The following is a 922,261-nucleotide window of genomic DNA, read 5'->3' as shown; positions in this document are numbered from 1 at the left end:
GTTAATCTCCCACTAATCTTTCATCATGCTGACTTGCCATTTAGGGATCTGCTTTTCCACAGTAACCAAGGTCACCCAGACTCGTGGCAGGTGCCTTTCCAAGGACTGCCTGCCACTGCAACAGGCAGAAGAAAAAACACCTTGCCTTTAGAAATGGTTCAGAATACCAACTTTTCATTTTTACTACAGTTCTCACTTCCATGAGCTGGACAGAAGCTTCTTATGACAAAAGGAGGGTGACGAGCAATGGCTCTTAGTTATGAAATGTGCACATTGAAGAGCTGAAGGCTTTGCTTCATTGCTCTGAAGCTGGAACCAGAACACCATCTTCAACGGGGGGTTTTGTGCTTTTAAAGAAACGTGCAACTCCTATTCCTGGCTTCAAAACTTCACAAGGTAGCAGCTGAAGTCTCACGGCAGGAAAAGCCTTCTATTTTCAGCAGTGTTTGAAATACAGATCCTGATTTCCTCTGTTCAGTAGTTTATCCAAAACATCCAAGAGTACATCAGCCTTTCAAGGACAGAGGCACTTGTTCAGTGTGGCAAGACTTCCTTCAGTCTCCAGGCAGTATTCCTGGGACAGGGCACACCCAGGCTGCACCTGTGGGATGTCCAGCTCCAAGCTTGGAGCATTATCCTCTTTCCCCCTCCAGACCAAATCCCACAATGTGGCTGAACACAAACCCACACTTCACCAGGAAAATGACATTTCAGGTTCCCCTCTGTGCTCAATCCCAATGAGATCTCACAGAGACACACAAATAAATGAATCAGAGCACTGTGGGGTTTTAAAAGCAGAACACAGGTTTATTTACAATCAAGTTCTTATGGGCAGCTGAATAAATAAAAACTTTGCCCCATATACTCTAAGTCCCCTCTGCAGAAAGTGTCTGAACAAAAGGCTGGGTTAGAGGGAGCCTGTCAGAGCAGCTGCCCCCAGCCCAGCCCCTGAGAAGAACACACTTCCTCAGTAAAACACTATCGGGAAAGAAGAAAATAAAGTGCAAATAAAAAGGCAATAAAACGCTGGTGGCTTGTCTTGAGGCCCAGACGATGTGGAAAGGTTTGGCTGGATAAAGATATGCCAGGTAGGTCCCTCCCAGCCACATCATGGGTTGGGGTGCCAGAACAGGGACAGAGCCAAGACACCGCTCCGTAACACAGAGGGCTCCAGCGCGAGGGGGAATATTGCACGTGTGCTCGAGAAGGGGCAAATGGCCTGGAACTGCCAGCACCAAAACAAACAATGCATTTGGGATTTGACCCCACTGCTCCCCTGTGTTCTACTGACAGCCGCCAGGACAGGACGGATGAACAGGAAAAGGGACCGAACACGTACATTCTGGGACTGAAGTCACAGTGTGACTACATTCCTCATCACAGCAGCACAACTTCCACAAGTTCAAAGAGCTGAACTTCTCTCTCCTCACACCCAGAAACCAAACTGCCTGTGGTATAAAAAGATTAAAAATCTTCTATTTCGTGATGCCCAAGCTGTTGAAGGGTATTTCAACACACGGGTGCAGAAGTCCTGAAGAACAGACCATAACCTCAGGAGCAAGTGAAACTGATACAAGGAGTTCACAGGACAGTGCTGGAGAGCCTGTGCCAGGATCAGAGCAGATCCAAACAGAGCTGGTAAAACTCCAAGGCAGAGTTGCCAGAGCCACAGGAGACTCTCTTTAAAAGCTGTTCCAACACTTCACACTGCCCAGGACCTGTCCACATTTCAGGATCTTCTCACCCCACACCTGAACTTGGCCACGAGAACAGAACACAGGAGACAGGACATGTTTTAAGTCAGCATACACAGTAACTCCTTCCCAACGTTTCCACCTCAGAAGTGCTGTAGATACATTTGTGTGACAGGATATTTGGCACAGCTGTCTGGTGAGGAATCCTGCTAGTATCTTCTGCTCCACTTGGTGCAGAGATACTGCATGTAAAGGCATGACTAAGTAGCATTCTCCATCCAGAACAGCTAATCCCTCGCCGAGTCCAAGTGCCACAGCGCAGTGACGGCCGTAAGAAGTCTGACTCAGGCTCCTTTCTCCATTGCTCTGGAACTTCCCTCTGGAAAGCGAAGCCCATGTGCTTGTCAATATCCCAACTCAGGATGAATCTGGGCTCGGGTGTCCCTCCTGTTCAGCCATGGAGCAGCAGCACCACACAGAGCCGTGCACCCTCCAGCAGTCAGAACTCAGCCCACAGCACAGCCTTGTTGCCCTTGTCCACACTGACCACGTGGGCACCCGCTGGCGACCACGCCACTGCATTGATAGGAGAACTGAAACGGAAGCCAGGGGTGAGTTTACAAGAAAGCTGAATTCCACAACACTGAACACAGGAATGAAATACTATAATACTGTGATCATCAATTAAAAAGCACTTTCTCAGCTCTCGAGAGACTTGGCCTTCTAATAAGCCTGAGAGAGGTACAGTTTCTTCGAAATATATTGAATGTACTTTATTAGAACCATATCTCAGTCTAAGAAGGTAACAATAACAAATCTAACCTAATTCAACCTAGAGAATACTGTCACGAACCCATAAGGAACCTGCATATTAGGAATTCTCACACACCAATGTAAGTTGCAAGGCTGTACAACAATAACTCTGCCATCGCTCAGCGAGATTCACAACCCAGATCCCCACTTTGGATTGCATGTCCCGCCTTCCTCACCTGTGATGCTTTGCAAGCGTCCTCTCCAATTTCCCAGTAAGCACATTCCAAATGTAGAGGGCCCCATCAGCTGAACCAGCAGCCACATAGTTACTGTCAGGGCTACGAGATCAAACAAGGTGCAGAAGGCAAAGAACAAGTCAGCAATTTTCAGCACACATCATCATTCCACCCACAACTTCCTAAGCAAGAAACCTGGCGTTAACTACTCTTTTCAGAGTTATGTGTTACCACCTGCCAGCACTAAGAGGTGAAAGCACTCTGAAATCAGAGTGTTTCATGACATTGGATCAACATCTAGAGATAACAGTATCTTGACCAAGAGGAAACTCTGGGTGAATCACCAACTCCACCCCAGTTTTCCTGGCTATAAGTGGGGACCAATGCAGCCAAGCATCAGGAATCGCTCACTTTGGCTGCAGAAAGATTTATCAGGCACCTTGCTTATATCTGACCTTACCTGAACACAACTCTCGTCCAGTCAGAGCCACATTTGAATCCCTGGGCACTGAAAAGTTAGAATCAGATAACTGTTAACTAATTTATAAGAAGAGAGACTTTCAGGTTGTTTCTGAAGATCACGTTAAGGATTTCTGCATGGTTCAAAATAAACTCCAGCATCTTTGCTGTTAGATTCTAGAGAACTTTGCCACCATGTAGAAAAAGAGTTAGGAGACTGCTCTCTCCATGGTGGTACTGAAAAACACTCCAGTACTGAGGACAATCCACAACCCAGTTCTGAAATTCCCACTGTTCTTGTGAAGAACACACTCACCTGAACGTCTGCTTGACAGCACTAACCCTCAGGTCGATGATCTTGAGCAGATCATCCCGGGAACAGGTCAGAAGCTCTGTTCGCTCCGAGTTCAGGTCCAGAGCTGTGATTCTTCCAAGCAGCTCCAGCTCTTTTACTATGCTTTCAGTCCTAAAGACAGAAAGGGAAAAAAAGAGAAGGGAAAAAGACAGCAGTGAACCAGGATCCAGAAGCCAAACCACTGTATCAAAACTTTGACTTGTCCCAGTGTGGAAGAAGAGGAGAAAAAGGATTACTTGGTTTACTCTTACGTTTTGTTTCTCTCCCAAGCTAGATCCCACCTTGTGGATAACATTTCCAGATGGCAGAGAGATACAACTTTCCTCACAACCCCATCCTAGAACAGCAAATACTGACCAATGCAGAGTATTTACCAGCAAGCAGGCTGCCTTTTCAGAAAAGAAATGGCACCCCCCCCAAAAAAAATCCAAAATACAAAACACTGAATAGTATAAAAGTAGTAAAAAAAGTCTCTTTCAATGGCCTTCTGCAACTCCTACAACAGTCTCATTGGCTTCCCAGCTCAGGTAGAAAAATTCCCTAGCTCAGACTAACCTGACAGCAGTCCCATAACCATTCCTACACCATAAGCTCTCCTATGATAGTTTTACCTGATGTCCCAGAAACGAATTTTCTTATCAAAATGTCCACTCATTACACACTGCTCAGTACACACGATGTCATTGCAGCTAGATCCTGCAAACACTGTTTTTATACCTAAAAAAGGAGAAACCAATGGTGACACACTTAAATTCACACTGTACAAACTGAGGAAAACAGAGACAGAAAACAATTACTAACCCCCCTGACACACACAGTGGCCACACACAGCAGTGCCCAAGGAGTGCCACGGGGCAAACTCTGTCTTAGAATAATCCTGATTTAAGTCTTCAGCAACCTCTCTGCCCTTCTTAATCTGCTTTGCTGGGGCTAATATCCCTTTAAATGTGCCTGTGACAGCTGCTTTACTCCTACTTCATATTTAGCCAGCTCTAATTTGCTGCTGTTAAACAACATGAAACTGTCTCCTTGACCTCTGTTCATGATCCAGGTATCAAGGTAACCTTAAATCTCAACTGGTCTCTCAAGTGCAAGCAAGTTTAAGAGCCATCAATAGGAAAAAAAGCCAAGGAAACAAGGTGTTTCTCCCAAAGAAAAACCTGGATCTTAGCAATTTCTCCATTTTAGATATTGAAATTTTTGGTACATTTCTATCCACCTCAGGGTTAAAAAACCTGACCTGGCTCCAAGTTTTTAGTGGAAGACTGAAGCACACCCCATCAGACTGGTAAAGAAAGAACCCTCCCAAAACACAGCTGCTATCAAGTGTAATAGCATTAACAGTGCTTCCTGCACACACAGGATTCCTTATTCCAGGCAACAGGCAGAAAAAGTCCAGTTACTCGAATAACAACAGACGATGGCACGGCTGCTAGTTTTTCCTTTCTTTAGACTAGCAAGGAGATGAAATAATCTATCTGATGCCAGACTCCCATGTCCATTCAGCAGAAGCACATGGATGAAAGACAGAAGTGATGTGTCCTTACAGACTTTGCTGCGGAGGTCCCAGAGCTTGAGGGTCCGGTCGTGACTCCCCGAAACAATGCGCGCATTGTCCAGCAAGAACTTGGCTGACAGGACTTTGCCGCTGTGACCCGTCAGGGTGTGCTGAGGACAAGAGATTTACAGGCTGAAACTGTGTATTTCCACTGGCTTCCATCACAACTTGCATATCTACTGCATTGTTTGGAGGAATAAACATCTCTTCCAATTAAACACAGACTAACGCTGAGTAGGAGCAGTAAAGTACCACAGAGTCCATCCTGAAGCCGGGAGACACAGGTCACCTTTGGCTGCAGCTTCTCCTGCTACTCAGGAACCTGCAAAAGCTCCCTTCCTAACTCTCCATTCATGGACACATGGCAACTGCAACACAGCCCTGCAGGAGCCAAGAGAAGGGGTTAAACCATGCTGCAAATGGAAATTGTGCCTTCCTGGGTTTATAATGAGCTTCCCTCAAGGACACAACAGGGTATCAAGTCCAGGCTGTTGTTACATCTTCAAGCCTAAAAGCTGAGACAACCAGAAATTTCAGAAAAACTCCTTGCAGCAGCTTCTGTAAGTGCAGGGAGAGGCTCTGTGGGGCTGAGAACATGAACCGCGTTCACTTAGAATTGCTCAATATTTACATCCTAAATCATAAAACAGATCATGAACGACTGAAGAGTTATGAAAAACAAGAGAGAAATATTTCTATATCCTTAGATTTATTTAAATACTCAAAGGACTATCAAACTACACAAAGCAATCTGGGCTTGGGAAACACAAAAGAAAAACCCTTTAGAATGAAACAGGAACAAAGTTTGGGAAAAAAAAAGCCCTGATACACAACACAAAGATAATCTCAAAAAGACCCCTTTGTCTTCAGAAAGGACACAAACTCCAGCAAGGACTAACTTTCACTCTGCATCTCTCTTCTGCTCTTGCTGCACAGACATTACAGGCAGGTATTTGCATTTAAGCAGGGAGTTTGTGGCACAGTTCACTGTGATTTCAGCTTCACTGCCCCTGGCTCATGTGCAAGCCAAGACAAATCCATACCACACACTCTCAAAACAGAGTGCACTATTTTATCTCAGCAAACACTGAATGCACTCCAAAAAATTACAGGAAGATTACATGAAGCCAGGTGGATGTTTGCAGGCATAACTTAACTTTTTGTAGCAAGTAACCTACACTCTGCTAAACTGGTATTCCCTGTAATTCACATTCAACAAAGAGAAGCTGCAAAAGAATTGATCTTCTTCACTTTCCTAACTGAGACCTACTCGGTGAATTATCATGCATCTCTTGGTTATAACAAACATGTGAAATATCAGAAGATTTGGAACATCAAAGTAGCATCTTCCTAAAACAAAAAGTGGAGGAAAAGAGTACACAGGAAATTACAATTAAAAACCCCCAAACTCTTGGAAAGCTGAGCCGAAACTTTTCTTTCGGTCAATCAAAGGTGAACCTTCCTTTAAATTAGAGCCAAGTGGTAGAGAAGAATGTGAGTAAAAAGGAGTTAGGAGGAGAGGAGGAACCTTTCAAAAGACATTGAGAATACAGTCTGGCAGGTTCAGGCTTGCTGCCTTGGACAGCCAGGCAAAGGGCTCCTTTTCAAGAAAGCTGCTCCTGACTTAAACCAAAAGTCCCTCTCTGTCTTCTGCAAACCCTTTTTCAGCAGCCCTCTCCTTGGAGTGAGGCTAAAACACTGAGGTGGCTCTCCATAAACCACAGGAAGCATTTAACCTTCCCCAGAGGGGGGCACAGAAGTGTACTTTATGTGGCAAGGTTTGCAGTGGGGGGACTGCATTGGGAAAATATGGGACTGCATTGGGAAAAACTGGGACCTCCTGCAAGGCTGTGCACAGACCAACCCTGCACCTACACAGACCTTTGAGAGATAAAGCACCTGTTAAGGAAAAGAACTACTAAAAGTGCCTGTAAATGCCCAACTTCCAAAACTACCACATCCCCATTAGGCAGAATGGGAACACAAGACAGAAACACCTCTTTGCTTCACGAGACTCACCCGCAATCGATTGTCATCAACAGTCCAGATTCTGCTGGCAAAGTCATTTGAAGCTGCTAAGAGGTAAGAACCCTGTGAACACAAGTTTCATTTAAAACTCCTTCCACTAGTCAAGATGCAAATTAAACTCAAATATTTCCAATAAATCATTAAAACCATGTTAGTGCTCTTTTGCCACAGGAAAAAAAAGAATAAAACCAAAAACACAGTGGCATATGCCAGTCTGGAAAGTTAGTGTGTTCCTTCCAAAAGGGCTATAGCTTCTGCTTATCACCAAAATGGGAGTGATTTGTAGAATCATGACTACAGATAAAACAATATACTTATTATAACAATAAGAATTTATAAGAATATACAATTATAACCAGACCAAAAAGGACATTCTCCTTTCCCTTCTGCTGCACTGAGGAAACAGGTTCTAGTTTACCCTCATCTGTTGTGGAGGCATATTTTTTCTTTACTCTTTTTTTATTTATTTATTTTCTCACCACAGGGAAAAAGCCATGCTTAGACAGGCCTCAGAGTGGAATTAGCCTGATTCTTGCAGTTTTCATTAAAATTCTAACGTTTTAAGCTAAGATTCCAAAAACTAAATCTGTCTGAGGAGAGATAAACTGACTTGTTCACGGCTTTAGGCTCTCACAAGTCATCCATGATGGAGAATGGGCACCACAGAATTCATGCTTGCACCTCTGTCCACCTCAAAAGACTTTCCTGAATCCTTGCAAGTCCACTAACATCTCACCTCAGGTAGTTCTCACCTCAAATGTGTTCAAGCAAAAATCAGAACTAGCTTCTCCTGCAGATGAACAGCACCAGCACATCTCTGATAAGCTGGTCAGTGCCCACAGGAAGGATCCTTTTGGGTGTCAATAAAGTTTGGCACACAGAATCATCCCCAAACGGCAGAAGTTATGTCAGCTTTGTGTTATGGAAGAGGTCTCAGCACAAAAGTCAGATCATGTGTCCAGTTAGAACAATCCAAGACCCCAAACTCCTTGGAGCAGGACTGTAGGATGCTGATCCCAGTCATGTCTCCAATACTCCAGGTGAACATGAACTGAGCACATCTCAAGCTGTCAGCAAACACTCTGCCAGCCACGACATTACTGTGCCGTGACTGGTGAGAAACTGCTGGGAGAAAAGGTCATGGAAGTGCAAGTCTTGGGATAATCAGACCTTTTACTATTCATCACAGACCTCAGTAAAACACTTAAGAAAATAAACTTCACAGAAATAAAGCCTCAGTGTATTTGCTTTTTTGTGCTGTTACACCAGCTTCAGCAGAAAGCTGAAGACTAATTTCTTACTTTAGACAAAGCCAAGTGTATTTTATTGTAATTTTATCATAATAGCCCATAACAGCCAATGTCTGAGCTGCATATCATCTTCTGAATTGTAAAGCAAAGATGAGAATTACAGACTGCAGCTTACCAAATAACAATCTTTTGTACACTTTTAACTATTTGCAGTTACTCCTGGGTTTTCACTCATTTCTTAGGTAACTTTTCAACTAGAATGGAAACTGATAGCAGAGAACAACATAATTCCATTAATTTATTCCCAATCACAAACAGTGGATATTGCACAGATACTCACAGCACTATCAAATTCTATGCTTGTAATCCCAGCATTACTACCAGAGAGGGAACCTTTGGGCTCACACCTATCTGCACAGAGAAAGACGAACAAAAACTTCAGCAACGGATTAGAACAGAAGCTGACACAAAGTGAACCATAATAGGACTTTATTTAGCATCCCACCATACCCCAAAGCAAAAAGGTTTACCTCCCAAGACTTCCCAAAGCTTAACCCTCCGGTCCATGCCTCCTGTTGCCAGTAACCGGGAGCCAGGGCTGAACTGCACTGCATTCACCTCCCCGTCGTGTGCATCCTGAGGGGAGCAAAGAACAGCCACCCAAAATGGGATCAGCACAGGCCCAAACCCCACACAGCACAAAGCCACACAACGAAAAGGTTACACAGAATCACAGCTGTGGATCTTTCAGCAGTTTATAGGAAACAAAGCCACAGACAAACTCTGCTACGGCTGGTGGGGTATATGGACAGCAAAAAGGCTGATCCTTATCTGGAGAAAAAAAACAAAGGCACATAAGGAACCACACCACAGCAAGGACTCAGCAGGGATAATAAACTGGCAAAAGCCTTACAGTGCTTCCTACGGTGTGGCTTTTAAGTTACACCAGAAAAAAAAATAAGGAAAGAGAGGAGAGGACAGAAAACAGTAGCAGGTGATATTCTGTAGAAGGAAAGTAGCTTTTCATTCCTCCATCTAGAGACAGCCATAGAACATGATCCAAACAGTTCATGCAGCCATGGAACACTCAAGTCAGGCTTGAGTTAGGTAAGTCTGCTAGAAAACAGCCTAACAGATGAACTGCATTCCCTTAGTGCACTGGTGATAATGCTGCCTTACACTGGTGATGAAGTAGTGCCAGCACAGTGTGACAGCACCTTCTCCAGAGAACTTGGGCTTAAGCTGTGCTTCCTATCTGCATGTGCAGTGACACCCCTGCTTTCTCACAGCTTAATGTTCTGAATTCTTCACTTTTTAAAACTTATGAAAATGTTGATATTCATTCCTTTTTATTGCCCTGTTAATTTCACAGCTTTAAACTACTTACCCACACAGTATTACTACCACATTACCAATTAATTTGCTGCATTCCTTTTTAAGTCTTTTCAGTAACTGCTCCTTCAAAACCAGCCTTTCTTATATTTTCCTGAAACTTGTTGCTTGAACTTGGTCTGCCAGTTCATATTTAGGGGTCATCACACTTCAAATCTGATCTCCCTGCAGGTGCAGAGGAGCCACTCACAACAAAGCTGGTCAAAGGCCTTGCCTAGAAGCTCTGACTGAGAACGATGGCTGAAGTGATTTCCTTTTCTGCCTTCTACTTATCTCTCCAAAGGTGAGCCCAGTCTGCTCCCTGTGTCTGCCACACCTCTGCCACAGAGTCCGTGCATTAATTCCTGGAATGCTGTGCCAGACCAAATGTGCCTTGACATTCTATCTGAGTTCAAAACACAGGAGCTAAAGCCTAACATCTCCTCTGCTGCTGGTCCCTTTTCAAGCTCCAGCTGTCACTTAACTCATGACCCTATTCTCCCTTAAGATAACACTGCTTCTTCCTCCACCCCACGACTTCTGCTAGGGAGGCTGGTACAAGACAGGCAGGAATACACAAGCCTGCACGCTGCAGGGAGCCACGCTGGGTCTATGGATGAAAAACAGAAGTCATTTCACACCCATGAAAAACTCACATCCAGCTCTGGAAAGCCCCAGAAAGCTCCAGACACCTGTTCAAACAAGCAGCTGCATTACAAGACAATTTCCTGCAGTACCTTTCATTCAGAAGTCAATGCCCTGCACAGAAATTTGAGTTTCCCCTTGTGAGGCCAAAGAACACATAAAGGAGGTCTCAGCTTGAAAACCTTTGATCATGCACAGCAAATGAAGACACCCCACCACCATGAGCTCCTCTTAACCAGGTCTGTTGGATTACATTTGGTGCCACAACTCCCTTCACTGTGGAGAACTGGCCTGAATTAATCCCAAACTGTCAGCAATCTCTTCCTCAATCACAGCTCTACTATGGCATGATAGAACAGAGACTGTTGGGAGCCAAGAGGGTAATGGAGTGTAATTCCTCTGTGCCCTCAGAAAACTTCTTTGTCATCATCGACCTCAGTAAGACAGACATCAAGCACATTGGCTCTGGGAAACCCCTGGGCTAAGACTTACAGGGAATGAACTATGCTACCAAACCAAGAACTCCTTCCTGTTTGGCAGTGCTAACAGAAACAGCTCCAGAACATCAGTTCCCACACCAAGAGGATTCACTGCCTCCAAAGACAGTAAAAGGAATGGCAGAGCAGAGAATTTGTTCTATACTCACAAAGACACAGATGGCAGTAGTGGGCACTCTCACTTCCTTACTGGCACCTGGATGTGGCTCTACATTATCCTGGGGGGCAGGGAGCGAGGATAAAGAACGCCTCCTGAGATGAAACAAAGTAGAAACACTTTAAAATGAACAAGGAACTCTGTTTCTCTTGAGTTCATCCATCTGTACCTGTCACTTAACTACCCTGTACAGCAAGTAAAAAATGGGGGAAGATACTTTTAACTTCTTTTTATCCCATCTTTCAAAAATTACGTTTGTTGTATAACACTACATTCACTTGTGGCTTTAGGTATTTCACAGTTCACCAGATAAGTTACCTGAACTGATTACTGACCTCATTTTGGAGTAGTCCTTACTTTTTTAATAAGAAGAGAAACATGGCAATGACTGCAGCTCCATCATTATGTCTAGGGAGACTCAGCACCATTGCAGCACTACATCCCTGGCAGCAAAATGCTCCATTCCACACCTTGGGCTGCTCCATTTAAGCAAAGACCATCTACCTGAAGCAGAGCTTGGCTTAGAAGGACTGGCTCCACTCTGGACACTAAGCACAGAACCCAATGACTTGTTTTAAATAACCCTATTAAAGGAGCAAAGTGCAGTGGAAAGTAAGAGCAAACCCCACATACTCTCTCCACAAAGAGGGGCTCATTACTCTCTTACTGTAGACAGTTTCTAGCCAGAGTTATCAACATCTGAAATCTAATCAGGACAATGCAGCTGGGTTCCATGTTACTTCAGTGGAATACATTCACATGCTGGACTAAGCGCGGAGAATGTTTTCACCTGGCAGCATCAGAAGATTGATGTCCCAAAAGGGGAGACTCAGACAGACTGGAGGGAAAGGTCAGAGGTCAGCACACGGCAAGATGGAAGAAACAGGAAGTTGAGGAGAACAAAAAAGAAAAAAAAAAGAAAGGCAGAAGCTAGAAGAAAGGCTGAAAATACTTGCTCGTATTCCCTGTATCACCAAGATTTTGGCGTACATTGAAACCAATATACAAAACAAGGAGGTGAAAGTGTTCTAACCTACCCAAAGATATTAGTGATAGAGTCCAGAAGGCCTCCAGCTGGCTGGGAGAGTCGCTTACTGAAGGAGGGGAGCACAGGTTTAAACCTTGCGAACAGCTTCTCCACATAAAGATCAATACAAACACATTTCATAGCAACACGTCCCTGGAAGGACTCCCTCCCCTGCAGACCCAGCCCAGAGACAGAGAACACCAAAGGCATCAGTGCAAAAGTGACCAGTAACTGCAACTCAGAACATGGCTTGAGAGTCAAGTTTCTGCAACTTCCCTCAACCTCACCCTGTGAATTGCTGGGTTTAGATATGAGTGTGCAAAGTCTGAAGTTTCAAGCAAATTAATCTGTGAACTCATGTAACTACCTCTTACTTTCCACTCACTGCTATTTCAGAGAAAGAAACAGATGCATTTAATCTAGGTGAAAATTATTTTAGTATTTCAGCTAAACCCAGCTATTTGCAAAGTCACATTGATGTCATGTGTAGTAACGAAGGCAAAACACAACAGGCACTGTTATACCCATGTTATTAACTATTTTGTTTTTAAACCTTTAAGATTAAACAGATTTTTTTAGGCACTAGTGTAATTTAGTTAAAGCAGCACAGGAAAACCAGCACATCTTAAGCACAGCAACAGAACATAGGACACGAGTTTCCTACTGCTCTGGTGGAAGTACTAAACTGTGTTCCAGCAAAAGGCAACTCAAAACCCTAGGTGACATTCCCAACAGTGTTCCAACTCTCCTGTGCCCCCTGTTCTTGCTCAGTGACATGCTCCACAGCCCTGCTGCCCACATACCTGGCCACGCGGTTGACGGCTCGCACCGGAGAGGTTTCCTCCGCTGTGTCTGAGGCTTCATCCGCCAGCACTTCGATGTCATCATCCCTGCTGGAGTGAGAGAGAACATCTCATTCCCAACCAGCCACAGCTTCCCATGGAAACCACCCAGCAACAGGCACAACTGACAGGGTGACCCTGCTCCAAGGTCTGCCAGTGTCCACGCCCAGCCCACCCCAGGTTTATGCAGCTGCAGTGACACGTAGGTAGGTCCAGACAACACACAGACCTGGCTGTCACTGCCAGAGAGGTAACACTCAACATACTAAGTCTGAAAACAAACACAGGCAGCAAATATATTTCAGGTTTTTTCTCTCCAGCTGCCAATTCCTCATCACTGGTCACAGGGTTGGATTTCCACAGCCGCTATTTCTACTGCCAGACCTCCTTTCCAGGTTCTCATTACTACAGACATTCCATTTCAGCTTTCAGTGCTACAAACAGCATTGTAACAACCTACCACATTCAGGAGAGGCTTCACTACAGAGTTAATTGTATTGCTGGAACAGTTACAGAACAACAAAACCACGAGTTACTGCACCACCAAATACAGGTGATATTGCATCAGCACCTTTTGCTGTTTCAGAACAAGGAAGTGTTAAAAAAAGCACAAGAGTCTGAACTGTCCTGCTTCACCCACACCAAAGACATCCTCATACTTTCTGTACTGTTGTACTTCAGGTGATGCACCATTAAGTACAAGGGATGTTTTGGTTCATTCCACTGAAGTGCTGCTGTATGACTGAACACAAGTGTGAGGTTCCAACACATGTACCATAAATTAATCCATGTAAATTACTCAGCTAATGCTGAACATTTTCCCCCATTAGTCACCATGGGCTCTGACAACTAGTATTTCTTTCCTTCAAGGATGATTTTTCCTTCACTGCTGATTTTGCAGGACAAACTATTTTTAAACACACTTGACCAACCTAATGCCATTTGACTGAGAAGGAAGTTTAAATTCAGGCTTTAAATGGGAGTAAACCAATTTCCTGCCATCAGGTAAACACTCAGCTGCAAAAGAAGTTAAAAGGATGGGACTGTTGCATAGCTGCACTTTCTGTTCTAAGATTTTGGAGGACAGTATACATGAAAAGGCTATGGAAAATATATACTCTGATTTAATGTATCAAGCTGATATTTCAAGAAAACACTATCAAGTTCTGCCAATATTTCTTTTTAAAAATCTAAAGTTTGCTATTAAAACTATGTAGCAAAAGAACTTTCTATGTTAACAACACAGTTTTAAGTGAATATAAACACCAGGGCACCTACACCATCCACTGCCCACTTCAGTCACCTGTTTGAACACCACCCAGGGGGAAACACAGCAGAGAAAGAACAAGAGACTAGAGAGATTTTTCTTTGGCTTACCAGGTAAAGTAACTCCACATTGATCTACTTTTTCTTCAGACAATAAATCCCTCACAGCATGGAAGTAAGGGATATATTTTCACCCACGTTGACTCACTCGGTACCTGTTCCTACAGGAAACCCTTGAGCACATTTGTAGTCTAACCCTTTAAAATCCAGGCAACTCCAGAGTAATTGTTTCATGACTTCATTATTTCATGAAGAATTATTTTAAAGACCAAAGGCATCACACAACAAATATTTTTATGCTGAGATGACAACATACACTGACCATATGAACCATTCCTGGGACTTTCAGCCCAAGCATCTATTTTGAGTCCTGACGGAGCTCCTTCTTCTGTAAGTTCAAGCAGGGAGAATTACTGTGCATTTCTGACTTCACATGAAAGTTTAAACACTCCTTTCCCTCACCCAATTTAGAAATAACAAAGATCCCATTTAACATGCATCTGCATAGACCTGAGGCACGAACTATGAAGGAGACTCTAGAAATCATGACTGCTTACGGTTCAACAGGCAGGGGCTCTTTGGCAGCTTCTGCCAGCTCTTTCTGCAGCCTGGCCTGGCGTCTCCTAAGGGAAAGAACCCAGGGTTATTTAAAAAAAGCACACTCCAAAGGCTACCCTGCACAGTTTTGATGGGCTTCATAAGATTTAAAAAAAAAAGTAAAATAAAAATAAAATAATAATAAAAAAAAAAAAGAAAAATCAATCCACTGCCCTAATTCTATCCTGATTTTCAAGATACTCAAAGCAGGAGACACAGTTTTCTTCCAGTGAATAGCAAAGGACAAGATCACTCCAGTGTGGCAATAAGGCAAAGTGAATCCATGGACCTTTATGACTCATATGGATACAGATTAGTTTGGAGGGCAAAAACTTGCCAAAATAATGATTATGTTAGTAAAGCTAATACAAAACTGCCCATTACTATGAGGCTCACAGTATAGCCCTTACTCTCCAAGTATTGTTAGTTGGGAAGTAAGCTGAAGCAATTCAGAAGAAAAAATATTTTGCAAGGAAAAAAACCATACAAACCTATTTTTGCAAGTTATACATAGCTCAGTCTAATGGCAGATGCTCATTTTAGAGGAATGCAAAAAACACTGAAGTTAGTTAAGCCAAAAAAGGATAGAACTAGGAGCAGTACAAGATTCATTATGAACAGAAGTCCAAATATAATACCAGCAAAAAAACTCCAGTTTCTATCTGATTCATAATCTTCAGGCCACAGTTAAATGTTGCTCAAGAAACAAAAGAACATGTTTTATTCATTTAAAAGACAGGAATGTTTTCACAAAGCATCAGTCTGCATTGGCCAGAAGAAGGAACACAAAGTTCTGGACTCTCACTGTGTTGTGCAAGAACAGAGATCTCAGAGATCAAAACTAAATCTGCTTTTATCCAATGCACTCATAACTGAAAAATACACTGAGTTTATCAAATAGAGGTCATGGATCTCACCTTGAATCCTTTTCATTTTCTGCATTTAAACGATTGGCTTCTTGTGCTTTCTCTGCCATCCAACGCGAGACCAGCTCCTGGTTGTCTTCAGTAGTTTTCCTTAGTTTCTCCTCCAAGGCATTGAAGGTGATCTGGAGAGCATCATATTCATCTTTCAGTGTCTGATTAGCTCGCTCAAGATCTTGCAGTTTGCTACGCAATTCCTGGCACTCTGTTTCCAGGTCAGAAATCTTTTGCAAATACTCTGCAATCCTGGAATGGCAACAAAATACACAAAACAATGAGGATGTCCTTTGGGACCCGGGCCATCTTCTCTGTGCTGTTTGCACAATGCCTCACAAAGGCATTTTTAGCCCCTGGCTAGGACTCCTAGAGAACATTATAACTCTAATGAAGAACTCAAACAGAGGTCTGGCCCCAGACAAAACAGTTCCTACTCACTTGGCTTCGTTCATCTGCATCTCTTTGTCCTTCTGCTGCATTTGGTTGTTCAGATCAATTACAGACTGGGCCAGCTACGGAGAGGAGAAAATCACATTACAAGTTGCAGGGGTGCCAGCTGGATAACACACCCTGAGCAGCCACCAGTGCACACACACTGGTGGTCTGTGTATCAATCTAGCTGTGATCCAATTCAAAGTATGAATCACACCTTTAAGGTCTTTTTTCCCCAGCTTCCTATGCAGATCTGTTTACTGTCCTTATCACATGGGTCATTAAAACAGAGAATCCACTTTCAAAAATGGGTTGTTAAAAAGTTACTGTCCTATCTCTCTTCCTTCAAAAAGTTTCTTTAATAAAGTCACATCAAACAAAATGCAAATTAGGAAGAAATTTTAGTAGTAGAAAAATTAATATAGAAACTAAAAATTGCCAAGTAAGTAAACCAACAAATGAGTGCTGACAACCAAGAAACAAATCCTCCTGCTTTGGCCAGGACAGCCATTGTAGGAGACATGCAGGTCCTACTGTAAACTCAGGTGTCACCAAGAGCTTTCCCCCAAAGAAAGTTGCTGGTGGAGTGTCTGCAGTGCACAGGCCAACACTACAGAGCTGCAGCTGCCAGATCACAACTCTCCAGTCAGAGCTGGGAGAAAAGTACCTGCCTGGGCAGGTGGCTTTTAGAACACCACCTTGGGGGGAAAGAAGGACTTGCCAGAGCCCTGAGTAGTCGGTGCACACCTCCTGTAGAAAGCTGTCTCCCCTTTGGAAAGCTCAGAATTGCTGACACTGGAGCTTTTCTACACCTCCAGTGAAATGTGTTCAGAGTAGCATGACAGCATTTTCCAGGTCATTCACACCTTTTCCCTAGAGAAGTCTGCAGTACAATTCAGGTACCAGCTTCTGGACTCATTCAGTCCACCACTGTGCTTCTAAAAACCCCAATTCTGCCAATGAAGCCTCCACATCTCCCTGCAAAAAAACCCTCCAAAAACACAAACTCAAACCCCCTGGCTTTTCCTCTCTTCCAGGCCCAAGTGCCATAGCCACAGAGCTCCTGGGCTGTGACCCAGCACTCCCTTTCCAGTCCAACACCGTGGCTCTTCCAACCTTTGCTTGTGCTCGTTTATTCCGTCCCCTCTCACAGCAGTGGTGCTGCAAAGCAAGACCAGTGAAACCACACATGCCACCTATGCTCTCACTTTTCAGTGCAGAACTAGTGGTCATACACAGCTCTGTGACCCAATCAGTTCCTTCCTCCTCTAGTAGAGTTAAAAACCTATTAGTGAAACACAAAATTAAGCACTTAAAAATCATGCTGTGCTGACAATGTAAGCTCTCATCTCCTGGTGTCAGTGTTACAGACCAGCCACCTCTGGTTGATTTTAATCATCAAAAATTGGGGAAGCTTAAAAAGGCCCTACACAAAAGGAGGAAAAAATGATGATTAATAAGCTTGGTAAAATTAAGGTCACACCCCCTGAGGGCCATGTAGGGACCACTCAGAGCACGAGAGGACCCTCTGACCTCGCCACGTTTCTTGTGCAGCTCAGTGAGCTCCTCTTGGTGCTTTATCTTCAGCTGTGCCAGTTCCTGCAGCTGAGCATCATTCCACGTGCCATCGTGTCCTGGGCTGCAGCTGGAGAGAGGAGAAATGTCACAAACCAGAATCAATTGTTGCTGTGCCTTTGACAGTCTCAGGACATTGCCTCCCTTGGATTCTCTACACTGCACCAGAGACACAGGTCATTCACAACAAACCAAACCTGGCTCCCACACCACACACCCCTGCACCAACCAAAAGGCCATTACACAGCACTGGAAAGTTACATTTCCTGAGGACTAGATTCACCTTTTTGTACATCTGTAAAACAGAATTCAAAATCAAATGGAAGATAACTAGCCTTCGTTTAAATTTGCACGAGGAAAAGCGAGTCTTAAAAGCACACTCTCCAAATGCTGGAAGAATTACAAATGTTTTACCCCCTCGATTTGTTCTGGAGGGAGCTGGTGGACCTTGAAGATGCTGGGTACCTGGAGAGGGCACAGAACCAAAATCCAGGGAATCAGGGGTGTAATTCCCAGGCTCTTGGGTTTACAGCCCCAGGTGTGACAAGTCACTTGTCCATTGTGCTGTCTATGCCCCAATTGCAGGTAAGTTTTGGAGTGGTTACTAATTGTGTTTTACAACACAGTATTACTGTAAGATAATCTTGAATTCCTACACACCAGAACACACATATCACTTCCCCAAAACAACTGTGACCGTAACATTTATCACTCATGTCTCTGAAAGCACAGAGGCAGAAACAGAGAAAAACAGGCTTTTAAAAGGCATATACACACATCACACACAGACTCTGAGCACATCTGCAGCTATATTTTGAATTACAACTTTTAAAAAATCGTAATTTTAACTTCATTATAGCAGACAAACAGAACAAGGCAATTGCATCCCTTTCTGCAGTCATTTCACGTTGTAACAGTCTAGTGGGAAACAGATAATGCATCCAGAAGCTGAAAGGCCTCACAGTGATATCAGTGACTTAATGCCCTTCTCAAAAAACAACCAACCAACCAATCAACACCTCGCTGAACTAATGCTGCACTAATTGCATTCCTGAAACACTGTGTGCAAACAGACAGGCAGCCAAGTCCTGTGGTAATATCCAACACATCCTATAACTCTGGCCATGCATACCCCTATAGCCAGAATTAGGTACTCTTCCCTTGGCCTTGAGGGAAGTAAAAACATTTTTCCTCAGCTACCTAGGATTAGAAGAGTAATTCTGTTTCAAAAAACTGTCATATATTGAGCACAGTATCAGAGTTCAGCTTAGCATTTACTTCAAGGTGCTGTTTCTGTGCTTGTCTTCTCATCCTCATCAACTCCAGCCCCATCTCTTGGAGCAGGTGCTCAACCAGGATCTGATTCCCATAAACTGGAGATGGTTCAAGACAACTGCAGCCATCAGGAAGCTTTTGGGAACTTTCACACAGTTCACTCCAGCCTGCTGGCCAAACACTGACATTTTGCCTGCAAATCCTCCTTCTCTGCTATATTGATTTGATTTGTACTCCAGTCAGACACACCTGCACAGTTCTGCATTACAGAGCTGTGCTGGTTCCAGGACAAGGGCAAAAAGAACTTCAACAGAGGAAGCAATTCCCATTGAAGGAGGAATTCTGGGCTCCTTAGCCCTGCCTTTTCTTCAGGTACACCAAGGGCAGAACGCAAGAGACTTTCCCTATGGGATGTAGAGGCTGTCCAAAGGACACTGCTTTTCTGGGGAGTCAAACACCAGCAGAATGAGCAGCATGACCTCTGTCTGCAGCACCAGAGTGCTATTCCCAGGTTAGAGAGGACTCCTGCTAAACAGCAGGCAGAAGAAACCTTCCTTTTAGCATCTGGTGCTTATTTGGGACTGACACTTCACAATCATGGTTTTTTTCTATTCTCCCCTTCTATGTAATAACACGGATTGAAAGAAATCAAGACATCAGTTTCTCCCTGCACTGCAATCCAACAATTTCATAATCCTTAGGAACTAAGAGTAGGCAAATATTATAAGCATTACAAGGCAAACAGATCAGAAGCAGCACCTCCTTCTGGTCCATCTGCACACTGTGAGTTTGTGACAAATCAATTTCTGTCCCAAACTTGGTCAGACTTTTCTGTAAATGTACTGTAACTTCATCACATGCTTAGACGCAGTTGTAACTTATTTTTAGTTCAACAGATTTCCCAGTTTGTTGTGTGCCAGATCACTGTAGTGTCCCAGAAGCTGTTTGTGTAAGGTTTAGGTTACAGGGTGCACCACAGAGGAGGAGTTTTACACACCTGATCTCATGTCTGCTCTGCATGTCATATTTTTCTGCTTGAAGCTTATCAGCCAGCACTGCATGAAGGTCTGACTTCTCCAGCAGCTTGTTATCTGCAAGAGCAAAAAGTGCAATTAAGAAGATAACCAGAAAGCAAATCCAGATTCTCACCTTCTCCCACCAGCTATGATCTAGTCTCTTTAATTACTGTGACACAACCAAATGCTATGGGAGCCTCCACCACATTAGTGTGCTCTCTCTCCTCTTTGATCTCAGCAGGTTAAGGCACTACCCACCTATAACCCCAAGAATTCCTCCTTAGTCCAGATGCTGTGTGGGACTGGTGTAAGAAAGCTTAACAGAGAGAGAGAGAGAGACTGCTCAAGTGCATTGCTATCTGATAGAACAGGAAGAGTTCGAAGTTCAGGCTCTTTACAGCCCCTCGGAGGACAGCAAAAAGAAGAGCCCTGCAGAGCCCCGCTCAGCCCCAGCCCCGTGTGCCCACTGCCGGGTGACCGCTCCGGACAGGGCCGGGCGGGGGAGCCCCGCACAGACAGTGCCGGCCCCCGAGCAGCTCCCGGTTGTACAAAGGACCGTGAGCACGGTCAATAGCACTATTGTTCCCAACTCCACAAGCATCTGGGCAGGAATCGGGCAGACAATTCACACATTCAATCACTGTCCGCACCACAAAGCGCCTCATCCTCTGAGGGAATTGAGAGAAACAACTACTCATTTTCCCCGATAAAGCAGAACCCCGACTTTTCCCGGCTGCCACAAACACGTCCCAGCGGCACAGAGAGGCCCCGGGCCCTGAGCCCCCCCGGTTCTCCCGCTTTCGAGGAAGGGCAACCCCAGAATCCCAGAACGGCTGGGCTGGAAGGGCCCACGGCGGTCACCTGGTCCCCCCTCCCTGCTCCGGCAGGGCCATCCCAGAGCACGTGGCACAGGATTGTATCCAGAGCGTTCTGGAATATCCCCACTGAAGAGACTCCACACCCTCCCTGTGCAGCCTGTTCAGAGCTCGGCCACTGCACCGCAAGGATGTTCTTCCTCATGTCCAGGTGGAGCTTCCTGAGCATCAGTTCCCGCCCGTTCATCTTGTGCCATTGCTGGGCCCCCCGAGCAGAGCCTGGTCCATGCTCTGCCCCGTCCCCGCAGGCACTGACGGAACGGACGGGTGCAGGAGCAGCGCTTACACTGGACGATGATCTCCTCGAAGGCCTGGCGCTGCAGCCGGTCCCGCCGCCGCAGCTCCGCCGCGATGTGCCGCTTCCAGGGGGGGAACCCGGCGGCGCGCAGCCCCGATGCCATGTCGGCGGGCCGGGGGGGCGGCGTGGGAGGAGCCCCCTGAGAGCCCTCAGAGAGGCCCTGAGAGCCCTCAGAGCTCCCACAGCCCGCACAGCGCTCGGAGAGCCCTCAGAGCGTCCTCGGGTCCCTCACGGCCGGGCCGGACCCGCCACCGCCCCGCGCCGCGTCAGGGGCCCTCACGTCTCAGCGGCGCGCCGCGACCGCGGCTGCCCGGGCGCTGCCTGAGCCGCCCGCTCTCCTCCCGGCCGGCCCCGGCGCCGTTCACCCTCCACCTTGTCCCGCACCGGGGCAAAAGTGGTGGGATGGCGCTGCCCAGCGGGGGCGGGGACAAGGGCGTCTCAGGCAGACGGGGGGCACCTTTCTGAGGAGAGGGGGCCTCAGGCCGGCCATTTTGTGTCCTTCCCGCCAGCGCATCCGTGCGCTGCCGCCATCTTGAGTGTGTCTAACTCCGCCTCTCCCCCGAGCCGCCATCTTGAGTGTGTCTAACTCCGCCACTCCCCCGAGCCGCCATCTTGAGTGTGTCTAACTCCGCCTCTCCCCGAGCCGCCATCTTGAGTGTGTCTAACTCCGCCTCTCCCCCGAGCCGCCATCTTGAGAGGACCGTGGCCGCCCCCGCGGCGCATGCGCAGCCCCGCACACAAACGCAGGCCCTAAAGCCGGCCCTAAGGCTGTCCCAAACGCTCGCTGTTCGGCCCTCAGGTCATCCCAAACACTCCCTGTTCGTCCCTAAGGCTGTCCCAGACGCTCCCTGTTCGGCCCTAAGGCTGTCCCAAACACTCCCTGTTTGGCCCTAAAGCCATCCCTGTTCGGTAGAGCAGCACATGAGTGACACTAACGCTTGGCTGAGGTGAGTGGCCGCCCCTGTGGCACCAAGGCCATCCTGCCTCACCAGCCACCGTCACACCTCAGCCTCCAAGAAGGGTTGTGGTGAAATGAACTCTCGTTTGGGGCTTTTTAGGTAAAATTATTATCTATTTAATTATTATAAACTGCCCTGCAGCCCTCGCTCCACTACGGCATCCTGTCCAGCCTCACAAAGACACCACACGTATGCTGGCAAATGTAATAAAAAAATCTGTAACAGCTTGTTTCATTGCTTTATTTTTAACTGCTCAACTTCTGAAGTAACGCATTAGGTAACTATATTATTGTAATTGAATTTGAAACTGGGCAAGATTCATAACACTTTTGTCTTGGACTACCTAAATTGCTCTGGTTTTCTTTTGAGTAAATGAATGAGGATGTAATTATAACACCGTAACAGCATAAAATAGATTATTCACTAGATTATTAGACTGGAGGAGAGTGTGCTGCTGAGTTAATGCTCAGCTCTGTCTTTCCAAGTACACAATGCGTGAGGTTCTGTGTGTTCTCTCTGAAAATAATAGTAAGCACACGGCCTATTTTATTCTGCTTGTACATCATAAAATCAGATGTTTAAAAACCTAAAACCACTTGTAACTGTAATCTTAAATCCTAATTCTATACATATAGTTACTGAACTGAAGTGCTGAGAGAAATTCATCCTGTCAGATCTTCTCTACCTCTTAATCCTCTGCAGAGAAAGAGGAGAGCAGACATGAGGCAGGACAAAAAAGGGAGAAGGCAGAGACACAGAAAGACAGGGCTCAGACTCAGTAACTCCTCTCCTGAGGCTTTTACCTTAGCCTTAATATATAATCAGCCCCAGTGTCCCTCACTGCCCTTGAACTGCCAACCCCCTGCTTTCTTTCAGCCTCTCCAGCAGAAAGCCTTCAGCCTGTCTTTGAGAGCAGACTTTTCTCACCAAAACTGGGAGGGAAAATAATTGTCCACTATTTCTTTCGGCAGGGCAGGAAAAAGAATTAGTGTGAGCAGAAATGACATGGGAAAAAGAAAAGGTGTGTTCTCAAGCATTAGCTAAATTACTTCAAATGCTGTACATGTTTTACTGTTTACAGCAACTGCTAGAGTGATCCAAGGGAAGGATTTTGATGAATTGTCATCTGTATGTCTGAAGTTAAAAAAACTACTCTATGTTTAAAAAGATGTCCACCTTTCCGTAACTTGTGATTTCCTTAGTGGGCAGGACATCCTGAATTTCTTTACAGTACTTGCTAATAATGCTTCTTTCACCCCAAATACAATATTCTTAAATTCAGCTGAAGTGTCTGGCAGTCTTTGCAATAGCACATCCCTGCTCCATGTCATCATCTGTCATTCTGCTCTCCTTTTATATCAACAAGAACTGTAAGAATGCTGCAATAAATCAGCTCATTTAGATTGAAAATGCCTTCTTGAAGCACCTTTCTGTTACCCCCATTAAAATCTGCCAATTGTTCAACAGCCTGATTCAGGAATAACAGTTGAAGACTGCTAACAAATCTCATGATTTCAAGAAAACTCACTCTGCAGCGAAAAAGTAAAAACTGTGCCTCCAATGAATATTGTACTCACATCCACAGAGGCAAAAGCAAGACTTCTGGTGGAGACATGTCCAGCTTTAGCCAGTATGTTTCAAGAAAAATTAAGAGTGTCAAAGTAACCTCCCAGGAGTGACCAGTATACAGAGAAGATTTGATTCTGAAGAGAGATTTGGGCAGTTAGAATTGCTTACTGTATGAGGAGAAGACTGACTGGGAAGCATGACAGCAGTATGTAAACATGGTGTGTCAGAAAATTAAGACAATAACCTGATCTGCTTGTCCACATGGGACAGGATTACACCAAAAAGGCCTAAAGTTCACCAAAATATGCCCACTAGAGATGAGGAAGGGCTGGTGAAGGCTCAGAAACAGACTGCTTGAGGCAGGTGAGAAACTCTCCCACTGGAGGTATGTAAGGCCACTTAAAAGTCCTGTGAAGGATTTTGTAGTTTCCCCTGTGCTGGCATGGGGAATGGATTGTATGGGGCCCTCCAGGGTCCCCTCCAGCCTCATTCCTGGGAGATTCTGTTCTGAGATGGCTGTGCTGTGGTTGGCACTCAGGGGACAGAACAGATCCTTGCTCCAAGGGCAGTGGAGGAGTTCCTGATGGGATGTTCCCTTCAGACCTGCGGTGAGGTCAGGCTGAAGCTTGGTGCTCAGATTCACCTCCTTCCCTCACTGCTTCCTGACTCAGAACCAGAAATGTTCATTTTCTAGGAGATCTGATCACAACATCCTTCCCAAAGTTAAACTCAGAGCTCCCTTTTGAAATTCAGCTTTGTTCTAGATTTTCCAGTGCACCTTTGAAAAGAGGGAACATGTCCCACACCTGGTCATTTTCTTTGTGCTTACAAGCTGTGATGTCAAGATGTAAACTACTGTAAAGTGTGGAGCAGACATAATTTCTGTGCTAACTCTCCTTTCTGTTGCAAAGTCTTTGCCTTTTTTTCCAATCTCTTTGCTGCCTCTATGTTCTTCCCTTTTCTGAGTCAACCTGTTTCTATCAGAGACAGCTTTTACCCACCTCCTTTCTGCTGGATTCTCTCTCATTCCACAAAGTCCCTCCTTTGCTGGTTGCTTTTCTGCAACCTTTCTGCTTGTTGCTGGACACTGACTCCTTCACCCATTCCTATTCATTCACTCATTCCTGAGCCCAACATTTACTACCCTGTTCTGTGCCATCTTTATCTCTGTTAGTTATGGTATAATCTGATACTTCCTGGTATGAGAGATTGATTTATATAATCCAGACCAGACCTTGAGAAAAAATGCAATAAAGTGTTAATAATAACTGTAAGGTGTAGCAGATTACCAGCCCTGGCACAGAATGGTCTGGGTTAAATAGAATCACAGAAGTATGGAACAGTTGAGGCTGGATGGGCTGCTGGAGGTTGTCTAGTACAAGCCCCAAATCTCAGCAGGCTTATGTTTAGTCTTTGTGATGTCTCCTGCAATACTGGGCTTTGAGAATAGAGTTTTGATTATAGTTTTCTACAGTCAGTTTTGATATAAAAGGGTACATTGAAGTACCCTTTAGTTTAGCTGACTTGGGAGCTAGAGCAAGGATCACCTGCAAATAAAATTAATGAAAAAGAATAATGGTAATGAGCTGAGAACAGAAGTTCAGGTAAATTTGGTGATGCATAATGAGATAATGCATAATAAGATAAAGCAGAAAAAACATAGCAAATTATGATAGGCATAAAGAAATCTCTCTCTTCTGTCAGCTTGGCATTCAACTGTGAAAGAATTTCTGAGAGACTTCAGAAGTTTAACACAAATGCAACCCTAAAATAATTCCTATTAGGAGCTTCATTTGAAACAACACCATGCACACACTGTGGATCTTTTTCATATTCATATTCATGTGAATAATAACTTGATGTTTGCTTATATATAGAGAGAGAGAAAGAACACCTTGTATCTCTCCAGCTAACACCTTTTCAGCACAAGGGAGATTTGGCAGATGAAATGAGTATTTGGATTGTTCTGTAGCTCTTGCATAACAAGTCCTTCCATGGACCTTGCAGGACTGCCCTGGTGACTGCAGCACCTCTTTGGTGGCAGATATGAGGGCAGGGATGGAGTCTTGTTGGAAAATGTCCCACAGGGGGAAAAGTGTGGCTTTCCCTCAGGCAGAGATTAGGGAAATAAAAACTAAGTATCTGGATATTGTCCACTTCCAACCAATCTGCTGCCACCTGGGACCATGGGTTGGGACGTCCCTGGGAACTGTCTTGCCTCACCTTGGTCAGTTAGTCCTGACTAACACACAAATATCTGAGTCTTCACAATGTTATAAAAATCAGGAGCTTTGTCTGGGGGTAAATCAATTCATTTTTGGACAATCCTTCAGTCGTATGGACTATTATTGTACTATCACAAGGACAACAGAAAAACATGCTAAAATTTTAGCAAACCTTTCATTTTAGAAACAAATGGAAGGATAGTGACTCCATGGTTGGTTTTAAGCTGTACAGAAAAAGGGTGCTCGGCCCCAGTAGGTTACGGACCTAAGCAACGTAATTCCTAACGTCAAAATTATCCCCTCGCTGTTTTGGAGCGAGTAACTCACCTTCATTTGGTTTGCCTTCTATTTTTCCTCCTTCAGCCATTTTCTGTAAGAAGGAAGGAAATGTGTAGCCCACAATGGCATTTTAGGAAAAGCTTTAACAGTGTCCTGTGATGGTTTTACTGCTGAGAGGACCAGTAAGCTGCTGTTAGATGCATCAGGTGCAGGCAGGAAACAGGGTTTCTTGAAGTTACTGTGTTCTACAACATCCTATCCTGTAGCTGGGAACTTAAAGCATTTTTGACAGCTGGGTCTCCATGGAAATAAGTACAAAAAGGCTCCAGCTATTTTAGGAACATAAAATAAAGGGTGCCGGAAGGTTACAGATAGACACTGCATCTGGGGGAAATCAGTACATTTTTGGACAATTCATACCCTTCGGTTCATGTCTTCTACTCATCCTGCCTGTACTAACTGAACTGGACAACAGCAGAGAAGGCAGAGAAATGTGCCTGCTTTGGCAAGAGTCACAGGTCCAGGATGGAAGAGAAAGCAAAAGCTTGTGCTCAGTCCTGGTTTCATGTGGTTTGAGGCCCAGGCCAGTAAAAACAATAGATATCATCTTAAAAGCTTTGTGACAGAAATCAAAACCAAACCAAAACAAACATAAGCACAGACTAATTTGTTAAATCCAGTTTCCTAATATTCACATCTGGCAAGCTCCCACAGTTGGTGTTACCAACTCTACCATCTCAAGGACAGCCAGTCTTGCCATAAAGACAAGTACTGTGCAGTGTCCCACTACTTGTCCCACCTCTGCTCCACTCCATGTCTAAGCTGTTCACCTGAGAAGTCTCTCATCTGCAGAGGCTTCAGAAAGCTCTTTACAGAGCCTTCCTTTGAACATGATCCACTTGCAAAAATCTTGGTGGCATTTGTCATCATTCCATCATAACTCAGACTGTCTTTGGAACCCCAGATGGGTAAGTAATGCATTTTTATCAGGGGAATAATGATGTATTTTTTTCTGCTGGAAACTTGGCAGAGAGCTTCTCTTCTCCCCCAGCAGCACACTTTTCTAAAGGAGAGGTCAAATAAAGTACCTGGATGGTTTTTTTCGGTTTTTATAAGTCCAGTGCTCTCAAACTCTGCTCATCTGCAAATCTGTGCCCAATTTAACCAGCATTCCCAGTCAGAAGAATGTTTACACAAAAAGCTATACTTGCTTTATATCAAGTTTTAGTTTGTAAACTTTGGGGAATATACTTTCTTTTCTACAGCTTAGCAAGTCAGTGGATAAACACAGAAAATCTGAGCCTTTCTTATTGAGAAGTTAAAAATTTTTTGTAGAGAGCCTGTCACATCTCCATCTCCACACACACGAGAACACCTCCCAGAATTACCAGGCACTGATCTAACTCTCCACATCAGACAGAAAGCTCACCTGCTCCAGGGAGCTTTTATTCTGTGGCCATACAAGTTCTTCTGCAACCTGGAAAAGTGAAATGCTCCCCAGGGCCAGGAAAATACCACAGCCACTGAACTCTGGGGATTACACAGAGAGGGCTCTGCTGAATAAAGCCAGGGGAATGTAAGCTCATGGTCTGCCTTGCTGATTTGTAGGTTAGAGAGCCAGGTGCTTCAGTAATGATGCCTTGAAACTCCAACCTGCATGGCAGAAAAACATCTCCTTTTAAAAGACTTTTGCCTTACAGTTTGTCCTCTTCCACACATTCTCACATGGCCTCTTCTGCTCCAGTAGAATTACTGTACATGTTCTACACTCATACAATTAGTAACTGCACCTGCTAACAGGGGCTATAATTTTCAAGCCAGCTGTATCCACAGAGGGTGTGTGCACACAGACAATTGTGTCCTCAGTTGTCTTTGGTGTATCTTTCCTGCTCTCCTCCTTGTTTCTTCTGGGCAGGGACTACTGTCACTAAATGAGCTGGTGTAACACTCAACTAAAGCTGCACCATGTGGCAGGCAGTTTTAAATTTTCAGTAAAGAATGGTCAGAAAACTATTTTATTATTTTTTAAGTAATCAACATGGAAACAATAGCCATGATTAAGTCACAACAGGCATAACCCAGTTGTAACCACAGAATTAACACTTTACATGAACACAACAGAACTGACAAGTGTGTTAACATCACTCAGTCACTGAGCACACGTGTACAGTAAGGTCAGCATTAATCTGTTAGGAATGCTACACAACCAGCTGGCCAGTGTCCTTCCAAAGCAGAGTGCTTGCTGTCAGACAGGCCGGGGGGACTCCGGAGCTGCACTCCGAGGTTGCCCATGGGCCCTGCTTCTCCTCCCCTCCCGCAGTCCTGGTTTCCCTCTGTTGTTGGGGTATCAAAGCACGACCCGCTGGAAGGAGGAGGAGCCGCGGTGCCTCCCCCGCTGCGTTACCTGAGCGCGGCAGACGAGAGCAAAGCTCTGCTGACAGTGTGTGACCCTCATCAGTAGCTGCTAGTCAGACTCTTTCCCCTCCCCTAATTCCTTGCTCCACGGACAGGACATGCTTTAGGAGCTGTACCGCTTTCAAGATGCTTTCTTTTACATATCACTCTTTAATAGGAATCCTGTAACAAAATAGAAATCTTGCTTTTGTAGAAAGGGGTTCTCTAAATCCACCCCTCCCATCTCCTAGTCCTTACACACCGTACCTTCCTCTTTTTCAAAACACTTACTAATGCATGTACTTGGCCACTGCTTCTGAATGGAAGTACCAAAGTGACACTCAAAAGGGTAACTTGCACTTGGTATTGTGCTCCTGGCTCCTCTTGATCTGAGCAACATAGGATAAACTTCTCAGCTAGAACATTTTCATAATCACAGGGAGGGGTCCACCCTCAAAAATAAAAATCCTCAGTCTTTTTAGAACCAGACCAGAGGAGATGAGTGAACAAAGCAGCAATCTCCCATCGTTCTTCCCATCAGGATTCTTCCTGGGATGCCGGCTGCTGCGTCATGTTCACTGTAGAGACAAGAGAAGACATCAGCTTGTCTACTGTCAATTCTACAAGTTTTGATGGAGAAGTCAAAAAACATCCTACAGCTTGCTCAAGTGGGCTTTTGCTCCTGCTCCTTCTCATCTAGCTCATGGTGTTCTGGTGAAAAAAACAACAAAACAACATGACACCAGACCAAACCAAACCAAACCACAACAAAAAACCCCACCAGCCCAGAAAAGTATATGTGTGATTATTTCTGTAGAGGTTCCAGGAATGTTTTTGGACACTGCTGTTTTAAGTTGCTAAGTATTTACCACTAACTACTTTTAATTATCTTTTTATTAGTTACAGCAAATCTATTGCCAGTACTGTGGGTTTGCACTGTCAGGCCAGGTCTGGGCGTTCTCAGGAACGACACAGGGTGCCCCAAACAAGCCATAACACCGTACGGACTACTCGTGTTCCTCTTGTGGCCACCAAGCTTAAACAGTTCAAAAACAGTTAAAAATTCATGCAAAGCTAAGGCCATAGTTTCACAACATGCCCTCTTCTGCAGCAATAGCTTTACGATGCTCCCTGGCAACCCCTTGGGTTTGTGGGACAGTGCTCTGAGCTGGGACAGGAAACATGGAGCGAGGACTCAGGGACTAAGCCAGTACTACTCTAGTCATGTTCTGCAGTGACCCCACAGCCTAATGCACCTTCCACCCTGCCTTATTCCCATGAGGAACACACCGGTGTAGTTGTCCTGCCCATGGGTGCCTCCTCTGCCCGGTGCTTCCCGGAGTGCGGCAGCTCTGAGCTGTCCCGGTAATCTCGGCCCTTGGAGTTCTGCATGTCCAGCACCGCCCGACTCTTCGAGGGAAGGGGCGGCTTGTTCTGCTGTCCCTGGGTGCTCAGGCTGACTTCAGCCCTCAGTGGCTTCACTAGTTTCTTGAGCTGTGCCGAGTTTTCCAGTGGTGTTGTCACCTTCAGTTTGCCTTGGCTCTTCTCACCTATATTCTTTTCTTCCGCCTGGCCGGAGCAGGTGTAGGACCGGAATCGCTGTGTGGGGACCAGGAAAGGTGGGGATGGCTGTTTGCCAGGGGTCTTGCCGCCCTCAGGCTCCTGTGGCTTTGTGAGATGACAGCTCTGCTCAGGCAGTGGCAGCTGCTCTTTCCACAAGGCCTTGGGGTATTCCTGCTCCTTCTTGGGAGGCACCTTGCCCTTGGAGCCCATCGAGCCATACAGAGGGTTCTCAAACATCTCCGGCCTTTGCTGTCCCTCCTCCAGAAGCACAGGCTCTGCTGTGGATTTCCCCAGTTCAGGTGGCCTGCAGTCATCAAAACAGCATGTAAGGGAGACTTGAAAAGAGCAGGCAAGAGATACTGACTGAGTTAGAGACAAAATGAATAGCAAATGAGCCTGATAAAATTAAACTGACTGTGTAAAGGGGTAACAGGAAAACAATTAAACTCAGGGAGAGAGAACAGAATTGTGCATTGTTTTTAATCATTAGGAACATGACAGCAGAGAGCAGATATGCATGGCCCTGTATAAACTCCCTGCTAGACTACAGTCCTGTCAAAGTGATATTTGGCTTCTCTTTAAACAGAGATAAGCCACTGAGCCAGACTGTGCCAAGTGCTTTGATGGCTTTGCGACACACACAAATCTGAATTTGAATATTAATAAGAATCTTCAGATCTGTCGGACAGGATGGCTGTCTGGAGGCTTAACGTGAGAGCTCATATCATCCTGTAACATTTTACAACTAGGTCAATCTCCTCTTGCTACCAACGCAGCATGGTATTCTTAAGGAAGGGATAAATCTCCTTACTGCACCCAAATGCACACTACAGGAGTAAGAGCTCTATCCTCTAGGGTGAGACAACTCCTGTGTGTTCACAGTGGAGCCCCTTGAGCAGCAGCTCAACCTGGAATGAGAGCACAGCTGCCAGTGGGACGCAGCAGATCTGGAGGTTTCTGTGATGCCCTGGTGTGGCAAGGCTTTAATCTGGAGAGCCACCACAGGGCTTAAAAAATCAGCCACAGTATCAGTGAGCAGAGGGGAATAGGGGTGAGTGGCACGTGTTCTTTGGGTGCCTTCAGGTGAGTTGTGTTCCTGGCTTCCAGCTGTGTTCACTAGTCAGTACAGGCAGGAGCAGAGCTGAGAGCATGGATGGAGCACTGCAGGGTTTGAACTGCAGGGTGCCACATCCATTTACAGTGAGCTCCAGCCCAGGCTCTGAGAGCAGCTGTCGCTGTCAAAAGCAGGTCTGGAATGAGGACACAGATTGCACACAGGCACCGGGGTGAAGCTGCCTCATCACTTTACTAAGTTGGGTAGGGATGGGATATTTTCAGTTGCCAGGTGGAAATTCTGCATCAAGGCTTGTGATAGATGCAGCACATGGATTCTGGCTTCTTAGCAAGCTGGATGTTTGTATAGTAGTGCAAGTGGAAATTCAGTGAAAGTACTTCACATATGACACTTGAAGGAGCTCTCCTTCCTATCCAGGGGAAAGATCTATGCCACACTCTCCCCTTTTCTCTTTTGTTATTACAGTCAACTCTGTAATCTTCTCCTTTTCTCTTGACAGAGAATTAAACCTCTGTCGGGCTGAGAGAGCTGAGGTTGTTCAATCTGAAGAAAACAAGACTCTGGGGAGACCTTATTGTGGCCTTCCAATGCCCAAAGGGGACTTACAGTAAGGAGGGAGAGCAACTGTTTACACAGGCAGATAGTAACAGGACAAGGGGGAGCAGTTTTAAACTAAAAGAGGAGAGATTTAGATTAGATTTGGGGAAGAAGCTCTTTACTCAGAGGGTGATGAGGCCTTGGCACAGGTTGCCCAGAGCAGCTGTGGCTGCCCCATCCCTGGAAGTGTTCAAGGCCAGGCTGGACAGGGCTTGGAGCAACCTGGGCTAGTGGCAGGTGTCCCTGGCCATGGCAAGGGGTGGGACAAGACAGCCTCTCAGGTCCCTTTCAACCCAAACCATTCTATGATTCTAAGATTCTATTGTTTAGTTGTAAGTTTAACTTATATATTTTTGGCTTTCCTTTCATAAAGGCCTGAGGAACTACTACACTTGTTTCCTTTGAGTATGAGATGTCTGCACTTGTGACCTTTACTTATCTTTTTCTAATTCTAGAGATAAAATATGGAAAGAATATGCTGAAGGTTGAACTCTTCATACAGATAATGAAACAGTGACAGTGTAGAACAGGAGAGAGGGGCCCAGCCCCAGGGCAAAACTCAAAGACTCACAGGTACTCTTGACTCCGACTACAAATGCTTCTGTTTGCTGTGGGCTGGAGGGATGGCTTTGGGGATAGAGGTGACAAGGAGGGCGATGTGGAGGATGAGGGACTCTGTCCCATCAGGGAGGTGGTCTCTTTGGGCTGCTGCTCATAGTTCCAGAGAGAAGGTGGCTGGTCTGCTGAAGGTGTCTGCTTAAGCTGGCAGATTGCAGAGGGCTGCTGAGAGAAGGGAGCCATCCCCAGGTAGTTGGGGTTGCTGATGTCTGTGGGGGTGGAGTTGCTAAAGACAAGAAATATTGTTAGGGAGGTACATGCACAGATACACTTGGGTTTTTGTCTCCCTGCCAGCTACAAAGGAGTTAGTGCCCACTGACTGCTTAGATTCAATACCACCTACTTTTCTTTTTTTTGTCACTTGCTTCAGAATCAGAGAATAAGTGGGAGTCCTGTTAGTGCCTCCCTCCCCTGGGTCACCAGAGAGGAAGCAGCTGGGTCAAGGCCACCTCCCCCAACCCCAAAATAGTTCCTCTGGCTGTGGCAGACACTTCCTTTTCCAGGCTGCAGAGAGCATTCAGCTTCTGCAGCCACATCCAGGGGCTTTCACAGGTTTCTGAGCCCAGCAGGAACTGCCTGCAAAGAAGAGCCCCTGTGAAAACAGAGTGAAAGGACAGCCTTGCCCCGACTCATCCTACGACTCTTGGAAAGGAAAAGACAGGCAGTTTGAGCACAGGTTGCCACCCCAGGCTGGCAGAGGTAAAGCAGCAAGGTTACCGTAGGATATCCTCCTTTCCCGCGGTGTCTGCAGCAGGAGAAGCACTCCCCCAGTAGCGAGCCACGGCTGCTGCCTCTCTGGCCATCAGATGAGTAGATTTTGATTTTCTGTTGGAAATAAAAGGGCCCTTTCTAAGTGGGGTTCAGGGACCTGGTCTGGCTAATGCATTCTCAGCTTTTGAAGCTTTGGGCACAGAAGCATTGACCAGCCCTGAGCAGAGAGCCACAGAGCAGCTTCCCAGTGCTCACCACACCCATTAATGCTGCTCCCACGGCAAGCCCAGCTTGGCCTTTATTGAGCCAATCATTTTTCTGGTACACTGACTTACCCTCTTGCCCTTTACCTGTTAGTCTGATCCCACTCTTTGTTAGGCTCTAAATTGCTGATGTTCCTTGTTTTCTGCCCAGCAATTTCATCACGTTCAATCTTGACAAAATCTGAAGGAAAGGAAAGGCATAAGAGTGTTTTGGCAGCTTCAGAGTCTGCCCAAGTTTTGTGTGTTACTACTTGCATTAAGGCATCTCTCTTTGTCCATCAGAATGATGCACAGTTTTAAACTGTTGTTGCTGTTATGTTTTCAGCTGCCCACAAATACATGTAATTCTTGTTGATATAGGAAGAAATGTGTATCTTTAAATACAAAGGTTTGTGATCCTTTAGCTAAGAAACTGCTCCTTCAGAGCCTCACTCATCACCTTCTCATATAGCCACTACAAGTGGAAGTTAGATATCCCAATTCAATGAAACCAGTATTAGTGACAGACAGGGGGCTCTCTCAGTCTGCCAAATTTACTTGAATGATGAAAAAAGATACCCAAATCGAATTGCTCTGTCTCTCTGAAAGAGTACAGGTATCCTCCTGAGAACTAACAATACTCACAGCTCTTTTCAGTCAGCATCAAAGGGACTTGCCTCTTTGGGACTATAAGCACTGCAGGGGTAATTTTCACCTCCTTGACAGTTATCAGAAATCTTTCCAGGTGAATACTCTCTAGGGTGAGCATTGCAGAGATGATGACATTCCTTACCATACAGCTTCTCTCTCTGTTTCCCTTGTGATGTTTGCAACTTGATTTCACCTTGGAAGACTCCTGTTTTCTCTCCGTGGTGTGTCAGCACAGTGTGGATAGGAGCTAAGGATTCTGTTGCTTCTATTCTCAGGGCAATGCAGCCTTCCCCTAAAAGACAACGAGGAGACAATGAGCCTGAGATTGAGGAAAAAAAGCACTGAAATCTCTTGTGTCATCTACTATCACTGTGCTGCAATTACTGGAGAGAACCTGCTTTGGATCACAGCAAGGTGTGTATTATCTCCTGAGAAATCAGGGACATTCATTTAACTTCAAATATGTGTGAAAGATCTGGGCACTGGAGATATCTGTGAGTGACTGCAGTGTTCTGAGCTTCCATTCCTGGTAAGGAAAACACGAGCCTGTGGCTGCTATTTCAGTTAATGGGATTTCAGCAAAGAGCCTTCTGTGGACAAGGACTGCAGTCTCTGGCTGCTGAGAATTTGGAAGCCAGCAGCACTGCCAAATCCTTTTCTGTAGCCAGGAGAAATGCCTCAAGTAAGTGCAAGTGAAACAGGATTTGAATATTCTGAATAAACCCATTTAACCAGATTGACTCCTGATTTAATTCCTGTACTTTCTTTTTAAGCCATTGCTCTTTTAGAGCTGGTAAAGCTCACACAGGTTGTTGCTTCATATTTCTCTAATCATACTTACCTCACAAACTATTGTCCACAGTGTATTTTTGTGTATGTTGAATTCTAAGTCAGAAGTCAGAGTATCATAGATGTTCTGTAAGAGTTACTTCTGTTCTCTCCCACTCTTTCAGTGGTTTGGAAGAATCTAAGTAGATTTTGACTGATCCAGAACTTCAGAGCTAAGCACTTACCATAAGATTCATCACTGTCTGATGACTTAATGCTGATCAGGATGTGTTGATCCAGGAGGTATTCCGGGTCTGAAATAATTGGGGTCAGCTGCAAAGACAAGTTAAGGTGGGTCAATAAAATAGATGGGCTACAGGAGCACAGTTCTCCCCGTGCCTCAGTCCCAAATGAGGACAAAGCTGCTGGATAAACCCTTGAGGATATCATGTCACCTCCAGGATCAGCCTCTTTGCTGGTGTTTGGACATCTGTGGGAGAAGGCTGCACACTCTTGCTCCCAGCACAGCAGATGGGACGCTGCAAATCTAACACTCATGGGATGAACTGCAGTTTTCTCATGCAGTGCAGGCCTGAAAATTGCTCAGGGAAGAAGGGATCTGGACTCTGATTACAGTCTGTTCCCAAAAATCTGTTTGGCTGTTGTTACAATCACTTATTGAAGAGCCTTTCCCTAAGCTCTCAGTGTAATGCACTCTTTCCAAAATCAGCATATTTTCTTTTGAGACTATTTAGAAGGGTACTGACAGGAACATTTGCTCCAAATCCAGGAGCTCCTGTAGTTCTTCCAGCTCCCACCATGCCAAGAAATGGAGACTAGCTCTGATCTCAAGGACAGGACTTGTGTCTGACACTGACACACAGAACACTGCTTCTGGCCATCGATGCTCTTTTTAACATAGGTAAAAAATATGTAATCAACTCTTCTAAAAAATACCAAGAGAAAACTTTTTCTGACCAGGCAAAAAACTCCAGAGCTATCCTTTAAGATGTTTTATTTTCCATCTAAAACTAAAAAAAAAAAGGGGCCTACTTAAAACACTTGTCAGCATAGTTACACTCAATAAACAGGTGAGAAAAAAGTCATGTTCCTGAATGGCATAATCATGCCAGCAAAATTCCTGATAGAGATGTAAGTCCTTTCCTGCTTATAACATGCTCTGTTTAGCTTAAGCCCATTCTGCATTCTTACAGTCTCTTTGAGTCTAAACAAGACCACAACCACGTTCCTGCACAAAATGTTTATATATATGTTGCTTATGGGATGAAGGTGGAAGGCTTCTCTTCCATATGGATATGGAAGCACAGTCCCAGCCTACCTTTGGAAGTGCATCGACGAACTTTACCACGAGCTCCCCTTCATTCCCATCCTCATTTTCTCCTTCCTGGCTCTTTACAAAACCTGCAAAGGGACAAGAAAGGAGTTTACCAGAAGAGAGGCAGCAAGAATGGGGCTACAAATCCTTTTCACATGCCACGCTCCAAAAGGCCTACAGTTATTTTCCCACTTGGACACAGATTTTAAAATTATTAAGAAGCTTAAAGCCTTAGCTTTGGGTGAATGTTTACACAGTAAATTTACAAGTGATTTTACTGGAGCATTGTTAAATGGTTTAATTTTACAGTTAAACTTGGCACTGAACAGCTCAGTGCATACATGGACTGGAGGATAAGAACATGACAGGTCTTCCTACGCCACTCAAGATAGCACACTTTTGAAATTCTAATTTAAGATTCGTAATACACTGTTTCCATAGAAATTTATGCAAATTTTGATACAGCCAAAAAATAATCTTTTATGGAACTGTCTCTTCCACCGCGCTCTGACACGCGATAATGTGCTGAAGCAAACACCACAGCACACTGTCCCACTTACAGAAGCAGCCCTGGGATGGGGGTTTAAAAAACCCCAGCAAGGGCAGGGAGGCTCGTGTTACATAAACAGCTGAGACTCAGCCCCGCAGCACAGGGCCAGGGAGGGAAACCTGCAGCACTGGGAGGACACAGTCCCACTTACACAGTCAAATCACTTGCTTTCCTTTCACTTTTAGCTGATGCTCTGACTTATTCTTTGTTAAACCAGGGTAATTCAATTATTTAAAATTACCTTTATTAGCATAATGCAGGTGCATTATTTTGGAAGCACCTGATTTTGCAGCAGGCACAATCAGACATTTAATCAATCACGTTTTCTAAGTAGAGATTTTCTATGTGATGAGCAAGAACAGCACGTGTCTCTCTTCAAGAAGGAAACAATCAGATTGCCAAAGAAGATGGAAGAATTGGTGAAAGGCAGTTGGATTACAGCTCCCTTGGCTGTGGGGTTTGGATTGTATGGCTGACAGTATGGGCTGACTTGTAAACTACAACAAATCTTTAGGACATCCCTTTTTTGCATTGGAACAAGTGATCCACACATCTGTTTTTTTAGATCAAAGCAAGAAGAAGGGGAACTAATCCAAACAAGCAGAAAACTTTGACAGAAGTAATAAGGATGGGCAAAGCCATACTTTCTAAGCAGCTAGAATGAAACTCAATGTAGAACTTGGTCTGGGACTTGGTCTTCAGAGTGGCGCAGCAGTGCAGGAACTCTATCTCCCCTTGGGAATCTGTGTACTTGGAGTCTAGGAAAGAGGAAGGAGATAAAGAGAGGGCATTTTAAAGTGGACTCTTTAAGACTCATCTTTTTCTTTCTGCATATACAAAGCACTACATTTTGTATCCCAAGGTGAAGATGGCACACTGGCACCCAACCTGACTGACCGTTCTTGGAGACAAACTGTGAGGTAACTCCCACTTCAAAGGTGGCAAAGACAGGACTGTGGTCACTGGTCATGATGTCAGTGGTGCAGCCTGCCAGCGAGAAAGGGAGGATAGTTACTGCCCTGCTCCAGGGAGATCTCTGCCACAGAAATACTGGGTGGGAATCTTCCAGAAAACCTCACAGTCACTGCGGTAACTGTCTCTAGTCAAAGGTATTTCTTTACATAATCCCATGTCAGTATGCAGGAAGGTAACTCTTCTGTCAGAACACAGAAAGATTTGATTAATGGACCCAATTTTACCATATCATTTTGCAAGCGACTGTCAGTGGTGGATTTCCCCAGCACAAAAGTCCTTTGCAGGCTTCCCGGTTGCCTCTGCAACAGGCACAGCTAATTAAAGGTCTAATGTGGCAGGAAATTACACAAGAATAGGCTGGTGCTACTTCAGTGCTACAGAGCAACTCCTGGCCTAAGTTAACAGTGAGTGAGCAGGGCCTGATTTGCCCTAAGCACACACTGAGATCCAGCAAGCCCAGTCTTTCTACAGGTGCATATTTGACCACACACCCCAGCATCATGGCTTGGTGATCAGATCAGTCCACCCTGAGAGAGCCCTGTTCTCAATCCCATGAATAGGAAACCATCAACATCATACTCAGATGCTCAGTCCTACATATAGCCACTGACATTTCAGCAACTGGTACTGAGTCTTTTTTTAAACAGGTCTTGTGGGCTTTCTCTCTTCCCTGCACTGCACTTCTGTGATGCTTCTCAGCAGGAAAGGGAACAGGCTCTTGGTACCACACAGTCCTTCTGGCATATGATTTGATAGAGGAAAGAGGTTTGCAGCTCCAGCCTCTGCAGACTGGACTGTGCACACAGGGTCTGCCCTGCTGGCACCACCAAGTGAGGAGTTCCTGGTGGTAACTGCACAGGAAAAGTGGTGGTTGTTGCCAGGAAATATTTGGTGTAAAGTGATCCTACAGCATGGCCTAGAGCTGGACAGCTGCAGCTGTTCGTGTTCTGCACGTAAAAGAATAACAGAATTAATTCTCAACACTGGAAGGTTACAGGCAGAGAGATTTGGCTCTCCACTGCCTGGTTTAACATCAGGTCTCTCTATGCTGAGTGCCTGGCAGTGCAGGGAGATCCTGCAGACTCTGCTCTGAATCATTTCCGTTTCAGACTGATTGCCTTGCTATCTGCAATCTGTTATCTACCCACCATAGGACTGACACACAACGTGCACCATGGGGTAGGATTTCCAGAGCACTCGATCACACCAGGATGGCAAATTGTACTTCATCTGCAAAAAAACCGAAATGATGTCAAGAAGAAGGGAAAGGACTAGTTCACAAAAGGACAGGAAATTCGCTCCCCCAAGCACCACATATTTGTGTCAAGTCTGTTTGTTTGTATTGACTCCTTTCTAAACGTTACAAGGGCAGGAAATGCAGAGATTGGTTTAGGAAATTTTCTTCTGTAGGAGGTACTTTCCCTGCTCTGCCATGTACCTCAGAAGGGAACTCAGGTTTCACCTACCCCCGTAGCCTTTTGCTTGGTGTAAGCGTACTTCTCCCGGCTGCCTCTCTCAAAGCGGTAGGTTGGAGCAAATGTGATTTCTTCTTCCTCTGGAACAGGGAGAGCTCTGTCACAGCCTGGCCCGTGGGCAACCCTCCTCTGGGCAGGACAGCCACTGCCCCCGTGCAGCTGCCCCACAGCAGGGCTGGCAGAGAGAGTTGGTGGGAGTGGGAGAGAACCTGCCAGCCAAGCCAAAACCTCACCGAACTGCAGGAACACCTTTTGGTCTTTCCTCTCGAGGAGAAGCTGGTCGAAAGCCAGCAGCTCCGGATACTGCTGCTGCCTGATCTTCTGGATAATATTCTCTGCTTCCTGCCAACAGGGAAACAGCAGAGCTGCAGATGATGCAAAACCTTCTTATAAATACTCCCTGCTCTGGTGAACTGGCAAATGCTCTTGAACTGTTTCACAGAGCTGTACCTCTGCCACTTCCCCACCTTTCCCTTCACGGAGAGGCCTCACTCTTTGCTGCATGGATGAACATTTGTCTATCAAAACAGGCATCAAAATGCCCACACATCCCCTGCATAAGCACACACACAACCACATGCACATCAACACCAGGCTTGCTGTTGTCTCCCACCTACTGAAACGGATCCAGTATTTATGATGCCTTGCCTGTTCCTGAAGGCCTGTTCTGAGCCATTCCAAGCTCATCAAACAGAGCAGAAAGGCAGCTGCTTGTTCACAGTGGGAAGGGAAGTTGGGAGGTCTGGGGAAGCGAGGCTGCCTGAAGCAGCAAAGTGTGCCAGATGGCATTCCTGGGTCCATTAATCCTTGGAGAGGGCAAAGGGGATTTCCTTGCTTTCCCTCAACTGGCACCACACTCATGCCCTGGGGATCCCTTCTGTCTCCTCTCTTTTTGCCACGTTGCCCTAGGCTGGACAAAGACAGAGCTGCTCTGGCAGCTCAGGGAGCTGCCCCTGCAGGGGTCAGGGCCCCCCCTCACCGCCGGGGGCTGCTCCACGCGGTAGTTCAGGTCCCCCAGCCAGAACAGGTGAGTGAAGCGATGAGTGATGTTGAACGGACTCAGTTTCTTGTCTCCCAGTGTCAGGAAGCGCAGGATGTTCGTGTAGTTCTGGTTGCGTCTGTCAAGACAAGAAAGATCTGCCTGACACACTAAATTGCCATGCAATTCCCCAGTGCCTGGGTTGGCAGGGGCTGCTGCTTTCCCAGGCAGGAACCGATTCAACTCGACAGCTCGAGAGGAGCACGTCAGAAACAGAACTTGCCACCCCAGCCACGTGCTGCTCCTCAGACCAGGGAACGTGCTCCTAAAGCCACTTTTTCTGCCTCCCAGGGCTCTCCCTTTCCAAGCTACATGTCCTAGAAACCCAGCATTAGATGGTTGCCTTCAGATTTCACCTGCAAATGAATAACTAGATTTTGGCAGTTATTCCAGACCCTGGAGAACTCTTCCATAAGAGTTAACTCCATCAGTGGCAAAGACCCTGTGCAGAAATCCCACACCATCTGTGTTCTGCACTGGGCAAGATGGCAAAGCCAATATCTTCATTTCAAATCCTCTTTGTTTTCAAAACCAGTCCTTCCAACAGCCCTGGCTCCTCCCAGTGTGGGCACAGATCTCCCACTGGTGTCAGGAGCTTTGCCTTCCAGTCCTGTGCAGAACCCACCTAGACCAGAAACACTCCTTTCACAGCTGGGTATAGAGAATCAGCCACCATGGAGATATTCCTGTGCTACACACGCCTCCCTCTCGGCATTCCTGACAGCTCTGCCTGGCAGGACCTTTCTCAGCTGTTCCCCAGGGCACAGCACAGCTCCTGTGCTCACAGCACTGCCTACAGTGAGGAGGCAGACAGTCCCCTTCAGTACATTATTCTGGGATGGGAGAAACCTTCCCACATCTCTCCAAGACATCGTAGATGTGGGAACTGTTTTCCTTGTTCACTGGGCTTGCGTAGCAGGTCATGCAAGTGTTGTGTGAGACATTTACACTCAGCTCTGAAATCATTTTGCTGGCTGTTTTCCCTGCACCCATGGCCACATAGCAGAAGTCCCTTGTTCAAATGCCTTCCCAGGAGACATTAACAATTCTTTTATGGCCAGGAAGACATGTTTGTGTCTGTCTAGTGAGCCCCCCTTCCAAACACGGCCCAGAGAATTTCACCCTGGGTCAACAGCCATTTTTTAAAGGGGAGGATGTATCTTACCTGTGTTTCTTTTCACTTCCAGAAGTCAAATGGCTGTTAACAAACCCAAAGGAGGTTCCATTAAACATGAATGACACCCCCACCGCTCCTTTATTACCTGGAAAAAGATAAGCAAAAAATGTCAAGAAATCAATCCATCTCCAGGCTGAGTCTAGCAAAGATAATAATGCACCAAACATGTCTTAAGTGAAGTGGAGGATGGAGAAGAGAAATAACTTGACTTAATCAGCACAGAAAGAATTAGTACATGCAGAGAAAGAATTAGTACATGCAGCACAGATTGTGGCAACAAATTTATTAAGGATGCTAAAAAAACTTAGTTGAAAGAAAAGAAGTGCATTTTCCCAATGAAACCCAAGAAAGAGCAACCCAATAGCCAGTCAAACATGTTTGCTGGGAATATAAATATATATGTGTGTGCTATGTACACAGACAAATAGATTTCCTCTCTTACAGAGTAAGAGGTAATCAGTGCTATTGGGATACAACTTTAGGACCACTGGTGCCACATAAATTTTGTCCCAGGAGTCTTGTGGAGGAAGAGCTGTTCCATGTCAAGGAACATTTGGCACGGACAGATCCCAGATCCCTGGATGGGACCAGGGTTGCTCCTCACCCAGGGTGTTTGCGATGCCCGTCTTCACGTTGTCTGTGCAGATGTGGCTGATGCGGTTCTCGTGTTCTGGCTTGGCCAGTACCACTATCCTGATGTTCCAGAGGGTATGGATAGCTATCTGCAGGGATGGGAAGGTTAGAGATTACACTTCTGCACATCCCTGCAGAGGTGCAGTATAGCTGCAGCCTTCCAACTCCTTCTGTAGTCCTTCTCCTACACAGATTTTCTTCCTGTGCTCAGGATATGTTTGCAGTCATTTTAATCAAAGGTGGGAGGAAGGACCTTGCTATTTTCTAGTGCTTTTTTCTAGTTGAACTTTGGATTACCTTGCTTGCACAAGATAGTTTCCTAATCACCATGAGAGTTAGAAGTCCTGTGGCTTTCCAGCTATGCTTAGATTTGTTTCTTGACATCACTTAAACTCATGAATGTCCAAACCTGGTCTTATTAAGTTTATTTCATGGCTGTGGCTGTGTACCTTGAAAGTGCAATAGCCTAGGGCAAGATCTTGGCTACAGCTGGCTCAGGAAGTTTTACAGTATCCTCCTTTTTTAAGGTCAAAATAACAGCACCACCTGAGTCAAGTTCTCAGCACCTGCCCTTGCTCCCAGCCTGGCAGGGTCCCTGCTTTGCCAGTGGGGGGTCACTGTCCATAGCAATGTGCCCATCTGGCCAGCTCCAGGGGAGGATCTCCATACAGTCAGTTCACTCTCCCTCATCCAAATGCAATGAGGGAAGGGGAGGAGATGTAGGCAAAATCCCACTTATTCCTATTTCTTTTATTTGAACAACTTGTACTCCTCATATGCCCAAGTTACGTGCAATAACTGGAATAACTCCTCACCACTTTGAAGCTGATACTGGTGATTTCCTGCAGAGATTGTCTCAGTGTCTCCAGCCATTCCTTCTCCCCTTGGGGATCCTCCTGGGTGCCAATCACATAGATGTCATGAGGAATGTAGTCAGCAGTGTCGTCACGGGTCTTCCCCTGCCCCTTGGAGAGGAACCAGGAGGTGATCTTCTTTGGGGGAGGTGCTGCACCTTTTATTAACAAATCCAACACCAAAGGAAATCAGAGTGTGTCCTGTCAAACCCAGGATGCAGATAACACGTGGGGACAGAAATGACAGCCTTCACATTGACTCCACCACACATCAGTTCCGTATCACACTCTTCTAAGATGACAAAGATGTTATCCCCACCTGAGTCACCAATGAAGGAGTGACTGTGCTTTGGCCACTTTGCTCTGTTTCATCAGCTTACCAAAGCCAAGGCTAGCCAAGGGTAAAGGCAGGGAGCTGTACTCCTCCTGGCCTGCCACTGCCTTCACCTCACTTCTTAAGCATGACCAAGCAAAGACAGCTCAGCTCACAACAGCTGAACCAGACTTTTCTCCCAAAATGGGAAAAAGAACTTAAATCCCACTGCCCTCACCTACACCTTGTCCCCTTCTCTAAATATTGCAGACCCTCAGCTCTCTTCCCAGGCTGGACACGAACCATCCTAGTCAGGGGCAGAGCAGCTGACAGGCAGGGGGTGGAGCTGCTCCTGTCCTGTCTGCAAGGTGGAGGATGATGTACACTGCTGAGCCAGCTTTGTGCCAGCCACAGTTCCCTGGCACTGGAGGAATCCTTCAGTACCCATCAGGGACAACCTCGTGGTCCTTTGACTGGAGCCACGAGAAGTGTCAAACCACATGCAGGAATAAGTCTGGATCTCAGCTCTTCCCCTGTGCCAGTGAGACAGCCCTGGTGTGGGGATCTGCCATGGGACACACACAGTGTCTGGAGCTCACCCTGGCAGCTGAGCACACATTTGGACAAGTGTCTGAAGGAACACCCATGTCAGAAGAGAGCCCATACCCATATTCCAGGTCCCAATGAAGATGGTGATCATATCAGGCTCTGGTTGCTCTGAGTGTTTATTCTTCATCTGTTGCAGAAGCTGACAGAACCCTTCTCTCTTCTAGACAGGGAGGAGCAGAGACAATTAATGAGATGCTTAACTCCTCCAACACAACCTCCTGACAAACTAGCTGAACCAGGAAATTCCCAGCACACTTGAAGGGCAGATTGTTCCTCCACCATCCTGAAACCTTCCAAGAGGCTGTCTTTCCTGTGGTGCTTTTTTAGGCACTTAGCCTGTGCATTGCTCTAACAAGTGCTGAGCTGGTCAGAAGTCTCTTCTTCCCTCTTGTTTGTCTATATGAGCCTTTCTGCAGCTGCCATCACAGAGTTCTTGCCTCTCCTCACTGTCCTCCTGCCCCAGTGACAGCCCCGAGTATGGCTCTCCAGTACCTCCCTTTACACACACCTGTTCATTTTCTGAACGTTTCCAGAACAAAGGAGAAATTTATTTTTTGCAAAGCCAAGCACCATCCTTCAGCAGTTCCTCTTTCTGCCAAGGAATGCCCCGTGTGCCACTCCCCCCCAGGTACCTGCTCCAGGCTGGCAGGAAGGGAGCACCGTGTAAGTACCTTGGAATCAGAAAAAACATATTCCTTCCGCTGTGTTTTTTCTTTTTCTGTTTCCAGCACAATCACCAGTTTGTTTGGGAGCTTCTGGGACTTGATAAGCTGTAAGACTGAACAGAGGCTGGGTGTCATGAGCTGCAGCCATTGAGAGGAAGATCCCCCCAGAACAAGCAGGGCTTTGCTTGCAGGCTCAGGATTTACGTGGTCTCTCGTGACTGGGACTCACTTTGCTCCACAGATCTGCATTTTAATGGGGCTTAATCCTGCTCTCTATAGGAACAGATTTGGACTCAAAGGGAAAGGACCTCCAAAGCTCATTCTACCTGGAGTTCCTGTCCATCCCAAGCCCTGCAGCCTGAAGTGAAGCCTTGGCTTCCTGCAGGCAATCCTGTATTCCGAGCCAGCCTACATATATTCCTTCCCCATCTGCGAAAGAGGATGTAAAACCTCATTTGGTGGTAAAGGTGATTTCTCCCCATCTAAAACAGCAGCTAAGTAACTATGAACACCAGGTGGAAAAAGCCATATATGAAAGCTCATCTTTTCAGTCGCTGCCAGCAACAGGTTGGTTTTCTAGCAGGAGAGAGCCCAAGGGCATCATTTACTCTCTGATAAATCTGTTTGGCTCAGTCTCAGTGGGCTGCCTGTCCAGAAACACAACAGAAAAAAAAAAAAAAAGGGAAGTTGTTTGAATTGGGCCTTCACAGACCAAGCTGGCATTGCTCATCAGGGCACATACTGATTTACATACCAAAAAAATCAAGGGAAATTCAGTGAAAAATGTTACTGAAACTGAGTGTTTGGCTTTTTACCATTGAACATCATCAGAGAAGTCAGTATGTTCCTGCAGAATGTCTTTCTTCAAGTGACATTGCTTTTCAGTAGAAAAATGGGTCTATTGCAACCAGCTCTGCAGGGAATCTTCTACCAAAACCTGCTCCCCTGTAGTCCTGGTGTCTTCATTTAGACCAGAAAGCAGAGTCTAAAACAATTTGTGAAAGCTGGTTATCCCAGTCACGACTCCCTGGTCTCTGTCTAGCCTGACTAGAGCCTTGTACAACACCCAGGACCTAGCAGAAATCCCTGCCCTCTGGGCCAAACCTTGTCCCAAGTGGAGCCAAAGGGAACCCCTCCCCATCATCCTGGAGACCCAGAGTCTAGTCCAGCATTTGTGACCTTAAGCATCTTACTTTTCTTGTGGGTATAAAACTTGTCTTCTGGACCATCCTTAGATCTCTTGATAATCAGTTTTCCCATTTCCACATCAACCTTGAGTTGTATTTTTGAGAAAATCCCTAGGGAGTCAGCTTTCACCTATTGGAAGACAGAGAGGTTTCTTGTGAGCGATCAATGCTTCAGTAACACTTATTACAAATGCAACATTCCCCTGAATTCCTGGACACATATCATTATGCCAGTCTCACTAGACATCTCTTAAGCTTTTGCATGGTGCTAAACAGCATCCAAGAATAGCTGTTATCTCTGTGGCAGCACAGCAAAGTTCCCAGGAACTGAGATACCAACATAAATCTGTGTTACTGTCCTTCCACATTATGATCAGCATCATTAAAGAAGTACATTTACCTCAAAAGTGACAGGGGGAATAAGGGAGCGCCGGTGTGTTGAATCAGGACCTTCAATCAACAGTGTTTTCACCTGTAAAAGAATTTATGTGTAATTTATTGCACTTGGTGATTCTGCATTACACTGACAGCGATGAGATCAGAGTAATCTAATCTTAGTGTAGCAGAGGACTGCACTGATGATGAACAAGAAACATAACTAGAGGCAAAAGATGACAGAAAGACAACATAAAACAGCTTTAGAACTCTACCTTTTCTTCAATAGAAGACAGCAAAGAAATCAGCTGGTTGAGTTTCAATACAATATTGACTGGACTTGCTTCGCCAAGCATCTGAAACCACAGCACAATAACAAAAAGAAAAAGAGAGGTGGATGATTTCCAAATCCCTGGAGCATGGCCTGGAGTGCAGCCCCAGGAACACCCCACACACAGAGCAAGGAGCACCACCTGTACCTCTGCCACAATGACCTGTAATGGGCAGCACAAGAGCATGGAGTGTGGCTGAACATGCAGAAGTATGGGAGCATAGAAGGACAAATCCAAAAGCCTTTTCCATAAGTTAGAGGCAGCTGCCCGTGCAAGGGGGTCACCTTGCTGCTGGGGGGCAGGTTTGCATGACCAGCTCTGGGGCTCAACATACAGAAGTCCTGGACTTTTGGCTTTCTAGCAGGGAGAGGAAGGTCATGGGGACTTAAGTGGGTTTGGGAGAAGGAAGGATTTGGCAGTGAAACATCCTGGAGTGAAGTTTATGGAAAAAGAAGTGTGCAGTCCCAGCCCACAAGCTGAGGGAGGGTGGGGAGGTGGAGTCCTCAGGCAGCTGGTGGTACTTTCCTCTGGGGCAGAAAGGGGGGCAGGCATAAGGGGCTATGTGGGATATAAGTCACTGTGTGCCCCCTGCACTGCAGGCAGGCAGTGAGGAGAACAGAAGTGGCACCTGATCCCCCAGCCCCTCCCTGCTCCAGCCACACTGCCCCCTCCTCCCCTCCCACCCGCCAGCCCCCTTACCTGGGAGCGCTGGTGGACACCGGGGTGCAGCTGCTGCTCAAACACCTTCTGGATGGATTCCAGGGATGGCAGAGTCCTAGAGGCCTCACTGGGGACAGAGACACAGCAGAGGTCTAAGGCTCTGGCTCTAAGGGTCCCTGGGACAAAGCTGCACAGCAGACTGTGGGCACACGGTCACACGGGGCCTGCCCTCGCCACGTGCCCTCCGAGCTGCTGGGAGGGTGATGGGAGCATTTCCCAGCTGCTGCAGTGACACTGCCAACAAGGCAGGTGACTCAGGCAGTGACTTTGCCTTGCTTGGCCACACTGGCTGTTCCTTGGGGTTTGTTCTGGAGATTCTAACTTTCTCCCCAGAAAGATACCCCAGACTTGGCCAAACCTGAGGACACAGAGTAAAACCAGCATCAACCCAACTATGCCAGCTCATAGATCAAAGTGCACTCAAATGTCTCACAGCCCAGTGCAGTTTGGTGCCTCTGAACGCTGCAGGGCTGGGAGCAGCTCGGCTCAACGCAGGTCCTGTGTAGCTGCTGAGGCTGACACAGGCTGCTGGGGACAGTGCTGGGGACAGCGTGCAAAGAGGAAATTAATTCTCAGATATTTCATCTCCCATGACAAAGAGGGGCCGAGCCCAGCAGGAGGGTGGAAGGGCCAGCCTTTCATCCTGAGCAGAGCCCTGGGTAACAATGAGGTTCCCTGAGCAGTTCCCCGTTAGATTGCACAGGATGCTCATTTGTCAAACGCTGCGTGTGAGTTTGGCACAGGAGGTGCGGCGATAATGAGGAGACTCATCAGGGAAAGAGCAGCCAGGGAGCACAGGTCAGCAGGAAGGCAATGCTGGGGAGCAGTGCTGGCATGCTTGCATTGTGTCTAGTCAACGCTGGATATTAATGATTTCCCTCACTTTCCTACATCTGAATGGACTGGATTTTATTCCCTGTTTGCTGGGGAAAGTGCTCCAAAGTGAAAGTATCGCTGTCTGAAGATCAGATATTTGTCTAGGTGTTGAACCATGGATGATTAGTGGCCTAAATTAAGCATTCATGTGTGAAATTTCAGTCTGAAAGAACCATGGGGCGCAAAGAAGCACAAGGCACTTGTAGGAGTCTGGTTCTGCTAATCTTAGTCCTCCAACACCACTATTCAGCTCTGGATCCCCTAGGGCCAGCGTCACTTCAAAGGCCTTTGGCCCCAAACCCAAGACTTCCACTGATTTCTGCAGCCATGGAACCAGGCCCCAGGAGACTGCATGCAGTTGCAGGAGCACTGGGCCAAGTTCAGTTTGGGAAGAATGAAAGGATATTTTCTGTGACCAAAAGTGCAGGCCGTGCAGGCCTGTCTCTCGAAAATACACAGCAAGAGCTGTTTGAAGCAACTCAGAAGTGATTTCTCATGGGAAAACTGCCCTCTGCTTACAGTGCAACCTGTAGGGTAAGTATGATGAGGAGGAAGAGCATCTGAAGGCATTCAATCTCACCAAAACCACAGGGTGGTTTTACTGGCACTTGTAACTCCTTTCGTTTTCTTTTCTTGACAGTATAAACACATTTAGTGATCTTTGTTGAAGTGTCAGAAGCCACATGCAGTGGCACAAGTGCTTGAAAAACTGCCTTAAAAGCTCTCTGTGCAAATTATCCAGTGAGGGAGAATAAACAAGAACATGCAGAGCAGCAATTGATGACCAAATGATGGCTTTGGACAGTAGCAGATTGAATAGGTCACTATTGGTGTTTTTTGCTTAAAGCTGAACAAATCCATTCATATGAGCAGCCCCAGTCTCCATGAGTCAGCTGTCCAGCTGCTGGAGGATTCCCCTGGCCAAGGAACTCCTTGTATGCCAATTGCTTTTAGCACCAAATGGCTCTCAAAGGTACCCATCAGCCTTACAAGTCTCTTTTGTTCCATTTTCAGTACAAGAGTGGCTGCTCCGTTGCCCCCGGGCTCTGAGAAGGAGATATGCCATGGCTGTCCTGACCCCTTGGCCACAGCTAGCTCTAGGAGGTAGCAGCAGCTTGCAGCAGAGTTAAACCAGCTTTCCCAGTCTCTGATGCACACTGGGGTCCAGTCCTTGCTTAACTCATCAGGGATCAAAGAGCTCACAAACTTCACACTCTGGTCTGCTGTGGCCCAGCTCTGCTTGAGCTCCTTGGTCAGAAAAGGGTCCTGCACCTGCCCGTGGATAACACCCAAACTGCAAAGGGCATAGTTATAGGATGTCACTTCACAAAGTCCAGTCCCCAAAACTCCTACAGAAAGTCTGGGAATGTAAAAGGTGCCCTGGCAGTTGAAGGAATTACAGACCTGTTGCACCTCCTTCCTTGCCATTCCACATGCATTTATGAGGAGTAGGGTTGTGAAATCCAGGTAAGCTGAAGCAGAATAAGAAGCTGGTAATGGACGAATCCAGCCATCCTCAGAACAGCAGCACTGGAGGTGTTTCAGTAACACAAGACTCTCACTTGTGAGTTCATTTGAGTTTAGTTTCCATTGTTCAGGTTTATTCTTAGCCAGCCACCTGGGTCTCCCCTTCTGTGGGGGAGAGCAGCAAAACCCCCAGGCAGGGTACAGAGGGTCAGCTCTTCACACAGCCTGCCCTCATCCTCCCAGGGGCCTGGCTGTGGGCACCTGGCTTCTAGGGGAGCAAGAGCAGGCCAGCAGCACCAGCAGCCTCACTGCTGATGCACCAGAGAGAAGGGGATTGCAAGCCATGGATAGCAGTGATGTGCCCTCATGTGCTGCAGGATCTCTGCACAAGGGTGGGCTGATCTCATTCGCTTACGGGCAGCAAGGGGGGAATCACCTCCTTCCACCAGAGAAAGACAGAGCTCTGCAAGGTTTTACTTCCCTGTTGGAGTTTTTCTGTTTGGGACATGGAAGGTCTATAAATAGGAAAGGTAAAATTTGTAGAGTCTAGAGTCTAGGCTTGTTCCTTTTTTCATTTGAGCTGGACTTCACCAACATCAGTGGAATCACTCCAAGTTCATAGTGCATTAGTGGGAAGGAAAATCAGTGTTTAAAACCTAGTTATAGACCAATATGTGCTTGTTTCCATAAATTACTTTTGCTTGACAATTCTGTGGGTGTGATTTATGCATTACCAAATTATACAGTTAATCAGTTAGTGCATTTTTGTTTTGTTTTTTTCTAAACAAAGCATAAAATACAATACTCCACTGACTGAAAGCACCTACAAGGAAACTTCACTGTCAGAGCTTTGTCTTTTTTTACAGATTTCATATCTTTGGAGCAGAATCACAGGTCATGAGATCTAAATATCCTGTTTTTGAGGGCAAGCCAATTTCCTATGCCAGAAATGCGGGTTCTGAATGCATGCACATGGAACCTGTGTTAGACTGCAGTGTTACAGCATTATCCTTTGCAAACCAGCTTCTAGTTACCTGAAGAGTCCTTTGCAAAGGACTGTAAGCAGTTTCTTCAGTTGAGGCAGGTTGCTTGAGCCAGTCTGCACCATCTCGAAGTCACTGACGATGTGAACTCGCAGGTAATCCTGGATGAGTTTAAGATGCTCGTCAGAGACACTGTGAAGAAACAGTAAGGTCAAAAGGCAGCTCTTCTCTCTACTCCCAATAATCAAACAGCTTTCTTAATTTTCTGAACTTCCCACTGCCAGCACACACAGGTGGGGAGCAGTTTGCCTTGGATTTCAGTGTGAACATGCAATTCTGAGAACGGGACGATGGATCCCCTGCCACTGCTGACACCTTCTCCTCGCCCTCCTTCCCCACCCCAAACCCTCTGTGACTCCTGAGCTGCCACGCCAGGGCAAGTCTTTTGATGCCTGGCTTTGCCAAAGTGCCAAAGCCACAGTGGCATCACCAGCCTCGGTAGGTGAAGCCAGGCTGCTGTGAGATCACCAGTGTCAGCAGCTCAGGAGCTCTGGGGAGAGGAAGACTGCCTTTCACCTCACCAAGTTCCACTTTGAAGGTTTTATTCCAAGCAATCCAAAGCAATATTAGGGGGACTGAGACCACAGAGTTGTACAGGGTGCTCCCCTCCTCCCCATCTCCGTGGTGCTCGGACTCCAGCACCTCAGGGAAGGGTGAACCAGGCAGACTGTACGTGCTGTGCTGTCTCGTGCCCTGACAAGTGCAGAAAGTCCCAGCTGGCTGCTTGTGATGATGCAGATGAAATGGTGGAGGCAGCTGAACAAAACTGGGTTTCTCTCAGTCAGCTGCTACTGGGCCACCACAACACAACCTGTGCTGCCGCACACGACCACTGTTTGCTCACAGCCTCCCACTGCCCTGCCAGCAGACATGTCTTCTGATGGTATTTTTGTTTTGTTTCTACACTTTGCAGATCTGGTCATTAAATGTCATGTGGCTTCCTGTAAGGCTTCAGTGCACGTCCAGATTTGACACAGCATGTGGGACAGTGTGAGTCAGACCCATAGCTGGGGCAGATCAGTAAATCTGAGCACCTGGAAATCCACATGCAAGTTTATTCCTTCTGAAGACTGGCTGGTGCTTTCCAACACAATGTGTAGTTTGGGCATATGGCTAATATACCATCCTTTATACTAGAAAGCTACACCTCAGTGGAGAAAGTCTTTTTGATTTTTTAATAATTTAAATTTTAATACTTCAGAAAAGTGTTTTTCCTAGATGACAGCTGGACTGTAAAGAGCAGCCAATGCACTGTCACCAGTAGTATAAATGAGGAGTAATTTCATTCAATCAAATACATTCTCATTTGTCCCAAACACAGAGGCCCAGAGAGCACAGGGCTGGGCTGAAGGCTGGTCCTGCAGCCCTGTGACTTGCCATCCTCACCTGCTCGTGTCCTGGTACTGCAGGCGCTGGAGTAGTGTCTCGGAAAGGGACAGTTTATTACTATCTGCCACTCTGGAGTTTTCAGGGAGAGAGGAGACCTCCTTTGTGTCACCACCCGGCAGTGCCATGAGGATGTTGCGTGGGGGCAGGATGGGAGGCGTGGGCACCAGGTCTGGAGAGGAAGAAGGGAAAGGCACAGTCATCCCAGTACGGCCATCGGACCTCATCCCCCTCAGCCCGGGCAGGGCAGAGCCCCACAGTCCCTGCAGCCACCCCTTCTGAGGGCTCTGTCAGAGCTGGACAGCCCAGGGCTCAGCACTGCCCTGGTCCTGTTCCCAGGGATGCCAGGGAACAGGGACTGCCCTCTTGTGCAGACAGCACCTGCCTGTGCCTGGCAGTGCAACCCTGTCCCAGCCAGTCTGGCCATCCCATCTGCACAGCAATGGAGTTGAGTATAGACTCTAAGCATTTTACAAAACACAGATGTTCTTCACCCATATCATTCCCATTATCATGGGGATCTGCTACTGGGGCAGAAGGGATGGAGGGGTGTAACAGAAAGAGCACCAGAAACTGGAAAGAAGTGAGCAGCTAAAGTAAGGAAATACAGATGGAGAAAATAGACCCCATGATCCAGTAGAGGGGCTGAATATCCTGCCTTGTGTCCTGGGCTGGAAGAACAAAGGGTTTTCCTGCTCTGTCATCCTGCTGCTCAACACACCTCCCTCTCCTGGGAGAAGAGTGGGTTCATCTCCATTGATCCCAGACATGGTCACCTCTCTTTTCATACCAGTTGCTCCAACACTTTGGCACACCTGTCATGTGTAGCCATTTGAGTTGTGAGGTTTTGGTTGATTGTTTCCTAATGGTGGAATTTGCATTACAAAAAGATCCCCAGGACTCATCCACTACTAGTGGGCAGTGCTGTGATTCACAGAGCCACCAAAGCACTGAGCCATGGCACAGTTGGGTGGTGCATCTGCAGGGTGCTCATCTAAGATGGCCAGACATCTGTAGGCCCTACATGGCTCCAGCACCGTGGCACCAAAGTGCCTTAACAAAATCCAACTCTGTACACGAGCAGCCCAGCCCCAGTGCTTTCTCTCTCCATTTGAAGGCTCTTAGTCTTGGCTAGAACTTCATTCCCTGCTGCTTGCCTCTCTCTGTATTATTTTTGCTGTAGTTGCCTCCCCCGCCCTGGAGGCTCAGTGCAGCTGGCCAAAAACCAGGAACATCTTTCCTGAGCAGCTTTGCAAAATGTTGTTCAGTTTCTTCAGGAGGATGGCATACCAAACTCTTCCAGCTCCTGTCAGATATGCATTGGGTTACATAAATGCACACAGACACATTGATCTGCTGTAGTGCACAGGCCTGTCCATCTGTCCCAGGGACTGTGTCCTTCAGACAATTTTATTGTAGTGCTCATCGTTTCCAGACAGACGTCAGAAAGAACAGGAAGGATGGCTCTGTGGGCATGACCTTCCCCTGGGGCTCAGGAGAACAATGACAGATCCAAGGGATGATCCAGGCAAAATCCAAGGAACAATCCAAGACCAATGAGTGTCAGGAACACACATGACATTTCATATAAAATAGTTGGGATGATGCCAATCATATCTCTTCATCTTACATCTGCCTCTGTACACAGAGCTAGACTGTCTGCCACTGCTGGTTCTGACTGTCAGAAATGCCCCCTAGATCAGAGCAGTTGAGGGGGTCTGAGTTTCAGAGGACCCCAGACCCTCAGCAGCTGCAGGTGTGTGGCACTGCAGAGAGAAGAGCTCCAAGGCCTGGGGGCCCATCTCTGCTGTGACAGGGCCCCCACGGGTGCAGTGCAGGGAGAGGGCTGCAGAGGCAGGGGACATGGCTGGACATAAACCAGCTTGAGATCAGGGAGGAACAACAGATTAGCCACCCCACACCAGACAGAGTATAACTCTACAGAGGGTCTCAGTGTATTCCCTCAGGTGAGCTGAACTGATGCTCCAGTACCACACGACTCAGCGTCCTGCCAGCTCAGGCCTCTCTGTGCTCTGCTCCATTTTATGCTCTGGTCCCCTGCCTGCACTGCAGATCTCTAGTCTCAGGATGAGAGTCAAGGGTCTACATCACCAAGTCACCCCACAGGTCTCTTACCAGCATCCTCCTCTAGTTCATCTGCAGGCTCCTCCTCTTCCCGTGGCACTGGATATTTGAGGTGCCATATCAGACCCATGTTCTCCTTCTTGTAAAATTCTATCAGTTCCTCCAAGTTCTCAAAATACTTCACAGGAACACCCTCTGATGCCTGAAACAAAACACAGAGGCAGTCATGCTCTGGGATTTCCTAGCCAGAAACACAGAAGATAAAGTCACAGAGAGAGGAGAAAGCCACTAGTGCTGTCCAGAGAGAGCCAGCCCTGCTCTTGCTGCCCATGTGAGCACAGGCTGAGTGGAACAGCTCCTGCAGCACAAACAGAAACAGATACGCTCACAGTTCAAGCCAGAGTCAGCACAAACACCAACCTCAAAGACTCACTGAAGCCAAGTGCAAGAGCTCTCTCGCTGGACTCAGCGCGCTTGGCTTCACAGCAAAGGAAGACTTTAAAACCAAGGAATTCTCCTGGATTAATCTTTGCATTCCCTCCTTTACTGAGAACAAACCCCCTGCACTGTGCTCTATTTCGAGGTATCCAGGAAGAATTTTCGGTGAGATTGCAAGATAAACATGGCTCCATGCAGACATTTGGATCCCTTCAGGTGTCAAAGGCTCAGAACTAGGCTCAAATGAAACATGGTACTGTCCTGTACAGGAGTGCTGGGGTGAGGTTTAGGGGGCTGAGGCTCAGGGTCTGGGGAGGACAGAACGTGCCAGGCCTGACACTGAGCCAGCTGAACTTTAACTGTGACTTTAAAGCTTTGTCTCCAGTTTGAAGTAATTTCTTGCACAGCCACACTTTGGACATTCTGCTTCTGACTAAAAGGCAGGGTATTTAAATTTGGTTTTGGATTGCAATTATTGCCTGTAAAAATTAAGACACACAGAGTTTTGAACAAGCTTATTTACTTGCCATTTGTGTTCGCCTTTTTTGTTTAAAAGACAAATATAGCAAACCCAGGAGATTAAACAGGAGTAATGCAAACAAAGACTACAGCAAAGGGAACCCAGAGAAATGTCTGTGGTGAGTCCTAGCAGCAACAAGATTTCTTTTTAATTTTTCCTAAGGAATAAATAAAATCTCAGGCCAGAAATTAGGACAGTGCTTTCAGTCTTTGAAGCCGCAGTGCCCTCAGGCCTGCCATCAAAAACACCTTTCATTTTTAACTACACCTGCTTTTGTCTTTAAAGGCTCAGGAAGACACATTTCATAACAAATGTGAATGATGTTTCTGAGAGCTCTGCCTGTACAGCCTCCTTTTCTGTCTCACACAGAAATGTTCCTGCCTTTAGCAAGATTCTCATACACTGGGAAAAAAAACCATGAAGGCAATGCCTGGGCAAATAATGGATTATATTTTGGTGAGTCCAGAGGAGTTGAAACAAATTGCTGGTTAAAACTTCACATGACTGTACAAGCACAGGCCAAATCCTGCTCTGCTAGAGTGGCACAGACTCAGCACAATCAGAATGACTTCTCATTTACACCAATTAATGCAAGTAGTGTCTGGTTCCTCCCAGATTTTTCTGCTTCTTGTTGCCAAGTGTGAAGGCTGGGAATCAGGGAAGATCATCGGGGAGAAACAGCACTTTGCTCTAATCTGTTATAGCAAAGGATCCTGAAGTTCCCAGCTGGAACAGACCTGGAATAGTTCAGCCAATTCTCTGTTCCCCTCCCCTGCAGCACCTTCCTGTGCTCCCAAATGCCCACTTTTGTGTTATTTAGGCAGGTGTGCCCAGCAGCCCTGCCAGCAGCCCAGAGCACACTGCTGGCAGCACTGACAGGGGGATGGCAACACCCATGCCCAGCCCATGGCAGGGTCACCCACACTTCATCCTCCAGATTAACCTGCCTGGGCTGCCTTCTGTCCACCTACAGCACTTGTAGATGGGCTGGAGCTCATGAGAGACAAGGCTTGTGATGGTTTGCTTTGCCCTAAGCTACCCCAAAGAGCACCCAGAGAAAGGCATCAGCCCCATCAGAGCACACACATACCCTAAAAAACGCCAAGGGTAAGCAGGGTCAGGGTTTGTCACGTGCATCCTTGTAGGAGGAAAACTTTGCCATCGGGGCTCTCTCTCACCTCTTGAATTACTGCAGCCTACTCTGCTCCCTCTCTTTCCAAAGTCGTCTTCACACTCCTACTTCACTTTCCTTCACTACCTCCCTGTCTGCCTGCTTCCCCAGATCTCCCCTGACTGGTGACTGTCCCCACGACACCCCATCTCGCCGCTGCACAGCATCCCTCCCAACACTGCCTTGTCCCACCCCTCACCTCCTGCTTTCCCGGGGCACCTGCAAGAAGCCACAGTGCCCTGCACGGCTCTTCTAAGGCCAAACAGAGCCCTGATGGAGTGGGAGGAAAGGCTGAGTTAGCACTTTTTGCTACCAAGGATAGTTCAGTCTCTGAAACTGTGCTGGTCTCTGTGGTAACCAGAAGAAGGAGCATTTTGCAACAGGCCTCCTTCCTCTAACTCCTTGCATTTCAGGAGTGGACCCAAGCCTGTGGTGCAGCCCAAATCCCCCACAGGCCCCAGCTCTCGTGCAGGCTGGCTGGGTGCACACATGAGCAGAGAGGCCCTGCTGCTATGCACCTTTTCTACCCTGCTAGCTTGGCCCACCACCTCCAGCCACCCTTCTTGATGAAGCTTACCATCTCCTCTCTCAAGGGTAACTGGAACTTGTGGCCATGTCAAGGTGCTGGGATCTGCATGCATCTGTACCCAGATACTCCTTCCCAAAGAGAGGCAGCCTCCAATCCAGCAGTGCCAGCTCCTCTGAAAGCTCACCTTCCCCAAGTCCACTCAGGATAAAAAGGACCAACTCTCCATGGCACAAGCAAAATAAAGGACTGCATTTCATATTTTGAGACAGAACTCAGCAAAGAACTGAGCCTATGTCCCGAGCAACTGCACAGAGATAGCAAGAGCTGGAATAAGAAAATGGGGAACCAGCAGGGTCAGGAGCTCTGACCAGCCATGACCAAGCAGAGGGGGAAGGATGGGGAACCTCAAACCTGCTCAGCACCCGCTCAGTGGGGTGGGGGAGCTCGAGGTCCTTCCCCGCACCACAAAGGCCACAGCGGCGGCACCGCCTCGCTACACATCAGCTTGGCCATCACAAGTCTGAAAGCAAAATTGCTGCATTATTCTCACTCATTTTCTTCTGCATTATTATTTGCAGGGACCTCACAGAGGAAGTGTGCGGGAAGGGCTGCGCCCCTCCAGCACAAAGCAGTACCCAGCAATCCTCTCTGCCTTTTGCCTGCACTATGAAATGAGCTCCTCCCAGCTCCAAGCACCCCCCAGATTTCCCCACTCCCCCAAAGAGAGCACGGCACTCTGCTTTGCACTGCCTCCCTCTGCAGAGAGGCACAGCAAAAACTGCACATTGTTTGAAATGGGAGAGAGGACAGTAAAAGCAAGACCCTGTTGCACTTGCTTCTCCCCTTGGGGAAGGGATGGGAACAAAGCCTGCGTGACAGACGGCACATTGTTCGACACACAACCACAAGGTGCTCGGATCCCACCTGTGCCACGTGAGCCCCTCCAAATCCAACAGCCTGACACTTTGCTCCCAGCCTACAGAGCAGTAGGACCATCACCCAGGCTGTGGGGTGTTCCCAGCCAGCTCTGCAGGGATGATGCCTGAGTAGCATCAGCTGAACACAGAAAACCTGGTTCAGTAATGTTGCCGCCAGAGCTCGGGTTGCTGGATGACCCACCTGAAGGCTGGTCTCTGCCAGCAATCAAGGAAAGCAGGGACACCTGCTTTCTTCACACTTGAACCTGTGGCAGAGACTTAGAGGTGGGAAGGAAAGGTGGTGGTGGATAGTAAAATAGTGGCATTGAGTCAGTTCACAGGTAGTTGCAGAGCACAATTCCAGAAACTGGATTGAGGGAACACTGAATGAACGTCCTGAAGACAACCACTCTGGATGACAAGAGCGAGGAAGAACGCAGCCTAGACTTTACACAAACTTGTTCTGGACTTTGAGCCAGGAAGCAGAGGCAGAACAGGCCCTGTGAGCAAAGCAGAGCAGGACGGGGCAGCGCAGGGGGAGCTGGAGCCACCCCAGCAGAGCCAACAATGAAATCCACTTCCCGCCCCCCTGCCCGCCTCCAGTAAGTAACTATTTCCTTGGGGTTATCGCAGCACAGATCTTGTTTTAATTACAGAGTGAATTGTTTCAGGTCATTATAAATGTGGATGGCAAGTGTCATCTCCACAGCAACACCCCACATCCCAGAAACGTGCTCCCAGGTCTGCCAGGACACCGGAGTGGTGTGGAGGGCAGGCCCAGTTCCACGGGGATTCCTCCAGCATCCCTGCTGGTACCTCAGCTTTGTGCTGATGGCAGCCACAACACACAGAAAGGGAACACCTAGTGAACAGATGCAATTTAGGGAACAGCCCACAAAGCAGCAGGATTGTACAAAGGAATCTGTGGAATAGTGAATCAGACAGTGAGAAGCAATTTTACAGGGGGAAGCTGCATCTGAAGAATGAGTCCCTCTAAGATCTGTTAACAGGAGTGTCATACAAGATGCAAAAAGAAACTCCTCTACTGTACTTCCTGCCATAAGACTTTAGCTGGACTGTTCTGTGCAGCTTGGGGCACCAATTCTCATGGAACATGTAAAAATACTGTACAGAAACCCAAGGAAAAATTCCAAGGAAGGCTGAAGAGTTGGAAAATGGGATTTGCAAGGAAAGCTCAGAAGAAAGGGACTGGTATGGTCTGGCAAAGGGGCAGCCTGGAGATGGCACAGCAGCAGTCTTACAAGTTTTAAATTCTCTTATAAAGAAGATGGCAACCAGATGTGCTGCAAGTCCCCGAGGGACAGCAGAGGTGGGGGAGGCTTTGCAGCAGAGGAGGTTAAGATAGAGCTCAGGCAGCTTTGCCAGGCAGAGACAGTAAAGTTGGGCTACACAGAGAGTGTGTCCATGTCTCTGGAAGTGCTGCAGTGCAGGGTACCCAGGCAATCCTCATAGCCAGCATCCAATCCTGCTTCTGCTGGGGAAACGGGAATGCTGGGGGGAGACCTGCAAGGCCTTCTGCCACCCCTAATCCTGGAACCACGAGAACCTCTCTGCACATCTGCCAGCTGCCTTTATTCACATCCTGCTGTATCCTTGAAGGAGACAGCTAAAGCTGACCGTGACCAGCCCAGCCATTCCAGCTGCATCCCAAACCACGATTTTCAGATCTCCCACTTTGGACTCCGGCCCTTTTGGCTGTGAGCCCCCTTTCCCCCAGGATGTCTTGGTGTCTCCTGTCCTCCAGACCCTGCCCTCAGTTCTGCAGGTCCTTCCAGTTATCAATCCCTCCAATCCTCTCTATCCTTACTGTACAATGGTTGAACACCACTAGCTGCAACTTGCTCTTGTCTTCCTCCTGAATAGGCTTCCAGGCTGTTCATTCCATGAGAGCAGGCACGACCAAAGCCTTTAATCACTAGCCTTTGGTTAAATCTTGGGATCCCCTTTCCAAATTCAACCACCTGGACTTTTCAGCAGGTTTTTGTATGGCTGAGACAACCTAATCTTCCTTTGCCTCCTGGCCAAGAGAACACCTTGACAAAGACACTCCAAACACGGGTTTGGTGAGGAGCAGCTCTGAACACACCTTTAGGAGATGGAGTATGAAGACACAAAGTAAAAAGAGATTTAAAAGATGTAAAGCCTATGCTAAGCCAGGAGAGGAAGTGGTTAACTTGGGGTTCATTACAACAATTGTATAAATAGATGGCACAGGAAGTCTGGGGCCCTCAGAAGGAAGAGGAAGTGTTTTCCTTTCCTGTGCCAAGGCACAAGGAGGAACTAGGAAACTGGTCATCTGCTTATATTGCTTAAGGTCAATCTTTTCTAACCAGAGGGCCTTAAAACAGGTATTTAAACACATATGTAGGCATTTCAGTAACAGGCAATAGCTTTTCAAAGTTATAAAATTCTTGCAATGCCCACCAGCTTAAATGGAAGCTGAAAATCAGGTCGCTTCTACTGTGGTGAGAAAGGCTGGCAGGAACTTTTCTCCTTTCAGATTTGAAAAAAAAAATAAATTCTAGGTTTTCAGGTTTGGAAAACTGTTATCTTCAAGACTGACTGTTAGCTAGGACGTCTAGGTGGCATTTTTAAATTTACTTCTGGTTCTCATCTAGGCAAGCTTTTTACATTTCACTAAAAAAGGGATCCTAAGAGCTACAAAATTCCTGGTAAATTATTTTTTCCAGCATTTTAAAGCAACCTGGTTGTGTTTCGGTTTTGTTTTGGTAGAAAACATGCCTTATTTTTAGATCGAATCTTGTGCTAAGAAGTTCCAGGAGCATTTCACAAGAATGGGATCATAGACAGGAATCACAGCTGGGAGAAACAGCTACTTCCCAAAATACAAGCCACCCAGAAATGTACCCTCATTTGAATGCAACACCCGGGGCTTGGAAGAAATGGAGCTACTGAGGAGCAAGCACAAAGGGAGAGGAGCAAGTGTGTGGCTGAGGAAAAGAGGGATCCTGTGACACAGAGGGGCAGTAAAGAAATGAACTTTGATGCGAGGTGGGAACTTGGAGCTGGCAAGGGAGTTCTGCTGCTGCGTAAAGCTCAGCAAGAGGGTCTCTGCCAGGGAACTCAGCATGAGAGAAAAGGCAAGGGGAAGAATCCAGGGAACGTGGGCAGAGGATGCTCGTGGGTGGGTGGGGCAGTACTTCCTCACCTGGAAAAAGAATCATACAGATTTTGGGGAGAATGGCACAATGTAAGCACAGTGACAAGTTATATAAATTTAACAATGTTGGGGGAATGGCAGGTGAATAGTCCCTGTCTCCTCCAAAATGAGATGATGGAGGCTTTCTTGTCTCATCCTGCATACGGTTTGGTCCTGATGCTCAAGTTAGCTTGTCCATGTCACTTTTGCTACAGTGGCCTTTTAAGTTTAAGACTTTGGGTGAAACCATGGAATTCAGAGAGTTCTAGGAAAGAGGTTTTCAGAACTTCTGAAAGAGATTATTCATGGAAGGAAACAAGGAATTGCAATTTAACAGCTAAGTACATATTACTTCCAGCTTGTGATCCTGGCTGAACATCAGATATCCAAACAAAACTAAGTTAAAAAATAAAAAAAAAAAAGAAAATTACTATGTTGTCAGTCTTGTAGAATTCCCTCTGTTCCTCCAATGCAACAGAAGGATACCAGTACATGCTGCCTCTCCCACAAGCTCCATTTCTCTAAGCATGACTTAAGAGACTCTGTGTATTAATTACTCACACTGCATCACAATTCCATTCTTATTAAACATTACCAAAAAACGGAAATGCTGAAGGTTTCCAGTTTTGGGAATGGCCATCTCACTTTTTCCTACCTTTGCTCATTCTGGGTTTCAAATGTTTAACGTGTTCTGTGTGTGGAGTGTGAGCCCAGCTGGAGTTCATCTGAAAAAGATCCTGACTGTCATATCTGCCACTGCTAATCTCCTCTGGCCCTGCAAGGGTTTTGCTCTCTGTGATCCCACCAGGCTTTGTTCTGGCAGCCCAAGCACTGGTCGTGTTCACAGGTAGCTCCCATGGCAGAACTGGGGCACTTGCAAATTGGGAGAGTCTTGAAGAGAAGGAATATTGAAAAGACTTCTCAGTAGGGTATGGTTGCCTGCCAAATTTTTATCTCAAGTTCCTTGTTAAAATTCTACATCCTAGAGTAAAACATATTAGAAGTTCTAGAAGGTAATGGAAGTCTTTTGAACCAGCATTTTCCCACACATAATAAAGACATAGGTCATAAAAATAATGTACTCAGGTCCTACATAAAGACCTCATTCCACTCTTCTCCTACACTCCATGATTCACATAAAAAGTATGTTAATTGCCAAATATCCATCTAATATAGTTAGACAGAAGCCAGGAAGAACACCAAGCAATTGTAGAAAGCATCAACACCCCATACTCAAGTTAGTCCTTCACATTAAATAAACCATTCAAACTCCAGCCATCAAAAAAGATATTGCCAACACAGCACATATGCATTCAGCAGGTAGCACCACAAGAAACCTGCTGAGCAACCAACCCTTTCAGTATTTCTCTGTGTTATAATAAAGAAGATTTACATCAACAACAAGCAAACAACAGTACAGTCCATGACAGGACATGAAGGACTGGGATTAAATTTAGCTACAGGGTGCAAGTCAGATGAGCTGGTGATGAATGAGCAAGGACTGCAGATCCCTGAGGATCTGATGCAGTTTTTTTAACACTTCTGTAGTGTGTGGGCAGAATTTAAGTAAAAGTTTTGGAGTACACTACTTCTAACAACTTCTGTAATTATATCATAAGCCTTGTGCTTTTTGGTTTTCCACTGAAAAGCTTCAGCACTTCAGGTCAAATGAAAATTTCCATTTTCATTTCTTCATAAAGCATGCAGCTCCAGTGCTTACCAAGACAAACCTGAAAAAAAACCAGGTCCCCAAGAGCTGGCAAGGCAACCAAGGCAGCAAATGCAACACAGTGATGGTTCCTGAAGGCACTCAGTGCAGGTGTGGGATCTTGTCAGTGCCCCCTGCTCACAGGCACTGGGCTGGGACACTCCTGCAGGTTACTTGCCTCTCGGGAGGTGATTTGCTTCTCAGACACATGTATTAGGTGTATATACTGCAGGTTATTTGCTTCTCAAATTCCCAAGCTCCCTTTTCCTTGAAACAGATGAAAACATGCCCAGAGTGGCTCTGCCTGCACAGCTGGGCAGGATCCCTCAGCTCACATCAGTCTTACACTGTGTTGCTGGGGGTCTCCTCTAACCTGTGCAGCAGACATGGGAGGATCCACAATCAGCCCTCTGCTTTCTTTATTGTCCTCTTGCCTAAATGAATCCCAGTTCCAACTGTCACCAAGCACTAAACATGCATAAATTACAAAAAACAATCAAGTGGAAAAGAGAAAAGGTAAGACTAAAGAGGCCATACTTATTGAAGACATGCTACTGAGGCAGAGCAATGCAGGCAGAAGGTTCATGGGAAACAACTGCATTCACAATTCACCACGTAGAACTGCATAATTTTCTGGGATTGCATAATTAAAACTTCCAAGAAATGTGCAGATAAGGGTGAGCACCTTAGTGTTACAATTTCCTGTCTTCAGCCTGCAAAATTTCTCAGTCTTTTGCTACAGCAATTGTTTTCTATTTTTGTGACACTTGGGGTGACCACTTGTACTTTCTTTGAAGGGGCTGTCCCTTATTTCATTCAGTTACTGCAAACCCTTACTCAGTTAAAGGAAGCCCTGAGCCATCCCTGCTGACTGAACAGATACAGAACCCAGCCTGAAGAAGCACCATCATTTAACAAAACTAACCACAAAACTAAAACCAGACAAAAAACACCCTTCAAACCCTCTCCTTTTATGTTCTCCCCTGAACCTGGAATAAAAATAGCGGATGTTACACATTTTGTTACACTTTGCCCCCTAAAACTGGGCTTAACACAAGGTTTCTGATTCTGCACCTCCTGGGATGTGGTGTACAGGGACAACAGGTACCTGGAGCCTCTGAGCAACCAATGCCTGCTGCACGTGGCTCCTGCCCTGTTCCATCACAGAGAACACTTTATCCTAAGACTTTTAGGCAGCACAGGTCCCTGTCAAGTTTTGGAGAATAAGGTTTAATACAGTTTCCTGGAAGTTTTAATGCAGGCTTCCCAGGTTGGCACAACCAAAAGCTGCACTGTGACTTGGTTCTCTCAGAGGCACTGAAACAACTGAGTCTGAGCTGTCTTTGCTGAAGTCTGTTTCGCTTCCCTAAACCATTTGTCATTTGAAATCAAGCCCTGCATGCTTTGCATTTATGCAGCAACCTGAAAAAACAAAGGATTCTACATTTCTTTCAAAAGCCATGATAACTTTAACCACCAACACGTAAATTTGAAGAGTAATGGTGGAGCAGACCTCGTTTACCTAAAAGTGCAACCAGGACAATACTTTCAATGGAAAATGTTGTTATTTAAAGGTCATTGCATCTTTATATTTTATATTTATGTCAGCAATAAGTTACTGCACGTGTAGGGTGTATAGGTCTCATTTCCTGAGGCTGCAATGCAGATCACATGAACAAAATCTAACTGGACCCCAAGTATTACTTGTGCTGTGCTGGATAAGTTCCACTTCTGCTTGGAGAGGGAATGCAGCCTGCAATGATCCATCTCATCAGCAAACCAAGATAGATCTCTGAACAAGAAAGGGCATCACCCTGTTGGGAACAAGCGTGGAAACAACTTTGTATTGATGGCAATATTTGCCATAAGTCTCATTGTAAATAAATCTCATGTCAGTGTTTTCCAAGACTCACTGCTATCTTAAATGATCAGGACAAGAAGCCTCATACAGCACCAACAATATATTAACTTCTCTTTCTTTGAGAAAACAACTCAAGACTTGCCTGGAAATGAGCACTTTCCTCCGTGACCCATCATGCCTCAAAGCACAGAAGCAATAAAACAGTGCTTCATTACCACACAGAGGAAAGAGAAATAATCTGTTGTGTCCCTGAATACCTTAAATTGAGTTATGAAGACTCATCAGAAGTCTTTGATAAAATATAAAAAGGCTAAGACAATCAAATGGTTTGAACACTATGTGATTGATGATATTAAAACTGATATATCCCTCAAATTACTGCAAAATAAGAATATTTTCTTGTTGAGAATGTTGGTTGCCTATGTTTTCAATTATATTTTCTCATCTGCCATAAGAGGTTTAGAATCTCAGGAAAAATTTCATTTTGGTAGTCCTGGAGACCCTGAGGTGGGTGTGTCCCAGGGGCTCCTCTCAGTCAGGGTTGGACATTTGGCCTCTCCAACAAACCTGGTTGTTGGAGCTCCTGTAACGGGAAAGAGCTGCTGGGGACGTGGTCGTGGGTGGCCAAAGCCTTTCCAAAGGATAATAGGTGAGACAAGAACTCTTCTAAACCAGTAATTGGTCAGCTGGTCACTGTGTAACAGCCCTAATCCTTATCTCCTGAATCTGGAAGGATTTTGCAACCCCAGAGGGTTGGCTATTGGCAATTTGCAATTGTTTGAGTGTGATGAAGGCTTTGTGAGATAACACATTTATTGGAGGGCAAGCAGCAAGAGAATTGATGACGTGCACTGGCATTTCACTGCTTAGAGTGAGATTTTATCTGAAAGGACATCTAGATAAAAGGAAAAGGGATTTCAGTTCATGGCATTAACTTCCAAATACCTGATTTCATTTCTTGGAGCTTGAAAAACAAAATAATAACCACTTTAGCCTGATTTAAGCCATCTTCTCTGAACATTTTTTTTTTATATTTCAGGAAACTGGAAACATTCTGGAAGGGTTCAAACTAGACAAAAGCTGGATATGCTTTGTTTGTATGAAGAATTTTGTATACTGAGAGATTCAGTAGCAGGAATGTGCATGTTTCAGGAAATACCTAGTTCTCTTATTAAATGCTGCTTCTTTCAGCTTTCCAAAACCTGTGAAATGCCTTCTGTTTATTCCTACCTCAGATGCAACAGCAGAAAAAAAACATTTTTCCTGTATAAACAGATTTGGATAGTTTGCAGAAACATGAGATACATGTGTAACTTCAGTCTTACATGTAAAGAGCTTTACAAACTTATTTAAATCAACATTAAATTATATTGAAAAACATTAAAATTTTAATATCTACTGGGTTTTGTAATAAAATGAAGCTTAGTATAATTAAATTATGCATTTGGACATACAAGAAATGTGCTGCCCTACCCATGTTTCAATGCATTGCCCATAAGTATTGTCTGGATGTCCAGTTGTCCCTTGTTTCTCTCCAAGAAAAGTAATCCCCTTGATTATCCCTCAGCCCTTCCGTGCCAGTGGAGTCCCACCAGCACATGGAGTTTTCTGTGGTAGGAACTAACTCCAGTGGAATCAGTGCCATTCTCATCATTACCCTGCCCTGACAGGGATGTCTCACAGCCCCTGGGCAACCTGCACCGGGCATTTGGGGCAGGCCTGTGCCTGCCCCGTCCCCACTGGAGACCAGGAGGGTTTGCCATCAGTCTGAGAGGTACAGACCCCTCACCCAGCAGGGACAGAAGTGGCTGCAGTGGTGAATGGCTGAGCCTCACCTGAAACAGTGAGCTCTGCTTTATCACCCACTGAAACCAGCTCAAGAGCAATTCCCCAGCTGAAAGGTTTTGATCAGATACAGGAAGATCAGCAAAATCCACGGCAAATCACAAAGTCCTTACTACAGGAAACCTTCTCTTGGCCACACGAGTCAGAGCAGCACAGCACATTGGGATTGCAGTGTGGCAATGAGGAGACAACAAAAACTGCACCTCTCTGCAGGGCTGACAGTGCTGCCTGTGCCACAGCCAGGCCTCTGATGTTGGTGACAGCAGCAGTGACACCAGGAATGCAGGAACTGACCTAAACTCCCAGCTCTTATCAGATGCTGCTGGCAGGATAGGCAGCCCTGCTCCAGAGCAGGTTCCCACTCCGGATGGAGCCTCCAGGCCCAGCTCCACCCTGCAGGACTCATAAACAGAGGCCAGGACAAATCCTGCTCGGAGCAGGGACAGTCCTGTGGTGGCTGACGTGAGCAGAGCCCTCTCATCTCACATCTTGCCCGTCCCAGGACAGAGGATCTTGCTCATCCTGGCATATTTAGCCAACCCACATCCAGAGGGAGTACAAATCAAGGTGTTCCCCAAAAATGTGTTTCTAGAAGCATGCTGGGGAGGAAGGGTTTCAGCAGAAGTCCCTACACACAGTGTTTAGGGATTCTCCACCTCCTGGGAGCCTCAGAGTACACTGTGCCCCACCCCTGTGTCAGCTGGCACCGTGAGTCACAGCTGCTGGCTTGCCTTCTAAACATTCTCATAGCACACTTGTTTCCTGTCACAGCCCTGTATCAGACCAGAAAAAAATTACCAGAAAAATTAAAAAAAAAAAAAAAGCTCTATGATCACTCAATGTAAAACAGTGCTGCCAGGGCATCTATAATTTTCACTGAAGTCAGCAAAGCTCACAGGTAACTAGGGCCAGGCCCTCCCTTTGCAACAGGTAGTAAGTATAATGTAAGCAATTTGTTTAACTGGGGGATTTCAGCACAAATGCAAGGAGTGTTCTTTCTCCCAGAAATGATGATCTGGTACTACAACTGCAAAAATCAATGTTTCCTACATTCACCCACAGAGGGGGTGCAGGAAGATGCATGCACTGCTGCTTTCTGTCAAACCTGGGACATTGAAGTGGAAAGAAAAAGACAGGCAATAACCTTTAAAACTCTTATGTTTTCCTTACTGTAGTACAGTCTCTTGTGCAGTATGAGAAGAAGGTAGCTTTTAGCAATTCCTTCTCACAACAAAGTAATGCTCACAAAACTCTGGAATCGATCAAACAGTTTTGCTCAAAGCAAAAAAAAAAAGTTTATTAAAAAAATGAAGGGGATTGGAGCATGTGCTATGCAAGGCATAGTCTTTGTTCAATTTCCTTTTCCCTTATTAATTTTAAAAGAAGGTGACAAGTTCAAAATTGCTTATCTGGACTTTTTCAAAAGAGTGATCCAGTTTTTCCATCTGAAACAACATTTTTCTTCAACATCCTGGCAACACCATGATCACTTCTGAAAAGCCCAAAATCAAAATGAAACATTTCACCTGAAAGGTTTTTTTTAAATTTTCCACTTTGCTTAAAAATACAAAGTGGCTCTTTCTCCTGCTCAAGCCAAGCTCCATCTCTGCCCTCTCCTGTGGGGCAGCCAGAAGATGCAAACAGCTCTCAAGGCACTGTGGGTGGTTGGAGCCTCCATCCTTGGCAGCCCACCCTATCTCAAGGCAGGTACATGGCTTGAGGCAAGAGCTCAGCTGGTGGCATGAATGGGAGAGCAGACTGAGGGTAATATGGGAACAAACAAACCAAACAGGTTGGCAAGAAGGGCAAGGAAGAGCACCTTGCTAGAAGGAAGCAGCAGTGGTCAGGCAACGCCCGTGCCCTGAGCTTGTAGAAAAACACGTGTGATGCAAGTTCTGGGGGGCAGAACGGGAATGTTACCTGAGTGAGCTGAAGCACCAGGTCACATCCACGGGAAAGCAGGGCAAGCTGTGCCTTCCTCAGGCTGAGGGAGACTCTGCCACAGCACAGGAGACACAGCACACAGTTATAGAATCACAGAGTTACAGAAGATGCTGAGTTGGAAGGGACCATCAGGATCACCCAGTCCAATTCCTGGCACTGCACAGACACCCCAACAATCCCACCCTGTCCCTGAGAGCATTGTCCAAACACTCCTTGAGCTCTGGCAGCCTTGGGGCTGTGCTCACTGCCCTGGGGAGCCTGTTCAGTGCCCAACCACCCTCTGGGGGAAGAACCTTTTCCTGAGATCCAACCTGACCCTGCCCTGGCACAGCTCCAGCCATTCCCTCAACTCCTATCACGGGTCACCAGAATGAAGAGATCGGTGCCTGCCCCTCCGGTGCCCCTCGGGAGATGTTGCAGACCCCAATGAGATCTGACCTCAGTCTCCTCCAGGCTGAACAGACCAAGGGCCCTCAGCCACTCCTCATATGGTTTCCCCTCAAGGCCCTTCACCACCCTCCTGGCCTCCTTCAGATGCTCTGTAATGGCTTAATGTCTTTTTTATATTGTGGTGACTAAAACTCCCCCAGTACTCAAGGTGAGGCCACCCCAGTGCAGTTTTGGCACGGACAGCTGCTCTACAGGTGCCCCAGTTTCTTAAGGAGACTCCACCTTTATTAAAAGCCAAAGCTGCTCCCACAAATACAAGGTTGGCTCTCTCTCAGCAGCTTTTCTAAGGGCATCTCTGGAGCCAGCCCTGTTTGTGCCATGGTGCCATCTCTCCATCAGGATATCTCCCCCAGCCTCCACGTGCAGTGGCACAAGGCCAGTGCTTGATCCTGCAAACAACCTATGAACCATTATCTGACAGACCAGAAAATGAGTTCTGGCCAAGAGCAGAAAATAAGATGCAATCTAGCTGCCCCTGAGAACTGACTGACTGACTGCAGCCAGCAGATAACACGAGCTGGGAACTCCTGTTTGAGATGTACCAGAAATAAGAGATCAAACTCCACCAGGTTTTAACAATGGTACCACACCCCCCTGTACCAATCCATAGTCACTGACCAGCCAACACCAGTGTCTTCCTCCTTCTCACCACCTCTTTCAAGCACTCTCACTCCCAAGGCAGGTTATACTCTTGACAGTGACCTTTTAAAATAGCAGTATATCGAGGCAAGCCAGGGTAAAGCATTGGGTAAAGCAGTATCACAGTTTTTCAACAGCAGCTCTTGACCTCAGTGCCTTCTCACACTGAACAAGAGACAGTTGTACTGGGAATCTCCTTATCTGACTGCAGCCTGCCAAGTTTGGCAGTTTAAGGGGGTTCTCTGGGCTCTTTAGACAACAGAGACAGGACCCACTAAGGACAGTTCAGCCCATCCAGATCAGAAACCCATTTCTTTCCTGCTGACTAGAGAGATACAACTCACCTTTGGCTACGTGACAGCTTTGACTGCACATCTAAAGTGGGGGGATGCATACTGATACACATCCTCTGATCCTGGTAAGGTCAACCAGGGATAGCTATTTAAAATTATTTTTGGTAACCCAATCCTCAGACTGGGCCAAGTTCCCCATTTGTTGGGGGGATGCTAAGATCATAAGGAATGCAGATTGGGCAGTGAAGAGGGTCATATTGAAACCTCAGCCAGCTGGATAAACGAGGTGCTTTAAGTGACAGCACAGGAAAGTAATATCTTCTGTGAATCTGGATGGCAAGAACTGACTATAGGTGCTTAGATAACAAAGACAATGTTAGTGTCTTTAGTTTGTCTCTCATGTTTAGCTTGATCTTGCGATGCCCAAGGACTCCTTTGCTGCTTCGCCCCTCTTTGCACAAACATGATTACACTCAGCTAATCCCCAAACATTCCATAACTACACATTAATTATGCCTCCCCTTTGGAGCAAGGGAAAATCATATTTGTTTTCCCAGAGAAGAAAGTGAAGTAGTCCAGCTGTGACTTACCCCCAGGCAGCAGCTCAACCACCTCAGGGGCAGTTCTTTCCAGCCTCGTGCCCTGCTCCTCGATCTCTGTGGAACTGTTATTTGCTCTCTTCCTATTCTCAGCTCTCAGTGCTTCACTACAGTGAGAGTCTGCAGGCAGCAGGGAGATCTGTGACTAATTGTTCTCAGCCTAAAGATCTCTACTGGCTCTTTCAGATCCTGTGTTTCAAGGGGTTTTCATTACTCCTACCCTCCTTCCTTAAATATGTTTTCATCAGCAGGAGGCAAGTTTGATTCATCCAAGCCATGGCTTTCTTTGCCCATATTTTGAAGTCTCAAGTAATGGAAGGAGAAAATTACTCAGTTCCAGAAAAGAAGGGGGACAGATTTCCTTTGTATGTAAAGAAAACAGTCTGTGATGGTGACCTCTACAGCCCAGTGTGCTTTGGGAGGACACCAGCTGCATTCCAGATATGGCAGGCCAGAGGGATTCCTGACCATGCTAGCTGCTGTAGAGCTGCTGCAGGTGCAGAATCCCAATGGCACATCAGACCATGCCACAAAATGCTGGAAGGACATATGCAAATATCATTTTCTTCAGCCTGAATGTGAAAAAGTGCATCTCAGAATGCAAAAATGCACACCTCCCTTTCTGCTACCAGATAATGTAACCATGCAAAAAATGACACTGAGTATCATTCCACTGGGGATGGAACTAGAAAAGAGAAAAATGAAATGGCCTCTCCAAGACTCAATGAAAAAGTGAAGCAGCTTGCAGCTTTAAAGGTGAAAAATCTCCACAAGTGGTAGAGGGAGAGCCTGTCCTGTCACATGTGCCGTGTATGTAGCTGTGACATGGGACCTCTTCTGAAGCTGCTGTCAATCATGACAAGCTCCTGACAGACAACATCCCAGCTCTGGGCAGGAAGGCAGCTTTTTTCAGGAAGGAGCACTGTGCAGGCAAAAAAAAAAAAAGGTCACATTGCACAATCAGGGCTCATAACTAATGCAGGCTGATCTCAGGATTGAGTATTGAATTTTTCCTATATAATTTTTATAAACTCAGAAATGAAAAGCACTTACCGATTGCTGTATTAATTTAACACCTGCTCTAATTCCATTGGATTAGTAGACTCCTTCCTTTTTTAATGGGATTTTTTAAAATGTCAGCACTCCATCCTATTCAACAGCTTTTATATCCTTGCACAGAAGTAATCTTTTCAAAAGTCTGATCTTGTAACACACATGAAGTAGTTTTTGTTTTATCCAAAAATCAACAGACAAGCAACCAAAAAAAGCCTGGCCCAGCTGGAACACTGTACCAAGAACAGCAGCCAACCACATGAGACTGTTTTTCCTCTGAGCCTCAATTACCACTTTCACTGTGTCCCTCTCTTGCCAGAAGAAGCCACCCCCCTTCTTCTGCCTCTCCCACAGAACTGGAATAAGGCAGCACAAAGCAGGAGGTGTTTTGTCTTCAAAACATGAGTTAACAACACACTTTATTTAGCCTACTCCTGATATTCAACCTACAGTTCCTGGCAACCCAGATTACAAAGGTATTCCACCACAGTCCCTCTGCATCCCATGACATAGGAACAAGAGAAATCCCTCACAATCACAACACAGATCCCAAGAGAATCTTAAAAATTACATGTTCATAAACCTTGATCCAGCATGAGAACTGCCCATTGCTACAGCAGAGAGAAATATGGATTTCCTGTGGCTGCAGGGCTCTGACCTGCAGACAAGTGGAACAGCCATACATGAAAACAGGCCCTTTTGTCACGGCAGAAACACTCTCAGACCCAGCACGAGCTGGGGAGTGTAGCTGGCACCCTTGTGGGCTGTACAGAGCTCCCTGGGGGCAGGGCTGGGGCCAGCCTGTGCCTCAGCACTCCCTGCAGGGCTGCACACACGGCCACAGGGCTCTCCATCAGCTTCCAAACCCCCACTGCTCTGGCACCAGTGTCCTGCCAGCAGAGGCTGCAGGCCAGGCTGCAGACAGCACTGCTCACACGACATGCCAGGGGGGCACTGAGGGACCAGGAGGGGACAGGGCTTGCCCAGGACACAAAGGGACAAAGTGTGGGGCTATCTGGCTGCCTTTGCAGGTACTCTCTGACCTACCTTTCTTCCTCTCCCACGGGGATAAACAACATAGGATCATTTCTGTGCTTGTTTTCCAAAAGACAAAGCAGCTGTCAGACTCATACTCCAAAGCCATTCAGAGTTAGGGTTCCACAATGTCCCTTCCTCACCTCAGGGCCAGGGCAAAGAGCAAGAACATCATTAGCAGTGCCAGGTTCCCACCCCAGCCCTGCCACAGAGCTGGTGTGGACATAAGTAGTTGTGCCCATTGCTGACCCTCAGGTCTCCCCCAACACTCTCCCTGCCCAGGGGAGCTTCATTTGTGAGCTCTCTGGCACAATGAGACCCTGACCCCTGCAGCTGCTCTGGGTACTGGAGCAATGATAAACAATGGATCATCTTCTGAACACATGCCACCATCACAGCACCACACCACCACAACACACCAAGACACATTATTTATGATGGTAAGGCTGGGCTAGATCAGATGATGGGGGAAAACTGAGTATTCCTACAAACAGGCTGCTGCACCCTGTGGAGCCAGATCAGAATGGCAGCTTCTTGGTTCCAGCTGCGTGCCAGCCCTGCTCCCAGCCTGCACAGGCTCCTCTGCATGGTGTTGCCCAGTGCTCTGGGAAGGTGGATGAGTTTTGGTGACCTGCCATAGTAACACATACAGACCCAGGTCAAGTCTGGCACAGTGTCCCACTGCCAGTTCCTCCTTAAAAACAGAAGTGCAAGTGAGGCAGAGGAATCTCAATGACTCTGGGGAATCCAGCTGTCGAGGCCAAGTGGGATATGGTGGCTGGCCCTGGGCAGAGTCCTCTGGAGCACAGGGCTGAGAGCCTGGAATTGGCCTGGGTGGCAATACAGCTGTGTTTGTGCAGAGTTGCATCTGAGTGGGGCTCCTAAGAACAGCTCGAGCTCCCAAAAAGTGGCTCTTGCAGAAGCCAAGCTGGATGTGTGCACCCAGGACACACAATCCACAATTCCTATCACCAACCTACAGCTGAAAGAAAGCTGCCAGCACTCTGCTGTTCTCACTAACCTGATGCCTCCAGTTTCAGATATGCTGCCTCTTACTGCAGATCTCAAAGAGAAACTGGTGACCCCAAAGCACATCAGGAAATACACGAGTGACATGGTGCATGTGAGGCATGTGAGCCACACGTGGAGTCAGTAGAAATCTGATTTCTAGTGTGGGAAGCTGGTTGTCATCTGAAATGGGAGGGAATGATTGTAGACTGACTCTGAATAGCAGGGCAGACTGGTAGCCTGGGCATTTCCTTTTAATTTTGCAGGGAATGCCCATGCAGCACTGGCTGTGCCAAGAGGATGGAGTCAGCTGCAGCCCCACTGCTGCCTAATAAACCCATGCCCAATTCTTGGGGCTGGAAGAGACCATGCCTCTCTCCCCACCCCAAGTTTCATGCTCTATATTAAGAAAACCAGAGCTGAGAGGTGGCACAGGAAGGGGAAGTGGCTCATTTAGGATACTAAAGCAGAATAGGAATAAACAGAAGGTCTGAAAGTCCTGCCCTCAATCTAGTACCTTCTGGATCCTGAGACCAGAACTCAATTTACGTTCTCTGGGTGTAGGTAAACTGTGCTGCAATTTTGGATTGAAAAGATCCACAGTGTACTGATAGGAAGTTGGCTTCAGAGGAAAAGGTATTCCATGGGCTGCACTTCTCAGTTGTATAAAACCTGTCATGTGTTAAGTGACACGTGCTGATGGCCATGGCAGGACCAGACAGAAGACTAAAATCTGCCCAGCAGTGGACTGGAGACCAGCACTGTGTTGGCCAGGGCATTAGTTTAACTCCTTGTATCCTTTTTCTCTTGGTGTTAGAATTGCTTTAAAACCCAGCAGCTGTCAGGGCCATCTTTGTGGGCCAACATAGTACACAGCAGGGCTTACCTGGACAACGAGCTTGTTTTCTTTACCAGGCAGAATTCGGTAGGTATAGACACAATTCCGGAACCTGGAACAGATCACAGGTGATGTGGTTACAACGTGTCCAGAAGGGAATCTCAGCATGGTACCCCCCCCCTGTGAGAACAGGCTTTGGGACATTCTGAGACATACAGATGGCTTCATGCACAAGAGGTTTAAACATTTCTATTGCTTTCCCTGGAGTCTGTGAACTAAAACAAGCTTGAAGTGTTCTTGGTCACTGACACATCTGCAGATGTCACTGCAGAAAGTGGTATCAGCATCAGCTCAGAGTGAGTTATTCAACTCTCATTCTGGCCAGAAAGAGAAAATACCAAATGGCTTTAGCTGTCAGTAGAGAGGGCAGCTCAGGAAGGAATGGAAAAGCAGAAAGCCAAAAGACACGGGGCCAAAATCAGCAGTGAATAAGTAAACTGAAGGGCTAGTATGTGCATTGACTTGTATTGGAAAAAACAAATAATAGATTTCAGCTAAATCTCAGTACAAGAGCTGATTGCTAGGCACATTTTCATCCACAAGTCTTAAACAGCCTAAGTGAAAACCCATCTCGCCATCCTGGTGTGGGTGCACACTGTACATGTGCATCTGTAGATCAGCCATAAAAAACACTTTGTCCCAGCTAAATTCTATTAGATTCTTATTTAAGGGGGGATGGAAGAGCCTTTTTCCCAGTGAAGGGTCACATCAGTGCACAAGAGCCCAAGTGAAGCCTGAGCAGTGTTGTAAGGTGGCAAATTTGACCTTCCTCAGCAGCTGTTGAGCTTTGGAGATCTCAGCCAAGAAGTATTGACTAAAAAGATATATTTTTACTTTTCTCCCAAGTGAACAACAATCTTTTAAGTCACCTGCAAAGCACTCTGTTAAAGCATACAATATCTCTCTGAGCCAGCAAACAGTGCTGGTTTCAACACCTTCCTCTCAAAAGAAAGAACAGAATCCGCTTTCAGAGCTTCCCTGGCTGTAACAGAAACTCTGCATTACCTGTGGAATTGTCACAAAATGTGGCCTGAGGTCAGCCCCCCCACTGGGGAGATCAGGCAGATTGATAAAACATCCTAATCTCTTTTACAGTTGTATCGTGAGTCTGTTCATCACATGCCTTTGAGAATCATTCCATGCAGGAGAGAGAAGAGGTTGCCAGGATTTTAGGCAGCTTTGTACAAGGAGTCACAAAGACATTGGAAATGCAAATAAATTACTCATAGATCATAGCTGAGCTTTTCCAGGGTGTCTGGAGAATTTGGTCGTGCACACACATGAACGTGCATCTTTTGATGGCATTAATGCAAAGGACACGGAAGAATTCAAACTGCTCCCAGAGCTCATTTCACAGGCACCTGTTCATTCACACATCTGGGACAGGGCTGGCAGTCCCAGACATGATCCCCAACTGCTGTGGGCAGCCACAGCACTGCTAGTGTCACCAATCCCAGGGCAATCAACGCCAGATGAGGATATGCCCCAAGAAAGGGTATGGGGTTTGTTTTTATCTGTCAGTGCAGCTCTCTTACACCATTTCCTCCTGCTGATATGCAAACAGGGCTAAGCAGAACTGCTCATGCAGCTCATGAGAGACAATTTGTGTGTGTGGAGATTATGAAACTGATAAACGAACCAGCTCAATGGCTCTTGGGTCACAGCAGGACCCTCGTGTTGCCTCCACAGAAAGTGCCTCATCACACAGAGTTCACCTTGTAAAGTGCTTTGTGCTGAGGACAGGTGAGATCAGTGGAAGAACAAGGAAGGAAGGGCAGTTGGATGAGACAGGTGCAGAGAGGAGCACTTCCTGGGATCAAAAGCAGGAATCCTTTTTAGCAGTCTTCTAATTTACTGCATGTGGATGAAGAAGACTGGGACTCTTACTTCATTTTTACCCTTAGGCTTTCTCTCCTTGGCATCCTGATTGTCAAGTTGTGTGATCCCAATTACCACCACATTCCAGGTCCTCCCTAAAAACTGGGTTGAGTTCAGAATTGCTTAACCATTGTTCAGGCTGTCCATGTGGAAGGTAAATAAAACATCAGCCCCAGTTTAAACAGGTCTCCAAGTACTTTTTCGTCTCTCTGTCCTCTCAATCAAGCAGAGGAGGAAAGGGGACAAGGCTGGTATTTGCTCTTTCCTCTCCTGCTGTGTGTTTTTATGTGCAGGTGATGACCTGCATATTGGGAGTGCCTGGAGATCCTACACAGGGCTGCCATGGCAGACATGGTGCTAAGTGCACCGTGGGAGAGGCAGGGGAGCTGGACATGGCATCTCACAGGCGCTGAGAGGGGTCCCAAAGCTGCAGCTAGCCCTTGAGGGTCATCTCTAAAGAGTTGTTAATCCTGCAGTCATCCATGGATGATCCACCAGCAGAAGATCCCCTGGAGGAATGGTACCAGTTCAGCTGCAGGGAACACTAAGCAGGCTCTTTCGGATTTCAGGATCCAGGCATTCCCCTCCAGGTGAGTTAAAGAGCCCATTTCTTGTCAATAAACTGGCAGATCACATGGTGCAGGCACAGAGAAAGGAGGAGGAAAAGGGCTTTGCTTCTTGCCTTTTATGGGGCAGTGTGACCATGGGCCAGCAGTGCAGGGGAGGAGCGTTCCCCAGCCTTTCACTCCCCAAGTTAGAAGCTGCTGCTCTAAGTTTCAGAAGAAGAGGGGAGGCACTCTTAAAGGCCCTGCAAATACATATCCCTTACTTGTCTATATTTATACAAATCCTGTTTTCCTCTGTTTATTGAAGTAGCTCTTCAATAAAATCACTATTTCATTCTGTGACATTCTAATAATAAGTGTTTTGCTGGTTTTCAGTTGATCTGCCCAATAAATATAAGAGCTTTGTAGAATATGACATTTCTTTTTCAGAGGAAATTTCATGGTTTTTGTTTTCCTTATCTATACACAGTTGATACTTTCTCCCTTTCAAAATAATTCTATTTTTGTGGAAACAATTTTGCTGTCAGCTTTCAAGTCCCCTCATTCTTTGTCCCCAGCCTCTCTGTTTTTTAAACAGAAGTAACTGAATAGCCCAAACCTCAAACACCTCCCAGTCATTAACACAGCTGAAATTGATATATTCCTGAGGAAGTTTTCAGCTTCAGCAAAGCTGCCCATTTTATGGAGAAGACATTCAGAGGGAAAGACTTATTCGCCACGTTTAACTCTTTCTCTCCACAAACTAACTACAAACCAGCATAAGCTGAAGGCTTGTTAGGTTGTTTGACAGCAGTTTGTGTGAAATTTCTGCCATCACTTCACACCTCAGCTCCAGCTGCTCTTGCCTGGTGAGGCTGTGTGCTCCCCAGTTCTTTAATCACCACCTCAGAATGGATTTCAGAAAATAACCTTTGGCTCACGGTTCAGAAAATCCTGGTCATTATATTGTTTCTATTTCCTGATCCCATGTCTCTCAAGTCACAAAAGGCTTTCAAAATCGGCTGCATAAACATCTACAATGGAAAAATTTATGCAAATGCATGTTTAGCATTTTTGCAGCACCTTCCCTTACTATAATCCCCACCACTGCTCAGTAAAAACGTTTTGTGTACAACTAGTTACAAGTCATGTCAATGGGGCCATACTAAAATTGCTCAATGGAAGCAACAGTCTGTTCTAGTAAAGTGTTCCCTGACTGGCAGCTTGGGCCCTTGGCCAGTGATGATGATTGTCTCTCCTGCCTCCTGCTTGGCCTGCCTATTCGTCTGCAGCTGGCCTTCTTTCTCTGCTCCCTCCAGAAAGACAAAACTCTTCCCTGTGTTGTTACAAGCACCTGAACAGGCAGGTACAAAGGCTTTCTGGATCTTGAAAACACCCCCATGACCCAGCCACCACTGTGGCAGTCCAACACCTATGCTCACAGGGCAGTTATCCAGCCCCAGGCTCCTCTGCACATGAATCCTCTGCTGCAGACGGTGCTGTCAGCAGAAGTTTGACCTCAGAGGCAAGCAGTTAGAACAGAGTTATAAACAGCAGCACCACGTTCACCACTACAAGAAATATACTTTGAGAAGGAAAAGGAGAAACCTGTGTAATTTAATGTGGGGTAAGGATGCAATGAGTTTTATTGATCTGCTGTGCGGTGGCAGCAAAGAGGATCTGACGGGCAGAACAGGGTCCCAAGGGGGTTCTCTTCATCTCTCCTAAGCAGGGAGCAACTGTCTTATCTCTCTAATGCAAAGTCAAACACCTCAGATTTTACCTACTGACTTTACTCTCCTCTGGCCCCTGCTCTCCTGCCTCCAGGAATAACACCTGCCCCTCATAAACCCAAGGCAGGAGGCCTTGCTCTCTGGTCTCCCAGAATGGGGGAGTCAGGGCTACCAGCATTTCTCTCCCTGTTTCCCACATGAAACATTTACCCCATGAGCCACATTAATGATGCAGGTAGAATCACTGCTGTGCCAGGTGCACCATGCACAGCTTCAGGAACTATTTCAGCTTTTGTTGAATGGGACACAGTACAAGCAGGTGGGTCAAACACACACTGAAGGCAAGAAAAGTGCCTGGGAGGGTACCAAGCTCAGTACTGGAGTTGTTCAAGGTAAATACCTGACCCAAGTTGTTAAGAGGGGCCAAAAGTTCAAGGTGCTATTTTCTCTCAGAGCACAGCTGCAGTGCCTTTGATTATTCTCTCCTTTTGAATCGGGCGCAAGGGCAGCGTGAGCGGTACAGCAGTAAGTGATATGGGTTCGTCCAGCCTGGCTCTGATCCCAACCCTTCCTTGCCCCATGGCCCAGTCAGGTGCTCTGGTGTGGGCTGCATGTTCCCCGTGGGTCCAGCGGCTGTTTGCCCATGTGGGGGGCGCAGGGGTGCCCCTGCCCGAGCAGGGTCAGCGGGTGCGGGGGCGCGGGCGGACGCCGTACTTACAGCACGCAGAGCGCGTACGCCGAGGCAATGGACTCGCTGGCCCGCACGAGGAAGCTGCCATCCTTGCCTACTTTGGAGAGCAGGTCTTCAGCCCTGGAGCGAGTGATGTTGCCGTGGTACCAGCACTGATCCATCGCTGGAGCTGGAGGAAACCTGAATTCCAGTCCAGGAGCTGCCAGAGCTGCCTGTGTGTCTGTGTGTAACGATCAGCCAGCTTCAGCTCACCAGCTTCCTGTTTCAATAGCACAGAGAGGGAAAGGAAACTCAGCCACGGACAACTTCCTCAACTCAAACAGCTCAGAGAGTGAGCGTGACATGTTCCTGCAGCCCCCGCTCTCCTCTTCATGCTGCAGCTGAAGTGACTTGCAAGCCCATGCTCCCTGCCTTTCCCGCCCCCTTCATGTCAGAAAGTCCCAGCTGGGCATCTCTTCTGCTCCCTCACAGATTCAGTCCCCCAGGCTTTGGTGGCCTGCTGTCCCATTTACGATCTCTTGTCAGACCCTGTGAGTTTTCACCTTTTTCCGTCTGTCTGTCCTACCCGCTACAGGGCTCCAAGGGCAATAAATAAATCTCTGATCAGAAACACACTGTGCATTAGGATACCTAGCACTGACTGCCCCATTCCTGCCTTGACTAGTCCTCATAGGTAGTTAGGTGTGAGGAGGGGACTTCAAAGAACTGAACAGAATAAAATTACGATGCACGTTTCCACGCACAGCAGACTGAGAGGCTGATCTGCACTGGGGATTCGTGACCAAAGCTCCCTGTCAGCTACTGTGAGATGAATTCAAAGATCTTTCCTACTCTAAATCCCCAAAGGTGGGATGGAGCAAAGCTGTGTCTGGCAACCTGCGTCAGAGAGGGAAGAACTGGAGTTTTCACTTCCCTTTTCTTGGTGTGTACATCTGTCCCTCAGCTGTGCTGGGTGGCTGCTCAGTGCTGCATCTCCAAGGCACAGCACAGGGGACACGTTTGCAGCCAGCCAGGACATTGCTACAGGGGCACTGCCTGTGAGGGAAAATTGGTTGCTTTTTCTGTTCCTCCAACCACTCTGCCTTGGAAGGCAGCATTTCTGCACATCCACATTTGAGCTATACCTAAAAGCAGCAGCTGAGCTCAGACTCTGACTTGCAAGTTCCCAGGTAAGACATAGATCCTCCTAACCCTATGCAAACCTTGCTTTACAGAGCCAGGAGAAGTACTAGAACCACAGTACCTGGATCATGGACATAGCAAGGACAGCAAGGCAGGAGAGAGCAGACTGTCATTGCATAGGGAGAGGCTAGAATTTGTGGGTATGGAGAGAGAGTGAACCGGCACAACCCAGCATTCATTCCTGCAGGCCTTCCTGGTGCTTTCAGTTCTCCAGACACCTGCCCTGCAGTGTCCAGCTTAACCTCTGCCTCTGAGATGAGGCTGTGGGCACCAGCAGCTCAGAGCTGTGTGGCCAGAACAGCGCCCTGCTAAACGAGCAGAACTGCACCGTGCAGGGCTTCCTGACCACGCTGAGCAAGCACTGTCTGCAGACCAAAATTAGCTCAGCTGGACCCGACCCTCAGCTTAGCCCAGATCCACACAGGGCTCCAGGAGACAAACTGCCATGGATTCAGGAGCCTAAATGCAGTCAGGTGCTGATTGCCATGAAGTGGCTGTGCATGGGCAGTGGCTGTAAGCTACAGAGGGGTTACAAACCCTGCTCTCCCCACTGGGAGGAGTGTCTGCACATGGCAAAGGAACCGTGCAGCTCCTCCTCCCTGCCTGCCCACAGACCACTGCTAACCTCACCTGCACCAACTGCCTGGGATTTCTGGCACCTCCAGTAGCTTCTCTGGAGCACAGCTGCAGCAGGAGGCAGAACAGCTCTGAATGTTAAACCACTGCTTGGCCTCACAGTGCTCTCCATGCAATGGACACATATCTGGATGCAGAGTGGACAGAGCTGCTAATCACCCCAGGAGTTTTGCTGGAATGAAACTGTGTTTGGAAAGCTTCTCCTGATCTTCTGCAAGCTAAACAAGGTAGCAGGTACAACTCCTGGTTAGACATCTAATTAGCTGTTAGACAGACTACTTAGGTCTATACTTAATTCCTATCCACCCCTCCACCAACTTCAGTTTTTAGCTGCTATTTCCTTCAAATCCCTTGTCCAGCCACACACAACTCCTTTACTTTGAGACATTAACAAGGCGAAGGGATCCAAATACATGTGATGATTGTGGGAATTGGATGTGCAGGCTGGTTTCTGTGAGTATTTCTTAGTTGTAAAAGAAAGCACAATACAGCTCCAGCTGCTCAAAAGGTGAATCCCAATCCCCTAACATAAACAGCTCTGTGGTCCCTAATGGCTCGTTAGCCTTGAAATAATACCCCATCTCTCAGACACTGCAATAAACTGGTTTTTCTACAGATGTAGTAGTATTGTACCAGCTGGCTGTCAACTCACCAGCCTGTCCAGAACCAGTAAATAAATACTGTCATCATTCAAGATGTACACTGGTCACACAACCCCCCACGTGTAGCCAGACTGTCCACTCTGCATCATCATGGGAACTGCCAGGCATGACCAGATAAAAACTTCTTAAATATGCATTTCCATGTCATGAAACAAAAGTATTCCATAGTACCTGATGAGGAGGTTAAATCTATAGGACAGCAGGTAGCTTTGCTGAGGTCTAAATATACCAGTACCTGATTAGGCATCAGTGACAGGCTATTGGCCACAAAGGTGCATTTAGGCTCTGGCCTACATCTGAAGAGCACATGAGTAATACCCACAAAGTACTGGCTACCTGAGCCACTCTGCTATGCCAGCCCAGCATGTTACTGACCTGCTGCTTGGGAAGGGCTTGGCAAATTACAGGTTATCTGTGAAGGTCATGAGATCTCATTTCTCTCTTGGTACCTGCAGCCTCCAGGTGCCCTGAAACAAATTCAGATAGTGAGAAAAATCAGGGCCCCTTCTCCCACCACCCCTGAAAGCTGCCAGCAGTAAAAGTACAGGGTAGGGGCACTGAGCAAACAGGGACCTGCAGACCTGAGCAGTGACAGTGCCAAGGATCCTATGGGATCCTAGTGTTTCTCCAAGGGGATGTGTTCTGAGAGCGCTCTGGAAAGCAGGTGTTATTCTGCACCAATAGAGCAAACAAACATATTTTCCTTGCAGCCATTCCACATGTGCACACACACAGGATACAGCACCCAGCAAACAAGCACAGACTGGTTCATAAAGCAGAATTTTGTCCAGAGGCATAGGTAACACTAGCTCCACCTGCTCTGACATGTCTCCTTTGGTACCCATTCATTTCTGGTGGGTCCCTTGTCTGCTCTCTGTATAAAGCCTCCTTTCAAACCATACCAGAGCCTCAGAAATAGTGTCTCTCTAACCAAAACTAGAATGGTTTCCTTCAGAAATCTGCTGAAAATCTGCCTATGTTGGAAAGCCTTCCAGTTTGAGTGTTCTCGTGCTGCTCTGGGCTTGGTCAGGTCCCCTCCCTCTGACACAGGTGCTTTTTTACTGGAAGGGGGGCAATGTTATTTGTTTGACATACTGCCTCATATGACAGTAATACTCTGTAATAAAAAGACATGGGGTTGCCAGCGACAGAAGCAGTAGCTGCATGGATCATACTTGTGTTAGAAAGACCAGCAAGCATTTCCCCTCCTGACTCTAAATTGGGAGCTCCCTCTGCAGACCTGTCCTGATCCTGCAGTTCCAATAGAGGCAAAATGCCATTTCGGCCACTTGTCCTGTCCCCAGATGTGGAAGAGTCCTGGTGTCCTCCATGACCCCTACTGCCACTGCCCAGGGAGAGGGAGCAGCTAGAGCACACAAGGCTCTGGTTTTCCTACAGAGAAACTGCAGCTTGTCAGTGCAGTGTAAGCAAAAGGGCAAGCAAGCAAGGACATGGCATGGGAAGTAAGAAGAAGGTTCAGTTTGACAGAAGTCCCTGGGGTGCCTGGGAACTCAGCAAGGCAACCCCAAACGAACTGCAGAAGTGGGCAAGGAATATCCCCAGAGCAAGACATCACACAGCCTTGCTGAAATAAGGAGCCAGCAAGCCCTGAAAGTTAGAGGTGCCACATTCCTACACTGTCTGCGAGAAGCAGTACTCCTAAGCAGAGCCAAAGCAGTGTCCTGAAGAAGGTGACACCAGATATAGGGCAGTAAGCCCAGTGCCCTCTCTAGAACTTTCTCCACAACTTACTAAATACCACTCAGCATAAAACTGCTGCCATCTGTTCCCAGGCAGTCCCTGGGAACACTGTCAGCAGCGTTACATCGATCCAGTCTATCGGAGACCTCAAGGTGAGAAGCCCCATACAAAGGTCACACTTGGTTTGGGCACGGGATGTGTAAAAAGGCAGCCAAAGGGAAAGGCAAAAAGGGAGAACAGACAACAGAAAACAAACCCAAACACATTAAGTTGTATTACATTTAATAGACTTCATAATCTACAGACGCCGCAAGCCAACGCCAAACTAAGTGTGCAGCAGGAGTACAAAAAACCTCCTGCTCAAAGATGAGAAGTGACAGTGAAAAGTATCAGCAAAGGTGGTGTTTGGAGGGATGCTGGTGGAAAGGCTTGAGGCTCAGAGCTCTGAGGGAAAGGCTTGCTTCAAGGTGAACATGACAAAGATCATCTCTTCGCACTGCCGGCGGGTCCCATATTCAAAGAGGCAGGAGAACAAGGGTGAGCCATCGGGTCCAACACCCATGTACTGCAGATCCGAATAAGCACACAGGCCCCTGAAGAGGATGCTAGGTTTTGTCCAGTGTGCTGGATTTAAAGGGCTTTTGTTGAGGTAAATTCCTAAATCTTTTCGACCCTTTGGGTCTGTAGGGTGAGCATAGAGTAACCAACTGTCTTGGCACCTGGCATCAGGGGGAGGTGGAAAGGCAGTAACACTTCCATGGCATCCAAAGGGAGGTTCCACTAGCATTTCAACCCGCTGGCCTCCCTCGAAGTCCAGCCCATGGTTGTAGCTGACAGCCTGGATTCGGGCTCCCCTGGTGCTCCTCGCGTTGCAGTACAGGACCTTCCTGCCACAGGTGTGCACCTCCGCTACCTGGCACTCCACCGCGCTCTCCTCGCCCACGAAGTTGCCCAGCTCCCACGTTGTGCCGTGGTCAGAGCTGATGAAGCAGAAGGCATGAGGGGTGGGGTGCTGCTTAGGGTCCAAGATACGATAGGCATAGGCGGGAATCACCAGGCTCCGGGCCTCGTTGAGCAGCTGTAACCCGTGACCCGGCCCCACCGCAAACGTGGCCCAGTTCTTGTACTCGGTCCTGATGGTGCCGTCGGTGACATCCTGGGCAGCGCTCCAGGTGCGCCCCTGGTCCATGCTGGTGACGTAGCAGAGGCGTACCAGGTTAATCTTTGTCCTGAGCTGATGCTGCTCGGAGATCTTTCCTGGGACAGCTATGAAGAACAGGATCAGCTTCCCGGAGACCTCATCGTAAACCGGGCAGGGGTTCATAGATCGGTGGTCTTTCAGCTGTGCAGTGAAAAGGGTCTCCATGTTATTCCACTGCCAGGGCCCACGTGAAGGGAGACAAGAATGAAACACACCATTACAAACAGATCCAAGTTAGAGTGCAAGGATGCCTGGACAAAAGTTACAGAAAAGCACGGGAAGAACAGAAGAGAAGCAGGTTAGTGGATAGAGCAAGAAATGGGAAAACAGTAATCTGGCATCACCAAAGGTAAATGAAAATTCTTTGGATGACACAAAGCACATGCACATCACCAAGCAGGTGGGTTATGTCCCTTTTAATTACTACTCCCTGAGGAGCTGACAGCTCCATACCTCAATGCAGCTGGTGACTGATGACACAGTCTGGAAAGCTACAGGAGCTGAATTGTCAGAAATTCTCACAAATACATATTTGGCACAGACGTGCCCAGTGGTCAAAGTGTGCTGGTACAGACACTGTGCTGTGTCAGTGCTTCTTAAGAGGCCACAGAGGTACCCGAGCCCTTTGCAAGTATCCTGGATGCTGACAAATTCCTTTCCATCCAAACTCCTATTCCTCCACTGTGATCCATGTGGGAATGGGCATCCCAGCCTACACTGAGGACCCTCGCTGGGCTGACTGCATGGCTTTCCATGCTCTGGTATGGAGATTTGGGCCCTGAGCTGTCCGAGTCAGAAAAGAGCAGGTATAACTACCCTGCAAGCCCTGTCTTTCTTTAAATGAATAGCACCTAACACCATCACATTTCTAACACTAACATTGCTATTAGAAAATTATGCCTAAATAGTGTTATGGGCTTTGTAAAAGAAGCAGTGGTTTCCAGTAAAATTATACTAATTCGCTTTTCTGCCCTGAGTTGCTGATTACCCTTTTTGATCATGTTTTCTCTTTGTCTATTCAGCCTATATTAACTTTTCTTGAATATTTAATATTTCCATTTTAAGAAAATCTAACATGTGAACACAAATGACTAAGTTTATGACCAACTGAGCCCTACTTAACTGAATTACAAAGAGTTACACAAGATGCAACCTGAATGGTCTGATACTGCAGATGTGCTCAGAGGCTGCTTCTGCAAGGCAGAATCCAGCTCTTAGGAGTGTATAATCAAAGACAACTAATGAAGGTTTGGAACACAAAAATATAATTACTTTTTTTCCCCCCAACACATTTATGCCTTTGCAAATGCAAACAAATTACTATAAATAGAATATCCACCACCCCCAGCCACCCAGCAGGATAACTGTTAATAATAACTGGTAGGTTAATAAAGTAGCCAATTCCCTGGCACCAACACACCAGACAACGCTCTTTTGCGTGGGGAGACTTGCTGTTCTCAATTGTTTTTTAAACCAGAAATTAGTATTAAGATGATGAATTAAAAACAAAAAAAATAGTAACTGATAGCTAATTTACTTCTCCTTGTCCTTGTGCCACTCCCCATTTCTGCCTCTCCTCCACATCTTGGCTGCCACAACAGGACTTTTGTTTCCTCTCTCTGTCTGCATCCCCATCCCCAGTGATGGGTCCAAAGCCTCTCCTGGAGTATCTGCTGTACCTGCCCCCTGTTAGACCCCCAACAGCTGCCCGGTCACAGAATTGAATCCCAGCAGTTTTAGCAACACGTGCATTATTTAGTGGCAGATTTGTCTCCTGTAACTGGGGAGGAGAAGCTGCCCTGTCCCTCCAGCAAGAGGGCAAATCCCCTGCAGTGCTGTGGAGCCATGTGAGCAGCACGGGTGGGCGGTGCCCCCGCTCCCTCCCCGCACCGGTACCTGGACGTGGTGCGTGCTGGGGTCGTACACGCCCCTGCGCATCGCTATGAGCTTGGCGTGTTCGTCCACCACATCCTCCCGCTCCTCAGCAAACGCCAGGATCATGCTGAACCGGGGCAGGTAGAGCAGGGCTGGAATGCGATAGCTCCAGGTACCGTTCCGGAACAACGTCTCTTGCTCCAAGACAGGGAACGAAGCCATTGTGCTGGAGGGAAGACAAAGCACATTGCATTTTGTCCCAGCAAAATGGGATGGGGCGCTGCTTTTTGCTCTCCTTGCTCAGTGGGGCCTGTCCTGCGTTGAAACAATTTCTGCTGCTTTCAGCTCTGTCTTTTTCTTCTGCTTTTCCAAAGAGAACCTGTATGTAGCAGAGTAGCTGGAACTGAGGCCAGACTTACCCCAGGAGCAGCCTGGTTGATATGGCTGGAGTGTTGCAAGGCAAGTGCACTAAATACAGTTAATAAAAAAGCTGTGCTTTGTTTTGGCTTTTTAATTAAATTCACAGGCCAGGACTTCTGTGGGTTTACTCTGTAATTCAGAAGACTGTTGATAATAAGACATTGTAGTACTTGCCCTCAGAAGACCATTAACGTCTCTGGTGATGGTGTATCCAAAACCTGGCACAGAACTTCTGCTTTGCTAAATATGAGTTTAAAATTTCATATAAATGACACACTGAGGCAATCCCTGACCTCAGCTGTGCCCCAGCTTGGGGATGACAAGCACTGAGCACGAATAAAGAAAGGAAGAGAACTTCCCTCCTTCCATAAGAATAAAGAACAGTCTGAATGGTGTCCCATAGCTTTGGGTGGCACTTCTGACCAGGTGAAAACCTTGTTCTCTTTACAGTGACTTAAAAGCAACGTTATGAAGGAAAGCAAACATGAGGGAGAATTTAAGGAAGCTGCCTCTGTGTACCTGGTCTGTGCTATGCCCCACACAGTTTCTGTTCCTCTCCCAAGACCCACTCGGCCCACTGTCCTCTTGCACTGAGCTCCTCCTGTGGCAAAAACCCGGTGGGCTTGAGGGAATTATCTCTGAGCGGATGGGGGCAAAAATAAGGAAAAAAAAAAAGAAAAAGAGAGAAGGAAAATACATGTCTCTGACATGATACACCAGAAACTGAAGGCTTGGATATCCCTTGCTCAGCAGGGAAGGGGAGAAGGAAAAAAAAAGAAAAATAAATATTAAAAAAAATCAAGCCTTAGATCTCTGACGCATCGAGTGGGTAGGATGGCAGGGAGAAGATGACAATACACTATGAGTAAGAAATTCAAATGCCTCCTACCTCAGCTGAGGCAAGACTTGCTGCACTCTTCATTGAGGATTCTCCTATTTATCCAAGTCTTGGAAAGTGCTATAGTAGCTATTGGACATGGATCAGATCCTCGTGTTTTTGAAGGCTCCCTTGATAATTCAGGACCAGCTGTGGAGGCAGCTGCAGAGTGCATGTACCTACCTGGAGAATAGTTTGCACTCTTCCATGTTTAAGAGGAAAGCTTGTATTAGCCAGTGTAACTAACCTTGACTAGGTCCACAGTTTGTTTAAATTGTTTTGTTTTGCAGTGCTGATTCCTGAGTTAGGACAGCACAGATAGGCTGAGTTCATCCTCCTCAGACAGCACCATCACATTACACTCTCTCCAGATCCATAGCCAGACAGGGAATGTTTCCTTGCTTTCGCCTTGCAGCTGCCATAAATACCAGTGAGATCTCTGAACTCACAGCGTTGCTCAGAAGGGTCTGAACTGTACTGTTTGAGCTAAAGCGACCTGTACAGACCCCAGCCCCACAGCCCCACTGCCACTCAGATCCAAAGCCACTGCAGAGGGAAGTCCATCTCCCAGGAGCAGCTGCTCCCTCCTCACTGTCACCAACTGTCACCTCACCACTGCTGTACTAAAGGTTTCCAGAACTAGATCCCAGCTATCCAGGCAGTAACATGAAGGAAGCAGGAAGACCTTCCTAGAACAAATAGCTGTGCTGTTCACTACTTCCCAGCATGGCTGTGGCTATTTATACAGCCCACAGCCGTGGCTGTGTGCTCATGGCTCCTGAAACAGAACTCACCAGCGTGCTTCCAGACTATTTAAAGGGAGATTATTTAAAGGGAATTAGTCAGCCTGTCTAGTGCAGCACAGGTTCCCTGGCGTTCCTGCTCGTGGTACTGCAGTCTGCTGTTCTGATACTGCAGTTCTGCTTCAGGGCAGAGCAAGAGGGAAGGAAAAGAACCAAAAAAAAATATAAAGGAGAGGTAGAAGAGAAAGAGATCTGGGCCATGAAGCCCTTGATGGAAATCCAGACCAGTGCCACAGGAGGCCGTGCTGCACCTGAGTCCCTCCCACGTGAGCCTGTCACCTGCAGACACCTCTGCCCACACTCTCAACCCTCCATGTCAATGTGAGTGTCACAACACTCTTCCCCTTATTGCCAAAAGGGGATTGAGGAACTCACTGAACTGGGAATAGCTGCCATAGAAACAAGCCTGAGGCTCCTGGACACAGCACCCACAACTATAATCAAGGAAAATACTGGAACCAAGTGACTTCTCCATCTATCCAGAGACTAAAGAGAGGTATGTGTGAGTGTGTGTATATACACACATATACACACACTTGTATATGTGCTCCCTACACACAGTGTGGCTCTTATGGCTGGATGCATGTATATACACACTGTGTATCCATCTGCAGAGAAACTCTTCCATCCTTTTTTAAACACAGTTAAAGTCAGTATTCAGCTTCTTCTGCCTTCTGCCTCGTGGATCCTCAAGCAGAGATTGAGTCATAACAGTTTGAGTTTCACACAGAATCCAAAATGCAGGATCTTTAAATAAACTTAAAGTTCTTAATATTTATATATTAAAGAAAAAAATAGTGCTGGCTTTAGTTACTTCTCCAGCCAACTGAAAGGAATTGATTTTTCTCTTGACCTCTACCCATTTTCAAAGGCAAACCCACTAACTAGACCCTCCTGAATAAAAGAGAAGTAAAATTGGCAAATTGTTGACAGGACAGCCACAGGAAGAATGTTCCAAAGTTCATCCTCCAGCACTGCAGGAATTCAAATCAGACACACCAGTCCCTCCAAGGCTAAATTGCCAGAGGATGCACATGTCCATGATGCTACTCTGCTCCTAAACCCTACTGAAATAGCACTGCCTGGCCTGCAAGGAAGAAGAGAGTATTGCAGGCAGCACGACCCAAGGACAATGGCAAAGTTTGTAGATCACAGCAGCATCTTTTGAAATACCAAGAGCTATAACTGGGGAAAAAAAAAAAAAAGCTAAACTTCTGGAACACAAAGGCCTGAAACACAAGTAGGAGACTGGAGAGCTGTACACAAGAAGATAAAAATTGCTCAGATCTGCATCAACTCAATGACCCTGGAGAGAAGAGTTAGCTGTACTTTTTTGAGGTAAAAGAGTGAGAAAGGTAAGTTTTTCCTAGGAGAAAAGAACATAGCTCCTCACCTCCTCCCAGATGAGAGAGGTGCTGGTGAGGAGAAGGGAAATTTATCTTGTAGTCATTAAGCCAATATTCCCTTCGTCATTTTGGTATTTACTGGAGTGTTTAATTCATTTCCCAGGCTTATCCCTGCCAAGTGTCCGGTTCAGGGAGAATGATGTTTACCTGCAATTCCTCTCCAAGGCACAAGGGAAGCTGCTGCACCGAGATCCAGTACCTCACCTCCGGGCAGGACCAGGCAGACAGGGAAAGACGAGCACAGTGCAAACACTAAGAGAAGGGGGAGTTAAACCGGAGGAAGCCATTACTCATAGTTTGCAAGTTGCACAGCTGTAATGATTTCCAAAGCAGAGACTGTTTCCAGCACACCAGAAGAGTCAAAAAAAATAACAGTTGTCAACAAATGAATCTGTGCTGGATCTCATGCCTGGAAGGAGCCCAAGTGGCGGTAAGGGATAGGTGCTGGCAGACTCCAGGAGAGGGTACTTGTTCCTTCCTCATCTGTCCTTCAGGGCAGCTCACATGGACTTTATAGAGCAGGATGAGCCCTTGCATGTTTATTTGCTTTACCCTTCTCCAAGTGACTAAAAACGGTAACATTTCCACTGGCCTCAGCTTCTGTACAGACCTGTTCTTAACATGTTCAGATCCAAGCTGAAATGACAGCGTGTCTTTAAAAACAAACCAGCAGAGATGAGGTAATAGGCTGAACTCTATCCCTTGGTCTCCATCAGAGAGCTCCACACTCTGTGCAGCAGGCAGCTTGTTCTTGAATGATTTTAGATAGGTCCCAAAAAAACAGACAACCCATTCAGGGAGGGGTTGGGGGGAAAAACACAAACAATAAACCCAGGCAGAGCCAAATACAAAACCCAACTAAAACTCTGCTTTGCAAGGTAAGCATAAGAATCCAAGATAAGTTGTTCTGTACTCAACATCAGACCTGGATTTACAGTGTTTTCTAAATGTGTAAAGCATTTCAACTAATGCTGAAACACATTCTCTGTTTCACTTAAAGGAAAATAAGGGATATTGCATAGAGGGCTCCCAGGAGTAGCCATGTTCCAGTTGTATAGGACTAAGAAACAGAAGACCTGGGTTGCTTCTCGAATCCTTGCTCCACAGGGTATTCCTGTGTGGAGGCCCTTCCTCCCTGCTGAACAGCCTGGCTGTGCCTGTTTCTGCCACAGCCCAGCACTAGAGTGCTCCATCCCCAGCCTGCTTGTGCCCTTAGACCAGATCCCACACTAAATCTAGGCTGTAGAAATTCATAACACGTTTATTTAGTCCAATAAATCACCCTCAATGTAAAGTCAGAAAGACCTTATCAGTGAAACTGTCAAACAATAAACCTTAAACAAACTAAACCATTCAGAATTCAAAACTGAAAAAGACACAAAACTGGAATTACATTAACCCAGCAGCCAATTGGATTTAACTTTTTAACCACACTAGAAACAGAAAGTTTCTCTTGTGGTAAAAACTTCATACCACATTTACATGGGGATTTTCAGGCTCCCCACTACATGGTTTCCTAAACAATCGACCAAGTTCTGTTTTCAAACTGCTGTGGCTCAGGCTGGCAGTAGCTCCTGTGCCCTAGAGTGGAGGTTTTCTTAGCAATAGGGAGGAATTACATGAAGCAGTAGTATTTTTCTTAAAATATGTTTTGTGGAGGAATACACAAACTGCACTCCTACTTGAACCTCCAAAATGTTGTATTTACCTTTTTCGTTTCTAGCAACGTCCCTGTTATGAAAAACTTTGTTTGTTTGTTTGTTTGTTTTTAAAAGAAAAGAAAAAAAGAAAAATAAATACCTTTTTCACTCTGTGTCTCCTGGAAGTCACGTCAAAAGGAAATAAAAACAAACCACCAGAACCAAAAAGCACTCCTATTGGAGTAGATAAAAGGGAGGCTCACCACGCTCTTACCAACTATCTCCAACCTGCAAAATTATTTATGTTGGCAGCAATGTCAGCTGTCTTGGATCCCCAAGAAAACCAGGAGCTGGCATGTATACACAAGCTGACATTTAAATAGCAAACCTGCTTTGCATATAAGGGGTGGCTCCACGTGAGCTGGACAAACAATAGGGAAGGACTTTTACATTATCATAGTAATTAAGCAGCATATTTCTACCTGCATGGGTTGACAGCGCTGTGGAGCAGCTGCTGTTCCAGATGGTCATACAGTTCCCGTGCTGTCTTATTTCTTGGACCTCTTCTGCCCTGGGGCTGAGGACAGGAAAGTCCCTCTGGTCCCAGTGCTTCCTCTCAGAGTGATCCTGACCTCTGGGAAAGTTTGCCAAAAGACCTCACAAAAGTGTTACAACCAGGAGGTGACAGTGCTGTGATAATCCAGCATTGCTCTCCTGGCTCCCCACACCTCCAATCCACCAGCACGTTCTTTCTGGATAAGAAATGGGTTAACACAGGGGAGCCCAGGCAGGGATACAGGAATGACATGCTGGTGCAGGCAGGTGCAGCTCCCAGAGCCTCTGTGGAGGTGTTCCAGGATCAAACTATCACAGTAGCTGCAGGCAATGAGCTATGGGGAAGGGTCAGGCTGAGGAACAAAGGGTAGAGTACAGCCTGGGGTCACAGCTGAGGAAGAGGAGGAGGCAGCACCCCTTCTCCCAGTTGTGCCCTGCCTGGCCTAGAGCCTCTCAGCCTGCACCTGCAGCTGCTGGGAGTACCCAAGCAAATGATTTCACCACTACATGTGCTACTGCTGTCAGAAAGGACCTTTCCTAGCTGCATCCCCTGCTTTCTCCTCTTCTCTGCTGTTTCCATTGCTGCCATTAATACTTCTTGTCTTGGAAGTGATCTGAAAAAATGAAAATAACAATCCTGCAAACAGATCTTGCTAGTAATGACAGAAGGGGAAGAAAATCTCTTCAACTGATGGCAGCTGTGGTTGATCTGTGCAAGCCAAAGAGGGAGTTGCAAAGGTGTGGATTTACAACCAATCTGACTACCTTAATTAATGTAATGCTTCTGTATTGCTCTCCTTCCTCTCTCTTGAGCAACCTTGTATCCCTTCTTGTGCCAGCACGGATGCTCATTTTACCCTGGCAAGCCATCAGATGTCAGTCTGGCAGAACACTAATCCATAAAGAAAAAAGTGAACAGTTTCTGCTAGGTCATTGTCCTGGACTGCGTCAGCAAGAGTCAAACAAGCAGCAGAATCTGCAGTAGGAGCAGGAGCTCAAAGCTGTTGACAGGAGGAGCAGACTCACCTCCCAGACTGGCACTTAGCCATCGGGGCTAATTAGCTGCATCGTAAAACCACACCCCGTGTTTATGAACCTTGTCTAACTGGGCAAGTGAAGTACTGCCTAACTGGGGCACACTAGAGAAGCCCGAAGGCATTTGTATCTCAATGCTTTACCTGGGATCAAGCAACAATCAATGTGAGGAAAAGTCCCTCCAGAGACAATGCTATTGATATCCACCAGATATTAACTTTCAACAGTGACTCCTGGAGAAAATCCAAAGCAGAAGCAATTCATGAAGGAGGCTTCTAAGGTGTGGTTTGCCAGAATGCCAGACATGAGCTATTGCTTTATGGATTTCTTCACCTTTTTTCCTCTCCCTGGCTAGCAGCAGTGTTACTCGGGTGATTTTCTGAGTCACACACTCGGCTGCTGCAGCCAGACAACCCATAAATACTCATTTGTTTAATAGAAATCACCTTGTCCAGCTGCAGCTTAAAACTGATGGTCCATCTCTTCTGAGTGGAAGTCCCAGATGTGCTTGCTGTGGTGGCAGTGGTTTCATGGGCTATGGTGGCAGCACACACGTGGCAGAGTGGCTGTGCCTCAGGACACCTCTCATCTCCCTTTATCACCTCCCTTTCCAAGCAGGACCCCACACATTCCTCTACAGCCAGCTGGGGTGCCCTGCCTTCAGCCCACTCCTCAGGACAGGTATCAGATGGGGCTGTGCAGAGGCTCAAACTACTCCCAAAACGAAGAATGTGTTGCTTAGTCCTGCAGGGAGGTTAAACTGGGCGAACCCCAGTGCCTGTGCAGGGCAAACCCACAGTCAACATGGGCAGCCTGTGCTGCCTCCCTGCACAGTCAGCACCAAGCACTGCCAGCATCCAGGCTCCAGCACTGCTCTTCAGCCCATACCACAGTTCTTTAGCTGCAAACCCACCCTTGCTGATAAAAGTGCTTTTTCCAAACATGTTGTGTGCTGCAACTATTCTACAAAACTGTTCCTTATTAAGTATCAAAAGTGGATGTCCCTCTGTAGATGTGCACAGCTTGATTCTCCTTCTTTCCTTTCAGTGTCACCAGTGAAGTTTAAAACAGGTTTCAGTCTGAGGAGGATCAAGCTCTTCACTTCTATTGTTCCACGCTTACTTCATTGCCCTTATCTGATTGTTGTAATGAAAACGTTTTTAAAAAGGTTAAAAAATGCAAATGGGGTGTGTGGGTGCATTAATAAGAGGATATAAAAATAATGCAGAATATAATATAATGACAGAATCCTGAACAATGGAGCATTTGAAGTTGGAGGACCACGTTCACTTTCGGGTGCCACCTCTTAGGAAAGATACAGCAATAGCTGCAAATGGAGGCTGAGGAAAGGAATTCAGAAGCTAATGCTTCTGAGTGTATGTGAAAAGTAATTAGGAGGAAAACAAGAGTTGGTATTTAGTGAGTGACACATAGTCCATTGAAAATTATCACAGTGTATTTCCCTTGCAAAATGTTAAACCTGTGCCCATTGACTCCTGGCACCATTAAAAGGCAAGGCTGGCCCAGGTAATTCAGGATTCTTTCTCTGCAGTGCAGTGTGGCTGCTGTCCTGGGGATGCTGTTTAACAGCCCAGGAGGTCTGTGGGGTCACACCATGTGAGGCACCAATCACACCAGGTTGCACATTGCAGTCTAAACACCATGGGCTGCTTTCCAGGTGCTGGGGAATAGGGTGCAGGAGATAAATCCTATAGACCCGAGCTCTGACTGAAAGTCTACTCTGTTAGGGGAGGGGAAAAAAGCAAACAAGGAAAAGCCAGAGTAATAATAATTATGAATATAACAGGCAGATGCTAATGGCAGAGCTCTTTGGGAAACAGGGTTCACTGAATGAGGAAACATTCACTGCTTTCTTTTAGTGCCAATGCTAGACAAGGAAAAGAGCCTCTGAGCACATTTGAGACCAGCACCTCGCTATCCTTATCAGCTGTAGGAGCAGCAGGCAGGATGAGCAGGTACTCACTGGGCACCATTTCACACCCCACTGACTCCAGTTACATTACTGTTGATTTCCACAAGCAGGAGTAAGCAGAGAATCCTCTGCCAGTGTCTCTCTCCCACTAAGTCATAGCCTTTCACAACTTATTTCCTCACCTTGTGGAAAAAATTGGACTAAATCAAAAAATACTCCCTCAACTCAAAGCATAACAGCCACCTCATAGCCTGTAAGACCTGTGAGCCTTCTGACTCTCCACGGTGAGTCGTGAGTTTGTCACAGGGGAGCTGCCTTGCCCTGGGAGAGACAACACCCAATAAACAGCCTGCCCATTATATTTTTCCATTTACTTTGCCCATTTGGAACAGAAAAATAAATAAATGTACCTTATTTTTGTAACAAACTGAATGGCACAATCTATGGGAAGCAAAGGAAGAGAGGTGGTGAGATTTACACACAAAAAGGGGATTGTAGAAGTAGGATTTATTTACTCTCAAAATAACAACACTGAGAAGGAGTCACTGGAGCAATTTACTGGCTGGAAAAAGCAATAAAACCGGAGTCCCTTGCTTCATGTACTCTGCAGTGCTGGGACACTCAGGTAAGGCAGTCTGAAGCACAAGGCTAGCTAGATTCACCCTGGGCAGCTCTTGCGACAGAGAGGAGCCCAGATTCCATGGCATCCCTCATTCCCAGTCCCGCTGGCTCTCGGACCAGCAGTGCGCAGGTCTGATGGTGACCTTGATTAATCATTACAGGATTAATTGCTGGCAGCCCTCTATGGCCAGGCCCTCAGCTGATATAAGGGACACTGACACTGCTGACCATGAAACTATGATGACTGAGCTCAGATTAACCCAAGCTTAACTCAAGGAACATCTGACCTTCCACACGGTAGGCTGGGCACACAGTGGCATTTTAAAAGGAATAGGGTAATGTTGTGAACAATTAATATGTTTTGAGATGAACAAGGGACTTGGCAAGTCCAGTGAACTTCAAAAAGAAATAAAAAACAAAGGAAAGACTAGCATAAAATTCAGCAGGAGATGTGATGCTTCTTGTAAGAGTCGATCCAACTGCAGGCTTAAAAATACCAAGTGAGTTATCTGAGGATGAGGGAAAACTTCCTTCCTAAGTATAGCACTGCACAGGTATCTACAGCAATTACAGACTTGTTTGTCTTCCTTTGAAGCACTGGGCCTAAGCTGCCCCCAGAAGAGGGACATTCAAATCATCGAAAGCAAGCAAGCAACCTCAATAAGAAATCAAATTATTTATTTCAAGGGAGGAAATTATAACAGGCATTTGGATGAACTGATCCAAAAGGCCTTAAAATAAAACCAGGTTGGCACTGCTATATCCACCCCAGTGCCCAGGTATGTGAATACACATGAAATTAAGAAATGGCAATCTAAAAATAGTCATAAACATTTAGGTCTTTTCATCTCAACTGGCTGTAAATAATGTAAAGCAAGAGCAGTTTCTGAGCCAGTGGGTCTTAAAGTGTAAGCAAATGCCATTTACTGTTTTCACTTATTTGAGTTTTCATATTTGGACTGAAGTTTCACCCAGTTGTTAAAGATTTATATGGGAGGTTTAACAATGCCCTGTCATTAAGCCTTGGCACAAGCAGTGCAAAGGACATTCAGGGCATATTTGTACTAACTTATCTGGGTAAAGAGAAAGCCGTGCCTTTAAACTGTGTTTGCTGTGACTCTGGAAACTGAGCAAACAAAGTTTGAGGGAAACTTTACTCTCAAGCAGAACTGACAGGAAGGTACAAGGACTGAAGGACTGCAAATTTCTGTAGGACATACCTGCCTCTGGATTCACTACTGAATTGCAAATCTCTAACTGCCTGGGGGAGCTTAGTTCAGACTTTTTGGACATACCTCATCCCGATGGCAAATGAGAGACTGGTTCAGCCTCTGGGTGTCAGGTGAGTAAAATCCTAATCTGGGGGGATACTGGAAGAGGAACGAAACGGCAGGCCACAAACAAAGGCACAGATCCAGTGCCCAGGAAAGAACTGACTTTGCTCTACAAGCAAAGCCACTCTGAAGGAGTTGTGGGCAAGCCAGGGAGAGCACAGTTGTGGCACTGTTGAAATACTGGCTGACAGAGAGGAGAGACACCACTGGCACAACTTGACAGGCACCAAAGCCATCCCAGGGAGGGAGCCTGGTCAGAGCCTGCACAGAGCAGCATTAATGTGACCAACTAAACAGCAAACACCCCCAAACCAGCCAACCAAACCGTGTCTTTTTCCAGGGGCAGGACAAGTGGGGATTTTTCCTGGCAACCGTTTATGTGTGATCTGGCTTTAAAAAAAATATACAAATAAAGACAGGAAATGTGAAAAACAGCTTGTTTTCCTCTTAACTCCAGGCTGATCCTTCCCCTTAGCTGATCTTTCCTTTCACTCTCAGAGGCCAATTGCTGGGAATCCAATGTAGCTGTGAACTCTGTCCCAGCAATTAGGTATATTTTTAAATGCACAAAGTAAACAAGGACTCAGATTTCATAAGAACAAGACAGCTCTTGAGATCCTAAACTATCAACAGATTCCACCGTTGTAGTGCAGCTGTCCCTTCCAGATCTAGTTGAAAGCAGGAAATTGCACTGAAATAATGAAAAGTATTTAAAATATTTCGCTGAACCTGCAAAAAGTACTGATTGGTTGACATCCATCTTAAGAGATGGACAGAAATTTTAGTCAGGGCTGATTTTTTCCAGATTCAATCCACTTTAAGACCAACTGTAAATACAGGAGTATGTGTGAAACACCACAGTAACTGCCAGAAAAGAAGAGCCCAGAGAAAAAGAAGCCATTGTCCCACACTGCTATAATTTGGAGAGGACATTTGCAAGACAATATAAAGTTCTCTGACTATATAATTACCGTCATCTCTCCCTGAGTATGTGGCCAGTGCCTGGGGTTTTCACTCAGATTTTCCTTTTGAAAGTAGCTTGTTCCATGATTTCTAGAGGCAATTATCATTTTTCCCACCATAGCACCTGGAGGAAATATTTCATGTTTCCAAGCAGCACCCCGTGGAAGCTGTCCCATTAGATCTAAAATAAGGAAAACTGACAAGACTCAGTAAAGCCTAAAACAATCTGGAAATTGCATCTCCTCCCTGCCTTGTCTTTCCTATCCAAAATCATCTTTCAAACAGATGTCTGTGAAAACCAGGTCAAGCAGGTTACTCAATGTGCAAAACTTGCACTTTGCTGTTCCAAAAAGGAGCAATTCCTAAAACAAGAACCCTTTTTTAGGAGAAGTTGCAGCCAGTTCAAATGAAACTGAGGAAGAACAACAGGGACACTGAGGAACTAGGAACCTAGACAAAATGCCTGCTTTTCACCTGGAGACTGAAAAGTATAAAGCATCAAATGAAAAATAACCAAAAAAAGAATATTCAAACTGGTTCATTTTTTTCCTTTAATTACAGTATTATCCAGGGTTCTTTGGAACACATTAGGCTATCTCATGTCATGCTCTTGTACTTACATTAAGCTCCTGCTCAAATAACTCAGAAGAAAAAAGGCTGTGGAAGAAATATAGTATTCATAAACTTATATACCAATCCCAGTGTAGAGATGGGGAACTAAGACTCAGGAAACTCTCTGACATGCTCAAGATTGCCCAGGGAACTGCAGCAGAGCTGAGAAATTACATCTGCTCTCACAGGACCCAATCCTGGATCCTGTGAGATTCACTGCCCCTATCCCAGCCTTCCTCTTCCATGCTTAAAAACTGGGGATGAAGAGGAGGGTAACAAGGGCTGTTAGAAGGAAAGATCCAACAGGGAAAGGTTTGCCAATCTTTCCTAGCACTTGGGTGGAGCGAGCTACAGAGTTCTGGTTGCAGACACACTCATTTGGCCCAAAGCTGGAGAGTCCCTGTGGATGCACAGGGAGCTGGAGCACCACCAGGGCTGGAGCTGGCAAACTAGAGGCCAGTGGGGGAGGGTTGGGTGGGATTGCCTAAGCCCTGAGCCAGTCCCCCAGCAGTAGGAGAGAAGGAGCTGTGGTCCTGAGACCTTCCAGTCCTGCCAGGTCCTCCCGTGGGGCCTCAAAGGAGCCCTCCTGAAGGGGAGGTTTGCATCAGCCCACGCTGTTTGCTGCACAGTTTCCAGAGTTGTGTATCAACTGCTTTTCTTGAGTTACTAAAGGCACTTGCAGTCAGAGTAACAGGCTGTAAGAATAGTATCAGCTTATGTCAGGTTTGAAATTAGCTGAAATTAGCTTAATGCAGTTGACAAGGACAGCCTGGCATAGCAGCACTCCAAACCTGCCTGGGTTTGCAAGCCAGCAGTAACCAGTCTAACAGTATTCTGATATCCTACCGACTTCTGGCTCCCTTGCAGCTACAAATTTGCCAGCAGATTCACCAAACAAGCACTCCTTGGACCCTCCACCCAATAACCACTGAGGGAGGAAAAACTGAGAGCTCTACTATTTCTCGATCAACAAAGTCAGCCCTCTCTTTCCCTGCTTCTGCATGAAAGCTTTCAAATAAAAACCCCTCTGAGTTCTTACCTCTCTGCAGTTCACACAACCACCCCTGCTCATTTCTTCCATAACAAGTGTCTCATACACAGCCAGCAAATCTAGAAATAGAACTGAGCATCATTATATTTTTCCCCAAGAGCAGTGCAGGTATTGTCTGCCCAAGGGACACTGGGCCTGTCTGCTTACTAACTAGTCTGTCTTGAAAAGCTTCAACCAAGACCTCTGCTGATCCTCCTTTTCTGAGTGTCCTGGCATTACCAAACCTTTCTGCCTTCAGCCAGGAATTATGCCCAGGACATCAGTTCTCGTACCGTGTTTTTGACTAAACCATTTCATTGGAAACTAAAGCTTCTCTACCTGAGTAATTGAGTCTTTTTGAGTGTAAGCTCTATGTTGCATGTCCATTCCATGGCTAGAAGGCTTCACACAGCCGACAGAACAGACAAAAAGGAACAAGGACCCACAACTCCCATGTGCAAGCCTGTAAAACAGGGGAGATCACCAGCCAGACTGCTGAGGCCTCGTGTACAGGCTTGCACAGTACATTGGTGCCTTCTGCTGTGGGACTCCATCCTGTGATTGGCACCTGAGCCCTGAGCTGATGCTTGTGTACTCCCCCCAGCCTGGAGATGCAGGGATTTGGGTTTAATTATTCGCTTTTCTTCCAGAGATAAGCCTGGAAAACCTCATGAGTTTCAAACCACAGCTACTTAGCAACAGTTTCAGTAGAATCTTCTAAGCAGAAATAAGGAATGGGATGGCATCAGGGACAACAACATTTCATAAACAGCAGGAAAAGGAAAGGGGTTTCCTCTAGAGCCAAGACTTCTTGTTAGTAGAGAGATATGTCAGTGATGTCAGAGGAACAGGATGGGCTTTATCCATTTTACTTCTCAGGACTCTCTCAAAATCTTCACGCAAAGATGTACTTTCACCATTGCATGTGTAATAATTTAAGGAAAGGAATAGAAATGAGGTCAGATTTTCATCTAATTAGTTCTAAGAGCTTATAAAAAAACCCAGAAAGGCTTGCAGATTTCCACTTCTGCTCTTCTGTATGCTTTAAAACTGAGGCTGGCTCCTCTTCCACAGTGGGAGAGCACGTGTGTGTTTGTATATGCATAGATATGTACACACACATATGTAGAATAGCTCCAGAGGGGGAGTTCTTTAACATCTTAGCTATAGCCCATAGCTACATCTATTACATGAGACCCAGGGGATGAAGGATGGAATTTAATGGGATAGGGCAGGATCAATCTCTGAGATGCATGATTTGATCAGAGATGTCAATTATTAGTGGCACACAGGAAAGAACATTTTTAAATAATTGGTTTTGAATTCTAAAGAACCAGTAAATAGTCAAAAAGATAAATCATGCTGCAGCAGAAAAATATGCAGTTATCTGGTGTTATTTATTAAGTATATATTGAGATATATTAGTTAATTAACACAAAGTAGCTGCTATAAATAGCCCATGTTTCACACAGAGGGCACTGTGTGAAGGCACGTATCCTTTTCTGTCATATGTAAGTAACCAGTATAGGACACACTCATTTTGTGTCCATGTTTACACATGCATGCTTACCTCTATCCAGAGACCTTCCCACAATGCCTGACTTAATTCTGGAAACAGTTTTAGATCTAGTGAGACCATCTGAGTAATTTTTAGCCATTTTACATGTACTGTTTCTCCCTCCAAGCCCTGCTCCCTGGGTCTCATGGTGCCTAAAGCACATGGTTTGGAGCCTATATTAAATGGGTCCAATGGGTTTATTTTTAGTCCCTGAAGTGTTTCTAAAACAGGTTCTCTGTAACATATGTGCAAGACATAAAGGGGGTTTTTGTCACAAGATTGTAACAAACTGCATAATTCTGTCTTGGTTTTGCCTGCTATGAATAAGGTACCAGCACCAAATCACGGCAATAGAACCATTCTGTTAACCTTCCTCACCTGAAAGACTATCTCAAAATTGGAGTGTTGTACTTTGATTCTGTTAAGGCTGGTTATAGAATTTAATCTTATTTACATAATAAGTACAAAATGTTTGATTACTGGAAACATAGGGAGTCAAATTATTTGATATCCTTTTAGCCAGCATCCCCTGACTTACTGTCTAGTTTTGTCTGGCTTCTGCTGTGAACCTCTTTGATCCATGTCTCATTTTTTAGTCAGTCTATTCTCATGCTCCTCCTTTTCGTCTCCACCCCTGTGCCTTAATCAAATAATACCTTGGCCTTGTACCTAAATAATTGAAATTCCTTTGTGAAATGTCATGTAGCTTGCTTTGGACAGGGACATGTGCTTAACTGTCTCTTGCCACCACCTAATAGAAAGGGTCAAGGATTGTTAACACTTCAAGGATGGTGATCCTGACCAGTAACAGTGAAAGCATAAATGTATGTGTGGTCAGGCAGTTCAGGGCCCCGAGGGCTTTAGGGTAAGGTGTTCCCATGCCCAGCTGCCTGTACATCCTTCTGCTGGAAGTCAGCCCCCCCTGGAGCAGGGGTGGCTCAGCTCCTCACTCACAGTGGCTCAAAGTCTGAGCCTTCCCTAAACCACTGATGAGGCCAAATGAATTCATAGCTACATCTGCTGAGAGCTAAATCTGCCAGAGCCTGGGGCTGAGTCTGTGGGTGTTACTATTCCCCTGACTCAGACAGAAATATCTCCCCATGCAAACGCAGGCCTGAGCCTGTGTGGAGCCCTGAGCCTTGGCAGGGCCCTCCCACGGGGCACTCCTTGAGGGATGGCACTCCTTGAGTGAGCAGGAGTGGCCCATGAGTAAGGGCTGCTGCTGGAGCCTGGACTGTGCTCCAACCTGGCACAGCTGGGTTTGCCTCGTTACCAAGCAGAGTGAAAGAGCTGAGAGATGACATTCTACTCCACTTAAAACCCAGGAAGATGGGAAGGAGTCAATACCTAATGCATGAGCAGGGATGTAACGGGGGACTGATGGTGGTGGGAGGGAGAGGTTTGTTTTTGGTTTGCACAAGACTTTTAAAAAAGCATTTTAGAAAGAAACTGTTAAGATGCAGCTAAATCAGTACTTGCATATACATTCAGACTGTATTTAAAGAAGAAATATTAAAGGAGCCATGTTATCTATGAGGGCTTGAAGTCAAAATACTTTCTTAAAAGAGCTCCATCTGGTTCATCAAATATACATGAAAGGTGCATCCCTACATTCAGCATGCAAAACCTTCCAGATGAGTCATTAAGAGGGCTTTTATACTTGAAACAACTTGGACACATAAAAAGGAAGAAAAGATTATAAGACCTTCTGCCTTTCTATAGAATAAACCCCCTACAGCCAAAGCCAAGACAGTAATTTCTGCACTGAGCCCCAAAACGAACACACCAGTAGGTAACTCAGTGAGGGGGTTCATTGCCCTGGCTGCTGAGAGCACCCACCTGCATAGGCTGGGTGGCCACTCAGACACATCAATACTGTGATCTTGTTCCTGTGGTGGTGGGGACACATTATACAATCAGGCAAGGGCAATTCATCTCCGGTGACTGGATGTCCCTGTATAGGCCAACCATGCAGTCAAGTTGTGTTCACACCTGTTACTTCCTGCTTTGAAACATCCCCAGAGTTGCACAGCTGGAGATTTCAGCCTGTCTTAATATTAATTAAGCAATCTTCATTACCCTTCCAGACTGGGCAACGGCATTGTTTAAGATCAGCAAATTGAGCAGTTTTCATTCCAAAATCCTTAAGTGTTCTTTGACTTCCTTACTACAGTACTTAGCACTTTTCAGTCAGACAATACACCTCCCCACTTTAAAGGGGAATTAGAAATTTAAGAAGGACTGGATTCACCAGCAAGCAGAGCCACTGCTCTCATCCTGCTGCAGCCCTTCCATGGCAGGGAAGGCTGAGTGCAGGGACCCAGAAGTTTTGATTATGATTGTCTTGTGGCAGTGGAGGGGAGCGAGCAGAAAAAACCCTCCCAGAGACAGGGGCTGGGAGCTCAGGGCCAGCACCAGGCATAGCAAAACAGCCCATTACCAAGGGCCACTAATTACCAGGGGCAGCAAAGCATCCAGGATCCAGCTGCCTGCCTGGCTGTGCTGCAGCCCTGGAGAACTGCTGCAGAGAGAGGGGTCGGGCATGTGGAGCAGCACAGAGAGGGGTCGGGCATGTGGAGCAGCACGTTTGGCAGGGAAGGAGGTGGCTCTTTCCAGCAGCTGACACAGCATGCACCCCTCCTGCCTCAGCAACAGCTGGAGCAGCTCCCCTGACTCTCTGGGGTTGCCAGTCCTAGCAGCTCCCTCTGCCACCAGTACCCACCGAGGTTGCCACCAGTGACAGACCACACACTCTGCCCCTGCCACACACTCTGCCCCTGTCACACACTCTGCCCCTGTCACACAGCCTTCCTCTGCCACACACTCTGCCCCTGTCACACAGCCTCCCTCTGCCACACACTCTGCCCCTGTCACACAGCCTCCCTCTGCCACACACTCTGCCCCTGTCACACACTCTGCCCCTGTCACACAGCCTCCCTCTGCCACACACTCTGCCCCTGTCACACACTCAGCCCCTGTCTGTCACACACTCTGCCCCTGTCACACACTCTGCCCCTGTCACACAGCCTCCCGTGCAGCTGCACCCTCCTGGCACGGCGTGGGGTGGGCAAACAGGGAGTGATGCTCAGCCAGTGCTAGAATGTACCTCCTGCTCCAGACTCCCAGATCAAACTGCCCAGAACAAACCCATTTGCAGGTCTACATGGCTGCAATCTCATCTTCCAGTCTGCATCTTCTGCTACTGAAAACATCCTTGAGTAGCTCTAGCTGATTAAAGTCACACCTGATATGCCTTTCCTACACCTGAGACTCTTTGAATCCCTATCACCCACTCTCTTTGTACAGTAGGGACCAGCAGTTAGTGCCATTCACAGCCAGACCATGCCTTGAAAACACACCCAGTGCCACCCTCCCAGAGGCAGCAGTGATCCTTATTTCCTGCATGCATCCATGTGTCCAGGTCCACACTGCTCTAGGAACTTCAGTCTTTTATACCATTTTTATTAGCATTTTACCCAGCATCCCTGAGGTCAACTGTTCTTGTACAAAAGTCATGGCATTTGCTGGTAAGTGTCAGTTTTTTCCATTGGCAAGTAAAATTTCTACCCAGTCAAATTCCTGGAGGCTGAATTATGTGTGAGTCAAAATGCATATCTCTAGTGTTCTGTATGTGCGTCACATACTGGCTTCAAGGTTGCCATCTTTCTGTTTTCTCCACAGACTGCTGCTTTGATCTCCATGAACTACAGGGAAGTGTGTTTGCCTGCAAAGCACATCCAGGTGAGTGGGGATGCTGCAGCCATGTGATCTCAAGGTGGCATGGGAATATACTTGGGATGGGTTACTCCGGATGCAAGACCTGACACTCACCTGTGATTATCAGAGGTGAACACCTTCTTCAAAAATTCCCTGCAAACACTCAGACAGGGATAGTTATGGTCCACACCTGCCTGAGTCATTCATTCTCTGTCACTGAATAGCTTGACTGCTACCAGAATAATGTAATATGAAATTTGAATGTATCCCTTAAACTCATCCCTAGTTTTTTAATAGGCCTAAAAACTGCAAAAGCCAAGGCTATTTGATATCAGTAAATCGTTTCTCAATAATTTCTTAGAGTATCAGTTTTGGAATCAGAAGCATTGCCTTCAGAAATACATTCTGTTCTTGAACTCTTCATTGAAGAAAGTAAAAAACCAGTATGTATTGTTCATAACCACCACAATAAACAAGTGCCCCCTCTGCCTCTCCCAGAAAACATGGAAGTCTTTCTCTCATCCATTGCTATATTCAGTTCTGGTCAAGGATCCTGTTTGTTAGGGACTGTTTGGTAGCCTGGCAGCAAGCTGACTGTGTGGGATGGGCACCTTCACTCTTCTGAGGGACCAAAGGAGGAGTATCTGGCAAAGATAACCACACTGGTTTGACAGGGCTGCTGAACACATAGTTACGTCTGAGTGTTGGAGCTGAGTGTTGGAGGCTCCTTCTCTGCCAAGTTTCTTTGTAAAAGCCCAGCAGTGACATCCAGGTGTTCCCATGTTCACCACGTAAGTGAAAGGGGAAAACAATCTTCTTCATGCACACATGGGCATCTCTTTGCCTAATGATCCCCTGGGAGATTTACGTGGTTTCGAGCACGCAGCTCCTGTGAAAACTTTAACTGCTGAGCAGCTCCTGTGAAAACTTTAACTCATTTTTGAAGAAAACACCAACAGCAATTTGCTAAGCATTGCAAACTATGTCAGCATTGCAAAGGCCACAGGAGAGACAGGTCTCTGCACCAGTCTGAGTCACATGGACAAAGGGTGGCCACTCAAAGCACACAGGAACTTTGATATAGAGGAGATTGTTACAGGTTCATCTCCTCGAAAGACAAGGCATAAAACAATCTATAGAAGAGAAAGAAATCAAAAATTAGCAATTGTTAGAGTTTAGGGTTAGGAAGGAATACAGCTGTAATCCTAATTTTGGTCCAGTTAACAGACATCGTCCATCACAGTTGCAAGGATCGAGCCTTTGGGGCTTTAGTCTTGGGACACTGAGAGAGGCCCAGGCCTCTTCTTTCTTTTCAAAATGTCTCCAACAGCAGCTGGTTTTATTTTGCTGTTCCACAGAAACAAGCTTAGTGAATCTCTATACCTCAGAGTCATTTACAAACCAAACTTAGCACCACAACCAATAAATGGGTCCTTCATAGAGTTCCAGTAACACTGGAAACAGTCCCAGAGCAACCACCAGTTCCAAACAGTCCAAAAATCTCGGCAGAATTGAAGTCAGGATCCAAATTTAGCAGTTGTGAGCTGCATGCTGTGGTTCAGGTTATGAAGGGAGAAAGCAGCTCTGTAGGGCCAGGAAGCTCATGCCCAGTGCATGATTTCAGGTAGTGACCCACCCTTTATAAGGATAAATCATGGGGCCCTTCAAAATTTTGGAAAGCAGAGGATTCATAGATGATGTCCCAGCTGTCCCTGATATCCCAGGGTCAGCTGGAGTGACCCTGGGGGGCAAGCAAGGGAAAAGCTTGTGGCACACATGGGATCATAAAGATTGCAGAAAACCAAGAACAAAAATTGAAATGCTTAACTTTCTGGAGTATCTTGTGTCTTGGATATACTGTAAATGTAGCAAATCAGTGATACATGTAACTTCTCAAAACAGCATCTAATGACTAATCCACAGCACCCTTTTATGCCCTTCTCTCAGCCAGCTGTCAATTTTATATTCACATTTCCTGTACAGCATGTCTTTCTACTATTCATGATAGCCCCCATCAGTCACAAAATCACGTTATGTACTCAGAAGGAATTTGACAGCTCTAAGAATTCAGCAGACAAAGGAGCAGCGAATGCTTAAGTAATCAGTTCCCATTTTACCCAGTCTTGCAAAGGCTGAAGGATCAATTGCTGTTTTGCTGTTGGAGTCCTAAAAATGCTTGGGAGTGGTGGCACAGTCCCCGTACTGACACACGGAGCAGTGGGACCCTTGTGCTGGTCCCCATGTCACTGAGGAGGCACATTGGCACTTGAGGGCAACTCTGGGAAAATTAATCAAGTCTCTGCACTACATCATCTTGTCTCTTCTACCTTCACTTCTGGACAGTTACATGGTTTTTACTTCACTCATGTGCACAGCAGGAGTGAGCTGTTGATAAGTATTAGAAGGCACCCTGTAAAAGGCAATAATTCTTCAGATAATAGACAGATTAACAGAGCTTTCTCTTCAGCTATTACTTTCTGTTCAGTAACAGTTTCACTCTCACAAACAAGGACATGACCATTCCCTGTTATCTACTCTAAATCAACTAGTAATCTGCTGCTCACAACTGACAAAAAGGAGTGGTCATCAACTGAGAAAATACTACATTTTTCCAGTAACATCAGTAGCACTACCACGTGCCGTGGAAGGACAACCATGAGCACATCAAAGCAATGTTCAGGACATTAGAATAAGGCTTGTGAGATGATGATCTCAGAATGATCTCTGAAAAAAAGTTCTGGGAAGTCTTCGTTATCCTAAACAGATGATGGACTACAGCCTCTGAACTAATCAGAACTTTGTCCTTTCTTCTCTTGTTTTGTTGTGTTTTGTTTGTCCATCTCCAGCTCTGACTCGGATGCAGCTGATGGAGTTGTGGAGGCTACCTGTCTTCTGCTGCTCTGCTGCTGATCCATCATCTCAGTTGCCATAGAGACAAGATCTGGGAGCCATGGATGAGCATGGGAGAGAAGCCACCCACAGGCTCTCCGCTGGTGGGCTCTGGCAGGGCCTTTCTCAGCAGGTACTGAGAGAGTCGGGGTCGGTCTCTGAGGGTGAGGAGGAGTCAGCAGGTGCTGACCCAGTGGCGCTCGAGGGGGACTTGCCAACACATTACATTGCCATCCAAAGAAATTCCAAGTACTACCGATCCATGAGGCTGCCGAACAGAGGGAAAAGAAAGACTTCGAGAGAGGCAGTGCACATGGGGCGTGTCACAGGTGAGTACCAACCCAAACAGCATTGTGCCTTTTGCAGTGAGATTGGGAACTCTAGGGGTCCATGGGAATAGAAAAGGGACAGGGAAGGTGGAAGGCAGCTCAGCAGCCAGCACATTACAGAGCACCCCTGCCCTATGGCACAGGTGGCAGAGGGGTGCTATCCCTCTGTGCTCAGTATGGAAGTGTGACATGGTTGGACGTTTAAACACATGCTGTGGCAGAGAATCTAAACATTTGTGGGGCTCTGCACTGCCACCCCTCTGCTCTCTGAAAGGAAAATAACTTACCCAAGGAAAGACACGAAGCTGCCAATGAAGTAGGGACTTCTTTAGCACCCAGAAAGGACATATTCCAAAGTAGTGAGAACCGTACAAGTAACTGTTTGGCAAGGTGAGCGACGTACAGAAAAAACAGTCAGCAGAGCCAGAGGGAACTGCAATGGGCTCTAATGAGGGGGGAGCAAGGCTTCTCTGAAAGTGCCTTTGCTGCCACCTTGCATTGAAGACAGCTGTAAGAAACACCTAAGCCCCCTTTGAACTGGGAGGCTGAAATAAGAGGAACACCATCCAGAACATACATGCATTCAGCCACGGCTTCAGTAGAAGAGTTGGCTTTCTCTGAGTATGAGCAGTACAGAGCATGACTGCAAGGCCAGGCTGTTCACTGAGCTGGAACCTTGTCTGAGCAGCTGCCTGTGAAGAAGCAAGAGAAAGATAAGAGAAGTGAAGAGAGCCAGGAAAGGAGCTACTGCAGCACACTCAGAAGCACTGGAAACAGGGCTGCAAGAAGAAAATTGGATTGGTTTTAATCTAAGCTCTAAATGAGAGTGAACTGAAACTGGGAACACAGAAAACACCCTTTGCTTCATCCTCCAGGTGCTCAGAGAAACTGAACTTTATATCTCCTTCACAGCAAAGATACCTATCCTATCTTCAGGGTATAATCTGACAGAATCAATGCACTGGAGTCTGAACTTTGGATAGCTGCATGTGTCAAAATGATACACCACTACTGATGTTCAAGCCTGAAAGCTATTGCTTTGTTGTGCAGCAGTAAAGCCACTGCTTCAGCCCCTGAAAGTAGACCAAGTTCTCTAAGAAAACAAAGAACAAACATCCTCCACCCGAAAATAAAAGAGGTTTGGGAAATGTCCCCAAGAAAATAGGTGTCTCCTGCCTGCCTTGCCAAGGGAGCCACGCTATTCCAGCAGTATAAAGGCCCATTCAACCCTGTGGCATGGACAGGAGGAAAGTTCCCTCCCTTTTCCAAGTTTCCAAGCAGACAGCGGCAGAGCACAGAGCTCCTGTTTAATATTCTGCTACTGTTGCAATGAGGTTTGTGGATAAACTGAGTGTCGCCTGTGCCAGAGCAGAGTTGCTCTCCACCCTGCGGGTGCAGACAGGACCCGAGCAGAGCCATCCTCTCCCCGCCTTCCCAAGCACGGGGGCAGAGCGAGCACAGCACAGGCTCGCCGGGGCAGCACAGGCTCGCCCTCCCCGGCGGCACAGCGTCCCACCGCTGTCAGGGGCCCTCACCCCTGCGACCTGCTGCTGCCACTGCAGCGGCACCGGCACGGGAGGACGCACCTTCTCCATACACTGCAGCGTCACGGCATCGGGACACCGGCACGGGAGGACATCCCTCATGTCCGGCCAGTGACATCGAGGAAGGACGAGCTAAAAGAAGGGCTTCTCTCTTCGCAGTCATTAGAGCATCCACAGGGGCCGGCCTGCGCTTCTCTCCCGCCCCCTCCCTGTGTTACTGCTGCTGAAACGGGATCGGTTCCAAACAGGGCTTTTCCTTCCATACCTGCAATTTTTCAACAAGACACACTGGGAACTTTTCTTTTCTCCATCTGTACAGCAAGACCTGGGCTAGGAGCAATAGCTCTTCCTCCGGGGTGACTGTAGCAAGTCCATCTCAGAGCTACAGCTTTCAAATTCAGCTAAGACTGTGTGAACAGCTCTTCTGCCCTCTCCCTCCACTGATTCCATCCCCTCTCCCAGAAACTGGACAGCGGGTGCTTCTACACCAGCCTCATTTGTAGCAGGAACTTCTGACAGCATTTGCTGACGTGCATGGAAGCAAGGGATGGGTGAGCTATTTTATCTTGCCTTCCAAGCCATTTGAACAGCAGCTATCCAAGAATATGAGTCAAGCTCAAATGTTAACCTGTTCTCATTTTGCTTAGGGAATGGCTGGAGGGGAGGAGAGGAGAAGGAAAGAAGAGAGGAAGAGAGGGAAAGATACAGGGGAAAAGACAAAGTAGGATGCAAAATGAGAAAAATAAAGACTCAAGAGATCAGATCACGAAAACCAATGTAAAATAATCTAAATTCAGCAGAGGGAAAGGTTTTTATATAGGCACCCTTTGCACCAGCCCAGCTTTGGCTTATAGCCTAGGAGCTGTAAAACATAATAGATGTTTTCCGTTAACTGGAAAAACAGTTGTTGGGGTTTTTTTTAAGCAATCTCCTCGGCCAGAAGGATAAAGTGTTTAAACTATTCAAAGTGAATAACTCAAACTACTGTTTCATAAGCCCTTGGCACTAGTTTAGCAAGTTTTAAAATTCTGGATGTCACACCTTCCCTCTGAAAATTGATTAAAAGGGTGCATCAGAAACCAGCCTCAGTCAGAGCATTGACCTGACTGTGCTGTCACCAGTTTGAAATGCAAACAGAATTATGCCTTAGACCAAAATATTTCTAATAAAAAACAACAAGGCCATATATCAACAAGCCTCAAACAACAGGAGGTTTCATTTGAAAAGTGAGATGCATCCTCTCCTGCCAAGTACTACAGTAGTAAGCCATGGACTTAATACAACTCTGGCTCCCTGTGAAGGGATCAGAGGTTCATCTGAGGGAAATTGGAGAAGCAATTAAAAGTAAAGCTCCTGTTTCACCCAAATCTAACCTTGATTTGTCCAGTAAACTGAACATCTACTGTATGCCTGAAAGCAGAGCAGTCGTGAAGCCTTGACTTGGGAAACCAAATACTGCCATGCACAGGCACACACAGATAAACCTTTTCTGCTCAGTGGATTGCACTGAAAATCACTCACGTTGGGACCAGTTTGCAGTGGTGAGAGTGCTACTCACACATCTAAGAACTGACACCGTATATCCAGCTTCACCTTTTCTCAGTTGCATTTGCAGCTGTGACAAAGGCTGTACCATCTTGCACTGTGCAAGCTGATGACACTTTGATCTTGTTCGAAAATCGAAGCTGAAATGTAACCACCTTTGTGTCTGTGGTCTTTCTGTTGCCTTTGGTGTAAGCAAACCACTGCCTACAGTAAAAGTAAATTTAAAAAATAACTGTTTTAACACCCTCTTGGCTTTCTCTTATGTCACAGGTTCACTCAAAAACAATGAGCCTGTCAAAGAGCCTCTGAATATTTTATCTCATAAGGAATCACCATCTCCAGCAAACTCTGATAAGACAACGTTAGACGAACTATGGATCCAAAGGTAAGAAGGGAATTCACTGTGCTCCCACTGAAAATTACAGTCAGAGTGGTGTCAGAGCTGGAATGCTGTCTGGGGAAGCACAGCTGGACAAACTGTAGCTCTGATCCCTGCCTTCTCACCTTGACTTGTGCTGCTTTCAGTCTTAATTATATATTTTGCTTAGTATTAGTGTGACAGTATAAAGGGTCATGTCAATATGGGTTTAGAGAAGACAGTGAAGGAAAAAGAGGCAACAAGAAGACAGTAGGGAAGGTGGGAAAAGGGGAATGTGAAGCAGGATCATCCAGTGGTATAAGTGGGCAGACTGCCTTAAGCAGCTTGTTAAGAGAATAAAGAGAGCCTGTGGGCATTTTCTTGTGGAACATCCCAACATCAGGGTGATCTCATTCTTGGCCTTCATAGAGAGCTCTCCTGAAGCCTCTTATACAACCCCACATGGAAAACAGGATTTTATAGCTGAAGAAGTAGCTACAAAGATGTTTTCTACAGTATTCTGACTTTCTGTTTGCTGTTTACTTTGAAGAACTGAGAAGCAACAGAGGCTTTCAGTGAGGGAGCCCTTTCTGGTTTAAATCCCTCAACAACCAATGTCCAGGAAAAGGCCCTGATCCCACAACCTGTAAAGGTACATCCATCCCATAAATCTACCCTCAGCCCTGCTCTATTGCCACTGCAGCCAGCTAGAGAGAGGAGCATGTACCTAGCCTTACATTTTCATATATGACTGAGGTATTCTCCCAGACTCCCTCTCCAGCTACTCACCTCTGGTGGGTACAGCTGTGAGATAGTCCCTGCTGGTACTGTAGAAGATCAGGCTGGAAGCACCAAGCCCCTGTCCTCTAAGGGTGTGTGCATTGTGCCACACCAGCTGTGTTGGTGTCTAGTGCCTTGGCACCTTTCCTTACGGAGAGGACTCCAGTTAAACAATTTTAGCCAAATGTCAAGCTGGATTTAAATAAATTAATTGCCTTGGCTACAACTGATTGCCCTTTGGCCGTAAAGTGAGCAGATGAAAATAGACAGCCACAGTCTGCTGCAATGTCAAACCCATCTGTCTTCCTCTCCTCGCGGCACAATCGTCACAGTCAGTGTCTGACATCCTGACACCGGCACTTAGGCAGCTCTGAAATGTGCAAATCCTGATTCTCCCTGGAGCTGGAAACAATGAGCCTGTGCTGGGAGTCAGGTTTATCGAAGATGATGCTGTGCAGAGCTTGGCAGGTCAGTACAGGTTCTAAGTCATGTGTCTGCTAAAAGCAGGCAGCGCTGCTGAGCGGCATCGATGGTCTCTTGAAACTGAGCACAGACATTTGACAGAGAATGAGACCAGAGTTCCAGCTCAAACTCAAGCCATGTCCTCTGCCCTTCTCCAAAGATCAACTGTAATTTATAACAGAACCACTAGAAACCTGCATTGGGGAAGCCTGCAGGAGCCTAAGAATGTTACCATTACTTACAGTAATTCCTATTATCTCCCTCCTATTGGAAAAAAGGCCATTATGCAGATAAGACATCAAAAATATTATCACTAGTCTCAAGACATGCATTTAATCTCTCCCCAGAAGAATAAATCAGAAGAATAGAGCATTCTTCTGAAAGCAGAAGCTGGCAGTTCTGCAGAAGGGACAGTGCAGGCACCTCTGGCCAGCTCTGGAAAGCTCCATGGAGTTCTGAGGAGTGAACCACCCCGAGGGCAAGTGAGGCAGCAGTGCTGCATCTCTTCAGAGTCAGCAGCATCCCACAGCAACCATCTAAATGCTAGGGCTGGGCAGGCACAATCCCTTCTCCTTGCATGAAGATAACCAGCAGGTCTGACACAAATGGGTTCTTCACAGGTAGGGATGTCACTTCACATACAGCCATGCTGCATAATTCAGGGCAGGAGGTAAACACAGCTGGGGAACGTAGTAAACAGCTCAGAAAAAGGAATTGTCACAGACTTTGATTCAAATCTATGTGTCTTTCAAAGCTCTGAGAGTAGTAGAGTAATTCAGTGATCTCAGAACACTGATGTTTGAAAACAAGATTCCTCAAACACTATTGCTGGTGTTCCAAAATCTGCCACGTGCCCTCCATAAAATACTTCCTAAGAGCATTTTTATGCTCAAGTGGCTTTTCCCCCCATGATCTTTTTCCTGTGCCACCTCCAACTCCCTCTAAGCACTCTAGAGTTCTCCACAACACCCCAGGGCTCCCTCTCAGCCTTCCACATTGTACAAAGATCTGAACCCCCACCATGACGAGCTGCTTCCCGACACCAGACCCGCCCTGAGCATCTCAGTGCTGAGCTCCCAGCACAACCCCTGCTTTCCAGAGCAGCCTGAGCCAAGGCCCTAGAAGGAACTGAACTCAGCAAAAGCTGCTCTTGCCCACAGTGAGCAGTCCTGCCAGCTCCAGACTGAGATCACAGAAAGCCACCACAGAGAAACATCCACCCACAGTGTCCATCCACAACTGCCAGCTGAAAGCAGCTCCCACAGAGACCAGAAAATTAGTCATTGCAGACCCTAGAAAGGAGACTCACTAATCAGTGTCTACCTTATCTTGTCAGCTAATAGGATGTTCACTTTTCTTCCTTTCTAGTACAATACAGATATTTTAGCAGCATGACTGCATTATTTACCTACCATTTCCACCGAGCCAGATTCCAAAAATGATATGTTTTTATTATGGGCCATGAGATACATTGGAAGAGAAATTCAGTGTGAAATTTCACTTTGCAAAGCTCACGGTGAGATCACGGGTCTCCCAGTGCAGAGCAAACTGTTTCTTTATGCTGCTTATGAAACGTCCCATTCAGAGAAACAAGGGTCATCTAAAAATCATTTGATTATGTTTGATATGAGCTCAAAAGAATGGAAGTACTACCACAGTGAATACAACTAGTCACCTTCAGCAGCAAGAGGGAATCCAGCTTGTTTGAATTCATGCAAACACGTATTAGAGAGGAACAGTACACATGTGAGATGGCATAGCACTCTGAAAGGTGCTCGTGAGAGTGTGGGTTACCATCCCTTAGCCCAGCACTCTTGGTCCTGGGCAGCAGAGGGCACTGCTTTTATAGCCTGATTTAACCAGAAAAGTAGGGAAAACCTTCGGAGAGGCCGGGAGCCGGATTGCAAAAGGCCTTAGAAACTTGTGCAGTTTCCTTCTGCTTATGAAATACATTTCTTGTAGTCAGTTCTTCTCTGTGCTGCCAATGGTGCTTCAATATGCAAGTGGTGAAGTCAGCAATAGCTGGTGCAAACACCTGTTGAGCAAATCTTTACATGTCATCGTTCTACAACGTTTTGCTCTTTTAGAGGTAAATGAATAGAGACAGATTTTTATTTTCTATCCCTTTCTGTACAATCTGCATCTTAAACAGTCTAAGGGCAACTGTATTTGCAGGGAGAAGTATTTTAAAAACTAGTAAATTTCCAGTAAAAGTAGCCTCTGTGGGTATTAAAATGTCATTACTGTCAACGTCTCATATTTCACAGGATCACACAGAATAGCAAGCAATAACATAGACAGTTCTAATGAAGCATCCTTCCAGCATGCAGCCAAAGGAGATCCCAATCCCAGTCTGCCCCTCTATTCCACACAGTCCCTGCTTGCCAGGTTCTTGAGCTGGTCATGTTTTCAGTACTGTGCAAGGTCCAGGCTTTGCGCTCCATGTCTCCCAGTCTGATCTGCTTCAGCTGGACTCCTCAGCTCCTCAATCAATCTCTTTGTTTCACTCCTTTTCTTTCAGCTTCACCTTGTAATTCCCCACACAATTTCCTCAGCCTGCTATTTCTCAGGCACATTAGTCCTCTCTCTTCCCTCCTGCAGCTCATATCTCAGTGTCCTGTTGTTCTCCAGGCTCTTCACCCTTTGGCTGCTCATACAGTCTTATTATCCCACCCCTCCTCCTAGCTCCAGTGCCAAATTTTACAGCCTTTTCCAACTCACCATTTCCTGAAGCCTCCAGCTGGGTGTGAGTTCCTCTCTTCCCAGCAGTCTCCTGGTCCAGAAGTAGACCTCTTCCTCCCCATGCTTGAGTCTTGCCCCTTCTGGTTTTCAGTCAGGTAGTTTTCTCATCATGCTGACTGGATCCAGCACAAGGATCACTGAGGATACCGCAGAAAGGTCTTTATTTGTATATTTATATATTTATTTGTAAATATTTATTTATACCTAAAGAGGCCTTCATTCACAGAGCCTAGAACTGGACCAGGCAGGTTTTACAGCTCCAGTATCAGAAATGATTGTCTCAGCCCACGGCAGAGGATGTGTTCTCTCCATGGGCAGCAGCCCAGGGATTTTAGGTGCTACAATCTAAGTCTGAAGCTTGTGTGTATTGCAGAGAGTGGAAAAGGGCCTAAATGCTATGGATTTTCTTAAGTCTGGCAAAAACACAATCCTGGAAAGCCTCAAAATCTCAACTTGCATATCAACAGAAACCAAAGCTTTTGGAAGGACAGAACAACAGGTTTTCTGTTTTCCTTTAGTAGGGATCCAATAATATTTTCCTAAGTCTAATAAGTTGTTAACTGCTTTTAATATATAAAAAACTAACTTGTCTATGGCAAATGGTCAGTAAGTAAAAACATAACCTTGATGATTATGAGCACCAAAAGGTTAGAAGCACCTAAAGGTAAGGATCTTATAAATGAAATTTCTGAACATTTTTAGTTATTGGTAAGCCCCAACAGATATAACTGAAGTATTTTGATGAGAGCTTAAGGAGGTTCAGGAGAACAGATATGCTCTTATCCTTTAGGATCTAAAAATACTAGGGATGAGGAGTTCTGCTTATCTACCATTAAAAAGTCATAATCAGGAACAAAAACTGCACAGACACACCCATTGCCAAAATCACTGCTAAAAACCACACATGAACAGAGGGAATCTGAATGAACCTGAGGTATGAAAATATCCTTGACTAGGTATAACATTATTCAAATCTATTATTAACTTCACACTTCTCCATAAATTTGGTTAGTTCAGATTAAAACAGTGCTTCTTACCTCATCTTGTGGCCTTTCTTGGTGTGAAACTCCCACTGACTAGAAGGGTTTGGGGAATTTTTCATGAATACGATTTGCTGGACTGCCTCTTCTCTTTTTAGTTTCTAGAAGAGAAGGTCTAATTTCTAAAAATTGCTATAAGAGAACATTTTAAAAATGCATTGCAATTTAATTTGAAAACAAGCTTTATTCTAAGGATTGCTTTTGAGTTGAAATGCACATAATAAATCTTAATTCAAATGATTACTCATTTTTCAAAATTACTAGTGCCGGAAAATACAAACCAAGATTGGAAATTCATCCCCCAAGCATAACTTAAATGAGATAATGGTAATAAACTAATTATAAACTCACACCAATTATCACATTTTAACACAACCATGGACCAGGTGAGCCAACATTTAGAATCTTTTCCAACAGCAGCACAGTGAAGCTGGGAACAAGTCTGCAAGCACACGAACCCCCTCTCTGAGCCATGGTCCTGCCCCGTGGCAGCAGAGCATGGCCACCAGGGAGCTGTGCCAGTGCCTGTGTGCTTTGGGACCCTAAGGATTCCAGAGACAGAACTGGGATTTGGTCTGTTGGGGCACTGTGGGACTTCTGTCACCACCAAGAGCACAGGGCAAGCAGCACTGCTTGTGCAGTGCTGGGATAGGATTTTCAACCAGTTGCTTTGTTGTTCTAGTAATAAGATTCTTTCTTTCCCCCTACAACTGGACAGGGAATTTTAGGATGAATTGAAGGGATTTTGGTGAGAAAACTGGTTTGTCATCAGGAGATTGTACTGATTTTGATAACTGGGGGAAAGCTTTTTGGGCTCTGCATCAAATTCTTTGTTCTTACAGTGAGAGAAAAAAGAAAACCTCCTCCAAACTCCTACCCGATGGTTAAGATTAGGTGGAGTAGGAACTTCTCCAGGCCTGAGCCTGCTGTTCCACAGCAGTGTAAAAGGATCCAAGGTGGCAGTGCCACAGTCCTGCCATCCATCTGCACGTCTGCCACCTCTGCTCTGCTGGCATTGAGCTCACCCTGTAGTGACACCATACACACAAAGCTGGTTCTACCAAAAAAAATGAATCATTTTCCATGAGTTCAGCTGCCCAAACCTGTTCACTGAGAACGAGACGAACTTGAGTGAGTGCTGGCATAACAGCAGAGGTAGAAATCTGCCTCAAGGGATCAAGTGAGAAGTGGAATTGAGCAGCTGGATCAGCTTAAACTGCATGCAAAGTCCTAGCACCTGTGGAACTAGGGAGGAAGAAAGGGGCAGTTATGTTGGAGCTGCTCCACATAAATAGCTCAGTATTGACTGACTTAAAGTGGTATTTGGTGAATAAGCATTTGCCAGGTTGAAGCACCTTTCCCAGTGACCAGAGAAAGCAGAGCAGCTGCAGGAAGAGAGACTGACCTAGCCTGGAAGAGGCATGTGGGATGTGAGGGAATGACACAGCCGTGACTCTGACCTGGATCCTCCGTGACCAGCATGAATATCCCAGTCACCAGATCACTGTGACAGAATCACTTGTTTGCCTGCCTTTAGTTTGCATGACAAACTTTAAAAGCTTTGTTTTGTCTCCAAACTGAAAAGCACGATTTAGAAAATCCCAGGGCATTTTGTAGAACAAAAATATCTCCATCTTGCTAAATATCACTTTTTATTCCAGTCTCAAGAGTACTGGGAACACTCTGTCACTTCACTTGAGAGAAAAAGTATTTCTCACGCACTCGTTCTGTTTCTGGACACCCTCTGTATGTCAACGTAAAGTACAAGAATAAAGCTGGAAAGGAGGAAAGAACAACATCTTTGAAAGACCAAATTGCAATTAAGAAAGGAAAAAGTTCTAAAGGAAGGAAAAGTAGAGTAAGTGGTCATTGCTACTCAGTGGAAGAGCTCTCTGAGACAGGAACATACAAGCTGCGGCCTCCCATGGCCACAGGGGGCATTTCACTCGCAGCCGGTGTTCTCACCTCTTCAGAGCTTCCGATGTTTTTATTATCGTTAGTACTTCCAGTGACATTTTCAGACTTTCGTCTTGGACCAAAAGTGAAATTATGTTGGAAGAAATGAAGGAAATGGAAGACAGGCAGGATCAAATTACCAGACAGTTATAGGATCATGAAAAGATGCTTTCTATTTCTGCAAGTTTTTCATAGCATGACCCAGACACTTTTTCTAAAAAGAAATTTCAATTTGCAACAGATTTAACCTTCGGAGTGAAGCAATGTGAGGGGTTAGAATCTGTTAAACTCTTAAAGCATACTTCTGAAAGAGTTTTTTTCCTTAGTAAATACACTCAAAAGTTATATTTAGATATATATTCATCCTAGCAGTGTCAGTAAGAGCTTATGCACTGATTTCCCTTTGCATATGAGAGAGAACTCCCCACTGCTCCTGGCCCTTCCCTTTAGAAAAGAGTAAACAGCATATCTGGTTTTCCGGATTTCAGGATAACTAAAGATCACTTCTTTTCTAAGAAGGAAGCTTTTTAGCATCCCACCCACTCACTAAAACCCTTGACAATATTCTTGCCCTAGCGGCAAACCACCAAAACATCAGTCGTTAGGCAGAGTCTCTGCCGCTTTATCCCTTCCACAAGGTTTTAGCCGCCCCCTCACTCACCTCTCTCCCTAAACCCCCTAATCCCCAGCATTTAATGGTGATAACCCACTGTCATCCCATATTGACCACCTACCCAGTGACAATCTCAGCCCCAGCTCTCAGGCTCTCCTCCTCCTCTCTAAGCACAAGGCAGGCTCCAGCTCTCACCCTCACCCTGGTATTTCCTTTCGGTTCTCTGGTCCTTCCAACCTCCTGCTCCGGGACTGCACATGAACTGGACTCACAGCCTTCTCTGAGCCTTCAATGACATTTCCAGCTGTTTTTCTTTCCCGTTCTGCTTCTTAATGACTTAATGACTGAGCTTTCCAGTGTGCCAGATCAAGATCTAGTTCACATAAGCTGAAGGACTTTTTCTGGACATACCATCATGTGCTGATTAGAAGCTATCCTGGCATATGATTTAGCAAAACCAATATAAAAATGTTTAAAAGGAAACCATTTTACACATACAGACCAATACACAGATTTTATGCTGTTACATAAATTACCTTACCATGTACAGAAAAATCACGGTTATTTATGCAACAGGGAGAAAGCGAGCACAAGGAATAGCTGAGCACTTTCCCTCTGTTAACTCCTCAGTTTGCAATGTGGTGCAGATGACGTTTTTTTTGCCGAGAGTTATTAACGTGTAGGGAAGAGCTGCACCCAGCCTGTCCACAAGCACTCCCAACTGATCCGAGGGTGTAACCGTACTCTGGAGCTCAAGAGGATTTATCCCTGAGGCGGAAAAACAATTACCTGAACGAAGAGAGATACAGATCATTGAGATACTTACTGCCTAAACGAGGCAATATATCCTTATGGAAGTAGCGACGCTAAGGAAAGGGAGACGGGAGAAATGAGCGATCGGGTGCGAAGCCCCGCCGGAGGAGGAGAGGCAGATAGCGGCCAATCCTGTGGGGTAATCAGGGGTGCACTTCCCGGCAGGAGGGATTAGGCTGAGTTTCCCAGTTACATTCCTCCATCTCAGGGTTTCGCCCCTGGAGAAGAAATGCACCATATGCACCAGATCTGGAAGCAGTTCAGGAGAGCCCCCTTCTCCCACCCCTTTCTCTCCCTCAAAGCCGGCGCCGGGCGCACATAGGCAGAGAGGTGCAGGGGATGGGGGGCAGCCCTGCGCCCCGGGGCTGAGGGAGGACAGGTCAGTGCCAGGGCAGGACCCCTGCCCGCTGTGGGGTGGCCGTGCATGGAGGAAAAGGGCTGGGGCCGGTGCATGGGGTGGGATGGGGTGTGTGGGTGCTCGCTGGGGGAGGGTGCCTTGCTGGGGGGAAGGGAGGGGATGGAAAAAGGGCTTCCCTGCATCTGAGGAAGCAGCCTCTGTGCAGGAGCGCAGGGGGGATGGAGGTAGGGGCGCCTGTGAAGGTGGGGGGGCCCTGGGGCAGGGATTGCTGCCTTTTGGGGGGGCCCCTGGGGAGGAGGGAGTCATCCCCCCGGCGGAGGAGGGACCTGTGCCGGAGCGCTGGAGGGGATCCGGGGGGCCGAGGAGGTCTCTGCGGGCTGGGGTGCCGGGCAGGGGCTGGGGGCTCTGAGAGGGGAGCAACGACACCTGAGGGGTCTATGGGGGCTCGGAAAAGATTTTGGAGGCGCTGAAAGGGTGTGCAGAGGGGGCTCTGAGAGGCTGTGGGGGAACTCCTGGGTCAGGTGGGCGCTCAGAGGGCTGAGTTTGAGGGGCTCCGAGGGAGCGGGGCTGGGAACTCTGCCGGACTCTGAGGGGTCTCGGGAGGGATTTGGGGAAGGCTGAGGGAGCTCCGCTGGGATTTGGCAGAGCTCCGTGGAGCCTCGGAGGAAATCTGGGAACGAGGAGAGGGGCTGCAAGAGGCTAGGGGGGCTCTGAGGGGTTTGCGGGAGCCCGAGAGGAGACTCTGAGGGGAGTTTGAGGGGGTCTCTGTGAGGATAATCTGTGGGGAGGCTCTGAGGGGGGTCTGAGGGGAGGCTCTGAGGGAGCTGCGTGGGGGTTTTGGCGGGAGAGCCAGAGGGGGTCGCTGAAGAGGTTTCGGAAGGCTCTGAGGGGATTTTGGTGGGGAGCTCCTGTGGATGCCTGACGGGGGGTCTGAGGGGAGGCTCTGACGGGATTTGAGGGGGCTCTCTAGAGATTTTGGGGGAGGGCTATGGGGACGCCTGGGGGGGCGTCTGAGGAGAAGCTCTGAGGGGAGCGGTGAGGCTCTGAGGGGGCTTGGGGGCAGAGCGTCTCGGGTGGGGGGTGTCTGAGCAGAGGCTCTGAGGGGGTTTCGGGGCTCAGAGGGTCTCGGGGGGCTGCGGGGGTGCCCCGGGGGCGGCCGCAATTCCCCTCTCCCTCCCGCGCAGGCTGCTGCCTTCCTACCCCCGTTACCGTGGCAACCGCCCGGGCTCCCCCAGCCCCGCAACGCCGCCGCCGCCGCCGGAGCTGCTGGGCAGCCGCCTGCCGCCGCCGGCCATGGAGCTGCTGGCCGCGGCCCTGAGCGCCGCCTGCGCCCTCGACCAGGACGGCTCGGCGGGACAGCCCGGCAGGTGAGGGGGGGCTGAGGGCGGGGGAGCGAAGGGCGCGGGCGGGCGGAGGGGCCGCTGTCCCGCCGCCTTCCCGCCGCGGCTCTGAGGGCTCCCGTCCGCCTCCCGCAGGAACCCCCCCGCCGCCGCTGAGGAGACCCCCGCCGGCACCGCCGAGCCGCCGCCCGCACACCCCATGACGGCCGACTCGTGGAGGAACCTCATCGAGCACATCGGTAAGGAGCCGTGCCGGGGGAGCCGGGCGGGCTGTCCGGCCGCCGCTGCGCCCTCACACAACTTCGCCGCTCGTCCCGCTCCCGCCCCGCCGGCCGCGCAGCAGCCCCGACGGGTGCCCTCCGCCCAGCCGGCCGCCTCTCCCTGAGCTCCCAAACCCACCCCTGAGCCCCCACACTAGACCTGAACCCACGCGGTGTGCGGCTGTGCTGCGGGACCCCAGCTCCCTGTCCGTGCTGGGAACCTCCGAGCTGTCGCTGTCAAACATCACTGTCGTGGCCTTTTGCCGTCTTTAGGGGCATCAGGTTTGTGCGCTGCCTGGCAGGAGATTAATGCAGTTGCTGAGCAGCCTGACTCCCGTTCATAAACAACGATTACTTCTTGTAATTACGAAGCAATTAATCGTTCAGGCTACCCCAAACTTTCTGGTAAAATATGATTTTGTGTACTCAAAAGACATAAGACTAAAGTATTGTGTCACTCGTCCTGTCGGACATTGGTTGTATGCAGGGGGTTCGCATCTATTCGGTGTAACAGCCACTGGCACAGCACTTGCAGGAGAGGAGTAAGTGGTTTTATCATTTGTGGTCTCTAAAAACACAGAGTTGAGGTTATCTGGGTGGTTGTGGAGGAGAGGACTGTCACGCTTTTGCTCTTGTGGTTTATTTCTCTTTTTTTTTTTTTTTTTTTTTTTATTTATTATTATATTTTGTGGCATGCAGAGAGGACCTTCACAGCTTGTTTCTTTTATTTCCCACATCAGAACTGTGACTTTCCTCAGCGGGATTTGGGCAATGGCAAAGTAAAACCCCGTCCTAGGGCAGGTTTTGTGGTGGGAATATAGAAGCTTTGTTTTTAAACAATTCTGCTCAGTTCCAGGAAATGAAACAAACACACTTTAATCTAGAGGGCAGGAATGCAGCACTTAGCATGGGAAAATCGGGGAGATAACTCTCACGAGCAGCAAAGCAAACCTCCCTGGCATGAATGAGGAGGCTTCTCATGCTGTTTGGTGTCTTTGCTGTTTGCTGTCAGGTTGTGGCTGGTTCTTGCTGTGCCTGCTGCCACTGGGACAGTGCTGGGGAAGGAGGCTGGTGTGAAGCCAGCAGCTTGCCAGCGTCTGTCAGAAAAACCAGCTGAGTCTGGGGCCTTCTGGAGGAAAGTGGTGAACAATTTGCATGCGTGTTACCAGATCTGTTACCTGCTTTTGGCTGTGTAGGTACTAATCTCCCAAGGGAGATGTGTCAAAACGTTGTCAGTTTACTGGGACTGTGCAGCTAAGAGGTGAGATAAAAATACTAAAGCCAGCAGGATTTCAAAGGAACCCAGCTGCTATATTCATATATATTTTTGTGTGCTGTAAGTCAGAGGGAAGGTGTGCAAAAGCTCTGCACACATCAGTGTAACTGCAAGTAGGTCTGTTTTGACCCTGACGGAGGAGACAGGGTTTTGACAACCAGAGATGCAACGCTTGTCCCCAACAGAGATGTCACATCAAATGGCTGGAGAACGCTGGCTCCCTTCCCTCCCTCCTGCCTTTGAGGCATTAGTGGACTTTTTGCCTGAAACTGGAGCAGAGAATTTCAGAGAAAACGTCTCTGGGCCTCCTGAGATTTTACATAGCTTTCAATGTAATAACGTTTACTTTAAGAGCGCTGCTAACTCTCTAAGGCAAGGATTTCCACAATTAGTAACTAGTTTTTCAATTACCCTCCCAGGTTTTGAGAGAGCTGGGAAAGGGAGACTGTGACAGTGAAATTAGATGGAATAAACAGAAAGGGAAAAGTCTGTTATGTACTATAAAAACTATGTAAACACACATTAGGAAGGTCAGCCTTAAACACTAAGGTCAATAATTAACACCAAACTCATGGTCTGACCACAGACCACAGGTCACAGTAAGGACAGTTGGGACAATAAGGAATGAATGGAGCTGGTACAGGTCTCTGACATTTTGTACTTGTTCACTTAATTAAATGTAAGCATTTACTAAATCATTATATCCTCTGAGTCACATTCAACACCTTCTTTCTACACAGTCAGTTCCCAGATGAATTGTTCTCCTGTCAACATGTCAAGACCCTGTTCCCTGACCTTGCATCTGTTACCTATCCTGTGCTGTGGCCATCTCCTGCTGTCTGGATGAGGCTTTGGCATAGCTTCTCTCTCACTCTCTCTCATCTAAGTCACTTCTCTACCCATTGTAACCTCTTTACTGACATATGGATAGACCTTTTAGACCAAGAAAGTGGGAATATCTCTTATTCTTGCTAGCACAGCCTTCCTTGTTTCTTCCTACGCTTCTGCCTAAAACATTTACCTACCTGCCTTTTGTCTTTCTTCTGGTACCACCTTCCTGCTTTCTCTCCATATTGCTGTCTGTGGTAGAGCTTCAGCCAGTCTCTCTTTATTTCCCTTGCTGTCATTTCTGGATGAGTTTCCTCAGTCAGATCTCTCCATGTCTATATTTGCCTTTGCCTGCCACTGACGGCTCCATAGGTCTTATCTCTTGGGCAGTCAGGGAACCTGGAAACAAAATCAAGTTTCATTGTCTGCGTTTTGTTTCCTTAAAAGCAAGGGGGAAATAGTCTTGAGGACGTTTTTTAAAGAGCTGCTCTCCAGATCTGCACAAGGGGCCCTAAGTCCCCCTTACACAAAATATCCTCTGACTTGCAAGGCAGACCCACCAGCACAACATGGCTGTACAGTCAACACTGCAGTGTGAGTATCTCCAATATGAGTAAAATAGATTTCACTTCAGCTTCCCAGCGTATTTTCCCTCGAGTGGAGCACTGCCCACGCTCCTGCAGGGTATCACTGCCCAGCCTGTCCTGCTCTCTGGGGGGCAGAAGGACCCAGTGCTGTGCTGCCCCAGAGCCCTGAGCACAGGCTGAGCCTGCAGATCGATACCGCTGAAAGCAGCTCCCATTTCTCAGGCTCTCCACTCTTTCCTGAAGGAGCCTTTCCACCCTGCTACATCCTCAGCACCCTCCCTGATGCTGAAGAACAGGCAGTGATGCTTAGGAAAGCCATATAAGCCTCGTTGACGCAGAGAGAAATTACATAAGTAGCAGCAGCATGCAAAACTTCAGGGGAAGTCTCCTCTGCTCAGCATTGTGTAGGAAGCTAACAGAACACTATATGGTTTCCTAGGCACAGCTCCCCTTATTGCTATTTTAATCCAGTGTTGAACATCTTTCCAGGAAGAACAGATAACAGGATACACTCGCAGACTGCAGCAACGCTGTCCTTGTGTCTGTGCTTTTCCCCAGCATATTTCCCATGTAGTTTTAGCAGTGACTGGTACAGAGCCTCGTGGATATGGGTCCAGAGTTTTAATAGGCAGCAGCATCTACACTTTTGCCCTCCCTAGACAAACTCCTGACCCTGTTGTCTCTCACCTTATTACACACAAAATCTGCTTCTGAGATCAAATATTGTGAATGCATGTGACCAGATGAATTTTAACCTCTAGCGATTCAGACAAAATAAATTATGTAGGGTGTTCTTTTTAACATCAAAGACTTTTTATTCATTCATGTTACACTTTAAAATTCAAGCATAAACCAAGTGAGATAATGTAATTGTGCTTCTTCAATTTCAGTAAGGGAGGAGAGTGACTCAGAGCATGTTCATGTTTTCTTGTCTTCACGTATCTTCTAAATTACATTTTGTATTCAAGCAGTTAAAATTCCAGGTCCTACAGATGGTTCAGAAAGAGAAATGGGACAGTTCAAAAGCCCTCAGAGAGACAAAGGATGTTCTAAAGATGACCAAGGAATTTCAGCAGTCCTACCTTTTTTGTGCTGTCAGTTGAAATCAGGGGTGGGGGCAAATTTCAGTTGTTTCACCTACTCCTGAAGTTCGTAATTGAAACTCAGAAGCCGCCTCCTGTGATTGATGTGCTGCCAGATGGTGTCAATTCAGACCCTGTTCCTTAGTGATGTAACATTCAGGTACCTTTTGAATGTTAATTTTGTATCTTCAATCATCATAGAAACCAAAAAGGAAAGCAGAGGGATATTAAGCAACATGTCCAAGGCTAACCCCGAGGTCAATACCAAAACAAACTAGTAACTGTAGCTTCTTGTCCTAAAGCTTCACCTGCCTTAACAGCAGCTCCGTGTTTCCTCATTAAGGATATTCATTGCCATCAAATTGCTCCTTTAAAGTGGTTTCAATGTAGGCAGTATTGCTTTTCCAGACACACATTTAAACATGCATATCAACCTATATAACTTGTAACATAGTAATATAAGAGAAAATTAAGCTTTATAAGACAATTAAAAGCCTGGCAAATGATGAACCGCTTCTTTTAGGTCTTCTGATTGATCACAGATTCCTCTGACTGTGTTACTAAATGTTTTGTAGAGCAGGTTGCTGACAGCACTGTAGATTTAGGAATGGCCTTCCATTTATAGTTTCCACTTCTGGCTGAAGTAGGGATGCCATAATTGGCTTTTCGCTCCGCACAGAAGGGATCTCTCTCACCTCCCCTGAGGTGAACAAAGCAATTGCTTTTCCCATAGCACTTTTCTACTCTCTTGTTCAGCTGTCACCTCTCAGACCTGTTATGTTCCCTCCTAGGGCTCTTGTACCAGGAATATCGAGATAAGTCTACACGCGAGGAGATTGAAACCAGGCGACTGCAGGATTCACAGACAGACCCTGAGGAGACTTCACCCAGCGAGGAAACTCCGTCTGAAGCAGAGCCTACAAGTACAACCGAAAACAAAGCTCCACCACAAATCAGTTTGCTGAGGAATTCCAACTCCAGGTTCAACTTATGGCAAGATCTTCCCGAGATCCGGAGCAGCGGCGTCCTCAGCATCCTCCAGCCAGATGAGATCAAGCTGCAGGAGGTAATGAGGGAAGGCAGAGTGCTTCTTAACTGCATTGCTGCTTTAAAAAGTGAGAGTGGATTAAGGCAGATTATCAAGATTTAAAAACTAAAAGCTTCACAGCAGTCACAGACAAGCCTTGCCCTGCTGAGTATTTTCTGTGTTGCTCTGGTTAGCATCACTCACTCTTTCTTGAAACTACAGGTGTTGTTCCGTATTCTGTATGTTCTGTTGCTGCTGGACATCTCTGTGGCAAAAAGAACTTTTCCCTTTTCTGATTCAGCTTTAGGAGCAATTTACAAAGGAAGAGGGATAATGAGGAGGTTTTTACAGTAGAGCTTTTGATTCCAGTGCACATTAATCCTCTTCTGAAGTTACTAGCAGGACACATACTTTCCACTAGAAATCTTAGAAGAATTCAGCTGTAAGGTTTTGAATGTGATGGCATTAATAGAAAGAGAAGAGATGGAGACTGATAAACTTCCTTATATTTAATTTTTGTTACTTGGACTCTACTGCAAAACAGGAAAAAATAATGACAGGTATATTTGTGTTTTAGCCAGCCAGTGCAGTGACGTCACTGCTTTACAGTTGCATGCTGTTGACTTACAGGGCTGCATCACACAGTGAAAGGAGTGGGTGGGGGTAGCTGCCACAAGTCATGAAAACATCAGTTGCACAGCAATTTACAACTGGTTGCTATTCTGGGGAGTGTGGGGAGCCTGAGTGCTCTGTGTCAATGCATAGCACTGCATTCAGAGCAGATGACAAGCCTTGTTTAGTGTGTGGTGTGTGTTGTAATACGAGCAATGGGACTTCAAAGGCTCCATCCTTTCAGTCTGACCATACTCCTGCACCAGCATTGCTTCTGCTGAGATGGTTGTGGCAGTGTGTCTGTTCATCTCTGGCTTGTGAGATTGTATCTGAGGTGTTGAAGAACACCTCAGGGTGTGAGCAGTTCCCCTAAGTTTACTTGGACCTGCACAGTCATCCCTGATGAACTCCTTGTGCACACAGTGCCAGTGCTCACCCTGTGCCCCGGGGGCTGTGATGGGCAGGGCTGTGCCACTCACACCCTTAGTGCAATGGACCCATGTTTATACACAGTACCTTGGGCTGGCAAGCACAGGCTGTTACTGAGTCAGGGTTAGGGCTGAAGGTGACTGAAATAATTTGTTGCTTTTCCATGTTCTTCTTCTGCACTGGTTATTTCCACATCAGATTTGTTCTGTTTACCTGGCAAAACATGATACTTCAAAGTGCCAGCATTACAAACACAATCTGGCATCTGAAAAATTACAAGCTTTTCTTTTTCTTTTTTTGCTTCAAAATGAAGAGTTTTTTACAGAGAAATATTTGCTTAAAAGTGTGCACTATAGATTTCAAAGCCTGCCATTTCTGTTAAGTTACATTCATTACCTGTAGGTGTTTTAAGGAAAAAAATCTCTGTGCTGCTAAATCCCTACATTAAGTGTGCTCAATTTTCTCCTCTCTGCTTAAATAACAAGAGAAATAAAGCAGATGGAGAATGGGACAGTGCTGCCTTAAAGAAGTGCTGTGCTTTCTCCAGCGTTACTTTATCACAGCTGAAATTTCCTTCCTGTTTGTTCTGGGATTAGCACAGTAAGAGATTATAATGTTGCTCAGAGCCAGAAAGCTGTGAAATTGGCTGAACATCGAACGGACAAAGTGGAGAATTTGCTCTGTGAGGAGAGTCAAGGACAGAAAACAAGGAGGGCTGGAGGAATCACTGAGGCGATCGAGGAGATGATGCTGGATCCAGCCTTGCTATAAGCAAGCACTGCTTGCTCCTGCAGTGCTGGAACCCTGACCAAGCTGGATGTGGACTGTGAGTGTGAGCTGTACACGAGGGATTTGGTGAATGGAAAATGTTCAGCTTCACAAAGGAGAATTGGAGGCATTTTCCTGAAGTACAGGACAGCAGAAATCATGGAGTTAACATCTTAAGGACAGAATCGTACCTGTCTGACCTGTTTTATCCTCAAAGCTGCAGTAAACACAGGGCCTAGAAGAGCTTGTAGCTCTTCAGCCAGGAGAGAGACAACAAAAGTATTATTGAGACCACAGGAAACAGTACTGGTACACAAATTGAAAGAAAGTTGAGGTTAACACCCCTCTTCACAGCCGAGGAAGGGAACATCACCGTAGATGTGACAGAGCAGGGCATAAACACTCAGGAAAAGTCACACATCTGCAGTAATCTTCAAAGTGAGAGAGACAAGAACAAGAAGAGGAATCTGGTCTTCATTATGGGCGATGATGGAAGGTTGCTGAGCAGCCTCAGCAACTTTTTGGAGCAAGGCAACAAAAGACACAGGTGTTTTTCAAGCATCAAAACAAGAAACTTGACTGGAAGACCAATGAATGCTTGAAAAGTGTCATGGGAGGCAATTTGTTATTGTCCTCATTGGAACAGATGAGTCAGAAAATGGAGTTTCAGGAAGAAAAAAAAAAACCAAAAAAAAACCAACAAAAAACCCCAAACCCAACCGCCCCCAAATCCACATCCACATTTCAGCAATTTCAGAAAACAAAAATGCTGCAGCACAGCCCATTAACCCTGGGAACTCAGAATTCAGACAGCCATGGCCTCTGCCACGCCAGCCTTTTCCATCTGAAGCACAAGTGAGATTAGAAAGATACAAAACAACAATTGGGAGCACCCCGGAAAAATGCAGCTGCAAATGCAGAAAAACACATGGTACAGACCACAAAGGTCAGGGAAATACAAAAGTTATGTGCTACCAGAATAATTATCAGAAGCGACTAAGGCATTGATAGGGTAGTTTTAATTACCTAGATGTGTGTTGAGCAAACACAGCAGAACATGGATCACCAAGGGCTTTCTTCTAACTCCCTAGAAGATGTGATGATGCAAGAAGAACAAGCCAAAAGAGATGCTCTGGGTTCTGACATGGAGACAGAGTGGAAGGAATGGCAGGCACGTGTGTGTAGCAGGAGGAAGAAATGCCTTGAGAGAACACACTCCCTGTGTTACGTGAGATTTACATTAAAACAAACTCTGTCCCCAAGGCACTGGGCTCTGGAGAGATAGTGATCCAGAGAAATGACATTTAATCAGTGAAAATTCTTTCAGCATAATCCTAAGTAAAATACTGGTATGGCCTTTTTGTGGAGCAGCTCTGTGGTTTATTCCTACTTCCTAGTTCAGTTCTCTCCTTTTCAGTCTGTCCTTGTTTTATTTACTGTATAGTTTCTTCATTTTGACCTTTCTTGCTTGCTAACTGTATTATGTTATGGTTGGACTCTGTCTTATAGAACTGTTTAGGTTGGAAAAGGCCTCTGATTTTCCTACACCCTGTTTATCTTCTGTGTTTAAGGAGGTTTGGAGCTGAGTGGAACTCATCCAAAACAATTTGGGAATGAAAATAGTTTAGCAAACTATTCTCAGTCTTTGAACTGAACCATTTTTGCTGAGATGTATGAGCTTTGATAGAAGTTTTTGCCAGGTATTTTTTGGATTCAGGTCACTTTGGTGTTAGAAGAAGGGCTGAGACAGACTAGTCTGCACCCGTGGTGTGAATTTAGGTGAGAGAGCTGCTGCTCTGGAAATATTCTTTGCTTGAGCAAAAGTTGTGTGCACTGGTGGCATGGCTTGTGTAGAAGAGCACACTTGACAAGCAGGCAGTCTTTCTTTTTTGTTCCATTTTCACAAAAAATGTCCAGGAAATACTTAATTTAGTCTCCTTCACTGGGTAAATCTTAGATTTCAAACCTTCAGGGTGCTCTTGTGCTGAACTTACTGCACTGACCCTGTGAAGGCAACCAGGTCTGAGAGCTGATCAAAACCAATGCCTTGGCAAGGGGTCAGAGCAATGTCCCTCCTAGACTAGACCAGGACTCCCCCTTCTTACCTGGTGGGTTCTGTGAAGAGCAGGGCCATCAGGAACGGGTATTTCCAGCCTATGCAATAAAACACCATGTTGCCTCAGTGGGAATTGAGCCTGTAGGATTAATCTTGTCCTTGATGACTCTTATTTCTTTTCCTTTTTGATCTTCTGCGTTTCCTTCTTCCTTAGGCCTCACATCTCTTTTCCTTTCTCAGTGTCCCTGCCAAAACATAAGCAATGAAAATGATAGCACAGCTTTTACGTGCTTGTGAGATTTCATGAAGTTAATGACCTGGGGGACTGATGGTGTGGTCATGTTTCCAAGACAGAGTTTCAGGCTCAGGGGACAGCAATATGTCAACTGACATTTAGTTCAGATTTTTTCCTAATATTTTTGCACTTCTGAGACCAGAAGTTGATGCTCTTTTTTCTAGTGACTGCAGAGCTCAGTTACTCCACAGGGATCACATCATCACGTCGCAGGTGGATGTTTGGTGCCAGTTTAGGAGGTTTGCACCTTGTTTTTCCCCTCCAAAGTGGAAACAACTGGCTGGGCTGCTTGAAACAGGTACTTTTGGTCTGCAGAGGACTAGCTGGATCTCCAGTGTAATTTAGGAATCTGGCACCTTGGACATGCTGTGAACACTTCCAGAAGCTTGTCCCGACCAGTGAAGATGTTCTTTACTTTCAGCATCTCCTTTAAGTCAGAACCCTGTGCAGGGATATTTTCCCTATGGATTTCATTATTTCTTTCAAATGGCCAGCACTCTGCACCTGCCCATGCACCCTCCACTATGGTGAGCAACAAACACACACAAATTGATTTCTCCAAACATAGCCAGAGGGGCTTCAACAAACCAGGAAGCAACCTCCTAGAGGAAGCAAACTGGCTGAAGGTTTAAAGGCTGTGGTAGAGTGGCAAGTCTTGATCTTGGCTCTCACAACCATCCTGCAATCAAATTTGGCAGAAAAAATGATAGGAGGTGTCAATCTCCAGGATATCTGGAAGGGATAGTTGGCTGTCCCAACATGTCCAGTCTTATTCTTTGTTGTATCTTTGTGTATTTCCACTTCTGCTCTCATCTTTCAAATAAAAAGATACGGTTAAAGCTGTAAAAGTTGCATTTAGGACTGAGCCGGTCATGCAGAAAGAGAGAGGTTCTCTCCCAGGTTCACCAGGTGCCTGGGTAAAGCTGTTGGAGAAGCTGAGCTGATACTCCTCCACTTTTCTCATGAGAAAACTGGCCTTGAAAAAAAATCCAGCACCCTCTTATTCCTTAAACACTCTCTGATGCAGTCACTGACTGATAGAGTCATCTCTATCCATCTTCCTTTGGGGAGCTGAGCTTCCCTCTCTGGTGCAGGAAAGGACCATGTTTGAATTTACTGCCCACTGGGAATACTTCCTGGGCTCCCAACCCTGCAAAGAGCTGAAACATCACTTAAACTGCTATTTTAGCAGCTCTGGATTGAGTAACAGTCCCTCCTCGCTGTGCCTGTCCTCCAGATCTTGGACTGCAGCACAGTGTCAGGGACACAGCCCAGGTCTCTGCCTTGGGTTCTTCTGTGGTGCACAGTGATATTTCCAGGAAAAGGCCAGAAACTGATCAGTGGAGAATATCAAATAATTTCTTCAAAAAGAGCAAACAAACAAACAAACAACAAGCAAACCACAACGCAGACCCCCAGCTAATTCAGAAGATATCTTAATATATGCACAGCACAAAAAGTCCTGCATGTACCTGTAGCTCCACTGGATGTCCTTGGCTGTAGCTGGGCCCTGCAGCTGCTGGGAGAGCTCAGGGCCCTGCCACTGCCCTGCCCTGGGCAGGAGGGGAGCATCCAAGTAGCTTTTGATCCAAGGAAACAAGACTTTCACTGACCTATGAAAGGTTCCTCTCTCAGTAGTGGCTGCATGGGCCAGCCCCAGGACAAGGGGCCCAAGATGCACCTTCATCAAGAGATGTCTGAAGGATCTAACAATTTTTCACCGTGTTGAAGCTCTCATGAGAATCTTCAGTTAATCTTACTTCAACTAATGGTAGCTGTGTAAATACTCTCCTTTTGTATCTCATTCTGAACAAAGGCAACAAAGACTCCCTCAGAGAGTAAGGAAGTTCTGTGTGCCAATAGTGGACTGTCTCTGTGGCACCTACTGTAGGCAGAAGACTATATATCTTCATCTCATTAAATTGATCTTTATCTCTGAACCAAACCACCAATTTGTCTTTCTGCTTCCACAGACCACATCCTTGGCCTGAGGCTTTGCTCCAGAGTTTTCTCTTCTAATAGGATAAGCAAAGGCTGAAGTTTGGAGTTAATTTAGGATTGATGGTATTAGTTAGGGACTGCTGTGTCTTGTCCTGGTCCTCTGTGGATTGGGCCAGAAAAGTGTATGGCCAGGGCTGACCAGGGAGCCTCCCTTGGACAGTAACAGCTCTATTTCCTTTGGGTCAGGGCAGATGGTTGAGGGAGGAAACCTTCCCTGTTCAAGTCACTATCCCCTGTAACATGTGGCAAATGTGTTGCAGGCTTCCCTCTCCCTGTGCTCTGGGCTGGAGGGTGGGTGCAAGGCCCGTGGCTGTGCAGCACAGATGTTCTCAGTAACGCCGGGGTGCCTCTCTGTAGAAGCAGAAGGTACCTGCTGATTGCCTTCTTTGGGATTCTCCCCCAGGCCATGTTTGAGCTGGTGACTTCTGAAGCCTCATATTACAAGAGTCTGAATCTGCTGGTGTCTCACTTCATGGAGAATGAACGCCTGAAGAAGATCTTACACCCGTCCGAGGCACACATCCTTTTCTCCAACGTCCTGGACGTGATGGCTGTCAGCGAGCGGTAAGGCAGCTGCTGAATGGCAGGGCAGGCAATGGCTTTAGCTGACCTCAGCTGTACAGGGATGGAGGAGCTGGCTGCTCCTGGGACAGACAGGCCACAATTAAACATGGGTGCTGGCTTTCTCATCTAGCTTCCTGTTGGACCTGGAGCAGCGGGTGGAGGAGAACATCGTGATCTCGGACGTGTGCGACATCGTCTACCAGCACACGGTCAATCACTTCTCCGTGTACATCACCTACGTGTCCAACCAGACCTACCAGGAGAGAGCTTACAAGCAGCTTCTGTGAGTTCTAGTCCTTGTTGCTAAATTACTTTGCAAAATGGTACAGGCCACGGATTTAGCTGAAATTTTGATATGTATGAGAAAGGGCTGGATAGCACGGAAACAGGATTTCCCACTTCACTGATTTCTCACTACAGCCATAAAGAAACCCCCCACAATTAAAGGCTTTATAGTAAAGATGGGGTTATATAGTATGCAGGTAACATGGCAAGTAAATTCAGAACCAGCAGTTCCCAACTGTGGGAAATAGTTGTGGTGCACACAGGGCCACATGATTGTGAAATGCACGTATTTTTAAACTGCAAGTAGAGGCAAGAGATAAAAGGCCATAAATATAATATAGATCTCTGATGACACAAACAGCCACTGCTTTTCCCAAGCTTTTCAGCAAGACATTTGACCTTCCCAATTAACTCTTTTTCGGAACAACAGAATTTTCTTAAAAGAAAAGAAAAAAAAAGCAAACGCTATTTGCTTCACATTCTGGTGTTACACACACAGACTTAGGCCTGAGGGTATAATCCAAGATATTTTTGTAGTATTTTTCAAGTTTAGCAAGTCTTTTGGTCCAGTAGGAATTCTCTGATACCAGCTCAAAACAATGAGTGCCCTACAAGCTTGTCTTTGAGCAGGAGATTTAATTTTTCTTTAGTTGCAGTGTCCTGGATTCTTTCAGGACAGCCCATTGCCCATGGTGCAGTGTATTTTCTCCTGTAGCAGCAGCTGGTTCAGGCTAGTGTAACAATCCCAAGTCCATTCTTTTCCCACTCTCCAGCTTTTGAGGAAAAAACCTACTTTTAAGGGGCTTCTGCTGAGCTTGGCCAGCTGTTCTCTCCAAAAGGAGGGTACGACAGGGTTCCTTCAGTCAGAGGTGAGCAGTGCAACTGCAGAATAGAAACAGTTTGCTTACAGTCATTAACTAAATGCTCAGAAGCAAAGCAGCAATAGGCTGGATTATCTGAGCTTAAAAAGGACCTGTTGGAGATGGAGGCATTCCTCAGTGTGAATTCTGAGGGCAGCATTTTTTGTCTGTGAGAATACATGGAGCAAATTGAAAAGAGCAGACTCTCTTCGAAGCCCAGGCTCCCAGCTAGCACAAGAATTTTGCAGCACTGGGCTGAACTCAAAGCCTGAGGTGTGTCACAGTTCCCCCCACTGGGCAGGTGAGTCACACCATCCCAGAGTACCTGCTGCAGCAGGGAGCACTGCCAGTGGCTTCTCTTGGATGTTGTGAGGAACAGACAGTACAGACAGGTTTAGCACCGTTAGCAGCCTCCTTGGCTCCACGCTGTTTCTGCTGGCCAGGGCTCCAGCAGTGCCGGCCTTCCCCGGGGCCCTGGGGCTGCCAGGGAGCTTTGGCTTTGACTGTGGCAGCTGGGCCTTCTGAGACTGCTCCATGCAGCTGTGTCCATGGCCCACCCATGTCCTCATCTCCTGGGAACACCATCAGGGAAGGCTTGGGCATGGCCCCTGCCCTTCTCAGGCCAGATAATGATTGCCATCCTCCAGCTAAGCAGCAAGGAATATCCAAGCTTGAGCTGTTCTGTGGCTTGTCTTGTTCTTATGACTGCGTGAATTTCACCTTGTCACAGAGTTCCAACTGTGTAAAAATATATAATTATGGTTCTGACTCATGTACTTGGACACACACCCCATTCACACACACCTACGCACGCAGTGTATGCTGCTGAGCTGGAGATGAACATATGTGAACGCTACCATGGCTTGTACATTAGAAATCTATTTTTTCCCTCCCCCAACACTATAAATAGTTTTAGATTCAAACTAAAATACACCTAGAGGCATTCAGTCCCCTCCTCCTCTCTTATCTTCTGTGGCAGATGCTGTCTCTTGAGACCAAGCTGCTTTTGGGTCACCAGCCATATAGGCGAGTCCCAGGCAGGGTAGCACTCAAAGTCCTCACCTTCTCTGTCTCTCCTCTCAGCCAGGACAAACCAGCTTTCCGGGAAGTGATCTCACAGCTGGAGCAGGATCCCAAGTGCAAAGGCCTGTCCTTTTCTTCCTTCCTGATTCTGCCATTTCAAAGAATCACTCGGCTCAAGCTGCTGGTGCAGGTAGAGTTTTGCTCTTATCTCTGTCACAAAGGTCTTCTGGATCACTCCTGTAATTTTCTTTTCCAGCAGCTGTGAATGGGGCTTAGATACAGCCATGATCAACCCTAGAGCTGGGGGAAGCCTTTCCACAGAGTTAGACATTCTCCATGACTACAGAAAAAAGATTTCAGTCTTGCAGAGACCATCCCCAAGTTAGTGTTGGATTTGCCAGATAGCTTTTACTGAGTGAGAGAGTGGGAAGGGACTTCATTGAGCTGCTAGAAAGGGCAGCAGCAGTCCATTAACCCAGCTGCCTGATGGTTAGGATGGTGACACACAGATGCAGAACAGCTGGTGGACATGGGGATGCTACATCATATGATGGCTTAGACCAGACTGTCAGCCATTTTCCTCCTGTGCTTTGCCAGCTTGTCTAAACACTGCAGGAGAACATGCTTGTAGGGATGAGGAAACAGCTCAGTCCCAAATGGTCTTATCCCAGTGGCACTACCAATAACATTATCTGTCAGTGCCAGCTCTAGCTATATTTATTTATTAATTTCTTTATAAAATAAGAGTCTGCTTGTTATATTTCCCTTAGATATAAGGTCATATGGGAACAGGTTTTAATGAGAAATAGGAACCAAGAGGTGAGAGTCACTGTACTCTGTCACCTCTCCTGTAATTAGACTGATGGCCAGCAGTAGCTCATAGGCTAGTGAAGACCTTTCTGTGCTCTCAGGTTGGGATCACCATTAACACAGCCTTTCCTCCCCTGCAGAACATTTTGAAGAAAGTGGAAGAGAAATCTGACAGGGAATCTACAGCCCTGGATGCACATAAAGAATTGGAAACAGTAAGTCTGAATAGGTTAACTGAAGACCATTGAGATTAAACCATGATGCTCATTTCATGCACACACACCCCTCAAAAAATGACCTACGGACTACATTTCATCCTGGAGCTGTCTCTTTGAATCCTGTCACTGCATTTCAAGACTAATTTTTTTTTTCTTAAGTCTGAAAGATGGACTAAGCTAGCAGCACTTTAATGTCAGTGACAAGGAATCCCTTGCTAACAGCAGATGTGTGTGCTTCTGCTGTAGGAAAGGGCAGAGGGAATGTTTTTCCTCGGGGTCTCCAAGAACACAAGAACACAAGAACACAAGAACACAAGCCGTTTTTGCAGATACCTGAAGGTGATGGATCCCATTGAGAGGTGTAATTAGTGGCAGCAGGCAGCAGAGCACAACTGTGTCAGGTTTCCTCCAACACAACACACTTCTCCCTCTGACCTAGAATAACAGTTTCCTAATGAAGTCCCCAAGACTGCCTTTAGCCCTCTTCCCTGAGTCTGGGAGGTAGATGTGGTGTTCAATTGTGCTAGTTACTTCTGTGTACAAAACACCGGGAAGGCAGTGGGATGTTTTCTATCTGGGCTCTTCCTGACATGGTCAGACAGGCTGATTTCATGTATGAATGGTCTGGACGTAGCTGGCAGCTACATGTGCTGGGACAGAGTGCTTGGAACATCTCCTGACTCCTGCAGTTCAACATAAGCATTTGAAGTTGAAAACTCTGCTAGAACATTACCCTGAGCACGGGCTTGCAGCTTCTGACTGAAACACTGGGACAGAACTGGCTCTTGGATTTGCCCTCAGCTAGTCTAGGAAGTGTATGCTTGGAGATTGCTTGGGATGAAGATGGAGCTTTCTGTGCTACGTCAGTGTTTGCAGAATCCCTCTGGATGTATCTGATAGCCAATTCTTTTCCCACTGGTCAGTAGCCTGAGGAAGGCCTGTTCCTGTGGCATGCAGGTGACTACAGCTGCTGATGGAAAAATGCTGGCTTTATATTCAGTTATCAGTGACTCACATGATCAGTTTGTTAACTCCTTTGCATGGTTAAACACTGATCTGTAAGTGTTTAAGCTTAGATACCTCATATCCAGCTAGGTACAGGCCTCACAACAGAGGTCATCCAGTGCTTATTTTCTCTGTAGGGATCCTGTTTGAGAGACAAGAGGTGGTCACTGTTTCAGTTGCTGATACTCGGGTGGATTTTGAGTTGCAGAAACAGAGCACAAAGTGGAGCTTGTTCTCCAGTGTAATTTTTCTGCCAAGCCAGTTCTCCAGAGAGTTGCTCCTTATGAAACAGACAGTGGCATCTAGGTTAAGGTCCCTGTAACAGGGTAGTGCCTGCAGTTGGCTGTGGGTTTTCAGCTAAAAGTTTGCACTCAGAACACAGCTGGGCTCTGTATGATGAATGAAGTCTCTTTCCCTGGGACATTTCATAGCCTTGGCATCTGATGCTGCTTGGCAGAACCACAGCATTTGCATTTTTGAAATGAAGATGTTTGGCTTCCTTCTCTTCTTGAAGATGACACTGCACATGTTCCTCATTTCAAGTGCTGGGAGCAGGGGAGATGAGATACATGATGTGTCAGGATCCGGAAAATGAACTGTTCCTTTTGCTGTGCAACAGGAACATTGTTTTACACTGTCTGGTTCAGTAACTGATTGGAGCCACCTAATGTGTCCTTTGATAGCCAGTTCCACCTGTAACATCTTCTGGGTGTTTGGGGGCTTTTGGTCATTTGGGTTCTGAAGTTTTTTCCCCTTCTCTTTTTCATGTAGACACAATGTTGATAGAAGAGCTTGGCTTGGACAATTCCTGTTACAGCAGGGCACTTCTGGATGGTCAGGCCTTTCCATGCTGTCCAGCACTTCAGGCCAGTGGAGGCAAACCTTTCTACTCTCTTTTCCCAGGTGGTGAAAGCCTGTAATGAAGGTGTCCGGAAGATGAGCCGAACAGAGCAGATGATCAGCATCCAGAAGAAGCTGGAATTCAAGATCAAGGTATAAGCACAAGCTGGTAATGATGTTAAAGGCAGATGAAAGCTACAAAGCGAAACACTTGAAAGCTGAAAAATACCCAGATGAAGATTGTCATGGCATTTTAATTCATCACTGCATTTATGCATTATGTACAGTTTCTAATTACCTGGTGCTGATCTATTTTGGCTCCACTAAGGGAATGACTAAATCAATATTTAGGAGTGTCTGACCAGATTTCATTTAATATATACCATGAAACTCCAGTGCTGAGTGTAAAGTTGTCAATCCTTTTCATGAGTGCCATGGAGATGCTTCTCAGGTCTGTCTGCTTCCTGAACTTTAAGGATCACATTTAGCTTCCCAGCAACCTTTTTATGTACCTGAACAACCAAAACAAAAAAAAATTGATTTTTCCAGAGCACTTCACCAGTGTGTCAGGGCTAGACCACAGCCCATAGGACAGCAGTACATTGGGGTAGCTACAAAGCTGCCTCCACTTCTGGTAAAGCTTGGGTTGTAATGACAGGCAGGAGCTGGTTCATCCCTGGAGCAGGTCTGCCTTGGGCACTGGCACAGGGAGAAAAGTGTGAGGACTGTGCCACCGTGCATGTGGCAAACACTGGAAGGGAGAGAAGGTAGAAAGGGTAGCAATTATACAGATATTTTTCAATATTTTGGTCAATGGGAAGTGTAGTGTTCTAGTATAAGATGTGTTTTGTTCTGGGCTTCTTGTTTTCAATGCGGTGTGTGTTAAAACTCTAGCAGAAGTGCTGTGGTGGCTCGTGGACAGTATCTCCTCCTGGCTAGGACAGACACAACCAGTTAAAACCCATTTAATCTGGGTTTTTTTATAGCCAAAAGGCCAAATACGTGTTTCTGAAAGTCAGTCTCCCAGGCCAGAAAAGCTCAGCCCAGTTGATGAGACATGGGCTCTCCCAGAGAGAGCTCAGGGCTTGGGCTGTTGTTTCAATCCAGCATTGCCATCCTTGGGTGTCTGTCCATTCTCAGGCCCCTGCTGTGCCCCTGTCTGAGTGCTGTCACACTGCTGGGCTGTGGATGGCAGAGGGCACTGCCCTCTCCTTGCAGCTCTGCTGCAGCCTCTGTAGTGCAGGTTGTGCTGACGGGAGCTCACCACCCCTCCTCTTGCACCTCTTATTACTTTCAACATCCTGACCACTTGAATCCAAGGGGTTTTGCTCCTCTCCTGAACTTTGCCATCTTTTCCTCCCTTCTAGTCTGTGCCCATCATCTCCCACTCCCGCTGGCTGCTGAAGCAGGGGGAACTGCAGCAAATGAATGGTCCAAAGACATCACGAACACTTCGCACCAAGAAACTCTTCAGAGAAATCTACCTGTTCTTGTTCAATGATCTGCTGGTGATTTGCCGGCAAATTCCTGGGTGAGTGCAAAGTTTGGGTAGTACACAGGACACTTCATTAGTCCTGTTTGCCCCCGGGTTTATCCAAGCTGTGATCCCATCCTGTCCCCCAGGCACAGGGAGGCCATCCTGGCCTGACCTGCACACCTCCCTCCATCAGTCACCTTGCCTTTGAGCACAGCTGACTCTTCATGGGTGGCACGGCTCTCTCTGGCTGAAACTTTATGGCAAACAGGAGTTAAACAGATCCCAGGCCAGGTTTTCCAGCAGGGTAAGTGAGCCTGTATCCAGCAGTTTCTGCAGGGTGGCATTGAGTTGCATTGACTGGTGGGCTGACCCAGGAGGCCTGCCTTCCTGTCAAGAAGTGATTTTTGACTCATCACTGCCTGAGGAACAGCTCAGATTTAGTCAATTAAGCCTCTAAAAAAGCAGACTAGAAAGTCTGAGCAGCAGGGAGGGGTATAAATGTAGGCCTGAGGCCAGCAGTTATATTTGACAGGGTGTAACCTGCCTCAGGAGGAGGAGGAGGATGTTCTCATGCTGAGGACTGACTCCTGTGCAAGCGGACACTGGTTAAACACAGCAGCAGAGAACAGCACACTCTTTGTGGGCTGAACCAGACCCACTGGTGGGGAGCATCTCGCCCGTCCAGCGTTCCTAACGAACGTGTCGCCACGGTGTCTGTGTGCAGGGAAATGTTTTGCTTCTGTGGCAACTGGTATCCAGAAAACACAGAGGGCATTTCATGGATAGGAATGAATTAAGCGTCACAGCCCCCTTTGAGGGAGTACCATCTGTGTTTTGTGCATGGGGAGCTCAGAGCAAGCAACTTGTTCCAGGTCATGCAGGATGCCTGGGGCAGAGCAAGGAAAGGGTTTCTTGCTTTGCAGTGGGTTTTCGTAGCCAACCGCTCATCCCTTCCCACAGCAGGACATCTTTTTTTCCTCCTGCCATGCAGAGGTTCCTGTTCTGTGTCCCCAGTACAGTTCTGGGTGGCTGAAGCCAAAGTCTCCTGGAATAACTGCATTTTTTCCTAATCTCCTCTCTAACCTTTCCCAGGGACAAGTACCAGGTGTTTGACTCTGCTCCCCGAGGGCTTCTTCGGGTAGAGGAGTTGGAAGATCAGGGGCAGAGTTTGGCCAACGTCTTCATCTTGAGGCTGCTGGAGAATGCAGATGACCGGGAGGCCAGCTACATGCTGAAGGCATCGTCCCAGTGAGTACCAGGCACCCTGCCAGCACTCAGCAGTGCTCTCCCCTCACACCCTGCCTGCACGGGGACCAGCTCTCTGGGCTTTCCAGGGGCCCGCAGGGAGGGATCTCACTGCTGCAGCTGGGCTGGCCCTACCACCCTCTCTGCCCAGCATCACTCTCCCAAGGCTGCCTTCGCCCCCTCCTACTGAAAGGCACTGGTGAATGAGGCAGGTTTCTCTCCTGTACAGTGTATTTGTGGCATCTGGGGTGGAGGATGTACAGGCACTTTCTGTTCTGGGACAAAGAGGTCAGAATTCAGCCCAGGCACAGGGGCCCAGCTGCTTTACAGCCTGCAGCATATTCAGAAAGTAAAACCAAGAAGGAAGTGCACTGGCACACTCCAACAGCTCTGCTGGCTGCTTCTTCCATGTCTCCACAGCCAGTGCCAGTCTTGTGCAGCCCTTCTGCTGCTGGGGGCCTCCTTGTCTCCCTGGATACAGGTTTTTTGGCTCACTGATTTTTCACTTCAGGCTCCAGCAAGCTCAGACTGGGCAAATGATTCAGCTGCACTAGCACAGAGCCGATTGGTTTGGAGCACAGGGCACAGCTTTCTCACTGGCCTGAGCGTTACCAGGCCCATATTTTCTAGGCACAGCATCTGTGCCACCAGCTAAACAGCTCCTAGAGACGATGCACAGTCCCAGCTGGATATTACCTGCTGTCAGTAGGCTGGTGCTCATCATCCACCTCCCCAGGGGAGCACCAGCCCCAGGGCTGCACCTGACCCCCTGAGCACAGCACGGCACCAGTGTCAGGAGGACGAGCCCCCAGCACAGTGAGCAGCTGCCCCTTCTCCCCAGACACGTGGCTGCAGCTCTGCTGCACTGAAAATAGAGATGTCAGTCACATTATGCAGGGCAAGCGCACGTCTGACGTCTGTGAGGCTTGGCTGTGCAGAGGCTGATAAACCAGGCCAGGGGAGGCAGTCACAGGTCTGTGCTCTGCATCCTGTTCCATCTTTTAGGTGGCCACAGCAAGTATATGATCCAGAACATGGCTTGCCAACAGATCTTGAGCACTGAAGTGTTATAGAGCAACTGCTGAAGGCTGCTGTTCCAGAGCTGCTGGGATGATGGGGGCAGTACCAGGCACAGACTGGAAGACTAAAGAATTAGAAGGGATAAGTGGGTGCCAAACAGAGACCTGCTGCATCTGTTCCACAGCTCTTGCAGCTCTGAGCCTGTATGGCAATGGTGACTTGCTCAGTGGCAGCTCACAGCTAACACCCTGGGTGGGCACTGCCAGGAGCTGGCAGCTTATTTGGACACAGCTGGTTGCAGGGATAGGACTGGAACACAGGTGGGCTCCTTGCAGGACGACAGGAGCAGGGTGCTGCAGACAGGATCCTAAGAGCTGTGTGCAAGGCCAGCCTGTAGACAGACATGGCAAGCTCCTGGGTTGGTCTCTACATGGCAGCTCCTCCATGCACAAGGCCCTCATCCTGCACATCTTCATCACACCAGGAAGGTGTTTCCATTGGTCCTTGGCATTGTGCTTCGGCCCTGAAGCACGAGGTATTCCCAGTCCCACAGATCAGCCTGCCAGCACTTGTCCTTTATGCCTCCCTTTCAGGCCCCTCTCCTCCCAGGAGACACTCCAGTGGCTTTAGATGTGTGTCAAATTCAGGCTTTAAAACCACCTAAGGAGGTAGAAAGTTCTGGTTCCCTTGGAGCCAGGAGCACAGCTGGGCCTCCAGGCAGGAGCTGGAGCCTGTGAAAACAAACTGCCCCATTTCCAAGCGGGGCCAAGGGAAGCCTGGAGGGGTTTCTGTAGCACCTGTGAGATCTTACCCTCCTGCTGCAGAGCAAGGTTTTGCAGTGTGCTGGGTCTGGTGGTGCATTCACATGGGTCTGCCTCATCCCCTGCAGAGTGAGCAGTACCCTTGGTGTGCTGCAGCGTTTGTCTGCAAGGGAATTAATCAGCTCTGCCCTTTAAATGTTCCTGCACAGCAGCTGTGGGAATAAATGGTTCCCGTCCTGCTTATCTCCAGGAAAAACTGCCCCTGTTGACCAGCCCAGCCAGAGCTGCCTTTGCTTGTTAGATCTCAGAGAACCCAAGCCCCCACCCCAGTGTGCTGGCTCCCAGCAGCAGTGCTGCTCCCCAGAGGGACACTGCTGCCTGTGGGGACAGCCAGGGCTGTGCAGGGGGGCCCAGAGCGCTGTGCCATGAGTGACATCCCAACCAGGGTGTGCAAGAGTGGGGCTCAGCATCACTGCTGAGTCCAGGACCCCCGAGGGGCAGGCAGGAAAAGGCTGGGAGGGGGAATTCAGAGCCCAGGGCTGGCTGGGCAGAAGAGCTGGAGGCCCTACAACTGTTGCATGCTCACGGCCTTGGTTTGTCTGCCCTATCCAGGAGTGAAATGAAGCGCTGGATGATTTCACTGGCCCCAAACCGGAGAACCAAGTTTGTTTCATTTACATCCAGACTTGTTGGTAAGAGACACGGCACGGGAGCCAGGAGCCCCCACCCCAGGGTGCCTTATTCTGCCTGATCTCAGTCCAGCAACATACCTGAGGCCTCTGCCAAAGTTGAACCCTCTCCCTGGGCTCCCCTTGTGTTTCCACCATCAATACCTGCTTGTCTCTAGGCCTGGCCTTGACCTTGCCCCCCTCCAACCCAGGCTGGGCTGCACCAGCACTCTCCCTCCCACCCAGGCTGCTCATGACTGGCACTGTGGTGGTGATGTGCACCCAGCTCCCTTCCCACAGAGCTGCTCCACTGGTCCCTGTTGCTGGGGCACCCTCTGGCCTCCCCAGGGTTCCTTACCAGGTCAGAGGGACCATGCACAGAGCTGGCAGTGCTGCACCCCCCGAGCTGTGCTGTCCTGCCGTGGGCTTCCCCCCAGTCATCCCTCACTGTGCCCTGTTCCCTGGCAGACTGCCCACAGATCCAGTGTGTCCACCCGTATGTGGCCCAGCAGCCCGATGAGCTGTCCCTGGAACTGGCTGATGTCCTCAACATCCTGGACAAGACAGACGATGGTACGGGGGACAGGGTGGGGATGAGCTGGGAGTCCCTGTGGAGGGCTGGGCTTTGCTCTGGGCAGGCAGCTCTGAGTCTCTCCCTTCAGCCAGAGAGAGACCTTGGCATTGGCATCACAGCTGAGGGAGGTCACAGCAGGAGAAGGGAGTTGCTGCCTAACACTCAGACAATCTAGGCTTGCCCTAAGCTCTGGCAATACTGGCACAGCCACCCTGGTACCAGCTGTGGGCCATGGTAGGGCTGGCACAGCCACCCCAGATGTATCCCAGAGCTGTTCTTACCTTCATGATGCTTCACAGCCACCCAGTCCTGCTCTCTGGAACACCCTGGTGGTCTGTCACGTTGGGTCTCTGCTGGGAACCACTCCTGTGGCTTCAGGGGCAGCAGAGGGCACTCAGTGGCAGCAGTGCCTGCTTTCTGCTGGCATCCCTCAAGCCAGTTGTCCACACACAGTGCTGCTCAGGCACATCCCTGCTGGATGGACAGACTGAGTCTGCTCCAGCACAGGCCTCTGAGCAACTTCAGAAAGCTCTGTCAGCTCTGTAGGCTCTTTGCAGCACAACTGTCCCAGTGCAGGAACAAAGGCCTTCTGTGCTTATACCTGTCTCTGTCTCTGCTCAGGCTGGATATTTGGGGAGCGTCTTCACGACCAGGAGAGGGGCTGGTTCCCCAGTTCTATTGGGGAAGAGATCCTGAACCCCAAAATCCGAGCCCAGAACCTGAAGGAGTGTTTCCGGGTGCACAAGTCAGATGACAGTCAGAGAAGGAAACTGGGCAGCAGAAATCGCCAGTGACTGGCAGCATTCCCGAGCATCTGGAGTGCCTCCGGGAGAGGGGCAGGAGACAGAGGCTGCCAGCTGGGAAGAGGTGGCAGCTGTGGGACATGGTGGAGGACCTGCTGCACTGGACAAGGCACAAACACCCGTGAACAACCTGACTGTCGTTCCTGGCCCCCTCCAGCACTGATCCTTTCCTAGAGATCAGTGCTCTAAACTGTAAAATAACCCTTTTCCAGGTGTTCTGTAAAGTCCCAAAGAGCATGAGCCCCATGGACACTGCCCAAAGGCCAGCTAAGCCCCATTTGTTGCACATGTGCTGGCTGGGGCTGGCTCAGACCATTTGGGAAAGGCACATGGCCACCAACATCACTGAGCAATTAACACCGCCCAGTGTGAGCACTCAGCTCATTGCTCCCTTCCGAGTCTGGGGTGCTCTGGACACAGCCTCCCTCAGGGGTAGGAACTGCAGCCAAGGAGCTGTCTCGCTGCCTCTCAGAGCCTGTTGGCAACAAGCTGGGACAAGCTCCAGGACCTCCACTTCCCCTCCTACTGAGAAGCTGCTGGGCCTATTCCTACAGGCAGACCCTCAATCTGCTTCCACACCCAGCCCTGCTCCACCAGCAGCCCAGCCTCGCCAGCCCCACCCTACATCTCTCCCTGCCCGATGGCCTGGAAGCACGCCTGGGCCCTGCCCCGAGGCTCATTGCCCAGCCCACCTCCCTCTGCAGGGTCACCGCAGAAGCCCCCCCACCGTGGCCTTTCCCAGTGACCTGGCACTCGTGGGCTTTGCTGCTCCCTGCAAGGCCAGCGCAGGGCGGCCGTGCCAGCGCCTCCCTGCACAGCACCGCAGCCCAGGGGAGCACAGCATGCTGGGCTGCCCTGCAGCAGGGACTGCCCTGACCTGGGAGCTGCTGTCCCACGAGCTGTGGGAGGCCCAGCCATCGCTGCCTGCATGCTTGTAACCCCCAGCCCCACTGTACAGGCCCCCCTCCATGTACACACCCAAACCCTGCCCCAGCACAGCCATCCCTCCTGCCAGCTGTGGCACTGAGCACCGCATGAAGCCCAGGGCACAGCACTGAGAGGAGCTGGGGCACAGGACAGACCCACAGCCCCTGCCTGCTGTTCAGCTCCCACACACGGCTGCAGTCGAGGGCCTTGGAGCTGCAGGCTGGTCCTGAGCTGTGGCCAGCATCCACCAGGAAAATCAAGTATTTGGGACTGTTCTGGAACTCTGCAAAGGACTGTCTTCCAGGCACTGCGGCCTGTGCTGGTGGATGCTCTGGCAGTGCCACAGTTGTGCTTGGGGAGGGGATGGAGAGCAGCTGCCTGCCCATGGAACCACACACCAGCCACCTGCACGGAGGGGAGAGGGACCACCGTGCCAGCAGCAGCATGAGGAAGAAACAGGACGCTGGGAAGCTGCTGAAGGGAGGATCCTGAGCTGGTCTTTGAACCATATGGGGCCCAGATTACACATGGGGTGTGCAGCATGAGGCCAGACACAGCTGAGGGGGGGCCAGGGCTGTCCTTGGGGCTGCCTCTACTGTCACCACAGCCCTGATACAGCCAGCTCAGAGCCAGTCCCAGGACCGAAGTGGTGGGAGCCACAGCAGTGAAGAGGGAGAGAAGGCATTGGCTGCTCAGGTCCAGCTCAGTGCCACCACCTTAGCATGTGACCACAGCCAGCAGGGTTGTGCTGCCCCAGCCACCTGTGGCACCCCTGGCAGAGGGCCCCTGGGCAGCTCACACCAGCCAGAGGCTCCAGGTCACCATCCAGTGCCCAGCCCAGAGCTGGGGGCGGGAAGGACCTGCAGCCTCTAGTCTGGAACAGGGGGCTGATTTGATGGGGACACCCCAAGCCAGGCTCCCCATCAGCACCCCACAGTCAGTCTTCTGAGACAACCAAACCTCCAGCTCAGGGTCTAGACCTTGCAGCAGCCACAAATTTACTAGTGCAAACCCCCAGGGAGTTCCAGCTCGAGGAAGCTGTTAAAAGTACCTGAGAAGTCAGCACAGTGCAGATCCTCCAGCTTTGCAGCCCAGCAGCCAGGCCAGCCTAGGCACGGTAGCCCAACATGCCCACCTGGGGTGTTTCTCACAGGACACAAAAGCTGGATTACCCATTGATGAGAAGCAGCTGTTTCACTAGTTCCCCAGTGCCAGGACAGCAGGCCCTCACTGGATTTCTCCAGGGAGTGGGGCTGCTGTGCCCTGTCCCACCGCCAAGCCCTGGAACTGCTCCAGCCCCTCCTGCTCTGTTGTGACTCCAGGACTCCAGCCCCCGGACACAGGCTGTGCCGTTTTCAGGCACCAAGTGGCATCCAGTGTTACTTCCTCAGCCCCAGCCCTGCACGCCCCCGTTTCAGTGGTCTCCAGTGTTGTCCAGGGCCGGGCCTGCGGCCCACAAGCAGGGGCTGGAGCCCCCTGGCCCCTGCCAGGCTGCCTCAGCGAACTGAGGGGAACTTCTTGTTGTCTCGTTTTACTGTGTGATGAAATGTAGCTGAGCAAGCCAGCGCCAAAACAGCCTGTGTGTGTCTCCTTCCTCCCCTGCACTGATCACTCGCCTCCTCTCAGTCTCCTCCAGTGCAATAGGTGGGGAGCAACTAGCCCAAATGCAGTGGGTGGAAGTGGGGTTGAACACCTGAATGTGCAGTGGTTTATGCCAATAAACAACTCTTCCCCAGGAAAGCTGTGCTGAGGGATGCCCCACACTGTTACCATCACCCAGGCTAGACCCAGCAGGGCCCCTTTGAGCTCTGAGCTCAAAGCCACACACTGCCACAAGTCCTTTGTGACCAGGGGGGTGACAGGGCCTGGGGTGGTGAAGCCTGCCAGGTCTGGGTGCACCCAGGAGATACGCACACTAAGAGCAAAGAGCACTCAGTTGCAACCTGGCTGCTCAGCAGAGGGCCTGGTGTGCAGCATTTTTCCAGGGCCCCAGGCACACGGGGCAGGAGCAGGCAAGAGCTGGAGGCAGGCTGGTCGTGTAACAGAAAAATCTTTTATTGAGTTCAGGAGGCCGAGAACTTTCTCAGCGTGATGATGACCAACGCCACAAGCACAGACGTCCCCAGGAGGGAAGCGATGACGATGGCGCCAATGGCTCCGGGCCCCAGTGAGCCTGCAGGGACAGAAAAGGAGGTGGGAGGTCAGCAGAGCCAGGGGGCCCCAGATGGGAAGGGCTGCAGGGATCACCCCACACCCAGCATGTCCCCAGCCATCGGGTCACACTCCTGCCCTGGAGCTCATGCCATGGTGGATGTCCCACATCCCCAGACAGCCAAGGTGTGGTCCTGTGCCCCAGCAGCATTGCACCTTTGGGCAGGGGCTGTAGCCAGCCACTGCCACCTCAGCCAGGTCCCAGGGACAGCTACCACAAAGCAGGTCTGTGGCACTGAGCTTTCCTGTTAACACCCATAGAGTTAACATACCCATAGAGTTCCTTTGCCTGTGGCAAAACTGCATCCAAAGAGGCTTTTGCTGTCAGTCAGGAGCCGGGAAAGGTGCTCACTCCCTGTTTAGGGAGCTCCAGGCACATTCTGCTCTGGAGAGCCCTGCCCGTGCTCGGACCACTTTCTGCAGGTGCCTGCCATGACAGGTCAGACTGGGGGCAAGAGGAAAGGTCTTGGAGCAGCTCTGGGGCTGGCCAGTGCTCCACAGTGGAGGCTTTTCAGTGGGGAAGTTCCCCTGAGCAGGAGATACTGGCAGCCCTTCCCCTCCCTAGCAGTGTGGCTGGGGACAGGCCACCTCTGGTGGCTTCAGCACCTCCTGGGAGGTGACAGGCCCCCAGAGAGCCAATCCACAGTGACACCCCAGGCCCTGCAGGGGTGAGCCACAGGGGACCCACGGTGCAGCCACGTACCGTCCCCGGTGTCCAGTCGGTGCAGGTGGGTGGTGTCCTCGGGCTCCAGCTCAGAGGTGTACGGGGGGAAGGCGGTGGCGTCCGACAGCCGCGCTGTGGTGGTGGCAGCGTCGAAGGGACCGGCTCCGGAGGGCAGCTCGGGCGGCTCATTCCACAGGGTGGGGACCGGGCCCTGGGGGTACTCTGCTGGGAGACAAGCACCCATGGGCATGAGGGCCAAGGCAGGCTGCTGGTGACAACCACAGCTCAGCAGGTCCCTGGGCTCCAGCTGCCTGCCAGGTGCCCCTGGGGTGGGTGCAGGGGTGACCTGAGCGCTGAGAAACCCGGTGGGGCACAGCCCTCCCCACAGAGGGCACAGCCCTCCCCACAGAGGGCACCACCTCCACTCAACACCCACACCCAGAGCAGCCCCAGGGTGATGCCACTGCCACAGGCTTTTGGGGCACTCTGGTGTACACACAGCACACATGGGACAACAGGGAGCTCCCTGGACTGTGCAACCTCTGCTCACACACAAACAGGCCCTGTGAACACCCACAGCTCTTTTGCTCGTGGACACCCGTAGGACTGGGCTGTCACATGTCTGCAACAGGCAGAGGCCACCTGGCTACCTGTGCTGGCCAAATTCCCAGCATTTCAGGGCCTTTCTGCCCTGCACTCCCAGTCCATGCAGTGCAGGATGCCAGAGGTGCTGGCACAGTGCAGGACACGGCTCCCCCAGACAGGACCCCAGAGCCTCAACTTCCCTCTCCCGCACCTCCCCTGTGCCAGGGAGATGAAAGCTGGGCCAGGCTCTGATGTTACCAATGGTCTCCTGTTATTCCTTCCCCCCGTGGGTCAGGGCCCAAGGCAGAGAGCCCTCCCTGTCTGTGTGTGGCTCAGCCCAGCGCTCCCTGTCAATGCCCAGCTTGTTCGGATGGGCCCTGGCGGGAGCAGGAGACATTCCACAGCTCCCTGCTGAAACCGCTGGGAATGTTGCACTGGGATGGGGAAAAAAAAGCTGTGTGTGGGGGAAACAAACATCCAGAGCCAGGGCCCACCTGAACTGACACAACGGTTATCACAACTAGGACAGGGAGTCAGAGGAGCTGGAGCAAACAACCCAGGCTCCCTGGGGCAAGGTACCCTGGCTCTGGCACGTGAACCCTTGGTGTCCCAGGCTCTCCATATGGCCTGGAAAGAGAGGTGGCAGCACATCCTGGCAGTGCCACTTCAGGTCTCAGTACCTCGAGCTCCCCTCGCCTCCCGCAGAGCAGGAAGAATTGTCATTAATAGGCTCCACCACACACTGTTCTCCTGTAGGAGCTCTGCATCCAAAGGAACAGGAGCACCAAAACACTCCCCTTTTCTGCCTGGACAAACCAACTGAGAAATTACTGCAGGGCTTGCCTCAGAGAGTAGCTCCCACCATCCCCAGAGCTATTCCAGGCTGCCCACAGTCTTGGGGACAAAACAATGTTCTCAACTAGTTGTAAAAGCCCTTTCTACAGCCATAAAAGCTACAGGATGTTCAGTGAGGCAGCTACCAGGTTTAACTCTGCCCACTGAGCACAGAAAGAGACAAGTAAGTCCCCAGCATGTGGGCTGTGCCAGCTGGGCCAGGCAGGGTCCCCAGCACACCCAGGCTGGCTGTCCTGCCAGGGCGTAGCATCGATGCCGTGTCCTCACACACCCGGTACATCCCTGCTCGCTGCACCAAAGGGGGGAGCTCGGCTCCCCCAGACAAGCACACAGAGCTTTGTGTTCCACCAGGGCTCCCCAGAAACACCTGAGCCCTTTGCAGGGCCCTTCCCAACCTGTGCTGCCAAACCAACCAGCAGAGCTGAAGACTCACATCCCATCCAGAGGCTCTTCCAGAAAGTGTCATTTCCAGTGGAGCTCTCTTCTATAAATCCTGTGGTTCGCTACCAGGGGACAGAGCAGGAGGAAATACAGAATTCAGTGAGTAAAGGTAGTTAAAACAACAGGGAGAGGAACTGAGCAGAGCTGGGCTAATTAGTTGGCAGCAGTGGCATGGAGAAGCTGTTGGTTTAGGAACAGGCCAAACGTAAGGAACAGTTTTGAAGCCCTCGTTCCAGGCTGCTTTTGCAAGGGGAGAAACCTCACACAGAAGAGCCACACTCAAGCTATGACCTTGCTGACTGTGTCAACAACCCTGGGGCCAGCACCAGCATTGCCACTGTCCCCAGCTGAAAGAGGAACACTGTGCTGGGAGGATGGCATTGCTGCCTTTCCCAAGAATGTTTTTTCTCTCCAGAGCTGGGCATGTCCCTCACATCTGCCCAGGGACAGGTGTGAGCTCTGATGATCTGTAACAGATGCAGCACCACCCAGGGAGCCTGTAGGACCTGGACAGGGTCTTCCCAACTCTCAAAGGGGTAAGGAGGGAGCAGTACCCCTTCCAGCCAGAGTGCAAAGGTTCTTTATCTAACCAGACCCACAGGTCCCAGAAAGTCTCTCCTGTCCCCTCTTAGAGCGCATCTAATTCCTGAAAAATCTACTGCAGCTCTCTTTGAGCAGGGCACAGAGCTTATTTTTGATAGCCAAGTACAGAGGAAATAGGTTTTTTTTTGTTTATGATCTCTGTGATTTTTTCAAGACATGGATGCTGCTGGGTCTGTATTTGGTTAACTCCCCTCACCTGATGCTTTCAGTTCACCCTCACAGAAGGGGCAGAGTGTGCCAACCACACGTTTTCTGTCCGAGTTCTTGTGGTTTCACCTTAACGGCGCTTCAGCCGAGGGAAACACAACCCCTTTCAGTCGGTGCCTCACAAACAGGGTCGGCAGCTCAGAGGCAGCAGCAGAGTCGTGCACAGGCATGAAGTCAAACACCAACAAGTGAATGTCACAGGAGCCAGGGCTGGTCCCCTCCTCATTCCTTCCCCTCACTGCTGCTGGAGCAAGGTGTAGGGCCCTGCCACTGGCACAGCAGGTAGGGGAACACAAAACCCACCCCTAGAGAACACTGCCAGCAGGCAGGTCCCTCCAGAGCCGACTGCTGCAGCCTGGCAGAGCACCTGCTCGTGGCCAGCACTTTTTCCATGGCTCATCTTTGATCTTCCCTCCTAAACCAACAGCTCATGTCCTCATGTGCCTCCGCTCCTGCGTGGCTGAGAAGTCCAAGCACCCATCCAACCACCCTCACGCATCCAGCAGGTTTCTTTACCAAGCAGAGGTGTCACATCTTCTCCCCAACAGTCCCAGTGAGTGTCAGCCCCGCTGCCACTGGCTGGGAGTGGCAGATCTCTAACAGAGCAGCAGTAAATACCACACTCCCTCTCCAGTCCTCTGGGAAAAGCAAGAAAAGCAAGGGGGAAGGACAGAGCTTGTGTCAGGTGCCAGAACCCAACATGCACATTTAATAAGATCTCACATGTCTCCAGGTGAGATATGAGGGCCTCTTCTGGTCACCTGTTGGATGGAGGCTGGGCAGGCTCTGTGTACAGGTGAGGACCCAAGTGAGGAAGTTCAGTTCTCTGTCTGCTGCCCATGTTCTGGGGGACCACAAGTCCCTCTCCCCCTCCTGGGCTCAGTTTCTCTGTGCACAAGCAGGAGACCAGGACTCTAAACACCATCTACAGGGAAAGCAGCACCAGTGCAGCCAGGCCTGAGCACCCACACAGTTACTGTCACCCTGAGGGTGACCAGGGGAACATGTCTGTGACTGAGCAAACACCTCCGGGACAGCTCCAACCCAGCAGAAGTCCTTCACAGGGAAAGAGGAATTTACAGGGCAGCTGCACAGCCCTGGAGGCAGGGAACAGCATTCCTCACGTGTGAAAACACCCAAACACGTTGCCATCTCCAGTGAGGGGGTGCAGCCAAGAGTTGGAAACCAGATATGGAAGGCAAGGTAGCACATGGCTTTCCTGCACACCCAAGAACTTTATTTCTACAAAGAACTAGCAAGAAACATGCTCAAAATACATCCTCCAACACAAGACCAGATGTTTAACATCTGGGTGAGAGCCATGCATTAGCTGTGCTATCAGCCTTGGGACCAGTCCTGTCTCTAGAAGAACCCACCTGGCACACTCACATGGTTTGTTTGCCCCCCAGGGACTCAGCAGGGGCAGCAGGTGGGCACATGGAGGGGCTGCCAGGCTGCTGCCACAGGCAGGTAACCCCACTGCTGCCACGGCTCCCTGTGGGTGCTCTGAGGAGGGAAACCCCGAGTGCAGGCACAGAGTTATTCCCCAGCATCAGCCCTGTCTCGGCACCAGAGCACGGGCTGAGGGCAACTTCTTCTCCCCAGACTAACAGTGAAATCCTCTTTGTGACACACACAGCTGGAGAACACTTAAGAGAAAGACATACAATAATGTCTCTGGGGGTTTCCTGGGCAGAGGTGGAACTGGACAAAATGGACTAAAAGTAATACTGGAATACTAATACTATACTAAAAACTATACTAAAAGTATTCCAGTATGCCAGGTGGATGATGGCAGTTCTACCTTCACATACACTGACACTACAAATTGTCTTATTTTAGGGAAATCTCTCTGCTGCACTATGTCCTCTCCCTCTCTCCAGCACAGGTTAGTTACAACTGAGACCAGGAAAAGGGAAGAAAATCTCAGAGTTTCTGTAAAGAAATCCACCATAAGTTTTCTGAGGATGCAGGAACTCAGAGGGACTCCAGTCACGTGGGCTGTAGAGAGATCCAGAGAGGATGACACCAAAGGCAACCTGACAAAACTGCTGTTTCCATGCTCAGAGAGAAGAAGGTGAGGTGAGCTGCCAGCACAGTGACATGGTGGCCAGTGCCCCAGGTACTCAGTGACAAAGGTAAAACTGGAAGAGTCTCCACAAGTGACAGGTCTTGAGGAAGCCAACCAAATGTGATTGAGCCAGACCCTCCCAGACAGGCAGACTGCAAGACCTCAGGGCTGGCAGATGTGGCCACTTTACCTCTTCATCCCCAAGATTGCTCACCAGTGACCAATACTCTTCCTCACACAAGCTGGTTTCAGCACCTTGTCATCCTCACTCCCCACTTCCAACCTTAGCCAGGAGTCAGTAGCAGCGTCAGTAATTTATGAGGAGCGTTGGTTCAGAGCCAGGCTGAGTAATGGCCAAAGTCCTGCTGTAAGACTGAACCACATCTTCTCCAGAAACTTCCCTGACAAAACCTATTTGCTGCTTTTCATGTTCTAGTACTTGAGCTTTAAAAACTTCCTAATAATCTTTTAGTCTCCTACAGTTGAGAATGAGGACACACAAGCTGCTACAGAGATGTCCCTGGTCAAGGTGGTGTCCTGTATATTTTCCTTCTGCCCTGCTGCTTTTCCCCTCAGACTCCTTCTGATGAGCCACCACAGTACAGCACAACTCCACACTAGCTCAAACCAAAGAAAATCAGGAGCCCTTAGGTGAATTTAGATAGCAAATATGTACATGATTCAGAAGCCCACACCTTGCAAAGGCTTTTTACTCACTTCCACTTCACTCAGAGCTCTGAATCTATCACAGGAGTTGACCCTGGGTTTGCTGATGGAGTGGCTGGCACAGCTGCAGCCTGTCCAGGGCAGCCCCCGCCCCGGCCCCGGGGAGGGCTCTGCTGTGCACTCAGAGGTGCTGGGATGGGAGGGCAGGGCTGGTGAACTCTGAGGACAGCACCGGGCTGCCCAGCCCCAGGTGGCCACGGTGGCACAGGGCCAGGGCAGGATGAAAAGAGGCCTTCACCGGGAGCACAAAGGGCATCTGTGCCTGGTGAGTGCCACAACACGGAGCGCTGTGGTCCTGAGGAACGGGGAGCAAACTTGTTTACAGAGAGGCAGGGCCACGTGTGGATGTGCTCAGACCAGAGGGCTGTCTGTGCCCTTCCCCTCTTTGTCTGCACCAGGCAGGAAATTTCCTTTTCCAATGGAGTAAAAGGCAGAAAAAATTCCACTGTGTGCTAAAAGCTCCTGTACTGGGGCAGGAACTCTCGATGCCCAATGCAGCAGAGAGTCACTCTGCTCCTGGGATGGCTTCCCAAACACACTGGTTCCCTCATGTCCTCTTTGAGGGAGCAGGGAACAACTTGACAGAGGCCTTAAGCAGAGAAAGCATGAAGTCTGTCCTGCACGCCAGGATCTGAACGTTGCACTCACCAGCACAAAGCCCTGCACGAGCACAGCTCAGCCAGTAAAGGAATCAAGTAAACCTGGGAGTATCTCACAGGAGCAGAGTGACACAGGGAGGCAGTGACAGGGCAATGCCAGAGCAGGCCCACAGGAAAGCTGGCAAGGAGGGAGGCAGAGCAAATATGCACCAAATATTGGAAATTTAAACACCATAGAAGAAATCCCAGCTCAGAGAGGAAACAGATGGAATTCTCACTGGAAATGAATCACTTCCTGCAGAGTAAAATACTGTTAATGATGAAGAAAGATCTTACCTGGTGCAGGGCAAGAGCATGGTCACTGCTCCTGGGAGCAAGAGCAAGGCACAAATTGAAACTGTGCTAAAGTGATTAAGGTTCCACTGTACAAAAAAGGCTGAGGGTTTGAGAAGGAAAGTATGCACCTTTTAGTGCTCATTTCTTATTTACTTTAAAAGTTTCCCAGCAGGAAGGTGTCCTCCACAGGGAGGATACCAGCTGCAGGAATTCTGTTCCTGTACCCACAGCTGTTCCAGCCAGGCACAGCATTGAATTCTCCTACCCCTATGAAAGCCCCTTTAGAAAGAAGTGATTTCATAATTTCATCTGCTAAACAGCTGGCCAGGATCTCCCTGCTAGGCAAGATGCTTGGAACAAACAGGGAGGGAACTGCAAACCAGCCTTGCTCCAGGTTTAGGGAGGTAGGACAGGAATTCAGGAAAACAAATGCTGTGCTCCTGCCTGTTATCCTGGCCCCAGCCATCCCTTCAGCCTCACCTCCACTGAAAGAAAGGCTTTGAGGGAAGCAGTTCCCCACAGGAGTTTCCACCTCTACGCTCAGAGCCCATCAACACAGCGGGTTTGGAGGCCCAGTTTTCACTCCCCTGTGAAACCCACTTGAGCCCTGCAGCCTGGAGGCTGCCTGTGCTCCCTGCAGCCAGCACAGGGTGCCAAGGGCAGGGCAGGTGGGGCTGAAATTACTGATGATTCCCTCGAAAACGGTGCCTTACAGAACAGTCACCTCACCTGTTCTGATTCCCATCCCCTCACTGAACATGGGGCAGAGCCTTCCCAGCGCTGCCTCGGGACCCCCAGCTCTGCACAGACCCCCTGAGGATGCAGAGTTTGGCTTTGGATGGAGGTTTTCGTGGACACTTCCCTATTTCTGCCAGCAGCAGCTGTTGAGTTCCCTGCTGTAGCAGAGTACAGAAGGAACCAGGAATTGCCCCACATGCTTTAAGCCTCAAAACCCATTTCTTTTCACAACTGTAACTTCTTCCTGCCATTAAAAGCTGAGGGACAGCCTGTCCTCTCAGCTGCTGGGAGGTTTTCCATCTCCTGTGACTGATGTGACCACTGATCTCCAGCCACCTACGCTCACATACGTGCTACTGCTGTTCTGCTTAGGAAAAGTTACAAGGAATTTTCTCCATTTTCCCCACCAGAAACATGGGTTTGGGATGGAAAATGTAATCTTACTCACCACCAGCCACCAATTCCAAAGCTGGTTTCCATTAATCAGTTATAATTCAACACATAGATGTTCTCAGGGAAGTGAGAGAAGAGAGAGGCAGCACAGTAAAGGATCTTCCACACTTTTGGGCTTTACATGCAAACAAAGCTCCTTACCTGCCAGCACAGCAGGGACCAGGATGCCACACAGTGTTAGCAGGACCAGTTGAAGGGCTCTGTGGCAGGGCATGGCTTCCCTCAGGAACAGCGTCGGCAGGAATCCTTAAAACTCTTCAAAGTATGAAACAACGTGGAAATGTCACTGCTATAATAGAAATCTTGTCCAGAAAGGTAAAAAAAAAAAAATAATTCCCTTCACAACAGCAAGTGTGTAGAGAGAGTGCAAAGCCCAGCAGAGCCTCCCTCGCTCTGGCTCCAGGAGCACAGCTCCTCCCGAAGGCAGCTCCACCCTCCCAAACTTGTGCCAAAAAGCCCCGAGCAGCCCAGCCTCAGGCAGCTCACCCTGCCAGGCCAGTGCACACAGAGCAGTTGTTGGTGAGCCCTTCCCAGAGGCCACGGGGATGCTCCTGGAATGCCTTCCCTCGGCAGGAGAATAACACAGGAGCCATTGGGGCAGTTCACCCCAAACCCCGCAGCCCTGGGCTCTGAGGGCTCTGCCCTCGCTGTGCAGGGCGTGCAGGTACCTCAGGGTGGGCACAGCAAAGAACAAGGGCCTCAATCAGAGCTCAAACGCTCTGACAGAGCCAGAGCAGCCCCGTGGCACCAGTTTCTGGGTGGAATACTTACAGAGCTGGACTGGGAGCCGTGGGTGGTCTTCGCTGCCCAGTAAACGCTGGGAAGTCTCGCAGGAGAGTCGGCTCTGGAGGGCAGGGCCAGCATCTTCCTGGGATCCCAAGGGCACAGCCATCACTCCTGCCAGCTCTGCCATCGCCCCTGCCCGCCTGGGGGCTCGTGGGAAGGTCACAGCACAGAAAACAGGCTTGTTTCAAATCACATTTGCACCAACAGGGACTGGGGGAAGGATGAAGTGTATAAAAAGGGGAACACTCCAGCTGACTGTCACAGAAGAAATTCATTAGGATTTTTTAAACTGTTGGGGATTAAATACTTCATGTTTTCCCTTCAAGTAATGAAGTACACAAACACTCCCAATGTCAGTACTGTATGCTCTGAAAATATGACACAAGTATTTTTGGGTTAAATTTCAGATACAGATTTTTCTGCTAAGAGATCTCTTTGCTTTTTGGCTTTCCCTGACAGGCAGCCAGACACAGTTTAGGTGTCCCTTTAAATCACTGCTTGCTGCATGCCTTTGCAAGAGGTGCCTGGCTGAGAGGGGAAGCAGCAAAACCAGAGAGAACAGAGTCCTGTTCCTGCAGTGAAACAAGGAGTGAGGCAGCTGCCTGGGGAATCATGCTCAAAAGAGACCTCAGACACCTCCAGCATCGAATTCAACATCATCTGTCAAACGTGGAGCAAAGCCCCAGCAGGTTCTGTCCGCAAAGGCGCTCAAAGCACAGAAATACATCCAGCAGCAGGTAAAATGCTACAGCTCCTATTTTTCCCATTCCTACTGATCCAAACAACTCTTGCTATAGAAACAGGCCCTGTGTTTGTCACAGGAGGTGACAAGGCAGTCACCTGAGCACACAATCCACACATGTCAGCACCTCCCCTTTGTACCAAACACAGAAACCAGCACATTGCAGTACCAAGAACAAGATCTTCCCCACTGGTCCATTATCAACAAACTCTGAGAGCCTGAGTGAGACCCTCAGGGTCTACTGCACATTTCCCCTGCTTGCATTTCTGCATTTTCATGTAGCAATCAAGGAGCTGCTCCTTCCCTGCCCCCCATCTGAGCTGGAAATTAATGGGCTTTTGTGTATTTGTTACATGGTAGAGAGCAGTCCAAAACTGGATTGTAGAAATTAGATCATACCATTAAAAAACAGAAAGCACTTATTAACCAGACACCTCATATGCTAAAAAAAAAGAGAAGATATTAAAACAAAGTCAGGTTATCAGCCTAAACACATCCTGTTCTCTCTGAGACATCAGCTAAACATCATGCAAGGCACTGTGTAATTTGGGCCTTAGCACACTTACTTTCTGTGGTCATGTGAATGGCAGGAGAACATTTATCATTACCTTTTACTGGGATTTTCCACACAAAAATAAGCAGCAAGTAGAGAAAAAAAAAAAAAAAGGAAAATTAAGTCTGAAAAGGGAAACCTCCAAGGTGTCTGTGTGGACTTTAGGCTGAGGGGAGGAATCAAACCTCTCATTGACAGCAGTGGATTGGGGTGGGTGGGGTGGTCACCGAGTGCAGGGGAGTGAGAGAGAACCAGCCATGGCCTGATCTCCCCTGCACAAACACCACGGGCACGAATTCACGTGTTTCTGTACAGGGTGGGGGGGGAATTAAAGCTTTCTTGTTTCCAATCTCAACTTACTGGTGTTTATTTGAACTCTAAAATTATCAAGCAGAAAAACCCACCGGTATTCCTCACCAGGGAGAAAATAAAGCAGCAGTTGTTGTTCCACATCCTGTGTGTTTGCTTGTTGTTTCTTGATGAAAACTGATGCAAGTCGAGTTTGGGGTGAGTTTTAGCACCAGGAATTATCTCAAAACTCGGCTTTGACAAAAGCAAGCAGAAAGTTTTCTCTCAGATATAATACAACCAGGTTTTATTTAAGTTCTCTCTTTTTCCCCCCCACACTGGCAAAAGTTCAGAGGGAGTTTAAAGTTTTGTAAACATTTTAACTACCCCTCTTCCCCCTTTTATGAATTTACAAAGCAAAGGAGACAGGGAGACCAGATTTGCAACAGTTCCAAGTCTCTCCATGCTATTGGATCCAAAAACTATATACAAGTCTGCAGCAGTCTCTGTATAGTTACTGTACATGTTTGGGGGGCAGGGGGAAGAGAGAGGAGGAGGGGAAGGTGACCCCAAAAAATGAATAAACCAAATGAAATAAAATCCAAAGCCAAACTGCTCTTGAGCAACTCGAACTGTTTTCTTTAGGCAGTGATGACAGAACAACAGACACCTTTACACAACTCCACCAAAACTGCAGCGGATCTCCCTCGCAGGTTACAAACCCTCTGGGGACGGGAGATGGGACCAGGGGGTCAAACTAAGTGCATTTGGCAGTTCTTCTCTTTCTCTGCGGTGTGTGCATGTGGGTGGGTGGGCAGGTGGAGCAGGGAAGGTGGTGTTAATCTTTCGGTGAGAGAGGAAGGTTATGATTCCATAAATACTCAGATTATGGATCCCAGTGAAGGTGCATGAAGTAGTTTAAGGTGTAGAAGATAAGCAGGGCCGTCATTGCACAAAGCTTCATCCTCCAGTGTCTCTCCTCACGACGAAAGGGCATCTCTGCTCGTTCCCTAAGCACTGAAACAACAACCAGCTGAGCCTGCTGGGGCACGTGCCTGAGAGCCAGCGTCCACCCTCTGCAAAGACTACACAGCCACAACATCCCACTGTCTCTTAAACGAGACAAATTTGCAGGAAAAGAGCTCAAAATAAACTGGTCCTAACCCTCTGAAAGTAGCATGTAAGGGGTAAATTCAACCTGAAAGAAGAGATGCCACCCCCCTTTTTTCCCAGAGCAGAAGTCCCCACTTGTCCGGGAAGGCTGGAGCACGTCGACGGGGAACTCCAGCAGCTCCAGCATCACCACCTAATGAAGACAGACTCGAGCTTTCCCTCCAAAAATAATGTGCTGAGAAGGGCTGGCAGGGGGTGTGCAACTTCAAACCAACCCAAGCTAAACTGCGCCCGCCACCGCCCCTCTCGTGCTGTCGCCAGTTCTGCGTTAGCTTATGATGCCCCTCCTGGCCCGGCAGAGCACCCGCCCCGGGGAGCCCAGGCAGGAGCTGTGGCATTGGGGTTTGACCAACATCTGTTAACCACAAACTCTCTCTCTCTCTCCATGGGACTGCACATGTTGGATGTGGTAAGAGTAACCAGGAGAGGGAAGCAATAGTTTGCAGAATCCCAATTGATTTTTTTTTTTTTTCCAGGTATGTCAGCAGAAGGAATCACAGCACAGTGAAAGCTCGCTGCCCAAATCAGCCTTGTTGTGAAGGAATCCTAACTCCCACCCTCCCAGGGCTCTGAGCAACGTCCACGGGACTCTGGGCTGACAGGAGGAACGATGCCTGTGCAGTCCTGGGCACAAAGGGTTTGCTGGGGCCAGAGGAAGCAGCCTGAGATGATTGATCCTGTGATTCACTGCGAGGTGAAGAACAACACACGGTGGAGAGCACTGTGTCCAAACGGAGAATCCATGGTTAACAGATGCAGGAAAAGCCAGTTGATTTGCACATGCTCAGTAGTCTTCCAAAGTCTCTATTTCTCCCATATTGAGCCGCTCTGAGGAGGCATTCACTGAAAACCCTGCAACCAAGAAGGACTGGGGTTAAACACCTGGCTGGGGGATGCTGGGTGTGGTGGGGAAAGTCTGGGGTGTGCAGCAGCAGTGCAAGACCAAAGAGCATCAGAAACATCAGTGCCCATGAGGTTCTGCAACATCTTGGATGGGAGCACGTTTAAGTCAATGGTACTGAGGAGTGGCTGCCAACACCCTCCTGCCACAGTCTGGGAGGCAGAAATGGACCTTCTGAGAACTTGGAATCCAAATGTGGAATCATGCCCAACACTTCAGGGGGTCTGAGCAATTCTACCCCTTACTTTAAAGTCTAAAGACGTGCATCTATGAAATCTGTGAAATGCTTTTTTACAATCCCCATCTCTGGAGTAGCACATGAAAGTGTAAAGTTACACAGGGCCATGCAGGTGGCTCAAATGTACTCAAATTTCTACCCAACCTTTTAGCCATGAAGTGCTGAGGACATGATGCACGTGAGAGAAGCGTGAGAAAAAGTAAAAACACTTTCAACAAGGAAAATATCCAATATATTGTATGCAACTTTCCTACTGAAATCCCATTTTTACGGCTGCAACAACCCCATATGGAGTATGAGAAAAGGGAAAGTGTTCCTGTGTTTTTACTAAACACAAAGCTGACATTTCATTGTCTAGAGACTGCCATATAGGCTGCTCTGTGCTAGAGAACCAACTGCTTTCCACAGCCTCATCTTCAAGAGAGGAGAAAAACTGCTCTGTTCAGTAGGTTTAGGAAAATCCCTCTGGTTCCCTCTCGTGGCAGTGTGTTACCTACAAGGATTTGAAATTATTCTGTAAAAGAGTGTACTCATTTGTAAAAAGCTGCATGTGCTACTTCTCTTTCAGTTGAAACTTCTAATTTGTATTTAGTGACTTCACATCACATGAGTTGGTTTTCTAATATATCCAACTGAGTCCTCAGATCAGACTCACTGGGGTGGTTTAAGTCAAGACTCCACAGGAAAGTTCAGTGTTCATCAATGCAGAAATCACTGATTCAGGTGAAGAGTTTTGGTTTTGGTGAGAACAAAAGACAGAAAGGCAGGGCTCTGCCAGAGCCTTAAAAAAGCAGTGACTTCAGGTGGATAATACCAGGCTGCTTTACAGAAATGTGGGCTAAGAAGGCCCAGCACAAGCACTGCTCAGTGCAGTGCCCTGGTTTCCTTCTGTCCCGCAGAGCACAAACATGGACACGTTTATTTTACAGAAACTACACCCCACAGTGCTCAGGGACTTCTTTGATGCCCTTGAATCTTAAAGAAACCTTTCCATCAGTGCTACAGCAGCTGGTTAATACCATCCACACATAAAAATTAAGACAGAGAACAGAATAAATGAAGGACTGCCAACGATATCATCTGCCTCCAACTGAAAATCTGTGACCATTCCACCTGTGCCATCTTTTCTGCCTAGGGTGTTAGCTCCTATAAAAGGGTGGGAAGGCACAAAGGCAGCCTCAGGAAGCTGCTCCTCATGAAGGAACTTCATGTTTTTCTTCAAAGAATGAATTAGCATTAAATCAATAAAACAGGCATAGGTCAACTCACAAGAGGAAAGGCAGTTTAACTGACATCCCTGAGCTACTTAAAGGTTTCCAGATAATAATCAAGGTATCAAAGAGGCCTTTACATGAGGGAAAGTTTGACAAAAGCTTTCCATGAGACTGGTATGGAATTTTTCAAATCATTAAATAATAATAGTATTGAAACAAATTCTGAAGACGCTTCAACTTGGCTCAAATTCAGTATTGCCACTCAAGATCAATAAGAATTCCACACTTCACAAGGCAAACCCCCACTCCCCAACTGACCATTAATTTCTGAAGAGGAGGACTGACCTAACAAGCTGGGATCTGCCCGAACCATCTTCTGTTTCTTCTTCTTCTTCCCGCCCTGCACAGCCTCAAAATTGGATTGCTGGTTGTTGCTCTGGTTGGTCTGAAAGACCGAATGTAGTGAACTGTGGTTCATCCCCCACACTGAATCCTACAAAACAAAGTCAGGACAAAACTGTAAAGCACAATTACGTTTGGTTTACTTATACAGAAAACATTCAAAGAGCCCAAAGCATCTCCTACATCCCGTGTGGCAGCAGCAGGCACTGCTGCATCCACCTCAGGGTTCCACAGCATTTCCTGGGTCAGCAAGCAGACACTCTCGGATCCAGAGCTGGCCTCAACTGTGAGTTATGAAGGACAAGAATCTGAAATCTGCTTAATTCTCTGCATTTCACAGGACCTATAAAAGTGAAGTGCAGCAGGAATGCAGCCTCTCCAGACTCCAGGTCTCCACACACTCCTGAGGACTGCAGGGAGTGGGATTTACCTGCTGTTGCTGCTGTTGCCTCTGCTGACTGGCTTTCTGTTTGGCACGGCGCTCAAGAAACTGCTTGGCAAACTCCTTGGCCTCAGGAGTGTCCCCAAGATAGGCTCTGATGTAATCATGGACCTCATAGGGAGACTCCACTTCCTTCAGGAAAGAAACAAACGTGGGAACTGCAAGAAGAAGGCAGAGTGTGAGGGAATGCACCCTGACATGCAAACACACACGTGCAAGAAACACAACCTTTGGATTTCTGTGGCACAGATTTGCTGATCCAGCAGCCATGGCAAACAGCCTGCCCTTCCAAGTTCCCTACTGAGAGGGCAATAAAGCCTTGCCATGCAATCCATGATGAATTTGGATCCTCATCTCTGCTAATGCTTCCACAACCACTAGAAACCCTCAGCAGGCTCTGGGTGGCACTTTAAAACTGATTCCAGTCCCCACTGATTTGTTGTAGCTGGGACAACGAAAACCATGGAGAAGATGACACAGTCAGTTCTTCAGGCCACTATTTAATGAAGCCATTTTGCACTCAAAATGGTCCTTTGATATCATTACAGTCCCCCAGAACTACCTGGTCAGAAAAACTGGATATTGCTTCTCACATTCCTGCCCACCTCTTACCATCTAAGTTGTTGGCCGTGTTGAGTGCATGAAGCATCTGTTCACACCACTGAGTGAATCCATCCTGGGCTTTATTAACCCCCTGGAACAATTTCAACAGCTTCTCCTCTTCTTCTACCTTCTTGTTTTGTCTACTTGTAATACCTACAGATTTACTGAGGGGAAAAAAATGCATATATTAGGTTATCAACTACCAGACTTATCCACAGTACAGTGTTATAAGAGTCACTATTTTACAAGATGCAAACATTTTTTAAGAACCAAATAATTTTCTAAGCAGATGACAAAATGAACTGTGAATGATCACCTCTTAACTACTTTTGTTGTCAAAATAGATCCTGAGTGACACAGAAAAAAAAGGAGAACACATGAAGATGTTATAACTGCTAAGTGATCACCTCATGAATGGCAGCCTTTCTTTGCAACAGCTCCTACCTGAGGCTGGCATTGCTTTTGTTTTTGTTGGTCGAGTTACGAGGTCCCACTTCCTTCACTGCATCATCCCAGAAACCCATGTTGGAGTTTTTGGTATCAGCATTACTCCAGATGCTACTGACTAGGTCAGATGCCCACTGGTTGCTGGGATTAGTGTTTAGGGAGCCCCACACTGAATTCCCAATGCTGGTGTGCAGGTTAGAGTGCTGTGGAAACAGAACCAAGAGATCCTGGTTATGAGCAGCAGTGCTGGCAGAGCAGGAATGAGCAGACCCAGGCAAGGGGCAGTTCCCCTCCTGCTGTGGACACAGCACACCTACCGTGGTATTTCGGACTCTGTTGGGCTGCTGGTGCTGCTGTTGCTGCTGTTTCTGCATCTGCCTTGCCTCCTCCTGCTGGATCTCCAGCAGGGACTTGGTGGTGCCTGTTGGTTTGGTGACATTCCCCCAGCCTGACAGTTTTTGCTGCTGTTGCTGCTGCTGTTGCTGGAGGGCCTTCATGAGCTCCCGCTGCTGACGCCTTTGCTGTTGCAGGCAAGACAAAAGTGCTTGTCCATACTCACAGAGGCTCCTTACTACTCAGAGGTCTAACTTGGAAACTGGTTTTAAACTGATTTCACTTTCTTCTGGAGAAGTCTGGCTGACCTACTATCTTTTGGGCCATTACAGTTCCTCCAGAAAGGGAGACACTAAGTAACCAGGAAATACAAACTGTTTGTTGGTCTAGGAAAGACTAAATTTATTGAATCATGACTGCAGTCAGCTAAGCATTTGGGGTCTTGGAAGAATACCTTCTCTACTACCATCACTTGTTCTCACCCAGCCCACTCTTCCTTGAACTGCCCTGGTCTTGTGCATGTCTGCAAACATATTTTAGATGTCAAATTATTTTATACTGGTTTGTGAACATATTGTACTCCTGGAGTTAAAAGGGTGCATCTTCCCTCCTTCCAGACACTTGTATTAAGAAGCTATAAAATCTTACTGAACCTATGCCTGGAACAGAGGATTTTACTCGAGCTGTGCTATTGCAAAAATCATTCCTCATCCTCACCATTCCTTCTAATAACTTTAGGGACAGCCAAGCTGGTTGAGTCCACTCCAACAGCTCAGACTCTGCTCCTGTTAGGATTTACCTCTTCTCGAAGCTGCCGTTCTCGTTCTTCTTCTAACTTCTGGATTTCTGCCAATGACAGTGTGGTCTGGGATTGACAAGCTCCTGAATTTGATTGCTGACCCCATGTTGAAGATGAAGGGAGCTGGGCCAAAACAGACATCATCAGGAATTACAAAACTCTTCAGAGAATACTGCTCAAGTACAGTCATGAAAAAAAACCACTATAAGCCACCTTCAAAGTTTAACAAAACCCTGGGAAGTATAAAATGGTATAATTTAGTAAGAAAAAGTGCAAAGTGTAAACTGTACATTTCTTTGAATTGCCCTCTGATGTATCATAGTGTATCAAGAATAATGTAACACATCATTGCCTGAAAAACAGCAAGCAACTTAGATTTCCAAGACTTCAGGAACTCCAAGGTTTAGGAACTTTGCACTGGCCCCTGGTCATTGCGGCAGAATAAACATCCTTCCCCACCTGTGAGACCCTCCCAGTGTGCTTCTACTGACAGAACCTCTCTCTTTTGTAATTTGTAACTCATCTTCCTCTTCCCATCACTTTCACACTCAACTATTTGCCTTTCCCCTCTCCAGACAGTTCCTCCCTCTCTGTCCCAGGTACCCCGGACAGCCCTGAACGCAGCCGTGGTTCTGCCCCGCGGAGCTGAAGGAGGCAGAGTCCAACTGCAGGAACCCCTCACCTTCATTTGTGCAAGTTGCTGCTGTTGCTGCTGCTGCTGCAGCCTCCGCAGAGCCTCCTGCTGCTGCTGCCTCTGCCTCATGATCTCCTTCTGGCGCTGGAGTTCCAGCTCCTTGCGCTTCCGCTCCTCCTCCTCCAGCCGCTGCCGCGCCGCCTCCTCCTCCATGCGGAGCCTGCTCTCCTCCAGCCGCCGCTGGGCCTCCTCCTCCTCACGTGCCCACTTGGCAGCCTCCTCTTCCTTCCCACGACAGAGAGGAATAAAGTCTAAGCAGACTTAGCAAAATTTAAAATACTCCTGCTTTGAGGTACTGACAGTCTGAGAGAACAGAGAGAGGCCTTTATATCTGTAATCTGGCTGTTCATTTACCTCTACGTTTCTCAGGCAAGAAAGCCCACTAGTCTAGCCTATATTCCCTAAAAATACAAGCTTCCCATGGCCCCACCAGGGAATTCAGAAGAGAATGACATCTCCCTAGTTCAGACAAGCTCACTTTATACTATTTTCTTTCTAGAAGTCATGCACCTTTCAGTCTGAGCTTCTACCTGCTTATACTGCTCACGGTACTGCCCCACTTTCAGTGGAACAGAACATGGCAAAAATAACATGAAAGAAGGAACAGGTGACAAAGAAGGAGATGTTTACTGGAGTTACTCAACCCCAGAGGTGCAGGGATGATGCTTCTGCAGACAAAGGGGACGACTGTGCAGTGGGACAGAAACGAGGTGAACATCTTACAAGGGAGGACCCTGAACAGGAATTTTTAAATACTGAGTGGGAATTCTGAAATGGACCTGGAAGTTAATGTGAAGCCAATCATGTTCCAAGGTTGGTTTGACTTAGGGACTGTGACAGTATCAATTAGGGGGCTGGAAGCTCAAATTCCCTAATAGGGACTTCTAAACCTGACCCCAAGAAGAAAAAATGCTGTAAAATAAGACAAGAAAAGGGAAGGAAAAAAGCTGAAACTCTGGTAGTGAACATAGTCTTGGCATTGTACAGAAATGCCAGTTTGGCAGAACTGATCATCTCAGGTGACAGTAGAAGATAACAACTCTCTAGTAAAGGCCCAGAGAGTGGTAGTTCAAACCAAACTGTTACTCTAGTACTGTACTCTGCCTTTCCTTTGAAGAAAGGAGCAGAAATACCATGCTGCAGAGCCATTCTCAAGGCTCAGGCACAAAGGAAAACATGCACTCCACCCAAATCTCTTTTCCAAAGGACAGATCAGATCCCGATTATTTTGTGTGAAATCAGGATACAGGTAAACAACCTCTTCTTCATTCTCTCAATACTGTTTACAACCTCTGCTTTCTTTCACCAAAACCGATGCTCTCTCAGGCAGGGATGCAAGTGTCAGCCCCTGTTTGTTCTGGCAGCCCCAGAAGGAAATACAAGAGTCCCTTTTGCCATCGTCACCTGTTTCCGAATTAACTCCTCTCGCTGCCGTCTCTCCTCCTCTTCTCTCCTCCTCTCCTCCAATCTCCTAAGTGCTTCCTCCTGCTGCTGCCTCTCCTCTTCCTCCCGCTGCCGCCTTAGTGCAATTTCCTGCTCTCTTTGTCGCCTCAGGGCTTCCTCCTGGAGTTGGGAACAAGATGTCAGTCTGTAAATGCCCTTGTATTGACAAAGCACATCAGAACACAGATTACAGCACTGTCTGGCCAAGTGAATGGCCTCAAGAAAAGCTCCCTGGCTCCAAGCTAAGCTCTACCAAAACATTGCATCAAACACTACAGACCAACACGGTAACAAGTTATTTTGATGCAATGTGCATCTCACACATAAATTAATTATTTTAATGAAAAAACAAACACATGAAATCATTGCCTGTCTTTGGTTTTAGGAAGAATGGTGTGGAGAATGACAACAAAGGGCGAGAGTCCTCTTTCCACTGTGCACTCAGTACTTCACATACATATATTTTAGCGTGTGGGTATCATTAATTCCTTTTTTTTTGGGGGTGTCAGCTGTAAGTTGGAAGCTTTTCCTACTTACAGGAGTTTCTGAACCCTGACAATTCAAGAGCACTACAAAACTCAACCCACATGTCCAGACATAAGAAGGAAGCTGAAGCAGCCCAGTGCACACACAGATGCTGTAGCTGGGGAAGTCTCAGAGATGTGACTCTATGGAAGGGCTTGGACTGGGCTGTCCCTATACTATTTAAATATTATGACCAACAAAAGGTCTCTCAAGGGCTTTGATTTTGGGCTGTCCCTAAACTACTGACAGAGCTTCCAATGAATTATGTTTTGTTTTCCAAGTAGCAAAGCTATTTACTCAAAAAGCAGTACCCTTTCCTACTGCCCTAAGATCAAAAGAGACATTTTTCCATCCTGCTACTTGTGTCTGGAGGAATAGGGCACAAGCAGCCTTTGGCTGGCTTCCTGGATATTGTTACATGGGAGCACACCTGAGGGACCTTTCCCCCAGTTCTGACTTTCCCTTGCATTAAAAAGCCTCAGTCTGTGCAGCCTTTTCTGATCTCTGACATTCAGCAGCTGAGTTAAGGCCGCCCTGCTTTTCATCCCTTCTGTTTTCTCTCCACTTTCTGACATCCTACTAACTCAACCTAAAGATCCTACTTTTTGGCCAAGAAGTTTTTTAAGCTTTTATAAATCTATTTTCCTTTTAAAATGACCGCTACTGTGCAGTCGTACTCTTCCAAGCTTTTTATGAGCAACATTATTCCCAGGATGCTGGGTGACTAGTTGTGCAGCATGGATGTAAACTCTGGCAAATCAGGGAAGTGAACTGGGAAAACTAAGACCCTTTTATTCAATTTGATACCAAACCCTCATGTCCACAGAGCAGAGATAAACTGCACTACAGTTCCCTGAACAACTGGCCTGGGTGTTCCTCTGACAATAAAATTCAGATGTCTGCAACAGAGCTGTCAGTAGACAGAACATCTTTTATAACCAATCCTATAGCACTGAAGAGCTGCTGGCTGCAAGCTGACAACTCATTTTTACTCCTGGGTATCACTGAAGCGGTTTAGTGCTAAATGGAAGTTCAGTCAATGTTTCTCTTCTGCTAACTGGACATAAAACAATAGCCTGTGATTCATCTGCTCATTAATCAAGCCCTTGGTTTGTCATAGTCACAAAAACTTGCAGCCCAACACACACCACCTGAGCCACTGCTGTAACTTGGGGCTGTAACTGCATTAACTGGACACGTGCAGTCGAGTCAGAGGAGTCAAGTGTCCCCAGTACAAGTGCTGGAAAATTTCTGCTCGTTGTTTCTTTCCCTGAGAAGTCTCCTGAGGAGGCTGGGGGTGTGCCAGGCTCCTTGGTTTGGCTGGAGACCACAAAGCAGGATCTGAGCTCGGGAGGCCCAGTTCAGCCAGGCTGGGGGGCTGGCACTGACTGAACACGTGGTACCTGAGATGAACCAAGTCACCAGTGAACAGCAGCTCATTGACATCCCTGCCCTACTTTCCCTTTGGGAATGAGGCTGGGATTGCCATTAGGCCAGCAGGTAGCAGGGATCTCTCTCTTGCTCAGGCATGCCAGGAGAGACACTGTTGAATGACAGCAATTAAAAGATTTCTGTCCCCTACAGAGCTAAAGACAAACAGTGTTGTGCCAAGATGAGAAAAAAAAAACATCTTAAGATTCTGAAAAGCTGGGAACCACATGGCTGATGCAATTCCTTTCTCCTACTCTTCACAGCTATAAAAAAGGTTGTCTTAATATTTACTTCTGTATCTTCTTATTATTCAATATTTTTGTTTGAGTATGTGACCAAAAACATTCAAAGCTCTCCAGCTTCCTGCCACTGACTTGTATGGGAAACACTCAATCCTTTGGCTCTTGCTGTTCCCACGTTTGCACCTTCCTGCTCCAAGAGAATCCCAATGTTCTTTAGCATCTTTCTTAATAATTGTTTTCAAGCACACACACCTTGCTGTAGAGACAGCTTATTTCAGACCTTTTAAAATATCTGTAACATCACAGAAAATCCTTAAGCAGCAATCCCCAGTTCAACAGACTGGATTCTTAAATAAAACAGGGAATTTTTTGCAGTTGGTAACACCTGCAGTTCTGCTTGTCTATATCACTGGGGCTTACAAATCTCTGTGCTCTCATCTTTGAAACAGGTATTTTAAAGGGAGCACTAAAAACATAATTCAGGGAAAATAATCATTAGCTAGTTATTAAACCTCCAATTTTGTTCCTGAAAGCAATCAATCATGACAAAACAGAAGATATCAGACCAGAGACAGAAAAGAAATACAGGAGCTACACAAGCTGGGCATTACTGTTTGCAATTCCACAGTGCAAAGTAATTGATGAAAACTATGAACAGAACTGAATTCAACATTTGGTATGACATTTCATCCTACAGAATTGAATTTCTATTAGTTATTTTTTTATTTAGAATTCACCATCAACAGCATATTTACTAACCTTATATACTAGTCTTTTATGCAGTATTACATCAAAAGCCTTCCTGAAGTCCAGGCAGATTAAGTCTACTGCTTCACCCCTCTCAGCTCTCACTGTCATCTCCTCAAAAGAAGTTAATCAAATTTGTTAAGCATCATCTCCTCTGTATAAATCCATGCTAATAAATCAGTTCATCCCTGATGCTACAATGCCTTCCAGTACAGAAGTCAGATTCAAATATTAGACCAGTTTTCTTTTTTTTTTTTTAAATACAAAACACAATGTTACTTTCTCTTTCCAGAGAAATGCTTAAACTCTTTGTTACCTTTTTCAAGACATTACTGCTCAGAATTCAGCATTGTGGCAATTATTGCATTGGTAATGAACTAACATACTTGCTGTTACTGCTTTTCAACCCCGTTCTGCTTCCTCCTTGTCAACAGTTATTTCCCACGGCATCTCAGAAAGGGAGAGTCAGAATGTTTACTGTACAAATCCAAAGTGGACAACAAAACTTTGGAATTTAACAGACATGGAGTTATACACAGTAGCAAAACTGTTAGACTGAAAAGAAACAACCCAAGTCTACTTGAAGCCACCATGGATGACACAGGTTGAGTTACCAGGTGATCAGCTGAAAAGTGAGTTGTTATTACACCAGATCTAAAGCCATCTGACTCAAAAGTTAAATTTTTGAGTATATTATTGCTTCAATGCTACAGTTTGACCTCAAGCAAAGGATGCTTTTCCACTGTACACCATAATGACTTCCTGTACACAAAGCAGAGATATTAAAGCAAGGAGCCATTTGTAGACTTGATCCCAAAAGATTCCATGACAGTTACCTACATGTCATATTAAAACAGATCTTCAGTGACAAAACCCAAACCCTGAGTCAACTGAGGTCTACAACTAACTTACAAATAGAACTAGAGGTTCTTAGAGGCTTCCTCTGAAGTGTCTGATGCTTGAACCAGGAATGTGCTTTACAACTGCCCATCTAAACACACAGCAAATATTACAGAGGACACAATTATTTATTATTTCTGCCTATAATTACTGTGGTGCTTTTCAGGGCATTTAAACTCTTAAGTGTTTAAGCTCAGCCATGTGCTTGCCCTTATCCTTAACACGCAGAGTGAAAACTTCACCTTTCACTGTCTTTCCCTCCTACAAAACTTAAGGAACAACTTAATTTTCTCCCATGCAGAACTCAGAAGAGTAAATGCTAAAAATGTCAAACTAGTAATGTCTCCAATTTTTATCCCTGGAAGATTAAGAACATACAACTCCCATATTCACTCTTCTGCTGCAACGCTGATCACATAATTCTTTTTTAAGAGATCTGCTTTTGACCAAACTACATCTCTTCCTTTCCCAAATATCAACTGGGGAAAAAAAGGTGACAGACTCTATTATGAAGATAATAATTCATTCAAAATTATTTACTAAGTTAAAAAAAAAACAGCAGGAGAAAAATAAGCTGAATGTCACATCACTTTTTTCCACTATAGCCCTCTACCTCTTATTCATTTGAAACAGCTGCTCAAGCTCCATCTACTCCAGAACATATCCTTATAAAACACTACACTGCATAAATGGCAAATAAAGACTTAACATACAACAAGTGGGCAACTAACTGAAGTCTAATATTGACACTAAAAAGTCAGGAGGGAATATTCCACGTGGAATAAAGCCCCTCTGCTCTCAAACAGGAATCTATCTTAAAGTGAAGCATCAAAGCCCATTTCTTAGACTGCAATTTGGGCTCTTAAAATCAAGTACAGGAGAATCATAAATTCATATACTCACATGAAAAATATTCAAACTGTCTTCATACACACCTACCAAAGATTAATTAGACCCCACAGGATTCTTAAAGTGAGTTTTATAAAGTATTATAATTAGAGATTAACTACATTGAGGAAACTCACTTGCTTCCTGCGGGCCAGTTCTTCTTCTTCCCGTCGTTTCCTCTCATCTTCCTGCTGCCTCCTAAGTAGCTCTTCTTGTTGCCTCCGAAGCTCCTCCTGCCTTTTCCTCTCCTCTTCCTCTCGTTTGGCCCTCATTTCCACTTCTCTCCTCTCTTGCTCTAGCTACAATTCACATAAAACTATACTCAGATGCAGGTAACGTATTCCTACACCATTTCTTAGGGCAACTCTGCTGAAATTACAGTAACAGCTTAACAGATGAAGCCTCTGACAGATACTCTCCCTTAACTGGCATTTTACCTATCAGCTGGCTGCCTACTGGGGTCAGATTCCTCAAGCAGTCTAGAAGAATTTTGGACAATTTCTGTTCTGTAACGAACACCAGTTCTCTAGTCAGTCTTTCCACATCAGCTCCTCAAAATACCCTCTGACTTCAGAAGCTTGTAGCAGTGATCATGAAATAATCATTTTCAGGAAATGTACAGAATCAAACAGGTTCAAACTCACAAAAATAATTTAATACTAGAGTATGTGTGAAATAACCCTGGCAAATAAGACTCTTATGATTTCCCAAAACCAATGCTGGTGAAAAACACATGGCTTAAGAGAACAACTACCTGCTCCCAACTCAGGGTTTGGCATGACAGCTCATGATGATCTCAGTTTAAAAGAGAGGTGGCTAATGAAGAGGTTTTAACCACAAATGTAGAACACAAGCACTACTTCAGAGGTCAGCAGTACCTCCACAGCAATGGTTTTCACAAGCAGTCCACGAGGGTTTTGTAACTGGTTTTTATAACCCCTATTCTCTTTATGGTGCTTTCCATGAAAGTCTAGTCAAAATCACAGATTTTGATTAGATTGAAGAACTTGGTCTTCCATTGGCTCAAGAACCACAGTTACACTGCAGAACAGCAATCCCAACTTCTTACAGTACAAAACAGTTTCTGACCTTTGCAGCTTTGGCCTTCTCGAGCTGCTGAAGTTGTTCTAGAGCTGGTCCCTGAGCTGCAGTATCAATGGGCAGATCCCAGACACTGCTTCCTTCCCAGACTAGATAGTGGAGAAAACAAACATTGACAAGCAAAAATAAGCACATCAACAAACATAAGTGAAAGGGTGAAATCTTGCATACGCTGTTACTACGTTTTATGAACTAAAATCATGATAACATGTTAGTCTTAGTCAGTAGAGGGCCACCTTTTCTTTCTGCAGAACAAGGCTTGTCCATGTCTGAAGTAAGGCTGGGTCTCCTACAAAATTCTACAGAAAAACCAGCTATTCAAACTCCTCCCATCAGAGCAGAACATCCTTAGAATATAACAACCCCTTCAGATCAAAGCTTCCCATAACCATCAAAAAATTACCATATTCTTCACAGCTCTCAAAATGGAACTTACACTGTGAGGCAAAGTAGGCTGATCCAGTTAAAAATAATGATGCAGAACTAATTTCCCCTGGTGTCAAAAAGGGAGTGATCATCTCAAAGATGCTGACTCTTACTGCATGGACTTTTCTGAGTGGCCCTGGCACAGGCAAAGCCTCTTACCTGTAGGCTGTGAAGCTGACTGAAGTTCCCATATTGAGCCAGTGTCCGGCACTGACACAGACCTTGTGACAGGTGGCATCATGTTCTGTTCAGATATTCTGCAATACCAACAGGGAGAGTCAACATGCCACTTCCAGGGAGAGGAGTGCTCTGAACACACATGACACTCAGTAACTTGTAACATACTCCTTTCCTTCCACGCCTCTATTTAAAACAAAAATACCACGCGGACAACACCAATTGCTTGTAGAGCTCTTGCTGATCTCATCCCTGCTGCCAAGCCAAGGGCTAAGCCAGCTACTGCTCCAGCATCCAGTACTGCAGAACTTGACTGGCAAAGCCATTCTGTACCAGCCCATCTGTCAAACAGGTACGATTTCAACTCTGAGATTTTTCCTCCTCGCTTCCATAAACACTCTCTAAGGCAAAGACTACATCTGTAAAGCAGTACTCAACATCCTGAACAGCTTCATATTCTTATTGCAATCTTTAAAATATGTAATGCTCCAATACGAGCAAACTCGACTAGGACAGGCTGCTGACAAGATGTAATTATTGTTATATACAAAGTAGAGCACAGAAAGAATGGACTTCAGTTCAAGGCTGGGCTAACTCACCTCATCTTCAGGGCTTGGAACTGTTGCAAGAGGATAGCGAGCTGCTGCTGCTGCTGGGAGGAGAGGGCTGCCTTCTGCTGCTGAGCCAGCATCTGGGCATACTGTTGTCTTCAAAAGACAAGCAGAGAGTCACTGGGGTTTGTTCACTTATGCCCAGGTTACAGAATCATGCTCTGGGATTAATGCCCACTGACCTATATAATGTACATGCTAAGCACTAGTAGAAAGCACACAGTGGGGGCTGGGAAAGAACCAAAATGTAAGGATACAACCAATTGGCCCACGTGACCAGAACCAAATTTCTCTTCACCTTCAACTATGTCACCTGGGTATTACTGCCCAATGTCCCTCTTGTAGGTTTGTGCAACACTACTTCCCTTCTTCTATAAATTCTATAAAGTTAGCTCAAATTAATCTGGGTTTGCTCCATGCCCATGCCATCAGTCTCTTCCACAGTATGCCAAGGCATTGCTTGGCACAGGGGCAGGCTCTCACCTCAAACTATAAGCTGACAATCAGTATTAAAAAAAAATATGATCATGACACATGCTTTCAGGACCCCTTGAAGAAGTAGTCTGATTGTTTCCTTTCCTCCAAACCCCTACAAAACGAGTTGTCAGGAACTGGCCAGAACTGAACAACTGACAGCTTTGGCAAAATAGACTACAAACTTCTTTGACCAGCAGTCACCTCCTGCTGATCTTCAAAGAGCTGAGCAAGCAGACCAAAAGGAAGTTCCACCTTCTCCATCTCCAGTTCAAAAAACATCTGAAGTGCATTACTAGGACAGCTGGGATTCAGTCTGACCAGAACAGGTACCATAGAGCAGCTCTCACCCAAGCAGATATGTGTGACACAGAAAACAACTGACAAACGTGCCTGAGGCAGCCACACTGTCCTACTCCTGCACACTGGGGACATCTCTGGTGTCTGGGGAAGCAGCTATTGCTGTTGGAGGTAGAGCACTCCCAGCCCCAGTGCCCAAGAAAACAATGACAAGAAGCTGAACCCAGATGACCAAAAATGCAGAGCAGAACACGGCCACTGGAACACCTCTGGCACTTTGGGGAGTCTTACTGTATTAAAAGATGCTGATACTGGAGGTGCTGCATTTGGATCAGAGCCAGCTCCTGCTGTCTAGTCAGTCGCTCTTGGTCCAGCTCGCCCTGTGTTTAGGAATAAAACACTTCATTATAATACATATATATATGTAAGAGCAGCATATTGCAAATGCAAGCAATGTAAGAGTTGTGCTTTGAACAAAAAAGTCAATAAAAGTGGAAAAATTGCAAGAGACTGCCAAAGCCTGTAGCACAGTGAATGCAATACACAGCACTCCTACATATTACAGGGTTAAACCTCCCAGCCACAGACACGGCAAAACAAACACTTGTAAACTTAGTCTCTTCTCTTACAAAGGTAATTTAACACCGAGTTCAGCTGAACTCGGTGCTCAGAACACTTGCAATTCCAAGACAAAGCACCCAACAACTAAAGAATTCATTCCTATTTGTTACAGGACTATTTGAATACTCTGTCACACAATTACCAGATGTGGAAGTGGTGCTGGGCCTGGAGTGAAGGGGACCCTGCCCCACATTTTCATGATGTCTCCAAGTGGCTGGAAAGTCTCATCACAGGCTCTCTTAACCAACAATGACATGGTGAAGTATCCAGCCTGGAACCACTCTGCCATCTCCTGATTACTGAATGGACCTGAGGGAACATCAACCAACACATGTTGCAGGGAAGGAGAAGCAGGGCTGAGTTCAGCATGTTGGAAACAAAGAGCACAGTGCTTGTTAAAGTCACAGTACCAGCACCAGCGGGTCCTGTTCCTCTCCCCCCCCTTGATTGCACAGACTGAGCCCCCAAGGCTGGAGTGTCAATGCACAGATCTGCATCTTTACAGGGGTACAGCCCTGCCCCAGAGTCTCCCCCTGCACTGGAGGGGACAGGCCAGCACTGAGATGGAAGCCCAGCAGCCAGGGTGCTGTGGAGCCTGGCCCAGCTAACACCCTTCCTGCCTCCCAGCAGAGCTCATCCCTGCTCCAGGCTCAGCCCTGGGCTGACAACAGCCACAGTTCCCAGGCTGGCCCTGGGCAGCACCCACGAGCTGACAGTGCCAGAACCACAGTGCTGCTCTCCCCAGGTGCACTGCACAGCTCATTCAACAACCTTAGCCTGGTTCTACTCTTGCCTTCAAATGGGAGGAATTCATATGTTTTACAGAAGTTTTGCTTCTGGAACTCAGCAGATGAGCAACCCACCTCTGGATGGACAATTACATTTGTTAAGGTAATAAGGATCCATTGTCTTTCCTTTCTCAAAAAGATAAATTTTTCCTTCTCTTCCTCTTTTTCCTGAGAAAGACTTCAGCAATTGCCTTCAAAGGAGGGCTCCTATACTAATTTTACATATCCAAATAGATACAAAGCCAGTAGAAAAAAATATTATTTAACCAAGTAAGAGCCACATAAGTTTTGCAAAAATGTTTTCTGAAAAGCAAGAACATTTAGCAACTCTTGCCTCCTCTGTAAGGAGTATCTCTAGAAGGCAATGAATATAAAACCAAAAGAGGATATTCCAAGAAAAAAAAAATCAGGTGGGAGTGTTTACTTCTGGAGGTCACATGCAAGGAAGTACAGCCAGCAGTGCCTGACACACTGTGTAAAGCAACTGAGCAAATATAAGCAGTTTATGGCTTACATCCTTTCAACTTAAAGGAGTGAGGAAAAAACCCTAAGGATGTGCAATACCTGCAGACAAGAGATTGGCACAGATCCCATAAAAACACCCCCATCAATCCTATCTGGAGTCCACAGCTAAGGAGTCCTTCACACAAACAGTGTGAAGCACAGCAAGGGAGGAATTCACTGTTTAGCTGCATTTTTGGGAGGCAGATAAGCAGCTGCTAAAACAGAGTCCAGAGAGACCTCCAACAGAAAAGTACCTTCTGAAAGCAAAGATGCAAATATCTGTATGAAAGGCCTGCTCTAACTTTCATTGCAAAAAAAAAAACAACTCTTCAGCAAAAACTGCAAGCATAAAAGAGTTTATTTGTATTCTATGAACTAACACTGCACTGGCTGCAAGTGCAATTTAAATTGAGATTCTGCATGAGCACTGGCTTATGGAAACTTGTTTCCTCTTTGCTCCAGATTCTAAACAAATTACCTTTCCCTGAATACTTAATGTCTTGAGGCTGAGCCTAGAAAACTGATTTCAAGGTTTCTCACGGATTCTTCAACAAGATACTCGAGTGGTCACGTTCTTGGTTTGTTTCCATTGTTATCTGGAAATCTGAGTAACTGCTGGCATGAAAAACAGGTTTGAGTGTAGCCTCAATTTACAGAACCACAAAGTGATGGCAAACCTCACCCACAACAAAGCCTAACTCTGGACATGATGCCTGCTGAGCTGAGGGGGGCACTGATGGGTTGAAGATATTTGCAGAACCCAATTCTAGAGTGGTAAAGTCCCTGTGCTGCTTTTGTAAAAACAAGTGCCAGTATCTGTTAGGGGTAATTCTGTGAAGAACTCTAACAATTCGTGAAGCAAAAGAGGAAGTGTAAAGGGCACAGACCTACCCTGAATTTCTCCTTGTGGATCTTTGTAGTACCACTTCTGCATGGCTTCATGGAACAGTGGCATAGAGGAACCCTTGGCTCTGTGCTCTTGAATTTTTGCTGCTAGTCTTTCATCATCCAGGGCACTGTCCTGCAGGTATGCCACCATCTTCTCTGCTTGCTGCAGGAGACATCAAAATCAGCAAGGAATACAAGAGTTAGATGTGTGCTTACAGATCTGACAGTGAATGTGCCAAACACAACCCCCTTGTGCTACCCAGTGCTCAGGAGGGGGCCAGGACTGCCAGGAGTGACTGCAACACAAACCTTGAGCTCTGTACCACAGTCAGAATCCTCAACAAGCACAGTTCACCTGCTTAAGCAAAGCTTTAAAACAACTTGCCAAGAAGGTATCACACAGTATCATGGTGAAAAATGAATATTTTGAACACACTGGACATACATACAGGCAAATCATAATGCTGCTTTACAGTGATCATAAGCACTAGGGTCTCTAGCTTCTTAATACAGAGTATGGCACCCTGATCCATACTGCATAAAATACTACAAAAGCTTAAACTAGTCTCAAAAAAAAAAAAGTAATGGAGAGAAGCAGCTTTCAGTACACACCGTGGATTGTAAAGTCTCAGCTGCATTTCTGATTTATGGGCTTCAAAACTTTTTTCGCATTCCAAATTCCTCCAGTCCCACGATTGTCAACAAGGAAGGAATCTGAGAAATTTTACCTGCTCTAGGTGTTTGAGGCCCTCTTCATCATCTGGATCAGTGGGAATGTTGCCCATGCCTGGAGCAGCTGTGACAGGTGTTTGAACTGGTCGCAGAGCAGGATTTGAATTGGAAACAGGAGGAGAAAGATGAGCAGAAGAAGCTGTGTCTGCAGAAATCTGTGGCAAAGGTTGAGCAAGAGAAGCCAAATCTAAAGAAAAATGTTAAAGTTAGTCCATTGTCTTTTCATTAACATAAATTAAAATGACTTTTAAGAACTTACTGTAGAGAATGCTAACAGCTCAAATTTAGCACCAAAGCAAAAGCATTTTCAGATGTCCCTGAATGTACTGTGTTTACAGCACAGGCACCCAACCTCACTTGAGGGAACAAACAGTTCAGTTTAACAGTGCAGAACTCAGCACACCCATCCCCTGGCCACACCATTTGTCCAGACTGATCTGCTCTACCACAACAATGCACATCCACAGCTGGCTCACGTTTCTCTGAATTGCACTGCAACATGAAGAACCAGTGCCCTGCAAACACTTGAGATGGCATATCCAACAAATCCTGTCTTTACAGACCAGTTGATGAATTCCAGCTTTTCATCACCGGAATCCAGTCCTTGCCTCTTCTAAGAGACCAAGAGAGTGGGAACTCACTAAATTTATCTGCCAAATTTCTTACCTTCCCCTCTGCTGGACATTTTGGCTGGAGGTGTATTCTCCGGTCGACTCTCTTTATCTTCTGTTTTTTCTGTTCTTTCTGGCACAGACTCTTCCTTCCTTTCAAAAAGGCTTGTCTGCAGCGGGTCTGGAGGCTGGGATTTTGGTGGGGTGTCTGACCTTGCAGCTGGAGATGATGCCTGGGCTGCTTCTTCCCCAGCTTCTGTAAGATGGCACAGTTCTGTGTGACTGAATTAACGGAAACTCTACGCTGGCAGTAGCACCAGAAGTCCCCCTTACCTGCCACTACTCTTTCTGTTTTCTCCCCCTCTTTCTTGGTCTTTTCATGATCTTTGGCTTCTTCGTTGTGGCTCCCTTCAGAGTCGGATCTCTCTTCCCCTTCCTCCACGGGTCGGAAGTCCATCTCCTGTTCCTCGGGTATCGGCTCCTTCTGCACCTTCTGCAAAGCCAACACAACCGCCCGTGACCCACCCGACAGCTCGGGACGTCGGCCACGGCCACCCAAGGCCCAGGCCAGTCCTTCACCTTTAAAGAGAGGAACGCCCCAGAGGAGTCGAAGGTTCCCATCTCCTCCTCGGCGTCCTCCAGGCACCACTCCGGGAGGCTGTCCCTGTCGTCGTCCATGCTGCCGCTGCCGCAGCGCACGCGCCGATAGCCCCGCTCGTCGTCGCGCTCCCGGAAATCGAACTCGAACCGGCGCCGCCGCTCCATGTGCTCCCGCCAGCCTGCGGAACCGGGAGAGGGAACTGCACCCCCAGCCCGGGCAGGGCAGGGGCAGAGACGGGCGATGTCCCCACAGGACACAGCCCACCTACCGAGGGGCAACCTCAGGGCAAGGGAGAGGAAAGGACAATCCTGCCAACCAACATTGTCCACGGCACGTCCCCGAGTTACAAACTGTACTGTGAGCACTAACAACCAAGTAAGGTTGAGAAAGCTGGGCTACATCATCTACAACACGCACCAAAGTAAGGCAAGAAACACTAGTTGCTGACAGAATTTACCAGCCATCGTTGACTTAAATCTTTTCTGGCCCCTTTCTGTGTGTAAGACTTTGTATTTCCTTCCAGGCCACCTGCAGAAGTCACGTCCTGAACGAAACATGCTTTTCACCTCATGCCCTCAGAGATGCTTTTGTGCACATACATGAGAAATGGAGTGACAACTGTTCAAATACCTTTAAAAGGACTGGAAAGTCTCTTGAATGGTCATTTTTTTAGCCATGGAATACCAAAACTTGGAATGTTAAGAAGAAGGAAAACTTTCCAAATTCAAGTATAAATTTTATATCCAGAAGACATCTTCATTCAGCCAAGTTTCAAATCCTGAGTGCAATAATGCTATTTAAACTGTAAAGAACTTGCTGCTAAGGAAAACAAACTGGGAGTGAAAGGATTGTACACAGCTTTCCCTGCAGTAGAAAGCACCTTTGCCAGAAAGGTGCAAAGCAAAAATGAAACCACCTTAACTTTTAATGCTTTTAGTGGCACTTGTTCTTTTCTGGAAGGGGGGAAAAAAAGAAAAAAAAAATCTACTTTTTGCTCTCAATCTGTGCAATCAGTGCAGTCTCACTGTACCAAATGGCTCCCTCCCCCCCCAAAAAAAAAATCACAGTAAAGGAGAGAAATGTTGTCCTGTTTCATGTGAAAATGAATGTTTCCACACTGACCTTAATACCCTGAGTATTAATATTAGCCATGCAAAAACCTACCTTTGTATCACAAATATAGGAGATGTAAAACAAACTCCTTCTGGAAACATTATGAACTTCAATGTTAAATTTTACAAAGGAAACACAAAAGGTTAGACTTTAACAAGGCCTTCACTATACCATATGTGCCTATTTGCAAATAACTCCACAGGATAACTTCATCTATGCTTCTAGAAATAAGCATTAAACCATCAAATCAATATTCTGAGGCAACCTTTCAATGTCATTAAGGAAGGAGATTGAAGTGTGAGAGGTTGCTGACAACCAGCCTGCATCTCTGATTAAAGCCATGGCCAGACATCTCATCACAACCAGGAACATCCAGGTCAGGTTTCCCAACCCCTGGAAAAACAGAGCCATGGCCTGAGCCTGGCAATGCCATCCAGGGGCTCACAGATGGCTGAGCATCTCTTCTCCTCCTCCCTCCTGTGTGGAGCAGGAAAATCCAGGATTAAGAACTTCCTATACAGCCATAAACGGGCCATGTAGAGTCCCTGCATTAGAGAAAAGCCTCTGCTTTTCCACAGTTCACATCCCTACAGCAGGAGCAGAGGCTCCTCACAGTTCAACCCAGAAACAAGGCCTGGAAAGTGAATTCTAAGCATTTTGTTAATTCCAGGCCTCTTCAAAGTTCCAGTTAAGAACCATTTCCTCTGCTTGCAAAGATTTAGTCACAGCACCCTTTATACCCCTCATTTTCAGAGCTGGGTGAAGCCTTTGTTTCTTAATAACAAACTGTGTTTGTAAAAGCCCAGTCAGAATATAGGCAGTAGCTCAGGAGTGAAGTACCAGGCTGCCAACCTTTAAAACAAGCCAAAAGTAAAGATAAACATTCAACCCTTATGCAAAGTTTTTTAACCAACAGTTAGGACACAAACACAGCTTTAAATTCAGTCCTGTACTATCACCAGATACCAGTTATATGATCAAGACTTCAAGTTACAAGGCATAATTTTAAGCTTAATTTATCCCTTGTAATTTATGGTGACACTGTAGGTAGAAGACAGGACTACTGGCCACTGCAGGAAATCCAAGTACACATCAGCCTCAATTATTAACAGCTATTTCTCTCTTAAAAGTTATATTCTCTAACTTAGCAATGAAATGTTCAATGTATACTAAACTAACACTAAATACTTAACCAAAAAATAGTACACACTTTTTGGCATATGTTGCATATGAACCTAATTCTTATTTTGCTCAATTTTAGAGAAAGATTCTCCAATGTACTTCAGTTGCTTCAAGATATTTAATATGCATTTAATTTGGAACAATGCCCAAAAATTCAACTCTACCTGAATCACAAACTGATTCTGAAAATAGAGTGACCAAGATGATTTGAAAAGTCTTTCAAAAAAAAGCAGCAACCCAAAAGTCTTTATGAGATTACAGCCTAAGGACTCTCCCAAATGCTTTTCAGGAAAAAGATCTTAACAGAGGTATTTCAGGAAAGACACAAAACTGTATCAGAGAGAAATTTTAGCAAGGAGAACTGATTCCTATTTCTTAAGGATGACTTGGTAACCAAAACATAAACACCTATACATCATTCACTAGTTTTGAGACCAAAACAGGTTTGTACATGTACCTGACAAAATGGACTAGCCTGGAAAATGGAAAAGGCAATCACTGTATGAATGCAAGGACTGGAACAACAGATAGAGAGGTATTAAATCATTAAAGATGGTTAAAAAGTAAAAGAAAAAAACCTTAGATTTAGACTCACTGGCTGCTTCCATGGTCACACTCTTCTTGCAGACAGTTAACCCTGTCTAAAATCCCAGCAGGGATACACAGAGCCAAGCCAAAGGAAGGGCCAGCTAAACCAATGACAGCCCTCTCAAGATATTTCTCTATTTTTAGCAGGACACATGATTAGTACTATTACCTAACACCAGAATAAGTACAAAGCAACAGTTTAAGCCACGCCAATTTGAGTTAAACTCATTGTTTAAAGTAAAAATGGGATTAAAACCATTTTGATGGTCCTGTGGCTACTCCTCACAGGAGAATTCAAACCCAGCTCTGACTGAAGCCAATACAGGACAATCCAGCTGTCAGCTCAGGCTATCTCAAAATCAGCAACTTCTCTGCACATTCACAGATCTCTCAGAACAGGCTTTCAGGAACACCTGCTAGAACTAACTTGTAAGTGAAGTTCAGTTAGTTGTCTACTACCCCGGACATTCAAATAACCAGAATGTTTTCCATAACAGAAGTAAGATAATTTTCAAAATCTTCCTCAGAAGATCTTCAAAAAAAAAGCCCAAGACATGAATGAAATTCTGAACTTTGAGGTCTATGCTTCCTTTTAAGCTAAAGCATGTGGGCTTGTACTTGCCCAGCACTCCACTCCTCGTCCAAAGCTGCATCTGACCATCATGAGGTCCCGGCCTGCTGCTGTCTGACCCAGACAGCAAAGAAGCAGTGTCTAATGAACAACTGTGACCACACACTGGGGAAAGGAAAATTACATTATTCAAAATTTGCCCTCCAGCCTTGCTCTAAATAGGAAACATCTGATGATAAATCTAGCCCTTGTGCTCCTTGATAAATTTTAGTACAGTCGAGCAGCTGTTTGAGGGCAGAGCAACACAGTTGTGGAGAGGGCTTGGAACAGAGGTGATGGGCACTCACAGCAATAACAGCACTCAAAGTCCTCTGAGGTGTTAAAAAAGGGCAACAGTCTCATTGTAAGAGCAACTGGGACTCTTCTATTGAAGAACTTGTCCACCTCAGCCCCAAAGGTGTCTCATGCTTCCTTTGCTTTCCTATCAAGTGTAGCCAGGCTCAGATGGTACCTTATCACCCTCTACAACTACCTGAGAGGAGGTTTAGAGTGGATATCAGGAGCAATCTTCACTGAAAGGGTTGTCTAGCACTGGCACAGGCTGCCCAGGAAAGCAGGGGAGTCCCCATCCCTGGAGGGAATCTAAAAGATGTGTAGATGTGGCAGTTGGGGATGTGGGTTAGTGGTGGCCTTGGTAGCCCTGGGGAACAGTTGGACTCAGCAACCTTGAAGGTCTTTTCCAAACTAAGCAATTCTATGATTCTCTGAAGATGTAACAGTAGAAGAGCCAGATCCTCCCTTGGTAGCCCAGAAGCCTTCTGCAGCCAAGAGATATCCAAATCCAGGATCCCACAACAGGTATGACTCAATCTTTTCCAAAGAGAAGGGAAATATATATGTATTTATATATAAATATATAAATTTAATGCTGGAAACAAGTGAACAGACCTACCTTGTCAGGCCAGGGAAGGGCAGAGTGACACCAAAATGGTGCCTGACATTTATCAAGAAAAGACATCCTTTAACTATCTATAAAATGCACAGAGCAATATATTTTGAGATTTTCCAAGGATGCCTCTTGGCATTGTGAACACAGCTGGAAAACTCGAAAAAGAGGTCGCTGACCAGAATGGTTTAGTGTCAGCATCCCTGCACAGCCTCAGAAATGCTGCCTAACGTGGGTCATTTCTCCCCCCTCGTTGCCACAGCCACAAAGAAACAGTATTATTAGAAAAATCCTGCTTCTACCAGGTACATACACACCTGGAACACAACCCAGACAAGTGCACACCTGCAAAATACTGTTCCCTTAAGTAGGTGAGGGTATGGAAGATGTTCAGAAGAAAACAAAAGCACGTGATTTGATGCTGATCATTTTGTGACAGCGCCCTGCAGGCCCAGGATTTCATGGCCCAAACCACACCAACCTCACCTCGTTTTGTCCCGAACTTGGCACCTCCCTTTCCCCATGCCCTGATTCCCCCTGCCCTTTCCCTGTAAGCAGGGCTGCCTGTCTGGCCCCTGCCCTCTCACCTGGGCTGTGGGGCCGCCACCTCTCTCCGTCCCTGCGGGACCCAGCCAGTCTCCAGCCTCCGTCCTCGTCCTCCCCGTTCTGCTCCTCCCGGAAGATGCGCCAGTTCTCGCTCTCAGAGCGGATAAACTCATGTTTCCTCCCTGCTGTCGCTGTCCCTCCTTCCTCAAAGTTTGGTCTCACTGCAAAGCAAACACAGGCCAGTGAATATGCGTTCTGTCTTTAGGAACACAGAAGCAAAAGGGTTGAAATCCTGCTCCTTTGGAGGTAAAAACACATCAGAACTGGTTGTAGGAACCTAGGAGAGGAATGGAAGTTTCAGGAAGGAAGCATGACAGATTTAGGAAATCCAGGTCCCTATGTACCTTGGGATGGAAAGACTGAGGAAATAAGAAACACACCAGAAGTAAGCAAAGTATACAAGAAATTAGAACATAAATAGGAAAGATAGAGGAGAAAAAGGCAGTTTAGGAGATGTAAGGAAGTGTAATAGAAAGAGAAGAGAAAGAATAAACTGCTCTATCATGAAAAGCCTCATGCTAAATGAAAGTGGGAGAGCAGTAAACTGTAAACAATATATAAATCAAACATTTGCTACTGCTGTAACAAAAAGAATGTGAGATCTCTGTATTTAATCCAACATGACGTACAGCACCCTTGCAATGTTTTAGGAAACACCAGAAGTTTGAAGTAGGATTGAGGAACAAGAAAAAACTTAACACTGTTAACATTATGCTGTTATAATCCATCCTCTGGGTCAGTTAGAAGCAACTATGCTCAAGGGCAATCTAGGAAAAGTTCAGGATAGTCTTTTAGTTCCCAATTTACATCATGTTGTGTTTAAAACAAAACAGAAAATCCTCAAGTACTAAATGAAGAGCAAGACTGTCGGAAAAGGATGATACAAATATTTTTACAGAAAAGCTCTCCATTACACACCAGTACAGCCACCACATCACACACCAGTATGCCCAGGCTAAACACAGATGCTGCTTTCACTGCTGACTCACCCTGACAAGATACAGCACCACTGAAATAACTGACAGCAACAGCCTGAGGACTTCTGGATCTTTTATTTCTTTCAATAAGTTCAGCTGTGTAGCACCAAACTCTCACTGGAACCACAGTGATGTCACTTCCTAACTCATAAGGTTAATACCCAGTGTTAACCTAAAATTGTCTTGTTATCTATTAAAAAGAAGTATTCCAGTACTAGAAAAAGGTATGCTGAATTTTCCTTCTTAAGAGTCTTAAAATCCAAAAATGTAAGATGGCATTTGGTGCCTGCTTGCTTAGGATAAACAAAATAAAGCATGATTATGCTTTAAGATTCCTAGGGTGAAAAGGGACATTTAAAAGAATTTAGTTAAGGAAGGATAGCAGAATGCATTTCCCTTTCTTCCTTTCAGGCAGCTTTTTCAATGAAAAAAATTAAGAAACAGACTATCTGAAATTCTGTGGCATATCAGAACTTGACATTTCTTCCTACCTAGAGATATTGCCCTCTGGGGACAGGAAATGTACACTGGCTTTGGACTTGGCACAGATCTTGGAGAAAAACCAACATCCCTTCTCCACCAGCTCAAAACACTGGAGGGAAAAAACACCTTTTTTTTTTTTTCTTTCCTTTCTCCAGCTCAACATTTTCTAGAATCCCTTCCTCTCCTGTTGTTCCTCTCTGAAGAGCTAAAGCACAGGGGTAAATTTAAAGCACCCAGCAGTAGCTAATTTAGAGCCCAGCCTCAGCACCACCAGGCAATCCCAGACACAAGGGCCAGCATCAGCCAGTCACACCTTCACTGCACCAGAGGGGACAGGGGCTCAATATCACTTCTGTACCTGCTGGCCTTTGAGAACAAAACCCTTCCAACAGTGTTTTGGGAAGTCTGTGGTGGTGCTGGCTCCAAAAAGCTGCTGGAGGGACTGAGCTCCCTCCCTTTGGTAGGTGCAGTGCTGGCACGTTCTCTCATCTGGAGTGGACAAACCTCTGCAGATGAAGGTCAGCCCCTCTCTGTTCTCCACAGGAAACACAGCAAGGCAACAAGCCACACAGAAAATCTAAGGCTGGTAAACACTGGTTTTCTCACCTTGGGCATCTAAACCATGTGATGTACACAAAGGTAAGAGGCAGTGCACAGAAGCCTCTCAATGTTGCTCCTTGAATGGGCTTCACATGGTAGGAAACAAGAGCCAGAGCTGCAGAGACAAGTCAGCTGAAAGGGCAACACAGGCAGGCCCAGGGGAGAGATCAGTCCCACAGGATGTGCCTCATCCTTTCTGAACTTACTTTTAAAATGCTATAAGGAGGACGAAAAATCCATTTTTTTTTTATTCTGCAGCACAAGACACTTGTTTTAGCTCACTGAAATTAAAGTTACCAAAAGATAAGTTATTCAAGCCACTATTCTGAGACAAGAAAAATAATTTTTCAGATTTATCTACTATTTTCATAAAAATTCACAGCTATTACTTGACACTTGTTGAATAACATTAATTTGAGATATTTTAGAGTCTACCAATTAAGAAAAAGAAGGATGTTATTCCTTTCCATTGTTACCAAGTTCAATTGATTCTGGAGACTGCTCTTTGACAACCCATCAGCTCACAGGCTCTGTTCTGCTCTTCCAAAAACACTGGGGGGGAAAAGCCACTTCAAGAATATTGTGGAGTCTACTTTGCCACTGGATATCCACGTGCTTTAGCCCCTCTGCACATATATTCATGCTATGGGCACCACCAAGGCAACTCAGGTTCTGTTAGTCCTTAAGACAGCTGGTTCTGCTCCCTAGAACTGAATCATCCAAGTCAGGTTTTGTACTCTGAACTGGCAGAAAATAGCATTTGAAACACATCTCTGCAAAGGTGATAAAACATCAAAAGCTGTTGGCCGAGATCAGACACAAGTGGGAACCTGCACCTCCTCTGATTTTAAATTACAGCTAGAAATGTAGAAATGGAAAAAAAAAAAATCAATTATAAGGAGTCAGTTTTATATTCATCTGAGGATGGGATCACCTGTGATTCCAAAACCTTTGCAAATACAGCAGCACTCCAGTGTGTCACCTCAGAGACTGTTCTGATGTCACACTCCAGTGGAATTAAGAGGAAAAATGCAGTGTATCATGACATACCCAGGTTTCTGGTACTAGGACACAGCAAGCAATGGTTAAGGGCAGCAAGGCATGTGTCCAAACAGGTCTGGCATGAGATGATCCTGAAGATCAGTGAGATCAGCCAAGAAACTGGTTCTTTACAAACACAAACCGGTCACAGGTTAAGATCAGAAAAATCAAGTGACCCAAGTGACAGAAAGACTATGACAAACTGAGCACAGGGACACTCCTACAGCTGAACCTCAGCTAAATCCATAACTCCCAAAGCATGGTCTCTGCAAACTGTTCCTAGACTTGAGAACAATCATTCAGCTGAAATGACTTAGGTCAAAGAATCAGGACTTGGCAGCATTTTAAGGATGAAAGAAACCAAAATGCAATCTCTGGTTTTGCCTTGGACTAATTGCCTGGACTTCCTGAAGAGAAGGAGCAGTAAAAGGGCACCTCTGTTCAAGCCTGTCACAAAGCCAGCAGTGGTGTTTACAGCAAACTTCAGACAGAGCCTGGTGGTAGCCAGCCAAAAAGGCCACAGCTGTGCAACACTGAGGGAAGGGATCCTGGCTGCAGGGCCAGCGCTGGGATTCTGGGCTGTGGCCCCATGGCAACGGGTTTAGGAGAGGACTGACCACCAGAATGGCCAATAACTCCTGCTCTCCAGGCTCAGGCCGTGTTCCCTGTGCCACGTTCACTGTCTGGAGAGAACTAACAGGAAAGCCATGACTGACAGCAGGACTGCTCACTCTGCAGAGGGGGGAAACTAGGGGAGCCTATTAAGTGCTTTAACTTCTCTCTGCTGCACACTACACACTCCCTCATGAGGAAGATAAAGAGAAGAATCTTTGCAGCCAGTGTTTTTAAAGGAATTGAAATAACTTGGCCTAGATGTGTAATTTTGTAGCTCCTTTTACAGAAAAATAAAAGAAATGGCCTTAAGATGATGTTTTTAAAGAAAGACTACTTCTCATTAGGACACTACTGGAGTAGGGACACTACAGGAATACAAACATCAGGAAGGGACTATCAGTGACAGGGATCAGAAGTTCTGAATCCCATTTCCAGGAAGGGACTATCAGTGACAGGGATCAGAAGTTCTCAATCCCATTTCTAGCTTCACATTCTCCACAAAATCTCAATCTCACCAGTAGGTCTCAAAAACATACTACTCAAACATCACTCCAGATTTTTTTCACTAAGTTGACTGTTATCCACTGTCATGGGTAGGGGTAAACAGGCAGAGTCAAAGGAATTAACAAGAGCTTAATTCTCTAACACACCTGGAAATCATGTACTGTACCTATTTAACCTGCTGCACAATCGTGTCAGATTTTCAATTCATTCAGTTGAGTCAGATTGGAAAACCTGTGACCAGACACCAGCGCTTTCTACAGGACAAAACATGGTTTGTATGAAAATATGGTTTGCAAAAAAATCCCTCTTGTGAATAAAAGAGGCTGGCTGTAGTGGAAGGCCAGCTTTGCAGGGGTATACAAGAAGGGTGAAGGACAAGTGACATTGTCCTCCTGGGTTGCCACAGTGGTGGGAGCCCCCTTGCACCACATCATTCTGGTTCTGAAGGTCACACTATGCCTACCACAACTTCGAGTGCTGTGCCTGAACATGTATTAAAATATTCCATACTAATGAAGCAAAGAATTAATGGTTTGCAATTTAGGGCTGGGGGAAGGTTAAAGTAAAAAAAAAAAAAAAAAAAAAAAAATAGGGAGGATTTTGTTTCCTAAGCAGGAAAGTCTACATTAATAATTTTCCCAGCAGGCCTTCAGTAGTTTTACTGCAAACAACCACAGCCTTTGTTTCTCAGATCCTCTTACATGTGACGTTCGATCAAAGCCCTCACATCAGCAGCTCACCAAGGGGAAAAAAAAAAAGAAGTGTGAACTACTCTTGGGTTCCAGAGCTGTCCTCAGAGCTGGTTTAGCAGTGCAGCTCTGCAGCCACTCAGCTAAAGCACAACCCAGTAACTCTTCTCCTCTGAGAAGCGAGAGCTTCAGTGAAAGCGGCTCCGTTTGCCACAGCCATCAGCGAGCCACCTGATCTGCTCTGTTCACTGCTGGGCTTTCCACAGTCCTGGGACTGATTCCTTGTTCCCACAGAGGAGCAGCGTGGCCATGGCCAGGGCTGTGTTTCTGGGCAGCAGGAGGTGTTCAGAACCCCCTCCTTGTAACGCCACTGCTCCGCAGCTCGGGACCAACCCCCGGGGAACCAGTGGCACTGCAGAGCAGCAAGGGAGACACAAGAGTTCCTCTCCTCACCTAAACAAACAGCACTTGACACTGGTTAGAGAGAAAGTACCAGAGAACAGTGTGTGGCTTTTCAGCAGCAATACAGGAACTTCTCCGCTCAACTTTTCCAAGAGAAATTTTGGCCTTTTCAACTTTCGTGTAAAGCTTTAGGATCATACAAACCTAAAAAATGATCTTGATGAAGGAGGTGAGGGGGAAGGCAGCCCTTCTCCAAGTAAGTGTTGGAGGATTTCTCCTTGGCTGCTAAGGGTTTGTGTTGGGTAAAGAAAGGCTCCTAACAAACCAGCATTCTTTTCCACATGATCAGAGCTAACCGGCCCCCCTGCAGGCAAAATGACCAATCAAATCAGCTTCAGAGGAAAACCAGCCCCCCAGCACTATAAACACAGGAATGAGACATACAAACCCATTTTTAAAGGGTTTTGGTGGGTTTTTTTAAATCTCTGCCAGCCACTTTGTGGGAAGTTTCTTGCCAGTGCTGGGACCAATACACCAGAGCAGCCCAGTCCCTCTCCTGGAGCCCAGGTTACCCCTTCCTCCTGCACACAACCCTTCAAAGACTGGTAAGTAAACAAAACCATATTTTTCCCCCCTCTTTCTTATTGTACCATTTGAAATTGTTCTGTCATTCTTTAATCAAAGAAATCGAAGTAGTTATCAGGGGAGAGAGTTTTATTTCTAAAGCGTGCTGAATTAACTGTTATCTTAAAGAAAATTATTTGATTTCTCCCCCTCAAAAAGAAGAAAATGCTTTCTCAGGTGACCACGGTCCTAAGAGCACAAAAAGCAAAATCAAAGGCATTATACAGTATTTTTTCAGAACATTTTTGAGAGAAGCAGTGCTGGAAAGACTCTGCAATGCTCTGCAGACAGGGAGCATTTGCAAGTCTCCAGCTCAGGTAGCTGGGTGTTATGAGACTGGTCAAGTGTCAGGAAAACATCCTCCCCACCTTGCTGCATTCATCATAACTCAGCATTTCACTTCAGTTCCCTCACAAATTAAAAGAAATGAGCTTCCTATCTGCTCAAGCCTGATTTACTATCCCTGTATCTCACACCTTCAACAGTTTTCAGTCAGTGCATCCCTGTGCTCATGGACACACTGAGCCAGCACAGGAAACCACACTTGGGCATTGAGGGAACTCATCCTGCCTGGAAAACCAGTCCTTGCAGGCAAACCATGGGGAATTCTGCATCAGACAGGGCAGGACTGCTCCTCAAAAACAGCTCACTCCACACTGTATGGGTGGCTGCAGACCTCTAGTGCTACAGCTTCACATCAAATACAATCCTCCCTCCTAACTGTCAAATGACTCCTCCATTGGCAATATTTCATTTGGCATTTTTGTTTCTTTATAAGGAATTAACACATGCTAGCATATTTTAAAGCCTTTCCCAAAATGTTGAGTTTTTCTGCTTCTCTAAAGGTGGCCAGACTAGTTGGTCCTCTCAGATGCTAACTCACAATCAAGAATTAAGTGTTCATATGGGTCCTCAGAGTACTACCATGAAAATACATTAAACACAAAATGGAGCATTATTTGGATTCCCAAAAATCAAGTCTATAGGCAGTCTTGTTTTCTGTACTATAAAAGGAGACATAGTCTCCCACTGTTCTTTAAAGTGCATTCTGTAGTAAGCTGTCACAGAAAGCCAAAAGTACGAGCTCTCACACCCTGGACTTTGTGGCACTTGCTTTGAAAAATGTGACTTGGGCTCAACAAATTCAAGTTCCCATTTTTACAAGACCTACTTATAAATGTAACAAGTCCTGAAAACTGTTATCTTAATTCTGCAAATGGTTCAGAAGTAACAGCTTTGTCACAAACTATTCCCATTCCTCTCAATGAGGCACTAGCTACAAAATCTAAAGGACAAACCTTTGAAACCTTAACTGTCCTACCCACAACACCAGCATAACCAAAGCAGTTACTGAAACTGAATTGCTTCCTGCATTTCTAAAATTGTCCCCTACTGTAAGTTATATGATTCAATCATGTCATCCATACTGAAAAAACCTTCATTTCCTAATATTAATGTCACAGCATCTCAAAGGTTGCCATCCAGTCTACAGACAACAATATGCAAAAATCTAAAAATACCACTACACAAATAACCATTTTAATAGAATCAAAGTGCCTTCAAAAAAATTCTAGTCTCAGTTTGTTCTCGTTGCAAAGCACAGAGGCAGCAACACATCTGAGAGATCACAGCTCAGAGCAACCCTTCAATCTCAAACTTGTCCGTGATTATGCAGACCCAGGTCAAGTAAAGAGGGAATGTACACATTCCCAGAGGGTGATGCTGCCACCACCACCTGCTTCTAGCAAATCTTCTCATTATGCTGCAGTTGGAAGCAGTTCTGGCAGTCACTCCCAGCAAACAGCAGGTCCTCTTGACTGCTTTGCTGTCAGAAGGCAGCAGTGCAGCACCAACTGTCTCCAAAGGCCTCCGAGGTCAGCTAGAAGACAGTTTGGTAAAGGCAGGAGCTGGGCAGGCAGGGCAGCAACTCCCAAGTGTCCCCTGAACACAGCTCCTCCTAAAGGCACCCAGGCTCCAGAAAGGGCTGCAGGTGCATCAAGGTATTGAGCTGAAAACAGGCTGGAAGGGTCACTTCAAATGCCTTCACCTGAGAAGGCAAATGAAAAGGAAAGGAAGACAGTGCTCCAAATTAATTCCCCTACAACCCTGAGTTAAAATAGCTGAGTTTGTGCTGCCAAGAGAAAGGCCAAGCAAGAGGAGAGGAAAGCAAGGTGGTGGCATGGAACAGGAATGTAATAAAAACTGTTACAACACCAGGAAGATCTCAATCAAAAAGGCAAAGCGTGGGAGATCAGTGTGCTGGATCATGAATTTCAGAAATTCATACCTACAGCCTAGAGCTGTTTTATTACACATAAATCATTAGCTAGCCAGGTCAGTTTAGAACCTGCCCCACTGCTAGGAGTGACTTCTGATTCAAAAAGTCCATCTTTATCCTACCTTGACTGGTTTTAGAAAAGTGTATAGAAGAAAGGAGCCAAGATGAGGAACAAGGTGGTAAAAAGATGGAAAACCAGAAAAAGCTAAGAGCTGATATACACAGTGGCCTTGGTGATAATTTAGTCTTCAACAGACTGGCAACAGAAGGATTAGACAGAATGAATGCTTAGTGAAAGATTGGTCAAGATGCCAGAAGACGTTTAGAAAAGTAATTTCTGACAGTTCCCATCTTTCCAGTCAGGGGCTATCAGCTGGGAGATGGAGGGACAAGGAACACACCCCAAAGCTACAACAGCTTCCCAAGTCAGGAACCAGGAAAGGCAGAACTAAACAAACAGCACAACAGAGGTGGTTAAGAGATAACAGGGGAGCAATGTGGATGAGAAACAGTATGTCTGTACCAGTGGAGACAAGCATTCTCCAACAAACAATGCAGAATTGTTCTTTCCAAGTCAAAGTTGAGTGTCTTTCCTAAAACACACACTGTTTGAGATTGGGATTTACCTGGGGACATCAGGGAATCAGATCAGGTGTTGGTTTGTTTTACTACAGCGGGCAAGGAAGGGAGCAGACAGAAGACAGTAATTCCTTTTAAATTCTAAGTCACATCTGCTCTTAAGTGGTCTCTGCTTTTGAGAACATAGAGGACCGATCCTCCAGCCTGGGTAAATGATTTCTCACAGGGCAGTTGTTCTTTCACCTCTCTCACTCACCTGCATTGCTATTCACAGTTTCCTACCCATTTTCTCACCCCAGCAAGTTGAGGCTCGTGGCCTTTAATGCCATCAATAGTGTTGGCAGAAAAACAGTTTGGGAACTCAGGCTTACACATTTCCAATGCTATCACTGCCACTGAATTAGATACATAATATTTTAAACAGTCCTAGACTATAAAAAAACAGGTCTATATCAAATGAACCAGTGCATAACCTGGTTAAGCTCAGCAGGCAAATTCCCCAGCCAGGATGCTCAAGGAGCAGAGACACAGCACTGTTCTGAGACCTGCTGCTAGGGGGAAGAGAGGTGCTCTCTCACACACTGCCTCAGCACTGTGCAGATCTGCAGCACAGCCAAGAAAAATGGACCATGTTAAGCACATATGTCTGCAGCAGTGCAGAACCAGGCCCCAGAGCACGGATGTGTGCATGGAACGCTGCAGGATCAGGCCCCAGTCAGTCAGGATCACATTCATTCTCACAACATGGGTTTGTTTTGCAAACTTAGATTGCTTGGAGGCTACAAAGCAGATGCTGTCCTCCAAGTACCCTGAGAATTTACAGAAACACAGAGGTTTTGGGGCTTTGGGGTTTTTTCCCAATAACGCGTGATGTTTACACCCCAAGGAATTTTGTTCTCTGTGTTCTCCTCTGTTCACACAAGTGTTTCTTGGCAGTACTGCTTATTCTAAGATGGTAAAACCAAGGCACTGTTCCCAGCTCCCTGTAAGCCTGGTTCCCACCACCATTCCCATTCAGAGATGCCCGTTTTCCAGCTCCTTCAAGGCATCCAGAAGGGCTCCTCTACACCTTAGCACAAGGACTCTGCTCTGCAGACCAGCCACTAATCATCTGATTACTGGAGCATTTCTAATTGCATTCAGGTTACTGTAAAATCTGTAAAAGTGCAGCAATAGTGAGAACTGTCACTTAGGGAGCTGTGCAGCAGATTAAAGAGCAAACTCAATGCAGGGGGGCTGAAAGGGCTCTGATCAGAACGGACTATGACCAGAATGCCCAAGAAAAGTGGCCTGGTACCAGAGATCACTGTATTCTTTGGCACAGGGAGCAGTTTGAAAATATTCCTTCTAGGAGATGTGAACTGGAAAATAAAAATGAAGGGAAACCTACCAAATTCCACCCAGGTCATCAGCTACCCTACCTTCTTTGACTAGAGCATGGATAGAAGTAAGAGCAGGACAGTTCTGAGAATCTACAGCAGGGAAAGAAAGTAAAATGAAAATTTAGCTAAATATTCACTCTAATTCACTCTAACTAAATACTGACATATTTAGCTAAATATGTCAATCCTCCCACTCCTACCTCAGTAGGAATTAAGCACTAGAAAGCAAAAGAGAATGTTCTGTAATTACTAAAATTTGGTATGAAGATTAAATAAACAGTCATGGAAACTGCTGGTTTATGGAACCAAAGATCACAAGACAGATTTTTACCTCCCATAAACTTCTGAAGTTCAGTATCCTCACATACAATGTGTTCCAAGAGAAAACTAAGAGGGCACTCTTGGAGGGAAAAAGATCCACTTCCTCTAGATGTTTGTAAACGTGCATTACATACTGAAATAGTCTAATTCAGAGAAAGGTCAAAAGTGATAGGAAACCAAAACTGACTAAATACCCCCTGTATAATCATGATTTGCAGGATATGGATGTATTTTTAAATCCTCTGCTGTTCTACAAACGAGTTTCCTCACCACCTTCTTTAAGCAGGTGGTACACATTATTAACTCTATTTTATATAAACCCCAGGTGAACTATAAACATCCAGTATTTATAAAATTTATGGATTTGAGTGACAGGTGTCTTTTCAGAAGACATTCAGCACCTCTGGCAAGTTCAGCAAGCTCTGAGGTTTAAAAGGAACCAAAGGAGCCCAGCATGTCAAATACCTACAGGAACCCATTCTGCTTCCCACATTTGCAATTCCACCTTAACTCCCATATGCCTGCTGTCCTATTTTCTTATCTGGTTACTAATAAAAATGGCACTGCTCAGGCAGACTAGACTGCAAATTATGTCACGGTGTATTTTCTGCATTGGTCCCCTGCCCTCCTTTTACCTGATCCTTACATAAACAGCCTCAGCCTCCCTGAAGCAGCTCTGCCCTGAATACTGTAATTCTGTTTAACTGGACATGGTGGGTACAGACAGCAGACATTTCCAGAGCCAGGGAAGTCTGAAAGGGCTACTAGCTTAACTACAGCATTCCTTTAAAATGCATAAATATGTCAGAGAAATAACAGGATAAACATTATCTCCATAGTATTACTGTTAGTAGTATTCACAATAGTATTGGTAAGTTATTATACTCTGCTGAAAAGTTACAAAACCTGATATAATCAGACAAAACCCAGTTTCTTTTCAGATACAGTATGCTAAGCCCATCCCACTCACTCCCAAAGAATTAAACCATGTGACTCCAATGTACATTTAGGAAGGTAAAGTATGAAAGTTATATTTAAACAACTAAGCAGGGAAAATTTGAGAAGTAGTCAGATTTTTAAACTTAATCTTTTTTAACAAAGTATTACCACAAACAGTGGTAAATTCCTCTCCAGGCTCCCGACTTAATCTTCTCTGGATTGCAATGTATAAGCCCTCCTTTGTTGGCTGCAGTATTTCAACCCCTGCTGATGTGTCAAAAACTGTGAGCGTTAGGCAAAATACAAACACGCTGCACTGTCTCCCTTCCGTTCCCTTTCCCTCCTTCCCAGCCCATGACGACGGACAGGATGGAGAGCAACAACACCAAGGCTCCCCTGCTGGCCCAGCGGCACCAGCGCATGGTGACCAAGGACGGGCACAGCACCCTGCAGCTGGACGGTGCCCGGGGCCGGGGCCTGGCCTATCTGCGCGACGCCTGGGGAATCCTCATGGACATGCGCTGGAGGTGGATGATGCTCGTCTTCTCCGCTTCCTTCGTCCTCCACTGGCTGGTCTTTGCGGTGCTCTGGTACCTGCTGGCTGAGATGAACGGGGACCTGGAGCTGGACCACGATGCTCCCCCTGACAACCACACTATCTGTGTCAAGTACATCACCAGCTTTACGGCTGCTTTCTCCTTCTCCCTGGAGACGCAGCTCACGATCGGTTACGGCACCATGTTCCCGAGCGGGGACTGTCCCAGTGCCATTGCACTGCTGGCGATCCAGATGGTCCTGGGGCTCATGCTGGAAGCCTTCATCACAGGTAAGCCTTCCCAGTCCATCCTTAAACAGAACAGGTGGAACAACTGGGCTTGAGGATGGAGCTAGAAATACTGATCATTTGGATAGATGAAAGAACAACTAAGGCAGTCACTACGAGGATGGTGAGATTCCAGCTATGTAGGACTAAAACACCTTTCATTAACAAAAGGCATAAATTAGCTGATGTCAAGATCTGGACTTGATAGTTCCGGTATTCATTGGACAATACTTGTGGCAAATCCCTGCTTATCACTCTCAATCAGTTATTTCTTATACCATTCTCTCTCCAAGTTTTTTCCATATAATTACAATATTTAAAGTCTATTTGTTTTGATTTTAAAGGCAAACTTTTTTCTAGCTGAACTACTTTCGTAGTTGAAACTGAAGTTGATCTTCAACTCAGCATTCAAGTATTCCTCAGTACCCAATGTAATGAAGATGTTACAGTGCCACAGCTATTCTGAAGTATTTTCAGTTATTTTAAATAATTTTCAGGTTTAAAGTCATTCAAAATACTTTAAAAATACATAGGTTAGTTTACTGTGTACTAGAAAGAGTAGAAGCAAGATCAGGTACTATTACAAAGTACAGTAACTCGGAGCAAGCTGACAGCTCTTCTTACAGCTCCAGATCCCTTCCCAATATAACAGCTTAGGAAAAGCAGCATTTTAGGCAACTCTACTCTTTTAAACCCAAGTGGGTTAGTGCAGTGCCAGCCCAGCAGTTCTCAAACACAGTCCTTCCAGCCTGCATGTGCCCCCAGGCCTGCTCCTGCTCCCTTGGCTGTCTGGAGGAGCTGGGAGCTGCAGGAAGCCCCCAGGCCCTGTGCTGGCCCTGAGCTTGTTCTCTCCCGTGATCCAGGTGCGTTCGTGGCCAAGATCGCCCGCCCGAAGAACCGGGCGTTCTCCATCCGCTTCACGCGCTCTGCCGTGGTGACACATCCCGAGGGGAAGCCACACCTCATGTTCCAGGTGGCCAACACTCGCTCCAGCCCCCTGACCAGCGTCCAGATCTCTGCTATCCTGTACCAAGAGCAGGAGAACGGGCAGCTGCACCAAACGAGCGTCGACTTCCACCTCGACAGCGTTACTGCGGCCGAGTGTCCTTTCTTCATCTTCCCGCTGACCTACTACCATTCCATCTCTCCATCCAGCCCTCTGGCTGCCCTCCTCCAGAGAGAAGCTCCTCATCACTTTGAGCTGGTCGTCTTCCTGTCAGCTGTGCAGGAGGGCACGGGAGAAACGTGTCAAAGGAGAACGTCCTACCTGCCCTCCGAGATCCTGCTGTCCCACCGCTTCGCCCCCGTGCTGGCCCGCAGCGCCCAAGGTGAGTACCACATCCAGATGGAGAACTTTGACAAGACTATTCCTGAGCTCCCGGCTGCAGCTGGCTCCAAGAGCCCCAGGAGGACTGACAAGGAGATCCGCATCAATGGGCAGCACGCTGACAGCTTCCAGCTCTCCGAGACTGGCCTCACAGAATAGAGAGAACAGACTGTGGACTTGGGGCTTTTTTTAATTATTATTACATTAAACTTTCAGGTTCCATTTACAACCTTCCCTCCTTGCCTGCCCTGCCATCTTCTAGTGATCCTTCTCTTGTACTTCCATCCTTTTGATTACAATGTGACCCAGTGAAGAGAAGGTGAGTGCCCCGAGAGGCTGGATGAGCCACCCAGGATGAAGTCAGGTACAAGAACCACGGTACTAACACCAGAAGAGCTACTTGCTGAATTTCCCAGACTGTGATTAAATGCCACCTGACCCCAAAAGGAGAGATCTTCAAAACTCCCAAAGATGACCTTCACCAGCTTGTGACAAAATGGACAACAATATAAAAGCAGAAAACAACATGGGGTCACTCAGTAAATGCATTAGTTCTGCTTTAAGTAACTCTGTTCATCCAAGATACCAGTTTTTCTGCTCTCTTAAGTCTTTGGGAATACAGTTACATCACTTTTCAGAGGGCTGAATTCACTCTCAGAAAGTCCTGCCAATCTCTCGTGGCAGTGAAAAGCACTCCTGCTGTGCTTATTAAGCAAAACTGTAAATACTAAGTGTAGTCCTTCATTCTGCCAAGTAAAAGAACATCTCGTTTCCAGACAGATCTATGAAGACACTATCAAAAAATCTTGATATATATGACAAATGCTGCAGTGGAAATTTTTTCATATTTGGAAACACTGAATAAATTATTTAGCAGTGGCAAACAGACTATTTTTAATGAATGAATGTACTTTTTTTTAAAGACCCATACATTGCCCATATTGTCACTGCTTGTCTGCAGTACGTCTGACCCAGAGGGATGCACTATATCTAGGAGAAGTAGAACCACATCCATTTATATTTTATGCTTTTTAACATCAATATTTGCCTGTACACACAGCACAAAAATATTTAGAGACACTTGGATCAATTTTGAAATAAAAAATTAAAACAAACCATACGTGAGACTTCTGTATTTAAGTGCCTCATAAACCTGCTGCAATTAAGACACTGTTCTGAAGCTCCTAAATAATTTAAGATGCTAAAAGAAAAACAGAATCATGAATAATTATTTCCAAGCTCTCAACAAAAGCAGTGCCTGTCAGGTGTCCAAAACCAGGCCTGTTAGGTACCTGGTCAGTTCAGTATTAAAATAAAGCTACCTTTCAAAGCTAGAAGACTCTTCCCAGAAACCCAGATGGCATAAATAGCAACTTTCATTGCCAAGAGCATAACACACTAACAAATATGCCTCCTTTTAACTTCCCCAAGTGGTCAGCAGCAGGAAAAACAGGTACAAGCTGTCTGAGGAGGTTCTGTTTAACTCAACTCTTCTCAAGTCCCAAAAGGGGCAAGGAGGAAGCTCCTGGTGTAGGGTCTGGGGATGGGGAGCAGCCCCCCAGCCCCACTGCACAGGCAGGGCAATGAGGCAGAAGGGCTGTGCTTCTGCTGCAACTGAGCTCTCACTCCAAAACTGTTCAAGCACTGCCTCCCCCACTGCAGACCTCAGGCAGAGCTGGGTTATCACACACTCTCAAAATCTTTTTCAAATTTCATTTGATGGACAAGAATTCATGAAGACTGTGGAGCTCAGAGAGCAGCACAGCACCAAGTTACCCTGCCTTCATCCCTGCTTTCCTGAGCTGGTGGCCCACATACCACTTAAAGGTCCCTTTTCCACTACCAATAACTTTTAAGCATTTCTTGCAAGTGTTTTTTCCACATTCACGACCAATATAAGACATTGATAAGAGTCCTACAAATTAAGACCCAGTGCAAGAGCATAGAACAGACCCCTGTGTGAAGTCTGAACTAACCACTTAGAGCAGCATTCTGGGTGAGGTACTGAGAATATTCTGTTTGACAGCATTCTGGGTGAGGTCCTGTTTTTCCCATATATCACATACTCTGGTCTCAGACAAACCAATTGTTCTCAAATTCACATGTATAATCCCAAGAGGACAGGATTATAATCTCATGATTTAGAGCCAAAGCTATAAAAAGCTATTTCTAACTTCAATTAACATCTAATCAAAGTGCAGGCTGCTTCATTTGGTTTCTGAATTATGTGATACTTAAAAGTTACCCTGTTTTTAAAATAATTTTCTATTTACAGACTTGGTTTAAAAAAAATATGTTTAGTACACGCTACGTGCAATCTTCAAATATTTCATTTTGGAATGTAAAGCTGAATAATACTAAGGAAGCAAATCAGACAAAGAACTTTGTAGTTACTTCAGAACAGCTGCAGAACAAGGGGTAGAAAAAACACTGATATTGCTTTTACAGTTCCAGAGAACTGGTGAACCAGGGATGTCTGAAAGCACTGGAAACGTGCCATGGCCCAAACTGGAAGAGGAGCCCAGGAAAACTGCTGATGGGCTCTGGTGCCACAACACAGCACCCTGTGCTTCAGCACTGCAAGAGCAGACTGGGGCCCAACCTTCACGGATGCACCTCCTGCCACGAGGCAGGCAGGAAAACAAACCAGGCAGAGCAAGGGCAAGTGCAATTCAAAGAAACCCAGCACCCTTTTCTTGTAGCCACTTCCACACACATTTTATATTCAAGTCTTGTTAACCCAACCAAACCCCACATGTTAAACAGAACTCAATCAGGCTCCACAACTGACTTGCCAGAAGTTCTGTTTCATCTACATAATTATTTACTACCAGTGTGTAACTGCTGGTAACTAACCAAATCCCCTCAGCTGCTAAGCTGGTATTAGTGGAGAGGCTGCACGGAAAATTAAGCAGCTTTTGTGCAGAGACAGACGTGCTCAAGAAAACAACTTGCTCATTTTCTTTGCTAATGCCCTGGGCCTTCCAGAAACCATTTGGGTTCTCAGTGAAGACCATCAGAACTGTGACAATCTGCAACAGCAACTCCCAAATACTTTGTGCATCCCCAATTTGTAAACTGAAACCAGGGACAGATACTGTCTATGCTGAGAATCAGTCAAATGTGACCTTGCAAACTACTGTGAGCACTGAAAAAGCAATCATTAATTTTGAAGAACAGCATACTGATAATTTTTGAGCAGTAATTCTTTGTTGAAGGTCTATCACTTTTTTCATCCCATGATTTTTAATGGAGAGGTTCTTGCCTTGGCATCCATTATGAATGTCCAGAAGACTTTAATATTTGATCTCTTATTCTGTAGTGGGATCATCCACAACAAAGGACATGAAAAAGTTGGCAACTCAGTAAATTATGTAATCTGAGGCTAATCCAAGGCCCTGTGAAGGACCAATGAAAAACTGAAGCACAGTAAAAATCAGATAATAAAATCCTAAACTAAGGAGTTTAACCAGAGTACCAGAATCCAAGGCATCTGCTAAAGCACATCAGCCTGAATTCCAGGTTGCATGTCAGTGCCCTCCCTGAGTGTGGACACCAGTGCTTGTATTCACTGGGACTTCTGGTGGCACATCTGTAACCCTCCTCACACTCAAAATATCGTGTCATTGGAAAGCCTTTACAGAACAGAAACTATTTGTAATTAACCAAGGCTTGAGTCAAACAGACCAGCACTTTGTTAATATTTCTGTGCTCTCCACCCTATTTCCCTCTGAAGGTAGAGGGGAGTAAAATGGTCTTCCAACCCATTGGGACATTAACCTCTAGCACAGCAATACACAAACATAAATTACTGTTGTGAAAACAACATTTTTACAAAAAAAAACTCCAGAAAGATTGCAGGGCTCCTTCCTGTATCATACTGAGCTAGAGCCTTTAGTCACAACACAAGATTTCAGAGGAGCAATCAGGTACCACAAAAAGCTTCCTAACTTAAGAATAAGCACATCATCCCTCCAAATTAACTTCCAACAAATCACACAGGGACACCATCTCCTCCAGGAAATGGTTCCTGGCAGATGCATTCCACAGTCCTGCTTCCTAGGAGTTGCTACAAACAAGACCCACTCTGTCCCAGCTGCAGATAACCTCTGGCAGAGGTTAAGCTTCAGTAAGGTTATGGTGCACACTGCAAATTCTTCTCCATTTCAACAGAGATACACCTTATCCTATACTGACATGCAATATTTTTATCCATCTTTCTCAGAAATGTAGTACATTCTATAGTCTGGAACTGGAAGTGCTGTAACTTTAATCACAAGAACAGGAAGGTGGGTACTACTTTTACACCTGTTTGTCTTCTGTAAAAATTGCAGCCCTGAAATCTCAGTAGTATTTAGTTTCTCCTGTTTTCTTTTTTTTCCCCAGAAGTTCTCTAAATATACACATACAGAGTCCAAAGTTTCACTACTGGCATTTCAAAATGAACAACCTCAAACCAATCTCAAGTTATTTTTTGGAAGTATCCTCTTTTTAAAGGAAACAATGAGGAAAACACGCAACATCTTTGTTTTGTGTTAACATTCAACTTAACAAGCAGAAAAATAAAAGCACTCTTTAAAATCTATGAACATCAACTCCTACATGGAGACAGGACTGGGAGGGCTTTGAAAGCACAGATGATAATTTAAGACTCCTATGGCATGTGCCACCATGCACATCTGGAAAATTATTCATATGGCAATTTATGTTACTCTTGCTAAAAATACTGTCAGCTAAGCAAGGACTAAAATACAGTCCTGTCACCTTTTCATTGTCTGTCTTTACATCCAACCTGCAGTTGTCTGTCCTGATCTGTGCTTTATCAGTATGTTCACCAAAGAGGGACTCAGCCTTCAGCCAAGACCAAGAGATTCTCTGGGTCCCAGACAGACAAGCTCTTACTGTACAAAACCTGTCACCAGGCACAGCTGAGCTCCATGCTCATGGAAACATCCCTGGAGAAGGAACAGAGTCCCCCCAGAGAACACTCAGTGCATGAGCCCACAAAGCAAAAGTCACTGCCATGACCAGAGAGCCACAGTCTCCTTCAGTGTCCTCCCCACTCTCCAAACACAGGTTTTACCCAAATGTCTGTGTTCCAGCCCCAAGATGACAGACCCACTCCAACTCAAGCTGAACGTTCAAACAGAAGCACAGGGCCACAGTTAAGGATCCAGCATTCTGCCTGAACATGGCCCATGTGAAGCCTTTCAGAAACAGGAGAGGAGAGGAACAGCAGACAGGGGACCAGGTGATAACCTGAATGAACAGGAGGTTCATGTGATGACTTACACTATCTTGATACCCAGTAAAACCACCAGCACGGGAGCCTTGCTGCCGGGATCTCCCTCAGCTGGCAAGCATTCAGAAAAATTAACTGTTCACAAGGTCAACGAGTCCTGGGTGCCAAGACAGCCCACACCAGGCACGTTTCAAAGCTGCCCTGAAAAGGGCTGTTGTCACAGCACATCTGTTCACCAGCACAGCCCCTTTCCCAGGGGTACAGGAGTTTAGTTCCAGCTGTAGACTTCATCTTCACTGAACAAACAGAACCTACTCACTGCAGATTTTTCTTATCTACAACATTCAAATGTCCAATAGTGAAAACAACACAAAATAGGAGAACCAGCACTTTGAGAGCACACTTAAGATAACCTGGCACAGCATCATGAATCTTGTATCAACAGTATACTTGGAGCAATAAGAAAGGTTTATGTATGTACAGATCCCTTCCCCAAACACACCCTGCTCCTCCCTCCCACTTTCTGCCCACACAGTAACAAAACCATACCTGGATCTTTTCGCCCTGGTTTTTCAAAGCGTCTGTCTCCCCTAGAAAGGCAGAATAGAAGTTTCAAATAAGGTTTTGGAACTGCTCCACTCATTTTAGGTATGGGTCTTGTTTGGCTTTGGTTGTTTTTTGTTTTTTTTTGGAGGGGACTTTCTTAAAATCAGAGCTTGAGGGACAGTATCTTTAGAGGTCCAAGTGACAAGTGAAATTTTCAGGAACACTAATACACACAGCCTTTGGCAACTGGGTATGTTTTGAAATGTGCCCCTAAATGCTGTCAGCAACATCAAGACTAAAACTGAAGCGAATCCTTCAGCAATCCACAGTTTCACCCATCATTTCCACTGCAACTGTCATAATTTACGTTTTCTTAACGTAGTTCCTTCTTCCCAGGAACTCAGCAGAAAAAGTCTTTGCAAAAATGCTCTTTTACTTGCTCCTGAGCCTCTAGAAACATTACTGTGTACCCCATCTCAGAAATTCAGACACTCCACTCACAGATACAACTAATCACCCTTCCTAAAGTGTTTTTATGAAGTCAAAAGGCACAAATGGAAGCTGAACAGAGGTGTGTAAAAAACTTTAAGGGCTAGAGTTCTGTTACCTTTCCTCCCAACTCTGTGATCTGTGCATTTCCCTGCCCCCTCCTCGCCCAAATCCACCCTCCACTTCATCAAAACTTCTTTGGTAGAAACCGCTTTCTCCTCGGCCTCTGCCTGAAAAGACAAAAAACACAAGTGTTTGTATAAATAATAATAGAACTTGAAAGAATCAGGTAGGTTTCCCTTTCCTGGTGTCCCTGTGAACTAATCTTGCAGACTTAAGCCCCAGTGAAATTACCTGGGGCAAAGGGAAAAAGGAACAAAGACCGAAGACAAGAGTCTTGTGTAAAAATTCTTATCAAGAAGTGCAAGACAAGACAGAACAGGCAAACAATTCTAAAATAAATACCACGCAGAAGAACACAGAAAACAGATACTTACCCAACAGAAATCACCAAGAAAGGATGCATTATTCACACAACATCCACACTGCACATGTGTACTTCACACTCAGAAAACAGACTCCTTTTCCCAGCAAACCCCAGTGTAAAGGCACTGCTCTGCAGAGATACTCCTCTTACTGCTCTGAGGGGTCATAAAGGAGAAGGAAGCCTCACACCAGTGGGTTCCAGTGATTGCCAGGAGCAGTGGGGAGAAAAGAAGGATCACAGGATGGGTACAGGCAGGGCAGAATGAGGAACCCCATTAGCCACAGCTTAAAAATCATCCCACTCACTTTTTCAATAAATGATTCTCCACAGACAGCTACCACGTACCAAGCCTCCAGCCAAAAAGTTACACACATGTCCTCAAGCAAAGCATCCCAAAGCACATCTTCAGTGTTTGAGAAGGCATGGGGTGTTTGGGTAAAAAAAACCCCACACAACAGAAAAACAACACCCACACACATCCCCAGACCTTAAAGACAGCTCCCAGCACCGTCAGATTAATGGCTGGGGGGAAGGCTCCAGATCTACAAAAGATAAACGCTGCTTTACACCGGCTAAATTACCTTGTCAAGGATCTCATGGAAGACAAACAAGTGAAACATCAATCAGCTGTTTGTCAGGACAATGCCTTTCCTACACGCACATACCCAGTCTCTATAGTCAAGTTCTAGGACCTAAAAAGCACCTGATAACAGGAATTCTTGGCCCTGAAAGTATCTCAAACATCAATCCTTTCATACTTCTCTTTTCCTGACTTCAAGGATAAAAATCAACTTGAAGCACGAGGTGCAAACCTGCCCAGGGATCCAGAGGAACAAGACAGAATGACCAAACAGGAAACTAACACCTTGAGAATGGACTGCAGTCCTGGGAGTCTTCTGAAGAAAGTGATAATAAAAAGCCTCTACATGTAAAATCTGAAGACAAATGGATGCACCAAGGCATGAAATGAGGCTCTAAAAAATGGAAATAATCAAGGCAGGTGCAACAGTTTCTCTACTGTTCTATACCAAATCTCGTGGGGGAAAATAAAAGTTGCTTTCCTGGCAGAGAAAAAGAAAAAAGTGATCCACAGATAATCCAGCTGGGCTCTTTAAATACACAGCTGACTTTGTATCGGGCAGAACAGGCTGCAGGGTGTACAAGGAAAAATTCAAATATCTTCTTTGGACAAGACTGTCCTGTTGTAGCCCCAAAGCTGCTGAGTGGCAGATCCCATCACAGAGATGGTCCTTCCTCACCAGAGGAGTCTGGCTGTGCTTCAGCTCAGACAGACTGGGCAAACTGGGAAAAAAGAAACACAGAGGCCACATCTGGAAATACACTGGGATGCAAACATCTGGAAGCTGAGCCTCTTCACCTCTGCATTTTTACTCAGCCCTTATTCTCTGGCCAAGGGGCCTTCTTTTGGCTGTTTCCAGACTATGGAGCCCACGGAGCTGAGCAGCCCCTGCCAGATTCAGTGTAGCTGTTCTTGCACACACTCAGGGGGAGGCACAGGAGCTGACTGAGCACCCGAGGCAAAAGAGGAGAGATTAGTGTTAGAGCTACAACTGTACTAGAAACACAAATACCTTCACTGTGGCAAGTCTGATACCACAAGGTTGACCACAGTCATGAGTGCAAAACAAGCTGCGAATGCAAGAAAGAGAAAGATGTGAAACAGCATCAAGAAGCACAAAGTTTATCCAGTGAAGGTATCGTGGATCCCCTAAAATCCTGGAAGAGGACTCCAAGCTGTTATGCTTCACAAATACAGCCCAGGACAGCTCCAGCATCTCATGCAATAGCAACCTCAGCCTAGTTTCTTCACTACTCTTCCTTCCTCTAGCAAGAGATAGTAAAGCAAAAACAATTCACAGAGTCAACACAGAACAAAGGCACTGACTCATCTCCTGCCTCTGAGGTAGCAGAGGTGGAAAGCTGCATACACTTTTTCAACAGGAACAAAACAGGTTGTCCTTCTCTGGTTTTCACAGTGAGTGTGAGCAGGCAGGAGTGCACACTGACTGCTGACACCACACACCAGCAGGGCCAGACCCGGTCATATGGGAGTTTTCAGCAGCAAATAAAGCAAGAGTCCTGTATAAGAGCAAGAACAGAACCAGCTTCTTAAGAGCAGCATGGCTTGTGGCTGCTTTAAAAATACATGAAACAACAGCCTGAGAAACCTCCCCTCACTAACCACCCCCATGTCACGGTTCATCAGTATTTCAGTTGTGCTCAGCCACCAAAATGGTCTCAGTGACACAATAACCTTGCAAAATGCCCACCAAGTGATCCCAGCCATTCAGTTGGTGGCTGCCCATGGGGCACAGGACTGGGCTCCCAGCTGCAGTGACACCCCACAGCACTGGGCAGGCTCTGCTGAGGCCACCTGTGCCCTGGCTGTGCCACCACCCCCTGCACTGCCCCAGGGCCCCTCTGCAGTGCCCACAGACACCCAGCACACCCTGCCTGGGAAGCACCAAACACACCCCACCAGGTACAGAAGAGCAGCAGCCAGTCAAAAAAAACCTGTGCAAAGGCAGTTACTCAGCAAGTGTTCCCCAGATGGGTCTGAGCTGAAAGTGCCCCCTAGGACACAGCTAACAGTGCTAACAGAATGCTTGGAAAACACTTGCAGGGGGGATAAAAATGCACAGAGAAGCACTGACATTCTGGTTCTGCACTTCTTGGCTTACTTTAAACTGAATGCCACTTCTGAAGAAAAAAAAAAATGCCTGGCACGTGAGCAGCAGACTTTCTAAGTGTAGATGTTGCACAAAGTACTGAATGCACAGTTAAGAGATGTCAATAAACCCTTCCATTTAAGAACTGAGTGGAGCAACTGTGTCATTTGTATTTCAATTCTTAAAAACCTCGGAATGAGGCCATCATTCCACTGGATACTGTAGTAACAGCCCAAACTCTCTAACTTGAAAAATAGAGAAGCTTGAATTTAAGTAAAAATATAAGATACAAACAAGAGGGCAGGATGCAGCACAGACTGTCACTCTAACTGTCATTACAAAAAAAAAACCACCTCCCTAAAAATACAACAAGCAAATTGTTCAAATTATAGCATAACTGGAGTTTGGGGTCAACAATCACAGCCATAATACAGTGTGGGAAAGGTTGAATAACTGTAGTTCAACTACTGCTGTTTAGGTATGACAACATTCCACTTTCACACCATTTACACACCTCCCAACAGCAGCAGAGGCAGATTACAAAGAGCAAAGAGGGTGGGAGGGGAAAGACTTGGAATAGGAAGCAAAGGACCCTTCATAAGAGTATTAACCGACAAGGAGAACAGCTACAAAACAAGGTGTCTGTGAGCTTACAAGCCCGTTCCAGGGACCATTTAAATCTCTCCTCATCTGAGGCTCTTATTCATGAATGTTGACATTCCAGTCCCCCAGCACAAAGCACAGGGCTTAACTGCACACCACAGGGAGCTCCCAGGAAAACAAGTCAATTAGGAAAGAGTCACGTGCAAGTACTTGGTTTCTTTAGAGACTACAACTTCATTTTTTTTAAACAAAAAAATCAAAGCAGCTTTCACATAGTGATCGTTTTCACATCATCTAAACGCAATGGTTGTCAGTAAGAGCTGGTGTGAATATTCACTGTTCCGCTGTAATTTCAAATCCTGGGAAGTGAATCCCATTTAGAATTCTAACAATAACCCTCCTTTACCAGCAGTTCTTCCCTTTGCCAATGTGTCACAGATTGCCTCTCCCGCTCCCAAACGCTGGAACACAATTCTGTGATTTGTGTCTCAGCAAGGGAACTTAATTAACAAACCTAATCCGACATGCAAATTCTGCTCCCCAGTTGCTGGGAAGTCCCTTCCAGACAGCAATCTGGTTTTGGGGAGACTGAAGCCCACGCTGATCGGCAGCAGCTTTGTTGCACACAACGATGTAATAATGTCCACGAAAAACACCAGATAACCTTTTAAACCCAGGCAATTCTGCACTGCAACAAAAACGTTTTCCAACCGGCAAGTGAAGCAGTTCATTTAGTGAACAAACTCCAGAGGAATTCCAAGTTCTTTTCACTGTAACTTGAAAAAACAGAACTGCATTTAAAGCCTGCTCCTTGCAAGTAATGTGTCTAAGTCATTTGTCAACAATCCGAGACTGAGCTTTTAATAAATAACTCTGAAGATAAAGTCCTTAATTACAAGAACATGACGTGTATAATTATGAAAATTGTACAGTTTTGTCCTGGCAGAAACTTTTAATTTCTTTGCTGAGATACAGAAACTTTGGGAAGACTCATTATGCCTTGAGCCCAAGACTAATTGCTCATGGGAAGGGAAGGGGAAGAGGGGAAGAAACGAGCAGCACCCAGGATCAAGGAAAGCTGAGGCAGCTGAGGACATTTACTGGGGAAATTATCTTTTACAGCTTAGCAGAAGAACGGCAGAGCAGCCCAACAAGCACAGCATATAACAATTCAAACAAATTAAAAGATTAGATGAGGATGAAACTAAAAAAAAAAGTGAAAAAGATTGAAACTTTGCAAAGTTCTTGCTAGTGTTTCTTAACACATCTTAAAAATGAACTATGAAAAACCAGGAATACAGGCAGCAGCTTTCAAACATCTTAATACTGCATAGATTTTAAGTTCTGTCCACTCATATGTAAGGAATCAAAGTTTACTGCCAAACAAAACTGTCATGCATACAAATAGATTCGATAACAGAATCTCTGGATTAGAAGCCATATTCTGCCACATTTAACCCTGCCACCTCACCGAAACTAGTGGGGGTAATTAAAAAGCAACCCACTGCTCACTGCAGAAGGATGGCATTCACTGTTAACGGTGCAGCAAGGAAACAGAGGGAAATCTGACAAAAGAAAACAAAATAAAGGGTTTGCAAAGTTAGAAACAGTCAAGGGATCTTGCTATTCAAACTAGAGAGCACACTAGCGGTGGGAGGACCTCAAATCACCACATTTTAAGCAGCATTCATTTAATTTGCACAATTAAGCCCTGATGCACCTAAAAAATAGCTAATACACATATTCTTAGCAAAATGAAACAGATGGGAGCAATACACACAGCAAAAAGCAACAACTTCCACACGAGGAACAGAAATATAACAAGGTACATATAAGTAAGAATGTCACCCCACATTTATGTAAATGCACACACTTTTTTAAATTAAACACTGAGCACTTGTGCAAATACAATGATAAATAAAGAAGGGGAAGCAACAGGGAAAATCCAGTCTAATAAAAGTTTAAATTCATATGTCTTTGCTGGGAAGCAACCACAAGAGGACAGACAACCTACAAGTATCTGAAAGATGTAAGCTAAAAAAGAAAGGAGCATTAAGGAAGGAGAACAGAAATGAGAGAACACATTAAGTCAGAGCAAAATTCTGGTCAAGCATTTAATTATGTATGGAAGTTGTTATTTAAAATATCACCAGTTAAGGACATTCAGAATTAAATTAGAAAGGGCTCTAAGAGAAACCTCACCTAAGCACCTGCAAAGACAGAGGTTAAAAGATTAATTACTCCTGATGATATTTCCAAGTTATTAGCTTCTTACTATTATAAATGCAACCCATCATATTTATATATAAAGCCCCAAAAAAAGTGTTCACAAAAGTATGCACATCGAAAGAGATAAGATAAACCCAGGATTTACCAATTTGGTTTAAACTAGGGAATATGGCTTGAGGACATTTTCTCAATTCATTAGCACATGTTTGAAGTGATCCTGGATGAGACATCAACTACAGCAAGGCACTAAAACTGGCAAGACTCAAATTTCTCCCAAATTCAATTATGTCTTCCCATTAACCTTCTCCTGTTTATGCTCAGGATGTTAACAAATGAAGATGATTTTTCAGAATACTGAACACCATCTACTACAACCTTGACATTGTAAACATATTTGTGCATTTTTCTCCCCTTTCCTTATAAATTGGTTTTATAACTTTAATAAAGTTATTTCCAACAATTCTGAACCAAACTATTTCATATTCCACCTCAAAGCCAGGTGGGGGTTGGTCTCTTCTCTCAGGCACTCAGCAATAGGACAAGGGGGCACGGGCTTAAGCTCTGCCAGGGGAAATTTAAGTTGGATATCAGGAGAAAATTCTTTACAGAGAGAGTAATTAGGCATTGGAATGGGCTGCCCAGAGAGGTGGTGGATTCACCATCCCTGGAGATTTTTAACTGCAGATTGGACGTGGCCCTGAGTGCCATGATCTAGTAAATGGACTGGATTTGGACCAAGGGTTGGACTCGATGATCTCGGAGGTCTTTTCCAACCCAATCAATTCTATGAATCTATGAAAACCACCTTTCCCTTTGGCTCTCCCCACCCACCACCCTGACAAAGGCCTGTAGCACATGTACCACAGGTCCCAGATGTGCACTGAGGTGTGCAGAACCACCCCTGAGCACACGAAGGCTCTACCACCACCTTACTGGGAAGGTTTCAAAGCTTTAAGGGAAAAGACACCGGGCATGAGACAAGCCAGCTCTAGCCAAGCTCAGCTTTAGCCTGGATCACCTGTGTACAGCGCAGCACATCCCACTGGCAGCTCACCTCGACCTCGAGAGGAACTTCGACCTCGAGGAGCCCCCACCACCGTTCCTCCTCCGCGTCCCGTCAGCCGCAGGACGGCAGCACTGTTTACAGACATCGAGAAATTCCTCTGTGGAGACAGGGCAGGGCAGGGTCAGTCACACACACTGAAACCACAAACACTTATCGTTAGCCTAAACTCAGCCCAACGCCAGCTTTGCTTTCCCCGTGTTCAGCACAAGCCCATAGGACCAACACCAGTAAGGAAAAGGATCCCACAGGCACAGGAATTTCAGTCTCTGAAAGGATGTGTGGACATCAGTGCTCCTGAGTTACTCACTTGACATTTCTGTGCTCTAAAGGCAGCAGTGGAGCACCTACTCCTTTGGCAGATGATGTTCCCATTACTTAATTGGAACACAGACTGAAACACAGACATTCTGCTCCAAAAAGAGACTTGCCTACACCTGACACCATGAATTAATGGCAATTCTAAACTTCATTCTTTGGCAAAGCAGAAATATGTAAAGAGTAACAGAACTTGGATAAAGTTACATTTACCAATATTCTCTGCAGAAATAAGCCTTTCTTCCCCCCTCTCTAAATATATCACAGGAGTAATAAGCTTTGGGGAAAACTAAGTGTACTTAAGACTTCTGAAATCCAAGTGATACTCCTTTTAATAAGGCAATAAACACCAGTAAAATTCAATTTTATTTCCATATTAATTGCTAAAGAAAAAGCTATTTCAATAAAGAATGGATAATTATAACCAACTCTGGCCCCATTCTCTGAACACAAATAGTTGGAAAACTGGGCCAAAAGATTCAGGAGCAAGTTCAGAAACATTAGCAAGCAAACCTGGATTCACACACACTTTCTGACTGCCAGTTTTAAATAATTAGAATGCAAAGGACTCCAAACAGCTGTTACACTTAAAGCAGGCAAGTGCTTACATCAAACTCATCTGAATTACTATGACTCTGAAGGTCTTCAGAGAACAATGAGACAAGCAATTATATACTATTTAAAATCTAAATGGCTAACATCAGAGCCAACAGGCATTTGAAGGAGTTTTAACCCATTTCAGAAACTGCTTGGTGTGTGCTTCCTAGAAAAGTAGATCTTCCTCCCAGAGAGAACTGGTAACTAAGTAGACTTGAGGGGAAAGAAAAAATGCAGTCATGCATGGCAAAATAGCAAGGTCAGCCTCCAGTAAATCTGACTATTTTCCCAGCCAGCTCTTGAAGTTTAAAGCAACCATTTCATCAGCAAGTCAAAAGGAACCACCTCCATTTGCCTCGAAACAAATCACCACCTTTCCTGCTGTTGATACTTCTGCTTTTTTCTGAAGAAGGGAATATTTCCCTACAATATTTAATTTAATCTTTAAGCTACTTATCAGATTCATTGTCTTGCATAGGAGATTCCTTATTTTTTATGCCTTAATTCTTCCAGTAAGGACAAAATAGTTCTCTCCCTTTTCCAAATGTTTTTTAACTTTGCCATTTGTCTGAACTCTGAGCCAGTTCCCCCTCCCCCTGTAGAGCCCGCTGTGGCCAAGGGTGAGATCCTCCTGTGCACAGTGACAACAACCCACGTGGAGAGATCACAGGAAGCAATAAAACCAAAATCAAAACAGCAAATCCCACCCTCCTACTGATGAGTGTGTTCCCTCAATGCCCATCCCTCACAATGCACACCAAAGAGCAAAGCTGCCCCAAAACAGGGGCTCAGTTAATGCTTTAGGAGCAAATGGAAGAGGCCTTTAAGAAACAGATGTCAGGAGCTCCAGCACATTCAGCAAGAGTTTGAGCCTCCCCTACTCCACGGGCAGATAAGACTAAGACCACTGAATTCTTCCCTGTTACAGACAGGAATAAAGGGGTCAGGGAGAAAGGCAAAGGAACCCGTGCTCCACAGTGCCAGTGGTCCATGGGGGAAAGCTCTGTTAAAGCCATCCACAGAAACCTTCTTTTCTTCAGACACTTCCATGGAAACAGATCTCAGACAAATCTGTGATATTATATAACAAAACCTACTACAAGGTCAATCAGTTGAGCTCTAGGTTAGCTCAGCAACTCTATTATCACTAAAGAAACATTCTACATAAAAAGGACCAGCAACTCCATCCAAAGCAGATCCAAGTCCTGTAACAGGGAACAGTGTAACCCCAAGTATCTGCTGGTTAAATTCTACAGGACTAAACAAATTAAAGCTTAAATTCACAGAGCTGCCATAACCCACTACCCACACCCAGGTAACACATCTTTCCATCAGCCTGAGACAAGTTCTTCCAGCCACAGCACACACACAGCTGCAATGCCAGCGGGTGCTGGGACTGCAAGAACTGCTCTGAACCCAGGCCTAGAGCAAAAGCCTGGCAGAGAAATGCTAACAGCTTCACCTGCACCCTCCCAAAGTACCCCTGCTCTAATCAGAACTCCCAAATCTCTGCCCCCCGAGCTCTGAGACAATAATTCTATCTTAAGTGTTCACAGAGGGGGTAAAAAGGGACTTTTAAACTATCTTTTATCAATCTTAGTGGTAAGAACTTCCCTGTAGCAGGACTAGCAGCAAATCCATTAATATTCACCTCACGATCACTTCTGAACATGATTCTTGATGATAAATGATGTTTATTATGTCATGGGGAACAAACACCAGGAATTTCTAGTAGCTTAAATCATGGCATTCCCCTGGTATCTCAAATCAGCCATGGAGAGGGGAAAATGGACATAGAAAACCGGATTGTTCACGTCCTCTGGGTCCCCAGAAAGCATTAATGGAAATTTATTAAAAAGGGAATATGGACCTCTTCTTTCAGATTAAGATTTTTGTGGAGATTGTGGAGAACTGTTAAGGTGCCTAAAGGTTCCTGTATGATTACAGGTGAAAAGGAGCAGGAGAAAGCAGTGACACAGGGCACACCAACTCCTCAGGACTTTTCAAGCCTGGTGAAACACTGGGCACTGCAGCAGAGGACCACCTATCCCTGAACCTCAGCAGCACTTCCCACCTCATCTGTGCCAAGAGGCCACTCAGCACACTCTCAATACCACAGCCCTAAACTCATATTAGTCCTCCCAGAGTACACCAACAACCCCCAAAAGTGGGTGTCCCCCTGAACAGCAAAAGGCCTGCAGTGCTCTCAGAAGGACTCCACCGTGCAGCAGCAAACAAATCTGTCAGGGTATTTACACTATTCTGCTGTGCTACTTTATGTCTGGCTGAGCATTTCTTGTTCCTACTCAAGAACAGGAGCTGGGCTAGGACTCCCCATAAAAGCACCCTCTCAATCTCAGCTCCCTTTTTAGACTAACTGTGACATGAAGTGCTTACAATGTATCCACGTGAACCCAAATACGACTGCTGATTAAAAACTAAACCATCAGCACCTTGTGTCAAAGGACAGCATCCTACAGAGATACAAGAAATATGAATCAACTCTGAAGAGGGAGGAATTCCAGAAGAGGTGAAGAGGATATACAAGAATACCCAGGCACAAAATGAAATGAAGAATTCAAGAACACAACAGCACGGAGCAAAGGAAGGAGGATGCTCTGATATCTTAAATTAATAGTAACACTACCCACCCCTGCAAAAATCAAAGTACTCAAGCTAGTAAAAATACTCAGCTTTCTATTACAAAAGTAACAAAATAACCAAACAACAGTATTCTGGAGTAAGTGCTAAGAAACATAACAAATTGGAGAGCAGCTTCAAAATCAAAAGTTCTGACAGCCATAAAGAGGGAATCAATCCAGAGTCAAAAGTCAGAGGCACTGTCCAGAGCAGGGCAGGCAGCTTTCTGCACTAGCAATGCCATTTAAATCCAGGGTTTTTCAAACTACCCAGATCAGTCATCTTTGAAATGGAATCTTTATGGACTGCCTGTTCTCACTCTTATCTTGTTCACCAATCAACCACATACCTATGGAGACCAAAGGAGATAATCAAGCAATTGCCTGTGTATGGAGTCATTAAGAGTACTGGATCCTTCTAAGAAATGCTAACAGCCAAACAAGTTCAACAGTTGTCCAAAGGGCACAAAGCTGAAGCTACAGAACTTAGACACTTCTAGGACTCTATGATTACAGAAGAGAAGGTGATCTAAAACCTGGAGAAAATTTTACTGATCTGAAAATGGCACATACTCAAAAAACAGGTAACATTTCCCAGATGGTGATCCTGGATTTAACAAGTTGTCTGACATCCACAGAACACTGCATGACAAAGTATCTGTTCAAATTTAAGACAACAATTGAGCGTGAACAGAATTTAAACTTTATGCTGACACTGTGCTTTCATAATTTCTTTCTCCAAATCTCAAATTTTATGGTTACTCTTCATTTTGTTGTTTTATGGTATACTCTTCATTTTGTCTTTACACTACTGACAATCTAAAGATTAAACATTAAAAAAAAAAAGGATACCAACCTGTTCTTCTTCTGTAAAAGGTACAAGTGCCAGTGGTGGCAGGGGCTCCTCTTGTAAAATAGGCAGAAATTCCTTATCCAGAAGGTCTGAAGGTATCTGTATCAAAGGAAAAGAGCATTCTACTATATCCAAGGATTTCCACTTCAGGGATGATGCCACAGACATTGATTCACAAAAAATGTTATCCTGCCAGCTCTGTGTCCATCCACCCAGTGCACCAGTGCTTCCCAGAACATTTACCAGGGGTGGGTGGAACTGCAAATTTACCACCCCCAGAAAAAAAATTCTTATAGATTTCCAAAGAACACCCCCCCACAAGTTCACAGACATCAGAATACAAAATTACACAGCACTGCAGCTCAAACCTGAACCAAGTGAAATTTCATCTGGTAAATTAAAAACTATTGCTTTAACTCCAATGCACTTTATAGCCAGACTTTTATTCAGCAAAAATACCACTACAAAGGCTGTATTTGATTTAAAGTCAGCAAGTCCAATTTACAACCAACAAGGAGAGTAAAAAACCACAAGCAAAAAACCCAAGTAAAACAAAACTATATGTCTAAATTAGCTAGAGAACACTGATGATTTAAATCAAAATAAACTTTAACACTAATTTTGAATCAGAAGCTCCATCAGCAGATGTGACCTTGAGAATCTGGACAAGAAGCTGCAATTACAGCCAAGTGAGGTCTAATTATGCCAACAGAAATCTGTTTCAAAAATATTTAGTTCATAATACTAAAGACTTTTTATATTTTCATTTGGGCACATGCTAGCAGAAGCTTTCCTGCTTTCAGTCAGTGTATCTTTTAATCAGAAAAGCAATCTTTGCTGGCTGAAGATGAAGCAAAGTTGAAGATGACCCAGTGAAAAAGGACAGGGTACAAGACACAGCTTAAAAACATTGCCCTGAGTAGTTAACTAGAACCACTGTCAAGATAACTAGAATTTCTCAGCCCCCTGGAAACACCTGGGTATCAAAAGCAAGATACAGTCTAATGATAATGCCTTTCTGGCAAACATACAGGGAGAAAATCTTCTTTTGGACCACTCCTAAGGCTGGGGAACTTCCTGTGGTACAGGATATTCCAAGGTTGTTCTGAGTCAGTCACAACTGCAGAGGCCTCAGCAGCACCTGCTCTAGCACACAGTGAGCCTCTGGCTGGCTGGTTATTCCAGCACAACACCAAGGTTTAAATCACAGCTCCCCAAGGCTGAGCGGGACAATCCTGCATGTTAGAGCAGGGCTTTCAGGAGAACACACTTCACAGGCTCACAAACACCCCTGACACTCAGTGCCCCTGTGGAGGCAGCACAGGGCTCCCAGCACTGAGGGTCAGCACAGCCAGGGCAGGGCAGGAACAGGGAGCTGGGTGTGCAGCTCTGTGCCAAGCTCAGGGCACAACCTGACACCATTTCTTGCAGCCCCTCTCTCACTTGAGGGATTGAGATTTCCAAGGCACTACATGCTGCTTCAACAACAAACCAACCTCTGCCACCAGCTGCAGGAAAACCCAATGTTTACAAATGCAGAATGTTGCCTGAAATTTTTGCCTGAATTGTTGCCTGAAAGGACCTCTGAAATTTTACATCATCTTTTACACCACTGAGAGCCTTGCTTGAAATGAAACCAGGAGGAAGTTCTTGAGTTTCTACACTGTCCTAATGCATTCCATGTGCCTGATTGCATTTGTGTCCTGATTCCCAGAGAAGGGAATACCTGAGGACTGCTCTCATTGGGCCAGTTACCTGCTAAAACAAACTGCCTTAATTTGGGATAAATGTGGATCCATTGCCGTTTTCAGATGATCTGCTAACATGATTTATTGCCTGACTTTGTAGCTGAATCAAATAACTATTATGCACTACATAAATAAAATCCTACTGAGGCAAGCAAATATGCACAGCTGCAAGGAGACTTTAACCCTCAGTCATCTGTGGCAGTGGGACTGAATATGGCAATCAGGTTTTTTTGTTCTCCAGGGTACAGGAAGTTGCCCCTAAAGAGGCAAAAAAAGAATCAAACATAATGAATGCAGTAAAACTGGGATCAAATAAATACACACACACAAACCCCCCCCACCAAATCAGACCTCTCCAGTCGGGGATGCCAAGGGACACGTGATTTCTCTGCCCACAATCCCAAAATACAAACCAGTATTCCTGATCTCAAGGCTCATTAGGAGCACACCCATCAGGCCTTTTTCCCTGCTCACCTTGTTATCCTTTAGAAAAAGTGCCAGCATTTCTTCTCTCCCGTAGCGATAGTCTGCTAGTTTGTACTTGGGCAGGGCCGGAGACAGCGGAGGGGATGTCACGCTCCCACCGCTGGACAGGGCTCGCAGCCTGCAACAGAGACAAGCCATGGCACTGACTGAGGGGGTGCCACCACCCCCTGGGCCACTGTGCCACCCCCTGTGCCACTGTGCCACCCCCCTGCACAGGCACAGCCTGGGCACAAACACGACAAACAGAGGAAAGAGCAGCCACGGCTTCGGTTCAAAACTCAGCCTTGGTGAAGAGCTTCCCTCACTTCATCCACAGCCAGGACAGAGAGAAAAAACATTCCCAGGAGCACAGCAAGGAACTGAACTGACCCAGGAAAACTCTTATGTTGAACATATAGCAAGCTGCTGCACCCTAAAGCCTTGCCTAAGCTGCTTGCACTGGCTGCACACAAATCATCTTCCACAGATGTTCATGGCAACGTCTTCTTTTGGACAAGAAAAATTCTTACCATGCTGAGGACAGCGCAGCAAACATTAACCACGAGTTTATTCAGCTGTTTGGCAAAGTTTAACACCACAGCACAGTAAATTTTACAATGGGTTTTCTTCTTGTGTCTCTGGAATGCTTCTTTACTACAAATCCTTTTCCAGAAATTAAAATTAATGGTTTGTTTGGTTTTGTTTTTTTTTAGAGTGCATATATCATTTAGCTTAGGGTATCAATAAAAAAGATGCACAAAATATAGTGCCACTATTTCAGAGACATTTCAAACAGTAGTCTAACTTATGGTAACAGATAAATATGCAATTACATTTGCTCCCATCCCATACAGGCAAGTTAATGGACTTCTTGCACATAACATCTCACCATTGTATGTGATTCCCACTCTGCAAGTACATTAGTCTCCCTTCATACAGTCACTTCCTCAGCTTCACAAATATTCTATATTTTTAGGAATTTTTTTTTTGAGGAATGTTTCACAAAAGGATGTATGCATGAAGAAACTGAACCCTGACCATTTTCCTACATTTTCCTTAATGTGCATCTTAAAAAAGTGAACCACAAAACCTCTTCTCAACAACTGAGAAATCCACGGAAAGGAAGGTGCTCTAAACTGTAACAGTGATTCAGAGGTTACCTTTCACCTAATTATTGAAGCATGCTTTGATTTGCTTTATTGTTCTTTAAACAGAAAGGAAAAAGCAATTTGCAAGTCAAATGTTGATCTTATTTTTTTAGTTTGGTGCCACCCCGTGGCAGGTCCTTTACACACCACTTCCAAACAGAACATGCCCGGGGAAGAATTATTCCAAGGATTAGATGGCTCAGTGCAGTGTTCAGTGTTTGATCAATGCAGAGCAAACGTGGCCCAGAGTTTCACTGTGAAGTGATACAGCAGCTTATGGGACAGACACGACTGCACTGCAACCCAAAGCAATAATTATAAACCTTATATTCCATCATTCCTGTAAAAATCTAGTAACTCACTCAAGTATAATACATATTCCATACACAATCTAATCTGGTTTTTAAACTAAATGGAGACTGAAGTCCCCTCACTATGACACAGCAATCGAGCTACTGTTAAAATGTGCTTTTTTTAGAGTTGTCTTCCCCCTTCTTTTTAATATAACTTTGGCTTCCATCCATCAAGAATCTAATCATGTCTGTCTCTTACACTGAGGAGCACTCCAGCACAACATATCTTCCTGGTGGGTGTATTTATAGACAGAGTCATTCTTTAACCTCCTTTCCATCTAACAAAATAGACCGAGCTCTCATTGTCTCCCAGCCCGCAAATCATGTCTTCCTTCTTGGCTGAATCCTCTCCAATTTCTGGGCATTGTGCAGAGAAGTGTGTCAGCAGAAGTGAGGATGTTATTCCAGTAAGCCTCCCCACATGCTGTGCAGCAGTTATGTTTCCTGGGCCCACTCCACACCCCCAGGATCACGTCCCTCTTCAGAAACCACACCACCCACCAGTCTTGTAACTGAAGCCACCAACACTTCGACAGGAGACTGGAACAAATAATGAATAATCACACCTGTGCAACCATCCCTTAGCAAAAACCAGGACAATGCATGGCAGACAAGCTGAAATCTCACAGCTGACAAAATTCTAGGACATCAGGGATTCCCTTTAAGGCAGCAGCTCATTTTTCCTGACACTTCCAGTGCACACATGCAGGATACTATGACACAAAACTCACTTTCATCATGGTCCATACAGGGTTTGGGTTTTTTGAACAGTGGAAAAAGAAAAAGCTTGCTTAGCTACAGATTTAAGTCCAGTGAGGAGAGTTTAAGAACTTTCTTATTAACATGTAGCACATGGAAAGACCAAACGAGCACATCTTCAGTTGCTCTGTGCACACCTCTGAGATCACACACATTATTCTACTTGGTAGCAATGTAAATATTATGCCTTAATGTAACATAAAACCCAACCCATTTCATACACAAAGTGAAGACTGATCTTACAATATTGCCTTCAACCCCAGGCCAGGGACTGAGGTGAAGCAGGATGGAACAACAAATACATTATGTCCCATTCAGTCTTATAATCAGTTCTGTTCCAAAGGACAGAAATTCCTTTCAGACGAGGTTCTGGAGTCTCACAAACCAGACAAAACTTACCATTCAGGCCCAAAGTTAAGTGTCTGAGTTTCTGCTGCCATTTTTTTCCTGTTCTATTCCTCTTTTCTTAAAAAGCGTGAACCTGAAAAATAAAATTGTTTACTATGAAAATAGCTGGATTGATACAGTCCTTCAGAAATTAATTCCCAACAGAAAAGCACATCTGGTCACGCAAAGAAGTAAAAAAATACTGACATGGAAATTTTTTTTTAAGGAATCCATTTCATTCTCCAACATAATTAATTTACTAATATAGGAGCAACTGCATCAAGATCTCTTCCCTAAATCCCTCTTTTAACAGATCAAACAGAACTCTGGATCAGTGTGTCTGAGGAAATAATTTGTACAAACACTGAGAACTTGATGTATAATCCCCTTCTGTAAGAACAGTAATGCTTAATTAACAGAATTGCTGCTTCCTGACAATTACAAGAGGATAAAAACCTACTAGAATTACAGCAAGACAGATTTGCCAGCTGAGTGGCAGAGTATTCAAGAAATTTCCACTGCTCATTCTTGAAAAATAAGCCTTCTAAAGTCTGAGTACATCCAATGCTACGACATCCTCCAAAAATCTGGAGGCAAATAACAGCATTTCTTAGTTTTATTAGGCCAAAAAAAAAGCCTAACTTAAGATTTGAGTGTCCTGCAGACACAGCAAAGGTATGTTCCTACATACCCAGAGTGTAGGGACAAGAGCAGAGAAAGCCACACAGGAGGGAAGGGACAAGACTAAGGGAAGGCTACAAAGTTTTTTCTGTCAGAGCCAAGTCCAGCCCAGGAAGCTCTAGAGAAGTGTCTTTTGCAGCCATAAATACAGCCCCTCTTTCCTTCCAGCAGCAGCAAAATCCAAACCTGCAGAGGAAGGAGGTTTGGCTCTTCAAAAATCAAACACACTGTAGGCAAAGCCCAAAGAAAAAAGGATTTGAAGCATTACCTACAGACAGTGGTTGATCAGACTTGAAGAACCCATACAGGACAGATGGGAGGGAGGGAACTCTGCTGTATCAGAACTTTATTCCTTAACAGACCCAGGGACTAAATAACCAGCTTTGGAGTTTGTCTATACTTTGTGTGAAAAGGTGATGGAAAAGAACAACAAAATGTGGGGAGGTAGAAAGGGCACTAGTTACTGAAGAAAACAAGACAAGACCAAACAAAGGAAACACTTTTTTCTTATATACATGTTACAGAAGTAATGATACTAAAGTTAAAGAAAATACATCAAGACCCTCAAAGTTACAAAATGACAAAACATGCAAAACCAAACATGCTAAGACCACCAGAACAGATTTTACCCAAATCTTTCAGGCATAAGATTACAAACAGTTATAGAACTCCCTGCAGCCTAAACCTACCAACCAACATCTGGCTTATGGATTTTTACTACATGGAATACCCATTATTTTCCATACACAGTGTAATTTATATATAAACCTTAGTATTTTTATTTTCACAATAACCCTATATAATGAAATGGAATTATCCCCACTACCTGCACCAAAAGCTAATACAAAACCACCCAGCTATTCTCACAGGCCCAGTCTGAGATGATTTTGGTCTGATTTGAGTTGCCTTTTTGAAGCAAGTGACAGCTCATTACAGTGTTCATCACTTATTATTCTTCCAATCATAATACAGGGTGAGGAACCCAAAGAAGACAAAGCAGCCACTTGTGAAAATATTGCAGGTCAATTCAAGCAAACCATGGTGCACACTCTGGCAGAGACAAGCCTCTAAAACAATTCCTAGAAGCCTTAAGTGGATGGCTCTGCCCCTGCACTTCCTGCAGTGCCTGTAATCCTGCTGCTGGAGGGGTGGAGAGTTTCCAGATGCACCCATGAGGATCACCAGGGACCCTGGGATCTTCAGCTCCTAACATCAAAGCTAGCTTAGTCACAGTAACACCAAAAGGGCTGGCACTGAATGTTAGACTGCCACCAAAACACAGCTGAAAAGCATCAGATATAAGGACAAAGCACTAAAAACCAGTAACAACTGAGCCATTTACTGGGGTTGGACCCACTGGGCCCCACCCTCTTCAGCCTCTGCATTCCCTTCCCAAAAAACCGAGGATGCTGTGTCATCTTTCTCTGCCAGACTCCCAAGCACTGAGTACCTCCAAGAATACTCAAAGCCTTCCAGTGTCATCCCAGTGAGTTGCAAAACAGTTTTCCCTGTCCCTCCCTTTGGTCACCACACTTCATTTTGAGAACTCTTTGCTGGCTTCCTCCTTCTGTACTGCATTGAGGGAGGTTACTGCCTCCCTGCAAGTTCTGACTGTGAGGATTTTGAAATGAGACACCTCTAAGTGAGTGAAACTGTAACTGAACAGGCCCCCAAAGACCCCCAAAACAGAATAAACCACAGATGTGCAGATGATTGGAAGAGGTTTAACAGGTGGATTTAATAGGCAACGTTACCCAGAAATAAAGCACACATGAAAAAGAAATTAGAGGCAAAGCTGAGAGAAAACCATTGGAAAAAGAGGCACTCTGGGAACGGGCAGTGACTTGGGAGGAGGAAGGCAGAGAGCAGGGAAAAGACTCAGGAAAGCTGAGACAGCAAGTGTGCCAGAGGAATACACTGAGCTGTGTCAGAGCAGAGGAGACAGGGGAAGCAGGAACCATGTGCTGCTTCTCCTGGTTCCCACAGCAGGGAAAAGGGGAGAGCACCAAGCCAGCGTGGAGAGGAACCTCCCCAGGGACTGCTCAGTGCACCTGGCTGGTGCAGAGGAGAAGCTGCACCGACTGGAAAGGCCAGTCGGGGTGGCCCAGGCAGCACTCCCTTCACGAGAGCAAAGAGTCAGGGTGGAGCAAGAAAAAGGAGCAGAAATTAAGAATGAATGATCAGGTCATGAATTCAGACATTTTGGCCAAAGAAAAGGCATGAATTTATCACATCTTTATCATCTAGATAATTTTCTTACATTTTAAACTTCAGTATTAATAACTGAAACGTTGATTTTGGTCTTTTTTATCAATGCTGCCTCCTTATTAATCAAGGATCACAAAAATAACATGTATTTGCAAACTGCAAAAATAACATAACTAACAAAAAGCCTCTTTCTGAACTACTGGCTTTGTGAATCAGGGTTTTCTACAAATAAATGGCTATCAAGGGTGGAATCCCCAAGCCACAGGTGTGATGTGGGCAGAGCACACAGGGACAGACTCAAGCTGAAGTGAAAAATTGAGGCACTGCTTTGATCCTGGCCAGGTAACAGCTCTGCTTGGCCAAGAAGGCTGCCCAGTGCTTCCCACCAGTCCACTCAAGAGGAACATTTTCTCCAAAGTCTTCTACAAATCAGGTCAATCCTTGATCAAGGTGCCAGTGCAACCCTACAAATGGCTGCAGTTTTCCTGCATATCTGGGGGGAAATGGAATTGCTTCATGAACTGAGCTGGGACCCCCTTTTCCTGGGGTGATACCACCAACCTGCTGTCAGCATGCAGGGCTGAAAAGAGAGGAAATCACACCAACCCCACCATCAACCTGTGCACCAGCCAGAGAAAAACCACCCCTGTATTTTGCCAGCTGTTTAGCACTTTGAAAATCAGAAGTCCATCCTCCCAGCAGACATAAAATGTAATCCAATAACATTAAGCCCTTAAGTGGCTTTCACTCACAATTACCAGGTAATATAGATGCACAAGTTGCTCTCAGCAACACTCCTTTCATTGGTTCACTGCAGGTAAAATGGTTACTTCACCAAGCTTGCAGTTTCTGACATTATTTTTCAAGCTTGCTACTTAGTACCTGACAAATCTATTAAAGCTCTCAGAAACATCTGCTACAGACACAAGTTGGAACTTGATTCTACCGGCCAGATTTGTGCATTAAAATGCACAAGATGTTGCAGTTGGAGGTCTATAATTACTGTGGCACACTTTGCCCACAAGCTCTGGTATTTTAAAACATATAGCTAGCTAATAAATATCCAGGCAAAAAGCTGTTTTCAGAGACTCTGAAAGACCTAAACTACCATGTTGTACCAGACCTTGCTCAACTTCAGAATACACCAAAAAATGCCATTTTAAGATTTATCCCTTACTGACAGGCACCAGAATTAAGATTTCCAGGCAATGTTAAATTCCTGCATTTCCATTACAGAGCTCTGTCAGCTTGCACCACTTGGCAATCTGTCTGTTCTGCTGCTCCAGAGAGAGATGCACTGATTCTCAGCATTCCAAGTTGAGTCTAGGCAGTGGCTGCATTCAGGTCTGCCCATCTAATCTTTCCTACAGACAGAAAAAAAATTAAAGATTTGGACTGTCACTGCAATTTATAGCTTTGGGGCTGCTGTGTGCTTAGGGTTTTTATTAACTTTGGAAACCTAAACCTTGGGAAAAAAAGGTATACCACTGATCCTTCCTATACACAGCTATTTTATTTGGAAATTGTCTACTCTTTGATTGGAGGTGTTTAGGAAGAAAAATATCCTTTCCTTCCAAGGTAGTACTGTCGCTACTGTAGGTTTGAAACAGCCTTTTAAACTTATAAATTGGCTGAAACTTTGAGAACCAAAGAACACAACAGAAATCTAACCTAAGCAGGTTGAAGTGCAAGGAATTGGGTTCTCCCTAAATAAAGATGGGACAGGAATTTAACAGCAGTGTTCCACCATGCAACAGCAACATTACAGCAGGATGATAAAAGCTCACCTTCCCCAAGCAAGAAAACATTCCACAGGCAGCTACTCTAGCTGGCTGATGGCAGTGCCAGCAGCTGTGTTTTTAAAAAAATTAACAGGTTGACTGAATAATTAATGCTGATTTTCTCTAATTCCTGAAATATTAAAGAAGATCCATAACTGTGTGCATCAAGCCACTTTTTAAGCACAGTGGTAAACAGGATGACTCAGGTGGCTCCCCTACCTGCCTGGGTGATATTAATCACTGGCTAAAGCAGACAACTCTGATTAAAGGACTCTGACATAATTATGGCCAGGCAACATGGATTTATGGAAGGCAGTCAATCAAAATATACTTTTGTAAGGGTAGAAATTTCATTGCTCCAGCAAGTAGGTGAAATAAATTTTAATTTCAGCAGGACATTCCAATTCACTAGAACTCTAAAAAGGACAAAATCATTCAGAACCACATGAAAGGTCTCAAATCATCACAAGATACTTTTTCTTTTAATCCCCTCTTCCAAAGAATACACAACCACCCGTTCTCAGAAGGAATAAAAGTCACAGAACCAAGTTAAGAAGCTTTCTCCTACTTCTCCAGTCTGTAGCACTGGCCCACAAAACTCCTAAAAGCTAAGGATGAAAACATGGACATGGTAAATAATGGAAATGACACATCATCAAAGGTGCCATCATGAATTATTCACCTCAGTCCAGTACAGCAGGTTGTATAAGGCCAAGTCAGAAGAGTCACTAGCAGAAAACACAGGTGATACACAACTAATGCAGGACTATTCTGGAAAAACACAGTCCTGAAACCAAGCTGAGATTTATGACATTAATCAGCTGAAAAAAAAGCACATGATACAAGATTGACTAAAAGAGCTCACAGGAAACACTTAACACAGGAATAAGGAAATACAGAGTAAATAGACACCAAATTGTGTCACTGAAGGGATACTGTGTCCTGCTCTGTTGTAAGAGGCAAAAGAGCTGATAAATCAGTTCAAAAATTGATAGAACATGACAGGTACACCTTACAGTGACAAGAAGAAACACCAACACCACACTAAAGCTCTATTTATTAAGCTTTGAGAAAAAAATTAAGTATTTTGCTATGTCTGTAAATGATCATGCAGGTTAAAAAGGCTGAAGACTCAAGTTTATTCAGTGAAGGGACATGTGGGGATAAACAGCAAAGTGAGTTGTTTTCAGGTCAACACTAAATTTTCTAAAAGGTATGTTCTAGTTTAAACAGAAAATGAGTCAGGAAAAAAAATCCATTAGTCACATTACACAAGATGCCAGACAAGTCACAGGAGTCCCCTCTGGCTTGCCCAACCTTATTCCTGATAAAGGCAGTGGATTTTCCAAGGCCCATCTACCCACACGCCAAGTTTTTCCCAAGGGAACAATATCCAAACCATTCACTTCTCCAGAAACTACACCTCTGTTATTACTCTTACATTTTTAGATCTCCTCAAGTCTTATAACCTCCCTGTCTCAAACCATTGCACAAGTGTTTCAATCCCTCGGCAGTTTCTGGTCAAAAATTGCCCGTGACTCCCTCAAATGGCAGCTCCAAGCTGCCACTCCCCTGCTCACTCCACACAGATCCCTGCAAAGCTCCAGGGAGCACTGCAGCTCCCAAAATGCTGCACTCCAGCCAAGGGTGACAAACACAGGGAGGCTCAGAATCCCCTCGAGGAGAGGATGACACAGAGACTAAGGAGACCCACACACCTTAAGTACCACAACTCCAGGTGTTTTCTCCCTTTCCTACCTCCTGCTGTGAGCCTGGTGGCAGGTTGGGAGCTCCCCTCTCCTTGCTCCACCTGCACACAGAGAGCCAGGAACACTTTTCCTGGTCTCCCCAGAAAGCAGCGTGACCTCCACCTTCATTCCCAGCCTCCAGCCAAACACAGACACCAGCGATTAAGCTCCAAGCAGAGTCAGGGAACCACACCCTTGGCCTTGCCACTGGCTGAAACACAAACACTTCTCCTTCCAAATCCTATCCCAAAATCCTGCCAGCGCTCTTGTTTTCCAGCTGAAAAAAATCACTTCCACATCTGTGTACCTTGTACACCCAAAACTTGCCAGTAGTTTTAGTAATATTTATAATAATAATTTTAGTAATATTTAGTCTGTGCCATTCCACAAGATGTTAGGGATCAGGATGCCTGGTCTGCCTACCTGCTCCCCAGCAAGATCAGCAGCCAGCAAAGCTACACACCCAGAGGTGCTGCAGCAGCTCTCTCACCCTCCTCACACACATTATCCAGCCCAGACACACATTCAGGGTGGAAGAACACAGCTCAGACTGTGCTCACTGAAAACATTCACTGAATTAACAAATCTGGCTTCTTGTGGGGGCTTGGGGCTTTGTTTTACATGTCATTGACATAAAGGAGCTTCTTTGGGCTTTGTGGAAATTGTCTCCCCCCACGCCTTCCTAAAGTTTCCCACTCGTGCAGTTCTGAGACTGTACTCCTATATTTGAGGAAACATTCAACACAGAAAGTGTCTGACAAAGGGTCCTAACAAAGAATTACAAGGTGTATCACACTGCATACCTTGGTCAGCCAGGGAAACAGAGGGGAACTGGTTACTATGTACGAATTGCAACACTTTTTAATAGCTTACCACTTCTCTTCATGTTAATATTGCTGAAGATATTCACTTGTTTTAACGTAAGAACCATATCTTTTAAAATCAACTTGGTCCTGCCTTAGTACTCTTAAAGCTTAGTGCAACAGAGAAAATTACATGTACAGATGATTCAGCATTAACTAAGCCTATTGTAAAAGCTTCCACTGGCTTTAATGGTAGTTGAACTGGGCCTCTAATTTATTAAATCAAGTTATGAGATGCCTTTACTTAAAAATCTTGCCATATGCTACTTCCATGATCAGCCCCACTCACTTTCCATCACACACAGTCTAACACTGACGTCAGCCCTGCTCTGAGCAGGAGGCTGGAGCAGACAACCACCAAGGCTCTTCCAGCTAAACCATCCTCAGATTCTAACATACATGGCTCAAAAACCCATTTATACACCCCATCACTTGCCAGCCACACCAACTCCTTGCCACACAGCATTCTAAGGCTAAAGGCTCGTGACTTCAGCTCTCCATCCATCACCCCAGAACTTCACCCCAAGTCATCTCCTTAGTGCCCAAAGCACTTCTTCTCCTCCTGTTCCTTCCAGTCTGAACTGACCCACCACCACACACATCACATCTGTTTTTACCCAAACTGACCTGCCCACGGACATCCACAGCCTCTGAATCCCCTACTCACACAGTCTTTAGTGTTTTATCTTTATCATAAAACACTATCAACAGGATGCCAAGTGTTTACAATTGTTGTCAGTGACGGGAGGAAGATTTCTTTTTTTAAAGTGTTTCATTGTAACAACGACTTGAAACAAGTATTTCTCTACTGAATAAAAAGGACAGAGTTCCCCTAAGCAAACACTGCCTTCCCAAAGGGCAATACATCACTCTTTCTTTCACCAGAAGAACAATATTTAACAACACCAAAATATTTTTCTAGCCAATTTTTGTAAGGTGTTATATGTAAGCTTGTTTATCTCTTCCCAATGCCAAACTACATATACAAGAGCCACTGTTAAAGCCATCAAGTGTGAAATGCTGCAGGGGGATTTTTCTAGATTCCCTAGATTTTCTCAAATGTATGGCCAAAAGGAGAGAAAGTGATAACACAGTTTTAATAACTCGCTGAGGGAATCAAAAAACAGTAAGTGATCCAAAAGGCACATCAACAAAGCAGTATTTTAAAACAATTCTCTAAGTGTTCATCAGAATTTTCCATTGACCTACAGACTCTACAATCTCTACACAGCTCCTGGTATTCCTTCTGCTTTTCTCTGTAATACATACAGAGTCTACATATCCAGCTTCTAAGTATTCCAAGCTTTAGGGATTACAGAACAGGCTGACTCTTGAAAACACACATTTCGATTCCACACTTGCCAAAAACCTCGTATGCATCAAAACAATTCTATGCATCCTTTCCATTACAAATAGAAAAGAGAAAAAGCAAGAAGGACATACAAATTTCAGTTGCAGCTTAGTTTCCCACGCAACCTCAAACCATCACACGGTGTCTGAATTCAAGCAATGTTTAATCACCTTTAGAGGAAATGGACTGACCAACCTCCCTCTGCAAAAACAGAGAAGTGGACACATTTTGTAACCAACACCCTGTGGCAATCTCAGCTACTGACAAAGCCACACAGAGACCTCAGCCTGCTACAATCCCCAGCTGAGCTAAACATGAAAAAGTGATGGTATTAAACATCCCCATGGTGAACTACATGGTTATATATGTCTACACACCAACCACAAGAGGGCCAATGCTGTACAGACCCTGTCACTTAGAGCACTTCATTCTTCTCAGTTCCATCCAGAACTCAGGTGCACCTGGAGCAAACTTGCCAAGTTTTCTCAGTTCTGGCCATTTTCAAGCCAGATCGTTTGTGCAACCAAACAAATGTTCAGGAGTTGATAGCAAAAGAGAAAAGGAGCAGCTAAGCTGGGCAGAAAGCTGAGTTTGTTGCCATGAGAGCAAACCCCATCCCCCTGCAGCATTTCACACACCTAGTGCTTCGAGGGTCACTCCCTGAATTCAAATAAATTGATGAGAAAACCACACAAAGAAAAGTCCCTTGCAACACAAATGCTTCCCCAGTAACAAAGAGATGGGTTTCTCCTTACCAAAGCACCCAATGAATCTCCAGCAAGAGAGGAGAAGGCAGGAGAAGGCAGATCAGGCCTGTGCTTTTATGCCCACAAACAGAAATTTTATTGCTCTGCCCCTTAGCTCTATCTATAATCATGAATAAAATATAGCTTATCTCCACTAATCTTTGAGCAGAAGCACTGAGAGGGGAAAAAATAAAAACAGAAAAATAAGGGAAAAATGCTAGGAAAGGGATTTTTTTTTTCCTGAATCAGACTTGGTACCATACTTTAAAAAGCCCTAAGGAAGAATTTTAAAGACCTCAATGAAAGAACAACACACACGTGACAGTTACTTGAACTTACAAGACCAGACAAAAGCAGGCAGAGTCAAATTTCATATTCTTAGTATTTCAAATAAATTAATAAACAAAGAGCTGAAGGCCTGAATTACTTTAAAGAGGGGGCAGAGGGGAAGGCCCAGACCATGGTCCAGGTGCCCAGGTCATCTTCAGCAGTTCCTGTGAACCAGGGTTTCCCTTCTAGGTTTAAATACAAAGCTCTTTCAGCACAGACAGGTGGAATCAATAACAGCAAAGCCCTTCAGCCAGTCAGCTGCCCCAACAAGGTGTTCCAGGTGACTTTGACATGCACAGTTGTTTTTATTTTAATCAAGTACCTATAGATCTCAAAACACCTGCCAATTTTTTTTTTCTTATATTCAGGTACAAGGAACTCCAGTTTGTGATAGAATTTCATTCAGACAACTGGCCTCAGCAGAGATGCAATGGTGCTTAGCCTCAATTCCTTAGAAACACCCAAAACCTTCTTAGTACTCCTCTTCTACAAACAAAGTTTTTTCCTCAATCCAGGAACAAAACAGTAGGGAAAAAAATTAATTGTAAAGCCCTCAACTGTCTATTTACAAGCATTTTTTTCCCACTCACATCCTCATAGAGATCATATTTTTAATTTCCTGCAAGTTTTACAAGGCAAGAAAAAATGCTAATAGGAGCACCTGATGATATTTTACCTCAAGACCAACACCTGTAATGAAAAGAGGATCTGCAAGAGTCCAAGTTTTTGCTGTGGTACCAGAATTCTTTCTAAGCACCCTACAAAACAAATCATGCCTGCTACAAGACTACTGTGCATTTTAGTTCTGTGCTCTTTTTTAAAAAGACAGGGTCAAGAAACCATTCACAAAAGGCCCCAAAAGAAACACAGTGCCCAGGTACCCCCATGCATGTTCCTGTATCCAGGGCCTGAGCAGCTCTTAAAAACATTAACCCCTGTGATTTACACTCAGTACTGTCACACACTGAAAGGAGCTACCAAAGGCTCAGCACAAGAGGTGACATCCACCTTCCAGGGATAAATCTCTGCCTTCTCTTTAATCCAGGGGACTAGTAAACAGAATCTTTAAATTTTTTTTTTATAAAGCACACCTTCAGTGAGGAATTAACACCAACACACATCTGCTGACACCAGCTGACTTGTAGAACTACACGAACCTGGGGAGCAAAGCAGGTGTAGAAGGGGCAAGGGACACTCCAACATTTCTGTTGGCACACCCAGGATCGACTGGGACCCGTTTTCACCTCAGCACCAGCCAACTGTTCAAAGGATGCTTATTCAAGGGAATGGCAAGAAAACCAGCACCTCAGAGTAGTAATGCTCTTATTATCTATTGCAGCCAACACCAAATAACAAGAGCTTAAAAATATCAAAACAAAGCTTCTGCTGTTGACAACTGCAACCAATTTTGTTTACAAAGGTTCCCAATTATCACACTGTGCATCAACCAAATGTTCCATTCACAAAGCAGCAGATGAATTTGTGTTTATTAAAGAGTTTCTTAAGAACAAAAGCAACCAGCAGTGTTATGGGAAAAGGAAAAAAAAAATTACACGTACTTTCCAGGAACTTGCCCAAGTCAGCTCCTGAAGCAAGAAAACAGAATGAGCAGCGAGAAGTTAGAAGAATATAATGAGAGTTCAGAAGTTCCTTCCCCACCCACCCGAGCAAGCAGACACTCAGAAGTTACAGTAAGAGCAGCACACCACGAACGTTGAACTGAAGCTTACTGGGGAAAATGTAGGGTTTTATTCCAGAAGCACTACTTGGCAACACCTCCTTTTGGCCTACACCTTGCCCCACTTCAAAGTGCAGCCACACGGGACTAAAAGAGCGGAAACAGCTCTGTTGACACTGAAACTACTTGTCTTGGATCAATACCAAAGGCACACAATGCTGATCGATGGTCCCTTCGGCCTGCCAAGGCCTCTCCAGTCAAACGCTGCCGGTCACGGCTGCTCCCGGCGCCCGCTGCCCGCGGGGGAGGCTCGGGGCTGCCACGTTCCCCGGGCTGTGCCCCCTGACAGGGCCGGGGTGCCGGAGCGGGGCTCCCCGCGGCGGGCTGGCAGGGACGGGCGAGTTCACCGGGTCAGTGCGAGGGGACACGGTGCCGCCTGACAGGCCCCGCGGAGCCCCGGGGGAGCGCAGGGCCCGCCGGCCGCGGCCCCGCTCGGCCCGCAGGAGCCCCCGGGGAGCGCAAGGCCCGCCGGCCGCAGCCCCGCTCGGCCCGCAGGAGCCCCCGGGGAGCGCAGGGGGCCCCTCAGGGCGCGCCCCCCCCCCGGGGCGGCCTCGCCTCCCGGTTAGGCCGCGGGGCGCCTCGGGGCTGCGGCAGCCGCGGCGGGCGGGGGCTCCCGCGGGGCGGGCGGTCGGGCGGGTGTGGCGGGGCGCGGGGGGCCGGGCCGGGCCAGCAGGGCGGCCGTACCTGCGCTCCGGGCGGACGGTCCCTCACAGCCGCGGCGGCTCCTCAGCCCAACAACACAAGATGGCGGGTGCGCCGCCACGCAGCGTCACGTGAGCGCCGGGCCCCGCCCCCCGGCCCCGCCGCGGGACCCGGATGAGCGGCCGCGCTCCCCGCCCACCGCCCGCGTGACGTCACCCCGGGGCAGGCCTACAGCGCCCCCTGCCGGAGCATGGAGCCCCGCCCCTCACGGCCCTGAGGGGACACGCGCGGACATGGCCGGGCCGGGGGTCCCCGCGCCCCCCGGCACCACTGCCCGGCTCCCCCCGGGCTGGCACTGCTGGGGCACCTCGAGGGCTGTGTCCAGGTCTGGGCCCCTCAGTTCGGCAATGACACGGAGGGGCTGGAGTGTGTCCAGGGAAGGGAACGGAGCTGGGAAGGGGCTGGAGCAGCAGGAGCGGCTGAGGGAGCTGGGGGGCTCAGCCTGGAGAAAAGGAGGCTCAGTGGGGACCTTCTGGCTTTGCAAGTCACTGACAGGAGGGGGGAGCCGGGGAGGGTCGGGCTCTGCTCCCAAGGAACAAAGGATGGGACAACGGAAATTGGCCTCCAGCTGTGCCCGGGGAGGGTCAGGTTGGACATCAGGAGGAATTTCTTCCTGGAAAGGGGGGTCGGGCACTGGAAGGGGCTGCCCAGGGAGGTGGTGGAGTCCCCATCCCTGGAGGTGTCCAAGGAAGGACGGGACGTGGCGCTCAGTGCTCTGGGCTGGGGGACAAGGTGGGGATGGGACACAGGGTGGACTCCATGGGCTGGGAGGGCTTTTCCAGCCTGAATGACCCTGTGTGTCCGTGGCTCTGTCAGTCTTTGGCCCTGTCAGTCCGTGGCCCTGTCCCCTCCCGCCGCTGTCCCGCACACGCGGCCCCCTCAGCAGCGCGGTGCGGCCCCGGCCCCTCCGTGCGGGCTCCGCGGGGCCGTTCAGCTCTGTCGGGGCCCTGAGAGGCCACAGGAGCCGTGTGAGGAGCCGCCGTGGTCCGAGCACTCCTACCCAGCCCCAGCCCCGGGCCGCTCCCCCCGGCCCCGGGGGAGTCCTGCGGATGCGCTGCCGTGGGACTCACCCCGGGGAGCGGCTGCCGCTGACACAGAAAGGGCAGTGGATGGCACGTATTTTGACTCTTCCTGATGGAAAAATCAGGAGCTCGGGGCAAACTTTTTTTCAGCTAAAAATACCGGTTTATTTTTAGTCCCCAAACCCATATTAGTACATGATGCAGAATAGCCCCATGTGGTTCCTTCAGCCTAAAAAACTATTCTGGGCTGTTACGCACTGCTGAAGGTATAACCGCTCTCAGCTGAAACAGTTGCACTCCAGCCCTCATGGCAGCCACAACCCGTGGAGCTTTCTCCCTCCTCTCCTAGGTGAATAAATACTTGTCATTGTGCACTGAGCGCCGGCCAAAAATGATGCAACAGTGAACACTGGTGATTCTTCTGAGCTAATGGGTTGAAAGCCTGTAATTCTTGGGGCTTATTTTTAGCTGAGAGCAACACAGAACTACCTCACCCAAAAAATCTCAGAATGGAATTTCTCCTTTAGGAGGCTGGTATGGAAAAGCAAAGCTCCCTAGAAAAGGGCTGGCCTCTGACAAGCTGCATTCGATCCCCTTGGTTGTTGCTACACAGCTTGAGCCAATACTAATAGCGGTGGAGGGAGGGAGGCAGGCAGAGCTGCATTTCAAGCTGTCAGGATAAACTCCCGACTTCACTGCAGAAGCAGCTGTGCCTTGTTATTCTACTTATCAAATGTGAGCTTGAGCACTCAAAAATATTTTCACATGCTCTAAGACAACCTTTATCTGAGATGGGAGATGTTTAGCACTTGTGGAAATTTTTTTTATCCCAGTTAGCACAAACATTATATTACTGAGACAAAAAAAAAACTCAAGAAGAGAGCGACTGAAACATGCCTCATCTGCAGAACTTGGCATTTCTGCAGAGTACCTCAAGGAAACTCAGATGACAATCTTTTGGTAATAGCAGATGCATCTTAAATCCTCCACAACACTCATTCAAGCAGAACAGGGAGAATCTCATAAAAATTCACAACTGTGCCCGTGCAGTAAAATTCCTGCACGGCTCAATCACAGAACTTCAGCTGATATTGTGTAGGTGTGAAATCACCCCAGCAGCCAGCCTGGGTACCAAGGGCACGATGTACTTCAGAGCCCTGGATTACTGTGCCAATTCCTCCTCACTATGACAAATCCAAGAGCAGGGAAGCAGCATTCCTAACAAACTGAAACCTTCCTTATCATCCCATTGTTTGTGCCCATCCTGGCTCAGAGGCAAGAGCCTGCCCCTCTCAGTACAGCAGTGGAGCTACAAACACAGCACACTTGGAAATGAGAAATAATGGTCAGAAAGCAGCCCAGAAAGATGTGCCCTAGTCATGTTTGCCCTTGCCTCCCAACCCCCCCTTTGTTATTTGGAAAAGGCACTCCCCCGTTTGTTGAAATACCAGGGATTTTGTCTGGGAAGAGTCAATGTCGCCTCAGCAGCCTCTGTTTTCCACGTCCTCATTTGTCACATCCCTAAAAATAATGAAAACAGCAGCAAAGCAGGCAAACATCCAACTGCAGTTTTTAAAGTCAGTCACTTCAATGCATCTGTCACCTCAGGTGGCTTATGCTGAAAGACAGAATACCACAAACAAGCTGCTACTTCTGCAACACTCAATTACTCTTAGATATCCCTCCCACATGTGGCAAGCTTAGCTTGCAATGCAAAGTGCTCCAGTTACTCCAATCCATCTTGCAAGGGATTTATTTGGATGCTCCCATGAGGCTAAAATGTTATTTGGTCACCTTAAATCCTCACGGATAAACCCTGAACCCTGACCCAGGAAGAGCCTGATCATGCTGTTTCCCTTTCTCCCCACTGTGCTCACACTGAGGTCTTTGGGTGAGACTCCTGGCCACCACAGGCTGTCCCCTGCAGCCAGTGGCCATGGCAGTGACAGGAGCATCCCGGAGAGATCCGCTGTGACTGGAGCATCCACACAGGCTGAACCCACCCTCCGTGGGGGCTGAAGCGCTGGTGGCTCCTCCACTCTACTTCTACTCTGGGAAACATTAAACAAAACCCCTCAGGGACCAAGGACTACCTGGAGTTCCCACTCTAGGAGATGAAGGACTTGAAGCAAGTCTTTGTCCCTTCTCAGAGAGACCCATAAGCGCAACAGACTTTTCCCCAAACTCCTCCACTTGCCATCACAGACTTTAGATCCACTTGGGGCATGTCAGGAGCTCCAGACAGGTATTAATGTACCACTAAAGAGAACTGGGATTGCCAGGACCTTTGAGAGCCACCTATGGTGACATGAGGCATAAAAGGACAGAGCATCAAGGATTGTAATACATTAATTATAGGCAAATACAATTAAGTATTGTCACACGGTATTAGGTGGGAGATACAGCTAGACAATTTCTTTCTAGTACTTCTGCCTAACCTAATGACACTGTTATCCAATTCAATAGTTGCCAGCAAACCAGAGCAATTTAGAAAGCAATTCATTTCCCAATGTCAGTTTTTTGCAAAGCTAATTTCAAAATGCACATTGCTGCAACTCCAAAATAAATGTACATCCAAAAGTGCTTACTGTCCACTGCACCAAATTACTGCCCCAGGTAACAGCACCTATTTGAACAAAAACTAACCACAATGCTCGTTTCCTTATTGAAACTTGTCAGCTGAAGCTGACTCAATTCTATTAAAGCAAAACCACTGGAAGGCCTTCTTCCACCTCCTTCTCCCACAGCCCCAGGCTGCTCACCCAGCTGCACGTGCAAAGCAGCACGAGTCAGCAGTGCCTGCTCCGCTGGGGAGAAAAACGAGGAAAAGGGACAATCAAGAGCTGCAGGACTGCAATTTTCCCGTGGCAACAGGAACTAAGGAACCTTCACCCTGATCACACCTGACCTTGGGACCCGAGGACTCCCCCCAACACAGAGCAGAGCTGCACGGGCTGAAACGATTGTGTCCTTCCACTTCCCCACCGCACCTGAAATCGGGCGTGGTTAAACCTCCTGCTGAGCCCCCGCCCAGCCCGGCCGGGCCAGCAGAGCTCAGCAGATCAGCAGCAGGACCAACAAGATGCTCGGACACGTTTTCAGATGTCCCTGTATTTTCTTTCTTTTCTTCTTCCCTTCACTAAAGGCAGAGAGAGGAAATGCAAAGGGAAATGCAGCTGAAGCAACCTGTGCAGGTCCCAGCTGGGGCAGCACCGGGGCTGAGACACAGCCTGTTTTAAGATAAGGAAAAGCTGACAACCTTCAGATGTCAACACGGAGCAGTGGGCACTATTTCAAATATTTACACAGCCATGGCCCTCTCTAAGGAATTGCAAACATTAGGGCTTTCTACACCAGAACTGCTGAGCACAAGGGGAAGTGCTACCAAGAAGGGGCTGAACACTCCCCCCACACATCCGAGTCAGGATGTCGAGCTTTGAGGATCACTACTGTAATTTGTGAATAAATTAGTACATTCAGGGACCTGAAATAAACCACAGCCAAGACTGGAGATAACAATGCTTTATTTGTACATTTCAGCAAAAGGAGGAATAATTGAAGATGAAATTATCTGCTTTGTTGTAAAGTATAAAAACATTTAATTATAAATATTTACCTAAAAAGCGTGATTTATAAAATATAATCTGTGAAGATATATACACAGTTTAATTCTTTAGCAATTCTTTCACCTGACATTAAAGAGTAGAGGTTTTTCTATTTATTATTCCACGCTCACAGTTTAGTGCTCACAGTTTAAGAAGCAAAACAGACAAGTGAAAAGACGACTGGTGAGTTTCATTCTGGAAAGAAAAAATAAAAATGCATGAACTGGGGCAAGAGCAGAGGCAGAATTTGAGCAAATCCATGTCTCGAGAGCAGTCTCTGAGGGAACACAGCTGCCCTGCCATGACCTACAGTGCATATACCCAGACAAGCAGTGGGCATCTTGATATTTGCGGGCAAGTTCCCCGTGTCTGCAAAAGCAGATGGCCAATAGTGTTGTGCAAGCCCTCAGAACTCAGCTCCATGTGCTCCCCTCGCTGCTCTCTGAGCAGGGATTGCTCAGGATGCTGTGCTGGTGTCCTATGTCATGGCTCTAAGGAAATCAAACAATGTCACCTTCGTGATTAACGCTATGAGCAAAATTCCAAATAGAAAACGCCAGCGTGCCATCCAATTGCATTGTCCAGCTGGCAACACCCCTTAAAAACAGATACAGCTGCCTAAGGCTGGAAAATACAGTGAAGCCATACAGTACACTACATGTGATGGAATGTGAAAGAAGAGAAATGGTCAGGCAACTCAGTTTTCTATTCCTCGTTGCAGAGAGCCAGCTTCCTCCCTTCGAAGTCCTGGGAAACCTCGTCTCTTATTGAAGGGTTTGTTACTATGGCACTTCTGAGAAGAAAAACTGGAAGACTCTCCAACGTGCTGGGTGGCAGAAAATGCTACAGGAGATGCTAGTGAGTTTGATCCACGTCCCTAGTAACTACCTTTCTCTCTTCACAGTGTTTTCACAGTGCCTGTGGCACAGGGCTCTGAGGAAGAAGAAAAGGGTGACAACACCCAACAGCAGTACAAACGTACAGGGAGACGAGCTGTACTTTGTACACCCTGATTTACACAAGACCTCACTACTTGCCTGTAAGCAAGGAATGAATTAATACAGGATTAAGAGCCAAAGGATGTACAGGGAAGAATGAAGCAGGCAAACACGACGCTTGTCAGTGCTCACCCATGATTTGCTATCTGCTGTTTTTGCTCCAGGGTGATGAGCTCCTGGCAGCTCAGAGCAAACAGCACATACAGCTCCTACTATTCACAGCGTTATGAATGCATAGTAACTGCAAGAGTTGTGCCCTTGGAAACTCAGGAGGATCTTCAGGAGAGGAAGGCTAGTGAAGCTGTGGTGAGTTTTAGGCAGGATCCAAGCAGTTCTCTCCAGGTAGAGCCCTGATGTGGGGAACGTACCAAGTCCTGTGCAATCTCAGAGTGCATATGGGCTGGTTGGTTACTGGGTAAATGCAGATTTTAACTCCCTGAAAGCTGCTCGGCGGTGCTTCCTTTCCTCCTCTTCCCGCTTCCGCTCGTCCTGCTCGGCTTTTATCTCTGCTTCAAACTTACTGGCTGAGGAGAGGGCTTGGGCCTTTGGGAGGGAGAGAGAAAATGAACCAGTGTCAAGCCTTGCATCAGAGGGAGAGCCAGAGCCTGAGCTACGCCCAGATGAGCAACACAGAAGTGTGTGCTGCACCTCCCAGGGCTTGCTGGGACGCCCTGTCAGGATGGGTCACGTATGAATTATGCTGTAGTGCTTGGGTATTTACACCCAATACCTGTGAGCTTGCTTGGCTTTAAAAATCAACAAAAGAAAGGTCATTTACTAATAGTCACTAAGCAGTGACCAACACAATACCCTCAGCACTGGGTCATGTACATGATTTCTGTAAGCAGGCAGCAGAGCACAGGTTGTGTGCATACAGAGGGAGAAACTACTGCAGAAAACAGCTCTGAATCACAGCCAAATCTGAGAACATCATACTACACCATGGATAATCTGCAGATCAAAGAGACATTGTTTACTTGCTGGCTATTTTTCCAGCTTTCATCTCAGTACATCTGCTGTGCAATAGCTGTGTTATGCTCCTGGGAAAAAACTTCTTATATAAACAAGCAGGATTATTTTCTCTCCAAGAGAGCTTTCAAAAAGGGTGCTTTGTCAGCTTTGAACGGTGCAAAGCTCTTTCTGCCAACCCCAGGACCCTGCAGAATCATTTTGATTCCAAAGGTTAGAGAGAGCTGCTCGAGAAAGAGGTGTCTGAAATCCTATACTCCAAATCACTCCATTCACCACCGAACTCGGAGTGTTCTGCTTGAGGGAGGTTTTGAAAAATGGGAAACTCTATCCCTATTACATTAGATTTCAGGACACTTTTGTCTTTAAAAGCAGTCAGCCAGCCAGTCCCTCAGAGCTCCCAGGGACACAGGTTGGCCAGTCAGCTCCACCAGGGTAATACCCAGAGCACAGACACTGCATTACACTGTCCTAGTGTTGACTGATCCACAGAAAAAGCTGTAGCCAGAGCCCAACAAAATAGGGAAGGGAAAAGCTATGGCTGAGTTTTTTCCTGTTCCTCTGTGCCACACCATACCTTAGCTTCAAAGAAGTTCTTGGCTCCTTTGACTCCCTCAATGGATACATCTATCTCCGAGAGCTTCGCAAGAGTCAAGAGGCCGCTGTCCTCCTCGAGCTCCCCAGCTGCAGCTTTATGGAAAATCAGCAGGAACTAGCAAGAGAGAGAGGAAACATTCCAGTTTTCCACTGAGGCTCAGACAACTTAAAATACCAACAGCACAGGCACCTGCAGGGGGCTGGAACTCACATTTCTGAGCAAAGGAAACCAGGTCTATATAAACCAAGTGGCACCATGGAACTTGTGCTCCTGTGCACAGCCCTGTTACAGACTAAAAGCAGTAGGAATCTCACAGGAAATGAAGGTTTCCTGGGAATCAGAGCCCTGGTAAAGCACAGTTCCCACCAAGCCTAGGCTGCTATGTGGCCAGAGGAAGGAGGGCACCTCTGCACCCGCCCAATACAACCATAGGGTGGGCTCAGACACAGCTCTTTATGTCCCCACACTCTAATGCTGTATTCACAAGCCCCCCACCAGCTTCCCCAGCATTCTGGGGGCTCAGATCACATCCCATGACAATGAAAGCAGGGCAAAGACATCCCTGGTTCACCCCAGGCTCCCTGAACAGAGGCACCAGTGCACTCCTGTCAGAGACAACAGCAGCCCAAGTGCGTGTGTGCCCTTGTGACAGAGGGGCCTGAACAAGTGTCCACAGAGCAACTTGGTGTGAAACCTCTGTCCCACACTGGACCACAGATTTAACAAATCCAGAGTGACCACAGCAGAGTGAATTGCAAAAGGAACAAACAAAAAAAGAGTTTTATTTCACTGCATAAAAGCACTCTTCTGGTTTGTGTTTTTACAGAAGGAACAAAACGTTCCTGCTTAAAAACAAAGACCTCTGCACCACCTTCCAGCTGCCAACCGAACCCCAGGTTAAGGTGTGGAAGCTCTGTGTGTACCTGGAGAGGTCCTATAACTCCCTGCTATTCTTGGCCACCCCAGGAGGTGTCTCAGTGCTCGGAACAGCACAGAGAGAACAGAGACAAGGACAAGCACCCGGGTACAAAAGGAGGACAAGTAACAAAGCTGCGCCACTTCAGCCCAGGCCAGACGGCTGCAGGCACCAGGCAGGCTTGCCCTCAAATCCATTTGCACAGAAACATCAAACACCTCCAGCGCTGCGCTTCTCGAACTGCCAGGCTGGGGACTGCGCTGCTCCCCGCGGAGAGCCAGAGATGTCCCGGAGAGGGCAGCAGAGTCCCGGCCACCGAGCCAGCCCTAAGGCACTCCCTGCTTCAGCTGCTCGCAGGAGCTGCTGGGGACGCGAGAGTTTGGTAAGGGCTCCCCTGGGGAAGGGTGGGGGGATGACAGCAGCGCTGGCCCTCTCCAAGAGGCAGCGTCACCAGGCATTGCTTCACAGACGGCCTCGTAACCCGTGAGTGCTCAGCGCGGGGCAGCCAGAGCAGCTGGGCTTGGAGGGAACTTTTACTCCTCCAAACACATTGTAGTGGGCTGACCCTGGCTGGGTGGGACCCAGGCACCCACCAAAGCCTCTCTATCGCTCCTCATCCAGACAGGGGAGAGAAAATGTAACAAAGGTTCATGAGTTCAGATAAGGATCAGGAGAGATCACTCACCAAAATTCTGTCATGGCCAAAACAGACTTAACTTAGGGATATTAATTGAATTTATTACTAAGAAAATCAGAGAAGGATAATGAGAAGAAAAATCTTAAAAACACCTTTCCCCTGCCCCTCCCTCCTTCCCAAGTTCTACTCCCTGTCACCACCAGCAGCACAGGGAGATGGGAATGGGGGTTACAGTCAGTTCATCACAGGTTGTTTCTGTCCCTGCTCAGGGAGAGGAGTTGGAGTCCCACACAGGCCCTTCTCCCCTTGGGTCCACAGGTCCCTGCCAGGACCCTGCTCCAGCACAGGCTTCCCATGGGCTCACATCCCCCACAGCACTCCATGGGCTGCAGGGGCACAGCTGCCTCCCCACAGAATCTCAGGGCCTGGAGCACCTCCTGCCCCTGCTTCTGCACTGCTCTGGGGGTCTGCAGAGCTGTTCCTCCCCCATATTCTCACTCTGCTCTTTTCTGGACCCAATTACACCTGTCCAATAACTTCTTTTCCTTCTTAAATATGTTATCACAGAGTGGCTCCCACCATCTCTGCTGGGCTCGGTCTGTCCTGGAGCCACTGGAATTGGCTCTGCCAGACATGGGAGAAGCTTCTGGCAGCTGCTCACAGAAGGCACCCCTGGAGCCCCCCTGCTCCCAAAACCTGGCCACAGAAACCCAACACACACATGTAAGAAACTAAATGGTGCTCTGCTGAATGGGTAAAACATCCTGCTTGGAAAACATCCAAATCCTCCCCAAGACGTCCTCGCCCTCTGCCCAGATCTGCCGGGCTCTGAGTTCCCCTTCACCACCACTGGGCACGGTGACAGAGGGCTGGCACAGTGACACAGAGGGCTGGCAGCTCGGCTGGAATTAGTCATGGTTCCTCCTCACAGTTTCTGCTCCACCCTGCAAGTCCCACTTCCTGGCATTGGAAAAGAGCAGTGGAGGCAGCACAATCCTGAGGTCTGGTACAGCTGTCACCTGGGGAGGGACTGGGTCATGAGTACAAGTAAGCATGAATCACCCTGAAACTAAGGGATGGGGCAGCAACCCCCTAGATACAGGGTGCCATGGCCCTGAAGGGGGGGCTGAGTTAAAGGAAACCTGGGACTGAGTCACCAGCTGGGGTGGACACAGCACAGGGTCAGTCCCAAGGACCCCGCAGGGTGGACCATGGGGCATCCTGCTGGTTTCCACAGGAGCTCAGCAGCAATCCCTCCTCATGCCAGCACACAGCCTGCAGCTCACCTCACCAGCTACCCACCCTCAAGGCATTGCTTCTCACTAACTAGAGAACACCACCAATCTGCATTCAGCTCCCACTCCCAGCCTGTCTCACCCCCTTGCTGGGCCCAGGACACTCCATGTGCAGCGAAGCCTCAGGGAATTGTCAACAGAGAAGCAAAAGTGAGTAACACTGGCACCTTTTAAAGCTGTGCTCTCAAAGAGGACAACACGACCCACACCTTCCAACCCACTAACCTCACGAGTTGTATCTGCTTCCACATCCTTCCTGAGCCAAGACCTCCCCCCCAGTGCCAGGCTGGCCACTGTGCAGGGGAAGGTTTGATGGGCAGCAGCAACCCTGCAATAACAGCTTGCCAGAAAAGCAGCTGTGGTTTGCACCAACTCTGGGAGCAAACACGTGATGTGGGTCAGCATTTCAGCGGGTGTGGGGGACAGAGGGTGGATTTCTGAGGGTTCTAGGTAGCAGCTACAATTAGGCATTACTATTACAGCAATTAACTCTGGTTTCCTGTGGTAGTGACAGAACTAGAGAGACAGGTGTGGGCTTTTTCTCCCCACTATACCTAACCTTTTAAGCCTAAATTTCTTGCTTGAGTCACGGAGGGAGTCTTGTGCACTTAACTGTTGATGTATTGATGGATGCTCAAAGGTCAGGAGTAGGAGGCAGCTTTGCTAAGCAGGGCCAGTGGCTCAGCAGCAGCAAGTCAGAGCCACACGAGCCTCCCTGCCAGACAACAGCTTATCTGGGATTGGAGAACACTGCTCAAAGCAGCAGAAAAAAGTGACCTATTGCAAGTGAAAGAGGCCCTGGCCAATTCTCTGGCAGGCCAAAAGAAGAGTGTCTTGTTAAGACTCGATATTCTCTGGAGGCAGCCAGGAGCCCCCCAGTGCCCGAGTTCCACCCTGCTCCATTCAGACACTCATTTAAACCAGGTTTCTCCTCGTGTTGTCTGAGTGCCCCAACTCAGCTTAGTCACCCTCCACATGCTTTCTCATCACCAGCAACGAAAAGCAGAGCAGGACAGGCCTATGGGATGGTTCAGGCCTCCTCCTCCACCAGGAAATCTGTCTCTCTGCCAGCCCTCTGCCCAAACAGACCAGAGAGACAGGGCACATCTGCAAAAAGGCAAGAAGCATCCTGCTCCTCTCTGCCACAGGAAGCTTTGGGTATGTGCCAAAGCTGCTGTGTAATTTGTCCCCAGAGCTCTGCCAGGGATGCTCCTCATTCCAACCCACGGGCTACTCAAGCATTTGCTTGACTGGCTTTGCATCTGGCAAGAAGCTCCACAGCACCAGCTGCCATGTGCCTGTGCCAGGAGCTGGCAGCACAGGCAGCCCTGCCTGTGCCAGGGGCCAGGCAGGGGCTGTGCTCCAAACAGGTGGCAGCAGAAGAGGAGCTGCTCTGCCACTCGTGCTGCACCACTGGTGCCAGGACATCACGGCATCTTTCAGAGCCCTGAGGATAAAGGCATTTCTCTCCCACAGGAGAGAACCCCTGCAGCAAGCCTGGAGGCTGTCCCCAGCTCTTCACCCAGGGTGAAGGGTGGCCCAGGAGGCACCTAGAGACAGAGGGCTCCTCAGCCCACACAGTGATTTGGCAATCAGTGACCTGGGGCCACGGCATGGTGCTCTTCCTGCTCCACTGGATTCTTTGCTACCCCCAGTTCACCTCTGACCAGGCACGTCTCCCTCACTGCACAGAGCTCAGAGACAGGCTCTCAATCCCCAGATTTGCATGTCCTTTCCCTTTTTCTGTAAGAGCTGGTCTCCATAACACAATCTTTGGCCTCTGTCCTCTCCTCTTGCAGTGAAAGAAGTGCAACAAAACCCTTGAGACATGAAAGCAGGACACAGCACAGGGTCAGTCCCAAGGACCCTGCATGCTGGACCATGGGGCATCACGCTGGTGAAAAGGGGGGAGATGGTGTGATGTGCCAGCACAGAGAGATGGTGCAGCAGCTCTGTGGAGCTGCCAATCATCCCTCATGCCCCAACCAGCCCAGCTGGTCATGGGCCCCGGCCCCCCTCCCAGGCACTGCCAAAGCTCTTGGCACTTCCACAGCAAAAACTCAATGTCCTGAGCTGTGCAGAGCTCTGCACCTCATCTCCACCAGCAAACCCCCACCCCACCCCAGAGGTGGCTCGGTGAGAGCACAGCCCCTGCAGAAACAGGGGAGCCCAGCTGCTCAGGGCCCACACAGCCCTCCCGTGGGGCAGGAGGCAGGACAGCAGCACAGCCCTCACACCCAGGGCAGACTGGCCCTGCTGCTGCCTAAGGGGCTGTGGGTTAATTCAGAAAGCCACAGTGTGACATTCACTTCTGACTGAGCCAGCACTCAGTGTCTGGGAGGAGGAAATGATCACACAGGAGGTTTTGGTATCTGGGTTCCCCCTTCCTGCTGAGATGATTATGGTACCCCTGAGTGCACGCACATAACTGCTCAAATCCCCTCTCTTCCTCTGCCTGGCACAGGATCCTGGCCTGCCCACACTGCTCCCAGCTGTCTCAGCACAGTGGTGACAGACAGGCCTGTCCAGGTGTGTCCCTGCTGAGCCAGAGTGCAGCACCAAACTGCTGCACCCCCACGTTCCCTCCTCGCTGCAGGGAGGGGACCAGCCCTTGCAGAGCCTGTCATGGCTGGTCACTGTGTGATGCAGAGAGGGACCCAACAGAAACTGGAGCAGATCCTCTCATAGCCCTGAGACCAGCTGCCCTGCACCCAAAATGAGGCCTGAGCCACTGTGCCACAGGAGCCCAGCAATGACACCTTGGGACTGAAGGGACACACCCCTTCCAGCTATAGCAGGGAGCTCTGTGAGCTCTCCTGTGCAGCTGCAACAGGGCTCAAATGTGCTCCCAAAGGCAGTAGGGAGGTTGGAGAGCTTTGGCATCAGGTCTTAGTACTGCCACGTGGAGATGGAGGTTGACAACGTACTCTTGGCATGGGAAAGCTCACCAGCTTCTCCACTGCACCCCACAGCTGGAAAAACAGAGGGGAGAGAGCTCCCTACAGCCAGAGCACTGGGCCTGGCTGCTTCCTCCCCCTGCCCCACAGCCACCTCCCCGGCTCCTCACCTCACGGAAACTGAGCTTCCCATCAAAGTCTTCATCCACCTCCTTGATCATGTTCTTCAGCCCCAGGTGGGTCTGTGGTGCTCCCAGCTTTTCCATCATCAGCTTCAGCTCCATCAGGTCGATGTATCCATCCCGTCCTGAGTCATACCTGCGGGGGGCAAAGGCGAGCGGGTCAGTCATCATCATCCCCACATCCATCTTCCCAGAAGAGGAACCGTGCAAATGGATAAAGTCCCTGTGTGGTTCAAAGCTCGGGAGAGAGGGGAAGCTGACACAGTCAGTGCTGGGATATATTAAGCTCAGGGAAGTAGCTGGCAGCTTTCAGAGCTGTCTCACCAGAGGAAGAAGTGCGCAGGGGAGCTCAGACCAAACCGCCCACGCAGAAGGAACCTGGAGGACCTCAGCTTATCTCAGTGGGATTTCCATTTCACCCACTTGCCTGTCCAGCACAAAGGTTATTTGCACGCAGCTTACACCATGCACCAGTGTGATGAGGCAAAGGCATGGCAGAGCCAGGCCTCCTGCTCATTTCAAGGAGAAACAGGGAGCAGAGACCAACCAGAACCTCTCCTCAGAAAGCAATCTTTCCCTGTAAGCCAAACACACTCCCTCTAGCTGTTAAGATCTTTTCTCTCCAGAACACTTCTGTACTACAGAAGCACCTTGCTTCATGGCAGCTGTTTATTCTGTGTACCCAGGCAGAGCAGAAAGGCAGTCCCAGGGCAGCACAGCAAACCCAGCCAGTGCCAGGGCTGCACCACAGGAAACCAGTGCCCACCTCCAGGAACAAGACTGGAGCAGGACCACACTCCCAATGCAGAACAAGGGAGTGGAAGCAAGGGGAGGGGTGCTTTAGGGAGGGGGAGGCAGCGAGTGACCTGCTGTGCACAGCCTGGGACCGTGCACCAATTCCTCCCAACGTTTGCTGTGGGTGTGGGTACAGCATCCGGCCCACCCAGCAGCCACACTTCACACCCCCAGGGCCATGGCTGGCTGTCAGAGTCCAAAGGCTGCAGGGATGGGCCCTCTGCTATCACACAGCCCCTCAACAGCCCTCTCGTCCTGATCCTGCCCTCAGCACACAGCTGGAGGCCCACATGAGAGGGTAGGGCAGGGTCTGCCAAGCTGGCTCAGCCCTGGCACACAGCCTGCCACTGCCCCCAGCCACCACCTCAGCCCTGGCAGCGTTAGATCCTTTCAACCAGGCAGTAAGGAAGCCCCAGGCATGGCACTAAAGCTTTCCAGCAGGCAGCAGCCGGTCAAGTCCTCCCACCCCTGATCTTTCATTGACTGTTAGCTCCCTTCCAAAGAGATGAGGGCTGCAGCCATCCCAGACAGAGATGTGCACAGTTGTGGTTTCCCTGGAAGAAAGCCCTTTCCAGCGGAGAAGCCTCCCAGCCGCAGAGGAAGCTGTGGCAAAGACAGGCCCAACAAACTGCTGGCAGGCGTGGGCAGCGGGCAGGGCTCAGCCAAGAGCTCTGCCCCTGCCTTCAGGGGCACAGGCACAGCATGCTATTCCCCAAACTAGGGCATCCACCACTCTGCAGAGCCCCACCACCTCCACAACCAGTTTTGATACTCTCTGTGCCTCTTTGTTCCCAAGGGTCCCAGGACCAAGAGACCCCAAATGACAGGGACATCACCCCCAGACCAGGGTGGCACACAACTCCTGCTGCCAACCAGCCTGCACTCTCTGCACCCAGCAAACCCAGGTACCCACTAGACTGGACAGCTTTCTGAAAAACTAGGCAAGAAACCTCAGAGCAGAAACCAGGCCACAGACCTGAGACATCACGGGGAGGAAACGCAGCGGGTTTTTCACACAAGGAAGGTGTCACCTAATTAAAGCACCCGATCACAGCATTACCCAGCCCAGCACTGAGATGCACTTCCAGGACATCACAGAAGCATAATAAGTGCAATATCTAATGGTCAATTTGCTTTTCTGTCAAGTTTGAGAGAACGGGTGTGGGGCCCTTCCTCCGGTGTAAGGTGTTTGGGGATGCAGCACCTTGGATCAGACACAGCAGCAAAGTGTCTAATGGCAGAGAGGCACTTGGGGTTGGGTTTCTGGGGGCCCAGCAAGCTCATGCTGCCCTTTGGCTGGGTGCAGAAGCAAAATAACAGCAAGGTCCCCTGCAAGGGCTGTCCATGTGGGGTTGGGACACTGCCTGGCCCCACAGAGAAGCTTTGGATTACGAAGGTGAAGGCAAGAGGGTACAAGCCCAGCCCGTGCCCGCTGTGCTCATCTCACCCTCCTGTTACACACACGACCTGCAGGCAAACAGTGGCCCAGGGGCTGCTGCCCTGAAAGGGTTAAGCATGGGGCACAGCTTCAGGGCTCGTCATCCCTGCAGAGAGGCAGCACAAAGCCAGGATTGTGAGAAATGGGGTCTTGCCAGCAGCAGGCCGTGGCAGAGCAGCACACTGTACCAGCCACACAATGGGTGTTGAGCAGGCTGGGCTGGAGTACAGCTGGCGCCGAGATGCTCCCAAAAATCAGGTTACCAGTCCCCTGCACTCGGGGACAGGCACACAGAGGGACACCGAAACCCAACGGCAGCACCCTGCAAACTGCTGCATTCCCTCCCCACCCCCCTTGCCTCCTAAAACAGCCCAAGTATTTTAGGACCTGGGTACAGCCACTCAGCTGCTGCACAGCCAGACTATTTAGGGAGAGGCATATTTATAGGGCATGAGACGAGCAGTTCATTCCCCACAGCAGCCACAGGCATTTGACACAGTGGGGCAGGACCCAGACTGCACCTTGCTGGTCAGCTGGTGCTCCTGCACACCTGACCCCTCCCAAAGACCCCATCGCCTGCCTTTTGGGGGTCCATAAAACTCCACTGTCTGCTCACACACACGCCTGCAGCACAGCCCTGTCCCGGTGACTGACACCCGTCAGCTCTCACAGGCAGAGCTGGAGGAGGGCACCGGGGCAAGTTCGGTCCTCAAACACACCCAGCATCCCGGGGAGCCGCCCCATCCTGTACTCCAGGAGTGGCACAGCAAGCAGCACTCGGGTGCCTGGCCAGCCCTGCCCTCAGCCGCTGTCCTGCTGGGACACCACAGCTCTGCTTCCTTCGGGCTCGGAGCTCCCTGGGGCACGAGCCAAGCCTCGCCCGGGGGATGTCAGGCATTAGAGAGGGAATCTCGGGCCGACAGGCACAGACCTCTCACATCACGGGCAGGCAGCTCCAGCACAGGTCGGTGCCGTGGCCATGGCAGGTTCCCCCCGGGTCCGGGGCAGCCGGAGCAGCCCCGAGCACACACGATGCGGGAGCCGCGGCAGCCCTGAGCACACCCCGAGCGCCAGGTCCCCAGGCAGCACACGGGACACAGGGACACAGGCAGAGGCTGCCAAGCGCTGCTGCAATGAGGATGTGCCCAGATTCCCACACTGGCTCACTTCCACCCGGACTGCAGAGCGTGCCTGGCTGGGAGAGGAAAGCAGGAGCCAAAGCGAGGGGGAAGGAAGGAGGGAATGTTTGCTGAACAGACTTGCTTGAGAGCAGGAAGTGTGTTACACACAATTACTGCCCAAGTACAAGCACTGCACTGGGGCCACGCAGCACAGATAGGGGGTTACCTCACAGAGGAGAGAGAAAGGAGATGCCAAGGACTGCATCACCTGTAGTGACTCTGCAGTCACCTTCCAGCTGCCTGTAAAAACCCAAGCAACAAAAAAATGACAGCTGAATGAGAAATAACAAATCTTGAAGGATCAAAGAGCAGTTTCTAAACATTCACATTTCTTGAGAAAAGCTGGAAAGAAAACCTGTCCTCCCTGTACCTGTTTGCTGTACCTGAGCTTCCTCCACATGCTACAGGCACCTGTACTTTAATCTACAGTTCTTGCATGCTGCAATGGCCTAAGACAGGTTTTGAAATAAAGCAGTTCAATAATGATGCTGAAGTAATGACAATCTCCTCTTAAACATTTCAAAATCCTTTCTAAGCAGCAATTTATTCCCTCTGACCATTGTGTTTCACCTTACATGGAGAGGGAGGTGCTGATCTCTTCTCCCTGATATCCAGTGACAGGGTGAATGGGAATGGTTCAAAACTGGTTCCTCAGCAGAAGATCAGACTGGACCTGAGAAAGCATTTCTTTCAACTTGAGAGGGCTGTGAGACCCTGGGACAGGCTTCCTAGAAAAGTGGTCAATGCCCCAAGCCTGTCAGTGTTTGAAAGACATTTGGACCATGCCCTTAATAACAAGGATTAACTTTTGGTCAGCCGTGAAGCAGTCAGGCAGCTGAACTAGATGTGATCATTGTTGGTGCCTTCCAAATGGAATACTCTATTCTCTTCCCAAAAACTTTGGAAACAATTCCTCCATATGAGGGTGGGGGCAAGAACAGGCTCTGACCACTGGGGCTCCCCAGAGAGCTGGTCCCAGACCAGAGGCAGCCGATCACCCTGAGCACAGGCAGGTCTGGGGAGAGCAGGCAAGGCCAGGGACACCCAGCAAAGGGGCTCCCAAGGGGCTCCCAAGGGGCTCCCAAGGGGCTCCCAAGGGGCTCCCAAGGGCAAGGGGACATATCACAGCCTCTCCCACCCGCCAGACACAAGGCACTTGTGCAACACGTGGGCAACGTGAAATTCCCTAAACACAAAGCAATAGCAAGACTGGAATTTCTCCACTCCCTCGCACTCCACAAATGAAGCTGGTGTCTGTTCTCCTCCCCCATAGGTCTCTCGTAAAGGTCGTTCCTGCCAGACACAGCCTCGCTGCCTGGCTTTCACACTCCCCTCTGTTATTTCCCTGGACAAGGATGGGACCAAGGGGAGCTCTGAGACTCCAGAGGTCCTGAGAGTTCGCTCAAAATGACTCAGGAAAGAGAGGTTATCAGTCCTCATACATTGTCAGAATAGGTAGCTAATTAGGTTGCATTATAATTAGCCTGAGCTGTAGACTTCCTGGTCCCTCTGCCGCAAAAATACCCACCCTGAGAGATGCCTGCACCCAGCACCCCAGCAGACATCTGCACCCCATCTCTGGCAGAATGGGGCTGAAATGGGGGGATGCTAACAAGAAGAGGCTTGGACAAGAGCAGGGGAAAAGTGAGCCCAACCATGGCAGCAGGAGCAAGGAGCATCGTTTCTGCTTTGGAAAAATGCCCCTGGCACAGCCAGCAGCACACAGCACCCAGATGGAGCACTGGAATTTGGGAAGTCCCATGTTCAGACAAGGCCTTTGCTTCCACCCTGTCACAGGGCAGTCACAGCTACCATCCATACCATGGGATGCCCTGACAGGCACCAGAGCAGCCGCTTTCACCAGGACCTCCTTCCAGCTGGAGCACCATTACCCAGTCCCCACCATGCACAGGACCCACAGGCTCAAGTTTAGTCTGAACTACAGATTTACAAGTTCCACTAAACTGGCAAGAAACATTTTTTTGGATGGGAACTCTCCCAGTGGAAACCTGGCATCCTGTGGCAGTGAGAAGATACTAAAGGAGAGAAATAAGCCTTTGAGACAGGGATGTAAGAAAGACCCTGGGTTGTGGTGGTCAGGGCCAATAAGCCACACAGAGAATAAAAGCCTTAATCACATTAACTCAAGCTCTGATTGACAGGAATTAGGGGGAACATTTCCTCTCCTCATGGAGCATGTGGCGTCAGCCAACACTTGAAAAAGGTCAGTGGCAGCAGATGGAGCAAAGACCAGATCCTCTGCCACTGCAAACCTCAGGTGCCTGTAACAGAGTGAACACCAGGACGGGTTTTTCTGTCTGCCTGTCCGGGAAGCACAAGAGGGGACCACACAGCCCACCTTCTTCCCCTTTTGGTGGGAGCAGCCAGCACTCAGCTGCCATAGCCCTCATAGGGCATGCAATGCTTTCCAGCTACACTGACCAGCTGATTAGCATTCGACTGCAAAGCCGAGGTTTTTCCCGCTTACAAGGCTGGCGTTTAATGAGCTCATTGTTGAAAAATTCAGCTGCATTTCAGCTCTTCCACTTTTTATTTCCCCAAACCACCACTGCTCCTTTCCTTTTCCTTATTGAGGCAGTGCCTGCTCCAGCCTCTTGCCCACAGCTTCTGGGCACTGCGGCTGCCTGCATTGTTTGTCCTCCAGTCCTCGCAGCACCACGGCTCAGCCTCTGCAGAGTGGGATCCCCTTCAAGCACAGTCAAAAGGGACACAGGACAGAGTGGAGCAGCAGCCTCGCCGGGACCACCTCCCTTCCCGCACCAGCTGCCAACACAACGCTGCCTGTGCAACAAAGAACTCCAAACTCCAGTAAGCTCACAAAAGCCCATTGCCTGGTCTCCTGCGGCAACAGCCCCGGCTGGGCACAGCAACACCCCACAGTGCTGGGAGCTGGCAGCATTCAACCAGCCTCTTGGGCTCCTCACAACAATCCCGGCTGCCCAAGGCAGCTTTCAGATAGGAAAACAAGGACCCGACAAGTTACAAAGCCCACTGCAGTCACCTCCGTAAGCTCAAGTAAATCTCCGCACCTTGCTGTGGCAGCCACCATAGTCCTGCCCCCTCATGCCCAGCAGCAGCTCCCCCCCAGTCTGGCAGCCTGTCTGACCCCTCTCTTGGGGCTGGGAGGACACTGGCCCCCAGGAGCTCGGAGTTTTGGGGTGCTGGAGGGAAACCCGAGCACAATCAAAGGTACCCAGGCACAGCCCAACTGCAGGAGCCAGGACAGGTCTGGAGGAGAGATAAGGTGCAAGAGCATGGCCCCAGGGAGGGCCGAGCGTTCCTGCTTAGAGAAGCAGCTCTCCCTGTTGCTACCAGCAGCTTGACTTTAACACAAACCTTCCTGCCAGGAGAAGAATCCCAGCCTAGCCCTCAGGAAGGGGGAAGCAAGAGGAAGCTGAAGCTTTGTTTGGGTGCACGGGAAGGAGCACCAAGACTGGCAGACAGGACTGTGTGAAGAACGAGGACACCGCGAGGCAGAGCCAGCGGACCTGCTAGGGGTGTTCAGGGTCGCAGTTGTTGCAGATAAGTGTCCAGTGCCTCTGCCGGGCCCCGGGACACAGACCCACCCCGTGCCCCCGGGTGTGAGGCAGCAGTCCCTACGCTGTCGCAGCCCCCCGTCCCACCCAGAGCGTCCCCCAAAGCCGCAGCTCATGGGTGCTACCACAAACAGCCTCCGTCCCAAGCCCAGGCAGAGCAGAAGCCGTGCACTAAACACAGGGCTGAGCCCCAGGCGAACCCTACGACCCCCCTGCAAAGCACAGGGACAATCTGGGGATCAGATGGCGCTGGGAACCCGCCGCAGCTTCCTCCAGCCCGACCGCAAAACCGCGGAGAAGGGCGAGCCCGCGGCCGGGAGCGAGCAGCCCCTCTCCAGATGTGCCCCCGGGGCCGGCGCCGGGAGGGGCCGCGGGCGAAGGCAGAGCCCCGGGACCCCCGCCCCACTCACAGCCGGAACATGCGCTCCATGTCCTTGATCTGCCGGCGGCTGAACTCCTTGAACTCGGTGTAGGGGTTGAACACGGCGGCCCGGCGGGGCTGCGCCGCGCCCTCGTTGATGTCGTGCCGGCGGCACAGCTTGGCGCTGAGCTCGGCGCCCGCGCTGGCCGTCAGGCAGCTCCGCTCCGCCGCCTCCTCCTCCTCCGCCGCGCCCTTGGCCACCTCCGCCTCGCCCTCCTCCGCCGCCCCGCTCGCCTCCAGCTGCAGCCGCCGCTGCAGCTTCTGCGCCAGCTCCTCCGAGGCCATGGCCCCGCGCCGCGGCCGCGCTGCAGCCCCGCTCCGCTCCGGCCGGGCCCGCCCGGCCCGGCCCGCAACTTTATTCCCTCACTTGGAGGGAGCGGGGCGGGACGGGGCGGGACGGGGCGGAGGGAGGCCGGGACGGGGCGGGCGTTTAAGGAGGCGCGGTGGGGGCCGTGCGGAGGTTTTAGTGCTGCTCTCGGGGGTGTCCCGCACATGACCGACCTCTCACGTGTGCCCCTCCCACACAGCAGTCACCTCCGCTCCGGTGACCCGCACAGGCTGTGTCCCCACATCCTCATGCGGGGAACCCCCCGCCACATGGCCGCCCTCCCCCGCACCCTCAAAGGACAGGGTTCTCCCCAGGGCCCCCGGCACCCCACAACAGGGCGCTGCGCTGGCCCCGGGGTGCACAGGCGGCGTTTACCCCACAACACTGCCTGCACCGCTCCGTCCCGGGGGGCGAGACCAGCCCCCGGCCCGGCCGGGAGCTCCCGCGGCCGGCGGGAGCAGCGGGACCCCGGGAGCTCCCCGGGCGCCACTGCAGGGACGGCGGAGGCCCCGCTTAAGAGACCCCTTAAGCCCCGCCATGCGCCTCCTCTTATCTCCTTGGTCTAAAATTAACCCAGGGCAAAGCTCAGCTCAGCCCTGCGCTCCCCCTCCTTCTCCAGAGAGCACGGAAGGGGCAGGCGGTCCCTTCCCAGCACGCCGCTGCTCCTCCCGGGCAGTGCCCAGGGCCATCCCTGCTGTCCCCCGACTCTCCCGGGGTGTTCCTCCCGGGGCTGTGTGCCCCTCGCCCGGCCGATGGGAGTCTGATGGCGTACCCTGAGATGGGATTAGGGCTGGCGTGGGGCGATTTAGGGTGGCTGCTGATGGGATTTACCCACCGGGGAGGAGGGGGGAGGGAAAAGAACCCGCTCGGCGATGCCGCCTCCTTATGGCCCCCGCTTGCCCAAGCCTGTGTGCCGCTGGGAACCGGTCCCAGGGGCTGTTCTGTGGCTGTTTCACACCTCCAGGTGGGTAGTAACCAGCTCTCTAATGCTCTCTGATGCGGTGACCTGCAGTTGACCTTCTTGGGCAAGCTCATTCTCACCAAACCTCCTCAGAAAATGACGGTTGAGGCCATTTGCAGCCACCCTGACCCTACCTGCAGCCTGGCCAGCTCTAGGCTGGCCCAGCAAGGGCCGGGAGTGTCAGGATGGTAGGAGGGTCACCAAAGCATGAGGCACAGCAAGGCCACTGCAGGTGTAATCACACCAGGACTACCTGAAAACACGGCTGCTGAGTGGAAGGGGTAATATGTGCTGTGCCCAAACCGCTTTGCCCTAACACGGTGCCACGCTCTTTCCACCAGAGAGGTATGGGGAGGAGAGAGCTGTGAGCCACCCCGAAGAACAACGAGCCCAGAGGCACTTCTGTGCCTGAAGGGTGTCCAGAGAGATGAGCAGATGAGGGTGAAACGAGCAATAGCAAAACCAGGCTGCCATCTGGTGGAAATAAAGTTCTGGGGCATGGCCACCGATGGGAGAGCGCCTCAAGGGAGGGGTAGGCGAGGCAAGGGAAAGGTAGGTAAAGCAAAGAAAGGCGAGGCAAGGGTTTACATTGCCTTGCCTTCCCTTGTCTACCCTTCCCCTTCCCTCGTCTTGGTCTGCTTACCTATCCTAGTCCCACATCACTATCCCAGTCCTACAGTGATTCCAGCTCCTGTCCTACAGTCCCTATCCCATCCCTATCCCAGCCCCTCAGTGATTCCAGCTCCATTCTTCCAGTCCTTATCCCAGCCCCTCAGTGATCCCAGCTCCATCCCCACAGTCCCTATCCGAGTCCCGATCCCAGCTCCATCCCCACAGTCCCTATCCGAGTCCCGATCGCAGCTCCATCCCCACAGTCCCTACCCCATTCCTTCATTCCACCGCCCGTTCCGCCGCCTCGGCTCCGGCCCTGCACCTTCCCCCTCACCCCGCCGCCAGGGGGCGCTGCTCCGGGTTCCCAGGGCTGCACGCGCGGGCCCGCCGGCTCCAGACCCGTCCAATCGGGGCCCGCCTTTCCCCGTCCCGTCCAATCGGGGCCCGCCTTTCCCCGCCCCGTCCAATCGGGGCCCGCCCCCAGCCCGGCCGCGCGCCCGCCCCGCCGTGTCCCCTCAGGCGGCCCCGCCCCCGCTCCCCTCAGGCGCCGCTCGCGCCGCTCCGGGACCCGGCGGAGCCGCGGCCGCAGCCCCGGCAGGTGCTGGTGGGTCCAGGGGAGGACAGGGGGGAGCTTCTGGTCACGGCCGGTCCGGGAGTTCTCCCGGGAGAAAGGGAGGAAGGCGGGGAGTAGGCGGGATCGCGGGGGCAGCGGCCGTTGGCCCGGGGTGGTGGAGGTCGTGACCCCCGAGTGAGAGGGGCAGAGGCGGCCCTGCCAGGCTGTGGAGTTTCAAGTAATATTAAAAATAAAGGCTATAAAACTGGTTTATTATCTTATAATTTTTATTCTTTCGTTTTCTGCTAATACTATTTTATTGTTTATTCTCTTACTACGTTATTATGGTGTTCTTTATTCATTATTTTATTTTGTTAACGTTGTGCTATTGCCTTGTGTTTTTATTTTATTCTATTATTTTTTATTCTATTACTAGACATATGAAGTTTTTTAAATAAAGGTTGGGTGTGAAACACTGGCTGTGGGGCCAGAGGGGACATTAGAGCCCCTGGGGCTGGATCCACACCCAAATCGATGTGGAGCAAGGGAAGTGCTGTGGCTGGAGCTGGATGAATCCTGTGGGGAAGGGGATGGAGCTGCAGCCCAGGGGCTACAGGAGCTGCCAGGAGGGTCTCAGCCCCCCACGCAGTGGTACCAGGCACAGGCTGGGAGTGGAGGTCTCAGAACCAGCCCAAGGGCACCTTTTGGAATGGGGAACCAGGGGCTGCTCCCAGCTGCTGCTGTGGGCAGGTGGGGGGCGTGGGACCCATGGGGAGGGGGAAGGTGTGTGTTGGGGGTCAGGCCTCATGTGCCACCAAATTTGGGACCCCATTTGAACAATTATGATAGCTGCTAGAGATATTTAAGTGATGACAGTGACTGATTTGTGGCCTTATCAACAGCCTTGGGCTGCACTGAGACCCAGGAGCAGCTTTTAGCTGGAGCCAGTGAGAAGCTGAGGAGCTGGAGCTGAGGCAGCAGAGCTGGAGGACACACAAAGGTGGGACTGGCATTAAAACCAGTGTGGGGCTGGGGGTGGGATAAGGACTGTAGAACTTAAGTTGCAATACGGATTCTAGAAAAGACCCAGGAGCAGCTTCCCCTGGCAGCAGAGGGAAGATGCAGAGCTGAAGGTGAGACAGCACAGCTGGCGAGATATGAAGATTATGGGGCTGGAGATGAAATCACTGTGGGATGGACAGGGCTTCAACGGCTGGGATACGGAGTATAGCTGGAATCACTGTGGGGCAGGGATACCAACCATAGAAATGGAGCTGAAATAACTGTACACCTCGAGGCAAAATGAAGATCCTGCTCTGAGAACCAGGAGAAGTTTCACCTGGCAGTGGTTGGAAGATGTAAACCTGGAGGTCAGAGAGCAGAGCTGGGAGAGAAATAAAGCCTGTGGAGCTAGAGCTAACGTCACCGGAAAGATGAGATGATGACGCTATGGCTCAAGCAAAAACAGAAATATGGGTTGTATTACGCACTACTGTATTGTTACGGGTCCAAACCTCTTATAGGTGGGCAAGAGCGGCGCTGTGGGGCTGTGGGGTGCCTACGGCCATACCACCCTGAGAACGCCCGATCTCGTCTGATCTCGGAAGCTAAGCAGGGTCGGGCCCGGTTAGTACTTGGATGGGAGACCGCCTGGGAATACCGGGTGCTGTAGGCTTTTGCCCCGTGCTGGCGGGCAGCGTGCCTTCTTTTGCCCTCGGGGCGTTTGAGGCGGGCGGTGCGGGCTGAGGGTCGGCGGGTGTGTTTTGGCGTGGCTGGTGGGGTGGGCAGGGGGCAAGTGTGAGGGTGGCAGAGGGGGTGTCGGGCAGGTGTCTCGTCCGTCGTTGCCAGTGGTGAGGTTGTGGTGTTTTTGGGAGGGCGAGTGGGTGTTGTGGGTGGGCAAGAGCGGCGCTGTGGGGCTGTGGGGTGCCTACGGCCATACCACCCTGAGAACGCCCGATCTCGTCTGATCTCGGAAGCTAAGCAGGGTCGGGCCCGGTTAGTACTTGGATGGGAGACCGCCTGGGAATACCGGGTGCTGTAGGCTTTTGCCCCGTGCTGGCGGGCAGCGTGCCTTCTTTTGCCCTCGGGGCGTTTGGGGCGGGCTGAGGGTCGGCGGGTGTGTTTTGGCGTGGCTGGTGGGGTGGGCAGGGGGCAAGTGTGAGGGTGGCAGAGGGGGTGTCGGGCAGGTGTCTCGTCCGTCGTTGCCAGTGGTGAGGTTGTGGTGTTTTTGGGAGGGCGAGTGGGTGTTGTGGGTGGGCAAGAGCGGCGCTGTGGGGCTGTGGGGTGCCTACGGCCATACCACCCTGAGAACGCCCGATCTCGTCTGATCTCGGAAGCTAAGCAGGGTCGGGCCCGGTTAGTACTTGGATGGGAGACCGCCTGGGAATACCGGGTGCTGTAGGCTTTTGCCCCGTGCTGGCGGGCAGCGTGCCTTCTTTTGCCCTCGGGGCGTTTGAGGCGGGCGGTGCGGGCTGAGGGTCGGCGGGTGTGTTTTGGCGTGGCTGGTGGGGTGGGCAGGGGGCAAGTGTGTGAGTGGCAGAGGGGGTGTCGGGCAGGTGTCTTGTCCGTCGTTGCCAGTGGCGAGGTTGTGGTGTTTTTGGGAGGGCGAGTGGGTGTTGTGGGTGGGCAAGAGCGGCGCTGTGGGGCTGTGGGGTGCCTACGGCCATACCACCCTGAGAACGCCCGATCTCGTCTGATCTCGGAAGCTAAGCAGGGTCGGGCCCGGTTAGTACTTGGATGGGAGACCGCCTGGGAATACCGGGTGCTGTAGGCTTTTGCCCCGTGCTGGCGGGCAGCGTGCCTTCTTTTGCCCTCGGGGCGTTTGAGGCGGGCGGTGCGGGCTGAGGGTCGGCGGGTGTGTTTTGGCGTGGCTGGTGGGGTGGGCAGGGGGCAAGCGTGTGAGTGGCAGAGGGGGTGTCGGGCAGGTGTCTCGTCCGTCGTTGCCAGTGGTGTAGTGTTGTGTTTTTGGGAGGGCGAGTGGGTGTTGTGGGTGGGCAAGAGCGGCGCTGTGGGGCTGTGGGGTGCCTACGGCCATACCACCCTGAGAACGCCCGATCTCGTCTGATCTCGGAAGCTAAGCAGGGTCGGGCCCGGTTAGTACTTGGATGGGAGACCGCCTGGGAATACCGGGTGCTGTAGGCTTTTGCCCCGTGCTGGCGGGCAGCGTGCCTTCTTTTGCCCTCGGGGCGTTTGGGGCGGGCTGAGGGTCGGCGGGTGTGTTTTGGCGTGGCTGGTGGGGTGGGCAGGGGGCAAGTGTGAGGGTGGCAGAGGGGGTGTCGGGCAGGTGTCTTGTCCGTCGTTGCCAGTGGCGAGGTTGTGGTGTTTTTGGGAGGGCGAGTGGGTGTTGTGGGTGGGCAAGAGCGGCGCTGTGGGGCTGTGGGGTGCCTACGGCCATACCACCCTGAGAACGCCCGATCTCGTCTGATCTCGGAAGCTAAGCAGGGTCGGGCCCGGTTAGTACTTGGATGGGAGACCGCCTGGGAATACCGGGTGCTGTAGGCTTTTGCCCCGTGCTGGCGGGCAGCGTGCCTTCTTTTGCCCTCGGGGCGTTTGGGGCGGGCTGAGGGTCGGCGGGTGTGTTTTGGCGTGGCTGGTGGGGTGGGCAGGGGGCAAGTGTGAGGGTGGCAGAGGGGGTGTCGGGCAGGTGTCTTGTCCGTCGTTGCCAGTGGCGAGGTTGTGGTGTTTTTGGGAGGGCGAGTGGGTGTTGTGGGTGGGCAAGAGCGGCGCTGTGGGGCTGTGGGGTGCCTACGGCCATACCACCCTGAGAACGCCTGATCTCGTCTGATCTCGGAAGCTAAGCAGGGTCGGGCCCGGTTAGTACTTGGATGGGAGACCGCCTGGGAATACCGGGTGCTGTAGGCTTTTGCCCCGTGCTGGCGGGCAGCGTGCCTTCTTTTGCCCTCGGGGCGTTTGAGGCGGGCGGTGCGGGCTGAGGGTCGGCGGGTGTGTTTTGGCGTGGCTGGTGGGGTGGGCAGGGGGCAAGTGTGTGAGTGGCAGAGGGGGTGTCGGGCAGGTGTCTCGTCCGTCGTTGCCAGTGGTGAGGTTGTGGTGTTTTTGGGAGGGCGAGTGGGTGTTGTGGGTGGGCAAGAGCGGCGCTGTGGGGCTGTGGGGTGCCTACGGCCATACCACCCTGAGAACGCCCGATCTCGTCTGATCTCGGAAGCTAAGCAGGGTCGGGCCCGGTTAGTACTTGGATGGGAGACCGCCTGGGAATACCGGGTGCTGTAGGCTTTTGCCCCGTGCTGGCGGGCAGCGTGCCTTCTTTTGCCCTCGGGGCGTTTGAGGCGGGCGGTGCGGGCTGAGGGTCGGCGGGTGTGTTTTGGCGTGGCTGGTGGGGTGGGCAGGGGGCAAGTGTGTGAGTGGCAGAGGGGGTGTCGGGCAGGTGTCTTGTCCGTCGTTGCCAGTGGCGAGGTTGTGGTGTTTTTGGGAGGGCGAGTGGGTGTTGTGGGTGGGCAAGAGCGGCGCTGTGGGGCTGTGGGGTGCCTACGGCCATACCACCCTGAGAACGCCCGATCTCGTCTGATCTCGGAAGCTAAGCAGGGTCGGGCCCGGTTAGTACTTGGATGGGAGACCGCCTGGGAATACCGGGTGCTGTAGGCTTTTGCCCCGTGCTGGCGGGCAGCGTGCCTTCTTTTGCCCTCGGGGCGTTTGGGGCGGGCTGAGGGTCGGCGGGTGTGTTTTGGCGTGGCTGGTGGGGTGGGCAGGGGGCAAGTGTGAGGGTGGCAGAGGGGGTGTCGGGCAGGTGTCTTGTCCGTCGTTGCCAGTGGCGAGGTTGTGGTGTTTTTGGGAGGGCGAGTGGGTGTTGTGGGTGGGCAAGAGCGGCGCTGTGGGGCTGTGGGGTGCCTACGGCCATACCACCCTGAGAACGCCCGATCTCGTCTGATCTCGGAAGCTAAGCAGGGTCGGGCCCGGTTAGTACTTGGATGGGAGACCGCCTGGGAATACCGGGTGCTGTAGGCTTTTGCCCCGTGCTGGCGGGCAGCGTGCCTTCTTTTGCCCTCGGGGCGTTTGGGGCGGGCGCTGTGGGGCTGAGGGTCGGCGGGTGTGTTTTGGCGTGGCTGGTGGGGTGGGCAGGGGGCAAGTGTGAGGGTGGCAGAGGGGGTGTCGGGCAGGTGTCTCGTCCGTCGTTGCCAGTGGTGTAGTGTTGTGTTTTTGGGAGGGCGAGTGGGTGTTGTGGGTGGGCAAGAGCGGCGCTGTGGGGCTGTGGGGTGCCTACGGCCATACCACCCTGAGAACGCCCGATCTCGTCTGATCTCGGAAGCTAAGCAGGGTCGGGCCCGGTTAGTACTTGGATGGGAGACCGCCTGGGAATACCGGGTGCTGTAGGCTTTTGCCCCGTGCTGGCGGGCAGCGTGCCTTCTTTTGCCCTCGGGGCGTTTGGGGCGGGCGCTGTGGGGCTGAGGGTCGGCGGGTGTGTTTTGGCGTGGCTGGTGGGGTGGGCAGGGGGCAAGTGTGAGGGTGGCAGAGGGGGTGTCGGGCAGGTGTCTCGTCCGTCGTTGCCAGTGGTGAGGTTGTTGTGTTTTTGGGAGGGCGAGTGGGTGTTGTGGGTGGGCAAGAGCGGCGCTGTGGGGCTGTGGGGTGCCTACGGCCATACCACCCTGAGAACGCCCGATCTCGTCTGATCTCGGAAGCTAAGCAGGGTCGGGCCCGGTTAGTACTTGGATGGGAGACCGCCTGGGAATACCGGGTGCTGTAGGCTTTTGCCCCGTGCTGGCGGGCAGCGTGCCTTCTTTTGCCCTCGGGGCGTTTGGGGCGGGCTGAGGGTCGGCGGGTGTGTTTTGGCGTGGCTGGTGGGGTGGGCAGGGGGCAAGTGTGAGGGTGGCAGAGGGGGTGTCGGGCAGGTGTCTCGTCCGTCGTTGCCAGTGGTGAGGTTGTGGTGTTTTTGGGAGGGCGAGTGGGTGTTGTGGGTGGGCAAGAGCGGCGCTGTGGGGCTGTGGGGTGCCTACGGCCATACCACCCTGAGAACGCCCGATCTCGTCTGATCTCGGAAGCTAAGCAGGGTCGGGCCCGGTTAGTACTTGGATGGGAGACCGCCTGGGAATACCGGGTGCTGTAGGCTTTTGCCCCGTGCTGGCGGGCAGCGTGCCTTCTTTTGCCCTCGGGGCGTTTGGGGCGGGCGCTGTGGGGCTGAGGGTCGGCGGGTGTGTTTTGGCGTGGCTGGTGGGGTGGGCAGGGGGCAAGTGTGAGGGTGGCAGAGGGGGTGTCGGGCAGGTGTCTCGTCCGTCGTTGCCAGTGGTGTAGTGTTGTGTTTTTGGGAGGGCGAGTGGGTGTTGTGGGTGGGCAAGAGCGGCGCTGTGGGGCTGTGGGGTGCCTACGGCCATACCACCCTGAGAACGCCCGATCTCGTCTGATCTCGGAAGCTAAGCAGGGTCGGGCCCGGTTAGTACTTGGATGGGAGACCGCCTGGGAATACCGGGTGCTGTAGGCTTTTGCCCCGTGCTGGCGGGCAGCGTGCCTTCTTTTGCCCTCGGGGCGTTTGGGGCGGGCTGAGGGTCGGCGGGTGTGTTTTGGCGTGGCTGGTGGGGTGGGCAGGGGGCAAGTGTGAGGGTGGCAGAGGGGGTGTCGGGCAGGTGTCTCGTCCGTCGTTGCCAGTGGTGAGGTTGTGGTGTTTTTGGGAGGGCGAGTGGGTGTTGTGGGTGGGCAAGAGCGGCGCTGTGGGGCTGTGGGGTGCCTACGGCCATACCACCCTGAGAACGCCCGATCTCGTCTGATCTCGGAAGCTAAGCAGGGTCGGGCCCGGTTAGTACTTGGATGGGAGACCGCCTGGGAATACCGGGTGCTGTAGGCTTTTGCCCCGTGCTGGCGGGCAGCGTGCCTTCTTTTGCCCTCGGGGCGTTTGGGGCGGGCGCTGTGGGGCTGAGGGTCGGCGGGTGTGTTTTGGCGTGGCTGGTGGGGTGGGCAGGGGGCAAGTGTGTGGGTGGAAGAGGGGATGTCGGGCAGGTGTCTTGTCCGTCGTTGCCAGTGGTGAGGTTGTCGTATTTCTGGGGAGGGCGAGTGGGTGTTGTGGGTGGGCAAGAGCGGCGCTGTGGGGCTGTGGGGTGCCTACGGCCATACCACCCTGAGAACGCCCGATCTCGTCTGATCTCGGAAGCTAAGCAGGGTCGGGCCCGGTTAGTACTTGGATGGGAGACCGCCTGGGAATACCGGGTGCTGTAGGCTTTTGCCCCGTGCTGGCGGGCAGCGTGCCTTCTTTTGCCCTCGGGGCGTTTGGGGCGGGCGCTGTGGGGCTGAGGGTCGGCGGGTGTGTTTTGGCGTGGCTGGTGGGGTGGGCAGGGGGCAAGTGTGAGGGTGGCAGAGGGGGTGTCGGGCAGGTGTCTCGTCCGTCGTTGCCAGTGGTGTAGTGTTGTGTTTTTGGGAGGGCGAGTGGGTGTTGTGGGTGGGCAAGAGCGGCGCTGTGGGGCTGTGGGGTGCCTACGGCCATACCACCCTGAGAACGCCCGATCTCGTCTGATCTCGGAAGCTAAGCAGGGTCGGGCCCGGTTAGTACTTGGATGGGAGACCGCCTGGGAATACCGGGTGCTGTAGGCTTTTGCCCCGTGCTGGCGGGCAGCGTGCCTTCTTTTGCCCTCGGGGCGTTTGGGGCGGGCGCTGTGGGGCTGAGGGTCGGCGGGTGTGTTTTGGCGTGGCTGGTGGGGTGGGCAGGGGGCAAGTGTGAGGGTGGCAGAGGGGGTGTCGGGCAGGTGTCTCGTCCGTCGTTGCCAGTGGTGTAGTGTTGTGTTTTTGGGAGGGCGAGTGGGTGTTGTGGGTGGGCAAGAGCGGCGCTGTGGGGCTGTGGGGTGCCTACGGCCATACCACCCTGAGAACGCCCGATCTCGTCTGATCTCGGAAGCTAAGCAGGGTCGGGCCCGGTTAGTACTTGGATGGGAGACCGCCTGGGAATACCGGGTGCTGTAGGCTTTTGCCCCGTGCTGGCGGGCAGCGTGCCTTCTTTTGCCCTCGGGGCGTTTGGGGCGGGCTGAGGGTCGGCGGGTGTGTTTTGGCGTGGCTGGTGGGGTGGGCAGGGGGCAAGTGTGAGGGTGGCAGAGGGGGTGTCGGGCAGGTGTCTCGTCCGTCGTTGCCAGTGGCGAGGTTGTGGTGTTTTTTGGGAGGGCGAGTGGGTGTTGTGGGTGGGCAAGAGCGGCGCTGTGGGGCTGTGGGGTGCCTACGGCCATACCACCCTGAGAACGCCCGATCTCGTCTGATCTCGGAAGCTAAGCAGGGTCGGGCCCGGTTAGTACTTGGATGGGAGACCGCCTGGGAATACCGGGTGCTGTAGGCTTTTGCCCCGTGCTGGCGGGCAGCGTGCCTTCTTTTGCCCTCGGGGCGTTTGGGGCGGGCGCTGTGGGGCTGAGGGTCGGCGGGTGTGTTTTGGCGTGGCTGGTGGGGTGGGCAGGGGGCAAGTGTGAGGGTGGCAGAGGGGGTGTCGGGCAGGTGTCTCGTCCGTCGTTGCCAGTGGTGTAGTGTTGTGTTTTTGGGAGGGCGAGTGGGTGTTGTGGGTGGGCAAGAGCGGCGCTGTGGGGCTGTGGGGTGCCTACGGCCATACCACCCTGAGAACGCCCGATCTCGTCTGATCTCGGAAGCTAAGCAGGGTCGGGCCCGGTTAGTACTTGGATGGGAGACCGCCTGGGAATACCGGGTGCTGTAGGCTTTTGCCCCGTGCTGGCGGGCAGCGTGCCTTCTTTTGCCCTCGGGGCGTTTGGGGCGGGCTGAGGGTCGGCGGGTGTGTTTTGGCGTGGCTGGTGGGGTGGGCAGGGGGCAAGCGTGTGAGTGGCAGAGGGGGTGTCGGGCAGGTGTCTCGTCCGTCGTTGCCAGTGGTGTAGTGTTGTGTTTTTGGGAGGGCGAGTGGGTGTTGTGGGTGGGCAAGAGCGGCGCTGTGGGGCTGTGGGGTGCCTACGGCCATACCACCCTGAGAACGCCCGATCTCGTCTGATCTCGGAAGCTAAGCAGGGTCGGGCCCGGTTAGTACTTGGATGGGAGACCGCCTGGGAATACCGGGTGCTGTAGGCTTTTGCCCCGTGCTGGCGGGCAGCGTGCCTTCTTTTGCCCTCGGGGCGTTTGAGGCGGGCGGTGCGGGCTGAGGGTCGGCGGGTGTGTTTTGGCGTGGCTGGTGGGGTGGGCAGGGGGCAAGTGTGTGAGTGGCAGAGGGGGTGTCGGGCAGGTGTCTCGTCCGTCGTTGCCAGTGGTGAGGTTGTGGTGTTTTTGGGAGGGCGAGTGGGTGTTGTGGGTGGGCAAGAGCGGCGCTGTGGGGCTGTGGGGTGCCTACGGCCATACCACCCTGAGAACGCCCGATCTCGTCTGATCTCGGAAGCTAAGCAGGGTCGGGCCCGGTTAGTACTTGGATGGGAGACCGCCTGGGAATACCGGGTGCTGTAGGCTTTTGCCCCGTGCTGGCGGGCAGCGTGCCTTCTTTTGCCCTCGGGGCGTTTGAGGCGGGCGGTGCGGGCTGAGGGTCGGCGGGTGTGTTTTGGCGTGGCTGGTGGGGTGGGCAGGGGGCAAGTGTGTGAGTGGCAGAGGGGGTGTCGGGCAGGTGTCTTGTCCGTCGTTGCCAGTGGCGAGGTTGTGGTGTTTTTGGGAGGGCGAGTGGGTGTTGTGGGTGGGCAAGAGCGGCGCTGTGGGGCTGTGGGGTGCCTACGGCCATACCACCCTGAGAACGCCCGATCTCGTCTGATCTCGGAAGCTAAGCAGGGTCGGGCCCGGTTAGTACTTGGATGGGAGACCGCCTGGGAATACCGGGTGCTGTAGGCTTTTGCCCCGTGCTGGCGGGCAGCGTGCCTTCTTTTGCCCTCGGGGCGTTTGGGGCGGGCTGAGGGTCGGCGGGTGTGTTTTGGCGTGGCTGGTGGGGTGGGCAGGGGGCAAGTGTGAGGGTGGCAGAGGGGGTGTCGGGCAGGTGTCTTGTCCGTCGTTGCCAGTGGCGAGGTTGTGGTGTTTTTGGGAGGGCGAGTGGGTGTTGTGGGTGGGCAAGAGCGGCGCTGTGGGGCTGTGGGGTGCCTACGGCCATACCACCCTGAGAACGCCCGATCTCGTCTGATCTCGGAAGCTAAGCAGGGTCGGGCCCGGTTAGTACTTGGATGGGAGACCGCCTGGGAATACCGGGTGCTGTAGGCTTTTGCCCCGTGCTGGCGGGCAGCGTGCCTTCTTTTGCCCTCGGGGCGTTTGGGGCGGGCGCTGTGGGGCTGAGGGTCGGCGGGTGTGTTTTGGCGTGGCTGGTGGGGTGGGCAGGGGGCAAGTGTGAGGGTGGCAGAGGGGGTGTCGGGCAGGTGTCTCGTCCGTCGTTGCCAGTGGTGTAGTGTTGTGTTTTTGGGAGGGCGAGTGGGTGTTGTGGGTGGGCAAGAGCGGCGCTGTGGGGCTGTGGGGTGCCTACGGCCATACCACCCTGAGAACGCCCGATCTCGTCTGATCTCGGAAGCTAAGCAGGGTCGGGCCCGGTTAGTACTTGGATGGGAGACCGCCTGGGAATACCGGGTGCTGTAGGCTTTTGCCCCGTGCTGGCGGGCAGCGTGCCTTCTTTTGCCCTCGGGGCGTTTGGGGCGGGCTGAGGGTCGGCGGGTGTGTTTTGGCGTGGCTGGTGGGGTGGGCAGGGGGCAAGTGTGAGGGTGGCAGAGGGGGTGTCGGGCAGGTGTCTCGTCCGTCGTTGCCAGTGGTGAGGTTGTGGTGTTTTTGGGAGGGCGAGTGGGTGTTGTGGGTGGGCAAGAGCGGCGCTGTGGGGCTGTGGGGTGCCTACGGCCATACCACCCTGAGAACGCCCGATCTCGTCTGATCTCGGAAGCTAAGCAGGGTCGGGCCCGGTTAGTACTTGGATGGGAGACCGCCTGGGAATACCGGGTGCTGTAGGCTTTTGCCCCGTGCTGGCGGGCAGCGTGCCTTCTTTTGCCCTCGGGGCGTTTGGGGCGGGCGCTGTGGGGCTGAGGGTCGGCGGGTGTGTTTTGGCGTGGCTGGTGGGGTGGGCAGGGGGCAAGTGTGAGGGTGGCAGAGGGGGTGTCGGGCAGGTGTCTCGTCCGTCGTTGCCAGTGGTGTAGTGTTGTGTTTTTGGGAGGGCGAGTGGGTGTTGTGGGTGGGCAAGAGCGGCGCTGTGGGGCTGTGGGGTGCCTACGGCCATACCACCCTGAGAACGCCCGATCTCGTCTGATCTCGGAAGCTAAGCAGGGTCGGGCCCGGTTAGTACTTGGATGGGAGACCGCCTGGGAATACCGGGTGCTGTAGGCTTTTGCCCCGTGCTGGCGGGCAGCGTGCCTTCTTTTGCCCTCGGGGCGTTTGGGGCGGGCGCTGTGGGGCTGAGGGTCGGCGGGTGTGTTTTGGCGTGGCTGGTGGGGTGGGCAGGGGGCAAGTGTGAGGGTGGCAGAGGGGGTGTCGGGCAGGTGTCTCGTCCGTCGTTGCCAGTGGTGAGGTTGTTGTGTTTTTGGGAGGGCGAGTGGGTGTTGTGGGTGGGCAAGAGCGGCGCTGTGGGGCTGTGGGGTGCCTACGGCCATACCACCCTGAGAACGCCCGATCTCGTCTGATCTCGGAAGCTAAGCAGGGTCGGGCCCGGTTAGTACTTGGATGGGAGACCGCCTGGGAATACCGGGTGCTGTAGGCTTTTGCCCCGTGCTGGCGGGCAGCGTGCCTTCTTTTGCCCTCGGGGCGTTTGGGGCGGGCTGAGGGTCGGCGGGTGTGTTTTGGCGTGGCTGGTGGGGTGGGCAGGGGGCAAGTGTGAGGGTGGCAGAGGGGGTGTCGGGCAGGTGTCTCGTCCGTCGTTGCCAGTGGTGAGGTTGTGGTGTTTTTGGGAGGGCGAGTGGGTGTTGTGGGTGGGCAAGAGCGGCGCTGTGGGGCTGTGGGGTGCCTACGGCCATACCACCCTGAGAACGCCCGATCTCGTCTGATCTCGGAAGCTAAGCAGGGTCGGGCCCGGTTAGTACTTGGATGGGAGACCGCCTGGGAATACCGGGTGCTGTAGGCTTTTGCCCCGTGCTGGCGGGCAGCGTGCCTTCTTTTGCCCTCGGGGCGTTTGGGGCGGGCGCTGTGGGGCTGAGGGTCGGCGGGTGTGTTTTGGCGTGGCTGGTGGGGTGGGCAGGGGGCAAGTGTGTGGGTGGAAGAGGGGATGTCGGGCAGGTGTCTTGTCCGTCGTTGCCAGTGGTGAGGTTGTCGTATTTCTGGGGAGGGCGAGTGGGTGTTGTGGGTGGGCAAGAGCGGCGCTGTGGGGCTGTGGGGTGCCTACGGCCATACCACCCTGAGAACGCCCGATCTCGTCTGATCTCGGAAGCTAAGCAGGGTCGGGCCCGGTTAGTACTTGGATGGGAGACCGCCTGGGAATACCGGGTGCTGTAGGCTTTTGCCCCGTGCTGGCGGGCAGCGTGCCTTCTTTTGCCCTCGGGGCGTTTGGGGCGGGCGCTGTGGGGCTGAGGGTCGGCGGGTGTGTTTTGGCGTGGCTGGTGGGGTGGGCAGGGGGCAAGTGTGAGGGTGGCAGAGGGGGTGTCGGGCAGGTGTCTCGTCCGTCGTTGCCAGTGGTGTAGTGTTGTGTTTTTGGGAGGGCGAGTGGGTGTTGTGGGTGGGCAAGAGCGGCGCTGTGGGGCTGTGGGGTGCCTACGGCCATACCACCCTGAGAACGCCCGATCTCGTCTGATCTCGGAAGCTAAGCAGGGTCGGGCCCGGTTAGTACTTGGATGGGAGACCGCCTGGGAATACCGGGTGCTGTAGGCTTTTGCCCCGTGCTGGCGGGCAGCGTGCCTTCTTTTGCCCTCGGGGCGTTTGGGGCGGGCTGAGGGTCGGCGGGTGTGTTTTGGCGTGGCTGGTGGGGTGGGCAGGGGGCAAGTGTGAGGGTGGCAGAGGGGGTGTCGGGCAGGTGTCTCGTCCGTCGTTGCCAGTGGCGAGGTTGTGGTGTTTTTTGGGAGGGCGAGTGGGTGTTGTGGGTGGGCAAGAGCGGCGCTGTGGGGCTGTGGGGTGCCTACGGCCATACCACCCTGAGAACGCCCGATCTCGTCTGATCTCGGAAGCTAAGCAGGGTCGGGCCCGGTTAGTACTTGGATGGGAGACCGCCTGGGAATACCGGGTGCTGTAGGCTTTTGCCCCGTGCTGGCGGGCAGCGTGCCTTCTTTTGCCCTCGGGGCGTTTGGGGCGGGCGCTGTGGGGCTGAGGGTCGGCGGGTGTGTTTTGGCGTGGCTGGTGGGGTGGGCAGGGGGCAAGTGTGAGGGTGGCAGAGGGGGTGTCGGGCAGGTGTCTCGTCCGTCGTTGCCAGTGGTGTAGTGTTGTGTTTTTGGGAGGGCGAGTGGGTGTTGTGGGTGGGCAAGAGCGGCGCTGTGGGGCTGTGGGGTGCCTACGGCCATACCACCCTGAGAACGCCCGATCTCGTCTGATCTCGGAAGCTAAGCAGGGTCGGGCCCGGTTAGTACTTGGATGGGAGACCGCCTGGGAATACCGGGTGCTGTAGGCTTTTGCCCCGTGCTGGCGGGCAGCGTGCCTTCTTTTGCCCTCGGGGCGTTTGGGGCGGGCTGAGGGTCGGCGGGTGTGTTTTGGCGTGGCTGGTGGGGTGGGCAGGGGGCAAGTGTGAGGGTGGCAGAGGGGGTGTCGGGCAGGTGTCTTGTCCGTCGTTGCCAGTGGCGAGGTTGTGGTGTTTTTGGGAGGGCGAGTGGGTGTTGTGGGTGGGCAAGAGCGGCGCTGTGGGGCTGTGGGGTGCCTACGGCCATACCACCCTGAGAACGCCCGATCTCGTCTGATCTCGGAAGCTAAGCAGGGTCGGGCCCGGTTAGTACTTGGATGGGAGACCGCCTGGGAATACCGGGTGCTGTAGGCTTTTGCCCCGTGCTGGCGGGCAGCGTGCCTTCTTTTGCCCTCGGGGCGTTTGGGGCGGGCGCTGTGGGGCTGAGGGTCGGCGGGTGTGTTTTGGCGTGGCTGGTGGGGTGGGCAGGGGGCAAGTGTGAGGGTGGCAGAGGGGGTGTCGGGCAGGTGTCTCGTCCGTCGTTGCCAGTGGTGTAGTGTTGTGTTTTTGGGAGGGCGAGTGGGTGTTGTGGGTGGGCAAGAGCGGCGCTGTGGGGCTGTGGGGTGCCTACGGCCATACCACCCTGAGAACGCCCGATCTCGTCTGATCTCGGAAGCTAAGCAGGGTCGGGCCCGGTTAGTACTTGGATGGGAGACCGCCTGGGAATACCGGGTGCTGTAGGCTTTTGCCCCGTGCTGGCGGGCAGCGTGCCTTCTTTTGCCCTCGGGGCGTTTGGGGCGGGCGCTGTGGGGCTGAGGGTCGGCGGGTGTGTTTTGGCGTGGCTGGTGGGGTGGGCAGGGGGCAAGTGTGTGGGTGGAAGAGGGGATGTCGGGCAGGTGTCTTGTCCGTTGTTGCCAGTGGTGAGGTTGTCTTATTTCTGGGGAGGGCGAGTGGGTGTTGTGGGTGGGCAAGAGCGGCGCTGTGGGGCTGTGGGGTGCCTACGGCCATACCACCCTGAGAACGCCCGATCTCGTCTGATCTCGGAAGCTAAGCAGGGTCGGGCCCGGTTAGTACTTGGATGGGAGACCGCCTGGGAATACCGGGTGCTGTAGGCTTTTGCCCCGTGCTGGCGGGCAGCGTGCCTTCTTTTGCCCTCGGGGCGTTTGGGGCGGGCTGAGGGTCGGCGGGTGTGTTTTGGCGTGGCTGGTGGGGTGGGCAGGGGGCAAGCGTGTGAGTGGCAGAGGGGGTGTCGGGCAGGTGTCTCGTCCGTCGTTGCCAGTGGTGTAGTGTTGTGTTTTTGGGAGGGCGAGTGGGTGTTGTGGGTGGGCAAGAGCGGCGCTGTGGGGCTGTGGGGTGCCTACGGCCATACCACCCTGAGAACGCCCGATCTCGTCTGATCTCGGAAGCTAAGCAGGGTCGGGCCCGGTTAGTACTTGGATGGGAGACCGCCTGGGAATACCGGGTGCTGTAGGCTTTTGCCCCGTGCTGGCGGGCAGCGTGCCTTCTTTTGCCCTCGGGGCGTTTGAGGCGGGCGGTGCGGGCTGAGGGTCGGCGGGTGTGTTTTGGCGTGGCTGGTGGGGTGGGCAGGGGGCAAGTGTGTGAGTGGCAGAGGGGGTGTCGGGCAGGTGTCTCGTCCGTCGTTGCCAGTGGTGAGGTTGTGGTGTTTTTGGGAGGGCGAGTGGGTGTTGTGGGTGGGCAAGAGCGGCGCTGTGGGGCTGTGGGGTGCCTACGGCCATACCACCCTGAGAACGCCCGATCTCGTCTGATCTCGGAAGCTAAGCAGGGTCGGGCCCGGTTAGTACTTGGATGGGAGACCGCCTGGGAATACCGGGTGCTGTAGGCTTTTGCCCCGTGCTGGCGGGCAGCGTGCCTTCTTTTGCCCTCGGGGCGTTTGAGGCGGGCGGTGCGGGCTGAGGGTCGGCGGGTGTGTTTTGGCGTGGCTGGTGGGGTGGGCAGGGGGCAAGTGTGTGAGTGGCAGAGGGGGTGTCGGGCAGGTGTCTTGTCCGTCGTTGCCAGTGGCGAGGTTGTGGTGTTTTTGGGAGGGCGAGTGGGTGTTGTGGGTGGGCAAGAGCGGCGCTGTGGGGCTGTGGGGTGCCTACGGCCATACCACCCTGAGAACGCCCGATCTCGTCTGATCTCGGAAGCTAAGCAGGGTCGGGCCCGGTTAGTACTTGGATGGGAGACCGCCTGGGAATACCGGGTGCTGTAGGCTTTTGCCCCGTGCTGGCGGGCAGCGTGCCTTCTTTTGCCCTCGGGGCGTTTGGGGCGGGCGCTGTGGGGCTGAGGGTCGGCGGGTGTGTTTTGGCGTGGCTGGTGGGGTGGGCAGGGGGCAAGTGTGAGGGTGGCAGAGGGGGTGTCGGGCAGGTGTCTCGTCCGTCGTTGCCAGTGGTGAGGTTGTGGTGTTTTTGGGAGGGCGAGTGGGTGTTGTGGGTGGGCAAGAGCGGCGCTGTGGGGCTGTGGGGTGCCTACGGCCATACCACCCTGAGAACGCCCGATCTCGTCTGATCTCGGAAGCTAAGCAGGGTCGGGCCCGGTTAGTACTTGGATGGGAGACCGCCTGGGAATACCGGGTGCTGTAGGCTTTTGCCCCGTGCTGGCGGGCAGCGTGCCTTCTTTTGCCCTCGGGGCGTTTGGGGCGGGCGCTGTGGGGCTGAGGGTCGGCGGGTGTGTTTTGGCGTGGCTGGTGGGGTGGGCAGGGGGCAAGTGTGAGGGTGGCAGAGGGGGTGTCGGGCAGGTGTCTCGTCCGTCGTTGCCAGTGGTGTAGTGTTGTGTTTTTGGGAGGGCGAGTGGGTGTTGTGGGTGGGCAAGAGCGGCGCTGTGGGGCTGTGGGGTGCCTACGGCCATACCACCCTGAGAACGCCCGATCTCGTCTGATCTCGGAAGCTAAGCAGGGTCGGGCCCGGTTAGTACTTGGATGGGAGACCGCCTGGGAATACCGGGTGCTGTAGGCTTTTGCCCCGTGCTGGCGGGCAGCGTGCCTTCTTTTGCCCTCGGGGCGTTTGGGGCGGGCTGAGGGTCGGCGGGTGTGTTTTGGCGTGGCTGGTGGGGTGGGCAGGGGGCAAGTGTGAGGGTGGCAGAGGGGGTGTCGGGCAGGTGTCTCGTCCGTCGTTGCCAGTGGTGAGGTTGTGGTGTTTTTGGGAGGGCGAGTGGGTGTTGTGGGTGGGCAAGAGCGGCGCTGTGGGGCTGTGGGGTGCCTACGGCCATACCACCCTGAGAACGCCCGATCTCGTCTGATCTCGGAAGCTAAGCAGGGTCGGGCCCGGTTAGTACTTGGATGGGAGACCGCCTGGGAATACCGGGTGCTGTAGGCTTTTGCCCCGTGCTGGCGGGCAGCGTGCCTTCTTTTGCCCTCGGGGCGTTTGGGGCGGGCGCTGTGGGGCTGAGGGTCGGCGGGTGTGTTTTGGCGTGGCTGGTGGGGTGGGCAGGGGGCAAGTGTGAGGGTGGCAGAGGGGGTGTCGGGCAGGTGTCTCGTCCGTCGTTGCCAGTGGTGTAGTGTTGTGTTTTTGGGAGGGCGAGTGGGTGTTGTGGGTGGGCAAGAGCGGCGCTGTGGGGCTGTGGGGTGCCTACGGCCATACCACCCTGAGAACGCCCGATCTCGTCTGATCTCGGAAGCTAAGCAGGGTCGGGCCCGGTTAGTACTTGGATGGGAGACCGCCTGGGAATACCGGGTGCTGTAGGCTTTTGCCCCGTGCTGGCGGGCAGCGTGCCTTCTTTTGCCCTCGGGGCGTTTGGGGCGGGCTGAGGGTCGGCGGGTGTGTTTTGGCGTGGCTGGTGGGGTGGGCAGGGGGCAAGTGTGAGGGTGGCAGAGGGGGTGTCGGGCAGGTGTCTCGTCCGTCGTTGCCAGTGGTGAGGTTGTGGTGTTTTTGGGAGGGCGAGTGGGTGTTGTGGGTGGGCAAGAGCGGCGCTGTGGGGCTGTGGGGTGCCTACGGCCATACCACCCTGAGAACGCCCGATCTCGTCTGATCTCGGAAGCTAAGCAGGGTCGGGCCCGGTTAGTACTTGGATGGGAGACCGCCTGGGAATACCGGGTGCTGTAGGCTTTTGCCCCGTGCTGGCGGGCAGCGTGCCTTCTTTTGCCCTCGGGGCGTTTGGGGCGGGCGCTGTGGGGCTGAGGGTCGGCGGGTGTGTTTTGGCGTGGCTGGTGGGGTGGGCAGGGGGCAAGTGTGTGGGTGGAAGAGGGGATGTCGGGCAGGTGTCTTGTCCGTCGTTGCCAGTGGTGAGGTTGTCGTATTTCTGGGGAGGGCGAGTGGGTGTTGTGGGTGGGCAAGAGCGGCGCTGTGGGGCTGTGGGGTGCCTACGGCCATACCACCCTGAGAACGCCCGATCTCGTCTGATCTCGGAAGCTAAGCAGGGTCGGGCCCGGTTAGTACTTGGATGGGAGACCGCCTGGGAATACCGGGTGCTGTAGGCTTTTGCCCCGTGCTGGCGGGCAGCGTGCCTTCTTTTGCCCTCGGGGCGTTTGGGGCGGGCGCTGTGGGGCTGAGGGTCGGCGGGTGTGTTTTGGCGTGGCTGGTGGGGTGGGCAGGGGGCAAGTGTGAGGGTGGCAGAGGGGGTGTCGGGCAGGTGTCTCGTCCGTCGTTGCCAGTGGTGTAGTGTTGTGTTTTTGGGAGGGCGAGTGGGTGTTGTGGGTGGGCAAGAGCGGCGCTGTGGGGCTGTGGGGTGCCTACGGCCATACCACCCTGAGAACGCCCGATCTCGTCTGATCTCGGAAGCTAAGCAGGGTCGGGCCCGGTTAGTACTTGGATGGGAGACCGCCTGGGAATACCGGGTGCTGTAGGCTTTTGCCCCGTGCTGGCGGGCAGCGTGCCTTCTTTTGCCCTCGGGGCGTTTGGGGCGGGCGCTGTGGGGCTGAGGGTCGGCGGGTGTGTTTTGGCGTGGCTGGTGGGGTGGGCAGGGGGCAAGTGTGAGGGTGGCAGAGGGGGTGTCGGGCAGGTGTCTCGTCCGTCGTTGCCAGTGGTGTAGTGTTGTGTTTTTGGGAGGGCGAGTGGGTGTTGTGGGTGGGCAAGAGCGGCGCTGTGGGGCTGTGGGGTGCCTACGGCCATACCACCCTGAGAACGCCCGATCTCGTCTGATCTCGGAAGCTAAGCAGGGTCGGGCCCGGTTAGTACTTGGATGGGAGACCGCCTGGGAATACCGGGTGCTGTAGGCTTTTGCCCCGTGCTGGCGGGCAGCGTGCCTTCTTTTGCCCTCGGGGCGTTTGGGGCGGGCTGAGGGTCGGCGGGTGTGTTTTGGCGTGGCTGGTGGGGTGGGCAGGGGGCAAGTGTGAGGGTGGCAGAGGGGGTGTCGGGCAGGTGTCTTGTCCGTCGTTGCCAGTGGCGAGGTTGTGGTGTTTTTGGGAGGGCGAGTGGGTGTTGTGGGTGGGCAAGAGCGGCGCTGTGGGGCTGTGGGGTGCCTACGGCCATACCACCCTGAGAACGCCCGATCTCGTCTGATCTCGGAAGCTAAGCAGGGTCGGGCCCGGTTAGTACTTGGATGGGAGACCGCCTGGGAATACCGGGTGCTGTAGGCTTTTGCCCCGTGCTGGCGGGCAGCGTGCCTTCTTTTGCCCTCGGGGCGTTTGGGGCGGGCGCTGTGGGGCTGAGGGTCGGCGGGTGTGTTTTGGCGTGGCTGGTGGGGTGGGCAGGGGGCAAGTGTGAGGGTGGCAGAGGGGGTGTCGGGCAGGTGTCTCGTCCGTCGTTGCCAGTGGTGTAGTGTTGTGTTTTTGGGAGGGCGAGTGGGTGTTGTGGGTGGGCAAGAGCGGCGCTGTGGGGCTGTGGGGTGCCTACGGCCATACCACCCTGAGAACGCCCGATCTCGTCTGATCTCGGAAGCTAAGCAGGGTCGGGCCCGGTTAGTACTTGGATGGGAGACCGCCTGGGAATACCGGGTGCTGTAGGCTTTTGCCCCGTGCTGGCGGGCAGCGTGCCTTCTTTTGCCCTCGGGGCGTTTGGGGCGGGCGCTGTGGGGCTGAGGGTCGGCGGGTGTGTTTTGGCGTGGCTGGTGGGGTGGGCAGGGGGCAAGTGTGTGGGTGGAAGAGGGGATGTCGGGCAGGTGTCTTGTCCGTTGTTGCCAGTGGTGAGGTTGTCTTATTTCTGGGGAGGGCGAGTGGGTGTTGTGGGTGGGCAAGAGCGGCGCTGTGGGGCTGTGGGGTGCCTACGGCCATACCACCCTGAGAACGCCCGATCTCGTCTGATCTCGGAAGCTAAGCAGGGTCGGGCCCGGTTAGTACTTGGATGGGAGACCGCCTGGGAATACCGGGTGCTGTAGGCTTTTGTGCCATCTTTTTTTTTATGTTTGGCTTGATTCAGTGTTTACTGCCTTGCCTTTTTTTTTTTTTATAGATATTAGTGATATTTACCAATACTTCTTTTGGAAATTTAGTCTCTTTTTTCTTATATTTTAGATTTTTTTTTCCTATTCTATTATGCTTTCTTTATTTTGTTTTTCATAATCTTTTGGTCATTTATACTTTCCCTGTACTCTGTTGAGCGTCGTTGGCTGTGATGTGTTGTTTGCCAGTGTCCAAGTGCTTTGGGTTGTTCTGTGAGGCTCTCTTATTTATGCTGTTGGGTTTCTGGAGCTGCCGTGATGCCTGTGTACCTCCTGTGGCACAGTTTCCCTAGGGGCTGCTTCTGCACTCCTGTGATGTCGGTGGTGCCACCGGGGTAGTGTGCACTAGGCGAGGAGCCCGTGTGTGTCTGCCAGGGGCCGTGCCATGCTCTGGAATGCCCACTGCAAGATCCCATCCCACGTGCCCTGCGGGACAGCCCCGGGGGTTTATTTTTGCTTTCCATCCCACATCCTGCCCCCTTGGGGTCTCCAGGCACACCCTGCCTGATCCACAGCCCACTGTTACCCTGTGGGTCACACTGAAGACACAGTCCCCTTTGGATGGACTCTGCCTGTTGGTGTCCCACAAAGTCTTACCTCACCCAGGAGTGCATCGAGCTCATCCCGGCTCAGCACAGGGTCACTGCTGAGGGCTCCTTCCTCTGCCTGTGGGAGGAGAGATGTCCTGCCCCTGCCTGCCCTCAGCTCACACTCCTTTTGGTCAGGGTTAGTAACCAGGTTCAGTCCCTCACCTGGTGCAGCCTCAGCTCATGTTTCCGAAGCACAGCTTCACTAACTTGCCTCCACCTAGTGTTGGCCTGTCCCTGTCCCAGCCTGAAGCACCATTCCTCCCCCTCACCGCTCCCTGTACCCACTCTCCCAGCGTTCCCTGGCTCGAGTTGTACTGACCTTGGCTGCCTGGGCCGGTTGGTCACCAGCTGCTGTGGTGGTGTCCAGGCTGCCCATGTCCGGGGTGCGTGCGCAGGATGTGCAGAGCAGCAGCCCCCTACACCCTCAGGGGTAACACAGACTGTCAGGGCAGACCCCTCCAGGGGGGGAATTAAGGCTGGGATGTGAGGGTGATGGGAGCTCACCTGGGCTCTGCACTGGGAGCAGGACAGTGTTGGGGGGTGGGGATCCGGGTGAAGCAGTGGCTACAGACACTCCCATCAGCTCCACCCAGCCGGGTATCACATCCCTCCTCCCCGGCGATCTCGAGGGGTCGCTGCACAGCCACATCTGCCTCCAGCAGCTGTCCCGGCTCAGCCACACTCGTCACACAGGAGCCACATCGCCATGTCCCACTGCACAGGGGGCAGTGAGAGACAGCGAGGGTGCTCTGGGGTCCCCATGGCACCCTGGGACTCACCTGGGGACGCGGGGCAGCGGGGGCACCAGGCAGGTGAGGTGGAAGGCCCTGGGGCAGCCATCACAGCAGATCAGCTCACCGCCGTCACCGCAGGCTGCACACTCGTCCTCATTCTCCTGCCCCGGGGGAGTGGGCAGGAGGTCACCACCACCACCAGGCTGAAACCGTGGCTGTGGTAGTGTCTGTCATCCCCCTCACCCTCTCCCCCTGCATCACTCCCCCTGCACCAAACACACCAACCCCTTCAGGGTGTGAATTGCCTGTCTCTTGGGCGTTGTAACCTGGTGAGCCCCCCAGTAGTTGATCCCTGGATTTCCTGTGCTAGGCCAGGCCAGTGGACATGCCAGGGACACCCAAACAGTTCCTCTCAGGGGTGCAATGGGTGTCACACCCAGGGCTCACCTGGAGGGGCACAGGCTGCTGGCTGTACATGGTGGGCACTGGCAGCTGGCCCTGGGGGTGCAGCTGGGGTTCCCTGTTCTACGGGTGAGAAAAGAAAAGGGTTGGAAAGGCAGTGCTGGCACAGGGGGACACTCCCAGGCCATGGTCATGATGCCGTGCAAGGACAACCCCCTGCCACAGCCCTGGCAGCTGCACAAGGGAGGTTGAAAACAGGTGGGTGGGCATCTGTACACTTTGGGATGCTTTGGGCTGGGCAGGGGGCTTCAGGCTGTGGCTTCTGCTCCTGGCCCCCGGCTCGTCGCGGGCAGCCTGGGTGTATGGCTCATTCCCAGCTCTGCTGCCTGTCCTGGAGCTGCCTGCAAGAGGGGCCAGAGGCAGCTCCAGCTTCCTCTCATGTATGAGGGTGGCTCCTGAATTTGGGAGCTTAACTGGGCAGGAGGTGGCTGGGCTGAGCTGGGCTGCACCTACCTGGCTCCAGCACGTGTTTGATGAGGATGCCCTCGATGGCCCCACGGCTGATGGGCACCTCACCACCCGCCACAGCCACTGCTCTCTGCACTGAGGCAGCCACTGCCTGGAGGGCTGTGGTTGAGGGGGGCTCAGTGGGGTGAGCAGCCCCCTGCCCATGGCTGTGGGCAAACAGGGGGCACAGGCAGATGCTGCCCAGGGGGGGTTGACACTCACCGCCGGCACGAGGGGTGCGGGGGGTATCTGCGCCCTCCGGCTTCTTCACAGTCTTTGCCTTTGCCAGGGGCCCTGCAGCGTTATGAGGGTGGGTGTCAGGGGTCACAACACCCTCCTACACCTCGGGCACCCCCCAGCACCCCAGCCTGTCTCCATCCCACTCGGGGTCTCCATACCAGGACTGGTGGTGTGCCGTGGGGAGGGCTGTGCTGCCCGGGCCTTGTCCCGCTCCTCAGGGGCTTTCCTCTTGCCTTGGGGTCTGTGTGGGGCCGGTGCCGTGGGGCTGGGGGACAGACGCCTGCCACGGCGCTGCCGACCCAGCTCCGCCTCTGAAAGAGGGACAGGGCCTGGGACAGGCGCGGCCAGCCCGGGGTGCCACCCCTGCCCACTGGCAGGACCCGGGATGCCGGTCCCTCCTGACCCCCCAGTACCTCTGGGGAAGGCGCCGCGGACGGGCCGGAGCCGGGCGTAGCGCTCCAGGTTGTAGTCCTTGAAGAGCACGGCCCAGAAGTCGCGCAGGGCGGCGGCGTCGCGGCCCAGCAGCCAGGTGAGCAGGGCATGGAAAGCGCGCTGGGAGCCCTCCCGCTCCGCCCGGCTCAGCGTCTCCTGCCAGTGCCACCACGGCCCGCTGGCACGCGTCCCGGCGCTGCCAGCCGGTCCCGGCCCCCACGGCATGCCCATCTCCTCCCGCCCCGCCGCCTCACCTTGAAGATATGCTCGGGGACCACGTCGTGGTCAGCCAGGCCGTGCAGCAGCGGGAACACGTCGTCCACGGCCATGGCAATCTCGGTGCGGTGCAGCTTCAGCAGGCGCCGCAGGTCCCCGTCGCCCCCCGGCCCTGCCATGCCGAGGGGTGGCTGCCGGAGGAGCCCCGCGGCCGCCCCGCCGCTCCCCTTTAATACAGCTCGGCTGCGGACAGCACAAACCTCCCCGGGCTCCCGCGGCCGCACTCATTTCTGTACGAGGCCGGTAACCTGAGCCGTCCCTCCCGCTGCGCTGGCCCCGAGGCGCGGCCGGGCCTGTCCCTGCGCCCCCTGTGCCCCCCAGGCGCGGGTTGGGGTCGGGCTGCTCCCAGCGCTGGGCACCCACAGCCGGCGGGAGGGCGGCTCAGCTTTGCCCCGCAAGGACCACCCGGGGGGGCCGCAGAGAGGGGGTCCCGCCTCTCTCGTCCCTGTGGTCAGCCAGGCGTCTCCCAAAATTTCTGGACTTTCCACAACACCTGCTTCTCTCATCCAGAAACTGCAGGAGCATGTGGGAAGTAACGGCCCAACAGAAGGGATGTGATACAACAAAAGATAGTCAGGTCTTTGAGTTTGTCCTCCCCTCACACCCTCCCTTCCCTTCCCACCGTCTCTGAAGGGCAATGTGGTTTGTCCCAAGATAGGAACACCCCGAGGGTACTGCAGGAGGAACCGTCAGCCGTGCTTTCATAATTAATGCGTTCCAGAGAGGGGGGAGCCGAGATGGGAGTGATTTTGGTGCACATCGGCTGCAAAAGGGTGTAAAATGCTGCTGGAGGCTGGGCCAACTGGTCTCCTGAGGTTGTAGGCAGCTTCTGCAGGGCAGCAGGAAGCACTGACTCACAAAGAAACTCCACAAAAGGTTGTTGGGGTACCGTTCAAGCAAACAGGCTGCCAGAGCCATGGCAGTGCCATGAGCGAGCCCAGGGAATACCTGGGCAGGTGCTGCCTGCAGTTCTGTCCTCACCCCCTTCCCAAAACTGGGCCATAAAGTGATTTCACTGGACATATGCAGCTGTAAAAAACTTGGAGCCAGGGGGAAACTGGGTCCTTGAAAGCACCTGGCATAGGGAAGTCTGAGGGCCTGGCTGCTCTGTACCAGGTGGCCAGCAAAGAAAAAGCTCCTACCCCAATTCCCAAACGTTTGGATTTCCCCAGGATCAATTTCCAGCCTCCCTCCCTCTGGAGATGTGTCCCTGCTGCCCAGCGGGCTCTGCCAGGGCTGCTGTGGCTGCGCAGAGCTGTCCCCACCCCGGCTGGCTCCTGCTGCACAGCACAGCCCAACCTCAGCGGGACCAGAGAGTGTGTGAGAGGGGACTCTGTGGGGCAGGGCCAGGCAATATGGGGAGGAACTTGGATTAGTAGTCTTAAGAGATGGGAGCAGTATGTGCTGGCTCCCAAGCCGTGCCAGGAGGAAGCATCTGCTGTCCAGAAACTCGGGAAGAATAACAAGACAACACCCTCTGCGAGAGCAGGAAATACCCTCGAGCGTGTCTGGTTAATGAATTAACACGTTTGCTCTGGAAATGCTCACTGCAGCTCCTTCCAGCATTCAGGGGGACTCTTCATGGAGGCAGCAGGAGCAGTGGGATGAGGGTCAGGCAGGTGTCATGCTGGGTTCCTGTGCCCCACACTGGGATTTCGGTGCCCAGCTCTGCCGTGGTGGGGGCAGCTTCACCACTGCCAGTGCCTCGTGTCTCTCCTCCAGGGGACAAAGTGTGGGTGTCAGGTGAAGCAGGAGGTTCATCTCCCCTCCTGGAGCTCCCCTGGAGCCCAGCCACAGGTGCTGAGCACAAGCACAGTCATGACACAGCTTCACGTGTCTGCTCCACCCTTTCTGGGAATACTTTTTTTCCCTGGAGTGCCGCAATTTGTCCCTGTCACCCTGTGTTAAGCTGTCTGGCAGCTCTAGGACAGGGCTCTGGTGCTTCTCCCTCCCTGTACCCATCCACCTCCTTCATGAGCAGGCACTGCCCAACACACTGTGAGCCCACAGTGCTGGGCCTGGACTTGTTTAAATTCCAGCTTTGTGACTCTTTCTGTGCTGAGTCACAGGCATTGTTTTCCACATCCAGCCTGCTCAGTAGTGCCGTGATTTGCATTTTGGGTTGTTTTTTTGGGTTCCTTCCCCTTTCTGAGCCGGGCAGGAGGCAGAGCAGTGGCTGCTGTGTGCCATGTGAAGTGGCACATCCGTGCTGGGAGATCAGCCGGGGATTTCTGTGCGACCTCGCCTAGGGCTGGCCTGGGCAGCTCTGAGGAACTTGCAAGGGCTGTGAAAAGGCAGCTTTTCCTTGCAGAGGGGTGTAAAACCTCCCTGGGGCTGGCACGTGCCCAGCCTGGCTGCCAGGGCCCCAGGCTGGGGTGCAGGGGTTTCAGGGTGTCCTCTCCTTTCTACTGCTCCCCTTGCAGAAAGGTTCAGGGTGCGAAGGCTGAAGATATTTCTCCTCAAATGCCCTAAATTAGTGACTCAGTGTCCAGCAAAAGTGTCCATACCCCTGGGATGCACTTGGTTCCCTCCTGCAAAAGCCGTTGAAGCAAACATGCCCTTTCCAGCATTTCCTCTTTTACCACTTCCCTTCCTCGCTGAGGGTCTGTGGCGCAAACCACGGCCCTGTGTGTCTGTTGGACAGCCCTGCCCTTCACTCATCTCCCACACCAAATCCCTGAGCCACCACAGAACAGGCAGCACTGGGACACCCACGTGTGGGACACCCACATGTGGGACACCCACGTGTGGGACCCCCATGTGTGGGACCAGGCCTTTGTGTCCAATGCCGATCCCACACCTGAGGCACCAAGAGCCCACATGAAATGCTGCCAACACGTGCAGAGGTTTCATCCCTCCCCCCCTTCACCTTGGGCTGCTCCAGGCTAGATTCCCATTTCCAGCAGCTTCCCTACTGCTGCCCCACACAGTCCCCCTGCACACACCACAGCTGCTCCTGCAGGGCCCATGAGGGAGAGCTGAAGCAGAGAAGATTTATTTTAGCTTCAGTTTCCTCTTTCCTCCCCCTTTAGAAAGAAGAAACAAAAGCCCAGAGGTATGTTATATTAATTTATTTGGGACACACCAAAAAGGAAAGTCAACAACTGTTAACGTACAAAAGTACAGAATCCTGGGACAAGATTTGCTGTCCTGATTAAAAAGGCACCATGGTCCCAAAGAAGAGTAATCAGAATACATGATTTAGAAATTTCCCCCCTGTTGCAGCAGAAACAGAGCCAGGCTTTGGCTCTATCCACAGTCAAACTCAGTTAAAAAAGCCCCAAATATGATTTCAATGGTTACACACTGCTCAGCCTGTACAGGATGGCATGAAGAGAATCCCAGCCTAGAAGATGGTCGGACTTGTTTTTGCTTCTTTTTATTTTTTGAAACAGTGAAGGTGGCAAATCACTAAGTAGGCAATGAGCAAGGCAGCAGATTGCTGACACCTTCGGCTCGACTTTCTGTCAGACACGTCAGTTCAACTGAGACCAGCAGGCTGAGTGTGGGGCTTCTGAATGAAATGTAATTCCCTGTGGTAAACAGGAAGTCAGATTTGACAACCTTAAATTCCCTGAATCCCTGAAAATCATAAAGCACTATACAGCTGTGTTCCGTATCCGAGCCAACCCCGGTGGATTTGCTTTACACACAAGCACTTATATTTCAGCTATATCTGTAATACAAGGGGGGTTACAGCAGTTATTAAAACACTTCTACTTCGGCGAGGTCCGAGCTTGGCTATATTCCCTGCTGAAACAGAGCTGCTGGTGTAGAGGCCCAGTGAGAGGCTCAAGTCCAGCACTTCAGGGCTGGAAGGCAAATAGTTTAAACGTGACATAATTTGCACGGGGAAGTCAGTGAAGCACATCAGAGGAGAGAGGGAGGCTGCAAGTGTCAGGCAGCGGAGGCTGGGGGTGCTGCAATCAAACCTGTAACTCTAGAGTGATGTGAATACACGGCACTACACGTCCTGGAGCATCTTCCCATGGAGAGCTGCTCAGACACAGAGCGAGGCCCTGGCCCTGCCTGAGGAGCCAGGGCCCGGGGAGGAACCGCAGCGCTCGGGACACGGGGCCTGCTGGGGCAGCACAGCCAGGGCTGCCAGCCCAGCCCTGCCCACGGCACCAGAGCTGCTCTGTGTTCCCTCCCTCCTCTGGCACGGGACTTTAAAGCAGTCTGAGCACTGATTCATCAAAAGGAAAGGAACTGTCAAAATTATTTGTACATGCATTTATTGTTAAAGGGAGCAAAAGCCAAAGAATGAAAGAGCACGAGTTAATGTCAGTAAATGATGTGCAGGACGGAGAGGAAAGAAATGGGGAAAAGCTGAGATACTGGAGTGGGGAAACCAACATTCACACTGGAAGGTAAATTTTAAAACCAGGCAAGTTTGCGCTTTTTCTACCAAAGATCTTTTGTGGACAAATAGAGACTTGGGGGTTTTCCATTTTCAGTGTGGCCTGGCAAGGTTTGGGAACCTCACCAGAGAGATTTCCAGCACTGGGTTTCACTGGAAGTTCAAGTCTCTCATCTTTAAAAACCAGTAAAGCAACTCTAACTAAAAAAGTCACAGACACGTCACTGCTCAGGATGTACGTGGGCAAGAGGGTCACGCTTTGTTCAAACAATCTCTGGGTGGAAAACTACTATCTCCCCACTGCTGGTCTGCATGACCTTGAGGGTGGAAAAGCAAGCCCAGATCCGGGTGCCTGCTGCTGAGAACAGCACAGCTACCCACACCTGGGAAGGCTTTTTCTTCCCTACATCCTAAAAAGGTAGGATAATAGTTTATAAAATTACTCTCATCTTAAAACTAAATAATGCAATTTGTATTTCCCCCTATGTTACCCCCCTCCCCCCGAAGATAAAACATTACCACTTCATTTAGGATTCACACCCCAGATGCTATATTAGGGACTTCATGATAAAACTCATCCAGTTACAGGAAGGTTTATCCTGATCAAGGAAACGTCATTAAAATAGAATCTAGAATAAAACATTCAGAATCACCAACGCTTTTACAGCCAAAGCACTCCACTGTCTCCTGATCTCTCCCCCCACCTTGAGCAGGAGAGCACTGCCCTCCCAAAAGCGCAGTGTGCCTCTCTAGGGCTGGGTGACACATGCTCCAAACCCACTTCCTTCCTTGCAGGAACACCGCCTCCTGTGGGAAGGGCCGAGTCCCTTTGGCCCTGCTGTAGCCAACGGGGGCCAGGGCTCCTCAGCGCGTGGATTCTCTGGGAGCAGCAAGTCCAAGCTATTACCCTGCAGCAAATCCCAGTCCTGGTTTGTACTGTTAGGCCACCACTGGCTCAGAAATGCTGAGAGACTTCCAAACTCCACGGATGCAGACAGGACCTTGGAATAAGAGGCTTATACGCTACGTAACCTTGGATCATCGGCCACGTTTGAGCCTCGGCATCGCTGGCCGCTAACAGCTCATCCTTCCAAATCCACATGGTTTAGTCCTTGCTGCAGTTGTCAGCATCCCAGCCCTCTTCCCTGGAGGCAGGATGTTCCTGAGCTCTGGCTTGGGGATCCACAACAATCACTTCCAGTGGGTGGTGGGGTTTCAAACTTGCCTCCGGTGTGCATTGCCCCTGGCACTCCAGCAGCCGTGCCCACCCCGCGGCGGGCGCTAGCAGTTCTTCACCTTCTCCACAGTCTCGTAGAAGCCAGGCCTGACCCTGCGGATGCTCATCCGTATGTGCTCGCCCTCCAGGGGCGCGGTGGTGCTGGCGGTGCAGCGGCGCTTGCGCCGGCCCCGCAGCGAGAAGGCCGGGGCGCCGCCGTTCTCCTCCTCCGCGGGGTACGACTCGTCCACGCTCGTGCCTTCGTCCGACTGCTCCTCGCCCCGGTCCCTCGCCTTCGCCTTCCTCCCCTCCTTCTCCTCCCTGGCGAGCTTCCTGAAGTGCTCCAGACACTGGATCTTCTGCCTCCTCTCCATCATCTTCAGCTCCTGCTTCTCTGTGAAATCTTCGTAGTACATTTTTCTCTCGCTCCTCTGGTCTTCCAGAAACTTCCACTCGATGCTGGTCATTTTTATCCCACTGTACTCCTCCAGTTTATCCCTCATTTGTGTGTCTGTGCAGAACACATCAAAGAGCTTCTCCGAGCTCTCGTTGAATTTGTCGGCCCGATCGGAGAACTTCTGGTTCTGTCTTTGCTTCCTGGTCTGGTACAACCTGGTGAACTCCTCGTACATTTTGAGGATGAGTTTCTTTATGTTCTGCGTGGCGATGGTGTGCAGGTTGCAGACCAGCCAGTGCTCCTGCAGGTGCTCTGCCAGCAGCTGTGCCGCGTCCTCCTTGGAGCGCTGGGCCTGGCCGGCCCTCTTGGGCTGCAGCAGGTACAGCATGTTCTGCACCACATCCTTCCTGGTGGGCAGCACCCCCTGCGCGAAGCCCGACGACTCCACGTACTCCACAGTGCCCAGAGTCTTGCGTGCCCGCACCTCGGTGTCCAGTGATTCCATCCCTGCTCAAGTGCGAGGGCTACCACAGGACCTGGGGGATGAGCGAGAGGAGAGGGGTGTCAGGGGAGCCGTGTTCCCGCACAGGCCCCCGGTGAGAGCGGGGCTCTGGGCCCCGTGCGGCCGGAGCGCCGGCCCGGCCCCTGCCCGGCTCTGCGGGCGGGCCGATCGCTCCCCGGAGCGGCTCCGAGCCTAATACGGAGCGTGAGCCGACACCCGGCGGTGCCGCGCCCCGCGCCGGGTTGGGAATCACGGCACACCAGGGGGAGAGCGGGCCCGGCCCGGCCCGGCAGCGCCCGAGTCCCCGCTCAGCCCCGGCCCGGCCCGCACCCACGCGGCGCGGCCGCCCCGGGCACAGCCCCGCGCAGGTCCCGCCGGCCCGGGCGGGGTGTCGGGGCCCGCGGTGCCGAGTCATGGCCCCGGTGCTGAGTCACAGTCACGGCCCTGGCCCCGCTCCCGCCCCCCCCCGCGCTCACCGACACCGCGCGCGGGGCCGCGCGGGGCCTGTGCGGAGCGCGCGGGGCCGGGCCGGGCCGAGCCGCCGCCATCTTGGACTGGGGCAGCGCCGCCACTTCCGCCCCCTCCGTAACCGCCCCCCGCGCGCCGGAACCGCCCCCCGCGCGCCGGAACCGCGCGCGCCTGGCCCCGCCCCTTCCGCCGAGGCCCGCGGGAACGGCGCGTGAGAGCGAGCGGGGAGCGCGGCTGTAACGGGGCAGCTGATTGGTGGGGCTGGCACAAGCAGGAGGGAACTGATTGGTGGGGCTGGTAGAGGAGGAGGGAGCTGATTGGTGGGGCTGGCACAAGCAGGGGGGAGCTGATTGGTGGGCGCTGGTACAGGCAGGAGGGAGCTGATTGGTGGGTGTTGGTACAGGCAGGGCGGGTCCTGGTCTTCCCCGTGCTGCCCACGTGTTTGTGCCCGGGTGCCAGGGCGGGGCCAGGGCAGGGCCTCGGCGGTGCTGGCAGCAGGACGGGACAGTGCGGGCAGCCATGGGCGCTGGGACGGAGCCGGCAGAGGCGCGTTGTGACCCGTCTGAGGGGTGAGACCCTGCCCTGCCCTGTGTCCACCCCCCCCCTTCCCTCAGTGCTCCTCACCTGCCCCTGCCCCCAGGAGGGTGTACCTGGACTACAACGCCACCACCCCGCTGGCCCCCGAGGCAGCCCAGGCCGTGCAGGATGCCCTGAGCCAGGCTTGGGGCAACCCCAGCAGCGCTCACCCTGCAGGTAAGGACCAGGGGGGCAAAGGGGGCTCCCTGAGCCAGACCCGTGTCCGGGGGCCATGGGAGCTGCCAGGTGTCGTCCTGCAGGCAGGAAGGCCAAGGAGCTGATTGGCAGAGCCAGGGAGAGCCTGGCACAGATGGTGGGGGCCCGGCCTGAGGACATCGTGTTCACCTCGGGGGGCACGGAGGTGGGAGCACTGAGCCCTGATCCCCTCCCCAGCAAACAGCGATGGGGTCGGTGGAGACGAAGGGCACCTGCTTCCTCCAGGCCTTCACCTCGCTCTGTCTCCTGTCCCCAGGCCAACAACATGGTGATCCACACTGCCCGCAGGCACTTCCTCGAGAGCCAGCCCGGGGACAGCCCGGGGACACCGCACATCGTGACATCCAGTGTGGAGCACGACTCCATCCGCCTGCCCCTGGAGCAGCTGGGCAAGGACAGCCTGGCAGGTGGGTGGCACAGGGGCAGGGTGAGGTTTGCGTGGTGGACTTCTCTCCACGGGCATGTCTGTGGAGGAGGGTGGGACCTACAAGCTCCATTTCCCCTGTTCCCCTGTTGCTGTTCCCCTTTCCCCCAAAAGGGCTCTGGCTCCACCAGCAGTGCCCCATTCCCTCAGGAACGTGTTTCATGCCTTTGCACCTGCTGCCCCACACTCCTGCCCTGCCCAGCGGGGTGCAGGCAGCCTCAGGTGCCCTTGGGCTCCCCAGCAAACCTCATGCTTGTTCTCTGCTCGCAGAAGCCACCTTTGTGCCCGTGTCCCCGCAGAGCGGGCGGGCCGAGGTGGACGATGTCCTCGCTGCCATCCGGCCCAACACCTGCCTGGTGTCCCTCATGTTGGCCAACAACGAGACCGGCGTCATCATGGTGAGTGTTGGGCAGCCCCGCAAAGAGGTGCCTGAGCAGGGAGCGGGGGGCCCTGGACACAGCCCCTCACCCTCCACAGCCCGTGGCGGAGCTGAGCCAGCGCGTCAGAGCCCTCAACCAGCGCAGGGCGGGGCAGGGGCTGCCCCGGGTGCTGCTGCACACGGACGCGGCCCAGATGATCGGCAAGGGGCGTGTGGACGTGCAGGAGCTGGGCGTGGACTATCTCACCATCGTGGGGCACAAGGTACGGCTCCTCCTCACTGTGGGGGCACAGGATACGGCTCCTCCTCACCATGGGGGGCCCAGGGTAAGGCTCCTCCTCACCATGGGGGGCACAAGGTACGGCTCCTCCTCACTGTGGGGGCACAGGATGTGGCTCCTCCTCATTGTGGGGGCACAGGGTAAGGCCCCTCCTCACCATGGGGGGCACAAGGTATGGCTCCTCCTCACTGTGGGGGCACAGGGTAAGGCCCCTCCTCACCATGAGGACACAGGGTACAGCCCCTCCTCCTCACCATGGGGGGACACAGGGTGTGGCCTTGTTCACCTGGCCCAGCCACTGTTTGCCCTGTCAGACATCTCTGTGGGGGTGCCAGGGGGACTTTGGGTGGCCCCACAGCTCAGTGCCTTGTCAGTGGCCGAAGCTTTCCTGCTGGCTGGGGCTCTGCAGACCCTGCGGGTCAGGGCCCTGTCTGGAGGAGGGAGCAGGAGGGGACCAGGGCTGGGGAACAGCCCTGCAGTGCTCTGTGCCCGTGGGATGGGCAGGGGCCAGCCCAGCCCTGGAGGGCAGTGGGTGTGTGCCGGAGCACGGGAGGGGCTGGCAGTGTCCCCAGGTCACAGTGCTGTCTGTCCCACAGTTCTATGGCCCCCGCATCGGTGCCCTGTACGTGCGCGGCCCCGGCAGCACGGCCCCCCTGCACCCCCTGCTCTTCGGGGGGGGACAGGAGAGGAGCTTCCGCCCAGGGTAAGGTGGGGGGGGTGGCCCAGGAGCTGGGGCTGGTGGCCAAGCCACAGGTGGCTGCCTTATCTGAGCTGAGCTGGCAGCTGTCACTGCCAGCCCTGGGGTGAGCAGCCCGGCCCAGCAGGGACACGCGTCCACGTGTGGAACTCCCTGGGGCTCAGGCTTTGCCACAGGTGGGACCCCAGAGTGGAACTGCCCCCTTCCCAGGGAGGTGCCAGTGCTGAGGGGTCCCACCCAGGGAATGTCTGTGCCACAGGTTGGGTTTCTGGTCCAGAGAAATAACTCACTCTTCCCTCTTCCATTCCAGCACCGAGAACACCCCGATGATCGCTGGCCTGGGCCAGGTGAGCTGGTGATGGGCAGGGCTGAAGTGGTTCCCTGCAGGTGCTTCCTGGCAGAACCAGCACAGGGACAGCCACTTGTGCTTTCTGATCATTAGAAGTGACAAACTTAGGGTGCAGGAGGGCAGGAGAACTACACGGAAGGGAGATGGAGCTTTCTGGTGCCAGTGGGATGAGGTGCAGGTTTGCTGCCCTGGCAGTCACACAGCTCAGGGCACCGAGGGGCCATGGGGGACACAGGGAACTGGCAATCACAGAGGGCAATCACAGAGTCCAGGCTGGACTCTCATTCCAGGGACCACACACAGGGGGAGGTATCAGAGTGTTGGGATTTTATGTCCTCAGGCTGCAGAGTTGGTGAGCAAGAACTGGGAGGCCTACGAGGCTCATATGCGGGATGTCCGGGATTACCTGGAGGCCAGGCTGGAGGTGAGCACACCTGGGCCCTTCCTGGGGTGTCAGCCTGCAGAGCAGGGCCTGGAGCAGGGGGGGTTATGTCCCTCTGGCCCTGCCACCCCCTCGTCAGGGCAGAGCTGCTCGTGAACCTCGAGGAGTTCACAGCCCTCTGATTTCTCCAGGCCTCCTTTGGGAAGGAGAAGATCCACTTCAACAGTCGCTTTAAGGGCTCCAAGCGACTCTGCAACACCTCTAACTTCTCCATCCTGGGACCAGGCCTCCAAGGTAGCTCTTCCCCCAGCACTGCCCTGTGCTGTGCCCACGGAGCCAAGCCCCTGCCCCTCACAGCCCCCGTGCCCACTGTGGCAGCGGGCAGGGCTGTGGGGCAGGGTGGCCGTGGGGCAGGGTGGCCCTGGCACAGAGCAGAGCTGTGCTGTGTCCCTGCAGGGCACAGGGTGCTGGCTCACTGCAAGGTGCTGCTGGCCAGCGTGGGGGCCGCCTGCCACTCGGACAAGGGGGAGCGGTAAGCGCTGGCTGCTCCGGGCCCGGGGTCTGCCAAGGGAGGGAAACGGGGCAGGGAAGGGGCCTGTGTGGGGCTTGGGCAGTGTCACCTGAAGCAGAGAGAGTGCAGAGCTTTCCAGAGGGGCTGAAGGGCTGGGAAGGGGATTATTGCAGGAGACACAGTTGGAACGCTTGATTGCTGCTTGGAGGGACTTTGTCCCTCCTGGCTTTGGTGATCCAGCTGAGCTTGGAAGTACTTTGGAACTCCTGTCGCTGCCAGAAGGGAGCCTGCCTTATATCCACGTGTGTCTGGCTCACTCACTGCAGCCCCATTTGGGTCTCCAGATGGCTCCTCTGGGGAAGGTGGGAACAGCAGCTGCTTTTGGTCTGGTCTAGAGCAGTGCTCTTTAGATATGGCAGAGTTGCCAACCCACGGGGACATGGCACAGGTTCTTCCTGGGAGGGGAAGAGCCAGATCCTCCGTAGGGCAACAAGTGCAGTGAGAGCAGCTGCCCTTGGACAGCAGTCAGGGTGCTGTACAGGAGACAGGTTTGCCTGGAGCACATGGGCTCCCTCTCACGGCCTGGGGAGGTTCCTGATGGGGTGTGTGTTTCCTTGGCCTTCAGTCCAACCCGCCCACCCCTTGTGTCCCAGGCCCTCCCCGATCCTGCTGGGCTGTGGGATCCCCCCCGCCGTGGCCCAGAACGCCCTGCGGCTCAGCGTGGGCCGGCACACCTCGCGGGCAGACGTGGACCTGGCGGTGCAGGACCTGCTGCAGGCGGTGGCACAGCTGGAGCAGCACCACGCTCCGTAGCCCTGGGCACCCTCCCGGCCATCACCCAGGTCCTGGGGGGGGACTGTGCCCTGCTTGGCTCCTGGGTGCCTCTGCCAGTCTGCGCTCAGGGTGCCTGGGGGGGCAGGGAGGGTGTGAGGAGGGGGCTTTGCTGCTCTGGGGTGGCTCAGGACTCATCCCCGCTGCTCAGGGGAGGCTCCTGGGGAGTGTTGCTGCCGAGTGCTCCTTGCTGGCAGCAGGTGCCCAGCTGGCTGCAGGCATGGCATGTGTTGGCAGGAGTGAGGCACAGTCACGAGCTCGGCTCCCTGCGGAGCGGGACAGGCACGGCAGCTGTGGGAGCTGGAGCCTTTTGCCCTGGTTACTTTCCATAAAGGAAGCTTTCCTGCTGTCTGAGCAGTCAGAGGAAGAAAGACCATCTGCCCCAGAGAGAAATCAGCTGATAGAAGCACAGCAAGATTCTGTGCTGGGAACTGCCCTGCCCTGAGCTACCAGAGGGACTTTTGGCCGGGCACGGCTTTCCCAGCACCACATTGCTTTACCTGCTCCCCTTCCTCCTGTCCTTCCTGCAGTGGGCACAACTCCTCCTGCCAGCTCCTCCTGCTCTTCAAGGAAACAGTGGTCGGGGCAGCTGTCACTGTGCCAGTGCCTGAGGAAGCCTGTCCCCCTGGCACCGGGGGTCAGCGACGTGGGAGGACGTGGGTGTCACACAGACCTGGGCTGGCTGGGGTCAGGGAACCTGCTCTCCGGGGTATTCATAGGAATAAAAGTAATTGCTGCTGCTGTGGCTTTTTCCAAGTAAAATGTGTTTTCCATGGGGGAAGCTGGAGTGGTTGGGGTGATCTGAGTGATGCATTTTTCCTTGGAAAATGCTCACGTCCCAGAACAGAGGCACAATCGGCTGGGGTGGGGAGATGCCTGCTGGGCCTGGTTGGCATGGAGACCACTGACAGAGTCTTGGATGCTGGCCTTTCTCTTTACAGCTGGACATTAGCATGGCCAGGAGCAGTGTTAGCAACCACAGAACCCTGGGGCTTTTTGTAGATCTGCTTTCTAACTGCAGTGGTGGGACCCAGGCACCCTGACTGAAGTCCCTGCTGCCTTCCAGGCTGGTCAGTGTTACCAGCAGTGCTCACACCTTGTCCTCAAACACAATCTTTATTTTCTCCCTTTTTTCCCCCTCCTTTGCATAATAGTCAAAACCTCTTTTAGAAAAAGTGGTTCCATAGAAAGGGTTTTGCTCTGCTTCGGGGTAGATCTTTGATCCATCACAGACCTTGTAGTTCCTGGGGACCTTTCCCAGCTGTGGCACAACTGGAGATTCAGCATTTGGGGCTCTCTTTCCCTTACAGGAGGTCTGGGCTTCCTGCATTGGTTCAGACAGAAATTTAACCACAAAGCACAAGAAGCTTTACTGACTTCTATACACACAGGAAACATAAGTTTTAGCCACAGAAATTTAACATTACTTCATTTAGAATATTGCAGGCAAAACTTAAGAAGCATTACAGAGAACTCGGACCACTGCAATGGTTTTACTGCTCATTTTCCTACTTCCACAGTGCACAGGAATGAGAGTCACTAGTGAACCCCTCTGTACTGCCTTATCCAGGGAAGGGGAGGAAGAACACGTGTGACTTGGCCTTCCCTTCTGTGGGCCAGCCTGTGCTTCTGCTCATGCACCCTGTGTGGTGCCCTTTTGTGGATGACAAAATGTCAGTGGTTATGTGCAGCAGAACAAATTCACCTGGCATGGGAGTCTGGGAACACCAACATTGCTATATCAGCTGAGAACTGAAATGGCAGAGAGAGGGCCTGGCCACGACGCCGGGGCACGGGAGCCGAAATGAGTTATGTTCACGTGGTCACAGCCAGACTCAGACAGCAAAGCTGTGGTTCATTTAATGGAGGAGTCCACAATCTCCTGATAATCTTGCTGCCTTAAATTCATCCAGGAGAGTTTGTGACACGCCAGGAAGAAGACACTGGCCAGAATGAGGGCGGCCCCGAGCAGGTCGCAGGCGCCTGGGACGATGCGCAGCACGAGGAGCTGCAGGGCCATGGCGATGACGACCTCCAGGTGCTGCACGGTGCTCACCAGCGCGGGGTGGAACTTGCTCAGGGCGTAGTAGACCCCCAGGAAGGCTGCGGTGGAGCACAGGCAGATGGCCAGGAGGTAGCTCCAGGTTTCTCCATCCAGGGGCACGATCGGCTCCTGGAGCAGGAACATGGTGGCCGCTCCCCACAGCGTCCCCGTCCAGCTGAAGGTGAACAGGGCTGTCCACATGCTGATGTTGTCCTTGATGGACCTGTAGACTATCATGGAGAGGGCAGTGGTCAGGCCGGCCATGACGGTCATGGTGTAGCCAAAAGCTTCCTTCCAGGTGCTCAGCAAAGAGTTTTCCTCCTTAACGATGTTGGGGATCATGACCAGGCAAACGCCGAACACGCTGCCGACCACAGTAACTATGTCTATGTGAGCCATCCCCTCATCCATGAGTAAGAAAGCCAGAATGGCGCTGAACACCGTGGTGGTCGCCCTCCACATGATGGTTCCGTTGCTGGGGGCCACTATGGAGAAGGAGGTGTAGGCACAGGTGATGGAGACCACGTTGCACACCCCGTAGAAGAAGAGCCGGAGCCTGTAGCCCTTGGGGCCGAAGGGAGGCTCGTGGTGGTAACACACCACAGTGAGGGACAGCACCTGCAGGACCGAGCGGATGAAGATCAGCTCGAGGGAGGGCACTTTGGAGCGGTCAGAAGCCAATCTGGTGATGAGAGCCACGCAGCCGTGAGCCACGGCAGAGCCGAACAGGACTGCCCACGTCCTCCTGGACTGCAGGGCATTCCCTTCAGGAAAATGCTGGCACTGCCCCACCTCACCGGGTTTGGGCAGTTGTGCTGGCTTGGTGTCTATTGTACCAAAAAAAGTCCTTTCTCTCCTTCTCCCATCACTCAGTAGTCTTCTCTTAGGATTATCCTCCTTAAATACTCCAGGATCTTCATTAACATCCTCACATCCTTCTTCTCCTGGCTGGGGATAATGAGAAGTGTATTTCACTGTTACTGTGTTGGGATGGATTTTCACTCGCTTTTTGACTGGGTATTTTTGGGAAGACGTATCCATTTCCTTAGAGAAATGCCCTGGTCTTAAGAAAAAAACCAGAGATACCCTGTTATTTAATGGTCAGTGAGAGATTCATTAATATGTAAATGCTGTTAGTGTTTACAAGCTGATTTTATCAACAAAGCCCAAGTACTAGCAGACTGTTCTTGTTTTTGCTCTAGTTTTCCACTGAGTTACTGCTTAATACCTTTGATATTTGGGGCATTTGGATCTCCTTAAAAGTCACCCATGGCTCTTCATTTTAGTCACTAATTTTTGAAAACGACACGTTCTCATTACGTATGGTTTGTATAATGCACTCTGGTATATTCTTACTCTAATGAGACAGTTTCCTTGCAGAGCTTTTTACCCTGTAATTATGAATGATAGTTAATTGCTTGCCAGTGTTACAAGGAGATATTTGGCTGGAGGAGATGACAGAGAGCAACTCAGGGAAGCAGGGAGCATCCCTGAGCAAGTCAGCAGTTAGCATATGAATAGCAACACATCTTTGAACAATACTTGGGCAGTGTTAAACCCTCCTGTCTCCCAGGGAAGGTCCATTTCCCGCTACACAAGCGGTGCCTGTCATTTGTGCAGGGGGGAGCAGGTTAATTCAGGCAGAAAGACTCACTGAAATGTGTTTTCACAGCACCCCCCACCATCTGTGCAGAGCCCTTCCACGTGAAGTGGCAGCAGGAAGAATGAAACCTTCCCTGCCTTCTATTCACCCCAGCAAATAAACCTGTGCAGACCTTACCTGTGACAGAGAGATTTAATCCCGAGCCAGAGGAGGAAAACAGCTCTTCGTCATATCCATCCTTGCCCGGGTGTCTAGACAGAAGCAGCAGCTGCTCTCAGGCGTCCCAGAGGAAGGGTTACAATCATCTCAGCACAGAATGTAAAACCCAAGGGAGCCACACAACCCAAAAAGCTCTAGATGGGGAGAAAGAAATCGGTGTCACCTTGCCAAAACCACTCCTCAGCCATCTCTCCCAGAATTATTGATGGAATCGATCCAAGGAACAAGAGGTGGTTTGGTGAGTGTAAGGTTCCTACAGCGTGATGATTCAGAGCAGATTCCCCATTCCGTGCCTGCTGTCGTGTCTCACACAGCGCTGCGGAGCAGAGAATGCCCGGGAGGACCCATCCTCCCCCCTCCAGCGATCCATCCCCGGAGCCCGCCCAGCCCCGCGGGCAGCACCGGCTCGGCCGCTGTGGGGGCAGCAGGGGCTGGGTGTGCACGGTCCTTGTCCCCGGGGAGGACCGAACACCAGAGCAGGGGGGTCCTGAGTGTGCCAGAGCACCGCCCATGGACAACAGGGCTGAGCAGCACGGCAGTGGATTGTCGGGGAAAACAGACCCAAGGCAGCGTGACCGTGTGTGTGCAGAACACAGACCAAGGCAGTGTGACTGTGACTGTGTGTGCAGGAGAACACAGACCAAGGCAGTGTGACCGTGTGTGCAGAACACAGACCAAGGCAGTGTGACCGTGTGTGCAGAACACAGACCAAGGCAGTGTGACTGTGACTGTGTGTGCAGGAGAACACAGACCCAAGGCAGTGTGACCGTGTGTGTGCAGGAGAACACAGACCAAGGCAGTGTGACTGTGTGTGCAGAACACAGACCCAAGGCAGTGTGACTGTGACTGTGTGTGCAGGAGAACACAGACCCAAGGCAGTGTGACCGTGTGTGCAGCAGCTCCTCACACAAACACTGAAATACCTCGGCCAGGTTGAGCCTTGGCGTTATCTCCCTCCCTGATCTGTGACAGCCAAGCACTGCCTGTCTCCTCACAAATACGGTTTACATGACAATGGGCCTTTCTCCTCACACCCCCCCTGCTGCCCCCCGGCTCGGCCGTGCCCTGCTCCCCGCAGGCAGGGCAGGGATCGGGATGGACCGGAGTGCAGAGGGGCAGCCCCGGCCCCAGCCCTGGAGGAAGGGCGGCACCAGTTCGCACCTGCACAAGTGAGAGGGTCCGAGGACAAGAAGCACCCTGGTCTGTGCAGGAGGCCTCGCCCAGCACTGTGGGTCACGGGTCTGCTGCTGCCCCAAATCCAGAGTGTGCCCAGCACCCGCCGAGGGGGGGAGTGTTCCAGAGTGCCCAGGGCAGCTCCACGGGCAGGGAGCTTGAGAACGAGCAGCTGCAGTGCCAGGGAAAGTAAATAACGAGCTGGGTATGAGCTCGAACAACTCGTCAAACATTTACAGACACCTGCCCGTCAAAGGCTTACAAACACCTGCCAGAAACCTGCCTGTCTCACCTGCTCTTTTTCTTCCCTGCCCTTTTTCTTCCCCTAGATTGTTATCAGAATCTTTCATATGCAAATGCAGAACGAAGTGCCTGAGCCTAGCGAGGCAGTGGTTTTCCCCAGCACAGCTTTTCCTACGTGGTGTTTTCACCGTGTTACAAACCCACAGCTCTGCCTTGCTGTCTTAAACAAAACCAGGATCTTCCTCATTCGAAGCACAACACGTGGATCAGGGACAAAATAAGTGGAAGGAAAAGAAGACAGAAGGCAGACAACAGGCATTATTATTAGAGTGACAGCAGATCTTGCTTGGTAAACTCAGTCACTCGGTTCAGAAACAGCTGGGGAAACGCTGCAACTGTCCAGGAAAACAAAACCAGAACAGCTAATTTGTTACCACAGCACAAACAGCAACTTTCTTGCTTCCTGACATTAACATTATCTTTCAACAAATAGTTGCAAATTCAACAAAACAGTTGCAAATCTGGTAGTGGACGTGTGTAAGGTATTCAGGGATCTCTCTGGAGGAAAACAATGGCTCAGGAGCAGCAGCAGCTCAAAATGGCTGTGCTGCACACACTGCTCCCTGGGACTCCAGCACCGGGAATACAAGGGCTGGGAGGGCTGCAAGGTGGAGGCCAAACACGTGTGACAGGCAGGAGATGAGACCTAACAAAGAACAAGAAAATAACAGGAGTGCTTAACCCAAAATTTCACTCTCCCTACTAAATACTGAGTGTGTGACAAATGTGATGTCAACCCTCCCACAGGACATTATTTGCACTCCTTGGTGACCTTGCTTTGCTTAACCAGTGAGATTTTCCATAGGGACTGAGATTAGGGCATATCCCAAATCCTTGAAGCGTGTCCCTGACACACATTCAAAACAGACAGGGATCAGCACAGCCTGTGCAGACAACCTGCTACTGCTCTTTCTGCCAGTGCCTTTTGTGGAGATGACGCGAAGTTTTTATTTTCCCTTCATATCTGGAAACATAACATGGTTTATTTACATTTTCTATGAAAAAATGTAATTTGGTTTCGAATCAAGTTTAATACAAGGCTGAAGATGAAGCACATGCAGAACCCTCGAGTTACATAACAAAACAAACATCCCCAATTCAAACAACAACCTGAGGCACCCGTTTCAATCATCAGCTCATGGAAATCACTGACTGCCAAAGTGTGAACCCTGTTTTTCCTGTGGATTCAGCAAATGGCACAAATCATTAATAGTACACACACCATGATTTCTCTTAAAAGGAAAAAAAACACCTCCAAATAGTCCCCTCCTTGGTCAGTCACTGCATATGCTGGTTACCCAGGTAGAAATAGGTGATTATTTGCCACCTGACTGACGGGGGTGGGAGGCTGAGCTCTCCTTGCCATGCCTGAAGGAGGGAAGCCTTTGAGTGGTGACTCTAACCACCAATTTTCAGTAAACTCACAGAAAAATACTCTCATCTTCTGCCAGCTCAGTTCTAATCAGTCAGGTGACTGCACTGCTATCGGGAAGGACTCACAGACATGGCAATTGCAGCCCCTCTGGAGTGGGGAATGAGAGCTCAGCCATCCCTGGGCTCTGAAAGAGGAGCTCCTGTGCCTCTTCTGTGGAAAATCCCACAATCCTGACGGGTCAGGCTGAGTTTGGCAGAGGGGTGGGAGCAATCTCTACAGGAGAACTACGGACTGACAATTCTCCCTGAACATTAGACAATACAACAGACCCTCCCACCCCTGCAAACCCACAGGACTGACTGAACTCGTGCCACCTTCACTAAGCACTTCCGTGCAGCGACTTCTCAACATGAGGGGTTTATTTTGATGCCTTACCAGGGAGAGGGAAATCTCCTAAATTCCTGATTCAGCACCATTAAATTACCTGAACCTTGCTGGAGATTCTCAGGTGCTTGACTGATAGTTCAGGCAGCTGCACATGCCAAGGGATCTACACTCACGTGGTGTCCGAGTACCTTTACCTTTTTTAGCCAGATTGATACAAATCAATGGTATTAAAAATACATGCAAAGAAACTCGAGTCTTTATTAAAATTTAACGAATAGCAAAAGGTATTTAAGAAAATGAAGGAGCAATTACATGAAAGGAGTCTTTAGCACTTAAGCACAAGGACAAACATTATACACAAACCAACAAACCGGTGTCCTGTGTCTTCAGATTAATTGAGTCGTGTCCAGCAGCGCTGCCTGAGGGAAGAACCAGCACAGCCTTCACAGAACACAAATATAAACCCTACACTTCAGCCCCAAGAATTGTCAGTATATTCCTGATAATATTTTGCTACCCAAAAAATGAGCTGTATTTGTGAGCTCTCTAAAGCCACCACACGTGGTTTCAGTGGGATTGTATATGACACCCTTGCTTTCTCTAACCTATTCTCTTGCTGTATAAGGGCTCCATAGGTGTCCATTTCCATGAAAAAATACTATTTTCTAATTTCTCCGTTCATGCCTGTTGCCTGCTGCAGCTACTACCTCTGCAGAGCAACACTTGCATGACAGTGATTTTGTTGCCCGAAAACTTCCCATTCCCAAACAGATCCCCTCAGATCACAATTCCAGACACGGGGAGAGAACAGAGAACAACACCTCAACGCTGACGTACAGTCCCCTCCAGCACAGGAAAATAGGAAACCAGCTTGGTTAGCTTAGGAAAGGCTGTAAGAGGTACAGTACAATAGATGAAGCACGGGAAGGTACCTTGGGGCTCACGACAGCAGAGGACAGGTTAAGATTAGAGATACCTCGCGTGCTGCTTTGGATCCTCTCCCAAGCAGCTGCAGAGCTCGGCACGGCCGCGGCAGCGCGGGGGGACAGCGGGGCACCGGAGCCGTGCGGCCACCGCGCGATGGCAACTGCGGCCGCTGGGAGGGCGGCTCTCTGGGGGCACCGGGCTCGGCACAGCCCCCGGGCACGGGGGCGAGGGGCGGCCGCTGCCCACTCGGTCCCGCCGCGCCCCGGCCCCGCTCGGGCTCCCGACACTCACGGTACCGGTGTCGGTGCCGCAGCCCCGCCCGGCGCCGCCGCCTCCGGCCGCGCCCCCCGCGCCCGCTCCCGCTGCCCCCCCGCCGGCATCACTGGGATCACCGGGATCGCGGGTCCCGCCCCGCCACGGGCCGCGGCACCGGCACCCCCGGCCCGGCGGGGCCGGCCCGCCCTCCGCACGGCCGGGCTGGGGCGGCACCGCCGCGGGCTGGGGGCGCTCCGGCCCGCCCTGGGCCCGCGCTCTGTCGCCAGTCGCCCCTGTCACCGGTGTCCCTGTCACCGCCGCCTCGCGGAGCTCAGGGCCGCCCCCCGCCACCTCTGTCGCGACAGTCACCCCCCCCGGTGTCCCTGTCCCCGCGGCCGCACGGAGCCAGGGGCCACCCCCCCTCTGTCGCGATAGTCAACCCCCTCCCCCCGGTGTCCCGGTCCCCATGGCCTCACGAAGCTCGGAACCACCCCCTCTCTGTCGCGATAGTCGCCCCCCCCCCCGAGTGTCCGTATCCGCTCAGCGCACGCGCGGCCGTTTTCGCGCGAAAGACGTTTTCCCGCGCGCCGCGCGCGCCGGGGGCGGGGCCTCTCCCCGGCCCCGCCCCTTCCTCCCCGGCGCGGGCGCGGCACGGGCGGGCAGTGCGGCGGCGCGTCCGGCAGGGGGCGCTGCGCGCCCGGCGCGCGGGGCGGCTGCGCCGAGCGGGTCGGAAATGCCGCCAGGTGGCGGTTTAGGATCGCGGCCCCGCTGAGCCCAACGGGCCCCGCCAGCGCCGCCGCCCCGGCCCGGCCCCGGCCCGCGCCCGCCGGACCCCGCCGCCAGCGCCGCTCCCGCCGCGCTCCCGGGCCGCTCCCGGGGCGCCGCCGACGCGCGGCCCGAGGTGAGCGCGGCGCGCGGGGAGGGAGCGCGCGGGAGGCGCCGATCCAAGATGGAGGCGCGAGGGGCGGGGGCAGCGGGGCCGGGGCCGCTCTCGCTCGCTCGGTCTCCGCGGCGGCCGGGCCGGGAGCGGGCGCTGCCCGTGCGAGGAGAGAGGAGAAGGGGAGGGGAGGGAAGAGGAGGCGGCGCGGGGCGGGGCGGCTCCTGCCGGAGCAACGGGTCCCCCGGGCGCGGCGCTCTTCGCCGCCATCTCATTGTCCCCGCCGGGGCTGCCGGGGGCGCGGGGCCGGGCCGGGCCGGGCGGCCTCCCCCGCCGCCGGGCCTGCGCCCTGCGCCGGGCCGCGCCGGGCCCGCGGGGGCGGCGGGGGATGCTCGGGAGGAGCGGGGGAGGCGCTTCCGCCGCGCGGGGCTCGGTGGCGGCGGCCCCGGCCCCGGCCGGCCCCGGGCGGCGGCGGCGGAGGAGGAGGAGGGAAAGTTGCGGGAGCCGGGGGGCGGCCCCGGCCCGCTCTGGCACGGCCCGACCCGGCCCGCCGGCGGGACCCGGCCCGCGGGAGTGCCCGGGCCGCCCCAGCCCTGGCCGGGCTCCGGGGGGACGGGACGGGCAGCCCCGGGCCGGGCACCCCCCGCTCCTGTTGCTCATCCCGTTACCGGAGCGGCGGCCCCGGGCTCGCCCGGCGCACAGGCGGGTCACGCAGCCCCGGGGTTGCCCCGGGCTCGGCGCGGGAACGGCGGCTGAGCCCGGCGGCGGCGGGGAGGCGGTGCCGGCGGTGCCGGGGTCCCGGGCCGGGGCTGTGCCTCCGGAGCAGCCGGGTACAGGCAGTGCCCCCTGCCCGGGGCTGGCAGCGGGCAGAGGCAGGACGCCAGGCTGGGCCCGAGCTGCTGGACTCACGGCAGAGGTTGTGCTGGAGACACGGTGCCGGGCCCGTGCTGGGAGTGTTGGGCAGCCACACTCGGCTTATCCCGTGCTCCTGGGACGGAACAGGCAGCGGGAGCACTGCTTGGGACCGAGAGGGACTTGGGAGAAAGAGGATAGTTGTAGTATCCATAGAGCAACTTAAAGGGATGTGACTGCCAATACCAGTGTCAAAAAACTTAGCTTCTGGTAAGACAGTGTGAGTTTAATTAAACTAAATTGAGCTGCTTTGTAAGTATTGATTATTTCAGTTGTGTTCCACACAATTCTGCAGCTGTGCAGAGTTAGTCTAGTGATGGCATCTATTAAGTTGCTGAGGAACAAAAAACCTTCTTCAGGTCACACCACTGACACAACTGCTTTTGAATTGTGTCTGTGTTTGGGGGAATGGGTGACATTAATGCCTGGGTTCAGGCTTCTGAAGACTTGCTCAACTGCTCAGTTATTACACTGGTGATAGGGGTGGTGTTGGAGAAGGGCTAGTCCAGATCCTTTGGATCCAGAGTAGTTTTGCCTTGTCTGGTGAGATGGCAGGGACATTTGATGAGTGTTTCAACATCACAGTCCATCCATCCATGAGGAAATCACAGGGCCATGAGGCAGTGTGCAGGTTGGCTGTGGAAAGGTGTTCTGACCGTGTGAAGAAGTTCTTACTTTTACAGAATTAGAAGCCAAGTTATTCTTTCTTTCTGACTCAACTGTGATGACTTTTTGATGGAAAGCCTGAGAAACACGTGGTGGGTGCAGAGCGTTTGGAAATGACAAGGCAACCCGTGATGCAGCAGGATTTCCTGGTGAGCAGGGGCCTGGCTGTAGGGCTGTGATGAATCTGAGAGGGTGTAATTTTTACTGGCTGCTCACCAGAGAGTGTTCAGTTGATACTCTGGGTTGCTGCTTCTCATGGGCACACTGTGGATGTGCAGCAGTGGGGGTGGGTAGTGAAAGCAGTGCCTTTGCAGAGCTAATGAGCACTTGGAGGTTCAGAGGAGCGGGTCCCCACCCCTGTGTTCAGAGCACTGGCCGTCGGCAGCCCACGGGCTGGGGTGGTTCCTGATGTTTTACAAACGTGCTGAAGTCGATGAGCTCACTGAGAGAGGCAGCATTGATGGCCAAATGCCCACACAATGCAGTGGTCAGAAGTTGTGAGGGCAGCTGAAACCCTGGTACTGGAGCTTTGCTCTAGAGTCTCTGAGCTGTTCAGCTCCTGTCCCTGTCCATAACCTGCCCTCGTGTTGTGTAGACTTGTATGTGACTTCTGCAACTGCAGTCACCTTCTGATAGCTGAGAAGGTTTGTGAACATTAAATATTGGGATGCACTGACCAAATGAGTTCCTTGGGATAGTCAGAAACTCAACAAGTGAATATGTTTTGATTTGAAATAAGAACACGTACCTCAAGTTCATGCTGGTGACTTTGGATTCTCTCCTTTCTTTCCCTCTGTTGCAAAGGCTTGCCCTGATATAAGGCTAAATATTGGTAATTTAAATACCATTTTAGTAGGCAAGTGAGCTCCTAGAAGTGTAAGGATGCAGTGGGGCCGAAATGCTAAATGGTGATGACTTTCTAAGAAAAATCCTTTTACTGGGATATGAACGTGCCTTTCCTGAAACATTTCTGACCTGTTTTCTGGGAACATGCACAACAGACTTGCCCACCCTGCTGAAAATTCCAAAGTGCCGTTTCTGCAGTGAACACAAGACACACTGAAAGCAGCAAACTGAAGTGGTTTGGGACTATTAAAGCCTAACTTTGGACTCAGCACTACTGGGTGAGACCTGGCTCTGCCTTCTGGGGCTTGGAGTCAGACCCAGAAGGTGATGCCAGCTCTGGTGCCAAGATAAGGAGGTGCTTTGTCTAAATCTGGTGTACTGGCTTCAGGACTTAAAATGCCAACCAGCATCTGCACGATATTTCATGCTTTATTTAAAGTTTTGGGGATTTGCTGGAGTCACTCTCATTTATCACGTGGAGCTCTGAAGCTCCCATCGCAGGTTGTCATCTCTCCCCTGCAGTGCCACTGTGTCTGCTCCTCTGGCTAAAGATAGAAAGGAGCAGAGTTGGTTTTCTTTCTTCTCCAAGAAAGAAATCCTGCAGAGTTGGAGTTCACCAGCAGAAGATGGTTTTGCTGTTTCTAGCAGGCCTTTTAGGGATATGCAGTATTTTGCTTTTCCATACTGGTGTACCTTTGTTGGTTTGGGTGTTCAATATGTGATCAGAACACAATGACTTATTTCTTTATTCCCTTAGAAAGTGAGTGGTTTAGAGAGCATTATTGTGACTGTTGGTTGCAACTTTTCAGTCTGCAAATACACTTCCAAAAACAAGTGTTGTTTTGTGAAGCTTCACTCTTAATATTTTTAAAGGCAAACCCCACCTTCAGCTGGCTAAAAGAGCTGAAGGGGAGGAGCTGCAGGGGGAATCTTCTCCTTAGCTGGGATTTTGTGGCCACTGGCTAATTTTTGCCATGTCCTGTTGGAAGTCTGAGCGTAGGCAATGATTTCAGCACGTGGCAGGTTGTGTGTCCCTCGAGGGACAGTGCCCAGGAACCCAGAGGAAGATTCATCAGGACCAACCAGTGTCACACGTGTCCTGCTTTGGACTGTGGGTACAACATAAACTTGATAAATTTGGTAACTCTGCTTTAATTTTGGAATATTTTGGGAGAAAGGGCCCATTTATAAATGCAGGTAGTTCCATCTTGGGTACAAGTGGTGCAAATACAAGGCTTTCCATCCCTTCAGGCCCCTGACTGCTCTGTGGTGCTCTCCCTGTCCCCAGAGCTGCTTGTCCTGCCCAGGGTGTGTTTGTAGGCTCAGTCTCAGAAGACTCAGAAGGGCCTTGGCTGCACATGGGTAGGTGGGACAGGCCTCTCAGCACTGTGGTGTGGGAGCATAGTGGGAGTTCAGCCACTCAGTAATTCATCTTTTATCTCGATATTAAGAGCAGGAGGTTGGATTCTTAAGCCTGTCCTGCCTCAGCTGAAGGGCAGGTTGTTTCAGGTGGTTCCCAAAAGTGATGTTTTACTGGAAAGCAGCACGAGGCAACATCCAGCCAACTGTGCTCCTTGCTGTGCAGGGTTTCAGCAGCATATACATTATTTATTCTATAAATAAATCTGATGAGTCTGTATTCTGTAACTCTCCATATAGCAGGTTTGTATTATATTGGCAGGTTAGCTGAGTGAAAACAGTGTTGACAGATTGTTCAGCTCATAGAAAAAGATATTTCTTTGTAGAGTTGCACAGGGATTGTCCTGTGTGTCAGAAATGCTTCTAAATGTCAAATATTTTTCTACAATAAAGTAATAAAAATCAAAGCAATTCATCTTGGATACTTTTTTTTATATACTAGGGCATAGCATGTGGTGGTGTTTTTTGAAACAAATCAAATAACAAGCTGAGTGTCTGTTTGCTCTCCCCCACATGAGGATTTCTCTCTGTTCTTTTAGGGTTAGAATCCCCAAGGACCAGGAAGATGTTTGTGTTTATAAATGGCAAGTGAAACTTCATTGGGAAATGGGTAATGAATTCCATCTTAAATGAATGATAAATGTGCCAGCTTTGCATTGTTAATTCCTAGGGCTGTTCATTAGGACCACATGAGCTTGTTGCTGCCAGTGGGATTGCACAAGATGGTTGAGCTGCTCTGCCACAGCTGAGAGAGGAGTCAGTGTGTGCCTCCACAGCTGCACAGCTCTCCCCTTCCTTTGTGCTGCTGCTGCCCTGACCCTTCCCTCCCTGGCAAACCCATCTGCTTGGGAGGGGCATTTTTCTGCCCAGTGACTGAACTGAGTCAGGGCCAGCAGGGTAAGGAGTTGCTAGAGGTGATGCAAGGTCAGTGGCAAGAGTATTTTTGGGGAAAACTGGTGCTGGAGGTCGAGCCCCTGCTGCTGCAGGTGGAGGTGCAGAGCCCTCAGCTGGGTGTGCTGTCCTGGGGGTCAGTGTGGAGCCACCACTGTGTGTAAACCTGGGATTCCTGGGGCACTCCTCACCTTTCCTGGCCTCCCTCTGCCAGCTTTGCTCTCTGTAGCCCGTGTTTGTTCTTCCCCTCTTTGCAGCCTTCCCATGAGGAACTTGGTGTCACCAGCAAGTTGTTGGTGTTCTGCTCCTCTCCCAGAGGTAGAGCCTGGCCTCCAGCACATATTCAGTGTCCCAGGGAGGTTTGGGTTGCAAGGGACCTTAAAGCTTCTCTCGTTCTGCTCCTGGGCAGGGACACCTTCCACTAGACCAGGCTGCTCCAAGCCCTGTGTTCTTGTGGGACTTCCCTGGTGGCCTTGCCCTGCTGTCAGAGATGACATTTGGTTTGCTCTCTGTTTCCTCTGTCCTTACCACATAACCTGGCCAAGGCCTATTGTTACCATGGCAGCTTCATTTCTTTAGGAGCCCTTTGTGAAGAGTCCTGTGGAATGTCCCTTGGGAATTAGAGCAGGCTTTGTCCATGGGTGTGTGCTGAAGGGGCAGCTCTGAGAGAACTCCCGTGGGCTTGTGGAACATGACTTTCCTGTGCAGAAGGGAGGTTGGTTTCCCTGTCTAAATGCCATTGTTTCTTTAGCTGCCTATGGATCTGTTTTCTAGAATAGTTTTTACTAAGTTAGGCTCACTAGGCTGTCACATCAGTGTTGGCTGAGAGAGTAAACCCAGCTCTGAATTGTGCTAAGAGTAAGCACTGCTTCAAGCAGTGGAATTTTTTTTTGAAGGCTGTTTTTTTTCTGGTTCACTGATGTGGCTTCTTTGGTGTCTCATAGTTTTGTTTTTTTCCTGTAGTCTTACTTTGCTGGGACACTGCTTGTGGGAGAGGAATTAAACATCCTTTTTCTAAGAAATTAATATTTTTAAAAATGTAGGGGAACTTCCATATTTTGCTATCTCTGTTTTCCTGAGTTTGGTGGAAATTGGTCCATAGACTGATAATTATTGATCGTGGAATTGGAGGAAAGAAGGGGGAAGGATGTGCACACAGAATACACTCCTATAGGCCTGTTCTGTTGGATACTGGCCTTAAAAGGACTCAAACAAAACAACAGGGTTGCAGCAATACTGCAAAACAAATAATACAGTCCAGGGAGTGCAAATGAGCCCTGCAGAGATCCCCCAGTGTGCAGGGCTGAGGTGAGAGGGGCTGCCCTCCCTTGGCTGCTCCCAAACTGTGCTCAGCCCTGAGGATCCCTGTCCCTGCTGCCCATGGTGCCCTGGCAAGGGCAGTGGGAGGGAAGGAGAGCTCAGGTGGTCAGGGAAGTTCCCCAGCCTTGGGAGGGGGTTCTCAGAAACATTGCCCTGACTTGGGCTGCTCTGCCCTCTGAGTTACAGAGCAGGGCTGGTTTGTTCTGGTTTATCCTTCGTCTCCTTTCTGTTCCATGCTCCCTGTGTTTTCCTTAAGCTCCTTGAGGCTTTTCCTGTTTTAGCACTAGCTGATTGTTCTGCTTGTATTTGCAGAAATCATCCCTCTAGAAAGGGTCAGTGTAGCTGTTCAGAGGAAATGGCATCATTTCTGTGGGTTTGTGCATCTCCTTTGCTTTCCCCAGTCACCAGTGATTTTTTTTAATATCTTTTGTCTCTGTAAGCTCCATTTGGAGCAGTTTTCTCTGCCAAAGTGGTAAGATGGAGCTGGAATGTAATTCCTGTTTCAAAATGTTTTAGGGAAATTTTGAATACTGATTACTGTGCTGTTTTCCAAGATGCTGGACACATGCAGTGTTATACTGTTTCACTGAAAATGGCCAGGCTGGGTTATTGGAGCACTGTCCACTGGCTGAGGTGGAGGAGAGGACAGTAGGTTGGATGACAGTGAGAACCTGTGGTTGAGTCCTTTCAAATATCCCCAGCACTGGAGTGTAACATGGAACAGGAGGAGGGAGCCTGTTCTGCCCAGCCTGTGCCCTGACTGGGGGTTTCCTCACTTTCAGAACGAGTGGGAGAACACAGGCAATGCCAGATTTCAGGTGTGACCCACTGGCACTACGAGAAAAGGAATTACAGTGAAATGCCCCAATCATTCCCTTTTTCTGGGCGTGTTTCAATACTGAACTGTTACAGTTTTCTCCCCTGAAGGAACCAGAGAAGCTGCTTGTGTTGCTGTGCAAAGGAAAGCTTTCACACACTTGTGTTGCTGTTGGTGTAACTGGAGAGCACCAGGTCATGGACTGAGAGCACTGGGGAGGGGTTTGTGTAAATCCTGTTGCCTGAGGTGGCTGATGAATTGGGAATCTCTTGGCTTTGAGGTCAGTGTTTGTGAATGCCTTGGCCATTAGAGCTGGTAGGACAAGCTTTTCCCACTGGTGTGCCTTGCTTTTCTGATTCTCGTTGCTGGTGGTGGATTCAGAGTCCTGGTGGAAAGCTGAGAAGGAAAAAACAAGGAGGTTAGGGAGTAGTAGGAATCAAGGGAGGTGAAGTGTCACATTTAGGAGCAGGGAGAGGAGCTGTCAGTTGTACCTGCCATTATTTCCTGGACCAAGGGGTTGTTACAAAACTTCTAAGGTGGAAAGTGTATCCTTTTGTAAACTTTCTGAATGTTTTCTCGGCGGCTTCTGCCAGGCCTTTTGCAGGAGGGTGTCATTGCTCAGCATCATCCAGAGCATTTGTGCAGAACCTGGAGGCTCTGCAGTGCCAGGAGGTACCACCAGCATTTTCTGCAGTGAGTTCTGAGGTACTGGCAGTGTCTGTCACCAATGGAGTTCATTTTATTGTGAAATGCACAGCTCAGAGTAACCCTTTCACATCTTCCTTGCCCATAAATTTTTGGCAGTCAGCTCCTTTGTTGTCTGTCCCTCAAACAACTTCCTTGACCCCAAGTCATGCTTTGATAACACCCCCATCCAGAGTTTAGCTATTGTTTAGCCCCTGTCCCAGAGGCCACGTGTTGATGTTGATCCTCTCTGGGAGTTGCATTCAGGCTGTGTCAGGAGAGAGTGGCTGTCTGGGGGCACAAAGAGATTCAGTGGGGGACAGCCAGCACTGATTTGTAGCTCCCCAGTTGTGATCTCTTCACCCCCAGCACTGGGCAGTGACCAGTAGCTTCACTGTGAAGTGTCCCCAAGTGCCACTGGAGTTGTTTGTGCCCTTGGAATGCTGAGGGGGTGTGTGGGTTCTCTGCTGCTGCCAGAGGAGAGCCTGACACAGGGGAGCTGAGCTCTCGTGGAGCAGTTACATCATTAAAGAGCAGGGGATGTACAAAAACATTGACTTGCAGCTCTGTAGGAGAAGTGAATTCCCGGGAAGCTCCCTTTGCACCAACTCAGGGGACGGGGGGAGAGAGAAACAGGCTGTTCCTGTCGTGAGCTGGGGGAGGGTGTGTTGGTGCCCTGCAAAGACATTCCTGCTCCTGCAGCCCCCTGACCTAGCCTGTTTTACATGGATGTAAGAAAAAGGGGTCCTGTTTAACCTCTGGCCAAAGTGTGGGTAATGCCAGGCTCTCAGAGAAGGTTCCAAAGCAGCAGAGTGGCTCAGGTTACTGAGAACAGGCCTGCTCTTCCTGCCCTGACGTCACTGGCAGAGTTCCTGCAGCGGAGGCTGGAGCCGAGGAGACAAAAAGCTGTGGGGAAGAAAGGGAAGAACATGTTGGTAGAAGGTTAGAAATGATCTGAATATCATCTTACATTCACCAGGCTTGCCTTTTAACAGCCAACAAAGACCAGAGCCTTAAGACCCAGACCGGCCTCGTTTGTGTTGTTTTTACTTCGCTGGGAGTTCAGGCACTTTGGGACTTGGTTGCTGGGGATTTTTTTGAATCCTCAGGGGGAACTTTGGTTTTTACATTGTTGTAGATGGCTGGGATGAGCACGCCTGTGGTTGAGATGGGTGTTGTTAGGCAGTTACTCCAATCTTGTTCCAAATAACATATGCCTCTGACAGACCAACCATCCAGACTGGAAATTCCTGTATTAGGCTTTTAGCTGTAGATTGATTATTTTTGTTCTGTTCCAACAAAACTTATTCAAATTAATTTTCGAATATGAGGTTAATAAGGGGTTTTTTTGACTGTGGTAAACACACATTTATTTTTGTTTTCTGTGGGTTTCAGTGGGAAACTCCTGCTGAGCTTTCCTGCTTTAGAGTAAAGGCCTGTAGTTGACCTGTTCTGTGGCTTTAATGAGATTGTTGTTACTTAAACTGGTCAATCTACGCGGATTTATTTATTTTTTTTTACTAATTGTCTGCAGAATAGTAAGTGGTAGCTTGGTTGGGACTACAAGAGCTGTTTTTTGCAGATTTTGCTTAAGGAGCAGATTGTGTTGCCACACTGAGAGTAACCTCCAGTGCATCCTTGCAGCTCTGTGGGGAGGGCCAGGGGTCTGACAGCCATCAGGCTGTTACTGTGAGAACACAAGCCACTCCTGAACACCAGACTCTCAAGGTTTGAAAACCAGGCTGGGAATTCTTTGTCTGTTGCCATAAAGTTGCTCCACTGGACCCTGTCAGCTGGGTGTCTTTTGTGCTGTATCTGTGTTTGCTCCAAAGCAGGCAAGTTACTGAGAGCTCACATAAGGAGCAAATGTTTTTGCTAACTTTGCTTGGGAGAGAACATTTATTTTGGATGAAATTCCCAGAGGAACTTGAGCAGACAGTGGATGGGGAGAGCAGAACAAGCAGCAGGACACAGCAACACTTGTGTGCTTGGGCGGTGTGAGATGTCCGAGTGGAGCACGAGGTGAGAGAACAATGTAAGCTGCTCTGAGCCTGGCCAAGGGCTGGCTGCTGAGCTCAGGGGCAGAACTGCCTGTGCCTCCAAGGGCAGTGGGAAGGTGAGCAAAAGTGTCCCTGCACAGAACAGCCCAGTTCTGCTGCCCCCCCTCTCCTGGGGGCTCTTGGGTGACTTTGTTGTTGTGGTGGTGTCTGTGCTCTCACTGGTGGAACCCAGTGCCTCTAACACATTCTCCCCACTAATTCTACATGTCCTGATCGGATGTGATAAAAAAATCAAGGCCACCCTGCCCCCTCCAGATGCTGTTCCTTGCAATCTCTTTCCTTGCTCTCCAGCTGATAAGAGTTTTCCTGTGTTACCAGCCCAGATTTAACCTTGCTGTATGTTTTCTTGAGGGCTGCTACCCAAAGTGTTCAAGTGGATAATAGTTCCATGTAATACCTGCTCTGCAGTCTTCTACCCCTGGCTTTCAAGCAGAAACAAGCTATTATTTTGTTCTATAATTATTTTCCTTTAGGACAGAAGTTTATTTCTGAAAAATTGCGAAGGCTTTATCGCTTGCATGTCTCCATCCCCTAACTGGGACATGCTGTGTTATGAGAATATAAGCTAGAAAGACTTCTACCATTGAAGTTTTATTTAGTGAAAGGACTGGTATTGGGATGTATTATTTGATTTGATTTTAATTTGATTTTTTTCACTGAGGTTTTTTTTTTTTTGTGCATTGGTGGAATCTCTAGGGACCCAACTCTAGGTCCAAATTCATCTTGCTTTTACAGCCATTAAGAGGTATTAAAACTGTAGTGTTCTGAGACCTCTATCCAGTCTTGTGTTTTACTACAACAATGGACTTGTACTAGAATGGTTATTTATTTACTTTACTGGCTCTTTCTGGCCTTTCTTTGTTCCTGAAAGAACACTAAACAAACAAGAGAAGAAGAAAGACCTTGAGTTGATCCCTTTCTCTATCTCGGGGGAAGATAATTTACAATATTCTTGACAGATGCTTGTCTAATCTCTTAATTGCTGGAAGTTTCACTGCACTTCCTAAGCAGCTTATTCCAGTATATTCTTACTGTCTGGTTTGTTTTTGATGTTTAACTGACACATTCTGCAATTAACTTCAGGTTTTATTTGGTCATCCTGAGCTATTTCTGATGTACCTGAATGAACGTGAGCTGTCTTTTTTTTTTTTTTCCTTCTTGATCTCTTCCCTAACACAAACTGTGTCTTTGTATTTGAGCTTCTCAGTGTTTCCTCATCTTATTTTTTTGCCTTCTGATCCATCCTCACTGCTTTGTAGACTTTCTCCTGTCAGTTCATGTCAAAGCCTGACCCCCCAAACTGGGCACCCTGCTTTGCTGCTGGGTTCTTTGTGAGGGCCTGTTGCTCTTCCTTTGCTTTGGAGCCCATGGAGGGTGTTGTGGGCGATCCCAGGGTTCCTGAGCCCGTGCCTGGATATCTGGAGTCCCTCCTGGTGTCTGTGCCAGAGGGGCAGGTTCATCCTTTTCACAGTGGAGGGTGGGAAGCAGCATGAGAAGCAGTTGTCTCTGGTAACCCCGGTGGATATTTGCCCCAAGCAGGTTCCCTGGTGTGGTGAGCAGGAGTACAGGTGATCAAACAGGAGCTGTGGCTTCCCCCTGGCTCTTGTGGAGGAGAAGCAAGCCTTTCCTGTTTGATGTTGTCTGCTGTCATGTGATTAGCTGCAGTCTTCAATATTCATGAAGAGTCTGAGGAAAGAGGCTGCCTTGTTTGTTCAGCATCAGGCTGTTGAAAGCCTGCGTGGAGCACTGGGTTCTCCACCTCCTTTGATTTCAGATGCTGCTTTTTTGTTGCTGTAAAGTGGTACAAATCTGCACTACTACTACTGACAATGCAGAAAGGGGATTTGCTTTTTTGTGGTTAAAGTATAATGGCAGCTCTAAGAGAAAAGAGAAAAACTGGGAAAGAAAATGAAAAGGTGCTAAAAATGTGGAAAAGGGATCCATGTAGTGTGAACACAGTCTGTGTTTTACAGGTGTCCCCTGAAATTTGCCCAGGAAACAGCTGTCTGCCAGCATGGGCAGCATTTGCAGCTTTTGTTTCTTCCAAACTGCAGGTATGCTTTTGTACCAAACACGGGTGTGTTGAGCCCTGAAACCAATCTTCCAGTTTTGACATCATTAGCAACATTTATTTATTACCTGTCTGGATCCTGGATTCCTCATAGCCCAGTATTTGTTTCCTCTCAGTTTATAATCTTCAGTGAATAGCTTCAGACATAGATCTTGTTTGTTACTCTGCCGTTTCAAGTTCATGATGGGTTGGAACTTGGATTTCACTCCTCGTTTGTTTATTTTGAAACTGCCTCTTGCTGTGTTTTACAAGCTGATTTGTCTTGGGAATGGTGGTAGAGGTGGGATGAAGGTTTGGAATTGTAAAGGACCTAGCTTGTATTTTCTAGGCCTTGCTGAATATTGCTCATTTAGTAGCTTTACACTGATAAACATACCTAGCCTTTTTATTTTAGTGCATTTTGATTCTCAATTAGTGCTTTCCCACCTCTTTTTTTTAGGTGACAATCCCTGCTATCACCTCTGCTGCCTTCCTGTCACCCCCAAGTGTCTGCTTGGGACTGATGAGCCTCTGTTCCCTCCACCCTTCCTCTAGGAGCAGTTTGGCTCGTGCCAGGAGCACAGGGTCACCTGCCTGGCAGGCTCAGGGGGTTGTTCCAGGCCTGCAGTGCTGCCTCCAGCCCCCAGGAGAAAGCAGGGTAGGGGTATCTCTGTCAGCCCTGCCAGGGCTGCCTTGGCCAGGTCCTCAGCAGCCCCTGAGTTTGTGGTGGTGTTGGGGAGCACACTGACTGAGCTGGACAGTTTTTAGTGGTTGGTTTGTCAGCAGATGAACGAGGCTGTGAGCAGTGAAGACGTGGAGAGGGCAATGAGGAGCCAGCCTTCCTGTGCTGTCTGAGCTGAGCTGCAGTGCCCCAGCACTGGGGGCTTCTCTCTGCCCTGGGGGTTGTTGGTGGGGGCTGTGGGAGCACAGGGGTCTCTGCAGGTTAGGGACAGTCACTGTGACACTCAGGGCTGGGCTGGGGGAGCAGTTGCTGTTTTCCCCTGGACTCAGCACAGGCCACCCCTGGAGTGCTGTGTCCAGTTTTGGGCCCCTCAGCTCAGGAAGGATATTGAGGTCCTGGAGCAGGTCCAGAGAAGAGCAACAAGGCTGGAGAAGGGACTGGAGCACAAGTGCTGTGAGGAGAGGCTGAGGGAGCTGGGGCTGTTCAGCCTGGAGAAGAGGAGGCTCAGGGGAGACCTCCTCACTCTCTGCAACTCCCTGACAGGAGGGGGGAGCCGAGGGGGGGTTGGTCTCTTTTCCCAGGCAAGGATCAGCAAGACAAGAGGGCTGGGTCTTCAGCTGTGCCAGGGGAGGTTTAGGTTGGATATTAGGAAGAATTTCTTTCCAGAGAGGGTGCTCAGCCCTTGGAATGGGCTGCCCAGGGAAGTGGTGGATTCTCTGTCCCTGGAGGTGTTTAAGATGAGACTGGATGTGGCATCAGTGCCGTGGGCTGGGAACCACAGTGGTAGTGGATCAAGGGTTGGACTTGATGACCTCTGAGGTCCCTTCCAACCCAGCTGATTCTCTGATTCTCTGATTCTATGATTCGTTCTCTACTTCTGTGGCAACCTTGTTTCTCCTGTGGCTCTCGACCTAAGGGAGCTTTGTTTGCAGTCAGACGTTTCATTGGGTGGAGCAGCATCCAGTGCACCAGTAAATGAATGATTCCTCAAATAACCTGCCTAGCTCTCTGGGAATATGGATTTCTTCCCTCTCATTGCAGCTGGGAGACCATCAGTACTTTATTCTTCGAACGTACCACCCAGGGAAGCTCATCTCCGTGATTATATCACTTATCTTACAATATATCACCCTTTTTAATAGACTAGGAAGAGCCTAATCATCAATCTCTTACTTTCCCTTCTAAGAGCCCTCAAATATCCAAGGGAAACAAGTGAGCTGCTCTCAGATCTCTTGAGAATTTGGCACTGTATGTGTATAAGGCTTGAGCTTACTGTGTTTAAACCCAAATGCCTTCAGTTTTATGGCCTCTGTCGCTCTGGTTTCATCCCTGCAGGGCTCAGTTCTGCCAGGTTCCCCTCTGCTCTGTTCTCTTTAGACTGTGCAGTATTTTGGAGAGTCCTCTCCTTGGTGAGGCTCCAGAGCTGTTTTCCTGCCCCTCCTTTTCACAGTGGCTGTGTATGAGTTCTCCCTGGACACACTTGGTAGTTTGGTTTTCAAGCAAGAAAAACTCTGTGCTTTTGCATCACAGACTTGTAGCTCTTTCTTATCTGAAATTAAAGTAAGAAATTTAAGAAGAAGAAACACTGTGACAGAGCAGAACAACAGCCAGTTGGAAGGGGAAGCTAAAGGGCTAAATACAGGCTATAACAACCCAAAGCAGAATTTCTGCTTCTCCCAGCAAAGAACTCGATGGGTCAGTGTTGGGAGCAGGAGTCTCACCAGCCAGCTGACTGGAGTTTGTCCCTAAAATCATCTTCTGAGTTAGGAACTGTCTTTTTGACCTTAAGGATTCATTTTCCCTGTAGCCTGGGGCTCTGCTCAGACAGACTTTAAATGTTCATTTTGATCTTACCTTGGTCTTGTAATGACAATCGTTTCTTGACTTGAGGAAACCATCTTATATTTGCAAGTCAGTATTTAACTGCTGTGCTAATTGTTTTCTCTTCCATTTCCCTGTCCTGTGGTTTAATTTTATCCAAGTCTTCATCAGTCTGAGAGTTTGCAAGGAGATCAGAAATTAAATTGTACAATAGATAACAATCAATAATAAATATCCTTTGAAATGTTCACATTTAAATAAAAAGGATGGTAAAGCCCCTCCCATTAAAAATGATACTTTAAAATGTGTTCCATTTCCCATTTTTTCTAGTGAGCTAAAACCTCATTCTGTTTTCTCTTTTCCTCCTTTGGCAATTAATCTCATAACTCAGTTCTCCCAGATCTTTCTCCTGGTGCTTCAGTAAGGTCAGCAGCTACTCTAAACTACAACCCTTTTTCAAAGTGTGGCTGCCAAATTGCTCTTTCATGTTTGAGAAATGTCTTCTGCCTGCAAAGACAGTGTGGCCACTCCTGTTACAGAAACATTAGCTGTTCCACTGCTGCTCGTGTCTCCCTTTGAGGAATAATTGAAAACTTGTGCAAGGGGCTCTAGTACCCATTGGTAAGGAAGTCCTGAAACTTTCTTTAGCTTGGAATACAGGATTTTCTCAGCATTGCTCTAGGAATGCTGGAGAGATGTTTTTAGCTTCAGTGTGGAAAATCTTGCTGAAACTAATCAGCTGTCTAATTTTGCATTCTGTTAATGTTCCCAGTGTGTCTGGAACTGGGAGATGGCTGTATTGACTGCAGTTAATATGTGAATAAAACATAATATATCTACATATATGATATATAATGTTATATGTGTTATATATATATAAAATTAATAAACCAGGAAGGTGTTGAAGAGGTCCCTGAGCTCTGACTGCAAAGGAAGGTCCAAGGCTTGGCTGAGTGTTGGGCTGGCATTGGAACAGGCCTGTCTGGAAAAGCTGCAGTGCCCACAGGGTCTGTCAGGGAATGGGAATTCCAGCTGTGTGTTGTCACACCTGCCCATGGTCCTTCCTCTGCAGGGTCAGGTCCTTCTCACAGTCCTGGTTTGGGATGGTACCTGTGGAAATACAAAGTTGTAAAGGGGCTTTGATTTCACTTTTTTTTTTTCCTGAAAATATGTAAGAGGAGAAAACCCCAGGCATAAAAAGCTCAAATGCAGGCAAGGGGGGAGTTTTTGCTCCATGTACTGACTGGGAATTCCCTGTAAATCCCCTGGGAGCTCTATATGCAGGAGTTGTATGTATGAAGGATATGTGATTTTCAACATGTATATTTTAGAATGTTGAACACCTGCTTTAAGTATCCAGTACAGTCCAGGTTTCAGCCTGCAGGTAAGACAGGTGCCTTCCCTAGGAAAGGCAGGAGTAATTCCCAGTGTTCCTGGAAAAGATCACTGAGCCTAAAGGGGTTAGTTAAGAAAGGAAGTCTGTCCCATTTTCTCTCCTTGGCACTCCTAAGACCGGATTTTTGAGCATTTTTGATACAGAAATGTAAAAATCAGTGATGGAAATGGTACTAGGGTTGCACAGCTTTGGAAGTGCACATTCCTCTTCTGTTGCCTCTTCCAAGCAGGAATGGGAGGGCAGTTGGCAGCCCTGCACTGTGTCCTGCTTCCTGAGGGTCTGGGGGCAGATCCATTCTGTGTTTTGCTATAGATTTTACAAATGCCCATTAAAGCAGCATATCCTGCTTGAAACCCATTATTTAAAGGCAGAGCAGGACAGAGAGAGGAAAACATGGTAATAACAGCAGGCTGGGGTGAGGAATAAGAGGTGGGATTGCTCATCTCTCCTGCCGGTCACGGGCTGGAAATCGATTCGTGTTGGGCTTGAAATATGTAATTAATGATGAAAAGAGCCACCAGCAATTTGGAATGTATTGAACATGAGCTGGATAATGAAGTAGTGGGGTGAGCTCAACCACATTAAATGGGAGAACCTGTCACATCTGTAATATTAAAGAGCTGTCTTGGTTTTAGAAAACTGCAGTGGTGGAGTACTTGGTAATTGAGAGTATTTAGCATAAAAAATCTGAATGAGGTAACTGAGGGTATTAAAATGGCTGCAATAAAATTTGAATACTGAAAGTTTATAGAAGCTCTAAGCAGTAATTAAGGATGCTATTTTAATATATAAAATTTATTAAAGTTGAGCAAAGAAAAATCCTGCTGCAGCTCGCAAGGGAAAACGTAAAAGGAAAAATCTGCTTTTAAATTCTTATCATCTCTCTGTCGGATTTAGTTAAATAACTAAGAAACATGGAACTAGACTATCCTCTTCTCATACATAGTATAATTTGGGATATTCCCGTGCCCTTACTGTAATTGGAGAGGATAGTCCTTTGCACATTTATCTAATTTTACACTTCAGTTGATGGGGGATTAGAGACTCCGTTGTGAATTTTTTGTCTGCTCTGTATTTTCTGGGACTTTTTTCCATTTTAGCTGCTGAGATCAGGGTTGAAATAAAAGCTGTGCTTTCCTGCCTAATGGAACAGCTTCCTCATTTTTAGCTGGTGAAGTATTTTTGGCCCCCTGTGCTCAGGCCGTCCTTGCTGGGGTGGTGGCAGCCCCCTGAGGGAAGCCAGGAGAGGCTCTGGGTGACTTTTTGGTGCTGGAACCTCCCAGTGGAGGCAGAGAAGATCCAAGCAAACTCCCCACCCACCTGCAGGCCTTTGGATGGGCTCAAAGAGCAGCCAAGCAGCTGCTGGGAAATGGGAGAAAGCTCTTTGATGAGAAGTTACCAAGTCTCACAAACTGCTTCAAAAGCTCACCAGAGGCTTAGTGGGCTGTTCTGGATATTGAGGGGCTGTCACCTGCAAAGGCACTTTCCCAAAACAGCTTTATAAACCTGTGGTTTTGAGCCAGCAAGGTGATGGTTCATCTGATGTGTGACACTGAGTTGGATTGAGTAAACACAGTGGGGTCTTTGGGTTTGCCACCAATTTCTTTTGTAACCTTTTTCTGCTGGGGATAATCAGGATTTTTTCCTTCTTACCTGGATGTGCCCCTTCCTGCTAAAATGTGGGTGTTGTTTGTCCAGCACCTGCTTTTGCTGTTCATAGATTGGGCCATGGCAGCCAAACCTGAGGTGGGTGAGTCTGAGCAGGTTGGAGGTTCAGGCTGAGGCCCTTTGGGGCAGGGGCTGTGCAGAGGCTCCTTTAGGAACTGTGTTTATTGGTGAGTAATCTTTGTTCATTGATACCTGTGTTTATTGATGACTAATCTTTGATTGCCATCAGGGACTCTCAATGGCCACCAGGAGTAACAAATACAGGATGATTTATATTGAATTCTGAGCTGTTCCAGCTCACTGTAAAGTGCCTCCCCTGAAGGGTGTTTGAGCATGTCCAGCAGCTCCTTTTGAAACCCAAAATAGGAGAATTATTATCTTGTGTGTCACTGAACAAATAATACTGGAAATGTTTTCATTTGCTCCATTGCTCTCAGTTTTCCACTCACTGCAACTTCCTTGAGAAGTATTTCTGAAAAATAAAGCCACTGGTTTAGGTGGCCTTTCCTCAGATTGGAGGGAAAGTGCCTTTTCTTGCTACATGTGGCTGTACAAGTGGATGGATATTAGCTTGACCACTGAACTAAATTCCCCATAAAATAGTGGAGAGCTCTGGGAGCACTCCTTTGGAGCACTGCATTAATGTGCTCTTCAGCACTTCTCTTGGCAGGGCTGTGATCAATACAGAGCTTCCTAATTTCGGGGGTTCCACTCAGATTTAGATGCAATGTCAGCATTAATGTGGACAGATTATTCTCTGGCAGTGATTATGCTGTTAGTTAATTCAGCAGACAAAACCAGCTTGACCTGGAGCAGGAAGGTGCCTCTCCTCCTAAACCCTTACAATGATTTATTAAGCTCTCTGCATTCAGAGATGTGGCCTGTTCATGTCACTGCTTTTCATACCATCAGAGAAATCACCAGTAGCTTCCTCTTCTCTGAGATTGTTTCTTACAAGCCACTTATTGGTCAAAGGTTTTTTGCTGTTACCACCTCCTTTCCCTAATTTTTGAGCCCTTCTTCCCCCCACTAAAAATAAATAATAAATAGAAAAGGTCAGCAGCTCAGAAGGACAAAATGCTGAGCTACTAAATCCTGTGCTAATAAAGCTCTGGGATTTTGAATGTTTTTATTTTTTAGCTGTGTTGTATTCTGGAAGATTTTTGAAACAAGCCTTTGAAGTAAGAAACGTGTTATTAGTTTGGAAACAGAGAAATCAATCCTTGAAAACAGTTCTTCAGTACACAGTTAGTTATCTGTGTTTATTCCAAACGCTTTTGAGATAGTAAAGAAGTCTAAAGATTTTTGGCAAATACATGCTGCTTGGATAGAAACCCAAGAATTTTAACAGCTCTTTTCTGGGGAATGCCTTGGCTTTCCTTGGTCTGATTTATGTCTGTGCAGTTGTCACCTTGTGAGGGTGGGTGATTTTCACTTTGGTTTTCTGAGGCACTGTGGCTTTGCAAGTGTTGGAGTGGCTCCTGTCCCTGCCAGGACAGTGGGGCAGAGCAGGGGCTGGGAATCCTGGTGCAGGAGGGGATGAGGAGCAGCACCTTGGGGTGCTTTTATATTGCTAATTTTTGGTCTTGGTTTTAAATAGAGTTCAGATTTTATGGTAGGATGTGACAGGTTGTTTAAATGCATTAGAAAGATTGAATTGCTCTGTCTGTGTTTTGAGCACAGTGACTAATTTCAATCAAATTTGGGGGAGGTGGGAGGTGTCCAAAAGACAAATTTTGGCAGTTTTTGTGAAAGTCGATACCTGGCTGAAGTTACTCTCTTAATCCCACCTCCCTTTGCCATCCCTCTCCTGCACACTCTTCTCAGGGAAAGCAACAGCAGCACTGAAGTTGTTGTTACGTGTTGGAGAATCCCCCCCGAGTTGTAGAACAGTGAAACTGCTGGGAAAGACAAACAGGGGGAAAGAATAAGTGGGCAGCAGTCTCAGTTGGCCAGAGCCTACAGAGGGTCTGTCACTGTGTCAGCATGGCAGCAAAGACTTCTGAGGGTGTCATTCCTGAAAACAGGAATGATGTGCTTCTTCTAGAAGAAAATCTTAACCCAGTTTAAACCACAGCAATGCCATTCTCAGGAGAGGCAGCAGAGGGGACAGAAAATGCATCCACAGCTCCTCAAGAATCCCCCCCCAGCAGCTGCTCAGATTTTGGGTCTCACTGCAGGGCTCGTGATGTGTTCTTGGAAATTCAGTATTTTTGAAGTGAGGTTGTGCCTGACCTTTCCAAAGCCACATAATCCACTTCTTGCACTGCCAGGGAGGAATCTGGGGACAAGGTGCTGTTAGGGGAGGTTTTCTTGCTCTCGAGGTGAGGGAATGGTTTCACTGCTGGCTCCCTTTCTGCAGCTGTTTGTGTCCCTGGCGAGGGCAGAGGGGTCAGTGCCCTCAGCCTGTCACCCTGGGGCAGTGAAGGGCTGCAGGATGGGATTGTGCATGTTGTGTAAAATGTTACAGATTAATACTTTCCTTCTAATTTAAGAAGCAACTTATTTGTATTGAGAAGTACTTTTTGAAATTTGACATCTTGTTGGGAGCAGTGATCCACTTACTGGGGAAAAATTCAGCTCCTTTGAGGTTTCAGGTCAAGTTTGACACCTTCAAATCTGACTCTTGAGTGCAAACTGAGTTTTATGCAGTGCTGATGGCAAATGGTAAATCACTGCTGGTTTGCTAATAAGTGTAACCTTACACAGTTTAATGTTCACAAAACAGAAGGAAACCCAACCCCCAAATAAAAGGAAGGCCTGCCTGAGTCCCACAGCCTTATTACTAGTATCTTTTAAGAATTAAAATGTGAGAATTATCTGCATGTTGAACAGGTTATTGGAAAAAAGCTGTGTAGGGTTCATTTAAACAGTAAATTTTTCATGCTGTTGCTAATACATTAATTCAGTAAGAAATGATTGTGTTCGTGGGATCCTGATAGCAAAGCTGGTGTTAGTGTGGCTTTTTGACTTCCACCTGGAGAAAAATGGGAGCCAAAAGCCCATGTGGATTTTCAGTGGTGTCACAGCTCAGTGTTCAATTCCAGAGGCAGTTTCTGTGGGAAGGGAAGGTGGGATTTGTGAAACACCTGGTTGGTGTGAACCCCAGCACTGTGCCTCCTCCAAACAGTGAGACAGCAGCACAGGGCAAAATGTAGGGACTCATTTTGGGGTAAGAAGAACCCCAGATATGCTGGACTTAGAAGTTTGGGGTCAGCAAATTATTCCTGGTGGGTTTTATGGAAGGCAGGTGAGAGTACAGTCAGTGTCCTCAGTGCTCTGAAAGGGGTATCCAGATTCCCTCCATCCTCCTTCCCTCTTTTTCCAGTTTGTGCTCTTGCCAGCATAGTCTACATTGTAGCAGCAGTTCCCTTTTCAGAGTCATATATTCTAAAATGGAGAATATTGCATTTTTCAGCTGGGGATGTTTCTTAGAGGAAGAGGCCAAAGGGGTTCTGCTGGTAGATGTGAACTTGGTGACAGGAGTGTAGATGGGGACACAGTAATAAGGGAGAGTTATAGGGCAGGACAGGATGGGACCTTCATTTGGGTCACTGGAGGACAAGGGATGGGAGGGAGGTTGGCTCCTGGCAGGGAGGTGTCACATCTCTGGCTGAACCCAGGGTTCTGTGATCAGGGCTCTCTCCCTGGGTCTGTGGGAGAAATGAGCCTTCCTGAAGGGGCAAAGGAGAGGCAGGAAAGCTGGATCCAGCAGGGCCTGGCTGGGTGGGGGGAGAGCTGGGGTAGCCCTGGCATCGAGGGGTCACTGCTCCTGAGCCTCACCTGGGGCCTCTCATAGCAAGGGGGGGGCAAGGACACAAGGAGGGATTTTGTAGTGAATAAAGGAAAAGATCTGGAGGGGAGAGGTAGATTTGGAAAGCAGATGAGAGCAACTATGGTACTGAATGTAGGTGGTAATGAAAGATGACCTGGCTTGTTTGTTCTCAGAGGGGTTTGTTGGGCTGGGATGTAACTACGTTTTTGGATAAGAGAATCCCCTCACGTACAGGGTAAATATTAGGGATGAAAAGTTTGACCTGCAAGGATAATACTGATGCAAAATCTAATGTGTGTAAATACAAGGAGTTGGGAAGACTTGAATTTTGAGAGTGTTCTGGGGAGTGTGGCCATGCACGTGCACTTATGACTGGGCTTTTGGCCTCAGTCAGGGTGTTTTACAGGTCTTTCTTCTGCCCTCTGTGGTGTTTTTATTATTGTAGATGTATTTATGCTGGTGTTTTTTAAAAAAAATAATTAGCCAGGAACAGTCACTATGTTTTTTAATAACTTTCAAGACATTTTTTTAATAACTTTAAGACATTTTGCCTCTTTCCCAATGATTTCAAGATCTGATTCATGAAGCTGTGATCAGCTAAATTCTGGATTTAAATAAAGTTAATTACAGTGCAAGATTCTTGTTATAAAACTTGCAGAGCTGTGTTTGCTGGTACCTCACTGGAAAGATTAGGAGAAGCTTGATTGTCATCCTGAACCACTATTTTTTAATTAGCCCTGTGCCTCACGACTGCTGCCAGCTGTCCACGGACAGCAGGAAAAATGTGCTCCCATCTTGAGGTGGGAAGGGGGTTTTTAAGGCAGTGCTTTTCTTGCTGTTGCTCAGTGTCAGATTAACTGTGTTTAGGAGTGAAAGGTTGGTTGGCTGTGCTCCTGCCTGCTGTGCCCTGTGCAGGGAGGGAGAGGTGCCCCTGTGCCCCTGGCTCTGGGCTGTGTTGGTCTCACAGCTCATCCTGTATTTTATATACATGTGGAAGGGTCAGACTTTCAAAGGTGGCCCGTGTTACCCAAGCCAAAAGGGTTGGTTGGGATTCAGCTTTTAGAAAACCCTCCCTGTGAAATCCAGGACACATGGAAGGTCCCTGTTGGAACTGTTGCATACCTGAACCCAGCACGAGATTCTTGTTAGAGCTCTCCCAGCCCAGGCTGCTTGCTGAGGTCAGGTTTGGGCAGTGCCTCTGGCTCCACTTTCTGGTCCCTGTGGTGTCCTCCAGAAGGATTTCAGGTGGCAGCAGTATTGCCAAAGGCTGGGTGCTGGGAGCTTGATGTTTATCTCAAACCAGAAAATGTGACAATGGGAGAGCGTTTATCTTTGTTGTGTGAGAGAGTGATTAGAACTGGATTTAGAGGATGTGAGAAAGGAAATTGAAACCCTCTTCAAGGTCCCACTGGAGCTGGAAAGCACTGCAGTGTTTGTTCTGTCTCAGTGGCACAGAGGGTGCTTGGTGACCCAGGCTCTGCAGAACTTCTGGTCACCCTTTGTGTTTTGTGGAGAATATTCTCCACTTGGCAATGCACTGTCCCTCCCAGCTCAGCCAGGACAGTCCATGAACAGCACAAGTGCCCCAGCTGAGACAGGCAGAGGCCTGGCACTTCCCTGGCAGGGTGCAGGGTCAGGCTGGGCTTTGGGAGGCAGAGGCAGCTGAGCTGCTCTGGGCAGAACTGTGCTGCCTGCATCTCCTGAAGGGTCCTCTGGGAGGATAACTGGCTGGTGTTGGAGATGTGCTGCCTGCATCTCCTGAAGGGTCCTCTGGGAGGATAACTGGCTGGTGTTGGAGATGTGCTGCCTGCATCTCCTGAAGGTTTCTCTCAGAGGATAACTGGCTGGTGTTGGAGATGTGCACTGCTTTACTGGGGTTGTGCTTTGTGTCTGACACCACCAAGTGCTGTAACCAAACACTGGTGGACCCCTGGGCCCAGAGAAAGGGGCAGCATGAGAGGCTCAGTTTGATGATCTTAGAAGTAACTTGACCACAGGATTTCATGAAGTCTACTGAGGTTGGAAGTGGATACTCAATATTTTGTTTACTCAGTGTGTTTTAAAATACATTGCTTCTTATTTCAGGCCTTTGACCCAACAGAAACCTATATTAAATTCTATTCCATACACTCCTATAGATGATTTTACAAGTAGCTTGGCCTTGCTTACATTAGATATTCAGTGATACATAGGAGTGATTTCCCCCTTCAAGATCACAGTGAAGTTTTTTTTTTATACTTCATGAATTTTATGCACTTAAGAGGAATACAAGAGTTACACCTCAGTGTAAATATATGTAGCTTGTTTGTTCCATTGGTGGTGAGTCTGAGCCTGCAATGGGTCTCCCAGTCCTTCCTTTTGGGGACATAAAGCCTTAGTGTGTGTTTGTTAATTTTTTTCTGAGTGTGTGATGTGCTCCTCGGAGCCGTGGTTATTAATTGACAGATGAGTTACACTATGATGGCACTTAAAATGCACAACGTGTATTTCTGAAAGCACTCGTTGCTATAGCAACTTTCTAGTAGGTCACTGGCAGTGTTGTGTGAGTGTGTGTGTATGATTTGGCTGTTAATGCAGACTAATACTGATAGAAAAATGAGAAATGGGAGAGGCAGGAAGAAGGTAGCCCTTCCCCCCTCCCTGTCCTCACCCCCAAAACAGGGTAAGAGAATTCCGTGGAGAAAATGCTTACTTAGGGTATTGCTTGTGTTGGCAAGACACTGGCTGTCACCTGCTATAATTAGATGCTTTCTTTCTATTTATGCAAAGATTATAAGGAAACCTCCAAATTGCCTCAGTCTGACTCTGCTTTTTCTTTGACATCTTTAGAGTTTGGTTGGGAAAGGATTCCTTACTCAGTTGATTCCAAAGTAATGAGTTGTATTTTTCGAGCATTAATATCTGTTTTTAAATATACACCTGTACTTTATGCTGGAAGTGGAAATTTTGAGAAATTGGGGTTTTTTTTCCCCCTCATTTGTAAGATCTTTCAGTGAGGTACAAAACATCCCCAGAGCAGTTTAGGCCAGCACAGATCTCCTGGGCCCGTTCTCCCGTGGCTGCTCCCATCTCTTCCCTAGCCCTGGTCCTGTGCTCCTGGCATGAGCCAGGTCAGGGAGCTGATCCAGATACAAACAACTGGAAAACAATGTCTAAACTTGCTGGATGATTTCCTGGATTGTGCCAGTGGGCAGAAAGCAGTACCAGGACAGCACAGGAGGAGGGAGGGCTGCAGGGCAGGGCAGTGGCCACAGGTGGTCCTGCCTGGGGTTTCCAGGGGTTCATTCAGATGTTATTTCCCCACTGACTGTGCTTTAGTTTGCTCTGAAACATAACTAAAAGTACTGTGCAGAGGACTCCAGCCCAAATTCTTTGCATTTGCATTTTTCTCCACTGTAGTTCTCTAATAGTCCCTCCTGGGTGGGTTTTTGTTTGGTTTTTTTTTTATTTTTACTGCTCTGATTAAAGAGCATTCGTGTGTCTCTGTTAGAGTGACCAACCTATAGCCAGGCCATTGTTTTCAGTCTCAAATTAACACTGCCTTAAGATTTTAGGAAATGAATGATTTAAGGGAGCACATCCTAGACTGTGGTAAGTGAAGAGAATGTCAGGTGTAGGAAGCATTCTGTGGCACTCTGATCTGCTGGATTTTTCTCAAGTTCTGGTGTGGAGTGTTTCATGGGGACTTTTTGTGTTGCCTCTTTTGTTCTCCCAAGCCCTGACCCAGCTGCATTTGCAATTGAATCAATATGGGGGAGTTGTGCTGCTCTCTGGGGGAGCAGGGGGGACCATGGCAGGGAGAGCAGGGAGGGCAGTGGGGCTGGAGCTCCTTTGCTCCCTTCTCTTCTTTTCCAGTGTCTCCTGTCTCTCCAGTCAGTAATTTGCTGAGGTGTCCAAGCTGCCCTAAAAGAAGGAGCAGGAGTGTGTGGGGAGGAGGAGGAGGAAAGCAGGGACTGCATTTTTGACCCATCAGATTAGTTCAGCTATTGTGTGAAACCTCAGCCCAAAACTCTACTGGAAAAGAAAATCTCTAGTCCATGTTCTTTTTTTTTTGTTTTGTTTTGTTTTTTTTTAATTCCCTGATATGTAATCATGTTCTCTGTGTTTTGAGAACTTGATTTGTGAAAGTGCTAAGTGTTGATATAACCACTGGGAAAAAACCTTCCTTGACACTTTCTTGGTATTCAAATGATTGCAGAATGCTTTATTAAATATACTTGTGTGTACTGTGTGCTCTGGAAAAGCTTGCTCTGACTTTGCCTCAAGGGTGAAGGCAATGCTTATAGATTAGTGGTTACATTTATTTGAATAATTTGTAGGGAGATGGAGTTAGAACCAGGTACAAGAGAAATGGAAACTTCTGTCTTCCTTGTATTTTCTGTAAGGATTGTTTCTAGAGGAAGCGTTCCCTTATTTAACTCCTGGGGTTACAATTTTTAGTTAGAACTTACTCTTATCTCATGGGAGTTGAGACTCTGTTTAAGGAAATGCTTCAAAACACTCTCACTGCTCTTCCAGCCTGACAGTCTCAAATATCAGTTACTGGATGTATTTTCATTTTATGTAACTGTGTAAGAGACACTCCAAATTCTCTGACTAAATTTCCAAAGGGCAGAAGAAAGTATCTGCAAATTCGTCAGCATTTAAAACTGTGTGGTCTGATCCCTCCTCTGCAAAAACAAAAGCCAAGGAGTCTTATGAGGAAAATATCCTCTTGTGTGGATGAGCTGCTGGAATTTCCTCCTCTCTGGAGAGCCTCAGCTGCTCTATTCCAGAGCTTCTGTGAAGTTTCAGGCAGTTTTACCAGCAGTGCTGTGAGAACTGTGCCTTTTCCATTTTCAGTGCCTTGTGTTTGATGGTAGAAGATAATTATCTTCTAGGCAAGAGATTTTCTTCTTTCCTCATCTGTTCAGTTTTCCTTTTTCTTAGTTTGCCATTCACCAGGAGGAGGTTAGTAAGGCTGCGTGGATCTCAGCAGAAGGTTGAGATGTGTAGCTGGGCAGAGGATGCTGTGAGCAGCAGGTGTTGTTCTGTTCCAGTTGTTGGGGACAGTGAGATCCGTGCTCTGAACACCGACCTGAATTCCCCCCTCTTGCCCTCAATGGAGCTTTGACCTTCCACAGACACTGAAACCAGGAGATACCCCCGGACCCCCCCTGTTTTTGTAAAGCTTTGGTTGTATCAGGAAAGGCTCAGGATTCCCCGTGGTTCCTGTGGTTGGGTCCCTGGGAGATGGTGGTTTGTGCAGCCTGGCTCCTGTAGATCAGCTCCTGATTTCTTCTGTTGCCTGTGAGGATCAGCAGCTACTCTGTGTTTTGGGTCTATTGGTAATCAATGCTCTCTTTTCCTTCTCAATTCACAGTCAAGGTTAACTGTCTTTGGGGATCAAGGTGGGGAAGAAGTTTGATTGCCTTTTTCCCATGGCAGGGGACAGGGCTTGGGTTTGGGTTGCTGGAAAATCCCACATAGGGTTCCCTCTCTGTTTGGGTGTCTTTAGAAAAATAAAGCACTCTGCCAGTTCATGCTGGAGCTGTCAAAAACTTCATTCCCAACATCATGGAGCAGCCTTTCCAAGGGAGGCAAGACCTTTCTTCTGTCTCTGTTTAAGTGGGCTAAGCTTTATCTAAACTATTAGATTAAGCTGAAAACTGCTGCATTAGTCCCATGAACTGTTTCAGTAAATATCTCCCAGATGAAAAAGTTCTTCCTTGTCTAGGGGGAAGGACTGCTGTCAGTGTTACTGGGAGAAAGCACTTCTGGCCTTAAAGTTGGGACACAGACCCTGCTTGCTCAGATAACACTACTTTGGGTTTTCAACTGGTCCGCTTTGGAACTGGGCTCTCTTGGTTGCACACAGTGTGACCATCCCCTTCCCTCTGTCCAGTCACTCCTGGATCTGGAGCAATGAACAAGCAATGAAAGAAATACCAGTTTTATTCAAGTGGTTTTTTTTTCCAGGGAAGTTTCCCTTTTCATGGATTTATTGTGGTGTGCAAGATGTTTTTAAACAGCAAAGAATAGACAGTTTCACCCCCTGCCAGTTCTTGCTGGGGTTGTTGACTAACCAAAATTAATCTCAGCACTGAATGACAAAAGCTTTTCTTCAGGATTATTTACTGGCTAAAGTAAATCTTGTTCCCAGGTGCTAATTTGTCATTTCCCTAATGACATTTGCATTTTGGACTGTTGCAGAACTATCACCAGTTTTACCCAGTATTTGATAATAACTGATCTGCTGTTTCTTATTGTTTCACTGGTTTTGTGTGACTGGGGACACTGGTGGGCAGCCAGCCCTGGTTGCCTGAGCTTTCATTTCTTGAGTCTTTGGGTTCTTCTTTTCCTGTCACGTCTGACTCTGCATCAGGAAGGGTTTGTAGGTGCAGGTAATGTGCTTTTTAGGTCGGTTGATATTGCTGTGAAAAAGTAGGCAAGCTCCTGGATCAAGCTGCTTTAGACTGTAATAAAATCCCAATCCTCAAGCTCAGTGCAGGTAGAAAGCAATTAATTGCTGTGGGCTGTGCTGAGGTGTGGGGAGGGATTGCCTGTGGGGCAGAGAGAGGAGTTACAGGGATGAAGGCAACTAATGTGGGATAAAGCCACTTTCCCCTGTGAGTCAATTATTTAAAATGATTGTGAGTTGTTTTTTTTCCAGCTATGTGCTTTCCTAAGTGTTCAGGATCAGGAGTGAGAACTTAGGAGTGGAATGGTTTTGTTGTGGGAAGTGTTTGCTGGTAAAGCATTCTTTTGGTGTTTGCTGCCAGTCCTGTTGTTGTTCACCTGTGTAGTTTTGGGGAAGCCATCGTGGGCCTTTGGTGAATTATGTTAGTGTGGGGTCTGTGGATCTGGGTTTGGACTTTGATTGCAGTATGAGGTCACCTGGCAAACATGGTGCAAGGCTTTTGGGTTTTGGCTGCAACACGTTCGAATGTGTCCACTGAAAAAATGGGCTTCTCCTCACGGGTTTATTGTGGAGCCAGGGTATTTTAGGATTGGAGGATGAGAGGAAGGTATTTCAAGATGTACTTTTCCAGGGGAGGGTTTAACTGTAGCTGGTGCAAGCCATGAGCAGTGCTATGTGTAATAATGGGGGATGTACAGTGGGCAGAACACCAGGGAGGTTTGTTCAGCTCCCTCCAAGTGCTGCTGGGATTTTGTGTGACCATGGCTTTGGGGAAGGTTCTCGTTAGATCAGTGAGGTGCAGTGAGGAGCACCCACCCTCCCAGCACACACTGGGGCTCTGGGGGAGCTCCCTGACTTCATGGCTTGTTGGAGTTGCACGTGCTTGGCTCGGTGACAGGAGGAGTGTTGGGCTGGTGGACAGCAAACCAAGGGCAGTGTGGGCTCTGGGAACAGTCTGATGGGAAGTGTCTGCTTGGGATCACACATTGGAGGGCTTTGAAAGTGTACGAGTTTTCACAGTGAAAAATAGGTGTCATCTGTGTGTTTTAGAAGAAGGGTAGGCTTGGTTATATCCTCAGAATCTTTCCTTAGGGACGCCCAGGAGGATTTTGGCATGTTTATGGGTCTGTTCCAGTGCCTTTAGACTGGGGCAGTGTCAGGTTAGAATGGATTGAAGGGGTTTAGCAGCATATGGACTCTGGAGTTACTGTTCTTGTGAGGCAAAATTTGATTTCACAGAATGAGAAACTGGTGATCTGACTAAATATGCTTGTGGCAGCACTGGTGGTTTGGTGAGGGATGATTTAAATGGTGTGGTTTGTAGGTGCAGTTTGGTTTGTCTTGTGGATAACCAGCTCACTGAACAGTGAAGGGAAATTCTTTAATGAGTTCTGATGGGTTTTGTTCCATCTATTGTACTTGGATGAGAGACCTGCCAGGCCTCTCAGTCTTGGGGAGCACCTAAAAACCTTCCTGGAGCAGGAGAAGAGTGTTGCATAGTTCACTGGGAGGAGAACCTGGAGCAAGTGGTGATGAAGAGGTACCAAGTCAGAGCTGGCAGCTTGTTTTGCTGATTGTCAGGGTGTGGGATTACTGACAGCTCTTCTTTGCTATCCAGGACATGCTGGGATTTTGGGCTTGGGTGCTCTTTCCTGGAAAGGCTGCAGGTGTGCCTTGTTTCAGGAGAGGGGCTGGAGTGGTGCAAGACATAGGTGAAGGGTGTCTGGTTTGATTTGATGTTGCATTTCATCAGGAAATTGTTGGGGTTGGAAAGTAGAGTTTGATTCTGTAATTTATATACGTATATATTTCTATTTAATGACTTCTGAATAACTTAATCTTTTATGCTCTGCTACTTTTTAGGGCTCTTGTTCAGTTTTCAAAAACTCTTTTTTAGGAGCTTTTCAGGGGTGTGTGATTTAGGTTCTCTGGCTAATGGATAGAGGAAGGATATGGAAATGACTCCCCCTCCATGGTACATCCATATATGCTGTCAGTACTTCAACAGAGTGTCAAAAATCAAGAGTGAGAAAATCTGTGCTACTGGAGCTCTCTTATGTTAAAGCAAATGGGATTTTTCTTTAATCATTTACAGAGTTATCTGGGCTAAAAATATTCAACAATGGAAGAAAACCAGCTTTTTTATGTTTCTTGTTGAAATTTATTCCTGCTTACAGGAAGAGCATCAGTGAACCCCTGTCCACTTAATGGTAGTACAAGTTAAAAATGGTTACTAAAAGCAGGGCTGTTCAGACTGCCTCACTGCAGAGACATTGCTTTATGCTCCTTAGAAAATGCCTGGTTTTTTATTTATATTTAATTATTTATTATTTATATATTAAATATATTTTTATATTTAATTTATATTTATTTTATATTTAATAATCCCTTTACTGAATGCAGCCTCTCTTCTTTTGAGGCGAGGGTACTATTACATTTCAGAGTGGTCCTGCATTTTCTTCTACGTGGTACATGCAGGACTCTCTCCATTAACCATTAAACTCCCTTTCTGTCAACAGCTGAGGAATTTGTATTTTAGTGACCTTATTTTCATGCAGGCTTGGTGCACGTCCCCTGTAAGTTCAAATGAGGACCAGAATCAGTCACTTCCCAGAGTTTTTAATTTATATGTGACTTCAAAATGCATGTTCTCTTTTATAATCTGGACAAACTGTTCTGTAGTTCCTCTTCAGTTTCTCCTTGGAGTCCCATGTGAGGAGAAAAGACAAAGAGAACAAAACCCTGAACCATTCTGAGCTGTTTCCTTTATTCCAGCGTTCTGCATGTCAGGCTTTACTTCTTTTCGTGAAAATTGGTTTTATTGTTGGCAATTTTCCAGATGCAATGAATAATAGAACACCAGATGTCCACTGCTGAGAAAAATTACAGATGAGTAAACACTTTCCTGAGGTAGCATAAAAATCTATTAACAGTGGTTCTGGTGTGCCTGTGGCCTGTGTGTGCCCTTGGCCTGCTGTGCTTTGTGCTGCAGGCAGAGGAAGATCCAAGGCCCTGTGACTGTCTCACTGTGCCTGACTCCACCAGGGATCCCTGCCTTCCTCTACATGGAGATTATTTTGCAGGAATAAGCACTCACTGAAGTGCTGGAGTGTGAGTTCAGCCACTGGATTTAATTTTAATTATTGTCACACATGGGTTTGATTGAGGGTAAGGCCACAGAAGCATTAGAAGAAGTGGGGGTTAAGGAGGGATATTGAGAGTTTGTGTAGCTCTCAGCCTTTCCCCCCAGCAGCACAGGAACAGTTGCCCTGTGTTTTCAGACCCAAAGCAGGCTGTGTTCCAAACTCCTGGGCTGTTTTTTCCCAGCCCTTTCAATCTCCTCAGAGTAACCTTTTACTACAGACTTTGTCAGTTGTACCTGACAAACACGACCCATCTGTTTGGGAAAAGTAAAAATCTTCAGTGGTGGATAATTCCCGTTTGATTGAGCAAACTATTGGAGTGCTTCACTAGCCCTCACCAGGTGTGTGTGTGTCTTACCTGAATTTGCCTTGCTGCTGTACCAACCCATTGCTTGTCCTGTTCTCACTGAGAGAGTTCGTTCTCCCTCTCCACAGCATCAGTTTTTACCTATGGAAAAGGAAGTCCTCCTCCTTCAGTCTTGTCCAGCTGTGCTCTCCTGTTCTCTCCTGTGCTCAGGCATGTCAGAGTCTCCTGGAACCCTGGCTTGGCCCTCTGAAACCAGCTGTGCACAGCCCTGAGAAGTTTGAGGTCATTGTAGTGAGCTGAATGGGCTTACTGAGAAATCAGCTGAGCAGGGCAGTCCTTTGGGGGGAAGCATTTAATTATCTTGGTAATTTTAAATTGTCTTGATAGCTCACAGTTATGGTGGCTCTTTCACTGTCCAGTCTTTTGCAAGTTTTTATTGATTGCTCAGTCTTTGTTTGGAGGATGACTCCACAGTTTCTGTGATAGGCAAAATCTCTCTCAACTTAAAATTTGTCCCCTGGGCTTTTTTGTGACTCTCAGTTCTCTCGCGTCGTCTTCAAAAGATGATTGAGTTTATCTTCTCAAGACTCCTGAGTTCTGGAAATACAGGTGCAGAGGAGCAGCAGGCTTCAAGGATCCATCTGTTCGTGCTCAGTTGGAGGGTAGCAGACCCTAACTTTGTAGAGCCCTTTTCATGCTGTGTGTTTTGGGTTCAGAGCAAGTAGGCAGGAGGCTGGTGGATGGCTGGTGTTATCCTGAGGGACAGATGGGAAGGAGCAAGTCGTTAATTTAGACATTAATCACCCAGATATTGGACCAACATTAGAACTCAGTGCCTCGACTCTTAGTCTTGTGCAGTCAGACCATAATTATTTGCCTTATGAGTGACGGAGTGGCCGTAGCCCCCAGTGATCTCAGTGCTAGTTGTGAATGCTCAGTGCTGCAGAAAATCAGGTCAAGTGTCTCACAGAGTGAGAGGCTGAAGAGTCTGTAAGAATAACAAAAGGAAAGCAATGTTTTCATGTGCTCAGTCCCTCAAATTCGTGTTTATTTAAAAAAATAATTACAAATTGAAAAGGATGACATTTCTGTTCTTGAGCAAGCCAGGTCTACAGGCAATTTATTGCACAAAGCATTAATTAGTACTTATAGTATTGGCCATCGTAGGCATTAGAGGAAAGCAGGATATGATAATATAGTTAAAAGCTATTGGAGTAAACACTGGAGATCAAACAGAATTGTCTGAGTGATGTGTGACATTTAAACTAATGTTATAACCATGGTTAAAAGACTGTATCAGCTTTCCTGTGTGATCTTGATGTGGGTGCTTTGGCACAGACTGCACAGTACAGGAATTAGCTGCTACCTTCTGGAAACAGGAGCAGAAGATACAGCAAAACTGATTGGTTTTGGCAGTTCACACATTTTTAGAGAAGAGAACTAAATATAGAAACGTGGCAGTAGGACTGGGAGGTTTTTGGTTTTGTCTTGTAAGACTTTTATTCCCAGCTCTGAAGGAGTGATTTGTGTAACCTTTCAGTGCGAGGTCTTGCATTTGTAATGGGGAAGAGAATAACAGAATAACATCGGGCCCTCAAAGGGAAGCTTGAGATGATTTTTCTGGCTGACTGGGCAGGACCTTTCTAGGCTGAAAGCATTTGGTGAGAGGAAGCAGCAACAGCTGTTTTGCCTGTAGAGTCAGTTTTACACGTTGGTGCAACTGAGGGGACAACTGCAGTTGAGGGCAATGTTAAATGGGCAGCTCAGGGTTGCCATGAGATAGTTCTTGTTCCCACAGGTGTGTGTGACATGGCTGGAAATACCTGTAAAGAATGGCTGTTGATGTGCCTTTGCAGGTTGGGAACTGTCCACCTATCCAAGGATCCTGCTGGAATGGTAGCAGAGACACGTTGGGGAGGGGTGTGCAGTGCTCCTGATGATGTGTCTGGGATGATTTTGAGGGATGTAGGAAGTGGAGCTGTACTAGCCTTCTTGCTGCTGCTATTTCCTCCTCCTGTCATGGTTTGACTGGATTAGGAATGCTGGAATGCTGCAGACCACGGATGGGCAGAGCTTGCTGTGCCCTGTAAGTAGCGAGGAACTCATTAGTGCTCAGCGATAATTTTTTTATCACTTGGATTTTCAGTCCTGCTTTAAGTACTCACTAAAATGTGATCAAGTGAAATATGGATTTTGCAGGAAAGATATCAGGAAGGATGTAAGTGTTGTGCCCAAGGCCTTGTGTGGGGTTGGATAAAGCAGTAAAAGCTAGAATTGCTCTGCCTGCATGTGAGGTCCTCTCTTGTCTCTCACCTGGTTGATGGAAGCATTGGAGCTCTCCTGGGTGAGCAGAGCAGGATTGTTTGTGCTGGGGGGGCCATTCCTCAGATGTGTTTTTTAGACAAGAATATGGAAATCTCGTCTCTAAAGCGACTGTGAAAAGCTGGAGTTTTCCACGTGTTGCTTTGGGGTGCTGAGCAGTGCCATGGCACACCACCCCGTGTTCCTGCAGGGAGCACTGAGCCAGGGAGCAAAGACATTTTACCTGGAAAATGAGGGTATGGTGTACAGGCACTAGCAGTTAATGGTAGAGGACATTGCTCTGGTTGTTGGAGCCATTGTTGGACTAATTTTCCACTCAGATGGGACAAAGTCACTTGGTCAACAAGGGAAGGATTTTGAACTGGGAGTCAGTCTGATACCAGTTCCCTTCTGGTTTGGAAATCTTCCAGGCAGTGGAATTAGTTATGTTGTAACTTTCATTGCTAGATTTAGTAGTTGGGTTTCTTTGTTATATTTGTTTGCTTTAAGGTTTGGTTTCAGCTTTGGAAGGCGGAGGTACCTAGTTCATTGTAAAGTTAATTGAACTCGATTTGGTTGTTGCAGCCAGAGAGTTGCTTGGCAGGACTCTGTCAGACTTCAAGGATTTGTCAGTCTTTTCATTCCTTTGGGTTTTGGCTACAATGGGTAAATTACTCCAGCACCAAAGAGCCAAATAAACAACCTAAGGACTGCAAAAAATGTAGGTAGCTTTGCATGTTACTGGAAACTACAGGAAATATTGATAGAATGCATGTATTGGATTCATTGTTGTAAAATTGTAGAGCCTTTTTTAAAGCTGAGTTCATTGAGACACTTACTGAAGAAAAAATATAATAAACCTGACAATTTACTAGAAAATACATTTTTTAAAGAGGAAGTCTTATATAATGATTATTATGTCTGCCCTGATTAACATGCATGGTTGGAAAACAGAGGCAAAAAAGGGAAACCTTTGTTTCCCAATGCATGTTTAAACTGACTGGTGTTTTCAGCTGCCTGCTTTATATTTCTCTATAGGTAATTTTAACTGTGCCAACATAAATTTGTGTCATCTTTAAATATAGATGTGCAGGTTCAAAAAGCTGCAAACATGCAAAGGTCATTAAAATTGAGACTGAATGAAAACATCAGACTTTTTTTTTAAACTAAAATTAGAAGCACGTTAAAGGACTGTGGTGTGTTTATTATAGTTTAAATAACCCAAAATGCCGACATATGAAATGTTCCTCCCCCTACTCTTCTGTTCCTCACTGTAAAGGCGACAAAATGGGAATATGTCTCAAGCTTTCAGGATATTTTTATCAATGGTTTTATTCTCAGGCTGCAGAGGCAGAGGTGTTTCTTTTACTAAAACTAGAATAAACATGAAGGTTCATATTTGTGTAGTCAGTAAGGATCAATGAATTTTCCACAGTTCTGAGCATGCACAGCCTGTTATTAGTCACTATAGGGCCTTATTTTATTTCCAACCCACTGCTAAGCAGTGTGGGTGATTAATTTAAGGCTGCCCTTTGGCAGGAGGTGGTGGTGTTTCTGGGAGTGAGAGGAATGTTACTGGTGCTGGAAGTCGCAAGGCAGCGATCCCAAGGCCGGTCAGGGTTTCCTGCTTCAGCTGTGTGGGCTGAGGAAGCAGGAGTTAGGCCATGGGAGCAGGATACCCAGCAGGGCTGTGCTGGGTGGGTGTGAGGGACACAGCTGCTCGGGCTGTGGAATGGAGAGCTGTTATTCCCTGTAACACTCCACTCCCGGCCGGTCCCGCACAACGTGCAGGATTGTGCCATTTCTTTTCGGGCTCCTGCCTCTGAGCTGTTCATTTTCTGGCTTGACAGCACTGACAGTTCTTGTATTTTTATTATCACAAGAGAGCAGAAGGGCAGCCGTGTCTCTTCAGATGGTGCAGTCTGGAGCAGACCACAGGGATGGGTTTTTTCCAGCCCTGTTCTGCAGTTCCCTCTTTGGCACAGGGGCACAGAGAGCCCCCCAGGCCCTTGCAGCTCCCTGGGTGTCAGCTCTGCCCCCACCACCATGGACTGTGGGTCCAGTCACCTCTGAAACAGTTCCTTTATACCCTTCACCCCATACTTTCTTTCAGGCTAGGGCTTTGCTTTTCAAATAAGTTCCCTCTGAGGAAGTATCCTTTTCCCAGTCTGTGAAAGCACTTCCCTGGAGTGGGTGTGTGCTGCTGGTTACTACAGCTGAGCATGCACAGCCCAACAGTTGTGAAGGGTGAGAACTAGGTTAAAAGAGAAAATTAAACAGAAAAATCCCATGTAGCAGTTGTGCAGGATGCCTTAAACATCTGTGGGAAATAGCTCACGTGGAGCACACATAAATTTTCTTAAACTTCTTTAGAAAGCTTTTCTGAAAAACAAGGTTGCCCAGTATCCTGCTAGAATTAGATAATCTGAAGATCCAAGCTGGATAGGTTTCCTTTGAGGTCCAGTTAGCATAGGCATGTGTGTACAAAAAATACACCTTTTTCTTCAGCCTGGTTCCCACTGTAGTGAACTTCTCCATTTCAGAGATCTGAGCACTGCCTTTATTTTGTTGTGTAGGAAATCAACTCAGAACTGTATTCAGTCTGATGCTGGGTTTGTTTATAACAAATCTTACCAGTGTGTGAAGTGGTTGCTTTATGTTGTGGACTGGGCTTGCCGTTCCCCTCTAAACCATAGCAATGGGCAGTGTCTCTAGTGAAGAAACACTGTTTTGGAAATGGCACAAATAGCATATATAACGTTTTTTGTTCCTGAAAAATTCAGACTAACTTTGTGTCCTGGTGAAACTGGAGAGTTTTTCCACCAACATGGCTGTGGAAAATGACCCCCTTTAAACCATTAGTGTTAGAGTGGTACCTTTAACTCCAAATGAACCTCTCTCCTTTGTTAGCATCTGTTTTGCAACAAAGTGGCTTACTAATTATATGGTAATTAGTGGCCAATTAAATGACCAATGAGATGGCAGCATATAGAGAAAAATTTAAATTTGATGCTACTGTTGGTAGCATGAAGTACCAAGTACTGGAAGAACTAGTTGTATGCAACTGTGAGTCTAATTGGAACTGTAGTATCCAGAGGCAAAAAAGTGTTCATGGTGTACAGTTTGGTAAATAAACAATGATGTGGTATAGTAGGATGGAAATAATAGTTTAATGTTGCACTGTTTTGTTTAGAATGGTGCACTTCCATTTAGGTCCTGTGTCTGGTGCAGGTCACGTTACCTCCTCCTGCCTTGATTTTCCTGCTGCCTTGTGCAATGCTATTAAAGCACAGAAAAACCTGCCTATGAAATTAAGTATTTAAATATTAGAGTTTGAACATATCCCATGTTTTAAAATCATGCAGTTGGTATTCACTGCCATTGCTCAGCTGCAGTGCTCCATGCAGCTCTTTATATTACCCCCGGACCTGTAAAAGGGGGGAATGGAACAAATTATTTTGGTTTCTCCAGAACTTGCATTTTCTGGAAGAATAGGATGGCAGTTGTGTGCTTTATTACATTGAAGATTATTGAATCTGTCACATTGTGCTGTTATTTAGTGGTAAAGTCATGTCTGCTGCGATTAGTCAACTCCTTGATTGGTCTTTTGGGTAGAGAGATGTTACTAGTGGGTGTAGTGGTACCACAGGGGCAGTCTGGTTTATTATTTAAACTTACAACTTCACTTCCATCAAGTTAAAGTACCTTCTGTTGCAGTTACACACTTGCACAGCTTCTGACTGCTCTGTGAAGTTCAGTCACATAAAACTGTGAGCCAGGGAGTCTGAATTAGTGTAGTGCCATTGAAACATAAATGTGTTAAATATGGGGGGTAATGCAGAACACATAATTTTTTAATTATTTTTTTTTAATTACGCAAAGTGCCCAAACAGAATTGTAAAAACTGAATGCAAGAATATGATCAAGCTGTTCTGGGGCCATCATTCTAAATTTCATGTGGTTTAATAGTCGTGCTACTTCAAAATTGTCCTTTTTTGTTGACAGCGCTTTTTATTTGATGCATGAGTGTTTTGGAATCACATCTAACAATTTTTTTCTCTCTCTTACAGACTGGACTTTGACATTCTTTTCATGAAAGAGGTTTCCAAGTAGTTGTCTTATAATAACTTTGAGAAGAAGTTCTATGTAGCTCTTACTTTTAAGAGTGCTGCAAAAATGATTACTTCAGATTTGCCAGTACTACAGTGAGTATACGTTTCTCTCTGTATTTGAAATCTTTGCTTTTAAAAAGGTGGAAGTAAACAGAGAGGTGATTGTGAGGATAAAGCACAAGCTTGAGAGAAGTGCAGGTTAGTGTGACTGTACCAGGCCTTCTCTGTTTTCATACACTGAAAAACTGTGTAAAAGAACATAAACCACTTAATCTAAAAGGTATTTCTTTCTATGTATGGAGATGTAACTTTTGCTGTGAAAAGCAAAACAAGATCTCTGCTACTTTCATGCTTCTGAATGTTGTGAGGTTTCAGAAGCATGTCTTGGTTTCGGTCCTAACCGACCATGTTGTATGTTCCTGTTGTGCACTTTCTTACAATGAGCTGGGTTTATTGTGCAAAAAGCCTTTCTTTGGCTGCTGCAGTTGAAGACAGCAAGTGGCTTGGGCATGTTTTGGTCTTGCTGGGAAATAGGAGTGGCTTTTACACATGGGAACATGGCTGGGCCTGGAGAAAGTGAGCTACTGGGAAGAACAGAGTGGAAGTTTGTAACGAGAGGTGCTGGAGAGTAAATCAAGTAGAGTTAGGAAGGAATTTTGGAGAGAGGAACCTGCTCCCCTCCTCACAGGGCAGGGGGAGAACACGAGGTGAAGAAGCTTGTGGGGCGAAGTAATGACAGGGAAATAACTACAGGCCAAACAGGCTCAGCTTGGGGAAAATTAATTTATTGCTGATTAAAAAGGATTTGGATGATGGTGAGAAACAAAGACAAAACCCACAAAGTGTTCCCTCTTCCCTGTCCTTTCCCCAGTTCCCCACCTGCTCCCCTCAGAGCCCCCTGCCCCGCTCCCCTCACGGATCGCTCACCTCACAGAGCCCCCTCCTCGTCTCCTCACAGAGCCCCCCCACAGCCCCCTCCTCGTCCCCCCACAGCCCCCTCCTCATCCCCTCACAGAGCCCCCTCACAGAGCCCCCTCCTCATCCCCTCACAGAGCCGTCCCCCCACAGCCCCCTCCTTGTCCCCCCACAGCCCCCTCCTCATCCCCTCACAGAGCCCCCCCACAGAGTCCCCTCCTCATCCCCTCACAGAGTCCCCTCCTCATCCCCTCACAGAGTCCCCTCCTCATCCCCTCACAGAGTCCCCTCCTCATCCCCTCACAGAGTCCCCTCCTCATCCCCTCACAGAGTCCCCTCCTCATCCCCTCACAGAGTCCCCTCCTCATCCCCTCACAGAGTCCCCTCCTCATCCCCTCACAGAGCCCCCTCCTCATCCCCTCACAGAGCCCCCTCCTCATCCCCTCACAGAGCCCCCTCCTCATCCCCTCACAGAGCCCCCTCCTCATCCCCTCACAGAGCCCCCATCCCCTCACAGAGCCCCCATCCCCTCACAGAGCCCCCCCATCCCCTCACAGAGCCCCCCCATCCCCTCACAGAGCCCCCATCCCCTCACAGAGCCCCCATCCCCTCACAGAGCCCCCCCATCCCCTCACAGAGCCCCCATCCCCTCACAGAGCCGCTCCATCCCCTCACAGAGCCCCCATCCCCTCACAGAGCCCCCATCCCCTCACAGAGCCCCCATCCCCTCACAGAGCCCCCATCCCCTCACAGAGCCCCCATCCCCTCACAGAGCCCCCTCCTCATCCCCTCACAAAGCCCCCCTGTGCTCACCCCACTGCCAGCGCCAGGCATCTGCACCGGGTATGTTCAGTAACTATCTAATGTCATTTTTTTTTTTTTTTTTTTTTACTTTTTGAAATGTTTTTTAATGTTGATCTTTTTTTTTTTTTACCATGGGATGTGAAGGGGCCTCAGTTTATCAGGATTGAGTGGCGTTCCAAGCTAACATTTCAAGTCCCCTTATTTAAGAAACTGAATGCTTGGACAAAAAAATCGTTTGTATGCCCTTAACCATAACATGCTCTGCATTACAGTTTTATAATTTTTTTTTTTTTTTTTATTTTAAAGAAAGTTGGTTGTGGATGAGCACAGGGTAAAGCCGGGGATGACGTCGATGGGCAACGTCAGCCTGGGGGGTTCTGATTAGCTTTGGGATTAGTTGTGGAAAAAAATCTTCCTGGTTCATATTTTCCTGGATGTGCCACATTCAAGAAGTGAGAGAATATTTGTGAAATATGCCAAGGATCGAAATTTGTGAGGTTCTGTCATGGCCGTGGTAGGAAAGGGATATTCCCGTCCCCAGTTTGAGAACCCAGATGACCTTAAAAAGTGAGTGAAATATCATAGAGTTTAAGGTTAAAAGTGCATATTAATGGATTTAGTAACTCTGCACACCAGCTGAAAAACCTGAGGGACATTAAGGGTATCAGCATATTCTTTAATCAGAAGATGATTGTGAGCCACCAATACAATGAAAGATTAAAAAATGGAAGAAAACATGTATCTATTTTTTTTTCTGGTAGAACTGGGAAGCATTTAAATGCCACTGTGCAAAGTGTTGGTGGGTGAGATATCATCATCAGTAATATCTGCAGTTTTGATTGCTTGTGAACAAGATGAGATCTTTCTTTTTAGAAACAAAAAATCAGCAGGATTTGCACATGAAGGTTTTGAGACTCCCCTGAGGGCTCAGAACAGTAAGTCTAGTGTGGCCGATGTATCACAGAAAGGGATAAGCACTAATTCAGAAGGTCCCAACCAGGCTTTCATCAGGAAGGAGTCTGGCTAAGGGTGAGGAAACCTGAAGCAATCTTTGGGTTAGGGGTATTTGCTTCACACATTCAGATTTGGGAAGCCACAGTCTGGTTCCACCCAGAAAGCCAAGGTTTTCTTTCTAGCTCTTAAATAAGCTGCTTTGAAGGATTATTCTGATCTCCCACTTCTGTGCCTTATTTCTACTTTTTAATAACATTTTCTAATCTTTTTGGCTACTCTCTTTAAACAATTTGATATATTAATATACTTTGCTTAGGACCATATCAGATACTCCCCTCCAGAATTCTTCTCTGTTGAGGGAACATGAAAGGAGAAATCTTTAACCTTTCTGCATTCATGGAATTGGCTTCAGAACCCAGTGAAGACATGATTTTTCTTATTGGTGTTTCAGATGTTTGGAGAAAGCCTGTGGTGCATTTGAGCCGTGTGATGGAAAGTTCTGAGCCTTCTCTCAATGGGATGACTCATGTTTGCTGTGAGGCATGTTCCTCTTTGGAGTGTGGAGGATCAACCATGAGGGCTGATTCATCCATGATTCATGAGCCTGTGCATTTAGCCATTTTTCTTCATCAATGCTTTTTTTCACAAGGCTGAATCTGGTGGTGGTAGCAATTACTGAATTTATCTCTGCGGAACCTTGAGCCACCTCAGCAACACTGATAAAAGCTTATAGAAGTGGTTTTATTTACAAAAACCGATACATAAACTCAGGTTTTTGCTGTGGTGTGTTTTTAAGGGGGCATGGTGTGTAAACTCCATAGCTAGTGCTTTATGTAAGAGTAGAAGGAAGGTAAATTTGTTTTCATTTATTTTGTGAAATTTACTGTGTTTATGGAAATATGTTCTTCAGAAGCATGACATGGTAAAAGGCTGCCCAGTAATCTGTTAATTCTTTATTAACATATGGATAGTTTCAATGGCTAGTTATTAAAACTCCAGAGTAATATCTGGAGTTTTAAGGAGGGATCCTGGAGTTATTGCCACTTTTCTGGGATGCTTTAGTCACCACAGAAACCAGAAAGCAAAGCAGAGTGAACTTGAGCTCCTAAAAGGGGTTATCACTTGTGTGCTCTGCTCTGCTCACCCCAGTTCTGCAGGTCCCCCACACTCTGCCATATTCTCTCATGTCAAAGGAGTCTTGGAGAGGAAAGATTTAGCCTTAGGCACTGCCAGCTTCTCCTCTTCTCCGATGAGGCAGGTCTCCTTAGGCCCAGATTATCTTCCCTCACGACAGCTTCAGGAAAGATAAATGGTGACTAAGCCAAAGTTTCCCCCTCAGGTGACTGGTCACACCCCCGTGGAATGGGGACAGGATAATTCTGGTCTATTAAGATGTGGATAACTGCCACCAGATAAATTGCTTCCCAGCAGTTCTGCAGGATGTGTAGGGAGTGAGGGAGATGGATGCTGGCCAGCTGCTCCTCTCAGTGAGTGTTACAGACCTGACAGACCTGCAGGCAGCTGGGAGATGCTTTGCTCCTGCTCTGAGTTCAGAAAGAGGAGGAAAAGGGCCCGTGTGTGTACCCTGAACAAGGCTGGGACAGGAGCAAGAGGCACAGCTGAAGGAACTCAGGGCCCCACTGCAAGGGTGTTTTTGTGCAGGAGTTGCCTGATTCAGGCAGAATTCCCTGCTGCTTGAAACGATGTTTATTTTAATGTTAAATCGGCCAAGGACTGTAGGTTGTCCTTGATTCTGTCTCCCTACTTCAAATAAATGCCAGGGTTGAAGGGAATTTACTTTGTGATGTTTTCCCCTTGCTCCTTAAGTATTTAAATTCTTTGAAAGAAATCTCCTCTCTGCCTCACTGTTGTTAGGATGAGATTCATCTTGTTTAATTTTAAACATTTATACTTGAGCTGCTTGTCTAGGTCAATGAAGAGAAAATAAAACTTATAAAACTTAAACTGTTTGACCAATTTTGGACACTGACCTTAGCATGAAGCATGTTGCACCTAAAGATTTTCTGTTCTGCATTGTATGCGTCTCAAATTTAGATTAGATGAATCTCACCCTTAGTACTGATTTATTGAGCCTTTCCCAAAAAGGGAAAAAGCCAAAAAGGCTTCCAGCAAGCCAGAGAAGTTGTACCAGAAGAATATCAAGAGAAGCAGGCTTAAGACAACAGTCTGTTTAAGGCAAAGAAGAGAGGACAGTTAATAGTTTAACTGGTTCTTCCATATGCAGTGTTTGGAAACAGTTGAAATTTCCAGAACTAAACACACAGGTCTCCAGAGGTTTTGCTAGACCCGAACCAAGGCTGGAGCAAAGTCAGATTTTCTGTGGACAAGGTGCATGTGAAGTGGTGGTAGAGTTTAGTTTATTTATATATAGCTCTAGTGTTTCAAGGGAAGGGTTTGAGCAGTTTGCCTGGGAGGATTGTTGAATCTGGTTTTAATCGAGAGAAATCTTTACATCCTGAAGATCCTGGGGGTGCAGGTGTGTCAGCTGGAAAAGCACAGTGTTTCTCCAGGAATGGGGGTATTGCTCAGACAGACACACCATGCCTAAAACTTTTCCAGTAAGGATCTGAGCAGACCAGAGAGAAGCTTGGTTTTCTTGCAGAGAGCAGGAGAGAATGGTTTTAATTTCTCTACAGCAGTAGGCAGCAGCAGATATTTTTCTGGGGTTCCTCACTGTTCAAAAGGTATTAAAATTGCCACTGTGAGGCAATGTGCATTTTGTCACGGGGACTCACAGTCCTTGAGTGAAGCCTGGATGCAGCCACCCCCATAAACAAGTTTTCAGCAGTGTTCACTGCGTGGCTTTTCTCTGCTGTGGCCCTATTTTACCAAATCATTTTGAAGTCTGTGTGAGGTATCTATTATTTGGCTTTGGGCTTTTTACGTTTTTGATTATTTTTTTTTTCAAATCCATAGCTCGATACTCAATTTTTCAAGTCTTGTATTTTCTGAAGCAGAAAATCTACTTTTTAATTGCATCAAAACAAAGCTGCATTTTCAGTATTTTGTAGAGATACTGTTTTACAAGCATGTTCTTTGTGAACTCAAATGTACCTGAATACTGTTTTTTAATCTGTGGTGCCTGGTTCTCTGGAGCGTGTGGAGTATTTAGAGATAATCCATTGAAGTTACTTCCAGAAAAAGAGGTTCATATATGTTCTTTTGCATTCTGCCTTTGGTAAAGGATTCTGTGGACTCCTGGGTGTTCTTGTGCTTGCAAATTGGAAAAAGTTGAAAAACAAAGTCTTGATATTGGAAACTCATCATAGTTCTGTGGACTGATTTGAGGGAGAGCAGACCTAGACAATACAGGAATTTCAGTGGAGTATCAGAACATTCCTGATTCTGATACAGGAATATCTTTCTGCATTATTAAATAGCTTTCTCGGTCCCACTGCAAATTTGTGAATTCCTGATCTATGAACCAAAAAATAACCCCCAGACCCTGTGGAAGATCTGTGTAGATCTCAGCTCGCTGAAGCCTCTCAGTTTCTGGAAACCAGATCACTGATCTACTTTTTGTGTCTGAGGCTCTATTAAACACCACATAGGTCTGGTTTTCACCTGCCCCATCTTTGAGCAACCCAGGACGTTTTTAGTTGTTAATTAAAAGGTGCAGAGATCTCATGCACTGGTGGTCCTGCACAGTACAGATAAAGCCTCTCAGTAACAGGTGTTGTTTTGCATGTGGGCAGGATCTCGTGCCTCGGGAGATCTGATTCCTTCAGCAGCCAGGTCTGTTGGGAAGGCAGAGAAGTACCTGTGCATCTGGCTGGGGACGTGAGGAAAATTGGGGGAATTTTTTTTCTCCTGCTTAGTATGGTCTTAAATCTGAAACAGCAACGAGTGAAAAATGACAGTGTGGGCTTCTCTGCTAACAGGCATTGAGCAGAGTCAAGGCTTTTCCTTTGTACAAGGGAAAATATCTTTGTAACTGCAAAAGTCATAAATGTGTTCAAACCAAAGGGAGTTTTCTGGGCCTCCCAGTCAGCATTAATCCTCTTGGTTAACAGCTGCAGGTCCTGGGGCTGACTGCAAACAGTGTAACCCGAGTGAAACTCGTGTAACTGTCCCAGGGAGGTGGCAGCTGCACTGACCCCACAGGGCTGTCTGTGGCCCTGAGAGAGTGGCAGCAGTCACTGAGAGGGAAAGGAAGTTGATCCTGGTGGGATGGATGTGTTGAGGATGTGCTGGTTAATATGGCCAGTTTGGAAACATAACATGGTTTCAAGTGAAGCTGTTAATTTAAAGAACTTCCAGGCAATAAAATGACATTCCAGCCCATGAAAAGGTAAGGCTGTTTGCCAGGGCTGACAATGCTTGGTTCCTTGGTTTGCAGAATGAATGTGGCAAGCCTTTGAATGCTGACTTTGTTTGTTTGTCTGTTTTCTGGCTTAGGACTAAGTATTTAATCAGTGGGTTATAGATGACTTGTTGGTTTCAAATCATTTGAATTTATCTAGTGTTTTTCCCCCCTAGGGATTCTACGAACGAAACTACTGCACATTCAGATGCTGGCAGTGAGCTTGAAGAAGCAGAAGTCAAAGGAAAAAGAAAAAGGGGCCGTCCTGGCAGGCCTCCAGTATGTGTAATTTAGTTTTGCTTTGTTATGCATCCATTTAAAATTGACTGCAAACTGTTTTTCATCTGATCATCTTGTGGTCACATAAATAGGCTTTTATTGAGTTCTCTGTCAAACTTTATGAAGACTCGTAGTATGAAATATTTATCAGATTGATATGCAAACAGTGTTTGGAGTGTCTAAAAAGGGACATAAAAATGATCTCATGATAGCTATTAATTTTTCTTTCACTTGCTGCTCACGTGGACATTAGAGTTTTGTTTTTATTGCCATATTGCATCGTTCTTGCAGACATGAGAACATAGCAGTAAGCACAACCACTTTCTGTTTGAAGTTTGTAATGGATTTCAAGTGACAGATGACATTTGAGCCATCCTTTCAGTAAATGATAATCTCTTGATGGGAAGAGTTGCAGCACAGGATGAACTAGATGCCTCAGAAAATCTATTGGCATATCTGAAAAATTCCTGTAATCAGCATAAGCTGCATCCCACGTGTAGATTGGGAGCCTGAGCCTGTTCTCTGGCACAGGGCAGTGGGAGATCCTGTGTCTGCTGGGCAAGATCTGCTGCTTTGCAAGAGCCTCTGCCACTGCTGGCCCCTGGATAGGAACGTCCAGAAGCATACCCTGTTGCACAGGGGATTTAAGGAGGCTTCTCTTTTATTTAAATTCATTTTATAAAATAGCCAATTTATTGGAAAATAAAGGGAAAGTTCTGTGTGTCACGTTGTTCTTCATCTTGGTTCTTGAAAGGCTTCCACCCTCAGTCTTAAGTCTTTAAACATGGGCTGGTGAGGCTGTAGGAGTGGAGGGAACCTTGTGTTCCTCTCCAGTGTGCTGGCCAAGCTGGAGCAAGTTCCTCCTTAGGATTGGTTTTCACTTTGCATCAGTTGAACTTACTTTGGGAGCCAGCATTTTAAATCCTGGTCTCTTCTGGGCACGTTGTCTTCCTTTTTTGAAGGATTTTGAACAATTCCCTATGATGTGAGTATTCATCAGATGGATGGATTTGCTCATGAACATGGAGCTTCTTTACAGGAAACTGTAAATTTAAAAAAACTGTAAATCAAAAATTATCTTAGGAATATCTCAGCAGTAAATTTGTGGGGTTTTGCAGATCTAATAAAAGAGCCAGGCTGGTGGAACCTGACTGCTAACCCAGAAGGTCATCAGAATGAAGTTCTAGCAACACTAGGAGTCTTTTGTACCCAGCACACATTGGCTGGGAGGGAGAGGGGAATGTTACAAAAGGCATCTCTCATCCCTCTAGTTCAGTTTATGAGCAGCTCCTGTGGGAACATTCACTGGAACACTCTCCTGGTCCTGCTCTCAGGTTTCTACACGAGGAATTGCTCGTGATGCTGAGAACAGCTCCATGAAGTGTGTGTGGCTGTGAAGTGATGGAGATGCAGAGGAAGCAGCCATTGCTTCATCCACAGAGCAATGGGCTGTGAGCTGCCTGCTGCTGCTAAGGAGCAAGACCTTAGGTTATCAGAGGTGATTCTGGAAAAGCATCATCTGAATGCTTAATGGGGTCAACCCCCCCCAAATCCAGTCTTAAAACTTGGAAGAAGAAAATAGGGAGTAAAAGACATAGTGCCCTTTATAAGGCTGAGGTTTGCCAAAATTGGAATAATTTATACAGTTCTACCTTCTCTTCCCCTCTTGACCTCCACCCCAAGATCTCAAGAAAGAGTATCTTTAGGACTGGAAGAAATTCAGTGTGGAAAACCAATAATGTTCAATCATGGAATGGGGTGGGAGGGAGCTCAGGAGGTCTCATTGCAACCTCCTGCTTGGAGCAGGCTCAGCTTTGGGATTAGACCACAGTGCTTGTGGCTTTTCCAATTTGGTCTTGAAAACCACCAAAGCTGGAGACTGCACAGCCTCTCTCAGCTACCTGTTTAATTTTATTTTATGATAAATTTCTCCCCTGGTTCTTCTACAAAAAAAAAAAAAAAAACCCAAAAAGCAAAAAGCCACTCAATGTCTAATATCCTTGAGGAGAAATGCAAACACCTTGGAAAGGCCAATCTAAGCAATTAAATTTACAGTGTTATTTGATGGACTCGTGGACTTAGTAATTGAGGTGTTGGTTTTGCACCCATTGCATTTCAGTTCCCTTCCCCCTCCACATTCTCCCCTCTCCATGTTGCCAACCCAGACACTTCCCTCAGGTGAGTTGCCTGGTTCTTGCAGGAGGTGCAGCTCTGACATTTCTTTCCCCCACTCTTCCCTCTACTAATGTGATTTTTTTTCCTCCACAGGTACCACTTACCTTTACTCTCAGATGTGAAATGTATTAAAGTATTCAGTTAAATTTAGAGATTTTTTTATCAACTGATACTTAGCTTTGATGTTTTTCATTTCTGTTGTAGACCTAAAGAAAGCTTGTTCTGCCCAAAGGCTGTGCTGGTTTTTGTTGTTGTTTTTTTTTTCTTAACTAAAATATTATGGTCTAATAAGATTTGATCTCTCTCTGTAAATGCTGATTTGCTGATGTCCTTAGGCCATCAGAGCTACAGTGGCACTTCTGCCATAAACTTATTGACTTCTTTTGGAAAGGGAATTTACTCCTCTGTGTAGAAGCATGATTCTGTTAGAGAGCTGCACACAATGTACTCCATTAAATACATGTGTGTATTTTAAACAGATTTCTGCTGTAGTTATGGAATGGACTTGACCTTTTATCAGAAAGATATCTACTACTAGAGGATTTTCCAGACTGTTTTCCAAAGAAAGACACTCCTCTTTGCAGGTTTGACTTTTGTAAGAAGATGGTGCTTTTTGGAAAATTTACCCTTTGTAGCAAATACCTCTTCAATTCACAGAGAACCATAATGTTCTGGGGGTGCCTTCCCCTCCTGAAAAACCTGGAACTAGTTGATCTTTAAGATCCCTTTCAACCCATGTCATTCCATTCTCAAACACTGCTTTTCAAGTAGCCCCTCCACTTCTGTGGGACTATTCTAATGAATACTTCACTGAGCAGGCTAGACAGTAAATTTGCAAAGAGGTGAAGTGTACTGGGCTTTCAGAATAGCTCTCAGAATCTCTGGTTGTCCTGAGGTCCCCAGCCCTTGCTGTGAATTCAGCAGGAGCTGCCCTGTGTCCTGCTCTGGCATCAGTGGTGGCTGGGTGCCTGTGGAGTGACTGGCCACGAGGGGAATCTGTCCAGGCAGTGGGATATTTTGGTGCAGGTTTTTATGTGGTGCTGTGTGTGAAGGTCCATCTGCATATACATTTAATGAATTCTGTGAGGGGTATTTAAGGAGTGACCTCTAAAGGTCCTCTGATTGAAGCTCCTCAGTAACATTGGCCCAAATGCCCTTTCTGTTGTTGAAATATGTGGGTGTGGATGTGCTTTCCTGTTCCAGGGAGGGGATGTGAAAGGCTTGTGATGCAATGCAGCGTTCACATTAATGAGCTCTGGCTCAGATCAGTTATTTATCTGTCCTTTTTGTCCCCTCTCTTGGATCAACACTGTTCAGCATTGTTGGAATGCTTTATTTTAACCTACCTGGCCTTACCTTCCCAGGAGCTCAGAATAGCTTGGCTTAAACCTCAGCTCTTAGAGACTGAGGGAATGAGAGACATGCCTGGCTGTATTTCAGCCTTGGAGTAGGAGTAGACAGATTCAGCCTCTGTAACTCAGGGTAAGAAGCAGCAGCAGTCCCTCTGGTCCAGAGGTGGCAATTTGGAGATCTCTGCTGGTGTCTCTCTCATCCCATACTCAGGGCCACTGCGTGTCTTTTCCCAGTTAAGGCAAGATGGAACAAGGCACTTCTGATCTTTTTGTCCCCGGAGCAACCTGGACAGTTTTGCTTTCAGGTCCTTCTGTAGTTTTTGGTATGGAGTAGACACTACACAGTGCCTTATCTTTGTGGGAAATTTTAACTTTGCAGCAGACTCCTGGCCTTATTTAATCTTGTAGCATAGATGTTAGATACAGTGTGTTCCCCCACCTGTAGCTTCCTGGTGGAGAAATCCTAACAGCATTACAAGTTTTCCTTTTAAGCTTTTGGTGGGATGGTCCTTGTATTTTTGCAATCTAATTTATTCTTAATTTTTCTGTGGTAGTGGTCTTTATTTGGTAGCAATTGCCTCAGCTAGAAGGATTGAAGTGCTTCAAGCATTTATAGCAGACTCTTTGATTCTTTAAGATGACATTTGGAACTCTTGATAGATTTTTACATAACAGCATCCCCAGCATCCCCAACGCTCCTCTGCTGGTTTTTTTGTTCTAACCTGGAAGGGCTGCAGCTGGAGCAGCTCTGTACACACTGGGAGCTGGGGGACCTGCCTCTGTCTTTATTTGCAGGATGAGGCTTTTCACAGGGAGCACCTTGTTTGTTTCTATGACCCAAAAAGTCCAAAGGAGTGACCCTTTGAATCCAAGAACCTTCTCCCGATTAACTGTGCTGATGGTACAAGTTGTACCATGGGGTTTTTAATCAGGATTAATTCAGAGAGAGCTCAGACATTACCACTCTTCCACTTAACATGAAGTTATAACACAGAGGTCTCTCAAGAGGCTGATGCCTTGGAGAGGCAAGTTCTTCAGTCTTATTCAAGTGGAGGTTAAAAAACTTCTTCCATCTGTCTTGAGAAATGAGGTATTTATTGCTCTGAATTACTTGCAGTGTGAATGCACATAGAGGCCATCATTTTACACTGGCACATTAGGTGGAGTTACTGACCTGTAACACTTCTCCTGTCTTTATTTCTTTGTGAAGTGCATCAGATCAACTTGGGGAATGTTAATGGAAGATGTCCAGCCACTTTCACTTTTTTTTAATAGTGTGTGAATTCACTTTTACTGTATTACTTGATTTTATAAATGTGGGTCACTTTTTTTCCTTCACAATGATTTTGAAGACATGAAAGGAAAAGTGTTACTTGCTACAAAATTCTAAACTGTCATTGTTTTAGTTTAATTGCAATCAAGGTAAGTATTTTGTTTCCTGATTGCCTCAGTTTAAGCATCGAAGCAACAGGTGAGGTGTGTGCCCATCAATGTGGCCATTTTAGAGCTGCTTCTGGGGTGTGGTCTGGACCTTCTGAATTTAGAAATCCTCAGTTTTGGTTGTTGTCAGTTGAATCTGCTTCACAGATCTGAAATATCATCAGTAATTTCTGTTTTCATTTGGCACCTCAGTCCTTTTTTGACACCACACCAGCCCAGCTGTCCTGGGTGAAAGCACAGGTGTAACTGCTGCAGGCTCACAGCTCCAAGCAGCACCTTTCTTGGGGTGTTGTGTGATTAAAAACCTCAAGCATTCTTACCTTGTTACGCTGCTTTATCCCTCCCTCTGGTAGTCCTAACTCACCTCAGTGTTGGCTCTGCCACTGCAGCAGATACTTGGATTGCAGAGGTTGTTACAAGGATTTATGAGTACATTTAGGTATGGTATTGCTAACCAGCTTGTCTTTTCCAGGACTTTTCAGAGATCCCTCTCATAAACAGGAGAAAAATCAGTTTTGAGTCTGGAAAACAATCAGTTCTTAACCACCTTGGGATTCTGACTGTCTAATGCTTAAAAAGGCAAAAAGTTACAAACATATCTGACTGTCAATGTAAGGAGGCTTTAGGCTGGACCTTTGTGGCTGGAAGGGTGTAAAGGGACATGTAATGACCACCATTGTGCTCCTTTCAGGGCACAGAGGTTCTGTTTTTCCTGTATCTTGATGACCATTTGGTGGGTCTTCACAAGAGAAGGCCTGCTCCAAGTTCATTCTGCCCTTATGAAACATCCCCTTTGACACCAGTCAGCGATGGTCTGATGGGTTTGCTGGGGCCACACTCATCCTTGGGCAGGGCTGTTTCTGTGGGGAAGCTCTTCATGGTATTAGAGGATGGGTTTATTTTGTGTTGAGCTGAAGGATCACCCTTTGGTGAGTGCAGGTGTCTCTTCTGGGATGCAGGGCTACCTCTCTCTGGCATCCTCAATGCCAGATGTAATTTTTGGATTCATAGCTTGACTTTGCCCCTGCACTTCCAGGAACCCCTGCCTCTGCAGGTACTCCACAGATACTCTGGATCACGAGTGAGTCCTCTTTGTGTTTCTGTGCATGTCCCAGTCCATGCTTTTCCTTCACTTGCTTCAGCAGTGTTGGATGTCTCCATCCTGGGATAGAGTCGTAGAGTAAGTGTCTGCAAGGGACCTCAAGGATCATCTGGTCCAACCTTTCTTGGCAAAAGCACATCTAGAAGAGATAGCCCAGCCCCCTGTCTGGCTGAATCTGAGGTGTCCAGTGCTGAGGAGCCCGCTGCTTCATCTCACTGTGAAACAGTTTCCTTTTGAAATAGGGTTTCTCTCTGCCCTTTGTGCTCAGGGGTAGAACCTCTACAAAGCTCAGACATGTCAACATGGCCTGAAAAGTTTCTTGCTGTAAATTTGGGGGTGCTGTGCAAGTAATGCTGTGTGTTAATGAATAAGGTAATGCCATGTGCTTTGTGCTTGCAAACCTTTAGAGGAACAGGCAGTTTATGGAGGCTGGAGGACCCCTGTGAGACTTGCTTTCATGTTTGCACTCTGGGTGAGATTGAACTTGGGCTCCCTGTCAGACACCTGCTGGGTGGGAGTGCTGTGGAATGGACACAGTGCCTCTCCACCTGCAGAGAAGTTAATCCTTGCCTAGCTCAGAAAGTTCTAGTGTTGGATTTTCTTCAGTTCCTAGTGGAGGATCTTTTGTCTGCTTGTTTTGTCTCTTGAGGCAGGATTCAGCACAGATCCTGCATCTGGATTTAGCTGCCCCAGCTTAGATGCAGAATGGCTTTTCTTAAATAGAAGACTTGTTTTCTCCCCTGTGAGAGGTGTTCTCTTTGTCAAAAGAAAATCTATACCAGAGAGAAGTCGACTCAGTTATATATCTGGTGTTAACTCAGGGCCAGGATGTTGAGATATTTCCTTGGGCTTGAGGAATCTGCCTTTGTCCTGCAGTTAGTCAGAAGTACATTTGTTATTTCTGTACCTCTTCTGAGGGCTCAGTGGTGTTCTCACCCTTCCAATTCAAACTACGAGTCTTGGTCAAAGCCCCTCCCTTTTCCCAGGATACCTGACAAAGAGGGGAATTTAAACTGGGCATTTACATGTGCAGTGATTGCTCATTCTGAGCCTGTGCACTGTCCAGAGTACTCGTGCTCAGGTGCTCAAGCAGGTGGCCTTTCTCATGGCTTCCCACTAACAAGGTATCTTTGGGGGTGTGCCTTTCCCATCCACTGCCTGCTTCCTTTCCCTTCATCCTTGCAGTGTTTAATGCCTCCCTTTGAATGACATGGTGAGAAAAACTGAGCCTAGAGGGGCTTGCATTAGTGCACCAACTTGCATTCCTGCTTCCATTTCTCAGGACTTGTAGCTAGTTGAAGTGCTTCCTGTCACCCAGACTGAATGAGCCCATGGATTGTGTATCTCCAAAGAGTCAATTTGCTTCTAATTCTTTGCCATTTTATTAAACAGTGATCATGTGTCTCTTTGGAGCTCAGGCAGCTGGCACAGGCAGCTTTGCACGTGTTTAAAAATTCAGTGAGGGAGATACTCTTTTGATCCTCAGTGCAAATGTTACCCAAAAACCTTCACAGAGGCTGTACCGTTATTTTAAGCTTTCCAGCTCTCATTTCCATGCAAGACCTTAATTGAATATTTTCAAGAGGCAGTTGTGCTCTGCCTTGGCCTTTCTTCAGCTCTGCCCCCCCCAGCAGTGGTCCCTTTGAGAGCAAGGGCAAAACTGGACTGCAGGGCTGGCTTCTGCCAGAGATTAGATCCCTTTGCTCTGAAGGAAGATGTGTCTGCATTGGAATATGCAACTGAAAACGTTGACTTTATGTTCTTTACTAAAAGCTTTGATAGCAGTTTGGCTTACAGTGTACTCCAGTAAACGGTACCGTGAGGGATTGTCCTAAATGTCAGCTTTGACTTGCTTGTATGTTGTCTTAACATAATTCCTCAAAATAGCTTCACTGGTCTGGGAAAAACAGCAGCTTTTGCTTTTTTCTGCCTCAGTAGGTAGAAAAAATAGAATATGGAAGTAAAAAAATCTGATGTTGTTTTCCCCAGAATTCTTTTTTTCTGTTTCACAAGTGACATAAATTCAGAGCAAACTGTTCAGCAGGTGAATCCTTACAAGTGGTGTCTATACCACTGATAAAAAGGTTGAAGAATCTTGAGAAAATTTACATTAAATAATTTAGATTCACAGGGAAAATGTTCTAACTCATAGAATTTTGAAGCAAGGGGCTGCTGTGATGATCTGGTAAATCTGACTGTACAATTCAGTGATTTGTGTGAAGAGATGACTCTGTACAGAACTTCTTATAAAAGTTACGTTAAAATGAAAATACAGAAAACGAATGTTAGTATGACAAGTGTATTTTTAATAACTTATTGTCTTACAAAGGTTGCTGGTTATGCTAAAAGTTTATTTTGTGTTCTCTATTTCATTTGTGTTGTGTAAAACTAATATGGGTACTGACATGAACTGGTACCTCTGCACTGGGAGTTCAGCACTGCTTCCCTTGCCATGGCAGTGGCTTTGCAGCTGTTCCTCAATAACTGGTGATCAATAAATCTGTGCACCTGAGTGGGTAAAGCCCTGACAGCCTGGCTGAACTCCAGGCTGCCCCTGCCTTGGGCAGGAGGGCAGGCTGCACACCTGGGGAGACCCCTTCCAGCCTGGCTTCTCCTGGGATACTTGTACATGTGTGTATAAATGTGTAATACCAATGTATCATTTGTAAAGCCTTTGGGTGATTTCAGGTCTGGCTATAATAAACTTTCACTCTGCTGGTTTTCTTTGCCCAGTCTGCCACCAAGAAACCCCGCAAGTCTCCAGCAGACAAGGGGCGTTCCGAGTCCGGAGCCAGGGGAGCGAGTCGTGGAAGAGCTAATGGCCACCCTCAGCAGAATGGAGAAGGGGACCCTGTCACTTTGTTTGAGGTGGTTAAGCTGGGGAAGAGTGCTATGCAGGTAAAATATCTACTTGTGTCCCCCCTTCCCAGTTCCATGTGTCCTGATTGCAGGAGTTCAGTCTGAGCTTTTGTAAACAATTGTATTTTCTCATAGCTATTGGTCCAACAGACTGTGTGTGTGTAAAGTATGGGACAGAATGGGCTTGGATTGAGGGCTGTCGTGTACTTCTGGAGGACAAGAGGCACATCAGAAAGTCATGCATTTCAAATTCTCCCTTGTTTTGTTCATTACTTCCAAGTTAAAAGTACCTGTTGGTATTAAGCAACCCATTAAAGAATATCATGGAACCAGATTTATAGGAGGAAAAAGTAGATCATATGAGTGATGGGTCCAAGGCCTGTTTTGTTCACTGGTGTTTTCAAGAATAGCTGCTGCCACAAGCAGTTTGGAGGACTTTGCACCACAGTTTGCATTCTTGCTGTCCCCACCAGAGCAGCAGATGAAGGCTAAAGCAGTAGCCTGGTCTTCCTCTGTGTCTGAGCGAAAACATGGACACGTCTTCAGGCAAATTTTCATTGCAGAACAACTCAGGCACTTGTAGTGAACTGCCTGTGGAAATGTTTCTGACTCCTTCATGTTCAGAGGCCTTATAGGGCCTGTGGGCCACATGAGTCCACCTGTGGAGCCTCCAGAGATGATTGGTTTTGACAGTGCCTGGTTTTAGTAAAGCTGCTGTGCTGCAGCCAGTGTGTTTGGCACTCACAGGGGAGACCCTGGGCCCAAAACATTGCTCAGCTGGGGCAGTGCAAAGCTAGCAGTCCTCCCTACTCAAGGGTTGTTCGAGCAAACCTCCTTTTCTCTGCATTTCAACAGAACAGGGCTTGGGCAGTTATCACTTTGTTTGTTTGCTTTGGTGCTGACTAAGAGGAGAAAATTACACATTTTGAAAATGAGGTGCCAAGTCCCATTTGCAGTATTACTTTCAGTGGAGCTAAAAGCTGAGTCTGATGAGCTCCCAAAGGAATCAAATGTTCCAAATGAATGAAAGCTGTTGAAAATTTTCTTTCAGTCTCAAATCTGTAGAAGGTCTGAGATGTAATTTTAAGTAAGTAATGAACTGGTAGAAAATGAGAAATTTTTTTTCTTCAGTTTCTGTATTTACACTTATTCAGGATTGACCTTCTTATCTAGTAGGTGAAGACAGAACAAATTTGCTGCTAACAAAGCTACAGGTTCCTTGTGCCTTTTTTGCCTGCATCAGAGCTTCCAACTTTGCTTGGTTTGCAAAACACTTTTTCAAATTTCGTTTTTGGCAGGATTTGAGGAAGCATCTGGAGTCTATTTTCTGGTTTTACTGTGATACAGAACATACAATAAACTTCATGTAGTATGTTTGTCTTAAGAGTTATTGATATTTGCAGGAGCCAAACGAAAAGCAGTGGGTGATTACTTTGATATTTAATGACTCCATGTGTGTGTGTGTGGGGGGGATTGACTTTGATACATGTCACCTATTTCAAAAGAGATGCCCCCAGAAGTCTGCAGATGAGATTCTAAAAAAAAACAAACACCTGTCTGCATGTTTGTGTTAACCTTTGGAATTCAAATGCAAAGGAATTGTCCTGAAAAATGGAGCATTTGTATATGCACAGGTAGATGGCTGTGTCTGTGTCCTGGAGTGTATATACATTTATCACATATATATGTGCACTCACATGCCTAAACTCCCAGCCCACATGGAGGAGAGAGGAGGAGGCAGCACAGTCTGAGCAGGGGAGAAATTCCATGCAAATAGGAAAGGAATAGGCAAGTGTACTTAAAGGCCTGGGATACAAACAGCCATAAATGTCTTGAGCCATCCTTTCAAGAGGATGTGTTACTTTTGCACCTTTGAAAAAATTTCTGTTGGTAAAAAAATTAAAAAAAAAAAAAGAAACCCTGTAGTAGGAAAGAGAATGCAATTAAGATGGGATTTAATGTTTTTAACTTGCACTTCTGGACAACAGTCTCCTGTAAAACCAAGGTTCTATAAGCTAAACTCATTAAACTTTATCTATAAGATAAACTTATATTTGTCTATAATAGCTTAGGGATTTTAATGTCACAGTTAGGAATGCTTGGCATTTCTGGTTTTCATAGTTTTGATGCAGATTTTTTGTGCTCAATCTTAGCAATTTTGTCAGTATTCCAATTTTCAAACAAGTGCCATATATTTATATTTGTCAGAACCTATTGTTTCTCAATATTTACTTCTTTCCCTGTAATATGAACAGTCTTTTTTTTTTTATAGTGCTCCCATGTTTCCTTCCAACAATGAAAACCCAGGAAAACTCAATTAATATATCCTGAGATGACATGAGAATTGTGTGCTTTCCTTTCTGATCTATCTGCTCCTGCTGTTTGCTCTCAGGATTTATTTTAGTTGTTAGATTTTCCTGGCTTTGTGATGCCAACTCATGGAAGTCTGTAGCTGAATTCAATTCCCACTTCTTTTAAGCTTCTGCTCTATTTTGGTTCTCACAGCAGGATTCATTTACCACTTCTCTCCAGGCTTATTGCTGGTTCCTTCTTCCAGGGTCCCAAAGTCAGCTCAATATTTTGTATTTCACGTGTGCATAACTTGGGGGCTGCTCTTTGCATAAAGTCTTTGCCTCTCTCCCTCAGTGCTGGTTGTGTTGGTGCTCAGTGTTGTTTGGGCTCTGTAAATCCACTGATACCCAGGGGAAGTTGGGCTCAGATCGTTGGCAGTGGGATCAGTTTGCTCTGGAACCCTTTGTACAGTCACTTGTGCAGAGGTTTTTCTGTCACAGCTCTTTGTGTGAAGTGTGACAGGACATGCAGCTCGTTTTCTACAGGTACATTTGTCAGCTTTCCTCCATTAAGACTGTTCATAGAACTTTTTCAGACTGTGCTTTTTATTTTCTGAAGCAAACATGGCACTCTCCTGCTTTTTATCATTTGTCTCTTCCGTTTATTTACTTTTTCCTTCAGTAATTTTATGGAGACAGCTGCACCCACTGTATTTCCTCCCTCCCCCTCCATAGGTAGAATGGGCTCTATCAGCATTTCTCATGTACTAAACTGCCTGACTTCACAATGGTGGGAATGAAGGACTGGGGGAACCTCCACTCCTGCAGCTGAACCCCCCAGGCAAAAAGTTCAATCTTCACAGGCACTTCTGCACTGCTCTCTGACCCTGGTGTGAAGCTGACAGTGAGCTAAAAAGCTTGAGATGATCCTAGATTTTGTTTAGGCCTCAGACTGGAAATTTCTGATCTGTAAATTATGACCAATTTTCTGTAATGAAGTTTGTACTCCTGTTGGTCAAACCAAGCTAAGCAGTGTTCTGCTTTCCTGTGTGCTCAGGGGATTTGTTCCCCAGAGCAGCAGAGAGAATGGATCCTCAGTGATTCTGGGAGGTGCTCAGCAGCAGCACACAAACAGATCTATGCCTCGATGACTCTGGGATATTCTGTGCTTTACAGTCACCCTTAACTGATGTTTGCAGGTCACAGCAGATTAGAGGCTGACTTGGAAAAAAAACCTGCCCCCCTGCTTGAGCTCAGCCAGTAAAGGTGATGCTGGTGTTGATCAGACATGGCCCAGAGTAAATGTGGCTCCACTGTGTGCCAGCTGCCATTTTAGGGTACGTACCCAAACAGAGCTTTCTGGGCTGAAATGGGAGTTTTCACTGGGCCAGCAGCTCTTCTTTGGCTCTGCAGAGACCAGCAGTGCATGTGGTTCCTCACTGCTCTAGTGTGGACACCTTGCACGTGGGCATTTGTGTCCTTTGAGTTCCCCCCTGTCCCAGTAAGGCTCCGTTTGTAGCACTGTGTTCCCTGCCAGGAGAAGTTTCCTTTGTCTCTCATGTTTTGGTGCCTCAGGGCTGTGTCACCTTTGCACCTGCTGGGCTCGTGGTGATGAGGTGTGGCTCTTGCTCACAGTGCTGCCCTGGCCAGAGGGTTTGAGAAGAGAGCAGGAACATCAGGAAACCTTTTTTTCCCTTCAGTTAACTATCTGAAAGGATTCAAACTCTTTCATTATTACTAATTGAAAATATTTCTGAATTGTTAACAGTATTTTCAGTATTATTTTCAATATGATGCTGATTTTCAGGGTTTATCCACCTCCCTGTTGCAGACTGAGGTTCTACATGCAGAAAAAAAGGGGATGCATCCTTACAAATCCACGTTTGGTCTGTTGGAAGTAAAGGAAGCACTGCCCTCCTTTCATCAGGGCTTGCTTTGTTCTCTATGCACTACATGTTAATGGTGTGGGTGCCACTTTCTTTTATCACAGTGTGTCAGGCTGGGGTGACATTTAGTCATCAACATCTGTTTCTGAAATTATTTTCTGATTGGGATTCCTGGTACCTCCAGTCTTTTCTTCAGTCCTTTAGAGATTTGATGATCTGGACAAGAAATGCAAGATAGTTCTTCCAAAGAGCTGGTACATCTTTATTGGTCTCATTAATGTGGCATATAGCTTCTGTAGTTTTTGTATTTCATGGCATTTAGGGGAGAAGTAGATGTGGTGCCTGTGAGAGCAAGGCTGCTCCTCTGGGGAGGGGGTTGGTGGCCAAGCAAACCCCACTTTGTGCTCAGCTTTCTCACCTGGTTCCTGACACATCCTGCAGGATTAAGCTTTGCTTTCCTGCTCCCAACACCCCTGGAATTTCACCTCCCAGTTATTTAATCACCTAATCATTATGCAATATAGATAATCCCAGTGGTCCTTCCTCCTTCCTTGTTATGTGCCTGCTTTAATCCTGCACAAACTGCAGCTGCTGATGAATGCATCAGTCCCACCTTCTCCTGCTCCCACAGCTGTTGGTTTTACACCTTTCTTGGGTGTTTTGTAGTCACACCAAGAAATAGATTGAGGTAGAACATGACACTGGTAGATTTTTTTCAGCTGGATAAGCTTCTTGATTCAGCTCATCTCTGGCAGCAGCTCAGGCTTACTCTTGATTAGAATGACTGTGTCACCATATCCACCTTACGCAGGAGGAATTCCGTGTGTGTTTTTACATATCTACTGGAGATTAAAAACATCAGAGCAGCTGGAGCTGGATTGTATGAAAAACCCAATCTCCTGTCTCTGGCAGTGGCAGTTGAGAGAGAATAAGGTGGTGAAAAGGAATTTGGGAATTCTCCCACCACTGACTCTTTGCAGCTCAGGGTGAGTGTGGTGTCTGTGTTCTCAGTGCCCTTAAGGGCTTTCTCTTCCCTGAGTTTATCTTCTCCCTATTAAAAGTATTTTTGCTGGATCATATCTCTGTGTCTGCCTCAGCTATTTCTGGAAGTGAAGGTCTTTGAAGATTAATAATATACAAATATATGATACTAAATATTACCCATGTTTTTTGTGTTGAGGGCATGTTTTAGTTTCCTTGTCCTTGTTGTATTTTAACAATACACCTTGTTGTATTGTCTAACTGGCAGGATGGATAATAGCTTAGGGTTTCCCCAGACTCTCAAAACTCCTTAGGAGCTTGAGTTTGCAATCTCTAAAGTTTACTGGGTAAAATGACTGCAGCTGCTATTGACATTTAAACTAGTATTTCCTTCTCATTTTGCTAGGTGGATTTCTTCTGCAGCCTAATCTTGCCTTGCTTTTGGTTGTATCCTGCTGAATTAAAAGGGAACAAAATCAAAATTTGGTGCACGTACCCATGGTTGTTACACTGGGAACAATTCAACCACCAAACAAAGCAGTAATTAATTAGAAGGGTGTCCCTTAATACCAAATGAATGTTTCTGCAGTTGTCACACAAGGTTTATTTTCCCTTGTGATGTTCTAAGATGGCAGATGATTTGCTGTTCATGTGAGCACATGTGCCAGCAGTGCAGTGTGAAAGCATTTGTACCTGGAAATCCCCCCACTATTCAAAGCTGGAGAAGGCTTTCCTCTCCAGAATGCTGACATTTTTGGAGCATCTGGGGTGATCTGTGAACCCTTTACAAGTTGTGCAAAGGAGCACCAGTCGTGTGTTTTAACAGATTGATGGGCCTCTCTTACTGGAATAACTCAGTTTTGTTTCTGGATCTCTTTGAGGGTTTTTCCATTCTCCTGGTCAGTGTTTGTGAGTGGTTTTGATGCTTTGTAGCATCTCAGAACCACTGCTGCCTGTGACTGGCCCAGCTCAGACAGACACAGCCCACCTTTTCTGAGGGCTACAGCCCTGAGCAGTGCAGTTCCTGGGATTTTAATCCAGTTGGAAGAAGAATTTTTCCCGTACCTTTGATGCACACCAGTGTAGTGACAGTTACATCGTGCCATTCTGATATTCTCAGAAGAGAACTGAATGGTTTTCTTTCAAGTAGTGTTTTTTTTCCCCCAGATGGTTCAGTGTAAGGTGTTACACTGATTTCCCTGTGCACTGATATGTAATACCCATTCTACTGCAGAGAAATATGTGTTTACACAAACTGCCAAACAGAGATAACTCTGTGTGGGGAGTATGAATCCCTTAGTTTTATTGGGAACAAATACTTCTAGGATTGTATCCTATCCCCCTCTGGGCATTAGGAAATAACAAGCTGTATAGGCAGACACTGCATGAAACATTTTCCCATCTTTGCTTATGATGAAAAATCAAGAAATAGGTAGTGTTACCTTAAAATGAGATTTTTTGCTAAAAAAAAAATAATAATTTTGGCTTATCAGAAAGTGTTTGCTAGGTGTTGGCAAAGTATGAACTCTTTAATAATTTAAAATTATCTTTAGAGGAAAAAGAATGAAATGCAGCTTCTCAACCTACAGTTCTTTTGATTAACCCCACATTAGGTTTTTCAGGGCGTGCATATTAGACCTGCTGCCTGTGGTTAGGAATGCAATCACTCATCTTGCAGTGGAAGGCACAGTCTAAACTGCACACACTTTCACATGCCAGGAACTACTTTATCCCCAGTAACTGTGTAATTGCTTCAGTCTTCACAGAATTTAACCTTGAAAGACTTTTATTCTTTAAAAAAGAAACCTGAACAGACTCACTTAAAAATAGTCTTTCACTACTTGCCTTTGTTTCCCCAGGTCCTTATTTTCAGTGCACTCTCTCAGTTCTTCTCACTGTTACAGCACATTTTCTACTTTTCTCTTCTCTTTGGGCTGCTCTTTATACATTTAATTGAAATCTTTAATTTCACTGCCATTCCTTTTTTTGTTTTTTTGTTCCATCTGAGTAACTTTGGGTTTTTGGCAGAAGTTGTTAGTGCAAGCTTTGATTTCTGGATTTTTTCCTACCTTAATGTAAACACCCTGCAGACCCACTGTAGAGCCATCCTTTGTGCTGTCACATTCCCTGGAAATGAAGCGTGTCCAGATCAGTTGTCTGAAATGGCAAATCCCTTCAGTGTTCTTTCTCCTCCATTTGCCTTGCTTTACAGTGGACTCACATCTTGCATTTAACAGGCACTCTCTATATGGTGTCATTTGTTTTCACTTGTGTTAGTAGCACTGCTGCCAGGTTGTTACCTCATTTAAATTGGGAAATAGCTTTTTTGAAATCAACTTTCATTAATATTTAGTGGGACTGTGCTGATTTCCTCTGCAGTTAGTCCCCCTGGTTCCTGCAGCACTTAATGCTCCTGAGTGTGGTAATGCTCTTGCACTGAAGGAATAGGAGCTGGATTCAGAGCTGCAGAGCCTCCAGGAGGTAATAAGATAACTACTTCATTATTTCATTCATTACAGCAGACTTGCTTTTACTGGCAATCCGAGCTGCTCTTGCTCTTCAGGACTATAAAATTCTCCTGTTTATCTTTTAGCAGCCTTTGAGATGTGAAGGTCAATATTTCTGCAAGTTGATTGATTTGAAGTTGCTTACTCACACTCTGGATCTATTCTGCTACTTCTGTGACTTTCTTTAAGCTTCTTACTTCTGTAGGGTTGCTTGTTTGGCATATTCTTCAAATTAAAGTTAAAATTATCTTTTAGTTCTTAAAACAGACTCACCAGAGAGTTTGTTCCTCTTGGTGAGACTGTCTTGTGAGACTCTTGGACACTGTCACAGGCTTTGGAAAGTCTTTGTACTGACTAGGTATTTGTACCATACATCATCTGCCATTTGCAGGGAACCTTGATTTTTTTACTCAGTTCTAAGAAGAGAAGCATTTTCAGCCTCAAAAAAAAAAAGGTTTAAGAGTCTTATTTTTGTAACAAGTACTTGTATGGACTTGTTGACTGACCCAGAGATGTGGTGCATCTGTATGTGTGTGTATATATATATATGTATAGAATTGTGTGGGGGTGTAGGTCTAGATGTTTTCTGACAGCAGGGAGTGGAAGAGGGTCGTTGGTGTTACTGGAATAATCTGTAACTGAGCTTATCTTCAAGGAGCCTTTTCCCTGTGCACGTGCTTGGAATTTGGTGAATCCCAACTGCCTGGATGTCTGCCCCTGGGCAGGCTGCTGCAGCAGTGTGCTGGGGGTCCTGTGCTGCAGGAATGCTGAATGTATCAGCTGTTTCATGCCCAGCATGGGGGTTCCCATTTCCATGTGGCAAATCCATGCCCTCTGCTGCATCCGAGGGCAAAAACCTCTGGGAGCAGCCGGGTACCAGCGGAGCAGCTCCGCCATCTGTTCCTCGGTGCCCTGGGGGAGTGGGCAGCACGACTCCTGTGGGGAGGGGGCCTGCCTGCCCCTCCCTCCTGTCCAAGGGGCTGCCTGGCCCTTCCCTGCCCCTCTCACCACGTGTGTCTTCACTCAGCATCCGGCTGTGTTTGGGGCAGGGGACACGGAGGGGCCGGGGCAGGGGATCTCTGGGCAGGGTCACCAAACGGGGGTTTGCTCTTGGCCACTGTGTGAAAAGCTCTTGAAAACAGGAGACTGGGTGGAGGTGGCTGGCAAGATAAAACCATTGTGGGTGGTTTGCTGTAACCTGGGAGCTGTTGGTTAGAAATCCTTGTCTTTAATAGGAGTCCTTCTCTCTATACACGTTTATGCAAAACAATTCCATTTCTGGCATGGACTGCGTGTTGCACCATTTGCTACATGACTGCCTGTTCTTTGATTTCTAGTTTGCTCATATTCAACCTTTTTGCCTGGTATTTGGGTTAGTGCTGTTTTGTCTTGCTGCAGTTGATACTTGTGTCTATTTTAGGTCCAGCGTGTATCATTTTTATTTTTTACCCTAGTGTTTTCAGTTTTTATAGCTCTTTTCTGTTACATCGAAAGTCAACAGTTTGATTAAGTTCCAACTGTTGGAGCATATGTAGTCTGGCTTCATTATCTCCTGTTGCCTTAAACTGTAATCTCTGACAAAATGAACCAACAAGTGTGCCAAGTGTGCATGAGGGGCTGAGTGCCGTGGGACTGGGGGGGGTATGTTGAGGCACTGATTTTGGGGGGTTAGGGAGGCAGTTTGTTGGCTCTGTGCTGATTGCCAGGGCAGGTGCCTGTGTGGGACTTGTCACCTGAGCTCCTGGGGCAGTCACTGGGGTCTGCTCAGGGCAACCCCGAGGCTTTTCCAGCAGGAACCACCTCGGCTCACACCCCCTGCTCCAGAGGGCTCTTACACTGACAGCTCCACTGGCTGTTGTTGTACATGGGGGGGTGTGCTCACATCTACATGTGAGCTCCAGTGGAAAGGGACTGAGGAGCTTGTGCGTGTCAAGTTAGGGCAAATGGATCTACCCAAACATTCCAGTTTTAGTTAAAGCTTTGTCAGTTCTAGGTCCAGACAGTCTTTGTCTGTTATCTGTGCTCAGAGCCTTAAGTCTGATTTTTCTGCTTTTCTTATCTACTGCTGCCACTGAGGACTCTGCATTGCCTCAGGCCTGGTCCCTGAGCCTGGAGAGGAGCTGCTTGTCTTTATTTTTCTCTAAATTGCATTGTGGTTCTGGGTTGAAAATGCAAGTGCCACACTAGGTAGGACAGTGCCCAAGGGCACAGTGTGTCCCACATGATCCTTCTGTTGAGAGACAGAAATAGCAGAAGGGAGATGAGCTGCACTGATGCTACAGTTTTGAGGTAGTGCTGCAAAAATCAATGAAATAATTATTTAAAAGAAACAGAAACAAAATTGAAAGATACTCCTCCAGACGTCTCCCCTCCACTCCCCTTTTTCGGGTCTGGGTGGGTTCACGGGCAGGATTTGTAGCACAGTCCAGAAACACTTGCAGTGCTGTAGCTGAAGGGGCCACGTGTTGCAGCAACAAACAGGAGTAAGGCAGTGTGGGAAGGAATTTCTTGGGTCAGCTTTGCTTCCACAGGAAGTGTTTAATGTGAAACCAGGCTCTAGACAGTGCACAGGTGCTGGGGACTAGTTATTAACACTCAGGAAAAGCAGGCTCAAAGAAGAATATAGTAGACTTCAGAAACTGGTAAGAGATGTGTGACTAGAGTGGGCAAAGACAAAGACAGGGAAGTATTTCTGTGCAAGCCACAGGGCACAGAGCAGGACTGTTCTCCCTGAAAAAGGGTGACCAGACAGAAGCATGGGAAATACAAACAGGGGCTTGGGATTTGTTTTCTCTTATCTCTTTTAAGTAAAAGCGTTCGGTTGCATCAAATAGATCTGACAATTGGCAAGTTTAAAACACCGTCATTCTTTTATTTTGCAGTGAGTAATTAACCCTGGCACATTGCTTCAAGATGATGTAGGTGTACAACTCTCTGGTTTAGACAGACACATTCATGAGGGAACAAATACTCTGGGGTCTTGAGGGTCTGGGAGAGTCACTCAGAAATAGCAGTTGGTTCTTGCCCTTTTCTTATACTTTCCCCTCTGGGTATAAGATATAACCCCCGTGGGCAGGTGAGCCTGTGGGCTGAGCCAGCACAGCTGCTCTTTTCTTTAGTGTAAAAAATACCTGCTGGCAATTGCATGTTGTTCCAGTATCTACAGTAACAGAGCTGCTCAAACAAATCTTGCACATTGGTAGCACACCAACAGTCTGGTCATTAAGCTCTGTCAATATTTGGTTTAGTAAATAATTTTTACATTTGGCTACATTTGGTTTTGTGTGCCCTGGAGAACTGTGGGGATTGATGGAAGTGATGGATACTTAGAGGAACAGGCCTGAATCCATGACGAAATAACAGGGTGGCAAAGCTTAATTTGAGGCCAAGATTTGCTTTTTGATTTCTTCTAAGTAGCAGAGGGACCCCTTTGTAAGGTTGCTTCTCCTCCTGGGGGATGTGTGTGTGCTGGGAGACAAAACCTGCACAAAATTCCTTTCCAGTGGAGTGTTCAGATCTTTTGAATGCCATGGTCATAGTGCCAGTGTGAGCCTGGTTTAGGGGCAGCACAGTGGGGTCACAGTGCCAGTGTGAGCCTGGTTTAGGGGCAGCCCAGTGGGGTCACAGTGCCAGTGTGAGCCTGGTTTAGGGGCAGCACAGTGGGGTCACAGTGCCAGTGTGAGCCTGGTTTAGGGGCAGCACAGTGGTCTCTGTTAAACATGGGCTGTTTGGCTCAGCTCAGAGGGGGGGTGTCTCTAGTGCACAAACAGCTGCTTTGCTGCTTCCTTTGCCTCAAACACCTGCCCAGCTCCCACTGCTGGGTGGGGGAGTTTGCTCTTGGATGAGCTGGAAACTGCAGAGAGATTTTTTGAAATCCTATCCTTAGAGCTTAGCTAAGAAAAAGGCACATTTTTCTAAGAGATAGAATTGTTTGGATTTTATCTTTGCTGTTCATTCTCTGTCAGCATGGTGGGAGCTGGTTTTGTGGGCATGGGGGTAGTGATGTGTGTGATTTTTTAAAAAAAATTAATTTCTTACCTACAATGTTTTTGTAGCTGAGGAGCTTGGAATATCAGGGATTATAAAAATATCACCTGTAGTTCTGAGGGCACTTTGAAAGAGGGGCTCAGCTTCATTAACTGTGATCCAGCTGACTTGCTGATTCCCAGACAGTCCACCTCCCAGCTGTGTGTATTATGTTATTTACCCAGTATTCCTCATTGCATTTTGTCTTCCTGACCCATGTATAGTGTTTCTGAGTGACTGCTGCACTGCCTTGGCCTTTAGGAATACTGAGGTGTTCACTGTGCAGTGTAAAATCAGTAATTATCCCAAAGGTTTCTGCTCACCAGTTTTCTGGGAATGTGTGTTGGCTATTTTGAATGGAGTAACAGTGTTTGGGTCTTTTTCAACACAATTTTGAAACTGAAAAAGTACTCTTAAGTAGAATTCTGAGGAATTGCAGAAATTTCAATTTGAACTTGTGTTTATACAATTACAATACCAGAAAATGATGCTCTCTGACAATATTTGTTCTGTCTCCACCCTGAGAGAAGGTGCATAGATTTCTGAATTTGTATTCATGTATAATTATGCAGCTATAAAATGATATTCTGAAAACCATAAGTCATTTGCCTTTAATAAAGCACTTTGTAAGAGTCTCTGATAAGTGTTCTTTTTTTCTTGACAGTCTGTGGTGGACGACTGGATTGAATCATATAAACAAGACAGGGACATAGCCCTTCTGGATTTAATCAACTTCTTTATCCAGTGTTCAGGATGTCGAGGTACAGAACGTGGGAAACGAGTTGTGTGGAATAAACCTGCCTTTGTACAAACGTGTGTTAGTGCAGTGTGGGAGAGGTGTGGGAGACACTCCCATTGCTGGTACTCTGTGCATGGGTGATGTGAAATGTTGTCTGCATTCCACAATGACTGTGTTTAAAGCTTGTTTGTCAGGGGCTACTCTTTCTCACTTTGCTGTCATCATCCCAAAGTGTAAAGTCCCCACAGAGACACTCTGCTCGTCAGCTGCAGGAGGCAGAAGCTCTGGTACTCCAGGTAGGTGTAGCTTTGCTTCCCCTTCCTCTTTCTGCCCCACTTGTTAAATTACACAAGTCAGTAGGTGTAGCTATACCTTAACTTGGTTATTTTTTCTTCTGTTCTAGGAAAATGATAGTTTCTTTAATCTGAAGAGGAAGGAGTCAAGCTTTAGTTGCCTTGGATTAACAAGAAAGATTTCCTGTGGATGAAGCACCAGTCCTATTTCTTCCCCTGTGATACTTTCTCAAGTCAGCAGCCAGTGCCCTGCCTTTTGTCCCTCTTTAAGCAGCTCCAGTGCCAGGCTGCAGCACTCTCTGTGTTCTGTTGCCACACTGCCTTCTAATGAATTTTTCATGTGTTGTCTTTTTTCAGTTAACTCAGCCTTGAAAAGAGACAAAGACAGAGCTCTTCTCTCTCTGTAGCACCCAAACTATTTACTGTTTCCTGATGCTTTCTGGAATGTGCTCTGAGTAGAGTTGAAAGTAACCACAGTTCAGAACTTTTCTTCATTTTGTAACTGATATGGGACTATCAGGGTAGAAATCCCTTTTCTTCTTCTTAAGTATAAGGTGAAGTCCCAAGTACAGTTAAAAGCATCAGAGAAAAGAAATAGGAACCATCAGGAGGATCAGCAGCCCTTTTTCCTAGCTGAAGGCAATAAACTTATTCTGTGGATGGTAGGAAAGCCTCTGGAAGCATTCTGTGGAAGGGCTGAAGGTTGGAATTTCAGTTCCCAGCCTGTGTCAGTGCCTGTGCTGTTCACACCCAATCCCTGAAACATTTGTCAGCCCTGTTTGGCAGCTCATGTGAAAGTAGTTGTGTTCTGTTTGCTTTTTTTAGCTCTCTCCTGGAGGTGTATATGAAAAAAACCAAACCAGAAGCTTCTTTGTAAGAATTTGGGCAGCATTAATCCAAAGGCATCTTTGGCCATATGTTTTTATTCTTGTTGATGTAAGCTTTTGGTGAAGGCATGTCATAAATATCTTCATTCCCCTGCTGCTCTCTAATTTATACTTCCCTTCTTTCTCCTCGTTAGAGAAGGCAGCACTCTGCTAAGATTCCTGTGTTTTAAAGCTCTTGTTAGTGCCTGGTGCAGGCTGAATGCCCACTGTGAGCCCTGGCCTTCCCAGAAAAGCTTTCTGTTACTGGCTGAGGCAGCAGCAGAGTGGCTGATGGCATTGACTTTCTTGGCTTTTTTTATTTTAGTGGTGACTTTCTGTCTGTTTTCAGTCCTCTGCTTTGTCCCCTCAGGGATATCTCTGCTGAGCTTCCACCAGTGGCCTTCTGGTCCCAAAGAGCAGGGGCTGGAGAAAGGAAGCAAAAATGACTTATCCCCTGAACTTAGAGTGTGTTTGGGAGATTTAGTCATGTGGTGGAATTTTTGCAGTGGCTACAGTAACAGCTGTAGGACAGGGCTAAACTCCTGGCAAACAATGCAGTTCTTCCCAGTTTCCAGTAACATGCCTGTTTTCTAGAATAAATAAAAGCTTATCAGAAGAGAGTGGCTTTTATTGATAGTCCACTTAGGGGAAAGTGCATGTGAAGCTTTCCTTAATGGAAATGAGGTACAGAAACACACAGATGTTCTGTATTTTGGGAGAAAGACCAAGGTCCTTTGTCATGGGAAGATTATAGGCTCTATTATGACATTTTTATTTCCCTTAAAAGACTTTGTTGACATCCTGGCTTGTTTCTATTTCTGATAAATAACAGGCCCTTGTGAATCAAAACAGCTGCTTTATCTTCCACAATATTCCTTCATTTTCTTCTTTTCAGTTTGGCTCACTAACACTGTCTCATTTTCCAGCCTTCTTTCCCCTGCTAACTGATAATATACCTAACTTTGTGCTTGTTAATTGAAGGGAGGAGCACAACTAGCTTGGGAGGAGGTGCCTCAGGAAACTAGGAAGGTGATGCTAAGTTTATAAATCTAGCATTTGAACAGTGCTTAGAATTATTGGGTATCTAAATGTATATAAAGTTCACTTAGCTGGACGTGTCTTTCAGAAGTTTTAAGCAGGTGAAGAGTGTGCCTATTTTTTGCCTTAGATTAGAAATCATTGAGGCACCAAACTGTTTTATTTAGCAACAGTATTGACCCTGACAAAAATACCTTTCTGCTCAGAGCAACATTGATTTCTCTGTATTTATCCCATTCTCTTGGGCAGCACAGATGCTTCAATGAACTTCTTGGCATCCTCCAGCTCTGCTTAGAGATGTTCCTGAAGTGAGAAGTGATCTCTTGTTGTGTAAATTGTTAATACAAAAAAACTATTAAATAAATGACTTTTGCAGGTGAACTTAAAAGATCTGTGCAACTTAAAACGGAATAAATGTACACCAAAAGTTGGAGCATGTCTGTCCTTTGTTAGCTCTCCTGAGTACCTGGTTCCTCAGTTCTGTCCCGTGGAACGTGTTCTGGGCCGTACATGAATGTCCATTAAAACACTCCAGCCTGACTCCAGTGCTCTCCCTGGGTTTGCAGGGAGTCACTTGCTCTAAATGAGAGGTGTCCTTTATTGAACTGCCAGAGCATCTCAGTTCAATGACCAGCTCTGTGTGGGAGTCCCTGTCCAGGCCATCCTTCCTCTGTTTGCCCGCTCAGTCTGTTTGTTGCTGATTTTGATTATGAAGAGGGGAAATAGTTTCTTACTGGATTTTTCTTTATCTTGCTGGTTTTTTTCTCCAGGAATACAAACAAAAACCCCTGCCTTTCCCAACTCGTCTGTGTAGTCTTCTGCATCAGGTTATGTTGGATTTCTGTGGCAGAAAAATGGTTAAGAAAGACTGATACACTCACCTGTTTAGTTTTTGTTTCCAACCCTTTTGAAATGTGCTGCTGCTTCTAGGAGGATCTTGTATCAGATAGTACTGCAGAAAGATGACAAAGTTAGTTTTAAAATACATTTTCTTCCTGTAAACACAGCAAGTAAATGCTGTTTCCAGTCCTTGAAAAACCCCAGGTTTGTCTGTTGGTAGTAGGTATTTATTTTCCACAGGATTCACAATCTAAAGCAGTGGTGTTGTATTTAGCTTCTTATTTCTAAGTCAGGAGCTTATTTTGGGTGTTTGCATTATAAGATAAGAGGGAACTTTTTGATTTTAGCTTGTCATAATGAGAAAGGGATTTTTCAAGGACCTGCCCCTGGGCTGGGGGTGGAGGTGTGTCCATACTCCTGAGTGTTGTGGGGTGGTGCAGCACTGTGGACACAGGCATCCTCCTCCCTTGCACCAGAGTTGCAGGTCAGTGTTCAGAGTTTTCTGGGTTTTTTTTTTGTGAGCTCTCTTCCATTGCTTTCTTCTTTGCAGGAACATATTTTTTTCTTTCTTTTTGTGAACACTTCTGTAAAGCAGGGAGTGGAACGCCGAGGTCTGTGAGCAACCCGAAATGTCTGCTCAGCAATGCACGTGTGCAGGTCCCAGAAGGATCATAACTGTGTCAGGGTGATGCTGCATCTGGGCTAATTAGCTCTGCCTCTCAGCCTGAGTAATTAGCTCAGGTATCATGCTCTGCTGCCATGACAACCAGGCTGTTTCCATTTCTGGAGCTCCTGTTCCGAGCTGCCTTGGGTATGTGCGTGGCTGTCTGCTTCTGCCTTCTGTTATTGATAGTAAACAATCTGAAAGCTCCCCAGCACTCTGACCTCCCTGCATTTTAAAGGCAGAGAGCCATACTTGTGGAATAAATATTTCTTTTTCCTCACCAGAAGCAATTAGTGGTTGGAACAGTCTCTTGAGCTGTGAAGGAAAACCAGCCATCAAGTCTGTGGCAGAAAAGAAGCTTTTTTTTTTTGTAAGGAAAAACTGTCTCTCTCGTGGTTGAAGAGGAAACTACTTGACTAGTTTCAAGTACTTTCATTATTCCCATTCTTTCTCTCCCATATCCATCTCCTCCCCTCATTTATTTTCTGCCAGGTAAGGCAGAAAGCTGGGAGTTCTTGAGGAGGTTTCCAGAAGTGGTTTGAGCAGTGCTGCCACTGCCTGCCTTGCCTCTGCCACACAGCTCTGACAGCGTTTGCTGATGGAACAGAACTGGGGAACTCCCTCACTGTTCAGTTCCAGGAGTGCTGTGGCTTTCCTGGATGTGAGGGCTCTCCACTGCTGAAAGGGGTTCTTTGATTTGGCACACTGAAGTTGTCCTTGGGAGTAGTTGGTGCAGGAAGCAGGTGGAGTTCCTTTAGACCCTGTTTCTTGTGGTGCATTTTCCCCCCCAGAGTCTTCTCTGTAGGTTGGGGTGTGGATTCAGTCACTACTGAGCAGCCAAACTGCCCCTGGCAGCACTGGTTGCTGGGCTTGCTCAGGGCTGGGTGGATCTGTGCATGAGCTCTGCCCTGCTCAAAGCACCTCTAGGGAGTGTTTCCTGTCAGCCCTTGGGCTTCCCCACACTCTCCTGCTCCAGCCTGGAATGCTGAGTTGTTCCTCACCTGTTCTAGGAAGGTCCTCTGAAAAATCCTGATGGAATGGTGCAAGCTGAGTCAGTAAGTGCAGGAATTCTGGCTTGGCCTGCTTGCATACAGGATCCATGCTCATTTTGATTTTTATTAGTGCTCTATGTGCTTAATTAAGGGCAAGCTAAAAGATTTCTGCTCTGCCAGAGGATATTGAAGTCTAAAACCAGGAAAAAACACCATAAAGTGGCCATTGTATGGTCTGGAAAAGCAGTGAACAAACAACTGCTTGCTTTGCTGTTGGACAGGATTCCAGGAAGCAAATTAACCGGGAAATAGTCTTATTTACTCTGATTAATAATATTTTTATAGGGGGCATAACATTGTAAATAGAGTAATGGTTTAAAAAAATTATTTGTGCAGGGCTTTGTGATCGATGGAACAATTGTTCTGGACAGATGGATGTCACTGAGCATGGAATGAAGAGTGATAAATATAATTTCCTGCATATGGGCCTTTTGCAAGGAACTGCAAATAGTGAGAAATGTTGCTGACTTTGACATGTGTTAAAAGGCTTTATCTCTTCAGTCATTTATTTATTATTAACAAGTTGGTATCATAAATATTTCGCGTTGTGAACAAATTAGAAAATGATGTGATTCATTCCTTGGAGGCAATATTGTTATTGAGGGTATAATGTCTGCTTTCTCACAGCTTCTTCAACAAAATCCTTTTTTTAGTGTATGAGTATAGGGAAGAAGTTGCAAAGTAAAGGACTAATATATATTTTGAAAAATTATTATTTACTCATACAAGATTTGTCATGGCAATGTCAGGGATTTATAAAATATTGTGTGCGTGGTATACAGAAATAAAAACACCCCCAGAACTATACAAAGCAGTTAAAAACATGCCTTTAACCACATTCAAAAAGGGAAGGTAAGATGGAAATTACTTCATTTTCATTTTAATGTGTGGTATAGATAAACGAGATCTGAACTTTGTACTTCTTGTTTCTGAGCCTCGAGGTCATTTTTACAATGTGTTTGTCTTGCAATGAAAGCTTATAAAATTCAAACTGAAAATAAGATGCAAATTATGAACTGGCTTAGGTGGAAGGTAACTTGGGTTGCCAGGCATGCATTAAATGTTTCATCAGCTCTCCAAAGGAAGGTAGGTAAGGTTAAATAAATTCATATCACACACAATTAATGTGGTTTCATCAAAATCAGGTTTTTGTGAAGAAATACAAATAATTAATGTTTGTGACATTCTTGAAACTAAAGCTGTGGTTTCATTGTGTGTATTGTTTCAAATCAAAAGGGTTTTCACTGTTTCCTCCTGTTTGCTGCTGGATGGCATTTGGATTTGGTTTTTGACATCTCCTGGACTCTTTCTTCCTCACCATTTCTTTTTCCTGTTCTCTAGCTTTTCAGAGATTCTTTGACTATGGGAAAAGTAGCCACAAAATTACGTTTTTGATTCTTTTAAGCTTTGCATGTTCCTAACTCTTCAGGGGATGGGAAGCCTTGAAAAAATTAAAAGAAAAGATGGTTCAGATCTGGAAGTGCAAAGAAGCGTTGAAGGAGTGCAGAACATTTGACAGCCACTTGTGGGTGATGGCATCTCCTTCCCAAAGATGTGTCCTGCTACTCTCAGAAGCGAGTGGGAAAAGCCCACAGGAATTTGCTTTCGGTGCAGGAGGTGTGAGTGAAGGGCACACTGGGCTTGGATTGAAAACCTGCATGAAATCCCTGCTGTGCTGACTCTGCCTCAGTGCAGGAGTTCACTCTGGGAACTGCTCACGGGAGCAACAGTAATTCAAACCACATGGAGTTTTCTTTATGACTTGCTACCTGAATATATTGAACCAGTCATGTTTCACATGACAGCAGACCAAAAATAAGCTGGCTTAAAATCAGCTATTAACTACTTTATGGGTATGAATTAATATCAACTTTCAAATAACTTAAATGTATTGAATTAATTGACAGAACTCGTGGTACTAAAATACTTTAGAGCAAATGTATAATGTAAGGAGAGACAAATTACCTTTGAAATGAATTCTGCACTGCCAGTTCTGTATAATAAGTTCAAATCTCTGCTGGAAATGAAAGCACTCCTTGTGAGCCTGGAACAAAGTCTGTGTTCTGCTCCTGTGTGCTGCTAAGTGAACTCAGAGCTTGGAAAATTATTTTTGGCACTGCACATTGGAGATAAATTGTGTAAGGCTTTCAAATACTACCGCTTGTTTTCCACTATATTAATTTAATTACAGACAGATCGATCTGGGAAATAGAGCTGCTCCTCTGACTGCAGGGGTTCAGCTGGGGAGTCTCTGTGTGACGATGCTTTAATGCTACAACTTTCTGAGAGAAGAGGAATAAACACCTCTTGATGTTTCTGGTTCAGAATAGTCATGTTGTACCAGCCAGATCTGGGCCATTTCCTCTTCACTCGGGTTTGCTTTCTGTGTTACACAGATCTGTTACAGGAGGGACACCCCCTGCACTGAGCAGGTGAGAAAAACCTTGCTTGGATTCCTTTGGACAGTGTTGTTCTAGGAGTTGTGGGGAAATGCTGCCAGTACATGAGTTTGCTCCCTGTGTGTCAGATGCATTGCTGGGTTTATTTTAGATGGCAGCGATGGTGCTCTCTGGGAAGACAGGAACTAATTACCAAAAGCAATCAAATACCACCAGATCTTAGCTCTTCATTACAAATGGGAAGAGTCCCCATGGCTCTGATCTTTCCAAAGGTGCAAATTCTGCTGGAGATTGTCAGACTTTTTGCAGACCAAGGGTGGGAATTAAATTGCAAAAATGACGTTTCTCTCAGCAAACACTGTATTTGCAATTCTCTCTCTTTTGCATTAAGGAAGCCCCAGACTTATTTGATGAAGTGCAGTGCTGGTGCACTGCAGTAATTACTTCTAGAGAGAAAGATGTGAGGATGATTAAAAAAGTCTGTATCCTATTGAAAAAGCCATATTCCCTGGCACAAAGAAAGTTATTAAACCAAATCCAGTATTCTCTTAATCTGCAAGCATTCAACAGTAGCTGGATTTAGGAAACTAAGACAAGCTTGAGTTTCAAAGAAGATACATCTGAATTTGGAAAAAGTGGACTCTCAGTCATGTGCTGCTCACATTCCAGCACTGCCTCCTTCCTTCCTTGTTCATGTAGGTCTCCTCACACTGCCTCAGTTGTCTTTAACCTGAACCATGACCAGCTGAGCCCTGCAACTGTTCACATCCTTTTCATGGAAGTTTCCCTTATTTGCATGGAGCAGGAGGCGTGGTGGAATGTTTTTGGGTACCTGGAGGGGGAGAAAAAGGTATTTATTGTACAGGAGTGCTTTCAGATCCTGCAGGAGCAGCGAGGAGCTCCCCTGCCAGCAGTGTCTGTCCCCTGGTTAACCCCGGCTCTGAGAGCCCCCAGCAAAGCTGAGCCCGGGCTGGGGTGACTCCCCAGCTCAGGAGTTGTGTCTCAGGTGTGGAGTTCAGCAGTTCTGCCTGTGAACCTGTTCCATTCCAGCTGGGAACAACTGGCAGTGCCGCTCTCCACCCACAGCACCAGGGCCTGGGTGGGATGGGACAGCAGGAGCAGCTAGGAGGGTAAAACAGCTCTCCCTGGTTGGAGCCTGTTCACTCAGGAATGGTCTGGGGGCTTTAATAGGCACCATCTGTGGTGGGAATTGGCTTCTGCGAAGTCATAACATCATCTTTGGAAATTCCTTTAATGCAGTTTGTCAGATCTACCACAGTCTCTGCTGCTTGTTTTGGTCATTTCATCATTGTTGAAATAAGTGTTCTGGATAACTTAGAAGTTCTTGTGACTTAGGAAAAAGGGCCTAGAAATACTTCTATCAACTCATTAGAGTGAAAACTTACTGTAGAAATATTTAACTACATAGATACAGAGGTAGTGGAATTTCAGTTTGTGATGACATAAATAGCGGCGATTTTCTGCTCTGTTGGTTCAAAGCATTTTTGCCCCCGTTTTGATTTTCATCTTATATTCTTGAAGTCACTTTATTTAACCAAAATGCCTTTTTTTTCTCCTTGATGAAGAAGAGAGAGATGCATTTCAACAAAAGAGCATCTTTTGAGGTGAACAAAGGATTGCTGTTATTCCTGTGTTCTCACAGCCTGCCTTTTAAGCTGCTAATTTTTTCTTTATGGAAAACAGAAAATGTAACACACCAAGTGAGACCAGTCTATTTGCACAGATCTCCATAAAAACAGAAGTAATTTCTTGCAATTAGAGCTGGATTTAGGAAGAGTCCTCTTTTTTTTTTTCTTTCCAAAGTTTTGAACCAAAAGAAGTAGAGAATCTTGAACTAGAGCTTCCATGTTTCCCATGGAATTCCTCCTGTAGGAAGTGGCTGTGTGTGACAGTGTGTTTGTGGGGAGCCCCTTTGATTCCAAGGATTTTGCTCACATGACTCTTGTTTGAAGGGAGCTCAACCAGAGTTGTCAAAGTACTTCCTCCCTTCAGACTCTTTAGACACCCAGAGAAGGCCTGGACTCCCCTGACAGCCTCTGCAGCTCTAACTTGGCCTCTCTGACCTTGGCACCTGTGTCACTTCTGGAGTCTGAACCTGCTGCTGAATGGAAATGACAACAGTTGCTGGGCCAGTCAAGGTGCCAAGTGACCTTTGTAGTCTTAACTCTGGGTCTTGTAACAAGAATTTTGTGTCTTATGTGTCTTAAGGTTTTGCTTTTAGTAGACAGCCAGCTGTAGATTCTCACTTCTTGTTCCCCACTGGGAACATGGTGGAAATCACTGAAATTCTTTCTCTAGAGCCCTTGAAGACAAGTTACTTCTGATCTGCAGAGAGGAGCTTTTTCTAAAACTGTGGTTTAACAAAACTGATTTTTGCAGTTCATAGAATCACAGGATGGTTTGGGTTGGGAGGGATCTTAAAGCCCATCCAGTGCCCCCCCCTGCCATGGGCAGGGACACCTTCCACTAGCCCAGGTTGCTCCAAGCCCTGTCCAACCTGGCCTTGGACACTTCCAGGGCTGGGGCAGCCACAGCTTCTCTGGGCAACCTGTGCCAGGGCCTCACCACCCTCACGGGGAAGAAACCCTTCCCAATATCCCACCTAACCTTGCCCTCTGGCGCTGGGAAGCCATTCCCCCTTGTCCTGTCCCTCCATGCCTTGTCCCCAGTCCCTCTCCAGCTCTCCTGGAGCCCCTTTAGGCCCTGGAAGGAGCTCTCAGGTCTCCCTGGAGCCTTCTCTCCTCCAGGCTGAACACTTGAAGCTCTCCCAGCCTGGCTCCAGAGCAGAGGGGCTCCAGCCCTTGGAGCATCTCCATGGCCTCCTCTGGACTTGCTCCAGCAGCTCCATGTCCTGATTCTGTTGGAGCCCAGAGCTGGAGGCAGCTCTGCAGGGGGGTCTCACCCTGCTGCCCACCCTGCTCTGGCTGCAGCCCAGCACACAGGGCCCTTTGGGCTGGGCACACACTGCTGGGGCACAGTCAGCTCAAAGGAGAGAGTCACATGCACTGCCACAGCTGCTGGGAGAGAGAGGAGAAAGGAATTCAACTGCTGTGCCTGTCCAGAGATCATCCACTCATCCTGGGGTGGCAGCACTGACAGAATCTCAGCAGACCTCACACTGTCTGCGTTCAGAGGAAAGGAACCCATTTGATTTCATCTCTTGGTTTATAATTTGGTGAATTGGTGAAGTGACCAGTGACACAGAATCTTGTGCTCTGAATGATGAGGAGATGGGGTTTGTGAGTTGGCAGCACTTGGATCTGTAATTTTCCAAGCAGCTGTTGACAAGTCTTTTCAACCAATCACCACTGTGTTTGCTTCCAGAAGATGTAAATCTTTCCATTAATGTACAGAAGAAAACATGCCAGTCCTGGTACCACTTGTGGGTATTTCAGTAACAGACTGGAATTTTAAGTCCTGATTAACTAAGGAAAGAGATTCAAAATGCCATGAGTTCTTTATCTGAGTTACAAAGGTAACAAAGACTTGATTACAAATCTTAATGATAATGATGCAGAAAACTAGGCTGAGTTAGTTTGCTTTTTGTTCTCAAGATTTGTGACGAAGTAATATTTTTTCTTTTCCCCCCCTGTAAACTCCAGGCTTGTGGGGCTGGCCCCAAAATGGCAAAGATTTGTGGTGATGCAGAGATGCAGAAATGTGACTTACTGCTGTGGTGTGCAAAACACAGCTTATTCTCTCTCATATCATACATTTTGACAGTTTATAACTAAATTCATGGCTTAGAGTTTAATTTGTAATGTTTTCAGTTGGAGTTATGTATACTTCTGTCAAACAGATACTTCTGTTTCTACTGTTTGTGGGGGGAGAGTCCTCTTGAGCTGTAAAGATTTTGGAACACCTTGTGTGTCCTTGTTCTGCTCCACTTGCAGCCCTTCCAGGAGAGGCAAACAGGGAAGGTTCCAGCCCAGGCCCATGACAGGCACTTGCCAACCATTCTGTGTAACAGCAAGGAAGGATGTTCTCCCTCTCAGATTTGTTTGATACCTAAGACTCAACTGGTTTACCCCCTGTTTCCATGGCAGCCTGGAACAGCAGTGTTGTACTTCAACTGGGTGGAAAAATCACTGTACTGAGCTCTCTGATAGTTCACTGGCGACTTCCTTGGCACATCTTTGAGACGTAACAAACAGTTGCATCTACACTTCCTCTGTCCCACGGAATTGTGTAGAGCCTTCTCATAACCCTCTTCCCACCCCTCCATTCCATTTTGTTGCAGTTATTTCTTTGTATTAAAAATGCATCAGTTAAGATCAGAGAGTGGAGCTCCACTGATACGTTTCTGAGCTGATCCTTGTGCCCTCTTTCTTCCCTGCTCTCTTGGGTGTGAAGCCTCTTCTGCCCCAAGTTTCTGAGGTCCCAGCACTGAGATCTGGGGTGTAAACACTTTGCTGAGATGGGCAGTGCTGGTTCAGCTGCTGCAGGGTGTTGTCAGAGCAGAGTCACAACTGCTGGGTATGAGCTGCTTGGGCCTGAGCCAGACACTGTGGCTGGAGATTGTCAGGTCACCTTGGGATATCACGTTATCGCTCTGATCCTTTCCTCAGGGATTTCCCTGTTGTGCTACACTGCATATTATGTATGTAATGCCATAAGTATTTCTTTTTCCTCCTTGATTGGGATATAAAATTCAAGTTTATTACGTTTCAGGAAGAAAAAGTAATCAGAGGTTGGGGAATGAAGGAAAAATTTTGACATGTTCAGAGTAAGTGAGTTGATCTCAGACTGTGTAGTCAAGTACTATTAGTAGAGTACATTCTAGTGTAATGAATACTAGTCTAGTACACCTTGGTTGTTGTATTTATTCAGTGTACAGTATTAACAGTTGAGTTCACTTGCATTGGCTTTGCTCCAGTTATGGTAGGTTATAAAATCAAGAAGGATGCTATGGGCCAGGTTTAGCACCAAGCTGTGAAGGTGTGAGAGAAGTTGAAGTGCAGTGCTTAGGTGTAGATCTAGATTTCAGGTGCACAGATGGATATCCCCCAACTTGCTTTCAGGGCAATGCACACAGAACTGACCTTGTGAAGTGGCTTGTGTTTCCTGGGGCTCAGAAGGCAGACCAGACACCAGGCAGCTCTTGGGAAAGGGGAGCATTGCACTCCTCACCCCCACAACTGCTCCCCTCTGCTGCCTGTGCTGAGCAAAGCTGGCAGCTCCTTCTGCCTGGAAACAGGGAGAGACATCACACAGTGGTGAAAAATGCATTAACCCTCAGGTATTCTAAGACTTTAATCTCCTGGAAACAACATGAGATGGCAAGGAGTGTGAAAATGAGCAGTCCTCTCTCCTCCTTGCATTGCTTTTAGCTCCTGTCAGCCTGTAATAACAGCAAAAAAGTACTAAATGTCATGGAACCACAGGATGGTTTGGCTTGGAAGGGACCTCAAAGCTCATCCAGTGCCACCCCCTGCCATGGGCAGGGACACCTTCCATTATCCCAGGTTGCTCCAAGCCCTGTCCAGCCTGGCCTGGGACACTTCCAGGGCTGGGGCAGCCACAGCTTCTGTGGGCAACCTGTGCCAAGGTCTCCCCACCCTCCCAGGGAAGAGTTTCTTCCCAATATCCCCCCTAACCCTACCCTCTGGCAGGGTTACTGAACACAGTCTGTGTTGACAGGGAGTTTCAGCTGGGAAGGCAGTTATACCCAAAACATGGGGACTGTACAGAAAATTCAGCACTGTGGTTAAACTTGAACATGGTTCAAATATGAGCCTGTTACAGTAAAGACACCCTGATATTAGCACTTCCAGGTGTCTTAAACTGACAGTGGGGGAGAGGGAGTGCTGGGAAACCTTAAAGGAAAGTTTGCCTAAAGTGCTGAAAGCTGTGGAAAAAATACTCTTGTTTTTTACAAAATATTGAGAAAACTAAGTGTTTTTTACAAAATAGCACATTAGGTGTAGGTTCTGGTAAAGTCTTTTATAAGTATTGCTCTGTATTTTCCCACTTTAAAGAGTTTTCCACTGAGCTGTAAGACCTAACCAGAGGAGTTGTGGGGCTCTGGTTAAGCTGGTGGTGGAAGGTGCCCCTGCCTGTGGCAGGGGGTGCAATGACAGGAGCTTTAAGGTCCCTCCCAACCCAACTGTCCTGTGAGGAAGGTGGCTGCTTTATTCTGGCTCTTGCATTTGGGTATCAACAACAAATGGTATTAGTGGCATGGTAATACATGGTGTGTTTACACAGACATTTTTGACTTGAGCAAAATACATAATTTCAACTGTTTCTGATCCTAAAATTTTTAAGGTAGAGGATCTAAAACAATCTGAGAGGATTATAAATAAAGATTTAAGCATTTTCCTGATTCAGCCTGTCTTACTTGCAACGTTCCTCTGTGTTTTTCTTCTTTCCTTTTTCCTTAGCAGCACTTGATTAATTTTCCCCCTTGAGCCCACTATCTTAGTGTTAATTAATGTGCTCAGACCCTTCCTTCCCTCTTGTATTTCAGCTGCTGTTCATTACTATTTGTCTTTCAGCACTCTTTTCAGGACTTGCTGCTTTATTACTTAGGTAAAGTTTTGAGGTTCTAGTATTACTGAGTTTATACAGGTGTATCTGTTTTATGTTTTGCTCTCAAACACTCCTTAGTGAATCTTAGACATACACTCTTGAGGAACAAGTTGCATGTTGAGCTTTCTCAGTTTTCTGCTCCTTTTCCCACATTTCCACTTCTATTTGTCTTGCCAACACTTGCTGTGATCTGTGTGTGTTCCAGGAGTTTGTCTTCTCTCAGTTCTGAGGTGACAGTTCCCTCTTGCATTGTATTTTTAGCAGCATATCCAGACTTTTGCTCGTTTTGACTCTAATATGTGCTCTCTTGTTCTCTTACCCATGCCAAAACATATTGAGCAAATATTAATTGTGTTGTTTTAAGTTCACTTTTGATCTTGATGCTTCCTCTCACTTTTCCCTCGTAGCCAAGTTCCAGTCAAAAATTTAAAAAATATTCAAGTTTTCCTCACAGCCTTTTTTTTCCTGTAGGGTTTCTTCTCTTTATAAATCCCTTGTAAGTGGAGGTCCTGTCTTTGCTCTGGAATAGCTAATCCAGGCCCAGTCATTGGTATCAAAAGCAGCAGATACAGTATCTGTGCCACTCCCTGTGGGGAGGTTTCTCAGATAACATGTGACACATTTAAACCATTGCTGTTATTGATTTCCTACTCCTTCTCCTCACACTGGTTAATGACTAAGCTCAGAGCACCTGGGTTTCTTAAAGTTCATGGAGTGGGAACTTGAAGCTGTTAGTCTGTGTGACAGATACACATTTACAGTGAGGACAAAGCAGGGCTGGGGCCTGAGCCCTGTCCCTTCTGCTGTGCAGTGAGGAGGGGCTGAGTGAAGCCTTGTCCCCTTCCTGAAGCTCCGGGGTTTGACACCCCCCAGGACTTTCCAGTCCTTCATGTGCTGCACTTCTGGGCATCCATCCAGGGGACTGCAGGGAAGGTGCCTGCAAAATGGAGAATGTGCTGTTATGGCCCAGCTTTGAGATAGGTTAAATTGTTCAGGTTCTCTTACAGGAGCTCAGAAGTGCAAGCAAATAGCAGTGGGGAGCATCCTGATCAGTCCTCCTGGGAGAGCACCCCTTCCTGCTCTGCCCTTCCTGGTTCCCTGGCTGCAGCAGGACCTGCACACATGGCAGAGACAGGACAACCCCTACCCCTCCCAAATCCTGCTGTGCTCTGGGGCTGGTGAAGCCACACAGAACAGTGCCCAGGCCTGGAGCCCATCAGGGTCCACAAAGACACTGCAGCAAGGTTGCACAGAGCATCTGAAGTTTGGCACTGCTTGAATTTCTCAGCCTGAAGATCAGGTTTTTTTTTTTTGCATGGGATTTCTCAAATTCTTTGTACTTCCTTAAAAAAAAAAGCTCCATACATGTGTTCAGACAGTCAAAAACTAGAAAGGGACATTGGAATGAGATAACAGCTGAGGGAAAATAGATTTTTTTTATTCCCTAGCAAAGCAGGAAAAATAATTATGTGACAAAGGAGGTCTCCTCTCATCTTATGTCCTTTTAACTGAAGAGAGGGAAAGATAAAGCATTGCCTTGAGCCAGCTCAGCTCATTTTTTGCATTGTCTTTTCACAGACCATTGGCAGTAAATGCTTGGTCTTTAATATACTCTAAATAAGTGATTTCATGAGAAGCAGAACTAATGAAGAGGGGTTTCTGGTGGATCTGTGTTGGTCAGTTTTACTGAATTACACAAAAGCAGTTGAACATATTTGTGAAGAGTCAGATAACCTTTATGAGAGATGAAGTTCTGAAGGCCATGTAACTTAAACAGATTTGGAAGAACTTCATGACTTTTTGGAAACTAGAAAAGCTGCCCAGACACAGTGCTGGGGAAGGGGTGGTTGTGCTGCAGCTGAGGCTTTTGCTGAAGCAGCAGCACTCACAGTGTGAGTGTCCCTGTCTGTCTCCAGCTCAGTCAGGGACTGAGAGATTAACAGAGATTGAGGTCGTGGTTCACTCTGTGCCCCAGTGACCTCTTTGGCTTCTGTTCACTCACCTGCTCTGGTAAAATTTATTGGGACACTTTCTATCCAAGATCAGTCAGATTTGGTTAAACAGATAATTCAGACTTTATTAAGCAGCATAGTTACAGACAGAAATGCACCCAAGTCTCGTTTTTTTCTTTCAGGTTAAGAAAAAATCCTGGAAACATTGCAGGTAGATGGTGGCTTTCATTTAATGGAGGAAATCAAGTGTTTTAGATATAGGAAGTTTCAAAGAAGTTTCTGTATCTCCAGTCTCACTTGGCCTGGGGGCTCTCTGAGGGGTGAGGTGAGCACTGAAAGGTAAGGATTGGCTCTGGGATGCCTGGAGCTCAGTGGGCAGTCTGTGCTGCCATTGCTGATAAGGTTGGGCACTGGAGAGATGCTGTAAGTGCAGACATCCCTTTGGTCCTGATCCTGCCCTCCCCTGAGAGGAGCTCAGTTGGTCAGAGCTTGGTGCTAATGACACCAAGGCTGTGGGGTTTAGCTATTCAGAAGAATGCATAATAAAGAATCTGTAGTATGTGGAGCCTCTTCCAGTGTGGTGCAACAGAAATCCATTACTTTTCTTTTGAGAAGTACTCAGTATTTTAAAAAGTGCTTTGAGGCTTATTGTAATTGCTTGGAAATATTGTAGAAAGTACAGTAGTGGTACAAAGCACTTGCTCTGAGCTGAAATGTGTTTATCTGACAGGTTGCATGTTTTCAAGGCCTTTGTTACTACATTATCCCACCCCTGAAGTTGTGTTATGACCAGAGACACCTGGTTATTACATTATCCCACCCCTGAAGTTGTGTTATAAGCAGATTCACGTAGTGCCAAGCCCCAGTTCCCACAGCAGGGTGGCATGTTGGGAGCTCCCCCACAGCCCAGGCCTGGGGCTGGGCACAGGGATGGTGCCTGTGGCCTCTCATCAGCCATGGCAGTGGGGTTGTCACTGCACCCTTGGCTGCAGAACTGCTTACCCAGCATCAGTGTGCTCCTGTTTGGCTTGTCTGGCTCCTCTGCTGTCACTGGGTACCCCTGGGAAGTGTCTGGCTCTGCTGTCTTTGCACCCTCAGGTCAGGTATTCACACAGACAGGATCCCCCTGAGAGGGGGCAGAGCTCAGGCCCACCCTGAGCCCCTCTTGTCTCTGAGAGCAGCTGAAGTGGGGACATGTTCCCAGGGCAGCTGATGGGGGAGTGCAGAGGTGAAAGCAGCCTTTGATGAAAGCACTCAGGGTAGATACACCTAAATGGACTTATTCCAGATATTTGCATTGTTGTACCTTACACTTAACTTTGAGCTCAACCTCCAGCTCTCTCTGTTTATATTGCTGGATTTGAGTCACTCCCAGGAGCAGGCACCCAAAGGCTGCTTCCACACAGGCACTGACCAGCTGGAGTTACTCACAGTTTGCTCCTGGAGCAAACTGTCATTGAGAATAATCTGAAAATAAAACCTCTGTGCTTGGCAGTGCTCTGAGAGGCCAAGGTAAGAATTAGAAATAGAGGACATATTTATATGTGTATGTATTAGAAACAAAGAAAAAATCTCTCTCTCAAACTTGCATTGCACCTCTTCTTGAGCATTGAATGTAATTGGGACCATCCCACTTCCAAAAGGATATACAAATTTAGAGAGAAAAACCCAAGCAGTGGGGTAAAGAATGGCAAATAGAGGAATAGTTATTAATTGTGTTGCAAAACAGATCTTGACTTATCCAATAAAACGATCAGGCAGCAGCTTTAGGGACAGAATGATGTCCCTTCTGAAGGGTGTGCAGATAAGCTGCAGGTTGTGTTGGACATGCAAGGTACACAGGATTAAGAGCTGACAGATCCACCAGCAGCTTTAAATCCAGCAGTCCCAGTGTGGCTTGGCCCTGCAGCCCAGCACACCCTGAGCTGCTGCCACAGCCCATGCTCATCTCATGGTGCTTTGTGCTTGCACCACTCCCAACACCCCGTGCACACTGCTGGGTACAGAGCTCCCTGGGTCACCCTGTGTTCCATCACATCCCCAGGGAACGTTCTCAGACATCCCCTGGCAGCTCATGGGCAGGAAGCTGCAGCCATCAGTGGCCCCCAGAAAGGGATCTTGGCCCCAGCGCTGGGGGAACAGGGGAAAGTTTCCCAGGAGCATGTCTTGGGGGTGTGCTTTGCCTCTCTCCTCAAGCCCGAGTGTCCTGCTGCTCACAGCCTTCTCATTCAGCACAGTGAACTGACTGAGGCAGGACAGGGTGTGCCTGGGGGATGATGGAGGTTCTGGATGCTTCCAGGTGCAAAAGACATTCCCAGGAACAAACTGCTGCCTTTGGGGCAGCAAAGGCTCCTGAGCTTTTCACTTATGTTCACGTCATTTACTGTTGTTCAGGTCTGACAAAAAGGGTGGCTGCCATGTGAGAATTGCTACTTCAAGCCAGCAAAGCCTGAGAAGATCTATTTTGTGAAATAATTTAGTACAAATACTAGATTGCAAGTTTAGTGTCTTTGATTATTAATTCTTTGGCTTCTTGGTACTCAGTGACATGAAGGTGGGGGTGCAAAGCAGTTCACACTTCCCAAAGGCACGTGCTGTAGAGCCACAGCAAAACAGCATCACCTGCCTTACACCCAGAGCAAGGAAGTTTCCTTTATTAAACTTCTAAGACTTGAGCACATGGAGTGTACCATTTCTGATGCACTGAATTATGTAGCCTACTTCTTTTTCTGCTAGCAGTCTGTGGAATCAGCATGCTTTCTTCCTGAAGAGCTTTATTTGCCAATTTATGGGTTTTATGGCTCTGGAATCCTTCAGCAGTGTTGGCTCTCAGCTGTCATTCTGGCTATTCTAAAGAATTCTGTCACCAGCAAACTGTCTGCTCCATTATTATCCTGTCTTTCAAAGCATTTATATCTGCTATGTAGCCTATTTTATCAGCACTTTTACATAGAAAGATCTATTGATAGGTTCATTCTGTTCTGAAAACTGACCATTTTTGCTATCTTTGTTTTCCTGTCTTTTAATATGAAAACTTTCTTGCCTGTGCTTACTACATATTAACTCCTCTAAGAAAATATGAAGGAGAGCATTATAGAATTTTGAAAATGTCCATGTGTTCCTAACTGTATGACTTTTATCTGGTTATTGATGCCTCCTGGAGCTGCAGGGGGTTTGTGAAGCACGACTTGCCAGAAATGCCATCAGCCTTGAGCAGGCCCAGCAGTCGTGTCCAGCACAGCAATCCCAGTTACCCACGTGTGGGTAATCCCAGTTACCCAGTGTCCCCAGCCAAGCCCTGAGCAGCCAGTGGCTCCAGGAGAACACTGTGGGAAATGCTCCACTGGAATCCAGGTAGGCACATCCACAGCCTGTCCCTCATCCACTGAGCAGGTCACCCTGTCACAGGAGGAGAGTAGAACCTGCCTTTCGTAAAACCCTGGCTGGGCCTCATCCCTAAAACTAAAGTTTTTTGTCAATTGAGGTGTCCACACTGGGCGAGATGTTTCCCTTTAGCCCGAATTTGGTGTGAAAGGCCAGCAGAAACAGTTCAGCTGATTTTCTGAATGGCAGTAAGGAAGAAGTGTTTCCTTCCTTATGGATAAGTTACGTAAACCATTGCAGTAATGGATTTCTGAGCCTTGTGTAATGAAGGAGGTAGAATTCCAAATGCTTTAGGAGTGTTCCCTGGGAGTGTGCCTGTTTGTGCCTCAGTCACTGACAGTGTATGTGGTATGAACGTGTCACTGTGGCCATGGGATGAGCCCAGGGTGGGGACTGGAGGTGGCAGTCAGGCAGTGGGAGCACAGAGCACCAAAGGGCCCTTCAGGATGGTGGGAGGACTCCAACAACCAAAGTTTCCTCATTCCAGAGTCAGCATTTCCTTTCAGATTTTCTCAGCTTTAATGACACATGGCCATAAACTTGGTGACTCTAATGGAGTTCTCTGGAGTGACTTTCCTAGTCTTTAATTCCAGAAGATTGCTGGGAAGGATTTTTAGCAAAATCAGGATCTGAAAATTCTGGAAAAGGAGCTTGCCACTAAATCCTTGTCCTGTGTAACATTTCCCTTTGTTCTGAAATCCAGAATAGCCTTCTTGAACATGTCTGGGTGGTGCCAGCAGGGAGGGAAGCCAGAGCTCCTGCTGGGCACAGGTCCTGTGGTCTGTATGATGGACTGTGAGCCAGCAAGGCAGGAAGGGCAGAGACAGAGGCTGCACTGCTGCTCTCCCTCGGTGTGTTGAGGTGCATGAGGTGCAGGGGGCTGGGAGATGAAGGGAATTAAACCAGGGAGGTGTCATCAAGGAGTAGAGCAAGTTAAGGGTTTCCAGTGAATTCTTATAACTGGTGGTGACAAGGTTTTGATACAGAAGGAGAAAAACTCAGATGGAAAACACTCTCCTCCAGAGTTAATTCTCATCATTGGGATGGCAATTTAAATGAGCCCAGGCATTAGAATAATAATATTCCTAGTTCTGTGAGAGCCAAATGAAGGGCAAAACAAAGATAATGATCTTCAAAAGAGGAAGAGACTGTACTAAAAATATGTATAAGTTCTGTGTGGGAAACACAACCAAGGAAAAAAATAAGTTTCCTGTTCCAAAAATTCTGTTCTAGACTCGAGTGTAAAATAACCTAAGGCAAAGGAGGAATGGGAATTATAGCAAGATAACTACTTGTTCAGTCATGGGCTGTGCAACAGTCTGAAAACCATCATGGAATGTGAAAAATCAAATGATCAAAGGTAAAGATTCAGGAATTGCAGAAACTCGATGGACAAAATCAGAGCAGTGCATCAAATATGCAAAACAGTTAAGGGTAACAAAATTCTCTTCTAGTAGGTAAATGAATCAGCAGAAGGTCAGTTAGAGAATTGGGCTGCAGCAGGAGAGGGCACCTTCCCTGGTGAATTGTGTGTGAGGCCTTAACATTGCAAACAGATTTCAGAGAACACATTCAAACATATTTTGGGAACTGACAGATACTTGTTTCAGTTCTGTTGTAGGAGAGGAGACTTGGGTGAACCATTAGAATTCTGTTTAACATTTGTCTGTGATTCTTGTTTGCTAAGGTTGTACTTGCACAGGACTGTAGTTATTCTCCCACTGGGGTTCTTGCTGATTTGTTCAGTAAGAGTTCACTGTTGAAAGCTGCTCTGAGGATGAGTTGGGTCTGTGTCTCTGAGGAACTCCCTGGCTTTTGGATGTTGCTTCACTGGCAGCAGGACTTGGGCAGTGTGGAGTCCCTGCTGCAGGAAGACTTGGGGAATACACCAACAAAACCTCTTCTATTCCTGTGTGTGCTGAAGTTCAGCAAAGTGCTTAGGTTGGCTTCTCTCCTGACTTCTGGGTTCAGTAAAGACTTTCAGTTTTCCAGCACAGAAATCCATAGAAAGTCGGGAGCCCTGGTGGGATTTGAGAGTCTCAGCATCTCCTTGGATGTGCTTTGACTTTGCCAGTAGTGCTTCCATTTGGATTAATGATTAATGCCTGTTGATTCCAATGAGGGAAGAGCTTCTGCAGTGTTCATGTGTGAGCATGAGCAAGGCACAGAGAACAAACCTATGTGCTGCCCTGAGTAATTTGTGGGGAGCTTCAAGCAGCTCTGTTCTGGGACCAGAAGTGCTAGAGAAGGGGCCCATGGCCCAGGCTGAGCAGTGAGAAATAACCTGCTCCAGGTGCTTTGACTTCAGCCTTTGTTTGTCTTTCACGTGGAGATTTGTCACTGCCACTTCTGAGATGATGAAAAACTGCACTGATGGGCATTAGAGAAGTGGATTCTTTCTTATGATCTAAATTCCAAGTGGGGAGAAAGGTATAAGAGATGCACATTGAGTGATACTAAGGGGGAGAAATACTGCCCATCCAGCAATTCTGTAATCACCATCCATCCTTGCAAGATTTTTATTAAACTTGCCCTCTCTTGGCAGTTCCAGCAGCCCAGATTAATTCCCAGTGCTCTGATCCCCACTAGCAACTTGGAGCTGATGCAAAAGAGCATGCTGCCTGTTTCATATGATCCTTTCCAGGGCAAATCTTCTGGTGTCTTCATCTCCATGCCTTTATAAATCTTTCTGCTGCTTTTCCAATTTGTGTGGTGGAGAGATACTAACCAGTCACATGAATGTAAGGGCCCACTATTAATCCTCCTTTAGCACGAGGCTGGGGGCTTATTTTATATCCATTGCCTTCACTCTTGAGCTGCAGTTTTCCCACTGCTTTTCTTGCAGCTTACTCAGCGTGGGCAGGTGGTCCCAAAGAGGAGGGATGGAATTGCTGTGTAGCTTCCATGAGTAAAGGCACAGAGATGCCACCTGACTCTGAGGTGTAGTTAGTGTGCTGCAGAGGGTAGAGCTCAGTGCCAGCAGGGATTTAGGTCTCAGGAGGACGTTTCCCACCCAGTCACTGGGTGTCATTAGCAGTGTGTAAAGAGCTGGGCACTGCTGGACTGGAGTCCCACTTGTGCAGTGGCCTGGGCTGTCATCTGACCTTCCCTTTCCTGCAGGAGAACACTGGAGTGCAGCATTTGGTGTAGGGTTGTTCCCTGGGGCCAGGGAGTTGGGAACTCCTGTTTGGGGGAGGAAAGGTGCTCATGGGACAACCCCCATCCAGAGGGTCCCCTCTGTAACTCCCAGGATGAAAGGCTGATTGTTGCTCAAGCTCCAGGGCTTACACACCCTATAAAGCCCTTGGAGGTCTATTGTTTCTTCTCTTCTGCAGGGCTCACTGTTATAACTGGTTATTCTTCTCACTCTTCTGAAGTCACTGAGTACATGGTGTGTTATATCTCCTGGAAATATTATATCTTGTTTTGTCCACAGTTTAGGGTTTTTTTCATCCAGTTTTGTATAGGCCCTTTTAGTCTTTCTCTTCTCTCTTTGAAATAAAGTTGTGTCCTCTGTATGGGTTTTTTTCTCTGCACTTTTACAGGCTGGGTTGGGTGGTATGATTAATTATTGACAAATTAAATTGGTACCTGCCTTAGCTGAAAGTTAATCTGGAATTTGGTAATTAAGGATATGGACTTACATGTCAATGAGAAGACTTAAAACACAATGTATGTGAATAGGTCTGAACTGAGAACTTAGTGCTGAAGTAGAATAGGCTTCTCAACTTCTAGTGAACTAAGACAATTCAGGTCCTATTGACTAAATACAGAGTGAGAGCTTTGTGATAGAGGTAAAACTCAGAAAAGGATAGAAGACTGGCAGCAGCATGAGTAAGGCAGAGACTGTGGGGATGTATTCCACTGCTTTTATTGTATTCTATAGAAAATCTGTTCTGTTGTAAGGATTCACTTTAAAATGGGAGAGTTTTGCTTTTCACTAATGGCAGCAACTCTGAATGTTGCTGCCCACTGCAGTGTGGGAATGTGGTGATGACACCATGAAACCTGCTGTGGGCAGAGCTTTCCCAGCCCATTTAGAGTGCTCCAGCAAAGCCAGTGGGGCTGTGTTTTGGCTGGGGGGGGAAGGTGGTGGGAGGAAAAGGCTTCAGATGCCCACTGCCAGATAAGCAGAAACTCTCATTCTGCCTCCTGTAAACTTTGCCATAGAAGGTGGAGGAAGGAAGGAGACCTGACTGAGTGGGTAGTGCTGTTCATCTCCACTCCTTCAATGTTTGCTGGCACTACCCTGGCAGAGCTGAGCTCCTGTGCACCCCAGCACCCCTGGGAGGCATCAGGAGTGGTTTCATCCCTCTCCCAAAGAACTGAGCCAGTGTTTGTTTGTTTGGGGGGGTGTAGGATCCCCCCAGCCTCACCTGTAACCCTGCAGGTGATCAGGGAAACCCTGGAGTGCCCAGCACGGAGCTGGTGCTCTGTCAGTTCTGGGCACACAAAGGGAGGAGCCTGACCATGATCCCACAGAAACTGAAGCTGTTCCAGGTTATCAAGAAAAGTCATAAACAGATAGGAATAAAACTGGGATCAGGGCTCTAAAGCAGTAAAATAACAAAGGTCAGGAGGTCACTGCCTGACTGAGGGGTGTGTTGCCAGTGAGAAGAGCAGCAGATGCAGCAGGCAGGGACAGAAAGGGGGTTCCTGCACCTGAGAGGGGTTTCCAAGAACACCTGTCTGCATCAGTACTGAGACATACTGGGAAACTGCTGCACTTGATCAAAACAAAACTCTCGGTGGTGGGGAAATACTAAAATATATCTGCGTGTAGAGGTGATTTCTGAGCTGATAAAACACACCCTCAGTGGTCACATGATGGTATTCTCTTGGGCTCCTGGTTTCATAGGGATATATTGCATTACTAATTGTTTATTAATAATACAGAAACACCAAGCACAAATTTGTCATTGTCAGAACTGAGGTTGACAGTGTTACCCGGTCTGAAACAGATAACAGTTAAATATTATTTCATGAAGAAGCAAAACCAATTCAAGAAATCACTTTTTAATTTGCGTTGTAAACCGATCTCCCAGTAACATACAGAGGCTCTGACTGTGTTGGCATGTTTTGAAATGTGGATGTTTCTAATGCTTCTTTTTCAAGGAATAAAATACCAGAATTAAAACATTCATGTAATATTCAGTATGTTTAAACTATCCTTATTTCTCCCTTGTACAGGGATAATACTGCTCACTGTTAAGCTGCTTCTGTTAGGGTTTGAATTTTTGAAGCCATGCAGTGGATCATTAATCCAATTGAACTTTCTGCAAAAGCTGTGGGACTTACTCTTTTGTGATGTTAATGGTGTTGGGGTGGATTTTGTAGCTCTGCAGTTTGCTTAATTTTTCTGCATTTCCTGCATTAACAAAAGAAGATTGTGAAGTGACCAAGAGAAGATCAGGCAGCAGCAAAGAAAGTGTCTCTCTGTTGTCTTGGGTGATGTCATTGGGTATTTAGATAGTCTCTAGCTCCAAGGGTCAAAATATTTTGTTTGTACTGATTGAATTTGGATCATGTCACAAGAACTGTCATTTATGGCCATTGTGTTGTTACATTTTCAATTTTGGAAGCTTGGTTGGATTCCCAGTGAAGAGTTAGTCCCATCAGCTTGGCTGTTGGGGTGCTGGGGGGAATGCAGCATCCAGAGGGAGGAGTGACTCAGCCACAGGTGCTGCTGCTGGGCCTGGGAGCCCTGGGATGGGCAGGACCTGCCTCCGTCCCTGAGCTGTGCTGGGGCTCAGCTGGGCACTGCCATCACTGCCTGTCTCTGCACATCTGGGATCCAGGGCTGGGCACACAGAGGGCACAGCTGCAACTGGAACATGGGCTTCTTTTGGTTCTGCACACCAAGTGGAAACACTTGGCACCTGCAGCCAGGACACGAGTCCCCGTCGCTGTCACTGCTGCCTTGCACTGGCTTGGCTGCCAGGAGGAAAAGATGGAAATGTCACTAACTCCTGCTTTGAAAGCACATTACAGGACAAATGGTTTCTTTTTACCCAGCCTTGTTCAAAGCATTCCTGTTATTGTTGCACTCCATACTCTTGTGTGTATTGTTGAGCTGTTCCTTTAGCAGCAGGAAAGCATTGAGACTTTGACGTTCCAAAAATGGGTTGTGTTAACTTCTCTTTTTCTTTCACTACATTACAGGTACAGTAAGAATTGAAATGTTTAGGAACATGCAAAATGCAGAAATCATAAGGAAAATGACAGAAGAATTTGATGAGGTAGAGTATACAAATAGTTCTTTAAATATTATGAAATATATTACTGTATACTCCTGTCCTAAATTAAAAATGCAATGGGCAAAAAACCAGTGGGAAAGCAGTGTCTCAGTATGGGAAATTGCACTGACAAGCAAAGCAGAGAATTTTGCTGTTGGATGAGGAATAACAAGCCAGCATGAGCTTTAGGAAGGAGATAAATGGTATTATTTATAATGAACAACCAACAAGTAATACAATAATTTGAAAGGTGGTTATAGTCACTCACCTTGACAGGTCAGTGCTGTGGGTTGGGTAAGCCCCAGATCTGACATACTGGTACTGAAAAGTTGGGAATTAGGCATTTTAAGGTCAGAAGTCTAGTGTCACACAAAAGCAGGGAGCAGGCTCACTCCAGGGTGTCACAGAGCCGGGTCTGACTGTGCAGGAACCACCTGGGACCATGTGAGCCCTGGGCTGGACCCATGGAGACCCTCCTGGATCTTTGTGTGGCTTTGGGGACACCCCTGTGTGTGTGTCCCTCCTGGATCAGGGAGAGCTCAGGGAGAGCAGCACAGGAGGAACTGTGGAGCTCTGATCCCACTGCCCCTGGCAGGGCCATTCTGGGCCCTGACATTCACCTCCTGGCAGTGCCACCACACAACAAAGAACTGCAGGGCCCTGAGACGGGCAGAGCCCTCAGACAGGACCACAGCATTGGCACCATTGGACTGTTTTCTGTGTGCAGAGTAATGGTCTGTTCATTTGAAATGGCAATTTAAACCAAATAGGAACTTGACATGAAAAGTACCGTTTTGGAACAGTGATGCAGAAAGAAGTACTCTTTCAAAAGATCTAAGCATTTAGTTGAAAACAAGTGTGTTACAAGTCAGACTGTGTGTCTTCTGTCCAAATAAACATGTTCCTAATGGTGAATGCTTTTTAGCTTTGAGGTTCTCAAACTGTGTTTCCTTTGATTTTCACGTATAAAAAGCTGGATATTCTGAGCGTTCCTTTTATTTAATGAGGAAAACAAATGCTGAAACAGGAATTTTCTGTAGGACAGCAATGTCTGTCTGATCAATTCTAAATGGAATGCCAAGGCTGTGATTCAGAAAGTTAAGCAGGAAAACTATAAATAGAAGCACTGCTCTTTCTCAGGATTTCCTTCTGCATGATTTCCATCTTGTTCCTGGCCTTCAGTGGAAGATGTTTCACTGAACACCTGACTGCAGCCATGGGGTGCTCCTTTGCTGTGCTCAGCTGTTCAGGCAGTTTGTGTGCATGGACAGAGAATGAAATTTGGGTGTCCAGTGATGAGCTGAAGGGTTGTATCAATTCATGCTGCATTCTGGCTAAATTACTTTTGCTTTTTAAAACATCACCAAGCAGAGTTATTAAAATGCAGTGGTGTAGTTTAAATTTTACTTGGGTCATTTAAAGACCAGCATTGGATATGGTGTGTAGTCCAGTCCCATCATATAAAATAAGGGACCAGTGCACTGTCCAAAGGCCAAAGAACTTTGATTTTGCCCAAGGGGAGGTTGTCCCACAGTTGATGGAAGAAAGTATTTTTCAAAAACACTTTTCAAAAACTGTCAAAGTTGTTTCTCAAAGGAGAAACAACCACTTCCTTATGCAGGGCATGAATGTACCTAAGAGCAGGATGTCTCAGAGAGTTACAGGGTGCACGAGCTTTCTTTCTCAATTACCTAAAACTTCTCAGAGCTTTTACAGTTCTAACAACTGTAGCTTCTGCCTTAACACTGGAGTGGATTCGTGAGAGAATTTGTGGGGTTTAGTATAAAAGCATCAAGTTGTTAGTCTTAGACTGCAACTTGGTGAATATTTTGTCCTCCAGGATTATCTGTTGGCATTTCCCTTGTGACACCTCTGCCAGTAGCCCAGAAATCCCAACTGCCCCGTTGTTCCCTCAGTGCTGCAGGAATCATTTGGCTGCTAGCCCGAGTTGCTGCATTTAGGGCAGGGATTGAAGCATTGATTTTCCTCCTCATGAATGGAGCAGTGCCTGTGCAGGATTTAAATGATGGCAATAACTGTTCATTGCTGCCACAAGTTCAGTTTGAGGCGGGGAATTCCATGGACATGGATTGGCTCCACTGTTTGGGTGCTTGGCTTATGAGCAGAGGCATTTTGTAGGTGGATTGCCTTATAATTCTTGTGTTAGAGTTGAGCAGGTGAACAAAGACTTGGTTTGCTTTGACTTCTCTGAGTGTTGGACCATCAAGTATCACATCAGTGTCACTAATGTGTCATGTTTTTATTGGTGTTCAACAGTAAAAGATCCACTAAATGGGTTTTACTGTAAATTCATTCTTCCCACTTCAGCCAGGTGAGGTGTTCTCAGGGAAGTCTCCAGAAGCCTTTTGAAAGGGTTGTGTGATTTGTGATTGCAGGTAAAAATACACCACACATCTGTGAGTAGTTACACACAGCCCCAGAGATTCTGAGGAGCTGCTCCAAAACTCTGCATATCCCCACCTCTAGAAAATGTAATTATGTACCAAAGTTCATGTGCAGAGGTCCATCAGATCATTTTGGTGTGGTTCAAATGTGTGGGATTTGATTAAATTTGAGGGGCAGGGGTTTTGCTGCAGAGGAATGTAATATATAAAGATTAAGCACAAGGTTATTTGCTTGCAGCTCCTCTACACCCACATTACCACCTTTACATGGTTCAGTCTGGGCAGTACAACATGTCCTGAGGAGCAAAGAGCTTGTTCTGCACAAAACCACAGAATGAATATGTACAAATGGGTTTAACTTTGGTACTACTGACTTCTTATCCTGGGGGAGAGATTGAGGCTGGAGCATTATTGCCCTGATGGTTTGGATAATCTGGAAGTGGCTTACAAACCAGGTGGCCAGGGAGGTGGTATTCAGGCTTTTTCAGGGAAGGGGCAAAAAGCATGTTCTAGTTCTGTGGGGCTGGTCTCTCTGAAATGCAGTTTGTACAGTGAAGTGAGAACAGTCAGGGCAGACTTGGAGAGGAATTAAAGGAACTGAGTGTTCACGTGCCTACTCCAATCTTGTAATAGCTTTTTGAAGATGGAGTGGATGGATCTCTAGTAAAATTTCCATTTCCTCTGTCAGAAGGCAAGTTTTACCTCTAGGAAAAGGCTATGTTTATAAGCTAAAACAGAGCAGTGTTTACTTTCTGAAAAGATCTCAACTGTAAACTTGAGCAAAGCAAAGTCTGTGGGGAGGGGCAGCCAGTTGAATAGAATATTAACCTGGAGTTGAAGTGGGGCTGGAGGGTGACAGCTTTCAATTACACAAGCCTTCCTTTAGGTTTTGACCTTAAATAATTGGAAACATTCCTTTCTCATGCTTTCCCCCACTTCCTAACCCAGGACACAAGGAAAAGAATTGAATCTGGATACATCTTTTGGACTATATAGAGCCAATAGTGCAAGTGTAAAACAGTTACAATGAAGTGGTTTTGTGCCCCCGAGGTTCCCCGTTTATTGAATAATGTGGGTTTTATTTGTTATTCTTCCTTGGCTTGAAGCAAACGAGCTTAGAAATTCAGCCCGGGACAGCTACAACAGCATTAAAATAACTGCAATGGGCAGCCCCTCAGCACTCCCTGTTTTGCTTTCCCTGCCCTGCAGGACAGTGGGGACTATCCCCTCACCATGCCCGGGCCCCAGTGGAAGAAGTTCCGCTCCAACTTCTGCGAGTTCATCGGGGTCCTGATCCGGCAGTGCCAGTACAGCATCATCTACGACGAGTACATGATGGACACGGTGATCTCCCTGCTCACGGGGCTCTCCGACTCCCAGGTCAGGGCCTTCAGGCACACCAGTACCTTGGCTGGTAAGTGACAGCTGCTGCACAGGAACTGCTGCTGCTGAGCCACCGGGAGAGCTCCTCCTGCCTTGCCTGGGGTTTGACCAGCACTTAGAACTGTGGAGAGCTTGAGCAAAGCCAGGTACCACGTATGGTACAGCTGCACTCAAAGTACACTTTTTAGTTTGGGAAGGAGTAGGTGGGGCACTGAGTCTCAGGGGTTCTGGTCATACCCAGGGGCCTCCAGTGGATCCTCAGAATCAGAAGTGCTGTGCTTATGTCTTGGAGTTTGTTATTACTTGTTCCTTTGTTGTATAGAATGTCTTAATAATTTTGTATTTTGGAGTACAAATTCATTCTTAAGGAGTGTCAAGACAATTTTATTATCAGAGAATTTCTGTCCACCAGTAAGAACAGTCTGACCTTCACTCTGGAGAAGTTTTAGGTTTGGGAGCACTGGGCCAAGGGTGAAGGGCTCCAACCACACCACACCTTTCATGCAGCTGCCTGCATGTAAGGAGAGCCCTGGGTGCAGCATAGGAATAGGAATAGGCTTTTCTAGAGTGTTTTTCATCAGACCTCTATGTCTGCTGTAAGATGGATGAATTGCTCTCTACAAGTAACTGTTTTTCTCCAATTACAAAGTAATACCAGGCTTGGATGTTGGTGCTTAAAGCTGGTCATGTCAGGTGACAAGGAACACATTTTATTGCAAGGTTCACCTTTACAGAAATGTATCAGAATCTGAATATTGCTACAGCCAATATTTGTTACTGATTTAGTCTTTCCACAATCAGCCTCATACAATTTTGCTCAGTTTCTGAGTGTAATACCCAGTGTCCAAGAGAATCAATCAGAATTTGTTTACAATTTCATCTCTCTTTATGAATTGAAGCAAGAGGCAGATTTCCAGTGATACTGAAAAAACAACTCAAATCTGGAGTGGAGTTTGATTTTAAAATTGAAACCCCAAACCTTCAGCTCACAGTGACTGAACTCTTGTAAACCCATCCCCTCATGCTTTTCATGTTACTCAGCAATGGGCTGATAAAACCTTGAATTATGCAGGTGAAACCTTCCAGGTTTAGAGTTTCCTCTACAAATGGAGCATTCAAAGGTGAACACTATTTGAGCCACAGGTAACCTGCTGGAAATACCTGCCTGTTATTTAAACTGTATCCCTTTCCATCTGATGCCATCTGCAATTCCAGGGGATTTTGATTTGCTATTTGCTCAGATTGGGGTTGATTGTTTCGTAGGGAAGAGTTTATGGAGTGGGGTCTGTGCACTCTCCCTTGGATTGGTTGGTCCATCCCTGCATGGGATGTTTGGAAAGTATGAGGGGCTTGACTGAAAAGGCAGGAAACAGCACCACACGTTTGAGATGTTACCCTGGGCCTCTGCTGTGTGGAAGAAGGAGTTCCCATTGTTTGGAATGGATTGTGTAGCTGGAAACTTGTAGCAAGGAAAAGCTGAAGCTAAAGCCAAAGTTATCACAAACTAACATCAGTTACTGCATCAGTTAGACTGTACCTGACAGTGTGCTGGGAACAGGACCTGCCAGAGATCTCCAGCACTTACCGGTGACAATACCAGCGACATTTACTTATTTGTTTGCTTGTTTTAACGAGCTTGAGAGCTTTGTTTTGATTCTGCAGATTGCCTTCAAGCTGTGTTTGCACATGTAATTATGCTGCTGTCCTGCGGAGCAGAGGTCCACATGATGCCGGGGAGCTCAGTCTTGATCAAGTTTATGAAAATCTACTTGTAGAATTTCAGTTCTGGGAGGAGTGTTTTTAAGGTCCTTGTTTTCAGTTTTCCTCTGTGCCAGTCAATTTGAATGAGAAATTATTCACTGTAGCAAGAAACTTAAGGCAAGAAGTACCTGTGGGTTCCCAGCTTTGAGCAGTAGCAGGATAAGTCAGAGCAGCTTCTCTTCTGCATTGGTGAGGTTGCTTTCCAGATGGCTGTGTGCCAGGGGGAGGTGGGTGTTTTCTGAGAGTGTGGATGTGCTGAGGAAATGGGGGGTTTAGCTCTGATTACAGGTAAAGACTCAAGTTCTGTCTTCTTGCCTTTGCAGCTATGAAGCTTATGACTGCTCTTGTGAATGTTGCCTTAAACCTGAGCATCCATCAGGATAATACACAGAGGCAGTATGAAGCTGAGAGGAACAAAATGATTGGCAAAAGAGCTAATGAGAGGTTGGAGCTGCTGCTTCAGAAAAGAAAAGAGGCAAGTGAAAAGATGATTTTTTTTTTGCCTGTTCATGTGCATTCCCTCCACCAGAAAGCCCAGGGTGGTTTGTGACTGGAGTGCCATAGTGAGAAAGAGATGAGTTCTGCAGTGGTGTCTGTGTGACCTCAGACCTATTACTTGGGCTACATTAAATCCTGTGTGAATACATTCAGCTGAGTTTGTGCCTGTTTTGCACTCACAGGATGATTCCTGTTCTCAGGCTTCTCTGTATGACCAGGCAGGAAGAGTCTCAAGTTGTAAGTAGTGACTGTTCTGATTATGCAAAGAGATTCTGACAAGAGGATCACATTGTCCCTCCCTGCACTGCCCATTTCTCCCTCTGATCCCTGCAGTTATTCCACAGTGTCTCATTACTGCTTCTTGTTGGAGCTGCTTTCAAGGAACACTGCAGTGGGGCTGGAGAACCTGGGCTCAGGGACAAGAAGCTGGGGAGACATTGAAGTCACTTTTCAAAAGTACCAGTCTGGCATTAGGAGAGAAAAAACATTAGAAGGTTACTGTAATCACCTCTAAATAATTTAAAGTATTATATCATAGGAAATTTCAGTTTAGAGTTGTCCTTAAAAGGAACTTAAAGGTGACAATTAGAAAATTAATACATATACAGCCAAACAGCCATAATCTGTAAAGATGCCAGGTAAAACTCATGAGAGTGATTGAAAAATTGAAGTTTATGTGACTTTGATTAAAATTTTTTATTTTTAATATATTAGTTTTGAATATATTTCCTCCACCACAGTTTTACTCTGTGGTAATTAAGGATGTCTGGGTGCTTTACCTGTGTGCACCTTAGATTCTTTTAGGTATAACTTTGACTCAGAATAGCTTGACTTTATAGTCTTTGTTTGGGGATAATTACAATTGTGTATTTTTTTTTTACCCCTATATCCTTAACACAATTATATTTGGTTTTCACAGTTCTTAAAAATCATGCATTAAGGCACAAAGTAAGAACAATCTCTCCATGCAAGAGAAACGTTTTAAATGAAATATCAAACTGAATGCCAGCTTTAAAGCATTTTGAAAGGCAAAATAGCTGGAACAGAGCTTGTATTGCAGTTCCTGACATAATGCTGTGTATTCCCAGGGTTTAACTGTGCTGAATTTACAGGATATTCTGTGCTGGCACTTTGTTAGACGATTCTTTTGATGAAGTGCCATCATAATAAACCCTCCTAAGCACATCCACACGTGTTTATCTTCCTCAAGCACCAGAGGGACAGCTGCCAGGCTGAGTGTGGCAGGTGAGTGTGAGCAGAGGGGCTGGAGCAGTGGCTGGGTGTCCCTTGCCCTGTCACCCCCTGCTCACTGCTGGGGAGTCTCTGCCTTGTCAGGGGCCCTCTCAGCTCAGCTGGGGCATTTCTGGAGCAATCTGCCACCAAACACAGCAAGTCATGTTGTAGCTGCTGCCAGGAATTCAAATCTCCTGCTTGTCATACATGTCTTTTTAAGCTTCTGAAACTGCCTGCAGAGTCAACAAGAGAGTGTTTCCCTCATTCCTCACTTAGGTTCAGGAGTGGGGAGTGTTAAATCACTTTTGCGTTGGTAAGAGCAGGAATCCCAAGACACAGATGTTCTCTCAAGATGCCTGAAGTTAAGCACTCAGATTCAAGTGCATGATCTAGAAAAGCTGAGAGTGTAAAAAGCAATTACAGTTTCAGAGAAAATTCATTACTGAATCTAAAATACATCTGGGAATTGTATCCTTTAAATGTTAGTACACAGAGGTAGAAGGGAGCTCACGTGGACCTACTGAATGGCTGATTCTGCTCCTACACCAGCTCTGCCCCAGCACCTGGAGACCTGGACCAGATGATTTGCGTTGATAGTGAGCTGTGAATTCTGGGCAGAAGAGGGAGGAAGCCATCCATGCTGTCCCTTCATCTGTGCTGCTTCATTTTGCTCTCAAACTAATGTCATCTTCAGCGTCCCAAGTGTCTCATGGCTCAGGAAGCCCAGTCTGTCCTATCTCCTTTCTGTGCTGTGTTCACATCCCAATGATTCCTGCCCAAGTTCTCCAGGAGCTCCCCTTTCCCTGTCAGGGCTGGGGTAGTTTCTCAGAAAGCCTCCTGAGGCTCCTTGGTTCATTCCCACCCCCATTTTACTGCAGACCCTGTGCCTCTCCCCCCGTGTTCCCGTGGATGTTTGCCTGCCTGCGGAGTCACCCAACAGAGGAGTGATTAGAAATTCATGCTCCCCTTTGGGTTATGAATTCTTGAACAAGCAGTTAGTCTGTGCATATTTGGGTTGAGCTGATGCTGAAAGCAGGGCTGTTCCCAGAAGCTGTGTCTAGATATGCTTGTTTTGTGTAGAGCCCTGTGGTGTACACAGAGCTGGGGGGCACCAGCTTTACCCCTTGTACAGAATCCCTTTTACTGTGGAATTCGTTTCTTTGGCAGGTTTTTGGCAATTCAGTCAAGAACACTTCATACCTTGTTTTCCCCATGTGCAAAATGGAGACAGCACCTCCTTACATTTTAGGAAACTGGGAGGCTTCATTGACTGATTTCTGCAAGCTACTTATGCTCTTACCTGGAAGATACTGTAGAAATATTTATAAACAAGGCTTGAAAAACATAAGCCCCTGGGTGAAAGTGTTTATGAGCTCCTGCCATGCAGGAAGTCAAAGAAGCTGCCTCTGGCTGTGAAATATTTTATCTGTTAAATATGCACACCCACAATTATCCAGGTTTCATTATTTTACACATATGTGCACTCTGTTCTAGCAAGGCTCTGTTGTGGTTTTTGTGCTGAGAATATGGGCACATTTCCATTCCCACACATCATGGGGCCCTGCTTGGACAAAAGGAATACCCACAGAAGAAGGAGGGCTCTGGATGTGGGAGCAGGGCTGCTCCTAGAGCTGAGTGTATAAAATTGGTGCCATCTTATTAAAAAAGATGCATTTAGGTGTAATTAAGTCATACTTAGTGTAGTACAAAAGCTGACAGTATGAGAATGCTGTAATTAATTCCAAGTTGTGTTAGCATATTCATTGGCACAAGGTGAGCTTCCAGTAGTACTTGCAAAACAGGCCCATATTATGTAGGAAATATAAAGTTTTTTAAAAAACCACTCATATTTATAAAACACCTTTCTTGTTTGGGATTGGGCTTTGGGTTTGGTTTGGCTTTTTGCAGCCTAAGGCCTGGATGTCACATGTGCTCCAATTCTGGAAAGCGTCCTGGTTCTGAAACCCCGTTAGCCTGGGTGCTGAAGTTTGAAACAACTGACAGTCAGACTTAAGACTGAGAACATCTTCAGCTACTTTCTCTAAACTGAGCATTAATTTTGTCCAAATTAATCTTTGCAGCTGTCACTCCCTCAGCTCAGTCTCACTGTGGACACAGCACTGCTGACATTGCTGAACATGTCTCTGCTTGTCTTATCTTCAGTACTAAAAATTGGTGATCACTTCAAAGGCCTAATCTGAAACTGCACTGATGTTTGTAGTGAATGTTGATTTTCTTCCATTAAGACATTGGTGTGTAAAAGTAAATATTTATATGTATATGCACACAATACAGGCACTTGCTGGAAAAGCAGAAATGGAGATTCCTCTGAGGTGCTCTTCCGTGGTCTTCCAATGTTTCCCAACCAGGAATTGTAGAATATGAAATTATAACAAGCAATGGGATTTTATTTATTTGTTTTGTTTTGTTTTTTGCAGCTCCAAGAAAACCAAGATGAAATCGAGAATATGATGAACTCTATTTTTAAGGGTATATTTGTTCATAGATACCGGTAAGGAAATGCTAACAAAGTACAGCCATAACAAATGGCAGGGGCAGGTTCTGTGCTGATTCTCTTGTGCTGGAATATTGTAGATGCCACAAAAGCACTATGAAAAACACTTGAAGTTGTGAAAGAACATATTAAGTGTAACCCCTCCCTTAATTCCACAATAGAGCCCATCCACACAACTTTGTTCCAATTCAGTAAAATGGCTTTAAAGAGCTGTGGGAACGTGGGCTTTGAATGTCTGTGATTTGAAAAGAAGAGTTGTCCAGGGTGGGAGCTCAGGCTGGACATACCTTAAATTCATCAAATGATCACTGCATATCTTGGCTACTGAGTGTCTTTAGCCTTCCTGGCCTTTTGTATGGCTTGGATGTAAAGCAGATTGGGAATATGGCTTGTCAGAGAGCAGAAGTCTTTTAAAATAGATTTAGGGTAGTTTTACATCACAAGATGCCTCAGAGCATCTGCAGCACCTTAGTGCAACCAGCTCTTTAAATGTTAATTGACTTACTGAAGTCAGAAGATAAAATTCAAGGATACTAAACTATGCAATTAACCTTTCAGTTTTAAATTCTGGTTTAAAGTTTTAGAATTTCTGAAATCTTTTAGAAAAATGACAGAGAGCAAGAAAGGGTGTATGAGCAGAGGGTTAGAAGGTGGTGAGGAGCCCATAGTTCAGTTGGACAGAGGGGTGATTGTGAATAGGGAGAAAAACAAGCAGGAAAGCTGGACAGGTTTGTGCTGAGAAATCTGTGAGTGTGCCCCGTGGAGCTGGAGCTTGGATCTTCAGTACCCAACCTGGTCTGGAAGGGAAGGTTGTAGTTTATGGACAGTAAACCTTGAGCTGCCTGGCAACAGCAGGGTGGGTGTAGGGCCAGCAGGTAAAGGAGTGTGTTGGGGCAGCAGAGCACTCACTGTTTCCTTAGGAAAGCAGCTTCCATGGCAGGGAGGTAAAAAAGCTAAAGAAATTAAACCCTAAGAGTATTCCCATTTCTGTCCCCTCAGAACTCAGCATATTATATCAAACAAGAAGTCACTTGAAAATATTTTCCTAGCAGTTCATGCTCTTGTGTGGGGTTGGGAAAAGACTCTACCTGTTACGGTCTGGTTTTATCCTCCCAGGCCCAGGGGGATAAAAATGGAAAGCATTTCAAACTATTATCTGCTTTCATAATTTCTTAAGCATTCCTTCTCTCAAACAGTTCAAATGTTTTATAAACTTGACATGATTTTACAGTCCTTAGACCAAGTGGTAATGATTTCAAAAGAATGTTACTTTAATTACTCCTAGAGAATAAATCCTGTCCCATAATGGGATTCAGCCTCAGCCACAGTGATTCATGCCTAGGGACCTTTGTAACTTAAATTACAAGTCCTTGATCTAAACAAAACCCCCAGAACTCTTTTATTCAGAATGTCTTCCTACTGCTGTTCTTTCTGTAGATTGGCTTCAAATGTACTGGAAGATTCCAATGCTTGCTTCTCTCATTAAAGAAAAAAAAAAAAGACTTGCAGAAATAGCTGAACAGTTTTCTAGGTGTAATGCTAGTCTAGTGTTAACAGCAGATTTGGTGGAAAATTGAGATATTCCTAATAAACATGCAAGAAATGTCCTCACCTCATTGCATATTTCCTTATCTTGTTCCTGAATCACTTTTTCTCAATATTTCTGTGCTGGTTTATGACATATTTGGTTGTCCATTAATTTTATTTTTAATCTAAAACTGAGAGCATCAAAAGGAAGACGTGAGAGTAAATTCAGGGTCGAGGTGCTGAGCTCATGTTGACCGTAAAGCAGCAGAGATGGTGATGGGAAGAATTCTGATTACAGTCCTACTTCATAATATCCTTTTGTTTTCAGTGCTCACAGAGCTTTTCCTCCAGATGGGACTGTCTCCCAAAACAGAACTAGGACAGTTTTGGCTTCTGGCAGAGCAGGATGGGGATCCTGGGCCTGAGGGACACGGTGGGTGCAGGGTTTCTGCAGGGCACTGAGCTGGCCTGAGGGAATGTTTGGGCAGGACTGGCAGGAAAGGTAAAACTGGCAAAATCTAGATGGCATTCTGTTTTTGTGGGGAAGATACTTGTCTCCTTCCAAGGTATTGCTTTCCCTCCTGCTGAGTAAATAGGAGGCTGGTGACAAGTTACATGGGAATTGCACTCTGGGAAACCAGAGGGTTGCATGAGCAAAAATTAGAGGGGATATTGGATTGGATGGCAGTCTTGTGAGGAAGCAAAAACCAGTCAGCACAGGGAAATGAAAACCCAAACCAAACCAGAGAAAAATCCGTTTCCCTCCACCCTAAATGTGTTATCCTAAGGAGGTGAAACATATCTCCTAGGTGACAGGAAAATGTATTATGTTTTTATGTCTTTATGGAGTCCGGAAAAAAAGGTAGAAAAGACATTTTTGTCCAGTTCTCCTCATAATTACATCCTCAAAAAGTTTACAAACTGCTGAGCAGCCCAAGAGACAGGCCCAGTTGGGTTCAACTGGCAGTGGTATGTTATTGTAGAGCTGCAGCATTCCCTGTCCCTTGGGTGAGTGGGAATTTGGGATTCCAGCTCTCAGAAAGCCCCAGGCAGGTGAGGCACCCTCTGTTCTGTCTTTGAGGAAGTTGCATCACGGGGGATCTCTTTACCAAGAGTAGGAACTATGACCAGGAGCTAAACTGTATTGAACTGTGTAAAGATTAGAAGAATTGGAGTTTAATGACAAGGAATTATCTAATGCACAGCAAAGGCATAAAGGTTTTTGGGCTGTGTTGTGTTTGATGCAGCATTGTATGGGCATGGAGGCTGTGTTAGTGACTCCTGCAAGGACACAAAGGATTTGAATTGGTGAGAGTTACCTGGGAGATGCTGGTGGGGTGGGAAAGGGTGTCACACAAGTTCTGCCTCTTCAGCAACTTGAGTGTGTTTGCTAGTCCCACATGCCTTATTCATGGTTCTTTCCCCTTTTCAATTATACTGAAGGTGTTAAATTTTTATTATACTAAAATCTTTTAATCAGTGGAATAGCCTTTTTTTTTTTTTTTTTAAATTAGCAGCTTGGAGTGAGTGTCTGTCCATAGTGCCTGGGGATCCCAGAGGAGCTTTTCAATCAAGAAGCAGTTTTTCCCTGTCTGCCTGGGGAAGACTGAATGCATGCTTACAGAAAACATTGTTTCTCCTGATTTTTGGCTGGCTGTGCTGCATGATTAAATAGTTGTTGACATTTGGGTTCTTTTTGGGATTGCCATTAAATCCTTCCAAAATTCTTCACAGTTAGTAAATTTCTAAGGTGGTGAAATACCCTACTTGGATGTGAGGCCCTGGGCTGTCATCCCCTCCTGGAAATGCCTTTGTGGCTCCTTTGTGTTGTTGTGGCTGCCCTATTTTCTTGATTCACACAGGCCAGTCCTTTAGACTGTGCTGGAAGTCTTGCATTCTTGCTTTTAAAATAGTTGTAAAGTAATTCCATACAAGGGAATTGCTGATCTAGTTTAGTATAAAGCAGTACACAATTAAATATATATGTAGGAATATATTCATGGGTTTAATTCAGACTTGTCTCCACTGTGCTGGAGAATTCGTTATTCCTCATAATGAATGCAATTGCTAACCCTTGAGTGTGATATTTTAGCACAACTGTCCTTACACTTCTCAGCCTGTTTGAGAAATGCCCATCCTGTGGTTTGTCTGCACTGTGGGTGGACCTGCCCTGGTTCTGAGGTTGGAGAGCCTTCAGGGGCTTTGTCAGAGCAGCTCCAGGGGCCGTGTTTGGCAGTTCTGAAGTCGGTGTGTGTCTCGTGGGCAGGGAGGGCTGGCAGTGGTTGGGACCTTCCCCAGAGTTTCCCTCCCATTCCTGCAGCAAATGCCTGCTTTGTGCTGGTCCATCAGCACAGTTTCCTCCCTAGAGTTTAGAATTCCTGTAGAGGTTTCCCATCTGGCCCCGTGGGACACTGGGACTCCTGTGGAGCTGTGGGTGTCACCTCGGAGTCTGGAAGGTCATGGACAGTGCAGTGGCACCGAGGGAGGTGGAAGTACATGGGCAGTTCCATTCTGGAGTGATCATGGCTTTGTTACACTGCTTTGGGTGTGTGAACTTGTGCAAGAAGTGTCTTGACCATAAGAGTGAGTGTATTTTATTTATATTTGGTAAAATTGAAGACTTTAGGAAAAACACATTTTCTCTTATTTTGCAATTATTCTCTTACTTGGAGCTTGGAATTTCTCTCTTTCTTTTTTTCCTGTAAATTGAATTTCATTTTGGGGCTCTGTTGGTCTGTTTTAGAATTAAATTGATGTTTATTACTTTTCCAAGAAGATTTTTTTAATGAAAATACAGAACAAGAATCTCAATTACAAGCAAGTGCAGTGTTTGTTAAGCACCAGGCATTCCCTTCTTCTGTGCAGCGGCTCTTTCTGTTCCTCTTTCATTGCAGCTGAAGTTTGGAGCTGTGAAGCAGTGCCAGCTGGAGTGGCACAAGTGCTTTCTCACAGTAGCAGATGTCTCAGAGCTGAGATGACTGAAGGGCCAGATGGCCCCAGTCCCTTTCCCGTTGTTGAGCCGTCGGTCCTGATTAGTGGCTGTGCCTTGCTCCCTGTCAGGCAGGCACAGAGTGCCAATCCTGTCCATCCCTCAGCTCTCTGGTGATCTCTCCAGACACTTTCCTGCTGCCCCTCCTCAGGGAGCAGCTGCTGAGTCTGCCTGAGATGTGTCTCTGCCTCTCCCATCACTTACCACAGTCAGAATGTAGGAGAAAAGCAAGAAAACTGGAGGAAACCAATGTTGAAGTGCAAACATTCCCCTGGGGTTTGGGGTAGGGCTTTCATGTGGGGCATGAAATGATATCTGTTTATGTACCAAATTCCATTCTGCTCCTCTGGCAGGTGCCTTTGGTTAAACCAAATAACTTTTCCCACTTTGCAGTGGTTCTGCACCTCGAGCTGGAGACAGCCAGGGCTGCAAAGCAAATGTCAGGGACATGGTTTCAGAAACAATTGTCCAGAGGAGGTCTGTAGCTTGGATCATAATTCTCTTTGAAAAGAGAGAGGTAAAAATTGGAGTTACAGACTGTGAAGCAAACTAGGGTGAGAATTGTTTTACATAGTGGAAATATCGTATCAGAATATAGAAATACTGAAATTATTAGATCAGTGAGTTCAGGGACAAAGGAACAGAAGATGAGTGAGATGGCAGTGGGAACAGTGACAGGTCTTACCTAGTGAGGCTCATCAAAAGTAAAAGCACAGTATTACAGATAGGGCAAGGGGATTGAGAAGTAATTGCTCTGTACTCTGGTTCATACTTGTTCTGTCCTTTTTTCCTTGGTAGTGATGCTATTGCTGAGATTAGAGCTGTCTGTATTGAAGAAATTGGAGTCTGGATGAAGATGTACAGTGATGCCTTCCTGAATGATAGTTATTTAAAATATGTTGGCTGGACACTACATGACAGGGTAAGTACTGTGTATTCCTGCCCTTGTGTTACTTGTATTACTGCCCAGGCCATGCTTTGTGTATCGTCCTTGGCTTACAAAGAGATTGTTCTGTTTTCTAACCTGCTCCCTTTAAACCAGGCTATCTCTAGGGATGTGCTTGCACTGGGATGCAGCACTCCCAGGCTGCCTTGGTTCCTCTGCTGCTGGTGTTCTCAGGCTCTGATGGAACATGTTGGTAGATACGTTTCCATGATGCCTTTCTTCTGATTACAAGAGAAAGAGAAGCCTCCTTGGGCCACTCATGAGAACCTCTGTCTGAAGCAGGATGGAACAGAGATTTCCACATGTCTTCCATTTACATTGATCAAAGGTTAGGGGCAAGAACATCTCTGGATCCCCAACAGACACCACTGGCTCCACAACCAGAGTTCTCATCAGTTCACTTTCCCTTGAAGAATCTTTTCAAGGTTCCCTTTAGCTTTTTCTTCAAAAACTTGTTGAAACGCCAGGTGGAGGCAAAAGGATTTGTATCCAGAGGGGCTTTTCTGTGTCAGCACAGCTCTCAGTGCTGGTGGCACCCACAGTACACTGTGGGGTGGGAGCAGCTCTGAGACCCACCCAGGTCCTGCAGCAGGAGTAGCCCCTTCTGAACACTGGTGGAGCAGGGCTTTGCACTCTGGCTGGGGGGGGGTTGTATACCAGGCAGAAGTGGGACTGGCTGTCCTCCTACTCCCACCAAAGCCTCTAGAAACACTTGTTTTACTCTAAACTCTTTGCTAACATTATCCAAGGAAAACAAAGGAGACCTACCTGTGCTCTTGAAATGCTCATTAAATTCCAGCATCCTGATTCAGACCATTCTCTTCTTCTAGAAGCACTGGTGGAAGAAATCAAAAGTTTTCAAGTTCATTCTGCTGACTTACATAACTGATATCTAACAGCTGATTCTTTAAAAAGATGATTTTTCAATAACTTCAAACATCATATTAACACAGAGGATATGACTCGGTCACTTGTTTGCTGAATCACAGAATATTCTGGGTTGGAAGAGACACATAAAGATCCTCAAGTCCAGCTGAAGAAGTCTGAACAAGATCAGTTAGAAAGGCTTTCACAACTGGAAGAAGTTGGCTGCTGCTGGTTCTTGCAGCTACAGCTGACAGGGATCTGCATTCTGCCTTGATTTGGATGAGCAGTTTCCTTGTTATCCTCTATGCTCTAGAGACTGGACATGGAATTCTTCCTCTCTAAACATGAAGTTCTCAAACTTTTCCTTTACAAACTTTCCCCAAACTTTTACATTAGATCTCATTGTAAGAAGTTGACACAACCCTGTGTGTCAGGAAGGCTTGGACATGGGAACATGGCCATCCCAGGGCATGGAGGCAGAGCTGCTGCTCCAGCTGTGCCCCCTTGGTACCATTGTGTGCCTCACTGGTGCCATGCTCCAGGAGGGAAGATAAATCAGTGGGGAGGGCAGCTCAGAGGGGAGCATTAGCATTTTACGTGTGCTGGAGGGCTTCATTTTTTAACTGGGACTTATAATTCAAAATAAATTCTCCCTTGAATAATTGCAGTGCATTTCTGGGAGCGCATCCTGAACCTTGCAGAACATTTCCACAAAGCAGCCCTTGCAGAATGTGGTCAGGGTTGCAGCTGGCAGCTCTCAGCCCCTTGCAGTGTCTGTGAAGTCCATCCATCTCTCCCCTCCCTCCTTTACCCATCTGTGAAATGCAGCCGTTCCTCACGGCGCTGTCTCTGGCTGGTGTCAGCTTCCCACACCCTTATCTGTCACATCCAGAGATTTCTCATGTCATGTCCAATACTTTCTCACATCTTCTTCAGTTAGTTTAACCTCAGGCCAGGGTCTAGTCATCTGCCTGCAGCCTTGACATATGTTTATACCTCAGCTTTTTAAAAATTGACATGTTCCTTCGTGTTCCTTCACCAGAGCAATTTTAAATTATGGTGTTACGGTAAAAAAATGGCCCATCTGGACCAGGCACAGAGGAATTCTGTCAGGCTGCTCTCCTGCCTCTGCTCTGGAGTATTTGTCATTGCAGGCCTCAGAAGTGCCTTGGGGTTTTAAGTCTTTAAATCACTGGTTAATCTGTTTAATGTGAAGGTATATGTGATAGGTGATATTTTTTGTTGCTGCAGTGTATATTTGATGTATAGAGTGAGACAGATTGTGGGTACAATGGGAAGAGTCTGAGGCAGGTGAGCCACGTGTCAAAGCATGAAAAGGGAGGGAATGGAGAGAAAGAGACATTTGGGGAGGCACAGAAAGGAGGAGGAAGGTGCAATGGGAAGAATAGATTGGAAAAAGATGGAATAAGAACCAATTAAAACTGCAAACCATCCAGAAGTACAAGATCCCTTAACAGCCTGGTTTTCATTGGCACTGCCTGAAAAACTTCCCAGCTGGTAGCCAAGTTCCTTGGTTTTGCTTGGCTTTGATCAGGAGACAATTTTTACTCTGATTGGTATTTAAAATATTGAAAAATGAAGGCAGAGGCAATAACCATGAGATATTGCATTTCACATGAACAGCAGTCACCCCAAAATGATCACCTTCCCTGGAAGTTGGTGCTACAAAAAAGAGAGGAGGCAGCGGTGCAGGACATTGCTGAGCAGTTTCATGTTCTACTCCAGAAGACATACAAATGAAACCACAGAGAACACAGAAGTTTAGTTCTCTAATTTGGGAAATCCTTAGGTTTTGTGTGTTAATCCTGTCTCTTTCCCAGATTTTAGACAAATGTCTATAGGGCTTTTTGGGGTTTGTAGATTCTCATCTGAATGTGGGTTTCAAGGTCTGCCTTTCTCTCCTTTTAAGCTTTTTTTTCATTCCCACGTATCTGGAAGCATAAATTAAATGTTTATCAACTATAATATAATTACATTTAAAAAACCTCTTTAAAAAAAAAGTGTTAAATCAGACTGTTCAGTCTTAATTTTCTTCTGCCTCATTGATGCCTGGAAGTGTTTTGAAACCATAATTGTGTCTCTAGGTACCAAGACAGTCCTGGTTCTTAAACCAGTTCCTAACACATCCAAACCCACGTTTTCCTTCTTTGCATTCCTCTCCTTTGCTTATTGTCTATTCCTGTGAAAAGGCTGAACCCGGGCTCTTCTGAAGCAGATGTTCCTCTTGTGCTCAACCTCCTAATTAATTATTAAGTTCATCTCTTAGTTTACTAAGTCTCTTCCTGTCCCTCCTGCTGGCCTGAGTTTCTTAGGAATCACCCTAACTCAGCATTCCCACCCCTGTCCTTCCTCACTAGAAGGTGTTTGGGTGTTACAAGCTCCTGGTCCTTGGATGATTCTCATAGTTACCAACGAACTTCTTGTGTCTGGCCTGTAGCACATGGCTGCTCCTCCATTCTGGGCTTAGTGTATCCACCTTCACTCCTGCCTTTCTTTGCTCCTTGTGCAGGTCATTGCTGTTTAGGCTTCCAGGGCATTCCTGTCCCTGATCTCCACTGACTTCGTTTGAAATCCTTCCTAACAGGATTAACGAGCTCATGTGCAGGGGCTCTTCTCGCTCCAAAGAGGTGGATTCCATCCTTGACCAGCAGTTTAAAAACCAGACCTTCAGGCTATCAGAGAGAGTCCTCCCCCTCTCATTCTCCTGCCAGGAAGGGCAGTTGTTTTTCGGGGAGTGTCTCTGTGTCTGCTGGTCCCTCCCTCAGCCAGAGGGCCCAGGTGTGACAAACCTTTCTCTCCTCCTCCCCTGCTCCTGCGGTGCCTCGGGCATGGGGAGTGGCAGGACAGTGCCCTGTGCCAGGACACTTCTGGCAGCCCCTGGCTGGAGTCTCCTGGCAGGGCACACAGGGACCCAAGGTCTGGGTGTGCTTCCAACCTACTGGGCTCGATTTGCTCTCTTAGGCCTTGCAGAGACCCTCACTGTTAGGCCTGGACTGAGCTCTGGGACTGTTGATCCATGAGGGCTTTGGGCTCCATGGGCAGCCTGACCCTTTCCTGCACAGGCCTTGGGGCTCTGCTGTGGGCACCAGGTTTTGAGTTCTGTATTTTGGGTCCCTGGCCCTCTGCTCACAGGGGGGACAGCCTTCAGGGAGCTGGGACTGAACCTGCTGCCTCAGTGCAGCTTTGGAGTGCTCATCACATGCCAGAATAACCTGCTCCTGACCCTCTGGGGCTCAGTAAGCTGAGGCCAAGAGAGGCTCCCAGTGCTGTGAGGGGATCAGCACACAGCAGAGGGGACACCATTTCTGGCACTGCAGCACAGGCACCACTGAGACAACAGCAAGCAGCACTTCTCTGTGCTTTTGTGGCACTGGATCACATCCATATAGAACTTTTTTTCAAGGAAGTTATTTTATGTACCTTGAAAGATCTTAATGCTAGATCCTTTTAAACATAACTTTCATCTCATTGACTTTCTCTGCAGTGGTAGTCAAAAAGATCCCAGGAAGAGAGCATGGCTGCTCAGAGACTCCTCATGGATGTAAAGAGATGATTTCTCAGGAACAATAGTTCTCATGGAAGTTCTGAAAATCCAACTTCTCTGCTTCTTTTATCTTCTATTTCCATTTTTGAAATAGGTGTGAAGGAGGAAAGAAGCTTTAAAAAATTCAAAAATAAGGATTTTTTTATCTTCTGTTTTTATGTCAGTCTCTGAATGTTCTTTCAGTTTTTAGCTTGAGGATTTTTAAAATACAGACCTGATTATAGAATAGACAAATTCAGAAATGAAGGCCTTTGGGTATGGAGCTTTATTTATGAAGTTCAATAATTAGTTTTAGCTCTTGAGCAGCTAAAGGCCTTAGACTTGGTAGTGTCTTCACTTTCATAACAGTAAGTGCACACTGCAGTGAACTCTGCAGATGAAATTTGAGTAGATTTGTGTTTATAACCTTTTTGCTATCTACAAATATTTTCCAAAAAGAATCCCTAGTTTGCTTGGACCGTGCAGTTGAGTGAAGTTGTGGACCTGCAGCACAGGGGGATCCAGCCCTTCCCTTCATCAGGGGTGTTCCTGTAGGAGAAAAGCCTGGATCCATAGGCCCTGTGTGGGCTCCCCATGTTTGCTGTCTGCAGCCCAGCAGGTCACAGCAGTCCCACCTGAGGAGCAGCTGGGCATGAGCTGCCACTGGAGGGGCCCTCAAGCCTCTTCATCCTCCAACCTGTGCTGAGAGATGGGGCTGTAGAACTTCCAGGAAACAAATCCAGGGTGCATTCCCTGTGGCCCTGCCCTGGGAGATGGTGGAGTTGCTCAGCCCATGCTCAGTCATTTTGAGCATTGATTGCAGACAGCAGGTATCAGCCCTGAGGTACCTGGATCTCTTTCCTGAAGCCCCACTGCACCAAGCCCTGCAGATTGGACATCTTCAGTTTGTGTTTGCTTGCTGCTGCCTTTGTCTTTTTGTGGAGTTACTTGAAAGGGAAGCAGTAACTGGCATGTAAGTGAGGGCACATTAAATTCTTTCCATATGCAGATAGGGAGGAAGTTCTTGGATTTAGCTGAATTGCAGGTTGGCTTTGGTCATCCATTTGCATAAAATTTTAAATGTCTGTTAAACAAATTACATGATGATGTTCTTTAATATTCATGTGCATTTGATGAGTGTATTCTATCAGCTAATCTTGCTGTGTTTTGTTTAGCAAGGTGAAGTGAGGTTGAAGTGTCTGAAAGCTCTTCAGAGTCTGTACACCAACAGAGAGTTGTTTCCCAAACTGGAGCTGTTCACTAATAGATTCAAGGTAAGAGGAAATACAATTTTTGGAAGGAGTACAGAAAGTAAAAGTGTCCTCATCCTGTTGTGGTCTTTGAGTCATGTCTATTAAATGCAAAAATAAACTCCTTTGTGGCAAGGCTTGTACCTGCACTAGCAAAACTGTATTACTGAGTGCTGAGATGAAGCCAAATCCATTTTACAGTTTTTATCCTGTGAGATTTGTCAGACTTGGCCAGGATGACTATTTATCTGTTTGTATTATTGATAGCTTATATATTGTCATTACTCAATCTGCCTGTACTTACTTAAATTTAGATTTATTGAATTTTAAGGACATGTACTTACACAGCCTAAAATATATCTGAAAGTAACAGGCTATAACAAAAGACTGGTTGTTCCTCAGCTTTTTAGCTCAGTATGTGGTGGTGTTTGAAGGAAGACACACTTGGGACTGCATCCCAGTCCTCCAAACAGTGACATCCCTTTTGCTGCAGAAGTGGAGTTTGCCCTGTGCTTCCAGACAGCCCCCTGAGCACAGCTGTCCTGTTCAGCAGAGAAGTGCTGGAGGAACAGCTCAGGGTTTTCATTAGCACAAACTTTTTGCTTAATATCTGCCTGAGACTGTGGCTGGTAATTCCTTTTGTGGCATGTCTGCTTCATTTCCCAAGTGGAGTGTCTGGAGAGCTGAGTGTGGAAGTGCTGTCCTTGCTCCTCTGGGATGCCTGGGGAGAAGGAAGCTCTCAGGCACTGTCACCACATCAGCTGGCACCTCTCGTGTTTCCTTGCTGTTCTGGAGAGCACAGAGCTGTGGGAAAGGCTGCCCCCCGAGGAAAGACTCATTTATTTTGCTCTAAATCATGATTATAATGCTGATGATAAATTCTGTTTAGAAAAGTAGAGATTTAAATACTCATAAATACAAGACTTAAACTTCTCCCCATGTATTTTATACTGCTTCACTGGTTTTGTCTGTCATTGCAGTGGCTACGAACTCCTCCAGTTTGATCTAGAAAGCACAAAATATAGAAAACTTTCCATCTTCCATGCATGGAAATAAAATGGATGGAAAATAATTTATAACATTACAAATTTATAAAATTTATAAAAAAATCATTTATAAAAACATAACAGTAATCAGCCTTTTACCACATTCACTTGAGATGGAGAAAAAAAGATACTTAACCTGCAGTAAAGTCTGAAGATTAAGGAAGGCTTTTTGTCCAAAATGATAGTTATTTAACAGAGCAGTCTCTTTATTAAAAATCTCCATCATTTAAGATTGTTAAGGGCAGATTAAATAAATAGGACTGAACTAGGTATAGTTGACTTTAAAGCAGGAGAGATAACTGGATCATTGTGTGAGATCAGCTGAGGGCCTGCATTTTTCTGATTTTGGAAAGTCAGTTTCTGGGACTGCTGCAGTAAAGCCAAAGCTTCCTCTTACAGAAAAGTTCCTGGCAAACAGGTTCAGACCTCAGACTATGTCTCCAATGCCTCCCTAAGTCTGGTTTGCTTTATCATCTCAGGACAAGCAGAAAAATGGACCCTCCAGCTTTCCTGTTCTCTCTGTGCAGATTTAGATTTGTTTATATTTGCTCCTTCTGTAGTTCCATTGATTTTGAAATAGGCCACAAAAGCTCTCGTGGTCTCTCTATCTGGTTCTCTCTACGAGACAATGTGCTGGATGTTTCTCCCTCAGCCTCCCAGAAATTGTGAGCTGCCCTGAGGCTGAACCCATCCCGTCCACCAGCAACCCTTTTCAGGAGACTGGAGGCACTGGGAGCAACAGTTACTCAGTATTGTAGCCCAGAAAACTGGGGGGACATGAAGGCTCTGCATACATCCTCCTGGCTTTTCCCAGTGCAGACAGTTTTCCCAGAGGAAGCTGGGTTAGCCTGTGCACTGCTGCTGGGTTTGGGATGGCACGAGGAACTTTCATTGCTGTCAAAAGCAGTCAGAGGGAGGGGAACCCTGTCTGGAATCCTTGCTGTCCCATTGGAGCTGGTTTTACTACAGAAGTCTGTATCATTCTGAAATAAGTAAGAGAAAAGGTGAGCTCCAAGTCTCTGTGAGCCTAGAGAACAGCACTGTTCAACACAGTGATTTCTCAGTTGCAGTTCCCAGCCACATCAAGAGAACAAAAGCTGGCATGGCCCGAGAGCTGCCCTGGGATTTACAGCTATGCTGACAGGGATGTGGCCTCTGGCACCAGGAGCGAGCAAAGTCTCAAATTAATGCTTTTTGAGGCTGTGATACATCAGTTAAATGTCTTGCCATCACAAACTCTACCACCACCTCTTTGAAAAATAATTGACCTGAGTGCCATTTGCAGTTCCATGGCTGCTTATTTATATTTCCTCATCAGAATTAAATCGACCTGCCCACTTCAGCTGCTGTTCAGCTCAATCCATTCAAACTGTCAAGAGAAGTCTCTCTAGAGGTCTTCTGGCTCTTTAAAGAATAAATTAATTTGATCCAGAGTGCCTTGTGCTGGGGTGTTAATATTTCACCACCTTCCAGATAGCTGTGTCAAAGGATCTGCTCGTGTCACTTTGCCAAAGGAAAGTTGTAGGTGATATGCTGGAAAATAAGCTTTGTCCATCAACAAAAATGTTGTCCATCAAAGAGGAGACTTATTTTCCATCAAGAAGTCCTTTCTGATACAGACATTAACTGAAGCCATCAGTGCCAAAGCCAAGACACCAGGAGATTTAGGTGCAGCCCTTGAATTCCTGTCCCTCGTCCCTGACCCTGTGCAGGACAGTGCTGTCTCTGTGGCCTGAGAGGCAGAAAGAGCAAATCTGTATTTGCTCCTCAGTCTGACATGTTCACAGCCTAATACAGAGTGGAAAACTGATCATCATAGGCACTGAAAATTAATATTTCAAGTTCTGAGTACAGGCCTCTGCCTGTTGTGCAGCTGTATATGGTACAGGGAATCTCTGCAAAGGCAGATGGAGCAGCTGGACTTGACAACTTCCTAAAGCACAGAGGTCACACCTGCAGAGCCATTCGGTGTGCAGGTCTCTCTGGGGAGGCTCTTGGTGCCTGGCTGGTGACACACCAAGGCAGAAAACAAGAAATGACACTTCCACACTGTTTATTTTAAGCCTGATGTTTGATAGAATGGCCTTTTTGGATAAGAAAACATTCCATCAGTGGGTTTCAAAGTGCCCAAGGACTCAGAGGGCCCCTCCTGCTCTGCAGGCAGCAGAGAAGATCCCCTCCCTCCCAGGCTTTTTCAGGGATGGAGAAGTTTTATACCTGTGTGCTTACTCCTTTGCATGCAGGTGGTTCCCTCCCTGTGGTATCCTGGAGTGTAAGATACACTTTGAGGGAGTACATGGAATTCCACTGAAACATGTGAGATCAGTATCCCAGGCTGCTCTTTCTCTTGATGTTGTATTGGTTGCTATTCCTTGGCCAAGACCTTAGGAAAAATTAGGCAGCAATTTTTTGTGCCAGTAAGCAAACTGAAACTAGGGAGAAAGAAACCCTTAGGAGACTTCTCATAAGGACAGGGTCCTTGAAGTTATAAAATCGTTAGATTGGACTGCAAAGTGGTGTGCTTGTCTCCACTGGGAAGAGTACAGGAAAATACAAAGTCCAACCGTGGAATTTCCTGCTTCCCTGGGGAACATCTGAAGTGTAGTTCTTGAGCTCAGCTTCAAACCTTAGGATGTAGCCTGGTGTAGAGGCCACAGCTTTATAGGCAGTTTGCAACGTGAGTATTCAGTTGTGATTTTCTTCACAGTATCTCCAGAAATGCAGCATTCCTCGCTCTGAAATGGTTTGGTTTCAGGGGAATGGAGTGGGGCGATTTTTGTGCTGTTGTCCAACCCAAGTACATTCCTTTTCAGAGAAGGCCAGTTCAGCTAACCCAGCCCAGAAGAGTGCCTGAACTCCAGTGTCCTTCCTCAGTTGCTGGGGAGCACGGCTGGCTCGGGGCAGTCTGAGCACTGTCCCTGCCTGTTCCCTGGGCACAGAGCGCTCGGCTGTGCTCAGTGGGCATCGGATGGGCAGTGTCCAGTTGAAACACCTTCCTCCCTAGACTGTCTGTCTGTGATCTCTGGAGTTCTCCCTCTGGCAGCTGGTTGTTTGTGTTGTGTCCCTGACGTGCCATTCCCTTCCAGGACCGCATTGTGTCCATGACCCTGGACAAGGAGTACGACGTGGCCGTGGAAGCCATTCGATTAGTGACGCTCATCCTGCAGTGAGTACTGCCCCAAACCCCCCTGCTCCCCTGGGGAATCACCTGGGCCAGCAGCATTCCACTGGCTGATTGCTTTGCTTGTGTGTTGGAGGGAAATTATTACCTTACACTTTGTGTGAAGTTGAACTGCACACGTGGCAATAGGGACAGGAAGCTGAAATAAGAGATTCTGTCTCATGGAAATACAGTAGGCAAAGTATAAAAATGTTTTGCTGTGTTGAGCTGTTGGTACCTCTGTTGTTGTGGAAGAATGCCAAGGGCATTTATGCCTTTTGCCAAGGGTAGAATGACTGTCCTCCCCAAAGCAAGTGCCTGTGGGTCCTGTTTGCTAAAGTAACTCAGTGAAGATCCAGCGTGGGGAGATTTGCTGGGTTACCTGACACAGCTGGAAAGAGAGGCACCTGGGAGAAGGGGACTTCCAGGCCTCCAGCTTTCCCTTGCAGGGCTGCAGTGGCTTCCCTGAGGCACAGATCCAACCCCAGAGCCCTCCCACGTGTGACTGACCCAGCCTGTCCCCCCAGGCTCGTGATGTGCTGCTGGAGGGGCACTGCCCAGCTTTTGGGGTTATCCACCAAAAGCTGTGCTAAAGGAGATCTGTCTGACAAACAGATGCAGAGAAGTTTTGCTTCATACTTTATCCCCAGTATCTCTACTTTGAAGAACGTTTTTGGACATGCAGAATTTGGATGAAAGATTCCAGTAGCTTTTCCTCTCAATAAAGAGCTCTGAGCTTCTTTTTTTTATTTATGAGTCACTCTGCTTTACAGAGATTGGACTTGTAATATTAGGAAAAAAGGAAGTCTGGCCTTTACTGTCATATTTTTAAAGCAAATATAACAAATATGATCAGAAATGAGATGTAGAGCACTCCTATTTTCTACATTATTAGCAACATTTAGGAACACAGTAAGATTCAAGGACAAAAATTACCCAGTGCACCTTTTTTTGTCCTCTGGTTGCATGATGAAAGCCCAGCTAAATGCATTTAGCACCAGAAGGGTCTGGGTCACACTGGTGAGCACAGGGCAATGTTCTGACAGGCAGGAACTCCAAAAAGGTGTCTGGAGCAATCCTGGTGGGCAGTGACCAGGTAAACTTGTTTGTAGTGTGAGGCCAAGCTTTGTAGAGTCCTGCTAAGGAAACGTTTCTGATGAATGCTGAGTGAACAAGGATGGAAGCAACACTCCTGATTGTGACAGTGCTTGATATTTTTATATTGTTGATGGAATATAATAGTTCACAGCATTTCTCAAGAATGCTGCTGTGAAATGGGAGTTTTTCTGAGTTTCAGAAAACTCACACAAAATCTGCCTTGAACTCAGAAGCTGCAGAAGCCCCAGCTGAGTCTTTTACCCAAGACAAAGGTAAAAGGCGGCCTGTTCCTGTCAATAAATAATTACAGAAAATAAACTGTTCATCCTCCTTCATGCAGCACAGCAGGGTATGATCACATGCAGCTGCTAGGTGTTGAAAGGGAAGTCTGCCTGCAGTCAGACACTGAGCAGTGTACAAGGGAAGGCAGTTTATTGTATCAGCATTATTGGAGCTCCAACTGCCCCCCCAGTTCAGCCCTGAAGTGGCTGTGTGTTGGTTTTTGGGGATGCTCAGTGCCAGGTCTCTGTCCCCACATCATGGTGTATGTGACCTGGTGCCCAAATCCAGAGCATTTCTGTGCCTTCTCCCATTGCTGAGACAGTTTATCCACCTGGCCTGGCCCTTTCAGCAGCTGGAATTGGGATTATTCCTTCCTACCTCCCAGGCCACCTCCTGCCCCGCAGCAGGAGCGTGCAGAGTGTCCCATGGAAAGATCTGCTCCTGGGCATGGAGCAGACCAGGAGGCTGAAACAGGTTGTCCCAGGCCCAGATTTCAATACCTTAACCATTCAAAGTTTTGATAGCAAGCAAACATAGCCAGAGAAGTGAATAAGTTGAAGCAAGGAATTGCATTTTCCTCGTGTGACGCTCTGGAACAGACTGCCCAGGGAAGAGGTGGAATCACCATCCCTGCAAGTGTTGGAGAGGCCCGTGGATGTGGCACCTGGGGACATGGACTAGTGGTGACCACGGTGGTGTTGGGTTAATGGTTGGACTGATGAGCTTGGAAGTCTTTCCCAACCTAAATGTTTCAGTGATTCCAGGTTTTTAGTTTACTGATGTTTGATGAGTGTTTGGCATCTTCAATATTTATGGTTAACGTGATGGTCTAAGGAACGAGCAGGGTGGGATTTGGAAGCAGTGATTCTGATTTTTTCATAGTATTATTTTATCTCTATATTGATACAACTGGGAGATGGAAATCGGACCAACTTTCAGTCCTGCAGGCCCTTTAAATACCTCTGTGGTTGGCAATTGAACCAGAGATCCTTGAGGTCTGTGTTCAGCCATTTAGGATTTTGTAGGAAGGAAATCAGTCTGTCCAGAGTGAGCTGTGGGGGGTGAGGGGTTGGGAAGGAAAGGTCTGCAGTGGTTCAGGTGTTACTTTCTGGCTCTTTCAGTGGGAGTGAGGAGGCTCTGTCCAACGAGGACTGTGAGAATGTGTATCACCTGGTGTACTCAGCACACCGGCCCGTGGCAGTGGCAGCTGGAGAGTTCCTGCACAAAAAGTAAGTTCCAGTTGCCCTGGAATAAGACCAGATCTGTGAATGCTTTCTAGACAGGTAAGATCAAAAGGCAAAGAAGCAATAGAGTGAAATATCCCTTAGGAAATCAGGTATTTAATTTAAACCAGAGATTTACTCTCTTGTCCAAAGTCAAGACCTAAAGACTTGAAGAAATTGAATTTACATTTTTCTTGCTCTAGAATTCAGGTAACTTTTCCTAACTCCTCCAAGGATTAAATATACAAAGGCTGTATAAACTTCTAAGGTTTAGATCCTGCAGCACTCTCTGAATTACTGTTGTATGATGTGTATATGTAGGGCCCACATATCTGTTATGGTCTGCCTGATGGACAGTCATCATTTCTACCAAGCTTTAAATCACTTTATTTCAACACAGTGAACTTGAGGGAATTTGATGTAGTAAATAATGACTAAGTTTGTTTCTGAACTCACTGACCTCCCCTGAGTTTCACCGTGGTTCCATTCCCATGTGCCCACTCTGCCAAAGGGAATGAGCTCCCTTTTCCCTGGATGTGAGTCCCAGCACATCAGGAACTGTGACCAGGACACTGCCATAGCAGAGGAGTAACCTCTTCATTTTAGGGTTTGCAGTTTAAAATATTTTAGCAGGAATTTTATTCTTTCCCCTCATGGTTGTGACATTTAGAGTTTTTTAATATGTGTATAGAGAACCCAGGTTATCTGATCTTTCAAACCAAGATACAAATAGAAAAAAAATACATAAAAACACCCATTTTCCTTTGCCAGTGTTCTAATTTTCTATGAATTTAGAAGTCCACATTGTATTTGTAAGCTTTCAGTGGTGGAATTCCAGCTTCATGATCAAATATTACCTGTTTCAAGGAATGAGTTTACAAAATTCTGTTACATTTAGTTTCCTACATGACATTTCACATGTTATGGGAAAGTGTGGGGTTCTTTTTAAAAACATCCAGTGAAATTACTTTGTTAATCAACATGTGACAAAATAATTTTGAAAAATGCCTTGAAGATGTAGATGAGGACATGTTTGCACCTTAATGCACTCAGGGTAAAGACAAGACTTTATCCTGACTTTTCTTTACAGGATACTGTGCTGTGTTCTGTGGATGTCTCTCAAGGTAAAAGGCAGAGATAAGATTGCCCCATTCTTAACAACTCATTTTCTTTGGTTTCTGCAAAGAAAATCCCCAGTTAAATAAGTTAGAATCTCTTTGAGGCGTTTGAGGTGTGATGTGTCTCACCTGATTTTATACATTTCACTCTCATTTTCTCTGTGTAAGCTGTTGTTAGACCTGCTGTCTGTCCTTAGCAAAGAGAGCAAATAACACAGAGCTCTCTGACTCCCTGAGGTTTTGCAGCACCTGCAGAGGGCTCATTTCTGGTTTGGTGAGGTAAGCAGGGGGACAAGTGATGTCTTTACCTAAAATGCAACATTTGAGTGTAAATTGTCCTCTCTTCAGGGAATTATAGCAGTGAAATCAGAATACTGTTTCATGTTCCAATTTGCTTTGTGATTGTGGTTTCCTTGGAAAAGCCAGGAACAGTTTTCAAACTCCTCCAAGTGAACCCCTCATTGCAGTAACTATCACATGGGCCCAGCTGAGAGCTCCTTCAGCTGTGAAGTTTGAGCATTGGGAGGGGTTTGAGGGGGCTCAGTGCAGAGTGGATCATTTACCTGTAGAAGCCCCAAGTAATGTTTTATCCTTTGTGCTGCCACTGGTGCTTGAGGTTGGCTGTTCCTGGGGTGTCAGGTTTGATTCCACCCTGTCCCAGTCAAGGTGAGCAGTGCTGGATGAAGTGCTACCACCACTGTAGGGCTTGAGAAGTTACCAATGCAAAACTAGACTGATGATGCAAATATTTAAAACTCTGCAAAACCCTTCAATATAAGTATGTTTTGGAGAGCTTTTTCCTGGGTAAATTCTTTCAGCCCGTGTGAACAGGAGGACTCTGAAGATGAATCCATCTCTTCAGGCAGAGGTTGTGCTCTCTTTCCCCTGAAAGAGGTAGCAGAGATACTTTCCCTGTGCCTTATGAACAGTTCTGGTGTGTCAAGAAAGAATGCTCATCGTTATTGCAGAAATGAGATTTGTTGTGATAACCACGAGAGCTCCTTTTGCTTATTTTCAGGCTGTTCAGCAGACACGATCCCCAAGCTGAAGAGGCTCTAGCAAAGAGGAGGGGGAGAAACAGTCCAAATGGAAACCTTATTAGAATGTTGGTTCTTTTCTTTCTTGAAAGTGAGGTAAAAAATTCATTTTAACCTTTACATGGTTAATAAAACCTGGAACTTAAGAAGTGATTTGACATCAAATAGTAATAAATTGTCTGTCTTTTCCTTTTTTTTTCATATTTTCAGAAATACTGTAAGCCCTTTTCCCTGCCCCAAATTTCCTTGTCCATGAAGCAAATTCAGCTGCAAATCTTGGTCGTGGTTTATTTAGCTCATGCATGTCCCCACTGTCCTCACACTGCTGCCAGGGCTCTTGATTGCATACAAATGGAAAGGTTGTTTGTTTTTTTTTAGCATAACCATGCAAGGATAACACCCCTGGAGTTACTCCCTGTGGAGTGAAACAATTTGAACCAGGAAGGAACAAAAATTGCGGAATATCTCAAATTAAGATTAGAATCCTCAGTTCCTGAGAGGCCTTCAAGCAGAGTCAGCTGGAGATTAGAGGAGGCCCTCCAGGGCTTTGTGCATCTTGAGAATGTTGGAGGGTGGAAATGCAAACAAGTGTGGTGACATGAGGTGTTGGATGAACACACCCAGGGGGAATTGGGCCCATAGTTTGTGTCTGTAGACACAACACATATGGGAAGTTTTATGGGAGACCTACTAATAGTAATTTTGGGAAATGGCAAGGGAGTGGAGGAAAACTTGGGTAGATAAACTGTCAGGTACAGGATGTTCTGAAGATAGAGGGGGAAAGGCTTAAAAATTACACATTTTGTTTGGTAATAGGTAGACTGAAAGAAAGGAATACAAAACAAATCCATTACAGGTCTCAGTCTCCTGTCTCACCACCTTGCCTCTTTCTAATGCAGTGAGAAAGTGAGGAAAGGTAAATTTACAGCTTCTGGGCCAAAGAAAGCAGCTTTATGGAAAAGAAGCTCAGTTTAGATTTATTCCATTTTTTCTGTTAGAACATAACCCCACTGCACTTGTATCATTTAGCTGGAAGAAAACATTCCCAAGTTAGTTTCCAGCTGAATTTTCTTTCCAACTAACATAACATACATGCCCAGACACTCTGCATGCCCAAGTGACTGGGGAAGTTGTAGAACTGCTTGTACCAGCTGCTGTACTGATGGTTGCCTTGGGTTTTCTAGTTGCATGAACATGCAGCCTATTTGGTGGACAGCTTGTGGGAGAGCTCCCAAGAACTGCTGAAAGACTGGGAATGTATGACAGAACTGCTCCTGGAGGAGCCAGTCCAAGGAGAAGAAGGTATTGCTTTAACCTCTCTGCCTTATTGCTATTGCACAGTATTGTTAATTATTCCTTAAATACCACTGTCACCCACAGTGAAATATCTTTGTGTGTTGTGGTTAGTTTAGAAAGCATATTTGAAGAAGATTTTAGTTTAATCCATTTTTAATGCACGTTGCTTTAAGAGCAGCAATTTGTACTTTATTTGTACTCTGTTTTTCTTCTCGTGAAATCTGCTGTGCTGTGGTTCCCTAAAATTAAAGGCTAGGAATTCCTTCTGTCAGAATGTTTGAATAACTAGTGCATACATGAACGTTTCAATAAATTGAATGGGTAATGCAATTTTGAATAAACAAGCACTTCAGGTGGTGCTAGTTAAATCTGGGGCTTTCCAGGCAGTGTGAAAACCCAGTGAATTCTCCAGAGGAAATAAAACTAAGGGGATTCTTTCACCATTAGTTTCAAATTCCTTTTGCTAATAATCTGTGTGTGCAAGGTGGCCAGGGAGGTTGGGGGCAGAGTCCCCAAGGGCAATGGGTGTCATCCAAGATCCTTTATAATCCTCTGTGATTCTCCTGCTTTGGGCCCTTTGCAGGGGGTTGGGTGGCTGAAAAATTCAGGTACTCTCCCAGCTTCCTCAGCAGGAAGTGAAGTGATGTGCTCATCACCTCAGTGCTTCAAAGTGTGGCCTTTTGGTATCCACCTGCTACAGTGGGGCCATTTAACAGGGGAATTTCCTTAGGAAATCAGGCACTTTGGTTCTTTGTGTCTGCTTAGCCCAGTAGGGTCTGATCCTCCAGAATTGCCTGCCAAAGGACAGAAAATGTGTAAGGCAGTGACAGTGACTGGGGTGTCACTGGCTTCTCTCAGTTCAGCCATGTGCATTTTAAGATGATGTGAATAGTAACTCAAAGAGGAAGCAAGGAAGCCCTGATAGATGTGGCAGAACGAGATGGTCCCCAGTGTTCCCCGTCCCTGTGCTCCCCCCTCACACCCCGAGCCGTCTCTGAGCTGTCCCGTTTCCCCCTCAGCCATGTCGGACCGGCAGGAGAGCGCCCTCATCGAGCTCATGGTGTGCACCATCCGCCAGGCCGCCGAGGCACATCCCCCCGTGGGCAGGGGCACGGGCAAGAGGGTGAGTGGGGCCCAGGGGCACGGGCAAGAGGGTGAGTGGGGCCCAGGGGCACGGGCAAGAGGGTGAGTGGGGCCCAGGGGCACGGGCAAGAGGGTGAGTGGGGCCCAGGGGCACCTCAGGCCTCTTGGGGGCCCTTTATCTGCAACGCCACATTCTGACGCGTCTGGATTAGACTTTCATAATGCTCTTTAAACTGCTTCATGGCAACCTTCCTGAAGGAAAATAGTAGAATTTGTGTTTCTGGATGTGTTTGGGCTTTTCTTTGTTTCTTTGTTTGATTCTGAGGTTTGTGTTGCCAAGTTGAGCAATATAAATTTCCAGCCTGACAGTCTATTTTAATGAGGTGTTTTTTAGATGTTCTTTTTATCAGGCCCCTGGCTTACACTTGTAATGTACCCACATGTACAGCCCTTAATATTAAATCTGGATTAGAGTGGAAAGTGGAGAGCTTGGCAGCAAACAAGATTACCTCTGCCTGTCTTCCATGAAATGAAATGTGCTGCTAATATGGACATTAAATTTGCAGAAAAGCCAACAGTATCTTCAGCATGAGAGTATTTAAGCACTGGAACAGATGCTGGGAGTTGGTGCCCCTTCCATCTTTGGCAGTTTTCAAGGTCTGACTGGACAGCCCCTGAGCATCCCAGTCTGCCCCCTGAGTGGGCTCTGCTTTGAGCTGGAGGGTGGGACTGGGACCAGTCCGAATGCACCTGTGGGTTTGGGTTTCCATCCCTACCTGCCCCTTCCATTTATCTTCTAGTGACTGAGGATCAGGAATCCATTCCTAAGGCTGGACAGACACTTTTAAACCTTTCAGTATAAGTCACAAGGTCAGGGTGATACCAGGCTCTCAGCTGTATTCTCCAGACTTAGCAGCATCCATGTCCAAAGGACAACCAGCTTCCCAAACGTATCCCCCTGATTTTTTGTAGTCCTCATCTTATTTAGGATAAACTAAAATGGAATAAACATGTGTGAACACATGGTATTTCTGTTAGCTTCTGTTCTAAAGAATCATAACCAGTTCATTAAAGAAAGTCACAGATTTAATAAAGGTGAAATCTGGAGACAGAGTTCTTTATTGTTAAACTAAATGCAGTTACTTAACTTGTTCATTTTTATATGCCAGAAGCAGAGTAGCCTCATGTCCAGTAACAGCATCTCAGGAAAGGCTCCAAGAAACCATCAATTTAAACATGGTTTATGTACCTTAATTTAAAAAGCATGTTCTGAGAAATTTTTAATTTATTAAAACATTTCAGTGTGTGTGTGGGAATCTATGAAAGCACTTAGTCAAATTTACACAAATTTAATCCTGTGTTACCAGAATTGTATTGTAAGCACAGCTTTTTTTGTCTCAAGCTGCAAACCCTTCTAGCAGAAGTGACCTTTAAATTTAACAAAAATTTCATGTTTGTATTTTCTGTTGGGAGCACCAAATAATGCCACTGTTAACTTTCTCAAGAGATCTACAGTTCAGTTCACTTAAGTTCAGCAAATTGCTTAATCTTAGATTTTCGATGTCTGTATTTCTTCAGAGCTAAATAAAACACATCAGTAAAATTAATTTCACCTTCTGAAGGCTGATGTAAAGAGCCCCAAGGTCACCCTGGGGACCCAGGTTAATCCTGGCCCCAGGGCACAGCAGGTTTGATCCCCAGGGCACGGCTGGGCTGTCAGGGGTGGCTGGTGCTGCACTGCTGTGCCCAGGGCTGAGGCTGCTCCCTGTCCACCCTGGGCCATGTGCTCTTCCCCTGCTTACAAAGCCATTCCCCCTCCCCTCCATGGTTGGTTTGGATTGCTGCTGACACAGCAGGTCACCCCAGCAGGTGTTTTGTTTCCAGCTGTTCTCCTCACTGTCAGAGAGATGTAGGTATGACACGGAGCTTTTGCTTCTTTCCAGTTAGACATGAGTGGTGGGATGGTAACTGCAGGCATCTCTGGCTTGTCACTGGAGGTTTGTCCTGTCTCCTCATCTCACCAGCTTATTCTGACTTGTAATGGAAGCAGATTTCTAATTAAGCACTCACCTTGTGGAATAGTTTCTCCTCTGACTTCAGCTTGTAACCCTTCCTGTGCAGTCTGGCCCCTTTGCTGTATGGGAATCATTAGCTGACTCGAGCATTTTATTCCCATGATTTGTTTTCAGAAGTGTTCTTTCCTTTCTGAAGCCAGCTCTAAGCTTTCCTGAGGCATGTTTGGGTGATTGTCTTGTTCCCTGTTCCCAGGTGGTTTTGCTGTGACAGCATTAGTGCTGTATATCTGTCCCTGACATTGGTGACGAGTTCTGGGAACTTGGATGTACCTTCTCACTGAGAATGACATTCCAGTTAAGAGATGAGGCCATGAATCTGCTCATGAAAATCACTGTCACAGTGTGCTTTGGGTTTGGTTTTTTTAATTGTACATCAGTTCACCCTGAGGTCTTACATTAACACTTGGTTTAGTGTGTGAAAGCCAGAGCTTGGAAGCAATAGCAAAACTTCCACCGACTTGGGGTTTATTTGAATCCTCAAAAGATGTCAGTGTGTTGAAACAATATCATGCTGGGTGATATGATATTATCCTTTATGATATTATCTTATGATATTATCCTTTATTATGATATTATCCTTTTCAGTCACAGCTTTTAGGATGCGTGGTCCTCCCATTTAATCACTCTTCAACCCAAATGTGTTATTTGTTATGAGTTATTTGTTCCTTCCTCTTTTGATTTATTAAAAATACATTTGCATGGATTTTTGTCTGTAATGCAACGTTTAGAAAAATTAAGGAATGCTATAGGCAAAAATCAAACTTACTGTAGTTATTTTTGATCACTTGCAGGTCTTGACAGCAAAAGAAAGAAAAACTCAGATAGATGACAGAAATAAATTGACTGAGCATTTCATTATTGCACTTCCCATGTTGCTATCCAAGGTACAGTTTTCCACAAAGTAACTCTCCCGGGGATTTACAGCTGTCTTGAAGCTTTCTCAGTTTGTGCAGGAGTTTGATTTCACTTCCCTGTTTTTGTGTTGTTTCCATGTGTTCCAGTACTCTGCTGATGCTGAGAAGGTGGCAAATCTCCTGCAAATCCCTCAGTACTTTGATCTGGAAATCTACAGCACGGGCAGAATGGAAAAGGTACAGCACCCTGGGGGCTCTCAGGTCTGGCATCCCCATTCCAGGCACCCAGAGCTGTGCCTTCCTGGCATCCCCCATTGGGGTGTTCTGGGAATGGCTTTTGCTCTGAGTTCTGCTGCTCAGGCAAGGGGAAAGCTGAACTTCTTTTCTGATCTGCAGCATCTGGATGCCTTACTGAAACAGATTAAGTTTGTTGTGGAAAAGCATGTGGAATCAGATGTTCTGGAAGCCTGCAGCAAAACCTACAGCATCCTCTGCAGTGAGGAATACACCATCCAGAACAGGGTGGACATCGCCCACAGCCAGCTCATCGACGAGTTTGTGGACAGGTTCAACCATTCCGTGGAGGATCTGCTGCAGGAGGTTTGTTCTCTTCACAATCATTTCGTTAATTACTTAAAACATGCCAGAATAAACTGCAGAAGAACGTTCTGACCACGCCATGAATTTGTCCATCTGAAGATGCAGAGCAGCAGCAGCTATTTCGTAATTATTTGGAGCTGTTTCTCCATGTAGAAAATCCCTTACACTGGCCATTAAGCCTACAAATCATTGATGCTGTAAAAGAAAGACTACAGGACAATCCTGCCTCTGAAAATTCAGTCTAGTATTTAAACAGCCCAGATAAGTGGGTGAAAGATGATGAAAAATGCAAAGGAAATTGCATTTACATTAATGCTTGTGGTGATTCCAGTAGTCCCAAATAGATATGCAGGCAGCAAGATCAAGATTGGATTATGTTTTGAATGGAAGAGAGGATTTAGTAAAATATTTATAATGACATATTAAAAGAGCCCTGGCAAGAATGAAATAAAGATACAGGTCTGAAACCTGGAAGTACCTGGGATTTAGTTGTAAGAATTTATGCTTCAAAAGGCACAAGACAGAATACATTAAATAAGAATAGAAACCTTACTCAGTTTTTCCTCTTTTGCATCAATTTAAATTTGTGTAGCATTACTTAATTTGTTATAATTTTCATGCTCTTTAAACATAACATGAGGGCTGCATAGATCTTGTTCTTCCTTTCCAGTCATGCACTGCCCTGTGGTGGGTGCATTTAATTTTTGATGCACACTGAGAGAAGGTTAAGCTGCAGTCTGTGTTTTAGAGTGGCATATAAAAGGAAATGCACCTATTTTTCTCATTTTTATGTAACACACCACATACAGACACACTGTATGTGTGCCTTGTCACCTGCAGAGCAAACACAAGGTTTGTGTTGCTGCAGGCCTGAAAAGGCAGTGCCTGCAGGAGGCAGGGCCTCAAAGCCCAGGGGAGCTGGGGCACCACTGTGCTTTCTTTCCCAAAATCCACTGGCTTTGCTGTCCACCTGGCTGCCACTTCAGTACTTCCTCATAAACTTCTGAGCAGAACCTGGGGAGACACTGCAGGATTTGTGCTCCATCTCTGCCTGTCTGTGTGTCAGGGGAACCCTTTCAGCTGATGCCACATTCCAGGTCTTGGCACCTGTTTTCACAGCCCTGGGTTTATGGAGTTCCTCACCTCTGGCCAGCCAAACCAAAAACTGCAAGACAGACCTTGGGGAAGCTGTTGCTGACTTGGGTGGCAAAAAGAACTAAAGCTGGACTGGCAGCACAAAGATCCAGCCCAGAACCAGCCCAGTTCTCCACACCAGGCCACCATAAATAGTGGTCTTGTAGAGTCCCCTCCCTTTGTGGTATTCTTTGTTGAGTGATACCAGTTTGAATAATTAGTTTTAATAAGTCTATTTCATAATTTAAAGACATTTTAAATGAAAAAATTTGCATGTGGGTACCCAAGCAAGTGTCCCACTGCTTTATGGCTTCCCACTGAGCTGATAATGAGTGGGACATTGACTGGCAATTGCATCTGAAGGCAGGAAGATATCTGAACTTTAGGCTTTTAGATGAAAAAAAAATTAACAAAATGAAATGGAGAAGAATTGTTTTAAGTGGCTTTCCAGTTTCAGAAAGTTGCTGGGAAAATTTGGGTTTGGAAGTATCTTATTTCCACTTGTTTCGCTAAGGGAATTTGCTGTTCAGTTTGCATAAAGTATGAGGATAATGATATCATGGCACGTTAAAGCTGACCTGCCCTTCTTGTAAAACAAGGTAGAACTCAGATTTTATCTTGGGAATGATTTCCACTGCCACAGGGTACTGGTTTGGATATTAACACAGTGATGATGCTTAATATTGTCAGGTGATCTTGCTTATTTTTTAGTGCTGTGTAGTGGTTACTTAAATGATATGGGATCTAGATACAAGTCATTGGAACACTGTAGTATCAGCATAAACCCTCAGAGGAACTGCTCCTCCCTGCAGTGCTGGACTCTCTCCATGGATTTCCTTTTCTTAACAGGGAGAGGAGGCTGATGATGATGACATTTACAACGTGCTCTCCACTCTGAAGAGGTTGACCTCTTTTCACAAGTAGGTGGTTTTTTTCCCCTCTCTTAATTTTCTCCTTTCAGCAAGTATCAGGAATGTCAGGTGTTGGGAAATGAGAAAATATATGGCCTGAAAGATGAAGTGCAGGATGATTGGTGGTATTTGTCAGTGTAACTGGATTAAGCTGGGTCCTTGCTTGGTTAATGCCATTGCTTTTGCAGATTTGATTTGCAGGTGGCATATCCTCCCTTGCACTAAATGCTTTTGCACTCTGAGTATCTTACTAAAGAAAGTGCTGCTCCCCTGGGTGACAGACAGTGCACGAGGGACACTGGCACCAAACCTGTGCTTTGAGCCTCAGCTTAGGAGAGCCCTGCTGGAGGTGTTTCTCAGTGCCTTTGAGGTACTTCTCCTCAAAATTATAGAATTAATTAGTAGTAGTAATAATAATAATAATTAATGGTTTATGGTGAGAGCCTGGAAGATGCATTTTCTTCCTGCAGTTGAATTGTTGGCCAAGTTTAACTGTGTGGATTGCACAGAAACTCCTCCCCTGAGCACAAACCAGCTCTGCAGGCTCCTGCTGCTCTCACAGCCCTCAGCACCCTCACAACCTGGAGAATTCCACTTGAATTGTGAATTTTGGAGCACAAAGACCTGATCTTCCCCTCTGTCAGCTGTAGGAAGACTTTGCTCCTGGGCAGCACAGAAAAAACTCCATGTGCAGGTGGCTCAGAGCCACAAATCATTTCTTCCTTGTCACAAGGTGTGAGAGGACCTTCCTTCACTGCCTCTTCTATACAGCTTATTTTGAGTGATTTCATTTCTCTTTCTGTGCTTAGTCTTCACTTATCCTGAATCCTGCATGGGTTTACTGTATGAAGTGATTCTGAAACCATTTCTACTCTGTTTCCATTCAACAGGAATCCCACAAAGATCATTAAATCGTTACTGATTTCCATAGTGCAGCAGGCTGACACATGTGCAAATGAGGCTTTCAGTCTCCCTGGTAACACTGGAGCCACTTCTGCCTTCCTGAGAGGACTGGTGAAAGCTCCAGTTCACATTCAGGAGAGAAGCACAAATCTCAAGGCTTTTCTGAGAGTCTCCCATATATTTTTTTTTTCCCTCAGGGTTCCAAACCTGTAGGGAGTTAATTCAGCCCATAAAAACAGTCTTGTTGAATAACACACAAATCAGGGTAGGGGACATCTACTTCCACCTTCACAAAACAGGGAAGAGCAAAGAATCACAGCTGAAAAACAGTTAATGTGTCATTCCCCAGCTGATTTGTGATTTATGATTACAGCTCAGTGAGAATTTCTAATTAATATCTGCTTGCATTTAAAGAAGTGATGAAATCTTTTCATTACTGTGCTGAATGTTGTGTGAGATGTGATTTCTTTGTGCAAGAAAACTATTACACCATCCAAGACAGAGTTTTTGCTGCTCCCTGAGCTCTGAGATTGGGCTGTTCAATGCAAAACTCCCCCAGAGCGTTCTCTCAAAGGCTGGGACTGTCATTGTCTGTCAGCAACTGGGAGCCAAAAGAAATTAAATCAGTGGAAAGGTGAAATCACAGGCTAACAACTGATACCTTTCAGATCTTCTACTACTGATAAAGTAGTTGCTGGGGCTTGGAAAGGGAAAAGTCCCTGTCTCCTTCCAGTGAGAGAAACTCCACTGGGCCTTATCTGTGCTTCTGTTTTCTTGGTCGCTGCTGCTGCTGCTGGTTCACACTTTAGGAAAAAGAAGACCAGCAAGGTGGGAAATACATGGTAAGGGATTCTGAGAAAAGCCTTCCAGACCAAAAGCTCCTGTACTGAGATTTCTCAAGCCTGAGCTAATCCTCTTTCTGAGAGGGTCATGTCAACAAAGGGCTCCCAGCACACTTTTTAATTCATGTCTTTCCATCAAACAAGGATATTGGTATTCCAATACAAATGAAATTCATCATTTAAACGTTTCCTTCCACATTTTTAGAATACAATAAATTTGTATTCTAAATACAATAATAAATTTTCTTGAGATCTTCTGAATAGAACCCCTTGAGTATCCACTGGGGGATTTTTTGCCAAAATCTTGTAGCATTTTTTTCTGTCCTTAAGTACATGGAGACAATTTTTCTGTACTGACTCCAACCTAATTCAACTGTAAGAGCTCTCCAGATGAAAGCACTATGTGTATAAGTGTGATCAGCCAGGGCACTTCCCAGACAGGTGAATCCATGGTCAGATCAGCACATCCTCTCTTCCTCATTTAGAAACCAGTTGCTTAGTCTTTTTTGCAGTAGTTGGCCAGTGCATCCTTCAGACTGAGTTACTCAGCAGTTTGCTATATCCAGAAAAAGTAGAAATGGTGAGAAATGAAACCTCACCACAGAACTTAGACTATGTCCAGCACAGCTGTTCAAAGCCCAAGGTGCAGCTTCTCTCACTTTGGGCCTCTTCATAAAGGGAAGCAGTTTTGTGGGTGCAGAGATCATCTCTTCAAAAAGAAACTTTTCTAAGCTGCTTCTTGCCATGCTTTGAGAAACACTGTGGGACTGGTGCCTTTCCTTCAGCTGCCAGCTGTCTGGCAGGATGTGCCCCAGCAGACAGGGCAGGCCAGAGGGATGAAAAAACGTAAATGAAATGCTGGACCTTGTTTTCTCTGGTCCATGAAGACCCTCTGACACGGAAGGGACTAAGGGAAAATTCTGTGGTGTGTGAATTTTTGTTCTGGGAGCCTGTGTGTCTGTCTGAAGTTCTGTGGGAATTGTGTGGTGTCCAGGGTACCTTTATAACTGTTGTTTTGATTGCCATGAAGCTCAGAAGAGACAAAGGGGTGCCAGAATAGGCCTAAATGTAATCTGGAGGCTCTTCCCAAAGGAAGTTTATATTGAAAAGCCCTGTGCAGCTTGCATGCAGTGAGACTTTTGGAGCTCTGGAAGCTGCAGAGCTCATCCTGGGATGAGCTGTGGGGCCCTGGCCCCTCTGAGCCCAGAGCTGAGGTGTCCCAGGGCTGGGGCAGTGGGACAGGGCCCTGTGCCAGCTGCCTGACAGGGGCTCTGACAGGAAAGGGCAGGGATGAGGCAGCTCTTCCTTCCATATTCTCTGTGGGATAATCTGTGCCTCTGCACACCAAGGAGACCCTCCTGCTTTAATTACAGTGCTGTAATTAAGGAGGGACCACTCTGCCCTGCTGCAGCTCTGTGATTTGCTGAAGCAGCATCTATGTGCTTAATGTCACTGGGGCACTACTCTGACACCTGTAATTTCATCTATGAAACATTTTATTTTAGTGCTTCACAGACCATCTAAGTCTGGGAAGTATTTTGACATTTTTTATGTTTTCATTTCCATTATTTTTTAAAAGTTTTCCTGTTGTTCTATTCATGGATTTGAATTGGAAGTCAAGATGCACCTTGGCTTAGTGGCACAGCCCTGGAGTGCAAATTGCACTTGCTCTCAGCACGAGGGCATTCATCGTTGTGTTTGCTGTGAAACTTTTATCTGAGACATTTCCCAGGGCTGACACAGCTCCAGAGTGGGAAGCATTTCATGCCTGGGGCTTCAACAGGATCTGAGCATTCCCAGCCCCGAGTTCACCCTCTGTCCCTTTCAGAACCAGGGAGTTATTCTTTCTGGCAGAGCAGGGCAGTTAATTATTCAAACCCAGCCAGGCAGCTCCAGAGCAGGGCAGACACCAAGGGTGGGCAGAGGGACATATCCTGGAGATGGAGGTGCTGGGTGAAAGGGAGCCAGAGCCAAGAGGCTTCTTAATTTAACTTAGACTTGCCAGGTCAGTCTCAGTATCCCTTCTTCCAGGTGAGTATTTTAATCAACAAGTTTCTGATTTTTCTGAGATGGTTTGCTCTTTTATAGACATATTATAAATTTTCAAATTATCTCAGTTTAATTCCACTGCAGAAAAATGTGTTAAACCTAAAATTTCTTGTGAGAGTTATTTTTGTCTTTTAGGCAACCTGATGTTTTGCAATTTCTTCTGTATTAAAAAGCTACTTCATGAGCTGTTGAGGTCTGTAAGGCTGTAGAGTGTTTGTTCCTAATATCATTTGTGTTCCTCTCACTGGTGGATCAGGTTGGTGCCACTGAAATGTGAAACAATGAATGGGGGTGGCAGCACCTTTTCTGTCTCATGTACATCTTGTAAATCGTGCTCACTTCACATAGTTCAGGATATTTAAGATCTAGTGATAATGTAGGTTATTTTTTTCCAAAGGAGACAGCAGAAAAATATGTAAGTTTATTTTGCTTGAAGATATTGCCACAGTTTGGCCATAGTTTCTGCTGCAATGTCAGAGAAGAGTTTCCTGGAGTTCTGTCAGTGCTTAGAACCAGAGAGGGAAGATGATTTAGAGGCTACCCTGAGGAGGAGCTTGTCACTGCACTTAGATGTGTGGAATGTAGAGAGTTTATCTCCTCCCTACAGAAATCCCATGAAGCAAAACGCTTTTCTGGATTATCAGAAAGCTGAACTTCTGCTTTTAGCCTGGTGTGAGCTGCCTGCTCAGCAGGCTGGGTCGTGTGAGCTGTGCAAAGCCCAGAGCTCTCTGGGCTGCTCCTCCTGGCTGGGAGGATCTCAGCTCATCTGGGTGTCTCCTCTCGTTGCAGTGCTCATGATCTCACCAAGTGGGACCTGTTCAGTAACTGCTACAGATTGCTGAGAACTGGAATTGAACACGGAGCGATGCCAGAACAGGTACAGCAACACCTGCCCTGCACAGTTGGCTTTCAGTTCAAGGCTTTAAAGGGTTTGGCTGTACAGAAATTCAGAAGATTAATGCACTGCACTTTGGTTATTTAGGGAAACCAGGGAGTTTTGGATGAACTTTATTTTGTAGGCAGGCACTGACTACAGGAGGTGAAAATTCTTGGATCGTTAAGCTACTTCCCTCACCTTTCTAATCTGTAAAGTAGGGAACAATTGATGTTCCTGGCTGGGAAAAGCAATGCACAAATCATGATGTTTACACTGTAAACCTTGGCTGCAATTGGAATTACCACACATGATTGTTGTGCATTGAAGGTAAGATGGAAGCTTATGAACACCAGGAAAGAACATCATCCTAGTGAGGTTCTTCTAGTGAACAGATCTGGGACTTTGTTTCTTCTTAGTTCAGTTTTAGTTTCACATGGATAAGCACAGAAACCATCTCCCAGGATTCCAGTTTAAGCTGCAAGATTCCTACTCCAACATTTAAGCACATTTTAAGTTCTAATTTGTTTTCTATTAGAAGACAGTTGTTAACTCTACCTCAACTTCATTTAGAAAAAAAAAAAATCTCAATTCTCACAAAATTCTGTGTAAGTATTTTGCAAAAGGACCCTGCTGAGGAGGCATTACCACGTGGCATGTGGGAGTTATGGCTCTGGGCTTAGGAAGAAAGTCCTGAAATCCGAACTCTCCTTAATGTTTCTTCCTGAGACCACTCTAAGGAGTTTGAAAATTTTAGCACCTAATGGAGAGTTGAAATGTTAACAGGATACCATGGATGCTTTAATGGGCACCATGAATATGAGCCTGGTTTTCTCCATGAGACAAGTTCTATTTTCTCCCTTTTTTTGGCAATTGGGCCATGTGTTCATTTGACAGTGGGACAGATTTGTGGGCTGGTTTAGCAGTGAAGCCAGATTTAAACAGCTGCTTTTGAACTGAGATACATATTTGTTGGGTTGTACCTCTGTCCTGCTGCAGCATCACCTCTTGCTGTGCCCCAGGGCAGTTTCCTGTTGTTGCCCAGCATTTCCACAGTGGTTTGTTCACCTGTAGTAGGCTGGTTTCTCAGTACTTACCTGAGACCTGCTCCCCTCTCTTGGCCCCAAAATGCATTATAAATTTTCCCTCCACTTCACTGCTGTGATATTCCCAACCCACGGGTTCTGTGTGTTCCTCCTGTTACAGATTGTTGTCCAGGCACTGCAGTGTTCCCACTACTCTATCCTCTGGCAGCTGGTGAAAATCACTGAAGGCTCCCCTTCCAAAGTAAGTAGAGATTTTGGTCATGCACATTTTACTGATGAAACACATCATTTTATGTCATCTCTAACATGTGTAAAATGTTGGTGTCTGGCTTGTTCATATTTCAGGATCTATTTAACATCACATGCACGTGTCTAAGCTGTGCAAACAGTCTTTATCAGGATTTTATGGCAGCTGATTGTTACATTTTTATTGCTCAAGATAATTAATGCATTTATTGTGAGTCCAGCAGTTTGCATAACTGATAAGTGATGTTGGCAGTGCTGATGAATAGCTGTAAGAAATGCTGGTGATATGCAGACCACAGATAGCCTAATATTTATGTGTAGTTACCTTACTTACCTTTTAATTGCATCTTTTATGTTGCAGTAGAAATGTAAGGTACTGGCAGGAACAATTGCTGATAAAAAGAAGTGCACACAAGTGTAATGCAGGCAGGACAATGTGACATGTAACTTGTTTGTTAGACTGAGCTTTTCCAGGACCTTTCCTTAGCTCTTGTCTCACCCAGAGGCCAACATCCTGTCTTTTTAGAGCTTTTTCAGAAGTAATACATCAAATAAAATGGTACGAAAACTGAAGTAATAATTATACTTTCCCCATCAGCATCAAAAAAAAAAAAGATGCTCAACTAAAATGCTACTAAAATGAGCATTTTATGCACATAAAAATGATAAAAATGCATTGTAAATTCTTGGAGTTGTTTTGAATGCTGACCTGTATCGACATTTAAAAATAGCTACTAGAAAAAAAGAACAGTTTCTTTATTCTGGCTTTCATTCCCATTTCCCCCTGCAGCCTCTTTCTTGAGCAGCCTTGGGGTGGCTGGAGCAGTTTGTTCTGGGTGGTTTCCTGTCAAACTTCCATTGTAGTTTGTTTGATCTGCACTGTATCTGTCATTTCATCCATTAGGAGATCATTTGGCTGGTGTGTAAGCCATGATTTAGACTTGGAAATGGGCAGGCATTAAAGGGGATCACTTGAGAAGTGTGGCTAGACAAAGAAATAACACCAGCAGCTCAGAAGGAAAAATAGTGTCTTTCATGAGCACTTTTTAGGTATTCAGGCTTTTACAGGACCATTTCTGACCCAGTATTTTAATATGTAGGTCCATCCAGGTTTTTAGTGTTACTTTGCTGTATCTATAATGATCTGAGGGCAGGCTGGGGGTGAGGGGGTATCTTTATGAGAGCTGTATAAAGTAGAGAGTATAGCTGTAAAAAGTAGAGAGGCTTTGGGACATGCAAGCCTTTCAGGTTTGAGCTGAAAGCAGAAGATTACAAAAAAAACACAGGCTAAGAGCAATTGCTTGTTTTCTGTTTAGATACAAATCAGGTAAACTCTGAAAGAGAAGGAGAAGGTCGTTGGTACCTCTGGGGGGTGAAAGCAGGGGAAGGTGAGGTGGTGAGAGTTACTGAGGGGAAAGTGGCAGCTGAGAAGTGGGGAAGGAAGGAAGATAAAAGATGGAAAGGCTAATGGGGAGAAAAGGATTTATAATGTCATAAAAGTAAGTCCTTGTTTTTCTGTATCCCACAGATTTATGAATTTTTGTTCCCAGTCTCTTGTTTAGAAGATGATTTCTTAGATTTCTCTTAGGCATCCAGGCTGAGAGATCAGAGATGGGGGGATTGATTTGTAAGAACTGTTCATGTGCTGCCAGCTGGGTCATTGTGTGAGTTCCTGCTGCCAGGAGGAGCTGCTCTGTTTCACATGGTCAGGTCCCACTTAGGCATCCAGTGCACAGGATAAAGTATATTAACATTTTGGGATTGCCAGCACAGCAGTCAGGGGTGGGAAGAGGCGCTTGGTTTGGTCATTTCAGGCATATATTGGCAAGGTTTACATTCCTGAATCAGGGATGCTCTGCATCCAGCAGGTGTCATTTTAGTGCAGGGAGTTGGCAGGAGGGATGGGGGGTGCTGGGAACATTTCTTTCCAAGTGAAACTGTCCTGGGCATAAGCCCAAGCCCAGGCACATGAGTTGCTTCCTGAGAGACACTTTCCAGTCCAGCTGTTGGGCAGGGTTTGGATTTGGGCTGCCTGCTGCAGTTCAGGTGTGTTGGACTGGAGGCTTTGTAAGCATGGCAGGGGAAAACTCCACGTTTGTGGTTTAGATCAGGTCAGGGTCAGGTCAGTTCATTGATTTATTAACAGCACACAATGAAGGTGCAGTGAGTGCAGCACATCTGCAGGATAAGCACCAGGCAGACAGCAGGGAACCAGGACACAGGGCACTGACAGTGCTGCTGAGCAGCCACAAATGTCCAACTGCCCTCAGCTGCTCCAGGTCACTCCAGTCCCCTCCCCAGGACACACAGAGCTCCAGGAGTTACCAGGGGGGTGCTCTGCAGATTCCCCCAGCTGGGTGATGCTGTTTGGGTTACAGCTTTGATCAGAGAGCTGAAGAGAGCAATACCACCATAAAAATGTATCAAAGACATTCAGTAGAAGGGTGATAATTATCACTCCAAATTCTCTGCCCAATAACAAAGATTCCACCAGTTAAATGCAGCAGAGAGTTGGGGCAGAGTTACTCTAAGACTCTTTCTCAAGGTAGCCTGTGGAGAAGAGGGTGCACTGAGGAGTCACCTTGGTGTCTAAAATCTGAAAGGAACAACTGATCACTAAAGGCAGGTTGCAGCAGAGAAGGGTGAAATGTTTAAGCCTTGAAATACCCACAGTGGAATGCTTGAATCTTTGGTGGTCCATGTTCAGGTTGAGGCCATGGCTGTGGGGGCTGTCAGGGTGCTCTTGGAGGGGAAATAGTTCATCCCATGGCATTTGTGGGAGCAGTCTGTTGGAGCCTGGAGAAAAACTGTTCTTCAGGTGAAAAGGGGTTTGAGGAGGGTTCCAAAGGAAGCTGGTTATTTCTCAGCAGGAGCTCTCTTGTCTGTAGATGTTAGGGAGCAAGTACCTCTGGAGGTAGGAGACTTGTGGATTAACTCATACTAGATTTCTTCATGTATTCAATAAATCAGGTGCCCAGGACCATTGTCCTGTGCACTGGACATGTGTGTAATGAAAAGGAAGTATTTGCAGAAGAACAGAGTCCAAAAACTTAGAGCAATAACAAAAAAAGCATGAACAGAAACATGGAGAAGAGGCAAGAGGGAGGTCAGAGAGCTGTGAGTGAGCAGCAGGCAGGCTGCCAAAGGCATTGCTGTTGTAGTGTGGTGAGGAGAGGGGGGTTAAAGGGCAGCGTGGTGACCTGGTGGCTTTTCATATTTATATGGGCACAGTGAAAGGTGGCACAAAAAGCTGGAGGGAAGAAAAGAGTCCCAAGGTGCAGAAAGTTGGACCATATTCCAGAGTCACATTGGAAGCTGGTGGCTTTTGGACCAAGCTGGAGAAGGGTGTTAACAGTGCAAATCAAGACTTTAGAGGAAAAGCAGTGGGCAAACAGGGAGGAAAAGCACTGGGTTTGGTAGATGAATGTAGCAGATACACAGCATTCCTAGATGTCCTCAGTGGAAAAAACAAGCTTGAATTTAAAGCTAGGAAGTAGCTGCAGAGTTGGAGACACCAGTCTTGGGAGCAGTTGTTTGGTTTTGGGTGGTGGCAAAGACACCAGTCCTTGCTGTCTGGCTCGTTCTGTTCCTGCCATGGACTAGTTAAATGTGCAGAGCTGTGACCCCCTGGTTTTCCCCAACACCAAGAGGATGGGAAGATTGTTTCATACCAGTTCTCTGCTGGAGGCAGCAGGTCAGGGATTCACACTGGAGAGCCTTGGCTGGGCCTGGGAGTGGTCAGACATTGAAAGCCTAATTCATTTTCTTTCCTCCCATTTTCTGTTTTGGAAAAAATTCCCGCTCTGTGGTAGTCTGGGGATTTCTCCAAGCTCAGAAGGTCCCAGATGGCTCCCTTGTACTGCTCTGCTGGGCTTTCTCCTGCTCTCTGTAACTTTTCAGCAGGAGACTGTGTCGTGGTGCTGTCAGGAGAGAGGGTAATAAATAACATGTGTTACTCACTTTGAAAGAAAAATGGGAGACATTCTCATTCCGTTTTTAACCTTTATACAGGATTTTTCATAGGTTTTAGTTTCTCCGTGGAATTCATGAACATCAGGTAATTGTGATAGAGAGTAGGAAGCATTAAAGTGATTGTAATCCCAGTGTTAGAGGTGTAAATCAGAGTGAACTGATAAGCCTGGCACCAGTCCCAGGTAAAACCCTGGACTGGCAGATAGCAAACCCAGCTGGTACAAGGCTGCAGGGCCAGGAGAGAAGGCTGGAACACATCAGGCTGTTGTGGGAAGATTGCATTGTTGATGGAGAAGTTTCTGTAAGACACTGGTACCTCACTGCATTTCAGGGAATATTTGGATTCAGTGTCATTCATATTCAGTAGCTCTAAGCTGATTAATACAGTGGGAAAATTTGTAAGTGAGAAATCCTTACTCAGTGGGGTGGCTTCCACTGCATTCCAGGAGAGGTCCAGCGTGCTGAAAGCTGGTCATTTGTGTCAGTCCTCTGGGAAGGTGAAGGCATTTAGGGTGGGGAGGATAGAGATCAGCTGGCAAACAAAACACAATTTAAAAAAAGAAGAGGCATTCTAACCCTGCCAAATGGAAGGTTGTATCCAGGAACAAGGAGGCTGAGCAGGGGGCAGCTGTGGCTTGGAACAGAGCAGAGCTGTGGGCCAGAGCCTGTCAGGGAGGGCACTGCAGTGGCACCAGGGATCCGGGGCTGGACTGGCAGGGACAAGCTGACAGGGAAACAGCAGGGTGGGAGAAGTCCCAGCCCCTCAGTGTCCCTGTCAGAACAGCACACTCACACCTGGTGGAAATGGGAACAGCTTCAGAGCCCTGGGGCCACTTGGGGTGCTTGGGCACCCTGGCAGAGCTGCTTCTGCTGAGAACCAGGAGGGGAAACACAGGGACCAAAAGGCTTTTCACAAACACAGAACGACCAGATCTCGTGGCAGGAAGCACAAGGAAAGCTAAAACCAGGAATGAGAGCCAGGGACTGAACAGGCAGCAGGACTGGAACATGGCACGTGCAGGGTGTGGGTTCCTGGAGTTTGGGTTGGATTTGCTGTGTAGGACGTGCTCCTTCCCCCTGGAAGCTGATGAAGCATCGTGGGGGGAGGGCTGCAGGAGCTCTGGGTGTTCATTTGATGCCATTTGGGGTTCTTGTTTCCTGCTGGGTGTTGGGTTCATCACTGCTGTGAGATGAGCCCCTCTCCCAGTGTGTGCCTGTTCCTTGGTTCCTCTGGAGTCACTCCTGGCTCTCACAGGAGGGGCTTTTCTGCTGGTCCTGATTTCTGTTGCCATGTGGCAGCTTGCTCTTGTCTTGTCACAACGTTCCCATATCTTACATTCTGGTTTGATTTGTTTTCCCCAGTTCATTTTGTTATCCATAAAAATAAGAGACTCCTCAGATTTTTGTGCTTTGCCCTCCCATCTCCCATGTCTGTGGGATAATATTTGTGTGGAACTGGACACATTCATTGGTGTTTTATTTTTTTATCCATGTTGATTTATCTGAACACAGAATTCTTTATAAACCACCAGGTGGGCTGACCTTGATGTATTCAACCTTTTGTTCTGAAACATTTATAATTTACATTCAGTGTAAAATAGAGACAATTTAACTCAGGAATTTATTGTTTTATTTTTATTATTTATTACAGGGAAACTTTGGGTCAATCCTCAGAAAATTAATGGCTTTTTTCTACTCCATGCTCCTTGAATAGCATATTTTTTCACAGCCTTTTTGTTGTATGTATGAAATTGTCACCATTTTTTTATTTTGCTTCCTCCTAGCAGTGTTTGTTTTTTTTTAATTATTATGCACTTTTCCTTTCTAATGTTGATTTTAGGACGACTTGTTGGTGTTGAGGAAAACTGTGAAATCCTTCCTGGCTGTGTGCCAGCAGTGTCTGTCAAATGTCAACACCCCAGTCAAGGAACAGGTAAGGGAAATGTCTGGCACATGCTTTTGGAAAACTGTGAAGGAATTCCTGGGTGCTCAGGCTCGTGTCCAGCTCCCACAGCTTCAGGCATCTGCCTCAGTCACCTGGAGACAATTCCTGTATTAATAGATGGCAGTGGGCACTTTTGGAGGGTGGTTGAGACCTCCAATGGGCTGAATCTTTCTGGATTTTTTCCCATTAAATCAAAGGGCTTGTTGAAATAATTCAGTCTGTCTCTGAAGAACACCATAGCTGTTGTTTGTGAATATTCACTGGTTCGTGTCAGGTCTGTTGACATTTCATCTGTCTACAAATGGCATTTCTATCAGACCTCCCCAGATTTTGCAAAGACTTGCTGGCCTGTGGTATTTAAAAGATAATATTTCTTAAAAGACATTTTTGTTTCTTCAAAAGCAGGCTCTGCTTGGCATTTACACTCTGTTCTGCAGGCTGATAAATATAAATATTAAATACTCAGAGATGTCAGCAGTTTATGTATGTTTAAACACTCGTGTCATTGGCTTCCAGCAGATTTACCTTTAGTAATTGGTTTTTAATATTCAGAGCAGTTACTCTTGGCATATTGTATTAATCTTCTATAATGTGAAAATATCACATAGTTCCATGCAAATGCCACCCAGCACAGCTTAAGGCAGCACTGAATCCTTCCTGCCTCAGCCAGGGGCAGCTGGTCCTTCCCATGGCTGCAGGGGCTTTGTTCCTGGTCTCTGTTAGCACCCACATTAATACATGTTCATGTGCATTAACATGGCTTTGTTCTCTCTTTATGGCTTATTTCATTGGTAATTCAAACTTTCCAGAGAAGCTCCTTTGCAGTTCCCCATTCTGGGGAAGTTTCCAGGTTCAGCCACACAAATCCAGGCCCAGCCAGGCCTGGAGAGAGCAAGTGTCCCTGTCAGGGCTGGACTGGAGACTCCACAGGTCCCTCCCAGATAACTCTTCTGTGATTTTTGTTCATTTTCTTCCTTAAAAAGTACATCTCTGGGAGTGCAGGACTACTTCTTGATCCTTTTGTTTGACTGGATTTTTTTGGAGAATTCTGTGTAAATTATAGTGTCTCCTTCCCGTATTTGATCCTTAATCTGGACATTCTTTCCAGAGAAAGTCAATGTCCATATCAAAGGAGGGAAAAATATAATAAGTATTTAGAGAAACTGGGCTGAAACATTTGAAATGTTCCTGGACTGGGTGAAATAAATACCCTGTGAGTGAGTGCACTGCTGCCTTTGTGTGGGGCCCAAACCAACCCTGCCAGAGCTCACCTGCTCTTCTTCAGAGGTCTACAGGAGGATGAGCTTAAATTCTGCTGAGTATTGAGGGAGTCAGAGCAGTGAGATCATCCCTGAAATGAACCACAGCCCTTCGGATCAAGTGGAGAAAAATCCCCAACACCTGCATCTGTTTGCAGGGTGCCAGCAGAACACAGTTTGCAGGTTTTAGAACATACTCCAAGGAAGAAGTGAGCCCCTGTGAAGGTCAGCATTTGCAAAGGTTTCATTTGGGAAATGCGTCGAGTTTTCAGAACCTGAGCTTAAAAACCGAGGAATTAAGAAGGTTAAAAAGTCCTCTCTAAAAGGTGATTGGGTGTTGAATGTGAGGTAGATGTTCCCAGCTGGCTGTGACACCCCCACAGGAGCCATTCAGGGGCTGAACAGTGTAACTGTGATGCAGGGATGTGCCCAGAGGAGCCCTGGGGAGAAGGGAAGGTACTGAGAGCTGCCTTCTGTCCTCAGGTAATGAGGGTGTGACAGCAATGAGCAGCAATCATGGCTAGTTCTGCCCTGCTTGGCTTTTGTCTGGCTTTGAAAGCTGTGCATAGATACTTCCTTTTTTTTTTTTGCAGGAATTGTTGATGAAATTCTGCAAGAATTTCTGTGCTATGGCTGCTTCTCTGTATTTTTGGGATCTGACAAGTGGCTCAGCTTGAATTTTCCCTGATAATATTGTTCATATTTTTGCTTTGTTGGTCAAAAGAGGTGTTTTTTCTTTGCTACCAATTTGGCTGCAGCCCTTAGATGACAGGTAGATTTAGAGTTCTTTTCATAGAGGAGAAATGGAAGTTTAATCTGAATCCTCCAGGATGTGGAAGAGGTAAGAAACACAGCTCCTTACACAGGAACCAAAGGCAATCTCCAGGCATTTACATTTTAGAGAAGATCCTTGTGGATACTTTTCACAGCACACAAACAACTACAACGAGTACAGTTTAAGAAGCCATTTAGTGATAGCAAGGGATATCTGGAAATGAAACCAGTGGTGGTTTATTTTGTATTTCTGTGACCTGCTCCTCACTGCACTTTGCCTTCCAGGCTTTCATGCTGCTCTGTGACCTGCTGATGATCTTCAGTCACCAGCTGATGACAGGGGGTCGGGAAGGGCTGCAGCCCTTGGTGTTCAACCCGGACTCAGGCCTGCAGTCAGAACTGCTCAGTTTTGTCATGGACCATGTCTTCATTGACCAAGATGATGAAAACCAGAGCATGGGTATTCGAAGCTTTCATATTCTCTACTTAGTTTTTTTTGTAACAGACACAGAAGAAAGGAGAAAATGGAGTCTTCTGATCAGTTTGCTCCAATGTGTTCAGAAGCATCCCTTCTTTATTTTTGGGAGGTCTGAATGTGAGATATGTGACAGGGCTTCAAGGGAAAGGAGTACAGTGGAACAGCACAGAGAAGAGAAATCCTTCAGAGTTACCAGAGTGACAGGATCCTGAGGGCAAACCTTGGCAGCAAAGCTCTAAACAATGAAGGCCTGAAGAAACCGATGCCACTAAATAAACAGCCCTTGTGCTCCTCCCTCAGAACAGTCAAATCAAGCTGAGGACATCACTGGTGTGGCTGGAGCCTGGGAAGGTGCCTGGGACAGTCTGGACACCTGGCACTGTTTGCTCTGAGCCAGGAACCAGCATGAGAGGAGGGGCTTTGAGGGGCCCCATCTCTGCTCCTCCCAAGGATGGCTCAGATTAGAGAGGGCAGGTTGAGGAGCCCCATCTCTGCTCCTCACAGGGATGGCTCAGGGTTTTGCCTCTCAGTCAGGCAGAGGCAGATTTGTCATTTAGGCCTGGTTTTAAATAACCTGGTGCTGCTGGGGTCTGCTATAATGCCTATTTGTTATATATATAGGTTATAATAACCTAAATGCAACTACAGAGGTGTCCAGTGTCTGAATCCTAAATAGTTTTGGACAAGAGATGGATTCCCAGTCAGACTATGGGAAGAGCTGGTGAGTGAGTGCTGTAGTGCTCTTATGGGCACATCTTCTGAATTTCTGCTGTACTCAATTACTTGTATGTCAGCAGCACACACAGGGACAGCCATGTATGGAATTAAGGTCTCAGAGAATGCATTCTTGCTCCAAAGGGGGTTATGTAAGTTGTGGAATATACTTTTATTATACGATATAATACTTAACATTTTATGTGTGTAGTTTAATTTTCATTCACTGAGTGAAGTCTTGCATGGGGACTGAATACTTCTGGCATTGCCATTCAATGTTAATGCTTCTTCCAGCTGGGTTTTACTTCCTGTTGTTTAGAGCCATTGATTTCACATCTGAAAATCCAAGGCAGGCAGTAGAAGCATTGCTGCTTCTAATTTTCCTTTTGTTAAATATTTATAGCTCAGTAAGGTAATGAAGCAGCTCCAAAAGGCCTGTGTTTGAGAAGTTAAGCAAAAGCATTCAGCAAGAAAATGAGTGACTCAGTCCCATGTGGGTCATGTCCAGGACTACTCAGGACTATGGATAGTCCTTGGTCAGTGGTGTGTCATGTTCCTGAACTTCCCTGGGAGTTCTGAAGTAGACAGGACTCAAGAAGGATCACTTTTAGTTTTAGCTTCCCCAACAATCCTTCTCATTCATGGTCAAGAAGTGATTTTTTTTTCTGAGAGCTCCTTTTCCATAACGTTGCTTTGAAACATAAGTTACTTACAAACATTTTGTTGTCGATGGTGCTTTCAGAGGGAGATGAAGAAGATGAAGCCAACAAAATAGAAGCTTTACATAAGAGAAGAAACCTTCTGGCTGCCTTCAGCAAGCTGATCATCTACGACATCGTGGACATGCACGCGGCGGCCGATATCTTCAAACACTATATGAAGGTACAGCCCTGGGCATCCTCCCCTTAGTGCCAGGGCTCCTCTTTCCATCCCTTCCAGGGCAGTAGGTAAAGGTCAGACACTTCCAAAAGCTTTTTCAGCCTTATTTGATTGTTTTGTAAGAATTTTTCCTTTCTTGCACCTGCAGCAAAGCACTTCCTCTGTTGTGTAGCAGCTGTGCTTTAGTTAACTCAGCACCAAAAGCTGGTCCTGGGAGGTGCTGAGTGTTTCCAGAGAGGCTCCTGCTCCTCAAATTCATCCCTAGAATCCACAACAAGTTCTCTGTTCAATGTCATGTTTCCCTGGCAGTCTCCCAGCTTGGTGCTTGCCATAAGGAGACAGGTTTTTTGTGAGAGAAAGTTGTTTTAAACAGGACAGCAGTAAAAAACCAGCTCTGTATAGTACTGCTGCGAGTGGGGATGTCTTAGAATACAAACTGGAAGGGTCTCTACCAAAGAAGGCAGGAGCAGCATTTCAGAGGGAATGAAAATAAGTGGCTGCAAATGCAGAAATATTAATGAGGCTGAAAAAATACTTTGGGAAAAAATCTGTTCTCAGCCTGGAAGTTTTAATGACAATACAAGCTTTTCTCCCCAAATGGTCAGATCCAGAGGCTGTGCTTTCCAGCAACCACACAAAGAAAATGAGCACTTCAAGCTGACTAATTCCTCCCTTTTGTGGCCTCAGTGAGTCCCTCCCTTGGCCACCCTGCTCCTCCCTGTCCATGAGCTGCACACGGGCTGGCTCTGCTGAGCTGGGGCAGTGGCTTGTTCTTCCTTAGAACTGGCAGCCATGGGCCTTCATCAGGGACTTAGTTTGGGGCAGGAAATACTCTTTTGTTTGTTTTTCATAACATATTGGTTACCAAAGATAATAACAAACACAGAAGTTCCCTACTTTAGCACGGGGTGCAGGTTAAATTTTCATATCTGGATTTGAGACTAATTTTTTTTGCAACTGCTGCCTTTTCAAAGCAAGAATTACAAATAATCTTTCTCTTGGGAAAACTGTAAGAAATTGTATTATAAGAGGTTCAATGTAAAGAGGTTTCTTTCACATTTTTCCTAGTACTACAATGACTATGGAGATATCATTAAGGAAACCCTGAGCAAAACAAGGCAAATTGATAAAATCCAGTGTGCAAAGACACTCATCCTCAGTTTGCAACAGGTAAGAGTGTTGATTTTTGTTAGAAATGCTCACTGCAGACAATCCTGGGCAGGCTTTCCTCTGGTGCCCTTTACAGCAGAGCACAAAGGCTGCACTTCTGGGAGGAGATTCTCTTATTCCCAGGTCAGGCTGTCCCTGTCCTCTGTGTCAGTGATCCCTGTCTCCATAAACCCACTCTGGCAGAGCTTTGGTCACACAGAAATGGCAGGAAGGGAGAGAAGAGCCTTGAAGGCAGTTTGGTCCATTTGGTTCATGGAATTTGCTTACTGCTCCCAAGTGAACGAGAATTAGGATGACTATTGCTTATCATTTGCTGAGTTAATGCATATTCCTTACATTTTGTCTAAATACTGATTGATTTTTCAGATTTCAAGCTAATTAAGTCTTCCAGTATTGTTAGACTTGTTTTTTTCCCTGAAAAAATTTGCTTTCCATCAACCATAAATTAGTGGGTTGATGATGAAATCCATCTGCCAACACTAAACACCACTCAGGCCCTTGAAGTACCAGCTACAGCCATTGCACAGGGAAATTACTGCTGTAGGTTAGAGGTTCTCAAATCAGCTGGGCCTCCCAAAATTCACTCCAGAGTACTGAGGGATTTCCTGCAGCATTCTGGAAGCTGAGGGAGATCTGTGAGAACTTGAGAAAAACAGATGCACTTCCAGAAGAATCGGTGAGTGTCAAAGCAGCTCCTGTGTTTAAAACTTGGAGAGGAGGAAGCCAAGTGCCAGAGATCCATCAGCCAAACATCAACTCAGGAAAAAATAATGAGACAGGCTCTTTGCAAGGGCCTGAGTGAGAGGCACCAGCCAGGAGGAATTTGTCAAGCAGGAATCCTGTCAAATTAAGCTGTCATTAATTACATGGTAGCAGAGCTTGTGGAGATCAGAGGAACAGTAGATGTAATGCAGCCTGATTTAATATTGTCCCTGACACTGTCTCCTGTGGTGTTCTCACCAGCAGCTCAGGGAAATGTGGTGAAAATGGCAGTGCCAGGAGGAGGCAGAACTGGCTGGAACCACTGAGAGTTCATTCTTGTCCTGGGGGTTGGAGCAGCAGTGCTGGGCAGGCAGGAGGTGGAACATTCCGAGGACAGGCTGGTCTGATGGGTGATGGGGGTTTAGAGAACAGCAGGAGGGTGCAGGACTTGCCTGATGAGCTGATGGGACCAGGAGAGATGCTGTTCAGGGAAGGGGGGTGCAGGACTCTCTCTGAGGTATTGTCCACACAAATACAAGGTGGAGACACTTGGCAAACATTGGACAGAGGAAATCCTGGGAACTGACGTGGACTCTGTTATGTGTCAGTGAAAAAGTCCCTGCACTGGCCACTCCCAGGTGGAAGAGGTGAAGAACACAAGTCTTTCCCAATGAAAGTGTTTGTGAGCTCACAGGTTTTACCCACTGCTCCCTCCTGCAGCTGTTCAATGAGCTGGTCCAGGAGCAGGGGCCCAACCTGGACAGGACCTCTGCCCACGTGAGCGGCATCAAGGAGCTGGCGCGGCGCTTCGCCCTCACCTTCGGCCTGGATCAGATCAAGACAAGGGAGGCCGTGGCCACACTGCACAAGTGAGTGGTGGTAAATAAACCAGATTTTTATGTTACCTGAGGTTAAAGCTTCTGTTCAGCGTGCCCTTTGTAAAGGTATGTGATCCCAACGGGTCCTGCAATAACTGCGTGTGTGTTTTCTGGTTTGTGTAGGAAAGTGGTGGGGGGTGTGCATGGGTGTGTGTGAAAGGGAAGGAAAACCAGCTGCTACCTAATTATTGGTTGGAATTGATTGGATTGGCCATGTTTGTTTAGTTCAGGTAAAGCCACTGGTGTTCTACACACTCGTGTGGGTTGTGTCTAACAACTGGGGATGGCTCTTGGTCCCACACCACTGGGGATCCCAGAGGCACTGCAAAAAGAATTCCAAAAATATTTTGGAAATCTTTTAAAGGAGATTGAAGCTTTTTATGTAACTGCTGCATAGGAAAGTATAGAAAGGTGCTGCTAAATTCAAATTATGACTGGGCAACTTTTTATTTTGTTACAAATGTCTTCACCGAGTGCTTAGTTTGGGGCAGGAAATACTCTTTTTATGAATGTTAATGTCCAAACATGTTAATGTTTCTTTACTGTAGGGATGGCATAGAGTTTGCCTTCAAATACCAGAACCAGAAAGGACAGGACTATCCCCCTCCAAACCTTGCTTTCCTCGAAGTGCTCAGTGAATTCTCCTCCAAACTCCTGCGACAGGACAAAAAGACTGTGTAAGTAATCTCTGTGTTCCTCTCTGGCTTCTCTGGGCTCTGCCAGCCCTGGGGGTGTGTTCCAGCAACCTACCAGGGGCTGTGGAAAGTCCCAGGAAGACATTTCACATACACACTTACTCATCACTTTGTACTTCAAGGCAATAAAAATAAATGGGAAAAGGAAAATTAGGTCCACTGATGAGGTGAGTTTGAGACCTCCCAAAACAATGTTCTTTAAAATTTCCCATGGGGCACTGAAAATAAAAAACAGTCTTTTTTTCAGGCTAGAAGAAAAAAATTAAATGTTACTAGTGCAGGGAAATTACAGTCTGTAACCATCCATTTCTGCTGGATATTTACAGAAAGTGTAAACAGGTATTTGTTGTTTATTTTAATATATTGGAAGAGGTGTCCAGTCAAACATCAGCCAAGCACTATGTGCCCAGTGTAGAACTGAATTAATTGAATAACTTCATGACAATTTAAAAACTGCAATTGCCAGATCTGCTGATTTATGGTCATAGGTATCTTTCCAGTCAGTTTTGTGACCACGAGTGTAAGTCATAAATATCAACTATAAATACCTCAGCTGACTCTTTCTGTCAAGCCTTGCTGGAGTTTCTCTGGGAAGACATTTGTTTTAAAGGACTTTGCTGTTAGGGTTAAGAATTATGAGTGTTATGGTTTGATATGTTATCTGTGTGATAAGAAATACATCCTGGGTAACTTTGTATAATTTTTATTGTACACACACTTGAACCCATTGAACTTTTCCTTTGTGTCAATAATTTGTCAGTTCAGCAAACATTGGGATGATCCAGCTGGTAAACTTGGCACTCTGTGGAGCTGCTCTTCACAGAACCTCATCTTGGAATCTTGTCAGCCTCTGTCCTGTTCTTCAGGACAGGACTTAGGGATAACAAGATTTTATGGCTGTAGATTCTCCTCCCTGTTGGTCTAAGTGCCATTGGGCTGTTTCCTGTTTAATTAGTGTCCTTTCTGTGCACTCCTCCCTTCCCCCAGGTTTCTGCAGTGTCTGACCTGTGCAGTTCCATCATTCTGTACCTGACAGTCTAATTTAACCTGATCCTGTGCATGAAATTCGGTTCTTCAGGACACTTTGTTCCTCCACGTTCACTGTTGCCATTTAAATTGCTTCTCCAAGGTTCTCCTGCTCACTGGTGCCCACACACACAGCCACTGGCTGCTCCTGCAGGACTGGGGTGGAGCCCATTTCTCCTGGTTTTGTCTGCCTTTGCTGCAGTCATCTGTTTCTGAGCTGTTGACCTCAGCTGAGTCAGATGATCAGGGAAAAGAAATAGGTCCCCTAGAGCATGATTGACCTGCTCTGTGCTACATTGCTGCTTCAGGGTGAGCTCAGAGGTGCCCTGGGTGCCCCTGGCTGGGGTGCCCATGAGCACAGTCAGTATAGCTGCCTGTATGGACAGATTTCCTTGGAGGTGCCTCCCTCCTGCCCTGACGGGCCTGTCCAGGGTGCTCCTCTGACAGGAGACTCAGCTGGACTGGAATGTTCATCTGCCCTTCTCTGCAGCTCCTCTATGCACAGGGACCTCTCCCCCTCCCCAGGGGCTGCCTGGGAAGGTCTGTGACGCCCATGTGGGGGATCCCTCTCCTCCTCCCTGCCCAGGGACCCTCCCCAGCTCTCCCTTGGGAGCCACACGGGCTCAGGAATGACCCTCACAGTCCCACGAGCATGTGGCTGCCTGTGCCAGCAGTTCTCCAGCTTGGAATGGGACTGAAGACTTCATTTCCTGCCTCCAAACCCAACTTACCTGCCCAGCACACCTGGAATGGGACTGAAGAGTCCATTTCCTGCCTCCAAACCCAACTTACCTGCACGTGTCACCTGCCCTGGGCCAGAACAGCCTTCCTGGCAGTCCAGCACAGTCCTCTTCCACAGGGCTCCTCCTCCCTCCTGCTTTGCTGCTGGGTTTTTATCTGGGGGAAGAAAGAGAGATATTTCCAGTTTGGGAATGGAGCAGCAACACTGGTTTCATTTAGTTTTCCTGTCATGTTTATTTATTTGGCTTCTTGTTTTCTGAGTGACCTCCAGAATTTGGGAGAACCATTTAGGGATCTGTTCACATCTGTGGATTTCATATAAAACTGTACACTTAAAGTGCCAGACTCATACAGCTGGGGAAAAAAATGTATACTAATGCTTTATACTAAATGTTTGTATTTATATAATAGCCAACTATTTACTGATGTTTTATACTAAAATCCACATGGCAAATACAGAGAGGGAAATCCTGAGGAATTAGTTTAGGACAGAAGAGAGGTGTTTGTCCTTGGAGGCATTTATTTCCATTTATTTCTCTCAGAGACTGTTGGCTTAGACCAGACACTGACTGATGGGTGTCAGATGAGGTGGAGCCTCAGTATTGGTGTTCTTACTCCTGGAAATTCAGAGTTTCTGTCTTTGTTGAAGCTGGTAAGAACTGCCAGTGTGAAGCTCCTCCAAAATGCTGAGCACAAGGTGTCTCAGGTTTGGCATCTGGGCAGTAAAGGACCCCAAGTGGTGTCATTTTCCTCCCTCACAGTTTGGCCCTAACCACACACTCGAGTTCTGTACATAGAAATGGAGGCAGAAAAACTTCTTGCTTTCCAAGACGCTTCCTCAGGTAGATTCTCTACAGTCATGAAGCACTCGAGTTGTACTGTTTGGTTCTGTAAAGACAATAAACCAAGAAATTCCCATTAGTGCCAGGTTTGGGGGTCACTCAGTGAACACATGAAAGGGGAAGGAAGAAGTGTTCACAATATTGAATAAAACAATAAACAGGAACCTGCTGTTTCTTGAGCAAAGTCACCCCATTCACTGAATCAGAATAGAATCCCATAAAAACTGGGTGTGATTGTTGCCCAGGCATGTCCAGTGTGGCTCCTTGTCCTCTTCTGAACAGGACTGTGGAACAACTCCAAGCTGCCATGAGCTACCAGAGGAAAATCTTGCATTTCCTGTGGAATGTGTGGGGGTGACTCCACTGCTGCCAACGTGGCAGGGTGGTTTTTGGAGGCAATGGTGACTGAAGGGTGCAGGAAGTGATGCTGCAGTTACCTGAGTTCCCTCACCAATCCTGAATATTTGCCTCTGCAGCCTGAAACTCGTTAGAGTCACTTCTATGGACCTTTGCATGTTCATTTGAGGGATCACTTCCAATACCATAATTAAATAACCCCTGGACAAAGAAAACAACTTGTGTGCCCCCCAGCCCAGGAGGGGAGTTTGGTTTGGTTTGGTTCCTCCCTGCAGTTAACACGTGTGCACTGGACTTCTCCTGGCAGTGGCCCAGATGTTCAGACATTTTATGGAAAAGTAACCACTTGTGTTTGAAGGGACCCTGGGATGCCAGAGGATGCCCTGCAGTGGTGGCTGCAGTGCAGCCTGTGTGCTGGCACAGTGGCAGTGCCCAGGTTACCCAGAGGTCCTTGTCTTGTGTTTGCAGTCACACCTACCTGGAGAAGTTCCTGACGGAGCAGATGATGGAGAGGAGGGAGGACGTGTGGCTGCCCCTGATCTCCTACAGGAACTCCCTGGTGACGGGCGGGGAGGACGACAGGATGTCAGTGAACAGCGGGAGCAGCAGCAGCAAAGCCTCCTCCGTGAGGAACAAGAAGGGCCGACCCCCCCTCCACAAAAAGAGAGTGGAAGGTTTGTCTGGGTGTCTCCACGTGTGTGTGTCACTCTGTGCCTGTGTCACAGCTCTGCTCCTCAGGAGCCCTGGGGCTTTGTTAGTTAATGCAGAAATACAGGATATTTTCTCTGTGGAGCAAAACCAAGGCATCTGTTCTGCAAGTTCTGTTGGGCTTGAACGTGTCCTTATGGGAAATACTCTGTTCTTGTTTGTCTGCTCCAGAATTGGCTGGTCAGAACTGCTGAAAGCTGTTCCTGACCTTGGAGAGGTGTGGAGTGACCTGCACTACTCCCTCCTCACTCCTGGACTGCTGGTGTTGTGCCTGTGCTCCCTCTGGGGCCGCTGTGCATTCACAGGGAGCTGCAGAAACCCCAGGCAGAAATTCTCCTGTAGGTCTCTGGTTTTGCAGGACCACTGGAGAACAGTAAAAAGACACCATTTTTGTTAGTATGTGTTGATATGTGTTAATATGTGTTGCTATCCAGTGTCTGTGTTTACTCTTTCTGAGACTTCAGGCATGTCCATCAGGAATTTGGCTGGGACAGCAGATTTCTTACAAGGCTGCATCTGTTCCTGGTCAACCTGTGTGACCTGTGTGCACTTTTGTGAATATTAATTTACTGTTCCACTACAGAGTAGGTGTAAGTGGGATCCTTAAACTTCAGAGGGTTTTCAGAGTCAGTGTCTATGATAGTAACTCCTTAGAGAGGAATCTAAAGCCAGTTTGCCTGAATATACAGCAATTTCCCAAAATACTCCTCTGTGTGTGTACAAGTGTGCCCCTCTGCACTTGTCCAGCCAGGTCCCTTCTCCCCTGCAGCCTCTGTTCAGTCCTGCACCGGCTCCTATTCCTCACAGCCAGCCTGGAGTGCAGGGAAACACTGGTCCCTTCCCTCAGACACTGCTTTCCTTCCTTCAGGATGCCAGGATTTTCACAGAATTCAACTGCTGAGGTTTCTTTCTTTCCTCTTGATACCATTTTCATTCTATTTTATTGTATTTTGCCAGTATCCCTTTTTTTTTCCCCGGGGAAGTGCAGTAGCACCTTTGCTTCCCTATAAGGCAAATCTCAACCTTCTGACATAGTTTTTAGGCATTATTCACCTCTTTTGTGCTCTTTGTGTCCCCTCTCCTCAGTGATCTATAGAAGGGACAATTGATTTCCAACACTTTGCATTTGAGTAGCTCCCTTATTTTTTTCTCTTTCTCTTTAAAGGATCTAAAATAAGGGCAGGGTCACTGCAGACACTATCCTGGCACCAGAGAACCATATCCAGTCCCCTCTGGTTCCTTTGTGCCCTAAATGCAGGACATTCAGGGTTCAGCAGCCTGGGCTTGAGGACAGTCCCTGTTACTCCTGAGAGCAAATGTGCTCTGGGACATTTCTTCCCAGTGCCTTGAGGAAATCAATAGGATTTTTTTTAAAAAAATCCCTAACATAAAAGAGATTCAAAGGTAAATTCAAGAACAAACAGGCAGCTTTTTAGACAATCCTAAAGGGTAGTAAAAGGCATAGGAGGAATGAACAGATCCATGGAGATCCCCATGTCCTTTCTCACCACACGTCCTGTCAGGAAATCCGTGATCTTGCCGTCTCTGTTCCCATCTCCCTGTAACTTGCGTTGCTCCAGCAACTTCCTTTTTTTCTCCATGTGTCTGGCTGCACTTGCCTGCTCTGTCCCACTCTCCTCAAGTCTCCCCCGTTCCCTCCTCTCTGCTTTGCTCCCTTCCCAATCCCAGCACATCTCAACTGGACCTTCATTGCCCTTGAAATTCTGATCCCTGTGCCCAGTGCCCCCTCTCTGCCCCACTCGGATGTTCTGACTGATGTCTCTAAGGGTCTGAGCTGGCCACAGTTTGGGGTTTCACCTCATCTTGGTGTTTACCTTTCCCTTGGTTGCTGTACACATATGAGATTACCAGTTTTATGTTGAGATTGTAAGGTCAGGGATTGGGAATTACCTTGGTTGGATGTGTGCAGAATGCCCAGCAATGGAGGCAGCGCTGCCAGACAGTTTTGTTTGCAATAACTTCTGTGTTTGTTCAGTGTTCCTATTTTAAATTGCTATTATTGCTGGGAATAGCTAGTAGTAATACTTAGAACAGCAGAATATAAAATTAGAGCTGAAAAACTTCCCATTTAAAGCATTTCCCCTCAGTGCACACCTGTCTAATGCTGCCCTGCAGTTACCAGGAGTGCAGCAGTGATTTCAATGTTGTCTCCAGATGAGAGCCTGGAAGGCTCCTGGCTGAACAGGAACGAGAACATCCACACTCCAGGGGCACTGCAGGCACCACAGCTCACCTCCACTGTCCTGAGGGAGAACACCAGGCAAATGGGGGAGCAGATCCAGGAGCACGAGTCGGAGCAGGGATCTGAACAGGACTTTTTACACAAGTAAGTGCTGGAATTGCAGGATTGAATACAGGGAGCCAGGCAAAGGACTCGCTTATGACTTACACAATAGTCTTAGCCCGTGGCCCCCTGGATGCAGTTTTCTTTGCAAAACCACCTGAACATGCCTTGGCTATAGCTCAGCAAGACTTCCATTCTCTTCAGGTCCCAGGAAGACTATGTTGCAATGAAATAATAGTAGAAATTGCTCATGCTAATATTATCTCATAGCATAACCCCACAGTTGTGGTTAATCCTCTGAATGTTTGTGTCCCTGGGCTGGATTGAAGTGTTTCTCTAGAAGACCTGTAAATGTTCTTTTCTCTCCCCCTACCTGCTGTCATTTGAGGTTCCCTTGCTGAACTCAGGAGTTAATCTTGGCCAGAGGAATGCTTGAGTCTCAGCTGTTTTCTCATGAAACACAGCCTGGTGTGGCTCTGCAAGGGCTGCACTGGCCTTGCTGCTGTTCCCTTGTGCTGGGCACAAATCCCCCCAGAGGGCTGACTCTGCTGGGCTTAGGGGGCACTGATGGTGCAGCCTGGCAGGGTGAGGGACTGGCCCTCAAAGTGATGCTGATCAGGGTCTGTGTGTAAAAACAGTCTGGTTTTCACATTGTGGAACGTTTTAAAACATGTGTCCATTATTCATTTGGCTCTCTTCTTGCTCGTATTTTGCCTGATCTGAGACAGTGAAGTAGGATTTAATAATAAATTGTAGCAGTGCTCCCACTCCAGGTGCCTGTTCCCAATGAAGGACCAATGTCAGTGTTTCCCATACCTGGTTTTATTGCAACGATTAACGGATTTCTTTGTGCATGAACAGTGAGAGGAGCCAAGTTGGGGAAGGGAATCCGGAAGACATGTACAGTGATGAATGTGATTTAATTACCCTGCTCTGAAGCATGGCCATGGCCAGACACAGAACTTGGAGATAGATGCTGTCTATAAACAGCCAGCTCAGAAGTGTCTCTGTCCTGACGCTGTCCCCTGTCAGTCCCCAGATGCAGATCTCGTGGCTGGGCCAGCAGAAGCTGGAGGATCTCAATCGGAAGGACAGGACAGGAATGAACTACATGAAAGGCAGGACTGGAGTAAGGCACGCAGTGTAAGTGCTCCCAGTGTCCCCCTGTCAGAGCCTGGACGGGACAGCGGGGCTGAAATGGGACCCTGCCTGTCCCTGACAGCGATTCCTGCTGCCCTGAGCCTGCTCTGGGCCCTGCACAGCGTCTCCAGCCAAGGGTTCCCCTGAGCAGGGATGGGGGAGCACACGTGGGGAACACTGAAGCGCCACGTGCTCTGGTGCTGATCCCACCCAGTCCTTCAGGAATCCTTACAGCCTTAGAAACTGGGCTCGGATTCACTGCTGGATTCCCAGGGATTTACTGTGATCCTGGCAAGCAGTGTCACTCCTTCTTGGAAAAGGGCAAGCAGACACAGAGAGGTTATTGCCCTGTCCTTGTTGAGGGCAAATTTGATTCCTGTTTGTAGTGCAGTTCCATGGGACTTGCTGCTTCAGCCTCTGCCAGTGCTGGGGTGGGTTTTACAGACAGTTTTCCTCCCACTGATATTAGAGAGTATGGCTTGACTCAGAATGAGGATTTGGGGGAAGGCATTAAAGGATAGACTTTTAATGACAAAGATGATGGTTGGGCAGTTTAAATGCCTGGAAATGACTCTGTCTTTGTTTGCTCAGACGAGGTCTAATGGAGGACGACGCTGAGCCCATCTTTGAAGATGTCATGATGTCCTCACGAGGTCAGCTAGAGGACATGAACGAGGAGTTCGAGGACACGATGGTCATTGATCTGGTCAGTAAATCTCACTAATGGCAAGTTCAAAAAGGTTGAAAGATAATTTAGAAGGAATTTTAAACGTGTCAACAAAAATTTCCAAAGTTTTGAGCCTAATTTCCAGCTGCCTGAGTGTTAAAGAACTGCAGTGCTCCAAATGCTCCCTAGAGCTCCTTACAGTGGAAGTGCTCCCAAACAGGTCCTGTCATCACTGGCAGCCCCAGGTCCTTTCAGGTGCTGCAGTGGCTCCAGGCAGGAGTTCCTTTGCAGCACTTGGAACCTTCCTGGCCTCCCCCTCTGGAATGAGGGCTTCCTTGGGAAAAGGGAGCAGTTTGCATTTCACACACCACTGTTTTGAAGCCTTCCTGTTTCTCCTTTCGTATCTGCACAGTAAGGCAGAGGTTACTGTAGGTAGGACTGGGCTGTAATGCCTTGGAGAGAGAATTTAGGTACTGATTCAGTTGCAGCTGCTGAACACTGAGGTTACTGCCAGCATTCATGGGATGGCCAAGGAACAGCCAAGGCAAGGAAGGGAAGGAACTGATCAAGCCAGTGCAGCTCACATTTACTCTTGTGCTCCTGGGGAAGGACACCACCAAGGGTGTGTTCCTCAGAAATGTTACAGGATCTTATCTTCAGTATCTTTTTTGTTCTAAATCCCTTTTTGACCATGTCAGGGCTCAAGTTTCCCCATAAACTGAAAAGCATCAAGACAGTTAAGAGAATTTCAGTGCAGCCCAACACAGGAACATCCCTAAGTCAGCAAAAGCCTTAGGCAAGTCCTTAACCATAAGCACAGACTTAGACTGCAAACAGCCTCTGGGGCACACAGTCCTGGGCCAGGGCCCCCCTCGGTGTGGGAGCCCCCTGGCAGGGGAAGGTGCCCTGGCAGGGGAAGGTGCCCTGGCAGGGGAGGGTGCCCTGGCAGGGGAAGGTGCCCTGGCAGGGGAGAGTGCCCTGGCAGGGGAGGGTGCCCTGGCAGCTGTCCCCTCCTTTTGCAGCCGCCGTCGCGGAACCGGCGGGAGCGCGCGGAGCTGCGGCCGGACTTCTTCGACTCCGCTGCCATCATCGAGGACGACTCAGTAAGGCCTGTGTGTGCTGTGCCCCCCCAGCCCTGCCCCCGGCCCCGCCCCAGGTAACCCTGTCTTTTCCTCCCTCTGCAGGGATTTGGCATGCCCATGTTCTGAAGTCTGGGAAGACGTTTTACAAACTTGGAACTCTATTGTTTAGAGCTAGAGGCCTATATACTGTGATAGCTTGTATGGAAACCACACTTTTGATGTGATACGGTTTGATTTTTAACCAAATGATTGAGGTCAACCCCTTTTTGTGGTGATGGAGAGAAGAGGAGCTCCTCAGTGACACCCGGGAATGTTGGCCACTCCAGTCACCTCAGAAGGGCTGACCTAGAGAATCATTTGTATCCCTGTTCTTGACTGTCCTAATACAGATTTTTTTTTTTTTCTGGATGAGGAGGAAGTTTTAAATTGTTAAGACAGCTGTCGAAATAAACACTGTTCTACATATGTTTTCTGAAAACAACATTGAGTGAAAACAGAACTTTTTAACTTTATTTTTCTGCTGTACAATTTAAAACAGTTTTAACATTTGCCTTTTTATGTTTTCAGAGCTAGCCATTTTTATTAAACCTATGCCTATCAGCCACTGACTAGCAAGGATGCTGTAAGCAGGTCGTTCTGGCTACAGAGAAGTGTTTTTGAACACACTGGATCTGATTCACATTATGGTACGCTCCTGTCCTCTCCCAGGCATGGAGAAGAGCACTCTCAGAGAAGAGGGTAGAATCCTAATGACGTGCATCTCTGCCAAAAAATTTCAGATTCTGATATGATAAACCCAGATTTTATACTCTTGAGAAGATTTATTTTTATTTATAATGGGACATAAAGTAAGAGATGTCCATGAAGCCACTTTTCCAACAGATGCTGTGTAACATTCATTTTATATAGCACATGGGGACACAAAACAGTAAATTTTCTATTGGTACTTGCTCTGTGCATTTTTAGCAACTTATACCAGCAAATAAAGTATTCTCAGTAAAACACACAAATGGTTCTCAAGTAATCACTTTGCTGTTTTTACTACCTACTTCAAGCCTGCCAACCCAAGGTACATAAACAGCAACTTTCCTATTAAAAAAAAATAGTCCAAGGGTGGGGGAAAGGATCACTTTAGCATATGAAAAGTAATTTTCCTGTACCATAAAACAAAGTCTACTTTCCATGCCGTAAATACCCTTTTCCGCTATTTTTGTAAATTAATTTTGCCAGTTAGAAGTACTGTATGTGCTGCATAGAAATTTGTGCTTAGATGGTGAAGTTCTTAAGCTTACAATGGACTACAGCTACATTTTCAGTGTTAACTGTGCATATTGAGAGTAATTCTTTGGAAAAAAAAATATGATTTTTCAAAAAAGCTAAAAACGTTAAAAAAAAAAATCAAGAAGACCCCAAAACATTCTCAGCTAATTCATTGTAATAAGAGATTCTTTTCAATGTCTTCAATAATTTGGAATTTCATTATGCTTCAATTTGATGACTCTGCCTAGTAGCTGCTCCTTAGTTAGGCTGGCCTGACGCCAGCAGAGCTGGCCTTCCACAACTCCAGGATCTCCAAAACGGCCCCAAAACGTTCCTCTTCCTTCCTGCACTCCACTATTAGCAGCTGAGATACAAACCAGACTTACCCACTTGGAGCACAGCAGTTTCAGAGGTGCTTTTATATTTTTTAGCAACTGCAGAATAATCACAGAGCTTTTTTCTCTTTGGAGCTTACTGGGAACCAACCCGGCCCCTCCGTGCCCAGGGCCGAGGCTCTCACCCAGCTGCGGTGTCTCTCCCAACACGGGCACTTCTCAGACACAGTTGCCAAAAATGTTTGCCCAGGCCCTGCAGCCGTTCCCCCGGGGTGGGGATGGACCAACCCAGCAGCAGCTGGCACTTCAGACCGAGCTGTGCCCTCGCTCGGGGCACCCCCGCGCCCGGGGCACGGGGCTGCGGCCCCGCTCACATGGCCCCGTGGGCAGCGGGGCAGAGCAGATGCTGCCTGGTTTGAGTCATTCTCAGACAAACCTTGTGCTTCACAGTCCTCTGTGTGGAAAACTGATTCCTAATTTAACATTGTAGAATACTGTATAACAAACATTGATGATCACGGTACCTGCAATGGGTCTCCAGTTCAGTTTGCAGTCTATAGGTTTTTGTATTATGAGTGTCTCCTTGATTGGTTTTTGCTAGTAATTCTGTAAATTGTACATTTACAATATGAGGTTTTTTTTTTTCCTTTTGTACAATTTAAAACTGATGCTTCACCTTTCATTTAATAAACTATTCAAAATCATGAGTATGATGAGCACCCTCTTCACTATAACTTTTTAAATGCCTGTTTGGACCATCACATCCTGTCATCCCACTGACTAGTAGGAATTCAAGGAATTAGTAAAGGAAGTGCTGACAGGTAGTTTTCATGTAGTCCAGGCTTCACAACCTGGTCCTGTACCACCACCTTACCCACTCAACCTCAGAGTGATGGAAAACCCTCCCTGGGCTTCTTTTCCGTACCTCCACCATGGTGTGTTTTTGGTTGATCTGGGGGGTTATTGTGAGATTCTGTAAATCTGGGAAGGCCCCACACCTCTGGGAAAGCTGCACTGTTAGAACTTACAATTGCTTGAACTGTCACGAATTTTGAGAAGAATTTGCCTCTCCTGCCCTGCACGTCTGAAGTGACCTGGACCTCGTGGGAAGAAGCTGCAGTGGCAAAGGCTTGGAAGCTGCAACAACCAGCGGGGCCAAATGGAGCTTACAGATTCCTGAAAAGAAATGTCCTCATTATTCCCATGTATGAGAGCAAGGTGCTATTTCTGTCCCACCCAGGAATGATTTCAGCTCTGTAGCGCCACAGAAAACTGATTTATCACCCGGCCCACTACCTCAGGAAAGTCACCCGAGCCAGGAATGGTAACGAGATGCAGCAGGTGAGGAACAGGGATAAGATTCAAGGTCTGAGCTGCTCCTGAGGCACAGCCCAAACGCTTTTAAGTTATGCTCAGCTCCTGCTGCCCTGGAGAACACAGTAAGTAACCTGCCTTGCTGCCCCGTTCGAGGGCTGCTCACTGCTGCGAGGAGTTGATGTTGTACCTCTTGTTTTTGTAGGTGACTGCAATTCAGGATCTCCAGTAGCATGGCCAGAGCAGCTTTCCAGCCTGTTTCCAGCATGTTGTGCTGGAAGAACAACTGCTTGGAAATGAAGAGAGAAAATCCAAACTGTTGTGCTGGCAAGGGACTGGAGAGGATGGAGGCTGTGGCACCAGTGAGGTCAGGAAACAACTAACAAAGCTGTACTTTTCTCTCTGTGGCAAAGACCACTGCATTTCTCACTGTCTCCTCCTGACCCTGGGCAGGCTGGAGGAGCTGTGTGTGTATTGCTTCCCTTCCCACAGGGGAAGGTTTCCCTTCTGCCTCTAAACCTGGCACAGCCACCAGCCTCTCTCAGCTTTGCTTCTAAAAAATCTTCTTGGGCCTTACAAACCCTTCAAAAACTGACGGCTCTCTCACAGTCAGCTGAGCCCTCCTACCATGGCAGTGACCCCAAGACAGGAACAGTTCCTCAGGCCTTCCCTTGGTGGTGGAGCTGCCTCTGTCCCCCGGGGCAGAGGGTCTGTGTGCTCAGGTACAGCCAGGTACCTTCGTGCAGCTCCTTCAGTGTGCTGCAGCCAGGACAGTGTGTCTGGAACCTGAGTGTGCTGCCTCCAAGGCATCCAAAAACCTCTGGAGCTGGGACTCAGACCTGAAATGCTCCTTTTGAACTGTACTTTTAGATAGTTTTTAGTTGTTGCCTTTTTTCCCCGCAGGTTGCAGGCTCCAAGCTCCACAGCCGTACTCACTGCACGTACCTGGGAAGAGCTGCTCCCTGGGAAGTGGCCATCCTGCCTCTCTGCTCCTTCAGGCCCGTGCTGGGAGCGAACAGCAGCAGCTCCATGTGCAGGTAGGGCAGTGCTGTGTCTCCCAGTGCATCCCTGAGGTCACTCCAGGCCCTCCTGTGCCTGCAGCTGGTGCAGCAGGGCTAAGGGTGACAGTGCCTTGGGGGCTGGGGGTCAAATGCAGCTTCTGCTGAGCAGAGCGAGCACAGGGCCCAGGGCTGAGCTGAGCTAACACCTACTGCAAGTCTGGCAGATAATCACAGAAAAATGAGGCCTCTGGAGGCCTCTGTTCCAGCCTGTGCTGAGGGAGAAGGATTTTCATGTCCCACCAGAACTGCCCTTTTTTGTTGCTTGCCCTTCAGGAGGGGGCTGGCTGCACCTTCTCTGTACCTCCCACCTGTGCCCCAGCCTGCAGCTCTGAGACCCACCTGAGAGCTGGCCTGGAAAAGCTGTGCCTTGGACAGTCTGGCAGAGGAACACAACAGGTTAGTCTGGGATCCTGCAAGGCAGGCTCAGGATTCTCCTCTGAGTCTGTGGTGCAGGCAAGTAGAGTCAGACTCCAAAGATGCACGTGGAGCTACACCTGAATGCACAGGGGCCCATCTCCTCAGCAGGGAGAGGTCACTCAGCTCTGCCTCAGGGCCTATGGAATGAGGGAGCCAAGGGAATGTTTGACCTTGAGCAATTAGTAACAGCTCATCTGCTGCAGGCACGGCAGGGGCTGTTGATTATTAACCACCAAAAAGGTTTAGAGAGGTGAACTGGTCAGACCTCAGAATTAAATGAAACATATACTATGATTTATTGATGGTTATCAGCCAAATCAAAACCAAAAGAGCTATTTCCATTGCCAGGCAGACCTCCATTAACGAGAGAGTGCCAAGTCTCCCTGCAGGGCCAGCCCTTGCTCATCCTCACAGTGGGATATTGGCATGTTTCTTCCAGGGACTGGCCTGGGATTTACTGGCCAGCACGTCCAGGTCGTGGCAGATCCGCCTGCGGGTGGTGGAAGGCTGGATGATGTCATCAACAAACCCTGGAAAAATGGAAACAAGGAGAAACCAACTTGAGCAACCAGGGAGGGTTTGCTTCTGGGCCTTCTGACCTAGGCTGTAACATAAATTAGCAAAATCAAAACAATATTTGGAATAAGTAAATTCACAGGTTACAAATTAACTTAAAATAGCCTGGAAAGGAACTATTCCTGCATCAATAATTTTTAAATTTTAAATTTAAATTTGCAGTTACTACTGTAAAGCTAGAGGTCAAAACAGTGGAAAAATTTGCTCCAGAGAGTCCTGGAGCACATAACTGAACTGGATCCTGTCCCTTTCTTCAGGCCACTGCTCTGCATCCAGGGCTGTCAACCAGATTGGAAAAGCACCTGTGCTACAGAGGAAAAGTTGTGAGATGCTTTCTACCATCTACAAAATTGAAAATGCACTTTTCAAAGCAGTCCCCACCTTTGACCAGGCTCTTTCCAGCTGAAGATGTGTGTTGTGTCTAGATGTGTTTGTCCTTCACATGCACAAGCTGTGGTTAAGCCTCACCTTTCTGACTCAGGTCTTGCCTCAATAACTTGTTCATTAGCAAAAGGTTTCCTTAAGAGCTGTGTGCACTGAGAGACCCAAGCAGGGGACACAGTGGGGGAGACATCCATACCTCTCGTGGCAGCAGGAAAGGGGTTTGCAAACTTATCCACGTACTCCTGCTCCGCGTTGGCCTCCTTTCCTCTGAAGATGATCTGCACAGCGCCCTGGAACAGCGCGGTCGGTCAGGGCCATCCCTCTGCTGACAGCCAGGGCAGCCCTGGCCTCACCACCCTCCCCACCACGGTGGGCTCCTCAGAGCAAGTCCCTCGGTCCCCTGTCCCCTCTGTGGTGCTGGGAGGGCGCTGTGGCTGTGCCCTGGTGGGAGGGTGGCTGGGCTCACCTTGGCTCCCATCACGGCCACCTCGGCCGTGGGCCAGGCGTAGTTCGCGTCTCCTCTCAGGTGCTTGGAGCTCATCACGTCGTAGGCACCACCATAGGCCTGGAACAGAACCAAGGATTCACTCCTGGGATTGGGATCTCACAGCAGCAACTGCCTACACCCCTCCTGCAGCTTCTGCCAGGCCAGAGACAAGAACTGGGGCTGAACTCTACCTGCAAGAGAGCATGAGCATCCCCACTGCTGCAGCAGCCTCCTGGGACTGACACCTCTGCCACTAGAGCTCCAAGGGGGCAGGAAGGGGGCTGCTGGTCACCAGGACCATTGTCCAGGGCAGGCACAGAGAGGTCAGTGTGTATCTGACCTGCAAGCCTCGACCTGCACACGCACTCACACCCAGCAGTCGGGGTGCCTCTGGAATTCCCTGGCCAGGGAGTGCAGCACTCGGGCTCTGCAGTGCTCCACTCTGCAACTGGAAGTGCTCCAGACAGCAGTGATGAACACACTGCAGAACTGCAGAGCAACCTGCAGTGCAGTCCCTGGCAGGACAGGGCTGCAGGGTTGACAGGCACGGCGTGGGAACACTTGGAACAGTCAGAGAAGGCAGAGAAAAAAGGAAAGTTCTTTTTGCCATGATAAGCCAAAAGCCTCTCAGAAAAATGAGCAGGAGGGAGAAAATGAGCAAGGAAAAGACTAATCCTGTAAGGACCCAGAGCTTATGGAGCGTGGTGTCAGGTACCTTACAGAGAGAAAGGAAGAAATGAGGCAGATTGTGGCAGGAGGCTGTGGAGGAAGAGGCACCACATGAGTGTTAAACCTGCAGACACAGCAGGGGACAGATGCTGTCAGTGCTGGGGTTGGAGGGGGAGGCTGAAGGGGCAGGAGGAGAGAAAGCAGATTTGCTGTGTGCAGATGGTGTGTCCTCAGCGAGACAGGCCTGGTGACATGGGACAGTCCTGAGTGAAGGCATTCCAGGGAGAAAGCAGGGCAGAAACAGGAGGTTTCAGAGGGGTGCAGAGACAAGAGGAAGGAAGGAACTGAGGTCTGGGAATAGAAGAAATGGGCTCTTGTACCCTGACACAAAGAGGTGTTACCAGGTGGGGCAGATGGAGGTGTGACAATGGGACACACAGACAAGGCTCCCTGGAACTCAAACTGCCACTGGTGGAAACAGGAACTCTGGAAGATCTCCATGGAATTATCCCAACTTACCTTCCTGGTGATGACAGTGATTTTAGGCACAGTTGCTTCTGCGAAAGCAAACAGCAGTTTGGCACCGTGCCGGATGATCCCACCGTACTCCTGGGCTGTGCCTACAAAGGACAAATATTTATTTCCCTCCAGGGAATTCACAAAACCCCATCATCCATCGCCAGCAGCAAACCTGGCCCCCCCACAGCCTTGTGAACATCCTGGAGGAGGTAAGACCAGGCAGTGTCCTCTGTAAGATACCAAGCAGCTCTGCAAAGTCTCTGACCGAGAGCAGCACCTGTTGGTGTGTCAGGTCACAAAGCAACACTCACCAGATGGTGCCTCCCTAGGAACAAAATACAGCATTTCCCAGACTCCACCTGTGACCAGCAGTGGGAAACACAGTCTAGATTCAGTGCTGGTCATCCTTCAGGCCAGCCCAAGTTGATGGTCCTTAGAGGGATTCTCTGTAGGGATTCTCACAGCAGGTGCTTCTGGAGAATGGTCACGGGCAGCAAACAGGACTGTAAGCCATCCACATGTCCCAAACACAGGCTACCTGACTGCACTGGAACCAGCAATCCCATGGAACTTATTTCTGACATTTCTGAATTTCAGACCGCTGGGTATAACTCTACAGTCAATCTCCAGCAGTTTAATCCACCTATGGGCTTTTGCTTTCAGCACATGAGAAACCTCCTGAGAGTACCTGGGATCATCTAATAGATGTGGGGGGTTTAATGTAAGAACTTTAAGTAAAAATTCTTTGGTGAGATTCAGTACCTTACCTGGTTGTCCGTTTGGTGGCTTGGCTTTAATGCTTCCCCTCAAGTGTGATTTCAGGGTCTGATAATTTCTGCCTCCACTTCACTTTAGTTCTTGCCTTTCCCTGCAGCCAGTGGGACCTGCCTGGGCACAGCTGGGACACTGGGGGCACTCGGGGGCTGGGGAGCACCTGCAGACCCCGGGGTCTAATTCACATCTAGAACAGCCAAAGTGCTTCAAGATCATTCAGTTATTTGAATTATTTACACTGGCACCCATGACCAATGAACATAAACTCTTTTCTAGCCACAGAGTCAGGCCCAAACTTGTTCTAACTCTGTGTTTTTATCCAGCTACAGGTTATAGATGCCTCAAATGTCATCTCTGTGCACACCTATGAAACTGGGGGCTATTCAGGTGTTTGGGTCACTGACACTGAGATGTTCAGTGCACCACCACGAGCCAGCATGACAGATTCCTTCTGTTCTGTACTGAACAGGGAGATGGGATGATGCCACCCTCAGAATTTGTTACGTGCCCTGGCACTGGGGCAGCACAGCCTGTGCTGGGCCTTCTGCTGCCACAGTGCCCAGCACAGAGCTGTGGGACTCAAACAGCACCTGAACACAGAAATCAGTGTAACTTCCCAGCACTTCTGGCCAGGACAGCATCTCCAGGCAGGGCAGTTGTTGCCTTGGACAGGCCACAGTCACAGCTTTGGGCAGCAGGACAGAGCTTTCCTGAGCAGGATATCCCCACACCTGGCCCTGGCAAACTGGTCATCCCAGTGTCTCCATCAGGCTGCTGGAGATTCCAGCATTAACTGTGTGACCTGTCCCTCTCCTGAGGTCACTCCAGCACCGTGCTGGGATCCCAGAACACGGTGACAGTAGCAGGACAGTTGGGCACCATTTAATTTTCCTGCAATTTTTGGCACATTTTGCCATCCTTTTGTGATGATTCCTGTATTTATAACACAGAGTTCCCGTCCCAAAGAGTGGGATTTGAAAACCTGCTTATACAAGTCTACCACAGTCAAGGTTTTCTCAGTTCTTAAAATGTGTTTTTAGCCCCAGGAGTGCCCTGCAGGGCAAGGCTCACCTGGCAGGAATCCAGGAACGTCCACAAACGTGAGCAGGGGGATGTTGAAGGCGTCACAGAAGCGAACAAAGCGGGCTCCCTTCACAGAAGAGTTTATGTCTAAGCACCCTGAAGTTCAGAACACAGAAAAAGGTGTTACCAATGACCTGCAGTAATTCAAGTAATTCAACTCAAAAATCACACTGTTTTAGCTGTAATGTCTTTTAAAAAAAAAAAGAAAGGTTATCTGGAGGTAATGTGGAGATAATGTGCCTGAAGTTTTCCTGGTTTAGAACTAAGATTACAGAACAAGCTACATTCAAAGGCTGATTTCATTTTTCTAACTCCTGTGCACAAAGACTTTCTGTCCCAAACCAGAGCAGTTTAATTACAATCTTGTCATTTAAAATATTTTTTCTGTAATTTTCTCTTCATTGGTCTTTTTTAGATCAGTCGTATTGAAAGGTTACAGAGTTCCCCATTAAAAAACCCAAAACATTTAACAGTTCAATAATATTTTGAGAAAGACCAGCATTTTTGGTAAACATGCTGCAAAGTGTTTCTGTTCTGTTTCAGTGCCATTTAGGATTATATTATGCACAATTATATTAAACCAAAAAAAATTTCGTATAAAAGCATCTGTGTGAACCATTAAAAATAGTTGTTAAAATTGAGAATATCAAGTGAAGATTAAATTAATATTAAAACCTTCTCTCTTGTATCTTGATAGGCATATCTTGTAAGGATAATAAAAGAATGAAACATCATACTTGGTCATCTGATTTTCCCAAACACGAAGCCACAGGAATTAAAACCAAGGAGTAAACCATAGAGTTCTGACTGGAGAAGGTCACTTCAGGAATTACTGAGTTCAAGAGAGCAAAGCAAGCAAAGCCCCTGGACAGTTTAAAAGGGTGATCTTTAGAGCTGCACGTTGTACCTTCATATCTGTACCATCTGGGGTCAAGAGCCCCACACCTGAGGGTCTGAAGGCTTTGCACTGTTCTGGCTACAGGGAGATGACAAAAAAAGTCCCCTCACCCTACAGAGGAGTTTTAGGGATTTTACTGCTGTGGAAGGAAGGGGGCAGTTCCCAGATTGTGGTTAATCCAGTGAATTGCAGGCTGCTCTTCCACCTCCTGGGTGTGTGCTGGATGCAGCACTCTTGGATTACCTGGGAGTGAGATCTCCCTGCTCTCACAGCTCACAGTGAGAGTCAGCACAAAGTGGTGGAAAAGCCCTGAGAAGGAGCAGAACAGCACACAAACCAACCCAACCCTGGAGCCAGATCCCCTTCCACAGCACAGCACAGACAAACAGGCACAGGCACTGCAGACAGTCTCACACTGCACTCTGACCTGATGCCACCTTGGGTTGGTTGCCCACTATCCCAACAGTCCGTCCGTTCATCCTGGCAAATCCAACCACGATGTTCCTGGCGTAGGATGGCATGATCTCGAAGAATTCCCTCTCATCCACAATCTGCAGGGGTGAGAGTCAGGCAGGGCCTTATGAGGACAGACAGATGTGTATAAATACACAGGCAAACACAAACTCTGTCACCTTAGGATGGGAACTCTTAAACCATTTCAGAACTTGCAGAATTTTGAGAGAAAGAAAGGGAGGGAGGGAAACCTTTTTGTCTTTGCAGCCTGTGTGCCAAGAATTAACTAGTCTTGCACTTCCCTGAGAGAACATCTTTATGACTGTGGTGAGCCTTTTTCCTAGCTTACAACAAACTAAAACTTTAAGTCAGATGTTAAGAACTTCTTTCTCACATCTTAATTAGTGGCAGACTTAAGGAACAATTTCCAGCGATGAAACAGCACCTCACGGAGCTCAGAACCGGCCACGGCCCCTGTAATCCCTCTCTGCACACCTGTGGTGGCTGCACTTCTCTCTGGGGCTGGAGCTGGGTGTGTGCTCTGCCCAGTGCACGGAGCACATCCCAGAGATCCCGCGATCCACGGAGCAGCAGCGACACCTACACTCGGCTGCTCCTGCCGGCATTCCCGGCCCCCGCCGTGCCCACACGCTGCACTCTGCCAGTCAGCTCCCTTGCCTCAGCCTCGGAAAAGCTGTGGAAAATGTAAGTATTTCTTTCCTTAATACTTCTCGAAATCCCTGGGAAGGTTTGGGGTTTTTTTCCTAATTCGCTTCAGGACTTTTTTTAAATGCCACCTTTTAACTTTCAGTACACGTAGTGCTGAAACTCAGAATGGAAGGATCCAGAGATTAAAAATACCCTGAGCTTGCTTTCTGCACTAAAATGAGTCTAAATGCAGCCAGTTACAGACTGAATGTGTTGGCTGGATGCACAGTGGGGAGAGACAGTCAAAGCAAAGAGAAACTGTAAAGGTCCCACAAACACAGCTGATGAGCTGCCTGTGTCACTCCTGGCTCCAGCAGCCCCCTGGGAACCCTGGCTCAGCTGCTGCTCAACATCCCAGTGGAAGAAGGAGCAGCTGGGAATTTTAATATTCAGAATTTGGACTCTGAGGGTGCTCTACAGGGGCTGTAACAGCTTCAGGTGATAAAACTTCTTTTACAACCCTGTTCTCTGCCCAGTGTTTATAATGGATTGAGTTGTTAGACCTGGGAAAGTGAAGTACTCAAAATTAGGCAAGAGAATTACCAGCATTGCCTGTGCTGCTTTAATAAAACCTGTTATTTATACACTGGCTTTCAGATTTTTAAAAAAATTGTAGGATGTTCCTTCCCTGCCCCCTACCCGGAGATCTGCCTCACTTAATGAAACACCAGCTCGGGAGTTTCCCAGTGCTTGACTGGTAATTTAAACAAATAAATATATATTCTTGTACAGTGTGTGCACATAACTGTCTCTCAGCATAACCAGGGAAGGGGAAATCCTCACAGGCACTCTGGGTAGTTTATTACTTTTATTAAAGAGTGCCAGAATTCAAGGCAGAGAGAACAAGGTGCAGGGAGGGGCAAGTGACAGAACTCAAGGGGAAGGGGCTTCAACCCCCGAGGGAAAACTGAACTACAGCCTCCTTCACCTGCACAGCTGTGCATGCAGCATCAGGGGTATCCTGAAAACAAACCTCAGGATTCCTTTCATTGGCTAAAATCTTTTGTTTCATGTGTTAAAATCTGTTTCCCCTGCAGTTCTTGTCCCTTTACTCACGGCTACTAAACAGGTAAAAAGGGCCACTTGTGAAGACTAAAATAAATAAATAAATAAATCCCAGTGTGCCTGTTCAGTGCCACTCTGCTGGTTCCTGAGAGCCCTTAAGCCCCAGAAGACAAGCCCTGCACTCTGCTCCCAGCCCTGCAGACTCACCGAGTGGATGATGTCCAGCATGTCGTAGGCTTTGGTGGATTCACTCGGGACCACGGTGTCCAGCTCGGGAACAGGGCGGTCACTGTGGAGAGCAGGGAGGGAGCCACGTCAGCCCAGAGCAGGTGGACACCAGGACCACAACCTTGGGGGAGTAATCCCACCTCTCAGACACTGCATTGGAACCTCCTCAGATAAGAGGAAAAGAACCAGTTCTCCCCGTCCGGGGCAGCCTGGCCCTGTCCCTGAAGGAGAGCTCTCTCCCTGTGCTTGGGAAGGGCTCTCCTGGGACAGCAGGGACCAGCCCAGCCCTGGGGAGCTGTGGGGCTGCAGGGGGCACTGCTGGGACACGGGACAGCACCAGTGTCAGGGCAGGAGGGCAGAGCCTGCAGAGCTGAGGGGCAGCTCCTGTGCCAGCCCTGATCTCCTGCAGCCCAGGAGGGCACACTGACCCTCCCTGCCCACAAGGACACCTTCCCATGCCCACTGCCCCGGCCTCCAGGCATCCCTGGATGGGAACACACATCCACACTCAGTTTATTCCATGGCAGGGCTGCATTTAAACATCTTTGCTGCTCCTGCCCTCAACAGGGACACACTTCACATGCAGCTCCCTGTCACAGCCACAGCATCAGTTCCCTCCTCCCTTGCTCCCAGTACCTTCAGCACTGGCAGCCACTGGCCTTTGGATTCACTCACAGTCCCAAGGGGGGGTCACTTTTTAGGAGCCACCACTGAGGCTTCAGGGATCAGCATGTTTGTGCCATTCCATAAAAATACTGATCCATGTTTCTTACAAATGGTGTTTCTGTGGAGTTCCTACTGAATAACTGTTGTAACAATGCCAGGATTTAGTGCCAATTTAAAACTGAAGGAAGGGACCTGCAGTTTGTCAAAATCAGCCAAAAACTCTTACTGAGCCCCATGGCTGTGTCTGTGCTGCTCAGACCCACGGGGTGAGAGGCACAGCCCTCACTGGGAGGGGAAGAGATCCAGCTATTAGTGGAATAAAGGGGACAGCAACACTTAACTGCTTCTTCCACAGGATTACAAGTATTGCAGGCAAATGCCTCCATAAAACAATACAAAAAACCCTTAATCTGATGAAATTAAACTGACTTTAACAGACTAAACCCCAACCTACAAAAGATTCTAAAACTTTCTTGTCCATAAAGTAGATAGAGATGTGCTTCAGATTCTGCCTGTGACCTGTGGTGCCCCACAGGATAAGCAAAGGGGAAAAAGTAAATCAGTGCTCCCATAAATTCACAGTGCTGTGGAGTGCTGAGGGAAATTCTAACAGCATTAAAATAAATAACCATCATCAAAATGAAGACATTATCCAGGATACCACGTTTGAAAATCTCCTTCAAACCACTCTGGACAGAGGACACCTGGAGCTCACTGCTGGAGCCACTGGGGTTGAGAACTGTGCCTCTGACAGATCCCACAGCAGGGAGGAACTGCTGCTCCTCATCAGAGCCTGTCAGAGCCTCACCCACAGGGACACTGGGTTCATTCAGTGCAGAAGGGAAACCACTCTTGGTTTCCAGGAGCTGGCAATAACCTCCTCCAGAAATTCAAACTTTTACACATGCAGGTAAAAATCACACCATAGAACACACCAAATGCCCTGACCCAGAACCCTCCAAAGGGAGGGGACATTCACCATTACACAACTTGCCTCTGGGAGGAACTTCCACCCCTTTAGAACCCAGGCCACTGACAACAAGAACTCCACCACATTTCAGCAGCCAAGACTGACATTTTTCAGCACCAAAAAGAACTTGCCTACCTAGAGAGACAAACAAACACCAAACAGCCCCACCAGCCTCAGGACTTCACACTGAAGGCAAAGGTAGGTTACATTTGATTTGCATAATTTGTGGCAAGTTTCTGTGGTGTGAAAATGATGCCATAAGAAAGCCATTCCTCTAGAGAAATGGGCTGGGGCTGGAGCACCCTAAGGATCAAACACATCAATCCCAAGCAAAAGGAGTCTATTAAGATGTCAGTATGTCCAGATGAAATAATACCAATCTATGCATTAGGACCACAAATGGGAAAAATATTGGAGATGCTGCTGTAAAACCAGGAAATTTAACAATTAGATCTGTCTTCACATGTATAAAGGCTACTAAATTGAAGTTCTTAGTACAAATGGCATTTATTATTCTGTGATCCTCTAACAGTGTATCAAGCTGTCTCCCTTAAGAAATAATGAGCTAATCTCTTATAGAATAGTAGCTACAACATAACTTGACAGCTTCTCACAAGAAAATAAACCGCCTGTTATACAGTACCTTGATTTTAAAAATGGACTGTTGTTTCTATAATGAAATAAAATACCATAATCGAGCCTACAGAGAGTGATTATCCAAGAACAGCTTGTTGAATTCTTTGAAAGACCATGATAACCTCAGAAATAACCCCCAGACTTACCAAATAATACAAGAGATTTACTTTGGTTTATCACTATCAAACCAGAACAGTCTTAGAGATCAACACCTTAGAAAAATGTATGACCAGTAACTAATTGACCTGTCTGACCATGCTCCAAAAGGAACTGGTGAATTCATTTATCCAAAAGTGAACAAAGTATTTCAGGTGATCTGTAAACTCACCCAAAACCATCTCCCCAAACAAACTGTTGCAAAGCCACTGAAAAGCACAGTGAGGCATGAAGAGAAATAACCTCCCCGACTGCCACGTTGAAATGTTCGTGCATCCAAGGCCCCGGGACACATCACACACGTGTGAGGAACTGGGAGGGGCAGACTGAGGTGCCACTCCCACCCAGGGGAGGGGCACAGCTCTGAGGGCTCCCTGCGGGAAGGTCTGAGCTGGGGATGTACCCAGACCTTGGGTCAAAATGCTTCTCCTGCCCTGCCAGTCTCTGCCTGTGGCAGTGCCAGCAAAGCTGTCCCCTCAGTGTTCCATGTCCCTCCAGCTCCTGGAAAAATGCCCTGATAAAAGTTCACAGGGTGACTGTTGTTCCCCTCTGGCAGGTCTGTCCTGTGTGACTTTGTCAGCTACACCACAGGTCCCTGACACATAAAACTTCTGCCTCCTTGTGCTTCCCCACCTCCAACCCTCGCAGGCAGAGCTCCCCCAACAGACACAACTGACAACACAGGGCAAGGCCTCCCCACTCGTGCTCACTGTTTTCTCCTCACTCACTGCTTCCAGGCACCCCCTGTGCAGAGGTGGCTGCTCCCCCTGCTCTGCACACAGAAATCCCTGCTTGGGAATTCCAGCTGTCCCTGTGTGTGGGGACACTGCCACACCCACGGGGCAGCACTGCCAAGGTGCCAGCACACAGCACTTGTGTCTCTGCACCCCTGGGGCCAGAGAAGCCCCGGCACTGGGTGTTCAGAGCCGTCTGCTCTCACCTGGGATCGTGGCACTCACACACCGGGGCGGGGTCACGGTTGCTCAGGGGTAAATAATTAAAGAACTCCCGGAGGTTCAGCAGAGCATCGATGTCGTTCTCAAAGGCTCTGTGGGCAACTCCTGCACAGAAACAGCAAAGCAGGTTTGGAAATTACTGTGCAAGGTTTCCTTTTCAAATATATACCAATAAAGATACAAAGAAGCCACAGCAGAAATCTTTAAACCTGAGCCATGAATAATTGGGAGCCTTAAGCCACCAAATCTGACCAGCTAAAAATACCTAGAAAATGTGTGGCTATATCAGACTTCCTCTGTAACAGGTCTGGATTGCTGATCTCATGTTTAAAATAATGTGAAGTGGTTTATCAGCTGTCACAACCTAGCTGGGTCCAGCCTTCTGGAATTCTGTTCAGGTTACTGTGCTGCACTTGAGCACCACAAATTTTTTACAATGGCTGGATCTGGGCAGCATCTGTTTGGTTTTGGTTCATCATCAGCTCAGTTCACACAGAATTTGAGATCCCACAGTCATTTGAGCCGTGAGAAGATTCATGACTCAGAGTTTTCCCAGAGGGACAAAATGAGGAAAAGAAGTGCTCCATCTCACACTGCCACTCGTTTGGAGTTGAGCACTTCAATCAATCACGTCTGTGAGCAAACAAGGGACTGCTGAGAACCTTTCAACTCATGCAAATTTCTGGAGAACAACCAAATAAAAACCCCACCCCAGGCCAGCTTTGCTAAGCCCTGCCCTTTGACAGTCTTCCCACTTGTAGGATCTTCTGTGGATTTGCTACTTTCTCTTCCAAATCCCAGACCTCTCCCACACTCCCACTTTTCCTGTTTAGTGTTCCATTACTCAAACAGACCCTCAAGAGAGCCACATACAGAGTATGTTCTTAAGCAGAGCTTTATCGCTTCAGACTACTCTGCCTGAGCCAATCAGCAGTTTAGCCAGAACACCTCTGTCATTCCTGTGAACACAATCAGCCTGTTAAGGAAGCCCCAGCTCTCACCAGACACAGCAGTGTGTGTCTTGGCCCCCCCGAGCTGCTCCTGGGTGACATCTTCATTGGTGACAGACTTCACCACATCAGGGCCGGTGATGAACAGGTAGGATGTGTCCTGGGCAGGGGGAAAAGCAGAAACCCACAGGGAATGCAAGAGCCAAGGCTGAAAAGCACGAGGGGAACAGCCACAGTCTCCAGAGACTTTCCCCAGAATAAGAGCAGAACAGAGGGAAAGTTTCTTAAAAGTCCTGCATTGCATTAAAAATCCACTAAAAATGCAATTATCTTCAAGCTATTTGGGAAAGCATTTCTTGCCTTTTCATGCAAAATAAACTTGATCCAAAGCAAGAGACCATCTCAAAAAACACCCGTTCCCACGGGGTGAGTTGGTATCTGACAAGGTCCCCAGCAGCAGGTCCTGGCACAGCATCTCCACCCTTACCTTGACCATGAATGTGAAATCAGTTAAGGCAGGGGAATACACAGCTCCACCAGCACAGGGACCCATGATGAGGGAGATCTGGGGAACCACCCCAGAACACAGAACATTTCTCTGCAATAGGAAAAAAAAGACATCTGGTTTTACCAGCAAAGTGCATCTTTATATCTGTGCCCAGAGTCTGCAGGAATTCACAATCATAAGCAGAATCGTTTTATTTCCTGGGAGACAAATATCTGGAGGCAATGCCTTGATGCAAGTAGAACCCAAATGATTTTGTTGCTTCTGTTTTGCTCCTTTCTGTTCCTGTGCACTTGATTTCCTACACACCATGGAATGACTGCAAAGGGAGATGGAATGAGTGACCTCAACAGATGCTGCAGGGGCAAAAACTGCACTGGGGAGAAGTGGATGTCCCTGAAATTTGAATGTGATCAGAGACACACATAAGCTGTACTGACCAGCTGTGGCAGAGGTTGCTGCACCAGCTCAAGTGCACACAGAGGTGAAGGGGTGCTGCCCAGCACAGAGGGTGTGGTGTCCAAAAGCAGCACCTGCACTGCTCAGTGCTCAGCTGGACCACAGCTCACCCTGGAACTGCTCCTCCCACACTGACTGTCAGCATCTGACTTGTCCCCCCACCTGCTCACATTCCTCCTGAAGGCACAACCATGATGTTCTGTGCACACACTTCAAAGCAGTTATGTTTTGATAAGCATATAAAATAATGTCAGCACGAGGGGAAAAGAGCAGCAGCGTGTCTAGAGGAAAAATTCTTGCATTAGCCACAAAAAATCGCGTAGAAACAAAACTTTCACTGGTCTGATCAAGGCTGGATATCCCCCACCAGCAAGGTTAACACTGCACTGCCCACTTCTTTGAACAGAAACCTCTGACTTGCAGCCCTTTTTCCCCCCACACTGACCTCCCATCCTGACAGAACAGGCACTTGCTGCTTCTGATCTGAGCTTCTCAAGTTTTTTTCAAGTGCGTAGTGTTTGATTTACTCTAAGTCCCTCTTTCTGCAGTGGAAATCCTCCCCCTTTTACCAACTCCACTGGAAACAAATCTGCTGTGTGGAACTGTTTCCATGTCTGCACTGCAGAGGAGACACAGGGACAACTGGAGGGGGGTCACAACCCCCTAACAAACCCCTGAATTATGGTGCCCACCTTTCTCAAGCTCATAAATGTTCAAAGAAATCCCATCCTGATATAGGCAATTGATAATTTAGATGTAAACCAAAAAGTTAAATAGTTGTTTGTGACTGTCTTCCAATTAAACAAATTGCCTGTTCTTTGTCTCTCATGACCAAAGCCTCTCCTTGGACCACAGAGCTTTGCAGGGCTCAGCATCACCCTTGTTTAACACCTGGACCTGAGCAGCTCAGTGATCTGCCCAGAGCCAAGAAAAGAACCAAGGTCTGGGTCTCACGAGCTGCTTTAGCCATTGGCTGAAACAGAGTGATAACCTAAAGTTTACTTACAAACAGGCTCAAGTAGGGACAGACTTTGTCCATCTCCATGGGTGCCAAGCTCCCTGGGCACCCAGCAGCCCACTCACCAGGAATATGTCTGCATAGCCTGCCAAGGACTCCACTCCCTCCTGGATGCGGGCTCCTCCGGAGTCGTTCAGCCCAATCACGGGGGCTCCCACCATGGCAGCCTGATCCATGATCTGGGGATGGACACAAACCCCTCCTTACCGACCCCAAAGCAACAAACCCCAGAATGTGCATCCCCCAGAAAAAGAATCCATATGTGGCAGGATCTGAAGTGCCTGCTCAGCTTCTCCTTTATTCACATCAACTCTCAGTCTCCAGCTCTCCCTGAAGTTCACGTTTGGCCTCAGTCAGGCTGGAGGTGACGAGACACACCGTGAATCCCTCCCAGGACCTTTAGTATTTCTCTGCCTTGCCAGCCCTGCACCTCCACACTCAGCACTGGGTTTGGGTGATGCACAAAGGGACACTGCTCTGTGAGTGACTCAGTCACAGGAGCTGGACCAGAGAGGGCCAATCCATCCCTGTTCACAGGGGGCCTGCACTGCACCTTAAACGCCCCCTCATCCATGTCTAATCTGATCCTCCAAGTTTATTGCAGTGGTGATGTGTAATCTCCTAAGCACTATATTCTAATGCTTGATTATCCCTCTTACAAGTTCTTTGGGAAGACTAAACTAAATCTTTGCTCCGGAAATTCAGAAACATTCCATTTCTTTGATCTGCAGCAGTGAGGGAGAGCAGTTAACTCCTGCCTGGTCTTCACCTCTGGGAACATTCAAAAACCCCAAGTCTTCAGCCTTCATATTCCCCTTCACAGTTCCAGGCCAAGCACCATTCACTCAGTCACACTGATCTCTCTACATCCTTTTTTTGAGGTCTGATCATTTTGGTTACTTGCCTCAAGATCATAAACAATACTCCAAAGAGAGGCTTAAGTGGGAGGATTGAATTCCTTACATTCCTTGCATAAACTATTCCCGATTATTGGATTCCAGTAAGATGTTTGCCATTTTGATAACACTACATCACTAGCACATTATGTTGAGATCTGTTTTAACATCAAGCTCTGCTTCAGCTCCTAAATAACCTTCTGTAAAATCACACATGGTCAGTCAGAGGGTTATCAGGCATTGGAACAGCCTACCCAGAGAGGTGGTGCATTCACCATCCCTGGAGGTTTTTAAAAAGAGATTGCACGTGGCCCTTAGTGCCATGATATAGTAATTGGAGTTGGATCAGGGGTTGGACTTGATGATCTTGGAGGTCTTTTCCAACCCAATCTATTCTATGATTCTATGATTCAATCCCCATTCTGAATTTCCAAGTTGCTTTTCCCTGCCCACTATTGGCCCTTTCAACCACTGTTACAAAATCGTATCCTATTTCAGACAATCTTAAACTTACTAAGAGTTTTACAATTCCAGTCCTGTCTTTCAGAGTGCTTGTAGCATCAACCTTGAATTTTATATTGCCTAGAAACACAGAAACCATACTAAGTCCCACCCAAGTCACTAGTGCCCAAAATTCCAGCCTGAACATGGTTCTGTGTAGTTCCAGAGTGATTTGTTCCTACGAGCTGTCATTCTGTGGAAAACAGAGGTTCTTGCTGCTTTGTCTACTTCAAAGCTGAAATATCCTGGTGGCAGACACACAGAACAGCTTCACAATTTAAATGCAATCCCAAATTTCCAACAGATCCATGTGGACTGCAAGCAGTCTGTGAGCCAAGACAGGGACATTACACAGGCAATGAGCAAATGCCTCACTGAAAATCCCTGGAGCTGACATGTGTTGCTTCTTCCTAGAAAGCCTGTTGTCCTATTAGAGCAGATTAGTGAAACAAGTTCACTGACACTTTGTGCTGTTTCCCAGGGACTTGTTTATGCATTATTTATTTATTTCAAGGCCTTTCTAGACATTGAAGTTCATCCTAAAACACACAAAGACTGAGGCCCAGAGCAACTGATGCATCCAGAGCCTTCAGACTCTGTGGCCCACCACTGACACTGATGCTCACCAGGAACAGCACCAAGCAGCAAGGACTCACACTTTTCCCTAGTTCTGTGATCAGCACTCTCCCTGCTGCTTTAGAAATAAGAGATCAAAGAAAACAGCTGAAAACATCCAATCCCATACCATCCCTTCCCAATACAGACACTCAAAGCTCCCATGTGAAAGGATAATTCAAGTCTTTCCCAATATTAAGGCTTGGTAAAGCCAAGCTGTTCTTATCTAGCCCAAAGGCTTTGTGTTTTCAATTTTTACACCCCTCACTGCTGAGGTGCCTATGCCAAAAAGTAGTTATTTCCACAGGAGAAAAGGCCTTGTGCACAAAAATCTTTGTTTCTGATTCCACAGCAAGAAAACTCAGGAAGCTTTTCCAGCCCACAGCACTCAACACTCAGGCATGAATAAGTTCTTGTGTCCCCAGCCCTGGGATTCAAACAGCAGCTTTTCCAGGGAGACAAGCAGCCAAACAGGAATAAATAGCCACAAGTGCCTGATAACAGCAGCTCTGAGGATCAAGGTGACCTCCAAGTTGTAAAAATGTTTATCTCCAGACTGTTTACTGGTTACATTTGCTTTTTATAAATATTGTACACTTCCACATCCCACTGTTTATAGGAAAAAGCTGCTCCCAGCTCATTCCACATCTCTCCAGTAGTGACTAGTTAATTTATATTTGTACTTGGCAAGTCTCTTGTCTTTTGTAGCACAACTTAATTTCAACACAGTGTGTGTTACCTGGAAAAGCTCTCTTACCCTGGTAAAGCTTCCAGAGGGTACCTTCCTGCCCTCCTGTGTGTTCCCACCTGAACTGACAGGAGGACACAGGCGTGGTCAGGCTGCCATGGCACCAGAGTCAGTCCCAAAACACTGGCACCCGAGTCATTATCACAGCGAGACTGAAAAGAGGACACCAACAATTTTTTGGGTTATTTTCCCCAGTGAAGTATTACCTTGCAGATCTTCTGGGCATGAGCTCCAGATAAACTGCCTCCAAACACAGTAAAATCCTGGAGGAAAAGCAAATTTCCAGATTAGGAAAAGAATCACTTCAGTAGAATGCTGTCAAATACTGCAAGTAAACCACACAGTCCTACAGTGCTCTGTGCTTGGTGTGCTGCCCCAAAACTGACTCCCTCAGTGCAGCCTGGAGATCAACCCAGCTCAACCCAACCCTCCTTTCATAAAATAATAAAAACCTGACCACGTGTCACCATTCTGTATTCATGAGTTATGTCAAGAGTTGATTGATCTTTTAGGGGGGCTCTGGGGGCTGTGTCAGCCAACACTGACTGTTGGTGCTACCCATGGCCTGAGAGCCAAGATCTCTGTCTAATGAGCAACACGAGGCCCTGGACTGATCCAGAGGGAAAAGGGGGCATTTACACCTCCTGGCACCAACAGAGCCCAGAGCCAACCTGTGGTGAGGTTCTCTGGTGTGTTCCCACTGAGTCTCACTCTCAAAGAAGCCCCAAAAGCAGAGGACAGCTCCACTATGACTAGCAGCTGAACCAAAGAGGAAGGAGCATCTCAGGTGGCAGCTGAATTTGGATGGGGAAAAGGTCGTTAAATATAAATATAAAAAGAACGGGGTATATCAGGAAGGGGCATTTTTAAATGCTTTTAATATAAAAAGTGCTCCCTGTGTTCCTGTAAAACCAAGGTTTGTGTCAGGCCCCTCTCTGAAGTTCAGGCCCACACAACAGTGTCCCTCCTTGGGAGAACCACACAGCCAAGACAAAACAGGCAGGGTGCACCACTGGCTCCAAGGTCACACAGCAACAGCCACTGTGGCCATAAGGGCAAACAGAACAAAGGCTACTTTGTGGCCCAGAACAGAGCAGCACTTACCAATGAGCTGAAAGAAAGCCTTTCTTTCACAGTGGTAATGCTAACCAAGATAGGTCTCTCTGCCTCTGATGTTTCCTCCAAAATATTTTTTTTAATTTTAATATAAAAACTATATTTTAACATAAAAAGTGTATTTTATCTATTTACAGGCTATCTGTCACAAGCTCTTTTGGTTCTTCTCAGCTGAGGGTGCCCTTCTTCCTCCCACAGGATCTCAGGTCTAACTTATTAGATCTTATGCTTACAGCTAGCAGGCAAACAGGGGCATTGCTACATGGCCACACTGAAGTAGTTTGACTTTATTTCAGAGGATAAGTCCATGCCATTCACAACCAGCAGCAAAGCCATACCTGGCTGAAGACATAGGCCAGCCTGCCATTGATGCGCCCCCGGCCCGTCACCACACTGTCCCCAGGGTACTGCAGAGAGAGAATTCCAGAGGGTCAGCAGGAACATGGAGGCAGCAGTGATGGCCACCACAAACCCCACAAACTCAGCCCCAGCCAAAGCAAAGACTGGCTGGCTCCCTGAGAGGACTGGCCTTCTGTGTTTGCAGTGGGGGCTCCACAGGGATCTTCCCCAGCCTTGAAAAGGAAAGCTAGAAGTGACATCATATTTGTTGTGTATTAGTGTAAAGATCAGTGCATTTAGCAGTGTCCCTTCAAATTTCAGCACATCTGGAGTTAAGGCAATCACGTCCTTAGAGACAGGACGTGCCTTTTATTAGGACCTGATGTTTGTGAAAGAATGGACACAGCACATAAATCTTTGAGGTTTTGATACAGGATAAAAAACAAACCTGGAAAGGTCAAAAAATATAATTACAGTCACTCAAATGCTTCAACTTGACCTGTCCCATTTTTCACCCTGTAAATAATGGAAGAAGAAAGAGGTGGAAGAGGAAATGGAACCTCTGAGTCTTAAAATGTGCTCAATCTATGTTGTCTCACTTTCTAGTAAAGAAAATATACAGAAGAAAAGAAAACAGCAGAAAAGAAACTTTACTGGGCTGCCATCAAGGAATTTCAGGCACCGAAATGATTTTTGTTTGGTATTGAAAAAAAAAGAAAAAAGAAAAGTGTCTGGTGCAGGGCCCACTCTGAGGCCATTTATCCCAAGGTGGCCTGTCCCCAGCAGGGTCACACCTGCCTGGGGACTGTCCCCAGCAGGGTCACACCTGCCTGAGGACTGTCCCCAGCAGGGTCACACACACCTGCCTGGGGACTGTCCCCAGGCTGCACACACAGCTCTGCTCCCTGCCCATGGCTCCTGGCACACAGAGAGCAGCAAACAGACCCACACTGCCAGCCAGGTCCCAAAGCCCAGGCAGTTCACAGAGCAGCCTGGATGGCAGCACAAGTCTTACCCTCCCTCAGAAAGTTCCAGGAACTCTGGGAAATTCAATGTTAAACTAATATTTCAGCTCACTGGCCACAGCTGGGTCAGCTGTTGTGAAACTGGGCTCTGCAAACACAAGGTGCAGCTCTCTGAAAGGGGAATTCTGAAGGACAAGGAAGACATTAACCCTCTTGCCACACTCAGGGCTCTCCTGCTCCTCACTTTCATGTTACAGTGAGAGACTTTGGAGAGCCATGGATTTTCCCTCTGTGGGAGGAATCCCATGTGAAGAGCACCAACAAAGCTCTGCAGCCTCCCCTACTGTTTAAAATATGAACCTAAGACAATACCCAGGGAGGCATTAGAACCAAACAGGTGACCCTGTAAAAAAAGGATCAAGTTTAAACAACGGAGAAGTAAACTATGTAAGCTGTTAAATGGAAACTGAGAGTAATTAAAGCAAATTTGCAAAACAAATTCGTAAATGAAAAGAAAACAAAACAAACAAAAGAAATTTTCAACCAGTGGGCTGGCTGCACGGCACAGGACACTGAAACAAGAGTTACAGGAGATAAAAGTACCTTATTCTTACTAGAGTCCATCCCAAAGTCAGCACATCTGTGTTCCACAAACATGTCATATTCATCAAAGCTGTCGGGGTCCAAGAGCAGCAGAATTCGTTCCCTTGCTGTCAGCTTTCCCTGCAACAGAGCAAGCAACAATTAACAGAGCCATCAGGTGGTTCTGGCTGTTTGCTGACCCCCAGCAGATGCAGTTTAATCAAACAGAGCCTCACTTATCTGCTACATTGGGCCCATTAAGCAACTGCAGGCCCCCAAAGCTGGAAATGGCCTATATAGTGATTATCCTCCTGAAAAACAAACATAATGCAAGCCAGACTCTGAAAAGAAGGCTGACTGTTGGAGCAGCACCACCACAGGAGAAAGGAAACAATCTCAGAGACTTTTCAATAAGATATAAAAGCATCACAGCTATTTTTGCCTACACATTTAAATGCTGCTATTAAGGCCTTTGTTCTATTCTTAACCATGGAGCCCTTCCACAGCTAAACCAGTCCTTCCCAACTGCTCAGGGCTCAATTCAGCACGCTCCACATTGGACTGCAGTGAATGAGAGGAAAAGGGAAGTATGACAGCCTGCAGGGATCTTCTGACAAAACCCTCTTGTGCTGTTTGCTGCTGGACACTGCCATGGGCACAAGGAGGGCAAGGGCCAAGAACTCCATGAATTGACCAGATATGCAAATCCCTTACTCAGTGCCACGCAGCAACAGATGACTGCAAAGTTCTTTATATCTTCAGCTTCCAGCAAAGCTACTGCCAACCCGGGTAAGCATCTGTCTGCAAAGGGAGGGCACCTGGATTGTCTTCCTTCAGGGATGGTGTGACTCTGCACCAACAGGACATTAAAACACAACTCAGGCTCTCTACAAAACATCTGACCAGTGGGCCAAAAAGTTTATGAAAACCAGCAAAGGCAGGAAGGCCTAAAGTGAGCCACAGATCTAATTTATATAAAACATAAGCTGTTTGAGAGCCCTAGACAGGCAGAAACGCTTGTTTATTGTGTGTCAGTGTCCTGGACGTAACTCAGTGAGCATGAACTCTCTTCAGATGTTGTATATGTGAGAGGGAAACTGCTGACACTGACCACTGACTGATCCTTCACGGGAATGGCCATTCCCACCTCCTTGGTGCCTACAAGTCATTGTGATACCCCTGGGGCCTTGCACCAAACCCAAATGGTATCCCAGCAAGAAACAATGAACACAAATAGGAAACCCCTGTGTCACTCCAGCCAGCACTGCCCACATTCTGAACAGAGGCGGGAGATTAAAGACCCAGCTGTTGTCATCCCTCCCATCTGTCTTTACCTTATTTCCACTCCTCTACTCTTTGCTCTCATCCCTCAGAAGATCAGCTTACATCTGTAAGAGCAGTGTAAAGATGAAACTGTGCTGGATGGTGATTCCAAACCCTGGGCAGCGTTAAGCTAGAACTTACCATCCCACGGCAGGCATAACTTGCCATTTCTGTGTCCGCTACCCCCACACACACATTACAGAGCACCCTGAGGCAAAGGTACTAGCACCGGAATCGTTCTTTTTGCTGCCCGGGCTTCCAGGCACTGCAGTGTCTGACGCCTCCTGAGCAAAGTTCCCTAGAAAGGGGCCTCTGCAGCTGCCCCGAGGGTCCCCAGCACGGAGCGGCCCGGCCTGGCCCGCGGGGACACCGCTCCTGCCTGTCCCGGGCCCGCGGGGACACCTCTCCTTGGCAGCACCGCTCCTGCCTGTCCCGGGCCCGCGGGGACACCTCTCCTTGGCAGCACCGCTCCTGCCTGTCCCGGGACCCCTGGGACGCCTCTCCTCGGCAGCACCGCTCCCAGCCGTGCCGGGCACTGAGGGGCACGGTCCCGCCTGCCCGTGGCCCGGCAGCTCCGCTCCCAGCCGTGCCGGGGCCGTGCCGGGGCCGTTCCCGCGCCGCCCGCGGCTCACCCGCTTGTGCTGGGCGTCGATGCGGGCCTGGCCGCCGCCCAGCAGCGCGGCGCGGCGCTTCTCCTCGATGCGCTGGGGCACGGGGGGAGGGCGGGCCCCCGAGGCGGCCCGGGACAGGCACAGGAACACGGGCAGGGCCGGCCCCGCCGCCCGGCACAGCACCCGCACCGCCGCCATGGCCCGCACAGCACAGCGGCGCCTGCGCGCCCGCCCCGCCCCGGCCCACACGGACAGCGCCGGGCACAGACACGGCCCCGGGCTCAGACACGGCCCCGGGCACAGACACGGGCACAGACACGGCCCCGGGCACAGACACGGGCACAGACACGGCCCCGGGCACAGACACGGCCCCGCTGCGCGGGCACGGCCCCGGGCACAGACACGGCCCCGCTCCGCGAGCACAGTCCCGGGCACAGACACGGGCACAGACACGGGCACAGACACGGCCCCGCTCCGCGGGCACGGCCCCCGGCACAGACACGGCCCCGGGCACAGACATGGGCACAGACATGGGCACAGACATGGGCACAGACATGGGCACAGACACGGCCCCGGGCACAGACATGGGCACAGACATGGGCACAGACACGGCCCCGGGCACAGACACAGCCCTGGCCCCGCTCCGGGAGCCCCGGCCCCCGCGCAGGCCGGTACCGAGCCCAGCCCTCTTCGGCCGGGCCGTTCATCCCTGTTGTCATCGCGCAGACAAAACAACGTGAAAATGCATCAGCTTTCGCCCCTTCCCCGTGTGTGCGTAGGAGAGGCCGTTGTGGCGTTTCACGAGTGGGGACGGCAACCAGAGGTGTTTGCCCGCAAGATTAGCGGTCCCCTCTTTCTTTCGAGCGCCAGAAAGGACTGATCACGAAAACAGTCCCTGTGACACGGGCTGTGAGTGTCCGCCGCCTCCCGTGACCAGGCGCTCTGGCTCCTGTCCCTGCACAGCCGGGCAGGGCCCAGGCCAGCCCCGAGCCGCGAGCAGGGGGCGGGCCGGGCTGGGGAATACGCAGCGCACGGGGCCCTCCCTGCGGTGATCCGCAATCCACGGATCTGATGTCATCGCTCCAGGCTGCTCGGCCTGCGAGCAGCCACCTGTGCTCAGAGCATTGTTCCGCCTCCGACACGGCCCCCGACACACGGCCCCCGACACACGGCCCCCGACACACGGCCCCCGACACACGGCCCCCGACACACGGCCCCCGACACACGGCCCCCGACACACGGCCCGCCGTTCGGGCAGGGCCGGGGCAGTGCTGCCCGACGCGTCCGTGCCGAGCGTGGGACACGAGCACGGCCCTGCAGATACCACAAGGGTAAGGCTGAGGAATCTCCCAAAATGGGAATTCTTGGATTACGCAGCATATCCAAGCTGCTGTACAATGACTCGTTTTGGAAGGGCTCTCGGGCTCCAGTCCAGCCTCCTACTCACAACACACACAGCACTGAATTCATACCAGTTTTCCAGGGCTTTGTCAGTGGGGTTTAAAAGTCTGCAGGGCCAGAGGCTGGCACACCTTTCCCAGTCCTGGTTTCAGAGCCTGACTGGCCCCATAGGGAAACTGATTCCCCTCCCACCCCTTCTACTCAGTACCAACCTGCCCTGTTCCACCTGGGGACAGCTGCCCTTGTCCTCTGACTACACTCTCCAGTCAGAGGGGTTAGTGAAAGGACATAGATGGACTCTCCAGTACCAGAAAGCAGCTATTGGGATGTCCCCCAAGTCACAGAATCATAGAATCGACCAGGTTGGAAAAGACAGCCGAGATCATCAAGTCCAACCCTTGATCCAACACCCCTGTGGTTACCAGACCATGGCACTGATGCCACATCCAGTCTCACCTTAAAAACCTCCGGGGGATGGTGAATCCACCACCTCCCTTGGCAGCCCATTCCAATGTCTGATTACTCTCACTGAGTCTGATTACTCTCTCTGTAAAAATTTTTTCATAATATCCAATCTAAACTTCCCCGGCACAGCTTGAGACCATGTCCTCTTGTCCTACTGCTGGTTCCTGGGAGAAGAGACCGACCCCCACCTGGCTCCCCCCTCCTGTCAGGGAGTTGCAGAGAGTGAGGAGGTCTCCCCTGAGCCTCCTCTTCTCCAGGCTGAACAGCCCCAGCTCCCTCAGCCTCTCCTCACAGCACTTGTGCTCCAGTCCCTTCCCCAGCCTCGTTGCTCTTCTCTTCACCTGCTCCAGCCCCTCAATGTCCTTCCTGAACTGAGGGCCCAGAACTGGACACAGCACTCCAGGGGTGGCCCCACCAGCGCTGAGTCCAGGGCAAGAATCACTTCCCTGCTCCTACTGCCACACTGTTCCTGATCCAGGCCAGGATCCATTGGCCCTCTTGGCCACCTGGGCACACTCTGGCTCCTGTTCAGCTTCCTGTCAATCCTAACTCCCAGGTCCCTTCCTGCCTGGCTGCTCTCCAGCCACTCTGTCCCCAGCCTGGGGGGCTGCTGGGGGTTATTGTGGCCAAAGTGCAGGACCCGGCACTTGGCCTTGTTGAACCTCATCCCATTGGAATCAGTCATCTCCAGCCTAACAAAGACAGAGCCCAGTCCCTAAGCCTCTCCTGGGGGAAGTGCTCCAGCCCCTCACCATCATGCTCTCCCTCCTCCCCATGATGTCCCAACCTGGACACAGCTGAGATCCTGTCAGAAACCTTGTTCAGGTTAAGCCAGAGGACATCCACTGCCCTTCCCTCATCCACAGAACCCACCACCTCATCACCAGGAGGCACTGAGGTAGGTCACATGATTTACCCTTGGTTAATCTGTGCTGGCTATTCCCAGTCACCTTCTCCATGTGCCCACAAAAGGCACCCAAGAAGCCTTGGACCATGTTTCTCCTCAGAGACCGAGCTGAGGCTGGCTGCCTTACAGTCCCACTTTTTTGTGGATGGGCACAACTCCAGCCTTTCCCCAGCCACCGGGGAGCTCCCAGATCTCCGCAACCTTTCCAAGATGACAGTGGCCTCACCATGACAACTGCCAGCCCTCTCCACACACTTGGCTCACCTTGTTGGTCCCTCAGAACATGTGTCCAGCTCTCTCAGAAACTGCTGACTCGGTCACTACCAGGAGCCCTTTCCTTGCCCCTGCCTGTAGGCACAAAGGCCCAGGGAGATCCTGACAGTGAAGGCCAGGACAAGGAAGGCCCCAAGTACCTCAGCCCGCACCCTACAGAGCATGAGGCTGTTTCAGCCCCAGCCAGAGTAACTGCAGGATGTCAGTGCATTCCTGACCTATCTGTGAGATAACTGCTCCTCTGCAGCAGTCAAACAGCACTTCACCCTCCCCAGGCAGGCTTGGGCAGAAACCAGGAACTGTGGCTTCTCCTGGTCACAAACCAGCCCAAGCAGAAAGCAGCCCACGGATGTTTGAAGCTGAAGCCTCCACCATCCCTCAGTGGGAATCCCTGTGTGCTCCAGGTGGGTTCAGTGTCCTCCAGGCTGGCTGCAGCAGCTTCTTCATTAAAAGGCAATGTGAAGTGCAATCATACAGCCTCAAAAAATTAAACTGACTGCTGTTTAGAACATGGGTCACACCAAGGAGGTTGGAAATGTGCATTCTGGGAACCAGGAGGTTTCAAAAAGCCCCCGCCCTGGAAGGGAAGGTTGGCATGACAAGGGGAGGCAGCAGGGGCAAGAGGCATTCCTGGGGTAGCTGAAGTTCTGCCCAATAGAGGAGTAGAGGGGGAGACAGAATTGTCAACAGTTGCAGGTCACATGTTAAAAAAACAGACTGAAGAGGCCAAAATACTTTTAGGGACAACTTGCTGGAAGTATGAAAACTAGTAAATGCTTTTTAAAATACGCGAGGAAAAGGAGGCAAGCCAGAGATTCTGGCAATGAGACAAGTCAAGATTAAAGGGATTACTCAGACTATACAACAGAAAAAACTCAATATTTTTTGTTTGTTTTTTCATCTGAACTCAGTGCAACAGAACTTGAAAAGATTTCTGTGCCAAAATCCCTAGTTTTAACTTGCACTTTTTACTTGGATGTTTACTGGATACATTGGAGGTCCTGTTTCACCCCAAAGAGTAGAAGATTAAGTTAAAGAATAAATCATTAACACTAACACATCCCCAGGACCAAACTGTTTTCACCTCAGTGTTATAAGATCCTTCAGAGATAACTCACTTAAAAGTCTTTTGCTAAGAACTCCCATGGCAGGTGGCTCTTGCAATGTCAGTTTTTAAGGCAGGCATTAGGAGATTTAAGAAAACTATGAACCTGTAAATCCAATACGAATTACAAAGCAAAATGCAAAAAAACCCTACCAACCAACAAAAGCCACACCCAACCAAACCCCAGAATTACAAACACATAAATAAATTGGACACACTGGGGAGGAGTTGGCAGAGATCTTGTACAGAGATTCCTGCTGTGCAAATCAAGGGGCTTTATTTAGTGAAGTCAAATATGTAAAATAAAAGGGAGATTCTGTTCATAGAATTACTTGGATGTCCTTTGAGAATGTCCCTGATTAGGAGCTCTTGAAACTAAGTTGTCATTAGATTAAAAGGAAGGTCCTGCCATGAATGAACAGCTGTTTGGGAAAGAGTGAAAAGTAAATTTTCACAGTGAAACCATTTAACCTGGGACACTTTCTGTTCCTTGAGATGGGACCTGTTCTGTTTATCACAGATGGGAAAGATGTGGAAGAGGGACCTAGTAAGGTGCAAGTTCCTGGTGAGCCCAAGTGATTTGGGTAACAAGAGTTATGATGCTTGACTGAAGAGTCAGTGAAGGACCTCATAGAGAGATGAAATTCAAGTAGATATTTTTCCCCAGTGCATCACTTACAACCCCAAGAATACACATGTTGGAGCCCTGGATGTCTGTTAGCAAAAGGAACAAGTTCATTACACCCCTGCAAAAACATCAGCTTGATTTACAACATCAGCCAAAAAGTCAAAAGGTCCTGGACACATCGATGGAGGAGGACCTGTCTCAGGATGTGAAATGCTGCTGTCTGTGTAGATCCACGAGACACAAATTGCTGCAAGACTGTGCTGGAAAAATCACACTATCTGCTCCAGTATTATTGCTGTTTCCTAAGTATTTGTCACTGCCTGCTTTTGGAAGCACAGTGCTGGACTGGGCTCTGCCACAGCCGCTCTTACAGCCCTGCATTGTTGGAGCTGTGAAGGTAGAGGCTGTCACAGGGCTGCAGCAGAAAGCCAGAATTCTCCAGGCAGTTTCTCAAGAAGCCCCCGCAATGCAAATCAGGGAAAGAGGAGAAAGTATTTTGAGGCCAAATCCAGTTACAAGAGGACTTTCAACCATGAGAAAAGAGTCTCCTGCTATTCAACTTTCCCATGTTCAGTCAAATAGTAATTAGTGTCTATTTTTAGTAAACAGAAGTAGTGAATAGAAACCAGTTCCATCATCAATCTGTACTCCTGTAGAAACAGCCCAAGGTCACCAATGTCAGTTGATCTGTTTAAGTCACAGGGGTAACTCAGCTGTATAAGAGGTAGACTCTTGTTCCCAGAAAACTATGTACAGCAGCATTCCCTCTAAACCCAAATGACACTGGAATACATGCAGAGCTGAACCAGTATTTCTGCATTGACAGTTTGGCTCAGAATCAGTGCTAATCCCAGATCATCTCTACTTGCTTTGTGCTGCTCCAAACCAAAGGGAGTTCTGTCCTCCTGCACTCCTGGAAGCCCAGGTTTTGACCAGACTCACAACCCACACCACAGATGAGCTGGGGACTCAAAATTGAGCAGTACCCTCAGACAGGACACAAAGTCAAACAAAGGCCAGAGGTGACTGCTGTGATCACCTCAGACATGCTGTACCACATGGGATTGTCTCGGTGACATATTCTCTGAATTACATATTTTAATCAACTATCAAATACTGGGATTGCACTCTTAAAAAGAAAAAAAAAAAGGGAGAACTTTGTATTCTTTGCCTGATACAGTGAAATAATCAGTCTGTACTGGTTTCTCACAAAAGCCTGTGGGGAGACCTCCTAGTGAAGAGAAAGTGTTTGTGAGGGGAGTAACTACAAACTCCATATCAAAAGAGGCAGTTGCAGCCTTACAGCTCCAGGACAAGGAAAAGCAGCCCAGGGATTAACCATCTCCCTGTCATCAGGCAGAAGGTTTCTCATTACAGAGCACCAGACACACTCTGGTCTGAGAAGAGCTGCACAGAGGCCACGTGGATCTCAGAGCTCACCTTTAGGAAGTCACAGTAATCCTTATTTGCCTGGGTTGGGAACGAGGCAGTCAAGGAAACAAGTAAGGCCAATGTTTTCCAGCAGTTTTTCTGTCCCACTTACAACTAAGAGCCAAAGAAGAAAGGCCAGAATATCCCTGCTTAAATAATAAAACCAACCCCTGAGCTAAAAACCGAGCTCTTGAGAGAGGGGCTCCCTGTGTGAGCTTGTGTAGTACTTCTCACTCTCCCAGCCCAGTGGGCAGTTGGCAAGATGTCCAGAGGGAAGGAAACGATGCTCCTGGAAGCAAAATTCAATGGACAGCTCAATTATGCCAATTCAATTATGCAAATGCAGAACTTGCTCACATACCCCTCCCAAGCCATTACAATTTAATAAGCTGTCCAAATTAATTTTGAGCTCTTGCTATGCAATTTGGAAAGAGTCATCCTCCTGAGCTGGCAAACACGGGTAAGAGCTAGAGCAGAGTGGTGCTTCACCTGTGCTGAGAGAGGACTTGAGAGGACTTCTGGCACACAGAAGGCAAGAACCCCCAGATTAAACAAGAAGCAGCTGATTTGGGATTTACAGTACCAGGGCAGAACTTGAACTTCCTTGTTTAGCAGTGTCAGAAACAAACAGCCAGCTTCAGTGAGGAGATGGACTGCTGGGAGCTCTATCAACACCCTCAGCCTGTAACAGGGATGTTGGCAATCTCTTTGGTGACACATTGGAAAGGTAAGGGAAACACGTTTTTTACATTAGCCACAATAGAAAAGTCACTCATACAGTCCATGTAAATACCACTACAGGGCAAAAATAACCCAAAAGGGTACTTTTGTAAATATAAAGTAGAGCAACATAGAACATATTCAGCATCTGATAAAAGTTCTTAGGTCCAATTCTAGAAAAAAAGAGGGATTTGACCTCATCTGACAGAACTTCAGAGTTGCACAGATACACCTCCCATGGCTTCTGCCTATACCTGCACAATTTAATAACCACAGGAGGACTTGATTACAAAGATCTCTCATGATCTGCAGAACACACAGCCACACTTGGTGCCCATTCCAACAGAACAATTGTTAGGCCAGGCATGGTCTAACAATACATCACACAGCTGGAGAAAAGCTGCTGCAGCTACGCCCACCAGCCTGGCTCAGGTGGGGAAGGGCTGGGAGAACTAAGGGAGAAAGCTGTGCTAAATAATAAATGCTGGAGAACATGTCTTACAAATTCATCCTACGAAATTCCCTTCAAACATATGACCCAAATGAAGGGAGGGAATTGTGGGTGACTGGCTTGTGGAGAACAATAAGCAAACCCCATAACAATAGTGACTTAGTGGGTGGGTTTTGTTCTGAGATCCCAAGGACCTTAAAATTGTTGGGGAATATTCATTCCCAAGTGCTTGCGAATCCAAACCAGAAATAGATCCTTGTTTATTTGCTGGGTGTTTCTGAAAAGTAGCAGATAGTTTAAAAAGAAAAACCCAAACAAACGAAACCCCACACACAGTTGCAAAGAGCTGGTGGGTCCAACAGACACTGTTATAAAATGTTTGTACAGCACTGGGTGTTCAGTGTTCAACAACAGATAAGAAACACTCTGCCTTAGAACAAGGAATTCCTTTGCACCAGTAAAGACACAAATTGTACTGCACTACTCCAGGTCCTAAGACTGATAATGCAGATGTCTTTATTTGGCCCCTCCAAAAAAAGCTACAAAAACCACACCCAAATAAAAAAGCAAGAATTGGCTTCTTCGTATTTGGATGTGAACCTGAATAAAAGGGCCATCACAGCCACTTCTATAGCCTGTAAAAATAGGGTGTCCCTGGCATCGTAGGCATGAACCTCTCAAAGCAAAAATAACAATTCTCAGAGAGAGATGTTGATAACATATTAGCAAACCACTGGAATGTCTTTCTAAAAGGCATGGCCACTCTGGAATAATGTAAGAGAACACTTTTGAACACAGAGGGTAAACAATGTTCTCCTGGGAAGCCTATGTTCATTCATGAATACAAAGTGAGGCAAACCCAGTGGGCTGGGGGGGCCTGTATGCTCTGCCTCACCGGGATCCAAAGACGTGATTGGATCCCCTTTGGACATCTGGGGGTTACAGACCTGGAAGGACAATCCTAGAAGACAAAATGCAGGGCAAATTCAAAATCAGAGAGGCACAGACAAGTGAATTGCTGCAGCTGTGTCTGTTGGGATGGTAACAGGGGGGAGCAGGTAGCCAGGGACCACCTAACAAAGGCCCCCAGGCTTTGCAGAGTCATGCTAACCCTCCTCACTAACCCTCCTCAGCTCCTCCGACTGCTTTTTGGCAACAGTCAGTCTTGGTCTTTTCTTAGAAGCCCTGGGGATGTTTGTTGTGCCTTTGTTCTGTAGTTTCTGTGATTTCCTATTTATTAGTGTGTGATTTGTTTTGTTAATTCATTAATAACATCAGCCCAGCAAACACTGTGTTGTTGGAACCGTTACAATCACTCTGCTCTTTCCCTGCCTCTCTTTTCATCATATTCAAAATGCAGTGACACAGAAGGAAACCTACATCCAGTCAAACAAGCAAGCAATTAGAAACAAGCTTGCCATTGGCAGTTGTCTGAGGGAGAAAACACCCCCCCCAACAAAACAACAACAAAACCCATCCTTTTCTTCACATCCAAGCTTTCAGAGGCAGTGTATCTACTGACCTGTATTTCCTTCTTCTCAGTTGATAATTTCCCCTTAAAGATACAGCACTGTGGGAATGAGACACTTTAGGATGCACCACTCCCATACCAGAAGGATCTCAACACCTCCTGTTCTCTACAATACATTTACAAAGAACCATTCCCCGAGATCTAAATGTTTATTCTGTTCAAGTGCTCTGGAGGAGAAACAAACCCATGAAATTATCACCCAAGGACTCAGGACATTAGTGCAGATATCTGTGTTTGGCAGAGCTCATAGGCTGTGTTCTAACCTAATCTAAATTAAGTGTCTAGTTTTTCCCAAGCACAGCCACTGGCAGACCATTGATAGGAACTGGAAAATGAAAGAACATCCCTATTCTACCCTTGTTTTCCACTGCAAAGATAAAGGGGTGCTCTTGATGGTTTATTGGATGTTTCAGGGCTTGTTCAAAGTTAAGCAAACAGTACTGTCTGGGGAGGGAGGCAAACCCTGAACTCGAGGGTCTGGCTAGAAGAAAAGTGAAATTCAGCAGATCAGCCAGGAATAGTGGGGGAAAAAAACCACTATGGGCTTCCTCCAGTCAAAAGGGTATGACCTGACCTAGTCAGTCTTGCTACTCTTACAATTTCATATTCAATTATTACCATAATTTTCAAGAGTAAGATTTACTTGCCATTCTAGGGTTTATGTTATCTGTCTTGGCAGAACTGTAGTTGTGCTTAGGTGAAATCCAAACGTCCTTATGAGCTCCATCAGAACAGTGCAGGGTGATGCTGTGGATGGGGACATGGAGATGGTCCTGGAACACTACTGATGGCTCCAAAGGAGCACATCCCAGAAATCAGACAGGACTGGTAAAACTCTTTGGGTGCAAGTAAGCTCCTTGCATAAGAGCCAGAGTTGGGAGGGGTGGAGATGAGTGTTCAGGACACTGTGTTTGGAGTTTGGCAGAGGATGTGATACAGGGAGGTGTATATGAGAACGTGGACTTGGTGGGAATTTGCTTGGATGTTATTTCAGTCCTGCTGGCTTGGCTCAGCACAGGAGGTGTTTCTGGCAGTGAGCTGAAGAAGGAATTGGGCATTTTACAAGCAATATAACAGTAGGGTGAGAATGAAGATGGTGTGCCTTGGAGTGAAGTCAAGTTAGGGATTGAGCAAGTCGTTGTGGTCCAGGGATGGCTACTGAGTGTTTGCTGGGAGGGCATGAGGGTGTTGTAGGTCTGCTGGGAGAGGCACCGAGGCAGCACACGTGCTGTGTGGAACAGTGTCAGGTGGGGAATGAGCTCACAGCCTGGTGGGCACCACAAGTGCTAAATGGGTATCTGGAGTCAAGACCCAAATTCCTGGATTTTGTATGCACACTCATTTTGAGCTGGGCTGGAAAGCTGGGGGGATTCATGAGGAGAACAAAGAACTAAAAGGTACAGGTGGAACTCCTTGATTAGTTCAATGGGCAACTCGGGGTGAACACTGCGAGGGCCAAGTGGGGAAAAGGAGAAGCTGTGTCAGGCAGTTCCCCAGAAGGCCGAGCAGAGAAGCAGGGAGGGGGCTGCCTGACGGTGCTGGCAGTGTTGCAACACAGGATCTGGAGATCTGTGGGACGGCCTTGGTGCTTACAGAGGAAATACAAGTAGTTCCCGCCATTACCTCTCTCCTGTGCCGGTGATCATCCCTGTCCCGGCCTGTGCATGCACTGCTGTGCTGCGCGTGGGGGTCTCAGCGAGAACGCTCGGGACAGATCCACGGTGCCGCGTGTGGGAGGCCGCCAGTGAGCACGGGGCACCCCCAGCGCACGGAGCCAGCGCTCCCGACACCGCCCGGGCCCCGCAGCTCGCCCGGGCCCGCTCCGTGTCCGAGGACAACCCGCGGTACCGCCGGGCCCGGCCGCGGCCCCAGGGCGGAGGCGGGGCCGCCCCTCAGCCCCGGCGGGGAGCGCTCGCCATGTCAGGGGCGGGACCGGCCCGGCCGGCGGCGGGGGAGAGCGGGGAGAGCGCGGGGCGGGGTGTGAGCCCGCGGCTGAGCTTCTCCCTGAACCCGTGGCGGTGTGCGAGGCCATGGCTGAGGCCGTGAGACTGTGGCTCACGGTGTGTGGGGCACTCCCGGGCCGCTCCCGCTCCCTCAGCCCGTGGTTCCCGGTGTGTGGGGCACTCCCGGGCCGCTCCCGCTCCCTCAGCCCGTGGTTCCCGGTGTGTGGGGCACTCCCGGGCCGCTCCCGCTCCCTCAGCCCGTGGTTCCCGGTGTGTGGGGCACTCCCGGGCCGCTCCCGCTCCCTCAGCCCGTGGTTCCCGGTGTGTGGGGCACTCCCGGGCCGCTCCCGCTCCCTCAGCCCGTGGTTCCCGGTGTGTGGGGCACTCCCGGGCCGATGCCGCTCCCGCTCCCTCAGCCCGCGCCTCACGGCGAGTCAGCGGCGCGCGCCCCGCCCCCGTGCGGCGGGCGCGCGCAGCCCGTGTCTCGCGGCGGGGCGCGGGCGCCGCTGGGGGGCGCTGGCGCGGCCCCCCGTTGCGGGGCGCGGGCGGCGCATGCGCGCAGCGGGCGCGGCGATGGCCCCGCAGTGACGGGCGGACTAACGGCGCCAGCGGAGCGGCCCGGCCCGGCCCGGCCCTGCCCCGGCCCGCCGCCCCGCCGGGGGATGCGGCCGCGCTGAGCCCGCGCACAGCCCCGCCGCCCCCGCCGCCCCGGGCAGCGCGGCCCCGCCGCCGCCGCCCCGCGCCCGCCCGCGGTTCGTGCCTGCGGCCGCCGCCATGCCGGGCCGCCGCTGAGGGAGGCGCCGACAGCAGCAGGGCCCGCGGTGCGGGCATGGCCCGCCCGCAGCTGCAGTAGCGCGGCCGCCGCCGCCGCCCGCGCCGAGGCGCCGCTCGCAGCGAGGCCCCGCGGGGGGCGGAGGAGGAGCCGGCGCGGCCCCTCCGCGCTGCCGCCGCCGCCGCGCGGCCCCGGGCGGCCCGGACCAAGGTGACACCCGGGCGGCCCCCGCCCCGGGGCCACCCGCGCCCGCCGCCCGCGCGGACCTTCTTCTCAGCGCGGAGCCGGCGGCGAGCGAGCGGCGGCGATGAACCCCGTGAATGCCACTGCTCTCTACGTGTCCGCGAGCCGCCTGGTGCTCAACTACGACCCGGGGGACCCCCAGTCCTTTTCCGAGATTAACAAGCTCCTGCCCTACTTCAGGCAGTCCCTCTCCTGCTGCGTGTGCGGTGAGGATCTTTCTTTTGTTCCTGCACAATGAGGCTGCCCGGGGCTCCCGCACGGCCCTGGGCCGGGCCGGGCCGGGGCTGTACCGGGGCTGTGCCGGCCTGGCCTCGCCCCGGCCCGGGGCAGCTCCAGGGAAAGTTTGGCGGCCCCGCCGGGGGGGCGGCTCGGGAAGGTGCAGTGGGAAGAGTGTCGGGATAATCCCGCCCCCGGCGCGGGGCAGGGCGGGCACGGGGCTGTGGGAGCTCCCCAAAACACGGCGCTGTGCTGCGGGCACCGCTCCGGGGTGCGGGAGCGAGCGGCTGTCGGAACACCCCGCTGGAGTGGCTGTCGGAATACCCTGCCATGGTGGAGTTAATCGCTTTAAAAAAGCCACGACTGAGAGCCAGCGTGGTAAAAGATACTCCAAACAATCCCCAGACCGTGGAGGTAGGGAAAGAGGAACTGCTAACTTTCCTTCCCTCCCCCTTGAAATGTAAACAAAAAGTAATTCCGATTGAAAGCCAGGAATTTGGGGCGGGCATAAACAATAATTGATTTTTTTTAATGCGCCTATATGCCCTGTGACAATAATCACCATAAAAAGCAAACGGGCCGAAGGTCTGCTGGGCCTTCCCCACTCCCCCCCAAAAAAAGAGCGTTCTGTGGGCAAAGGCAGCGTCCGGAATTTCGGTGTTCCAGGCTGGGGAGCGCTGGGAAGGAACCGCGTCCTGCTGTGTCTGTGGAGTGGGGGCACGTGGCCCTTCGGGAGGAAGCTCTGGGATAAGCTGTCAGCCCTTCTTGAACTTCCCTTTGCAGCTTCGGTCGGTGTCGGGAGAGGGCTCGGAGCTCTTGGAGCTCTCGGTTGATTAATTTGTTAATTCTCCTTCTTTCCCTGCGGTAGTTTTGAGCCCCGGCTCTGTGCGTTCGTGTTTTCCTGTCCATGTTTGTCGTTGCTGCTGTGTGTGCTCACACTCGGCTTGAATCGAATCACTGGGGTTTATAAAGTGAAATATTGTATTTATTTTCAGGAGGAGGGTTTCAGCTGTCGAGGCTGCTAAGCCAGTGTTGGATGCTTCCTATCCCTCCTCTCCTCCAGCTATTGGCTCCTCCCATTTAAAGTCTTAGAAAATAGGGATCTGTTTGTAGTGGGAAGGAGGGAGCCCGTTCCCAGGATCTCTGCAGCGTCACTTCCTGGAGTAATTTGAGGTGTTTTTTCCTCCTGGAACCCTGATGTCAGTATTGATGCACCTCTGCTCTTTATTTCTTATTACCTTAGGCTGGTTAATTCAGCCCTGACTGTGCTTTTTCCCTGTAAGTCCTTCCTGCTTTGGGTCAATCACCAGAATGCTTTTGCCTAAAAACATGCAAATATTGTTCTGATTTGTTTTTAATAAGCTATTTACATAGGGACTGTGTGTTTCTAACTGCTGTGCTATCTGGCCTCTCCACTTTAAGCCTGGTCTTCTGAAATGTGTTCTTTGTTCTGCTTGCCTTGACTTCTTCCCTTCTTGGCCTTTTGCAATCCTGTTTTTACACTCTGTGCTGTTGAAATCGTCTATCTTTAATTTGTCTCTGCCCAAATTTCTGAATATTTTTTTCCCCTCTTCAGCTTTTTTTCTTGCTTGGCTTTTCTCTCACTCTGAGTCTGGTAGAGCAAACCACCCTTTTTAGTTTGTTTTCTTCTCTTGCCTTGTGCCTCCATGAATGTTCCTACTTACAGACTATCCTTCATGGTCCCCCTTTCTCTCTTCATCCTTTATTTTAATTGAATGTCAAGGTTATTCCTTTGGTTTATGTTTTCCCTGCTGTGTCCAGCTTTCAGATAACTGGAGCTGCTGTTTATTTCAGTATTTAGCCTGAGTGATTACCCAGCCTTATCTCTGCCTCTGGGCTCCTGTTTGTGGGTGGCACGTCCAGAGGCCTCAGGAAATTCCAGGCTCTTTGTGAAGCTCTGCAGTAAAAGAGTTTGTGTCCTGCAGTTCCTCAGGTGTCTCTCTGGACCCTGCAGGCAGCACTGCCCACTCTGGGGCTCCCCAGCACCCACAAACCTGCAGATCACACTGGTAAAGCCAAATCCACCTTCTTTTTCTTGTTTGCTTGTTGTGTTCCTTTCCTCCCACTTCTGTTGGTGCCTCCTTCACTCTTGATCCCTCTGACCTCGCTGGGGTATTTTTAAAATGCTCTTTCTGTTCTGTACTTCATTGCTAAGGGTTTCTGCATGTTTAAAGTCACTGAAACTATCCAACTATCAGAACCTTTTTAATGTGGGTGTTTTAAAAGTGCTGAAGTAAAGATTGCATTGGGAGATCACAACAGTGGGTGCAATGACCACCCAAAACTTTGCAGTGTGGGGTTGGTTTTGTTTGTTTGTGGCTTTGGTATTTTTAAAATTTAAATTCATAAAAGGTTGTCAGATGCCCACTCCTTTCTACCCTGTTTGTCTGTTTGGGCCATGAGATCCAAGGCCTGGCTCTGGGTTCCTGTGCACAGGACTCTGGGTGTCTTCTGGGGGCACTTCCCATGCACAGACCTCAGCAGATGCTGTCTGGACTGTAAAGGTGTAAAAACTGTGCTTTGTTGGAGAAATGGTGCCTGAATTATCAGTGGTAGTTCAAGTCTCAAGTGTCAGACTTGCAGGAATTCCCTTGGGAAGTTCCTCCCCAAGTGAGTGCTCCTTGTGCCATTCCCTCAGTGTGTGATCTCTGTGCATCCTGTAATACTTTGTTAGGCTGTAGGTCTGAATTCCACGCTCAGGATTGTCCCCTTAATTTTAGGGAACAGTTTTCAGGGGAAATGAGTGCCAGCTCTACAAACCTGACATTCCTGGGCTTCCCCTGAGTTCCCAGAGTATTTCCTTGTGGTCCCACAGTGCTGTACCCAGCTCACAGAGCAGGGCTGGCAGAAGCTTTTGGGCCCCCGTTAATGATAAGATTCTGACTGCAGCTCTGGTTTCAGACTGGGATTGGCACACACAGAGTTGAGCAGGACAAAGCCCAAATGCAAACACAGTGTGTCACCGAGGCTGTTGGGGGGGTTCAGGGCTCCTCCTGCCTCGTGGGGGATGAAGGTTCACTTCTGCTCTGGCCGTGTGTGTGTTTCTAGGACTTAAGTGTGATCATGTGACAGTTTCCTGGACAGTGCTGGCGGTGATACATCATCCTTTTACAGGGATGTATAAGACAGTATTTCCTAGAGCTTTTACAACTTAAAAATAACTGCTCCCGAGTGTGCATTAGGCAGAGAGGCTGTGCCTTGTGTGTTTGGAAGATGTGAAATACAAGTTCCAGTCTCTGGAATAAAGGGATTATTATTAAGTTGCATATTAACACCATGTTTAGTTTAAAAATAGTTTAGTAGAATTTACGCAGCAAACTTGTATGTTTTAACAGTCCTGCCTGTTGGGATAAAATTCTCCTAACAGTGCCTTTCTCAGGTTCAAATCCCAGGTAGGTCACTGCAGGTCAGTCAGAGGTTCAGCTGCTTTTCAGCAATAACAGCCCTCTCCGAAACTCACTTGAAATGTTGGTAGGAGACACAAGTGCCAGTGAGATCAGCTGAGCGTTTTCTCCACGGGAAACCTCACCCTGGAACCCCTGGCAGATATTTCAAAGGGGTGTGAAAGATTGTTAGTGCTGATGCAGAGTGGGAAAGTGCCAGGAAGGTGGCAGGGCTGTGGGACAGCACTTCATGCCTGGCCAGGAACCCGGCTGTGAAATACAGGATGGGAACACGGTTCTTGTCTTACACATCCTGTAATCCAAGGAAGGGGATGTGAGACAACACGTGGCTGTAGGGAGATTAGGGGTGGGGAGGAACAAAGAAAGCCCAGGAGAGCCCTGCCTGGTGCCTCCTGCAGCCCCCCCCCAGTGTTCTGAGGCAGCTCCTGATGGTTCTGGTCAGGGGGTTGGAGGCTCAGGGGTGCAGGAGCATCGTGGAAGCAACTCCCAAGCGTGGGAATGCCATGGATTGCCAAAAAATCAAATAGAAACTGCTGACTGTTTGTTTTCCTGTGTAAAGATTAGTGTAGGGATAGTTCCCTCCTGCTCTTGTGTAAATGTAACAGGCTACTTTTGAGAGTTTTATACTGCCAATATAGGTTGAATGGAGTGTATAATATAATTACATGTTATAATCAATTATACTTATCAGTGGAATTATGGGGCCCATTCTGCTGGCTGGGTTTGACATTCCCCCATGTAGTTGTGTAAAATTCTCCATCTTTGTGCCCTTTTGTCCATGTGAAGGCTCCTCCTCTTCTTCCTCCCCCCTCTCTGAGGTGCTGTGTCCCTCACACCCCTCCCTGCTCCGGGTGTCCTCAGGGGTGTCCCAGTGCTTTAGTCACCGGGAAATGATGGGAATTAGGCCTGTACAGTTTGATTAATCTTTGATGTGAACATTCCTGCAAGTTTCTGGGGGAAGCAGCACCACAAGCAAGGGGAATGCCAGGGAATTTTGGCTCTGGAGTGAGCAGTTTCCCTGTCAGTGATGGAGGAGGAGAGACAGGGATGCAGGGAGACAGCCTGGGGCAGGCAGCCTGCTGTCCCTCGGAGAAGGGGACAGGGTTGAGTGGCACCTAAACAGACTGAAACTTCCTAGAAAATTCAATTTCCTGGCACAGAGATGGAGGGAGGGAGAAGAAACAAATTCCCACTGTAATAAAACTTAATTATATGCATGGTACTGGATTTTCTGTTTGGGAAATGAGCATGGCTGAGTTAAACCCGGATATCAAAGTCTTAAAGTGAAAAAGTGTATTTAAGTTTTGTGATGGAAGAGTTTAGCCTAGAACTCTCCTTCCTTGTCTGTTCTCCCTGGATTAAGGAGAGTGAAGGCTGATTCATGATTGGAGTTGCCTTTTACGTTTGAGAAGTGATCTGGCTCTGGGCTTTTTTTTAGGTATTTTTTCATTGACATTTTCTTTTTTTCAATGATGAAAATACTGTCCAGGTATCACCTTATGGTGGTTTTTAAAAGTATGTTATTTTCCCCTTAAAAATTACATGAGTAGCTGCCAAAATACTTTGGAATTTGTGAAGAATGTGCAGAATAACCAGAATCTCTGAAACAGCCACTAGGGAGCGTGGACTGGGGGCCTGGGTACCTCTCAAATACCTCCTGCTGGGGGTGTTCCTTTTCTTCTTCTTTTGGAGAAGCAGTTGTCTATCAGATGTCCACTCACATCTGTGAGGGCACCGATTTTTAGCCAAGAACACACGGGATGATTTCTCTTCCTCTCAAAATCTGCCCACTCCGATTCCCTGCGTCCCTTTTCTGTTTTTAAATCCCGGGTGTGACTCTGGGGGGCAGTGCCTTGTCACTGCAGAAGTGTTGATAACGTCGGCTCCTCCCCGTTGGACTGGGAGTGGTTTCCAAACTCCAGATGCTGCTCTGTGTCAGAAGGAAAGGAGGAGTGGGAAGAGAAGTGGCTCTGGTTTCCCCCGTGGCTGGCTGGCAGTGGTTTCCAGGGGAGGTTCAGTGTTAGCTCTGATGGGATTGGAGATGAGTGTTCCTGTCGAGGCTCTGGAGGGGATGGATGGGCTCTGCTGGTCCCTGAGGATAGTGATTAAACCATTGCCTTCCAGGGTGGGTCAGGAGGAGTTAATGTGTGGCCAAGAGGCACCTTTATGGGATGGCTGAGTTGTCCCAGTCTGTGGGCACAGGGCACTCAAACACACCTTCCTCTGGGTTTGTTTGCTTTGCCATCTCCCCATTTGCAGATTAGGTTGTCTAAATACGGACTGAGCATTCCTGGATGTTCCCCTGGAGTTGGTTGTGAGTGCAGTCACTGAGGGAGAGCTGGAGCCCAGCACAGCCTTCCTGGAGCACGGGGCTTGTTGGACAGCACAGGTTTCCCTGCTCCTCCCAGGAGTGACTCCCAAGTCCTTCAGTAATTTGTTATTCTGTGTGTGCTCAGGGCTGGCTCCTACTCAGGGGCCTTGGGGAGCACAGTTTACTCCAGGAGTGCCCAGCTAACCTTGTGCAAGTGCTTCTGCTTGGGGGGGAAAAATGGTTTTCAGTCCTCTATGGTTTGCTCGGGGAATGTGATCGACTCAATCCGTAACTTTCAAAGCAGCTTTTAACTCTTTGGAGCATTTCTGCTGCATGCAAACACATTAATCTTACACCTAGAGAAGAGATGTTAACTTTGCTATTTGAAACCTCTGAAAATATAACAACCTTGACTTTTAAAAAACACCATTATGTGAAAATTTTACTCTGAATGGTGAAAATGATGAATTTATCTTTTTTTTTGTTTTTTAGCCTCAAAGTTTGAACTTTACCACCTATTCTGTTAAAAATACATTTAGAATTCTTCCAGTCAGGGATTTTGTAAACACAAAGACTTTCAAACAGAAATAAAACTTTGACATAGGACTTAGTGAATATGTTCTGTTGTCTCTTATGCAGGGTGTGGACCCTGAGAAGAAGGCAGTCCCTTCTGCGCTTCAAATGCAATTTGTTGTCATATTTTTTTTTTCCTTGAAGTTTAGCTAAAGAGATTGACTGTAATTCTCCAAATATGCAGAAAAATAGTCTGTCTTCTGATCATGGTTAATTTGGGTTCCCATGGTGTTCAGGCAAAAATAGTGCCCTTTTTATTTCTCCAAAGAGTTACACAATCATTAATTCATTAGTCACAACCATCCCTATATGAGGCTAATACTTTCTGTAGGTCATTTTTCCTGGTTGTTTGCTGATGCAGGATGCTCAGGAATATCCAGCAGCCAGCAGAATGTTTTCTCTTAATTTTGAAATAAGTATTTTTAGTTGGTTTGGGGGGGTTGTTAATGCTATTTTGTGTCCCACATTTCCATTTCACCCCACGGGAATCTGTCAGTGGTTGTGACTGTCTTTGGTTGGATTCAGTGGCACTGTTGTGGGAGTTGTGGTGATCTGAGGGCAAGGTGGTGTCTTCAGTGGTGTCCCTGAGTTCCCAGGTGAACTCTCCCTGTTCCTCAAAAAGGGCCATGTGCTGGGAGGCTTGGGGGTTTTTTTATTTTTTATTTTTTGTTTTTGGCTGAATGAAACTATTTCTGTCTACAAACTCTTGTCTCAACCCCCCTGAAAGGATAATATTTCCAGTGTTGTCATTGTGAACTCCCCTTGCTTCCACCTGTGTTTCAGACGTGGGTTCAGAGCTTTGCACTGGGAATACTGGGAATGTGTGTATTTGTGTCCATCAGCTGCAAACGCTGGGGTGTTTTGGGAACACTGCAGTGGGTGGGATCCCTGATCCTGGGTGACAGGGCACCTCTGCCAGGGGATCCAGGCAGGTCCTGTGTGCTGGGAGGGGCTGCCAAACATTGTCCTGCCTGGAGCAGTGGGGCAGGGCAGGGGAGGCCAGACCCGGGGCTGGGCACTCTGAGTCCTGGGGCAGTGCTGGGGAAGTCCATCAGCCCCACCAGGGGAAATCCCTACAGCCCACGGGGAGGGCTGGGGGGCTGTGGCTGGAGACCTTTCCCTGCTGTGCCATCCCTGGCACTTAACCCTTGCTCTGCCCTCTGGGAGCTGTGTGTGTAGTTCCCTTCTCCTTTAGTAAGGATGCAGATCCCCCCGGATCAGCCAGATCTTCCACGTTTATTTTCTCCCTCTGCAGATGGCTGCCAGACCTTTTCACTGCTCATCATATGCCTGCCTGTCTGTCGGCAGGAGCTCTGCAAACAGTGCCCGGGAGATGCTGTGCTTGGGGAGGGGGTTTCCTTTTGCATGCTTTGCTTTGAAGCCTCTTGGAGCTGCTTGTTCTTCAGTGGGCTCCAGCTGATCATTCCTGAGGTGGGAAGGTGCTGTGTGGGGTGGGAGGGTGGAGGGGAGAGCAGAGCTTTTCTTTCCAGGAGCAGCTGCAGGTGGATGGATGGCTGGACACAAAACCCTGTGGAGTGAACCAGCTCCTGTCCTTTGGCTGAGCTCTGGAGCCTCAGTGAGGCAATTTGTTGGAGCTCACTGGCTCTTGGTAATTATTTTAGTAGAAACAATCAGATCCCGTTTCATCCAGAAATGAAAAGGCTGGAAGTGTAGCAGTCCAGTTTCTGGATGTGACTTTGGGGTCCTTGCCATGTATGTTGCTCCAGAGGGGCTGGAGCTTCCTATTCCTCAGCATTTCTAGCCCTGCAGTCTTGGTTTAACAGTGAAATCAGGGGCACTAATTGTGATGTTTGATGTGCACAGATTGACTGGGGCAGGTGAGCTCCTCTTTTCCATGGGTGTCATCCTACCACAGTGGAGTGAGAGGAGCTCCCAGTGCTGCCTGTGCCCTGCAGAGCCAGGGGGTCCTGGTGTCCCCAGTGCAGCTGAGGATTAAAGACCTCTGCCTGACCAATGTTAGAGACCAACCCCAGCCACACAGTCATTTCTATTCGTAACAAAAATTGATATACTTTTTTTCTATTTCACTTCATGAAATTAAGATTTAATAATGTGATTCTTAAGATTTGAAGTTGGTAAGAAAGGCAGGATAATTATGTTTCAGTAGCATTTCCAAGGACCCTAAATGAGTTATTTCTGTTCAGCCCCTTTTCTGCTCCCAGGTGAGAATGGCAGGAGGTGACTGTTCCAAGCCTTTCTTCCCAGTGAACTTCATCCATTTGCTGTGATTCCCAATCCCTTTCTCCCTTCGGTCCCAGAGATACAATTTGCAGGTGTTTCCCCTGTCCCTGCAGCTGTGAAGTGATGCTCATTAAGGAACACAATAGGAAGTATTGCTTGTGCTTTAAGTGACCTCCCAGCCGGTGCAGCCTGTCCAGGACTCAGGTATTAGAAGTCTTTCCCCTGTGCATGCTGCTCATGGAATGTGAGTGCTCATGTTAAGTCAAGCTTTCTGGAAGTTGGGGAGTTAAGAGCTGGTGTGGAGGGGAAGTCTCTTATTGGAGGCTTTGTAAGAACGTGATTCTGCTTTGGGTGTATCAATACAGCCCTTGCAAAAGAGGGAACAGACAGGGCAAGGTTTAGGAACACCAGTGCAGTGGAGGCCTGAGGAGTAACCGTGGAGGATCTCCCAGGGGCGAGTACCTCTCTAAGGTAAATTCATTTACCTTAGAGAAATGTTAAATTCTTACTGTGAAAAACTATCACATTCTCAGGGCCCACCATTTTTACTTCTTACAGATCTATATAAATCATTCAATTTATAGAGAGGGGTGGCACTGATGGGCACCAGGCAAAGGTGTAGTCTTGGCCTTGCAGTGGAAACCTGCAGGTTCAGGGGGCAGCTCAGGGCTGTGTGTGTGGGACTGTGCTGCTCGCTGGGCACCACTCCTGGAAATCACAGGGATGAAACTTCATTGGATGGCAGTTGGCATCTCATGGTTGGCTTTCCTTTTTTTAACTTACCAATACTAAAGCTGTGCCACAGAATCCAGAGGCGAGAGAAACTTTGCAGAATGAATATTCAGTGAGCTCTGAGCTCCAACTGAAACTCTTCCCTGAGCCCAGGCATTCCCGATGTCTCTCCCGTGTAGGTTGCCTGGCATTTACTGAGAGGAGCACTCGCTCTGTTCTCCCCTCAGGGAGAGCAGGGGGAGTGTTTTTTCTTGTCGGTCCGTCTGGTTTTCCCTCAGAGCTTCTGGAAATTTAAATTTCGCTGTACCCTCTTTTAGCATTCCTACTCACTCAGGAGTTCCAGCCAAGTGTATTTTGGGAGGAATAAAACGCACAGTTGGCGATGCCTTTTTAAAAATCTAATTAGGAGTTAAAATGGTATCTGGTTTATTTGGCCCCGTCTCTGCTGTGTTTTAGTTCTGTAAAGCATCAGAACTCAGCCTTAGCATCAGGGGGAGCAAAGGGGGGCCGAAGGTGGGCGAGGAGCACACCCAGCTGCTTTGTCATTAATTAATTATGGTCTTAAGCTGTGCCAGGGGAGGTTTAGGTTGGATATTAGGAAGAATTTCTTTCCAGAGAGGGTGATCAGCCCTTGGAATGGGCTGCCCAGGGAAGTGGTGGATTCTCCATCCCTGGAGGTGTTTAAGGACAGACTGGATGTGGCATCAGTGCCATGGGCTGGGAACCACAGCGGGGTTGGATCAAGGGTTGGACTTGATGATCTCAGAGGTCCCTTCCAACCCAGCTGATTCTGTGATTCTAATTGAGTATTAATTGGCTGTTAATGCTGGTGGCTTTTGGCCATGGAAGCTCTGGCTCTGAAGTGTCAGAGCATTAAAGGAAGAAGTGTTTGGGGTGTTTGCCTCCTGCTTGTCCTGCTGGAGAGGCTCCAGCTCCAGTGTTGGTGAGCTCCTGCTGAGGGACACGACTCGTGCTGTGGTTTCAGGTGTTGGCTTTGTCCTCCCCGTGGGAGTTAGGGACTCCCAAAATCAAATCCCTCTGAGGACCATGGTGGCCCCCTCTGCCTCTGTTTGTATCGTGTCATTTCAAGGGAACTGATAACAAAAATGGGAATTCCCACTGTGGGTTGGACCCTGTGACTCCAAGTTCCACCTGTTGCCTTTAAATCTCCACGGCTTGACTCGAAGAGTGTTTTCTGTCTTCTCATGGTGGGGCTGCTCACACTGTCCTGGCAGGTCTCATGGGTGACACTGTCTGTGCCACCTCCCAGCTTTCTAAACAGTTGTATTTTGCTCGGTTTATGAAAAATATACTATCTAAGGGCAACTTCAGCACTGACTCTTGTGATTTGTGGCTCAAAAACCAGTTTACATCAAGCCACACTTCCCCGAAAGACAGCTCAGGTGGGGGCTGGAGTGGCCCTTTCCCAAAATGGGATCAGGGAATGCAGGGAAAAGGTATCAGGCAAGTGAGCAATGAGAGAAAATATCTTTGTATCTGTTGTGTTTGTTTTGTTCTCTCAGTCAGTTTGATATATGCATTTTGCTTCCTCTTCCCAAATGGTTTAATTTTATTCCTTTGCCTTAGCAGCATGTTTTCACTTTGGAAAATCTGGGTGGGAATTCCCTGATGGCTGTAACTCATCCAACAGAGGCTCCTTCTGGGAGAAGGGGCTGATCAAAGCAGAGAATGTGCTGCTTGGAGAGGAGGGGAGCCCTGGTGCTGGGATGGCAGAGATACTCTGCAATTTAATTTGGGAGATGGAATATCTTCCTGGCCTGGAGCTGGCTGGAAATAGCAAAGCAGTCTTGTCACTGGCTGGATATAGGAACTCCTTGGATTGTTTCTGTACAGAATTTTAGTTCTTTCCCATTTTATCCTTAGGTGGTATTTAGGTTGTTTTTAAGGAAAACCAAAACCACTCTTTCAGGTTTTACAGTTTTGGGGATCTGTAGACAAAACCTTCCAGACTGTCAGTGCTGGGGGTCTGAGACTTTTCTGTGCTGTCAGGTGTGTGTGGATTCCTTTAGCAACTGATTTTTAGTAGTTTTTTTATTCTTAACAGTAAGATTTCAGAGAAAATCCTTTCATTCTGATGGCTTCACTAAACACTAAATGAAAAGTAACACAGAAACTTTGTGTTTCCTTCCCCTTTGGGGTGGATGTTCCATCGTTTTTACATCCTGTTCAGAGTTTCCCTCTGCTCTATTGCCATTTGTTTTTCCTAATTCCATTAAAATCTCTGCATTAGCTTGTCACAGGAGTTTATAGTTGCACTTCTGGTAAAGTCCTAGAAATCTTGTGTGTTCCATAAGTTTTCCTGGACAAAACTGAAGAGGACAAGGGGCTTGGTGGTGTTGGAGCTGAGAGTGTTTGTAAAGGCTGCAGCACACAACCCGTGATGGTGGGATGGGTTTCTTATTTAGTGTTTCAAAAGCAGATGGGCAGCTGTGAGGTTTATACAGGCTGTCACTGGGATGGGACGTTTTCTGGTGACCAGCTGAACTTTCCGAGGCAATTTTTTTTGACAGTACAAAAAATTAATCCCCCGCTGTCCAGGAAACCTGCCTTGAGTCCATTGTAATCTTCCTCTTTCTTTTTCCCTCAGGAAATTTGCTACAAGACCCTATTGCTCCCACCAACTCCACATGCCAGCACTATGTCTGCAAAACCTGTAAAGGCAAGAAGATGATGATGAAACCGTCGTGTAGCTGGTGCAAGGACTATGAGCAGTTTGAGGAGAACAAGCAGCTGAGCATCCTGGTGAACTGCTACAAGAAGCTGTGCGAGTACATCACACAGACGCCCCTGGCCCGGGACATCATCCAGGCCGTGGACTGCTCGGCAGACCTGCTGGCCCTGCTCAAGGATGGGTCCCCCCTGCACGAGGACGCCGAGAAACCTTCCGACGCGGCCCTGGCTCTGTGCCTGACGCATTCCCCGGTCCCCTCCACCTCGGAGCTGCCCAGCGACGCCCCGGCGGGGTTCCCCTCGGTGCCCGAGGCCACGCACAACGCGGACGGCCGGGGCTCGGCCATCAACGGGCTGCCCAGCTGCAACGGGCTGCCGGGGGAGAAGCTGGGGGTGAGCCTGCCGTCCCCGGAGCACGCCAGCGCCATCGACGTCTGCGGCGCCGGGGACTACATCAAGACGGAGGAGCTGCCGGGCGGCCTGCAGCCCGTGTGCGACCCCGTGTCGGGCAGCGACCTGTGCCCCGCGGGCATCGACATCTGCGGCTTCAGCGAGGACATGAAGCCGGGCGGGTCGCTGCTGCTCAGCGTGGAGGAGGTGCTGCGCAGCCTGGAGACCGTGTCCGGCACCGAGGTCTGCGACTCGGGCCTGCAGCCCGGCCTGGAGGCGAACATGGCCAACGGCCCCTTCCTGCAGCTCTCCCCCCCTCCCCTCAGCCATAACATTTTCATGTCCACGGAGGCTTCTCCTCACGGCATCTCCTGCACGGCGGCCACGCCCAAGGTGGTGAAGTTGAACAGGAAGCGGTCCCGCTCCGAAAGCGACAGCGAGAAGGTCCAACCTCTGCCCATCTCCAGCATCATCTGCGGCCCAACCCTGGGAGCGTCGGCTCCCGTGACGGTGAAACAGGAGAACAAAATGTCTCTGCAGCCCATTGCGACTGTACCCAACGGAGGCACCACCCCCAAAATCAGTAAAACTGTGCTCCTGTCTAACAAAAGCATGAAAAAGAACCTAGAACATGCCCCTAAGAAATCCCACCCGAAAGCCAAACCGGGGGTGCTGAAAACGAAAGACAAGGCAAAGGAGAAAGTTCCCAGCAGTAACGTTATGCCAGGAAGCCCAACAAAAACTGTGTATAAAAAGCCACAAGAAAAGAAAGGGTGTAAATGTGGTCGTGCCACCCAAAATCCAAGTGTTCTTACCTGCCGTGGCCAACGCTGCCCTTGCTACTCGAACCGCAAAGCCTGCCTTGACTGCATATGCCGTGGCTGCCAAAACTCCTACATGGCCAACGGGGAGAAGAAGCTGGAGGCGTTTGCAGTGCCAGAAAAGGCCTTGGAGCAGACCCGGCTGACTTTGGGCATTAACGTGACGAGCATTGCGGTGCGCAATGCCAGCACGAGCACCAGTGTAATCAATGTGACAGGGTCACCAGTAACGACGTTTTTAGCTGCCAGTACACACGATGAGAAAAGTTTGGATGAAGCTATAGACATGAGATATGACTGCTGAGTCTGTCTTTCTTTTCCCTGCCCTCCGTAGGGGAACTGCTACAGGTTTAAGGCAGCTATGGTTCTGTTTAACTTGCTGGAGCTCCTGCGTTTAGATCACTTGTATCAAGTGTTTTTCATTGCTATGTTCTGTGTATTAGTGTCTGGGAAATAGTTGCAGATAATGGAGGAGTTACCCTAAAACTGTTTTTAGTTCTTACAGCACCTCATAGTTTGAGATCGATTGCTGATGTAAATGATTTTATCACAAGATCTTTGACAGGAATATATTGACCTCATTGTACTTGCTCGTGCTTTGTGCTCAGTCAAAGCTTCGGCTCCAGAGCAGAGCAGTGGCATCCGGTTAGTCCATCTCAGCGGTGCTACACTGTGCTGTGCAAGAGTGACTGTCCATGGGTTACAGTCACCGTGACCAGGGAATGCCCCGGTGCTCCTGTGGGAAAGGCAGGAGGAGGACACAGTCTGGCAAGGGTAGGTACTGGCTGCCTGTGGGAACTGGGTATCTGCTGTAGGGAACAGCTCACAGTTACAGACAGGATTAGTAAATACATTACAAAGCTGACGGGCCAGAAGGCAGCTCGGGCTGCAGGCAGGGGCAGGAGGGTCGGGCAGATACCGGGTCAGACTGCTCGGATACACCGTCCTGGGAACAACATCACCCCTGGCAGCTCCAGGGCCATGTCCCTGCTCAGACACCCCTCTGTGCCAGCTCCCCCTGGGTGATGTCACTGCGGGCTTTGGCAGGGGGAGAACAGCGCTTGGACCCAGCCAAGGCTCCACTTTTGGTAGCACCATCCTCTCCCTTTCCTGCTCCCCCTGTTTTTTTCTTGAGTTCCTGCTGGTTTTACTGCTGTTGCTTCTAGAGAAGAGAAGGGGGGTTGTGGGTTACAGAGAGACCCCTTGGCTGATTTTCCCCCCTCAGTGCCAGGATACAGAGATTCCACAGCACTGGGGGGACTTTGATCCAGTTTGTACCGTGACAGCTCCTCCCTCTGAGGGGAGTTCTCCACTGACAGGCACCTTCCAGCCAGGGCAGAGGATCGATGGCTGTCCAAGGTCAAACATTCTGGGTGTTTGCTAAACACAATAAGCTATGTATAGCTCACTCCACCCCAAATCTATCTCATTTTCTGCTAAAATGCTAAAAGTAGCTTTTGAAGGTCAGTGCTTTTCAACCAACCTGGGCCAAAAGGCTCGAAAATGGAAACATAACACAAAGTTGTCAAGAGCTTATCTGGAAAAGTGTTACAGTGAAAGAATTCCTGTCAGGAACTCAGTTTTACACAAAAATGGTTGATTCCAGCACAATCCCTGAGCAGGGGGCCCAAGAGTTTAGCTGTGCAGTTACAAAAGTCAGACTGCTTTGGGAAGGCAAAAATCTCTCCTCTTGCAGTGATACAGCACAACCTGAGGGTGGGCTGACTAGAACACGAGCGTTTCTGTCTCATCTCAAAGGCAATTCCTGTTTGAAGGGCGTGTTCAGCAGCGTGTGGGTTGTTGAGTTCCTCCCCTGCTCCCACCTTCCCCTGCCCGCAGGCCCCGCGGGCGGTGCCGGGGGCTTTGACCTGGCACAAAGCACGTACAGTGGCGGTTCCTCACCAGAGACATGAGCAAAAACCCCTTTGGACACAAATGGCACCTCCTTTTGTTTTGTAGTGTACCATGGTGTCATTTTCTGTGAATGTGGTCAGAGCTTTTTGTTGGTTTTGGTTTGTTTCTCCCCCCGTCTTTTCTGTGGGGTGGGCAGGGTGGGGGGTTAAAGCCATAGGAAGAAAAATGTGATGTACGTGTCCAGTCTGTACTTTTTTGTTTTTGTTTTGCAAGAAGAGTTGAAAAATATTTTTGATAATGAGTAAATGGTGGAAAATGCTTCTTAGTATTCTTGTCTTTATTTGCCAACCCGAGTACCTAAGATCTGTGTTTTTTAGCCCTCCTGAGATTTAACGATGTCCTATTAAAATGTATTTAGTTAAACTTGTATGTGATTTTTGTGTTGACCCAGAAGGATCCTACCAGTTCCTAATTTGGTGGTTTGATCGTGACCTACTAATGTAAATCTGTTTATTAGTCCACTACGTGTAAGCGAAGCAGCCCCCGGAGCTGGGAGTGAACTGCACAGCATGGGTTGTTTGGGAATGCTTTTGCAGAGCTGTTAAGTTTTGCTGAGATTGTTGATGGTACATTTTTAGGACTTTCATTAAATTAAATACAAAGTACCTTTGCTCCAGAAATGTGGGAGTATTTGGAATCTTTACTATCTCACTGCTGCATCCAGTGTGGTACCAAAAGTTGGAGAATTTAGGTCAAGCGTGTTTTGGAGCTGTCGACAGGAGAGCCCTGATGGTTCATGTAAAACTGCAAATGGTAGATTCAGGTTGTTTTTAAAAACATTTCCTTTTATGCTGCCACATTCTTGAAATGTATATTAAAATTCAAATTGATTTAATAAATGTTAGTTTTCTAATTCTATTTTGCAACTGCTGAGGGCATCAGTGTGGCATATGTTGAACTTATTGTCTGAATACTACTCTAAATACTACTTAGTCCAGTGATGACTAATTCTGTAATTGTTTAAATTAGGCTTGGCTTGCTTTGGTTTCCTCGCCCTCCTGGCTAGTTGTTCCTGAGGAGCTGAGCAGTGGGAGGGCTCAGCTCGGAGCTGGCAGGAACTGCAGCGGTCCCAGCTGGAAACTGTCCTGGTCGGGGCCCTTCCTCCCCGTGGTCCAAGAGCAGAGGGAGACCTCGGCCCCACACCCCCAGAGCAGGGCCCTGCCCCCTGCCCATCCCAGCCTGGGGAGTCACTGGTGGCAGTTCAAGGATCAGTGGAGCTCCAGCTGGAATTCCCAGTGTTCCTCCTGAGGGACTCTGGATCTGGGGAACTGCTCTCAGCATTAGCACAGAGGAAGCTGCTCAGGGATTTCTTTTCGTAGAGGCAAGCGTGTGATGTTCCAGCTTTCTTCCCAGTCCTCTTGGAGACAGGGATTAACTTCCAAACTTTATTAAAACCCCCGTAATTTGTAGAGCTGCATCAGAAAGAAAAAGCAGCAGTTCATGGTCATAGGTAGTGGTACAAAATTAGTGCTGTGACCAGTGAGGTCTGACCATGGTCTTCCAAGAAAATGAAGTTCTCCCCCTTCTCCCGGGAGTGGAGAGGCTCTTCCCAGCATCACACATGGTACATGTTCCAGAATGTCCAAGGAAGGAGTGGATGCTGCACTTGGTGATGCTGTTCCATGGGCACAGTGGTGCTCTGGCAAAGGCTGGACTTGGGGGTCCTGGAGGTCTTTTCCAACCTTAGTGATTCCAAGATAAATCAGTGGGGTGGGATTAAATCCCAGAGGGAGGGGGGACAGGGAAGCGCAGTGGCCCCTTGGCTGCTCTCCCAGCAGGGGCCGTTGCCCCTCTGGCTCGTGTGGCCCCTGGGGGCAGAGCCTGGCACGGGGGCCTGTCCCCCATGTTCCTGCTGGCAGCACCAGCTGCGCCCTGGGCAGAGCCTGCCCTGCCAGCAGTGCCCCCCAGGCAGCCCCTGCCAACACCAGTGTTCAGAAAAACCTGCAGAGTTACAGGGAAATAAAACCGGAGCAGCCTGTTCTCCCAGGCAGGTACTTCTGGCACAGCAAGGAGCTGCTCCTCCGGGGAAACCCCAGGACTTTCAAGGAACAGCTCACAGAGATGTGGCCCAGGAATGGAGCAGATTCTGGCACCATCCAGCACAGCAGCACCTTTTTACTGCAGGTAAGAAGCATCACTTTCCCCCCTGCATTTCTTACAGATTTAAATTCTATACAAATCATAGTTATAAAACAACTTTTGATTGCTAACTGGCTTGGAGAGGTGGAACGAACCAAAGAAGCAGAATCGTCCCCAATGTGCAGCACAGCTGAGGAAATCCACTCTGGAAGGCAGGTAATGCTATTCCTGGTGGGAACATCACAGGCATATCTTTGGTCTTAACAAGTCCATTTTTCCAGTTGAAGTGCTTTTGATATTCTAAATAAACCCACCAAAAGGTGACTGTGATACAGACACACTCGGGCACCCCCCTGGTGATGCAACACTCTGCTTGAGCATTAGCATATAATAAAAATTAGAAAAGGCATCACTGCTTTTCCTGTTTTTTCTTTTCACCTTTTTTTTTTCCTTTTCCTCTTTGTTTTGTTTTGTTTTGTTTTCCTTCATTCCACTTGCAAAAGATCCAGAGGATGTCTCCTTTCTTTCAGGCCAGGTTCAAATGAGGTGTATTGGTTAAGTCATCCCAGGGACAGTGCTCCATGCTGAGGAGGAGGATGTGAGGCAGGTAAGTGGTCATTCTGCCTTGTCCTGGTGTTTGTGAGAAGAAAGCCTGGAATTCTGGCTTTGCTGACTTTGGCAGATGTGCTGATGTGAACTCACCAGAGCAGGGAAGGTGATTTTGGGACAGCAGCTGGAGGTGGAGTGAACAGTCACACTCTGCCCCACCACTATGGACAGGTTTTCCTTTTAAAACTCAGAAATCCTTTATTTGCCAAAAAAAAAAGAAGAAATTACGAAGTAAAAATACAAAGATCAAACCATGCCAGCACAAAATGTCTCCAAAACTACTTTTACAAAGTATGAGAACCATTATTATTATGAAATGCTCAGTTTCCAAGCCCCTGCCCCAGTGACACAGCCAGGAGAGGAGCACAGAAGGGGAAGCTCTGTTCATGTTTTCCTTACAGTAGCTCGTGCTGGTCACTGAGGTTCAAGGTTTTTTGCATAGCCCTGATCTAGAAACTCCAGATCCAGACTGTTAAAACCACACTTCCATGAGCCGTTTTTTAGCCTTTTCAGGCTTATTTTGTTTCAGAAACTTAAGGCCTACTGGCCTTGTTAGAGCATCTCGAGGGAGCTCCCTTAAACCCTTCCTTCAGGAGCGCAGGAAGGCTTTGGAATCCCTTTGCTGTCCCTGGCTGTGCCACTCCCAGGCAGGGGGGAGCTGGGGCAGTGCCCGGGCTTTGCTCCCGGAGCTGGGATGCAGCAAGTGCCGCTGAGGGGTGGGAGGAAGGAAGCAACAAGGCAGCAGCAACACTGTGATCTCAGCACTGCACAGACACCACACGGGGGACACAGAGTCCAAAGCAGGGGGGTTTGTAAGGACAGGGGACGGAATTTTGCTGGACAGCAGCAGAGCAGAGAGAACAAACAAGCACAAAGGGATTTTTATCGAGCAAATCTGAATTTACTCACTTTTCTGACCACTCCTAAGGAAAAAGGGGTCCAGCTCAAAACAGAGCTCAGTGTGAGCCGGGTTTGCAAGGAAAAAGGCAGGATCTGGCTTTAAAAGGCTGCAGCATCTCAAGTGGCACTGACAGGAGGCAGACTCAGAGCCAGGGGGGCTCCTCCAAGCCCTCAGGGCAGGGATTCCTTGGTTGCTTGGCTCCAGGAGCTGGCTGAGCCCTGAGGCTGCTGTGGGCACAAGCATCCTTGTCTTTATCCCAGAAAGAAAAGCTCAGAAGTAGGATGGGAGCTCCCAAATCTACCTCACCTAAATCCTGCAGAGTTTAATCCTCCATCCAGAGGAGCTGTGGACAGGGATGAGTCCCAAACAGGGTGCAGGAGACCTTCTTTCCTAAAGCATCTGTGCCTGCTGAGTTACATTTTCAAGTACATTGGTGACAGGGAATGGATTCCTACTCCTGGAGTAAATAACTTAAATTCCTGCAGGTTTTGCACTGCCACCACAAAAAGAGTGACTTCTGTAACTTGTTCTAATATATAATGCAAAACATTTGCTGCAAATTGTTTTTTTCCTGGATTAGCTTGTGTTGACCTACCAGGGAGCAGGAATTGGGTTTGGATTCACTCTGCTTTGCTGTAGCAGCAGTGAAGCTCTGTCTGTAGAAGAGAGGGGCTTTGGGGGCCAAAGGGCTCAGCAGAGCAGCTACAACCTCCTGGGTCCACTTATTGAAGCCAAAGCTTGGGAAGGCAATTGGGGAGTTTTACCAGGCTCCAGGCACTGAGTTCTCCAAAGAAAGGCACCAGTCCAGGCTGGGATGGTGGGAGATGGGAGCCTGGGAAGATGGATGGGTGGAGTTTAAGCCCCTCTGCAGAAGGAGGAAGAGCCTGAAGTGGTGGGTGACTGAGGCTGGAACACCCCAGTGCTGCTGGAGCTCAAAGCTGGTGATGCTGCAGGACCAGGGGGTTCCACTTGGGCCTAGAACAGGGTCAGGTTCTTCTTGTGCTTTGAGGAATCTTTGTCTTTGGAGAGATCTAAAAGGTTATCCAACTGAAAGGCCCCTCTGGGGCCTGGGAGTCAGGGAAGGGCTGAATTCCTGCTCCAGGTTCTTCCCAGTAAAAGGTGGATGGAGCTGGGTACAACCAACAGTTGTGGGACTTCCATCCTGTGGTCGTTCCCCAGGTTCTGCTGCATTTGGGCCTTTGTGGAACGAGCCCCAGGGAGGGTTTTCCCCTGCAGGTTCCAGTGATGGAGATGGATTCAAACCCCCTGTGTGTTTGCTGCATTCCCAGAGGCTGCTCCTGCTCTGGTCAGTGCTCCCTGCTCACAGCTGGCATTATGGAATGCAAGTCACCCTGCAGGGCCTTTGCCAACAACCTGGGCATCCGAAAGTTTCTACATCCCAAGCCCAGGATCCTGGGGGGTATGTGTGCCCCTGGATAAAACAGCAGCTTTGGTCAGGAAAAAGGAACAGATCTCTGAGCCCAGTACAACTGAAAACTGGCTCTTGTTCAGATTTGGATCTTGAGGGAGCTCCTGACCCCAGCGAGGCATCACCACATCCCACTGGACACTGGGAGGCAGGTGCTGGGCTCCAAAGGCTCCTGGACAAGCTGAGGCCACACTGGAGTGATCAGCCCATGACTGATTTGGTGGTTAACTCCTGGAGGTATCACAGGGATCAGTGCTCCCTTGTGCCAGTGTCTGTGGGGACACACACAGGGGCTCTGCTACCTGGAAGGGCCTGCTGGGAGAGGGGATCCTGGGAATCCTGGCAGGGATGCACACAGGAATCCTGGTAGGGATGCACACAGGAATCCTGGTAGGGATGCACACAGAAATCCTGGTAGGGATGCACACAGGAATCCTGGTAGGGATGCACACAGGAATCCTGAAGGGATGCACACAGGAATCCTGGTAGGGATGCACACAGGAATCCTGGCAGGGATGCACACAGGGATCCTGGTAGGGATGCACACAGAAATCCTGGCAGGGATGCACACAGGAATCCTGCAGGGATGCACACAGGAGGCACAGCTGGATGCTCTCCAGGGAGGGAACAGGACACACAGTGCACACACCCCAACCAAACACTGGGGGGGCCCAACTCTGACAGTTACAATAAAATCTGCCAGCTGGGAAGGCAAGGCCCAGATCTGTTTGTGCATCCCTGGAACTGGTAAGAGGATGTTGTAACCCCCTGGGAACCACAGACAGGCACTAGTTGGCTGGGAGGCCCAGCTCCAGCAGTGGGTGCTGTCAGCAGAGACACCAGTTGGGATTCTGGGGGGAAGTCAGTTTAATTTTTTCGCACTTAAAGCAAGAACTCATTAGTTACAGCATTTCCTCTCTGACTCTGGGGCTTAATTCACGGGGAGAAAATAAATTTTTGGCAATGACACAGACTAATTCCTTTACTAGTTAAAAGGTTGGGTTGGTTTCTCTCTTCAGTGTCTCAGCTGAGGCTCTGGGAGAAGGCTCCAGGTCACAGAAGGCTCTGGGGAGGAGGAGAACAGGGAATGGACGGGACTGGGGCACCGCAGGCACAGCAGTTTAACACACCAGCTCAGCAGCAGATGTCCTTTTCTTTTGTAAATACACTAAACCCCACCTGTACAAAGCAGAATTCTACAAAGACAAAACACTGGACAGAGGCAGATCATCTTATGCCCAGTAGAAATGTGAACTGTATCTCCAGTTCTCAGAGAAATGTGCCATCGTGGAGGGCTTGAACTGTCCACACTGGGGCACCAGGGAAATGTGTCCAGTACCACGTGGAGGAGCTCGTGGTTCAAATCACAGAGGGACTTCACTCTCCCTTCATGTTGCCTTCATTTCCAAGACATGAAGAGCAAAAAGGACTTGACTGTGACTTGTGTTTTAAAAGATTTCTAGATGTAAATTGGAGTTCATTTGGCAGCTCTTTGTCACTCCTGGTGTAAAGTCAAGGGGAGGGGATGGCACAGAGCTGAACTGACTGTCAGTGCTGCATGCAGCTGGCACAGGCAGCCATTAGATGCTGGCATTTATTGCACATCTGGGGACACAACAGAATTCATCTAGAAATGAAACAAGGTGCCATCACCATTGGCAATGAGTGTGCACGAGAGCACATTGTAAAAAGCCTTTTTATAGAAATTACCTTATTGCAGTTACACAGGGAGAGAAAAAGGGTTCTCAAGTTACAGTGTACAAATAAAGCACATTGTTCCAATGCTGGACTTAAGAAAACCCCCAAGTGCCTTGGGACTGAATGCTCTCCAGTTTGAAAGAGATTGGTTAAGTGTCTTCCACTTCTCTATGCTGAGAGATCTGAGAGAACTAGCTTGTCTGACTTGTCTCCAGTTTCAGGGGGAGATAAGACTTCATCTGTATCATAGTCTTCTTCACATGATCTGCAAAGACAAAAGGTCTGTCTTTAAAAGCTGTGTTTTGGATGTCAGGTAAGTTATTTCAGTGGCTAACAGACAGGAGCATGCAAGAGGTGAAGCTCGAGGAGGGTGTTCCTAAGGCACTGAGAACAGTGTGGGCAGTCCCTCTCAGAGCTGCCAGGGCTCTGTGCTTCCATCCATCCTCCTTTGGAACTTCCAGAACCAATTTTCACTGGTGTTCAGCAGGAGAAAATTTGAATCCAGTTTCAGTAACAATTGTCAGTAGCTCCCAGAGCCTTAACAGTTCAGGGCAGAAATAAAGTCAGGCCCCAGAGGAGGCTTGGCCTGCCCAGAAACACCTGGTGTGCAGAGCATCTTCTGGCTCAGGTGTGTTCTGACAGCACAGCACAACCCAGCCACACTGGGTGTCCCTCTCTCACTCAGGCTGAGGTTTGATATCCAGGACTTGCATTCATTGCCTGAGGAGATTTGCTGTGAACTCCCAGCTCAGGCTCTTGGGTCCTGTGTCCTGCACAGGATGTTTTTGGATGTTTCAGTCTCAGCACACTCCAGGTTAGTTTCTCAGCGCTCCCCAGAAAACAAAATTCTTCCTTATGTTCTGAAAGCAACACTGCTCACCAAGGAATTGCTGGAGCAGGTGTTCAATGGCCAGCACAGGAACAGCTCCAGTGCAGCTCTGGGCTGCAAAAGATGAACTCCTTTAATACCCCAGCATGGATGTGCCAAGGAGGAATTTTCTACCACTTCCTGTGGTGTTTCTGCCTTCACTACCCCAACCCTGGAGCCTGTCAGTGTGTCCTGCTGGGGGAGGATGCTGTGCTGAAGGTGGATGATCCCTGTGTGGTGAGGGGACACAGCAGAGAGACCTTCCTGGACAACATTTTCATCCACTCTTCCCAAAGGGAAGCACCTGCTTAGTAATTCTGCCACCTTCTGGATTCCTGCATAAGTGGGAGAAGGGAAACAATGCTCTGGGTCCTACCAGTGACTGTTCTGACCATGCAAGCCAGCTTGCCAGAAAATATGCAATTTGCCCACTTTTTGCTTCACTGGTCCCTGTGGGCAAGCCCTGCTTCCCCCACCCAGGAATGGACTGGGAATGTTTGGAGGTGCCTCAGCTTCTCTAATCACTCCTTGGTTTATGATGCAGCTGAGGAAAACTCTGTACTTCCATGTGAATACTGTTGTTCCTTTTGCACCTCCTTTTCCTTCAGCTTTACTGACTTCTGGTAGCTTTGTTCCTCCTTCTCCTGCACGTGGAACGTGGCCTCTTCCACAGATTCACACATTCACCAGCACTTGGAGCTCCATTATAAATTGTTTTCCATGTGCTTTTTGCTCCTGGACTAAACCTTCTCATATCTGCTTCAAAAGGGGCTTCCCATTGCTCTTTCCCAGGTGAGTTCCTTTTCCACTGCACTGTTTTGCTCCTTAAGGCTCAACAGTGCCTGCCTTTCCCATCTTGGAATAAATGCCTTCCACCTTTATGGCCAAGAGGCATCCATGGGATGCTTTTCCACAGGATCAGTACTAAAGACAGTCACCTCCTGTCCTTCCAGGCCAGTTTCAGAACTCTACAGTCCCATAAAAACAAATATGGGCTCGTGCAGTTAAACACCCATTCCTCAAGATTCAGCTCTAGCTTGTTCAGAGGAGGCAAATTACCCCAGGGAATTCTTTGTCCTTCCTTCTGGCAAACACACATTTTGGCTCTGGGTGGTTCAGAGATGTCCTTCATCCCCCTTTCCCGCCTTAACTCTGCAGGGTTCAGGGAAATGAGCAGCTGAGCCATCAGGTGACTTGAGGGAGACAGGGAGAATGGGCTGGGCTGCCTAAACCAGCACCAGATCCTGTGCCTCTGTACATCTGATCCTGTGCCTCTGTCCCCCTCTCCACCTCTGGGATGCTCTGCCTTTTGCCCTGGCTCCTTGTTGCTCAGAGGAAGGGGATGTTTTCCTGTCAGCAGCTGATATTTCCCACCCTATGGAGAAAGATCTCTTTCCATGAGGGCAGCTGTGGTTTCCATGTCCATCAGCTGGCTGAGGCTGTCACAGTGAACAAAGCCATGCCCACTGCTGCCCCAGCCTGGCTAATCACACCTGGCATCCCACAGCCTGGGACACAATCACCAAATCATCTGCAGGTGCTGAATGATGGTTGTTTTCAAATGTATTAATAAGACAAAGACCAACTTAGCCAAAAATCTTCCATTCCCTCAGAGAGCTCATGAATTGTCTTGGTTTTGTCCCCGCTCCCTGTTTCTGTCACCCTCAAAGGACAGCACCAATAATGGATGTGTGAAAACTCAATGGCTGTGTCTGGCAAATTTGTCTGGGCATCCAGCTCTTTGTTTTTCCTTTCCCCTTCCTTTTTCCCTGCGTGGTCTGTTGCTATGCTCCACAAATGAGATCTAATCCTGCTGCCATGACTACAGAGCTTTTCAGGGGCTCTTAAAAGCAAGCAGCAAGGTTCTGCCATGCTCTTTACAGGAAGACACAGAGCTGCCTCAGACAAACTCCACACATCTGACATCACCTGCCGCTTTTCCTCTGGCTCTGGGGAGTCTGGGGAGTCCTGCACAGCTTTAATGGCAGCCTCCTGTTCCCTCTCTGTGCTGAGGACACAGGTGTTGCAGAGCAGCTGCAGGGAATGCAGCAATTCCATGTCCATCCTGCCTTCCCTCATCTGCCATTGTGAAGGCCACAGAAAGGCAGCTCAGAGGGGATGAGGGAACAGCCCATTGCTGTTTGGATGCACATCACAGGCAGGGAGGGAAACAGCTCTCAATGGCTCTGCAAATCTCTGTGGCTAATTAGTAGGTGCTACTGTTATCCCAAGCAATTCCCAGGGGGGGAAGTTTTGACAATGATGCAATCTTCTCAGTGCTCTCATGGCTCTGCAAGTGCTGTTCAAGGGATGCAATCCTGAATCGTGCAAGATTAACATGGGGGAAGCACTCCTTGCACGTTTGTTATATAAACCTGGAGACTTCTAAAGAAATATTCTCAAGATACCAACCCAGACACAAATCAAAAAGGTGATTATACTGAGTCTCCACATATCTGCAGGAAGCCCTTGCACACAGAGAGATTCTGGAGCAACTGCTCTGCCTAAATTCACTGACTAAAGATAGCTGGTGTGTCTGTCCAGAATTTTACAAAGGCAGAAACCTGGGTATAGGTATTGCAGAAAACAAATGTATTAGAGAAAAAGTCTCAACAAACTTAGTCAATGAATGAAAACGTTGAAATACAGCTTATGGAGAGCACGGACTAACAGGCATAAAGTTTGGCAGAAAGTAAAATTATTTGACCAAAGAAAGTCTCTGGGAGGTGTAATAAATGTATCAGAGCTACAGCTTCTCATCTGTGACAGTGTGACATGGTCAACACCAGCAAAAGTCACTGGATAGATTTTTTTTGTATGGTTGCCAAGGGAAAAAGGCTTTGTCCTTTCTCCCAGCTCTCTTCTTGGGTGTGCGGAGCTGATTCAAATCCACTTTTTAGTCCACTAATCCATTCCCTCTGCTGAAAGTGGCACCCACATGCTCCTCCCAGCCCCCAGCTGGGGGTGCAGTGTCCCTGGGCAGTGCCAGGCCGTGCTCACCCCTCCTGCAGCGGCTCGGTCCCGGACTCCTCGGCCACCAGGATCTCGTACTCCTCGGCCGCGTACCTGTCCCAGTCCGAGGGCTCGGGGCCGTCACTGTCCACGTCCTGCAGAGATCACACAGCCAGGGACTGTCACAGCCAGGGACTGTCACACCTCCCTGCAGCTCTCACACACAGGCACAACAGCAATTCCAGCAACAGAAAGCAACTGGATAGAAACAGCCACTCGAAAATGGCCTTAACTGAGAGACCCGCAATTACCTCGGAGTATTTGAACATCAGCACATAAAGGGCTATGAAAAAATACATCTTGCAGTCTGTAAGTTCTAAGACCTGAGCTGCCAACAAACTGTATCTGCTTCATCTCAGCAGGGCAATAACCACACACTTGCTTTGCCCTGGCTCAGCACGCCCCGTGTCTGTGCACTTTGGAAGTGGCTGAAGAACCTGGGGGGTAAAATCTTTTCATTAAGTGTTAATTGTAACTGAACTTTAGAGGGACTCCTCACTGTTTGCTAAGTTTGGGCAAGTTCGAGAGAAGATTACAGGATAACATCCCTATAAACATTTGGCCCTCTGCCAATTACTGTAAGATGGTTATTCCCCAGCCCTACTTGACTGCTCTTATGATGATCCAGTTTAAACAAACAAACAAACAAACAAACAGGGTGGTTCTGGCTTGGGATATATTTGAGCCTTGAATCATGGAACCACAAAGTTTCTCTTGGAGATTATGTGGGAACAGCTGTGAGGGAACCAGAGTTGGTTTTGGCATCCCCTCCACTGTACTTTGAGCAGATAAGAGGCTTCTGGGAGATACTCAATAAGCTGCAGTCACATCTGGCTTCCCTGGCTGTGCAGGGGGAGCCACAAGTGAGGGCCTTCACACCAACAGCTGACAAAACTCAAGTCTTTGAACATCCCACAGTTCATGGGGAGCAGCAGCTGCCAAATCCCAAAGCTACACCCTCCTCCTGTATTTTCTTTGCTTGGGAAGAGAGGATGATGAAGGACAGAGCAGCCAGGCTGAGAAGCAGGCAAAATCTGCAACATCCAAACCTTCCCTGTGGGCTGAGCCCCCTCTCAGCCTCTGACTCAGGGCAGCTCAGTAGGCTCTGGGCGTTCTCCCTTCACCCTCACACTACACTCACTGCCAGTGCTGGTGCCAGAGGGGCAGGGATGGCAACCACATCATGGAACAGCAGCAGAACTCGTGTGGGGAGGGACCCAGGAGGGCTCCAGTCCCAGCTCTGCTCAAACCAGGACTTGCTGTGAGGACAGATCGAGGGGCTCAAGGCTTTGTCCATCACATCTTGAAAAGCTCCAAGAACAGAAGCTGCACAACCCCTCAGGGCAACCTGTCCCAGTGTTTGACTGGTCTACTTGTGAAAAAATTGTTCTTATATTCAGTTGGACTTCCCCTACATCCAGGAGCACTAAAAGGATGGGTTTGAGAAAGCTTGTATTTAGGAATAAAGGTGATTTATACCTTTTGCACTGCAAAGGGATCCCTTTGTTCATTGTCCAGGTATTTCTCTAAGTTGAAGAAGGTGTTGAAGAACACATGAGCCATTCTGCACCTCTTCAGGTCTCGCAGGGTTACTCTTCCTACAGAAAAAGAACTCACATGATTGTGCTTCTGAGTTCTTACTTAGTGGGAGACTGGACCTTGTCAGTCTCAGTTTTAACTTTAACATCAGCAAGCTTCAGTATTACAAAATTTCTTCCCAACTCAGTCAAGGATTTTAACATTATTCAGTAAATGGGTGTGTTTCTTAGGCTTAAATCTCACATACATATGGAGGTCTCTGACATTCATGTGAGATGGGAAAGAATGTGAAAGAAAGTCCAGTTTCATAATTTAGACTGTCAGCACATCCCACAGCTGGAACACAAAAGACATGTTGCTCCAGTTCCAGCAAGTTAATTCACAGTGTCTCTTGTTTTAGTCTTTCAAGCCTCCTGATGGCACAGCCAGCCCTGTGCAGTGACTGTGCAGTGGCTGCAGCTCTGGCACTCCAGCACAGGGCTGTACCTACAGACTGGTCACACAGGGACATCTCCTTCCCAGTTCACCACTGACCAGAGAGGAGGAGAACTCTGATCAAACAGGACTTACCTTCCCTCTCTGGCTTAACAAGGTCCAGCATCTGGCACAGCAGGTCCTGGAAGGGCAGGGGCTCTATGCCCATCACCTCCATGCGCTCACACTGCTCCTCGTAGAAATACTCCAGCTCATACATGGACAGCACTCCATCCCCATCCAGGTCCATGCACCTGAACCAGTACTCAATGCTGGCAAAGGAACAAGGACAGGGAGAGCTCAGCACTGCACTACAAATCCATCCAGATTGCAGCAGTGCACATTCCCCTTCTCCCATCCCCTAAGGCTCCTCTGCCCAAAAGCTGGCACAAACCCAGGGATGAAAATATCCTTTGGGAAGGGCCAGGGCACAGGCCAACACCCAAAGCACATCCTGGTGGTCTCCCAGGTGGTTTGTGAGCACAGCCCTGCTCACGACCTGTTTCACCTGGCAGCTGTAACAGTGCCCACTGTGCTGAGCCCGAGGGGCTCACGCAGGTCAGAGTGTCCCTGCCCAGCCCAGCATTAAGAATTGGCCAAATCCAGCCAAGTCTGAACCCAGGGCACTGGGGGACCCTGGTGAGGGACAAGGCAGGCACGGTGTGCTTTGCTCTGCTCCTTTAGACAGAGGGCAGTGCTCCCAGGCAGCCCACCCTGCATGTCCCCACCTCTGGGTGCTCCAACCCTACATTATGAATTCTTCTCATTCTTATGCAGAAGACTCCTTGTCCCAGTAATCACACACAGACCTGGATGAGCTCTGGACAGCAGTCTCCCCCTGGCTCTACAAACCAGGCCATGGGCAGGTTTTACAAAGGGACACAGTGAAGGTTCCCCACAAACCCTTCCTGCACGCTCGGTACACGTGTGAAGGGAACGTGCCTCACCTCTGCCAGCTCCTCAGGGGTTCCACCCCAGAACTAGTCCTTCATGGCACAGGGGAACCAAAGGCACTGATGACTACCAAGACATTTAACATTACAAGAAAACTCTGCCTCTACACAATTTCTCTTCAAGAAAGGCAAATGATCTGATCAAGAGTTGACCATAAGTTGCTTTCCTCCTAATGGAACCCAAGCTGCCGTCTCTTGGAGAGAGTGGTAGGTCACAGAAGTTTCTGGATCTTCTGTGCTCATCTCAGTACTTTCACCAGACACAGAAACCAGTCAGACCTTGTAGCACTCCTTTTGTCCTCCTCCGAAATCAGAAGCCACACAAAATCCGCATAACTCATCCTGCCTTCCTTCTGAACCTCAGTGCCTCTGGAACACACAGCAGGAAAACAGTGTTAAAACCCACCAGGCTCCTAAATACTCACAGTGTCAGCAAACATATTTTTCAAAAGTCCCAAATCATCAGTGAGAGAAAATGGGGCATCACCACCCATTCAGCCTGTACCCCCTGCACCTCCAGCACCAGGCACAGCGTTTGCTGTCACTGCAGAGCTGAGGCTCATCTACCACATCCCCTCCCACTGCAAGGGCTGGGCTCTTTCACCTTCCAGAGACTTTCCAGCATTGCTCTCCAGCTATCCCTGTGCAATATCACCCAGCTATGTCCACCATCCCATCCCACAGGATTTTGTAATTTGTTTTCTTAAGATACCCAGAAGTCTCTCTCCATTTTCAGGCAGCTCCAGCTGTAGCACCCTGTTGGAAACCATTCTGATCAGTGGGGGTTTCTGAGAGTAACTTGCATGTCTAAGCAGCCTCACAGGAATTCCCTTCCCCAAGCAGGAATTCCCTTCCCATCCCAGTCCCCCTCACCTCACCACAGCGCCACTGAATATTCGCTCAATTATCCTGTTGGATAAAGCTGGGAACAGAGAAAACACGGAGAAGATGAAGCCACAGGTCAGAGGAATAACTGCAATCAGTTGTTTATGCTGAATCTACACAAAGCCATTTCCCATTGCCAACAGAATGCACTGCCTGTACTGCCTGTCTGACCTCTCTCTGTTCAGCAGCATTTTATAAAAACCAAGGACGATTCTCCCAGTGGGTCTGCCTCTGTATCCTCCCAAACACCACACTGTCCCACGAAAATGGCAACTTTTATCTGGATCCTTGGACATGGGCAGTTACTTCTGCTCTGCTGAAGAAGGATTTGTCACATAAGCAACCCTATTGGTAGCAGGAGACTATTTCAGTGTGTACTGCAGTAGAAGTTCAGTTACCAAGACAAAATAACACACCAAATGCCACAAAACACTTCTCAGCAGAGCACAGGCTGTGGTAACCCCCAAACCTCCTGTGCAACAAACCCTCCCCTCCACACTCCAGCCTCCCAGCAGGGACCAAGTGTCCCCTGTCACCTCTCCATCCTCACCCTGCCCAGCCCTATGATCACCACTCCTGACCCTGGGACTGCCACACTCACCCAGAGCCCCCATGGCCTTCCACAAACACCTGCACTTGGAACACAGGGGCTTCTTAGCCCTTTGTGCATTTGTATTCCATTAATTTATCCATGGTCCTTGAACCCTTGAAAACTCACAGCACCTGCTCAGCTTGTGGAAAGGAGGTTCCACACTGAACTCAGGAGATGTTCTCCTGAACTTCCCCAAGCTTCACTGGACTCTGGAATTTCTCTCATTGCACTTCAGCAATCTTGGAAGTCCACATGGGTTTGTCCTTTTTGTCCCTACTTCCAAGTTCCTGCAAAACCCTCAGCAAATAATAATGTTTCAGGGCATTATTTTAGCTTCTGGCAGTGGCCCACATGTGAACAGAAGCTCCATCTGAAGCTACTCATGCACAAAATAGTGTGTACTGCAGTTCTCTGTGTCTGAGCCCCTGCAGCTCACTCTCTAAATCAGCATTTACTTAAGAGATGGGTGGCTCCATTTAAGCTTTTTTTGAGGTATAGAACTGACCAAATCAAAGGCAGGCTTTACTCTTGAGTGAGAACACTGTACTTCCAGCAGTGCCCCTGGTCCCAGCACAGCCTGCAGGCACCATACCTTGATCACTGTACCGAGCCAGGTCCTTCTGGCTGATGTAAAGATCATGGTCAGTGTCCAGCTCCCAGAATTTACAGTAAATCACATAGAAGTGCTCATAGGAGAAATAGTCTGTGATCTGATTTATGTCATCCTCTTCTTCCAAGAGAGCAAGGGTCTGAAAGAGCACAAACGAAGTGGGAAGTTAAGCCCAGAGAAGAGGCAGCTCTGCAGCTGAAGTGCTGCAGGCTGGAGGAAGCTGGGTGAACAGAGTTCTGAGAGCCAACCTCCACACAGCCTTTCTGCCCAAGAGATTCTCACTGGTTTAGCCAAGTCCTTCACCCTCCAGCCTGAAGACTTTCTGGCTCTTTAGGCTGGGCTGGACACGAGCAGCCTTAGACAGTTTTAAGCTGGTCCTCTTTCGGATTAAACATGCAGAGGACAGAGATCCAAATGCTGCCATAAGGGCACAGCAGGGACTGGAACAAGACCTCAGCTCCATTTGTTCTCCTGGGGGATCAGCTCCTGGGGTGAGGACCAGCTGTCAGAGGGCTGGGAGGCAGGAGATGGGCTGTCCTGCCCCTGGCACTGCAGCAGCTCCTGCTGGCTGCCTGGGAGCCACTGCACAGGGTGCCCGGCTGTGCCCTGCTGCCCTTCCTGCCTGGCCAGACCACAGAGGCTGCTCATGCAGCTCCAGACCTGGTGCTGGTCCCCCTGACCTTCTCCCAGTGCCCCCTTGGCCACTGCAGCCCCTGCTGCTCTCAGCTCAGCTCTGACCCCGCTCCTCCACCAGCCCCAGTGCTCTCCCAGCATAGAGCACTCAGCCTGTCCTGCTCCAGGCCCAGCTCCCTCCCCACAGCCACGGGATCATGGACAGTGCATCCTGGATCTCCTTCACACAGAAACCAACATACTTGCAAGAAGTTGCTTTTCCTCAGCTCTGTCAGAGTGATCTTCCCAGACCAGGAGCGGTTCACGGTGTAGAATATTCTCTGTATAACCTGCAACACATGAGCAGTGCTCTTGAAATCAGCTCCTGAAACACCCCCCTCTGGGAATTTAAACACTAACTTTGTTTATTCACTCAGCCTAAGGACACTTCTTTTTGCAAACTGCTTGGTGATCTTGTTTGTCTTAATTCACTACATGGCCTAAAAGTAACATTTGCTTTTGAAACAGTATTGCCTGTTTCCACTCTGCACACACTTTCACTGCTCTCTTAATTCACCTCTTTGGGCATGCAGATGAATTATTTACGGCAGGAACGTGTTCAGAGTGCTGATGGATCACTTTCAAACCGAGCTCGGCAGATTTTAGGGGCTGCAGTTTGCATGGATCTCAAATGAAACAGGGTTCTAGGTTCAGGTACTAGGAAAAGAAAATGCCAGGACTTCTGATTCCTGCAGAGGAAGCAGGAGTGTAAATGAAAGGCACAGCTGATGTCTGAGCTATTGTGCCTGTAACAATGTCTCATGTTCCAGGGGCTCCCTGAAAGTGAGCAACAGGGATTATCTGTCTGCATTTATCCAGGGGAGCTGTGAACCTCATTTGTCTCCTTTCCTGATCTCCCTCTGGTGAAAGGGAGTGAAAACCACGGGGGATGCACAGAGCCCTGAGGGACCAAAGGAAACAGCTCAGGGTATGAGACTGAGCACACTCCCAAGCACCTCAAAAAGCTGAGCCCTTCCTAATCTGCTCCTTGTCACCCTGTCAAGGATCATCACAAAGTAGGGAAGCACAGGCAAGAATAAACCTACAGGGCAAACAACAACAAATAAACATCCCAGCATGAGAAATGAGAAACAGAACTAACACGGCTCAGCACTGAAATCTAGGGAAGATAATTCTTGTTGACCAAACCCAATACAAACCTTTGATGTCTGTGAAATATTGACACATTATCCTAAAATTCTGGTAAACTTCAGTGCATCCTATTCCAACACAAAAATTAACTTTACACAACAATATGGACATTACAGGGATTAATCCAGCTAACGAATGAAAGGAGGTGGGTTTGTCTCTTAGCTAGAACTAGTTTCAAGTGGGCAGCCACCACTGAAGGGCCGTGCTTGGGCTCAGTCACACAAGTGCTGCCTCTTAGTCCAGAACAGATCTGGAACCAAGTATGACATTGCTCTGCACAGCCTGCTTTGGGATACACAGATCAGTGAGACAGTAAATGCAGATGGCACACAATTTTGAGAGCAACAAGAACGATTCGAGGATTGAAAACGTATCCTGAAGAGAGAGAATTAACAGACTCAGCTGAACATGACACCCACTGGTAACACTGAAGGCTCTTCATCACTCCAGGCCTTGAAGGTGGATGTCCTTCTAAAGTTGGGTGTCAGATCAATTAAAACCAAACACAGAACAGATCTATCCCAACTGCAGCAATCACTGAGCACTGTTCTCTGGCCTGTGTCTGAGGTCACACTAGGTAATCACAATGATCCTTTCTGGTCTTAAGCGCAATGAAAAAGCTCTGTGTTTGTTCCTTTAATGCCTCTGGCAGCCACTGCCATTCTGGAGTCTATTTTTGGACTTTGTTTGGCTTTTGCTTCCCAGTTGCACAAGAGCTCAGAGACTGGAGTGGGTCTCACCTCGTCCATAACCCGTTATCACACCTGACAACTCTGTACTGGCTCTTACAGATACAGGGTGTTCACACCATTCCAGGGACTCACAACCAGCAATCCCACCCCACACCAGGGATTCTTCTCCTCTGCCTGCAGGGTAATAAAGGACAACAAACTATTCCCATCTGAGACACATAAGAAACTGCTCATGTATCAGACCACGTCGACAAAGATGTTCCATCTGCTCCCTCCTCACTGAGGTAAAAATAAGGCACTCACAGGTAAAATGGGATCCATTTTCATCTCTTTTACCATGTCCAGTCACTCAGTGCAGGCTTTATTATTTAAATAATGGTGCAGTTGCAATGGATAGTAGTACACAGTATATATATCAGAATAAAAATCTCAATAGTTCTGTATTTTTTTCCAGGTTGTGAAAACTAAGCTGCCAAAAAAAAAAAAGCATTTGGGAAACACCCCAGACCATAATCACCCAGCCTGACATGATTTGCAGTATTTAAGACACGTTTGTCACTTTTGTCTTACTGAAAGCCATAACTGGCTCTGTTTTTCCCGACATGGAAGATTGTTTATTTTGAATTCAGTACATAATCATAGACTCCTGGAATATCTTGAGTGGGAAGGGACCACCAGGATCATCAAGTCCAACTCCTGATAAGCCTTTGCAAGGAGGAGCCCCTTTCTATTTGCCCATTATCCTCATGTAATCGACCTCCAGGACCCAAACCACTGACAGATGAGTTCCAGTCCTTTCCCCACTCTTCCCATAGAAGAACACAAGCAACACCTCTTCTGGAGAACTCCACAAAGCTTTATTACCCCCTCCATCCTCCCCTTACACATTCCCATGGTCCCACTGCACAAGCTGAAGCACTTTTCCACAAGCATTGTGTTTTAGGCTGCTTTAAGCTGACAGCTGTCCAACATGCAGTGCTAGCTCTGAGCCTGGGCTGAATGTTCTGGTAGAAGTCACACTTTAAAGCTTTAAAACAAATGCCACATGTTATTCTGCACCATCTTCACCAGCCTCAGGAGTTGGTCTCTGTGGAAACAAACACAACTAATTTAGTAACACAATGGCTCACAGATATGATACAGATAAAATTCCAGCCTGGGGCATCCAAAAGGCACCTTTACAAGGTGCTGAGGTGGCAGTGAGAATTGAAAGGTGCATACACATCTTACCCATTCTGACTGTGAGCTCACTCTCCAGGTGATTTCAACAAGTGATGTTGTATCCATGAACACAAAGTCATGTCTCCTTACAGGCCTCACCTGTAACAAAAATAAACTGTAATTCTTGCACTGGCAGCAAACACAGCATTCTGTCACTGTAGGTAAGTATAAGGCACTCTACCTTGAAGCAATCAAAATGATCCAAGTAGTCTCAAAATCCAAGGGCAAAGCTGTCTCCTTCATTACCTCCTGGTGGAAATACTGGATTTTGTAACATTAAAGAGAGAAGTGCCAGACTGTCTGTGAAAGGAGAGGTGAGAAATATGAACTCCCACTGCTGCAGAGGGCCAAGTGCTGCCACTGCAGGAGGGCACAGCCTGCCCTGCCAGCCTGCCCTGCCTCTCCTGACCCTGCTCCAGCCAGGGAGGGCCTGGCTGTCGGCACAGACACTCCAAGCATGAGGAGGCTGAAGGACAGCTCACCTTGGTCAGGTTTGCTGCTGCACAGCCCAGGCCTCAGCCACAAGCACCACCTGCCCTGGCTGCACTTCTGTCCCAGGAGTGCAAACACTCAGTGCTAAAGGCTCTGACTGCAGCAGGAGAGCACTGTGGGGACACGGGCAGGCTCAGGGAGCACAGAGGAGCTCCATGTACTCATGGGGGTCTGGTTCTGTGACTGCTTTATGGTGGGGACAGAGGTGGTACCCGGGCACCAGAGAAGTTGTGCAGAAGGAGAGAGGAAGAAAAAGGTGGTGCCTTTTAGTAGGAGCCTGCACTTCAGTTTTGTTGAAGTGGAACCTCAGCTTCACACAGCTGGTCTCTCAGACCACAACCCATGAGATCCAGAAAGTGCAGTGAGGGTAATCATGTGGCAGATTACCCTACAAAGACATTTGTTTCTTGCCTGAAAAATATAGAAAGAGTGTGTGACTTAAGAGGAACCCGTGAAGGCAGAGCACAGAGCTGCCTTTGTCAGCACCCAACAGGCAGCACCAGGAGAATCACACGTGGCATCCCGAGCTGCTGATACTGCAGTCAGAAACCAACACCAGTGTGACCTCAAACCTTTCAGCTCTCACCCCTCTGTGCACCTTGAACACCAAATACCAGAGTACATGTGCCACAGGCACTTTGCACACTCACCCACTCCTGTGCCTCCATAATTTCCTGGCCACTGCTCTGCCTGTGCTGGACAGTCACTGTGCTTTGTGTACCCTGCTCCATGGGGAGCATGTTCATCACACACTGGTGTTCACTGTCACGTTCAAGTGCATCTAAAACATTCACAGTTGGTTCCCTTTACACACCTCCATAAAACATTAGTGTGACAGTTCAGGGTTTGCCCAGGGAAAGTGTCTTTCTGCCATCTGCTCCTGACAGGAAAGGCCCAAGCCTGTGTGTGCCAGTGACCTCCCAGCTGCCTGTGTGGTGCAGCTGGTCCCAGGCAGGCCCTGGCAAACAAACAGGAGAAACCTTCAGCCCTGAGCCCTGCTGGGCTGCAGCTCCCACCAGGTCTGTCATTCTCTGAATTTGTTACTGCTGCACACATAAAACATCCTCACATTTATACCTTTTCTCCAGATTCATGCCCGACATGAGACAAGCTCAAAAAGAGTCCAAACTTACTCAGCCTAAGTGCTGACTGCAGCCTTGGAACAAAGCTACAGAACAAACCCCAGAAACAACCCCAGGCACAAGAGCTGGGAGGCACAGAAAGCCCAGGCAGGCCTTCTGGCAAGAGGAGAGCTGGATGGCAGATCCCTGTGTGCAATGGATGCTTTGTAGCAGGAACAATCCCAGGTTCTCCATGCCCAAGTGACAGAAACCTTCCTACAGGCAGCCTTCCATGGCTCAGCAGCCCAGCACAACTCAGGGTGACTTAGTAACTCCCAGAGACCAAAGAACCTCCTTTCTCTTCATCAGGACAAAAAAGATGTTTTTATAGATTTGCTTAAGACCAGAAAGAATCATTATTAACCTTTTCAATAACCCCTTGTACACACAGGCAGGTTGGTTCTTCCTCTGGAAGCAGTTCCTAAAATACCTCACTGCCATTAAAAACGCCTATTTTTTTTTAAATAACTGAAGGGTTTGCTGATAGGAACAGTGAGAGGTCCCAAAGGGAGGGTTGGCACAGTGATCCCAGGGGATCCAGGCAGGCAGCCTACCGTGGTGATGTACCGGGAATGGAACTCCGGGGCATCCTTCAGGAACGTCAGGCCAGGGTGAGTTTCCACCACATCCTGCAAGATAGAAGGAAGCCAAATGAAATAGGTTTTCTTCTCCTTATAATGTTGAGAAGTTACTGGGTTTCACAAACCAGTACTTTTGCTTACTCTTGAAACTGTATTTGCAGCATTAACAATAAAAGTGAAATGACATTTTTTAATCTATAAGTGAACCTTCTAGAATTACAAGTGTAATACATTTTCTGAGCAATACGCACCTGTTGGGCCATTTTGATTTACTTAAGGACAGAAAAACAAAGGAAGAGAGTTAGTGAGTAGATGAAAACTCATTTTCATTGATGAGACAAAAATCAGTTAGTTGACCATGCAACCATCTCCTCTCCAAGACCTCTTTTTATCTCCATTCATTGAAGATACCAACATTTGTTAGAGCCAGGTCTCAGAAATGCACATTCCTTGAGAAAATCACATTTTATGTCCTTCACAACAATGAAAGCTCTGTGAGCCTCAGAATGCTCACAGATAGTAATGCTTTTCCAAAATTTACTTGAAGTACCTGTGGAGATGCCTCTTTCTCAAGGCAAGTGAACCACTGGCCCATGGTGCCAAATCTGCACGAGCAGATACCGGAGAAACTGCTCAGATCCTGACTGGATCAGTTCAGGCCCTGCATGAACCAATGTCTGTGTAATTCCCACGTGTCTGACTCCTCTACCCCCAAGAGTGTTGCAGGTTTTGCTCTGCCACGGTGCCCTCAGGGGTGTGACGTGACCAGATTTTGGGCTGATGGGATGGGGTAAGATGGTGTCACTGCACTTGCCTGACTGACAAACAGGACTGGACACGCCTTGGATTGCAGCAGGAGCTGAGAGGCAGAGCTGCAACCAGCCAGGAAAGGCAGCGTGTGCCCAGTGGGGAAAAGATGAAGAGGGACGTGACAAAATTTACCCACCACACCCCCACTTCTGTCTGAGAGACAGAAACATCCAATGCAGACACACAACCTTTCCCCAAAGCAGCATCTCCACAGAGGTTTTGCCTCGAGGGCAATATGGGGGAGAAATGTAGGGATATGTGAAAAAGACTGGAAAAAGTAGCAACAGAGGATCAGAGCAGGAGATGGACCTGATTTATAGAGAAACTATAAAGAAGCCTTAAAGCTACCCAGAGTCTGCCTAAATAGCCATAAATAATTAAAAAATGATGCTGTTAAAAATGTCACGTGAGTGAAAAGAAAAAAAAAAGAAATTAAATCAGGATGCACAGATTAAGCCTGAATATTAGAGAAAAAATAAGCAGTGAGACTTGTGCACCAGCAAGTTGAGAGGCATATATAGAACACTTGGAAGTGCGGGAATTTTGCCAAGATTTCTACATTATACTGTATCTGGTAGCCTTGCTAGACAAATTCAATTATAACTGTCTTGCCAAGCAACTTTTACAACTTTTCTAATATGCATTTATGTTGTGCTTGAGCATCAACAGCACCATGCATTTTCCCCAATACCCAAGTGGGGCAGATTTCAGCCTGGTTACCAGGCACTGATAAACATGAATCCTGACAAGACACAAGAAACCACACAAGGCTTTGACAATCCTTTAGCAAGATTTACAGTTGGGTGGCATTTAAGCAAAACAGCCCACTTGAAATGCTTATTTCTTTTTCACTCCAAAATAAACCCCACTCAGGTGCTGTTCAAACCAAAGGTCTGCTTGCCCTTGGTAAACATTTAAGGGCATGAAAATAAAGAAGCTGCAAAATGAAGGTGGCTGTGTCCCCACCCCTTCCCCGTACCTGGAGCAGTGGGATGAAGTCCTCCTGCTGTAGGTAGTCACAGCCAGGCTTGGCCAGGAGGGATGTGAACCTGGAAGCATCATCGTGGCAGTTCCGCAGGACTCTGTGGGAGAGGTGAGGAGTCACCCCAAGGCCCTGCCCCTCAGCACAGGTGGAGCAGGAGGTGCCCCAGCACTCCCCTGAGGCAGTACCCCCACCCCAAGTCAGGCAGGAGCTCACCTCTCACTACCAGCACGCCCTCCAACACCTTTCAGCAGCACCAAGGTACCCAGAGGAGGTTTTTTCCATGTTTTAACACTGCTGTGGCAAACCAGGTTTCTTACTGGGGGCTGTTCTTGCTTTGATTCTGCAGCTACTCAGTGAGTAACCTGACTTTTCCAAATGCTGTCCACTCACTGCTCTCAGTGGAGTCAACAGCACCAACCCCCTGGGATGCCCTGAGACACCCTCCCCAGTGCAACCCTTTCCTAGAGCTCAATATTTGAGGGCATTGCCAAACCACAGCAACTGAATATTCACCCACAAAAATCACTTCTGAGAAGGACAAAGCACGTCCCTTGTTAGTTGGGCCCATGTGGCTGCTGTGCTCTGCAGTGATGGAGAGCAGCACAAGGGAAGCATTAGCTTCCCCCAGGATTCAGAGAAGCCTGCAAACTCATTCCTTAGGTTGACAGTTTGCATCTGACACATCAATTCTTGGCTCTGCTTTCTTCTAATGCAAAATACTGCTGGTCAAAGGTATCACAGTTACTTAATTCACTCCAAACAGAAAAACTCGTGAAAAGAGCAACTCCATGACATTTACCAAATACTGGATATATCAAACACTTAGTTGTTCACACGGTATAAGGGAAACAATAAATTACTCAGAAAATCACCCTGTTTTTTTTAAGAACCGTGAAAGTACAAATGCACTGTTAGTTATTTACTGTGATTAATCACCACCTCCCTCTCCTGAAAGTGTACAAACACAACACTGAACTACAGAGAAGTCACTGGAACTTGTTTCCTGCTAATTCTGGCCTCCTTACTCTATGAAAAGCAGTCTTTACAAAAAAAAAAAAAAAGGCTTTTTTTTAAATAAGCAAAGAAAGATTAGATTTAGCAATCCTTTGGCTGCACATTCATATCATGGTAACTGTCAACTGACAGATACATTCTAAATCAGCTGCAGAAAAATGTTTTAGTTAATGTTTTATGCTAATGTTTTAGCTTAAAAAAATCTGGCACACAAAGAAGAATCCCAAGGCCATGTTTTAGCCACAAACTAAATGATCTGACACTCAGGAGTATTTTCTATTCAGCAATTACTATAGACTTGAGGAGATCAGTGAGCATGGAGCATTTTGAAAGCCAGGTCACCTACTAAGGTGCTTGAAAACAGGCTTCAGCAACAGAAGATACCTGTTTTAGAGCTACACCTGTGCTCACAGAGCTCAGCCCAGCTGTACCAGGAACATTACATTTCTTCTGCCTTGCATGTTTCCAGTAAAGATTTTGTAAATGGCAAAGGGAAGAGGAGGGGGAAAAAGGTTTTCCTAACATGAGCAATTCAAGTGAGAAAAGCATAGAAAGCTTGGCTTGGAAAAGGGGTGGCTAAAAGGATACAGAAGAGGGACATGACCACAGTCTGCAAATATCTGAAGGATGTGAAAATCAGAGGAGTGAAAATATGTGGTATCATACATGAGGGATTAATTAGGAGTAATTGGAGGAACCTAAGGAAGGAAATATATTGTCTGTGTCAAGACAAACGCAGTGATCACAGTCACCCCTCACATTTTTGCACTTTTGCCAGGGTAACTAGAAGCTGTTTTGACAACATCATCATAGGAAATATGATGATATGATTCCCTTTGGGAATTCAGGGTTAAAGGCTACTTCAAGAATCTGAAGAGGAACCATTAAGTAAAAAATTAGAACTCTCTCTGGAGAGGAGATGGAGATGGTGTTCAGGTGTTTCACAAAGCAGACTAAAGCCTGAATTGCCCTGGGGGAAAGTGTGTTCCATGTCACACTTCCACTCCCAGCACATCCAGAGCTCTCATTTCCGAGGGCAGCCCTGGCAATGGGATGTGCAAGGGATTGTAAAACCCCACGGATTTTTATGCTTGAGGAAGGTGGGAACTATTAGAGCTCCCAGAGTATCCACTCGTATGATGATGCTTTATTTTATATTCCTTCTTCCTGTCCTGGAACACAGTCACCCACCTCCTCTCCCAATTCCCAAATGGTCCTCCCTTGGTGCTCCAGTGTAGCAGCAATGAGGCCCATGATTAACACATCCAAAATCCACTGACACCTATCAGCTACCTCAGAAGAGCTGGCCTATTCCTGGGGAGCATTTTGGGATATTTTATATGCCAGCTAGACCCAAATAACTTATCATCTATACAATTGCTTACAAGTCTGTTGATGCCACATGGAAACAAGTGTTCAGAGAGTTTCAGGGAAGAAAACTGAAGCTGATGGAGATTTTCAGCCATTTAAAGAAGAGACAATGATTTGAAAATTCTGGCAGAAAATAAGTAAGGGAAAAAAAATAAAAAGACTCCTGTGGCAGGCTGCTCTCTTTTTCCAGTAGGAGAATTTGGCATTGCTGTACTCACTTTCTCCACATGGACACAAAGGAGTGCACAGATACCCCTCCTGTCCTCTCTCCTCCTGATGCACTGAACAGAGGTGCTTTCCAGTAGAGTGGGCAGCCACAGACCTGTAAGGAAACACCGGGATAAAGAGGAATACAAGAGCAGTCCCAAGAGGAGCCTCCCTGTTTACACACCAAACTCACCATCCAGGCTTGACATGAGGGAAATAAGGTGGCAGTGGCTTTCTGACTGAGCTGTGTGCCATCTGCTGTGTGCCAGGGTTGAGAATTCACCAGTAACTTTCTACTTGGTGCTTTGTTAAGCGGTTGGGAAAAGGATCAGGGACTATCAATGTCTTAAACTTTGTCTTAGACTGAGCTGTTAACAAAATTCCCTACCAAGTGCAATGGAGGGAGACAGGCACCTCCTGCCACTCACAGCAGCTCCCTCACAGACCTACCTGACCCATTCCCTTATGGGCTCACTTCTCACTGGCAGCCAGGGAACCTCAGTTCTAATGAGAGACAATCAATGGTTAAATGCCTGGAGGTGAAGTAATTCCCATCCCATGGTTTTCAGTGCAGTGCCTGCCACCCAGCCTAGCCTCTTTTCCCAACACTGCTGGATCTCAGCAGGGTAACACAAATGGGAATGAACAAATGGAAAGAGGTTGATTCCAGCAAAAGGACTCTCTGAACAGCACTTCTGACCCGGGCTCTGCAGAGGCTGCTGCTCTCAGAATGGCCATCAGTGAGAGCTCAGGCATTCTGGACTCCCCAGGGCCTCAGCAAAGCAGGCTTGAGGATGGTGCCAAACAGCTGCTCACGCCATCAGGCATCTCCTCTTCACCACAGAGACCTTCCCAGCCACTGTCCTGACTCCAGACAGGCATCAGAACTTCCACAAAACACTGGCCTTGCAGGGAGTGCAACTGGCTCCGACCAGGCACAGGGAAGGAGGATATCACAGCAAATGCAAGAAGGAGTATTTTGAAGCAGCAGCTGAGACATCATTTCTGCATTCCCCACAAGGCCTTCTTCACATCTTCTATGAAGCAGGACTATCCTGCAAGTCCATTCTCAGCTTCTGTCCAGGCCTGCACGTTTCTTGGGGAACCTCAATCAGCCCAAGAACTGCTTTTGGATTTAGCCATCCCTGTGTCAGGCAACTGTGCTTCCACAGGCATTCAGCTCCTCTGAGAGAACTAGGACATTTAATTTTTGTGTTTCCTGCGTGTAGCTGGTTCTGAAGCATTTATTTCAGAGCCCCAAAGTTGTACCACTGTCAATAATGCCATGGAACAGAAGCAGCCTGACAACAGCTAAATGACATGAAGCACATCCAGGTGGAGACCAGGAAAGGCAGGGGTCTCTTCTACACCAGCCTCCTGCTTTGAACATGACAGGCCCCACACAGTTGCCTGTCTTGTCATTAAACCAGTTTCAAACCTTTTTTGGTCAATCAAAGTAGGTTTTCTATCTATATTTTCAGAGCAGGTTTACAAATAATGTGCCTGGATTCCTCGAAAAACAAACAAAACCAACCTAGTCCCTCCTTTCAGGAAAACCCTCCTTCTTGGAAAACAAGTGCTACTCTTGGGAAGAAAACCACTGCTCAACTTACAGTGCCAGAGATGCACTCAGGGCAGGCTGAACAGACAAGATGAGTCTGACAACTGCTACTTTTAGATCAGCAGCACTGAAAATCACGGCTGGAGAGAGGGAGGGAGATAGCAGGGACCATCTGCACTGAGCTCCCACACAAGTGCTGGGGGCTGTTCCCTGGAGCCAGAACTCCTCAGCAGCCTGGGACTCCTGTGTCATGGACACTGAGTGTACATCTCAGGGGCTGAGGGCTCACTGAGCATCTCCCTCCTCCGTGTCCAAGGAGGTGGAGGTTGGGAAGTGCTTTCCCACACAGCACTGCAGCAGCACCCTCAGCTCAGGCCCAGCCCAGAGGGACAGCTACAAAAAGCCCCCAGAAAAGGCAGCTGGTACCACCTGAAGCCACAGAGGCACAGAAGTTTCTGCCACCTTCTGAGCAGAACTATGGAGGGACAAAAGAAAAAAATGCCATTTGTATTTGCTGAAAATCTGAGAAAACCATTTTGTAAAGCAAAGCAAGGAGGAACACATACATCTAATGTGACAAGCAGCAAACTGAGCTCAGTTTGTTTACTATATTCTAAACAAAAAACTTCAGCACAAAAGGATAATAGTTCTTTTTTCCCTAAAACAGCTGTGAGATGATTTGCTTTCATTTCATTCTTTCTCTCCCAAAAATTAAAATCCTAGAGAACAGAACCACAGAACCATCAAGGCTGGAAAAGACCTCCAAGCCCATCAGTAGTTACCTTAGCAATTTTCCCCATTTCACAGACGTTTGCCTTCTCATCTTCAAACTCTGAAAAGGCCTCTTCAACCCTGGCAATGATTTCCTCATGGTTAGTGCAGACATTGGGAAGTCCTTTAGGGAAGTAGAAACGTGGAATGTTTATGGACAAGGGGGCACTGCTGGTGGCTTTATTCACAGGCAGGAGAGTGCAAGGGCCAACTGAGGGCTTCAGGGGGGCTAGGGAGGGAGCTCCAGGCTTCTTCTCTTGTTTACTTTGAACCTGAAAAGATAAGGAATAACAAACACCTTTTAACAGCACGGCACACAGAGCAGGAAAACACTGCTTGTGCTCCCAGGGATTAGAGAAAATTAAACCCACCACAGGGATAAAAATGCATGGCTTAAATAGTCCATTAAAAATTCCTGCTTTATGAAACACTGCAAATTTAGGGAATGTCACACCTGCTTTGATGCTGTTGCTGTGCATTTGACATGTGTGACTCTGGATTATGACTGATCACACACTCTGCAACTCAGCAACACCACACACAAGGACAAGGTTATTTCTTCTCATGCTGGTCTGTGTTGTCACTCTGCCCCATAAACAGCAAAGTATCAAAACCTGCTCTTTAGTATTTCCCCTTAGAAATAGAGCACCCCCCCACACAAACATCTTGCCTCAAGTATGACCAAAGTTACCTTCACAACAAGGACATTTTCTACCCCTTGGGAACACAATTAGCTTTGGCAAAGTGCTGCTTCACAGACAAATTAAGAGAAGATTTGCTTTCTCAGTTTCAGGAAGTCCTTCATTATGTGCCCAACTCCTACAGTCCAAGACCTGATTTTGTTACAAGTACTAAGCACTGGGAAACCAATTTTCCCATCAGAATTAGGAGCAGCCAGCACAGTGCCATTAGGCACCCCCTGGATGTCTTTTCCTATCAGTCTTCCCCTGTCTGTAATAAACACATGGCTGATATGGTGATCCCCCTGGATCACCTCTCCAATGGATCTCTAGATATGAGGATCTCCCCTGGATCACCTCTCCAATGGATCTCTAGTTCCAGCCCTACATCAATGCTTTTCATCACAGGCAGGATTTGTATTTAAGCACACAATAAGATCCTAAACCAGAGAATTTTTCTGACATGGGAGGGAATATTTTTTCAACTTTGACAAGCAGTTACAGCATAAGCAGAATTCAGCTGCTGGAATGCCAAGGGCTGATGAATTCCCTGCTCCCCCATGAAGACACTATTCCTTGGGAACAGGCAATAGGCTTTCCCATTGCACAGTGGTTCCACTGCAGGAGTTATTATTAATGTAACAACATATGTGATAAGGCTCAGAAGGCAACAGTCAAGTAAATACAGCTGCGACTTTCAGTTTGTTTATTCTGACTGTTTCCAAACAAAATGGTTTGAGGATAAAGCAGCCAAGTCTGAGATCACTAAATGCAGAAGAATGTATATGATGAACGAACTAAACTTTTTGCCTTATTAATTTCCATAAACTTGGAGCTTTTTTCTTAACACACACTGGATCCCCCAGCCTACCATGGGTTTGCTCTCAGGAAGGTGAAGAAGTGAGAACTGTAAAACCTTCCTTAAGCCCTGTTTTTACCTGCAGTTTATAACACTTTATAACCCAGTCCTCAGAGACCACAAGGAAGGCTTTTCTCCTCTTCACTCCCCTGCTTCACTGCTCTTTCTTTAAACGAGGAGGACCTCTCCTTTCCCAAAAGCTGTCCCACTCAGGAGCAGGGACACTGGCACACATGCCAGCCAAAGTACACTTCTGTTCTGGATCAGCTCTGTACAGAACACATTAACCTGGAGTTTGGGACTCCGAGTTTTCCTCTCCCACGTCTTAAAACACAGGAAAAGCTGAAGCTCACTTTCAGCCTTCAATATTTCTATCAATACCAGTGCTCAGAGTCTGAACAGTCCTCAAGTGTAGCTCTCAGCCTTTGGAGGACAGGCCTGATCACCCCCATCTGTTCTCCCTCCCATCTTCCTTGCTTTTTCCTGCTCTCTCACACACTGCACCCCTCTGGGTCTGATCCTGAGCGATGCTGGAGCCCAAAGTGGGCCAGCTCTGAGCCCCAAAGTGTTCCTGGGGCTCAGCAGGGCTGTAGGACGGGGGAAGCACCAGCCCTGGTGACTCTGTCCCACAGCAGGACAATGCAGGTGACCCGAGGCAGTGGCAGGGGTTAAGCTGGATGCTCCCTTTGGGATCATGGAACACAGCCCTCTTCTGGCTTCCTTCTGCTCTTTCCTCAGCAGAGTAACAGAAGCAAAGCCCAGCCAGGCTGGATGTGCCTGGGGAGGGGGATCTGACCTGGAGAACTGTCCCACAGCACCACTTGTGCCTTCACCACCCCCCTCCCATCCTGCTGCCCTGCTCAGCCAGGACCAACTCCCTCAGCAGTTCTCCCTTTTGGATCCCAGCAGAGGGAAATCCCTGCTGGTCCCTCACAGCAGCAAACAATGCAGGGCTGGAACAGACCCCGAGGTGCCACTGCAGCCACTTGACTTCTATAATAGGACTTGACAGGCCCTTCTCACAAACAGGTTTATTGCTCCCTGATCTCTGCATCCCACAGGCACTCCAGGCTGCCAGCGCCCTGAGGAACCAGGAGGAATGACTCAACTGGAACAAAAACTACCACAAACCAAGATGGTCCTTCAAAGGACTCTGACACTTCACTTCAGCAATAGATCCCCCTCCCTTGCGTTACAAGGGAATGATAAAATCCTATTTTTCCTCTCTTGGAAGGGGTAGAGACATCCCCCAAGCAGACCACAGCAGCACTGTGCCATTTCCCTCCTCTTCTGCACACCACATACACCCCAACAGGGCACAAGAGCTGATTATCCTGTAACACCACTCATCCCCTCTGCCCAGGTCTCCACCTCCCAAAAACCAAAGCAATTCCTCCTCCTCCAGGGACTCCCAAAGCCAGAAACCAGCTGGTACCAGCTCACACAAGCCACAGCTCCAGAAGCTCCATTAATTTCCTGATCCACAACCACCACACAATCCAGAAGGTTAGAGATCTCCAGGAGAAATACAGGGAATTCTGCCAAGCCTCAGAGTAAGGACCCAGTGCAGGTTTGCAGCTGCCCTTCCCAGTGAGCCTGACTCCCTGACCCTGCTCAGGCCCAGTCAAATGATGTGAGGCTTTGCTCAGGGATGGCTTCTCTTCAGATTCTACCTCAGGAACAGGTAGAATATATTTCTTATATAAGAAATGAGCTGTCTTATTTCTTATATAAGAAACAAGAAAAGAGAAAACAGCAACTGGCCCTTGAGGATCCTGTTCCCCAGAACAATCTTACAAGTCAATACTCTAGGATGGCATAACCAGATGTGAACCCCTGTGGTGACAACTGGAAGTTAATCACAACTTTTCGTGGAAAAAAAATTAAGGAAGTGGTATGGAGGCAAATTCTGTGGGAATTCCTTGGAAATAAACACCTTCTTATTGAAAAAAAAAATAGCCTTAAACGTTCTTTGCTTAGTGGAACACACTTCTCCAACAGGGATGTGCATTTTTGGAAAGGACAACTAAGAAAGGAAACTACAAATACTTTAATAAATCTTTTAGCTTTGTTACCAATAGCCAACAGACTTTTTTTTTTTTTTTTGCTCAAGAGGAAGGTAAAATCAAAGCCCATTTTTAAACACTGCTCCATAGCATTGTGTAATTTACCTTAACTAAAATCTGTCCATCCACTATATCATCTTTTGCCAGTCATACAATTTATTTATGGACAGACCAAAATAGTGACGTGTGTTATAAATAAACCAGACAGAACTACAGCCTCATTGTAGCTACAAAACAAAGCACAGACCAAAGCTCTGCCATCCCAGCCCAGGGATGTGCCAATCCCAGCAGAGAACTCCATGGAAGGAAGCAGCAGCACATCAAGTGCTCAAATCCTTTCTGCTCCTTCCTCCTGGCCCCGATGTCCACCAGGGTCCCAGATAATATATTTACCAGTTTCTTGCTGTTTTTTCCAAAGGGATTCTGTAATCCTCTTTTCTAGGGTACAGTGACTCAGCCTGGGCTCTCGCAGTCCACAGAGCTGACTTCATGTCTCCTTTCATTTTTCATAGTTCCTGCCTCGCTGGAGTGTGATGGTAACTGGACACAGGCCATCCCCAACGCTCATCACTTCTCCAGAGCTGCTTGGTGTCTGTGGCCCGAGACCTTCCCCTCCTTCTCCTCCCTGAAGCCCTTTCCCATCTCCTTCCTGATGCCTCTTTCCTACCCATTTCTAAGGACAGTAAGAACAACAAAGGCTCATCTGCACATGGCTCCAAACGGCACAGAGCTGTGAGAAAATGATTTCTGCAGAGAACCTTTTCTACAAGGAAACATAAACTCACCCGCAGAAACCAAGTCAATCACAGCAAAACAAAAACAAACTCGACCTAAGCAACTCAGAAGCACAAAAGGATTGAGGTGGGAAGGGACACAGAGCTAATTCTAAGGTTTGATCAAGCTCCTCATGCCCTTTTCCAGTGGAATTTTGCAACCCCAGGTCTCACATGTCTCCACTGACAAGTGTGCCTATGGATCTTGCACATGGGCTTCCCATGACCAGTGGACTTCAGCCCACACTCCAAATGCTTCCCTGAAAACACCACAGAGAGAACAGGCAGGGTGCACCCAGATTACCCTAGAAAGGCAGACACAGGTGGGTATAACCCCCCTGCAATTCTCCCCTGTCCTGAGGTGCAGATGACACTTGCCTTGGGGGGAGGCTGGCACGGTGACAGGCGGGACCTCGGGGGCAAAGGCCCTGACAAACTGTTCAAATACTTCCAGCAGAGAAGGTGCCCAGTTCTCCACCTGTGGACAGTGATCCCAAGCACCAGTTCAGGCTGGGACCCCTCTGGCTGAGCAGCAGCCCTGCAGAGAAGGCTGTGAAGGGGATGGTGTGTCCCGGGCTGAGCCGGAGCCTGCAGGGGGGGTGCTTACAAATAGGGCAAACCATGTCCTACTCTGCACCAGGAGCAGGGCCAGGAGAACACGAGCACTTATCTCCTCTGGGGCTGCATCTGCATTACTGTGACCAGTTTGGGACCTTCACTACAAAAAAAAAAACAACGATGGGGAGAAACCAGCCAGAGATGTTCAGGAGGGAAATCCAACAGGCGGGTTCGGGATCGGGTGGCAGGAGGGACTGAGGGGCTGGGGTAGCTCTCTGGCCAGGCAGAGGGGAAGCCAAGGGATGGGCCAAGCACGGTCTGCAGCTCTTGGAAATGCAGTTACAGCAGTGATGGAACCAAACTCTGTAGTGGTACCTGGTATAAAAGGGGCAATGGCCATAAAGTGCAACTTGGGAGGGTTAGGCTGGAGGACACTGAGGGTAACACAGCCTGCAGGAGGTCACTGGAGGGGGGTGGGGGAACCCCTATCCTTGGGGAGTTTCCAAGACTTACAGAAAGCCAGTGCTGATGTGACCCAGTGTTAGAAATACTCTTCTTCCACGTGAGATGTTGGATCAGAGACCCCCCCTTCCTCCCAGCTATGGGAAGCCCTCTGATCTTGCCATAAATAGTCCTGCAAACAATAAGCACCAGAACTGAACAGCTCTTGAGACAGGGGTTACCAAAACCCTGCTCCTCCCTTCCTGCCTGGCCAACACCTCTGTGTTCCACAAATCACCCCTCACTCAGCTCTGCTCCCTCTCACCACCCTGGTACCTTTTCACCTACGAGCACGTTTGTGTTCTTAGTGAGCCCAGTTCCCTCTGCTCTCTGGTCAGCCTGAGCCACCAGGTACAGCCCCACAAGGCACAACAGTCAACATCTCACTGCTGCAAGTGGGACAGCCCCCATCCCTGTCCTGCACTCCCAGGTGTTCACTGATTCCGTGTCCCAAGTGCCAGCTCCAGAGCTCGCCAGACCCCGCTGGGAACCCATTTAACCCGTTTGGAAAGGCAGAAAATAGACTTGGCTTTGGTGCTGGATGATATTCTGCAGCGTTATGAGTTAAGCCAGGTCACAGATAGGCCTGTGGAACCCAGAGCAAGGCAGGGGGGACACGCAGTGAGGAGGCAGCAAGAGGAACAGGCACTGAAAGAAAGAAGAGGAAGGCCATTTTCCAGCTGCAGCAGTTCACTTGCCTTGGATCTGCAGCCACGGGGCACTTATTCCCGATGCATTTAGGTGCCGCTCCTGCTTCAGACCAGGCCCGGGGCTCGTGGATCGAAGGCCTGTCAGTTTTTCCAGCTGGTCCAGCGGGAGGTCTCAGCTCTCTCTCCCTGCACAGCCTGCCCCGGTGATGTCCTCGGGGTCAGCCCGAGGGTTCAGCTGTGCAGCTCTTGTCAGTCTGCTCCCAACTGCTCCCGGCCCGCCCAGGCCATTACTGCACATTATTACCTCATGCAATCCTCCCCCAGGGAGGGAAAAACACACGTTCCAGAGATTAACCTCCAGACATCCTTTAACCTGTCACCAGAAAGCATGAAAACACGGCCCACAGTGTGCTCCGCAGCAATTTTAATGGCTCCTTCTTAGGAAACAGCTGCACCGCTCCTCATCTCAACTTTTTAACTTCCTCACTGGGTCACCGATTATTTAAATGGAGATGAAGCTCAAGATGGGCTGATTTCAGCACACTGTGATCCCCTGTAAATCTGCAGTGACTACACGTCCATTTGGTGTCCTGGCATAAATTACTCCAATCTGTTGTCCCAGGAATCAAGTATAGCAGCTGGGATTTACCAAAAACAGACAGCCATGGCACCATTTCCATTTCTTTGGCTACACCTCCATGATCTTAGGGGTCTTTTCCAGCCTAAACAATCTATGATCTCCTTCAGCCACAGACCAGAGAGAGCAGGGGACAGCACAAAGAAGCACCTTGTGATGGTAAAATTACAAAAGCTGAAGCCAGGTAGGATGGTCTGAGCACAGATTTGTACAGCTGAGAGCACAACCCACTACAGACACCAGAACACTGTGGTTCTTCCACATGCAACAACAGTCAGAGCAATCACATATATAGAGGTATTTAAAAAAAAACCACAGGAAATAATTAAGTCTTACACTACCTCTCCCCATTATTAAATCACTGCCCTTGCTGTTAATTTTCCCTCTTGTTTACAAAGACATTTTAACTCTGCAATCTAAGCCTGGAAGGTTTATTTTTAAACCTGCTGGTATCTAGCTGCAAATAACTTTCTGCAAATAGCCACGCCTAGAGGGGACACAGATTGATCCTCTGATCCAATAAAAAATACAAAGAAAAGGAAAAAGAAATGCCAAGCATTCAAACCTGGGCCTGCTGGAAGGACTTCAGCCGCCTCTTGAACCGAGATGGAAGAACAAAGTCACAGCCCTTGGCAAGGAAAGCCAGTTCCCCTCCCAAGTCTGGGTCCCTCCGCAGAGAACTCTCCTTGATCATCATTCTGGGCAGCTCCCAAGCAGATGTTGCCCTTTCCAGGAGGAGACCACGGCAAGACCAGCACGTTGCTTTCTTGGTTTGGATTTTTTACAGGCAAAAAATGGCAAATGGCTTCAACATACTGTGTCTTCTCTCTCTTCACAAGGACAACATCTAGAGGTTTTATCTCACTCCTGAAGCCAAAGTTCCCTACTTTAACCAATATTCAAAGTGTCTTTCAGTACCATCAGGATCTTCTGCCTTCTTGTAATACTTTAATTGAGAAACATGATCTACAACCGAATCTATTTCCCTGCTGGCTACATGACAGACAATCTGTCCTTGGCTTGTAATAGGCCAGAGGTAACATGGGAAAGGAAGCTCCCACCACCACCACCAGGAGCACTAAAATTAGCTGCACTGCAGGAGTGGCTAAATATACCATCTCCCCCAACAGCTCCTACTTTGTGTCCCAATGCTGAGACCCGAGGTGCTCGCTTGGACCAGCCAGACCCAGCTGGAGTTAAACTGAGCTCAGGCAAGGCCCCTGTGTGCAGCACGGCCGTGGTTTGAGGTCCTGCTGATGAGGTGATGAGGCAGAGGATCAGCATCGGGCCCCACTCTTGACCGAAGGCTGCAATTTTCAAAAGACATCAATTTTTCCTTCTTGCTTGGAAAAAGCAAATCATCTGGTTCCTTAATGCCAAGCAAGCACACAATTATGGATGATCTTGGATAACAAGCTCAGGCATTCCAAAGTGGTTCCTAAGTAAAGGTTTTCTTACAGACACCAAATGCATCACCGTTTTATTCCCTCTCCCTGTAACACTGACGAGGCAAAGGCAAAGTAGTTCTCAGGGGACAAGAGTCTGCTCTTCTTCTGCACAGCTCAGAGCAAGCAGCCTTCAAACCCTCGCTCAGACTTTGTCCAGGCCTGCTAGAAGCGTGTTCTCCCTCTCCTGTCCTGAGAATGGGGCTGGACAAAGGCCTAAATCCAATTCTTACCACATCAAATGAACGGAGTCCCATGGCCTGCTTTCCCTACTTGACTTTAAAACCTTAGAAAGCAACCTGGCAAAGCAGCCAAGTTCAACAGCACAGAACAACATCTGATTTGTAGCTAGGAGGGCTGGCTCAAGATACTGCATTTGAAATGAAAAGGTCTCACTGAGCCTCACAAACAGAAACCTTTTAATGGACATGTGCCTCTGGTGTCCTTTTCCTGGGTTCCTGTAGAAAGCCCTGGGTTAACACGAAGCCCAAATGAGTACAAAGCCTAACAGGGTAGGAGGATGAGGATGGGAATGAAAAAGGAGCTCCAAAAACAAAAGGCAGGCAGGAATGTTTTAACTGGAACTGCGACCGAGCAAAGGATGCACAGATCCATATGCAACACATTTGGAATAAATTTGGGGTTTCTTACTCGGACAACTTTTTTCTAAACATCAAGGCAATGCCTAAAGAGCCCAGGAGGCTCCATGTGCTGGGAGTGCTGCACATCTCACACAGCAGCATATCAGGAGGTGATTTATCATAAATCATCTGCAGCAAGTGATGAAATACTTCATCTCCAGTTGAACTCTCACCCTGCTCACAGACTGCAGAGGGAATGAACCCAAAGAACCTCTCACCTCCAGCTTCATCCAGACCAGCTCCAGTGGCCTTTGACAGATGTATTACTTTTCATTCACAAATTAACCAGGCACAAAGGAGTCTGGAAGCTTGGGGGATTTTGCACCGATAACCTGGAAAAATACAAGTAATCCAGAGGCAAGGCTGGCTGTGTCTGAATTCCAATGGCTTGGAATAGCAGGTTTCTAGGATGGTACTTCCTATCCTCAAAGCACACAAGGTGGGTATAAATAAAGACATAAATGTGCAGCACTGTGAGAAGTGGACAGCAAGAGAATCTTGTATCAACAGCTCCAAAGTCCACTGGGCAAAAACCCCCAGGAAAATCTGACCTCAACAGCCAGACCAGCTGAACCACAAACTCAAACTCCTCCTTGCTGGGACCCAGTTTAAAGCAGGAAGGTGAGAGATGGCAGATCCCTTCACAGGTCTCTAGAGCACAGAGAGAATCCCACCTGGGCCTGAAGCTGGTGTTAGTCCTAAGAGATCTGGGTGATTAAATCACTCCAGGACTGGCTGCACCCAAAGCCTGGCTCCAACAACCCAGTGTCCCTGCAGAGCTGAGCAGAGCTCCAGCTCCAGCTGCTTTCAGAACACACTGAACTTCTCCAGCAACAGCCTGACTTTGTCTGCGGTTCAGAGTCAGCCAGCCTGAAAAACTCAGTATGTATCACCAGGCTCTGTTTCACCCACCTTCAGATGTTACTTCAACATAAATCAACCTCACACAAGCAGAGGCTGGATCTGCCCTGATTACAGAAGGTGCCCACATATGAACATGTCCCTAAGTGTTTGGTCCCAGGTTTTTCACTCTTTAATTTAATCTGATTTAATTTTCTATTCCTTTGCCATCTTTCGTTCTGAGCTACTTTAAGATTCACTTAATATTTGCATTTATTTCAATAATTATTACCAAACAAGAAAAAACCCATTGTTTTTCACTATTTGTGTCTAGAAGTAATGAATAATTAATGCTTGAGAAGAGTGCAGATTGTGTGTATAGCTTAAATGACAGATATTATCAATATCTAATCAAAACATATTTGTAACATATGTAAGATGAAAGCTGATTTTCCAGAAGTTTCACATTATGTTTTGGATGCACATTGAGAATAAATGTACATTTCAGGACAAAGTTAAAGTTATTATGACATTATAGAAGCCATTTCTCACAATTAATCGACCCACACAAGATCCTTCATAAGCATATCACTAAATTTGCAAAACACAAAAGCACACAGAATTATGAGGGGGCAGAAGTACAAAGTTGTCAGGTCAACCTAAACTTCACATGGTTATGAAACAGTTGTTTCCACTCAGAGCCTCCTCAGGGCCCCTGTTTTAAGCACACAACAGACATTTTCATACAAAACCATGCAGGACGATACTTCAGGGGGTCAGAGACACTTCTGAGAGCCCCAGCGACATCCCCCATCAGTCACTCAGGATGAGACAGCCCAGGGGGAACATGGAATCAGGGAATAGTCTGACTCATCCAACACATACCAGGGTGGTCCAAAGCCACTCCTCAACCCTGCAAACTGCAAACCCTCTGCTCCCAGATCCAGGGGCTGGATCACACATTTGGCCTCAGCCTGAGCAATTCCACTTGTCAATGTGGCAGAAAACAAGCCTAACAATTTATACCTCCTATACAAGCACCACAGGCAGTACAAAGGAAGATTTGGAACCATGCAGTAGGAAGTAGAGGCATGGAGGAGACAGAAATGGGAAGCAGGACTGCTCTTTCTGACTCATCACACCAAGTAATCCCTTTGAGAAGGGACACTCAACAGAGGAGGGACAAAAGACAAGAGGTCCCTTTGTATCAAACCCTGGTCCTGATCTCTGCTCCCAAAATTATTCATCAGCTTTAACCAACAGTCTTAAAATAAAACACACGAGCAGAACTTGGAGCAGAGCCCTGCACTACTCAAACTTGATTCTGAACACAGAAGGACTACATTTCTTTGTAGTCTTTTCCAGGGTACTTTCACCAAATATTCTGCAAGCATTGCCTGAATTTCCTTTGTCCAACCAGCCATCCTGGACAGGTGGCAGACCAAGGGCACAGAGAGGGGAAGGTCAGAAACAGCCACCACTGATTTCTTCAAGGACTTTGCATAAGACATTTGAGTCAAAAGGCAGCACCCTTCACCTTCCCAACCCCCCAACACTCAGCCTTTGTGCAGATCAGCTCAGAGCACCCCAACAGCCCCATCCCTCCCTTCTTCACTACTCACTGCTTGCAGTTTCCCCTATTGCCCTCACACCTCCCAGTGCACCCAAGATCCTTATTGCCCTCTGAGCTACAGACAAAAATACAGGCAGACACTGGGGGTTTGCTGGCCTCTAACACAACTGCACTGTCCTCACTGAACTGCGTATTTCAAACCCAACACACTCAAAAATCAGCTTAAGGCAGGCACACGGAACAGGAAATTTCAAACCAGACAGTTGGGAGGTTTTGAGATAAGCAAGGGAAAAGTGGATCTCAGGGTGGGAAGTGCTGGCCTCTCTCAGAGCAGGCAATGCTTCCTGGCTGCCCCGAGGCAGCCCCGTGCCCTCATTATGGGCTCTGTAAAACTGACAGACAGGAGTCATTTCCTACTTTCTAAATATTTGGGGTTTGAAGATGAAGAGGCAACCAACCCTATTGTTCTCTGTGGAGAATCATAATTGGGTTTATGATAAAGGGCAAGTTTGCTGCTGATATAAGTCAGGCCAGATTTAACACAGCCAGGCCAGCTGAGCCAGAGCACAGCCCGCTCCAAAGGGGCTCTCCTGCTCCTTTATCATGGCTTAGGATTTGAGGGGTAATTAAATCTGTCACAACCTTCCTAAAGGAAAGCTGTGCTGTGTGTTCATGGTGTTAGAGCTGTGGGCTTTCTGCATGTGCACAACTATTTGATAACAGTTTTATGGGCCTTAAGAAAACACAACAAATACTTTGTACGTTATTCATCCAGGCACACATGTGCAACACTGAATGAGACTCCACACTGAGCTCCAGCCACAGCCAGGCTTATCCAGGAGCATGGATGCATTCCCTAGATGCTACACCTGCAGAGGGCCTTGTACCCACACCTGTGCTAGAAATGACAGCAAACCTCCAGCAGGACTGGGAGCAAACACACACAGCCAGGTGGGAGCAGGGAACAGAACCTGTCCAGGGACCAGGCTGCTGAGCCATTGACAGTCTAAGTGCATCCAGTTTTCAAGTGTTAAAGAAAATCTGCCACAAAGTCAGTCACAGTTTACCAAACACATTTTTGTTCGAAGTTGACAAGTTAGAAAATTTTGTAAATTAATGTACAAGGCAAGAATAGCTATTTCAAGAGATCACATCAGAGCTTTTGGAGCTGTTTAGTTCTACACTCCCTGAGAAAAAAAGACTCTTTCCTTTGCTGGAAATATCAGACAAGGTTATGCCCACCATTTCCCGTGAGCAAAGTTGCCCAGAGCAACAACAGAAACACTTGTTTAGCCTCATCTAAAAAGATCTCAGCACTCTCATTTAGGGTCAGACACACCCTACCCATCCCCTTTCAGAACTGTACCAAATACCTGTATTTTGGGGAAAGTGGACAGTTTTCAAAACATGCACATCGTGCTCCAACTGGAAGGAGCTGTGAAAGTTCACTGATATCCTGGGCACTCTTTCAGTGCCTGTGTGGAAGGTGCATTTTGGAAACTTTGGACAGTCTTCTCTACACTTAATGAATGCTTGGAATGATGGCAACAAGTTCTCTTGAAATCTGGCAGTTGTTACCAAATGAAAACACTGAGTGCTGGACAGCCAGCCTTGGCTTCCCTCTAAAGACCCTTTTCCCTGGGAAAACCTACTCCTCATTTGAGAGATACAAGCCATGCAGACTCCACCATGACTCCATGGTGGACAGGGAAAAGAAAATTAAACCTTCCTAGATTTGCCCTTTGTGCCATGGAGGATCTCCCTCTTTAGGAACTAGTGATGAGGAGGACAAGTCTGCTCCAAGATGGGAAAGGGAGAGATGGAACACTCAGATCTCCCTGAACCGGTGAGAGGCAGCCCAATCAATACCTGATCCCAGAAGTAAAGTACTTATTAAAGTAATTATTACTACCCTCTACTATATAGAACCCAATTACACCACAGCCAGCCTACAGGAGCACCAGCAGGAAAGGCTCAAGCTCAAAGGTGAAACTGCCCATCAAGGCCTATTTTGTCTGCTATGGGGCTTTAGTTTCCTTTTTTTGTTTGTATTTCAGTAAATGCTACATTTCTGCCAGGTTGAACACATCGTTCCACACTGCAGCATCCAAAGTACAATGAATCACTTAGCAGATGTATTTTTTTTTCCACACTTCCCCACGTTTGTTTTACTCACTGTCCCCTCAGAAGTTCGGCTCTCTTACCTTAATCACCTCTGGGCCCTGCTGAATTGAGGCTGGAACAGAGTCTCTGCAGGCAGCCCCAGCATGGCTTTTTTTCCCTGCAAGGAGGGACTGTGAAGGAGTTGCTAAAGTTTCCTGAAGAATCTGCATCACTTCCTTCTCCTTGGACAAGCTCCCCTTGCCTGTCTGGTATTCCACCAGCTCCTGGGCAAAGTCCTCAATGCTTCCCAGGATCCGCAGTAAAAAGGCTTTGTCATCCTCTTCCATTTTGTGACCATTGGTTTCCATGATTTTTGACAGAGAAGAAGGGGGGTCAGCAGGTTTACTTTTGGCCTCCAGAGCCAGAGGTGGAACCTGCCTCCCCTGCCTGCCCAACACCTGCACGCCCGCAGGCTCGCCCTGCTTCCGAGGGGGTTCCCTCAAAGTGCTCTCCATTTTCTGGGAGAAGCACTCCAAGTCCAGCAGCAGTTTGTCTATCTCCTCCTTGTCCACCCTACTGCATGTCTGGGCTCCTTTGGGGACACCAGCCTGGGCCCCGTGCAGCACGGAATCCAAGGGTGGTGTTAAAGGAGTCGTGTCCTCGGGAGCGGGGCAGAGCTCGGCATCTCCCACCCGGGCACGCTCTGCTTGAGCATCAGCAGGTCCATCTGAAGCAGCAGCTCGCTGGGAGCTGTGCTCCATACTCTGCCAGCCCCCTCTGTGCTCTGCCCTCTGCCCTTTCCCTGCTGTTCTGTCCCCATCAGCCTCCTCCTCGATGTACAGCACCTCGCCGTCGGGGGGGCTCGGGGCCGCTGGCTGAGGTAGAGCGTCTGTCCCAGCTCTCACACTGCTCTGGGGGGCACTGGGAGGGGAGGTGGGGGTAAAGGCCACAGTACCTGTGTGGAGGGACTGAGAGGTGCTTGTCGGCTCCCCCTGATCTCCTGGCAGAGCCAGAGGGCCTGCACTGGAGGATGGCAGCTGGATAATGTCCTCATAGCGGGGCGGCTGCTCATCCCCGAACACCGGGGCGAAGGGGCTCTGCTGCAAGCCATGGAAGCAGCTCACCAGCTCTGCCCAGTCACTCGCCTCCCTCTGCCCCGGGGGCTTCACCTCCAAGGGCAACTTCTTCAGGTAGGAAGAAAACCTGGTCATCAGGTTCATGTATATCATTTCTGAACTGGGCAGGGGGTCGCTGCTGTTCCCCCCACCCACGCTGTCTGCAGACTTCCTTTTGATGCAATGTTTTATTATGTCCGTGCACTTCTTCAGATCCTCTGAGCACTTGAGCAAGATGTCCAAGCACACCTTGATATCCCCACCAGAGGAACCATCCAGCTTGTGTTTTTCCAAAATCTGGGTAATGAAGTTTTCTTCGGAGAAGGCATGAGGGCAGAAGGGAGCCACGGGGCTCACGGTGACTTCTGGAGCATCACTGCCCTCCTGCCACTTCTCCACAGGGGAGGAGCTCTGCAAAAAGCCACATGGAGGGCAGTTCTCATCATTGTTGAGGTGCCCATAAATCAAGTCAAAGTCAAAGGATCGTCTGCTGAAGGATTCTGACCGAACCTTCCTTCCCTTTCTGTAGGCCACATGACTGGAGGAGTTTTTGAGCTTTTCAAAGGAGAACTCCTTTGTTTTACCACTGGCAAGGTTTATTGCCTCACCAGTAATGTCCTTTAAACTGCTGGAGGCTTGCACTGAAGAGCCCTTTTTGATCCTTGGGTTATTTGGGAGGATTTGGTGATAGTCCTCATTTCCAGACAAGGCGAGTCCGTTTTCAGGAAGAGGAATTTTATGGTCCAGGTTGGCATCTTGGACACTGAGCTCTGCACAGACACTGTGGTGGGCAACTATGCAGGTTACCCCTCGCCTGAACACCTGGCAGGTGCCCGTGCAGTGGTGCACAGTGTGCTGGGAGTGCTGGTCTATCACCACACTGCTGTAGCAGTTCACAGAGCTCACCAGCAGCCTGTAGGTCGCTGCCATGGCACAGACCACGCTGGGAAGTGAGGCTTCAAAACTCACCATGAACTTCCCAGGGAAAAGTTCACCCCCAGCTCTCACAGCCACAGCAGGCTGGATGAAAACATTCAAATGTCAATTGGGAACATCCAAACTACGTGAGGAGCTCCTGCCTGGAGAAGTCTGGAGAGGGTTTGGAGGCACAGTTACAACACTTGGGGCAACGTACATATGGTTTGACTTAAGGCAACTTGATCCTTGTACTCCAAGCAGAAAGCCTTGCTCAGCAGAGGTGCAGCATCAGCTGCTCCATTTCCAAGGGTCCAGGTGCCCTCTCCAGCAGGTGCCATAAAATCCAGCCAGTTCTTAGGCACAAGCGACAAGTCAGTGGTTTTTGTTCGACCCCTCTTCTCTCTTTTCAGGTGGGTCAGTAAAAGGCAGACAATCAAGCAGCAGGTACAGACAAAAAATCCACGTATGCCTTTGAGAGTCCCCTCTCACACTGGCATTGCAGGTCCCTGCAACAGAAACAAAGCTGAGAGTCATTATCATTGCCGTGGATTCTGCAGCCTTGTCTGCTCCCAAACGTGTGGCACAGAGCACACCACCAACACCCGCGGCACAGAGGGAGAGCAGGCTGATATTCTTCCCTCCCTCACATCTCCCATATAAGAGCAGTGCTGAGGAGCTGGCCTATATTTATACACAGCCTGTCTATGTGCTGCCATTTTAACAGCTCTATTTTAGCCACTCACTAATTTTTTTCAGGCTTGCTTTTTTCCCCTCCCCAGACCGAGCAAAACACTACCTTTAATTCTAACAGAGCAAAACATTTTGATCCTGTTGTGAATTTCTGATTCTAAAGATAAGGCACAGGGCAGTAGAGAAAGGCACTTTCAGGATTTCCAAGCTCTCTGGATTATAAAAAGCTGCAAACAGCCTGCAGCAAAGTAGCTGAATGGCTCTAAGAATGCAGGGCCTTTAGGAAAGGCCACCCTGGCTTCCATCAGCCTTTCACCAAGGTCTCTGGGACCATGGCAAAATATCTTAAGGAGGAATAACTGTTTCCCTTCCTCTTAGAACCCATAAATAGCAGCACAGTTAATACAATAAGTCCACTGGAGTAGACATCAAGGATAGTAACATTTGTATAAAGGTCAAGCCTATGAAAACTAGGAATTGAGTGTTTCACACTTAGCACAGCCATTTCCAGCTGCATTTCCTACCATCAGTCAGAACTGCACCAGAAAGAAAAAGCTGTCTAACTTTGTTATGAAAAGATAGGAAATCTCAGATTTAAGGGTCTTGAAATTTAGACATAGATCCATCTTTCTTTAATGTTTCAAATTAAAACACCCCAACGAAATTCTGAGCACCCTCTATTCCTGTGCAACCAGAAATCTATTTCATAAACCATGATTATATCCCAGCTAAGTCACACCACAGCATGGGTTTATTTTGTTTTTTTCAAAGGTAAATACTTCCCTGTGTGAAAGGCCAGCCCTGCACCTGATGAAAGCACTGCCCTCCCTGCAGTTCCATCCCACCTCCTTTAGCTGTAAGCCTGTACAAACACACCACACAGAAGGAAGTGCCTGAAGAGCTTGGGGCTGTTCTGATTAACAACTGGCCACAGCACAAGTCTAAACATTCACATTGTAAAGCCTTAACCTGAAAGGCACAGACTGAAGAGTGTTTGATGGGTTTGTGATGTGCCCTGTCTGCTCAATGCCACGCTGTCCAATGGCCCAGGCAAAGGCAAGGACATTTTGGGTGATATAAAGCACTGAAGCAGTTGATTCAGGATGCAGTAACTGCTGCCAGTGCCCTGCTGGGATCTGAACACGCTGCCACCTGCCCACCAAACACCGCGGGTGCTGCTCCTCAGCTCCTCCTGTCCTGTCCTGCTCCCTCTCCACCCCCTGGCACTGCCCCAGAGCCCCCTGGCAGGGGAGGGCCTCCCCAGGGCTGAGCAGAGCTCTGAGGTGGATGAGGTGTGCAAGGTGTGCCCCAGCCACAGTCCTCACTCAGGTGCCAGGGGATGATAAAGGGCAGCAGCACAACCGTTTTCAGCCCCCGGGGTGCTCACACCACCCACACAAACCCAGGGAGAGACTCCACACCCTCCAGTCACTGCTCTCAGGCTTCACCACCACGTGTGCTAAACCCTCTGCTGAACCAGAGCCACGGTTTAAAACAGCACTGTTGGCTCCCCAGTGCCTTAATGGGCTTTGTTCAGACAGGAAAACCTGTGCTCCAGGTCTCCAAAAAGCCCAACGATCCCCAGATTCCCTCTAACACATCCAAGGTAAGAGGTCTGCTGCTTTTTCTTTTCTGAGCATCCATCAACTACAAACAAGCCTTCTGCATTCCCTGAAATAAATGTTAAATAATATTTAGAGAAAGTAGAGGCCTTCAGGACAGCAGGTTTGATGAAGAATTAATATTGCTTCCAAAAAACCATGGGACCTCCTCAGGGCTCCTTCCTCCTCTGTGTCATACAGACAGACTGGTCTTCCTTTTACCAACAAAGAATAGTTTGGGTTTATACCTAATTTGGGAAATAATTACACCTTGATTAAGTTATTCCTTAATTAGAGTAATAATGTATCAGATTCACTGTCTCCCTCTCCTATATCACTCCAAGGGTAATCTCCCTACACACCCACCCCTTCCACTGGGACTAAGGCAGTTTCTCCAATCCTTTAAGCCACCTTCAAACACTGAAGCTTTTTGCATCTGTACAATTATTCCACAAGTCCTTCAATGAAAAGGTCTCCTAGATTCCCCTTTTTTTCAGTTGAAATTTGTATTCCCAGCTATGCCCAACAAGAACACTCTTCCCACCATCTCCATATCTCCCAAATAATTTCAGGTGTTTATGCAATGCTTGCTGCACTCTAATCCCTTTCCATTTTGCCTGTGTTCCTCTGGTACAATCACAAACCAGCATAATCCAAACACCAACTTGCCAAGGCCAACACAGGATCGCTCCCTCCTGCCTCTGTTGTCGGCACCTTTTACTGCTGTGTCAGAGAACAATCAAACAATCAGAAGCAAAACCCCAACATCCTCTTTTCAGCCAGTTTTACTGCTGTCTCCTCAGTGGTTATTTACTAATTGCTTTATTATCACTGTCTGCAGAAACATGCTCAGGTTCTTCCAGGGCCGGAGTAGCACAAATCCTTACAGGAGCAGAGTAGAAACTATTTTTCTTATTTTCCCATTGCCTTGACCCAGGTAGCACAGGCCCAGCTCGCAGCTTTATTTCAGAGGGATCCACTGAACATGATCCAGCACGTAAACCTAGTGAGGACAAAACTTAAGAGTCTCCCTGTTCCCAGATCTGGGAACCTGGCCTCAAGCTGAGCTTGACTGGGCTTTTGTTGGGACTTTTGGTGGGTGGCTAAAACCTACTCTTTAGGAGTAGAATGAAAAGACCAAATGCACCAAGAAACTTTCCTACTTGGTTCTTTCCAGGCAGCCACTTCCTTCCAGTTTGACTGTGGGACACCCCCAGCTGAGAAACACTGCAGAAAGGTTCTGTGACTGGGATTGCTGCCATGAAACCAAGCCCAGCCCCGAGGAGACAGGGCTGGCTCCACAACACCAACTGTCCATGAATAGGGCTTCTTGTGGGGCTGCAGAATAATGCTTTATATCTGTCCTATCTGCAAGATGACATGAATCACTTTGCAAAGGAAAAAATTATTGCAGATACTAATGATATAAAAGGTTATTCTATAAGACACACAAGAAATCCTATTCATGCAAAGATTATGCAGGAGTTCAATAACTGAACAATGACAATCTGTTTGGATGGGGACTGTCAGCCAGTGCTTGACTGACTTGCAAACTGAAGTCTAGAAAAAGCTGCAGGACGTGGCTCTAGTGCCCCTGAAAGCCTCAAATTCAGCCAAAATCTTCTTGAACCCTTATCTTGAGCACTAGCAACCGAAATTAGAAACCACCATAACACACAGCATGGAGCAAACCAGCCCTTCCCACACCAGGACACGGCACAGGATCACTGTGCAATTCCTCATGTCTGTGGAAGATCAACCTCCAGTTGGGTTCTCTTGCAAAAGGAAACAAAGACAGAACAACAGGTTTGCCTCTTGGACAGTCCCCAGCACAGTTTCTGAAGTGTCACCTCACCTCTGTAATCAGGTGTCAGGTATTACCCTCTTAAAGGATCTCAGGGTGCCAAAAAGCAAATTTTAAGTGCATCTTCTTATTTAGAAATGCTTGATTTTTGTTTAGAGTTTACTGAACAAAGCAGATTTGGGAGCAAACTATATTGATTCCAGAAGACAAATGTGGGTAAATAACAAAGCAGTGCCTTCTTTCAAATGAATTTTTATGACAAATCCACTTCTGCTGAATTAAGCAGAAATTTTACAACTAGACATTTAATAAACGATTTTGAACCCTGTCAAAGGAACTGATTTACAATTTGCTGTCACTTGCACAATTAATTACCTTCCAAAATGAACAGGAGACTAAAAAGAGTAGCATTTCTTCCTACACTGAAGTTCAGAGAAAAAAAATCTAACCATCTGAGTTGCTCCTCTGTTCTGTACTTCTTACATACTTACATACTTTGATGTCCTCAGTGGTAGCAGAACTTTTTTGTACAAGGGACTTAGGTGGGAACTGCAGCTGTGCTGAACTTTACAACTCTCACGACCAGCAGAAATTTGCTGCACATTTCAGGTACAGTAAAACAAACTGCTCACAATTACACCTGTGCAGTTTTGGGATCAGAGGGGCTGATACCACTGACACTGCTGAGGCAACCAGAGCTCAGTTCCAACAGCTTTTAGCTCCAGTCTGTGCTTCAGAGACTGCAACAAACTGGGGTGGCAACAAATCCTGCCTTGCCTCCTAACCCAGGTCAGAGGATGTGACCTGCTCAGACTGAGCACTCCTGTTTGAACCAGAGGAACTCCTTCATAGCCTCAAGTGCTTCAATATTTACTTACATGCACTCTAGAAAAGGGGTCATTATTTCCCATTTGAGTGTGTCCCACACCAGGTTCCAGCAAACAGCTATCCCACTTTCTCGTGCTAAATTAAAAGGGCTTTCAGGAAAACAAATCTCCTCACCCACAAATACTGACACACTATAATCAAATCACCTCTTAGCCTTTAACAGAACTGCCAGGGAGAGTCTGGAAGAGAGATGTCTCCAGAGTCTTTGCTATAAGTTATTTTCTGAGTTCTGTGTGTAATTTGCTCCTGTTCTTACAAAACACTTAGAGGGGGTGGGATTCCTCTCCCTCACCACACAGCAGTGAAGTGTTAGGTGCTGTGTGTAGGCAATGCAGAGAGGCAGGCACCACAAAACCAAAAATCAACCCACTGAACTTAAAAACCAATCTCATTTTGAGATGACCAGTTACATCAGATGAATCCCATCCCTTAGGATGACACAAGAACACAGGAAAAACTGTGTCTGTCTCTGACAGTGGCCAAATGCCAATGCTCAAGTAATAGTATTAGAAAGACACACGATATTTCCTAGGAGTGCTCTCCTGGCCTCCAGCTGCTTGCAGTTCTGGAGAACTGTGCAGCTGGATGTGCTTTCTGAGCACTTACTAACCTTCAGAGGATTTCCCTCCTGTGTGCTTGAGCACCCCCCAGATTCAACAGAAATATTTTGCACCCAGAGGATCTTCTGAGGAGACATTCCAGCATCCACCACCCCTTTCAACTGTGTCGCTCACAAGCTCCAATATGTCAGGATCTTTTTCTGAGAGAGAGCACAAACACTAGACCTGCACTGCACATTGTCCACAGCATTCCTGAATTTACACAATTCCATGTCCCTCTGCCTCCTCTTTCCTGGGATTATTAGCCCTCGCTTACTCAGCTGTTTGTGTGCAGAAGCCACTTTGCACCTTGGATCACTTCCACTGCTGCTCTCATAAGCTTTTCTGGTTCAACTACACACTTTAAGACACAGGAACCCAAGCTGGGCACAACACCCAGATCAGATGAGAACCACAAGCAGAAATTAATCTTTGAACTGCTTTTCAAAAGTCAGTAATATCCCTGTGCAGTGCTTTCCCCTTCCAAGCCTCACTGTTTTCAGATAACACATTCTCAAATGTCTGCTGGCATAACCACCTGGGTTAATTCATACATTCTGTCCCTCTTCCTACCTGTCTTCCAAGAGGAAACAAAGCTACTATTGTCCTTTGGATACTGTGCAGGGACCTACTGAGAGAACACTCTGCAAGAGGAAGGTGTTCAGTCTTAGAGTGATTTTCATACAGCCTCAGAAGAAGGGTTCAGAGATGATCCAAAGGTCTTGAAGAGCTTGTCTGTGAGGAATGAGGGAGCAGGACCAGGCACCTCAGACTGGAAAAGAGGTGACTTCAGAAGAATACGACAATCTACAAAATCATGAGTGGCATGGAAAGGGTAGAGGGGTCTGACTGTTCACCTTCTCCTCCAACATAACCACCAGGTGATCAGTGCCACCAGAAGCAGGTTTAAACAGGCACACACGGAGCAAACCTGTGAAATGTCCCATCAGGGGATGACATGGACACAGAAAGGTCCTGGGAAACCAAGAGACCACGTTTTAACACCTCCTCTGTCAAAAGCTCCCACCTTTTGCATGGGCACCACTTGATACCCTCTCATTCTTGCTGTGTTGGGGTGACAAAATAAACAGGGAACAATTACTCCATATCCCCACGGTTGCAGATTGCTATCACAATCCCTCCTCTTATCATCCATGTATTTTCCAGGCTAAGCTCCAGTTTATTTGGTTGCTGTTTTTACATAAGCTCTTCAATCAGGTGCTTTTCCCTGATCTTAACTACAGATCTTTGGAGAGGGGAGTGTGTCTGCCCCTAACTTTTGAAGGGGTATGTCATTCATTACACAAAACCATCATGGATTTACAGCATGGCATTCTGTTTTGCTCCCTCTCCTTTTCTTAGAGATCTGTCATTTCTATTTGCCTTTTTACTTTTTTTTGTCTGCTGCTGAGTTTCACCAAGTTTTATCTGCATTACTTAAAAGATCTCTTTCCTGAAGGGCACAGATTCCCATGAGCTCATCACTGCACAGACACAGTTGTTTATCCCTGTGCACATTATTTTACATCCACTGGTATCAAGTACCACTTGCCCACAACCAAGTATTGCAAGAACCTTCTGTAACTCCAGCCAGCTCTTGTTTCTGCTCCCTGAATTCCGTGTTTTTCAGCATATACTGTCACTTCATTACTCAGCCTCTCTTCCAGGCCATTTATAACTATGCTGAAATCACAAGCCTGAACACAGATCCCCCTGGGATTGCACCAGTGATCACTCTTCACTGGAACAGCTGACAGTCCTTCCCACACCTTTCCAGGTATTAATTACCGGAAAAGCTACGCTCCTATTCCATGGCAGTTCATTTCCTGTGAGAGGCATTAACAAAGTCCTTTGTTAACCTCTCCCTGAAAATCCAGAGACAGCAGAATTCTTGCCTGTTTGTCTCTTGTGCCTTCTTGTCAAGGAGCTTCAGAGCATCGAACTTTACCAGCTGTAGCTGCACTTGAGCATTCCCTGGGTGAACCGTGGGGGTCACTGCAAGGGGAGCACTTATCAAGCCAGGCTTCCAGGCACACATGACCTTGAGAATCACTGGCCCTGACAGGGTGGTTAACGCTGCTCTGCAGTCAGGGTGGGCTCGGAGAAGCCCAGTTTTACAGTAGGAAATCTGTTGTGAGAGATTTACCCTAAAAAAAAACCCCCAACACTAACTTAAATACAACCTCTCCGCATTTCCAGCCGCAGCGTAAGGCGAGCCCAGCACTCAGATTTTGGCTGGTATCAATAATAACAGTCTGCACTGGCTTTTAAAAATAAACCTGGCACTAGACCTTAAACTATTGTTCTAAATTACTGACTAGCCATCAGTGAATGCAGTATTACTCAGTGCAATTCCTTCAGGTTAAGTCACAGGGTAATCCAATATTCCAGTGCCTCTGTCCTCTTCACAAACACCCCCACACAGGTCCTAGAACACAAGCACACCAGAACTCTGCTGTGCAGCACTGATGGATGGGCTGTGCAAAGCCTGTCACTGCAGAAGAGGTGGTTAATAATATCAAGAAAGCTGTCACCCTTTTCAAGCTTTTCTGAAATACCTTTCTTCAACTTTCTGTTTGCACAGTCTTGGAACTAAAACTGACCAGACAGGAATTTGTGCCCCATGAGACTGGTTTCCAGTTATACAGATGAGACACCAAGAGAGTAAAAGCTCACACGAGTTTTCCACATAATGCCAACACATTATGCATAAATACTTTGCCAACTAATAATTGTTCCAGCCCCGTGTCTGTGTAGAACCCCCTTTTAACCTCTCTCACTTAGCAGGCCCCCATGAAGCTTAGCAAGGCACCAGTAAAAACAATGTTAAAGCCTGAGCTCTGACATGCTGACAGAAAATGAGGTGACCAACCAGCAAAACACTGGAGGTGAACAAGCTCCAAAAGCACATAATTAGCAAGGCTCAGAGCAGAGGTCAGAAAGCCTGCTTGGTTAAGTAATGTGTCTCCTGGCTGTTTATAAGCTTATATGGAAAGAGATAATTTCATATTAGCAAGATACATTTATTTTCCCTGGAATGTTAATTTAGTATTAATAGTATCCAATTGCTTTACACAAATTACAGTGATTTTACTGATTTGTGTTAAAACAACAAAGGAAGAGTTGTGTCCAAGACAGCATTCCCTCAGTCATTGACCTTGCTGATACTGAGGTTACAATCTACAGATTCCCTGAAACCATCTTAGGAAACTTACTTGGAAGTTCCATTTCCCCTGTAGCAAACTAGCCATGTGCTAGTGATCTGCAGAGGAAAATACATTCTTAATTTAATAACAACTAAAACAAAAAATTGTTTTCCTTCACTGCCCATCTGTTCAGAGCTCATGCATTTCTCATTGCTGTCCTATCCAACCTCTTCATGACTTCTCTCTCACACTGCTCTTTACTCACTCAGGTCCTCAGGCATTCAGGATTTGGGTCGAGGTGACAGGCCACTTCTCCAGGGCTGTTCCCAGCTGGAGCACTGTAGCTCTTCCCTGGGTCAGCAATGAGCTCTGGCTGGGTGCTGCACTGCCATCTCTCCTCCAGGCACAATCCCAGGAGCACGGAGCAGGCAGTCATTCCCTGCAGTCACACCTTCCACAAGCCCGTTCCTGCCTGGCTCCCTCTCGCACCGGGAAGAGGAGCAGCTGTTGAAATGTAACAAATTACACCAAAAGGTGCAGCACGTCCTGGCATCCAACAGTCTGGCACTGCTACAGCTCCTTCTGCTGTGCCTTCCGTGAGCCACCCCAGAGGCACAGACCGGGGAGATCAAAGCAACGCAGGATTTAAGGGAGCACAACTTTTCTACTCCCTTTCCTCTCCCAAGGAAAATTAAGGGTGTTTTAGCCTGTCGCCCCGGTAAGACAGAGGAAGTAATTTCCCCTGTATCTTTACTAACTCAGGGGGCTTTACAAAACAAACAAAATCTTCCACTTGTTTCTTTTCCATGTGTATTCAAACAGAACCAGGTTAAAAAGACAAGCGATACACACAGGAAAAAACAAACTGAAAACCAGATAAATGTAAAGACTCCCTTATTTTAGGTGAACAGCCAAGTCACATTCACGAAGCTGCATGTTCATTGAACTGTCATTTTTAACTAGCCTGTGTTTTACATGTGTGACCTCAGGTATTGCCTCCTGCATCCTATTCATACACTACTCTGCAATCAGAATTATTAATTTCTCCACCAGTAGAGTATTTACATGCTACTCAAACACTGACTTATTTTCCAGTGTTATCCTCATTTTACACCGCAAAGGGGATACATCAGGTGTTGGTGCTCAAGGCCTGACTTTCTAAAGTATTTGACATTACAGAGTGTTTCATATGGTCTAAGCAAAGCACCTGCTGAATCACAACTGCCCTGACAGTCGTACAGCAGAAATTCCACAAACCAGACCCAGGGACAGAAGCAGCAGAGGAAATAGAGCAGTGAAGTCTGGTAGAAGAATCTTGTCCCTTAACACACATGACAACAGTTCTTTATGACAGCACTCAACTACCTTAACTATGGATGAGAAAATTCCCTTCCTCCCACAGTTCTACTTTACTGTCCGGTTTCTGACAGAATTGGAGTGCAGGAGCTAAGCTCTAATTTAGCCTTCAGAAAAGTTCATTGTAACAGGAGAAAGCTTGGTCTTATGGGGAAGAACAGCACACAGGCATTTAAGTCAAATCAGTCTTGGAAAACATTTACACAACGAAGGCAAAACAACCTCTGTCCTGCATCAGGAGGTACCAAGTTCAGAGTTACCTGCAGTCAGGTTTCCTGTGTAATTCAAGGGGGAACAAGTTCCCTCATGGAGAACTGTCCTCACTAAAACCAAAAAAACAACCAACCAACATTCACCCCACCCCTCGAAAGAAAGGGAAAACAAATTCCACTGTGCAGCATCATATTTATACCTCCAGGGCTACCAGCAGCGAGCGTCAGACCGCAGGGCTCCACCACAGAGCTTTCTGAGCTGCCTGAACCACATTATTCATCACCTGCTCCACAGGTTGCAGCTGAAGGAAATGAAGTAGATGCTTTTGCAGTGAATCTCTGCAGTGTTTGGCAGTCACACGTTGGTCAGCTGTAATTTGAGGCACTTTGCCTCCAGCTACCTTTAACATTGCACCTCGGTGCAAGTTAGCAGCACAGAATAATAGGACACATGACAGCGGTTGCAAAGGTCTAGGTAATGGAAACTGGCCTTGTGCCAGCAGGGAACTTCGACTTTTCTCTTTCATTTTATATTAAGGCAAATATAAATCAGTTGCAACTGATACACAGTGTTACCATTTCAAGATACACAAACAGCAGGGAAAAAACCAAGCAGCCCACCACTGTCTCTTGCTTCAGCTTCTCAGTATGCAGCAGACATTAAATACATAATTTTGCAGAACTAAAAGAAGCCTAACAGTACTGACCATCTCCTCAAAGTTCTTAGGAAAATAGCTTCTCCACACACAACCTGTGAGAGCAGATCTACCAAGTTTGGGAGATTCAGAAGGAATAATCAAGAGAAGAGGTGGCTATTTTCAGTAGGTGCTTTGAAGATTTATCTCCCGAAGCAGGCATCACATCATGTGGCCTAAAGGCATGAGACCACCACCAAGGAAAATGTACCCAGCCTTGCAGGCAGCACTTCAATAGCAAACAGCCTGGGGACTACCTGCCTCTTGGATCCTTCCCTAGCCCGCATTTACTGGGAAGATGGGAGCACAAAACAGCACATCTCCCAGGGTTTCCTTCTTCAGCATGAAAAATAGAGGTAATATAATTAGTCTGAAGCTTAAAAATATTTACGTTACTCGAGACCAGTGGAGTCTGATGACCTGCAGAGAGAACTACTCCAGCAGGAACACCTCCTTCATAAATCATTGCATTTGTTACTCAATCTCAGTTTTACAAGGTTATGCTCAAATTAATCTTGAATTCATCTGCCCGTGAAACAAGGAGTCTTGCAGCCAAAGCTGTTCCCTTTCCTGCTCACGAAGAAATACTTCGGGGGAAAAAATTAAATCCTACTTTCGCGACCACATAGTCTTTCACAACTGCACTGAGGACAATCGCAGGTCCAGCTCGCAGGAGCGGTCACAAAACCAGCACAGCCTGAGGAGGGGTGATCCTTCAGCGGCGTTACCTCCGGCGACACAGCCACCGGCACCGCGGGACACGCCGGGCTGGGAACACGCTGTGCTCCAAAGCCGCTGCGCCTCAGCCCTTGGGGAAAACTCTCCCGGGACCGTTCCCAGCCCCGGCCTCTCCACCCGGCGGAGCGCCGGGGTCTGCGGGGCGAGCGGCACCGCCTCACGCGGGTCCCGGCACCGCCGCGCCCGCAGCCCCCCGGGACACCCCGACAATCCCCCAGGGACACCCCGATGGACCCTCCCTGGACACGGCGACGGACCCTCCCGGGACACCCCGACAAACCCTCAGGGACACCGCGACGGATCCTCCGGGGACACCCCGACGGACCCTCCCGGGACACCCCGAGAGCCGCTCCCGGACTCGGCAGCGCCACTCCCGCGCCGGCTCCTCACCGACCGACACCGCCCCGGGGCCCCCCGCGCGGGCCCTGAGGGGACCCCGACCCACGGCCGCCCCTCCGCCCCGACCCCCGCTCCTCCTCCCCGAGCCCCCGGGACCCTGAGCCCCCGCCCCAGGCCCTCCGGTACCCGCGGCGGCAGCGCCCCGTCCCGTCCCATGCCGAGCCGAGCCGCCGCTCCCGCCGCTGGGCGCGCTCCGCCGCCCGCTCCGGCCGCCCCTTCCGCACGGCCGGGCCCGCCCAGAGCCGCGGAGCGGGAGCGGGAGGAGGAGGAGCAGGGGCTGGGGAGAAGGAGAAGGAGGAGGAGGAGGGGGGTCCCGCCTCAGCGAGCCCCCGGCTCCCTCTCTCCCTCACCGCCGGTCCCCCGCCTCAGCCCCGGCCTGCGGTTCGCCAGCCACCGCGGACTGTGGTTTTTATTTTCCCCTCATGAAATCCACCAACGATTATAGAATCGTAGAATCGTCAAGGTTGGAAGAGACCTTCATGATCATCCAGTCCAACCATCAACCCAGCACTGCCACCGTAACCCCTAAATCACCAAACCACATCGCCCAGATCCAGACGCCTCTTTAACACCCGCAGGGATTGTGACTCCACCGCCTCCCTGGGCAGCCCACTCCAATGCCTGACCATCCTAACAGGGAAAATTTTTTTCTGATACTTTACCTGAATCCCCCCTGTCTTAGTTTGAGGCCATTTCCTGGGTCCCTCTCCCTGCAGGCACGGCAGAAGGGAGGGACCCCCACCTCAGCACACCGTGCTGTCAGGGAGCTGAGGTCACCCCTGAGCCTCCTCTTCTCCAGACTGAACAGCCCCAGCTCCCTCGGCTGCTCCTCATAAGACTTGTTTTCCCTTCCACAAGCCTTGCTGCCCTTCACTGGACAGGCTCCAGCCCCTCAGCATCCTTTTTGAAGTGAGGGGCCCAGAGCTGAACGCAGGACTGGTGCAAGTTTACTGAGGGGTGCTTCATCTCTTTTGCTCCAGCTGGTTTCTAGCCCTCATGGGCCATCAGTGGTACCCTCTGGCAAAGCAGCTTCCTTTTTCCTTAGGATAAAGGTACAAATAAGAGGGAGAAGAGCTCTGTTGGTGCAGCTGGAAGGGGGAGGCAGCTGCAGCGCCAGCGCCTCAGCCCAAAGCAGGCCCTGTGTTGGCAGCGTGTGTTCCTGCACTGCAGATTGGATCGTGTTGCAATTGTCAGACACCATCTGTGGAGGAGGCGCCCAGAGATACCTGAACACTGCTGCAGGTGAGCCCTGTGATATCAGGCCAACCTTGTGGAGCCTTTTCCTAAGACAGCTCCCAACTTATCCAGCTGCAGCAGCCTCTCCCTTCGGTCACACACACACTGATCTGCCACCCCATATGCCCTCATGGGGCATCTCAAAATCTCAGCTGGAACACTTGCACTTACATTATATCTCCCTCTCTTTCACAAACACTGTCTCCCAGCACTTCTCCTTGTACCTCCCTTGTCTCACGCTGTCCGTCCCCAAAAGTCAAATACAGATGCCTCCCTTTTGCTACACCTCTTCATTTTAGGATCGTCTAAATGTGCTAGAAATCTTTTAGTATATTCTAAAAACACCAGAAAACACCTGATAGAAAACTCTTCAAAAAACTCCTCTCGTTCCATTCTCAGAGGATGAGGGAAACAACCCTGTCATCCACAGCCCCTTAGAATGCCTTTCATTCTTCCTCATTTCCCCGGAGAGGAAAACTGAACTACTTCAGTGGCACTAAATTATCACAGTTGACTCAGGAAAAAACCATTACTCACTGGTCGTTGTAGGCAGGCAACAGCCAAAAGGGCAAATACCTCCTACCCAAGCAATGCACTGACCTGAGCCTGTTTCGTGGGACTCCTCCCTTCTTGGCCTCCCAGTTCCTTCCCCTGCCGTGCAGGACAGGATGTGCACTTGGTCACTTTGGAGAAGTGCAGGTGCTCTGCTGCAGGACTGGACACCCAGGCACGAGACACAAGCATGAGCACATCAGGGCAGGGGACTGTGACTGCAGAGCCAAACACACGTCAGTCATGTGGTGGAAGAGAGCTGTGCTTCAGTCACATGGGCTTTTAAACAGTCCTGAAGGGCTGAACAAAATCACAATAACATAGTTAAGCATTAACTTGCTCTGACTTACCCTGTAAATAGTAGCATGGCTGATTCCCTTTGTGCTCTGGAAAGGACAGAGCGGTTTTGCTCAGTGAACATTGAGTTAAATTAAGGATGTTGAGATGCAACACGAGTAGTGTACAAATACAAAAATGCTACAATATAAAAGACCCTTATAGGCTTTATTGTGGACCAGTTCACTTGGGATAAGGAGCACATGGAGTATGAGAAATTAGCCTGAGCTAACAAACTCAGGAATTACAGTGTCAGTTTACCTTGCCTGGCTGGGGATGAATTTGGGTAGGCAGGAGTCTCAGGAAGGCCCTTGAGCTGCTGTATCCTGGGTAAGGTGTTATCTTCCAGAGACTCACAGACCTTTTCTGTCTTTCACCTCTTCCTTTCAGGAAGTCTGAGACATGGCAAATGTGAGAGACTGCTGTTCTTCCCCATGGAGCTGGAAATCTTTCCCAGGAGATGCATTGGACTGGCTGAGTTCTCACATTATGCCCAGGTGGGTCTTGGCAAGGTTATGAAAGAGCCAAAAGCACCCAGAACGCTCCTGTATATGCTTTTCCCTTGGAGACTTGTGGGGTTTGAAAGGCACAGGAACTTTCCCCTTCACTTGAGCTGAGCTTGGATGAGCCCCAAAGAACACAGAGTAACCCAACATTGTGAAATTATGAAATGTAGGAGACAACACTCATATTTTCTTAGTATCAAAAGAGAGGCCATTATATAATACTTGCTACAGTGGGGGAACAGGAATGTCTGCTTGGTTCCATGATTACAGGGGAGGCAGTAGCAAGTTAATGCTTAACTACATCCTTGCGATTTTGTTCAATCCCTCAAAGACTTAAAAAAAACCCCCAAACCAGTCTTGGAGTGGAATCTTGAAGTGGAAAAAGTCTGGAGAGGTTTTATTACATGACACACAGATACCACCCTGTGATCCAATCCACTGCCCTGCAAAAGGAGAAATCAGCGCTCTCCAAAGAGGGAGCCTGTCAGTCTGTGAGGAAAAGGGGAGATGCCTGATTGCTCACCCTGCCTCCTACGCCCTTGCCCTGGTGAAGTCACTGGCTGTTCCTGTCCTTGGGTGCTGCTAAATTCCAAGAAGCCAGTGCTTGGCTCTGCCAAAGCCACGCCTGCCTGATGCTGAGCTGGCAGGGCCAAGCACTGCGGGGATGGTGAATCCCTTGCAAACACCAACTGGGCCTTTATGGACACAAATGCCAGGTGGGAGCTGGCACAGCCACTGCCTGTGCTGGTCTGCTGCTGCTCCACTGACACCCTGCTCCTGGTCTTTGAGCCATCCGATGAGACTGAAGCTCCTGCTGCTTCCTGCCCTACAGCCTGGTGGGTGCTGTAGGGCCAGGGGAGCTGGGCAGCTCCCCTTGTGCAGCCCCTGTACCTCTGCAGGGGCTCCTGCCCACTGCCAAGGGCACCAGAGGTCTGTACAACCCCCCGGTGTGTGTGAGATGGGCCATTTTTAACTGGTTATGGACCGTGGGCTCATCACCGTGCCCAGGGTGAAGGTCCAACCTGCCAGTCACAGAAATCACTGAGGTTGGAAAAGATCTCTGAAACGAAGTCCACCCTGTGCCCTTGTCCCTCAGCCCAGAGCACTGAGTGCCACGTTCAGCTGTTCCTTGGACATCTCCAGGGATGGGGACTCCACCACCTCCCTGGGCAGCCCCTTCCAGTGCCTGATCACCCTTTTTCTGTGAAGAAAGTGCCACAGAACGGATAAGGCTGGAAAGGACCAGCAGAGGTCACCGGGCAAGGCCCCCTAGAGCCCGGGGCACCCGGTGATGAAGGGGCTGGCCCAGGGAGCCGTCGTTGGGTCTCCCCGGGGGCAGTGGCTCCGGGGGCGGTGTCTCCCCCGCTCCGTTATGCCCCCACCCTTCGTTGTGTCTCCCCGGGGGCGGTGGTTCCCCCCGTTCCATTGTGCCCCCCCCGCCCTGCCGTGTCCCCCCCGTTCCATGCTGTCCCCCCATTCCATGGTGTCCCCCCGTTCCATGGTGTCTCCCCGCCCCACCGTGTCCCCCCGTTCCATGGTGTCCCCCCCGTTCCATTGTGTTGCCCTCGTTCCATTGTGTCCCCCCGTTCCACGGTGTTCCCCCCGTTCCGCCGTGTCCCCCCGTTCCATTGTGTCTCCCTGCCCCGCCTTGTCCACCCCGTTCCATGGTGTCCCCCCGTTCCATGGTGTCCCCCCCGTTCCATTGTGTTGCCCTCGTTCCATTGTGTCCCCCCGTTCCACGGTGTTCCCCCCGTTCCGCCGTGTCCCCCCGTTCCATTGTGTCTCCCTGCCCCGCCTTGTCCACCCCGTTCCATGGTGTCCCCCCTTCCATGGTGTCCCCCGTTCCATGGTGTCCCCCCTTCCACGGTGTTCCCCCCGTCTCACGGTGTCCCCCCGCCCCGCCGTGTCCCCCCCGTTCCACGGTGTCCCCCCTTCCATGGTGTCCCCCCGTTCCCCGGTGTCCCCCCTCCCCGCCGTGTCCCCCCGTTCCCCGGTGTCCCCCCTCCCCTCCGTGTCCCCCCCGTTCCATTGTGTCCCCCTTGTTCCACGGTGTCCCCCCCGTTCCCCGGTGTCCCCCCTCCCCTCCGTGTCCCCGCCCCGCGGCTCCCCCGCGGTGTCCCCGGCCCGTGTGCCCGCACGGCGCAGGCGCGGCGGTGACGCGGAAGGGCCGCGCGGCGCGTGCCCGGAGCGGCGTTGGCGATGAAGGTGGCGGTGGCCGGGTGCTGCCACGGCGCCCTGGACAAGATGTACGAGACGCTGGAGCTGCTGCAGCGGCGGCACAACGTGCGGCCCGACCTGCTGCTGTGCTGCGGGGACTTCCAGGCGGTGCGCAACGAGGCGGACCTGCGCTGCATGGCCGTGCCGGCCAAGTACCGCCACATGCAGACCTTCTACCGGTGAGCGCCCGGCCCGGCCCGGCCTCGGCCCCGCGGGCCGGCCGGTGCAGCAGCTGCCGTGTCTCCGCAGGTACTACTCGGGAGAGAAGAAAGCGCCGGTGCTCACCGTGTTCATCGGCGGCAACCACGAGGCTTCCAACCACCTGCAGGAGCTGCCCTACGGCGGCTGGGTGGCCCCCAACATCTACTACCTGGGTAAGGGGCCTGCCCTCAGCCCCGGCCTGGACCCGGCCCTTTCCAGCCCCGGCCCGGCCCCGCCGTGTCCCTCCAGTCCCGACCCCGCCGTGTCCCCTCCCGCCGTGTCCCCTCCCGCCGTGTCCCTCCAGTCCCGACCCCGCCGTGTCCCTCCAGTCCCGACCCCGCCGTGTCCCCTCCAGCCGTGTCCCTCCAGTCCCGACCCCGCCGTGTCCCCTCCCACCCCTGCCCTGTGTGAGCGGCCGCCGTCCCGTGTCCCGCAGGTTACGCGGGCGTGGTGCGGTTCCGCGGCGTGAGGATCGGCGGCATCTCGGGCATCTTCAAATCTCACGACTACCGGAAAGGTACCGGGACAGCGGGGAGGGAATGCCATGGGGGTGGGTCTGGCTGTCCTCATCCCCGCTCTAGCTCTTGCGCTGGAAACCTCTGCTGGCTCAATACCCAGGTTTTTTTGGAGTTGGTGATGAGTCTGTAGCTGCCCAGCGACCACAGCAGGAAGCAAGGGCACCTTTGGAGTGTTGTTGGAATAGTCTTGGTTGTTCCATGGCAGTGTCCTTTTAGCCTGCAGTGCAAGAGTCTTTAGTTTTCCTTGTGTTCCCAGTTTGACACTACATAAATGTCCTGTCCTGAGTTTTAATGTCCATACATCCAGTTCCTCCTGGTTATACACACACACATATGTGTGTATATTCAAGAGTTCTTCCTTGGAAGCGTGGCAAAAATCTTGTCACAGATGATGCCCCGTGTCAGTGTTCTTTCTGATCTCAGCACGTGCAAGAGTGATTGTGATTACTGTACAGTACTACCTTCAGTAACACGGGGCTTCAGAGAAGCTTTGCAGGTGGCTTTCAAGCTGCAGAGTACTGAACTAGTTTTCTAGAACATCTGATTCTATCTAATACCTGTCAATGCTAATTAAATTTGTTGTTATCAAGCATACACTTTGTATGCCTAAATATTGCATGTGAGACAATAACCATGACTAGTAAGAAAGTTTTCTGTGCATTCTTTAGTGTGTAGGAGCTATGCTAGACTTTCAGGTTTCTTGTCCCAAGGCAAACTTGGAGACTCATCCCTTTGTCAGGGTTCGTGTTTGTGCTCCTGGAGTTTGTGGTGCCTGTGGGCTGTGACACGGATCTTTGAGCTGCTGCTGAACCTGTTAAGCTGTAGTTTGGTGGTGGGTGGCAGCACTCTTGAACAAACATAGAAAATCACAGCCTCAGTGGCCTGAGTCAGGAGTCAGTTCTCGTGTGGTGTTTTGTGATCTTTTAGTTTATGCCTCTTTCTGAGTTGTTACATCCTAATTTATGTTCCGACCACTGACCATTCACAGAGGCTTGCTCTGTGCTCTCACTGTGTCTATGCCCAACTTCAGCATTTTCTCATCTCCCCAGTGTTCTTTTCCTGTGCCAGCACGTTTGCATGTGTAGCTGTGATATGACATGATACAGAAGTGTCGTGGCTGTGCAGCAGACAGCTCTCCACATGTGGAATTGCACATGGCTGTGCAGTGTCATTGAGGGGGTACTGAGGCTGTTACCTCACCTCAGAGCTGCAAAACCTCATAAATCTTTCTGCCAGAAGTTATTTGTTTCCAACAGGTCCTGGCTTTTGAGTAATGGAGTCAAATTCCTGGGTTTTGTTTCCACACCCAATGACTCTATTTTCTATATTTGTGAAAATAAGACACACAGTGGAAGAAGTGCCCATTATTGTAGGCACATTTTTACAACGTATTTGCCTCACACATAAAAGATTGGCAGCCTGTTGGTGTACGCTGTGTGTAAAGGAAATACAGTGTCTGCTTTGATTACTGCCAGCCTTGTATTTGGGGTGCTCTAGGTGTCTGTGTGACCCCAAAACGCTGCCTTGCCAGCAGTGTAGGAGGGAACTGCTGTTTCAGGCAACTACTCTTGTTTTCACTGTTTCAGGCCACTTTGAGTGCCCCCCATACAACCAGCAAACAATTAGAAGTGCTTACCATGTGAGGAATATTGAAGTCTTCAAGCTCAAACAGGTGAGTGAAATTCCTGTTTTTCTGAACAGCGGTAAATAGTTCTCATTCATTTGGAAGTGAGAAGTTACAGCTGCTCTGACCAAGTGTGCAGTTGGATAACAAATCTTGCCAGCAGCTCTCAGCTACTTTGGGCAGACCATTTTATGTTGGATGTTGTTCCACTGTTGTTCCTGCTGAGTATCTCCCCCAGTGCTTTGTGTAGCAGTGCAAATTTGGTGTGAATCAGACACAGACAGGAATGTTTTTTTTTTTTTTTTTTTTTTTTAATTGGATAAAACTCAGAGTGGAAGGTACTCCAGTGATACCCCTCTGTTCCAGCTTTACCTTAGCTTTAGGAAGGTGGATGCTACCTTCTCTAACATCCAAGGTGGTTGGTACAAAGTTAACTGTTCAAAATTGAACCAGCTAAACGAGCTGATCCCAAATCCCCATGGTTGAAGTATTTTTGACTCCAGGGTGAGAAATTCAAAGGACAGTTTCACTTTATTTTTGAGCTCTTGCCTACTCCCTGCTGTGTCACAGGGCCACTCTATTTGGCTGAGGTTGTGGTGTAAATACATGTCTTTATAAGCATCTTGTGAAGGATTGTCCAGGTTGCAGTTGCACACTGAAGTGCTCAGTAGATACAGGGATGCTGAACACGGAGTGAAGGTTTGGTTCCTTGCAAAGAGGTTGATGCGTTTCACTCGAAGTTTCTTGTTGCTTGGACTCAGGTTTCATCTAGAGGTGGGTTCTGATACAACTGAGGGAAATGTTAAGCCAAGACATGCTCTAAGACATTGATTAGATCTGAGGGATGCTTCCTTTGAGGAGGAATATTGTGCTCAGCCATTATCCCTTTTAAACAAAGCTTTTAACAATTTCATGAGGAAGAAGATGCCTTGGATTGTGGGCAGAGAACTTGCTCTACAGCTGTAGTTCCCCCTGAGTGCCTGACTCTTATGGTGATGATGTGATCTCTTTTCTCAGGCAGTACAAAACACAGCTGACTATCCCAAGAAAGTGTAGAACAAACCATGGACATTAGAGTCCCTTTGCAGCTCCAGAGGCCACCTGCAGGATGGGGCTGGGCAGTGTATTCCCTGGCTTTGGAAGGGAGGCTGTTGGTCCCAGCTGGCTCTGTGTTGGTCTGAGGGGGAACGTGTGACATGTGTTCACCTTGTGCTGTGGGATTCCTGACTCCTTTATCACATGTGCTGTTTGTACCCTGTGTGTTTGGCTGACAGCTGAAGCGTCCCATGGATATATTCATGTCCCACGACTGGCCCAGGAGCATTTACCACTATGGGAACAAGAAACAGCTGCTCAAAATGAAATCCTTCTTCCGCCAAGAAGTGGAGAGCAACACTCTGGGGAACCCTGCTGCCTCTGAGCTCCTGCAGCACCTCAAACCCACCTACTGGTTCTCAGCACATCTGCACGTTAAATTCGCAGCTTTCATGCAACATGAGGTAAAGGGGGAAAGGCAGTGAAGAATGTGTGTGTCCCAGGCACAGGTTAGAATTCCAGTGCAAGTCATCAGGTCCAGAAAAGCAACTGCTTAATGGTTTTTGTTGTTAAAACTTGGCTTAAGCCACAAAAAAATTAAGTGGTGTTAAGACTGCTAATTTATGTAACTTAAAGAGGTGTTATAAATCAGGGATCGGGGTGTAACTCCCTCAATCTTCTTCAAGGACAGCATGAATAGCTCATGTTACTGCTGTTGAAGTATGTTAATTTAACTTACAGGAAAGCATTCTCTTTCCAGCTCTGTTGGGGAAGGAGACTACTTCAAAATAAGGTGATAGAGGAGCCACTGAAGAGCGTGGTTACCTGGGGGGCAGGGCACCTGTAAGGCTTGGCAGGTGGGGTTGCCTGGTGGCCTGGATTAAGCCAAAAACCAGCCTCTGTAGTTGAAACAGTTATTCCTGAAAGTGGTGGGACCTCCTGTTCCTGTTTGCAAGTTATTTGGGTGTAAAAATGTAACTCCAGATCTTGCAGGCTCAAGAAGTCTGTTTTAATTTGGTTACAGTTTTCCTTTTTGCTCCAAGACTGGCTGTCCTCAGCCTTAGGGACGAAAGGTGGCTCTTGCTTTATTTTGCTCTCACCTTCATCCAGCTTCCTGGGTGACTCCCAGGGAAATCTATCCTCCTCTTTATCCCTTCATCCCTTTCTTATAAACCCAAGCTATGTTTCTATTTCTGAAAATATTTTTCCTGCAGAAGTTATGCCTGTAAACCTGTCTATACAACTTGTTTAGAATGGTCAGATTTCACAGAACTGCTAATGACTGTGTGAACACCATTTGTTTCCTAGACAAGCTCCAAAGAAGAGCTGCCAAAAGCAACCAAGTTTCTGGCTCTGGATAAATGCCTGCCACACAGAGACTTCCTGCAGGTGATGGACATGTGCACTGGGTTTTCACAGTCAGTATTTCACTTGTCTGGGCTGCTACTGCTGTGCTTGGATATCAGCTGGAGAATAGTGCTGATCAGTTTTAAAGAAAGTAGGAATGGGGGATATGTGGAATGGTCTTTGCATAATTTTGTCCTGAAATAAGCAGACCTCGGGTCTTGCCGTGCAGGTGCAGCATTTGCTTATCCCTGCCATATCCTTTCACCTTGGAAAAATAACTTGACTTATATGGATGAGTCTAAAATTCCTTGCTGTGAGAGGGAGCCCCTGACAGCTCTTCTTCAAATGCAGTCAAGTGTTTTATGAGTCTGAAAGTAGCTTTAGTTGATCAGCTTAAAGGGAAGGTGGTTCGTTCTCTGTGCTTTGGGCACGTGCTGGGATCCATTTGCCCCAGGAGCTACCTCTGAAGATAGGAGTGAGCGTGAGGATGGGCTTTGGCTGTGCAAGGAGTCACTGGGGTGCCAGTCCAGACTTAAAATCCTGTACCAAAACTGATCTGGGTTAGTACTACCTCCAACAGCGTGGTGATGCCCCTGCGTGTAACTCTGGTTTAAAACGCATCTTTTGTTATTTTTTTTTTGTTCTAAACTGCCTTAAAAGGTGGAATTACTTTATGGATCATTTAAAATCAGAGTCTGACTAGTGCTTTGACTAAACCAAACACTTTGATTTGGGTTAATGTCACTGAAGACAAATTTCAATCCATCAGCGGCTGAAAGAGTTTAAAACCAATTCCTGTTAATTGCTGCATGTTCATGCAGCAGAATAACTATTGCCATCAGTTCTTGATGTGTATGTGAATTTAAGAGTAGACAAATTCAATTCTAAATTGCATAACTGCCCAGTTGCTGGCAGGAGGGAGGGAGGGTGTTCTGCTTTCTGTTTGCTGTAAGCTAAAATTCAGAAATGCCTTTTTTACTGTTGTTGATTGTCCTTTTTTAGCCTCTTCTGCTCTAAACCTGTAGGTGGGGCTTGAGAGGACTTGTTTGGTTGAGACCCCTAGCTCAGTGTACTTTAAACCTTCTTAAAACTCTGCAGGGTGAAAGTAACAAAACTTTAATGAGTTTCTGATGTCAAGAGAAATAACTCTGTGATTTCTCTCGTCGTTATTGTCTGTGCTGTGTGCCTTGTGAGCAGATAATAGATGTGGAGCACGATCCTAACGCGGGTGACTCCCTGGAGTACGATGCCGAGTGGATCGCAGTGCTCAAGGCCACCAACAGCCTGGTTAATGTGACTCAGTGCTCCTGGAACATGCCTGAAAAGAATGGCCTCCATGCCAAGTAAGTTGCCTGCAAAGCAGAGAGAAAAGTGGCATTTTTTTTTTTTTTGCTGGACTGGAGGTAAAGTTCTGTCAGAGCTGTGTTTGTGTCCTGCAGCCTGTTGTGCCTGCAGGACTTGCTGAATGCCTCGGGAAGCAAAGGGCATGCTAAGAGCTGTACTCTGGAGCAAGCAGCTTTCTTCCTGCTCTTCCTGGGCTGTTAGTTTTGTTTTGCAAACTCAGGTACCAGCACTGGAGGGACAGAGAATACCCCGTGGCTGATCATCCTGCCAGACAGATTGTGAGGCTGAAAATCAGGCTGGGTCGTGGGGGTGGGCTGACATAATGCACAAATCCTTGGTGGGGAGGGGGGAATCTCAGTGCTGACCAAAGGAAACTGAAAACTTCCCTGAAAAGATCACCTGAGAAATGAGGTGTCTGTTGTGGGCTGGATTCATAACCCCTCCTTTGCAGTGGGAACAGGCAGTGCCTTTGGACCAGCTCCACTTGTTTGAACTCTCTGCACTTTTTCAGGTGGGATTACAGCGCGACCGACGAAGCCATCAAAGAGGTGTTAGAAGAGCTGAACCACAACCTCACAATTCCCTCTAACTTCACCTTGACAGCTGCTTGTTATGATCCCAGCAAGCCCCAGAAAAACATGCAGCCAGTTCATACCATCAATCCTCAGACCACCGAGTTCTGCGCCCAGTTTGGCCTCACTGACATCAACGACAGGATCCAGCAGGCGAAGGAAGAGGGCTCAGGACGGGGTGAATATGAAGAGGAGGAGGAGGAGGAGGAGATGGACAGCACTGGGTCAGCAGAGGAGCCCAGTGAATATAACACAGATAACTCTGGCCTTTCCTCCATCAATCCAGATGAGATAATGCTGGATGAAGAAGGTGGCGATGAAGACTTGAGTACGTGCTCCGTAGATCCTTCCCCTGATCACCCCCCCGAGTTCTCCACGAGCTTCTCCGACATCCGGATCATGCCAGATTCCATGGCGGTGTCCTCCGATGATGCCATGGACTCCAACAACGAGGATCTGGAGAAGTCTGCTGGGAGTAAGCAAGAGGAGGAGAAGAGCTCCACTGAGAGACCGTTGAAGCGCACGGGGGGTGATGAGAACGGGAACAGTGGTGTTAAAAAGATTAAGAGGAGGAATCAAGCCATCTATGCTGCAGAGGAGGAAGACAAAACAGATTAGCACTTCCTGTGATGGATAACTGAGTTCTCTGCCAGCCTTTCTGTGGGAAGGTGGGGAGAACTGGTGGACTACTCGTGCTTTTAATGTTAACGTGATCTTATTCGTTTACTTTCTTAAGCTCAAGGGGCTGGATGTACCTCTCACAGGGAAGATGATTTATCTGGTTTAAACATGGAAGTCAGAAGCAGACTTTTCCAACAAAGTACTTTGACAAAGGATTTAAAGCCTATCTGTCACTCAGTTTTGCTTCAGTCCCTGGTTATTGGTGTGTGCTCCATATGTTCAGCTGTACAGCTCTACAAGAGTCACTGTGCTTGTCTAACAAGAACTTAGAATGTAGCCCAGGCCCAAGTGAGAGGATGTCTGACTTACAAGACTGAATGATTTGATTTTATTGCTTTTGTCTTGTTTTATACTGAACTTTTACTACAAAGTAGCACACAAAATAGCTCTATGAATTACATTTGGAAATAGAATTCCCAGGATAACGAAACAGCAATAGAAGAATGAAGATTTTTTTTTTTCTGGTCATAGTCATGCCATAGAAAAACTTCATGGTCGTAAACAAAACTGTGTATTGTCCTGAATTGCTTTTAATTAGAGTTTTGGTAGGAAACCAAGTCTCTTGATTTGGAGGATGACAGTTTTATGGGGACCATGGCAAAGTGCATCTCTGTTCTTAGAACCTCATTTGTGTTCTGTTTCTTAAGACTTGAGAACAATGTCTTAAAACACAAGTAGTTGGGAAGAACAGCTCCCTAAATGTGGGCATCACCACTGTCCTGGCTCTTACTGATTACTAATTAAGGCTGTGCTGTTCATACAAGTGGTGGATGTTTTTAAGTTGCCTGAGGCAGTAACACCCACTGTGATCATCAGCCTCCCTTTTCACCTGTCACTTCTTTTCAGTAGCTGTAACTTGCTGAACTCTTAGGGCTGGATTTGGAATCTTCCAAAGCACCTTCATAACCTTCAGCTGAGAATAGAGACCCTCTTGGAAGATTTCTTACTGCTTTTTTTTCCCCTGAATTGTTAGCAATCAAATTACACTCCTTTGGCCTGAAAGGCTGTGAGGATAACAAAACTTCCCCAGTTCATGGCAGTGACAGTGTTTTCAAGCAGATGTCATTAGACTCCTTTCTGCCAGTGTCTTCTGGTGTTCTGGGCTGAGCTTTTGGAGTCCAGACTTCCCCACAACTGTGTTGCCCTTGGCAGCAGAAGTAGCTCCTGTGCTTTTCCCCCTCCAAGGCACAGAGAGTGTGAAGGAGAAAGTGTCCTGACAGGAAGAAGGAACTGGACAGGGAGCAGTGAGTGGAATGGATTGGTGAGTGTGAGTTCTGTAGCAGGGAAACACTTTGAGCTCAAGACTTCTGTCTTTAAAGCCACTTCCATGTCTGGGATCCACCTTGGTTCCTCTCCTGTCAGCAGTTCACTATGAAAACTAAAGGTGTGTAAGTATTCAAGGGCTAGAAAAGGGCAAAATTAAAGCTCCCTCAGTTCAGTTACCAGCTCCTCTGTCAGAACAGCCCCAAAGAGCTGTACTGAGGGGTGAGAAGAACCTGCAAGTGTTTGGGGTGACCCTCAGGGTGTGTAAAGTAGCTCTGAACTGTCAGATAAGGTGCTGAAGGTAGTTGAGTCTCCTTAAGGGTCCTGGGTCTGCAGTGCTGAAATCTGAATCGTGCCTTGTGATCTGAACACTATAATGGAATAAAGTATTTTAAGGATAAATTGTGTTCTGGACTCCAAAGCCTCCCGAGGACCCTGAGCGTGGTGTGGAGCTCTCAGGTTCTCTGCACTGAGTGGAACGTGTGTCCTACATGGAATAGACTTTTCAGTCTGATTTCTTATGCTTTTAAAGTTGTTCTGTTGTGTCTTGTCCCACATCCCCCCCTTCTGATAAATATGTTTAGGCTCTTTAGAAAGCAGGAGACTTGTACAAGGTACAGTACTGATTTTTGAACCTTTTCATGATCTTTTTATTAAGTATTTCAGCATCCATTGAGCAGAGTGGTAAATCCATTGAGCAGAGCTGGTAAATACAGTTACCATACATTTTTTGGAGTATGAATCATCTCTGATCTCTAGAGCTACCAGTTGTCCACACCCTCTTTGCAGTTTGCAGTGTCCTCCCCTACCTTGCTCTCATCCCTTATGGATTTTCCCTGCTGGCAAGCTCTTCTGCTGCATGAAGATTTCCATTGAAGCTCTGAGCTGTTCCAGTAAAGGCCAAATACTTCAAAAAGTATGCAAAACTCTAGGGAAGGCTGACAACTTGAAATTGGCTTTTAAGACCCAGAGCCTCTACTCCTCTTTAGAAAGAAGCTTTAGAGTCTCTTTGAAAAGTTTTGACTTTTGAAATTTTGGCGAGAAACCTCTGTAAAGTGTTTCTCTGTCAGACCCTTGTACTGCAGATTTTTCGGTGTATGACTTTTGCACTTAATTCAAAACTGTATGTGCTGTTATTAGTGCTTGAGAAAAATGTTCACCTGTTCCATTCCAGGCCAGCACACAGGTATTTTCAGAGCATGACACTGATCTACTCAGAGGAAAACAAAAAGAAATAGCCTTTTTTCACAAGTGGAGTATTTTTTTAAATTAAAGCTAATAAAGTCAGCTTGTGGCTGCACCCTGAAGTGTGTTTATTGAGTTCCCGTTATCCCCTGCAGTCTCTTAACAGCTGGAGAAACTCTGTGTACCTGGGAAGAGCAAAAGGTGAGACACGTGAACCTGAGCTGTGGTGTTTTTACTGTTTTTTTTTGTGTTTTTACTGTCCTGCCCCCCATTTAGTTCTGACTTGGGGTTGATATAATCCATATCCCCATACCTCAAGTGGGGAAATACAGGGGCCGATACAAACCCAGTCCATCCTGTGGAGCTGTACAGCCACTCTGAGGGAAGCCGTGGGGTCCGGGGGGTGTTTCTGCGAAAAGCAAACTCAAAACCAAGCAAATCAAAGAGGGCGACAAAAGCAATGACAAAAAAGGGAACCCAAACCATTTATGTGCGGCAGAGGATGGGAATGGGCGGGTTGGGCTCGGACTGCGCTCGGGTTCGGCTCGACTTGGGCTCAGGCCCCGCTCGGCTCCTTTCGGCTCCGCGGGGCTCGGGTTCGGCTCTGTTCGGCTCCTTTCGGCTCGGCGGGGCTCGGGTTCGGTTCTGTTCGGCTCTGTTCGGCTCCGCGGGGCTCGGGTTCGGCTGTGTTCGGCTCCTTTCGGCTCGGCGGGGCTCGGGTTCGGCTCTGTTCGGCTCCTTTCGGCTCGGGTTCGGCTGTGTTCGGCTCCTTTCGGCTCGGCGGGGCTCGGGTTCGGTTCTGTTCGGCTCCTTTCGGCTCGGCGGGGCTCGGGTTCGGTTCTGTTCGGCTCCTTTCGGCTCGGCGGGGCTCGGGTTCGGCTGTATTCGGCTCCTTTCGGCTCCGCGGGGCTCGGGTTCGACTCTGTTCGGCTCCTTTCGGCTCCGCGGGGCTCGGGTTCGACTCTGTTCGGCTCCTTTCGGCTCCGCAGGGCTCGGGTTCGTCTCCGTTCGACTCCCGACGGAGGCCGCGCCCTGTCCCCCCGCCGCGCGTGCGCAGAGCGCGCGCCGGCCCGCACGCGGCTGCCCGCGCGGGGCGCATGCGCGGAGCGGCGGCAGCGGGGGCTCGGCGGGGCCGATTCGCTGGGCCCGCCCCGTCCCCGCGGCCCCGGCCCGGCCCCGCGCCCGCCCCGACCCGCCGGACCCGCCCCGCCCGCCCGCTCCGCCATGAGCGCGGCCTGAGCCCGCCGCCAGCCCGCCCCAGGCGCCGCGGGCCGCTCCGCCAAGATGGCGTGTGTGCTGGAGGCGCCGCTCCGCATGAGCGTCCTGTCGGTGAGTGCCGGGCCCGCTGACCTTGGCCCCGGGGCCGGGCCCGCTCTGCCCGCCGGGGCCGCGCTCCTTCCCCTCAGCGCCCCGAGCCGGGGCGGGTTTGCCCCCTCGAGCGGCCCGGGCCGGGGCTGCGGAGCTGTGTCCTTACTGTGGCACGGCCCGGGCTCGGCGGCTCCCGCGGGCCGCCCGTGCCCGGGGTGCGGAGCGGGGCAGGGGCTCCCTGTGCCCGCCCGCCCTGCCCGGCCGGGCGCGGCTCTCCCCTGGGGCCGCGGGGGGCTCCGGCAGCCCCCGGCACAGCCCGAGCGGTCCCGGGCTGTGCGGCAGGAACGGTGCGGAAAGCACAGCCGGGTGCTGCTGCTCGCGCTGGGGGTCGGGGCTTTTGCTTTTTTTCCCCCCCAAATTCGCCTGGACACGAACGCCCTTCTGCGTGCTGCGGACCTTGTAGCTGGTGGTGTGAGAGTCAGGGTATTTTAGAAAGAGCTGCGGGGTCTCTGAAGTCCTAAAAACTTCTGCCTACAAATACATGGGTCAGACAGCTCAAAGCTGTTCCGAAAAATATTGTCTTTCGTTACACGGTGGAAGTTTATCTGTAGGGTTTATGTGGCACAATTTAATGGTACTCCTGGAGACAAAGGAGCCCTGCTGTCTCTGGATGACTCTCCTCTGCTAGGTGAGACCAGAGGCAAGGAGCTGCTGCTGCCTCTGACATCGGGGTGGGGAAGCAGGAGCAGAGGCAGTCCATGAGCAGACACTTGCAAAAGCAAGGAAGAGTTCTCAATTCCCTTATAGCTTCTCTCAAGGAAAACTCCTAAAGAAAAACTGGGAAAGGCTTAATAAAAAGTGAGCTGGCAAGAAGAAGAAGAGGTGAGATAATGGAAGCACAGCCTGGCACGTGTTCATGAGAACCTGCAGGGAAAATTCCCTTCCCCTTTCCCACCCTTGTTTTTTGGAACGCTTTCCATCTCCAACCTTGGATCTTCTCAAAAGGAATAGCAAATCATTAGTGCATAAATGTGTAGCTTACAAGCATGGTCCTGTTGCTGGGAAGAGTTTGCTTTGTCTTCTGAAGCGCTGTGGGAATGCTGTGGGGAATATTGTGGAGAATATTGTCCTGCTGTCCCCACTGCAGTTGTGTGGGGCAGGCTCTGAAATGTGTAGGTATGTTACAGAAAAAAGTCTTACCAGCTTCCCTGTTTTGGAGAGGTTGTGGGTATGTGTCTTGAGCAACATCAACTGCTCCTAGAAACTTTTTCTTTCAGGAATTCATATTTATTCAGTATAGTAATTAAACATAATAAAACTCCAATTCGAGGCAGTGCTGATAATGCAGCTCATAAATAGCTCTCTGTTACCTTGCTCTGACACCGTGTTGTTATCTACATTAAGCACCTCATCTTCCCTAAATCACACCTGAACACAGGGTTAATCCCTGGGTGGATGTTGCCCAGCAGTAACACGTGTCACATTTAAATGTCATTCTGTAGGTTTGCTGCCTCTTGCCTGAGAGGTTTTGTGGAGCTGCTGCTGCATAAGCCATTCCTGTTCTCCTGCCTTTCTCTGAGTTGATATAAACTGTTGCCATTGCTGTTTGTTTTCTCTCTGCAGGAGGTCACAGCCAGCAGCCGCCACTATGTCGACAGATTGTTTGACCTCGACCCCCAGAAAGTCCTGCAAGGTGTCATGTAAGTCACTGGAACACCCCTGGGTTCTTGGTTGTGTGGAGGCAGGGGGTACTCGATCCCACTGGAGCTGTAGGGCAGGGGCAGGAAGCTCTTCTTGTCTTTTTTTTGAGAAATCTAGTTGGCAGATCTTAATGCCAACATGGTAGTATTGCTGTAGGGATGGACAGTATTGATACAGACTCTCTGTGGTGCATATGGGTCATAATGCAGCTTCCCAGTTGCCAGAAATGAGGTTTAACATTCTGTGAACATTGACAAACTTTTTTGGATACACTTCTTTCTTTTGGCCACCTTTTGCTCCTCTTCCAGGTCTGTTGAGATTCTTTTCTCTTCCTCCACTGCTGAGTCAGTGTATTTGCCTCTTACTCTTCCCCTGCTGCCCTGCCTCAGTGTTGGCTTTTATTTTTTTAATGCTTGGCTTCTGTCTCACCATGGGAACTGCAAGCTGAAAGAAAATGCTTCCAGAGAAATTAATTTGGATGCAAATTATATTTCAGTACTTCTGTTGCATGCCAGTGGTCAGGGGCAGTGACTGAGAGAGTGAGGGAAGGACCTGTCCTGCTGCAAAGGTCTGGTTGTTTCCTTGCTGTCCCTGGGCTATGAGGTTTCCATCAGAGCCACACAGCCATGTGGCAAACGAGTCCCTGCCTGGGACTGACTTCTGGTGGTGAAACAGGACCTTTTTGGGCTTACCAGTAACTTGCTGGCTGTGCCTGTCTAGGAAAATGCCAGGAAACATCAAAGGACCGAGTGGATCAGAAAGCCAAGGATATTGGTTGTGTTGCTTAGCACAACCTGAGGCATTTTCCAGTAGCAGATGAAAACAATTATTCCAAAAGGTGCCCCAGGGCAACATATCAGAATTCATGTCCCCTTAAAATAGGTGAGAAACACAACAGACATGAAAATGTCCTAGAAACGTCCTTGGTTGGAATACCCCCTTAGCTGTACAAAACTTGTGATGCCCTCCCATAGCTCTGTGCAGGTTCTTAACTCTGCTGCAGGAGAGTCTGGTTTTGCTCCCACCCCTTGGCCTTCCTAGTCCACTCCTGCAGGGGCTGGTGGGGTGGTCCTGGGGCGAGGATGTGTCTCATCCAGTGTCCCAGTGGGGTGACTGAGCCCCTCTTTTCTCCTTGGCAGATGCTCTGAGCCCTGGCTGGCGCTCCCTCCCTGCTCTCCTTTCTTTTCAAAGGACTGGAACCCACAACCCTTGGTAATCCCTTCCCTATCTTTTGATGTGTTATTCATACCTTTTGAAGTTTAACTGATTTCCCAGAAACAGGAAGTTTTAGGCGGCATCTTTGTCTCAGTTAACATCTGAAATTCTTCATCTTGTCCGTGAGTGTCAGTGGATTCTATGCTGAGATGCTTTTCTTGTATTTAAAGACAAGAAAATACCAATTTATTTCGTAATATCCTTCACTGGGCAGATTTGGATGGTGAAACTGTGTTTGTGCTGCTCTGGTTGGAATCTTCATTGTGGGAGTGCGTCTTTGCTGACTCTGAGCCAGTCCTGTGTGGCAGATGTGGTGTTTTCAGGATATTGCTGGGTGGGTGTGAAACAGTCCAATGAAGGGAAATGTATGTAAAAAATAGAATTTAGAGTAGTGTATGTATTAGAGTAGTGTATGTAAACATTTCTATCAGCCCAGGGTTCTCTTTGGGCAGAGAAATACTGCTTTTCCCTGCTTCCTTTGTCTTCAGGGTGTCTGCAGAGGTGTTGAAGTTGGGATGAGCTGATGTTTGGGGTGGAGTAGAGCAGGATTTCAGTTCTTCCAAAGTGCCTCTCAGAAGCTTTATCAGCTATGCTGCATCCTTTGCAGAAAGTCTTTGTTTCCTAAGATGTGCTGGTTTCTTTTCCTGCATCCTGGCTGGAAATACTGATGACCTAGATTTTTATTTTGATTGATGGAACCGTATGAATATCAAGCATCAGAAAATAGACTGTTGTAAGAGGCTTTGTTTCTGCAGATTGTCTTCAGTTACAATAGTCCTGTTTTTAATATGCTTGAATGAATAACTTGGGTTTGGGGCCTTTTTTTAATTGCATCCTTGTAATTTTAATGAAACCCAACTTCTGAATGAGCTTTGATAAAGGTAAGATGTAGCTAAATGCTTCTTGAACTTGAAAATCATGCCAATCCAGTTTTCATCTTGTAACTTGAGAAAGCTTTAATTACATATTCTGGAGGTATTTAAATGATCAGAATCTCTTCTTTTCCTCTCTTTCCCATGAATTTTCAGAGAGGTGGTGTTCAGATTCTCCTTTGTCCAGACAGTGAAGCTTCACCTGGCTGGGAAATTCTTCCTTTTCCTCCTAATGGGAAAACAGAACCCTGTTGTCTGGTACTGCTGCCTGTAGTTCTGTTGATCTCATTTAAAAATGCCAGGTTTCCTGCAGAACCTCTGTTCACATCACTTGTACCACATTCAGTTGGGTGTTGATAGTGGGTAGGAAGGGGAGAATTTGGAGTACCTGCCAGTAAATCCTGAATTTGAGCTCAGGGTTTGGAACCCTGAGGTTCCTACAGGGGTGACCCCTTCCTTTGACAGCACCTGGCAGGGAACCAAAGTGTTCAGGGCCCCTCTCCATACCCACACCTGTGTGGCTGTGTGTGTACCCACCTTCTCTTGACTGTCTTTGCAGATGAGCAAGATTAATACAGTAGTTTCCTTCTGTAAACGTGAACCCTACATCGTGGCCATGCTTACGCTTGAGAGGTCTGTAGGGTTTGCTTTGTGGCTCCTGAGGTGCTCCTCTAACCCTTCATCTTGTTGTACAGCTCAGATTCCCTGCAGGGAGCTCTGAGTGCACAGTGCAAGGTCAGCACTGTGTCAGGTGTGCAGCTCTCAGGGCACTGGCTGTGGGCAGGTACCGCAGGGTCTCTCTGGGCTTCCCTGAAATGTTTGCTCTTACTGGCAGAGGAGCAGAGCTCTGGAAATCTGTGTTGTTAGGAGAGCTTCATTTGCCCCAAGGTGGTTCCTGCAACATCATCCTGTGCTTTGCAGTGGGGCAGTATTTATTTATTGTTTTAGAAACAATTCTGGGCTGTGATCCTTAGGCTGCCATTTCCTTTTCACCTGATCTTAAGCTCAGGACCACATTGTTTAGATGCAAGACTGATACCTAGTTTTGCCCTCTAATTTATTTGCTGGTTGGGGGCTTTTTAGAGAGACATTTTGTCATGCTTACACTTAGCCTGGTGCCTTCAAAGTGGCAATCTATCACTTTGTGGAGAGCTGTGTGATCCTGTCTCAAGACTGGGTTTGAAAGGAGAATTCTTTCTGACAAATCTGGCTGCTCAAGGTCCCAACTGTTTCTCATCAGGCTGTTCCTCAGCAGTCACAAGGTGTCATCTTATACAACTTATAAATCATCGTCTTCGTGGTGCACTGAGAATTCCTTATGCTGCTGCTGTCCCTGTCCTTTATGGCCAGCAGGAGTTAGACAAGGATCTTCCAAACTTGTGTGAGGTTTTATTGCTCAGGACAATGAAAGAAACATCCTGTGGAAATGGCACTTGGTACTGATAAACCACCTCAGACACTGTCTGTTCTCCATCCAGCTTGTATTATTTTTGTGTTCTTGGATTTGCCATGGCTGTTGCAGGCAGGATTGGGGTGGCAGTGTCCTGTGTTTCTCAGCTGTGGCAGTTGGAGGGAGCAGCAGTGCAAGAGTTCACATGTCTGCATGAAAACTGGGTGAAATATAAGAGGCAACTTCATGGAGTGGGAAGAGAAGAAATTCCCATCTCAGTTCTAATGGAGCAACAGGTACCCCCTTCAGACAGCTGTGAAGAGGCTCCTTCTGCTTCTTGTTCATGTCTGTTAAACAAACCTTCTTTAACACTGTCATGAACAGCACTTGTTTCCACCCAGTGCATCCCGAACAGCTGCAGTGACACTCAGTCTGTAGGCTCTTCTGAACCCAAATTTTCTGCAGGAGCTGGGTTTTTTTGCATAATCCCTTGGCCCTGTGGAAACAGAGCAGCCCTTAGGGGGTTGTTGGTGTTACACTTTGCCCCTGTACATTTTGGGTCAGTTCTGTTGTCTCCCAGACACTGCACTGCAGTAAATGTGTGTTCTGCATGGAACTTGGAGGTGTCATTGGCTAAGAACAAGTGAGGGAGTTTTTGGAAGTGTTGTTTTTGTGCAGAGTCATTGGTGTGGGGAGGCTCCTGAGTGTAGTGTTGGTGCTCTGTGAACTGCAGGAGGGGCTCCTTGTGGCTGGAGCTGGGAAGGGTTTCTGTGGGCTGAGAATGTGACAGAAATCTGAGCAGGTTCAGGTGGTGCTGGGAGTATGAGTCGTGGTTTCTCCCTTCCAAGAGGTGAGCTGGGAAGGAAAGCTTTCCAAGGGTGAGAAGAGGAAATGGAGAGGCTGAAACATCACTGGGGAATTAAGCACTGCTCTGTGAAGAGGGGTTTTCCATAGAATGGGATTTGTAGTCAGATGGAAAGCTAGTGCAGAGGGGAGAAGGGAAGCTGCACATAAATCAGTTGTGTTCCTGTCACAGAACAAGGTACTCTCTCACTTTTGTGCTTTCTTTATAAAGCAGGTAAAGGTGCAAATGCACAATTGCTTCTTCTGCAAGTAAATTGCTATGTATTGTAACTCCTGGACTGATATTTAGAGGTGGGCTAAGCTTCAGGAATACCTGTGACATTGGCCCAGCAATCTCCAGCCTGCAGGGCTGTTGAATATTTCAAACCTTGCAGTTACTGCTCTGAGCCTGGCAGAGAAGCCTGATGAGGATTGATCTCTTCAGTGCTGCCTTTCACGTGGAAGCCACTTTTCTCTGCAATCCCTCTCCACACCACCCTCAGAGTGCTGATACTGTTGCTGTGATGGTTTCAGGCTGTGAGTAGGATGAGGGAGGAGAAGCAGCTTCTGTCAGACTGGCTGGTGGAAATCAGGGAGTATTGGTCACACAAGTCCTGAAGTGGGACTTAGTGACAGACTTCCAGCGGAGCACAGCTGATGCTGCAAGTTATCTCTGAGATCTTAATAAAGGGAGTCTGCCTTCCCTTTATTAATCTGTCAGAAAATGCAGAGGGGCTGCCTGCAAGGGAGGGCAGAATGGAGCAGCTGAGGGAGCAATAGTCCTTGTGCCCTTTGGGGTGTGTGGGATGTTGTTAAGGCTGAGCTCAGAGGATGAGCCTGAGGGATGTGTGCCACAGAATCAGCAGCACTGCTGAGTTTGTGATTCTTCATATTTGCAGTTTGGTTTTTTTGGTTCCAAGCTGCCAGTCTGAATTGACTGGAATCAGCACTAAAAAAAGTTGAATTTACTTACTGTCCAAAAGAAGGTTATTTCCCATTTGCAATATGGAACTTTCAGGCTGTAAAGGGTTGGCAATTCTAGTAATATGCACAGGACAGAATTCTGGTTACCAGTTAATTTCTCTACCAGATATTAAGCTGATTTCAGTATGTATGCTGTATTGCAGGTGCTGGGCTGATAATTTAAATGTGTTGAGATTTTTTTCTTTGGGAACTGTCAAGTAGCAGGAAGGCTAGCTGGGAAAATTACTTGTTAAAACATACTTCAAACATACATTGTCTGAAATGTCCAGAAACTACAGAGTGAGGGAGTTTATTTGGATATAGATATTATGGGCTTTCTGTCCTAGTGAGCACTTAGTAACCCCATTTGGAAAATGAGACTAAAGCGTGTGGAGGCCAGTGCATCATCTTAGCTTATTTGGAGCTAAAAATCAGAGACTTTGCTTTGTGTCAGGGAGACTTCAGGTTATTATAATCTAATGGGTCATAGCTGTGTCAGATCAGCAGGGTTTGGGGATCCTGCAGGGAGTGCTGGCCCAAGGTGCAGTGAGCAGTGTCAGACAGCATTCCAAGCTCACATCCAGAGCAGCCAAGCAGGTGCTGCAGGGCCATTTTAAGGTATTTTCCTGTACTGAATGAAACTTTATAGTTCTCCACGTGGATGACTTGTGGTGGACAACATTCTGTAGATAACGAGTGGTGGGCTTAAAATGGGACAATGGACAAAAGTAACTTCCAATAAAGGGGCAGTGCTATAAAAATGTATATTACAGAGTGATTAGTGAAATTCATTTAATCTTTACTTCAGCTGTGGGAGATACTAGTGCTGAAGGCAGTACCATCCTGGGAAGGGAAATATCCTTCAAGGGAGGGAGACAGTAAGAAAAAAAAGTAACACAGTTACTTGTATTTGGTAGTTTGGGTCATTCATCTGAGGCAGCAGTGGTGGAGGATGTTCTTTTCATGTGGCTGTTTGGGGAGAGCTGTGAAGGAAGTGTTTCACTGCTCTGGTGTCACAGAGCAGGGCATTTTCTGAGAGTGAGAGTTTCTGAGTTCTGCTGAACTGCAGCTGTTTTCCCCTCACCTCTTTGGGGATAATTCTTCACTCTTAGGACCTAGTTTGATTAAATAGCAGAGATTGAAATGCTGATAATACAGAGCTCTAGCTACAGTTCGTGTGGTTTTGTTGGTTTGGGATGTGTTTTAGTGTATAAAGGTTACATAATAAAAGCTGGCTAAACTCCCATCCTCCACTGACTTCAAGCAGTTTAACTTTGAGCTACATTGTTCTTAAGACTGAGTTTTCTATCCATTAGCAGTCTCATGCAACTTGTAGCACAGTTTCCAGCCTCAGTGCAAAGGATGAGGTGATAAAACATGCTTGGGAGAGGTGGGAAAAGCAGCCTCTCCCCCTTGTCAGTGAATATAGACTGGGAAGGAGCTTGAGTTGAAGCTGAAGCCAAAGACATGAAGAGCTTCAGTTGTTAAGCTTGATCAGAAGGGCAGCAGGTGAACTGAGTGATGTGAGCTCTCCCAGGGTTTGATAGGAGAGGGGTCTGCAGTGTGTCACACACGTGGGAACTGGGATAAATCCAGGGCAGGAGTGAGCTGTGAGTATCTCTAACTACAGGTATGGATCACTGAAACACACCCCTTTCTATTTGGTAGACTTTCCTTGGCAAGAGAACTTATGACCAGGTAAGTTGCCTCTCCAAAGAGGACACTTCAGATAGTTCTGTGACTGTGATGTGGAGGAGTTGGACTAAATGATCCCTTTTAGCATTATGTATGTTGAACTCCACTGCTCTGCAGTGCCAGGTGCTTTGTCTACAGCATTTTGATTTTCTGCACTGAGACTCCAGAACTCAGAAAAACCATGGATTGAGGTTTTTTTTTGTTTAAATATTGAATTTGTTTAGTTTGCACTGTATGTTAATCGTGTCACAGTCAAAGTGTTAAAATTCAAATGAGTTGAGTAACACTGTCTCCATGTGCTACTTTGTTCTTTGCTGTAAAATCATCTTTTTCACTGCATCAACTGGTATTTTTTGAATAGGGTTAGAAATCTTGAAACTTTTCTTCCCAACTTGATGATTAACCTTAAAAACCAGCTGATTTATGACTTCTGTGGTTTGCTTGAGTTGTCAGGAGTTTTTCATGTTTTATTGCCTTGGTTGGACCAGTAATCATGTCAGTACAAACACTGAACTCTTAGCTAAGGGGGTAGCAAACAGCTTCAAGCCACAGCAGTGTCAATCCTGCAAATGAATTCTGCCACAGTAGCCATGGACATACTTTAGCCACAACATTTGTCATGAATTTCTGGTGTTGCATTGCATCTGTCCATAAAAATAGGAAAGTGGAAGAAAAGGAGAAGGAAGAGGAGGGAAAAGCTGTAGAAAACATGATTGTCCAAACCTCACCTCCACAGAGAGCTCTTGACTGGAGTCCAGCCAGCCCAGGTGCCATTTGCTTGTGTGACCCTTAACTCAGACTCTCCTGGAGCTGGGGCAGAGGGTTTTCATTTGGGCTGTGTCCTTGTACCAGCTCCAGTCCCTCAGCTCTCTGGCTGCCTGCATTTGAGTTCTTGAAGGCTTTGAGAACCCTGCTCTGCGTCATCCCATTGTTGGTGACTCTGCTCAGCCTCTGCTGGATAAATCTCCTGGCAGGGCTTTGTCTGGAGCTTCCTCTGGCCCTGTAATCAGCTCAGGATCTCCTGGAACTGTTTCATATGAAAAGTGAAAGCAGTGACCTGATGTGTCCAGGCCTACTTTTCCTTCTGGGATTGTTCCTCTCGTGCCTGGAATCCTTCTCTGTCTAGGAACCCCTGAATGTGGCCACTTGCTCTGTTTTCAGAAGCCACAGATGAGGAAATGTCCTGCAGGATCTTTGTTTACTCCTCTTCAGTGGAGTTCCTGTGGCTGCTTCCTCAAGTCACTCTGGCTTGTTTGGAGATCTGTTGTGTTGCCTTAGGAAGGCTCCAGGGCTTCCTCTCAGGATTTTATTTCTTCTGTTTGTGCCTGATTTCCTGTATTTAAAAGCAGAGGCACAACCAGGGGTGTCGTTGTCTCCACGCTGCTCCCTCGGGGTCTCCCTGGCAGCAGAGGTGCAGGGGTGGATCCCTGGGATGCTGGAGAGCTCTGTTCTTTCCCAGCTGGGGCCTGAGCTCACTCTGCTGCTCTGTTGGGTTTTAATTTAGTGAGAGGAGTCCCAAAGTTAGAGCTGAACTCCAGTGATTTCTGTTCAGAACAAAGTTCAGCACTGTAACTTGCTTCTACGATAATAATTTCCATTGGCAGGCTGGAGTGCTGATTTTCTCAGGGCTTAGACATTTAATAATACTATTTTTTATTGGTTAGGAATCCTTGAAACTTAAAGGCCATATTTTACTCACAAATTGTTATATTTAATACTGCTTTTTGCTTATCTGAAGCAGCTATATCTGGTGCCTTTAAACCATCACACATTTAGCTTCAGAATAAAAACAGTACTTCATGCACAGTTGGCAGATTAGTTCCTCTTGTAACTCATGGCAGGCTGCAATTGGGTGGAAATTAGACTTTTTGGTGAGTTTAATGTACTCCTAAAATACTTTAAACACTCATGCTGTGCTAATACACTTAAAAACTAGCATGCATTGCATTTTACTTATAGCTAATTAATTGAACTGATTGCTTCTGGCTGCAATGTTCTAGAACATTGTGTTAGAGCTGATAAACCTCACCCAGTAATTGTTCCCCCTTTTCTTGAGTTGGTGGGAAGAAAATCAGTCCTGCTGCTTTTCCAGTCTCCACTTTGTTTCTGACTTAAAGCAGAGTGGTCACAGGGTTGAGCTGATGAAACTACATTCTTATTTCTTCGAGAAGCCATAAGAGATGGAAAAAGCTGGTTGGGCACTTCAGGAAGCAATATTCCCAAGTGCTTAGCTAGGATCTCTTTGCTGAATTTTGTTGTTGGCAGCCTGTATTGTTCCTCCTTGAAAGTTTTTTTTTCATATAAATTGCTGGGTTAAAGAAAATGTTGGCATAGATACCAACTATCAGATTTTAAATCTCTGCATTAGAGTGATTGTAATTCAGGTTATTTTGTTAAAAAACTTGCAATTTAGTTTGAATATAAACTATAAGGTTTAATGCACAGGCTATTTAAAAAAAACCCAACCCAACCAACGTCGAGTGCATCTCAGGAGCACCCCCCTCCTGGGGGAGGTTTTGGTCTGTACAAGCTGCAGTTGTGAGGCTGAGGAGCTCAGCAGTGCTGGAATGTTCCAGGTCCAAGGGCAAGGGCCCCTGTCTCCCTCTGGATCCCAGACTAGGCCTGGAGTCACCACAGACTAGTTGGGCTCTGAAGTTCCATCTCTCTGTAGTTGTGTTTGTGCTGCTGTTCCCTCCTCCCTCATGCCTGGGACTCCTTTTCACAGAGGGAGTGGGAGCAGTGACATTTGGAAATATTAGTTTTGGACTAATAATTCCTGGGATTTCTTTGTTACCTCTTGTACCAGATAGTGATCTTTGCTGCTTTTTTCCCTTGGATGAATCTCATGGCATTTTGGATCTGAAATCAGTCAAGCTCCAACTCGTTGGAGGTGATGTTTTCAAATAAGGGAGTTGCCCTCAGTGTTTCCAAGGTTCATGATTCACCAAGGACCTGGAAGTCTATGACAGCATGTGGTAACTTCTTTACTTCTCAAGGAATTACCTCCCCAATCAGGAAAATCTTCATAAAATATAATATGGAATCACGTAATTATTTTTCATAGTACACAAAAAAGGTCTGCTGCTATTCAGCACTGGATTATGGTATTTTGAGGATGTTCTTGCTTTCCATATCCACCTGCTCCCAGTGTATTGAGTAGGTTCATTTCTGTAAATGGCAAATTGGAAGAGAGAAACGTGGTGGGGAACTTGGGAGTGCTGTGATGCCCACAAACATGGGGGTCTTTGGGGCTTGTCTTTGACAGGTTTTGGTCACTGTATCGATTTTACTTGCTTGCAGGTGCAAATGTTTGAATGTCCACGTGTTGGATTTGTCAGACATCTCAAGCTTGTGGTTGATATTTCTTGTCTGTCTGCCATGACTTTAATGAGAAACTTTGTGACGTGGGATGGAAAAAGTCGTCGGAATCATTTCCAGATCAGGACTGTGCCCTCCCTAACCCTCTCAGTATGAGTGTTATGGAAGTTGGCCATACTCCTGCCACTTGTGAAAGGGTCTCTAAATTGAATTCTAATAGTAACTATTACGTATGAAATGGTTTTAGGGTTAAGCTATTCTCTTGTGGAGTTGGGGCAGGAGTCAAAAAATTGGCTGGTGGTGTTTTGTTGTTTGTTTGTTGTTGGTTTTTTTTTTTTTTCCCACAAAATATGGTGGAAAATCTCCTGAGCAGAGCATTAAAATGTCACCCAAATCAGTGAATGTTCAGAGTGCTGGGCTAGTGTCCCCTCTTTGGCCTCCCAGGGTGCCTCTGCAGACCCCTGATGTGGTGCAGCCTTTCTGAGGCTTTGGTGCCTCAGATACCAGAGAGGGGCCTCTGTGGAAGTCCTGGAGTGGCCTGAGCAGGGAATTAGCACATCTGTTGGGACAGCTTCCATTATTCCTTTGAGATGCCTGATTGTTGTTTCTGCCACTGTTTTGGACTGACTCTGGTATTTTAAAAACCTTGAAAAACGACCAGGATATTTGGATATCAAGCGTTCAGCATAGAAACCACTGAAGGCCTGTGTCTGGTTTGATTGCAGTCTTCAAGTCCACTCCTGAAATTTTCTGGGGCTTCCAGCTTCGCCTGTCTTCTGATCTTGCTCTTTCCCCTCTCCCTCCTGTCCCGTGGGGTGAAGTCAGCGAGCCGAGGGCGATGGAGCAGCGAGGCCCGGGGTCTGGGCTGGCAGGGCCCTGTGTGCTGAGGGCTCACTGGGGTTTGCTGGCTCTGCCTGGGCTCAGCTGGGCACAGAACAGCTGCTGCCACTGCTCCTGGCTGCTGGCTTGGAGCTCTGAGATCACATCCTACCTCCAGGGGTTCCCTTCCATTGCCTTAAAATTCCTGGAGCCCTCTTCTGTGGCTGGGTAAGAGCACGAGCCACAGGGAGAAATTCAGGAAGAACCTTTTGCTAACAGAGGTCCGTAAAGGTTCTGTTATGCCAGCAAATGTTGCCTGCCTTGGCTAAGAAGTTTTTTGTACCTCTGATGAAGTGAGTTAAACTTGGGACAGCTGGTTGTTGCAGTGCAATGTGTTCAGTGAGCACCACAGCACTGTGTGGTGTTCCTGCTGGCCAGGGTGGATCTTACACAGCAGGGCTGCTCTCAATCCCTTTAACTTTGCAGCTGGCAGGTGAAAGAGTGGCAAGAAAATACACTGATTTAAAGCAGCCACTAAGGCTCCCAAATTACCCAAAAGAATTATGGGCGTAGTTAAACAGTGATTAATTTATCAATTTTGCAACTAACGCTGCAGTAATCCAGTTTATTATTTTTTGTTGTTGATAAAAATTACCTGAATTTGGTTTCTTTTTATTCTCTGCTCTTAAAGGTCTCTACAACTACAAAGTTTCCTAGAAATGTATCATCTTGATTTTTCTGGAACCGGTCATAAGTTGCCAGCTTGTTTTCAAGTTCTCTGACGTTCATGTATGTTCAGTATGTTCAGGATGGTTTTAGGATACAGTAACCATTTCCTAACGAGGTTGCAAACCACACATTTGCACAGGAATTCTTAGTGTGCAAAACCAGTGTCCACGTTCCAAAGTGCTTCCCCTGTCCCTGTACCACAGCATGGATGCCTCTCATGTGTTTAACCTTGCAGGAACTCTCAGGCAGGAAAATGCTTTTGTTCCCGCTTTGTTCCTGAGAATTTGACATGCAGATGTTCAGGTGTCCTACTGAAATTCGGGAAAGGAAGCCTGGGGTGAAGAGGAGAGTGAAAGTCTGGTCTCTGGAGACTGGTCTTAGTTCCTTGTTCCTTTTTTTTTTTTTCCTTTGAGCTTGTCTTTTCCTGTAGAATATTCACTTAATATTTGAAATTACCAACATTTAACTTCCCAACCAGTAGTGGGGTTTTTGAAATTATTTTGGAAGTCTGGTGACTGTATGGGCACAGGGAACAAATATATCTAGTTTTCTGCAGCAATAAGAGCTCTTTGTGTCTGGTGTGCATGTGAGATAGCTTGGGTTTTTGCTTCCCTGCAGAAGCTGGGATGGACTGGAATCCCAGAGCTCTGGGTGTTACCTGTGGGCTGAGGACACTGTGCCCTGGAGCACTGCTCAGTCTGTAGTGCAGCATGGACATGTGCAAAACTGCTTGCTAAGCCTTCATGGAAATGGGAAATTCTAAGATAAGCCCTCAGTACCTCAGCGTAATTTACCAGGGTTTGTTTTTCTTTCTGGATTTACAGAGATATGAAAAATGCTGTAATTGGAAACAACAAACAAAAAGCCAACTTGATTGTTTTGGGAGCAGTTCCAAGGTATGTCCTTTGCTACTCTCCTTTTCACTGATTGACAACAGGTCTGGAATAATGAGCCTTAGATCACAGGCACTTTTTTGTTTTAATTTTGATTGTAGTTGACTGAATACTTGCTGTAATGTAACTGAGAGAGACTTGAAATATCTGTTAAAGTCATGTATTACAGAACAGGCTGTTGAGTAATGCTTTTAATTTAGAATTTCATAGAATTCTCTAAAGTAGTCCTGGTGATTTTTATTAAACTTTATCAGCTCAGGAATCAAATCTAATTTTTGACATTGATATCAATGATGGATGGAAGTGGTTGTACCTTAATCCTGTTCTTCAGCCAATTGCCTGGTGAGTTCATAACTGAAAATGTTTAAGGCTGTGTTAAAGATTTTATTTAAAAATATTAAAAAACATCTGAGATAATTTGCTTGTCTTCTCCACCTGCTTCAGAGGATTAAGCCCCATTGATCATACTTTATTGCTGCCTTGCTGCTTCAGCTGATGAGCTTGAGAGCTGCTGCTGGCTTGTCAAAAATGCTTTTTATTTGCAGAGAATATCTTCTCTCTCACAGACTGAGTTTGTGTCAAGGCCAGCCCTTGAAATTCTCTAGGGATTAGCAGTGGGGACACCCCCTCCACAAAACCTGCTGGATTATCTTCTGTTTTGACTGAATACAAACAGGTGAAGAGAAGACTTCACATGAGATGGAAAGATTGAAGTGGACATTTGTTGAAGATGATGGGAAGTTTTAAGGAATGTCTTTGAGCAGCAGGCCCTAAGGGAGTTTTGCAACTCCTGCTGACTGTTGTGGTTCCCATTTGAAAAGTGACAGAGGATCTCCAACTTCCAAATCTGGACTCTGCCTGTTCTTGCATTTTGTAGGACTTGTGTTCCTTCAGTTTTCCTGCTTTCTGCTGCTACTTGTTCTGTGCCCAGGAATGAAAATGCACAAGTGGTTTTCTCTTTGTTGTTGCTAGTGCCTTCTGGCTGCCTGGGTAAATTAAATAGTTAATCTAGAACTGCAAGTAAATGACTAGATTTGGAAAAATCTTAAAAAACAACTATCACCCTTGTCCTCACTTCAGGACAAGTTTTTTTCCAATGACAGGAAATCCAATATCAAGGCTTTCAGACGAGGAGAATAGATGAAGGTAAATGGGCTGGATAATTGTGAGAAAGGACACTTCTCAGTGGCTGTGACCTAAGTGACATCATCTGCCCCCAGGTGCCTTCCTGTAGGATTTCCACAAAGTGCTGCAGACAGACTTAAACACTTTATAGACCATTTGGATGAGAGAACTCTTTTGGTTGGGCTCTGTCAAGGTGGAGGGAGTCCATTGGCTTTTTTTGTTAGATAGGGGCACCTGTGGAATTCCAGTCTGCAGAGCCACACCTCCCTCAAAAAGCAGAGGAGTGAGCAAACTGCCATCCTTTGGTTTGGGTCTCCTGCAAAGTCAACAAGGGGAACAGTTTCCCTTTCCCAGAGTTTGAGCGCAGCCTCCCAGGGGAAGTTGATTCTTTCCTCTGGTGGCCTGGGAATTGTTAGGATTCTTCTGCTGCTGCTTGGTCCTGTGGTTCAGCTTCTTGTTTACCCATTTCTTGCTTCCCCCTTCTTCCCCAAGTGTTCCTCCAGCAAGCTTTTTCAGAAAAGACCCTTTAGAGTCAAAGAACTCCTTCAGACCTTACACTTGGTGGAGAAGAAAACAGTGGGTTCACATGTTAGAACAGACTCGTGAGGTTTGGAAACAAGTCTAGGAAGTATCTTGTGTTTGAAATGGGCCCAAATACTATTGATATTTGTGTAATAGCCCTATTATTTTACACTATTAGACTGCTGCTTGGAAAGAAATGCAAAGTCCCTGGAAGGTCTCCATGCTGGAAAAATGACTGCATTGCTGTCAACTCTGGGCCTGTGGCCTCCTGAGTCCATGAGCTGTTCAGTGGTGTCATCTTTGGAGAGGGAGATGTATCTATACCTTAAATGAGTTTTTTTTTAGGCCCTTTGAAGTTCAGCCTGACCTGTGGTCACCACTGACCCCTGGTTTTGAAGGGGGTGCTAAGAAAAACCAAGGTGATTGAAGAAAGCTGGCAGAATTGCCATGTCTGGACTTAACGAACTAAGAGGTGTTAAAACTGTACAAATGTGTGCACAGACATGGTCCTGGATGTTCAGAATGTAAATGTAGCCAAGCCTGTATGTGGATTTTGTTTCTAAAGAAAAGATTTTCTGTATCTCTTCCCAGAATCAGGGAATTTCAATTCTCATGGAATGCTGGCCTCGGGCCCCTTTGTCAGGACTGCAGAATAGTTACTGTTTGAAACTGTTACTTTCTAGCAGCAATCCCAGAAAATAGCATTTCTACGGTTTGGAGGGGAAGAGGTATTTTCAGGTCCTGATCTTTCAGTGTCAGGCAAACTTAGCCTTGTCTAAAAGTGGTTTCCTACTTGTACTGTCCTTCACCTTTTTTTCCCTTCTCCCACACATAAGTGCCAGCAGAGACCGAGGAAGGCCAGAATAATTATTGGTGTGCTCCTTTACTCAACAGTTTTATGACAACAAATACTGCAGCTTTTGTGTCTGTCTCCATGGCAGACACCTCCTCAGAGCCCAAGTTCAGGATTTAATGCTTTCCATCAGTTGTTCTCCCAGCCTAATTCCCAGGAAAATGCCTGAGTACTCAGTTCAAATGTGAGTTGTTCCTGTCTGTCACTCTCATAGGGCTTCTGAACTGACTAACCCGTGTTCTTTAGCACTTAGTCTGCAGTGCTGCTGCTCCCAGTTCTCCCAGTTGTAACTGCTGAGAGATGGAATTGGAAAAGAGAAGCATTCAGTGAACTGAACACGTGAGTAAGTAGCTGTGAGTCAGTGTTAGGCCTGTGGAGCACTGGAGAGATGCAGCGTTGCTGCTTGCTCATCCAGCCACCGAGGGGCCCTTTGCTCCTGGGATGTGTTTCCTCTCTCCCTTCAGCTGGTGGAGGGCAGAGCATGGAGCAGGAGGGTTCCATTCCAGCCAGCAGAGCAGGGCTGTCTGCCTGTCCCTTGTGTTACCTGTCAAAAACCTTCCCTGAGTCAAGTAAGTACTGATCTACTTATTGCTGAGAGTGCAATATTTAAAGTCTAATCCACTTTCAAGGTAGTTTCTCATTAGGAGCTTCAGTTATTCCTTTGCTCCAAAATGAATACAGAGTTTTAAAATCAAATCTTAATCCCAGCCACCCAAGACTTTTGACAAAAACACTAAATCATTCTTGTCACTTACCAAAAATGATTTTCTGACTTCCAGCTGATTGTTCTCTTGTCACACAGTCAATTCTTTGGAGCTGTAAGGTGGTACTGTCCTTTTTCCCAAGGCTTTCTCTAGGTAGGTGCACCTCAAAGAACCTTACGTAGTCAACTGTAACCTTTCCCTAAGTCATTTGTTAGGGGTTCTTTGGAGCACATTTTAAAGGGCCTGTAGAAGTGCTGATGGATTCCTTTCTCTGCCATCGTTTGAATCATCAGTTCTGCCCAGCATTCTGTCAGGTTGTCTGTGGAAGTGAAAACTAATAGAATTTATTGAGGTTTTAAATCATTTCTAGGGCTGTTGAACACACCAACATGGACACCTCTGAGATTTTATATTTCAGTTTATTGTTAAACATAATCAGATTCCTTCAGGCAGTATTCTTTTAGAGTTTGCAAAAAATAAGAAAAGTCTGCTGCTTTGCTACTAAAAAAGATGAGAAGGAAAATGCCTTTGGTGGCTCTGTCCCAGGCCCATTAATGAGGTGTTCAGTCCAGACCTCTTGGACCTCCTTATGAGGCCAAGGCGCAGTTTCCTGATGCCTTATTCTGTTCTTCCTGCACTGGGCACTGGGATCCTTGGCGTCGTGTACGCCACAGGGTTGGGATCTGTGCCCAGATGTTGGGGTTGGTGTGCTCAGGGGAAGGAGCCTCACCTGCCCTGCTGATAATTTTCAAGGTTTCCTTTGCCCTGGAGCCGAGAAAGAGGTGGAGAGCAGGGGCTCTCCCTGTGCTTCTCCTTGCTTTTGTCTTAAATAGGAGTCAGGGCCTGGTTGCATAATGAGGTGTCTCTTAATGAGGACTAACCCTCTCCACGAGGGTGGTAGATAACCTTGTTCCAGTCTTCTTCTGGCCCAGCTCTGAAGTGCATGCGAGTCAAGGCAAATATTTGCAGTCAGCAGAACTTGTTTAAAGGCTGTGCAGGCCCCTGTCTCTGAAGTGCCTGATCTAATGGAACCTGTACCTCTGATAGCACCTCTGCTGCTGTGTGTTTTTGTTAGAATTTAAGTTTGGGGTTTAAAAATGTTGTGTAGAAAGTAGCTTTACGATATATTGTGTTATTTGTTCCTAGGGTGCTGTAAGAGTCAAATCTGTCCAAAAATACTAAAAAAATATGTTCTTGATGTCCTGTTTCATGTGCAGATGCTGGATATTGGATAGTGATGTCAAACTCAGTGGGAATATAGTTTGATCTTTTTGTGAACAGTGGAGAATTTCAAGCTGCAGGTGAATGGGAAGTCAGAACACTTTGGATTTTGTTTTAAGGTCGCTTGGCACCCTCAGACAAAGACCTTTTAGAGCTGGTTTGTCTAAATGAGCAGTAGTTTTTCAGATGGTGGTCATAGGCTGGCTGATGTTCTAATGTGATAAAAATACTTCCACACAGGAATTTCTGGAAGACGTAGAATAAAGTTTGAATGTTGATGTTTTGTAAAGGTAAATGGAATGAACAGTTCAGTGAGGAGCTTACAAGACATCAATCTTGAGCAAAGTCATAAGATGGTTGAAGCAAGACTGGATGAAGATGTTGCTTTATATAATGCCTATTAACACATTTTTTGTGAAGCAGAAAGCTTTTGTCATCTCAAGAACAGTACTAAACTGAAGCAGTGTAATTCACTGTGTATGTTAAAAAGCTGTGAGTGTTGTTTGTGTAAGTGCCTTGATGTTTGGCTTCAGGGGCTGTGTGTTGATCCCACATTCTTGTATAAATGGCTGCAAAGACAGGATGTATTTATGTTTTGCTGAATGATTCATGGAGTGGTCTTAGGGGGAAAAACTGGAATAAATTTAGCTGACACAGACTGCAGATCTGACAGTGCTAATGCATTGGGTATGAGGTTTTTGGAGGAGTAACCAAGAGGAGAGGCCGTTCTGCAGCAACTTGAACATCCTTCAAGTCACTCCAAAAGTGTGCACGTGTGAACAACTTCAGATATTAAAACTCCCCAATATTGGATTTCGTTAAGTGAACGAGAGTCAGATTGGATGCAGGTTTTGTGGTGTGTATGGAACAACTCATGGAATATTAATGCAAGTGAGGATGTCTCAGCATTAGGATAAATTACTGGAGCTGTAAGCTGAGACTCCTTGTGTTATTCCCAGAGGAAAAGCTTTCTTTGCAGCTAAATTCCCTACTCATAACAGTGGATACTGCTCCACTTGGCTCTTCTAGGAAGCTGACAGTACTGCTGGTGGTGTCTGAACTGTTTCAGCAGCAGTTATCTGTGCTGTGCAGGTTCCTGAGGGAGCAGAGTTAGCCCAGGCCCTCGGATCCAACCTCTGGAGATGTGGAATGGCCTTGTCGCTTCCTGAAGGGAGACTGTGACATCTCACTGCAGGATAGATTTCTTTGACTAAGAGTCATAAAAATCACTCATATTTTTGAGTCCTTGTGTGTAAGAATCCATAACTATTTTATTTGTCACTTCAGATGTTGTCATACAGAAATTATTCTGAGTACTTTTGAAATTATACTTCATTCTTGTTTTGGAAAATTCTGTGGCCAGTGATTGCTTCCTGTTATGTCTGAAAAGTAATGCCAAAAAACCTTAAAAAGAGCAATTTTTTGAAAAAAAGTGTGTTACCCTATCTTGTTTGAGCTATTCTCATCCATTAATTGAGTCCACAGTTTGGGATTGACTCTCACTGGGACTTGCAGTGCCTTCAGAGCTCAACCTCTGTGCCTGGGGCAGCTTTTTATTCCATGTCCTGTCAGCCTGCAGTAAATCAGACACCTCAGGAGTGCCTCCATCATCTGTCCTTCCATGGTAGAGTTCCTGGGTCTTCAGTGGACTGGAAGACAAGAATCTTCCAGGCAGAAAAAGATGTAATCAGAATTGTGGTAATTCCAGCAAATAGCGTTTTCATCGCTTTTGCAAGGGAACTAATAATAAATATTCAGATAATCAAGGCTGAATTAAAGCTCTATTGATTCATATACTTTGATAAAAGGTGTCTTAAGCTTCATCAAACTGTTACCCTGAGCTTTGTCTCCACTACCTGCTGTGGGGTTTGAGGAAGTGCTGACTTTCATCTCCTTCCCAGGTGTCTTAACTTCAGAGGCTTTTGTGACAATTTGGAAGTGGGCTGGAGTGTCAGAGAGGAAATTCCTGTTATTTTTAACTGAATGAGGTCCGTGTTCAGGCTGGATTGGTGAGGTCTAAGTCACACATGTCTGTTTTACACTGTGGAACTCTGGTGCTCCTCCCCCAACTCAATCATCCTCAAAACCAGGAAAATCTGCACTGTTTACCTCCCTTGCACTGTAGTTACCTCTTGTTCAGCAGCTGCTTTCCTTTTCTGCTTTATACAATCTGTGGTTTTCCCAGGTGAGTCTGATCAGTGGCTCAGAGTGCATCACTGGAGTTCATTGAAGTGTCTCTGGATGGATTTGCTGACCTTCCTCCTTTGGGTATGACTGCCTGGATACATTCCTGACATCTGAGAAAGAGGCTTTAATCAGTTCATTGTCCTTAGAAGGGCAGGGACAAATGGAGGAACAGGTACTCTGTATAAATGTTAGAGAAAATTATCTTAAGGAGCCTTGTAGACATTTGAAAAAAGTCCAAATATTGCATTTTAAAACCTCGGATTAATGTTCTTGAAGATGTTGTGAGATCTTTCCATTGCTTTATTTCCTGTCCTGTCTCATTGTGATGAGCTTCACTGCAGGATCATGGGTTGCAGAGAGCCAACAGGAACAGGAGCCCCTTTTTGCTGTTCCACAGTATCTGTTCTGTGCCTTTGGCTTCTCCAGAAGCTCTTGGGCTCTATGAAAGTGAGTCATGGTTCAGAGCAGAGCCCAGTATTTCTGCAGGATGAGAAGTCAGAGAGGTGGCTGATAGGGGATAAGGCTGGAGATCAGGGATCCAGGTTATGCAGGGACAGCCTGTTCTTAAAATGTGGGCTATGGACAAGTACCTTAGTCATGTTTTTGAAATTTCCAAAATCCAAATTACCCCCTGCAAGTATTTGCCATTTTTCTACCTTTTCATCCTGTTGATATTAATATATGGGAGGAATGAATTCCATCTTTGCTGGATTTGTCTGGGCTAGACCCTTGGAACAGCACACCAGTCCAGGATATTCCTTGGGACAGTAGAAGGATGTGATCTTTGTCTTTAGTGATTGACAGTAGTTTATTAATGCACAGTTTCATCTTCAGTGGTTATATGGATTCTGCTGACTTGAAACTTTTTGTAGTTTCATAGTTTGTCATGTAACTACTTAATTTTCAATGTTACTTGGTGTCAGTTCTGTCTTTTAAAGACAGAAATAGAAAATATTATAATACGGTTGTCTAGCTCTGTGGAAAACGTAGTCTGAAACACACACTTATTTTAAAGATGTAGAAAAGGATATTATTAATATTTCAGAAACTTATTGCATATAAAGTCTGAACTTAAATTTTGATCTTCACTAATTATAAAGCTTAGTTAAGGCTTTCTATTTTAAGCACATAGAAAGACTGTAGATTATAGTTGGTGTGGTTAATTTTCACTCTTTAGCAGCAGCATTGCTGTAACATCTGTTCCCAGTGTGGAGTGTTAAAGGGAAAGAAAATAGCAATTACTTTCCTTGGAAGAGAACAACCTCCAGAATTTGGGGTGCTTTTGAATTTGGTAAAAATCCTTTGGGGGGGAAAAGAAAAAGGTCTTTTTAGGACATGATATTGAGGGTCTGGAGCATGTGCAGGGAAGGGAACGGAGCTGGGAAGGGGCTGGAGCAGCAGGAGGGGCTGAGGGAGCTGGGGGGGCTCAGCCTGGAGAAAAGGAGGCTCAGGGGGGACCTTCTGGATCTGCAACCCCCTGACAGGAGGGGGGAGTTGGGGGGGGGTCGGGCTCTGCTCCCAGGGAACAAGGGACAGGAGGAGAGGGAACAGCCTCAGGCTGTGCCAGGGGAGGGTCAGGTTGGGTGTGAGGGAGAATTCCATCATGGAAAAGGGTTGTTCAGCCCTGGCACAGCTGCTCAGGGCAGTGGTGGAGCCCCCATCCCTGGAGGGATTTAACAGCCACGTGGATGTGGCACTTGGGGACAGTGGTGGCCTTGGCAGTGCTGGGGGAATGGTTGGGCTCGATCTTAGAGGGCTTTTCCAGCCTCAGTGATTCTGTGATTCTGTGACTGAACATTTCTGGGTATAAGGAGCAGAGTTTTCATCCCAGTCCTTAGTAATCAGAGAAGGCCACTGGTGTGATCTGTACAGGGAAGATGCACCTCAGAGCAGGTTTTCAGGACTTCCTAGTGAAAATGGAAGGAAATAGTCTTGAATTTCCAAATTTACCTCTAGGTTATTGAAAGCTATTTAAAAAAGGTGATGGCTACTGACATTTTTAAATTACTGATTGGATCAATATTTACCAACTCATACAACAGAGGAGTCAGTCAGAGTTAGAACAGTAGATGAGATTGTACTTTCCATATGGGAGCTCAGTGTCCAGACAAAACTTCCCATCTTTTCCAGGATGAATTTTAGCTGGGATCACTCAGTGCATTTGTGTCTTCCTGTGTGTCCTCACCTGATGTACAAGGCAGGGAACAAACCCAGGTGTCTGTGGAGCAGCAACAGCAGTGCAAGGTTATCCACTCCCTCTGGGATTGCAAGTGGAGCGCTGGTTTTCCTTTGTGATGATTCTGCAAAACAATGATTATGTATTTTGCTTCTTTTGTACTCCCTCAGAAACAGCACTGATCTTCACCTTGGCCATGGCACAGCTGATACTTCAAATAATACAGCACCAGAACTTGGAGCTTTAGAAACATGTAATTTAATTGCCTGCAGTATCAGTTTTGTTCCTTTCCCAGAGGCTGGTAATGTAGGTGTGGTTAATTTTGGGTTTGCACAAATGTGTGAGAGATGCTTGTGTGGAACAACTGATCCTCTGAGCCTTTTTGGCATCCCTTGCCCTGTCAGTATTGCAGGACCCTCAGTGAGAGGAAGAGCAGCAGATCAGCCCCACTGACCCAGTGCTGGTCTGGGCCAAAGTGCCTCAGGACTATTAACTGGGCACTGTGGGAACTGGGAAGAATGGATACAAATTAAAGGATAATATGTTTGCTCTATCAAAATGGTGTCAATCAGGAATAGATCTATACAAGAAATTAGGAGAGGTTTCTAAATATCAGGAATAAATGGCCTTTCAGGTAAACCAGACAACCTGGGACAAAGAACCTGGATGCCTTTGATAAGTTTGTGGAAGGAGCAGGTTAAAGAAAACAGCAATGATTCAGGAAATCTCTGCTGTCCTGAATTTATGCCAGTCTGATCCATTGAATCCAAAGGAAGTTGAAAGGAGGAAAGATACCTGTGCTTTTGGGGTTTCTTGCATCACACACATTAATTTTCTGCCACATTTCAACTGTTTTGTTTGTACTCAGGAAGAAATGCTATTTAATCTTTTTGGTATGTGCCTGTATTTTGGAGATCTTCCCTCCATGGGATTGGCCCCATCCCAGTGGCACACGTGACCCCAGCACTCCCTGGCTGCTGGCAAACCTGCCTTGGGAGCAAAGCAGGTTCCTCACTGATCCACAGGCAGAAAACTTTTCATCCAAATAAATTGTTAGGGAATTCCGGGGAGTTCCTTTGCTGTTCCTCTCCAAGAGCTTGGTAAATCATCTGCTGCCTGGGATAGCCTGGATTTTATGGAGTGAATGTGCAACTTATAGGTAGGGAAGAGACCTTTGATCTCAGCTTTCTCCTGGGACAGGCTGAGCTATGTTGGCCTTTTCCTGTAGGTTTGAAGTGTAGGGGACTCCAAGAAGCACTTTGTGCCTTAGTAAGTGGGAAACACTTGGAGTGTGTGCTGGAGATCCTCTTGTGTGTCACTGTCTCTGTGGGGCTGCTTGCACTTCCCTGGCTGCCCATTCCACACCCATGTTCCTACATTGCACTTGGCTACTGTGCTTCTGGTTATTTTTCCCTTGCCTTGGATTGGGAATTCGGGTTTTGGGGCATTTTTGTTCAGGGATCTGTTTACCTGAGTACCTACTTCTGTCCTGCCCAGTCTCCTTGTTGCTCCTTGGGAAGGTGTCAGTACATTTTAGGAGAGACCTTTTCAAACCAGACACAGCAGTGTGTTACCAAATGGGCAATGTTTCTGTCTGAGCTCAGTGACTCCAGGGAAGTGACTGTCTGTGTCACAGGTACAGAGGAATTGTGTCTCAGTTACAGCTCATCTTACCTGTTCATTTTGCTGATGTATATTGTGGGAGCCTTTAGTTATTAAACTGTTTTCATCCTAAGCTGATGTGAGCCCCAGTGATTATCTCCTGTGCTGATGGGAGGCAGGAATCTGGTTGCTCTCTGGGCTCTTTGCATGACTGCACTGTGGTGATCTCTGCTGTGGTTCAAGTACTTCTGATGTAACCTGTAGCACATTCAAAGGGACTCCTGGGTGTCTTGGTACTGTAGGAAGAATCCTAATTGATGGGGACATAGTTGGCAAAGATGTGCTTTAGGCTCCAAGTGAGTCTCTTCAGCTGCAGTTCAGCTGCCTTCCTGCACATTAAACATTCCTGGGCTTTCTTCGTGTTCTTATGTGATCATTCCTCAGTGTTCCAAACTCAGAGTACTCTCATCCCCCCTGCTTGTGCTTGAGGAGGGAGTTATTTTGCAGTTGTGACCCAGAAAAATCATTGCTAAAGATACCAAGCATGGTGTCAGCAGAAATTGTGTCCCTGGGTGTCAGGGGAGTGCATGAGGTTCCCTTTCCACTGACATCATGCTGCAGCCTCGTTTCCTTTAATTGAAATTTGGGATCTCCCTGGTATCCTGACAGGCCTCATCCTGGATATCAGGACTGTGACACTGCCTTTTTGAGAAAAAGCACTGTGGTGTCTTTCTGCCATAACACCCAGTGAAACCTGTGTGGGAACAAGTGTCAAAAGGTTCATATCAATGAAGTGTTCATCTACCCTTATTTAGTCTTGGTATTTTTATTAAGGACTTCATAGCAGGATTCAGATTAATTTTTTTTTTATTTATAATTTCTCTTTATCTGAATTTTTCTCTACAAATCACTCTGTTTGCAGGTTGCTGTACTTACTTCAGCAGGAGAGCTCGAGCACGGAGCTGAGGACGGAGTGCGCCGTGGTCCTGGGCAGCCTTGCCATGGGCACAGAGAACAATGTCAAATCCCTCCTAGACTGCCATATTATCCCAGCCTTACTGCAAGGTACTGCTCCTGCATGCTCCATGTCAGTAGATGTTCCTACAGGACTGAAATAAGCAAAGATAATGGAGCTGAGTGGTCACTTTTGCCTGTCCTTGCAGGATTGCTGTCCCCAGATTTGAAGTTTATCGAAGCTTGCCTGCGATGCCTCCGGACCATCTTCATCAGTCCCGTGACTCCAGAGGATCTGCTGTACACAGTAAGTTGTAAGCAGATTATTATGTCCTTTTAAAACCTATAGAGGTGGTGGCAGTGAAGAATCTTGTTGTGTGCAGTAGTAACAAGGGCGTGTTTGACCGACAGCAGCAGCATTTCTCACCTACATTGAAGGTATCTGGCTCCCTTGTCATTTATAGCCATGTTTGATATGAGATGGTTGACAGCACACTGATAAGAACAAAATTAACATTTTCAGGCCTCTGTGCAATCTTAAGGAAGAAAAGCTGTCTCTAAATGGTGTTTACACTACCACATCTATACTGGCAACATTACTTTCTTAATTTTGTCTGACACAGTCCTGTCACTCCAGAGGGAAGCATGCTTACTTAGTTTTTGTACTTCCAGTGGAAGAGCTTCACCTCCAAAATGTCACTGCTCTTAGTTATTCTGTGTGTGATTGGTGTTTAACTGACAGGAGGGTGGGAAATGTCCCTGCACCGTTGCTATGCCGAGATCAGCTGGGAGTGTGTGACAGTGGGGCTGTTGGTGCTGCCCCTCTTGGGGTGACTGGGCAGAGCCCTCTCTGAAGGCACTGCTGTCCCCTGGCCTTGCTCAAACTCAGGCACTGCCTCTTTTTTGGAAGGAGGAGAAGGAGGCACAGCTGGCCTCTGATTTCATCCCTTCTCTACAATCAGGTGTCTGTAATTGGTAAAACCAATTCCTGTGCTGTAATGTCTGTTTTGTTCTCTCTTCCTTTTCCAATGATTTCCTACATTTTCATTCCAGAAGTAGGTATGTAAACCTGCAGTTTTCTACAGACTCAGTCTTACCACACATCTATCCTGAGCTTCATCTGCTAGTTGGTCTGCCTCCTGAAGTCTTCCTGCAGTTCTTCACACCTTGTATTTGATGTGTGTAGGTAACAGCCAGTTTTGTCCTCCACTGTTCACTGCTTTTTTCCCAGTTGTTTTTTGGCTGTTCAGCAAGGAAACAAACCTCAGCACACACTGTGTGTGTGACCACTGAAGGCACCTCTCCTGAGTGATCCAAGAGCTTCCTCTCTGTGTGTCTGTTCCTTCCTTTGGCTCCACTCCATGCTCCCAGATTCCCCCAAATCAGCCTCTCTGAGTTGGTAATTGCTGAGGCATCTGCTTCCTGTTCTCAGCCTCTGGTCAGGGCTAAAGATGACTGTGTCCCTTAACATCCATCCCTCTTCCCAGGGATCAGTGCTCAGCAGAGACTGTTAATGGCTCCCTACTTGGAGGAGAGATTTGATATCTTGGAGAGAAAGGAAAGGGAAGAGTATGGACAGAAATGGGAAAGAACAGCATTAACATAGAAATTACCACTGATGTTGTGGGAACAGTGTGCCCAAGGTCCTGGGGTCTGTGTTTCATCCCTTGCCTTCTCTGCTGCACAGCAGTGACACCAGAACTGCTACCCCAGTCCTTCAGGCCAGTGTGATGTCCTGGAATTAATCATAACTACAGGAAATGAGCATCTGGTGAGAAGTCCTTGCTCCTTAGTTCCAACTGTAATACCCATCTTCCCATCTTCCATTCCAGTTGGACACCTGGAAGTTAATTATTTTATGACTGTGCTGAAGGTCCTATTTCTAAAAATCTGCTTTTTTTCTAGCCATGATTTGAAAAGTAGTGAATGCAGATCCTTTGAAAAGGAGAGGTGTTTTTCCTGTCTCCTGGAAGGTGCAGCCACAGCCCACACTGCTGCAGGCTGTGTTTCACAAGGCAGCAGTTGAGACATTGGCTTTGCAATTAAAGGAGTAATTATGGGCCTAATCAGCACTTCATGACAGACACTCTGCTTTGCCACACTGAGAATAATAGGAAGAATTTAAAGTTCCCATTTGGCCTCTCTGCTCCCTCTTTGTTCCAAACCCAGCAGCTCCAGGGAGACTGTCACCGTTTCCACGCAGCTTCACATCTTCAAGTTCCCTCATTCTGCCTTTGTCAGGTTTATTTTGAAAGGTAGGAGACTAAGTTTGTCAATGGCTTTTCATTCCTGCCCAGCAGTTCTGGAGAAAACTTCTGAAAGGTTGGATCCTGAGTGTATCCAAGATGGACACTATCCCAGAATTTCTGTGTGGTTTCACTGCACGGAGGACACTCTCTCTCAAACCTTGGCCAGGACTGTTTCCAAGACAAGGAGTTCTGAGTTAGCTCCACATCTCCAGGGGTGTTACAGTCACTCCAGAGGTTTTAGAGGAGCTCTCAGTTAAAATACAAGAATAATACAAGTTCTTCAGAGAGTGCTGCTTAAAGCATTTCTCTGTGTTTGTAACAGGTCCACATCATCCACTGGGACCTGGATATTTCTCCCAGCAGAAATGCTGTGTGTCAGATCTACACCTTTGCTCTTGAACCCTTCCTTATGGACAGGAGCTTGAAGGATAAAATAGTGTCAGTTTTGTGTAATTAATTGTGTTCAGTTCTTCAGATAAAATAGTTCTTCGGAGGTGGAAACATTTGGGCTGTTTCCTGTAGGAACTTGGGATGTGTCCTGGGAAAATGTGCAGCCCCACCCATAGGTGTGTTGAGCTGGATGAACCCTGAGCTCTCAGAACGAGCAGGGGTTTAGTGCTGATGCTGAGATGTGACAGCAGGTTGTATCCAGACCTGCTGTGCCAGGTGAACACATCCTATGGAGAATTCCTGCACAGGAGGGGATCAGGCTTTGGAGCTGAGAGGGATTGAGTGACCATCCTGCCCATGGAATGTGGAGTAACGTGGAGTCCAGGGGTGAGAGAACTGTTGAGGTGAAGATGATTGAGTTCTGAGGTGATCCTGGGAGGTGTTGTGTCCGTGGGAAGCAGCCAGCTCACCACAGCTGGGTGTGCTTTGACTTGCTGCACAGATTGAAGCACTGAGGCACATCCAGTTGGAGTGATATCCTGTCACTACCACTCTTACTATTCCATTTAAAACGAAAAGAATGGATTTCGTGTCAGAAAACACTTCTAGCCCATGTTTCCTCACAGATGTTCTCAGTTGTGATCCCATTTCCCTTCCTCAGCGGACCCAGGTACAATTTTAGTGGGCAGTTGCTGTCTCTGCTGCTGTGCTGGCCTGGCAGGAGGAGGCCCCTTCCCTGCTGGGAATGAGTCTGTCCTTCCAGGGAGTTTGGAGAGTGCAGGCAGTGCAGCAGGACGAGCCTGTGCTGCTCAGACCATGAGGAATCAGTCTGAGCAATGTCCCCATCTCCAGCTTAGGTGAGTGGTGATGCCAAGTGAGAGGCATTCCTTGCTCCTTCCTGGGCAGCTGGCATGGAAAACCTGATGTCACCTGGAGAAAGGGAGCAGGAACAATTGAGAGCATCAGGCTGTGTTACAGTGATTAACACCCAGGTGTTTAATGAGCAGTGATCCCACACTGCTCAGGGATTGCTGCCACCAAAGGAGGAATCTGGGTCAGCTCCTAATGCTTCCCTCCTTCCTTCCTCCTGCTCTTTGTGGTGGCTGAGCTGAATGTTCTCCAGGCTGAACTGCTTCCTGAAAATGAGACCTGCAAAATAATCAATTCTAGCTCATGGAGCTTGAATATGAGTTATTTGGGTGGATAGGAGCGTTTCAGTTTGCTGGCTTGGAAAAAAGAAGAGCAATCCTCTACTAGGAAGAAATGTTTGAGGAATAGATCTTACAAATTTTGTTTTAGTGTTAAAAAGGAATATGAAGAAATTAAGTATTGAGATCCAAGCAGGTAATTGCAGCTATTAATTCCCTCTGAGTTCTGTTTGGATGATTTTGTTACAATACATGTGATGTAGAGATTTTTGTCATAAGTTGCCTGGAACTACTTTTGTTAGCAGACAGTATTTTAATGGATTTGTGAATCTCAGTGTTTTAACTGTCAATGATGAGTGTAGACACAATCTCACTCACTAGGGTTGCAGGCATGTCCTTTGTACTTAGGTATTAATATGAATAAAAGTGGAATTATGTAGCCTCATATTGACACAGAATCACAATTCATATTTAGTTGAAGTCAGTAATGTCCACGCATCCCTTTACTCTTTCTAAATTCTTTTCTGATAGACATACTGATATAGTTATAGAAGTTGGATGTATTTTAGCAAAATCAAGGAGCAAAATTAACAGTTTTCTCACAAGCACTCTTGCAGCTTTGCAAGAGCTTAACTGAATAATTATTGTATTCAAAAAGGAAAGCAATGTATTTTTAGTAGTCTGGGAAACAAAAACTAGGATATGGGAAGGTATTTTCCAGTAGAAGCTGTGAAAGCATCAGAGATCTTCTCCACTTCTCTGCTTCAGCTGATTTTCAGGGGCTCCTGGCTTGCCTTCTTGCACTCTTTATATATTTCAGATACTTTCTTAGTTAATAAAGAGTAATCTAAATTTTTTTTCTTATGTATTTTGACTGAAATCTGATTTTCATAAGCAGTTCCACGGGTTCAGGTTTACAGATGAGATACAAAGCCTTTCTAACAGCTTAAGGGAAAGAGGGCAAGTCCTAAAGCCTTCTACAGGACCACTGCAGTCACCCTTGACCCAGTAAATAAATTAGTGCTACTCCTCTGGCTTTGCTTTTCTCCCCAAGAACCTCAGTGGATGTTGACACCTGTGAATTCCTATCTAGAATCTCCTGAAGGTTTACAGAAAAGGAAAAAATCTGTTTTAATGGGTCAAGTGTGTGGAACCACAGAGGAATCCTGAGCATGGTGTCAGTTTGTTTGACTTTGTCTCAAACAAGGAGACACTTGGGAAGTTTTGGGGACCTGCTGTGCTTTGTGAGATGGTTTCTTGAGAGCAAGGTTGGCCTGTTGACTGCTTCTGTTTGCTTTCTTGTGGAAATTGCTGCTCTGCTTGGCTTGTGCCCAGTCCCCACTGATTTCACAGCCCCCTGCAGGGTCACCTCTGCCAGAGAAGGTCAGGACACACTTCCTTGTGGCCCTGACCATCACTGCTGTTACAGGATGCTTGTGGATTTGGTGGCCACCAAAGCAGTCCCTTGCTGGCCTTTGGGTTGTGGAGTTGGCAGGAAATGCTGTGTGTGTCAGTGTGCCATGGGAAAAGGAGCTGCTCTTGGCAGAGCCCAAGAACATTGCCAAAAATAGTTTGTCCCTTGCCCTTCCTGTGCATGAGATGGGCAGGGGTGTATGGCTGGTGTACCTGGGAGGAAGGTTTTGGGAAGTAACTTTCTCTCTGTAGGATGTGGAATGGGAAGTGAGGCTGTTGCACACTTGATCCTTTGCAGTTATTGAGGAACCAGCAGTAGAAACAAACTGGTTTTATTCTCAGTGTGTCTCTTGGCTCTGCTGCCCTGTTGTTTTCCGTTGAGAATGAGAAGGCTGGATTGTTGGCAGCAAAGCTTCCTAAAACAAGTACGATAATTGTATGTATACATAAATATTAAATATTAAAAATAAAAAATAAACACTGCAAATCTTTGCCTAATCTCAAATATCTGTGCAAGTGGGGAAACTTACAGATGTTTATTTTGATAGTATTAAAAAGTGTGGCTGGAAATTTCTCAGGTAATTGGGAAATAAAACTCCTCCTAAGCAGCTGTGTCTGAAGCTCCAGTCCTTCAGAGCTCCAGTCAGGCTGGTGCTGCTTTCATTGCTGGCAAAGGAGCTGAGGATGAAGGTTTTGCTTTGATTTTAATCTCTTAATCTCCCTCTCCCTGATCAGAAGGCTGTTATTCATCATTCTGCAGGTGAAGCAGAGTCTGACTTAAGTGTGTAGGGCCAATATAGCACATGTTTTTTGGGAAGGAAGGCTCATTCAATCCTTCCCTCTGTTCAACTCCCTGTATCTCATGGAAGTAATTTAGTTTACCACTTTCCAAACTGATATGACCATTGTGTCTTTCAATATCACCACAGTTTGTGACACTAAAATGTGCTGGTAAAAGTAACTGAAAGCTCTAAAACGTTAAAGTTTTATGACTTCCCACAGAGCTTGAGTAACTGGATGTGTTTGCAGAGGAGAACTTACCACAGAACTGTGGAATGGTTTAGGTTGGAAAGACCTTAAAGATCATCCAGTTCCAACCCCCTGCACGGGCAGGGAGCCTTCAACTTGAGTCTAATGGTTTTCTTTTGCTGATTGATTTGGATTCTCTGTCATTGGTGTCACACTCACCAACAGTGTCTGTAGTGGGTTTGAAAGACAAAGGATGTTCTTGCCCCCAGGAATTGGTTACAGAGCGAGTGCCACAGGGTTCCAGGGCACTGTGCATTGTCCAACCTGGCACCTTGTTCCCTCCCTGCTCCCTTCTCCTGGGAGCTGCACTGAAGAGGTGAGTCCCACTTGTGGCAGGACAGTGCTCAGCCAGCTCCTGCAGTGATGCTTTCAGTGCCCACATTTGCAGTTGCTGTGCTTGCCCTGCTTCTTTCATTGTTTTGTCACAAGGATTCTGGACACAAATCACAGAAGTTTCATACCTAACTTGCATTGACCTTTTATTTTTTCCGTGAGGATTTAGCTCAGAACTGTTACTTGTGCCTTCAGGTCTCTCCTGAACTACTTTATTGGTCTTGTTGTGTGTCCACAGAAGTTTCAGTGAAGGGAGGGACACTGAGTGCAGAATCTGGAGTGCTGTTGAAGTAACAAACTGAAGAGAGTGTGCTGACATCCAGTGTTAATCCTTTTTCCCTCTCCCTTGTTTGCAGGATGCTACAGTGATCTCCCACCTCATGGCACTGCTCAGTAGGTCTCGATACACACAAGAGTACATATGTCAGATCTTCTCACACTGCTGCAAAGTAAGGAAGAGAACACGTGTTCTTTGTGCAAACTCCTGTGTTCTGGCCTATAAAAACCTGTGCATGTGCTGCCTTCTGTGGCAGGAACGCTGGGACAGCAATGACTGAAGTGTTACAGTTCTGGATTTGCTGCACATTTATTGGGGTCGGTGTGGGCTTCTCTACAGTACAAGAAAACAGGAAAAAAGGGGGGGTTTTGTAGGCTTTGACTACTAAACCCAGCCAGCAGTCTGGGCAAATATCAGTGCTCACTATTAGCAGGATAAATCTTGGAAGACTTTTATTTTTCCTCAGAAGCCTCAAGACTGTGAGCAGCTTCTGTGGAGGTCCTGCAGCTGCTTTCAGGAGCTGTTCCAAACCCAGGGAGTGTTTTCTGAGAGATGCTGTAGGTTGAGAGGAAGGGAAATGCTCTGAGCTGAGCTCTGTCACTTACAGGTTTATCCAGGTACATGTTCATTCCTGCTGTGTAATGCAATTCTCTTCATAGGGGAAAACTAATTTTAAACCAGCAGCAACCCCACCCCAAACACGGGGTTTTGTCTTTCCCTCCCCTCACTCCCAAGTTTCCACACAACACTCATTTTTGTATTATTGTTGCAGTTTTTTGGTAGTTACTGTACCAGTGGGTTATACAACAAAATATCAAAATAATTTAGTGTAGCAAAGAAGATTTTTACAGCATCTTTTCCCCTTAGAAACAGTTTAAAACTAGAGGATCATAAATTGTATTTATCTCCCAGACTAACAAATGAGAAAGTTCCCAAGTTTATGAATTTTTAAGTATTTACCTTGAAAAATATCTTTCTACCTTATCACTTGCAATGAGTCCTCTGGAACTCTGGATTATTCCTTTGTTAAATCTCTATTTTCCTCTTCCTTGACTGTTATTTATGTTCACTCATCCCATTGCATTCCTTTTATTAAGTGAAAATGAGGACTGAAAACTGAGTTAGTGTGATACAAAGGTATAACTCAGCTGCTGATATTAATAGAATTGTTTAAAGAAAACATTAAGGCAAAATCCTACACTGGACTGTGGAAGTTCAGATGTATATATTGGGATAATACTGGGGAAAAAAATTGGTATTTTAAAAAGAAAAACACACCAGTGAGGCATCTCTTGTTTAAGTGGCCCTTGAAAGTCTCCTTAATAGGCTGAGGAGTTTGAGGAGGTGAAAAACCAGGCCATGTGGGCTTCCAAGAGAAATAACCCAAGACTAATTATAGGGTGGCAGAGGAGTTTATACACTCAGGGTTGGCTCTGTGGCAATATAAACCCTGTTGGCTGTGAGGGAACTGCTGAGTAATTCATCCAACAGGAAAACACTTATTGTCATCTTTTCTCAAATGAGTTATTTCCTTGCAGCTCCATTAAGTCCTGGTAGTGACTTGCACAGCAAATACATGGTTAACAGAGCAGGGCAGGGAGGGGCTCCTGAACTTGCTCTGCCTCCCCCAGACCCCTCTCTAACAAATTTTACAGTGAATCTTTGGAAAAAACGAAGTTTTTGGAAAGAAACTGATGGTTGTGTGAGCAGAGAGAAACATGACTGCACAAGAAAGGTGGGGTGGGGGGAAGGAGTGTTAGGAAATAGTTGCATTTACAGAATAATAAACAGCTGCCTAACAAAGAAAAATATTTGAGGTTGAGTAAACGGGTCATCACAAATTGATCAAGAACTCCTTTCTCTCTTGCCCAGGCAAATGCAGCTGTTAAATAAAAATCTAAAATGCCCCCTTCTTTTATGTTTGTTTTTTGGGTTTCCAGATTATAAGGTCAGTTACTGTATTTTCAGACAGAACAAAGTACTTCTCATACAGTGAAGCAGAATTTGCAGGGCACTTTCTGACTTACATGGACAGGCAAAGTACATTCTGATAACTGAAAAATGATTAAATACTGAAAGTTTCTGTATTTACTGCATTTGAAATGAAGATTTCACCTTCCCCCAAAGGGGAGTGAGTGAGGGAACCTTTATTTCCCCCTGAGTGAGAGAACCTTTCTCATGTTTTTTACCTGAAACAATAAGTTCCTATACAAATACTTAAGTAAGGCTTAGTGTAGGTTGTAGAAGGTATTGATGCTTTTATGTCTCTCTTTCCTCATTGTAGTAGTTTTGTTAATTGAACTCATAGTGACATATCACAGCTCCTACCCCTTGTTCCTGCATCCTGTTCTCTGCTCACACTTGGTGCATCCATTTTTTTTTCTCTTCCTTGCCAGTATCTTGTTTGTTTTGCTTCTCAGATTTCTGTCTTACTCACCTGGAAAAGCTCAGACCAGTTCTCTTGAGCTGGGAAATCCGTAATTTGGGTTCCTGGCATGTTGCTGCTGGTTTCTGCTTTTACTCTGACTGCTCCTCCCTGCACTGTTGGAGTTAAAATTAGCAGGTGGGAAGCACTGACCCTGGAGAAGAGCCATCCTGAGCAAGGGAAAGGGTTGATTTACAGGGGAGCAGATGCAGTTCTTAACATCCAGAGCCAGGGTTCTATCAACAGAGAAGCAAATAGGTAAACTGTGATCAGGCTGATGTACATGGTCTGTGAAAATGCAAGTCAAAATTTACTTTGCAAGAATCTGTCTCACTTCATTTGTTTTCAGAGCAAGTGGGAGTAAGTAAACCTTGCTATTTTAATGATCAGTTTAAGAAGAGAAGGTGTGTGTTTGGAAACACAGGGTTGTATAAATAATTTGAAAAAAATACTTGTGGAACTTAGATTTGAAAGTGGTGACATCTCTGCCTAATTTCACTGCCAGCTGAAAATTAAAATGCTGTGACTGGGAAGGGTGCAGGATAAAGCCTGTAATCAGGGCAGCTTCCTCCCAGGCCCCTTCTCTTGTGTGACCTTAGACCTGTGCTGGATCCCTGATCCAAGGTGCAACTGCATTTAGGTACCTGTTTTTTACATTTTATTATGGAATGAGATTTCATTCTCCAGTTTTCACCTGTGTCTTTGCAGCTGTCCCTGTTTCTGGGTTGGTGTTCACCCTGACACTGACTGGTGTGTGCAAACACAGCCTGTCCAGAGGAGATAGTTCATGTCCATCCCCTTGTGCAGCTCAGACACACCCAGGTGTCACCTCTGGATGGGCCTTTGGCCTGTTTGCACAGAACCCACCGCCTGCATCTCATGGAAGAATCACTGATGCTTGTGAATTACTAAATCTGGGGCAATATGATTTCTTTTACTTGAATTTCATTCATTTTTTTTCACATATTTTAATATCTGTTCTTCAGCTCCAACACTGGCATAGCTGCGGCTTTAAATCATTGCCTCAGCCACTTCTGTGTGCCAATGTAAGTGGTTTTCCTCCTTCAACCCTGTGTTTGAATTGCATTTTTTGGTAGAAAGCTCTTGGTGGCAGTAGCAGCTGAAGCATCTCTTAAAGCACCAGATATGTTACATCTAAAAGTAACGTAAAAAGTAGCATAAAAAGTAAATTTTATGCTTTTTTCTTAGAGGTAAGAGGTACTCTAAAAATGTTCTTTTGATTATAAGAGGAATCTGATTTCAGCTGCATCTCAAATGTGAGAATAAAGTGTCTCTGATGCCTCTCAGGGTGTGTAGAAGTGCCATAAACTCAGCTGGGTTTGCACAGGAGATTAAGGAGTGAAGAGACTTTCTTCCCTTGCAGATTAGTCAAGGCAGTGCATGAAGGGCTGAGAAAAGCTGGGCCACCCTAAAAGCTGAGTTTAACTGTGCACAGCCTGTGCTTCATGCAGAGCTGCCCAGAGTCATGAACCCCCTTCAGAAGAGAGGTTTGCAGGTCCCAGGTCAGCTTTGCCCAGACACTGCTGAGGGCTGCAGGCACTGAGATTGCACCTCACTGAGCCTTTGTTCAACCTTACTGAGCCTTCTCAGACTGCAGCAGTTCTGAGACCTTCCTCCTGCAAGATCCAGGATTTGGGTGTAATTCCAAATGCTCTTTGGAAAAAATATTGGTGTATCAGCCATTGCCAGCTTAGAATATGAGGTCAGTAAACAGGTCATGGCTGGCTGGATTTATGGCTAAATGTGTTTGACACTAAAATAAGAATAATAAATTGGAGGAACATGTGAATCTGTCCTCAGAGCACTGTCACTCTCTTTCTGGAACCCATTTCAGATGAAATCCCCTCCCTTCTGAAGTTAGAATTTTGAAAATGCTTAATATTAACAGTGAAGAAAACATTAGTGACTGGGGATCTTTTATGTGATTTGTACAGAAAATCAGGAATTTCCAATTGTTTCCAAGAGAAAGAGTAGAAACAGAAGTGCTCTATCCATGTCTCTTCATTTGTGAGAATTAATGGCATTGCCTATTGAAGGAAAGAGTGGAAATGATTATCAAAAAAAAAAGGACAAATGCTATAAAAATAAGTGTTGGACTTGTTTATTTAAAAAATGTTATGCCAGCTGATTACAAAGTAAATGTTAGTAAATCTCTCTTAAACTTCTTCAATGTGTCTTAAATACTTGACAATGAATTGCAGATAATGGAAACCTTTTACACATTCTTTTAAAGAATTTAATGGTGTTATGTTTTCCTTTGAAGGGTCCAGATCACCAGACAATCTTATTTAACCATGGAGCTGTTCAGAGTATTGCACATCTCTTGGTCTCTGCCTCCTACAAAGTAAGACATTAAAAGTGTTCTGTGTTTTAACATATATTTATGAGAAAAATCCAAATGAAGATTATAAAAATTCTCTCTATGCCAATGAATTAAAGTTATAAACAGGGATAATGTGCATTTTTTGGAATAACAGTTGGTTTTACAACTGGGAAGATGATCATGGTCCATCTTCCCTGTGTCAAAAAACTAGACAACCATAAAATAGGTTATTCAGTTAAACCAAGACATGATTTTGGACTGAAGGAGGAAGATCCAGCATGAAGAAATCTGTCAGTCCTTGTCACACAAGTGATACCTGAGTCTGTGTAAACTCAGTAAACTCATGGGGTATATTTATTTTAACATTACTTTAGAATCACTTCAACCAGATGGTTCTCTTTAGACATTTTACTGAGCTGACCTCTAAAGGCTTCTGAACTGTAAATCTTAAGGACACATATTTTTGGTTCTCTGACATACTTGGGAGTCCTGGGAAGGAAAAGTACTACTGTGATATACTTCCACTCCTCTGTTGTTTTTTGCTTTGTGAGGCATCCCAGGTAAGACCAGTATTTCCTGTTCAGTTCCCAAGTTTTATCCTCGCTGGTTTTCTTCACAAATAGTTCACGACATCCCCTATAAAAGGATAATTCCAACAGGGAGATAGCAGGAAGTCAAGGTGTGAGTTGGATGTTTCCATCTGCCTTGGATTCATTCACCATCCTGGTGTCTTGCTGACTGTCCAGCGTTGTTTCCTCCCAGCCTGTCCAGCAGTGCTGACTGTTGTGCTCTGCAGTTGGCACTTCTGTTTCCTTTCTTCTGTTTGCACCCAGGTCCGAATGCAGGCACTGAAATGCTTCTCAGTTCTGGCCTTTGAGAACCCCCAGGTCTCCATGACTCTGGTAAATGGTGAGTGGGATGCTGCTGCTTTGACACTCCCTTTATTGACTGGCTGAATCAGAATGACTTTGGGTTCTCTTTCATTGCAGTGTCAGTGGATGGAGAATTGTTACCACAGATTTTTGTGAAGATGTTACAAAGGGACAAGCCCATTGAAATGCAGCTCACGTCAGCCAAATGGTAATTGTCTGCAGGAATGAGAGTCAAATAGCATGGAGGGTAATCTCACTGCTTAACTGCTCCCTCCTTGCTGCTTCCAGAGTAATGTGTGCTGTAAAATCTTAGCAATGATTATAGATGCTGTTTGCATTATCTAAGCCCTTGAAGAAGTGCTTCTCACCTTATTTTATAACATAACTTTCACTCTTTGCTGTGCATAAACAAGGGAAAATGTTGCTGGGCAGCAGTTCTGTGAGCAATGTGTGTTCAGCCACGTGGATTTTCACCAGTAGCTTGGGGTTTGTGATGCTTTGCTTTGAATAGGCTGTGGTCAATCCTATGTCCTTGCAGAGCACAACACTGAAATATCTGGTACCATCCTCCTTGAACCCCTGCTCAGAGCACTCTGCTCACTGTGTTGTGTTGGACTGCTCCCTCATCACCTTAGTGCACAGGGTTAGACCCCCTTCCCAACTGTTTTAATTAAGGTAGATTATTCTTCAGGCTTCTTGTGCTCATAGAGCAGAATTAATGTTATTAATTAATTTCATGGTTCAAATCAGACTTTCCCTGCTGGTGTGGGCACCTCAGTGTGTTCATACTCATAATGACTCTCTACCCTGTGACAAAACATGCCCAAGTTCCATAACAGCAGCCCTTCATGAGCTGGGAATTGACTCCCTTTAAGACCGTTTTCCTTTTCTTGTGTTGATAATAATGGAACAAATCACTTCAGGGGGTTAAAGAGAGAAAATTGCCCATCGCTGTAAGTGACTAAAATGAAGTTTAACTCAAGAGTTTGGTCACTGTTGTATTGTTTGATTAGTCTTTTAGTTTTTGATGGCTTTTTTTGACCAGTAACAGTGAGTTCTCTGAGTTCACCAACTCATTTCATGGACACTTGCCTCAGTGCAGGATTCTGGGTGAGGAGCAGGTGGGGTAGGCAGGATGGCCTCTTGAGTCATATTGCCAGGTTATGATGACCTAACTCATTTCTAAAAGCAGTTATGAAGATGGGTAGGTGTGGAGGGGTTTCTTAGGTAATCCCCCTCCGTGTGGGAGGTCTGTCTTGGGGCCTGGTTTTACTGGTTTTGTTAAGCAGTTCTTAGTGAAGAAGGCAAGTTAAATTAATTAACACTATAGCAGTGTCAGTTCTGACTGATTTATGGGTTTCTTTGAGAAGTCAGAAAATACATAGGGAATGATGCTTTGAAAGTTAATTTTTTGTACTAATCTCAAGATATAAAGCAGTTGGTAAGTCAGGGAGGCAAGTTGGAGTTCAGTGAATTGTCTGCCTCTGGGCTGTCCTTGTTTTGGGACGGGCACTCCCAGATCTGTTGGTTTTTGCTGACCTGCTTCAGATTGGCAGGAGTTGGGTGGACACCCCATCTTCTGCTGTTGCTCTGCAGAGCTTTGGCTGAGGTGGACCTTTCAAAACATGGAACAAAATGATGTGGTGTAAGGCAAAAAGAAAGTTACAGGAAAATGGAAGACAAACCAGTATCCTGAGTTTCAGATGGGGTTTCTAATTAGTCCATGAGCAGTCATCCTATTTAGGGCTCCAAAGCCTCTGTTTCATGACAGTCCTGGCAGTTGCAAAGACTTATTGGCTTTTCTTCTATAAGTGCATTCCCTGCTTGATTCCCTCCAAGTCAGACTACCTCTTCTTTTTTTCTAATGTGAGTAGTAGGTGGATATGTCACAGGTCATCTTTTTCTGCTTCTAAACCTGATTTCACTCCTGCCCTGCCAGCTTCGGTTAATTAATCTGCAGTTCCTCTTTGCTTTATTACTGGAGTTCTTGAAATACAGATCTAGAAGGGTTTTTCCCTGCATTTTGGAACTTTCCCTTAGAAATTTCTGTTTGAATCCACACTGGCATACAAGGCTACCTTAGGAAGTTCCCTTTTTTTTTCCCCTACAATTGAAGTAGACCTGGAGGACTTGATTGAAATGGATCCTTCACTTGAGCAGCAGTGTTGGCACAGAGGGAGGGGCAGGAAGCCTCTTGGGAAAGGGCTTTGCAGCTGCAGGTGGAGCAGTAACCTTTTCTGCTAAACCCACCAGAACTGCCCCCAGCTAAGCCAAATCTATTTTACCTGCAGTGAAAAAATTACTTTCTTTCATGTTTGAAATAGAGCTACTTTGCCTGGCAAATGGGGTCTCACTGGACTAAATGGCAGCTGTGAGATTGTTCAGGTGTGAAAATGAGAGTTTCCTGCTGTCAGCTCAAGGCTTGGGCAGTAAAAGTTTTTAAATGAGCTCTGTGCCAACAGTGAAGTGTTATCTCTTATCTTCTGAGAAACAGTATATAAAGAGATTTCTGATGGTGGGATTTTTAGCTGTGGCTGTGTTTGGAACAGGATCAGTGATGTTGCCCTCTAAGAGATGAAAGCACCCACTCTGGGCCCTTGGGAGGAGCTCAGGAATGTGGTGAAACACGGTGTGGTTACAGGATGTGAGGATATTGCTGCTCCTTAACTGAGCAATTCTGATTGACCCTCTGTACAATTTCCACTTGCCCACTTGAGGGTCAAAATGTGTTTGTTTTAAGTCACTGTACTGCAATACACTTGTATTCTTTAACCTGCACTGTGGCAGGATAGAAGGCAGTTCCAATGGTGAGTTCAGAAGCTAAACCAAAAGATCCTTGGTGCAGAGCAGTTCCCCTGCAGCTGTATCCACTGCCTTGGAGCAGGGCAGGGAAAAACTAAACCACCTCAAGGTAAAACACTTGTAGTGGTGGGTGAAGGACTTTGTGGTAGCTTGGGGCCCATTCACAGGTACATTACCAGGGCCACTGAGCATTTGTCTGTGTGTCAGCACTGCAGTTTGAGGCCTTGGGCTTCTCATGTCCACTCTGAGTTGTTGTCTGATAAAGAACAAATGCTGGCTTGGTTCAGTCTCAGAGCCTTAGCTGGGCTGTCATTAGTGAGGATGTGCTGATTGCTGCAGACAGACATCCCAATGATCCCACATCTCCTGGACTGGTGCAGAGCCTGAGTGGTTTCTGCCTGAGCTGTCAGACCCCACCAGCCCTGTGCTGGATCTCTCCTCATTGCTCACACAGCATGGGCAGGTACTTTAAACAAAGGAGAGTGTGGGTATATTCCTCCTTTACCATAATGCAAGTTGTTAATTTGGGGGTTTTTAGCTGGTAAAAGAGGTTTGTGTGCCAATCAGAGCCGTTGCTTTGCCCCTTTGTGACCAGTGTGTGCTGTTTGTACTGACCAGTGCTCCAGCAAGGTGTCCTGCACCACAAATCTGCCTAAAAGTTCCCCTGCAGTAGTTTGTGTGCCCAAGTCTAGTAAGCACTGATGGATTTAAACCATTGGTAGGACAAAGGGGAGGACATTCCATTAGTACAGGAGGTTGTTGTAGAACATCTCCAGTGCCTCCAAGGCCCTGGTGGGTGACTGGGTTGTGGTGTTTTTGCCTCCAAGGCCCTGGTGGGTGACTGTTGTGGTGTTGTTGCCTCCAAGGCCCTGCTGGGTGACTGTGTTGTGTTGTTGTTGCAGCCTTACTTCCATGTGCAGAGCTGGAGCAATACGGACAGACGATCCCTGCATCGTCCTCAAGGTGAGCTGTGTCCTGCTTAAACCACCTCTTCAATATTCAAAACCACTCCTTTTTGTGCTAACCATGACAGTTAGTTAAACAGTTTTCTGTTTAATTCTCATGTAGGTCTATCCTGGTTTTATTTGTCTCATGTAAAAACTGGCACAAAATCTGTTGCACCAAAGATTCCAAAGCACCGAGTTCTCTTGACTTCAATTTAAAAAAAAATAGTTCCCTGCTTTCCCTTTGTGTCTTTAAGCATTTATGGTGGCATGACTTTTTTAAGAAGCTTTAAGTAAAGAATCATACTAGAAGGTCAGTATCCAGAAATAAATATCCCAGAGTTTGATTCACATCCATTTGAGATTTGTAAAAATTTCAGTAACCATTATAAGTACCATGGAAACAGCATTGTTAACCTGGTCTCTGTAGATGACCAGGGCACTGATTTGTCTTTCAGCAGCTTGTTTCACAGGGCTGAAGTCAGAATACTTGCACAGTGTATATGTGGAGCCTGTCATGAGCAATTTTTGTGTATATTTATCTTCCTCTTGCTTTGGCCGGGGAAATTTGTTATTAAAAAAAACACCTCATGCTGAAATATTGGCTTTGATTTTTATACTGAGTGTGCCATTATAAGGGCGTCCAGTAAAGGAAACTTCATTAAATACCATAGGATTGTAATCTCTTTCTTAATAGTCACACTTCTATAGGTAGGAAGAAAAAGGAATAAAAAAGCTGTTCATGTGCAAGTGTATCAGCCAGGGATCAGGTAATGCCAACAGTGCTTGCTTTTCCATGAGATATGGGAGTTTTGGGGTAGTGCTGCAAAAAGAAAAGGGCTGGGAAGGCCTGTCCATGGTGTTCAGGGAACAGGGAGCTGCCAGGTGTGTGCTGTGCTCTGTCCCTGTCCCTGCAGAGCCCTTACACAGCAAACCCTCCCCACCAAGGGCCACTGCTGAGGCTCTGCTGCAAACCCACACCAGCTCCTGCAAGCCTGCATTTTAACCTGGAGAACTGTCTCCAGAGTGCCAGGAGCTGCTCCTTAGTGCTGCTCTTGGGTGATGGAGGGGAAGGAACAGGTTGTGTGTGAGGTACCACACCAAGAAAGCACAGTTCTGCCTTTCAGTATCCAGGACAATAGGTTTTGGGAGTGGGATTTTGGTATCCATCATTCTGGGTGAAAAATCCATGTGTTAGCTGAGACAAAGGCCCAACCCTCCTCCCTTTTTGTGCAAGGAAATCCAAAGTACAGTCCATTCCAGGGTGGATAGTGGCATCTGTTCTGCACAAGCTGCATCCTTCTCTCTCATTCCCTCCTCCTTAGCTTTGTTCCAAGTGGATGCTCCAATTCCCTGCTCTCTCTTCTCTCTCCTTACAAGACCTGCAAACTGAGGGCTACATTCCATTCACCCAACCTATCTCTCTGCAAACCTCGTTCTTCTCTGGTAAAGAGAAGATTTATCTATTTATCTTCCCCTGATAAATCCCCCCTGTCTGCTGCCCCCCAGGCCATGTCCTGGTGAGGCCGTGTGTGTTCCAGAACTGTCCTCTCTGGGCAGAGGGAGCAGGGATTGCTGCTGTCAGCAGTGGCAGGTGATTGCTGAGAGCTGGCTGGACACTGTCCCTGTGGAGCTGGCTGTGGATAACCACCCTCCTTTCAAACCATTGGGAATGGATTTGCTTCTCAGCTCACAGCAACAGCAGCACTTTTTTTCCTCATGGAAGCTGCTTCAGCACAAGTAAATGTTTTAGGCTGTGGAATTACATTTATTGTATTACTTGGGAGGAAATGAAAGAATGAGGAGAGAAGGAAGGCACGGAACTTTGCCTTGTTCAAACAGCCCCAGGGATTTCTTCTCCAGGAGCTTGTAGTTCCAACACAGTGTCTCTGTGGTTCACCCAGTCACAAATCCCCTCTGGGGAGCTAAAGGCAATGACCCCTTTGGTATTCAGGAATTACTGACCCTTTGCTATCAAACTTTCTGCATTTGGAGGCCACTCAGGGATGTGTGTTCCCAAAATGGTTTTAAGTTATCTTCATTGCCCAATTTGAGTAGTGGGTTAGCCTGGAATGTGGAAAAATAAAATCACTTTGGGATGGGGAGAAGGCAGAGGAGGCTGGTAAATAATGGGTTTGATTGGAAGGGAAATTATTTCTCTGGAATCCTGATAATGAAAGTAACTGTCCAGATAACACTGACACATCCCAGCAATACCCTGGGAATTAGATATTCCACCTTACAGCCCATCTCCAGACTTTTATCTGCTGGCACAGATCTGGTGTGCTTTGTGCCTCTTCATCTTACACCTCTGCACAGTCCTGTGCATGGATTACATTGTACTGACCTTTGGGTCCAATGGAACAGTTAAAATGTCGGAATTCTTCATTTTGTTTCATTTCAAACAGATGGAATTGCTAAGTGTTGAAAACCATGAGATTTGTGTTTCTTGGGTGCATGCAGCCAGTGACTTAACAACACCCAGCCCTGAATTCCAAGAAATAGCTCCTTTCAGGCCATTTGACCTTGGAAGGATTTAGGAAGTACATTGTCTTCGTAATTTAGACTTGGAATTCCACTTCTTTTCTTTCTCACTCAACATGAATGTAGTTTTTTGAGAGCTTATGTTCAGTCTTACCTGATGCCTTAAGGGCCAGGTGTGCAGAGAGGAGGTGCTTTGGCTCACTGGATTAGCTGCAGGATTCACAGCTCCAGGGGTAATCCTGCTGGGAGCATCTGTCGTTCTCATAAATGTAGAGGAGTCCTGTAACTCTGCTTCCTTACCACTGCAGTGGAGAGAAAAATATTTATCCATTTGATCATTTGAACAATCAATGGATAAATGGTATTTCAGGTCCCCAGAAACATAACTCTGGGAAACATTTACTGGAGTCATTCTGTTGAAGTCGGTGGAGTTACACAGGCACAAATCTTGGTGTTATTCCTCATCCACTTTCATACTTGTTTTGGTGAGGCTTGAGTGAACAGAGTCCCAACCCTTGGAGAATTGCTTTTTCCACAGTTAAGTGCTTTTCATTGAGCTTTAGGTAAAGAAAGACCTGATTGTTTTTAATGCTCAGAGTAGAGAAGGTGTGACAAAAATCTTGCTGTGTGAGTGTAACCAAGGTAGGGGGTACATCAGAGTAAGGCAGAGTGGACCTGGATTCCAGGTGGGCTTCATTTCTGGGTGACCAAATATGCTGCTTAGGAGAATTCCTCCCTTCCTTGCTGCTCCAGGCAGCCAGTGTGTGTGAGAGGAACCTGAGATTATTTCTGACCATGTTGTCCTTAGTTAATCGTGGATCACAGAAGGGCAGGAGGGATCAAGTACAGCTTGGATACTTCTGGTTCCTGTGTGTAGTAAGAACAAACCTGCAAATACCAACTTTTGAGAGGATTTTTTTTTTAAGCTTTTCAAAACTTTGTCCATGGTCCCTTCTAAACTTTGCATCATTTTGGCTGCGTGAGAAGGTGTTTAAAAGTAGTCCACTGTATACTTGGTATGGCCTGAACAATTTCTGCGTGTGTGGAGACTTTAAAACCCTCAAAGTGATGTGTTTGAAGGTTCTCTCTGAAGCACAATGCTGAGCATTGCCCTGGGACAGCTGTTGGGTTTTTTTGAGTTTTTTTATGAACAAAGCTGCACTAAACCACTGTGGTTGGGGTTTTTTTGTTTGTTTTTAAAACTTTTCAGACTCTGCCGTGCTTGGTTCGAATGTGCAGTAAGGAGAGGTTGCTGGAGGAGCGGGTGGAGGGGGCAGAAACCTTGGCCTACCTGATCGAGACCGACGTGGAGCTGCAGCGCATCGCCAGCATCACCGACCACCTCATCGTCATGCTGGCCGACTACTTCAAGTACCCCAGCTCCGTCAGCGCCATCACCGACATCAAGAGGGTGCGTGCCCTTACCTGCTCCTGCAGCTCTGAAAAGTGCCCAGCAGTAATGATAAATGAGCCCAGGATATTTTTTTTAAAAATATTCTATTTAAACCGTTGAGGTGGTTTGAAGCTGGCTCCCTGCCAAGTCTCCAAACCTCACCACAAGAGCTCTCTCCCCCCCCCGCCAAAACCAAGGGAGAAGAGGAAAAAAAAAAACCAAGAGAACCGAAACGAGAGACAGCTAAAGCAATGTATATAAATATATTTACACTTATATTACATTTATATACAATTGAAATATATGTACAATTTCAAAAGGGAAAGGGAAGGAAAAAAAGGAACAAAACCAAAATAAAATATACACGATCAATAGCCCAAGATCTAGCAACTAAAAGAATTAGCAAAAGAATATCTTACTACTCTCCTTGGGACAACAGAAAGTAATGCTGGAATGACCACTGGCAACCTTTGATGCCCAAGGTCGGCAAGGCCTTACCAGGCCTCACTAGGCCTCAACAGGCCTCACTTCCCAACGTGACAGACTCAACAGCAGGGAACCCACACCTCCAAGCTGCTGGAAGGAAAGAGGGGTGAAGGCCTTTCCTCCTTTCTTTTTATGTAAAAATCGTAGGGAATACCAGGTAAATCTGGGCACTTCCTCGGTTACAAACTGGTCACCAAGGAAGGCCCAGACTAAACTACCACAACCGTATGTCTGAGTTCCTCAACAGAAAGGTGACCAGAGGGTTTAGCAGGACTCGATTCCTGATGTTTGTAGGCCCCAAGTCTCACTCACTCACTGCTTTCTCTGGAGCCTTCATTATCCAGACTTGAACTGTGTGTGTCTGGACTCCCCATGCTGTAAGTTCACAAGTCTTGCCTTGAGGAAACCTTCCTAAGAGATAGTGGTCCATGGGAAGAGAGATGGATTTCAGTTCTTAGGTCAGGGTTGTGGGAAATCTGAAGTTCAGAGATGGCTCTGCTGTGTTAAAGCATGGGGATGTCAGGCAGCATTTCGTATTATGAGCTGTCTGCACTTGCAAGAGGTTGGATGAACACAGCCCAGATGCACCTTGGAGGCTCAGTTCCATAGGTGTTGTACCAGGAGTTCTCATCCATGAACTGTTTTATAAGATCTTCAGACACTTTCCAAAGCACTGGTGGATCAATCAGCCTCAGAAGCAAGACTGGTTTTGATATTTCACATAGGGAAATATCCATTACTCCTCCCTCTTACTGAGTCTGATTTTTAGAAAGTACCTCAAAAAATGGATTACAGAGCCTTGGTTTTTCTCTGAAACTGCCCAAGAGGTAGGCTCGCTTCCCAGACCTTTGTGGAATGGGATTGATTCTGCATGTAGAGCTACTGGAATTTCATGGAAAAACAGGCATTAAATATATATAAAAAAAAATCAGTTACAGCACAAAACTAAGCAAAAAGAAGTTTAGCAGCTTATTGTGGAGTAATGGACATTGGCTGTAACATCAAAAATGTGATCAGGTTCCAAATGTGAGTGGGGCAATTCTAAATATTATGACAGTGCTCTGAGTCTGCAGATAGTCTGTAAGAGCAGCCAGCTGGGAATGCAGGGTTTGTACAGAGTGCTTGGAACTGCACCCTGTAAGGTAAAACTGCCTGAGCAGTGAGTGAGGGCTCTGCCAAACAGAGCCCTTGTCTGCTTCAAATATTTATACCAGTTCGGTAACACTTGTGCTCTAATGTAGCTGCCCTGGAGAGAATTACTCAGACAGCTTCATTTTTGACAGTTCTGTTATTTCAGCACTTTGGTACTTAGTGCTGGCATTTTCCTGGCATTTTGTGTAGGCTTTGAAGATGGCATTGTTTTGTGGAAGCCTTTGGTACAGAGTTTGGAGGGCAGTCAGGATCATGGGATTGTTCTCACTGGAGAGAACGTGAGGAGGTCTGAGAGGCCACATTGTCTGTCCAGAGCAGGTCACCCTCAAACACCACGATCCCTTCAGCTGGTGCTCCCATTGCTTATGGAATCACAGAATCTCCTCAGCTGGAAAGGACCCACAGGATCACCCAGTCCAACTCCTGGCCCTGCCCAGGACACCCCAACAATCCCACCCTGTCCCTCAGAGCATTGTCCAAACCCTCCTGGAGCTCTGGCAGCCTTGGGGCTGTGCCCACTGCCCTGGGGAGCCTGTTCAGTGCCCAATCACCCTCTGGGGGAAGAACCTTTCCCTGATGTCCAGCCTAACCCTGCCCTGACACAGCTCCAGCCATTATCACACCCCCAAGCACTCGTTCCTGATCTGTGGGCTGTGGTGCATCCCCCAGATTCCCCCCTCGGGCATCTCTGCTCAGAGGTGACCTCCCAGAAACCTCCAACACCTGTTGTGTTTCCCTACAGCAGAAGTTAAAACCCATCTTAAGATAGAAGTCCTGAGATTTAGAGACCAGCTTTGGCTCTTGCTTTTGCTTCAGTTCTCTTGATAAAACTTCCCTTGATGTTTTTTTCACTCCTGGCTTGTTCCTGGAAGTTTTTGTTGGGGAGATAAGAACAGTTATTGCCTGATTATGGCCTGGATAGAGTCCTAACCTTGTTTTGGCCTCAAATTGGAGTTGGCTTCTCTGTAACTCAGCAGAGAAATTAGCTGTATTCTTAACTTTGGTTATTGCATTAAGTTGGTAAAGGTGGACATGGGCTCCTGGAGTTCCTTGTGCTTCTGGCTGCCCTTGGGGTGGCAGCCAAAACCCTGCAACAAATAAGAATATCCCACCTGCAACTTCTTAGTGTCTGAATTTGGTGTCTGTGCTCTGCTCCCCCAGCTGGACCACGACCTGAAGCACGCCCACGAGCTGCGCCAGGCCGCCTTCAAGCTCTACGCGTCCCTGGGGGCCAACGACGAGGACATCCGCAAAAAGGTGGGCCTGGACAGGTGTCAGCAGGCAAAACATGCAGCTGAAAGGCAGGGACTGGCACCTGCCAGCCTTGTGTTCCCCACTGTGAGGTAAAGAGGTTGAAATGAGGAGGCTCCGTGTGTTACATTGATATAAACCATCCTCAGGGGGGTGGAGCAGAGTCTCGCAGGAAGTTGTCTTTCAGCATGTTGTGGTGCTTGACTACTCATAAGGAGTGTTGTTGTGGCATATGAGTAATTTCTGAGACCTGTGTTCTGAGGGATAGAATACACCTCTGTTCTCATCCTATCCCGTTACAAAACAAATGGCTTTTAGAAAATAAACCCTGGAAAGTCCAATCATATTGGGAAGCAAAGTCAGAGTTTGTTTCCTGATTCTCGAGTGACCAAAGTCGTCATAAAGCAGTTGGTGGTTCAAACATCACAGGAAAGAGAGGAGGGGCTGATGGGAGTACTCAGAGTTAAAAATTCACGTGTGCAAAGTGGAGGGAACTTGAACAATAAATGATTAAAAGGAGCATTTTTTAAAATTAAGCATGGGCTTGCTATGTCAGAGGTGGCAAGTAGGGGGGAGGCAGGAGGGTTTTCTGAGTTGATTTGTTGGTTAAAGGGGAAAAATAGAAGGCAAAAATGTATGGGCAGGAAAACACATGTTGAAAAGATAATATCAGAAGGATTTATCCATGAGGATCTGCAGAATTCAAACCCATAAGCCTCTCTTTTGTTGCTGTAGTTAATAGTGAGGATCCTTCTTTTACACTGTTTCTAATAAGCAATGGGTGTGTACATGACAAAGTTGATTTATTATACCAAATCTATCTTTCATCTGGGTATTAACTCCCTTTTATCCTGGTTTTAAGTGCTTGTGCTGGCCCTGTCTAAATATGACAGATGAACTAGAAGGTATTTTTTATCCACACAGATCTACAGCCTGTCTGTGGTCTGTAGTTTGTATATATTGTGTGCAACCACACATACTCTCCTTAGCTTTAGTCTGGCATTAAGGGTAATTCATATATATATAATCCTGTTGTTCCTTGGTGATTAAAAGCAGCAGTGGAACATAGAATGGAGATTTTTTTCGAAGTTGTCTGCAGATACACAAAACTTTCCACTGAATCTGGAAGAGAACTTGACTTGCTGGTTTCAGCTACAGTTTTTTATATGCAATATCCCAAATGTTGCAGACAAAAAGCCAAGAGCCCATAAATGCTCAGAGTGTTTTATTCCTTGCCATGAATTGCTCTTGCTGCAGATCATCGAGACTGAGAACATGATGGACCGTATCGTGAACGGCCTGTCCGAGTCGAGCATCAAGGTGCGCTTGGCTGCAGTCAGGTAGGACCTGTTCCATCACACACAGCCTTCTGTCTGCTGCTGCACCTGCTGCCAGTCCTGCTCACTTCCTAAAAGCTGACTTGAACTCATTTCTGCTGTTGGACAATGTGCTGGGGGAAGGGGGCAGTTACCCTGTGCTGGTGCAGTGTTTTCTCTTTGCCATTTCCTGGCACTTGCCAAGCTCCAAGCTGAGTCCTTGTGCAGAAGCAGTGGATGTTTTCCAGCAGTGTCCATGTTTCACAGGGAAGGTTTCCTTTCCATTGCAGATGTTTGCACAGTTTGTCCCGTTCTGTACAGCAGCTCAGGACAAGTTTTCAGGATCATGCTGTATGGAAGCCTTTAATGAAGGTAAGGGAAGAGGAGCCAGGTCTCAGTGACTGCAGCTTCTGTGCCAGTAAAGCAGCACGTGGTGTCTGTTCAGATTACATGCCTTGCTGTAGAACCATGATGGAAATTACCTAGAAATCAAAATTCCATGGCCTTCTCCTGAGAGAGCCAGAAATCACTAAAAGCCAAGCAGCAGCAAAGAGAACTGTGGTTCATGCTTGATTTTTGAAGGGGCTTTTGTTTTCTTTTCTCATTGTTTTTTTGGTTTTTTTTCTTGTGATCAGTGAGTGAAGGGAAGTTATCCCTAATGTTTACATGGGGCACTAGGAGGAGTAGATGCCCTTTAATTTCATGCTGTCACTGGATGGCACAGTTTGGACTTGGTCTGTGAGCCCTGCAACAGAATTCAGAGCTGCATTTCCTCCTCCAATTCTCAACCTTGTAGATCTCATTGCACACTCCATAACTGAGGCCAAAGAGCTCAGCAAGACCTTTAAAAAGACAATCTTACTATAATGCAATTATCCACAAGAATAAATGAGATCCAAGTGTGTAAGGTCTATGTCATCTCTCATCCTGTAATGGGAATGATTTGAATATTTTAAGAGCTTGTGAAAGGCCAAACATGAAAACATCAAACCTTTATAAATGTAAAACAAAAAGCCAACAGGATTGCTTGAAGAAGCACAACTGGCATGAAAGGAGAACCGGGGGGGAAACTAAAAGTTGAGATGTCAGACTTCTGTGTAAATGCAGTTGCCAGCAGTTGTTAATTTTGATTTGTATTAAATAAGCTGAAATCAGGAACTTGCGTGTTCGTTCCAAAACGTTGGGAATTGCTCTGAATAGATGAGCTGCTCAGTTTAGGAATGGCATGTTCTGGTGCTGCTGGAGAACCTTCTTTTCAGAAGGGATGCTCCTGGGGAAATCTGTCACTTTGTGCTTTGCACGAGGTACAGAAGTGTTGAAGAGGCTCCTCCTGGAGCTTCCTCTGCACGTGTGTCCTTGGCAGAGCAGGGATTGTCCCCACTGATTTCTACTGAATTGGACCTGAAAGCTCTCCAATCTGGCTTCTGTGAAATAGTGCATTGCTCCAGCTTGTCATGGGATGGGTGTCATTGTCTGGATCTGCATCCAAGCATCTCCTGAAGTCTGGAGTCTCAAAGTGCAGCATAATCCCAGGCATCCCATTCCACAGTGATCCCTTCCTTATGTCAGTTACCAGGATTCCTCTCCCCCCTTTGTGCCTGCAGGTTTTACAGAATGCTCCAAATGAAATTCTCGTAGTAGCATCTTCCACGCTATGCAATCTTCTTCTGGAATTCTCTCCAAGCAAGGAGGTTGGTATTTATCCAGGAACAGGACCATTATACAAGGGTTCAGTAAGCATAAAGGTGTCTTCATTGGCAGCCACTGCTTGTGCCATGTTACAGAGCTGTCATGGGACGTGGCCTGGGTCACTGATGGCTTGTGAATAACAAAAAAAAATCAGTGCTGTGACACTGAATTCAGTTGAATAGTGAAATGTGGTCTCTAAAGAAAAGAAGTAGACATGAAGTTTTGTCGTTCTTTTTACATGTGAAGCACTATTATCTAAAAAAATCATGAACAAGAAGAAACCAAACTGTGATCCATTGTCTTGGAGAATTAGTGCTTCTGTATCCTGAAAATGCTGGCACAGCAGAGTGTTGTGGTTTTATTGTTCTCAGATGAACTGTACAGGATATCTGGTCTTGAGTTCTGCAGAGTCTGTATTTCATACAGATCATATCCCCACACCAGCACTTCATAGCAAGGGAACAATTCCCCAGGTCTTAAATATGTTTCAGTTACAGAAAACGTTCAGGAGTGTGCTGTGTGGGGGATCCTGCAGGGCACTGTGGATTCCCTGGGGTTGCTCAGTTGATCTTGGTGGTGTCAGTCATGTCTGTGAGACAGAAAGTTCACTGCAGTAGTGCCAAGCAGAGTTCCCTGGCCCATGGTCATGGGCTTTCTTGGTCACTCTGCAGGGCACAGCACAGTGTTTCCACTTCAGAGTGGACTGAAATACTTCTTTTTCTATTGGGATAATGGTTCATGTCAAAAGAAAACACTGATTGTGCAAGATGAAGGAATATTTAGATTTGAAAGCCTCTCTAAGCCATCTGATATTCTTTCATATCCATATCCTGTCATTTAAAGGTTTTATATTTCAGTCTGCTCATGAAGAAGTCTCCAATTTTCTTTATTATGCTGAAATTTTGCTGATTGACTTCAACCAAACTTGAATTTTTTCATAAAAACCTACTTATTAATTGTCATGAATATGGGCAGTGGTGTGGTCAGTTCGTGGGATTGCACTGGACATGTTGTAAACTCAAGAATAAGATATAAGCAACACGTTTTTATTATATTTTATTATATATTTGTATTTTATTGTATTTGCATTTTCATGTGTGCAATTAGTGTTTTAAAGCTCTGTTTTTTTCCCCTCTTTTAGCCTATTTTAGAATCAGGAGCCATAGAACTTCTATGTAGTTTAACACAGAGTGAGAATCTTGCCTTGCGAGTGAACGGCATTTGGGCTTTAATGGTGAGTAGAGCACACTGATGAAATTCCACTTGGCATTTAGCTCCTTCAAATGTTTGGGAATGTAACTTAAAGAACTTGTCGGTCATTATTAGAAATAAAGTAGCTGAAATCTGGCTTGTCTTTGCATTTAACTGCAGAAGAAAAACAGTATCAGCCTCGACCATTTCATCTGTTAGTCCATAAAGTAGAATAAATTCTTCAGTTCTGATACCAATTTTGTTGCCAGGCTCGTTCAGGGCAGCAGTTAAGAAGTGTCAGTAGCATGCCAGGGGACAAATAAAAGCAGGTAATAACCAGGTCAGCTGCAAGACTGGGTGCAAATTGAATTCACTGTGTAGCAGTTGCTCAGAAATCACAGCCTTTGCAAGATCAATGTAGGAGGGATATATTCCTGCAGGGAATAGTCTCCTAGAAGAGCAAAAGCCCAGGTTTAAGGTAAGAAATCAGTGAGGAGGTGTCTGTCTCTTGCAGAACATGGCTTTTCAAGCGGAACAGAAGATCAAGTCGGACATCCTGCGAGGGCTGAGCACGGAGCAGCTCTTCCAGCTGCTCTCTGACTCCGACGTAAATGTGCTGATGAAGACGCTGGGGCTGCTCAGGAATCTGCTCTCCACTCGCCCAGTAAGTGGAGCTGCAAACAGCCCTTCTGGGAGCTGATCACACGTGCAGGAAACACAACACATTCCTTATAAGACAGGTTATTTTTCTGTGTAAGACCAATGTTCAGGATCTTGCTAAAACCTGAAGCCTTTGGATTTATTCAAATGTACAAATCAGTGTAAGGAAACGTTTGAAAGAATTCTCTAGATCCACAGAAACACTGTAATTATTACCAAGTGCAGAGCCAGACATTTACACTGATGTTCAATTCCATTGCAATTACCTTTCAGCAACATAATTTTCCTGACAGTTTCTCTGTGAAACTTGTCCAGCACAATAGTAGGAGGGTTGCACTCTTGAGGCAGCGTGTGGAGAGGTCCATATCTTAAAGATACTTGTGTTTCTTCTTTTTTGACCCCTGAAATACTTGTGTTCTTACCCAGCTGTATAGCTAGTACTGGCTTTGTGAATGTGACTGGGGGACTGTGCACTTACAAAATGCCTACGTTCGTTTTACACCCTGAAATAAAATGGTTTGAAAATGTAAGCCCGTGAATTGTTTTTGACAGGGAGAAAGAGATATTGGTGGAGGAAAAGAAAGGGGTAATCCCCTGTGAAGAACAGAGGGAAAACATGCAGCAAACATTTGGCAAGCCATCATTTTTGTGGGGGGAAAAAAACCACGAAGCCTCTACTGTGCATTTATCACGTATTGTGTTTCTACCATAAAAAGGTCACTGCAAAAAATCTTCTGATGTTTGTACTCGTTGAGTCTCAATAGGCTTCATAGAAAATTAGCTCTGTCTAAATGTGAAAAGATATTTAATAACCAGTCATTCATTAAACTCACCCTGAGCTCTTCACAGCGCAGTCTCATTGTCACTTAAGGTGTTTTTCATTTGGAACTCTGTGCTTCACCCACTTTCTGTGCTGTGTTTTAGAGTCAGAACCAGCCATTCTCATTCTCTACCCAAAACTCACTCATCCAGCAGCTTTCCAAGGAAATCTCATTAATAGCGATTTTAAGAAGTCCTTAAAGCCTTAAGGAATTGTGATGTGCCATGTGCTGGTCATCTCTGGTGCCTGTTTCCTGTCACCCTTGAGGTTTGGGATCAGTTCATCCAGTAGATCTGGTTTATCTTTTTCTGGTACTTCTAATGATTGTATCTATTCTAGTGTAGGTGTGTCATCAAATGGCCTTTTCCCTGTGATCCAGTGAACTTGGGACAGTTTTCCCAGACATAAGCAGTGCACATGGCTTATTTCTCTGCACTGTCTCAGGCTTTGGAAATCAGACCTGGTCACAGTGTTCCTGTAAGAGTAGCAAATCCCAGATAAGAAGCAGCAGTTTTCTTACCCCTCTCTGATATTATCCCCCTGTTACCAGAAGAGAAGGGCTTGTTTCTAAGTGCAGCATCATACTTGGAGCTTGGCTCCAGCAGGATTCAGGCTCTAGACTGTAAGAGTGGGAAGCCAGTGCCTTCCCTCTGGGTGACAGGGAAATCACAGCCAAGGCCTGTGTGATGCTCTCTCAGGCAAGACCAGGCTTCACATGAAGAGCAATGTTACAAAGTGATTCTGCTGTGATAAACTCCTGGATTTGGGAGAGCTCACTAGGAGCTGGGCTCTGTGTGCAGTGTTGCTGCTCTTCCCTTAGTGATTGAAGTAGGAATGTGCCTTCTTTGGGGAGTTCCACTAAATGTGTTTCCTCCTTGTTTTGGCAGCACATAGACCATATAATGAGCACTCATGGGAAGCAAATCATGCAAGCAGTGACCCTCATTCTGGAAGGGGAGCACAATATAGAAGTCAAAGAGCAGGTACCTTTTTTGTTTTGTGTTGTCTTGGCAGAATAAAATGTAAGAAACAGCAAAAGAATGATTCCTGTTCACAACATGGCATTTTTGTTTGGGATTATGATGTGCTGTGAATATTTTACTGAGATGTCAGATGGATAACTTGAGTACCTGCAAGAATGCTTTTCTTTCTGATGGATTATTACAAAGATGTTTGAATGGAATTCAAAATGGTTTTGTAAATATAGGTTTGGTAAAGAGGAGGGTGCTGGATGTGAGAGCAGAAGAATTAAATGAGGCAGTTGCAGGGCAGGAAGGGGACGGTAGGAAGAGAACAGAGGTACTAGCAGGGGAAAGAGCAGGAAAATGTGGGGAGGGACCTGCCCTGACAAATGAAAACTGAAGAAGGAAAGGCAGAAGGAAAGAGATGACTAGTAGGGAACAACATCCTGGATTGGTGCAGTGTAAGGAGACAGGGACACCTCTGTGGGGATGCTACAGCCAAAGTCAGAGCACTGATGGGCAGAATTTGGGTGGTTAACTCCTGTGCCAGACAGGCCAGTCACTTGGAGAACCCTGTTTCTTCATGTGGTGTTGAAGAATGGGGGCAGTGAGAAGCTGTGGGAGATTCCAGAGGATTGCCTTGGCTTAGGGTGGATATGGGCAGCAAACAGCCTGGCAGGTGGGTGGAGAAATACAGCTGGTCTGAATCTCTGCTCCTGGAGAATGGGTGGAAGGCAGACAGGCTTTTGATGGCAACTTAAGTGCAAAATTAGCAAAGAACATCCCTGAAGACTTACCAGCCAGCAAAGTCAGCATGGCTCTGAGACAGCTGAGGGTTAACCAGCTTCTCCCTGGTAAAGCTCTGGTGACAGGAGTGGCCTTTAGTGCAGCAGCAGGTTATTTACCTTGCCAAGGCTCTGGGAATTATTTTGGAGGAGGATCAGCATAGCTGAGAGGTACTCTGGGAAAGGGCCAGGGATGGATATGGCCTTTGGAGTCTGGGGCCTTTATCCACAAAGCATTTCCTTGGTCCCTGGGGTGCAGCTTGCTTTTCCTTCAGCACCAGGTCACACATCCAGCCCTGCCTGTGTGCACACAAGAGCCCAGATTTCCAGCAGAACTCTGTCCCTGCCTGGCTCCTCAGGATGTAATTAGCAGCTTGGCAGTAATTAGTGTGTGCAGCTGCTGACAGGAGTGCAGTGCAGCTCAGACACAAACCACACCAGTGCTGGTCCTGCTCGGTGCCCTCCCTGCATGCCCAGAAATGAGGGTGAAGTTCTTCTACAGCTCTTTGGGAAGGAACTTGTTGAGCATCTCCCAGTGCCCCCTGAGAGCCAGGGGAGCTGCCTGTGCCCATCAGTGCTGTCTGAAGGTAGTGCCAGCACGGGCCAAGGTGCTTCCAGGGAATTCTGTGTGGTGGCTCCTCTGACTTTCAGGGAAAAAGCAGCTGCATTAGTAGTTTGAGTTACCTCTGCAGGCAGCAACTGTGATTAGACTTGTCAAAAACAAATTACTCTTCTGCTAGATCAGCAGAGAGGCCTCAGTCCCTCCTGTCCCTGGCCTGCAGAACTAGATGGATATGGTTGGGTTTTGCTGTTGTTTTTTTCTTTTCCCCCCAGCCCCTGATACAGAACAGACTGCTTTGTATTCCAGGGTAGTCAATCTTTTCTATATGCTGCAGATTTCCATGAGAGACTTACAATTTTCCTCATTATAATGAATTAATGAATGTTGCTTTTCATTTTAACATGGCAGTGACTGTTTCTGGCCAGGGCTGTTCCCCACAGCCGTTGCCTCCTTGGCATTGGCCCTAGATGGAAGCAAGCTGGAAACTCCAGATTAAAGATATTAAAACTAATTGGAGGAATTGTTTGTCAGAGTTCAGAGCTGTCAGGGAAGCTGTATAAATCATGGGATGTGATCTGTGGCCAAAGAACTTCCTGGTTTTTCTCTCTTTCAGACATTATGTATCCTTGCCAATATAGCAGATGGCACGACAGCAAAAGAACTGATTATGACCAATGATGACATCCTGCAGAAAATCAAATACTACATGGTAGGGGCAATTTCTCTTTAGGGTTTTATGTTGGTCTTTTGCAGGAATGAGAAGAGGAAAGTGCTTGAGGATTTTGTTGTGTGAATTCTTCACTGTCACACACTTCACTTCCAGGAACCCAGTGGTGGTTCTGAATTCCTGGGGTGCAGTTCTGTGTGCCAGAGGGGTACTGAGGAGCTGATTAAAAGGAAAAGGCAGTGGTTATTTCCCATAAGAATGTTACAGTGACTTCAGCAATACCAAGTCCCCTTGGAAAACATTTCATGATCTTGGAAAAGGCATATCTTGCAGACGTCAATAAATATTTGGAAGGAGGTGATTGAGCACTACTCAAGTGCTTGTATTATGGCCCTATCTTTGAAAGAAGTTGTAGATAAGAATTAGTCCCAGCTTTGCTACTGTAGTTATGACAGGATGAATGACAAAATCTAAGTCTTATGAAATTCTGAATTTCTCTTCTAAACTTAAGTTCTGTTTTTCTCTATTTAGAGTCATTCAAATGCTAAACTTCAGCTTGCTGCCATGTTCTGTATATCTAATCTCATATGGAATGAAGAGGAAGGTAAGAAAGCCTCATTATTAATGCATAGACAAGTTACCATTCTGGTCAAAAGGCTTTTGTTGCATAGTAACCAATATTTGCAATGGGATCCAAAGTGTAATGGGAGCCATCATTGTAGGTGTGATGTGGAATGGGTGGGAACGGTCAGAACACTGAGGAGAGTGTAGAGAGCTGTTCTGGGGGAGACAGAGGGACAATAAACAGGAGCTGGAGAGTCACACAGTGGTAGGTTTTCACCTGCAGCATTTCTGTGAGGTCTGAAAACAACTGGAATGAAAGAGAATCCCAGTAAGAGCTTCCAAGTCTTGAAGAGGTTGTGGGAACTCGTTGTTGGAAGCAACAGGTTCACTGGAGAGGATAAATGGATTAGAAAGGGGGTTTGTTGCAAAGAAATTTTCCTCAGCATGGATGGCTTGGGCAGTGAGACTTGCAACCAGTCAAAGGATTTGTGGGTGGAACTGGAAGAAATTGGAGAAGGCATTTGGGGAGGAGAGTCCTGGCCTGGAAGAATGGGATGTCACCAAGAGAGGGCTGAAGGTGCTGCTACACAGGAAGATACAGCTGTGGTGAGAGGTGGAGAGGGCTGAGAAACACCTCCAGTTAAATGTTCTCTGCATACAAATCCTGGGAAATCAGAGAGATGAGAGAAAACCAACTCAAGCCAAGCTTCTTACCTTAGGATAAAGATTTTTGCCTTCAAAACTTTCTCTTCTCTGAACATCTGCACAGGGGCAACAGGAGAAGGAGCTGGACCTCCTGTGGGAAGGGAGTGTTTCCATGGCTGTGCCCTGGCTGAGCTGTGTTCCATAGCCCTCCTCTAGGCTGGTTTCTCCTGTCCCACAGACATTTGGGGTTGGGGGTGTTCCCAGCAATGTGCTTTGTCGTCGTAGGTTCACAGGAACGCCAGGATAAACTCCGAGACATGGGAATAGTGGATATTCTACATAAACTGAGTCAGTCATCAGATCCAAATCTGTGTGACAAGTGAGTATAAAGAAAAACCAAAAGAGATGATGAAAGGGAAATCTTTGCTTATGATTACAGAAAAATTCCCCAAAAAACAAAGCTCTGTTGCACAGAGCTTTGCAGCGTAAAAAGAAATGGTGATGAGCCCTTATTTAAGGAGCAGGGTTTGTATTGCTCAGGAATAACAAATTTTACTGAAGTTCTTAATAGTATGAAATAAGTACTCTTAAAATCTTCTAAAGCAATGGAGAGTCCTCTGTGAAATCTCACAGACACACAATATTTGTGTGAACTTGGACTACTGACAAAGTTCCAGAGAGTTGGAACGCTGGTCAACTGTCACATAACTCTATGAATTAAAAGGATAATACAGGGTCGTCATTAACAGTTGTTAATCTCATTTAAATTCTTTTAAACTAACAAAGCTCAACAGTAGCCTTGCACATACCTGTTCTGTTGCTCCTGTTAGTACTTACAAAGATCATCCAGCTGCTTCCCAAGCACATGGAACAGAAACAGCTCAGGATAATTTCTGTGGGTTTCTGTTTACTTTTTGCAATTATCCCACCTACACTTAGTAACAACTCCTATTTCTTCCACAAACTAAAGGAGATGATCTGATTTTTGGAAGAAGTTACACACAGACAACACAACTCAAAACTGTGCATTGTTTTTAAATGCACTGAATTTGGGGTTCTTGGTTTTATGAAAGATGTCCCAGTGTTCTTAGACATCTTTGCAGTGAAGTTAGAGCTTCTCTGTTTGAAATCTGTGGCAGAGTATCAGCACTGAAGGTGATAATCAGGAATATATTGATACCCACCTCTGCTACACCAGCCCCCTCCATGAGCTTGTGATCACAGCAGGAAACTTGGGAGGAAAAAATAAATAATCCTCCTCTGAGGTGCTGAGTTGGAGAAGTTGGAAGAGTCTGTCAAGGTCCCAGTAGCACATTGGGAGCTGTAGGGAACAAAGGAAGAGCAAAACCTTTCACTTCAGGTGGGAGGAAGCCCTGAGTTAGCTGAGGTGATGATGCAGGTGTAACCCCAGACTGCTGGGAGGTGTGATTTTCTTAACAAAAATGTTGCACAGTGTTAGATCACATCAGTCCCAGTGTTAGACTGGCTGCTGCTTCTCTTCTCCCTCCCACCTCATCAGATGTTTTTGGTGGGGGCCACAATTCCTGACGGGATTCCTGACAGGACTGGTGTGCTTCTGGTGTGTGCTGAGTTGTGACAGCTCTTGAGTTTCTCAGCTCAAAGCCCTTCCTGTCCCAGTGCAGTGTGTGACAAAGCCCCTGCTCTTCCCTGCTCTCCTCAGGGTTCTGCAGGTGTGGGTGACACACAACCCTCATGTCCCACCGTGCTGGGAGGTGCCTCGGCTTACACTTGGGTAGATCACCTGATTTTTAGGTGCCAGGTGGGTTCTTCACCAGTCACAGCCCACACAGAGCAGTTCTGCCCCACTGCCAGATTCCTCCAGAGCTGTCCCCTCCCTCCTCCCTCCCCTCCTGGCACAGCGTGTCCACGAAGCCAAACCCTGGTGATTAACAGGCTGTTCCTCCTTGCAGGGCGAAGACAGCACTCCAGCAGTACCTTGCATGATCAAAGACTAATTGAATCCATGGACACCCCTCATGTCTCCTTAAGGAACAGCAGGAGATACTCCTGACTCCTTATATTTGCACAAGTCACCTTGGGCTGCATTTTTCTCAGGTGCAGGGAGCTGCTTTGCAGAAACAGTTCAAATGATCAGGTCTCCAGTGCACTTGAGAACTTTCTTGAGGTAGTTTCTTTACTCAGAGGACTCTCGGGGGGTTGTTTTGGTTTTTTGGGTTTTTTTCCTGAGCTACCTGGACTTTGGATAGAACAATCAGTCATTGTTTTCCTTTTGGGCCTCCAATTTTCTGCTTTTGCTGCAGCCTGTGTGTGTGGGTGTGTGCTTGGGTGTGTGTGTGCTTGGGTGAGTGTGGGTGGGTGTGAGGACTCACTTTTGGTTTTCCTTTTTTTTGTGTGAAAATCTTTTTCTACAGGTTTTCAAGGGTTAACCATTGTTTGCTGTACGAATACTTCAGTGAATTATATACAGTTTGAATGAAATGTTATTTAAAAAAAAAAACCAAACTGTTGTATCCCATAAAGTTTATTTTGAATTTTGAACAGATGAATGTTTTTAAGTAAAATATATGCATTTCTGAACTTCAGCTTAACTTACATTATACTTCCTTTTTAAAGAGAGAAATAGAGGAAGGCAGTAGACCCCAAATTCCAAGCAGCACATTTTGTACTGACAAGATCAAAGAGTTCTTTACTACAATGCAAGGTCACTGGTACTGATAACATGCTCAAATCCGTGGAATGGGTCAGCTGGATTGGGTTTGGGTTTGGGTTTCTTTACATTTCTAGAAGACAAGCTCATACTTCAGGGTTGTTGGCTTTTCTGGGAAGGAGCACATGGCTGCAGGATCAGCAGGAATAAGCTTTGCTTTCCTAGCCAGGAACTTGCTCAGCTAATTGCTGAAGGATTGGCTTGTTCAGGGGAGAGGGATTTGCTGATCACTGGTACCAGCAGAGCGACCAGTGTGGTGCAGAATTAATTTGGCAGAGAGCAGAAGGAGCTGCCAAGCAGTGGTTAAGGGATTGCTTTTGTTCTGCATCCTTTGCCTCCACAAAGAGTTAAGTGACTTCCAGATCATCTCCACAAAGGATCTGCTGGGAGCATGAAGTTGGGGGAGGGATGGAAAAACCAGAGCTTTGGTTTGGTTTTGTTTTCTGGCTCAGCAGTGTTGCTGCAGATCCCTGTACATAGGCAGATACACACTTGCATGGATTTAGATTCCTGGATAACAAGGATGGGGTTGGACTGTGATGGGGTTGGACTGCACCTGGAGGCCTTGACTGTGCCTGGGATTGTGCCTGGAAGTGTGGAGAAGCAAACATGAGTGCAGACCAAGACTGTGGGAGGCTAGGCTGGAATGGGAGAGCCCAGGGCTTTCCCAGGCAGGTGTGCCTGGAGCAGCAGGAGCCTCCTCAGGGGTGCAGTCCAGGGCTCTGGGCCCTTTGGGGTTCAGTTTAGCCCGTGGTTAAGCCAGACTCTGCAGGCACTGTATTTCCACAGCACTAACAGGCACTAGGGATTGCAGCCAATGGCTTAAACCAAATCTTTCTTCTCCCACACTGAACTTTAGGGGGGCTGCAGCAAGAAGAGAGGTCTGTAACTTTGCTAACCAATTTTGATAAGTATCTAAATCTTCTGTTTCTGATCAGAAGGTCAAATTGTGACAGCCTTACTTTTTTTCCAAGGTAACTACTTGTGTCAGAAAATGTGACCACAGTTTGGCCTGGAATTTGAATGTGCTGTGTATCAGATAACTGTTATCACTTGGTTGCAAAGGACAATATCTACATTTCGTGTAACTTCTTTCACTCTCAAAGACAAATAAAAGTGAGCACCTGACACTTTTTCCCCAGGCATTGCAGTAAGTGACTGGCAGTTTTTTAATGTCCTTCTGCAAATTTTTCACGATGGACTTTGGGGGTTGAACAAAAGGGAAAGTAAAAATATGTGAGAACTTGTTAAATCTCAGTACCTCAGAAGCAAAAAGTCTTGTTCATAAAATTGAATCAAATATATTTTTACCTGAACTGAGAAGGAGGTTCTGAGGCAGGTGTTGTAAGTGCAGAAGTGTCCAATGTGCTCTGGTTGCACTCCTGTGTTTGTTTAGGAGCTCAAGTTCTTCTGTATCTCTTCTCTTCCTTCACCAACTCACATTTCTAAAAGCAAATCTGAGTTTGATTCTGTAGAACTTCGGTGCCTAAAGGTGTTCAGAAAAAAGGTGAGTAAAAGTATCTCTGTACAAGTTCTGAGGTGGTTTCCTACAGTTCTGCCAGAAAAACTAAAAACCAATGCTCAGACAATCTCGTTGCTGCATGAGAACAGTTGAAGTTTTCCACAGGTATTGAGAGGACAAACTGTGTTGGATGAGGACATTTTTACATTCAGTTAAGCTTTGTGAATAATTTTTGATGTTGCTATAGGTATGTACAAAAAGAAGAATACTGTAAATAAAGAGAACTTTACCAGAACATGGAGATTTTTCTCAGCTTCCTGGAGAAATCTGAGCTCTCTGGGCCTGCCCCTCTGCAGCCTGAGAGTCACAGTGGGAACAGACTTTGCTGGTCACCCAGAGCTTTCCCAACTTGTGTGGCAGCAGCTTGTGAATGCCAGGGCTGTTTGCAGAACCAAAGCAGAGTTTGTCTGGACATCATGTGAATCATCAGGATTTCTGCTCTTCTTGTGCCATTTCTCTGCTGAAACCCCACCCTGATGAGTTTTGATAAGTATGTCCTCTCTTTATATCTGGGTCTAGTGCTGGAAGTCCCTCTTGCAGAGGTAACACCTGTCAACAAAGTGAATTTGGGACAGGAGCTGTCAGACAAGTGAGACCTTTGGCTGCTCCCCACCACCTTCATTCCACGTTTGGACTGTCTTTCCCACACAGAAAATCCAGTGAGACACAATCTGGCTGTTCCAGTCACAGATGTGCATTGTGGCAGTGACAGAAGCCAAGTGACCTGCTTAAAGCACCTTGTGCCAGGACCTTCCTAAGGCAAACATTTCACATTTTTTAAAATGTATTTTTCCAGACTTCACCCGTTTCAGCAGCAGCTGTACCTCCCCAGAACTGCTGAAGCAGTGACATGACAGACAGAGGAATAATTGAGGGGCATGAAATTAGATTCTCGAGTAGAAATGGGTTGTCTTTGGTACTCCTGAAATGTGAGAGGTGTCAATGTGCAGAATTACAGCGGTGGTTGAAATCATCAGGGCTCCTCTGCAGGCTGATTTCAGCAAAAAGAGACATGTTGAGGGCATTGATGTACCAAAAACTGAACCCCCAACCAGGAGGGACCATGGTCAGCTGGAGGACCAGGCCACCACCTCGTGTGCTGCGTGATGAGATGCAGCACAGCAGGGTCTGCCCTGGAGCCCAGGACCCCATGGGCACGGATGGGGTGAGCCAAAACCTGGGAGGGGCTGGGCACTGGCACTGCTCTCTCTGCAAAGAAGGGAAAAACCAACCAGCCTCCCCAAACTGAGCTGTGTTTGGGGCTGGGACAGCAGGTCCTCCCCAAACTGAGCTGTGTTTGGGGCTGGGACAGCAGGTTATCCCCAGACTGAGCTGTATTTGGGGCTGGGACAGCAGGTTATCCCCAGACTGAGCTGTATTTGGGGCTGGGACAGCAGGTTATCCCCAGACTGAGCTGTATTTGGGGCTGGGACAGCAGGTTATCCCCTTGCTTGGGTCTGGATCCCACACCTCGCTTTGAGCCCCCAGTTCAGGAGGGACGTGGGATAACTGGAGTGGGGGTGAGTGGTGGAGGGGGGAGCTGGGCAGGGGTGACAGGACAGAGGAGGCAGAAAGGCTCCAAGTGCAGCTGCTGGAGGGGGAGTTCCAGGGGAGACAAAGCTGAACTTCCCAGCTGGAGCGGGCACGGAGGAGGGAGCGGGGCGGGCTGGGCTGACGCGCTGCCCCGGCAGAGCCAGTGCTGCCATGGCAGCCTTGGGGCCCTGCCAGCTGGACACAGGTCCTGGCAGGCCCTGCTGGGCCCATCCCCTTCTCCCACCCTCCAGGCGAGGGGGACAGGCTGCTGTGTCTGGAAGCGAGCGGCAGTTCAGGCCCTGCAGCAGCACCTCGACTCTGTGAAGGTAAGAGCAAAGCTGTGCCCAGATTTTGGGCACTGCTGAGCCACCCCCTGTCCCTGCAGCAGGGCCAGGGTGCTGCTGTGGGTGCTTTGTCCTGGGTGGAGGGTCAGAGCCAGGTGAAAGGCTCTCTCTGTGGTGCAGGTTGGCCAGCAGTTGGACCCACGGGATCAGAGGACGTCGGCAGTGCTTGTGCTTGGAGGGCTGCTCACAGGATCCTGTTCCTGCAGAGGGATGGCTGCAAAGAAAAAGGAGGTAGAGCTGCAGGTCAGTAGGAGCCAGGCTTTTGAAAGACCTTGTAAACTCATTGTTAAGTGCAAAGGATGAATTTCAGTCTGGAGGTGTCTCAGATGCTGCTGGCAGAGCCCTGCTGTGAGGTCCCTGGGGTGGAAAACATTCCTGAAGGCAGGTGGGAACAATGGGGAGGCCTGGCAGGTCAGATCTGCCCCTTGTCAGTGCTGTGGGGGCACAGGGAGGTGGTTGTGGGGCTGCAGGTTGTGTTCCAAGCTCTTAAGGGCTGGCACAGTTTTGGCTGCTGTCAGAGATCAAAATGCATCTGTGTTTCATGGGATAATTGCTCAGAGGACATCGAGGAGTAGGGAACTGGGGAAGGGGGGGTTTCTCCCGAGTGACAAATGTCACTGAACATCTCTGGCCAGGTCACGTATTCAGGAGGCTCCCTGTAAAAGTTGGGAGGTACGAGAAAAATTCTAAGGGTAAAAAACCAATTTCACAGTGATATGTGGAGGAATTTTGCCTTGTTTACAGTGCACAAGTGACCTAATGATGCTTTATAACTACTGCATGGGGAGAGAGGGGTTCTGGGAGTGGTTCACTACGAGAAAACATTGAAAACCCAAAGTAGGTTCTGAAGGTCTACTTCAAAATTTAAAATAAGTTCAGTCTTCACAGGAGAGAAATAATGGAAGAGATTATGGGCTCTCTGGCCTTGTTTATTCACTGTTGAGACTGGAAAATGCCAACATGTGTACAAAAGGAAGAGGAGCTCTCTATTAAGGTAAGAATGGACTCTGTTGCTGCTTGTCCAGCTCAGTTCCTGAGTGATGAGGAACATCAACCACACGGTGCCCCTTGGGCAGCCAAGGCAAAGCTGGGGCTGGGGCTGCAAAACTCTGGTTGTTCACACCTGCAGATGAAAGCTGAACCTTGGATATGATGGGATGTCCTGGAAAAGCTCTGGTTGTGTTAGAGAAGACCCAAGCCCAAGCAGCCTCAGCACTCCCAAATTAGCAAAGCATCTTGGAGGGTGCCACCAGTACTTGAGCCCATGGCTGAACTCATTATCACAAATTATTGTCATCAACCCTTTGGACTCATTGACATTCTGTGAAACACCCTGAGCATGGTCCCAGCACCAGGAACAATTAAATGTCTCAATTCTGCAGGTGTTCTCTGAAAAAAAATAGGCTTGGGGTCATGTGCTGAACAGGCAAATGGACAGAGGTGTTTGAACAGCTCCCTTTACCTGAGTGAGAAAGGTCCTGGAGAAACTGCCCTGGTGACATCTCTGAAAACCTGTGAGAGGCCACTGGAGTTTCCACTCTTGGAATTCTTGACTATGGGATTTTAGCAGCCCTTCAATGCCCATTGGTGTTAATTATTGTGAAATAATTGCCTTGGGGCAACTTCCTGTCTTCCATTGTAGTCTAAATGTACTTGGGATTGATGAGACCAGCTGAGGAAGGAATTGAGAATCCTCATTGTTCACGATGAACAAAACCAGATCTTCATTTCTCAAGAAGCCTTTTTTTTATTAACTTGCTGTGTTTTTAAGTACCTACTGAGGGGCAAGTCCTGTAAGATGGGGAAGATGCTAAAGATCTTTTCCTTTCTAGTAACAGTATTGGAAGTGTGGGATAATACAGCACATGGCACAGTGTATGGAATTGTCTAGGGCATCCTTGACAGGGTAAATCCCTGAGCAAGCTGATCTAACACTGAGCAGGGCATTAGATGAAGAACTCCACAGATCCCTCCCAACCTAGAACTTTGTATTCTCCTGTTCACTGTGTTTTGGAAGTCTTTGGATACAGCTGGGAATTCAGGTGAGGAAACGCTGGGCTCAGCCCCCCTCTAGTGCCCACACATTGCAGGAGCTCTGTATTTACTGCTTTATTTGAGCAAGACTGAAACCTCTAAAAGTAGCACAGCTCATGTGCAGGCCAGGGGAGAAGCTGCTGCTGGAGAATCCCCTGCCTTGTGAGTCCCTGTGAGGACTGGGCTGAGCTGGGTGTGGGGAAGGGAGGCTGTGGAGCAGCACCCAGTGCTGTGGGACAGCCCAGCCCACCCTCCTGCTCTGGGCTCCCATGGGAGGGCCCTGCTCAGCTGGGTCCTGCTCTCAGATCTTGCTGTGTGGCCCCACAGGGAGTTGTGTTGCCAGAAAAGCAGGAGAGTGCCAGGAAGAACCTGAGGCTGTGATGGGTGTCTCACAGCCCTTCCCCCTTGCTCTGTAGGTGACAGGGTCTGGTGGGTTCAGCTGGAGCTCTGGGCAGTCAGACAGGCCCTGGCTGTGGGTCTGGGCTCCCAGTCTGGCGAGTCAGCTCCCAGAACAACTCTTGGCTTTTCTGCACACCAAGTCTGGGGCCCCCTGGCAGCCACTGTTCCAGTAGTGCCCCTAAATGAGGGAGAGCTTTCTCTTGGCTGGGTGCTGCTGCCTTTCCATCTGCCTTTCCCTGGATGTTGTCAGACATCGTGCCCAGCTGGTCAGAGGTGAGAGGATCAGTCAGGAGAGTTTCCTGAGTGCTCAGGTAACTCCTCTTCAGGCAGATGTGTCCCTCTTAACCATTTGTCCAGATGTTTGCAGCAACTGGGTGGTACCTTTGGACTTACTGTTGCTTTTACTGTGTTTTTACATTTTCACACAGATTAACATCACTAGCCAGGAGCTTTGGGAAGAAATGCTGTGTCTCAGAGGACTCATTGGTAAGGTTTGGTCAGCACACTGGGTTGCTCTTGTTCTGTGTTTAGAGGATGCCAGGACTGTTAGGAATTATTAGTGTTAAGGATGTTTAGTCAGTCCCTCCATTCCTCTTTCCCTGAATGGAAGGAAGAAATATTCCAACAGAGGTGAGACAAGCTGGAGGTTGTAGTCCTGTTCATGTGGGACAGTTGTCATGCAATCCAAGCAGTGCTGGTCCAGAAGCTTCTGCAGTGTCCAGTCCAGCCACTGCTTGGAGCTGGACTGTCCCCAGCAAAGGAACAGCCCTGGCTCCCAAGGGTGCTGCAAGTCTCATGTGCTCTCCCTCTGCAGTTCTCCCTAGAAAAGCTGGTCCCTCAAAGGGCACAGCCATGCCCATGTTTCTTTTGAAGGCTCCTCCACATAATTATTAGCTCGATATTTTACAATGTGATCTCATCCTCTGATCCAGCATCTCAAACCTTCCCAGGGTAGGACAGTTTCTACCTCAGAGTTGAATCCAGCCCTTCTAGTGTTTGGTCTATTGGTCTGTGTCTGAACTGACCCATTTTCACCTCATTCTCACTCATTTTCCTGCTCACAGTTGTTGATGCATTTCAAGCCTGGTGTGGCCCGTGCAAAAGAGTAGTGGATCTCTTCCAAAAAATCAGGAATGAAGTTGGCAGTAATCTCCTGCATTTTGCTGTGGTAAGATCTCATTTGACACTGCCTGCAACACCCAGTCCTCTGCAATTGGCAGGGGCCTGAAGGCTGAAGTGACTTTGTCTTTCCAATATTCAGCCCAAAGGATAACAGTGCAGGAGTTGCAGCTGCTGGGAGGGAACCTGCCAAATACAGGTGCTTGGGTTCATCTGTAAGAATTCATATAATGAAGAATTTTCAGGCTTTAATGGATCTGTATTGTCCAGATTTCTGCTTAAGCAAATAACACTGGACAGAGTTGTTAACACAAAGTCCCTCTGATGTACAGGGGGAGGCTGAAGGAGCTGAGTTTGTCACCTGGAGAGGAAAAGGGACAGGTGTCAAGTGGGGGATTGATGGAGAAGGCAGAGACAGACATCTCTCAGTGGAACACAGCAACAGGACAGGAGAAAACGGGATAAGTTGCAGCAGGGAGAGATCCAAGTAAAGAGAAGGAAAAAGTACTCGGTGTAGGAATGGTAGGACTGGGACAAGTTCCCAGAGGTGCAGAGCTGATTCTGGGAGATGCTCAAAACTAACAGAGCCTTGAACACCCTCCTGTACCACTGAGACCAGCCCTGCTTTGGGCAGTCTGGGATCAGAGCCCTTCAGAGGTCCCTCCCAACCTCAGTCCCACTGGGATTCCGTGTGTAAGTGCCTTTCCTGGCTGAAGGCAGCTCTGGATCGTGGAGAGAGCCGAGGGCAGGGAGGTTTCTCACAGCTCAGCACTCCTGCTGCTGCCTCTGCTGCCACCACAGCTCCTCCTGCCACTTCTCTGCTCATGGACAAGAGGCCCCCATTTCATTTTCCAGCCTTCTTCTGTGGGACTCACCCAGGCAAGCTGCTGGGAATAGACATCCCTGTCCCAGCAGAGCTGCTGTTCCAGCTCCTGCAGGGGAGATCTGCCTGCTTCTCAGGTCACTGCTGCTGAGCTGGGACTTGGTGGTGGCCCTGGCTCTGACCGGTGTCACTTTGTCCCCCCAAACCAGGCCCCAGAGGTGTTTCCCCGTGTGGGGGGTGAGGACCAGCCAGCTGAGGGGGCTGAGTCCAGGCATGTGCTTCCCTGTGGAGCAGAAATGCTTTCCTAGAAACACCTGCTCTATTTCCCGTTCCTTTCAGGCTGAAGTTGATTCCATTGATGCTCTGGAAGGATACAGAGGACGATGCCAGCCTGTCTTTCTGTTTTATGCTGTGAGTGAAAACATTTTCCCAGTAGATGCACAGCAACAAACATGACCTGCTGGTGGGAACAACTGGCCTTTTGGAGGGATATTCTATTTCTTTAATGTGTGATGAGCAAATTTTATTTGCTCTGTATCTGCTGGTGATCAAGTGCTGTGGGGATTAAAATATAGTCAGTGTGTTGCCCTGTGGGGTCGTCAGGTTCAGCCTCCTGCCTATGCAGGACCTCACTCCTCTCACAAGCTGCTTTGCTTCATCCTAAGACTGATGAGGAACCACAGAGAAGGTTGTTCCAAAGCTTCCCTCTTGTGGAGCAGAGCAGCTCTGTCAGGGAGGAGGGCCTGGTACATAATGTTGTGGGTGATGTGCTGCTGGGGGGATTTCCAGGGCCCAGAGAGCACAATCTGAGCACTGACTGACTGATTTGCTTTCCACACCTTCCAGGAGGGAGAATTAGTGGCTGTTGTAAGAGGAGTGAATGCACCACTGCTGCAGAAAACCATCCTGGAACAGCTGGCAGGGGAAAGAAAGGTTTTAGAACATGGAGGAGAGCAAGTGCTGGTAATGAGTCACTAAAACCTTAAATAGCTGTAGATGTGCATGTCAGAGGAGAGGTTCAGCTCCCCAGGGCCAGAACAGCTCTAAAGCAGAGTTCCTTCCTTGCAAAAATCCCCTCCCCAGCCCAGCCAATGTGCTGAGCCACTGCCACAGGAGCTGGCTTTTTGTGTGTGCTCCAGCCTGCTTTGGTTCTGAGGAACCAAACTGCCTTACCTGTGTGTGATCTGCTAGTCTGAAGGCATCCCAAAGCCTGCAGGCTCCCTCTGGTGACAATGGCTGGCCTGTTCCTGGGAAGGCTTTCCCTGGCTCTTGGTCAGCTGATTGAGAGCTCAGCCGGTGACCCCGGACAGGCAGAGCCTCTGCCCTCACTGCTGAGCTGAGCCCGGCCCCGAGGGCAGCACAGGGCTGCTCCCTGCTCAGGTGGAGCTGGGAAGGGGGACCCTGCCTGGCAGGGGCTCACCTGGAGGGCAGGAGGACACTCGGGACCTTCCTTGCTCATCCACCTGCTCTTGCAGATGCGAGACAGAGCCAAGGAGGAGGGAAGCACAGCTGCTGTGCAGGGACAGCAGCGGGAAGGCCGAACAGGTAAGGCAGGGACAGTGTAGGATGCTCTCTGTGCCTTTGGTAAGTGCCTCTGCTAAAGCGGGAACCTTCAGCCAGTGTTCAGCTCTGCTGGGGCACCAGAGGGAAGATCCCTGTCCCTGGGCACAGCCCAGCTCTGCCCATCCCTGGCAGATCAGCACATGGGAGTGTCCCCTTGGAACCCGGTAGCCTGGGTGTCTGATATCCCGAAACTTAGTATTTTTCCTTCCAGTGTGTGTTTTATTTTACATTTGACTCCCCTCACCCTCTGGCCTGGTGAGGGCTCTTTAGCTTTGTTCTGTTTCCAACACAAGCACTGAAATAGCCGCAACTGTTGCTAAACCCCCCCGTCCCTCGGGTGGTTTTTAAAAGAAAACACAAACACCTGGGCACCAAATCTGGTTACACCAGCTCCTGCCTTGTTTAAATTAGCCACCCCTTCCCAAAGGCTTTGTCTCTGGTCCCAAAAGGGACATTTTTTTCTAGGCTTTCCTGGGACACGTTTGCAGCCTGGGGCTGTGCACACCAAACCCCGGGAATCGCGGCAGAACCCGCCCGGCTCTGGCTGAGGCCGGTGGGTGCCGGTGGGTGCCGGTGGGTGCCGGTGGGTGCCGGTGGGTGCCGGTGGGTGCCGGTGGGTGCCGGGCTGTGCCTCTTTTCTTTGCTCATCACTGACTTTGTCCCTTTCCTTCTCTCGGAGACTGACGGACCCCCCGGGCCCGGGATCGCGGCCGGCAGCGTGGAAGAGATGCGGGGTTTGCCGATAAATAAAAGGATTAGCGGGCAGCACGGCTGGCTCGGTGTCCCTCTGTCCGTCGGTGTCCCTCTGTCCGTCGGTGTCCCTTTGTCCCCCCGTCCCCGGAGCCGCGCGGCCCCTTTAAGGCGGGCCCGGGGGCGGTCTCTCGGCGCTGCGCCTGCGCGGGGCGGACGCTGCGGCCGCGGGTTCGAGTCCCGGCGGTGCCGGCCCGGCCATGGCCGCGGCCCCGGACGGAGCGGAGCCCGAGCTGCCCACGGAGCCACCCGTGCACCGGCTCAGCGTGGCCGAGCTCGACCGTGAGCTGGACTCCCGCAGCGAGCTGGTGAGGCGCGAACCGCCGCCCAGGCGGCACGGCCGGGCCGCGGGGGCTGCTCCGGCCCGGGCGCTCCAGCAGGGCCCCGGGGCCGCTCAGGGAGGGAGTGTCCGGTCCGGTCCCCTCACACAGCCGGGAGAGAGGGGTCCGGTCCGGTCCTCTCACACAGCCGGGACGGAGGGTCGGCGGGGAGGTCCCTCAGGCGAGTGTGAGGGAGGGTCGGGGGGTCCCTCGCACACACCCTCTGGGGGGAGTCGGGGGTCCCTCGCACATCCCCGAGGGAGGGTCGGGTCGGGTCCAGTCCCCTCACACAGACCAGAGGGGGGTTCAGGGCTCCCTCACACAGACCAGAGTGGGGTTCAGGGGTCCCTCACACAGCCCCGAGGGGGGGTCGGCAGGCAGGTGGGCCCAGGCTGCTCTTTGCCGGTTCCAGCACCCTGCCATGGGCTCTGTCCCAGTCACATCAAGTTCACATTCTTCGCCTCGACTAAGCAAACAGCAAACCCCCGAGCTGTACGTGGTGGGTGCCTGGTGTAGCAGGTGCATCGTCAGTCATTTAACTTCTCTCTTGCTGCAAAGCACCTGATAGTGCAATAGAGTCTTTATTCTCAGAACATCAAAAGTGCTCTATAACTGCTCCTGGAAGTAAGTCTCACACGGCCTCCAAGGAGGAAATACCCTCATTCAACCAGGTGAAACTGTGAGCCCTCAGCTCTCACCGGCCTCTCCGGGCAGGGGTGTTGGCAGGAATGTCTGTGTGTGGCTGCTTTTAAATATTGTTTAGTTAAAATAAACTCTGGAAGGTGGAGTAGGCAACCTAAACTCAGTCTGTGGTTTCTGCTGTACAGATTGATGACAAAGAATTCGACATCCCTCAGGTTGATACCCCCCCCACGCTGGAGAGCATCCTGAATGAGGTGAGCGTCTGTGGGGCAGGGAAGGGCAGGCAGCACAAGCTCCTTTGGCTCCTTTCCTCCTGTGTTTTTCCGGGAAAATAAAACTGTATAACTTCATGATGTCCTGGTAGTGATAGCTGGTGAAGTGCTCAGTTGAGTAATTGCTTTATCAGGTGTGACATAGAATTTTGGTTTGGTTTTTTTTTTTTTCTTCAATTAAAGTATCCACAGCTGCAACACATAAAAAGTTTCTATTAAGTCTAAGTACCTTCACCTGTGGATCTGGGCAGTCACCTGAAGCCTATACAGTCTGTTAAAGGTCGGGGCATCAAACAGATGTTTTTAGCTAAAAGTAATTGCAGAGTTTCTGGGTAGTTCTTAAGTTGTGAGAGGAGGTGAGAACTAGATATTTAGTCCTCTGGCAGGAGCAATGAACTGTCTCAGCACCTGATGTGACTTGTAGTACCTTGCAGGGGAGAGCTGACTTTGTCTCACTTGTATCTAACTCAGTGTATTTTTTGCAGTAGCTGTGTATGAGCCCTCAAAAGGAAAATGGTGTGAAAGTAAAGATTAACTCAAAGAAAACAAGCTTTTTAACAAAATGAGGAAATTGGTGGCTGGATTTCCTTTTCCCCTAAAGGGAGAAGGAGCCTGGGAGGGCTCATAGTTCTTTTAAAAAGCTGCATTAAAAATACAGGTGTAAGGTGCCCCAAGAATGAGAGGAGTAGTAGGGGTAGTGTACAGAGGTGTGTCCTGTTTCTGCTGGTGCCTTGGGTGACAGAGGTGGAGGGAACTGAGTAAATTTGGGTGATACCAAAGGAGATGCAGTGACAGCCGTGTCAGAGGAGCAGAATGCAAGTCTTAAACCCCGAGAGGTAATCATGAGAAAAGCATAGTTCAGTGCAAACAAATGCAAAGTCTTACTCCAGAGCTGTTGATCTCAGTTACACATGGGATGGAAATGACTGGCAAAGCACCTTTTGAGAAGGATTTTAGTGGAGAACAACCTGTCTGAGCCAAAAAGGCAGAGTTGCAGTGGAAGAGGGGATGTTTAATGGGCACAGGGCTCTGCTCTCTGCTCCTCTGGCATCAGCTAGGCTGTTGTGTTTGCTCTCTCTGGCTCTGTGAGGAGGGAACATGAACTGCACCACATTTAGAAGACATCAGGAAAAATGGCTGTTTGAAAAACACTGTATTAAAAAATTCTGGGTTAAGACTGAGAGGGGAAAGATATTGCCAGCAGAAGAGCACAGAGCAGAGCAAAATCAACTCTCAAAGCAGCTGGAGGGACTGCTGGGCTGTTTGGGCCACTTGGTGAAGTGCTGGAGTAGATGATGATAATTCTAGGCCTTCTCTTGGCTATTGGGAGACTTGGGAACAGCTCAGTTAAAGGTCAGTTTAAGTTTGGATGGAGTAGATATTATCTGGGGAAGGAAGATTTAGTCGAACGATTTTCTCTCCAGCCCACTCCTGTGATTATTGTGAACTCTGGAAACTGGTTCTTCCACAGAATCAGTCCAGTAAAGTAACAAATAATTCCTGGTTTTAGGTATGAGACTGTCTTGTCCTTTCCTTCATTTTATTTTTTTTTTTAGCTGAACTGGTGCTGTTTTGCCGACGTTTCAGTTGTGGTGCTGTGTGTGCTTTGAACACTTAGCAAGCTGTGGTGATTCTGTCCCCTCAGACCGATGATGAAGAGGAGTCTTTCGTTTTGGAGGATCCCTTCCTGCTGAACGTGGACAACACGGACGCGCACTCCTACGACACGTCGTCCGTGGCCAGCTCCGACAGCGGGGACCGCTCGCACCTCAAGAGGTACTGCAGCCCCAGCCCTGCCAGCTGCACCCTGGGCGTGCTGCTTAGAGCCCTTAAAAACAAATCCTCCTGTTTTTGGCAGAACACTGTGTGCTGGTTTAACCAGCAGGGGAAATGAACTCAACTCAAAGGAGAGATTATAAGTCAGAATAACAATTTATTAAAATAATACAGTAAGTACAATTATACAAACAAGCAATTGGTCTTAACCCACAAAACCCAAATGTATAACCCAGCACCCTGGGGCATGAACCAAGTGGTTCATGAGTCCAAAGTAAAGGGAGAGGGGAAAAAACCTGCTGGTGGGAGAACTGTTGCAGTCTGGTCAAAAGTGGTGATTGCAGTCCAGTTGAGGGTGGTGGTCTCAGTCTGGTTGAGAGCGGTGAGCTGTAGTCTTCCTCTGGATCCACGAGTCGTAGAAAAGTTCCGAAACTCCAGGTTTATATATTCTCCAGTTCAGGCAGGAATGGTCAATCCTTCCCTCAGAGTGGGGAATTCCACAAAAGGAATGGTCAGTCCTTCCCTCAGAGCAGGGAATTCCATAAAAGGGTATGAGGACAGGAACATCCCCCCCACAGGCAGCCTCCCCCCCCCCCCCCCCCCCGACAGCAGTTTTTGGGAAATGGCATGGAGGGCCATAGAATACACAGTTTTGGGCTATACCCATCCAGTGATGAATTGGTCCCAGCTGTTCTAACTAGGACACACTGTTACTCCTCCAGGGTCACGTAGGCAAAGGTGGGATTTGTTGCTGTGCTGAGGGCTGGCATGTTTGAGTGTGCTGGTTTAAAGGGAAACCGGCAGGGGAAATGAACTCAGCTCAAAGGAGAGATTATAAGTCAGAATAACAATTTAATAAAATAATACAATAAATACGATTGTACAGGCAAACAGTTGGTTTTAACCCACAAAACCCAAATGTATGACCCAGCACCCTGGGGCATGAACAGAGTGGTGTTTGTTGGGCCCCCCGAGTCCAAAGTAAAAGGAGAGGGAAAAAACCTGTTGGTGAGAGTGCTGGTGCAGTCTGGTCGAGAGTGGTGGTCTGCAGTCTTCCTCTGGATCCCAAGAGTGGTTAAAAAAGTCCCAAGGCTCTAAGATTATATATCCTCCAGTTCAGGCAGGAATGCCCAGTGTACCTCCCTCAGGGTGGGGGGTTCCACAATGGGTGCAAGGACAGGAGCACCCTCCTGTCTCACAGGCCTCTTAACACCCATTTTATAGCCTGAGGAGTCAGGGCTGCTCTGGGCAGAGGGTGTAAATGGTCTGTTGATAACAGTTTCTGGGAAATGGCATGGAAGGCAGAATACACAGTTTTGGGTTACACCCACACAGTGATGAACTGGTCCCAGCTGTTCTAACTAGGACATCGAGCAATAAGTGCCCAAATTTTATGGGAGACAGAATATTTCAGTTTCTCTGAGTTTTAATGAAATCTTTGTAGTGCTGAACCACAATGACTTTAAAGAAAATCTTTCAGAGCTGTGTTTGACCTCCAGAGTGTGCCCAGCAGCTGGTGGTTATTTGTGCAAGGCAAATGCTGTCACTCCTTTGAGTGGACTGCTGATGCTGACATCTAAAATGTGGTAATTAGCTCCGGTACTGCTGACCTGTTAATTACTCCAGGGATGGCCTGAGCCACTCCCATGGCTGCCTGGTGTGCTGTGGGAAGCTGTGGTTATTGCATGAGCAGTTGCACAGGATATAAACAGTCTGAATCTGGTGGTTTCTGTTGGCATATGGTGGTGTATGGATTCACTGTCCCTTCTTTTTTCAAAGAAGATGCCTTGTACTGAGAGAAATCTTCCCTGTAGTGGCTTAAACATTTTCAGTACAGAGTAGGCAGAAAAACCTGGAAGTGTTCCTGTTATTTTGAGTGAGGCTGGTTGCCATGGTTATAGGTCTTTAGCCATAATATAAGTTATTAACAACACATTTCTTCATTCTATGTGTGAGCTCCTTATTTGTGCACCTCTGGAGAGATAAGAATCGGGTGTTTCCGGCTTAGTTTTGGGAATTTGGCTTTCTGGTGGTGAGCATGGCAACAAAATTGCAACTTTCCTGGAGATTTTCCCTCTGCTGTGGTTGCTGGAGTGCACCAGTGCTCTTCAGAAATAACTGTTCCTGCACACGAGTTAGTTTTAAAAGATGTTGTATCCATAAACAGAAGCACTTAAGCTTTTGTATCAGGTGTTTTAATTGAAGGTTATTATTTAAGCATGCACCCAGTTTTCCTGGGGCTCTGTGTTCTGCTGATGAACCTCTTCCAATTGTTTGGTTTTGCTTAGATTTGCTTACAGACTAAATTGTTTAGTTTTGCTTACAGACTAAAACTTCCTGGCTCACTGAAAGACTCGTTAAAGAGCTCAAGTGTTGCTTTCAGGCTTTATTAATAAATTCTGAGGTTTGCTTGAAACTGAGCATTTGTTTGAAGAACTACTTAGTTTTCTCTGGGAGGTGAGTTAGTCAGACTGTGCAGGCAGAGCAGGGCAGAGCAGGCTTTGCTCATAATCCCATGTGTCATCTCATTCTGGGGCCCCAAGAATAAGAATGGAAGCTGTGTGAGTTACAGGTGCATGCAGAATTTACCTTCTGCTTTACTTGTGGCCTAGGCAAAGCTCCAAACTTTTGTGGATGCCTTCAATTTATTTCTTTTTTCCTTAGGAAGAAAAAACTCCCAGATTCTCTCTCACTCCATGGATCAGTGATCCGGCTCTCACTCCTGAAAGGAATTTCTGCCCAAATAGTGTCTGCAGCAGTAAGTGTTGCCTTCTGGTCACATCCATGAGTTAAAACTTGAAACTCTTTTGGTGTGTAGGGGTGTGTGTGATCTCCTCCCTCCTCCCTGCTATTAGTTCTGGGTAGTCCATAGCAGTCCCTGCTTGGTCCATAAAGTACTAACTGGTAGTCCCAGGCAGCAGTGAGCAAGGGATGAGCTGACTCAGTGCAGCAGCAATGTGGGAGGTGCTCTTGAGCACTGATTTGTGTTGCTGGGTGTCATTAAACCTGCTGGCAAATGTTCCACTGGCAGGTCTGCTCAGTGCCTGCAGCAGGCACAGCACACACGAAACTTCCTCATGGAATTACAGGAAATGCTGCTTCCTCTCCATTTCTGGGCACTTTGTCATCCCTCTGGATATTTCTGGTCCCATCCCTGGTGGGACCATGAGAATGCAGCTCGTGTTGATTTTGCTCGGTGTAATAATTTGTAATAATTAGAGACGTGCACAGAGCTGGGGGTTGTGCCTCCCTCACTCGTGGCTTCTCCTGTTTCCCCAGGACAAGGTGGATGCTGGCTTGCCCACTGCAATTGTAAGTACTCCCACACTTCTCAAGGACTCTGTGCTTGGTTTTCATGCCAGTTTGTTAAAGCAGTAATTTAAGACACCTGATAATGAATTTCAAACAGGAGGGGTGGGAGGAGGAGCATGAAAGCTCTGTTTCCTGGGGGGAGTGCCCAGCACTGCCCAGCACTCCCCTTTTTTATCTCCTCACCAGGGCTCCTGAGCAGAGCACTCAGCCTGTCCTCCTCTACTGGGCACACGGAATTTCCCCTGGGTATTTCTTTGCCAGTTATTGCTTTGACTCCTCACAATTTCTTATAGAAACTTAAAAGTGCTCCACGTGATGGGTCAGCATCCCTGTGTCTCTCATGCATCTGAAATATGTCCTTAAAATACAAATTTTTCACAAAAAAAAAGGATATTCCTGCTTAGCAATTCGAAGTCAAGCATGTTAATTAAAATATGTCAGAAGCGAAGCTGCCTGTAGGTAAATGAGAAATGTTTTAAGGAGGTGAAATGCAGCAAGTGTTTGTTCTGTCTTTGTGAAATGAGTTCTAATGTGTTACAAAGAAACTAAAGATGTGCTTGGTCACTTTGACTGTAGTAGCATCAGTCCATAAGAAATTATATTTTTTGTTTAAAAAAGGCTGCACAGCAAAGTTGGAAGCTGTGACTCTGCACACAGAATAAAAACCAGTGCTTACACATCCAGATATTAAAGCACTGGAATTTTTTTAGCCTGACTTAGACTTGTTAATAAATAAAGTAGAACAACATTAATACATCTGCAGCATTATGTGATTTCCATTAGTTTTTAGTGAATTGGGTGGAGGTTTGCAAGTGCAATAGGATCTTGGAGCTGTGTTTAATTCCCTGTGGAATCTCTGGGCCTGCTGTGGGCTGTCTCTTCAGGGGACCAGCACTGCACAGGGTTGTGGAAGAGTTCACATGTGGATGTAGAAACTGAATTAGAAAAAAATCCTGAGTATTTATATTCAGAAATTACACCAAAAGAATGAGACTGACTTTAGAGAGAAGAAATTTCGCTGTGGGTCCCACTCAGAGCATTTGAGTGTCAAACAGCAGAGGGAAAGGCAGCCCTCTGATCTTGAGAAAAATCTATGTGATGCTCTTTCACATGTAGTGCTTATCTGGCTTCATGTAGGAATTGCTTGTCACTTATAAATTAAACAAGTTATTTATACAACCTTTGAAATCTTCCCCTTTTGGCAAACTTTGCTTGGTAAATGGTGGATCTGTGAATGATTTCTTCTGCTTTCAATCTATCTGTGTGACTCTTCCAGGCAGCATCAAATCTGATAGCAGTGGGGACTTCCCATGGCCTAGCACTGATATTTGGTAAGTTAAAAATAAAGTTTGGAGGTTTTTTGCGTTTTAATGATCTTAAAAAAAAATTGCAAACACAAACAAGAAAACCCCAGCCTGATTTAGAACTGCAGGCTGGATTCCTTCTGAAGAATGTGCTTCTAAGTTTGTGCTAAATGTGATTTTCTTTCAGCAAAGAAATAAAGCACAAGTAATATCTTAGTTGTCCTTATTCACATATTCCTTCTGCTTTGGTGGGGATTGGCACATTGATACCGAGAAATTTAGTTCTGTAGCACTTGTCTAAAGAGCCTTTTCTGGGTTTAAATGGAAAATACTCTGTTTTCATGTGGAAGAAACCACAGCAGTATCACCTCAAAGTATTAACCTTCTGCTCTGTGATGTAATAGCTGTCAGCATCAGGGGAATTGTGTTCCTTGGGAAGTGGGGCCTCTGCCCATGGCTGGTGTCAGGGGTGTCTCCTTCCCTGCACCATCACCCACCTCTGTGTCCCTTCATGCTTTTAGTCTTTTATCACAGAACTTCATTCAAAAGGTTTCTGAGCCTGTGCCTCTGTTTATCCAGGTCACCAGCTGGGCCAGAACAGCTCCTGATCTGCTCCCATAAACACTGGGTTTTGTGCCTTCTATCTGTGCAGCACCAACTTCTTAACCATTTCAGAAATCTCAGTATCTTCTATACTTTTCTTTCAAAGCTGGATGAAATTATTCAAATCCAGAATTCTGGGGGATGGGGTACAAGAGAGGGGTGGGAAAGACTGTGATAGTGCAAGACTCACCTCCCTGGGTATTTACACATTAAACTGTTTGATGCCCTTTGCTTAATTCAGTAGTGAAACAGTTACAGGTTGTGCTTAATCTGAATATAAGTAACTTCTTATCTGCTGCAGGTAACACAGGACCTTACTGAGTTTTTAGCACTAAATCTTTGTGGGGGTTTGGATTTTTTTTAGTTTTTTAAAGGTTGCTCTAGTGTGTGGAGCTCTCCAGGATCACTCCCGTGGAACACACTGTTACTCTGATTTTGCTCTCTGTGTGCTGACATGAGGAAGTCAGGAAGCTTTTAAATAAGAAACTTTTCTCTGCAAGTGTCATAATAGATAATTTTTAGCATTTTACATTGCAGAAGGGACTCTAGGACTCTACATAAGCATGCAAAGAGTCATTCTTACATTCTGGCTTGAGTTTCTTCTGCAATTTAAAGCAGCAGTTTGTCTGTAGGCTGATCAGTATCTGGACATTTTTTAGGAGAACGTGTTTCTACCAGATGTGTTAATTAGGGTGAGATTCACTACTGAAGGCTTGTAAACTGTGTGCAGGGTTTATATTTACAATGGGAATATAAGAGCTTTTTCTGTCTGCAAAAACATAGGTGCATTTTGTGGTTGAACAGAACTCTCTGAATAGTTGTGTCACTAGGAAATTTTGTAACCCTTTGTTTTTTCTTTCATGTATTTGACTTCAGCTATTTTGTTTGTCTCTCCTGAGTCCACTTGTATTCTTGACTTGTCTGCTCTGTCCTTTCTAAGGAAGCCTTGGGAAACTTTCATTCTGATTCTTTGAAAGCTTCTGTTGGCTCTCGAGAAATTATCACAGGACATTTCCCAGTTTGTGCATCTGATCTTTGAGAAACATTTTTTAGTGGATTAGAGTTGGATTAATTGCCTGTTCTTTGACATACTCTCAAGTGTTGCAGAAGTGCTGGTAGGAAGGGATGTCTGGAGCACACAAATACTCTTTAGAGATTTTCTTTATCCATTTTTCTGGAAGAGCTGGGAGGTTTTACCCTACTCAAAAACCAGCTCTTAAACACAATTCACTGAAGTGTGTTGTTTTTCATAAAGACTTGATGTTCCAGACAGAAAAATTTCTGTATGGCTAAACTTTGTTTTGATTTGTGTGGTCCCACTATTGATTTGTATTTTTATTCTCTCTGTTGGTTGTAAAACTTATGGTGAGTGTCCTGAGTCTCTGAGGTATGGCAGCATTAAAACTAAATTTTGGGATGATTACCCTTAGATGTGTTTTTAAATTCGTGGGGAGTTGATTTGCTGGCTGGTGCTAACTGGTTGAAAGCAGTGTTACCAATGATGTTACTGTTACATTACCAGTTTTATTTCCTCTCAGATTTCTGTTTTTTTTTTTTTTTTTTACTCTTCAGTACAAAATGGAGTTCAAATTTATGAACTCACTTTTTAAAGTGCTTGTATTTAAACCACTATCACAGCATCACTTCTTGAATAAATCAGAAGGTGAAATGTTAACCAGAGGAAACACTCAGCAAACTCTGAAGGCTCTCTGTCTTTGGAGATTGCCACATATGTGCTGTTTGTTACTTCACTCCTTTCTTTTATGTTGATTTCTGGCTTTTTCTTCCCTCTTGTGGCCCTTTCTGTGTGGATGAACAGGAAAAGGTACAGTAACTGCCTTGTGCATGTGCCCTGCATGCCCAGCTCCTGTGTTCCCAGTTTGCATGTTGTCTGTGCCAGCATTCCAGGTGCCAGCTCAGCAGGAGGCAGTGCAGGAATAGTGGATGGTGCTGCTGGCCACTCTGGGAATTGCTAAGGGGATGCATGTGCATTGCACCCTCCCAAATCCCCCAGGCAGGAGCAGGTAAAGGTGTTTGTTATCCTGTGCTAGGGCAGCAGCTCCACAGCTCTTTGTGAGGGTGTTGTTTTGGGGCAGGACAAAGCCTCTTCCATGAGCTCACCTCCATCCAGAGCAGTTCTGGCACCCTGCCTGAGAGGATTCGTGATATTGGAGTAATTCTGCAGGAAACCAAGTCAAACTCAGGAAAATCAGGGCTTAAGGGAAAGATCTTGGTGGCAGCCTGGTGATCTGAGCAGTACCAGCTTCTGGAGTGCTCTGCTCATTCCTCTGCTCTGGGAAGTGACTTGTTTCACATTCACAAACTTGGTTTCATTCTTCACTTGCAGAGCTGTGTCTAAGGGCCATCTCACTGACCTCAGACTGAGAGCAACACAGTTGCTGCCAGAGAACTTTCAGATGAAGAACTAACTGCCTTTTGTAAATTGAAAAATTAAACCCATTTTTGGACAATTGATAGCCACCTTTGTTTCAAGCATTTGGGAAAAGCTTTTTATGTTTAATCCTAAATGTGCCTTAATTTCAAACTGATAATGTAGGTCTGGAAAATCATCAGATCACCTTCTATAACCTTTTGTTTTTATCTATTTTTATTACTTTGCCAGCTGATTAATAGGACCTCATTGATTCTCTGATCTTGCTTTGCTTTGGAAGCAATTTCATCCATATTAGAGTTGTTTTTTAAAAGAAAATCTGATCTAATGGCTCCTCCTTGTGTGTCATCTTTTGACTGGCTGGAAACAAGAACAAGGACTGGCACTGCTCATACAGATCAGTTCATTTTGGGATGTTTGTTTGGAATTAACATTGGGGGTGAAGGGAAAAGGGCTTTGGAAAGTTCCTGGGGGGATACATATAAAGATGTATATAAAGCCTTTTCAGAGAAAGCTGTGGAAGATTCTCCTTTTTCATGCCTTAGAGGAAACAGGTCTTGACTCACTGATGGGCTTGGGCTGCAGTGGAAGGTACAGAATGCCATTTACTTTTCATATGAAGAGCTGGAGCTTTCCCCTTGCTTTCAAACATATTTTTATGGTTAGCAGGTGGTATTTTTCTGGACTGTATTTCCAGACCTCTGGAACAGGAATTGGATCTTGACACCATCTGGAGAATATTTCTCTGGGAAACTTGTTTACCAGCTGTAGCTCTGTGTTGTCTGAACTTCCATGGAAATCTTCCATGATTTATCATCTTCTTCTGTGCCCTGTTCTGATCTGTGCTGTCAGGGATCACAGGGATGTCAAGGTGCTTCCTGGTGGTGTGGCCAAGGATGTTTTCTGCTCACCCTGGACAGTGCTTTAGGGTAATCCATGGGGTCAGCAGCTTTTCTTGCTCTTATTCATTTCTCCCACTAATGCCTCTTCATACAGGTGGAATTTGAGCTGACTCCACTGTGTGCTCAGCCCTCAGTCTGTGTTTGCTGCCTGATGGATCCATCCTTTTGGGGAGGAAATGCAGGATATGTGCTCTGTTTCACATCTAGCACATTTCTAGCAGTGCTCAAGCCTGGAGGAACATTTCCTGTGCCTTGGGCAGACCTTCCAGGGGCTTTATAGTGCTCAGCTTTGTTTCCCTGGATCCTTTCCTTTCCCTTCCTTGCTCTAGGTGACTCCTGCCCACAGTGTTACTGTGGTGTATCTGATGTATTTCCAACAGTCCTCACAAAGCATCTTTGTTCCTTGACCATTTTAACTGTGCCCCTTGGAGAGCAAGTTCCTTTTCCCTCCAGCTTCTGGCCTTTATTAACAAAACCAGGGACTAACATGACAAAATAATAATAAAATTATGACACAGAGTTAAGCCTATGTTGGGGTTTTGCAGTTGATGTTCAAATATGGAGATACAAGACTCAGAAGATAGAATTAATTTTATGTCATCTTCAATGCTTCAAAGCAGAGTAGTAAAAGGAATGCTAGATACTGCTTTGATTTTACCAGTAGTTTCTTCTTCATTATGTAATGCCTCTGCATTTCTATACTCCCTGTGCCTGGTTTGTACTCTTAAAAATCATTTTTGTATTTCCCTGCAAGCCAGTGTCCCATTCTCTCTGTACTAACACGTGCTTTCACCTCGTGAACTCTTTTTTTAAGAACTTAATTGTAAGTCTGCGAGTTGTTAATGTACCCCAAGTGAATTGTACCTGTAAATAATGGCATGATGTTAATTTGAGTCACTGCTCTTCCCTTAATTTCTTGCTGGTTGTTGTGCCCTAGATCAGAACCAGGCCCTGAGGCTGTGCCTGGGCAGCACTGCTGTGGGGGCCCAGTATGGGGCCATCTCTGCCCTCAGCATCAACAACGACTGTTCCAGGCTCCTGTGTGGCTTTGCCAAGGGACAGGTAATATTCCCAGGGGATGAGCTGGAGACTCTCTGGAGCTCCAGGCATCAATGTGTAGCTGTGGGTTGGTTCAGTGCTCAGAAGTAGTTACACGTGGTGTCATCTGCCCAAAGCCTTTTTGGCAGCCAATCCCTGCATCCAGGGAGCCAACTCGGAGTGTTTGGGGCTGGTTTCTGGGGAGGAAGTGACTAATGCAGAGTTCAGTGAAAGGATTTAATTGTGACATAATTCCTGCCCCTGATAAACTGAAATGTGCAGTGGCTCACCAAGACAACCTGCTCAGCCTTTCTGGGTCACTTTGTAAGGTCTGTGCTTGGTTTTTACTGTGGTGATGACTTGAAATTCTTGAAACTTGTATGTAGCCCCAAAGTTCATTTCATGAAATAAAAGGAATTATCAACTTTTCATTTCTTTTAATTTTGTTAAATTTCATTTCACTTTGAGAAATTTTGATTTCATTTCATTTCGTGAAACTTCATTTGATTTTATTTCATGAAATGACTAATATCTTGTGTGGTATGACTGAAGTAGCATTGCTTTGGAATGCAGGGAAAAAAAGAGTTTGAGTCTGTTGTTGTAGTTTTCTGCCCTTCTCAGAACCAAAGGAGAGAAAACAATTCCTGGACAGAAGTTACAAGACAAACTAAACAAAAATGGATATACATTAACTTGGTGAAATTCAAAGGAATACAAAAAAGGCTGCTTTGTTATGCCTTTTAGATTAATTTCCTGTTGCTCCTTTGGTTTTCCCCTTCATTGTAGATCAAACACGCCCCAGTGCCTGTTGTAGGACTAAATGCCAGCCTGCTCCAGACCACATGGAAGTAGAGATTCAATCCATGTGGGACAGCAGCCAGTTTTAAATCATACTTGGATAAATTATTTTGGAGCAGCAGTTCTAGAAGTGTGGATAGGTGATGTACAGAATCACAGAAAGTCCTGTTTCCCATAAAACACTTGATTCAGATTGTAATCTCAGCTCTTCTGGGCTAAACACTCTTCAGCTATGCAGTGAGTAGCTTGGGACCTGCTGCTTCTTAAGTGAGATATTGCTTGGACTGAATATCAAGCAGAAGCCAAGCTCCATCCTCCTGCCTGACCTGCCACTCTGGGCAAGCACAGGAGCAGAGGAGGGACAAGGTTCATGGTAGCCATGGACATGCTGGAGTTTTGTTGATGGGTGTTAGCAGAGATTTTTCACCTGTTCAGTGATTCTGGGAGAGAGAAATGCATTGAACCCCTTGGAACAGTGGTGTGTGGCAGCAGAGTTATCCTGCATTCTTTACTGGTGGTGTCAGGCTGTGATATGAATGAGATGGGGCAGGGGGGCAGCTGGCCAAAAGGACATGGCTCAGAGTTATGAAGAGAACTCTGATGTTGTCTGCAGATAAGTAAAATCCTTGGAAAAACAGGGGAGGAACAGATGTCAGGTTGCTTTCCTTTGCTATGAAAACCCTACTAACCTGGGGTGATCATGGCTATATGGGAATTTATCCAGGTACTGTAATGCACAGGGTGGTGGAGAGAACCCTTGAGAGTACCTGTGTACTGAGCACAGTCTGCTTGCAGATCACCATGTGGGACCTGGCCAGTGGGAAGCTGCTGCGCTCCATCACAGATGCTCACCCCCCAGGAACAGCCATTCTGCACATCAAGGTAAAAGCACTGCAGGTGCTCCTCTCACCCCATCGTCGCTCATCGGGTGTGCTGGCTTTCCTTGTGCACTACTTCACATTTACTGACAAGAGCAGAACCCAGGAGCTGGGTGGCAATGGCAGGCAGAGAGGAGAAAAAGAGCAGGAATTCTGTTTAAAAATGAAACTGAGTATTTTGAGAGTTGACATAACAGTATTGGCTGTGAGTTGTACTGCAACAAACAACAGTTGTTGTCTGTTGTGACTCCTCTCTCTGACGCCAAAGTGTATGAAGAATTAGTGGCTGGAACACATTTCTCTAAAACTTGGAGTGTTTTGACCTGGATACAGACTTGCCAGCTTTAAACTTGAAAGAGTCTGAGCTGTAGAAAGTTGTTTCTATCAGCAGTTTTTCTAATAGCTTGTTGGGAATGTTTGGGTTGAGAGAGAAATCATCTCTGGCTTCTTGTTCATCGTAGCATTATTGCCACACACAGAAAATCATACCTGATGTTATGCCTGGCTTTATGTGGCCTCAGGTGCTTGTGTGCTGCTAGATCTTGGGTTGCAAAGACCCCCAGAGCTGTGGCTGTGATCCTTTATTGTCTTAATAATTTGCTATCATTAGTAGTTCGGGATGTTTCTGATTTGGATCTCTCTGTGACTGCAGCCCATTCAGCAGCTCTGGCCCCAGCCCATGGGCTCGAGGCTGTGAGCTGTTCTAGTGGTAGCACAGATTTTGATCAGTTGTAGGTCTGAGCTGCAGCAGAAAATAGTGGGACCTTGGTACCAAAATCTGTCAGCAGGGCTTGCTGAGGCGTGAAGGGGAAACACAAACCTTGCTTCTCTTGCACATCATAAAAAAAGCCAGTAATTGTCTCAACTCTGGATGTTAAAGGTGTCTTTCTGTAGGTGCAATGCTTGTACTTCTGTGTGCTGTTCATACTGCCATAGCATATATTTTTACATCAGTTTTTTGGCAGTTTGTTTCTTAGGGCCACTTTTAATCTCCTCGTCTGCTCAGTTTACAGATGACCCGACACTTGCGATTTGCAACGACAGCGGAGGCTCCGTGTTTGAACTGTCCTTTAAGTAAGACAACAACTCTGAGGTACCCATAGAAAGTCCAGGGAACCAATTCTGACCCATAGTCTCTAAAACCTAAGCAGAAAAAAATCCCATTGGAACCAATAAAGCTGCTGTGTGAATGCTGAAGGTGCAGTCTAGGACTGCAGTGTTGTTTCTCAGCTGAAGCAAGGTGCTGTCTGGCACTGCAATAGGTGAGTAAAAGCCTTAGTTGTGAAGGGGTCAGTGGATTGTCCAGGATCTTAGCATTCCTTGTGGGCTCTTGTGCAGCTCCTGGAAGTGCTGCCTCTTGGTTTTCCTTGGCTCAGTAGTGAGAACTGCCCTGCAGTAACCACTCATTTTCTTCTTGACCTCTTCAAGAGGAGGAGGGACAAGGAGGAAGGATTGACAATCAAGGGAGTCTGATCGTGTCCAGCAGCTTCCAAAATGTTAGTGTTGGATAAGATCTTAAGGAGTTCTTGTCTGTATCTGAGCAGCTGTGTGGGACTGCTCCCAGTGACATGTTACAAGTGATCCCTGGCACTGTGCAAAGGGCTTCCTAAACTGCATATTTATGAAGAATCACTCCTGAGACATCATGAGATTGTTGGGCTGATCTCTACTTGATAACTGGCCCCTGAGCTGATCTCTCTTCCTTGCAGGAGGGTTATGGGAGTGAGGACCTGTGAATCTCGGTGTCTCTTCAGTGGCTCCAAAGGGGAAGTTTGCTGTATTGAGCCTTTACATGCAAAAGTTGATCTGAGAGACCATCCTATCACCCAGTACTCCCTGCTGGCCATGGCCTCCCTCACAAAGGTAACGTGCTGCTTGCAGGAGGCTTGGTGTGAGAAGTCACAGAGGAGAAGTTCTCTGCTCTATGCTCAGACACTTCATTTTGTCTTGTTTTCCTTGAAGATACTGGTTATTGGCCTGAAGCCATCTCTGAAGGTGTGGATGACCTTTCCCTATGGTCGGGTGAGTAATGAAGCCAAACAGGTGCTTTTTGGATTATGGCTACAAACCGTGTCTGGAGTGCAGGAGGTGAGATGAGAGCCAGGTGTTTGGTGTCACTCCCTTGTCAGCACTCTGCCAACTGCACTGTGGGATTGCAGTGATAACCAATGGTCTGATGTGGGCAGGTTGTGGGCAGAGGGGGGCTGAGAAGGCTACTTCCAGCTGTACCTCTGGAAAGATGCTGAATTTCACAGATAGGTAGGAAGGAGCCCCTCGGCTGCTTGTCTTCCCTGCTGCAGCCTGGTGCAGTGGGATGTTCAGCTGACTGGGGGTACAGTCACCCTGGACTGGGGCTGCTGTTTTACAGAGGAACCATACAACAGACCCCTTAATTAAAGGGACTGAAGCTGGGTGGAATTAGAGCACTAGTCTTCTGAACTCAATTATTCACTTTCACTAGTTGCTGGTATAGTTCCTCTTGGAAAGCAGCAGGGGGCAGGTGAGGGATATGTTAGGGTGGGAGAATGGAGACAAGGCTGCAAGCAAGCTGCAGCTCGTTGTAGTGCATCCATCCCTGTGAGATTGGATGTTCACTGGGCAGAGAGGACACTGGGGGGTTGTGACTGGGTGTCCACTAAACGTGGGGCTGCACCAAGGGGCACAAGCTGCTGCTCAGCTGCCACCAGGCCAGGAATTGAATTTGCTTTGCAGCCCGTGTGTGTACGTGGTGAAGTCAGTGAGAAGCAGCTGATGAGCCACACGTGTCCTGGAGCTGAGGGTGTGCCTGGCCTGCCCTAAATACTTGCTGTGGTTGTTGTGTGACAGATGGACCCCTCGAGTGTCCCTCTCCTGGCCTGGCACTTTGTGGCTGTGCAGAGCTCTGTGAACCCCATGCTGGCCTTCTGTCGAGGAGACGTCGTGCACTTCCTGCTGGTGAGCCTGGGGTGTTTTGTGCTGCTGCTCAGATAGTCCTGTCCCACTCATGTGTTCAGCTGACACAGCCTGTGTCTCAGTGACAGGGTGATCTCTGAGCATGCTGGGCATGGCTGCAGCTTGGCAAAACCAGCCTGGTGCTCACTGCTCCTCAGCAAGCAGTGGTGCCCTTCCCTGAGAACCCAGAGGTGTGAGATTTATCTGTTCCAGAAGTATTGATTTGCAGCTGATTTCTACTGGAGGTAGAGTGTGGGTTGTTTTCAGGGAGGGCACATGAATTTGAGACACCATTCTATTTTTTGCTTTAAAACTTGAGTCTGGAAAAAAATTGTATAAACCACTAAGAAAAGAGCTTCCAGATCCCGTTGGTGTGTGACTTAAGGGGATGCTGCTCATCCTGGTTAGGTCTGCAGCAGTTACACATGCAGATATGGTTCTTGAAGATGGTTTCATGCCTGCTTCCAGTATGAGAGCACTACCTAGGCTTCAGAAAATCTGGCATTTTGGCTTTGGAGTGCTAAGTTTGTTTCCCAGCTCTGCTGTCATCTTGGACCTTAAGCTTTGCTCAAGCATCCAAACATTGTATTGTCTGGATTGATCCTCTTTCTCCTCTACCTTCTGTCCTGGTAAAACTGGGCAGAAAGAAAAGGATATGTTTAAGCCTGTCTTGCTGAGATGCTTCTCTGGGGGGAGCTCCAGACTCCTGGAGTCTTGTGGAGAACTGAGAGGCTGAACTGAAGGAAGTCTTGGACTCTTGAGTCAGCTTTGATTTCTCTTTTAGGTCAAGAGAGATGACACTGGTGCAATACATGTCACTAAGCAGAGGCAGCTTCATCTGCACTATGATCTCATCAACTTTACTGTAAGTCTCAATACTACAGAATGGTTAATTTTTTTTTGCACTAGTTTTCTTGTAAATATGTTTCTATAGCCCTGAGTACTGTACTCTTGGCTGTGTTTATCCAGTGCTAACTGACTGAAAATGCCCTTAAACCTGGGACTCTGTGGAAAACCAGCACAAGTGAAATAGCAAGTAGTAGCTAAAGAATAAAAAATCAGTAGCATGGAGGCAACAATACTGCCTTTTTTTGGAAAGGAGGGGTAGCTCTGTTGAAATGTTTTCAGGATCAGAGGGTATCTGGCAAGAAAGATTTTTACTCTGTATTCAAACTAAAAAAAGTGTAAACTTCTGTGTAATTGGCTCAGTAACATTCCAGTAACATTTCCATATATAAGTGCTTGGTACAGCACCATAATTGGTACTTTCAATAAAAAAACCCCAAAACTATTAAACTCTAAACATTTACAGAATACAGTGAGCAAAACATGAAAGGCCAAAATACCACATCAATATGGACATCCACATCAGCTGGAACTTGAAGTTTGTAAAAATACGTTTGGCTGTTTAAAAAAAATAAATGAAAAATTGCAAAAGCGATGAAAAAAAGCCTTTTTATTTTGCAAGGTTTTGACCATAAAAGTAGGAGCTGCAGAATATGAGTGACAGGCTTTGAGTTAAACTCAGTTGTACTGTCTCTCTTTTTACTGCCTCTTGTTGCTATATTTACCTAAGAGATCTGGGAGCAGATGGTGTAATCATCTTGGGTTTGAGACCTTTGGATAGAAAGTGTGCTGGAGCATAAAGAGTGCACCAGGAGCTCTGGTGGATTTGCCATTTGTCCACAGCTGTTTCTGTGAAGATTCCATGTGATTTTTCTCTGGGGGGAGCCCCCCTGTCTTACCTTTGGAGCTCCGTGTGTGTGCAGCTGTGCAGTGACTGTGTGTAGTAACAAAGCCCTCCTAGAACTCCCGGGGTTGGTACTCAGGGGTGTGGCCAGAGCCTGGTTCGTTGCTCTCTGTGTTTGCATTGCTGAAACGTGGGACTTGCTGCTCTTGCAGTGGATCAACTCCCGGACCGCGGTGCTGCTGGACAGCGTGGAGAAGCTGCACGTCATAGACCGGCAGACACAGGAGGAGCTGGAGACCATCGAGATCCCAGAGGTGCAGCTGGTCTACAACAGCAGCCACTTCAAATCCCTGGCCACGGGGGGCAACGTCAGCGAGGCCCTGGTAGGCAGCAGGGACCTGCTGTGGCAGCAGCTGCGTTTGGGATACACCCCAAGTGGGAGCCTGCAGGGAAAAAGCCCTTTTGGAGCACCTGGGAAGTCAGACATGGTGGTGATGTGGGCAGCTAGCACACAGCTCATGCTTCCTTTTGTGCACTGAGGTTTTTAGGAGCTGCTCTTCAAGCCTTGGAATGCTCTGTCCAGGACAAAAGCTGATGTGCTTTATTCTTTAAGAGATTTTTTTACATACTATTCCCCAAAGACTGGAGCGTTGGTTACTGGCAGTCAAACTTGTGTTGGAGCAACTCTCACTTCAGCAGTCGCCTCTCCATCTGTGTGCCCTACACATTTGCTCTTGAGGGAGATTTGGGAAGCAGCAGATGGCAAGGAAGGAGCCCCCACAACTTTTTTGGCACCTGAGCCCTATTTAGTCATGTTTTTGGGTAGCCAGAGCTCAGCAGCAGTTTAAGCTGAGTTCCCAAGAAGGAAGGAGTGACAGCAGAGCTCTCTGACTTACCACTGTCCAGCAATCTGTGGGGTTCTCTCCCCAACCTCATTTTGGTTTCTGAGTTACAAAGGGTCTTTAAAGTCCATTTATGTTTCTTGGGAAATTTTACAAAAACAAAAGGTAGGTTTACATGCATGTGGTTTTTCTCCCTGTAGGCACTGGTGGGAGAGAAGGCTTGTTACCAGTCCATCAGCAGCTGTGGTGGCCAGATCTTTTACCTTGGAACTAAGGTAAGTGGAGAGAGTTTTTAAATAAAAATGCAGGCCACTCACTGTTGGTGGTAGCTCTTATTCCAGAGAAGCTCTTCTTCTGTGGAAATGTGTATGGGGAATGGGCTCTTTGTGCACTTATGTTGTGGAATTAAAGAAATGTGCAAAAATTTGGTTTTAGCTCAGGTTTGGGCTAAGTAAGACCTTTTTATAGTTTCAGAGTATCCTGATTTGTGCTGCTTCAGAGTAGACTCAGCATTACTTTACTGACATCTCCTGTGGCCTAAGCTTCAATATCTCTGTTATAAATGTGTTGGGGAATAAACAGAAGGAAATAAGATAGCAGGGAAAACTGGGCTGCCATTTATACAGCTTGAGGGTTGCTTTCCTTAGCTCCTCTGTACCATGTGTGGTGGGTCAGTGGGGTACCACAGGCTGCAGGAGCAACTGTAAGTAAATAACTCTTTTAATTTCTTTTTTCTTTCCTAGTCTGTTCACGTCATGACATTGAGAAGCTGGAGAGAGGTATGTTGAGAGGGAAACTGGACAGCTTAGTAGGTTGGAATTGCTTAAGTGTAGGTCCAGAGAAGGAAGGGAGCATTTGCTGAGTTCTGAGCACTGTGCTCAGGGTGCCCAAGTGCCACACAGAGCCAGCACTGCGGATACCCTGATTTTGGTGGGGGACACTGTGGGACTCCTCTTGCACGACCTTGCAGGCTGGATGGAGCCCCTGCTCTCCCAAACCAGGCCTTGCCAGGGGTCAGCTCCTGTTAATGAGACAGAGATAGTGCAGTGCCTGACTCAGGGAGTGTGTGGTGGTGCAATCCTTGTGTGTGCCACGTGAGCATCCAGGAGTTGAAGGAAGTCTGGTTCGCTGTATTTTATCTCCACCTACTGCAGGACCCACATCATAAAATCCATCAAAGGCTACCGAGAAAGTTCATAGTATTTTAGATCCTTGTTGGCTGAAGATTTTCTTTGGAACATCATTTCTCTGAGGGCTCAAACCCTATCAGTTTCCACACTGAAGTTCTTAGTGATCTCTTCATGTCTGTCTGTTCCTGTGTGTACTTTTCACTTGAATTAAAGACCTGTTTTCCTTACTGGATCACCACTCTGCAGTATGTTTATCCAGTGTATGCATCTTCTGTCTCAGACTTAGTTTTGCAAGGCTAAGCAGAGCTCTTTCTCCTGTAAGATTACCTTCCCATTGCTTTCTTTATTCCTGTTCTCTGCACCTTTAATGGAATATGAACAGTTCAGCTCGGTTGAGTTTTTAGTTCAGCAAGTCACTTCCCTCTGCTGGTTTTGTCTCCAGCCATTCACCACTGACTTTGGTTTGGTAAACCATGGTGACAAGCCTTTTCTTGACCCATGATTTCAGGCACAGGTTTTCCTAGAAATCAGAAGTCAATCAAGATTTATGTGCTCTGAGTCAACCCCTTTCTAAGTTCCTGTATTGTGCTGCAGTTGTGCCTCTATCATAGGGGATCTAAGAGTTGTAATTGAATATGTGGTGATCAGGGGTGAAGGTGAGAGTTAATTCTTGCTGCAGGACAGGATGCTGGGCTGAGACTTGGAATCTCTCTTCTCTCAGACAGTACTTTAACGCTTTGGCCTGACCTACCAAGGCTGGTGGTGCTCGACCTTGGGTGCTAATAATTCCTTAAGGCAGAAAATACTTGTGATGTGCCTCAGTACTGCTGACTGTGAGCTCAAGAGAAGATAAAGGGTGGGCTGAGTACCCCTGTGTGCTGGGAGCATGGCAGAGGTGTGTGTTGGGCTCCAGGTGATGAGGCAGGGATGGGGCACAGAAGATTTCTCTTCTCTGTGTATCAGAGTCACTAATGCTGTGGGTCTCCATCCATCAAACCCCTGACCTAACATGTAACCCACAGGGGCTTGATGTACTGGGCCTGATATCTCTTAGGTTTTTTGAACTGTTCAGCAGAAAATATACACTTGAGAGCATCTCTTTGAGGTACTGGCCTTTACTGCAGTGTGGTGAGAGCTTCTGAGGTGTCTTGTCCCCTTGTTGTCAGGGATTGACCCACTGCTGGGAATTGCTGATCTTCCATGGGAGGAGAGGATCATCTTTTCTGTAGGACTGAGGTCCAGTGTCCCTTGTTATTTCAGAGAGTCGACCACCTTCTGAAACAAGAGCGTCTCACAGATGCCCTGGCTTTAGCTTGGTCCTTCTATGAAGGTAAAGCAAAGGCTGTAGTAGGTAAGTTTGGGTTGGTTGGTTTCTTTGTTTTTAACTGAAACCTCTAGGGAAGGTTTTAAACCTGTGCATGTACAGAAATCACTTTTTCAGGGGAATAAGAAAAAAAAAAGGCAGAGTATTGAACTGAAGAAGAGAAAGTAGGATGTGCTGCTTTGGGTTTGGCAGAAGCAACAGATCAGTTTGATTTTTTTGAGTTGCAGTCCCTTTAACAGTTTGCTGATTTCAAATGAGCATCAGACTTGGTCTGTGTTGTGACTCCAATCTGCTGTCACTTTGCCATGAAGGAGGTGAACATCCAGCCTGCTAAAATATTCCTGAGGGTCATGCATGAGCTGTGGGTAGCTTTCAGTGTGATTTCCTGTCAGCTCTGCCAAGCAGGTACTTCCATTCAGGTCTCCTCTGACTATACAATGGCTGAAAGAACTGCTGGGGTTTGGCCCCGTGTTTCCTCCAAAGGAGGATGCTTTGTGAGCACTTAACTTGTTATAAGAAATGTGTTAATTATGCCAGAAACTGCCACTTGAATGGTCTGATTTGTACTGGACATGTTATTTTACAGCAAGTAACTTTTGATGGTTTTGACAGATGAGCTGCAAGTTCTCAGGATAAGATCCTGCTGTGAAATTGCTGGTGTATGAAGCTGTGTCATGTTTTAATGCACAGATATGACACAATTAACAGATAGTAATTCTTTGAATAATGAAAAACTGTCTTTTTGAGTTGACATTTCCATTATTTTCCCCTTTTAGTGCACTGCATTCAGCTGCTTTGCATCAAGACCTCCTCCAGCAATTACCCTCATGTACAGTCTTTGACAGCCCTCCATTAACTGTCCTCCCAGTGTTAAACAGCACTCAGAGCTGCTCTTGCCATTCCTGTGCTGGAACAGCCTTTAAATTGGGAGAATAAGCCTTTTGGAAGAAGAGTGGGCTAAAAGTAGAACACAAAAGTGTGTGTTTACATATCCTGACCTCACCCTCTCAAGGGCAATGGTGGTGGCATCCGAGCTGGGGAGCTGTTGTATTTCTGCAGGTAGCTTAGATGAGAAAAGCTTCATTTTCCACCCCTCTCCCCCTCATTCTTTCCAGGCCTGACTGGGGACACAACCAAGAGGAAGGCAGTCATTGCAGACAGGGTGAGTCACTGAGCTCTTCCAACTGCATGTTCATGTGTGCTGGTGTGTGCTGCCTGTGTTCCCATGAGGAATGGCTGCTGTCCTCCAGAGCTAACTCTGGAACGTGTCTGTGTGCCTCTCTTGCTAAGATTGGGAACAGGATTTTAGAAAAAACTTGGAAATGCCAAGGTGGGGATAAAATCTGCAGCATTAGGTGAAAAAAACCAAACCAAAAGGTGACACTATCATCCAGGCCTGGAGATCTCTGATCCCCTCACAGTGAAGAGAAACCTTTTGTGTAGGAAACTCCAGAGTTTCCTGACCCTTGGTTGGCAAGTGACGATCAGTATGTGACGTGCTGCCTCTCAGGATGGAAATTTTGCTTCATGTTTATGTGGGCATGGAGTAAACTCTTCAACTGATCCAGTTCAGTTGTTACAGGAATCTTCTTCTGGGAGGGGTGTGTTTAAAATATACACTTATTGCTGTACTTTGTTCCTGTGTATTTTATTTGGAGGTAACTAAGTTGTGCTGTTTAAGGTACTGGAACTTAAGCTTTGGATAAAAACATGGCTCAGGTGAGCCTTGTGCTTCAGAATGTGTTCAGCAGCCTGAAAACTCCTTAGTGTAGGATCTGAATTAATGTTTTGTTTCTTGTAATTCAGATGGTTGAAATCCTTCTCCATTACGCTGATCGGACTTTGAAGAAATGTCCTGACCAAGGGAAAATCCAGGTTATGGAGCAGCACTTTCAGGTGTGGTGCTCCAGAGAACTCTTGTATGAATCTTTTGGGGTTTTTTTTTAATCAAACTTTGCTTTGCTCCAAACATTTTTGAGAAATCTTGCTGTGGTTTGGCTGAACTCTCGCCTGTTGTGTGCACTCACGAAACCAGGATGTGGGTATGGCTGGGTGCCCTCTGTCCTCTGCACAAGTGTCACCAAGTGTGACTGTGCCAGCTCCCAGCCAGTTCAGATAGCTCTTTGTTTGTGCTCTGTGCTGGGCAGGCTGCAGTTTGAGCTGTGCAGGATGTGCTGCTCAGGATTTCTGTCAGCCCCTCCGTTTCTGTGTCCCTCCCGCAGGACGTGGTGCCCGTCATCGTCGATTACTGTCTCCTGCTGCAGCGCATGTGAGTCCCAGGGCACACCACCAGCCCTCCCTGTAGCCCCCCAGTGCCTTCCCCATGACATCACATGGATTAGAGGAATCCCATCCCATCACTTCATATCATCTCACATCACGGTGTAGAGGAATGCTTAAAAACGGGTACTAAAGTCAGGGGACTCAGAGTAGCTCTTAAATTTTCATTGATGTGTTAAAGAAGAAAAGTAGCTTCAAACCAAGAACCTGCCTTGATAGATTTTCCTGTCATCATCATCCCTTCCCCTCTAACAGCACTTTTGTTGCTGCAACATCCAGAGCTGATTTATGCTGTAACTTGTCCCAGTGCAGGAGTTGAACAGGGCACTCGGTTCCTGAGTCTGGGGAATACGGAGGAAATGGAGTTTAATTTAGAGCCCTCAGAATGTAGATAAGTAATGAGATTTTAATAAGATTATTTGATAACTAAACTCTTCTTTCCTCCTAGGGATCTATTATTTAACCAGATATATGATAAGATGAGCGAGAATTCTGTAGCCAAAGGCATCTTTCTGGAGTGCTTGGAGCCATATATCTTAAGTGATAAGCTGATGGGAATCACAGCTCAGGTGATGAAAGACTTGCTGCTTCACTTCCAAGACAAGAACAGGCTGGAAAACTTGGAAGCCTGCATTGTGCATATGGATATCACCAGCTTAGATATCCAGCAGGTGAGTGGTTGTGCTGCACACTGTATTGAGTTCCTCTGAATAAATCAACATCTTGTGCTTTTAAGCACAGCATAACATGTGGGAAACAAGGTGTCACCTTTCCACAGACAAGACTTAGGTAGTGCAAACTGTTCGTGCCTTTTGGTCACTAATTTGTAACAGAGCTCAGCCCTGTGGCCCTGGGATCAAATTCAGTGCATTGGGAATTATTTAGTGTGGCTGTGTTTTGCTCCCCCTGTTTGTGACTTGGTGTAGGTCAATGCATCAGCAGCTGAGTGTGTTGGAAAATTCTAGTCCTTCAGGATTAGGCTGACATTCCCAATCAGCCTTTTCCATTTTGAGTACTTTGCCTGACATCAGAGGTTGAAGAGGCACAAAAAACTGGGTTGTATTTGTCAGCTTGGTGCCTGCCAGCCTGCTTTGCTCTTGCACAACAAAATTAGTGGAGCAAGGAGGTGTTACCTGCTCAGTAGTCTTGCTTTCCAGTGCCATGACTTTCCATTTCAAGGATGGAAACTTCATGTTTTGATTCACTAGCCCAACAAGAAGGCAAACTAGTGCAATCAAGGGATTTGAAGAACTGATTTTTTATTTATTTATTCATTCTTTAACCTCATATGAGTGTTAGAATCTCAACAGTTCAATTCCATGCTTGCTGCACGAGCAGTAGGCTGGACACTCCCTTTGGGGATTTGAGGTCCCTGCAGAGACTAGTTCTGCAAGTGGAAAGTCTCATTTTGCTTTGAGTGGTACTGTTGGATGATGGCAATGGGGAATGAGGGAGTGGTGAGCTGAGAGCAGCTGTGTATCTGCACTGTGCTTTGCTCTGCAGGTCGTTCTCCTGTGCTGGGAGAACCGTCTGTATGATGCCATGATCTATGTGTACAACAGTGGGATGAATGACTTCATCAGCCCCATGGAGGTAGGAGAGGTGCTGGGTGCAGGGAGGTGTTATTGGGGTGTTCATTCATACATTCCTCCTGAGAAACAGCAGCTCAAACCCAAAACTTTTCTCATTCTGTGTGTTCTGTGTTCTTGCCCTCTTCCATTTCAAGGGAAATCCTGTGCTTCACTGTGGAAGCACTGCTGGTGTTTTCTGAGTAGTGCTGAAACAAAGAGCTGGGGCCATTTGAATGTGAAAATCTTCAGTGCCCAGTTTTTAGCAGCTGTAACCTCATTTGATTTTTCTCAGGAAAGAAACTCTTACTTGTTCATGATTTGAAAAAGAACTTCCGGAAACCAAGCACTAGTTGTAGGACTACAAAAAACTCTTCTGCTTTCTACAACTAAGTGCTTAGAAAATTCCTCATTCTACACACCCAAACTGAAGGCTCTGGTGATGCTGCTGGGTGGGCTGAAGGTTTGCACAATCTCTGCTGGCAGGAGGTGCAGGAACAGGACATGGGGTGGTGGGTTGTACTGTTACTTCTGGGACTGCTGAATGTTGCTTTTTCTTGGTGTGGCCTGTGCTCAGGGTTAGATCTGGTTGAATGAAGGCTGTTTTTTCATAACATCAGCTGGGAAAAGCATCCTTTTGCCATGTCTTGGAGTTCTCTGTGCCTTTTAATTAAAAGACATGGTGATAGAGAGTTTCTGTGGGAAAACACCCGTTGATCTCTGCTTTAAAACCACACAGGTTCTTTGCTTTGAGCTTTTCCAGCTGCTTGAGCACTGCCTTTTTTCTTGTTACAGAAACTGTTCAAAGTCATTGCTCCTCCACTGAATGCTGGGAAGTCTCTCACAGGTACAGAATTCTTTTCCTTTGAGGGTGTCTATTTTTTATTTGATGTTTTGATGTTTTGAATATTCCTAGTCACTTCCAACAGAGATGCAAAAAGGGAATGCATACCCAGTGTAAGGGTCTTGGAGAACAGAAGAGTCTTCTGGTACTGTTTACTGTGTGTGAAACTCTGCGTGCAGATGAGATGTTTTGCCAGCAGCTGAGAGAAGACTTGCATCTCTCTTGTCTTGTGAAGAAAAGGTGACAAATAATTTCTGTTTTGTAGATGAGCAGGTGATAATGGGCAACAAGCTGCTTGTGTATATAAGGTAAGGCCATTCGGGGAGGGGGTGAGGTGCTGCCTAGTTGTGGCACCAGATTTTAAACTTGCTACATTTAAATTTGCTAAACTCTTATGCTGTAGTTGCAGAATGTTATAGGGAGGGTGTGTAAAACAGCAGTGGGTCCTCTCTGCAGCTGACTTAAATTTGCAATGCCTTCTTGTTGCACCTGGTGTGAGGGGACAGGCAGGATCAAGCTGGAGGCAGAGCTCGGGTTACTGCTGATATGCCAGCCCCATGTTTTTATCTTCAGAACGGGGTTAGAGGCAGTCTAGTCCTGGGTGTGACATGGTGCTCCTGGAGCAAGGAGGCCTCCACAGCCTGAGCAGCTGTTTTGGCCCTGCTGCCCTGCCTTTTGGGATGGCTCTGCTCAGTTGCTCCTTGCTGTGTTGCCTGTCATTTGCAGCAAGTCGCTCCTAAAATTCAAAAGTAAAGAACTCTGTGAGAAATCCTGAGTTTCCCCAGCACTTTTCTGCTGTGAAATGACACCTCAGATGCAAATAATTGCAGTGTGTTGGCTCAGTGTATATTAACAGCAGTGCTGCCTGCAGTGCTTGCTTTCATGATCTAGAAAATAAATTGGTTTGCCCTGTTTTAAGATTAATCTAAAAACTAACTCAGAAAATAAAAAATCAGTTCCCCTCAATCTGTTTAATGCCTGGACATGTTAAAATGCCTTTCCCCTCCTTTTCTGTAGCTGCTGCTTGGCAGGCCGTGCATATCCATTGGGAGATATTCCTGAAGATCTGGTACCTCTGGTGAAAAATCAGGTGAGAAACCTTTTGGAAGGCAACTTTCCCATATGAGGTTTTTGCAAGAAGCTGCATATGTCTTATTTCATGGGTCTTTGAGGCAAAACCATCATCAGTCTAATAGCTGCATCCTTGTGATATGAGTGTATCCTCCTGTAAATACCAAATTAGTTTTTAAAGAATGAAATCAAACAGTTGTTGCAGTCTGAACATTTAAACTTAATATTCTTCTTTCAACTGTAAATTGGGGTGTGGGAACTTAGAGTTCTTGGTGATTGGGTTTATTTTATTCTTTACCACAAAGTTACCAGTTACCAGTAATTTGTAACTCTCTCTTCTTCCTAAACTTGGCTATGACGTGTCAAATAGGTGAGGATCTTCCCTGTTTTCAAATGCACATAACACGGGATTAACAGTGGGTGGAAATGTCTCTCTAAGCAGCTCTTGGTTGTAGGTTTCTCTGAGGCTTTTGACTCGTTTGGAGTCATCTCAGACAATTTCTTAAAAGAGAGGATGCTCCCTATCATCCCTCTGTGCTGGTAAAAGCTTTTCCAGAGTTCCTGTCCACTTTTACCACAAAAATCTGTTGGGGTTTCTATCGTTTCCCTTCAGTTTCAGGCTTTCAGTAGGAGGAGGTACACTGTGTTTTGCACTTTCTCTTTGCAGTACAATGGCACAGGTATTTTTTGGCTGTGGGGCAGGTTTGTGTTTGTGTGGGTTTTTTGTGTTTGGTTTGGTTTTTTTCCCCTAATCCAGAGCTGGTGGCTCTGGGTTACTGCAGACCCTTTCCTCAGAGGCTGTGCAAACTCCACTGTCCTTTGCTGTTTCCCTCTCCCAAGGTTGTCAGGTTGTCCCCTGCACACCCCTGAGCTGGAAGCAGAGCCCAGGCAGCAGCAGCAGCTCTGGGAGGAGCCCTCAGCCCCTCCTTTCTGTGAGCCCTGAGGGCTGGGCTGCAGTAACACCTTTCTGTCTGCTGGGTTGGGTTTGTTTCCTGAAGCATTCCCAGCTGGCAGGTGGATATCAGGATCAAGGAAGCCAACAGGGAAGGTGTGGGTCCCTAAGTCAAGCTGCTAATTCCTGCTGGCTTCACTGTCACTGTGGTGACAAGGAAAATAGCTCGGGATAGGAGTAAATGAGGGCAGGTGGTGTTTGCTGAGGGTGGCTGGGAGAGCACATTGCCTGTCAGGTGTCCGTGGGATCCCAGTGTGTATCTCACACATATTCCCAAGTGCCAGCCTGGAGCAGTCTGCTCCCTCCCTGCTGGCAGCCAGCTCTGGGTGAGGCTGTTCAGGCACCTGGAGCTGTCACTGCCCTGTTGGTTCCCTGGGAGGGTCTGGGCACCTCTGGCAGAGGCTCAGTAAAGGGAGTTTCCTTTATTTTGGAAGACAACCTCGAATTTCAGGAACTGCAAAGTCAGTGGAGGAGACAGAGAATTGAATAGCACCTCAAAGTCAGTCTTTGCAGTGCCAAAAGCTTTGTGCCTCAAAGTGAGGGGGCAGAGTGACTGGCTCTTCCCAAGGGAACTGCTGACAAGGAGAGCTGTGCCCTGGATAAGGAGGAGTTGCACGGCTTCTCAGGAAAGCTGCCAGGAAGGGGAGGGAGTTTTCTAATTTCACACACTTCCATCTGCAAGTATAAATAAGCCTTAATTTTTGTTTGATCTTGAATTTTGATTGATCTTAAATTGGTCGGTGAGTCTGAGGGAGGGGGAATTTTTTTCCTGCTGACAAGCAGCAGAAAACATCACTCCAGTAGGAACCCTGATGGGCTCCTGAGGGCCTTGAAAGCCTCAGTGCAAGGCAGGTAACAATGCTGCCTTCCCATGCACTTGTGCTGCCAATGTGTGAAATCCATAGGGAATGTGTACTGGAATTCTCCTGGCAGGTGTTTGAGTTCCTCATCCGGCTGCACTCGGCGGAGGGCTCCGTGGATGAGGAGGTGTATCCCTATGTCCGGACCCTGCTGCACTTCGACACCCGGGAATTCCTCAATGTCCTGGCTCTGGTAAGAGACCTCTGACCCCCAGGGGAAAATGCAATGCCAGCTCTTCCATCACATGGCTGCACCACCTGTGGCATTCCTGTTAGTGACTTCGTGCCTTGCACAACCATCACCTCCTGGCTTGGGGCAGGAACAGCTTTTGATGCATGTTCTATGAGATGTTCTGTTGGGGGAATCATAGTAGTCCTTTTATGTCCTTAAATATAAATTGATGAACGTGACATTACACACTGAAGGCTCTGGTAGCAGAGACCATCCTTAAAGCACAGGTAAAACAAGAATAATGGGTTTGTAAAGAGTGTTCTAGTACCTACTTCTTTCTCCTGCACAGAGATCTGTTTTTCTACCTTTCCAGATTTCTTGAGTTTCCTCTGTCTGTTTGGACCTGTTACTTTTACCTGAATATGTAAATACCATTTTGATAGTTACAAAAGACCAAATTATACCTTGGAACCTGCTGCCTAGGGATATGCAGAGGAAGGACTTCACAGCATTGTCAGCTTTGTGATGTGGCTGCTTTGTGTTTGCTGGTGTTCTGAGAGCATTCTGCTCAAGGTGTCAGTGTTTTGCCTCCTGCAGACTTTTGAGGACTTTAAGAATGACAAGCAAGCTGTGGAATATCAACAGAGAATTGTGGACATTCTTCTGAAGGTGAGTGTGCCTGAAAATGAACCTCTGTGTTTGCATCTGGCTGATTGTACAGCACTGTGCAGTAAAGCCTGTTAGCTGGGTGAGGTGTTTGCAGTCCTGCCCTGGCTGGCACCTCTGGGAAGGTGATGGGCAGGAGCAGGGATTCACCTCAGCCAAGGATGTCATTTGGATATTTGGAAGTGATGATTCATGCATGTTAAATATGGTGACAGAGAGGTCTCCTTTCCTGTCTGTGATTTCGCCTGGGTTGTACTTTGTTGTCAGATCTCTCCTCTTTGCACTGTTAAGTTTGTTTTTATCTGCTTCTCATGGAATCCACTCCCCGATTCCTTCTGAGCGGGGGGAAAAAAGGTCCCAGGAATCCTGTGCTTGGCAGGGTGCCAGTGCTTTCCTGCCAAATCCCTGCTCCCCGTGTCTGTGAGTGCTGTGTTTGGGAGGGAGCACTCCCAGAATGACAGGCCTATCTTCAGTAAACGGGAGAGAAGAGGAATGTCAGAGTTCTCAGCCTGATGCTCCAGAAATCACTGTCATGTGCAGCCCCTGCTCACAATGGATGTTCCATGAAAAGCTCTCCCTGCCAAGCACCTTCTCCTTCCCTGCAGAGCTGTCAGCACTAATGAGGGACTCCACTTGGAGGGGTTTATGGCTGAACATAACACAAGTAGCATTTCCCCATCAGTGCCTGGGGTGGCAGAGCTGCACTGGGTGGGACAGTGCCCCTTGGGGGGGGTTGTGGATGGGCTGGGAGGGGGCTGTCCCCCCTGGACTGGCTCAGCCCCTGCTCTGCTGAGCCCTGAGCTGCTGGCAGCAGGAGGTGGCACTGCAGCCATGCTCCAGAGGTGCTGGGGGTGTGTTCCATGGCACCAGCCCTGCTCTGTGCTCCACCACCCCAGAATTCACCCCGCTCTTGGAGGGGAGAGGGGTGCTGCAGCACTGCATCTTCAGTCAAACAGTTTGGTGTTAGTTCCTTGGTCTGGAATCTGCCCTCTTTTTGGATAAAAATAAAAAAAAAAATCTTGGAGCTTTTAATTTAAATTTGTCATTGGCAAAAAAACCCCTGCCTAGTTAATAGCTGCACTTCCAAAACAGTTTGGTCAACACAGACATTCTGCTAATACTGATCTGAGCTTTGCCAAATAAATGGTGTTTTAGCAAGTCCTTGTGGCTGGCCTGCAGCCTCTGTGGAGTTGTTCTTTCAGGGATACAGTATTTTCACCTGCACATTGGCTGATGAGGACCCAGCTTGTGAAAAACAAAGCTGAAATGAATCAAACACTCCAGTTGTTTTAGTGAGTCATATTTTTAGTGCTGTTAGGTAACACTGTTCTGTCAAGGCTCCCCCATGAAATGGCCTTTTTAAACAAAAAATGAAGATTGGAAAAGAATGGTTGCATTAGCTGGTGTTTGAAGCAGAGCTCTGCTTGATTCTTTAATGTGTCTGACCTGCCTCCCTCCACTTGTGTCACATAACCATGGGCATCTCATGGGAATCTGGGACTCTGGTCACTTTAAGAAATCACTTTAAGCTGCATCCCCCCAGCTGTGACTGACTGAGGTTATAAACTGAGCTGCTCCATGGCTGGGCTTTGCTGGAGCAATTCTGAGACCTCAGCTGACAGAGTTATTCAGGTGATGGATTTCCTCCCAGCTAAACCCACTGGTCTTAGAGGGGACTCTCCAAACAGGGGCATTTCACTCTCCCTTGGTGTTCAGGATTTTTTAGAAGTCTGAGACACCAAGTCAGGACACATCATGCTCGTTTTTTATGTGCCAGACAAGTGACAAGCACTTCTTGAGTTTCAAATCTCCTTTGTAGTGACTCTTAGATATTTCCTTTTACTGTAATTTCAAGTCAGCACAGCCACAAGTTTCTCAAAATATTAATAGACTAACAGCTAATTTAATGTGGGAAAAGCTTTTCCCCAAACCTGCAGCCATTTCTTAGCCATTAGAGCACTTCTCTGCCCACCACAACTGAAGTGGTGAGTGCCTGGGGCTTGAAGTGAAATGTATCTTTTTTTTCTCCTACAATAATTATATTTTTACTCACGTGACAACATTTCTCTGTTCAGAAGCCCTATTATGTGTCCAGAGATCAGCACAGGCTGCAGAGATGGAGATAAATGTGAGTTTGGAGCCCCTTCACACCCCAAACCCAGGAACGTGCAAGAAGTTTATGGCAGGGAGGTGGAGTCAATTCAGCTTGAGGACAGAGGTGCTTTAGCAAGGGTCATCCACTGTCTGTGTCTTCAGGTGACTTATGTTTTCATAAGTTTTTCACCTTCTGGATGGACTCACACAGGAGATGGTGTGGATGTCTGGGGTAGGAGGAGACACCATGTCTGTACAGGGATTTCTTGTTGCTTTCCCAATTTCTGATGCCTTTCCCAAAGGCAGCTGCAGAATCAACCATTTGTGGGTTTATTTTTCCCTTTTCTCTCTGCTGCTCCTCAGGTCATGGTGGAGAACTCTGACTTCACCCCATCACAGGTTGGCTGTCTCTTCACCTTCCTGGCCCGTCAGCTTGCCAAGCCCAACAACACCTTGTTTGTCAACAGGACACTTTTTGACCAGGCAAGTATCCTCTGTGTGTGTGTGTGTGTGTGACATTCCAAGCAGTGGGCTCTGTGTTTTAGCTTGGCTGGAACTGTGGGAGAAAGAGGGTCAGATCCTAGGAAGTGTCCAAGGCCAGGTTGGATGGGGCTTGGTCTTTTAAGGTCCTTTCCAACCCAAACCATCCTGGGGTTCTATAAGGGGTGTCAACTAAAATGACATTAGTGAGGTCATAGAGCATGTTTATATGGTAGTTTTTAGTTTGTGTAGCCACTACCCTTCTCTGCTGTTGGGAATAGTCTGAGATGCACTAATGGATGCCTGAAGCTTGCATGGGTTAAGTTTATATCCTAGATGAAGTCTCAGAAATTCCTGGGACTGGGGAAGAGGCTTCATTGGCTACAGCAGCTGTGTTATGATGATAACATGGATATATAGACACTAATAAAAACCAAATCACAAAATACGTGTCCTTTGTTGTAATTAAAGACTAAAGAACTCTGTGGAGGCTGAACGGCTTTGGATTAAACACTTTAATTCCAGATATATTAAATGTTCTGAATTGCAGGATTTCCTGTTTTTCTGGCTGAGATGGCACAGTCCAGGAGAGAAATCAGGAGGGTCAGTGTAGTGATTGCAGCTGTTTGGTGTGTAGTTCAAGGCAGGACCACGGGGTTCCATGAGCTCTTCTGCATTCCTGGGGATCCCCAAAGTTTGGTTCTAGATCCTGGTGCAGAGTCACTTGTTTCCCCCCTGGAGTCCTTGGTTACTCCAGTATTCCCAGTTTAGGCACGAGGCCAGGTAGGGAGTACGCTCAGATTGTCCCGCTGTGTCGTGTTGCTGTTGCCTGTGCTGATGCTCAGGATCTGCTCTGAGGTTTGTGCTCCCAGCTGGGCTGTCCAGGCCTGACTCACCCCACCTTGTGCCCCTGGTGCAGGTCCTGGAGTTCCTGTGCAGTCCGGATGACGACTCCCGCCATTCCGAGAGGCAGCAGGTAACGGCCTTCAGGAGAACACTCCTGGAGCACCAGGGAAGGCCGGGCTGGGGAGCAGGGTTTGGCCTCGGGGAGCACGTGTTGGCTGAAGGTGATGTGCCAGAGACACCAGCATGGAAGAACTGGGCAGTGCTGTGCACAGCAGGAGGGAAGGGTCCTGCCCCAGCATTCCTGCAGGAGAACCCTGGCAGCAGCAGGAGCAGAGAAGTTCTCGATAAGCCCGTGGCCTTCCTAGTTAATGGAGAATCAATTAAAAAGTCAGGAAGATAAGCCCTGTGTTAATACCAAGAGCAGGAGCAGAGTACTTGTAATGGCACTGGCTGTCCAGCTGCTGCTGCCCTATAAATAACTGGTGTCCAATCTCTGCAGGTCCTGCTGGAGCTGCTCCAGGCAGGAGGGATAGTGCAGTTTGAGGAGAGCCGTCTTATCCAAATGGCAGAGAAAGCTGAGTTGTAAGTTGCTGTACACATTATTATTAAATGCTGCCTTTAGATCTTGTGTGTGATATTTAAATACTCCCTTTAAATCTCCTCCACAGCTTTTTTTTTCCCCTCCACGTTTCTTGTTCCTCCCATGCAGCTGTGTTTGGGATGGTTTTCCCTGTGCGTTCACATTCACGTGCTTCATTCGAGACGGTCACGTTTAGTCCCAGTCGTTCTGTCTGTCCTGGGTGTTCTTACAGAAAGCATTGTTGAGAAAGGAGGGGGTGGAGCTGTGGAAACCCTTCAGGAGAAGCCCTGTGGGAGTTGATGAGGTTTGGCATTCCCTGTCCCGGAGCCCTGGCTTTGTGCAGGGGTATAGTTGGATACTGGAATGCTCCGCCACTGGCAGATGGAGGTGACTCGTTGGGATGAGACCCACAGGTGGATTTAAAAGCACGATGGGGTCTGGAGCCACCCCCGTGGTACTTGTTTTAGAAGTGAGTAGGAGAGACAAAAACAGTGTCTGGAAAGGCTAAAAATTTCCAGCATCTCCTTTAGATGCTTTATGATTCCAGAAAAAGTCTGTCGTGCCTGAACAGAGCCAGCCAGGGAGGGCACCTTCAGCCACGTTGTGAGTTTGGGTGTTACATGAATGAATCCATTGTGCTACAAAGGACCAGAGGGATGGCATGCAGTGGTGGGGGCTGCCATGCCTGTGTCCTAAAAGGAGTGACTCCATCCAATTTTTCAATAAATATATTTTTTTGTGCTTTCTTCAGAGAATTTGACAGACAGCCCCCCCCAGCTCAGCCACTTCCATCAGAGCTAACAGAGCTGTAGTGTAATATTATTTATCAGACTTTTCATTTGTTTTGCCTCAGTTACATCTGTTTTTATCCAAAGCCTCAAAATATTGAAGCTGTTTGTTAAAATTTGAAGGTAGGAGGCTGTGTTATGACACACTGTTGAGTCATGTTCAGTGAGTTTCTTCAGATGAGTTCTGTGGATTGGGCTACCTTAGAGCAGAGTGCTGTGGGAATAAGAGAGGTCACCTCTGACAGCAGAACCTGTGAAACCTGATGTCATTGAGGATTTTTGTCCTCTGTCCCTTGTCTCTCACCTCAGTAACTCCAGTTTTCTCTGTTCTGTGATAATGTTCTCAATAAAGGCCAGTTGGTACCAAATGGCATCTGTAAGCAGGAGCCACCCAGCCTGTGTGCTGAACACCTCCGTGGAAGATGCTTCCCAATGCTGCCTCCTGTTCTGCTGGCTCAGCTGAGTGGGGGTTTCCTAACATGGGAAGTTTTTTCCTTTCAGCTTCCAGATCTGTGAGTTCATGTACGAGCGGCAGCTCCGCTATGACAAAATCATCGGCTGTTACCTGCGGGACCCCATGAGAAAGGTGAGGAAATCTGCTGCTCCTGGCCCTGCAGCCTGTCCTGCTGGCCAGAGTGATGGGCACAACTGCCCTGCTCTTCTGTCATAATTAACTTAAAGATGTCCTTTACAGTTGAGCTCTCTTAGTTATAGTCAAAGCTTTTTGTGTTTGTGTATTGGAGAGGAGCTGTTTGTTGTTTTTTTTTTAAAGCCTCAGAGTTTTCCTCTATTTTAAAATTTAATCAATCCTAGTACATAAACCCTGAGTGCAAGGTGGGATTTATTGCAGATGTGGCTAACTGCAATACTACTTGGCTTCTGCCCTCGGTCCACTCTTGTATCCCCTGCACACATCTCTCTGCCCTTACTGTCTCTTCACAATTACCTTCTGCTGGTGCTTGAGTTGCATATCAGCCTCAGTTTTTTGAGGTATTCTCTTCCCTACCACCAAGAGAAGTTGGGATGAGAGTATGGCAAGTGTGAGCTCACCAGCTCCTTACAAAACCATGATGCTGAATGCTGTGTGGGTGAAGGAGTTGGAACAGAGGGTTGTGACAGTGAGATGGTCAGAAACCACGGTACAGGAGAGCATCTGAGCTGAGGGCAGTGCAGGAGAGCCTGGGGCAGAGGCTGATGTCAAAGAGGGATTCAGGAATATGCTGGGAAAACTGACCTACCCTCTGACAGGGTGCTCTTTCTCTGCCTGTGCTCCTGGCTAGAGTGTGATGTCCTGTCCTCTTTCCCTGTGAGCAAGAGGGGGACATTTCTAATAGTGGAAGAACAATTCTCTTTGACCTCAGTGCTTAACACATTAGCATGGGGTTCCTCTTGGCTCTTTTTCCCTGGCAGTTCTTCAGGAGCTGTTTAGAGACATAGAACCTCTCCTGCTGATAACTCATCCTGACTTGCTAAGGGAGGGCTACCCTGGGGCCCTGCCAAGGCCGTTAGAAAGGCTCTCCCTTAGCAAAGCCCAGTGCTGTCAGCAGTGCTGCAGAACACACTGCAGCATTTATGGCTTTGTGCCTTGCAGGAAGAAGTTTTCAACTACATTCACAACATCCTGTCCATGCCTGGCTACAGTGCTGAGGAAAAGCAGTCGGTGTGGCAGAAAGCTCTGGAGCACATAGAGGTAGGTACAGTGTATCCTGCACCCAGGGGCCCTCAGCTCCTGCTGGTTGCTCTGGGATCTGCTGGTGCTTTTCTGTGAGCACAAGTGTACCAGTGTTCAGTCACAGCTGTGGAGGCAGCTCTGACCTAAGGTTTAGTGCTCTCATGTAAGTGCAGCCCTTGGATCCAGGCTGGCTTCCTTGGTTTCCTGGTTTCCTGCTGTTCTTTGGATAATGGAGCCTTAATTGGGGGTGATGGCTCCTGAGTGCTGTGCAGCAGAGAGGGGATCCATTAGCAAGTCTTTTATCTCCAGCAGCAGCAAGGTCAGGGCATGGCCATTCCTGACCTCACAGTGGGTGGTGTCCAATTCCTCATCTTACAGTGATGGCAACGTTCAACCTTGGCACCCTGGCACTTCTGACCTGTGGGAAGATGGGGTCTTGGCTTCTCTCTAAGACACAGATTGCTGCTAGACTTCTCCAGCTCATCATTTTTCCCATGTCTTCAATCTCTGTCTGCTTCAGGGAATGGAGATGTGCCTGAAATAATTGTCCCCTCAGTAGATGTGGGGAATCCATAATACTTGTAGTTCTAGGTGGTGTCAGTCCCCTCCAGGGTGATCTGGAGATAAGCCAGGAAAGTGGAGTTTGTGGTCAGTGCCACTTTTTACTTTCCCCATCATCCTAAACAGCCATAGTCCCTTGAGGTTTATCTTGAAAATAAACCCTAAGGCTTCTCTTCAGTCACAGTAGTGGTCCTTTTCTGTCCTCAGACAAGTTAATGCTAAGGAACTTCTTCAGTTGGTTTTTTGCCCACATGTATGTTTCTGAAATTTTTCTTACTGTTATAAAACAGTTGTTTTTGTTCACTAAAGCAATGTTTTCTCCTTTTTAGGCTCAGCAGGGGTCTTTGGGAAGGGTTACCAGGTACACAGTATTGATTTGAAGCAGTTGCTTCTCATTTATTTGGAAGTGTGGCTGCATCTGGAAGGGTTAGAAGCAGAAAGCTTGTATTCTGGGTTTTCTAAACTTGTATGGTGGGAAGCTTTTTAGCTCAAGTTTGACAGAAGGCAAAGCCACAGGCATTTAAAAGATTTATTTTTTCTTTCTATTACAGTAAAGAAGTTGTTTAGTGTTTTTTCATGTCTGGACAGGTGTCAGTCACAGTGAACAGTTACAGGAAAGTTGCTTTTAAACCTCTAGTTCAGGTCAGTTCAAACCTGTTAAACACTGTTGCCATTGGACTGAGAAATTCCTGAGGGTCAGGTGAGGGCTTTGTTCCCTCTCTCCTGCTGGCTCTGGGAATGTCCTTTGGCAGGGGGGAAAGGCAGTTGTCAGAAAACCCCATGAATGACTTCCTCTCCTTAGGACTGAGTTGGTGTGAAGAGTTTTGTGTTCTCCAAGGCTTTTTGGGTATTAAAATCATCAGCTTCCCAAAATGCCATTTTACAAACTTCTGTTTTTTCCAGCTTCACTCTTTGTGTGATGGTGTTTTATTTTACACTTCATCTGGGCAAAGGTGCAGTCACAGCAGGGATGGACTTGGTGACACTGCATAATTTGCAGATGACACTAAGCTGAGGGGGAGTGTGGATCAGCTGGAAGGCAGGAGGGCTCTGCAGAGGGACCTGGATAGGTTGGAGAGTTGGGCTGATTCCAAGGGGATGAGGTTCAACAAGGCCAAGTGCTGGGTCCTGCACTTTGGCCACAACAACCCCCTGCAGCCCCCCGGGCTGGGACAGAGTGGCTGGAGAGCAGCCAGGCAGGAAGGGACCTGGGAGTGGGGATGGACAGGAAGCTGAACAGGAGCCAGAGTGTGCCCAGGTGGCCAAGAAGGCCAGTGGATCCTGGCCTGGATCAGGAACAGTGTGGCCAACAGGTCCAAGGAAGTGATTCTTGCTCTGGACTCAGCGCTGGTGGGGCCACCCCTGGAGTGCTGTGTCCAGTTCTGGGCCCTCAGTTCAGGAAGGACATTGAGGGGCTGGAGCAGGGGCAGAGGAGAGCAACGAGGCTGGGGAAGGGACTGGAGCACAAGTGCTGTGAGGAGAGGCTGAGGGAGCTGGGGCTGTTCAGCCTGGAGAAGAGGAGGCTCAGGGGAGACCTCCTCACTCTCTACAACTCCCTGACAGGAGGGGGGAGCCAGGTGGGAGTTGGGAACCACAGCGGGGTTGGATCAAGGGTTGGACTTGATGATCTCGGAGGTCCCGTCCAACCCAGCTGATTCTGTGATTCTATGATATTGCCCATGGAATGAAAAGCAGGTTGTTTTTGTTGTGGTTTTGTTGTGCTTCCCTCCCAAAGGAGCTGCTGGTGCTGAGCCCAGGGAAGGCAGCTGAGCTGGCAGCCATCCACTTCAGTGAGCAGATCGAGAGCATCGTCTCCACCCTCCAGGTGAAGTGTCCCACTCCATGAACTGGGGGCTTCTGTTCTTGCCATTCTTTAGGAAGTGATTGCTGAGATTAGGTGGTAAGTTGGTTGCTGCTGTGCCAGAAACAGAAGGAAAAAAAGTGATGGCTCCTCAGCAGCAGGAATTGCTACATTTTAATGATTTGCCCTGTTTGTAGAGTTCTGGCCATAAAAATGTACCATCTCAGAGCTGCTGGTTGGAACTTTTAGTTGGAGCTCGATATGGCTTGCACTCATAGAGCAGAGTTACTGTCAGCAAATAAATCCTCAGAATATTTGTGCAGGACATGCCCAAACCAGCCTCTTCAGCAGGGACCAGCTGTGAAGTGTGTTTTCTGTAATGGGTATAGGTCAGGAATCACTGCTTTATGGCACAGTATTTAGAATAATAATATTCTCTCCCTGTTGTACAGGACCAGTTCTTGCTCTTCCAGTTCCTGAGGAGTCTCCTAGATCCAAGGTATGTAGAAATTGGGACTGTTTACAAACTACCACTTGAAAACATGGATTAAAACCAGTTCCTTTGAAACACTGCATCAGTAGTCAGCCTAGAGGCAAGATTAGGTTAAGGAAAGGTGACTTGCTCCTCAAACTGCCCCAAGCTGAGCAGAACAGCCCTGAATTAAATGTTCTGGGGAGTGTTCTCCAGCAGAGCCCCTGGAGCTGCCTGCCTGGGGAGTGCTGTGTCTCCAGTGCATTCCAGTGTCTCCAGTGCATTCCAGTGCCTCCAGTGTGCCTCCCCCACACTGAGGGGAGCTGGGAATGGCTGTGGAATGGGGACCCTGGGACTGAACCTGCCATTGCCCTTTCCAGAAACCCACTGGTCCATTACTTGACCAAGGTGCCCAGGTTTAGCACAAACAGAAAAGCATTTTGGTCTGTTGACATCTTTGATTTGTCCTGTTTCAGAACTGCTGCCATATCTCACTGCAAGCTCCTCTCTTACCTACTTGCTTGCTCCATCTGCTCCTGTTCTCTTTCTGTTGAATCAGTTTCAAATGCTACAAGACCTTGATTTTATTTATTTATTTTGTAAGACATTTGTGTATGCACAGCTCCAGTTGCTTTCAAGCAATCGTTAAAGCACAAATTAATTGTGCTTTAGGAGGAGGAGGAAAAGGTAATATTATCCAAGTCCAAGTGCTAATGTATTTAGTTCTTGAAGTGTAATACAAAGCATTCTTTGGAAGCTAAAAGCTGGAATTAATCACTCACTTTCTGGATTTTGTCAGATGTAAATGCAAAAAAACCCAACACACAACGTTGAAACCCAAAGACATGTTTTGTTATTTCCTGAGTTTTACAGCCATGTTTGTGTGGAAGGTGTTCATTTCCATACCTCCTGTGTACCTTAGAAGTCAAAACAAAACCAGAATTCTGCCCAGAAAATATCTTGGTTGGGTTTTATAGGAACGAAATTAGGTGATTTAGTCAATAAATGATTAATTAAATAAAAAAGGAAGTTAAGCAGAAATGAAACCCAGCTGGAAGTTAAGTAGGACTTTGTTTATGCTGTGCTATCACTTGCAGCAAATGGGAGCCAGTGAAGGTAGTAATTAACCTGGATTTTAATCTTATGCACAGAGTGCCTCCCGTAATCTCTGAGTAATAAACGTATCTAATTTCACTCTGCCATAATTAGAGCTAAATAGCCCCATTTCTGCTGTACTTACCTTCTAATCACTAGCAACATGTGATATGTTCAAACCAGCAATGGGGAGCAACTTCCTGCATCTCAGCTTCCCACAGATGCCTGCTTTTCCCCCAGGGCTGATGGGCCATGAGGTGCTTTGGTCCACGTGGCCCTTTTCTACTAACACTCAGGTCCCCAGGTCTGTTCTCAGTGCTGGGAGGTTTTTTTCCTTTAAGACCTACTGAAAGGAGCTGAACTGGATCCTGAGAGAGGCAGGGAAGAAGGAAAAATCTTGCTCTGCAGAAACACCTACACTTTGTAGTATATTCATACATAAAACAGTGATTAGGTTCTGCTGAAAACATCTGTCTCTTTTCAGTCAATCTAAATGTTTATATGCTTTTTTTTGAACAAGATTCTTATTAAAATAAAGACTCTTAGAGCAGAAAATGAGCTTTTTAAGGTCTCAAATACAAATGATTGCTTTATCATATGGGGACACAACTCATCGTGCTGGTCTAACGATCCTAGTTGGTGGAATTGCATTAGGGATTAATTTGGCCCATTTAATTTAGCTAGAGATTTATTTTAGAGGAGGTGGAAGGGGGGCAGGGAGGAAACAGGGTTAACAGGAATTGCCTGGGGAAATTAAAACCAAATGTCTATATGTTTGTAGCATAAAGCAGCCCTAGGAAAAAAAAGAATGTAGTGGGGGTTGCTCAGCTCATTAATCAGAGCCTTTGCTACCTTACCACTTTAAACTCTTGGGTTTTTTCCTCTAAAAAAGCCCAAACACAGTGAGATGTGTTTGTGTGTTATACCAACAATATTAACTTATTTAGCAACACAGTGTTCTGGATTTATAAATACATTAGCAGATACCTCAACTTCTAGTTCTGTTACAAGGGCTCTTCTCTCTGCCTGTGACACTTGCAGGGCTCCCTTGTGCCAGGTTTTTTGAGAAACCAGCACTTATCTCTTCCTTTTGGGGAAGAACATGGCAGGGGGAGATGTTTGGATGGTTATATTGGAGATGGACATCACCCCACGGAGCTGAGCAGGACCTGCAAGGCTCAGGACTGTTGATTAGTTTTAGACATTATCAAAATCCAGCTTTCTTTCCATTCTCTGCTTTCTGCCTTTCTTGATGAAGTGGTTAAGGGAAGGTCAGCTTGCTCACAAAATCGTGAATACTGAGTGCCAGAGTTATTTCCAGACTAGAGTTTGTTCTCATGCTATAAATGTATGACTTGCCATTTTTCCTATTTTGGTAGACAAGAGATGATTTTAGGTAAAAAGTGCTTTATTTTAATCTACTCACAGAAGGAGCAGAGCACTCCCTCCCTCCCAGGCAGCAGGGATGTTCACAGGGTGTTTGTGGTGGGAGGAGCGGGTGGTGAATGCAGGAGGCCAGAATTCAGGGCTCTTCTTTGGCCCTTCCAAACTCCATCCTCTGATGTCAGAACACAGGAGTTTGGACACCAGTTTTTGTGCAGCTGTGTCCATATTATGGCCACTGCTCAGTACCTGGGTGAGGCTTTTGTTTCTGGGCACACATCACTTCCAGTCCAGTGACTGACACTAATCACAGTGAGCTGCTGTTGGCTTGCTGGGGGCACAGCACTCTCCTGGCCTCTCCTGGGTGAAAATATTCCTGTTGTAACTCTCAGGAAATACAGGATCACATTGGACATCAGACCTTTTCCGTCCCATGGCTGTAGGGTTTGCACATCAACACATCTTCCCTGATTAGGAACTTCTGTTTGGATAAGTAACAAAACTGAATACATGCCTTGATCCATTTTCTTTCCTGACAGGAGCCTCAGCAGAGCTTAAAGCCCTGTTTCCTAGGCAGGATGAACTCCTGCTGTTCCTCTGTGTGATGCACCATCCCAGAAGGGCCATGGGAAGTGTAATGTGCAGTGGCAGTGAGCTGCTGCTCATGTGAGGGTTGCAGGTGCTGTATCTGACTCTAGGAGAGCATCATCCTTTCAGTCCTCACTCTGAGGTCTCTTGCTTCATGTTGCTCTTTTTAAAAACAAGGTCAGTAGAAAACAGTCAGGACAAAGGGATGTGGGCACTGCTTACAATTCTGTTATATCCTTTTTTCCCCCCATTTTGGATGTTTCTATAATAAGAAGCCCAGGGATTAGAAAATCTGGATGTTTCCCTAAAAGAGGCCTGAGTACCTGTCTTAGTGAGGTGGATCAAAGGGATGAAACACTAACTTTTGAGAAGGAAGTCAAGGAAGAATTTCAGGAACAATAAGCAAAAAGCAACAAACTATTTCTTCAAACACATGCAGAGCAGGGCTGTAGGACACACAGATAATCAGGATTTGAAAAGACAAACCATAAGGTTTCACTGAAGAAATGAGGCGAGTTCTTTGTGCCTCTTTACCATGGAATTGCTGAGGATGTGTCTGTGCTGGTCTCTTCTTCACAGGGGTCTTTGATAGTCTAATTTATACTAAGGCATCAGGAGAATGTGTTGTGGAAGAAATGAAATGCCTGCTGAGAGACCCCCCAGCACTAGGAACTAGTAGAAACAGCACAATTTTTCTCTTAAAACCAGATTTTTTAAAGTTCTGTACTAAGGGTAAAAGACAACACACAATGGAACAAGAAACTCTTCTTTCCAGCCAGCTTTCTGGGCTAGAGTTTGACTTGAGTCTCTCGTGCCTGTTTTATTGCAGAGAAGGCATTAACCAAGAGCTGATACATTTACCACCCTCCATCACTGAGCAGTTCATCGAGCTGCTGTGCCAGCACAGCCCAGACCAGGTCCTAGAGACACTCAAAGTTCTGGAATACTGCAGACTGGAAGAAACCATCGAGGTAGGAAAGATATGTACGAGGCCAGGGGCCAGGGGATGCATTCAAACCAGCTCCTGCCTCTTTGAAGTGCTGCAAAGGTACTTCAGCATTAGTTCCTGGATGCTCTCCCAGTCCATTTCTCCTTCTCTCTGTTCCCTCCAGCTGCTGAACTGCTCTCCTGCAGCACAGTTAGGTCTGTTTAATACCCTGACTCTGGGTTTGGTCTCAGGGCTAATAAGAAAGAGGCCATTAGTGCTCTGAAGCTACTGAGAAAGTGCAGAGTGGAGGGTGGCTGTGTTACTGCTGATTAATTGCATTGGAGGTGTGTGAAATTATGAGCCTGGGGTTTTTGGGAAACAACACTGCCAAAATGTGACTAGTGCTGGGAGAGCAACTGTTCCTTCCCTTGATGACAATGGTAACAGTAATTTTTTAGTGCTGATGGTGGCAATAGTTGAGAAATCAGGGGCTGTAGGAGTGCAGCTCAGCCTGGGTAACCTGAGCACAGCACATGCAGGCCTGGCCATCTGGCCCTCCTTGTCTCGTGGGGTAAACAAACCCTGGCAGGCTTCTTAAGATTTTTTTTTTTTTGTTTTTTACATTTACCTTTTTTTTTTTTCTCCTTTCAACTCAGATAACCCAGAAACATCAGCTCCACGAAGCTTCTTCATATTTACTGGAGAAGAAGGGAGATATCCATGGTGCCTTTTTGGTTATGCTTGAGGTACTGAAACCCTGACTGTGGCACTTCTGCCATGCCCTGCCATCAGCAGGGTCTGTGCTCAGGTTTGATGTTGTCCTTGCTCCTCAATTTGTTTCCCACGAGAATCCATGGAAGCATTTCCCTGCTGTCAAATAGCAATATGTTAAGTTGTCTGCAGGCTCAGCATATCAGGGTATTTTTTGGGCAAGTCTTCAAACATCCAGTAGATAATAGATGCAGAAATTTGTTTTTCTTAGTCAAAAATCATCTTTCAGCTCCTGCTTTCCCTTCCTTATTTGAAAAGACATTATGCTACATTAATCATACTGGGGAGGAAAATGGGGATGAGCCTTTGTATCCCACCTTTTCCAAACAGTTCTATGAGGATTCTTGGTAGTGAACTATAAAGTTTATTGTTCTGTGTCCTCTCTTTTGTTTCAGCGATTGCAGGGCAAGTTGCTGCTGCTCACTCAAGATGATGAAAGTAAGAGATATCAAGTGAAATCTCATTTTCTATTAGATAGATAAACACAAAAATGCAAAGTGCTTGTGCCTGACACCTGGCATAATGAGATCCTATTTCAAGTTTCTAGGTATTGCAGTGACTTCTTTTTTATTTATATTTACCTGGCTGTGGTAGTTATTTGGGTGACACTTCCTCACTGCTAGTCTTGCTAGAGACCTAGAGCAGGTGCCCTGTCAGCTTTTTCCATTGTGACTGGTGCTCTCACTGCCTTACCAGACACATTTCCTGTGTCAGAATCCATTCCAGCTCGTTACTGAGCCTTAGCTGGCATTACATGTGAATAGTGATGAGAGACAGCTGGAAGTAGCTTTTTTTTCTGAAGCAAATTTCTCAGATAAATATGAATGTTCTGCCTACAGAAAATGAGCGTATGCACAGATGTGCTGTTCACTAGCCCAAGGACTCATGGGCACCTAATTAAGTGCAGTGCCCATAGTTGTTACTTAATTGTATCCTAAACCACAGCTAAGATCTTCCTTATTTGATTACATGAAATGTTTTATTTGCCCAATTTATTGTGCTATTCAGGAAAAGTGCCAAAAATCAGGACTTGTCTTTATAATTTGGTTGCTGACTATAGTGAGCAGACTTTAGATGAGCAGCATGATTTCATTTTGCAGAAGGATTGGGAGTTAGCATATCTAATAGTTTTTATAATTGCAGTTTGTTTTTTTTCCCACCAACTCTTAGGCTCAGCTGAACCCTCCTTGCTAGAAAACATTGAAGATACCTTAATGAAAACAATTGCCCTTTGCCAGAGGAATTCACACAGTTTAGACCAGCAACAGAGAGAGGTAAGGGAATCAAAGAATGTGTCACTAAAATCAGCAGAGGCCTCTGTGTCTCCTGAAACTTTCCTTCCTGTGGCTCTTCCTTTCCACATCCACTGGATACTGGTGGGCCTCAGGCAGTCATTGCTCTCCCCTCCCTGTGTTCTCCCTGCAGTGGTTCAGGTTTTAGACCCACAAGAGAGAAATCCTCCCTCATAGGGATGAAACACAGAACGTCAGCAGTGGGGAGGCAGATGAGCCAACATCCTGCCCCGCTTTAGCTCCAGCCCAAGTTCTGGCTTCATTGTCAGTCAGACAGTGCAGGAGGCACTGTGAGCTCTGAGCCAGCTTCATGGTGGCACAAAGCTGATGGTGCTGTCACTGTGGCTGCAGAGCATGTTCACAGCCCCTGGGTGTAGTGTCAGCCTGGTCTGTCAGGGTGGAGGCAATCCAGCTGGCTTGAGCTCCTGCAGGGAGCTGGGTGTGCCTGTCTCCTCGGGCTGGGGTTGCATTTCCATTTCTCCAAAGCATCTTTACTCCCAAGATTCTGCATGATTTACAGATCTGAACTCAGAACTGAGAGTGGTTTGTTCCTGTCTGAGGAGGTGGCGTGGCTGGAAGGCAGGAACTGTGTAATCTCTTCACAAGCACTGTCCATTGTAGAGGTGACCTCCTGGTGTCTTCTCCACAAGGATGTCACTGTGCAACAGATAGGGAGAGAGTTTAGATGTCCCTTTCCATCTGGGATCCATTTACTGTGCTACCCACTCTGTGAGCTGTCTCTACACCAGAGAGTTTGTGTCTCACAGGGGGAAGTAGCTGGATGGGAAGTAGGTTGTCCCAGTAAAGAAACAGGTGAGAATAGAGAGGAGGAGCTGAAGGCCTGTGCTCAGACCACGATCAAACAGGATCTGGGTCTGAGATGAGCAATGTAGACTGAAAGCAGATCCCCAGGTGCTTTGCTCTGAGGATGTTCTAACATGTTTCAGTGCTGTCCCACTGCAGTCATGAGAAATGCAGTTCTCAGAGCGTGGAAGAGTCTTTGCAAATGGCCTCTGACATTGCTCAGAGCTCATTTTTAGCACTGCCCTGTTCTTACTGGGTTTTCCCCTTGCATTCCACGATTTCAGGCCCTGTGGTTTCCCCTGCTGGAGGCCATGATGTCCCCACAGAAATCCTCTGGTTCTTCACAGTGTCGATACTCTGAATGTGAGTATTTTGGCTCTTGTAACCCCAAATACGAATCACAAGTTGTGTGCTGTCTCTCCTCTGCTGAAGGAATAGAGGAAAAGCAGTTTTGGTACTCCATCCCTAAATATTCTGCTCCCTAACCTGCAGGGACTGTAGGACTGACCTCAGGCTGGGTGTTTGGTCGGCTGCAGCTGTCAGGGAGATAGTTATTTTTTAATTTAGTTGTATTTTATTTTGTCCTGAGTGGAAGAAGGTCCCTGCCATAGGCTGTGCTAGTGAGTTGATTCCACTGAGGATGGTCTCTGAAGGAGCCAAAGTGCACAGCGTGCACAAAGGCTTTATGGGTTGGAAGGAGGTTGTAGTCAGTGCTTTGGGAACTCCTGACATAATAATACTGTCATTTTCTATGCCCAGCCCTTCTGGGCACTTCTCCCTGCACCTGCTAATTATCCCCCAAAGAAGCTGAATGGCTGAGTCTGTGCATATATCAATGTTGGCTCTTATTTAGGGAATTGGGCATCTGGAAACAAGTTTCAAAGGTCACTGCTGGGAAGTTTTAGAGTCTGTGGGGCCATAACATGGACAAGGCATCCAAATTGGCGTGTGATAGCGGGAGGAAAAGTGAATGATAGTGCTACAAAGTAAGTCAAAATGGGAATGTTCACTGTGGGGGGTGTGGGAGAGAACACAGAGGCATCCTGGTATCAAAACCTTGTGCTACAAAAGGCCACGTGTGCTTAGTGCAAAACCTGCAGAAGGAAAAATAGAAAAGTTGTTTTCAAACTAGAACACGTGACCTGAAATAAAACTCTCTTTACCTGTAAGACTGATCTCTGTACTCCCTGAATCCTAATGGAGTGCTGGTGGCTGTTGTGTTTGACATTCCAGCTTTGAAGAGTTTGACCATGCAAGTGCTGAACAACATGGCTGCGTTCATCGCTCTGCCCTCCATCCTGCAGAGAATCCTGCAGGTGAGTTCCTGGAGACAGGAAGGTTTCACCAAAGTGTGCCATTCAGTTATTGGGAAAAGGTATTTCCAGGTCATTAGAGATCAGCTCAGCTGATTGTTGGGTTCCACATGTTTCAGTAGAAGTTCATTGGTGAGATAAGTTGGGAAAGCTGATAGAAATATCTCAGAGACATGTGGGAACACATAAACCTGTGAGAAGATAATTGAGGTAATTCCTGCAAACCAAATAAAATATTATCTCAAGGGTTGCAGTTACTTTGAACTGAAACTTGGCAGGGTTAGAGGCAAAGCCACAATGAATTTCTCAAACTTGGAACTAAATCAGTTGAAAGCTGTTTGGCAAAGGCTCTGGGATGGGCAGTTGGGAAGACACTAAAGCTGAGTGTGTGGGCTTGGGAGAAAGATGCAATTTTATTTTAGAGATGTTTGTTAGTGAGCAGCAAACATTTTGTAGAAGAGATCATTTTAAGCAGGTCCTTGGGTTGAGTGGTCATGAGCTACTCTAATTTGTTGGTTTGCAAAACATGTGAAAGTTGAGTTTGGGATTTAATAACATACCTTGAGAAATTCAGAAAAGGAATTGGAAGAATTTTCTGCTCTGCAGAGTGGGATGACTGAAGAGTTGAGACAGTGTCAAAACACTCTTCAGGGTTTCTGCTCCAGGTGAGAGGAGAAAAGGGCTTATAGGCTTCACAGGGTGAACACACCTCCAGCAGCCTCCTGGTTTGATCTCAGTACTATGCACAGTCTTGGAGTTGGGAAAAAGTCATAAGACAGCAAAGGATGTTGTAGAAGAGTGGATAAAAAGTGTGAGCAAATGAAATGTGGTTTTATCAAAGGTAGAAAGTGTCAAGCAAACCTAATGGCTCTTCAATAACTTATTTTGTCTGCTTTTAGCTGAGACATTGGATTTAGTTTCCTGTTGTCCTTTGATGTTTAATGTAGGCAGGAAATGATGGAGAAGCTGTGAGTGGGGAACTGTCAAGGAGGCTTCCCTGGGTTATGCTGAGAACTACCAGGATGGGGTGAGAGTCAAACCAGTGCCCACTGTGCAGATAACACAGCTGGGAGGTGTTATAGGGTGGGGGAAGATCCCATTCCCCTCGAGATGAAGAGATATTCTTGTTGGCAGGCTTGAAATATTTCCTTCTGTTTTGGTTCTGATGGACTCTTTAGCAGCAATAGAAAATCCCGTTTCCAGAGGGTGGCACTGATGTCCTGGAGGCAACAGGGGAGTGAAATGTCTTTGTCAGTTGTGGAGGGAAGTGGTTGCTGTGATGGTTCTGGTGCAGAGGCTGAGGGGATGCTTCAGCAGGTGAAGTACTTCTCTGGGGACAGAAATGGCATTCCTGAAAGCAGCTCTGGTCACTGGGTTTGGAGGCAGGGGGAGCTGCTCCTGCTCATTCCACTTGCCTGGTCAGCCCTACAAATCCAGTCTAACAAAAGAGAGATTTGGAAAGGCAGATATTTTTGTACAACTAGAGCAAAAAATGATGACTTCTTGAAATGCTTGCAGAGAGAGAAGGACTGAATTCCAGGTAAAGAGCATTATATCAGAACTTTCCAAGATGGGAGCAGGAATTGATCCCTCGTAGCTGGGAAACAGTTGTAGGGAAAACAAGGTAAAGATGAAGAGAAGATCCTGTGGAAGGGGAGGTGGTCTTGATTTACAGGATCTCTAGATAAGTGGACTTGGCCACTTAGCACTCATTATTTTACAGATTCCACTCACACTCATGTGTTTGCAAACCCCTCAGGTGTGTGGGAAGGAGTGATGTGGCCTGGATGGTCTGTGGGCATAGAGGGGGTGTAGCCCCTCACTGGGCATCCTCTGACTGATGCCACCAGCTCAGTCATGTCCTGTACAAGTTGTTGCCTGTCATAAGGTGAATTTTTGCCTCTGAAGCTCACTTAAGCTTCTCCAAACTTGTCATCCTCCTCCTTAGGAGATGGGCTCTGCCACTGAGCGCTTGTCTGTGCTGGGTCTTACCCACCTGCTGCCCTCAGTGCTTGGCACCTCCTGGGCTTGTTGGCTGGGAACAGTGTCCTTTGTTACCAGACAGACCCTTCATTGAATCCTTTGCTCTTGTGCTTAACCCCCACATTTCCATCCACACTGCCCTCACACCAAGCCTTCTTTCTGGAATTCTGTGATGCATTGCTCTAGGTCACTGTGTGTTTGTAGTGTGTTCTGCTAAATTCTTGCTCCAGGTCTTGCAGCAGCCCGTGGGAGGCTTTCTGTGGGTTTTGTTTGGATGCACAGCTTGGCCCTTGGAAGAATTGCTTTGATTCAGCTGGAAGGCTGGTGTTGGGAATGGTGATGAGCATGTCTTGCTGCATGGCCATGTTATGGGTGCCCAGCTCAAATGTTCAGGGCTTCTGAGCCCTTGCCATGGTGAGGATCAGGAAACAAACTCCCTCTGTGTTAGGCAGAAGGGAGCACTGGATTTTTTGCCTCCCTGTCATCTGTTTCCTTGGATTACCTGGGAATGCCACCAAAGTGCCCTGCAGGGCAGAATCCCAACGTGGCATGTGTGCATGGTGCTTTCCCAGACAGCAAGAGCCCTGTGTTGTTAGCCCTGGCTGGGAGTTCCCTTTGCAGAGCTGTGTGGCTGCTCTTTGAAGCCATGTAAAATTCCAAACCCTTCTGTGTCAGCTCTGATCAGTGCACAGGGCCTTGTTCTTTGTGTTATTGATGCACCACCTTAACTGTGACCACAAGTCAACTCTGAAACCAGCCTCTCTGGGCCCTGGAGTGCAGGGCAGCCTTTCCCAAGCCCTCCAAATGTTTTGGTGAAACCCAGAATTGTGAGTGGTGCTTGTCTGACAATGCCCTCCAAAGCTGTTCCAGCAGAGCTCAAGGCTTGATGGTAGAGCTGCAGTCTGGGAGGGGGAACAGCTGCCCAGGAATTCCCTGGGGGATTTGTTGGAAGGTGGATGACATCAGTAAACTGAGGTAGATTATCTTGCCTTTTCTGAAGAGGAATTAGAGTATTCCAATTTTAGTGGACTGTTTTTCTTCCTCTTCTGGGCTTAACTGCTTACAGATTATACCTTATGCAAATGTTAACTTTGCAAGCAAAATGCTTGGCTAAAGGGCACCTTGCAGGGGCTGTGAGCAGGCCTGCAGCTTTCCCAGGGAACAGGGGGGACTCCTGACATCTGCCTGTCACAGCACACCGACCCAGTGGCATCTAATCGAAGTCATATGAAATAAAGGTTGATACATTTATGTTCTTGCTCATCCTTGATAGTGTTGTGGGGATATTTATTAACTAGGAAGCCTGAACTAACCGCATTAGGAGAGATAGCAGAGGAATCCTCTTGAGCATTAAGAAAAATTCCATGTTATTAAGGATGGGAGTGCTCTCTGAAGGGGCTGAGGTTGAGTGTTAATTCCCTTACAAAGCTGTAATCCTTCATGAATGTTTTGTAAGCACATGGGGCTGATGTCTCCTACAAAATGGAGAACTGGAGAAGCCAGAAATGTAAAAGCCGCCTGTAGGAAACCAGAGAGGGGAAGGAAGGAATCTCTAAAAACTGTTCCAGAAAGCCTTTCCTTGTATTTTTTGCCATTCCTGCTTAGGGTTGTCTCTGGCTGTTTTTCCTTCCCAGCCCTGGAGGTCAGCCCTGGGATTAGTTCTGTGTACAGTGGCTGGTCTGTCCCCTGGCAGAGGGGAGAAGCTGCAAGTGAATGTGTTTTCAGAGTTTATTAACACTGGTAGCAAAGCAAGGGCTATTTCCTGGACCTGGAAAGCAGCTGGAAATGGAGGAGGTGGAACTGGCTGAAAGGGCTGCATGAGCACCCCTGGCCCGTCCCTGGGTACCGATCAGCGCTTCCCAATCTGCTTGGTGGTGGTGGCACTGGGCAGCCAGTTTGGCTTTGGCTTCCCATGCCAGTGCCATGTTCCCAGGGCAGTGCCAGCTGTTCTTGGATGGTACAATGCCTGTTCCACAGCACGGGGGGTACATTTGTACCTGGAGCATGGATTCCAATCCAAGGCCGATTTTATAGGGTGGAATTAATGAAGGATATTCCTCCATAAACGTAATGGATTCCACAAGGCTGTGGTGACTGGGACTTTTGTGGGGACTCAAAGCAGCAAACAGGAAGAAAACATTGTGACTGGCTGGAGAAGTGAACTGAGGGGTGTGGATTGATTCCTGCCAGAGGCAGAGCTGCAGCCAGGCCCAGGAAGCGCTGCCAGCAGGGAATGGCCATGGACTCACTGCTGGCACTCGGCTGCCAGCCCATGTGCCTCCCCTGCAGAGGGCACAGTCCATTTGCCTCCTACCTGCCATTCTTTTTGGAGGTCATCGAGCGTGACTTGAGTGCAAATGAGCCACTGAAAGTTGGCCCTCAGACTTGGGTTCCCTCCTGGCAAAGCTGCAGGTGGGGCTTTATTCTCTCTCCCTCCTCTGCCTATCCAGACAAGAAACAAGTGGCTTTGAAAGTCTGCACCTGCAGGAATTTTGAGCTGCTCTCTGTAAGTGGTGCTCTCTGGACAGTTGCCTTTCTTTGGGCACGTACTTGAGGGCTTTAGAAAAGTATCTGATGGAGGCAGAACTAACTTGCTGTGCACCGTGGGTCACACCACTTGCTGTGCTGGAGGTCCCAAGTCCCTGCTGCCCCTCCATAATTCCTGGGGTGACTCAGTGCAATGTGCTGTGTGTTAAATGGTGCAAGGAAGGGAACCTTGGAGTGTTCAGGTTGTGTGTTCCCCCAGCAGAAAAGGAGCCTCTGCAGCACATCCAGCTCTTCATGCTCCATCCCACGTGCTCCAAATCCACAGCTGGTTTGGACTCAGTGCTGTTTTTATTTAGGCTTGAACATTGGTGTTTCTGCCTGTCATGTTTCTCATGAAGGCTGTTCAAGAATTCCCTGACTTGCTTTCTGTAGCTGGTTTGGTGATCCCTCAGAGTATTTTGCAGAGTAACTTCCATGCTGCTTTAGCTGTCTTTGTCAGCTTGCTTTTTCACTGTGGATTTTCCTTTCCCAGTCTCAGCTTGGAATCATCCTTGCTCCTCCTTTCTCTCATTGATCTCATCCAGAGCTTGTTCTTCCAGTTCCTGTTTCCATTGTGTCCCCACCATTTTTCTGCTCTCTGGGTTAGTTTCCTTTCCACATCTTGCCAGTCTCTATTTTTAACCCATGTCCTGCCCATTGCACCAGACAGCTTCTCTCAGCTCCCAGCAGGAGCTTCCCCCAATGTCCTTCTGTGCCTCTCAGCAGGGCAAAATGCTGTTTTCCAGGTCCAACTCAATGTCTGCCAGTTGAGGACTTGTGTTCCGAAAGGGTGAATTCCCAGACCCTCTTTTGAGCATTCCTGGGTAGATTTGTTCCACTTACAGGCACGAGTGGCCTTGCTGGTGCCAGCCTGGGATGGAGGGGGGCACAGCCTTGCTCTTCACAGGTCAGACTGTCCAGGACACAGGGACAGGATGAACCTGGATCAAGCTGGGCTGCACACATGGATCTCACCCCTGCAGCAGCCAGTAGATCCTGCTAGTGGCCTGACTCCTCTGCCTTGCTTCCCGTTTTTATTAAAGACACTGGGAGCCACCACAAGCTGTCCCTGTGCAGTTCCTGGCATGTCCAGTGCCCCTGTGAGCATGAGCCCACTGGTGCTGTGCAGCAGGGCCTGGCAGGAGGGAGGGACAGTGCCCAAGTCCTCCCCTGTTCCATGCTTTGCCCATCTGCCCCTTGGAGAGGCTGTGGTTGTCCTGGCACGTGTCACGCTCCTGTCCTGCACCAAGTGATGCTCCAGAGAGTGCCAGGGTGGCTGTGCAGGAGAAGGGATTGTTTGGGCTGGAGCAGGGCTGGGGAAGGGTGAGATGCTCCAGGGGGATGAATTGTACCACAGCCCTTTGCTTATGCTGCTGGTGGAAATCACCCCTGCAGCACCAGGAGTGCCCCTGTTCCCTCTGCCATCTGGTGTGGGGTCAGGATTGCCTGGCATTCCTGCAGCTCAGGGGGGGTGGGATGAGCTTGAGGGTGAGTTACTCCTGAGTGGGCAAGAGCATGGGGAGCAGGGGCCCAGGAGCTGGCTGGCCATGCCATTCTCCAGTCAGCTCCTGCACCTCCTGAATGGAGTTTCCAAGGTCTGAAGTCTTTTGACCCAAGCACACTAATTAGTATTGATGTTGCCATCGACTGATTTTTGCTAATTACCAATTTTCCCTCAGTATGTGGGATTATTCTGCTGTCCTTGGGCACATGCAGCATATTTAACTCTGCAGTCAAAGGTTCTGTTTGTGGTGCCAGTCTGGAGGAAAAAAATTATTTGAGAAGAATCAGAACAGTCATATCCTGTGATTCAACTACAGCTTTTCATTTCTTCACACAGGATCCAGTTTATGGAAAAGGGAAACTTGGAGAAATTCAAGGGCTTGTCCTGGGAATGCTGGACACCTTTAACTATGAACAGGTAAGTTGGCTGTGTTTCTGTTCTGCCCATGCTGCAAACAGGATTATTTTGGCTGTGTGGCCCTGCTGCTCTCCCTCATCTGTCATTTGTGTCTGCAGGGCAAAGGCAGTGGATGTGTGAGTGATTTCTGTGTGATTGGGGGCCGGGGATGAGTTTGTTTTGTTCACAGATTGCAGGTGAAGGGACTGACAGGTACATGGTGAACACCTCTGCAGCTCAGTTCTGTGTTAAACGTGCTGGAAGGAGAAACATCTGCTTTTCTCCAGCTCATCCTGCAGTTAGGGACTCCAAGGCACAAAACTGATATGCTTTGTCTTTATAGGCAATTTTAAATAAGAGATTTTTCAACTAGGCTGTTTTTGCACTTCCCAATGGTAATGCTGCACTTCCTTTGTGACCTGATGAGATTTCATCTTAACCTCAGTCCTGCTTTTCTCTGTCCAGTCCCAAATCCCAGGCAATCTCCACACTTCAGTAGCTTTCTAAAACTCCTTTTCCCCTAAACAAGAATGCCCAGTCTTCCTCCAGTCACCCTCCTCATTCTGCTGCCCTGTGGCACTGCCATCCCATCTGCTGCTTGGGTCAGGCCTCCCTGCACCAGCAACCAGTAAAAATACAGTGGGAAATCACTTTGCTGCAGAGGGCTGGACATGAAGAGCCTTTAGCTCTGTTTGGGGTCCTGGTGAAGTCTGTCAGAGCAGCACAAACTCTCTGTCACTGCCTGGCAGCTCTGTGGGACAGGCTGCATGTGCAGGTGTGAACCAAAGCTGCAGCCTCTGCAGCCTTTTGGGAGCTGCTGCTGTGGAGCATCCACAGGTCACAGAGCAGAGCACCTGCTGCTGCTGAGGGGACCTGACCCCTGAAAACACAGGGTGTTGGCTTTTGGCTCTTCAGAAATGGACATCTCTGTTGGGAAGGACAAGAGGAGCACTTCAGGGTTTTTTTAATGCATTAATTGCCACGGTGCATTTGGGCTTTGGCTTTTATCAGCACATTTCTCCTAAAGTGGGGGTTGTAAGCAGTAACTCGCCAGGTAGAGGGGAAAAGGGGGGGTTTGGTGTGAAAGATGCCAAAATGAGCCTGCCATGTCTTTGTTAATGCTCTTTGACAAAAATCAATACAGAGCTTGTCTAGTTAAGAGCGGAGAGGAATTGCCTCTATTAACGTGCCTTGAAAGGTGAAGTGTTTTGAGGGCAGTGGATAGAAAACATAGAAGAGGGGATTTTATTGGGTTGTTTTTACTCTTAGTGATCTGCTAAGCTGCTTGTTAGGAAGAATTGATGAGCAGGGAGTTTGTGCAGCGTGGAGGTGACAGACTGACAGAGTTACTCTGTGTTGTCTCCCACACAGACCCTTCTAGAGACAACTACGAGCCTTTTAAACCACGATCTCCACTGGTCCCTGTGTAACCTGAGAGCCTCTGTCACGAGGGGGCTCACCCCAAAGCAGGATTACTGCTGCATCTGTCTCCAGCAGTACAAGAGGAGGCAAGAAACTGCTGATGAAATCATTGTTTTCAGGTAAAGTTAAGGGGTGAGGTCACAGCTGTGATGTGCTAGTAGTTCTAAAAGGGGAAAAAAGCTCCTGGTGTTTGACTTGCACGAATAATCATCTATATTCCTGTGAGCATGTCTCCCTGTGAAGGGCTGGCTAATCAAACTCACCAGAGCCTGCTTTGCATGCAGTTGGCTCTGCTCTCTGCAAGGAATCACCTCCCAGTTCTGTGTCCCCGCTCCCAGCAGTGCTCCTGGGGCACTGCAGCACCCTGGGCTCCTGTGTGTGTTTGTCCAGCTCAGATCCCCCCCAGCCCTGGCTGTGTTTGTGGCTGGCCTCTCCCCTGCTCCCCTCTGTGCCCAGCTGTCTGTACAGTAGGACAGGGTCATTGTTACCTGGCTGTTCTGTCCTGTGGCTGTACCAGCAGATGGGCACCCACTGTTACTGTGGTGAGTCTGGGAATGCCACAGGAGGGTGAGCAGGTGGGAGGGAGTGCATACACTGCTGTCTGCACTCCTTGTGTCCCACTGCCCAGCCACTTCCCCCACGGTGCAGAGCTCAGGAGGGGCTGCCCTGCCTCCAAACACTGATTCCTTCTCTTTCCAGCTGTGGCCACCTGTACCATTCCCTGTGCCTGCTGAGCAAGGAGTGTGGGACAGTCACCAAGGGCCTCATGAGGTGGATGTGCTATAAATGCAACTCGAGTAACAAGGGAGGAAAGCTCAGTGAGAACTTCTCAGAGCTGAAAAAAGGAACTGGAGCATCCCTGGCGCAGGTAGGGTTTGGGAGGTGGTTTCTCTTGGAGTAAGCTTTTGTCATTCCTTTGTTCTCATGTGTCTGTGCTTCCAGAGAAGTCCCTGGTCCAACAGTAGCTGTCAAACAGTATCAGCAGCCAACTGGTCACGTTCCTGAATGTCATTGTATTTTGATGGGTACACAGAGCTGTGGAAGTCGTGGGAATGTGTTCATCCAGAAGGCCTGGGAGCTGATGGCAGGGCCAGCTGGATGCTGGCAGCTGATTGCCTGCTACATGCATCCACTGCTTTGTATTGTTTGGGAGAGTCTGGGATGGGACACTGGGGGGACAGTTCCTTTCAAACTATTTTCAGGAATGTCTTCTATAAAACTTAGTTAAAAGCTGGCATGTTCCTTGTGGCTGGATCGTGGAGCCTCTGTTCCACCTTCCCAACAGATAACCAGGCTCTGGGTAGAGGTCTGGGATTGATTTGATTGTTTTGGCTTTGCTAAGTGTGATGTTTTAAGAAGCTTGTGTGTGACCAAGACTGATGCAGCTGGATTTGGGTGAGAGAACAGAGAATTAGTTTGTGTTTATTGTCAGTATTTGTGCTCAAGAAGTTTCACCATCCCTAATTCAAACAGAAGTGCAGTCTCCATATGCATGGAGCTGTCTCTTCCCTGGCATTGTGCTGAGGATTGCAAGCCACACTGGCAGGCAGCTTGTTGGGATGTCTTTAGGGATATTGCACGTGGGGAGCTGAACTCTGCACTCGGCAAAGGCAGCCACTGAGGAGGGTTTGTTCCTGTGCCTTGAGGTACTTAGTGCATTGTCATCACACAGATGCACCCAGAGCAGTGAGTCTTCACTGCTGGAACCGAGAGAATTCAGTCTTGGAGTACATTTTTGTAGTAGTACTTTAGTTTTCTTCCAGCAGATGATTCCAATTTCTGCCAAATCCATCCCAATCCAAAGCTGGCTGATGGCATCAGTCAGCTCCTGGCAGCTGCTGCACTAACAGGAAAGGCTTCCTGCTTGGAGGGAGGAAAAGGAACCTCAGGGGTGTGTACAGAGCCCCATGCAGTCTCTGCAGTCAGGTTGTGTTAGTGTTTTATTTGGTGACAGCATGGAAAGCTTTCCTGGCAGGTTGTAAATCCACTGGGGTCCAACCAGGCTGCTTCCAAACATGGTGTGTGTGTATGTGCTGCCCTGCTGCAGGGGGATGTGGGCACTGGCTCTAAAGTTGGGCAGGTTCAGCAGCACCACATCTCCCCCTCTGCACTCCTGCTCCCCAGTGGCTGTAAAGGGGGGTGACAGGGTGCACTTCAACAGCTCGAGGCAAAATTAGATACTAAAACTGCATCCAGCATTCAAGTGCCTGACACTTGATCCCAGTGCCTGATAACTGGGTTATTCTCTGGGTTTCTCATGGGCAGCCAGAGCTTCTGTGCCTCCCCTTGAACACCAGTGTGGACATACCCCAAGAAAGATGGGGAAAGTGCTCCAGATGCCGTGGGAATGATCGGGGAAGGGAAGATGCTTCCCTTTATTTATCTGATGTGTCTGTGAAAGTGAGGGGCTGGCTGGGACTCAGGGCTGAAAGGGAGATGTGGAGAGACTGGATGGGGAAGAAAGGGGTTACAGCACGGGTCATCTAGTGCTGGTTGGAAACTGTCCATCCCAGGCCATCAGAGTGTGGGATGCTTCCTGCTGCTGCTTCCCTGCTGCTGTCATGTGCTCTTGGCAGGGAAGCCACTGCTTCCTGCTCCACAGGCAGCCAGCCCAGCCCAGCAGAGCTTGGCTCTGGCTCAGCAGAGCCCCAGCACTGCTTCAGGCCCCCCACCTCCTCCTCCCCATGTCCCAGATCCTCTCCAAGTTTGTGATGTTCCTCATGTATTTAAATTACAATATTTAACTGTTGTACTTTCATGTGACCAAACTGTTGTGCAGTCAGAGCTTAAAAAAGCTGAGTATATTTAGACTTGGCAACAGACTGTAGAATCTCCAGCTTCTCCAGGAAGTTTGTTTGCTGAACAATCACCCCTCAGCAGCGTTCATTAACCCTGGGAGGTACCAATTCCTCTGACCAGGCCGTGGGCTGAGTCACAGACCTGACTCGTTGTGATGGGGGAGGTGCTGGGAATGTGGAGGAGATGGAGCTTCTCTGTGTTCCCTCCTAACTCTGCTGGCAGACCCAGAGCTCTGTGTGTTGGTGAACAGGAAATCCCGAGGGAGGCCACGCTCACAGGGTTGTGCTTCCAGCCCTGCCCTCCCTTACCCCAGAGAGCCATCTCCAGAGCTTCCAGGCCATTCCACGCATGGATCTGTGGGGAGGGTGTTTCCTTGCAGCCTCTTTGAAGACCCTGAAAACTTAATCTGTCTCTGGGCAAAATCTAATGTGGTTTTTATTTTTCCATAGGGAAATCTTCAGTTGAGGTATTTATTTTCTCAGGAAGCCTTGAATTAGGAGTAGACTCATACTGAGAAATGCCACTGAGCATCTGGAGTGCATTTCCCAGCACTAATTCTGCCCTGCCCAAGCAGGGCCTGTCAGTTTGAATTGTGCAGTGTGGCTGAGATGTGGATGTGAAACGACAGCCCAACAGACAGGGTTTCTGTGCCCTGTGCTGTGTGAGTGGTGCTGTAGCCAGTCCCTGAAATTGGGGAGGTGGAGAGATGCCACAAGCCATCACTGACCCGTCACAGGATCAGGGACAGCTCCCACTGAAGTGGGGCCTGGCTGGGCTGAGGGCTTGGGGCACCCCAGCCAAGGGGAACAGGGGAGAAGGGTAGGGGGGCTTTTCTCTCCTCTGGTTCTGCTACCAAAAGTTTGTGCTGTGTTATCCCCTAAGCCTTGCTGCCATCTCAAGGATAATCTTCTGGGGCTAAAGGATCATCTGTCCCATCTTCCCTACCCTACCATAAGTGAGAGTTCACAGAAATGAGAGCTTGTGTTTGTGGTGGGTTTTAATCCGATTGCAATCTCGCAGTGTTGCTGTTGTGGTGTTTGAAGTGAAGGCACAGCAGCTGGGCTCTGCCTAAATACCTGCTGAAACACTCCTGGTGTCTCAGCCATCCATCCCCAAAACTCATTTGCCTCGTGTCAGTGAGCTGGTTTGTGTTTGCCATGGATTCTGCCAGCCTGGGTACCGGGGATCAGGGAGAGGAGCACAGTCCTGGCTCCTGGGCCATGAGCTCTGCCACAAAGCCCTGAACTGCCATGCTCTGGTTATTCCATGTTTGAGGAGGTGCCTGAGTTCTAAGGACACCATCATTGGAGCTGTCCAGATGGCAAATGTTTTATTCAGGAGTTTAATCCTGTCAAGTCACGCCAGGACGGACAATGGACGTGATCCATAGTTAATCCAGTTTGTCAGGCTCTACCTTGGAGCTCTGTCCTGCAGCCTTCCAGCACCCCTGCCTGTGAGCCTTCCAGAGCCTCAGGACTGGGCCCTCTGCAGCACCTCTGGGTGCTTTCTCTTGGTAACAGTGAAGGTTTAGGATGGGTTTTTTTCACCAATACTTACTGTAGAGCCAGCCAGGCATTACATGACCTCCATCAATCAGTGAACAGAGCCAGTTTAACTGTTTTCAGTGTAAGTGACCATCAGTTATTAGTTTGTCTCCAGCAATACAAAAAATTGCAGAGGCTTTATGGCTCTGAAAATAACCAGCTGTGATCCCCCCAATAACAAAAGGAGATAAGTAGTGTTTTATACAGTTACAAGGTAGTGCATTCTCTCCTCTGTGGAGAATATTCCCACATACACATTAACTGAGAGAACTCCAGCTTTGGAGTTGGCTTTGGGGGGGGATTCCTTCACTCTGTTTAGGATTGCTTGGAAACAGAAGTGATTAAGTAAGAAGAAAACTGAGTGCAGGTGTCTTCACAAGCAGGTAGAGGAGGACTGGCACCAAAGCTAAAACTGAAACCAAAATACAACTTGGGAAAGACTGATTTGAAAACCATATTTATCCTTTAGACGCTCTTAAATCAAAATTGACTGTTTTCTTGGACTTTTGCTACTGTAGAGGTGAGTTAGTTCTGTTGTTTTGTTGGTTTTTTTGAGAAAAATCAGAGTGAATTGTAATTGTGCCCCCTGGCCTTTGTACAGAGCAATCTGCAGAAGGTTCCTTCCCTTGCCTGCAATCCCAACCCCTGCCTGCTGACAAGAAGCAGGGACAGCTGAATTCCAAACTGCCCAAAGCCAAGAGCAGTGGGATTGGGATGACCTGGGGAAGGGTCATGTCCTGGTTAAGAGAAAAGATGGGAAAGTTGCAGTGGAGAATCTTGGCTTGACTTTGCATCTCAGTTTCTGAGAAACCATTCCTGTGGTTTGATGAAGTTTTCATTCCATATCTGGGGGGATGTGCTGAACAGACTCATTTAAATACAGTGGCAGATGCTGGGCTGCTGCAGCCTCTGGATGTTCCCCCAAACGGCACAGACCTGCCAGGGAGGCTGTTCCTTGGGCTGGATTTGCTCCTCTCTGGGATTCCAAGCTGAGGAATAACCACCTTGGAATTGGGCCCAAGGGTTAATGGTGCCAGTGACTCCTCTCTTCTGATGTTCCTCTGAAGGAGGGGAGCAAAATAACTGGAAGCTGAGGCTTTGGCTGTTTGCAGTCCCTCGTGGGAGAGTGGGAGAGGGAATTCTGGCTGTGTCAGTGATGCTGGCTAGAGCCCAGGGGGCACTGGCTGTTCCTGAGGGCAGCTTTTGGAAATGCAGGTGAGCATCTGTCTCTGGTATATCCCATCAGTGGGAAGCTGCAGTTTCCATGTCCCACCTTCCTGGTGCACAAGGAGAACAGTGTTTTGTGGTCTGTGTGAGGCTTGGGCACAGCCAGGCTCAGGCAGCTGCTGCTGAGCCCCCAGGGCAGAGTTGGGCTGAAGCAGGTTGGAAACCTCCCTGTGGCACAGCAGTGCCAGGCTGCTCCCGGGAGCATGGGTAGCACGGGTGTTCCCTGGGCTGTTCTGTGAGGTCTGGGGTCATATTATCAATAACCCTCTGGCAGGAGGGGTCACTAACCCTTCTTACACTGAGCAGGACTTCCTTCTAAGCATCTTTACATAGGACCCAGAGGAACAGCTGGAGCTGTGCCAGGGCAGGGTCAGGTTGGATCTCAGGAAAAGGTTCTTCCCCCAGAGGGTGGTTGGGCACTGACCAGGCTCCCCAGGGCAGTGGGCACAGCCCCAAGGCTGCCAGAGCTCCAGGAGGGTTTGGATGATCCTCTGGGGCACAGGGGGTGACTCTGGGGGATGGGCCTGTGCAGGGCTGAGGGTTGGACTGGATAATCCTTGGGGGTCCCTTCCAGCTCAGGAGATTCTGGGATTACCTTCCCTTTCTCTCCCCAACTCCTGCCATTGAGAGAACGCTGCACCCTTTCAGTCTTCTGTGGGATCTGCTCAACAGCCCCTTGGCTCATCTGCAGCAGGTGAATTCTCTGCCTTCCTGCAGAGAAACCTCTGTCCTCGGGCTCAGCCCCAGCAAAGACCTGCTGTAACACTTGATCCACGTGCTGCTGTGCTTTCCTTGGAGCCTGCTGGATTGGGAATGAACACCTCGTCTGCTGTGTCCAGTGAGGGGGGTGGGGTTTGGGTTTGTCTAATTAATCCTGAACAGCATTATTGCTCCTTGGGCTGAAGGCATCAGTTGTAAGGCCAGGGGAATATTCCAGCAGTGCCTGGCGTCAGCAGGAGCCACTAAAGGGGGTGTGTGGAGGTGTGCCAGTGTGCTTCCAGGTACCTGCCACAGCCAGTCCCCTGCTGTGCCCTCATCCCTGCAGGCTCACGTTGCAGCAGCAGTGAGTGTATCAGAGCACAAACAAACCTGTGCTCTCCCTGCCTTCAGTGGGAGCTTTGCTCCCAAAGCAGTTAAGTTCAGCTGGAAATAAGAGACATCTGCCTTGCCCATGCTGCTGCTGAGGAGATGGGAGGCCAGTGCTGTGGGACAGCCTGGCTGTGCTGCAGTGCTGGGGAGGCTGCTCTGCCCCGTGGGGTCAGTGCTGTGGGACAGCCTGGCTGTGCTGCAGTGCTGGGGAGGCTGCTCTGCCCCGCGGGGTCAGGGCTGGGGCTGCAGCAGTGGGTCCTGCCCTGCCGGCCCTGCCCGGGGCTGTCCTGCTGCCAGGGCTCACCCTGGATGTGCTGCCACGGCACTGGGGAGGCCCTGGGAGCCTGGTCGAGGAGCAGCACATCCCTGGCTCTGGGATGGCCCCAGGGAAGGGTTGAGCTGTGTGGCTGTTCCCCCTCAGCCATGGCTGGGCTGTGTCTGTCCCGGAGTGTCACTGCAGAGGCTCTGCAGAGCTGCAGCAGCAGGAGCACTGCTGTTCTCTGAGGGGTGTCCTGAGCTTTCTCTGGAGCTCATTAACACTTCTGTAATGTCTCTGTAGTTCCAGTGACTTTGGGTCAGAGCTGCCTGCCTTGCTCTCTTTTTGGTTGATTGTTCCAGGTTCCTGGGAGTCCGTGAGAACAGCAGAGCCTTGTCCCACAGAAGAAAAATAGATTTCCAGATTTCCTTACCTTAATTGGCTCAGCTTTCATTAAAACACTGGGTTTGTGTACCTGTTTGTAAGGTTGGCTGAGCTGTGGTGAAAAGAGTGCCCAGTTGCAGGGGAGGGAGGCAGAGGGTGGGCTTGGTGTCCATTGCCCGTGGGCTCTAAACAGGGAGGTGGGGGTTGCCTTGGTTCCTAGCAACCCCAGAACCTTCCCCAGGACTTGTGGCTGCCTCTGCCTGTGTTGGGGAGCAGCCCCTGGCACAGTGTGGAGCTCTGAAGCTCTAACTGGTGCAGCAGTGTCTTGTGTGGAAGGAATGGCTGACGGGCAGCTCTGGGATGGGTCTCTTGTGTGACTGTAGATGGTGCCTCTGCTCCAGCTGCTGTGATCTGCTTTGCTCAGGCACCAGCTGAGGATGGAATTTGGAGCTGTTAAAGATAATTGCAGGCTTGGGAGGGCTGTGTGGTGACTACCAGAGGGGGTGGAATACGTGCAAGCAAAAACTATGCAACAGAAATGAGCGTTCGTGGTGGGATCTTGGAGAGCTGGAAAATGAAAAGGAGCCTTTCTCCTTCCTGGCCCAGATCCACAGGGAATCAGTTGTCTCTGGGGTTCTGTGTCTAGTCTGAAGCCTTTCCAAAGGGGTGTAAGGATTTGCTGAAAGTGGCTTGGAGGTGCCAAGGGCTTTGTCCTGCTCTGGACACTCTGGAGCTGCTGGCCCTGGAGGCAGGGGCTGTGCTCTGGGTGAGCCTGGGGGCTTCCACTGACACCACAGTGCTGCTGCTGCACCCCAGAGCCTCCCACGGCCCCCGAAGGGAAACACACCTTTAGTGACACAGTAAAAAAGGAAAAGGCCTGACAGCAGTTGTTTCCATGACAACAGAAAGAATTGCCTGCAATATTTCAGCTCATCAGCCTGGGAACAGCCTGATTGATAGTTACACACGCGTGGTAGGGAGAGAGCAGGAGAGGGGAGGCCAATTATATGGCATTTTCCTTGTCCTTGAGTGCCTGTGGCCACAGACACTGTGGAGGGCAGGTTTTCCTTGCTTTTTGCTCTTTCCAGGTGAGGATGACCTGCTAGTTCCTGCCAGTACCACCCCCAGCTGTGGTACCTGCCCCTCAGTGTCCCAAGCTCCGGGGGCTGTGCAGGGAATGGGACGTGTGGCTGCTTGGCTGGCAACTAGCAAATAGTTATTTGCACCAGAGAGAATATCTTGGAAGGGAGGGAGGGAGTTTGGCACATGCTGCCAGCATAAGGGATCTCTTCCCAGACTGATGATCAAAGGCAGGCACACGTGGCTTCAGGACAGTCACGGAACTATCCAGGCTTCAGGAAACCTGTGGTGGGCTCAGAGCACCTTCCACTGCCAAAGAGAGTTTAAAGTCAGTGCAGCTTCAGTCAGTCCCCACTGGTAGGACTGTAGCATTTGGGGTTAATAACCCTTGGGAAATGTATTTTGGAGAAAATACTTGTATGTTCCCTTAAAAATAGATCCCCAGAGACAACAGATGCCAGCCTGCTGCTCATGAGGGAGGCCGTTCCCCTGGCTCCTGTTGTGGTTTCTTGATGATGCTTTTCCTTAGCAGGATGAGCAGAAACATTCAAAATAGAAACAGTGTGGTGTGATAAATGGAACAAACCTACAAGAATCTGTGATGCTTTGTCATCTCTCCCTGGGATATGTAAATGGTGCCATTTACAGCAGCCTGAGTGTGCAGCCCTCCTTGCCTTGGTGCTCTTGGTGCAGCTGTGGGCCCTCTCCCTGCAGCTCTGGAGCTGCCCCTTGCTGCTGGGCAGGGCCAGTCCCAGGGGACATGGCTGCCGTGGCTGTCACTCACCCCCTTTCCACCCCTCATTTCCCACCTTTCAGTCTGTAACATCCCACTGGGAATAAAAAGGCACCTTAGGATGCCATTAGTTGTTCCCAGTCCCTGGCACCGTCGTGTTCCCGTCCCAGCCAGGCACAGCCTGTGCCCCATGGCAGCGGGGCCGTGTGGGGCTGAGCAGGGCTGGGAGGTGAGACAGGACTGGGGGAGCTGCTGCTGCTGCTGCCTGGGGAGGAGCCCTGGAGAGGCTGCTCATCCACACAAACCCATTGCTTCTCTTCCCAGCTGGCTGCGGGGGAGTTTTCCCATCCCTTTTATCCTTCCCCCAAAGGTATTTCAGTACTGTGCCATCAGGGACAGAGCCCAGCAGGAAGTCAGGATGTAGGGGTGTATCTGTCCTTTGTGCCACAACAGGACTTTTTTCTCCCAGAACTGAGGTGCACACGGTGGCTTGAAGCCAAAGGAGAGGTGGCTCAAAAGGCCTCCCAGACAGGCTGTGGAGCAGCTGCTCCAGGCCCAGGAATGAATTTCTGTGTATAGGAACCGGACCCCCTGCGGGGTGTGGTTTCTGTAACCTTCTCACTCTCTTTCTTAGGCAAGTTCAGAGTCTCTGTTGGATCCTCAGCAGATCCAGGCCTTTGACCAGCTGTGCCGGCTGAACCGAGGCACGTCCCGGGTACGTACCCCCCGCTCTGCTCTGCTTCAGCTTGGTCACAGACGTTCTGCACGTTGTCAGGCCAGGCACCAGTGTGGCAGGGAGGGCTCTGGCTTTTCTCTGGGCTTTGGGCCAGTGCTGTGCACACCGTGAGGCAGCCACGCTGGGGAATTCGTGGGTAGGGAAACCCAGGAATGCCTCTGGCTTTGGGGCTGGGCCTGACAAGTGCCACATCCTTTTTGGGTTTGTAGCCTCCCTCCCCTGCAGACACTGTGGGGCTCCCATGATCACTCGGGATGCTCCCTCCTCCTGCCCCCATGTTGTCGCAAGGAGAGCACAACTCCCTCTGTCCCTGGCATTTTCCTTTTACCTCCTGCCTGTTTTGGTTGCAGTTGTTGGCACTTTCAGCTCTTTCTGGGCTTGTTTTTCAATTATGTGATTTTAAACCAACCTAAAGATCCCTGGGGAGTTGTTTAGCTCTGGACTGGTGGCCCCCTCTGTAGGGCCCTTCCATAGCCACCCTTTGCTGTAGGTGGGTTAAGGTTTCTCTGACTGCTGCAGGAACACGGTGACCCCCCAGCCCTTTGTCCCTGTGCTCCCTGCAGGGTGTTCCCGGGGTGCTGAGGGTGATCCATGTGTGTTTTCCCTGCAGTTGGCTCTCCTGACGGAGCTGGCCCGTGGTGGTGAAAAGCACGGGCTGCTCAGCACTTCCCACGGGGACTCGGCCTCCAGCAGCGTCTTCCAGAACGAGACCTTCCAGCTCCACCTGACCCCCCCTCCGCTGGCCGAGGACTAGTGCTTGTGTGCCACCAGGGCTGGGCCTGCCCTCAGCTCCTGCTGCTGGGAAGCCTTTCCATCACTCCATGGCACTTTTCCCCCCACATCCCCTTTTCCAGAACCTTCTGGGCTGACTCTGGGTTTGTAGCTGGGTGATCTCCCAGCTCTGCTGCGGCCTCTCCCTAAGCCAAGGCAGGTGGGGACAGCTGGGCTGGGAGCTGGAGCTCTGGGAGCTGGAGCTCTGGGGGCAGAGCCAGCGTGCCAGGGCATGGACAGCAGGGGCTGCCTGTGCCCACCTGGGATCGGGGCACTGGGAACTGTCCACACACTGCAGTGAGCTCTGCTGGGCTGGAGGAGCCTGTGCTGTGCCCAGAGCTGTGTCCCGGGGCTGTGCCTGGGGCCACACCTGAGCTCTGTGTTCCCAAAGCAGCTGTTTTCCAAGGCCTGGCTCTGTCTGAAGGCACAGAACAGGCAAACCTGGAGAAGGCTGAGGAACGTGTGGGAAACGTGAGTGGTGCCCAGTGTGTCCCACCTCCCAACCATTAAAGAGGCCCTTGGGTGAACGTCTCTCGTGACTTCTGCACGCGGGGAGCGGGTGAGGGCTGCTGGAAAGAGATGAACCTTGTCCCTGGGGGTGAAGCCCAAACCTCACCCCTCGCCTCGTTGTACTTTATGGTGGGGATGTGGGGGGAGTGTGTGTAAAAAGGTGTCTCGGGCCCCTTGGGGGCTGCAAGGGGGAGAGGGTGGGTGTGATGGGTGCTCATGGTCACAGAGGTTTGTCACTCTAAGCTCAGCCCACTGTTCTGTAACACCAAAGTGGGCCCTGTCCCTTCCCAGCAGCACCTTTAGGACCTGCTCTCACTGCTGCACCCGGGTGTAGGTGGGGTTTCTGTGCTCCTTACACTCCTCTTCCTCCTGCTCACTTTGTCACTGGCACTTGGGTGTTTTGGGGTACCACACCCTCGGGGTCCCAGCTGCTCCCAGGGCACAGCACCGGGTGGGGGTTGTTCTCACACAGAACTCTGGTGGCTGATCCATGCAGAGCTCACACGGAATGGCAGGAATATGGGAACAGAGAAGCACCAGGTGTTGTGCAGAGCTCACCTGGCCAGGAGCAGTGCCTCACCTCCTTCCCACGAGCACTGAGAAGGGCACACTGGTGTTTCCAGCCTGCAGCCACACGGGCACCTGGTCCCAGGTGAGTCAGGGAGCTACAGCAGCTGAGTTTGGCCAGACATCAGCTGGGGTGGCTCTTGTCCCCTCTGTCCTTCCCCCTGGCTGGGACAGCCCTTCAGGGGAGTGGCAGCTGGCCCTGGGGGTGCCCACCGGGGCCTGATGTGCTGCAGGTGGTGATTGCCTTCTGCTGCCTGCCCTGGGGGGTGTCAGTGCCCCTTCCTTTGCTGGAAACGCTGGAATGTTTCACTCCAGTATGGAAAGCACGTGGGGAGTGAGGACAAGCAGAAGGCCAGTTGTTCAGTATTTTATTCAAGATATACACACCTCTCCCTGGCAGGGTGGAGCAGCCAGCCCAGGGCATGGCTCGAAGGGCACAGCCACGCCAGTGTTTGTGCAAAGGAAAGGGACCACGGTTCTGTGGGAGTGTGATGGAGCACAGGGAGAACCTGCTGCTGGGCCGCTGCCCCAGCACTCCCTGGAACATCCCACCCCAGGCTGCTCCGCTGACGTTTTCCAGGAACAACAGAAGGAAGAGGCAGCTTATTGTGCTTAAGACATCTGAACAAATCCTGGGTAGGAGACACTCACAGCTTGTGAATATTGCTAATTACTTACAGTTAAGAAAGGATGGATCCTGACAGGGACAGGGCCCTGTGGGCCCCCAGGACCTCACGGTGAGTCTGGGCCATCCCGCCCTGAGGGTCCCCGCGCTCACGGCCGGTGCCCCCGCGGGGCCGCGGCTCCTGCTTGCCCGCAAACAAGGTGAGCTCGTGCCAGGCCGGGGGTCCTGCTGACCCACCCTCTGCTTGGCGCCCTCAGGGAGAGCTGGGAGGAGCTCCCTGCCCTTGGGAAAGGCCCCCACCAGCCCCTGGGGTGGGAGCAGCTGCCAGCCCACCCGTTCCCTGGGGAAGGAAAGCTCGGGCAGGCCAGGCAGGGGAGTGAGCTTGTGCAGCTCTCCACTCAGACTACAATTGAAAGGTTAAATATGAATAAATGCTGTAGGTTTATACATAATGTTTCCTTCTACCTATGGAATGTGTCTGAATGGTCTAAAGACACCCAAATGTTGTTAGAAACCTTAGTTAGCCAAGAAAGACAATCCTGCCCTTAAAAAATAAATAAATAAATCCTATTTAGTTTTACTACGGCCTTTGTTTAAATGCCCTCAGAAAAACAGTATTTTCAGGTGCCTTGTGAGAATGTATCTGTTCATGCAATGGCCCAAGTTCCTCATTTCACAAGCATTGCACTTTTTTATGTAAGTCATCAAAACTATAAAACCTATTTTTGTCTGAAAGTGTTAGTCTAAAAAGTACAGCATTACTTTATATCCACCCATGGAAACTCCTAGACACGTATGTGCACAGACACACACTGTTGCCTAAATGTCTTCTAAAGATACTGATTACAAAGTGTATAAAATTGGGAATACATTGTCAGGATACAGTGAGAGATGAGCCATCCTCTACCACGGACTATAATCTAGGATCAGTCACTAACTGTACACCTTTTTACAGCCTTGGATTCACCAGGGACTTCTGAAACCCAAACAGAACTGCACCAAGGACGGCAGTAACGCTGCGGGAACACAGGTGTTACTGACTGCAACCCAGCTGAGCCCACTGAAATCTCAGTGACATTTTTGTTTCCTTCAAGCAGGGCTGAAACCAAACCTCCTGTGAGGCAGCTTGTGCTCCCAGCTGTGTGAGGACCCCTGCTCCCAGCCTGCTTCTGGACTGGGAGCGAAGGAGCCAAAGCCTCCTCTCTCTGCTAGAACGACCTGGGGCTGTATTTTAACGAGCACACACCCACGGGCACCTCCACGCTGTCCCCAAGCTCTGCCAACACAGTGGTGTGGCTGATAAAATGCTGTTTGTTTAAACTGTGTTATTCTTCAGGCAAATGCAGGCCCTGAGGCCACTTGGTCCTGAGTGTCTGGCCCCGAACAGCCCAGGAGGAGGCAGCAGGCAGAGCCGAGGGCAGATTGTGTATTCGGAGGTAGTCGCTTCCTTCCCCTGTCCTGGTGCACCCCAGCCTGGTGTGGTGTGGGTTAGATGGCCCTGCTCACCCTCCTGCCCCCTGCAACAGCCACATCCCCTTCCCGAGATCCAGGCAGAGATTCAGCTGGATTCAGGTGCCTGATGCCCCTCCAGAGGGAGAGCTGCCTCCTCAGGAGATTTCAGAGCCTGACCTGCCCCAGCAGCTGCTCGGTGCATAGCCTGGAGAAAAGTTGGGAGGCACTTTGTGCGTTCTCTAGCCTGCCGTTCCAACCTGCTGGACGTGTGGTGCCCACAGCCTCGGAGAAGGGTCACGCCGGCACTAGAGAAGAGGCCGGACAAGGCGCTGTCAGGACAGACAGAGACAGGAGGAGCCTCTGCCCGCCCCTCCTCGTGTAGCTGTTTGAGAAAGAGTAAGGGCAACTCGGTTTGCTGCTCCAGGCACGCACCCCCCGTGCTCTGAGGGGAAACACCTCGAGTGGCACGTCCTCGTGGGAGAAGTGGGGTGTGGGGCAACCCAGACCAAGAAAAGGGCCTATTTCTGCTAGAAAAGTCTCAAGATTTGTCACTACCTTACGTGCAGACGTGGGAGAGCTGATCAGGCTGAGAACGTGTTAAAATTGCTCAGGCTGCTGCTAGTTCACCATATGTAAGTCCCGTGACCGCGCTCCCAGGAGGAATCTGAAATATCAAGTGCACTGGAAAAAAGGGATTGTCAGAAAAAAACAGAAAATAGAAATACTACAAAAGCAACATTACTGAGTGGGAACGGGCCTGAGCCGCTGCCGGCCGCGGGGTCACACCGTGGTTTCTATAGTCTCGATCACCTCCATCTCGCACTGCGAGGGGGACAGGAGCGGGCACTCGTCCGGCTCCCAGCTGCTATCCGGGCTGTAATCCTCCTCTGAGCTCAGCTCAGCCACCCCCTCCGTGTCCTCGTCACACGACTCCATGTAGTGAACCCCCACGGCGTTGATGCCGGAGTCCTCGGAGCTGGAGGGGGACGAGCAGTGCTCCGCTTTGGCCGGGTTGCTCTCCGCCGCGATGAAGGCGTTGCGGGCGGGCGGCTCCTCGGCCCTGCCCCGGTGCGGCGCGGGCGGCGGCTGCCGCTGCACGTAGCACATCTTGCCGTTGATGCACTTGACGCGGTAGTTGTCGATGAACAGGTCGGCGATGGTGCAGAACTGGGGCGAGTCGGGGGGCAGCGGGGGCTGGAAGACGGGCGCGAACTTGAGGAAGTGCTCGGTGAGGGACACGGAGATCTGGATGCTGTTGGGGGGCTCCCGGGGCCGCGCGGGGATCTCGGTGCTGGGCAGCTGCTCCACGGGGGTCATGGGCTGGTACACGTATTTACCTGCGGGGAGACAGAGGAGCGGCACTCAGTGTTGTCTCCACGGGATGCCCCAGCCGTCAGTAACCACCTCTGCTGCTTTCAGTGGCCTCCAGGTGTTCAGGCCCCTCCTGGTACGGATCCTCCGACACCTAATCCTGCAGGTAAGTGCAACCTCCCGTCCCCCAGCTCTGCTCCTCTCCCCGGCCCTGCTTCAAGGGCATCACTAACTCCAGAAAATTCACTCCAGGGGCACAACTCCATAGAAGTGGGACAGATGCCAAGGCTGCTCACACCCTTTTCCAGGAGAAAGAAAAATGACAGGATGCTCAGAGACTTTTTTTTTTTTCCCCACTGAGCAGAGCAGTTCTAGTTTACATCTTTGCTACAAGGATCAAAATTTTATTGTATTGTTATTATTCCAGTGAGTCTCCCTGCACGTGTTTCCATGTTCTTTTTCCCTGGGGTCTAAATCGTGTTTTTCCGTATTATAAACCAGAGTTCATACATGACTACAATTAGAATTTTAAGGCAGAAAACAAGGGCATTTCTAGGCTATAGAAATGCTCATGGCATCCTGATTATCTGGTTAAGTAGTAAGAAAATAGGATTACGTTGGTTATATTGAGCAGAACAAAGTGTGAACCGAACATCTTTAGTAAAAGAAATAAATAAGAGAGCAGAAAATTGGGACTATGTTAGGAAAAACTGAGAAACCCGAGGCTATGCCTAAGACTGTAAAATGCTGCATTTTATTTGCATGAAGCTTCTGAAAGATTCATGTCTCCCTAGGGGCTCATCCACTGGGAAAGCACGAATTTCCAGAAGCCTTGTGAAGTAGTGGGGCTGTCGGAAGAGTTTTGCTGCACATGCTGCAAATCCTGCTCTGCCCGGGCAGCAAACGCTGCTGAAGGGCTGTTTGGGTGCTCGGAGCTCCCCAGGAGAGGGGCAGAAAGTTCCTGCTGGCCCTGGGCTGAGATCTGTCATGTGCTCTTGTGCTCCCAGCTCAGAGGTAGGTGCAGCCTTTCTCCCCAGAATTACCCATTCCTCTGGAAATCACACAACGGCTTAGGCTGGGAGGGACTTCAAAGATCACTGAGTTCCAACTCCCTGCCATGGGCAGGGACACTTCCCACTAGCCCGGGTTGCTCTGAGCCCCAAGGAAGAGCTCGCTCCCCTTGCCGTGCCTCTCTGCAGGAGAAAAATCTCCCCCTGTCTTCAGCCTGGGAATGCCTCCCAGCGTTGGGAAGAGCTCTGACAGCACTGGCACTGAGGGGCTGAGGATGCTCCGGGTGTTCCTGGCTGTGCCGGGCCCACGCACAGGCTGTGCTCTGCCAGCCCGGCGGGGACGTCACCAGGGGAACCTCGAGCGCCGGGAAGGCTTTTCCCTCCCTGCTGTGCCGGCGGTGGTGGAAGGGAAACGCACTCGTGTGAAAGTCCGCTGGGACTTCCCACCCCCGTCGTCCGAGAAGAGCGGACACGGATCCGCAGGAAGAGCTCAGGGAGCACGGGAGTGTGGGAGAGGCTGCAATGCCAGCAGTGCCCAACGCAGGATCAGAGGAGCGAGCACCGGAACGCCGGGCAGGAAAACCCTCCGGTGTGCCATGGGAGAGAGCAGGCAGAGCTGGGAGCCGGCAGCAATGGGAAAGAACAGTTTGGGAAGAGGTTTGAGCAGCTCCCCTCGAATACTGCATGGAATGCTTTCTCCCTGCCATCTGCGGAAGGGCAATTGTTCACAGAGCTGCTGGAAAAGCTCAGTGACAATAAACCAAGGTTTTTTCCCACCTGTTTACAGCTGGGTGACAGAAAATACAAAGCCATCCGCTCCACTTGCCCTCTTTTTACTGTACCATGGCGTGGTCCCTCCCCCTGCTGTGACTGGGAGGGAGGAGGTGCTGGCACTGCAGCCCCAGGCAGAGCAAAGCTTGGGCTCCTCCAGAGCCCTTCGGAGCAGCAGCTCCTTGGTTCTGGAGCGATGGGGGCTCTCAGATCATGGGTGTTCCTCAGATCTTGCTGACAGAACTTCCCTGGGCAGCTCCTCGCCCTCACGGCTTCCTGCCATCCGCTGCTTCCCAGAAACCCTTCTGTGAAATTCGGGAACATTCAGTATGCCCCTGCCCTGCAAAGCCCCACAGCTGATGATTAGTGTGCTGCTGGCTGGGAAAGTGTCTGATAAATTCAGCTCATGGAAACCAAAGTGTGGCCTGGCCTTGCCTCAAACCACAATGCTCTATTTATCCATGGATCTGGAGGGCTTCCATGTGGGCTCCTATCCCGTTCCACTGACAACAGACACTAGTGAAAAGCATTTCCTCAACTCAGTTTTGTGCCACCTCTACTTGAAGCATCCAAGGAAGGCCCTGGTGAAGATTTTAGCAGGATCAAGAAAAACAGTATATGCACAACAGGACTCTATTTTCGCTTAAAACAGCCCCGTGTGCTGGCAGAAGGCTGGGGGATGTTGGGAGAAGGAAGCAGTGGATTTAAGCCAAGGAAGCTTTACAGCATGGGCATGGAATGGTGAGGCAGAGATTCAGCAGTGTGACTTTTTTTGTTGTTTGTTTTTCCCCTTTTGGGAAAGGAGGAGGAGAAGAGGTGGCAGGGGCAGACAGGGCGCTGCCGGGAGCCCAGTGGGTTGTTTTCCCACTGCAGCAGCACGTGCAGTGTCTCAGAACTGCCCCGCTGGCACTAATTCCAGGGCAGGAGCAGAGGATTTCAGAGCCTGTCTGTGTCACCTCACAGAGGCTGAAATGGTTTCCTCACGTTCCAAGGACAAGCTCTGCCAAGGTAAAGCAGGAATTGGCTGACAGAAAACAGAGGATTTAATACATGAACTGCTTTGTACCTTTCTTTAGAATTCTGGTACCAGTTTGTCAAGTTTCAGCTGGTTTTAGGGGCGAGTTTATTTGTTTTAGACAGATTAAACTTGTTTTAAAGCATGACCAGGTGCTCAGAGCTGGGACTGTCAGCCTGGATCACGGAAAAAACTGTGCTCACAGCTCCTCACCCTACATAATGCATGGAAACGCGTCAGCCGGGACGCAGCCTATGAAAAATAAATGCAGGAATTTAAAAATAAGATCACCCCCCACCCCTGCAGCTTGTGGGATTGCCAGGGATGGCTTTTGCACAGAAAATGATCCCAGAAGCACAAGTCCCAAGTTCTCTTACAATCCATCTCAATCTGATCAAACACCCGTGGAAATCCACAGCAGTATTTCTGCTGACTGTGAACAGCTGGCAGCAGCCTGTGATAAAACAGTGTTTTGAGCACCTATTCTGATCCATCCCATTTAATGTGCTAGCACGGAATTTATTGCCTATTTATTCCAACCAAGTGGGCTGGAGAACTCTGCGCTGTGCTGATGAATGCTCCTGAAATGACAGTGTTCTGCACAAATACAGGTGCCAGAGCAGACGCTGCATCACCACTTGTTTCCTGGGTCACTCTCCACCAGTGAGTGGGAGGTGGGGAAGGAAAAATACTGCACGTGTCACGTGTCCAAAAACCAAACTCCAAATCCCGTGGAAAGCAATTTGCTGCATTTGCAGAAGTTTGGGAAGTTCTCAAGCTGCTACGGAGAAGCCTCACAGTCCCGGCTCTGCGGTTCCACCACTGTGGCAAAAGGGCTCAGGGCAAACAAGAGCCTGTTCCAATCCTGGGAGCAGCAACCGTGTGAAATTAGGCTCTGCCAAAATGACTTCCCTGGTAAGTCCCAGTTGTCCACGCCAGCCACAGGCTGACAGTGAGCTGATGAAACGAGAGACCCCAGGAGCAGGTCTGCAGGACACACTGAACCCTCTGTGCCCCCCCGAGCTGCTCCGGTGCCTCGTTTGTGGCTGTTCCATCAACACTGCACCTCCTGTCTGACCCACCACAGCCACAGCAGCTTGTGCACAACCAGAAAGGGCTGACTGTGTCTCCATTCCTCAGTTATTCAGCTGACCCCGGTGCCAGCCCACAAACCAAACCCCCAGGGACCTGGCACACGCTACAGCCGATACTCAACTGCAGAACAACTATTCAAATGTGTCCAAGGAAGTGCTGGGCAGTGCTCATCTCCTTGCTGCTCTGTGCCCAGGAATAGGATTTCCGTTGCCAAATGGGAGGGATGCTGTTCCCCAAAGCCTTGGCTCCGTGCCTCCGGTGAGCCTGCCAGCAGGCTGGGGCAGGATCCAGCAGAGCAGTGAGCTCCAGCATCACCTGCACATCTCCAGCAAACCTGGGCAACCTGGAACATTTCTTATGTTTGTGGCATTGATAACCAGAACTATGTGGCTGATTGATTGGAAGCTGTATGACAGAGCCTCCTGCTTCCAAAAACCCGTGTCAAGCCTTGAGAAACAAGCCCTGAGGTCCTTTCTCTCTGATCTTTTGCTAATTGGGCAGTCTGCATGCATCCTCACCAAACAGACACAGCAGCAATTTCCGTGGCTAATACAAAATAACTTAACCATGAAATAATCAGAGGTGCTGCTGGAAGATTTTCTTCTCCACTTCCCTCAGTCCCAGTGTTCTGGTTTACCTCTGACACTCATTAACGTGCTTGGCATATTGAAAAAAACCCAATAAAAATCCATCTTTCAGGAGTGAGGCTGCTCATAACAAATTCTCAAGCTTTACCCTCTCAAAATGCTACCTTGGAGGACCTGGCCCTAATAAATAACAACATGAATTGCCCTGCACTTCAGAAAATGGAAAGAGAGAGCTGTGGGTCTGACAAGTCCAAGTCAGCAATACATACCATGGATATTTGTTCACATGAAGGGCATTTAGACATCTATTAACTGAAACATAAAGCTTTTTTTTCCATATGTATTCTTCCTCCTGCAGCTGCTTGAACAAATATTTCTCCATCTGCCAGCTCATCTATCTCCAAAAATCACCAAGGTTAATGAAGACCTGTTAATTGCACAGCATTGAATGTGACCTGGCTCAGTTTAACCTGACCTGGCTCAGCTTAGGAACTGCTCCCATGTGGGCTGAGCTGTTGTGGTGGGAGCCTGGAGCTGAGGTGGGCTGGAGGAGGACTGGCTCTGATCCCAGTGGATATCTCTGTGCCTTTGGCTGTGGTGGATCCTGCAGAGAGGCCGAAGCTGCGGCCCCATGGACTGACACAGGCCCCCCATCAGGTGTGTGAAGGGTGTGTGCTGTCAGCTCCCATGGCTCAACAGCAGGGAACTGCTCCTTAAATGGTGGTGACTTGGTGCTGCTTGAACCCACACGTGTGTAACAGGAGTGTGATCCTCTGCTGTGAAGTCCAATGGAATTCCCACTCCAGCTGGACCAGACTTTCCTATTGCCACAGGCAGCCCTGCCAAAAACATCAGCTCACACGGGAGGGGAATGGGCCCCGCCACGAAGAACATCAAAACATCCTAATTAAATACCACCCAGCTCTGAAGGAGGAAGGCAAAGCAAGCATTCCCAATGCAGTGTGACAGGAGGCAGGGCTGCCCTGGAGGGATTCCGACCATTCCAAGGAGACCTCACTCCACAGCTGTTCTGTGTGTGGAGATCAGCTGCTTGAGCACCGGCCTCTGTCATAGCAAGAGATGGAGAACTACCAAGTGCTCTTCCAGCAGCACTTGTTCCACACCTCATGGCAGGAGAGCAAGTCTGGCTGTTTGGGAAGAGGCACACGGTCCAAGGGAGCTGGTCTGGCAGGAGGTGACGGCTCTGGGCTGGAGTGGTGCCCTGCTGCCTGTGTTGGCACAGCAGCTCAAGGACTGTCACACACCCAGCTGGCTTCCAGGGTGGCACAGGTGACAGACAGTTCTGCCACAGCAGCCCAGCCCATGATCAGCACCAGCCCGTGCACGGGAAGGAACTGGGAATCACTTCACTGCTGACAAAGCAGAGCCTCAGGGCAGGCGAGGGTTTCCTCCTTCACAGACCAAAGCAAAGCTCGATGCCCACACCCTGGACACGTTTACTGAGGGGCACTCAGCACCCTCAGCCTGCTGGAGGTACCCTGTTTTTCAGAAGTGCTCCATGAAGCAGAATTCCATCTGGAAGTGTGATGCTGGTCTGAGGCCTGTCCAGGGTCATGGCTTCCCAGCCCTGCTGGCTGCAACAGCGAACAAAACAACGCCGTGGCCTTCCCCCTCCTCCTCTCTCTCCAGTTACAGGCACAGCTTGGAACAACAACCCTTTGCAAACAAAGATTGCCCCGACCATAAATACTCACCAAGGACCATCACAGCTTCAAATTGCATTTTGCTCAGAGCACAGTAATAGCTTTTCCAGAGGGGCGAGAACAAATGGCAGGAGAGACCCTGAGCACATTTACAGATGACACATGTGAAAAATCCTACTGCTAACCCAGTTTCCCTTCCTTTGTATTGTATGGAATAGCCATCATGCCACATCCAGCAAAACATCATGGACTGTGTGGGGAACACGAGATGTGGAATAAGCCACTGGAGGAAATGGAAAACATTTCAGGACACTGAGGCACTGCCAGACTTACAGTACAAGATTAAGCAGAACTGAACTGGTGGTTATAATGAGGCATAACTGAAATGCTTCTCAGTGTTGAAGGAGCCTCTTAGATAAAGATATGCAACACCTCAGTGCAAGGGATATTTTTACCCTGTGCTTCATGCAGACAACTTTGAAAATCACTGGGATTGCTCAAACAAATTTCTAGAGCAGGGGATGCAGACAGAGCATCCCACACACCTGCAGGACTTCTGGCAGAGCTAGAAGGGCCCAGTAAGGGATCACAGAAGGGACTCCAAGGATACAAATCAACTCTGCAAAGGAACAACAGAAAAAGAAGCCACACCTGAGCAGTCTGAAGTGCAGCAGGAAGGGGCAGCGGGCTCTGACCTAACAGAGGTGTGTCCTTGCAAACAGCACCTTCCACAGAAGCACCTCCACCAGAGCACTGAGGAGTCCATCCCATTCCCAGCCCCATCCGAGCACAGGGAAGAAACAGTCCAGCAATGTTTCTGCAGTGGCTCCCCAGCAGTGATTCTCCACTGTGGAGGAGAGGTGTTCCCTCACTGCTGCACAGCCACAGACAGCTGTGCCAGCCCCTGACCTCATGCTTCTCACAGGAAACTGAGAGGGGGAAAACATCAGAAAGTTTGTCTTCATCAAATTTGTATTTTAATGCCCTTTGTCTTGATCTGTTTTAAATACAAAAAAGATCATGACAGTACATGCTGTGAGCTGTCTAAGCCTTTCAGGGGCTTCTATGCACATCAGCTTAAGAGCAGGTAACGCTTAAATGCAAACGAATCCTGGAGCTTCTTCCATCATCCCTGCTCTTTCCTCTCTCTGCTTACATGGATTTACTGGACTTAAAGGAAAAGCAACCCAGAAGGCTTGAGGGATGTTTCAGGCAGCCATAAACCCTCTTAAAGGAGCCATATTTGCTCACTAACCCTTGCAAGGGAACAGAATATCGACACCCAAAAAAGCAATGAGCAGCAGCACACACCACGTGTGTGTTCTGGAGGAGCCCTTTCCTTCCAGTACCCGGAAAAATGCCACAAATGCCACAGGTACAACTAACCCCAGCCCCTGCTGGATCCCAAGAACACAGGCACATGGAAGTGCAGGCATGGAAAGCGTGGCACAGCCTTGGACACCTCCACCAGTGCAGCAGCTGAGTGCTGTGCATCCCAACCTGAGCTCTGAATCCGAGGATATTCACCTTCCAACATCTTTTCCAAAGCCATCCCAAAGGGCAGAACAGTCACTCTTTTTTAGCCCCCAAGTTACACTAGATATTTTTAAAATTCAGTAGAGAAAATAGCACAAAATGGTTTAGTGCTAAATATTTATTCTACAACCCCATCCCTGTGCACCATCTGCTCAAGCTTCAGCATCCCATGGTTTCCATGCAGCCAGTCAGTGTGCTGATATGGCAACAAAGCAGGATAAGCACAGCTCAGTGTCAAACTACCCAGAAAACCATGGCATTGCCTGGTGCATGGAAATCACAGGCACTGGAGAGGCAAGACAGTCATTTCCCATGTGTGTGGTATGTGCTGCAGGGGGGCACCCTGAGCCTCTGCATACGGTGGAATGTTTTCCTGGGAAGCCTCAAATAAGCAGAACAGCTCACTGGGTCCTTGAAGGAAAAGTCTTCTCCAAAGAGCTGCACTCTGCACCCACGGGGGACAGCTGGGGCAGGAGGGTGGGTTTGGCAGCCTGGAACAGACACCTCTGTGTGGCCACAGCCTGGTTTGCTGGTGGCTGGCAGGAGAAACAGTGGCAGCCCTGGGATGTGCTGTACCTGTGCTGCTCCCTTGCTGTGGGCAGAGCTCAGGGGCTCTGCTGACACGTATCTGTGGTGCCTTACCCCAGAGTGAGCCTTCAGGCTGGACAAACACCACCTTCTTCAACTTCACTGCTGGGAGCAGTGTCCTTGTTACCAGCACAGCCACGCCTTCAACCCTCGTCCCATTGCTGCTTCTGGTGCCTGATGTGCACATCTCCACTCCCACTTCATTCAAACCAATCTTTTCTTTCTGTCACAGGCCTCTCCAGAACCCAATTCCAGAGAAGTTAAAGGACTGCCCTCCCAGATCACACCCAAAATACGTCACCATGTGGAGCTGGTGTGTGCAGGTATGGGCACCAACCTTTCCCTGGAGGGGTGTGGGATCCAGCAACGCTCTGCAAGAGACAGTAACGGCCCAGGTACCACTGGAGGAGGAGGAGGAGAAGGAGAAGAAGAAGAAGGAGGAGGAGGAAGAGGTGGCATCATGCTGGGCCATCGTGTCACAAAGTGCCACTGTGGGCAAGTGACTGGGAGCTGCTGCACAGCACAGGTGGGAGCACACACAGCACTCGTGGCTTCACTTTTCAATATAAGACATGCAAGAGGCTTTAAGGAGCCAAAGGCTTGTTTTTTCAAAAAGCTGAATCATGGGGGGGAAAAAGGCACAAAAGGCTAATACAAGGTAGCACAATTACTGTCTATTGATACAACTGCTGTGGAACCACGATTCATCATGTGTTATTGATATTTGCAGCACAGTGGACCAAGGGGCTCACAGGGTGTTTAACAGAATGCAAGATACTCAGATTAAAAGTGAGCCCAGTTGCAAGAGAACACCCTATTTTTGCATTGTCCAGGGATGAAACCAATCTCACAATTGTATGAAGTGTGATGCTTTCTCTCATGGCTAATTCTTAGGAAGTAACATTAGCAAAACACAGGCAAAGTCCTGCTGTCAGGTCAGGCTGGATGTAAGGCCAAGGCTCTGATGCCTTCTGACAGTGGCAGGGTGAGCATCGCCCTCGGTTTCACACCCAGAGAGCCAAGATCCCACTGAACCAGCTGGAGAATGGTCCCTGTGCCCTTAGGCCAAGGTCCAGTGACACAGGCAGGGAAAGCAAAGCGAAAGGTGAGGGTTTCACCTGTCCTGCCTACAGCTGGAGGGCTGCAGGAGCTGACCAGGGCACCCCAGCACTCCCTACAGTGTCCCAGCCTCTGGCAGGGACAGGCAGCACACGTGAGGGAGAGCAAACACCTCGAGTGGGGCTCGGGCAAGCACTGAAACCCAAACAGCAGAGGCAGCAGGAAGCGTGGAACAGCCCAGCCCCTGCCTGGAACAGCTGCAGGTGAGCTCCAGCCCCGGCATCACGAGGAGCAGGGAGAGGGATGGGCACAGAACTGCACAGGTTCTGTGGGCACAGCAGGGACACACTGCAGGGCTGGGGGCAATCACCCCACAGAACAAGCGGCTTCCAGAGCAGAGTGGGGGCACTGGAGCTCCACAGCCACCAGCGAGAACAAACATACCAAGGCATGCCTCTTGCTGAAATTGTTTTACAACATAGGTTATGTATAAATTCCGACTGTTGTGTGGCCTAAGTTAAAGTGTGGGTATGTTAAAAACAAGGCCCTGTTGCCAAGCAATCAGATTTTACTTGCCCAGCAGGTTTTTGATTTCCATCTACGTGAATATATTCTACTATTGGCAGAAACACCTCCAAATTGCACCAACTGCAATTCTTGAGTTCTGTGATCAGTCACTACATAAAAATTGATTAGTGGAAGAGTCAAAGCACTTATGAAAACATCCTCTGTATCTTGTGGGCAGATAAATTCATGGAGATGCTGGAAGAAAAGCCACAACTCACTAACCCAGGGTCACTTTATATGCAGACAGAGAGAGATGCTCTACCTGGAATCCAATCTACTGTCAACCAGCTCTTACATTAGTATGAGCTTGTGCCATCCATCAGCAGCTAAGCCCACACTGTCACAGCTATCGTTCTGGAACATCTTACACTGTTTGTGAGTAAAGCATTTTGCTTTTTATCCTTTATAGAAACACAAATTTCTAGTAGAGCCTTATCAATGTGCAGAACTAAGTTCCCAAAGCTGGCAGTGAGTCATGAAGTGTGGGGCTGGTTAAATCCAGAGCCATTACATAAGGACACCCCAAGATGCCCATTCTCTACAAGCCCAGCTCTGCTGGTTGTACCAACGAGCAGCGACAAAACGTGTTCTTGATGAGCACACAGGTGCTGCCAGGAAATTGGAGGTGCTGTGCCAAGTACCTGAGAGGCCTCTTCAGTCCTTCCAGCAAAGCTGAGCAGTGTCAGCTCTGCAGAGCTGCAGGATGGAGGCCGCGAAGGTGACAATCCTGTGACTCAGTCTCAGGCGACAACACGAGGGTTTGACCATGGGCTGCAGCTTAAGGCACATAAAACATCCATCAACAACCAGGAGAGAAGGATAATGTGTGAGCAGGCACTTTTGCATTGGGCACTGGGGGTAGGCAGGCTCGCAGATTCAAGCTGGCAAACAGATTTGGCCACCTGCAGAGTCCAGGAAGGAAGCCACACGCTCACCACAGGCACTGTGCTCCGTACAGATTTTGTCTTGGAGCTGTTCCTCTGCAGTGAGAAAAGTGCCTGCAGCCTTTCCCCAGCAGGAACCTCTCTGAGAGGAGCAGAGGCCCAGCTCCTCCCCATGAAGTGTTCAGGACACCCTGAATTCCCAGACAACCGCACCAGCTGACAGGACACAAGGTTAATGAACTTTTCCTTGGAAGTACTTGCTTCAGGTAAGAAACATCCACAGCCTTATCCTTTCAGGCTTTACAAAACCAACAGTTACCCCTTCAAGCAGCCACAGAGGAAGGGTATCAGTTATCTGCCACTCTCAGAGGTTTTTACCACAGATCGTTGAGTTTTGGGCAAGCAGATTTAATTCTTTGTGAGTCATTCTCCTCAGATGGACAGACAGATTATTAAACACAGCCTCACAGTCATGCACAGCAGAGTTTTTGGCTGGCAGGGAGCGTTTTGGTACACAGGCCCCTTTCTCTCAGGACTTTTTGACAATGAAGAGCACTGATTTCCATTCAATCCTGGATGAGCCATATAGGAGTTAGTCCTACAAAACGTACTGAGCAAGTTGCCTGAATTCAGAGATTTTCCTGTGTTCTCTTCCTGATAAGTGACATCAGGTTCTTTGTTAATAATAGTAGAACATGCATGTGTCTAAACATTCTAGTAAGGGTTTAAAAATGAATGCCAGGAGGTTCTTCCAGAGGCACTGACATTCCCACAGGGTACAATGAATTGACAGGTGTGGGTTCTCTTTCCGAGACACAGCATCAACAGTACATCTGTACTGGGATTTCCAGATTATAACTAAAACCAGAGGAACAAAACACAAGCCAGGTCCAGAATGGTGCACACATAAAAACTAGCAGTAAGTGTTTGCCCTCAGAGTAACAGTTCAGAACACATTAAGCTGACATTCTTTCCATGGTTGTGTACAGGTTAGTGGAACGAAGCTAGAATATCATAGCTCTTCAAAATACAGGTGAAGAGAAGATCTTGCACAGCCACAGGCAACAAATCCTCATTAAAAGTCTTTTACCATTACAAGCTGAAAAATCCACCTTTCTGCAGCCCCTGCCTGGCACTCAGCACAATGCCTGGCTTGTGCACAAACGTTCCATCCACGGACTTAAATGGGATGGATGTCCAAATCCTTTTCACAGCCAAAGCAAATGAAAAAGCCCTATTTCTCCCAAGATTTGTGATCATCCTCCCTCCAGAACAAGCTGTGTTTTCCAGGAATGCCCAGCCCCAGAGTTCCCAGCCCGCCCTGCTCCACTCCTGTTTAAGTTTCTCGCAAAGAAAAACGTATAACCTCCAACTATCAGCCTCAGGATTTCAAACAGGCATTTTACAGCTCCCTTTTCCATTTATCCAACAAGTCAACGATCCGGATACAGTTTTGCCCCTGTGGAACAGCACTGCTGGAAATTCAAGTTGCCACCAGCACTGCCAGGCTGGCACCTTCCAGTGAGCTCCGTCCACATCCCCTTCCACAGAGAGGGACACTCATGGAGCACTGGAGCACTGCTGCCCTTCTGCTCCCTCCTGGATGTGGCAACGAGTTTTGTAGCCACCAAAAACCAGCACAAGGAAAACCCACCAGGACAAAAGCAAGACTTTGGGAGATCTACAGTGTCTGCTGTGCTGCAGAGCACCCTGGGGGCTCATTTTAGGGTCCCCCCACCAGGGCTGTAGCTGCTTCTCTAATGGGGGGGAGTCAACAGAAGTTGGCTGCAGGCAGGCACAGCTCCTCTTTAGACTCCCAAGCTCTGTCATGATGCACCTAAATACCTCCCATAACCATCTCAGCTCACCAGTGGTCTGCCACAGGAAAGAAGGGTGCCTGGCTGACTCCCTGCTCACAGTTCCCACAGGCAGACTGGATCTGAATGGGCTTTGGAGATTGTCAGAGCCCCTGCTGATGGCCCTGTCGCTGGAGAGAGGGGAGAGACCCCCTCAGAAATGCTGCTTGTGTGCACAGAGCTACTGATCTGCTGCACAGTCACTGTGTGGCAGGGGAAGAACCTGCCCCTGGGCCAGGTGTGTACCTGCAGAGAGCAGGGAGGAGCTGCCATGTGGCACCACCACATCTTTGTCTCTGGAAGGGATTTAATTGAGGATAGTCTTGACAGAGAGCTTCCACCAGCTCTGTGGGCCAGAAAACAAATGTTTTCATTGTAAATTGTTATGAAAGAAAACACCAGTGTTTCAGGCAGTGAAGAACGTGAGCAGCAGTGTCTGCTCCGAGCACACCCAGGGGCAGTGACTGTGCTGATCTGCTCCCTCCCTGGCACAGCTGTGGGTGATGGATAATCACCCCCCTGCCCAGCTCACAGGACCAACAAGACCCCAGCCAGGATGGGCTGTGCCCCCCTGGGTGCCCTCAGACAGCACGAGGGAGCGATGGGGCTTTGAGAGCCAAGAGAAACCCTGGGCTCCCTGTTCAGAGAGCAGGTGAACAACAAATGTAAATATTCTCTGGTTCTGCATCCCCAGAATTTCCTCTGGCCAAACTCAGAGAAGTTCTCCTCCCCCAAACCACCCAGAACACACATGCCCTCTGTGGTGTGCCACCCATCACACAAGCCCATTCTCTCCTCTTGCCCAGGGAAGTTCCTTGGGTCTCTTGCCAGGCCTGCCTGACCTCATGCAGACCCTGCCAGGTCTGGCTCCAAACTCCCTTGTAACAGTGCCACAATTCCATGTGCACGCCAGGGAGCAGGAAGCTAATTCAGGGCACACCTGCAAGTGCCCTCCACCACTTAGCAGAACACAGGGCAGGGAAGCAGCTGTGCTTTTTAAAACCTTTACTGCCACCACAATCTTTTTCCATGCCTGAGCCTGGCAACTGTGTTCCCTTCCTGGCCACCCAATGGAGACCTCACAGCTTTCCCCTTCCTTGGTTTGTTTTCTTGTAAATGGTCCAGACAGCTGAACCTTGTAAAAGTGGTGGAACCAAAATTTATTTGCTGCATTTACTTTTCAATATAAGATATGCAAGAGCCTTAAAGAGCGAAAAGCTTGCTTTTTTTGATGCTGAATCAGGGGGAAAAAAAGCACAGAAAGGCTAATACAAGGTAGCACAATTACTGTCTATTGATACAACTGCTGTGGAACTACGATTCATCATGTATTATTGATAATTGCAGCACAGTGGACCAAGGGGTTTGCAGAGTGTTTAACAGAATGCAAGATACTCAGATTAAAAATGAGCCCAGCTGCAAAAGAATACTCTATTTTTGCCATGTCCAGGCATGAAACCAATCTCGTAATTGTACGAAGTGTGATGCTTTCTCTCATGGCTAATTCTTAGGAAGTAACATTAGCAAAACACAGGCAAAGTCCTGCTGTCAGGTCAGGTTGGATGTAAGGCCAAGGCTGTGATCCCCTGTGACAGAAGCAGGTACCAGCTCCCAGCCAGCAGCCTCGCAGCAGCGCCGGTGCCAATCGCAGCCGCAGCGGAAATCCCGAGGTGAGGAAAGGGAGGCAGCACCTTGCTGCAGACCTGCCTCTGGCATGTTTTCTCTGCCTCTGGAAAAAGTAGATCCGAGTAATTCAAGGCTCTCAGCCTGCATCTAATAAGCCAAACCCCACCAGGCTGTGAGAGGGGAGGGGAGGGGAGGGGAGGAAGGTGACCAGGGGGCTGCCACCCTGGCAAAGGGAACGCACACAGGGACAGACCGGAGGGGTGCAGGACAATCTGTAATGGGACAAACACAGGGGCTGAAGGCAAAACACCTCCTGGACCAATGCCTTTTTCCCTGCAGGGAAAAGGACTCCAAAGGCTTGAGCCCTCATCCCGCTTCCGTGTGGAGACAGGAGTGGGCAGCACAGAGGGGAGGGTCAGCTGCTGCAGCAGGTACGAGGTGTTCCCTGCCCTCCCTGTGCCCACAAGCCTGGCAGCTCCAGCGACACCCAAGGCACCCACCTATCCCAGCCCAGCCCCCCAAGCCCCCCATCCTGCACAGTGTTCACACACCTACTTATGGTGGTTGTGCCCGGGTTCAGAGCTCCCCAGGCACAGAGGCACATCAGAGAACCACCTCGCAGCAGATCTGCTCCCCACTGAGCCCGGAACAAACTGAAAATGACCCCAAATAAACTCCAGCCTTAGACACAGAAGTCACACAGGCACCCAGGGCAGCTGAAGTTCTCAGAGCTGTCTGGATACACTGAGCAGTCTCTGATTCTCCTGCCAACTATTATTGCCATTTTACGGACACAGAAACGTCGGAGGTAAAGGGAGCGCCTGAAGTGCTGCTCCCTTCTGAGCACGCCAACAAAAACGGCTTTGGGGAATTCAGACTGGGCTCTTTCTCAATTATTCCTTCCATAGCCAAGTGGCTCTGCAACGCTAAATTGCCTCTGTCACTGAAGTAAGCAGATGTGATCCTGAATACACATGAGGAGACAATCTACTCATCACGGCATGGTGAGTTTTTGTAATTTCTCAGTGTAAGTGCACTTTCACTGAGTTGACATTCTCCAGGACCTTGGCCACGGATGGAAAATAGTACTTCAAAGGCCCTTTTAATTGATGTAGAGCTTCCTGTACCCCAATACAGCTCTTAGGAGTCACAGAAAAGCACTTTCAAGAACCCTCTGAGGATTCCCAAGTCGGCATTACAGCACTGCGTTTATGGAGGATAACTCCAAACACTGTTTAATTACGTCTCTGACCTCTATACAATTTCCCATTATAGACCTCATTCTTACCCCTTTTAAGTCCAACCCAACTCATTCCAGAGGAGCAGGATACAAAGAGATCCTTAGCTCTGAAATTTGCATTAGGAAATGAGGGGCAAGAAGGGAGCATGCTTCTCCGTGGCTTTCAGAAGATTAAACAAGGCAAGGAAGTGTGGGACTTCCTTCATTTAAAATCCCAGTTTCATGCGGCAGAGGTATCTCAAAGTTTTTTCTGCCATAAAGGAGGAATTAAGAAGGAAGTCTGTACTTCTTGCAAAAGCTGTAACTATTTTTAAATCTTAAGATTGCCACAGGGCAGCTAAGGATCTCGAGTGTCCTTCCGAGAGGGAAGCAGCTCCGTGTAATGCCTAAGAGACACCAGTCTAAGGCTCCCTTGAAGGGTTTCAAGGACCACAACTTCTCACCTTGTCAAGTACTCTGTTCCCCTGCTTCATCTGCCTTCCTACCATGTTTTCTAATATCCAAACCTAAACTCTCCTTGCCACAGGTCAGTGATACCTGGTTATCTGCCAAGTCTGTGCAGAGGAGGGCTAGAACACACTTTCCTTCTCAAGGCTACCTTATACTTTGCAAAACTCCCCTCCCCTCCCTCTCTCAATATTTTACAGCCCAAACAACCTCTTTCCTTTTGCACCCCCTTGTAAAGAATATTTTCAAAGCTGATCTCTGCGATCTCCTACAGAACCTCCCCAATTCTCCCACAGCTCCATAAAGTGCCACGCTCAGAGCCCATCAGCCTGGTTTCCTCATCACTGAGCTGAAGAGACTAATTAAATTGCACACTTGCCACGCTGCTGGTAATGCATCCCCAAGCGAAGGCTGGGGTCTGGGTTTGCATTTCCACCACGCAGGCTCCCGCTGCTGACGCACAGGCAGTTGTGACCCATCCTAATCCCGTCGCTTCTCCAGGTGTTCCCAGCTCCATGGTTGAATTCCCCTCCCAGGACCATCCCCAACTGATTTTGGGTAACATCTCCAGTTTATAAGCACCATTTTGAGCTCTGATCCTGTCCTCCAGAGTGCTCATAAGCTCATATATCTTTATGGTGACCACAAATAACTGAGGCCAGAGAAATTTTGGGAAGGAAGAGTGTATCTAGGTCATAACTTGAGGCCCTTTGTGTCATGGAATGAAATGCGAGACATCCCTGTCCCTGTGCAGCAGGTGACTGTGGCACCTTCTCACACAGCCAGTTGTGCCACACACAGGGCACAGACAGAAAACACCCATTGTTCTGAACTGATTTCAAATGAATCCGAAATCAAGACAAAACCCCTAGAATGTCTATTTAATTCAAATGGAAGCTCACATCCAAATAAAAGGTGGCTTTTAGGGCAGGCCCTTTACCCCATGAAACAGAATTTGCAGAAAAGTGCATGTGAAGGGGAATTGTGTAGATTAAATTACAAGGAGAGACAGCAACGGATTTAAAAGGAGAATGGGATGTCAGGAGTCCAGGGACACCTTCTGCAGCATCAAGCAACGTCACACAAGGGTCAGCACTAACCCTGACCATCCAGGCTTTAACTTCTCCTGAACACAACACGACCCAAGTACATGGCTCCATCACCATTTCCTGACCTCGCAACAACACACTGCTGGGAAAGCCTGCTCTTCACGGCTCTAAGTGATTAATTATTCATCAAACTATGTTTGGACATCCACAGTTGAATCCCAGCCTCCATGATTAGACACATCAGGATCTTGAATACAGATATTCAAGTCGCTGGGCGCCTTTTCACCAGAGTTGGATCAACACTGGATTTTGAAACTATCTGCTATATATAGCCTAAAGCGGCTACCTCTCTACTCAGAGGGGTTTATGCCTGTAAAAAGAAAACCATTAGAACGGAGGGTGAAGTAGCTGGAGCGAAGGACAGCGGTGCCCAGCAGCAGCCGGTGCCACAGCCCACCCTCTGGCTGCCTCCCGGTGCGAGGGGGTCCAGCCCCGGGAGTGGGATGCTCCCGGCCGCGGGACGGGACGGACGGGGCGGGACGGGCGGTGAGGAGCGCGCGGGGACTGACAGGACACCCGGGACCCCCGGGACCGGCGCCCCCCGCCCGCCCCGCGCCCCCTCACTCACAGTGGCACCATCCCAGGTGGCAGCACCAGTGCAGGCGGAAGCAGCGGCCGTGGCTGTGGGTGGCGCAGAGCGAGAGCCCGTCGCAGGGCTGGAAGTCGGGTCTGCCCGCGCAGCTGCGGGCGAGCGCCTGAGCCTCGTCCAGCTTCTCGCTCTTGGCCGCCGCCGCCCCGCTCATGGCGCCGCCGCTCCGCCCGCAGCCCCCGCGCCGCAGCGGCCGGAGGAGGAGGAGGAGGAGGAGGTTGAAGAAGAGGAGGAGGAGAAGGAGGAGGAGAAGGCGCCGAGCCGCAGCGGGGACCGCCCGCCCGCCCAGCGCCGCGGGGGCAGCGCCGCGGGCAGGGCCCGGCCGCCCGCCCCGCTCCGCCCCGCCCCGCGCCCCGCCCGGGCACCCGTGGAGCCCCCGAGGGACGGGCCCCCGAGGGATGGATACCCCCGTGGCCGTGACCCCCAATGGCCGAGCCCCATAATGGCTCTGTCCCCCGATGGCTGTCCCCCCGATGGCTGTGCCCCCGATGGCTGTGCCCCTGATGGCTCTGTCCCCCGATGGCTGTCCCCCTGGTGGCTGTGCCCCCCGATGGCTGTGCCCCCCTGGTGGCTGTGCCCCCCCATATCTCTCTCCCCTAATGGCTCTGTCTTCCGAGGGCGCTGCCCCCCTATGGCCATGTCCCCTGATGCCTCTGCCCCCCGATAGCTGTGCCCCCGACGGCTCTGTGCCCTGATGGCTTCTTTCTAAGCACGTAGTGATTTTTAAAACCCTGATAAACTTTGTCTTCCATTTTGTAAATTAATCAGTAGATATAATTTTGGTGAGTAATGATATGAAAGTGTATTGTTATTTCCAACAATCTTATCTTTAGGCCAAAATTAATGTCTGGATTTATCTTGAACTGTGGCTACATTATTTGTTTCCTAAGTGTAGTGGTGGACTTGTTTCCCTGTCATGTTTGAAAGTAAATTGTGCTTTTATTGCTGCTCTGCTCAGCGCTGGGAGTCGAAGCCAGCTTTCTGCTAGAACAGAAATCAAATGGTCATTTTCCTAGTCTCTTATCTTTGTACAATACCCAATAGCTCTTTGTCTGAAGAGTCAAAAATTATTTCTTTTTCTGTGTTCTCCAGAATATTCCCAGACAGTTCCTGTGGGGTCTGGAATAGATCCCAGAGGTGTTCCCATCCTGTACACCCTCCTGAAGGTGTTCTGAGAGAACCATTTGCTTCTTGCCAACAAGAAGAGCTTGAGAACAGCCAAGCTGCTGGTGTCTTGCTGTGACCAGCTCCCACTTTATGGGTCAAACCAAGGGATGTGGGTCATAACTGTAGAGCAGACAATTGCACTGAGGCTTTGAACCACCCCTGTCATGCCTGACTTGCAGCACAGACCTGTTCCTTGCAGTGCTGCTGGCCCTGGGATGTGTCACTGCTCACACCAGTGCTGGACCAGGCACACATGACTGTCCCAGCTTGTGCCCTCACCTCCTGGGATATGGAAATGGGGGCTATACCTGTTAAACTCAACCTAACTGGGCAGAAGATGGGTGCCCAGCTGCACTGAGAAGCTTGAGCCTTCCTTGGCACTGGTCACCAGGACTGGGGGAGCTTTACAGGCCTGTACATTTTAAATGCCTCGAGGGTTCCTTACACTGGAAAGAGGATATTCTGGCTCCCTCCTTGAGGCTTACCTGCCTTTGCTTTATCAAAATTCCACTGAAATCTGCAAATATTCAGGACCTTGCTCAGCTCTTTGCAAGCAGAGGAGAAACTGATTGCAAATTCAGGTGTTTTGTTGACACTGCCCTGTTGTCCTCCTGTTCCCTGGAGCCCACCAGCAGCAAAGAGGGGATGCAGCTCAGCTCCCACGAGACCCCCAGCCCAAGGAGAACTGACACTTGTACCTGCTGGCACGAAGCCCTCCCTCTCCAGCGCTGTCTCACCTCCAGAGCTGCTCTCAGACCAGCCTGGGCTGTCAGATCACTTTCTGTTCAAAAGAAATAAAGTGAAGGGAGGTGAACTGTGGGTTACAGAGACAGGGGTAGGTGGTTCCAATGAGACCCAAGTGCCCCGTCTTTGGGCCTGCACTGCAGGACAGCACTTCTGAGCAGCCTAAGGGAGCTCTCTGCCTCCCTTTGAAGGCCCAGTGCTGCAGGGGACTCTGATCAAAGCTGAAGCAATACCTCTCCTTTGGTGCACTCCCTCCCATTCAGTACTGTTTTGCAAAATGCCTGTGGCTGAGCAGTTAATGGAGGCATCTGCTGCACTGGCAGAGTTCACCGACTTAATTAAAGACATCTAACAATCCTGCAGCTGCATGCGAGGGGCCGGCACTGAATCTCCTCAGCCTGAAAGCGAGCACCCCGCTGTGCAGAAAGCCAGACATGCAGCCAGACACTCACATGAAAGCAGAAGCAGGGCCCAAAGATCAGGGATGGACTGGAGCCAGCTTGCATTGTGTGTCACCAAGGCCTCTCCTCACTGAGAACCGGATGACCTCAGCTCACCAAGTCAGACGTGCAGAGTGAGCAGAGCCGGGGACATTCTTTGCCCACAGGGAGGGTTTTACCTGGAAAACATTTTTAACAGATATTTTCTCACTGAGTGAAATAGTCAACTGGTTTAAAAAGACAGGTGGGGAAACTAATCCTGTACCAAGTGGTTATCAAGTTCTCCTCTGCACAGGGCTGTGTTCTCTCCTGTTAAATGAAGAAACATTTCACTCATGGGCATATTTCTGGCATCACTGCACATTTGAGCTGATGGGGACTGTGCAAGGCTGTTATTTTAACAACTTACCAAAGAGGTTCACAGAACAGGCTGGTGCCTTCTGCTCGGACTGCTTGTCAGAAGGCACCAGGGGCTTGGGATCAGGCTGTCCCCCTGCAGGGCCGAGGGCCAAGGAGCTGTGGTGGCCCTTTGGCTGCTCTGGCCCTGCCGGGAGCGGAGCAGTGCAGAGGCCGGGACTCCCACGCACTGCTCCCGCCCTCCCGGAGCTGGGAATGCGACCTCTCGGCGGCAGCAATGTCACCGCTGGCTGCTGGGACGTCAGGCTGACAGAACAATCGATGCCGGGCTGCTTTGGTCGATGTGAATTTACAAATGAACTTCTGTCGGGAGAGGCGTTACTGGTGTGAACAGCCTTTGGTCTCAGCAGTTTCTGAGAAGGGGGACAGGCACATCAAATGCACCAGCACACAGGTGCTGCAGGTGAGGAGAAGCGCTTTGGCCCCAGGGTGAGCTCGTGGGTCTCCATGTCCTGAGATAACACTGCTGCTGCAGAGGAAGGGCATGCTCTCTCCTGCTCAGCCTGCTGCCACTGCAAGGGGAACTGCCCTTTCCCAACCCCTCCCCAGTGCGAGTGAACATCCCGGCCCAAGGCACAGGAGAGGGGAGGTTGGCCCAGGCAGACCCTCGTGTCCAGGGCTGTCCTGTGGGTGACACATCCAGAGCTGCCCGTGGGTGATATGTCCAGGGCTGTCCTGTGGGTGATATGTCCAGGGCTACCTGGATATGTCCAGGGCTACCCATGGGTGCCATGCCCAGGGTTGTCCCATGGGTGCCATGCCCAGGGCTGTCCCATGGGTGCCATGCCCAGGGCTGTCCCGTGGGTGCCATGTCCAGGACTGTGCTGAGGGTGCCATGCCAGCCCCAGCAGCAGGCAGGGCTGTTGTGTAACGTGTCACATGGAGGCTGCTGGCGTGGGAGCAGCGCTTCACCTCGGAGCTAACGCTGGGCTGCTCTCAGCTCTGCACATGAGTGATTCGGGGTGAACTGCAGCAGTTTGCTGGGCTACACTGAGATCCTTCTCTGGTCCTGGAGAAAAATCCTCCCTGGAACAAGGCACTTAGGTTGGCTCGGGACTTCTGAAGGGTTTCCTGCCCTCAGTTTTGCACTCTCACCCACTGATGGACAGGAGTAGACAAAGGGCAAAATAAGAACATATTGAGGGAAAGAAAAAGAGGCATGCAGCCTTCTCAGACACAAACAGGAAAATTATCTAGTTCTACCACATAGAGAGGTGATGGAGAGAAAACAAGGAACAAGCACATTTTCTTTTTTCTGCTATCCCATTTGATACCACATAATCCGTCATTAGATTATCAAAGCAGTTTTATTAAATTAAAAGCAAAAGTTAGACATTCAGTGTCCCTGAGAAGGGAACCCAGACCAGCCTATTCCCCACATCAGGCTGCAAGATACATTTACTAGACACGTGAAATGGGAGACTTTGTCCCAAAGCCTGGAGCAAGTTTGGCTCCCTCTCCCTCTCCTCTGCTCTTTGCTAGGGATCTGTCACCTCCCTGCCTGCCTGCAGCAGTGCCCCTGCCTGCACAGCTCTTGTGCCCTGCCCTTCTCAGTGTGCTTTCTGCCCATGTGAAAATGTGAAACGTTTGAATCTGGTCAATTAGAGCCTGCTGAGCCCCAAGACCTGGTAGCTGTAGGCAGGCAAGATGGGGGAGTGATGGCAACACATTTCCACACTGAAGAGGTGCCAGAAGATGTTTCTGCTTGGACAAAGCCAGGTGGGGATAATGGTAAGGGAGGATGGAGTCTGGATGTAGAAGGCCAGTCGTGAGCCAACACCACAGGGCATTGTAGGCAGGTTGATGTATTTGTGGCTTTTCTGGCATTTATTAGTCTCCTCTGCAGCAGCGAGGAGGGATGGTACCAGCCCTGCCCCTTGCTCTCTGCCCAGACCTTCTCCACTTCATTTGACTTTATCTCTGAAAGGTGCCACACCCTTGTGCCAGCACTCCCACAGCAGCAGGAAGGGATCAGGCTTCAGCTGGATGTCCGTGGGAGATCCAGAGAATCCAGTGGAGGTGGGCTCCACAGGAAAGAACTGAACAAACTGAGAAACAGATTGAAGGCAGGATCTGGTAGATCCAGCTGGTCTGGGGTGAACTGTGATCATCTCTCTGTTGGCTCCAACCATGATTTGCACTGTGGGCTGTGGATGCTCTTCCCTGCCTTCCCATAGACAAACTGGAAGAGGAGGACAGCTGTGACAACCCAGGGGCAGTGCAATATGAGACAGGCCTTTACACAGCAGTGTGTGAGAAGGTGGGTGAGGCTGGGGCTGAGGAAGGAGGATGGATGAAGGCAGTGGTTACCTGCAGCAAGAGGGGGACTGGGATCAATCACTGGCCAAAGTTATTTCCTGCAAAGGCCCAGGAAGGTTCATGACATTGTTTTTGAGCCTGTAGCACTTTGGGTTTGATTGGAAAAGATGGTGCAATTACAGCACTGGTTCCATGGGATCAGCCTCCACCAGTGGAATCACAGCCTGGAGCTCTGCTGGCTGAGGTAGGACATCCACTCTTTGATGGGGGGGTTCCCCACAGCCGCCAGCTTTTTCAGAAAGGCACTGGGCCGTAGCCCAGGGACATCAGGATGGGCCTCAGAGTACTTGTGCAGCTTGGCCAGCACGCGGGGGAGCCCCACGGTGGAGGCGTAGAACATGGGGCCGCCCTTGTGCTTTGGCCACCCGTAGCCATTGATGTAAATCACATCCAGGTGCTCTGGGCCCGACGCTATTCCCTCAGCCAGGATGGCAAAGCCTTCGTTGATGAGGGAAAACAGACACCGCTCCAGGATTTCCTCCTGGTCTATGAAGCGGGGCTCGATGCCGTGGGTGTCCCTGTACTGGGCCAGGAGGCTGTGGAGCCACGGGTCTGGCGTGGCTGTCCTGCCCCCGGCCTTCTCGTACCGGTACCAGCCCTTGCCGGTTTTCTGGCCGAAGCGGCCGCTCTCGCACAGCAGGTCTGGCAGGGGGCTGTACCGCTGGCCCTGCCGCTGCCGCGCCGGCGTCCCCGCGGGCACCGAGGGCCCCGTGAGGCCCTGGCCCTGCCGCGACCTCCAGCCCACATCCAGCCCAGCCAGGTCGGACATGCGGAACGGCCCTATCTTAAACCCGAAATCTTCAAGGACCCGATCCACCGCTTCCGGTCTGCTCCCTTCCTCCAAAAGGAAAACTGCCTGTTGTAAGTACGGGAACATCATTCGATTCCCAACAAACCCAAAGCAATTCCCTACCACCACTCCAACCTTTTTGAGTGCTTTGGCCAGCTGCACGGCCGTGGCGATGGCCGTGGGGGACGTGTGGCGGCCATAGATTATTTCCAGCAGCCTCATCACGTGGGCAGGGGAGAAGAAGTGGGTGCCGATGACCTGCTGTGGGCGGCTGGTGGCAGAAGCTATTTCGTCGATGTTCAGGGCTGATGTGTTTGTGCACAGCAAGGCCCCTGGCTTGCAGATCCTCGAGAGCTTGTGGAATATTTCCTTCTTCAGTGCCATGTTCTCAAACACAGCCTCAATGACGAGATCCACGTCACGCAACAAATCAAAGTCCACAGTGAACTGGAGACGTGCAGGGTTATGGAAATCCAGGGTCTGGGCACCCAGCCCCATTTTCATCGCCTCACGTTCCAAAAGGAGCATCACAGCTTTTCTTCCCATGTTCAGATACTCCAGATCCTGCTCCAGGGCTACCACAGGTATGTTGGCCTTAACCAGAGAAGTCACAATGCCTCTGCCCATTGTTCCCAGGCCTAGGGATAAAAGTGAGATAGAATCAAAGACTATGAATGGAAAATTAATCACTTGACAGTATAATTTCCTTTGTATCTCCAGGATAAAAAGTGATAGCCTCTGCAAAACAAGTGGTGCACACACAGAAAAAAGAATTGAAGACTGGAAAACAGGAGGGGAATTCTCTCTTTCAGCGAGCCCTAATGTTTGAAAAGCAGTAGCACAAAGGCAAGTTAGTGTCCTTACAAGCTCACAAAAGTCCAGTGGGATTCACCCAGTGGGCACAGATCATTTGATTCATGTCTTCTCCCTGCCAAGTTTTATACCTATGGAAACCAGCATCACTTGAGTGAGAACCTGGAGATCAAAGAGAGAAAATCTGAGTTACAGCTGCAACCCTGCTACCATCTTCTGCAGGCAGGTTTAAAGCGAGCTTCCCCCTGAGGCTGTCAGTGCCCCACTGCTCCTGGGAGATGGTCTGTTTTGGGCAGCATGCAAATACTTTGCTAGTAAGATTTTGACACCAGGTAAGCTCAGACAGTTGGGTTCTCCCTCCTTCTCCCTAGTTTCCCCTTTGTCTCCCTCCTCTTCTCCCACCACACCTCATCATGTAATCTTTGGAGCAAGGAAAATTCAGCTGCTCTTTCTGTAAAGACTCTTGGACTTCGATCTGCTCTAAACTCTGTCTCTAATGTCTTGTGTGTCTCTTGTTGCCAGGACAAACGAGATGGAAGTGACACAGCATTCCCAATCCAGAATTCAACACCTTCTCTCTCCTTTTAAAGCACTCTGGCACATCAGTAGCCTTTTGCCTGCTGTTCATACTTCATATCAGGCATCTCTACCCACTCTCCAAGTCCTCCAACACAGGTCATTCCTAACATCTGGAGATTCCCAAAGTCACAGCCTTCCTTGTCCAACCACACAGTTAAAGAATTCCTGTTAAAGAATTTATGCTGTGCTTTTTTTTCCTCTCCAAGACCATAAATGTGCCACCACCATCAGGAATACCAGTGTGGAGATTACTGGCTTGATCCCTTCCACCAGCTCTGCCCTCTGTGACATCAAATGAAGCTGCACACTTACCCTTTCCTGTGACACACAACCCACACCACTGAGCCTGCTCTCCCACGATGGAGGCTTTTCCAGCTAAGTTAATGCAAACTAGTAAGAGAAGGTCAGCCCATTTTACCAGCTTTAGAAGTGTGAAGCATCTGAATGGAAGGATTATTAATATCCTAAGTAAAGCACCAACCAGACAAAGCAGAGGTTTGTTATAATTCTGTTAAAATGATTTTTTTTAATCCCAGGTTTACAAATGAAAGTCAGCCAAACAAATATACAGAAAAAAAAGGGGATTAAAAAATTTGCCTAAAGCAGCTTTGTAAAGAAGAGCTGAAATGATGTCATCCTTCAAAGAAGTTCCAATAACCAAGGTCAAGCAAGGTAGGACGTTTTTCCTGCGTGCTACAAATCCTTGGTATAGTTCTGCCCAGCCTCAGCTTGTGTGCACACAAGACATTTCAAACACTCCCTACTCAGCCACCAGAAGATAGTTTTTACTGACATCACTAGCTGGCAGCCTGCTTATAAACCATCATTACCACTTCTAAGCAAGTGCTGAAGTTCCTTTCTAGGAAATTAGATTTGCTACTTAATAATCAAGTCCTACTGAAAACTAATTTGAAAATAAAACTAGAATAACATGAACCAGCTCTTAGTACTTCAGTGTCCACAGTTTGCTGACTGAAAAAACCCAAACACAAGTAGCTCCTTCCATAGTGCACAGTCCCCAGAGCCTTGGATGTGGGAGCAGGTACAGTTAAGGACAGTTTTTCCCTGTCTTTGGTGAGCTACAGGAACTGCTCTCTTCTTGGGCAGTACAGGAGGGTAACTCATTCCCCAGGCCCAGCCCTGTCTATAAGGTGTCTTTAGACATCAGGCTTAAGTGTTTGCAGTTCCACACGGCTCCCTCTTCAGTCTCTTCATTTCCTGGGATTTTCCCTAGAATTTCCAAGCTCTTCACACATCCTGGGTCTTACTGACTCCTGTTCCTCTCAGGTTCAGCCTTGTGACTGAAATCTTAGCAGTTCTCTCGCCTTCTGAGCCCACTGTTCTTCCTGAATCCAAACCTCTTCCATGAGCAGACGTTCCCCAGCCTTCTTTTGCAGGGAAGCTCTGCAGTGGTGCGAGGTGATTCCCCTCTTTGCTTTCATCATGAGTGCTCCCACGTGGGTTTCAGCCATCCCATGATGGACAGGCACACTTGCTCGTAGTACTACACTTTCTAGGCCACAGGCACAGACTTACGGATAAGTTATGAGCTTGCCAAGCTTGTTTCTGACCTAGAAAAGCTGTCTCTCAACTTCCTCCAGAACTCTGCAGTGGCCTGTATGAAATGATGTTTAATGAAGCTGGCAGAGAGAGTAATGAAAGCCCCAAGGGGTTTGTTACATTAGAGCTTGCACAGCATGATTCCCCTGGAGGTATTTTCTAAAATTGGGCTATAAAACTAAGGAGAGCTCTGGCTATCCAGCAGGGAAAGAGCATTTCTGAGGACTCCCCTTTTCCGTTTCATAAAGCCAAGTGATCTTGGGGAAGAATATATTAGAGCAGAAAATAGTGGTAGGGAATCTTTGGGTCTTACATGTGAGAAGGCTGTAGAAGGAGGAGGAAGGGAGATGTCTCATGCTCAGCTCAGATCACACGGACCAAAACACGGTGAGGAACTACTCCAGAATTTCTACTGCATGTTCCATTTTCTTACTCAATAGTGCTCTCACTTCCCCCAAACCATGAAAAACCCTGTATTCTCATCTTGCAGGCAGGGGACTGTTTTCATGTCCAAGGCACATCTTCCCAAAAAAGACTGAAATCTGCCTCAGGAACAAGAACAGTGCCCAGCCATCCTGCTCCTGGTCTTTTGTTGTGAAATGAAGCTTTGACATATAAATAAAACTACACTTGAACACATGTAATTTCAGGCCAAATATGGGTATGACAAATCCATTTGCTGGGCAAGCTGAGTGAATAATGATGGTTAATTATTGATCTGTCACGAGGTACTCAGAATACGAAAAATCATACAGAATTAATTGAAGGACTTTAAAAACAAATTTCAAAACAAAAGCACTTGAAATATGTACAAGGCAACTTGTGTAGTCACACGCACTACAGAAATACAGATCAGTGGAAAACATTCTGAACTCTAATGAATATTTGGACTTTAAAATGCCTGGCAATGGAAAAAATCCTTTATAGATGGGTAAAAATATGCAAAGACTGTTCCAGTTTTCCTGTTAAAAACAACAATGAGCAATTGGTGGTGGCGGGCTGCTGCAGACTGGAGCTGCTGCTTTCTCTGTTTCAGGGTACTAATTTCAAGCAGAAGTAATGTGATACTCCAGGCAGGCAGGGAGCTATGGGGAGATGCAGTTGGAAGGGACAGAGGGAGAAGAGCTCTTTTTCTGGGTGATGAGGAGCCAGAGACAGCGAAAAGAGGTGGGAGCCAAGAGTTCAGAACGAGCAAATGAAACAAAAAGTCAACATGAAAAACTCAACGTGATCTTCTCACTTGCTTCACATTGTGCAGCAATAAAAGATGGAAGCAGCAGCACAGTGCAACATGGGTGTAGTGTGTGAAACAGCACAGCACAGTTGCAAAATGAGGTTTGCTTGATTTCTGACAGCCTAAAGGGACGCAATATCTTTCTCTGACTGTCCTCCTCCCTGCAGTGAAAATAGAGAGACCCTGGGTCACCTCGGTAGACTCAATGCTTGCATGGATGAGCAGCACAGTTTTAAAAGCTGCCAGTCTCTCAAAAACCATCCCTAAAATTTTGATTTCTGGTGCTGCAAGGATGTACTTAAGATCAAAAATGTGATGTTACAAAACGCTGTAGAGCATTGCACTGGCTGGAGAATGACTTTGTTACAGCAGCCTGAAAGAAGAATTACAGTTGTGTTGGCATGTTCTCCACCTGTCTTTAACAGACTTGCCATTTCACTGATATCAAAAGGCAAAATAGGAGGAAAACCTTCTAGAGGAAGCAGAAGAAACACAACAAATGGCAGAAAGAAGTGGTGGAAATCAGTGCCACTTTGGTGTGGGATTCAGGGTTTAAAAAAAGGCAATCAAGAACCTCCGAAACAGGAGATGTCACATCAAATAAAATATGACATCAACAAGAGCATAAACAGAGCAAGTTATACTGGTGGGCTATGGGGGCTGAGTGATAGGAGCAGTGACTCAGCAAAGGCATCGGGGTCTGGGTGAGTGTCATGGCCCTGAGCGCACTGATGAGCTTTAATGTCCCTGAGCAGCCACACCTGGAGCCTCCCCCACCTGTATGGGCCTCTGAGCCCCATTTAAGCTCAGACCTGAGTCTGTAGTCCTTTCCTAAGCCAAGCTGGAGGAGTTCTGGTGGGTTACTGTGGCTGTGCCAGGCTATGGATGCTGTTGATCCAGACCTCAGCCTGAAGAGTGACTTCCCACCTTTATCTTGTACCTGCATCATCCTGGGAACTTTCCTTGATCACCTGTACTTCCAGTGGGTCCTGGCTGTGATCTCTGGGCCTGCCCTGCTTGCCCTGCTCAGGTACTGTAAATATTGATGCAGCAGTGGGTTGTGCTGCCATCCAGGGGGAGAAATGGGTGGGTAGGAGCTTCAGGAAGCTCAGCACGGGGAATTGCTAAAGGCCAGCACGCAAGGAGGAGCAGTCTTGTGCACCAGCACATGCTGGGGGCTGGAAAGCAGCTCCCCAGGAAAGGGTCTGGGGGTGCTGGTGGGCACCAGGTTGAGTCTGAGCAGTGATATGACCTTGTGGCAAAGAAGGTTAATGGTATGTGGAGCTGTGTTAGGAGGGGTCTTGCTGGCAGCTTGAAGGAGATGATCCTGCCCCTCTACTCAGCACTAATGAGACCATCCCTGGAGTGCTGGGTCCAGCTCCGGGCTCCCCAGCATGAGAGTGATGTGGAGTGAGTTCAGTGAAGGGCCAGTAGGGTGATTAAGGGACTGCAGTGTGTCCATGAGGAAGGGCTGAGGGAGCTGTGACTCCAGCTTGGAGGGATGTCACCAATATAAGTAGCTGAGAGAAAGGTGTAAAGAAGATGGAGTCAGACTCATGGCCACTGGTGATAGGCACAAACTGAAACATGGGAGTTCCATCTGAACATAAGAGAACAACTTGTTTACTGTGGAGTTGACTGAGCACTGGCACAGGTTGCCCACAGAGGTTGTGGAACCTTTATCACTGGAGATGTTCAAAAGATGTCTGGGCATGGGCTTGGGCAAGTGGCTCCAGGTGATGTCATTTGAGGACAAGACGACATTCAGAGATCCCTTCCTGCCTGGCAGATTCTGTGGTTCTGCTCTCCAGGAGGTGTTATTGCCACTGGCTCCCCATCCCCGGGGTGCAGCTGCTCCCTGCCAGCAGGTAATTAACAGGATGTGTTAAATGTGGCGAGTATGAAAGTTGGCTCTTACCCTGAGCATACTAAGTAGGAGCAAGGAAGAAACATCTTGGTACCTGGTATTGGTGTAATTACTCCTGGAATGCTATTCCCACTTTGGCTATGCATGTTTAGGAAGTGTTGAAAAATCAGGTGAAGTTCAAGGTCATGACAAGGAGCAGAGTGTGACAGACTGTGCTCTGCAGCAGAAGTATGAAAGCACTTAGTTTATTTATTCTGCAGAAATATGGTTAATTTGAGCTTTGTTTGTAATCATCTATGAAAACACTGAAACTTGGGCATGAGTTTGGGGCAATTTCAGACCAGAATTCAGAAATCTGTCTGGAGATGAGGCAAATACTTAATCCAATGGATGGGAGAGATGCAGCCCAGCCAGTCCAGTTTGGAAATGAGATACAGGTTACGTTTCTCCTGGAAGCTTTCAAATAGAGGTTGCAATTTGTCCTCAGAATTCTCTGTAGCTCAGTTACAGCACCAAAATAGGCAGATCAGATCTAACAGCCCTTCTGGCTAAACTGTCACAGCGATTAGGTCTTTGCAAGTGTGTTGTTCTGGCTGGTTTATCAGTACATAGCAAAGAATGTCCATTCCAGTCACCCAGGCATTCCTACAAACTCCAACAAGAGCCCCTCCTGGCAGAGCACACATTTCAGGATGGGACCTGCCTGTGTCCAAAGTTCTGTGCTCTTCAAGCCACAGAATACACTTGGCAATAATTAATGCCTCTTTACCTGAATGCTTTAACAGCCACAGATCCTCCACCCAGGGTTTATGGACCAGTGTTTAAAAATTATTCTTATTAAAAATATGGCATGGCAGCCAATGAAGAGAAGGGAGCTTCCAAAAAACCCCAGTGTTATGGCTGAAATGAACTGTCAGACAGCTCAATAGTCCTGAGAAACACCCAGAAAAGAGTAGTGTTGATCTGGTGAGATTTCCTTGAAGCAGAGTGGATGTTTTCCAAGGGCTCCATTACTTGCCTAACCATTTTTTAGTGCTACTATCAACAGGCAGAGTTGAAAGATTTTTTTTTTTTAATCTCAGCAGTGCATCAAAGGTTTTATTTAAATTGCTCTTATAAAAAATTAATGAAGGCATTATCTTGCTGGGCTACAAAATGGCAGGAGTGGATCCCAGTGAGATGAAATCTTCTTAAAATACAGCTGTCAAAACATTTTTTGTATTAATATATCCCTGAGTGACTCTGCACATGCACTTGCAGTGCAGAACTAGACCAGGAGGAGGAGAATTTCATACAAACGTGCTTCTAGCACGACACAAAGCCAGGACACAGAGTGTTTAAAAGGGAGCAGACTCCTTGTGGTCCACACACACGAAGCTGGTTTTGAAGTGAGAGGAAGTTATTCTTCCAAAGAAAGATGTGGCAGCAGGTAATAATGTAGTGGGATACGAGATGCCATGTGAATTTCTGAGCTTGCCAATGCAGTGACAACTTCCCTCTTTGGGTGGAGTATCTGTGCTTGTGATGGGTGTGACTCTGGGAATCCCACTCCTGCCTTCTGTGATCCCCCTCAGCTGTGCTGTTCCCTGTGCTCAGCCCCACAGATCAGTGATCCCCCTCAGCCCTGCTGTTCCCTGTGCTCAACCTCACAGATCACTGATCCCCCTCAACCCTGCTGTTCCCTGTGCTCAGCCCCACAGATCAATGATCCCCCTCAGCTCTGCTGTTCTCTCTGCTCAGCCCCACAGATCACAGTGATCCCCCACAGATCACAGTGATCCCCCTCAGCTCTGCCATTCCCTGGTGCCCCACAGATCACAGTGATCCCCCTCAGCTCTGCCGTTCCCTGGTGCCCCACAGATCACAGTGATCCCCCTCAGCTCTGCTGTTCCCTGGTGCCCCACAGATCACAGTGATCCCCCTCAGCTCTGCCGTTCCCTGGTGCCCCACACCCGCTGTTCCGTGCCAGCCCCACAGCCCTGTCCCTCGCTTACCGATCACGGCCGCAGAGCGGACGGGCTGTGGGGTCGCGCTGCTCCAGGAGGCCCCGCCGGGAGTTGTCCATTTCTGCGCGGCTCTCTCGGCAAGGAACGCGTATTGCAGGGCCCGGGCCTGGCCCGAGCTCAGCAGGACCATGAACAGCTCTCGCTCCCTGCGCACCCCGTCGGCGAAGGGCATCTGGGTGGCGGCCCTGACGGCCTGGAAGCACAGCTCCGGAGCCAGGCACCCCTGCGCCTGCTTCTTCACCCTCACACGGGCTTCGCTGAGAAAGGCTTCCATGTCGGGCAGCTTGGGGACCGGCTTCAGGCTGAGCCTGCGGGGTCCCAGGGGCTGGCCTGGGGGGAGAGAAACAGGGTTACAAAACAAAGCATCTACATCTTTTCAGACATAGTCTTTCCACCCCATTCCACAGGATGGGAAGGCAGTTTACCTATTTTTCCCTCTGCATCTCACTGCATTAGGGCTTGCATGGCACAGTGAGATGGGTCTAGAACTACAACATCTGACATTTCTTCTTACCTCTGCTTGATCTGACATTTGCAAGTTTTCAAGTCCCTTCTCAGACTTCAAAAAAAGTAAGATTTCAGTTTCAAAGAAGTAATTCTTTCCTTTTTTCTCAGCTCCCAGAGTGCCCTGACTTCTCCAGTTCTCCTCCTCCACGGTCCCAGCTGCCACATTCATATGGCTCTTCCTTATAAGCCTCGGTACTCAAGTTTTCCTCCAGTATTGTTTAGTACCCAGTGCCCAATTGACTTTGCTAGCCAGAGGCATTCCAGCCAGGGTGCTGATCCAGGCATGGATAAGAGAGTGGGAAATACACCCTGATTTCAGCTGTTCCCTGACTGCAGGAGCCCCTCAATTCACTTGGGGGCCAACCACCAGGAAAGCTCACCCAGCATGAGCTGGGGAGCAAATCAATAACAAGGGAGAGTTCATGTTTCTGTGTCAGCAAGGGGTGAATCAAGCAGCCACACAAATATGTGAAGCTCATTACAGACAGAGGTTGCTATGGTGATACCTAGAAAGGATTTTAATTGAGAGAAGTTAGTTATATTTCAGATGCCAAAATCCTATGTCTTCTTCAGAAGCACAAACTCGGAGCCTGCTGAGAGAGCTCTGACCTGGCTTTTCTCAGGGGTTCCTGTGCTCTTAATGGCAGCTTGCTCAGTAAAGACTGTGGAAGAACAAGATCAGAAATCCAGAATGTATCCCCTTAATCCTGCAACATTTTCACAAAGACCCTGTTGTCATCACAGCCACATCCAGATCATTAACTGCAGCATGTCACTGCATGGATTGCTGCAGTGCTGTTCCCAGAAGCAGCTGGGACTGCCACCACAGCAAGGTGGTGGGTTGGGAACCTTCTGCTGAGAAGCTCCCTGGGCACAGTCTCATTGCCCTTGCCACACTTCCTTCCAAGGCAGCATATTGCATCCAGCTCCCCGTTTTTTCCTGTTGTCTGAGTCAGGGAAATGCCAGTGCACCAGCAGAAGACTCAGGAAGTCATCCAGAGGATGCTGAAGAGCAGGAATAATGGCAGTACTGCAGGAATGGGTGCCCAAAGAACTTGTCCTGACTCAAGCTCTTCCTGCAAGACTGAGCAATGCTTAAGAGAAACAGAAACATGAGTTTCCAGAATGAGTTATTATGCTGTGTTCCTGAAATAATGGTCTTCAGAGCTCAGGCTTTTTAATTAAGCCTTGTAGAGAACATAAAAAGATGAACACTTGCTGTGTAAGTAGCTTCCCTTGTAATCAGAGTTCGTAAAAATGTTTTTATATTGACAGTGGATGTAATTTTTATCTTCCAGTATTGCAGGATTTAGTCATGTTCCTTTATTTTTGAACCCTTTGTTTCTTCCCTAAATCTGTGTTTTTAACCCTGACATGCTCTTTATTTAGGACTTAAATAGTGGGTTTCATTCCATCACAAGAAGAAAGCTCAGGTTTGTCCCAGAAAGCTGATCTGGTGGCTGGAAGGCCACCTAAGACTGGGCAGATTAAGGGACTTCATATAACATCTCTGTGGAAAGGACTGGTAAAAGAGGAAGACCACAGGGAGCCTTTAAGCTTGTTCTTCAGACAGCAGAGTACTGATTGGGGACAGGAGACAGTTCTTCAGAGTAAGAAAGAAAAGCAACTCTCCTCAGGGTCCTGTAATAAAACTCTTATTTAGCTGCAAGCTAAATAGGTTTTGCTAAATATTTCTACAGCATCTCCATGCAATATTTTTGCTTCTGCAACGCCAATAAGAATAAAGGACATATCTGTGAACAGGAAAGAATGATCAGAATCCAAACCTGGGAAGAAGAGATCAGTGTGGGACACTCATGGCTTGATTTCTGAAATCAAAGCAGCAGGAAGATGATGAACAGTGCTGCAGGGAAAAGCACCATCCACACACAGAAGCCGGCACAGATCCCTGCTTTGTTTGCCCAGGGTTTGTGGGCCAGGTGGCACGAAGGATAGATCCAGTCTATAAAATTTCCATTGGCAAAAGCACCACATATACATGCAGTGTCAAATATTGTGCTATTTAAAGAAAAGAATACCATGTAAAATGTTGGCATACTGCAGGATGGCCTTGCAAGAGGCAGGGCCAGCCTAACAGTCTTCCTGGTGCAGTGAGCTGCTTGTGAATTTGTGAGGAACAAAGCTGAGCCTGGCCCCTGCCCCTCAGGCCTGCAGTGGTCTCAGCCCTGCCAGAGACAAGTCCAGTCCGTGTCAGAACTTTCACAAACTCTCTTTGTGTCACAGGGGCACTTTCCTGGGCCTTCTGTCTAAAGAGCCTGGGGAGAGATTAAAATGTCTTTATTTTGTGCATCCTGGCAGAGATGACGCAGCAAGGCCCTCACAGCTGTGATGGAAAGGTTTTCTCCCCCAGTCTCCATTTCCAGCATCCAATTACCTCCAGCAGGATCTGTTACGCCTCTGGGGTTTATGAGCCTCGAGAGAAACAACTGCTTCCTCCACAGTCACTCCCAGTGGCTTTACAGTCAGAAACTCATCATCCTTCCACGCAGTTTAATACCTGTGGGGGCTCAGCTAGTCCAAATTGCACTGATTTTCCTCGTCTCTTTGGTGCAAGCCATGGATACTGGTGTGCTCTGAGGAGATGCTAAAAGTCAGTCAGCTGACGTGGTCAGAAAGCAAGGTGTGATTGTACACGAAGAGCTTCAAAGTCTGCCGTGCAAAGGACCAGCAGCCCTTTTCTCCTCCAGCTGAGGAAGACTAGGGCAGGCCAGCAAGCTGTGGGCAGGATGAGCTGCAAGCTGCTGCCTGCCACCAGCAGTTCCAGCAATTTGTCAATTTTGTGATGCCATCAGCTGGGAAAAGCCTGAAATGCAGCTTTGGATTACTGCAGTGATCACCAAGCACATTTAACGAAAGGACATTCTCCTTGTCTCTGAGGATTTGGCTCCTGTCTATTCCTTTTAAAAAGTGCCTTCAGAAGTGAAGATGTTTTCTCTTGCCTGGAGGGGCCGGGAACTTATCCTTGCTTCCCATCTGCAATATATAATTACTGGTTTTCAATGAAAGATCTAACTCAGAATCAGTAATTGCCTCTGTGTATTCCTACACCCACTTAACTGTTTTGAAGGTGTTCTTCATTAGGTACAATCCATAAAAATGTATGAAGATGCTTTCCCAACATCCCTCTGTCAACTGTGTATCACAACAATAATCAAGGACCCTGGCTACAGCAGGGCCAGTCATTTGAGACTGATCTCTTGCCATGGGATACTGCAGCTCCAGCACTGAGAAAGCTTTAGAAGAAAATGATTTCTGAATTGATTCTTTGAGACTTATCTTGCAGTACAGCCTTCCCAGGAATAGAAATTCCAGCAGTGACAAAACTAGTTATTTAGCCAGACTGCTCTGGAAGAAGTCAGCAGTTGTTAGCTTCATGTTTAAAAAAAATCTCATCTGAAACAAAATGCTGCATGCCACACAAAGCCAGTGGACTTCTGGCATGGCTTTTTTTGTACACTCTTAGGTTTTATTAAGATTATCTGAAAACTATTCGCTGAAAACAAAACTCTGTGAACAAATGCCATGCAAGACTGTCATCTCTTCTGCAGTCTGTTAGTGCTTGATAGAGAGAAATAAAAGTGCTGGTTTGCCTTGGTATGGCAGGAAAATTATTAATTTCAGGCAAAGGCCAAAGCCAGGAATGACTCAAAAGGAACAAACAGGCTCTGGGTACACCATTCTTTCAAATTATCAGGTAACCTGGGGGGTAAATGGTGCATCAAAACTTGTCATGGTCTTCTGCAGGGTCTAATGAGGAATTTTTTCAAGCAGAAAAGAAATAGATTGTCTGGCTTGCCAGTGCTTTCACTGTAAAACCACGTACTAAAAATGCCAGTAAAGCTGTTGGAAAGAGTTTGAAAGCATTTTTGAAGTCCTGTGGGAGTTGATATCTAGTGTGATGTGAAACACCGTCAGTGACATTACTCATTTTTACTGGGGTAACTCAAACCAGCAATAAACGGATTGAAAGTCTAATAATGAGTAAAACTGGGACAGGTTACCTGCTGAACATCCAGCCAGGGTCCTTGTCTGCTTACATAACTCTCCAAAAAAAAAAAAAAAAATTGGTAGTGACAATCTCCAGAGAAGATGAAGCTACAGAAGAAGAATTTGCCAGTAGTGGTAGTGGACATAAGCTCCAGAAAACGAGTTACCCTGAGGAATAGAGTGCTCACTGATTCCTTCCTGAGCTTCTCCCCTAAGGTCAAGCTGGTTTTCACAACTGTCAACCACTGCACAATATCTGTCACAAAAGAAAGAAGCATGAAAATATCTAAATTTCAGCCGATTTCACGTAGCATTTGTTGAAATCCAGAATGTTTGTTGGCTTGCCAGTTCCAGCAGTGTATCCATTACTCATTTCATGATGCACTGCTGCTGCCATCGATACTGGAACAGATCTTGTGCAAGGCATCGTTCAGAGCCCAGAGGGTACATCAGAGGGAACACTGTTGGGTTAATTTGCATGGAAGAGTGATAATATTTCACTGCTCTCCCAACAGATGGAGGAGCAGAATTCTCATTCAAAACAGACAAACTCAGTGAACCAAAGTATCTTTGTTTTTCTTAGAAGCAGTAGTGAAATACATCACCATCACCCACGTCTTGCTAAAGAATTATGTTTAGTCTGCTGACATGCAGGGAAAGAGAAAAGAGGACTGCTTATGTCATTGATTCTGCACTAGAAAATGAAGTCCTAAAATAACACAGGATGAATAGAGTGAGAAGGAAGGGCATCTGCTACAGAAAATCTGGCTGAAGAATACCTGTAGCCCCTGTCTGGTACATCTCAAGGTGTAGGGAAGGATGCAAGACACCGATATTTAAGAGCAGCCCATTCTTTCAAGTACTTTGTGCCCTAGGACAAGGCTTAGGCTGCCTCAGCTTCCAGCACAGGTGAGGAAAGGGCCTTGTCTGTAGTGGAGAGAACTGGAGGAGCAAAAGCAGCACCCCATCTTGGGACAACACTGACCATGTGATCAAAGCAGGAAGGGTTTTGGTTCCCTGCATTCAATTCACTGTGACAGAGCTCCTGATGGAACTCCATGGTCTGCTTCCAAAGGTACAAGGAGGTTTCTAGTGGAAAAATATCCTGTTTTTTCTCAAGGCAATGCTCCTCATGCTGCACAAGAAATGTTCCTCTTCCTGAGTTAACTCCAGTGAATTCCATTCTGTTATTTCTAGGGTGGGGAAAAAAAAAGTCTCTCCACATCCCTCCCATCTCCACAGGCCATTTTTTTTACGTGGTACCCAAAGGATTAGGGACAGAGTCACTCACAGACCATGGATTATTAAATTGGTCTGAGGATGTGCCAGCCCCTCCACGAAAGGGAGAAAGTAATTTTTGCTCAGCCATTATTGATAGTGCAACCAGAATGCATTCAGTGCCAGCTGTATCCAGAACTATAGATGGAAAGAGCATTTACTCCCCAAAACCAGCATGGTGCAGCCCAGGGGAGCATGTGAGTTTGGATATATAATTAAAAAGCAGGATTATTTGGTATGTACCAGTTCTCTGAATCTCACTTGAATTTCTGCAGCTTTTCAGAATGTGATTTTTTTTTTTCACTTCAGACAACAGAAAACAAATTCTGCAATTAATTCCATCTTATGTGGATGCCAAAACTCAAGAATGGAGCATACAAATTGGAACAAACTGGTGGGCTTTGTTCTGACTCTCTTCAGCCCTGAAACATCACCAATTATTTCCTGGAATTGCTACAACTCTTTCCTCACCAATCACTTTGTTTGCCAGGCGAATTGCTGCCTCAACTGTGTTTTCTTCCACCACTTCATCAACCAAGCCCAGCTTCAGTGCTTCAGTTGCTGGAATGTGTTTTCCTGTGATAAAAAGAGAAATAAGGTGACTACAGTGGAGCCTGAGGGGCAATTTCAGTCTTTTCCACCTGACCAAACCACTGGTGTGTAGCTGGTAATTAGCCCCTCATGAGTGGAAGCAAGTTGAATGACAACCCAAGCAGGTACACAGGTAAAAAATTCCTGTTTTTTAGACCAAGCTGGTGGTATAACTCCACGTCATGTTCTTATATTGAGAGCAAGGCCAAGACACAGCACTTACCTGTGGTGATCATATCCAGAGCAGCTGGGACCCCAATCAGTCTGGGCAGTCGCTGAGTGCCTTCAGCACCTGGAAGCAGCCCAAGGGTGACCTCTGGCAAACCCATCCGAGCCTAAAATGAAGCAAAATTCAACAAGAAAACTGATTAGAATGAGTGGTAATTACAAACTGAGCAGAACAGGGGGACACCAATCTGATATGTCACACGTTTCTCCTCTAAGAAGCCTCAAAACATCTTCACAGAAACCTCATCCTTGCTTTTTGCCACATAAGACATTTAAGACGAGAGCCCAATTGACCATTTCAAGGACTTCTGTACAACAGAAGGAAAACATGACCTTTCTGTGGATGTCTGTGTGCCAGCACAGCACTGGGGGAGAGCTGTGGGGCCCACAGCATCCCCCAGATTGCCATGTGTCAGCTAAGGCTTTCAAGCAGTTGTTACCAAATGCTGGAGAGCACTCTGGCTTCACTGTTACCTCTCTACTCTAGTTCCTGGAAGTTTAGTAAAGAATCACAGAATGGTTTGGGTTGGGAGGGGCCTTAAAGACCACCTCATTCCAAACCCTGCTGTGGGCAGGGATGCTTTCCACCAGATCAGGTTACTCAGAGCCCTGTCCAACCTGGCCTTGAACACTCTGAACTCTTCCCTAATCTCTCTTCAAACGTCTCTTGGTGCATTTGACATCCAGCAGAGTTATGGCAGGGAAGCCAGGAGCAGCAGGAAGCGGGGTCTTGCCTTCTCTTAAAAATCTATCTAGATTTTGTTTCCTCTAAAAAAAAAATAGTTTGCAATTTTCTGTTCAGCTTTTAAGAGACTTGGAGCTGCTTTAAGACCACCACTTGTAGTGCCAGTAGACTTGGCACTTTGTGATAAGGTTTAGTGGGCACGGTGGTACTTGGTCAAAGGTTGGACTTGGTCTTGGAGGTCTTTTGCAACCATAATGATTCTGTGGCACCCACCTTAGGTGGCACACAGGGTGATGTAGAATAGCTCTTTATGCTGTTACAGCAACCCACACTGTCATGGAGAATCAGTGATTCACACTGGAAAAGTGAGGGGATGGCCCTGCCAGGGAAGAGCCTCCATAAGGAGATCAGGTACTGCTCAAAGGAGGGGCTTCAAGAAAAAAAAGCCAGATCAATTCCTAAGACTCTTAAAGCTGTCTTTTGGTCAGAGAGCTCCTTGGGGGCCCAGAGCTCATGGGGATTTGACCCTAAATGCTCCATACTAGCTGAGTTTCAACTACCTATTGAAACTAGGCTATGAGCAGAAAAAGAATGCAATATTCACAGGGCTGGAGAAAAAAATAAATAAGAGAAAGTCACGCTGCATGAGTCAGTAAGATACAGCTGTCTGCATCAGAACACAGATAATGACTGCCGAGACCGAGGGCAAATTAACATGCGGGAACTGAAGCTCCTGTGCAGCCATCTTATCCCACTAGGTACAAATCAATTTTATATTTAGAAACGATTGAAGTGAGTTACGTAGTAGGACTTATGAAAGCCCCTCAAGGGTGGTGGTGTAGGTGAGAGATGCCTGAGCATGCAGGCTTGTCTCCTGCAGCTGTAAAGCCGCTCTCCTCTGGGCAGAGGGGCCCAGGAAAGGCAGGCTGTCCCACTGCTCTGCAGGCTCCCACCCTGTCTGCAGCCCATGGCTCCTGATGCCTCCACCAGCCCCTCTGGCTCTCAGTGTGTGTTACCTTCACGTGTGCCACCCGGTAGTGACAGCCCAGCGCCACCTCCAGGCCTCCTCCCAAGGCGACGCCTTCGATGGCCGCCACCACCGGCTTCTTGCTGCTTTCTATGAGGGACACGAGGGCGGCCAAGGACTTGGCTGGTCTGTTTGGAGAGGAGAACCCTCGGATGTCAGCTCCTGGGGTGGCACAGAGACATCAGCAGGAATTAGTGGGCAAGGCGGTGACTGGAGCAATCCTTCCCTCTGAGCCACTGAACACAGCTGCTCACATCCACCCACTCCCCTGAGGAGCAGGGGAGTGGGTAACAGGAACCAACCCTTTTTGGGACCACCCTCAAGGAACCTGATCCTTGATCCTTTTCAGAGAGCTCAGGGGAAGGCTGAGTACAAAAATGCAGAGTACCTGCAAAGATCATGCAGTCACTGGAGAAATTTGCTAACATCTTTGGTGCAATTAAAAATACGTCGAGTCTGGAACAGTCAGGTGCAAGTTACTACTGACAAGCAGTGTAGGGCTCCACAGAAATTCCCTAGCTTCCTGGCCTTCTACAACTGGAAAAGATCTGTTATTCAACACTGCCCCACCCCAGGTACATTCCATACACCAAACTAGTTGATGGTCCAGATATTTTATGCAAAGCTATGGAGAGTAAGGAGGCACCAGTACCTCATGGACATGAGCAGCTGTCCCTCCTTTCACCATGAACAGACCAGCTTGTTTCTGGCCTGGACAGTCCAGCTTGTCATGTGCCCCATGTCAACTGTGGCACAGCAGAATAGACAAAGCCTTGTGGCCATTTCCAGCCAAATCAGGACTTTTATCAGCATTACGAGGCAGAGACTCTTCAGACATGGTGGGTGGGTGGAGAGTGTTTCCTCTTTTGCTCAGGCTGTGTTTGACGTCTTACCTGCACTGAATTTCCCATTTTCACCACAAATCATAACAGCTTTCACTGAGGGATCTGCATCTGCTTTCTCCAGTCCATCCTCTAAAGCCTGGAGAACTGCAAAACTGAAACAAAATAGAGATCCAGTGAGTAACAGTCAACTACATTCCCCTTCCAAGAGGTTACAAACACCAAGCACCCCAGTGAAAATGAGCAGGTCTGTCCCTTAGTCTGCCTGCTGCCACAGCCTCTCCAGGTGAATCCTTTCCTTAGTTTCCCTCCTAACTCAAGGACAAGAGCCAGAATCCAAAGAGCCAACTGCAGACCTGTCAGTCACTGCCTGGGGAGTCCTCTCCAGGCTATGACACTGCTGCTTCCACAGCCAGCAGCACAGGGAAACCTTCTTTTGGAAATGTCTTTATGAATTAAACATTCAGATTTTCAGGAAAACAGTTTGGCATAATTTAAAAGTAATTAATGCTAAACCACTGATAATCTAAGAACTTTTTAAGAGGGAAAGGAGCTCCAGGGATAAAAAAAATCTGTCTTTTAAACACCTGATACAGGCTGGGGCTGTGCTGATTTTAATGCTTGTGAAGATCCCTATGTAGGTCCAGACTTAAGCTGGTGTGGGATCCTGTCAAAGGGGATTTGGGCATGAAGTTTTGGGCATAAAATGTCTTTTGACTCATGTGAACAGATATTTCCAGACACCAGCAGTAAATCTGGCCAGCAAAGAATTAATGAAGAATTTCAAATGGACCTGTAAAAGCATAAATAGTATTTTTTCATATCAGATACTTAAAAGATATGACCTGATTGTATATCCACTTTACATTTGATTCTTAAAAGATAATTTATAGATACATGTGTGTGTATGGATTGACATGGAGAGCACAGTGTTTTAGAAGGTGGTAACAATAGAGAGGGTAGGTAAGAATAGAAGCATTAACACTTGTTAATAATAATACAAATTGTGTGTATATATAATTTAGATACTAAAATATACTGATATACACACAGTTTTAAGTATACAGTTTGTGAGAGACTGCCCTGGGTACATGTGGGTACTCATACACCATGTGTAGAGATGCCTCTGATTCAGAAAATCTGGGCCATAAGCAGCTGGAGGCTGGAGGAATATCCAAGTATCACATGCTTGCCCAGTCCTTTATAAACACAGCTTTCCTTCCCAGACCTACTCCAAAGCCTGAGCCCAGCTTTACACAAAGCTGGGTGGTGATGAAAAGGGAGCAGAGCTCTGCTGATGCCCAGTGGAGAGGACTGTTATTTACACAGAACCAGTAGAAAGGCCCGAGGCATTCTCAGTTTGGGCATGTTTTTCTATGTACTTGAGGACATTTCATCAAAAAAGGAAGCTTGTCATAAAGTAGGTGAAAAACACATCACTGTACTCGTGTGTACATGTATTTACACAAGGCAACAGCTTGCAGAATGGTGGGAAGCCATAGTCTGAAAAGGAAAACCCGGGGAGCCCAAGGAGTCTCCTGTAAGCTGGTTGTGTGAAGGACTGCCAGCCAGCCTCTGCATATTTCTCCTTCAAAACCCAAAGTTATGACAGGCCATTAGCAAAGGCTGTTAATCAGGGCTGTTGGCTGAGGGGGACTGTCTAGGAGGGTCTCTGGGACCGCCTGCCTGGATAAGGTCGTGCTACGCAGAAGGATCAGTGGGGGTCCTGAGACCTGACAACCAGAGACTGGGAGAAGGGTTATTTTTGGAGAGAGAACAGCCAGTTATGTACAAATTGCCTCACCCAGACATCAAAGACAACTGAAGTCTGATGCTAGTAATGGTTCTGAAAGCTGAAACCTAAAATGAGAATAATTTGGCCATGGCAAAGAAAGACTGTGAGGTGAGTTGGTAAAGGTCCTTCCACCGTATACACAGTGTCCATGTAGCAGAATATGAAAGCCTTTCCAAATTTAATATATTAAATATGTTTTAATATGTTAAAAAATTGTCTCTCATGTCTCTCCCCTTGGCATATCAAGTGCTGTGGCTGCTGCTATTTGAGGAGCACCCACAGGCTGCACCCAGTGCTCTGGGAGTTCTGTTTGTGCCTCAGTGGAGAGCCAGGCCACAGCAACAGTGGCCTCACCCAGGGTCTGGGAGAATTACAGGGAAAACCATTAGGAAATGTCATTCCACTCCACAAACCATGGTGCAAATAGGTGGAAAAACATATGTACCAGGACCCAAACCAATGTTAAGTTACTGATTTGCAAATATTGTACAGACAAATGGCACAGCTCTGTCAGGAACAGACAAGAAGCAATCAAAGCATTTCTGTGTCTGTTCCAGGCATGTGATCATCAGATGCCAAATGGCCATCTAAAAGTCTGCAATAAATGGAAGGGGAAGGATTTTATGCAGGAAATCAGTTACAAGCCCTTAGCACTTACAACAACATGCTCCTACCAGAATAAAAACCAATCATCAAGGCTACCAGAAATTAACAGTTCAATACCTACATGGCTTTTATTAACCCAGCAGAACAATTTATGCCAGAGAATAACTTGTCTCAGTACTTGCACAAATATTTCTTCTCTCTCCATAAGGCATCTTCCCAGTGGGATTTTTTGTAGGACAAGAAGGAACAAAAATGAGACTTTTTGCAGTTGCTTGTTCTCCTAAGATGGAGTGATGTGTTTGCCTTGGATTTGTCACAGTCCAACACACAGGCTGCCTTGCTTTGTCACTCACACATTGTAACTGGTACTAAAAGATGCAATTTTCGATGAAAGCATCATAGTAAAATGTATGACAGTAAAACTGTAAAAACACTCAGGAGTACCCCAACTTCAAACAGCGAGAGCATTAAAGAAACAAAAAGTCACTATAATTTGCATAAGTACTTCATGACTGTGACAGTGTCATTCATTTAGCAGTAACAATGCAAAAATTCCCTCCATGCATTCCCATCAAGGCTGCATCCCATGTAGTCAGCTCCACCATGGAAACTATTCTGACTGCAGGAAAAGTGATTCTGCTGAGATGATTCAGTGTTCCAGGTTTCAGAACCACAAAGCAGGTGCTGTTAAGGAACAGGTGTGCACTGGGGTAAGAGAATATTCTCGGAGGTGACCACACCAGGTTGGTTTTATTTTGTGTAACTCATTGCAGTAGCAATGTGCTGGATTTGTAACAAGGTTTCATTATTTACCTTAATTATTTTAGATTTTAGCTGTGGTTTATGAATGTGAATTTCTTTAATGTAAAAAAAAAAGAAAGCAATTGAAGGGAATCTGAAAATTGTCTTAGTCACATTGAAAGAAGTGAGACTTGAATCCAAGGGAGAGGATCCCTTCCTGAGTTGTCACTGCCAATTTTGAGCTTGGCATCCTGTAAGCTTGTCCTGGGTTATATTTTTTATTAGATGAACTTTTTGCTATTGTTTTTTAGAATGCCTTCATTCTTTCTGTTTTTTCACTCTTAATTTCCAGTTTGCATCTCCCCTGTCATGTTTTACAGATTTTTCTTGTCCTCCTCATTTGAGTAAGCTTTCCACTTCTCAAGAAAAATCAAACTTTTCCCTTAGTGTTCTTTGCTTTCTCATCAAGTCATGCAGGGCTTTTACCACATCACTTGCTGAACACTTTACCTGGGCTTCTAATAAAATTAAAAAACCTCCAAATCCAAACCTGCACAACAATCCAGGCTCTCCCCTTGTCACAGGCTTCTTGTCCTTTGCACAGCTTCCTCCAGTGTTTTTCTTTGAAATAACTGCTGGGTATTTACCTAATTCCCTTCCTGAAACTGAATCTCCATGTGCTGGATTTACCTGCTCTGCTGTCTCTTGCCTCAGTGTCAGATCCAGCTGTGTAGTAGCTGCTGTCACACGTTGCTGTGTGATAAGTTGCTAATACAGCCCAAATAGTCATGCACATAAATTAAGGCCAAAGCCAGAATGGCATCCTTTTGGTGGGATTTTAGAGGACTTGTTTTAGGAAGCAGATGCTTATTCATCCCAGAATTTTCTCTCTGCATCTCATCCTGATGAGGTGCTGATCCAGCCCAAAATGGGTAATCACATTCTCCCATCACTGCTACCTGTCCAAAATTGCAGCTTCTCTAATCTCCTTTACATTTTCGGATCATTATGGTGATTGGGGTAAGAAGGACAATCCTGGCAGCCAGGGAGAGCTTCTCCACCCATACCTGTTATGCTGTTATACATCACAGAATCCCACACATAAGCTGCCCTACAACATGTCCTTCTCTATTCTCCTCAGAGCTTTTCTGCCCTTGTCAGCTCACATGTTGAAATATTCCTTCACATCCTTCTAATTCCCAGTGCCAGCAGCCTGTCTCTGCTAATAAGGGGTGGTCAGTCCTTTCTCTTGTGAGTCTTGTCCCCAAAACTCCCAGTTCTTTGCATATGTAAATCCTTTCTCTCGATGTCACGGTCTCATAAATGTGGATCTCTGAACACTAACCTTCTGCAAACCAGGAAAAAACACTCCAAACAAACCAAATTTGGCACGTCTCCGTGCTGCCAGACTCACAAGTCAGCACGCATTCATTCCTCAGGAAAGCACTGCCTGGCAGGGACTTGTGCAGCAGTGGATGGTGCCAGACAGGAGAAAGCAAATTCCTGCCCACCAGTGGCTTCTAAAGTGCTAAAGGCCAGTGTGATGGCCTGGGAGCTGGGAATGGGCACCGAGTGCCACGGATAATGGGGAGAGACGGGGGAGGCTGGAGCAGAGCAGCAAAAACTCACCAGTCTTTTAAAAAGCATCTGTACCTGCTGTGAAATGAGATTTCCAGGATTGCAGGACACGGCTCCAGTCTGTAACTCACTGCCTGCTGTCACCTGTGCAGCCAAACACTTCCAGCTGCAGGCACAGACCTGCTCCCCTGTGCCCGGAACATAAATCTGCAGGAGCACACAAGGATCAGAGTGTGCTCTGCCTTTCCTCGCTATAGCCAGAGAGAATGATGGATCCCTTCTAAAACAGGTGTGTCCTGACATGCCATCAAAGACCACAGGCATGTCTGAAGTTATAGTTTAATGGATCTAAAGTCTGCCAGGGTCTCCCTTCTCCCTCCTGGGACTCAGGACAGGACCACAAGCACACCTTGTGTCACCCTCGGAGTGCCAGAGCTGCATCCTGCTGGGAGGGCACTGCGGGGCCAAGAGGAAAAGGCAGTAAAAGCAGAGTCTGTCCTGGAGAAGCTGTGTGCAGTTGCTGTTTGAAGGCAATTTTGGATTTTCTCCAGGACTTCTCAAAAGAGGAGAGTTAAGGTTCCTTAAGCACATATCTGTTTCTGTTAACGCTTGGAGTCGGTATCTCAAAGGTCTTTTCTAACCTTGGTGATTCCAAGATTCTTTAGGCTCTGTATTTTGTATTTTTCATGATAAGGATGAAATATTTACTGTGAGCGCAGCCTGGAAATTTTCTTAGGCTGGTCTTGGGCACAGGAAGTCCAAAGGATGTCTTGCACCCTGCAGGTCTGGGAGTCTTACATGTCTACTTTATCTAAACTCATCAAGTCACTCCCAGTTTCTCATGATAATTACCTGAGCACGTGAAGATGATCTTACTGCACTTCTACATGTGTTGCAGCAAAAGAGTGAGCATTGCCAGCTGCAATGTAGATGTAACAGAAGAGCAGCAGCTTTCATTCCCTTTTCATGCTCTTACTTGCCTCTTTCAGCTTCTATTTAACAAACTTTCTCATTTAGAAGTCAAGCACAACTGCAGTGGGGTTTTGCTGGTTTGTGAACAGACACTGAATAGACACTATGGTCCCTGTTACCCAACAGCTCTTTAACTGCAGATGTTTAGAAAGGGTCTGTGTAAAGCCAAAAGCACACAAGTTTTTTCAAAACACATGGAAAAGGAACATTTCAGGGGCTCCTACAGACGGGTGTTTGACTTTAGTTTTCACGGGCTCGTATTTGAGACTGCACGGACCTTTCTCCTCCAAGACCGGTATTGAGAGGTCCGTCCCTTAATTGTTTTTAAAAGGCAAATGAACTGCTTTAATTCTGCCAGCCCTAGTTTAACTCTGGTGCCGGCTCTGCTTGTTGAGCCATGCCTGCTTCCCACAGAGCCCTTTGCCCTCACCTCTGTGCACACTTGGATGGCACAGGGACCGTGCAGTGTGTGGGCAGGCCAGGAAACCTGAGGGAATGCTGTTTTGCACCAAAGAGCACCGGGGGAATTGCAGGGAGAGCCGCTGCACTGCTAACGCTGCCTGTGCTGTGTCCTGCTGGGAGCAGCGTCTTGGCGTTTAAAGGCTGGAAGGTGATGAGAAATAGGAGAAGGGGAGATGACAGAAAGTAGAGTTTGCTGAGCCTGGCGCTTGTGCTGTGAACCGCCCCCCCCCCGAAACTACAAGAGCGAGCAGAAGTCATGGCGAAGTTCAGCATTTTCTTTCGAAAAGAGAGATCCAAGCTCCCTCTGCAGGAGCCGCCGGGGCCTCTGCGGGTACCGAGCGGTGCAGAACAACCCCGGCAGGGGCTCCCTGGCGCCGGGAGGAGCCTCCTTAGGGCACGGAGAGGGGGAGCGAGGCGGAAAAGAAGGAGAAGGGCGCTCCCAAGGGAGGGGAGCGCCGGGCGCGGAGCCGGCCCCGCAGCCCCCCCAGCCCCGCGGGTCCCGGCGGTACCTCAGCGTGTTCACCGGCGGGTTGCGGAGCCGGATCACGGCCACGGCGGAGCTCCTCGCGTACTGCGCCATGCCGAGCTGTCCCCGCTGTCCCCGGGCCAGCCCCCCTGTCCCCGGGCCAGCCCCCCTGTCCCCGGGCCAGCCCCCGCTGTCCCCGGGCCAGCCCCCCTGTCCCCGGGCCAGCCCCCCTGTCCCGGGGCCAGCCCCCCTGTCCCCGGGCCAGCCGCGCCCCGCCCCACAAACAGCAGCGGAGCCACGCTCGGTTCAGGAGTTCACCTCTAAATACCGGTCTTGGAGGAGAAAGGTCCGTGCGGTCTCAAACACGAGCCAGTGAAAACTAAAGTCAAACACCCGTCTGTAGGAGCCCCTGAAATGTTCCTTTTCCATGTGTTTTGAAAAAACTTGTGTGCTTTTGGCTTTACACAGGCCCTTTCTAAACATCTGCAGTTAAAGAGCTGTTGGGTAACAGGGACCATAGTGTCTATTCAGTGTCTGTTCACAAACCAGCAAAACCCCACTGCAGTTGTGCTTGACTTCTAAATGAGAAAGTTTGTTAAACAGAAGCCGAAAGAGGCAAGTAAGAGCATGAAAAGGGAATGAAAGCTGCTGCTCTTCTGTTACATCTACATTGCAGCTGGCAATGCTCACTCTTTTGCTGCAACACATTTAGAAGTGAGGTACAATCATCTTTACATCCTCACTAATTATCATGAGAAACTGGGAGTGACTTGATGAGTTTAGATGAAGTGGACATGTAAGACTCCCAGAACTGCAGGGTGCAAGACATCCTTTGGACCTCCTGTGCTCGAGACCAGCCTAAGAAAGCGGTGGCTCTGCTGCTGTTGCAAAATGCGGAATATGTAAAACCTTTCCTGAGAAAGGATGTTCTTGGATGTTTGGTCTTTGTACACTTTCAAGCCTAATCAGCAAGAAGGGAGATTTAACCCACGAGACGTTTCTAGGGGTTGGAAAGACAAATTACTTTTTGGTAGAACTGCCTCGTTAAGGGTTGACATATTTCAGTGGTTTCGGACCTGGGGATTAACAAAGCTGGGGAAGGATGTGCCACTGATAGTGGGACAGTTACAGGCCACAAAGACATTTGGTAGAATCCTCAAGGTAAGGAAAAAACTGATAAAGCCAAATCAGCAGCTGTGCTGGAATCAGCTCTGACTGGGTAAAAGGTAATTCAGGTGGGGGCAGATCATGACCATCAACTCAAGGAACCCACCAGCCCAAAAGAAGGGAAAGACTGAGCATGTGAACTAATTAACTCATGGAGTGAGGAAGGGGGAAACTCTCCAACATGGTAAAATCCTCCTTAGAAAAATATCAACTTGCAAAAGTAGCTAAAATGTAGGAGGGGGGAAGGTAGATTCTAGTGTTACAAAATATATCCTTCACAGTAAAGGTCATTTCAGAGAGAGAGAGAAGGTTGTTCAGAGGGAAAATTCCGGGATGTTGAGGAACTGATGGCTTTTTGCATGGTTCTGTTGCTGCCTGGCTGCCCATCCCTGGTGCTTCTCCCAGACACAGGTGTGTAATAAGGGCTGGCTTTTCCCATGGGTTGTAGGGTGTTGGTTTCGACTATGTGTGTTTTACTCTGATCAGCTTGTTGTGGAATGTTAACTTGAAGTGTTTTGATATCTCTCTCTATTTTTTATATCTATATCTATATATTTTTATCTATAGTCTCTCCTTTATGTCTTTTGGCTTTTAAAAGCCAGCCCCTGGGCAGAATGGCTCCAGCTCCTTCTCTGGTCTGGAACAGGTGTAGATAATTTTAGAACTTGATTTATGTGTACTGAAAGGTCCTACACTCAAAGCAACCTTTATGGGTTACTTTTATATATCTCTTGCTTTTATATAAACTTTATTGCAATAGGTGTTGTAGTGGATCAGTACAGCTCTTCTGTCATTTATTGTGTAATGTTAAAAAAACAACCCAAACCAGGGATAATACCCTGCCACCTGTTTGTAGAACAGTGTGTTTTGGGAGTTTATAGAAATGGTGCAAACGATGCCTTGAAGGGCTACCTGGCCTGTTGTGTTTTTATTAACCAGGATGAAACCAAAGATCGTTCTGAGTTGTACTTTGTGTTTAAAATTTACAGGCCTGGTTTACTTGTCCTTTAATAACACAGCTGCTGTAGTTGTGATAAACTAGGCCCCTTCTGACCCAGGAAAAGAATGCTCATAGAGAAAAAAAAGAGAAGAAAGTTCTACAGTGCCATGGAAAGGATCCAGTAAATGTTTAAGGCATATTGTTGTAAACCTTATGCTTGCCTTTTTTTTTTTCCTCTTTTTCCTTCAAGATAAATGGAGTTTGGTAGTGAGAAGAAGAAATGCATTTCAGTGTGTACAGCAGAGAAATTTAAAGTCTTTGGAGTTTTACAAGGACCAAGTGCTTCAATCCAGCTCCCAGAGCAGTGGAGGAAGATGAGTGCGTGGCACAGGCCTGCTTTTCCCTCTCCCAGCAAGTTTTCATGGCAGTGAGACCCAAGGTTGTGCAGCTCTGCTCCATCAGGGCTGGTCCTGAGCATGGGGAGGGGTGCAGGTTGCAGAGCCTGGGGGTGCACTCAGCCTTGGTACCGTGTAATCAGGATGGGCCAGGTTGTTCCTGGAAACTTTTGTGTTTCCCCAAGAACTCGTGGAGGTCCCTCCCAGCCTTTCTGTCCTAAAGCTGTTCAGTGACTGCCTGGCAGTTTGTGCTTTGCTGGAAGGCAGCTGTGGGCTGTGACACCACGGGACAGGGTGGCAGCTCCTCCAGCCCTAGGCCTGCCAGAAAAGAGGAGATCCCACTATTCCAGATCCCTCTGATTACTGCTCTGTTGACTACACTGTAGAGGTAGTGCTCAGAAAATACACATGGCACCCACTCCAGCTTGGAAAAAGGCTTCTCAAACAATTTCCATGTCAAGTCCCTAAAAATTCCATTACTAGAAGTGGAAATGAGGACAGGTTTCCTCACCAAAGGACAGATTTCAATGGATGTGAATGTGGTGTTTTGTCTTTTGAACCCATCAGAACGTGCTGTGGTAAAAGAGGAATATTCCTGCATCTTCCCGAGCAGGAGCAACATGAATGTGTCAAGTCTCCTACAACCTCCTGGGATCATCAGCCTGTTCAGGAAGTGTTGAATGTTACAATCAAGTACTTTATTTATAGGAGGCTCGGCTTAATTTTTATTCCAGTGTTTCATTGCTGCAAGGTACTCAGGAAGATGCAGCTTGATTTGCTATAGCTTTATTCACACAGAACAAAACCCCCTGGGAAATGCTCCTCTGACTCTTTGTGCAAACCCTGCCTACTTCTGACCCCAGAGGCACTGGGAAAGGAGGCTCTACACTGATGTCCCAGCTGGAGGAGTAGAGCATTTCTGCTGAAACAACCTCTGAGGAATATGGGAGGTCTAATGAGCTCTACTGTGCAATCTGAGCAGAGATTTGGGGTAAAACCCACGGTTACAGTGCTGACAGGGTAAGGAACTCTGAAAACTTGCTTGTTCTTGACAGCAGCAGGTCTAAACATCAGGCCTGAATTACACCCTGGTGTTTAAACAATGGCTTGGAGGGCCAGGTAAATCCACCACCAACTGTTTTCTGCTTTTTTTTTATAGCTATGGCTTGTAAAATTTTTCTTTTGGCTTTAAAAAAAATTATTTCCTGTAAAAAGAGCTATTGATCTCCTCATCTTTATAATCTTCTGTGCAGTACTCTGTTCTCTGCCCCCTCATCTGTGATGAAAACCAATACTAGTAAACATCTGGTCATAAAACAGTTTCCAAAGGCTTCTTTGGTTATCCCACCCTGAGGAGTCCTCCTCTGCTAACTCTAAGGCCTTTTTCCAAACTGCCTCCAAAAATGACATCCACACAGCAAGGCATGTTGAGGGCTGTGGAATATCATCCTATTCCAGATTTGAAATTTCTACTGAAGAGCCTCAGCTTCTTTTAGCCACTGAGGTGGTTTCAGCTTGATGTGACAAAGACATGTTTAAGAACTTTTCCTCCTTGCTGGGTATCCTTTGAGGAGTTTTTTCCTTTAGTGAAAAAAAAGGTTTTAAATGTGTTGGAGACTTTGCCTCCTGTTCCATTTTGTAAAAGAAGGCTGGGCATAATTAAATACATAATTAACTTTGACACTGTTGATATGTAGTTAAAACTTAATATGTAGGTGAACAGTTGTATATCCAACTCTGCACTCCCCCTTAGAAACAAAGGGCTCATCTGCCTTTAAAATGTGTGTGTGCAGGAGTGGAGAGCAGTGACCCAGCTCTGTGAGCAGGGCAGCTGTTTGCATGGAATCACAGGATGGTTTGGGCTGGAAAGGACCTTAAAGCTCATCCTGTGACATGGGCAGGGACACCTCCCACTAGAACAGGTTGCTCCAACCTGGCCTTGAAGAAGTTTTGCCTTATTGAGTCTTCACTCTGCTCCTTGGCTTCTTGAAACCCAGAGTCACCCCTCTAAAATTCCCCACTGCATCAGGCCTGGGCTGCATTTCTACATATTTTGACATCCAGACCTGCAAACACGAAGCCATGCACACATAGAGCTAGTCTAACACATTTGTTAGCAGTGTTCAAACCCACAGTGTTTCCCAGTGAGAGGGTCACCTGTTCAGCATTTATCTCCCTCTGTACTACTCTGTGCATTTCAGATTTAAATTGTCTTAAGCAAAAATTGCCACTTAAAGGGTAGGGCTTTGATTTCTCCCTGCCAGAAAAAAGTATCTGTCGGTTATTTTCAATAGTCTGTGGGTATTCCATGATTGTTAAGCTCAGATATTTGCGTGGCTTCAAAGCAACACCTCCTGGCAAGCCGTGGTATTGCTTGTGCAGGGAGAGACCTTCCTGTTGGGATGGTACAAGACAAAACAAATCTGCGGAGGGGTAGAATCATGGAATGGTTTGGGTTGGAAGGGACCTTAGAGCCCATCCAGTCCCACCCCCTGCCATGGGCAGGGACACCTTCCACTAGCCCAGGTTGCTCCAAGCCCTGTCCAACCTGGCCTGGGACACTTCCAGCGATGGGGCAGCCACAGCTTCTCTGGGAAAGCTGTTCCCAGACTACCAGTGACCTGCAGCAAACCTCCCTTGTGTTTTAGTGTGCAAATCACAGCGTGATGGACGTGGCTGTCACAGCTCCCACTGGGGGAGAAATGAAAGTGGGGAGTGTGATCCAGGATTCTTTAAAATAGTGCTGCCATACAGGTGTTGCTGCCTTTTTTATTTCTCTGTGTGTGTGTGTGTGTTCATACCACAGGTGCTGCTTTACAGTGGATGATATCACCAAAAGCAATGCAGCACTTTATCCAAAAAAGGCAAAGGATGCTTGCTGTCATCCCTATAAATGGTAACATGGATGTCAGTGTTCATCTTTGCCCTTTTAATTTACTCCATTTTCCCTATCCCACCGTCAAACTGACTGGCAGGAAACAGGGAAATGCAGAGCCATTTCAGAAAGCTTTCCTAGTGCTCCAAGTATCCCATTCCCAAACAGCGTGGGTGTCCCTAGGAGCAAGCTGAAACACTACGGGAGGCATGGAAACACCCCAGGACAAAGACCACGGGGACAGTCCCTCACTCACAGCATTCACGAGTGGCTCACGGTGCTGTTGTGCTGCTCTGGCATTGCCACGGGGCTATCCAACCCTCTGGAATAACGCGAGGAGTCAGGAACGAAGAACACAAGCCGAGGGATACAGAAGACTGAGGTGCAACATAAATGTTCATACAAGGAATAAAAGCGACACGAGTCACTGTAGAGGGACGTTTCTTGGAGGAGATGGTAACAGTGTCAATGAGGGCGATAAAAAGATACATGTAATCAATAAATCTTTCTGCTCTCCGTTCCAGAGTTGTCGATGTAGCACTGAAGAAACTCTTCTGTGTCCGGCGGTAAAGTACAATGTTAAAAGCATATGCCAAAGCCTTCGCGTCCTAATATTCAGTTTGGCCCGGGAGGCGGTGTTTTAACTCATCCCCAGCGTCCTGGCCGGTAATCTCAGACTGTGGGGGCTGCTGTCACTGAGCCCTTGGAAACGGGGGGACCCGACCGGGACCGGCCCCTCACGAGTTCCCGCCCAAACACCGCCCGCGCGCGCCCACAGGCCCCGCCCACCGCCCCTCAGTCCACAACCCTGGCTCCCTCAGACCCCGCCTATCGCCCAGCAGGCCCCGCCCAAAGCAGCGCCCATCAGACCACGCCCACTCCGCAGTAGATCCCGCCCACTCACCATCTCAGACCTCGCCCACGCCCCTCCTCAGACCCCGCCCCCTCAGACTCCGCCCGCCCTCTCCCTTCAGACCTCGCCCACTGTGCTTCAGACCGTGCCCGCGTCCCCTCAGACCCCCCCGCGTCCCCTCAGACCCCCCTCCGCCCCCTCAGACCTCTCCCGCGCTCTCTCAGAGCCCGCCCACCCCCCGTCAGACCCCGCCCACGTATCTCAGACGACACCCACGCCACTTCAGACTCCGCCCGCGCTCTCCATTCAGGCCTCGCCCATGGCGACTCAAACCCCGCCCACTCTCACTCAGACCTCGCCCTTATCCCTTCAAACCCCGTCCACTCACCCTTAGACCCCGCCCACACACCATCAGACCCCGCCCATGCCCCTCAGACCGTCCCCACACCCCATTCAGCCCCGCCCACTCTAGTTCAGACCACGCCCACAACCCATTCAGCCCCGCCTGCGCTGGTTCAGACCACGCCCAGGCTCCTCACTCAGGCCCCGCCCACCGCCTTTAAAGGCCGCCCGCAGCCGGCGCCGTGCCGGAGGTGACGTGTGCGGGAGCGCGCGGGGCGGAGCGGCTGCGCCGGCGGGGACGCGGCTAACGGGGGTGAGCGGGGTACGGGGGGGCTTAGGGTACGGGGTGCCGGGGGGGCTTAGGGTAGGGGGTGCTCGGTTAACGCGGCGCTCCGGGTATTGCGGTGCTCAGGGGTGTCGGCGTGCCTGGGTTACGGGGTGCTCGGTTAATGTGATGCTCAGGTATTGAAGTGCCCGGGTATTGGGATGCTCAGAGTTATCGGGGTGCTCGGGGTATCGGGGTGCTCGGGGTATCGGGGTGCTCGGGGTATCGGGGTGCTCGGTCACCGCGGCGCTCAGGGCGCGGTGCTCGCCCCGGTGCTCCCCGGTGCGTCCTCTCCATTGCCCTGGCTGAGCCGGGAATTGCCCGCTCCTGTTTTCAGGCGCGGGGCTCCCGCGCTTGTGTGTTAGATACGTAAAAAAAAAAAGGACTTTTTTCCTCATTTTAAAGAGCAGCCGGAGTTGCTCCCGTGGCACCGCCGAGGTGCGGGAGATGCCTCTTTCGAGGCGGGTGAACAGTCACGTTATCTCCGCTGCCCGGGCAGGAGGAAGCGTCGGAGTCAATCTCCAGGCGGAACCTGGAGCAGATCCCGGCGGAGATAAACCTGTGCTGTCTGTCCTAATCCCGTCTGAGCAAAACGGCCCGGGGGCTGTTGACAACAACAAAAATCAGTGCGGGCTTCTGTGGCTTTGTGCCCTGCTCGGTAAAATAATAATAAGTGTAGGAATTTTGATGCTCCTCTCACCTGGCAGCAGTTTGGGAGGGTGGAAGGGATGGATTTAGCGGATGTTTCACTTGGAGTATCTGGTTTAGCCCAGAGAAGTGCAGCACTTGAATTGGTGAGCAAAGGCAGGGACTGGAGTAACAGGAAAGGGGGAATGACTTCAAACTGACAGAGATTTAGATTGGATTTTAGGGGGAAATCTTTCCCTGGGAGGCTGGGGAGGCTCTGGCACAGGTTGCCCAGAGAAGCTGTGGCTGCCCCATCCCTGGAAGTGTCCAAGGCCAGGTTGGATGGGGCTTGGAGCAACCTGGGCTAGTGGAAGGTGTCCCTGCCCATGGCAGGGGTGGGACTGGATGATCTTTAAGGTCTGTTCCAACACAAACAATTCCATGATTCTGTGGCAACCTTCTTGTAGGGAAGGGCACTTCTCAGGGCAGAATCTCATACCTCTACCTTATTTTTGCTAAGTGGATGGAGGTGGCTGTAAGTAACACTTTCAGGCTTAGTGCAAAGAAAATAAGACCTTCTGAGAAAACAGATAAAAACCTGCCTCCTTTCTTATTTGAGCTTTGTGGGGGTTTTGCTGCTGGAAACTGCTGAGGCCTCGCTTGCAGTTGTTGTTCTTTTATCCTGTAGTTTTACTAGTTCAGTGATAGAATGATCTTAACATACTGATCTCATTCTCAAAGCAGAGCAAAAAAATCAAGGTAAATACTTTCTGCATTCACTCCGGGATGGATTTGAGTCCTGATTTGATTTTCCGAGGAGGCATTAGAGCTGTGAAAACTTGCATTTTTCGTGGTAACTGTATGTATCAGGAAATGTAGAATTTCAGGAGCAGGTTTAATATTATATTACTCTGGAAAAGTGGGGCCCTGTGCACCTCTTTTCCAGCCCTCTGCTTGTCTATTTTCCTTAGTTCTCATGGACAGGAGTAAGTGGTTGTGTGGTGGGCTGGATTCACCTCCCAATTAGCACCATGTGGAAATGGAATCCGTGGAGCTGTGTCTGTTCCTGGGCTGGTGCATCCAGCACGTCTGCCCATCAGGCAGTTCAGGGATCAAAATCACTTAAGCTGCTCCTGAAAGTGTTCCCTGAGGCTGCACTTCCCTGGACAGGCCTGGTGTTTGTGGTTTGGCTCTTTGGTGATGTTACTTTGTTGTTTTATTTCGGAGTTTTTTGGATGAGAGCTGTGCACTACTGTCTATCTCCCTATTTCCTAAAGTGGCCCATACCCTCAGCCCCCTCCCTCCACTTTTTCACTGTAGAAATACTTCTCTTTTGTTTCCTGAAAAAAAATTCACCTTTGGGTGGTGACCAAACTGGTGCCTTTGAAGCATTAGAAATGTAGAACTGGAGAATTTTTATCATTTTACCTGTGGTGGTGATCACCAATAACTCCACTGGAATCACTGCTAAAGCAGATGCTCGTGTTTAGAGAACAAAAACAGTATTTGCTAAACGTAGAGATGGGAGTGCTAACAATAAATAAAGAAATCACATTTAGACACAGAGAACAGGTGGATGAAGAATTGAAACAGATGTAGGAAACAAGAAATTACTCTCAGTTGCTCGGTTTTGGTCTGAACTGTATTTTAACAGCTGTTTCTCACATCAGAAGGATCTCTGTCCAAAAAGATGATAAAAGATGAGACTACTGGCAAAAATTACATCAGATGCATGCAGAGAATGTTTGTTGAATATAAACAATTTGGCCACCTTCACCAAGGCTAAGAACAATTAACTGAAAAAAAAAATCACTGTTTACTGTGTTATTTTAAAGTCTGTGTTGGTACAGCAGCTCACAGATTTTACTCAGGTGTTTTGTGGAGAATAAATGCATCTCCTGGTAGCGTCCAAGAGTTTTATATAAGCCTTTGTGACATAGTTTGATGACTTAATTGCACTGTTAAAATACTGCTTCTGGAGCAAGTGCTGAATTTCCAGACCTTGGTGTGGTTTACTTTTAAATGCTTTTTGCAGTGGGGCTCCTGACCCTGCCTTGAATCATCTCTGCAGTTTACAGGTGCCATTGTTTAGGCTCATTTCATGGAAATATTTTCTTTTAGGTCCCTTATTAGAATTATTAAAGCTGAATCTAACTACTGTCTCTATAGAATTTACCTTCATAACTTGTGATGGAGAAGACAACTTGCTTTTATAATTTTTTTTGGTAGAAATGACAGTATAAGCTTTAATAAGCTCCTATATCCAATATTCCAGGTGGGTCTCAGCAGTGCAGCGCTCCAGTTAAATATTGACTTGCTGTGTAGGACTTTGGTCTTGGGTAATCCTTGCTGAAATTGCAGCCAGGAGAAAGGTATTGTGGCAAATATAATCACTTAACATCACCCTCTACCAAACTAGAGCCAGTCTGGATGTGGGGAATGGTCCCAGAAGAGGCTCCCAGGGCTGGGAGTCTCTGCTGGGTGATGTGAATGGATAACCACGTTTGTACCTGGCCATGGGGACAGTCCTTGTCTGTCTCTCTGTAGTGAAATAACTAGAATTTGGGGTCTCATTGTCGGTGCCAAGCCTGGTGGTCCTTTCTAATCTTGCCCTTATTCATCCTGGTGCCTCTGGCTGGCAGGAGTGGTGTGTGCCAGGAGCCCAGCTGGCAGGAGGTCTCGGCTCTGGGACTGTGCCTCCCACCACAGAAGGCTCTTTGTGCCTTATGGACACGTGATCCCCTGAAAAAAATAAACATTTCTCGTTCTTGCAGAGATTTGCTTTCAGATATGAACTAAGCATAACTGTTTCAGCGTTTCCAGCCTGCTCCATCCCTCTCTCCTTGCTGCTGTAAGCTTTCTTGCAAGGGTCTGAAATCTGCTCGCTGAACTTCATTGCAAATAGAATCCCTCTGGAACTGAGAAGATAAATTTTGTTCAGGATGTGGTGTGTAGCATTTTTGACTGCTTTGCTGTGGGGAGCAACACAGAGCCATATATTCAAAAAAACTTTCTTTTTTTCCAGCTAAGAGGCTTTGTGCATGGGAGGCACCTTATAGACTTTCTTATTTGCTTGTAGGGAACAGGAATTTCAAACTAATCAGAAGGTTGGTAACAAAAAGAAAAAAAAAACAAGCACAAAGTAATCTATAGTGCTTTAGGCAAAGGAATTTCTGCATCCTTTAACAGTAAAAATATTTTGAGCTGTTTTCATGTGGGGGAATAAGTTATTTTATATCTTGAAGTCGTCTTTTTCCTGTCAGAATCTGGTTCTAGGAAGATTTTTCTCCTGTGTTACTGGAAGAAGGTTGGGTATGTCATGTGTCAACTTTGTTTGCTATAAACTGAGGTTTCAATGGAAGAAACCTTTTGTTTTCGATTCAGGATTGGGTTGATGAATCCTGTTTTTAACTTCTTATCTTTGAAACTGTTTCCTTAAGTGTGATGGGTGTGAATCGAAGAACCTGTAGAGGAAAAAGTGGCTCAAGTTTTTAGCATTCCTGTAATTTTTCCGCTCTGTGAGTGCTGTGTTGTGGTGTGACTCACTTTCAGGTGTGTGTCACAGATGTGTGGCTGCTTGGTGTGACTGAGGTCAAGATTTAGGCTGAGCTCCAGATGGTGGCCAGAGGATTACTTGAGGGCTAATTACAAGAGTTCTTTGTCTAAGTCTGAATAGTTACATCACAAAGATTCTTCTTTAATGATTCACCAGGCAATTTAGTTGGGATAAACACCACAACTTTTTCACTTTCTGATTAAGTGTTTTTCCTTTTGGCTCGTGTTGAGCTGTACCCCAGCACTTGCAGGCTGTTTTAATGGGCATTCACTTCCTGACTCTGACAATGGGATCTCTGGCATCTCTGAACTCTGGATAACTCTTTTTCTCTACATGTGTGGCCTACATTTCTCCCTGCATCCATCTACAGAGCAAGGGAACTGCTGTGGTGGGAGCTGTGAACAGAGGCCCCTGCCTGTGGTTTACTCAGGCATAGGCTGCCTTGAGTTAGCAAAGCTATTTTTGGGGTTCCCTCAGGGAGAAGGTGGTCAGGGCATTCAGCCTTGCAGCTGAGCAGAGTCAGCTTTGGTGTCACTGTGCTGGGTCAGCTGGTGGTGGTGGTTCTGTCAGAGGGGATCCCAAGGGGGTGTTAGTGAGGTCACCCGACAGCTAACTGCTGAGAAAACATTCATTTTGTTCTCTTAGTTTGTTATTGTTGCCAGGAAACACCTTGTGCACATTTCAGAGACTTGTAAGTTGTGGCTGCTCCTATCTTAGCTCAACAGATTTGCCCTGTGACTCCTGGATAAAGGTCAACATCCTCAGCATCCACATCTCCGGATCACAGTGCCAGCCTGTCTTGTCAGGATGCATTGTCACTCTCCTGGAGGGTGCCTGGTGCTGTGGCCACTACAGTTGTGGCCTTTGGTCTGTGGCAGGATGGCTCAGTGCTAAAGGGGATGGAATTTCCTCTCCATTTTATCCTTCCCTCTTTCTACACTGCTCAGGTATCTCTCAAGGAGGAGTTTCCCACTCATGCTGTGTATCCAGTGCTGGTGGATTCTGGGGAAGCCAGACCTCAACCCAGCCCAGCCCCTCAGTGCTGGTGGAGGAAACGGTGCTGGGGTCTCTTGCTGGGGGTGTCTGGGCCTCAGGGATGCCTTAGTTTTCATAGAATCATTTGTTTTCTACCTGTTTTTCCTTGTAACAGCCTGAAGTTCACCATGTTGCTCAGTGGCATCAGGACACTCCTTTGGGAATGAGCATGTTTAAATGTTGCTTTAGCAATAGGACTGCTGGAAGGACTCCTCTTTTCCTGGGTGCAGTCAGTGTGTCATACACCTGACACAGAGTACTGTGACCTTCCTGGTTCCCTTAGAAACAGAGCACTCCCTTAATGGGTTATTTATATTCCTCGAGGTGCAATGTCCTGTGGTCTGGATGTACTTTCCTGTCTCTAGGGGGAGGAAATACTGGTGCTGCTTCACTGATTTGGGGTGTTCTCCTGGCTAGAGCCTCCTCCTGCAGCCTGATGGGCAGAGAAAGGTGCTGGCTGTAAGATACAGGTATTATTTTTGTGTGCAGTCATCCATTGCCTGTTCCTGGGGGCAGGAGCTCTCTGGGGAGAGACGATCCAAGCTGTTGATAGGCTCTGTTTAGTGCAGTCAAGTTGAGGAGCTCAGTAGGCTGGCCACTGAGGGCAGACCTGGAGAGAAGCCTTCTAGCACTTGGAGCCTTAGGGAATGTTTGCACAGTCATTTTTCCTCCTGTGTCTGGGGCCAGAATATACAACCTGCAACAGAAAGTCATCATGACGTGTCTTAAGAGACGGAAAGGATTTGTCTGGGTTTTCCTTTGCTTTGTTAGGCAATAGCTGGCCTGGGGACCAGCACTGTGAGCTGGCTGCTTTCCTGGGGGTTCTGAACACCCTGAAGCAGCCAAGGTAATTCCCCAGAATCCAGGTGTGAGATTTGGTCAGTGCCATCTTCAGAACCCAGATTGTTGTGAAGTCTCTTTGCCTTCTTTTCCAACAGGAAGTATCGGTTCTCTTTCGAGAAGTGTAAATCTGAGCCCAGGTGTCCTGGTTGGTGGAGTGGGAGGCTGTTGTACGTCTGACCTCAGACTGCAGGCTGCTCAAGGGTTTACCACACGTGACACCTGGTGTTGCATCAGATGATTGATGGGGGATTTTGTTGATTCCCTCCCGGCCAAGGCATCCTTGAACCTTCTATTTTGAGAGATCCATATGGTTGCAGGACTGAAAGAAAACCCTAACTTCAGGTTTGTGCTGTGTCTCGTGGGCTGGTGCTGGGAAGCTCTTGACAATTACAAGAGCCCTCTCTTCTCCAGTGTGTACCAGGAAAGGTGGTAATAAAGAACCTGCTCAGCCTCGTTGTGCTCAAGGAGCTCAGTGTTTTCTTTGGAGGTGACAGGGCTTCATACTCCTTCGTTTCCCTTCTTCCCTGCTAAGTCATGCTATTTTCAAGTTGCTCCCTAGGATTTCATTTCAATCTTTTTGCTGAAACCTCACATCTCCAGGACAGAGGTGCTAGACCACACTTGTATGTTGAGAGAGGACTTTCCCCCCCCCCATAATTGGAGGATTAAATCATCCAGTCATTCTTTGAAGCTACTACTGAGAGAGCAAGACTATTGCCAGAGTGACTTGGAGGTACATTAGAGACTCTTAGGAGCTTGTTTATGCTCTGTGTGATGAGAGGTATTCCTTGTCCTCCTTTCCCCCGGGCTAGCTCAGATTATGCTGATAGCATTAGTGAAGAACACTTCCAAGTCTGATGTCACTCTACTGCAAAAACCTGGAGGTTTGTTGAGACACTCACCAAGCACAGGGACTTTGCAGAGTCATCCAGGAATGAAACTGCACTTTGTGGGGCAAAGTGTACTGAGATTGCTGCTTGCAGGGAGGACTCTGACACTTGTTTTGAGAGAGCTGTGAGAGGGAGCTCCAAGCAGAGCTCTACACACACACTGTGCATGTGTGAAGTTACCTGACAGTTCAAGAGAGGTGCCTTTAAGCACTTTAATCTGTATTGTCTGTTTGACACTCTACTCCTCTTTTTGTAGTTCTTTCAAACTCTATCAGCAAATTGAAAGGACTGAGTTTGGGATATATGCAAGACCTCCATGCCTGTGAGCCTGCAAAGGGTTGTAAGACTTGCCCTGTGGATATTCCTGAAGGGGGAAAAAGTTCTTGGGGACACTTTGCATCTCAAGCAGTGAAGTGTGTGAAAGTGGAAATGGACAGTAATTAATAATACCAAGCTGTAATTATTGGGAAGGAGGTGTCTTTTCCTGGCTGGTGAGGACCTTGAGAGTGTGACCTGAGTAATCTGAAGGAGTTGGAGCCTTGAGCAGCTTTGTGACTCTTTCACAGACGCTTCCAAAAGGACGCAGCATTGATAACGGGAACTGCGGGATGTACTGGGTTGAAATTTTATCTGCCTGAGTAGCTGCTAGTCCAATTCCATTAATGTTTGCATATTTAATAAACTTTTAATGCTGGATTTTAATGAGTTGGCAGTTATCTCTGAACACCCAGCAGCAGCAGTCACAGAGTCTAGGTGGCTCTCAAATGCAGATTTCCCTCGCTTAGAAGACATGTGGCTTTTCCTTGGGCAGTCAGCACTTGACAGGCTATGGAATGCTTTGATTTGGTTTGTATTGATGTACATCAACAGTGAATTCTTAATTTGGATGGAGCCCTAGGGTTAAGTTTTTTGGGGAGGAATCTTTTTAAAAAGCCAGATGTAAGAGAACATGACCTTGGTTAATCTCGTAACGCACCACTGATCTACTTGGGATGTTTCTTGCTAGTGATCTAATTATTTTGGCTGCAAAATGGGACTGCCAGGGAAATTGCTTCTAATGTGGCATTTGCTCTTACACACTCCCAGTGCTTTTGCTTTGCCTTTTGTTTTTTTTTTTTTCCCGAATTTATATCAAACTCTTCCTAATCCCAGGCAGGCTAAGAAGTGCCCTGGCTGTGCTGCACAGTTGGAACCAAGTGTCTCTGAGGTTAAGGAAGGTAATCAATCATCAAGGCAAAATTCAGCAAGAAGTTCATGTTTGGGCTTTTGAGATAAACCTAAGTGTAGTTAATATGTCAGTATGTCAAATGTAGCAGGCAAGGTGAAAAGGGACTTTTGATAGCACAGTGTAATTCTCAGTTCTGGCACCAGTATGACTTTTATTAAGTCCCCTGCCCATTCCCAACCTTTAGGATGAATTCTCAATATGCTGCTGTAATGTAGATGGCAGATGTGTAAGCTGTGAGGGTAGCAGGAAATAATTCCTTACAGCCTTCTCTGAGATAAGACAACAGTATTTCAGTGGCTGGACCCATCAGATGGGTTTCAGGTGACCTTTCAGTGGGCCTGGTAAAAAGCAGGAAAAATCTAATGTTTATCTGAGCCATAGTTTAAATTGATGTTCTTTTTATATCTCCAGAGCACCAGTTTGGGAGGAAGAGCAAAGAGACTTAAGGACAAAAACTGATGGACCATTACATCTTCCAAAATGAGCCTACTCACACTTTTCTCCAGGAAAATAACATGTCTTGAAGGTGAGTAGGTTTTCTATGTGACAGATGAGCTGTGTGATGTCTTGGGCCTTGACCATCAGTATTCCCAAAGACAGATCCATCCTCATTTCAGCTTAGCCTGACACTGCCTCTCTGGGCTGGCACAGCCCATGGAAATGTGCTTGTGAAAAGATGTATTTTATTACTGGGAGAAGTATGGAGGAAGTAGGGAATATTTTCCACCATACCAGTGAATTATTATTACTGGTAATTTGGAAACCCTTAAAAAAGCTGGAATGCTTAGTGAAAGAGGTGAGCCATTGGGAACATGGGTATTTTTTGGTGAGTGGAGAAAATGCAGGTGCTTTATTTGCAGGATGAGAAAGTTAAGTTTGTAAGGCAAACTTCAGTTTAGTTTGGTGAATGTATTAAATTGCACAAGGCATTTTCAAGTGCTGTTCCAGTTGTACCTCAGATGATGTTTTCAGTGTTCAGAAGAGCTGAAGAAGAGTGCTTGTTATCAAAGATGATAAAGTAATTTCCCCAAAGTGAGGAACATAATGCTTGAATGAAATTAAATCAAAATTGTATTTTGTAGAGGTTGTGGTATCTCTTATGTTATTTTTGTACTCAGCCCCTTAGGGCTGTAGGCAGTGACCGTGCAGTTTTGTTTTAAAATCCTTTAATAACAGAAATCAAAATGGGAAATGTTACGTAAGTCCTGCGCTCAACATTGAAATAAAACCAGGGTTTCTGAGACAGTTAAGGTTTAAAATATCTTGGTTTAGACTTTACTCTCACTTTAATAAATAATGTATAAGAGGAAGCCATGTAAGCCTAAATTTGCCTGCTTGGCAGTTATAATTCTGATGTTTTAATTAGGCTAATAAATTTGCTTTTCTGTTGGTTACTTTATTGATAACTATTTTTTCTATGTTTTGGTATGAACCAAGTAGTAGCTGTGGACTCAGAGATAATAGTGGAGAGTAAGTGGTGAAACGTGGGTGGCTGTCAGTTGTCATTCTGTCTGCACAGGAATTGCCCTAAAATGTTCAGCCTTGGTGTCACAGGCCTTTTGTGCATAAATGCTTTTCTGGGTGAGGAAAAAGGCCTGGCAGAAATTCAACCTGAACTTTTTTCCTGTGGTTTTGCAGATTTGCAGCTGTGTCTCACTAGTTATGTGAGTTTCTTAAATATCTGTATATTTGGTAGCACTGAGAGCCTCTCAGGAGTGTAGGACTTGACAGAGGGGTGAGGAGATGCAGTGTTAGAGGACTTTACTACATGAGGAAGAAACAGCTTGTGGCTGGAGAGGGAAATATTCACAATCACTGGTGCTCTCTGGTGTCTGGTATAATCTGCACAGCTCTGCATAAAAGGATGGAAAACTGAAAGCCCCAAAGTAAAAGGTGTTAGCAAGTTCTAAAATGCTCTCTTATATTGACTGTTGTTTTCCAAGTGTCCTCTTCAGATGTTATCAGTGAACCTCTGGCCTAAAGAATCTGGAAAACTAGGGAATCTCACCTGGAAATATTTATTCTGGTGGAGTTTGTATTTTTCTGTTGTGTGGATGGACAGAAATATCTCCTCTTCCTTTTGCTCTCCTCCTCTTTCTTCTGCTTTCCCAGCCTGTGAAAAGTGCCACTTTAATCTGTGGAGAAAGACTGGGCAGCAGGGTGGAGAGAGAGAGAAGGGAAGAGTGAAAAGAGGATATTTTTTGCTGCTATAAGGCTTCTTTGTTCTCCGAGGTCAGGAGGAGCTGAGCTCCCAGTGACTTCATACGATCTTCTGTTACCTGTTCTCATAAGCCTGAAGGGGTGGATCCTCCTCTCTGTGAGTCACTAAGTAAATATCAGGCAGTGCTGGTATTCCTGATACTGCTCCGAGTACTTGTGCCTGTTTCTTGTGTGTTGTTTACTCGCTGTTTTCGTAGCTGCTATCACAGCCCAGCAGATTTTGTCAGCACAGGGGCTTCTCACGGTGTGCAGCTGGAGAGAGGCACCTGCCTCGGAGCCAGGAGCTGTTCCAGCCTTGTTCCAGCATGGATTTTCAGTGGGAGCTGGCAAATATTTGGAGATATTTCCAGTAAAACAGTCGATTCTGATCCTTGGCTCGTGATCAGGGGCAGCATTGTGGTTTGCCAGATGGCCCTTCGAGCTGGGTCTGGTGCCTGCTCCGGCTGCATCCCCCCGGCAGGGCAGGGCAGGGCAGGGCAGGAGGTGCCTGCCCGGGTCCCGCGGGAGCTCCGGAGCACGAACTGCCCAGGGCTGGCAGGAGCTGCAGCTCTCAGCAGTTCCTTCCTGCTGGGCTGGCTGTCAGCACAGCTGGGTGCTGCAGGCAGGGCTCAGAGCCCTGTGCCCCAGCAGCTGCTGCAGCTGGGGGTAGCTCAGGAATGATCATAGTTTGGGTTGGATGGGACCTTAAAGCTCATCCAGTTCCAAACCCCTGCCATGAGCAGGGATGCCACTCATTAGACCAGGCTGCTCCAAGCCCCATCCAGCCTGGCTTTGAACACTTCCAGGGCTGGGGCAGCCACAGCCTCTCTGGGCAGCACATGATGGGATGGTGGTGTCTCCTTGAGCAGATCTGAAGCTTCCATGAGGGGACAGGGGTCTTCAAGAGTTTGTGCTCACTGGGAAGCTCTGCTAGGGAGGGAATAAGGCATGTTATCCACTGGCCCACCCACATACCATAGGACTGGCTTCCAGTGTGCATGCATTCCAGTTTTGGATAACCACTTGGTTTTGCCCACAAGTCTGCATTTGTGTCCATTTTTTATGTGGATTAGACTGAATCAGTCTTCTGTTCTGTATGGAAGACCCTAGATAGGTGTAGATGTCCCTGGTGGCTTCTTTCCCTTGCTTGCCTGCCCCTGATATGTTGTCACTTGTGGCCTTATGGGGTTTGAAAATGTCTCAGTGTTTCTGGATAAAATTCTCATCTCATTAGGAGAAAAATGTGCCATCAATTTAACCCGAATCTGGACCAAATATGGACAGTTTGAACCTTGGGCAAAGACTCACAAATTGAATGATGCTGCCCACCCAGAATTGGTTGCCATCCTTATTTTCTCTGGGACAGGGAACACTTCAAGTGCTGGGTTTCTGGGACCATTTTGGGGGAGCTGACCAGGCCACTGGAGACTAGAGCTGTGAGGCAGAACTGGACCAACTTTTAATTACACCTTTGCTTTTACTGATACTGTCTTCAGGGCTTTGCTTATCCCTTTCTGCCAAGGGAAGCTCTCCCAGCCACCTCTAGAGACACTTGAAGTCCAGCTAATCCCGAGGTTCTCTCTTTCCTGGAGTTCCTGAGGGTTCCATGGTATGAACTGAAAGCCCAGTAGATGCAACTCAACTGTGATACAGGCAGTGTGAGCAGCCTGAGGCACAAATTCCTGGGGGAAGATCCATCTTATATCCAATGTTCCAGCAGTGGATTTGACAGCTTGGCTGCTGGATATATGTGGGCATTTTGGGATGTTTCAGTTGCTGTGTTGGGAACCATTTGTTTTGCTTCATCTGGATGTGAAATATTACCACTGTGGCCTGATAGGATCCACCTAATGGCACAGTGTACAATCAGCATCAGCCTGAGGTGAGCTCTTCACCCACTGCACTGTAATTAACTTGAGATGAACAAAACTTCAGGAATTCCTGCTCTGGGACCTTACTGTGCCAGGAGGAACCTCCAGTCCAGTTTTGTTAGAGAGTAAGTGTCCACACTAAAAGCCACTGCATGTTTTTCTTGTATTAAGATCTGCTATTAAGAAAATAATTTTTGCTAAGCAGAGCTGACATTTAGTTAAGGAAATAAACTGTAAAATCCACATTGGAGGGAAAAGGAGGTATCGCTTCAGATTCCTGTGGTGGTTTTTCCAGCTGGCAGAGTAAAACAGTTATATTTTCATGGTGTATTTTTCCTACATTTAAATATTGTGTTTGATTAAGTTCTGATCATGTATAACTTTTAGATACTGATTGGTATGATATGGGTGCAGCAATCAGTTAACTGTAGCTTTGCCAGGTGGCATTGCCTCTCTACATGTTGCCTTATCAATTAAGATATTGTTTCTCAAGCACATTGCACTTGCCATCTTGAAACAGACTTACATCTCTATTAAAATAACGTTTGCTCAGTGCTCCCAAGTAAAGGAGAAGTTTAATTTTACTGATAAAGGACCACAATCAACTTATAGTTAACTCATTTACCACTTGACTTGGTCTCCTTTCTCTGGTGCCTGAGCCTGTTATTTCGAATAGCTGTGTTTGGAAAGCTGCTCAGTTCTGTGTTCTGATGTCTGCTACCACAATTTATTTTTCCTTGAAATCTAACCACTCTGAGTTGATGCATCTTTTTTAATCTCAAGTTTAATCTCTGGTTTTCTCTTTTTAATTTACACAACCTTGATAAAAGCAGCCAGGTTATGCTGGGGTCAATTCGATGATAATAAATTCCTTCTCTCCTTCCTTAAGCCAGAGTGTAAATGAAATAAGCTAAATTTACTGCCTGTTCTTCATGCCTTTTTGTCCAGTGCAGAAGAAAATTAAGCTGTTTTGACCTTTCTCTGACACTTGTAGTCAGTGAAGATGAGGGCAGAGAGAGGCTTTGTAAAAATAAATGAAGTCGATATTGGTCTTTCCAAAATTGTTATTAATGCACTCCAATGAAAGTCCCAGCTTGTGAAGGCAAGTGCAGGCAATCTCAGCTGCTGTTTCATCCACCTCCAAGTTTTTGTTCCACCTTTAGAGTGCTTTGCCACAGAGGTTTTGGGGTGGTGGCTCTGAGTGGGTGCCATGCCTTGGGTGAGCTGTGTCCTGCCCTTCCCCTGGCACCGCCAGAACATCACCTGGGCTGGATCTGAGCAGGGCTGGCTGAAATCAGGGGCACTGGGGGCTTGGGCACACCCCTGGCAGTGATATATATCTATGAAAAAAAAAGGCTTACAATAACCTGGAGGGTTTCATAGAGTCACAGAATGGTTTGGGTTGGAAGGGACCTTAAAGCCCATCTCATTCCACCCTCTGCCATGGGCAGGGACACCTCCCACCAGCCCAGGTTGCTCCAAGCCCCGTCCAACCTGGCCTTGGACACTTCCAGGGATGGGGCAACCACAGCTTCTCTGGGCAACCTCTGCCAAGGCCTTACCACCCTCATAGGGAAGGATTCCTTCCCAATATTTACTCTAAATCTTTCCTCCTTTAGTTTAAAACTGTTCTGCCTTGTCCTATCATTCCTTATTCTTGCATTGTCCATTGCAGCTGTCACTTAAGAAGGAAAAACTGAGTTTACTCACAGTTTACTCATGGTTTACCACCCAAACCCTAACAGTGTGTGTGCTGATACTTTGTATTTTTCCTGTTATATTTGAAGAGCTGAGCTGTGTGCTCTTAAATGGATTGTGTTCTCTCCCCAGAGGGCAGGTAAGAAGGTGAAAACTGAATGTTTGCGTGACCAAATGTTGCAGCAATAGCAGAGGGTACTGTATCTCAGCCCAGGTAATTCCAGGTCTGACAAAACCCCTACTTGGTGCATTCCTGCTTCTCTGCTTCTATTTCCTAGACAGCTGTGCTTGCACTGGCTGACTTATCTTCAAAGTGATTACACTGGTATCTTTATTTGCTCTGCCCTGTGCTGATACCAGCCCTCAGCCAGCTCTGTGTTTCCAGAGTCAGGATGGGCAAAGAGGAGGCTGCAAAATGAGCTGGTGCTTCGTTCCTTGCTCGTGGATGGGGGAGTATTTTACACTGAGAACCTGGGCAGCATAACTTGATGGTGGTGAACTTGAATAGTGGTTGGTTTTTTCTGGCATAGACTCCAGGAAATCGAAACCAGCCCTGATTTTTGGCTGATAGAAGAGTTTCAAAATGGGTGTTGTGACACAAAGCAAAGGCTTTTCTGGATGTGCTTCTCCTCTACAAATTCCTAGTACATTCATGTAGCATGCTGTCTCTTGCAGTTAAAATGATGACCAATCTCTGGGAAGTGCCCTCTGAAAAATGCGAGGGATTTGCTTTCTCACAGTACAGAAACAACTTTGCATCCCTTAAAAAAATTTAATGGTGCAGTGGTATTTATATTGGACATCAGATAATACAAAGGCAAGGTCAGAGTTTGAGATGAGTGTAAAAATTCGTCCCCTTTGCTTTTGGTGGCTGGGGTGTGATAGTTTAGGTTAAAACAGGCTGAGGGAGTGTTTGTGTAGCCAGCTTTTGAAAGCCAAGCTTTTCAGCTCCATGCCTAAACTTGTGGAGACAATTCTGCATTTTATTAGTGTGTGATATTTACTAAGGGTTCTCTTCTTGAGTATCATAAATGTTTCTGCATATTTCTTAGAAGAATGAGGGGAAGAAAACTATCTTGCCTAAGAAATATGTCTGTTTTAGGGTTAGACAGAAATGTAGCTTATTTGGATCTCTTGGAACGAATACTGTTAAATGAACTTTTCTGAATTTTATTTTCACTGAAGGATTTTTATACAAAAAGTTCACATATATATATATGGCTATAGACATGTCCAGTAAAAATGGGCAATTTGATTAAAGCATGAATTAAGGAAGCGTTAGAATGGTTGCCTGGGGCTTCAGTATGATTTTGCAGTGCTCTGGATGGTTAATACAGAATAGACTAACTGCTAGGACAGAGAAGCCCAGAATAATTTTCCTTGTCCCAGTTAAGTCAAGAACTATTAGAGCAGTGGAAATAAGGTTTCAACAAGAGAGGAAGAAGGGGTGAGGGACGTGTCAGCTCTGTCTTGCTGGTGAGAGGGGAGAGGACCAGAAGTTGGAAAAGAAGAAGAGTGAGTAGCAGTAACCAGTGCAAACAGACTGATGTTGCATGTAAGTGGATTAGGAATGATTTTTCATTTAAAGAAAAGGGAGAGAGGGGGCAAACTGTGAATATTTGATGTGCAGGTCAAAGGAATAGGGGATTGTCCTTGACCTGCATGTTTGTCAGGAGAGGCTTCTTTGCTCTCAAGGGTAACTCTTGAGCCATGAGGAGCTGTTTCTCTCCAGCCCAGTACCACCAAACTGTGCTGCACTGGCTGCACAGGAGGCCTGCCCTCACCCCATGGCTTTGCTTCCCCTGTGCTGGAGCACAGACAGCACAGCAGCTCTGCTAAACCCCTTCCACTGTCTGGCTGAAGTTTGGAGGAGTGACATCAACTACTTGGTTAGTGTACCTTTTCCACCTTCTTTCCCAAGGGTATTATGTTTTCCTCTTGTCGTGTCTTGAGGTACCTAATTGTGACACTGCAGTAGGAGTAACACTTCTGAGCAGCACATTCAGGGACCAGGAGGTTGCAAGGAGGGCTTGTGTGAAAGGGATCTTTAACTTTCCCACTGCAGCACTCTGTGGTGGTTTACTGGGAATTACCAGTAAGCAGAATTTCTGGTCTCTTTTTGAAGTGCAACAAGACAACTGGGAGGAGTGGAAGGGTGTTGTGGTGTTACACAACAGTCCCATGTGCAGCTGCATGTGTGAAGGCTGTTTGCCCAGTAGCACGACCAGTTACCATTATATTTTTGGCTGTTAGCCTTCTAGTCCAAGGCAACAATCAATAAACTACCTGTTAGAAGAAATGAGTTCTTTGCTAAAGGGAAGAGATTCTGCTCTTCTCCTCTTTGCAAGGAGCAAACTCAGCATTGTGCTGGAGGATTGATCTGCAGGACTAATTTCTGATAGTGCTGTATCTTTATTCTTTTATCAGCAGCCTGGCTTCAGAAACCACCATACCTCATTCCATTATTCCCTTTGCCAAGTGAGTTTTGAATGCAATAGTCCTGAGCAGCTCCCTGTCCTACCCTTCGACCATCTTTGGGATGACCAGTCATGCTCTCAGCAGCACAAGATGGACCAATGTGTTTAGGCTTGCAGGGGGTATTCCAAGTCCTGGGGAACAGACTTTTACTGCCTGTTCCTTCATTCTGAACTGATGATCTGTCTGGAGCAAGAGAACTGTTCTCACACTTGGGTAAAAATACGATCCCTTCTCTTGCTCTCCCTGGTCTGTATTTTTCAGCATCAGAGTTAGTTTTGATGGTTGTCAGATAAAAGTACAGATGTCCCTGTGTAGCTGGGATGCATTATCTGTTCAACACATTTGCTTTTGAACTATTGAGAGCAATGAGCCTGTGTCTGATGCCTCCCCATGGAGCACATGGGAAGGAAGAAGTGTGATCAACCTGTTTGTGACACAGAGGAGGATACAAGGCAAACCCAAAGGGGAGGCAAAGGGAGCATTAAGTGTACTTTTCTCCTCAGCAAGCTCTTATGTGCCAAAGGAAATTGTCCTTTATGTTGTCTCAGATGATTATATTCACAAAATCCAACCTAGAAAAATCCTACCTGTGTTAGACACTGATCATCTACAGTCAGACTCTTATTTTGTGCCTTTCTCTTGATTACCTTTGTTACCTTGGGCTCTTGGCAGAAGCAAAAAGCCACATCATTCTGATTGCTTCATGTTCCCAAGATGTTTTTTGAGAGAAAATGTTTCCTGAGCTTTGTTCAACCTCTGAAGTACAATTTGGTCTTTCTGGGAATCGTGTGAAATCAAGTGACTGCCTGGAGCAAGAGAATATGTACTGAAGCTGCAATAGCAAAGACCTTGATATCAAAGGCCACCTGCTACTTCTCTCCATCTCTTTAGCCTTAAGTTTACCAGGTTATAAATTCATTTTACCTTCCTACAGAATGGCTAGCAGGTCCTGAGCAGATGAACTGGGCAGTTTCTCAGGGATTAGTTCATATTTATATCCCAGTCAGAACTTTCCTCCTGCAGAAACCTGGTATAGTCTTCACAAAACGTACCAAATTGTCTTTCTGCCTCCTTTCTGGATGCTCCTTTTACTATTTTCTTGGTCTTCCTGGTGTCAGTCAACAAATGCATGTCAGCACATAGCTTTGACCTTCAGGTTTGCAGCCCAGCTTGCACAGACACCTGCTAGGAGTAGAAAATATTGTCCCGCAGTAGAACTTCAATAATTGTCTTTTTTTTTCCCCCAGGCCTTAGTTTATTGATCAGCCTCTGTAAAGAATTTCTTATGAAAAACTTAATTGAATTCCTGGACACCTTCTGGTTGAAGAAAATGGGGAAAAATATCTGACAGTCTGTATTGATGTGGCTGAACTTCACACACACACAGAACATCGATTAACCTATGTTTTCTGTTCATGGTGCATGTTTTATTTACTGTGCTCAGTCAGAAATGCATTTCTAGTGAGCTGGGATTGTATTTATGGAGTGAACTATATTGGTGTTGTAAAACTGATGGAAAAATCTTGGACCACTGTGCCCATGCAGGTCTGCAGGCCTGTGATCCTCTTCTGGTGTTCTGGTCATGTACTCTTAGGTGGCATTTCCTCACCCTTCAATGTGCAGCATAAAGGACAGAGCACCTCCTCAGTCATTTTGCTTTTAAGCAGCTTTAATAGTTAAGTTTAGTAGACCTGTTGTAAATTTTTTTCATTTTCAGCTTATTTTCTTCAGCCTAAACACATATGCTGCTCTGTGGGATCAGGTATTGCTGTATGTGCAAGGTGCCATCATTTTTTTGTTTGGTTTGTTTTGTCTGCTGTTTGGCACAAGAGAGACTCCCCTGGCCCCCAAATGCTGCCAGCAATTACAGACAGGTGCCTGTCCCCAGTGGGAATAAATGTTTCCAGCCAATATTTACAGCTGGTTCTGTCCTGAAAGAACAGAATTTTGGCTCTCCAGTGAGAAGGTGTAAAATACAGCTCTAGAGGTGGCTGGAAGCTTCACTGGTTGCCCTTGAAATGCTGCAGGAGGTTTTGCATGGCAATGACTGAAGCTATTGAATGTATCTGTGCTTTCTTCTGAGGCAGAGGGTCCTGGTCTGGGGGGTGACCATATCACTGTGGCCCTGGTAAGGAGAGTCCCCCCTGGCACAAAGCATTATTATGGTTGAGTCTTCTGGAGGTGTTTTGTGAGTCTGTCCATGAGCTGCTTCCTCGGAGATTTCTCCCTTCTGCAGCCTTGGGATGAGTATGAGGTCACCAGCCAGTGTTTGATAAGAGATGGGGCTGTTTCACTTACTCACTGCCATCTATCTTGTATATTCAGAGTAAGGGAGAGGTTTTTCATCAGGAAAAATAGCATGGTTGTGTCACAGGAGATTGCAGTTACAGTAGAATCATATCATAATGTGTCAGTGTAAATATTTAATGTTTTCTGTCATTTGAGTAGCAGGGCACACCAGCATTTTTGTTGTAATCTGTATCTTTTTAATGCTGGATTTGGCTTCTTTCTCCAGAGGCCTGCAAAGGTCACTGCTCTGCAAGGAGAAATGCCAGGACATCAGCTTCTGGGAAGCTGAAAATTCAGAGCAGCCAGCAGGGAGAATTGAGGTCCTGCTTTATGAGAGGTGATGCCTTCCCGTGTCAGGTGTACGTGGAAGAGCCCAAGGTGCTGCCCTGGCTTTGCAAGTTTGTTCCCAGCAGCAAATTGCAGTGAAAAAGAGGCTTCTGCTGTGTCTGTACTTGCAACATGTAGTTGTGTCCTTGTAGGTTAATTGAGGCTTTGCTGTGGGTTTCTGTTTCTTCTTAATTTTTATTTTTTTTTTTACTACTCAGAGAAGAAAACTACTTGTTGGAATTGCATCTCATGGTCACAGTCACAAATGCACTCCCAGCCTTGAGGAGAGTGCAAAACATGAGAGTACTGGTGTATGTGTTCTTAAATCTGTTAATACTTTTAAAAAAGAAAACCTATACTCATGGGTGACCTACATTTGTTGTGTGGAGGTTTTCCAGAGGCTGGACAAGATTTCAGGAGCTCTGTAGCACTTGTCATGTGCTATTTCCTATTTACCAGGGTGTTCAGCTGGATGAGGTTCTACTGGGAGTGAGGAAGGCTGGGCCAGGGGCTTTCCTGCTCTTATTCCATGCTTGTCCATTAAGTAGTCAGGGAGAGCTGGCTTTGGGATAAGTGACATAATTCCAATAAAACAGTTGTGCTGCTGGGGTAGAATCTGTGTCTGATTGAACCTTTGTGCTTGATTTTAGGGAAGCCACACTTTAGGATTGCAGGCTGGGAAGAAGACTAGATATGCTGGTGGAGACAACAGAGGAGTTGTATGAGTTTCAGCAAGTGGTTATGGAAGCAGGAAAGAGAGTGAAGTATATATATATATTTATATATATAAAAGAAGGAAATAGGCTCCTCTCTGAAGGTGGAGGGGAAAGAAGCAGATGATGGGGATCAGGTGGCAGTTTGAGGGATGTAAAGAGCAGGAAAGAGAAGAAAAATGGAGATGGAAATCTCATAAAGGTCATGGAATGCATTAATTTCTCTTTCACTCTTCTTCCATTTTAGGCAGGAGGAAACTCTAATTATCAACTTTTCTTCCCTCACAGATTCATTTAACCCCTCTGAGCTTACTCTTTACAGTGGGATGGGAATAACTAAAGGAAATGATGGGGAAAGAGTGATCCTTACTGATGGGTTTTATTTGCAAGGGGAACAGCACAGAGAGAAAATCAGCCCTTCTTTTAGGGGCAGTGTTGCAAGAGGAACAGTTCCAGGCAGGTCCTTTTTCTGCTCCCAGGGCTCTGGGGATCCATTTCTCCAGTGTTTCCACGTGCATCTTCATTCTGTGGTTCTCCAGTTTCACAGTTTCCTTAGCAGGCAGCATCAGAGATCTGCAGGCCTTGCTGTTCCCTCACATGGGGTGCAATAGCTCTGTTATCCCCAGTGCTGTGTTGGACTGTCAAAGCTGTGAAATCAAGGTCTGGGAATGCTCCATAGTCTGCTCACCCTCGTGCTGCTGCTCTGTGCAGGAGTGGAGGGAGGGATGGGCAGGTTGCTGGCTTGTGCACGTTGCATCTGTAATGCCAGGTATGAAAACCTCCCTGCTCTTTTTCCCCTATTTTATATTTATACTTACGTTTTCACTCTGTGTCATTTAGAAATCAAAGCAGCAGCAGCAGAACTGTGCTTACTACTAATCTGCTGCTTTGCTCAAATTAAACATTTATGGGGCCAGAGACTCCTCACTGCTCCATCTTTCAGCCTCCTACACTGTGATGATTTTTTTTTTGCTTTGCGTTTGACACAGCTCCTGCTAGAAATACAGTGAAATTAAATTATCCTCCATTGGCTTCTCTCCCTTCCAGCCCATCTTTGTTTGTCCAGTTTGTTTTTATCTTGACTGTAGCATATGGGGAGCAGCTGTTGGTGTAAGTAATGCTTTATATTCCCTATGAGTTGGAAGGTTTCACCCCAGTCAGGTGGGCAGAGACCTGCCCTCAGTTATTGGTACCATTTCTTTTCTCCGAAGTCTATTCCAAGGTGGTGTGACTGGGTAGGAGCTCCTTACTCCTCAAACCAGGTATCCCAGTGCTGCAGCACGTGTCCTACTGATGCTCTAGGCTGTGTTGGCTGACTTGGTCTCCACTGAGAGCAGCTAGATACCTTCCAAGACCTGGATCTTATCTGCTCCTCTGTGGCCTGAGGCCTAGAGTAAAACCTGGGCAAGAGTTCTGCTTCTTGGGCACACTGGAGTGAAGATAATTTCTGCAGAAAGCAGTTGTTTCTGAGCCTATTCAGAGACTTTAATGGGGCCTAATGCTCAGTCTTCTCTGCCAGAGCATGGTCTACTTCTTTGATGTAACTTTTCTAGCTTAAAGCAGTGCTGCATGGATGCTGAAAGCCCACGCTCCTAAAATAGATCGAGTAGAACAAGCACTTTAGTGCTGACTCCTCTTCAGGAGGAGAGGAGAGAGAAGGTAACAAAGAGCAGATGGCAGGTATTAGTCATATCACCTAATTTATCTGAACACCTCAGACACCATCACACAAAGGTGGTGCAGGAACCCAGAGGGAAGGGATCCTCCTAACAGACCAGACTGGATGTTGCACAGGATACACAGGCAGGGGGGGCCTGAGGAAAGGAGGGGGTTTGCAGCCAAATGCTAAACCAAGAAGAGTATGTTCACACAGAGCTGTGGCCAGAGCTACTTTTACTTGCCCAATTTTCCAAGCCATTCCCTCATGATTGACAAGCCCTCAGAGCATCACTCCTTGGAGCTCCCTTGCTCATAGCGCAGTTCCCTCTGCAAGATGAGTAGAACAAAGGTCCAGCACTCCAGAAATAACTGAATTCCTCCAATTTCAATAAACTGGAATGGTCTTATTCTAGCTATTACTGTAATAAATGCAGTACAGAAGCTGCTTGCTGTTTTCACACAGTATCTAAGTGGCCAGTGTGCACCTTGCAGTCAAGTTGGGCTGGCTCAGCATCCCCTCCCTGCTCCAGGTCTCTGGCCCTGGCCCAGCTGGCAGTGGGCTCCTGGGGGGCCCCTGAGATGCTCCTGCCTGCTGGTGTGCTGGGAACACAGTGTGTAAATGCGACATAAAATCTGTTCAGTCCTTTGTACATCAGTGGCTTCCAGCAAACTTGACACCACGGAGCAAGTAGGGCACTGAAGGACCTGCAGAGGTGGCTGGGGAAGTGCTCGAGTTGCACTGTTTGTGTAATTACTTGCTTCAGACCCAGCCTGGCCAAAGGGCAGCTGTGGGCACATTGGAGGGTGGGAAGGTACAAATGTGGGCCCTTGACTTCCCTGTGCAGAGACGGGGCCCTCAGGAATCACAGCACTGGTGTGATCTCCCTGCAGAATGGCTGTGTCTTGGTTTTTATTTTTTTCCCCGTTTGTTTTGGGGTTTTGTTGGTTTTGCTGTTCTAAATCTTCAGCAGCAGAGGCTGAATGTGTGGCCTCCTCCTTTTTCTCCTCTTTTGTTTCAACTTTTTGGCAATAATTTCTAAAGAGCTGCTCTGCTGGAGTTACTCCCATCATTTTTCACACTTGTGCTCAGCCCCCTGCAGAAGCCAAGCACCCCACAGGCCTCTGAATTACAAATACCACTTTGGTGGCACCTTGGATCTTTGGGCTTCAGCTTTTGCCAAACACCTAATGAATGTCTGAAGCGAGTAAAACACCTCTTCTGTGAGCTCTGCTGATACATGAGGGGTTAAACCAAGCTCTGTTTATTAATGTTGATGCTTTAAATTGTGCCAGAACGTTTGAAAACGCTGAGGGGACAGGGCAGTAAACACCGTTAAACGACAATACTGTTCAATATTTGCTGTTAATTGAGAGAGGCAGCAGCTGCTGGTATGCAGCTCCAGCCAGGATGAATTAGTAATGAGTCTGTAACTCTGGGGTTTTTTTTTCTTCTGGTTTAAGGTTGCATCAGCCCTTTGCAGTTCAGTGACATGCTTGGGATAGAAATAAAAATCATAGCAAGCCCTAAATGAAGATTTTTGTTTTGTTTTTGTTTTCCAGTGAGTTGTCATGGAGCTGTGGTGTCAGTGATAAATTTGGCAGCAGTGATAAAACTGCCTTGTGTTTAAGGACCAAACTTAAAGATTTTGGGTTAGCTTTTCCATCCTGTGTGGCAGCCAGTGGGAATGCAGCAGGCAAAGCAAGCTCCTCCTTTGCAAGAAAGCACTTTTGTTGGGTTCTCACTGGCTTCCAGAGACATTTCCAGTTAAACCAGGAGTTCTGGTTAAAGTTTCCTTGCTGGCACTGCTGCAGGTCGTGGTGTGTGAGAGAGTTCTGTCCCTCACTGAAGGGTGGCAGCAGGAAACACTAATCCAACATTTCCCTTGTCCTTTCCATGCACTCTTGCCATGCATGTGTGTTGAGTTTAACCTTTGAAAACTTGCTGATAAGCTGTTAATCAGCCACCAGATAAAATAACAAACCCTCCCACCTTGCTGGGTTGGGGTAGGGACTTCCCAAGGCTTCAGGAACATCATTAATCCAGAGCAGCCAGGCTGGGGGCAAAGTTTCCTCTCAGAAGAAACCAGCCACAGCCCCTTTCATGCTGCTTATGCAACCCTCCCTGTGAGTGTTTATTTTGCACAAAACGTTGTGTTTTGAGCTCTAGATGTGATTGTGAGAGTGCAAGCCCCTGTTCTGGTGGTTATTGAAGTGGGGCACAGGAAATGAAATTCCAGCTCTGTGGAAAACAATGCCAACAGCCCTATTGATTTCAGCACAGCTTGGCTTTCACTGCAAGTAGAAGAATTTTGAGGCAAATAATGTTTTGTTTGTTCAGTTCTTTAGACAGAAATCCATCTGCAGGGGTTAGTGCTTGAATCCAAATACTCACAGTTCTGCTGGTATTTGGGTAGGATGAGAAACAGGCGATTGAAAGAATTCCTTGGGTCCAGGTTGATTATGTTAAAGAGGAAAAGAAATTCCAGCAGCCAGTGGTGTTTGTAACCCCGTTCCCAGCGGTGTGACTTCTGTGTCACACACCTGTGGGGGTTGTGTTTGTTCTCCATAGCACTTTTTACCCAGTAAGTGGTTTTGTGCATTCTTAGGAGCTTGAAGCTGCCACACACCCTGCTGGCTTCTGGATTGGATTATGGGTGCAGGGAATCTTCCAGGCTGGGTGTGGGAAGCAAGTGTTAAAAGCCAAGAGAACGCTGTAGAAGGTGGTGGTAAATGGAAGTGCAGCAAGAGCTGAACTCATCTGCTGATAAAAGTCCTTCAGCCCCAGAAGTCCCTTCCTGTTTAGGGCACTGACCATTCCCACCTTGGCTGCCAGTTATCAACTGATGCTTTAAAATCTGTCCTTAGAAGCTCTGTTTTTTTCTTGTGAAATTCAGTAATTTATTCCAGTGGCATTCAGCCAACTTTGGGCATCTGGTGTCTCATGGTTTTTATGAACATCTCTCCAATTTTATGTGCTGTTTTCTATATATATATATATATATGAACTGTGTTTAAAGGAATAATATAATCAAATACATTTTGTTCTTTTTTTTTTAATTTTTTCCAAGTCTGTTTCATCTGTAGTATTGCTTACAATGCTTACATTGCTCACAATATTTGTTTTATTTAAGCAAGAAGATAAACCTTGTGTTTACAGGCACTGTTCCTGTCATAAAATAGCGGTAAAAATTGTAATCACTGGCTTTTGGGGCTTTTTAAAATTGACTTAGTAGAACCATGTAATTTTCATGTAAACAAAGGCAGATATTTACATTTTTATTATATAAAAAAATAAACTCTAAAGTTTGGCTAATAAAGCTCTTAAAATACATCTATGTTTGCTCTGGGTTTCATTTGGAAATTATTCTGTAATTAAAATGGTTAATACAAGGCTGGTACAGGGCAAATTGGTCCTTTCCTGTGGAATAATATTGCTACATCATCATCCTCCTGCTGCCCAAATAGAGCCTCTGAATGTGGCCTAACCTGAACCTCACAGGCTTTTTTATTTCTTGGGCATGTGGAACTACCTGTCCTGTTTTCATGGCAAACTGGAAGAGACAAGGGGAGCCTTAATACAGCCCTAAAAGGAAGTGACAGTGGTGACAAAATGAGTGTTTTTTCTCAAATACAAATGGCTCTTGCTCCTACTTCTCCAAGGAATTAGAATAACTAAACTTCCAAAATGTGGGGAATGGCCTTGAGAGCAGCTCAGCTGTGGTGCAGAACATGAGGCAGGTGGTGCCTGTTTCTGCAAGGCCACGTGGATTTTTTTTTTTGTCTAAAGTCTCTTAATTCTGGCAAGACACTGGTGCTGGTATTTCTGAATCCCTTCCTCAGTGCTGCAGTAACCTGGTTGTGTCTGCTGGTGGATACAAGGAAAACAACGTGTGTGGGTAGGGATAATCTCTTTTTAAGACCAGTGAGTTTAGTGTTTGCAATAAAGTTCTGTGATTTCAAGGTGTTGATTAATTTTATGAGGAGCTGGGCTAAGTCTTGCAGCCTGTTAGATTTGTGTGGGGTGGGAAGAAGATGCAGTAGGCTCAGGATTGGAAATCTCAGTATTTGTTGCCTGTCTCCTTGCCTGTTTCTGGTAGTACCAGCAATAATGGTGTTCTGAGTTGTATATATGTAGGAGGGCTGTAAAAAGTTATGCTTTTCCTAAAATTTGCTTAAAATTAGTAAAACAAATAACTTGGAGTTTAGGTATGAAATTAAGTGTAAAATATCATTAATAGATTACCTCAAAGTATGTTATTTTAAAGGCTAATCCCATCCTGATGTAATTTTGTAATGTGGAAAGCTCTGAGCTCTTTTACTGGAGCTGCTTGCTTAATTTAGATTAAAATTGTACCATAAAAGGATTATAGAGTGTGGGCCTGTGCTAAGAAAGGATGTACTAAATATGTTGAGGTATTTTTCTACTCCCAGCTTCTTTTTGAGAGCGCATACTAAAATTTGGATGTGTTCTGCTGCCTTGCAATGTGCCACGTAACATCACGATGTGCTGAGGGGATGTTTTGGGGTTGATCTTGGGAGCATTATTTAAATACGTTCCAGCAGGATTCTGAGTTTTCTTGTTCTTTCCAGAGAGAAGAATTCAGTGCTGGACTGCCCCGAACACTCCCCACGGTGCAGCTTCAGGGAGCAGCTTGGTTTATCTGACGTGAAGAGGAGGCACATGTGCAGTGAGCCAAGAGGACATGGGCTTTCAGTGCACCTGCAGCAATGATCAGGTACTGGCAGCTGTTATTTAACCCCAGGAACTGGTCAGGAACTCAAGGGTGTGAAACAATGACATGCTCACTCCTGCAGTTGTCTGAAATCTTAAATGTGCTTTGCTTTTCGGAGCGAGGCGAGTTCACCTTCTGGTTTTGTGTTGTGTCCAGAGCCCTTTCCCTGCTGGGTTTGCTCACCTGCAGGCACCTCGTGGAATCCAGCTCCCATGGGAGGGAATAGGAGAGGACAAGTGCCAGAGGGGTGTTTGGATAGGCTGAGGTGAAGGTAATCTTAGTGTTTAAACTTTTCAAGTGTGACTTGGACTCTGAAAGCATTTGAATCTCTTTGTTTGGGTGTATTGATTCTGTGAGGGGATAAAGTTTAGGTATTTTTCGTTGTTGGAAGTACTTTTTCGTGGTGTTTCCTTGGTGATTGGCTGGAGAATGCGGATTTTTCAGAGGAATCCAGGCTGTTGTAGCTGGAGTAGAGACACCAGTGAAGTTCCAGAAAATGCAGAGATTTGTGGTCTGCTTTGAGATCTGAGCAGGTTATAGATTTAATAATGGGAGAAGGATTAGGGTTGGGGTCTTTAAGATGGCTTTTGGTCTATAAGTGTCCTATTCTTCCCCTCTGTCCTCAAAGTGAGTCTTTATGGTCTGTTGCCACTTTTGAAATGTGATGTCAATGGCAGGAGGTTTCTTTTTGTCTCGTGTTCTCTTATCTTCTAATGCATCTGTGTGAACCTGAGATAATTTTGTAATATACATTGCCTTTGATGTTAGCATGATGCTGAATGTGGTTTGGATATTGCTGTTTCTAAGAATATTTCATCTGTTGATTGTGTCGTATACAAAATTTTTTTTAGCTTATCTATTTTATGTATTAAAAATTAAATGGTAAAACTTGTATGCTAGCAAACTGCATATAGCAATGTGAAGAACTGAAAAGGAGCAAGTTCTGTAAAAATTATCCGATCTTTCTAACTGAGGTTAGGAGAATAAAAAATAGTTTTTTGTTTTCTTTGTAGATGCTAGCTGGAAAATCATTTTTTCTTGTCTGTAACTAAAATGATCTACAGTTTTCTTCAGTTAGGGAATGGATATGTGTAATGCAAGGAAATATTTAGTTGTTTCACTCGAGGAGACTGAAAATGGTTTTGTTCTACACATTCTCTTTACGTTTGTGTGATTTGTGTGATCTTTGTCGTACGGAGAAGCTTCGTGCAGAGAAAGCCGCAGAGATGTAATTTTAGGATGTGCCTGAGCCACCTCTGAGTGGGATTGCAGGAAGATGTGAGATGGAGCTACATTTTGGGATTCATTTCTTAATATAAAAGCTGTCAATTTTTACCCATTCTATGAGGAGTGGTGGGTGCTGGAGAGGCAGAGCATCCATATATTTAGGCTCTGGCTGTCTCTCGTTGCGAGTCATAATTAAGGTGAAGTATTTTGCTGAAGAAGTAAATTCTCCCTTGATTTGAACCTGGTTTCATCTCAGTGAAAGCAATTAGTCGCCTGAACCACCCTGTCCTTGCTTCATCAATGACAATTCATCAGTTGCTTCATCAACATTGCTGCTTCTAATTTATCTGATCGTTGTGGTTAACAGACAAGGCACTCTATATGGGAGTGCTCTGTGCATGGGAGGAGTGGATAGAGGAGGCTTGAAGATAGAAGGGCTGGCCCTAAGGGGGGCTGTGACATTTGTAGAGGACTGGGGGTTATAAAACACTGCTGTGAAGCCCTGGAAGGGTCCCAGGGTAAGGTTTGAGCTGATGTGGTTGTGAATGTGGCTCTCATTCATTCTCTCTCAGCCATGACTTGAATTCACTGATGTGGTGCTGATTTTTCCCTGGATGGGCAAATCCTGTGCAACCCAAAGCTGGTGGTTGGAGCTGTAGTATCAGGACATTGGCTAAGTTTTATGTACCCTTTTGGTTGTCCCTTAAGGTCAGCTCTGTGACTTAAATCAGAGAGTATTTGGTGTGGTGGGGGCTTTGTGGTGCCTTCTCCATCATATGCTGCATTGCCCAGCGCTGTGCTTGAAAACAAGGATCAAACCCCACTGCTGACAAGTTTAGTGTTCTCAACCCCAATATCCTGCTAATCATGACTGTTACTATTTCAAGTGCTGTCATAACTCCTCATGAGGTGAGTGATTCTGCACTGTGATACCTCAGACAGACCAAGAGGGCTCCTCCACGGTCTGCACGGGAGCAGAGGGGGAGCAGGAGTCTCTTGGGAGAGAGGGGAGAAAAAGCAGTGAGCTCTGAAGCCAAACCTACTGGAGGCTTCATGAATGATGTGAGTCTGGGAGGGAGATGCTGAGCAGGTTTTGTTTGCCTTGAGAATATTTACATAGGGTTGATCCACTGTTCCTGAAGGAGCTCTATCACAGTGCTACAGAGAAAACTGTTAGTGCTTAATATAGAGCCTTAGTCTGGTAGTCTCTTGACCTATAAATGCTTGAATTTTGCTATCTTAATGGGCTTTCAGCAGTTTTTGGAGTTTTTTGGTACAAATCCGAATAATATTCCTTGGAGAGGTTGTGTAACGGTAACAGGGATGGAAAGATTTAATTTGGTGAGACCTTGTACTGCAAAAGATCAGAAGAATTTTTTAGCTTCTGCTCTTGCTACACAGACTTCAGTGCTTGGAGATCTTCACAGAAGAGGCCTGAGAGGTTCCAAAAGTTCATCTTGACCTTTTGCATCAAGGCATCATCAGTATTGCTGGACAGTTTTTGAGATGATTTTTTGCCCTTTACCTCCTAATAGAGGAGGCAGCTCAAGTTCTTTAGTCTGGTGCTTCACTATTTACCACTTAGAAAAGTTCTTCTTGTGGCCTAAGGAAATTTTTCATGTTGCAGTTCGAGTCCATTACTTTTCTTACTCGCTGTCGACATGGAGAATAAGTTCCCTCTTTCTTTGCAGAAACCCTTTCTATATTTAATGGAAATATATCATATCTCTTCTCTTTTTGCTCTGTTCAGACTGAGCCACCTCAGTGAGTTACCTCATCATCCCTCATAACTCACCCAACTACCTGTCTGTCCTTTTTTTTTTAGTTCTGGTGTGGTTTCTCTCTTTCCTGACAAGCCTGACCCAAAAATGGACTTCACCAGAGGCTTCATCAAAACTGAGAGGATCAGGAATTTGAGCTCCTGTCAATGGACAGAAGTTGCCTTGTTTGTGACAACTGGATATTTATAATTTGTTCTCAAACTGTGATCCTCTCCATCCCCAGCCCTTATCTACAGCACAGCTGCTCCAAGTTGTTTCTATATTTATGCAGGTGATTTCTTTTTTTTTTTTCCTCTGAACAACACTTGACCTTGGGGAATTGAGCTGCATTTTTTAATCACTTCTTCAGTTTCATTAATTCCTCTCTACAAAGGCTCCCCATTTGTGTGCCTTTTTATGGGAATAACATAAATTATAGGACTTCTCTTTCCACATGCTACTGAGGTTTTGTTGTCAGGTCTTACTGCTTTTGCAGGCTCCCCACCTGGAAGTGGAATGGTGACGTTGGCTCAGTTGGCTTTACAAGTGTCCCTTATAGCTGCTATTTCTATATACTTATTTTTAAAATTTTTTTTTTCAGTGTTTCTCACTGCTGGCAACTCTATTGGAGTTAATTATTGTTATGGAAGGCTTGATTTCAGCATGTTCTCTGAGAGGAATATTATTTTTGTGCCTGTGTCCCTGAACAAATAGATCTGCTTTTCTCACATGGCCTCTGCTCAGCTGGGCCACAGCCACTGGAAATCTGGGGAGGCTGTTGTTCACTTGCTGCATTAACTGCCCTTTCAGCAGCTTTAATGTCTCTTATGTAGCACTCTTTCCTTCCTGGTAGAGTTCCAGGACTTCTCCTTATGTCTCAGGAGCTGGGCAGTCTTCCTTTCAGAAGGTAGAAGTCTGCAAAGGTAGTTTTTTGAACTTGCCCAGCCTCATGAGTGCATGTTAACACTACAGTGATTTGTCTCTTCCCAGACTTACTGGGGTGAGGAGCCTGTGAGGCACAGCTCATCTGGATAAATATGGGAAACCACCCAGAAACTCCTCAAAAAAAGAATCTATACCAACTTCGTGCTTAAACGAGAGACCACACAATGCATTTTGTCTTGTTATTGCCTTTTAGTGTCTTTTATTTTGTTTTTAGTTCCTGGAGTGTCAGTAAAGGCAAGACAAGGTTAAAGGAGATTGTTGTACAGTGTTATGTGCTCCTGCCCATCATGGCTTGCAGAGCACACTCGGTCAAACACCACTGGCAGCAGCATGGAAGGTGGTTTTACTGTAGAGAAACCTCACTTTTAGGTAAGAGGAGTTGGTAGCACTTTGATTTGAAGAGTATGCCATGGTGGTACAGGTGTCAGTGAGTTTGTTTGAATCGCTTTTAGGGAGACCCTTTTGACGAGGGGGGCTTTCCCTCAGGGTGCTGTGTGTCTGTGAGTCTGTGTCCATCTCCAGCTCTCTCCTTTCATTTCTAGCAGACCCAGATGTCTTGCACGTGCCCCACTTTGGGCTTTTTCTCCTTTCCTTTGGTCACAGTTGATGGCTCTTGGCACTGCTCCTGCGGAATTGCAGTCCCATTCACCTGCCTTGGCAGGGAGGACTGTCCAGAGTCTCAGATTTGGGGACATTCTGGTTAAAATCTTGATCTGATTCTATGATTCTGATTTTTCTTTTTCCTTCTTTCCTGTCACCCACCCCACTGCTGAAGGTTAGGACACTCAGAAGAGGGGTGTTTGCCTACAGGGTTGGAAGAGTGGATCCGAGATTTCACAAATGTTGAGAACTTGACAATGAAATGCTCCTCTCACCACCTTATCTATGCCAATATTTACCCAGACTTTTGCCTGTTGGAGAATCATTTGCTGTCTCACTTCACCTGTTTGCTCATCCAGGTAGAAGTTTTCACGGTGCTGTCCCTCTTGTTACCCCTAAGTGTGTGCAGAGTAGATTTATGAACAGCCCTGGTGCTGTATAATTATGAAATTAACCTTTGAGTCACTGCCATCTCTCTTCTAATTTTCTGCTGTAGTCAGTGGAATGTGCCACAAGGAGTGTTAAGGATTTGCTTTGCTCCTGTGCTTCCCTGTGCCTGTTCCTGGCCAGCCCTGGAGGCAGGACACTGGGATTACTGGGCCTTTGGCCCCCTGCAGCAGAACCCCCCTTCCCTGTCAAAGGTTGGTTTAGGAGTTTTGCCCAAGATCACCATCAAGTTCCCAGGACCTATAAATAACAAATATTTGCTATTTTTGAGTATTGGCATAATATTGGTATCCTCAGTCTTGGGCAATTTTAGTAATTTGCCAGTTTATTAAAATTGAAGGTCACAGGATTGGAGAACTTGTTAAATGATTATTTTAGGGCTGGGCTCAAATCAACGTGATGTGCCAGCTGGAAACATTATGCCTAGCAGATGCTGGATAACATTCCTATTAGTTATTAATTGGCTTGGAAATACTTAATTATCCTGTCTTTTTCAAATATAGTGAACAGATATTTTTTTTTAATACTTCTAGCACCCATTTCCACCACTTTGGCCTGTTATTTCTGCTAGTGGTCTAGTTACTTGGTTGCCCTTTCAGAAATCCTGTTGCCTGTCAGCTTTTCACTGGCAGTTGTGTGGTCCCTTATGAACTTTGGATTTTTAGTGTCTTCTACCTTTATTGTATTTGGTACTTTTTTTTTTTTCTATTTTCACATTAATACTGAACTAAATTTATGGATAAAACCGTATTCAGGCATCTTTCCAGAGTTCCCTGCTTCTGCCAGTGTTTTTGTCTCAGAAGGAGGAAAATTATTTTTCTTTCTAGTCTTGATCAACTTATTTACTCACTGGTGGTGCATCAAAAGAGCTGTGCAATGTGTACTATGAAAATACCCAACTGGTTGCAACCCAACATAATTTTGGGGACATTTTAGGTTGCTTTTTCTATTTCACAATGAGTTAAGGTAGTTATCTCACTTAAATTCAGGACCTTTGTGCTTGAAAATTTTAGTCTGAGCTCTTGAGACATGGATGAAATTGAGTGTTGGGGTGCTGAACCAAACCACCACAGAGAATAAAATCTGAAATTTTATGTGCAAGCTGCTTTCTTCCCCTGGAGTCTTCCTGGGGTTTTGTTCCCACTTATTTTCCCTGCTGTTTTTTTTTTTTTTTAATGTCACTGCAATTAACCCTTGGAAACCTCTGAAAATTATTTTCCTTTCTATTTTTATTCTGACTTTTCTCATTCTATAGTGGTATTTCTCTTCCTTTTCTTCCACTTCTTGCATGTGCTACTGTGCTTCCCTTTCCAGCTCCTGAATTTATCCCTTTTTGCTTTAGGGCACAGGAGTAAAATAACGTTTTTGGGTCTGTTTTGAAAATGCCAGGGAAATCTGGAAGCTGTTTTTGTCCCATGGTGGTGGTGTTGGCTGAGGGCTGGGCTCCGGAGGGGGAGGGAAAGCAAGGCAGGGAGTCAAAGGTGCTGGTTCACATGAGATCAAGTAGAACAAAATCCCTGATTTCTCAACCCAGATCTGTTGTTGTTACATCCAGTCCTGGTTTATTTTGGGATGTTACCCACTTCCTATAAGGAAAGGTGGGATTCTCTCAGGCTTTCTTTTAAGATGTGCACCAGCAGAGTAAATTTTGGGACAACCTGTTATAGCATAATTGCTTCCTCCTTGCTAGGAGAAGGTGTGGTGAAAATATGGAAATCATGTGTCTTAATAGTTTGGAGGCTGCAGATAGTTCAGAAGGAGTTTTAAAGTCCAAAAGGATGAATTCTGGTCAACCCTGAGACAGTGTTATTGCAGAGCTTACAGCCCAGGTTATCCTTCAAACCTTGACCTTCATTCCTGGTCGTGCTCATCCCTCCACTCCATCCCTTGTATTTCAAGGATACAAAACCAAGGCATAACTTGTGCTCTTCCCCTGTTCAGGTCTAAGTTAATCACAGCTGCTCTTGTGAGCATTCACCAGGACTCTGCCATCCATTTGGGTGCCCTTGCACGTGCTCTGCACAACTGAGTGTATTCCATTGGCTTGGAATTGAAGCTGGAATGGGAATGGCTGGTGGGCTGGGAGCCGTGGGTGCTGTGCCCACCATTCCTTGTGTAGCCCCGGGTGTGAAACTGCCTGCTCCAATCTTTGTTTCTGAGTGTTCCCGAGTGTTGTGAGCTCGTCTGCCCGCTGCTGGGAATGTTTGACTGGAGCTGAATGCAGGATTTTGTCAGTGCTCCTATTTTTATTTTGCTGGTGCTTTTGCATCGCTAATCAAACACAAGCCTCCTATTGTTCTCCCTGCTGCCTCCTTCCAGTACATGCTTATATTTAGTTATTTTAATAATAATACCCCGGGTTTGTAATCCTGCAAGAAGCCGGGGAGATGATAAACTCCTTTTCTGATTACCAAACCCATTCGATTCATACACCAGATGGCTGTTATTTGACACGCTGCTGTTCCCCAGGAGCGGCACAGACTCGGGGCTATCGGAGGATGTCCTCGCTGGTCCTCCCCCCGGGGTGGCAGCACTGATGCCATTTTCCGGGGGGCTCAGGCAGTCGGGTGCCTGGCTTTGGCCGGGATTGGCTGCCCCCCTCTCCCCTCTGCCGGTGCCCAGCCCCAGCCGGAGCCGCCGAATCTCCAACCATCCCGATTTCCATCCATTCATGAATCCGTGACGTCAGCACGGCTCTGTGCTTCTTTGCAGCAGGCTGCAGGATTGTGTGGGTGGAATTTCCTTTTATTTTGCAACACTTCCTTTTTTTTTTTTCTTTTTTTTTTTTAAATTCCCCCCCCCCCCCCACTTCCATCTTTTTAAAACGAGAAAATGGAGCATCACATAGGAAATCTTCATCCCTGTGAGTATCTGGAGGAAGATGTGGTTTTTGTGAGGTGTGTGGGTCTGTGTGTGTGTGTGTGTGTGTGTTCCATGGTCAGCGCTCCCCTTTCGCCATTTATTTCGGAAGGACAGATGGATGTTGCATTTGTGATGTGAAAGGGCTGAAAAAATGATGCTGAGAGAGGGAAGAGGAGATGTGAAACCTTAATTTATCCATCACTGCATATCAATCTGAGAGCTGGCCTGGCCTTTGCCTGTCGGTGTGATAGACATTTTTCACTTGCAATTTTGCACGTTATCTTCCTGTGCCCCCCTTTTAAAGGGGAAGGGAATGGCAGTGGAGAATGGATATAAATGGAATATGCAGGCAATGACATAAGAATTACAAGAGATAGTATAAAGAGGCAGAATTGTATTTTTTGCCTTTTAGGCAAAACTGTAATTTTTATTCCTTGTGGGCTAATAAAACAATTCTTCTGTTGTGCTACAGTGATTAATAATTTAATTTTATTTCTGAGGTGAAGGAGATGTGTTTTCTTTCAATCAGCCGGGCAGGAATTTGTTCTTGTATTATTGCAAATAGCAGCCTGAGCTGTCTCTGGTGTGCTGAACACATGATTTTCACCCCTCATTTTCCTAATAAATGAGGGAGCTGGGAGTACCTTTGCAGTTAACGATACTGTTCACTGGGGCAAGATTTGTCATATTCCTGCTCACCTGAATGGGGCATGATGTCATGTTTTCTCCCAATGAAAAGAGGAGCTGCTCTTTATTTTTGTTTTGGGGGGGGTGGTTTAAGTACTGCAATAGCTTAATCATGTCAAACCACATGTCTCCCTCAAGTAAATGGAAAAAAAAAGGGGGTATTTTAAGTAGATCTGGAGAAAGATGACATCAGGCCCATGTGTTTGGATATACTGATTTTAGCAATAGACAGTCTGTTCAGTAGAAGCAGCTGAGGGAATGTATTTTGCTAAATAATTTTGAGGGAGAAAACACGAAAATATTTGAAATGAGAGAGGTTCAGTCGGTCTGACAGGGACATATGGGCTCTTTTCCCAGTGCCTGCTCTGTGTGTAGCCACTGACACCTCGGGATACCCTAAAATGTGGAGGGTGGAGTTGTCATGGGTTGAAAAGTTTTTGTCACTGTCCTTTTTGTTGTGTCCCCAAATGTATGCGGGTTTTGTTTCTAGAGAGAGGCAGCCCTTTGAACCTCTGGCTGTGACAGCCTTCCGCTGAGAAATACAAATAAATCCGGATTTTGATGTAGTGGGGGTTTTGTTTGTTTGTTTTGCTTTAACACCAGTTTTGTTTCCTGTCTTTGGGGCCTCCAGTGTGAGTCTTTGATCCAGAATGGTCCTGTCATTCAGATTTGTCTTTGTCCCCTGCTGCCTGATAGTTAAATTTATAGCTGGCATTCATTTTGACCCCTGTGCCTGGAATTAGCAAGTAACTTCTAGCACAGAATATATGGTAGGGACTCTCACTGCTCCTCAGCTATTTGTGAATTTGTGTTTAACCATGTTTGGGGGGTTTTTTTGGTTGCATTTTTAACCTCCCTCTTTTGTCTGCTGTTGTAAAGATTTGGTAAGTGGCTTATCTCCAGTGGATCAGAAAATTGAGTAATGATTTATTTGAAAATCTCTTCCTAGGTAAGCCCTTTCACAATTAGTAGTTATTTAAACATAGGTCTGCTCTAAGCAGTGGCAGGATAAGAAAGATTTTACAGTATTTCCTGTTTTCTTAGGACTTTTTTTTTTTTTACAGCAAATATGAGGTGATGAGTGATTAGACTGGAGTTGTTCCCACCTGGTACCTCTTCCAGGCTGTCTGCAGTCAAGATGTGGGGAGGGGATTTAGAGTAGGGCTTCTTAAAATGGCACAGTTTTAAAGCGAAGCTTTTTTTGTATAAAATTAAGAGATCTGACGTGGCTTGTGTGAACACTTTGCTCTTCAGTTCTGGTCCCTGGGGCCAGGGCAGGCAGGGGAAGGGGCATTGAGCCTTTTAGCCAAGCTCTCACCTGAGATCCTGTATTTGGAGGAAAACAGCAGCAGGTTTACTGCTTGTACAACTTCCAGTGAGTTCTCAGCCATAACTGACTCAAAACGAGTCAGCTGAGGGAAATGTTACCTCTGAAGCTCTCGGAGTTTGGCACATTACCAAGCCCTGTCCAGCTTATGGGACTTTGGTTTTTATCCATTCGTGCAGGGGCTTAGGCTTTTGTAGTCTCCTGTTGTGTGACATTGCAGCAAATCGTTCTCATTTCCTGGGGAGGGGGGAGTAAATATTTCACCCAAAACACAGAGTACTCAGGGTGGAATGGCAGGGTGGCAGCTGCAGCTGAAGTGCTGTGGTGGGCTGGGAGCAGCAGCTCTGTGTGTGCTTACTCCCACCCCTATAAATACTCAGTGTGTGTTTTGACCTCTGTCCTCTTTCCCTGCTCACAACTTCAGCTGAGAATTTGGTGACTGGAGGGGGTTCAAAGGCTTTAGCAACAGTTGGGTGTAGGCCAGGGGGAAGAGTAGATGTGTCTGTGTCAAGTATATGGTTGATAACCCCCTGGTGAAGCTGTGGTTGTTGGTGCTGGTTCCCCTGGAGCAGTTGGAGGGGTGCTGTGAGGGAAGGAAGGAGAAAGTCCTGGTGTGGGTGAGAGGCTGGACCTTTTCCAGCATAGTGGGCTGGAGGAATGGAGTTAGGTCTGTGTGGACACTGTATTCGTGCCTGGCACACTTGTCCTTTTCTGTCCCCAGCCCCATACTCTGTTACCTTCTGGAGGACACCACAGTCAGCAATGCAGCTGCACAGCTGTGACTTTTCTGCTGACACACAGAAAATCCAGCACAGATCCCCCAATGTTGGGTTATCCACTGTAGCCCATCCAGTGGGGATGCACCAGGGGCTGGGTGCTGGGTGCCACGAGTCCTGCCAGGCCTCTGGGGCTCTCTGCTCTGGGGCTGTGCTGCCTGTGTGCCCTGATGGTGTTCCCAGCCCGTGGTGGCCTCGGAGCAGGCTCACACCTTACTCTGTGTCACTAATACAGGCTTACTCCAGGCTCCTGAGCAGGGCATTGTGCCTCCGCTCTGTTGAGCAATAATCCTCTTTGCTGTGTATGGTGCTTGCTAAATACATCTGAGTACTACTGTCATTCCTCATCTGAGATCTGCCAGCTGGATTTCCAGTGTCCTTCCCCTTCCCATCAGGTCCTGGGACCTGGGACAGAGTCCGGAGAGCTGCACATGCCCCGGGAATTTTGGTACTTCCGTGGGTAGTTGTTCAGTTATTTAATACTGGGCATGAAGCACATAAGCTGTTAGTGCTGAGAAGTTCGTGTGAGTAGCTTTTACATGTCAAATGTGCTTTGCAAATATTGAATAATTCATGTCTACTATAAAAATAAAAACAAACGTGGGAGTGAGCGAATTTACCTGAGACCGGTCTGACGCCTCACGTGAGTTAAAGTGAGACTTTGATTCATTCACTGGGTTCCTGAGAACAGCCCTGTGATATTGATCTTCCTCCTCAAAGATCTTTCAGACATTAATTAATTTTAACGCTAGTCCTTGGAGGAAAATATGATGTTTCAGTGCTGTAAGTGGGGAAAATTCCAAGGTATTGTTTGTTGGTGGGACTGGAACATTTAATGGCTTCACGTAGCAAGGTCAGCGAGGCTGTGAGGCCTCTGTGAACTCAACTTGGAGATTTTCCTGGGCTTCGTTGTTGTAAAATATTTGAATTTGAGTCCTTAAATCTGTTGTTATTTAGTCACTGTCCTTTAGTGACTATACTTTGGTTATTTAGTAATGTAGTGTGGATCTTCAATGAGGTAAAAGTGCAGAATTGGGAAGGATGAACAGAAAAGGAGCAGAGCGGAGCCTGGAACCTGTGACTGGATCCTGCCATGAAAACAGCTGGAAAGACAAAAGAGAAGAGTGTAACTTAAGGTCATTTCTAAATTTTGATCTGAGACAGATTCCAACAGTAATTCAGCCGTATAAAAGGCTAATCAGCATTTAGTCTGTCTTTGTAGCAGCTGAATGTTTGGCAATATATTGATGGGCTTGTGGTGGAGGGTATCAATGGTCAGTGAGGTGTCAGAACACTGTGAAACTGCTGGTGTTCCATGTGTGCATGCAGGTCATGACACGTGGCAGCCAGAGGGAGGGGAAACAAATAGCAAATGGGTGATTAAAAGTTAAACTGATTTTTTTTGGAAGTAAGTGTGGTCCTTGGTTTGCTCCCCCTGTTCCCCAGAGGCTGGTGGCTGATGGGTTCTCTTTTCCTCCAAAGCCAAGGACCTCTGCCCAGAGCTGCCCTCCCACAGAGAAGTGCATTCCCCAAATCCTGCAGCGAATACAAGAGTCATTATGCAACATCACTTATTTCCTATGGCATCAGATTATGCAATTTCTGAGCAGAAGAATGCAAAGCCCTGGAAGAACACAGTAGCATTTTAACAGGATCCAAAAATACCTTCTCCAGGATAGAGGAAGCAGTTCAGTGTGAAGTGCTGGAAATACACTGTTATGTAAGGTGCTTATTCCCCAGCCGTGCTGGGCAGGCCTGGCTGGCAGGTGGAGCAGGACATGCTCTCCCTGCACACACAGGAGGTGGATGGGCCCTTTGTCTGCCTTCTTCACTAAGATGAATTTTTATTGCTTCGTGTTTTTCATCCCTTTTGCCAAAAAAAAAAAAAAAAAAAGTGGATGCTTGATTTCTCTTTCCACATCAAGCACCACTTCTCCACCCCCCACAAATTTGTGACCTTCTGTTGAAGAAGTTCCTAGTGAAATATTTGTCTGGTGTTTGGTGGAGATTGAAATTCCTATGCTGAGAGCCAGGGCAGATGCACACATTGCATGTGGGGATAAGATTCACCACAGTTCTTTTAAGGTGAAGTCTGCCTTGGAAATCTATTAAATTTCCTTGTAGGAGTCAAGAGCAAGTCAGAAAAGGGGATCTGGTTGACACAATCTGTTGGGATTTTGGCAGGAATACTTTCACCAGAGACTTTTAAAGAGACTTAAGCAGCTATAAAATAACAGGGATGCCCATCTCAAGCAAATGTTTGATTTAAGTATATGAAATAAGTGTAGGGGATAAATAACATTGTTGAAACATTTTTCTCTGCTTTGGAGATTTCACTACTCAGTCTTTCCACCTGTTCTTCCTATATCCAGGTCACTTAGGAGTATTCTGAAGCAAGAGGTTTTGGACTGTGAGGCTACCCAAGGAAGGTGTTCAGGGTAATAACCACATAGGGCAGCTGGAGGGAATATTGGAAGGCTCCAGTGAACTTGGGTGATAAAATGTCAGGTCAATTTAGTGTTGATTAAATACAATTTAATCTTAACATCCAGTACATAGGAATTAGGCTCTGACCTAGCTTTTACTGCTCAAGAATGAGATCTTAAGGTTGTAAGAGACCCGTGGAAGTTAGCTCAGCATCCTGAGGCATGCCTAGGCATCAGATGGAATTAGAGGAATAGTTAGGAAAGCAACAAAGAACCAAAATAATCATTGTGCCTTTGTGCATTTCTGTGGCATTCTGTCCTCACTGGGAATCTTGGCTGTGATCTGACTTTCTCAATTTACATCCTCAACTGCCCAGAGAAGCTGTGGCTGCCCTTGGATCCCTGGAAGTGTCCAAGGCCAGGTTGGACAGGGCTTGGAGCAACCTGAGCTAGTGGAAGGTGTCCCTGCCCATGGCAGGGGGTGGCACTGGATGGTCTTTAAGGTCCCTTCCAACCCAAACCATTCTGGGATTCTATAATTCTAAGGTGGTATAAGAGAAGTGGAACAGAGGTGATCAGAAATGCAGTGAGAGAGAAGGTCGAGTGGGAACTGTTATACTTGAAACAAGATGTTGGAGTGGAGGATGGAGTGTTCATAAAGTCACAGCTGGAATTAAAGAGATAAATAGGTTCAGGTGTCACTGAAGCAGTGAACACCACCTGGCTGTTTGAAGAAAGGAAATAGGGAGACATGCAAAGTGCAGAGTAGCTGGTGTTGCCTTCTGCAGCACAGAGTTAAACCACAGAACTCCCTGCCACGGCACAGTGGTTGCCAAAGTTCTGGAGAAAAAAAATTCCTTGATGCATTTGCACGAGAGAAATCCTATGTGGGCTATGGCAGAGAACCCCCCCTGTGTGCTGTGAGCAGGGGGGCTGGTGACACTGCTCTGGTGAGGGTTGGCTGCCTGCAGAGCCTTCCCTTGGCTTTTGGAGGCAGCAAATGGGGTAAAGAATTCAGCCATTATGGATATTTCTTGGCTGGCACACCGTGCTATTTTTGTCATTGTCAAAAAGGGTTCAGACCACAGAGCTAGACAGGGTTCTCTTTCTTGCTGATACAGCCACAGACAAAAGTATATCACAACTGTAAGATCCCTTTTGCCAAAAAGGGTGCATCCCTGTTTTAGGGTAGCCTTTATTCAATATGTTCAGACTGACTTAAATCAGTATGAGGTCAAGCTTCTGTTGGGAGAACATGGACATAGCTGCCATAACAACACAGTTCCATGGCTGGTCTCATGTTCTTAATGCCCATGGCTGGCTTAGAATATTCTGTTAACCTTTTAGGATGGTGATGATGATAGTTGTGAGCCCCACATTGCTCAGGTGAGGATTGTGGTGACTGCAAAAGGTAGTGGTCTTTTGTTGAGGTGGCATCCAAATATATTAATATTATAATATTATTATAATATCATTATAATATAATAATATATTAATATAATATAATAATATATTAATATACTGAAGGGTATATTCTAGTCAGGATGTGCAGAAGTAGTGTAGTGTTTATCTGACAGCCTGAAAAACAGGGTAAAGCACAAAAAAGCCAGTGTTACAAGACCTCATTTTCCCAGATAAAGCTGCTGTTTATTGTAGAGTAAGTTTGGGCACATGCAGAAATGTGTTCAGAGGTGTTGCAGTGACAGAAAACCTCAGGTGGGTCAGATGAAGAATTTTCAACTGTTTTATCATAAACTGATTGTTTTGGTGGTGTCACAATTGTAATATTTAAAAATAAGGCTGGGTTGTGGCTGAGCATTCACGTGGGTGTGAGATGGGAAGAAACCTGTTTCCTTGAAGGAGCAGCGTGTCTGGAGAAAGAGATTGATGGCTTAACAACACCCAAGCTTTTGCCTTGGGCTGCTCCATAGTTGGCTTAGAGGTTTGCCCATAGTGTGGCAAAATAAGTAACAGATAATGTTACTTATAAAATGTAATGTAATTAATTAATGTAATAATGTGACTTGAAAAAAAATCCAGCCCCCCTGAAAACAAAGAGGTTGCCTTCTGGTGATGTGTAACTCATTCTCTATTAATAAATCTTTTACTTTTTGTTTTCAAAACAAGCATATATTCCAAGTGATGCAAAAAGTGTGGCAGAAGAGGAATATCTGATCCACTCATAGAACATTTTCCTCACCAGGAGACTGGTGAGAAAGAGAAAAAACTTTGTTGGAATCCTGTGTAATGAAATTACGTGATTCAAACCCCAAAGGTCAGAAGTGACAGGCAAAGCTCTGGGATTTGCCAGCTCAGCAGCTCTGTGTGTTCCTGTGCTGGAGTTGTACAGAGATGGGAGAGGACTGTGCATCAGCCTGTTGTAAAAATTCCCTGTAGAAACTAAGAGAGAGTCACAAGGGGCAGGAGAACCCAGCTGGGAGATGTGTAACAGGATGACTGTGATTTATAAACATATTTTTTGTGGATTTTGTTAGATTTTTAGGCATTTTAAGGCATTGTCCCAAGTGGAGGTGATACACACCTCCAATTCCAGTCACGTTATCAGTGAGGAAACGTGTAGTTACCTTGTACTCACAGTAGCCAGAAGGAAATCTCACTGAGTACCAGGAAAAAGCAAGGAACTCCAGGGCCTGGATGTAAATAGTGATATGAACAGGAATCTCTGTCCTTGGTAGTTCCATGGCTCAGCCAGCTGGTTTCTGCCAGCTGCTCTTTTACAGACTTTAAACTTGGATCAGACAGTTGCTTTTATTTCCTTTGCATATTGAAAGTGCAGGCAGAGAATGTGCTTTGCTGGGTAATACAGAAATAGTGCTGCAGGGAAACTAACTCAGTGTTACTGGAGGTTTGGGCTGTCAGGACACTCTGTACTTACACCACCTTTCCAGCACAGTAACTTTTTGTCTCTGTGCTGTATCAGGAATGGTGATTTGCCACTCAATTTTTAGCACAGCTCTTTGAAGGAGAAACTTTAAAGGAGAAACTTCAGTTACAGCCCATTCAGGGCATTGGGTTAACTCAGCTGTGTCTGCAAACCTGGCCATTGCCTTGACACTTTTATAAATATTGGGCTTGTGTAGGCAGCCACGTGCTTTGGTGGCTCTGGGTGCATCCTAGGACACTTTCTGGATGGCTGTTTCCAGGGGCAGATGCTGTATCAGGCAAGGTGAGAGCAGGCCTTGTGACAGCTGATTATTCCACTCAGTGATTTGGCTAAACTCTCACTTTTCTGATAGTTTTAAACTGTGTTTTGGGCTGCCTGACATGCTGAGGTGCAGCCTCACTCTTCCCAGAAGAGATGCTCTTCCTGCTCCTTTTGTCTGAGCATGGTAGGTTTTGCCTGGAAAAAATACTTTGCCTGGAAATGGAATCATTTATGGGAAGTTGTGATCACAGAAAATTACACTGATCCTCAAATCTCCTTCCACATGTAAGATAATTTGTTAGTGCAGAGTGCATGAACTCATCAGAACAGTTCAAATCAGAGGGTCTGCCTTGAAGTCTGTGTGTGCAGCAGCACTTTGTGAAATCAGAGTCTCTTAAATATGCACAGTCCTCCCACACACAGAGCTTCCAGCTTGTGACTGGAAGGCTGCTACAGCAGGAGCATGGCTGAGATGGAAACAGCACAGCCCTTGGCTCTGCCCTTCCCTGGCAAAGTTAAGGAGGCACATGCATTCCATAATCATGGAATCATGGAATGGTTTGGGTTGGAAGGGACCTTAAAGCCCATCCAGTGCCACCCCCTGCCATGGGCAGGGACACTTTCCACTAGCCCAGGTTGCTCCAAGCCCTGTCCAACCTGGCCTTGGACACTTCCAGGGATCCAGGGGCAGCCCCAGCTTCTCTGGGCAACCTGTGCCAGGGCCTCCCCACCCTCCCAGGGAACAATTCCTTCCCAATATCCCATCTCACCCTGGCCTTTGGCAGTGCGAAGGCATTCCCCTTGTCCTGTCACTATGTGCCCTTATGAAAACATGGCAAACAGTCTGGATGTAATGAAACTTCAAACTTTCAAGAAAGCATTTTTCTTTGCCTTGAATGAAACTTAGATTTCTTTTATTGGGAAGAGTTCAACATGAAAAATCTCAGCCTTTTGGTGCTCTGACCGAAAGAATGGAGGAGGCATGATGATAAACTTTGAAAAATGCTCTTCTTCCTTTCTGTGAAGAGATGGTGAGGCTGAAGACAACCCAATTTATTTGTGTTGAATCAAATTTTGCTAAAGCAAGTGGTTGCACATTGCAGAATTTACTGCAATGGGAGAGAATTAAAAAAATTCATTTCCCCAACAAGTTGGCAGTGATGTGTCATGGCAGAAACTGCCTGCTACCCCCACCAGGGTTTCTGGGCCATTTTGCTTCACATTGGCTTGATATGAAGTTGTTTTAAAATAAGTGCTGCTGTCTTATGCTCTCCAAACAATGAGTTTGCTACACCTCTGAAAATCAGGCTGCTTATGTAAGGGCCTAAATAAGGCTGTATCATGCCAATTTGAAAATACTTCTGTGACCTTTGCCTGCCTCCTCTCTCCATCCAGGGGCATGTAAGATGGCAGAGCACTGTGCTTAAAGACTTTTTTTTATTTGAAATGTCTCAGGGTTGGAGAAAGCAATTTTATCTGGGAAAACAGATTTGATGTCCCTCAGTCTAGGAGTTTGTTCTTGGCTGGGCTATTGCAGCCATGTCTAAGCTGTGTTGTGAAAAGCTGTTCTTTCCCTGTTGAACCAGAATTCCAGAGTCAGAAAACTGCATAGAAAGGTAAAAGCAAAAACTTAAACTTGTACTAGTGTACTCTGAGAGTCAGGTAATAGCAAAATGATTTTATCCTCCAAGTCTGATTTAATCCTTTATGCACTTCCCATGGCTTAGATATGAGATACTTTGGGGACACTGTTACCTCAAATTCTGCCCTTGCTTTCATATTTCTTACAGGAAAACCTGACTGATGTTTTATTTACATTGTCACCAAAAGTTACAAACATTCTCTGTAGGAACACTGGTCACATTTTGCTTTTGTTTAAAGAATCACTTCTTTCTCTCAGAATGTTGGAGGTGAGCAGGAGCAGTGCCCAGAAACACTTAGCTGGGCCTGGCTTGGTGTTTTTCTGAAATTCTGTTCAGGTCTGAAACTTTTTCTCATCAGCAACAAAATCTGTGATGACAGAACCACTGCTGCTAGTAGTAATTGTACTACTGAGGTCACACTGCAGCTTCCCACACTGAGGAGTCAGTCCTTGTAATGCTGGTCAGAGGTAGGTCAGGAATAACCAACTCTCCAGCTTCCAGTACGAGTCTCATTCAGCTCCTGTACTGTCTGGGCCGTGCTGCAACATTTGCCTCACCTGCTGTTTTGTTTTCTTTTAAAGACAAAGTCTGCAGCCTAAATAACGTCCTTCTAATAAAGCTTTAATGCTTTATTTATCCATGTGATCAGGAAGAAGTAGAGGAATGTAATCCAGGCTCTTGGCTGTTCTCTTTTGCTGCTTCCTCTGCTGGGGAGGGACTGAAGCCCAGGGCATGAGCTTTTCATCCCACAGGCTGAAGGTCTTATCTCTCCTCTCTGCAATGACCTCATCTTGAGGAGTTACGGGTCTGAGCTGTTCCCTTTCCATTGGCTGTGTCCTACCTGGCCACCTCTTTCTTCTTTTCAGTGGCTGTTTGCAGAGCCCGGGACTTTGCACACAGTGTAACTGATCTTACTTCTGAACAAAATACTTTGCTAATGCCGTTTATTTTTTTCCACCTCTCAGCTTCTTATGGAATTTAAAACCGGACTTTGTTCTGTGTTATGGGATGAATGAACTTAATCACTTTTGGCACAGAGTTAGAGCCTCTTGTTTCAGAAGTGGGTTCAATCACTGTATGGGCCATTCACTTAGGAGTTGGACTTGATGATCCTTGTGGGTCTCTTCCAGCTCAGAATATTCTGTGAAGTGACTCTGTCCCAAAAAAGTGTTTTGGCGGTTGGCAGCTCTGGCAGCCTGACCCCTGGCTGTGGACCTGCCTCTGTGGGAAGGTAACAGAATGGGCTGTAGGAAAAGGGTCCCTCAGTGAAGCTCATAGCAAGAGATGAGGGGACTTCTTAAAAGCTCTGAATTTATGTGCACCCTACCAGGAGCTCCTGCAGGGAAAAGCAGAGAGCAGTGGGAGGAGATGCTCTTGTGGAAGGAGGGAGATCAGCAAGGAGGGTCTGCTGTGAACTCTGAGTCGTACTTGTTTTTGAGGGTGACATGTATGTGATTAGAGAATTGAACAATATCTTTGCCACACTGAACTTGAAAGGATTAAACTAAAGGTCCGGGATGGTCATAAGTAGGTGGGGCTCAGAGGGAGCCGATACAAACCATCACTGGGTGGGCTCAAGTATCTGTATCACTGGGCTTTGTTTCTCTAATGTCTTGTCTGGAGGGTTTGCAGAGGAATCCTGAGCTTGTGGGCTGTGCCAGACCAGAAACAGAGGCTGGATTCAACCCCTACCTGAGCTGGGAAACCCCCGGGGCCAGCTTCAGTCAGATAAATGCTATAGTAACTCTTCCACAAAGAGCCTTTCATGATTTTGACCTTTAGGCTCTTGTTTAAAACTTGTGGTGTTTGTTTACCAGGCAATTCCTGCAGTAGGTTACCGAGAGTACTGCCTGAGTGGAGTTTCTGTTGGAATTATTTATTTGTTTCTTTTAGGGCAGTAATTATTTACCAAGTATCAGCAGTTGTCTGGAAAGTCTAGTTAATTATCAGCTCGCCTCAGTGAAAGCGCACAAAGTGAAAATACTTAAATAAAAATTTGAAAGTTGTTCTTTTTCCTCTCCTTTCAGGTACTGGGTCCACGTGTTGCATCTGAGTTGTGTTGCACAAATTCTCTAAGCCCCAGCTCGGCCCATCTCCTTGATGCACACTCACAGCATCATGGCCAGCACTCAGGAGCGCCTGGGCCTGTCTTCCTCCCCGAACTCCATGGGCAAAGCTTTCTGTGAGGACAAAGACTTGGGTAGGTTCCCCGACGAGCACACTCCCGCCGGGACCCACCCGTCCCCCGAGCTCATCGAGGACGTGCGGGACAAGGGTTTGCTGCCGGCGGAGCTGCTGGAGGGCGTGAGCAGCCCGGTCACGGCGGCCGTGCTCACCAGCATCAGCGAGGACTCCCGGGACCAGTTCGAGAACAGCGTCCTGCAGCTGCGGGAGCAGGACGAGCCCGACACGCCCGTCCCGCAGGGCCCCCGGGGCGCGGGGGACGGGGACAGCCACGGCGCGGGGGACGATGTCAAGGTGCAGTTCAACAGGTCGGGCAGCGGCAGCGGCGGCTTCCTCGAGGGGCTCTTCGGGTGCCTGAGGCCCGTGTGGAACATCATAGGCAAGGCGTACTCCACGGACTACAAGCTGCAGCAGCAAGGTGAGCAGGGGCCCGCGGCGCTGCGGGGGGAGCGTGTGATGGGCAGAGAAGGCACCCGGGGCTTTTGCCCGGCTTCCCACGGGACCGCTCTCGTGTCGTGCAGCCCCTCTTCTGGGCGTGCAGAGACAAATCCTGCACTGCAGAGCCAGCGGCCGTCATTTGTGGCAAAAGGAGCTCGGGATGGAGCCAAAACCAGCTGCCTGTTCTGGCCCGTGTGTGGTCTGTTGTGACAATGTCTGAATCTGAACCGAGCGTGGGGATCGGGAGGATCTCTGTTGAGGTGGTTGGTACAATCCCTGTGTTAATTTCTGGAGGTTTTTCATGTCAGATGGACAACACTGACATAGGCATTTCCCATTGGGAATCTGTATGTGAAGGCTTTTCCAGCTGACCACCTAATAGCAGAAGTGTCACTTTTCTTTTAAAAAGACTTGTGTGCCTTTTTATTCAGCAGTAATTTTCCTCTTTAAAATACCATTCCATTCAGAACTTATCTTTCCAGAAATAAGGTTTATGCCTTTTTTCATTTAAATGTGTAAGTGTAAATGTGTAAGTGTATGTGAGTATGAATATATATATATATAAAATATGTAGTTTGGAAATAAGTGATGTCCCAGTTTATTTCATATCTATATATGGTATGATATATATATCATATATATAGATATAAGTCTCTTTAGGTGCTGCTGAAAGCTAAAGGGCAGAGTATGTTCTGCTGTTGGTGTCTGATTTCTCCCCTAGAACAGGGGGAGGGAGGTGGCAGATGGGAAAAGAACAAGCTGTCATTAGAATTAAGGAGCTGAAATGGTGGAGGCTTATGGAAAATGGGAGCAGCCTGGCCACCATGGTACCATGGGGCAGAAGTGTCCTGTGCTACTGTGACCATCACTCACTATTAATCAAATGGTTCTCTAGCACTGACAAATTATAAGATACATGGTCAGAAACCTGTCTAAGTGGTTCATATCTAAACCCCAGAGGGATGGGGAACAACTGCTAATATGAGGGAACAGAGATGTTAAACAACATTTGGGTGAATTTGGCTTGATGTAAACTTCCTCCTTCCCAGAGTCAGTCATTCCCAGCTCATAACAGAGTAGGAAATGCACCTCTGCATTCCAGGATGGCAGGTGGCTCCTGAGCAGCACCTGTGTGCTCAGCAAGGGTTTGCTTGGCTTGAAATCCTTTGGCACAGTCGGTTCCAAGTTTTGTTTGCATGTTGTTTATTCAGTGTGTCACATGTGGTTCAGACCATAAATATAAAAAGTGACTGGAAGGTCCTTGGGGGATTAACGCTGTTGGGGGGATTGCACAATGTGTGGAGTTGGATGTGGACAGTTTTGGAAGGGACTATCAGGCTGGGCAGTCTCCCTTGGGAAGGAGGAGGAGATTGTGAGCAGTCAGATGACATCCAGAGGAAGCACTTGGTTTTGTATGGAAGTCACTCGTGTCAAAGATTGAAGCACTAATGAGTGAAAATGAGCAGCTGAGAGGGGGGCTGGGTTGGAGGGTGCTTGCAGATCTTCTGTGCACAGAGGGGTCTTGCTGTTCTCTGTGCCCCGAGCATGTCCAGAGCCATGGAGCCAGGGGCTTCTTGCAGTTTGCTGTTGGCATCAGCCCCTTCTAAAAGGGCAGCTTTGAACTGGCTGCAGATGTGGTAAGGCTGAGGATTAATTGGGGTCTGCTATAAACGGCCTGTGTGGTTTAGCTGCATCTTCAGTGTCTTCACCGTAAGCAATGGGAATGAAAAGGAGATGTTTCTTATGTTATTATTTTTTCCTCTGAGCTGCTCTGATGGCAGAAGTGCACTTCTGTTGCCCAAGGATAAACCTTTCCAAACTGTTGCTGTGCTAAAATTTGAGGATTTTGTCAGAATATTCATGTTCTGTTTTCCAGATGATCTCATTCTTGCTTCTTGCCACCAGAAAATCATCTTTGTGTGCGTTTCATCAGCTACATACAAGCCAGCACTTCAGTAACTGATGGGATTATTTTTATTTTTGCTGTCTTTTAGCAAGAGCACAGAGGAATTTGTGTTTGTGTTTGTGCAAGTCCTGTGCATTTGGAGAAGAGGCTGAGGAAATGTCTCTGGCTCTTTCAGCAGCAGGGAGAGGCTTGTGGTGACCTTTCCTTCCCCTGGGAGCTTCTTTACAGCTTTGGGCTGGTGCCACAGATCTTGCAGATGATATTTTTTTCCCTTCTTCATGAGACAACTACTTTAAGCCTCATCCAGGAGCAATCCTTTGTGTTGGGCTGAATCAACAGCTGGGGTAGGAGCCCAGTTTGGATCTGCAGCCCTGTGACCTTGCAGTACTTAAAAGGGATTATAAAAAAGAGGGAGAGTGGCTTTTTACAGAGACAGGTAGTGATAGAGCAAGGAGGAATGGTTTTAACTAAAAGAGGAGAGATTTAGATTAGATGTCAGGAAGAAATTCTTCCCTGTGAGGGTGGGGAGGCCCTGGCACAGGTTGCCCAGAGAAGCTGTGGCTGCCCCTGGATCCCTGGAATTGTCCAAGGCCAGGTTGGACGGGGCTTGGAGCAACCTGGTCTGTGGTGTCCTGCCCATGGCAGGGGGTGGAACTGGTTGAGCTTTAAGGTCCCTTCCAACCCAAACCATTCTATGTTGCCTGGAGGTGCTTCCTGGTACTTTTTGGTGCTCTCCATAATCCCTGCCTGCCTGCTTTGGATCTCCTGCAGGCCCAGACTCTAGGATGTGGTGGTGGTGTTGTGGTGTGCCTACAACTAGTGAAATACAAATAGGTTCCATGCCCTTGGCAGATGTCTGATCCTTGAGCCCACATTGCCTGTGAAGGTCTGGCTCGTGACTGGGTAAATGAGGGGAAAGATAAGAACAACTTTTACATGATTCCACGTTATTTTCTTGTTGAAAACACTCCTTGAATGTCCTTCCCAATATCCAAGGTGGTCATCAAGAGGAGTGGGTTTCCATGCTTCCCTTAAGAACCCACTCTGGGAGCTGCTGCAGGCTGGTGGGCTGAGCAGTGCCAGCACTGCTTGGTGTGAGGGGCCTTTCCTGCAGGGAGGGTTTGCTTTTGTGTTGTTCAGTGCCAGCTGATTATCTGAGGTTTAAGTATTTGACCCATAAAGACCCATAAAACCCCTCCTGACTGTTTTTCCAATTGCTTACCCTGATTTCTAAAGGCTGTTGGTGAGTGCTTTCAGGGAGATACAGTCAGTTCTTTCATTTGCATCTACCAGTTACTTAATTGGGATTGTTGGGACTCCAGCACTTTAAAGTAAGACTTGTTTGTGTTTCCTACAGACTCATTAGGCTTGCAAGCCATTTTCTTTGGATTAAGAATCTGTCTCCAGGAGTTGCTTTCACCTTTCCCTTCACAAGTTACGTGTTTACTGTCGCCGTGAGGGTTTTTGTGTGTACCTGGAGAGCAAGGTGCCCATCCAAGGGTGGTTGTGGTGGTGGGGTTTCTGTAAACCAGAGATGCTTCTTGTCACAGTGCCAAGGCTGGCCAGCAGCCAATGCTGGAAAAAACTTCCTCCAAATAGATTGGCTCAATGGCTCGGGCTGCTCCTGCGTTTCTTCCCCCATGGGAAACAGATTCCCATCATTCTACTCCAGTGGTTCTTAATCACCTCAGAAACGCAAGTTCTTGCGTAATTCCTGCTGCTATTACATTCTAATTTGTTTAGGGCAAGTTTCTTTAGGCCCAGAAGAGTCTGACTGTTGCACTGTGTGTTACTTGTGGTTTGGCTCTTTGTTCCTCTTGATATTCCCAAAGCTGTGGCTGCTCCATCCCTGGAAGTGTCCAAGGCCAGGTTGGATGGGGCTTGGAGTAACCTGGGCTAGTGGAAGGTGTCCCTGCCCATGGCAGGGGGTGGAACTGGATAAGCTTTAAGGTCCCTTCCAACTCAAAGCACCCCAGGATTCTGTGAAAGAAACAGCTATTTCAGTACAACGGAATTGTTTCAGTGTTGCCCATATAAAAACACTGTTCACCAACACACACAAAAATCACCTGTATTTGCCACCTCCTTTCAGGAGCAGTGAATTTGTGAATTAAATAGAAATACAGATCTTCTCAATTTATTTATGACTGCTCTCATTTTATTTGTTTTCTTTATTTAAAGTCTTTTTAGTATCGAGATGTCTGACGACTTAAATACCAATTACAGTTCTGGGCTGTGAGCGGATCCATCAGTGTGGAAAACAGCCTTGTGTCTGGGGGGGAACGTGTGCCCAGGGTTGAACTTTGCCCTGCCAAGGCGGGGGGAATTTCTGCTGTAGATGAACACTGTTGTTTCTAGTTCAGTGAGCAGAAGGAGTGCTGGGGTCTGGCTCCAGAGGGGAGCTGGGAGCCATTCGGCAGGAGACAGCCAGCCAGTGTCTGACTGACACAGGGATGAAAGAGGGAAAGGCTCCCATCGGGATCAGCCCACAGACAGTTTGGGGATATGTCTCCCTTCAGTGACAGGATCAAAAATGTGCACTTTGGCATAATCCCAGCTGCAGCCCTGGGAATACCCTGCTGGCTCAGGAAAGGGATGAGACAAAAAGACACCTTTGCAGTCTCCAACAGGGCTCTGTGCAGGTGTGACTTCCTTTTATTTCAGAAATCAGTGGGTTACTGGTTGTTTTTTCTGCTAAATAATTTACTCTCTAAACTTACACATTTGTTGAATCACGATAAATAAATAATTGTCTGCCTTTTGTCTTGCTGTTTGTGAGATTTAAGGTAATTTCAGGGTGACTCAGAGAGAGCAAGGGTTTCTGTTCTGATGGGTACAGCCCTCCTGAAGCAGTTTATACAGTGCCACTGGACCACTCCAGGACTGTCTCTACAAATGTGTGTAGGTCCCAAAAAGGAGGGGTTGCTTAAGCTTATTTTGTCTGTTTGACATTGATACACACAACGTTGGTGTGGGAAAGACCTGTTTCTGCCACTGCTGGTGGTGGTTGATGTGCTTTGTGTATTTGGGTGACTTGGTGGTTGCTGGTCTGTGTTTTACAACCTGCCACTTCTGCATTTCCCTTTTATTTCCTATTTGTGCCCAATTTGGGTGGAGGAAAACCCTCAATATTTTTTTATGTCAGTTGTGAATATTAAACGTTTTTTTCTCATCTGTGCTTTTCTATGGAGTCATGTACTTTGTAAGAGATACTGTCCTCCTTCAGTGGTGGGGTAGAGGATCTCCTCCCAAAATTGCCAATCCAGGGTCCCTGGCATGTTCAGTTCCTGCCTGCCAAGTCAAAGTGGCCCACCCAAGTGGTTAGCAGGGTGGTGAGCTCTGAAAAAGCAGCAGGAAGGATGGGAATGAGCAGGCTGGAGGTGACTGGGGTGGATGAAAGGGATGCTGGGGCTGAGCACGTGCTGTATGTGCCTCCATTGCTTTCTGCCACCTACTACCTCTAGAAAAGTCCACCCTGAGGTGTAGGAGAGGGCAGGTGCTGCCCTGGTGTGATCTTACAGCAGAATGTTTTCATGGTCTTTGTCTTGGCCGTTATCCCATTTTTCTGCCTGTGCCAGATACCTGGGAGGTGCCGTTTGAGGAGATCTCGGAGCTGCAGTGGCTGGGCAGTGGAGCACAGGGAGCAGTGTTCCTGGGCAAATTCCGGGCGGAGGAGGTGGCCATCAAGAAAGTGAGGGATCAGAACGAAACGGATATCAAGCACCTGAGGAAGCTCAAACACCCCAACATCATTGCGTTCAAGTAGGTCGTGGGACTTGTTCCAAGTGTTCCTTTGTCCAGGCAAGAGCCTTCCGCTCAGGTTCTCTGGGCAAGCCAGCCTTGCTGTCCAGTTGTGTGTCTGCAGCTCCTCACTGAGTTCTCTTTGGCAGGGGGGTCTGCACTCAAGCCCCGTGCTACTGCATCATCATGGAATACTGTGCCCACGGGCAGCTCTACGAGGTCCTGCGGGCGGGCAGGAAGGTCACCCCTCGGCTGCTGGTGGACTGGTCCACGGGCATTGCCAGTGGCATGAACTACCTGCACCTTCACAAAATCATCCATCGAGACCTCAAGTCACCAAAGTGAGTCTCAGCTGCTTAAACATCCCCGTTTGGGTCCCTCAGGTCACCGGTTTCAGCTGCTTAAATATCCCCCAGTTTGGGTTCCTCAGGTCACCAAAGGGAGTCTCAGCTGCTTAAACATCCCCCAGTTTTGGTGCTGTTTTTTTCTGGAGGGATAGTTTGAAGTTTGGTCAAAAGGCTCTACTATTCTTTTTCCACATTGTCTCAAAACTAATGAGAGTGAAGCTACTGAAACTCGTTGGCACTCCCTTCCTGTGCTGTGGTTTAACAAGTCTGGAAATGCTACCAGTACCTTGATACATGATAAATAGCAGTCAGGAAATACTTAGTGATTTCATAGTGTCCAGTCCTTTTTGAAAGTGGGATACTCTGTTGCTTTCTGCTTTTTATTTTTCCTTCTTAATCTCTTTTTATTTTCCTGATTTTTCTGGAACATGTCTCTCATTTCTCTGTTGCTTTCTGACTAAAACATTCTGGCTGCTTATGTTCTTACTCCCTAGATGTTCATCACTTTTTTAGCCTGTGACAGTGCATTAAGATAATGCTTTTAGATGGTTTACAGCACAGTTTGAGGTACAGAGGTGCCTCTGAATCCTCAGTTACTTGTTAATTTGCAGTTTTATCAGGATTGATTTTTGATTTGTAGCATGCAGAAGTGCATTTGAGGAACAAAACACAACCCCAAAGCGAGTGAGAGCTTTCATCAGTGAAAATACATAATCTTTTCTCTTGTACTGCAATTGTGAGCAGCATGGCCTCATCAACTGGTCGTGTTGATTAAGAAGGGATTTATTCCCAGGGGCTGTTGCGCTACATGAAAAGTCATAAAATGCTGATTTCTTTGTTGGTTTGTTTTGGTTTTTTTTTCCCCTCTAGTGTTTTAGTTACACACACAGATGCAGTGAAAATTTCAGATTTCGGTACATCTAAAGAGCTCAGTGATAAAAGCACCAAGATGTCCTTTGCGGGAACAGTGGCTTGGATGGCCCCGGAGGTGATACGGAACGAGCCCGTCTCCGAGAAGGTCGATATCTGGTGAGTAGAGCTCAGGGTTGAGTATCTTCACCTTCTGATTAGCCACTTGGTTTTCCAGCACTTCCCACATTCTTTCCTCATCCTGTGCCTGGGGATGGTTTGCTCTGGGGTGGACTGTTCCTTTCTCCCTCTGCCTGGTGCCCTGAGCTGTGTTCCTGGGGGCTGTAATGGAGAGGGGAATGACACACACGTGTGGAGGTTCCTGATGAGGCCCAGTGCAACCTGTGTCCTGCAGGGAGCGGGTGCAGAGGTTCTGCCCTGTGTTGTTATTCAGCCTAGAGCTTTCTTCCAGTACTCAGGACCCCCTCAGCAACCTCTGCAGCCAGGGTGGTTTTCCATTGCTTTCTACCCTCTCAGGCCATGCTGGAGCTGTAGGGAGGCCTCTGCCCCACCACCTTGTGCTTTCTGCACACCAGGCTTGGAGGTTACATGAGCAGCCACAGGATTACAGTCCAGTGACTCTAACCCTGGATCCAAAAGGGAGGAAACCAGGAGAGGCTCTAAGAGTTTTGAAACCTGTTTCCTTCCCATGTGAAACATGCTCTGTGTCCAAAGGAACAGAAGGAAAGGTTCAGTTTCCATGCTGTTAAAAATGCTTGAGAGGGCTCAGCCTTGGAGCTCCTGTGGGAAGCCTCTCCACAGGTTTCAGAGCCCTCAGGGGAACTGCATCTCTGTTTCTGCCTCATTATTTCTGCATATTAAATGTCAGCAGCCAGGACAAATGCCCTTCTCCCTGCTTTACAGCCAGGAGGAATTTTCCGTCTTGTGGTTTTTCAGCTTCAGATGCTGTCACATCCCTGGCCCAGCAGGAAGCTGCAGGACAAAGCTGTGGGTGGCTCTGGGGGTGATGGAGTCAGACAGCAGCCTGCCTGCTGCTCCAGTCTGAGCTCAGAGCTGGGCTTGACCTGATGGGCAGGGTTTCCTGTGGTGTGACCTGTGGTGTGCAGCTTCTCTGGTGCCCACGGTGTCCTGCATGTTCATTTAGTGTGGATGTACAGCCCACAGTTCATCAGAACATGGTGTTCTGCCTGCTCAGGTAGTGTGGATGTACAGCCCACCGCACGGCCAGCCCTGCTGGGAGAAACCCTGGGCTTGTTTTGGAAAGAAAATACGCTCAGCATTTGTCTTCTGAGCTCCTCCCTTTGAACCACAGGATCGTGAAGAGGAACGGTGCTGGATTTCCACCCTCAGCTTTCTGTCCTTTAGAGGGGCTTAGGTTCAGGAATGTTGTGTGGAGCATCCTGTCTGATACAACCAGCTGAGCACTGTGGGCTCTCCTTTACTCCTTCCCTCAGTCTTGGAGATGCTGCTCTTTGGTACAATGTCCTCTTGAGTCCACAGCAGTGGTGATTGCTCCGACTCCTCCTTGCCATCCGTGCCTCCCCCAGGACGAGTTAAAAACGATGTTCATGGATGCTGGCAACAAATGAGAACAGTTCCTAAGCTGCTTATATGTCTGCTCTCTCTCATCTTTAACAGCATGCTAAAAAATAAATCTATAATCTTATCAGGAGTCTTGAAAATCCTTTGTCAGTTCTTAGTCATAACAAAGCTGAAACCAGATGAGCTTTCCTCTTAGTTTGTCCAAATACCTGGATCCCTGCTTTCCTGCAGCACATGGATAAAAATTTCAAGAGAAAAAAATGTTCCAACTTTGCTTTTTTTGGTTTTTTTTCCCCACATGATTTGAAGCCAACGGGCTTTGAAAGTGCAACGTTTTTCACGTGAAGTTGTTTCCTGGCTGATGGTTGTTCAGACCTGGCAGTTTGTCCCTTAGAAGTTTTTCTGTACTTAATAAAAGCAACTGGATATTGGTACAAGCCAGACACAGAAACACCCTTCTCATTTTTCACCTGGTTGGACCTGCTGGCTTGGCATGGTCGGTGTCCCACAGGGGGATGGGGTGTAAGTAAGGTGACACGTCTGGGTTGGAAATGGAGATGGTTGTACCTCACCTGTGTCACAGCCCGGTTGTTGATGTGCAGTAACAGTGGTGTTGGTTCTCAGCAGCATTTTGTTTACCTCTCTATTGACTGGTTTGGTGTTTCATTGGGTGAAGATTGTAAATAAATCAAATAACATTTGGCTGTTATAAATTAAGGTTTATGTCCTTCCCCATCATTAAGAAAGAGAAGCAAAGTGAGTTTTCTTGCCTGCATCTTTCAGTTCTTGTAGGAGGTTCTTTCCCAGACTGAGTTCTCTTAATTAATTTTTTTTTTTTTTGCTTTCTTCAACACAAAGGAAATATCAGTGAGACCTCATGTACTTTTGGTACTGACACTTATGCATGTGGCGTTTGTTTCCTAATTTCTGTGTTGCAGTAGTTGTAGTGCTGAGTTTCAAACCTATGAAACTCTTACCTGGGCATACAGGTAACAGTAGAGGGAGCTTTTGGCTAGGGAAAAATATGTCAGTTATAAAAAGAAAAGCCACTAAACCTTTGTTGTGTTGTCTCTGTAAGACACTCAGTTCTGTCTGTGCAGTAGTCAATGATCTGTTCTTGCCAACCAGGACAGTCCAAAGTCTATCTGAGAGAAGCTGACTTTCCTTTTCTTTTAACAGGACTAAGACTTGATCTGTACAGAAAATGTGCTTTCAGGATTTTTAAATTCTCACAAATAAATAGGAAAGGGTGGGTGAAAACCAGTGTGGTTTGGTGTTCAGCCTAGTGCTGGGGCAGAGGAGGAAGAGTCACCTGGGGTGTTAAAAACCACTGTTGCACCTACTTGCAATTTCAGACCAGACATCCCTATTTCCCTGTTTTTGCCTAACAAACTGTTCTTTTCAAGCTGCAGAGCACGAATCCAATTTATCCTGGTTTATTTCTTCTTCAGGTCATTTGGGGTAGTTTTGTGGGAGCTGCTTACGGGAGAGATTCCCTACAAGGACGTGGATTCCTCGGCCATCATCTGGGGAGTGGGCAGTAACAGCCTGCACCTTCCCGTCCCTTCCACCTGCCCAGATGGCTTCAAAATCCTCATGAAACAAACCTGGTAAGAGCCTGAACCCTGCACAGCACAGACCTAGGGCTGGCTCCCAGCTCCCTCCAGACTCCCAGTAAAACCAGTGTCAGGGTGGGAGTGCTGAGCCCAGAGCAGGGGGCTCTGAAATGCTCCCACACTTGTCCTGAGAGCAGTAAGTTCTAACATTTTGGATTCTGCTTCCTCGTGGCAGCAGGGTTGGGCCCCAGAAGGACGTTTGGAGGTTAGAGGAAGTAGGGAGAGACCTGTCTGGTTTGCTGAGTGGATGGGGCAGGGGAGGGAATGAGCAGACACTGGAGATGGGCTGGTGAGCAGAAAGGAGTTATATAGGAGAGGAGTGGGAGCAGAGCCTTACAGAACCCCAGCAGGTGACAGTTACCCCTGAGTTACCTGTGCAGTGTGAATCAGGAGCAGGCAGCACAAAGGGCATCTTCAGTGGCCTTCAGAAGAGGTTTGATTTGTTGTAGCAGAGTAGGGGATAAAAGGTGGGAAGAGAAAAGGAGCTGGAAGTGAAGTAGGGGTAAAATTCCTTGAGGCTGGCTCCAGAGTGAAGGGAACTGATTTTTCACTCTGAAAACCCCTTGTAAGGGACTGGACAAAGAGAAATTTGAGCTTTCTGTCTGGAACACAGATTTTATAGGTCTAGATATGGAAAATGCTTTCAGTTTCCTCCACATACCAGAACAGAGCTGAAATTCTTTGTCTTGGGTGAATGCATTAAGTGATTTGTCCTTGTAATTGCATCTTGATACAGAGCGTAAAGGCTCTTCCAGCATTTTCCCACTCCATGAGTTTTACCAGCCATCCTCTCCGGGGCACAAGGGGGAAAACGTGCCAGAGCCTGTGTGGATCTTTTCCAGGGGCTGTGTGCCCGACCCTGAGCTGCAGGGCGGTTCAGGGGCAGTGGAGGGCAGGAGCAGCTGGTGCAGCTCTGTACTACAGCGAGGACGTACAAACAGTTGTGTCCCCACCTAGTGGAAGGAGGGGGGTTGTAGGGGAGAGGAGGCTGAAGAAGCTGCTCTTGTTCTGAGCAAGAGGCTGGTTCAGTCCTGAAGCTCGAGTGAGGTATTTTTTCCTCAAAAATACAAATGGTTTTGTACTTTTCTGAGATCTTACAGGGATTTTCAGTGCATTACAGTGCTGTCTGGGCTCAGGCATGTATGGTGTGACAGCTCACATACCTTTGGTGCTTATAAACACCCTGTTTTGTTGAATGTAAATTATCATTTCTGCTAGATTGAGTATTCCCAGTGTAAAACTTGGAAATTGATGGAACAACAGACCAACGTATGTTTCTTCTTGACAAGCAAGTCAGGATACAAACTGAAACTGTTCCTATCTTTCACTTTGTAGTCTTAAATGTTTTTCACCTCTTTTGCTCCTTCAGCAAAAAAAAACCCCAGCTCTAGCACAATAAACTCATATTCAGCAAAAGAGAAAACCAGAAAAGCTCCTCTGCTCTAGTCTGTCATCTGCACAAGTTCAGAGAATAGTTCTAGTGGAGCCCTTTCAGAAGGGCAGGAGGGGCTGGCAGTGTTCACCTCACCCATCCCTGGGGATGTGTCTGTTTTCCCTCAGGCAGAGCAAGCCCCGGAACCGTCCCTCCTTCCGGCAGACCCTGATGCACCTGGACATCGCCTCTGCCGACGTGCTGGCTACTCCTCAGGAAACCTACTTCAAATCCCAGGTAACTGGGGAAGGGCTGGAGCCCGTGAGCACTGCAGTTAGCTCCAAGGATTTTTGGAGGCAGGAGTCTGGATCCATGATTTCGGTTTGATTCTGGGGGAGAAGCAAACTGATGGGTGTTTGGAAATCTTTTACCCAGACTTTCCCAAGCTGAGGCATCTGTTGGCTTAGCGAGAGGCTCAGTGGTGCCTCCCTCCCTCCCTGAGCCTGCTGACTCCAGCTGCTCTGCTCCAGCTGTTCTCCCAGCACTGCTGTGCAGGAGACCATGAGGCTGCTGGGAGCAGAACCTTTGCATTTAGAGTGAAGGTGGGGGCAGCAAGTGGGACACAGAGTTGGGACAGGGCAGCAAAGGGACTCTGGGACTTTTCAGGAAAGATCTAAAAGTATGATCTTAGAGATCCCTCCCAGTCCTACCCATCAAGAAACTGTCTGTTCCCAAAGAGGGAAGAACAATGAAACCTTGCCTCTAGTAAAGAAGAACTGTAGGGGTAGATGTGAGAAAATGGGGGCATTTATTAAAGCTGCAGGAAGCAGGGCTTCAATGGGCAAATAGAGTATCACCCTAGACAGTGATTATCATGAAGAGAGCTTTCCAAATCATAAGCCTTTGTGCTTACTTTAACTGAAAAAAAAGGAGCAAAATGTTGTCTTAGAACCAGAAGTGCTTTAGGAATTTTTCAAAGTATTTTTTAGAAAATGCAGATATGTTTTCAACTCTCTAATCAGAGCTCGAACTTCTAAATACCATTTGAAAATGCTGACACTAAACATGCTGCAGTGTTGTTACCCAAAACAATTCAGCTAACAGAAATACATTTTCAACCCAAACCTGTAATTTTCTGCTCTACACAAAGAACATTGCCCAAGAGTTCTTCTGTTGTGCACCTAGGGATCCAAATTCTTTGTAAACACGTAAAAGTAAATTGCTTTCCTAGGCTGAATGGAGAGAAGAAGTGAAGAAACATTTTGAGAAAATTAAAAGTGAAGGAACTTGTATCCACCGGTTGGATGAAGAATTGATTCGGCGCCGAAGAGAAGAGCTCAGGTCTGTTGACAGTCCTTTATGTTTCCTGCTCACTTTTCCCACCCAGCATTCCCTTCTCCTGCTAAATGAGCCCAGCTCCCTCAACTTGTCCTGTTGGGGCCTGTGCTCCAGGCCCTGACTGGAGTTTTCCTGCTTCTCTTGTAACGAGGATCCCAAAACAGGATGCAGTATTCCTGGTGGCATAAATTTGGGCAGCCTAAATCCCTTGTGAGCGCAGAAACTGAAGTTCCTGTGTGCATGCCCTGGAGCTTGAGCGCTGCTTGGTTGATGGGAAGCTGGAGAGAAACAGTGGGAACTGTCCCTGCCCTTGGGCAGTCTCAACAATTTGCTCCAGGCAGGATGGGCAAAGGTTGTGTGTTTACCAGGGAATATTTCTGCCCGAGATTTTGTGTTCCTGATAACAGCACTGGAGCAGGTACATCCATCTTCCTGGGAAATCCCTCTTGCAGTTTTCTGTGAGCTTTCTCTGCCCTGATGCTTTCCTTGGATTAGTTATTGCAGAGGAGTGAACACACTGCATTTGACCAGCCCACCCAAACCCATTTTGAACATTAGACCAACTTAAAAATGAAAGCAGGATGTTTATTTCAGAAGGAAAGTGTTACCTCCTGTGGCACAAATTTGCAACTATAGTTACGACAGAGAAACATAAAACGCCAAGTAGCAGTTCTGTGTCAAACCAAAGGCAGTGTTGGCCAGTTTGATGCAGTGGTGGGTAAGTGTCCTCTGGCCCAGGGGAGCTTTGCCTGGTCACATCTTCTGGCTGCAATTCCATTTGTCTTCTGCAGCTGTACTGGAGCTGTAGGGGCACCCTGCTGTTAGTGGAACACAGACACATGAGTGTTCCCTATTCCTGCAGAAGCTGGTTTAGCCCCTTTTCTGTGCAAACAGGATGATCAGGGCTCGGCCAAAGGGCTCCTGGGTGCATGTGAGGCATTTGCAGCTCCTCTAGGGAGAAGTGTTGCCAGTCTTTCAAGGCCATTAAACACTTCCTAAATCATACAGTGATTTATTGCTGTATCAGGCTCTTAGTCATCATTTACTGTTAGTTTTATCTGGGGTTCAGTGCAGTTCTTCTGGCAAATTTGACTTTTAGAAGGCCTTTTCCTAAAGCACCTGTACTTTTCATCTCTTGGTCCGTGGACACCAGAGTGGAATAATGACCTCTGTGCTTTCCAGGCATGCATTAGATATCCGTGAGCACTACGAGAGGAAGCTGGAGCGGGCCAACAACCTGTACATGGAGCTCAGTGCTATTATGCTGCAGCTGGAGGTCCGGGAGAAGGAGCTCATCAAGTACGTGTCTCTGGGAATGGTGGCACGGGCGTGGCAGTCTGCACACAGGAGAACAAAAGCAATGCTTCATATCTAAACTGTGTAGTGCTACTTGTAGATTTAGTGTCCCCTGACAAACTCAGAGGGTGAAGGAGGAGCTGGCAAGCAGGGAGAGGCCCCTTGGGAGTGGGTTCCTGCAGACCCCTTAGTGCTTGTGTCTGTCCCAGGGGGTACTGACTGGGAGAAAGGCACCTTTCCCTTTGGTGCTGGCATCCTTTGGGCCCTTTGTAAAACGAACAGCAGTGCTGCTCCTGGACTGTGTGCCAGCGCCCTGTTCCAGCTGCCTGATCCCTGCAGAGGGAATTCAGAAATGTCTGTGTCCTTTCCCAGCACAGCACGTTGTGTTGCACCCAGCCATGGCTCACTGTGGAGCCGTGTTCCTGTCCAGCAGGACCTGCACTTGGACAAAGAAAGAATTCATCTGGTTTTGGTTTGTTTTTTTCTTTTTTCTTTTCCCAATGTTTCAGGAGGGAACAAGCAGTGGAAAAGAAATACCCTGGGACTTACAAGCGCCACCCAGTCAGACCAATAATCCACCCCAATACAGTGGAGAAGCTGATGAAGAGGAAAGGAGTCTCTCATAAACCAGGCAGCCAGACTAAAAGGTGAGAAACAACCACCCAGTCCTGTGCCAGAGCCTGTGGCAGATCCCCTCTGGGATGAGCAGGCAACCTCTCCTTCCCTTTGGGTCTGGGGACACGCAGGGTGGGACAAGGGGCTGTTCGCTCTTGGGCCTGCTCTGATCCTCAGAACCACAACTGTTGAATTATCTGAAGGTAAAAGGGCTGAATCCTGCCATCCCTTGCACCTGGGCAGCTCTCTGGAACCACAGCATCACAGGATGCTTTGGTTGGATGAATGAACTGCTGGTCCATGTGATTTTTGAGCAGATGATGGTGCTTGGACAGGAGGTATCTCACATGCTGTCTCAAATTCCTAACTGTCCAAGCAGAGAGCAGTTAGATCATCCTTGACTGGAATTATAATAAGCAAGGTTGAGGGATTGTGGAAATCAGCCACTCCTCAGGGATTCATTGTTGAGGAATTAATTTGGGATTTGAAATTTGGGAATTCATGCTGTCCTTTCATCTATTTCTCTTCTGCCTGACTTTCAGAAAGTGAGATTATTTTTTCCAAAGGAGTTGTCTGGTTTATTCTTCCTTTTTTGGGATTTCCAGGAGTTAGTCCTGATTAACAGTGAATAATCACTTCTGAATTAATATCCCCATGTGGCTCTGAGATGAGCAGGCTGATCATCATCTGCAGATTGGGGCTGTATTGTGCTGAGCATTGTACATGCATGGAGTAGGAGCCCTACCCCAAGATCCTGGGAGGGAGCTATTTTTGGAGAGAACATCAAAATAAAAGTGGAAAAGGGAGAGTGTGTGAGAGCTATTGATAAAAGCAGCAAGAAGGGAGTGTAGAGCAGGATGGGCTGAATGGAAAGGACATGGAGTGGAGAGAATCAAAGGGAAGGAAATGCAGGAGTCAAACAGCTGAAGGGGAGGGCAGCCTGTAGATTTTGGGAAGCCATAGTGTGCTTGTGGCTGCAGCTGCCTCTTCATCCCTGCTCTGGGCTGACGTCAGTTCTTCGCTCCTGGTTTGATGTGTAACTTCTGCTCCCTGTCTCCCAGGCCAGACCTGCTCAAGTCGGAGGGCATACCCAGCACAGAGGCAGCGTCCAACGGCTCCCCAGTCTCAGGAAGTCCCAAAATGTCAACGCTGAGCGGCAAAAGCCGGTACCGCAGCAAGCCCCGGCACCGCCGGGGGAACAGCAAAGGCAGCTACCAGGAATTCGCAGGGATCTTGAAAAACCAGCCGGCGCAGGACGACGCACCCCCACCTCCGCCCCACAACCCCCCCCCGCACCCCGGGCTGCCGCAGCCGGGCCACGGCCACCCCTCGCGGCTGCACGGCCACGGGCAGGACATCGCCAACTGCGCCAACAACCTGCGCTACTTCGGCCCCGCGGCCGCGCTGCGCAGCCCCCTCAGCAACCACGCCCAGCGCCGCATGTCCGGCTCCAGCCCCGACCTCATCTCCACCGCCATGGAGGCCGACTGCCGCCGCGGCCTCGACGGCAAGGGCGGCCAGGCCGAGCGCTGGGAGTGCTGCACCGCAGACCCCTACGAGTCGTGTCTGCAGTGCAGGGACGAGGACAGTGGGCAGGGGCAGATGGCACCGGTGGAGGCGGGGGGGAGCCGCCCCCAGTCCCCGGCTTCTGCTTCCCTCTACGAGAGCGCGCAGTTCATGGAGAAGCTGGAGGAGCAGGGCACGGCAGCGTCCGCCCTGGGCACTCCCCAGCACGTGGCGTCCTCGGTGCTGCCTTGCAAAGCGAGATCCCTTCAGAAGGTGAGAACGAAGGCACTGGCGTTTGGAATAAAACAGAGCGTTCTCTTCCTTTCCCTCTCCTCCAAGGGAAGGTGTGCAGCGCAGGCTGGTGTCTAGGACAGCAGCAAAGCCACGTTTCACACACACACACAGCAGTAGTAGTTGCATGTACAGCTTTATCTCAAAGAAATCATGCATAGATGAAGTTCGCTTTGTGATCTGGACATACTTTTAAAGTCAGTTTTATGGAGCTGTAGGGCATACTGGAGCATACTGCCAATGATGAGGGTTGTCACTTGAGGTTTTGGAAGGGCTTAGTTCTGTTAATTTCAATTCTACCAGTTTTTGTTTGAGGTGAAACTTGTTCTGCTGAATTTTTGTTGTTGAAACAGCCTCAAAATGTTTCCAAGCCTTTCTCAAAGGGAAGGGGTAAATGCTAAATATCACATGAGAGTTTCTTTGGGAATCTGTGGGGCTGCTGCTCCTTGGAACAGGAATTCAACAATGGTCTCGGGGGTGTGCCTTTTGCTGCACCTGCCAGAATTTGTCCCCCTGCACTGAAAGTCATAGTTCTCGTGTTTTTTGTGAAGATTTTGCAAGAGTCAAAAAGACCCGATGGCACAGTTGTACAGAAACAGCTCTTTGTTCCTCCTGCTTCCATCCAGGTGGCGGGAAAAGTAGGAACCAGTCTGAGTGGAGTTCAGAGAGCAGGAAAATTAGGTCTGAGTGGAGAAGTGAAGGAAAATAGGATGATTTACCAGACCATGAGTGTGGTTTGGGCACAGAATGGAGGTAGGGGGACCTCATATGACAAGGCAACAAGATGAGGTAGAGGCTGAATATGAATGAGGGGCTGACAGGATGGGGAGGGTAGGAGGAGGCTCTAAAAGACAAGAGTGTGGTGGGTGGGAAAAGGAGGAGAAAAGGCTCTAAGCTCAGAATTGGTGAAACCCACGAGCAAAGGCTGTGTCATCCCCCCTCCTGCTCTGTGATGGAGAAGAGAGTCGAAGTTGTAAAGCCAAGAGTGCCAGATCAGCTCAATAATTTATGTGGGTTTCCATATGTTACTAATTACTTGATTTGCTCCTGTAACAATCTGGAACATTATGTACTCCGTGCCTGCAGAAGTACTCCAGTGTATTTCCGAGTCCAGATTCAGGAATGGCAGCATTAGGGCTGCCTGAAAGAACCTCCTTGGTAGGACGAGGCCTGGCTCAGTGTGCCCTGGTGCACAGGCTGTTTTCTTCTGGTCTAGATTGTTGCAGCCTGTTGGCACAGTGACTTTGTCCTGGAGGACCAAGGGTCAACCATGTTTGAGCCTCCACAAACGTGACACCACTTTTGTCCTTGTTTTCTGCCAGAGCGGTGACGACTCATCAGAAGAGGAAGAGGGTGAAGTAGACAGTGAAGTGGAGTTTCCTCGTAGACAAAGGTAAAAGGTGAATTCACTCTAATCTCTCTTTGGTGGGACAAAACTCAGGAGGAGAACTGTCCTAGCATCTGCACACCAGCACTGCAACTGGGGAAGGTGCTGGCAAAAGAACAGAGTGGGACCCATCCAGTGTGTCCCATCCACCCTCAGCTGATCCCTCATGTCACTCCCTGCTCCAGCCTGTCCTGAGGTGTTCTCTCTGGCACAGCTTTCCTGCTGCAGGCTGTTTGCAGCACAACTTGGTCAAGCTAGATAATGTTATTCAGCCTATAAAAAGTAGCTGCTGCATCCATTTCACCAGAATGAGACTTAGTGGATATTGGTGCTTTTTGTGGACTCTTTCCACTGTTGTTTATTAACTGTTGCTGCAGTGGGGGAGACTCCAGCACCTTTGTAGTTGAATTCAGATAAGATTGAAGAGCCAGGTGATAACACAGCAGATCAAATTTGATGGCATTGCCTGTAAAATAAGACTTAAGGGAGTGTTACTACCTAAGCCTGGGTAACAACAGGCTTTACAGTCCTGTGCTCAGAAGAGACATGATGGAAATGCTGCTGTGGTTTTATGAAAGCAGCTGCTTGAAGTGCAGGAGTGATCCAGTGGGCAAATAGATTACAGGTTTGTTTTGCAGGAGAAAAGAAGAAAATAAAAGCTGGTCTGCTGTTGTACACATGCACAGCACACCTGCTGCTTAAATCCTTCATTCCCCAGCTCAAAGACCATGGTAAAGTTTGGAAAGGTACTGAAAAGTGTGACAAGAGTGGTTAGGGATGGTTTCCATAGAAGAAGAGATTAAATCCATGAGAAGTGTTTGTCTAGCAGGAGGAGAGGCAAAACTGGAAGTGCATGAAATTGTAGTTTATGTGGAGAAAATAGACAAGGAACGATTCCTTACATTCGTGTTAGGGACAGCCAGTGAAGCAAACAGAGGTTTAAAATGAACAAAAGGAAGTGCTTTTCCCATCCAGAACATTTTCAGATGTGGAGCTCATTGTCAAGGTGTGCTGTGGAAATCGAACCATGAAGAGCTGTAAGTGTTGAATTTCTGGAGCACAGATCCATCAGAGGCTGAGCACTGTCATCCAGGTTTGGGCTTTGACTTAGGAATTGGATTTGCTGAATGGTACAAACCAGGAGGAGATGCCAGGAGAAAGCAGGCTCTGCCTGCACGCCCTGTTCTCATACTTTTCCCAGGTTATTCCTTCCTACCTGGGGCTGGAGGCAGAACTCTGGGCTGGATGAGTTATCTGACTCGCAGAGTTCCTGTGTGAGTGTTGCTTCCTCTGTGATTTACTGGCTTGGGAGATTAGAAGGAGAACAAATTGCCTGTTCCATGTGATGACCAGCTGTGGGTCTCCTGGCATGTTCAGTCAACTGATGAGTTGTACCATTGCTGTTGAATCCTGGCACGAGGCCATTTCCACAGTCAAGTAGCTATGAGCCTATTTTTTGAGTGCACGTACCTAAATCCTGCCTGGCTGTCGGGATCGCTGCCAGGCAATGCAGGTGTTCCCAGGTGGGTTATCTTGAACTCCACAGTACAGCATTCCTTTAGGAAAAAGCACTGAGAAAGGCAAATATGCTCCAGGGCAGATCAGCTATTACGGACGTGTACCAGACAGGACTAAATAAGAACAGATGAATTTGAAGATGAGGGTTTTGAAGTAAATCATTCAAAAGAGGGAGAATTCTGTAACTCCAGGATATGAAAGGCAGCCCACCAGGAGAGGGGTCTGCCAAGGCCTGGTGTGGCAGAGCAGCTGAACAGAGCACCCAGGAAATTCCCTGAGGGCAGAGGCAGTGTGATCCAAGCTGGACACAACCTCTCTCCCCTCTGCAGACCCCATCGCTGCATCAGTAGCTGCCAGTCCTACTCGACCTTCAGCTCCGAGAACTTCTCCGTGTCCGATGGAGAGGAGGGGAACACAAGCGACCACTCCAACAGCCCGGATGAGCTGGGCACCAAGCTGGAAGATGAGCTGGCTGAGAAGCTGGAGGACATGTTGTCCCAAACTCCAGAGATCCCCATTGAAATCTCCACGCAGTCGGACGGGCTTTCAGACAAAGAGTGCGCCGTGCGGAGAGTCAAGACTCAGATGTCTCTGGGCAAGCTTTGTGCAGATGAACACAGCTGTGAGGTGAGTTGTAGGTTTCTTATCCCCTCTCCCTTCTGCTAAGTGGAAAGAAAAAACCTAAAAAAATGTTACGGAAAGGAATCCAAGGGCCAGAAAGTTGGAACACTGCCTAGGAGATGCTGTGGTAGGTGTACTATGGCAAAGCAACTGCTTCAGTACCCGATCTCCCTCATGCTTGGCAGATGAGTAGGTGGGGGAAAGTCACACAAACAAAGCTGAACATAATGTACTGGTCAGGATGACTGTGATTTTGGGAGGCCATGAGATCTCCAGTTGCATTAAGTGGGATAAAAATAGATAATGAAATGGAATGGGTATAAACTGCCTCAAACGTATCCATCAGCAGCCTTGCTGACAAAGCTGGAATGATTTTCTTCCTTTTGCTGCATTTGAAGTGTTTGGGAGGGGTAGGGCAGAGCCTGCTGCACCATCTCCTCCTAACTCTGTGTTTGGTAGTGCTCTGCCCAGGTGTTTCTCTGCTGTCCCCTCGTTGAGGACAGACAAGTGACCTTTGGTAGGGCAGTTGTGTGCTGTGCCACCTCCTGTGTGCCAGTCTCCTCCTTTGCCTGGCTGCTCTTACACACTGGGGTGCTGTGGGTGATGTGCAGTACAGGACTGTTGCTCAAGTCTCCCCCTTTCCTTTTGCTTTGCAGAACCCACCACAGTTTGGAGAATCAGACTGTGACTCTTCTGAAGGGGAGTGTTCTGATGCCACGGTCAGGACCAATAAGCCCTGCAGCTCTGCTACTTGGTAATACAGATCTCCCCCAAAGCTTCCTGATACTGGCATTTTGATTTCCCTGAGATTCCACTTCATTCCCCTTCATCACACTTTACAGGAAGAGAAGATGCTTCTCCTTCCCACCCCAGGAGTGATTTGCAATAACCCGAATCTCTGGAAAATGTCCAAATGAAATTAATTCTCTTTGAGCATTTCAATCAAGAATGGCAGGGATGTATTTTATTGAATAATCTAGTTACTGTAACATGGATATTTATTTTTTTGACATTTTAACACTTTTTACTGTAAAGAGTGGATTGTATTTATAGACATACAGACTTGTTGCAAAAAAAAAAAAGTTCAGAAAGCAAGCACACTACAGAGAAACATCCTGGGAGTCCTGCCTGGACAGCTTTGTGTACAGATGCAGGGGATTCTCTTGCTGCTTGCACAGGGGACCAGGCCTCGTGGCCCTGAAGATTGGAGAACAGATCAAGAAAACTAAACCACTCAGTCTTATCAAAAGAGGAAAAGCAGAAAACGACCTGACTGTAGGGTGACCTGTGAACAAAGCATTTTCAGTATAACCAGCTGGGTCATTTTTAATCAGAAGGAGGACATGTTCCTGGAGCAAACTGGTACTGAGGTGCTAACATCCAGGGTCTTCTGAGTCAATACATCCCCAGGAATGTAATAGTGGGTTTTATTTTAAGGATTTTTAGTTTCTTTTTTTAATCAGCATTTTGTTGTGAGATCCTGCAAATGTACTCTAACCTCATCCTCTTGAGAACTGGTATCAGAGCACTTCTTAACACCGTCCTTGCTTCACTGTGGCAGTGTCGACCTCCAGTTGAGCAGGGAAACCTCTTTCAGATGCAGTGTGCCATTTCCCAGTTTACTTCCTCCTCTTACCTCCTGTCTGTTTCAGTCAGTCAAAGAAATCAATCCAATCAGTGTTGGCAAAGCAAGGACTTGCAAAGCGTGGAAAGCACATTTCTCAGAGCCTGAGCCCTTCTGGGGAGGACACTGGAGACGCCTGGACTGGACTGGGAGAAGCAGCCTCTCACCTACAGCAGCATTGATAACCAGCAGAGAGCTGTGTGTTGAGGGGGAAGACTGGGAATCACTGGCCTGGCTCAGAGCATCAGCCCTGCTCTGTCTCCTTATTCACTGTACATTCTTGGAAGCATTAGCAGCTGCCTGCCCTTCATGTCAGGCTTTGTGCAAAACAGGTTGCACAGGGAATTTGACAGTGGCTGTGGCACAGCTGTGTCTCGGGCGTGCCCCGAGGCCTCTGTTTCTCCTCCAAGCTGAAACTCTGCAGGTGAAAGTGAGGATAGTACTGGTATGTGACAGGCCGAGGCATTGGCAGATGAGAAAAATTTGTTTTCTGATAGAACTCATAGTGCCTTCCCTTCAAACACTACTCTTCTAAAACAATGTTGAAAGAGAACAAAACGATAGAGCACGTTCCCCCCCCTTCCTTAGTTGATGTCCCCCTGCAAGAGCTCTCCCTCTGCCCTTCCCAGCGTGCTGGCACGACCAGCCTGAGGTGAACGGCAGGAATGGACCATGGACAGGTACTTCTGTTGCTTTGTTTGTTTACATTTTATGTTAAAATATTGGTTTGAATTTAACTGTGGTAATTTATAGCCTCATGGCAAAGTGAAGGAAAATGTCTTACCTATACAGAGAGCAGTATTGTATGAGTTAAATTATCCCATATTTTTAAATTTTTGTAGCTGGACTACAGACAGATCTTAAGTTATGATGTTATTTTATTATTTATTATCATTTCTGTAGATCAGAAGGTTGGCTTCACCGCTAGCACAATTGTAATCTGTTTGTGTGATGTTACCTTCTCCCTGGTCACCGAGGGGGCGGGAGCAGAGCTGGGCTCAGTGGCTGTTAGGAATTGCTGCCTCTCGTGATTTCCAGGGATGCTGTTACTCCAGGAGAGGACACAGAGAGGGATGGATGGCTGCAGTCAGCCCTGTGTGAGGTTCTTTGTGGGCACTTTGCTCACGTTGCTGGTAGTTGTCAGCCCCTGAACTGGAGGGGATGGTGATCAGGGAGCGAGTGGCTTTTGAACTGACCACAAAATGAGTAACTGTGACGGGATCCCCTGGCAAGAGCATCCCAAAGGACATTGCTCCAGGCAGCGGGTGCGAGATCACGGTGGCCAGCAGTGGATCCACATGGTGGATCACCCTGGCAGGACCAAACAGGCTGCTGGAGAGGGAGCGACCTGCTCACCCTGCCCTCAGCAGCAAGGCTGGCTCTGGGTGGAGGCACAATGCCCTGGGGAGTGAAGCTCTTTCCTGGCTCCTTTCTTGTTTCCTCTCCCTTCCCACCCCTCGTTTCTCCTCCCAGGCGTTCTCTGTCTCTTGGCCAGCAGCAGGAGGAGGTGGCAGGGCCAGAGATGGCTTTGTTGTGAGGTGATTGGTGTGAGAGGGATTTGGTGTGGCAGAGGTGGTGCAGATGGTTACTCAGGAGGCTGGAGGCCAAGGTGTGGGAATTTAGCAGTGGGAGGACTATGTGCACGTAACATACTGTGGTGTAAACAGAGGTTGAGAACTGCCATTGGGTGTCCCCCAGCAGAGGATGGAAGGCCTGTGCCCCTGGGGAGACTCTGCTCAGAGCTGGCAGGCTCCCTGAGCCCGGTGTCCTTGGGCAGCCCCACACAACAGCCCCAAAGCAGAGCTGCCTCTGCTCAGGCCTGTCAGTCTCTGCAGGGCCTCCAGCCTGTGACGATTCAGTCCCAGTCAAACAGATCCCAGAGGGGTTTGGGTACCTGTGGTCTCTGCTTAGGTTCCACCGTGGGATGCAGCTCCTCTGGGCTCGCAGAGAAGCTTTGGGGTGTGGGATTCTGGGACCCTTATGGACCAGCTGTCCTGGGTGTGTGCTGATCCCTTCCCGTCCTTGCCTGGGGATGTGCTGGCCTGTTCTGCAGCCTGGGCAAGCAGAGCTGAACCCTCCAGGCCGCCACATTTAGCTCTAGTTTCCTCACACACCCAGGTCATTGCACTTTTATGGTCCAGTGTCACTCCTCCTACCTGCTGCCTCCAATGCAGCATCCCTCTGGAAATGCCACTAGGGCAGCCCCCCTTGCCCCCGTCCGTGGAGGTGCCACCCCAGCCTTGCCCTGCACACACATCTCGTGTGCTCAGCTGTGTGTGGGCAGGGCTGGCTCAGCACCGCCCACATTCCCGGGGTGTCACCGTCCATTCTGCAGGGCGTTAGGGCGGATTTCCTTAGTGGAACCTCCCTGGAATGGCACAGACGTGACCTGTGACCTCCACGTCACTGTACGGGCGCCTGTGCTGCGGTTCCTCACACTTTCCCTCCCAGCAGGGTCTGGGAGGTGTAGTGGACCTGCTTCCTCCTCGGAGTAACACCGCGCTCGCAGGGCAGGAGTAACCCGTGGGTTCCCTTTCCAGCACCCCAAGTTCCCTGACCCAGTTCTCATGGCTGCTGACAGCTCCTGAACACTAGCCTAGATTTTCTCCCAGAGCTGAATGTTGCCCTCCCCACTGTCGTGTTAAGTACCCATTTCATCTTGGCCCTGTCCAGTAGCGTTCATCCCCTCCTCCCTGCTCTGTGGATTCCTGAGACAAACTTGATTTTTTTTGTATTGACCAGTGTACAGTGATGGAAACAAGAATGACTATCAAAGCAAACAATGCATGGAATAAAAAGCCAGTGTACTTCAATGCTGCAGGCTGGTCTGGTGATCTGGGAAGGGGTTCTTATGGACTTTGGGATAACGTCATGAAGCCTTGCTCTGGGGTCCCCTATCTGCCCCCTTCCACGGCAGGAAGATTACTTTATCCTCCAAGAGGAGGGCAAACTCAGAGAGAGCAAGGAGGTGCAAACACCAAAACCCCAAGACCAGAGTATAATCCTTGGGGGAAGAGGGCCTGGCACAGGTTGCCCAGAGAAGCTGTGGCTGCCCCAGCCCTGGAAGTGTCCAAGGCCAGGTTGGACAGGGCTTGGAGCAACCTGAGCTAGTGGAAGGTGTCCCTGCCCATGGCAGGGCATGGAATGAGATGATCTTTATGATCCCCTCCAACCCACACCATCCTGGATTCTATGTTCTCCAGCAACTGGGACAAGAACCCACTTGTTTATTTGGAAACCTTCTAGTTATACAGGAGCAAATATGTAGGTTTCAAAGTGCTTCTCAGGGACAAATCCCTGTCAGCCAGGCACATCCATTCCTTTTCTTTTCCCCTTTAGTCTTTATGGGGAGTAGCAGCCACTGACAGACTGGGGAAGCAACCTTGTGTGTTCTGACACGACTGGTACACACAGGCAGCCCAAATCCTGAGCATTTTGCTGCAGGGTGTGCTGGTTTAACATTGGAATCAAAGAAGAGTCTTCAACAGCTGCACCTTGAAACACCATTATTTTCTCAGCTTGGGGCTTGTGCTACTGCACCCAACAGCACCATTTGTCATTTTAGGCCAAAAAATGCTAAATCAGTCTGGGGTTGGAGGGAGCAGGGCCTGCCTCCTGCCTCCAGGGCAGTGCTTGGCCTCCCTGTGCTGGGCAGGATTAAGGGGTTCTGGTTTGCCTTCCTCACAGGATGCCAACACTCCTTTTGTCCCCATGGCAGTGGGCTGGGCACCCCCTCAGGCACACAGGGGATGATTTAAACGAAACAGGCACATTAACCAACTGTTCACAAAGTCCCTGTATCGCTCTCTCCGTGCAGGTACATGCACAGGTAAACATTCATCAAAAATAAGAATCTTACACCTCCTCTGAGATGAGGAGGACAATTAAAAACTGCCACTGTCCTTGGTGGCACAGAGCATGCAGAATATAACCCCCTGCAGAGACCTGCAGCTTTTACCCCAAAACTGGGGCACCTGAACCATCAGAAACTCTTTTTGCCATTGAGTGTCTGAGTTTGCTTGTCTCCATCCAGCTTCAAGTGCTTCTTGCTGTATCTCTTGATGAGGGTCCCTGGTACCAGGGCTACCATGGCCATTGCCAGCAGTTTGAGCAGCGTGTCCCAGGAGAAAATGGCATCCAGAGAGGTGATCTGGGACAGAATGGCCCCTGTCTGCACACAGATGAAATTATATGGTGTAAGGCCTGAAAGAATCAGAGCAGAAAAAAGCTGTTAGCATCCCCCCCCGGGAAAATTAGCTCAAATATGCCCAAGGTTACACATAGAATCACAGAATGGTTGGGGTTGGAAGGGACTTCTGGAGATCATCCAGTCTAACCCCCCCCCCCTCCCAAGGCAGGGTCACCTCAAGTGGGTGACACAGGAATGCATCTGAGTGGGTTTGGAATGTCTCCAGGGAGGGAGACTTCACACCCTGCCTGAACACCCTATTCCAGTGCTCTGCCACCCTCCATAGAAAGAAGTTCTTCCTCACGTTGAGGTGGAACTGGCTGTGGTTTAGTTTATGGCCCTTACACAGACACAAGGGTCTGTGCTTATAACAGAAAGAACGAGGTGTAAATCAAGATTTGCAGCATGGGGGGACACACATATTTGCAAAATGCTCTGAGACCTCAGGGCAGCACAGAGGCAAACAGTTAAATGGGGCAGAGTCCTGCTGCTCTGCCTTCCCTGGGCTCAGGGATGACGAGCAGCAGTGTCACACTGTCCCCTCGGACTGTGTCCCCAGGCCTTACCGATGAGGACGGACAAGAAGAACTGGGACACGGGGATGTTTAAAATGGGAGCCGAGAGGTTCAGGAACCAGTTTGGTGTCATGGGGAACAGCCTCAGGAACAACAAGAAGAAAAATAAGCAGCTCCTGTTCTCTTCTACCTGCCAAGAGAAACGTTCCACGTTATTTCTGCTCCTCAGACAGCAGTAACACTGGAAAGGCCACGATGCTTCTGCCACAACATCAGTCCAGAACTGATGAAAAGCAGAAACGTTATGTGTGTGTGGGAGCATAAGGGTGAGCCAGCCTGTTCCAAGGAAGTGATGGAAGTGGGATCTCACCTGAATTAGAGATCAGGAAGGCAACAACAGAACCACCTCCAGCTGTACAACTCAGCAAAGGATGGATGGAGGCGGTTCTGGAGAACAGGGACTTCCCAATCAATCCTTGCCTTACTTCTGATTTTCCTTGGGATCTGGGATTTTCCCCACAGCCCCTCTGCAAACAGGCTTGCCCCAAGAGAGCAGCCTGCTCCTAGACTGTGCCCTTAGCAGACCTGATGTGTCCCCTGCACACATTCATTTTTACTAAGCCATCCCAAAAGCAGCCTGACCCATGGACATCCTGGGTGCCTGCAGAAGCACCGGTTCTTACCTTCCCTTGCAGCAGAGCCACTTTCTCAGGGAAGTAGTGGACGACGAGCTGCTTGCCGAAGGCAGCAGAGAGCAGGTAGCACAGGGTGGCTCCCACCGACGTGAGCACCGAGCACAGCACCAGCCCCATCCATGGCCCGAAGAGAGCTCCCGCCAGGACATTCTGTGGGGACAACAGGGAGTGGGGCCCAGTGTGTCACAGAATAGTCAGGGTTGGAAGGGACCCCTGGAGATCATCCAGTCCAACCCCCTCTGCCAAGGCAGGGTCACCTGGAGCAGGTGACACAGGAACGTGTCCAGGTGGGTTTGCAATGTCTCCAGAGGGGGAGACTCTGTGCCCTCCCTGGGCAGCTGTTCCAGTGCTCTGCCATCCTCCTGCCTCACGTTGAGGTGGAAATTCTTATGTTTTAGTTTGTGGCCCTTGCTCCTTGTCCCGTCACTGGGCACCACTGAAAAGAGCCTGGCACTGTCCTCTTGGCACCCACCTTGGACATATTTATATGGATTAATGAGATCCCCTCTCAGTCTTCTCCAGACTAAACAGGCCCAGCTCCCACAGTTTCCACTCAAAAGAGAGATGCTCCAGACCCCTCATCATCTTTGTGGCCTCCACTGGACCCTCTCTAGTAGCTCCATGTCTCTCTTGACCTGAGGAGCCCAGACAGGACACAGCACTCCAGATGTGCCTCACTAGGGCTGAGCAGAGGGTCAGGATGACCTCCCTGGCCTGCTAGCTATACTCTTTCCGATGCCCCCCGGGATCCCATTGTCCCTCCTGGCCCCCAAGGCAGGCTGCCGGCTCACAGCCAACGTGTCACCCACCAACACTCCCGGGTCCTTCCCCGCAGAGCTGCTCTCCGCCAGGGCAGCCCCCAACCTGTGCTGGTACAGGGGGTTATTCCTCCCCGGCTGCAGGGCCGGTCCGGTCCCTCTGGCCCCTCCTGACCGAGCCGTGGCTCGCCGGCCTCGCCCTTTGCCCCCCGTGCCCGTACCAGGAGGCTGGAGCCAGGGATGGCGAAGCTCTGCTTGTACAGGTAAGCGCCGCAGAACAGCGCCAGCGCCGCGCCCCGGTGCTGCCGCTCGTAGTCCCGCAGCGCCTCGGCCAGATCCCGCAGCTCCTCCAGGTCCGCCGGGAACCGCAGCGCCCTGAGGGGGGAGAGACACGGGCGGTGCCGGGGAGGGTGGGGAGAGACAGAGAGACGCAGGGGCAGCCCCGGCGGGACAGAGGGACATACGGGCAGCCCCGGCCCCCCGCACCCACCTGCGCGTCTGCCCCGCGCTCAGCCGCACCGACAGCAGCCACAGCGCGGCCGTGGCGGCCGCGAAGACGAGAAGGAGCCCGGCCGGGCGCCGCCACATCCCGGGACGGAGCCGCCGCTGCCGCCGCTCTGGCCCGGCCCTGCCGGCCCTCAGAGCCCCGAGACGGGCGCGCAGGCGCGGGGCGGGGCCGCCCCTGAGGGCGGGGATGGCGGGCGGGGCTGCCCCTGAGGGGACGCGCGAGGGCTCGGAGGGAGCCTGCACTCCTCAGGGTTCAAAGGCGGTTCAGCGCGGATACGCTCCTTGGACACACGCTTTAAACCTGCGTTTTAAGCACGCGCTTTAAACCCACGCGCTGCCGTTGTTTTATTGTCGCTCCCACAGCCCCTTTGTATGCCCTGCGTGGAGAGCGGGCCCCGCTGCCCGGTCCGCACGGGAGGCGCCCCGGGACCGCCAAGGGAGTCCCCACACGGCTGTGAAGTGTCCCGGGAGCGCCAGGTGAGTCCCCACACGGCTGTGAAATGTCCCTGCCCCGCCCAGACACGGCGTCCTCGGGTCTCGGCTTCAGCACGGGATGGGCTTGAAGGTTCTCTGGGTGTTCTCCGTCAGCACAAGGTCGTATCGGCACAGCTGGGGTCTGTGTGAAAACACGGGCCAAAAGTGAAAAAAGGCTTTTTTTTCCCCTGTCATCCTCCAGTTGAGTCTTGCCATGTGCTGGGGGCATATGTAAAATAACTCGTGTTCTCAGGAGAACTAGCTCCTAGTCCACCTAAAGTGAGTGAGCCTTACCAAGGGCAGGGATACCTTGAGCGTTTTTCTCTTCTGTTCTATGTGATCTTTTGCTTGTGAGAAAAACAGAATGCAAAAAGCCCCAGCAAACAGGCATTACCTGCAGATCCATGGTTCCCATTAAACCAGTCCACACCTCTGTGTCCACCAAAAAAGGTGGTCCTTCCAGCTCACTTGCCTGGTCCTGCTGCTTTGCTGCTCCCGGCATGAGGAATTCTGCTGCTGTTCTGAGCTGGGACCAGGCATTGATCTGGCCTGGAGCTAGTCCAGCCAAAAACCAGAGGAAATACTTAAGCTTTCACTGGGAAAACATGAGCATTAGCCCTGGAAGAGGGGAGGAGGGAGGGAAGGGCATCCCTCCCCTGGCAGTGACTGATTACTTAATGTGTTAAAAGTCCTGAATATTTTTGCTTCACCCTCCTCACTCTGTGATATGCAGCCCTTGTTTTAACCCAAACTTAAAGCATGGCCTGGCTTGATGTCCACATGGTGGTTTTGCACACAAAGTCAGCCTAAGAGATTCTGTGCTTGCTGAGCTCAGGCAGAGATTCCATCCTCCAAAGGTGCCCTAGGAATCAGGGAAGCTTAGGGGTAGGACTGCAGAGCAGACAGAGGCTAAAGAGGTGACTGAAGCAGCTGGAGAAATATCAGCAGCAGTGCTCTGGGAGGTACCTCATGGTGGTGTGGACAGCAGTTTGGGCTTTGGGCAGAGTGGCCAGCAGCTCCCAGTTGCTGGAATTCCAGGAGTAAAATAATCTCCCTGCTCGACTGCCCATAGAAATTGACTGGGATATAAAATGTGCATTTGGGGCTGGGCATCTCTGCTTCCCTGAGAGCTGCATTTCCCTTCAGCCCGGAGTTCAGGCCTGGGCAGCTTCTCAAAGGTCATTTTCCTGACCAAAGGTCAGGATGTCAGACCACATCAGAGTCACGTCACCAGTGGCATGTTTTCAGTACGATAAGACAGCCTCTGTGTTCAAGTAGGTATTCAGCTGTGGGATTCTATTCCCATGATATGTGCATGAGAATTATTAAATGTGAAATCAAATCTAATTCTTCTGCACAAACTCAGCCAGGCCAGCAGTCTGGGAGATTCATTTGCTTCTGTCCAGTCTACAACAATAGAAATGGTTTGTTTGTAGAGCTCTGCTCACCTTTCTGGGTTTGTGAGTGACTGGAACCTCATTTGGAGAATCCTGAGTTTGAATTTTGGGCCAATGACAGATCCTGTGGAAAATGTCAAGGAAATTTTCTCTATGTTTTCAAGATCCTGGTCGAATCCCGTGAGCAAAGTAATTTGGTTGTACTGCTGGAAGGTGGCAGCTTCTCTGAAGGTAAAGCAGACAGTGTCAGAATCCCCAAGGGAATAGCACCAGGTTTAATGTATTCAGTGTAAAATGAGTAGCAGAGCTGGGGGAGGAGGGCACAATTAGTGATTAGTTTCTGATTTACAGAAGGTGGGTGTGGATTCAGGCCCCCAGGTGTGAACCTGCTCAGCCACTTTGGCACTCAGCTCTTTGGGGTGGGAGTGGGGACACAGAGGTCTGATGTTGTTTGTCCCAAACCAGAATCCTCTCCGTGATTCTGCTTTGATCCCGAGTGGACTGGATCCAAGTGATGTTTGTACCTGGCTGGCTGTTCAGACCTGAACACTGAGTCACTTCGAGACAGGCATGAAATCTGCACTGCTCTTGGTGCAGGAGCAATGCAGATTGCTCCACTGCAAGCAGATCCCAGATATGGCTGAGGGAATATGCAGTCAGAGATACTTGGGAAAACTAGTTGAGCAGGATTGTTTGGCTGAAGTGTGTTTAGATCAATCAAGAATTTGCATGTTCTATAAACACCAGTCATTAATTTGCCTCTCTGAACAGAACAAGTTGATTTGGATGTGAGATATTCAGGCCCAGGTTCATCCCAGCTGTCTTGGGCACTGGGAGCTGGAGCAGAACACTCCTGGGAGGGGATTGAAAGAGGGGGAGATGCTTTTCCTTCTGCCTTAGTGGAAACCTAGGGGCAGCTGTGCCTCTGGCTGGGATTGTCCACTTCAGTCCTTAAAAGGAATGAGAAGGGCCCAAATCACAGTGCTGGGCTGTCAGGTGGTGTGTGCTGGGGGAGGCTGTGGAAATTCCATCGGGCTGGGAAATCCCATAGGCATGTGCACTGGCAGGTATCAGCAGGGATATGGAGGAGGATGTCTTGCCTCCTCCCAGCTGCAGTTGTGCCAAGTGATTCTTTGGCATTTACACATTATCAGATCAGTAAGACTTACGGATTAACTTTGGATTCTGCCTTCTTCCCAGTCTCATCAGCTAGTACGATGCTGAACGTACCTCTCCTGGTGTCTTTGTTCCACGTGATAATATCCACAAAGTAGTGATAAACTGAGGGGAGGGAGAGAACAAGTGTGGTTAGATCTGGCAGGCTCACTCTGCTGTCAAGCTACTGTGTGCCTGTCTGGGAGTGGAGCTGCAGGTGGAGGATGGACATAACCCCTTCAAATTTCTCTCCAAAATCCCTTTCTCCTCCCTGCTCTCCATCCCTCCTAGCAGAGATTTTTTTAACAGAAACACTAAGAGGTGTCAGGAAAGCACTACAGAAAGGGTTATCCTTGCAGGATGGCCTCTCTGTATGACTCTAAGCACACCCCCTTTAACACCCTGCCTTCCCCCTTCACTTCCAGATTGCCTTTCCTTTTCTTTTCTTTCTCCTGTCCCATTTGGAACCCCTCCATTTTTGTTCTCAGCATCTGTCATTTGTAATCCCTATCATGGAGCACAATTCTTTGATCTGTAAGTCTGAATTCACTTGCTGACCAGCTCTGGAGCTCAGGCCATAATCCCTGCCCATGCCTTGCTATTTTGGTGATCACAGGGAGGAGGAGAAACCTCGGTGACACCCTTTTTTCCATTAATTCTCCCCCTTTCCCTGTACCTCTTGCTTTTCTCCAGGGGTAGCTTTTTCACCTGCACGGTCTCTCTTTGTCTCCCACCATTCCCACACACCTCTTCCTTTCACAAAAGAATGGTGTGTTGCTTTGAAACTCGGTTTGGGAACTTTTATATTTAATTTGCAAGTTCTCAACCAGTTTCCTAGCACTGTAAGCAAGTTGGCTTTCACAGAATTGCAGATAAGGAATGTCATGGCAAACTGCAGCTGGACACAGTTCTGACCAGCAGCCACTGGCATTGTTTCTAAAATGCTGGCTATGACCAAACCATCTCTGCTCAGCTGCTGCTGAAGGAGGCAATCCAAAAAGACAAATCGTCTCGGAAATCTCAGTCACTTACTGCAAAATGGCTCTTTGTCCCCTGTATCGAAAAACATCCTTGTCACTGGATGGCTCTGTTGTGTTAAATAGCTTTTCCACTCATGGGCATAATAACCTGCAGGTGACAGTTTGAAAATGAAACACAGTTACTGCACAGGTAGATGAGCAACTAAATGGCTGAAAATAAGCAAGTGTTTAAGAAATAGTGTATTGTTTGCCAGCTGCCAGGTCTCAGTGTGACACAAGCTCCTCTGCTCTGCAGATTTAGGACTAAATATGCCTGGCTACTGTTCAGCACGTACTTCAAGGCTGATCTTCTTCCACACCTGCTATCCATGGTCAAGGAGGATTTCATTCAGTGCAGAATGCAAATCATCCCCTTGGCTTTGCCACTTCCTTTCTGGAAGTGTCAGGTGTTTTAGCATCAATCTTCCAGAGCTGATGCTGGGCTGTCACACCCAGGCTGGGATGCCTCTGTGGGTCCAGAATCCCCTTTGTTCACCCCTCTGCCATTCCTTTTAGAGAACAGAGAGGTTTGTGGTGCTGGGAATTTACTAGAAAATACTGTTTTAGCAAGAACATGCCCCTCTCTCTCAAACCCTACAACTAAAGGACTTTAATTCATTGTTTCTGTGACTGTAATGTAAAGATCCCAAGTCTTGTTTTGGCTTTCCTAGTTCTGGATCCTTTACCTGTGAATTTTGTTCTAGATCACAATGTGATGTGATGGTACAAAGAACAGGGAGGTTTCTCAGACCTCTTTGAAGCCAAGGGGAGGCCTCAAAAACCTCAGTGGAAATAACTTCGATGATTTTGCAAAGCACTGTGTCGTGTTGGTCCTTTAGCGAAACATCACACAACAAGTTACAGTGATGACAGGAAGCTCTGTGTTCAGGATGGTCTGACATTCCCTGGATCCTTACCTAGGATGGGGCATGGCATAGGCCAGAAGGTTTCACAGCTGGTACATTTGCCATTCCTGTAATTCCCGTACGAGTCGCAGGGATACGCTGTGATGTTGCAGCTCCGTGTCAGGGAGGACAGGAACAGGAAAACAGACCTCTGGTGGTCACATTTAAAATACTGCAATCCTTAATCATACACAGGGAAGAAATATTTTGTTAGGAACCCTCACTCATCAGGGAAACAGGATTAGTGCCCACAGGACACAGCTGTGGACAGTCCCTGACCAGTCTGGACCTGGGGGATTGCACTGGGGAGCACTGGGCTGTGGCAAAACAGTAAGTGGGCACCAGCCTCCCCCTTTGACTGCACTCAGCTCTGCCTGTGTCTGGCTTGCTTTTCTTCTTGTCTTTTTGGTTTTAAAAACATATTTGTTTGTATGGCTACTGCAGTTCCAGAGGATCCAAATATGAATCCAGTTCCATGTCAGGTGTTTTCCTCTCTGAGCTCAGGCCTGACAGCTGGATATTGCTTTTAGTTTTGCACATGACCTTCCATTTTGGTGTAAAAAAACTCTTTAGAAAGCCCAAACTAATAAAATGCCTTGTTGCATGAGGAGCAAAGTGAGTGAAGCCTCATATCCTAGGGATTTTTGGTTCAGGCTGTTTTCCTGTGTAGATTCTCTCAGGTATGATAAGGGTTGAGTTCACAAAGCTGCCTTTTCTTCTGTGAGGTATCTTTTTCACCCAGCTTTCATCAAACCAGTTCAGATGCCAGGCTGAAAGCAAAAAAAGCTTTCTTTGATTCAAGACTAGGCCTTTACCTTCCAGACTGCAGTTAGTCACTACCAAGGAAGGTGCAAGATTTGGTCTAACTGCCTGCTCCACATTCATCTTGAACCCGTTTTCTGGACAGGTTCTTGCCACTGCTTTTGTGTGCTCATAGTAATTGAAAACAAAAAATCCCACGGGTTTTCTGAATGCAGTCACAAAACAAAGGCACAAATCTACCTGATGGCTTTTTGCACAGAGAATTAATCCCACTTGCACTGTGACAGGGGCACAGAAAGGTCACCCTGACTCTCACGCACATGAGCTAAACCTCTGTCACATCAGTGCTGGGAAGAGGTTGCTGCTGTGGCTTTCCCAGAATATGGGTTTCATGTCTTTTCTAAGCAGTGATGATGTTTCTCTGGCTTCCTCCTCCTTTTCTGAGGAGAAAATGGAAGCATTTTGTCAGGGTCTGTGCAGTTCAAGGCAGGATTAATTACCAGAAAATATTGTCAGTGGACAGCCCGGCTGGTCGGTCCCGCCGTTGGGGTAGAAGTCGATGTGGCCTAGTGCTTCTCTGTAACCTAGTCCTGATAAAAGGGAATAAATATTAGGGCAGGAATATTAATGCCATCCATCTGTTTAGGGAGCAGGCCAGGCGGTTGTGACCCAGCTGGGTCATTTTAGTGATGGTATCAAATACCTAAAATAAACCTGTGTGTGCAACAGTGCAAAATTTAGGTTTTTGTGTCACTGTGTGCAGGAGAAGAAAAGGGATGTGAAACCTGGGTGTTGCTGTGGTGCTGAGTTTGACTTCTTGGAAGGGCTGGGAGAAGCAATGAGGTGGGAAAGCCAGGTGCTAGGGGTAGGCTGCCCATGGGAGCAGAGCGGAGGGCTGGCATCACATGGCTGGCCTGGCTGGTGGATCTGGGAAAGGATAGGGCTGAGGGAGAGTCCAGATTCACCCTAGAGGAAGGTTTAGCTCAGAAGAGGTGGGATGGAGACTGGAAACATCATGCAGGGAGCCATGGGTTGGGGATAACTGATCTGCTGTGCAAGGCACTGAGCTGTGGGACCAGCTTTGGAGATGCTGTGTGCTGGGATGCAGCCTGAGCCCGGGGTGGGATGTTAGTGTGGAACTGCTCTGGCAGGACTGTGTGCTGCAGGAGCTCCCACACAGGGCCCAGGTCCTTGTAATTCATGGACCACCAGGCTGTAACTGCTATAATCCAGCAGCAAGTTTTGAAGTGTAAAGAAACCAGCAGCTCCCGAGGGAGTGCTGAGGACAGTGGGCAACAGAGCACCCCAGAGTCCTTCCCAGCACCAGTGAAGGAATCTGCTGTCCTGGGCCAAAGGAGCAAAGGTCCTGGTACTGCTGCCCACCCCACCACTGCTTTCCCATGCTCCATCAGTCCCTGGGTTTCCTCGTGGGGCTGCAGAGCTGGAATGTCACGTACCGTCGGTGTCGGAATGAATGACGTCGACAAACTGTGCGTCGGTGGGGTCCAGCCTCTCACTGGGGGGGGTTCCCCGGTACAAGGGCCCCGCTGGGTCCAGGCCTGCAACACAAAGCCATGTGGGTGGCACTGCCTCGTGCTGTGCTGGCCTTGAGGCCAAAGGACTGACGGGGGAAGGCTCACCCGTGATTCTTCCAAGTGCGCCACCAAACATCTGTCCCACAAAGCCGGAGATGTGTGCTCCCAGGCTCACTCCTATCATGTGCATGGAGTCAAGGGATGCTCCATGAATCTGAGATTTAAAAGTACTCATGGTCACAGATTTGAGGCACAGGAAAGGCATAAAAAATATCAGGAGGAGGAATGTAAAGGCATCTCACTGTTTTCCCCACATTTTCTCTTGGTGTGTTCCACTCTGTGTAAATATTCCCCCTTTGATAGTCCCACAGTGCAGCCAGCATCCCTCTTTGAGGCCCATACCTGATGAACACAATTCAGGCAGTGGCTGTATTTTCCTGGGGCACTGGAGACAGAAACTATTCATGGGCCCCAGGAGTAAAATTCCAGTTGGCCCACATGTGGTTCCTGCAAGGAATTAGCAGACACCATGATCTTAATGATCCAGTGTCTTCATTGCTTGTGCAACAGCTTAGGGGAACTGTGAACTGTAGCTGATCCCCTTAAATTGATTTTTGGACGTACAGAAAGTGGAAGTAAAGTTTCTGTGTGTAGGAAAACACGTCTGTAGAGTTTTGTACCCAGAAATGGAGAGACAGAGTGTAAACTGAATATTGCAACAAAATACCACCGTACCAAGTCCAAGGGTACAACTTGGCACTGCAGGATAGCTGCAAAAATTAATGTATTCCTTTTAGGAGTTTCTATTCCCAGACATCCTGCTGGTTTTAAACACTTCCTTTGTGCCCTTTACATACTGTGCCTTAATGACTATATCATAGTGTGAACGTCCAACTTACCAGCATTTCATCAATAAGTTTCTTCAGAATCTCAGCAACTCTTTTGCACTTTCTGGAAGCATTATTGTAGATGAGGGTTGTTGCCCCCTGATTCCAGTCCACGAGGATGATGTTCATGTCCTCTGCAGAAAGCAGGAGGTGCAGCAGGTCGGGGATCCAGACGGGGGCAGAGCCTGTGAACCGGTACCCGTGGACGATGAAGGTGGTTTTCTTGGTCACGTTGAGGTACTCAGAGGTTGTTGAGTGGAGCTCCTCGGCACAGGTCGGGTTCTGCCTGGTGTAGAGCAGCAGCTTCACTTTCAGCTCTGTCCCTATCAAAGCGCTCCAGAAGCCCAGGGCTGTGAATGCAGGACATGTCTCCCCAGGATCTGAAAAGAGCACAGAGTGGCAAATGGAGTGTAGCCCCAGTGCATTTGCTTCCACCTGCCAGCCCTGCACAGGGGCAGGGACGTGTGTTGTGACATGTCTGAGCCAGGGCTGCTTCTCTCCTGTCTCCTCTCCTCATGTTCATGACTGCAGTTACCTTGGAATGTAGGTTTTCTTGCCATGTTGGAACAACGACAGCAAGTGCACCTTCTTGGATCAGCATTCCCTGAAACAAGGCAGTCCTGCTTCCACAAGCAGCTGGGAGATGGCATGGCCTCTCTCCAAAAATCCCGGTAGTGTGAGGAAGTGACTGACAAGCGGGATGGTTGCTGTGCTGGTTTGGGAGCACACCCAGGTGCTCTGGACAGGCTCGAGGGTAAATGGGTGTCCTCGGGGCTGGTTTGTACCTCCAGCCTGGAGCTGCCCAGCCGCGGAGGATTTCCCGTGTGAGGGGCAGCTCAGTGCTTCATTTGTGTGTGCAGATGCACCCTGCTATTCCTGACTGCAAAGTGGGCACCCTTGGGCTGCGTGGGATGTCACGGATGGTGCTGTGTACACAGCTGAAGAGTGACTGAATTGGGTGTAAGTGCTGCTCCATGGGATGGTCTGTGCCTGTGGAAAGCCTGTCTTTGTGCCCTGCTTTTCCAGCAGAGCACCAACTGAGCCTTTATTTCCCAGTACAACCTCCAACAGGGCACTGACAGGGAATGGAACAACTGTCTCCAGACAGACGCTGCTTACAAAGGCCCTCCCAGGTTTAGTAGCCTCTTCCTGGCTCACAGTCCTTTCCCCCAAATCCTTTTAATCTTATTGAAGAACCTTGTGGGGGAGAGTGTCTCTCTCACACATATACCCTGGGCTGCAGCAATTTTTCAGGCTGCAATTCCTAGAGGAATCTTCCTGATCTTTGTTGCTTAAAAGGCTGTGCAGTGGGTAGAAGAGTTTAGAAAACCTGCAGCTGTAACCTAATTGTGCTCTGATAAATCTCCAATGCTCTGTGCATTTTAACTTCTATATGATGAAACTCTCACAGTTTCTACGAGCCACTTTCCCTTCTCTCCTCCTTTGGAAAGCAGGAGCATGAGAGTGATATAAATACTATGTGCCCAGCACATAAAACAATCTGCTCAGTTGCCATAGTTCTGCTAATTACTCTGTAGAAGCCCCAGGAGCTCCAGAAATAAAAGTTAATAGGCTAAAAGGATGTTGCAGTTAAATCCAACTGAATATTTTAAATTGCTACCATAAATTTTAACATCTGAAATCCACGGAGTCCTTACTGTATAAAGCCTATGGTACCATATGAACAGTGGGACAGGAGTGGTGGGAAATGAGCCCTCAGCCAGGCCCACTGAACGTGGGTTGAAACCAGGAGCCTTTGAATGGGGGGTGTTCTGGCTCCTTAATGCTTCCCCCAGGGCTCCCAGGGGCAGGGTGGCTCTGGGCCCTGCTCCCAAGAGGAAAGGTCACCTGGTGGCTGTCTCCTGGCCAGCCATTCTTACAGTGCCAAGAAGCTCCAGTGAAAGAGCAGCAGGAGTTCTCCTGTGGCACTGCTGTTGTGGAGATCTCAGAGGAATGGCAGAGGAAAGCTCACATTTCTGCTGATCTACGCCAGCTCACACAGTGAGACTCAGCAACTGTCCTCTAGGTGCTACTGCAGCATAAAAAAATACAACTATCTTGGTTTTACTAATAACTAGGCATTGTTTTAGTTATTGTACAGCAGTATTATATGGTGTTGTTAATCATCTTTACCACCACTGAAGCTGTAGTAATAGAGGCAGAAATGCCAGGCAAGAATTACTTCTATATGGTGCAAGATTGCACTGATTGCTTAATTTGTGTCTGTATCTCCTGCCCTGTGCTGAGACTTGCCCAGAGGAGCAGTGTGTTTGTCATCAGAATAGCCTAAACCTCCTGGTACAGAGGAGCTTCCAAAGAGCTGGTCAGCATTTGCTGATACCTGACACGAATTGATTCTGGTTTGATTATTAAAACCAGATCAGGATTATAATATATAATATTATTACAGGGGGGAGAAAACCTGCTGGCTTCTCTTCTGGCAGGATTGTGCCCATCTCAGCCTCAACCTGACACATCAGGATGGCCAGTTATCCTGGCTTTGCTCTTCCTTCCAATGAGCACAGTGACTCCTACCCAAATGGCTGGAAGTGTCTTTGAAACTCCCAGATGATTGGGGTAAGTGGCTTATTGAGATTAAGTCTGCAAACAAATAAGTGAGGTGGAAAGTTACACCCTGGCACTGTACTTAACTAACTTAACTTTCCCTCCAGGAAAGGTGAATGAATGTGGCAATTAACCCAGCATGCCATTAGCTCACCCCCAGCCCTGCCTTGGCCATTAGCTTGCTAGACAGACTCTGGCAATTCAAATTCTCCTGCTCAGTTTTCTGATATGTAAAATAGGGGCAAAACACTTGTCTGCTGGGCAAGGTGCTCTGAGGTTCCAGCACCTGCAGCAGGGGGCATAAAAATGTGTGAAATCCATGTCCCTGCCTGGGAGCTGGACATCTTTGGTCTTGAGCTTGAGATCAGCCTCCAAGGTGCTATTGCAGCAGGAGAGGCACCTTCAAAATAACCTGGTTCTGAACTTACATATATAAGTATATATCATGATAGAATCATAGAATGGTTTGAGTTGGAAGGGACCTCAAAGCTCATCCAGTGCCACCCCCTGCCATGGGCAGGGACACCTTCCACTAGCCCAGGTTGCTCCAAGCCCTGTCCAACCTGGCCTTGGACACTTCCAGGGCTGGGGCAGCCACAGCTTCTCTGGGCAACCTGTGCCAGGGCCTCCCCACCCTCACAGGGAAGAAGTTCTTCTAAATATGTTATCTAAACATACTCTCTTTCAGTTTGAATATGTATGTTCTGAAGTTACATACTCCCAGGTGGGAGTACTGTGGTCACAAGAACAGTCCCAGGCAGTGCTGTCAAGGCCTGCATTCCCCTGGTCTCTCTCATTCCTTTCTTGGAGATGGTGTTTGGAGGCTTTTTCTTCCTTCTGTCCTGGATGCTGATCCTATGGACAGGCAGGGTTTGCCACTGTGGTGTTGGGGCTGTGGTCCTGAGCTGGCTGCATGAATAGAATAGCAGCCAAGTTTTTTTTACCTCCACCAGTCTGTCCTCTTGCAAAGGGAAGTTCCAACAGTTTTTTCACATCAGTGGGTCAGTGGTCACTTGTCTCAGCTGTGGCCCTTGGGTCACAGAGGTGCTTCTCTGTCTGTCTGCAGGTTCTCTGGCACTGTGCCACCTTGCCTGGGCTCTGTACAGTGTGTTTCAACAGACTGCTCTTAACCATCGACAATAACTCTCCCCTTTCAGCAGACTTCACAACCATGACGTGAATCTCAGGAGTGCTGGTGAAGATTTCCATCACTTCTCCACAGAGAGTGTACCCTCCACCTCTTAAACTGGTCCTCAATAGCTCCCTGGTTTCCTCCTGCCTTTTCACATAACTCTTTTTCCCCACTTCTTGTGAGTACATTTCCTACAGCGCATTAAACAAACTAAGCAAAACGTGACCCCGAGATTACTCCAGAGGACCCGATGAAATACAAGTTAGTATTTATAAGAATACTGTTTTTTTAAACCCTGTTTGTTTTCCCTACAAAGCAGAGAGCTGTAACTTGACTTGCTCCCATGTGTATGCTAACACAAGGCAGTACATTTGTTTATTGTTACACAGGTTGATTCTTGTAGGGCTGTGAGGATATCAAATGGAGCTTACTGTTCATAAATGGTAATTCATCCTTTGCCTCTGTTGTACATGACACCCCTGAAAAGAAATCATTATTCTCTGAAGATTTCCAATGACATTTTCAGTGCAGATGGATAGTACTTATATAAGAGAAATGTTTGCAAAGGGAGGAAAAGATAATAAAAAAAATACTTCTGGTTTTACATTTGGAACTCTTAGAACTGACTCCATCCATGTAACCAGTATAATTTGCTTTGCTGAAATAAATAATGTTAGTGAGAAACCCTACACAGTAACTGTAATGCAGAGGGCAGACACAGTCATGTTTCTGTAAAGCACAGTGTGTTATATTTGACAAAAAACATTCAAAACAAATGGTTGATTTCTTACCTGTTTTCACCCCGTGCAAAAGGTAGATGAACACAACACACAGCCTCAGCATATGGACTTCCACATGGAGCTTCTATGGGTAAGAGACTTTAAGGATCCCACAATTTCTTTGGCATGTGTCTGCTGGCTCTGACAGCAACTTGCTCCCTTTTTTTTTTTCTGCCTGTCCCAGTAGGTGTGGTGAAAGCAGGAAGTTACCAGCCAAGAAATGAAGACCAGTCTTTAGTTATACAACTGAAGCTTCTTCTTAAAAAGGTGGGGCACTTTCTATTCTAACAGGTTTCCTTAATTTAGACATAGTTTGTCCTGGGAGATGACTAATCAAAGACACAAATGGGTTGGTATCACGCTGTAAGCAGCAATTTGACTACATTGTGTTGAAACTGAGGAAATTATTGCCTGTTTGTCTTTTGCAAAGAATGTCAAGAGGATCGTAGGTGTCACTGCAAGTCTGATAAGCATCTGGGCAGGGCCAGTGCTTGGTTTCCCAGGGCCCTGCCTTTGGAAAGTTCATGATGATCCCTAATCTCCCATGTTCCTCCTGCTCTCTAGAGTCCCTTCCAACCCACAAAGCCCTGTCCCCTCAGGCAGGAGGCAGGTGCACGGCACTATGTGTGACAAAGGGAAGGTATTTGGGGCAGTCTGGCTCTCCATTGGGCTCCCAAGCATCTGCTGCTTGGATGACACTCATACAACTGGCATTCCCACCACATTTTCTCGAAGACCTGCTGGAACATCATGAATTCAAGTAAGAAAGGCTTTTTCTTTCCTTGACGGATGGGAGGAAGAAGATAGCTAAGCAAAGACAGCTGCCAGGGGCAGGAAAGGAAGTCTGACATTGAAGCTGGAAGATATAGTGGCAAAATTGGGAAGAAAAGGGTGGTTGGGAGCTTGAAAAGGGGTGAGAGAGGAGGGGAAGAGAGAGCAGGGATGGCTGCTGGATAGAAACTGGGTGGTAGCTTTGCCTGACGTTTTCTTAGCAAATTCTTCTAACTGTAGGCGAGGGAAAGGGAACCTGGGGAGGATCAGAACTCCCTCATTAAGCACAGGCTCTGCTTTTTCCTCCCGGTGATGATCCAACGAGGAGCTGAGCTATTACAGCTCCCAGCTGCATGGCTGGTTCTTTGGTCCATGCTGTGCAAACTAAGCTTTTTGACATTGCTAATTCTTGGGTTAATCCTTAACTCTTCCTGCTGCCTGTCTGCAGCTCCTTCCTGTTCAGACAAGTGTGTGCTGCTTGTCTGGTGCAGGCACGGATCACCCAGGCAAAAGCTGGGGTTTGTTATTTTGGAGAGGATAAACATTGAGAAAAGACACTCAAAAACTTCTGTGGAGTCTGGAAGTCCAGGACAGTGCTTTTTCTGCTGCACTGGCAAAAGAATATAATTTAAACATTGTTTTCCTTCCAGTTCCTTTCTCACCCCCACCAGTAATCCTAAACTCTGTCAAAATATTTCTCCTTAGCAAGAAGTTCTGCCAATGGTGAGACAGAATCAGTCCAACAGTGAAACACGAAGATGAACAGAAGGCTTTTACCTGTTGCAAAGGACATCTGTGAATCAGAGATAAAATGGGATAAATCAAGAGGGCCTTGCCTTTCTTCTCAGCACAGAAAGAGGTAACAACTTATTGCCTGAAGCTAAGCTCTACTTGTTTCTTTCCTTGGATTTCCATTTCCCTTCTGAGGTAGCTCATCCAAGTGCCTCTCATTTCAATAGGTTGGGACTGGCAATACCCTGGGACTGGCAGGCTCTTCCTTGGAACTCTCAATCATCCCTCTAAAGACCATGATTTTGAGTAACCACCATTTTAGCATAAATTAGACTGTCTGTTCATGGTGTGTGTGTTGGCAAACATTCCCAGGAGGTCAGCACAGGACATGCTCTCCACCTCCACCATCAGATCCTGAGGCGAGGAGTTCAAGTAACCACCTGTGTTTACAGGCTACTTCCAGCTCTTGGATCTGTTGACCAACCTTTCACACCTGCCCCACACATCCTTCCTCCGCCACACACTAGTGGAAGATGGTAACAACTCACAGCTATTTGGGTTTCTGCACTGAACTCTAGACAATGATCCCATTGTGAGCTTTGAAATCACTAACAACTCGAGACAGTAAAAACTACTTTTTAATCATGTGTAGAAAACACTGAAGATCAGAATTGGCACCAACTTCAGAAAAATTTAACAGAAAAAATGAAATAAATAAGTGAAACATTCTGCTCTTAGCTCTGGGTGTCAGAGAGCCTCTGCTATTTCACACTCATTACAGAAGCATTTTAAACTGGTCGCTGTGAGCAGAACCACTGCTGGAATCCAAATGTTTCAGGAATGCTGTTTCTTCCTTAGAGCAGCTTCTGACAACAGTGGTCAGCTGAAAAATATTTTCATGTGGCATTCATGCATCTGCTGCATGAAATCTCACTGACTCACTAGTTTCCCGTGGGTGGAACGTTTTCATGGAGATACTGGAGAGCCAAATCTGTCCACTTCATTTCTTGCTCTTTCACAGACTCGGTGGTGCCACCGTTGTCTTGCTCTGGTTCAGGGAGCTCATTCTGAGAACAAAATAGAGGTACAATGCATTCCACACAAAATATACTTCCTGAAAGCAGCAGGTTGTTAAGGCTTTGTATGGATAAATAGAAACGAGACCAGAGGGTGCATCTCAACAACAAATATCATACATACTGATCCACTTAAAAATATTACTGGGCCCCGTTATGAACAATATTCTTTTCACATGAATATGGTGCTTAATCTGAAAGGTAAATTGGTTTTCCAGGACCCTGGGGCCTTGCTATACACTCAGACTGCACACACAGCGAAGGAGAATATATAGCAAATGCAAAGTAAGTAAATAACAGTGCAATGCAATTATTCCACTGCTTGTTTGCAATGCACTGCTTCTGCTGTTGGCAAGAATACAGATACTGCAGTTATTATAGCTGTTATTAAGACAACTGGTTCTGTAACATGTTTCATTCCCATGGCAGGTGAGAAATCCTTCCTCTCTATGTGCTGGACTCAGGTGTGGCTGTGCTGGACCAATAGTAGAAGTCAGAACTCCCTTCTATTATTTGTTCTCTGTGTTGCTGTACTGCTGCAGTCACACTGAGTGAGTGCTATTCTGCCAGATACCATTTGGGCAGGAATTCTGAGTTCTAGATCTCTGGAAATCCCAGCATGAGCTAACTAAAATATTTCTGTTTTGAAAACAGTGTATGATTCGAGCCCATTTGAGTTCCCAGGAATCTCTCAAGTGGGCACTGGAGCAAATGCTCAGGACAGGCTCAAAGAGCACTTCACAGCCATTCTGTTTGCTCCTGTACAGTGCTCCTGAGTAAGTCTCCTGTGAATTCGTGCTACTTTTCCCATGTGATCAAAGGCAATCTCATCTCTGGGAATCTTTATATCCACAGCCAGGCCTTTCTTTCTATTATTAGTTGGTGAGGCTTCCTGCTCTGGGGCTGCCATCTGTATGTGACTGTAAGTAGCCCAAGAGGTGGCTGTAAGGGAAGAACAGTAATGTTTGGACTCAAGGTAAAGGCAAATGTCAGTAAGGAACCAGTTTATAATACTCAGCCTGCTTTATAAATGTTATCCCAAGCAATAGGGGGTTTGGGCTCTTTTATCTGACAATTACAGTTCTGCAAGATCCCTCCCTCAAACCCAGCTCTTGGCAGAAAAACCTGTGAGCTGTATATATGGATTTTGGGGTTGTGCAGCTGCTCCTTGTCCTCTCTGAAAAGCCAGTGGTGGAAAGGCTAAAGCTTGAGCCACGTCACAATTTGGAAATGTGTCTATGCTGAAGGAGACCAACACCCCATGATCCCCACAACTGCCTTGTCAGTGCTAGCCAGGGTAAAGCTTGTGCACCAGAGAGAACAAGGAAAGGGAAAATCCTCAGCTACCTCCTGCTTCCCTGGAAGTTTCACAGTAGCTAAGCAAAGGTTTCAGAGTGGGAGATCTGAAGCTTCAACTCTGGGCTTTGTGGGATCAGCAGGAGCTTTTCCCCCGCTGCCCCTCTCCCACCCTGCAGCTGTGCCCTGGATGAAAGGACAGCTGCCATGCCTTGGACATGGCACTGCAGGTGCCAGTGCATTCACTGCTGTCCTTGAACTGCCAACAGCAATACTGGATCTGGAAAAGACTGACTGGAAACAGGTACGAAAAGTTTTCAGCTTCTTTTAATGGAATTTCAGGAAGTGGAAATAAAGTGTAACCAAGACTGCAGCTGTCAGCGTGAGACTGATCATCTCTGTTCTCCAAACCAGAACTTCTCCCTGATGCCAAACCCAAAACAGTGTGAAGGGGAGGGCACTCCAGTTCTGAGAAGATTCAATAACTGGTCAGGGGAAGGGGGACAGAAACATCCAAGTCCTCATGCACACAGGAGTGACTGGCATATAGGGCAAGGAAAGAGTCAGATCCATCCCAGGAGCCCTTTGTACAAATCAGCTGCACCACAAGCAATACCCTGTGCTGTTTCTTGGAAGGGGCTGAGATAAACACAGCAGCCTTAACTCAGATTGATAAGCAGCAATTCACCTACCAGAGGGATAGCCACGTCCTCGTAGGGCAATTTATCTTCCCTCCACGCGTCATCGATCAAATCCAGGATCCTGCCATCCCTCTGCACCTCGCTGTCCATCCTCACAGCAGGTGAGTGCAGCTAAACCTGTGACACAAAGCAGATGCTGTTCCCAACAACATCCCCAGCCAAGGAGCTGCAGTTCGGACTCTGAGCTTGCTCTAGTTTGGATCTAATTCATGTTAAGATTAAATTGTTAAGATTAAACTTGATTTTCCTAATCCTCTCAAAAAGGGGTTATAACCACAGAAGAACTACTTCACCTGAAAAGAACACTATTAAAAGTGATTTGCAGATTGATATGCATCAGAGATGAATATATAAAACCAGCAGGTTTTTATTAATGATATTTACACGTGTTTATATCTACTGACTAGAAGCCTACTTTGAGTGAGTTTGAGCACCCCTGTAACTCTGCCAAGAGCCCTTTGCTGCCCTGAGCAGTGCTGTGTCTCACCCAGGGCTTCACCAGTCTGGGAGAGTCACAACAAAGGATTTCACGGCACCCAGAATCCTGCCCGAACATGAAGTCCAGGAAACTGGTGAAACAGAAGAAAAACAAGACCTATCTTTCACCCCCGGCTACAAGAATCCCTCCGGGGTGTCTCACTGTACTCTGCCCTCCCTGAAGTGTCACGTCAGGGACTCGCCCCGGTGTGACCCTGCGGTTCGATCGTGCCGGGGTAGGTGACTACAGGTATTTATTTTACACCAGACCAGGGTAGGTGACTACAGGTATTTATTTAAATACACCCCGCTGCACGGGGGCGGCGATGGGCACCGGGCTGAGCGGTCCCAGCCCCGGGGCCGTGCGATCCGCGCTGCTCCCGGCCGATATAGCCCCGTGTGCCCCGTCTCCCCACTGTGTCCCTCTCCGGTGTCCCCTCCGTGGTACCTTCAGTACCGCCCCGAATGACCCCGCAGTGTTCTCCCGGTGTCCCCCCGCGGTCCCCTCGGTACCCCCCCGAATATTCCCCCGTGGTGCCCCCCCCAGTGTCCGTCCCCGCAGACCCTAACCCCATGATCCCCCTGGTAGCTCCCCCAGTGTCCCCTCCCGGCGTCCCCCCCGTGCCCTCCCATATACCCCCCGTGTGTCCCCCCGGTATTCCCCACGATGTCCCCCCGTGTGTCCCCCCGATATTCCCCGCCATGTCCCCCCGTGTGTCCCCCCGGTATTCCCCGCGGTGTCCCCCCGGTATTCCCCGCCATGTCCCCCCCTGTCCTCGCAGTGTCCCCTGCCCGCCGTACCCTGCCCGTGTCCGGGCCCAGCCGTGCGCAGGCGCGGCTCCCGCGCAGGCGCAGTGCTGCCGGGCCGGGCCGGGTCCGGTCCGCCGTTAGGTGGGGAAAGGCGGGAGAAGGGAAGGAGGGAGGAAAGGGAGGGAAGGAAGGGAGAGAAGGCCGGCGGGTGCGGGGTGTTTGCGGGGAGGGAGGCGAGGGGAGCGGCGCTGGAAGGGCCCCGGGCAGCGAAACTTGCCGCGGCGGGTGCGGGGTAAACACCGTGAATGGGAGAGCGGGGAGGCTCCTGCTGGGGAGGAGCGGGAGCGCAGCGGGAATAGGGAATGCTCTGCCGGGGCCGGCGGCAGTGCCCGGACACGCTGGCCGCGGTCACTCCTGCAGCCACCTCACAGGCTTTAGCTGCGCCAGGGGAGGTTGAGGTCAGGCATTGGGAAGAAATTCTTCACGGGAAGGGCTGTCCAGCACTGGAAGGGTCTGCCCGGGGAGGTGGAGGGATCTCCACCCCCGGACGTGTTTCAGGAAGGACTGGACGTGGCACTCGGTGCTCTGGGCTGGGTGACAAAGTGATGTTCGGTCATAGCTTGGACTCAACGATCCTGGAGGTCTTTTCCAACCTGATTCTGTGATTCTTCCCCCGGCGACGGGTGGTGTGCACCGGGCTCCTGCCGCAGGTGGCATTCCGGCCGCTGGCACGTCTGTGGCGGTGCTTTTGGGAGGTTATTGCTTTTTCTGTTCATTGTAAGCATATTTCCAGCAACACTTCGAAATTGCATCTTTCTATGTTTTTAGATACAAAGTATTCCCAGTCTTTTCTTATGGGTACTGTTCTTAAGTCCTCCTGTATATTGTCTGGTTTTCTCCACTTGACTCTACAACAGTTCTCTATCGAGTTGGGGTGATAAGCCTTGTTTATTTTTAAATGTTTTGGGGTTTGTTTGTTTGGGGTTTTTTTGTTGGTTGGTTTGGTTTTTTTCCAAATATTTCCATTTTCTTCATTTTTTCAGAAGTGACCAGCCAGCTGTCCTTGCTTCAGCTGTAGTTAATGAGGGAGATTGTCCTCTCTTGTGGTAGCTGTGGGGGTCTTTACTTCAGGTGCCTGTGATTTGCTGTGACTAAAGGCAATGTCTCTGAGCCTCTACACTGGCACTATGTGACTTGCAAGCTCGAGAGGCCAAAATTTAATACTAAACAATGAACCTGATGAAGCATAAACCAGGGTAGAAGTGTCTGATTTTAAGGCTTTCCCCCAAAACGTGGGTGAGGTGGCAGGTATGCAAAGTTGGCACATTCAGGTGTACTGTGGGGGCCCTGCTTAAGGGATGACAGAAGCAAGGGCATGTCGTGGTAGGACAGGGCTAGATTGGATATTAGGAAGGAATTCTTCCCTTTGAGGGTACTGAGGCCCTGGCACAGGTTGCCCAGAGAAGCTGTGGTTGCTCCATCCCTGGAATTGTTGGATGGGGCTTGGAGCAACCTGGTCTAGTGGAAGATATCCCTGCCCATGGCAGGGAATGGAATAAGATGATTTTTAAGGTCCCTTCCAACCCAAACTGTTCTAGAATTCTATGCTGTCTCTCTCCTCATGTCTCTGCCCACTGAAAATTGATTCTGTGTAGGTGTGATTAGAATTGTTGAGAAGAGCTGCTACTGTTTGATGTCTGCTGTTGCCACCTGGAGAACTCTTGGAATGCTGTCAGCAGCTCAGGGGATGTGCTCATCTGCTCTCCTCAGCACCCTGCCCTCAGCAGTACCATGAAGGTGTTGTGCATACTGATGGAGTTTTGTTAAGCACAGACAGGACCAAAGAGAGACAAAACATTATCAGAATAGGGATAGGATTTTTTTTCTGTCTATTTTCTGTATGAGTGTGATTTAAAACACAGCAGAACTCCCAAGGGCAGGCTTTAATCCCTGGATGGTGTTTGAAGTGCTCTAGAAGAGGATAGAAGCTTCTTAGGGAAATGAAAACAGAGCTGAGCCTACATTTCTAAAGTCTCCCTTGCTCCCCTTCTGTTGATTGCTAAATGATGCCATATTAATCTTTGAGGAAGTTGTTGGAAGGATCCATCTTCAATACTTGAGACAGTGTATAGGTTTTGGAAAGAGGAAATGGTGTTAATACCTCCACAAGGTGAAACCAAAGTTTGTGTCCTCAGGATGAGTTTAACCATTTCTGTGCTAGAGAGCTGCAGTTTCATGGAGGAGCCACTGAAATAAATTCTGGCTTTTTGACTGTGGTTCCATGGTAACTTTTTATTCCCTGTTTTTGCCTTTAATGTGAACCCTTCTTGCTTCACCAGTATGTGAAATTTCTATGTGTGTGCACACGTACATGTTTTTGTGACTTAAAAGGTGTGATTTTTAACTAAAACGATGTACTGCTACTGTCAAGCTGTTCAACTTATTTTCATAATTTAAGACATAACTTAAGAGGAATTTTTAAGGAGTTCCTTTATTTGGCAGATATTTGGCTTACAAGTTGGTGAAGGTGACCATTGTTTTCCTCACCTGTAACTGCATGCTCATTGTAATTTTTTTAACTTCTTTGCTTTGTGGGCTTCTGCTTTTTCTGCAGTTGGGTGGAGAAGCAGCCTTGTTCCTGCATTCCCATGGGTGACCACTGCTTTCCTGTACTCCCCTAGCTGCTGAAGCAACCAGGATTTGGTGATGGAGGCTTTGCTGGAAGGAATGCAGAGAAATGAGCAGGGGAGGTGTGTATGCAACTGTACACAGCAGTCATTCAAAAGGATTTAAGTATTAACCTTCCCTCCTATTCAGAATAAATCCTCAGGTATCGGTGTGCAGTGGCCTTCACCTGGTGCAGAAGCAAAGTCACTGCCTGAGCTGGCTTTGCAATAAGCCCTGGACAGGTATTATGTTAGCAATTTAGTTTTACATCTTCCTGAAAACCTTCCACCTCGTTTGTTTTTTTTTTTTCTGGTTGTTTTAAACCCTTCTTGTGAATAAATATTTATTTTGTAGCAGCCCTGCAAGGTTAATGAGGTGTGACTTTGTTATCTGTTTTTATTGAAAACATCTGATTATTTCCTGCTCATATTGAAACTGCAGAGTCCCATTCAGCTCTGAGGAATCCTTAATGCTCTGTCTGAGGTGAAAGGATGTAGACTTTTCCATCCCCGAGAGAGACTGTAGTGACAATAATGGAACAAAATGTTTTCTGTGTTAAACAGGCGTGAAGCAAAAGTCACTGATGCTGTTTTCCCAGTCATCCTTGAGAATGTGACTGAGATTTATTTGATACTGTATCTTCTTCAGAGAACTGGTTGCAAAAATCAAGTTTAGACTTAGCTACATGTTAGCAGATGCTGTGAAGGAAATGTTCCTGCTCTGCATAATAGCTGCTAATTTTTTGGTAACTCACAGGACAGGGTGAGCTTCAAATATGACTGATTTTGGCTCCTTTAAGAAATATTTCTTTCCCTATAGAAAAACTGCCAAGTTTTGCAGTGTGCACACGTACAGGGAGAGCAGAGAAATTTCTATCCCTTAACCTATTGATTTCCATTTCTTTTCAGTTCTCCCTGTTTGACAGGCAAATTAAAGGGGTAAAGATCATTATGGAGTTCACCACCCTCTAGGGCTGTGTCTGGCAAGCCTTAATATTGTCCCTGGCTTAGCAGCTTGGGAAGTTTTAGAGGAGTTACTGGAATTGGCTTCAATAATTACTGCACCAAATTAGAAGTCTGGGCGTTGCTAGGGCACATGTGCTCCCTGATGGATTGCGAGGGTTGGATTCTTCATTATCATGTTGTCATCCAGCCCCCTCTGCTTCGAGGTTTGTCTGCATTTGTGATAAACTTCTGTTTTCAGGAGCTGAAAGCTCGGCTGTAAGATTCCTCTGGTGACTGAAGCTTGGTCTAAAATGCCTCTGCCTGGAGAGCAGTTAAGGCAAATACAAAATATGAATTAAACATGCTTTGGTTCACTTAGATAATGCATAGTCCTGGGGCAAAGGGACGAATGTCTAAATGATGTGGCTTAGTGGGCATGGGTGGTATTGGGTCAAAGGTTGCACTTGATGGTCTTGGAGGTCTTTTCCAACCCTAATGATTCCGTGATTCTGTTTCTCTGCAAGCTGATTTGCAAAGAGTTCAAAGCCCTGCGTGTGCACGGTTGGTGCCTTGGTGCAAGTCAGTGTGTTCTCTGCCTTTGTTGGTTTGGGACCCCAGTCCCCTGTTGGGTGATGCTGCTTTTACCTCCAGGCTCCTTCCCTTCCAGCGGCGGGTTCCTGACCTCCTGCGAGGCCGAGCTGCAGGAGCTGATGAAGCAGATTGACATCATGGTGGCTCACAAGAAATCCGAGTGGGAAGGGCAGACACAGGCTCTGGAAGCTTGCCTGAGTGCTCGGGAGAAGGAGCTTTCCTCTGCCAGGGCTGCTCTGCAGGAAAAACAGAAGGAGGTACCTCCATTTCCTACTGTTTTCTGTTTGGAGACAACCGGTGTGTTTTACCTGTTAGAATCAGGAAATTAGGAATAGAATTTACAGAGGGGCCTGTTGGAACAAGATGTCCAGTTCATAATTCCGTCAAAGTCAAATGATCAACTCCTCAAAGGGTTGGTGGAATTCACAGATTGAATGCTCAGTTTCTAGAGAGAACCCAGAGATGCTGTAGCAGCAATGGACAGCCCAGCAACCTGCTGGTAGAAAAAAAACCCCAATTTCCTACTGTAAACTACACTAAGATATTGCTGGGAGATTCTCCAAGGGCTGTTTTATGCAGCTCAGGTTTTGTGGTCTTTAATTAAAGGCCTGGGGGAAGTGCAAAAAATTTCTGTATTGGTGAAGAAGTATCAGTAAGTGAAATTTTTGCACAAGATGTGGGCCAGTTGAGCCACAGGATTTTCATTTGCAGGAATGGTGATTTTTATCATATAGGTTATCATTGATCAATTGTGTTTTCTCAAGACACTTGAAATATTTCTTACCCTGAAAAAGTGAACATGGATTTCAAGACTGAACTGTAAAGTTTGGTTAAAGTCACTACTGGAGTATATTCATGCTTTTGGTTTAGTCATGTGAGTTTTCTGTGGGGATTTCTTTTAATTTCACTTTGTCCTTTGGACCTGCAGTTAGAAAAGTGGGTACCCTGGGAGAAAAAAGGACAAAACTGAGTCACAGGAGCAGTTGAATCAGTATAAGGGAGGTCTTCTGCATTTCAAAGCCCCAATTATTTCTTTCTCCCTCATAATTTGGAATTTGTTTTTTACCTGAGCATAGTAAGATAATGACAGGGCCAGCCTTTCTCTTGGTAGGTAGCTTGAAATTGTAATGCATATTTGTGAAGAATTTGATGAAGATACTGATAAGAAGTAGCCTTTTTGGCACAAGCCAAACCTGTCAGCTTCATCCCCAAAAATGAAAGCCAGAAACTGGCTCAAATAAAGAGAGCAGAACTGAAGCAGTTCTGGCCCCAGCCTACCAAAGATTTAGGCATAGATTTAATCTGATTCATAGTGAGGGACCCCATTGAAACCTCCTAGTACTTACTAACCTAAAGTCTGCTTCCACTGCTGTATTTATTTGCTTTTTAACTCTTGGTTCAGGTTGGCCTGTTGCGGCGCCAGGTCGAAGAGGTGGAAAAATCCAAGCAGGACATGGCTAGAGAGTATGAACAACAGCTGAAGACGTTCCAAGAGGAGGTGAGTTGCAAAAAGAGAGGTTTGGTTTTTAGTTCCCACTTGATGTACAATGCAACAGGTGAAATACTTTGCATCGTGGCTTTTGTTTAAATGCTGTGGTTTTAAACCTCCCCATTCTCTCAGTGTTTATGTGCTTGCAAAAAAAGAGCACTGAACGTAGACAAAGCGACGTTTTTGTGGTTCACTTGGCCAGTTGTTTGTGCTTCAGAGGAACTTGGTGACGAACAGAGAACTGCTGGAGTAGAAACGTGGAGTAGATGTTTTCATGTGCTGGAGATCTGCAGAAGTTTACTGCAAAAATGACCTGTGTCTGCCCATCCCAGTCACTGGTTCTGGAGCTGCCATGGGTACAAGGCAGCAGCAGTTTGCTCTTTCAGCATTTCTGAAATTCAGAAAGGGTGGAAGTGTAACTGCCTGGCTTGTGTGAGATCAAGAAATAACAGTGGTGTGTAGTCTCATCTTTTTGCCTCTGTTTGAGTCTGATGATGTTGGTAAGGATTTCGTCCTCTCAAGGCACATTAGTCTTAATACACATAATAAAAACTAAGTATACTCAGAAAATACTGTTTGACAATAATTTCAGAGCTTTCAACTCCCGCTCACCGCAAGGTGGTAGCTGTGCTGCAGGTGGTGTAACAGCATTCCAGGTTTAGGGCTGAACTCTTTGCCTGTCTCCACTTGCTTGCCAGTGGCAGGGAGTTAACTGGCCTGAGCAGCTCGGAGAGCACTGACCTGTTTTCTCTGGAGGGTTGGGCCTGGTTCCTGCTCACTCTAAGCCATAAGTGAAATTAATTTGGTAGTCTCTGCTCTGACGACAGAAGGCATCTGTCCTCATTTAAAACACCTCACTGTTCCATATGACTAACAGTCTTCATTCACTGGCTGCTCCCACTGGAATTGTGCATAGGCTGCAAAGCAAAGCTGAGGTGCACTGGCAGCTCTGCCTAAATTGCTAAGGCTGAAATACAGAGTGTGTTGTGGCCTAAATTGCAGTGTGTGGGTGTTTTACCCACACAGTATTAATGCTGATGACGTTGAGCTCCAATATTCCTCAGTCTTCTGTTCTTAGTACTGTTTGGGGAAATTATTTCTGTCTCTGTTTACCACCATTTCCAGTGCAATTACAGGTACAGTGTCTAACTCACTGAGACTGTAGAAAGAATAAACCTCTTATCTCCCAATGTGTTTGGCAAAAGATGTTGGTATTAACTTTAAGCCTGTACATCTGTCTGTTCCTGTTGAACACACCAAAGTACTGAATGCATTATGTCTTGAATCAAATATTTATTCTTCTCGTGGTCCTTCTGTTCATCCATGGGCGTAGCTTTCTCCATCAGTAAAATGGGAATGATGCCTTCTCAAATTCCTGTGGCTATTTGGAAACTTTTTATTTAATAGTTGAGTAGAGGGGAGATCATCGGATGGAAAACTCTCTTCCAGTTGCAAGTGATTATTTGCACAGAGGGTCATTTAAATGTCAAGAGTTTTTTCCTCATTCCTGCTCCTGATATGACTCCAGCATCCTAGCAGCGGGCGTAGGAGTGATATTTTCTGTTGGCATTCTCCTCTCATTGTGAAATACATGGTGTATCTAAGCAGAAAATGACAGATGAAGTGGTGTTGTTATTATGGGTAATGGCAATTCTCAAATCTTCCTTCTCCCAGTAAGTGGGAGAGTTCCAGTTCCCACCTGTGCTGCACAAGTGTATTTTATCCACCCAGGAATCTGTCGCTGTGTGTGGTGTGGTGGGTGTGCTCCTCTGTGGGAGGAGATCAGCCACAGGTCCTGCCGGCTCTTCCTGTGGCCGGGAGCCACCTGTAGAGAGAGGGATGTGCTCTTGCTGCATTGACAGCTACATGTTAACCTCCATCTTATCATTTTAGTCATGCTTTAATCGTGATAAGACAGGTTTAATTAAAGCTGCCGATGTCACCACTTCAGTGGCATCTTGCTCCTCTCACACAGCTCAGCCTGTTTTGCAATGCTGTTGGTATAATAGGCTCATTATCCCAATGGAAGCCTTCTCTTGTGAGCTGTGTGGCCTTGATGAGGGGATTGTTTGTGTGAACCATTCTGTGTGCCTTCTCTCAAAGGGCTCTGTAATTTCTGCCTTGGGGCCTTGAGCAAAGCTGTCTCTCTCACTGTCTCCTCGTAGTTGTCCCGGCTGAGGAGGAGCTATGAGAAGCTGCAGAAGAAAAAAGCAAGAGGAGGCAGAGGGGATGCTAACAAGGGACAAGAAGGAGATGAGTTTGAATTGAGCAGACTGACCAGGAAGCTGGAGGTATGTGATGAAAAAGCAAGTGCTGACCAGTTTGTATGTATTAACTGACTTACTGGTGACTGAGTTGTCAACTAGGAAGAGGACTGAATCCTGTTTAAGGAGTACTCTTCATCAACTCTCCAGGTGTAGCTCTTCTCAACTGCTTCTGTAATAAAGGCAATTTCCTGCACTGGAGCCTCTGAGTACACAGGATAAACCTTGGTGTTGTTCTTAGACTAAATGAAAGGAAGAAGGTGCTGAAAGAATAATAAATTATGTGAATGGAATGAGTTCCAGTGTGGGGAGGTTGTATTCTCACTTTTTTTGAGGAGGAGGGAGCTACATGTCAAACTTCTTCTCAACCCTCTCTTGTCTTTTAATCTTTCTGCTCTGCTTAGCTCAACCCCACTCAGTTTTCTCCTCCTGTACCCCAAAGATGTGGTAACACACACACCTGCCTGACACAGTGCCCAGTTTCTGGGGCAGAGATTAGCATTCAAGTTCTGCACTTCATTCTTGTCATCTCAGTGATTTCAATAGCAGCATGTTCTGGAAGCTGAAGCCGGTCTGAATTGTTAAACCCCTGACAGCAAACCCATGAAACCAGCCATGAATCTGTTGGCACTTAACATTTGTAAACAGCAATAATTGACACTGACGTTTTACCTCGGGAGGGGAGGGAATGCAGCGAGCACAGTGTGTGAGGGTTCTGTGCTGCTGAGCCGGTGCATCAGGTGACTGGCCAATGGTTTCCCTGCTGTGGGGAAAGGTGTGTGAGGATACGGTGGGAGAGAAGGCAAATGTGGATGTGAACTGGAAGGGGATGTGCTGCCCCTGCTGTCCTTGCAGGAGTTCCGACAGAAATCGCTCGAGTGGGAGAAGCAGCGCCTGCGGTACCAGCAGCAGGTGGCATCGCTGGAGGCTCAGCGCAAGGCTCTGGCAGAGCACTCCGAGCTCGTGCAGGTACAATTAACGTGCCCAAAGTTTCTGTTTTGTTTGTGCCAGCGGGTGGGAGGGAGGGAGAGGCTGATGAAATCTCCCAGGCTTCCATCCAGTTCAGGTTGCCATTGAAGTGACTTTTAATGTCCCGGTGGAATAAGGTTTACTTGTACAAGTGCTGTATGGAAAAAAGATCTGGAGTCTGTCAGCAGAGATTAGATAAACCTTGTGCAACTCTCCCTGACACCCCTCTGGTTAGCAGAGAAGACAGTAGGATGCATCTTTCCCTGGGAGGCAGAGACCACAGCATATGATACTTTAAAATAGCTGTTACATCATGTTATCTAGTTGAAAGCTGTGTACCTGCCAGCAGCTAAATATGTGCCTTGTGGGTCCAGCTCAGAGGGTGCTGCTGGAAAATATTCTTTCCCTACAACAGAGACTTTAACAAAGTACTGAACTAGCAGCATTTTTCAGCCCCCCCTCCTTTTTTTTTTAGCAGTCTCCTAAGGCAAGGCTGCTGTTCCTGCAAAGCTGATGGCTCAGGGAGGTAGTGGTGCTGCAGCAGAGTGAGATGAATTGACCTAGAGCACAGCTGTGAAGTCACACTGACACAATCACAGCAGACATTGATAAGAAGCTCTTGCTGGGGACTTTGCACTTAATGGGCTCCTGAGTTGCTCTTGAGTGGAAGCTCCTGCAAGGAGGGAGTCTGTGATGACAGGACTGAAGCTGGCTCTGACAGGGCCTTTGTGAGAGGCTGACACCAGTAGGTCTGCAAATGCAGAGAGAGTCCTTGAGCAGAAGGTCTCGCTGCTCTGCTGTCTGTGTGTCGTTGATGGCTCAATTGTCTGAGCACAGATGTGTCCTTGGAGCGAGGGCTGGGACTCTGGGGCTCAGAGTTGCTCTTCCTGTGGTGCAGCAGAAAACCAGGAATTTGAGGAGGTTTTCCTGAAGCGGCGTAGGTGACTTAGGTACTGTGAACAGACTGCCTGGATCCTCAACTGCCTTGAAAAGCCCAGCATGGAAGGGCTACATTTTTGCCTTTGATGTTTCTGTATGTTTTGTGTGCTTGGTTGTCTTGCTGGCACAAAGTCGTGCTGAGATCCATGACCATGGAGTACTTCCCCTCTCTCCTTTAATCTGGCTTCCCCTCATCCCTTGCAGAACAGCTTAGGGAAGCCTGGCATTCTTCTGCAGTTCTGAGCACATTCTGTAACACCTGCAGCCTTAAAGTCAGCAGGTGAAACCTGGAATTCTGTGCTGGCCTGCATGTTCTGTGGATGAAAATAAGAGACAGCTTAAATGTTTTCTTAATGCAGAAATAAATATTCAGGCAGTCTGGTACTCTGGTTTCTCGGGTGCAGAAAGGCTGTGCTTTACTCTTGCCCCTCCTGATTACCTTTTCTGTCATGACTATTCAATTAATAATGAAAGGCTGTGATCAAAATTATACCATAGTCTTGCAAATGCACAGTTCCTATAGTATTCTAAGTTATGAGGCATTATGTGCCAGGCAATAAACCAAGGTACGTGGTGATTCTCAAGCTGGCAGGAATTGCTACTCTTAGAAATTGGGAGTATAAGACTACTCAAATATTTTGTTTCAGCCTTTAAAAATTCAAAGGTTCTATATGAAAAGGGAATATATGAAATGAATGTTCGTAGAAGCTTATGTGAGAGCTGGCTTGTTAAATTTCACCAGCTAGCTGTGTGGAAAGAAATGCTATGAAATAAGGTATTGTGCCTATAAATAATAGAGCATGTATTGTCTGCTAGTCATAGGTTCCTTGCAACTTTTTTGTCTACATTAAAACAATGAAACATTCAAAGTGAACATTCTCCCAGGCTGCTGGAACCACGTATTTAGTGCAGAGAGCAGAGCAAATTGGCTGTTACCCAGTTTGGTTTTGGGGCTGTTTGGTGGTTGTGGGGTTTCCATTGTGCACCCAGAGCTGCTTTCTGTCCTGGTGTGGAATTAACAGGGATTAACGGTTGGGTAGCCTCTGGTTTGTGCATGGTACTTACAAACCTTCTCACCTGCAGCCGTTTGTCCTGGCCTAGCCTTGGGTTCATGAGCCAGAAACAGCAGGTGGCTTTGTTCTTAGTTCATACTCGTGCAGCTGGAGTGCTTTGAGATCCTCATTTCTCAGATTCTCTTTGAACCCCTTTTGGAATCAGAGGGCCCCTTCTTTTTTTCATTTTCTTATTTTTATTCTGTTTGCCTTCAGAAGTGTTACCCCTGGTGTAACCCTGGGGCAGCGCTTTCCCTGCTTCCCTGGAAGGTCACGTTGCGTACTTTAGAATGTGGCTCAGTACACCAAGAAATCAGTAGTTGTGTTGAACGTGGTTTGCTACACTGTGTTTTCTGTGATTTACCTTTAATGCACACCAACTGCTGTTGGCAGACCCAGCTTGCCAATCGGAAGCAGATCCTGGACTCGGTGGAGCTGGCCAGCCGCTCGGAAATCCAGCACTTAACCAGCAAGCTGGAGAGGGCCAATGACACCATCAGTGCCAACGAGCTGGAGGTGGAGAGGCTGAACATGAGAGTGGATGACCTGAGCGAGAACAACCGCCAGATTCTGGCAGATCAGCAGAGAGTGCAAGAGGAATTAAGGCAGTCCAAGAAAATGGTAGAGGTCAGTGGAGGAGCTGTTATGAAACTGGGTCTAAAAGCAGTGCTGGTGAGAAGTAGTGGGAAGGCTTTTAATCCCAGAGCTTTTGTCTCTTTCTAGAGCCTTTGTAAAGTTCCCGATTGGCCTCAAAACTGATCTTGTACCCCTGTGCTGCTCTGCAGTATTTCCAAAGGTCCTAAAATATCACAGCAAACAGATTTGGTCCACCTTGCAACAGTCATTCCTTCTCCCTCCTGTGCAGGTGCTGCAGGATGAGAAGAGGGAACTGAAAGCCACCTTGCAGTCTCAAGAGGATTTCATTGACAACTCCAAGCTGCAGCAGGAACAGTTACAGAAAGAGCTGGCCAGGATGACTGAAACTCTTCACACAAAGGAATTCCTCATCAGGTAGCATCTGGACCTCACTGGTACTTAGGCTCTTGAATCCAGATCTACATTCCAGGTTCTCCCTGGAATGAGGACAGTAGCAGCATTTTCACGCAGCTGGATCTGTGTTGGTTGTGTCTAGAGTGGTGTGCTGTAGTTTCTCACAAGTGCTGCCTTGCAGTGTTTGCCAAATTACATTGCTCTTGAAATCAGCTGACGATCAGTGAAGAGTGTGGAAGGAACCCGATTTCCCCTCAGCTGGGTTTCTGGAGGCAGCACAGGGCTTTTGAAGTTGTTTTCCTCAGGCATTTTCAGTCAAGTGCTGGAGGCTGTTCGGGGTTGATAACGTGCTTATTAACATAACTGAAAGTTCTCTCTGATTTAATGATGTCAGACTGGGACCTTGGTGAGGTAACTACATCTGTGACAAAATCATCTTGGCCTTCCCCTTCTGCACTGGCAACGTGCAGAAGCTGTTGGGTTCTGGTGGCTGTGTCAGAAGGCTTGGGTGTTGCTCACCTACCAGCCAGACTGTGTCTGTCAGGGAGGCCAACATCAAACTAAAATGTAGTCTTTTTCAGTCAGCATGAACTCAGGCAGGGGCTGTCACCCAGCTGTGTGTTTGCTTCCTCACCTGCTGCTGGGCTCTGTATTTTTCAGAGAATTCCAAGAAAACAGTGGTCGTGTTCCCTGTATCAGCAAACTCAGATGTGATGTTTCTGTGCTGAGACTGAAGTTGAGGTTTCTCCTTAGGGCCCTGGAGGAACGCTTGCAAGGGAAGCAGTTGTCCTCTCCAGAGCTGGAGCATGTGCTGCTGCAGCTGGATGCTGCCCAGAAGAAGGAACAGCACTTGCAGTCGGAGGTGACTCGTCTGGAGAACAGGTAGCCCACTGCTTGCTCCCCCTGGAAGTGCAATTAATCTTGAATAATAATACAGCACCTAATTGTATTCATCGAGTTAACCGGTCCCACTGATTTTTGTAGGCTTGTTTTAAATATCAAAGGGCTAAAGAAATCAAGTGCTATTCATTTTGCAGTGTAATAGTGAGACTGTTTTGCTAATTGGTTGGCTGCTTTTCACTGCACACTGTGGGTGTTCTCAGTGTTCCAGCTTGCTTAGGCTGAGCACCTTCCCACTAATAGGTTAAGGAGCCTTTGTTAGGGAGCTGGTAAGAACCAGATCGAGATTTTTCATGAGATAAGAGTTATAAACAGGTCTGCCTGGAGAGATTGTGGACTGCCCATTCCTGGAGGTGTTCAACACCAGGCTGGGTGGGGGTTGGAGCAAGAACCAGGTCTCATGGAAGGTGTCCCTGCCCTTGGCAGGGGGATGGAACGAGATGAGCTTTGAGGTCCCTCCCAACCCAAACCATCCTGTGATTCTGTGATTCCTCTCTGAGTTTGTGGTTTTCAGATTAATGTTTGCATGGGAAGTTTGTAATCTTAGTATGGTAAAGGAATAAACAAGAAACAGCTATCATCTGTTAGGTCAGCTTCCTGATCTCTTTTGAAATGATTTTGGAAGGCAAACCCAAAGGATTGGTAAGGAGCTTTGGGTTGAGTCCTGTTTCTATTGCGATGGACGTAAGAGACTGCTTGGAAGATCAGAGTTTCTCTCTGACCATTTCCCCCTCCTTGGGGTATTCTAATCTGTCCTTTTACATTTTCACCCAGCCTGGTGTCTTCAAATGCCAGGTGTGTGCAGCTGAGGGAGGAGCTGGGTGAGAATATCAAAGAGCTGCAGTCCATGGTAGACCACCAGACTGAGTCAAAGGCGGAGATTAAAAAGGTAACGTGACTTTGTTCCTGGGGGTTGGGAAGGCACTGGAGGAGTGAGCTGATCCCACGTGTGCCATGTGCACAGGCAGCACAGTTCCAAGGGGACCAAGGGCTGGGGTGCTGTGGAGGCAGGGATGTGCTGAAGGTAAGGAGCACACCTGACAGGAGGAGTTGAGAGGATGTGTTTGCAGGTGTCTGAACTTGGCTTTGTGAGCATCTCCTGGGCCTACCCTACATCTCACAGTACTTCTGTACACTGTGAAAATACCTGAATTAGTGCTGGAGGGACAAATATGCCAAGAAATTAGGGTCTGGAATCACGAGTTTAAGCCTAATACAGGCTCCCAACAGGATGAAGAGCAGAGAGGGAATGAGTTTGCTGTGATATGTCCTATCACACTAGATACAGGGCTTCAAGTGTGTTCTAGTCCATATGTGAATTAGGGAGTTTGTTTCGGGCTTGGTACCTGGATGTGAAGTCAGGGGCTGGGAGGATGGAGCTGCTCACCTGCACGAGGGCCTCACCCCAGTGCTTGAGCACCCAAGGGGAACAAGCCCTCCACAAGGCTTGACTTTAAATAATGGTCTGGATCAGCCGCTGTGAGAGCTTTCACTGCAGCCTGGTAGAGTGGAAACCTCATTGGACTTGAGTGAAAAACATCACTTGTGTGGAAATCCTTCATCCTTTATTCTGAATGTGTAGAGGTGCAGATCTTGCCAGAGATGTGTGCTTGGTTACACATCTAAACAGCCACACAGTAAATGAATCTCCCACAGGCTGCTGGGGAGGAGAGAGAGATTTATGATGGCTGTTTCTATTTTATATACTTGGGAGGCATTGAGGTGACATGGAGATAAATCACCATGTGTACAGTATTTACATGGCTAGGCAGAGATCATCTGGTTCAATTTTCTAAAATGCTTGTAATACTCAGAAAAATCCTGCATGTTTGGGTGGTTAATATTTTTGACTAATGAAATGGAATCCTGGGGAAGAAATTATGCTGCTGTTGTTCTTTTGTGTCACTGAATAAATATACAGTGTGCCTACCAGAATACTGTATGCAGTGCAGGTCTGCCACCTCAAAAAAGAATTACATAAACCAAGATAAGGTATGGAAAAAGATGACCCAAAGGATGGAGTGTTTTTTATACAAGGAACAGCTGAATGGAATAGGACTTAGCAAACTGGAAAAGAGATGAGATTGAACAGACTAAAAATAAAATCATGCCTGTCATGTGGAAAGTAAATAGGGAATGATTATTGTCTCATAATGCAGAGACTAGTGGTCATCACATGTAGTTATGAAAACAAAGAGATATATTTTTACCCTGTGCATAGCTGGCTGGTGGAAGTTTGCCATGAGTAGCTCTAGTTGCTACAAGCTAATATCGATTCAGAAGACTTAGGACAAATTAATTCCTGGAAGAAAAATCTGGCTTGAGCTATTTAAAGTTGCCATCCTTAAATGGTATCTTTAAATATCTCAGGAAGGCAGAGTGGCAAATTGCAAGGTTATATTATCCAAGTGTTACTGTGCTTCCACAGTGATGGTGGACCTTTGGCTCTCTGGTGTTGGTCACCAAGGTCCAGTGGTGAGTTAAAGAGACTGTAATTTGATGAATTATGGATCTTCCAAAGTGCTTCACAGCATGTAACTCCTGTCTTGTCCCACTTGGCAGTTTATGGTGTGGGAAAGGACTGGGATGAGGTGGCTTTCAATCAAGAAGGACAGACATGCACAGAGGGCTTGTTACATAGAGCCTTTTGTTTTCCAGTACTGAGATATCACATTGTTGTGTGCGATACTTCGCTTTCTTTGCTGAAACATCTTCTAAAAGCTCGTGGGTGGTGTGTGCATGTCCCCCTCCAGCTGAAAGAGCAGCTCTCTCATGCTGAACAAACACACAGCAGTGAGCTGGAAGGGATGAAAAGGGAGATCTCCAGGCTGACACAGGAGCTGCACCAGCGGGACATCACCATTGCATCGGCAAGTGACTCCACGTCAGACCTGGAACAGCAGCTGAGGGCGGAGGTTGAAAGAGCAGAGAGGAAAGCAGTGGAGCACAGGGTAAAAAAGGCAGAACACTCTCATGCTGTCCATTTAAGGGATCTGAAGGCTTGGAATACCATCCTGCTTTTTAGTTATATTCACAGTTTCCTTCTTTCTTTAGCCTTTGAACAAAGACTTTGAGACCTTTCTGATGGAATCTTCTAATCCGTGGTGTTCACTGGATCTGTCTTGCTGCTGCTTTTCAAACCAGTAACTGATAGTCCCACAGAATTCTTTGGAATCCCAAAGAAGTCTTTGGAATCCCACAGAACTCATGCTGATTAGGCCTGGATGCATGACATCTTTGGAAGCTCAAGAAAATGACTGTGCATGGTTATTTTTATGGCCTTCTCTGTAGGGTCCCTGCACAGCTAACGGCCCAAACCTTGCTCTGTGCTTGAATTTGAGGGTGGAAAATGCTTGGAGGGTGTCGTGGGTATGTGCTCTCTTCTTTTTCTAAGCTTGTTGTTTGCCCCTGTCTCCTCAGGTAGTTCTGGTCCAGCTGGAAACCTTGAGGTTGGAAAACCGTCATCTCTCAGAGAAGCTGGAAAAAACCAAGTGTGGTGTGCTGGAGGTATGCACTGAGAACCAGGAAATGGGAAGGGGCTGGTGGTGTATATTCCCACCCTGGAGCAGTCAGAGTCTTTGCCCAGGCCTCTCAAAATGTGTGGTAGAGTTCAGTGAACTTAAAACCCAAGCAAAAGGGGCAGTCTGTGAGGAAAGAAGGTGCAGAAATAGTGAGTGTTTGTTCAGCCAGAGAGTGGTGAGAAAAACTGCAGGAACAGCCATCATCTGTTTCTTCTCCATGGGCTCTGGCCCATGGCTTGTAGTACATTTTATTACACTTCCATTTTATGCCAGTTTACCTCAAACCTCTCATTCTGAATCTGTGACATCCTTTTGGCCTGTCCCAGAGCTGTAACTGCTCTGGTCCTTGAAATAACTGGGGAGAGAACATGTTCTCCCCTGGTGAGGAGCTGTTCAGCAGGGCTGGCCCTGGCAGTCCAAGGGCAGATTTTAACCTGGGAATATGGGCTGGATGCCTTGGGATAGTGCACCAGGAAGGGGCCCTGTGGTGGGCTGCTGCTGCTGTGGCACTCCTGAGATTTGGTGAGGCCCTCTTGGCCAGAGGGGAGAAGGGGAGCCTGCATGGAAAAGGTGCAGCCTTGACAGGAATAATACCTTGGAGTTGGTTCATTTTAGTGGCTGCAATAAGGAAGAAATGGTTGGTTTACAAGTTCTGTCTCACCTAAAGCAGAATGGATGCTTCCCAGGGGGCAAGGACTGGATTCAGACAGCTGACAACCTAATGGGAATATAGCAGAGCTTTTATCCTGTCAGATCTGTGGGAAGGAAATACTTTGCTCTACTATTAGTTTGGGGTGATTGTCAAATGTGCCAAGTTCTTGGGAGGGTGTTGAACAGAAGCTTGTGGCTGTTTAGATGGAGAAAAAGCAGAGCTTTCCAGAGGGCTGATATGAAACCGAATAACCTGAGGCCCATTACTTCTGCTTGAAAAGTTCCTGGTGGCTTTTGCCTGTGTGACTTCCCAAAAACTTGGTAGCAGGTTGCAAAGTAAGAAATCTGCTTTAAAAAAAAAAAAAGCTCCATAGACCCATGAAACAGGAGCTGCTGATCTTGGCCAGGTGGTCCTAATGCACATTTGGAAAGTCCTTAGATACAGCCGTGATGACAATGAATGAAGCATCTAAATTTAATAGAACTGGCAAAAAGGAAGCGGGAAGAAGCAAGTTGTTCAGAGTTTCAAAAAGAAAGGCCAGGTTGAAATGCAGGTGAACTATTCTTGGTCCTTATTTTCCTGTTTTCAAAAGCATTCAGTGGTGAGAGACTTGCTTTCCCAGGTGGATCAGCACAGCCTGTCTGGATGCAGACCCAGTGATGCATATATAACTGATTTTCCCTCAGGAAAGCCTGGAAAGCTTTGCCAGTCAAAATCGAGGTTAGAGGATGGGCCTTAAGGAATCTCTTGCTGGCCTTTGCTCTGGGTCTGACTGTGGTGTCCTGCAAACCAGAACTTTTGACTTCAGCCCTTCTCGGTCTGTTAGGGAAAAGATGTGACCCTGAGAGCCCTCAGGGAAGACTGTGCTGTCGAGCTGCACAAGCTGAAGTCTGAGAACCAGCAGCTGCGGAAGGACCTCGCGGAGACCAGGGCGAAGCTGGAGGTCAGTGCGCGGCTCTGCCCGGATGAACCTCAGGGCACTGCCCAGCAGGAGCCAGGCAAAGAGCCCCAGGCCAGGGCTGTGCAGCACAGGTGAGTGTGGCACGACCCCCGAGCATGGGGGAGAGCAGAGGGTGTGGGGATGTGTGGGTTTAACGACGTGCTGTGTGTGTAGCGTCTCTCTCCAGCACATTGTGCGTCTGGGAGAACACAAGGACTGTTTGGGAATCTGCCTTTGTGCTTTCAGCAGTGCAATAGCTTCGAGTCCCAGCTGGTTTGTGTTCTGCAGAGCCAGCAGTGTTTGTCTTTTGTCTGCCTTTGCCTCTCTCTCTGATTGAGCAGCAGTCTGTGCTTCTTTTGGTGACAGGATTAGATGTGGCCCAGGCAGCTGCGCTCCTTTCTGTTGCAGTTTTAGGATGTACAGGCTGTAGTTTTTGGTATCTACAGTAGCAGAAGAGGGAGAGAGAATTCCCTAGGGACTGGATGTGCATCTGGAAGTGCTGTGGAAACAAGTTTGGATTGCCAGGGCTGTTAGTAACATCTCTGTTAATTGTTATCTCTGTGTGAGTTTTTGCTGGAGTTCAGCTGCTAAGAGGCAAACTCAGTTCTGTGCTCAAACCTGCCTTCCAGGACAGCTCGGAAAGCACAGCACATGCAGGATGAACAAGCAGCCAGGATACATCTCCAGCCTGATGGGACTGCTCAGCATCATCGTGGGGAGCCCCAGAAAGGTGGGGCTGCTGAAACCGGACCTGTGCTCCCCGAGATGGGTGAGCCACCCTCCCAGACCAGCAGGAAGAACTGCCAGGAGTCACCTGCCTTGCTGGGAGCAGAGCCTTTGCTCCATGTGGTGGATGGAAACAAAGATTTTGCAGATGAAGCATCCAAGCAGCCTGTCTCGAATCATCAGAGAGAATCTGTGCCTTTGGTAAGCAGTTGTACAGGAGCTGGTTGCTATTCAACAGCTGAAAATAGACCTGGGTTCTCATCTGGCAAAAGGAGACAGGTTTTTGACTGCATGACTTGGCTGCGTGGTGTGCATAAAACAAACATTAAACAGGGAGGGACAACCACTGCTGGATGGTTACAGTTGGCCAGTGGCATCCATGTGGTGGCTCCTCAGAACTCCTTGGGGAAAGGCTTTGTGTTTGTGTTGTTGCTCAGCTAATTCCAGGAACATGTGGTTCTCTCCATGCTGGTGCTGTACCTCAGTGTGTACCACGACCTGCTCGTGTCCCCTCTGAATTCTGCCTCAGCCTTTGGCCTGGCTCTGTAGCAGTGGCTCAGAGTGGATGTGGTGTGCTGAGTGTTTCAGTGTTTCACAGTCTCTGAGTGACTGGTTGCTGCACATCTGTAAAGCACAGGGTGAGTTTGACCCCTCTGAGTGGGGCTGCAGCAGTCAGCACACTGAACTTAAAGTTGCTTATCCTAGCTGATGGGAAAGTCTGAAATCCCTGCTTCACTGCACAAGGGGAGGCTGCTATTTTCCCCAGTTGCTGATCACACTTTTTTAGTAGGGAGCAGTGTTGGCAGTTTCTCTGTCCTTTTACCTCAGCTCAGTTGCTGGAGCACTTGCCCAAGATACAGGAAATTTGGACTGAATCACTTCTTCCTGTAGTAATTCAGGGAGGGGAGAATGCTGAGTACTGGTCCTTGCTCCAGATGTTTGCCCTAGCAGTGTTCAGAACATTTTCTCCTCTGTTTGTGTGTTGTTAGCAGTGACAACAGCTATTTTTGTTTTGTGGGGAGCCCAGAGAAGAGGCTCTAAGGCTGATGCACAGATAAGTGGAGGCTTGTAAGGTCTGTAGATCTTGATGAGATTTACTTGAAACTTGATTGTTTCAAGACTAGAGTAGTTAGTGGGCATGTCCAAAAAGCAATATTGGGAGCTCAGGGAACTGTAATATTCTAAATGGAAACTCCTCAGGTTGCAGTATTGGAGCTGAAGTGTGAACAGTTCCACTTCAGGGTCTGAGAAGCTCTAGGGCTTGATGTTTAGTAGAAGAGGACATGCTGCTTTTTGTTTTGAGAGGTAGAAATAAGCTTTCTAAGGAAATGCAGATATTTTTCCTGGTGTTGACTGGGTCTCCCTGCTCATGGTCAGGTCCAGGGTCTTTAAATCAGTTCATTTAACATCAGGAGAGGAGAAATTCTCATCAGTAGGCAGTAGTGGGGTGGGAGAGATTTGCCTGTTATCTACAGCCTTTTTCTGCTTCCCTTTGTCCCTGGCTGTTGATAAAAGACCTGAAAACCACAAGACTCCAGAATCTGGAAATAACCACTAACTTTCTCTTGCCAAGACAATGAGGCAAATTATCTGTAATGGAAAGCAGCCCCTTAGTAACCTTATATATCACATGCCAGCCCCTGTGCAGGAGGCTTCTCTTCATCAACTTGTACATTAAGCCTGGTTTACAATGTTGTTTTTGTAAGTTAATAACTTGTGGTAAGTGATGTGAGGAGCAGGAATAGTTCTTGACTGTAGAGGAAAGAATCTGGTGTAGTTTGTTGACCACTGCTGGCTGGACTGAGGTGCTGTTCCCTGAGCCGTGAGAGGAGTTTGGTCTGTACTTGCCTGTGGGATTATACCAGAAGCCCATTATTTCAGGGAAGAACAGGAGGTATATAAAACACAGCAGTGCTGGCCCAGTCTGGCAGTGCTTTCCCTTCCCTGGATCCCAAACTCTGAGGTGGTGCTGCTCACTGGGATTGTCATGGAGATGAGAAGCAGGATGTAAACCTCGAGGTACACTAACGCCCAGAAGAAAACCCTGGGTATGCTGTAGTGACCTTCTTTAGCCCTGATTCTTTAGTACTGATTTATTGGCAATCTTGGCTTGTTGAAAGCAATGACTGTTGGCTGGACATGTTGGCTGTTGGGAGGGACATGACCTATGATACAGGTGTGAGACCTGAGTGCTTATTCTGCCCAAGAAGGTGGAAGTGACCCAAGAGCCCTTCAGGAGCGTGTTCAGTTGTGTGGTTTGCAGATCAGTGGTGTTTCTGGCTGAAACTTGGAATGAAGGAATACCTGATATCCCTTTGTTTCCCTTTAGTGCCCCTTGCCTACAGCTTCTGTTGGATCAATAGCTGCAAGATACCTGGAAGAGGAAGAAGTGAGATCCCAGCACATCCTGGAATGTCTGAACGCTCACATTGAGGAGCTGAAAAAAGAGAGTGCAAAGATAGTGAGACGGTTTGAACACCAGGAGTGATGTTTCTTGTGGAATTGGAATGCTGGAATATGTGGTTCCAGACTGTGACTGGGGTGGTGCCTATAAATCACTTGCCATCAGAATTTGAGAGGCTGTGTCTCCCACTTGGAGCTGAATCAGCAGGATGGGAGCTGAGGGAAAGGAACTCCTCTCTAACATGTTTGTTCTGATGAAAGGTGTTACACCACAAACATTTTAGTCAGCTTGGTAGGTCAGAGACCTGCATCAGAGCTCACAAAGACTTTGGTGTTTTTAAGAAGCAAACCACTTGCTAATTTTTATGTAAAGTATTTAAAGTATATTTTATACATGTAAAAGCACTGAAATAAACCAGAATGACAAACACCTTTTTTTCTTGTTCATGCAAATGCACAAAGTGAATCTCTGGTGGCTTATCTTGCCTTCTCATCTGGAACTTGGATCAACACCTTTTCCATCACAGCATAGCCGTGTTCTTCAAGGAACAAGGAATATAATTCCTCTTTCCTTTAGGCTACCTCCATTTTCTCCAGTTAATTTGCCCTTAGTGAAATTTCTTAGTATTTCCTGGTTCATGCAACTTCTGCCCTTTGCTGTCTGTGTGGTATCTGGTGTCTTTATCTTGCCATGCACGGTGCTTGAAGTGCTGCAAAATAGCTGAGGAATGAATGGCTGAATTCTGGTTGTGGTCATGGCTCTTGGAAAAGAGAGTAGTTGGAATGGGCAATGACACTGGATGGGAGGAGAACCCACAAACAGGTGAGGTTCATCCACAGAGCAGCTGCTGTGTGAGCTGGTGTCAGCCTGGTTGGAATCTGGGCAGTCCAGTTGAACTGCTGCATTTAAATGCATCTGTGACCTCTCTTTGGGAATATATTTGGTCTTTCCTTGAGGAAGGTAAGCTATTAATGAGTGAACAGAACTTATTTCTTAAGAACTTGATTTCTTCCAGGGGCTCTCTGCAGTTCTCCTGTGTCTGAGCCTGCTCAGGTTTTGTGCAGGCAAACCTTGGGACAGAGGCATCCCTCGTCTGTGTCCATAAGTTTCCTGTTCCCTTCTGTCAACTTCAACTTGTCTTAGAGCAGCTTGATGCTGTCAATAAACGGGAATTCAAAAGCACCACACATGCAAAACCCAAGCGTTAGGTGAGGCAGATGAGTCCAGCAAAGGTGATGCCTGGCTGCAGACTGGGACTGCACTTGGTCATGCAACTCTGCATTCCAGAGTTCAAAGACCTTTGAATCCAAAAGTCCTTTTATTTTGGCTTTCTTCTGGAGTTCTTTGCACAGGATAAAACCTTCCAATCCCTTCTGGATTCTCCTTGTGCAGCCTTTTTAATGAAGTGCTGAACTGCCCACAACGGGCTCTTCAGAGCTGTCCACAGGTAAGTGTTTTTGGGACATCCACCTTGTCCGTCCAGATCTCAAATAAGGACGTGTTGGCCACGGGGCATTTGGATAAAAACTGAACAGCAGAATAGAACAAACTGCTTCCTTTTTGCAGATGAACCTCTAGGTGCACCCAGTGTGTGATATGCCAGAACCCTTAGGGATTCCTCAAGTCCTTAGGGATGCCAGCAATTTCATTTTTTAAATGATACCTCCCAAATAGCACTATATTTCCTGAGGATTTGTTAAGTTAGTTACCAAGTGTTGCATCATGCAGTGTTTTCAGAAGTTTAGAAGGCATTTTACCTCATTACTTACTGGTGTTCTCTTCCATATTCCTTTCCTTGAGGTACACTGGCAGTTCATGCTGGCAGAAGGGAAGAGCAAGCCTGAAGATGATCCATTTGTTTAATTAGCAGCTATAATCCTACAGTGTTTATCAATTTCTAATACCTGTAATAAGTAACTTTGTTGAGAGAGTAGGCTGTAAAACCTTGAACTAATGTGACCTAAAGTAAAATTTAGGGGAACTGCTGAGTTCCTTCTCTGTGCTGGTGTGTGTGCTCTGTCCTTCCCACCTTCTTTCTTTGCAGATGTCCCAAGATAACTGAGAAGTCTGTTCCAGAGCTGTTCTCCTGGTGTTGGAGCCTTGGCTGCGCTGAAGAATGCACATTTTTTATGAGGGGGAGGAGAAGAAGCCGTGTTTATCCCGGAGGGAGATGTCACAGCAAGTGCAGACTTCTGAGGTGCTTTTATCTGGGGCTGCAGGGTTTTTCAGGCCTTTGCAGTGTCAAACCTGCCTTAGAATAATCACCTGGCCCTGGAAGCTTTATAATTAAGGAAGCAGGAGAGAGGTTCTGTGTCTTTGAACTGATGCCTTCGATAGCACTAAAGAATTTCTCGCACATTTGCAGGGCTGAGCCAGATGTTTGTTTTCTGTCTGAGACAAAAGTGTGGAACTTTATTCGCAGTACTTGCTTTTGTACATCACCAGAGTGGGAAGCTGTGCAGGCTCTCTCTGTCTTCATTGTGCCAGAAATGTTCTGCTGTGGGTGTGGCAGTGCTTTGGGTCACTCTTTACGTTGAGGAGTTAAAGTCTGTCTGTGCCTCTGCAGATGTGTGTAATTGCAGGTGCCTGGGTTTCGCAGGGTTGGATGGCAGGGAGAGGGATTACTCCCTGAGGTCATGCTATGTAGGGGGCAATACTGTATAAACTGTCCTCTCTACTCCCTTGGGGTAATTTTTTTTTGCCCCTCTCATCTGGAGACAGAAATAGAGCATGTGGGGTTAGAGAGAGACCTTGTGAAAGTGAGTCTTTGAGACGAGGAGCAGGGGCCACGCTCACAGCAGTGTCACTAAGCGGAAAGGCTGTGCTGTGTCTGCCAGCTACTCCTGCCTGTTTGTGAGTGAACATCAAGTGTTTGGTTCCACAAAGGGTGTCGGTGATTCAGTATCCTTGACTCTGTTATGTGGAAGAAGTTGTTTTCTTTAGCCCCTAAGCTCTCTGGGATGCCTCCTTATCCTCCCATTGTAAGAAGTGATGTGTTTGACTGGGTCAGTGTGACCTGTGAAATGAAAGCTGCTGCAGTGTGTCCTCCCTGATCTGAAAAGTGGGATCTGAGAAAAAAGTATCCTTCTGCCAGGCACCAAAATAAACCAGGGCTGTCTGTGCTGACAGACAATACTTGCTTTAGCCTTCAAGGTCCTTAGGTAATCAAAAAATCCCCGAGTGTGTCTTGCATCTGTGCTGTTCAGTCTGTGTTGGTGTCCGGGGAGCAGAGCCTGCTGAGCTGCAAGGCTTGTCAGTGTTCCTGCAGGGAGGAGCTGCTGCCACCAGTTTTTGAGGGCAAAGACACTTAGCTGTTTAGGGGAGGACTTAAAACCTACTTTTATGTCACATATGGAGCCTCCTTGTCTCCCAAGTACAAAAAACCCCCAAAGCATTGCTGTACTCCCGGCACCCTGGAGTAAGCCCTGTTAGGTTACATGTTATGTTTATGCTTGCAAATCCTGTCTGCAGCATCCTGTGTCCTCACAGAGAGTTCTGATACTTGAATCTGGCTCCAGGTGCTCAAGGAAGTCAAACCTGGGTGCTGGGGTAGAGGGAGTAATGTGGGAGTAATCCTCCTGCAGATGGACAGTCCCATGCCAGCATGAATAACTCCTGCCACCCAGTCACTGAGGAGGAGAGAGTGTAGGAATAACCCACCTTTCTTGTGTGGAAAATGCAGCAGCTTTGTGAAGAGAATTCATATTGTTGGGTCAAGGAAACAGAGTGCAAAAACATAACAGGTTTATTTTCAATTCAAGCTCAAACATAGTATCATTTGGGTCATGCTAATGCTCACTGACATCTGAATCAATTGTGAAAATGTTGCTCCATCTTAGGACATGCATTTGTGGTGGGATTCACTAGAAGCCCCCCTTTCCTTGTGCATGGTTTTTTTTTTTTTTTACAAGAGTACAGCACCAAATAGTTTTTACATGATAATAATGTCACTCAGCTTGCTATCCAACAGAACCCCATCAGTTTTTAGATGCAATGTTGCATAGACAGATTGGAGTAAGGAGTGGTTGTTCTCCATTTTACTGTAGTTTTAGTTATGGAAACACCTGTATGCTTGAGATATAGTTACAGGAGAAAAAGTGTTTACAATACTGTAATATAAAAAGGTAAAAATGATTGTATTGTATATACAATTGTATTATTGTATATTGTAAATATTTATTGTATTTAAGAGTCAATGTAAAAAGCAATTTTGCAGTATCACTTAAATCTGTAAGACAATGAAGTGCACAAGGAAACTTCATGTTGTGTCTTCTTCCTAACACTTCTCTCTCTCCTGGGATACACAACTTGACTAAAGATGTACAGAAACTCAGTTTAAATATCCTGAAGTTCCTTGTGCCCAATGTTGCTGCTCAAAACCAGGGTGCACTTTCTTCGTCGGGCCCCATAACTAGGTGAATTCTTCTTGGAGTAGCCCTTGTAAGACTTTTCTTATGGTCCATAATTTGGAAACCAGTAATCACTCTTGGCTAAAGAGTGACCTATGGCCAGACAGTCAGTTGTTTTCTTCAATATATTTGTCTGGACAGTATTACTGAAACATAGGTGAGCTTTTTATCTCATGTCTTCCACTGCTGCTCCCTTCTTAACAGGATTTTCTGTCTCTTTGACCGTCTTCGAGCCCGTGGTCTTGCAAAAGCCTGCAAGTGTTGTCCTGCCATTGGTTGAAAGAACAGATTTTGCTGAAAGGATGAGTGATCTCCTAAAGCTGTGTTGGCCTGGGGCACGTTGGGAAGGTTGGTTCATGCAGGTGAGTGAAAGAACAAGGAGTGAGTATTACTGGGTCTCAACTTCGTATTTGAGGACGTGTGAGTAAAAGCTGTGGTTGGCGTTCTCGTGCACCATCACAAACACCTCTCTGCACCCCGAGGTGTTGCAGGTTCCCTCCCAGCAGCCTCTGTTGTGGGTGAGAGGGTAAGTGTTCTCAGCCTGAACCAGCACCTTGGCTATGCCGTGCATTTTGAGTTTGAACTGGACGTTGCGGTTGGCGGGCAGCAGGCCCGACAGCGGCTCCAGGATTTCGTAGTCCTCCATCCACTTGCTGTAGCTCTGGGGGAAGGCCGGCCACTTCACCTCCGTGTTCAGGCACGTGATGAGGTAGTTGAAGATGTAGTCATAGTTACCGGGATCCGACCTCTTCTTGGAGTAGATTTTCAGCACAAAGTTCCCGGCGTGCGGGAGGTGGACCTTGAGCTCGATCTGGTTCCCGCGGCGGATTTGCATGATGTGCCGCCGGCCCATGTCCTCGGCCAGGCCGCTGCCGTCGGCGTGCAGGGAGCTCAGCACGCTGATGTCCTTGCCCAGGGTGAAGGTGAGGGAGCAGCGCCCGTCGTTGGTGTGGATGGTGGGCTCGCGGTGGGACGGCCGCAGGAAGCCCTGGCGCTCCGAGAACCAGCTGGGTCCCACGGGCTGGTGCAGGTCCTTTGGGAAGCGCGCGGCCTCGTCCACGGACTCACACTCCACCACGTACTCCAACACGCAGCTGTAGACACCGTCCGAAGCCTCAGCTTTGGAGGGCTTGGCGAAGATCTCCAGCTTGTGCCTCCCTGTCTCCTGTGGGTAGATATCCAGCTTCATTCCGTGTTTTTTCAAAGTCATTAAACCGTGTTCATCTGTTCCCTTCAGCTTAAACGTAAATAACGTGCCAGAGCGGCAATCCACGGATACAGAGGCTTTTCCATTTACTAGGAAATAAAAAAAAAAAAGAGTGCATAGGAGTGTCAGTACAGTTTTTGCATGTACACCCTGTTCTGGGAAGGCTTATCTGTCCAAATAAATTGCTGCTTCTCTAACAGTAGAACAAAGAGCTGTAATTGGCAGGTCATAGCTTGGACCTGTGGCCCTCAAAAAGGAGTGGCCTTTGTTTTGGAGATGTGCATTTATCCTGTTCTGAGGTCTGAAATGGAGCTGTGGTCCAATAGAACATGAAAGCCTGTGTGAAATATAACTGAAACTGCCATCAGGCCAGGCTGGACGGGGCTTGGAGCAACCTGATCTAGTGGAAGATGTCCCTGCCCGGGGACAATCTTTAAGGTTTCTTCCAACCCAAACCATTCTGGGATTCTGTAATTTTATTATCAGCCCATGTGCTCGTGAAGGGCTTGATTAGAGGTGATCAGACCCAACTGCTAGTCCAGTAGCTGCTCCCAGGAGCTTCAAAGTCCAGTGTGTAGGTATGAGATACTCTGCCTCCCTGTGAGCCTGTTCCCAAACAGCTTGAAGACTTCATTAAGTCCTAAAATGTTGTTGACTCTGTTGTTGACAGAGTTTTAACTCTGTGTTCTCAGCACTCATAAATTAGCCATCCAGTGAAATTCCTGCAGCTCTTGGAAAATCTGAGGGACGTGATCTTGAACATGGGCCCTGGTGTTCAGTGGTGGTACCTGAGTGGTTTTATGCTAAAAGAGCTGCTGGGCTCGGGGTGCTCGGCATTCCTCAAGAAGGGCACAGCAGCGTGTGTTGGATGAGGGATGAGTGAGGGAAGCTGCTCTACAGCTGCTGTTCCATGGGGTATTACCTGTTTGGATGATGGGTGTCTCTGGGTGCGAGGCCAGCAGGCCCAATGTGTAGAAGTTGCTGCTGTGCAGCATGTTGTTCTCAAATTCCTTCAGCGTCAGGGTGGGTTTCAGGAGCTGCCAGTTACTGTTATCTGGGAAGTGATTGTTAATGAACAGAGCCGGGTGAGTCAGAAAGTAAAACTCATTGTACCTGGAAAAGAGGGAAGAAATTAAAGGAATATGAGTAATAGTAAGAACTGAATTCTTCCCCCGCAGCGATGGTGGGCTCGGCAGGAGGACGTTGGAGTGCTCTGAGCTGCTGACAGACTGAGATCGCTGGGTTTGAAATCCTCCAGGCAGAGAAGAAACCTGAGCTTTGGGATAAAACCCAGGTATTTGCACTTTCTCCCTCCTGAAGAAAGAGGGAGGCCCTGGGTGTTGATTGAAATGGATTCACAAAAGCTGTGAATCGAGTACCACGGAGAATTGCAAAAATCTGAACGAGTGATAAGAAGAACCAGTGGCCCTTTAGCAGGTTGTGGCTTGCTGCTCAGGCTGCTGCCTTTCTACAGATCATGCTCTATCCCCTGTATAGGCAGCCCTGGTACCTTGTCAGGGCTTTGGGTCTTCCTGTGGCACCTAAAGTTTGTTCCTGTTTGGTTTGCCAAACCTATCAGCTTTCTTTGCGCCTTCATGGTGTGTTTATGTATTAACCTAGAGAGTGGTTCTTTACCTGCGGGTGAACTTGGTGAAGGAATCATCAACAGAACCACTTCCCCAAGTGCTGTCCAGCAAATGCCACCTTCCTTCAATGTAGACAGCGTTCCAGGCGTGGTCAGAGTTCCCTGTGAAGGTCTGCCCGATCTTGTACCCGTATCCCTTGGCGTGTCCCGACAGCTTCTTGCACTGGACCCCTGCAATACTGAGAGGGAATGATAAGATGCAGCAGATCTGTTTTACACCTGGCAGGTACTTCTGTGGAAGGAAAAAAGGTGATGATGCCTGAGGTTCTGGGTAGGGCTGTTTGGGCTCTTTGTTCTTGCACCCTTTGCACACAGACTCAGAAGGAGCATCCCACTGGAGCTTTTGCCTTTTCCCTCCCAGTTTTTGCATATTCCCTCTCTTTTTGCCTGATGCACCATCAATTCAGCACTGTTAGAGGATGACAAAGATAAAGTGGGCTTAATTGCTCTCTGTCTTGTTACTCAGTGGAATCCCTTTGATGCTGTCCACAATTAGCCCATGTAATTATAAATTAAAAGTGCAGTCTGTTCCTCTCCTGTGACGGGGGGCCTGGTGTTTGACACCAGCTAAGGTATCTCAGACCTCACGGGACTGTGGATGCTGATTTAGTTTCCTGAAAGAGTGAGCTTGTGCTTGCCCAGGGTGGAAATGATTAAATAGTCTCTTTCTAAAAACATAATGAATACCTGCGTGGATGTGTAAATAAGATTTAAATAAGCACTGTGTTAATAAGCTCTCTGCTGATGATAGCAGTGGATTCTAACACTGGCATCTTATTTCAGCATTAATCTAAAATTGCTTCACTTGGAGGATTGTCTTTTGTGTAGGACAGCACTGACATTTTTCTTCCTTATTGAAAAGTGTGCTAAATGGAACAACTACCTTAAGTAATAAACTGTGCAGGCTTCTGAAGCAAGATTGTCTGCGTACCGTGGGTTTAGCTCAGGAGAAAAGTGATATTTATGGGGAAGATAATTAGCACGGCTGTTAAGAAGTTGAGGTCTGCTAACAGATACTGGCTGGCAATTGGCAGTGCAGTGCTGCTTGTAGGAAGGACTGTTTTTTCCATGGAGAGGATGCTGGTTTCGAGGGAAGGTGGGCACCTCAGCAAAGGAGGGGAGGGAGCAGCAACAGCGGGGCACTGCCTGTTACGTGGGTACCCAGAACAAATGTGGCCAGGCTGCAGGAAATGCCACGGAGAACCCTGGTGCTGCAGGGGGTCTGGAAAACCCTTGCCAGCCCACAGCCCCCTGTGAGCCAAATTCTATCGTGGAGCTGGGCAGAAAATCTGGAGCAACTCCACTGATGAGACTGGTGAGAGCTCGGATTTGCATGATGTAACTGAGACCAGGCGCTGGCCCGGGAGAACTTTAGGGAAGATTTGATCCTGGGAGTTTCAAGGAGCTAAGCACCATGTTCCCACTAATTTCATGGGGATTGGTGTCTAATCCTTCCAGGCTCCTCTAGACATTCTTGTTAGCTGGGATATTCAGAGGGAACATTAAGGGGCAGGTTCTGCCATTGGCTCTCACTGCTCTCAATTACAGTGAACGCTGGCAAAGCAGCAAGAAGAGTTTGTGCTTGGATGTGTTCGAAGTTCCCAGAAGAAAGGCTGGAGCATTTAGACAGTGACCTCTCTAGTAATAGGCAAAAATCCAGGCTTAAACATCCTTTAAAAAAGCAGTTCTGTAGTGGTGAAAAGAGTGATCCTGTATAAATGAGTTTATACAGATAAATTAAGCAGGCAGAGAGAAGAGATGGGGAAGGTCTCTAGAGCTTGTGGACGTGGCAGTGTGATGGTGGAAGATGGCCTAAATACGAACTGGACTGGAAGAACTGACTTAAGAAACATTTGGCAACATTTGCTTGGTGTAGCAATGAGGTTAAACACAAAGTTGCTTTTCTGCTTCAAAAAGAGTAGGAGATAGTCTGGATCTTGCTACAGGTAATCCCCGGCATTCAATGGCACCTTGTTCCCTTTGATTTTAGGTTGACTTTGATAATTTCCTCTAAGAAAGGAGCAAATCTGGCTTTTCCAGAGGGAGAGAATGGTTTATGTTTGTGGTAGGTAGGTGTATGTCTCTGTACCTGAAAAGAGGGAAAGATTCTGACTGTAGGAAACAGGAGAGGCAAGAGGCTGTGAAACCTGAATTATTTACAGGCTGGTTCTGAAGAAGGAGCAGCTCAGTGGGCTGATCCACTGTAGGCAGTGCAGCCAGCTTTTCTCCCAGAGGTGCTGCTGGAACCTCTCCTGGGAAAGTAATTGTTGTGCCTTCATCACTAATCCTGGTGAGTGAGTCTCTCCATAAATCCAGGCTGCTGGGTTTGCCCTAAATTGAATTTGTGAATTTACACTCCCTGATTCACTCGGCCGTGCTACCTCCTCAGGTTTGCTTGTCAGATGAGAAGCCAGTTCTTGATAAATGCTGCTGAAATATTGGTCAGGAGCCCATGTTTGCATTCATTGCAATCACATCTGATATTTGGAAAGTGATGTTTCATGGACAGCTTCCCACTGTCTGTGCCCACCTTTCCTCTGTGACAGGAGTCTCAGCTAATGGGAAGAAGTCAGGCTGCCAAAGCTGTGCTCAGAGGTGACAGAGTTGTGTCTGCAACAGGAATTGTTCCCTCTGGCACTGGGACAAGTAAGACTCAATCAGTGTCAGACATTGACTTTGACAGGACCTTTGGGGGGGACTCCTGGTGACTGGCAAATTGGGTTGTTTGTTCAAGTTCCCTCACAGGAGCTAGGTAAAAAAGGCATGATAACACACCTTTTTTCCCCAAAAAACTTGGCTCTGAAAAACCTCCCTGTAAGATAACTGCTCTTTGCCTCTTGTCTTTCTGCTTAAACTCAGTATAAGACTTGAAGAGAGCACAGGAAGAAGGGATGAGGAGATGCCTGTGCAAGAAAGGGGTGTTATCTGTGAGTACAGTTTTTCAGGAAAGGAGCTAAACATTTAGCTAAATGACAACAGTATTTGACAACATAATAGGCTGCTTGACTGGGAGGTTTCCTGAATCACATAGTGACTAATCAATCTGGAACTGAGGAATTATGAGTAAATCAACAGCACCTTTAAATAGTCAAAAATATCCTTGGCAAGATTAGTGCTTTTAATGAACTAAACATATGCTTTTTAATGAACAGATGCAAATTTCCTCCTCCCTCAACTGTTAATAACTGTTCCGTAAGATGCAGCTATAAATTCATATGTCACCATCCTATTTCCTTATGTTACTCTTTAGAAAGCAAGTTACAATATCACAGAATGGTTTGGGTTGCAAGGGACCAAATACATATCATGGGATATGTTGTTGGTTGGAAGCACTCTCCACTTCAGTATGTTGGTTTTCTTTAAACCTCTCTTTTCCCTGTAGCTTTTGTGGTGAAAACCTTCCCAAAACTTTTGGGATGGTGTGGAAAACCAGTTGTTACTTACACATGTGATTAATAACTGGTCTTTGATTTTTCCAAGGAAATCTTGTACGTGGAAGGTGCTCCCTGGGAAAGCCACCTCACAAGCCACCCTCTTAGGATTGCTGTAGGAAGTCCCTTCCAATCTCATGTCCCTGAGTCATCAGGTCCAGTTTTTTCTTGGACAACACTTCTGCATAAGGCTGGTCCCCAAACTCACCAGGCACCTTCCTTGCTTTCACTACTCATCCAAGGCAAACTCCTGGGAGAGGAGAGGTGCTGGGAGAGATGTTTCTCCTTGCTGTGGCATTTGAGGGTTGCCTTGTGCTACAGCCGTCTCCTTTCCTTACTGGATTGGAGGGATGTGAGGGAGAAGGGGTTTGGGATGCATCCATCTGCAAGGCCCCCGTGCTCCCTGCCAAGGAAGGGGCTGGCTCTTGTGTGATTTGTGATTGTAAAGTTCTATTGTGAGGGAAATTTATGGGACTAATCCCCAGTGAAGTCCATGAGGTTTTGTAGGCAGGAGAATGGCTTTTAGTCATTAAATGCCGGGGTAGCTATAAAATGGGAAGTGCATTATTGCCCTCAATGGTGATGCACCTTGAGATTGGCCTCAGAAAACAGCCTGAGTGTCCCTGTGGTGCTTCTGGAAGGGACAGAGATCTCCAGAGGGTTTTGGGAAAGCTCCTTCTGGGGGTGTGCATACCTCTTCCACGGGAGCACGTTGCAGACAGCGCTCCTTGTTCAAGTCTTGCTCTGCTTTTAACCTTCACATCCAGATACTCCAAGGAAAATCCTAGTTCTTCTAATCAAATTAGCTCCGTGTTTTCATCTGCCATTATGTTAATGCAATGCGAAGCTCAGCAGATGGCACCAAGTAAATTATGCTGGGGAGGGGAGTGGAGAGAGTGGAGGAGGGAGCAAAATTGACCTTTCTAGGACTTGCTGTTTTTCCACAGCATGGCTTGAAAGCTGAAGTTCCATGTCCTGCTTAAAGTCACATCAGTCAATGCAAAGGCAGACAGGATAGGCACGGAGATGACAGGGAATGTTAACTCTCCCTGGCACTGAATGTTTCTGAAGTTAATTTACCTGCACATTTGCTCGAAGAGCTCGGCGTAGCCCTCGCAAATGCTCTTCCCCATCTGAAGCACATCCTCGGCCTTGCTCGACAGCTGGCTTTTGTTGTGGTAGCCCACGACGTCGTATTCTGCAGGAGGGAACACAGGCAAAAGTTCATCCAGAGGCCTGGGGCGGTGGGATCGATGGGCAGCGGGAGCAGCGCTCGGGTTGCTTTTCGTCTCCGTGAGCGCGAGTGGAGAGAAGGGAGAGAAGGGAGCGGTGGCACGTGCTGGGGACAGTGCTGGGGGCAGAGGGAGGGCTCTGCCCCTCATCACCCTGTGCTCTAAGCCTGGGCTGGGGTTTAGCACTTGAATCCAAATGGGAGGAAAACTCTGATTTTTTTTTTTTTTTTTGGGGGGGGGAGGGAAGTGGGCATCCCCAGGGGTTGCCCTTGTGTGGAGGATCTACAGTCTCAGGAGTTCCCAGTAAAAACCAGAGCACTCTGCATTTGAAGGAATCAGACTGGTGTTACCTCAAAGGAAACCACTGAGCTTTTTGCATCTTTACATGCAATTTGTATTAAAAATACCTAGAAAGCAGCTTGTTGGGAAATACCCGAAGTGATCTGTTGCAAGTGAGTCATAAAATTTGAGAGTGGCTTGGGTTGGAAGGGACCTTAAAGCCCATCTCATTCCAACCCCCTGCCGTGGGCAGGGACACCTTCCACCAGACTGGGTTGCTCCAACCCCAGTCCAGCCTGGTCATATTAACACCTGGAAACATAAGAAGTTTTGATTTGTTGGAATGAATGCAGAAAAGCAGCACAGCAGGGCTCCCTCAGACAGAGCTTGAGGAACTGGTCTGGGAAGGTTAATTCAATGCCCACCAACCTTGGCCGTGTCCACAACCTCTTTCTTAAAATACGGATGTATTTTTCTGACAAAGCTCTCAGAAATGCTGCATCAGCTGCTTCAGCCTCCCCTCAGTGCTGGGGCAGGGGAAGGAAAGCTGGCAGCAGGCTCTGTGCCCGTGTGTGTGCTCTGATGAAATGCTGCCACTGCTTGTCTTTTATCCGAGGGGCTCGGCTGGTGCCTCCCCAGCGTCAGCTCTGAGGCGCTGGGACAGGCTGGCTGTTCCACCAGGGCTGTTCACTGGCCTCCAGCAAAGCCATGGAGCACTTTGAGGGGTGTGCAGAGCTGGCTGGCTGCACCCAGCTCTGTATTTATGCCAGAAATGGCAGCTAAAATAATGGTCAATGCTACCGCTGCATGGGGACAGCAACCTATCATGGGATTGAGTTGGGTGGGAAAAGGTGCCCAGGGAGCAGTGCTCTCACTGAGAATCCATCCAGGAAAGGAGTTTATATTGTCAGTGCTCTTCCAGGATAGATAATGTTGCATGATGAGAAAACCTCAGGATATATATACCTGAGGTAAACATCTCCCGAAAGCCTTCCTTCCACCCACCACATGGAACTAGCCCACAGATACAAACTTCCAGCAACAGCCTTATTTTCCATTGAGGATCTCAGCCTACCTATGTGGTGGCATATCCACATCCATATGGCTCGGACCTTTTCCAGCTCAGTCCGGGCTTGTTTAAGCAGGGCTTTGACGAGGTCCTCCACGCTGCTCTTGACGTTCACCTGTGTGAGGAGGAAGCACTGCATTGGTCATGGGGAAGAAATCTCTGTGATAGATCTCCTGTCCTCCCCACTCCCTTGTTATTCTGAAACCAGTGAGACCCCAACTGCCAGAGACTCCTCTGCCTCCCGTTTCTGTAACAATGGAACTACAATTCTAGGTCCATGTATTTTTGGTTATAGTTCACTCCTAGTGTGGGATCTCTTTGCTAATGTTTGCAGGGAAATGGTTTTTCACTTGTTTGGGAGATTTTGAGGCCATTGCCCCATAGCTCAGCCTAAGCTGGTGTCAGTTCTGGGAGCCAGGTTTCATGGAACGTCCCCGGAGGGGAACTGGGAGGAGGACAGAGGCAAAAGCAAGACTTACTTTTAATGCGTAGTCATCCAGCTTCTTAAATTGCTGCAGATCTACTGGCATGGATTTCAAAGAGGATTTGTCCCATGGATACGCTGGGAAGAAACGAGTTGTCATTGTTTTGGGAAGGGAGGGTGTGTTTTTCCTGGCTGTATGGTTGAAGAAGGGGACAGAGCTCAGGGAGGAATCCATCAGCGGGTGCTTAGGGAGCAGAGGACACGAGGGCACCCGCAGGAGGTCCCTGCCAGCTGCATGGAAAGCAGGAGCCATCCTGTCTAGTCTGCTAGAATTTGGGCAGTGCTGGAGTGGGAGCTGCCTCTGTGACTTTGGCACTGCATAACAGCATAGGAAATCCCAGGATATCGTATGGAGGGGCAGGAGATACAATGGAGAACTGGCAGGGAAAATCTGTGCTGTGCAAGCCCTGGAAAAAACTTCATTTCTTAAAAAGCACATAAAGATCTGGATTTGCCCAGGAGTTTTGCATGGTAAAGGGCCATGATTCTTCAGGAATTCAGGCCCATGAGGAATGTCACACTGGGAGCAGTTGGTCTGAAACAACTGTACCTCACTCTCTGTCTGTGTCTTTGCAGGCTTCAGGCCCCTGGTTCTCATCAGTGTGAAGAAAGGGTTAATAACTTGCCCTAATTAATGAGATAACTGATTTTTTTAACAGTCCTGGAATGAGCTGACAGTGCTGTCTCCCATCGGTGAGCCTGAACCTCAGCCCTCCCTGCTCTGCTGGCTGGTGAGAGGAGAACTGAGTGCTACAGCCATCTCTCCCCTGTCCTGTGCTGTCAGAGCCATTCAGGACTGAGACACTCCTCTAGCTCTCTCCACAGGATTGTTATTCCTCTGGAAAAAAGGATTTAAGAGATCCTGAAGTGCAGACACTCTTGTGTGACTCCTGAGTGCTGGGAGAGGTGAATGAACAGTGCAGTGGAGCTGCTGTTTGCCTGGAGCGTGGATTGCCTTGGGCTGGGGTTGGGCACAGCTGGTCACTTCAGCTTTATTTGTGACCCTGCTTAGGCAAGTGGGACCCCCCTCTGCCTGCTCAGCAAGTGCTGGGAGCAGGATGCACGAGAGGCTCCAAGAGCCTCCTGTCCCACTTGAGAAGCCAGCAGTGCCTCTGGAATCTGTATTCATCCCCTTCTCCCCCTCCAGCTCCCCAAACCAAGTCTCTGGCCCAGGCTCCAGCCCGCTGTGGGGGTGGCCAGAAGGTCTATTCCTGACTTGCAAAGGTGTGTTTTTAAGGTGAGCCCTGCTCTTCCGGGAAACCTCTGCCCCAGGGAAGGGTTTTGGGGACATCCCACATCCCAGTTCCAGTGCTGCCTGCCAGGTGGGACGCAGGCACAGGGATGTGCATGGGTGGCCTGTATGCCAAAATTTGTGTTTCTATATCAGGCTTGTTTGTTTATCTGTGTTTTCCCTGAAAAGGGGCTGACCCAAAGAGAGAGGAAGCAGATTTACACGTTTAAAGGTTCCCCCTCTATACAGCTTTGAAAATTACTTTTTGTCTTTTGGGAAGGGGATTTTTTTTTTTTTTTTTTAAATTTGGTTGTCAGGGTTGGGTTGTCTTTGCCAGGTTATAGAGGCACAGCTCCATGCAGGAGCGGGATGTGCAGTGATGTGCAGTTTAATCTGGGTTGTGTCTCTGCTGAGGAGCCTTCCCTGGCTGTGGAGCCTTGGGAAGGGCTTGGGCACAGTGTGATGTTCCCAAAGCCGCCCCCATCAGCCATCCCGACGGGCAGGGGGTTGGGAAGCTGAACGCCGCTTGTGGTAAAAGAGTTACCGTGCAGGTCTTTTGCTCCCGGTGGTCGCGGGGCCTCGGTTCCCTGGAAACCTGCAAAGTGGAGAAGGGAGCGTGAGGAGGGAAGTTGTCGGCAGGGGAGAAAAGAGAAGCAGAAATAGGTGGTTCTGGGGAGCAGGACTGGGTGGAAAAAGCTGGAACTGAGGCTCTTCTTTGCCCATTCCCTTGCATTCTGACATGGATGTCAGCACCCTGCGGAGCGTGCTCCGAGTCCCCTCCCTGCCATCCCACCGAGGCCACATTCCCCAGCAGTCAGGCATCTCCTGTTCTAGCCCAAGGGTAGAACATCAAACCCCTGCCCACCACGGCCAAACCCCCCAGGTGTGGAGGGGGGAGAGCTGAGCTCCAGAGCTGCCAGGCTATAACCCCACTGAGAGCTCTGCGGCCCCTGGAGGGTTTCTGAGGGACCCCACGGCCCCCAGACTGTCAGCACCTGCCTTGTGCCAGGGCTGGAGGAGGAGGAGACCCCACCCCACCCCAGGAGCAGAAGGATTTTGCTCCTCAAGCCGCAGGCATGGGCAGGAGCCAGCAGCATCTGCCTGTCAGGGAGAACGGGGTTGGCGGCCTCTCAGGAGCCTCCGAAGGGCAGGAGGAGCCCGCGTCCTCCTGGGAGCAGCTTCCCGGGTGAGGGATGGCTTGGAGACGTGCTGTGGTAGAGCAGAGCCTCACCTTTGTTGTTGTGTCCTCTCAGGCCAGGAAGCCGCTGGGAACCTGCAACAACCCGGCACGGTGAGTGGGATGAGCACAGCCCTGCCCCGGCTGCAGGGGCACAGCGTCCCCTCCAGGGAGGGAAGGATGCTCTCAGCCTCTGCCAGGGCTTAAAGCCAGGGAATGTACCTTTTTCCAAGGAGAGTATCCTGATGGGTTTGAGGGGGGTATCCTCAGAATGAATCTCCACTGTCACTTGGGTTCCTGGAAGAAATGATGATAAACTCCCTAAGAAATGGAAAACTAACCAGGATTTGGAGGAGAAGGGCGGGATTGCCTGCTGAGGCAGCTCTTAACTTCAGACAAAGCAGCAGCTCTGGTGATTGCAAAGGTTTATCACCATGTTAAAGAGCTCTTGATGGAGCTGTGGAAAGCAGAGAATCAATGTCTTTCATTGATTTTTCTTGGAATTAAACAGAAAAAGGCTTGGAGCGATGAAAATGGTTTGACTTGTGATACTAAAATGTCTGGCAAAGGCCTGTAAGAGGCAGTGTCCTGGCAGAGCCACATCCAGTTGTGCCATGATGCTCCAGAACAACCTCCTGTGGAAACTGGAGCGTGGTCTTTAAAGTTCCAGAGAGAGAAATACAATGAAAAAAGTTAGGGAGTGTCTTATAAGAACTGCATCTTTTTTTTTGACAGAGACTGCATTTTTTGGGCAGGTATTTCGGGAGGTGTTGTAGCCCCTGAGATTCCCTGGAGGAGCACATCGTGCTCCTGTTTCAGATCAGACAGAGGTTACTTGGGAGACTGAAGGTCAAGATGTTAATGCACCTTGGGGCTGCCATCCAGTGATACCACCTACAATTTTATCAGGAATCTCATAACATTTGGGGTTTTCCTTGAAAGTCAGCTCTTGGAACTGGCTAATTAGGTGGGAATCTGCACTTTCATCAAAGAATAAGTTTTACCATGGCATTTAACTTTAGAAAAGTGAGGTTTCTCCTGGGATTATGCAGAGAGGTTTGATGTCCTTTAAGCTCCAAAAGCAGAAGGTAAGAAAAGCTGTAAAACCCCTGAACACTAGAGCTTGACCCCAGTTCTGGGGTGGTGCAGGTATCAGGGTGTCAAGATCACAGCTGGCTGGTGTGTTTTGTCAGTTAATTCAAAGAAAAGTGAAGTTATTTCTCAAAGGGATGAATCCTGCAAATGGTTTGATTTCCTTAAGGTTTTTTATATTTTCAGGGGTCCTTTCCTATTTCTCGTGATTATTTTACAGCTTTGGGTTTTTATGGGTTTTCTCACCAACTTCCAATGTCTCGGTTTTTGCCCATATATTAAAATTCTTAGTTTTCAAAAAACAGACTTGCCATTGAAGAATGCCTTCTCCCAGTGAGTTTAAAAGTCATTTAACAAATGAGAAATGTAATTCCACAGGAATTTTTCAAAGTTCTACATCCCTTGCTTTAAAAACTAATGGTATGAAATGGTCACTGATGCTTTTATGACTTTTTTTTTTATTATTCCTGATCAAGACATCCTCATAAAGAATCATAGAATCATGGGATGGTTTGGATCAGAAGAGACCTTAAAGCTCCTCTTATTCCAACCTCCTGCTATGAACAGGGAACCTTCCACTAGACCAGGTTGCTCAAAGAAACACTTGTTCTTCTCCTTGTGCTGTGTGGCCAGACAAGTCTTTGGCCAGCAAGTGCTTTGTGGTTGCAGCTGGCCCAGGCTGGGGTTTCATCTCCCTTTTGGGGTATTCTGAGGTTATTTTATTAGAGAAAAAGCTTGTTGGCAGCTCACTGGGGGTCTGCTCTGTCTCTTGGGTCACGACTTACCTTTGTCAGAGCCCGAAGTGATGGGTTTTGTCTTGGGTTTTGTCTGCTCCCAGGGCTGCCCGGAGACACGCCAGCCTGGTTGCACAAAGGAAAACATCTCAGTGCCTCGGGGAGAGCAGAGGAGCCAGGCATGAAGGGAGGTTAAATCCGTGCCCTTGCTCAGCAGCAAAGTAAGTAACGACCCCAAAAACACAACCCTGTCCTCCAGCTTCAAAACCCAGTTGCTCATGGCCCAGGGGTGCCTGACCCCACTCCAGGGGGATGTGCCAGCCCAGGCTGCTGCTCAGGGTGCAGGTCAGGAGCTTGGGCACGGGTGTTTGAAGGGGTAGGTGGGAGGAAAGGACAGCGCTGGGGGCTTGGAGGTGAAGTGTTGGTGTGGTTTTCAGTGTCATTCTCATCTTCATCTGTCCCCTGTGGGAGCCCCTGGCTGTCTCTGCAATGCTGGCTGGCCTGGGAATCCTTGGAGCAGAGGGAGGTGTGGGAAGCACCTGGTGTGCCCGGGGCAGCACAGATCTGCTCCCCGGGCTGTGCTGACGGCAGCAAATGCCAGGTGATACTGAGCCCTCATTCCCACACTGCTCCCGTGCTCCAGCCTTGCCAGAGGCAGGGTGCATGTTGGCCAGGGTGATCCCTCGCTCTTTTCCAAAGTGTTGTGGGATCACCATCCCACCAGCCAGTGGAGACCAGCACCAGAGGAACCTGGATTTCACAGCTTGTCCAGGTACCTCTCGTGCTGTGTGGCTGTGACAAGGGTCAGCCCCAGAGTGATGGGATCTTGTGGAGTGGGGCCACAGCCCCTTTGCCTCAGTGGGCTTTGGGATTACATGCTTGAAAATATTGTGGCAGCACCAGGGGTGTCAGAGGCTTCATCAGGACACTAATGTGGCTGATTGAAGGGGAATTCATTAACCTCTGCTGTGCCAGAGGAGCCAGAGCTCCTCTGGTGTCTGAATTCCTCAGCAGTCCTCACAGGGGCTTAAACAATGCCTAAGGTAGAGTTGCGAGGGAAGGATTCCCATGTGCATCCTAAATACTCCTGCCATTAATTCAGAGTGGGAAATGATCAATAAAGACCATCCTCTCATACAGGAGGCTCTGACTCTGCTCTGCAGCTCTGGTTGCAGACCCTCTTGAGCATGATGGAGGGAGAGAGTGCAGAATATTTATTTACTTCCCAGAGCGGAGGCTTTTGTTACCTGGTTTGTAAAAACCCTCAAAGTACTGCCTTGCCATGAAATATTGCTTGTTCCCAGACTGTGAGCACCCTCCAGCCACCACTGATTTCAGAGGGACTTGGGTCAGGGCTCCTGCTGAGCATTCTGCTGGGAGCAGCCGTGGCTTTTGCACGCTGCTATTGTGTGGCCTGTGGAAGCAAAGCTCCTCCTTGGTGTAGCTAAAATCTACTGTCTGGTACCATGAGAATTAAGTGTCTTGCTCTACCTTTGCCCACGGCTTTCTCTGCTAAACACCATGTTAGGCTTAGACTACCAGGAAAGCAGGTGGGATGGTCTGACCCCTTCCCTGAGAACTGCTCTATCCCCTTGCACTACAGTCCTGGGGTCATGTTCCTCCTGAACTGCTTCAGGGCAGGGGATTGGGAATTGGCAGGGGAACATCCAGGGCTAGCAGTCACGTTGTTCCTGGATAGGAATCACACCTGCCTTGTGCTCAGTCTCTGAGTGAGGGAGATGAAGAAAAGACTGGTGGATAGATGGTTGAGACCCCAAAGGTTCCTCACCTTCCACATCCCAGACCCTGCCTAAGCTGTGTGAGTGCTGGGGAAGTCTCTGGAAGCTCTGTCTGCAACCTGAGTGATTTGGGGCACTGAATTTCCCCTACCATCAGCTGACTGTGAAACGTAAGAGCTCCGTGTACCTGTAACACGAGCGAGCTCTGTGGCAGGACAGTCCCTGCAGACGGGTGTGTGGGGGCTTGGCAGTGCCACAACGTCCCTCCTGCCCACGGGGCAGAGGAGAGCATGGAGGGGGCGCTTCCCATGGCATGTGGGAAGCCCTCTGTGTGCCTCCACTGAAGCCCCCTGGAAAGGGATGGGTTGGTTGAAGCACATTTGTGCTCCAGAGGCACAGATGGGTGCTGAGGGCTTTGGGCTGTGTGTGTTGGTTTATCAGTAGAGAGGGACATTCACATACCGTTAAGGTCTCTCCTCTGAGGTGGCTGTGATCTGCTGTTTCCATTGCCATCATCCTCCAGACCTGTAAGATATAAACAGGAGATTGGCAGGGTGTCCTCCTGGAGTGAGGTGCTGGCACTGTCTGGAGCCAGGCACCCCAAACCCTCTTATGTAACCCATCAACCCAGCTGAACTCAGGTGTCATCGGGATCCACCCTCCCTGTCTCATCTGCTGCATTGGGCGCAGTTCTTGTTGCTAAATACTGAGAGGCAGAAAGTGCAACAGTCCAGATCTTAGTCACTTTGATGGGCAGGTGCTGGGTGCTGTGTTAGATGAAACATGAACACAACTTTTGTGATAGCTTTGCCTATCCTTGTTAGCCCGGGACTGGTTGCCTGAAAATCCAGCTTCTCCCCAAGGTTTTAGAGCAGGAATGTTCCTTCTCCTCCCTTTACTTCTGCAGGGAGGGTCCCCTTACAGTTGCAGAGCACAGCCGTGGCTTTTTGGAAGACCCGCTGCAGGATAGGAGCTGGGCCAGGGACGCCGTCCCAAGCTGCAGCTATAAATGGCTCAGGACAGTGATCGAGACAAAGCCCGGGCACACTGCAGACAAAACAGTTTTACCCTGTACTCCGGTGCAGTAGGTACCGTGCGGGGTGAAACGGCCGAGCCCTCTCCCTGCTCCCCTCGCACAGCCGGGAGAGCCCGTGGAGGCACCTCGGGGCCACTGCAGGGCACAGCAAGGTGCAAACACGGTCCTCGGATTAGTGCCTGTGCGTGTCCCCTGCTCCTCCTGCACCCCGGGCTGCGCGCCCCGGAGCCGGACCGAGCCCCGGGCATTGCACGGGCAAGGCTCCGCCGCACCGGGAGCGCCGGCGCGGGCACGCCGGGCTTCTGCCAAAACAGCTGCACGTCTGGGGGTTTGCAGCATGTCTGCAAAGAGGAGAAAGAAGGGGGGGAAGCCCAAACCCCGCTGCAAAGCTGCTGCTTCTCTTTGCCGTCTGCGCCCGCCGCCCTCCCCGCCTCTCCCCGCCGCAGGTGGGACGTTACCTGCGCCTCGGCCGCCTCCCTTGTGCCCCTCTCGCTGCCCCTTCTCCTTGCTCGCTGCCTCCTCAGGGCGCACAATGAGCAGCAGGTTGATGGTTACTGCACTGGGGTCTGTCTTAAAGTCCATGGTACCCATCAGTGCATGGCCGGGGCGCTCCCGCCGAGCTGCCGCTGCAGCGAGCGGCCGGCTTTGCTTCCCAGCCTTGGAAAGGCGAGCGCGCTCCCGCCCAGCCGCAGCCCCGGCCCTGCCAGCTGCACCATCAGGGCTCTGCCAAAGCCGACCCTAATGAAGAGGTTACAAGTCACCTTTGAAAGGAAATCGCAGGAGGGATCCGTTTCCTAAAGCAGAGGAAGGAGCTGCGTTTTGGGCGGGGGGGTCTGGTTTCAGAGCGTGCCCCCGGCTCCCTCCCCTCGCTGCCCTTTTCGGCTTTAAGCACTTGTCTACACTCAAATCCCCCAGCACCGCTGTTCGCTGGGGGGGATTCGCTTCCCGGCGCTGGCACAAATCCTTAAAAGGCTTTCTCTTTGGATCCTGTCCCCCGGCAGAACTCAAAGGATGCTTAGGAGCGTAAATAATAACAATAACTGCGGCAGGAGGGCAGCGGTGGGGCCAAGGGGCTGGATGGAGAGCAGGCACGAGCCTGTGCAGCAGGGAGGATGAGTCTTTGCAGGGCTGGCCGGTGTGCAAAGGGACAGCAGTGATGGAAATTGCAGGATGTAATCCTAACTGTCCCAAAGGATCCAAAAAACCCAGCTCCCGCTGCCTCATCAGCCCTTGAGCCCGGCTCTCTGGGGTAGCTGGAGACGGCTGATCAAAAAGGAAAGCCCTGCAAATCCCTGGCTTTCTAGTAACTGTCCCAGCCTCCAGGAGAGGGGACATGAAGGGTTACAGTGCAGGTTAGCAACTGGGCTCAGCTGGTCCCTGCAGGTCGCAGCAGGGGCTGGCAGGGACAGGCTTTCTAATTTTACCCCTGGCCCCCGTCCCGGCCGTGCTGCCAAACCCCCGCTGGCTTGGCCGGGGGTCCCGGGGGAGCGACAGCACCTGTGGGCTGAAGGGCTCTCTGGCAGCTTTGGGAAGGGCTGCAGGAGGCACCCACTGGCAGAGAGGGGGTTCGGGAGCTTGGCATGGGCGGGGTGCTTTTTGTGGGTGTTGCTTTTCGGGCAGGAGTGAGAGAGCAGTGGGCTCTTCTGGCTGCGCGTGGGGAAAGTTGTTGTCCTGGATCCACAGGCAGGAGCTGGTACTACTACCTGGTGTTATGTTACTATGTTTGGAGGCACGGGTTTTCCCCGTGGATCTCCATATAAATCCTGTTCCCTCCCCATCTCCTGCCCCTGTGCTGTTCCTGAGCCCCTTCCAAAGCAGGGACAGCTGATACGCCCCCGTGCTCGCCTGCAAATCCAGCCCTGAGCAGCTTCTCAGCATATCCAGAAATAGCGTGCGTGACCACGGGGAGCCTTCCTCCACCCAGCTCTGCTGGTGCATCTTTGCACCATCCTGCACCCTCTGTGCCCCCCTGGATGGTGCCACAGCATCCCTGCCAGGAGGAGAGTGTCAGGAATGGGATGTGCGGGTAACCCCCAATAATGCAGCGAGAGTTCCGTGTCGGGATGGATGATAATGTTGTCGTTAGTCCAGGTAGTGGTTTTGTTTTTAATTTGCTCGTTGGAGTGGTTTCAGGTTCAGGGGTTTCTAGTTCAGCTCTGGCCATGAGGAGCTGGCTGGAGGTGGTTAAACCTGGTGAGGAGAAGGAGGGCCAGATGCATGCTGAGCTGTGCTGGGCTCCGCCAGGCAGACTTTCCAAGCCATCTGGGGCTTGCCCGTCTCCAGGTCCCCAAGATTTATGGCTGGAGTGACTTTCTAATCACACTTTTGCCATCTGCCTGTTGGCCTTTAGCACTCCCCTCTCACCTGTCACTGAGCCCTGCAGCTCCTGCCTGTTCCTGCCCAGCACGGAGCACCCTTTCCTCCCCAGCCACTCATCTGGGGTGCAGCCCTTGGCCCTCTGGGCCCTTCTCCCTCATGTCCCAGGTGGGACAGTCTGATCTCCTGAACTACTCATTGGCATGGCTGAATCCTAAATCTGGTCTCCCCTCAGCCCTGCACCAAATTCTGCTCTAAGCCTCTTCCCTCTGCTCCTGCCTCCCACCCACAGGGATTTCCCTGTGTGTCCTGGCTTTGCTGCTCCTCTAGATCTGCTCTTGCCCTCATTCCTCTCCAGCTCCAGAGAGGTGGTGGCTTAGTGACAACACAAAGGAAAAAAGTCTGTCTGGGGATGTTGGTAAAAGCAGGTTTTCAGGGGTGCAGCCCCGGCCATGCTGGGACCCTGAGCCAAGCTCAGTGTGGATGCTCTGGTGGCACCAGCTGAGGTTGAGCTGATGTGTTCCTTCCCTGGCAGCTCTGAGCTGGAGCCTCCACAGCCCAGCACGTGGCGGTCACTGCTCTGGGGGCTGCTGGCACTTTCCTTCCTGCCAGGCTGTAAAATTCAGTAGAACCTCATTTTATCTCTCATCCTGGTGAGCTGGGTGCTCCTGGCCCGGCTGCCCATGGGCTGAGCTCTGCTGCCTTCCTGTGCCGGCCTCACCTGCATCCAGCCACGTGTTCCCAGCACACTGACAGCATCTGAAAGGAGCTTCTGCTTTCCTAGAAATGCCAGTCCTCAGGGAGAAGGTGGTTGGTTTTTGAAGGCTCTTTTGCATTTTCTTTTCTTCTCTTTTATCCTCTGTTTTTTTCCTTGAGAGAGGAAAGGGAATATTTCTCACAGTGTTTTTCTGTGCATGCCGTGAGGAAGACACAGGCTGTGCTCGAGGTGGGTGCTGCTGCCTCCCTGACAGCAGGGAGTCCTCCTGCTCCAAGAAGTTTCCATGGCCATGAATTTCCCATGCACAGGAACCCCCTTGCTGGCCTGAGATAAGGCAATGACCAGCAAAATCTTTCCGTGGGCCAGGATATTTTTGAAGGTAAAATATTTGCATTTTGAGAAGGAAAAGGAGAAAGCCTGTTAATGCCATGTTGATTTTCAAATAAACGCAGCTCACTGGACTTCCTGCAGGATTTAAAATGTTCACCTAAATCCCAGGGAGGTCAATTAATGGCTGGAGAACAAGAGCTGCTATCCAAGTGCCATGATTACATGTATTTACCACATGACTGGCATTTCTCCAGGGGTGATGGGGGGGAGAGAGAGACAGTATGAATGTAGAGCAAGAATTAGGTTATTTGAATCCCGCTGGGTGGAAAGGGAAATTACAGGCTGTGTTCCTGGGAAAGGGTTTTAACTCTTGTGCAGGTGTTTTGCCTTTGCAACAGTCTGTAAAGCCTGTGGGTTGCAGAAGGTGTGGTGGGAAGATATCCTGCCTCCACTGTGCCAGAGAGGGGCTGCTGGACACCTTAGTCCTGCCAGGGCTGAGATTGAGGGTGTCCAAGTGCTTTTCCAAGGCTGTTGTAGATACTGGTAATGGAAAAAGTGCTAGGGTTGCCCTTCTCCTCAGAGCATGTTCTCCTGAGCTGCTCTAGCTGTCCACCTCGGGGGGATGGTTATATCCCAGTGCTGTGGGGTCTTCCCACTGTCTGGAGAGGAAGCCTGGGCACATAACTCCATTGGAGGCAACACCAAAGTCAGGTTAAGATGAACCCCCGTTAATGTACTTTGGTACTGACATCCTTGATGACCCTTTTGGGTCATCATTACTCATTGCTTAGAAACCTTTGCCTTTCATTTGGCACTTGCGGCTTCTTGGGTTGCGACGAAGAGTATCCCTGTTTCTCCCAGCCATGCTGTCCAGGAAGGAGTTAGCAGTGTCACCTCCAAGCTGGAGAGCCTTCAGGCAGGGGCTGTTCCCTGTTGCTGCTCCTCCTCTTCTGAGCCCTTGTCCAGGGCCAGTGGTGCTGCTGCATGTGCAGGTGTGCCGGTGGCTCCTGTGCTGTTCTCCCTGCCCTTCCTGTCCAGGTCCCATCCCAGCATTAGCCTGGCATTGTTCACCATCCAGGAGGTGGGTATTTTCCCAGTACTGTCCACCCAGACCCCCAAGATGTGTCTCCTCCTCAGAACTGCTCATTCAGAGCCCATTATCACGTGTGGATATATTTGTAGTCCGGGGGTTGTTTTGTTTTTTTCCCAGGCATTGCTTTGCACTTGCAGACGTTGAATCTCAGCTCCTTGCAAGTTAACTTCGGAATGCTGGGATGCATCCATGGCGGGTAACACATTACAATTGCACTCTGGTGAGTTTTAATCTGCTCTCTTGACCTCCCTGCCCTTTCTTCCTCTCTCCAGCAGAGCTGCAAGACGCTGCCCTTATTCTCCTCCCGGCGTTTTCCATCCCCAGGCTGCTCAGACTGTTCACTCTGCAGTTCTGCTGTGTCAGCAGCTGTGCTTTATGATTTAAGACGGCAGCAGAACTTTCCACTGAACTATAAGCCCATGTATCCAGTTTCCTGGTATCCACACAACTGGGAAGCTAACTGATGGCTGGGATAGCCCTGCTGGAGAGGTCAAGGATGTGTTCAGATGACAGGGAGACAATGAGGGTCGGCACAAAACCGAATCGAATGGCGCGACCCCCAGGGAGCGACTCGGCTTTGAAGGTGAGTTCCACCTCCTGTGGGGAAATAACTGTCCCCAGCTGGGCAGCCTCTGGCAGAAGGTACTGCATCCCAGGGGAGATTGCTGGGGATAAAAGCCAAGCCTGATTGGCCCCTGGCTTGTGATACAGCACAGCACTCCTATGAGGGAGCCTGGGGACACCCTGCCTGCACAGAGGTGCTGGAAGCAGCTGTGTGAGGAGCACGGAGCAGGGTGAAGAGTGGAGTGTGGCTCAGGGAGAGTGTCACAGCTCTGTGCTCAGAGAGAGCACTGCAAACATTTCTGCAGGTTTCTCCCACTTTCCCTTTTTTCAGTGACAAGTGACATTGCTGTGATGGCCACTGTTCTTTGTTCCTGAAGAACAAGCCTTCAGCAGCTGGAGATTCGGCAGATGCTTTGCTAAGGTTTCTTAAAAACAGAAAAGACCAATGTGGATGCCCCATGGCAGAGACCTGCAGGAGTGGCTGTGTGTCCTCAGCCACCTCGAGTCACACTCTGGCAGGGAGCTCCTCCTTCCCTGGCAGCTGGATGGGGCTCTGCTGGGCAGGGTGCCTCTGTCCCAGCACTTAGGCTGCTGGAGGGAGGGAAGGAGGGAGGGGGCTGCTGACAGGACATTGGCCACCAAAGGCTGCCAGGCTCTCCAGAGCTGTCCTGCCTTGTCTGTCTGGTTGACCTTCAGCCCTGCTGCTTGGCTTGGATTTGCTGCTGGCCTTGCTGGATGAGGATCCTGGCTGGGCTGCACACGGTCATTAGACATCAATTCATGGGTAGTCTTCAAATAACTCATCCTTTGAAGGCAATGGGGGCCAGTACGACCCTGCAGAGGATTTAGGGATCCTTTTTCAAGGTGTCCTGGTAACCCAAATTATCCATTAGCTGTGCCCTTGGGCAATGTGTTTTATGATCAACCACTTACCATAAAACTGCCCTGGGACATGTGGGTGATGTACGACACCAAGTGCATCTGAGATGGGCAGCATGGTTATAAATGGGTGAGGAGACATAGGTGAAGGAATGGGGGGGAGTGGAAAATATGCTCTAACTGCTTACACCAGCATTAAATATGAAGGGGGTCTCTCCCCCAGAGCAGACTGGCTTTCTCCACATATCCCTCCTCTGAAATTCTGGCTGTTGTACTGTGCAAAACTGGGGGATATTGTAGAGCTGTTCTTTCTGAGAGTCCCCCAGAATACCCAGGCAGGTTTATTTTTGCCCTGGAAGTCTATTTCTGGTTTACTCAGGAGGGAGCCTTGCCCCTTCTAATTAAACAAGTGGCATGGCACTTCCTGGGAGATGCAGAAAGTGCTATTTTTTTGCATTTTATCAACATCTCTCTGCTGCAGAGATGAGCAAAGCCCTTCTTGGTGACCCAATAGACAAAGCAGTTATCTCCTCTGCCCAGCCAACCTGGTATTCTCTGATACAATGACAAAGGTAAATGGAAAGCAAGTTTGGAAAAAGTACCTGCAGCTCAGTGTGAGTTGTGGTGTTTGAAGGAAAGTGGACATGATAGGACTGAACCTCCAAACCTTCCTTCCTGAGATGCCATAAGAGCAGAGCAAAGTTCCTTAGGAACTTTGCCTGCAGGTGGACAGGCTCCCTGGTTGTGTTTACCTGGAGCCAGAGCTAAAGGACCAGAATGGTCATTTGGAGGCAAGATCATGCAACAGTTCTCACTGGGGTTATCTCTTCCTAACCCAAGGTACCAGGATGCTGTGGAAGGGGCTGGATGTTCTCATGGTGGTCCTGGACACGTGAGCTACTGGATGAGCTGAGGACACAATGGTGGCAATGGAAGCAAGTTTGCCCATGACTTGGAGAAGCTGTAGAGGTAGCTGCCTCTCGTCTTTGAGAAGGTCTATCCATATTTGCTGCTGTGTCAGGAGCAAAGGCTGCACCTTCTGGCAGTGGGAGAAGCCCAAAACACCAAATCATTTCTGCATCAGCCAAACCTGCCAAAAACACCTTTGCCAGGTGCCAATACCTTCCAAAAAATCCTGCCAAAAGTACCTTTGCCAGGTATTTTGCCACCAGCTGGGAAGAGCCGCTTGGCTGGTTCCCCAGGTCGAAGCCCCCAGGCATTTGATGTGCTGCTCCTCAGCAGCCTGGGAGTGCTTTGAGAGGAGCCAGACCCCCTCTCAGTTCCCATTGCCCTTCCAAAGGACAGTGGGAGATGAAGCTGACAGCCTGTCACTCCGACATGGACACTGCACCTGACTGGGATGAGCATCTCGGGGTTGCCATGGAGATGCCTGATGGGAATCTCTAACTTTTCATAGTCCTGACAGAATGCAAACATTATCAGTATTAAGACCTAAGCAACGTTAACAGCGCTGAAATAGATCCCTTCTGCTTGAGGAGGCCAAAAAGCAGTCAGGGAAGACTCTTCCCCTCAGGAGGGAATGAACTCACCTGTGGAGCTGGGCTGATTGTCTTGTCCAGTCACTGCTCCCATCTCCACGTGAGCTGTTGGAAATAGGAGAAAACATTGTTAGACTCTTTCCTGGAGCAGCTGACCAAAAATCAACCATTATGCTTTTTGCTGTGTGTGCACAGTTGCAGGAAGCTGAGACCAAAGGGCCCTGTGGGTCTGCGAGATGCACAGTGCTTTGTTTGGAGAAGGAGATCATTGTTTTGATAGAGAAATGGGAAAAAAAAAGAGAAGGAAAGCACAGACAGCAGCACAGCACATCGGCCTGACTACCAGAGCCAGGCCCAAAGGGTTAAAGCAGCCCAGAAAACCTTAGGGGATCCCTCAGGATGCTCCCGAGCAGACTCCAGTAATGAATTTTCACTCCTGTATTTTCATTATCATTGTCCCATTGTCCCCCTTAGCTCTGCAGCACATTATTCCTGTCATTGAGGCAGCTGCAAGGACAGTGCTGCTCCCTCAGCTTTCCTCTTGGAAATGTGATGGGCTGAGCCTCAGGGCAGGAGTGTGCACGGGCCGTTACCCCAGGAATGATGCTCTGCTTTGCCTCTCTCTCCCGCCAGCTCCTTCAGATTGCCCAGAGAGCCCCAGGTTTGCCACAGTGCTCAGCAGAGCTTGGTATTTTGTTCTTTGGGAGATGAGCTGGAGGTACCATCCACCCCCCTTCCCTGCTCATCCAGCCAAGCTCACATATTGTGATTAAAGACAGGGATAGACCTGCTTGGATTTGGTGCAGCTGAACTGGGTGGGAAGGAGCATCAACCACCTCACTGCTAATAAGAATAGTCTTTGTTTTCATTTTTTCTTTCTAGAAATATTTTATAACTTCATGGCACAGGCTGCTCAGTGAGGTTGATGCCCCATCCCTGGAAGTGTTCAAGGCTGAGTGGGATGGGGCTTGGAGCAACCTGATCTCATGTAAGATGTCGCTGCTCATGGCAACCCAAACAATTCTGTGATTCTATG

At 47.8% G+C, this 922,261-nt stretch overlaps 28 protein-coding genes, 2 long non-coding RNA genes and 52 other non-coding genes across 138 annotated transcripts; 63 read left to right on the top strand and 19 right to left on the bottom strand.

Moving 5' to 3' along the window:
* Nucleotides 1-781: 781 nt before the first annotated feature.
* On the bottom strand, nucleotides 782-21,469 carry ATG16L1 (autophagy related 16 like 1). Of its 6 annotated transcripts, none has more exons than XM_064666739.1 (19): nucleotides 21,175-21,469; nucleotides 19,995-20,088; nucleotides 17,681-17,792; nucleotides 16,154-16,227; nucleotides 15,713-15,964; nucleotides 14,756-14,821; nucleotides 12,834-12,923; nucleotides 12,041-12,097; nucleotides 11,794-11,841; nucleotides 10,996-11,098; nucleotides 8,864-8,969; nucleotides 8,674-8,744; nucleotides 7,075-7,146; nucleotides 5,045-5,165; nucleotides 4,109-4,214; nucleotides 3,459-3,608; nucleotides 3,144-3,191; nucleotides 2,684-2,785; nucleotides 782-2,287 (listed from the first exon to the last, which is right to left on the bottom strand). In XM_064666739.1, exons 1-19 carry the CDS (start codon nucleotides 21,287-21,289, stop codon nucleotides 2,194-2,196), a joined length of 1,881 nt encoding a protein of 626 aa, XP_064522809.1. In that variant the 5' UTR covers nucleotides 21,290-21,469; the 3' UTR covers nucleotides 782-2,193. The 6 variants fall into 6 exon arrangements, with proteins under 6 accessions (XP_064522809.1, XP_064522810.1, XP_064522811.1 ...); XM_064666740.1 differs by having other exon boundaries at nucleotides 12,834-12,920; XM_064666741.1 differs by lacking the exon at nucleotides 11,794-11,841.
* Nucleotides 8,013-8,275, bottom strand: LOC135419969 (small Cajal body-specific RNA 6). Its single transcript, XR_010433239.1, has one exon. It is a non-coding gene; the product is annotated as a small Cajal body-specific RNA 6 (non-coding RNA).
* Nucleotides 10,515-10,784, bottom strand: LOC135419970 (small Cajal body-specific RNA 6). Its single transcript, XR_010433240.1, has one exon. It is a non-coding gene; the product is annotated as a small Cajal body-specific RNA 6 (non-coding RNA).
* Nucleotides 21,470-28,215: 6,746 nt separating the features above from the next.
* Nucleotides 28,216-81,810, bottom strand: INPP5D (inositol polyphosphate-5-phosphatase D). 3 transcript variants are annotated; one of them, XM_064666710.1, is made up of 29 exons: nucleotides 81,726-81,810; nucleotides 78,898-79,129; nucleotides 74,012-74,075; nucleotides 53,986-54,136; nucleotides 51,850-52,021; nucleotides 50,455-50,595; nucleotides 47,057-47,144; nucleotides 46,301-46,381; nucleotides 46,051-46,122; nucleotides 45,657-45,780; nucleotides 44,470-44,576; nucleotides 43,856-43,958; nucleotides 42,838-43,034; nucleotides 41,994-42,111; nucleotides 41,378-41,474; nucleotides 40,153-40,291; nucleotides 39,407-39,515; nucleotides 39,165-39,253; nucleotides 38,847-38,928; nucleotides 37,612-37,710; nucleotides 37,368-37,481; nucleotides 36,177-36,259; nucleotides 35,083-35,170; nucleotides 34,212-34,361; nucleotides 33,527-33,620; nucleotides 33,183-33,290; nucleotides 32,419-32,691; nucleotides 29,903-30,479; nucleotides 28,216-29,190 (listed from the first exon to the last, which is right to left on the bottom strand). In XM_064666710.1, the coding sequence occupies exons 2-29, from the start codon at nucleotides 79,029-79,031 to the stop codon at nucleotides 29,188-29,190; spliced, it is 3,657 nt and encodes a 1,218-aa protein (XP_064522780.1). In that variant the 5' UTR covers nucleotides 79,032-79,129; nucleotides 81,726-81,810; the 3' UTR covers nucleotides 28,216-29,187. The 3 variants fall into 3 exon arrangements, with proteins under 3 accessions (XP_064522780.1, XP_064522781.1, XP_064522779.1); XM_064666711.1 differs by lacking the exon at nucleotides 37,612-37,710; XM_064666709.1 differs by lacking the exon at nucleotides 28,216-29,190 and having other exon boundaries at nucleotides 29,867-30,479; nucleotides 37,621-37,710.
* Nucleotides 81,811-83,316: 1,506 nt separating this feature from the next.
* Nucleotides 83,317-119,813, bottom strand: NEU2 (neuraminidase 2). Of its 5 annotated transcripts, XM_064666724.1 has the most exons (6): nucleotides 119,716-119,790; nucleotides 117,198-118,095; nucleotides 116,318-116,421; nucleotides 115,260-115,417; nucleotides 86,149-86,353; nucleotides 83,317-84,426 (listed from the first exon to the last, which is right to left on the bottom strand). In XM_064666724.1, exons 4-6 carry the CDS (start codon nucleotides 115,340-115,342, stop codon nucleotides 83,488-83,490), a joined length of 1,227 nt encoding a protein of 408 aa, XP_064522794.1. In that variant the 5' UTR covers nucleotides 115,343-115,417; nucleotides 116,318-116,421; nucleotides 117,198-118,095; nucleotides 119,716-119,790; the 3' UTR covers nucleotides 83,317-83,487. The 5 variants fall into 5 exon arrangements, with proteins under 5 accessions (XP_064522794.1, XP_064522793.1, XP_064522792.1 ...); XM_064666723.1 differs by lacking the exon at nucleotides 117,198-118,095 and having other exon boundaries at nucleotides 119,716-119,813; XM_064666722.1 differs by lacking the exon at nucleotides 117,198-118,095 and having other exon boundaries at nucleotides 116,318-116,452; nucleotides 119,716-119,801.
* NGEF (neuronal guanine nucleotide exchange factor) lies at nucleotides 96,564-147,274 on the top strand. Of its 5 annotated transcripts, XM_064666713.1 has the most exons (17): nucleotides 96,564-96,759; nucleotides 104,596-104,655; nucleotides 107,478-107,849; nucleotides 111,209-111,323; nucleotides 121,245-121,427; nucleotides 121,536-121,639; nucleotides 126,225-126,499; nucleotides 133,025-133,185; nucleotides 133,316-133,468; nucleotides 135,414-135,543; nucleotides 136,304-136,378; nucleotides 138,290-138,379; nucleotides 139,594-139,757; nucleotides 140,796-140,951; nucleotides 143,342-143,421; nucleotides 143,866-143,970; nucleotides 144,593-147,274. In XM_064666713.1, exons 3-17 carry the CDS (start codon nucleotides 107,582-107,584, stop codon nucleotides 144,763-144,765), a joined length of 2,232 nt encoding a protein of 743 aa, XP_064522783.1. In that variant the 5' UTR covers nucleotides 96,564-96,759; nucleotides 104,596-104,655; nucleotides 107,478-107,581; the 3' UTR covers nucleotides 144,766-147,274. The 5 variants fall into 5 exon arrangements, with proteins under 5 accessions (XP_064522783.1, XP_064522784.1, XP_064522786.1 ...); XM_064666714.1 differs by lacking the exons at nucleotides 96,564-96,759; nucleotides 104,596-104,655; nucleotides 107,478-107,849 and adding an exon at nucleotides 109,390-109,944; XM_064666716.1 differs by lacking the exons at nucleotides 96,564-96,759; nucleotides 104,596-104,655; nucleotides 107,478-107,849; nucleotides 111,209-111,323 and adding an exon at nucleotides 119,747-119,841.
* A 463-nt stretch (nucleotides 147,275-147,737) lies between these two features.
* Nucleotides 147,738-245,470, bottom strand: SNORC (secondary ossification center associated regulator of chondrocyte maturation). 8 transcript variants are annotated; one of them, XM_064666737.1, is made up of 4 exons: nucleotides 156,332-158,702; nucleotides 150,450-150,519; nucleotides 148,616-148,801; nucleotides 147,738-147,874 (listed from the first exon to the last, which is right to left on the bottom strand). In XM_064666737.1, the coding sequence occupies exons 2-4, from the start codon at nucleotides 150,454-150,456 to the stop codon at nucleotides 147,765-147,767; spliced, it is 303 nt and encodes a 100-aa protein (XP_064522807.1). In that variant the 5' UTR covers nucleotides 150,457-150,519; nucleotides 156,332-158,702; the 3' UTR covers nucleotides 147,738-147,764. The 8 variants fall into 8 exon arrangements, with proteins under 8 accessions (XP_064522807.1, XP_064522803.1, XP_064522804.1 ...); XM_064666733.1 differs by lacking the exon at nucleotides 150,450-150,519 and having other exon boundaries at nucleotides 156,332-156,492; nucleotides 156,962-158,702; XM_064666734.1 differs by lacking the exon at nucleotides 150,450-150,519 and having other exon boundaries at nucleotides 156,332-156,479; nucleotides 156,962-158,702.
* Nucleotides 158,850-233,266, bottom strand: GIGYF2 (GRB10 interacting GYF protein 2). Of its 10 annotated transcripts, XM_064666699.1 has the most exons (30): nucleotides 233,152-233,250; nucleotides 232,289-232,315; nucleotides 221,034-221,115; nucleotides 218,384-218,513; nucleotides 216,165-216,260; nucleotides 211,710-211,854; nucleotides 204,801-204,912; nucleotides 204,197-204,237; nucleotides 184,803-184,982; nucleotides 179,794-179,993; nucleotides 179,548-179,707; nucleotides 179,270-179,470; nucleotides 178,600-178,790; nucleotides 177,875-178,034; nucleotides 175,834-176,000; nucleotides 175,362-175,450; nucleotides 174,285-174,392; nucleotides 173,668-173,765; nucleotides 173,071-173,171; nucleotides 172,119-172,280; nucleotides 170,206-170,307; nucleotides 167,210-167,368; nucleotides 165,794-166,030; nucleotides 165,112-165,234; nucleotides 164,297-164,500; nucleotides 163,977-164,182; nucleotides 163,542-163,696; nucleotides 162,918-163,087; nucleotides 162,431-162,578; nucleotides 158,850-160,584 (listed from the first exon to the last, which is right to left on the bottom strand). In XM_064666699.1, exons 3-30 carry the CDS (start codon nucleotides 221,072-221,074, stop codon nucleotides 160,517-160,519), a joined length of 3,954 nt encoding a protein of 1,317 aa, XP_064522769.1. In that variant the 5' UTR covers nucleotides 221,075-221,115; nucleotides 232,289-232,315; nucleotides 233,152-233,250; the 3' UTR covers nucleotides 158,850-160,516. The 10 variants fall into 10 exon arrangements, with proteins under 10 accessions (XP_064522769.1, XP_064522768.1, XP_064522771.1 ...); XM_064666698.1 differs by lacking the exon at nucleotides 232,289-232,315 and having other exon boundaries at nucleotides 233,152-233,266; XM_064666701.1 differs by lacking the exon at nucleotides 232,289-232,315 and having other exon boundaries at nucleotides 170,206-170,304; nucleotides 233,152-233,266.
* KCNJ13 (potassium inwardly rectifying channel subfamily J member 13) lies at nucleotides 190,447-199,520 on the top strand. The gene is made up of 3 exons (XM_064666727.1): nucleotides 190,447-190,737; nucleotides 196,607-197,081; nucleotides 197,942-199,520. The coding sequence occupies exons 2-3, from the start codon at nucleotides 196,610-196,612 to the stop codon at nucleotides 198,562-198,564; spliced, it is 1,095 nt and encodes a 364-aa protein (XP_064522797.1). The 5' UTR covers nucleotides 190,447-190,737; nucleotides 196,607-196,609; the 3' UTR covers nucleotides 198,565-199,520.
* Nucleotides 237,699-254,056, bottom strand: EFHD1 (EF-hand domain family member D1). Its single transcript, XM_064666729.1, has 4 exons — nucleotides 253,670-254,056; nucleotides 246,277-246,424; nucleotides 240,341-240,475; nucleotides 237,699-239,337 (listed from the first exon to the last, which is right to left on the bottom strand). The coding sequence occupies exons 1-4, from the start codon at nucleotides 253,963-253,965 to the stop codon at nucleotides 239,203-239,205; spliced, it is 714 nt and encodes a 237-aa protein (XP_064522799.1). The 5' UTR covers nucleotides 253,966-254,056; the 3' UTR covers nucleotides 237,699-239,202.
* A 3,634-nt stretch (nucleotides 254,057-257,690) lies between these two features.
* LOC135420025 (5S ribosomal RNA) lies at nucleotides 257,691-257,809 on the top strand. The gene has a single exon (XR_010433295.1). It is a non-coding gene; the product is annotated as a 5S ribosomal RNA (ribosomal RNA).
* Nucleotides 257,810-258,059: 250 nt separating this feature from the next.
* LOC135420024 (5S ribosomal RNA) lies at nucleotides 258,060-258,178 on the top strand. Its single transcript, XR_010433294.1, has one exon. It is a non-coding gene; the product is annotated as a 5S ribosomal RNA (ribosomal RNA).
* Nucleotides 258,179-258,419: 241 nt separating this feature from the next.
* LOC135420023 (5S ribosomal RNA) lies at nucleotides 258,420-258,538 on the top strand. The gene has a single exon (XR_010433293.1). It is a non-coding gene; the product is annotated as a 5S ribosomal RNA (ribosomal RNA).
* A 250-nt stretch (nucleotides 258,539-258,788) lies between these two features.
* LOC135420022 (5S ribosomal RNA) lies at nucleotides 258,789-258,907 on the top strand. Its single transcript, XR_010433292.1, has one exon. It is a non-coding gene; the product is annotated as a 5S ribosomal RNA (ribosomal RNA).
* A 249-nt stretch (nucleotides 258,908-259,156) lies between these two features.
* On the top strand, nucleotides 259,157-259,275 carry LOC135420020 (5S ribosomal RNA). The gene has a single exon (XR_010433290.1). It is a non-coding gene; the product is annotated as a 5S ribosomal RNA (ribosomal RNA).
* Nucleotides 259,276-259,516: 241 nt separating this feature from the next.
* On the top strand, nucleotides 259,517-259,635 carry LOC135420019 (5S ribosomal RNA). Its single transcript, XR_010433289.1, has one exon. It is a non-coding gene; the product is annotated as a 5S ribosomal RNA (ribosomal RNA).
* A 241-nt stretch (nucleotides 259,636-259,876) lies between these two features.
* Nucleotides 259,877-259,995, top strand: LOC135420026 (5S ribosomal RNA). Its single transcript, XR_010433296.1, has one exon. It is a non-coding gene; the product is annotated as a 5S ribosomal RNA (ribosomal RNA).
* Nucleotides 259,996-260,245: 250 nt separating this feature from the next.
* On the top strand, nucleotides 260,246-260,364 carry LOC135420018 (5S ribosomal RNA). The gene has a single exon (XR_010433288.1). It is a non-coding gene; the product is annotated as a 5S ribosomal RNA (ribosomal RNA).
* Nucleotides 260,365-260,614: 250 nt separating this feature from the next.
* On the top strand, nucleotides 260,615-260,733 carry LOC135420017 (5S ribosomal RNA). The gene has a single exon (XR_010433287.1). It is a non-coding gene; the product is annotated as a 5S ribosomal RNA (ribosomal RNA).
* A 241-nt stretch (nucleotides 260,734-260,974) lies between these two features.
* LOC135420016 (5S ribosomal RNA) lies at nucleotides 260,975-261,093 on the top strand. The gene has a single exon (XR_010433286.1). It is a non-coding gene; the product is annotated as a 5S ribosomal RNA (ribosomal RNA).
* Nucleotides 261,094-261,343: 250 nt separating this feature from the next.
* LOC135420015 (5S ribosomal RNA) lies at nucleotides 261,344-261,462 on the top strand. The gene has a single exon (XR_010433285.1). It is a non-coding gene; the product is annotated as a 5S ribosomal RNA (ribosomal RNA).
* Nucleotides 261,463-261,713: 251 nt separating this feature from the next.
* LOC135420014 (5S ribosomal RNA) lies at nucleotides 261,714-261,832 on the top strand. The gene has a single exon (XR_010433284.1). It is a non-coding gene; the product is annotated as a 5S ribosomal RNA (ribosomal RNA).
* A 241-nt stretch (nucleotides 261,833-262,073) lies between these two features.
* Nucleotides 262,074-262,192, top strand: LOC135420013 (5S ribosomal RNA). Its single transcript, XR_010433283.1, has one exon. It is a non-coding gene; the product is annotated as a 5S ribosomal RNA (ribosomal RNA).
* A 250-nt stretch (nucleotides 262,193-262,442) lies between these two features.
* LOC135420012 (5S ribosomal RNA) lies at nucleotides 262,443-262,561 on the top strand. Its single transcript, XR_010433282.1, has one exon. It is a non-coding gene; the product is annotated as a 5S ribosomal RNA (ribosomal RNA).
* Nucleotides 262,562-262,802: 241 nt separating this feature from the next.
* On the top strand, nucleotides 262,803-262,921 carry LOC135420011 (5S ribosomal RNA). The gene has a single exon (XR_010433281.1). It is a non-coding gene; the product is annotated as a 5S ribosomal RNA (ribosomal RNA).
* Nucleotides 262,922-263,173: 252 nt separating this feature from the next.
* LOC135420009 (5S ribosomal RNA) lies at nucleotides 263,174-263,292 on the top strand. The gene has a single exon (XR_010433279.1). It is a non-coding gene; the product is annotated as a 5S ribosomal RNA (ribosomal RNA).
* Nucleotides 263,293-263,542: 250 nt separating this feature from the next.
* Nucleotides 263,543-263,661, top strand: LOC135420008 (5S ribosomal RNA). The gene has a single exon (XR_010433278.1). It is a non-coding gene; the product is annotated as a 5S ribosomal RNA (ribosomal RNA).
* A 250-nt stretch (nucleotides 263,662-263,911) lies between these two features.
* Nucleotides 263,912-264,030, top strand: LOC135420007 (5S ribosomal RNA). Its single transcript, XR_010433277.1, has one exon. It is a non-coding gene; the product is annotated as a 5S ribosomal RNA (ribosomal RNA).
* Nucleotides 264,031-264,272: 242 nt separating this feature from the next.
* On the top strand, nucleotides 264,273-264,391 carry LOC135420006 (5S ribosomal RNA). The gene has a single exon (XR_010433276.1). It is a non-coding gene; the product is annotated as a 5S ribosomal RNA (ribosomal RNA).
* A 250-nt stretch (nucleotides 264,392-264,641) lies between these two features.
* On the top strand, nucleotides 264,642-264,760 carry LOC135420005 (5S ribosomal RNA). The gene has a single exon (XR_010433275.1). It is a non-coding gene; the product is annotated as a 5S ribosomal RNA (ribosomal RNA).
* A 240-nt stretch (nucleotides 264,761-265,000) lies between these two features.
* Nucleotides 265,001-265,119, top strand: LOC135420004 (5S ribosomal RNA). The gene has a single exon (XR_010433274.1). It is a non-coding gene; the product is annotated as a 5S ribosomal RNA (ribosomal RNA).
* A 250-nt stretch (nucleotides 265,120-265,369) lies between these two features.
* On the top strand, nucleotides 265,370-265,488 carry LOC135420003 (5S ribosomal RNA). Its single transcript, XR_010433273.1, has one exon. It is a non-coding gene; the product is annotated as a 5S ribosomal RNA (ribosomal RNA).
* A 250-nt stretch (nucleotides 265,489-265,738) lies between these two features.
* On the top strand, nucleotides 265,739-265,857 carry LOC135420002 (5S ribosomal RNA). The gene has a single exon (XR_010433272.1). It is a non-coding gene; the product is annotated as a 5S ribosomal RNA (ribosomal RNA).
* Nucleotides 265,858-266,098: 241 nt separating this feature from the next.
* LOC135420001 (5S ribosomal RNA) lies at nucleotides 266,099-266,217 on the top strand. Its single transcript, XR_010433271.1, has one exon. It is a non-coding gene; the product is annotated as a 5S ribosomal RNA (ribosomal RNA).
* Nucleotides 266,218-266,467: 250 nt separating this feature from the next.
* LOC135420000 (5S ribosomal RNA) lies at nucleotides 266,468-266,586 on the top strand. The gene has a single exon (XR_010433270.1). It is a non-coding gene; the product is annotated as a 5S ribosomal RNA (ribosomal RNA).
* A 241-nt stretch (nucleotides 266,587-266,827) lies between these two features.
* On the top strand, nucleotides 266,828-266,946 carry LOC135419998 (5S ribosomal RNA). The gene has a single exon (XR_010433268.1). It is a non-coding gene; the product is annotated as a 5S ribosomal RNA (ribosomal RNA).
* A 250-nt stretch (nucleotides 266,947-267,196) lies between these two features.
* Nucleotides 267,197-267,315, top strand: LOC135419997 (5S ribosomal RNA). The gene has a single exon (XR_010433267.1). It is a non-coding gene; the product is annotated as a 5S ribosomal RNA (ribosomal RNA).
* Nucleotides 267,316-267,566: 251 nt separating this feature from the next.
* On the top strand, nucleotides 267,567-267,685 carry LOC135419996 (5S ribosomal RNA). Its single transcript, XR_010433266.1, has one exon. It is a non-coding gene; the product is annotated as a 5S ribosomal RNA (ribosomal RNA).
* A 241-nt stretch (nucleotides 267,686-267,926) lies between these two features.
* LOC135419995 (5S ribosomal RNA) lies at nucleotides 267,927-268,045 on the top strand. The gene has a single exon (XR_010433265.1). It is a non-coding gene; the product is annotated as a 5S ribosomal RNA (ribosomal RNA).
* A 252-nt stretch (nucleotides 268,046-268,297) lies between these two features.
* On the top strand, nucleotides 268,298-268,416 carry LOC135419994 (5S ribosomal RNA). Its single transcript, XR_010433264.1, has one exon. It is a non-coding gene; the product is annotated as a 5S ribosomal RNA (ribosomal RNA).
* Nucleotides 268,417-268,666: 250 nt separating this feature from the next.
* Nucleotides 268,667-268,785, top strand: LOC135419993 (5S ribosomal RNA). The gene has a single exon (XR_010433263.1). It is a non-coding gene; the product is annotated as a 5S ribosomal RNA (ribosomal RNA).
* A 242-nt stretch (nucleotides 268,786-269,027) lies between these two features.
* Nucleotides 269,028-269,146, top strand: LOC135419992 (5S ribosomal RNA). The gene has a single exon (XR_010433262.1). It is a non-coding gene; the product is annotated as a 5S ribosomal RNA (ribosomal RNA).
* A 250-nt stretch (nucleotides 269,147-269,396) lies between these two features.
* LOC135419991 (5S ribosomal RNA) lies at nucleotides 269,397-269,515 on the top strand. The gene has a single exon (XR_010433261.1). It is a non-coding gene; the product is annotated as a 5S ribosomal RNA (ribosomal RNA).
* A 241-nt stretch (nucleotides 269,516-269,756) lies between these two features.
* Nucleotides 269,757-269,875, top strand: LOC135419990 (5S ribosomal RNA). The gene has a single exon (XR_010433260.1). It is a non-coding gene; the product is annotated as a 5S ribosomal RNA (ribosomal RNA).
* Nucleotides 269,876-270,125: 250 nt separating this feature from the next.
* LOC135419988 (5S ribosomal RNA) lies at nucleotides 270,126-270,244 on the top strand. The gene has a single exon (XR_010433259.1). It is a non-coding gene; the product is annotated as a 5S ribosomal RNA (ribosomal RNA).
* Nucleotides 270,245-270,496: 252 nt separating this feature from the next.
* Nucleotides 270,497-270,615, top strand: LOC135419986 (5S ribosomal RNA). Its single transcript, XR_010433257.1, has one exon. It is a non-coding gene; the product is annotated as a 5S ribosomal RNA (ribosomal RNA).
* Nucleotides 270,616-270,855: 240 nt separating this feature from the next.
* LOC135419985 (5S ribosomal RNA) lies at nucleotides 270,856-270,974 on the top strand. Its single transcript, XR_010433256.1, has one exon. It is a non-coding gene; the product is annotated as a 5S ribosomal RNA (ribosomal RNA).
* A 250-nt stretch (nucleotides 270,975-271,224) lies between these two features.
* LOC135419984 (5S ribosomal RNA) lies at nucleotides 271,225-271,343 on the top strand. The gene has a single exon (XR_010433255.1). It is a non-coding gene; the product is annotated as a 5S ribosomal RNA (ribosomal RNA).
* Nucleotides 271,344-271,593: 250 nt separating this feature from the next.
* On the top strand, nucleotides 271,594-271,712 carry LOC135419983 (5S ribosomal RNA). Its single transcript, XR_010433254.1, has one exon. It is a non-coding gene; the product is annotated as a 5S ribosomal RNA (ribosomal RNA).
* Nucleotides 271,713-271,963: 251 nt separating this feature from the next.
* LOC135419982 (5S ribosomal RNA) lies at nucleotides 271,964-272,082 on the top strand. The gene has a single exon (XR_010433252.1). It is a non-coding gene; the product is annotated as a 5S ribosomal RNA (ribosomal RNA).
* A 250-nt stretch (nucleotides 272,083-272,332) lies between these two features.
* LOC135419981 (5S ribosomal RNA) lies at nucleotides 272,333-272,451 on the top strand. Its single transcript, XR_010433251.1, has one exon. It is a non-coding gene; the product is annotated as a 5S ribosomal RNA (ribosomal RNA).
* Nucleotides 272,452-272,692: 241 nt separating this feature from the next.
* Nucleotides 272,693-272,811, top strand: LOC135419980 (5S ribosomal RNA). Its single transcript, XR_010433250.1, has one exon. It is a non-coding gene; the product is annotated as a 5S ribosomal RNA (ribosomal RNA).
* Nucleotides 272,812-273,061: 250 nt separating this feature from the next.
* LOC135419979 (5S ribosomal RNA) lies at nucleotides 273,062-273,180 on the top strand. Its single transcript, XR_010433249.1, has one exon. It is a non-coding gene; the product is annotated as a 5S ribosomal RNA (ribosomal RNA).
* A 241-nt stretch (nucleotides 273,181-273,421) lies between these two features.
* Nucleotides 273,422-273,540, top strand: LOC135419977 (5S ribosomal RNA). Its single transcript, XR_010433248.1, has one exon. It is a non-coding gene; the product is annotated as a 5S ribosomal RNA (ribosomal RNA).
* A 252-nt stretch (nucleotides 273,541-273,792) lies between these two features.
* LOC135419971 (5S ribosomal RNA) lies at nucleotides 273,793-273,911 on the top strand. Its single transcript, XR_010433241.1, has one exon. It is a non-coding gene; the product is annotated as a 5S ribosomal RNA (ribosomal RNA).
* Nucleotides 273,912-274,161: 250 nt separating this feature from the next.
* Nucleotides 274,162-274,280, top strand: LOC135420021 (5S ribosomal RNA). Its single transcript, XR_010433291.1, has one exon. It is a non-coding gene; the product is annotated as a 5S ribosomal RNA (ribosomal RNA).
* Nucleotides 274,281-274,530: 250 nt separating this feature from the next.
* On the top strand, nucleotides 274,531-274,649 carry LOC135420010 (5S ribosomal RNA). Its single transcript, XR_010433280.1, has one exon. It is a non-coding gene; the product is annotated as a 5S ribosomal RNA (ribosomal RNA).
* A 241-nt stretch (nucleotides 274,650-274,890) lies between these two features.
* On the top strand, nucleotides 274,891-275,009 carry LOC135419999 (5S ribosomal RNA). Its single transcript, XR_010433269.1, has one exon. It is a non-coding gene; the product is annotated as a 5S ribosomal RNA (ribosomal RNA).
* Nucleotides 275,010-275,259: 250 nt separating this feature from the next.
* Nucleotides 275,260-275,378, top strand: LOC135419987 (5S ribosomal RNA). Its single transcript, XR_010433258.1, has one exon. It is a non-coding gene; the product is annotated as a 5S ribosomal RNA (ribosomal RNA).
* Nucleotides 275,379-275,630: 252 nt separating this feature from the next.
* LOC135419965 (5S ribosomal RNA) lies at nucleotides 275,631-275,749 on the top strand. Its single transcript, XR_010433234.1, has one exon. It is a non-coding gene; the product is annotated as a 5S ribosomal RNA (ribosomal RNA).
* Nucleotides 275,750-275,821: 72 nt separating this feature from the next.
* AIRE (autoimmune regulator) lies at nucleotides 275,822-279,496 on the bottom strand. Its single transcript, XM_064666738.1, has 9 exons — nucleotides 278,969-279,496; nucleotides 278,405-278,870; nucleotides 278,218-278,336; nucleotides 277,581-277,631; nucleotides 277,179-277,294; nucleotides 276,904-277,113; nucleotides 276,719-276,815; nucleotides 276,407-276,475; nucleotides 275,822-276,235 (listed from the first exon to the last, which is right to left on the bottom strand). Exons 1-9 carry the CDS (start codon nucleotides 279,107-279,109, stop codon nucleotides 276,155-276,157), a joined length of 1,350 nt encoding a protein of 449 aa, XP_064522808.1. The 5' UTR covers nucleotides 279,110-279,496; the 3' UTR covers nucleotides 275,822-276,154.
* A 2,550-nt stretch (nucleotides 279,497-282,046) lies between these two features.
* Nucleotides 282,047-286,068, bottom strand: LOC135419851 (uncharacterized). Its single transcript, XM_064666728.1, has 2 exons — nucleotides 285,942-286,068; nucleotides 282,047-285,499 (listed from the first exon to the last, which is right to left on the bottom strand). Exon 2 carries the CDS (start codon nucleotides 285,466-285,468, stop codon nucleotides 284,632-284,634), a length of 837 nt encoding a protein of 278 aa, XP_064522798.1. The 5' UTR covers nucleotides 285,469-285,499; nucleotides 285,942-286,068; the 3' UTR covers nucleotides 282,047-284,631.
* A 50-nt stretch (nucleotides 286,069-286,118) lies between these two features.
* On the top strand, nucleotides 286,119-291,340 carry SCLY (selenocysteine lyase). Of its 2 annotated transcripts, none has more exons than XM_064666718.1 (14): nucleotides 286,119-286,221; nucleotides 286,337-286,502; nucleotides 286,574-286,686; nucleotides 286,770-286,870; nucleotides 286,982-287,132; nucleotides 287,420-287,547; nucleotides 287,627-287,791; nucleotides 288,405-288,511; nucleotides 288,816-288,852; nucleotides 289,195-289,278; nucleotides 289,428-289,530; nucleotides 289,693-289,768; nucleotides 290,401-290,589; nucleotides 291,109-291,340. In XM_064666718.1, exons 2-13 carry the CDS (start codon nucleotides 286,453-286,455, stop codon nucleotides 290,558-290,560), a joined length of 1,275 nt encoding a protein of 424 aa, XP_064522788.1. In that variant the 5' UTR covers nucleotides 286,119-286,221; nucleotides 286,337-286,452; the 3' UTR covers nucleotides 290,561-290,589; nucleotides 291,109-291,340. The 2 variants fall into 2 exon arrangements, with proteins under 2 accessions (XP_064522788.1, XP_064522789.1); XM_064666719.1 differs by having other exon boundaries at nucleotides 286,129-286,144.
* Nucleotides 291,341-291,923: 583 nt separating this feature from the next.
* SLC35G2 (solute carrier family 35 member G2) lies at nucleotides 291,924-295,050 on the bottom strand. The gene is made up of 2 exons (XM_064666720.1): nucleotides 294,403-295,050; nucleotides 291,924-293,685 (listed from the first exon to the last, which is right to left on the bottom strand). The coding sequence occupies exon 2, from the start codon at nucleotides 293,661-293,663 to the stop codon at nucleotides 292,434-292,436; it is 1,230 nt and encodes a 409-aa protein (XP_064522790.1). The 5' UTR covers nucleotides 293,664-293,685; nucleotides 294,403-295,050; the 3' UTR covers nucleotides 291,924-292,433.
* A 4,589-nt stretch (nucleotides 295,051-299,639) lies between these two features.
* On the top strand, nucleotides 299,640-459,352 carry STAG1 (STAG1 cohesin complex component). 2 transcript variants are annotated; one of them, XM_064666687.1, is made up of 34 exons: nucleotides 299,640-299,765; nucleotides 336,970-337,104; nucleotides 344,185-344,287; nucleotides 353,090-353,254; nucleotides 365,571-365,667; nucleotides 390,848-390,924; nucleotides 394,536-394,740; nucleotides 396,794-396,945; nucleotides 400,640-400,713; nucleotides 406,031-406,154; nucleotides 411,765-411,863; nucleotides 415,972-416,051; nucleotides 418,547-418,654; nucleotides 420,785-420,899; nucleotides 421,988-422,105; nucleotides 423,119-423,222; nucleotides 426,049-426,141; nucleotides 426,259-426,348; nucleotides 426,508-426,711; nucleotides 428,695-428,765; nucleotides 433,340-433,427; nucleotides 434,631-434,711; nucleotides 440,529-440,621; nucleotides 442,952-443,126; nucleotides 444,601-444,740; nucleotides 445,806-445,907; nucleotides 447,330-447,478; nucleotides 448,036-448,164; nucleotides 451,617-451,822; nucleotides 454,032-454,203; nucleotides 455,194-455,304; nucleotides 455,893-456,007; nucleotides 456,991-457,071; nucleotides 457,153-459,352. In XM_064666687.1, the coding sequence occupies exons 2-34, from the start codon at nucleotides 337,076-337,078 to the stop codon at nucleotides 457,174-457,176; spliced, it is 3,774 nt and encodes a 1,257-aa protein (XP_064522757.1). In that variant the 5' UTR covers nucleotides 299,640-299,765; nucleotides 336,970-337,075; the 3' UTR covers nucleotides 457,177-459,352. The 2 variants fall into 2 exon arrangements, with proteins under 2 accessions (XP_064522757.1, XP_064522758.1); XM_064666688.1 differs by lacking the exon at nucleotides 299,640-299,765 and adding an exon at nucleotides 300,362-301,468.
* A 2,357-nt stretch (nucleotides 459,353-461,709) lies between these two features.
* On the bottom strand, nucleotides 461,710-493,940 carry PCCB (propionyl-CoA carboxylase subunit beta). Of its 2 annotated transcripts, none has more exons than XM_064666697.1 (15): nucleotides 493,769-493,940; nucleotides 481,321-481,440; nucleotides 479,752-479,820; nucleotides 478,504-478,560; nucleotides 475,603-475,716; nucleotides 474,043-474,153; nucleotides 473,607-473,715; nucleotides 472,590-472,710; nucleotides 469,201-469,282; nucleotides 467,255-467,378; nucleotides 465,918-466,025; nucleotides 464,073-464,173; nucleotides 462,864-462,962; nucleotides 462,594-462,687; nucleotides 461,710-461,967 (listed from the first exon to the last, which is right to left on the bottom strand). In XM_064666697.1, the coding sequence occupies exons 2-15, from the start codon at nucleotides 481,372-481,374 to the stop codon at nucleotides 461,846-461,848; spliced, it is 1,365 nt and encodes a 454-aa protein (XP_064522767.1). In that variant the 5' UTR covers nucleotides 481,375-481,440; nucleotides 493,769-493,940; the 3' UTR covers nucleotides 461,710-461,845. The 2 variants fall into 2 exon arrangements, with proteins under 2 accessions (XP_064522767.1, XP_064522766.1); XM_064666696.1 differs by lacking the exon at nucleotides 493,769-493,940 and adding an exon at nucleotides 483,255-483,458.
* Nucleotides 493,941-495,042: 1,102 nt separating this feature from the next.
* MSL2 (MSL complex subunit 2) lies at nucleotides 495,043-511,236 on the top strand. 2 transcript variants are annotated; one of them, XM_064666694.1, is made up of 2 exons: nucleotides 495,043-495,309; nucleotides 507,171-511,236. In XM_064666694.1, exons 1-2 carry the CDS (start codon nucleotides 495,168-495,170, stop codon nucleotides 508,766-508,768), a joined length of 1,740 nt encoding a protein of 579 aa, XP_064522764.1. In that variant the 5' UTR covers nucleotides 495,043-495,167; the 3' UTR covers nucleotides 508,769-511,236. The 2 variants fall into 2 exon arrangements, with proteins under 2 accessions (XP_064522764.1, XP_064522765.1); XM_064666695.1 differs by lacking the exon at nucleotides 495,043-495,309 and adding an exon at nucleotides 495,607-495,733.
* Nucleotides 511,237-513,238: 2,002 nt separating this feature from the next.
* Nucleotides 513,239-568,252, bottom strand: PPP2R3A (protein phosphatase 2 regulatory subunit B''alpha). Of its 5 annotated transcripts, XR_010433187.1 has the most exons (15): nucleotides 566,291-566,412; nucleotides 552,105-554,542; nucleotides 538,689-538,949; nucleotides 536,357-536,460; nucleotides 533,748-533,850; nucleotides 531,932-532,006; nucleotides 526,903-526,989; nucleotides 526,010-526,166; nucleotides 524,814-524,862; nucleotides 524,220-524,309; nucleotides 523,084-523,259; nucleotides 522,454-522,572; nucleotides 520,963-521,069; nucleotides 515,942-517,359; nucleotides 513,239-515,726 (listed from the first exon to the last, which is right to left on the bottom strand). XR_010433187.1 is itself a non-coding variant. In XM_064666690.1 (14 exons), the coding sequence occupies exons 2-14, from the start codon at nucleotides 554,088-554,090 to the stop codon at nucleotides 517,263-517,265; spliced, it is 3,411 nt and encodes a 1,136-aa protein (XP_064522760.1). In that variant the 5' UTR covers nucleotides 554,091-554,542; nucleotides 568,001-568,252; the 3' UTR covers nucleotides 513,239-517,262. The 5 variants fall into 5 exon arrangements, 4 of the variants coding, with proteins under 4 accessions (XP_064522760.1, XP_064522759.1, XP_064522761.1 ...); XM_064666690.1 differs by lacking the exon at nucleotides 566,291-566,412 and adding an exon at nucleotides 568,001-568,252 and having other exon boundaries at nucleotides 513,239-517,359; XM_064666689.1 differs by having other exon boundaries at nucleotides 513,239-517,359.
* Nucleotides 568,253-570,955: 2,703 nt separating this feature from the next.
* On the top strand, nucleotides 570,956-579,998 carry DBR1 (debranching RNA lariats 1). The gene is made up of 8 exons (XM_064666684.1): nucleotides 570,956-571,190; nucleotides 571,261-571,385; nucleotides 571,649-571,729; nucleotides 573,317-573,402; nucleotides 574,629-574,853; nucleotides 575,698-575,778; nucleotides 576,934-577,079; nucleotides 577,592-579,998. The coding sequence occupies exons 1-8, from the start codon at nucleotides 570,994-570,996 to the stop codon at nucleotides 578,268-578,270; spliced, it is 1,620 nt and encodes a 539-aa protein (XP_064522754.1). The 5' UTR covers nucleotides 570,956-570,993; the 3' UTR covers nucleotides 578,271-579,998.
* Nucleotides 579,999-581,954: 1,956 nt separating this feature from the next.
* ARMC8 (armadillo repeat containing 8) lies at nucleotides 581,955-645,170 on the top strand. 6 transcript variants are annotated; one of them, XM_064666677.1, is made up of 23 exons: nucleotides 581,955-582,110; nucleotides 583,713-583,789; nucleotides 596,459-596,530; nucleotides 607,840-607,982; nucleotides 608,081-608,178; nucleotides 614,790-614,882; nucleotides 618,122-618,181; nucleotides 619,420-619,500; nucleotides 620,313-620,388; nucleotides 620,469-620,559; nucleotides 624,056-624,116; nucleotides 627,792-627,992; nucleotides 630,774-630,869; nucleotides 632,121-632,203; nucleotides 632,470-632,551; nucleotides 633,784-633,870; nucleotides 635,010-635,102; nucleotides 635,574-635,723; nucleotides 637,427-637,522; nucleotides 639,462-639,557; nucleotides 640,047-640,119; nucleotides 641,010-641,103; nucleotides 642,656-645,170. In XM_064666677.1, exons 1-23 carry the CDS (start codon nucleotides 582,066-582,068, stop codon nucleotides 642,687-642,689), a joined length of 2,082 nt encoding a protein of 693 aa, XP_064522747.1. In that variant the 5' UTR covers nucleotides 581,955-582,065; the 3' UTR covers nucleotides 642,690-645,170. The 6 variants fall into 6 exon arrangements, with proteins under 6 accessions (XP_064522747.1, XP_064522750.1, XP_064522752.1 ...); XM_064666679.1 differs by lacking the exon at nucleotides 596,459-596,530 and adding an exon at nucleotides 584,930-585,002 and having other exon boundaries at nucleotides 581,957-582,110; XM_064666680.1 differs by lacking the exon at nucleotides 596,459-596,530.
* A 1,438-nt stretch (nucleotides 645,171-646,608) lies between these two features.
* On the top strand, nucleotides 646,609-653,518 carry NME9 (NME/NM23 family member 9). The gene is made up of 8 exons (XM_064666686.1): nucleotides 646,609-646,794; nucleotides 646,933-647,055; nucleotides 649,674-649,731; nucleotides 650,310-650,413; nucleotides 651,527-651,598; nucleotides 652,034-652,150; nucleotides 652,663-652,732; nucleotides 653,430-653,518. Exons 2-8 carry the CDS (start codon nucleotides 647,023-647,025, stop codon nucleotides 653,432-653,434), a joined length of 459 nt encoding a protein of 152 aa, XP_064522756.1. The 5' UTR covers nucleotides 646,609-646,794; nucleotides 646,933-647,022; the 3' UTR covers nucleotides 653,435-653,518.
* A 130-nt stretch (nucleotides 653,519-653,648) lies between these two features.
* On the top strand, nucleotides 653,649-720,512 carry VPS8 (VPS8 subunit of CORVET complex). 4 transcript variants are annotated; one of them, XM_064666674.1, is made up of 45 exons: nucleotides 653,649-653,808; nucleotides 654,648-654,716; nucleotides 656,380-656,510; nucleotides 659,175-659,268; nucleotides 659,790-659,822; nucleotides 661,099-661,153; nucleotides 665,961-666,085; nucleotides 667,655-667,741; nucleotides 668,744-668,811; nucleotides 669,447-669,600; nucleotides 669,700-669,759; nucleotides 670,564-670,671; nucleotides 671,453-671,533; nucleotides 672,571-672,741; nucleotides 673,401-673,475; nucleotides 673,944-673,979; nucleotides 675,591-675,660; nucleotides 676,770-676,816; nucleotides 677,461-677,550; nucleotides 677,877-677,923; nucleotides 678,383-678,605; nucleotides 679,438-679,527; nucleotides 680,298-680,349; nucleotides 680,612-680,654; nucleotides 681,364-681,436; nucleotides 683,303-683,422; nucleotides 683,999-684,070; nucleotides 686,525-686,644; nucleotides 687,561-687,617; nucleotides 687,987-688,069; nucleotides 689,357-689,441; nucleotides 690,447-690,545; nucleotides 692,824-692,913; nucleotides 693,342-693,388; nucleotides 697,257-697,398; nucleotides 698,012-698,101; nucleotides 698,522-698,564; nucleotides 699,297-699,400; nucleotides 700,507-700,585; nucleotides 701,456-701,538; nucleotides 707,885-707,965; nucleotides 709,316-709,485; nucleotides 710,066-710,234; nucleotides 719,113-719,193; nucleotides 719,825-720,512. In XM_064666674.1, the coding sequence occupies exons 1-45, from the start codon at nucleotides 653,701-653,703 to the stop codon at nucleotides 719,966-719,968; spliced, it is 4,149 nt and encodes a 1,382-aa protein (XP_064522744.1). In that variant the 5' UTR covers nucleotides 653,649-653,700; the 3' UTR covers nucleotides 719,969-720,512. The 4 variants fall into 4 exon arrangements, with proteins under 4 accessions (XP_064522744.1, XP_064522742.1, XP_064522743.1 ...); XM_064666672.1 differs by having other exon boundaries at nucleotides 675,591-675,681; XM_064666673.1 differs by having other exon boundaries at nucleotides 659,790-659,826; nucleotides 661,103-661,153; nucleotides 675,591-675,681.
* Nucleotides 720,513-721,413: 901 nt separating this feature from the next.
* On the bottom strand, nucleotides 721,414-742,380 carry C10H3orf70 (chromosome 10 C3orf70 homolog). The gene is made up of 2 exons (XM_064666685.1): nucleotides 742,073-742,380; nucleotides 721,414-724,476 (listed from the first exon to the last, which is right to left on the bottom strand). Exons 1-2 carry the CDS (start codon nucleotides 742,245-742,247, stop codon nucleotides 723,920-723,922), a joined length of 732 nt encoding a protein of 243 aa, XP_064522755.1. The 5' UTR covers nucleotides 742,248-742,380; the 3' UTR covers nucleotides 721,414-723,919.
* Nucleotides 724,552-733,313, top strand: LOC135419838 (uncharacterized). Its single transcript, XR_010433186.1, has 2 exons — nucleotides 724,552-725,464; nucleotides 732,949-733,313. It is a non-coding gene; the product is annotated as an uncharacterized LOC135419838 (long non-coding RNA).
* Nucleotides 742,381-746,149: 3,769 nt separating the features above from the next.
* Nucleotides 746,150-771,967, bottom strand: EHHADH (enoyl-CoA hydratase and 3-hydroxyacyl CoA dehydrogenase). The gene is made up of 7 exons (XM_064666676.1): nucleotides 771,859-771,967; nucleotides 765,247-765,350; nucleotides 764,343-764,515; nucleotides 762,637-762,748; nucleotides 762,294-762,398; nucleotides 756,018-756,359; nucleotides 746,150-748,608 (listed from the first exon to the last, which is right to left on the bottom strand). The coding sequence occupies exons 1-7, from the start codon at nucleotides 771,927-771,929 to the stop codon at nucleotides 747,338-747,340; spliced, it is 2,178 nt and encodes a 725-aa protein (XP_064522746.1). The 5' UTR covers nucleotides 771,930-771,967; the 3' UTR covers nucleotides 746,150-747,337.
* LOC135419837 (uncharacterized) lies at nucleotides 748,690-752,212 on the top strand. Its single transcript, XR_010433185.1, has 3 exons — nucleotides 748,690-749,765; nucleotides 749,899-750,034; nucleotides 751,959-752,212. It is a non-coding gene; the product is annotated as an uncharacterized LOC135419837 (long non-coding RNA).
* A 6,656-nt stretch (nucleotides 771,968-778,623) lies between the features above and the next one.
* On the top strand, nucleotides 778,624-849,749 carry MAP3K13 (mitogen-activated protein kinase kinase kinase 13). Of its 4 annotated transcripts, XM_064666655.1 has the most exons (17): nucleotides 778,624-778,700; nucleotides 787,303-787,417; nucleotides 804,716-804,861; nucleotides 824,752-825,326; nucleotides 830,831-831,014; nucleotides 831,143-831,334; nucleotides 832,211-832,369; nucleotides 835,204-835,362; nucleotides 836,929-837,037; nucleotides 837,972-838,081; nucleotides 839,261-839,377; nucleotides 839,884-840,021; nucleotides 841,051-841,768; nucleotides 843,109-843,179; nucleotides 845,021-845,318; nucleotides 845,969-846,066; nucleotides 846,155-849,749. In XM_064666655.1, exons 4-17 carry the CDS (start codon nucleotides 824,825-824,827, stop codon nucleotides 846,189-846,191), a joined length of 2,892 nt encoding a protein of 963 aa, XP_064522725.1. In that variant the 5' UTR covers nucleotides 778,624-778,700; nucleotides 787,303-787,417; nucleotides 804,716-804,861; nucleotides 824,752-824,824; the 3' UTR covers nucleotides 846,192-849,749. The 4 variants fall into 4 exon arrangements, with proteins under 4 accessions (XP_064522725.1, XP_064522726.1, XP_064522728.1 ...); XM_064666656.1 differs by lacking the exon at nucleotides 804,716-804,861; XM_064666658.1 differs by having other exon boundaries at nucleotides 845,969-849,749.
* Nucleotides 849,750-850,143: 394 nt separating this feature from the next.
* Nucleotides 850,144-853,759, bottom strand: TMEM41A (transmembrane protein 41A). 2 transcript variants are annotated; one of them, XM_064666668.1, is made up of 5 exons: nucleotides 853,584-853,747; nucleotides 853,315-853,468; nucleotides 852,324-852,485; nucleotides 851,692-851,830; nucleotides 850,144-851,139 (listed from the first exon to the last, which is right to left on the bottom strand). In XM_064666668.1, the coding sequence occupies exons 1-5, from the start codon at nucleotides 853,679-853,681 to the stop codon at nucleotides 850,919-850,921; spliced, it is 774 nt and encodes a 257-aa protein (XP_064522738.1). In that variant the 5' UTR covers nucleotides 853,682-853,747; the 3' UTR covers nucleotides 850,144-850,918. The 2 variants fall into 2 exon arrangements, with proteins under 2 accessions (XP_064522738.1, XP_064522739.1); XM_064666669.1 differs by lacking the exon at nucleotides 851,692-851,830 and having other exon boundaries at nucleotides 853,584-853,759.
* Nucleotides 853,760-853,779: 20 nt separating this feature from the next.
* On the bottom strand, nucleotides 853,780-866,312 carry LIPH (lipase H). Of its 3 annotated transcripts, XM_064666667.1 has the most exons (10): nucleotides 866,223-866,312; nucleotides 861,747-862,114; nucleotides 860,953-861,061; nucleotides 860,770-860,871; nucleotides 859,813-859,902; nucleotides 858,563-858,730; nucleotides 857,659-857,754; nucleotides 856,641-856,752; nucleotides 855,523-855,696; nucleotides 854,049-854,216 (listed from the first exon to the last, which is right to left on the bottom strand). In XM_064666667.1, the coding sequence occupies exons 1-10, from the start codon at nucleotides 866,272-866,274 to the stop codon at nucleotides 854,144-854,146; spliced, it is 1,344 nt and encodes a 447-aa protein (XP_064522737.1). In that variant the 5' UTR covers nucleotides 866,275-866,312; the 3' UTR covers nucleotides 854,049-854,143. The 3 variants fall into 3 exon arrangements, with proteins under 3 accessions (XP_064522734.1, XP_064522737.1, XP_064522735.1); XM_064666664.1 differs by having other exon boundaries at nucleotides 853,780-854,216; nucleotides 855,523-855,595; nucleotides 860,770-861,061; XM_064666665.1 differs by having other exon boundaries at nucleotides 854,128-855,696; nucleotides 860,770-861,061.
* Nucleotides 866,313-868,333: 2,021 nt separating this feature from the next.
* On the bottom strand, nucleotides 868,334-870,897 carry ANAPC13 (anaphase promoting complex subunit 13). Its single transcript, XM_064666670.1, has 2 exons — nucleotides 870,778-870,897; nucleotides 868,334-868,780 (listed from the first exon to the last, which is right to left on the bottom strand). The coding sequence occupies exons 1-2, from the start codon at nucleotides 870,874-870,876 to the stop codon at nucleotides 868,655-868,657; spliced, it is 225 nt and encodes a 74-aa protein (XP_064522740.1). The 5' UTR covers nucleotides 870,877-870,897; the 3' UTR covers nucleotides 868,334-868,654.
* Nucleotides 870,898-871,366: 469 nt separating this feature from the next.
* On the top strand, nucleotides 871,367-893,490 carry CEP63 (centrosomal protein 63). 3 transcript variants are annotated; one of them, XM_064666659.1, is made up of 15 exons: nucleotides 871,367-871,499; nucleotides 874,628-874,763; nucleotides 876,292-876,472; nucleotides 877,618-877,713; nucleotides 879,870-879,995; nucleotides 880,824-880,937; nucleotides 883,322-883,555; nucleotides 883,794-883,939; nucleotides 884,672-884,800; nucleotides 885,593-885,707; nucleotides 887,572-887,769; nucleotides 888,239-888,325; nucleotides 889,818-890,023; nucleotides 890,561-890,858; nucleotides 892,987-893,490. In XM_064666659.1, exons 2-15 carry the CDS (start codon nucleotides 874,720-874,722, stop codon nucleotides 893,143-893,145), a joined length of 2,133 nt encoding a protein of 710 aa, XP_064522729.1. In that variant the 5' UTR covers nucleotides 871,367-871,499; nucleotides 874,628-874,719; the 3' UTR covers nucleotides 893,146-893,490. The 3 variants fall into 3 exon arrangements, with proteins under 3 accessions (XP_064522729.1, XP_064522730.1, XP_064522731.1); XM_064666660.1 differs by having other exon boundaries at nucleotides 871,424-871,513; XM_064666661.1 differs by lacking the exon at nucleotides 871,367-871,499 and adding an exon at nucleotides 872,133-872,154.
* Nucleotides 893,491-896,788: 3,298 nt separating this feature from the next.
* On the bottom strand, nucleotides 896,789-921,330 carry KY (kyphoscoliosis peptidase). 2 transcript variants are annotated; one of them, XM_064666662.1, is made up of 13 exons: nucleotides 921,277-921,293; nucleotides 914,285-914,564; nucleotides 913,253-913,315; nucleotides 911,103-911,177; nucleotides 909,448-909,522; nucleotides 909,280-909,321; nucleotides 908,593-908,643; nucleotides 906,813-906,895; nucleotides 906,340-906,448; nucleotides 904,834-904,951; nucleotides 900,313-900,501; nucleotides 899,600-899,790; nucleotides 896,789-898,766 (listed from the first exon to the last, which is right to left on the bottom strand). In XM_064666662.1, exons 2-13 carry the CDS (start codon nucleotides 914,415-914,417, stop codon nucleotides 897,859-897,861), a joined length of 2,037 nt encoding a protein of 678 aa, XP_064522732.1. In that variant the 5' UTR covers nucleotides 914,418-914,564; nucleotides 921,277-921,293; the 3' UTR covers nucleotides 896,789-897,858. The 2 variants fall into 2 exon arrangements, with proteins under 2 accessions (XP_064522732.1, XP_064522733.1); XM_064666663.1 differs by lacking the exon at nucleotides 914,285-914,564 and having other exon boundaries at nucleotides 921,277-921,330.
* Between the last annotated feature and the right edge of the window lie 931 nt (nucleotides 921,331-922,261).

This window comes from Pseudopipra pipra, chromosome 10, assembly GCF_036250125.1.
Source record: "Pseudopipra pipra isolate bDixPip1 chromosome 10, bDixPip1.hap1, whole genome shotgun sequence".
Taxonomy (NCBI): Eukaryota; Metazoa; Chordata; class Aves; order Passeriformes; family Pipridae; genus Pseudopipra; species Pseudopipra pipra.
The sequence above is the reverse complement of the archived record's forward strand: the minus strand, read 5'-3'. Positions and strand labels throughout refer to the sequence as shown.

Coding starts and splice junctions, on each gene's coding strand:
- EFHD1 (XM_064666729.1), bottom strand. CDS start 253,965: ATGGCCTCGGAGGAGCTGGCGCAGAAGCTGCAGCGGCGGCTGCAGCTG. Junction 240,476..246,276: donor GGAAGCTCAGTTTCCGTGAG/GTGAGGAGCCGG, acceptor CTCTCTTGCTAG/TTCCTGCTGATTTTCCATAA. Junction 239,338..240,340: donor AGAACTTCTTTGAAGCTAAG/GTATGGTGTGGC, acceptor TCCCTCCCAAAG/GCCCAAGCCCTCTCCTCAGC.
- C10H3orf70 (XM_064666685.1), bottom strand. CDS start 742,247: ATGAGCGGGGCGGCGGCGGCCAAGAGCGAGAAGCTGGACGAGGCTCAG. Junction 724,477..742,072: donor CCACCTGGGATGGTGCCACT/GTGAGTGAGGGG, acceptor GTCTCCCCGCAG/GTAAATACGTGTACCAGCCC.
- NME9 (XM_064666686.1), top strand. CDS start 647,023: ATGGCTGCAAAGAAAAAGGAGGTAGAGCTGCAG. Junction 647,056..649,673: donor AAAAGGAGGTAGAGCTGCAG/GTCAGTAGGAGC, acceptor ATTTTCACACAG/ATTAACATCACTAGCCAGGA. Junction 652,151..652,662: donor ATGGAGGAGAGCAAGTGCTG/GTAATGAGTCAC, acceptor CTGCTCTTGCAG/ATGCGAGACAGAGCCAAGGA.
- ATG16L1 (XM_064666739.1), bottom strand. CDS start 21,289: ATGGCATCGGGGCTGCGCGCCGCCGGGTTCCCCCCCTGGAAGCGGCAC. Junction 17,793..19,994: donor CAGAGCAGACATGAGATCAG/GTGTGTAAAACT, acceptor TCCTCTCTCCAG/CTGCAGCCCAGGACACGATG. Junction 8,970..10,995: donor CTACTGCCATCTGTGTCTTT/GTGAGTATAGAA, acceptor TGCTCCCCTCAG/GATGCACACGACGGGGAGGT.
- KCNJ13 (XM_064666727.1), top strand. CDS start 196,610: ATGACGACGGACAGGATGGAGAGCAACAACACCAAGGCTCCCCTGCTG. Junction 197,082..197,941: donor GCTGGAAGCCTTCATCACAG/GTAAGCCTTCCC, acceptor CCCGTGATCCAG/GTGCGTTCGTGGCCAAGATC.
- ANAPC13 (XM_064666670.1), bottom strand. CDS start 870,876: ATGGACAGCGAGGTGCAGAGGGATGGCAGGATCCTGGATTTGATCGAT. Junction 868,781..870,777: donor AGGACGTGGCTATCCCTCTG/GTAGGTGAATTG, acceptor TTTTGTTCTCAG/AATGAGCTCCCTGAACCAGA.
- SLC35G2 (XM_064666720.1), bottom strand. CDS start 293,663: ATGGATACGTCTTCCCAAAAATACCCAGTCAAAAAGCGAGTGAAAATC.
- PCCB (XM_064666696.1), bottom strand. CDS start 483,431: ATGGCGGCGGTGCGGGTGCTGTGCCGGGCGGCGGGGCCGGCCCTGCCC. Junction 467,379..469,200: donor TGCTGGACATCATCCACTCG/GTGAGTCTGCAG, acceptor TCACCCCTGCAG/ATTGTGGATGAGAGGGAATT. Junction 461,968..462,593: donor CTTTCCTGCTGCCACGAGAG/GTATGGATGTCT, acceptor CCATTTTTCCAG/GGTTTGTTGATGACATCATC.
- KY (XM_064666662.1), bottom strand. CDS start 914,417: ATGGGTACCATGGACTTTAAGACAGACCCCAGTGCAGTAACCATCAAC. Junction 908,644..909,279: donor GAGAGGACACAACAACAAAG/GTGAGGCTCTGC, acceptor TCCACTTTGCAG/GTTTCCAGGGAACCGAGGCC. Junction 904,952..906,339: donor GTGGATATGCCACCACATAG/GTAGGCTGAGAT, acceptor TCCCTCCTGCAG/AATACGACGTCGTGGGCTAC.
- ARMC8 (XM_064666677.1), top strand. CDS start 582,066: ATGGCGTGTGTGCTGGAGGCGCCGCTCCGCATGAGCGTCCTGTCG. Junction 607,983..608,080: donor TATCCCAGCCTTACTGCAAG/GTACTGCTCCTG, acceptor CTGTCCTTGCAG/GATTGCTGTCCCCAGATTTG. Junction 620,389..620,468: donor CTCCATGACTCTGGTAAATG/GTGAGTGGGATG, acceptor CTTTCATTGCAG/TGTCAGTGGATGGAGAATTG.
- NGEF (XM_064666713.1), top strand. CDS start 107,582: ATGGATGAGCATGGGAGAGAAGCCACCCACAGGCTCTCCGCTGGTGGG. Junction 136,379..138,289: donor CACATAAAGAATTGGAAACA/GTAAGTCTGAAT, acceptor CTCTTTTCCCAG/GTGGTGAAAGCCTGTAATGA. Junction 143,422..143,865: donor ATTTACATCCAGACTTGTTG/GTAAGAGACACG, acceptor GTTCCCTGGCAG/ACTGCCCACAGATCCAGTGT.
- STAG1 (XM_064666687.1), top strand. CDS start 337,076: ATGATTACTTCAGATTTGCCAGTACTACA. Junction 353,255..365,570: donor TGGGGAAGAGTGCTATGCAG/GTAAAATATCTA, acceptor TTTTCTTGACAG/TCTGTGGTGGACGACTGGAT. Junction 451,823..454,031: donor CCACAAAAAGAGAGTGGAAG/GTTTGTCTGGGT, acceptor TGTTGTCTCCAG/ATGAGAGCCTGGAAGGCTCC.
- SCLY (XM_064666718.1), top strand. CDS start 286,453: ATGGGCGCTGGGACGGAGCCGGCAGAGGCGCGTTGTGACCCGTCTGAG. Junction 286,503..286,573: donor CGTTGTGACCCGTCTGAGGG/GTGAGACCCTGC, acceptor CCCTGCCCCCAG/GAGGGTGTACCTGGACTACA. Junction 286,687..286,769: donor CAGCAGCGCTCACCCTGCAG/GTAAGGACCAGG, acceptor GTCGTCCTGCAG/GCAGGAAGGCCAAGGAGCTG.
- INPP5D (XM_064666709.1), bottom strand. CDS start 79,031: ATGGATCAGTGCTGGTACCACGGCAACATCACTCGCTCCAGGGCTGAA. Junction 37,711..38,846: donor CGTTGTGTGTCAGTCCTATG/GTGGGTAGATAA, acceptor TCTCGCTGGCAG/GCTGCACCACTGACATCATG. Junction 35,171..36,176: donor TCGTCGATGCACTTCCAAAG/GTAGGCTGGGAC, acceptor TTGTCTTTGCAG/CTGACCCCAATTATTTCAGA.
- CEP63 (XM_064666659.1), top strand. CDS start 874,720: ATGGAGGCTTTGCTGGAAGGAATGCAGAGAAATGAGCAGGGGAG. Junction 883,556..883,793: donor AGTCCAAGAAAATGGTAGAG/GTCAGTGGAGGA, acceptor CCTCCTGTGCAG/GTGCTGCAGGATGAGAAGAG. Junction 883,940..884,671: donor ACAAAGGAATTCCTCATCAG/GTAGCATCTGGA, acceptor GTTTCTCCTTAG/GGCCCTGGAGGAACGCTTGC.
- NEU2 (XM_064666723.1), bottom strand. CDS start 115,342: ATGGGGAGGAAGAGGTCTACTTCTGGACCAGGAGACTGCTGGGAAGAG. Junction 86,354..115,259: donor GCTGGAGGCTTCAGGAAATG/GTGAGTTGGAAA, acceptor TCTTCCCTCCAG/CACAATGGCTTCGTTCCCTG. Junction 84,427..86,148: donor CCAGCACGCACCACGTCCAG/GTACCGGTGCGG, acceptor GGGCCCTGGCAG/TGGAATAACATGGAGACCCT.
- EHHADH (XM_064666676.1), bottom strand. CDS start 771,929: ATGGCGCAGTACGCGAGGAGCTCCGCCGTGGCCGTGATCCGGCTCCGC. Junction 764,516..765,246: donor AAATGGGAAATTCAGTGCAG/GTAAGACGTCAA, acceptor GTGCCACCCCAG/GAGCTGACATCCGAGGGTTC. Junction 762,749..764,342: donor ACCGGGTGGCACACGTGAAG/GTAACACACACT, acceptor GCTTCATTTTAG/GCTCGGATGGGTTTGCCAGA.
- MSL2 (XM_064666694.1), top strand. CDS start 495,168: ATGAACCCCGTGAATGCCACTGCTCTCTACGTGTCCGCGAGCCGCCTG. Junction 495,310..507,170: donor CCTCTCCTGCTGCGTGTGCG/GTGAGGATCTTT, acceptor TTTTTCCCTCAG/GAAATTTGCTACAAGACCCT.
- VPS8 (XM_064666672.1), top strand. CDS start 653,701: ATGGCCGCGGCCCCGGACGGAGCGGAGCCCGAGCTGCCCACGGAGCCA. Junction 659,823..661,098: donor CTGGCTTGCCCACTGCAATT/GTAAGTACTCCC, acceptor TGACTCTTCCAG/GCAGCATCAAATCTGATAGC. Junction 676,817..677,460: donor AGGCAGTCATTGCAGACAGG/GTGAGTCACTGA, acceptor CTTGTAATTCAG/ATGGTTGAAATCCTTCTCCA.
- LIPH (XM_064666664.1), bottom strand. CDS start 866,274: ATGCTGAGGCTGTGTGTTGTGTTCATCTACCTTTTGCACGGGGTGAAA. Junction 861,062..861,746: donor AACTTATTGATGAAATGCTG/GTAAGTTGGACG, acceptor TTTAAATCTCAG/ATTCATGGAGCATCCCTTGA. Junction 859,903..860,769: donor CATTCATTCCGACACCGACG/GTACGTGACATT, acceptor CCCTTTTATCAG/GACTAGGTTACAGAGAAGCA.
- SNORC (XM_064666731.1), bottom strand. CDS start 149,084: ATGTGTGCTGTGTGTACACCAGAGTGCCCCAAAAGCCTGTGGCAGTGG. Junction 147,875..148,615: donor CCGACTGGACACCGGGGACG/GTACGTGGCTGC, acceptor CTGTCCCTGCAG/GCTCACTGGGGCCCGGAGCC.
- MAP3K13 (XM_064666656.1), top strand. CDS start 824,825: ATGCACACTCACAGCATCATGGCCAGCACTCAGGAGCGCCTGGGCCTG. Junction 837,038..837,971: donor AAACCTACTTCAAATCCCAG/GTAACTGGGGAA, acceptor TTGCTTTCCTAG/GCTGAATGGAGAGAAGAAGT. Junction 838,082..839,260: donor CGCCGAAGAGAAGAGCTCAG/GTCTGTTGACAG, acceptor TGTGCTTTCCAG/GCATGCATTAGATATCCGTG.
- AIRE (XM_064666738.1), bottom strand. CDS start 279,109: ATGGCAGGGCCGGGGGGCGACGGGGACCTGCGGCGCCTGCTGAAGCTG. Junction 277,295..277,580: donor AGCAGCCTGTGCCCCTCCAG/GTGAGCCCTGGG, acceptor CCCCCGGGGCAG/GAGAATGAGGACGAGTGTGC. Junction 276,476..276,718: donor AACCGGCCCAGGCAGCCAAG/GTCAGTACAACT, acceptor CTCCTCCCACAG/GCAGAGGAAGGAGCCCTCAG.
- PPP2R3A (XM_064666690.1), bottom strand. CDS start 554,090: ATGGTGAGTTTTGAAGCCTCACTTCCCAGCGTGGTCTGTGCCATGGCA. Junction 538,950..552,104: donor AGGGCCCAGAGGTGATTAAG/GTAAGAGAGCCG, acceptor TTATCTTTTCAG/GTTCAAAGTAAACAAGAGAA. Junction 522,573..523,083: donor TGTTAAGCCAGAGAGGGAAG/GTAAGTCCTGTT, acceptor CTTTTTCTGTAG/GAAGAGTAACCCTGCGAGAC.
- LOC135419851 (XM_064666728.1), bottom strand. CDS start 285,468: ATGGAATCACTGGACACCGAGGTGCGGGCACGCAAGACTCTGGGCACT.
- TMEM41A (XM_064666668.1), bottom strand. CDS start 853,681: ATGTGGCGGCGCCCGGCCGGGCTCCTTCTCGTCTTCGCGGCCGCCACG. Junction 853,469..853,583: donor AGCGCGGGGCAGACGCGCAG/GTGGGTGCGGGG, acceptor CTCCCCCCTCAG/GGCGCTGCGGTTCCCGGCGG. Junction 852,486..853,314: donor TCCCTGGCTCCAGCCTCCTG/GTACGGGCACGG, acceptor TTGTCCCCACAG/AATGTCCTGGCGGGAGCTCT.
- DBR1 (XM_064666684.1), top strand. CDS start 570,994: ATGAAGGTGGCGGTGGCCGGGTGCTGCCACGGCGCCCTGGACAAGATG. Junction 573,403..574,628: donor AAGTCTTCAAGCTCAAACAG/GTGAGTGAAATT, acceptor TTTGGCTGACAG/CTGAAGCGTCCCATGGATAT. Junction 574,854..575,697: donor CAGCTTTCATGCAACATGAG/GTAAAGGGGGAA, acceptor TTTGTTTCCTAG/ACAAGCTCCAAAGAAGAGCT.
- GIGYF2 (XM_064666698.1), bottom strand. CDS start 221,074: ATGGCAGCAGAAACTCAGACACTTAACTTTGGGCCTGAATG. Junction 170,308..172,118: donor AACTGGCCCGCAGGAAGCAA/GTGAGTTTCCTC, acceptor ACTTCTTTTGAG/GAGATGACAGTGAGAGCTGA. Junction 162,579..162,917: donor GGCAACAGCAGCAACAGCAG/GTAAATCCCACT, acceptor TTTGTTTTGTAG/GATTCAGTGTGGGGGATGAA.